Source organism: Topomyia yanbarensis, chromosome 1 (genome assembly GCF_030247195.1).
Source record: "Topomyia yanbarensis strain Yona2022 chromosome 1, ASM3024719v1, whole genome shotgun sequence".
Classification (NCBI taxonomy): domain Eukaryota; kingdom Metazoa; phylum Arthropoda; class Insecta; order Diptera; family Culicidae; genus Topomyia; species Topomyia yanbarensis.
The window spans coordinates 25467605-26522483 of record NC_080670.1 but is presented as its reverse complement, the minus strand read 5'-3'; the positions used below and the strand labels follow the sequence as shown (position 1 = coordinate 26522483).

The 1054879-nt window shown below is 38.0% G+C and overlaps 14 protein-coding genes across 36 annotated transcripts; 10 read left to right on the top strand and 4 right to left on the bottom strand.

Annotated features, from left to right (window-relative positions):
- Positions 1-10347: 10347 nt before the first annotated feature.
- LOC131677139 (soluble guanylate cyclase 89Db-like) lies at positions 10348-40309 on the top strand. 3 transcript variants are annotated; one of them, XM_058956785.1, is made up of 8 exons: positions 10348-10414; positions 23813-24224; positions 37137-37214; positions 37383-37865; positions 38606-38863; positions 38929-39161; positions 39220-39991; positions 40051-40309. In XM_058956785.1, the coding sequence occupies exons 2-8, from the start codon at positions 24183-24185 to the stop codon at positions 40129-40131; spliced, it is 1947 nt and encodes a 648-aa protein (XP_058812768.1). In that variant the 5' UTR covers positions 10348-10414; positions 23813-24182; the 3' UTR covers positions 40132-40309. The 3 variants fall into 3 exon arrangements, with proteins under 3 accessions (XP_058812768.1, XP_058812767.1, XP_058812769.1); XM_058956784.1 differs by lacking the exon at positions 10348-10414 and adding an exon at positions 23654-23743; XM_058956786.1 differs by lacking the exons at positions 10348-10414; positions 23813-24224 and adding an exon at positions 29539-29990.
- An 8-nt stretch (positions 40310-40317) lies between these two features.
- LOC131694573 (serine-rich adhesin for platelets-like) lies at positions 40318-46681 on the bottom strand. Its single transcript, XM_058983051.1, has 3 exons — positions 46598-46681; positions 40594-46536; positions 40318-40532 (listed from the first exon to the last, which is right to left on the bottom strand). Exons 1-3 carry the CDS (start codon positions 46679-46681, stop codon positions 40350-40352), a joined length of 6210 nt encoding a protein of 2069 aa, XP_058839034.1. The 3' UTR covers positions 40318-40349.
- An 11661-nt stretch (positions 46682-58342) lies between these two features.
- On the bottom strand, positions 58343-69515 carry LOC131694563 (transmembrane protease serine 9-like). Its single transcript, XM_058983041.1, has 7 exons — positions 68396-69515; positions 60946-61093; positions 60451-60845; positions 60005-60377; positions 59681-59953; positions 59220-59614; positions 58343-59130 (listed from the first exon to the last, which is right to left on the bottom strand). The coding sequence occupies exons 1-7, from the start codon at positions 68459-68461 to the stop codon at positions 58759-58761; spliced, it is 2022 nt and encodes a 673-aa protein (XP_058839024.1). The 5' UTR covers positions 68462-69515; the 3' UTR covers positions 58343-58758.
- A 14142-nt stretch (positions 69516-83657) lies between these two features.
- LOC131694553 (transmembrane protease serine 9-like) lies at positions 83658-92534 on the top strand. Its single transcript, XM_058983031.1, has 8 exons — positions 83658-84249; positions 84322-84505; positions 84903-85459; positions 85544-85724; positions 88182-88288; positions 90735-90912; positions 90980-91374; positions 91436-92534. The coding sequence occupies exons 1-8, from the start codon at positions 84190-84192 to the stop codon at positions 91793-91795; spliced, it is 2022 nt and encodes a 673-aa protein (XP_058839014.1). The 5' UTR covers positions 83658-84189; the 3' UTR covers positions 91796-92534.
- A 5746-nt stretch (positions 92535-98280) lies between these two features.
- On the top strand, positions 98281-117471 carry LOC131694537 (uncharacterized). Its single transcript, XM_058983027.1, has 11 exons — positions 98281-98409; positions 98475-98625; positions 98685-99112; positions 99167-99521; positions 103231-103289; positions 103424-104230; positions 112246-112723; positions 115697-115881; positions 115940-116117; positions 116182-116387; positions 117092-117471. The coding sequence occupies exons 1-11, from the start codon at positions 98281-98283 to the stop codon at positions 117296-117298; spliced, it is 3183 nt and encodes a 1060-aa protein (XP_058839010.1). The 3' UTR covers positions 117299-117471.
- Positions 117472-125115: 7644 nt separating this feature from the next.
- LOC131677141 (serine protease 1) lies at positions 125116-137936 on the top strand. The gene is made up of 5 exons (XM_058956788.1): positions 125116-125200; positions 133854-134538; positions 137017-137179; positions 137249-137618; positions 137681-137936. The coding sequence occupies exons 2-5, from the start codon at positions 134322-134324 to the stop codon at positions 137891-137893; spliced, it is 963 nt and encodes a 320-aa protein (XP_058812771.1). The 5' UTR covers positions 125116-125200; positions 133854-134321; the 3' UTR covers positions 137894-137936.
- Positions 137937-149193: 11257 nt separating this feature from the next.
- LOC131677140 (venom protease-like) lies at positions 149194-170514 on the top strand. Its single transcript, XM_058956787.1, has 4 exons — positions 149194-149919; positions 166399-166561; positions 166622-166827; positions 169676-170514. Exons 1-4 carry the CDS (start codon positions 149685-149687, stop codon positions 170062-170064), a joined length of 993 nt encoding a protein of 330 aa, XP_058812770.1. The 5' UTR covers positions 149194-149684; the 3' UTR covers positions 170065-170514.
- Positions 170515-223605: 53091 nt separating this feature from the next.
- Positions 223606-273522, top strand: LOC131677138 (acyl-CoA Delta-9 desaturase-like). 3 transcript variants are annotated; one of them, XM_058956781.1, is made up of 7 exons: positions 223606-223988; positions 253581-254000; positions 254059-254324; positions 254402-254472; positions 271975-272160; positions 272233-272428; positions 272561-273522. In XM_058956781.1, exons 2-7 carry the CDS (start codon positions 253586-253588, stop codon positions 273002-273004), a joined length of 1578 nt encoding a protein of 525 aa, XP_058812764.1. In that variant the 5' UTR covers positions 223606-223988; positions 253581-253585; the 3' UTR covers positions 273005-273522. The 3 variants fall into 3 exon arrangements, with proteins under 3 accessions (XP_058812764.1, XP_058812765.1, XP_058812766.1); XM_058956782.1 differs by having other exon boundaries at positions 223606-223992; XM_058956783.1 differs by lacking the exon at positions 223606-223988 and adding an exon at positions 224128-224523.
- A 495-nt stretch (positions 273523-274017) lies between these two features.
- On the bottom strand, positions 274018-277174 carry LOC131677137 (ATP-dependent RNA helicase SUV3 homolog, mitochondrial). The gene is made up of 3 exons (XM_058956779.1): positions 277088-277174; positions 276151-277031; positions 274018-276094 (listed from the first exon to the last, which is right to left on the bottom strand). Exons 2-3 carry the CDS (start codon positions 276938-276940, stop codon positions 274638-274640), a joined length of 2247 nt encoding a protein of 748 aa, XP_058812762.1. The 5' UTR covers positions 276941-277031; positions 277088-277174; the 3' UTR covers positions 274018-274637.
- Positions 277175-280439: 3265 nt separating this feature from the next.
- On the top strand, positions 280440-281605 carry LOC131677136 (charged multivesicular body protein 3). Its single transcript, XM_058956778.1, has 2 exons — positions 280440-280630; positions 280713-281605. The coding sequence occupies exons 1-2, from the start codon at positions 280586-280588 to the stop codon at positions 281331-281333; spliced, it is 666 nt and encodes a 221-aa protein (XP_058812761.1). The 5' UTR covers positions 280440-280585; the 3' UTR covers positions 281334-281605.
- Positions 281606-301593: 19988 nt separating this feature from the next.
- On the bottom strand, positions 301594-949528 carry LOC131677135 (complexin). Of its 17 annotated transcripts, none has more exons than XM_058956761.1 (7): positions 949152-949528; positions 666233-666605; positions 451341-451352; positions 409696-409862; positions 319150-319282; positions 312893-312919; positions 301594-304152 (listed from the first exon to the last, which is right to left on the bottom strand). In XM_058956761.1, the coding sequence occupies exons 2-7, from the start codon at positions 666285-666287 to the stop codon at positions 304079-304081; spliced, it is 468 nt and encodes a 155-aa protein (XP_058812744.1). In that variant the 5' UTR covers positions 666288-666605; positions 949152-949528; the 3' UTR covers positions 301594-304078. The 17 variants fall into 17 exon arrangements, with proteins under 17 accessions (XP_058812744.1, XP_058812752.1, XP_058812750.1 ...); XM_058956769.1 differs by having other exon boundaries at positions 666233-666563; XM_058956767.1 differs by having other exon boundaries at positions 949419-949442.
- Positions 837489-847541, top strand: LOC131677129 (nose resistant to fluoxetine protein 6-like). Its single transcript, XM_058956753.1, has 6 exons — positions 837489-837889; positions 837971-838116; positions 838181-838424; positions 838487-839160; positions 845923-846597; positions 847172-847541. Exons 1-6 carry the CDS (start codon positions 837799-837801, stop codon positions 847373-847375), a joined length of 2034 nt encoding a protein of 677 aa, XP_058812736.1. The 5' UTR covers positions 837489-837798; the 3' UTR covers positions 847376-847541.
- Positions 879485-890198, top strand: LOC131677128 (nose resistant to fluoxetine protein 6-like). 3 transcript variants are annotated; one of them, XM_058956749.1, is made up of 7 exons: positions 879485-879710; positions 886547-886891; positions 887022-887167; positions 887264-887504; positions 887566-888239; positions 888294-888971; positions 889037-890198. In XM_058956749.1, the coding sequence occupies exons 2-7, from the start codon at positions 886768-886770 to the stop codon at positions 889220-889222; spliced, it is 2049 nt and encodes a 682-aa protein (XP_058812732.1). In that variant the 5' UTR covers positions 879485-879710; positions 886547-886767; the 3' UTR covers positions 889223-890198. The 3 variants fall into 3 exon arrangements, with proteins under 3 accessions (XP_058812732.1, XP_058812734.1, XP_058812733.1); XM_058956751.1 differs by lacking the exon at positions 879485-879710 and adding an exon at positions 879757-879810; XM_058956750.1 differs by lacking the exon at positions 879485-879710 and having other exon boundaries at positions 886243-886891.
- A 57479-nt stretch (positions 949529-1007007) lies between the features above and the next one.
- On the top strand, positions 1007008-1012623 carry LOC131694505 (uncharacterized). Its single transcript, XM_058983025.1, has one exon. The coding sequence runs from the start codon at positions 1007008-1007010 to the stop codon at positions 1012621-1012623; it is 5616 nt and encodes a 1871-aa protein (XP_058839008.1).
- Positions 1012624-1054879: the final 42256 nt, after the last annotated feature.

The following is a 1054879-nucleotide window of genomic DNA, read 5'->3' as shown; positions in this document are numbered from 1 at the left end:
GTTAAAATTTGAGTGTATTTTTTGACAAAAGCAAAACATAATTTTATTCGTTGCTTCAACACAAATTCAATAATTAGTTATAGCTTTAAGAGAGTGCTGGTAAGTAATCGTAGCAGGCGATGAAACTGTAACATAAGATAGACGCATAACACATTGTAACTTAAGGGGGCGTCAGGTGTAGTGGGCAAAAGAATCAACTTCTTTTTCATCAGCTTAATTGTTAGTGTTGAACCTCTAGCATAGTCTTCCGAAATCTTGGTGGTTACGCTGAACTTCTTTTGCTGTAAAAAACCATGCATTCCTCGCGCGTATTTGCTATAGCACACGCAGATTCCAATCTATCGGCAACAGTTTTAGAAAACTGGCAGCGATAAAATACAACTACTTCTACCCAATTTTTCAAGAGAAAATACCCAATTGGTTATTTTATATATTTGTTGTGAGACACCCTTAAATCGCGTTTTTCAAATTCAAATTGACTTGATTTGTTTATGAGAATGCATAATATGTGTAGCCTGTTGATTAGAGTGACAGGAAAAAAAATACCCCTATCGGCCCACCCCTGAGTCGATTCCTAGTCCCACCAGGAGTACTTGTTCCAAATTTGAAGCGAATCGGACAAGTCTAGCTACCGGACCAACGTGCCTGAAGTTTGTATGAGATTTTTCGACAATTTACATGGAGAAAACCCACTAACTCGCATTTTTGCCACTAGATGGCACTGTATACATCGTATTATCATTATAAGTGAAAATAAGAAAGATAATTTAATTGTCTACAGCTTTGTCGAAGACTGCTAGTCAATCCGGTTTTGTTAAAAGAAGTTATTCAACTTTTAACGAAGTGATGTCTGAGTCAGTTTTCTATGGGGCCTAGCAGTGCATGGTTGTGTATCAGTACTCGATTCCCACGAACTAAACATTTTTGTGAAATAACCGGTGAATTTAGCTCAATAGAATGTTCAAAAGAGTTGTAGTAAATAATACGAGTCATGTTTAGGTTAGAAAATTTTAGTTCCACATTGTACCGCATAGAGGGCGCCAACACTAACTTTTCAACGGAAAGAGATAGATATTAGGTGTCTTCTACAAAGTTGTAGAGCAGGCATTTTTCAATAATTCTTCCGAACATTTAGATATTCTATCTCTCTTCTATGAAAAGTTAGTGTTGGCGCCCTCTATGCGGTCACAGTTTGAACTAAAATTTTTCAACCAAAACATGACTCGTATTATTTACTACAACTCTTCTGAACATACTAATGAGCTAAATCTAACGGTTATTTCACAAAAATGTATATTTCGTGGGAATCGAGTACTGATACACAACCAAGCACAACTAGGCCCCATAGAAAACTGACTCAGACATCACTTCGTTAAAAGTTCAATAACTTCTTTTAACAAAACCGGATTGACTAGTAGTCTTCGGCAAAGTTGTAGACAATTAAATTATCTTTCTTATTTTTACTTATAGTGATAATACGATGCATACAGTGCCATCTAGCGGAAAAAATGCGAGTTAGTGGGTTTTCTCCAAGTAAATTGTCGAAAAATCCCATACAAACTTCAGGAGCGTTGGTCCGGTAGCTAGACTTGTCTGATTTGCTTCAAATTTGGTGCAAGTACTCCTGGTGGCACTAGTAATCGAATCAGGGGTGGGCCGATTGAGTTTTCAAAAATTCATTATTTTTCTGGGTAGTCTACTGTTGATGAACCACAGAAAACGGAATAATTTTTTCCCCTATTATTTTGTAGCAAATTTTACAGTGAAATATGAGATTTTTCGGTTTTCATGAAGCCACTTTCCGAAACTCTAACCTTTTTCTATTTTTTTGGTTCATCGAGTAGCTAAAAGTTTAAGCTTCATAAATCTTATTGAATTTCATGTGTCAAACAATTTTATCAAGAGTTATCGTGTTCTCCGCGGTGCTCCTCGACGTGGAAATAGTTGGACGTCTACTCTTGGAACTCTCATGTGTGACTCTGCGTGACTGGAAATATTTTTTTTCGAACACAATGAATGTATAAATAAATCCTAACATTACACAAAGGATCCATTGTTGCGTTGCCTTCAAAAACACTAAAGAAAATATCTATCGATTTGAGTACTTTACGCCAGACGCCCCCTTAAGTAAAACCTAATAACGATTGTGCTTTTGTATGTTCAAATTGGATACATTTTGATTAAAATTTATGAAATGAATGTTTGATTTTCGTTAAGTGAGGTTAGGTGCTGTTTTCTGGATTATGGAAACTTAGGGCCTAAAATTCTCATATCCATTCAATGAACGATGCAACTCAATGGATTCACCCAAAGTCTTTATAGAGGAAGGTCCTGACATGTGTCAAAACGAAAACAGCCTCTGCGCTCGTATGTGTGACAGTTTTTCGACGCTCGGTAGCGTCTACGTCACTAGTTCCACGCTTTATAGGCTGTCTCTGTTCACTAACACTAACAATTTTAACGCATGCTAGGACCTTGTTTAGATTTTGGGATTCATATCTTTTCACTACCTTCTTCGTCACTAAATAATAAAAAATCAAACAATAAAGATTCTACGGTAGCAATCTCGTTTTAATTTAAAATCGGTAATTTTCGATTCTCATTTTAAATTTCATTGAATGAATTCACAAAGTGCAATTTGGATGCAGACAGAAACGTGATATGTATATGTGCACACCTATAGTGATTCAACCTTCAATATCATCGCTAGCTCGTAAATCCATGGAATCGAGCAACCACTAGTAAGTATGTGGTCATTGTCTCATTTTCGTTTTCGCAAAGTTCTGGTGGTTTAGAAAGTAGCGAGCAATTAATGAATTTGTTTGGTACCCTCATTAATAGGATGAAAATGGGCACTTTACCCTGATTGGTGTCATTGTTCAAAGTCAATCGTTTCCGATCCAACAAGAAGAATGGAATGAAATGTATCTGTTCCATAAAAAGATATTATAACTACTAGAGAGCGCATGTCGCTGTTAACACTGTAAGGTTTATTATTTCACTCTTACACATGATAGGCCAATTAGTTTGACATTTATTGTGCCCGGTACACACATGTCATAATAAAAGGAACAGGACCCTGTTTGGCGGCCACTTTTTTCCTAGCCAACATCTGCCTTTGTTAAAATGAAAACAACCCAATGCAAGAACATGGGCGACATGGGTCTAGAAGTGGCTAGGCCCATCATATATTCCGACGATAAGTTAGTGTCGGTTTCTGATGAGACGAAGTCGAAACGCACCCATGACTTTATTAAGTTAGGATGTGTACCCTTCACGTACAAAGAGTGGCTTCACCAAAAAATTTGGCTTTGGGAGAAAGATTGATGTTTACCCAATTTTCCTCCTTTGGAAGGAATATAGTGTAGTTCCTCCAGTAGTTATAATCAATTGTTTTGACATTTCATAGTTTACCCTATTTGTGGCGGCGTCTCATAGACAGCATATTCTGCTTCATATGCAACAGATGATTAAGGCACTATAATCGCATAAACAAATCTCTCCTACTCTACCTTATTTAAGGTTGAGATTGGTCAGTGAGCTTGAAACGAATATGCTAATCATCATCATCATCATCATCATCGTTCACTTAGCCCCTATTCGGAAACTCAGAGGTGTAGCTCGACAGTACATACATGCATACATACATACTAGTGATTATACGGATTGATCAGCAACGAAAGCAGAATCAAAACAAATCGCGTAGAGCACGTGGAAAAGTAACTGGCTGGCTCATTCAAGAAAATTAATGTTCGTTACGAGCTGAACACGAAGGATGGTGGTAACTCGTATACTCGTGAGAGTAAGCAAGCAGTGAGAGCTGAGAATGAGTTCTTGTTGTCGTGATGCGAACGGGGCTAATTGGATGCATTAGCAACCAATATAACATTGGGGTGGTGTTACGATGAATCGACCAAAACACTAAAATACTGGTTTATGGTGTCGATTTTGATCACAAAAACTTTATTTATATTTTTTACATTTTAACGACATTCAATTAGCTAGAGATTACTGGATAGGGAAAGTTATGGAAATTAGTACTCAAGTGAGAGCGAGGATGTGAAGTATACAGATCGGAAAACTTGAAGTGGCAGGGTCATTAGAACAGGCTTAATATCTTACGGGCTTGAGTTTTGTTTTCTGCTGATGAGGGTCGAGCTTAGGCAGCATAACTACGAATCACCCGAGTTCACCAGCATGTGTCTTGGCATAGACAGACTTGTCCATCTTTACCGTGACAACCGATTTATTTTTATGTAGAATTTACTCCCTAAGGGAAAAATATAATAATCAATTTGGGCACGTCATCAAACTTAGAAATGTTGGATTCCGGTATTTCGAAATATAACTATAGAATTTCGTAATGCCATATGGTCATTATGCCTATAGTTCTAAAGGCTTACAATTTGGTCATATCAACTTAAGAGGATAGAGCACGAAAAAAATAGACGAGCTGCATCTCAGGACAACAGGTTCTCGTTTAATGGGATGTATAATACTACTTGTGAAGTACAAAAACATTTTTTTAAAAGCAGTTGTATCACAAGATGGCGGCTGCGTAGTATTTTTTCACCGGTAAGCTAATTTTTTTCGATTTCTTGGAACAATTGCAAGCCACGTACCGTGCAGAGCCCATCGAAGGATCGACTCCCATTCATAATAATTTTGACGCCAAAATTTTTTAGTTCGAATATTGAATGGGAATTAGAAATAATAATAAACATAAAAGTAGTACGTACCACATTAATATAGTATAAATTTTCAGAGTGCATCTTGTATTCCACTGAATAATCATTTACTTTTGTCGTGTAAAAACTGTAACTTATAATTCAAGAAAATAAAACTGCTTACTGATAATATTTCTAAGTGTTTTATACTCAAATTGAATAAATAAAGGAATATAGATTTATAGATGGGGTGTTGGTCTCGGCTATTAATCACAAAACATTTATTTTGCGTTAAAGTCTTGACTTTAACGCAAAACAAATGTTTTGTGATTGAAACTCGAGACTAAAAAGCCATCTCTTAATTTATAAACACAGTGGGCGTTCCGGTACATAGCAAAATATTATTTTCTCAGAATTTTTGGTGGATGGATATCTATTATTTGTAATATCCGGTGAAGTGTGACAACTTTGAAGTTGGAGTTTCGGCTAAATTTATGTGTTCTTAGTATTTGAATATACATATATGCTAGTTGAAAATGGAACTGAAATATCTTTTACATTTATTTTTTAACGAGCTGACAAGGCACATGTTATCCTGCCTATAATTAATTTAATTAATTGGTATTTACCATGAAAGATAAACATATCAATGTTTTAGGAGCAAATTTCTATTTACATTGAGGCTTGGTTGTGCCTCTACCTGAGAACGAGTTACATTTTAAATCAAAATGTTCATAACGAAATTTTTCTGAAATGTAGTAGTTCTCGTGATATTTTAAATTTTGTTTTAAAACACATTTTTTTTATTTCGATTATAGAGGTTTCAACCTTAAGGTCATTCGCCTCTTTGGGTTAGAAAAATCTCTTATGAAAAATGTCTAACCCTATGTGCGATGTCGGGACTCGAACCCAGGTGCGCTGCGTACAAGGCAATCGATTTACCAACTACGCTGCGCCCACCCCCCATAAAAACATAATTATTTTATTTTATAACCTTTTCATAAGTTATTCGCGTTTCTCCATCAATAACAATAGGTTTTTCAAAATACATATTCACACGAATCAATTGTTTTTTGTAGCAAAATTCCAAATATCTAGATAACTATCACATTTTGGAAGATTTTTTTAAAATGCATTTTGATTTAAAATGATACTTAGAATTATATTCTGTAATAAAATTACAGTTTTGTATGCCAATTAGTATAAATTTTAAAAACATTTATAAAATTATTGTTAGAAAAACATTTTTGCTGAAAAAAATATAAAAAAATGGGTTTTTAGCATTTTTAAATGTTAGCATAAATTTTGGTTTTTGTGTGAAATGACACAACATTTTTTTCAGTGTATATTTTTTTCGTACAGAAGTATTCATTACCTGTAACACGTTCTCAGAAAGCTTTTACTGTATAAAATACAGTTCTCGAACAATTTTTTTCTGAAATTAATCCTCGTAGAAACGTGTATGCCCTTTTAAAAAATCTCTCTTGAGTCAAAATAATCTTACTGACTGTGGAAATTGTTTAGTCTTCCATGCCGGTGAAACGTGTAAAGTTTAATCGGAATCTAAGAAGGCTTACAATTTCACGATTTCAAAGATTTTCGGACGGATTTTCGTGGATTTCCTCTAATGCCTTCATACATGTTGTTCATCAACTTCTTCGCCGCTTTTCTTTTTAAATGCGTGAAAGCAACTTACATCATAACGTTGCACTTTTTAACGAAACCCTAAATAAATAAATAAATAAAACTGGAACATTATTGCACACATGGTGACATTTTATTACGTAATTCCATGGATTTATTGATAGTATATTTGTCCATAGATTATTGAAACCATAAAATTCCATGCATGAAAATGGACAAATTCAATTTTATTTAGTTATTATAAAAAGCATATGAAAATTTTCTTCCATAAATGCAAAACGTTTATTTTATTACTTTTATAAAGATCCTTTTGAGGGGATAATGAACTCAGCGTTGTCAATCGGGGAAGCTTCTCTCGTCAAACCGTAATATTTGTATTAATCCTTTCTTGAGCATATTTATCTTATCTTAAAGATGCAAAAATAAATGCATATTTTGCATCTCTAAAATAAAATATGCGTTTTTATTGAACCTCCTTAAATAAACCTTACTAAATAATCAGAAAGAGTTATGAGGCTATGTATAGGGACTGAAATCAGCCTAAAATAAACGGGTCTTTATTGTATTTGAACTTCCAGTTTTCAAGAAAAAACCTGTTTTAATCCACCTAGAGGTGCAATTGTGCCTTTCTCATTTCTCCAAACTATGATATAATAGCTGGTTCGTACAATATAACATTATGGAAATCTCTTTCATTCTTATTACACTTGGCAAGTACATATATAAGAGCACCTTTTTGCATTCATCGCGGTATCGGTTTGAATCGGAGTTTTCTATGTGATCGCACTCCACAACCCGTAACTCCGGAGCCGGAAGTCGGATGGAGATGGAATTTAATATCAGTTTCCGGGGACGCGACACCTTTCATTTGAGACTAAGTTGATCAAATCGGTCTAGCCATTTTAGAGAAACCAATATAACCGTTATTCTGAATTTGGATACTTCAGGATCCGTCGATGGTGGCCAGTGTGACCAAAGAGCCTTTGAATGACTGTTGGGGACCTAGATCTACAAATTCAACAGTTGTGCACATTTTGGAAAAAAATCACCTTTTTACATTCATCGCAAAATTCGTTACAATCGGAATTTGCTGCGTGATCGTACGTATCACCCTGTAATTCAGGAACCAGAACTCGGATCCACACAAAATTCAACAGCAGCTGATGGACCTTTCATTTAAAATCAAGTTTGTCAAAATCGGTTCAGAAAATTCCGAGAAACCGATGTGGACAAATCAACAAATTTTGTTGATTTGTACTCTTCAACTCGTAATCCGGATCAAGATGTCGGTTGAAAATGAAATTCAATAGCAACCTAGGGAATATTATACCTTTCATTTGAATCTTAGTTTGTAAAAATCGGTTCAGCCATCTCAGAGAAACCGATGAGGACATTTTGTTAACAAATCCGCACATACACACATACATACATACATACATACATACATACGTACATACATACATACATACATACATACATACATACATACATGCATACATACATACATACATACACACATACATACACACAGATATTTTGCGATCTCGGCGAATTGAGTCGAATGTTATATGAGACTCGGCCCTCCGGGCCTCGGTTAGAAAGTCAGTTTTTGGAGCAATTGCATAACCTTTCTATATAAGAAAGGCAAAAGAATAATATTTAATTAGCTTAATAAGCATGAGTTCAATCCATACTATGTAGCATAATGAGTTCAATGTTATCTTCATGTGATTATAATTTGGAAAGGTTGGTGGAATGGGTTTGAACATGTAGGGAATGGGGGGTTAGTAGAGTGGGAGTGGAGGATGCGTCAGAAATCCTTCATCTTATTTTGGTATACGGGGTGGATGAAGGAAATGCGGGCGTGAGGGTAGTCCAAGAGGAGGGGAGTGATGAAGGAGGGAGGTGCAAGGGCAAGGCGGAGGGGGGGGGAGGGCCGGCGACGCAATACTCAACTGCATATTTTGCCTTCCATTTGAGACTTGGTTTGAGAAAATCGGTTCAGTCATCACCGATGAACCGATGTGACTTTAATTGTGGAATATGCCCGAAATTCCGGACTTCCGGAATCGTCGATAGTGGACAATATATTCAAAGACATAACATATTCAAAGAATGTTTGATTGGCAATCAGTGATCTAGATCTGCGATTAGAAGTAATTTGGTGACCATTTCAATAGTTTTTAGCCTCTGAGGTATTACGATTGTACCGATTTATATGGAAAATTCCAGTGTATCCTTACTAACACCCCTGTAACTCCGGAAGCAAGAGTCAGAACCGAATGAAATTCAGCAGCAGTCAATGGCATTACTGTATCTTTCATTTGAAATCAAGTTTGTAAAAATCGGTAGTGAATTCGTTGTGGAATGGGTGTGATATTAGTTTAGGAACTTGGCGGGTTCCCCGGGGGTGTCATGAACCGTCATAGGTGGCCAATGTGGTCAAAGCTGCTTTGATTGATCATTAGTGATCCAGACCCGCAAACTAGAGTAATGTTACATCAATTTTGATATGTTTTACATCATTTGAACATCATGGTGGTACCAGTTTATATGGGAATTTGCTGTGTGACCGCACTTTTCAACCCGTAACTCCGGAACCGGAAGTCGGATCAACTAAAAATTCAATAGCAGCTTATGGGAAGGTTATACCTTTCAGATGAAACTAAGTTTGCGAAAATCGGTTCAGCCATCTCTGAGAAAATTGTGTGAGTTTAAATGACACACACACACACATACACACACACACACATACATACACACACAGACATTTGCCGATCTCGACGAACTGAATCGAATGGTGTATGACACTCGGCCCTCCGGGCCTTGGTTAAAAAGTCGATTTTTACAGTGATTGCATAGCCTTTCTTTATATGAGAAAGGCAAAAAGGATTTAAAAATGAGCCAAAAAGATAGTAAAACGAAAAACGCGGTAAAAACTCCAATACCCCCTCAAACAAACACGAAAATATCAAGAATTTTACCGAGACAAATGGTAGATAAGCCCTTAGTGGAAGCTGAGCGTTTTCTGGGAAAGCCAGGAATATTGGGGACCACTAGAGTAACCTGCGGATTATTAATGGATCCTGGACTTTTTGGGGAAACGTAACTTTATAGAGAAATTATGGGAATATTGGAGAATAGCACGGATATTTAGAGCTAGAAATTTCTTAGATTTTATTTTAGAAATCCCTGCTTCCTAAACATTCTACTACCAATAATCAATTTCAGTTTTTTAATTTTCTTCAGAGAATTTGCAGCATAAAGATTCTGTCATAAAGATTTCCAACTTTCAAAAGATTTATCAAAGAAAAAAAGTTTCTTTGAGTATTCCCAAGTTTATTAGAACATTTGCACAAGCCCCTTAATGTTCATGCTCACCTAAACAATCGGTTACAAAATCTGTGGAAAGAGAAGTGCAAGTATATTCAACATTGTCAGTTACAATAAATAGCTATGTGGTCCCAGCTACACGTCCTTAACTCGCGCGACCCATCCGAAAACACGATGAACTCAATTATCTGTTCAGAAGTGTCACATTACAGGACAACTAAAAGCACAGCAACACGTTTCCCCACGCGATGTCAAGCATCAGTGTCGAGCTCTAATAATTATCTCGTGCGATATTTCGCTCGTGCTAACCCTCCCAACATCCGTTATCATCATCATAATCAATCCCTTCGAAGCATGCTACCAACACCCAACACGAAACAGTCCTTCGTTAGCTTTATGTCCGCGGCGGTAGCGTTGGCGGGACACGACAGCGGGATACCACAACCGTCTATCGTTGTGCAGTACATGCCGCAACTGTTTGTAAAGTTTTTGTATCTCAACCGAATTACAAGAGGGAATCCTTTACGTTCAAGAGGACGCATGAGGACAATCGCAGGGTGCCACTTTGTATCCGGGGGCCGCCGCTCCGGAAATGTAACCACCCACCGTGCCGTGGAAACCGTCCGACCCAACCCCCGCCTACGGGGTGGAAAACAGCTGAGTGCTATAAAAAAGGAACCCTCCGTCGGAAACTTGCTTCAGTCGGCTGTGAGCGGCCGTCGCGTGTGGTAAAGTGGTGGAAGTGCTGTTAGCTGAATATTCCTAAGCTGGTTCGTACTTCCGTTGACATGGTTATCGGATCTTAGTTGGTTGTGGTGGTGGTTGTTTGCAGTATAGTGTAGAAGTTAACAGGTGTTATGGTTCTGTGTATTTGTTCTTCGGTTGCTACTGTGATATCCTTTCAAAGTGGCTCACTTTATAAATAAAATCTTCAATGCGTTACATAGGGTGTCAGACTGAGACAAGGATTTATGCAGAATAATACTAATAATATGAAAAAGCTGAATATTTTGGCTTAGGTTTCATGTGGATATTAATGATTCGTGTGTTCGAGGAAGTGATAATCTGCCTGACGATTTGAGAATCGAGCAAAGATAAAATAACTGATCTACTGATGCTATGCTACGTGAGAAGCTAGCCTACCTACAAAATTTGTTCATGGAAGATGGTAGCAATAGCATGCTGGCCGGATGTGTTTTGTTGTCAAGTTCGAATGAAAAGGGTTGAGGGTTTTTGATTCAGAATGTGATTTATCGTATTTAGGTACCTGAATTCATGTGTGACAGGACAGCGGTTCAACTTTTCAAGAAAAAGGATTTATCGAAAGGACTTCACAAAGCATCCATCATCCATTATCCAATTATTCAAAGCCAAATTAAATCAAATCCTTGATCTAATACCGTGAACGCGAGATGGCCGATAGTCTTTTTTTGAGTTCTTCGCAAATGCGGCTGTTGGAAGTTATCCTTCCTTCGTAATCGCAAGCCTGGATTCACGTTTGTTTGAAAGGGTTAAAATGGGACGAAGTTAATACTCAAGGGCGCACATTATCAAGCGAAGACACGTTTTCTGGTTGTAATTTTCAGTTTATTTGTCGAATATGAATGAAAGATGTTTACAGTAAGCAAATTCGAACCCTGATTCAGAAGTGTATTTGGTTTCTTATTGGTTGAACTCAACATTTGCAGATTGGGATTTTCTCTATCGTGAGTTTGATAATTTGTTTGAGTATTCGTTTTCGAATTCTTTTAAATTTTAAAAATTGTTAAAAATAAAAAAAAACAGTGTAATAAAGGGTCTGCTACATTAATAAATTCCTCCGAAAATACCAATGGTTAAGCGGTTTTGATGCTAAGTTTTTTACGATGAAAAGATGAATCGTTTTCAAAATTGTTTTTGGTGCTACAGTCAATTTCCGTACAATAATGCAATATTTGAGCAACATTTTCCTAAATTTTCATTGTGAAATGTTGCAAATTGAGCGAGTGGCAGTGTGTCTCCGAAAGCTCCCCGAAAAAAGGGGTATACAACATAGATTCAAATTTTATGGATCAATCGTTTTGAAAACATCATTCCCAGGTAACAAAATTATTATTATATTTACAATAACAAGTGGACTTTATTTTAGTGACCATCGGATTTTTTACTTCAAAGTGATACAATAATTTCAAAATTTGATGAAATAGAAAAGGCTCCCATCGTTACCTGGAGAACTATATGGACAAATACAGTGTAAAATTTCGAAATTTCAGTAGATTTTGAGTAATGATGTACACCGCAACACAAGTTTTTTTTTCATGGCATCTCTGTCACTGTCATTTTCGGTATTTTGCAATGAAAATTTCTATTGCACGCGGTGACCCTGTTTCGCGGCGGGGAATCGTTCGTCTGCTCGCCTACTACGTTATTGGGGTCACTCAATTTTCTGGTATCTTTCATGTCAAGATCGTCATCGTTAAAGCTGTCTTGGTTACCGCCATCAGAGGTTCTTGCCTGCTTCTTGTACTTATGGGAGACCAGTGTATATTAGACTGCCCAGAAAGATAATTAATTTTTAAAAACTCAATCGGCCCACCCCTGAATCGATTCAAAGTCCCACAAAGTACTTAATTTGAGGCAAATCGGACAAGTCTAGCTACCGGACTAACGTGCCTAAAGTTTGTATGGAATTTTTCGACAATTTACGTGAAGAAAACCCAATAGCTCGCATTTCCGCCAGACGGCACTGTATGCATTGTATTATCACTGTAACTAAAACTAAGAAAGATAATTTAATTGTCTACAACTTTGACGAAGAGTGCTAGTCAAACCGGCTTCGTTAAAAGAAGTTATTAAACTTTTAACGAAGTGATGTCTGAGTCAGTTTTGCATGGGGCCTAGCAGTGCGTGGTTGTGTTTCAGTACTCGATTCCCACAAACTATACATTTTTGTGAAATAATGGTTAAGTTTAGCTGAATAGTATGTTCAGAAGAATTTCAATACATGATACGAGTTAAGATTGCCACTTGTACATATTACCCATGCCAGGTATCCATCTTTCTCATCCTAGTCATGAAATGAAGATTTTGTGCCTCCTTGTCACCATTTCATACATCATTCGGTTTGAAATTTTTTAGCAAAAGTGAATATATTGATGGAATATGAACTCAAATCAAGGCGGACGAATTTGACGAATTTTGTTCAAAAGGAAAATTTCAAAATCGAATTTGCATTTTCGATGCCAAATGACTTCAAAATGCATGAAACGTCGAGATTTGATGCAATCTCGAAAAATAATTTTTTAACGAAGGTTCATTTTTGGACTTTTTTGGTTCAAAGGGGCGAAATTTTCAAAATCGGGCTGGTATTTTTGATGCCAAATGACTTCAAAATGTATAAAGCGTCAAAATTTTATGTAATCTCACAAAAAAATTTTTGACGAAAATGGACTTTTTTGACGAATTTTGTTCAAAGGGGAGAGTAAAGGAAAATTTCAAAATCGAATTTGCATTTTCGATGCCAAATGACTTTAAAATGCATGAAACGTCGAGATTTGATGCAATCTCGAAAAATAATTTTTTTAACGAAAGTTCAATTTTGAACTTTTTTGGTTCAAAGGGGCGAAATTTTCAAAATCGTGCTAGTATTTTTGATGCCAAATGACTTCAAAATGCATAAAGCGTCAAAATTTGATGTAATCTAACAAAAAAAACTTTGACGAAAATTGACTTTTTTGACGAATTTTGTTCAAAGGGGGGAGTAAAGGAAAATTTCAAAATCGAATTTGCATTTTCGATGCCAAATGACTTTAAAATGCATGAAACGTCGAGATTTGATGCAATCTCGAAAAATAATTTTTTTTAAACGAAAGTTCATTTTTGGACTTTTTTGGTTCAAAGGGGCGAAATTTTCAAAATCGGGCTGGTATATTTGATGCCAAATGACTTCAAAATGTATAAAGCGTCACAATTTTATGTAATCTCACAAAATTTTTTTTGACGAAAATTGACTTTTTTGACGAATTTTGTTCAAAGGGGAGAGTAAAGGAAAATTTCAAAATCGAATTTGCATTTTCGATGCCAAATGACTTTAAAATGCATGAAACGTCGAGATTTGATGCAATCTCGAAAAATAATTTTTTTAACGAAAGTTCAATTTTGAACTTTTTTGGTTCAAAGGGGCGAAATTTTCAAAATCGGGCTGGTATTTTTGATGCCAAATGACTTCAAAATGCATAAAGCGTCAAAATTTGATGTAATCTCACAAAAAAATTTTTGACGAAAATTGACTTTTTTTGACGAATTTTGTTCAAAGGGGGGGAGTAAAGGAAAATTTCAAAATCGAATCGAATCGAATACAATTTGCGCACATTATATCAATGGATGAATAAAATATTAAAAACTTAAGTTGTCCGTTTTAGGCATAGTTCCCTTGGTAGTTTGCGACGGATAAAGTTGCTATTGTGGTTGTGCCATACAATACGAACCTCGAGAAATCGACAGTGATGCGACGATGTTCCTTGGGGGCCTTCGCTTCAAAGAATCGCCAATGGAAATTGTCGCCACTTAATCGGATATGGTAATGCAGTTAGGACGGGTGGATACACGAATTGCTAGAAGAAATAGCATAGCAGGAATAGAGCCGAACAGTAAGTTATTCAGATTGTTTTCTCTGCGGTATGATTGACTGACGGCTGCCCGGGCGTGAAGGAAAATGTGTTGACGAATTCTTTTGTGTGGAAGAGCGATTGTTGCTCTAGGTCCAGCGAATGAAGCTTTCCCTCTGATCTCCTTCATTATCATAATAATAAATCCCATAAGTGCTTGAGCAAAGATGGTAAACTTGTTGTTTTTGTAGTTCATCCATCAGAAAGTTTTTTCCGAAACTTTGACGTCTGTGATTCGTGTCGACTGAGCAAATGGATTGAAATATGTGGGAGCAGCTTGATGCAGTTTGGGTAGAGTTTTGTTTACGTTTCTGGTGGATTGTGAGTACAAAGAAAGGTGCTATTTTTTCGCAGTATGTAAGCGTCAGTGTCTATGACTTTAAGGCGATATGGGAGCATCATAAGTTTTAGAAAAGTTTACACTAGATGTGCCCTTCACTCGATTTTTGTTGGATGGCGATGTGCATTAAATGAAAAAGCGAAAGGTTTGGGTCGGGATTCGACATTATTAAGAACGGAATTTGAAAGTTTATTCTATTGTGCATTCAGTTTTTAGCTTGCGTTGTCTCAAGCAAAATATCTGGTTATGAAGGGTACAATTCATTCAACCGACAGCTGGTTTTCGCTGTGGGCAGAGAAATCCTTCAAACAATAAGAGCATAAAGTTCAAGGTTTGTTCAAATGAAAAGGAAACAAACTTGTCTTTGAAAAACAAACGCAGACGTTGAAAATTGTTGGTTGTTGATGGTCGTCATCGTGGTCGGAAAATAATATTTTAGTTGGGAGGAAAAAACAACAAAAACATTTCGGCCACCAACTGGCGAACTACTACAGCAAAAACAAGCATCATCTGGTTTGAGCTTGAATAATTCACTTTATAAACCATTGTTATGGGCTGAAAAATTTCGCTTTGCCTCATCCCAATACCGTTCCTTTTTTGTTGGTCCTGATGGCGTCAGTGAGCAGAACTTTGAATCTTTACAAAAAAGCGGAAGTCTTAGATCGGTGTTCGGCTATCGTTTTTATATCATGCTGCGTGATTGATAATTTTCCGCATCATCGACGTGTATTGTGAATGGTGTGAACAAAAACTGTGAATGGTTTTTAATGGTGCAGCTAGTCCCACATCTGCACTAGACGTGGGGAATGGTGGGGACGCGTGGTTATCTGATTAGGTCAGCATGTGTGCAAATCTGGCTTTTTGATATACTAGAGCTCAATTGCCCTCAACACGTGTTGTGTTGTTCCTACCCATGCAGCAGTAAATAACTGATTCCCAAATCTTCCTATTTCTGCCACTCTAACAAAAGCACTGTTTTGAGCGACTTAGTGGAATGTTATATTAAACACTTTAATCGTTGTCTTCCGTTTTAATTCCACTATGATGAACAAAATGCAAAATTGCACTTTTCTGTTACAGATACGTATTTCGGCTACGACTTGCAGTCTTCTTCAGTGTATTGTATCAGTACAATACACTGAAGAAGACTGCAAGTCGTAGCCGAAATACGTATCTGTAACAGAAAAGTGCAATTTTGCATTTTGTTCATCATAGTGGAATTAAAACGGAAGACAACGATTAAAGTGTTTAATCTTATTTCTGTCTTTCAAGAATTATCAGAACGCAATATTTTCTATAAAAAATATTACTCACTCGCGACTCTTAATGGGATTAACAGTCCAAATTTTTTCTCAATCCATTTTTGCATTTACAAAACATGCCTTATTATTTTCGTTAGTTTACCTCTTATTCAGGGCTCGTCGATAACTCATCTGGTATCCCAATATAGGTTGTGGCATCCCTGAATGTGCATAGTATTCACGTGTTATTTTCCTATACCTTTTCGGCAGTATCCTGTAGCTACTAAGTTGCAAATGTTGTTGTTTCAGCTTGCCTACTATCAAGATGTGATGACACCCGTGGGACTGAAATTAACTCAAGTCGCACAGCGATTTTCTTAGTTCCACCAACTCGCAGGCAGGTGAATCGAATATCCGATATCTCCTGACAATATGCTTATCCATAAAGATAGAGAAGATGATAGAGATAGAGAGAAAGATAGTCGCGAGTTTTCGAAGTTTCGGTAGTCAATCTATACCCGATCAGAACATCATAACAGAAAGCTATCAAATTTATATCTCATGTTGATATATATATTACTCTCTGTGTTATCTTTATGATATACCGATCAGGAATGCAAGAAAGCTTATATCAAGATTATATCTTCTTGTGCTATCATCGGATTAATAATATGATATTAATGTACGCATCCAACGATGATGTTACAGTAAGTTATATATTCTTTCACAATTATCTTTGAACGCTAACAAATGACAGTATATTTGCTTATACACTGAAGTCTCTTTTTATGCGTCGTAATTCAACTTTTCAAAGCGAATTTTCGAAGTTTTTGATTTTTTGATTTGGATTTTCAAAATTCAGCGTTTTGAGTATAGACAAGTTTTAGATGCAATTGGTCGGAGAACTTGTCAGTGAGGTCTTTGATTGACTTACTTGGTTGCAGTTGGATCAAGAGATGACATTGCCTATGTTCTGAGAGATTCGTCTGACATTCGAGTAGGAGACGTATGATTTAAATGTTAAAGCCATTAACATAAAAAGCTTTGGAATCGTGAGGTTATCAAAGAACTTTTCTAAAGATTATCATTTTCCTATAAAACTTATTTCGAAGAATATGCAGGAAGTATCATGCAGTTCAGATGGAATAAAGAAACGTGAATTGAAAGCAAAAAGCATTTTAAAACTAGTTTTCGTGGCTTAGTCTAATAATTAATTTTCCTCTAATCTATGCTGCATATTGCGAATACGAATTTTCAGGTCACAAAAAACTATCTGATATATTATACTGATCTCCAAAATTTTCGTAGTGTATTTTTGAGGATCTTGATAAGACTTTCAGTGCGATTTCTCCAATTTATGCAGGTTTTTATGAACACTTAAACCTTATCCAGTTTGTGCGTTTTTGGAATTTCTAATCTATCGCGACTTTTTTATGTTATCCTCCGCATAAAAAGTATTTGAGTTTACTTGAGCATATTTAATGGTTAAACTGACAAGTGATTTGAATGCGTTTTAGATTATCCTTGAAATATATAAAAACTTTAATGCAAAAATATTGTTAATTTCCTCCTTAAAATTTAATCAAATTTGGAAAAAATGTGTAACAGAAAAAACATGAAATATTCAAGAATCCGTCCCATCGAAGAAACATCAACAATTTCTCGAATTTTCTCATAAATCTGTTATATTCGCAGTTGGTAGATATAACTTCTGTGAATGATTTGCATTTCTAGAAATTTATTAGGTGCGAGATAATTGTACTGGTTTGTTTAGTATTCCCCATATCAAAAATGCCAATAACAAATTTCCAAAAGAGACTTATTTTGAAACATCAAAGCACATTTGTTGCTTTAAATCTATGCGGAATCCTAAATAAGATTTGTCGTATTCTCCGTAAAATAATGTACGTTAAATATCCGCTCAATGTTACCATGTCGCATCGACATTATTTCTAAAAACCACGTAAAACACGGTAACGTACAAGAGAAGCGCCAAAGCGCACTATTTAGAATCTAAAAATAGCCCCTCTTTCCTAATCTGAAAAGATATTATAAAGCTATTCAGTCTATCGTCATATAGACAGCTGTATTGGTGAGTAAAACTAAATAAAAACAAAACGTATGACACCAGGAAAACAAAGAGCACTTAGGCTTGGGCAAAGTTCAATGTGTGCGTTCTGGAAACGTCTTCTGCATCTATAATCGTTTTGCCCTTGACGGAAGCGTGGAATATTATGCTAGCATTAAACATCAGTCGAAAACAACGTCGTTGGTTCATGCAGGAAACTTCCCCATCAAACTCAGAATACCCAGGTTCAAAGCGGCAATATCGATAAATAATAATCGGTGTGTCATATATTCACAATAACAATCAGCCAGCAGGTATGCAATCATTTGGCAATGCTATGAAAGCTTTTGATGCATAAATGTGATATTCGTAGAGAATTTTTTGTTAGAATTTTTGTTATTTTAACACTTAACGGTTTCTGCTTTATAACAAAATTTGATAGGAAATTTTTCGTAACAAAATATCAGCATGAGTTATAATTGTGTTATTTCCTCCTGGTCGGGTATCGTATGTCATCATCGCGAAGGATGTTTCAGAGATTACTCGTGCAATTGAAGCGTTAAGCGTTAAGCGAAATAGGTATAAGGGTATCTAATCCTCTCGCTTCCTCTGCGATTCAGAAAAAAATTCGGAGGGAATTTGGTTTTGAAATGTTCATTGTGCAATACGTAATATGTAGTAACCTCATTTAATTAAGTTTTGATGGTCGGATCTGGTGTGGCACGAATCTGAGTTTAGAGCGAATTTAAAATAGAAATTAATTTATAATTTCTCAACAAGCTAAAAATTTTCGGGGGGTGGTCCGGACCCCCAGGAGCCTCCCCTGGTTTCGCCACTGTCAAACCGTAACCACGTACCATTTTCGTTGAATTTACGATGTTCACTCCCAATATCAAAAACCAAAAAAGTAGTCCTACGTCAACATATTGCGGAAACCGATTATCGTGTGCTGTTAAAGCCAATGAAAAAGTAACTTAGATTGTTGTGGTTGGGGATATTGACAAAATCGGGACATCTGTTAAAACATTCTTCGTTTGTGACGTAGCCTAATAATCCCTTCTCATTATTTAGTGGATATTCCTTCTAAGGGGGTCTTCCAGCGAAAAATATAAAAAAAAATGAAAGGGTTAAAACTTACTGCTTCGATGTAGATTGTTGAGCTCCTAGAATATATCTTACCTTCGTGTTGTTAATTATTAAAATTCTTTTAAAAAGTATCTCACAACTAACATGCTCAACATGGTATTCAAAAATAACAGTAACATCCTTCAATTCTACTAGTTCATCTCTATTCTTGAAAATGTCAAAATTCAGTATTTCCAGCGCTACCGTCTTCTCCGTACCTGACGTAAACACGCCAGAGATAATGAGTAAAAGAACGGATATTGTGTCTAATTAAATAACTTTCAAGACATCTAATCTCCGCTCGCAAGGAAACGAGGTGCACGTGCTTCTTTGTGGTAACCGGAAACCTTTCGACGACAAGGCCACATTACTTATTTATTTTGTCATATCGAAAAAGGTTCAAATGTTGTCCTTCAGAAGAGTATTTCCTCTCAAGCTACACCCTGTTCGCTGTGATGATTTGAAAAAATAATCGATTGTATTTATGAGCCTTAATGTTTCGGATAATTCTATGAATAATGAATTTAAGGATTCTTGTATTAACGAATGCTTTATTTCCTTGAAGTATTTATTTGATAGTGAGACAGTCTTTTCGCAATACCGTACTAAATTGCATATTTGAAGAAAAGACGAATAGTTCAATATTTATCTCCCAGGGCACAAATGTGAGGGTGCTGAAGGTATGCAAAAAGTCATTAACATTGGATTGAACGGTGTTCCGTAGAAGGTCACACTATTTGTGACGGTATCCAATACATTTGTAGTAGCAGCTTAAAGGAAATGATCAGGGACATAACAAACAATTCGAAAATCCGATGGTGCCCCGTGAAAAGGTTGGGATCTGCCGACCTACAGTATTAGCACCAGAAAAAGGACACCATAAATAATGTCGGAACATGGAGGGATACCACCCAGTAAAAAATTGACAACTGCTGCTGTGGGTCATATCGAGATTCAATATGGTGACGAATGTCGATCAAATTAACTTCTATTTCTATTTTTTTAGGTCATTGTTAAATCGGTACCCGATTTCCATCCACTTAAAGAGCTTTTCTCGGCCTATTATCGAGCTACCCAGCTTCGGCACTCTTTGCTATTCTGAGTAGCAAGTGCAAAATTGGAACAAAATTTGTGAGCAGTTATTTTTTTCTCTCTTGCATTTTACCAAAGCTGAATTACGAATGAAATTGAATTTCGTTGAACTTGCGACAATCGCGAAAGCGTAGAAAGAAGAGAGCGTCGGAATTTTAATTAAAACCTTCGACAGAGATTGGCAAGGACACCGAGGTGGAAAAAAAGGTTCGAGGATATAGTAAATGCCCTTTTATGAGGGTTCCACTGCGGGGAAGGAGAAAGTATTTTCTTATGTAGCGCTGCCAAGAGTGTCAAATATTCACATTGTGGCTGTTGGTTAGTTTCTTTTATTATCCGATGCGGTCGAATGTGGATGATTGGATGTGAAACATTGAACGTTTGATGGGACGTGACAATGTTTTTGATGCAAAACAATAAGGCTGAGTAGATTTTCCCATTCGTTTTTGTTAGACTTAGTAAAATTTGGCGAATTGTTGACAGTCTAAATTGTACTTTTGTATTTATAAGGAGATTATTTTTTTCTTCTCTTAGAGTACTCTACTTTTTTTTCCAAGAGAAATCATCACAACACAACCCCTATCACGTTCCACAAACCCAGTACGTTTTCGCATTTTTACCGATTTCGTGTCGACTGGTTGAGTAATTTTACTTCAGATAGTATGACATCCGTGAGCATACCCTCCTTTGAATAATGTTCAACTTCGTCCGCCACGTTTCAAAATTTACAACTAAGGTGCTGTAGTGATTTATTATTGTCGTTGGTCGTAAATATCCTATACTGCGGGAGGAAGGCATGTCTCAGTTAGCTGTATAATATTGCATGGGAGATTGTAGATACTTTTCTGAATGAGGGGATTTTCTTTCAGGAATGAATGGTCTATAGCTATGTCGTTTTAGATACCTGCAATGAGCTTGAGGTATTAGACTGTCGCCCCAGAGAATAAACGTCCATCTAAAGCGTTCGAGTTGTGAAAAAGCTAAGGATGTATTTACATGTAATTTTGATACTGCGGCCAGGTGTACATAGTAGAGTTTGACTAAACTGACAGCTGTTTACACTGAGATTCCAAAATGACCGACATCATTTGGGATACAGGTCCGACTCGATTATCCGGGGATTCGATTATCCGGGGATTCGATTATCTGTGAATCGATTATCCGGGGAAAATGATTAGATTATCCGGGTGTTTCTAAAAAAATTCAAATTTCTACTAGAATGTCTGATTATAGCGCTAATTCGATCATTGCAGTCAATAAAAGTTTTTTTCGGGGGGTCTACGGTTAAACTCCTCACAAATTTTGCCCTGCCTCAAAAATAGCTTAAATATGGGTCATTCCGCGCAAAGTGGTCAAAAAACTAAAACATAGGATCGACCTTCACGGATTGGAACTAATTTTGAAGGAATTGTTCATCTACAGCCAATATATAATATCCTAAATTATTGTGTCATTTTTAACCACCCCTCGGTCCATGGGAACACTCCTAATTTGAACTAATTGTTTCAAAAAATAATTGTTTCTCGGATTATATCTCTGGTACTGTTTACACTAGAATCAATCAGAGAGATGATTTTTGAAGGATTTGTTCAATGAATCTGTAAAAATGCTAGTTTTTACAGCAGTGTTGCCAAATATGCAACTTTTTAGTTTTAAACTAAAAGTACCTACATTTTTCTTGTAATAGACATATCGATTACTGCAGACGTTTTTTACACATAAATACTTAATTACACTTACTTGGTCAGTTTCTGGCACTCTCTTGGGATAATGATGATATGCTTTTCAGGATTCAGTTTGGATACTTTCTAGGATTCTGATCGAAGTTTTCTAAGCATTCCGATGGAATCTATTTAAAATTTCGATTGAATCCTTATCCGTATTTCTATGGTTCTTTCTCTAAATATTGATGCAGAATTCTAGAGAAAAGCTTCTCAATGGTCTGGTAGAATCCTGCTCAAAAAAGCATTCTGCTAAAGATTATGATTTTTTCAAGATGTTGATAGAATCATGTTCCTAATTTCAAAGAAATTCGGTGTAAAATTCTGATGAATATCCTGCTCAGAGTTCCAGTGGACTTTGACACAATATTGCTCTTCTTCCATTACCCCTTCAACAATTGAGTTCCAATGGCATCTTTAACCCATTCATGCCAATGTTGTTGATAAATAACCACGTTTTTAAATGACTATAACTTTTGGTTTACACAACGTATGTTTACAACGACAAGTAAGCTAACAGTTGGGACTAATATCTTTCATTCGAGCACTAACAGTTATAAATATTATGAGTAGAACAGAACTTATTACAATTAATCTTATTGGGTTCCGCTGAAACAGTGCTGCCAGGGTAATGGTTAATGGTGAAAGTCCAATTTTAGAATATTTTGGTAGCCTGTAAATCTGTAAATATTATTGGAAACTAATAGAACTTTTTAATTTAGACTGCCTTAAACTACCTTTTTCATGAAATTGGACTTGATCGGAAGGTAAATATTAAGCAGCTTCTAGCACTGCGAAAGAAGCACCTATCTTTAGTAAACCAGATTTTTCGTGTTTCATGATGCCAACAGTTCTAAGAAAAATAGTTTTAGAACCCTATATGCGGTAGAAAAAAGTTGGTCAAGAAATGGTTAACAAGATTCTGATAAGAGATCCGGCAGTCTCTGGAGGCGATTTCAACTCTTGGGTAGCTCAAGCAAAAATGGATGTTAGGCTATGTAAAGAGGGCGACAGCAATACTTCTTGCTGAAGCCGCCGAGAACCCATCATCTACGTAATTTTCTGTATTTCTTCGCTGGTGACAAACATGAGTGGGAGAGTTTCCGAAGACTACATGCGTAGTGACCACCTGACAATCCGGTACGACATTGGTTAACTAAATGATGCTGCAAGATTGAGTGGGCGTTGCGTAGTTGGTAAATCGATTGCCACCTGGGTTCGAGTCAACGTGCACTCTTCTAACTAGAATGAGGGTTAAAAGAAACGTTAGCAGGAATATGTGACACCACCACGTACACTAAACTGGTACCGAGAATCAGACGACCCGCAGCTTACTTACTTACTTTATTTTTCTCTAGAATACGAGTAATCGAGTCATTTACCCCGGAAAATCGAAGCCCCGGTTAACCGAGTCTGACCTGTATTGTAGAAGACACACCTTGTTACAAAGTTTGTCATAGAATTCTTGCACAAATATCTATAAACAACTAACACATGCCGTTAACTCGTTACCAATATAAATAATAGATGAAAACCAACTAAAACGTTCAATGTTATAAGGATAGGCAATGTTCGATTGGATTCGTTTTTTGATAGCTAAACGCGAATCCAATCGATCCAAAATGGAGTATCCGCATTTCTCTTTCTAGAGTTTTTCTAGGATATACCGGCGCTAGTATTTTAAAGGGTTGTCATTCAAAGCTGTCATACACAAGAACATGGATACCTGTTCTCCGTGTTATCATAGATATATCCGTCAATTATTTCAAATACGTTTCCTTTCAGTGCCGCACCAATTTTCTGTTCAACATCACTACAACCACCACCAACAGAATAACTGTCCATTTTGTTGATTGAAAAAATAGCGTGATTTACAAGAACAGAGTGGCGATAAAAGAATAAAGACGATTTTGATTCCCATTTTTTTTTTTCCAGATGACCGTTTGACTATTCGCAGCAGAGCGTGCCGAGCAAATTATAAATTGAATTGCGACAAAAAGTTAAATACATCAAGCCGATCAATTAAAAGTTTTTTTTGATGCGATATGTTTGGACGGTTGGAGCACCGAAGCAGCAAAACGGGTCAGCGAAGTGCGGGGCAGTGAACTGAATGATGACAAAGTAGCAGCGACTCCTCGCGCTTTCGATACCGAGCATAGTGCATCCGCTTGGTACGCGGTCCCTACCGTGGTGAGATAGAACGAAGCAGCTACAATTGGCGCCCCGCCTCAATTGGGCTCAATAGGATAGCGCTGCACTAAAAATAGTTTGAAGATCGATTCGATTAGCTACATAAACTAGCAACATGTACGGCATGCTGCTAGAAAGTGTTCAGTACTTTGTACAGGTAAGTTTGGTGAATAGAATCTATTTCACATTCCCCTATATTATTTGTATCTTGAATCAAATTCAATTTATAATTTATATGTTGAATCAAATTCAACATCGAAAAACGTGCTTAATCCACCTAACAGTGTGATGAGACATTTCTTATAACTCTTATCACTCTCTTCGGATATTATATCGTTTGAGAACATTTAGAACTTGATGCTTCGCGATGTTTTTGATAACACATACTACATGGGATAGTGGCAGGACTCAGAGAATCGCTCAAATCAGCATAGGACAACATCAGTGCTAGAAATCTCAAACCAAATCAATGGGAAAGCGAAAAAATGGCCCATGAAATAGACATACCAACGAATTATTGTTAATGCTCTGTTAATAAAATATCTATATTGTGGTGGGAAAACTGAATTTTCCTTTGTACTGAAACAAAAAAAACGATTTTTTTTAATCGATTTGAAGTTTATATTTTACTCAAACTTCCAACGCGACTGAGAACTAAGAAATCAACGCTTTTTCTTGAAAAGGGCGATACTAGCAGTGTACCATTCAAAGAAAATCAACAGTGAATATTTCCAGACTTGGTTTTATTTCCTATTTATGAACTATTGTGTTTTTTGACATCCTAGCTTGCATGATTCAGTGATCGAAACCCAAAACTTCATAAAGTATTTGAAATTATTAAATTAAAATTTGTTTTTGCTATTGAAATTGACAAAATGATAGTATCGCCCCTTTGGCGATTGTTTACTTTTTCGGTCCCATCTATCAGCATTGAAGTATCGCCCTTACGTTTTTTTACAATAACTACCGTTTTACAACACCGATTTCGTCCGGGTTTTTTCAATAGAGATCATTGTTACTATTTACAGCTGGTATCAGTCTGATAATCCTAAAAAATACGAAAATAACAGTTTCGCCTCTAAACTGCTAGCAAAAAAAGTATCGCCCTGTTTGCTTGCATGGAGCGTGGAGGGCGAAACTTTAAATAAACAAACAAAAATACAGTTTCGCCCGTTGTATTTTTTGCTGTAGTTTAAGAAAGCAATATCGTAGAATCAAAATTTTTAGGTTAATTTGTTGCGTTTCAAAGCCCTCATTCGCATGTAAGAAAAAAGCCCTATGTTTACATTTGTAAGTATCGCCCTTTTCACAAAAAAAGCGTTGAAATGAAATCGCAGCTCCTGATATCACGCTATCTCTGAAGTACATGCGTGCATAGTTTCAAATTTTACTTCTACATCGACTTTTTCTAAAGGTGACTTCCCAGTAGTATTCTTGATTTGAATTATTATCGCTAATCCTAATGCCAAAGAATAAATAAAAACCTCACGAAAACGAACCGTTTGGGAAAATCATCATCATTACTGGAACTTTCATTTTCACGAAACTTTTCGATAACCTTCCGTCACTTGCGTTAATGCACTGGGTGTACATTTGGGTGACAGGACAAAAAAATGACCCCTATCGGCCCACCTCTGCGTCGATTCCTAGTCCCACCAGGAGTACTTGCACCAAATTTGAAGCAAATCGGACAAGTCTAACTACCGGACCAACGGGCCTGAAATTTGTATGGGAATTTTCAACAATTTACATGGAGAAAACCCACCAGCACGCATTTTCGCCGCTAAGTGGCACTGTATGCATCGTATTATCACTGTAAGTGAAAATAAGAAGGATAATTGAATTGTCTACAACTTCGTCGAAGACTGCAAGTAAATCCGACTTTGTTAAAAGAAGTTATTAAATTTTTAACGAAGTGATGTCTGCGTCAGTTTTGCATGGGGCCTAATAGTGCATGGTTGTGTATCAGTACTCGATTCACACGAACTAAACATTTTTGTGAAATAATCGTTAGGTTTAGCTCAATGGTATGTTCAGAAGAATTATAGTAAATAATACGAATCATGCTTTGATTAGAAAATTTTAGTTCCACCTGTTACCGCATAGAGGGCGCCAACACTAACTTTTCAACGGAAAGAGATAGAAATTTGGTGTCTTCTACAAAGTTATAGAACAGGCATTTTTCAGTATTTCTTCTGAACAACTTGATACTCTATCTCTCTTCTATGAAAAGTTAGTAGTGGCGCCCTCTATGCGGTCACAGGTGGAACTAAAATTTTCTAACCAAAACATAACTCGTATTATTTATTATAATTCTTGTAAACATACTATTCGGCTAAATCTAACCATTATTTCACAAAAATATATAGTTCGCGGGAGTCGAGTACTGATACACAACCTAGGCCTAGGCTAGGCCCCATGCAAAACTGACTCAGACATCACTTCGTTAAAAGTTTAATAACTTCTTTCAACATAGCCGGATTTACTAGCAGTCTTCGACAAAGTTGTAGATAATTAAAATATCTTTCTTATTTTCACTTACAGTGATAATACGATGTATACAGTGCCACCTAGCGGCGAAAATACGAGCTAGTGAGTTTTCTCCATGTAAATTGTTGAAAAATCCAATATAAACTTCAGGCACGTTGGTCCGGTAGTTAGACTTGTCCGATTTACATCAAATTTGGTACAAGTACTCCTGGTGGGACTAGGAATCGACTCAGGGGTGGGCCGATTGAGTTTTCAAAAATTCATCATTTTTCTGGGCAGTCTAGTGCACAGTGCTCTAAAAATCTATCGAAATCGTCTTAGGGCACCAGCGGGTCTGTAAAGAATACTAAAAAATAATTTCTATTCCATAATTTTCAGTTCAGCAATTCGAGAGTTCGTGCTCACCGCAAACCATGAAAAATAGACTACGTTGTGAAGCGATGATCACTATTTATTAAAAAATCACGGTTAAATAAAAAATAAAACTATTAAAAAATTTCAAATAGTTTATAATTTTCACAAACCTATTAGGAAAAATTGTGTAATAAGCTTTCGCAATATTGTGTAGGAAAAAAGCTGAAAATTTGAAAAGAAATCTGAGGATTATGATTGATTACAGAACTCTGGAATTTTCTATTGGAATGTTTTCAGGCATGAATTTGATATTGATGCTATTAGACAATTGTGAAATCAAGACCAATAGATCAGTTACATATCAGGACCCCATTCCGACAATTTATCCAAAGTCCTCATGATGTTTACAACAACAGGTTATCAATCTACGGATCAGATAATGTTATTGTAATATTGAATTAAATCAGTTTGCATCAATAAATTTTCAACTCCAATCCAATATTTTTTTTGTGTGGTGGGGGGGGCTGTATGGTGTTAAAACCTTCTCTTGGCTACGCCGTTGCTTGGAGTTATTTATTTCGCTTTTCATTTTCCGAAAGGTTTCAGATCGATCCGATGGTCATAAGTTAGAAAAATTGCAGTCAGAAGGTTCGCACAAATGAACATTTTGGCACTGATAAGTTATCAAGTTCCTTCCAGACAACTTGGAAGTGTTCGGTGATTATTTCTAGCGGTTGTAGATAGAAAAATGAAATACAAAATTCGAATTATCGAAATAATGTTTGGCTTATTTCAATGGATTATTACTATATTGAACAATAAATAGGCGACGAAGAGTAATCCACAAACAACAAGCCATAACTTTTAATGTATTCAAAATAGATATTTGAAGTCTTCAGTAAAGTTATTCGCAAAAGTAAGAGCTACAAATTTGCTGAAGACATCATTTCGATATAATCACTTCCAAGAAAATTTGTGAAAATATCTCACTCACAGGGGGATTAATCAGCAAAAGCACAATACCAAAAGAAAGAGCATATTACCTCCATTAAATTCTCCGAAGATACTATTGACCTAAAATAAGCCGTTTTGGCGTTAATAATAGATTACATGTTTTTGGTCATATTTCTGGCAATGGGAAATGATAGAAATCTTTCGTCCGCATTTAATGTTAAATATCTCTTTTGATAATAGTCCGATTTCAACAATCTATAGCTTGTTCGAAAGGTATTCGTTAAAGCTGTCTAAAAACATATAAATTGTTAATCTATATTGTCAATTCCGGCAGATAATTTAAAAAAAACTGCAAAAAACGCCATTTTTACGCATTCAAACATTCATATCTTAAAAACTAAACATCAGAATCAAAAACAAATTAATAGCGTTCATACTGTTTTTTAGTTCTTTCATTTAAAATTGGTTTGGATAAGATCGGTTCAGCCATTGCTGAGAAACACGAATGAGAATTTGTCCGTTACATACACACACACACAGACACACACACACACAGACATTGTCCCAAATCGTCGAGCTGAGTCGATTGGTATATAAGACTCGGCCCTCCGGGCCTCGGAAAAAATCTTGAAAGTTTGAGCGAATTCTATACATTTCTTTTATAAGAAATGTAAAACACAATCAAATTTATCCTCATTTCCGTTTTCTCACTGAGACTGTCACAGATTTCTCTATGAGATGTTTGATTTCGGCTGCAAGTGGCCACCCGCACCTCTAAATTGAAACAAGATTGTGTGCCACCGAAAACTTGAAAATCGAGTATTGTTCCTTCCATTTCTCCCCCAGTTGAGAGTTGATCTGTGAACACGTTAGCTACAATGTATAATATATGTATGTGTTTGTGTATATACGAAAATTGGCTTTCAGAGAAGATACGAAGAATGATGACATCGTGCGAGCCTACCGTAACCGGAAGCTTTTGCGACAGATGGCGAATGTGAGAATACAACAAGTTTGTAAACGTTCTACGTCTTGGAACCAATCTTCCAACGGAACCGAAAATACACAGTGAACAAGTGGTTTTCGGACAGTGATGAAAGTGTTTTTTTTTTGTAAAGGGATAGACACACAGGGCACACTCGGACTTGATACAGTCGGTGGTAGATTGTAGCAGTGTTGGGAGCATCGTCTTATGCCCTATTTACAGCTTTGCGATTCGGCTCAGTGACGGTTCAGTACCTTCAGTACCGTGCACGGATACTACCATTCTTCCACATATTTAACATGCGTGCATTCGCACTTTTTCGGTACAGGCACTTGTACATAAAATGTATGGAAGAATATTGGCACCCGTGCACGGTATTGAACCGTCACTGAAACGGATCGGGATTCCATCCGGCATTGTTGAACGCATCGTTGACGACCTTTTCTGCTCGATGATTACCCAGTTTTATATTCCTTCCCGGATTTCGAACTGCCTGTTTGACAGACCGCTTTTTCACCATTTCCAAGAGCTATCCGAGAGTATCGTGCAGATATATGGGGCCCTATTTTCTCACAGTCTAGACACTTGGTGACTAGAAGGAAACTTTCTTCTAGTCACTAGGTGACGTGACTGTGACAATAGTGCCCATGATTGCGGGTTTGTATGATGCTGGATCTTCTGGCGCTTTCTCTGGCTCCGTCAGTACTAGCTTCTGTATTGTATGTCTGTCTAGTATAAAGTAGCCTGCTTCCAGGCATTTCGTCATTACCGTCCTCAACATGTCTGGGACACTTAGATTTGCAGACCACCTCTGTCAGAAGTTCGAAATTGGAGGCCAGTATATCTCCGTTCGTTTCTGCTTATACCTCACCTTATTATCTTCTCTACACCGTCTTCCCACCTACTAAGCTCTACCACTAAACTGTATCACCGAATCGAAAACATTCGTGACAAATAAAAAATCAAGCAAGAAATAAAAAACAATCAAAGTTAGTACGAACACAATAACACAATAGTGTACAACAATACCACACAAGTGGCTGGATCGGCATCCAAACTCAGAAATCTGGTTCAAAAACGGGCACAATAGTAAGCTCAATGTACGGCATTATATTGCAAGGCATGAAGAATGCTGTCCTGGTAAGTACTGGCCTTCCAAAACTGGTGAGCTGTCTGGTGCCGTCTGTTCGTTCGATAATGTCCATTCTGTGTGCGTTTGTGTGACGTCCGGATTTGCTCAATAACATACTACACAATCCCTACCAGTTTTACCGTCAGTGTGTACATGATCGACTGGGTCAGCATTTGTATTACCTAAGACAAATGCTGTCGAATTTTTTGCGTTTTGCCAACTATCCGCTCATTTCGTTTCCACTAAAGACGCTGAATCCCTTTGGATAAAGCCTCGTCAACTCTATCTTATTCTTCTTAATTATCTGTAAGTGTTATTCCAATCGAGCACGAGACTTGTCAAAAACACTCAATCCGAAGAAAATCGTTTCGAATCCTTCTGGAACGAGGGCCGTTGACAGGTCTCGTGCTCGATTGGAATGACTCTGACAGATAAATGGTAAACAAACGATAGACGTGTCGAGTCGAGTATACAGAGTTAGGCGGACACAAAAGCCGGAAAACTGGCAGCTATTATTTTGACCATAATCACAATACCTTTTCCATATACATCCAAAAAGAACATATTTTGTGACGTCATGCTCGACTGGCTCTGGCGTTTGACATGTTCAATTGGCTCCGCTCAGTGGTTCCGTGACTATAGTAACCATAGTGTCGAGTCTTTATCCAGAGGGATTCAGCGGCGTTAGTTCCCACTTAATGCACTTTTTGCAGCCCTGTCATGAATTTTCGTTAGTTTTCAAATTTTTTGACAGGAATGTAGTACATAATGGTTTTTGTTTATTTTCACATTCGTCAATAGCTCGATATGTTTTTTTTTGGAAATGGCCTACAAACCGTATTGTCCAAATCTTTGAGAAGATATCCGAAGTTAAGGATTATGTTCAAACTAGCTCGCTTATCGGCACCGAAATGAGACGAAAATTTGGCAAACACCCCAAAATAATCTGTTTGTGATTCGTCCCCAGTTTTATGTTTATACGACCTTTTTTGAGTTGGTGGTGTGCCCTGTGTGCCTATAGTGTTTGTGTGTTCTGTACACGTTGCCGTTTCGTGACCATACTTCTTCCGAAATAGTACAGCTTTTAGATTTGAAATGCATTAGATTTTGAAGTAAAAACAACATTTCGGATAGTTCCTTCTGCCGTCGGTGCTTTATTGATATAGTGAAAAAATCATTATTTACGTGGCACACGTTGAGCGCATCTATTTGGTTCTACAAGGGAAATTGGCTTTCAGATTGTAATTTTCAATTTTATTAGTCAAGTCAGGTCAAGTGATATTTATAGTTGAATGCTTTTTCACCGCTTGTTTATTTGTTTGAAAAAATATAAAGGTACAAATTGACCAAAACCAAATTCAAATTCACCGGAAACAGCCTGTGAATAATCTGACAGAAAATGGTTTGTTTTTGTTTCATGTAAATACCACTGCTATCAAAACAGTCGCTGGTATATATTCTCCAATAGAGCACTAAGAACACCTTCTTCTTCTGCCTCTTGTTGCAGCATTCAATCGACCACCATAGTGTTTTGGCACAGTACTATGAACATCGAAACGAAACATTTCCAAGTGAAAATCATGTTTTGTGGTGTGTGTTATGTGCGGCCTTAGTGCATCCAGCGCAACATTTAAAAAAGGGCTTTTAAGAATCACAATTTCACTAAATGCGAAACGTCTACACAGTTACACATTCCATATAAATCAATATCAATCCACAAATCTTTGGAGCCATTTCCAAACTATTAAAATAATACCATATTGGGAATACTACTTATAAATTCCATCATTATAATTCAGCTTTTGAACTACCATAGTAACTTTAGTTACCATTTTCAGTATCTTCCGTGTATCCTATATTAAAGATTTGTATACTACTTTGTACTTTTGTGCCAGAGGTTAATATTGCTCTTTGTTATACATATATTTGTTTACGCTGCTCCAAAAACCTGTAGCTTAACAAGATCAAAAATCCTCGTCTTACAATATTGCGGCGATAGCTCATTGGATAAAGCGACAGTCCACTTAGTGTCAGCGAAGCTCTCTTCAGAAGATGGCGTGTAACAAAACAAAACGTCATCAATCGATAGAATAGGGATCTTTAATTTGGAAAAATTGTGCCAGTTTTTCATATGTATTGATAGCGGGTGTCCTTACGAGTACACTCATATTATTCTTAAACCTTAATTATTCTTCTATGATTTTTAAATTTAAAAAAAAACCAAATTAAATTCAACCAGCAAACTGACAGTTATCCTACTAAATGACGTATCTGCAAATATCTCGTTCGCCTCATTGTTAACCGGGACAACACCCCACACAGCATGATCTGGTACTTTTTCAATCCGCCAGCAGGCTGCCATCCCAAGTTTCATCTGCAAACTATGGTAGATCTGATAAGGCAACCTATAGAGTCGTGCAAGTCGCATGGGTTTGGATGTGTTATTGTCCTAAAAGGAAACAAACTAAAAAATGTTTTTTCAATAGTTTCGGGCCAAAAAATTGAAAAAGGACTGAGATATTAACTCACGGTACTAATCTGCATCTGAATATGCCTTAACCCGCACACTCCTAAAGATCCCTATTGAAATGTGAAAGGGAAGACATTTTTTTTCTGTGCCAAATATTTTATACATCGCTAGATCTAAAATATGCATGCCACCATAATCTGTATAGTTCTTGAATGGTATGTTGTTCAAATGTATATGGAAAACAGCACATTTTGGTATGGTGACTGTTCTTAACGACCCGTTGTTTGTATGGTCGAGCATGGAAAAACGACACTGGTTATGTTCGATATTATACTAGGCAATGGTTAATCTATTGTTGAACGAACCATATAGAAAATGGTTTTTCAACGTTTGATTCAATGGTTGGCATATGGTAGACATTTATGCGGGTATGTTTACTCTGCTCCAAAAACCTGTAGTTTAACATGATCAAATAATCTAGTCTTACAATATTATGGTGATAGCTCATTTGGATAAAGTGTCAACGAATCTTTCTTCAGAAGATGGCGTGTAACGAAAAAATCATCAAGCGATAGAATTGAAATATGAAAATACCTAATATTTTATGCATCACTAGAAATAAAATATGCATGTCACCATAACCTGTATGGTTCTTCAATGGTATGTTGTCAAAATTTTGTGTGAAAAAAGCACATTTTGGTATGGTGACCGTTCTTAACAACCCATTGTTTCCATGGTCAAGTATGGAAAAACGATATTGGTTATGTTCGGCAATGGTTAATCTATTGTTGAACGAACCTAGTTGGCATATGGTACACATTTATGCGGGTAGTAGCTTTCTTACCTAAGAGCAGTTTATCAAAAACTCCCATCCGAAAACAATGATGAATGTTGAATCCTTCCAAATAGCAGCTGGTAAACATCCTTCGACGTCATTATTCAGCCAGTTTAACACGAGACAGGGTAATAATTAGCAATTCCTATTATTTGATCACGAAACTATAGATAAGACGCACTACGATAATCACACAAACCCACTTACGACCTCGATAAATATTGTTTCCATTAATGGTTGTTTTTATTGACAGAGAGTTTCACCTTGTTCGAGTGACCTTATTTCCTGTCACCTTTAAATCGGTGATAGTTACAACTGTACACAATCCATTGTCGAGTGCTGATTATTTTCAAGATTATTGACATCTATACTAATTTAATGGGATTAATTTATAATTTAGAATTGAAAGAAAGCATTTTGACGTAGTAAATAGTTACTAACAGACTTTTTATCAGAGTGGACAGCAGACACAGAAGTCTTCATTTGATTTTTTTGAAATATGAAACATATTTTACAAACTTTGAACCCTTTAAGTTGCGTTATTTTCTATTCGATATTATTTTCTGGTGTAACGAACAACTTCAAAACCGCCCTAACATCTACTAACTGGCAGTTAAGGTGTCATGCGAGAAGGGGAAATTTGGATATGAAGCAAAGAACGAAAAAATAGGTATATCCTGAAACTCATGCCATCGTGTTCCATGTAGCAAACTGAGAAGTGCTAGCAAGTACCTCCTCCTGCCTTTTCGTTATTGCTTATTAATCTTTCATGTCGTTATCAGCAATTAACAAATACAAGGAGTCGACTGGCGGGTGGAGGGTAAACAGATATCTGAATAGGGTAACATGATTTGTAGTTCATTGCCCCGTTCTTTTCCAGAGTCTTGGAACGCTCGTCACTCACGCGATAAGTGATTGATTGAAGTTCAATCCCATTGCTTCCTACTTTCAACACTCTTTCGAATAGGGTATAGGTATAGGGATTGATGGGGATTATATTTATTTAAAATCATCATACTCAAGTAGCCTTATAGGATCGTTTGAACATGGTAGGGATTACAGGTTTAGTGTATGCAGCATAAGTTTCCCGACTGATGGCTGAAATACGTTCATAAGGAGTAATATCCAAAATTCAGGTTTTAAAGGACGTCCAAACAAACTTCTTCAGTTTGATTAATGAACTTGGTAGCGATTCGCATTTCAAGCTTAGTGTGATATTAATTTCCGGTGATTTGGTTAACAAAAAGGTCAAATCAATGCAACTGGGCGAAAGTTAAGCGGCAAACCGAGAATTAAATCCCAGTGGGTGCTCGTTTTGGCACCGATTTGAAGTTATATTTATAAGGATTATCGTTCGGTTCAAGAACTTTATCAGTGGTAAGAGCTTTATCGGCGGTTAGAGGCCGGAAATGGGGAAATTTCTCGCTCGAAGTTTACGTGAAACTTTTGGCCAAACCGTGGTTGGAAATATCCACGTAACTTTGGGTACATAATTGAGAATGCCACGCTGACACTGTCTCTCTGTCCTTGAAATTTTTTTTCTATAAATCATTATAGATACAAACACGTGGCACGTGCGGGACACATTTCAACGTTCAACTCTACCGCAATTTATAATCGCACGTTCAATATTGTGCGGCATCCAAATGGCGTCGAAGTGGATAAGTGCTTCCACGAAGAACAATCTAAATAGTGATTAAAAGCTCATCAAACAGCAATCGTCCAAAAGTTGATTCCGATATTGGCTCGATATCGCACTCCAGACCCATTCCATTCCAGATTCCATTCCCCAGCACTCGAATTTGGGTGCTTGAGCAAATAGGGTAAGTCGTAAAACTAAATTACTTTTCGAATGACATATCACGTAATGTACGGAAACGATTAAAATACTTACCTACTCCTTTCCGTCACACGATCTGGTGGTGCAAAGTATTGACAGCGAGGGTTTATCACGCACCGGGCCTCTTTCAACTGGGGGAGTTAAATAGCAGTAGTTGTTGCTAGGCGGCTTGTTTGATTAATTGCTTCTTAGTTCTAAGGATCTGACCTCATTAATTGAGTTGCTAGAATCGAATCGAATGGAAAACTTGAAATATTTAGGATATACTGTTAAGATGCTGTTCGAATTTATTGGTTGGTCCCAAGTTAGTGTCAGTTACTGATGAAATGAATTCGAAACATGGAAATTCAACTTTCTTATGTTAAGTATTGTGCCCTCATGCACGAATTGATTTTTTATTTTTTTTCCTTTTGTGTAATTAATGTTTTTTTCGTGAATACTTCTAGGTGATTTACTCTCAAGCCAAACGATATTTTCGTTTTCTCGTCAGTAAATCAGAACTTCTTTGGGCTACCCGAGGCATCATTCCTGGCTTGTATTAACTGTTTGGATTTAGTGTTAATTTGGATTTTTTATCTAACTGGTCCCAAGCTGGTGCCAGTTACTGACGAGATCAAATTGAAACACAGAAATTCAACTTTTCAACGTTTTCATCACTGGACGATAGGGAGAGGTCCTCCAAAAGAGAATTAATCAATCGCATGAACATTCATAAAAATTCAAAATTTTTAATTCGAAATTCAAAACTAAACATTAGAGGTGTGCGCCACGCCGCCGCCGCCGCGCCGCGCCGACGATTGCATGTAAAAATAATAAGCACATCGGCGTGACGCTGGCGCGACGCCGACCTTTACCTGAAATCGGCGGCGCGGCGCACACCTCTACTAAACATTCTAAATTTGACAATAGAAATTTGAAGATTGAAATTTGAAATTTGAAATTTGAAATTCGAAATTTGAAATTTGAAATTTGAAATTTGAAATTTGAAATTTGAAATTTGAAATTTGAAATTTGAAATTTGAAATTTGAAATTTGAAATTTGAAATTTGAAATTTGAAATTTGAAATTTGAAATTTGAAATTTGAAATTTGAAATTTGAAATTTGAAATTTGAAATTTGAAATTTAAAATTTGAAATTTGAAATTTGAAATTTGAAATTCGAAATTCGAAATTCGAAATTCGAAATTCGAAATTCGAAATTCGAAATTCGAAATTCGAAATTCGCAATTCGAAATTCGAAATTCGAAATTCGAAATTCGAAATTCGAAATTCGAAATTCGAAACTCGAAATTCGAAATTCGAAATTCGAAGTTCGAAATTCGAAATTCGAAATTTGAAATTTGAAATTTGAAATTCGAAATTCGAATTTATAATGTAAAATTTTGAATTTCGGATTTTGAATTTAAAATTTCGAAATTCAAAATTTTAAATTTGAAATTCGAATTTCGAAATTTTAAATTGGAAATTCGAAATGCGAAATTCGATATTTGAAAATCGAAATACGAAATGCGAAATACGTAATACGAGATACTATTTCTTAATTCCTAATTCTAAATTTGGAATTTAATTCTAAATTCTGAGGTCTTAGGAAATTCTTAATTTTAAATTCGAAATTCTCACTTGTAAATTTTCATTGGATTTACTACCATCTAAACGTTTAAGAAAAACTCAATATGTTTCAAAAATAATGCTTTTCCAAACCAATGTCCCGAAAGATATGGCTCGCCAGTCTCAAGTTCGGTGCTGAAAGCCAATTATCTCAAAACCATATATATTATTCATCGTCGCACACCTTTCATCCGCAAAACAACCGCTTATGTTTTGTGCCGTCTACGCGGCCACCGCCAACAACTCCACCTGCTGTATGCTGTGGAGCGTTTTTGTACACCACCGACCACCCCTTTTGGGACGGCATCGAAAATCACTTTAATTCAAATTTATGTATTCCTTTACCAACCTGTTTTCTTTTTCTATCTCTTTTCGCATCCGAACGTTACTCGCCCACCTAGCTCGAGTATGGCGAGCACATATGGAGACAGGCGTTACTGACGACCGGCTGCAAGCTAACCGTGTTCAACACGTACCAGGTGAGTGATATAATTGTATATATCAGAGGGCTCAATCAGAGCTTTACCGCGGCGCCGACCGGTACTGGCTTTTGCATACACACTGGGCGTATGTGCCTTAACGGTTTATCCTATTAGACTGAGTATAACGAACCGGTTTTATTCATCTTATTCTCCTACTCGCGATAGCAATACCCGGATAGTCTTATCCCGGACCTGGCGGCGGCCTTATCGGCAATTACCGGAAAAAGCATCGATGAATTTATGGTATTTTTTGGGCGCTGCTTCGTGCGGTTCTTCAGCAACTTCGGATATGACGAATTGATCAAGGCTACCGGCCGTTACTTTTGTGACTTTTTACACTCGGTGGACAACATTCACCTGCAGATGCGGTTCACCTACCGGAAGATGAAAAGTCCCTCGATGCAGCTAACTGAGATGGACGAGAATGGAGCGGTGCTGGTTTACCGCAGTACCCGGTCGGGTTTCTCCAAGTATCTACGCGGTCAGCTGATGGAAATTGCGAAAATGCTGTACAACATGGATCTAACGATCAAGGTGCTGGAGAGTCAAAATGATGTCCCGGGTGGTACGGCTGGTCCGATTTCCATCCAGGGAGGACTGAAGACGGTCATCGTGAAGTACCGGTTGGATTTCGATAACCGGGAGTATGTGAGTATAATGGTTTTGTAACGCATCAAAAAGTGGCCATTTTTGAAAAGAAAAAAGGCAGTTTTTTTCTCACATCGTTGGAAAATCTTCATGAAATTGAATCAATGTATACGGGGGGGCATTGGTAGAGTACTTCTGATTGATTTTGATCAAAACGTTTCCAACAGTGTGAGAAATAACTGCGTTTTTCGTTTACCAAAATGGTCGCATTTCTAGGCATTCTCGGTTGAACCTTAAGCTAACGAATGGAAAACGGGAAGCGTGAAACCGGATATCGGTTTTGAATGGAATACTTGTATTTAATATTTACAATTGTGGTTGTGGAGATATAATTGAGAGGGAGGTGATTTGGTATTATGCTATTGAAACTCATTTTGAATGATCCGTCGGTGACCATTAAAGTATATTCCATTTACCAGAGCTTCTGGCTTTGCTTCCAGGAAATCACTCGGGACTTGCTAGATGCTTTAGGCGTCATGTCTAGTTTAGATACATAATTTAACTTGGCCCCAAGTTGGTGCTGGTTACTGATGAACTGATCAATTCGAAACATGAAAATCCAACTTAATTTTAAGAATTCAGTACCGTTTTTACGTATTGCCTCATAATCCATACGATCCATGAGTTGCTCATCTAATGTGTTATTTTGAACTCTTTGGTGATACAAATTTCAGAAGGCTCGTCGAGTTTAATTCTCACACGATTTATCTGTTGTTTTCTTTTGATACCAACAACTACAGATGCGCAAACGCATCCACATTGAGGCACACCCATCGCAGCTGCAGCTGGCTCCGGTGAACAGTGGCCTGCTACTGGATCTTTTCCCCTTTGCACTGATCCTGAACGAGCAGATGGAGATTACAGCAGCCGGCGAGAAACTGATCGAATCGTGGATGCTGAATAACGTTAGCTGTTCACCGACGGAATTGATGGGTTCGAAGGTGACCGATTATTTCAAGCTACGGCGACCAACTGGGATTACCTTCACTTGGGAGAACGTAAATATTCAGTTTGTGTAACAAAGGACGCAACGTTTGCGAGGTATTTCTTTCTTGTTTTGTAGATGAAACGGCTGCAAACAGTAAATTTCGAGATTCAACTGCTGAAAGGATCCTCCATGAATGAGACGGAAGAAGCTACAGCTCCGCTAGATTCCGTCCCCCAGGAATTTGATGATCCCTCAAAGCTAATGTCCGTTGCGCGGCGTGGATCACAGGGTTTGAAAAGTATACTGCTGAAAGGTGAAATGCGGTATATCAAGGACATCAACTCTTTAGTTTTTCTCTGTAGTCCTTTGTATGTTGTTGTTTCCAGTGGTACAGGATTTTTGTTTTCTAATCGAATACATTTTCAGGATCAACAATCTAGAGGAACTGCGCGAAGTGGGGCTCTACCTGAACGATCTCAACACACATGGCCTTAGTAGAGAGATGGTGTTCACCGGATTTTCGCACAACTCCCGGCTAGATCTGATGTGTGAGCGTGAGGAAAAGCGAGCTGAAGAGCTGGAAACATCGTTGGCCTTGGCCGATTCGTGGAAACGGCAGGGCGACGAGCTGTTGTATTCGATGATCCCCCGCTCGATAGCCGAACGGCTGCGAGAGGGTCAGAATCCTCTGGAGACGTGCCAGAGCTTTGAGGAAGTGACTGTTTTGTTTGCAGAAGTTTCGGAATCGCTTATGTCCGACGACTCCATCAAGTATGCCATGACGACGGTGAACACGCTGAATGCGGCCTTCACTGCGTTCGATGAGTTGATACAATCGCCGATGGCGTACAAGGTGGAAACAGTTGGCAAGGTGTACATGGCGGTTAGTGGGGCGCCCGATGTAAATCCTTGCCACGTACAGCACACTGCCGATCTGGCGTTGGGAATGCTGCGAAGCATTCATAATCTGAACTTGCCGGGAGTTGGAGTGAAAATCGGGTTCCATTCCGGACCGATTGTAGCGGGGATAGTTGGACTGAAGGTGCCGCGATACTGTTTGTTTGGTGACACCGTGAACACTGCTTCTAGGATGGAGAGTAGCAGTGATATCAACACGATTCAGGTCTCCGGATATACGGCCAATAAGCTGCAAAAGTTAGGATACAATCTAACGTTCCGTGGAAAGGTGACCGTAAAGGTAAGGGGGAATGATCAACAATGTAGCTTTTAGGTTGAAATGAAGTGATCTTTTTTTAGGGCAAAGGAGAAATGGAAACTTTCTGGTTGAACTCTGGTCCCCGGAGTTCCACACTAGGTAGAAAAATCACGAAAAAGTGATGGAAGCTCAGCCAGGCGGGACCATTTTGATAACTGCCAACGTGCCTTCACATCTGCAATTACACCTGTAGGACTCAATTTATAAGCTCACAAAGCCTAACACTAATGTACTCGTAGTGGTGCGATGGATCTGTGTTCATTGAAAGAATATATGTTTATAGCTGTTGTATTAAATCAATCGCAGTTCAATTTTATTGTCGAACCAAAGGAAATTTCTTCTAGCATCCGCATCCTATGCCGTAGTAAATAATGAAATCTATGTAGTTCTGTACGTTGGTAAATACGGCGGGTTGGTTTGGTTCTCCGCAGCCCTCACAGGGAACCTGAACGGTAATACCAATCAGTGTCATCTGGGTGTGGTTGATTCTGGAAGGGGCCATCAGTCCAGCTCCGTCATCGCCCTTTCATATGGAAATAAATACATAAATTTATAAGCTTAGCGACCTGACAATAAATCCTTACCTCACAAGTGGATACAAGAGACCCCTCTGGGGCTGGTTTGACGATTCCTCCGCAAAGGTTATTGTTCGTGAGTTTGGCGTTTGTCATCTTGCATTCATAGTACGAATATAGCGGGATCGTTACTTCCTGTGGGATGGGTGATGGCTGACCGCCTAGCGAATTGGAACCCCAACCGGCGACAACAGCTTGCGTTCCTCCATAAGAATCGAACGAGGTAGGTAGACATATTGGAACAAATGTTTTGGACAAAGGAACCGGACCATCCACGATCACTATTCCAATATTGTTGTCGTATGGATTGTTCGGGTCGAACTGAGGATGAGGGACAACTCTAGCAATTTTTTGCACGTGTCGTTGTTCTGTAGTAGACTGAAGATCGTAAACATTGAATAGTACTGAAGCTTGCGAGAAGAGAGGCATGCTGTTGACGGTGGTAGCTGTCGTAAGGATTACCCGGTCATTGATCAGTGATCCTTGTCCGGCGTCGGAGTTGAAATATATGAAGCGAGCGGTCCATGGGTATTTATTGGGAGGCTCAACGGCAGATCCTCCGATAACTCGTAATCGACGTGTAGCAGCTGTGTTCATTGTTCCGCAAACTTGTTCGCAAGCAGGACAGCTCAGCGTGGGTCTTGCATTGACGTCTGAAGGGCGGTTGTTCGATCCGAACCAGTTACCTACCACGGGAATCTGGTTGAGGGTGTTCCAATTCAGAGCTCCGTTTGTAGATAACAGTTGAGAACCGAAGTTCTGTATCTGACTAGCAAAGTTACCTACATCATTGGATATGCTAGGAGCAATGTGTTGTACTTGAGCAACTACTTCGTCCTGCTGTTGTGATACGGAGTTTGTGTTCAGAGTGTCGATAAGTTGGTTCGTCGATTGCGATACTGTGTAAGTATTGAGTTGGTGGAATAACTCTTGAATACCTGCATCATCCTTTCTAGTACTTCCGGTATTTGGATTTGTGAAGTTGGACGGACGATTGGCTACGAGTGATTGTAGTTGGCTTGAGACTCCGGCCAAATTTGTTATATTTTGAGCGTTAGTTCCGTTTGAAGGTTTGCCCAAGAGTTGTGACCCCAGATTTTGTAGCTGCGATACTATTGCTGCATTGTTTGTACTGTTGCTGGTCAGACCATTAGAGAGTCCCGCGAAAAAAATTGAAATATTTGGTGATCCCCCCATAAATTGCGATGCTAGATTGTTGATCAGCGAGGTTGTACCGCTTCCGTTATTGCCGTTGCTTTCACTAGCGTCATTTAGTACGCCGACTAAACTTGGGGGATTCACGAATCCAATTAGGTTTTGAAGTTGGGAAGATATGGCAGAGCTGTCATTTGTGTTGTTGCCTCTATTGGTAATTAGTGATCCCAGTTGCTGGAAAGTTCCCAGCAAACTGGGATTCTGGGATGATGTAGCATTATTTGTAACCGGAGCGTCCCCAAGTGGGGGAATAGTTATACCAGATGTATTGGAGAATTGATTAGCTATACCTTGAAGCCCGCTTGAAGTATTCGAAACCCCACTTGATATTTCACCTCCTAGATTCTGTAACTGTGTATAAATGCCCCCTAATCCTGTGGAATTTGAGCTATTGTTTGTGTTACTAGGTCCAAAAGGGTTGGTAATGAGTGATCCCAATTGCTGTAAGTTTCCTGTAATACTCGTATCCTGCGAAATTTCCGACGGCAACTCATTGGCAGAGGGAGCATCACCAAATACAGGGATAGTAACGCCAGTGAATTGATTAGTTATGTTTTGAAAACCACCTGAAGCATTGGAGAAGCCACCTACAATTTGGGATCCAACAGTTTGTATCTGTGAATTGATTCCATATGGGCTTGTGGCGTTGTTATTAGAACTGTTACTTGATCCGATGAAAGTGTTTGAAAGATTTGTTATCCCTCCGGTAATCTGGGACCCTACAGTTTGAAACTGCGATACTATTCCTTCGGATGCCGTAGGTCCAGAGTTATTGCTACTATTGCTACTTGCGAATGGATTGCTTACCAGTGATCCTAGTTGCTGGAAGTTCCCTATAATACTCGTATCCTGTGAAATGTCTGACGGTATCTCATTGCTAGCAGGAACGTCGCCTAGTGTGGGAATGGTAACACCAGACACATTTGTGAATTGATTAGTTATGTTCTGAAGACCACCTGTAACGTTTGAAAAGCCGGCAGCTATTTGGGATCCTATAGTCTGTATCTGAGAGTTTACTCCGTCTACGTTCGTACTGTTGTTATTAGTATTGTTACTTGAACCGATGAATGCGCTTGAAACATTCGTTAAACTTGCGGATATCTGAGACCCAACAGTCTGAAACTGCGATAGAATTCCTCCCGATTCCGCGGATCCAGAACTACCGTTTGCGTTACTGCTCCCAAAAGGATTGGTAATAAGTGTTCCCAGTTGTTGGAAACTTCCTGGAATACTGGGATCCTGTAAAGTTCCCGTCGGTAACTCGTTGATGACGGGAACGTCTCCCAATACGGGAATGGTAACACCAGCAAATTGATTGGTTATGTTCTGAAAACCACCAGTAACGTTTGAAAAGCCGCCAGATATTTGGGATCCTATAGTCTGTATCTGAGAGCTTACTCCGTCTACGTTCGTACCGTTGTTATTAGTACCGTTACTTGAGCCGACGAATGTGTTTGAAATATTCGTTAAGCTTGCGGATATCTGAGACCCAACATTCTGAAACTGCGATAATATTCCTCCCGATCCTGCGGATCCGGAGCTATTGTTTGTGTTATTACTTCCAAAAGGATTGGTAATCAGTGATCCCAGTTGCTGGAAATTCCCTGCAATACTCGAGTCCTGCGAAACTCCCGTTAGTATCTCAGGATTAGCCGGAATGTCACCCAGTACGGGAATGGTAACACTAGCGAATTGATTGGTTATGTTCTGAAAATCACCTGTAACGTTTGAAAAGCCACCCGCTATTTCGGATCCAATAGTCTGTATCTGAGAGCTTACTCCATTTGTATTTGTACTGTTTTTATCAGTACTGTTATTTGATCCGATTAATGTACTTGAAGTATTCGATATTCCTCCGGAAATCTGCGATCCTACAGTCTGAAACTGTGACAGTATTCCTCCTGATCCCGTAGCTCCAGAGCTTTCATTAGTGGTACTACCTGTGAATGGATTGGTAATTGAGGATCCCAGTTGCTGGAGGTTACCTATAATACTCGTATCTTGAGGAATTCCTGGTGGTAACTCGGGACTGACGGGAACGTCACCCAGTATTGGAATAGTTACACCAGACACATTAGTAAATTGATTGGTTATGTTCTGAAAACCTCCGGTAACATTTGACAAGCTGCCAGCTATTTGAGATCCTATAGTCTGTATCTGAGAGCTAACTCCGTTTACGTTTGTGCTGTTCTTATCAGTACTGTTACTCGAACCAACGAATGTGTTTGAAATATTTGTTAAGCCTGTGAAAATCTGAGAACCAACAGCTTGAAACTGCGATAATATTCCTCCGGATTCCGTAGAGCCGGAGCTATTGTTTGTGTTATTAGTTCCAAAAGGATTGGTAATCAGTGATCCCAGTTGCTGGAAGTTCCCTAAAATACTCGAGTCCTGTGAAGTTCCCGGCGGTAACTCGGGATTAGCGGGTACGTCACCCAGTACGGGAATAGATATACCAGTGAATTGATTGGTTATGTTCTGAAAACCACCTGTAACGTTTGAAAAGCCTCCTGCTGTTTGGGATCCTATAGTCGATATCTGAGAGCTAACTCCATCTACGTTTGTACTATTGTTATCTACACTGCTACCTGATCCAATGAATGCGCTTGAGACATTAGTTACACCTCCGGAAATCTGCGACCCTACAGTTTGAAACTGCGATATTAGTCCTCCTGATCCCGTGGATACAGAGCTACTGTTAGTTTTGTTACCTCCGAATGGATTGGTAATCAGTGATCCCAATTGCTGGAAGTTCCCTATAATACTCGTATCCTGGGAAATTCCCGGCGGCAACTCTGGGCTAACAGGAACATCGCCCAGTATGGGAATGGTTATACCAGTCACATTAGTGAATTGATTGGTTAGATTTAGAAAGCCTCCGGTAACGTTTGAAAACCCTCCTGCTACTTGGGACCCTATAGTCTGTATCTGAGAGCTAACTCCATCTACGTTTGTACTATTGTTATCTGCACTGTTACTTGATCCAACGAATGCACTTGACGCATTCGTCACTCCCCCGGATATCTGAGACCCAACAGTCTGAAACTGCGACAATATTCCTCCCGATCCCGCTGATGCAGAGTGGTTGCTGGTGTTGCTACTTCCGAGAGGGTTTCCAATTAATGATCCAATTTGCTGAATTGTTCCTATAAAACCTGTATCCTGTGAGCTACCAACGGGGACATCGCCCAGCGTAGGCACAGTTACAGCGGAAATATTGGTGAACTGGTTGGCAATACCCTGAATACCACCTGCTGCTGCTCCGAAAAGATTCGTAGCGTTGTTTCCGTTCAACAGCTGAGTTCCAGTGGTTTGAATTTGGCCAACGGCTGAATTAAAGGGATTATCATTGGCTATACCGGGACTTATCAAAGCTCCAAGAGTGCTAAGCTGGTTGCCATCGGATGCGTTACTTGGAAGCAAATTGGATATAAGGATAATCGCATTTGTCTGATTTGATAGCGAGCTAGATCCACCGGAGATGGAGTTACTGACTGCAGCAGAAGTAGTTGTAGGCTCTTCTGTTGTAGTGATCGTGCTAGATGCGGTTACATCTGCTGTATACATAGTTGTTGCAGTAGTTTCTTCTGCCGAACTCGAGGTGGTGGAAGTAGTTGATTCTTCAGTATTTAAAGAGGATTGCGCGGCTGTAGAAGTGCTTTCCTCTGGTGCAGTAGTTGAAGTCACCTCCGTAGTAGGCGTGCTATCCAGGAGAGTAGAACTTGAATCCGTCGACGAAGATTCAGCTGTCGTGGATGTCGCTTCTTCAGTAGTCGTTGAAGTTACAGCTGTTGTGAATTCTTCGGTAGTCGTTGAAGTTCCAGCTGTTGTGGAAATCGTGTCTTCTGTAGTCGAGGAAATCGTAGTTGTTGTAGAGCTCACGTCTTCGGTAGGCGTTGAAGTTCCAGGTGTTGTTAAAATCGCGTCTTCTGTAGTCGAGGAAATCAGAGTTGTTATAGAGGTCACTTCTTCGGCAGTCGATGAAGTTTCAGCTGTTGTGGAGGTCGCTTGTTCAGTTGTCGTAGTGGTCGTTTGCTCGGTAGAAGAAGAAGCATCAGGTGTCGATGACATAGGAGTAGTTTCAGTAGTCGGTGATGTTGCTTGCTCGGTCGTTGTCGAGTCGGTTGAGCTTGATGAAGTAGTTTGTTCAGTTGCAGTCGTGCCAGGTGTGGTATGGATGATTGTTGTTGTGGATGGATCGGAATGAGTTGTCACTTCGGTTGTAGTTGATGTTGAACCAAGTGTACTTGTAGTAAATTTTATGAACGAGATAATTGCTTCTAAAGCTGGAGGGGGCGTTGGAATAACTAAATCACCTCCACTGCTGCTCAGGTTAATGTTGGAAAATGGTTTGTTAGCGACATTTGCTTGTTTAGTCTCACTTATTTGACTATTGATTGGCGAATAATCCGGTTTTATCGTTGACAGCAATCGAACGGTGGTTTCTGCAAATGTTTGTTGAATGGGTGCAGAGGGTTTCACGGTAAGTGACGTTATGTCTCTCAGGTTACTTTTAACGAGAGGGGTTCCACCAAAAACATTCAACTCGGCTGTCGGAACATCAGCTATTAAATTTTCTTCAACATTCCCGGGGTGTGCATTTTTAAAAATACTCGCTAAGCTTGGAACCGAATGTCCTAATCCTGGAATAGGCGATTCAACGGTAGAAGATGACTTTCTTAATTGTGATTTGGAATTCGTTAGCCTCGATTGTATACGTCCAAGTTCTAGCCGATTCTGTAGAAGGTAACAAACCACTTAATCACTTCACTAGTAACTATAAATCCATTTGACTTACAATAGAACTAACAACACTGCTATCCACAACCATCGCACATGATAGGACCACTGAGGCCGCTAAAAACTTCACTCCGAGCCCCATTTTTGCGGATGGCATCAGCGAATCACCTCCGACCTGTATCGCGATCACTTTGCGAATGTTCAGCTGTCTTAAGGAAGTTCTTAAAAAAGCTCCACTGCTTCTTCCTTTTTCCAGCTATAAAAATATCCCGGACGGATAATGACCCATATGGGAAGCACGATGATAAATGTGAAAGTACCGCTTGAACTGGCATCCAGCCGAGACTGCAAATGCATCCGAAAAAATTACAACCGAAAATTAACGATACCGGTTTTGCAACCTTCATTGAATCTGGTTGTTTCGTTTTGCTAACGGTTTTTTTTTCCTGGACCTCTGTGTCCTGCGGGTATGCTTTTGTTTGATTGATTTTATGATATGAAGCAAGGCTGAGTTCGTTGACTTTTTGTTGGATATTTTGGCACGTGTGGATAAAAATCATGGGAAAGGGTATACGGTTGGGAGCTGGTGTTGGGTTGGGGATCCCTTAATCCATGTTGCAATTCATCTCCCCTAGGGCGGATTCACAGATGATGGAGATGGGAAATGAATAAATCGGTATTATTATAATATTTTTTGTTACTTTAAGGGGCAGGTAATGACGAACTCCTACACATTTCAAAGTAGTTTTTGGAAAGGACTTCATCAGGAAGCCGAATGTTCAATGCAGTTCATGTGCTTTGTTTTAATTTGATATGACCCATTCAATCTGGACGTTATTACTAGGATGCATTTGTTAAGCAATTACTAGGATGCAATTAGTTAAGCAATAGAACTTGGGCTAGAGATCTGGTACCAAGATGCAAAAGTTGGTCATTTATGTCATATGTATATCATTACATCTACTTTGTTTTGTTTCCATGCCACGTTTAGCCAAATATTTATGGATTGGGCAGCCTTATTATTTTTGGGCTGGGATTCGACGTTTCAGTCCTTTGTAATAACTAATTTTCCCTGTTTTCTCTTTTTCAAACGTTTCGGTGCTTACTGGACCTTATCAAAGAATCGTAAAGTTGTCATTTTCTTGTCAGTGAACCTTGATAAAAGTATAGCTGTCAAGATCAATGATTTTGGTTCATAAAACTACTCGTCGCACAAAAACAGTTAAAATGAACCGATACGAATTTTGCTGTTTGCTCACTGCCCAACGTGCAAGACGCCAACCGGGATAAATTGCAGATATTCTAGAAAGTTTTTTTTTCCGACAAGCAATCAAAAATTCGCTTAAAATCTTCATCGTATTCAAGTTTGCACCCGTGAATTGCCGTTGTTTGCAAGTTTGCAAGCAAGATCTGAATAGTGATTGTTGGAGCTCTGCTAGCAGGTCATAGTGTCGGCCAGAGTGCATGTAAGGAAACTGAATACAGCTATCATCAGAATGAAAAAACGACCTCATGAAAAACATGGATTTCACTCGTTTGAAATGACACTGACAAATAATCATTGTTCTATTTTTGACAGTTGTCGTCATTCTCCTTCTATATACTCAGGTGTCGGCTAGTGGCGAGCTGCTAGTGGCTGATGTCTTTTCAAAATGACAGTTTAAGTTCTTACGCACACGGAAAACTCAACTTGGACGTCAGTTCTTAGTGGTATTGGATAATGCTTTACAAAGTAAGAAGGTCCAAAAACGCAATCGGAGATATTGAAGTTGACCAATTCTTTATCGTAACACCCATTTTCCCCATTAGATGGAATACATTCAACATCAGACTTCACCAAACCACGCTTTGATTAACATTGCAACATTGCGAAATGACGTTATCTGAGTAAAAACACTCTAAAAACTGACAGTTCAACAAGCAAAACTGACAGTTCAGCAAGCAGCAAATCATTACTTTTTACAAATACAATGATCTAATTAGTAAAAATGACCCAATTGAATAGGAATTGTAGAAGCGTCAGTGTTTGGTTCAGATGCAGTATATCGTATTAAACAGCAGCTGATTGGTTTCCCCGGGTTGGCGGATTACATTCAGGGACCCTAGGGATACCCCAATCTTTGTAGCAGACGAACAGTTGTACGTCGGTTCAATTGCATCCCAGTTTGCAGTGGTATTCGATTATATTTTACATTATCCGTTCAGTGGTTACAACACAAAGCTATTGAATTTCGCTCAAAAGTGGCTTATCGACCAGACATGACTTGTTGACGATTAGAGGTGTTTTTGGATAGGACCTAGGATAGGATCCGCCAGCTCTGTCCCCTGTTTTTGAACCAATTCTGAACCAGCTCGTGATTGGACGAAAGTGACATAGGCAAACCTTCGGCTTGGAAACTAAAAGTACTAAAGGGCTGCTTGGCAGGCCCGTAGCCAGGAGTTTATTTCGGGAGGGGCTTAAAAAATTATTGTATAAAGCTTTTTTATTTCGATTATACATGTTTTAACCTTATGGTTATTCGCCTCTTTTTGGGTTAGAAAATTTCTTTAGAAAAATTTCTAACCCTACATGTGCGGGATTGATGAACGAACCGTGATGAGCTGCGTAAAAGGTAATCAATTTACCAACTACGCTTTACCCGCCCCTGCATAAAGCTTTTAGTTCTAATTACTTCATATTGTCACTAGAAACTAAACGAAATTTTGAAAAGTTCTTAATGAAAACAAAGCCAAATCTAAGACAATCCATGTTCTTTGTCACAAGAAAGGCTATAGTACATCAACGAATTATTGATGTTTAATTTGATTTTTATTATTTATTTTTATTTACAAGTTACAATTTACTCTCGTTGCAACAATGGATATTCTAGAGTTCTCAGTATTTATGCGCTAACCGAATATGACAATCCTTGACGGTGCTGGAAAACGCAAGGTGTTCTAAGCTACACGTTTAAAAGGTGTAGATGACGCTAAATCGAAATGAGTAGATCCATAAAATCCATAAAATGTTCGATCGAAGAGAATGTCGAAATTTGCACAAAATCTTCTGATTTAGCAAACGAATTGTAGATGGTTCAACTTCTATTTTCTTGATCTGGCGTCCTGTAACTATTACCAGTTCTAATGCATCATGCTAACATAATTTTTTGGCATACCCCAGTTAGGAAGGAGGATCTTTGGTGATCAATAGGATCAAAATATATGGGTCATTCCACGTCTGATTTACAATCAAAATTTGAATTCCTTCCAATTATTTTTCTTGCATTCATTAGTTAAAGTAGTTGACACGTATTTTTTATTTTGGCTGAATATGATTTTTTTTCAAGTTATTAGTTTTTGAACTTTTGAAGTTTATAACATTGAACATTTTTCAATCACTTATAACTCGGAAACTAGGGGCAGATCACTTGTGATGCATTTTTAAAAATCAGCGAAATTAAATGCATTTATTTCCATCAAAATAGAAATTCATAATGTATTTTTCGTCGCGTGCAATGTTTTTGCGTTGCGTGCAATGTTGTTTGCGTTGCGTGTAAGACGTCAAAACCCTACAGAAAAACTAGCCCTACATTTAACAAAACGTCGGACAAAGTGGATCGCGTAGTACGTTTGTTAAACAAACTTTTCTGCGAGGGAGTGCAAAGCTGATGCAAAAATGGAAATTAAATGCATTTTTTCTAATTTGATGCAAATTTGTTATACATTCTTCGAGTGATCTGCCCCTAGCTCGGAAACGATTCGATATATGGAAAAAAATATTAAATAAAAAAGTTGTGTACTCAATGAGCTCACTGAAAAAATAGCAATTTCTTTTTGTTATATAACTTATGAAATTTGCAATTGTTTGAAACAAATTGAATTTTTTAAAGTTGGACCAATTTTTTACTTATTATTTTCTTTAAATATTAAAAATCATGTTAAAATAATTGTGCAAAAATTTGGGAGTGGATATCAAAATACTTCGCGAGATATTACAATTATAAACTTAAAACAAGGCAATTTTACACCAAACGCCTAGTGATAGGCCTATTGTAATTGAAATATCTCGTAAAATACTTCGAATTTCGTTCTGAAATTTGTACACAATCTTCTCGATATAATTATAAATTATTTGAAAAAGCTAAAAAGATTTTTTTGGCTCCACCCTGAAAAAAAATTTGTTACTAATATTTGCATAATACATAAATTATTTAACAAAAACAAATATTACAAAAAAAATCCGCCGAGATCTTCCGAAAACGCAGCTTTTATTATTTAATGCTTTTTTCCAGAAATCTAATAGTTTCTCAGTTATGAGGGAATGAAAAATGTCCAATTCTATTAAATTTATAAAACTTTAAAAAATCACTATATTATTAAAAGTCGATATTTGTATGTATGTGATTTATGGACTCCCAAACGGCTTAACCAATTGCCGTAAAAATTTATGTATAGTAGGAATTTGTTATGGAGCGTGTTTGTGTGCTATTGGTGGGGATTATCTGCCTACAAGAAGGCGCTTCGGAACAAATTATGGTTTCCTCCTATTTCGTTGAAAGTCGCATCAACGTGCGATGGGTATTAGCTAGTACTTTATAAAGTTCAAAAACTCATAACTTGAAAAAAAAAAAAAATCAAATTCAGCCAAAGTAAAAAAATCGTGTCTATAATTTTCAGCTAAAGAGTGCAAAAAAATTGAAGGGAACTAAAATTATAGTTGTAAATCGTGGAATGACTCGCATTCTGCAAATTTAAGACTTTTTTGGGGGTATTCTCATGTTAAAAGCAAATATTTTCTAAAGTCCCCCGAAATCAAATTTATTTTGATTACATAACTATATTAAGAAGATTATGTGAAAAATTCAGAATGGAACTCGAAGTGTTACGAGACATTTCAGTTATAACAGGCCTTTCGCTGGGCGTTTAGTGTAAAATTGCCATGTTTTATGTTTATAATTGTAATATCTCGCAAAGAATTCCACTGCCAAATTTTTACACAATCTTTTTAACACGATTTTAATACTTAAAGAAAATAATAAATAAAAAATTTGGTCCAGCCTTAAAAAAATTCAATTTGTTTCAAGTAATTGCAAATTTCATAAGTTATATAACAAAAAAATTGTGATTTTTTTTTGGTAAGCTTATTTGAAAACGCAACTTTTTTATTTAAAATTTTTTTCCATATATCGAGTCGTTTCCGAGTTATCAGTGATTGAAAAATGTTCTATTTTATAGACTTCAAAAGTTCAAAAGCGAATAACTTGAAAAAAATATAATATTTAGCCAAACCAAAAAATACGTGTCAATTATTTTTAGCTAAAGAATGTAAGAAAACAGTTTGGAAGATGCTTGACGTTTATATTAAGCGCACATTGCTCTAATCTATTATATCTAGCATAAAATGAGTATTGTTAGATACCATTACTAGCGATAAATGTTAATTTTGGGACAGTTTTTGTACTCAGTTTTCTATGAAACTTCTATTTTTTTATTATACAATTCGTTTACTTGAGTCGGTTCAATGCATTAGCTAAATGAAGCCTTGAGTCTTTAATATATTTCCACGATGTAAACAATGAAAATGATAAAACGCTAATGGTTGTCCAACAGATCTCGTGCGATTGACCTGTTTACTGATTGAGAAATATTTTTCATAACCAACCGCGTCTTGGTGGTCGTTCATATCTATCTTGTACACTTCCGTATTATTATCGTGGTAACTGCCATGGACATGGCAGTTCGCGAATATCTGATTTCATTTTTGTTTTGTCCCCTTACGGGCCACAAGTGTCGACTTCCTCAATGATGATGCTGACTGTTAATTTTGAGATACTAGAGGCAGTTTTTGCCGTCAATATAGCAGCCACAAATTTGGCAATTGTTTGTTTTTCAGGTAATCGTATTGGAGACTATGGATGTGCAAAGATGTTACGTGTATGATTATATTATCGCATTGTGTTTTGTGCGTGCAGGGTCAGCTAGGACGAAATCCTAGCTGACCCTACCCGTCTAATTCCTAGATGTGTCCTTTATAATAAATTACATTTTTTCCAAATGTGACAGGAATCTTTTAATGGCCACGGTTCAAAGAAGTTAAGCTTGTTTATTGGGGCTTTAACCTCCTGGTCGCTCGCCCGCGGTTCAAGTAAGAGGTATCAGATCTTGTAGCCGAACATTGATTTTCTCATCATCCATATATATGAGAATCAACCACGTGTTACAAGTTGCAAAATGACTGGTTTCGCCTAGGCTAATTTGTTGAGTAACATAAGTACTGAATGCCTGACAAGGTAGAACTCGTTAAAGGCGATGTTCGTAAGCATAACCTCTATTTTCACCTTCAGCAAATATTTCCCATCATGAAATTCGGTTATGCAAAAATTCCAGAAGTCAATAGCCTCCACGTTTGGCTGGAGCACCACTTCTTGCTTTTACGATTCAATCATCCGACGGATTACCCCAGCATGAATTAAAGTCATCAGTTTGTCTTCACATCTCGCCCTGAGCAGGAGCAAAAAATCGTCCCGCGCAAGTGAAACGGTCAATCAAATCAATCGGTGCCTATCACACAAGCAGTCCATATAACAATAGCCTATACCTACTGTGCGATTTAGTGATGAGTGACGGTGCCCAGCAAAAAGCAACCCAGATACGGCCGAACTGTGTTGCTGTTGATTTTTCGAAATGCCCCGTAAGACCAGCCATTCGGGAAGTGGAACAGTTATTAAAAGTGCAGATGAAACTCAATCTGGCTGAAGTGAAAACCCTACAAATGCATCATATTAAACATTGCGTGCTGATTTCGTTCAATAACATTAACCAAGCTGAGTCATTCGCCTCGCGAAACAACATGCAGCACACCGCCGAATGCGGCAATGTTAAATATAGCATTCCCGTATACATCGAGAACGGCGCTGTAGAAGTTCGTGTCCATGATTTGGCTACGCGTACCCCTGACGGCGTGATTAAAAAATGCTTGCAAAAATACGGAGAAGTAGACTCCGTTACACATGAGACTTGGAAGAATTTTTTCCCGGGCATCCCTAACGGTGTTCGTGTGGTGAGAATGCGTGTGACCAAGCCAATTCCCTCATACATAACCGTCACAGCGTTAGGAAGTGACGATGTTCTCATTCATCAAACATCGCTAGTCACGTACCCAGGGCAAATTCCTACGTGCCAGTTCTGCACGAAGAAGCTGCACCTCGGAAAACCTTGCGTAGAAACTGTTAAGGAAAACTTAACCAATCCAACTGAAATCAGCCCAGAACCATCTTACGCTAAACCACTAACAGCTGCAAAACCAACAACCAGCAACAACAACAACGAAACGAATGCCGATAACGAACATAATAAAACGACCCTTAAGAGTAAAACGCAAACTGGAACATCCGACTGCGAGCAGCAGGAAAGTAGTACGGATGAGGACATGGACGTGAACGATAACGCGAAAGAAGACAAACGAAATAAACCTCAACTTGCAGTGGACAACATTGGCAATATTTCGCCACCTAGAAAAAGGATCTCAACACGCAGCAGAAAGCTGCGCCTGAACGAGACCAAAAATTTAATGTAGCTGTTTTTTTTTTATTCATTGTAAAAAAACAAACAATCGGCCTCGTCGAGCTACCGCATTTGGGCCTAAATAAATTTATCAATTATAAAAAAAAAAGAATTAAAGTAACAGTTTCTTTTGTTCTTCCGACGAGTCACACAATATGAAAGGAAGTGTGTTATCAGACTCGGCATACTGAGTAGATATCGTGACCGATGTCTTCGGTGGCTCGAAATAGCAATCTTCCTCACCATTCTCCCATTAATTTGTTGAAACCAAACAAGATACAATTTTTTTACGAGTTACCGAAAAACATATTGCTTCTTAAATTTATTTTTGAAAAGTTTCGGGGGGGGGGGCTTTAGCCCCCTAGCCCCCCCCTCTGGCTACGTGCCTGCTGCTTGGAAGTGTTGTCATATTGTGATATCAAACATGAAACGACGATTGTTAACTGTGTTGATTTTTTTGTTTTCTCGAGATACCGCTTTCTTTCTATAACATCGAAATCAAACATATTATCCAGAACTGAAGTTCCCGAAAGATCAGGTAGCGCGGTTATCATGGATTCTGTTCTGTGTGCGGAATAATGCGGAAATGCCTCTTTTCGAAATCAACAGGCTGTGTAGCGTAAGTATGAAAATATTTTGAACTTCATGTAAAAATTGTCTTTGTTCCAGTACCGAGTAAATTGGAAGTACTGAGCAAACAGGGAGAACGCAAGTCGCTTCTTGTTCTTCCTTTGGTATTATCGATACAGTTGAACTTTACAGTTTTCAACTGAATCGATCATCGGTGTAAATAGGAGCGTGTATTTTCTACTGCTGTTTTCTCCGAAACGATCACATGTAGTCCTGGAACAAACCTATACATTGCTCCAAAACAAAAATTAAACCTTGCAGAAAAGTAGTTTTAGAATATTTAAAATAAATCCGAACAGAGAAGATTATTCTTGTGGCAGAGGTTGCTTGACTCAGAAAGCAACTTACAAAAATGAAGAGGCATGAAGATATTTTTCGTAATGTCCAACAACGAATATATATTATTTTGTTTTGCTGTATTCCGATGGAAAAAGACGTTATGATCGTTTGAATGCGGATATAAAGACTAAATCTTTGATTTTTCCAGAAGCATGAAATTGGTACATAATATAGAATATTTTAATCAGAACAAATATACGACCGAAACAAAACAAATATTTTGGCAACATTGGTCGAGTGGGGGTATGTCGTTTTCAACAGGGATTAGTAAAATATAAGAAGAAGCCAGCTGGCGGATCCTATCCTAGGATAGGACGAGTGTAACTATCATCATACAGTATTTGATCTCTTCAGTCTATGGACAGCAAAAATTTGCAACCTTGGTCATAAATTTTGTAATGTCGTTTTTTTTTTTTAAACTAACCAAAACATGTGCAAGTGTAAGAAAATATACAACCAGTTTTAGTACTATTTCATCAAAGTATACTGTCACTTTGACAGTGCAAAATTCTGAATGATTGATTTTTAACTGATTCCGGTTTACTTATTAGTTACACACGCTTTTCTGGTAACTTAAAAATTTTATCTCTTAGGTATGTTGGCAGAACTTTTGTGCATTTAAATTGTTGCAAATTAGGGAAATGTCAATAACGTTACCTTGATATTAAAATTTCTTCCTAATAAGTTTAAAATATAGTATGTTATTACAATATACACGGCATTATTTTGTTTGTAAAATTACGTACACTATTCGTTTTAGTATGTAAGATTACAGACATTTGATGTTATTTTCGTGTAAGTTTTCGCTGATGAAATTTCGTATGTAAAAATACGTTTACCTGACATAATTCTGTATGTATTAGTTTGTACATTTAATGTAACTTTGTGTGTAAAATTGTGTACCCATGATGCAATTTTGCATTTAAAATTACTTACACTGGACGTCTATTGGTATGTATAATAACGTTCACTTGATGCAATTTTGTGTACAAAACGTTTCAGTACACTGGATGTAATATTGTAGGTAAAATTGCTTACACTCCACGTAATTTTGTATTTAATTTAACACATATGACGTAATCTTATATGTAACTACATATAAAAATAGATCAAGTACACTTAAACTAACATACAAAATTACTTGAAGGGTACGTAAAACACATAAAAAAGTATGTCAAAATACGTCATTTTACCTCTAAGAGTAAGAAGGTAAATCACTTTATAGCACAAAAATGGGCATATTCCTGGATTTTTTCTAGATACAATGAAAACATGAATCGAGATTCTGTTAAATGGAATTTATATAACTAATGATGAAATATAAATAATAGTGCTTCCAATTATTTTTTTCACAAGAAAGTGGCTGTGCAGCGTTTTCTGCAAGTGCAATTTTTGTAAAGGTTTGATAGCCGGAAATCTATATCCCGTATTTTTCTACCAAGAGTCAACAATTAAAATCCTTAGAATGATAACAAGTGATGTATGTAGGATGTTTTTGATATTTTTAGTTTCGCGAAATGGTGCATACTGAAAATGTCATTAAAACCGAAACAATATTGTTTATCAAAAAAAATAAATTATGCAATAAAAAAGAAAACCCTGCCTAAGTCTCTGGAGAAAGCAATTTTTATTATACTGTGATAATTTCAAAACAATCAGAAAAGATTGGCTAGAGTCACTTTTCCGGTTAGCTCAGACAAAACAAAATAATTTCGACAAAATCTCGTTTAAAGTTTTAACAGCAAACTTATACTTATACACAAGCTTGTATATAAACTTGTGTGCAAACTTATGTGAAATTTGTGTCATTTCATATGAAATTATGTCAAGTGTTCGTAAATTTGTATATGAGTGTGTTTACAATTATTTATAAAATTTCGTCAAGTGTACCTGAAAAGGAACACAAAATTACAAAAAAAGTCGAGTGTTCTAAAAATTATGTATAAAATTCCTTCAAGTATACCTAAATGTGTGTGCATACACTGGGTATGTAAAAAATCTGTCAAGTGTACGTATAAAATTACGGCGAGTGTAGTGAAGTTTTTGTATGAAATTACTTCAAGTGTACGCAAAAGTACATATCAAGTTACGTGAAGTCTTGTGCAGTGTTTGCAGGTAGCTTGTATGCAAAATGGAACACAACCGAAGTAAACAAACCACCGAGAATTGTCAAACCTGATCATTCGTCACGAGTTCATTCGTGTCGTTATCTTGTAGAACTCGTAGTCTAATGACAAAACAACACATAGGGTGGCGCTGTAGTCAACATGATCATGTTTGCTAATGGTACCACAGAGAACAGACATATAAGCTAGAACAAACTTTCCCGAAAAACTCGTGTAAACATTTAAATAAAAATACGTTGAAAATCACCATCGCATACAGGTTTGCATGCGTGAGTCACCATTGTATCCAAGTTTGCATACAGGTCCCGTATAGCAATTCTTGGCTGATCGAAGTGCCGACCAGTGTCAAGTTGCTACTTGCTGTTGTCATTTCAAAGCGACAGTTTAATTTCTTACACAAGTTGAAAATTTTACTTGTATGTCATTTCTCAGTGATGGTACTGTCAAAATACAAGTAAAATTTAATTTTCGTTATGAAAAATCGCGATTTTTTAAAGTGTTATTTGCAAACTAAATTCAATCGGCGAAAAGATGAAAGTGGTTTTGTATAGAATGACTAATTGTAATTGTGATTTAGCGATATTCAATAATAAAAATAAGATCGAAATTTATAGAAAGCCAACCTTCTTCCCCGTCCTTTCGTTTGCCACTGAGAAATATCACGTTCTTACGTATATCATCGATTTCATTAACGAGTTGTCAAACTTCAAATCATTTCCTTGGGTGATGACCTAGAAAACAGGCAGCGCTTACCAAGTTGAAGATTTTTGTTAAAAAGCATCAAAACAGCATCCGATTTGAGGTTACGGAAAAAAGATTTTTGATAAAGTACACAGTGTATAGTTCTTGAACTACTATACAAAAAATAATATTTAGTGAAAAGTTTGAAATGTCACCCGAAACATTGTACAAAAATATTTTCTATATTTTGCCCCTCAAAGATTAATAAAAAAAACCTACAAAATGATATTCTTAGTGCTTTCTTACCCCATTTCCGATTGGAGAAATTGAAGATTGGAGGATTGGAGAAATAACCCATTTTAGTTGTAATTTAGATGATACGATGCAACGGAGTAATATTTTTTAGGTTTTGTTATATTTTCCATGTACATTGTTTTTGAATTGTAATTTTATTTTACATAGTTTAAATTTGAAATATACTGATAAGGATGTAGACATGAATAAGTGAATAACAGTAAAATATTGCACATTGCCTCTCAATGATTAGATTTTGAGGAATGGTTAAGTGTTCGCTTATACCTAATCTAAATATAACATTCTAACATTAAAATGTCAGTACTTTAGTTGATCGATTTTGTTAACAAGTTAGTGGTTTTTAAATGCGTGCATAAATGATATCGACCGACTCGCTAAACAAAATTCTATCCAGCCGCATTTTCTAAAATTTATTGAACACAAGTTTCGTCGAAGAGATGTCCCAGTAAACGTCGTATGATTCAAGAGCCTAACGACCTGTTCAGGGTATCATCCAAACAATATGTGGAACCGTTGCACTATATGTGTTAAAGTTCGTGTATAATTTATTTTTATTAGGGTGCTTACTTTTTCGACCATTCCAATCCTACTGGGTACAGTAACACCCATCAATAGTATTGTTCCGTATCCATCCCTCGTATCGATTAACCCGGGTATACACCCCCGGATGATCCGGTTTGGCACAGCCCTCACCCCAGGAAACTACACCCGCCAGCTGGTGGATACTCTCCGATTCCATCTCTTTGCTGATGATATGCAGCGGTCCACCACTGTCCCCTTGGCAGGAATCCATTCCTCCCTCAGGAACGGCAGCACACAGCATATTATCGGTGATACGTTTTTCGCCGTAAGCTGATTTTCTGCATTCTTCGTTGGACAGAATCGGCACGGACACTTCTTGCAGGGTAGGTGAAACATCACCGCCTTGCGTGGTCGTTCCCCAACCGGTCACGATACCCTACAAATGTGTCATATATGGACCAAAATAACACAACATAAAATTTTAACATTTGCAGTCAAAGATCAATGAATCACAAAAAAACTTACATCATATCCAGCGAAAGATTCGCCGGAGCTGGGTTGGCACACCGGACGCAGTTTGTCGTTCATCTGCATAATGGTTTCCAGCCGCAGTATAGCGATGTCATTGTCATAGTTGAAAGGGCTATAGCCACTGTGTTTGTAGATCTTATCCACCTTGGACGTGATGGTTTCCGTCTCCGTGCTTGAGGACCGATCATGATCCAGCAGGGTGACACTAATCCTTTGCTTGTTGAATCCGTGAACACAATGCGCTGCGGTCATGACGTGCCGATCCGAAATCAGTGTACCGCCGCAGTAGAAAGAATCACCATACTTGAGGATCGCCATCCAGGGATACTGATTTACTCGGGTTTCCATTCCACCGACGATGCGGTTAACCTGGTTGGTACGGCCGCATTCTGGAAAAGAAACATTTCTGAATATTCTTGGACAAAATGTTCGGTATCGAAGAGCTGAGCACTCACTGCACTCGGTGCAATTCTCAGCTGGTTTTAGAGGAGGCCCTGGTCGTTGAATTCCGGTTAGTACCTCCAGCCATTCCAGAAAGGGGTTTCCTTTATTTGCTGGGACTGCTTCCTCTGGTTCTTGGATTACCTGTAAGGAAAAGAAAAGATTCGTGCGGAAGCTAAGCATGTGGATGTGATGATTTATCTGTTCATATCTCGATGAAATGTAATGAGTTATAGCATGATTAATCAGCCACCAAGCTCCAACAGTTCCAGGTGTGTAGTTCGGATTTTACAGACGAAAGCTGATAAACTGTACATTGTTTTTATTGTAGCTCGATCAGTCCTCGGAACAGAAACACCCATCAACTGTATTGGCCATTATCCAGGTCCGGAATCGATTCACCCTTGTATACACTCCCGGATAGTTTGGTTTAGCGCATCCTTCACCCCAAGAGACAATGCCAGCATTTTGATATATGTTTTCCATTGTCTTTTCCTTGTTCATCACATGTAGTGGTCCCCCACTATCACCCTGGCACGAGTCCTTGTTCCCTTCAGGGAATCCCGCACAAAGCATATTATCTGTTATCCGCTTCTCACCGTAACCACTCTTCCGACAATCGGTATTGGACATGATCGGCACAATAACCTCCTGCAAGGTAACAGATATCGCGCCATTCTCCGCAGTAGCTCCCCAACCTGTCACGATTCCCTGAAAATATAAGAAAAACAATATTACTAGTGTTAGTTTTAACCACACCTTGCACAATCCCAACTTAACCTACATCATATCCAGTGAATGATTTCTTCGCCGTAGGTAAACAAACGGGTCGCAACCTTTCGTCGAACTTCAGCATCTGATCCAGCTTCAGAATCGCGATGTCACTGTTGTAGTTGCTCGGATTGTATCCGTTGTGTTTGATCACACGCTCCACCTTACTGGTAATGGTTCTAGCTTCCATCGTATTCGAACGATCGTGTTCCAGCAGTACGACACTGATCTTGGCCGGATTAAATCCGTGTACGCAATGAGCCGCAGTTAGCACGTGGCGGTCGGAAATCAACGAACCGCCACAGTAGAACGTACCACCGTACTGGAGTATGGCCATCCACGGGTACTGGTTGACGCGAGTTTCCGTTCCGCCCACTATTCGCGTTGCCTGGTTGATTCGTCCGCATTCTGCAAGATGTGACGTTTTGGTGTGTCTGTGTGTTAGGTTAGATAGCTCTGCTTAAGACGAAGTCGGTTGTTCCCCGATACCGACTTCGAACATACTTACTACATTCGGTACAGTTGTTTGGCGGATTCAGGGGTGGGGCTTGGGTTGTTGTAGTGGTTCCAATTAAACTCGCTAACCATTGAAGAAATGGATTGCGTTGGGTGGGTTGCTGTCGTGGCGCGGGTTGGGTATGGGTGTCATAGGTCGTCTGGAAAGGGCAGCACACCGTGAGAGATTATGAGGGTTAAAATGGGGTTGTCGTTTGGATATGGTAGTGAACAGTATGATGTATGGTTTATCGTATATCATACAATGATTCATTGCAAAGAATATATAAAAATGTCCACGAAGCCCATCGACACTTTTTCGATTAACAATATTCAAACAATACAAGAAATGTTAAAGAAATTATAGCGGTTATGGAGGTTTTAACCTTAGGGTCACTCGGCTCTGTTTTCCGAGCTAGAAACATTTTAATACAGGCGAGCTGCGTACAAGGTAATAGATTTACCAACTAATATGTACCTCTTGGTTGTTTGGTTTTTGAGAATCATTGACTACAAACGCATTAATAATCTGATTTATGTACCACATACCTCTTTTTTGGTTAGCGTGATTCTAAATATTCCAAGATAAAAATAGTCAGCTTTTTAATCATTCTAGATGGAGTCATACTACCTTGAAGTTGTAGAATTCTAAAAAGTTCGCTGAAGACACGTAAGCTCTATCTGTCATACTTTTCATTGTGAAAGAAATTTAAAATCAAAGTTCAGGGTGTTTTAAAAACTGTTTTATTCACTAGGTGACGTGACAGAGTATAGGGCCCATAAGGTCATAATTCGTGGCATAATTGAGCCAATTATAGCGATCACGATATTTTTTAAAATGTCGCAAAATTGATTTCATAAAGCCAATTTTTGAAATTAGAAGTACTTATATCTTTTTAATAGCAGAAGATAGAGGTTTGATGCGTGAGAAGAAAATGTTCGTATTCAACAATTCTAAAAATCTAGACAATATATTGAGACATTTACCGAAACGTACACGCCGCACCTTGCTATTTGCGGTAGTAATAAGCCTTCCATTTTGGTTTAAACGCATGGATAATTTGATTGATAAATATTACTCATTAAACCAATTTTATCAATTCTGTAATATTAAAAGAATTTTTGAATTTTATTAAACGTCGTGAATTTGGCACCACTTGCATCTGGTATACTCAACCTGCACAAACGTTCCATAACGCAAGGCTGACTTTTGAAACAACTTGTGTTCTCATTTAGCCCTTCGATATGCAAAATTGCGACATGACAACACAAAACAAAGAGATCTCAAAGGGCTAGAAAAAAACATTGATATCCGGCATCGTCCCGACAAAATCGTTTTGAAAATATGTTTAACAGACAGATTTTGGAGTGAATAAGTTTTTATGTGGTAAATATCCAACGCGTAAAATTACTTATTGTAGTTTTATATACAAATCAATATAAACTTTTCAAAAGGGATAAAAGATTTTGGCAACAAACCTAAAGGTTCGTTGATAACTCTTCACTCTGTAGCGGTATAATGAATTTGTTTATAAACATCTCTTTAGCCTTTTTGAAGAATTAATTTTGAATTTCACAATTTCTATCGCATTCCAAATGTGACACGACTATCTCTAGTCATTCCCAACAGTCAAAAGCGTCGTCCTACAGTCCTAGCCTGCGAAGTCATATGAGATAGAAGCAATATTCAAACTGTTGTGTTATATTTTCGCGTAATTCTCCGCCCTAATAAAAATAAAGTATACACGAACTTTAACCCATATAGTGCAACGATTCCACATATTGTTTTGATGATTCCTTGAACAGGTCGTTATGCTCTTGAATCATGCGATATTTATTAGGGCGGCTTATAATCACTAAAAGGTTTCCGAACCGAACGAAAAAACTGACGAAACTATCTAATGCCTACAGCTCTGCAGAAACGAGGCATACCACGACTCATTCTTATTATTGGAATTATATATATGGAATCCACTGAACAAGTCAATGAATGCATTCGATGAGTTATTGGATTTTGATTTATTCAGAATTCAATTAGGTTTTTTATTGATATAGTTAACCTCACTTTTATTGACGGTTCACTAGTACTGTTTATATAGTCTTAGACTAGATTCCCTCGAAGCAAATCGCAAATATTATTTCTAAATCCATGTAAACAGTACAAGCGAACTGTCAAAAATGAACACTCGAGCTCATTTGTGACGTCACCGTAAATTATTTGATTCCATCCTATTAGGTTCTTTACTGGCACAGTTAACCTCACTTTTCTTGACAGTTCACTAGTATTGTTTACATGGACTTAGAAATATTTTGTGGACAACTAGATTCGTTCGAGGCAAATCGCAAATAATTTTTCTAAGTCCATGTAAACCAGTACAAGCGAATTGTCAAAAATGAACACTCGAGTTCATTTGTGACGTCAGCGTAAAGTATTCAATTCTGCTGACATTCGAGTCATTTCTAGCATAGTTTTAATAACTCGCTACTAGTGCGTGTTCACTGACTTCTTGGATTGCACAAACATGGCGATTGAGAGAGGATTCATCGCATTTTTCATGGTTCGTCGCTCCAAGCTCACTATGCTGATTGTATGCGGCTGAACCAAGGATCAATGGCTATTAGATGGAATCAAATGAATAAGTCATTTTTTCCACACAATTAGGTTTTTTACTGACGCACTTTTTACATGGACATATAAAAATTTAGTGGACGACTAGATTCGCTCGAAGCAAATCGCAAATTGATTTTCTAAGTCCATCTAAACAGTACAAGCGAACTGTCAAAAATGAACATCGAGTTTATTTGTGACGTCAGTGTGAAGTATTCAATTAACTTTTTCTGCCGAATGTCATCTTTTCTTAACAGCTGAGATCCACACGAACACATTTTTGAGATCTCTGTAAAAGTGACGTTTGATAGGTAAAACTTGGTAATTATTTCGCTGAATATCAATAAACAAATGTCACTATACTAAGACATAAATTTACAACATCGCTGACTACACGGCTGCTTCGAAATTTTTGAGCTGAATTGACTGTGCCTAGAGATTTATGGTCTACGGATAAGTAGCAAGTTCTATATTTTCACAGATTAGCACAAAACATCCTTCTTCAATGATGTGAAATTTTCGACGAATTAATGTCTATAACGTAAAGTAGATGGCGTTGTGCAAAATTTTATTATGGATTCTGCCTCAAAATTGAAGTTTACAATCACAACCAACAAACGTTTACATGCAACTCTACTGAAAAGTTTTTATAAATTTATAAATTTTTTTATCTTTTTTTATAAATACAATAATTAAGTTAACCAAGAAAGTTTATCTTATTATTTGTTGATTTGACCGTACAATTCATTAAAATTGTTGAAGAAATTGGCTTTGTGACTGTTCAAGGCCTTGAACTTTGTCTAATATTTCACTGCATTTGCTTTAGATTGATTATTTTATAATCAATAAACAAACAAAATAATTTAGTAAATTAGTGTTATCACCGTGCAAATCTGAAATTTTGACAATTTTTGAAGTAAGCCGTGTCTAGTTTGAAGCTAATACAATGAACACAGTGCATGTCTGACGGCGTTTTATTTCATGTAGTTGTTTCAATGCGGAATTTGAACTGAAACAATTACAACCCCAGTGTAGCATTTTGTTTTAAAATTTCGAATAGTTTTGTTACTGGAAGAGATTTTGTCAACCCAGTTGAGTCAGCTCGTGTTTTCGAAATGCCTATACAAGCAAGTTGTCTGATGCATTAGTGATAAAAAAACTCATCACATATATCCGAAATATGTAACGTCTGCGCCAGTAGGCTCATTATTCTACGTGCCTACAAGCCGCCGAAAACATCATGGAATGAGACTTCCCTTCGAATCGTCAACCCAACGCACACACAAATATTAAAACTAGTTTATTTGTAACAACGCAAACCCACAAGCAGCGCGCACACGTAGCACCCTGCAGTGATGAAGTCAATTTAATCCCATTCTACCCCCATACTTTGCAAATCATCGTGTATACACGACTCGCACCTATCGCATTTCTATACTTTGCATGTATGTAAAGTTTCGAATCGACGAGCACACGGCAAATTTTGCATACAGCAAGGAAACGTGTGCAAGTAGTACTGGCACCCGAAATAACTGCTTAACTGTGTGCGGGTTAATGCTTCCACTAAAGAAAATCCATGGTATGTACCGCTCATTGTACTGTCCGGACGATATAGTCATGGTGCGGCTCGTTTGGCATGCGAGCAACAAATGACTCAGGCACGTGGCACATCTCTTTATATCCTGTTTTATTTGACTAAGTCACCTAGGCGCTTCTTATTAACGGGTTTTCCCGAAAAAGCTGCTTCATCAATGGTAATTTTGGCTATTTGTGAACTTTTCAATTTTACCGATTTTCAATAGATTGCTTTTATTGCCCAGTTATTCAATTATTACCTATGTTTAAGTTAGGCGTTTCTGAATCGGCTAGTGTATAAATTATTAAAGACCATTTAGTAATAACCGGGTTATAATCGGGCAAACTTTACATAGTTTCGTTACTTTAGGATTTATAATGATACCTAGTCCCAGATAGTGGAGTAGGACATGTTTAATGTTAGACATACTATTTAATAAAGTTCACTACTATTAAAAAATACCATGATTTTGCAGTTTTGGCTATTTGTTGGTAGGTGTAGAGAACAAATCCGACAACTGCTAAAATGCAGTAGTATTACTGCAGTGTTGACGGTCGTTCAATGGAGTTCCTAGAAAAATAAAAAATTTCAACTCAGCTATGGTTTTCAGAGTTTCTATTCTATTCTATTCTAACTTTTACACAGCCAGTATTGAAAAGCATCCTGGAAATCACTGCAGGTATTCTTTAGTGTTTATCTTGTCAACATTTATATTTGAAGCATATTACAATATGTCGCAAATATTAAAATGGCCAGGCCTACTGTGCAGTGTTGGGTTCGAAGATGTTTCAATATTATACGGCAATTGAATTATTCATTTAATGAACAATTCAACCAACGAATCGTTTTAAAACATGAATGAGGAAGAAACGAGGACAACCGTACCGACCGTTTCAGTTTACAGGGGGTTATGAGAAAACGTTGGGAGTGACTTTGCTAAGAAGGCTAAGGTCACTCCTTTGGTCCTTTGGGATGGGACAGAAGTATTTACACCTTGCCCTGGTTCATTATGCCTAGGTTAGCGCCTTTGCTCGCTTTCCTCCAAACTAATGCTAACTTCGTTTCTAGATCCGAGTCGCTCTAGGTTCGCTCTAATATTTACAGAAGCCATATTAAAATAACAGTCAGAGCGAACCAAGAGCGACCACGATCCAAAAATAAAATCAGCATTAGCATGCACCTGTGCTTTAAACTTTCATTGTTCTTAGGAGATAATTTCGAGAAAAAAAATATATGTGATAATTTCCTAGTGATAAGTATAAATAGATTGGAGCATGCCAGAATGGTTATTTTTGTTCAGTTGATGACTGACAGAAAGGAAACAAGTGAAACAAAAAGATGATTATGCGTTATAGAAGCTATGAGCTTAAAATGAACTTCTCAGATGTAACAGTTGGACTCATGCCAGCAGGTTTATTGCTGAGTCTAGTTCCATGGTCATGACTGATTCGCTCTAGAACATCAGCAACTGGTCGCACATAATCATTAATAAAACCTTCGTGAGTCAATAATAAGGATTACTTTGCATATCCAGTGATGTAACTCCTCGAAAGACAAACTCACAATATCTCATTACCTCACAAAAGTGACTTTACATACGAGATACTAGCATCTCACCCCTACTCGGCATGTCTCCCGAAATTACCCTACGACTAATAACAATGCTCTATAAGAAAAAAATCAAATACTCCCTTATCATTCAGGTCCGCCTTCGACTCCTTGGAGCTGTCTGCCATAGTTGCTCAATCACTCCCACGTAATACAGTTTGATGCTTCAGGGAGAAAAATCCCTTCCAGTAACTCCAGTTGAGGCAAGAAAACTTCACCGGAAACATTTGCTGTAAATTGTTCAAAGTAAACAGTATTTATCAGGACAGCACACAACATTGTAAGTTCGGACCCTTTCGAATAATATTGCGAGCAAATTCAATCGTTTCTAACACAAGGAAGAAGGAAGATTGACACAAAAATTCTCAGCTATGGTTTTCAGAGTTTTAGCGAAAATGTTTAAACTAAAATAGTTTAAAACTGAAATTGTAATATGCCTTTGTAGAGGTTGTATTTATAGCTTTAAGCAGCAGGTATATGTAATAAGAACTAATAGAACCTTGTACTTTTGGTTGGTAAGGTTCAGTGGGAAGTCTGTAAATAAAACGAAAATTGCGCTGAATATCAACAATTAAGTACAGATTTACAAAACATGTTTGCGAAATATTTCACAAAACCATAAAGTACCCGCAATCGAGTACACTTTCTTGATCCACTTCGTATTGCCACGTTACTCTGTGTTAAAATTACGAAAGCTAAGCTTCTGAAATCATTAAATAGAGTCATTACATTACGTGAAAAAACTAAATTAGTTATGGAATTTGTGTTTCGACTTCGTCTCATCAGAATTCGACACTAACTTAGTGACAGGACTAAGCTAGAATCTGATCTTAAACTCAAGAATAAAGTATGACGATAACGCAACGAATAATTACGAAAATGTTGAAATTGTGAACATGAGCCACATCATTCCACGTGAAAAATCCGATAGTAATCTTAAGAATAACGCACAGAAAAATCACAAAAATCGTGATAAGGTTCCTTAAATTACGAACATGACTTACGTTACTACGAATGAAAATCCGATAGTAATCACAAGAATACATGATCCCAAGAATACGATAGAAATTGTGAAAAAGGTGCTTTTGATTTTTTTATGCCGCGGCTCAACGCCTCTCACTGACAAACTACAAAAAAACGGATGATCCTGGTGCCAACATGTTATTTACGAAATATCTTTAGTCGTTCTCGAAACAGCGACAAAAGCTTTATTGCCTGAAATTATTTTAAATACGCTACCAAAATAAACAAACTTAAATTGTTGTCAATAATTATCAATGAACGTTGAAAAAACTCCCTTTGTAAATGATTGAAAATCAGTCTTCCCTTTTAAATATTCTTTGATATAGACTAGTTTCAATACATCTCAGTTGAAAATTTTCCCTACTGCAAAATGATCTGAATTTCCTCTCTGATCTTGATACAAATATTGCACAGAGTGTGAAGTTGCAAAAGCCTCTATAATCATTTGAATAGTAATGAATTTGATACAAAACCAGTTTCAAGAAGACTGAAAAAGTAAAGAAAGCAATATAAAAATAACTCGTCAATGGGAAATATTTGTATATTCCTGGTTTATTGAACCTGATTAATTACATCTTCGAGTGTCTCCTGGGACGACATCGTATAGCATTACAATCCTCGTAAGTTACCTGTTTTAATTAAACTTACTTTTGCATTGATCATCCCGGTCAGGATGCAAATAACCAACAGATGCATTAAACCTAGAGGCTTCATTTTCGATTTCTGTAATTCTTTTTAACTTTCGTTCGCTTTAACGGATCAATAATTCACAATAATAATTGTATTTTTGTCACACTTTCGCCTGCTTGAGCACGATTGGTTCCGCTACGAAAACCACGACTAGAACAACTGGAAACATTCAAAAATCGGGTCTTTACAATCAGCTTAGACCATTTTTCCCTTATCTTCACTTCACGGGATCGGTTTTATCACTGCCAACGCTGCTGGTAGGTCAACGGCAACCTTTTCTTCGGTCCGCGCTGTTTAACGGTGTATTTACTAAACACGCGGATCTTCTTCAAGTTCGATCTAATCTCGGCGCGTGGCCAACGGCTACTAAACCACATTCGCTGATTCTGAGTGCGGTGAACTGTGCGATTGCGGATCAAGCGGCAGCCCATCGGGCGCGAAAAGAAAGCGAGCTCATCTTCGCTTCCCTTCACCCGTGCGCCCGTCAGCTGGAAGTGCCTGGTGGACCTAGTAGGGTGGCTTAATATTTACTGCTGTATGATTTGGAGGTATCCGTTTGATACGAAAACGAATCAGTCACGTTGCAGGCGGATTGCTCTTGTATTCTCGAGTGTGAAAATTGTATAAATATTGCTTGATCGAAAAAAAATGTTCACATTACAATCTTTAGCCTCAAATAAGTTAACGATTGAGCACCCACATTAAAAATGAACCCGCTGCAGACAATTTCAAATTTCTCCATGATCGCCTGAGTCATGCTAAGGTGATCACTCGCTGCGCTCTATGGCTGTCCAATCGACCGATCCGGGGGAGACATAGCAGAGAGGCACCGATCGGGGTGACAATCCTCGTCCGATCCAGTTCAATTTTTATGCGTACGATAGGCGAGGAAAATAAATGAGCATCGCCGGAAATAATTCGAATTGTTGCATATCTTCATGTGCGGGTCGGGAGAATTGGCAAAAAATGCATAAGCGATTTTGCTCATCTGTTATAGTGGATGTCCTATTTTAAACCAATTTGCTCATTCTGGTTTAACATGAAATCTCCCTTCTCCCAGATTCGAATATTCTGAAAACCTTTCACCAAATACAAATAATACATCAGCTGAACGGAAGAATGGTTCGTGTAAACCAGAGTTACCAAATATACAGAATATAGTGCACTTATACAGATTTCATTTTCGGACCAATAATCTGTTCTACTGACATACAGATTTTTTGTCTTTCTCCTATAGAAAGGCTATGCGATCACACTGAAAATCGACTTTATAACCGAGGCCAACAGCTGCACATCTGTTGCTCGGATATAGCTGAACCGATTTTATCAAACTTAGTATCAAATAAAAGGCTGCTATTGAATTTCATTTGATTCCGATTTCTGGTTCCGGAGTTACGAGTTGAAGAGTGTGGTCGCGCATGAAATTCCCATATAAACCGGAATGTGTTCTAAATTGCTTGGTTTTATAGCTACAGCTCAATGACGACTTGAAATAAATAAATAAACAATGGTGCTACAGTATTCCTATTGACTGTTATTAAATTTAATTTGAATCGGAGTGCTGGTTCCTGTGTTACGGGTTGAAATATGCGGTCACATGCGAAATTCCCATATAAACCGATATAATTATTATATATAAATGATCCACATTGGTTGCAACTGAATTTCATATGAGCGAAGTATTGGTTCCGGAGTTATGAGTTATTATTTTCTTTCTATAAACCGTTTTGCCTTTCTATTACTGAAAGGTTATGCAATCACTCTGAAAATCATCTTTTGAATAGATACTCAGAGGGCCGAAACTCTTATACTATTCGACTCACTTCATCGAGTTCGGCAAACGTGTGTATGTAGGTGACTCGGAGATGACCGTATCGATTTTATCAAACTTAGTCTCAAATGAAAGGTATAGGTTGCTATCGAATTTAATTCTGAGCCAACATTCGGTTCTGAAGATACTGGTTGAGAAGTGTGGTCATACAGTAAATCCCCATATTAACTGGTACCACCATGATATCTAGATGATGCCAAACTTATTAACCCTCAAAATGGCTAGGGGTCTCAGAGGCCCGGCTAGTTACAGTTCTCTACTTTCAATGAACTTGTAATTTGAAATACAAATGATGAAGTGTTTTCAGGCTTTCGTTTCTCTCGCTGAAAAAGGTTTTTGATTTCATTGGGTCTTTGGAGCGATGGTTCTTAAAGTCACAATTTTAGCTTGCCTTTTTGAGGGTTAAAATGGGCGTTAAATTACTTTGATTTGCAGGCCCGTAGTCGCTTTGATCATATTGGCCACCTGATGCCTCGAAGAACTTGCAAATGAGCGATTTGAGAGTTGATTCACACGTATTCCTCATCAAATTCTTGATCGATTTCCACTATCTTCTAAATTTGAACTGATTGATGCAATGTTTGAATTGGCTGCTATTGAATTTCATCCCGATCTGGCTTTAGGTTCCGGAGTTACAGGTTAGCTTGTGCGGGCACGTAGGAATTTACCATACACCTGTACCTTCATAATACTTAACGGTAAAAAAACCACAAAATGTGATTATTGCAACCATGACAAATTAATTGATTTCTACCGAAGCTCTGGCGAAGCATTGCCTACACCAACTGTCAAATTAACTTTGTGATGTTTTGGTTTCGAGTATTGGTGGATACACGAAACTTTCTCGATTACAAAGTATGTCAGTTGTGCTGGGATAATACGGAGCTGAATCTTGATGTATCCTAAATATTTAGTTATTATTATTATTCATAAATAATTGCGTAGCTGTGGGTTGAGTCGGTTTCTTAAACATGTCAGATTGAAAATGATCTCAGATTATATTCAGATTCCGTAATTCCTGCACCCAGCATACTTTAAACATCTTCATCAGATAAAATGACCGACATACCATGCGACTCAGTTGGACAGTATCGGAAAATGTCTGTGTGTATGTATATGTGTGTATGTGGCAAATAATGTTTCTCAGAGATGGCTGGACCGATTTGCACAAACTTAGTCTCAAATGAAAGGTACAACTTTCTCATCTATTCCCATGCTATTGAATTTTTATTGATAGGACTTCCGGTTCAGGAGTTATGGGTTAAAGAATGCGATCACTTAGCATGTGGTGAAAACCTCTTCTTATTGTGAATGCATTATCTTCAATGTACAAAAGAATCTTGACACTAACATTGTCTCACTCAACAAAGTGTTTCATGTTGTTATGGAAAACGTAAGATTCTGTTCGTCCTTCAATACTATCAGTACAATATTGTTTGTATGGTTGAACTGAACTGAATCTGGTTAACTGTATGTTTTCCTGCTTGCTTTGTAAGCTTTACGTGATCTTCTTCACTGGTTGGATACACACTTAGAAAAAATGACAATTACATTTGACGCAAAAACATTTCCACGTATTTTTCTGTCTAGTAATAGAATTTCAAATCTTTTGGCGGGTAAAATAAAACATTTTGTCTCTTTTGATGTAAAATTCGACTAAACAAGCTAGCGTATTTTGAAAGTCACATTTCAAGAAGAAGAAGAGACGGATAAAACTACCCATACAACCAATTAGGTTCTTTACTGACACAGCTAACCTCAATTTTCTTGGCAGTTCACTAGTACTGTTAAAAATTTCCAAAGCCAAAAATTTTGTGGACGACTAGATTCGCTCGAAGCAAATCACAAAGAACTTTTCTAAGTCCATCTAAAAAGTACAAGCGAGCTGTCAAAAATGAGCCCTCGAGTTCATTTGTGACGTCAGCGTAAAGTATTCAATTTTTGCCTCAGCGATTACTTTTCTCCCATGCTTATACTCCAGCGGTCAACGAGTTTGCGACAGCCCGAGTAATGGCAAATGATGTTATGGATGACCCTTTTTCTTGTGCTCTCGATATCGTACAAATCGTCGCTCGCTTTCCGGAGACGCGCGAGACGTGTTTATGCGACAAACCGCACTTTCTCATGGTCATATGAATGGTTCAGTGTTTTAGGGGTAAAAGTGTTTAAACTTGAAATAAAAAAAACCGGAATGACTCCAAAACGGAACTACTTAACATATTCCAAGTTTCATTTAGGTAAGATACTTATCATCCATTTGTTCTAAATATTCGGATATTAGGTCGCACTTTGTCTCTGAACTCAGCGGCCTACACTCTACTCTGACTAAGCATTTAAACCCCCCAGATTGACCAATAATCAGGGCCGTCGAGAGCCGCGCCGGGCCCCGGGGTTCGAAGTACTGACGGGCCGTACCATATATGACTTCTTATTTCAACATCGATTGGAGGAACTATACAAATGCAACCGTTTCAATTAAACTATTTTTTATGAAAATTGTTTATTTGATACGATTCAATGCGTTAGCTTACCAGAGTCGTCAGTATTTTAAATAAGTAATAGATGAAAAAAATAAAAATAATAAAGGAATATTTGTTTGTGGCTGGCCATTAGAATGACTTGCGTCCGATTTGCCATTGCAATTGGAAACCTTTTTCGCGACATTGCCATACAGTCCATATCGCCATCGTTCATACTCCCTTGACGCACGTTAATGCTACCATCGTTAATGCTGCTCAGAATCCGAGCTTAGAAAAATTGACATCCCTTCGTGAGCTTGAAAGAGAAATAAAATTCTATTTATTCCCGCCGCGATGAATCGAAGGTTTGTTTGTTTTCCTCGTCCGTCCGCTCTGAGATCATCAAGCAAAAGTGCACCAGATATAGATTATGCAGTTCAGTTATGCTCGAAAATGTAAAAGAACTTCTGCTTTCAAACTGTCCACATAATAACAAATGAATGCTTTGGTTTGTGAGTGAATTTATATTTCCTCTGCACTCAACCATTCGATTCTGCATAAAATTTCAGTCAGTTTGGAAGTGAATGAACGAGGGAAGCATTGAAACTGAATATTAAATTCAGCAAATTAATCAGAAATAGGCAACTGAATGTAAAATTTCGCACCACTGATGCTGCCTTGTTTCTTATTGTTGGTACATGTTGATGATTTTGAGGCACTGGATGCAGCTATTGCAGTTGTCACTATGACCTGAACGAATTTTCTTTATTGGTTTCTGAATATGGTAAAATCGGTTTTGGAATCAGTTGTTACATTTGCGCCAACATTCAGAGAGAAAACATTCCGAATGCGATGAATGGGATCCAACAGCGAAGTCTGCTGTTAGAAAGACTGAGACAGAGAGTTGTGAGAGAAAGAGTTTCAACTTTTGGTGAATACTAATAGGTAGAATAAGTATCTAGTTCAATTCCCACATTTTTCTGCATCAAATGTGTACACTGGAACCTCTATTTACGGACCAAGCCAAGGGTTCGTAAATTGAATTAGTTCGTTTTTTGGGATTTAGATCATAAAAAATTCGCTTCACATTCTTATCAAAATTCGTTGGTTGAGCAACATTATCGATAACCCTAACAATATGGGTATTTCCGGAACGGGCTTGACAAGTACATGATGAAAATGGATATTTGGCACCTTTTTGAAATCCAGGATGGAGACTTCCGATTGAACAATAATCTCGATAACCCTAACAATTTGGGAATTTTTGAAACGGGCTTAATGAGTAGATGATAGAAATGGTACCTTGGAGCTATTTCAAACAATATCTGTATAAACTATGAGGGTATTTTTAAGCGGGTTTGCCGAGTAGATGAGCGATGCCCTTTTGAAGGCCAATATAGCGTCTTCTGGTTCAGAGAAGTTTTCTATAATCATATCATCCGCATCACAAATCAATATACCTATATCAATTCTATGATTATCTTTTTCGAAAATGTCAATATTTTAGGTTATAGAGATGTCTTAACTGGAATTCGCCATCTTGGTTTTCAAAGTGGCTTCATTCATTGATTTTCGTCATCTACTCGTCAACCCCATTCCGAAAATATCCAACTTTTATTAGTAACATTAGCTAAGAATATGATAAATTGTAAACAACTTCATACTGTACACTTTGACAAACACTTGCGATAAATGAAACCAGAATGGTTCTATTGCACTGTTGAATGAATCTAATTGGGTTACGTTCACGTACTTCAGAAAACCATTGGAACGATTGGAACGTAGTTTTTATTATTGAGAGGGAAAAAGCCGCGGGAGTGGATTTTCAAAAGCTCCTTCTCCCGTAGGCACAAAACCTCTATCTTTTAGGTATCAACATTTAACAAACAAACCAAATGATACAATGACTAACACTAAACACTGCTTAAAATAAACACTTCTTAAACTCTATCTTACATAGGTAAAGTATTAACATTAACATAAAAAATTGGCTAACACTATCAGGTTTGGGAAAGGGTGCGCGAAAACAATTTTTTTAAAGAAGTGCAAGACAAATTGAAGTCAAAGACATTGTAACATTGATTGAACACTCTACACATGCTGCTGGCGGGTTCATTTTTGCCATAATTAGTACGAGACACTGGAAGACGGACAAAAGAGTAGGAACGAAGGTTTCGGAGGCGAATATCAATGTTGAGAAGACGGAGTAAATCAGGGCAGTCAATGCGAGACAATAACAGATCAGACACAAAAGACGCTTTGGTCACATTGCGGCGCAAAGACAGTGTTTCAAGACCAATGAGGTTGCAACGATCTTCGTATCTGGGCAGATTGTAGGGATCGCTCCAAGGCAGGTGGCGCAGCGCAAAACGCACAAATTTACGCTCAATACTCTCGATGCGTTGAATGCTGTTCTTGTAGAAAGGAGCCCAAACAACGGCGGCGTATTCCAGTGTGGAACGAACGAGCGAGCAGTACAACGTTTTTAAGCACTGTACGTTAGTGAAATGCTTAGTAACCCTAAAAATAACTCCTAGATTACGCGAAGCCTTAGACGAGATAAAAGCAATGTGATCCTTAAATGTAAGCTTTGAATCCACAAGAACCACTAAATCTTTCACTGTAGTTTCTCTTTTTAATTTGTTTTGCAAGATAGTGTAGTCGAATGTTACGATGGAGCGTTTTCGTGCAAACGTAATCACAGAACACTTCGAGGCATTCAAAACCATCCTGTTAGTCATGCACCAATTAGCGAAAATGTCTAACTGAGATTGCAAAAACAAAGCGTCAGAGTAACTTTTAACTATATGGAATAACTTATAATCATCGGCATAAGACACCTTGAAGCACTTAATCAATGAATCCAGATCGTTTATGTATAGAAGGAAAATATAAGGACCGATATGGCTGCCTTGAGGTACGCCGGACGTTACGTCGAAGGATGAGGATAAATGATTCCCGATTTTAACAGACATTTTACGGCCTGACAAGTAAGATCGAAGCCATTGGTTGATTTTATTGAAGGCGGCCGACAGATCGGTGTATATTGCATCAGCCTGCAATCGATCCTGTAGCGAGCGAGCGATAAATGAGGTGTAGGCTACTAAATTAGTGCAAGTAGCCTGGGAATGAAACCGTGTTGAGTTTCTGAGATGTATCTAGAACAACAATGTGTTAAAAACTCGAGAACGATGAGCTCCAATAATTTCGATAGTGCACATAAAGATGCGATTCCTCGGTAATTGGGAACTTCGCTTTTGGATCCTTTTTTATAAACCGGAAAAACGTAAGATGATTTCTAGATGGTAGGAAACACTCCGGAACTTAACGATATATTGAAAACGACGGACAGAGGTAGGCAAAGCAACAACGAGCAATTTTTAATGATAGATGATGGGATTCCGTCAGGTCTAGGAGTGTTAGAACACTTGAGTTTTGTGCAAGCTTTTTGTACAATATCGGAAGATATCGTGAAATGAGGTCCAATACTAGTCCTACGGGGAATGTTGTCGGCTGCTGCGGAGACTTGTTGATTATTAAGAGTATCATTGGTAAAAACACTGCTGAATTGTTGGCGAAATAACTCACAGATGTCCGGCAATGAAGTCGCTTCTAAATCACCCAGCGACATAGAAGTGGGTAAACCTGACTCACGCCTCTGTTCATTAACGTAATTCCAAAACTTTTTTGGATTGTTACGAAGGTGACTCTGAATACGATGAAGGTAGGAATTGAAGAGAGACTTATTAAGTCTCTTGTAACAATGATTTAAAAAGATTCTGATTCTTTGCATATCGGTTCGGTATTTCGAAAACTTTTTTAGAGCTGACCTTTTGGCCAATTTAAACTTTTTTAGTGTACGATTCGACCATGGAGGATATTCACAGCCATGATTGAGTTTTTTAGGAGTAAACTGGTCGATAGCATAATTCAGTACGTTCGAAACAATTTCAGCCGCTGCGTTTGCATCAGATTGTGACAAGATTTCATTCCAATTGATACGAGACAAGAAAAGGTGCATTCCTCGAAAATCTGTCTTGCGATAGGCATATGTCAGTTTCTCAGTGGTATCTTCGTACAAGGTACACATTTTCGGAGAAAACAATGAAGAGCAGGGTGGTGTTGGCATAGTTTAACGAGAGGAGCTGGAGCACGACAAACGGCAAAGTGATCGGAGAGCTCCTGGCTTCCAAAGCAAAGATCCAAAATACAGTTGTTGTCATTAGTGACGTCACATAGTTGAACTAGCCCCGCGGTGCTGTAACCGTCGAGTAGCTGAGTGATACACGTGTTAGTTGATGAGTGTGATGAGTCTGGGTACAGAAATGATGTATTATTGCGAACCCAATTAATGCCGCTAAAGTTGAAGTAGTTGATTGTAATATATTTGCAGTGTCGACAGAAACAATAAACTTCATCAATTAAATTAAAATAAATTTAATTCAGTTAAAAATGCGGGCCCCCAAAACAGACCCGGGCCCCAGGGTAGTTGCCCCCCCTGACCCCCCCTCTCGTCGGGCCTGCCAATAATCTTGAACTTGCTACGGAACGCGTGTTACCGCTATACTGTGGGAGATAGTATTTTTAGCCCCTTTTTCACTGATGCTTTTTTGCGACAACTTCCTTCTCTTTTTCCGACATGGCCCAGTCCGGTTTGGCGCAACCGCGTACCCCTTTCGGTAGGTGGATTGTACCGCTATGGAAACGGAACGACATGTGAATAAATTAGCAAATGGTACACTGGACTATTCGGTGGAACACAATGACGATCATGAGGATGATCACCGCGGCTAGATTACATTACTACACCATCAATCGAATTGCAGACTATCGCGTATGCGGGGGTACGGGGCTAGGGCAATTGGAACTGCGATCGTGGCATTTGGACTATTATCGCATAATTTGGTGCAATCTTCAGTGCACTTGGCTGGAGGGTTGTCGCGATGGTTGGCTTCGTATTGTTCCCACTTTTGCAATTCCGGTCACGAAGCTGGCGGGGACTGGGTTTAGTGTGCTCGAAAATTGTCGGAAATGTATGTGAGCTAATTCCGTGATGTGGAGTGACCGCAGTCGATGAATCATTCCAATACTGAAAACTATCGCACTGCAAATTAGACTTATTTTATGTTTAAAAATAATTGCACATCTGGTAGAAGTTATTGGCATTATTTCGTGTGAAGCACTGTATAAAAGTATCCGCTAATCATTACTATAAATATCGATTGATTGTACGTTGCACATATCACATAATATAGATTCTGAGAGTAAAATGCAATTTACGTTCAGCTAAATATAATCTAAGGCTATCGATCCACATACCTCATAAAACAAAATGGAACGTTTAAAAATAACCGGTAGCTATCAGCTGTTTTGTGGTAGTAGTGGTTGTGCAACATTCGTTTTCTTTGTAGCATTGGTGCATGCTATCTCTATCCAAATATCTTTTTAGTGGGTACGATTTCGGATCCCACCGCGTTTCCCCTCGTTTGGAAAGTATGTACTCATCTGGTGCAGGGTTGCCAAAATTAAATCTGTATTTTTGTCCATTAAAATCTTTTCATCTGTATTTATTCTTCGAAAAATCTGTGTCGATATCTGTATCGAATCAGTTGAGTCGTTTAACTTGGATTTTGTTGGATTATCTATCGAAGATATTAATTCCTGTGGTTTAAATCAGCCAAGCAAGGACCTGTCTACGTCTTCATAAAAAACACTACAAATCGTTCTGATATTTTACATCCAGAAACTTTAACTTTACCGATGTGCACAATGGAAAAATAAATTTCTTCATTTAAATACTTTTGTTGATATATAATGTTATATACATTAGGTCGACCCATGTAGCTATCGAATTTTCGGACAAAAAATTGAGAATTAACAAAGTCACAGAGCATTACAATTAACGTTTCTGGAAATAGACTTCAGCCAGGCGTTTGCTGGGTGCTAACCTGAGTGTATTACAAACACCTTTCAGAATGTGCGACCACTCTCAAAAGTAAAAATATATTTTAATATAGAGGGCTAAGCTGAGAGAGACACAGATGATGTATTACTGAAACAGAAAAAAATATTTCAAAAAATAGTTTTTGTAACATCATTTCTCAAAAATCTGTATATCTGTACATACACACAAAAATCTGTATATCTGCACATACAGATTCTTGGTCTGAAAATGGCTGAAAAATCTGTATAAATGCAGATTATTCTGTATTTTTGGTAACCCTGATCTGGTGCATGTCGACACAGCAAAACCGGTAGTTGTGAGAAGTGCACCGTTAGAAAAAATATTTAGTTAATATTTTTTTGTGGCAAGTTGGCAAATATCAGAATAAGGTCATAAATTATAAGGAATGAAAATGCTTCAAAAATGCTGTTTAGGGAAAATAGAAGTAAACTTACTTTTTTATCAACCTACCTACTGGCTTGTTACGGCAAGTTTTCTACGTATTTCATCAATTGTAGGTATCAATTTAACGTCACTCTCCCTAATAGTCTCCGAAAAGATTAATTACCATGTAACATATTCAAATGCAGTAAACATTCTGAACTTGTCATTATCACCTGTGAAGCCATTATTTCAAAAATTGGGTGACTTAATAACTTTCTAAATTACAGAAAGGCGACTAAGTGCATTTAGAAATTGTTTATTTTTTTATTTTTTTTCTATCACATTAAAATAGCTTCCGACTTATATTTTTAATTGTACCAAATGCTCCGGGACAAGAAAGCTACTAGTCTAACATGTTCCTATGGCAAAAGCCGTGCAACGAGCAAATTGCTAGTTCGTTCAGCCTTTTTTTTTACAGTGGCACCAAATATAAACGACAAATCAAACCGAGGAGACACGGATAGCACCAATTGTGGAAGAAACAGACAATAAATCATGTAAGAAGTGTCGGCCAAACTCGCAAACATGTCAACATTGATACAAGCCTTCGTATTTTATCGGTCGTTAATGGGGAATTCGGGTTTCGGAAGAGGTGTGAAACGATCGATCCAGCTAGTAGGCAGTTAGTAGTTGTTGTATAACCTATAGGAACCGGTATTGCCAGGTGGAGTTTTGTTTCATATACATAGTATGCTACTGAGTTGCAGCTGTGATCCTATGCTGCAGACATATTTTAGGTCCTACTATTGCAATACTTCATAGTCATGCATAATGCAGACTGAATCACCACGGCCTGGTGAGGATGAAAAGATATACGAACGCTCGTGTCTGGTATCGTTATAGGGGAAACTGGTGTATCTATAGTGAAGATAAACAAAGTTGTGCCATGTAACAAAATATGGGAAGTTACCGAACTTAGGAAAAGTATTATATTGAATTAAAAAATTGAGCTCGATTCTTTGATCATTTTCAATAAGAAATTACTATTCAGTTAGTACTACAATCGATATAGAACACCTTTTGCTAAAATATTCCACTGATGTTTTATTTTTTCATTAGATTAATAAAAAACTTTAAAATAGCTTTAACTAGAAGATCAATATCACTTTTATTGTCTTTGATATTAATATGTAGTTGTTCCACTTCTAGTGTTACAATGACCACATCTTCTAAGAACTGTCGATCTCATAAATATACTCACATTATGTCGTAGTAATCGCTTATTTCGGAAATTTACGGTTTATTTCAATAAATTAACGAACACTAACTTTGATTATACAAAAAAAAAACAAGATTTGCAAGTTTCACTCTAAAACAATGAACTTGATATTGATCAAATCCTAATAGAAAGTATGCCTATTAACTTGTAATAAAAGTTTTCCTTGCTTAGAAGTCCTTAGTTTTAGCTAGAGTACCCAGAATCGTTTTAGTACAACTTTCGCACCTTGTTAAATACAAATCGATACTGCAACTGCTCCAACATACTTACACTCCTAACGCATAAAAATCGCAAACTAACACTCGGATGAGTCGCATTTCAATCGAAACAACCCAGCTAAAGACTGCCCGTGCTTTAGAAATATCTACGGATCACGTGACCCAAAATATCAAACGTGTGTGCAAATAAAACATAAGCTGCGCCCAAAGTATTTTAAGACATGAGAATTCCACCCGCTACTTCTTATCCGTACAACGCACATACAAATATACAAAATAAATGCATTAAGCGGCCAATCGAACCCAGTAAGTCCAGCCGGAATTCCGGATTTCTGATTGACTTTAGTTGGTGTTTCATCTTCTGTGACACAACCTATTCTAATTAGAATCAATTGTGTCACTGGAGCCGATTACTAACTAGAGTTAGTCAGACTTCTAGCTGAACAATATCCAAAATCCGACGGGCAAATTTCAATTACTTTTGGGTAAGATTATATTATCATTTTGGTAATAGGCCCTGGAATTGCGCATACCGAAAAGATATAAAACGGGAATGGTGAACTTCTGTAGCTGCACACTTAAAAATATTTACATCTCGCAAGATGCACATAAAAGGAGCGTAACAATTCATTTGAATTTACATTCAAGAACATGTAAAAATGTGCTTTGTTCACAATTCTCCATCTCCATTCAACCGAGTTCTACATCAAAAGAGACACAATATTTTATTTCACATGTCAAAATATGTAAAATTCCACAGCAAAATACGTCCAAATGTTGTTTACGTCAAATGTAATTTTCATTTTTTCTAAGTGTGTGTATGTTTGTGTGTGGAGTAATTCAGCCGATTTCTGTGATCGTGTTGGTACCGAGTTAAACCAGCCGAAATTCTGGCAAATTACTAGAAAGAGAAGTAGGCAGGTTTATCACGAATAGATTAATCAAGAATCGAAGAATGATAAGAAATCATTTACTACTTTGGTACAAAAATTTTATAGTTCAAAAGAATTAGGAAATGGAGAGGGTCCTGCTTTCGTCGCTTCTTATGACATCGTAATACACCCAAAACAAAAATCTCTTACAATAATTGCAAGCGACAATCACTTGCAAATAATGTTAGCATCGCTTGCAATTTTGCAGTTAAAGCCACTTGCATCTTGCAATTTTGCAGTTAAAGCCACTTCATCTCTTGCTATACCTACGCATGTTTTTTCAGCACGTCTATCCAAGGATTACCACCACATTCACATAGCAACGCGAGTTTTTATTTACTGTCTGCTTTTTATTCATTCCTCACCAACATCATTAAGCGTAATATTGTGGCTGATTCATTATACATGAGACATGAGATCGAATTGCGGATGTGCTGTTTTAACGCTTCGCTTTCATATACAGGAACGGTACAGTGCTAGTAATCAGTGCTACGATGCGCGAGAGTATGAGTTCAAATCGGGGTTGGTGCGTTTGTTACTTTTTTTTTATTAATCGTGGAAACGTCCAATTGTTTATATACGACTTTTATCCACTTATAACGGTCTGATAGTTTGGTTAGATTGATAAAGTATTGGTTAGTAATATGCCCGTGCTGAGTTTGGTTTTCAATGTCTGTAGGTCTTTTTTTTCTAACGCGTATTGGTCACCATCGGTAATAGATAGGCAAAATTCCTTTTTCTGTTTCTTGCATTACATGCAAGAAAGCTTCTTGCAATTTTTGCTCATTACCAGAACGTTTGAAATTTTTGCTCGTATTTATTGCATTAATGCAAGTGATTCTTACAGGGTTTGTTTTGGGTGGAACCCAGTGGATTAATAATTAGCTTCTACCGCCGGATGACCTCCTAGCAGACACCAGCCCCTTTTGGTTTCGATTCGATAACTACAAACTCAAATTATATTTCCCAGTTCGGTAAGTCTTTTGACTAAAGTTTCGGTAAAGATCAAAAGATAACCGGTTTTTCGGTAAACTTGATTTATTTGACAGAAAATACGTCAAATTTCACCGAACAGTTTGTTATATACGGTTTTACCATAATCTGTTATTGAAAATACAATTCATTCGGTAATATCGTATTATTCCCGTATCCGTATACCAAAATTACTGAATTTCGATACATTATGTTATTCATGAAAATTAACTGTCAAATCGCGGCCATTTGTAACTGTATGATGTGTTTGGCAGAAAGTTTGTGGTCGTGCCCGTAAATAAAAGATTATCTTTTAAGGAAATTTCCGGTAAGCATTTCTTTAGCTGAAACGCAATGCATTGGAACGCCAGCTATAGCGATCGTTGAAATCCATCCATTATACATCCGCCACCGCTGCCATTCCGATGCATTGCGGCGCATAGATCTTCATTAATCGCAGTTAAAAATCTTCCAGGCTCTTTCTACTATCGAATAGCTGGTTTCCATTTTTTCGATTGAAGTGTCATTCAAGCTACAATAAAAGTATAAAAGTTATACATTGTTTTTTTATAATTAAATCCGAACCATTTTTTTAATAATTGTGTTGAATTCAAAACAATGAATGTACCGAAAACGTCCGTTAATATTTGTAATAAAATTTCCGAACTATTCGGTAGTTTTTGACAGATCCGAAGAAATCTTAATTACCGAACGCTCTGTAACTAGTTCAATTACCGAACTGATTACCGAACGTACAGCTGTTGAAAGTTCGGTAAAAAATTACCGAATACTGCGAATATTTCTAAGTGTGTATAGTCGATCTACTAATCAATATAAAGTGTCGTAATAAAAAATCGACTCACCCTTTCAGTCAACTTTTTTTTTAACAATTTCACGTACCGAAATGAATCGAAGCACGCACGGACGCTAACGCTACAACACTTTCCCCTACACCTATCGGGGACAGAGATTATCGTGAACGGAACTGCAAACCCGTGGTCGGCGGCAGGGGGTACTCGCCTCGGCGCAGCGCAGTAGTTGCAGTGTGGGTGTTGAAAATTGAAAGTTGGAAGGACTGTCCCGCTACCGATGTACCTTCGGTAAACTGGAATCGAGATCGGGCGGGCTGGGCTCGACTGGTTGGCTGACTGATTGGACGGGAGAGTTGAACAATCGCATAATAACAGGGCGCTGTTGTGAGCATTCAATTTTACCGTCTAGCGATAGTTGGTGGTGTGATGGACCGACCCACCGATCGCGTAAACGTAATCACCGCCACAATACACACCTTGGGGGTACGTATTGGCGGCGGAAGGTGGCTGCGTGTAGGAGGATCGCCACTTCCATGTCCCAGGAGGCTGCATAGACCTACCTCGTGGAAGCTCAGTCGCCCAGTGACGTTGCAGCGGTAGCACGGAAGGGCTGGGTGGTTTACCGTGAATCAGTTACTATTTTTCAATTATATTTTCATTCATTTGTTGACTCTGTTATTTCGAAAGATAAAGAGAAATAATGTCCCGAAGTGGGTTCGTATAAGTGGACGTTAGCTTGGCTACTGCAGTGAGCACGAGTAAGTCAACGCGAGGAAGTCGATACTTTGTTCCGTGCCGGGTTCCAACACTTTAAAGTGCTGCTGCAGTGTAACCCGGAACGCGCGGTAGTGGAATCGAGTTTTGTTGATCGCGTCTGATCGGATTCACGTCCGATCGGTGTTTCCGACGAACCGTAGAAGAATGAGGATATTTGTGATAGTTTTGTGCGTACTGTTAGTTCTAATGTGCTGTGTCCAAGCTGTGAGTGATCCCACATACCGGAAATGGTTCGAAAGAGATTGGAAGATTTGAAACTGAATTTATTGGTTCCAGAGTAATCGAGACGACTACAACAAGATCAACTATGAGGTTTACGTAACACCAGTGATGTCACAGCACGCAAAGCTACGCGCCAGGAATCCGCTGCTATCCTGGTTGGCCAACGTGCTGACGTTCGGCGGTGGGCAGCCGGAGGACCCGCAGCTGAGCAAACCGGAGGCCAACTGTCCAAAGTGCAGTAAATAAGTTAATCTATTTGGATGTTTTATACAACACTTTTAGCTCGAAATTTAAGACGCAATGGCCATACCATAAATAATAACTTTGTTTTTATTATCAATGTCACGAGTATAATGCTTATCAAGGTGTCATTTTGATTGAATAACTGCATTTTAAGATATGATATTTGCAAAGAACCCAACGGGTTGAAGCTGACCTAAGCGCCACTATAGTATTGAAAATGTGAATAAAGTTTAACGGATAAGAATCAACATAAATATTTGACAATATTCAATCCAATTAAAAGTAGACTAAACCAAAATGTCAAATTCTACCGCCATTTTAGTGATACAAATTTGTCAACAAGTTTAGTTTCAAACAAGTAGTCTCACCCCGGTACCGTCTTATCGTTTCAGCATGCGGCGTCTCGCTGGTCACCTCCCGCATCGTCGGTGGCATCAAAGCGGACATCAACGAGTTCCCTTGGATGGCCATGCTCCTGTACCGGGGTACGTTTTATTGTGGCGGATCGCTCATCAGCGATCGGTACGTGCTGACGGCGGCGCACTGTGTGCTCAATTTCAAACCTAACCAAATCACGGTCAAAGTGTTTGATCCGAAGAAATCGGCAATGGTGCCCAGGGCGGTGGAGAAACTGTACGGAAATGAACGATTTAGTCTGGATACCTTCAACAACGATATCGCGCTGGTGAAACTTCAGAGCGCGCTGGATGTGAAGGACCAGTTTGTGACGGTTTGCTTACCGACACCGGGTAAGAACTTTGGTGGTTTGGAAGGCATGGTGACTGGTTGGGGGAAACTATCCAATGGAAGCTTGTCTCATACGCTACAGCAGGTCAAAGTGCCCATAATGACCAATCAGCAGTGTAAGAAAAGTGCATATCGAGCTTCCAGAATCACAGACAATATGATGTGTGCCGGTTACTCGGACGGCGGCCGCGATGCATGCCAGGTAGGTTCGACATTGCTTCAACTATAATGACGTTCATAATTAGCATTGCGCTTCGGTATTTTTTTTCAATACCCCAACCTACAGGGAGACAGTGGCGGACCGTTACAGGTGGGAGATGCGAGTGAGCGGGAGATTGTCGGTATCGTCTCGTGGGGTGAGGGCTGCGCCAAGCCAAACTATCCAGGGGTCTACACTCGGGTGAACCGATATCTGCAGTGGATCAAAAACAACGCGAAAGATGGCTGCCTTTGTGATCCGCCAGCGTAATAACCGGGAAGAGCGCACCCGCTGCACCTGTTTGGTGGAATATGGTCGTAATAAGTGCTATTGTTGTGCAGTGTAATTGTTCGGTGTAAAGAAGAAAAATAGAAATGAAACCTGTTGTTGAGAGGAATGTCTATAAATTAAGTTTTGATGAAGCTCAATGCATGGAAGTGCACCGGTAATTGCTATGGTCATAAAATGGAGCATTTACTGGCCAAGGTCGTGCGGGTAATTCTCTGAACTGGGCGCAAAGTACTGTAAATGAGTACAGAAAAACTAGTGCATTACCTAACAAAAAGTGATACAATAGTTTAGCTTCAATCCCTAGTAATGGTATAATAATCCAAAATTCTGAAGAATTTATTGTTATTGTTTCTTAACTTTCTTGTACAAGAAAAACTTGAAATGCAAACTTTGAAAAGTTTTTGGAAGCTCAGGGGACTGAGGCCAGTGGCAGATCACTTTACGAATGTGTAACGAAAGCAAAAAAAAGCATTTGATTTTTATTTTTTGCTCCAATTTTGCATTCTCTCGAAGAACAGTTCGTCCAATTAACGTCCTTCGTAGGTCTATTTCATTTTTGACGTTTACACAACCCTCCCGAAACTTGACTTTTAGCCTAAGTTGCTTGAAACCACCGTGTTTGAGATAATGTCGCCACCATAGTGTGCCGTCCACTAATTGTGGTACAGTAGGTTTCTATGCGAGAAAACAATTTCGTGGCGTCTTTTACGAACTTTTGTTTCTTTATTTACATTCTGAGCAGACAATCAGGATAATCATTTCAACAAAACAGCGTAATAATTTAATGTAAATACAAACAACTCATTTTGGTGTTTCATAAAATGGATACAAATAGTGCCGAATATAAAATGCATGATTTGAATTGAGTGCGTTTCTAGTATGAGCCTTTTTTCCCCGTCGCCCTTGAAACATCTTTCGCATATGACTATTCTCGAAAGTTTCTCTTTAATCCTTAAATACCTTTAGTTTTGTGATTGTCATTTTTAACTTCGCATTTAACAAAGGCGAGAGTGATGTCGCTTGTTTATCTCTGACCGCATGTTATCTAACTGACAGGCGCTGTGATATTTTCGGTGTAAAAATTACCACGAATTTCAGAAGTTATGACAGCTCTTTTTTTATCGGAGAGGAAGAAAAACAGTCCAGCATCATTGTGAGCTATATTTACATTGCAATACAAATACTGTCAACTGTTGTTACAGCATTTAATTAGCAAGGGACTGGAAGGTGAAGTATATTTTTCAATATTAAGAGCCATAGTACTCAAGGGAGAGCAAGGAGGTGAAGGGAGAAAGTTTAGAAAAGCTTAGAGTTTACCGGCGACTTAACCCTTTGTCTGCTACCGTAGGAGTCAAGATCTTTTGGCATTAGAAATGAGAATCACCTGAGTCTACGGCATGTCCGGACAAGCGTAAAGTAACTTGCTACTTCATGCGGTCGGTTCCGAAAATGATTTAAAATTCCACAGTTACTAAGAGGAATCGATAGTATTTTTTTTGGTCAATTCGTTTATATGATAAGGCACGTTTACGTTAGGTTAAAGGTGTCTTATCAAATTAGATGTTTTGTGTTGCCTTGGAGTCGCATCAAACCATCGTGGGTGTACAGTACAGACAGAAGAAGGCACTTCTGAGAATGATAAGAAAAATAGAAGGAGCAGCTAAATCTGTATATTGATGTTTTTTTGGAAGGTGCATACGAGGGATATATGGTCGGTGTTAAGTCAGACCGGATTAAGTCGCAAAATGTTAAAAATTGTGATAATGATAGCACTGAATAAGAAATTTCTTCAACTGCTGTCGACTTTTCCCAAATTGTAATATGTTGGAATTAGCATGAATTGTGGCAAAAGTAAATTCCGAATTATAATGTAAAGGATGCTGCGATTGAAGCTTTAAATTCGTTTTTTTTTCTAGAAATCAATACGATGTCACTTAGTCCGGGTTTTAAAGGGGAATAACTATCATCGTTTTATATTTTTTTTAAATTTTGCGGTGACAAGAAGGGGTAGAGTTACAGTTAAGCTACGTAATAACCAGGGAGGGGGGGGGGTTGGTATTTAGAAGTTTGTGACGAAATGCTACGATGGGGGAGGGGGGTGTTCAAAATCGCTCAAAAAATGCTACGTCATTTATGGATGGTCCCTACTTGCTTTTTATAGAGACCGTATATACTACTGCGCACTCCGCAAGTATCACGGGAGGAGGATATTTGTTAGTAAGTATAGAAGTTGTGTTGAAAACTGCCAATCTGCCAATACTGTGAACGGTAGTGCAGTTTCGATTGCACCCCGACTGCGGCAGCTGTCATCGTTAAAATCAAAACAAACGAAGAAGAAAGAAAGGAACGGTAGAACGTGGGGAAAAGAGCGAAGTGAACTTCTTTCGAGACATAGAATCTCTTCAAGTGCATCCCAGTTAATCCCTAAATACAGCCTCGATCGATGGAAAGACTGGTCACTGTGATTCATTGCCACAGAATTTGTTACCGCTGGTAGCTTTCGGATCGTGTTCCATTATGGTTTCTGTAGGAGATAAAACTGTACGTGAGTTAAATTAAATTGTGAATTCCATATATGTAAACTAATGAAGAAGTGACTCCACTATCTGGAATAGATTTCGATCCTTCAACTCATGGACCGGAGACCAGCGGCTTTTACTTCCCTTCTGAAGGAAGGCGTGACCATAGATTTTTTCAACTCAGAAAAATCTCAACGAACTCGGCTGGGATTGAACCCAGGCCAACTACAACGACGGTCACGCTTACCACTCAACCACCGGCGCCGTCCAAATATACGTATGCGTTCCAATAGTTTCCTTAAACTCGTATGCCTTCATTTAATAAATGATGATGCAATAAACTTAAAATCAAAATGCAAATTCTGCACGATTTTTCGAAAAAATGCAACTGCAAATATAATCCACAATAGACGTTTACGTAATTCGAACCAAACATTTAGGTAGTGTTTGGATTAAACCAAGTATACATTCAAATCTTCTCACAGATCAGTGATCAAACGCGTATACCAAATTGAGACGAGGGTTTTGACTGCGGATCGAATCCCATTTGTATAGGCACTAAATCGTCAATTTAAACAGTCGGCATGTCAAACGAAAGAAGAGAGGAAGGTTGGTACGTTATGGAAAGTTAATTTTATCTTTTGCTGTGTCGATAAAGAAGGGAAGTTTTTTTAAAAACACGGCTCTATGTTAACATTGCTGACAGCCATTAAGCTGCTTCTGAACTAGCTCTATTCTGGCATACTGATTCTCTTTTTTTTATCACTAAGTATGCCTTAATGATCTCTATAGAACTATGAAACCGTAAAGAATATGTTTAGTATGCGAATATAGAACATGTCTAAAGCCATTAAATAATGCTTCGTGGTCTTTTGGGTATATTTCTTACTCCTAATCTTACCACTTCCCCAATCCTTCCCAGGAAAATCATGTAAAGACGATTCATGGCAAGGCACAAATCTGCGATCAACATGGGGAACGTACCATTTGAGCTAGATGCTACTGATTCCTGAGTACCCACAAATTAAAAAACTCGTAGCTATGGCAATTTTACCCGATTTGGATACCACGGAAAAAGAAGCTATCGAAATTCATATGTCTGCCACGCTATGTGTGAACGTAGCAATATGAGTCAACCGGAGACTAATAGAAACCACGGACTCACACACTGAACTAGACGCGGTTCTCGACGGCCCTGGCGGCGACGTCGACTTGTATCAGATTTGGAATGACTCCTCAAGTATTAAAAAACAGGAAACTGCCCTTCAAATCGTCCGAACGATGCAACAGAAGACAAGTTTAACTAGCTTGTTCGAAATGTTGTTTTGAAAACCTAGATACGAGTAGTCTGATCCTGCCAAAGAGGATGAGAATAGCATCTCATCAAACCATACCGCAATGGCAGCACTTGTTAAACAAGACTTTCCTTTTCCAAACCGTCATCTGATGTTACGTTGAACTAGTTTACATATAGGATTTTTCTAGTCACAGGAGAGATCGTGTGCTATTGTCGGGCTAACCATGACTCGAATGAAATGCAGAGCTGTTGTTGCGTTGTTTTAAACCCACATCCTCGGATCCACGATGGTCCGATCAACAAACGCTAATTGAAGTGACAAACAAATTTCTTCGGTGAACACAACGTGACACCGATCGAACCGGCCGTGCTTTTACTCGATGAAACGTAGCTGGTTGATTCCGAGCACCGATGAGACAGTGAGCACGCGAAAGGGAAAGTGATTGAAACGAGATGGAAGAAAGATGCATACCGGGTACGTGTATGACCCACTAATTGTGACTATGGCCGCACACTGGGCTGGTCAACCAGTTGATATTTATAGATTAGTAAGATTCCGCTACTATCAGTCCAAAAGTTTATAATTTTTTGAAAATTTCGTTGTGCAAAAAAAAAATCCTATACACTTGTAAAACATTCATTTGTCTCAAAATACACAAAGAACACTATAAAATTACACTATGCAAACATTTGTTATCAACTATCCAACTGTGCACAGGAACCCCGAAGAGGGAATGAAACAGCATTTGTTGAGCTGGTTGCTTTTTGTTTCTTCTCCGTTACTTTCGGGTCAGATTGGGCTTGGGGAACAAACCGACCGCAGTACGCGGTGATTTCGGGGGAGATTCACCAGCGACCCGTGATCGTAAGTGAACATTGTTTCCAATATCGTTGGTAGGGCAGTTGGTCCAGTTAGTTCAAGTTCAAAAGTTGTGTGCATCATATGGCGTCGGTTGTCGCGGGTAGAGAGTTGGTTTCGCTGCTTTTGTTTCTACTGACCACTGCCATTTGCTGGCAGTCGCTACTTCCGGTTACAGCGGGTCAGTTTAGTCTCTTGGCGGCACCAGAAAATGTAATTATTTAATCTCATTTATCGAAAGCTGCTAACTGGTTGGCTAACTGAATCAGTTGACTAATAGACATAACTAATCTAGTATCTACTTCACTTAAGAATGCATCGCTTGAGGAGGCAAATGGCGCGTTTGAGATGCGACCGGGCAAAGATTGGAACGTTTGGAAGGCCCCATTGGTGAATCGTGGTGTGTGGACCTGGATTACAACCATGTTTGGTCTTCCGATTGCAAGCGTGTTTGCATACCGAGCAGAAGCTCGTAACTGTCAAGAGTGCAGTAGGTCTACCGACACCACTTGAGTTAAGTATAAGGATGAGTTATTCTAATTCTCGATCACTTGCAGCATGTGGTGTCAATGCCAATACTTCCCGCATCATCGGTGGCAAGGAAGCTCCGGAACATAAATACCCATGGATGGTGGCCCTATACTACAAGAATAAATTTATCTGTGGTGGATCGCTAATCAACGAATTGTACGTACTAACGGCGGCTCACTGTGTTTTCAATACTGATCGGAATTTGTTTTCGATAAAATTTCTCCTACACGATCGTCGCATTCCTGGGCCGGAATCATTCGAACGACGAGTCTCGTACATTATGACAAACTGGTTCCTGAATGCTTTGGTGTTTATTACAAATGATGTTGCACTATTGAAGCTTAACGAAACAGTTCAACTGGGCGACTTTTTATACCCGGTTTGTTTACCTCCGGAGGGACCTACGTATGCTGGTTACGATGTTAGTTTTTTATCAGGTTATGGTTTCAAACGTACACTATATTGTTTTCTTTTTGTTGTAGGCCATCGTAACTGGTTGGGGAAAACTGGCGGACGGCTCGTTTCCGCGGAAGCTACAGGAACTTACCGTTCCAATTTTATCCTACGAAGATTGCAGGAACCAGAGTGGTTATTACGGCTTCCAGATCAATGATCATATGCTGTGTGCGGGTGTTCCCGAAGGTGGCAAGGACTCATGCCAGGGTGACAGTGGAGGACCACTACATGTGGTGGATTCAGCTTCGGGCAAATACATCATCGCTGGTGTCGTTTCCTATGGGTTCGGTTGTGCGCGGCCCAGATATCCGGGAATTTATGCACGAGTCAATAGGTTTCTTTCTTGGATTAAATTCAACACACGAGACGCTTGCCAGTGCGGCTGATGATGTGAAACTGTACACAGCTTGATCGAGTGGAATTTGAATAAATAAACAATTGATATCGACGCCACTGTGGATGATCAAAGAGAAACAGGGGCGTGGCGACCTTCGAAATTTACTTTGCATTCCCTGCGTATTCTGAACACTTCAACGTGTGGATGTCAAATGCAAATGGCTGTATGGACAGAGTGCTTCGTTCAAGTTCAATGCTGTTACAGGCGAGTGCCTTGTAGAGGATATGAACCTAGTGTTACTAGGAACGATGTCTTCTCGGTGCGACCTGAGCTGTAATGTATTCATAATTAAGGTCATTGGTATTTACTTTTGAATGATTGGTACGCGATAAGATAAACGTAGGTAATGCAGGCTGAAATGTATTGTTTAATAGAATGAAAGCATCAAATGTGCATGTTTACTTTATTTTATTGTTGGAAGGCGGCGACTGGTGCTAATTAGTGACAACAATTACAGATCTTAGTCTTTGATTTTTGAAAATACCTTGCTTATGATGAGTTTTTGAATTCAATATATCTTCACCTAATTCGTCTTTGGTCACACCTCTCTTAGAATATACTTTCCGATCGTTTTCATGTGTTTCTTCGTAGGTAATTATAGTGTAAGGTTTGTACTTACCTTCGCGGACTTTAACTGCGGTCGAAATGTTCCCGAAAATCGAAGTATTACATTACGGACGAAAAATATTGTGTATTTATATTCGACGATTTCTTGTATTACTGTAAGTATTTCTTACCGGGCTGGCTCTGGGTGTACTTACACCACATCAGCCAGGTCAAGTTAAATATGTATTGTCGAGTGTAAGGTTTATTGCAACGCTTTGTACATGGGGATAAAATTAATCTATTTCGCAGCTGAAAATAAAGATGAATCTTCGAATGTGAGATGAACTATAGCATAATTGTTTGTTAGTTAGATTTGAATAGTTCAATATTTATGAGACTCGCTTGCACGGTACTGAACTGTCACTGAATCGCATCGGATAGGTGATTTTAGGATGCTTGGGATGTCTTCTCCGGCCATAAATTGGCCTACTTTGTATTGTACCATTCCAGAACATCCTTCAAGTAATATCCAGAAAAGCGTGGGTCCACCGTGAGGTCTCAGAAGTAGACGCTTTTGGGACATTCTTTCCAGCATACCTACCTATTCTCCGTTCCGGTTGTCACGTACGAAGTGGTCCGCTTTCCACACGAGCAAATTGCCTGCCAAATCATGTATTTTTGGTAATTTTAGACTTGCGCAGGGACGTCGAACTTATGACGAGAAGTGAAGAGACGGAGCCCAGGAAGCTGTCGAAAAGCTTATGTCACACAGACTTGTATGATACATTCAAGGTGGGACAATTTGTTTTTTTTTCAACAGCTACAGATTCCATGCACGTGATTTCCTCGCTGTATTCTGCCGTTCATCGCGATTCAGCCCCTTTTAGACTTTGTACGTGTGTAGTCCTTCAAGTCTTTTCGCATTTGGCGCAAAAGTTATGCTTGAATGCTTTTTTCGCCGCGTCTCTAACTGAACTATTGGGATTACTCTTGGATGTTACGCCTATCCGCTTGTGATCCTTTACACTATTTAGGAGATCCATTTTGGCCATTTTCTCCTCCCTATCGACGGTCAAATATTCGTTGTTCCGTTTCATAACACGACTTCCCGTAAATTGAACGAATGCCAGCATCTGACCAATAGCACGGTGAAAGAGAGTCGAAATTTCTAGGTACGTGCCCAAAATTTGTTTGCTTCGCTGATTTTCTTCTGACTAAATTTTCGCGACGGTTGCGCAATTTCTAGTGAAACTCACAATAACAACAATACATATTGAACAAATTTCATCTAAATTTGCAATGGTAAGTTACAGTAATTTTAAAGTGATGCAATACGAGATTCCGTACACCATCTTCATTGAGCTGTGGCAATTATAACGAAAATTTTGATTTTTAGCCTACATGTGCAAAATTTGGTAACTGGAACACCTGGATTTAATCAAGAATTTTCTCGGCAACTTAGATCACAGATGAAACTTATCTTGAGCAATTCGTTTTTTTGGCACTTGATACTGTGTGATATCCCAAATTTGGGGTCGTCATCGCTAATGGAAAGGTGTTCCAGTTATTGCAGAATTCTGATTTGGCATCATCAATAAATGACGTAGCATTGAAGGGGCAAAGGGGATTAGATATTTTGTGACGATATGTGAAGATGGGCAGGTAGGGTCTCCACCAAAGCTACATAGCTTTATTTGAATTAGAAAAAGGAAAATTAAGTTGTGCACTTTCCTAATAATAAGTACAAAATAATAGAAAACCACAGATTTATTTAAATTTGTTTATATATAGTTAGTTTTTATAATTATTCTGGCGCAAAAATATTGCAACGACTATTGATCAATACTCTTCAAGCCTTGCTATGCAGAGTTGAATCGATCGCTCTGTATTAGGCATCACACAAGACGTTTGTTTGACGATTCAGTGGTAGGTTTTGTCAACGCATTGCAACTGTGTCGGTGTCCTAGACGTCAAATAACTCAATGCTTAATTTTGACAGTATGATAGAAACAAATTTACATGCGAAACAACAAGAAAGGTGGAAGCATTTGTCAGTGCTTGTGTGCAGTTTCCATTTTTTTAACTCAAAATAGTTACGTTATGAGTATAAAAACTCGTTGCATCAAGCTTCGTTTGGGTTAAGTTGTGATACGAATATTTAAGCTTCAGGGATCAGACTGTAACCCTTTATTTTAAAAGCGAAAAATTAAGATTTAAATAACGACTATTGTTTACTGAAAATGCTGAATCTGTTACAAAGACTCACTATCTTGACCGTTTACTTGCCGTTTATCGGTCAGGCTCATTTCAATCCAGCACGAGACCTGTCAATGGGCCTCGTTCGAGAAGGATTTGAATAGCTCAAGTATAGACGATAATACCCATCGCGTTAAAGGGTGCACAAACGCAAGGATAATTTTGGAGTGGACAAAAAATGTTATAAACACAAAACTTAAAATAAATTTTGCAAAATTAGATGATATTCTTTCATGGAAAATAAACCCTAAAAACCAAAAGCAAAAAACAGCACTATGGCTAGTAAGTCGAATGGTAAGCTACAATCTAAAGTCAGGGAATGGTAGTCTGTTTATATTTCAGAAAGGATTGAGGGAAATGCGATGGAACAACAGAAAAAATTTTAGGAAGAATTTTGGTAAATTCGTGAACTTCTGTTATTAGATACTTAGATAAATAGGCGCTGATGAGATTGATGTAAATGTAAACAATGTAAGAAATGCATTTTCCTCGGATTGAGTGTTTTGACATGTCTCGTGCTCGAAAAACAATGATAGATAAATGTGAAACAGAGTGAGATTGCGAGTCTCCAGAGATTCAGCTGAATCCCAGCCTTGAAAACACGTCTCCACGAGCAATCGCTAGTCACTTGCACGAGATCTGTTGGACGACCATAAACGTTTTATGATTTTTAAAGTTTACACCATGGATATATATAAAAGATCCACGGTTCCATTTAGCTAACTCATCGAACCGAATCATATAACAAAAAAAGAGTTTTATAGAAAACTGAGACATCTCTCACTCGTATATTACTTAATTTGCTGATATGGAGACGGTAATGGTAGGACTAACTATCGTAATTTGGCTTTACTTTCCATTGGATATCAATTGATGCTAAATTACATATTAGTCAACCAATCATAATGCACTCAATATTGCTACCAGCAGCAGAATTTTAGTCGCTTTCTATGATTTCCAATTAATGTCTATGTTAGAAAACAACGTGACGAATCAGCGAGCAGGCATCAGTAGACAATCATGGAGAGCGACTAAAATGTTGCAACTAGTTGAGTCTATAAGTCAAAATGTTTGGATTATTGTTTCAATTTCATGTTTTCAGTATATGACAGTCTTTCGTTTTATTTTTGTTCGTTATAGAATCAAATGAGAGAAATGATCAAAATTCACAAAGAGCACTTCTTCTAGCTTTTCTATAAACTCAACTCGAGCGCTTTTGGAATTGTGCTCCGATCCTCTCATTTCCGAAAGACCCTTTCTTGCACAGCAAATTACTTTTATTCAAAAAACAAACCAATTACTGAACAGATTTGTGGCAATATATTTGTTTAACGAATTGACGATTTAACTTGGGCAACTTAACCGAAATCGTCATAGAAAGTCTTCCGCAAAGGAGAAGTAATTGTGTATTCCCTTTTATGTGTCGGAAGCAGGAGATGCTGAAATTATTGAGGTTATTTATATTTATTAGTAATAAGTGTTGAGTGATTTCAATTTGTGGTCAATTTCTGGGCAGATTCCTTTAAATGATTAAATCATTGAAATATTCATTTTGATCCCATTGACCACCGTGAATCCTTTCTGGGTGGTCTGCTAGGCTATGGTCTTGAAAATAATTGCATTTAATTAGAATATATCAAAAAAGTGGTGATGTCGTAGAACAGGTAATAGTTGGAGGTGCCAGATCAATAAAATAGAAGTTGCACATCCACATTACCTGAACCGTTTCTGAGGTTCTACGAATCGCTTGCTAAATCAGAAGTCTTGGTGTAAATTTCGACATTCTCTTCGTTCGAAAATTTAATGGACATTTTTCTATTCATTTCGATTTAGCGTTTAAAACCTTGCATTTTCTAGCACCGTCAAGGATTGTCATATTCGGTCAGCGCATAAACACTCTAACTCTAAAATATTCATTGTTGTAACGAAAGTAAATTGCAAATAAATAATAAAAATCAAATTCAACTATAGCCTTTCTTGTGACAAAGAACATGTTTTAGTTTCTATTGTTTTAGATTTGGAATTATTTTCATTAAGAACTTTTAAAAAGTTCATTCAGTTTTAGTGACTATCTCAGTTCATCAGGGGCGGCGAAACACTTTACGCCCGAGTGGGTAGAAAGCATAGGGTGAGGGGTCCATTAGTAAGGATTGTTTTCATTTTCGCAATGCACACGCTTACATTACATTCACATTAAATCACGTTCGTTCATGCAAATGGAATTGTGGTACACCGATGTTTTCAAATGTGTGTAGTGCGAGATACATGCGTTGCGCATCTAAATTTTTTGAAATAGTTCAAAATTTCCAGTGGATATTACCCACTCGGTTATTTTCGAGTGGATAGTACTACCCATACTACCCACGCTTTCCACCGGTCCTGCAATTCATCAGAATGAAAAGATTTATGCAATATTTTTTTAAACTTTTTGCAACTTTTTCTCTTCTATTGATTACCCACTTGTTTCAACATTCACGCAACTGTTTGCATAATATTCTAGCAAAAACCGTCGGCTTTCGATATGTACAGGAAAATGAGCGCAAAGTGTTACAGTGACGCCGTGTTAATCGGAAGAGAAAGTAAATAAAGAGAGGCTCCCAATGTTACTTACGACCTAATCTAAATTTTCTCCAGAGCTCTGGATTTAAGCTGCTATTTAGCTTTTGTGAGTTCTGGTCATTTTGGGATTACTCGCTATGGTCGGATCAAGTACCGCGGTTGACTTTGTTGCTCAAGAACCAGTTCTTCTTTTGTCTATTAGTTGGATAAAGTACCAGGTCCGCTTTAAAGCTTGACTTCCCAGCGGATGCTCACTAGGCCACTCGAAACGCTGTACCACACTGATGTAAATTTAATTTTTATGACATTTTTTCTTCTAAAAATGTGCACTATAAATGACTGAATCCTTAATGGACGCTCTATATGTGAGTTTTATACTACATAGAAAGATAACACTTTTATTTATTGGTTTAAAGTACAGGGCGTGGGTTAGGAATCAAATCCAGATGAGCGGCGTATAAAACAAACGATTTACTAACTACGGAAGCTAATAACCTTTAAGTGCCAAGTGTTTGCTGTTCTAGTTTTCTCTATCGGCTTACAAGGAATCTAAATATGAATATCTACTGACACAGCTATTCTGCGTGTGTGCATCATGACCTACATTCATCGTTTGGTAGAGGACCTACTTCTTCACTTAGCCAAGTTTTTATATGTTTTCAACTCATCTCATGATTGGAAGAAAGATGACAAAGCATCGCTACAAATCGTTGGTCCTATGACATTTGGCTACATTAGAGTTTTAAAACGTTGCATTGAAGTTTAGTAATAGTTTAAATAAAGTTATACAATCTGTACACATATTAATTTTCGCGCACCGAAAAGTGTGATTAAGATATATTTGTCAAAGTTTCGCAAAGTCCAACACAAGTCAAACCTATTCCCGATGAAAAGTTTTTTTTTCAGTTGTAAGATGATGCCGCAACTTCCATAAGTTTTTACACGAGCTTTGGTCATCTACTTTCACTTTCCGTTTAATTGGCGTACTCGATGACAAGACAGATTTTTCTCAATTCTAATCTCCAACGCATCTAACGACTATTTAATAGACTAGCTGGCAGGTTCAGTGGTACATTGAGAGGAAGTTCAGTGTTGAGCACCTATCCAAGTCCAATGGCGATGAATAAGGAACAGATGCTGCGTTCAGCTCTTCTGGTAGCTTGCATCTTTTGTGTGACGAATCTTCCAATAGTCGTAAGTCTTCGAAGTGCAGGAAGCTATCGGTATGGAGCGCTGAACGAAGTAAGTATTTGATTCGTTAATCTGTACTGTATCCGGTAGATAATCTCAACATCAATTTGATGTAGAACATACCGATTGTGCAAGCGAATGGTTTAGGTGGCAACATTCAGAGGGCTCCCGTCGGCGGTCCGTTCACTTGGATTTCAACCATCACGGGTCTGCCCATTGTTAGTTTTTTCGCTTTTCGCACGGTGCCCACGAAATGTCCATCCTGTTGTAAGTAAACAAATGGTATTGGAAAGGCGACTATATTTCAAATTGAATTTTTCATTTAGCATGCGGAACCAACAGCTCAAAAGTCGTTTCAAACGATCTGACTGATGTCAGCGATTTGCGGATCAATGGCGGACAGGATGCTCCCGACGGAAAGTACCCTTGGATGGTCGCTCTGTACTACGACAACAAGTTCATCTGCGGAGGATCACTGATCAATGATCGATATATCCTGACTGCGGCCAGCTGTGTGTTCAACACCGATTGGACATTGTTTTCCGTGAAATTCCTAATGTACGATCGTAGTAATCCAGATTCGGATTTCTTCGAACGGCGAGTTACGTATGTAATGACAAACTGGTACGTGGACACCGGGATTATAGCAATGAACGATTTGGCCCTACTGAAGCTGAACGAAACAGTTCCTCTGGGGAAAAATCTATCTCCAGTTTGTTTACCACCGGAGGGGCCAACGTATGGAGGCTATAATGTAAGTAATTCGCATAGCTAAGGCATGAAATGTGCAAACAATTCTGCTTTCTAGGCCACTGTGACGGGCTGGGGCGAAACCCAGAACGGAACGTATTCCAAGGTGCTGCAGGAGGTTACCGTTCCTATTCTAACCTACGACGAATGCTTCAAGCAGAGCAACTATCTGTTCTTCCAAATGGACGACAGCAAGTTGTGTGCCGGAGCGGTTGACGGTGGGCGAGATGCTTGCCAGGGAGACAGTGGCGGCCCGCTGCATATTGTGGACCAACAAACCGGTAGGTCGGTCGTAGCCGGAGTAGTCCCTGCCAGGACGGAATGTGCTCAGCCAAAGTATCCGGGAATTTATACCCGGGTGAACAAGTTTATTTCGTGGATCAAATTCAACACGCGGGATGCTTGCTATTGCAGTGCGTAGAATGAGCATTGGAGGAGAAGATTTTTTTAAAGTTGCAGGGCTACTAAAAAATTGTATAAGGAATGAAAATTAAAGAAGGCTGAAAATTTGATAGTTCAATCACTTGTTTTATCGAATTTGAAGAATTTCCATTCTCTCTTTTTTCTTTTGTTAGCGGCGTTGATAAAGTTTATCTAGTAGCGACCCTAATTAATTATAAGAAAACTTGAACGTCCTAATTAAAAACACTTTTTTGGTAAAAGATTTCTATCAAAAATATTCGGTTTTTTAAGGCGTTTTTTCAAGCGCTCCTGCACATAAATTTCTTGGTTGATGGTCCCGGTTGCTACGCAAACGTCGTTCCTCAAGCTACAGCAACAGATGGCCTGCCATACGAGATATTTCTTTGCGAACCTGCTGGATGTGTTTGAAAATCTCTTCCAGCTTTTCTCTTCCAGTAGATGTATAATATTCCTGTTCTGCCTTGACGTAAATTTCGTCATCTTGTACCACGCAATCAAACTTCGTCGGAATCTTCATGTACAACTTCCGCAGTCGTTCTCTGGTCGACTTGTTTTGCTTATCCTAACGATTTGAAGTCACCACCTTCTGTAAATCGACAGTCCGGCTTGGTTTTTACCTCAATGCACGGTGGAGTGTCATTCTCTCAGCTTGGTTGCTATATCTTTGACGGAGAGGTTGGGTTTCCGCTTGAAATATTGGACACTCTTTTCATAGTTTTTGTAACCTCTGGCTTTTGATTTCCCCTCGACTTGAGCTTGAGCTTGTGCGACCACCCCTGGCTGCTACTCCGTTATCGATCTGGACTAGCTGAAGTTGCACAGAGAATAAGAAGATAATAATGCTTGGGAGTAGCGAAATATCTTTCAATGTGCAACTCCTGGTAAACCTAAAGTATTGATCAATACCGGCACCGGCCCTGCGCGAACGTAGATCACGGAAGGAAAGGGAAGGAATGATTAGTCCGATACTTGCTTTTGCTAGAGGCCGTATATACTACTGCGCGCTCCACAAGTATCACAGGAGGAGGATATTTTTGTTATTAAGAGTATAGAAGTTGGATCACTTCTTCTTTACCGACGCCAGAGAGGTGACTTCACTATCTGTACTAGATATCGATCCACCAAACTCAAACGTCTTCCTTCGGAAGGAAAGTAAAGCCGTTTTACTTCACTTCCGAAGGAAGACGTTGGCACAGATTTTTTCACCTAAGAAAAATCTCAACGAGCTCGGCTGATTGAACCCAGGCAAATTGGAATGAGTGGCGGTCACGCTTACCACTCAACCACCGGCACCGTCACCGACTTTTGATTTCCCCTCGACTGTCGACAAACGTTTTTCGAACGATTTTATTGCATTGGTGACAGTTGATTTTGACGCATTTAAATTTCTTTAGGCTTCAAGCTTAACGGATTAAATGATTGTCAATACTCGGTGATAGATCGTGCAGACGAACATCGATCTTATCATCGTCCATATAAACTGGTATGATGATTATCGTTATCAGTTCTGCATTATAAAATTGTGTATCATCCGACGATCTCACAGTCGCTATTCAACAGTAAACCAGAACATCTGAATTTGCTTCACGAGACATCACCCGGGAACAGACTATTGCTTTAGGTCTCGTGTGACCGCTTGGTTTTTGTGTATAACTGGTGCAAATTTTGTATTATTTTGGAATAATCGTGTAACGAATCCCAATTGTGTGCTAGTTACTGATGAGGAAAAAAAATGGTTTAATCAATTTGTTTGGTTTAATTGCGTTTAATATGCAAAAAATAGCTATTGGGTAGTTCTTTAGCCCACAAATTATTCTATAAATACAGGGTCACTGTTTTATTGGTAAAAGTAAAACATTCAAATGCTCATACAATTCCACACTGACCTACTAGGAACACCATCTTTCAAAATTTTTCATCTACTTTCCGAAAAATAAAATGCAATTTCAATACATTCAAATTCCATTTTTGTCGTTGTGTGTTATATGTACCTCTGTTTGGACTATACTGGTGTGAAGGCAGTAATGTTTTAACGGGTATTCGTGCAAATGAATACAAAACTCTTTTAAAATTATTCGTCCGAAAATAGAAGTCTGTGACAATATAAACTTTATGGCCCATTGTAATTGAATGAACACAAATTTTACTTTTAAGTAAGGTATTACTGAGCGAGCGATAACACTGTCACTTTCCTGAGTGGTACTCCGCTATTCTCAAATCTCGTACCAAAAGACAGTATGCGTCAGCAAGCGAGTAACCCCCGAAATGGTTCCCAGTAAGGTCGTGCAATGATCTCCCAGCAAACTATGGATGGTAGAATGCAAATTTGTCACCATAGATCGAACAAATCACCTTCTTCCCTCCATCCAACGACAACAACCAGCTTCGATCGCATCTCCGCAAATGATTCACTCGAGCTGTGAACTCTGCATCCATATTGTCGATGGCGGCGGCGGCGCGGGTACAAAGCAATGTAAACAAACACGGCCGAGCACGACAAAGTTCTGTTCCAAGGTGACGCTGGAAATAATTGTATACCCGTCCGATAGAGGCATGAATGGTTTCGGTTTCAAGTACAACACATGCAACCGACATCATCTGCATTTCCTAACGCGGAGGAGCAAGAGTGAAAGAGAATTGTGTGTGATCGTTTGAACTAGGGGAAGTGGGGGCAAGTCCGACACTGTGGGTAAGCCCGACACCCCATGACTTTTCCTAGAAACTAGCTTTGAAATAATCTCAAAATGATAATGAACCTTTAAATTACTATTTTGGGCACTTCGAGACACATTTGGTACATAGTGATGTGTCAAATATCGAACAATAAACAAAACAAACACAACCGGTGATTCGCGTACAGGTAGATATTACTTTTCGCTCGTTGATGTTAAGGTTTTAAGAGCACTAAAAATACCGGAAACAGGATTATTTAAGTTTTTTAGCCTTATCTACACTTCAAATTATTAACTGTATTCAATAAGAGGTAAGTTAGACCAATACAGTATTAATTATTATGATTTTGAAAAATTGTGCGTTGTTGGGGTGAGACCGACACTTCTAATGTGAGGTAAGTCCGACACCCTCTTTGCATAAGTGATTAGGATTCTGTAATTGACTAAGTAGACTAACGCAGCTACGAATTATAATAATAATAATATAAAATTGATAAATATAAAATTATAAGTGTATATATTTATGTTTTATAGATGCCTCGAAACTACAAAAGGAAGACCTGTCGTAGGAGCTGGAGCAAAGAACAGTTGAATCTTGCGAAAGATGCTGTCAGTGAAGGTGTTTCCATAAAATGTGCGGCAAAATCGTTTGGTATTCCAAGAATCACACTATTGGATCACGTCCGTGGCAAGGTGACGAAATCAAAACTCGGACCAAAAGAAACCGTCTTTACGGCAGATCAGGAAAATGAATTGATACATCATTTGCATGACTTGGAGAGTCGATTCTATGGAATTACAAAAGACGACGTTCGTCAACTAGCCTTCGAACTTGCTGAAAGAAACGGGATACAACATCCATTCAACAAGCAAAAAAGAAGAGCTGGACGCGATTGGCTGTACCGATTTATGAAACGTAATCCGAAACTAACATTTCGGAAGGCAGAAGCAACGTCCGCCGCAAGAGCCAGGGCGTTTAACAAAGTGTCCTTAGATTCCTTCTTCGATATGTACACAAATCTTCTAGAGACAATGAAATTTCCTCCGACACGCATCTATAATGCTGATGAAACAGCTATTTCAACGGTTTGTAACATGTGGGTGTGTGCGTTACTTTGTGCGTATATATGTATGTAGGCAAGTTTGTGTGAATGCGTGGGTGTGTCGATGAGCAGAATTAGTAGATTAGCGTTCTAACGTTTTTCACTTTCTGATTTTAGGTTCCCCCCAGTAAGAAGAAAATTGCGGCCCTCAGAGGTAAAAAACAGGTTGGAATGATTTCGTCGGCAGAACGAGGAGAGACAACCACTATCGTTATGAGTATGTCAGCGAGCGGACATTACCTTCCGCCTTTCGTCATATTTCCCAGAACTCGAATGCATGATTCTCTCAAACATGGAGCGCCACCGGGAACAAAGTTCGCCTGTAATCCCTCAGGGTACATGACCATCGAAGTATTCAAAAATTGGTTTGATCATTTCCTCGAGCACGTCCATTCTTCAGAAACTGATCCTGTGCTGCTTTTGGTGGATGGTCATTCGTCTCACACCAAAAATTTAGCGGTTACTGAGAAAGCTCGTAAAAATCATGTGACGATTCTTGTGCTTCCGCCGCACTGTAGCAACAAGTTACAACCGCTAGATGTCTCGTTTATGTCTCCATTTAAGGCACATTATTCAAGCGCTACCGAAATTTTCCTGAGATCTAAACCAGGGCACGTCATAAGCCAATATGACATTATGCAACTTATGGGTACTGCTTTTGGAAAAGCGGCTACAATACCGATCGCAGCTAACGGTTTCAGGAAATGTGGACTGTGGCCATGTGACCGTACAGTTTTTGACGAAAATTCTTTTGCACCATCATTGGTCACTGATCAATTCTTGCCAATAATAGAGCCGGCAGCAACTCCAACCAAGAACGATAAAACTTTTGAAGCAGATATCATCAAGAAAGGGGAAGACGAGCAGTCCTCTGTGAATTCGTTCCTAATTTCACCGGAGAAAATTTTACCATTGCCAAAAATGGTTAGCCCACGCGTTACTAAGAAAAAACGTCAAGCAGGAAAGGCCGCTGAAATAACATCTGCTAAGTATTGCCAAAGTTTGATTGATGCTCAAGCCGCTAAAGACATTTTGTTAATCAAAAAAGGACGCAGAGTTATAACAAAGAGATCCAAACGACCAAAATTAAAAGAAAATTGCATGGAAGATTCTTTGTGTGATCGATGTGGATGCTGCTTTTCCGATTCTTCGAACGGAAGAGGATGGAGAATGTGTACTACATGCAAGAAGTGGATTCACACGCAATGTTATCAAACTTTTGATACGGTTTGTATTTCTTGCAAATAGATACACAAATGAACCGCTATCAATGTAATACAAGAACAAAAGTAATCTCAAATAAAAAATTTAAACAAAATGGCCAACAGAATCTATCCTTTCTACTTTATAGATTTCCTAAATATCAGGATATATATAACTATACACGCCATTTTAGTTTCGTTTCTTATCAACCATATTGATACCATGTAATTTATACTGATCTGTGACCCCTCAAAACCTCAGAAATGATCAAACTCTTATCATGTTCACCAATGACGGAGAATTGCATATTGCGTTTATACTTCGTATTCATCAATCCATACTCGACATCCGGAACCATCAAAAATATTTCGTATCCATCAATAACATCAGCGATTTCAAGAACTGCTGAAAAAAGCTGATACTGCCTAAAGCACGTTTCAAGTCCTTTTTGTTTATTCTGGTCCTGCAGTACGAATCTTGAAGTCTTGAATACTGATAATGTTTTGTCCAATCTGAATTCTGGTCACTTTCAGTGGTACTTCCGGAATCGTCAGAAGTGTCCAATGACATTGTCACGCCAATGATTGGGGCCTATCGAATCAAACAGTATGATAGTTATTTTAAATGGGTCATCTCAGAACCGATGCAGATGGAATTCCATGAGCGAACGCGCATTTAAACCCTTACTTTCAGAAACGGAACTCCAATAGACCCTAATCTCATGCAAAATCTATGGAGATAATTCACCATTCATTTGAGTCTAAGATTGCGCAAGTTTATTCATTCATCACCCTAAATAAACCAAATCAGAAGGAGTGTCGGTCTTACCCCTTCGGGGTGTCGGTCTTACCCGCACAGCTTTAAATGGGCTTGATTTTTCACATTTTTTACAACGAACATTTGGTTATAAAAATAGCACTTTTTTATACTATAAATGCACATGGCTCATAGAAAAACATCTAAACTGAGATTTGGAATGGGATATCCATTAATTTAAGCTCTATAATACTCAAAAACAGTCATAATGCTTAAGGTGTCGGACTTGCCCCCAGTTCCCCTATTTCAAGTTCAGCGGGCGGTGTCGTACTACGGGGAACCAACTTGAACTTGGCATTCGTTTAGATTGTAGATACAGATGCGAAGCACCCGAAACTCCACGAACGAAATTGTTACAGAGTGAATGACACGCTTTATCAAGCCGGTACATCGAGGGAAGGCCGTATGGTGCAACATCGTTCAAATATGCAATTGTTGTTTGGGTATGGTGAAGATACGCGGATTGTCATTGTCTTATCTCTGGGTTAAGTAGACACTGTACACTCATTATACACTTCAGAGCGACTCAGTGTCCGAATTACATAAGTTTGAATGAAAGTTTCAATTTCACAGTTATTTTTTAACTAATATACTGGAATTGAAACAGATAACATGTTTCAAGCTAATGTCAATTCTGTTTTTCATGTTTATACTAGGAGTATTTAGTTTTTGGTATTGAATGCTGATTGTAAAAGCTTTTACATCAAAAGTATATTCGAACATTTTCATTCGATGCTAGACCTCTTAAATAAATTGCAACGTTTATTAAAATTTCTGTAAGGTTGGTACAATAAAATGTATAACTAACTTAAAGAACCTGTATACAACCCTGCACTCTGACGGTGCGATGTGGCGCCTCGCTTTTGTATCTGGCTCTACATATGTATGTAAACAATATAATGTAAACAAACTAGCATCTTATCTGTTTGTGCGAGGGTTGCTGCAATCATGCGGATATACACAGCCAAGATTGGGTTACCAACCTAGCGCGATGTGTTTTTGTTTACTTTGCCAACAAATTCCAGACGAAGGTACCGACCTACCTGCATAAATTTCGATTCGACGAATGTCAAACTACTGCGCAGTAGGGCGAATTTTTCTGCTTATCCAGGGCCTAGGGCGCATGTAAATAACCGTGAGGTTGCAACAGTTAGCGCAGGCCAAGATAAGGTTCAATGCAGTTGGGATTCAAAGCCGCTTTCCAAATTATTTTTAATTCATGCTCTTGCGTACTGCGCTATTACGAAATTTCGGTCTCGGAAATGCGCCCTTCTAAATGTTCTGGAGAAGCTTTGTGCATTGGGGTGACTTTAGTACAAAAATATAGCGAATGTGAAACTCGTAATTTTGTATTATGTTTCTAAAATCTACTATGACATTTATTTTTCATTGATTCAACTCGAATGGTTGTTTAATGATAACCATTAGCCTATCTTCGCTTCCCAAGAGTTTTTAATAATCATTCAACTGAAATTTCCATAATAAATAAAATTATTATCATGTTTGTTTATCCTTTCAATATACAAGCACTGTTTCGAAATTTTTTGAGAAATAGTAGCAATCGGAACATTTTTTGCCCTATTCACTCGTTAAACTTAGAAAAATGTATATCTGACCTAAATAACGAAAAAAATGACTATTCGTATATAATATTATTCATGGCTAACTGTTTGAAGGTAACAAAGCCTTCGCTTCGGGACTGTGTTTCAAAACCGGAATACTAGTGTGGTTTTTGCTTGAGGCGAAACTGGGTCAGGTTGGGGTAACCCCAACTGCTGTCAAAACGATTGAATTAACACCGGTTGGGATTACAACCTAATTCAGTTTCGTCAACAAATTCAGCAGTTATATGATGCTATGGTCCGATGACACAAAAATCGTCCTGTTTGGGTCAGATGGCATAATTACGACCCAAGGAGGTAGCCAAGAGAGCGCATGAACGCAAAGTGCTTGCGGCCTACCGTGAAGCCAGGAGGAGGTATACTTCTTACATCAAGGTTTCTAGAAGGAATGGACCCTAATTTAAGTTTTTCTCTAGGACGAGTGATGGTATGTCTTGAAACGGCCTTGGAACGTTGGAATTTGTTATCTCTAGTTGGTGGGAGAAATTATGATTGTCTGTGGTGAATATGAATGTCACCCACCGTCAAATGCACTCATTTAGAGGATGACACATTTGCCTTCGGTAATATACAGACAATGCAACTAGACTAGGACCAGCAAACAGGTGTGCTTACGCAGGGGATGCTCAAAAGCTACGACCTGATTCGATTTCCTGGACGACAACCAACGACGAGGGCTGGCGACTCCTTTTTTGGTCCGAGCAATATTAACACGCGATGCAAATTCACTAATCCAAGGTTCACTTAAGTTATAATATCACTATTCTTCACTATTAAACATCTTAACTCTATTTATTGCTTATAAATAACCTAATTCTAAGTGACGTCACTTGTTACTTGTGGTTTGGTTTTTCTGGTGTAGACGGAAGATGGCTGGATCGCCGACTGGGTGGCATGTTGGGTGGATCTTGGCGGTTTATGTTGGTGACAATGGCTGTGTATGGCGGCAGTGACGGTACGGCGGTTTTAGCTAGAACTGTCCAACGGTCTGCGGTCGGCGCGTCATGGGGACTCTCACAGCAGCGTGTGGCGAGCGTATCTCGGCCGGCCGATGGTCTTTTCTGCTATCGCGTGTACATCCGATCTGTGGCTTGTGGTTGCCGGTTTTCAGGGTTGCCGGCAGTTAGAAGAATGACGTAGTGGTTGCCGGGACTGTTTTCAGGTGTTCTTGGCACGTGGCGACAGACAGAGAGCCGTACGTTGCTGATAGTTTCCGTTCCTGTTCTTGGTATCATCCTGCGAAGGAATAGGTTCCAGATGACAATCTGGAGCCGAGAATATAAGGCCCTATGAGGACCTACCCTGAGGTATTAGTAACATAGCTATACAACCATGTGGTAACCGCTACCAATTTACCCAATTTTTACCTCTTTCCGGTATTTTAATTTATCTGTGAACCGTCTTCTCATAGTTATTTTATTTTGCGTACAACAAAATTTTAGATTAATTGTTTTAAACGACAAATACCTTTTAAACACTATTGTTCTAGCACATTAATCAATCCGGAAAGAAGGATCAGTGCCTGGAGCTGAGCCTAAACCGGTGTCGCATTCGTAATTCGGCACCGGAGATAAACCGAACACCTCCGAAGTTTGACAGCTCGGCTATATCCGTTTGGTAACCTTTTTGCGGGCTACTCTACCCGTGGCGTGTAGCGGCGGCTAAATAAGACTGGTACCGTTGTAAACAAGTACTGTGAAATGATGTAGGTCAAGATGAGCGAAAGGTGGGAACAGTTGACACTTTTGAGTGTATTAGTATTGTACTTGCAAAATTAAGCATGGCGGCCGGGACCCTTGAAGTAAGCATCAACATCTGAACGAGCATACTGATTCTTTGGCGCTCGATGAAAAGTGAAAAAAGGCCGAGCTTCACTTTGGATCTATCGATTAGAACACTTATGGACACTTTTTACCACGAAAAAAAAAAACGATTAAATTAACTGTGACCGAAACGAAACAAAACTTATGGCAACAGAAGAGCCCACTACGTCAACTGTTTGTGTTTTTCTTCTTCATATCCTCTTGTATTTTCGGCTTCATTCAAGAAAAATGACAACCACACTCACACACAGAAAAAAATGTGCACACCTGTATCCGTCTTGGATGTAGGTAGGGTGTGGAGACTATTTTCGCCCTATTTCTATTATCGCCCTACCCATTTGAAGCCGTTAGTTAGAGCAGCGTCTGCCATCTTTGTTCAACGCATTGGCCCATTTGGTAGTGCGAAAATAAGAGCATTCGATTCGAGTTTTCGTGGCGTTCAAACAGAAGTATTTCCCCATTCTCAGGACATTTTTGGTATTAAATTGGTTTTTGGGAACGAAGCAAGGATACTGATGCCAATTTATGTGCATTTCATCGACTGTAGACTGCGTAATTAATAGAATAGTGTGGCACCCTCCCTAATGGGGCGAAAATTAAGTCTTTTACCCTACCATTTGGGTGGCAGTGGAGCTGGAAGCAGGAGAAGGCAGAGTTGGATTTGGATATCGGGAGGGCAAACTATTGAACCGCTCGATGATTGTTATTTATTGTGGTGGAGCCATCAATTGCTCATCGTAACCGACGGTTACAAATTCATCAAAAAACCATGACCAAAGAGGTTTACTTGGATATTCTGGAGAGAAACTTCCACGCCAGTGCCCGAAAGGCGAAACTTTCGGGAAACTTTATCTTTCACCAAGACGGAGACCCTAAGCATACAGCGAAAGTAGTGTCACAATAGCTAAGGTCTTGGATTGGGTTGCACAATCTCCAGATCTTAATCCTATCAAGCATCTGTGGGCCATCCTCAAGAATAAAGTAGGAGACCAAAACCCAACAAACTTGAGGGACTTAAAACGGGTCATCTTCCGATCAGAAACACATAACAAAAAGATTTCAAAACTATATCTCGCGTTGTTACTTGTTATAATTTTCTGTTATTTTAACTACTAACGAGACAAAATTTGTAACACAATCTGTTACGAAAATTTTATTGTGTTATAATCCTGTTATTTCATTTTGATCGGGCTTGGATGAATGAGGAAAAATCGAATCAACTGTCTTCAAAAAACTTGTAGAATCCATACCGGATCGATGCCAAGCCGTGATCCTGGCGAAAAGAGGCCACACGAAATATTGAACATGAGTATAGGGTGTCTTTAATTTTTTGTTATTATTTTTATAAATTTTTCTAAATCTTACCCCCACTGAAGGAGAAGATAAAAATACTTTGTTATTTGTTTTACTAATTTAAATCAGAATAGTTCGCAAAACATTCAAGAAACAATAGACTGTTTTTTTATATCACACAAAAGTTTATAATAAGTGAAAAAAGAAAAGAGTGGGGGTGTCTTCAATTATGGGCCATAATTTCGGCTAAGCAGTCTCATATGGATTAAAACGAATTATGTCATGATTACTCCGACGTTTCAATGCAGGATGCGTATCGTATCGTAGTTAACCCAAATGAGAAACTGATATAATTTATTAAAATAGATAATATTTCCTATGACTAACACCTAATTTCAATAAATTTTGAGGAAAAATAAACCAATTTTTTAGACGTTAAAGAAAAAAAAGTGAATTTTGTATCGTTTCGGTTTACTGTGAGCTCGTTTAAAAATGATAAATAATTAATTTTTCATCCCAATGTTGGGTATAAGTCAGACCAAAAAGTATATACTTCCACTATACTTGCTTCCGATTTTTCAAATTAGTGATTTCCTTGTTAAACCAAACCGGATTTTGTATGCATGATTTCGTCGTTTTTCGTGAGTGAAACTTCCTCCTATATTATTTGCCACAAATAATAGGGACTGTCATTTTGCGCAGTTTAATTTATATATTTGCTATTTTCATAATTAGCCTTTCTATATTCAAAGACATCCTAGAAATCATAGTCAATGGAATTATGAAACTGCGATGAGAACTCCTCCACCTGACTATTTTTGGGTTAGTCGTCAATCACGATAATCTCTAAAAATTTTGTAGTTACTTCCATAAACCTCTTCACTTTTTATGTTCTGATTTCAACCTATTTTCGGTGCCCATAAATATCGAAAATGAGGAACCTAGTATATTCTTTTGGATTTCGTACATCTGTACAGCGCTCTTCATTAAAATTTGGACAGTAAACGAGAATTTCAGTGGTTTTCAAAAAGCTAGTTGTGATTCGTCATGCGTAACAATATTATCTTAAATTATTGTACTATTACCAGCTGCGTCATATTTGTCCTGGTCTACCTGTGAAAAGTGCGTTAAAATTGGCGAAAACACGAACGTTCACAGGAGCAATGATGTTAATTATTATGATGATTGTTGTTGTGTCCATTGCAGTTGTAATAGGAATGTAGCTGCTGCCGTTGTTGTTTCTATTGTTGTTGTTGGCCACAACCTTAGGTATGGTTGATCAAATGATTAATGTTTTCAACTCTTTCGTGGCCTTGGCGATCAGCTGCTCATCCATTTTAACCCCAAAAGTAACCGCAGGAGTCAAGATATTTTGACATTTTTATTTGAATGTGAATCATCATTTACGTGGACATTTTGGAACAAATATATCTCATCTTAAAACACGTAACGTGTCTCACCCTAAAACACACAACACTTCAAATAGTTGTCCTAGAGAAAAGACACATCAAACACAAACTAATCCCACTTGCACATCAATTATCGCCGGCACTTTTGCACTTCCGACAACTCCTCCTCGTAACTAGAACTGGTGCTAACCGCTTAATAGCGTCTCGCCAAACAATGAAAACAAACGGAAAAAATACCTAATGCATCCACTGCGCACCTCTGTCTCCCCGGCAATGCACCGTGAATCATCACTATTATATAGTGCCACTAACCTAGAGGCCATCGTAAGTGCGAATGTTTGACTGTGTCGCTGCACACACTATATAGTTTATAATACATACAATTGATGGACGTCGGCGCCGCCGCTCGACGCCGTGAGGATGTGTGCTACCAGAGCCAAGGACAACACCCTTACTCCGCTGTCAGCCATTCGCCCGATCCTTACCGATCCCCTCGTGACTTTGTCAGAAAACTCCCCCGCTCTCTTTCTCTTTCCCGTTCGATCACAATTTAGGGGGGTCTTCTCTTGAATCTCTAAAGCTCTCCGATCCTCCCTTAAACTTATGGAGGATTGCTTTCGGTTACGAGAGTGAGAGCTATAGCTGAGCATAAGTCACATCGACCGATGGTGTTGCTCGCGACCTTCATGGTGCCAACCACCCAACTTCCGCCCTCCCCAAGTTATGGAAGTTCCTGTACGCACCAACGGAGAATATCTACCGTCTGTAGATAGGCAGTAGTTGTTGGTTCGCCATATGGTTATGGTGGCAGGATACGGGAGCACGTGAAGGATATGGGAGGCACGGGTGGGACATGTCCTCGAAGGTTCCGAAGCCCAAGAGCACGGGCTCATATTCGTTTTACGCTCCTCGTACTCACGCGTATGGTACAAATGAACTTATCCATATGTATAAAAGACGATCGATTTAAATTCCACAGCCACAGAACAATACTGACACACTCTTGTCTCGTCTGCAACGGACGGGACCACAATTTTGGTTTACAATCCACGAATATTGCACGATCGTTAGCCGCGGTTGCAGCAAGTGTTGGCACGCGCGTGGCTCGTTTTGGACTGGTTCTAACTTGTTCTCAAGTTTTCTCACGGGATTCTGACTACAGGATGCAGCTACCGTTGGCGATAAGTTTGATCTGGTTAGCCCGTATAGCACTGGCACTTCCGGCGAATGGCAGCAGATCCTGTAACTGCGGTAGGTTTACGTGTTTTTGATTTTCCGGAAATTTGAAACAATCTTACCGGAAATTGCATCTGTGTGATTGTCGAGTGTTTTGTGACCCGATTGTTGTATAAAGTGATTATGAAACTGTCCCAGTCGACCATAACCAGCAAAGCTAAAAGGAACTGCTGGACAACAGGATGTTGACTGTTCTTTCGGAAAGAGTTACACCCAGATAACACCGTGTGGAATGCAACAGCCGTACGCAGTTGCATCTGATTCAGAAAGAAAGAAAAGTGAAAGGTTAACAGTGTAAACAGTTGAACCAGAGTCGACAAACAACAACATCGATGATGGGACAAATTGTCGTATTGAGCAATTATGCAATGAACACAAACAGTGACGGAGAGTTACACATACCAAGCTCGGTTGACCAGACCAGGTTCCCAAACTTGGCAGTGCGTCGAAGTGTCACACAGTCAGCAAGAGCACGTGCTAGTTATTGTGATTGTAGCTTTGGGCAAGGCTAAAAATAAAACGTGCTCTTTGTTTTTGTTGTTTTTCTGCGGAAAGCTCCCGGGGTGATGTAGGAGCGCCTGGTGCCTAAGGGTGGAGTTTGGCAAGGTATTTTATTGCTGCCCCAAGCGATCAGTACCTCGCCGTAATCCGGACCATATCCCACTTCGACGGGGGGCATCCTCGAAGTTGTAGTTGCTATACAATGTAGTTTTGTTTTTTTGGCAACATTACTGCGTTGCAGTTTGATTATGCGTGGAGGATAGCCATCAACTCAATATTAATGCTCGTCGACGCCATGGTGGTTGTTTGGGTTTGGTTGACAACGATAGTGACGTCTCACTGGTAACCAAATATGTTTGCCATTTGGCATTTGTTGTTGGCATTTGAGATTATTCAGATGACGAGGGCGAAAGTATGGCTGTGTCAGAAAGCGATAAACAGAGTTAAGTTGTGTTTTGGACTAATTAAACTGGAACGTAGAAGATGTAGAGCACTCTAGTTAGAGTGTGGCCAAGAGGCCATGACGTATCCAAACGAACATGGAATTTGACGTATACACAATAGAACTCTTGGCCACACTCTAACTAGAGTGCTCTAAGAAGATGGACTCTTTTTGGTTTTTTTCAAAGATCTAGCACACATTTTCAGAATACTTTAGCAGTATTACGCTGGTATTGTGGAACTCCAGTCAGAGTAGCGAAACCAAATAACAAAAAAAAAGTTCAAGAGAATGCAGCTTTACAGTCCTACCTTTCCTGGGATGACGCTTGTATTCGGCCGGTTTCATAATTCGCTATCGCACCACAATGGCGTCTGACTCGATATAATTTCTGCGACCAGTGCTCACTGGTGGCTCAGTGGCAAAGGTGGTGTTGTTGTTTCGCCACGACAAATTAGTGGTTAGAAGGTTAAATTGTTTGACGAATCGAGTTTGCTATTGTGACAGTGAGTTCCTTGTGGTATACTACGAAGTGAAATAGCAACAATTTCATCGAATGATTTGGAGTGGAGATGTTTCGGCCTTTTTTCGGTTACTTTGAAATAGTTACACTAACTGTGTTGTGCTAGTTGTGAAGGTTTTATACAACAGTCATGATTTTGAGGTATTAGATCCAACAGTACAGTCATCGAATGTTAGAACTCCAACCAGAGAGTGTTCTTAACGCCAATAAACTCAATGTGGCAGCCATGTGCAATATCCCTAGGTTTATTTTTGAATTTGTTACCTTGTATTCATACACATCATATCATTTTTTTTTAAATTTCGATTGTAGAGGATTCAACCTTAGGGTAATCCGCCCCTTTTTAATATTAGAACAAACTCTAACCCTATGTGCGGGATTCGGAATCCCGCCCAAGTGAGCTTACGTACAAGGCAATCGATTTGCTATTTACTGACAAGAGGAATTTGAAACGCCAAAATCTTTCTTCAACCATTCTTATTGTAATCATGTCAATTTAAAATCGGTTTTGTTCAAAGCTTTTACTAAAATGATAGGGCGATAGTTAAAGCGCTTGAATTGAATGATCGTTTCACACCCACCTTCACTTCAGCAATTGATTTTACATTGATTCATATCATTCGACAAAGTTATAGGCAATTAAGTGGTTTCTCAGATTCTTCTTTTTGGTGATATTCTGTACAAAATGTACAGCACAACACTTTTTGCACATATTCATCGCAGAGGCTTGGTATCTTCGGAACAATTACTCAATATGATTTACCGAATCACATGAACAACAACTTTTTTTATCTGTTGTAAATTTATACCAAAATTTACCCTGGTACTGAATTTGGGTGTCATTATTTTAAAAAGAAAATCATCAACTTATTTGCATTAAAGCCTTCATTTGAGTGAAAGAATCACATCGGAAGCGATCTAACCTATTCGTATAACTCAGTTTGTTGAGATGATTCAACACCGTTTTGCATAACCATCGGGCGTAATTTTTTTTTTGGAAAGTCCGAGAGCGCTTGGCGCAGCACTATACATTCTATAAATTGATGCTGGTCTGCTTCTTAGTAATCGAAGGCTTCAAGGTGAAAAAATCACCGTTATGATGTGCACAGATAACTGTTCAGTGCAAATTTCGTTAAGACACAAATGTAATGCTTAACGCGCTTCACGTCCTGAGATTTAATATAAGCACGGGTCTTTAACTTTTCGAATTAATTTTCACGCTTCACGCTATTCCATCACGATGAAACCCTTCCCCTTCCTATTCTTTATAAAACAAACAAAAATAATTTGATGGCCATTTAAAAAAATGAAGTCAATTTGACCACATCGTTTTTCTTTAATAAAAAAAATCAATGTTGTCAATCGTCTGAACTGCGAAAGATCAGATAAATAAATTCGGGTTGGCGAGATAAAAAGATCAATTTTGAAAAAATCGCGTCGACTTCGCCGGTTCCTAAAAATGATACGCACGGACTATATCTATTTAAAATCAAACCTTTAACATATTTCATTCTCCCATTTCCAGTGTGCGGAATCAACGGTCGTGCAAATCGGATTGTGGGAGGCATCGAAACCGAAGCTCACGAGTACCCCTGGTTGGCCGGTTTGTTCCGGCAGGGAAAATTATACTGCGGTGCTTCCGTCCTAACCAAGAACTATTTAATAACGGCAGCCCACTGTGTGAACGCCTTCGAGCCCAGCGAAATCAGGGTATTTTTTGGGTTACGAGTTCGATCCGGCTGTCTAAGTGTGCGTCGATTCATTTCAGGTGTATCTGGGTGGCCATAATATTGCCAAAGACTATACGGAGCTTCGTCGAGTCAAGCGGATCATCGACCACGAGGATTTTGATATTTTCACATTCAACAATGATATCGCCCTGCTGGAGCTGGATAAACCGTTGCGCTATGGTCCCACGATACAACCAGCCTGCCTTCCGGACGGAAGTACTTATTAGATGCTAGTTAAGGCGATATATGAGTGTTAATCGTTGCTAATTTCTTATTGCAGGTGAACGAGATTTGAGCGGGTCGCTGGGCATCGTTGCCGGCTGGGGACGAATCGAAGAAAAGCTACCGCCCTCGAAGACGTTGCGCTCGGTCGTGGTTCCAATTTGGTCACAGCAGCAGTGCTTGGAGGCCGGTTATGGCAGTAAGAAGATCTCCGACAATATGATGTGCGCTGGGTATCATGACGGCAAAAAGGATGCCTGCCAGGTAGGTATACGTTAACGGTTTATGTAATTTTGTTACTGTTGCCCTGGTGTGGCAGCACTGGAGGTGTGCGCCGCGCTGCCGATTTCAGGTAAAAATCGGCTGCGCGCCGGCGTTACGACGATGTGCTTACTATTTTTACATGCAGTCGTCGGCGCGGCGGCGGCGGCGGCGTGGCGCACACCTTTACTGGAGGTAAGATACTCGATACTAAACAGTCGTCGTTTTTTCGAACCGCGACCAGGAAGGACTCCGTAGGATCACAGAACTAGCCCTGCAACTGTCTCGTATTCGAACAGATGGTCAGTCTTACGAAGAGATACTGTGATACTGAAGAATTTTATAAACTATTAAAATGGTAATATTCACCACTTCAGTGAAATGGAATTTTGCGCACCCATAATACCTACAATCAAGTCAGTCCCATGTAGATAGGAAATCCCATAGAACATGGGACAGACTTACGATTATGGGCAGCACAGTAATTGTTAAATCTGAACTTCGAAACTTGTTTGCTTTTGAACCACGTCGAGATAATTTTTACATAGTTTTCATTAGAATTTTTATTTCGACAGATTTTAGTAGCCAAATTGCAGAGAGCACCCATCTCCTTATTCATAGCAATGAAACTTACATATAATTTGTAGACCACACTCAAACTTTCGATTGCTTAGAATAACTCCATTCAGTATTGTTTCTTTTCCCAGGGCGACAGTGGCGGTCCGATGCACAAAATGGGCAACGCCGGCAGCATGGAGGTTATCGGAGTTGTCTCATGGGGTCGAGGCTGCGCAAGGCCGAATCTGCCTGGAATTTATACCCGAATCGTAAACTACTTGCCCTGGATCGAGCAAAGACTGGCCGGGGAATGTCTGTGTGTACCCAAAGATGTCGCCGCCCGGAAGAATGAGTGACGGATGAGAGACATCTTGCCAGGCTGTTATTTATTTATTTATTCTAGTCAGCAAATGTAATTGTAAGGATTGGATTAGTGGAGTACACCGAATGCAAGAGCTAGTTTTGTTGCCAAAAATTTTTATGCCATGAAGTTTGAAATACAGTATTGTAGGTAAATGATGATTCATTGTTATTACATTCAAACAAAAGAAACAGTTCCAAACGTACATGTGGTCTGTCCGCTAAAAACTCGATTGCGTTGCTTCTGTAAAACTAGTTTCGTCCTTGTTGTTGAACAGCTTTTTCAACGCTTCTTTCTTCTTCTTCGTCATTATCTTCGCTGGACGTCCGCTACCGGCCTACCGCTCCACGCTCAGGAATGCCAGGATCCGGTAAACTGTACTCACGGGCAAGTGTTCCTCTCGAAAGTGGTCTCCCGTAAACTTTTTTCCACGATGACCATGCGATTCGTAAAACCGTACAACACGCTCACAGAGTGCTTGCTGTTTTGACGCCATCTTCGATTGAACTGACAGCACCCGAACGAAAAGAAACATGCCACTTATTTCTAGGGAGTCCAGAGAGAAAAAAAAATTACGCTCTTTACTTTAATTACTGAGAGGTATTGAAATCATTCTCATTTTTATTGAACACCCGTTAGCTTGCACTGTACTTCTTACGATGTAGAGGACACTATTGTTATTGATGATTTGTTCTTTATCAAACTTTCTTCAAATTTTTATCCAGCGGGGTGTGTGTCCTGCAGTATTTTTCATTGGTATATTTCACTCATTGTGTACATCGTGTGAGTAAATAACAAAACCGGACATGACATGATCTCATGGAGTCTCCTAATATCATGAATCGCGTGATAATCCATCAACAATACAGTGAAAGAGTTTGTGGAACGTACTTGATGGAATGACAGGTTCAAAGATCGGTATAAAATGTTACTGGACGAGATGAACGTAGGTCGGTCAGTAATGCTGCAGCAAGCCACTCGACAAAACGTGGAAGGATATAGGCATAAACAAAATCAACAAACTCGTTTGCTCCGGCAGAAGAAACGTCATCTGGAGGAGCTAGAGTGTGAAGACATGGTCTTGCTGTATTGTTCACAAGAGACGCGTAAGTTCTACAAGATGCTGGGTGGCACATACCAAAGCTTTGTACTGTAAGTCGAAACGTGTAGATACAAGGAAGTGGACACCTTGACGGACGAGCATGAGGCAATTGAAAGGTGGAAAGACGACGAGCAGCTAAATGGCGGACCAAAATAATATCAGGTGATTGCAGAAATTAGTGCAGCATACGAAGGGGATGTTCCAGTTGCAACGATGAATGAAGTTAAAGAGTTCATTCAGCTGCTCAAGAACAGCAAAGCAGCTGGTAACGATGATCTGGTAGCGGAACTTCTTAATTTAGCTGCGGTGAAACTGGCCAAATGCACGCACTGATTGATAGAAAGAATCTGGGACCCAATCGCTACCGGAGGATTGAAAATAAGTGGTTATCACACTAAAATACGAAAAGTCTCATTCTATTTCCAACCACCAAAGACGTGGGTCACGATAATCTGCAATTATCTGAGTCAGCACAAAACGAACCAAAAATCAGTTACTTTTAATTGTGCTCATTGTATGAAGACCAAAGGAAACTTTTCAATCTACTGTCTACTTCCGCCATGTCAGAGTAACAAACGAGCTAACTGAACGAGAACTAATAGATGCTGGCATACACTGTGCCTAGAACCAACGTTGTATACATTCCTTCGACCCATCATCGCGGTCGTTGAGTTCAAATTTCGTTCCATACGGTTTAGTTTTGGTGAGGTAGAATATATTTTGAAAGCAAAAGTCGAGCTTTCCGAAGTCGCCTATCTTCAGTATCATCATCTGCGCAATACAGTACTGATATCATTCAACATGTTAAGCCTAACAGAAAGATTCATTTTACATAACAACCTAAAATGCGTGATCGAAAGTGACAACGTCGAAATTAAGATTCCCGTGTATTAAGAAAATAACTATATGATATTAAAGCTACTTGACTTGTCACCACGTACTCCGCCCGAATAAATTATAAAATACATGTCGCAATTCGGAGAAGTGGAATCTGTTACACCTGATACTTGGTGAAACTTCTTCACGGGTATTCCTAACGGTGTGAGGATGTGTGTCGAAAGACTTATTCCCTCCTACTATACAATTCTGATATAACGGAACAAACATTAAACAAACCACGCTAGGCATCCACGAAGGGCAGATTCCGTACGTACAAATACTGCAACCAGACAGCACACAGATATCTTGAGCGGAAGATGCTGGGGAGATTGTATCACAACCGATTGACCACACCTCTACGGCAAATCAATTCGGAACACAGTTTTCAATACCATCACCTGAACCACAAAGGGTTGCCAATTTTCTGGCCATAATAACAACTGTAAAAGCAGCATCCAATACCTTAACATCAACTGCTAACATCATCGGCGAGGAAGCTAATGACGGTTTTTCGTTGGTGACCTGTGAGTGCTATAAGCAAGAAAGAACATCTGATCGTGAGCATTAAGACAGCATTTACGATGATGACATTAACGTGAACACGAGAAATGTAAGACTCTCAAGATTCAGTAAGCGAGTAGATAAATGTTTCCCCGCCGCGAATGAGGGTCTCCGCTCGCAATAGAAAGTAGCGTGAACGAGGTCCGTAGGATAATTAATAATATTTGTTTTTCTTTATTTTTATTTTTACATACACTGATAATATAAATTCGTAAATATTATGAAATTGAACCTGAAATACACGAATTCATTCGTCGTTTTCTGCAACGAAGTATTTTCGTGCATTGTAAATAGTAGGTTTCGTTCATTTCATGAACAAGAATGGCCGCTTCGTGAACGAAAGCTTTCGTAAATTTTACATATTTGGTATACACTGCACGAATGTTATTGTTGATATCGACATTATTTTTCGTGAATGAAACGAATTGTTTTGTTTATTTTAATAAGCGTGTGTGTATATTACGAACGATTTCGTTGGTCGCACGAATTCATTTCGTTTATCTTAGAAAAGTTTTCGTATTTATTAGCATATTATTTTTGTCATTCGATCTTTTGGGATCGATATTTGACAACACCGATTTTTTTTAATTTAAAAAAATCAGTCTGGCCAAATCGATTTTATTGTGGTATGAAGAAATGGTCGTTTGATGAACGAAAGTTTTCGTAAATGCTACTTATTTAGTGTATATTGAACGAATGTTATTGTTGATAGCGACATTATTTTTCGTGAATGAAGCGAATAGTTTCGTTTATGTATATTACGAACGATTTCGTTGGTCACACGAATTCATTTCGTTCATCTTAGAAAAGTTTTCGTATTCGTTGGAATATTATTTTTTTAATCGATCTTTTAGGATCGATTTATGACAACAACGATTTTTTAAACTGAAAGGATCGATCTGGCAAAATCGATTTTATTTCAACCTGCTCGCCTCTATAGAGGACTAGAAAGTTTGTGGTGTGAAGTAATGGCCGCTTGATGAACGAAAGTTTTCGTAAATTTTACTTATTTAGTGTACACTGCACGAATGTTATCATTGATAACGATATTATTTTTCGTGAATGAAACGAAATGTTTTGTTTATTTTAATAAATGTTTGTGAAATGAACGATTTCATTTGTCTCACGAATTCATTTCGTTCGTCTCAGAAAAGTTTTCGTATTTATTAGCATATTTTTTTCATTCGATCTTTTGGGATCGATATTTGACAACACCGATATTTTTATTTAAAAAACCGATCTGGCAAAATCGATTTTATTGTGGTATGAAGAAATGGTCGCTTGATGAACGAAAGTTTTCGTAATATTTACTTATTTAGTGTACATTGTACGATTGTTGTCGTTGGTAACGACATCATTTTGGTAAATGAAACAAAATGATTCGTTTATGTTTATCTTAGAAAAGTTTTCGCATTTATTACCATATTTTTTCAATCGTCCTTTTAGGATCACAACAATGATTCATGAGAACAACGATTTTTTTTTATTTTTTTAACTGGCGAAATCGATTTTATTTCAACCTGCTCACCTCTATTGAGGACTAGAAAGATTGTGGTGTGAAGTAATGGCCACTTGATGTACGAAAGTTTTCGTAAATTTTACATATTTAGTGTATAATATAGTGTATAATACGAATGTTATTGTTGAAAACGGCAATATTTTTCCGGAATGAAACGAAATGTTTCGTTTATTTTAATAAACGGTTGTGTATATAACAAACGATTTTGTTGGTCGCACGAATTCATTTCGTTCATCTTAGAAAAGTTTTCGTATTTAAATGCATATTATTTTTACATTGCTCCAGCAGAGAAAAACTCAAACTTCTTCATACAAAACCAACGAGCAACGAGTTCGCGATGGCTCAATTGGATCCGTACTGCTCCGGATTATGGATCAACTGGAAGCGAAAGAGGTTCAGGAAATCTTTCTGAAACCGGAAGACACGGATACGGTTACTAAATAGTCAGGCCGAGATCGCCGTGATGATCAACAATTATTGACCCATATTCTACCTCTCTTTTGACGTTGACGGTTTGGCGAATGATGCTTGTAAATATTACGAAGACTTTCGTATATAGCAGTGAACAATTCGTTTGCCTAATGAAGCCGTTTCGTAATAAGCCAACGAAAGTCGTTTCGTGGTTTTCACGAAAAACTCGTAATAAAAAATAAAAGTGTTTCAATTGAACTACGAATGATTCATCATATGTACGAAAAAATTCGCATATTTTATGAAAATTGTCTGTACGAATCTAATTCGCAGCGATTTACGAATATATTCTATCAGTGTATTGTAACTATTTAAAAGACCCGCGGCTCCATTAAGTTAATGAAATGAGTCGAATAGATAAAAAGTTCTATCTCAGATTCTATTGTGTCGAAGTGAACAGATTTGTTCGTGTTTATAAATCCGGTTCACTGATGGTCGATCGATGACTGATCAAATATTTACCATCCGACAGATCCTCCAAAATATTGTGAGTATCAGGTCCCAGCCTACCACTTGCTCATTGACTAGAAGGTCGCATATGACACGGTCGACCGTATTGAGCTATGGAAAACCGTGGACGAAAACAACTTTTCCAGAAAGCTGACCAGGTAATTTACCGGTATACAGTGTCGTCTAAAGGTTTCGGTTGGTATGAAGTATGATACGAATCAACTGACGGCGCTGGTGGTTGAGTGATAATAGTGACCGCCACTCACCCCAGTTGGTCTGGGTTCAATCCCGGCCGAGGTTGATGAGATTTTTCTGAGCTCAAAAAAGTTTGTGGTCACGGAGGGAAGTACAGCCGTTGGTCCATGAGTCGATGGGTCAATATCTAGTTCAGATAGTGGGAGTCACCTCTCTGTCGCTGTGATTGGCCTCGTAGCGGAAATAGGCCGACGGAAAATAACTAGAACTAGAAGAAGAATCAACTGTGAAGATCGTCGAAAAAGATCCACTAGAAACAAATTATTTCCAATAACGCAGCTTGCTATTTCGAATTATATCTTTTCATTTTTTACAACATGAGCTGTTCTTCATAAATCATAGAGCACCTAGAATCTTCTTATTCAAACATGATTTCTATTGTGCGATACACTTTGTAGGCTACAAAGTGACAAGCAACTGTACTTTTAAAATAATTTTAACGATTGAGCTAACTTTATTCATATCAATCAAAACAAAACGCTTCCCGATCAGAAACACATAACAGAAATATTTCAAAACTTCAAAAACTCGCATTGTTACTTGTTATAAATTTCTGTTATTTTAACTACTAACGAGACCTAATTTATAACCCAATATGTTACCAAAATTGTGTTCTGTTATAATCTTGTTATTTCATTCTGATAGGGTTACCTATAACTAGAAAAAAATATATGAATGAAATGTCGCCATCCGATAAAATTGCATTTGAGATTAGGTCAAATTACTTTCGTCCAAGCTTTAAACCTGTTAAAATGGTTGGATGTAAATATTTATAAACAGGTTCAAATTGATTGAAATATGGCGAATTCGGCAAATAATAAGCTACTCACTCTCCCCTCCAGGAAACAGTTCGAATTGAAATATTTAGCATCACCTTGAACATGCGTACGTTTCCAGTCCCTATAGAAATGATAGCTTTGATCGATATGCTAATTGCCACCATGAACGAGTTATCGAACTTTCCCTACCAATGCCCCCATCGAGAGTGAAATAAAAGATAACGCGTATAAATGAATATGGAAATGGGCCAGCCCCAGCAGGGATTTTCGAATGGATGACGCGTTACACCGTTCCTTATGCCCGTCGTGTTATGCCAGGCGGCGACGTCTGGGAGACACGAAAACTGTTTATAGTGCTACTAACGACGTGAATCCCTCTGGATAAAGACTCGACACGTCTATCGTTTGTTTACCATTTATCTGTCAGTGTCATTCCAATCGAGCACGAGACCTGTCAATGACTCTCGTTCCAGAAGGATTCGAAGTGATTTTCTTCGGATTGAGTGCTTTTGACAAGTCTCGTGCTTGATGGGAATGACACAGATAAATAACAAGAATAAGATAGAGATGGCGAGTCTTTATCCAGAGAGATTCAGCGTCGTTAAGTGCCACCTACTCATAATTACCGCATCGATCGTAACTGTGGCTATCGTACATTCGTGTCTGCTGTACTGTCAAGCGATGAATTCCGTTTAACGGATTCTTCGTGCATATAGTAAATCGTTCGGGGTAGAAAGGATCACAGTGTGAACAACAACGGATTGTACGGGCAGATATTACACCGATATTTGGGTTTGTACATTATAATAGATAATGGTAGGTAGACGTTTCACATTCTATTCTATGTTTTAATTTAAAATAAATTTTCAGCACATGACTTTCAAGAGTATTATGAAAAGGTTAGGTTCACCTCAGTTGGTTGTGGACAATTTTTTATATATTTGGCAAAAGATCGGTAGCGACAAAGGAGAGATCGACATTTGGTTTACAGTTTTTTCGACTTTAGGAGATGAACTAAATTTTGAAGCGCGGAAGTTAAACAATCGCCGAATAGTTAAGTTCGCCGCTTGCAAATTCATGTCTCCGAACAAAAGCTATTTTTGCTGACGCTTTGGCAATGAATTTTCGTTGGCTTCCGAAATGACAACAATGATTGAATGAAATTGTTCTTTAGCTAAATCTGTCCTTTCCATACGATAATTTTCTATTGAATAATTTTCGTTCGTTGATTCGCCCGAATCACTCACCCGCTGTGCCATACTAGCCCAACGATGCCCAGTTTGGCCAGTACATGGCGTCCGAAGCAGCTGGATCAGCCGTTCGGTAGAAAGTGAGCGGTGCGGGTCCGCCGGACGTCTTCGCTTCGCATTACTCACCCGGTCCAGTTCAGTCGCATTGCAGCTTGGGTCATCTGATCAGGCCCTCGCTATAACGGTGCCGAAGATCGCCGAATGAAAATGAAAGTACCGACGCGACGCGACACGACGCTCCGCATCACGCATGTCTGCACGTTGGTGTTGGCTGGGAACGTAAGGCACGGCAGCGTTTACGCAGCTTACTGTGGCGGAAAATGAAAGTGTTGCTGACTGGTGTTGAGGAAGCTAACGGATGAATGATGATCACATATCAACGCCGAAGTCCATAGCCGCTTCGGATGAAAGTCTCGATCAGTGCAACTGAATTACTCGCATTGTCAAGGTCTTTTCCTGTGGGCCGGGCGGTCGTAAATTGACGTCGGTGAGCGAGTGATTCGCACAGGAAAGGTAGTTCGGACTTTGAAGGGGTAGCGCGTTCGATGACGGTGTAATTCTCGGTTATCTTCAATTGTGTTGTGGTCGAAAGTGATTGCAATTTGTTCGTGAATTAGTGACGGTTAATATGGTTAGTCATGCTATCATAATACAATTTGTCAACGGCTGTTGCTGGATTTGCTTATAAATGCTGTTCGCGTATCGAATTTGTGCTGTTTGAATGGCGGTTGCGGTCGCACCTGTCGATTTACATAAGATTTTGGCTCGTGGTTTTTTTTTGCAATCAATGGGGCGGGTGGAAATGAGTGAAATTTCACCCTTTGATCACGGACCAACTGAAGCGAGAAGAAACGAAACGATTTCATCGAGTGGTGCGAGTATCGAACCAGTGTTGAAAATGTTTTAAACTGCCCAGCCGATGCGGTCTCAATCGGATCATAAGCACCACCACCAAGCAACGGGGAGTTTGGAGGAAATATCAGCATTTCAGTTGACACACAGTGTCGCCCGCAAATGAATTTGTGAATCGCCGAAGTTGAAGGTGTAAAGTAATGGAGTGTGGCAACTGGATACGGTTTAGTGTCTCCCACTTTTTGCCGGGGAGGAAAGGTGACTTGGTCAGCGACCAAATATCGACAGTTCGAGTCGCGCCGCGGATTGTGTCGGAAGCTGTTGAGTGCGAAAAAAATCGTTTGTTTGTGATAACGGTTTTAAAGCACGATGTAATTATTCATGCAAAGTTGATTGTGGCGTTAATTTAGATTATTATCTATTGCGCCGTTGTATAAGATGTTTTGTTAAGGATCGGAGGCACTCTCCCATCGTAGTGTGAGTGAGTTTGAACTGATGTAGTGACGATTTCGGCGAGGTGAAATGGAAGAATGTGGACGCCTATGGGATGCGAAGATTGAAAATTGAAAGTGTCAGTTCGATTGAGTTGTTAAGACAGTGTGTTAAGGTCATTAGGTTCTCCTGTTTCATTTGTGATATGAATAATATAGTTCCCTCACTTACAGTATAGCACGTGTTTGGTTTATCCCTTTTATGCACAATTTTTTCTAGGGCATATAGCGTTTCGAAATTCTTTTTCGAAGTTATATCGAAACTAAGTTTCGTTTCTAGCTAAAATTTTGAGTTAGTTGGTAAGATGCACTGATTAGAGAAAACGAATTAATATTTTCTTTTTTCCAGGGGAAATAAACAATAAAAATTTCTAATACACACAAGCTGAAGTTCAGGCGTTTTTATGAGGTTAACTAGTTTTTTGATTCACGGAATTTGAAACTCGCCAAAATGAATGGATTTATTATGGCGTTTCAAATGTGTTCAACACGTAAGAAATAGACATTACATTAGATTTTTATGTGTTTTGACATGTAAAACAAACGGTTCACTTTTGCTGTCAAACTTGGCTGGAGAAGCTGAGAAATTGTGAACGGCGCATATTTTATATGTTTTTAACCCTCTCAAGCCCAACTTTTTTGTGGTGCATATATAGTTCTAAAACTATTTTTCCTTAAAACTGTTGAGCTTCGGAAACACGAAAAACCTGATTTGATCAAGATATGAATTTCCCTCGCAGTGCTAGAAGCTACTCGAGTTTTACCTTCCGATGCTCAATACAGTTCTCCTGGAATATTTATAATAGTCCAATTACATGAAATCGATAGCCGAGGACAATTGATAGGTTTTAACAGTTTGCGATAATATTGTAAGACAATAAAGATATATCAAAATTTTATTTTTCACCGTTAACCGAAAAAGTGTCTGGCAGCACTGCTGAAGTGGAATCTCATCGGTTCAATTACAATAACTTCAGTTCTACGAATAGTACTTGAAACTGTTAGTGTTCAATTGAAAGGTAATTGTCCTAGTTATCAACCTTACTTGTGTTTGTGAGAGAATTCTACCTAAACTAAAAGTTACAGCTATTTTAAAACGTTGTTGGTTATAAACAACATGGGCATGAAGGGGTTAATGTAAATTAAAGTGAATTGAGACGCTCCTTCTATGTGCATCTTACTAAACGTAAACATATATAAGAGTTGACACAGTTGGATAGCTGAATTCAAATTACGACGAACGCATGATTTTTAGAATAATTGCCAATGAAACTGCAGCAACTGCGTAATGGTGCGTACTACAAGATCACCAAGAAATATCAAATTCAAAACAAACCTTAAAAAGGATGTCTTTATACACAATTGGCAGTCCGTAGTAAAATGTTGATGTAAGCGGTCTCTAATTTGTATTTAAAAGTATCATGTAAAAAATAGGGGGAGGATAGAATTTTATGACAAAATGCTAGGAGGGAAGCTTCGGAGATCATCGAAAAGTCTGGCCTCTTACAAATTTATGAAACGACGTCAATAGCGATATCAAATCTTACATGTCTTTAGACTCTTGTCCGCGGGGCAAGCACTAGATCTTCGATACGACGCAGTCATAATTACCTTTAAATGCCATAAAGTACATTAGAAATTTAAAAAAAAATCGATTTTTTATTGGCCTAAAACTTGCTTTAGGGTTTTAAAATTGTTATACCAAAAAAGGATGGCTACACAAATGTGTATCTAAATGTTTAATTTTACAATGCAGCCGCAACCCCACTGCATATTTTAAAATCGTTTTTCTCAAAATCAGCTGACCGTAAATGTAACTTCTTTTTTTTATAATTTTGAATTGTTTTTGTTTTGATTATAAACTTTTTAATCTTATGTGTGGGGTTAGAAATTGAACTCAGATGAGCTGCTCCTAGGTGATGTACCACCTATAGTTTAGGATTCTTCCAAAAGACAACGCTATTTTGCATGCACATTCTTGATTTCTGAATCTCAAGGTTGCGACTATTTCGAAGTGCAGTCCGTTTGCTAGAGTTGTACGTTAGAAGTCGTTCGAAACTCTGCCAGCAGGCGAAATCTTGGACGGAGCGTGTGAGATGAAAAAAGTTTCCGCGATCCATGAATCCACTGTGATCTTGAACCGGACCTTTTTGGACAATGTTCATTAAATGAGTCGTATCTTAAAAAGCGAGTCAATAATTATTAGGACACTCAAATCTGCGTACCTTGGGAAACTCAAATCTGCGTAACTTTTTAATACTTGACCGAACTTACCCAAATTTTGCCTAATTTCTCCATAGAGTGTAGGGGACGGTGGGGAGTTGTGAACATAGTTTTGTTTTCGGGGCATAACTACCATAAATATTGATCGATTTTCAGTGTTAGACCTGGTATTTGTTAAGGACACCTTAATACATCAACAGGCTGAAGCAATTCAAATTTTTTTTTTTAGTTTGGTAAGGAGTTGTGAACCATCACAAAATGTAGAAGAGATGAAATATTTTTGTGATTTATTTTTATTAGGGCTATAGAAGAAAAATTTTAAGATATTTCTAAACAAAACACGAGATGGAAAAGAGACCTGATTCGCAATGAGTTGGTGAAAACTTTATTCGCGCCAAGCCACCTGAATTCGCGGTTGTGGCACAGGGAAATTAAAATTGTGGCAGAATCCTGTTCTTCGCATAAATTTGAACATTTTTATATCCTAATATGTATGATTTGTCCCTGATTATCGAATTATGATGCTGTTGTATTTAAAAAAACAAACTATAACCCACTGAAATGTACGGTTCACAACTCCCCACTAATGGTGGTTCATAACTCCCCACTTTACATATCTTCGAAAAATACGTATCTCCATCGACACAGTAAAGGTGTGTAATTGTAAGTAAGATTTCCGTCGAGATGGAAGAAAACCATTTGTGAAAATATACTGTTCACCTGCAAGCAAAATCCAGGGCAGTTGCATCGCGCCTTGCGAAAACTGATAAATTTGTATTATTCGGCCATCTCAAAGGTTCCAAGAACGGATGACTGTGGACTACAAGCCAGGAGCTGGACGAAAACCGGGAATAACGGGCCAAAAGAACCGAGATTGTTGTACAGTTACATTGTACAGTGTACTTGTGCAAACCTTTCCAGATTGGTATGAACGCCAGTGGAAGTTCGACAAAACACGCATCCGGAATCTCTATCCGACGCTGTTAACGAAATACCACTGCTGCGTCACTGAAGATGAGACCTACATCATTTACGGATTTTAAGCAGTTGTCGGGACGGGAACATTTCATGGGTGAGGTCAAGGACAAGTATCGTTAACCGTTTCAGACGGAAGATGCTGACGAAGTACCTGATTTGGCAGCACTTGTTGCAAACGTAGTAAGCCACCCGTGACCAAAGACACCATAAACGATGAGATTGACAAAACTGAGTGCCTCCGAAAACGGGTCATGATGAAGCGAGAGATTCGGAAGAGATGCGAGGGATGAAACGAAAATGATGAGAAAGTGGAAAATACTGAGGAAAACGTATCGGAAGTAACTACAGGTTCTAATGGAGGGCATTAATCGAAAATGTCAAGCTTTTTACTCTAACTTAATCGATGGATGTAAGCTGAAATAAATTCATGTAGGGTGTTTGGTTTGTGATTGAGAGCCACTCGAGGGATGATAGACATTTGAGGAACCAAATCGTTCTACACATACCATCTAGTCTCAACCATTATAGATGTGTTGAACTTTTTCTGTTAATAACTTGTTTGTCGCAAATACCTCAAAAAGTAGCTATACGTTTTATTATATCTCCTTAATTGCTGTGAAAAGGTAAGAAAATTTCCTATTGAGTCATGTCCTCATATCGATCAGTTAATTATTATAAGTTTTAGTTACCTTTAAGAAGTAAATTATTGGAATGTTTGCGTTTTTATTGACTTTTCGTTCATTTCTCCCAACTTATTCCGTAGAATGAACAATTACTAAAAATAATGGAAAATGGATTTTGTGAAGGCAGTAATTATCTGCGCCATTATTGGTCCGTACAATTCGACCAAGCAGCTAACCTTGCTACCCTGTTTCAACCACCACACGTATATAAATCTAACATAGGAAAAATCGTCAGTTTGCATTCTGGCGTCGTAGCAGCTGCTGCGTTTCATGTCAGCTCGCATTCTTCGGTGGCAATACATCCCGTTCCTGCCACCAGGCAGTGATAACATTTCATTCCAATGATGCACTGGCATGTCAGTTTCATGCATATTCAGAGGATACAATGAACACATATCTTAGAATGAGCAGAATGCTTTTTCTTTTGGAGCTGAATAAACGGATTTTAAATGTGCGCTTACGATGTAGTGGTTTGATGCGAGAGAACCGCCTTCTCTTGCTCCTTGAACTATGTGTGGCGTGTTTAGATTAATTCACGGCGCGCGCTCCAGAGTGCACTACAGTGTAAACATTGAAATGAGCACTGACGTGTGCTCTTTTGTTCGTTTTCCTCTCACAAGGTGTAGTGTGGATGCGATTGACGATTTGATGGACACTAGTTGTTGCGTTTGTGTAAAGGAGATGGTGTTGACTTATTGGATGCTGAATCTGTATTGCTGATATTACGATTGTCTGCTGATGGTTTGACACGAGTTACTTCGTACAGCTTACTTACAACATACGAGTTTACAGAGTATTGTAACAGTACCGTTTGGCGGGCGTTTTCCCTACAGTTTTTCGTCGCCGGCGAATTTCCCGCCGATCGGAGCGCCGGCGCAGGACCAATTCTCCCAGAGTTCAATTGTTTGCAAACGAATCTCTCACTCTCCTTCGAGCCATCCAATCAAACCATTTCGTTTCAGCGCTTCTATATTTTATTACAAAGAATCCCCCGCCGGTTAATTCTTGCCAGGCGATAAGTACCTGTGGGAAAGCAAATTAGGCGCCCCAAAGCCCCCGTTAAAGTCCACCCAATCCAGCAATAGAAATAATGATGATTGATTCTAGTAGTTCATCGGCAGGAGCGCGAACATGTGTGTATCGGTACACGATTTCAGAGGACAGAATGCATCACAATACTTTAAGTCCGTTTCATTTGTACTACGGTCGTGATTCGCTGGTTGGGCCACAGCCTCTATCCAACTAATGAATTTGGTTCGCTAGTTGGACCGACTAACAAATGTCAAAAACTCTCCAACGAAGACATTAGTAGTGTAAAAGAGTGATAAATTGTCAAATTGGATTTGGCATAAGATTTTGGCGTTCAGATGCTTTTTAGTTGGACAATGGTCCAACTAGCGGACGTCCAATTAAAAAGCGGTCCAGTTAAAGAGTGTCCAACCAGCGAATCACGACTGTAGTACTACATGGCCTGGTATACACAGTTGAATATGTATTTGTGAGCTTTTTCAAAATAGGACATAAGATGGTCAAGATTGAGATCATTTATTGAGAAGATCGAAACCCCGATTTTCAGTGCTATTGACCTCATTGACCTTGCTGGATTCTATTCGATTTTCTGCTTTTGGGGTGTGTACGACATTTTTACAAACCTTTTTTCTATAAAACAGTATGATTTCCAACACAATTTCCTACAGAACTATCTCCATTATGCTTACACCGACGAGCAATAAAAAAAATCGACATCTGCACGTTAAGTCAATACTGTTTGTTTACATCTGACATCTGACAGAATGAGCTATCCAGTGCTGCCAAATATGACTGGATCGTGTTCCGCAAGCATCGCTATTTGAAACTTGCTGCGAAAATTCGTTACGCACCCTGTATATTGGACAGTTGCCTTTCAAGATTTTAAGGGCGATGCACTCAATGCGCCCAGATCTCTGGTGCCCTACTTGCCCACGCAGAAATACGTCATTGGATTCATGTCAATTTCTTATAGCTCTTCTAGATTCCATTTTTCGCTTATTATTTTTTTTTTTTTTGAAGGAGCTAGGGAAAACCCGAATGGAGTGAATCTCCTATCGAGATCTATCTCCATCAGGCATAAAACCTACTCATCTTTTGAGAGACAATCTATCAATATGTTTGTATTCTGTTTATACCATAGGAAACGTATTTATGATCAATTTATTTCAATTCGTGTCTTTTTACTTTCTCCCTGATCCAATGTCTCTCGACAACGTCATAGGCACCTAGAAAATAAATTTTACTATGCAAATTTCAACCTTTAGTCAATGTTGCTGTTATTGGAGTTGAACTAAAAATCCAACACAGCGTCGATTGTTGACCACCTTGACTTGATTCAGCATCTCAGCTCATCGCCGAGTGCATCGAAAGCAAAATCCCCGAAAAAAAAACTTGTCCCATTCCACTGTTAGCCCACACAAAAAACGAGCAATTGGCCAATACGGAGTATCCAGTCATACATTTACTTTCCTTTGTTTTGCTTAGGAAACTGAACGTGAGACACGACACACTATATTTACAACTTTTTCCGTCAACTTAACATGTGTCAATCTTGTGCTTAGCTTTGAAATTGCATAACTCATTCCACGGGTAGATTTGTCCGATAACTCCAACCTAATTTAAATATTATCCGATTTAGTTTTCAAACCAACATCCGTTCCCAAGTCGTTTAGTTGGAAAGCAATGCCAGCTTGATTCACCGTCAATCATTTCCACTGACCTCCATTTTGGGAATACGGCGCCGCCCGTACATTTCCGCCTAAGGTATAACACCGTGACCTTTTCGAAGTGTGACTGGTTTATGATTTCAACACACCCGCCCTTTCAGTATGGTAATTAATCCTTTCCCTTTTTCCCGCAATTTTCGTTAAATTGTATTCGGTTCATCAAACAAAAATTGAATTCAAATTAACACGCATCACATATTTGCTCACTGTCCCGTACTGGAGGAAAACTCTTTTGAGAGGTAATTGATTTTCAGTTTACTCAAAGTTTGACCGCTTCCCTCCGGTCTGCTGGAAAACTCTTCCCTCCGGTCTGCTGGCATAGGCTCGCCACACACGCATCTACCTCGATTTTATCGCGTTTGCGGTCTTCCGAAGTCAACCTGCTTGTATAGGCTCAGCTCGTATTATATGCAAGTTCCTATTATTCATTATTGTCTCAAACATACCGAGTACTAGAACGTGCAACGTGCTTATTTCATGACCTATGCGGTAACAGGGAGTATCAGTGATTTGTACGGAGTAAATTTCCTGCGCGTTTGTAATTCACTCGTTTTGTCACTTCGGACAAAAGAGTATTTCAATACCAGGCGCGGTCAGAATGTGGGAACATAATTTTCAGGTAGTAGTGAAGAATATTTTACTATGATAATTGTTTAAATAAATTTTGTTTTCATTTGATTCAAACCCGCACGCAGTTTGTTTTTAATTTTTTTTTTTGAAACGGGTTCAAATGTTTACTTGAATGAGCCGTGACTTTTTATAGTAATTACAATCGCCAGACTAGATCCTAGACACACCGATTCCCACTGCGATTAAATATCTTCTTTTTCGGTGGGACGCCATTTATTCAAAGGCCAATATTCATTTCCTAACTCTGAAAGATCCTAAACAACATCACCTCAATTATAAATCCAATAAAACTATCAAGCCTATGAAAGCAAACTCCCACGACGAGATAAGAATAACTTGTTCCAACTTCACAGATCCTGGTTCCCACTGAAATATTTCTCTTGCTCATGCGTGAAGGTGACATACGAGTCGGAAGTTACCGCATTCGTGCAGCACATTTTTTACGTCCAAGTCCTTCTCCCATTATATCACCGATCAGCTGCTGATTTAAACTTGTTATGCTATGGCCACCGCCGGTCACGCCACTGGAATTTGCGAACTGCTGATGGGACCGCGGCTGTATGTCGGAGCATATCTCTTTCTCGAGACACACACGTACCTATACCTACCTACCTATGTTCATGTAGCGATACGGGCATGCTTCTCAATTTCTTCGTTTCACCTCGCTCCAGACCTTCTACATCATCACAGTGATTATACCGCTGAAAACGAAAGTGAAAGAGTTGTTTCCGAACAAGTAAACAAAACACGTTGAGCCGCGGCGGGCGGAGCGGTACGATCGTCGCGCGGTTGTGATGGAGGGTGCTGCTGCACCGCCGCAAAAGTGATGACGAAAACGATTAGTGTTAAATAATGTTGTCGGGAGGCCCCCCAAGGCCGATGCATGTAAGAAGAAAGTGAAATGAAGAGATTATGAGCAATAATAGAAACATTATATTTGAAAGAAAAAAAACACAAAACATAAAACGAGCAATAAAACAGGCGAGCAACTTTGCGCCACTAGAAAGGAAGTTTTTTTTTGCCGGTGCTGCTGGAGAAGTTCAAAACGGTTGCCGAGCAGTTTAAAAGTGAATTAATTGCAAATAAACAAGTCGCGACAAGGAAGAGCAAAATAAAAAAAAGAAACAAAAGAGGCAATAATGCAGCCTAATTCAACTGTGATAGTGACCGCTGTAGCTGTTCTGCTTACGGTAATGGTTAGGAAGTGCAATGGGGCAGCGTGGCACAATCAGAGTGACCCAGATTCCCGAAGTGGACGATTTTTGTTCGATGCACTTTTTGGCCTTGACGGAGCTGCGTTTTCACTGGATGACGACGGGCCCGATTTGACGAATCAGGTCAAGAGCTGCGATTGTGGTGAGTTGGTTTTGGACCGAGGGAAAACGGGTGTTACCTTGGTCGGATGTTTTTTTACAGGTTCTAACAGGAAGTTTGTCTTTTAACCATGTTTACTCAAATTTTGCAGGTACATCGGTTTTGGGTAGCTACACGGAAAAATCTGTTCATAAATTGAGTCTGACTGATAAGAACTGAAATGAACACTTAAGATGACTAAGTGATAGTTGAAATACTAGTATCTGACTGATGGTGAAAAGCAACTGTTTTTAATTATTATTATTATAGTGGAATTAAACGGAAGACATCTGTCTTAAGAGGATTAAAATTTCGAATGCCGAATACAGTGAAGATCCGTTTTTATCAGCCCATTGGTGAGTTTTTGGCTGATAAAATGGGGACATTGACAAAATTGGGACATATATTTTTCTTTTTTTAAATAAACCGAAGCTCTTAAAATATTCTTCTTTAGTTCTTTGCTTTGCTGATTTTTGGCAATTTTATTTAATGGCAAAATTATTTAATGGACTTTACTGAAAATCTGAAAAACACTAATTCAGAAACAAAAATTGCTGACCTCTTAGCAAATCCTGTTTTGCTGGAAAAGTTTCGCTAAAATACTTTTCTAAAACAAAATTCAAAATATTGGTGTGTACTAAAGAGACTAGAATAACAAAGAGACGACACGTTACGTTTGGAATTTCAATTCAGGTGTAGAAGCTTATAGCTGAACTCGAATTCCAAACGGAACATGTCGTCTCTTTGTTGTTCTAGTCTCTTTAGTGTGTACACTTCAATGTTTGGTTGGCATCATGACCGGTCAGTAGACCGGCCACATTTTTTATTTTTTTTTTTCTCAGAACGCTGCCAAATCAAATGGTAGCTCCACAAACCCTATTCCAAATATGAACCTCTTCCTATAGCTCCAGCTCACTAACAAGAGCTTAGAAGTTTATATGATAATATAAATAAAAAATCAGAAACAAAAACTCAAAATTCAATTGAAACTGCCAGTAACTCTGCATACCTTAAAATTAAAGGCCGTGTAGCTTTTTTAATTACAAACAACTTTGTTGAAAATTATATATTGATTAGAGGGTATCGGACAAAGTTATTTGACGTCGAAGGTCGCTCACTTAATTTTCAAAAATTTAGTTTTGAATGAAATGTGTAGTATCCTTTTAACTTGCTGTAAAATTTCATTTAAATCGAAGTTCTGGTTCCAGAGTTATGAGTCAAAGAACGCGGTTGCACATAAAATTCCCTGAAGCTTAAAAAAGGCTATGCAAACACTCCAAAAATCGACTTTTCAATGCTGGCCCAGAGGGTCGAGAATCATGTACCATTCGATTCAGTTCGATGAGATCTGAAAAAGTCTGTGTGTTGTTAATGCCGAATAGCTTAGGGCCTTAAATAACTGCACGAAAATAAACCCAAAGTGAACTCATACAACAAACCAAATACCATAAAGCACTGTGACATTAAACATATGGAAGTTATATAAGCATTTTTGTTTTATTCTTGTTTTAAACTATATGATAGGAAGAGGGACAGGGAAAAGGAATTGTTTGTGGCCGAACAGGAACAATGACTTCGAGAGATAGGAAGAACTACTACAACCACACATTACCTACACTGATAGTCACTGAAATTGACTAGTAGATTTTCCGGCTACTATACCTAGCAGGTCTGTCGGATGGGTGTTCGCTCTTCCAGCTATTCCGACCAGTTCTCTTATTTCCATTCGACGTCCCACGTGCTGACTAACTGGGCACACAAAACCAAGTTTATACCCTCAAAGTCTTGATGTATAACAAAGCAACAATTTTCTGGGATATTCGGCACCAAAGAATTATCTACCGTGTTATTTTTAAGTCAACAGTTCTGGAAAGAAGAAAAAGGTTGTTTTATAATGATATTGTGTGATTTTGGGACAACAAAATGAACATTGCCATATTTTGCGTTTTTTTCATGAAAATATGCAAATGATTTAACAGTTTTCCGAAGGCATATCCTTGATGTTATGATTATGATAATTCGAAAGAACATTTAAAAATCAAAATCGGTCGAAAAGTGGCGGTGTTGTTCTTTTTTTCCCAAGTTAGAAATGGTTTCCCATTATTCTCAAGGAGGTTTATGTGACATTTCTATTATTGTTGGCATTGCATCACAGCGGTTTTTTTTTCGAAAGGGCATTTTTCGCCTCAAGAATTCATGCGCGAAAATTCCAATTTTAATAGCAAATACGTATTTATTTACCAAATTTGAAATGCTGAAATGTGCAGGGTGTCCAAAATACATTCGTTACCCGATTATTTACTTGCCAATACTAACAGATAAAAAGGTCTAGTGACCATTTCAATTCTTTGGACAGCAAAGAGATAGCCTCCGCTAACGCTTACGATTTGCGTACCTCAATTGCATACTCGTAAGGCGTATACAGTTTTTTATGGCAACAACAGCACTATTTCATCTTTCTTTCCTTTTTTACTTTCACAGAATGCGGAACGGCTAATCAAGAGACACGCATCGTCGGTGGACGACCAACCGGTGTTAATCAGTACCCTTGGCTGGCCCGACTGGTATACGATGGCCAGTTCCATTGCGGAGCATCCCTGGTAACGAAGGATTATGTCCTTACGGCTGCCCACTGTGTTCGGAGGTAAATATTGATTATAAAAACACCATTAACATTAAGCTTTAAGCTGTCATAAACACGATCACGTTTCAGATTAAAACGACAGAAAATTCGAGTCATTCTCGGAGACCACGATCAGTTCATAACGTCGGAAACGCAAGCAATCCAGCGGGCTGTGACGGCCATCATCCGACATCGTAGTTTCGATCAGAACTCGTACAACCACGATATTGCACTGCTCAAGTTGCGCAAGCCGGTAGAGTTTAGCAAAACTATCAAACCGGTGTGTCTTCCAAAGGATCGAACTGATTTCGCCGGCAAAACGGGCACCGTGGTCGGCTGGGGAAGGACCTCCGAGGGAGGCACGCTGCCGGGCATTGTACAGCATGTGGATGTGCCAATTCTCACGCTGGAACAGTGTCGGAGTATGAAGTATCGGGCTTCCCGAATTACTTCGAATATGGTAAGATGCATGTTTTTTTGTGATTATTGAATTTCAGAGTGATACTGAATTTTTGTTTTCAGCTGTGTGCCGGAAAGGGTAAACAGGACTCATGTCAGGGTGACTCCGGAGGACCACTACTGGTGCGGCACGGCGACAAACATGAAATCGTCGGCATCGTTTCCTGGGGCGTAGGATGCGGACGGGCCGGATATCCGGGAGTATATACCAGGATTGTGCGATACTTGCCTTGGATACGGGCAAATATGGATGAGACATGTTTGTGTAACAAGTAGATTAGCGAATGCGAGTTTTCGTTTCGGAAACTGGACGAATGAAAAAGAGAAAAACAATTAAAAGAGAGATTTACGATTGAATACTGTAAATAAAAACAATAAATTGGAAGGTTCACGAATGGAAAACGGAAAGAAAATCGTCATCAAAGCACCATTTTTTTGTGCAGCGGCTTACAATAAAATAAAACAAGTTCAGTGGTTTGCACATCTAGGTTTCCGTCGTTGCTTCTGAGAAGTGATAAATGTTCGTTACTTTTTGCCGCCAAAGAATAGAGGTGAACGAAAAACTGAACTGCAACTTTCATGTTCCCGGTAAAATCGCAATGTTTTTACTCGCAAGCAAGAACTTGAACGACCAGTTGCTCTGATTACGACTGACAAGATAGAATACATATTTGCTATGGAACATTTTGGTGTCATCGTTCGGAATCCGTTAGGTCTACATGTTACAGATCGCTATCACGTTGGTGCCGGTAGCATTTAGAGCATGAGCATACTAAAAGTGTGCTGCAATTCTTTGTTGTAGCTGTACATTGGTTTTAATGAGCCCTAGTTTTGTCACTTGTTCGCACAATTTATCCTAATGAAGGCTGTTTTTCGCACATTTGTTTGTATCACAAACGGGGCACGGGAAGAAACAAACCAACTCTAAGCAGTTAATTTCTTTCAATTATTCTGAAATCAGAAATAGAAAACTGTGAAAGCAACTGTTATCTTGGTTGATATCCAATTTAAAATTTTATTTTTAAACGAATACTAGCTGCATAAAACTCAGAACACACTTCAGCAGAACAAAAATAAAATTTGTTCTATCAACAATAAATTTAGTTGAAACCAGGAATTTTCAACTGGGAGTTGAATAATTCCGGTATCATAGCAGAAATGTTTCATTTGGCAGTGATTGATCATCAACCTGAATTACGACGCATTAATTTTTCGATCGAATGCGCTTGATACGATTGCGATTGGTTGATAGACCGCCTCCACGTTCCATCGTCCATCAGCACTCCGTCGTAGATCGCTCGCAAGACATTTCTTACGAAAACATTAAGCAGGTCTTCCGCCAGAATACTTCAGGTTTCATGCCCATAGAGAACAACTGACCAAATGTGTTTTTTGTAGATGGATAACTCCGTGTGGTCGCACAATCTTTTTGTTCGAAGGGTTTTCCGGAGCACAAAGTTTGAAGGTACGATTCCCTGTCCCTTTTTCTTTAAAAAGCGGAATTCTCTCTGAATCATTATGGGTATTTTTGACACGGTTTTTAATGGTCGAAGCCAAAAATCGATGTCAGGCGCCATTTTGATATCCCAGATGGCGACGTCTTCTCTATTCTTAAAGTACCAGCATTGGAGGTTTTCAGAATTATAGATTCGTTGTTCGTTAGCCATGGCAATCAATAGCGAGAAAGCACTGCTTTTTGGAGTTTTAATAAAGGGCGAACACGAAATTATTGCGACACATTCAACAGGGCATAACTTTTTTACCATTGGGTAAAAATCAACCAAATTTTGCACACTTTCTCATTGATGTGTATTGTTTACATACTGCCAAACTCGAAGTCGTGTTTTTCGATTCAACGAAAATGGAGGTGAACCAACGCGAGTCGAGAGAACAATTTTTTTCCAAACACCAGGAATTTCCTGACCTGTCGCACCGACAGTTGGGAAAAATGTTGAACATTCACCATTCAACCATCTCCAGAGGGTTTGAAACGGTTCCAGGAGCGGTTGACGTTGGACCACGGCAAAGAAGCTGGAAGAAAACCGGGACCACGGAAGCTCTACGCGAAGATGCTGACAAAATATGGCTGCTGTGTGATGGACGACGAAACGTATATAAAAGCCGATTTTAGGCAAATTCCGGGGTTGGAGTTTTTCACCGGCAAGATCAAGTTCTATGTGGACGACAAATTTAAGAAGAAGAAAATGTCGAAGTTCGCCTCCAAATATCTCATTTGGCAGACCATCTGCTCTTGCGGACTGAGGAGTGAGCCTTTCGTGACAAAGGGCACAGTAAATGGCGAGACCTACAAATCTGAGTGCCTCGAGAAGCACTTTTTGCTGTTCTTGCAGCAGCACGACGAAGCTCCGCTATTTTGGCCAGATTTGGCATCATGCCACTATTCTAAAAGTGTCCTGGAGTGGTATGAGGCCCATTCTGTCCATTTTGTTCCAAAGGACATGAATCCGCCAAGCTGTCCGGAGCTGCGCCCGGTGGAGCAGTGCTGGGCAATGATGAAGCGGGAACTTCGGAAGAGCAAGAAGATAGTCAAAGACGAGAAGGACATGTTAAGAAAATGGAAAAAACTGAGAAACTGGTACCGGATGACACTGTAAAGACTTTGATGGAGGGCATCAAGCGCAAATGCGTTCAATTTTACACTTAAGGCTCCATCGATTAACTTTTCTTTTGATTTTTTAAGTTAATATATGTATAGAACTACCCTAAAATTTTGGTTTGATTTTAAACATTACAAGAAAATTGGCATGACATTTTCGGTGTCGCAATAATTTCGTGTTCGCCCTTTACTCTTTTATCAAATTCGTTCTGCACAATTTTGACATCAATTTGTTCCAACATTTCTAGGCCATCAACGATACAAAAAACTCTTTGAGATATATTTTTTGATTTGTGAATATTTTTTATCTATTTAGGAAATATTTGGACAAGGGGGCTACGTTCCTGCGTGGACTTCTGTCTGATTTGTCTGAATCATTTGTCAAAAAAAATGACCGGCTGGAACTCACTCAATTGCAATGAATGCGATCTGGCAGTTCGTTAACAGTGTCTAACATGCGTACCAGATTTTCACATACCCTGGAATCAGAAACCAGTGGTGTCTGGCTCAAATGGCTCGTTCCCCATGTTGATCGGAGATTTACGCCTTGCTGCGATTGGTCTTTATGTTACATTTCTTTATGTCTACATTTCTGATTTTCGTATTTTTGATTTCCGCGTTTTGAAACTGTATATCGCATTTCAAGAGTACGCATTTTTAATTCCACATTTATGACTACCGCATTTTGGAATTCCGCACTTGAATTCCCGCATTGCCTATTTCCGCAATTCTGATTCAACTTTTATGAATTCCGCATTTCTGAATATCGTATTTCTGAAATCGCATTGCGACTTTCCGCATTTAGCAACTTTGTTTCCAAATTTATAACTTCCGCAATTCTGAACACTATATTTCTGCATACCCCATTTTCGTATTACGGATCCAATTTCCGCTAACCCGATTTCTACTTCTTTGATTACAAACACAGCGGAAATCACTTTGGACTACAGACTATTTACACACAGACTTGCGGAGACAAAAACAGTAAATCTGGCAACCCTGATAAAGATTACATACAAATTGGTATCACGGAAAATCGCATAAGCTTTTCATTACATCACTCTAGTGCTCTACTTTTCGTGGACTTTCTCCTATACTACCCCTCACAGAAACTTAATGCTCTTTCGGCTGCACTTTTTGACAGTAGGGGAAACCGGGGTGATGTTGGCGGTGTTGCAAAATAGAACACGATGCATCAAAGGGCAGACTGTTGGCAACATCTCTGAATTTTATTAAATTTTCGATGCCAAATGACTTTAAAATGCATGAAACGTCGAGATTTGATGCAATCTCGAAAAATTTTTTTAACGAAAGTTAACTTTTTTGGACTTTTTTTGTTCGAAGGGGGGAAATTTCAAAATCGAGCTGGTATGTTTGATGGCAAATGACATTAAAATGCATGAAACGTCGAGATTCGATGGAATATCGAGAAATTTTTTTTAACGAAAGCTCGTGTTTGGACTTTTTTTTGTTCAAAAGGGGAAAAATTTCAAAATCGAGCTGGTATTATTGATGCCAAATGACTTCAAAATGTATAAAGCGTCAAAATTTGATGTCATCTCGAAAAAATTTTTTTGACGAAAATTGACTTTTTTTGACGATTTTTGTTCAAAGGGGGATTTCAAAATCGAATTTGCATTTTAGATGCCAAATGACTAAAATGCATGAAACGTCGAGATTTGATGGAACCACAAAAAAAAATTTTACGAGTTCTTTTTTGGACTTTTTTTGTTCAAAAGGGGAAAAATTTCAAAATCGAGCTGATGTTATTGATGCCAAATGACTTCAAAATGCATAAAGCGTCAAAATTTGATGTTATCTCGAAAAAAAATTTTTGACGAAGCTTGACTTTTTTTAACGATTTTTGTTCAAAGGGGGGAGTAAAGAAAAATTTCAAAATCGAATTTGCATTTTCGATACCAAATGACTTTAAAATGCATGAAACGTCGAGATTTGATGGAATCTCAAGAAAATTTTTTTTTAACGAAAGTTCTTTTTTTGGACTTTTTTTGTTCAAAAGGGGGAAAATTTCAAAATCGAGCTGGTATTTTTGATGCCAAATGACTTCAAAATGCATAAAACGTCAAAATTTGATGAAATCTCACAAAAAATTTTTTGACGAAGATTGACTTTTTTGGACGATTTTTGTAAAGGAAAATTTCAAAATCGAATTTGCATTTTCGATGCTATATGACTAAAATGCATGAAACGTCGAGATTTGATGGAATCACAAAAAAAAAATTTTAACGAGTTCTTTTCTGGACTTTTTTTTGTTCAAAAGGGGAAAAATTTCAAAATCGAGCTGATATTATTGATGCCAAATGACTTCAAAATGCATAAAGCGTCAAAATTTGATGTTATCTCGAAAATTTTTTTTGACGAAAATTGACTTTTTTTTGACGATTTTTGTTCAAAGGGGGGAGTAAAGGAAAATTTCAAAATCGAATTTGCATTTTCGATGCCAAATGACTTTAAAATGCATGAAACGTCGAGATTTGATGGAATCTCGAGAAAAAATTTTTTTATCGAAAGTTCTTTTTGGACTTTTTTTGTTCAAAAGGGGGAAAATTTCAAAATTGAGCTGGTATGTTTGATGCCAAATGACTTCAAAATGCATAAAGCGTCAAAATTTGACGCAATCTCGAAATTTTTTTTTTTGACGAAAATTGACTTTTGACGATTTTTGTTTAAAGGGGGGAGAGAGGAAAATTTCAAAATCGAATTTGCATTTTCGGTGCCAAATGACTTTAAAATGCATGAAACGTCGAGATTCGATGGAATATCGAGAAAAAAATTTAACGAAAGTTCTTGTTTGGACTTTTTTTTTGTTCAAAAGGGGGAAAATTTCAAAACCGAGCTGATATTATTGATGCGAAATGACTTCAAAACGCATAAAGCGTCAAAATTTGATGTTATCTCGAAAATTTTTTTGACGAAAATTAACTTTTTTGACGATTTTTGTTCAAAGGGGGGAGGAGTAAAGGAAAATTTCAAAATCGAATTTGCATTTTCGATGCCAAATGACTTTAAAATGCATGAAACGTCGAGATTTGATGGAATCTCGAGAAAAATTTTTTTTAACGAAAGTTCTTTTTTGGACTTTTTTTGTTCAAAAGAGGGAAAATTTCTAAATCGAGATGGTATGTTGATGCCAAATGACTTTAAAATGCATAAAGCGTCAAAATTTAATGATATCTCGAAAAAAAATTTTGACGAAAATTGACTTTTTTGACGATTTTTGTTCAAAGGGAGGAGTAAAGGAAAATTTCAAAATCGAATTTGCATTTTCGATGCCAAATGACTTTAAAATGCATGAAACGTCGAGATTTGATGGAATCTCGAGAAACAAATTTTTTAACGAAAGTTCTTTTTTTGGACTTTTTTTGTTCAAAAGGGGGAAAATTTCAAAATCGAGCTTGTATTTTTGATGCCAAATGACTTCAAAATGCATAAAGCGTCAAAATTTGATGTTATCTCGAAAAATTTTTTTTGACGAAGATTGACTTTTTTTGATGATTTTTGTTCAAAGGGGGGAGTAGAGGAAAATTTCAAAATCGAATTTGCATTTTTTTTGCAATGAAACGTCGAGATTTGAAGGAATCTCGTGAAAAAAATTTTTTAACGAAGATTCTTTTTTGGACTTTTTTTGTTCAAAAGGGGGAAAATTTCAAAATCGAGCTGGTATGTTTGATGCCAAATGACTTTAAAATGCATAAAGCGTCAAAATTTGATGCAATCTCGAAAAAATTTTTTTGACGAAAATTGATGCATTGTTTCCATTTTTAGAGACAAAAATATGTGACGCGGAAAAATTGCCAACTTACCCCAGCCCCTGGGGTATATGTTCTGATTGTCTTTTCAATAAAACTATATTATTCGACACTTGCCATTATAGTTTCAGTCTCAAAACCCCGGTATTTTAACTTCGACGCGTACTGCATATTCAAAAGCAAATTTTTGAAATTCTTCAGGTGATTGGCCGAAGTAAATGTCCCCTGCATTGACGAGATACAAAAGAAAAAGATTCTCTGACTTAGGAGTGAATTCCAGAAATGAAAATATTTGATGACTATTTTAGCACTATAAATACTACCGCCAACTTGCCCCGCGTGCGTCACCGCCAACTTACCCCAACCGCATTTTTTTATAAAAAAGGATTTAAAATAAAATACTGTGGATATGTGTAATAACTATATGGCGTCTGAAAGAGCTTTTCACGCGCAATCGAAAATTATAATTATTCGGGGAATAGATTTAAAATCAGCTTAAATAACATAAAATGTTTAAAATTAGGAAAATTTACAAACTATGCTTGAAGACACAATATCGCCCACAACATCTACAAAACAAAATGTTTTGCAACAAAAACACATTGGAACATATGTTTCACATTACTTGAGGTACACAACGAGAGGCAGTGCTGTATGTATAATAAAAACGGAGAAAAGAGGATTCCGTCAACTTATCCCAATCGCTAACTGGTCCAGGGCTCTCCTACGTTCAGATGCATTTTCGACACTGCCTTAGTCAGAGTGTACAGTATGTGTAGGGGAAACCGAGGAAAGTTGAAACAGAGGAAAGATTAAACAATGCCCATTTCTAGTGAGTTTTTTCTTACGTACAAATTAATGCAGAATACGTGTTTTGTGTTGGTTTGAATTATTTTGACAGTAAAATTGTGCGTAATTTCGTGCGAGAAACGTCAAAACGAGGTAAAGAGGACATAAATAACGCAATTGTATGTGTTTAAGATGGCCCCGGCATTCGATCAGCTTCCAAACAATTCAAGGTTCCGTTCGAAACATTGCGTGCTCGTGTGAAAGAAAAGCGCTTGTCATCAATGAAAGCATGTCAAATATTTCTTGAGTGTTAACAATATAATAATTTAAGGTGTTATTAAAGTAGATAATCGAAAAAAATATGATCAAAAAAAGAAGGAAAAGGAATCCGAAAAAATACTCCGAAACGCAGATGTGATTGTCGCACAGCTAAGCATCCGCGTGAGCCGGAATGCACAACTTCTATTTCACACCCTGGCGACGGCGAGAGCACCGAAGAAGTCATTCGCAAGTACAAAGCCAGTTTCTTAAACATGTTTTTTTCAATATTTCCTTCGGCGATTTCATGATTTTTGATTCATTTATGGTTGATTATTCATTCTCTTCAAATAAAAGTTGAACCGCTTCTTTTCTAGGTGTGTACATTGTTTTATTTAACCTCGAATATAGTGATCTATCGTACCCCCAAATTTCAAATACATCGAAAAAAGTACCTTCTCCGTAGTGGATTTATCATATTTAGCCCGGTATAAAATGCTTGTTTGTCAAAATCAGTGCAAAAATACCATCGCACGACCTCGCCAAACGAACTGACCAACTTAACCTGACTCTACTCAACATTTAGGCGATCATTAGCAAAAATTGGGGGATTCGGTTGAAGACCGTAGAAAGTGCATCTAACACTACTTTTCTCTTCCCACCCGGAGTTTAAGATATCCTCATAGCTTCCTTGTGATGTACCAGGTTTCTATCACGCATTAGTCTCTTTCACATGAAACTCCGCGAGAAATTCTAAGTGAAATATCACGAAGAACTGGTAAAATTGAAATTTCATACGGAATTTCATGTGAAATTTTACGATAGATTTCATGTGAAATTTTACGTGAAAATTCACATGAACGTCAACGTAAAGTTCCTCGTAAAATTTCAACTTTATTAGTTATAAGTGAAATCTCACAGGCGGATTTTCAAGGTGGAATTTAACGTGAAATTTCACGTAAAATATCGCGTTAAATTCCACGTGAAATTTCATGTTAATATCACGTGAAATTTCATGTGAAATTACACGTTGAAATTCCAAATGAAATTTCAATTTTACCAGTTCCACGATAGTGTCAGTTTAAGAATTGTGTATGTTATTTTCCGTGCCATTCCATAAATTTTAGGTAGAGGTGTGCGCCACGCTGCCGATTGCCGGCGAGACGCCAGCGCGCTGATTATTTTTACCTAAAATCAGCGGCGCGGCGCGCACCTCCAATTTTAGGTCCAATATACATAATATAACATTATTAAAAAAATCGTTGTAATACGTAAAAACATTTTTTTCGTTTTTTAAAATAAATCTTTCGTAAACTTGGCAACCATACATAGCAAAACTGCGGTTGTTTACATCTAGCCTATCAAGACAACACCCCAAAATGAAAAAAAACTATATGCATTGGATGGTGTTTATCTAAGACAAGACGTGACAATAGGGCGGGGGGCGTTTTTGTTCCAATTTTATATCAGAATGTTCCAGCTCCTGATTGGTCGATTCTGACGTTTTGCACCGTACGTAATGTTACTGCAGGGATATCGAAATGATGTTTTGCAGTGTTGCTATATTTATAGGAAAAGATTGTCATTACTTTTGACAAATAAAATTATTATCGTTAAAAAACTAAAAATGACTAAATTGAACTGAAATTGCGCGGCAAAGTGAAACAAGTATTTATCATGCATTTACCGTATACGTGGTTGATTAACTTTAACAAAAATAAGACAGAAACCACACTATAATCTAAAATTATTCAGAAAATGGCTTCATCAAACCTTACTAAACACCCATGACATGGAAAAAACGTGTCCTCCATCAATATAGTGAATTGAAGATACAAAATATTGTCGGCACAAAATAAATTAACAAGACTATATTTTCATTAATAAAAATAGCAACACTGTTCGGAAGATTTCGACAAGGTGAAAATGTGCGAAAAGAAGAATGCCGAAGGAAAAATAAGAAGCCGATTGTCACGTCTTGTCTTAGGTGTTTATGTCAAATAAAAATAACCCCACGGGAAAACCAGGAAAACATGTATAAATTTTTTCTGATAGGGCATCTTTTGTCGTGAAATTCGATATGTCAAATGCTTCTGATAGTGTCAAATCCGGACTGTCAACATATTTCTTTATTTCAAATTTTAATGTTATTTTCACGTTTTCTGAGTTGGAAAAAAACATTGTTGCAATCACGAAAATCAGCTTTATCGATGTATGTAATAAAAATAGATTTTTTTCTCATTTAATGACCCAATTGCAAAAGAATTTGCCAGCAACAACGCACATTTTACTCCTACGAGTGGAAGTGTAAATTGGCACGTCTGCTATTCTTCACCGATTGCTGCCACCCGACATTGTATCCATGAACAAAGTACGAGGCCAATAATGAGAATGCAAGTTACCTGTGTGCGAATTTAACCGTCCTGATGTTCCGTTAATCGTTCCCCAAGTGAGTTAATGGAGAATTCGCGAGATTTTCTGATCGTGGTGAAACCAGTATGTTGTAGTAAAACAGGTCTTAATTAATCTTGACGACCTAATGTAAAAATCTAAACCATACCAAAAATCACCTCCTAACAGGACTTAGTTCCCCTAAACGAGAAATTTTGGGCCATCGACAAGCAGACCGCGAAGAAGAACCAACAAACTGTTTGTAGCGCAAAGTATTTGAAGGCAGTCGGCTGTGGCGAACAAAGTGGACGATACAGCTGTACAGAATCCGATGTTAGGGGTAAAACGAAAGACCCGGCAGTTCGGATTCGGTCAACCGGAAGCTTAGCTGAATATTTTTCATTTTTTCATATTTCGTTCGAATTGAATTTCAGGAAAAACATTGATTTTTTAATAAAAAATAAATTTCTACGCAATCGTGTTTGACCAAAATTCAGTCATAATACCCTGCATTTGAATGTCGGCAGCTACTTTCTTCCCATAAAAGCAGTAATCCCACAGCACATCTATTTCCAATCAGCCATTGCTGAACCGTGAGCATGAACCGTCTAATACCCCTATTGAGAACAATCTCGTTTTGAAATCAGCATAAAAACTCATTAATTAGTCATGATAGCGAGTGGTGCCGCGAATGCATTCAACGAGCTCCAAATTTTCTCAACTAATGAATAAATTAATGGAAGATATAGCACAAAACAACGGCTGCCATTCCCACCTGGTCTGTAGATGATAACCTACCTATGCGAACCTGGGGCAAGATTGAGCGCACAATCATTAACGGAGCTATAGAGAAAGATGACCAACGGGCACAAATCAACACCTTCCAATGGAAAATGGCATAGGTACGATCGGAGTGCAGGTCCTCTATCTTTATTCCACTTTGCGTTGTGTGATTGCACAGCTCTCAGTCGCCACTGGTCCGTGATTTATTGTTGTTCACGAGAGAGCTATTAAGCGCCCACTTCAAAGATTGCGTTTCTTCGCTGACGTGTGGTGTCTGTGTGGTCAATTGGTCATGTGGTTAGAGTAGAGAGATGTGTTCAGGTAGCAGTGAGATTGGATACATCAATATTTGTTAGCAGATTTCGTATTCGTTTAGAGATATTTGTAGTCCGCGTATACAATTTTATGCTAATAATCTAAACCTAAGACGGATTTGCGATTCACATCCATCGAACCTTTCCCGGCCCTACCGACGCCACTGCATGGAAGCAGTAAACCTTTCTAACAGAAGACAACGAAATCAATACCTTTCACCGCCGACAGCTACGTGACTTGAATGTCGCCGCGGCGTGCGGTTTAACCAAGCCACCGTCGCCAAAGTAAACCATGACCAACAGACCAGTCTTCGATCAAGTTCAAGTCAAAGATACGCCGGGCGGATCCAGCTGCACTGAGTTGGCAGTTTGCTTGGGCATTGATGAGAACAAGTGAATGAACCAGTAAACACCAACGAAAGAACAATAAAAAGGCTCCATCCAAAGGCAAACCGCTTGGTGAGGTTCTCTGTTTACAAACTCCCGATGATGATTGACGTGAGCAATAAATAATGGGAAGATGTCGACGATGGTCGTGATTAGCAGCCGTGGGTTCATGCGGAACGGTCCTCAGAGCGCACCTGAGTCACCTGTGTCAAAGCCGGTGGGCACAGGTTTCGGAGAGACAATGAAGAAAGTGGTAACCACTGCTTGGAAGGTCGGAGAGACAAGAGATTCCGCGAGAGAGCTGAATGGTTCAGATTTTCAGGAAGTCCGCGCAGAAAGCTTTCAACGATCGGGAGCTGCGGGGCGTCAATCAGTTTGATCGTGGATCGTCGAGCGGTGCAGACGTGTTTTGAACTTTTCTCTTGCGCTATTCAGTTGTGCGAAAACTTGTGCTTTTTTGTGCCGAAGAAATCGTGTGAAGCTGCAATCGAAAGGGGTGCGAAAAACAGTGAGTTTGGAAGATCAAGTATGATATCGTGACGGTTGTCTATTGATCAGCTGGAAGTAAAAAGAAAGTGACACATCACAAATCTGGGCATCTACGTGAAATTTTGGTGATGAAGATTTTTATTAAGTGTTTCCGTAATAAATTCTATTCGGGCGTAGATCTCTGAGTTTGTGTTGCGCAGAAAACTGTTAGCGTTCTTGGGGAGACGAAAGGGGGTGGAAGTGAAAAAAGCTCATCTCCAGCTTAAAAAATGAAGCGAATGAGTCGGAATAGATTTACCCAGATGGTGTTCGGTGCAGTGCTACTGGTGCCGGTCATTCTGGCCTCGACCGTCGATGGGAAACTGGCTGCACGGGGCAAGTACGAAATGATGGCCACTCCAAACAAAAATACCGACGAGCGAAGTATCGTGGATAATCCCCTTCGGATGTTCGGCTCCAATAGGGCACCGGCACATGATACGCCCGCCAGTGCCTGCAGCTGTCGTAAGTATAGATGAATGCATTTAAACATTGGGTACCTCCGATCACGAAGCGGAACACCGCGAATGCTATGTTTAATATTGGGGAGAAAATACCCACGGCAAGCACTGTTTGATCGCGGCTTAGAGGTTTTAATTGCATAATTGGACCTAGGCCAAAAGAATAGATATATCGGTATCCGATTGGCTACCGTATATTTTCCGATGTGTGTTACTTGGTAATGCGGGTTTTCGATCTGGAGAAAAAAGTGAAAAAAGTTCGACATGAAAAGGTAACCGGAAGCAGGGCAAAGATTGTAAGATTAGATGCATCTTCGGCCTAGATATTTCCCTACTAATGTAGCTTTGATTGTTTTGGCCCGTTCTTCAAGTGGTTATAAATTAAAAAAAACGCTCCAGCTTATTGACTTTTTGTTGAAATTACCTATTCATATGAACTTAATCGTTAGGTTCAAACAATTGCTTTGAAAAAGAGTGGTATTTCAACATTTCTCTTAGAACTTCAGAAAGATGAAAATGACCCCTCGAATAGAAGTCGATAACAGTTTAACCTTTCCAAAACAACTTCAACGAAACGCCATGGAACTTTACTTTTTAAATATCAAGTATATTATACAGCGTAATCGTTTTTTTAAGCGCTCAGATACAACAAACCTAGGGGCAGATCACTCTAAGAATGTATAACAAATTTGCATCAAATTAGAACAAATGCATTTAATTTCTATTTTTGCATCAGCTTTGCACTCTCTCGCAGAAAAGTTTGTTTAACAAACGTCCTACGCTGATCCACTTTGTTCGACGTTTTGTTAAATGTAGGACTACTTTTTCTGTAGGGTTTTGACGTCTTACACGCAACGCAAACAACATTGCACGCCACGCAAAAACATTGCACGCAACGCAAAATACATTATGAATTTCTATTTTGATGGAAATAAATGCATTCAATTTCGCTGATTTTTAAAAATGCATCGCAAGTGATCTGCCCCTAGCAACAAACACAGTCTACCTATCGTTTAGAGCAGATGTTTAAAATCGTTTCACTAAATTGTAGAGCAGGTAAGCAATGCTCCCTACCGTTTTGTTGCTTCTCCACTGCACAAACAGTGTAGTATGATTTTTAACCCATAAACGCGCAATAGTTTTAAGTTTTGGAAAATTTGGTTTTCGGATTTTGGCATATTTTCACAGTGTTTTCAAAACATATTGAAAATGAAGACTTTTCAAACACGAAACAATCATATTCCATGAAAAAATAGGTTGGTAATGTCAGAGACATAACCGAAATTAAGTAGTATACACCTAATTGCTTCCCTTTTAACTCTTAATCGTTATTTATCAAATTCGGAAAAAATGCCATCGCATTCAGTGTTCTGGAAGATGTAAGCATTTTCTCCAGCACGATAGTTGTAAGAGCTGTACCTGCTTTAATAGTACTATTATTTACCACAAAAATTTAGAACTGAACCAATCTTGAACGTGTCACGGTCTATCGAACAGTGTTGCCACAATCAAATCTGTACTGGGTTTTGAATAATCTTTTCTATCTGTACTTTTCTATAGAAAATCTGTACCGAATTCTGCATTAAAGCAATAACAAGGTTGCTTAAAAGAATCATTTGAAGTACTCATATTCCATTCGGGATGGCGGAATGCTAAATTGGGGCTGATGCTGACATTGCGATGCGAGAAATCAAACCAGAAATTCCGACTCGGAATCGGTTGTTTCGCCAGACATCAGTTGGAAATTCGGATAGGTTTTACTGGGTAAGGCCAAAATTAGCTCCAGCTCAAATTCCTCGCTGCCACTTTGTTTGAAGTCTAAGCTGGACCCGAACTCACATTTGGGTGCGAGATACCAGAAACCTACATGAAGCAAATCAAATGGAACCTATCAGAGTAACCATTATTCCTCTGATTTGCTGCAAGCAAGTTTCACGCATCTCGACACCTTGATGTCAGTGCTAGCCCCAACTCAGCTTCTCACTCGGTCAGAGGCCTAACTCATCATTTGTCATCTGTTTACTGGGAGGCATCGCCGTGTTAAATTATCTTACGCTGCTGTCATGTAAATCATGTTAATGTAAGGTAAGAATATGTACCAAAAATATTTTAAAAAAATATTAGCCTTTTTAGATAAATCTGTACTTGTGATATCACTGCTATCGAATCTGAGTATTTCAAATGAAACAACAAACATAACTGCAGCATATACCAGTTTCAAAGCTCGAAACAAAACTTTTTCAAATAAAAATGGGTGTTCAAACCCCTCCCTTAAGGGTTTTGAATTACTTTGAAATGTTTCATAACTTCCTGCTCAGGAAAAAATATACTGCGAGCCGTTTTAACATATTACCTGTCATTTGAGTTCGGTCACTCTAAAAAAAAGTCGTTGGAGAAACCTTACGAGGGTGGCTGGAAAGGTATATAAGTCCGGATCCGAAATAGAAGAATATCGGGATATCGTTGCCTGGAAAAATTTCACCGCTCATATGACCGTCGGTATCGAGAGAAATACCACTGCCGAGGAACTCTCAGCATCAGCTTGCAGATAAATAGGAAGGAGTAGCGCCAAGACGTTTAAGAAACTCTACGAAAGTGGTTATAAAGAGATGTAAATCCTTACGATCAGCAATTCCGGATCGGTTCGTATCTCAACAGGAAACGATAACCGTCCACCCTACCTACAAACCGCCAAAAGCATTTTGAAATGAGAATTGTCAGCCCAACGCACAAACAAGCATAAAAATTAATTACTTTTTCTCAACGCTAACTCACAAGCAGCACACACATTTTGCACCCTGCAGTATGATGAACTTAATCCAAAACGCACTTTGAAAATTATCGTATGTACACGACTCGAACCATACCAAAGCGAAGAAACTGGTGCAAATTCGAACAACGGAGTTTAACCCCTTATTGTACCGTCCGGACGTTATAGTCATGATGTTGCTCGTTCAGCAGGTGATCGACAAAAAGTTCAAACGTACACGCAACAATCTATTTGTGATTGGGTCTCTGTGGTGCCCTCATATCGACAGTTCTGGCTAACCAACAAGAGATATGGGTTTGACGAGCAACTGCACTCCTGTTGCAGCTTCTAAGGCGTCAAAAAGCCATGCCTTATAAGTGTGTCGCAGTTCATTTGACGACAAAGGGGCCGTGCTAATAACGCTAGCTCGCTCGGTCAAATAGTACGGACCAATCAGAGTGCAGATACTGTTTCCACAAAATCCATTTTTTCCGTTATTTGCACCAATTGTACATTCTACGGAGTTAGATAAAAAAGATTGTACATTTTTTGAATCAGATAGCGTTAAAAAAATCGGGCGAAAATTTTAAAACGGAGCCCCTCTATTTAAACGTTGGAAATATTCTACTTCAAAATATCATGAACATCAAATAACATAACAACTGCTCAGAGTTCATGAACAACTTGATCGAAGGTCACTTGATACGAGTCTGAATGGTCATAGGGTTTTGTACCATTCCTTGCGATTGAGCTTGAACACAATTTTCGCCATTCAAATTCAATTTTCACTGACAGGAGTAGACACTCCTGGAAACAGCCAACTCCGTGCATCAGGGGCGTGTCAAGCTTGTATCGGTTGCCCAACTGTCGATCTCAACTTTGTGAGCTGGCACGTAGAAGTGGTACTCTTTATCCTGTAAGACTCGTTGCAAGCAATGTCATTTGCCTGCGTTAGGGTGCTTACAGAGTGGCAGCGAGAAGTTGAGCGGGGGCTGGAACTGACATTAGAATGCGAGAAACCTGCTTGCAGTATAGTAAATGGAGCCTGTCACAGTCAAAGCAGGAAGTCGGCGCAGATCCGCTCGGCTTGCACTCTGACGTCATCCCTTTAGTTTGCTGCCGGCAGGTTTCTAGCATCTGCCTTAGGGTGCTTACATAATGGTCACGCCTTCCTTCGGAAGGGGAAATAAAGCCGTTGGTTCCCGGTCCATGAGTTGATCGCTCGATATCTAGTCCAGATAGTGGAGTCACCTCTCTGGCGTCGATGTAGCGGAAATAGGCCGACGGAAAATAACTGGAATATGAAGAAGAAGAAGAAGAAGTCTAGAAATTGTTGGGTCAGACCCTTCGAAATCTTCAAAATATTTAATCTGATACTATCGAGATCGACAGGTATACTTTTAAACGGGTAGTCGAACTCTTTCAAGATGAATCTTGTTCGGTCCCAAGTCGAATGTAAAGTGGGATTTAAAAATTAAAACGGAGAGACAGGAATTGTGGGCAGGGACAGTGTATAATATTAAAGCAAAAATAATATCTGTTTACTCGATCACCAAAACACCAAACAGCTACACTACTCATGATTGCATATTAGTTCCATTTCAGACTGAGGAACCAAGACTATTCAAAGTTTTTCTTAGAGCAATACAAGGCCTTTCCGAAAGCCAAATTACGTATCTGACAATAAGCCATTTGTCCAATTGTCAAGAAGGAATAAGATGATTTTCTTGAACTCGAACAGCTTCTGCAGGACTGTATTGCTATCGGCCGATACGAGTTGTGATTGGAGGCTAGTTTCCCAGAGTTTAAGATAACGATGACCTTCCCTTGTCGTCAACCATTACACAGTGGTATTTTTTGCCGAAATTGTGTGATCTATGAAGTACGCCTAAATGTTTAAATTTGGTTTATTGATGTCTTCGGAGGAATTTGTAGACATTACCGGCCCTTTCATATGGTGTTGTTATTTTTGTGATTATTTCCCCCAAAATATAATTACCAACTTTCTTGCAAGCGCATTTACTAAAATTATGTCTTCGGCAAAGTTGTAGAGTAAGCTTTTGCGAACAACTTTGCAGAAGACACAGAATTTTTATCATTAATATCTTCAACATTATTGCTGGTTGTTTGAGGATGATTCTTTTTAAATCCAATTCCTTACTAAAACTTTTAAATATCATTCTGATAAGTTCGGGATGTTGAGTAAAATGATTTGAATTATCAAAATGGACAACTTTCTACATTACAACAATGGCTTATCTCGTGTATTTTCAAAGTAGTTTGGCATTTTTAAAAAATAAAGTCTTTCAAATGGTGATTGGCACTTAACGTGGAAACGGTAGAGTTTACGTTAATAGTGTTATCGAACTACTCATAACAATAGCAAGGTTTGTCATTTTCTGCTATAATTTACGTGATTAATCCTCCTATAAGTCAGATTTTTCAACTAATTTTTTTCTTCCAAAAGAATGAACTAACGTCTTTGGAAATTTTGTGGAGATTTGCTGAATACACAAAGTCTCTTCTATAAAAGCTTAAGAAGTTAGAGTTCATTGTATTTGCATGACCCCCAAGAACATTTATAGGGGAAGATGGGGTAAAACGCACCCCCGGGGCAAAATGCACCCCTTGCTTATATCGAAAACTGCTGAAAATTTCTAGAAAAGGGTAACACCAGTCAGAAGTCCGTCATTGTAAACATACTTTGTCAAAGTTTGATAACCGTACGTCAATCGCAGTTCGAGAAATAAACAAAAGACAAAAACGTGCTCTTCTCATGTTATTATCGTGGCTCGTGCAACAAGATTTAGACAATTTCCAGCTCTTATAAACGTAATTTGTACTATTATATCAGTGCATTCCAGTTCTATTTATACCGTTGTTCATTATTCTGTCGCACTATATATGAAAAATCTACTAAATAATTCACTTTTTGCTAAATTTATATCTCTGCTCCATCGGGGGCAAAATGCCCTCTTCTTTGATTTTGCTAACTCTTTAATCGAAAACAGATAAATTGTTCTGAAAACCTACTAATTGCATAACTTAAGGCTATTTAATGGCACACTTTTGTGAAATCTCGTTAGAAAACAAAACTACTTGCTTGTTCGCCGATCATTATGCCCCGTTGTTGCGGTGCATTCTACCCCGTTGTTGTGGTGCATTTTGCCCCCGCATAGGTGCGTTATGCCCCGCTTATTTTTCAAAAGGCATTTTTTAATGATTTTGAAAAATCGAATTTTTTTCATGTTTTTGATTATTTTGCAAAGCGTTATGATTGTGGTTACGGAGGAAAATGTTGGCTAAACGATTTTATTTATTAAATTCTCCCATTTGATGTTCTATAGTTGAGTTATGATCATATTTCCTTAGGGGGTGCGTTTTACCCCATCTTCCCCTACGGGTTTCATATATTTTTCGAAGCTATTTCAATCATCAAAATACATAATTTGTATTACGGCATAATTTTGCTTATCTCGAGTATTTTCGGTTATGCATTCGACGGGTCGTGCAACAAAGAGTACTTATCGATGTTTCTCTCGTTATCTCGTTAACAAATCGGTGCCAAAAATGGCGTTTTTTGGCTATCATCATTCTTTATTTTCGCTGAGTCAAGAATCAAAGCAGCCAAGAACCAGTACTCATGTGTCATCCCTGCGGTATGTTTATATAAATTCTATTTCATTGGAGTGTACAGTTTTGCCGCAATGTATAATTCAGCTATGCAGCAACTAATTGAACCTGTGTATTAGCAAGCGATCGCGCTATAATAATTTCTATTCCATAACCAAAAGTCTCTCGTTTTGATTTGGTTAACTAATGCTTGGACATGAAAGACCTGGTCTGCTTTATCAACGTTCTAACCGGAAGACGGCGCTCCCAATAAAAAGGCCTCCGAAAACGTCAAAGTTGCCATAACGTCCTTGAAATTTGAGCGCGCGAAAGGTTAGCTGTTCACATTTCGTCCAAACCCACCAGAATCAGGATCGTTAATTATATAACACAAAAATGTCAACCGAAACCCATTTTTCAGCGTAAAGCGATGAGAAAAAAAGTCACGCCGAGAGCTAAACCGATAGGGTGCCCATCTACTTCAATAGCTACGCGAACTACAACCGACGAGACGCATATAAATTAGAGCACTCTAGTTAGAGTGTGGCCAAGAGGCCATGACGTATCCAAACGAACATGAAATTTGACGTATTCACAATAGAAATACGTCAGATTTCTGCTCGTTTGGATATGTCAAACGCGTCTTGGCCGCACTCTAACTAGAGCGCTCTAATATAAATTGGTATGTTTATCCGTGCTAAGAAACAGTTGAATAACCAAACTGTCACTTAATATGTGTTTAGTGTGGCGAAACTTCAAATTTTGTGTGCCCAATTTTCACTCTACAATTTGAAAAAAATAACAAAAATAACAGCCCAAACCAAAAGTTACAAACAAATTGAGTTGCAATATAAAAATTGTGTAAACTGCTTTGACATCCTATATATCAAAAGAGGATAGAACTGAAAGCAAACCTGTGTCAAAAGCGTTGGGTTTGTGATAAATATTTTGGTTTCAAAGATTCGTTTTTTGAGGGGATCAGGTCTGGATCAATATTTGAACGACACAGTCACCCGAATACTAGTAAACAAACGGCAAGTTTCGAAGCGAACGAATATATTAAATGACGAGATGGAAACCGATCACTTATGGTCTTTACTGTTCACCGAGCTCTTCCTCCCAACGTAAATAAAGACATGACAAATTTGAACTCGTTCGTTCGACGTAGCTCTTTTATAAACCTGTTTTCCCCTAAACAAGAAATAGTCTAATGAGTTCAGTTTGGTAACTGTTTGATCGACAGTTAAAGCTACTTAACAGTAGATACAGAACACTAGATTAGGATTGTCGCTGGTGTTCCCATTGTTTTCGCCTCGGAACATGTTTGTTTTGCTTCCGGTATATATCTGTCAAAGTATCGAAAGTCTCCTCTAGTAAAAGTCTTTGGTCCGCGCTTTTGGTACACGCAGAAAAATATGGCCTGCTTTTAACCACAAACCGTTTAGTTGAACTTCAAATTGAGTTTACCTATTTTTCATTTCAGTCTCGTTTATTCTGCTGTGATTTTTGTGCATTCAAGACCGAAAACGTCCAATGCATAAAAATTGCAACAGAATAAACGAGAGGCAAACAGAAAAAATGATGTGATATCTGCTATGTAACAAATTTCTATGTGGCATACTATTATAATTTCATTAATTTTGCCATGATATCTATGCGTGACAGGTAATTTTTATCTGCTACTACAAATTGCAAAAAAATATGTGTGAAATCAATATATTCAATATAACGAATTTTCTCGGTGTAAATTTTCGACTGTTATTCTTATGAAATGAAAGAGTTTGTATATACCGCACAAGGAAATGAAAATTTATCAAAATTCAGTACAAGTTTAGACAATTTGTGCATTCTAATTAGTGAAAACACATTAGCCAATAATGGCCATTGTTTTGCTGGCTAAAAGAAACAAAAATGATTAGTCGCTATGAAACGACGATAGAGGATTATTTTTTTGCTTTTTTTTATTTGGCCCATTTGACAGGTATATCCCGGAATCAAAACAATGATGTTCCTACCACTGATGCAGCGACAATCCTAATCTAGTGATCTGTATCTACTTACTTAACTGATGTCATTTACTTTTAACACATTTATGACAGCTATTGCTGATATAGCTAAGACGGAAATTAAAGGCAGGGTGGCCAGATAGAATTCCTTAATATCAGTAGGTTCACTAAAAGTTTATCGGTAGGCCGGGTTGTTGTCCCAAAAACGTAGTATTGACATAGAATGGTAAAATACTGACAACACAGATCTCAGACCAAATGCAACAAAAAAATATCCAAAATCAATAAAAATCGGTAGTTTTCGGTAGGAATAACGAAATATCGGTAGTTTTGCCTTGGTCGTCTGTGAATCGGTAGGGAAGACCAAAATCGGTAGGACTACCGATAAATCGGTAGGTCTGGCCACCCTGATTAAAGGGTGTATTCACGGAAAACGGGACTAATCCAATTGTTCACTACACAGCTAAAAAAAAATCTTGTAACATTACGTCGCATAATGCACAATTTATGTGGTACATTCAACGTGGAACGTTCCAGTTAACTTGAATGTACCTCCAATTCCATGTAAAAATATGTTGTTCGCTATTTCCTAGTTTATTCAGTCATTAACATTAAAAAGGCAGAATATTTTATTTTACTATTATATTCATTATTCAAATTTTCGTTACCTTTGTTTTATTTTTTGCTCCTTTTTGATAAAATTTGGATTTTTACAAATTTATGATTTGATTATGGTCCGGCTAATTCTTTCCCTTTTGCATGACATACACATCATTTGTATAACAAAAGAAATGATGTAGGAAGTACTTATTCCACTAAATACACAAATCGCTTGCTAGATACGAACAGTTTTGGTATTTTTTTTCAGAAATTTTCAGGTATGGCAAAGATGATTTTTTTTATTTCGTTTATAGAGGTTTTAACTTTAAATTCATTCGCCTCTTTGGGTTAGAAAAATTTCTAAAACATATGTGCGGGGTCGGGATGAAATATTCCCTTTCGGGTAGTTGGCGAATGTCGGCCTTAATGTAGTTTTGGTCGTTGGAATATTATTATTTCTAATCATTTCTTGGGTTCTGTCGTATCACTATACCATCATATTACTGAGTTCCAAAGCGATCGAACTTTTGAAAGAAGCGGTACAGCTGTAGCAGTACAAACATGATGGGTTCCTAAGAAACTCGAGGCAATGCTTTAAATTAGTTTTATTTAAATTTTATATGCTAATTTCTTTGGATACACCCTTAAGCAAGCATTTATTTATCATCAGGATCGGTTGCAGGGATGCAATTTTTGGTCTTTGTGTGATGTAGAGCATTTCGATATTCTTTTTGGAAAAAAATCTTAGCCCAGCTTAGTACATAGCTCAAATATAATATGCAAATTAAACACATGCCTTTAAGAGGGATACTTTCATATTTCACCAATTATAATGCTCAAAGGGAAAAAAATGCCAACATTCCATTTCTCGATACAACCCTGGGCTCAAATAGCCCAGAGAGGAGCTCTTCCAAGCAATATAACCCCGCCGGAACCAGAGAAGTCTCATATTCGCATATAATTAAAACGTTCCAAAAATAGCAACGAAACCCAGCTAAATAACACGTTGACTGATCCTGCCCCGAAAGCTGACCATCACACAAGGCGGAAGGTAATGGGCAGCGAAGACGACGACGACGAACCCATGCTTCGTGGTACTGACCATTAGTTCGTTGACTTCTCTTTGTTTCCGGGCGGAATTTTAACGATCAGCCCGCGTCATGAACCTGTTCTTTTCGTTTGTTTATAAGCTTTTTAATAACACTTGCTCTAAATGGCAAAATATACCACCCCAATAAAAAATCGAACAGATGCCGAAACCACTCCTGGCCAAACACCAATCATTGGAGTAAGACGTGAAAGTAAACCATGATTTTTCATTTTATGGTTCGTTCCCAAAATTGAATGCTGCTTATTTTCACTTTCCGCTCAATTCCCTTTCGTTTTTCATGATTCATGAATAGGAAGCGGTTTATTAGCGGGTGGTCGAATTACCAACCTAATTCCGTTGGCCACGTATCGGTGAGATTGCTTGGAACATAATGGCTGATCGCTATGGGTTGGATTCGGATACACATCTCGGTTGAATGGTGATCACACGAGTTTGAAGTGGTTCAGCTTTATTACGACACTGTGAGTGGCGTTTGTTGTAATGATGAATCGAAAGTGGAAAGTGGACGATAGAAATAAAGCATTTGTCAATCCTTTACCGGATTATGTATGCCGAACAGCTAGTTTTACATTTGATAGCAAACGTTCCGGTATGTTCAGCCATTGTTATGGTTGAGCATGGAAACATTCGGGCTTCTAAATATATTACTGTCAACGATAATAAGCTTTCGGTGTCGTGATGTTGCCGATATCCATAATCGTATGCTATACTTATGTAATGGCTGTTGCCCTAAAATCGTATTTCGATATGGCGTCGAAAAATTGGCGATTCGACTTCGTCTCATCAGTATCTAAATCTAGAAATGAAACACTTTGTTATATTTCTCCCTAGGAAGAAAAAAAGTTTGGGTGAAACCTAATTTTTTCCCATTAAGGAGAAAATGCGGCCAAACAAAACCTATAACTAAATTAGTATACGAATTTGCGACTTCGTCTCTCCAGAATCCCACACTAACTTAGGGATAGGACTAAGCTATCACCGGATTGACGGCAGTTCCATAAAAGCCGACACAACTTTTGCTCCTGAACAATCTCCTAGTCTTGAGTGATGTCCCGCAAGTAAAGGAGTATATTTTAAGCTGGTGAGAACTCCAAATATTTCGATTCGACTAGGTCTAATCAGTTTAAAATAAACTCCTTTTCTTGCGGCTCTTCACGCCTAAGAGTTTGCTCAGGAACATATCCGTTTTTTTGAGCTAGTGTCAATCCGTGCTAGCTTAGTCGTGTTACTAAATTAGTGTTGAATTCTGATGAGGCGAAGTCGAAATGCAAATTTCAGAACTAATTTGAAAATGAAACGTTACACGTGGAAAGTTCTGTTTGCTGATAAAAAAACAGTTAAATTAATATGTGGTTTCGACTTCAGTTACTTCATGCACAAATCCAATTTTCTCCTTAGAGAGAAATATAACATACTTTTATGCATACAGTTTAAGAAGCCCTACACAATTGACTACGGTTGCTCAATTGATCTTAGCTCCAGAGGGTTAACGACAACTGTTTGTCGAAATGATTGATTTCCTATGCAAGCACCAAACACTATTACTCCGATGTTACAGTGTTTTGATTCGTGACTTTCAGTAAGTAGCTGTAAGTTTCTTACAGAACAAGTAAATTTTAAACTTCAAGGAATTTAGAATCATTTCACGTGAAACTCCTTGTCAAAGTTTACGTAAAATTTCGCGTGTAACGTAGAATCGGTGAAATCGAAATTTCACGTAAAACTAATAAAAATTGTATTTTACGGGGAATTTCACGTGAACTTTAACACCGAAATTCACGAGAAATTTAATGTCAAATGTCACGTGAAATCTCAATGACGCATTACCCGTGATATTCTACGTGATGTTCCACCTGAAATCTCAGGTAGCGCTGGTAAAATTAAAATGTTTCGCGTGAAATTTCACGCAAATTCTGCGTCCAATCCCACGTAAAATTGCACATAAAATTCTACTTGAAATTTTGCGTGTTAGGAAGAATTCGTATAGCTGAAATTCCACGTAAAATTGCACGTGAAATTTCACGTTTTTTTCGCAAAAAAAAATCAACTGAAATTTCGCGTGAACCGTAGAAATGGTTAAAATTGAAATTCTAGGTAGAATTTCACATAAAGTGTCACGCGGAATTTAACATGAAATTTTACTCGGCATTTCACGTGAATTTAACACACAAAATTTCACATTGGACTGGTAAAATTAAAATTTTCGAGGCGAAATTCAGCGCGTAATTCCGCGTGAAATTTTGTGTGCAATGCAACGTAAAATAAAGTTCTACAGTTCACGCGAACTTTCCCGTGGAATTTCAACTTCACGAGTTCTACGTTTCACGCGAAAATTCAGGTTAAATTTTACGTGGAATTTCACGCGGAATTTAGGGTAAGTGAATTTCATCTAAAATTTCACGTGGATTCCAAGTCGAATTTCACGTGAAATTTCACATGATATTTCGGTTGAACCGTAAAACTCGTAAACATGAAATTTCCCATGTAATTTCACGTGAAGTGAAATCACGCAAAATTTCCAATTTTATCAGTTTTAGGTGTCACGCGAAATTTAATGCGGAATTTTACGTTAAAATTGACCCGAAATTTCACGGGGGGTTCCATTTGGTCGAGTTCTACGTTTCATGCGAATTTTGACGTGGAATTTCAGGTCAAATTTCACTTCACATTTCATACGTAATTTCTTGTGAAATTCCATGTGGAATTTTACCTTTACCAGTTCTACGCTTCATGCAAAAGTAAAATTTCGCGCAGTTTTATAATTTTACGTTCCTCGTGAAATTTCACGTAAGATTATGCGTAAAATTTTGAGTGGAATTTCAACTATACCAGTTTTACGTTTATCTGGTAAAGTTGAAATTCCACGTAATTCAGACATGCACCTGAAATCTCACGTGAAGTTTTAAATCGAATATCACATAAAATTTCACGAAGAATTTAACGTTCCTCGTGACGTTTCAAGTAAAATTACGCGTAAGATTTTGAGTGCAATTTCAACTATACCAGTTCTACGTTTCTCGCGAAAATTTATGCGGAACTTTACGTGTAATTTCACGTGGAATTTTAATTTTACTGCTTTTCTGTGAAATGCCAGGTTGAACATTATGACGAGGGGCTAGCACTAGCATGTTCGAGTGCGTCATATTGAAAATACCGACACTTTTTGAATGTACTTGAAGTAATTAAAAAAGTATTTCAAAAAATGCTTCTGCTGTACTTAACAAATATCTAATGTAATTTATGTCGATGTGAAACTACTTAAAGAAATTAAAGTACATATTGGCGGCAATTAAAATACGATTCTGATATATATTGGTCTTTATTGCGATTTAAGTTGGTCATACTTATACGACCCCTGGTTATCTGGGCGGGTACACACATGGCAAAGTAATGGGATACAATATGCTAGGGCTAGACCCCATCTTTCAGCCCGTGAATGCATGAAAACAGTAGCGCTTTGCTTCCTCTAGTAGTTAGAATCTCTTTTGTGGTTTCACGTGAAATCCCGCATGGAATTTCACATTAAATGTTACGTGAAATCCAATGTTTAATTTTCTCAGTTTCCGCAATAATTTCACGTGGAATATCGCGTAAAATTTCACGTAGAATTTCACGCGAAATATTACGCAAAAATTCAGTGAAATTTGAGGAGAAATTTGGCGTGAAATTTTACATAGGTATGATAAAATTAAAATTTTTCGCGACACTCCGCGTAAAATTTCACGTGAAACGTAGAACTGGTTAAATTGGAATTTCAAGCAGAATTTCAACTCTACCAGTTCTATGTTTCACAAGAAATCTCACACCGAATCTTACGTGGAATTTCACGTGGATGCATTTGATTTTACCATTATCCTACGTGAAATTCAGATGGAATATCACGTAGAATTTCGCGTGACATTCCGCGTCAAATTTCACTTGAAATTTCGCGCAAAACGCAGGACTAGTAAAGTTTAAATTCCATGTGAAATTCCACGTGCAAATTCATCTAATATTTCGCGTAAACCGTAAGGCTGGTAAAATTTGGTGGGGCGTAAAACTGGTAAAATAAAAATTTCAGGAGAAATTTGCTTGTGATTTCACACACGTAAAATTTTACGCGGAATTTCACGTGGGATTTTTTGCGAAACATCGTGGAAAATTTTACGCACAATTCCGCATGAAATTTCACGTGGAATTTCGATTTTCCAGCGCACGTGAATTTTTTGCGCAATTCCACGTAGAATTGCATGTAGAACTGGTAAATTAAAATTTTACTTGAAATTTCATGTGAAATTTCAATTTTATCAGCTAAACGTGGAATTTCACGTAAAATTTCATGTATTATGGAATTTCACTTGCAAAATTTTGAATTTTTTCCCATTCTATTATTTAGCATGAAATTGCTCGTGAAATTAATTTCACTTGGAATTTCACATGAAATTTCACATGAAATTCCAAGCGATATATCGCGTGAAATTTCACGTTAAATTTTAATTTTGTAAGTTCGTCGTAAAAATTGCATGCGGAATTTCACTTGAAATTTCACATAAAATTTCACATTAAATTTCACATTAAATTCCAAGTGATGTATCGAGTGAAATTTCACGTTCAATTTTAATTTTGTAAGTTCTACGTAAAATTTCGCCGCACACTATCTTCGCCCTAAACGTCACTTTCTCATATGCAATACCAAAACATAAGGTTAGCTAGACAATTTTCAAAAAAATAACCCATGTTTAGAAAAAGCAGCGATGCGGAAAATTACCAGTGTCATGTGTATGATGACTCTTTATACACCAAAAAGTAATGAAATTTCAACGACATGTAAATCAATACGAATGTAAACATACAAAGCTTGAATCAAAAATTTGATTGAAAACTAAGTTGAATTCGATGCACTCAATGGGAGCATCAAAAAGCATATGATTTTACACTTTCGTTCGTGTAATATTACATGTAGCAATATTGGATTAAAAATACATTAAAATGCATTGGTGTCCCGTTTAATGAAACTGTAATCTTCAATCAACGTGTAAAATTATAATAAAATTCGTTGAAAAAAGCACGACAAGTTGTGTGTATATGTTGTGGAACTTAATTTCACATTTTTATTCATGTTACAAATATGTGCATGAAAATAAATTTAAAATTACAAAATTGTTTTTTCTGTGTACATCAAAGTTAAAAGATGAAAGGTCAACTATTAAAAAGATTCCTCTTTGAGGTAGCCATCTTCCATCTATTTGAATAAATAGTAGCACAAAAAACAGCTTGCGAGAATGTGAGGCTGGCTTGAGACGAAGCTTCCTAGAAGTAGGAAACTAGTTAGATTTCAGTTTTAATACATACGCATTGTTTTACTGTTTCAACAGCGAAAAATTAGTAGGTATACTTAAAACCTAATGAACCGCCATTCACCCTCGAGTGTGAAGGTGCACTTAAAACGTTTGTCCTTTCTCTTCAATTCATTAATATGCAGAAATGTACTACCGGTTTCGAAACAGTTTTTTTTGCTAATTTTAGTTTTCGCCCAAATTTCACCACCATCTGGTCGACAAAAACGACATGTTTTTTTCTCCAATCTATCTTTTTCGTAACAACATTGCATAAACTCGTATCTGATATTGAACCATGGCGCCAGCCGCTGTTGGATTTATCTATTACACGCCCCAACGCAATATAAAGCATTACACCTAAAAAAAATCTTCTAATGGCCACTCAGCCCAGTCACTCTCGCTTTTCCGATTATGTGTTTAGCGTTATTTTAACCTCAATGACGTATGGATAAGCCAATCTGTACTCCAACCTCTTCAGTGTACAAGTAGCCTCGGCTGACTCGGTACTTCCGTGCTTAGCAAATCACACTGAACAAGGTGTGAAAAAGCTTCCGGACGCACGGTCCAGAAAGACGCTGAAATCATTTCCCGCAACTTTCTGCACCGCGAATGCTGTCTGAATGTGGGAGGTGGGCACAGAATGATGGATTGAACGGTCCGGTCAGTCGCAGTTAGTTTGGCTAATGGATGTATTAGTAGCGGTTCGATTTATACCGATGTTTTTTTTCGCACGGTTTATTAGGCTTAGCCTGCTGATGTTCGGTAAAATGGGGGTAATTGATTGCTTCCAACCTTTTGTTCTACTCCACAAGTTCTTTCATGTGCTTTGAATCGACTTTCCCAGTGGGTTTTTTTCATAGTGTTTATTATATTGGGCTTGTTATTGTAACTTTGGCGGGAAAATTATATGCTTTTAGGAGTGCTTGCCGTTTGTTTGACCTTTCTCGTTATTAGTTGAAAAGAATTGCCAAATCAATAAAAAAAAATATGTAGACGCCATGTTCAACTCCGTGATAGATAATTCCGGACATTCCCTGATAGTATGCCAAATAATTTAATAATAAAACTTTACGCCTTTATGCCACAGGTTGCGGAGAGCGGAACGATGCCTCACGGATAGTCGGTGGTCAACCGACGGGGATCAACGAGTTCCCTTGGATGGCCCGGTTGAGTTACTTCAACCGGTTCTACTGTGGCGGTATGCTGATCAACGATCGCTACGTACTAACGGCTGCTCATTGCGTGAAAGGGTAAACTTTGTCCTGCAGTAAACAAAATCACACCTTCACCAACCGTTCCCACCTTTTCAGCTTTATGTGGTTCCTAATCAAGGTCACTTTCGGCGAGCACAACCGTTGTGACGACACGGTGCGCCCGGAAACCCGATTTGTGCTGCGGGCCATCGCACAAAAATTCAGCTTTCTTAACTTCGACAACGATATCGCCCTGCTGCGGCTGAACGATCGTGTCCCGATAACCGACTTCATCCGACCGATTTGCTTGCCCACGGATCCATGTGAGTATAGGCCTTTTTTTCGGTGTAAAATTGTTTCCGTGTTTCATAACAATTGCGTGCTCTCGAAAAGGCGATCGGACAGGGAATGGAAACAAATCAATTTCTCCGATTTCTTCACATTTAATTGAATCAGACGGTTTTATTGCGCTGTTGGTAGGTGTTGGTAGGTTAGGGAGGAAGCGAACGTCTCGCAGAAAAGTGCGAATAGTAAACAATGTGAGTGGTGGAGCGTGTAGATTGGTTGACAAGGTGGAATGGTTTTGGAACGTGGTCTACCCGCAGGGGCCTTTTGTATGACGGGCTGATGTGTCACCATCGGAGACGGCTGTCTGGCTCAATTGAGTAATGGGTCGCAAATTCGGATGGTAAATCATTCATGAGATGACTGTTGCGTGTAACTTATCCACGGTAAAAAATCATTACGTTGATATAAACTGATTTGCTGTCGAATTCGAACTACTTGCTAAACAGTTCAAAACGAAGTGCTAGTCTATTGCTGCTGCTTAAATGTCGGTTTTATAATATTTAAAATATTTTTAATTGAGTAAAAACGGAAGTCACACTTCAACTGGAATCGTCGGACCAACCATGGCACTCGACAAGTCAGTCTATTCAAGAGAGATAAAGCAAACCAACGGGCATGAACGGAGTAGTATAGATCCACCGCCGGGACTACTTCGAATAGATCGTGAAGTAACACCGGCTAATGGTTGTCGGGGCTCCTGGAAGTCACGATTTCGGAAGATCTTCCACTGCCGGGGAACTCTTCGTCGGATTAGGAAAGATCCACCGTCCGGGACTATTCCAAGTAGTACGAAGCGAATCGCCGGCTTAAATCGTCGGGGTACCAGTGAACCGGACGCAATGCTCCACCCGGAATCGCTGGACAGACCACGGCACTCAGTCTGACAGCATCGAAGTAGGAATAGCGTGTCCGTTAACTGTTTCGGGAGAAATTCTTTCGGAATTATTTCCGAAGGAAGATCTATTTAGGCAATAATATTTTCGGAATATTTTGTGAAAAAAGTGTTATGTATAAGAGACGACTATAGTAACATAAAAATTGCAGCACGACGTTACTATATTAAAATTTGCTGCAATTCCCCGAGTGAAATAATATTAACCACTCAAGTCCTCAAATGGGTCAATGGTTTTGATAGATATTCATTCGCGAATTATATTGCACGCTGGTCAAATAGCTGTATTTTTTATGTCCCCATGGTAGCGTCTATCACAACCCTTTATTTTTTCGGTGTAGCCCTCCTTTGCTTGCTTTGTTGTTGAATCATATTTATTGTTGACTGTATAAATCCAAAGGATTGGTTAAGATCCTCCTTTTTCTACCTCGTCATGGTACCATCTGGTTTACAAGCAACCTTAGTTAAGATCTAACCCCGGTCAGATCGTTGGTCGTATACTGACAGCGAAGGAAAAACTAAGAGCGTCTGTTCTCCATGTTGGGAGCGGCTCTAAACAACGGTTGTCCCATAATAGGCAGTTGAAAGAGAATAGAGGTGACATAGGCTCTTCAGCTATACCAACTCAAAATGACCACCTCGTCACAAGGCAGACCTTGTACGGCCGCATGCCGAATATAATCAACTAAACAATTCGGAAAAATGTAAAGTCTGATATAAGATGGAACAATCCACAAAGGATACGACAATGGTTAACTGACCTAAAAATATTCGAAAATTAACAATAACTTTTATGTTTCGAGAGCTACAGATTCATCGTCTTCACCAAAAATGTGTATTTTATCGCTCCGAACAACTTTGAAGAAGACCCTTTTTATTTAAAAAATAATCGTTAAAGGTTAATGCAATATTACTCCCCAAGGATAAAATTAGTTTAAAACCGTCTTTATGCATAAATGGCACAAAACCTAACTATAATTAGTCCAGATGTTTGCGTTTCGACTTCGTCTCTTCAGAACCACGGCACTTGTGCCCTTCTTGCATAAAGACGGTTTTAAACCAATTTTCTCCTTAGGGAGTGATATAGTATTCGCCTGCTTAGCTGAAAGCAAGGTTTGATTTCAGTAGGTCTCATCATCAAACAGAACCTTTTCACTTACGGGACATTGTAAGTTAGAAGTCGTTTAGTGTGTTCACAAGTAGTGTTTCAAATTTTGGACTTAGCGTCAGCCCGATGCATTAGTCAAGTGCCGTGGTTCTGAAGAGACGAAGTCGAAACGGTTGGAAAAATTGTTTTAAGGGGTCTACCGCAAGTAACTTTACATATCTCGCTACCGCCGCTCCGTAGTGCTTTAGTATCTTCAGCAAAGTTTTACTTAATAATATTTTCCAGAACTTTGCTGAAGACCGCTAGCTTCTGGTTTCTATTTGGGGAGATACATTTTCTATCTTATTTTAAGGGGTTTAAAAGACTTAATTCATTATATCAAATTACGCCTCCATTTATTTCTAGAAACTTCTTCGATGAATCCCAATTTCTAAAACCAATGGAGTTATTGAATTTTGATCGCGAAAACGGTGTTTTGAAACACTGTGCCGCGTAATGTATTCGCAACTATATTGTAGCGATCAGTGGTGATGTCATCTGAACTCAAAGCTTAGTTTAGGTGCCGCCCTAGTGAAATTTTCAACACTGATATTTTAGTACTAATGTAGTTTCTCTAAATGTGGTTTGACACCCATTCCACATTTTTATGTACTCAAATCCAATGACACATAATCATTCCGTCACTCCATTCGACAATTCAACGCACGCCTGAAACACCTGCTTTGTATTGCTCCATTGTTCACCTCAGGTGCCCTACACCTTACCCTGCATCTAACTGCTGACTAAAAAAAAATTACCGCTTGTTCTCTCGCTTTATTTGCAGCGCAATCCTACGTCGGAATGAACGGGACCGTCACGGGCTGGGGAACGCTCAAGGAGGATGGTAAACCGTCGTGCATTCTGCAGGAGGCCGATGTGCCGGTCATCTCCAACGAGGTGTGCAGCAGAGAAACGAACTACACCCAGTCGATGATCACCGACAACATGATGTGCGCCGGTTATCTCGGCGTCGGTGGTCGCGACTCCTGCCAGGGCGATTCCGGGGGTCCGTTGATAGTGGCACGTCCGGATAAAAGGTACGAACTGATCGGAGTGGTTTCGTGGGGCAACGGCTGTGCACGACCGTTCTATCCGGGAGTTTACACCAGGGTGACGATGTACCTGGACTGGATCAAGGAAAATTCTAAAGACGGATGTTTTTGTAACGAATGAGCGGATCAGTGGAAGTGAAAATAAAAAAAAAACGATTCTGAGGTGACAGGAAATCCGAAAAGGGGGGACTGGTAGTGTTCGTTTGCTTGCCGAAAAAGATATTCTAGATAGGTGTCATCGACTCGAACAAAATAACTGCACTAGGCAAACATAAAGTTAAACAAAATTAGTTGAGCTGTGGCTTTGTGAAATTTGCATTTTCAACGCAACCATGGAGACCTAGTCTCAACCGAAACGAACCACTTTTCCCGGAACCGCTCGAAGACTTACTTAGGTATAGCGTGTAACCGATATGCGTACTATAATTACGACTTAGAGAAACGAAACAAATGGAAAACGATGTAAGAAATACAAAAAGACTAGAGAGAGAGAGAGAGAGAAGCAGTACTAACTTTAAGCTATAAGTAACCGAATTAATTTATAGAACCAATGTGTACGAATAAAGTAAAATACTCGAAATAAGCGTGAAACGTATTTTGTTTTTTCCCTTTCTGATTTCATAGGGCCCGTGATCCCTCGAAATACAAACGAAACATTCCCGTTGATGACATCGTTTCGCGTCTTGAATAAATTGCTCCCAAAGACCGCGGAGAAAAACATTAAGTTATCTAGATTCCAATGTTTCATTGCCGCCTGTTTATGCTAGTCGCTACGACTGACGATGGCCAACCAAGTTTGATAGGCTTTTCGGGTACCGGGGGAAGGAACGACTTTCGGAATCGCTGGAAGTGTACGGGTATTAACTACCTATATGTGGCTATATTGCTCTCCGTGAATAACGACAGTCAGTGTGGGACGAACAAAAACCGAAAGCTTTCGAATCCGGCACGTACATGCAGCGGTGGGGCGATTTTGAATCGGGTATCGTGAGAGTTGTTGAAATAGGTATTCAAAGTAATTTGAAAATGTTTACCTAGCCAATTTTATATGTGTCATCACATATAATGAGTTATCTCATAATTAACTCAAAAATGGCAATCGAAAATGGCGCATGTTGTCAAAACCGAAGGAATGTTGCACTACCATTGAAAAATAGTGGTTGCATATGGGACATTATACGTCCTAACAACAGCCTGTGTTTTTGAATATATTAATTTAGAATACATTTAAGCTTTCAGTTTAGGGATCCCGTTTCCAAATATCGGCTGTGGCAATTGCGTCAGTGTTTGGACATTAATAACTTCCATTATACTCAACAGAATGATATGATGGGTCAGGCCATTTTGTCGAAAATATGTTTAGCAATGTATTAAAATTTTGAGTATGTATAACGTACATTAATAACGAAAATACTGTGTTTTGAAAAATGTTCAGCTCATCTCGGTCAAAGCAGTCAATATAGTGCACAAACCGAACACTTTAATGATTTTTTTTTTAAATGCAGATGCGCTTCAGACTTGTTTCTATTATCATTCGCATTTGGCTGCTTGGAGCGCACGGAGGGCTGTATAATACTGAGAAGGAAATATTTGAGAGCTGTACACGGCTGGTGGATGAATCAGTTTGTGTCGTTACGTGCTACCAGCAGAGGCCTTCATTTTCATTTCCGATGAGTGAACGAAAAAATGGTTTTAAGTCATTTGACCGAAGCTCGTTCGCGATTGGTTCCAGCTAATTACTTACACCGAGCCGCAAATCTTGAACATAAAGAATTGTGATTGCAGTCGATTTCAGCAAGTCCACCAACCTTGTTAGATGTCCGCAGACTGTATGTCAACACCGGAACAGAAGGTAATTATTAGGATTCATCTCCGTGGATTAATTGGCGCAGCTCCGTGCTAGTAACCAGGACCAATTGGAATAAAAATCTCCCATTCGGATAAAATTTTCTTTAGCAAATAAATTAATACTTATCAGCGCTATCAAACCACTCAAAAGAGTTAAATTTAAAAAATCTTCCCTTCGCCAAGTAATATTTTTATTTCCAATGGAAGTAAAGATACATACGTTTGGAGAAAATCGAATTTAAATCATCTGAGCGAAGCTCTTTCGCAACTGGTTTCCGCTAATTTCATGCAGCAGAACCGCAAATCATGAACAGAAAGAATTGTGATTTTGGTCGGTTTCTATTAGTTAACGAAGGCTACATTTAAACATCGAAAGAGATTATTAGGTTTCAGGCGGCTCCGTGGAATGATTGTGATAATTAGTTTGTATAGCTCCGTGCTAGTAACGTGGGGCCATTTGGAACAAAAATCTCCCACTCAGAAAACATTTTCATTGGAAAACTAATTAGCCCTTATTAGAGTTATTAAACCATCAACCAAGAACATTTTTCCTCCATCAACTATTATTTTTATTTCCGATGGGTCGAAATTAGTATACATACACGGAAAAAAACCGATTTAAAATCATCTGACTGAAGCTCATTCCTGATTGGTTCCCGCTAATTACATGCACCATGCCGCAAATCTTGAACAGCTTTTTTTTGACGCTGGAAGTAAACTGTTTTATTCGAAGGCCAGTTCATTTGGCTTCGAACGCAAACTGAACTAAGTACAAAACCGGGGATCGTATGCGAGTATGACATCATTCGTTACATTCGTTCTGGTTGCACTACACATTCACTCGCTATGAGGTAAAGAAGGGAAGGGAAAACCGAAATCCCACTTGTTTTATGTCGGTCTCCAGTTTTCTGTCGATCAAATCCACTTTCTGCTGACATACGGCTACTACACTGGAGCATGCGTCTAGCTTTCAGTCGTAACGAAATATCTCGCTGCCGAAATTTCGGAGCTGGCAGGAAATGCAGATCGTGGAAACTAAAAGACCAGGAATTATTTTCCTTTAGTTGAAGCTGGCCATTCGAAATGACGAAAAGCTGCACAAATTACTCTCCGGCGTAACTATTGCCGAGGATGGTGTGTTGTTCGATATCAAACCATTCTGCTGCCGAAGCAGACCGAAAAGAATTAAATTTTTTGTTGTTGGCAGACGTGAAGCAATGCCAAGAAAAGCTAGGGGTAGGTAATGTCCAGGACATTGCCGGGGTGTTATGGTAGGATAATTGTTTTGTGTACAAATTTTTTACATAACGTTAAAAAATCCTGACTAAAACAACTTTTATTGGTCATTCACCAAATTAAATTTTCGAATTACTGAACTACTCAATATTCCTTAACTTTTATCAGCAGAAATTGGCCGAAAATTATATACTCTTATTGACAGATGTGTATGCGGAGAACTCGGTAATCTTTTGTCAAACGTAATACTAATCAAATCCCCAGATAACTATTACTTGAATAAAACTTAATGTGTAAATTTAGCCGTTGGAAAGAGCTCCAAAAAAAATTTAATAATATGATACGCCAACGAATAGTCCTAAGTCAACACCGCGGTTATGTGCCGGACATTACCCACCCCTAGTTTTTCAATTGAAATTTCACGTGGAACTCCGCGTTAAATTTCACGTGAAACTTCCTGTGAAGTCCCATTTAAAATATCATATGAAATTTTACATAGAATTTGACGCGATACTCAACTCGACATTTGACGTGGAGTTTCACATAGAACTACGAGTGGAATATCGCGTGAAATTACGAGCAATTTTACATGAAGTTTTACGTAGATTTTCGCGTGAAATTCCACGTGAAATTTAACGTAAAAATTCCCGTGAGATTCCAAGTAGAATTTGTCATGAAATTTCGAGTGGAATTTCACGCGGAATTTCGACTGAAATTTTGTGTGGAATTTTGAGTGAGATTACATGAAATTTCCCATGAAATTTTATTTGTAACTTCGCGTGAAATTTCGATTGAAATTTTTAGTGCAATTTCGCATGAAATTTCACGCGTTGTTTCATGAGGAATTTCACATGAAATTTAGAGTAGAATCTCACGTAAAATTCCACGGTAAGATTTCACTTGAACTTCCACGCAGAATTTAGAGTGGAATTTCACGTGGAACTTACGTTAAACATCACGCGGAATTTTAAGTGAAACTTCATGGGAAATTCTACATTTACTTTCGCGTATAATTTCAATTTGAATTTCGCGTGGAATTTTGGTGGAGTTTGGACTGAAATTTCTTGTGGGATGTCTTGTTTAATTGCAAGTGGAATTCCAAGTTGGAATTTTACGTTGAATTTTTGGTGGCTTTTCGAGTGGAATTTCACGTGGAACTTACGTGAAATTTCACGCGGAATTTCGAGTGTAACTCCATGGAAAATTCTACACTTACTTTTGCGTGGAATTTCAATTTTCAGTTTCTTATGCCGGACAAAATTTTAGAATATTTCAAAATTCCAAAATATCATCACGAAAATTTATTTTGTATCATAGATAACTCCACAAATATCTGATAAAATCAACAGATAGACTCATAGTCTCTTCAGCAAAGTTATTTCTTATTACATCCCCTACAAGCAAGCATCAAGTACAGAATTATCTAGAAAAATACAGTCTTTCTATGTATTTTTGGTACAGATTCCGTACGGTATAGATTACAGATTTTAGTAAAAAAAAAGTACAGATTGGTACAGAATTTTTTTTAACGTGACAGCAGCGTAAAATAATTAAACACTGCAAAGCGGCAAATATTGAGTTAGGCCACTGACAAAATGGCAGCGAGAAGCTGAGCTGGAGTGGGCGACATTATGATGCAAGATATGAGGAATCTTTTTGCAGGCAAATCAATTGGTTAAAGCTGACAATCCGTGCAGATCTGCTCGAGCTTCATTCAGACATCATCCCTTTGATTTGCTACAAGCAGTTTTCTCGCATATCGCATCTTGGTGTCAGTTTCAGCCCGCCGGGTCGAATTGAAAATATGTACATCAAATGATTATTTTCAGTTAATCTTTTTATTATTTTGGTACAGAACCCAGAACAGATTTTTTCTATATAAAAGTACAGATAGAAAAGATTTTTCAACTCCCGGTACAGATTTAATTGTGACAACACTGCCCGCAATTCCAGTGCGGGTGACGATTTAAAATCGTGTTTTGGTAGTTTTATTTTGATCTTCATGAAACCTGCGTAAAGGTTCTCAAAACTGCCTTTAGGCGGGTTTATTTGCAAAATTGGCCGAATATTTTCAACGTGTTTTAAAAGGTGAAATCCTAAACATTCGGTTGTTGTTTTTTCACCATCACAACAAAGAATAGCATGTCATTTAACTGGAAACTACCGGATTGTTTCAATTTAAAGTAAATTTTAAAAAAATCATTAACATGCGAGTGCGTTTGAGGGTTGTTTGGTAAAACGGAAAAAAATGACAACTTATTTGATTTTGTAATCCTCCATATGGTTCTACAAATCTCCATGGCTGTTTTAATTTAGAAGTGTTTGGGTACCCCTGGAAAATTTAAATTTTACTGGCGATGTTTTAGCGTAAAATTCAACACAAAAAACTACATACCCCGTTTTAAAAAAATTAGCTATGGTTGAAAATATAATTTTGTGGCCGTAAACTACGGAAAGTTTGCTTGACCGAAATGGTCAATGTATTATTCCAAAATCTGAATGCGTTGTTCAAGCCTATATTTTTGCAGGAAAAAATTTAGTCAGAGCTGAAAAAATTGAAAAACAAGCACGATCATCTGCCAATTTTGTTGTCAGAAAATCCCAATTAAAAAAAAAAACTCTCCATTTGATTCTAGTGTTCATATTAAAAAGCTCAAAACAAAACTCACAAGCCACAGTTATAAAAAACTGCAAAGAATTCTAATTTTACCAACCAGTTGCTTACTTATGACCGACAGGGTATAAATTACCACTAATACCGGTCCTGCATGTAATTTTCGCAAAACACTACACCTCCGTCGGAAACGGGAAAATGAAGTCAAAAAATGCGAACGAAAAAGGCATTCGTGTCGCGTTTCGCGATACAATTGCTCCATTGTGTAAGCCAGAGAGCTCTCCTCATCCGCGCGCACCTTTCAGCGCCATCAATGCCACCCGTTCGATGATAGTCACATGCAAACGCTTTGGCCGCGATTTAGGTCACCCAGCGCGGGAACGGTTTGAAAGGAAGCAAGATGCTTCAACGAAAACATCCAACCGTCGATCCGTCGTCGGGGAGTACCCCTGTCGTTGGATCGGTCGCAACATGCCTTTATAGCTAAATAGCCAAGAAAGACAGGCAAAATATGCCGGATAATGCGTGAGAATCCCTCTCTCCACAATCTCCGTCCTCCACGGCACCTACACACTAAACCAGCAAAAAGTTGTTCAGTAATTTCTTTTGACGACATGAACAGTAAAGTGATGTTTTTACGGAGCTATCAGCAAGTTGTTTAAAAAATTGCGGTAAAGTTTTCACTTTTTAGCGATTTTCAGTAATTTTTCGAAGAATTTGCTGAAACCCGCAATATTTTTCACTGAATTTATCAGCACTTCTGTTTTTTTCGGTACATAAACATTATCCAGTAAAATATTGACTGATTGTTCGGCAAAATTGTACCAACATTACCGAACCTCGTCAAAAACTTACAAAACAGGTACAGCAAATCATCTGTCAAGTCGCCATTTTCAGAGGAAACTGCTGACTGACCAGTATTTTTTGACGTTTGGAGAGAACGGATTGCGGAGAGTTCGGTAACCGAATTGTTTTACTGTATTGATTACCGAACGGTTTGCTGTTCAAAACCCCAGCAAAATTTTACTGTACCCAGTAATTCAAATTAAGTGTGTACGGGAAGATCGCATTGGATTTGGCATTGCTGGTGGTAAAAATTGAAGCGGAAACCAGTCCCATTAAACGGTTTCCATTGGATGCCTCCGGCATCGGTGGTAGGTGACAAAAGCCATCTATCCTCTTACAGGCGAAGGGAAGGTGTAATATACCGTTTGTGATCTTTATTCGAGTTGGTTGGACGCCAAAGCTGGAAGTTGCATGGTTTTCTGGGTCATTCGGTTAGTCAGACACGAACAGATTTAATCTCAGCTGCGTGATGTGGTACACGAGAGGTATTGAAAAGAAAGGAAAAGGGTTATATTTATGGCTCCACGTTAGTGGAGATGACCGTTTTAAATTAGCCGAGATGGGACATAGACCTAAAAATAGTTAGAGTACGGATATGAAAGATAACATCAAACTTAAGTATATCGTGTTGATTCAACGAATGGTTCGTTGTCCCTTCTAAAGTCCTGAGCATTTTTCAACGAGTAGATTTGAGAACTTAGTCTGATAGTTACGTAGGTACATTTGCTACTGACATTGATTGGCTATAACCATCTCGATAGCCTAGCTGCAGCCCCGTGAAAACTGTTTGTTGCCTGAAGCTGCCACCAAGTGCCAGTAGCGCTGGCTACGCTTCAAATGTTCAAGGTCTGTTCACATGAACTGTACAATACTGTTTAAAAGTTGGATTCAAAACAAGTAATTAATAACAATATATGAGAAATCACGCTTTCTCTTTCATCGCTGCTCCTCCACAAAATCCAAATACTTTTATCACCTGAGTAACAGTTAAGCACATCAAAATGAAGTTTGTTTGTATTCGATAAGTTTCAGTTCGAGCTAAAAACATTGGCTCCTAGTGATGTGAACGTTGTTTAAAGCGCGTTCGCTGTCATTTTTGGCAACTAGCCGAGCTTCACTCATTTACCAAAGAAACGTCAAAACAATCACCCTCGTGCCTAGCTGTCAGTCGATATTCATTGAGGAGCTGTGAAAATTAAGTGTGCCATTCCGGAGGGAGTAATGTGTATTTAATTCAGGGATATTGTCACTTCCTAGATGCTTCCTAAGACAATACGTGTCGATTAGAGTTACTATATTAAGAGTTAGGCGTACACAAAAGCCGGAAAACTGGCAGCTCTTATTTCAGGAAAAAAAACTCTGGCATCCCATGTAAATTTTCAAGCTATAGCTTAATAATTTCATTGTCGTCGTAAGTAAGTTCACATGCACGAAAAGAAAAACCAATTCGAAGATCTGATGATATGATTTCATACTTTTGCTATATCTCTTCTTGTTACAGAAAAAAAATTTGGTTCTTTTCGTTTTTCTACACTCGATAACACAAGATAACAGTAAAATAGTTATTGTTATGACCATGATCACAATACCTTTTCCATATACATCCAAAGAGAACATATAATGTGATGTCATGCTCGATTGGCTCCGGTATTTGACATGTTCAATTGGCTCCGCTCAGTGTCTCTGCCTAACTATGAATATAGTAACTATACTGACGATAGGGGGGGGGGGGCGTTTTTGTTCTATGTTTACGTCAGAATGGTCCAGCTCCTGATTGGTTGATTCTGACGTTTTGAACCGTACGCAATGTTACTGCAGGGATAGCGAAATGATGTTTGGCAGTGTTGCTATATTTATGGGAAAAGATTGTCATTATTTTTGGCAAATAAAATTATTATGGTTAAAAAAGTAAAAATGACTAAATTGAACAGAAAGTATGCGGCAAAGAGAAAAAAAGAATTGATCGTGCATTTACCGTATACGTGGCTGATTAACTTTAATAAAAATAAGACAGAAACCACACAACCATCTAAAATTTTTCAGAAAATGGCTTCATCAAACATTTTCATTAATAAAAATAGCAAAACTGTTCGGAAGATTGCAGCAGGGTGAAAATGTGCGAAAAGAAGAATGTCGGAGGAAAAATAAGAAGCCGATTGTCACGTCTTGTCTTAGGGTGCTTCCGGTTCCATCGCATGTAGCCAAGGTCGTCAAAGAGCGTGTATTTGGGCGTCAGTTAGCTGTAATCACAAATCTCCGCAATTTACAAAATATTTCTGGAAAAAATTTAGAATAGGACGCAAGTAACATTGAGAGCCTCTCTTTGTTTTCTTTCTCTTTCGATTTCTACGACGCCACAATAACACTCAGAATCTCTCATTGTTACTCACGTCCTATTCTAAATTTTCTAAAGATTTTACTAATTTAATTTACATAACAAGGTGATACCGGTTTGTATGGGAATTTGATACATGACCGCACTCTTCAACTCCGAAACCAGAGCTCCGATCTAAATGAACATGTGACAATATTGCACCTTTCATTTAAATATAATATTGTTATATTTAAATTAAATCGACCAAGCCATCGCCGAGAAAAACGTCTGCGATTGTTTCACAAATACACACATACATACGTAATCTGATCTCAACGAACTAAGCTGAAAAGAATCTGCACTTCGGGCCTCGGTTAGACAGTCTAAATTCTGAATGATTGCTTAACCTTTCTATATGATAAAAGCAAAAGACTTCAGAGAATTTCATGTGTAACGACACTCTTTAATTCATACCTCCGGAACCAGACCATCGAATGCCAAATGAAATTTGACAGCAGTTAATAAGGGTACTATAGCTTCAATTTGAGACTAAGTTTGTAGAAATCATGTCAGTCATCCCTGAGAAATAGATATTTAATACAGGTACTTTGTCATTTCCTCGATGTTTCCGGTTCAATTGTAGGTACCCAAAGTCGTCGAAGTACAGTTATTTGGACGTCAGTGAGCATGCATCACAAATCTCAGCAATTTATAAAATATTTTATTGATTTTGCGTCATTTCCATACCAGGATGGTACCGGTTTAAATGGGAATTTAATGCGTAACCGCACTCTTCAACTTGCAGCTCCGGAACCAGAGCTCCGATCCAGATAAAATACAATAGCAGCCTATGACGATTTTACACCTTTGATTCGAATATTATATTGTTCATATCGGCCCCATCTCTCAGATTAATAAGTAAGATTTTTTGACAGATACAGACGTTTTCCGATCTCGACGAAGTGAGTCGAATAATATAAGAGACGCGGCCCTCCGGACCTCGATTTCCAACAAGGAATTTCGAATGATTGCATTGCTTTTCAATATGATAATGGCAAATATGTGCAAAATCAGCAAAGTCCCAATAAGTCGATTCTTGTAAAATAAAATATTTCAAGATAAAATGAAAACTTCTACGTTTCATAAATTTTAAAGACATTTGGCACCCAAAATACGAATTCGCCTTATGAAATTTCATGTAGCCTCCCGTTTGAAAAAAAGACGGAAATATGGGAATTTCATGTAACCGAAATATTTAGTCTAACTTTCCAGGACCATATAACCGATCCATATGAAATTTTAAGGCAGTCTGTGCGGATAATATCTCTTTCAATTGTGTGAAAATCGGCCCAACTCACTGATGACAGTTTGGAAATTTTGAAAGATGGCTTTTTCCCCGTTACTGCCTCAAGCTTTTATTGTAGTTAATATGGCCAACGGAACTTTGAAAGGGGTGGAGCGAGAGTTGAGGGGGAGGGAGGGGGTGGTTATGCAACCGACCGGATGTTATACCTACTTTGGTTTACGAAAACCGGTTCCGTCTTCACCGAACAACCGATGTGACCTTTGGAATAAGCCCGAAACCCGGATGTTCCGGAATTGTCGAGAGTGGACAATAACAACAGAGAATCTTTGATTGACCACTAGTGATCTAGATCTGCAAATCGAAGTAATCGGATGTCAATTTTAATAAATTTTTATCCTCTGAGCTATTACGATTGTAACGGTTTATGTGGGAAATGGCTGTGTGACCTTACTAACAAACCCATAACTTCGGCACCAAAAGTTCGATCTGAATAAAATTCAATAGCAGTTAATGGGAGTGGCATATCTTTCAAGTTTAACAGTTTTTAAAAATCGGTCAAGAATTCGCTGAGAAACAAATGTGACATTAACTTGGAGCTCAGCAAGTTCCGCGAGGGAATCAAGAACCATCGTAGGCGGCCAATGTGGTCAAAACTACTCCGATTGTTTATAAGTGATCTAGATTTACAAATCCAAGTAATGTTGTACATATTTCGATATGCATTGCATCATTTGGACATCATGGTGGTACCAATTTATATGGGAATTTGCTGTGTCACCGCGATTTTTTAAAACTCTGGAACCGGAAGTCCGATCAATAAAACATTCGATATCAGCCGATAGGAAGATTCTAACTTTCATTTGAAACTAAGTATGTGTAAATCTATCCAGCCATCTTTCAGGAACAAGGGTGACATTTTTGCCACATACACAAAAACACACACAAAAATACACCCATACATACACGCCCACACATTTTCCGATCTCATCGAACTGAGTCGAATGGTTCCGGACCTCGGTTTAGTAGTCGATTTTTGGAGCGATTGCATAACCTTTCTATATGAGTAAGGAAAAATCGGTTTGACAGCTGTCATATATTTTTAATTCGTTTATTTGACACGGCTTAAGGTGGTAACTTAACGGAGCCGCAGATTTTTCATGTATTTACAAATATTATTGATTATCCGTAGGATCTCGCGCGTAACTTTTTATTGCGCGTGGAGATCTTCTTGTGTAGCGGAAAAACATTTATCTGCTCGCCTGCTGCCTCAGGGGGTTCATTTAAGGTTCAAGTTACCTTTTTTAAGCATGTGTTAGAATTGAACGCTTGGTAGTGTGCGTAGGAAAATTTGTGTTCAGCTTTGCCACCGGATTATCCATTTAAACCTTTTTAAAACTCTAAAAGAAGAATATCAGTCGATTTATTAGATCATCACGATTCAATTCATGCAAAATACCTGCTGGAAAAACCATCGGCTTAGCTAAATGGTGCTTTTGAAAAAGTGGCTGTGGTTTTTTCATTGCGCAGTTGTGTTGCGTACTCCAGCTCGGTGTGGTAGTGTGATAAAAAATCACAGCCACTTTTTCAAAAGCACCATCCAGCTAAGCCGATAGTTTTTCCAGCAGGTATTTTGCATGAATTGAATCGTGATGATCTAATAAATCGACTGATATTCTTCTTTTGGAGTTTTGAAAAGGTTTAAATGGATAATCTGATGGCAAAGCTGAACACAATTTTTCTTACGCATACTACCAAGCCTTGAGGTAACTTGAGCCTTAATCCTCTCCTGTTTTTCACTTTCTTTCAAGGTCATCATCGATAATAGTGTCTTGGTGCTCGCGATCAGATGTTCTTTCCTGCTTCTTGCACTTACGGGTGACCAGTGATAATCCGTCGATATTATTATTAACGTCCTCGCCGATATTACTTACAGTTGTTTTTAGAGTGCTGGATACTGTTTTTTTGCGGTTGTCATCATCGTACACAATGTTCGCTCTGGTTCTGTGCTCATATCACACCCACACTTCGTGTACGAACTCGAACACGCTATTTCGTACCAAAACGCGTGTACATGTTCGCCTGCACAACCGAACCCATGTACGTACACGGTGTGCGTGCACATAGGTTCGTGGCACCGGTTTTCTCTTTCTCTCTCACTTTCATCATCACTATAGAGTTAACTCTTTTTGCCTATTGCGAATCGTTCTCGTGTACGTACTCGGTGTACGTACACGGATGTTTGAACTACAGTTTGCACATCGTTCACTTGAGTTCGACGTTTGCGGCGAACCTGTTGATTGAGACGAAGCATGTTTGAGGTTGAACGCGAGCACGAAATTGTGTACAGAGGTACAAACTTGTCGATGTTCGTAGGAAGTCTGGTTGTCATTATAGCCTGAACAGTTGCCCATAGGCGTTTGCTCTCATGGGTGCATGACGTAGTTTCATTAAGGTTCAACTGGTTTTGGAAAAAAAGCAGTTTTTTCTCACACCGTTGGAAAAATTTTCATGAAAATGAATCAGTAATGCTCTACAAATACCCCTAATACATTCATTTTCATAAGGAAATTTCCAATAGTGTGAGAAAAAACTGCTTTTTTCTTTTTCCAAGATGGCCACTTATTGAGGCGTTCTCAGTTGAATCTTAAGAGTAGCTCTGTGGGTTTTAAGCTTTATTATCAAGTGGTAGGGGATAGGTCTTTCGACTCGCATCCTAACCACAAGAATCCCGTTAGGTGTACACGGGAAGAATTTTCACCACGTATAAGATGTAACGGATTCTACTTCTACGTATTGTGTCATGCAATCTGCAATTAGCTTAGGAGGGGTAAGGGGTGATAAGTCCTGTAGCCATACTTCTATTTAGTCTTTTTCTTTATACACGGGAATCTTAATTTTAACTTTATCGTTTTCAGCCACGTGCTTCAAGTTTTTCTGCAAAACGAAACATGACCTCTTTAAGCAGGTATTCCATATCACGAAAACTCGATCGTATTGAACAGAATTTCAAGTCAACGTCCGCGGCGTTGGATATTTCCTTTGTTTTCGAGACAACACACTAGCTCGAGAGGTTGTTAGTTTTCGTCCACTTGGTTTGATTGTACGACTGGCTCAGACTGAAGCTGAAAGTAGACCAGTTCCAGTAGACAGCTGTAAAATGTTGTATTAAAGTAAGTACTATTTGTGCAGTTTTGGATAAGGCGTAACTACTTCGGACCTGCTGTCAAAAAGTATGATCTGGCAGGAGTAAGGGTTCGGGTTCATTATTATAAAATGAATTTGTTCGTCGCTTAAATAGTAGTCCATATTCCACCATGTTTGATTCTAACCCACATATTTTCTCCAAAAGCAATTCAAATTGCTTTGAAGTCCCACTAGAAATTAAATGCATTAGCCGAGTTTTGCTGCACTTTATATGCCAGCATAGTGGCATGTGTGAAAATGCTTGCGATGCATCACCGTACTGAACGGCGTTTCGGTGGATTTTCTGTTCCAACCGAGACCCAGAGCATGATTGGAATGACGCTTTGTCTACATTGTAGGTACACACACCGGCATCGTTGTCGTCCCATAAATTACCCCTGAATCTGCTGGAAACATCGCTGGGAAAACAGCCTGCCAGGCAATTATAGAATGGGGGACTTGAAGCAACACACTCGTTCCAGATTTTTCATTGGCGCGTTCCATGCGATAATTTTTTGATGGTGGGAAAAATATGGACCCGATCTCGCAAATTAGCACAATACATCGTACGGCTTTCTTTAAGCTGCCCGGATTTTCGCACAGAGGTTTCACCACCCGAGCCGTAAAGAAGGAGATTGTGATTGTTTTTCGTTGTTTCTTTTTTTTCTTTCTGGATTTGACTGGATGCGAACAGTGATTTATGGCAATCGTCAGGTGCTTCCGTGTGGGATTTTGCTGGGAAAAAACATTGTTACACGAAATTGGCCGCGGAATGCTTTTTGACACGTTCGGGTAACAATGTGGCCTTGTTGTGAAAATGCCGCAGTTGATTAATGTGTTACTGATGGTAGTCCGATGCGATGGAAACAGATATAAGTTAATTGGTGAAATTTGAACTACTTGAAAAGAATTAGCAATTATTCCACTCGGGCTCGTTTGAAAACTTTCAACTCTTTTTGATTGAATATTATCAGCTATAATGAGATGTACGAACATTTGTTTTTGAATAGGGCAACCGAATAATTTGTTTATTTCTTATCAACATTCTTACCGCGCTGTACATATTCAAGTGATATTTTATACGTGACATGCATTATTCATCTACCATTTTGCTAGCTCAAAACCGGCAAACACGCAACGATCATGAAAAATTCGCATTCGAGATCCTAATCTCACGCAATTTGTTTACGCATCCGATGATCAAGTATTCCATCACGTCATAACATTTTTCTTGTATTCTAGCGGGTCCCTTCATACCAAACCAACTACATTCCAACCACTTGTTACAACAGATGCTGCTGACAACCCATCGCTCAAGAATAACTGCTAGCTATCAAACCGCAGAAGTGACTCTGACTGACGGTGAGCCTTTCTCTTCCCGCGCGCATCACGTGGCCAGTTAACCTACCAGGAAGGCTCAACCGGACTGATCCACGCTCAGTAAATTATTATTTACATGGCATTGCCCTCCGGACAATCTTCGTTCTGATTTTCCGCCTGCTGGACACCCTCTCTAGGGAAGCTTGGTCGCATTCCCATTTCCACCGGAATGGTCAGGAATGAAAAAAAGGGGAGTAATTATTTTTGCTCAGTTTGGATTATAATTAGGTTCGCAAGGGGGTCCCCGTGTGGGACTAATGATGGATGGCTACCACGCGCTGTTACCTGAAGCAGGTTAAACTGCTTCCCGAGAGGCATTTGTATCACCACCAAGGGCAAAGAAAGACAAAAAACGTACGGGTGTAACAAGCTTGTTTGCGTCAGAACTACTAACTAGAAGGGGCAGTCGGGCTACATTCCCGCTATAACGGGTGACTGCCGATGGGGTCGTTTTTCTTTTCATCCAAAGAGGGGGGAAGATAAAATACTCTTCATTTGCGATAATTGATACTTTCATTTGTTTTTTTTTTTGCTGCAGAAAATGCGGGTAAATTGTTGAGATGGGAAATATTGCTAGAACAGTTAGAAGCTCTTCTGTCCTCAAGTGGCCAAATGCATTTTACATTGTATGGGTATTGAACTGGACCGATTTTTTAGCTACCATCCCATAATATATATTTTCTTCACGATGAACTATATTCAGAAAAACTGCGATGCGGTCATTTACTCATGGAAACCAGTTAGTATGTGTTGTGATAGACGCAAAGATGTCAAACAGTTTGTTATAAAGTGAAGGAGTAAATAAAGAAGAATTCATTAATTTTTGAGAAATTTATAACTTAAATTAATATAATAATCAAATACATTGAAATGTTCAGCATTAAAAAATTATTATTATTACCTCCTACGACAAACTGAGACGGAATATTAAACATAAAAGATAAACATTTTTCAAAAATAGACCAACGAAAAAACAAATATCAATAAAAATGGAAAATCAAAGCAAAGTGAAAAAAATATTACAAAGCTAAATGGTACGAAATTCCGATAAAAAGATTAAAAAATGAGAAAACATTCAAAGTGCACAAAATCGTAATAAAGAGCACAAATAGAAGACAGCATATTTGAAACAAAAAAGAACGAAAAAATAATAGAGAAATGGAGGCGGATAGGAAGGCAGAAGGAATTAGAGATAATAGGATTGGATAGGATTGGATAGGATTGGATAGGATTGGATAGGATTGGATATGATTGGATAGGATTGGATAGGATTGGATAGGATTGGATAGGATTGGATAGGATTGGATAGGATTGGATAGGATTGGATAGGATTGGATAGGATTGGATAGGATTGGATAGGATTGGATAGGATTGGATAGGATTGGATAGGATTGGATAGGATTGGATAGGATTGGATAGGATTGGATAGGATTGGATAGGATTGGATAGGATTGGATAGGATTGGATAGGATTGGATAGGATTGGATAGGATTGGATAGGATTGGATAGGATTGGATAGGATTGGATAGGATTGGATAGGATTGGATAGGATTGGATAGGATTGGATAGGATTGGATAGGATTGGATAGGATTGGATAGGATTGGATAGGATTGGATAGGATTGGATAGGATTGGATAGGATTGGATAGGATTGGATAGGATTGGATAGGATTGGATAGGATTGGATAGGATTGGATAGGATTGGATAGGATTGGATAGGATTGGATAGGATTGGATAGGATTGGATAGGATTGGATAGGATTGGATAGGATTGGATAGGATTGGATAGGATTGGATAGGATTGGATAGGATTGGATAGGATTGGATAGGATTGGATAGGATTGGATAGGATTGGATAGGATTGGATAGGATTGGATAGGATTGGATAGGATTGGATAGGATTGGATAGGATTGGATAGGATTGGATAGGATTGGATAGGATTGGATAGGATTGGATAGGATTGGATAGGATTGGATAGGATTGGATAGGATTGGATAGGATTGGATAGGATTGGATAGGATTGGATAGGATTGGATAGGATTGGATAGGATTGGATAGGATTGGATAGGATTGGATAGGATTGGATAGGATTGGATAGGATTGGATAGGATTGGATAGGATTGGATAGGATTGGATAGGATTGGATAGGATTGGATAGGATTGGATAGGATTGGATAGGATTGGATAGGATTGGATAGGATTGGATAGGATTGGATAGGATTGGATAGGATTGGATAGGATTGGATAGGATTGGATAGGATTGGATAGGATTGGATAGGATTGGATAGGATTGGATAGGATTGGATAGGATTGGATAGGATTGGATAGGATTGGATAGGATTGGATAGGATTGGATAGGATTCGTGTCGTCATCTTGTAGAACTCAATTGTTGTCACGAATCAAAACTCGTCGAATGTAAACAAAGTTCATTCTGTAGTGTCAAACTGGTACCTGGAAGGTAGCGAAATCGGAAGGTAGCGAAATCATCGCTAGCGATTAACCACAGATAAAGATTCAAATTGCTTAGCATTGGAAATCAGTGTTTCAGTATTGCCATCTACGAAACTGTTTGCTACATGTGTTTGACTGCTGCACTCCAACTGCATTGCATCGTGCCACCTACAAACGCTTGCCAAACTTGTTACAGGTGTCTGATTTATTCGGAATTTCAGTAGCGGATATTTACACACATTTCGAATCGAGCTCAAACGTCTGTTATCAGTGGTCCAAGGCAGAGTTGCCAGAGCATTTTTTCCTAGATTATGTTTTAGGAAATTTCCAGTAACCATCCGATAAACTCCAGGAACCTCTGTTTAAGGTGTACCAGTACGATGCGGCTTTGCTCGCAGAACCGAGGGCTAGGAACCGAAGTGGAGCGAAGCCGCAGAGGATCAACTGGGCGAGGTGGCCGCCTACCCACCGTCGGAAGCAAGCAATCCTGTGATCCACTCGTTTGCCCGGCTTACTCAAACATAGTGGCTCACCTTACTGAATCCTACTGAGCGGTGGTGAAGTCGGACAGTACGCGTAAGAAATTATGTGGCGTAGCCACATTTGGTGGTGGAATTAAAATAAAATTGGCAGCGCTAGCAAAATGTAAACACAAATGAATTGAATACTTTACGATGACGTCACAATTAAACTCGAGTGTCATAACGAAAAAATCTTTTCAGACTGTTATACTATGTTCACACTACAGAGTTAAAATAATTTTAATAATTGGCAAGAAGAGAAACGTCATCAAGATAACGTTAAAACACGTTTTAACTCGTAGTGTGAACGTAGAATAAATCGTGTCCTTACTATAATATTATAATTTGTTGCAAGAACGCCGAGAAATTTTTTCCTCATAGCACGTTTCGATACAGCGCTCTCCTTGGCACCCGTAGATAATGTTCCATTGAATACAAAGGATGTTAACGTTATCTATATATTCTGCTCCAACAGTCATCAAGCATGATCGGAAATGTCTGCAATTTCGTTTTACGATTATTTCGAGGTTACCATCTAATGAACCAAGCTAAATAATGCCAGCGTACCTAATCATTTTACATTGGCTAGTGCTTTCTTCTTAACCGCTTTATCTGTTTCTATGAGTTGTTTTGCAGTGTGCAAGATGCATTTCCATATATGTACCCATAATACATGTTCTTTCCTGGTAGGTTTTACTGTTTCCACTTCATAGTCGCTGTTATACCCAAACATAGTTACGGATAAGAAGATAGTGCATAGTCTTTGAAACGCCGCTTCGCTGAAACCGAATTATTGTAGAAACTATAAACAACTCTCAGCAATCACTTGAGCAATCCTTCATAAAATCATACATGCACATACTAATTGTATTGAGAAGAATTATTACCCGCCATTACCAGCTCATTACTATTTGAAATGTTCTTTGACGTCCAATCCATTGTGGTTCCAGGCAGGCGTGGTTGATGCGTATTTTACGACCTTGAGTAAACAAATAATGGCGTGTTAAAACACTGCATCCGCATTCAAGTGCCTCGTTTTGCTCTCTAGTGCATCACGTTAGCGAAATGCAGCTGGACGAGCATCATAACTGGAAACAGGAAAAATTGCATAAGTCGACCTTGCTTGACAACCTGCTCAGTGCGTGAAGATATTCAGGCGCCATCGCTGTCAGATGGCGCTTCAATTACCGGCAATCAGGAGTTGTTGGTTCCAATACTAGCGTCATTACGTATCATAAATTATGCATTGTAATAGACTGGCAGTAGCGCTTAGAAATAACGTTATAGTGTTTTGATGGGAAATCGTAAAATAAGGCGTTTCTTTAGGTTAGATTTAGGTAAGGGGTATAAACTCATTGTATGTGATCTATATACAGCGCTAAAAGTGACGCAATCTGATTCAGTCATCGTAGTTGAACTTTGTTATCGTAGTGAAATAATCTTTATAGTTGTCAATCCACGAATGCTAATATTAAAATAATTAAGATGAATGCACTCATTATTACATTCATTACTCGTCTTACAATCGAATAATTGCACATAACTATAATTATATAAATGTAACGTTTCGAATCGAGAAACTCATTTGTATTTTTTATAGATAATGTGTAGAAAAAATAGCATGCCACGCTGCTTCTGACAGCAAATTCGCACCAGATGATCCTGAATTGAAATTAACAATCGTATTTACCATACAAAAAATCATACAACGATACTAATAATGGTTTTTGCTGATGCTATATTGTTCGAAGCACAGATCTTCTAGAATATACATAAAATACAAGTTATACATAAATTTATTTTTCTGTTACAGTAAACTGATGTTCTGAGAAAAACTTAGCAGGGCGAAAATGAGTTCATCTCTCAACAAGTCAAGAATCATGAAAAATGAAACACATAAATTGCCTGCATTCATTTCGGTTTTGAAAGCGAACGATTTTATAGTAACTTTTTTATAGCGAAAGCTCTACAGCATCACTTCACAGTACAAATTGCGAAGCGTGCGTGCTTGTAAGCTTTGTATGTTTGACACGAGAGGGCTGCAAAACGTTTTGTTTTCGCCTTGTCTCGTGCTAGAGGAATGAAAGCTGTAGCAAAGTGGCGAATACAAGCTACTATTTTGTGACTGAAGCGTTGTCGAAGTAGTAAGCATGGAGAGGATTTATATAGACTTAGGGACGATGCAGACGATACATCAGCTTCCGTCAACATCAACGGAACGTCACCGTTCCGTCAGGATAAGTTTAATACTTTTCCCTTGTGCCCGTTCACACGTGCCGTACGTCAAAACGTTCCGTGCCGATGATGTTGTGTGTGAATGCTTCCATTTAACTGTGTGTAACTAATCTTGACGTTCCGTACCGGTAACGGAAGCTTGATGTATCACGTGAATCGTACTTTATCCAGCTGCGTTGGTATTGTGCCGTTTTGACGTTTGAATTAGGAAGAAAACCAAATCGTTTACACAGCGAATTGGGGGGCAAACAAACCGCTTCTAAGCTTAAGGGGAGGGCGGTAGTATAAAACTGCGAGATCTCAGTGTGTGTATTTTAAACGTCGGATATCTCAATAGAAACTGCAAAAAAATTGTTAACAATGCTGAGTGCTTTGACTGCATTACTAAAATTCATATTTAAAAACTGTAATTGAAGTTATATAGGTAGATAGAACATTGTTAAAATATACTAGAGCGTTTTCAATTGGCTAATAATATTGTTTCCCGAATGTCTTAAACAGGACATATTTTGCTCATTATTCCTCTTTAGAGAGAAATTTCATGAAAAATACAGATTCATACACATCGTTACCCTTCATAGTTGCAATTGTCAAGGTTGTAGAGAGAAATTACGGGCCTGTGGTGTCCAGCATAAGGGCTGCCTCCATCATTGTAAATTCTTCGAACACAAAAACGGCTAAGCTCAAAATATATTGGAAAAAATAGTTCTCCGCTATTATTAATAGTGCATAGAAACATTTGTAGTCAACTATAGTGAATTAGTGCTGTTAAATCAAATGCTTTTTTCATTGCAAAGGGTGTTACGGTCAAGATTTTTTTTCGATTATTTTCCGTCAGTTTCTATCCGCACTGAGTGCCGATCACCGACGCCAAAAAGATGACTCCACAACCAGATATCATCTACACATGGGCCGGGACCAACGGGTGTACTTCCCTTATAAAGAAAGACGTGACACAGCGCCACCCGAACGTTGTTAGCGTCATACTACTACATGTCACTTGTCCGTAATGGCAGGATTCAAAATCCGGCCAAAATAGCATGGAACAGCCGGTTTATACATGAAAGGTAGCAGACGCTTTTTCATTCACTCCTTCAAACAAGTTTCCTGATTGATGGTCTCGGTTGTAATAAAAATGTGTGAACTTCGACAGCTTCATATGTTTGAAAATATCGGCCACTTAACCTTCCGGTTGCCATTATGCTGGTGACAGTTGATTTTGCCACTTTTAACGATTTCGCTAAGTCGCCGTGCAAGTAGTTCGGATTCAGGCGATACGCGAGGAAAATTTCGCTGTGTTGCACTTCTTGCTTGGACGACACATTTGTAACTGAACCGGCGTCTTTCTGCACGCAGGCCAATGAGGGTTTTTTTTTAATATCTTTAGCCGATTTATCAATAGGTTTGTTCCAGTACCAGGAGAAACTGGAAGTACTCTGGATAAAATCGTTTTTGTACTCTCTTCTACTCTTTTTTCTTCTTTTGGTAGCAAACTGGAGTAAAAAGGAGCAAGTATTTTTGGCTCCTGTTTGATAAAATGGAACAAAACGAGAAAGCTAAAAGGTGACAATTAAAATACTGGAAAAAGATTAATAATATGCAAACAACCAAAAACCTACCAGTATCAAAAATTGAAGAAAAAAAATATAAAGCGGAGAAACAACAGAAAATGGTCAAAATTAAGACAACGAAAAAGTTAAAATTTTAGCGAATGTGAAAAATTGGAGAACTAGTAAAATAAAGCATATTTAATAATAAAAACAATCAAATTAAGAGGATGGAAAGGGAAAAGAAAATGAAACAAAAATTGAGGAAATCTAAAAATAATGCGAAACGGTTAAAATAATGAAAAACGGGTATGTGGAAAAATGATAAATGAAAACAAGAAAAAACGGCAATAGGAAGAAAAATGAATACAGCAAAAAATATATAAACAAAACTACAAAAAAGTAAACAATTATAGAAATGAACAAAATAGATCCACTGAGTTTGACGTAGAAATTTGTACCAAAAGAAACAATTAAAACTGGAAAATGGGAAAAATTTTAGGATTGTTTCAAAATAAATGAAAGAGTAAAGAATAAGTATGGAATAAATAGATAAAAATTAAATAACTTCGAAAAATAAAAAATGGGCATTTTTTTTAAATTAACTAATTTGTAATTGAATAAGTGCAATCGAATAATAGAAGTAGAAATAAATGTGAACAATTGAACGGAAAAATAGCAAATAGAAACAAGCGGAAATAGCCCAAAAACAGACAAAAGTGAAATCATGGAAAATATGTAAAACTAAATGGGGCTAAAATGGGTAAAAGGAGAAAAAATGCGAAAAAACAAGGGTATTACAATAAAGAAAAATAAGAGAAAATTTAAAACTAAATAAGTTAAATAACAAATAAATCTAAACAAAGTAAAAGTAAAAAAAAATAAATTTGATGAAGAGGAAAAAACAGAAAACATAAAATTCAAAATTGTTTAAATTGGTACAAAAGCAAATGGCTGAAGGCAATGGAACATAACAATAAAGAAAAGAATATTGAAAAAAAATCCGTGGCAAAAGAAAAGCATAAATTTCAAAACTGACAAAAGAAGAACGGAAAAATTCACGACTCAAAAAAAATCAAACAAAGAAAATAGGAAAGAATTATTTTTTTAAGAAAATGAGGGAAACCTTAAAATGAAAAATATTGAAAAATGAAAAAATATCCACATAAGTTTATTGGAAAATTTGAAAGAATACAAAAAATAATAGAAGATAAAATCAATTAAACAAGGAGATGAAAAAAGAAAAAAATAACACGATAGATAAATTGAGAAAATGAAACAAACATGAAATAATATGTTGTAGGGCACCGGTTGCCATTTCACCTGATTTTCCTTTGTCCAGACTCTACCTAAAGAGCTCTATGATGAACATGATCGCAGGAAATACCAATCACTCGACAACTTAGATCCTTTAGCATATGGATCGTTTAAAAAGTTTTCACTCGAAAGCGTTGGTAAAAATTAGAAAAACTCTAGAAAGAGAACTGCGGAGACTCCATCTTGGATCGATTGGAGTCGCGTTTAGCTGTCAAAAGACGAATCCAATCGAACATTGCCTATCCTTATAACATTGGACGTGTTGCCATACAATGCCGGGGCATACGTTGCCAAAAATGCTGTTTTTCTCTCCGCAGTTCTCTTTCTAGAGTTTTTCTAGTAAAAATGAATCTCCAGAATAGAAACTGGTTAAACTAAGTCATCAGTGCGGAGGGAAATCTGTATATCGTAACATTCAAGATCAAAAGTCGATTAAACAAAACTACTTTGTAGGAATCGGATAAATTTTCTAAAGGACTTTGACATCGATGAACCCCAGTCCGATTTTGATGTTTGAAGTTTATATCCGATTTTTACATTCTAATTTATTCGAAACATGTTGTTGCCGTTGAACGTGATAATATTAAAAATCGAAAAATGGCTTCGATTTCTCCAAAATAAATTTGCCGAACGGACTGAAAATGTGGTGTATTGTCTCTTATCGTTGTTTGTTGAACAAAGGATTTTTATACGGAGGAAAACATAACATAAATAAAACGTTTGTTTGGGAGTGTAATCGTCATTTATCCGAAAAATTAATCGCCAGTCACCCCAATTTTTAATTGACTTGATCTTACTTGACAATACAGTCACTTTATACACAGACTGACGAAGTGTCAAAACTTGCAGCCAAACGGACTGTCAGAAAGTGCAGCCAAACGAGGGTTTTGAGAGGGGAAGTACAGGAGAAAGCCCATGCAAAGCTTATGGGAGCTTCCGTGATGCTAGTTTACATTCATGGTTGCTAGTTTTACTGTTTTTCTCTTCGCAAGTCTGTGACATAAAGTGTCTGTATTAACAATCGACAGTAAACCCAGCAAAAGATATGGTTCGCGGTAGTCGAATCACTGCGATGACCGATGGCTTCGTCCATGTCAAGTTTTCAATGTGTGTAAGAAATGTAACTGTCGTTTTTAAACGGCATTAGCAAATAGTAACTTGCCTGCGTGTCGGCGCTACGATAGGTTAGGAGACATCCAGAAAACGATATACGGCAAAAGAGATTATAGCTACTAATCTCTTTTTATACGGCCCTTTTTGGCAAACTTGGATACAATGGCTGTTCAAGTATGCAAGGTGATTTGGAACGAATTTTTATTCGAATGTTTACACAGGTTTTCCGGAATAAGGTATTCTAGTTCATATGTACGTTCACTGTGGTTGAATGTAAAGTGAAGCCCTGTTAGTTCAATTACATAAAATAACTATTGTTTATCCCTTCCTTGTTTTTAAGTGAGTCTTTGGTTTTTCCTTTTTCAATGATTTTTATGAACGTGCCCACTGGAAAATATACAGAAAAAGAATGACCGGAACGGTGAGAATGAAGAAACGGTAAAAATTCACATTTTTATTGGAAACACTGAGAAAAACTTTGTCCTCAAGCAGGAATCGAACCTGCAATCTCCCAGTCTCTAGTTGGGTGCGTTAACCACTCCGCCATTGAGGAACTGCCCTAATAAAAAAAATATACGCGAACTTTCACCCATATAGAACAACGATTCCACATATTGTTTGGATGATACCCTGAACAGGTCGTTAGGCTCTTGAATGATAAGACGTTTATGAGGGTGCGATGATGTCATCACATGTTCCCAACAGTATCGGGTTCACCGCCGCAGCCTCCAATTCCTCCCAATTGACCTATGGACCCCCAATGTCTCCTATAAGCATATCGTCACCTCTCTCTCTCTCTCTCTCTCTCTCTCTTTCTCTTTCTCTCTCTCTCTCTCTCTCTCTCTCTCTCTTTCTCTCTCTCTCTCTTATCGATCGGGCCAAATCTCTCTCGTTATCTATTTTTAAGTCCAGTGGACTGCGCTCAAGGCTTGAGATATTTATTATTACGGTGAATTTTCACCGTTTCTTCATTCTCACCGTTTCGGTCATTCTGTCTATTTTCCAGTGGACACGTTCATATTATTTATCATTTTCTATATCAACAATTTAAAAAAAAAATAGACTACATATCTTTAAAGCCAACTGCATCGGGAAAGTATAAAAACGGCACATGGCTTAATGATCCATTTGAAGGTCTCAACATCTCACCGACGCCATGCGATACGATGAGAAAAGTGAAAGAACGGATACGAGAAAACACTCAGCATCACTTCCTCGCCTTGTCCGAAACAAGCGAATTTGAGGGTCTCGGGTCTAGCACAACTACGCAGGCTATTTATTTCAAGGTGAAAAAAGAAAGTGTAGCTAAGCCCAAAAAATAATAGCTATAAGTTCGTAAATTTTAAATGTTTCGGCTCTTTTTGAACAAGAACATGTGATGTCCTGCTTGGGTGAACGGCTATACATTGGATTGGTTAGTTTTGATGAAACTAAATTTACTTTGGTGATTGGTAAATAAACGTCGCATTCAAATGACCAACGGATGAAAACCCTGCCGGAGGGAGCCATTCTCACGACAAGTTGTTACCGAATCGCTTTATAGTCGTAGTTTCGGTTGTTGAGCAATATATATAACCGGTGCACCAACAGCAAATGCTATAAATTAGGATTTCAGTGCAGTCTCTCTCTAACAGGCGATTGTATCAATCGACTTGCACGGCATTCGTCAACCCAAAAACAAACGGCACTTTCAAAATCTGTATAATCAGTCACGGCACAGACCGCCCTAGCAATCAGTTAATAACATGGGCAAAAACTAGTTTATTTTGGGAGGATTGAAAAGAAAAAAAAACGCACGCATCGTATTGGCTTTGGATTTCTAAAATATGCCGTTGAAGGTTCCGTAAGAACTGTACGCACTGGTGACAACCATTATCGTACCCCCTAATCTTGGTGCAGATGACAATAAACTGTTATATAATTATTGTCCAACTATTACGCACATCGTGCTCGAGGTTCCAATTGAAACAATAAATTTGACGTTTTTTGCCAAAGGCTGTCCACAATGCAGTGATGTAAATTTGTTATAAAATGACAAGCAGTCGTATAATTTGGAACTGTCAATAATACATCTAGAACACGGAGTTCTCAATGCGTTGTTTTAACTATCTGTTCAAATAGTTCAAATATTGTTTCCTCGATTTTGTTATTGTTTATCACTTATGTGACTCTTATTGTTTATTTTTGCTGTCAGTCGTCACACATACTAATGAAATGTATTTGCAACAGTGTTCTATTCATGTTTCAAATTGTGTAAAATTTACAACAAAATAGTGGAGCTGTTCAAAATCTGTCCCATAGCAGTGCTTAAAAATAGAATGGCATCTCAGCATTGCGATAAACTAATGTTCAGATACAGTTTAGGTAATTGTTAGTGCTTAAATTAAAGATAATTCTAATTCTGTTGCTACTTATTAGTTGGACTAATTTTCAAAAGCGAATTAATTCATAGAATGTATTTGTATGCCTCTTGTACAAAGCTGAGCCAAGTCATCTACGTTTAAGTCCTATTAATCAATAATGCTTAATCATATTTTATTTCTAGCGCGTTTTTTGAATAGAGCTAATAAGCATAATATCACGATACACTTTGAAGAGAAATTTCGAAACAAACTATTACCTGTCAGTGGCAGACGAAAGAGAAAACTTCACTCTTTTGTCAAATGTTGACATCCGTGTTCGGTAAGTTACGGTTTGCCCGGAACTTTTCCTCAAAAACAACAATTTTAACAGTATGCCTATTGGACATTTTCAAAAAACATACGATATTTGTGCATGGTCGATATCTCGCGTGTTTTTTGTAAACGGCCAATAAGCATACTGTCAAATTTCACTTTGAGAGAATATTCTGGACAAACCGTAACTCGCCAAGAGTGGACGTTGGCATTTTATAAAGGAGAAAAGTTTTCTCTTTCGTTTAATGCTGTCACTAATAATCGGCGATTGATGGTTTGGCCAGAATTTCCTCTCAAAGTGAATTTTGACAGTATGCTTATTGGCCCTTTTCAAAAAACACGCGTGATATATCGTTGATACTAGAAAAAAGGCTGTGAAAGTCAATAGATGCATTATACTATTTTGTCTTGTTTTTGTTTATATTTGTCAATAGAGGATTTAATCAAACTACCTTTCCTAATAACATTAAGCGTGTTGCCAGAAAATGCGACGGTTTCTATTGCCAAAAATATTGTTTACTCCCCACTGTGCTCATACTGAGTTTTTCCAGTTTACACCGATGATTTGCCAACCAACGAATGAGTTTAACTTTCAGGGTGACCATACCGTTTAAAACGTTGCTGGTTGCAGGTGGACAAAGCGGTGTGACCGATAGAGCCCTGAACTGAACCAAGCCCTGTCGTAATCTGAGCATGGCTTTAGCTAGCACATCGGCGCGGCACCGCGATTCGGCAAAAGTCTTTCAAGCAGATCAATTTTAGGCGAATTTGTTTTATCCACTAACGAGCTCTGACTTTTCGACTTCTTGTTTTATCTCTCTCGGCGTCGACGGTTGACCAATCGTAAACGTTTTGGATGTCGTAGCTGAAGATCTGTTTTCCACGACACAATACTGCTGAGCTGATTGCCCAGCAGACCAAGACTTACCACCGCACCTGCAGCTCGTTTAGGTTTATTCCAAGCTACATTTTTTTGGTTCTACTAGGTTTCTATTCGAGCATTAAACAAATCGTAAAAATTTGATTGGCCGCATATAGCGCGGACCGGCATTTTTCCCTGCGCTATTAACGGTAGATAAGCCACAAGGAGGCCAACACCGACCCGTTTTCGAGTTTGGCTAAAGCAGGATGGAGTTTTCGAAGGCACAACTAAAAAGCAACTGGAAAGTGAACGAAGTTTTGGTAACACTTAGATTACCTTTAGTGGTTGGCCACAGGTGGTGATGGTGGTGCTGGTGTTGATGCGAGCTGAAATTAATCAAAAACCTGCCGCCGATCAGTTCGGCTGAACGAATTTTAAGTCCGCTTCGAAACCTTGAAATGACATTCAATCTGAACACTGCTGCTGTCATCTATTACGTTGGTGTGGCTAAACAGATACTATAACGTTTTGGTGAGGTAACAAATGGTTTTTGGAAGCGTTTCGGATTCTGCGGTAGCGACAGGAGGTCTTACAAAAATATATACCAATGCCACGGTTAGCAAAGAATGGTGAAAGCTATTGCAATTTTATAGAGATGATTTGTGTGTGATTTATATTAGTTCGAGGACTTATTAACCCTAGAATGTTACACTTACTTTTTCCACCTTAGAACGTTGCACTGGGGTACAAACGTACCCCACGCGTTCGATAGCAATTTTCGCAGGTAAAAATGCAAACAAAAGAAAGGTATAAAATATCATTTTCTTCGTTGTTAAATTGCGAAAACAGCTGTTTAAGTGACAGTACGGAATTTATTGAATCAATGATACATAAATTGGATTGAACAAAAAAGTGAAAAAATCATGGTTTTGACTTTTACACACAAAAAATACCACAACTTTGCGAATTTCCGACCGATTTGAAAAAAATCGAATGATTCTAAACGTTGAAAGAATGGTCTAGAAACGGTAAAAAATGAAATTTCGAGATTTTTATAAAAGTGTACTTGTTTCGAAGAGTGAAAGATGAAAAATCAGTTTTTGGAAACAGGGTGGAAATTGAAATGAAAAAAGTATTTCTGATCAGTAATACATTGGTAAAACGCAACGTTACTATTATAGCATTTACTGTGTGCATACTTGCAAGCCATTATTTTGAAAAACTATAAAAAATAAAAATTAAAAAAGTACAAATCAGCGTAAATGAGAATAAATTGTTTTCTGCTTTAAAATTAAATTAAATTAATTGAATAAATGATTAAAAATGATTACACAACACTAATTGTTACTTACCTAATAAAACAACCAGTATTTAAACTGGTATTGTCATATTTCCACTGACAGAACGAAACTCCTACGGCAACCGTACACTGGGGTACAAATGTACCCCACACCAACTTTGACTCCTGCTTCCACGAAGGCCAAAAGCAAATTCGCTTTACCACCTTTTCCTACTCTTAATTTGAACTCTAAATTGAATTATGGTTAGGGTCCCAGGTCGGTAAATTCCGGATTCTCGTCTTCACACAGCATCAAAGATGGCGTACCCCAGTGCAACGTTCTTGGGTTAAAGAAGCTTTTAAAAAAATTTAAAACTTTCTGTTCAAACCAATAGGGTAATGACATAGGTTAATGAGTGTAATTGAGATACCAGGTATATTTTACAAATGTCTTCAAATTTAGTACAAAGTTGTCTTCATTTGTCTTCAACGACCAGGATGCGGAATCGGCTGAAGACTTTGATCCAGGATGCTGCTAGAGATCTGCCAGATTTCCAAAAAAAAAATGTCTCCAAAATGTAAAAAATATCTTGACAACATCTAAAATGTCTTCAAAATGAAGACATATTTCCACACCTGGGATCGCTGCTAATTTGGCATTATTAGCATGCGGTAGGGTAACCTTTTTCATTAATTACGAGGTCTTCAATCAATGGAATTTCCAAAAACTGGTAACAATATCTGCTTCGATCCTAGAAAACCAATATAATAACAACGATACTTTTGAGCCAAATGAAAACTTGAATCGAGTTCCCCAATTTTCACTTTTAATTTCTTATGAATTGTGTAAAATATGTTCCAAGTGAATCCTTAGCTAAATAAATTCATTTCTTAAATTTCAGACGTGGCCAACACAATCAAAATAGATAGAGCTCTAAATTGGGTCTATTTCCGCATTTGTGAACAGTTTTGTTGGTTTAGTTAGATGTAGTATTTCGTTTCCCCGGCTAACCGTAAAGAATTCAAAAGCGCCGGCCACTCTCGCTGTGAGGAATAAGACAAACTGGTATTCTCTCCTCTACGACAGAAGGAGACTAACTTGACAGCTTACGAATCATTGAAAGAACTTTTTTTGGTTCAAGACCTGAAGTATCTGAAAAAACATCTGCAATGAAGCTTTTTCTATTATTTTTTTTTACTGTGGATAATTTATTACGTGAAGACTGTTTGGGGCTTATGGGTTGTTTTATTACATTTTATTATATAAATAATCTGTTCACTAAACAATTTTTCGGAATCACTCGGAATATTACGGCGTCTCACAGTGGTCGAAAATTGTAAAACCTGCTTTAATCGACCTCTCTTATCAAAACTATCACTCATCGGCTTGTTAGTTTTAATATAAGCTAGATCATGTCTGGAGTTATTATTACATTTACCATCAGCCGTATACGTTATGTAGTTTGCAGCATCTATGAAATTTGAAATTTCATACTGCTATTTTGTTGGTCATGTGGAAAGAATTATGTAAATTGTTCCATCACCCTTCTATATAAATAAGTACAAAATAGCAAGCTTTGCGAGTGATTGGTCTGTATGTATGTATGTATGTATTCTAGAGTGGCAAACTGGTAGAAACATAATTCATGCAAAAATATGACAACATGAACAAAAGCGACGTGAAGTGAAGTGATTTAAATCATATTAAGAAAATAATCCGATTAAGCAAAAACAATACTACGTATTGAAGATCTACACTAGATTACAAAAGTACAGCGTCGACAGTAGACTCAAAACACTAGTCTAAGCTTGTCACTGTATTCGCTATCCGGAGCATTCGGCGTATAAGTGTCAAACAAATAGACGCTGTACGAGACCGAAATCGATAGAGCAGATAGCGAGATTTTGAAGTCAAGCGAGATTCACTTAATCGACACCCGGTTTTTGCACAATCCCAATTTAACTAATTTACAGGAATGTATAAAGTATAACATAATTCATAACATCAAAGTTTTAAAGTGTTTTAGTTCGAGATTCATAATTTGGACAGTTAGATAATATAAAGAACAACATTTTAAAAGTTGCACTTGCTCTCCCCAGCAGCAATTTTAGCAGCTATTCTACTTAGTTTAAAATTCATGTCCGTTACGGGACTCAAATTTATTTGTTCCCAGTCTATCGGGTCTAAGTGTCTGTGCTGAATACTCGCTATGTATTTAAAACATAGTTCTAAGCGTGTTTTAAGATTAGCAACAAATAAAACAGCGTCGTATAACAGTTTTAAAATATAAACCAAAACTGTTCGAAATTATAAAACAAAACGCTATTCAGGGGATGTGATTGCCTCAGTTCCAGTTATACTTTGAATTTCCAATATAAAATAAAACGCTGCTGTGCATGCTCTAACAATAGAAAAGTGCTCAGTTAATGGGTTCGGAGGATTTACTTCGGCTTCAAAAAGCCAGAATACATGGGAATTCGATGTGTGGTCGCACTCTTCATCACGTAATTCCAGAACCTGACCCCAGATCCTAATAAAATTTAATAGCGATGTTAAATCACCTTTCATTTGATGTAATATTGTTCAAATTGGCCCAGAGATAGCTAAGAAAAATTAGTAAGATTTTTGACGCACACATACATCCAGTAACGCACGCACATACACACTAATACAAACATTTTCCGATCTCCACGGCCTAAGTCGAATGGTACAAGGGATTGGCCCTCCGTACTTCGGTTAAAAGTCGAAATTTCGAGCGATTGTGTCTCCTTTCTATATGAGAAAGGCAAAAAAGTTTGGGGAATTTCATAGGTAATCGCACTTTTTAGTCATAACTCCGGAACCAGAACTCCGATCGTAATCAAATTCGATAGTTGTTAATAAGGGTACGATCTATTACTTAAGACCAAGTTTGTGAAAGACGAGTCAGCCATTCCACACAATGTGTATTCAATTCAAGGATTTTGTCACTTACTCGAAACATCCAGTTCTTTCATAGGTGGCCAAAGTGGTCAAAAAGGATTCAATTGGGCGTCAGTGAACTAGTATCTCACATCCCAGCAATTTCATTTTCAAATCATTTAGATTGCAATATGATACCTATTTTATATGGGAGTTTCATGTATGACCACGCTTTTTTAATTTTAATTATAGAGGTTTGAACCTTAGGATCATTTGCCTCTTTTCGGGTTAGAGAAATCTCTTTTGGAAAAATATCTAACCCAATGTGCGGGGTTGGGAATCGCACCCAGATGAGCTGCGTGCAAGGCAATCGATTTACCAGCTATGCTATGCCCGTCCCCTACGACCACACTCTTCAGCCCGTAACTCCGGAACCAGACCGATCCAAATAAATTCATTTGAATATTATATTGTTGAAATCGGTCCAGCTATCTCTGATAAAAATGAGTGAGCTTATTTGACACATGCATACATACATATACACATACACACACAGACATTTTCCGATCTCGACTTTTTTGCTTAAAACTTAGGTTAGTTTATATCCAATAATATAGCTTCGGATTAAATGTCCCTCAATATATCTTTCAACACAATTTACTGTGACATCAACACCACCAAAACTCCAGCTTCATCCCGACTTTTTGTTCGGCATATCATTTATGAGCTTGCCAGAAGCCAACTAAGACATATTAGCATGCGCTTACTTGCGGCATCTCTTTATTTATTTAAGCGCAGCGATTACAATTAAGTTTTTTTAATATCTGTTGCATGTGGTGAGGCAGGTAAAATATTCCGAAAGAATTGAAAAAATGAACATTTCTGCAACTTTTGTAATCGCTTGAGGATAGCTCTGTATGAAATGACATGCAAAACTATGTTTTAATATATTTTATATTCTGAGTGTCGCACAAGAGATATCGCAAGTTACCGGAAGCAAATACGTCTTAGTTTGTTGCTAGCAAGCCCATTGACGCTATTCCAAACAAAAATGAAGCTGAATTCTTCTTTCTAACGAATTCTTTTATAAATTAGAACATGAATTCAGTTCTCTACTAAAGCCACCTGACAGACAAGGTGCCAATAGCAACTGCAGTTTGCACTGAGACCTCCAAATGCATCAGTGGTTAGTGAGGATGTGGTCATTATGGGGCTGCTTCGCGTGCAAGTATTACGATTAATTGAAGCTAGAAAGAGAGAAGACAACTTAATAATTGCGACGTTTTTCGGTAACATTTTAATCGAATTTGCTGAACGACGAACAGACGCATAGAGCAAACCCATTGTCAAGTGATGGAACATGACATTGAATCAACATCAATCGTTGGGGATATTAATGCTGAATTATTGGTGGTATCTTCCTATACAATGTACTACTCAAGTTGTGGCGACCCGATTAAATATACGTATCTGAATACGTATCTGAAAAAACTTTCAACTACTGTTGATTGCTGGAATTTTGTGTGTGTGGCTCTGAAATGAAAAGTCACAAAAGCTTCAATAAATCTCAAAAGATTGGAGTATGTAAATCTGATCTGTAAACACAAAGAAAAAAATATTTTAATAATAAGAATTAATTTTTTATTTTCCCATAGTCAGCACTTTTACGGTGTGTAACGCTACTAAATATCGTTTACTCGGGTTCCACAAAACCCTTTGAAACTTCGTTTCGTTTCGCATTTTAATTATGTGGCCAACTGCTGCAAGCGGATTTGGCGGTTCCCACAATTTCCATGCATGCGGTCATCAAAACATTAGGAAAGGTTTGATTAATATTTAAGATAGCCTTTGCTTTGGTAGCCCTACCGTGAAGGTTACTACAACAACGTAACGTTTTGAATAGGTTAAAATAGATTGAATTCGTATAGGAGAAGTCCGGGTGCGCGATTGTGAATATTCATTTTGACAACTAAATAAATAATTCAAATGGGCGCTTAATTTTGTTGCTCATGGATGTAACATCAAAATGCTGATATTAAGAAAGATTTTTGTAGAACTCGCAATAGAAAAGCATTGTTTGAAACAAGAAAAAGGCCTTTGCCCACGTTGCATTAGTTTCCCCTACCTATTTAAAAAAAATAAACCTGAGAGGCAACTAGTTCATCGTCTTCTGATGACTGATGGGGCCGTCTCAGGTTGGCTGCTGTTGATTGTTGGTAAACACAAAGCAAAGTGACCTATACGCACACTTTTTGGGGTAGTTTGCTGATGACGATACAAGCGTGTCGTTTGCGGACTGAAACGTATTGTGTGTTAATGTTTGGGAATCGCGGCTTCGAATTATTTAATTAGACGGCGGAAGAGCATTGAAATTGTGTGCGTCTGGCATTGAGCTTGCTTGAAATTGCCCGTTCTTCCAAGAGTAAAGTGCTTCTATTTGCAACATTCTTTCCGATTTGAATGGGTGTGAGTTGTGTGATCAGTACTAACAAAAATAGAATAATGTTGAGGAATAGAATGTTGATGAGTTTTGAGATCTATGTGTATCTTGGTTTCAGCGATACAAGCGTTTTGATTCTAAATTAATTGTGGTGATTGAAAATGAAATATTTCTGGAAAAATCTGGCATCCATGCAACGATACAAGGTTCTTGATTCCTATTTTATGATATTATTAGAAGGTTTATCGTGTTGAATCGAGGTACTGCGAGGTTGAATCCGAGAGGACACCCGTTACTGATGCATATGAAAGTTAAGAGAATTTACCCAAATTAAAGATTTCTAAACCTTTATTTAGATCAATTCCATGGCAAATCTGTTAATGAGTATGCACTACCCTATTCGATTTTAATGAAAATCAGCACATGCCTTCGATAGGAAAAATTAGGTATGTTGATGTCTATAGCATTTTTGGTCTTTTTTCACTCAAAAGTGCACCATTTCGCGAAAAATCTAAATATCGAAAAAAATTCGTACGTCGCTTGCTATTGTCATAAGAAATCAGAAAAACTTTTGTTTATGGCTCTAGCTTGAGCTTAAGCTTATGCGACCACCCCTGGCTGCTACTTCGTTATCAATCTGGACTAGCTGAAGTTGCACATGGAATAAGTAGATAATTATGCTTGGGAGTAGCGAAACATTTTTCAATGTGCAACTCCTGGTAACCCTAAAGTGAATGGTTAGTCCCATACTTGCTTTTGTTAGAGGCCGTATATGCTACTGTGCACTCCACAAGTATCACGGAAGGAGGATATTTGTCAGTAAGTATAGAAGTTGGACCCAACTTCTTCTTTACCGACGCTTGCAGAGAGGTGACTCCACTCTATCTGGACTAGATATCGATCCATCATCTCATGGACCGGGGACCAACGGCTTTACTTCCTTTCCGAAGGAAGACGTGACCACAGATTTTTTCACCTCAGAAAAATCTCAACTACCTTGGCTGGAATTGAACCCAGGCTAACTGGAATGAGTGGCGGTCATGCTTACCACTCAACCGCTGGCGCCGTCGTAAAACTTTTGTTTATGGCTCTAGGTTAAAAATTGCTGGAGATAGTTTACTGACCGTGAACCCCTTCCAAAATGATGCGCATGGGGGGAAATGCCGCGCAACCGTCATCTTGTTATGAAATCACCCGAAAAAAATATTTTTTGTGATTCATTACTCATGTTATAAAACCCATTTAAGAAGATTTCGATTCATAACACAGTAAAAAGGAAGTTAAATATTTTACAACCTGATATATGCGTGAAATAAAAAGATTTTTGGAACTCACTTTCGATAATCACCTTCAATTATGATTTGGGCGTGAAAACATCGAGTTCGATAGCTGAAAATACCCCATTTCTTCTCAGAACTCATCATTCAAAAAGACCTTAGGAACCTTCAAATATCAAAATGTTCTGCTAACTTTATATTTAAGCATTGTGGATCAGAAAAGTTTTGACGGTAAAGATTGAAATTGCTTGTTGAGATTTTGGTAGGTTTTGTAGAGCTACGAATCCTTTCTTTTTTAGAGTTTTTTTTTACTGGAGCTGTAGAGCTTGGTTCACGGAAGTGCTCCCTATTAGAATCACTCACTACAATTGCAGACAAGGCGGGAAATGTCACCCACTAAACACTCCTTAATTCCAATTGCAGCGGACCGAGACTCTGATTGTTATACTACGCACACGGTTCAGACGTGCGGGCGTAGGGACTTCACGATCACGTAGGAATCAACGTTCATTTGTTCGTGCTTGAGAGAACTATATCACTAAATTATCAAATGTTTTTATTTTTGCGAAATCATGGGCGTAGTTATGCGTGAGTGATCACGATTGCTTGTTCGCCTTTGTGTATAATGGGGAGGAGCTCGAGCGTTTGTATGTGTATATGTTCGATCGCGTGGGCGTTTTTATGTCGCGTGTGCTAGCGTTCGATTTTATTACCATGTGGCAACTCGCATGTTCGCGTGTGTGCTTGAATTATAGCGCGGAACGTGAATCTGATACTTAATTTACAGTATACGATTCAAAGTGACTAGAGTTCCAGGTCATGTTACCATGGAGCGTGTTGTCTAATGGGTATGGGCGTCATTTTTGTGGTGTCTTCATGTTGGACTATCAGTTAATCCAAATAAAACCTGAATGGTGCTTTTCACGCAACGAAGGATTACAACCGGAGCTCGTCCATTGCAGTTTTTTGACTCTGAAATTATTGTCGAAGATCAAGCTAAGTACGTTGGGGTAATTCTCGACTCAAAACTTAATTGGACAGCTCACATCGATTTCAGGATCAAGAAAGCTTGCATGGCCTTTGACCAATGTAGACGGGCTTTCGGCAAATTTTGGGGACTCAAACCCAAGTACATTCAGTGGATCTACACAACAATTGTTAGACCAATACTGGCATACGGGTGCCTTGTTTGGCGGCAGAAGGGAGAAGTCATGACAATACAATCAAAGTTAAACCATCTTCAGAGGATGGTCTTGATGGCGATGACTGGTGCGTTCTCGACAACACCTACTGCTGCTCTCGAGGCACTCTTGAACATAAAACCACTACATGTGTATCTGAAACAAGAAGCACTTTCTTGTGCATACCGTCTTAAGGTTACTGGGCTCTGGAACAGTAACCCAATAGATCGTGTAACTAGCCACACAAGACTGTGGCCCCAAATGGTTACTTGGGATAAAGATACACTTGCTCCCAGTGACCTTACACTCACATGTAGTTTTCCTTCTAAAACTTTCAATGTGAAAATTCCTCTTCGTGAGGAATAGCTGTCTGGCTGGATGGAGCGACAACTTGAAGAATACGTAGTTTGTTATACGAACGGTTCTTTGTTGGAGGGCCGATCCGGTGCTGGTGTCTATTGTCATGAGATAAGATTAAACCAATCTCATTCGCTTGGTAGATACTGTACCGTATTCCAAGCAGAAATCTTTGCGATTCTGTGTGGCGTACAATCCGCACTTCAACAGGGAATTTGCGGTAAAAGAATATATTTTTGCTCTGACAGTCAGGCTGCCCTGAAAGCACTTAGTTCGGCAGATTCGAGATCGAAATTAGTAATCGCATGTCGAACTCAAATCGAAGAACTTAGCATTTCAAATGCTATATACCTTCTATGGGTACCCGGTCATTCCGGTATTACTGGAAATGAATGGGCGGACGAATTGGCTAGAGTTGGCGCTTTTCTGCCGGATGTGAGTCCGAAAATGTCAAGAAATTTGTTGCATTTTTCCAAGCACAACTGCAGTATTCTGGTCAGGGCACTGACTGGACATTGCAAACTCAATTATCACATGGCTACTATTCAGCGCGCTGAGTATTATTCATGTGATCTTTGTGAATCCGATTACGGAACATCATATCATTTGATATGAAATTGCCCTGTATTAATGCAATTGCGCATCCGGATTTTTGGTTCTCCATACATAAATGAACCTATGTACAGAGAGCTGAAATTTAAGGATATGCTTTTGTTCCTAACCCAGTGTGGTAAAGAGCTATAGTTTTTTGCCGTATTTGAATGACAATATCTCTTCGGGGGTGTTGTCGTTCTGTTATCTCAATATCCCCTCGGGGGTGTTGATATATCCGCTCACTGTTTGAGTAGAGGTTCTAAATCCCTCCGGGGGTTGGAAGTTTTATTCCTGCTGTTGTAGCACCTGCAGATCGTTCAGCATCACTCCGGGGGTGCAGAATGCTCTGTTTTAATTGTTCTGTGTCGTTGTTTTCCTTACCCCTAACTTTACCACTTCCCCAATCCCCAAAATGATGAAAAAACGATTCTTGGCAAGGCACAAATCTCCGATCAACATGGGGAACGTGCCATTTGAGCCAGACGCTACTGATTCCTGAATGGGTATGGGCGTCATTTTTTCTGGTCGGTCCAACGGAAGGTATGAATCTAGGCTGCTAGAACCGAGGGTACTTTTGGAACTTTTGGACGTAGCCGATTCATGATCGCGTGAACACGTACATTTGTAGATTTGCGTTTGAAACCGCATTTCTACGTTTAGAAGAGCTAAAATGCTCACTTAATCACTGGGGCGTTTTCATGTTTGCGTAATCGTGAGCCTAGGTGTGCGCGAATGGTCGCGGAGGCGTTTTTTTTTGTTGTGTGTGTATGTAACTTCGCGTGCATAAATTCGATTGTATAACCTTGTGATCATTTGCATATTTGCGTGGCTTCTTGAATATTCGCCCGGACCGCTCGTCTGATGTATAATTTTGGGTCAAAGCCGGCAAAAATAAAAAAAAAATATTTTGCATTAAGCTTAAGGGAAAATTATACCAAATTATAAGAAATGTTTTTGAGGTTATGTCCAGAAACTAATTATTAATTTTGCACAGCTTTGGTTTTCAAAACGAAGAAAAACTATGGCGATATTGTCAGCCTAAAATAAATCTTGCTCAATTACATATTAAAAGAAATTAAACCAGTTATGTAGTTCGTTTGAAATATTTATAGTACATACAGTATTATATTTAATTTCCGCAAAATTCGTTCGCGTCCTTTATCATCTATTTTTATTAGGTGATTTATCAACAATCTTTGAAAATGAGCTGTTTTGGCTATGCAAAAATTTTGTTCCGTTCCTCTTTTATTGCAAGTAAGTAGTACCCTTCATTTTATTATTTTCACAGTTACACATTATTTGTCGCATGTTATTTTAAATGTTCTTTGATTTGATGGCGTTGTAAGGGAACCAGGGTAATGCCAATCGAGCTGACATTTCTTTGGACTGAGCAAACTAATTTCTATGTTTGTTTAATGTTTATTTGACCAACTAGGGGACTAATCAGGAACAGGACATTAAATGTTCATAGGGAAAACGCATGATCTTGCCTGAGTGGAATAATAATAATAATATCACTTGATTTTTGTGTTAAAAGGTGCTAAACCCAGGAGTCCCTTCTTTAGTTCTTGCTTCTTCTGCATTTGCTGGTTTTAGTACGTTGTTGTACGCGAACAATAAACAACTTGCGATCACCAGGAGTTGTACATTGTAGGTTGATTTGTAACTTCCATTCAATATCGTCTACTGATTCTCTTTGCAATTTCAGTTAGTCCCGATCGATAACTCAGCAGTAACCAGGGGTGGTCGCACAAACTCAAACTCAAACTCAACTACATATACAGTTACGGACAAACGAATAAAACAACCGCGGCACTGAAGTTTCCTTTTGCCCCACTAGCCTCCACGTTATGATTAGGATGCTGTCATCTAGCGGCGGACACTAGTAATGATGTCGCAACGATCGTTGCCAACTTTCCCACTGAGACGTCCAAAAAATTGTTTCAAAATCGTTCAACACGGGTCCAACGATGGACGTTCGTTGAACGGTTATTTGGACGTTGTCCAAATTGGTCCAACGAACGTCCTTCATTGGACGATTTTGAAACCAACCGTTCTTAGAGGGTTGTGGCATGAAAAGTTATTTGATGTGAATAGATTTTACACTCACTTAAACGAGGGATGCATTAAAAACACCGCGATATACAAATAGGACCACATTAGTTAAAAACTTCGTTATTTCCCAAATTGTTGCAGTTTAGGCATGTGCCACCTTAGGAGAAACATCGAAAATTGAATTAAAAGCCTATTTTTAGTGAATTCGTTGTAAGGTTATAAGGGACCGGCAAGCTCAATTTCCGGTTCTTAATCCCGATAAAAGCTTATGACGGATCGTTCAAATATCAATTGATCCTGAAAAACTACGAAATAAAGAAAAATAGTGGTGAGATATTAAAGAAGCATGGTCCGTCATCGTCACTACTACATGTCGCACGGTGGCTTAGCCAGTGTCGGACAGAATGCCACAAGTAATCAGAAATAAATACTAACAAATACAAAATGTAACAAATGTAAATGATAGAATCTTTAGACTGGATCATTAACTCATTCATATAATTTTTCACAGTAGTGCTGTAAAGTGGTCTTAATGGTTTGTCCGCTGGCTTTTCGAATTTCAAATATAATTTCTTTTAACTCCATTGTAAAGGTGATTGATTTGTGTGAAAATAACTGGATAATCAACGAAAGAAATTTTATAAAATGCCTAATTTTGCATTTTCTATTGAATGGTCTCATTGCTTTGCTATACATTGTATAGTCTTACAAACGTCTTATCACAATACTAGATGGATTAAATGCATTTTGATTGATTTTATAAAGACATTAAACGGATTACAATGACATCATTAAAGATGATTTGATGACAGTTTTTTCAATTTACTGAAATGGAATACCAAGTGGACAGTTGGGGTTTGAACAAGTTTAGAATAACTTTGTTAGACAGCGATGTGAAATATCTTGCACACGGACGTTGCAAATAAACGGCAAATATCCCTTCGATTCATATTTGCCAATGCTTGTGAGGTGCTAGTTCACGCTAAATATATCGATTGTTTACGGTAAGCTAGCATAATGGTGACAAACTAAACCCCTCTGACTAAACAAGAGCAATATTTGCCACACATTGTGCCTGATTATTCTGAGTAGGATCAATATTGATAGATGAACGCAAAGAATAATATTTGAGATACGACCTTCGGTTGGTTTAATTACGTTTGCTGATCGAAGTGAAACTAAGCCATAGCGCCTGACAGAGCGCAAAGATGGAAATTCCACGGAAATCCATTCTTCGTCGCAATTACCCTCCTGAAGCGGCAAGTATTGTACGTAGATTTGCTTCGCAGCGCATTTGATGAGCCAGCGCATTTTTTTATTACTGGAAGTGCGGTACTAATTAATTTTCCGCGGTGCCGGATCTTTGACAAATCGGTGTGTTTCGTCAGTTGGCACGAATGGTTGTGAAATCGAAGTAACACGTTCTAATCTCTGACTGCATTGGTTGGCATCAGTCGTTAGTGCAGTAGGTGCGCATTAACTTCGCCACAGTAATTGTGTCCTGTGGAGAAGTTCGACGGACTGCGTGAGATTTTAGATAAAATGTAAAATTTAATATTTGTGAAACTTATTATTAAAATTCAGAATGCTAGCTGGCTTGTATGATATCAGCATATTTATCGATTTATATTACTATAAGAATTTTCTTTCATTTGTTTATCAGACATTAATTCGACAATCAATCTAATTTCCGCATAGTTTCTTTTCATTCATAGCCTTATGTGTAACTTATTCCAAAGGTTCCAAAACTCTAGAGATGGTCAAACATTCAATATTGCCATGGGTTTATATTGTATGAATTATTTTAAGTACGGAAAAAACGGCAGAAATTAAAAGTACACGATGAAATACAGTGTGAAGTACCACAAACTCCAGATATTAACGAAGCGTTTTACATTTTTTCCGTAGATTTATGGAAATGATCGATTTTTACGAAACTCTAAAACTGATTATTTCGTCGTTTAAATTCAAAAAAGTCGCCGAAATATTTCCTAGACAAAACAGGTTCTTTAAATTATCAAGACAATAAAAATTCTCGATTCTAACCAGCCAAAAATTATATTGAACAATTCGTATGTGTTGGCCTGTTACCTCAACCAGACTATTATGCATACGTGTAAAATAAAGAAACTTGTGTCTATCCGACACTACTTGACTTGGTGAAGTACCCACTTCGAGACCACGGACAACGTATAAGAATCCAACCACCTAGACCTTCATTTCCGATCGCCGCGTTGGCAACGGGCAGCCTCAGCCTGCGCAGCACAAGATCTTTACTCTTATGACGGCGGTGTTGTTGATGGTGATGATGATGCTGACGGTCGCAGGTGCCTTGGAAGCAATTGAACGTACCAATGGTGGGCCATTTTCGATTTTTTTGCCCGATCGCCTTAATTCAAATAAAAAAAGGAACTATCAAACGCTGGTTTAGAACTGCTGGCATTGAAGTCTATTGTTTGAAAGTGTAGCTTGTACGTATACCAAACTGACCGTAGCCTACTAGGTGCCATCAAGTTTCGAACGAAATGCGAACCAAAAACAGTTAAACGAATTCGAGATGATGGCGCTCGAACTTTCCTTCTACAACACGGAGAGGATAATTCTAATTAAACTTAACCTTTGTGTGCTCACTCAAGGAGAATCACTCCTCTCAACTTACGGCTAGCATTGGCGTTTTCGCGTACATGAAGGAACAAAATACTTATTGACTAATTACAGGTTGATCGGATGCTTCGTCGCGGGAGATGCGCGTGTTGTGCATCACGTATACTGAACTCATGGTCAAATGAAGATGCATCGGAGGATGTTCGGAGAGAAATTATTCGGTGAGTTCTGATACTTCTCCTTATTATTCCTCTTCCGTGGGCATTTCGGAATGTGTACATATCGGTAAACATTCCGAACAGTCCCATAAGAAATTGTTGTTTCATGCTGTCGTCTGCCCTTCGGAGCGTTTATTCAAATCTAATAATATTCCATGTTTGGATGGGGAGTTTTCATACAATTCATGAATATGGTTAAAAATAGAAAATTTGAAAATCTTTTCCGTATTATTGGAATTTTAATGATGAATAGCTAAAATGCAAGTGCGGCAACACTGTCCACTAGATGAATGGTGGGGGAACGATGCATTTTCGTTTTGGTGATGTTAGTATTAGTAGCCGAATGGAAAGGCACATGGCACGAAAACGAGCGAGAGAGCAACAGAAGTGCATATTCGCGCGAGTCGCTTTTTCTCATCATTCGTTTGACTATCGTTGTACTACCAGCCAGCATCAGCAGCAGTAGTCGCACCATGGCCCGTACCAAACAAACCGCCCCTAAGTCCACCGGAGGGAAAGCTCACCGCACACAATTAGCACTTTCGTCTCTAATAGTCCCAAATTTGCCGAAAATAGCCAACAAAATCGATACAGTAGAACCGGGCAGCAATTAAAACATATGTCCTTTTTTCATTGAAAAACACCGGAGCGGTGGATTGCACTAGTTTTGCACTTTCTAGCAGAAATGGGAATAAAACACGTCTACCAGTGCAATCCACCGCCCCGGGGTTTTTCAATGAAAACCTCCAATAGTAACAAATTAGCAACGAAGGCTGTCCGCAATATTGCTTCAGCCACTGATAGAGTTAAGAAGTCCAATCACTACCGATCAGGAACTGTCGCCCCGTGAGAAATTCACCTCTATCAGAAGTCAACGGAGCTACTAATCCGCAAGCTGCCCTACCAGCGTCCGTGAGATAGCGCAGGACTTCAAAACCGATCTACGCATCCAAAGCTTCAATGGTTCTCCAAGAAGCCAGCGAGGCCTACATGGTTGGTTTGTTCGAGGATATCAATGTGTGCGCCATCCACGCCAACTGGAGCAAATTCTCATGGGTTCAGGCACTGTATGGTGTCTGTCCCCTTAAAAAGGCCATACATATGGTCCGGGTCAAGTTTCACAATCATCAAAACACCATAAAAAGTCTCACAATCATCAAAACACCATAAAGGATCGTGGGGGTATTATGAGCCTTTTGTTTGCTCGAGAAACATGCGGAAAGACATCCAACTGTCTCGCTGGCTCCGTGGTGAACGGGTCTAAATTGTGACTCCCACAATAACCCACTAATCAGATCCTGATAGTGCAAAATGATCTTGCTTATTTTTACTCTGGTTTGCTACGAGAGGAAGAAAAAAGAGAATACAGGAACGATTTTCCCCAGTTTGATCCAGAGTACTTCCAGTTTCTCCTGGCACTGGAACACACAAAACGAATCATCGGGAGCGAAAATGCTTCCGTTTTTTCCGCTCTCGAACTGTGAGCGAAAAGCTCCCAAACTATTCGTTGAAATTCAACCAACCTCATGCTTGTGCAATACAGTATCGAACCCCATAGCTAGACGATGTTGGCTATACCGTGCAGAGATAACTTGGACAACACATACTAACGTGTACATGCTGTCGGACTTGTGATCGTACTGCAATGCTGAGAAGTTGCTATAGCCCATTCGAAGAGCTAGTAATCATGTGTCGGTATGTTCTAGGATTTAACGAGCTGTTTTAACGAGTAAATGTTTGTCGATTTTAGTCCTGATGCTGTCCCGTAGTCTTTTTACCTTTCTCAATAGAAAGGTATTGCAATTGCTCTGAAAAGCGACTTTTTAACGGAGGCCCGGAGGGCCGAGTGACATATACCATTCGATTCAGTTCGTCGAGTTCGGCAAATGTCTGTGTGTGTATGTATGTGTGTATGTATGTATGTGTGTGTGTATGTGCGTATGTGTGTGTATATAACCAAAAATGTCACTCATTTTTCTCAGAGATGGCTGAACTGATTTTGACAAACTTAGTCTCAAATGAAAGGTGCAATGTTCCCATAGGCTGCTATTGAATTTCTAATGGATCCAACTTCCGGTTCCGGAATTACAGGGTGATAAGTACGAACACGCAGAAAACGTCGATTTTAATAAATTCTGCAATGAATGTATAAAGGTGAAAAATTTTCCAAAATATGACCACAACTGCTTCGATTTGTAGTATTAGGTCACTAACATCAATTCAAAGTCTATTTGGCCACATTGGCCACCATCATCGGTTCCGGAAGCCCCGGCGGAAGTATCTAAATTCAGAATAACAGTCACATCGGTTTCTCGGAGATGGCTAGACCGATTCGACTAAACTTGGCCTCAAATGAAAGGTATTGCGTCCCCGTAAATGGCTATTTAATTTCATCCCGATCCGACTTCCGGTTCCGGAGTTACAGGTTGTGGCGTGCGATCACATAGCAAATTGTGATTCAAACCGATACTCCGATGAAAGCAAAAAAGGTAAAAATTTCGCTAAAATGTCTCTCAAACAACTTAAATTTGCTGTTCTAGGTCACCGACGGCCAACCAAACTTTCGTTGACTACATTGACCACCATAGACGGTTCCGGAAGTGCCTGGGAAAAGCGGCCATCTTTCAAAATTTACGAACTCACAGCAGTTTCCCGAAAATGGTTGGGCCGATTTTCACAAACTTAGTCCCAAATGATAGCTATAATATCCCTATAGATGTCAAAAAAATTTCGTACGGATCGCTTATATGGGTCCGAAAATATAGACTAAATCCTTCGGTCACATATGAAATTCCCATATAAGCCGGAACTCAATTTTTTTTTTTCAATGGGGGGACCTCATGAAATTTCAGAAATCGGATTCGTATTTTTGATGCCAAACATCTTTAAAATGCATGAAACGTCGAGATTTTATGTTATCTCGAAAAAATTTTTTTTATAAAAATCGACTTTTTGGGACTTTGCCGATTTTGCACCTTTTTTCAATTTTATATTAATGTAGCTGTTTTTTCTTTTACAAAATTTTAGAAATCGAATAATGATTTCTTTTCTTGTATATAGTTGTCATGTCGTGTATAATAAAAATGTAATATATACATTTGGAAGCTTATAATGAATATAAACAACGCAAAAATTCTCGTGTTCATGATTGAGAAAGGCACAATTGCACCGCTAGGTGAATTAAAACAGGTTTTTTTAGTAAGGCTCACTTTCCAACACATACCGACGATCGTTTCCGACAGCATGAAGTAACAACTTACTTTACGCTTGTCCGGACATGCCGTAGACTCAGGTGATTCGCATTTCTAATGCCAAAAGATCCTGACTCCTGCGGTAGCAGACAAAGTGTTAAGTCGCCGGTAAACTCTAAGCTTGCTCATATGACCCTTTCCACGCTTTTCTAAACTTTCATTCTTCAAATTCTTTCCTCTCCCTTGAGTACTATGGCTCTTAATATTGAAAAATATACTTCACCTTCCAATCCCTTGCTAACTAAATACCGTAACAACAGTTTATAACGCTATGTCCTGTGACTAAAGAAGAATATTTTGAAGTTTTAGGTTTATAAAAAAGAAAGACAAAAGTTTGTCCCAATTTTGTCAATTTCCATTTTGCCAGCCTAAAATACACCAAAGGATTATTAAAAATAAGTCTTCACTGTAGTACTCATTGACTTTCATGAAGATATTCCACACAAAATGCTTTCCTCGTTCCGTTTTTTGAAGTTTTCTCAGTTGAACCTTGAATTGAATGAATTACATTAGAGTTGCCCAACTGAACGAATACCTACATATTCCGCCGATGGAGTGCAAACGAAGCGTCACACAACCAATCAACACAGGTCGTGCCCCCGCCATTGTTTCGAAGCATTCAAACCCGCAACATCCTATCGCAATCCAATTGCATTGTTGTCGGAATGAACTAACCCAAAGCTCAAAATGTCTCAAAGGATGGCACAATTCGGTGTCCCATCGGTGCACATTAACGATGGCTTAAGTTCAACCAAGTGGAAAATCCGAAATTTCTGTCATGTTCCGAAGCACATACCTCTATCAGATGCGGTCTGCGTTGGTTTTCCACACGTCAATCCACACCTGACTCTGGCTGCCGAATCGAAACTATTTCCCCAGCTTTTCGACAGAGTTATGCAAATTTTATCGTTTGTTTTTGGCAGGGGTTGTCTCTGAATTTGTTAGACGTGTAGCCAACTAGATTGTGACTGGTTTGAAGCGTTAGGAATCTTACGTTAACTTTTTAGGAACTTTAATATATGAGTTTTACTTTTTCGTTGGAACCTTATCTCAAGACATTAGTATTTCATGCACCGATCTAATTGGCAGAAGACTGTTCTAGCTTACTATCGATGATAGATGATTTCAAGATTATAAATAATGATTAACGTTACAATAACGCATTTACTTACAAATCTCAATCAGCTTAGGACCAGGGTGCTTAGGCCAACAGTAAAAATTTTCTTCAAATTTAACTTGTTGCCAAATCGTCATTGGCATACACAGTAGATAACAGAAGTAAACGAAAGAGAAAACCGCCGATTATAAATTACAGCAACAGACAAAAGTTTTCTCTTTCATAAAATGGTAACATCCATTCTCGCCGAGTTACGGTTTGTCCTGAATTTTCTCTCATAGCGAATTTTGACAGCATGCTTATTGGCCCTTCTCAACAAAAACACGCGAGAAATTTTCTTTTGTAACTATACTTTTGTGCATTCTATGTGAAAGAAATAGATCAGCAACACTAACACGCACTAGCGGCAATCGTGTTCTAGTTTAATATGTCTAATATTGCTGCATACACAAATAAAACACTAACTTTTTGTTGTTGAATAGGATGCATCCCAAAATTTAACCAACCGTGAAGGTGAAACTTAGTCACAGAGCTATTTTGAATCCTCTTATTTGATTTGATTACTATGGTGAACTTGAACCGGCAGATGCATGCGTAAATAGTGTGCGAGTGTATGTGAGGAAACTTACGAATGAATTTGCATTTGGCCGCTTATTTCGAAATGTCGAACGAATCTAGTGATTTTGAGCCTATGTCACTTAGAAGCCTTGAGAGAGTTAACTGCGAGAGAAAAAAAATCACTATATCGAAAAGGAGCGGCCATAGTTCTCATGCATAAACTTAGCATTCAGACTGACCGTCACGGTGGATATCCACTAGATCCGGCTATCGACATGAATTAATTTAGGGATTTCAACGAACACTGTGTTTAGTGTTGCGTTTAAATTACTGTGAAAAATTCGTTCCGTATGTGCGTGAAAACAAATTCATTTTTGTTTATCATGAATAAGAAAATCAGGAAACACATAAGTTTGCCGCCCCATAAAATCGCAACAAGGGATCGTCATATCATGACAAAAATGACAAATATCGTGAACAATATCAAGCCCGCTCATAACCATTGATTGGGTAAACATATGTAGAGATTTTGCTCGAACCTCGTTGGCGATGTTTATTTATTTGTTTTCCTTGCACAGACAACAGAATGTACTATTTTTTCTAGCTTCTTTGACCAATTTCCTTCGAAAAGTATTTCGAAGGTTAACACCGGAGGTATATGGGCATAACCAAATAATTGATGCTACATTTTTTCGTATTTAAAAATTTAGACTATTCACATTTCCTTATTTCGCATCTTAACATATTGTACTTTGAAATTTCCTACTACGACATTTCGATTTTCGATATTTAAAATTCCGACATATTGTGTTGCGACATTTGTAATGTGAAGTTTCATATTGAGACATTTCCAATCTTCGTATTTCGCCATTTTGTAATTCGATATTTTGTAAATCGTAAACATTTCTTATATCGACCTTTCATCATTCGACATTTCGTATTCCGACATTTTGTACTTCAAAATTTTGTTTTTTTGACAATTCACATTTTCTTATTCTGTATTTCGACATTTTGTTCTTCGAAATTTCAAATGTCGACATTTTGTATTTTGACAAGAAATTGAAAGAATAGCCTTTCCTCACTGAGTATTTCGCATCTTGCCATTTTCACATCACGAATACTGTAGTTCGAAATTTCATATTTTGACAATTCGCATTTCCTCGTGCTGTATTTCAACATTTCGTGTGTCGGCATTGTATACTTCTACATTTTTTCCTATTCCGACATGTTTCACAGCGACAAGCTGTATGCCGATGTTTTCCATTCAGACATTTCGTATTCCGATAATTCATGTTTCCTAATTCCGAATTTCAAAGTTTCGTACTTTGACATTTTATATTGCAACATTTTGCATTGAGACATTTCATATTTCGACATATCATATTGAGACATTTCGTATTTCGACAATTCACATATCCTCATTTCGTATTACGGCATTTTTTCATTGCAATATTTCGAATTTCGATACATTTTTTGTTTCGCAATTTAGTTTTTCGACATTTCATATTAAACTTTTTATTGTATTTCGACATTGCGTATTCCAACAGTTGAAATTTCGACGTGTTGCATAGTGAAGGCCCCTTTTTATCAGCTTATCGGTGAATTTTAGGCTGATAAAACAGGGATGTTGACAAAATCGGGACATATTTTTTTCTTTCTTTTTTTAAGAAAATATTCCTCTTTAGACACTAGAATTAACCTCGAAACCCTTTCTGAATATATTGCATAAATTTCCTATGAGGGGATCTGTGCACAACTCCAAAAATGATGTTTTTAATATTGCTTATTTTTTATCTCTACGATAAGAAAAAATTCTTACGAAAAGACTTTACTCGAATTTCTTATTTTACTGTTTTTTTTGTTTCTTTGTCTTTTTGTTTTCTTGTCTTTGTTTCTTTTTATTACTTTGTTTTTCGTTCCTTCGTTTTGCTTTTGTTTTTTTATTTTCTTATTTTTTGCATTTATTTGTTTTTTTATGTTTTTTTTTGTCTTTTTGTTTACTATGTTTTATTCTTTTGGTTTATTTTTGTTTTTCTCTATTTTTTTGTTTTTGCTTGTCCTTTTTGATTCTTTTTATTTGTGTTGTTTTCTGGTTATTTTTGTCATTTTATTTTTTCGGTTTATCGCTATTTTGTTTTTTTTTTCGTTTTATCATTATTTTGCTTTTTCGTTATCTTGTTTTTTTTTTGTTTTTATATTATTTATGGAGCTTACTGACATTAACGCCGGATTAGCCCTAGCTCCAAAAACGAAAATTCTATTTATGTTACTGAGCAAAAGGTCGCTTAGTCTAGAAAAACTCATAGTAAGAGAACTGCGGAGAAAAAAACAGCATTTTTGGCAACGTATGCCCCGGCATTGTATGGCAACACGTCCAATGTTATAAGGATAGGCAATGTTCGATTGGATTCGTTTTTTGACAGCTAAACGCGAATCCAATCGACCCAAAATGGTTTTTCTAGCTTAGTCCTATCACTAAGTTAGTGTTAGATTCTGGTGAGACGAAGGTGAAAAGCGATTTCCATAATTAATTTAGATATGAGTTTTGGACCCCTAACGCGTGATGCAAAACAATTTTCTCCCCTCTGTTTTTTATTTTTTTTTGTTGGTTGGTTTATTTTTTGTTCCTTGTTTTTTATTTTTTGTATTCTGCTTTTTTTGCATTTTGTTTCATATTCCTGTTTTTTTGTTCCGTTTTCTTTATTTTTTGTTATATGTTTTGCATTCCATTTTTTGTGCTTTCTTATTTTTTGTTTCTTCTGCTCTTTTTGTTTTTGGTTATCGATTTTTGTATTCTGTAGTGTTGTTTCTAGTTTTCAGTTGTTAGTTGTTAGTTGTTAGTTGTTAGTTGCTAGTTGCTAGTTGTTAGTTGTTAGTTGTTAGTTGTTAGTTGTTAGTTGTTAGTTGTTAGTTGTTAGTTGTTAGTTGTTAGTTGTTAGTTGTTAGTTGTTAGTTGTTAGTTGTTAGTTGTTAGTTGTTAGTTGTTAGTTGTTAGTTGTTAGTTGTTAGTTGTTAGTTGTTAGTTGTTAGTTGTTAGTTGTTAGTTGTTTGTTGTTTGTTGTTTGTTGTTTGTTGTTTGTTGTTAGTTGTTAGTTGTTAGTTGTTAGTTGTTAGTTGTTAGTTGTTAGTTGTTAGTTGTTAGTTGTTAGTTGTTAGTTGTTAGTTGTTAGTTGTTAGTTGTTAGTTGTTACTTGTTAGTTGTTAGTTGTTAGTTGTTAGTTGTTAGTTGTTGGTTGTTAGTTGTTAGTTGTTAGTTGTTAGTTGTTAGTTGTTAGTTGTTAGTTGTTAGTTGTTAGTTGTTAGTTGTTAGTTGTTAGTTGTTAGTTGTTAGTTGTTAGTTGTTAGTTGTTAGTTGTTAGTTGTTAGTTGTTAGTTGTTAGTTGTTAGTTGTTAGTTGTTAGTTGTTAGTTGTTAGTTGTTAGTTGTTAGTTGTTACTTGTTAGTTGTTAGTTGTTAGTTGTTAGTTGTTGGTTGTTAGTTGTTAGTTGTTAGTTGTTAGTTGTTAGTTGTTAGTTGTTAGTTGTTAGTTGTTAGTTGTTAGTTGTTAGTTGTTAGTTGTTAGTTGTTAGTTGTTAGTTGTTAGTTGTTAGTTGTTAGTTGTTAGTTGTTAGTTGTTAGTTGTTAGTTGTTAGTTGTTAGTTGTTAGTTGTTAGTTGTTAGTTGTTAGTTGTTAGTTGTTAGTTGTTAGTTGTTAGTTGTTAGTTGTTAGTTGTTAGTTGTTAGTTGTTAGTTGTTAGTTGTTAGTTGTTAGTTGTTAGTTGTTAGTTGTTAGTTGTTAGTTGTTAGTTGTTAGTTGTTAGTTGTTAGTTGTTAGTTGTTAGTTGTTAGTTGTTAGTTGTTAGTTGTTAGTTGTTAGTTGTTAGTTGTTAGTTGTTAGTTGTTAGTTGTTAGTTGTTAGTTGTTAGTTGTTAGTTGTTAGTTGTTAGTTGTTAGTTGTTAGTTGTTAGTTGTTAGTTGTTAGTTGTTAGTTGTTAGTTGTTAGTTGTTAGTTGTTAGTTGTTAGTTGTTAGTTGTTAGTTGTTAGTTGTTAGTTGTTAGTTGTTAGTTGTTAGTTGTTAGTTGTTAGTTGTTAGTTGTTAGTTGTTAGTTGTTAGTTGTTAGTTGTTAGTTGTTAGTTGTTAGTTGTTAGTTGTTAGTTGTTAGTTGTTAGTTGTTAGTTATTAGTTGTTAGTTGTTAGTTGCTAGTTGTTCGTTGTTCGTTGTTCGTTGTTAGTTGTTGGTTGTTGGTTGTTAGTTGTTAAATGTTAGTTGTTGGTTGGTAGTTGTTAAATATTAGTTGTTGGTTGTTAGTTGTTATTTATTAGTTGTTAGTTTTTAGTTCTTTTTTTGTTATCTGTTTTTCTATATTTTGATTTTGTTCTTTTTCTTGTTTTTTTTTTGTTTTTCGTTTCTTGTTTTTTTGTTGGTTTTTTTGTTTTCTAGTTTTTGTTTCTGTTCGTTTTAAATTTTTGCTTTTTGTTGTTAATAGTTGTTTGTTTTTTGTTCTTTTTTATATTTTTGTTTTTTTTTTACATTTTTGCTATTTGTTTTTTATTTTCAGTATTTTCTGAGTTGTTTTTTGTTTTTTGGTTCATTTTTTGTTCTTTGTTTTCGTTCTTCGTTTTGCTTTTTATTTTTCGTTTCTTGTTTTATTGCTGGTTTTTTTGTTTTCTAATTTTTGTTTCTGTTCGTTTTAAATTTTTGCTTTTTGTTGTTAATAGTTGTTTGTTTTTTTGTTCTTTTTTATATTTTTGTTTTTTTTTACATTTTTGCTATTTGTTTTTTATTTTCAGTATTTTCTGAGTTGTTTTTTGGTTCATTTTTTGTTCTTTGTTTTCGTTCTTCGTTTTGCTTTTTATTTTTCGTTTCTTGTCATTTCCCTTGTTTTTTGTATTTTGTTTCTTTTTTTTCTATTTTTTGTTTTTTTTTTGTAATTGCTTTATTTTTTTGCCTTTCTCCTATATTTTTTTGTTTTTATTTGCGTTTCATGTTTTTCGTCTTTTGTTGTTTTTTTTGGATTTGATTTTTTTGTTTCATTTTTATTTGGTTTTTTTTCTTTTTCTTTATTATCGTGTTCTGGTTTTTGTTTCATTTCTTATTTTTTTTGTTCTAGGTTTTTATTTTTTATTTTTAGTTTCTTGTCTTTTACTTAGCATAGTGTAGTTGGAAAGTCGATTTTCTTGCATGCAGCTAAACTAGGATCGTTTTCCAATCCAGCACATATGGTTAAAATTTCCGGTCTATATCGAAAAAGAGGCAAATAACTCAAAAGCTAAAATCTTTATTATTAAAATGAAAGATTAGAGACTAAAGTTCACACGTGACAAATTATTTACAATTACTTATAAAGCAGTTGGGAATTGGATAGTTGTTGACTTAATTTCTTGGATCTTGAATTATATTCTAAGCAATTGAGCATTGTTTCATGCGAATAGAGAGGATGATAATATTTTATTATATTTTGTATGATATCTGTACGAAGTATTTCACCGCGTGATCGCGATAATGTGAGAAAGGGAAAAATGCCTTTCTAGTAGGCCGCAGAACTTTTTGATTTCTTGTTCTTCATTAGCATCTCAAGGCTCTATTGGAAGACATGGTGCACAATGAAACAATTATGCTCTCCGATAAAAGTAATTAAAAAGAACAAGAATTAGAAACTGATATAAAGAATGAACTATGAGCTTTACATTCAAAATAACCCCCATTAACCCTGCTTGGCACTGAAGATACATCAATTATAATCGACATCAGCGCGTGCCCAAGACCCGAATGCCCTGCCAATTGACTAATCCGGCGGCAGAATTAAATCACGCTGATTTCCACTGCAGCGTAATTGAAACAATTTGTAGAACATGAATTGTCCCTCTATCGCACTTACTGATCACACGCGACCGAGGGTAACCAAGCGCGCGCATCCATCGCAACGCAACAGCAGTTCATGCATGATCAACCGAAGTTCATCCGTTCATTCACCACGCGGCCGCCGTAAGCTTTTTTCGATGAAATGTAAAAATACCACAATTTGCTGTTTGCGACTGGCTGTGTGGTTCACTCGCTGAACACAGCTTTCCCTATCCTAACAATGGGATGCTTTGCTACCGCAGCGAAACCCCGCACGCGGGTCCAACAATCTGCTTGACGTTATGCGATTTTGCTGCTTCGGTTCGATTTAGATTGCTTTGGTAGCAGCACGATTTGTTTTTCGGCGTTCCAGCAGAGTGTGACGCGCGTAAGATCTTCGAGTGGTCCAACAGAGACACAGCAATCACGGCAATCATCATAGCAACGCGGAGTGTTCATCAGATCTGCAGCTCTGTGGTAGCGGCAGGGTTCGTCGCTTATGCATTGTGTCGTTGCGTTCCGTTTCGAAGCTACCTCGGTCCTGCGGCTGATTTGGTTCTTCAGTAATACTTTAGCTGTGTAGCGGCGCGGAAGCATTTCCAGTGGGTGTCTGTTCGGAGAATCGGAAAGTTCACAGGTGAAATCTAATTTGCAAGGAGATCCTGATCGGTGGAGCATTGTTCGGGGGTCGTCGCTGGTTGAGAAGTTCTGTGCTTTTCTGGAAGACAGGAGAAATACGAAGTTTCGAGAGGGAAAAAACGAATCTATCAAAATAATTGGAGCTTGTAGGATAAGTGTTGGGAAAGGATATGCCTATGTCTGAAATCAAAAATGCAAAGAAGTGTTAGTTAGTGCGCGATTAAAAGAACAAAAAATCAACCCGGAAACACTGCTTGGAAAAAAAAACAAGTGTTATCTCCGCAATTGAATCTCTATCAAGTGAGTAAGTTTTTGTTTGGTTTTTGGATTGATTTGTAAAGTTCTGGAACCATATATGTCTTAGAATTAGTGACAAAAAAACTACAGAGCAATCAAGTGAAGTGTGTACTGAACGTTAAAGTGCCCGTTGGAGGAGCAACATGGTGATTCATGGTACCGACGTCAAATGTTGGTTGTTTTTTACGAGAAGTGAACATTAATGGACAACATAACAGTGGCAGTCAAACAGGGATTGCTGTTTGTTAAGCATCTAGCAACATTTTTTTCGTACGTGGATCTAATGAGTTACCAAGCTGCTCCATCACGCACAGGCTGTACTCAAACTTCTACGATCGTATTTTAACAACAACGAATCATCAACCGGACTTTCCAGACAGCGGAGTAAATCTGCTCTAACTAATCATCATTTATGGTGATAGTTAGAAAAACTGGAATAAATTGGAAGTGAATTATAATTTGTTTAGCAAGACGGGCAAGTCGCTTTTTTGAGGAAATCTGCATCTCCACAACTTTAAGAAAGATCAATTCCATAAAGGTACTGTGTTATAATTAGCTATTCATAAATTGTGGGGAGTTGATAATATGAATCTCATTAACGAAGGGTAAAGGTTTCAGCGTGAAAAAAATATATTTTTTTGCTATTTTTTCAGCTATTTGAGTGAAGCGAATTGATCAAAGCTTTTGTGCATTACGATGTACTATTTCAGTAACATTCTGTACTTTTTTCTATGCAAAAATATGGAAAAGTGACTCGATGACGAAGCTTTTTGTAGAACGTCTCTGGAAAAAACACGATTTGCGGTGTTAACTGTCATTTCAAAACTACTTAGCCGATTTATTTCAAATTCTGCATACACATTCTACGTAAAAAATACTTAACCCTTACGTTGACTTTTCGAGATAATTTTTCAATTAGGAGGGGTTTTTATTCATAAAACGGCAGAATTGCAATTTTTCATGAAAAATTCCGCCATTTTATGATTAAGTCAACCAACGTTATAAACGGTTCCAGGATAGCATTATAAAGCCTATGTTCCTTTGATATTTAATCCTGTAAGCTCAAGAAAACCTAGATAAAGTTAAATTTTGGTGTTTTGAAATCAGCTCATCAGTAACTAGCAGCAACTTGGTGCCAGAAAACGGATAAGTCTAAACTAGTATTAAATTGGCATTAGATCGATACCAAATCCAAATAGTCACACAATCTGTGTAAGTGCCTCAAGCAACTGGCTAGTCCTACATACATCAATAAAACCTTTTTTAAAACTACTGGTATATCTCGTTAGTACATATCCTAGAAAGCACATACACTTACTAACAATATTTTTAGAGAGATTAGTTATCGTAGGTATGAAACCAATGCATTAAATATACTGTGTTATACCTCTCACTGAGTAAAAATGTGCTCTCTATAACCCCATCTTTTCGTAATTTGGCTAAGATCGCACAGATTTCGTTCAATTCCTTGAAAGCCCCCCGCACATCCATCTTGCATTCGCGCTACATGTCCAGCGCACTGTATTCTGGCGTTTTCTCTCCATTCCGATGTCAATACGTTTGTATAGTTGATAAAACTTTGGTTTATTCGTCTACACCATTCTTCATTTTCTTCCGTGCCGATGAATTCACAGCCGCAGCACAACTTTTTTACCTCGCGCATCGTTATAATATGTAACTAGTATTCCAAGATACATGAATTCTACATCGACAACCTCATACCGCACCCTTTCGATTTCCACTTCGGAACCAATACCGTTTGGACTGCCTCGCTCTCTACCATGTATTTTGCTTATACTCAGTCCGATTTTTGCAGCTTCCCTCCTAAAAGGCACAAATACCTCTTCCACTGCTCTACAATCAACGCCAATGATGTAAATGTCATCTGCGAAGCCAAGAAGCATGTAATATAGCGTGATGATGGTCGTGATTCTTTGTACATCTGATCTGTGTATCACATCTCCAAGCCCTATGTTGAACAATTGATTAGAGAGTGACTCTTTTTGCCAGAAACCGGCTGAACAGTACTGTAACCCGGTATTCGAAATTTTATTAAAAAGTGAGGAACTCTCCAGCATGAAATTAAGTGATCAAAATGATGATTTTTTTGGACATCTTTTACATGCCATCAATTCTGATCGACAATACATGTTCAATGTATTGCTTTTTCTACCTAAATATAGAATCATGGGAATTAATCCGAATAGCTACATGGAAAATTACAACAAAAAAATCAAAGTGTCGGTAATTTGTTAATACACTAAATTAAAATCGTTTTATCAGTTTGTTTCCAATAGTAAAAGACAACGGTCACGATACTCAATCTACTTTCTGCTTCTGGCAGCGTGAAGCGGGCGGCAAAAAACAGTTATTTTGAATTAAAGCAATCCGTTCAGTTTATTCTTGTTTTATATATTATAATCAGAGTGAGTCCCAGAAGCAATAAATGGAACTCTGGACAAATGCGATGGCTAATCTTTTCCAGTCTTTCGCATTAGACTGATTATTCGCGATGTGGAACAGTTACTGAAAGTGATAATGTAGCGTAGACTTTCGGAAGCCGCCTATCTGCAGTTCCACCATATAAGGCATTCATTATTGATAACGTGTAACAAATTAGCCCTGATGAAAAAATTGGAGAGAGAAACGAGTGACCCCGAAAACGCAGTTGGCTAGATTAAAGTTTCGGTTCGACGCGAAAAAAGTTGTACTTCACGTACAATGGCAAGTCGCGCGCACAAGGTATGTCAAAGAGCCACTAATATCCGTTCTTTTTATTTTTATTTTTCACATCTTGTAAAATTTTATGAGGTTCGACTACTATTAAGTTGACACAATGAGCCGTTTCAGATAAACGAATTTAACAACAGGATCGTTGTAAATATTTTCGACCGAATAGTACAGTAAAGGTTAGATATTTTGTACTTAAAGTTTTGCATAGTACCGCAAATATCGGTACTTGCTTTTATTCAGTACCAGTATCACGACACCGGCAATGGATCGGTAATCCAAGGAATTTTGGTACTATGGCCCTAGTGCATCACACTGCTTCAACCCTTTTAATTTCAAATAAGTCGGATGTATTTTGCGTCAGACGAATTAGCTTAACCCTTTCATGCCCAACTTTTTTCTAGTGCATGTAGGGTTTCAAAACTATTTTTCCTTTAAAAAGGTGGAGTCAAGAAACTCGAAAAACCTTTCTTCGTAAAGGTAGGTACTTTCCTTGCAGTGCTAGAAGCTGCTTAATTTTTAACTTCCAATACTCACTACAATTCTCCTAGAATATTTACAATAGTACAACTGCGTGGAAAACCTAGCCAAAAATAGTCTAAATTGATAAGTTTTATCAGTTTTCACTAATATTGCAACATAACGAAGTTATATGAAAAATTCATTTTCCGTCGTCAACGTAAACGGTCCCTGGCAGCACTGCTCCATCGGAGTTCATTCAGACTAATTGCAATAACTTCAGTTCTAGAGCTGATCCTTGTAACTGTTAATACTCAAATGAAAGCCAATAGTCATATTTATTAGCCTTACTTGGTTTTGTGAGCAAATCTTGCCTCAATCAAAAGTTATAGCTGTTTAAAAACGTTGTTGTCCACAAACAACATGGGCATTAATGGGTTAATAAGTTTTGTCAGAAATCCATGATTAAGCATTATCTGCCACAGTACGGCTCTTTTCACTGAATCGTACGCAGCCTTGAAATCTAACAACTGTCCGATGAGTCCGCAAGTTTTCTTCCCAAATTTCATCCAGGCTTCATAAAATGGTAAACATCTGGTCCATCGTTGATCGTCCTTCTCGAAACCTGCTTTGGTAGTCAGGGATATTCAGTCAACGGATGCGCCTGTTTCATAAATGTCACGAACCCGTAGTTCTCTTCCTTCGAAATGTCAATGCCGAAATTCCCCGTATAAAAGGCACATCATTCGTTCTGTAGTAGAATAGTCTAGTAACGAAAGTAGAGTATAACTAACCTCAGAGTGACGTTCGGTGAGAGGCATATGAAGTTCAGCGCCATATTGCAGTTATGATAATATCGCCATTTTTCCGATTTCCAAAAGAGTAATCGTCCCTTCATAAGTCGTAATGAATTCTAAATGCGACACCGGTTTGCACTGGCAAAAGAAGTTAGCTCTCGAAAGTTGAACGACAGTGTTTGGTAGTAGTAAAGAAACTCATAGGAAAAACTGCGGAAACTTCATTTTGAATCGTTTGGATTCGTTTTCAGGTATCGAAAACGGATCCAATTGAGCTACTATCTATCCTGATAACACTTGACATGTTGCCATACAATGTCTGGGCATACTTCTCTTGCTCTGAGTTTCTTTAGTCTGGTAAGCTCTCTGTTGCTGGTCCCCATCTAGCAGCCGGCTTGATGCAGCACTATTCCAGGCTGCCGCTCGCCAACAAAATCCAAACTGTAGTTGCGGACCCGATACTCGGCCAGTATTATGCTATGATTTAACTCTTCCATTCCCCACCCTTTTTAGCGCATATTGGGTTTCAAAACTATTCTGTTGTGGTCAATAATCATTGTGTTTGGAAGACGATTTGCGCATGTGGAAAAGCGAAATTTTCATGGCAACTGGTATAGTCAATAAATTATATCTATTTCAGAAAATGATTGCAAACACGCTTGTTGTCTTTTTTGAAGAATCATAGTTGTTCCGTATTATTTTGGCCAGAACTAGCTTCCTATCAATATGTGAAAATGGCTCAGGATTTGTATGTCTCCAACAAAGTGCAAGCCGTACCCAAGGACTAAAACCCAACTGAAAAATATTGGGCAATCGTTAAATGAAACCTCAAGGAAACTCATGAAATAAATAGGAATATGAAACAATTCAAATCAAAATGGCGTTCAGTATGAAATAGTGGACGTATCAGTTATACAATTTTTGACCTTTCCCCTTTTATGCAATTCTAGAATACACTTAAGTATGTCTGAATAAAAAATACCGATATGCACTCCAACAGTATCTATCTGGGTTTCAGGACATTCTAGATTTGCGGTGAATGAAAAAGCTGTGCCGATCCACTGGTTTTATTGGCCCCGAACAATTCTTTGGAGTCTCATCAAACACTCTAAAATGGAATTGAAAAAATGAGAAAACAAAGCATTAAGAAATTAAGTGAAAAATGGACTTCGACAATCGATAAACTTTAACGATAACAGCATGGAGCTGCTCAGACCAAGGGCGTTGTTTAAGTTTAAGAGGACCTTCTCCTGGATTGGATGGAAAATCAAGGCAACATTTTTGTGGAAAAATGAAGACATACGTACTTCTGGTTTTGATCTTTTATTCATTATTTATCGATAATTAGAAAATGATTCTTTTCGAAAATTCAAAATAGAGTCTTAAAAATGGTGTTTATCTCGAAACCACGTTGTTGTGCTAACGTCAAGACTAGGTCTTGTTCTATTGATCTCATGTCCTTTATTCAAAAAATGTTTGGAAAAAATATACTTTTTTGTCTAACTTATACCTAACATGGGCCTGAACAATCAATTATTCATATTTTTTAAACGAGATAACAGTAAAAAAAAGACAAATTTTACTTGTTTTCTTTAACGACTATAAAATTGTTTTTATCATCAAAATTTATTGAATTTAGGTATAATTATAGATAAAAACGAATAATAGATCAAAAGCAGAAGTTCATATGTCGTTTCGTTTTTCCACAAAAAAATCTCAAATATTGCTTGATTTTCCGCCGAATCCAGGAGAAGGTCCCCTTAACTCTTTGCGACGCAATGGGACGGATACGTCCCATCTACTTCTCCTAAGTTTTTATTTGATTTCTCGATAGCGTTGACATACAAATACAAATTCTTTCTTATAATCAACTCTTGGAAATGTAAGGAGTACAACTAGCATAATAAAAATTATGTGAATTTGTTAATTAATTATTAGTTTTAATCAATCTTGTTTTTTAACAATAAATTCGGCAGTGTATGAACTAAAAGTCTTAGAGGCCCATTTTTTTGTTGCAAGTATCTCAAACATTGAGCTAAGTAATAGATTTTTTGTAGAATTTTTCGTAGGTCAATTTTTTTCGAAAAAAATTATCAAAATATGCAAAAATGGAGTTTATTATTATGTTGGTCTGTAAAAGATTCTGAGAGACAAGAATAACTTCTCAACTAACCCCCTTGTAAGACGTTTTAGGCTAATATAAAAAACCATGAAATTTAGCCAAACACAGTTACCATATTGGATCCGTCATTTTGAATTTTACATTTTCGACGTCAGAATCAGCGATCCCGAAAACCTATATAAATCTTTAAAATAATAGTATAAACAATGAAAAAAATCGCGTCGAAAAGGGTTAACTGGGAAGACAATAAATACAATCACTCACTAATATAACAGTGATATGTCGTAACAGATAGCACACTCAGATTAAGGAAGAAACACAATAGATCTAAATACTAATCACAGTGACTCATCTCCTATACGAAAACAATAAAAAACAAATTGAAAATAACGATTGTTTCATAGCCAAGGCCGTGACAGAACCAGTAGCATTCCCCCATTAAGTGCTCTTCCTGTTTATCTATTCCACAGCTCAAGTGTATATACACAGAAATATTGAGGCAAGACAGGTCGTCGACTTTGTCAAACCCTCAGCTTGAGTGAATTAATATTTATTATCTAAAAACGTCGAGCTCTCCCAGCATCGGCTACGCCATTTTATGGTGTAGCAATTACACTATTGTCCGTCAAATCTCCAATGTTAATGCGTACCGGAAAATCAATTCATAGTTTCGACCAGCAAAAGAGACCGCAACCAATTCATCAAAATTAGGTTGCTTCACAGCCGATCTCTTTGTGTTGTGATGTGACCTTCCCAGCGGAGTAGTATTTTGTGCATTTTAATATATTTTTTTCCAAAGAAACACAGATTGTTTCGGCGCTATCGTGCGTGAAGCTTGAGTCTGTACTAGTGACCTAAGACGGAGCTGTTACGTGACAATTTGAATTTTAAGCGGCCGCGACACATTCATTGTCAAAACATCGCAACGTTCATCGTGGATGCGTCGGCAGCGGGAGTTCATTCGATGGCGGGTTATTTATCGGAAACATCGTTGGCTTCGGTTAACGAAGCGAGCACGTGGTTGAACACATCGCCAGCGAGATGAGGTAATTCTTTATGCACTTTATACGTTATCGACCTTCGGGAGGAGAAATTATAGAAAAAACTTGTTTGTTGTATCGATAATCCTCTTAGGGCTAGTCTCTGTTTTACAATAGCGAACTGAAACAAAACACGCATACAAATTAAAATCTTGCATCAGGTTCAATCAAAAGGTGTTGAGATTGCTTAGAGGACAATTTTTGGCTTAACACGTCTGACATGGTTAACCAGTTTAGAACCGTTTGGGTGAGGGACAGATGCGGAACGTTGACCTGATTGGAAATATATGTTGTTATACAACTAATTCAGCAGATCAAACACAGGAAGTAGTCGAAACTGCGGCAATCTCGATAGTTGATTTGGGAACAGTTTTGAGGTACGTTTAAGAGAGCAACTAACCGTCATTACAGGTCCTTGAAACTCGTTTGTCCGGGGTTTTCTAGTGCGAGACGCTAACTGGATTGGTTCAGAGCACGTCTGCGTCAGGTGGCACTTAAAAAGTACTTAGGTATTAATGAAAAATGTTTGGAATCTGTTTGAGCCGGTAGATGAACAATTAAGAAGAAGTGAGCAAATAATTCTCACTTCTTCATTGCTTATTATTTAGTGATGTAGACAATTGGGAATGTGAAGAAGAAAAAAAAACCGCCAATGCAATATTCTAGCTCGAGCTGAGTGCGATGTTTTTTTTACTATACTAAGTTAATTTCAGTCGTACCATCATTCAACCGTAGAAAAAATTTAGCACTAGCAATCACAATTATTAACTTATGGGATTTTCGATTGATTGACACCGGTGTAGTGGAGTGCACTGGTTTTTGTTTCTAGCAGAAATGTCAATGGAACATACCCAGTTTTCTGAACTTCTGCTAGAAAGTGCAAAAACGGTGCAGTTTCAGTGGACTCCACTACACCGGTTTCAATCAATCGAAAATCCTATTAGTATCATCTCGTCTCAAGGTTTCGCGGGTCATGGCAGTTCGTTACAAATCTTTTATAAGTTCAACTATTAATTAAAGTTACCTTGTTTTAAAAAGATAAACAGCCAACAATGCACGCTAAATAATTTTAAAATTGCTTGTAATTTACAATGTATTCATACGCGCCAGTGGAGCCAAATCTAGTGAAGTTTAGTATTATTGGTGGAATATTTATAATAAACGAGAGAGTGTGTGTAAAGGGAGCGAAGACAACACTACAACAGTCATGATCATCTGTCAATGTTATTCCAAACCTACACGCCATCGAAAAACTACCTTAAATTCAATACTTTTGACTCAATCTCGGGGTATCGTGCAGGAAGGTAAAATTAGGTAAACCGTGTTGAAGGTAGTTTCCATTTAACTACGGCAAAAATAATAACTCAACCTTGAATTTAATTTACTTAAATTTAAGTTGAATTTACCTAATTTTGAGTATACCCCAAACAACTTAAAAGTACCTTACTGCACGGAAGACCTCGATTGAGTCGAATCTCTCGTTTTGTTTTTGACAACACTAATAAGTGCGAAAGCGACGCACAGCTCAAAAGTACTAAATTTAAGTTAAAAGAACTTATTCTGTAGGTTATTTTATGGTTGCGTGTAAGATAGGATCCGACAGCCAGTGCAGTAAAATTTCATTTCATTCAATCGAAACTGAATGAACGCAGTCAATCAGTCGTCTGCAGTAGCATTCACATTCATTTAACGCATCAGTTGTTGTTAATCTGAAGCTGGGTTCATGGCACTTCACTCACCGCTACTTTCAAATGAGTCGCAATTCATATTCAACCTCCTTCGTTTGATCCTCTCAAATGAATAGATCAGCTTTCAATTTCCCCAGTGAGCACCAGTCAAATGAGATCCGGGTAAACCTAAGACAAAAAGAGACAACTGGCTTCGTATTTTTGGTTATCATGCCTTTCTTGTGCCAGATGACAGATGAGTGTATGCAGCTAGCGAGGTTGGCAGTGCAGCCAATTTCTTTGTCATATTTAGATATGTTGCTATAATACACATAATAATGACCGTTTTATTGACACACATTTCGCATTTATCTGGTACTAATCAATCCAACATTTTTATCACATACTACATGTTTCTAGCAAATTTGGTCAGCATAACAGCCTATTCATCAGAATCAAATTTGCAACAAAAATATTATAGAGATGAACGTACTACCAAATAACATTTTTCATTGCAACCAGTTTCAATAAGCTGTTATTAGTAGATTCATTATTTTCGTCTGAACTCTGCGAATTTAAGAAAATTTGAAAAAGAAATATGATAGCCGCAGTATGCTATCATAATTGTACGTAGCTGTCAAATTCATTGCTAAAATCAAATATGTAATTCAGCTATTTTTTGCACCTCTACCAATAGTTTCCTGTGTACAATTCCGATGACATGGTGAAGAGGTAAAACACTTCCACACTGGTTCTATAGGAACACATTACGAGTACAGTCTACAGATACGAGAATCTTTTCTTTTTCAGACAGAATTCGAAAAGGTTTTACTCGATATGAATGCTATAAATAGGTCATATCGAAGGTGGGTTTATTGATTTGAGGTAACCAAAAGGCGCCATATTGGATTGATTGATTGCAAAATGTCCTCAATCATCAGTTTCCGTCATCTAGTGACCATCATTGCAAAAGCGATATAGATATATATTGATCATGGTTTTTACTGTGGTGGTTACCCGAAACCGCCATCTTTGTTTTCAAAATGGCCTAAATTCATAAATTACAGTATTTTATGATTATTTTAAATGATACCCATATTGATAGTTGTTTTCACAGTTTCTTGGTCACTATAGGCCGCAATCTTGGATTTCAAAATGGCCTAACCTCCTTTCAAATGGTATCCATGTTGCCCTCATCTCTGATTTAAAAATGACTTTAACCATCGAGCTTGAGCTTGAGCTTGACCTTGTACGACCACCCGTAGCTGCTACTCCGTTATCGATCTAGACTAGCTGAAGTTGCACAGGGAATCAGTAGTAGTGCTTGGGATTAGGGAAACATCTTTTAATGTGCAACTCCTGGTAATCCTAAAGTGTTTATTGAACAAAACCGGCGCAGGCCTGGCCCGAACGTAGATCGCAGAAGGAACGTTAGTCCGATACTTGCTTTTGCTAGGCAACGGCTTACGGGCCTTCCGAAGGAAGATTTTACACCTCAGAAAAATCTCAGCGACCTCGGCTGGGAGTGCACCCAGACTAACTGGGATGGGTGGCTGTCACGCTTACCACTCAACCAACTACGCCTTCATTTAAAATGACTAACCATCGATTTCCGTTATCTATCATCTTGGACCTTTAACGAGTTCGCCCGTTTACACCTAAGACAAGATAAAGCAACTAGTAATACGATTTCTGTATATTTCTGTATTTTGGTAGTACGTCCATCTCTATTTCAAAGTTTGTGGCAAATTTGATTCTGATGAATAGGCTGTTATGCTGACCAAATTTGCTAGAAACATGTAGTATATGATAAAAATCTTGGATTGATTAGTTCCAGATATATTTTGGCGAAATGTGAGTTAATAAAACAGTCATTATTATGTGTATTATAGCAACATATCTAAATATGACAAAGAAATTGGCTGCACTGCCAACCTCGCTAGTTGCATACAGTCATCTGTCAACAATTATTCACCAGGGCACAAGAAAGGAAAGAAAACTCTACAAGAAGAAGAGAAAGAAAGGTTCGGAACATTTGTCATTTTTGAGTGCATTTGTTTTATGTTTGTTAAGCAGAAAAGCCCACTACGTCATTTGTTTTATTCTTTTCTTTTTCATATCCTCCTGATTTATCAGCTTCATCGAAAAAAATACAACCTTACTCATGCAGAGAAAAAATGCTCGTACCTGTATCCGTCTTGAGTTGCCTCGTCTTATCATAGCCTTTACCCTATATTATTTATTATCTTGGTCGGAGTTATTTTTATGTCAGTGAGTGTTCCTTCATATTCATTTGTGAGTGGTTCATTGGAATGGTTCACTTCCATTAGCTGAGACAGTGCTAATTGAGTTCTACAAGATGACGACACGAATGAACTCATGATGAATGAAGTTCATGTTTGACAATTCTCGGTGGTTTGTTTACTTTGTCAGTTGCGTGAGTTCGAGTGCAACGGGTGCTCATCTGTTGCATTTGCACTCACGTAACTCCCATGTAAACAAACCACCGAGAATTGTCAAACGAAGTTCATCCGACTCATTTTGTTGGGTTATGTCGGTTGGTGTAAAACCTAATGTGAGGTTGGTGTTCAATAGAAACTAAACAGGCAAAAACGTCAAATGACTAGAACCTGTTATTCAATTGACAGTGAACTTTGAGTAACTCAAACGAAGACGGCAGCCGAACTCAACTGATATAGTGGTGGTATGTTTACAGTGAAAGGCTCGAAGTTTCACTTGAAACGATTATTTTCGTTCGAAATTGATATTTTACCGCACTGCCGACAGCTGGCTTCTTTTTTTACCTCTTCTTCTTTCTTATATTTTGCTAATCCCTGTTGACATTGACACACCCCTCCCGACCAATGGTGCCAAAATATTCTATAGGAACCAATTTCACGTTTCTGGAAAAAATCTAAGTTGACTGGTCGGGCCGCATACGCTTATGTAAATTAGACGCGCGAGGTTGATAAAACCTTCCCTACGCCTTGCTATGATGTATTTCTGCTGAGTGCCAATTGAACTTATTTTTCAGTTATCACTGTGATATCCGTTATAAATGCGAAATGACCGACACCTTGTGGTCAAGATGCCGCAATAGTTTTCAATGACATAGGTGGCTATCGAATATTGATCTATCTAGAGTTTTCCAAAGGAAACAGCAGCAGAAATTATTCGCTCCTATTTACACCAATTTGATATTATTGATGCAGTTGAAAACTGAAAAATTCAACTGTATCGATATCGTACATTCAATTCACTCGGTACTGGAACAAAACAAATTTTACATGAAAATCATAATCTTTTCATACTTCCGCTACACAACCTGTTACTCGGTTTGTTTTTGTAAAGAGAAATTTCCGTACACAGAACCGAACCCACGATAACCGCGCCATCGAATCTTTTGGGAACCTATAGAATTTGAGTTCTGGAAAATCTTTTATTTCGTCCGCAAAATAAAGCCTTGCGCTTCATAATTACAGATGGACGTTATTGGCGGCCCTTACACGTTCAATATTTTTGTCAATACACAGTATTAACGGTATTGCTTCAATACGTCAATCCCATTTGAAATGCACATCGTTAATACATTTTTTTCACATTACACGTTCAATACTTTTGTCAATTCTCTCTAGAATTGATAAAAAATATTGAACGTGTAAGGGCCGCCCTTGGTCACTGCACAATGACGTCATGCATTAAATGTGACAGGTGATGGTCCTGTTGATCACATTTTTAACTTAGAGATTATTCGTATTCTCAAAATGATATATTGGGAAGCATTTGAAATATGTTGGAAATCATGTTTTTGGAAGCATAAATCTTCTCTAGAATTGCAATTAAATTGTGCTATTCCCTACTGTAGGAAAATGTATATGAAAGACCTAATAAGTGAACTAATTATTTGTTTATCAATTACTTCTGGTGATCTCTGAATTGGTAAGTAGTTTTGCAGTAAAATTTCTTGGGAATCAGTTGTTTGCACCAAGCTTGTTTTAATGGAATCCAAATTTGTTAAGTCCAAACTGTAAACAAAAGGACCAGCACTTGTCAAATTTGTGAGGTTAAGGCAGAATGCGAAATCCGGAAAAAACAGCACAATATCTGACAACACTTCCAAGCAGCCTTTTAGTACATTTATGTGGTTTTTGTTTGAGGCGAAACTGAGTCAGTTCCTAACCCCAACTGCTGTCAAAATGTATGAACTGACAGCAGTTGGGGTTAGAACCTGACTCAGTTTCAAGTTCAAACGAAATCGCCCAGAACTTGTTTGTAGCGGCTGCGGTGTGGCAAGGTGTTGCGGGCGCTGTCGAATAGGAATCTGGTGAGTTGCTACAGACCCGTACTCAAAGAAATTCTTCACAAAATTACGTTTTTGACTTGTTTGTAGGCGCCGAATGCCTGCCATATTTTTACGATAAGCACGCACAGTTTTCACTATTGAACAATCGTTTTCAATGTAAAGCGCTACGATTTCAGCGCGTTGTTTTGTTGTAAATCGACGCTAAAATGGCACTAAATGACGTTTCAGAATTGTGTTTATCTGTTAAAATCGCCTGGAAAATGGCAGAGATATTCAATGTTGAAATAGGATACATCCAGATGGCGCACCCTGTACACAAAGAAACAAAGACAGAACAAGATCTTATACCTAAAACGAATCTTTAGGAGAGTAAATGCATCTGTTTTTTCGCTCTGGAACTGTGAACGAAAAGCTCCCAAATCATTCGTTAGTATTCAAACAACCTCATACTTGTGCAATACAATATCGTACCCCCAATAAACAACGAAAGCTGAACAAGCCTTTGATCCGAGAGATTAGGCCGAACAAGAACTGTTTTAGCCATTATCCAGGTAAATGGTTTGTTGAGCCCATAGCTACATGCTGTTGGTATCTCCATGCTGTCCCACTTGTGACCGTTCTGCAATGATGAGAAGTTTATTTAGCTCATTCGATCGACTACTCATCATTTGTCGTTATGGCCAAGTGTGTAAATAGGCATTTTAACGAGTAGATAATTGTCGGTTTAAGTCCTGATGTTACCCGCTAATTTTTTTAGTAAGGTTCAGTTCCGAACACATACATACCAAACGAATATTAATAACAGCGGGAAAATTGTACAAAGCAAAATGCGTCATGATGATACAATGCTGGCTGCGGGGAGCCAAACGATAATATCTCACTCAGCATTACCCGGTCAAAAAAATGCGGACGAACATGGTCAGGCGATTTAAACAGTTTGACGTTTGACTCAACTCGCCTATGCTAATTGCCCCTAGAAACAAATGCAATTCGCGAATGTGATTTAAAGGCAATTTCAATACTTAGACAAATTTTCTGGCGGCTGAAATGGACTTGGTTGTTTTTCGCGTTTTTTCAAACATGGCGTTTCATGTTTGGCTTAAGCTTAAAATTGTTTTTTTTTAACAATTGGTATGTTCTCGCTTGAATTTTATTTGTTTCGTGCACTTTATTAAGCCAACGAATGTGGGAAATTGTAGAATTGTGTGTAAGTGTAGTAGAACAAGATCTTTGACCTAAATTCTTAATGAACGTCAGATTGTGGTAAGTTTTGGTGTGCAATATCAATTCCACCATTGATTCTTCATATAGTTTGGTGGTGTTTATGTGAGTAGATAATGAATCCGAAACTAAACATTATTTGTAATTTTCATATTAGGCAACTAAGGGCAATTAATTGGCGCGTTTCGTGGGCGATTTAAAGGCGGGTAGGGCGGCAAAAAATGACGGCGGCGAATCGCCCAAATATTGCATTTGAAATAGCCCCCTAATTGACAGCAATTTGCGCATCCAAGTTGGCAAATAGCCCCCCGTTAGCCAACAACTTGCCCTTTTTGACTGGGTAGTGTGAAGCTTATATCGACACAGATCTTTCATTGGGGCCTAAGTCGCAATGTACTCAAATAGAGAAAAAATCAGTTTCAATATTCAACAATGCTTTTTTAAATGTAGCTGTTATTGTAGGTATAAATTACTTTATGACCATGGTTAAACCTTATAACAATATAACAAATAATTTGATTGCTATGTGTTTTAATGGGTAGAAACTAAAAGAATGCTTACGCCCAATTTACATTCCATTCGTGATTTCGCCCTTCAGCAATCGCCATTTGTAAGAGGGCTAAACCGTGAACATGATTTTCAGAAGGGCGCGGTAAATGGGCTAAACTGACTCTCTCTTGCTGGGTAGGGCTAGGTAAACAGGTGAGCTTGACAGGCTATTTTTTAATAGGGCTCAGCAAATGGGCGCATAGAAACCCAATACAAATGAAAGGACGCGTGCATATTTTCTTCAAATTTCATGAAAATATCAAAATATTCGAATGTTTATGTGCAGCAACCACCGAGTAGACATGATAACAGTAGATATTAATTATGATTTATATAATAGAACTGCCATTTACAGGATAATGTTGTGAATAATAACTAAGTCGAAATCTCGAAGTAAATGAATGTTTCGCCGTTTTGTTTTCTTTAATTATAAATCGATCTATAAACCATTTTAACTTATTTTCACCTCAATCTTGTAATATTTTAGTCGTATAATGCAAATAATAGCGAAAACGCAGTTTGTTTACATTTGCGATTTAAGCCCTAATGAAAAATCTATGTCGATATATGCTATTTTACTACACAACGAGTGTATGTCGTCATGGTACGGGTAGCAAAGAGTTGTTTTAGCGAATAGAAGTTTGTCGGCTTTAATCTAGGAATCTGTTGGCCGGATTTTTTCTTAGAAGATTCAGGTCATAAGTTATTTATAGTAGCGAAGAGAATGATGAAATAACAAAATGCCGTGCAGCAGCAGCAATGATGAGATTATTTATGAAGGGCGGGTAGGGGTAATGTAAGGTGTAGAAGAAAGGGTATCATTTGTGAGCTTCGTAAACAGCAATTTGATACGAAACCAAATACTAAGAAAATTTCGTTGTGTGTGAGTGTGTGTCATGGATTTTTTTCGAGAGCGTTGCGCTTATCTTGGACTGTGCGCGAACAGCTCAATGTTCAAACAGGATTGCTTTTGGGTATGAGATTGTAAGCGCAAAAACAGAAAATCTGGCCGTCAATGGAACCAACTTCCAGTGGTCAATAACGCTCTATTTTGTTGGTTTTTTCTCTATTTCTTACGTATGGAAACTGGAATCATTAAACATTTCGGAAATAATATTCAGTGTCATAAATTATTGCTATAGTTGGTTGTATAAATCCTAGTTACATTAGCAGATACGAAATGAAAACAGAATACAATTTTGAAAGAATTGTCAAATACATTCATTCTAGTGAGATTAACCATTCGTCGAAATTAGGGGATGAAGCGTTGGTATGCTTTTGGCACACAAAATTTAATCAGTGTGTTTCAATAAATTTGATAAACAGGTTATTACTTTTTATAAAGTCTGTAGATGCCTGGAACCGGCAGCATGCCTATAAAAAGTTTGTAATACAGTCGTGCTTCGTTGGTTGGGCCACAGCCTATGTCCAACTAACGGATTTAATTCGCTAGTTGGACTGACTGACAGATGTCAAAAACTCTCCAAAGTAGACATTACTAGATATATTGTAAAAGTCAATTTGACATGAGATGCCTTTTAGTTGGACAATGGTCCAACTAGCGGAGGTCTAACTAAAAAGTGATCCAGTTAAAATGCGTCCAACTAGCGAATCACGACTGTATATTGTTTATTGATTTGAAAGTTGGATTTTTGGTCACATCGCTATCACACTTTTTTCACGGTTACCAAATGAAAAGGTATGAAATCGACAAAAAATTAACTCTTTCGATTAAACATATTATAAAAACCGCAAGACTGGCAGCCATGCTAACCTACCAGCTAGTACAAGTAAGAAGAAGTCTGTTTTGAACCTTTAACATGTCAAAGATCTGTCAAGTCGAAGGATTTGCACTTTTGATTCATCACACCTTCAAACTGTGCAATACATACATAGCAGCAAATCTGGCATCACCGGCGGTGATTCGCATTAGATTCTTTACATGAACTTAGAAAAATTGAGCGACGACTCAATTCACTCGAATCAAATCACAAAGATTTTTTGTAAGTCCATGTAAACAGTACAAGTGAATAGACCTTTCTCGTCAAAAAATTTTATATGATAGGATGCTTCCTTTTTATTCCCCAATTCGTTACTGCCGATTGCCGCGATAATTTGGTACCTCTAACTATTGAAAAAATCAAAAATAGTGCAAGCTGCTCATTAAACCCTATATTCTGAATACCTATCTTGCCTTGTTTCCCCGTATTTTTACACCATTTGGATGAATTTCCTGTGGGGAATACTAAAAGGATGCCAGATCTGCATATATATTAGTAAATCTGCAGATTTTGCATTTTCACTGCAGATGTTTTGCAGATTACAAATATTTAGCAGAGCAAAGCCTATGCCAGCCAATTTATACACAAGCCTTCAACATTTTTGATCATTTAAATTATATACATACTACATTTCTACGTCGCATTTATTGAACATTTTTGTAGCAATCTGCAGATTTTTATATTTTCACTGCAGGCTATTGTTTAAATAGACCTGGCATCACTGATGCTGAAATGATTCATTCATATACCTGTCAAAAACATAGAGCATTGCATGAAAATGTATAACCTCAATTTTCTGACAGTTCAGTGTGCTTGTTTACCTAAGACTTGTTTACATGGACTTTTAAAATTTACATTACTTGAATACTTTCGATGCTCTTTGAAAGACTATCAACTCAAGAGGGATGAGGATTGGAACAATGGGAACCTGGTGCCACATTATGCAACCAATTCGAATCGACCCTTTCACACAAGCTTGAATACAATAAACCTTTCGTTTCGAGATGAGTAATGTCACCCCTGGTTCATACATTGACCAATCGGCGCTGGATGCAAAACCCGGTGGCATATGCTGAATCGTAAGATCAAGCATTGGGCTATAAAACGATTGCTTTCTGGATGATGGATAAGGATTTGTACACATTTGTTTGTTTGCTCGTGGGTTAAGTCCTAACAAGATGATCCGATTTATTACTCATTTTTAGGTGGTGAAGTTTACCTGAACTTTATAGGTAACGAATTCGGTCGATGATAAGTTGTTGAAATGATCGTTCAATACCCATACCGAAAAACGTTTCCATTGGTCAGAATGCCTACCAGCGTATGATAGCTGCAAACATGAGGACAACAAGGTTATCGCTTTCGAATGGAACAATTATTTATTATTCGTGTTCAAGTTCCATTACAGCAAAAGTTTCGTCGATTGACGATTATCGCATTGTCGTTGATTTAGCCGGCAAATGCAAAACAGTGCTCGGCACTGACAATAAGGAGTAAGAAGGATTTGATAGGAGTGATAAGAATGCAGAGCATTATACAATCTGGAGGGAGGAGAAATTATATTTAAATTTATATTATATCCCGAGTTGCCATCATTTTTGCACCGGAATAAAGCTTTCTGCAACTGCTGTCTTGTTCAAATTGGCAGGAAATAACTAGGCAGCGAATGATAAATTGCATAGTCAATTTATTTACTTTTTCGGAAGGATAAGTAATTAGTATGTTGTGAATATATATGTGTCGCCGGTGCCGTGTGTTATGGTGGTACCGGACGGAACCGTTGGTCAGCAGACCGTCCTTGTCGCACTGGTCATAGATGCGACGTTTTTTCTCATCTAATAGCACTTGACATGTTTCGGAGATCTGTCTTAACGCTCTCTACTTACCGTAGGATACGCGAAACCGCTGCCAGCTTTCGTAAGAAAATTCCTAGCTGCTGCTACTCTATCAGTCTCTCTCTCGACTGAGGACTACAATTTCGGTCGACTAAATTGTGCTATGAAAATTGTACTTCCTGGAATTTCACCTAACGAGATCAATTCATTGTGAGGAATTTCGCTGCGTTCCAATATTGCTTGCCTCTGTAGGTGATGATGTGTGTGGATTCACTTCGGCAGCCAGGTCTTATGTTTTGGGTAATTTTGCTATCTTATTCTGCTGAATAAATCATCTGGCCAAAGCCTCTACCTTATACTATGGTCACTTTAAAAACGCATTGCTATTTAATCTTGTAGCTCTTGGCAAGTCAGTCCTGGCACTGTTCTCGACTAATCCTGGCACTATACCGCTGACGTCGCACTTATTACGGTGATCTAACTTGGCGAGAGCGGCAGTGGTTTCGTCGGAATTGTTCACTCGACAAGCAGGAAGTGTAAGGACTCTGCTACTTATGCCTGAGCCCCTCGTTGAAACCTTCGTCCTGGCGGAGTGTTAGCTTCGCCCGATACCGGAGCGTATTGCTGAACCGAAGCAGTCTGCTACTTGCTCCTTCGAATCGGAATCGCTGAATATTCCCGTTAGCCGATTGTCCAACGTGGCCGAAGGCAAACCGATTGCACCAACCGTAGCTGAAATTTTGGCCTTTAATCCAAGTCCCTGCCATTGACATAGCGACAGACGAGTGCGGCGCAGGTTGGACCATCGGTTGACTCGGTGCCGGACAGGGCGAAACAGCTGCAACAGGAGCGGACTTAGTATGGGGTGTAAAGGTCATCAATTGCCATAGATCACCAAAATGCTCTGCGTGAACATTGTGAACAAAACAAACCAAACGAAATTGATCGCAACAACGATAAAATAATCTAAATTCTATCCAAACATTTGAAAATGAGAAAAAGGCAAAAGAAGTTTTGGTCGAATTCATTATAATTCTATTTAAAAATTGAATACTGTTTTATTTAGTTTGATTGCGCATCTTGTTTACATCAGACACACCCCTTAATTCATTGAGTACGTATTTCACTGCCTTTATAATCCTTTTGGAATCAGTTACAATAATCCTTTATAATCATTTTATAATAAGTGTATTGCTAGTTAGGACTTTTATATCATCCGGGCTCTTTTATAATTTGTTATAAAATCATTATCAAAATTCTTCATAATCCATTGTTGCGTTATGTTTATGTACATGGCCAGATAGATAGTTTTTAAATGGGACGGAACGTGTGGATACGAAAAAACCTAATGTCAATTGTAGCCAGGGGGAGCTGTCAAATGCAGCCAAAGGCAACCGTCAAATGCAGTCAGGGGGAGTGTCAAATGTAGCCAGTCCATTTAAAATATGTGAGGAAGAAAGAGTGGCTATGCAAGACAAGAGATAAAATGAACAGAAAAAAGAAAAAGAAAACATCTATCCACAGGTTCTGTCCCAGAATTTTAATAGAGAACATCAAAATTCGATTTGTTTGCATTTGGCAGTAGGCCTTTTTCAAATGTTAAGCTGGAAATTCCTTGCTTCTTCAATGAATCATGTACAAGAAAAGTAAAAATGTTAAATTTAACGGAACAATGTATGATGCCGACATCAATTAAAAAATACAGCTGAGCGACCTTGTTGGGAAAGTGTTAACATTTGGCAGCGAACCAAACCAAGTTTCTCATACTATGATCGAATCAACAAAAATTCCAAGATCATGTAAACAATCTCTTTGAACTGTCAAAAAAGTGAGGTTAAACATTACCATGCAACGTTCTCCACCGAGAGGTTCACTTTAGTTTGTTTACATATCCAATGAACATTGTACCGCGACTCACCACTTCATTTGCCGCGTTGCCAGGAAGCCAAGCAAAAATATACAAAACAGTGCTGCCCAAACACATATTTTGAGTCCCACCATTCTTGCAAAGGTGAAAAAAATACTCAACATTCTTGCATTTTTCAAATTTAAAAAAATCATTAAAAAATCACGATAGATCTAAAAAGTCTCATTTCAGCGGAAATATTCTTAAAAATGTGTAGTCTTTTGAATAAAAATAAGAAAAAAGGGGGTTAGGTCGGACGAGAAAGGTCTATTGTCAAAAATGAACAGTCGAGTTCATATGTAAAGTGCAACTCATAGCGGTGATTCACCGAGTTGTCCTAATGCAAACCACCGCCGCACAGTGGGACGGAACCAAAAAAAGCCGGACATTGATATTTGCGACGAAACTATTGGTTATGGCACTTTGATGTCTTCGGAAAGGTTTCTTTATTTTTTAAGTAGTTTAATATAATGTTGGAAAATTTTTATTTAAGGGGGTATATACGCAGATAAAAAAAAATAATTTTGCAAGTTGTTGCCAAAATTGATAGTCATGTATGGAAAGTTTGTAGATGAAATGATTTTATGAAACTTTGTAGATGTAGCGAAATAGCTATCTGTTAAGTGAAAAAAGTTATTGGGTGAAATTGAAGTACATGTCGGAATACCCCCTTAAAAAGTGTTTTTTCATTGTAACTTTTTTAATTGATTTTTAACAGTTTCTCGATGTTCTAGAAAGTTGTAGATGCTTTCAAAACACACATTTTTGTGGAATAGACCAACTCGCTATCTCTTCATTTTTAGGGTGTATGTCTGTTTTTTTGGTTTTTTTGGGCTAACTTTAAGGGGCTATGGTTTGGAGAGTAGCAGGTAGTAGCAGCTAAATTTATTTTTTTGATGTTCAGCAAGAAATACCCTATTGATTCATATATAAATCATAGCGGGATCTAATAGGATCCTTGGAATAATGTGGGATAAAATAGACTAGCATTTCAATAAATTATTTGTATTATGAAGCATGAAAAACAAACTATTATGCGAAATTAATAAACATTTGAAATATTATAGTTCATTCCATATATTCCGACATTCAAAGTTAATTTTTTTTTGTTATTAACATGCTCATGAGTCATCAGTGTCCTGCCAATTATCTTCTTCGTCATTGGATGAACAAGGTATTTCGTTGCTTAGAATACTCGGTTATATTAATACCTTGTTCATTCAATAACGAAGAAGATAATTGGCAGGACACTGATGACTCATGAGCATGTTAATAACAAAAAAATAACTTTGAATGTCGGAATATATGGAATGAACTATAATATTTCAAATGTTTATTAATTTCGCATAATAGTTTGTTTTTCATGCTTCATAATACAAATAATTTATTGAAATGCTAGTCTATTTTATCCCACATTATTCCAAGGATCCTATTAGATCCCGCTATGATTTATATATGAATCAATAGGGTATTTCTGGCTGAACATCAAAAAAATAAACTTAGCTGCTGCTACCTGCTACTCTACAAATCATAGTCCCTTAAAGTTAGCCCAAAAAAAAACAAAAAAACAGACATACACCCTAAAAATGAAGAGATAGCGAGTTGGTCTATTCCACAAAAAGGTGTGTTTTGAAAGCATCTACAACTTTCTAGAACATCGAGAAACTGTTAAAAATCAAATAAAAAAGTTACAATGAAAAAACACTTTTTAAGGGGGTATTCCGACATGTACTTCAATTTCACCCAATAACTTTTTTCACTTAACAGATAGCAATTTCGCTACTTCTACAAAGTATCATAAAATCATTTCATCTACAAACTTTCCATACATGACTATCAATTTTGGCAACAACTTGCAAAGTTATTTTTTTATCTGCGTATATACCCCCTTAAATAAAAATTTTCCAACATTATATTAAACTACTTAAAAAATAAAGAAACCTTTCCGAAGACATCAAAGTGCTATAACCAATAGTTTCGTCGCAAATATCAATGTCCGGCTTTTTTTGATTCCGTCCCACTGTGCGCCGGTGCTATGTTAAGATCGTGGGACTGCTTCAAAGTTCATAAAAGTTTGTCTAACATAAAACGATCGCTATGGCAGATTGAATAGCTTACTGAAGCTTCTATTACTAATTTAATAATGTGAAATTTATTTTAGTTTTCGCCCGAAACACGATTTTCATCATTATGCTGTCAATCATAATGCCAATATTCTCTCGTTATCTATGTGAATAACATAGCTAATACTCATATCGGATTTTCCATGCTTCAACCAAGGGAATAGTAATTTAATGGGCGTCCCTCGGTTCTGATTCATGACAACGACACTGTCGATTATAACTCAACAATAATGACAGGTGGTTCACACCAAATCAGTGTTTGTACAATCAGTGATAGAAAGGTTAATCGCGAAAAACTAACCTTTTTACAGAGGTGACCAAGGTGTAATTGGATGTCAGGTAAAACGACTTCGACACACTAATTAGGCGTAATGGTTTGATCAGGATAAAAGCTAGCAAATTTGTATACAAATTTAAATACAAACATTCTTAAATTGTGAAAAAAATATCATACTATAAGATTCTTCCGTTTTTCTTTTAAAACATAACGTAGGTTATGAAATGAAGACTACTGCTCAAGATCTAACAATGATTTGCTTCTTGAACCTTCGATTACCAGCTAACCAGACGGGTAAACAATATTGTTACCGCGCTATCCCCTTAGAGCAGACGATCGTCACCCGTGAAAGAGACGACTTTAGCGTTACAAGCAACGACTTCTAGCAGAGATAAAAGCAAACCGACAGAAACAACGAACCACATACAGAAACACTCATAAAACAGTTTATCCTATCGCGCCTCTGAGTATGAGTGACAAAACGCTTCAAACATTCAAATCGATCATCAGCTTTTGCGGTTCTACATGCAAATACAATAGCGTATCTTGCCCGCTCCCTCCATCGGCCCCATCCCACAGTTCAGCGATGTTCGTTGGGTCGTTCGAAAAAGATGTCATTTGCGAGCTCGCTCACTTGTATGAAAAATAGTACACCGCAAAGACTGCACAATACACGTTAAGTGCTCGACTGATGGTTGATTGAATGGTTGATGAATTCTGTAATTATCGGTTAAGCGAGCGTGGTGTCTTCTTTTCGCACATCGCCGCCGTCGTAGCAAAAAGATCGAATCTTTGTCCTGGTACCCTGCGATGTAGAGTTCATTCAAGGACCGCTGCTGGTTTGCTCTTTTGTTGTCCGACCAACACCGAACGAGCATAAATCACTTCGATTCTCGCGCGGTTCAGACGGCCGCCTTGAACGTCGCCTACCCGGGCACTTAGCTGCAGCAGTAGATGCAGTTTCAGAACCAGCCGACCTGTGTCATATTTGCACTTGCAGTCCGAGTGCAAATAAAGCGTCGAAAGCGCACGTTGTGAATTCTCTAGGTTAGGGCTGGAAAAGGTCCCGTTTCAAGGGTTCGGTTAATTTTTATTGACTTACACTCTATCCTTCGTCGTGTGGCCAATGAATGACGGACAGACATACCTACGTGCCATACGTGTCCAGATCTGTTAATCATCTTGATCATGAACAGTCATACTTAGGGGAGAGAGGGTAACAGTGGATCAGCAGGAACTATGAAACATTCGCAATAAAATCACAATGCATGATCGGAATCGTCTAATTCCCTCATATTTCACAATTTCTAATTCTTTACACGTGTTGCTATATTTTGGAAGAGATCTGATAACTCTATCTCTTTTAATAGATATTTGTTTGTTTTGTGATAGCCAGAGTAAATTTGCAATGATAAACATTATTCCATCTTTATGAATTACCATTCATTGAATAAATGTTTAGTCTATTGCTATTTATAGCAAATTTTATGCTCAACATTTGCCGCGAACAAAGTTTTTTGGTAACTACTCATGGTTCTGTGTGATTTCACAATTTTCATGAATAGACCCATTGGGTAACTGTGAAACGATGGCGTATGGGGAACAGTGATTTTTGTTTGTTTGTGTGGTCTGTCTCAAAATGTCAATGGGTTCCGATTTTCCACACTAAATACTACTTATATAGTGCAAAATTAGTAAATTTGGCCAAATTTTGTAGAAATTGTCTCTTATTTCAGGATTGCAGCTAATATGCATATATGGTGGTTCGATGTTACGCGATGATATAGTGGATTCTTTCGTAAACAAACGATTTTCGCCTTAATATAGCTTTAATTCAAAGCGTTAGGATCATTCTTCGTCAAAACAAAAGAATAAAATTTATAAGTAGAATATTTCACTATAGATGACATCGTGTTTCATAGTTCCTACCCATGGGGCACACTGATACATTTTACCACCAACTGTTTATTATCCAAAAAATGTTATTTCCCGTGAATTTTACCAGCTGGAAAAAATATATGTATTAGTTAACAACATAGTGACACTATGTATCACTTTTGATTACACAAATAACATGTATTATCATCAAAATTAAATTGTAGAAAAAATGTGTTTCATTGTTACCCTCTCTCCCCTACTTGTTCTCTTGTGCTGGTGAAGCAGAGTTGGTTTGGGGGTCGAAGATCATATAGTAAGTGCAGTTTTCGATCCCGGTCGTTATAAGGTAGTATCACACTGCATTTATTTTATGGACTGTAGATCACAAAAGGCGTGATAAAAATGATCATCAATTTTCACTTTTTACATTTACCAGACCAGTACTCGAATATTTTTTCTAAAGATTCGAGAAACGCTCCAAAGTGAAATTTAATGCTCAAACTGATGTCGCATTGCAGCAGAAGGTATGTTTCGAATGCGGCACCTTGTTTTATTTCGAGATCTAGGCCACTTTGAATTCAATAACTGCGACTTTCGTCGACTTTCAACAGATGGTAAATGTAAGACACCCTATTATCAACAGTATATCGAAGTGAGAATGTAAATCCGTGTACGTTGGTAGCATTTTCTCTCGGTATTATCGCTTTGCTGTAAATTGGTTTCGACTTTTATGCAAAATAACCTACTAAATCGCTGTTCATTCTTTTATAGATAAAGATTTTAACGCAAAACTAATGCAGACATGATTTAGGCCACAATCTTATTACGCACCACCCAGTTAATAATTGGATCTAATCAGAATGTCGCTAATAAAAAATCAAAACAAATTTTTACGTATCTTATGCTAGATGTGAATACTTTGAAATTTAGTAGAAGATAGTTGAAATTTTATTTCGACCAAATAGTGCAGGAATTTACACATATCATTCAGTACAACGGGAGTTAGTAATGTTTAACTTCTAGAATTATTATGATGATGGCCTCACCTCATTTCCCCACAGAGGCGTAAGCTGAAAGATTTATCTAGAAAATAATTAAATATAATTAAAAGTCACCTTGCAGACCGATATTTGGAAACGGGTCCCACTATAGAGTCTACATGTTTCATAAAAATTTTTGTATGGTACCGAAAATATCAGTACTGGCTTTTGTTCAGTTCCGGTATTATGGTACCAACGATGGGTCGGTATTCCCGGGATTTTCGGTACCGGTATTATCTGTACAACAACCCTACCTGAGATAGATCACTGCGGTGCCTACCTGGGTAATTCGCGGGGAGTGAGTAGACCCAGTGATTATTCGCCCAGTCGCAAAGAAGGTTCTTCCAATAAAACAGTAAAACTCACCTCCTTATATAATTGTCTAGGACCGCTGATACAGCGGCCAGTCAGACACAGCAGAGACCACCCGCCTTTCGACCAGCGACAAATGAGTATTCAGCAGCGGTGGAGAGTGGGGGATTATAAAAGGCGGAAAGTTTATATTTGTTTGTTTACCTTTTTTATTAATTGTGTGTGTTGACCATCCTATCTCTCACTAGCCGGTAGTGATTCACAGAAAAAACATATTTGCATGTATTTAAACATATTCCATCAAATAACTTGGTTCACGGATGTAAGTAGGTGTTAGCTCGATTGACTTTCCGATGACCCATTTCGAGTGCAGCGCCAGTCATGTTCCGAGGTCATTGTTCCATCCACCAGCCCCGCCTTAATGTAATGTTTGTATTATTTGCATTTTAACATAACAGTAAAACTTTCGATTCCTCCCAGGAAGGAAAAATCGACTCGTATTTAGTATTTTACTTAGATTTGTCTGTATAAAGTTAAACATATATACTAGAAAACTTACCAGTTTTTCAGTTTTCTACCTTCTTTCCTATCTCCTATTTGAGTCTCAATCAACTCATATCCATATTCCCTGTTTATTGGAGAAAGAGTAGAAAAAAGAGAAAAAAGAAAGAACTGGTTGACATTGTGTCTCCCTCACTGCTGGTGTTCCTCTGAGTTTGATATCAACACCTATTGGACATTTGTAGGTCTTGGTTGTCCTAAACTGCCCTCAGGAGAAGCGTCTGGTGATCGATGTCATCACATGTGTTGAGAAATATGGAGATGCCGTAGCCACGATGACGGACTTCTTCGCTCCAAAATCCTAATAACGCATCGCCAGCTGAAACACTGACTGCATATACATTTACTTTCATCACATTTCGCCTCTTCGAAATTAAATATATTCGGTATGTACGAGAAACTTAAATATATTTGCCACTAAACTTATCCTCTTTTTGGCGCAAAAGAACATTTTCGGAAATTTCTTCACCCTATTGTCAAAAATAAAAACATAACTTATCGAGCCCTAAACCAGATGAGCTGGCTGCACTTCCACGCAATGCAATCATCGCTGGCTTACTATCACCAACGCAATCATATCGCCACTGGCATGGTAAAACTAACCCATCTTACGTATCTTCGCAATTTTTACTACCGGTAGCCATTTTGCACATTTGTATCACACAAGCAGGGTTGCCACTATTTTTAAAAAGAAAATCTGGCAGTCCAACTAAAATGTCTGGCAAAATCCGAAACTTGACAGCAACCTCAATGTCATCCAAATTCGGTATACATTTTAGTTTTCATAGAACCTGTATCAATGGATTTTTGTAAAATTTGAGACATTATTACCCAATTTTTTCAAAATGTGTGTAGTAGCGTTTAAAACTTAAAAATCTGGCAGAATGGGAGATTTGTCTTTTTATCTGGAAGCTGCCAAAAACTCTGGCTGTGCCAGATAAATCTGGCATAATGGTATCCCTGCACACAAGTACGCCGTCGAAAAAGCATCAAAAATGCTTCATTCTTTCGATATTCTATACTTCGGATTTCTCGAACACATCACGAAATACGTTTCACGGCACTAAAATCCGCGGAAAATTGGGTTTTACACCAACCGACGTAACCCCACAAAATGATCCGGATGAACTTCTTTTGACAATTCACGGTGGTTTGTTTACATGAAAGTTACGTGAGTTCGAATGCAATAGATGAGCACCCGTTTCACTCGCACTCACGCAACTGACAAGGTAAACAAACCACCGAGAATTGTGAAACATGAACTTTATTCACCATGAGTTCATTCGTGTCGTCATCTTGTAGAACTCAATTGAATACTTTACGCTGACGTAATAAATGAACTGAGTGTTCATTTTTGACAGTTCGCTTGTACTGTTTACATGGACTTAGAAAAATTCTTTACGATTTTCTTCGAGCGAATCTGGTTGTCCACAAATTTTTCTAAGTCCATGTAAACAGTACAAGCGAACTGTCAAGAAAAGTGAGGTTAACTGTGCCAGTAAAGAACCTAATAGAGAAAATTGGTAGTTTTAATACCTTTACACCTGAATCGCGACGCGAGCAAAACCGGATCCGAACCGAAAGGTCAAACGCTAAAAAATGTTTCTTTGTTTATCTCTTTTGCTTATGTACGAAAATCCGAAATTCTGGTAAGTGTACCTAGGCCGCCCCAACCCGGGGACAACTTGACAGATATTGTTTATGTGATTTGATGGTGGCGCTTGCATACTTTCTCTATACGAGTACCACGAACAACGAAACGAACTAGTTTCAAGAGAAAAGTGTGTGTTCGTTACATGTGTTATGAATGTGGATAAAGAAAACTACTATTAGGAAATTAATTTATCCATAACTGGAAACCGTCACCAAAGTTACATAAATCTTATCATAAATTTAGCTGGAAGTTGTTTTTAGCAACCGGCTGTCTACCGGCAAACCGATAGTGCCCGGTTTTAGCAAGAATGCTGCCAGAGTTTTGTTCGACTTTCACAATAATTCTCTCCCAAAGATATTGCGATGGTTTTGGTACGGATCCCTTCAAATTCTTCTCGTATTTTACTCGACTTCAGTCTGACAGAAACGCAACAGAACGGCTTCTACCGGAGGATTTCATGTCTCGGGAGATGTTGTTCCGAAGATTTTCGGAAATTCCAATATAAGTGGAAGTGGCTCGATTTTAAAAGTCATTTTCTTGTATTTCCGAAAATCGATTGATTTTATTTTGGATTTTTTAGATTCAAAATAGAATCTATGTTTCTGTTTAGGTATGGTGAAACGGGAACAGTTTTTAATTTGAACAGCGGAATAAATTTAGTGATGGAAATGCTTAAATTGTTTGTTTCATACAGATATGAAAAATGATAAATGGGATGCGCGTTTTTCAAATTTTGCTCCATTCGAGCCGCCATGACATCACCAAATGATCACAAAATTTGCTGATGAGTTCAATATATGGGAGTTGTCAAGTTGTCACCGGGCTGGGCCTCCCTGACAAGAACGATCCGCCGGGCAAACAACAACCCAAATAGAGGGGAAACCCTTACTTACATGTGAACACATAACATATGTTTGAAGCGAGCACAGAACAAGAAAGCGCATGGTGTTTGATCAAACTTTGATGTTCGTTAGAGAAGACGGTTTGAACATAAACATAATCATCGGCTTAGTGCATAAATGTATCGTCCCAGAATGTATGGTAGTTTGACCTTGATATATGATATTCCAATTTTCATTGCAATAATGTCAACAATCTACAGTTTTATCTATTGGAATGTATTCTTAGAAGTATTTCAGATCGATACGCGATCGATCGATTTATCGTGAAATGTCTGAATTACAAGCGTTCATAACCTAACCACTTTTCGTTTCAACTGATTTTTGTTGAATTTGCAAACTGCACCCCATATAGAAAACAAAGACGTAGTCCTACGTCAAAATAAATAAATCACATAAACCAAAAATACCATCTATGAATTCTACCCTTTACCCTTCCAGCAACGATGGGAGCCGATTCCCAGACGAAACCAATACCGTGCTCCTCGAAAACCACCGAACTGATCGACGCAACGATGTCCGTGGCAAATCAAACGAAGCCAAATCACAGCAGTATTCCCTCCCTGCGAGAACTACGCGACGAACTAGTCAGCTCCGATTCCACCCTGAACGCCAAACAATTCCAGAAAGTCCTATCCACTTGTAGCAGTTTGGCGGACGCGGACGCGGAAGTGGACAAGAAGCTGAAGGAAATCGGTTCGCACACACCCATTCTGCCCTCGGAGATTGGAACGGATTTCAACTTCAAGCGGGAAATTGTGTGGAAAAATGTGATAGGTTTCGCGGCCCTGCATATATGCGCCTGGATAGGACTACACCTGTCATTCTGGCGGTACTGCGACTGGCGGACGACATTGTATAGTGAGTATTTTGATTTTCCGCAATCCTATATTTAGTAACTTGCAATTTCGGTACACAGCTGCTTGGTTGATGTACATGTCCGGCCAAGGAGTCACGATGGGAGCTCATCGGTTATGGGCACACAAAGCGTTCAAGGCAAAACTTTGGCTTAGACTGCTACTCCTGTGGTTACATACGCTAGCCGGCCAAAACTGCCTATACGTGTGGGTGCGTGACCATCGGCAGCATCACAAATTCTCCGACACCGATGCCGATCCGCACAATGCCAACCGTGGTTTCTTTTTCTCCCACGTAGGTTGGCTGCTGTCCCGTAAACATCCTAAGGTGAGCTTGATTTGGTTTCCTGTTCTGAGACCTCCACGTCAACTAACGGGGTATTCATTTGATATTATCATTGATAGGTCATCGAATACGGAAAGAAGATCGACATGTCCGACCTGGAAGCCGACCCGTGGATCATGTTCCAAAAAAAGTAAGTACCCTCTTTACAATGCTTCAATTGCACCAAAATACCCGGTCGTCCTCGAAGGCGATTCAATGTTCAAGTTCGAGTACAAAGCCATTAGATACATTCACTTTCCGCTCTGCGCTCCGGTGAAGTTCAAGTGCACAGAAAATTGTTCCTCACGTACCCGCAATCATGCAGTCGAATCTCGGTACCGGCATCTTCTACCAAAGAAGACCGTGAATAGACAACATTTGATCGGATCACAGCAGCGATTCTGTTGTTTTCTCTATAGGTAATTTCGGTAAATGCGCTTCGCACATGATCATTAACGTTTTTTGTGCCTGGGTTGAAGTATAACTCTGCGCCGTTTACGATGGCGAAGAGATTGCTGGCCAACTGCATCCCTGATCGAATGACCGCGTGCTGTGGTACTCATGAATGAAGCATGTACAGTAAAAGATCAAAACAAAATGAAAAAAACAGCCTAAGTACGCGCAATGGATAAACTTGGCAATGAAATCATAAATGACGCCGGCGCTGTCGGCCGGCTGGACGAGGATTTGACGCTAACTATTTATGTTTATGGTACTTCATCTCACCTGCTGTGTATATTTGATTTATTTTAAGCACTTTCGTTCTGAACTTGCCAAATTGAATCATTTGGCGGTCGGTAGCATGTTAAACATTGACATTAATCACTGTATACAGTTAGGCTTTGGCCCGCCATGGTCAACGACGTGCCAACGGAGTTGATTGTCGTCACACATGAGGCTTCGGGCGGTGGAGGGATTTTCGAGGGTTAGCGCAACTAACTATCCGGTCGCAACAGTTATACAGTTTTGCTTCAGTGGTGAAAAGTGAGAGATATTGTTTTGTTTTTCTCTTGCTGGTTTCTAATTAATAATGCATAGAGGCCAAGTTTATAATCCATAACAACTCGATTGTTGGTACAAATTTAGAGCAACCGAAAGGAAAGACTGACCAAGGACTATTATATCATCAATCACTGTTGAATCTTATACATGGTTATCTATATTGTTTATTGTAATTCATCAAGAGATGTGATTGTGGGGATAAAAAAAACATTGCGGTTTTTGTGAAATTACTGAACATCACGTTTAGGTGTTGTAACGACTGGTTACGGGAATTTAAATAGGTGTTTATGTCTTTCTCAGTCGGTAATATTTAGGCAAACGATTGGTTTTATAAATTTCCCGACGTTTCGGCCGCTTTTGGTGGCCTTTTTCAAGGAAAATCAACTTAATCGAACGATTAAGTTAAATTTATCTTGAAAATGGCCATCAAAAACGGCCGTAACGTCGGGCAATTTAGAAAACCAATTGTTTGCCTAAATATTACCGACATCTTATTTTCGGCTGCCAGATTGCTTGTACAGGGTGCGTCAGCTGGATGTATCCTTTTTCAACATTGAACAACTCCGTAATTTTTCAGCCGATTTTCACAAGTAAACAATTTTTTAGGATGTTTTATGCCATTTATTATGAACCATATTTAGCGTGATGCAGATGGGGGTCATCTCGGCGTAACACATACTGCCTCCGACAGGAGCGGATCCAAAAAAAAATCGGAGGGGGTCCGTAACTCGATTTTGAAATGTTCAATGTACAATACGTAATATGTAATACCCTTTTTTAATTAAAATCAGATTTGGTTGTCGAATCTGGTTTGAAATGATTTGGAATTTAGAACAAATTTAAAATAGAAAGTATTTTAAAATTTCTCAAGGAGATAAAAAATTTCGAGGGAGGGGGGGGGGGGGGGTCCGGACCCCCAGGACACTCCCCCTGGATCCGCCACTGGCCTCCGACGATATTGTTCTATACGCGCTCGCGACTTGTACAGCTACTAGGCGGACAGTTCTGTTCAGCTTTCCGCGGTTCCGCGTGGTGTTCAGCGCGGTACCCCAGGCAGTAATCCCATATCGCAGAATCGATGACAGAGAGCCCGTGAAGGTCACGCACAAACGCGTCACAGCTTGACAGCAACTCGATCCAGCAACTCTTTCCTTCTTTTGGGGAGATTTTCTTGTGGCTCCCTGCTCCATTGTCTTCAATCGGTCTCTTATCGAAGCCAGCTTTCCTTGTGCATGGAAAACAGCAGCTATAATCCTCATTCGCAAAAAGGGGAAGTGTACAGCGCGTGGAAAACTACAGTCCGAACTCTATTCTTTCCTGCGTGACGGAAGTTTTGGAGAAACTAGTATATGAAAAATGTATGCTGTCGCTAAACCTATCATCTCTGATTTTCAGCATGGTAAAGAATGGCTCGACTCTTTCAAGCAGTGTCTTTGTACCCCGCTGTGGAAGAACGACACCACCGTGTTAAAAAACAATCGATAAAAATGTGTGTAAACAACTGCAACTGTCATATCAAAATAGCGAGCGTTTAAAACACGTTTGGCAAACGTTTGTAGGTGGCGCAGTGAACGGTGCCTTGCAGTTAGAGCGCAACTGTCAAACACGTGTAGCAAACAGTTGAATAAATGGTCACTGTGTTAGACTGATTTCCAACGGTTATCGATTTGTAAATTTTCAGGTTTTGAAATACATTTTGTTTTAGCTAGAGTAACTAGAATAACAAGAAAACGCCATGTTTCGTTTGGTATTCCAATTTGACCGCCAATGTCTCTAAACAAACATGAGATTTTTTTAATCTAAACTTTTAAACATTATTGTTGGAGAGATATTGTAATCCACTACAATCTTTTTTTGTAATTAGCAGGGGATCGGGAAAACGCAATGTTTTTGAACCCAAACGTGCATTTATTGCTGTAGAGCTCGTCATCTATTTATTTCTCCTAAATGGTTGAAAATTTTAACAAACAAAACATGTTTTAATCCACCTAGTGGAGCAATTGTGCCTTTCTCATTTGTCCAAACTACGATTCCACGGCTCATTATGTTCAATACAATGGTGGAAATGTATGTTACATATTCAGTACGATTTGCACATAGTACCGTAAACCGGGATGACATTGATCACTTTTCGAAGTAATCATTACATATTTTTCGACGCTGCACATTTTTTTCAAGTTTTATATTTTTAAACCATGTACTGATATATGGAGAACAAGATTGGATGTTTTGACCTAAAATTGTCCGCTTACAGCTATTTTTTCAAAAATGATTTCAAGTTGAAGTACGTTTTCGTGTTCCGGGGTGACTTTGATAACTCGCATGTTCACCCACATTATGTTATTGATGTCAATGTTTTTCATTCAAATGTTTGTTTAAACTAATTCTGGAAAGATACTCATTGTTAAATAGATCTTAATTGGTATTATACAAAGTATTTCAATGTACTTAAAATTCGAGTAACCAAAATTCGTATAATTTGTGTCCAACTAGAATAAAATATTCTGAAACCCTTTAAAACTGCTAAAATTGTTTTATTTCCTTGCTTTATCAATGTACAAAAAGTTTCATCCATTTTAACACGTTGCAATATTGAACAATAAAAAAAAGTTGTGAATTTTAGCTTAAAATAATTTGAAATAATTGCCAACTAGTTCTACAAAAATGTATTTAAAATAAACAAACTCTTAAAACTAAATTTGGCATATCCCAATCTAAAGGAAAATAAAAACTCGCTTGTAATTTATTGCTTTTGCTCAAATCTGAGATTTATTTGTTTTATAAAAAAAATAGATACTTTACGAAGCTTCGTAAAAATAAGGTAAAGTCAAATTTCGGTTTTTTGTAGTTTTGGTACCCAAAAACCGAACAATATACTCAAAAAGTATAATAAATCAGTATTTTATAAGTTTAGAGTAAACATCATTCTAAATTAAAATGATTCGTTACTATGTTTTAATTGCCGCAAGGTTCTACTGCATCGATTTTGTTGGCTATTTTCGGCAAATTTCTATTCTGCAGAAGGCAAAGAATTCTTCACATTTCGTTTCGATCATGCCCATATGAGCCTGCCTAGTTCTAGTTTTCCGTTCTAAGTTTATAACTGAATCGCTCTAGAATACCTATCCGTCTTTCAATTTCATTGCTTTCGTTTCTCTTAATCTCAAATTTGCCAAAAATAGCCAACAAAATCGATACAGTTAAAATGATTCGGTCGATTATTCTGGTTTAACAAGCGATCTACGAAAAAAGTTTCGAGTGATCAAAGTCACCCCGATGATCAAAGTCACCCCGGTTTACGGTACATACAATGGATCGACAGCCACGATTTTGAGATACTATGTGTCGACACTGAAACACCGCTTGAAACCAGCGGCGAATCAAGGAGGAAGATTCGTTAAGAAATTTTAAACTAGTTATAATTTTAAAGTAGCAACCCCGTACTGCATACTCCTACCTAAGCCTATACAAGCCAAATCAAATTTTAGCCCTCCGAGCCAAAATTAGGCCGGGATTAGGTTGACGATTTTTAGAGCGATTGCATAATCTTTCTATATGAGAAAGGGAAAACGCGTAGGGGAATTGTGGGAAAAACCGACACTGTGGGTAAAACCTTCACCCCATAACTTTTCCTAGAAATCAAATTTTTATTTATTTCATAATGATACATTATTATTAGTACGTTTATGTAGAGCATTTGGATTTACGTTAGTGCGCCGACTGTCATAAAAATAAACAAAACATACGACAGCAGCGTTCATACTCGTCTGGATATAAAAGTTCGTTGGTAGATTTTAAGGTTTTAACCGAACAAAAGCTTTTCAAATCACCCCATCTTTCAGTACCTATTATTATCGGCCTTTCCTATGATCAACTAGGTGCATTGAGAAATTCAATATTTTTAATTGCTTTTATAAAAAAATGTGCGCTGTTGGGGTAAAACCGACACCCTTTGGTTAGGGTAAAACCGACATACTGTTAAGATGGTTGTGTTTACTTGCGATTCATTACAAAAGGCTGGGGATCTTTGTGACACTTCAATTACACTATTAGCACACTATAGTAATAGCTGAGATACACAGAAATACTTTTATTGTGTTTATTTCTTATAAGTCTCTTTAAAAATCAAAAATTGGAATTTTTGCTTATCTGATTCTATCGAAGCTTTTGCTATTTCTGCAAAAAGCTCATCAAACCGAATTTCTAGTGTTCTCTTGGTTTGTCATAGACGAACTTTATCACAATGAGACAATGATATTATGTATACCCCAATAAATCGTTGATGATCAGAGTCCGAAAAATCAAATTTGAAAAAGATAGTTTTACTAAGAAGTGTGTGTGTGTGTGTGTCACTTATAAGTGAATGAATCTAATTAGCAGAACGTAGAACGCTTGCAAATCTTCTCTTACGAAATAAAATGACACTGAAGGTTGCAATGGTGTGCGCAAGGATTATTTGGAAATACTCATATCAATAAATAAATAATACTCTTATTTATAGTACTACGCTTTCGAACTTTCTTCCCCTCACTACATGATGAAGCAATAAAAAGCACATATTTGCATCATACATACTCACACTTTATTAATCACGCATATATCTAATTTTTAATAAAGATAAAGATTTTAATACAGTGGAGAGAAAATAAATTAAAGGGGGTGTCGATCTTACCCCTATAGGGTGTCGGGTTTACCCGCAGTGCCTACAAAAAGTCACTTTGTTTTCCAAGTTTTACAACCAATCAATTTTAATGAAATTAATTTTTCGAAGCGCTGAAAAAATTAAGTCTTGTTAAGAATTTTCTGAAGAAGAATTGTGCATTAAAATTATAATTTTATTGGTTTTGTGGCTACTTAGAAAAAGTGTTAAGCTTAAGGTGTCGGTTTTAACCATAATTCCCTTAGTATTTTTTTTTGCTAGAAACGAACGGAAACCAACATAATGGATAAGTGTAAGATGTTTGTTGAACATCTTTTCTGCGAGGAAGTACAATGAAATCATGAAAATTAGATGCGTTTTTTTTAAATTAGTTGCAAATTCTTAGTTTATATCAACCCAAATAAGTTGAGTAAATATAAATTAACATAAAATTTAAATATAGATTGGAGTTGATAAAATTTGACAATTTTATCAGATTATAACAAAAACATTTCATACTTTAGTCACTCTATTCTATTCCTGTTTAGGTATCACGACTAGACTAAAACGATTGTCATTATGACTTGTAAGCTGGATAACCAAGATCCTATCTCAACTGCATTAAACTATATTTGTCCTATTGTATTTGCTATATATCCACAGGCTCATTATCTATTTTAAAATATAAAAAGGTATTAAAATTTCTTCAAAATCCATTGCCAAAACTAAAGCAAAAACAATCGATTTCGAACGTCAATTTTTCGATTCGACGTTCACTTTCAAACGATCATTTTGATTTGCTACAGCAAAATAAATCACCTTTGTCAGTCTCGAAAAATAGTCACTGTCACTAATCGAACAGCCCAAACTAGAGAAATGTTGCATAACCCATTTACGGTGGTGGCGATTGATGCTGCTGTTGTTGTTATTGTTGCTGCTATAGATCGGGTTCGTTGACTACGCAGACTCAACCGTGTCAAGGTGAGCCAACTCCAAGGTGGGCCTTCCAATGTTTTTCCCCAAAGCTAGCAACATGTTCACAAGGCGATTTTACTCTCCCAAGCGCTGCCATTAGAAACTGGAAATCGGTTCGACTAAATGAGACGAATGCCAGCTAGGTCAGCGGAACCATTGTGTATTGAAATTCGAAACAGTTTGAGTTTCAGTGAAAGTTAAACGTTAGATTATTTCAATGTCTTGTCCAAGACATTTTTTCGCATATTCATGAGCATGGGCAAATTCTGCATGCTTTCACAAGTTTTTTATGACAGCTCACTAGTCGGAAGAAGTATTGTTACTTTAACGGCTCGCCTAAATATGTATGGTAAAGATTAAAGGTTCCTGGTTCCTCAATGTAGCGAAGATAACATTTTACGACAGGGCGATGTTTCATTTTCTTTGACATTGTGGTGTCGTTACAGCGCCGACGCTACATGCAAAAAAAAGTTCCAGCTAGTGCTGTGTTGCATCGAAAATTACGTCAAAGTTGTGACAAGTTTTATGACCTAACCAACAGTGAGCCTTCTACATCGGCTTAGCAGTGACCTAACAATGCACTGAGTTGATGGATTGGAAAGTTTGTGGGTTCAGTGCGTTCAAAGCATGCCGTGTTAAGGTACCAAAGAGAAATAAGCCCTTCGTAACGATTAACCCCAGTCAAAACTAGGTTACAACCGGCGTAGTTTTATCGGAGTGATTGGCATCTTTGCAAATACATTTTTTTGTGGTCAAACCTTTTCGTAATTGATTAGTTGGAGCAGGCCCAAGCTCGAAAAATTTCAACTTTTTTACCCATGCTTGAATGTTTGAGGAATTTAGAATATCATTTCAGTTTTCTGGACTAAATTTCGGAATTCTGAACTAAATTTGAACTTTTTTTAAGATATATTGTGCTGTGCAAATATAATACACAGCGAAAAATATAAATTTTATCAGTAGAGTAAACTTTGCATGAAAAATATTTTCAATGCGCTTAGCATATTTTATTCAGTGTGCAGCGACATAAAATTAAACAACGTTGTTTTGAAGTAAAATTTTATCATTATAGTAATACAAACGCCATGTCATTTTTGACGTGGACATTAGAGTGGGACATGGTTATATGAAAAAAATAAAATTTGGCTCCGAGTTACTTTTTGGGTCCCATTTAGCTCCCAGAACAACTCTGCAAAGTTTTAGCTCGATAGGTGAAACTATATTTTTGCGCCCGCATTTTAAAGTTTACATGGGATTTCGTATGGGGAAATTGCCTATTGTAAATTAATTCTTCCAAGAGTCGCCCGTTACCTCCTAAAAATAAATAGATTTCTGATTTTTATAGCAAATTTGTCAGGGAAACAAAGTCTAGAAGACTGCAAAACGATCTGATGCTCGTGGAAAAAGTTATTAAGCAAAAACCGATTGATGCCCTGAAGATTGATGAAAATTCCACTTTTCATAGCATCACTGCTTCTGACGGTCTAATTATATACAAAAATTTTAACTTTCTCTTATTATGTACAAAAGAAGCCTCAATTTATCCCTCAAAATCTTGCGAAGTGGCTAAATAGTGTAGAAAAACGATTTAGACACATTAAGAGAGGATTGAAATAAAATTGCGTATAATTGGACAACCAACAGCAGTGGTGCTAGAAAAAATGAATATTTTGTCAATCGTCAGAGCATCAATCGGTTTCTGCTTTATAACTTTTTTCTCAAACATCAGATCGTTTTGAGGTTTTCGAGACTTTGTTTCTTTGTTAAATTTCCTATAAAAGTCATATAACGATTTATTTTTAGGAAGTAATGGGCGACTCCTGGAAGAATTATTTTGTAAAAGTTAATTTTCCCATGCAAAATCCCATGTAAACTTTAAACAGTTGGCGCAAAAAGATAGTTTCACCAATCGAGCTAAGAATTTGCACAGTTGTTCTAGGACCCAAATGGTACTTAAAAAGTAGCTCGAAGCTGGAATCTAATTTTTGTCCCACCCTAGTGGACATGTCAGGTTCAGAAGACAAATTTACAAGATTTTTCCAAGTTTCTAGGGATGAAAAATTTACCCTAGCTTCATTTCGACCATACATAATTGTCGAGACCAAAAAATTCTCTTCTCCTGTAACTAAAATAGAGGAAAAAACCTCTTAACAATGTAGTGCGCGTAAAAATATTGTTGCAAAATACATATGGTCAAATTGTAATGAAGTACTACGAGGTGCTATAATCTTTTCCAAACAACTATCCCAAACAATCCTGTTATTGGATAATCAAATAATAATTACTTAGATAAACCGCTATGAAGCCCAAGTCTCAATCAACACATTAATCCGTCAGGAAGTGAGAAAAAATCATTTTTTCCTAACGTCGGCTGCTGCGATCACATTACCGGCAGCAGTTAATTGACGAGCGCTGATCGCCTCCAAAAAACCCACGAAATCCATCGTAATACGCTGAGTAAAAAATCAAAATTAAAATCAAATTAAATTACCACCAGTCATGGTAGCGCGTTCTTATGACTAATTCGAGTTTCTTCGCACCACCGCCACCGGGAAATTGAACGAATGACGTAGCGCACAGTGGACTGGTACATTGCTTGGTAGGTACGAAAACGACGTAAGGCGCAGGTCTACCAATTCACGGCCACAAATACATTAGGATTATATTACAGCAATTATTCAGCGGTATGTACTACGCAGGGGTCAAATGTGGCTCTCGGCACGGATTAGAAGCTAATCCAGGGGGCTTTTCACTTTGTAGCTATTGTTAATGCCATTTAACGTGTCCGCATAAACGTATAGGGGAACCCGGGATTATTAAGACCGCGGGGACAATTCAGTCCTCCTTAATGTCTCAGAAAATCGTAAGACTTTCTGACTGTCGTACATATTCGTGGATACGCTATACTGAAATAATAATTTTGACAGCTAATTCTCATTGTGTAGTTTTTTTTAGGAAAGAGTGTTTCATTTTTTGCCATCCTCAAAACAAAAAACATTATACCGTGATGGTCGAAATGAAGCTAATCGTGATAAGAGTAACAAATAAAAATGAAAAATAACAAGTATTTTGAAAAGCTTAAGGCTCCTATTTTATGGAATGGTTTTTATTTGGGTGAAAATACAAATACTTTCAAGACGCACACCACTTTTTTTCGAAATGAGCGTGCGGACTTATTTAGACCCCCTATTCCATCAACCACCATTCAGTGGTTTGCGGTTGCGCACGCGCATGCACTCGCCACAGCAAAGAAAATACATGATGCGCCAGTCGGCAGCTGTGACTATCCAGATTAATTTCTTTTAACACATTTTTTTGCTTCTTAATGAGTTTCTTCAATAAATATTTCATAGGTTATGTTTATTCCATTGTAAAAAATATATAAAAAAAGAGACACATCAATCTATTTAAAAAGGCTATAAGTCCGAATAGCCCCGCCCAAGTAACAATTAAAGTTTTATAGCACGCTACAAGAGCAATCTAAGTTTTATCAGTGGCTATAAATCTATCATAAAACCATAATTATCACTAGGGCGGGTTTCTCTATAGATTCAGATAGAAAGATTTAGAGTACATATTTCTGGAAAAGTACACAGTTTTTAAGCAGTATAGGATACTTTGGATATTTTTTTGCTCAAAAAAAGATGAAACTGAAACAATCATAGTCAAGTTTGGAAAGTTTATTAAATGTTGTTTAGATATTACTACTCTTTTGAAGCGTTCGCAAACCAGTGGTTGAGTGGTAAACATGACTACTACTCACTTCCAGTGAGTCTTGGTTCAGTTCCAGCCGAGGTCGCTGACTTGGAGAGATACTCATTTAGGGTATCATTTAGGCGACCCTTCTGAATCGACTTTCTCGTGGTCTAACATTGCCTTACTGGACGGGATTGTGGTGTACAAGGCAAGGTTTGAAGCCTATTTTTGTATGTCGGTACACACTTTTGGAGGGCGATTTGCTGTCTGTTTTTGTCACGGATACGACAGGGATGTCTTTATTAAACATAGTGATGTCCCTTGTGATGTCTTGAATCTAGAAAGTATTCGTTTCTCAGAAGAAGGCGTTCTTGTTGCAATAATAAAGTTTAGTCGTCAGTGTCAGCTGGCCCAGATGGGATTCCATTATTATTAGAAAGATGCGCGAGTGAATTTTGAGTCCCTCTTCAGCTCATCTTTAACCAATCGCTATCGCTTCCTTGAAGAATTGGTCATGTTTCACGTTTTCAAAAAAGGAGACAAACAAAATGCTGCAAATTTTGAAGGCATACCTTTACTTTGTGTTGGATCGAAACTGTTCGAAATCTTAGTAGGAAATGTTCTTCTTTGCGAAATTAAGGCATACATCTCAATAAAGCAACATGTTTTTTCCTGGTAGGTCAACAACTACTATTTTAGCTCAGTTCGCTTCACATTTCATTAAAAACATAGAAAATGGTACGCATGTGGACTCCGTATATACTGATCTAAAAGCGGCTTTTGATTGTGTTGATCATTCTGTATTGTTGGAACATCGCCTAGTTTCATCGAATGGCTTGAATCGTATCTCAGAAACCTTTCCCGTTTTGTTGAATTAGGAAATAATGAGTCATATAACTTCAACAATGTTTCGAGAGTGCCGCAAGGAAGCAATCATGAGCCGTTGCTGTGTACCTTGTTCTTTAATGGTGTTTGCTTCATTATTCCGGTTGGATGCAAACTTGTCTGGGCTGACGACCTCAAACTATTTCTCATTATATGATCTACAACAGACTGTATTGAGCTGCAGAGACAACTAGATGCCTTATGCAACTGGTGTACTAGGAATTTATTGACTATCAGTGTCTCTAAATGCTCTATAATTTCCGTCACCCGCAAAAGAAACTCAATGCTTTCGAACTACATCATCAATGGGGAATCGCTCAAAAGAGTGTCAGTTGTCAGAGATCTTGGTGTTCAGCTGGATTCTCAACAATATTTTAGAGATTATTATTCCCACAGGCACAGGCAAACAGAAACCTTGGTTTTAATGTGCGAATTGCTAAAAAATACTGATTCATACTGCATTCGAGCGTTATACTTTTCGCTTGTCCGTTCTGTTCTAGAAACTAATTGTATCATCTTGTGTTCCTTACACTAAAATTTGGATTAACGGAATTGAAGCAGTCCAAGAGAGGTTAATTCGTTATACTCTTAGATCTTTGCTGTGACGTAACCCATCGGATCTGCCACCGTACGTCGATCGTTGTCGTTTATTGGGTATGAATACCCTAGCCAAAAGACGAAATATATCCAGAAATCTTTTAACTGGTCAAATCGACGTTCCTTGTATTCTCTCGCAGATCAATGTAAACGTGCCCCCTAGAAGTCTAAGATCGTGGGATTTTTTGAGACTTGATTTTCAGTGAACTGAATACATCCAGAGCGAACCCATAAGGGCAATCTGTGATATACTTAACAGATTCTATGATTATTTCAACTTTTGTGTATTTAGTAATGCTTGTAAAAATAGACTTTAGCAACTCACTTAGACCAGTGAGAACTGACATAGAAGTAAAGTTTTCAACTTGTGTAAGAAATTAAACTGTCGCTTTGAAATGACAACAGCAAGTAGCAACTTGACACTGGTCGGCGCTTCGATCGGCCAGCAATCGCTATACGGGACTTGTATCCAAACTTGGATACAATGGTGACTCACGCTTGCAAACCTGTATGCGATGATGATTTTCAACGTATTTTCATTTAAATGTTTACACAGGCTTTTCGGAAAGTTTGTTCTAGCTTATATGTCTGTTCTCTGTGCTTAAACTATAAGTTGTGATTTGTAATGATATTAAGTTGAAACTAAGATGTAATTTAAGGATAAAGTATTTTGTTACAATGTCAGCTCTTTAGCTGTCTTTTTACGCGCATTTGAAGATAATTCCTCAAATGTGCTTTTTCTGCCAAACAAAAAAATCATGGAGACCATCTTAGGTCAGATGAAAAATAAAGTAAATGAATAAATAAATAAATAAAGGTGCATGTGAAGTTTAAACTCAAGCAAGTGATCAACATACAGTTACATCACATCCGAAATTATGTACTAATAAAATTTAAATTTTTTTTCGAGGCGGAAAACTTTATTGCGAAGAACCACATAAAAAAAGGGCGAATAAAACAAAGCTAAAACCAAGATCTTTGTATAGTTGGTTGACGATAAATCAATGTACCAACTTAGAACCGCGCAATAATTCAAGTAACATTAGAAAACTCATATCAAAATACGAAGTATTAGAATCTAGAATTTGGCAAAGGATGTCTTAAACGACCGACCGATAAATTCTGACCGAAATCGAAATAAAATTCGACTAGCGCCATACACAATTAGCTAAAACTCCATTAAAGTTCGCCATAGTGTCTGTTAAGTCGAATCAGCCGAAATCGTCAGCGGAATTTGGGCTGGTTTCTGCCAGGATTTCGGTTCAAATGACGAAACCAATTCGTATTGTATTTGGAATCGACTGATACCAGCCAGAATGCCTGCTCATATTCCAGTTGGTGCTGAATGAACTAGCTCGGATCTATTTGACTGGTCCGGGTCTGTGGTCTGATTCAGACTGGGTCTGGGCCTACATCGGATCTAGAGCCGAAAGCGGTAGTCTGGTAAAAAACATCGTATTGATTTTTGAATGTTTTATTGTGCAATCGAACCTACCCAATCAGAGAGTTCAGAATCCGAACCTAGCCAGTCAGTAATCCCGGTTGCGCATTCCGATAGATACCAGCCGGGAGTCCGCTAGAAACCAGCCAGAATTCCGGCTGAATTAACAAATACAATCATATGAATCGATGGAATTATCCCACATACAAATAGAGTCGAGGTTGACTCATACTGAAAAACTGTTGGTTGTGTGATGCACATACCTGTAAAGCTACCTAAATTCGCCATTCCATCGTTTATTCTCTTTGCGGGAATAGGGGTATAATACCCCGTATAAATGTGTACTATATCGTCGCTGTTGTGCTATCTTATGACAAGCGCCATTTAGCGCATTTCGAGAAAAACGATTTTTAAAGTTTGAGATTGAATATCTTGAAACTTATAAATCGTATAAACAATCCAAAGAAGACAATTGATGCTTCTATCTATTCTGCATTAATCTCTCAAATATTACGAAGATCGGTTGACTATGTTGCGAGTTTTTACGATGAATGTAAACAAAAGCCGCACTCACACGTGTCATAGGCGTGTATTGATGACAAAATTTGTATGACGTGTCATAATCGTGCATGGAAAATTTTGCATAGAAAAAAATCACCAATTTTTAACTTTTATTGATATTTTTGCGTTTATATGGTCTATGAACAATCGGTGAAATGCATTTTGAAGAAAATGAATCAGGAAATCTAAAAACAAATTATTATTTTTGGTTGCAGTGCTGCCAAATATGCTTTATTTCCAGTTTAAAACTAAAACTGTGTTTTTCTCACAACTCGTGTAATTTTGTTTTCAAAATGTTTATGCCATTGCGTTACTCAGACATTTTCACACATAAAAACATCTAAAACTTCAATAAAACTTGAGCAAATCCCTAGATACAGTGATTTGAAGCAAAAAACTCACAATTTCTCATCATGTTTCTCGCTATATCTAAGTAACCAAGTAGAATTTCAAAATTCTGAAAACACCACTTTGTAGAGATTTTTCAAACAAGTAATGTAGCATATCTAACTCAGTTTACCCCAAAATGGTGTTTGTCATAAGATAGCACAACAGCGACGATATGCCATCCATTGCATTTCAAAACCAATTTCAATATGGTTCGTTCAACAATTGATTAACCATTACCTGGTATAAAATCGAACATAACCGACGTTTTTCCATACTCGCCCATACAAATACCGTCGTGCGGGGCTACTTTGGATATGTGGGGCTACTTTGCACACTTTAGTTTTTCAATATTTACTAACAGACGCGCTTTTATTAGTTTTATTATACCTTTGACATTTGTAGAGCCATGTCTTTTAAACATGTTGCATATGCCTTTTGTCATTTTTCTTAATACTGTTTACCAAAACAAACAAAACACTTCAAGGGTCGATAAAAGTGATTGGAGGCTCGTAAAATAGGACTGCTCAACAAAACAGAAAATCTTAAGTGTACCGAGACCACATACTGTTTTTCAGAAAGAAGAAGAAAAAAGATGAAAAATGGCGTTTTCCGTTTGTTTCTATTACGTCAGGATCGGTTTTTATAAGCATTTGAAGGTTTTTGTGTGATGGAAAATGGCGTTTTTCGTTTGTTTCTAGTATGTAAGGATCGGTTGTTATGAGCATTTGAAGATTTTTGTGTCTTTAAAAAAGTTGTTTTTAATATCATCAACAACAACTTTACCGAAGATACCAATCCTCTAAATAATGTTTTGAGTTTATTCTCCGTAATTATGTCCAAGAGAATTAATTACCAAATTGTTTTTTTCAAGAGATGCTCTGTATTATGTTGTATAATTTCTTTGAAGACATTGAACCTCCAAAGTTGGTGGTTGTGTAATAATGTGATCTTGGCCGTGAAAAAACTGGTTTCGAACCTTTATTTCAAAATTCTTGACATAAAAATTGCATGACGCCGTGTGTACTAATTACTCCATCAATTTAGCACTCAAATATACGTCATAAATAGCCCCTTATTTCACTTTTTTTTTATTTTGCGAAATTTTCAATCCCTCCGTGTGGCAATTTTCATAATTGATAATTCAAAAAATCTTTAAATGCTCTTAAAAACCTATTCTGAATACTAGAAATAAACTGATATTGCCATTTTTCATCATTTTCCTTTTTTCTATACGAAAAACAATATGCAGTCGCAACCCACTCAAGTGTTTCTGACAAGTAACTTTGTAAATGTTGAATTAAAATGAATCCCTTATTTTAGAAAATGCGATAAATGCGTGATGGTTTATTGTTGAAAAAGCCTCGGATATCAGTATAAATTAATGATATTTCAATGAAAGTAAATAAAACTGGCTAATTTTTATTTTATATCGAATTCAAGAAGTGTGCAAAGTAGCCCCCAGCTAGCCCAAAAAAATATTTTTGAACGCTATATGAACAACTTTTTTATGTGTAAACCAATTCTGCTCATGTTGGGTATAAATAATACATACACGATAACGATAAATCTGTGCTGATATGATACAAATCCATCGATTATTAAAGGAGTTATAATTCCAAAGACTTTGGAATGGTATTTACTTGTACAGGACCGCAATGCGCAGTTGTGCATGGTCTCGTACCAAAAATATAATAGAATCTCACCCAAAAATAGTAGAATTTTACCTGTAGAATTTTGGGTGTGCCACAACATTGAGAACACATAAGCCACGTACTTACTTTAGAGGTCAGCTATATTGAATATTTATTACTTCTTTCAATTTCATAAATAAACCCCATAATTGTAGAGCAATGAAAACAGCTCATCGCCAACTGCTAGAGCATCAGTAATTAACCCAGCATCTCCAGTCAATGAATTTATCGCTTTCATGTAGTCACCGCGCCTATTCGACCATGTCACGGTCAAAGAAGCGATTTGCCCACAAAGGTGCAATGATTACCTTCCTATTCGTCGTACCTACAATTATACGGCACCGATCAACTTAATCCCAGCTCGTTATTAATGGGTGGACAACGTATGTGGTATCTCCTCTGACGCAAGTCCAGCGATGAAATGGCCTGTTTGATGGTCAAATAGTTACACGAATTGAATGAATGCTAGAAATACTTCCGGTTAATTTAGGAGGAAATGAGATGACTACGAATCCATTTTGCACTCTGGTATGCCTAATGTGCGGATAGTTTTCAGGATGTGTGTATTGAGAGATTCACCGAAACGTACTAAGGTCTAAGGTTGCCAGTATGTTTTTGGTGTACCTAGTAGGGGAACATAGAGACTTGACCAAGCGCAAGATTCAGCAATTATCAATGACGTGTTCTATTTGGTTCTTGAATTTTTTTCAAAAGTATTTTTATACTTGTTTCGATCCCATCAGATAATATAAAAAGGTTAGAGTGAAAAATCCTTTCCGCATAGAAAATATTCCGTAATTCAAGGCTAATTTTTGGAACAATTCTAGAGAAAATTTTCAATAGGACGTAAGTAACATTGAGAGCCTCTCTTTGTTTACTTTCTCTTTCGTTTATTACGACGTCATTACAACACTTTGCACTAATTTTCCAGTACATATCGAAAGCCGACGGTTTTTACTAGAATATTACGCAAAGAGTAGAGTAGAGAATGTTGAAATGGCCGAGTAATGAACAGAAGAGAAAGACCCCAAAGAGAATCTCTCATTGTTACTTACGTCCTATTGAAAATTTTCTCTAGAATTTGTGTTCTCATTCAGCCCTTCGTTATGCAAATTTGCGATATTATGACAGATTGGCTAAGCGCGGTGTTTCATGAAGCGCAGTCGTTCCTTTCGATCGGGACAGGCCGCGTCGAATTTTGGGCAAATGCGCTAGTAGTAGCGCAGGAAAGGGCAAGCGGGCCAAAAATTTAAATGCTCGATAACACCTCAGTAGGCGGAAACACTGAGAACATCTCGAGTGCTTGAGTTGTGCAAAATTATTGATCAATTCAAATCATTTATATGGCACCCCTATTCCATTCGTATTGATAACTGATTCAAATGCTTTTCGGTACTTTCAATTATGTGCGATACAAGGGTTTGACCGAGTTGACAGTTCCAAGTTTTAGTATCTAATGCTTGGGCTGGTAAACTCTTGTAGGGGAAACCGAGGTAAGTTGATGTGAAATTCGTCTTTTAGGCCTTTCTTCGTAGGGCCTCTAACTTGTATGCCCTTTACGGCAGTTTGCGTGTTTGTCCACTTAACCAACGTTCTGCCGCGACATGTTTCGAAACGGCGCTTTCCAAATAGCTACTAATAACCTACATCCACGTTCTGTTATAAATATTTTTCGAATAAATATCGGTGAATACCAAAAAGCTACTGACTATTCAATGGTAAGACCGAAAATTTTATATTCTAACCAACCATTATGTATTTTTTTTTCTCCCTTAGTCACTACAAACTACTGTACACCATCTTCGCCTTGTTCGGTCCGACTGCCATTCCGGTACTGTGCTGGGGTGAAAGCCCGTGGTACGCTCTGTTCGTTGCCTTCTTCCTGCGCACCGTGCTAAGCCTGAACGGCACTTGGTCGGTGAACAGCGCCGCCCACATGTTCGGAACCCGTCCGTACGACAAGTGAGTTATCGGTGGTCACTGAACAGCATAATTAAATGTGTATTGCTGGAGTTATTTTTTCACTTCTTCCAGGACAATCTGGCCCGTAGAGAATATGTTCGTGTCGTTTGTGGCCGTCGGTGAAGGCTGGCATAATTACCATCACGCATTCCCGTGGGACTACCGTGCATCCGAGTACGGAACGCCATTGAATCTCACTGGAACGCTGATCGATATCCTTGCCAAGTATGGACAGATTTGGGATCGAAAAACCGCTACGTCCAACATGGTAGGACAATTTGATCAGTATCACTTTAAATCGTATTTGGCATGAAATCGCGTCGATGACATCTAATCCATTTTTTCGGATTAGATGTCTTCGACCAACTTCTAAGACCTAAGTTAAAAAATTTCATTTCAGGTCAAAAACCGAGTGCTTCGCACCGGTGACAAGTCCCACCATACCTACGGAACGGACGAGGGTCGCAGTGCCTTCACCACCATGTTCGGCATCTGGCGACATCCGTTGAACCCGTCGTACAATTCGATCTACACCCCGAAACCGAAGATCATTCAGAGCGACGGCTACGCGCTCGGGGAGGAGGAACTCAAAAAGTCGGAAATGGACGACGAGGTGCTGCAACGGGAAGCGGAAGAATTGCTCCGTCGACAACAGGAGGAGGAAAATCAGAAGACTGAAGCAAACAAAATCTACAGCAAGCTGTCCCAGTACATCAAGGACCAGCAACATCTACCCGGTGAAGTGTCGCTTGACGATCAGACGGCGGAGAAGAATGGCAAATGCCAGCTGAACGTGGATGGCAATGAGAATGTGATAAAGCGGAAGAATGTGACAGTGCAGTAGTTTGGCCGAAAAGTTATCGAAAAGATTTGTTAACTACTGAAATCACAAAGAAATCGTTTTACACTTACCCTTATTGGTATCGAAATAACTGTTTGTGGTAGATTCCTGTGTGTACTAATGTTAAATTATCGGGACGTGTGATTTATTGTGCTCTGATATTTTCTAGATTAGTTGAGAAGTAAAATTAGGTCTAATGATGATACAAAGAGTGAGCCGTAGAGAAATGTATAGCTCTGACTTTAGGCAAATCCAGTTGATTCCGTGATCTACCTAATGAATGTAGAATTTTACTACTAATTTGCTGGACACTTATGTACCTTTTGGTCATTGTTGCGGTGAAAAAATGCATTGCGTGCGTAAACCATTATAAGAATAGTATCAGTGTTAAGAGCTTTGTGAGGAAAGCTACCTTCACATGTTTCAATTACTTATGCTAGGAAGCATGGCATATCGGCAGTAGATATGACATACAAAGAAATACAAAAAGAAACCAAATAATTTGTTTTCTTAAAATCTGATTTCGGTCTTAATTTGTCAATTTGGCGTTAGCGCTGACCCAGTCAAATCTATCCGGAATTCATTTCGGAGTCGGATTTGAAATTCTGGTTGGTTTCCGCCGGTGCTCCGAAATTAGCTAGTAATCTACATCATATTCCGGATGGTGGGATGTCCGCGTGTATCTAGGAGGGAGATGCGTAATTCCAATTCTGAAACTTGTCTATTTCTTTGCAGTAATCGGGTGCTGGTTGGACCCTCTTTCATTCCGACATCTTCCAAGTCAATCCAATCCGAGCCAGTTCATGTTACAGGTGCCGCATCATTTTTACTAAAATCATGGCTATAAACTTGATCGAAATATTTCAAAACCGATCCCGAAACCGAACAATCAGAAAATACTAATAAAATTCTTTAATTTGGAAAAAAATCCTTCATTTTTTCATATGTATCAACAGCAGAAATCCTTACGAACACACAATTTCTTTTATAATTTTTAAACTAAAAAACTAAATTTTCCTGTTTGCAGTGTGGCCTGTATACAACTTTGCATAACGCAGGGCTGATTTTTTTGACAAAACGTTGTTTCACAATGCGCCTATCGTTACGCAAAAAGACGTACATGTGATAAATTGCCTCAGCACAGTATTTTATAGTAACATGATTGTACCTTTTAGTTGGCATCATCGCGTGGAATTTTAGGCAAATGCGCTAATGTAAAGCGAAGCAATAAACAATGACGTACCAAATTCCGTAGCGGAACTTAACCTTGTGGTGTTTGGACATATTTCGCAGCCGATTCTTCTTGTGCACGATCAATTGCAGGGCTAGGTGCTACCATATGCCACTACACTAAGATACCTTCCTGACTGGGCTCGAATGTACCACGGTTTATGGGACCAACGCCTTAGCCTCTGAACCACCAGACAAGGTCAATGCGCTAAAGACGACACCAAGAGCATACATGATACGGATTCTATCGAACTAAATTCGCTCAAAAAACCAATCCATAGTGCAAAATGTGACTGATTAACCTCTAATCTTCTTTACCTTCCTTTACTGTATTTTCGAATACCAACAAACATTCTTCGTTTTACGCTATTAACTAATTTGTATTTTCATTCTCCGCCCCATTCGGTCAAAATTTTGGCTTCCTAGTCTTCCGTCGATTTTTCTTTCCCGGCGAATCATCATCCTCATCATCGCTAGCACCACCCTTGCCCGCTTTTGGCTGCTGGTCCCATTCCGCTTTCAGCTCCTGCAGCATCGCCGGTGTGAGTAGACCTTGTGCGAGCAACCGTTCCGTCAGCTTCCCCCGGGGCGCATTCTCCCGATAGTACTTGGTTTTCTTTTGCCGCATCATGAACGAATCCTCGTCTGGTGTGTTGGTCGAAACGGCCGATTCGGAGTTTTTCAACAGCTTGGTAATTTGAAACACCCCCTGCTGGATGATGTCGTCTAGTTCTTTCTGAATGTCACGAACTAGTTTTTCGTCCGGAAACATATCTGGGAAGCGATAGCTTAACCACAGATAGAGATCGAGTACGTCGAAAACTGCCTCCAGATGGACTAGATCGATGATAGTTCGCGGAAGCTGGAATGGCCAACCGCACTGATTGCACAGCCAATCGAACGTCACCGGTTCATTTTTGCTGTACCGTCGGGCATACTTCAGGAACATAGAACAAACGAAGGGCATTTGGCGGTTGATTGGCGCACAACAAAAGATGTACCGTGCTCGCAATGGAAGTGGAACGTGCTGGATAGTTTCCGCTAGAAACCGGAAGTCCTCTGTGTTGCACATGAAATAGAGAGAGTCGTCGACCGTGCTAAGGGAAACAAAAATCTCCATCAGATTACTGAGGGTGGCATTCGGCAAATGGTACGCGTATAGTTCTATCATGTCTGCTGTTGGATGTAAACCTGCTTGAGTAAGCGGATCCGGTGTTTGCGACAAGATGTTTCTGAGCGTAGGCAGATCTTCCGGTTTGTAGGTAGTGACGAATCCTTCATCCCACTTCATCCCATAACGCCCGGCACGTCCAGCGATTTGCAGGGCTTGAGAAACAGATATCGTGTCCATTTCTTTTTCGCCTTTCTGATTCACGGTTGGTTTAATTATTGAGTTAAAAATCACGCGCCTTATGCTGAGATTTAGTCCCATTCCGATTGCATCTGTGGCGACTAGTACCTTGCAACTGTTTTCAGGATCATTAAATTTAGCAGCCTGCGCTAGCTTCGTTCCTGGTGGCAAACCGCCGTAAATAACCGCCACCTCTTTGCCCCTTGCTTCGATCTCTCGAGATACAGTGTAGATATCATTTTTGCTAAAGCACACGATGCAATCTCCGGCCATAACATTGTCTAGTGACATCAAGGCATTGTTTTCTATATGCAGAGCCGTAAGCCGTTTGTAGTTCCTTACTTCGAGACTTTCATGCGTGGTGTCACAAATTTTCTGCAGCAATTCTAGCGTTCCTGGCTCTCCACAAACATGAATTTCTTCCGCCATCAAGCCTAGGAAGGCTCTGGTCCAGGCCCAGCCCCGTCCGTTGTCTTTCAGCAGCTGAATTTCATCGATGACTGCTACTTCATCTGCAAAAAGACACTATTAATAATATTACAATTTTAATTTAGTATTTAGAACCTACAAGGTGTATTAATTGAGGTCATTTCCACTGTACATGCCACATGTTTTGATGGGTTACCGCTGGGGTCTGCCAATTTTCTCTCCTCTCCGGTAACCAAATCACAGGGTGTTCCCCGCTGATTGCTCTTATTGTAGACCTCGCTGGCCAGCAGCTTTAGTGGACCACAATAAACACCGGATTTTGCAGCTAAAAATCGCTCCATAGCGTGATAGGTTTTTCCCGAATTGGTCGGTCCCGAATGAAATATTATCTTCCTATTGATCCCTCTGGCACTCGGGTACCAATTTGCTGGCTGCCTCAAATCAGAAATCTTCTTCAGATCATCCATACATTCCAGATGTGGAAAAATGTTTTTAACATGTCGCAAAAAGTAAGGAAAAATATCGTCCACATGGCCGGCCCCTTGCAGAATATCACTCAACACAACGTGCAAATCCGCGGGCAAAGCATCCGTCTCCAGGCAGTACCTCCGGAAGCTAGTAAACGCCTGCGGCTGCAAGTTGGAATCAATTCCGTTTTCCAAACAGAGAAATTTTATTTCTTTTCGACTGCTAAACTTCAGAATCACTTTCAGCATTTCCGCCTTATCCAGTGCACCGCCAGTCAACTCAGCACCTACGTTTATATCGTCCGGATTGGGCCGAATCGGAACCGGTGTGAACAGTCGACCACCTTCATCTCTCTTACCACGGGACGTTACCAAAAACGGAGCAGCTATTCTGCCCTGGACTAGCCGCGAAGAAAACAGTACGGTACACCGGGCGGATAAGCGTTGCCCAAATTTGATCATTCTCAACTTTTACTCAAGCATCACCTGTCTCAAAATGGTCCCATTCACGTTCGGTATCGTTGAGCAACAGAATTCAACTGTTTATTAGATTCTAAAAAAGAACAGTTAAAATTAAACTTGGGACAATTAAAGCTATTATTTATTTACTCCGTCACACGTTATACGATTGAATTTTTTGCAACTTGCTTCGCACCTCTCTGCACGTGTAGTGACAGCGAGAAACGTCAGATCTCAACTACACGGAAACGAAAAACTACCTAAAATTGAGTTCCTTTGACTCAATCTCGTGGTATCGTGGGGGAACTTAAAATTAGGTAAACCGTGTTGAAGGTAGTTTCCATTTAACCACGGCAAAAATTACAACTCATTGATAGGTTTTTTATACTCAAATTTAAGTTGAATTTACCTAATTTTGAGTTCACCCCAAACAACTCAAAAGTACCTTCCTCCACGGAAGACCTCGACTGAGTCGAATCTCTCTTTTTGTTTTTGACAACACTAATAAGTGCGAAAGCGACGCACAACTCAAAAGTAAGTTAAAAGAACTTATTCTGCAGGTTGTTTTATTTAACCGTGTAACTTTCTTCGGCATCGATTGCGTTGCTCAAAGAGAATAGGGAAAGAGACGAATAGTGTGAAGCCAAAAATACCTTATTGAGCAGACCAATCGTGCAATGTAAATAAACATTACTCATGCCTGAGTTGGAGGAGATAAGTATTGTACTTCTATCAAAAAAGAAATTTGAATTTTCGTCAGAATTTAGCTCAATCGTGATTGTAAGGTGCATTCTAGAGTATATGTATGAGTAAAAATAAGCTTTAGAATTATTTCATCTCTTTGTTTCGAAATGCACATCGTTTGATAAACAAATCCATCGATCGACATACGGTTTGTTTTCAAAATATAATAGGAGTCATTTAAAGTGCTGCCTGTAGAAGCGGTTGCCAAAATTCTAGTGTTGAAATCATCATAAAGGGAGTGTTGCCGTTTTGACTGATTTTCACTCTTCGTCTCTTTCACTATTCTCTTTGGCGTTGCTATTTCGAGCAAATTGAGATAAACAAAAGATTCTAGCACGGCTGCCATCAATCCTGCGAAAACATTTTAATTGTTTCGCAAAAAAATTTATGAAATGACGTACCTGGTGATGGTATACTTTTGAAAATGTCTTTGATATTTGATTTTTACACTTTAACACTGGGGTTAGACGTCTCACGTCTGTTCTCTGTGCTACTACAATCTTATTTGACCAGCATTTGAAATCTGTCAGTCGAACCAATTAACAAACCAATTTTCAGAAAAAAGGGAAGATATCGCACACAAAACTCACCGTAGACTGTAGTCAAGACGGATACAGGTGGGCACATTTTACGATGAAGCCGATAAAACAGGAGGCTATGAAGAAGAAAAGCATAAACAAATGATGTAGTGGACTTTTCTGTTCTGATATAAGTTTTGTTTGGTATCGGTCATAATTATTTTTTATCGGAAGTTTCGAGATAAAAAGTGTCCGTCGTGTCGGAAGATCCGAGGTGGTGCTCGGCCTTTTCTCTTTCGATCTTGCGACAATGAATCAGGATACTCCTGTTTTCTTGTTGTTTACTTCCAGGGGCCAGGCGGCCATGTTTAAGTTTCCAAGTACAAATATAATACAATCAAAAATGCCAAATGTTCCCACATTATTTTTTCTCTTCATATTGGACTGTAGTACACCAAATGGCGTTGTAAGCCATAAGCAATTGAGTTGTACAAGATGACGACACGAATGAACTCATGATGAATGAAGTTCATGTTTGACAATACTCGGTGGTTTGTTTACTTTATCAGTTGCGTGAGTACAAATGCAACGGGTGCTACCCTGTTACATTCGAACTTACGTAATTCCCATGTAAACAAACCTAGAATTGTCAAACGAAGTTCATCTGGCTCATTTTGCGGGGTTATGTCGGTTGGTGTAATACTATGTTCACACTACAGAGTTAAAATACGTTATAATAATTAGCAACAAGAAAAATGTCATCAAGATAGCGGTAAACACGTTTAATATATAGACACTCATAGTAATAGACCAGCGAAGGTACTTTTATCGAGCCAAACTAACTGTCAAAATCCGGAGCCAAACGAGCATGACGTCATTCAATGCAAACAAGCAGAACAAGTATTGCGATTTTATTTAAAAAAATATATTTTGTTATTCACAGTAGGCTTCACTTTTCGTGTTCGTATTGGTATTTCACAATGTTATTTAGAAATATATTTATTGTGTTCAATATAACTACACAAAAAACATTTTACTTATGCTCTTTTTCATCAACTTTGTGTTTCTGAAGAAATTGGATTTTTTTCTCAATTTCTTGTTGCTCAGTATCAAACATATAACTTCTCTTTTGATTCATATATTGAACCACTTGAAAACTTATTTTGATAAAAACAGATGATCGAATACAGTCGAGCACGTTCGAGCTTGCACATTTTTGGGTGATGCCAGTTTAACATGCTTGTTTTTCTAGTTGCCAGTTTTGCGGTCTTTACATCCGCGAGTCTATTACTATGAGTGTTTATAGTTTAATAGGCATAACTCGACACAGATCTTTCAATAGGGCTAAAGTCGCAATGTACTCAAATGGAGAAAAATCAGTTTCAATATACGGCGATGCTTTTCTAAATGTAGTTTTTTTGTAGGTATAAATTACTTTATGACCATGTTTTTCCGGAAGCATCTATGGTTAAACCTTATGACAATATAACAAAGAATTTAATTCCTATGTGCTTTTAGTGGGTAGAAACTAAAAAAATGCTTACGCCCAATTTGCATCCCAGTCGTGATTTCGCCCTTCAGCAACCACCATTTGCGGAAGGGCTAAACGGTGTACATAATTTTCATAAGGGCGCGGTAAAAGGGCTAAACTGACTCTGTCTTGCTGGGTAGGGCTGGGTAAATGGGCGAGCTTGACAGTATACTTTTTAATAGGTCTCAGCAAATAGGCGCATAGAAACCCAATGTAAATGATAGGGCGCGTGCATCTTTCCTTCGAATTTCATGAAAATATCGAAATATTCGAATGTTTATGTGCAACAACTATCGAGTAGACATGATCCTAGTAGATATTGCTTATCATTTATATAATAGAACCGCCGTTTAAAGAATAATTTTGTGAATAATAACCGTACGCCCGGTTCTGTCAAAAAATGTAAGTTTAGCCTTTATATTCCATATGAGAAGAAGGGCCTAAGTCGAAATCTCGAAGAAAATGCATGTTTCGCCGTTTTGTTTTCTTTAATTATAAATCGAACTAAAAACCATTTTAACTAATTTTCACCTCAATCTTGTAGTATTTTTGTCGCATAATGTCATAATAGCGAAAACGCAGTTTGTTTACATTTGCGATTTAAGCCCTAATGAAAGATCTATGTCGAACTAATCACGCGAGCCCACAGTGAAAAAGTAATGCAAATTGTGATGAAATGGCAGCACTGCTAGTACTCGTCCGTCAAAGATATCTATTTGTAAATATCAAATTTGCGAATGATTCACTCGAGTAGCCAAAAACCAATTTCTCGTAGTAAATTGCTGTTTCTATCACTGTTCTAGCCCGTAGGCTTTTGTTATTTAATATTATTTGCAGTATCAATCTAAACTCACCATGGGCCTATTCGGAAAATCACAGGAAAGAAACCCAAAAGACATGGTAAGTCGGGTGAAATACCGATGCACTCTTTTGCCATTCGCCCATTCCAATCGATTTCTCATTAACCTTGTGTGATTTATAGGTACAAGAATGGTCATCCAAGCTGAGGAAAGAATCGTACGCTTTGGACAGACAAATCCGGTCTATCCAGCGGGAGGAAGAGAAAGTAAAGCGGTCGCTGAAGGAGGCTGCTAAAAAAAACGACAAAGAAATTTGCACCACACTGGCGAAAGAATTGATTCGCTCCCGCAAAGCCGTAAATAAAATTTATACTAGCAAAGCTCATATTAATTCGGTCCAGCTTCAGATGAAGAACCAGCTCGCAACTGTTCGGGTAGCCGGGTCGCTCTCCAAGTCGACCGAAGTGATGCAAGCGATGCAGGCTCTCGTCAAACTACCAGAAGTGGCTGCAGCTATGCGAGATATGTCTAAAGAAATGATGAAAGCCGGTATTATCGAGGAAATGATCGACGAAACAATGGAATCGCTAGAGGACGTCGAAGAAATGGAGGAGGAAGCGCAGAAGGAAATCGACAAGGTACTGTGGGAGATCACTGCCGGCAAGCTGGGTGAGGCTCCTTCGGCGCCGATGGCCGCACCGGCGAAGGAAAGCGAAGGCGAATCGTCGCGCGTGACTGCCGATGTCGAGGACGAGGAAGATATGCAGGACATGCAAAGTCGACTGCAGGCGTTGCGGTCGTAATTTTTTGACGGAGATCAGTATTCCGTTGCGATTTAGGCTTTAGACGTTTGAGTAAGAATCATCTACTTTTTGGACCCGTTGGCAGAGACCGTTTAGTTTTCACCTTCGTTACTAGATCCCCTTTGTATATATAGTCGCGTTTTACTAGGCTACAGCTCGTGGAAGGGTGCTCCAGTTATCCTCCAAACATTGCGTTGTACTAAGAATAGTGGAAAGATTTGTGGAGGAAAACGTATTACTCTTTAAGAATATTTAAAGAACTAATATAGAAATGTGTTTTCTTTTGCATGATTATTGAATCCTGTGAAGTTCGTAATGGATAGATTCAATCATTTCTCCGTAACGAGATATTCCCTCATTCATACAGTCACTAGATAACGTGACATTCATGATAGGGTTTATTATAACCTGGGACGGGTCTCGCGGATACGAAAAAACGGACGTCAAATACAGCCAGTCCGTTTAAAATGTCTGAGACAGAATGAGAGGCAGGGTCGAATCTAGGAAAAAACCTCGTCCAATGAAAATCATTAAAAAATTAAGTTTGCAATGATTTTAATTCAAAATTGAAATTAATTTTAAAAAAATTCCGGGACCCTCCCCCTGGATCCGCCCTGATGAGAGGTTATTGGTCACTGCACAGTGACGTCATATATTAAATGTGACAGGTGGTGGTCCTGTTGATCACATTTTTTTTGGGTTGTTGCCAGCTAAGACCATAGTTGATCCATCTCGCCAACATTCAATTTTTCATTTTGGTTTCGTTTTTCAGTGCTTTGTTGCATGTTTATATTTGTATGTTCGCTTGTTGAATGAATTTGACTATCTGTTTCATGCTCTCTTCACACTCTTCTTGGAATATTTCACGCGTGTTTTTTGAAAAGGGCCAATAAGCATACTGTCAAAATTCACTTTGAAGGGAAATTCCGGACAAACCATTAATCGCAGGTTATAAGCCATAGCAGTAGACGACAGAGAAAACTTTTCTCTTTCATAAAATGATAACATTCATTCTCGGCGAGTTACGGTTTGTCCGGAATTTTCTCTCAAAGTGAATTTTGACAGCATGCTTATTGGCCGTTTACAAAAAACACGCGAGATTTGTTCTAATGGTTTCATGTACTCTAGGGTTGTAAATTTGCTTCGAGTTAAATTGTATTTTGCGCAGTCATAAAGTACGTGTTTCAGGTCCTCGACCTCATCGCATCTGTCACACCTGTTGTCTGTTTCTAAATTCCACAGCGCTCTCCTTTCTTTGGTTAGTGTATGACCACTTCTTATCCTTGTTAGTATTTTAATCTGTCTGGCGTTTAGTGCTATGTTTTTAAACCAGCTTTTTCGTGATGGTTCTTCAGCTATTCTGTAATGCCATTTTCCTTTTTGGGCTGATGTCGTTTTATAGTCCTTGGTCCACTCTTGCCAAACCTCATCTCGATTTACAAGCAATGCGTCTTGCATCGTTATTCCATTATAGAACGATTGCTTTCCCGTTGTTCGTTCGACTGCTGCTTTATCCGCCACTTCATTTCCATGTATCCCCTGATGACTAGGAATCCATTGTATTCTGATGTATGATCTTCCCATGCTCTGTATATCTTTGTATATCTGCCACGCAATGTAATTTTCCTGCAAGCTTTTTCCGTTGGTTAAAATTTCACACGCGCTTCTCGAGTCCGTGAAAATAACTGCTTTCTTGTACTTTTTCCTGCTGCATAACTCTATCGCTTGTTGTATTGCCAGTATTTCTGCATTGGTGATTGTAAAATTTCCGTTTATTTTCTCTGTAATCGTTTTTTCCTCCGTTTCGTCATAAACTGCAGTAGCGACCCCTGACGCATTCTTCGATGCATCAGTGAAGAATTTATGGTATCCCGCATATCTCGTTTGTTCTGTTTCTTTAAAAAGTTGTTGCCACACAGCACTGCTAGTGTTTTCCTTTTTTAGGTTATCTGCTCCCAATTTTCCTCGAACCACCTGCTTCATGTCTATTGTTCCGAAATACCGCATCCTTTTTTGCAGATTCACGTCTCGTTCTGATGGATGGACTTGATACAACAGGTCCATATGCTTTTCCGCAACTTCCGTTAGGTAAGATCCGTTTGGTAGTTCCTTTTGCATGGTTTCGAAAACAAACTTCGCTATTGGTGTTTTGAAGAAGGTGCTCCGGATCAGCTCTCTCTTCGTGAGCGTTTCAATTCTTTGGCGAATTGGTAGCTGTCCCGCGTCCGCAAGCATCACATGCACAGGCGTGCTGCCTAAATATCCCATCGCACTTCTGATATAGGCGTTTTGTACCACTTGGAGTTTCTCTACATTACTTTTTGCCGCATTTCCGTAGATGGATGCTCCATACTCCAAACGACTCCTAATCAAGGCGTTACCTATTTTTATAAGGGTTTCCGGGTTTGCATTTCCTGATCTTTTTCCAAGCATTTTGATGAGGCCCAGCTTTTTGCTAGCTTTCTGGCGAACTGCCTCTATGTGCTTGCGGTGTCGCAACGATCTATCTAATGTATAGCCTAGATGCTGATGAGTATTTGTTACTTCAATACGCCTTCCTTGTATGTTTATTCGTAGGTGATCAATTTTCTTCCCTGTAAATGGCACGACTGCGGACTTTTCAACGCTGAGCTTTAGCTGTAGTTCTTCTAATTTGGTAACTAATCTTGGGAGGATTGTATTTAATTTTCCGGTAGCTTCTTCGACTGTTTTTCCTTTTGCAATAACCGCGAAATCATCCGCAAACTGTACCAGCTCACAATCGTCGTCCGATATCTCGTGTAGGTCCGCCGTATATAGATTAAACAATATCGGAGATAGTGGACATCCTTGGGGCAAGCCATCAGTAACCTCCATCTGTATACTTCCACTCTCCGTCGTTAATAGTAATACGCGACTCCTCAGGTACTGATACAACCAGGATACTATTTTTTCTGGTATTCCCATTCTTGCCAGTTTCGTCAGCAGAAGACCAGTGTCCACCGAGTCATATGCCATTTGCACATCCAAAAACGCCACCACAAATTCCCGATCATTACTTTTCGCTTCGTAGATTGAGTTAACTACATAATTTACGCAAGTACTTGCCGAAACATGTTTTCTAAAACCGAAGGACAAACTGGGAATCAAACTTTTGATATCGGCTATTTCCGTCAGACGATTTTTGATCACTGCGTTTATTAACTTAATTTCCACATTTAGTAGTGCAATAGGTCTCCTAGAATTCGGTCGAGCCATGTCAGCCCGTTGTTTTGGGATAGGACGTACCTCCGTTAAGCGCCAACGCTCAGAAATTTCTTCCGAAACGAAGACTGAACTTAGCATCTCGCATATTTTTACAAGCATGTCGTAGTTTAATTGTTTCAACATTGCGTAAGAGATCCTGTTTTCTCCTGGCGCCGAGTATTTTTTCCTTGTTCGTAGCACCTCAAGCAATTCTTCGTCCTTAATTGCCATTTCATACCCTTCCAATTCGGGATCGGTGATCTCATGCGGCTTTTCAATTTCCTTAAATTTGTCTTTAAAATAAAATTCCATAAACTCTATGCCTTTTTCGTGTGTTATCTCTGTTCGTTGGCGACTCTTATTCGTTAGTGGTGTATCAATACCTTTTATCATGTTCCAGAGGTGCCGTGCCGAAGTTGACTCGTCAATCTTTTCTGATAACTCATTTATATACTTTCTTTTTTCTTTTCTTACCGCTCGTTTAAACAAGGCCTTTTCCTTTTGCAGTTGTATGTAGTTTGTCCGCGTTTTAGTTATATTGTAGGTCCTCAGTGCGGCTCTCTTTTTCGCATACAGCTCCTCTATTTCCTTTGTCCACCACGTTTTTAAGTAATTTGCTTTTTTGTTTTTAATAACGAATGAAGCTTCCTCTACCGCTTCAGCGAAAACCGTCACCATTTCCTCAGGAGAGTAGATGAATTGTGGCCTAATGCTATTTAGTTTTTCCACTACCTTTTCTTTATTGACTCTCGTGCGGACCGTTGGTACTACCGGAATTTCTCCCTCCACGGCTATCCAAACGCAGAGATGTGTTCCTCCGATCTCTTCTTCAGCAGACCATGAGGTTTTCCGAGCAATTCCTGCAGTCGCCAGTGTCAAATCGATTGCCGACTCCCTGCCACCAGGGGCGCCTATCATCGTTTCCGAGCCGTCGTTTAACAATACCATTTTTGATTGTTCAATCAAGCTATTTAGGAACTTTCCTCTGCTGCATTCTGGGTATGCAGGACTCCAAGATGTATGGTGTGCATTCATGTCACCTCCAAACAAGATTTCTCCTTCAAGCCCGTCTAGGAAGTGGAAGCACTCCGTCAGTTCTTTTTTAATCTCGTTCGTAAGGTTTCTGCCAGGAGGTAGATATGCTGATATCAGGTTGAGTGTCTTGAAGTGGTAGCCTGTGCTCTGTTGAATTTTTATCCCTACCGCTTCTAGTTGTACCATATCTGGCAGCCTCAACTCTTCATGATGTATTCCGTGTCTCACTAAAAAGGCTACTCCACCATATCCACCTTTTCTTCTCTTGGAAACTAATTCATGTCCTTTGATAGCGAAGGGTTCGTTTTCCTTTAGCCATATCTCCTGTAGTATGGTCGTATACTTTGTATATTAAGTTGTAGCAATTTAAAATTCTTATACTCCATTACTTTTATCATCGTCTATTCTATCATTGCTCATACCTGTCTCAAAGTTTATTATTTTATTTAGTTCGGAAGAGATTTCAATCAGCAGGTGATCCGTTTCAATTTCAGTGCGCGGTTTTTGCAGTATGCACCTCATTTTATTACGAAGTTTGATAATTGGAGTGAGTCAAGACTGTGCATGCAGACTCTTCAGAAAATCTCTCCTTAGCTGCGTAACAAAAACCTCAAAATCGGTTGCTTTGTGCTTGTTCACTTGTAAGGGTGTTCTTTCTCTCGCTGCCTTGGCAGTTGACTCGACTACTGTTTCCAAGACATGATCTTCTCTAGCGCACCTTCTTTGCGTTGGTCTCCTCCAGCCTCTTACGCTTCCTGCATTCTCTTCGTGTGAATGTTGCGAATCGTAGCCAGGCAACGATGGGAACTCCTCGGCGTCTTCCAAAAGGCTAAAACGATTTTGGGTACTCACGCTTTTTTCCGCTTCCGGATACGTGACTCGATCCCTTGCCATGGTTTGCATTATTTTCGCTCTCTTTTTCCTCTCGGGACAATCCTTCGTCGCTGCACCATGATTTTCTTTGCAGTTTACACAGCGTGCTTCCTTCTGACAAATACCTTGAATTTCATGTAGCTCTCCGCAATTTTGGCATCGTTTCTTTCCTTTACAAACGCTTTGCTTGTGCCCATACTTCCAGCAAGCGTAGCACTGCTTCACTGGGAAAATATATAGCTGTGGTCGGAAACTGCAACCAAAAATTTTAATGGTTCTTGGAACTACTTTTCCTTACACCGTCAACTTCAAATTGAGCGTTTCAACCAATTCTTTGTTTTTCCCTTTCTTCTTTATACGTTCTACTTTTAGTATAGGAACCTCGGCCTCTGCGTATTTTTTCAATTCATCTTCTTCAAATCCTACGGGAACATTTGGTACAAAACATATCGTCTCTCTGTGCGACGCCGGGAGAAATATACGTAAGTTTTTCTTGTCCAGAGGTATTTTCTGTAGTTCAGTAAAATCTTCTCTTTTGTCCATTTCCAATTTATATCTGAATTTTCCCACTTTTGTTATTTCCTTGCATTTTTTAAATCCCACCTCATATAGAAGCTTGCCCATAGCTACTGGGTGCTTGGGAATCTCCTTTTCAAAGTCAATTGGTTCAATATATGCAACTTCGGATAAACAGACCGAATGCGTCGGCTGTGATTTATTTCCTTTGATCACATTTTTGTTCGTAGTGGTAATTTGACTTATTTCTTGTGAGTTGTTTATTGATTGTGAGCGTGTGCGCACTGAACTTATGGGGATTAGTGAACGCGATCCGTTTTTCGCTAAAGCTGCCATTTTGTCTACTTCTTTTCCTTACTTCCGTTCACTTTTCCAGAAGGATCAATTTTTCAGCATGGCAACTCGCGCCTAAGAAAAACTTCAAATCACCCCCTTGAACAGGCCAATATCGATATTATTCGCGTCTTTCCTGCCAGAATCCACCGTTTAAACCGAACAAAAAACCGAAAAGGCTCCGTCTTTCGGGCACCGCACGATGGCCGAACAATGGTCTTTCAAACTTCGCCAAACCGTTCAAAAGGATTTAGCTTCTGCAAATTCTCCTTTTCGCGACCAACTCGTTCAAAAACGATCTTCACTCCAACAATCTATCGACCCGAATCGTTAAAAAAAAACTCGCCAAAAACTATAACCGCTCTGCGGACAAAAATTTAAAACCGTACGCACGCTTTCGCTACACTTCCCGGAATGATGAAGTAAAAATTTAACCGGTTTCGCTTCCGAAATTTGTAAACAAACGGATTACATTTTGAACTTAGAGATTATTCAATCGTATTCTCAAAATGATATTGTCCGTGCTTTCCAAAGGAGACGCGACGATTATTTTTCGTCGCAGCAAGATTCGTAGCGCTATAGTGGGCAGGGTTACCATATTCACAGATTTTTTTTGTTATATCACAGATTTTTTTCACAAATTTCAATAACAGATTCTTTTTTACAGATGACAGATTTGTGGCATGTTGATGAAAATTTCACAGATTTTCACAGATTTTTGGAAATATTGTGATTTTTTACAGATTTTTTTTCCTGTTTTGGTCATCACAGATGGTAAAAAGATTTTTTGTCCGAAACACAGATTTCAATGTGGCATCCCTGGCAGTGGGTACAAAACTACAGTCGTGATTCGCTGGTTGGGCCATAGCCTCTGTCCAACTAGCAAATTTGATTCGCTAAATCCCAGTTAAACTCATTCCGGAACCGGTTCGGATTTCTGAATGAAGTCATTATGGATTCCAAATCAAATGCAACAACCGATTCCGACTCCCCAAGGGCCCTATTCTCACAGTCACGTCACCTAGTGACTAGAAGAAAATTTCCTTCTAGTCACTAAGTGACGTGACTGTGAGAATAGGGCCCTTGAAATCCATACTGACTCCATTCAGGATTCCGAATCAAATTCCGAATGGTTTGACCGGGATGGACCGACTGACAAATGTCAAAATCTATTCAAATAAGACAATAGTAGTATAAAAAATTATTAGATAGATTGTCAAACTAAATTTGGCATGATATTTTGGCGTTCAGATGCTTTTTAGTTGGACAATGGTTCAACTAGCGCAGGTCCAACTAAAAAAGCGGTTCAGTTAAAGAGTGTCCAACCAGCGAATCGCGACTGTATATCGGAAGGAAGGGAATGTAATAAATACGGTCGATAATGTTGTGTCGACAATAAGAGTACTGTTGAACAGTAATCTACACAGTGTATAGTATTATATTATATTTATTAAACAGCTCCATGGGCTATACTGAATAGTTCATGATAGAACGATTAGCTGTAGAGATCGAAAGCAGGATTATATAACCGCAGATAACAGATTTGGCTTGTATTAGAAATATTTGCAGAAAGATGTAATTCAGTTCCTTTTTTAATGGCTATACAAAGGATAGAATTTTTCGGATCAACTGATTAGTAAGACAGACCAGAAAACAATTTATTATTCGATCATTGTGGGCTGTTGAATGGATAGCCATCTTTTAAAAACATTTGGATTTTTATTGTGAATTCAGTTTTATTAGTCAATCACTAGAGAAAGTTGTGGATACATAATTTAATGCATTTCTGTCAACAGTACAGTTTGGGGTTTAACTTACCAAAAACACACGTATGCCAATGTTTTTGTTGGTTTGAAAAAGTACGGCAATTGATTGCAATAATACTAGCTTCCTACAGTCAGTTTCCTCATTGGTATATAACATATTCTTGTTTATTCGGTGGTTCAACCGGTCAATTTATCTAAATACTTATAAAACCATGATAGTTCGGTGCTGCCTATCGTGCCCTTCAAAATATGAACAGAGTTTCGCGATTACTAAACATACGCGCTACATTCGTTTTATTTTATGTAAAACTGAAACTCCTGCTGTAGACGTGCCGTGATCGATAAATTGGATACAAGTACAAGACAGTGCTTACTAGAAGAGCTTGAAGTGATTATTGTTGATAGCAGATGTTTTATAATATATGTACTGGCTCAACGCGTGTTGGTAGAGAAACGCCTATCTAAAATGTACCTGTAAACCTGGTAAAGCGCGGCATTTCACAGGCTGGAATGGCGTTTGCACCGAGATGGCGTCCCATTCGGCGGCAATTCCACCACCAGACTGCGCCAGGTGTCATTGAATCTTCGCTCTAGACTGTGTGTGTACTTGTCAGTTCTTCACAACGCACTAAACAATCACTTCGACGAGGTTTGCTTTTGTTTCTTTTTGTTTGCTTCACGTTCAATATGCATGTGTGTATAAGGATCAATAACTCTACATTTTAAACTCTTGTTTCTGAGGATATATATTTGACTAAAACCCTAGATTAATGTAAATGTGTGTTTTCAAATTCAGTTTATAACAATATTGATTTCAATTCGCAATACACACGAGTTCATCATTGAATTAAGCACTGGGTCTTTTGTCCTGTGTTGTTTTAGATACGATATTTCAGCCTATTGGTACCACCTTCTACTAACCTAGTCGTTGTATTATAACATGTGTCTTTAAATGATGCATTTTTAGTGGCTTCCAATCTCAGGTAATAATTAGTGCTTAGAAGGGTTTTGCACGTGCCGCCTCTGGCGGAGTGCATTGAAACCAGAAGCTAAGTTTTCTAAATGCTCTAAACTACGTCGTAGTGGAACCCAGTCAGGGCTGAGGCATGGTGGGTGTTTAAGGGATGTTTTATTTTCATGTGAGGAGTTGATACTAGCGCGGACTAAAGGTGCACCTTTCTGTGTCTAATCTTCTAGTGGTATTTGGTTACTGGGAAACAACGGGTGGATTATCGCGTTCCTTCCAGTCCCTTGTGAAAGACATAATATTTTTATTTTAGTTTTGGAATACAGATACTGTCTATTGGCTTGCTTCACGAGCATTCCATCTGACAGTCATATTTCCAAGGTTCAGGTTTTGCTACGAATTAGGTGCTTATGTAAAAAATTCTATACTCTACGTATCATGGTTTATTTGGTTTAAAAACTAAAATGTTCTTTTAAAGATTAGGTTACATTGCTTTTGATTTATGTTTCATTTCATTTCTCCTTACGCTAGACTTTGTTTAGCTAAGAAACTTTTTATTATGTTTAAACTATCAGACCATGATTGGATTTTTCTTCTGTATTTAGCATATGCTTCGGGGGTTTCATAATGGATTGAAATCTTTGGATATGTATATCTTGACCGGATATAATTTTTAAAAGAGTACTTTTATATGACTGATGTAGAAACTAAGCTGACTCTTCCGGCTGTTCAGTATGATGTACGGCATCCGGTGAATATGCTGTAACGAAATCACGTGTTGGAAGCTCCACCCAAATTCCTATATGTTTGGCCGGCACAGGTTTATCGGATACATTAGGTTTGTTCCAGTACCAGGAGAAACTGGAAGTACTCCGGAGCAAACAGGGAGAAAACCGTTCCTGTACAATCTTCTTCTCTTATTTCTTCTTCTGGTGGCAAACCGGAGTGAAAAGGAGCAAGAATTTTTTGCTCCGGAGCAACAGGGAGTAACTTCCATGTACTGGAACAAACCTATTGCGCACACAAATCGCCAGTAGATATCGAGCACAGTGGAAAGAAGCAACAGTGACATGATTATGTATTGTCGTCTTTTGCGCATTGCGTCTACAGACTACAACTTAATCTAGGTACATCTTTCAACAAACAGCATACATCAAATTTTATTGATTTTTTAAGAAAAAAAAATACTTAAAATTTACTTACCTTTTCATATCTGATTGTATTGTTTATATCTAGCTTAAAAAGTCAACCCAAAGAAAGGGATGACGGTGTGCTTTTTTGTTTTGTTCCGATTCGGTCATAATTATTTTTTATCGGTAGTTTAGAGATAAAAAGTGTCCCTAAGTGTTTGAATGAGAAGGTCCGAGTTGAAGCTCATATTTTTTTTCTTTTTATCGTGCGCCAATGAATCAGCAAGCTCGTCTGAATGTTTATGTTTACTCCCAGAGGCCCGGAAGCCATGTTTAATTTTACAATTATAAAACTAATACCACAGACTAATAGACATAACACTTAAAAACAAAGCTTCGCCCGCTTTAACGGTCATTTTTAAAATATTTGTAGTTGGGACTGTGGCCACATTTGTAATTATGGCGCCACTGACATATGAACAAGCATATGGGGGATAGACCACTAGTGAAAAATTGCTCCCAAACCTGAGGAGTAACACACCAGTAAATGAGTGTTTGGGACCGTGAATAAAAGGTGGAGCTAGTGTTCTGGGAAAATTGTCGGATAGATGTTTTTTGAGGGAATTCCCTCATAGTGTTTTGTCTGTTAGTCTGTGCTAATACACTCAAAAGTGACCAATACTCCCACCTTTCTTCCTCTTTATCTTGAACCCATGTGGTTGAAACCTGGGACGGGGCATGCGAAGACGGTCTTCTTTTTTCCTCCCGATGTTCATGTTATTTTGCAGGAAAAAATTCGCTTGCACAATAATTTCAAGCATATGTCGATGACAGTGCAAATTTCTGCCGATGAGGTGCAGATTTGTACCGAAAATAATAGAGCTCAAACATGACATGAATTATGTTATCGTTTGTATAAAACAACATTAACCATAACTGTTGAGCAGAATCATAAAATTCAACGTGCTTTTACATATTTGTTTCTGCGCATCTAAGCAAAATATAAAATATATTTTCTAAAAACACAGCACGCGTAAAAAGCAAGGTGGCGTAGCCACATTGGGTAGTAGAATCAAAATAAAATTGGTAACGCTAGCAAAATGTAAACACCACTGAATACCCCGGATGAACCTTTTGTCAATTGGGTCATTAAATCATATGCTGCTTTTCTCCGTGCAGCTGAAGTTGAAGATACGTAGCCGAACTTTTTTTTCGCTTTTTTGTAGGCAAAATATTTTTTTTTTATAAAATTGAATTATTGCGACCACACCATCCATTGAACTACCTTGATCCCTATCTTTTTGCTGGGATAACTGTTAAAAATGCTAAATTCACTGTCAACCCCTTGAGAAGCCCAAAAAAAATATTTTTTTTTCAAAAATGTTCAACACAGGTCCAACGATGAACGTCTGTTAAACGGTTATTTGGACGTCGTCCAACGTTGGTCCAACGAACGTCCTTCATTGAACGATATTGAAACCAACCATTCTTAGGAGAAAGGAAGAGCGATTGTGTCAAGCGGGCACGTGTTTACAATTTCGTAGAAAATCGATTAAAATTTTTTCTGAAGTTTAAAGGATTGCACATAATATATACCTATTGTTACATTCAGAAAGATGAGCTCTATCGGTTTATGTACTAAAAGAAGTATTTTATTCTTCATTGAATGACCCTATTGATATTCCGAAAAGTTTTGATTCGAGCCAATGATAGGGGCCCCTCCACATCGAGATTGATTATAGCATTGGTGTTCGCATTCGTCATGTTTGATTGTGTTGGTTTGTTGCTAGTGAAGTTAAGCATGGCGTTCGGGACGGCGGAACACATCATCAACAAATCGACCAATCGAAACGAAGCTGAAGTGAAAATAAATATGGCGGCCGGAACTGCAAAAGGGTAAATGTTTACATCACTAACCAATCAGAAGAAATTAAGGGACCACGTGCTTTTGTTTTCTCCTTCATTTCTTCTTGTTTGCCCTAAAAAGTGACAGCCAACGCACACATAGAACAAAGTGGACACCTGTACATCTCGTATCCGCACGTCCCGTCCCAGGCTAAAATCTCTGAAACCATTGTCAAGTCAGAGAGTGTAGCACAGACTAACAGACATAACACTCAAAAACAAAGCTTCGCCCGCTTTAATGGTCATTTTTAAAATATTTGTAGTTGGGACTGTGGTCACATTTTAAATTATGGCGCCACTGACATATGAACAAGCATATGGGGGATAGACCACTAGTGAAAAATTGTTCCCAAACCTGAGGGGTAACCCACCAGTAAATGAGTGTTTGGGACTGTGAATAAAAGGTGGAGCTAGTGTTCTGGGAAAATTGTCGGATCGATGTTTTTTGAGGGAATTTCCTCATAGTGTTATGTCTGTTAGTCTGTGAGTGTAGAGTGAGACACGAATAGTATGAAGCCAACAATACTTTGTTAGGCAGACCAATTGGGTCATTAAATGAAGAACAAAATTCTTCTTTTATTTCATAAACCAATAGAGCTCATCTTTCTAAAGATAACAATTTATATATACAACCTTTAAAACTTCAGTATGATTTTTAATTGATTTTTTAAAAATACAAACACGACACTATCCGTCATCCTTGAACGTAAGTTTAGCCACATGGGTTTGCATTTTTGACAGTTACCCCAGCAAAAGATTAGGGATCGTGATACTTCAATTTTTTTAAATATTTTTTATTTGTTTATTTGCGCCTCTTAAAAAGTGAAAAAATTCGATTACATATCTTTAACGTCTTTGAAGGGGAATCACGCACAAACCGACACTGGTCGGACTACAGTTCACAGCAGTTAATGAAAGAGGAAATTTTTCTCTTATGTTTACTACCAACATCTGTAATTGGCGAGTAACGGTTTGTAGTTTTTACTCCCTAATCATATGCTTGTCGAGAGTTGTTCGTATTTTTGTAAAACAAATAAACAAAAATTGTTCTGGAGTGAAGGGTCCAACTTCGCTATCGATCTGAGAAAGAAAAGAGCAACTTTGTTCATTTGATGACCCAACACCAGGGGCGTGTTATCCCTGTCATCCACTATGGATACAGCAAGCATTTTTCGCTCTGGAGAAACTTTCGCGTACTGGAACAAACGTACACGCTTAGTTTTTTCTGCCAAATCTTACACACCAATTTTTTGTATTTTGTTTCAGCAAAATATTTTGCTGAAACTTTTCAGCAAAACTGGATTTGCTAATAGTTCAGCTTTGAAATTTTTGTTTCGCTAATTTTTAGTAAAGCCCATTCTTTTGACGAAAATCAGCAAATGTATAGGTTTCGATTGCTGAAACAATCAGTGAAAGAATGGCAATTTTGCTGAGTTCCAGCAAATCAAACTGACAGTTCAGCAAATTTTGACAGTTTTAAATTGCTGTCATTTCAGCGAAATATTTTTTGCTGAGAGTATTGCTGATATTTCAGCAAGGCAAAATTCAGCAAAATTTTGCTGATACTCGGCAAACAAAATTTAGTGTGTAGTTTTTTACGCATCTCTTACTGAAATTTCAACAGCTGAGATCTCAGTAAATTATTTTTTTTTGCTTAAGATCCAAGCAAAAGTGATGTTTGATAGCTGAGACGAAAATCAGCTAATCTCACTTTACTGTGATATCAGTTTCTAATTTTGCTGACTTCACTGCTGTTGGTAAATTACCGATCCGAATAGAGTGTGCAATGCTCATCTACACGGTAAACTGGATATACCTAGAAAATTGGTAGTGGTGTAGTACCCAAAAAAGGGGTACAAATTACCTACTAATAGGTTCCAATCCCTATAATATTTACCTAGGTCTAGGTAATATCCGCTCAGATTTGATTAACAATTACCTAATTTTAGGTGGTTTCGAGTTACTTACTGGTGAGTATGTGCGGTTTTGTGGAATTTAGGTACTATTTACTTAGGCATCCAGAAAAGTGCACGAACTTAGAAGTGGGTATATTCACTCTACCTAAACTAGGTGATTACGAATCAATTATAAATACCTTGTACATGAAAAAGAATAAATATTATCAGGGGTGCCAAGCTTCCAGATTTATCTGGATTCATCAAGATTTTCAAGCCTCGTCCAGACATAAAGATTTATGTTTGTCTGATCCAGATTTTAGGGAATTTGTCCAGATTTATCCAGACAATTTGAAAAATAACAAAATAAGTTTCATAAACCACTTTTGAGAAACACAACATACCACCGTTTTTTCGTGAAAGTCAACAAATTTTTTGCCGAATTATATCATCTAGAAGTTCCAGCAGTCCAATATTCTGGAAACTCTGAGATTCAAATTTAATCAATGTGATCTATGCTGAAAATCAAGCATTGGACATTTCCAGATTAGCAGCGCGATCACCAAATTTTTAGTAAGCCGATATATTTACTAATATACAAACATATTTCATTAGTAAAACGTAACAAATATAGCCCATCGGTGAGGAATGCACCTTTTCCTAAAGAATTTGGGTCATCCAGACAATTCCAGACTTTTTAAAAAAATAATACAGATTTTTTGGAAAAGCACTTGGCATCCCTGAATATTATAGAGATTTCCACCTATTAGTGGAAATATCGTACCTTCTGTTTGGGTACAGCGCTAGTACCAATTCTCTAGGTACATCCAGTTTACTGTGTAATGAATCTGTTATAAGTAAGAGCAAGATAACAAACCAGCAGTGACCAATCAAACCATGCGGAATCCTAAATGGATCATTACGGATTCCAGCCCAAATGCACCAAGCGATTGATTCGGAAACGCCCAGTTAAACTCATTCCGGAACCGCTTCGAATTTCTGAATGGAATCAGTATGGTTTCCAACTCAATCGGTTATTGTGTTTGAGCTGGAATCCATACTGACTCCATTCAGGATTCCGAATCAAATTCCGAATGGTTTGACCAGGCGGTTGTTGCTTTAGGCGGTACACGCTGACGAAGTCGACTAGCAATTAGGCAATCCATGAGACGTTTCTGATCAGCTGATTATTTCTTATTTACTTATTCTGACGTTACTCCGAGGGGTGCGACGTCCAACAATATCGTTGATTCGATCCAACATCAAACGAATCGGACTAACGAAAGATGTTTGTCGGACGAGTTTGTCTGTTCGCAGGAGTAGACCTGTTGACAGAACCCACCGTTGAATTCTCAAACAAACGTCTATTGGATTGCCTAATTGACTTTTACCACAGACTAACAGACAAAACACTCAAATATAATGCATCGTCCACTTTGACGGTCATTTGGAATATATTCGTAGTTGGAACTGTGGCCGCTTTTTAAATTATGGCGCATCTGACATATGGACAAGCATATGCCCAGTGAGCAAATTTTCTGGCAGAGACCGCTCTGCCAGATTTCTGTAAGTCATGGTTTGGCAGCCCTGTCAGATTTATGTGCGTCCCTAATAAACATCTTATGATCCAAGAGCCTAACGACCTGTTCAGAGTATAATGCAAACAATATGTAGAATCGTTGGATTATATGGGTTAAAGTTTGTGTATAATTTTTTTATTAGGGGTATCCTGTCGGGTTAGTTGAGCTAGGGCGAACTCGGTTTCGCTCGCGTTTTCTGGCAAATTTTGACAGGAACCGAGCAAAACACTGGCATAACTCGGACATAAATTGTGCAAAGATCCTGGCAATTCCTACCTGGTAGAATTTAGCACGAATCGAGCAAAACATCTGACAAAGATGTGGCAGGAAGCGTGCAGAGATCTTGGCCGTACATTTCTGGCTGGATTCTGGATACAAGTGAGCAGCATCGGTTGGTTTAACCGCTTCTGTCAGAAACGGTTGTTGCATTTGAGCGAATTCGTTGCCAGAATTCTCGCACAAATCGCGCAAAAAGCTCGCAGAAACTCTGCCAGCATCAATTTCGCTTTGCTCAACTTTTGCTAACTTTCTGCTTGCCACGCTGACCGAGAAGGTGGAGCTAGTGTTCTGGGAAAATTGCCGGATCGATATTTTTTAAGGGAATTCTCTCATAGTGTTATGTCTATTAGTCTGTGCTTTTAATGTGAGCCGTGTTTACCAACATTGCTTCACAGCTAAATGGCAGTGTTGGTAAACACAGCTCCCAGTAAAAGTCAATTTATGTCGACTTTAACGAATATCGTTCGTCACATTACTGCATCGACGATTGTCGGATGTCGAAGCTATCCGAGAAGTGTCAGAGGAAATAAACAAACAAAAACTGGCAGTTCAGAAACATCTCATAGAATGCCTAATTGGCTAAACGCACCTTTTCCAGATGTGAATCCAAAGATGTAAAAGAATTTATTTCATATTTCTCCTAGCACCATTTGGCAAGAACATGTGAAAATGGAGACATGACGATCTTTTGAAATTGTTATTTCTTGAGCGTTTTTTTCAAAACGTCATATCTGCAATGAGTTACTCTCTTTGTTTACTTTCTCTTCTGTTAATAATTCGGTCATTTTAACGTTTATCCCTCAACTCTTTGCATAAGATGCTAGTTAAAACCACCGTCTTTCGATCTGTACTGTAAAATAAGTGAAAAGTGTTATAGTGACGCCGTAAAAATCGAGAGAAAGTAAACAAAGAGAGTAACTCATTGCAGATATGACGTTTTGAAAAACGCTCAAGATTTTTTCAACGCGCCTTCTCCGATTTTATGTAGGGGAATAATCACTATGGATGTATTTGTGTGGGTAAGTAGATTCGGACCTGTGCCACGCAGGGATGCCAGGTGCACATATTTATCTGTGTTTCACAGATTTTTCAATATGTTGCACAGATTGCAAAAACTGAACAGATTTCCACTGTTTTCTGTTTTTACGCATATATTTCCACAGCTTTCTTCTAGAATGCACATATTTTTAATTTTTTTACCTTGCGTTGCATTTTGGACTCGCGTAAAAACCAAAAAAGGTCGCCACATCTGGTTTTCAGGCAAATTAGTACGTTTTCCGTGACACAGATAGACACAGATTTTTAAATGGGCCGCGCACAGATTTTTCAAAATATCACCTGGCATCCCTGTCACGAAATTGAGTGTGTTAAAAATGGTCAGATGAAGAGAATCGCGTTGAAAAAAATAATTTCGAAAGAGCATGACGAAATTTTGAGCGTTTTTTTTTTTCAAAAAGACACATCTACAATGAGTGACTCTCATTGTTTACTTTCTCTTCTGTTAATAATTCGGTTGCTTTAACATTTATCCCTTAACTCTTTGTATAATATGCTAGTCAAAATCACCGTCTTTCGATCTGCACTCTAAAATAAGTGAAAAGTGTTATAGTGACGCCGTCAAAATCGAGAGAGAAAGTAAACAAAGAGAGTCACTTATTGTAGATAGGGTAAAATGCCCATTTTTACCATACTAAGCAGGGTGTCTCACTAATTCTCGAGTACTTTTTCAAATGGACATAAGTAACAATGAGAGATGAGGTCTTTCTCTTCTGTCCATTACTCGGCCATTTCAACATTTACTACTCTACTCTTTGCATAATATTGTTGTAAAAACCGTCGGCTTTCGATATGTACTGGAAAATTAGTACAAAGTGTTGTAATGACGTCGTAATAAACGAAAGAGAAAGTAAACAAAGAGAGGCTCTCAATGTTACTTACGTCCATTTGAAAAAGTACTCGAGAATTCATTAATTTCTTGGCCTACAATCAATGCAATGCGTAAAAATTGACATCACCAGCTTTGCTTCGTTGTTAAGAACCAAGATAATTACACAAATGCGCTGAAAACAGTGAAATACTCGTGTTTGAGCGCAACGAAAACGCGAATCGAGTGCCCCTATTGTTGCGCTACCATTTGACTCAATGCGTTGAACAAAGATGGCAGATTCTGCTCTAACCAACGGCTTCAAATGGGTAGCGTGATAATACAAACATGGCGAAAATGGGCTCGTCACCCTATGTCGTTTTGAACAAAACTCGACAAACATATGATTACGGCCTAAAAGCCAACTGTCAAAATCCACTTTGAATGGAAATTCCGGACAAACCGTTACACGCCAATCACAGATGTTGGTAGTGAACGAAAGAGAAAAGTTTTCTCTTTCATAAACTGTTGTGAACTGTGTTCGACTAATAACGGTTTGTCTGGAATTTCCATTCAAAGTGGATTTTGACAGTTGGTTTTTAGGCCGTAATCATATGTTTGTTGAGAAAAGCTCTCGAAATGTGTTACTTTTCGCATGTTCGTACTCATTTGTAGATTCTAGATAAGTAATGTCGTTTTTGCTTGAAGCTGAAACTAACTGTTAAACCGTTTGTTTGAAGCCAGTTTCGAACTTAGGTTATGCGCTACTGAGCTGAAAACCGGGTTTGGTTCCAACCTGAAATATATTTCGGGTTCGCTCACATCACCGCTGTTTTGCGAGGACCCAACTCAGTTCCATAGTGGTTCCACAGAGAACAGACACCCATGATCGAACAAAAATATTTAAAAAACTTATGTAAACATTTGAATAATATACGATAAGCACTAGCGCCGCCACACCAACCTATCCCAACTATCCATAAAATCCATTTCGGAACCGGTTCGAAATGCTGAATGGATTCAGTATGGAATCTTGCTCAAAGAAAACAACCGATTCCGACTCTATCGGTTGATGCATTTGAGGTGGAATTCATGCTGGAAGTCCAAACCGGTTCCGGACTAGTTTGACTGGGTAGAGGAATAACAGCTGTCAATTCTGTCGAACTCAGCCACAAAAAACATGACGACAGTAGCGCACCTGGTTTGGATATCCCCACTACCTTCGAAACCGTTAGAGATTTTACACAAGTTGAATGCTGAAGATGAACGTCTGTTCTCTGTGGTGGTTCCATTAAAAATGTTCGTTTCATACAACTAACCTGGGTTGGTTTCTAGGTTCTCAATCGAAAACGACATAAATAAAGCATTACACAATACACATACAGTTACATCGAAAGCAAATCCAGTTCATACAAACACATCTAAGGTAAAGCACACGCAAATACCACAGAAGAATGGCTGGCTGAAACAAGCTGTAGCTGTAATTTTTCGCATACGCACAAACCGACAGCTAGATGACAGCAGAATAGAGTACAAACACCATTTGTAGATGAGCCGCGCACATACACACACATTCACATAGAGACAATAAATAAGAAGAAAATAAAGCCAAATAGAGAAATAGAGGCAGAAAGAAAACACTGAGAACAACATCAATGTGGTTTTAGGTTTATTTGTTTTCTTTTGTTTCCAGTAGATAGATACGGTTTTGCTCCGGTTGTTGTGTTATCAATTTTCTTTTGTTGTTGATCTATACACCGGTTTTATATAACTCTGCTAGCATTGCGTAACTACTTTTCTTGCTTTATTTCGCACTATAGTTGAGTATGAAAACTGAAACATGACAGCAGCTTAGGCTTGTTTATATACTGTTTAATTGTTTTTATTTCGCCTCCTTCTAGGTGTGTTTTGTGTGAAGAATAGTTGAGGAAAAGTTAGAAAAAAAGTGTTTTATTTTGGAAATGGGAGTTTTTTTCCGTTAAGCTATTTGTTCCACTATAGTTAGGTCTACGATTAAATATGCAGTAGATTGATGGGAATATAGTTTAGTTTGATACATGTTAAGGTAGGAACTAGAAATGTAGAAACAATTAACAATAGAAATGTATTTCACCGTATCAGATTGAAAACCCAGCAGGATCCAAACAAAAACAATTGAATGTCCTTGCCCAATAGCAAAATTAAAAATTGTTTTTAAAACATTCGCTGTCTGTCGCTTTACAGTTCGATATACTGTCTGTCACTACTGTATATAATTTCTTGTTATTGCAACTACCTTACTTCAACAACATTATTTCACTCATCAGCTCGGGGAATTGACAAATGCCTGCACATTTTTTACATCTCTGGCTTGAATTGAACCGGACACGTAAAAAACTGAGATGTGCTCAAACGAGTTTTGGTAGACAGGTGCGCTATTCCACCTAGATCCAAGCTCGCTATCATTCTAACGCTGGCCAATGACAGATGTCAGACCGAGCGCAAAGCGCTCAAAATTCCATTCGGTTTACTCCTCGACTCATGTTATTGCCTTGTCTACTTTTCTTTTCGTATTTATTGTTTAAATATATCTGTATATAAGTTTCTGCTGTTCTTTTTGTATGTTTCTCATATGATAATAATTGACACTTATATTGTATTTGACTGTTCATTTTTATCCTTCAGTAATCGTAGGCTCACCCGCGAAATGCGCGAGCAGACCATGAGAATGGGTGTCGAGAATGCGGTATAATGAAACAGGATGGTCACCCTCCGGCTAGGGTTAGCAGTACTGACGATCGGCGGTTGTTCATGTTTGACAGCTATGATGGTGAAGATAATGTGGGTGGTGCTTGATGTATGTGTGCCTGTATGCTGAATGGTGAACAGAGTTTGGAAACAAATAAAACAGAGTTTTCAACAGTTTTTTGTGTTTTATTTTTAATGTGTAACTTTTCATTAATTCTCTTCAACAATTATAAACAAACGTCGTTTTGTTCCATTTTTTTCGGTTTTCACTTTTTGGTTGATATTATTTCGTGTTGGTTAGTTTGGGGACTGTAAATTTCCGATGGTAGACAATGAAGTCGTTTGTTTTTGGATTTATTTCATTAAACCGACTGCTAGTGTGTAAGTGTTCTCCGCGGTTCGGCCAGAGCTGGGCGATGTGCAGATGAGAGAAACTTGCCGGGAATTTATTGCCGAAATGCAATTATTTGAAGATCGAAATATATCCACTGGGGTAGGTTTTCAGTTTCCAATTGTACGCCAATTGTTCAGAATAGTGATGCTTGTTATTGTTCTTTTTGTTTGATAGTAAGAAGAGAATTTAAGTGTCTTAGGGGAAATGCTTAAATAGTATGAGTGTTCGCTAATTTCATTCAACATTTGCTTTCGCTTTCGTCATTAATCAATGATTTTCAACGATAGGATAGAGAGATAAACAGACTACTTTTCGTTTTTGGTTTGGTTTTGTTTGTTAGTGTTGTTGTGTTTACATCATCATCCCTCACTAAAACAGGTGAAACTATTTGGTTCGGTATGATTTGTTTTGCTGTTTGTCAGGGGATTGTTTAGTTTACAATACATTTACTAATAGCGACACGACATCAATTAGCGCGACATTGAACAGAATGTGTGTGAGAACAGATCGGAAATATGCGAATGTATCCGTTTTGACCGGCTGGTAAACATCAACACAGTTGATGTTTACCTGTAACAATCAGTATCCATGCAATTTTAAATAAGTAAATTTAGCTTTTAACGACGCTTTAACTGCAGCTGCTTGCAGACGATTGAGAATATTGATAGACATTCTTACGCTCGCTGGGAAAAGGATTCTTATTCAATAACCAAACAGTTCATCGATTAAACACGAACCCTTTCCCCAGTATGACGTTTGCAGCCCTGTAACTAAGGGATTGGAATAAACGTCGCTTTGAGCAGTAGCACTAAAATGGCATCAGAAAAGTCTAACAGATAGTTTTAAAATTTGGAAAACAATTAACAGAAAGTGCACTGTATTTATGGTAATCCGCATCTAATCTGCCTCGTAGTGCACTTACGACAAAAACGTTGTAGAATAACATCAAATACACACCGTTTAAGTGGCGCTGTCAAATGGGATCAAGGAATTTGGATGAATGATTGCTTCTCTTTTGTGTTGTATATCTGCTCGCTAAAACTACTCATCAGGCAAATATTTGCAAACAGTAATAGAATATTCTCAAAAACCGAGAAGTAACGGCAAATCATTGCTCCAAACAACAACCAATATAAATATGCAGTAATTACAGTTCTGTTTGGGGGTAATTCGTAATTTTCATGTATGTGTTCGTTTTGAATACCCTCGGCACTGCTGTTTAGATAGAATAAATTTGTCCTATGATTTGTTCGTTTCTTTTTTTTTTCTCTGGTGAACCCTGTCACCTGTCGATCGGGAATTTTTACAACATGTTCCAAATTGTCAACGAATTTCAAGCTAACCCTCTAATCTGTTCTAATTTTGCTAGGATGTTTTTTTTCTTGTATTCATTTTGTTGCTCTAAAATTATGCTTCTTCTAAACTTCTAATTTATTTAAAAATGACACAAACCCAATCGGAACGGTCGAAAGCAAAATCTATTGTTTAACTACAAAAACGAATTACGATTTTTCTCCAAAAACTGGCCTATCACAATGCTTGTCGCTTTTATTTCGGCTTGCTGTTTTTTTTCTGCTGCAGAGCTGCGAACACTTGCCACCGTCCTTATATCCACTGCCAGAAGCAACACAAACAAAGGAGCCGCGAATAATCGAAAGGGCTTTTTTTTGTCAATAATCACATTTTTCAATAAGTTGATTCACCTGGGTGTCCTATTTTTAACAATGTTTTTTTTTTCTTTTCTCTTATTTGGTTTACTAATACTCAACGTTCGTTAGTTTCTCAATGGTATGTGGTATGAGTCGAAATGTGCTCCCGTTGAATCCGTTGCATGAATGTTCGTGTCGTCGCCGCTATTGTTTTGGTTTCCGGGGATGTGTATCGTGTGTCTGGGTATGGGTCGTTGTTGTTGGTGCTCACACCGATATCTACTGCACTGCGTTCAAACGGTGCGCTTCTCTCCTGTGTTCGGTATGTGTGTAGGTTGGTTGCTCTCTGTGGTGGTACTGGTGATGGTGATAAATGCTGCTTAAACGTTATGCTTTTCTCTGTCTTCCTCATGCTTGTTTTTAAGTTTAATTTAAAACGTTACATTTAAATATGTTTTAATTACTTGTTTTTCATGCTTTTTTCTTTAAATAATTACTATTTTTTGTTTTCTATAACATTTGCATTCTGTTGGTTTCTTATTCCTTTTTCTTCTTTAAATTAGGTTTAATATTATTGAATATACTGCTGAATACGGATGATGGATAATCACTGTAAGGAGCATTTTCCCTCGATCTGCGTCTTGATCTCGTTCACCTGCGTCTCTATGGAGTTTTTCAACTCTGGCGATTGTCGCAGGTTTGGTTGTTTGCGTGTTAGTGATGAACCGGGTTAGCGGAGAAGGGAGCGTGAGAAAGAAAACAAGAGACATTTTTGTTAGTCACAGTTTTGTTAGTAGCTTGCTGGATAGGAACGTGATAAATTATCTAGAATATAATATAAATATTTTCGGAAAGTCGGAAGTTAGTCGAAAAAGAGCTAGAGAGAAGAGATAAGATTTATTAGTCTGTTTTTTTGAGTGTTTTTGGCTGTGTAATTAAGCACTCTCGTAAGTAGCAAAGGGGGAGTTACTATTTGTCCTAAATAGTATGGCAATGGATCGAATGTACGAGCAATTGCGGTAAATGCACGGAGAATGGGCATCCAATTTGAGCCGTTGAGGTTATGTGAAAATGACTGGCGGTGAATTTAATTTCAGTCTAAATCAGAATAGTGAAGGAATCTGGATAATCCACTATTTCGAAAATAAAGACTCACAAACTCTCCGGGTAAATGAAACCGACACATTATATGGAGTCTGCATGAGCAACTTCAAAGAAATTTATGACAATGTGTTACATGGCAACTTTTCCGTTACGTAATTTATGAAAAAGCAAAAAGATGGGGGTCAAGGTGCTTTATAGACAGGTGTAGCCGTATTCATTTAATTTATATGGCGTATGGCTTATGACCCAATCAACTTTGTCTGGGAAATAATAAGTTTCTGGCAACGCTTTTTCTTCCATTGAACTTGACAGATTTCGACACCTGGGTACTAGTTTGGCACTTCAGAAAAAACTTTGTTTACTTTACATGAGTTTTAAGCTTTAGGCTTATTTACTACTTCGAACAGTTAGGGACAAAAGATAAAAGGTAAAGATGGGTGGGTAATGTCAGAGACATAACCGCAATGAAGTAGAATACACTTAAGTTTTTCACTTCTTAATTGTGCCGTATATTGTCATAAGAACCTCCAAGTAAATCGTTGGGGATGACTTTTTTCTCAAATTTGATAAATAACAATCTCAATTGTATTTAACCTAATTCGAAAAAAATATCATCACATTGTGCTGGAATATGAAGGTACTTTAAAACAATGAACATTTTCTTTAACAGTTCTATTATTTACAACAAAAACCTAGAGCTGAACCACTCCTGAACGTGTCCTTAGGTCACTGCTTGACACGAAAATATTTTCCCCAGTCAATCGAAGCTGAGTGTATGTGTTGAATACTCATTATTCAAAACACAGTTCTAAACGTATTTTACATGAAGCAACAAGGTACCACAATAGATCAAAACACTGGTCGCAGTGGTAATGTACACAACAAAGGAAAAAAAACAAAGTGAAGCCAGAATATGCCAATTTAAAAGTTCGAAACAAAACTGTTTGAAATAAAAAAGTGAAATGCTCTACTTAGGATGTGACCGTTCTCTGTCCAATTCTACTTTGAAACTCCTATATACAATTTTACGTTGCTGAATATACTCTAAGGAATATGATCGATTTAAACTAATAATACTTGCAAACCTGTGATAAAATTAAATATTCAATACGTTCTCTTGGTCACTGCTCTAACATAACTAAATCTACTCACCCACCAAAATATCCAACCAACCCCGTTTTCAAGTAAGCACAAACCCAGTTGAGTCCGCCCGTGCTTTAGAAATACCTATAAAAGTATGTTATCAGATGCCTTAGTGATAAAACACATCACGTATATCCGAAACATGAAACACATGTTCCAGTAGGGTCACTACCCTAGGTACCTACAAATCACCGAAAACATTTTGACATAAAAAGTATCAGCTCAGCACACAAGCATAAAAATAAATTATATTTTTTCCCAGGGCAATCTTACAAGCAGCACCCTGCCAGTGTATTAGACTCAATTCTAAACCACCCTACCCACTTACATTGAAAATCATTGTGTGTAAACGACTAAAATCATACCATAGCATTACTATACTAGTTCGTTTCAAATCGCGCGAAAGGGGAAAAGCGCACAATATACTTTGTGCGCAGTAGAGAAACAGGTACAAATTCGTACACAGTCACCGGTGTTTATTATACCGTCAGGACATTACAGTCATGATGTTGCTCGTTTGGCATGCAAGCGACGAATGCAGCGATGCCAGGTAATATTTTTTGCTATTTGTGCACAGCATATGTAAACATCTGTGCAAAGAAAAACATTAAAATTTAACTACGAAGTCGCGACTTTTCTTTATTTTTCTATTTTTAGCTTCACAGATAGTAAAAAGATATTTTTGATTGAAACGCTGATTTTGATGGGGCACCCATATTGACGGCTCTAGCTGACCAACAAACGATCTGCGTTTGACGGCCCACTGCAATCACGCTGTAGCAGCTACGGCGTTAAAACGCAAACTGATTAATTTTTCTTCTAGACCAAGCCTCAGACATGTGTCGCAGTACATTTGACGATAAAGGGACCGTGCTCACAATGCTAGTTCGCTCGGTCGAATCGTACGGACCAATCGTGGTGTAGATTATTACTGCTTTGATAAAACTTATTATTTCTGTTATTTGCACTAATTGTACATTCTACGGAATTAGTTACAAAATTAGATATTCACGTTAAAAAAATCGGATCAAATTTCGGCCAAAAATTTCGAAACGGGGTTTTTGTATTGAAACGTTAGAAGTATTCTATTTCAAAACAATTCGAATCAACACTCGTGCAACTACCGCTACACCAAGAGATGGGCGAACCAATTCAGTTTAGTGACCGAATCGTTTTCGATTCACTCGAAATTCAGTCGAAAATCGACTTTTGATCGATTCAGATCCGGGAAGATTAAATAAATATCTGTTTGATATGGGGTAGATATTTTGATTCTATATACAAATAAGTGTGCGTGTGTTCATTGCGCTTATTTATTTTTATGTGATTGATGTACACAGCTTCGTTTGCTAGCATCTTTTTAGGCTCATCATTAGTTCGGTGCAGTGCATTCATTCAGTTATTTTCGGTTCAAATTCCATTTCAGTTTCAAACTGAATTTTGTTTCTGTGCTGGCTCTGAGTGGGATTATCGAGCAAAAAGACATCAGACAAAAGTTCACAGTTAACTTATGCCTCCAAATTTAAACGATGTCACATTCTGCCTTCACATATAACAAATCAATGCTTTTGATTGTGAACTAATTTATATTGACTCTGAACTGAAAGCATTCGATTCTGTGTGAAACTTCAGTAAGCTTGTACATGAATGAAGGAGACGTTGAAACTGAATGGCTTCGGTAAATGCACTCAGAAATAGGCAACTTTTACGAAAATGATACCGTTCTAAATGTTTTAATTATACATTCCCCTAAGTCGCTCAACAGCAGTTTTTTTTAAGAATCGCAACTTTTTAAAAAAGAATCGTAGCTCACTCACTCTTTTTCAAGAGATGATTCCTTTGATCGATTCGCGATTCGCTCGCCCATTTCTACGCCACAGAGTTGCGATCGTTCGGTTCTATCGGTGAGCTATTAGTAAAGGACGTCAGTGTTTTTCCACAACTGATCTGAATCCGTATGTTAATTTGCCCGAATTCTACAATCCTGCCGTTCTGTTACTGCCTCATCAGGGTCGGATCGAAGCTCACTGAAAAAAATTGACCCGTTCGGAAGCCATCCCTTTTGTGTTTCATGACGAATTTGATGAGATTTCAAAGTTGTAAAATAAATATAATAAAAAACGGATAGAGTTAGTTGTGCGGTTATGTGATGTGACAGTTGGCTTATACGCCCTGCTCAGAAGTTTGTCGAGAGTTATTTGATCGTTTTGATACGGCCTCTGAAGCATGGTTAAAGTTGACAGTTGGATAGTTAGCAACCCTTACACGTTTAATATTTTTGTCAATACACAGTATTGACTACAGACACTTTATACACAGACCAGCGAAGTGTCATAAAATGCAGTCAAACGGACTGTCAAAAACTGCATGATGGTATTACGAGCGGAAGTAAAGAGAGATGCCCATGCTACCCTGTCAAAAAAAATGCGGACGCACATGGTCAGGCGATTTAAAAAGTTTGACGTTTGACTCAACTCGCCTGTGCTAATTGCCCCTAGGAAAAATGCAATTTGCGAATGCGATTTAAAGGCAATTTCAATACTTAGACAAATTTTCTGGCGGCTGAAATGGACTTGGTTTGTGTTTTGCGTTTTTCAAACATGGTGGTTCATGTTTGGCTTAAGTTTACAATTATTTTTTTAAACAATTGGCGTGTTCCCGCTTGTATTTTGTTTGTTTAGTGAACTTAATTTGGCCAACGAATGTGGAAAATTGTGGAATAGTGTGTAAGTATAGTGGAACAAGATCTCTGAGTCTAAATGAAAGTCAGATTATGGTAAGTTTTGGTATGCAATACGAATTTCACCATCGATTCTTCCTATAGTCTGGTGGTGATTACCTAGTGTACCGATAAATTTATGTGCGTAGATAGTGAATCCGAAAATCATTATTATTTTTAATTTTCATATCAGGCAATTAAGGGCGATTAAATGGCGCGTTCCCTGAGCGATCTAGGGGCGATTTAAGGGCGGGTAGAGCGGCAAAAAAATGACGGCGGCAAATCGTCCAAATGTTGCATATGAAATAGCCCCCTAATTGCTGGCAAATTGTTGGGCAATTAGCGCATCCGAGTTGGCAAATAGCCCCCCGCTAGCCAGCAACTTGCCCTTTTTGACTGGGTAAGCTTATGGGATCTTCCGTGATGCCAGTAAATATTCATGGTTGCTAGTTCTACTGTTTTTGTCTCCGCAAATCTGTGTATAAAATGTCTGTAGATCCTACCCAAGACAAGACGTGACAATCGGCTTCTTATTTTTCCTTCGACATTCTTGTTTTCGCACATTTTCACCCTGCCGAAATCTTCCGAACAGTGTTGCTATTTTTATTAATGAAAATGGAATCTTGTTAATTTATTTTATGCCGGCAATATTTTGTGTCTTGAATCTATATTGATGAAGGTCACCGTTTTTCCATGTCATGGGTGTTTAGAAAGGTTTGATGAAGCCATTTTCTGAAAAAAATTTTAGATTACAGTATGGTTTCTGTCCTATTTTTGTTAAAGTCAATCAACCACATATACAATAAATGGATGATAAATACTCGTTTCACTTTGCCGCACAATTTCTTTAGTTCAATTTAGTCGTTTTTACTACGCTATTCTCGCCCCTAGATCTCGAATTATGATTTGAGGAAAAAATAATTGCCGCAAATCCATCATCTGGCTGTAATCTACCCAATCAAAGCCTCAAACAACAAATAATGGCCTGAACCCCGTAAGCGGTACGACCAAACGCTGACAAAACTCATGTGCAGTGTGTTTTGATCGACGATGAAACCTATGCGAAATTCTACTAGGCTTTTGCTAGCGGCAAGGCAAAACAAAGTTTGTTTTTGGGGATTATTTTGCAAAAAAAACATGATTTGATAAGCGAACTGTTCCTGTGGCAATAAAACCAGCATTTTTGTGACGAATAAGTCTAAGAATTAGGAACTAACATGGAATTTCGCTCCTCATCACATCACATTATGGTTACGTTTTAGTCAGATCTAATCAGCTGAATCCATCGAATTGTCCCCAACGGCGTCCACAGATTTCTCTAGCTGCGTTGGTATCGTGTGTAACCCGTCAGGGTATGAATTGGGTACTGGGTGAAAAATAACTATTATTTATTACTCTCTCCGTAGAGTGTATTTGTTTATGCAACATATATAACACACCGCTGTTTAGTATGCTCGTTCATGTTTTTGAGTTAAATTTGTTTAAATTGGTATACATGAACGTTGTTATTACACCTGATAGGTGTATTAGAAAATAAAGACAGATCGCAGATTGCAAACGTAACGAATTATATATGTGGGTAAAGGTATTGTATTTTACAGTTAAAAAGGGTGCACGCACATTTTAGAATCACATAATTTTTTGAACTGCTTGTCATCAGAATTGAGAGAAGTATAAAAACACTTTGCTCTCTTATAATCTTCACAGATAATAGACGTTTAGACTATTTTTTGGATTATCGAGGTTTTAACCTTATGGTTATTCGCCTCTTTTCGGGTTAGATTTAAGAAAAATCGACGGGGTTGGGACTCGATCCCAGGTGAGCTGCGTATTTCAAACTTTTGTTACATATTGTTTGCTAAATATTGTTTGACATTATAACGTTCAACTGCATAGCGTCGATCGCTGCGGTACCCACAAATGTTTGCTTAATGTGTTTCAAACACAACCCTTAACACGAACCTAAATGTTTGCTATCTGTTTAACCGCTTTCGTTCCGATCCAACTGAACTGTTCGCTTTGACAGCGGATGTCCTAAAAGACACACCCCGCGCGCAACTGTACCGTTCATGTTGCTGCCATAATTGAACTTCATTACATGACCCTTATCGGGAAAATCACTGGTCAAGCCGCCGTGATTTTGTTTACCCAGCACTGTCCGAAGTAGTGACAGCGAATAGACTGTTTGCGTGACATTCAATTAGAGGGCTTGCAGTTGCTGCGAGCGTGTCTGTGCGACTCTGCCCACACGTTCCACGCTTGCCGCGTTGCTTGATAGATGGAGCCATTCGCTAAAAATCGCAACAACCAAAGAGAATAGGAAAAGAGACGAATAGTGTGAAGCCAAAAATACCTTATTGAGCAGACCAATCGTGCAATGTAAATAAACATTACTCATGCCTGAGTTGGAGGAAATAAGTATTGTAAATCTATCAAAAAAAATTTGAATTTTCGTCAGAATTTAGTGCAATCGTGATTGTAAGGTGCATTCTAGAGTCTATGTATGAGTAAAAACAAGTTTTAGAATTATTTCATCTCTTTGTTTCGAAATGCACATCGTTTGATATACAAATTCAACGATCGACAAAAGGTTTGTTTTCAAAATATAATAGGAGTCATTTAAAGTGCTGCCTTTGGAAACGGTTGCCAAATTCTAGTGTTGAAATCATCGTAAAGGGAGTGTTGCCGTTTTGACTGATTTTCACTCTGCGTCTCTTTCACTATTCTCTTTGGCAACAACAATGGTAACGTGTTTTGACAAAAGCGAACATCGCCTATCCATTCTTGCTTGTGACAAATGTGGGATTGTTCTCAACCCAGTTCTGTGTCAAAAAAGACACGTCAGTCGGTAGGAGTGTCCCGGAAACGGAGTTTACTCCATCCATAAACGCCTTGCAAGAGGGCGTCGTAGAGGCTGAAAGTGTTCCCCTCCTTTGCTGCTTATTTCTTTCGAGAGTGACTTAATTGTTGGATGTTTGTTGATTGTCAAATTGTCTGTTCACTCGTGGCTGTCTCTGTTTGCGATAAATGTGTTTGTATGTTTATGAGGGTTGCTTTGTTTTTCGTTTTTCTCAGAAGTGTTCTTTTCGTGTTGGGTAAATATAGGGGGACAAATATAAATTAAGAGCTAAGTATTCTCAGTTCCAGTTAAACCCATTCCGGAACCGGTTCGGAATTCTGAAAGGATTCACAGTATGGATTCCAGCTGAATTGCAACAACCGATTCCGACTCCGTTCAGGATACCGAATCAAATTCCGAATGGTTTGACCGGGGGTAGGTCAAAGATGTGCCGGATCATTGTGAGTGATTAATTGGCACACCTCTGATCGGGAGGCGACAGGAAGGGTAGACAAAGGACCAAAGCTAACAGGTGGTGGTAAATAGCAAAAGCCGTATGTAGAAACGATATTGGGAAGAATGACCACTTTCAAAGAAAGTGCTGCCATCGTCGGTTAGTTTGGAATGCGCCGGCTGTCAAATTTCGCAAATGTGCGTGTGTTTGCGGGCGGGTTGGGGCTCTCTTTCTCTTTCGTTTTGATACGACTCTCGTGACGACGGACGTGATTGCGTGGTTTCAGTTAGAGAATGGAAAAGCACTAATCGCGATAATTAAAACAGAAGACGGAAGCACAGGAAGCTGAATAGAACGTGAGAAACTTCTTTTTTTTCTTCTCTCCATTGCGTGTTACAGCGAAATCAATTACGTTACACATATATACTTATTTGGTGCTATTTTTAGGGCTGGAAAAGTGGTGAACATCAAGGGCCGCACTTTCTTTGAGCTATATTTGTTGTAAGAAGGATTGTTTGCTGATTAGTGTTGATGGGAGCAGAATGTGAAGTGACAAATTGATCGGCAGCTGTTTGGATAGTTTGCTGTTTTTGAGGGTAGCACTGTCTGGAAGCATTTGTTTTCTGTTTGTGGTTTGAAGGTTTGGAGTTCATAATCTACTACAGAGAGTGGTTGTGAATTGTTATTGGAATGTTTCAACATCAAATACACCATGGAATGTATGCTTTTGTATTTGTTTCGTATTATTTTTTGTTGTAACAACGATACATAACATAGATAGAGATAGGAGAAGCGTTTGAAAGAGAAAGAGAGATGGAGAGAAAGATAACTTTACTGTATTATTTGCGTGTGGAGTCAAATAATACTGTTGCTTTAACAATAACAATTAACATTGTCTGTTAACGAACACCATAGGCAGCACGACTCTATTTATTCATATAAAGGATATACTTTAGGTAAGCTTGGTTTAAAGGGTGAAAGACCCTTCGTGTACCGCTTATTTGCTACAGGAACCATCTAACACTTACGACTTAGAGGAGGAAAAAACAACGGTCATGTTCTGAGTGTAGTACGATTATTAATTTTTTTTTGTGTGTGGCAAATGTAGCATTTTACTTGAACTTTTGAAAGTGGATACATTACACAATATCTTGCTACTTACTTCTATTACCGCTTGACGGGTCGCCATCTACAAGAGGTGAGGGGATTGGTTTGAATTTCGAGAATGACGATATTCGTTTGTTTGGGGATGTTCGAATGGTGAACATGATTGCGGTTTGTTTTTTTTTATTTTGGGCAACCGGATTGTGGTATGGCGAAATCATTGCGTCAGAAATAAAAAGAAGTGTCAGTTTAGATGGTAGATTACAAGAGAGAAATTAAGCGAGGGTAAGTTACTGTGTTGCTAGAGTATGTTCAAATGGCTGGTTGGAGGAAATAAAGTGCGAAAAACAAAATAATACAAATTCAGTTTCTTTCCAATAGATCCTCTCATCAATGAAGATTGTTTACTGCAAGACACTTACTTCCTTACTCACCGGCGAATAATAATATTAAATTAGAAATTTACTTTCATCCTGGTTTTCAACTGTTCTTTAACATTGAATATGATTCCATAATTCCATTATTTTCCAACTATATTTTACCATAGCGAATGTTGAGTTATAGTTCTACGTCCCATTCAAACCATTTCGGAACCGGTTGGGAATCCTGAATAGTTTTAGTATGTATTTCAGCTCAACTGCAACAACCGATTCCTTCCGGCAGTCGCGCTAGTGCACTGAGTGCACGCTGCTCTGAAAAGCTAGCAAAATCATCTTAGAGCTTCCACATCATGGTCCGTCCCAAAACGATCCGGAGCCAAACGTGCTCGCGAGACAGAGGACAATAAATTGATTACTAAACCCGATGTCTCCAATAAAACCTGTGGCAAGAAGAAGGTTGATGCAAAAATAGGCCCCGATAATCATTATTTAAACCGTCACTAGTAAATGCTAGGTCTATTTATCGTGAATTGCTACCACCGTTTTCCGTTTCCGAGGATGGGAGCGGGGCTATGGTTATGGAGCGCCTTTCGACGAACGATCCGGTGGAAGTGAAGAAGTTAGTGAAAATGGCAGCAATTTTGAGCGCTTAGCGAACTTCATTTGCTTCAAAATTGGTGTTTATCCGTGACCCTCATCTTCGTGAACTGGCACCCAATGCTGAAACCTGGCTGGATGGGACGTATTTTCAGGAGTTCATCGACTATCGGCAAGAACGTTCTACTGGTGGGAAGCAGAGGTTTCGGAAAACAATTCGGTTAGGATAAATTCATCGCAAACAGCAGTTTTTTGAGGCCACGAACCGACAATTCGCCTGATGATCAACGGCTACCAGGACGCTATATACAGCAATATAGAATCCCTTAATCCTCTCAACACAGTCATGTCTCTTGCAGTCAGCAGTGTTTCCAGTGTTCCAGCCTTGTGTCTAGAAGTGGTCTCTCTGGCAGGTATTTTATGTATAATGTTGATAAATCAACCATTTTCCCGGATAGAACTGTTTGTTCTAACTCGAATGCTTCCGACCGTCAATTAATAAGTCGTTGCCGCCAGTCCTCAACAGGAAACTTCCTGAATATGGCATGGAAGAATCAGAAAAACTTATTCGTGAGTTAGAAAAACTTCTACGATCGTTTGTATTTAGAGAGCGCTTGAACTTGCATCAAACCACCTTGCATGACACCACGAATTCATGGAATTTACTCGTACGTTTAGCCGATAACGGTGATCCCTGTCAGCACGGCGTGCCTTCCAGCAAAACTAATCATGAAGAATTGCCGGTCAACCTTCCGTACCCGAAATCATCGTCCATCCATTTATATTATCAAAATGTAGGTGGTATCAATTCCTATCACCTAGCTTCCTCGAACTGCTATTACGACATTACCGCATTGACAAAAACATGGCTCGATGATCAGACACTTTCCAGCCAGGTGATTTACTCTGACTGCGAGGTTCTCAGATGTGATCGTAACCCCCTCAACACCACAAATCCTGCGGTGGCGGTGTTTTGATCGCAGTGCGTCGTGGATTATAAGTTCAACATATAGCAAATGTTGCTTGGAGCAGCATCGGACAAGTGTGGGTGGCAATGACAGATTATATGTGTGGCTTATTTTCCCTTTCTCAAAATTCGTGACACTGCGCCAGTTGATGCTTATACAGAATCATTGGCTTCAGTTGCTGCGATGTCACCACTCGCTGAAAAAATTGTGATTTTAGGCGATTTTAATCTTTCTGCAATAAAGTACCGATCCACTCGTACCGGATTTCTTCATCCCGATCCCGAAGAATCTGTTTTGCATCCTGGCAGTATTACTCTTTTGGCGCTATAATACAGCCACACTTCTGTAGATCAACACCACCACGAACGAGAACGACCAGATTTTGGATCTACGCTTTGTTAATGCTAAAATTCAATCGCCGCATACTTCCACCTTCCTGATTCCGCTTGTAAAGTATGTTCGCCACCATCCGCCTTTAAATTTCACACTCCAAGAAGGACCGCCCATGAGCTTTTTGAACCACATGCCCACCGGGTGTTACAATTACAAGCGGCCGACTTTAGCAACAGTTTGAACATTTTACAGACCATCAACTGAGATACTGTGGATACTAAGCAAGGAAGTTGTGGATTTCGTCGCTGAAACATTCTACAACTTTATCGATCGTCGTGTCCCTTAGGTAAATAATCGACGAACTGACCAATATGTATCTCCGGTTTGGTGGAACCATTCTGTTAACTGTTCAGAATTTCACTCACAACCGCGATTGTTCTTCAATTGTGCAAAACAGCTTTCATCTTTCTAGTTCACAAAAAATCGAGGGATTTCTACTCTCTGTGTCGTTTCCAAACTCTTTGAGTTAGTCGTGTTTTTTCACTATAAGGAATATATTACGTAAGACCAACAGGGATTTGTACCCATCGACGATGACGAATTTTCTATTTCTAACCTCTTTTGTATCGGAAGGATTTGGCGCAAATCCACAAACTGATGTTATATATTGGCAAAATTTGGTTTCAGTGGATCACTCCTCCGAGGGTTCCAATCTTATCTCATTGGCCGTCAGCTCAGTGTGAACATATATGATACCGACTACATATTGTTGTACGTTACGTCTGGTATTCCGCAAGGAAGTCACCTCGGACCACTCATATTCACTCTCTATTTAAATGATGTGAACTATCAGCTGAAATATGCGGATGAGCTAAAAATCTTCAACAGAATTAATAACCGAACATATGCACTCTATTTGCAGCAGCAATTTAGCACTTTCAACAAAACAACCGAATGATTCTGAATCCTGCGAAATGTTTTGTTATATCGTTCCCTAGGAAAAAAAGATCCCATTGAGTTTGAATACAACCTGTGAGGAGCTGCGATGTGTGTACCAAACGGCTCATTACGCAGGGTAACTACAAATCGAGAATTACCAGCCCAACGCACACACAAGCATAAATAATGTGATAAACCAACGAAGGAAAGAGATAGAATATCAAATCAAAACTATTCATACGAATGCAATGCTCGCTCTGAAAAGATCTGGTTGTTTTTTTTCTGCATCGTTTCACATGCCAACAAAGAAAAACTTAATTCAACGCCTTCACACCTGGTGTAGCTAGCACAAGTGTAATACACGACTGACGCCAAACTCGCATACGACCCTCGGTTTTGCACTTGGTTCAGTTTACGTTCCAAGCTAAAGAGCCCGGCCATCGAACAAAAATAGTTTACTTCCATTGTCAAAGAGGATGAGCTAGTCTGGCCGAAAATGCATCTACTCTAATTTATGTCAACTTGATTGTCAAAGTGAATTTGACAGGGGATTTTGACATTCAGATGCTTTTTAGTTGGTCCAACTAAAAGCGGTCCAGTTAAAAAGTGGCCAACCAGCTTATCACGACTGTAATCGAATTGAACGGACCAATAATGGTACAAATGATAACTGCTTTCACGAAATCCATTATTTTTGTTATTTTCAGTACGTGTACATTCTACAGAATTAGTTACAAAATTGTTGTACATATTTCCAATCAGAAAGCGCAAAAATCTAATGTTTTCATTCAGTACAATAGCAGGCATTCACTTTCAAAAACTCGGGTGAAATTCCGTCCGAAAATTTGGAAACAGGGCCTCTATACGAAAACGTTAGAAATAAGTTAAACTTCAAAATGAAAGTTCACCAAGTTTGTTTACCTGCTGTTTAAAACCAATTTGAACCAAGTTTCTTGTACTGGGTGGAATCAAAAATTTTCGAAGTTCAAGTAAACAAGCTCTCTGAACTATTAGAGAAGTGAAGTTAATAGTTTCTATCAGTGTTAAAGTCAAGAAAACTCAACCAATCTTGAGCCAATTGAGTTCTTGTCGAGCGGTCTCACAAATACTAATGCAGTTTTTTTGGTTGAAAACAATCAGATTTACTTTTGTCGTCTTTGCTTACTGTTTTACACCAGGTTTTGATGTAGTGTTTGTGTTATGTAACGTGTCCAGTGATATACCAAATCGGGTTTTTATAATTTTGGGGGAAAAACCCAAGATTTTTCCCGGTTAAAACAGTTTTTTCGCGGGAAGATTGGGTTTTTTGCAATTTTTTGATATTTTAGTAATTGAACATTAATGTATTGTTATTCAAACATTTTTATTTTATTTATGAGCATTATTGTCATAAAGTTTTGCATGTATATGAATTCTGAATGATTTTCCTCGATTGAATCAATATTATAGCGGTGATCCAACATTTCTTTACAAATATTGTTGTTAAATAAGTGATTAAATTTTTCAAGACGTTTTGGGCTGCGTTTCTTACTGTGAATGCACCTAAACGTACTAAACATTTTTTCATGTTCATACGAATGTCAAGGCCACTCCCTTTTTTGCATATTACTCACTTTTACTTTTCACCGAACTAAATAGGTATTTTCTAAATTTTATGTGAATACCTACCTTATTTCGCTAAAAGTATAGCAAACCCTAAAATGAGTAACAAGCAGAATAAAAGTAGTTTTGGCATCACACGATTATTCTAATTTTCACTAGTCAGAGTAACAATGACTATTGTTCCCAGTATTATATGAAACAAGTTGGAATATGGAATGGACCGAAATTAAAGTCGTAAAACCCGTTATAAATATACTAGAATGTGAAAATTGGATTTGAACTTCAAGTTTCAAAATCGGACAGGAGCTTTTAGATTATGTCATATAGAATAAAAACCGTAAAAAAGTATATCCGGTTTTTACAAAGGACTTTTCTTTATCCAACTTTTAATCTTGAATGTAACGTTGTACGGAATTTCCTGTGAGCGAATTATACTGGAGGTTCATACTTGCCGGCTTTTTCGGGTGAGAATATTCTAAGCGATTCTCATGCTCAAGGATCTCTGTCCGATTTTTACGCTTGATGTTTATATTCGATCTTTACATGCTAAGATATCTGGAGTGAGTTCTACAAAGTATGTTTTATCCTTGCGACTTTTATTTTCGGTCTCTCAAATGTAAATGCAAGATTCTTTAACCCTCCGGAAGTCGCGCTTCAGTAGCGTCTGGCTCAAATGGCACGTTCCCCATGTTGATCGGAGATTTGTGGGTTAAAATGATTTGGGAAAAAACCCGGTTAAAACCCAAAAATAAAAACCCGGGAAGATGGATTTTTTCCCATCGGTACATCACTGCCCACCGCTGAACTGTCAAACAAACGTCTCGTAGTTTGCCGAATTGAGCGTACACGATAGATATAAAAAATCAATTATGTATATGTAATTTCTACGTTTCGTACATTCCACAAGTTAATTCGTAGGTCAGTAGAAAAAACAGAAAACCGTAAGTGTCTTGCAGTAGTATCCTTGTTAAAAATGTTTTTATTAATTTGAATGAAATTATCAGTTCGAAGTGTAAATATTATCAATCCTATCTAATGTACTGATAAATAATGTTCTATTTCTAGTTATTCATCTTACATCTGTTTTAAATGGGTAGATGCTCAATGTTATAGCTAATTAAAAACAACTATTTTCTACAAAAGGAGAAAACAGAAAAAAAACAAAAACTATACAAAACGCATACTTTTATTTGAACCTTATCGTTTATGTATACATGGAAGGATAGGATGTATTGTCAATGGATTCCATCGTAAGAGGTATTCATCGTCGCAGGTTATGTTCTTGTTTCGAGAATATATATATTCATTAAAATATCTAGTTAGTAAAAGTGTAAGTGTCACATTTGTCTCAATCGCATAATATCGCTGGTTTGATGGATATCGTGTTTTTGTGAGTTATTATATTCTCGAACACATGTAGCATGGGCACGCACTGTGCCTCCAACAGCCCAACTACTTCCAGCAGGCCATCCGACGCATCCAGCCGAAATACTTACTCGTGAAGTCGTCCAGATCCTCCTGTTCCGCCTCGGCCGCCAGCTCTTCCGGCGTTTTCTTTTTCCGCATCAGCGGGTTGGGTTCCTCCTGGGGTGCCATCTCGACCACTTCCTCCTTTTTCTTTATGTTATACTGCAAGGTAAGAGCGAGAAAGAAACACTCCGTCAGTAGGCAGGATTAATTAATTCGATAGGAAGGGAAAAGCACGCAATCGGATAAAGTTTTTAATGGTTAAACTTTTTCCCGCTTGTGAAAGGTAGATGTAACATTAAAAAAAAGATCCTCCGCAGATTTGGCATCGACCGGGGGTTTGCTGGCCGATATCATTAACCCGGAAGTAGACGTTTGGGGCTGCTGTCCGTTTGGTCGATAAACAGTTTTAAATACGCTCGTAGTTGGAAGGGATTTGCGTACAGCGTAATACGTGGGGGGGAACTTTCGTTAACACTGACGTACTTTGCCGCTATGGTCTCCCGGACCGTGATGGTTGAATGCGTTACTAGCTCAAAAAGCAATTATCATTACCCTGGCCGAGCTTAACGGTAATTATGGTGGATAAATGAAACAAAAAACACGTGAAAGAGATGGGTCAGAGGGAGAGCCTAACACCTGATTCCGCACTGACTAAAGTCACCCATTCACGGTAAGCTAGATTATTTATAATTTGTCCCAATTGGCATGAAGCAGCTAATTGGGCATCCGTGACCAATTTATATGCTGCTATCGATGCGGGAGATTTTTGTGTCACGTCCCAATGGAACTGATTGGATCGGTTCTGCTGAGCTCCCGCATTGTCAGATGGATCTAGCATTAGGGGCGGAATGACGAATGGATGTAATGCGTGATAATCATCGGCTCCGTTATCTTACGTTGTAGTAGCCGTTGCTCCATTTGTCCTGGTTGGGCAAATCAATGGTGCGCCGACAGGACGCCTGGGGGCGCTCGTGTCCGAAAAAGTTCTAGCTCAGATTGTGCGGTTGACCGGACGTATCAGAGCGTTCGTGTAGGCTTTGAGACTTTTTTTAGGCTGCGAAAATTTAACCATTCTTTCATTCATCTAGCCACAAGCAATTTTCAACATGCAAAAATTTTCATACGGCAAATTTTTTTAGCTAGACTATTTTTTTGTGCATGAGGACACAATACCTAATATAAAATTTGGTTGTCTAAAAAATGCAAACTTTACGTTAGGTGTTGTGTTCATGCACAAAAAAATGGGTCCAGTCCAAAAAGATTTCCCCGTTTCGGTATTTTTGCATAGCTCCAGGCGTTTGGTTCTCATACCAAAATACGGTTTCATCTCAAATTTTTAATCAGCAAACGAGAACTTCTGCGCTTACCAGCGAGACATTCCTCATATAAGCTAGTTGTTTAGGCGTTCATGCAAGACGTGTGACTTTTGGATTTTATCATCTAACGAGCGCTAATTTCATGCTGGTTGGTACTCATCTAACTAGCATTAAGTTGGTGGTAGTTACTGATGAGAAGAATCCGAAAAGCTAAAAAACAAACTTAATTATTCAATAATAATTCAGAACCTGACTTTATAACGAAAAACCGATATATCGCCACGTATTATATATACATCAAGACAAAAGCGTCAATATTAACCAACAAACTGATCAAAACGCTGAATATCAAATTTTACTCTATCCATGAGTTGCTTTCAAGAACATCAACGAACTTCCTTCATAAAACCATACAAAAGCACGAAATTTTATATACCATTTTGCTAAGAGGGTGCGTTTAATATCATCGCGCCACCTTCTTTTCACATGCAAACAACTCAGCCAAGTAACGTGTTAATACCTAGTTTAGCGCGGCGAGTGGTGAAAGTGTGTGGGAAAATAGCCGGCGCACAAACAACAACTTTTATCGCTTTTGAAGGAGCAGCGGTTCCGCTCTGGTGAAGATTGCCAATAAAAGCTATGAAGTTGGTACGGACGGTACTTTTACTCCTAAAGTGAATTTAATATTTGCTGTAACGGGAGAATTCAACGAAATTAGCAAATTTTCGCCCAGCCTGTCCTGAAAATACCCCTATTGTTTGAGTTAAAGCGAATTTTGTTGCATCGTGAGTCGCCATCTTGGATTTCAAAGTGGCGTCAGAAAATTGACCTCTGGCATCTAGCTGTCAAGCCCATTTCTCAAATATTCATATTGGTTTAACGAGAATTTTGCTGGTCTGGAAGTCTTCATCTTGGATTCAAAAAATGGTGTCAAACATCGACATCTTGCATCTACTCATCAAGCCCATTCCGAAAATACTAAAATTGAGGAAAGAATAAAAAAATGATTAGCTAAACTGGAAGTCGCCATCATTTATTTCAAAATGGCGTCAAACATCAACTTCTCGCATCTACTCTTCAAGACTAGGGATGCCACTATGCCAGATTTATCTGACACAGCCAAAGTTTTCTGCAGCTTTCAGACAGACTCACAAACCTCTCATTCTGCTAGATCTCTATATTATTGCAGTTGATACACACGAATTTTATAAATCTGGGTCACATTTTCCCTAATTTAATAAAACGCGATTGATGAGCTTCTGTGAAGACTAAAATGTACTATCAAGTGACAGATTTTACCAGACCTTTCTTAGTTGGATTAGGTTTTTTTTTGAAAAATAGTGCCAACCCTAGTCCATCCCATTTCGCAAATATTCATATTGATGGACTTATCGTAAATTTCGCTAGCCGGAAGTCGTCATTCTGAATTTTGAAATCGCGCCAAGGAACGTCCTCTGGCATCTACTCATCAAACCCATTACGAGAATATCCATATTGTTGAAGCACAGATCATTGGCAATTTTCCGCCAATCTCGGGCAGAGCCATCAATATGAGGCACCAACCCAAAAAACAAAGTTGTGTACCACCATGTTTGAATGCGACAAAGCGTCAGCTCTGGGAATATACATCAAAACTGATAAAACAGCATTTAGAAGCTGTGACTGATGAAACGTTCAAACCGGGCTTTCCCATGGTCGGCTGGAACTCGCCATACAGTTAGACAGTGTCGGATCTTGATGAGAAGATGTCGAAATTCGGCTAATTGAAAAGAAGGGCATTGACGAAGGCAATGTAAACATGCCTCGACATTAGAGGTCATTTATCAAACGATCCCCTACCTACCACCCCCCCCACCCCCTCAATCGATCTCTTCCCGGCTATATTAATTCTGGGGACAAAATAGACCAGCAGACGCTATTACTGCATGCCGTCAACTAGCCAGGAAACGAAGAACAACGTCGCTCAGCTGATCCCTTCCTCATTATGAAATTGGTACAGGCAGTGCTAGGAATCGACCCAAGAAACCTAGTGAGCGCAACAAGGGAATCCGTCGATATGTCCTTAGAACCCGATCTAAGAAAGCCTCCGTGTCCCTTCAGAAGCTGGACCAGCTTATAGGCGGCCAAAAAGTGCAGGTTATCTCGCATTCAACACTCAGCATAGTACAGAATACGACTCTGACACCAAAGACATTGAAGTGGCCAGACTCCTGGAAGAACTCAAGGCTCAGGGGGTTACGAGTGTTCGACGTATAACAAAAATGCTTGATGGTACACCGATCAATACACAACTGATTATCCTATCCTTCTCTAGCTCTAATCTCCCGGAAAACGTGTTCATCGGCCTGCTGCGTACTATCATCCGCCCGTACTATCCACTGGAATATGCTAACCGCACTCAACATCAACCTGGCCCTCATCCACAGTCGCCTGTTTTGCGGCCTCGCAATAACTAGTCGCAATTGGGAGGGCTTAGTAGATATTTTATCACCGCTGTATCACCGAGCAGTCACACTGGCTTTGAATCTACTGCCCAGCACTCCCACCGAAGCCGCCTGCGTTGAGATCGGCGTACTTCCCTGCCGCTGGGCACTGGTGGTAGCGGTCCTGAAACGAGCCGTGGGCTTCTTAGAAAAACATCTGGTAATGAATGTCACCTGCTACAGATAGCCATGGACATCCATAATGAATGTCACCTGCTACGGACAGCCATGGACATCCATACGATATTTGCCAATACAAACAAACAGCTGCATCGGGTCCGCAACCGCGCATGGCATGACCGTGGCCCAAACTTTGACAGCAACCCGGCTGTATCCGCCCTCCGAGTACTCTCAGAGCTAAATTCCTCCAAATGGTACCCGCAAATACCCTAATCTCCTGCCTAGTTACACTGCCAGCTCGAATCTTAGCGAGGGCGAGTGTGAGCGGAATTGTAGAGGGCCTCTCCTGTCGTATACCCTTTGTTTGCTCAGTTTTCTCCGCAGAAGCAGCCGTCGCCGTTATTGCCATCATCAAGAAACCTGAAGATACTCCGGCTGCGATTTTCTCCGATTCCCTCTTAAAGTTTTCAAAGCACTGGAATCAGGGGAGTCCAAGCCCTCCAGCGTTCAAGTCATAGAGCAATCGTGCGACCCGTTGACCACTATATGCTGGGTTCCCGGGCACAGTGGAATCCGCGGTAACAAGGAGGCTGACCGTTTGGTCGCACTCGGCCGTCATTCACGCATTCTGTTTTCCAAAGAGGTCTCATCATCCGACATTATTAGGGCATTCAAGGTTTGAGATTGTGCGACCACCCCTGACTACGTTATTGATCTGGACTAGCTGAAGTAGCACAGGGAATCAGTAGATAATTATGCCTGGTAGTAACCAAACCATCTTTCAATGTGCAACTCCTGGTAATGCTTAACTGATTTATTGATCAATACTGGCGCCGGCCAGGTCCCAACGTAGATCGCGGAAGGAAAAGGAAGGTATGTTAGTCCGATACTTGATTTTGTTAGAGGCCGTATATACTACTGCGCACACCACAAGTATCACGGGAGGACGATGTTTGTTAGTAAGTATAGAAGCTGGATTCTACTTCTCTTCATTATCGTCGCCAGAGAGGTGACTCCACTATCTGGACTAGATATCGATCCATCAACTCTTGGGCCGGGGACCAACGACTTTATTTCCCTTCCGAAGGAAGACGTGACCACAGATTTTTTCACCTTAGAAAATCTCAATGACCTGAACCCAGACCAACTGGAATGAGTGACGGTCACGCTTACCACTCAGCCACCGGCGCCGTCGAAACCTTCGAAGCTACCCTCTGAAGGTAAAAAGAGATCTCGAGAAGTGGACTGCCTGCGAAAACCAGAGGGAACAAAGAATACTCTCGCGCCTACGGGTGGGACACACAAAGATCACCCATACCCTCGTCAACCCTCCAATGTACCCGACTTGCGATACAAGACACACGGTAGAACACCAACTCCCAAACTGTCGGTCGGGAAGGCTTGCGACGACTCCATAACTTGTCCTCCTCGATTCGGGACACACTAGCGAACGACTCAGTACAGAAAGAGACATTGCTCGCGTTCCTGAAGGATGCTAATATTTTTGAAGCCATCTAGGACGAACCGCGAGCGCGCTGGCCTCAAACATCCTACCTACCGGCGGCGCGTAGGCCAAAGTTACTTCCCTGCGGGACGTAGATATGTCGGTAATTAGGGGAAAAGCGCTCGAACACGTAACACTTGGTTAGTCAGGTATGATGACATTTCTATCACCAGTCTACTCGAGGTTACAAGTCGCTACAATTTATTCAGTAGAACTTTTTAACCAATTTTATCACAAGCAGCTTTCAAGTCAGTGTAGATAAGATCGACCTGCGCCTCTTCTTCCGTAGTAAACAGACAGTCAGTACTCGTCAAAACAAGTCAAAAAATGTTCGCATTTTATTAGCACATCAAAGAACTCGGAGAACTTAGATCCAACAAATTAGTGGTAACAGACCTACCGGGAAGTTGTCGAAGCTCGTAAAGTATTATATTTAGATTCTAACCCTTGGAGTTCGTGGTGTGTTTCATATTACGGAATCCACACGGTAGCCTTCTAAAACAGGCTATATGAGATAAACAACATATTTTTACCTAACGTAAAAACGTAAGTTCCCGTCCCCTGATTCTACCTTCCAGCACTGTACTTTTTCTCAGAAAGCCCATCAAACCGTATCATATAAATAACATACGCAAACTCCGTCAGATTTTTTTTTGTACTCTCGACAAAGGCATTTAACGAACCCTACGCGGTCCCACGGGAAGGAAATTTGATTTCCTTTAGTCGTTAAGACCGATCGCTTTCTGCCGCTGTAATTTTGAAGATTTTTTTGTGTGATACATTTTCACCCTTAACTACCCCTACCCCACAGACTAAGGGTTTTTTTTTACGTTTCAGCATTCATGGCATGTCTTCGGCTTGGGAAGAAAATTAACGAGCAGGAATCACGGCGGCGCGTAAAAAGGATCTGCACTGTTTGCTGCACCATGTTCCGAACCATCCCAGCCGGGCCGCGGGTCAGCTATAGGCCGGTGCTATTTCGGTATAGGAAATGAAACAGCAAATCTACTTTGATCCTGTCCGGAAGCCTGGGCGATCCAATTTTCGGCTCGCCAACCCAAGCGCTCATAGCTCCATCCTCCGGGGACGACGTCTTATTGCCGCAGCTCGGTTTGCTCGAACGGGGACCATAAAAACAAAAAATAAAATAAAATGAGAGCTTTGCACTGCCCACACCTAAGGATTTCGGTGGGTTTGGCAGTCGAAAACAAGTAACAAGGGGTGGCGCGTGCCGCGGAGGACGGATAACCTCTTTTCGATTCCAATCAACCGCTTAGGATAGGGGGTGTCTTTACTCTTCCGGATTTTAGGGACAAAGAAAAGCCATTATTCTCCACAGATGCTATTTTCACATTCGCACGTTGCAGCAGCCCGTCGGGATACAGAGTGTTGGATGGTGGGAATTTTCGATTTTACAGTTACAGACAGTAGAGCACAATTGCAGGCAAGAATTGCAAAGGGAAACCATGGAAAACGTGTTCTTTTCGGATCGTTATCCTAAAACTAACTGATTGCTGCTCCCCCGGAAATGTTCTACACATATATGTGTGTGTTTCCTTCGTTGTTCATGAGAAACGGGTTAAGCAGCAAGGTACGGAATTAAATTTACGACCACAATGGTAGTAGGTGTGCTGCAGACCGAATGCTAATAGTTTTAAAACCGTTTCGGAGCTTTTTTGTGAGCAAGTTCTATTTGGTTCATTTTTTTTTCGAGAGTTGGATCATACACAGTATCACATCAGCAGCAGCAGCAACTAGAGCAGTCAAATATTTCCCGAATTTTTCACTCTGTGGAGTGTGAAATTCAAATATGCTATTAGCATGAGTAGAAAGTAATTCCGGGAATGTGTTTTCTGTGGGAATGCAATGGAAGCCGCTGCTTGCCAGCGGGACCACATGTTACGATGAAAAGAGAACGATGAAATGAGTTCTCTGATGTGCTAATAAAAAGCGAACATGTTGTTTACATGCTGGAATTTGACTTGTTTTGATGCGAGAAACATTTAATATAGCGCATTGCGTACATACTAAGTGCGAATAAGGGGGTATTTACCGATTCAGAAGGATGATAACATTAACCCATTTCTCTTCATACTTTTGCATCTAATAAAATCGCTTCTGACAGTTCTGACACAGCCTAACAACAGTATTTACCCTAACAAATATAGAACGATAGATAATAATGACATTTCTGACAGATCATTTACAACCACAGAGGCAATGCCAAAAGAGCTGCCCAACCTCAAATGGTTTTTGAGGTACAAAATGTTTTTTTATTCATAAAGAAATAACTCCGTTTCATTTCTTTTTCTATTGAGATATCTGACGTTTAAAATACGCACAATGAGATGTTTATACTAGAGCACTCTAGTTAGAGTGCGGCCAAGACGCGTTTGACGCATCCAAACGAGCAGAAATCTGACGTATTTCTATTGTGAATACGTCAAATTTCGTGTTCGTTTGGATACGTCATGGCCTCTTGGCCACACTCTAACTAGAGTGCTCTAGTTTATACTACCATTTAGGGCATGCTCAGCAGAAGTTTTATTTTATAATGGAGTTTCAAAGTAAAATTGGAATTAAAACAAGCAGAGCTTTTTGTTTTATAATTTCGAACAGTTTTGTTTTAAACTTCACTAAAAAGGGTTAGGTCATGTTCAGGAGCGTTTCAGTTACAGATTCATCATTTTGACAGTTCTATAATATAAAACTGGAAATTTCAAAATTAGAACTTGCTTGACAAACCTCTCATTTCGCCGGATTTTTATCGTATAGAAGTTGTTTCACACAAATTTTGGAAGTTTGAGTTATATTTTCTCAAATTTACCAAAAAACGATTGATATTTCGATGACATTGAAGTCGCTGTCAACTGACAGATTTTGCCAGACATTTTTAGTTGATCTGCCAGATATTCTTTGAAAAATAGTGGTAACCCTGTTTCCGACCCTTCTCTTAAATTACTCGAGAATAGTCATTGTTTTGTCTGACAATGAAAAGGTCCAATGTTCTTGTGAAGTTTTTAGGTCTTGCTTGTTTAGACAAAAGACAAGTGCTCAGCTCACCCAATTTGGAAAAACAAACACGCAACGTTTCCAACGTCAAAGAACCATCAACCCAACGTTCCATCGCCCATCTTGCGTATAGCGTTTGGTTTTTTTTTCAAAACAAGTACCCACCGGGAACGTACATCGTTTTTAAGCATCCACGCCTGCAAAGAGCCACCATTAACACTAATTACATTCAAATGGCTGTCAAGAACATCCAACGGTAGCGCAGGGACTCTCTCATACCGTACGAGCCCGGGTGCTGTGCTGTCACAAAGTAATTAAAACAATGTTCTTACTCTTCGCGATTCTTCCCCCCCCCCCACCACCCCCCCCCCCCCCTCTCACCTCACCTCGTCAACATCCACTTTTTTCCATGCCAAAGATGTTCACAACTGATGAAAACGGAAGTCCGTAATGAAAATGTTGCTGTTAACCCTATACCCAATCTCGACTTTCGTGCTTTCGAAGCGAGCTCAGCTTTCGTCGTTCAGCAGATAGCGTAGGAGAGGTGGGGTTGTGAGAAGCGTAAAAAATATGCTCCATAATCTCACCCGGTGTCAAACATAATTACCACCACCGTGCGGGCTGAGCTGATGCTGTTTAGGAATGGTTAAGTACCGTCATCGAGTTTCCTACAAGCTAACAACAACGAAATAATATGCTGCTGATGTTCGTGTGGGATTTTCTACCCCTTCCCCCTCGTTGGTAATTGACAGGTACGTGGGGGTGTGAATTACTTTAGAATAATCGGTCCTTAGCTGATTCTGGTTACTGCAGTTTTTGATACTTTAGGGAGAAATTATTTAATATTTTCGCGATATGGCTCATAAAGAGTTAATATATACGTTATGCAGAAAAACTATGGAGCTGATAATATAGAAGTACTTCATGGAAAAACTGGTCTACTTCAGCTAATGGATAATAACGTTTTTCCTGTGTATTGATAGGGTATGGTTAATACTAGATTGTGCCCTCAATTCTTCAGAGTTTCTAGAACTGCCGGAATACTCAAATATATTCTTTAAAGTTTAAGTTTAAGTGATGTTGATCAAAAGCTCGGTGAAATTTAATATTTATGTAATGCTAGCGATTTTTTTTAAGAAAATCACCGAAATAAAAACAAAACTAAAAATGTTGTGTTGGAAATACGCATGGTTATGTATGAGCATTTAAAATCCACTTAATTTAGTTCTAATAGCTCATTTCCACTTTAAAAAAAAAGTTTCAGATACAGTAGGATCTATCATCTATGATTGTTGACGAGTTTTAAAGTTTGCCCCTGTACGGATATATAGCCTCTAACATTCAAACTATCATTATCTAAAAAATCTGTATCTTGGACGACTTCTTTAGCGATTCAGCTTCACGTCTCTATGGGTTCAACTAAGGTTTTAAAAATTTGAACAAAACGACCGTAGCGATAAGTGGAATCGATCCAATACCCAGTGATGTCTCGTGTCCCCCCTGAAAGTGAGATATATTTATTGTTTTCAATTTCGACTGGATTGTTAGTCGGATCGCTGCTTCAAAACACTGTCTACTCAGTTTACCGGTCTAGGTGTACAGTCAGTGGGCAGAGATTCCGTCGTAATGAAAAAGTTTGGTGGTACAGATAAATATTAGGCGAACCTACACTTATACTACCACAGTATTTTGAATTTCTGGTGGCGTTCCTTATTGATGGCTCTGTCCGAGATGGACGGGTAGTTTTTACCTTTTCTGCACAGCTATGGAATGATTTTTCGAGTATCGGTTTATGAGTTCTTTATGCAAGTTATGAATACTTTCAATTCAACACAATTTTGAAGACTAATTTACAACTAAATAGTGCAAAAATTGAATAACTGGGTAATACAATGCGCTATATTTTTTAAAGTTTTAAGATGAAGTCGATATATTGATCCATTAGAAGCAGGTACTGGAAAGTGGGGGATTTGAACTGAATTTAAAAAGAATTCCATAGTATAAAAATTATTGTCTTAAGAGGATTAATAAAAAATCAATAAAAATGAGTTTTTCCCAATGCGTTCAGTTTTCAATATTTTAAACTGATTGTAATTATTTTAATTATAATAATATTGTTCAATGTTTTCAAGTAACAAATTTCAGTTTTTCTATTTACGTTAGATAACTTTTCTATTGTAGCATTCGGAAAAAAAAACTTTCGGCTCTATTGTGCATTATTACAAATTTAGCAGGGCGTATTCTGGCCTTGATACGTACAATGCGTTGTCTGAGTAGCGATAGTTTGATTTATTTTCGTTTGCAGGGGCAAGTAGGAAGGAGTCGGTCATACCAACCGCGTGCTCACCTCTCGACCACCGTTTTAGAGACTTAGAAGAAGTTTCTTCGCATTTCAAACGTTATCAATCCTCGTTCTTCATTTTGTGACATGAGGTTTTTAACAGCCGTTGAACTAATGTTCGGAGCCCTATCATGTAATCGTATAGAGATTTTGCCAATGGTCATATACATGGGAAACATAGCTGTAACATCGTTTAACTTATGGTAATGAAGTTTAGGCTTAATAACGTTGCGAAATTGCTGGCCTTTATCAGAACAACATTTAGGTTAAGCCTATTTTTTCCATTAACATAAGTGACACCATCCGAACGGAAGGACGGATGCTGCAACACTTATAGTCCACCGCCACGGTGTCGCTCTGAAACTCCGCATGGTTGTTTTGTTTACGTGTAACTAAATAGGTGGGGACACCCTATTAGCAGAGCCTTAGCGTGATCTTCTGGCGGAGACTCAGTATTGCGCCCCTTGCGCCATTTGTCAGCGAATATGCCGCGGTGAATATGAACTTAAGTATCTGTAAGACAATCTAATGAATGAATGATGAATGATTTTTGTTTCAGGCTATTCCGGGCAAAGCCATCAGTAGGGGAGAGGGGGTAACAATGAAACACATTTTTTATACGATTTCATTTTGATGATAATACATGTTATTTGTGTAGCTAAAAGTGATACATAGTTTCACTCTGTTGTTAACTAATGCATATATTTTTTCCAGCTGGTAAAATTCACGGGAAATAACTTTTTTGGGTAATCAACAGTCGGTGGTAAAATGTACCAGTGAGCCCCATGGGTAGGAACTATGGAACACGACGTCGTCTACAGTGAAATATTCTACTTGCGAATTTCATTCTTTTGTTTTGACGAATAAAGATCCTAAAGCTTCCTATTAAAGTTATTTTGAGACGCAAATTGTTTGTTTCCGCAAGATATCACTATATCATCGCGTAATATCGGACCACCATATATGCATATAAGATGCAATCCTGAAAGAGGCGATAATTTCTACAAAACTTGCCCAAATTGACAAACTTTCCATTTAATGAAATGTATTTATCGTGGAAAATCGGAACCCATTCACATTTTAATATAGATCACAAAGACAAGAAATTTTCACTGTTCCCCATATATCATCGTTTCACAGCTACCCAATGGGTCTATTTATGAAGATTGTCAAATTGCACAGAACCATGACAAGTTATCAAAAAACTTTGTTCGCGGCAAATGTTGAGCATAAAATTTGCTACAAATAACAGTAGAATAAACATTTTTCTGGTGAACGGTAACTCATAAAAATGAAATAATGATTTTTATGGTAAATTTACTCTGACTGTTATAAAACAAACAAATATCCATTAAAAGAGATAGAGTTATCAGAAATCTTCCAAAACATAGTAACACGTGTAAAGAATTAGAAACCATGAAATATGAGGGAATGAGACGATTATGTTCATGCATTATGATTTTATTGCGATTGTTTCATAGTTCCTGCTGATCAACCGTTACCCTCTCTCCCCTATAGAACACCAACAGAACTCAGTCTACTTTCTACTTCTGCCCAAGTCAGACGTACAATCGAACCAAGTGAACAACAACTAGCAACCTCTCGATCTAGTGTGCATTGTCTCGAGAACAGGAAACTTTTAATTTATTCTTGTCATCATGAGTAAAGTTGACGAAAAATCTCTGCTCCGACCCAACACAGCGGTCGTGGAATACCTGCTGAAGGTGAAGATGCAGCTAAAGCTCAAGGAGGTTATGTATCTACAGTATCATCATCTTCGCAATGTAGTGCTCATATCATTCAACACGTTAGCACAAGCCGAACGTTTCGTTTTGCAGAACAACTTGAAGCACGTGGCTGAAAGTGATAAAGTTGGAATTAAGATTCCCGTGTATATAGAAAAAGACTATGTAGATGTAAAATTACATGACCTATCACCACGTACCCCTCCTGATTTAATCGCGAAATACATGTCGCAATACGGAGAAGTAGAATCCGTTACACGTGATACGTGGAGAAATTTCTTCCCGGGTACACCTAACTGTGTTCTTGTGGTGAGGATGCGGATCGAAAGACCTATCCCCTCACAATTGACTATAAAACTTAAAACCTACATCAAACTACGTTATTCACCCATGAGGGGCAAACTCCTACGTGCAAGTATTGTAATCAGACAGCACACCACGGACAACCTTGCGCGGAAGATACAGAGGAGAATGTATCGCTACCGATTGCCAACGAATCCACGGCAAACCAACCCAAAAAAGAATTTTCAATACCAATATCTGAACCACAAACGGTTGCCAAATTTGTGGCAGCTGTTCAGTCCATATTGTCAACTGCCAAAGCAGCATCCAGCACCCCTGAAACAACTGTAAGTAACATCGGTGATGAAGATAATAAGAATGACGACGGATTTACATTGGCCACCCGTAAGTGCAACAAGCAGGAAAGAACATCTGGTCGCGAGCACCAAGGCACTTTTAACGATGATGACCTTGATACAGAGGACAGGAGAGAATTAAACGGTCCCCATGACGCAGTGGACGAGCCGCGAAAGAAGGTCTCCGCTCGCAATAAAAAGTTGCGCGCACGAGATCCAACGGACAAACAATAATATTTGTTTTTATTTTTATTTTTTACATATTGTAAACACATAAAAGATCCACGGCTCCGTTAAGCTACCGCTATGAGCCGTGTCAAATAAACGAAATAAAAAAAAACACCAACAGAACTTTATAGTCAAATGAAATTTTAAATATAAGTTCGTTGCCGATATGTCTCTAATATCATTCGAAGTTAGGTGTTTAAAGGCGACGGACGGAGCATTTCTTCTGGAGACTTTCGAAAATCAGTAGACTCTAGGTATTTAAAGGTGACGGGCGGAGGATTGTTCCGGAAGACTCTATGTGTAGATCAGTTTAGTGAGCTGAAGATTTTTATGGAATTCGACCAGCGTCTTTCGTTCAGCCCTTCACCAACCGTTATATTTATTTCTGATGATTGGAGAATAGTAAAAATACCAAAAGACCCGATTTTTTTTAAAGATTCGACCGAATTTCGTTCGTTTTTGACTGCCGAGCATTTCTTGTAAGCATCTATCATGGAGACTTCATATATGGGTGTGACAATGGCACGTATGAGAAAAAAGTAACCCGCGTAAAAACACCAAGAACTCTTCAAATATTCAAAAATCAAATTGGTAGTTTTGATGCAAAATGCCACCTCGATTTTTTTGGATAGCCCTTGTGAGGAATTTGGAATTTGGAAAGCCAGTTTTTAATTTCTTCTTGACGCAAAAAGACTTAGAAATTTATGTATGAAACGTTGGGTCTTGTATCATCTCGTGGTTTTGTAAAGTTTTTCTCCTCTGAATCTTTTGGATTTTCAAAAAGAAAATATTAGAATCGTCACCAGATTTTGACGTTTCATGAATTTTAAAGACATACAAAAATTAAAAGCTGCATTTCCAAACTAAGGTCGAATCTCAATTAAAAAAATTGCCATGTCTCAAAAAGACACCTTTTCGAGATTACTCAAGATCTGGATATTCCATGACATTATAAGACATTTTTCCGATGGATAGGGACTTTTTGCGATGTGCTATATCAGTATATCAAGACGAATTTGTTGAGGAGACTATTTTTAGGAGCTGTGGTTTGTGAATTATTGATTACGGTGCACATCATTACATTCGAATCATCAGTCCAAGTGCCATCACGACATTCCGGTTCCATCTTTTGCACATGCAAGTAAAACAAAGCTGCTTTTATGATCTATTGCTGACAAAGGTTTGGTAAAATGTATGTCGAACAAGATTCATTATCAAAATCTCATAACTTTCAGTTTAAAATTATACACATTGTACTCGGTCGGACCACATCTGATCTTCTTCGGATCAAAGATAATCCCCTAAGTATCCTAAAGCTCTCGAAAGAACTGACGTAAAAATATTTAGCGGTGGCAGACATTTTGCCCAGCTAAAATTGTGATATTGTCTTTTATGAAGTACTAACACGTCTACATGCCCGCGCACAAAGATGAAATCGATGGTGTAGTCACCGATTCGCGTATAAAAAGCGTCTGAGGAATGTGAAGCATTTCCTTAAAAACGCTCTCAGTATTCTTTTACAGACATTCTAAAAAAAAGCTTCCCAGCATCGAGAGAAGATTTAAGCGCCTTTGGTGGGGTCTCAGTTGTGCGTTACTTTGGCATTTATATTGGCTTTCATTTTCAGTTCGACTTTCGAACAAAAATTTAGTGTGTACTTGGAAATGTAATTAATAAATGGAAATTTAGTGTGTACTTGGAAATGGCCAACCCGGCCAACCGCACGCTACGGGATAAGTTAGAGTTGGAGTCTGATAAGGGGAACTCGAAGCCCATCTCCATAACTAGTTTAGTTACAGGTTTTGTGCCCTTTACGGGCAAACATGTTTCCAGCCATTTTTTTCAATAGGGGCAAAATTTGTTTACATCCAAAATTTTCTCCTCAGGCAGAAACATAGTGCATACTGCATTGGTTTGCTAAGCCGTACCATGTTTCGGTTTTTACCGATCTCATCAGTTTTAACTTGCGGGACATCAAGCATGAATAGTTGTTTGTCAAAGTACACAAATTGTGTCTCCGTTTTTTGGAAGTAGCATCAATCCGACGCTAGATTATTCACAATTTCAGGAACTTGGTCACGATTTTCGTAAATCGTTCAGCTCACGAAATCGTGATATTTTGTTCATGAATTTATGTACGGATTTTTTCTGTGTAGTTTAACAGTTATTTATTATTTAAAATACTAACAAAAAATCGTTTTTTATTGTAAGTAAAACTCCTATCAAATGCTATTGAATCACTTAATTCTCAAGCAGGGTTGTACCCTCATTCCTCTTTTTTCTGGCCGAGTCAGAATTGGTCAGCTATTTTTTTTCCTTTTCTGTTCTTTTTCTCACAAACTCTGACTGGAATTCTTATCGAACTGATTTCTATATTTTCTAATGTCTTTTTTCTTTAGGCTCACAATGCTTTAATTTCCCTAGTTTTCTTTGTTTTACAGGCATAACACACAACAATCGAATTATTTCAACTGCTCTGGTACCCGGTGGTCCGGCGGTGCGTCCAAACGGGTCCACTTGAATCGGGCCTAGATCGCAGCAGTTCTAGATCAGAGTTCCACAAAAGGATCAGAACATCGTTTCTAACTTTCTTGCAATTTATATGACAACTGCAGCAACTGTTCACTTAGTATTTATCTACCTCTCTTCAACCTGTGCTTTAAACTTCCTATGTACTGAGAACTGAAATGCAAGTAGAGTAAGGTGGGGCAAAAGTGCGCACCTAACAGTTTTCGTAAAATAACTATTGGTAGAAAAGCACTAGAAAATCGGCATGATTACAAATTATTACTCTCATCACACATCTTCAAAACGTAATACTAGATATCTCTTGGTTTTGCTTGTAATCGGAGAAATAGTTATTTTCTTATGAATACTCAAATGCTTACTTTTGCCCCATGGTCGGGGCAAAAGTGCGCACAGCTTAAATAGCCGATTTATTTCCGCCTAATCAATTTTAGGATATCCATCCCCTCTTACTCTTCCTTCATAACTAAAAAGTACCCCTCCCTCTGCCTCGGTTGATATTGTTCAGTTTTCGATTATGTTGAAAAAACTTGGATGTTTCATTTTTAAGACAATGAGGTTCATGATCAATCTGTTACCCCTGGTAACATCATTATTTGTCATAGTTGGGTAGATCACTACAAGAATTCTTGCGAATATGCTATTTATATTGGAAATACATCTTTATTTACATATTCATAGTTTTTTGGTTCTTTTTTAATTACTCTGAGCTTTCGGTACTCTATATGTTTCCTTGGAACCAGTTATGCTGATGCTTTTGTTCCTCATCCTCATATCAGTCGTAATTGGACCGGTGAGCTCGCAGTTATTGAAGATGCTGGTCCCTTCTTTAAATCATGGTCGAATTAGTTCAATTTTTATATAAAAAGCTTCACTCGCGTCTTTTGATTTGGGGCGGATATGCTATGCGCACTTTTACCCCACTGTCAGTTTTTTAACTTATTCAATTGTTACGAAAATTACTGATTTTTCATTAAATCAAATATATCTCGCAACAAACCATATGTTGAAGATTTTTAGGGTACTGTAGTTTTATAGATCCTGATTTATTCAAACGGCTAATTTATGATTCCCAAAATTCAAAAAATAATATCAAATCAGCGAAAAATGGTCCTTAATTTAAAGCCACTATATTCAAACCTTTCATGCTTATATGTGCGATTAGTTGACTTAATGATACACTAAATCCATACAGAGTTGCCAGGTTCTAGCGCTTGTGTGCTTCTAAAAGTCGTATGCGCACTTTTACCCCACCTTACTCTAACGATCGGCCAGCATACGCTATACGGGTGTTCCGTGCAAACTTGGATACAATGGCGATTCATGTATGCAAACATGCGATAGTGATTTTCAACGTATTTTCATTTAAATGTTAACACAGGTTTTTCAGGAAAGTTTGTTCTAGTTTATATGTCTGTTCTCTGTGGTATTAGTGCCGCATGCTTTCTATCTGTGCCATTCGCTTTTGTGTTCCTGTACCAACGTATTCCATTATCTTTAGATTGTTGAAATTTTCACTATTGAATTATGAGATTCATTCATTTACCTGCTCTGAACTGGACTATTTTCATTGTTCTTCATCATCTGACTAACTTCATTGATAATATTCCTCTTTGAAATCGTCGAATGAAAAAAAAAATGAAAGCCAACTGCAGGAACACTAATTTGATTTCATATCAACATTATTAGGGTCCTTTCATTTTCCTTCGTTTCGTTTCCAACAACAAAGAGCGGTCTAAAGACAGTCCTGACTCGTTGTTCTGGAGAAAATTAATTTTTATGAGCTAATGCAAGGATGCGCGTTTTATTACAGCTCTTTTATTTTCCCAATCCCAAATGCAATCCAATCCGTTTTCTCCGAACCAACCCTCCATTCCCAGCAGACGTAATTAGCACTATTTCATTTCGAACACCCACCCGCATTCAGTTAATCAGTTACACGAAAAAAAACCAGCTAACCACTCAGTCCTTTTGTGAATTCGTAATTAACCCTTTAGTTTGCGACCATTTGATGCTGGTTTTTTAATCAGAAAATAAATATGTAATCTGCCATTCTGCCGTTTAATGTTTTAAATGAACCCAGCACGGAAGCATGTTTCCCCCCTTTACCGTTCGGTTGCAGTTGGTTGGTTTTAATCGAAAATCAATTGATCGATAGTTCGTATGTAATTTTGGTTGAACTTTTCCAATCGCCTTTTGTCCCCCGAATGAATGAGCGCTACAGCACCCACATACGTCCGTCGAATCACGCCTTCCAATCCCTTCCAAGCCCATTTCGAAGTGTAAAAAGCACTTGACAAACTCGATTTCCTATCAAGTAACAATAATTGAGTTTTGTCAGCTTTTAATTAACAATTAAGGGGCGAGGTGCATATTGTGTTGGGAGATTGTTCGGCATCGGAGCGGACGACAAGGCAATTAACTTTTGCCTGCGTAAAAATTGTCTGGCTGATGAAAGAGAGCTTTGGAACTTTTTCACAAACAATCAATCGCTGGCCAGTTATGCGACGCTTCAGTAAGAGAAGACAGGCACTTTTCCGAGAAATGTCCGAGGCTCTTTTACGTGTCGTTTGGCTTGGTATACTTTACTGTTTTTGCCCTGGGTTGGGCTTCTAGGAAGGTGTGAACTAATAGGAAATCGCATCAGAACAGCTTCGTAGATTGATTAAATTGAATTGCTGGAAATTTATGACGTTTCTGTGGTGTGGGCTTGCAACATGCTAGGGACCGGCTTATTGTGTGAAAGTACTAAATAGTGATTGAAAATGGTATTCAAGATGAGATGAGTTTGAGTTGACAGTGAGATGTGATTGAGATTGAAATGCGATTAAGATGAGATTGAGATGAGATTAAGACAGTGCAGTAAAATTTCATTTCATTCAATCGAAACTGAATGAACGCAGTCAATCAGTCGTCTACGGCAGCATTCACATTCATTTAACGCATCCAGTTGCTGTTGATCTGAAGCTGGGTTCATGGCACTTCACTCACCGCTGCTTTCAAATGAGTCGCAATTCATATTCAACCTCCTTCGTTTGATCCTCTCAAATGAATAGATCCGCTTTCAATTTACCCAGTGAGCACCAGTCAAACGAGATCCGGGTAAACCTAAGACAAAAAGAGACAACTGGCTTCGTATTTTTGGTTATCATGCCTCTCTTGTGTCAGATGACAGATGAGTGTATGCAGCTAGCGAGGTTGGCAGTGCAGCCAATTTCTTTGTCATATTTAGATATGTTGCTATAATACACATAATAATGACTGTTTTATTGACACACACTTCGCCAACATTTATCTGGTACTAATCAATCCAACATTTTTGTCACATACTACATGTTTTTAGCAAATTTGGCCAGCATAACAGCCTATTCATCAGAATCAAATTTGCAACAAAAATATTATAGAGATGAACGTACTACCAAATAGCATTTTTTCATTGCAACCAGTTTCAATAAGCTGTTATTAGTAGATTCATTATTTTCGTCTGAACTCTGCGAATTTAAGAAATTTTGAAAAAAAAAATATGATAGCCGCAGTATGCTATCATAATTGTACGAAGCTGTCAAATTTATTGCTAAAATCAAATATGTAATTCAGCTATTTTTTGCACCTCTACCAATAGTTTCCTGTGTACAATTCCGATGACATGGTGAAGAGGTAAAACACTTCCACACTGGTTCTATAGGAACACATTACGAGCACAGTCTACAGATACGAGAATCTTTTCTTTTTCAGACAGAATTCGAAAAGGTTTTGCTCGATATGAATGCTATAAATAGGTCATATCGAAGGTGGGTTTATTGATTTGAGGTAACCAAAAGGCGCCATATTGGATTGATTGATTGCAAAATGTCCTCAATCATCAGTTTCCGTCATCTAGTGACCATCATTGCAAAAGCGATATAGATATATATTGATCATGGTTTTTACTGTGGTGGTTACCCGAAACCGCCATCTTTGTTTTCAAAATGGCCTAAATTTATAAATTACGGTATTTTATGATTATTTTAAATGATACCCATATTGATAGTTGTTTTCACAGTTTCTTGGTCACTATAGGCCGCAATCTTGGATTTCAAAATGGCCTAACCTCCTTTCAAATGGTATCCATGTTGCCCTCATCTCTGATTTAAAAATGACTTTAACCATCGAGCTTGAGCTTGAGCTTGACCTTGTACGACCACCCGTAGCTGCTACTCCGTTATCGATCTAGACTAGCTGAAGTTGCACAGGGAATCAGTAGATAGTTATGCTTGGGATTAGGGAAACATCTTTCAATGTGCAACTCCTGGTAATCTTAAAGTGTTTATTGATCAAAACCGGCGCCGGCCTGGCCCGACCGTAGATCGCGGAAGGAACGTTAGTCCGATACTTGTTTTGCTAGAGACCGTAAATACTACTGCGCACTCCACAAGTATCACGGGAGGACGATATTTGGTAGTAACTAGATATCGACTCATCAACTCATGGACCGGGAACCAACGGCTTTACTTCCCTTCCGAAGGAAGATTTTGCACCTCAGAAAAATCTCAGCGACCTCGGCTGGGATTGCACCCAGACTAACTGGGATGGGTGGCTGTCACGCTTACCACTCAACCAACTAAGCCTTCATTTAAAATGACTTAAACCATCGATTTCCGTTATCTATCATCTTGGACCTTTAACGAGTTCGCCCGTTTACACCTAAGACAAGATAAGGCAACTAGTAATACGATTTCTGTATATTTCTGTATTTTGGTAGTACGTCCATCTCTATTTCAATGTTTGTGGCAAATTTGATTCTGATGAATAGACTGTTATGCTGGCCAAATTTGCTAGAAACATGTAGTATATGATAAAAATGTTGGATTGATTAGTTCCAGATATATTTTGGCGAAATGTGAGATAATAAAACAGTCATTATTATGTGTATTATAGCAACATATCTAAATATGACAAAGAAATTGGCTGCACTGCCAACCTCGCTAGTTGCATACAGTCATCTGTCAACAATTATTCAGCAGGGCACAGGAAAGGAAAGAAAACTCTCCAAGAAGAAGAGAAAGAAAGGTTCGGAACATTTGTCATTTTTGAGTGAATTTGTTTTATACTTGTAAAATTAAGCAGAAAAGCCCACTACGTCATTTGTTTTATTCTTTTCTTTTTTTCATATCCTCCTGATTTATCAGCTTCATCGAAAAAAAATACAACCTCACTCATACAGAGAAAAAATGCTCGTACCTGTATCCGTCTTGAGTTGCCTCGTCTTATCATAGCTTTTACCCTATATTATTTATTATCTTGGTCGGTGTTATTTTTATGTCAGTGAGTGTTCCTTCATATTCATTTGTGAGTGGTTCATTGGAATGGTTCCCTTCCATTAGCTGAGACCGTGCTAATGTGAGGTTGGTGTTTAATAGAAACTAAACAGGCAAAAACGTCAAATGACCAGAACCTGTTATTCAATTGACAGTGAACTTTGAGTGACTCAAACGAAGACGGCAGTCGAACTCAACTGATATAGTGGTGATATGTTTACAGTGAAAGACTCGAAGTTTCACTTGAAACGATTATTTTCGTTTGAAATTGATATTTTACCGCACTGGATTAAGATGAGGTTAAGACGAGATTGAGATAAAATTGAGATGAGATGGAGATGAGGTGGAGATGAGATTAAGATGAGATGGAAATGAGATTGAGATGAGATTGAGATGAATTTATATGAGATTGAGATGAGATTAAGCTGAGATTGAAATGAGATTGAGATGAGATGGAGATGAGATTGAGATGAGATTGATACGAGATTGAGATGAGCTTGAGAGGAGATTGTGATGATATTGAGATTAGATTGAGATGAGATTGAGATGACATTGAAATGATTTTGAGTTAAGATTGAGATAGGATTTAGAAAAGATTCAAAAGCGAATAAATTAGAGATTGAATTGAGATTGAAGTGAAAATTATACGAGATTGAGTTAGGATATTTGCATAGAGTGACTATCTGCTCACAACAATCTCTTTTCTCAATTCAAAACTACTACTACAACTAATTTTCGATCCGTTCGCAAAGCTCTCTAAAGCATTCCATCGTACATCCTTGTTCAATCATTCGATCTAGTCCTTTCCCGAAGCTTTTAGTCTGAGAAGTACCTTCCAGGTGAAACTCTTATAATCTCACAATTTTAATCCCCTGCAAACGAACCCACCCTTGTGTCGATGGCAATCGGGGTGGAAGAATGGGCGTAAGTGTAAAGTTTACTGGAAAACAAATTGCTGTTTGCTAGGTTTATCCCACCAGGTGGATCCGATGGCATATCCCTTTCTACATCAGCCCTATTCATTCAAGCACGACCAGCTGATAGTGTGGTAGTGCAATTTACTATCGAACGTGTAGCAAGTTTAATGCCACTAGAACTAACTTTAGAAACCATTCAATAAGTGATATGGGGCTTAAAATCATTTATTCTAACTTCATCTTCCCAGACATTTCCATGGTGCTTTGACACAACAAAAATACGCAAACAATCCAACCAAATTCCACTCAACCGTGCGCTCCTCAAATCAAACCAAACCAAAACCAAGCCACCACGGAATCCAAGTCCAGTAGCCTCTCAGCAGGCTTTAAAGGGATTAAGTCGACTCAGTGAGAAGTGAGCAACTTCCAAGTATCGCTGGCTCTGGCCTGGTTAGGACTATACTTTATTCCTGCAATCCACAGCGGCCAGTCGTAGGAGCTGTTGTAATCGTATATTCCCAGTCCCACGGAATAGTAGCCCTGCGGATCCCTCGGCACATAAACAGCTAATTTAATTTTAAATTCAAACTTATGCTTTTCTGCCCGGCCGGCGGCATCTTCCCGGTACATGGATTTCGAACCCGGGCGCAATTTATGTTCCTTCCTTTCGCCTCATTCCGGTAATTGTTTTATGTTTGCCCGAGCGGACGATAGGAGCACGGATTATATAGGTTGAAATGTTGCCCTGCGGCAGTGGATTTTATATTGTTAACGTTTGAGTGAACTTTTTCGCACACTCTGGCTACTAAAATTGCTATGAAAATCAGAGCGCTGTGAGCTACACTATAAAGTTGTGACGAAATTCTTCGAATGCTTTTATCATACTCCCTGATGTCGCATTTCGGAACGTTTTAATCCTGATTACAAATCGTTTCCCTGCGCCGCTGCTGTTTACCGACGTTTGATCCGTGCTCCGGCATTAGCACTCCACTCGTTAAAACTTTAGCACCAGCACCCAAAAAAACATCAGACCTCAGCAAACTTGTTCCATTAGGTATTTGAAAAATTCTGCTGAAAATTCCAAAGTTTTCCCCGGCGGCATAATAGCATACGTACTCAAATACTTCGCTCCTTTGTGGAAGGAATGTTGGCATCTGGTAGCAGAAATACTCTGAATACCTCTTCTTCGGTGTGTATTTTCGTCTCCAATTTTTCGGTTCCCTACGGCGTGACGCGTTACGGAATCGAGGCTGAGGATGACGGCAGTGGAACAATTCCGCACAAATATGAAATATTTTCGTTAGAAGCGGCACATTGCGCACCTACCGCACCCACTTAGGAAAATTTTAGACTATCTTTGAGTACAGATATTTTTTTCTCGGTAACAGGTTACTCTAATAAGGTTTCACCAACCGACATAACCCCACAAAATGAGCCGGTTGAACTTCGTTTGACGATTCTCGGTGGTTTGTTTGCGTGAGTTCGAATGTAACAGATGAGCACCCATTGCATCAAAGAGAATAGGGAAAGAGACGAATAGTGTAGTGTGAAGCCAAAAATACCTTATTGAGCAGACCAATCGTGCAATGCAAATAAACATTATTCACACGCTTGAGTTGGAGGAGATAAGTATTGTACATCTATTTAAAAAGAATTTTCAATTTTCGTCAGAATTCGGTTCAATCGTGATTGTAAGGTGCATTCTAGAGTATATGTATGAGTAAAAACAAGCTTTAGAATTATTTCATCTTTGTTTCGAAATGCGCATCGTTTGATAAACAAATCCGACGATCGGCATACGGTTTGTTTTCAAAATATAATAGGAGTCGTTTAGGCTGTGAACCATTTGGTGAAATTTTTAACTTTTAGTTAAAATCTGACACTTCGAAAGTTATTTGCAAAATAACCCTACTCTGGAGCATGGTTAAATTTGACAGAGCGATAGTTAAATATGACAGCTCGATGGTTAAAATTTTACCCATGATTCAGAATGAAAAGGTGGAAACATTTTCTGTACCTAATTGAGATTGTCAATATTTTTTTAATACAAAATTAATGAATAAAGATGGAAACGATAACATGTTGTGTTAAGATTTGTTTGGGTTATTTCATGATGTGAATGTTTACTTTTCGTGGCTATGACTGTCATACTTAATGTAATAAGAAAAAAACTAATTTTAAAATATCGACAAATGTTCACACCTCTACCAACTTGTGGTCATCGCAGCTGTCAATTCTAAATAACTATCCATATGTCAACTTTTGAAATGGTTCGCTCTCTAGGTTAAATTTTTCCATTCAAGAGAAAATAACTTTCGAACTGTCTAATTTTAACTAAAAGTTAAAGAAAATCGCCAAATGGTTCACAGCCCTTAAGTGCTGCCTGTGGAAGCGGTTGCCAAAATTCTAGTGTTGAAATCATCATAAAGGGAGTGTTGCCGTTTTGACTGATTTTCACTCTTCGTCTCTTTCCCTATTCTCTTTGCATTGCATTAGCACTCACGCAACTGACAAAGTAAACAAACCACCGAGTATTACGATACGATAACGTCACAAATGAACTGAGTGTTCGTTTTTGACAGTTCGCTTGTACAGTTTACATGGATTTGTAAAAATTCTTTACGATTTGCTTCGAGCGAATCTAGTAGTCCACAAATTTTTCTAAGTCCATGCAAATACAATTTGTATTTGCAAATACAATTTGTATTTGGTCCATGTAAACAGTACAAGCGAACTGTCAAGAAAAGTGAGGTTAACTATGCCAGTAATGAACCTAATAGACCAGCTGGGTTGGTATTGTGCTGCTTTGATGTTTAAATTGGGACGCAAACAAACCGCTTCTTCCCGGGTTTGAGGGGAGGGTGGTAGTATAAAAATGCGAGATCTTAGCGTGCGTATTTTAAACGTCAACTATTTAAATTGTGATGGGGGAGGTTTTCAAACTACGCAGACAAAACTTTTCTCCGAGCACCTTTATGGAGTACATGAAGCTCAATAAAAATATTGACAATGCTGCTTCAATACGTCAATATCATTCGAATTATGTAAAATCAATATTTTAAAGATGCTTTTACATCTTCAATATATTAATCAACGTTTGGTTCACTGTCTGCTCGTGTAGGGTCTGTTTAAATTCGACTAGGCGTAGGTTTCGTCCAGAGGCGTTATTTATGTTTAAAGATGTGCCAACAGTGAAGCTAAATCTGCATATCGAACAGAACAGTGGCTACAATGAATTCATTTTTAGAGTTTTGGCGCAAGTGCCAATATGAGGAAAACAGATCGACATGGTGAGTTAAACGAACGCAATAATGTGAAAAATCACCTCAGAGGCAGGGCTCGAACCTGCAACCTTTGGGACTCTGGCCCAATGCACAAACTCTTATACTATCCCTGGGCTTTGATGACGTCCTGGGATGAACACATGATTATCGCATTGGCGACAGTAGTCACTGCCTCTAGAACGATATCACACACAACCCCCGCTGTTATCCAACACATTTTATATATTTTACGCTTAGAGGCGCATTTTTTTCTAAATTTTGTGAAAATTGTTTTATAGCTTCAATACGTTATTGTGATAATTTTGAGATGATTGTCCCAGTGGTTGCAGGTTCGAATCCTGCCTCTGGAGTGATTTTTTCACATAGTTGTTTTTGTTTGAATTATAATTTCGATCTGTTTTTCCTTTTCAATTCACTCCGTATGAATTTAGTGTATAACTCGGTTGTAGTCACACGAAGTTACAGCAAAAACTGTGGTTGCGAGAAACAAAGAAGTAATCATCCTTGTATGCAGTATTGCGCATTCCTCTGTGCGGGACTCTATTAATATGCATACTCTAGTTTCGTCGTTTGACAGAAGGCAGCACACAGTCGTACCTGAGTACATATAATGAGAGTGACGACACTGTCAAAATTGGAACAATGATTATTTGTCAGTGTCATTCCAAACGAGTCAAATCCATGTATTTTGAGAGGTCGTTTGTTCGTTTGGAATATTACTGACAGATAATCATGACAGTTGTTTTCACTCTCCTTACATACACTCTGAGTCGTACAGCTTCCAGACAGGGCTGCCACATTCAAAGGTTTTTTCTGTAATGTCATCGATTTGTTTAAACAAAATGGTCACAAATGTCCAACTTTCGGCAATTTTTTGAAAACATTGCAGATTTTTTGAAATTTCTTCATAGATTTTCGAAGTTTTTCTTGTTTTAATTTATTTATCACAGGTGGTACTGAAAACACATGTTATTCAAAAACAAACTACTGTCAAAACATTTCAAATCCAACAACTGCTACAGAATAACTAAAAAACCAGTTAATCAACCAAGCAGTAAAATGAGACATTTCTTGCACATATGACTGTTGGATCATTCATTAGTTTGCAGAACTCATGCGAAGTAGGCACCCAATTAGAGGTGGGATGAATAGTTTCAAGTCCAGCACGAATAGAACTACGAATAAACTGAATAAATTATAGAAAATCAAATTCAAAATTGAAATAATTAAAAAAATGAAATTAAAAAATAAAGCAAGAAAAATAAAATAAAGTTCTAAAATGCATGAAATGAGCAGAATGATTAATATAAATCAAATTAATAACATAAATAAATCAAATTAGGTAATCTAATCAAATAAAAAATTGGTAATATTTAAAAAGTAACAAATTGACTCAAACTCACAAATTGAATGAAATAAATAAAAGGAATGACTGAAAATGAAATGAATAAATTGAATCAAATTATAAAAATGAATGAAATAAATAACATGAACAAAATTAATTAAATATTTCAAATAAATAAAAAAAAACTCAAATGAATCAAAGGAATTAAGTGAATCAATTTAATCAAAATAATCGAAATAATAAAAATAATAAAAATAATTAAATTAATCAAGTTAATCAAATTAATCAGAGAAATCGAATTAATCGAATAAATCGACCGAATCGAACGAATCAAATGAATTAAATGAATCAAATGAATCGAATGAATCAAATGAATCAAATGAATCAAATGAATCAAATGAATCAAATGAATCAAATGAATCAAATGAATCAAATGAATCAAATGAATCAAATGAATCAAATGAATCAAATGAATCAAATGAATCATATGAATCAAATGAATCAAATGAATCAAATGAATCAAATGAATAAAATTAATCAAATTAATCAAATTAATCAAATTAATCAAATTAATGAAATTAATTAAATTAATCAAATTAATTAAATTGATCAAATTAATCAAATTAATCAAACTAATCAAATGAATTAAATGACTTAAATTAATCAATTAAATCAAATTACCCAAATGTATTAAAATTTCAATAAATCAAATAAATAAAATGAACAAAACTAATAAAAGGGAAACAAATTAAATGGATTAAATGGATAAACAAAACAAACGAATCATATAAAGAAGACAAAGAGAATTGATAAAATCACCAATAATAAGAAGAAAATAAGCAAAACAAAAGGAATTGAATGATCAAAATGAAAAATAAACAATATTGAAAAAAGGGGATAAAAAGAATAGAATAAATTAAATTGTGTCAAATTAATAAGTTGGATGAAATGAATAAAATTAATGACCGAAATTAAAGTCAGATTATTAAAATGAAGTTACAGAAATTGTATGTACATTTCGAAAAACGTATGGTTCTTGTTGAAAAAAAGGGAATAACTTTTGAAAAAGTCGTATTAAAAACAAAAGATTGTTCTTGGTGAAACAAAATTTAAAATACATATCTGGAAAATGGCTGAATTTTCGAAAAGTTTTATTATCAGCATTTCAATTTGAAACGGCATTTACAATCATAGTCTATAAGATAATTGTATTTTAGACTGCAAATAGTTTGCATTATAAAAGTATGTTAAAAGTTAAGAAAACATTTTTACTAATAGCTTCTCCATGATGCAGATACACAAAAAAATCTTGTTCCTCCTTAAAACGATGAACATTTGATTGTTTATAGTTCATGATGAAGAAACGTGAATAACTTATAAAAAGGGCATAATTTCACAAATTGATTGTGTTGAAATAAAACTTTAAATATCTCGAAAACTATCACATTTTGGAATATTTTAGTTAGTAGAATTTTGATTTGAAATGGCATTTAGAATCATATTTTATAATAAAATTACAGTTTTGTTTGTTATTTAGTAAGAAATTTAAAAACATACTTAAAGTTATCGCTGGAAAAACTTTTTTGCGGATAGTTTCTCCATGACGCAATTTTTTTTCGAGAGTTGTCCTACTGGAGCTGTAGAGCTAGAGTCCCGATAGAGCTGCCCGCCAGAATCACATACTACAATTGCGGACGAGACGGGAAATGCAGCGGCCGTGATTCTGAATGTGAAATTTATAGCACGGGTCCGATATGTGCGTGTGTTTTGGGGCTTCACTATCGCGTGTATCATCGCGAAGGGCTCGAGCGTTTGTACGTTGACTGGTGCGATCAAGTGTGGTAACGTGTATGTAACTTCGTGTGTATAAATTTGATTTTAGAACCGTGCATGCATTCGCATATTCGCGTGTGTTCTTGGATGATCGAGCACGGACTGCAAATTCGATTGTTAATTTTCAGTGTACGGTTCAGACGACAGAGAAGATTGAGTTCTGCCATCCCAATAAACAATGAATACTGAACAAGCCTTTGGTACGGGAGAATAAGCTGAACATGAGCTGTTTAAGCAATTAGCCAGCTAAATTGTTTGTTGGGATGTCACTAGAGTTCCCGGTCATGTCACCATGGAATGGGTTGTCTAGTGAATATGAGCGTCATTTTTCTACTTGTCTCTGACCCAGCTATCACAAATACTCAGATAAGGGATCATTCACAAATGACGTAGCATTTTTTGAGTGATTTTTAACACCCCCCTCCCCCATCGTAGCATTTCGTCACAAACCCCTAAATACCCCCTGGTAATTACGTAGCTTGATGGTAAACCTCCCCCTCCCCTTGACCTCGCAAAAATTTAAAAAAAAATAAAAAAAACGATGTTAGATGAAATGGGTAAAGCTACGTAGCATGAAATGATCCCCTACCCCCCTGTCATCACACATCATCACAAAATACAAAACTCCCCCCTCCCCCATATGATGCTACGTCATTTATGGATGATCCCTAAACATATATACAGATAGACTAGTACTGAAAACTACAATTATTGCTACTATAACACTAACAGGTTTCAATTTTTTACATTTCTATAATTAGCCTGTGCACGATGACCGTGCACAGGCCGTGACCACCAATACTGTCTTGAAAATGTGGGACAATGTTTGCACAGCCTGCTGGTTCGAGGTAGTGTCGGATTCTTACCGCAGTTGTTTGTAGTAAGCCTACCTACTAAACCTAAACCTCTTGCTCCTCTCAACTCATCCTTCCGAAGCCACCGTTAAGTATTACTTCAGGATGGATTGTGCTTTTCCTTTCTGTCCAACTTTCGTGGTATAACTGACCTGCTCATATTTGCTGCAAATATCGTTATTTGCCGAAATGCGACCCGACCCAGGAGTGCCGACTATAATGACTCACATCTCTTTGTAAGATCATTTGGCGGGTTTCTTATCCTTCTTCGCGCAACTCGTTTCAATTCATTTGCTAGCTGAGAGCTTCCCGGCGGTGGAATTTCTCTCGATACCGATATCCGCTTTTTTGAACCATTCCGACGGAGAGATCATCGGTGGTCAATTTTCCCTAGATATACCGATTTTCTCCGACTTGCTTTTCCTCCTTACAGCCACCTTCGCCGAATTTTTTCAACGACTTCTTCCTAGAGTGACCGAACTCAAATAACAATTTAACGACTCACAGTTTTTTTCCCTGATCAGAATGTTAAAAAGCTTTTTAAAGGTGTTTAAAAACCAATGGGAGTTTACTGGTTGTATGACATTTCACATTTCAACTACTTTCTGATGACCCCATGCATCCAATTTTCCGGGAAAAAATAAGATGTATACATCTACCTGATCACGATTTTCCCAGTATCTGTGAAGAACGATCCGTCGAATTGAAAGAAAAAATAAATTGCACACCAACGAACGACTCCTTTACCGATCACACAAAGCGCGCTATCAGTTAGTACGTGAATTTCCCTAAAACCCCCAAATCCTATTCAATTGCGAGTGCAATAATCACCGTTTTAGTTTCACTGAATGACATGTGGGTGGCAGAGTGTGTTTACCGCTTGCGGCTATAGCAAACACAATCAATCTTTGTTTATAAGATTACACCCATGAAGGATCCAATTTCAGGCACGGTTTCGGTTTTCCTTCATAAATGTGCAGATTTTGTCGGGGTGTTAAGCCGGAAGACCGAAAAGGAGAACAAACGAATGTAGCAGAGCCAACTTGTTAGTTCATTCGATTTCGTTTCCCTGCCTCCGCTACTGTTCCATTTATTTCGTGAGTATATTGGGGGAGCTGGGGTAAACGTTAGAGTGATGCAATTTTTTGCTGTTTTATCGAATAGTTGAATAGTGTAAGTTTACAAACAATAACTACCAAAATGTATTATTCCAACGGACTGACATTAAAAGGACTAAAAATCCTTCTTAGTTCGCACTCGAACATACTATGTAAAATTGCTTATGAAACCAATGCCTTGCCCTTGGCTCTACTAGATAAAAAAGCCATAAGCAGGGACTTCACGAGATTAGAATCCAACTCCGAGCGAGTCAAACCGCCCTACAGAGTATTTATTTGTATACGTATATACTACAGGTGTAACACAAAACCGACACAATTGTGTCAATAATCCTACTTTGTTTTCCGCAAGATTTCGACCGAAATATGCCTCTCAGCGAGGGATGAAGAAAACAATTTTCCGCCCGGAAAAAAAGTGATTGATAGTGATATTCTATCCCACAACTCCATCCTGCCTCTCAGGAAGGATGCGGACTAGAACGTAAAGTTCACGTTCACATCGGTTTGCGTACAGTAGTTTGATCCGAGTGAAGCAAGCGCTGAATTTGATGGAAATTAAATTAGAATTTCGCACCACAGACGAAAAGTTTTTCTGTCAATTGGCCAAAATTTAAGTGGAACGAGCAGATGCGACAGCTGGTTCTCAAGTCCTAGTTTGTGCTATTTCGGAATCGCCCTGGCTCATCCAACTAAACGGGAGGCTATCTCCCGCATCGTCTCAACCGAAAAGGAAACACATCTGGCACCCGGCGGAGATGGCCTAGACTCTCCGCCTGCTTTGTGTACACAGTTGTAATTACACATCCTTCATAATTAAATTAGTGAGGAAAACAAATATATCATCCGCACGTTCCTTCTCCGGTGGAGACAAGACCGGCACCAACTGCAAACATTAGATAATGATGCTGCTGCTGCGGATGATGGGTAGCTGTGGCATTTGTGGAGCTCGAGCCCATGAGCCGAGGAGGCATCTTTGGTACATTGCGGACGGTCCCTTCGCTCGGCTCAACAGAGGACCGATTACGGAAAGACAAACAATTGCGTTGAGTTCAGGAACATTCCTGGTTGTTTATGCACGTATATATGTACATAGGTATACAACGAACATTTCTGTCGCCCATTTACCACACCAGCGATGTTGGTGTGGCAAACGAACCTGTGATAATAACACCAAATTTCCGGAATGTTCCGTTTAACGCAGGGTCGCGGTCAACCAACTTACAACGATGTAAAGTGAGGGCGGCCGGGGGTTGGAGAGACGCTGAAGCTCATCTTTCATGTTACATGAATGGCAAATATGTGCGCCTGTCCAGATACTACACGCATTTCGCTTGATGCGGTTGTAATTAAAATAATCCACGAGCCGATACAATCCGGCACACAGCATAGCAGCACGCTCCTGCCCCCGCGGGACCGATCACTTGGGAGCAAATATAAACGGACCGCACTCCGCGCGTGGATAGATCCCAATCGGTTGCGGTGAAATCTGTTGTGGAATGAAATTATTGTTTGAGGAATTGTGGCGTAGGCTTTGCCAACTGTTGTTTGTTGTTGGTTGTTATCATACAACACGATTGCGGGCAGCACGTAATTCTAGGTTTACACTATCAACTGGTTAGAGGAATGCAACAAATGTGTTTTCTATTAGGTGATGGGCAATAAATCAGGTACGGTTTGCTTGAACTAGTTAATAACAATAAATAATACACTTTTTTAGTTAAGGGTGGGGGGCATCTGGTGTAGTGGGTAAAGAATCGATTTTGGTTTTATTCGCTTAACCGTTGTGTGTCCGACGCGGTACCCGGGTACCTTTTTAAGTTTCAATTAATTAAATTCCTATGTTTTATCCATAGCTGGAAATTGAAACTTTGTGACATCTTAGAACTTCACTAAGTCAAGCTTTTGGGTTAATAATATTGTTGATTTAGTAAGGGTGGGAGTGAGGAGGGGCTCCTGATTTTTTTTACTACGTAACAGGCCGACGTGGGTACCCGGGTACCCACAAAACTAAAATGCCCGTAACTAAGGTAATATCCAACTGATTTCGATACTTTTGACCGTTTTGGATTCAGGAACTCATCCACTTTTGGACTTGGTAAAAATGAATCGGATTACTTCATTCGGTTCCCGGGAATCCGGGTTTCCGGAAGCAGGTTCCAGTGCTGGGGTACCATTTGCGAACTTCAATGGAATACTAGCAATATGGGTATCAAAATTCTTGGAATTGCATCAGTAGGCTGTATCTCGTGGTTTTGGAACTATTTGGTGATTTGACCCCGGAACGGACATTCCGAAGCAGGTTCCCGTGGGGCCGTGAGTGGCCATTCCATTCCAATTCCATTTTTCAAATTGCCATAGGGTCCCGTAAGAATAAAAAACAGACTTCCGAGACAATTTGAAGAGTTTTGATACTCTTATTGCTAGTACATTATTAAAATTTACAAATTATATCCTAGTCTGGAACATTACTCCGGAAAATCCGGATTACCAAAAAACCAGATCCATTATTCCGGTTCTATTGTACAGAATCAAAAAGTGGACGAGTTCCTGAAACCAAAATATCTAAAAGTGTCCAAATCGGTTAAAGGAAGCCATAGTTATGAGCATTTCAATTTGTGGGTACCCGGGTACCCACGTCGGCCGGTTAAAGGTGTTTTTTTTGTTGGACACATAACTGTTAATTGTTAGTATTGACCATCAGTGTGTAACCTGTCCAAACACAGTAACTGATCGCTTCGGATTGGAGCAGTGATCAGCTTTTTCGTCTGCATCCCTTTTTCACCGTGATTCATGAACAGTACAGTCACTTTGTTCGTGCAACATTTTTTTTGTTCTTATTTTGTTGTAAATAAGTAGCAGTCTTCATTTTATTATTTTCAGAATTGCACATGTTTTGTCGTATGGAATTTTAAATGTTCGTGGATTTTATGGCATTGAAGACGTGTCCGCCGGGTTATGCCAATCGAGCTGACATTGCTTTGGACTGAGCGAACTAATTTCTATGGTTGTTTAGTACTTGTTTGACTAACTGGGGAACTAATCCACGAAGCATTAAAGGTGCCTGGGGAAAACGCATGGTCTTGTCTGAGTGTAATGATGACTTTAATCATGTGTGAGGGTTGAGAATTGACCAGTCGCGAGAAGGGTCGAGAACCAGTTGCCAATTTCTCTCAGTCATATCAGTACGAAGAGTTTTATTTCATATCGTTCATATCGTACTTATTTATGTACTTACTAGTATATAACAAGTAGTTATCACTACAATAAATAAATCGCGCGCAGAAGTGATTGCATAGAATCAGCATTCTATTATTTGTTAGGATCGGCATTCTGTGATACAATTGCTACAGAAATCAGTTTTCCATGTTTGTTTTCATATTATTTTTTGCAGTTTAATATAAATAAAAGCCCCTCTTACAATTCCAACTATTTATAAGAATACTGACACAAAAATATAAGACACACACAAATACCTCTTGTACAACATTCCGCATTTCATTCAAACCATCGCCAGGTAAAATTAGCACCGACACGACAGAAACCACGAAAAAATCGTCGCGTTATTATTAAAATATAAACAATGGTCCTTATAGTCGGCTATCCGGAGCTAAAGTTGCTAATTTTTCCAATCATATTACTACGACAAATGATAAATTTCCCTAACTCTCGGCAGCCGGCCACCCAGAGCAATTATTACCTGATAACGCTATTGGCACACTTACTAACAACTCTCCCCTTCCCGTGATACATGTAGAGATGCAGAGGATTCCTCGGTCTCTAGCAGTGACGTGTATCGGACTAACATTTCTTCCTTTCCCAGAAGATCTGCATTCGGACGTGGCCGTCGTCGGTATTGATCAGCAAGCATGTCATTCCAATGAACATTTTGCAATCTCAATTGTTTCTGATCAATAACGAAGTGTCAACCACGGGCGATCTCTCATGCTTATACTTATTCATTCAATTGTTGGTATTAAATATGTATAATAATCTCGCGCGTATTCGTTGTAACGCCCGTAAATATATCGTTCGCGGAAATCGCATTTTTCAAATTGGTGGACACTCAAAACCAGACTTTTCATAAATAACGACAAGTTCGCACCTGTGTACAAAATTTCATGCACGCGTTCAACCCCAAACATGCTTCGACCCGATGTACAGGTTCACCTCGAACATCGAGTCCATGCGAACGATGTGCAAACTCTACTTTTATTTGTTTATTTGTGGAGCATGGAAAAGCCCGCTGGAGTGAAGCTCATTTTCGCCTCTTCTCCAGTAGGCATAAAACCTTCTCATCTTTTCATTGTCAACAGGCAATATGCTAACCCTAATGACAAAAAAGCTAATTACTATATAATTCACAGAATATAAATAATATACAATGATAGAACATACAAGTAAGTTCAGTACTTATTAACTATGTCTAACACAAACTCGAAAAGTGAAACTTGCTTAAGTACTACTTACAACATAATACAAAAATTTTATAAACGAAAGCAACTAAACAGTGGATATGACTTCAAAAAACTTTTTTTTTATGGTGGCTCAAGACAAATTAAAGTCGAAGGCATCAGAGAGTTGATTAAACATACGACTCATACAGGCTATGGGTTCGTTATGACCATAATTAGTTCTAGCAACAGGAAGGCGGAACAAAGTATGGGATCGCAAAACACGACGGTGGATGTTGAAGTTCAGCTGTTGGAGTAATGCGGAGCAGTCGATATTACCTTGAATAATATCGGAGACAAACAAAGCCTTTGCGACATTGCGACGACAACTGAGCAGGTCTAGACCGATCAATTTACATCTGTCTTCGTATGCGGGCAAATTTATCGGGTCATTCCAGGGAAGATGGCGCAAGGCAAATCGTAAGAACTTGCGTTGAACGGACTCGATTCGGCTGATGCTGTTTTGATAGAATGGTGCCCAGACCACTGATGCATATTCTAATATCGAGCGTACTAGAGAGCAATAGAGTGACTTTAAACAGTGCACATTTCTGAAATTTTTGGCTGCACGAAAGATAAATCCAAGTGTTCTGGAAGCTTTTGATGTTACGTATGAAACATGGTCTCTAAATGTTAACTTTGAGTCAAGAATTACACCTAGATCTTTAACAGAAGTATCTCTCCGAAGATTATTGCCATAAAGTTCATAATTGAAAATAATTAATGAATGCTTACGAGTAAAGGATATTACGGAGCACTTAGATGCATTCAAGACCATCTGATTGTTGCTGCACCAATTAGCGAAGATTTCTAGATCGCATTGAAGAAGTCTTGCATCATCAAGACATTTTACGATGGTGAATAGCTTGAAGTCATCGGCATAGGAAAGCTTGACACATTTTAGTAAAAGGTGGACATCGTTCATGTATAACAGGAAGATTATGGGTCCCAGGTGGCTGCTCTGTGGAACTCCGGAGGTAGCAGCAAATGGTAGGGAAAGAGTATCTCCAATTTTAACGCTCATTTGACGGCCAAATAGGTATGAACGTAACCAATTAAGAAAAGGTCCATTAAAACCCAGCTGTTCGAGTTTGCCAACAGCTATACGGTGGTTGATCTTGTCGAAAGCTGCAGTAAGGTCTGTATAAATCGCGTCAACTTGATGTCTTTGTTGGAGCGCATGAGTTATGTATGATGTGTATGAAACTAAGTTGGTACTGGTAGATCGCTTAGGAATAAATCCATGTTGTTCTTCAGCTATTATGGTACGGCAGTTGTGAGTGACAAAATCCGGGACGATTGACTCGAATAGTTTAGATGTAGCGCACAAGGCTGCAATTCCGCGATAATTGCGCACGTCGCGTTTACATACTTTTTTAAATACCGGGAAAACGAAGGATCGCTTCAAACTAGTTTAAACATTCGTGTACAAGGCGCGTACACGAGAACGATTCGCACAAGGCACAAGAGAAAATTGGTGCCACGAACCTATATGTACGCAGTTCACACCGTGTACGTACATGGGGTTAGGATGTGCAGACAAACATGTGCACGTGTTTTGGTACGAAACAGCGTGTTTGAGTTTGTACTTGAAGGGTTGGTTTAATATGTGAACAGAACCAGAGCGAACATTGTGTACGATGTTTATTTGGGATGACTCAAAACTATTCATCGGGTTGACTGGAATAAAAATAAAAAAAATATTATTTTTACACTATTTAAAAATTACTCATTAATGTGGTGTTAAATTTCAAGCAATGATTTTTTTTGTTTTTTTTTTTTGACTCAGCTCAACGCATTACAGTAACTGAGCGTTGATCTTAGGTTTTTATTAAATGAAAAACTGAATTTCGTCATCGGTACTGCTAACTTGATCAGGTGTGAAATACGTCCCCATCACACAGCAATACTGTGCGACACAGATGGCTTCCAGCGCATAACCGGCGAATTTGAAACAGCACGCAACAATGATTCTCTTTTTAAAGAGTCTGACCTCTTATCGGACTCGACGAACGGGTCTCTTTTCTCTCAAATACTCACAGTCTCCTGAATGGGAAGTAATCATAAACCAGACCATACAAAAGTTTGTTACCGTTTCCAATGTGTGCCAGTCACTATTTTACCCATACAAACTGCATGTCGCTTCTGAGTGTCCTGTCTCCTTACACTTCTGAGTGTCTAGAGTGCATTGGAGAACGGGAGACAAATAACCGATTCTCTGCTATCCAGACTTGTATTTACTTATACCGTGTTCTCTTGATGGATCTCATTTGTTTCCAATGTGTGCCAGTCACTATTTTACCCATACAAACTGCATGTCGCTTCTGAGTGTCCTGTCTCCTTACACTTCTGAGTGTCTAGAGTGCATTGGAGAACGGGAGACAAATAACCGATTCTCTGCTATCCAGACTTGTATTTACTTATACCGTGTTCTCTTGATGGATCTCATTTGTTATTACCGGATTGATTCCTGACTACGATGACATTTTGATTTTCGTCAAGATTTATGACGTGACCGACGAATCTCAGCTCTGATCTTGATGTTCATGGTCGATTGTTCTTGTTTGTTTCTTGTTCCTATCGATCGTTATTGTGAATCTGTCCTCTTCGCAGTTCGCTTCTTTGTTGCTGGTGCTGGTTGTTGGCTTGGAGGTATTGGGCATAATTGTTGTTGAGCGAATATTTGCTCCTGTCAGATCCGTAGATATTGCAGCCATTTGTAGTTTAGCATAAGATGATTGCGTGCTGTTTTTGATTGTAGTAGGCGGACTTTTCTTATCTGTTTCTGCGCAAGATTTTCCGTGGCATAGTGTCTCACTACAGAATTGGTACGTAGAAATCTGCCCTGGGTGCCTGACCCGCGTTCTCTGACTAAAAGTTCTATTTTCGGTTGATCTGCATATAATGGTCACGTATGAAGGGATGGGTTTGGTCGGACGCATTCTCACCACACGGACCCCCTTTTTAAAAACACCGCGAAAGAAGTTGCTCCTAGTATCAGCTGTGACGGAATCCACTTCCCCGTATCTTGACATGTATTTTTTAATCACGACGTCAGGGATGCGCCGCGATAAGTCATGTAAGCGAAGTTCTATAGAGTCATTGTCAATATATACGGGAATAACAGGTTTTTTACAAAAAGCTATGCCACGAATCAAATTTTTGAAAAATTTCAAGTTAGGGTAATATATGCTCCGAAAAAAACACAGTGGCAGTTGATTTAAAGGACAGCAAGACTCGTCCCTCTGGTCCAGAGGTGGAAATTCAATTAACAGAATGTTGATAATGACCGAATGTAGTATGCGACTTGTAAATCCTGTCTCTGTATCCAGTTTCGTCATTTTAGAAAAAAAGTGATACTGATTTCCGTCGGAAAGCCATAGAAATATCTTAAATCGTCGAATAAAATTGAAACACTAGATCTAGAACGAAGGCCCAAGTTCTGTACGTCAACTCAAGGCGTATAAGTCTATTACCGCTTACTCTTGTTGATTCAATTACAATATCTAAATTACAACACGATGAAATGGACACTGGTACTAAGAGAATTTCCGGATATTGACAGGAGTTCGAGTGGTTAGAGAACGATTCATCCGGGCTCTTCTATCCTGTATAACCCTGGTTGACTTACATCACCCTAGGATTACCGAATTCATAAGATCGAAAACTATCCAGGTTTTCGGTTATAGGATTCGAGAGACATTTTGTGCGCTCGTTTAATGCTGTCAGCTCAGAAATATGTGCGCATAAAGCGAACTGAGCGATGTACAATTAGAAAACAGTGGAGACCTGTTTTTAGCGCCTTGGTGTATTTTAAGCTGACAAATTTTTAAAGGAACCTCATACACAATGTTCGCTCTGGTTATGTTCTCATATTAAACCCACATTTTATGCACGAACTCGAAGACGCTATTTCGCACCTAAACACGTGTACATGTTCACCTGCACAACCGAACCCCATGTACGTACACGGTGTGCGCACACCTGGCGTACACACAGGTTCGTGGCACCAGTTTTCTCTTTCTCACTCCCTTCATCACTAGCGTTGAATTTTTTCATAGTGCAAATCGTTCTCGTACGAACTCGGTGTACGTACACGGATGTTTGAACTAGAGTTTGTACATCGTTCGCTTGGACTCGATGTTCGAGACGAACCTGTACATCGCGACGAAGCATGTTTGAGGTTGAATGCGTGCACGAAATTTTGTACATAAGTACAAACTTGACGATGTGAATGGGAAGTCTGCTTTTCAATAAATCGAAGCCGTTAAAAATTTTTTTTCACTCCCTAAATCTAATCTCATAACCCTTTCTGATTACTTAGTATAAATTTCTCTTAAGGGGATCTTCCAGTGAAAAATAAAAAATGCACTTTTTTAATTTTGCGTAATTTGCATAATCTTTTGGGAGAAAGGATTCATTAATATTTGACCAGATTTATCTACTCGAGCCCATCAAACACATTCCCACGTAACGCTGACAAAATCGGATCAAAATGCTGACAAAATCGGGGGTAGACAAAATGAGGGTTCCAAAAAAATCGCGCCTTCACTGTAATAAGAATCTCCATTCTTAACTATTTGTCATTTTCATCAAGTGTTAGAATAAATATACAATACTTTCTTTGCTCGGTTAGAGTTTGTTTAAAATTGCTTTCAGATCTAATCATCAAAATGACTCGATTCTATAAATATAAGCGACATAACTTATTTCAAAACCAAGCCTGTATGATAGGCGAGATAGAAAACACGTCAAGTATACCATGGCGCTACCCATAACTTGCCTCTGTATTTATCGTTGGTCGGCAAATTAAAGATTTGAGTTTAGTATCTTTAGTGTTCTTATATTTTAATTATTTTCCGTCGGCAGCAGAAATTTTTTTTGCTTCAGCATATTTTAATTATATATTCTTTATAATTTAGGAATGCTGAAAAAATAGTAAAGTAGAAAACTTCAATGGCTGAAATGTGGACTCCATTTCAAAAATTTCGGGTGCGCGATTTAAAACTTATATAATTGTTTTAACTGAATGACATTATAAAATTTGTGAACCATATATTCAGAAAAATCGCATACCCTGAGCAGACGCTCATGTGCCATTTCTGCAACCAGAAATGGCAAGCAATGCACCAAAACTGCTGAGGAAAAAGGACCTTTTACATCACACACTGATAAACAGCCTACTCATGCTAAACCACAAACAGCCAGTCAAACGACAATCACCGATAACCCTAAGCCAACATCCAGTACACCCATCGAAGGAATAACCAAAAAAGAATACGGATACACCAAGGTCACTCAGAAATAAAAAAAGCATCAAATAACAACCAACAGTGTGAATCTGGGACGTGAGAACCAAAACTACTCTAGCGACAACAGCAAGGACGTACACGAGAGCGAGGGAAAGAGCAGTCAGAACAACCAACAAGCAGCAAACAATAAGGGGGATAGAGGGCAATAACGAATCGCCCCCGAGAAAGATCGCGCGCAATAGTAAGTAGTGCACCCAAGATAAACGATCGCACTTAATTTCATTTTTTCTAGTTTTATGAATTGTAATAATCTGAAATGTAAATTATTTCTTAAAAAAAGTGAATGGCCCTTGCGATTAAAACCTTTATAAATAAATGAATAAACAAATATTAAATAGACAACAAATGATTGTTGTTCAGATCAATACGTAAGCCACATCCATATTCTATTTGTTGCTAATAAGGCATCTTAAATTCCCCTAGCCTTATGTGATGTAATTCTCAGCTTAATCAGAACTCTATTTCTTGCGGGACATCACGACTAGGCAGAAACATTAATAGAGAATTCGTTTTTGAACCTATCCGACGCTTGCTTAGTCCTGTCACTAAGTTAGTGTTAGATTCTGATGAGGCGGAGTCGAAATACAAATTCCTCGAAACCATAATACTTCGGTAATCCACTGCTCCGGTTGTTTTTCAAAGAAAACAGCATCTGTATATTCGCGTAAAAAAGTTATTAATTTTTTCGGTGAAAAATGGAACCCTAAAGTAAACAACTTCGCAGTTTAGTGCCCAGAATATTTCATTATTATGCATCACCATGATTTTTTACGATTCCAATGAAAAATACGGATGCCAGTATCGCAAACACTAGCACCGAAGAGGACCCTATTCTCTCGTCACTCCAGCCAAGAAAGAAAAAGCACCCCACAGCTAACAAGAAATGAAGCGGAAAACCGCTCGCAAATCGTATAAGAAAGTGCAACCCGCATCCGGTTAGACCAGTGTTTGTGTGTGTGTATGTGCGCAGGAAAACAGAAAACAGCTCGCAAAAGTGAGCAATAACTTTTGATTCGCGGAAACGCCGCAAGTGCTGCAATTCAAAAGTGCCCGTAAAAACAATGTGTAAAATCCGGTGTGGGCCTTAAAAGCCGTTGATCCCGCGTAACGAGCAATAAATGCCGCCGACATGGATCCATTGAATTGAATTTTTTCCCCCGTCAGAAGAGTCGACGGTAGGCCGTTGCTAGCTGGCGCATAAAGTATAACCGATAAATATTTTAAAACAGATCGAAAATAATAGCGAAACGACCATTACATCAAATAAAACATCAGATTTATGATAATTCACTTAGTGCACTTGTTTCTGAAACACTGGGGTCGGTCCGATGTCCTGCTGATGGTGGTGATGATGGTGGAGATTAGAACCATGCCGGGTTCAATCTGACTCCGTTAGGGAGTCACTCGTACACAAGGACTCCCTACTAGAGTCAATTTGAACCAGTGGCAGGCTAACTAACTTCTTTCCCTTCAGCGCAGCGTCCGTTTCCATTTTTGCTGTAGCACCGTATCATAATAACACTTCACACTCCATAAATCCGAGTAAAGTAAGAAAGGGGTGAATGTTAATAAAAAATTATGATTTTAACAACAACAACAACAATATCAACAAAGGAACAACGGAAGATGAAAGTTCTCGGAACAGAAGGATAACTTTTCAACAGAGAAGTCAACACTTAAATAACGACCAACGAAGAGGGAACGAAAGTGGCTAACTTTTAAATAATAATTGTTGTAAGTGCAGGAGGGGCAACAAAATAATGCCAACCGGGAAGGACGGCGAAACTTTTCTCCGGAGGGCGATTCCACCCGGGGATTGTTCTCTGTTTTCCTGTGTTGCACTTAGAAGGCCGACCGGTTCCGCAGAGGATTCGTTTGGGGGTGGGGGGGTCTCAATGCGGTTTGGTTTTATGCAAGCTGAACTTTTAATGAATGGGCATGATGCGTAAGTGTGGAGAAGATTTGTAATTGCAGAAGAGATGTGATCCATTAGGTTTTGAACGTTTGAAGTTTAGTGATGTTCAGGGTCTTTCGATTATCTGAATCATCCGAAATATCAGTTATTTTTCCGCCTTTTTTCCAATTTATTCAGGGCCCGTGTATAGAAGGAGGAATAATGGTATGTCGAACAAGAATCGTTTCAGAAGTCGCCACCTAATCCTGTAGTTGAAAGTACCAAGAATACTTCGTACCCAGCTAACTCGGTCGGCTCGTGGGTGGTTTTTTACTGAACCAGATATGAACATATAACGAGTATTTTGAAGATTAGGAGCGAATTAATATTTCATTTACTTGCTTCAGACTGGGACTTTGTGCTTAATTGGAGAACCTTTCAAATTTCAGTCATGGTCGAATTTCATTAACGATGGAGTATCGCATCTACGTGCTCATAAGTTAAGTCTATTGTGGCTTGAGTAGTTTCCTAGATTTGAAATGTGACAAACCAGAGACGATATAAAGGAATCTAAAAAATCACGGGTTGCTCTTAACAAGGTTTTTAGTACTCGAGTGATCGCCAGAGTTCTGCTTTAAAACACCTTCGATTATTACTTCCGACTCACAATGTCTAAGGATACAGTCTGATAGCTACATTTTAATAAACTTGAATGTTACAATAGATCCAAACTGATTAATCTTACTGAAGTTAAAAATTTAATTTATCCTGATCCCATTTCATTTAATCACTCAAATAAACGCCACAATGAACATCCAATCTCCGATCTTCAACGTCCCGTACAGCTCGGGACGAGCTCGATTCCTACCTAATCATATCGAAAGTTTTGAACTTTCTTCCCCAGTAACTCAAGTAAAGAAAACTTTCAAGAGAATAAATTACAACTGTTAACATCGCACCCTGCCAGCCCGCCCGGATCGTTGGATGGGTGGACCTTTCGGAGCTGCGAATCTGCTACTGTTGGTTGGTACTGCAGCTAGTTGAAACCCTATTATGCCACGATAATAATGCAGTAATCATCATAAAAGGCACCATAAAGAAACATAAATTAGAAAACTTTCCACTTGAACGGCTGGCTACGGTCTTCACTCTTCACCGTCCGTCGGCGAACAGAGGAAAGGGGGTCTGACAGGAAAGTGCAAACACTGATAAGAAAATTCAGTTTTTTCTTCTACTAAGGAGTACCTCTTGAACACGGAGAAAAAAAAACCTTCTTATACAACAACCACTAACAGACCATCGACCGCTGCTACCGAGGTCCCGGTCCCTTCTGGAGCACCCGGAATGAAATGTATTGTATTCTACCATTTACTCTTTCTTGAAACTTTGACCGAATGACACAATGTGGAGATATCCTTGGAAGGGCCACTTTAAATCGGTCTGATGTATGTGATTAATATTTTATGAACGACGATGCAGTAATGTATTCGCATACTTTTGGATTAGTTATCAAAGCGCATTTTCTAAGGATTAGCTGGTGTCTTATTCGTTTGGCTTCTTAGATCTAGTTCAAGATTGCACAAAGCTGGCAGCATGGAAAGACTCACATATCATTGTTAAGATCAAACCGCCTGGATAACGTTATATACAAAAGTTGAGTATCGAATTAATAGTACATTTCCCATTCTTGTCTACAATACCAGCTTGCACTGGGCAATACGCCCGTGCTAAAATGACTTCTACTTGCAGTGGTTCATTTCAAGGTAAGATGGATGTCGTGACAAAATCGGTTCCTCGGCTCAAGCTTTATCCATGCTCATCCAACGGGCCTTGAGTGATCATCTTCCGGGCCAAAGACAAAAAGTGTTTAAATATATTGTAGGTTTTTTTTTCAATTTTGTTTATTTGATAAGGCACGTATGCGTTAGCTTAAAGGTGCCATTTTTTCATTGTTTTACATTTTGAATTTCTTAAAACTAGGGGGTTACACATTTCAATATTATTTTTTTTTATATAATGAAACTAAAAAAAAAACTTTACAGCTAACTTATACATATAAAAGAGTAAGTAAGATTTGGGGGACGGGTCATTTTGTGTGTTCTTTGTATAGTAATTCACTTTATGATTTTTAGAAGGGAGATTGTAGGAGAAATTAATTATTAACTAAGCGGAACATTTTACAAGCTTATTAACTAGAAATAACTAGAAAGAGTGGTTCAAGATTAAGGGGAATTAATTAGGGCTATTTCAAAGTAGTGGTACTGTTGGGCATTTCTTAACGAGATTAAATATTGATCAACTAAAACTAAGCACTTAAGTTTTGGGAATATATTCAAGGGGAGAAGGGGGTGAAGTCATACATCTGTGTATCAGAGACATGGGAGAGAGGGTGGACAAGGCTGAACGGGGGGGGATATAAACTTTCAGTTTCCGGCATCAGGAATCAACGACCAGGATTACAGATTCGAACGGATGTATCAAGTATTGGGACGCCGGGCGGTTTTCCTCGAGCCGTCAGGGGTTCCTCCAGACGATTTCGTAGTACGGCTCAGATACGGATCGGGAACACACCGCGCTGCGTGTGTGATGTTGTACTGTAGATCTCGTGTTGTTGGTTCATTCGACAGATGTTTTGTCTCGTCTTGGAGTCGTATCAAACCATCGTTGGGGTACGGTAGGCGGAAGAGGGCACTTCTGGGAATAATAAGAGAAAAGATAGGGGCATTTAAATTTGGATATTGATGGTTTTGAGGAACGTGTATATAAGGGACATGTAGAGAATATCGCGGCTTGCTAGTACATCTCGAACCGGGACATTGGGTGATCTTCCTTGGGCCCGAAGGGAATCGAATAGTTGAGATCTGGCAGAACAGTATTCGGCGCATGCCCAGACAACATGTTCGATTTCGTGATAACCGTTGCCACAAGCGCAGATACCGCTATCCACGAGCCCAATACGCCGGAGATGTGCGTCCAGCGTGTAGTGATTGGACATGAGCCGAGACATCACGCGAATGAAATCCCGACCCACATCCATCCCTCCGAACCAAGGTTTCGTCGATACCTTAGGGATTATCGAATGTAGCCACCTTCCCAGTTCACCATTGCTCCATGAAGTTTGCCAACTTTCGAGGGTTCTCTGATGAGTGATACTGAAAAATTCGCTGAAGCTAATTGGTCTTTCATATATGTCACCTTGTAAAGCGCCCGCCTTAGCTAAAGAGTCCGTTTCTTCATTACCTGGAATGGAGCAATGCGAGGGAACCCAAACTAAGGTAATCTTGTACGATCTTACAGACAAAGCACGCAGGCGCTCCCAGATTTTCCCCAGAAAATATGGAATGTGCTTTCTAGGTTTCATTGAACGGAGAGCCTCGATTGAGCTGAGGCTATCCGAGACAATAAAGTAATGATCGGTGGGCAAAGTATCAATGATCCCAAGGGTACGTTTACGTCGCAGAACTTGCTGCTATTCAGTAGCAAGTTCTGCGACGTAAACTGAAGCAGGATCATTGAGTTTGAATGAGGCGGTGAGGTTTTGATTGAATATACCGAAGCCAGTGGAGCCGTCGAGGCTTGACCCGTCGGTGTAAAACATCTTGTTGCAGTCGACTTCTCGAAATTTACTATGAAAGATGCTTGGGATCACTTGCGGACGTATGTGATCGGGGATTCCACGAATCTCGTCTTTCATGGATGTGTCGAAGAATACAGTTGAATCAGAAGCATGAGAGAGATTGACACGGTTGGGATAGTATGAAGAAGGATTGATATTTTGTGCCATGTAATCGAAGTACAAGGACATAAATCGGGTTTGAGAATTGAGCTCGACAAGCCTTTCGAAATTTGCAATTACTAACGGGTTCAAGATATCGCATCGGATGAGCAATCGATATGAGAGTTCCCAAAATCGATTTTTCAGCGGAAGGACGCCCGCCAGCACTTCTAAACTCATCGTATGTGTCGAGTGCATGCAACCCAAAGCAATACGCAAACAACAATATTGGATTCGCTCTAGTTTGATGAAATGTATATTCGCAGCGGAGCGGAAACAGAAACTCCCGTACTCCATCACCGACAATATTGTTGTTTGGTACAGCCTGATCAGGTCTCCTGGGTGGGCACCCCACCATGTTCCGGTTATTGTACGGAGAAAGTTGATCCTTTGCTGTCACTTCTGTTTCAGATACCTAATGTGACATCACCAGGTTCCTTTAGAATCGAACCAGACCCCGAGATATTTGAAAGTTGAAACCTGAGCAATAGTTTGACCCATTAATTGAAGCTGTAGTTGCGCTGGTTCACGCTTCCTTGAAAATACGACTAGCTCAGTTTTCTCCGTGGAGAACTCGATACCTAGCTGGAGGGCCCAAGCAGACAAATTGTCCAAGGTATCTTGCAATGGTCCTTGCAGATCGACGGCTTTGGGACCTGTAATAGAGACCACACCGTCATCTGCAAGCTGCCTTAGCGTGCAGGAATTGTCAAGACATTCGTCAATGTCATTCACGTAAAAGTTATAGAGTAGGGGGCTTAGACATGAGCCCTGGGGAAGACCCATGTAGCTAATTCGTCATGTCGATAAATCACCATGCGAAAAATGCATATGTTTTTCAGACAGCAAGTTTAGCAAAAAGTTGTTTAGAGTCGGTGAAAGACCATGCTGGTGCAGCTTCTCAGAAAGAATTTTGATAGAAACTGAATCAAAAGCCCCCTTTATATCTAGGAAAACTGATGCCATCTGCTCTTTGCTAGCATAAGCCATTTGAATTTCTGTTGAGAGCAACGCAAGACAATCGTTCGTCCCTTTGCCTTTGCGGAAACCAAATTGTGTATCTGACAGTAAGCCATTTGCTTCAACCCAATTATCGAGGCGAAACAAGATCATTTTCTCGAACAACTTTCGGATACAGGACAGCATTGCAATCGGTCGATACGAGTTGTGGTCGGAGGCTGGTTTTCCTGGTTTTTGAATGGTGATGACCTTCACTTGCCTCCAGTCATGAGGGACAATATTACCCTCAAGAAACTTATTAAATAAATTCAACAAGCGTCTCTTGGCAGAGTCTGGCAGATTCTTTAACAAGTTAAATTTGATTCTGTCTGGCCCTGGGGCTTTATTGTTACATGACAAGAGAGCAAGTGAGAACTCCACCATCGAAAACGGTGTTTCGTTCGCGTTATTGTGAGGGGACGCGGCGCGGTAGATCTTCTGTGCCGGGGCGGAATCCGGACAAACCTTCTTGGCAAAATCGAATATCCAACGGTTTGAATATTCCACGCTCTCATTAGTACTGTTTCGGTTTCGTAAGCGCCGGGCCGTACTCCAAAGAGTGCTCATCGATGTTTCTCTCGTTAGTCCGTCGACGAACCGGCGCCAGTAGCTACGTTTTTTGGCTTTTATCAAACTCTTCATGCGCGTTTCCGCCATCGCGTACTGTCGGTAGCTAGCTGGCAGCCCGTCATCCCGGAAGGTCTTATACGCAGCGGCCTTCTCCGCGTACACGTCTGAGCACTCTTTGTCCCACCATGGATTGGGAGGACGCCCGCGTGAATTCGAGTCTGGTACGCGTTTAGTCTGAGCTTGAATCGCGGTATCGAGAATCAAGCCAGCCAGGAACCCGTACTCTTCCTCCGGAGGAAGCTCTTGTGTCGATTCTACTTTTTCGGATATCGCGGACGCGTAGCTCTTCCAGTCAATATTTCGTGTGAGGTCATACGAAACATTGATTGTATTCGGTGGCCCTGAACCGTTAGCAATATTAATTACGATTGGCAGATGGTCGCTGCCGTGGGGATCAGAGACTACCTTCCACATGCAATCTAACCGCAGCGATGTCGAGCAGAGGGACAGGTCTAAGGCGCTCGGACGCGCTGGAGGGGCAGGAATCCGTGTCATTTCACCCGTATTCAAAATGGTCATATTGAAGTTGTCGCAAAGCTCATGGAGTAGGGTAGATCGATTATCGTCATGAAGGCAACCCCATGCCGTGCCGTGGGAGTTGAAGTCACCTAAAACTAGCCTCGGTGCGGGGAGGAGTTCCGCAATATCGCAAAGCCGTCGGTGGCTAACTGAGGCTCTAGGGGGGATGTAGGTGGAAGCAATGCAAAGGTCTTTGCCTTTAATTCTGGTTTGGCAAGCGACAACTTCAATGCCTGGTGTCGAGGGGAGGTCGATCCGATTGAAAGAATAGCACTTTTTGATCCACAAAAGTACTCCTCCGTAAGAGTCTTCTCGATCCAAGCGAATAATATTAAAATCGTGAAAGTGTAGGGTTATTTCTGAAGTGAGCCATGTCTCGCATAGGGCAAATGTCTCGCATTTCAAATTATTTAGTAAGATTTTAAACGAATCGATTTTCGGGATAATACTTCTGCAATTCCACTGTAGAACAGTGATTAAATCCTTGACCTCGTTCGATGAATTAGCCATCGAAGGATACAATCGCTGAAAGGAGGGGCCATTTCGCAGTGAACTGCATCAAGAATGTTTTTACTGCGGGGAGAAAGCTTATCAAGATACTTTTAAGGGGGTCAGAAATGTTCAACGCTGTAAGAATACGGTCCACAATGTCAGAGAAATTTATTAAGCCAGCACTGTTTTCTTTCTCTGGCTGAGATATGGGAACACTTGGGGTTTTTGATGTTCCTGGAAGTGCTGGGAACTCCTTTTCTGAGCTCAGGTTACTGAGACCGGGAGCGACTTGCTTCGGTTTTACAACAGTACTTCCTTGAGTAGTCATTTTAGGGGGACCATGAAGAGACACCTTCTGGCCTTTACGACGAAGCTTGGAAGAGGAAATGTTCTTCCTTTTTCTACTACTTCTAGGCACAGCAGAAGATGTTCCCTCCTGGGGTTCATCACAGTCGCCTTCGTCAGTAGACAAGCTGGTAAAGATGTTCGTAGAGACAGGTGGCGTAGCTATCTTAAGCATTTCTGCAAAAGATCGCTTAGAGCGTCCCTGAAGGGAACGCTTAAGATTTTCCTCGCGCTGTTTGTACGCGGGACATGAAGGGAGATCATGTGGGTTTCCCCCACAGTAGAGACACTTTTCGACATCTCTACCACAGGAATCATCCGCATGATTCCCACCGCATTTCCCACAGCGGGCTTTATTGCTACAATGGGAGGCTGTGTGTCCCAATTGTTTGCAATTAGTACAGTTCATGACCCGCGGCACAAAGAGGCGAACAGGTAGACGAACCTTGTCAAAGAGGAGGTAATTAGGCAGGGCAGAGCCGGCGAAGGTCACCCGATAAGAGTCTGAGTTGACGTATGTTTTCTTCCCGTCAGCTGCGACTGATGCTGAATGCAAACGTTTGCATTCCAGTATCTTCACTGGCTTAAGCATGGGGTCTTTGAAACAGCCAGTCCCATATTTTAGCAGGTCCTCGCAATTCAGACTCGAATCGGAAACGACCCCACTGACTTCAACCCTGCTAGCTGGAATATACACCCTGTACTCCCTCGTAAAAGGCTCGTAGCCAGCAATATCATTTGCCTGAGTTGAACTGTTAACAACCACCCGAAGCTTATCAGGGCGAATTTTCGATATTTCTGTCACGGCCGAATACCGGTCTGTCAGAACTCGAGAAATCTGCAACAGATTCAAACACTTTTTTTCTTTGGTCCGAAAGAAGATCACAAATGGCCCGGTGGCCGAGCTCGGATATACTTTGAGCCGGGGAGCCGATTTTGTTTCGACGTCCATCTCACCTTGAGACGAACCGCCATCAGGGGAAGTCATTTTTGCACGGGCCTATTGCCCAGTGCACGTTATTAAGACAACCAAGAAGGGGACACGAAAACTAATACTTAGCTTGTGTAGGTAACGGTATCCAGACGGCTTACTAGAAGAACACTGCTTCACTTCACTGACCGGCTAACGGTACAGAAACAGAAACACAAAAGAAGGGAAAAATACTGAAACCTCAACTAGGCGTAGAGTGTGCAAATAACCTTGAACGCGGATTAACACTATTTGTCGCTATAGAGTGTACGGACCGATGACAAAAGACTTCTATCTCGACTGAGTGCTCGATAACGAATGATATTGCAGGTTTCTCGAGTTCGGACGGAACGATATTCGACTGTGTCAGAAATATCGAAAATACGCCCTGATAAGCTTCGGACGGTGGTAAATAGTTTCAACCAGGCAGGTGATATTGCTAGCTACGGGCCTTTTACGAACTAGTATAGAATATATATACCAGCTAATCCGGTTGAAATCTGTGGGGTCGTCTCCGATTAGAGTTTGAATTATGCAGATCTGCTGACACATGGGGTTGGCTGTTCTAAAGACTCCATGCTTCAGCCAGTGAAGATACTGGAGTGCAAACGTTTGCATTCAGAATCAGTCGCTGCTGACGAAAAGAGGACACATGTCAACCCAGACTCCTATCGAGTGACCTTTGCCGGGCCTGCCCTACCTAACTACCTCCTCTTTAACGAGGTTCGTCTACCTGAACTGTACTAATTGCAACCAACTGGGACACAGCCTCCCATTGTTGCACTAAGGTTCGAAGTGGGAAATGCAATGGAAATCATGTGGATGATTCCCGTGGAAGAGACGTTGAAAAGTGTTTCTACTGTGGGGGAAACCCTCATGATCTCTCGACGTGTCCCATGTACAAACAGCACGAGGAAACATTTAGCGTTCGCTTCAGGGACGTTCCAAGCGATTTTTTACAGAAATGCTAAAGATAGCTAAGCCATCAGATACTACAAACGTCTATACAAATTTGTCTACTGACAAAGATGACTGTGATTAATCCCGCACAAGAGCTTCCTCCGGAGGAAGAGTATGGGTTCTTGGCTGGCTTTATTATCGACACTGCGATTCAAGTTCAGACTAAACGCGTACAAGACGCAAACTCTCTCGGGCGATCTTCCAACCCAGTACTAACGAGCGAGTTTGATGAAAGCCAGGAAACGTAGTTAGCGGCGGAGGAGGCAAGTAAGAGTGATCTCCATTCCAAAATCGGAAAAACCAGCTTCCGATCACAATTCATATCGGCCGGAAGTTGTTCGAGAAAATAATCCTGTTCCGCTTCCAAAATTGGGTCGAAACAAACGGCTTTCTGCTAGAGAGACAATTTGGCTTTCACAAGCGATTGGTGGACGAAACCCATAAACGCTCTCCGTATTTTTTGGGCAAAATACGGGAATTCTTTGGCACTTGATCTAAAAAATCATACCAGATTACCTTAGTATGGGTCCCTTCGCATAACTCCATTCCAGGCAATGAGAAGGCGGCTTATTTAACTAAGTAGGGCGCCCTAGAAGGTGATATCTACGAAAGACCAATATGATTCAATGAATATTTATGTACCTCTCGCCAGATGACACTCGAAAGTTGACAGACCTCGTGGAGTAACGGGGAAATTGGTCGCTGGCTACATTCTTTTATCCCGAAAGTGTCGACGAAATCTTTTTTTAAGGGTATGCATGTGGGTCGACGTATTCGATTTGTGGAAAGCGGTATCAGCGTTTGTGGGTATGATTATCACGCCATCAAGCATATTGTTTGGACGTGCGCCGAATATTGTGGTGGCATGTCGCAGTTATATTAAATTGGTTAAAATTGGTTTAATCCAATTTTACCCTTTGGAAATTAATATTGAATAAGGTCTCAGTTATTGAATTCCCTACGGAGCCGGGAAAGATCACGCAACATTCCGGTTCGAGATGTAATGGCAAGCCTCGATCTTACCTATATGTCCCTCCTCACTCCTGAAAACAATCTACAAACATAACCCTTCTTTTCCACTTTGTCTTGTTCTCAGAAGATCCCTGTACTGCCTTTGAGGTGCCGACTTGCACCAGAGCGAAAGCACGCGATCGGCTTCCTTCTCGCTACTATGCTGGCATTACTCGAAATTCAAACCGAAAACGACTTGAAAGACTGACCTATTTTGATGAATTTCCCGCGTGCCCGAGGAAGACCACCCGATGCCCCGCTGTGTGCCATCGTTGCAATCTAAGGCTGTAATTAACGTCGTCGATTCTCTGCTGGCCATGAACTGTGCAAGTTTAATGTTCTTCTTTTCTACAACATTGAAAAAGTTTTTTCGCAAAAGCAGCCAAGCTTAGGAGTTTTCTTGATATTGAAGGTACTTTTAACAGCGTGTCTTTCGAAGCCATTTGGGAAGCAGCACGACGTCATGGAGTACCTTCATATATCACGAATACACGCAATGCTTAGCAATCGACATATGTGCTCATCGTTAAGACAAGTAGAGATAAGGAAACTGAGTGTCTGTGGATGTTCTCAAGGTGGTGTGCTGTCACCACTTCTATGGAATGTTGTCGCCGATCGATTGTTGAGGAGACTTAATGAGCTTGGGTTTCCGACATATGGTTTCGCCGGTGATTATCATTTAATGATCACCGGAACATACACACTTATCTGTTGTTCAGCAACGGTATCTTCATGTTAGACTATCAGTTAATCCAAATAAAACAGAAATGATGCTTTCCAGGCAACGAATTACAACCGGAGCTCGTCCGTTGCAGTTATTTAGTTCTGAAATTTTTGTCGCAGATCAAATTAGATACGTTGGGGTAATTCTTGACTCTAAACTAAATTGGTCAGCTCACAGTGGTACAGTAGTTTGGTAATGGTATACATGTTTTTGCTCCAGCTACGCAATCAAATTTAGCCGCACTGAATTTCTACCAAAGTTTTAAAATAATTGATTTAGCCAAGCTGTTGTCTAAATATTCGGTGCTAAGATGCAAAGAAAAATCCCTTTGAAACGTTCAATGTTCGCGCCGCTTCTTCAATTATGCATACACCGATTGAAATTTGATCTGCCATAACTAAACGAACAATGAAAATTTTAAGAAGCTACCTTCATCAAATTATCAATTTAGCTAAGCTTCTTACAACCCAATACTCATCTGCCAGCTTCGCACCAGTCCCCACTCCCCATTCGGGCAAACTTTTCCCATCACATACTTTATCGCCACCCGTCGTAAATACTGATGAAATTTTAATCAACATGGAGATGAGGAGTCAAATTTTATCCTGGCACAATTTGCCAACAACCCAAATTTATGGATCCACTCCGCCGCTGCTCGTCCGGGTAAAACAGCTGTCAAGTCCGGAACTCGGAATTTAGACCACCGACATGTGCCAGCAGCTTCGGGATCTGATTAAATCCTGCGATGGTGTTGAACCGGATTGAAAGGAATAAGCAGAGAAAAAGGACGACACTATTTTCCTTCCTATTAGGTGTATGATCTAATTTGAAACAAACAACCAACACAAAATGAGATTACGGCCTGCGAGGAAGCCGGCACTCACACGGCTGCAGGAATATATTTCCCCCATGGTACAGCGAGCTCGGATGGTGATAATGTCCCTTCCCCTCGCGTCGCGTCGCGTTCGATTAAATCTGATTATTTGCTTCGCTCTACAAATTACCTCCGGGAGTGCATCTCCCGCGAGCCAACCCGGCTGAGGGAGGGTTGAACACTTTAAATCAGCACTGACATGTTCGCGTAAAAAAAAAGATTTTTTAACCCGTGTTCTTTTTTTTGTTCTTCGCCGTAAAGTATTTTATTTTTCCGTTGTTCAAGTCTTTTCTTTTGCCGCCGAGAGCCAAGCGGAGAAAATTACGAGGGGAGAAAACTCTTGCCTTTACGAAGCTATTAATGCCTTGTATCTTTCATCTAAAAGGTCAAAGGAAACTGAGGGAGGAATTAAACTGATTCGCATTTTTTTTTTTTCGTTTCCGCTGTCGTTAGCTTTTGGCATATTTATGGTGATCCTGGTCGACATGATACGCCGCCTCCTTGAGCCAGAAAAGTGGAAAAGGAAAAAAAAGTTTGCTTTCCTTTTTTTAATGTGCGCGTGTGTGTTGGTGTTTCTCGATGATAATGCCACAGGAAAAAGCATTGTTTTGTCAATTTTACCAGAACATTTAATCCAATTACTCAAGAAAGTAGACAGACGAAGGGATACTGCGGTGACAGCGTGAACCGAACACATCCATCATTAGGACTTCTGGGCTGATAAAGTGGAGGAATGTCGAGGGTGAATCTTGCTTTAATTTTTCAATTTAAAGAAGCTGAAAAAGTAACATATATAGTAAGTCTCATTTGATAATTATAAATGGCGTAAAACTGATTTTAATGAATGCTAGATTTTGCAATAGTTCCAATTTAAAAGAGAGTAAGTTATTGATAGAAGCACCGACTAGAAAACAATTCTGTTCGGAATTTCGGTAGGAGAATTTTCCAAGAAAAATTGAAAATATTTTGAGATTAAAATACGATGCCACTTCAATCGCCTTCACAGATTTACCATCTGCGAAGAAAGCACCAAGCGTTACCATCGAATCGAGTAGTTCAATGGAGACCTTTGGTTCTCTGTGCTTTATTTCTACTCAGAAAGGGAAACATTTCTCTAGTTCTTGTTTTCCCAGTTCGACACCAGCGACAACAATCTAGTACGATTAGAACATCGTTTTCACGATTGTTAGATTAGACCAGTGTTGAAAGCTCTGGACCCCAGATATCGGCCTATCAACACATGTTGCTTCCATGTCACGGCTTTACTTCCCTTCTGAAGGAATTTTCGTTTCGACTTCGTCCCATCAGAATCCGATATTAACTTAGTGGCAGCAGTAAGCAACTGCCAGATTGACGCTAGCTCCAAAAACGAAAACAAGGTTTGTTTTTTTGAGCAAACCCCTAGTCCTGCGAAATGCCCTGCAAGAAAAGGAGTTCAATGTTAAGCTGATGAGAACTAGTGTCGACTGGTTTGGGAAACCAGTAACTTACCACCTGGACCGCCAAACCCATTTATTTGTAATAGTTCTAAATTTGGTTATTTTCGTAAATCAGTTTATTATGCTGCTTTTATTAGTTTGTGTTTATTGTCATTAATGCAGTTTTCTGCCCTTTTTTGTTATGTTTGTTGTTTTTGTTGAATTTTGTTATTTTTTATCATGTTTGTTAGTAGTTAAATTTTCTATTTCTTTTTTAGCGTTTCTGCTATTTGCGGTATTTTTGTTTTTATTATAGAATATAATCTTTTCACTATTTTTAATACTTTTGTTACGAATATTATTACGAAAATAACGTTATTTTTGTTCTATTAGTTATAACTGATATTATTATCATTTTTGCTATTTTAGTTTTCTAGTTCTGTTTTGCAGTTTCCGCTCATCGACTATTTTTGCATTCTTTGTGTGAATCTGCTATTTATGATATTTCTATTTCTCTTTTTTATATTTATTTTTCTTTAGTTATTTTTTGATATTATTTTTGTTTCATCATTGTCGTCAATATCTTTACCGTGTATCTAATTCACGCAACATGAGCGACCTCTGCAACAGCATAGTAAAGATAATGTCCTATATCTATTGTGCCTCCATACCTATTTAAACCCATTCTACTCTACTGGTGGCTTTTTCTTGTATTTACATTATTTGTAGTTATGTGTTCAAACGTGTTGTGGATATTTTCCTTCTTTTTAACATGAGCTGCTTTTCTATTAAACTTTAAAATATATGCTTCCAAGACGTATTGCATAACATTTTTCTAATCTTTCATAGAGCTCTGATTACAGTTTTGAAGGGGAGAGAAAGGGAAGTGACGCATTGATAAGCGACACGTGTACATTTGGTAACGAGGGAGTGGACTTCGTTAAGTTTACCTTATTTTAAGCTCAACAATAGCTATGTCAATAGCTTCGAAATTTGCTTGGTCTGATGAATTTATCCATTTCAAAAAAATGATTCCAATTTAACTAAAGAAGTTCTAAAGAATTTTTAAGAAGCTCGAACTTTTCCATGTTTTGTTTTTATTTTCATAGCTCATTTTTAAGCAATACCTATATTTTTACTGTACATTCAAGCTCGGTTAAGAAGCATCAGTAAAATCATTGCACTGGCCCAGAAGCTTTCATATATGTGGGAAATTGGTTGCGAAACCTGTTAAAATAAAAGATTATGTTAAAACCGAAGCCCAAAAAAACTTTAACACAGACCGAAAATCGTCGTCATGTGCAAATGACTACAGGATAATCATTACATAATAGATCCAATCAAAAAGTATATTTTGTACTTTGTTTCTAATAATATCATTCCTTCTTTACATCATGAGCTGCTCTTCATGGGATAGAGGAATAATTATCTGAGGAATTCCACGAAGATCCGTCCGAAAATCTTTAAAATCGTGACCATCTTAGATTCCAATGAAACTTTACACGTAAACTTTATTTTTCACAGGTAATAAAATTATTTTGACTCAAGAGCAACTTTTCAAAAGGGCGTAAACGTTTCTACGTGTATGAATTTCAATTTTTTTTTGTTCGATTGCTGTATTTTATACAGCAAAACTATCTGAGAACGAGTTACAGGGAATGAATACTTCTTTCTGAAAAAAATATACACTGAAAAAAATGTTGTGTCATTTTTCAAAAAAAAAACAAAAATTTATGATAAAAATTTAAATTGCGAAAAAACCCATTTTTTAAATTTTTTATGTTTTGTTACCAAAAACCTAAAGAGAAAAGAAACATTTTGAATGTGGTTGCATGATGGAGAAAAAATCGGTAAAAAAGTTTTCCTAACAATAACTTCGTACATGTTTTTAAATTTCATACTAATAGACATACAAAATTGTAATTCTATTACAGAATATAATTCTAAGCACCATTTAAAATCAAAATGCATTTAACAAAAATCTTCCAAAATGCGATAGTTTTCGAGATATTTGAAATTTTTCTCCTTCAAAAACAATTAATTCGTGTAATTATGCTCTTTTTAAAAGTTATTCGCGTTACCCCATCAAAAAATGTCAAAAATTTAATGTTTATCGTTTTAAAGACGTAAAAGCAACTTTTTAGTGTATTTGGATCCTGGAGAAGCTTTCAATAAAAAAGTTTTCCTAACAACAACTTTTGACATTTTTTTATAATTCGTACTATTTGCAGTCAAAAATACAATTTTCTTTTTGAATATGATTCTAAACGCCATTTTAAATCGAAATGCTCTTAACAAAAAATTTCTAAAATGTAGTAGTTCTCGAGATATTTTAACTTTTGTTTTAACAACACAATTATTTTGTTTTATTACGACCTTTTCATAAGTTAGTCGCGTTTCTCCATCAACAATAATAGGTATTTCAAAAGGCCCGTAAACTTTCTTGCAACTTTCTCTTTGACATCAAGGCGATATTGTGAAACATTTTAAAGTTACACGAAAACAACCAACATATGATTCAGCTATATAGTTTAATCAACAGACCCTATGGCTGAAATATATAATTAATTGTTTTTGAAGTAGCAAAATTTCAAATATCTCGAAAACTATCGCATTTTGGAAGATTTTTGTTAAATGCATTTTGATTTTAATTGGTGCTTAGAATTATATTCTGTAATAAAATTACAATTTTGTATGTCAATTAGTATGAAATTTAAAAACATGTACGAAGTTATTGTTAGGAAAACTTTTATACCGATTTTTTCTCCATCATGCAATCACAATCAAAATGTTTCTTTTCTCTTTAGGTTTTTGGTAACAAAATATAAAAAATTTAAAAAATGGGCTTTTTCGCAATTTAAATTTTTATCATAAATTTTTGTTTTTTTGAAAAATGACATTTTTTCAGTGTATATTTTTTTCAGTGCATATTTTTTTCGGACAGAAGTATTCATTCCCTGTAACATGTTCTCAGATAGTTTTGCTGTATAAAATACAGTAATCGAACAAAAAAAAATGAAATTCATGCACGTAGAAACGTTTACGCCTTTTTGAAAAATTACTCTTGTATCAAAATACATATTCCAATTGCCAGAGAATATCATGGAGATTCATACAGCGAACACACCTGCAAAGTTTCGTTCGAATCGACGATGGTCATATTTTGCGGTCGGCCGGTTTCTCATGGAATCCCTCATCTAATATCATATTCTAGAAATTTATGTATTCAAAATAACAAAAAAAATGAACAGAGTTTTAATGTTCGATTAAATTGGCTTCAGCTTTCGGACAATTGAATAACATCCGCAATAGTTAAGCGAATCCGCCGGAGTTTTAAAGTATACGTACATCACAAAACAACAAACAGTTCTTTGATTCGCACTCGTTTTCCATTCATTTTCATTACCCGTCGGCCTCCGTTCGTGTTCGTGCTCGAACGAGCAACAAACCACCGATCAATGAATGCCAGTGCACAATTTTCACCGGAACGGCTTTGTAGGGTCATATCTGGTCCCAATTTTGATATGCTCCAGCGGCTGCAAAAAGCCAGCAACAATAAGGGTATAGAAAATATGTGCCACACTGGTTCAGCGAAACAACAAGCAGGAACTGACAGGATTCCCGTCTGCACTTAAAATGTATAGTTAAAACCCCATGTTACTGTTACAGTGGTCGTAATGTGCCTCAGGTCAAAACTACTACCATTTGGGAGTCATCCTGCAGTAGATTTTTTACTGGTAACGAAACAAAAGCTAACTGTTGGACGTGGGGTTGTTGGTGGAGACGCAATGTTTTTGGGGATTCAGTCACCCTAATTGCAGTACATCTAGCGCCAGCAGTGGAACAACTGCAATCGGTTTGCCGGGCTGGTTGCACAATAAATTGTTGATTTACATGGTTCAGTGACTCTCGTTTGTTCTGGCGTGTCCTGAAGGATTTCGGGCATCACAGAACCCTACCAGCTCGTATGTTTGTCTGCTAACAACTATGGCCGGAGGTTTAAAATTGTTCACTGCTCCCATGCACCTACATAAATGCTGAATTTCACGAAAGCATTCACCGGACGCGTGGACTCGGTACATCGATCTGTGGAGAAGAAAAAAAATCCTACCAATTCGAACTGGACCCCCTCCCCCCCAAATCGGACCGAGTGGCTGGTTTGTTGGTTCCCCTCGCTCTGCCTAATGGGTTGTGAATTAAGCCGATTTCCAATTTACAGTAAATTGGACGGCAATTGGCAATGTGCGGTCCATGTCCGGCTGGCTGCCGTTTAGTCATTCGGATCCAATTTTCGTTTACATCCTTCTGCCGGGAGCAGATGTTAGATTTTTATTTTCACCGCTCATCGATGGAGTGGGCCTGAAGTGAATATTAAATTCCTGATTGAGAGTGCAGTGTAGTTTCGCGTGTATGCATCGTGTAGTTTTTCGTGGAACGATTCTTGGAACGGCGAAGGCGGAGTGAGTGGCTGGTTTCAATCAATCATTTGTGAAGTTGTTCTGTCCGTTGCACGACTCGCAGCATTGGACTCGGTATAGACCTCATCGTTGTCGATCTCATCGTCCTTGTCACGAAATTCATGCACTAGAGGGATGGTTCGTGAACTGCCTCTGACAGGCGCGACTCAATCATAAATTTCAAATTTGAATATATTCAATTCACTTTCCGTGTGGCCTTGCCTTGGAAGAGCGGTTGACGTGTACCAAGCAGAGGAATAAACGACCATCATTACAATGTGAGTATTGAACCAAATGCTGCGTCGTTTCGGTGGCCAGTGGGGATGGGGAGAATCATGTGAAATTGTTGGATATCAATCGAATGATATAACTCTGGTCTCTCTTCAACAGTCCGTGTCAATCGAATGAAGCCATCGATCGGAGTTTTCATGGTGAAACAATTGAGTTACGGATAATGTGGGTCATATTGGAATACATAAATTGTAAAGCAGACGTTTTGATATATAACTGATTGTTATCCCGCAGCCATGGTATCCTTGGAAACGAGGCACGCGATAACAACGAAGAGAAATATTTCAGGAAACAGTATAAACGCTCCTCTGATAATATTATGTTACCAGAATATAAAATAACGAGGGACATCATAGTTCGATTAAATGGATAATTAATTAAGTTTCTGTTAGATATTTGCTACTCAATACGTGCTAAACCAAAAATTAAACTACGCTCATCAAAAGCTCTTCTATTACTAAAGTAAGGCTATTGTCCAAATTGTTCAAAATATCAGCTCCCATCGAAAGTCGCGTACAAAATCCGCACGTAAAACGTTTGTCCTTTCAGCCGTGCAAAACGGAACGACTCAACAGCAGAATTAGTTTCGAAGTTTTTCCCTGGAACGTAACTCATGAAACTCACATCACCCACGTGACTTTCCGCCTTAATCGCAATGCATTCGTAGTAAAGCATACACAACCTTGTTTCTCGAAGCACCACACGAATCAGAGCCCGTGGAACGTGGGGCTTGGTTAGAGAACCAGCAGAAAATCACAAATCTACGATTATTTCCATTACGTGAGTTGATTAGCTTTTGTTGGCAATTTCCCCATTGCTGTGGGCACGCTGGAACGCACTCTCAATCGATACATAAAAGAGAACGATTTTTTTTCACCTTCACTTCCAGAAAAATGGCAGCAATTGCGCCATCGCCATCGTCGTCGTCGTCGTTCGGTAAGAAATGTATTCTAGCCACATTCGAGCATTGACTGGGGCCGTTTATTTTTACTATCCCCTATTCCCGTCGATGCCGGTAACTGCCTGCTGGCTGACTGACTGGCCCTTAAAGCACTCAAGTGGAAAATGGAAGGAAACCAAAACGGAAAATGTGTTTATTACACAGTCGAATAGGTTCCCAATATTTGCCCGCCGACGACGACTATGTTGTCGCTGTCGTCAAAATCATCATCATCATCATCACCATCATCATCATCAGCGGCTACAGAGGTTCTTCAGAAATCTGTATGTACTAACAATATGTGCACTCATCGACGTCCGGAACTCCGGTACCATATGAAAACTTTGATTGCGGGCCTGTTCCGCGAGGAAATGGGTTTTCTTTCCCCGGTTAACAGTTGTTCGGGGATACAAAACAGCACCAGTTCCACGAGGCGATCGATAAATAATTCCTGCGGGTTTTTCATGACTGGGGTTGGTTCCAATCTACATAGACCGGGGTTTGTTCCTGGTGGTTAGAAGGCGAGACTGATGGGAGGCACTCGCGCTACCAACATTGTCGATGGTGTTTATCCAATTTAATTTTTGCCAGAGGCACTTGTTTGGTATGGGAGGGAAGTTTTCGCTCAACGCCTTTGACCCAGATTTGTTTGGAGTGGTGCCAATTAGGGCAATATGTACTGTACAAAATCAGAAAGCCAAACGTCATCGGAATGAAATTTTTTTCTACCACTCAATGAAAATAATAAAGAAGAAATGGCTTCTCAGAATTTGGGAGGGGTGGGGGTTGTATTCGGGTGTATCTCTATTTTGCATAGGGGCCGTTCATAAACCACGTAGACTCATAGGGGGGACGGGGGGGTCTGGCAAAAGTCTACGTTTGTCTACGAGGGGGGAGGGGGGGTCTTTGAAAAAGTCTACGTAGACTTTTATTTTTTGTTATTCTCGTATTACTAATTATGAATGGGATTTAAAGAGAGTTGTATTCAAAATATCGGTCTATTCAGTATTTATGCAGAAACTTCAAAGCTAGTACACTATTGAGGTAACTACTCGTTAAGCGACCACTCAACCCAGAACCCACGATTTTTTTTGGACAACCTCACACGTTGTTGTTTCTTGCGTATACTTTGATATAGTCTTGATCTAGGAATGATACAAAATGACAGTTCTAAAGACGATCGCCCAAAATTCCTCTCGACGGAAGATTTTGACTGTGAAATCATCTGAGACACCCCTAGTTAGCAGACATGCATGAACCATTAACCTTCCGGCAGTCGCGCTAGTGCACTGAGTGCACGCTGCTCTGAAAATCTAGCGAAATCGTCTTAGGGCACCGGCAGCTGCTCGTTCAGTGGGCCATAAGCGCGACTTCCGGAGGGTTAAATGCATGAAGCATAAAAAGTTAAAAAACTAGGAGTGGGTAATGTCCGGGACGTAACCGCGGTGTTGACGTAGGACTAAACTTGGGCATATCATATGACATTCATGGATAATTTGAGCCAATGCACTTTTTGAATGAATGTTTACTGGAAATTTCATGTCGAATGAGATTGCCATATTCACTGATTTTCTAGGACTTGCAAAAACCTTCGGGTTTGTAGATTAATTTGATAAACATTTGCTTATATGAATCACTGGTAAATGTACACAAGAATTGACAGGCGCAAACTTATTAAATGGAACTTTCTAATTCAATTCTTTCTCCATTATGTTTTCATCCTAAAAAGAACGGTTTGTAGATAACTATGTTTGGTGATACCAGACGAGAATCCTTGCTAACGATTCGAACCTTGCCCGAATTTGCTTCTGCTGCGTACATACACGAACATTCCCCTTTCGCAGCTCACATCGAATGAGCATTGTATATCGGAATGCGATCTCTTTTATAAACTTCTTAGTGCAGATGGTAGTCCATCCCTTTGTGCGACAAATGAAAATATTTTCATCATTCGTTTTGGCGTGGCATTCGCTTAGTAGCAGGGTTGCCACATTCACTAATGTTCTAGAAAGATTTGCATTGTAGATTAATTCGATAAACATTGGTTTATATGTGTCATTGATAAAGTACAGCAGACTTGACAGGCGCAAACTCAATCCAAGTTATTAAAAGGAGCTTTCTAAAAAAATTCTTTCTTCATTATATTTTCATCCTAATAAGAACGGTTTGCAGATAACTATTTTTGGTGATACCAGACGAGTACATACACCAGATGCGTACATACACGAACATTCCCCTTTCGCAGCTCACATCGAATGAGCATTGTATATCGGAATGCGATCTCTTTTATAAACTTCTTAGTGCAGATGGTAGTCCATCCCTTTGTGCGACAAATGAAAATAATTTCATCATTCCACATTGACTAATGTTCTAGAAAGATTTGCAAAAACCACCATTCAAAGCACGGCTAATTAATGCTTTTACAAAATCATTTCTATCAAAATTTACGGTAAAATCTACGGAATCTACTACACAATTGTTTTAATTATTTCCCAACAAATCGCGCAAAAATCTGTTCCGTACAGCACAGCGCAAATAATTGACGTTGGAAAACAAATCGGCAACTTCAGCTGCCAAACACTTAGAAACGATCGAAGCATTTTTCCGTTAATATCACTTTTCTGACTCAAATTGTTGTAGGTATTTTATTGCTTCTGTCCAATTGGTCAGTTTATTGGTTTTATCGCACATTTTTCGGATATTATTATAGAAAATAACTAACCCGATAAGAGGGAAGTTATTTTCCAAAGCACGAAATGGAAATTTCAATTGTAATTCTTCTGAGAACGATTTTGTGGTCCTAATAAGGACCGTTTGTTGTGAATATTATTTCGCCGTTTCCCGCTCGGCATGATGATTATTCGCTTGGCATGGATAGCGCACAGATTGGTACTTTCCAACAAACTAACCAGGCAGGCCTCGCTGGCTTCTTAAAGGGCCATTACGGCTGAGCTCCGGAAGAGTAGGTTTTGAAATTCTGTGCAATCTCACGGACCAGGCACTGGAAGAGCAGCTTGCGAATTAGTAACTCTGTCCACTTCTGAGAGCAATGAATTTCACGCAGGGCGACGACTGGTTGGCAGCGATAAGGCAGTAGCTATGATTTGGTTGGTGGTCAAAATGCAGCTTCTCGTTGAGCAGCACACGTACGTGTGTTCTGCTCTGTGGCTTACACACGTCTGGCTTTAAGAAAAACTGTGACACCCATATTTATAGGTTTTAGCATTAATGTTGATTCGCATTAAAAGTAGTTTTTGAACTTTTTAAACAAGTTTTACATAGCAAACAAGGTATCAATAGCAAGCGTTGAACGTTTTCCTTTCGATTTATGAAACAAAATTAGTAATTCCTTGAGTAGGAGAAAAGTTATTAGAGTTCAAAGTGTACGTAACGCATCCGTTTTGAAAATTTTGAAATGACACCCAGTATAGTAAAGAAAGACGTAAGTCCTACGTCAAAATGGTCAAAGTTAAGCATTGTAACCACAAAACACCCGATTTTTAACAATAAGTAGATTAATTTTTTTATTTTTTATTTATTGATTTCGGTGGTTAAAGCAGTAGTGTAGTTAAACTTCTACAACAAAATGTTTACTCGAGTTAATCAGTTTCTCTTGCAATCATTTACACTGATTTCAAAATCTTTAAACACCCGTTAAATTTTACGTCTTGACCCTATGCAACTTCGTGCAAACCGTCTCTACTATATTTATCTTCGAAAATATTCGGAGTTAAACTTTGATACTTTGCGATAATACTCTAAGGTGATACGGCTATTAATAACATAAGAAATATAAATATTTTTGGGAAGATTTCAATAGCTTCGTTCCCTTGATCAAATAAGACAATTTAGATTATCTTATTATCTTGGAAATATTGAAATTTGCTCACGAAAAGTGAAATTTGTGTGCATGTTTGGTTTATTATTTTAGTCTAGATGATAGTACACATTGGCAGCATTAATTTGTAATTGTTTCTTATAATTTAACAATTTTGAATGCACCAGTAAGGCTCAAAAAGTGTTTAGCAGTGCTGCATTGTTGGTGTAGGTCGCACTTCGGCCAAAATTTAAGCTAGTTATAGCAATATATCTTTTTACATATATTTGAGTGACTAACCTTGAAAAAAAGTATTCCGCTACACAAATGTTGGAAAGCACCTGGAATCGGTATTAAATGATTTGATCAATCATAGACAAAAAAACAATGTGAAAAACCTTTCTTTAATATTCAAAAAGCTTGATAAAAATCTAAATCGCTAATTTTCAATTGAACATTATAATGTGCTTCTTGCTAAATTCACATTTCCTTCGAATAAAAAAAATTAAAAGTCTACGTAGACTTTTGACGTGGGGGGGGGGGGGGGTTGGTAAAAGTCTACTAATGTCTACTAGGGGGGAGGGGGGGGTTAAAAATTCTCAAATTTCGGTCTACGTGGTTTATGAACGGTCCCATAGCTGAGATTTGAAACAAACTCATGCTTATATATTTGTCCATCGATAGTACCAGATACAAAGAAAAAATTGTTCCCAAAATCGTGAATAAAGTGCCATGAGTTCTGGAAGAATCCCGTCTTACGTTACGAAAACAGGACCATGAACAAACATCATGTGTTTATTAATTATGTTCAATTCCGCTTCAGTAATGCCTGCATTACGTCTTTAGTAGTGGAGATATTTGTTTGTGTTTTATGAACTTCAGTCGCAGTTTTCAACTTTATAAACATAATGTATGCATATCATTTAGGAAGTTCGACTATACGACGTGAACTGGTTCACGAATTTTTACATTTTAACCAGGATCTGGTTTTCGTGGTTATAAACTCGTACAGAAAATTAAAGCAGTTTGAATATTTTCTTATGAATTATTTTACAAATCTTGAATTATTATTCATGAATCCCTTCCATCCCTGTGATCTGATTCATGATTCCTAATACACTAGTCACGATTCAATATCCGCTTTTCGTGACAAAGTTCACAACATATTATTCATGTATTTGTTAACTTGTTCATGATTCCCAGTATATGAGTCACGATTCACCATTCGTGCTCATAAAATACTTCACAAAAGCATAAAGTATAATTCGTGAACTGGTTCATGATTCATGATATTATTAGTCACGACTCACCATTCCACAGTTGTATGCCTTAGAACAAAAACCGTAAAAACGCGTTATTTGGAAAATACTGTATCGGTGAACTGATGTCGCCAATTTCAATTTCAAAATGACGTCAAACATCGACATTCGTCTCTACTCCATTCCGAAAATACCCATATTGATTGGATTATGGAGAATTTTGCTAAACCAGAAGTCGCCATCTTGGATTTCAGAATAGCGTCAAAAATCAATTTCTGACATCTACTCGTCAAAATTATTTCGAAAATACCCATATTGATTGAGTTATAGAAAATTTCGCTAAACCAGAAGTCGCCATCTTGGATTTCGTAATGGCGTTAAATTTCTGGCACTCATCACGACCGTTCCGAAAATACCCATATTGATTGGATAGCGAAGTTCGCTAAACCGGAAGTCGCCATCTTAGCTTTCAAAATGGCGTTGAATATCAATTTCTGGCACCCACTCATCAAGACCATTCCGATAATACCAATATTGATTGGGTTATAGAGAAGTTCGCTAAACCGGATATCGCCATCTTGGATTTAAAAACGGCGTCATACATTCATTTCTGGCACCCACTCGTCAAGACTCGTCGTGAGTTGTGGGCCATAAGGAGTATTTCATCTTTACCCGTCTCTTCCATCTTTACGAAAATCTTCTATGTCTTTTGCATTCAAAAGGACTTAGAATATTTTTGCAAAAAACGCGTTAATTGGAAAATCTGCGTGAAAAAAACCTTGTTAAAAACTGCGCAAAAGACCGCGTAAAAAACCTGAGTGTATTGTAGGATTGAAATCTACAAGCAAGAATCATAGATCTAGATTGCCTTTGTTTGGAGCGCATAGGTTACTCTCGGTAGCCAGCTGCCCAGAGTTAAAACGAAACTCAACTTTTTCTTTTTTCCGAGTGACCGTGTACTCAAAGAGTAACTAAGCAAAAAGATAACAAACAATGTTTTACAGGTCGCATCGCTTGCTTGCAGCGAATTCTAGGCCTTTATATTTATTGGGAGCTGGTAAGCTACATATCTTTTAAGAAGGGGATAGATTATCAACTTACTTTTGTGAGTCGATTCAAGAGCGGATCACCCATATTTAGTTTTCGGCATCGGTTTAGAAGATATTGTATCAAAATTCTTTTTTTTGTTATAGAGGTTTTAACCTTAGGGTCGTTCGCCTCTTTGTTGGGTTAGAGAAATCTCTTTAGAAAAATTTCTAACCCTATGTGCGGGGCTGGGAATTGAACCCAGGTGAGCTGCGTCCAACGCAAGCGAAAAAATATGGCCGGTAAGATTCACATTAATACTGGACTAGCGCTAACTAGTCGAAAATTTACCCGAAAAGCTGACGAATATTTTTCTTACATGTTTCGCTTAGAACTTCAGAAAACCTACACAATGATCTATGCTATATTTTTCTCTAATGAAGAAAAATTTAGGTTAAAGCTATTTTTTCTCCACTCAGCAGAAAAATGTTTGAAACCATATTTGCGCATGGTTGTGGTCAACAAACTGCTGAACAGTTTGGTATAACAGGCTTCAGAGCCGGATCGTAAAGCAAAACAGTAAGAGCCAAAATGCGGGCCCGAAAACTGTATGATCAGATACAGACCAAATCAACCCGATGCATCCTTACGGACGACGAAACGTGTCAAATAGGATTTCAAACAGCTTCCGAAACAGAAGTTTCACGTTGCGAGGGGTTACTGAGATGTTACCAAGAAATATAAGTTTGGTTTTGTGGATAACTTTGCCGGTAAGTTGTTGATCTAGCAGGGAATCTGCAGCTGTGGCCGGAAGACTTCGATTTTCATGGCAACGCAAATTATCGCTCGTTTTCACGACAAGCAGCTTATCGCACATCTTTTTTTTCGATAGTAAGTATATCGTCCATATTTTCGTACACAAAATGGAAAATTTTAAAGCCTGCAACCAACAATAAAAGCAAGATTCTTAGAATGTGTCACTTTCAAATTTGTGTATTTGCTTAACCTTTCCTTCAATCAAATAATTTTCTACGGATAAATCAAATCCAAAATGAAAGGTCCATCATGTGATTTAATGAGGAGTAATAACCGTTTCTTGAAAAACTCCCTTTACTTCCGAATTCGTAGTGTTTTTGTCACGAAAACGTTGGTTTTTTGCCACACTTACAGATCCCTCGCCAAATCATAATTTTTTCGTGATCTGCCACGAAAAAATTGAGCCACGTAATTTGTTTGAAATTGTCATCGTCAATCAAAATACATTCATCGAATTTCATCAGCACTTGGTCGAACAGCATACTGAGCTGGATTCAGGCCACTGTTTGTTGCTCCAGGTTTCGGATGAGTTGTTACTCGATAATATTTGTAACCTTCTCGAATACAAATTCGCCGCAGAGTGCAGCGATTTTTTTTAGCCAAATTATATCTGAATGTCCTTCAACCCCAACTGACAATATGCGGTTCCATTCCGAGGCTTGGCTTGCACTTTACTACACCTAAAACGGCGTACTCGGATTTTCTGTTTTTGCGCTCTAATCTCATTCCCAAAACCAATCAATGGGGACTACCAGGTAACATTAGGGCTAGAATCGATAAACTCGTTAAGACGCCTATTTACACATCAGGCCATAACGGCACATAATGAAAAGCCGTTCGAAAGAGCTATATAAACTTCTTATCATAGCAGCAGCTATCACAAATGGGACAGTATGGTGATATTGGTATGTGTTATGCAAGTTTTCCCTTCATTGTGTAGCCAATAACGTGTAGCTATGGGGTACGATATTGTATTGCACAAGAATGAGGTTAGCTGAACACTTTCGAGAGCGAAAAAACAGATGTATTTACGCTCCCAATGATTCGTTTTGGGTGTACGCACATTCTTTTAAAAAAAAATCCCAAAATGTCATTAAGATCGGAGCACAGCTTGAGTCGCAGCTATTCACAATCCCTTAACCAATCAAAGGCGGAAGCCTGTTAAAGTTGAATATGTGTTCTGGGTGTAAGTTTCCCATATTCTTATGTCGTGACTATGACTTGTCTTTCAGTATAAATGAACCTTTTAAAAATTTCAGAAGTAACAGGAGGGAAAGTTATTGAACGTTAGTAACTTTGTACTGAATGGCATTATATCAGGTCAAAAAAGTCATAAATTTTGTATTAAATTTCGAAATATGAATGACTTCTATGAATAAGACAAAAACTTTCGAGAGTCACGCGGAAACCCTGAAATTTGATAGTCTATCTCAGACAGAACCGTCAATATGGTGCACCCAAAAGACCTAATCGAATATTGGGAAGTAACGATTGCATTTTTGTGCTGAGTGCTTCATTCGTCGCTCGCTATGAGATGCACGGTCAGATGGTACGATAAGAAGAATGCAATCAGAATTTTGGACGCACAACTTGAGTTACAGCTATTGACAATTCCCAAACCACTCATAGGCGGAATCCTGTTAAAGTTGAACATGTGATCTAAGCAGACTTCCCATGAACATCGACAAGTTTGTACCTGTGTACAAAAGCTCGTGCTCGCGTTCAACCTCAAACATGCTTCGACTCGATGTACAGGTTCGCCTCAAACATTGAACTCAAGTGAACGATGTGCAAACTCTAGTTCAAACATCCGTGTACGTACACGAGAACGATTTGAAAAAGGTAAAAAGAGTCAACACTAGTGATGAAAGTGAAAGAGAAAACTGGTGCCATGAACCTATGCGTACGTACATGGGGCTCGGTTGTGCAGGCGAACATGTGCATGTGTTTTGGTACGAAATAGCGTGTTCGAGTTCGTACACGAAGTGCGAGTTTAATATGAGCGCAGATCCAAAGCGAATATTGTGTACGATGTTTATTTGAAGACTGGTTCTAAGTGTATGGATTCCTGCGCAATCCATTTGGGGAATCTGATCCAAGTTTTCTATATTCCTATATTGTGACTATGACTTGCCTTTCAATATAAATGAACTTTTTAAAAATTTCAGGAGGGAAAGTTTTTCGAACATACTTTGTACTGAATACCATTACATCAGTTGGAAAAATAGTCACTAATTTTGCATTAAATTTCGAAACTTCTATGAATAGCGCAAAAACTTTCGAGAGTGACCCCAAAATTTGATAGTCTATCTTAGACAGAGGCGTCAGTATGGTGCACCTAAAAGATCTAATCGGATATTGAGAAGCCCCGATTTCATTTCTGTGCTAAGTGTTTCATTCGTCGCTCGCTAGTCGAATGAGAAGAATGTGTATGCACGGTCGGTATTTTGGCCGTCAATATATTGTTGCGCATATTATTTTTGTTATTCAGCCTTTTTTGCATTATAACGGATCGCTTTTCAGAACGACTGTGATTTGCATTCCCAATAGCGACAAATCAAAATCAAACGGGTGTCAGCTTTGATCCAAATTACATTCGTTAATACAACAATTATAACATTTGGTCGAAAATATTTTGGGCTGTAATATTTCAAAATAACTCGAAAGTTGGAAATATTTATAAGTAACAAGACACAATTTGTTTAGCCTGTTATTAAAAAATTAATGTGGACAGTACATGAGAACTTTCCTAGAATTTTCAACTAAAAACCATTGCAAGTTTGGGGGTGTCTCATAACGGTAGAACAATGAATACTGACGGTGGACTCACGAGAACAGCTCAACCGCTACATAGGAAGCCAACTGTGCATCATCAGCACAAAACTCCTGCGCAACATAATATAATGGCATGTATTTTAGTTGCCGTACTATTGTTTTCACGACAAAGCGTTTTCCACATCCCTGTGCACAAAATTAGCATTCCAAACACCCTACACACTCTGTAAACGAACGTTACTTACTGAATTGGATTCGTAATGTAGTTGCTTGACACTTCCCCCATGCCGCTGGCAGGCAGACAGGGGATCCATTACTAAGCTACAAAGCTACTTTTGTAATGGCGGCGGCAGACTCCTAGCTACCGGATGGATAATCATAAAAATTGCACGCGAATTACGACGTTCATATAATGCGCGTAAATCTTCCCAGGGCGTGAGTGAGTGGTGGCGGACGGGTCCTTAAAAATAGAACGAGTGGCCCATATTCTAGTCACACCATTCCAGGCACCCAACGAGCAGCTCTCAGGCTTGGTGGTGTGGTGCCTGAAACACCTGGCGGGCGGATTTCGTATGTGCAGTCGGTAATAGGCTTACCACGTGCATGTATGTGTGTGTGTGCGCGCGTGTTGCCTGACGACTCCGGCAGTAACTTTGTTTTAGTCCTGCAGCAAAGCAAAAAAAAGTTCATCGTCACGTTGTGGCTGTTGGCCGGGCTGTGGTCGTTAAATTTGCATAATTAATAGCAGCTTCAGAGGATGTGGATGTGTGGGTGGGCATGTGTGCGTTGTTTCGTGTCGCATATGCTATCGCTGTTATTTATTTATTTATTTATATACAGGTCTTCGACTATTAATCGCACAGACTGGCTTATCAACTAATCCTAATACTAAAAGTACATCTTGCAACATTAAAATCGAAAAAACATGAAACTTGATTAAACACACGACAACATACATTTAACGGGTTGTTTCGTCCGAATTGCGTACGGCACAACGGTAGATGGAAAAAGTCCACTTGGCGTGTTTGTCTTCTAGGTGCATTGAAATTAAGTTGACCCAAGAGTTGGCTGCTTTCAATGTTCCCGTCCAGGATGTCAAAAATAAGCATTCGTTGATGTTTGATTCTCCTGTCAGCAAGCGTAGGCAGGTGGATTAATGCGCAACGTTGCACATACGGCGGCAAACGAACTGGGTCGGTCCAAGGTAAAAGGCGAAGAGCATACCTGATGAAACATTTCTGCACCCTCTCAATGCTGTTAATGTGGACTCCGTGATAAGGAGCCCAAACAGGAACGGCATACTCCAAGATGCTGCGTACAAGCGAACAATAAAGCGTTTTCAAACTGTACACATTCTGGAACGACTGAGTGTTTCGCCTTAAAAATCCTAACATGCAGAACGCTTTGGCGATAGTAGACGCTACATGCTCGGAGAAAGTTAACTTGTTGTCCAAATAAACTCCCAAATCTTTGACGACGAAGTTGCGGTGCAAGTTGGCTGACGACATTTTATAGTTAAACATGTTCGGCGATAGGATCCGAGTGAATGTAATCACGCTGCATTTTTCTATATTCACCTCCATTCCATTGATGGTGCACCAATTTAACAAAGCGTCAATGTCTAGCTGAAGTAATTTACAATCCTCCAAAGATTTTATAAGTCGGTAGAATTTCAAATCATCGGCAAACATAGATTTCGGAGATTTCAAAACCGTGCCAAGATCATTTATAAACAAAATGAAGAGCAATGGTCCAAGATGACTGCCTTGTGGCACACCAGAACAGATATCAAAAGGTGTAGAAAGTGTATCACCTAATCGAACAAAAGCGCTTCGTCCTGCGAGATAAGAAGCAATCCAATCTGTTAACCAGTCCGGGAATCCAATGCGTTTAAGCTTATCGACAGCAAGGCGATGCGGAACACGGTCGAAGGCCTTTGACAAGTCAACATAAATGGAATCAACTTGTTGTCGCTTGTCAAGTTTGTCGATGATGCTGGATACATACGCCATAAGATTTGTGGTTGTAGATCGTTTACTGACGAAGCCATGTTGTTCCTCAACGATGATATGACGCACAGACTGATAAACAATGTCGTATATCAATCGTTCAAATACCTTCGGGAGGCAGCTGAGAATCGATATCGCCCGATAGTTCTCCACATCATGAACGCTACCACTCTTGTGCACAGGTGTGATAGCAGCAGATTTCCAGTAACTAGGAAAAACAGCGTCAGTCAACGATCGATTGAAAATAACGGACACTGGAAATGCGAGAGAGTCCGCACAGTTTTGGATGAACGATGGTGGTAAATGATCGGGTCCCGCTCCCTTGGACGCATCTAAAGACTGTTGCATGTTATTACATTCAGTCAGGAAAAGGGCTCATCATCATACTCAACAGCGCATGGTGTGATGGTTTTTTTCTCTCACATTGCCTGGCGTGAAGCTACTGATTATGACGGGGAACTGTTCCACCTTGATGAGCGGTAATTATGAAGGTAGACGGTAACGTGGGGGTGGTGAAATGATTTGTTCCAGGTTCCATGATTGACAGCGGCGACTGGACGCTAGCGTGATTAGTGCCTATTGATGAAAGCACTGTTGGTGTTTTTTTTTTCAAATCAATGTCCCACGAGGTAATTAATGGGATAATAATAAGCTCTTACCGTTGATGGTCGGTCATTTTTTTTCTCTTATCAGAACTACGATTTAATGAGTGGTCTGTAAAATAGAGCGTCGATACCGCTGAGCTGATTGGGTTATGAAGGACCTCTCTGTAGAGAACTCATCGACTTGAACGTATTCAACTGCCACAATTCCATGACCTGAAATCCTATCATATGCCTTAAAATACATAACCATTTTGAATGTACGTCGTTAGTAAAATTTCTCCTATTCATTTCAAAACCCAACTTCCGAAATTAGTCCCCCAACAAGCTATTTAACGGACATAATTAGTGGGAATACCTCAGTCCCATAAATCCCCCGTTACGCATTCCCGTAAAAGCCGATTAGTTCCCACTTTCCACAACGGTGATGACCCATTGAAACTATATGTACCCGAAAACGATCCCTCTCGTTTCCGGCGTACTTTCGTCAATCACCGCAGCTCAGCTATAGCTACACTACCGAGTGAAAACCGGAAACATCTGATCCCCCCTCCCCAACGGTCGGGGCGTTGCATTTAATGGGACCAGCCCCGTGAAAACTGTTTGTTGCCTGAAGCTGCCACCAAATGCCAGTAGCGCTAGCTACGTTTCAAATGTTCAAGGTCTGTTCACATGAACTGTTTAAAATTTGGGATCAAAACAAGTAATTAGTAACAATATATGAGAATTCACGCTTTCTCTTGCATCGCTTCTTCTCCACAAAATCCGAACGCTTTTATAACCTGAGTACCAATTAAGCACATCAAAATGAAATTTGTTTGCATTCGAAAAGTTTCAGGTCGAGTTAACAACATTGGCTCGTAGCAATGTGAACGTTGCTTAAAGCGCGTTCGCTGTCATTTTTGACAACTAGCCGAGCCAGAAAGCCAGCTTATGTTGGCTTCACTCATTTTTCAAAGAAACGTCAAAACATTCACCCTCTTGAATGGGACAGAAAACTGTAAATTTCGCCAGTTTTATGTCACTTTATACGCTAACAACGGGCCGTTCCTGTGGGAAGGTGCCAATGTCTGGGCTACTATCGATTTTCGGACGACCCAGAACTTGTTTCGCTTCTGGTTTGCTCCCATTTGGGGAGCGACGATAAAACATAATAGCTATTGCGAAATAAGTTTTAATTCTCGTATTTTTCGCTGTCATACTTCGGGAACCGAAGGGACAAAAAAGGGGGAATGTTATTTTTCTTTTTTTTTTTTTGTTTCGCTGAATGGCAGCAGCACTTCATGCAAAAGTAATGCTCGAGAAACTTTTTAATTGCATGTAAATAAAGTGTGCTCTGAGACGATAAAGTGAAAATATTTTCTTTGGAAATAACCGCAAGGCTCGGTCGTGTGCGCTTTAGCTGGGTGCTTGTCGGTCAAACAATGAGCAAAAAAAACGCTCTTCCCTGTACTTTCGTCTCGCTGCCCGGAATTGTGTTTTCGTGTGCTGTACTGACTGTTTTTCCGTGGGTGGGATATGAGAAAAACAATATGCATGAAGTGAAATTTATACTTTTTTGTGTTCGTCGGAATCGCTGCTCATCACTCGTCGTTGTTGGGAGGCCCGCTGCTTCGTCTCTCGAGGACGGCCAGACCGGAGAGTTTTTGCGTCCTCCGACAAACGACGAACGAAATTGGACGAGTTTGGACAGGCCCGCAGCTAGACAGAGCTGGACACTATGAATGCTAATGTTTGAATACAAGTGCATTGGATGTGCATACTAGGCCAGTGTTTCAATATAGTGGGTATGGGAACGTAATGCATTTGGTAAGTCTTATAGTTTTTTACAGTTCTTAAGTTATTTTGATTTTTTGTACTTCTACCCGTTTTTAATCACAATATTTTTTTTGTGATTTTTCCAGCACTTTACTTTAATTTTTCTATATTTTTGTTTTCTTTTCTTTTTCTCCTGGCGGTGGGTAGCTATTTTCGTCCACATCCTTTATCACTTATTTTTATAAAGTGATTCATCAACAGTGCTATGCTGGAAAATGAACCACCTCGGTTATGCAACTACTTTTTTCCAATCCTATTTTAATGCAAATAATTAAACAATCTTTATTTCGTTCTATTCTGAATTGCATATATTTTGTTGCAGGCAATTTTAAAAGTTCTTTGATTTAATGGCATTGTAAGGGAACACGCATCCGCCGGTTGATGCCAATGGTGCTGACATTTCTCTAGACTGAGCCAGCTTCTTTGCTTGTTTAGTGTTTATTTGACTAACTAGGAAACTAATCCGCTTGGTATTTAATGCGCGTGGGAAATACGCATGGTATTGTCTGAGTGAATTATATATGAGGGTTGAGAATTGACAATTCTGCAAGAAGAATTCAAAACCAGCTACCAATTTTCGGCAGTCATATCAACACGAAGAACAAATGTTTTATTGTCATACAATGAAAACCCGTTTTATCAGCCCCTTGGTGAATTTTAAGCTGATAAAAGAGATTTAAGAGATTTTCACGGAGGTAAAATCGTGACATATAACCTCACAACCCTTTAAATTTCCCTTAAGGGAAAAATTAAAAAAAAAAATATTTTTGTATATTTCGGATCTCTAAGATAAGTAAAATATGCTCAAGGAAGGATTTACTCGAATTCAACTTGGTTCGTCTGCTAGAGCCCATCAATACTTATTTTATACCGTTTAAAATGTGCCTAAGATATCATGACAACACGCGCGAATAACTATAACATAATAATCAATCATTCGCGGTGAAAGAAGCCAATTTATGGTTGTCAGTAATCGCTTTTCATTATATTGTATTGTTTTTGGTATGCCATGATACGTCCGAACTGAAGGAGCAGGGAATAATAAAACCGTTCACTTGTCGTTTGACTCAGTTGAAGATAAGCAACACTGTCGGCTGTTCCGAGCTGAAGCTGTTTTTTTCTTGCGAAATGAGCATTTCAAAATTAATTCAGCAAACGATAAATCTAATTAAATAAATTCTCGGCAGCCGACTGCCCAGAGCAATAAACACATGATAAGACTACTGAGAGTTGCATAGATCGTATCACTCATCAAGATGAATCCAGATTTGTGTAACTCTTTACCCCATCCTACTAACACAAAATTCCTTCCCGTGGCAAACTTGGAAATGCAGAGGTGTACACGGTATTCATAACGACATTTGTTACACTAACATGCCTTTCCTTCCCCGATGACTCTAAGGATGTGGCTGGCGCCGTTATTGGCATTTCAAGGTCTAGAACTCTCGAAACGTGCACATTGAGGACGGATAGCTACTGCCAGGCCCCATTATTCGTTGAATCTCTATGCATTTTTGCTTGTTCTGGTCAATCAAGCAGTAGCAACTACGAATTGTACGGTCATCATGCTCATGCTCAATTTGAATTTTTTTCTTTTTTCTATTTTGTTATTTATAAATTTTTAACGTCATTTTTAATTTTTTTCCTTAATTTTTATGTTATTTTTTTTTAATTTATTGTTGCATTCCATATTTCATATTCACATTTATTTTTAAATTTATTGTTTCTTTTTTAATCTTATTTAACACTTAATTTTTTTTTTATTTTGATTATAGAGGTTTGAACCTTAAGGTCATTCGCCTCTTCGGGTTAGAAAAATCTCCTATGAAAAATTTCTAACCCTATGTGCGGGGTTGGGACTCGAACCCAGGTGCGCTGCGTACAAGGCAATCGATTTACCAATACGCTACGCCCACCCCCAAACACTTAATTTAGTTGTTTTTCTCAATTTTCCCATTTCTCCCGGTTTTCTTAAATATTTTAATGTTATTAAGAAATTTGGCTAGTTTTCAAAAACTTTTTTAGTTCTTACATTCTTCTGATTTGCAATTGCAAATTTTTGATTCCATTTTTTACGAACTTTCCAATATTTTTTCTTCTTTATATTCTGTTATATCATTAATTTTTAGTATTCTATTTTCATTCCCATTTATTGTTAATTTTTTTTATATTTTTCTTCGTTTTTTACGTTTTGAATATATTTTCTGTTACTATTTATTTTTTGAACCCATTTTCCATATTTCTATTTTATTTTTTCATATTTTATTTTTTTTCATTTGACTTATTTCATTTAAATTAAGTTTTATTTTTTGTGTTTCGAATTCATCTCGTCAGTAACTAGCACCATCTGGGTGTCTAGTTAGACGATGTATCTAAACTAGTACCCAAATTAGCACTAGTTAGACACAAAAAATTCCAAACAGTTCACACGACACATGTGAACGTTCAAAGCAACTGACTTGTCCCGAGTGATGTCCCGGGAAGCAAGCACAGAGGCTCAGATTTGCTGACGAGAAAGCGAAAACGAACTCTTGTCTTTTGGCTCGGGAGCCAAACGCCTGGCATTATGCAATCTTAAATTCCCATAAGGGAAAATTGGACTGAACCACTTTGTGCATTAAGGGCACAAAACCTAACTTAAATTAAGTTTTATTTTTTGTGTTTCGAATTCACTCGGGACAAGTCAGTTGCTTTGAACGTTCACATGTGTCGTGTGAACTGTTTGGAATTTTTTGTGTCTAACTAGTGCTAATTTGGGTACTAGTTTAGATACATCGTCTAACTAGACACCCAGATGGTGCTAGTTACTGACGAGATGAATTCGAAACACAAAAAATAAAACTTAATTTAAGTTAGGTTTTGTGCCCTTAATGCACAAAGTGGTTCAGTCCAATTTTCCCTTATGGGAATTTAAGATTGCATAATTATTTCATTTGATTTTTATATTTTATTTTTTGATAAACTTCAATTTTTTTAAACAATTTTTCGATTTTTTCAAACAATTTTTTTTTGCAGTTTTACTATTTTTTTCAGAAATATTTTTTCTTTTTTTTTAAATTTTCCCAGCATCCTTTTATATCTTCGTATTTTTTTCTATATCGTTATTTTTGATTTTTTAGTACTTTTTATATTTTGAATTCATTTTCTATTAAATAAAATATTTGTCTTATTTGATATTATTTTTTAAGTCATTCGATTAGTAGAAAACTTGAAAGTGTGAAGTATTTTTTTTTATATTAAGAGCAAGGAGGTGAAGGAAGAAAGTTTGGTAAAGGTTAAAACAGAGAAATAAATGGTAGTGAAAATAGGAGACTGCATGGTATCACCTTTCGTGGTGAGCTCAAGAGTACGTCAGTGCAGTAATCTGGGACCGTTTATATTTCTACTCTATCTCAACGACTTCAATTTTTTAATTCTACATTGTTCGCTTGATTGAAGTTGTATCATAGCACTTGAGATTATGAAGCGTATACACGATTCTAAGCATTGCACGCTTGAACAGATAACCCAAAAGAAATAGATTTTTTGTTATACTACGGTATCATCCATTTCCAATGCTGCTTCGAAGAGATTTTGCTATTTCTGGAGAATTGGATTGTTTGAGGGTCTAGTGAATATTACTGAGTTAAAAAATGGTAAATTATAATTTACTGAAATCGTGACATATTTTCGTGCCATGAAAGATTATTAATTTAAAGTTTAAATTCAATCAGGAGCGGATCAAGAACAATTTAAGGGACGTCTGAAAATTCTATTTTGATACGTAAAAACCTCATTTAAAAAAAATCAGTGAAACATTTGGATTAAAATGATTTTGAGTTTAAAAATAATTTTAAAATGTAAATAATATAAAATTTCTAAACGAGTTGAAAATTTTGAATAGGGGGGGGATCTGGACCCACAGTATCCTCTGTTGAATCCATCTCTGTATTCAACGTTTAACGAGCTTGACTCTAGACACGTATTTTTTGTAAAACGCGAAAATTGGAATTGGAATCAACACTGAATCATCAAGATCACTCTACTTGCGAATGTGTCAACCTCAAGGTCCACATGTGTTTTTCGATCTGTGAAGAAACACAGTGGAAGTTGATTTTAGGTACAGTAAGATGCGCCTCCTGTTCGTGAAGTTGTGATCTACTAGGATTAAAAAATAATGTGGATTTTATTCATATCTGCAACTTATTTTATTGAGATTGAAACATGGAGCTTGAAAGCTTGCGGTGAAAATGCGGACGACTCGGTGTGTACTTTGTACTTTGAAATTCGAAATATGTACTCCTGGTTTACGCACGAAAGTCGTAAAAGCAGGATTGTATAGAACTCCACAAATTCTTAGCCAACATTTACTAGTACAAGATGCGCACTTTCGGAATGGAGTTGACGGGTAGACGGCGGAAATCGATACCTGAAGCCATTTCAAAATCCAATATGGCGACTTCCTGTTCAACAAAATTATCTACAACCCCAACAATAAGGGAATGTTCGGAATGGTGTTGACGAGCAGACGACAGGAATTGAACAATAAGGGAATGTTCGGAATGGTGTTGACGAGCAGACGACAGGAATGGTGCCATTTCAAAATCCAAGATGGCGATTTTTGGTTTTAAAATGATGTCGTATCCATATTCGCATTCTACAAATACAGATATTGCTATACTTATTGAGAATATTTCTAAACCAGAAGTCGCTATCATGGATTTTAAAATAACTTTAGACAATGATTTCCATTCACTACTTGAAAACCCCGTTCTAAAAATATTCATATTGTTAGGATTATCGAGAATACTTTTTTGTATCGATTCTAGAAGGTTTTACCACGTCATTCCCCTATATTTTTGGGTTAGAAAAATCGCTAACCCTACGTGCGCAGTTGCGAATCGATCCCAGGCAATATACGGCAATCGATTTACCAATTACGCCGTGTCTACCCTCCTATGCAAAATATTGTTCAACCGGAAGTTGTCACCTTAAAATGGCTTCAAACGTCGATTTCCATCATCTACTTGTCATGTCCGATGCAAATACATAAACACTCACATTAACAGGAGTCATTAAACTTGTAGTTCAACTGGAAGTCGTCATCTTAAATTTCAAAATGGCATCTTCCATCGATTTACGTTTTGCACGTCAAAAAAAATCCATTGTGTTGGAGTTGTGGAGAACTGCAAGTCGCCATCTTGAGTTTTAGAATGGCGCCAAACATCGATTTCCGTCACCTACTCGTCAGGCCCGTTGCGTGAATATCTAAATGTACTTTCCGAGCAAATTCTCATGGGTTCATACACCATACAGCTCCTTAAAAAGACCATGAATATGGTCCGTTTCAAGTTTCACAACCATCAAAACACCATAAAATGGTCTTAATAATCCACTGATAAATCAGAATATGACTTTTACATGGAATCAACCGGACCAGGGTTATGGTTCATGGGTTTGTCTGCCGTATCTGTGCAGTGGATACGTTTATAGATCTTAAGATCTGTAACATCCGTTGAACTTATTACGCTTACCGATCTTACGTTTTGCATTACAGAAAGTTCTTGGATGGCTCTTATGACCATTCCTGAATATGAACCACATCCATGAACGAACAGTTATCTTTTGGCTACGCTTGTAGATCTTCACTCTAGGGACCATCACTCCAGGGGTCAGATTCTGGTTTTGTTCCTAACATTTGTTTCGATTATTCGTAAACAAATTTCTACATATCATTCAAAAAGTATAAAAAATCTGATCTTTCCACCGAAGAAAGTATATTCATTTAGTATGTAACAAAAAGTTTGGAGCAATTTTCTGAGAAGTGGTTTATTGAACAATGAAAACTTTGCTGCTCTTCCGAATTTGAATCCCAATTGCCAGGAACGGGATAGATTTGAGAGTATCTGCCTTACTAAAGCTCTTCCTGAAAATAAAAACCAAATCAAATATTATCTGAACACATTTTCGCTCTGCTTTAGTTTAGACTTTTAGTTCCACTAAAATACCACTTCTAACCCCTTCAGTGAAAATCCTCGCTGACGAGCGCATCATTCGCACCATTTTCCCGCCGATAGTAGATTTATGGCTGAATTTTCTCACAGCCCCCTCCGACATATAACCAGCGATCGTCCGTTTTTTTATCGTTTCCGTTTATTCAAAGGGGGAAAATGATGTAAATCGCACCTCTCCAAGCAAAAACTTGACACTAAATCAAAATCTCAGCGCATATTTATAATATCTGGTACTGACTGACATTGTATCAAGGGAGATGCCCTTTACACCGCCGCCCCACTCTGCGCTGCGAAATACTTGATCCGTAGCTGTGGCCTTCCCTAATCATTATTTTTTTATCTTGTTCCGTCAAGTCGCACCATGCCGGACCATAGAAAAGGACCGACCATACAGTAGCGGGCCGTTTTTCACTGCTCTATTTTTGAGAGATCTCACCAAGAAGGCCAATCAACCAAAAAAGAGGCTACTCGAGCGTAGTCCCACCCGGCTACAAGAGGATTATACGGGATTGGGTTTCTCGTGTTATTTTCCTCTTTGTTTCCGTCGCTGCCCTCGGTTTCGGGGAGGGGGGGGAGGGTAATGTGAAGATCATCCATAAATTGCAGGAGGCGGTGAGGAGAGACCTGTGATCAGCTGTGGCGGCAGCGGCGGTTGGTGGAGCGAGCGCAGGAAGTGGCGATAAAATTTACGAGCATATTTTTCAGGAGCAGATTCGTTGCCTGCAAGCTCTCTTCTCTTTGCCTGCCCCCGGTGGGTGGGGGAGGAGGGTTGCTTCTATGCACCGACTGGTTTAGCTAACGCGGTGGGGTGGTGGTGGCACAGTGGACGCGGATCCGAGAAAAGCTACAATTTATGGTCTCCGAACGGTTTTATGTTCGGTGTAATATGTATTTGCAATTAGGAATGTATGTGGGTAATGGGGCTTGTGTAGTGCAGGCGATAATTTTATCCCCGAAGGGACGAAATTTATTTCGAGTCAGTGTCAAACGGGGATACTTGAATAGCAAATTCGTCTTTTTTCCTCCGTTGGGCTTCGGGTGAATGGTTCGCTCCGTTGCCATAGATTAGCGAGAAGGATTGCAGCTGTGTTGGGGGTTTCTGTTTTCTTGGCGAACGTAATTGGATACAGCTTTTATTGATTCAATTTTCCTAATTGTATTCGGGATCGGTTTTCTGGTTCGTCTCCAACCACGAATGGAACGGCAAACCCCAAAATCCCAGCACCGGTTGTAATCAATCCTTTCCGAAGACCGACAAAAGAAGGGTTGATTGTCGGGCATGGGATGAAATGAAAACACAGTTTCTAATCGCCTCAAGGAATTAGGGATGCTGACCGTTTCGTGTAAGATCCGATTAAGTTTAAAATTATTATTTACATTTATTACTTTGCTTTTCACCCAACACCCAATGAAACCTTTGTAGAATCCTACCACCACTGCAACGCCAGGTGCCATGGGTGTAATTCAGGGGATTCTTCTGCACTTTCGAGCAACATTTTAACCACAGCTTGTGTTTGGGTAGAATAATCCCAGCTTAATCCTCCTCTTCAGGCAGTTAGATTCAGGGAATAGTCAGGTGGGGGCAGGTGATCCGTTGCCACCGGAGAGAATGAATGGAGACTCTTAATTATGCAGTAATTAAAAGCTCGTTTTTGCAAACGCTCGGACTCTTTGTAGGGAGGGGAAGGCTGGGGTAAAGGTTTTTGTCTGAAGGAAAGATTAGTAATACTTCATTATTTTAAATTTGAATTAATGAATTATTACTAATCTTCCTTGGATTTGCGTAGAAAATCCCTCTAAATCGGTGCAAAAAATCCTGTCCCTACTCCAATTCTTTAGAGGGAAATTCAGCAATTCGATCATCAGCGCATTGTACAGTTTTAGTTAGAATCTATAACATATTCAGAAGTTGGATAATTTTCATTGGATTGAATTTTTCATTTAAAAAAAATGTTGTTAAGCTATAACTTCGATAACAATTACTATTTTGCTCACATTGCTGGTGCGAAATGGAGTAACTGCTACGTGTCCATATGGTCTTTCAGACTGCTAAATGCAAAACTTATTAGAAATGATTATAGACCAGCTAATAAAAAAAAAACTAGCCTTTATTCAGATGCATCATATAATAAATGCAGTACTAGTAGCATTGCAGACTGGATGCAAAGCGGAAGATTTCGTTACAGAACAACAATAATATAAACACCCGGTAAACAATGGGAATGCAACATTAACGTTAGGGTGGCAGTTCTTTTTGTGATGTTGGAATGTTGTCAATCGTCGTCAGAACATCACTTAAGATAGCAAAAAACCTTCGCGTAATATAAGTGAAATTGGACCGTATTAATAAGTCCCCAAAATTCTTTTTTCAATGTGCTCGAAATATATTTTAACTTGGTAAAGTTGAAGCACATAAAAGAAGGTTTAAAAAAATAAATGAAGGGGCAAAAAAAGACTTGGATTATGCGCTGAAACTTCAGCAAGTTTCAAAACTTTTCAAACCTTTTAAAAAGATTATGATTTTTTACATAAAACGTTTGAAAAATTCAATACTATTGCACTGACATACTACTTAATTATACATTTGATTAGTTTGATTGATGTTATTAGTTTCAATATTTAATTATTTCAATTATTTTCAATTATTTAATCAATTCTAATATTTTTAATGCGATTTATCGGATATATTTGATTAATTTAGTTTCATTGATTCTACTTATTATTTAACTAACTTTAACAACTTTACTTCATCATTTTCCTCAAATTCATTTAGTACTAATAATTATATTATTTTATTAATGGCATTATTTTAATAATTTCACTAATTTTATTCATTACATAAAATAATTGAAGTATTTAATTGATTTTATTAGATTTATTAATTTCATCAACATTATTATTTTTACTATTTTATTTATATTACAAATTCATTTTCATTATCGCATTTTTTAAAAATTTTGTTGATTTTATTAATTTGAATAATCTGATATTATTGAATACATTAATTTTATTATACTTTTTTTTCTTCACCAGAAAAAAAACTGGATGACACTAAATCACACGCAAAAGGGTACAATATTTAACTTAAAAGTGTGGTTTTTCATTGTTTCGGATTTTCCTCATCAGTAACTGGCACCAAATTGGGGGCCTGGTACACAATAAATCCAAAAAATGCCACGTCTTTCGTGAACTCCCAAAACAACTGGCTTATTCCAGGTGGTATCTTGATAGTAAGCACAGCACTTTTGGTACGCTGATGAGGAAGTTGAATCCAAACTAGTCTTGGTCGGTTTGAGAACCAACATCAACTCATCGGTGGACAAGAATTTCTTCGGTAATGACTGGGCCGTCACCGGGAAAGAGCCAGTTGTTTAAGCGTTCATACAAGACCTATGACTTTCTGGATTTAGGGTCTAACTGGTGCCAATTTGGTGCAGGTTTGTACTTATCTAACAGGCTGCCCGGTACTGATGAGAAGTATCCGAAGAACTAAAAACCAAACTTTTTAGTTTTTTAAATTTTATAAATTTTTAATAACATTATTAACATAGTAAATTTTAGGAGTTTTATAAGGTTACTATCTTGTTTCTGATTTTATTGATATTATTGATTTTTTTAAATTTTTATGATAATTATTTTACCTCATTTTCTCATAACTTTAAATGAAATAATATTAATTTTATAAGTTTTCAGAGTTTTTGTATTTTATTGGAACTACACTTGATTTGATGATTACAATATATTTTTTAAATTCCATTGTTTTTATTAGTTCAATTATTTTCATTATTTCAATAATAATTCCGTTGTTATTTTATTAATTTTTTGCTTTTAAACTACATTCGATTAGCTAGAGATTACTGAGCGGGGAAAAGTTATGAAAAATTGGTGCCATAGTACGCAAGTAGGAGCAAGGATGTGAAATATACGGATCGGAAAACTAGAAGTGACAGGGTCATTAGAAACAGCCTTAAAATTTTTCGGAACAATCTTTTGTCCTCTGCTGGCAGGAGAAGGAGCTTAGGCAGCATTACTACGAATCGCTCAAGTCCACCAACATGTCTCACGGCAAAGACAGACTTGTCCCTCTTTACCATGAGAACCGACCATTATTTTATTAATTTTATTATTTTATTACTTTCAGGAATAATATTCGTTTTATTATGGGAAGATTTTTTTTAAGATTTAAAACTTCAGTTAATTGCACTCATTTTAATAATTTTTATGATATTATTATTCCAATATATTTATTTATTATAATAATTTCACTTACTGAACATATTGTGTTCATTAAAACAATTTTTTATATCTTTGTGATTTATTAATTTGAGTAGTTTTAATAATTTTATTACTTTACATTCTCATCATTTTAATTTTAGCAATACTGATTCTATAATATTTGATAATTTTCTTTTTTTTATATTACATTTCATTAGATTCGTTGATAATGTTATATTTTTTAAATTTCAGTAGCTTTATTATTTTGATAACTTCAATAATTTCATTAGTTTTATTAATTTTATTACAATATATGCTTTTAATTTCATTTTTATTTATATTTAATAGCGCGCTAGTTTTATTATCAACGCTTATTATCTTATTATTAATCATTTTAATCATAAGTTTATTATTTTTTCAGTATTTTCATTTAATTAATTCTATTTATTTGATTTACGCTATTATATATTTTTTTAATTTCGTTAATTTCACTATTGTACAATTTTATTAAATTTTATTATTTATATTTTGAAAATGCTGGTACTTTTATTAGTTTTAGTCTTGTTATTTTAAATTTCCGATACTTAAATTCTTCTGATATTTTTTTATTATTTCACCAATTCATTTATTTTATTGGTTTTATTAATTTTTTTCAATTCTATTAATTTTTATAATTATCATTTGATTGTTAAAACATTTTTAATTTCTTTCATTATTTTCGGTTATATTTTTACATTCTTTTTTATTAGTATCACTTAAACATTATACATTTTTTAAGTTAATAAAATGCATCAATTTATTAATTCCAATTAATTATGTTAATCTTCTTAATTAGTATTCGAACGTGTCGGTGGAGCACTGAAAATAAATAATGAAAAACTTATGAGGGATTCCATGAGAAACCGGTCGATCGCAAAATATGACCATCGTCGATTCGAACGAAATTTTTCAGTTGTGTTCGGTTTATGAATCTCCATGATTTTCTCTGCCAACTGCGATATTTTGAAGCAAGAGTAATTTTTCAAAAGGGTGTAGACGTTTCTACGTGGATTAATTTAAAAAAAATTGTTCTACTACTGTATTAAATTTTATGTTGATTGAATATTGACATAAAACGTCTTTCAAGGGAGTTTTCGGGGTCGCTGATTCTGATTTTGATGTCGAAAATGTAAAGTTCAAAATGGCGGATCCAATATTTCCACCGTGCTTGGCTAAATTTCATGTTTTTTTATATTGGCCCAAAACGTCTTCGGGTCGCTGATTTTGATTCTGACGTTAGAATTGTCAAATTAAAAATGGCGAATACAATATAGCGACCGTGCTTGGCTAAATTTCATGTTTTTTTATATCGGCCTGAAACGCGTTACAAGGGAATTTTCAGGGTCGCTGATTCTGATTCTGACGTCGAAATTGTAAAATTCAAAATGGCGGATCAAATATGGCGACTGTGCTTGGCTAAATTTCATGTTTTCTTTATATTGGCCTAATACGTCTTACAAAGGGGTTTGCGGGGTCGCTGATTCTGATTATGATGCCGAAAATGTAAAATTCAAAATAACGGATCCAATATGCCGACTGTGCTTGGCTAAATTTCAAGTTTTTTTTTATATTGGCCAAAAACGTCTTACAAGGGGGTTTTCTTAGTCGCTGATTCTGATTCTGACGTCGAAAACGTAAAATTCAAAATGGTAGATCCAATATGGCGCCTGTGCTTGGCTAAATTTAATGTTTTTTTTAAATATTGGCCAAAAACATCTTACAAGGGGGTTTTCGGGGTCGCTGATTCTGATTCTGACGTCGAAAATGTAAAATTCAAAATGGCGGATCCAACATAGCGACTGTGCTTGCCTAAATTTCATGCTTTTTATATTGCTCAAGAACGTCTTCTAGGGGGTTTTTGGGGTCGCTGATTTTGATTCCAACGTTAGAATTGTCAAATTAAAAATGGCGGATCTAATATGGCGACTGGGTTTGGTTACATTTCATGTTTTTTTACATTGACCTATAACGTCTTCTAGTGGTTTTTTGGGGTTGCTGAACACGATGGCCGCCATTTTGAATTTTCAAATTCTGTTATCAGATTCGTAATCAGCGACCTCAAAAATCACATAATCTATTTTTATGCTGGTTGAGAAGTTATCCCTGTCTCTCAGAATCTTTTATAGACCATAAAAAACTCAATTTTTGCATATTTTGATAATTTTTTTTCGAAAAAACTGACCAACGAAAAATTCTGCAAAAAATCTATTATTTAGTTCAATGTTTTAGATACCTACAAAAAATTTTTTTAGATTTCTGCGGCTTTTAGCTCATATACAGCCGAATTTATTGTAAAAAAAAAGAAGAGATTTTCGAGTTTTAATTGTTTATAACTAATAAGTAATTAACAAATTCACATAATTTTTCGTGCTAGTTGTACTGCTTACATCCCCAAGAGTTGATTAGAAGAAAGATTCACATTTTTATATCAACGCCAACTAGAAATCCAATAAAAACTTAATAGAAGTAGGAAACACGTATATGTCCCACTGCGCCGCCAAGGGTTAAAGGGTGTTCCACATCAAATGGTATCAAGGAAAAAACGCTGTAAAAATAGCCCATTGGGAATTTACTCTTGACAACTTGACAACAATTTTAACAATTTTATTACCGTCAATAATTTATTTTTTCTCATAATTTTAATATCTTTATTGCTTAATTTTAATAACCGCATTGCTTCTGGCTTTTGTTACATTCATTTAATTTATTATTTATGGCAATTCTATTAATTTTATAAATTTTACAAAATCATGGATTGCTTTTCGATTGAGTCGCATCAGTATCTGGCAACAGTTTAGTACAACGCTAAATTCAACGCGGGAGGCACGGCTTGTGTTCGCAACGCAAACAACTGTCCAAGCGTGAGGCTCCGCATGAAGGAAAATTCTGATTTGCTTATGAGACTAGCGAATTCGTAACTTGGTTCGGCTTTTCCTTCCTAAAGAGAAAATTGTGTGTTAAATATCCAATACCTATAACATGTTAAGTCATGCATTGCGTTTCAACTTCGTCTTATCAACATTTGCCGCCGACGAAGTCGTAACGCAATTCATTCATTCGTATTGATAACTTTCAGGCGCAAAAAAAACTTTTATACAAATATCTCTTTAAGGAGTAAAATCTGTTTTATCTAATTTTTCTTTTAAGAGACATTTATATGTAATTTGTTGCACTACATATGGAACATCATTTTATGATAAAAATGCATAATTCTCTTAGATATGACCGGAAAACTTCACGTCTTTCCAACGAAGTTTAAAGAAATATGAAAAAAAAACATTTTTCCTTGCAGGTATCTAAACAACATCAAGCGTCACAATTTGTAGACATCCCGTGCGAGGTGCATTGAATTCCTCGTGCCTCCCAACCGGATCCAGTGTGTGCAACATTCCCGATAAGGGCTGACCAAAGATGCTCCGAACTGTATCCCTGAAAGAAACCGACCCGGCCCAAGGTAGAACCACTCGATCAGTTTCATATTGAACATTATTTGCCCCGGAGTGAAAGAAGGAATCCGTAGGTGAAACTAATACGTTCCATAAACAACACATGCCGCAAGTCCCTTAAAGAGAGAGTGTGTGTGTGCTTTTGCTGAGTAGAACCAGATCAAAGGATTTCCACCTGCACTTGGTTGAGGTTGAGCTGTACTGGAACGGAACGGTCGTCAGTCGATCCATCGAACGTTTGTGCAAGTGCAGGCTGACGGAATTATTTAGTACCCGTCCCCCAGGTGGTGTGCATTCCACACAGTCCCCCTGCTTGGCTTTTGGCTGCACTGGCCGGACGCCGGAGCTGAGTTTGACAAAGTTTGTCGTTCATCATTCTAAATCCAGTATGCTGGCTGCTGACCAATCGTTGGGTTCGATTTAGTGCAGCAGACAGGTAGGTACCGGTTGAAGTCACATATGCAACAAATATTGACAAAGTACTGAAGAGTAAAGCAAACGCAGCGTTGCTGGGGTCTTTTTTGTCCGGTTCTTGAGGGAGTCCGGTTTGGATCGGTCAGGAGGAAATGCAACATTAATTTTCCATTTGTCGGAGTTGAGATTTCACTGGGAATGGTTTCAGTCTCCTTTTCACTCCCTACGGATGCTGGAGATTGAATTAGGAGCGGTTTTGTTGCTGTTCCATTGAGAGATGAAATGATTTCATCCGGAGGCATCCTTATTAGAAAGCTGCCCGGAACGAGACGATGTGATTGTGATTATCCTTTGATGAAGCTGTTCAGTCGAGGTATTCGGCATTGATTCAGATTCGATTGGACGAAAACCATTTAGACGACTGAAATATTGGGTTTTCAACGAATTGAACTTTTCGTTGTCCGGTCGGTTGTAGGGTATGATTATGGAGTTCTGGGCGAAGGATAGATTATTTGAAAGTAAGTTCTTGATTGTGTGTCTGTGTGCAATTCCAACCGTCTAGTGGACCATAATGATGCTTTCATTTTTTGCCTGCTCTAAAGGTCATTAGTTTGATTTTAAATTTTTTTTCCTGTTGAATTTGATTTCAATCATAAATAAATTAGTTAAGGAATTTGCGGTTCGACTTTGTCTCATCAGAATCCGACACTAACTTAGCGACAGGACTAAACTAACGCCGGATTGATAAACACCAAAAAAAAACTAATCTATTCAATCCTGCACGGCAGACAAGTCAAGACTCATCTAACACAATGGTGGCAAAATACCAAAAAGCCACTCTCAGCACTCTCTAAAGGACACAGCACCGCGCGAACGGAACTAACGGGTAATCCAGTCTAGTGACCTGATCACCGCGAGAAGCGAGATAGCGCATCTGTCGGAATAGGTTAAACGAGGAGCTTTTTATCGACTACCACCACTTTTCACACGGCACAAGGGAGGACAGCCAAACTTTGCCGGTACCTCCCACCAAGCAGATTCACCACAGGTATCACACCACAGGAGAGGGAAAATGTTAATGCTAATGTTTGGCGAGAGTTGTCAAGCGCCAGCAGCAGCAGCGACTGGGATAGTAAGCGGAATAGTTTCTCTGACTCTGACACAGTGGGTTCGCTCGATTCGCGCGTAAACGATGACCCCGAGGGCATGAACCGACTGGCATTAAATTTATTGATGTTATTTCTAGACGGTTTCCCGTCGGAGCTGCGGGGTCTGTTTGTCACCTTCAGGGTGCTTTCTGTTAGCACTTTCTTAATTGTTTTTTTTTATCTCGTGACAGTTGCTGACTAAATGGGTTTTTATTGTATTTTAAATAGATTAACAGATAGTTAGAATGTTGCGTTTTCCTGGAGAAAATAGTTTAGCCGGCCATTTCACATTGTTTCGTTCATTTGAGTAGCTAATCTATTCGGAGGTTATGTTTACCCGTAAAACCTTTCCATCTAAGTCTATTTGCATGACGTAGCCTACCGGAGAAAGCTTTTGTTCTTGCAATCGTTAGCATAGGCTTACCGAATTGGCTACCCTTTTCAGTCACGACCCAATTAGATTCCTTCCAGTGGACACTTGATCCCTAGAACGATGAGGACATTTTCCTTTGTCAACGAGACCCCTAGACCCTCCGGAAACAAATAAACAAACAAAAAATGGTACTACTCACTTTGTCCCGGATCTCCTGTCGCATCTTTTCTCGCTCCTCCTCCATCTTACGGTGCTTCTCCTTTCGTCGGTCCTCAGCCTCTTTGATCGCCTCCTGGCGTTCGCGCTCGGCCTCCTCCTCCTTCTCTTTGTCATTCTCATCGTCACCGCCATCACCGCCTACAGCGCCTGGAAAGTTTGAGTACATATTACAAGGGGGAAAACAAATGGTTCGGGGGTGGTTGTGCGGGGAGGAATTAACGCTATCTCAGTCTCCCAGCGTCGCGCGGAGTGCAAATGCGGTGTACCTATCCCCCGATGGGGCAGCCAACGAACTACAGCTGGGCCTGTTGTTGTTTAGCTAATACATCCCAGGACCCAGGATTGGACTGTCAAGGGGTCCTTCAGCGTACTCCCGTACTCGACGCCGCGGGGTATAGGTACGTACATAAGTGGTAATTATCTATATATGGTGTAGTCGTGTCAAGACTGTTCTATCCCGGGGTGTCAACGAGCATTGAAAAGGAGAGTAAAAGGATAATTGGATTACCCCTCGGCGGGTGGGCGGCACAGACAGGCGGAAAGAAAGTTACTTTTCATGTTTTTGTCGCTTGGTAGCAGCGAGTTGCAAACCTCGAAGGACGTCGTCGCTCAGCTGTCTAGCAGTCTGTGTGTTTCTGTGTGTGTGTGTGTGTGTGTGTGTGTGTGTGTGTTTGTACTTGTCGGATGACGGTGACAGATGTAATGGATTCCGCAGAATGATTGAAACAGATTCTGTTTTAAGGATAATGCTACCTAATTCCGAATTCAGTTCATTGAAATTCCGGCATGTTTACGTTGTTCGTGTCCGTTGTTGGTGAAATTACCATAGTCACGTCCCAGCTGTCAGCACCGCACGGCGCTGTGAGTGAAAATTTGATTAGCATAGGCGTGATTATTCGGTTAGTCGGGTATTTTGAGATGTTCGTCTGTGTTTCGATGGCAGTGTAACGAAAAACGAAAAGAGTGTATTAAGCATTACATGTTTTCACTGAATAGATATTTGCTCGTCAGACCTATCACTTTTTTTAGTCGATATATATTTTTTATGAATATTTCCATTGAAAAGAATTCAATTTAATCTGAAATTTCGTAAAACGGAAAAAATGTTCATGGATCCATGAAAAAATCACGACTTTGTAAAGGGAGCCGTTTATGAAAATCACGACCAAGATCCTGAAATTATCGATAACAAAAATAGCTCACGTCAAAAACTAACAATGTTTTTCATGTACCCAATTACAAGACGCATAATTTTTCAATAAATTCTTTTTTGTGGGTTTTGGTGCAAGTGCCAATAGGTTATTTAAGATTTTTTTATGGTATCCAACGGGGAAAACAGATGGAAATGATGAGTTTAACGAAAGAAATTATGTGAAAAAATCCCCCAAAGGCAGGATTCGAACCTGCAACCCTTGGGACTCCGGTCCAATGCTACTCTTATGCTATCCTTAGGTTGTGATGACGTCCCAGGGGATTATTGCATTGGTGACAGTGATCGTAACACTGCCTCTACAGTGACATCAGGTACCAGACGATAATTAAAACCCGGTGTTGGTATCTAGCGAGCAAATTAAATAGGTCAAATGGTGGCAGCGGCGGTTGTGTGTGACCTGGCTATACAGGCAGTGGGACGATCACTGTCGTCAATGCGACAATCATGTGTTCTTCCTGGGAATAAGAATAAGGATAAGGGTCCCAAGGATTGCAGGTTCTAACCCTGCTTCTCGGGTGTTGATGTACCAGGATATGCAATGCCTGTCGTAAGATGCAAATAATAAAAAAAAAATTAAAAAAAATCAAATCAATATTCTTAGGCATAGTTTCAATGGAACCTATGAATTCCGAGTAATAATTTTTTTTTAAAAAATGGATCTCAAAAAAAAACTACTCTCAAAATCTCAGACGACAAACGTAAACATAAATTATAGGCCACAGCGAAACACACTCGACGTATGTCGCCCTCGACTGACTCTGAAATGAGTGATAATGCTCATATTTATAAATTCGTGTGTTTTTGTTTTTCCCTTTGATTGAGTCCCATTTCGTCACACCAAGAACGCAGGGGCGGCGAAACACTTTAAGCCTGAGTGGGTAGAAAGCATAGGGTGAGGAGTCTATTAGTATGGATTTTTTCCCTTTTCGCAATGCACACGCTTACATTAAATTCACCTTAAATCACGTTCGTTTATGCAAATGGAATTGTAGTACAACGATGTTTTCAACAGTGTGTAGTACGAGATACATGCGTTGCGCATCTAAATTTTTTGAAATGGTTCAAAATTTCGAGTGGGTAATTATTTTCGGTTATTTTCGAGTGGGTAGTACTACCCATACTACCCACGCTTTCCGCCGGCCCTGCAAGAACGTGTTATTGCTTCGCTCGAAATATTCCAAATTAAATATTAAATTTGGGCAAAATTAAATACATGACATGACTTCCATATCCTGTCGGCATTTTGTGGGTTGAAAAATGTAAAAGATCCATTTCTAAATTAACTATGTTCACTGGCGTAGGAAAAAAATGTTTTCAGAACGATAATCGTTATCATTATTATCGCATTATGCCAACCGGAACCACTGGCAAGTCACCTGAAAATATTGCGATTTTCACAGTTTTATCGAATTAACAATTATTTGTTTCAGTAATGACAATTACACCAACGGCCTCCAAACCAACACTTAACACCACCAATAATGAATCAAATGTTGATGAGGACGGATTTACAACAGAGACCGGTCCCTATACGATTAATGACCTGTTGACTACAGGTGGAATGCGACTGAAATGAATTTTGCTGCACCTATTTATATATTCGAGTAATTTCGATGCTTTGTCCAAATATTATTAAATGGTTTAGTAGAACGAAAATTATGAATCATCAACGTGGCTCCTGGCTGGCGAAAATTCAAATAGGTGATTTTAATACAAACTACGCTATATTCGATTCGATCAAGCGATTATTTATTGCTATAAAACGAATCTATTGGAAACGAATGAAGCAACACTAATCATCACTATGGAACCCGCCCGCAGCAGCAAAAAAAACATTGCAACTCGCCCTCACACAAACAGCTTACGAGGGGGCTTACCTCGTCAGCTTGTCAGATTTAAAGTGTAATTTTGGATGTACACATCTTTTCCACCGAAATGATGGGAAACAACCGCCGCCGTCGTCAGCACGGCACGAACAACGAAGGATTCAACTGCTGGCCCCCGTCGGATCAGTTTCCATGCTTGATTGATGGTAGTAGGATCAATTCGCTATTTTTTCTTCTGTTTCCTTCAACGGAAAGCGAACCACAAAGATTCGATTGCGAGCGGAGAGTGTTCTACCGAGCGTGAACCAACACAACACAGTCAGTGGATTAATTATTTTGTAGGTTAGATCGGGCGTAGTCCTTCAGGCCGTGCCGTGAACGAAGAGAACTGTTAATAACGCAGTCTGTAAGGGCAAAAAAGGGAACTGACCAAAACCGCAACTTACCCGGTCATGAGTATGAACGGTTTCGATGAAGCAAAATCTTTCGCCAACTTTAAAAATGGCGACCTACTCCATCAGCGTTATTTTCCAAAACAGCAGGACTGACATAAATAGGATAGCGCAATCAATTCCGAACGGAATATTTGAAGTAAATTTTTCATTCGGTAAAATCTTGCAATGAGAGCCTCTATTTACTCGCTTTCTCTTTCGATTGCAACTGCAAACCCATAAAATTTCATAAACATTTATCAGTGAGAAATTGGATTTGAATATTTCGTGTTCCATTCGTCAGTAACTGACACTAACTTACTGCCAGTTAGATGATAAATCCAAACCAAAGTGGCGTCAGTTGGAGATCAAATCCAAACCGTTCACACAACATGTGTAAACTCCTAAAGCAACTGACTGGTACCGAGTGATGCCTCCGTTAGCCAAACACAGTAGCTCTGGGTCGTTGACGAGTATAAGGAACCGAACTCTTGCTTTTTGGCCTTAGAACCAAACGCCTGTGAGTATGCTAACCTTTATTTTATCCAAAAGGGAAAAATGGATGTATTTACGCTTAAGGGCACAAAACCTAACTTAGAGAAGTTGGATTTGAATGTTTCGTATTCCACTGGTCAGTAACTGACACCAACTTACTGCCAGTTAGACGAAATATCCAAACTAACACGAAATTGGCGCCAAACGTAAACATTTATCCGTATATTTCGAAAGAACAAGATTATTACTAGACCATTATACAAACAGTTGAAGGAAAATCGGAAAGGCGACCGAATAATTTGCGCAAGAGAAAGTAAACAAAGAGAGGTTTTGTAGATTGGACCTATTGAAAAAAAAAGTTCATTTTATCTTGATGTTTAGAAGTTTCGTTAACATTTGTTTAGTAGTTTTTTTCCTTTTCTTCAGTATGGTTTTTTTACATACAAAAAATACAGTCGTACAAACTACTCCGAATGTATCTTTGGAATTTTTTTTGCTGAAAGTCAGTAAACTAATGTCACTTTGCCATGATATCAGTTTCAAAATTTACCGACCACACGTCCGTAAATTGCTCCCGTTATTGCCGAGCTGGTACGTACCATCACTGTCCTAAAGCCGTATTTAGAAAGACAAAACTATTTGCGCCCAAACTGATAGTTTTTGATACATAGTATCTTCGGCAAACTTTCTTAGTACTTGTTCCCGATTTCCGATTTCGTTTAATTAGGGTGGAAATAGTCACATTGTGTAATAATATTCAATGTCATCGTCAAGTCGATTGCATATGTGACACTTTTTCTAAATGCCAGTGTGAATTTACAGTAGTATTAATAGTAAATTAAGGTTCATTCTAAACCATTATCCTGTTTGCGATATCGCTGGCGTAGTTGATCGCGAACGAATCGAGCGTTTGCATGTTAACCGTTGTGTGTCCGACGCGGTACCCGGGTAGCTTTTTAAGTTTCAACTAATTAAATTCCTATGTTTTATCCATAGCTGGAAATTGAAACTTTGTGACATCTTAGAACTTCACTAAGTCAAGGTTTTGGATTAATAATATTGTTGATATAGTAAGGGTGGGAGTGAGGAGAGGCTCCTGAATTTTTTTACTACGTAACAGGCCGACGTGGGTACCCGGGTACCCACAAAACTAAAATGCCCGTAACTAAGGTAATATCCAACCGATTTCGATGCTTTTGGCCGTTTTGGATTCAGGAACTCATCCACTTTTGGATTTGGTAAAAATGAATCGGGTTACTTCATTCGGGCCCCGGGAATCCGGGTTTCCGGAAGCAAGTTCCAGTGCTGGGGTACTATTTGCGAACTTCAATGGAATACTAGCAAGATGGGTATCAAAATTCTTGGAATTGCATCAGTAGGCTGTATCTGTTGGTTTTGGAACCATTTGGTGATTTGACCCCGGAACGGACATTCCGGAGCAGGTTCCCGTGGGGCCGTGAGCGGCCATTCCATTCCAATTTCATTTTTAAAATTGCCATAGGGTCCAGTAACAATAAAAAACAGACTTCCGAGACAATTTAAAGAGTTTTGATACTCATATTGCTAGGACATGATTAAAATTTACAAATCATATCCTAGTACTGGAACATTACTCCGGAAAATCCGGATTACCAAAAACCAGATCCATTATTGTACAGAATCAAACAGTGGACGAGTTCCTGAATCCAAAACATCTAAAAGTGTCCAAATCGATTAAAGGAAGGCATAGTTATGAGCATTTCAATTTGTGGGTACCCGGGTACCCACGTTGGCCTGTTATAGATGTTTTTTTTGTTGGACACATAACTGTTAAGTTCTTTCGCAGTGGGTAATGAGAAGGCGGACACTTGGATTAGAATGATATTGAGAAGGTGGACATTTAGGCATTAGAAGGTGATATTTATGAAAGATCGCGTAGCTTCAACGAGTTTTTAAATATTTCTTTCCTAGAGGACGCTCGAAAATTGGCAAATTTCGTGGAACGATGGAACTTCAGGAATCCCAAAGGAATCAATAAACCTTGGTCCAAGAGAATAAATGAGGGTCATGACTTCTTTCGGGTGATATCTCGGGGTAATATACAATCATTATAAGTAGAATGCCCTTCTCCGGCGTATCGGGGTCGTGGAGAGCGGTCTCTGCGCTTGTGGTGGTGGTTATCGCGATATTAAACATGTTGTCTGGTCGTCCGCTGAGTGTTCCAGTACCAGATCTCCGTTAAACGAATTCCTTCGGCCTCGTTCCAGTCCAGTCCGAGATGATATACCAAATTCGTTACTGATACTTTTTGCATGTATCAGACAACTAGCAGATGGGAAATTTGATTCTGAGATGATTATGGCTTTCATTGGGTTAGTTTTCGATAAAAATACACTGAAAAAAATCAGTTTGGGCAAAGAAAAGTTTTTTTCAAATAATTTTTTTCCTTGAAACTGCCCAACTTAAATTTTTGACGGTACGTAGGGAACATGATTACCTATTTTGGAAAAAAAAATCATCCAAATCAAAGATGTTTTTTTTGTAAATCGACTTTAAATTTTTTAAATCGATTTTTTTCAGTGTAGGAGTCGATGAAGAAATTTTTCAATATTTTTCTTCAAAAATTAACTAATTTTGTTAAAATCACTCCTACAACATTTTTTTTAGGATTTGTCATTTATAGACTTTAGCCATTTGAAAAAAAAAATGTTAAAAAAAGTTGGACTTCTTTCAAAAGACAGTCTAGATCATTTTTGGAAAAACAAAGTATGCAAAGGGGCTTTTTGTGACGAAGTTCTCATGTACAGAAATCTGAGAGGGTGCTACCAACATTTGTTGGAGTTGGTGCGAAATTTGTTTATTGCGTGTTCGCATTTGTGATCAGGTTTGTGTTATCGCGAAGGCCACGAGCATTTGTACGTTTAGAATGACAGTGGATGTATATGAGAGGATATGCAATTGATTGTGTTAGAGAGTGTTAGTTTGAGTCTAACTTAAGATATACTATAAAAAGAAAAATGACATGCCGAATGAAGATAAAAAAGATGCATAGAGATTAAGTAGAAGCGTATAAATTGATCAATATTATTTTGATATACATGAGTAGTGGAACAACAAACTTATAGAAAATGTGCTTGATGATGTTTGCAATACGGTCAAACTAGTTTCCCTGCTGAGCTTCCTACATTCAATAATTTATATTCAGGATTTTTTTTTAAATTCGGCCGATAGATCCGACACCTTCCCCCCAACCCATATTTCTAACTACAGTACTGCTCTATTTCAATTTTCTTTGAAGTTTTCAGCTCCCCAAATAAACAGAATACATATTGACATTCGAATAAACAATCCGGAACGTTCCATAATTATATTATATCAGCGCAGCAACCCTTCGCCGTAACAGTTACCAACCAACCCATCCGTAGGAATATTTACCAGAAAGAATCAATAATTCAATATTTCAAAAGATGACAGGATTACGCTGTCTGCTCCTTCGACGCAGCGTACATAAACAATAAACGATGAAATAATGTCACTCTGCACGGATCTTTCCCGTCCCTGCGTGACAGGGGTTGTTCGCTGGGGCGAGGAAAATCTCGTTAACTTGTTTATTTGTTGGTGATTTTTTTTCTTCGCTTTTTTTTGTTTATCTCAAAGGTCTGCGGTTACGGTTGCGTAACACGCGGAGAGGCGGGTGGTTGCTTTGTTTAGCATGTGCATCCACTGTCACTGATGGTTCGCTCGTAGGTCGGAAAGTCATCGCCAGCGAAAAAGATGACGGGGTAAAAAGTGCTAATGTATACGGATACAAGATGTAGAAATGGAAAGGTGGTAACATTTGTCGTTTTTGAGTGAGTTGTTTGCAAAAAAAATCATGGCGGTCGGGTTCGCAGAACATGACATAAAAAAAACAACAACAAAATTGAAACGAAGCTTGTAAACACGCGGAGACTAAATATGGCGACCGGACCCGCAAAAGGGTAATATTTACATCACTAGTCAATCAGAGCGAAGTTAGGTACCACGTGTTTTTGTTTTCAATTGCACATCTGTTTGTTAAAAAATAATGACAACATAAAAATGTAACAGCCTTTCCATTTTCGAGTGGGTACGCTTTCCGTTTAATGACCGCTGCGATTGGTGTTCAGCGCTCTTGCCATGCAAACTGCCTATCTACTAGGCGTACTTGTTCAAGTATGATACTCTCTCATTTGAAAGATAAAACCCCGGCGGTAATAACGATGTTTATGATGATGGCACATTTTCCTTAACGATGCAGCAATCGACGACGGTGGTTTGGTGGCGGTTGATATTTTGAAATTCAATTTCATGTCACTGAGGTTTTGCTCCATTTGTGACTCTTTCAAGCATAGCCAGCTGGATGATAATTCGGTAAACCCCTGCCTATTGGGCTTTACGCCACATTAGCTGAAATCGTTATTTTTAATTGGGTTGCGTAAATTGAAGCCCAATTATAGCCACTTAATGCGAACGATTAATAGGGATAAAGCGAGCAGCCTGTCAGACGGTTTACTTGAGGAGCCATCTGGACACTTTCGAGTGACAAACGTGGTTTGCCAGTCAGTGGCGCCAGTCAGGGTGCCGGCTGCCCGACGCACGGGCAGCGTCCGACGGTCTCCCAAGAAAGGATTAAATTAACTTTTTGTGACGAAGCACTTTGCCGGGCTCGCGTTATCGATCGTTGGTCGTCGTGAGCTTTGCGGGGGTACCACTTGAACCGATATGATAGCGTGACTACCGGGTTTTAGTTTAGTTTATTTATTGTGGGGTAAATCGGCAACGTTAGACTGCTTGAATGATTCCCATCAGAGGCGTTTTGTATATCTTAACTTTGCCAGGAAGGAAGCAACAATGAAAAATTGTCTGTATTTATTGCCCTTCATTTGGTTGGGTAGAGTTTTTGGAGTGTCGTTTATCATACTTAGTTTGCTATCAAAGAATATACTTTTCTCATTCGCTTTTTAGAATCCGCTTCTACGCTCTGCCCAGGACGGAGGTGTGTGTTACTTGATTTTGGTTTGAGACAGAACTGAGTCAGTTCATAAACCCAATTGTTGGCCAATTGTATCGATCGACAGCTGTTTTGGATTGGAACTGATTCAGTACCATCCTCAAGCATAAATGGTACTACTCTCATCCTTTAGTTGCCCGGTACGATAGGTATTGGCCACGGTGAAGTCTTTCGAAGCCGAACAATGAAATATTGCAACGGGATTGCAGTTTAGTTTAGCTACTGTCAGAATAGCTATGGTTTTCTCAATTTCTCAGATAGGGGGAAGGTGTATCATGCAGTTAAGGATCAAACAAACTGTTCGCGTCGTCAGACCCAATTAGGATAGTTTCAAAATTGTCCAGACAACATCGATTTGCTTGATTCAGATAACAATCCACGGTTGGACAGATTTTGCAATCCGCGCTCTGACATCCTCGCCAACGGACGGATCATTCCGTTTCGGCCTTTATTCAACCAGTGCATGGCCTAGTCACATACCGACGTTCGATCGATTTCCTAATTATGCATTTCCACATAATTGCTTTCTTCCTTTTTTCGATTGGTTCTATTTCCTCTCGTCTAACCCGACAGCCTGCCAGCATGCCAACATTGTGTTCGTTGTCTGACTATCGAACGAGCGATGTTCGGTTCAGTTCGAATGATGAATAATTTCTGACGGTGATGGGCTGTCTGGCGGCTGACTTGTTTTTCTCCGTGATTTCCAGGCTGCACGAAATGGAAAAAAAACTTAATGCAAAGCTGGAAAATCGATTTTTCCTGAACATATTTGCGCTGCTTTTCCGTTTCTTTTGTTAGCTAGCTGCATTATTAATTTACGTGTTCGTGTAGTTCGGTACAATCGTTGATCAACATTTTATACTTTAAAATATTTTCACAATTTAAAAAGTGAGCTAGAATGTTTCAAATTTTAGTTCACATATCATATTCAATTGACTCTGACCGACCATAAATAACCCGGACAAGTGGATCCACATTCACGGTACAAGTTCAGTTCCGGTGAACCATGCTTCTCTCGTCAAGTCGGGCACAGACATGTCACTCTCCTGACGGTTGGACAGGGAACAAGTACATGAGTGATTTCTTTTCATCTGCAGATACTACAGGCGGCACTGGGCTTAGTGTAAGTATTTGCCTTTTATCTTTCCACAAGTGGCGTCACACTGGCTCGACTCGACTGAATGTATAGCGTAAGGGGCACTTCATGACGAAGGCAATGGTTTTCAATAGTTTTTTTTTTCTCTTCCTTTTGTGCGCTTTGGATGGAACCAACCCATGCACGAAGCGGTCCAGGAAAAGACATCTACTTTTCCACAAAAGTCCGTACGATTGAGGCACATTCTCGATAGTCAACACCTTGGACAAGATGTCTACTGGGTGGTTGAAAACCACGGCAACAAATCTGCAGATTTCTAGAGAAAACCCTATAAGTAATTTTCCAAAAACGAAAAGTAATCCTCTCCCGGAAATCATGTTCCTTGTTCCACAACCTTTCCCCACCCAGACCTAGTGATCGGAAGCGAGCTCAATCATTTCACGCTTCTGTCGTCAGCTGGGTAGAAGACGGAACCAATCCCGCCGGCAGCCATAACGAACTGAATCCGGAGCAAGCTGATGATGGCACAGCGCAGATTTTTTTTTTCCAGACGTAAAAGCCTAATCGGCTTGGCGGGAATGCTAATCCGCTTGTGCAGAAAGAAAGAAAGAGAAAAAATAAATCATCCAATTCATTCACCTGTGGGAGTACTGGGTACATACCGGGAAACTGGGAGGTTGGAAATAAAACAAAAAATATATGCGTGCCAGCTGCCACTGATTCAATTTCAGGCCGACACCTCGTTGTCGTTTCTCCGCGTCTGATCGAGAGGCTTTTCACGTACATGTCTTTCTAGTAAACCAGGTGACTTTAGGAAGCGCGTCCGTCATCTTACAGTGTTGCTGGAAATCAGTAACATTTGGAATTGAGTAGTTTTTTTACTTAAATTTGATATGCAAATAATGGATATGAAACTCAGCTGAGCTTTAAAAATATTGGAATGCAAAAGTCGAATGTCAACATCAAGTGTAAAAATTGGAAAGGGTTCCTCCGACGTAAGTGTCGTTTAAAACTGCCTACAGTAGTGACTATAAAACTACCATAAAACTTAAATTGTTACTAGGGATGAACTGAAGTTCCGTAATCGGATTCACAAAGATCACACGTATAACACTCAGCATGCCGAATAGTAGCCATGTGATAATAGTGCTTGCGATGTCCAGTCAGTGCCCTGACTAGAATATTGCAATTGTTCTTGAAAAAATGCAGTAAATTCTTTGACATTTTCGAACTCACATTCGGCAAAAGTTTTCGCTTGAACGCAAGTTTGCAAGCTACGTCAATGGTTGGCATGTTCGGATGCAGCCCAAGAGTGAATCTTGGCGCTTTATCCAACTTATCGACAGTGGCAAAACGAAGTCCAACGAAGTCAGTCGCAGCGCCCGCTCTAGCCAATTCGTCGGCCCATTCGCTTCCACTAATACCGGAATGACCGGGTACCCGAGCAAATTGTCACCCTTTAAAAGCCCACGAATATGGTCATTAACCCTTTCATGCCCAACTTTTTTCTAGTGCATGTAGGGTTTCAAAACTATTTTTTCTTGAGAACGGTGAGGTCAAGAAACTCGAAAAACTATTTTTCATAAAGGTAGGTCCTTCCATGACAGTGCTAGAAGCGGCTCAATTTTTACCTTCCAATGCTCACTACAATTCTCCTAGAATATTTGCAATAGTCCAACTGCGTGGAAAACGTAGCCAAAAATAATCTAAATTGATAAGTTTTATCAGTTTTCACTAATATTGCAACTTAACAAAGTTATATGAAAAAATCATTTTCCGTCGTCAACGTAAACTGTCCCTGGCAGCACTGCTCCATCGGAGTTCAATCAGACTAATTGCAATAACTTCAGTTCTAGAGCTGATCCTTGTAACTGTTCACACTCAAATGAAAGCCAATAGTCACATTTATTAGGCTTACTTGTTTTTGTGAGCAAATCTTGCCTCAATCAAAAGCTGTAGCTGCTTAAAAACGTTGTTGTCCACAAACAACATGGGCATGAATGGGTTAAAAATTTTACAACCTTCAAAACACCACAAAATGGTCTCAATAACCCATAGATGCACCAAAATATGGTTTTTGCATGGGATCTACTGGACCATAGCGATGCACTATCAAAATATCATATAATAGGGGTGAATCTGGACCATGAACATTTATTATGGCCCGAGTAGCAGTTTTTGTTGCTGCAACTACTTAATAACCAGTTTGCAACAAAAATTCCATACATTTCTTGTTGCAGACTAGTTATGAAGTGGTTGCCGAAACGAAAACGGGTTTGTCGTTTACTCGGGTACCAACAGTATGTAGATATAGCATTTGAAATGCTAAGTTCTTCGATTTAAGTGCAACAAGCTTGAGACTAATTTCGGTTTCCAATCTGCCGAATAAAGTACCTTTGTGGCAGCCCAGCTGTCAGAGCAAAAACAGATTCATTCACCGCAAAATCCTTGCTAAAGTGCCGATTGTATGTCGCACAGAATTGCTTAGATTTTTGCTTGGAATATGGCACAGTATCTACCAAGCAAATGAGGTTGGCCAAATTTCATTTCACGACAATAGACACCAGCACCGGCTCGGCCATTCAACAAAGAACCATCAGTTTAACAAACTACGTATTCTTTAAGTTGTCGCTCCATCCAGCCAGACCGCCTTCCCTCGCGAGAAGGAATTCTCACATTGAAAGATTCAAAAGGAAAACCGGAAGGTCGCTGGGAGCAAGTATATACTCATGCCAAGTAACCATTCATGTGGCTAGTTGCGCGATCTATAGGGGTACTGCTCCAGAGCCTCGTAACCTAAAGACGACATGCACAATAAAGTGCTTCTTGTTTCAGAAACACACATAGTAGTTTGAGGTTCAAAAGTGCCGTAGGTGTTGACGAGAACGCACCAGATCAAGACCCTCCTCTGAAGATGGTTTAACTTTGATTGGATTGTCGTGACTTCTCCCCTATCTGCCACCACACAAGGAACACCTACGCCAAAGTCTAACAATTGTATTGTATATCCACAGAATGTTCTTGAGTTTGAGTCCCCAAGATTTGCCGGAAGCCCGTCTACATTGACCGAACGCCATGCAAGCTTTCTTGATTCAGAAATCGATGTGAGCTGTCCAATTAAGCTGTGAGTTAAGAATTACCCCAACGTACTTCACTCGATCTGCGATAATAATTTCAGAGTCAAAGAACTGAAATGGACGGGCTCCGGTTGTAATTCTTCGTTGCGTAAAAACAACATTGAAGTTCTATTTAGTTTAATCCAACATGAAAATACCATTGCTCAACAACACAAAAGGTATGCAGCATCGAATCAAAAAGTGTGCAGATATCGGTGATTTTTATTTGACAATCATCGGCGAAACCATATGTCAGGAATCCAAGCTCATTAAGTTTACTCAACAAGCTATCGGTAACAAGGTTCCATAGAAGTGGTGACAGCACACCACCTTGAAGACATCCGTAGAAACTCAGCTTCCTTATCTCTACTTATCTTAACGATGAGCAAAGATATCGGTTCCTTAGCATTGCGTGTATCCAGTTCGTAATATATGAAGGTACTTCATGACCTCGTGCTGCTTCCAAGATGGATACGAAAAACACGTTGTCAAAAGTACCTTCAATTGTAATATTTGATCGATTCGGTGTGTGAAGATATCTAACGAAACACGATGAACTTTTGATCAGATAACGACGGTTTGAGCTCGTTTAGTATTTGTCTGTTTGCCAACTTATGCGCAATATCGTCGGAGCAGAGAGTTACATCTTACACCTTTTCTCTGTCAGCTCGTGCAAAGGTTGGGCGATATCCTACAATAAGTACATACGAATTTGTACTACTAGAGGATATCATCAATTCGTTCCCTCTCAAATTGATATCTGAGCTGCTCTAAATTATGTGGTGGGCATTTGCATCACCGTCGATTATGAGGGGAAACTCATTTCTGATACAGTATAATACAACCCTTTTGGAATCATCAGAAGGTGATGGTTCATTAAGCTGCAAATATACCGAACAATAGACGTATTTACTGTTTAAGATTCAAAATTTAAAATTTAATTGTTAACTTATAACACGATTTAGTAGTATGGAAGTCAACGATTACAGATGCTACAGCATCTGCCTACCGGATTATTTTGACCATATGCTCGAGGCGCAACAAATAAATTAATCCTTGGAAAAATGTCAGAGCAGTCAACATTGTTCGACGACATATCAACAATGATTATTCTTTGCAAAAAAGTCCGGCTTTTTATAAGTACGGATGGGATCATTTTAAGGCAATTTTCATAGATCAAATTTTATAAAACTTCCCTAAACGTGCTTCAAGCGATTATTTTGAACGGCGTTGTTTGGCGCCCATACTTGTACAGCATACTGTAAGATGCTACGGACTCTACCTCTATCTCGTACAGATCAGAAGTCAAGAGCGCATTGCTTGTAAGCAGCAAACAAACGAAAAAATACTACCTGGACCGCGCCGCTATAGTGTGCACACTATAGAAACAACATAGTCCCGTTGCCTCCAACTGCCCGTGAAATGAGTTAATCACAAAATGAATTGAGCCCATTACGGGAGAACACAATTGCGATTGACTTTACGCAGAACCCATCTTTCACCAACAGTGCGCGAGGTGCAACAGCTGGAACAGGTGAAAATGGAACTTGTGCTTACAGAAGTTTCTCACGTACAACTACACCATACAAAAAGTGTAGTACTAATAACCTTCAGCTCCTTAGTCGAGACAGAAAACTTCATAGTGAAGAACAACTTGAAATACGAAAACGTCAAAACAAATATTCCCTATATATGAAAAACGAATTGACGGAAATTCGCCTACACGATTCGGCACCACGCACTAGTACGAATTACATTAAAATAATTATGTCGAAGTTTGGAGAAAGGGAATCCGGCACAAAACGACACTTGGAGATATTTTTTCGCTGACAGTCTCAACGGTGCTCAGAAGGTGTTAACCAGGTGTCCAAAGAACGCTATGTCCATGTTCTGGGTAGACGCCCACGTGTCAGTTCATTAACCAGACGGCACACTACGGTAAGCCATGTGCCAAAACAACGCAAGAAAATTCGTCTACTACAACAGACACTAACAAACAGTCTTTGACATCTGCCGATACATCACAGACAGCCAGCCAAAAAATAAATGCCTGACAAACACAATTTCACGGTATCCCCAAACTAACAGCTAACATACCTAGGAAAGTTATAAACAAAAAAGAAGACGGCTGTACCAGAGTCAGCCGAATGCACAAACAGCACCAAACATCTAACAACGAAAACAAAAGCTGCTCTAGCGACGACGACATGGCAGAGATGCCACATTGAAATTTGTGTTTTGGTCAAAAGAAAAATATTTTCAGCATCTGTGATGACTAAAACCGAAAAAAATCTGTGAAAATATGTGTTAAATTTCCGAAAAATCTGTGGAAATATGTTGAAAAAAATCTGTGACATAACAGAAAAATATGTGAATATGGTAACCCTGACATGAACGAAAGAGGCAATTTTTTTATTTTTCTGTTTCTTTGAAATGTAAATCTCCAAAAAAGGTTAAAACCTTAAATGGTTGTGATTTGGTCGTCGAAATAAAGTTATCTGTCGAATAACACTCCCAAGTCGTGGATAAAATCGAAACCCTCTCGATGACACAGACTTGAAGAGTATATTTGCTACGCCTTGAAATCGTCGAAATCCTAAAACTTGTCACCTTAAATTCATCGACATTGATCTGCATGCCGTTCAGCAAGTATCACTTTTCAATATTTACCATGTCATCTTGAAGCACAGCATTGTCGAATTCTGAGGCAATCGAATGAAAGCTTTTCAAATATTCAGCGTGGATCAGTTTTTCGGGCTTGGTACTGGCTGCAAAGATCGTTGATGAATAAGAGAAAAACAAGTGGTCCTAGGTGGCTTCCTTGAGGGACACTGGTTGCCGTTTCAAATACGCTTGACTGTGTTGTGTCAAATATGAACGCGAAGTTATGCGAGGATTTCGGTGGCACATGAACCAGACGGTATCCGAAACATTCGATACAAGAAACTGACCGTTGTGCGTTCCGTAAAGGCTGTATAGGTCAACATGGCGTTACGTTAACCGCGTACAATACCGGATATCATTACCCGCTTCCATTTTCGGCTTCCCACGAACACAGAAACTGATTATTTTATGATTTTTGTTCCGTTCCCACGGTAAAAAGGAACAAATTTCCCTTTGCCGTGAGACATGTTGGCAGCCTTGAGCGATTCGTAGTAAACCTTACAAAGTTCAACTCTTACCAAGAGAAGACAAAAGATTCGGTCGTAAGATTTTAAACCTGTGCCTAATGACTTTGCCACTTCTAGTTTTCCGATCTGTATATTTCACTTCCTTGCTCTCACTTGATTACTATACTATGCCTTTCGCTACTTAGTAGTCTCTAGCTCATTGAATGTCGCTAATTTAAAAAAAATGTTACTAAATATAACTTTAGTTAAAAAATGAAAAATTATCTTTAACACACTACACAAGACCACCATGAGATTTTTTTTACACGAAAGAATACGCTCAATATTCTTGTATTTCAAAAAGCTCAGTACAGCCTTCTTTCAACCATATTGGACCTAGTACTGAGGCACCAATTCTCGCCAGATGATTTTTATTATTCGTTTATTTAACACGGCTCGATGCTTGAGCTTAACGGAGCCGTGTATCTTTTACAACAAACAAACTTTGGCGACAAGATATTCCATCACTGCTGCCAGATAGACGGATGCTCCGGCACCTACACGCTCGGCGTAGTGACCCTTTCTCAGCAAACGATGACCGATTCGACCGACAGGACGTGCTGGTATAGCGAGCAGGAGTGCAACATACGAATGATGCCGCGTAGTTGGTAAATCGATTGCCTTGTACGTAGCGCACCTGGGTTCGAGTCCCGTTCCCGCACATAGGGTTAGAAATTTTTCATAAGAGATTTTTCTAACCCAAAGAGGCGTACCTTAAGGTTAAAATCTCTATAATAGAAATAAAAAAATACCATTCATTGATGGTTCAACATGTGTTGGTACTTGCACCATAATTTGTGAATTAAGTGAATATGAGGAGGCCGCTGTATTTGTTTTGGTTGTGCTAGCTGACAAGTGGGAGACTGATTATCATAAATGTACAGTGTGGTTTGGGCACAGATAGAGCCAGGTCGCAAGGGTTACGAAGGAAGGAATAGGGTGCTTTAGCAGCATTCTGAGTACTCGAACAGTGGTGTTAATGTCTGGGATGAAGTTCATCCGTTTATCATCTCTAACAGAAAAAGCTTCTTTGTATCGCGAGATGAACTGGCGAATAGTGATATCGATTGAATGCGGAGATGGATCATGTAGTCATACCTCGATGGAGTTATCTTCATAATACACGGGGATCTTGACTCTAACATTGTCACACTCAACATATTGGCGCATGTTGTAAACGGAAATAAACTGTTCGGCTAAGATATGGGTTTTGCATCCTATCAGTACAATATCACGTACATGGTGAAACTGAATAGAAAGAACAACAGTTGAGGCACATTTTATCTTAGAGTAAGCATTCCGCTTCCCGTATGGGTAGCCTAACTTTTGAACTTCGAAAATGTGAAGTGAAAACACTCCGCAAAGGTATCTTTTCACTATAACTGAAGGTCATCTCGATCGGTACAATCCCCTCGGTCGGAATGAGAATAGCGCTACTTGACTTCTAAATCACAGAAATGGGAATATCGGAATTTGAATTTCATTGGCACAGTATATTTCTGCTGATTCACGGTTCCTTTTTGGATGTATCACTGTCCAGAACTCTGACATCAAAAGGTTCCTACTATATTCTGTCTCCGAAAAGTCGGTTCGTTTGAGCAAGTTTACCCCGTATCCCTGGTCAATCATATTTTTTCCAATACGTTTATTTGACATGGCATTTGCGAATACGTTTTACTCTGAAGTTTCTTACTTACGTAGCACGTTATAAAAATTCTTGAAAAACTGTTATCAAAATAATAATGTTTTTAAAATCAATACTACGTTTACACTACGAGTTAAAACGTGTTTTAACGCTAACTTGATGACATTTTTCTTGTTGCTAATTATTATAACATGTTTTAACTCTGTAGTGTGAACATAGTATAACACTATAATAATTATTAGTACTTTAATGTTTACTTTTTTCTTAGATTCTTGTATTTCATATTGATCTAATATTTTTAGTGCATTTGTTAACATATTTTGGTCATTGTCAGAATTCGTGAATGATTAGCCTAGAATGAGAGTATGAGGAGATGAATGTAATTAAATTTTGACAAACGCTGTTTTCAAAAAATGTTAGATAAGGCTTCCTCGAACTTGTAAAGAATATACCAATTGAGATGTGGCTTCACGATGTTCAGTGCATGACCAAACAACATGCTCAATGTCGTGGTAACCCTCTCAACAAGCACAATGGTTACCCTCTCCGTGCCCAATACAGTGCAGATGCGCATCCAAAGTATAATGATTGGACATGAGCCTAGACATCACACGGATGAAGTGCCGACCCTTTGAGCGGTCAATCGTACTACTCTTTCAGCTGATTTTGGATTTTTCTAAATTACTATAAAAACGAATATTTCGATGTTTTCAAACTCGCATAACTTTTTTCAAACTTGACTGAAGTTTGCCCAGTTTCTCTTTGAAGTATATTGTTATTGTTAACATATAAAATCCTGGCTTATTACATTGCGCATTGGTGGAAACTGATAAAATATATCATTCAACTGTTTCAAAGGCTCTCAAAAGATACCAGGAACGGATAAAAGTGGACCACAAACCAGGAACAGGACGAAAACGGGAAATATCGCGTATAAAAACAGACAGTGGCGCTGATTACTCAGTTCAAGCTGAATTCAAAAGTTTGACGCGGGCGTGACAAAAAACTTGATATTTCGCAAAGTTTCGTCCAAAAGGCCTAGAAACGATCCGGATAGAAAACGTACAAGATACAGAGCTTCCCAAATCGGAACGAAAACCTGCAAAATGTCACAAAAAACGCGTGCCCGAAAACTCTGCACGACGCTGTACTGTCATTAATCCCTTCATGCCCATGTTGTTTGTGGACAGCAACGATTTTAAACAGCTATAACATATGATTGAGGCAAGATTTTCTCACAAAAACAAGTAAGACTAATAAAGGTGACTATTACCTTTCATTTGAGTATTAACAGTTACAAGGATCAGCTCTAGAACTGAAGTTGTTGTAATTAATCTGATTGGATTCTGATGAAGCAGTGCTGCCAGAAACAGTTTACTTTGACGACGCAAAATGATTTTTTCGTGAATCTTCGTTATGTTTCAATATTATTGAAAATTGATTAAACTTATCAATTTTTGTGGCTACGTTTTCCAAGCAATTGGACTATCGTAAATATTCTAGGAGAATTGTATTTAGAATTGGAAGGTAAAAATTGAGCAGTTGCAAGGGAAGCACCTATCTTTATGAAAAAGGTTTTTCCTGTTTCTTGACCCAACCGTTTTGAAACCTTACATGCACTAGAAAAAAGTTGGGCATGAAAGGGCTAATGTTGATGTGGATTTCAAGTAGCTGCCGGGACGGAAATATTTCACGGGTAAGGGCAAGTTGGCTGTGCATGACCATTTAAAACGGAAGAAGCTTTCGAAATATACTTCTAAGTACCTGATTAGGCAAGCCACATGCACTTGTACCAAACGTAGTGAACCATTCGTAACTAAAGGCATCATGAACGGTGATATTTACAAAACTGGTAGTCTCCAAAATTCGATGAATTTTTTGCCTTTAACGTGTAAAAATGGTGTCACAGAATGTTCTCCTTAGTTAAGAAAAAAATTTCGAGGAGAAATATAGCATGTTTTGGCGATCCAATGTTTCGACTTCACCAGTTCTCTAATCAGCGTAGATTTAACTCCATTTCTTACGGGACATCACTCTTGATTAAGGGTTTGCTCAGGAACACAAATAATGTCTACGTTTACGGAGCTTAATCCGTCGCTAGCTTAACCCTGGCACTAAGTTAGTGTCGGAATCTGATGACACAAAATCTCTAACTACTTTAGTTGTTGGTTATTGCCCTTCACGCTCAAAAGTAGTTGTAGCCAATTTTCTTCCTTGTGGAGGAAAATCGGTTTTTCCCAAAAAGTTACTCCTTAGGGGGAAATATGACCTGGTTTCACTTTTGGCGTAGCTGTTCTCTATAAACCGTGCATAGTTGAATCTAGAAAAATAATTTTTTGAAGGTCTGAATATACAAATAGTTTGAGAATGGAACGCTATTCGATATTGCCCAAGCCTGTTAATTTATTGGATTTAGGGGAAATCAAAGATTTATGAAATTAGCTTTAGAACTATTAAAATGGAAATCAACTTTTAAGCAGCATTTGTGTAATTCGAACAAGTTTTATAGTTTACGTCACGGTGTCATCGGAATAAACGTTTATCATCGATTATCGTACAATTTATAGTTATCGCAACCTTCCGGCGAGTTTCGTCGAAAAGCTACACCCAATTGCCGCTTTCAAGCACCTACTGTTTCCAACTGGATTTATCGGCTTAGCAAAGCAAAGTTTATCGAACAACATTCAATCAAAGTAATGTTTCCTACGACAAGCTGCAGCTTATCACACTCCCATGATCAGCTCGGGGGATTTCACACAATACCACTGATTACCGTCCATTAAGGAGCTCAATCGTCACAAATCGATGGCAGTACTCGCCCTCTGAATACCGGGCCAATACAATCACCTCATTCCATTGCGTCCTTTTGGTAAACGGTCTATAGCTGTCGGATCCGACAGATTGGCTGAATGACTAACGAACGAACGGACAGCGATGGATAGAACACATCTCGGTATAGCCACAATCTCTACGACCACCACATCCCCCGCCCTCTGACCGAAGACAGAGCTGAAGAAGAATATCTTCCGGTTCGTTGCCCAAAACTGCCACTTACCACTTATACCGGTGGTTCGCCTAGAGACTGTGTCACTCACAATAACCAAGCGACATTAAAACCAATTCTCAATCCCTTTCAGATGATTGCTCTGTGCTTTCTCTTTTCATTCAACCATACACCACCCCCCCCCCCCCCTCAAGGATAGGAACAACAAAGCAATGCATCAGTATATATCGATGCGAAACGAACATGAAATATTCATTAGATGAGGCCTACACTGTCAGCCTCCTACTCCCTCGAACCGGGGCCAGGTTGGGGGAAAACGTTTTACTAGATTACACGAAAATTACTTTGTGCTCTAATTTCCATCGTTCTTGCCGGCCAAAGTCAAGAAAGACTTGGCCTGCTTTCCGTTTCCGACAGGCGCCCACCATTTTGCTGTGTCGAATGAACGAGTCCTGTGTCAGTCGTCAGCCAGTTGGCCGCAAACCTTGTTCCGTGTGAAAATCTATCGGTATACATATTCATATTGACATTATCAGGGGGTTTGGGTCGACACCCACTGCTGGAAGCAGCATAATTTTCTCTATATGTGGCTTCGTCCTGACAAAAGCCACCAACGAACACCGGACAGACTTCAGTTCATTGTGCTGATCATTCTGCTATCAGCTTCCTTGTGCGGTTCAAAGTTCCATCTCGACCCGCATTACTGGCGGATGAACCATTTATCACTCAATCTGAACCTTTTGAACTTGTACGTACGTACGTACGTTCGTACACGCACCGGGAATCAGTGGCATCCAGGAAGGGGAAAAGGTGTAATGAGAAGGGGAAACAAGATTAATGGGAAGAATGTTTTCCGATAAGATTACGTAAATATTGCCGGGCAGCATGTTCGCCCAAGTCATTGTTCTCCGCAGCTGGGAAATGAATCCGAACCGGGCAGGAATCTGCATCGGATTGTCGGAAAATGGGATCTCATTTGGTGATAGCAAATCATAAATTGTTCATCGACCGTAAATTTTGTCTGTAAGAAAATTGGCTTTCCCCGACGTGGTCTTCGACTTGGGCGATTGGAGTGTTCAGCGCAGTCCAAAGAGATTTACACTAATGAAAGCAATTAAAAATTAATTAGAAAAGCTAACTTGGCGGGAATTTATGGTTCCAAGGGTCGGAGTTAACTTTTTATACATTGCACAGTCAAACAGACTATGGGGAACGGAAATCTACAGGACGAAGGAAGCACCTGCCGGAATATAATTTTGGCACCCAGGAAAATTAACATTTTCTCGGTGTCTTGTTGGTCGGGAAACTCAATTGAAGAGGGATTTTTTTGTGTTAAAACTTTCTACCAGCATCACCAGTGCACTGCTTTTGTTTCTGTCCGGAATGGTTGCGAGGAAGAAGAACTGCTTTTGGCATAATGTTGGCTTGATACGGAATGAGCAAATCTGGGAGGGAAGGAAACTGCTCAGATGTCGTTGGTCACCCGAGTTTGACGTTTTCGCTGTTCATAACTATAATGAAGCTAATGTAACTACAACTGTTTGCACAGGTTTATCTGGAGTGGTACAGATTCTGCCGGGTTCAGATGACTGATGTTAGCGACAGAGCGATGAATGAAACTATTTTTTTCGCTGTTCAACTTACTTTTAGTTTTTTACCAAAAAAAAATTTCAACTAATGCTATCCAAGCTAATCAGTGAAAAATCAAGTAATCAATCGATGGTATGTCTGTTCATACATTTATGAATAAATAACGACATCGAAAAGTGAAATCGTTTACGAAAACCGTGATCAAACTTCTAAAATCATGAATAATGAAGCTCGCTTTCATGAATTTTTTTTGTGATTCCACAACACTAATTCACGTAAAAAATTCATGGAATTACACTCGAATGTTCTGCTAGGATCATTGCTACGAATATTTCTCCTGTATTACTGATTAACTTCACTAAATCACATCAGTTTTACAGAACTCTTTTTCTTGCAGGACATCATGCTTGACTAGGGACTAGGGCTGAGGAACCAAAATCTCCGTTTTGTGTTTTCAACTTTAATCACCGTTCGATTCTGTTCACAGGTTTCGGTTGATGTTGTTCGGTGAAAGAATATAATGAAACTACTTCCGTTGTTAACGTTTCAGCCTTCTTATTCTTCGGCCATTCTCAGAACTATTCATTAAATACAAAACTACAATTAGTTTGACAAGACAATTTTTTTTTGTTTCTACAAGACCACTTACATTTAAGCCCGTTCGCTTCACGCTCGCGGGACTGTTCAAATAAAACTAAATTTAAATTTCTCTCTCACGTTGGTGGCGTCGCTCACGTTGTTGACCACGCTTGCCATGGTGTGTAGACCGCAGTTTGTTGAGCAAAAATAGGAGAAACTGGCGGCATCACGTTGTAGGTTCACTGCTAGAGCTTCCATCCCGGGAATTTATTTCCCGGGAATCCCGGGATTTTTGGATTTCCCGGGATTCCCGATTCCCGGGAAATTGGGTTTTCTCATTCCCGGGATTCGGGAATCCCGGGAAAAACAATTTTTAATTTATTCCAAAAGGCTTCGGTTCTGCGAAAGAAATTCTGTAGGAAATATCTTTACCGGCAAATATTTGGAGTGAGCAATGAATGCAGATTGTGCTTTTCCAACTGATTTGCAAATCAATGGACTAAATATCCTTAGGCTCGCTGATATGTTTTCGTGATTTTTTTTATGTATATAGTCCAAGCCTTACTCAAAACACTGCTGAAAATGTTGATATTTTCATGCAAAAATGGATTAATTTGCCGGCCGTTGTACCAAAGCATTTCCTTACAGTAGCGTTAGTGATGCGATATCTCTGCAACCGTTGAGCTGATTAATCAGATTTTTTTTACAGTGCTTTTAATAGTTTATTTTAATAATTATATCTTGAATGAAAGGGCTTGCAATCAAATTAGTAATTGAAATAGCGGTAATTTCTTAAAAAAATCAATGAGGTTTTGTTTCAAAACTTGGGATGGTTTGTAGTAATATCATGCTTAACTCAAACGCTATTTAAAATAAGAAATGTTTCTAGAACGTCTGCAGAAATATTCTATCGGTTCATCGAATGCATATTTCGTCTAATTTGTTATACCATAACTGTAATATCTGTAAATTTTTGGATGCATGAAAAGAAATGTATAACGCTGTAGCTATCCAATATCATGCGCATCTAAACTCTTTGAATGTCGATTTCAAGGATGCTGGCAGGATTTTTAAAGGGATAAGATCAAGCAATCCAGATACTCGCCCGTAACAGGAAATCGATGGTAGATTTTGATTCACACTTAATTCGGAATGCTACTGCGACGGAAATGGATTCCATTTGATCAGAAATAACTGCACAATACACTAAAGCAGCTCAATCTTTTCATTCAAGATTACCAAAGAAGGTGCTTTGCATTAAATTGATCACATTCCATCGTATCAGAACAACGAATTCCAATTTTGGTCAGTAACTCCAACAGCTGCGTTTAGTATATCGTCCAATCGGCTTCTAGGACAGATATACATGCAATCAAACGGGTTTGAAAACTTTTCAATTTTTTTTTTTTTTTCAAGAAAATCATTCACCTTTTTATTTTTCTTCTGAATTCCCGCGATCCCGGGATTTCCCGGGAAATTTATTATTTATGTCCCGAATCCCGGGAAGCTGAAAACCGTCGGGAAATGGAAGCTCTATTCACTGCGCTCTCCTCTCTCAATTTTATGTGAAGAACTTCTGCTGTTAGTCTATTGGGCTCGTTGTTGACTCTTTCTAACACATGTGTTTTGGAGAAAACAAAATGAGGCCGTTTCCACCATCGGCTCAGTCACCTACAGCATGGCTCAATACTTAGCAGGAATACTGAACAATTTGGTAGGAAAAACTGAATACTACGTTCGCAATAGTTTTGACTTAACAACGGAAATAGTTTCATTGTGTTCGTTCATCATATTCATTATATTCGTGTATCATCGCGAAGGGCTCGAGCATATGTACTGGACTGCCCAGAAAAATAATGAATTTTTGAAAACTCAATCGGCCCACCCCTGAGTCGATTCCTAGTCCCACTAGGAGTATTTGCTCCAAATTGGAGGAAATTGTACAAGTCTAGCTACCGGACCAACGTGCATGAAGTTTGTATGGGATTTTTCGACAATTTACATGGAGAAAACCCACCAGCTCGCATTTTCGCCGCTAGGTAGCACTATATGCATCGTATTATCACTGTAAGTGAAAATAACAAAGATAATTTAATTTTCTACAACTTTGTCGAAGACTGCTAGTCAATCCGGCTTTGTTAAAAGAAGTTATTAAACTTTCAACGAAGTTATGTCTGAGTCAGTTTTGCATGGGGCCTAACAGTGCATGGTTGTGTATTAGTACTCGATTTTCACGAACTATACATTTTTGTGAAATAAGTGCCAGATTTAGCTGAATAGTATGTTCAGAAGAATTGTAGTACATTGCAGAACATTTTAATTCCACCTGTGACCGCATAGAGGGCGCCAACACTAACTTTTGATAGATGAGAGATAGAATATTGGGATGTTCGGAAGAATTACTGAAAAATACCTGTTCCACAACTTTGTACAATGCACCTGATTTCTATCTCTTTCCGTTGAAAAGTTAATGTTGGCGCCCTCTATGCGGTCACAGGTGGAACTAAAATGTTGTAACCAAATCATCACTCGTATTATTTACTATAATTCTTCTGAACATGCTATTGAGCTAAACCCAACCATTATTTCACGAAATTGTTTAGTTCGTGAGAATCGAGTACTGATACATAACCATGCACTGCTAGTCCCCATGCAAAGGGACCATCCATAAATGACGTAGCATTATATGGGGGAGGGGGGAGTTTTGTATTTTGTGATGATGTGTGACAACAGGGGGGTAGGGGGTCATGTCATGCTACGTAGCTTTTTTAAAGGGGAATAGGGGTTGACCTGATGTCACGACAATCTTACCCGTTTCATCTAACATCGTTTTTGATTTTTTTTAAATTTTTTACGGGAACAACGAGGGGAGTGAGGGTTACTTTCAAGCTACGTAATTATCAGGGGGGGTATATGGAATTTTGTGACGAAAAGCTACGGTGGGGGAGGGGGGTGTTAAAAATCACTCAAAAAATGCTACGTCATTTATGGATCATCCCAAAAGTCAGTTTTGCACCACAAACACCACTTCGTTAAAAGTTTAATAACTTCTTTCAACAGTATTCGACAAAGTTGAAGACAATTAAATTATCTTTCTTATATTCACTTACAGTGATAATACGATGCATATAGTGCCACCTAGCGACGAAAATGCGAGATATTTTGTTTTCGGTGTACGGATCACATTCTGACAGGGAGTGAGTTACCCCATATCACTGGAGTTCCCGGTCATGTCGCCATGGAACGCGTTGTCCAGTGGATATGAGAGCTTTCTTTTATCTTTAATTGGTCCAATTGAAGGCATGGACCTAGACTGCTGGTCTAGGAATAGAGTCTTCCGATTCATGATCGCGCGAGCCCAGGAGTTTGTAGGTTCACGCTTGAGACAGCGTTTGAAAATTTATAAGTGCTGAGACGTTCACCTTATCACCGGGATGTTATCATGTTTGCGAGATCGCGGCTATAGGTTGCGTGGGTGATCGCGAAGGGCTCGAGCATTTGTATGTTAACGTGTTTGTCGCGTGTACGTGACTTCGCGTGTATAAATTCGATTTTATAGCCGCATGCCCTTTCGCATATTTGCGTGCTTTTAGATGATTGTGCGGACCGTGATCTGATACGTAATTTTCATTATACGGGTTCAGATGCTAGAAGAGAGTGATTGCTCCCATTTAACTAGAGTTCTCGGTCATGTTGTCCAGTGAATATGAGCGACATTATTTGATTAATCTAACTGAAGGCATGAGGCTAGGCTGCTAGGATCGAGGGTAGAGATTTCAGGACGGGACTGTTTCATGATCCCGCGAGCTGTGGGTTAATGTTTGAGACCGCGTTTGTAAATTTATAAGTGCTAAAACATTCACTTAATTACCGGGGTGTTTTAATGTTGGCAAGATTGCGGGCGCAAGGATGTACGGATGATTGCAATTGCATGTTCGCGTTTATGACCAGATTTGTGTTATCGCGAAGGTCACGAGCGTTTGTACGTTTAGATGGGAGAGATTGTGGGCGTATATGAGAAATTATACAATTTATTGTGTTAGTGAGTGTTAGTATGAATCTGATTTAAGATATAGTAATAAAAGAAAAATAAGTCAAGCAATGGTAGATGGAGGTAGAACACAGATGTAGATTATTTTAAGTTTGTTTTTAAATTGTCGGGGTTTTGTTTTAACTCTGCTAGTCCTGATATTTTTTAATTTTTTTATGAATTCTTCATGAATTTGTAATTAAGTTGTCACAAGTTTATCATGAATTCGTCATGATTCTGTTATGAATTTTTCGTAAATTCTTCTTAGTTTGTCTAAATTTGCCATAAATTGGTTACGATTCTTTCAACAAAAATACATGTTTGTTATAAATTCATAAAAAATTGTTTTAATTTTGCTTTTAAATCACCATAAGTTTGTTAAAAATATGACTTATATTCCGAAAATTTCATTCCTTTTTTCTCATATGCTCCACTTCAACACACAAGAACGAACACAGTTACAAGGCATTCCATTCCTATTTGCCCGAAAATTCACCGTGCACCGTGCGCTTGGACAAAGAACTCAAACAACGACAAAGTGAGAAACAATTTTCGTTCCCGCAGGTACATCCGACAAACCACCTTGGTACCGGTTGAAATTTACCTTACGGGGCGGACCTGGTGGATTCCAACGATGCCACCACGTCTGAAGTAGGAGACTCCTTTTCTATACTGCTCGATGGTCTCTGTTTTTACGATGAGAGATGATTGAAAAAAAAACCAGTTCACTTAGATTTTCAGTCGGATAGATTTTAATCCTGGATTTTTTTCTAATTCCGATGGATATCAATTAAAACGTAATCGAAGTATGACTACAATACCTTTTATTCCAAGCTACAAACTACTTGTGCTAAGGTCCCCGTGCAATACTTGCAGGAATTGTTTTTCTTGTTCTCCCCAAATAAGTTGATGTAGATTCTATTCCATCGTCCATTACACTTGACCAAAGATCTCTCCTATACTCAAACAACGTGACGCGCTTACGAAAATCTAGGATCGATCGAATCTGTTACAGTTAATAATTTTTCATGTTGCAAGATGAAATTGCTTTCTCAATAAACATTACAATAAACACTAAAATAAACTGCTTTTTCAATCATCACGCGGTTTGTACGGGAACGTTCTCAGCTAGCTTCATGTTTGTTACCATATTTTCTAATCATATTATCGGTCATATTCACCAAATTACTGTAATAGCAAACGTGTTGGTATCTTAATATCAAACCAATGGAATCCATTATTTGGCAAGAAAAAAACCCCTTTTATTATCAAGTAATGACAGATTGGAAGCGAGCATGCCATCAAGTAGCAATTAATTTTTACGACCACATAGAACCTTTTTCCTCGATTGCCATTATTGCTGCTAATGGATTTCCTTGCCATTTTTTCCCGAGCACTTCACCGACTAATTCAAGACAACGAAAAGGAACGCAATTGAGCACAGCCAGGAATGCCAAATGAGCTCATATAAAAGTGGAACGTGCCGGGAATGCGTACTACGTATGATGGTTTGACCCTTCCGCGAAATCCTGACCCGAAACATATTACGTTCCCGGTTGTTCCACCGTCATTGAAATCGAATTCTTCCGACGCACATTCCATCACGGCATCAAACTTCCTCTTTCGAATATTTCCCCCGGATCTCTGTACCATTCGGTTTTGCTTGTTCCTGCATTTAACACTCACGTCGTAGATCATTTCGGCGGAAGGTTTGGCGCGAAGGACCGGCACACAATCAAACTGTCACACCAAATTTTCGCTCCATTTATTCCAACCCGCCCCCTCGCCTGTCCCGTGCCAATCCGGAGCAACCCGGTCTGGCTGTAATCGAATTGGCACTAGACGCCTACACGAAGAACGCGTGGAAGCAATGATCACCTGCTATGTCGAATGTAAATTGCATAAATTAAGAGACGTTTATTGCTAAATTACTGCTTCAAGCTTCGCATAAATTGTGTTCCCCCTCCGTGGCGGTGAGAAACCGTTAGAACTTCATCCCCATTGCTATCCGCAGCAGCACCAGCAACCCTGCCAAGGAAACGGAACGAAGTCAGACCCGAGACCCTGGTTTATGAATTTTCAATGGTGTTTCATCATCTGCGCTCGGGAGAGCATGAAAGTCGAGGATTGTGGCCGGGCGCGGGCATCAGATGGATAAGATGTTTCCCAGGGCTCGGTTCCCGGCAGCGAACCCCACCCATCAACGTTAACGCAATTTACAACGTGTGATGTTTCCGGCTCTGTACTGCCGACCGTAACGCAGGCAGGCAGGCGGGGGCTGTATTGAGGCTCGCCGGCGGGGTAGCGCTTGTGCCAACTCGTAGCCTTATGGTAATTGATAAGGAAATTTATGTAATTTTGATTAATTGAATTGTGGCTAATTCATACCATGAGCGAGCAGTCGGAAGGTAAATTATTCCTGGTACGGCAATGGAACAAGGAAGACTTCATGCACGAGTTCTCACCAATTGAAATGGTACCAGGAGGTTAGGTACTGATCTAATAAGTTAGTCGACGTATGTCAGAGCTCCACTTTGGAAGGATTCTTCGCTACAATAGAATAGAAATCTAGTTTATGCGCGTAGATTAGTTTTTAAAAGGTGTCGAAACAAATAGAAAAAAACGCAGGGCATAAAGTTCATAGATTTTTTTCCGTTCGACCTTTCAGTGTTCTACTATATCGACGAAGGAGTCGGTAGCCTTTACAGATTCGTAAGACAGTCAGGTTTAATCACCGAGATGACTCGCAATTTTTTGTCATGAAAGCTCCGTTTTACAACCTACGAAATGCGTTGAAATTAATGATTTCGACCGAAGTTGATAGAAGATATATTGCATTCTGCATTACAACAAATTTCCCTGTTTCATCACCCAACCAACCACGGCTCATGGAATTAAATCAAAATATGCTAGCATACAACTTATACTTTAAATACACGCGCCTTCATCGCGAGTACCCTCTCGAAGCAGAGTCGAGCGAAAAATTCCCCTTTGAACGTGCCTCGGCCTTAATCCAATTTACACAATGAAATGAAGGAGGCAATAACAACTCTCGAGAGAACACACATCGTTTCCTGCAGAAGAGGGGGTTGGAGTGAGCAGGTCATACATCGCCGGCTTCACCAGAACATAGTCATCGCACGTGGCCTGAACCAACTCTCGCTCTGGCGTGTCCTTGGAGGCGATGGGAAATAATATGACATCATCGTCCTGAACAAGACAGAGGAAGTGTCTCTGTTTCTCCATAAACTCGGGCCAGTCGAGACGCAGTGGAGCCACCGTTTCGTGACCACCCCGTTGGCTATTGTCGTTGTCTGATTGGATAGGTTTGTTTTATAACATCCTCGTTTTGGGGTAGAGATTATGTCCTCGGTTGTTACTGGTGAAGGTTATGCTGTTTTTAGCTCTGCTTCAGGCTATCGATGGCAAAGATGAAAAGAATATTGAGGCATATACTTTCCTAAACTGATCAGAGTGAGAACCTTCTGGAGCTTGAACGTTAGGACTTTGTGGCTACTCTGCAGGTGGAAAAGTTCACAACAGTTATTATACTTTCTAGCTCTCCGGTCATAAGTTTTGTGTCGAATTTGGACAAAAGATGGGTCAAAAAGGTGGGCCTGAAAATACTCAGTGTTTATGCACTACTTTGCATTAAATCTTGAGTCGGCAGGCCGTCGAAAGATACACGAATAGGGAAGCATACTCCCAAATCGACCATATTTTTTATTAGATGATGGGTGTATCTCCTATTGACGGTGGAACCTCCGGAGGATCGAACGCCGATTTGGTAGTTCGGTGAAATTTTGCTGGGTTTCGATTATCAAATTTCGATGTGTCAGGACGAACTTACCCAGAGGCCGTGTGGTAACCGGCCAAGAATTGAGCCACTGGGTTCCTGCATCCATGTCGTAGGAGGCGACTGTAACTAAGTCAAGGTGTAGTTCCGTGCCGAAAACTTAATCACTGGAGGGTCTAGTCGCGAACGGAGCATTTTGGGTTTTGCTCTTACTGTGTTATGCGAATCTTAGTGGACCATTATTTTCTTCGCAAATCGTGGGAATCAAAAGATCGTGTCCCGCGTTAACATCCCAACTTGCTTACTATCCTCTAGTTGTTGTGCAATTTATGTTGGAAATGAAATGTACAGTTCTCTAATCAACAATGGTTAGAATAGCATGAATCAATCTCCAGCATAAACGTACAGCAACTATGAATTTATCTCGACTCATGCAGTGAGGTAAAGCTTCCATAGCATTGGTCCAAAAACCATATTTCCATAAAGAAAACTTCCATTTTGGAAAGTTATTTAACACTGCCTTCTTTGCTTACAACAAGACAGGCATGACTAACCCACGTGAAATGCCTCGTGCTTGCATTCTTGCAAATAAGGCTATTGACGCGTGTCTCATATCGGAGCTCACAACCGGAGAAACACTTTACGCCCGAGTGGGTAGAAAGCATAGGGTGAGGGGTCCATTAGTAAGGATTATTTCCCTTTTCGCAATGCGCACGCTTACATTACATTAACACTAAATCACGTTCGTTTATTCAAATGGCATTGTGGTACATCGATGTTTTCAAATGTGTGTAGTGCCAGATACATGCGTTGCGCATCTCAATTTTTTGAAATGGTACTCTCCATACTACCCACGCTTTCCGCCGGCCCTGATCAGTAACGTAGACAAAAAAATATTTACATTGTTCAGCATATCTACCGCATAATGAGTCATCTCCTTCTGATGATTTCAAAAGCGTTGTATCATGTAGCAGAAATGGGCTTCCGCTCATCATCGACAGTGATGCAAATGCTCGTCACATCATTTGGGGCAGCTCAGACATCAATCTAAAAGGCTCTGAATTGATGAAGTACACAAGTAGTACAAATCTCCATATTCTGTATATGGGAAACCGACCAACTTTTGCGAGATCTGGGAAAGAGGAGGTGTTAGACATAACGCTTTGCTCTGATAGAATTTCGAACGAGCTGGGAAATTGGCAGGTTCCAAATGAAACTTAACCGTCTCTATCCATACAAAAATATATATTTTTCGATCATTTTGATGTCACCTTCAATGTGGTAACATATCGTAATCCTAAATCTACAAACTGGGACCTCTTTTTGGAAAACTTGGCGACTAAATTTCATGGAAATGTTCCAACAATTAGTCAACTAGGCGACTTAGATGACGTCGTGGATACGACCAGCTCATTCATAGTAGCATCCTACGAAGAAGCTTGTCCACTTCGTACTGTTAAAACGACTAGGGGAACCCCGTGGTGGAACACTGAGCTTGAAAGAATGAAAAAGGATATGAGAAGAGCCTGGAACCGGCGTCAGCGCGATAATTCCAGGGCTTTCAGGTCAGCTCGTAGTGCATATAAGAAATGTCTTAGATCTGCAGAGCGGGTTGGCTGGCAAAACCTATGTACTAATGTCTCTAGACCGAACGAGGCTAGCAGGTTAAATAAAATTTTCTCGAAATCGAAAGATTTTCAGATGAACTCCTTAAAAATCAGAGACGGAGTTTGTGTGACGGACGAAAAAGATGTTCTCTACACTCACACTCACATGTAATATTCCTTACAGGACATTCCATGGAAAGATTCCCTCTCGCGAGGAGTGGTTGTCTGGCTTTATGGAAAGACAACAACAAACGCAAGTGGTCTGTTACACTGACGTGTCTCTGATGAAGGGACGTGCTGGTACTGGTGTCTACTGTCGTGAAATGAGATTGGAACAATCTCACTCAGTAGGTAGATACTGTACTGTATTCCAAGCAGAAATCGTTGCGATTAAGTGGGGGGTACAATCGGACCTTCAACTGAGTTAGTCCGGCAAAGTTATAAAATTTTGCTCCGAGAGTCAGTCAGGCTGTAATAAAGGCCCTTGGCTCACATGCCAAACCCAAATCGAAGAACTAAACATTGTCAACACCTTGTCTGGGTGCCCGGACATTCCGGTATTACTGGAAATAAATTGGCCAGGGCAGGTTCAGCGATTGACTTCGTTGGTCCTGATCCCGCGCTGCCAATTTCAACAAGTTGAATAAGAAAAAAACGGTCCTAGGTTTCGTCCGAGCACCGCAATTATTGGAGATATCAACAAACGTGTCGCCAAACAAAGTCGTTTCTAGAACAACCGTGCCCAGTGATTTCGAAAAATCGCCTACTTTTTTTGAAGCTACACTGCAGCATGCTGACCAGGGCTTTAACCGGCCACTGCAAACTCAATAATCATATGGCAACTATTCAGCGCGCTGAGTCTTTTTCGTTCGATCTTTGTGAATTCGACTACGGAACCGATTTCGAGTTTTCGGCCGTTCTTTCATAGACGACACCATGTTTGGGCGACTGAAACTCTTATAATTCTAAAGTTTCTTGTCCAACGTGGTAATGAGCTTTAGACTTAGTCGCAGGCGAGTTGAACTACTTGTGAGTTTAACTTACCTGTTGTTTATTTTTGTTTTGGTGCTGTTATTTTTCCCACCCTTCCAATTCTACTTCCCCACACCCCCTTGTCCTTTCCTTCTCCTCAGGAAATTATGAAAAGACACGGCAAGGCACAAATCCCCGACTACATACGGGGAACGTGCCATTTAAGCCAATGTATTCTGATTCCTGATACACCGAAATATGGCATTTACATGGAATCTACCGATGTTTCTATCGGTTGATCCCCTTCAGAGGCGACGCGTCGTTCCACCGTCAACCTGTTCAATATACCATAAAGGCCCTCAAAACGCCACAGTCATCTCTAAAACTAATTCGACTCCATGGGACGTTTTTAGATCAGCTGATTGTTTTTCGATTATCTCTTCTGACGTTACCCGGGTGGTTTCGACGTCCGACAAAATCGTCGATTCCATCCAACATCATAGGGCCAATGAAAGATGTTAGTCGGCGGGTTTTTCTGTTCGCAAGAGCTGAGTAAAACAAATTTGTTGTCAAAATCCACCGGTAAATCGTTAAATAATCGTCTGGTAGAATGCTTAAAAAAGTAAAAAGTAACATATCCGAGATGCGAAAAATTTGAAAAGATTTTCGAACTGAAATTTAAGCAAAACAGTCATGTATAAAAATCATTGTACAGAGTTAAAATAATCGAAGCTCTTTTTGGACGGCTGAAAATGAACCTGATGTGACTCGTGATGAATAGAAAAAATATTCATTCAAAAATCCATGTTTTTCATTCAGTTGAATATCGTACAATAGTATGCAATTCACTTATTATATAGGTAAATGATTTCAAATGTTAGTAAAGCGTGTAAAATAATAATTATCATTGCTTACATTGTGCCACGAACTACTTTGACACGTTTGATTCGTTGCTGCACGTTCACTTCGTGCAATAATCGGAGACGAATGAAAACCTGCACTAAATGTTTGTTCGTTTGTGGTTTACGGTGCGTCCCTGAATATTGAAAATGAAAGCGACAGAATATGATCAATTTTTATTCAATGACTTCGAATATTTGTAACTCTCATTGAATACTTATAAATCATAATATGAATTAACTTGAAATGTAGACTCTTATATTCTACACACCAATAAATAATCGTCGTTCTGTATAACAATGATTGAAAGATTTGTCTACCGGTTTAAAGTAATCCCTCAATTCTTTCAAATGGGATAGAAATTTGAATGTGCCTAGTGCAATTCATTGAATCCAGAAAAAATATTTTTCTCGTTAAATATCGTAGACATGAGATATTCAACATCAACCCGTTCACCATTACAATAGAACGGGAAATCATTCGAACAACCCCTGATTTGAATTTATGTCCATTTTACACTCTCAGTAGACAAGTTATCAACATGTTAATGCAAAGAGCAAAAAATTTCTTTGAAGCAAAAGTATACGGTTCATTATTATCGTTGAACCAACGGAATACATACGCGCCTAAAACCAATCTGCCCCAAGTACAGCAACATTTGTTCAGGCTACCAAAAAACAAGCGTTCGACCGACTGAACGTACGGCGACACGCGCTCAAAAATTATAAATCGCTCTCGTTTGCACAAAACTCTGACGCCCATATGGATATCGCACCAATGTATTTGTTCAATATTTGACTTGAACCGGTGCAAAAGGAAATACAAAAAGCCGGCATTCATGGCTCATGCAGCTGCTCTATCCAGAGCATGCGGTGAGAGTACGAGATGCCTGCATGTTTGAGGTTGAACCGGTCATAGGAAGACAGAATTGTTTTGAAATTTACCCGCTCGGTATGCTAGGTTAGATTATCGTTCGGATCAAATTGTTGAGCTTCAAGGTTTGAAGATTGTTACTTTCATTCAAATTAATTTGCGTGCTGCTGCTGTTTATTTTAACTGAAAATTCTGGTCGTCAGATTTTGCTTACCTGTTCAATGAACAGGTTGCACGTACCGACGCGTCGCCTCTGATCCCCTTATAAACACTATCAAAATACCATATAATGGATCTGGATCATTAGCATGGGGGTATTATGGGTTTATCGTCGTTTGCTCAGGGACGCTGATTTCTTCGCCATTCGCAACTACAGTTTCCACGTTGGCGGCGGGGCCCGAAACAGTGTCTGTCCCGGAGCGGGCAGCTCAAGAAGATAACGTGTTACCTCGTCAAAGGAAAACCCGCACCTATTTTGAAATGAAATTTTAGTCGACGGGCCGTCGAAAGATACATGAATAGAGAAGCATACTCCCAAATGGACCATATTTTTTTAGAAGATGGGTGTGTCTCCTATTGACAGTGGAACCTTCCGAGGAGCGAACGCCGATTCTATCGTCAAAATGCCCAACCTACCCGAGCAAACAAAAAGCCCATAATACCCCATGCTCATGGGGTTTGTCATGGGTGTTTGAAATGGGTTCAACCCATAAAAACACCATCACCATGGTCCGGTAAATCCCATATAAAATAAATGGTGTATTTATGGGTTATTGAGACCATTTTATGGTGTCTTGATGGTTGTGAATTTTGGTACGGACCATGTTCAAGGTCTTTTCAAGGGGCTATGTGGTGTTTGAACCCATGAATATTTGCTCGGGTACCAGGTTCTGGGCTTGAGAGAAGCAAGCGACTGAACGTACAGTGACAGTCGTCCGAGGGTGTTAGCAAGAAACGCATAATGGCTATTCGAGAGCTGTATGACGGTAGTCCCGGTCGAACTTATTAAAATCAGGAGTGTTCGGTTGTACGAAGCAATCCACTTTGTGATCGATGAAGCGAATCAATCGGTCTGATTGGATGGCCAGATATATCACATCTACAAGGAAGTACAACGATCCGCAATACCACGAATAAGATACTCTTTCATATTCTGTTTAGCAGACAGTGCCCGTTGGGTGGATTCTTTGATGGCGAATACAAAAACTGCTTTCGAGAAGGACTATCAATAAGATATATTTATTCTCCAGGAGATTACAACTTACGGGTCTGATCTCATGGCAAACCAAACTGATAAGCTTTAAAATTATATATGTTGAGGTCGGCCAAAAAATCGAAATTTTTTTTATTCTTCTATCGTAAAGCTCAGGTTCTTAAGAATGTTACCTCAAATTTTTATAGAGATCGGAGCAGTGGACGCAAAGTTATAGCGTTTTTCATCTTGCTCCCTTATTTATGGAGGTGTTGCTTGAAACTTTAAACGCGATTATCTCGAAATCATGTTTCCCAAAAGCGTCTTTGCGGTTACTACGATTTCCGGAAAAGTTCTCAACCGATCTCAAAACTTTTTTTTTCGACTTGTTCGTAATTTAACTGCCGTATTCTTGAACGATTCCATTTTTTCGTCAAAATTTTCATATTTTTGTTATGAATTTTTTAATAATTTTTTTAAGGTGAAAATAGTGATTTTTTTGGAAAAAATCGTCCCCGTTTCCAAGAAGAATTTTTTTAATCGATCGTTCAAGGACACCACAGGTACATATACTAATGATTTTTTTAGCTTGATGGTTTCTGTTGAGCTGTTGGACTGGAATCGTAGTCACGGCAAACCTCTTTGAAAGAAACGCGTTTTGCGAAAATTGCTATAGTTTCGACAATTATTAATATTTTTTTTATTTTCTCAAGTGGATTTTGCATATTGGACATTGTACTACGCTAAACGTATAACAAGTATTTCATAAAACTATGGCTACATACCTTTATAAAAATTCAAACTTTTCCCTTTTTTCCCGCATCTCAACATTTTTTTTTGTTAGGGGAAACTTTGCCACTGCGACCACTATTCAGGTTATCTTTTGTGGCTGCCCCTGTTTGCTCTACATGTTGCAAATTGCCCGAATCCAATGTAGGTGGAAGCGAGGTGTTTGTTTGTCCACACACGTGTCGTCCCAAACGGGTAGTACATTATTAATGCGACTGAGGATCCGTTTGGGACAGGTATGCCATATCTCGTGAGGCGTCATAAGATGCCTTCCGAAGTATCGCTCCCTTTCATAGAAATAGTACTGCACACTGGCAGAGAATATGTTCCGAGCTCTCAGGCTCGTAGTTACAAAATCGACAAATGTCATCTTGACTTTTGCCAATTTTTTTCAGATGATACTTAGCAGGACAATGTCCCGTAAATATTATTATACGTAAGTCTTTACGTTTTAGATCCATTAGTTTTTTGGCTCTCGTGAAAGCTCAACATATATAACCCCTTAACGGAAGAAGTGCTTCTAAAAAGTGCAAATACTCCGGCAATGTCCAAAAATGCAACAACAAACCGCCAAATATGCAATGTAAAATGCATAAAATGCAAATAGCTTTTTCGCTGGGAACACAAGAAAATTAGAAGGTATGACTGCAAAATTAGAACAGAAGACAGCCAAAATAAAGCAGCATTGATGTATCGAATTGGACTGATATTTGGCCAATGTTGGGTCAACATCTGTTCAATGCACGGTGGTCCAGAATTCAAATTTAGCAGGAATTTTGAGATTTTACTAATACCATACAACTTAGTCCAATTAAGTCTTTGGAGAAGTTTTTGTAGTTTGTGAGCCCCTTCTTTTTTGTTAAAACAACAGTTAGGGCGGTTCTAATTTGACCAATTATTAACTTTTTAATTGTCCTAGCTAGAGCCAAACGACCTTCAGAGAAATTGGTAGAACGACAAAACTTGGGAAAGATTGCTGAAGACATATAAGCTCTATCTGTCATACTTTTCATTTAAAAACAAATTTAAAATCGAAGGTAAAGGTGTTTCTTAGAAAAACTGTTTTCAAATTCTTTTGCGGTATTGATTTAAAACTGAAGTAGTCTTCAGACAACTTTAAGTTTGCTTTAAGGCGAATAAATTGTTTCATGGCACCACACATCTAACTATTTTCGCTGAGAAGTTATGAGCACTTTTGCGCCAAAAGTGGGGTTCTTTGGAATAACTATACCACTCATTGGGGCTAACAAAAGACAATTCTTTTTCCACTTTAACCAACCAAAATGGCGTAAACGATATTGATAAAAATTTCAAAAAATTATCAATAGGTTGGAAAACAATTGGAAACTGAAAAATTTATTTCAAAGGGGGTGGGCGAACCGTGTTGGTAAATTGCCTTGCACGCAGCGCACCTGGGTTCGAGTCCCGCCCTTAGGATTAGAAATTTTTAATAAGAGATTTTGCTAACCCAAAGAGGCGAATGTCCAACCTTAAGGTTAAAGCTCTATAATCGAAAAAAAGTTATTTTAAAAATTAGGTTTTTCATAAATTTACTCTTTTTAATATGTTTAAATTACTTTCATTGGGAGCAATATAAAAATATAGTTTCGTTTTCATGATAAAATATTGCACTCTACAATACTTTTCGTTTATTTTAAACAGTGGGTAGGGTGGCTTTAAATTTTTTAACATCAGAAAAATAACTTTTTAATAGCTCGAGATAGAGTGCCGCTGTTTCCAGGAAAATTATAGAAAGTAAAATTTCAAAAAAACTTCGGAGAAGACACTGGAACTCTATGTCGTGTACTTTTCATTGTACAAGAAATTTACCGAAACATAGGGTGGATCTTAAAAAATGGTTTTCTTTTATAACTTTTGCAGTTTTGATACGTCATTAAGATCACTTTAGAAATACTATACAGATATACTATACAGATATTTTGAAGGAGAACAATTTGTCTCAAAATACCGAACCTATAGCTTTTCTCGTTAGAAAGTTATACAGTTAAGGCCTGTTTTTATCACCACTTGGTGAATTTTAGGCTGATAAAACAGGGACAAATCGGGACAAATATTTTTTTTTCTTTTCAAGAAACCGAAGCTCTTAAAATATTCTTTTTTATTCCATAGATATAGCCTCATAACCCTTTCTGATTGTTTAGTTTAAATTTCCCTTAAGGGGGTCTGAGAGGACAGAATTTAAAAAAAAATAGATTTTTATTTTTGTATATTTCTGATCTCTAAAATAAAAAAAAATATGCCCAAGAAAAGATTTACTCGAATTCAACTTGGTTCGTCTGCTAGAGCCCATCAAACTACCAACAATCAATTTTTATATGAAGCTGATCAAATCGGGTAAAAAAGCTGATAAAATCGGGGGTAGGCAAAATCGGTGGCTGATAAAATTGGGTCTTCACTGTATATACTTTTTAATAAAAATAAACAATTCTTTAAGTAAATATTGCAGGATACAAAAAATATCGTATTTGCCATTTTTGGTGATCTATGCTACAAACCATGCTATTTCATATGACAGCAACGGAATTTAATGTTAAGTGCCCTAATTGAAGATAATGCTACAGTGAAGACCTGATTTTATCAGCCCCCGATTTTATTTACCTCCGATTTTATTAGCTTTTTGACCCGATGTTACCAGCTTCATATGTAAATTGATAGTTGGTAGTTTGATAGGCTCTAGCAGACGAACCATGCTGAATTCGAGTAAATTATTACTTGAGCATATTTTGAACTTACATTTGGATTTGTCGTACAATGAAAAGTATAAAAGCTAGAGCTTGCATGTCTTCAGCAAATTTCTCTAAAATGTGCTGTTCTACAACTTCATCGAAGACAGTCAAGCTCTTTCTCAAACCGTTAAAAAGTTCAATTTTAAATATTGCTAAAATTAGAAGCTTTAAAATTCCTGCTAAATTTACATTCTGGACCACTGCGCAATGTGCGATCAACAACTGGCCAATACGGAACCAACATGGAACCAATGTTGGACCAACATCGAGCTAATGTCAAATCAACGTCGTATTAATGTACAATGTACTGGTAGGTACATTACTGTCGGGCGGTGTTTTCAGCACGATTAATTCATCTTGATATCGTGGAGAATATTCGACCACCGAAAGCAACGCATTCAGAAAAGAAAACGCAATGTAATAATAAGTATAAAATTATTAATTAATGATTCGGAAGTGAAAATGTAATAAGAAATGTACGGTTTGGCAAGCGATTTGTTCATATGGAGAAATGAGGTAATGCTGTGATCCCGATTCGAGTGTTGCTGGTTCCAGCTTATTGATAATAGTTTTCTCAGTACCAAATTTCCGTTATTGTGCTAAAAGAATTTCAACCATCAATAAGCAGATGAAAGTTATTATTTGGTGGAAAGAATGCCTAAACATTGCGGAAGAAGTTCATGATTTTGTCCCTCTGTTAAAATTTGAGAAGATAAAATTTCATGTAATAATCTCTTGAGTTATCGGAATGTTTTAAGATAATATACCCTAGTAACAATTGGTCGGTGTTAGGTCAGATCGGACTAAGTGACAAAATATTGATTTCGAGAAAAACGGGTTTAAAGTTTGAATCGCAGCATCCTCTACGTTATAATTGGAAATTATTTTTTGCCATAATTCTTGTTCATGGTTACATATTTCAAATCTGGCAAAAGTCGAATGTAGCTGAAGAAATTGTTTATCCAGTGTTATCATTATCTCATTTTTTGATGGTTTGCGACTTAGTCCGGTCTGACTTAACACCGACCAATTAATGTTTTATGACGCTCTGGAAGCCCTTCTTTAAACCTAGACTACACTTGTAGTGTGCTATAAAACTAGAAATGCTACTTGGGTAGATTCGGATTTAAGATACCCCGAATCTATTGTACTTCCGCAAAGTTTTTGCGACATTGATAATAATAACAGTATTAACTTCGAAGGCCTCACTTTCAGCAAAAATTGTCATCTTGTCATCAATTACAGTTCTAAAAATGTTATTACACTCTTCAAAACTTCTACCAAATTTCGTCGAATGGTCGTCACCGCCCAAGATGACCAATTGCTAACCTTGTCTGTATGAGTACGTTGAGTGGAAGTTATTGCCGCGTGTAAGTGGGTGTGTGTGTTTGTCAATGTGCACAGTAGAGGCAGATGTAGAAACCAGCATACAGTCATGTGTCAGAGAAGATCACACTTACAACCACATATGCATATATAGTAGTTAGTAGTAGTAGTAGTAGTAGTACAACAACAGCGTTCAGCGATTTTGTTTTTCACTTACCTCCGGCAGCTCCTAGGAAATTAAAAAGGTTTCAACGGGAACGGAAAAAAATAATATAATAGATACAAAACGAATAAGTTTAGAATGAAACGAAAACCCAAGAGAAACAATAGAAAGAAATGAAGAAACCAAACATAGTTTGGTAAGGTACACGTATGAAAAATAGTGTAGCCACATGACAACACAATAAACGAATAGACAATCAATCAAACAAACAGTGAAACCACCATTGGTGGACGGACAGAAACAATAGAAATCAGAAGGAAGGAGGAAGAGAAGAGAAGAAAAGATTAGTTAGTATTTGAAGGTATCGTTAGTAAGTATGGAAATGTATTAAAATTGCTAGATAAGTGATCAGTATTTTTTTTTTAAATTCAAATGTGTGCGTGCCGAAAATTGTGTTTATTTCAGTTGAATAAGAAATAGATACCAAGGTAGCGACATACTCAAGAAGTGGTTAGTTGAATTTTGGCGTGTATTGGTGACGGTAGGTATCGCATTCAATCACACGATGCCGCTATCTTGCTAAAGTATTTGTGGTGGAGATGAAAGGCAGTAACAATCAAAACAGGCATTCCGTAGCGGCTTTGTTTGTGAGTTTTTGTTTCGTGTTTGATGGCAGTGAGTTATTGTTTTTGTGCTTGATCCCCTCGGATGATGATAGATGTGTTCTAGCTATTGTTTTATAGAGCTGAATCGGACTAAATGTTTCAATTAGTAAACGCATAAAAATGATAATGAGCTTTATCAGCGTAATGGTATTGATTAATTGTGAAGTACTAGATCGAGAGTTTGGTTGCGAAATTTTGTATTTTTAGCGAAATGAATGTTTAATAAAACGTGATATGGAAATATTGAAACTGCTAGCAAAAAAACTGTGAACTAGAAAAGGGCACATCTTCTTACCTGAGCCGAGTTCGTCAACTTAAAAATAGTACATCATCCATTTAATTGTGTTTAAGTGCAATATAAATAGACATTAACAGTAAAATCGACGCTCGAATATGAATCAGTTAAAAAAATGTCAAAAATTCTCTACAGTTATAGTTTGTAAAAAAAAAAACAGAACAATTGGCAACTTTTGATTATTTTGACCATCATCCCATCACACATCCAAGAAAAATAGGCGTTAGTAAGAATATCGGAATTTTTTAGTAAAGTGTTCGCCATTTTCTACGAAAGAACACTCTTTTCCATGCCATCAATGTCAACAAACGATGCTTCACAATCATTCATTTCAGTTCTCATTCATCATAACATCATCCCGTCAGTCCACCCGAGAGACAAGCTCTCACAGTTTGACACCCGTTCCCGGATGAAACAAATGAAACACGTCACACGTCACAAATATGGGCGCACACATAACCGATGCAGTTGCCAGCCTTCCGACTGTGCATCCATCAAGCTCTACAATTAATTACATTTTCTAAATTTCCTAAACTGCAACAGAAGAACCACATCGAAGCAGGCGATGACGTTTCCTGGGGAGGGGGGACGGACGGTGGCGGCAATCATAAACTAGAGCATCCCTTCGGGCGCAAGTCGACTTTTTGCTTTGCTATGTGCAGGGCAGGAAAATTTCGAAAAATGAATTGATTGCTGTTCGAAGCTTCACGAAGCACCTTCTCAAGCATACCACATGCAATCGATGAGTTTGACACAATCGCTGCGAACATTTAGGGGTAAAACTTATCTCTGCTCGGACGAAGCGAGCTTCACATCTAGTTCGCTCTTTACAATGTTCGAAAAAGTTCACATTAACCTTAGAAGCACACATCGTCGAACACGAGGTAAGCTCTTGGCTCGTGGTTTTTGCGTTTTTGGAACATTTCCACAGAGTTTCGAAGCGATATTCGGTGAACACATATAAAGCGAATGCCTCGTTTATTTGAGAATCGCGAACATCGAAGTTTTATATCGCTTCAAGCATCAGCATCATGAGGCCACCGCGAACATGTTCGCTACGTGACTATCTGTCTTAAAATCATAAACTGTAAATCTTATTTTGAGTATAAATAAAATGGATTATTTTAAGATTATAATTTAGGATTTAGGGATTAGGTGCGTCGTATACCTTACCAATTTATGAGCCACGAGTTTGAATGAGCGTAGTGGTAGTGAAATTCAAATTCTTTTTTTCGGAATACAATTATGTTTACTAGCTACTTTGATTGCAAACTCGTCTTTTCTTCTTCAATCGGAGTATATTTCCCCTGCCAAGGAGTTTAGGTGAAGATGTATAAAGTATGTTTAAGGGGGTAAGGGTTTCAGCGTGAAAAAATGTTTTTTGGTGAAATGACTCGTTTGGATGAAATGATACATTATAATGTACAAAAGTTTTGATCAATTCGCTTCGCCCAAATTTCTAAAAAAATCGCAAATAGTGTTTTTAACGCTAAAACCATTACCCCTCTCTTAATAATCTCCCTATCTAAAACAAATTCTTCCTAAAAAGAACAATTTTCGGATGGAATCTCACTGCTGACGTCCGAGTTCAGTTAGACGGCGAACTTCAGTTATTTGCATCCACTGAGGGGTAGTTAGGCGTAGTCCGTTGGCCTTTGTTTTCCACTTGTTGCGGTTTCTAACGTTCTTGCGCAACATTCCTAAATCGGCTAGTCATATTCACTCAATAATATGCGATGATTTGTGTGTTAAACGTTATTTTTAATTTTACCAAATGAATTTATTAACAAATACCTACATACTTGAATCCATTATTATTGTCATTAATTGAATTATAATTTCTTGGCATCTGTACCAAACCAAGAGGAAAGCTTCCAAATGATTTTTATAATATTGTTTTATAAGTTTATTGGTTGATTACCTAATCACAAGAGACCAAATATTTATTTTCAAACATTTTCGACAGAATCTGTTCACTTAATAAATGAAGTGTCAAACTTATTACATGTTCCACTTTTATGAAATTTATTTCCTGACTCCTGTACATGTGTTTTGTGATAAATAATGAGAAGGATATTTCAACTTGTTTGTATTGTATTTGTTAACTAATTACTGATGGAGAAACGCAAAGAACTTACAAACAATGTTCTAGTGATTTTTTTTTGTTGGAAATCCAAAAACAATTCTGAAAAGGACAAAATTTGGTTTATCTTCTCCATGATGTAATCTTCCCTTATTTGACTTTTACTAATAAAAAATAAAAGAAAGAAATCTTTAGGGCCCCCTGTATTTTTTTTTGAATCGGTTATAGCCGAAATGCTTTATGTAAGGGAAATCTCGGAAAATGAGAAGCGAAATAAATAACTCCAAGTAGAATGAAAGTCGTTCTAAACTCGAACTTTTTCGAATACTGTCTTTCCATTATTATTCGCTTTTTGTCGCATTCCCATATTTAAGATCAATACAATAGTAATTCTTCAAAAGGGCTAATGAGACTTTTGTAAACAAACTTATTTCGCTCATTTTTCCGCTACAGAGTTGAATTTTATGAAAAATACACATGAATCAACATCTTTGCCCTTGGTAGAATCGATTTCAAATGTTTTCTGTGTTGAAATGATAACAAATTAAGAGAAATCAGCAAAACAAAAGTTTGTTCACAAATCTTATTAGCCCTATTCAAATGTTGATATGGAATAATAAAATCAATCAAGATCAATTTCGATTTTTTTTTAATTTTGCGGTGGTGTAATCCCTTAAGTGGTTGATTTAACGGCTTCTTTCAAAATTTATCGAACCTACTCCCATTCGTTCATTCGTTAGAGTAGCTTATGTTAAAGAGAGTGTACTAAATTAATAGGAACACTTAAATTTAGGAAGTTATGACCCTCGCTCCACAATGCAGTTTGCGACAGAATTGCTCAACTGAAATTTATTAACTGAAATAAAGGAAAACAAACATTAGACTATAGCATTTTGTACGCATGCACTTCAGAGGTCCAAGGGTTACAATTTCTGTTCTAGTTCTCGGATCGCCAACACATTTTTTTCGATTTTTTGGCCCAGTTCTCAAGGGAAATCCAGTTTTTAACTTTTTGCATACATATTGCATTGAATGAAGAAGTTAGATAATGTATTCATAAAATATTAGTAATAATTCGATTGTCCGTTCATTTTAAAAGGCTATTTTCTATAACTTTACAACTGATTTAATTTCACTTTCAAAATTTCTCGAAATATCATGTTCTAAAAGTTCTCAACCGATATAATATTCGAAAACAGTTATAAAAATGTCTCATCACACTGGTAGATGGATTCAAAGCGTTTTTTTTAAATAAGTGCACGAAAAAACATGCGCCCTTCTAAAACATACTTCTGAATCAAAATGGTTTTACTGTTAGTCGAAAACAAGATTTACAAAACGACCAGAACTGCCAAATATGAATCGGGAATGGTCGAGTTTATTGACATTCCCTATTTATTTCTAGGATTCATCATACACATCATGACGTTATTTATTTAACTGATAATCGATTTTTTCCTTTGAATGGATATCGATATCTTTATCCTCAAGAAACTGACATAGGGGAACGCGGGGCAAGTCCGACACCTTAAGCGCAATAATTTTTCTAAAATTCCACAAAGTTCCTAAAATTTTATATTCTGTGCATAATCCTTGTTTAGGTGATTCTTAACAAAATATAATTTTTTCAGCATTTCAAAAAATTGAATTCATTAAAAATTATTGGTTGCCAAAAAATGGAGAAAAAAGTCATTTTAAAAACGCTGCGGGTAAGACCGACACCCCAAAGGGGCAAGAGCGACCCCCTTTTGAACTTTCTTTTTGTCCAAATTTTTCCATTAAAAATGTATTGTGTATGTGTGATAAAGTGCAATTATGTGTATATGAGTATGTGTGATGCAAACGCATACTTTCTGTAGTTTCATCGCGTAGCAAGAGGAAGAGCATTCGAATGCGTGGTGTTATGAATAAATAATGTTTAACGCATGGTTTATATTATGGTACGGGTTTTCTCAAGTAATTCTTTCGAGCTTTATTGCCACTTCTATAGCCATTCTAACGAGGAAGAGCTGTTCTGCAAGCAGATTATATACGCTGTTACTAGGACTCATTCACTTAGAAGTGACGCACGCTTCGTAGTAAGCTATCCGTGTTGTGATTTTTCGGAACACTGTTGATCAACAATCCGACGGTCAATGAAATTTTTTCATCAATATCATTTCAAAATCTCATATTAGATTACACTTTTCGTATCTTTTTGTAATATTATTATGAATCACGTTCAATTAATTTTTAATTGTTTTGGTCGGCTTGAGACAATACTGATAAATGAATGCAAACAACATAGTTTCCGTGTATTTCAATTATTAACATGACGTAATTATAGTATAATTGAACACAACAAATATACCCAGTCGTTTGTATCGAATCAAAAATGAACCCAATTATCTAAACACCGTGTCGGTCTTACCCCACCCAAAAACTGTCGGTCTTACCCCAACAGCGCCCATTTTTGTTAAATGCTCAATTAACAGTATTGAAATACTTAAACTTATCTTCAATACATACAAATAACGATATGGAGAGTAGAATAGAATGTGTGACAAAAAAAATGTGTGGTCATTTTCAAAGCTTTTGTATTATTAAAACCTTAAAATGTATCAACTAAAAATAACATCCAAAAGCGCACCAACTTTGCTTTCGTTTGTTTTGTTTATTTTGTTGACGTTTATGAACCCATATGGCATCGATAAGTATCGAAATGCCAAAAATAATCGTACTAATAATATCCTGTCATTATTGTATGATTTAAAATTTGATATCAGGGAAAAGTCGTGGGGTGTCGGGCTTACCCAGGGTGTCGGGCTTCCCCCCAGTTCCCCTAACTGGATCCTCAAGAAACTGACATAGGAACATGACTAAGATAAGCGAGCCACTCAATACGTTGTGTACATTGTGTTTTACTTCATTTTCTAGCCCTAATTTATTTCATTTGAAAATTTATCCCCGCCCTGTCACGAAATCTTGATTTTATCCCTACTGGTAATATATCAGTAGGGTATTTTAAATAAACTTGTTACGTCACTTTTCAGTTAACCCCAGCATCCATAAGCTACACATTGTCACAATTATTTTTCACCTATTCCACCATTAATACAAGGCCTCTGTCTAGAATATACTTTTTATTGCATAACTAGTAGGTAGGTATTTGAATAAAGAAAACTAATATCGTCCGGCGAACATGTTAGCGATGGCCCTCGCGATGCTAAATTGATATAATCCTTCGATGTTCGCGATTATGAAATACTTCGAGGTAATCTTTTTTCTGTGTTCGCGAACATCGCTTCGAAGCTCCGTGTAACTGTTTCAAAAATATCGATCACACGAACCAAGAGCTTAGCTCGTGTTCGTCGAAAACTACGCAAAAGCTTTTACATATCTTTCCGAACATCAATGAAATGAACAAGAAGCTTCATTTGTCCTCGCCGAAGAGCATGCAAAAGTATCGCCCAAATGTTCGCAATTACGATGGTAAGCGATTGTGATGCGAAGCTTGTGAATACGAACCAGTAACGCAAAGCTTCGCGCTTTGAAAGTATTCGAACATAGGTTCGGTTCGAATATTTCCTGCCCTGGCTATGTGTGAAATAGATGGCAACAGCTGTCAGCACACCGTAATGATTGCGCTAAAAACTTTTCACGCGCTGCACCATTTTCGCCTCCGAACCGTGCGGAATGAGACAATGCGGTATTTGTTTACGTGGGTACCGCTATGGGTATCTACTATCTATGTCTATAGCTACAAGACTCTCAATCCACGGTGCTCGCGGAGAAAAGCAAACGGAAAAGTTTCCGACGATTTCCGGAAATTACCGACTGACACAATTGCTGCGTAAAGTACCGGATAATAAAAAAGGTAATGTGTGTGGTGTAATTTAACTTCAAAACAATCATTTAAAAACGCCTTAAAGTTATGCATCATACGGAGCAGCTCTTCTGTGTTTATCTGATAGAGGCAAAAAATGACACTTTTGCCACACTACCTCGAACCGATCCTAAAAATCAGGACTAGCTTTGAAAAAAAAAAATGTTAAATTTAACAAGCTCGACAGCTGTATTTAATTAACGGGACCATTTTGCGAAAGGGGCAAACGAGCAGATTCCTGTCACGTTTCGCCTCGATGATGGCAAACATTGACACTCATTTGTTCGCATTAGCTGGCGCACAATCATGCTCCATGAACCGTACTGAGATGCATTTTTTTACTTTTCTTTTTCACTCCATATTATCTATCTCCGAACAGTGGTAAGGGTCCTCTCGGAGTCATGCCGGACGAAGGACATGCACGTGTGGTTTTGCAACCCAGCTTGTTGTCGCCGTCCTCCGTCGGGTCGGTCGGTCGGTACGATGTGCATGGTGAAACATCTATAAATTTTCCCAGTCATTTATTTTTCACTCTTACACGAAGAGAGCGGAGAGCGCGCACGGGACGGAAACGGTAGCTTCCATCAACAGCGTCAACATCTACATCACAGCCAACAATAACAACAAGAAGAACAACACCATCAACGGGATGCTTTTACATTCCCATATCTTCCGGGGGGAAAGTGCCTGCCGCCTTGTTGTTATGCTTCAACTACGAACATATCATCGAAGCGGGCAGGATCTGGATACTGTGACCGTTAAGCTTCCCGTAGAAGGAATGCCGGTTTTTGCGAGGAATTTCTATCATAAGATACCGATATTGGATGGGAGCGATGGTAGTAATGCATTTACTCAGTTTTTATGTTATTATTGCACAATGGAATGTTCTATTTCATTGGTTTCGGAAAAATTTATAATCGAATTGGAATGATTAGTGTCTGTACTTTTTCGGGTAGTTCAGTTTAAGGTCCCTTGACCTAGTTCAGAAATTTAAGAGAAATATCCAAAATGCCCTCTAAACCCTAGCCAAGGTAGCATAGGTGTTTGGGACCCAATTGTAGCGTCGTGACTGTTCAAAAATAAGTGTCTTCTCTGTATTTATACCGATCTTGATGTACAGTAGACGGCGCCGGTGGTTGAGTGGTAAGCGTGAACGCCACCCATTCCAGTTGGCTTGGGTTCAATTCCAGCCGAGGGCGTTGAGATTTTTCTGAGGTGAAAAAAATCTGTGGTTACGTCTTCCTTCGGAAGGGAAGTAAAGCCGTTGGTCCCCGGTCCATGAGTTGTCATGAGTCAATATTTCTAGTCCAGATAGTAGATCTCTGACGTCGGTAAAGAAGAAGTAGAATCCAACTGGCTATACTTACTAACAAATTCCTCCTCCTCCGTGATACTCGTGGAGTGCGCAGTAGTATATGCGGCCTCTAGCAAAAGCTAGTATCGGACTAACATTCCTTCCCTTTCCTTCCGAGATCTACGTTCGGGCCTGACCGGCGCCGGTATTGATCAATAAACACTTTAGGAACTTTATTTTTTTACATTTCTTATAATTGCGAAATAGTAGTTGGGCCTAACTGAATAGTATGTTAGGAACCAAATTAATTATTTGAGAGACTTTTCGCGTTCCTCTCGTCAGAATTCGACACTAACTTAGTGACAGGAGAAAGCTAGCGTCAGATTGACACTAGCTCTAAAGACGAAAACACTATGTGTGTCTATTTGTCACTAGTCTTGCGGTATGTCCCACAAGAAAAGGTATTCTGATTAAGCACGTAATAGTACGTAATATGAGTAATTTTTTGACTGCAAATGTTTAGTTCAATATTTCATCGCATAGAGGGCGCCAACACAAACTTTTACAGGAAGAGAAATACCATATGAAAATGTTCGCAAGAATTACTGCAAAAGACTTGTTCTACAACATTGTAAAAGACACCTAATTTCTATCTCTTTTCGTTAAGAAGTTACTGTTGGCGCCCTCTATGTAGTGAAACGTAGAACTAAAATTTTCTAGTCAAAAGATTACTCATAGCATGTTCTCAACTACGAGCCCGAGAACTCGGAACATATTCTCTGCTATTGTGCAGTACAATTTCTTCGAAGGGAGCGATACTTCGGATGGTGTCTTCTGAAGCATCACGAGGTATGGCATACCTGTCCCAAACGGATCCTCAGCTACATTAATAATGTACTACCCGGTTGGGACAACACATGTGGACAAATCAACAACTCGCTTCCAACTACATTGGATTCGGGCTATTTGCAACATATAGAGCAAACAGGGGCCGCCACAAAAGATAACCTGAATAGTGGTCGCAGTGGCAGTTTCCCCTAACAAAAGAAAAAAAATGTTCTCAAATTCTGTCAAATATACTTTACAGCTAAACCCAATCATTATTTTACAAAAAAAAATAAGTTTCGTGGGAGTCGACTACTGATTCACCACCAATGGCTGTTAGGTCCCATACAAAACTGACTCAGTCATCACTGTACTAAAAGTTTAATAACTTCTTCCTAGGAAGTTGGATTGATTCGCAGTCTTCGACAAAGTTGTAGACCACAAAATTATATTCCATATTTTCGCTTGCAGTGAGAAACTGAGCCATATAGTACCGCCTAGCGGTGAAAATACAAATTAGTTGGGTTGCTCCACGTAAATTGTCGCAAAAATCACATACAAAGCATCGAACACGTTGGTCCGATAGCTAGATTTGTGCGATTTGGCTTAAATTTCGAGCGGACACTCCTGGTGGGACTAGGAATCGACTCAGCGGTGAACCGTGGCGTTTTTTGTTTTCTTGTCACTCTAACCTAGCTTGAACTGATTGCACAAATATACGCTTTAGAATTCGCGGCTGGAGTTTGCAAACCAGTCAAAGTAAACTCAGATGCCAAATTTCACATTTTTTTGGGCAAATTTAGATCCCGCCCACTTCGCTTGAAATTTTTAACATTGGTAATAAGGGAAAATGTGAGAAAATAATATAGTAAATGCCATAACTCGAACGGTACCTTTGAAACCTTTGTCAGAATACGAGAAGTTGGTGTTCTAGGGCATTTTGTCAAAATGAAGATTGATTCGTTGCCTATAAAATTCAAACATTTAGTCAAAAACCTTATTTTTTCATCAAATGCCCTAATACTCTTACTTCCCGCATTTTTCCGGGAATGAAACGCTTACCATGTGATTTTTGATCATTTTTTACACTGAAAATAGTAAATTAAATAACAATTTATTGTTAAATGTAGTTGACATGTGTTATTTAATTACAAAATGTGGAATCGAGACTAAATGTTAAAAAATCTAAAGCATCTGCAATTTACCGATGCTATATCGACTTTTAATACTCGTCTCCCGAAAAGAGAGTATCCAGCAAGGTTGAACAGCAGGATTCGACAAAGATCATATTTTTTCTGTTCAAGATTTTCGGCTCGGTGCATGCAACTAGTGGGAAACAGTAACGAACGAGCTTCGGTCGGTTGTTTTAAAATGCGATTTTTCGTTGCATATGATACTTTCCTACCATCGGAAGTAAAAATAATGGCCTCTTCTAATAGCACGTAACGACACGAACCAATTCAATCGTAATCCACCAGCCCGATATTGTACAGCCCTTTGAGGAGATGCTGCGTTCGCTCCAAACAGCCCAATACGAATGATAATGGAAACAAATGTGTAGCGGACCTGGCCCCTGCTACTAGGGTGGAGCTGTACAAACTAATCAATACAGGTAGTCAATTTCATACGATATATAATACCTGATTGGGAAAATGCTAAAAATCCAGTAACAGCGGATACTCAAACGAATAGTAACTAGCTGAACTGGCAAGCAAATATTAAACAGGGGATATACCACAATAGATAAAAAATTAGTCGCTGCGGTTAATGTACTCAAAAAATAATCCAGTCAGTCCACTTAGGCGGCCTAGCCGTATCCTAATACTCGTCTCCCGAAAAGAGAGTATCCGGCAAGGTTGAATAGCAGCATTCGACTAAGATCAAAATTTTCTCTGTTCAAGATTTGCGGCTGGTTGCGTGAAACCAGCGGGAACCAATAACGGACGAGCTTCAGTCAGGGGTTTTAAAATCCGATTTTTCATTGTGTACGCTACTTTCCAATCGTCGGAAATAAAACTAATGGCCTCTTCTAGCAGCACGCAACGACACAAATAAATTCAATCACAATACACCAGCCCTTTGAGGAGATGCTCCGTTCGCTTCAAACAGCCCAATACGAATGATCATGGAAACAAATCTGTAACGGACCTGTATCCAAAACTTTTCATTACTTTAGTGTGCGATATTGCACCAAATTGACGGCTCTAACCAAGGTAAGCCGGGAATTTTCACGAGAAGTTTTTGAAATATTTTTCAAAACACTGTTTTTTCGTTATTAATGCATGTCATAAATACTCAAAAATTTAATACAACCTTGCTGAACATATTTTCGACAAAATGGAGAAAAAAATTGAATAATTCCATGAAGTACAACAGAAGATATAAACATTCCAAAACTTATAGGATTTTTCTTCCGAAATTTTGAAAATGGGTCCCTATATTGAAAGGTGAGTCATTAGTCACGACAAAATAATTTAATGAATTAATTCAGTTTTAGCTCTACTTTGTAAGTTGGTACAAGTCAATTTTTAATCAGAAATTATATCGGAAATAGTTAATTTTTGGTAACCTTTTTAGGAATCTGAAAAATAAAAAATATACACGGAAAAATTGTAACTCTCCATACACTAGCGCACACTGCCCAAACACAGCCATCAATTTCGCAGCCTTAAGAAACTATTCATACAGTTAGCTGCAAATCTAAGTGTTTTATGCCAAAATCGTTAATTTTAGATCACGGACGTCTTCAGAGGAATTTGTGGAAATTGGAAGCCCTTTTTATGGTGTTTTAATGATTATACTCTTTAAAAGTGAGATATATTCAGCAATTCTATAAACAAAAGTTATACGATCTCTCAGCAGTTCGTACTATTTAATTATAATCTTTTCTTATCAAAAAAAAAAAACAGTACGTAATTTTTCTTCGTCATTAGGGTGCCTTCTTCTACGTTAGACTGGTTCAAAGATACTCCAAAAGTGGAATTAAAAAAAAATCATGTCTTCTGAATCGTTTAACCGATTTTTATTGTTGATATCTCAAATTAAAGGTTTTCAAATGTAGTGTCAAGAAAAATCAGGAACCTTAAAAAGAATTTGATTATGTATGAAAAATATGCATTATTTGTTTTTTTTGTTGAAATTCACTGCGCAGAGCTTTGACGACTCCATGCTTTTGAATTTTTATTTGAAAGATCCCTGATCATTCTACCTAACATGTAAAAAAATTAGGCTGGTTCGCCCCGGAAGTTTCGTGGATTATTTTTTTTTAGCGAAAATCATTGCAAATATATAATACGTCACACGTGCTTTGAAACGATGGAGATGCATGGTACTTCACCACACGTCTCCACTGAATCACAGCAGCTGTGACTAACGAAAACTATGAGTTAAAAACTGGGTGCCACATTCGATTCAGCTTGTAAGTAACCCATAGATTTCGTTAGTCACAGCTGCTATTACTCGATGGAGATGTATGGTGAACTATCATGCGTCTTCATCGTTTCCATAAACGATTTTTATTTTGAGAAAAAAAAGCGTCTGGACGAGGCAGCCTCATTTTTGGATACGTTATGTAGAATTGAATGAACTTCCAAATAAAATATAAAAGCATGAAGTCGTAAAAACCTCTCGCAATGAAAATCAAGAAAAACCAATTAATATGTAATTTTTTCATATAAAATAAATTTTTTTAGATTTAAATATTTTTTGAAATTATATTTAAAACCCCTTAATTTTGGTTTGTAACAAAAAAATGGTTGAGCGGTCCAGAAGTTATGAATTTAAAAAAAATCAACTTTTGAAAAATCACATTTTTCAACGTGGAATGCCTAATGACGAAAGCAAAGTACGTGTCCATTTTTTACAACAAGGAACGATTCTACCAAATATTACGAAATTGAGGGAGATCGTATAACTTTTTTCATGGAAAAGCTGATTTTACATTTTTTTCAGCACATACAATGAAACTACATCTACGGGTATAGCGTAGCTGGTAAACGATTACCTTGTACGCGGCTCACCTAGGGTTAATTCCCAACACCTATGTGCGGTTAGAATTTTTTTTACCCGAAAAAAGAGTCGACTGACTGGTTAAACCCTCTAAAAATAAAAAAAATCTAAGACTATGTTTTCAGCAATGTTGTAGAGCATAATTTCGCAAATAAACTCGCTGAAGACGCAAAGCAAATAATATTAATGATACCCTGAATGTTATTGTTTGTTGATTTTGGACGACCCTTTAAATGCTAGTTCTTTAATAAAACACCACAAATATCATCCTGAAAAGTTTGGAATATTCCGTAACAAAGTTTGCATTACGATGTAAATCGGAACCAACCGGAGGGGAAAAGGTCACAGACGTCTTCCAGCATATGTAACGGTTGAAGTTTACTAAGAAATATCTGGTTTGGCAGGATATCAGTACCAGTGGCTTGAAAAACTGCCTTTTTATTGCAACCGGAATACTCATCCAAAAGAAACGTCTGACATCTTGCCTGAAACAATAGTGTTGGCAAAATGACAATGACAACGAAGGACACATATAGGACTTTTCAACTTAACAATTAGTTCTAAGGACTATACGGAAAGTTTAAGCCCCAATTCTGGAGTTTTCAACGAATCTAGTTTTAAATTGTGTGGTCCGTAAAACTGCCGTAAAACTATAGCTTTCATGAATGTTACTCGATCGGTTGAATTACTGAATTTCAATGTCGTATCTCGTACACAATCCCCTTAATGTGTTCTTTTTCAGTAGAAAATGAACGAATTAAACACATTATCGTTATATAATCTATTTGATGTTTCCGAAGTTTAATTTTTTTTTATTAAATCCTGTCCTGTTGATGGCTGTTAACAAGCAAAATTCAGCATCAGAGAGTACAGGTTTGGCAATATTTTCCCCACGTTTATTTGAAAACTTTCAAAGCAACAAATTGGGGTTTAGCCAGATAACATCCATCCTACCTGGCAGTACTGAATTTTCATAAAATCAACCACAGAAAAGTATCATAGAAGTTTCCCCATCCAGCTAGCAATTAAAAACTCCTTACTTTAATTTGCTTTTTCCGTCCGAAATCCCAACCTCCCAACTGCAATCCCCGGATACTCATAATCCGTTGCCACCCAACACAGGTCCTTATCTGTGTCGAAAAACAGGAGGTGAATTGTATGCTGCCTGCAGCGAGAAAAATTCAATTATACTAATAAAAATTCAATTAAATGACTGCACCGAGAGGACACGGCTTCGCTTCGAAAGAGAGTCCCTCCTGCCGAGTTCTGATTTAAATAATCAAGATGAAATTTACTCGCATGCACCGAGCCGAAACCTGCCTGCCGGGTGTAACACCCACAATTCCTGCCGTAGCAGCAACAGCAATTGTCAGTTTGTCAGAAGGGACTACTAATTACCCCGATGTAATCACTTTCAGCCTGAGGATTCCATCAAAGCCACAGCACAAGCCCGCCTGCTACCGCTGCAGTTCACTCTTAAGAAATGGTAGCTAATTGGTGTAACAACCCCTCCCCCGGGTTTCCCAGCCAGCGGCGGGAATAGAAAAAAAATCATCGAAACAAACTGCAACCAGAAGCAGCAGCTTCAAACATCGGAAAGCTTTTAGCACACAGTCACATCGTTTTCACTATCAATTTTCCCCTTTCCTCCCCAACCATTTGTGATTTGACGATGAATCACTCGCCGCCTGCTGCTGCCATCCGTTTCCCATCGCATATATCTACCAACGGACGAAAAGTTTCTTCATTTGCTCGCGGACGACTCGAGTCGAGGACTTGAGTGATGCATTTCTTTGGATTTCTTCTCAAAACCATACAAAAAAGACGACGGGGTGGGGGCGGCGCGTGGTTGTTGGTTGTTTTGGGGTAGGTAATTTGCTTTGACGGCGTGCGGGAGCTCACGTGTGTCATTCTATCTTCTTATTGTACCCAGCAGCATAGAAAGAACGAATTGCTTCGCGACAGGGGGGTGCTGTGGAAGCTGCCACCATTCACTGTGCGGGAAACTTAAATTGCTTTTGCAAAAGTTACAAGTCAGAACGACGGCTGTGGTGGCAGTGTTGTTCACGTTCCGGAGGAAAACCGGTAGGCATCGGACGAAGCGGGTGTGGATTTATGGGTGAACAATCGATGGTGCTTCTTGCAAGTCTTTTGGATGGGGGGAAGAGGGTAGGAGGGAGGATGTGTAACGTGTGTAATTTTTGCTTTTAGCGTGAGCGGTTTGTTGCCATCAAGGGAGAGACCAACTTAAATAGCAGGAGCTTGATGGAAGACTGCGTGGCCAAACGGAGCGATTTGCATGAGAAACGGTGTTGCATATTTAATGACTTTGTAAACTATGGCTGTCGCCTGGATGTAATCTGGGGCTTAAAATAGGCACAGGCGGATAAATTTTCTTCTGGATTCATGTAACATTACCGCACAATTTTGTGTTACACTGAAAGTTGCTTCACTCTGATGCAGTGTGATTTAAATTTAGCAAAGTAATGCGGATACTTGGTACCCCGAATTATTCAAAAAATAGTTTTGCCACAAAATTATCTGGTTTGCAATTATCTAAATTATTCAAGTAAGTTGATAAATATTATTTTTATATAAAATCACTCTTGGATCAAAACCACCTAATAGATGTAGGGCACAATACCTACGATTTCAGTAAATCATTAATTTCCGATTCAAATTAATCTCATCAAAATTAAAATTTTAGATTTCAAATTTTAAACTTCATATTTCAAGATTTTAAAACTTCAAAATTTCTAATGTCTAATTTCTAATTTTGAATTTTGAATTTTGAATTTTGAATTTTGAATTTTGAATTTTGAATTTCGAATTTCGAATTTCGAATTTTGAATTTTGAATTTTGAACTTTGAACTTTGAACTTTGAACTTTGAACTTTGAACTTTGAATTTTGAATTTTGAATTTTGAATTTTGAATTTTGAATTTTGAATTTTGAATTTTGAATTTTGAATTTTGAATTTTGAATTTTGAATTTTGAATTTTGAATTTTGAATTTTGAATTTTGAATTTTGAATTTTGAATTTTGAATTTTGAATTTTGAATTTTGAATTTTGAATTTTGAATTTTGAATTTTGAATTTTGAATTTTGAATTTTGAATTTTGAATTTTGAATTTTGAATTTTGAATTTTGAATTTTGAATTTTGAATTTTGAATTTTGAATTTTGAATTTTGAATTTTGAATTTTGAATTTTGAATTTTGAATTTTGAATTTTGAATTTTGAATTTTGAATTTTGAATTTTGAATTTTGAATTTTGAATTTTGAATTTTGAATTTTGAATTTTGAATTTTGAATTTTGAATTTTGAATTTTGAATTTTGAATTTTGAATTTTGAATTTTGAATTTTGAATTTTGAATTTTGAATTTTGAATTTTGAATTTTGAATTTTGAATTTTGAATTTTGAATTTTGAATTTTGAATTTTGAATTTTGAATTTTGAATTTTGAATTTTGAATTTTGAATTTTGAATTTTGAATTTTGAATTTTGAATTTTGAATTTTGAATTTTGAATTTTGAATTTTGAATTTTGAATTTTGAATTTTGAATTTTGAATTTTGAATTTTGAATTTTGAATTTTGAATTTTGAATTTTGAATTTTGAATTTTGAATTTTGAATTTTGAATTTTGAATTTTGAATTTTGAATTTTGAATTTTGAATTTTGAATTTTGAATTTTGAATTTTGAATTTTGAATTTTGAATTTTGAATTTTGAATTTTGAATTTTGAATTTTGAATTTTGAATTTTGAATTTTGAATTTTGAATTTTGAATTTTGAATTTTGAATTTTGAATTTTGAATTTTGAATTTTGAATTTTGAATTTTGAATTTTGAATTTTGAATTTTGAATTTTGAATTTTGAATTTTGAATTTTGAATTTTGAATTTTGAATTTTGAATTTTGAATTTTGAATTTTGAATTTTGAATTTTGAATTTTGAATTTTGAATTTTGAATTTTGAATTTTGAATTTTGAATTTTGAATTTTGAATTTTGAATTTTGAATTTTGAATTTTGAATTTTGAATTTTGAATTTTGAATTTTGAATTTTGAATTTTGAATTTTGAATTTTGAATTTTGAATTTTGAATTTTGAATTTTGAATTTTGAATTTTGAATTTTGAATTTTGAATTTTGAATTTTGAATTTTGAATTTTGAATTTTGAATTTTGAATTTTGAATTTTGAATTTTGAATTTTGAATTTTGAATTTTGAATTTTGAATTTTGAATTTTGAATTTTGAATTTTGAATTTTGAATTTTGAATTTTGAATTTTGAATTTTGAATTTTGAATTTTGAATTTTGAATTTTGAATTTTGAATTTTGAATTTTGAATTTTGAATTTTGAATTTTGAATTTTGAATTTTGAATTTTGAATTTTGAATTTTGAATTTTGAATTTTGAATTTTGAATTTTGAATTTTGAATTTTGAATTTTGAATTTTGAATTTTGAATTTTGAATTTTGAATTTTGAATTTTGAATTTTGAATTTTGAATTTTGAATTTTGAATTTTGAATTTTGAATTTTGAATTTTGAATTTTGAATTTTGAATTTTGAATTTTGAATTTTGAATTTTGAATTTTGAATTTTGAATTTTGAATTTTGAATTTTGAATTTTGAATTTTGAATTTTGAATTTTGAATTTTGAATTTTGAATTTTGAATTTTGAATTTTGAATTTTGAATTTTGAATTTTGAATTTTGAATTTTGAATTTTGAATTTTGAATTTTGAATTTTGAATTTTGAATTTTGAATTTTGAATTTTGAATTTTGAATTTTGAATTTTGAATTTTGAATTTTGAATTTTGAATTTTGAATTTTGAATTTTGAATTTTGAATTTTGAATTTTGAATTTTGAATTTTGAATTTTGAATTTTGAATTTTGAATTTTGAATTTTGAATTTTGAATTTTGAATTTTGAATTTTGAATTTTGAATTTTGAATTTTGAATTTTGAATTTTGAATTTTGAATTTTGAATTTTGAATTTTGAATTTTGAATTTTGAATTTTGAATTTTGAATTTTGAATTTTGAATTTTGAATTTTGAATTTTGAATTTTGAATTTTGAATTTTGAATTTTGAATTTTGAATTTTGAATTTTGAATTTTGAATTTTGAATTTTGAATTTTGAATTTTGAATTTTGAATTTTGAATTTTGAATTTTGAATTTTGAATTTTGAATTTTGAATTTTGAATTTTGAATTTTGAATTTTGAATTTTGAATTTTGAATTTTGAATTTTGAATTTTGAATTTTGAATTTTGAATTTTGAATTTTGAATTTTGAATTTTGAATTTTGAATTTTGAATTTTGAATTTTGAATTTTGAATTTTGAATTTTGAATTTTGAATTTTGAATTTTGAATTTTGAATTTTGAATTTTGAATTTTGAATTTTGAATTTTGAATTTTGAATTTTGAATTTTGAATTTTGAATTTTGAATTTTGAATTTTGAATTTTGAATTTTGAATTTTGAATTTTGAATTTTGAATTTTGAATTTTGAATTTTGAATTTTGAATTTTGAATTTTGAATTTTGAATTTTGAATTTTGAATTTTGAATTTTGAATTTTGAATTTTGAATTTTGAATTTTGAATTTTGAATTTTGAATTTTGAATTTTGAATTTTGAATTTTGAATTTTGAATTTTGAATTTTGAATTTTGAATTTTGAATTTTGAATTTTGAATTTTGAATTTTGAATTTTGAATTTTGAATTTTGAATTTTGAATTTTGAATTTTGAATTTTGAATTTTGAATTTTGAATTTTGAATTTTGAATTTTGAATTTTGAATTTTGAATTTTGAATTTTGAATTTTGAATTTTGAATTTTGAATTTTGAATTTTGAATTTTGAATTTTGAATTTTGAATTTTGAATTTTGAATTTTGAATTTTGAATTTTGAATTTTGAATTTTGAATTTTGAATTTTGAATTTTGAATTTTGAATTTTGAATTTTGAATTTTGAATTTTGAATTTTGAATTTTGAATTTTGAATTTTGAATTTTGAATTTTGAATTTTGAATTTTGAATTTTGAATTTTGAATTTTGAATTTTGAATTTTGAATTTTGAATTTTGAATTTTGAATTTTGAATTTTGAATTTTGAATTTTGAATTTTGAATTTTGAATTTTGAATTTTGAATTTTGAATTTTGAATTTTGAATTTTGAATTTTGAATTTTGAATTTTGAATTTTGAATTTTGAATTTTGAATTTTGAATTTTGAATTTTGAATTTTGAATTTTGAATTTTGAATTTTGAATTTTGAATTTTGAATTTTGAATTTTGAATTTTGAATTTTGAATTTTGAATTTTGAATTTTGAATTTTGAATTTTGAATTTTGAATTTTGAATTTTGAATTTTGAATTTTGAATTTTGAATTTTGAATTTTGAATTTTGAATTTTGAATTTTGAATTTTGAATTTTGAATTTTGAATTTTGAATTTTGAATTTTGAATTTTGAATTTTGAATTTTGAATTTTGAATTTTGAATTTTGAATTTTGAATTTTGAATTTTGAATTTTGAATTTTGAATTTTGAATTTTGAATTTTGAATTTTGAATTTTGAATTTTGAATTTTGAATTTTGAATTTTGAATTTTGAATTTTGAATTTTGAATTTTGAATTTTGAATTTTGAATTTTGAATTTTGAATTTTGAATTTTGAATTTTGAATTTTGAATTTTGAATTTTGAATTTTGAATTTTGAATTTTGAATTTTGAATTTTGAATTTTGAATTTTGAATTTTGAATTTTGAATTTTGAATTTTGAATTTTGAATTTTGAATTTTGAATTTTGAATTTTGAATTTTGAATTTTGAATTTTGAATTTTGAATTTTGAATTTTGAATTTTGAATTTTGAATTTTGAATTTTGAATTTTGAATTTTGAATTTTGAATTTTGAATTTTGAATTTTGAATTTTGAATTTTGAATTTTGAATTTTGAATTTTGAATTTTGAATTTTGAATTTTGAATTTTGAATTTTGAATTTTGAATTTTGAATTTTGAATTTTGAATTTTGAATTTTGAATTTTGAATTTTGAATTTTGAATTTTGAATTTTGAATTTTGAATTTTGAATTTTGAATTTTGAATTTTGAATTTTGAATTTTGAATTTTGAATTTTGAATTTTGAATTTTGAATTTTGAATTTTGAATTTTGAATTTTGAATTTTGAATTTTGAATTTTGAATTTTGAATTTTGAATTTTGAATTTTGAATTTTGAATTTTGAATTTTGAATTTTGAATTTTGAATTTTGAATTTTGAATTTTGAATTTTGAATTTTGAATTTTGAATTTTGAATTTTGAATTTTGAATTTTGAATTTTGAATTTTGAATTTTGAATTTTGAATTTTGAATTTTGAATTTTGAATTTTGAATTTTGAATTTTGAATTTTGAATTTTGAATTTTGAATTTTGAATTTTGAATTTTGAATTTTGAATTTTGAATTTTGAATTTTGAATTTTGAATTTTGAGTTTTGAGTTTTGAGTTTTGAGTTTTGAGTTTTGAGTTTTGAGTTTTGAATTTTGAATTTTGAATTTTGAATTTTGAATTTTGAATTTTGAATTTTGAATTTTGAATTTTGAATTTTGAATTTTGAATTTTGAATTTTGAATTTTGAATTTTGAATTTTGAATTTTGAATTTTGAATTTTGAATTTTGAATTTTGAATTTTGAATTTTGAATTTTGAATTTTGAATTTTGAATTTTGAATTTTGAATTTTGAATTTTGAATTTTGAATTTTGAATTTTGAATTTTGAATTTTGAATTTTGAATTTTGAATTTTGAATTTTGAATTTTGAATTTTGAATTTTGAATTTTGAATTTTGAATTTTGAATTTTGAATTTTGAATTTTGAATTTTGAATTTTGAATTTTGAATTTTGAATTTTGAATTTTGAATTTTGAATTTTGAATTTTGAATTTTGAATTTTGAATTTTGAATTTTGAATTTTGAATTTTGAATTTTGAATTTTGAATTTTGAATTTTGAATTTTGAATTTTGAATTTTGAATTTTGAATTTTGAATTTTGAATTTTGAATTTTGAATTTTGAATTTTGAATTTTGAATTTTGAATTTTGAATTTTGAATTTTGAATTTTGAATTTTGAATTTTGAATTTTGAATTTTGAATTTTGAATTTTGAATTTTGAATTTTGAATTTTGAATTTTGAATTTTGAATTTTGAATTTTGAATTTTGAATTTTGAATTTTGAATTTTGAATTTTGAATTTTGAATTTTGAATTTTGAATTTTGAGTTTTGAGTTTTGAGTTTTGAGTTTTGAGTTTTGAATTTTGAATTTTGAATTTTGAATTTTGAATTTTGAATTTTGAATTTTGAATTTTGAATTTTGAATTTTGAATTTTGAATTTTGAATTTCAATTTTGAATTTTGAATTTTGAATTTTGAATTTCGAATTTCGAATTTCGAATTTTGAATTTCGAATTTCGAATATTTCTAATTTCTAATTTCAATTTCAAAGTTCAAATTTCAGATTTCAAAATTTCAAGATTTTAAAATTTTAATCTTTCAAAATCCCAAAATCCTAAAATTTCAAACTTTCAAAATATAAAGATTTTAAAATTTCAGGCTTCAAAAATTTCAAACTTGCAATATTCCAAATTTCAAAATTTTTGAATTTAAAAATTTCAATATATCAAAATTTCCGAATTTTTAAATTTCAAGATTACAATATTTCAAGATTTCAAAGCTTCAAAATCTCAAAATTTCTGAATTTCAAAATTTCGAAATTTCTAAATTTTAAAATTTCAAAAATTCAATATTTCGATATATTAATATTTCAAAAATTCAAAATTTTAAGGTTACAAAATTTCATGATTTCAAAATTTCAGAATTTCAATATTTCAAAATTCCAAGATTTTAAAATTTTAAACTTTCGAAAACCCAAAATCCTGAAATATAAGTTTTAAAATTTCAATCGTTAAGAATTTCAAAATTCCAATATTCCAAGTTTCAAAATTTGAAAATTTCAAAATTTTGAAATATCAAAATTTCAAATATTCAAAATTTCTAGATTTCGAAATTTTGAAATCTCTAACTCTAAACTTCAAAATTTAAATGTTTCAAAATATTAAAATTTTAAACTTTCGAGATCCCAAAATCCCAACATTTCAAGATTTCCAAATATACCTAAAGATTTCAAAATTTCAAACTTTAAAAATTTTAAAATTTCAAAAGCTTTGAGGTTTCAATTTTTTTTGAATTGTTTTCAAATTTTTGAAAATATGTCAAAATCTTAAAATTTAAAAAAATCGATATTCAAAATTTCAAGATTTTAAAATTTTAAAGCTTCAAAATTTTTAGATATCAAAATGGCAAAAATGTCAAATATGTCAAATATGTCAAAAATGTCAAACGTCATAAATGACAAAATGTCAAAAAGTGCAAATTTCAAAATGTCAAATTTTCAAAATGTCAAAATATCGAAATGTCAAAACGTCAAAATATCAAAATTTCAAGGTGTCAAAATGTCAAATTGTTAAAATGTCAAATTGTTGAAATGTCAAAAATATCAAAAATGTTAAAAATTTCAAATATGTCAAAATGTCAAAAATGTCAAACGTCAAAAATGTCAAAAAGTACAAATTTTAAAATTTTAAATTGTCAAATTAACAAAATGTCCAATTGTTAAAATATCAAAATGTCAAATTGTCAAATTGTTAAAATGTTGAAATGTTAAAATGTCAAAACGTCAAAATGTCGAATTGTCAAAATGTCAAACGTCAAAAATGACAAAATGTCAAAAAGTACAAATTTCAAAATGTCAAATTGTCAAAATGTTAAAGTGTCAAAATATCAACATGTCACAATGTCAAATTCTCAAATTGTTTAAAATGTCAACATGACAAAATGTCAAATTGTTAAAATGTCAAAAATGATTAAAAAATTTCAAAGCTTCAAAATTTAAAAAAGCACGGATTTCAAAATGTGAAATTGTCAAAATGTCAATGTCAAAACCTCAAAATGTCAAAATATCAACATGTCAAATTTTTAAAGTGTCAAAATATCAACATGTCAAATTGTTAAAATTTCAAAATTTCAAAATGTCAAAAATGTCAAAAATGTCAAAAATGTCAAAAATGTCATAAATGTCATAAATGTCATAAATGTCATAAATGTCAAAAATGTCAAAAATGTCAAAAATGTCAAAAATGTCAAAAATGTCAAAAATGTCAAAAATGTCAAAAATGTCAAAAATGTCAAAAATGTCAAAAATGTCAAAAATGTCAAAAATGTCAAAAATGTCAAAAATGTCAAAAATGTCAAAAATGTCAAAAATGTCAAAAATGTCAAAAATGTCAAAAATGTCAAAAATGTCAAAAATTTCAAAAATTTCAAAAATGTCAAAAATGTCAAGAATGTCAAAAATGTCAAAATTGTCAAAATTGTCAAAATTGTCAAAAATGTCAAAAATGTCAAAAATGTCAAAAATGTCAAAAATGTCAAAAATGTCAAAAATGTCAAAAATGTCAAAAATGTCAAAAATGTCAAAAATGTCAAAAATGTCAAAAATGTCAAAAATGTCAAAAATGTCAAAAATGTCAAAAATGTCAAAAATGTCAAAAATGTCAAAAATGTCAAAAATGTCAAAAATGTCAAAAATGTCAAAAATGTCAAAAATGTCAAAAATGTCAAAAATGTCAAAAATGTCAAAAATGTCAAAAATGTCAAAAATGTCAAAAATGTCAAAAATGTCAAAAATGTCAAAAATGTCAAAAATGTCAAAAATGTCAAAAATGTCAAAAATGTCAAAAATGTCAAAAATGTCAAAAGTGTCAAAAATGTCAAAAATGTCAAAAATGTCAAAAATGTCAAAAATGTCAAAAATGTCAAAAATGTCAAAAATGTCAAAAATGTCAAAAATGTCAAAAATGTCAAAAATGTCAAAAATGTCAAAAATGTCAAAAATGTCAAAAATGTCAAAAATGTCAAAAATGTCAAAAATGTCAAAAATGTCAAAAATGTCAAAAATGTCAAAAATGTCAAAAATGTCAAAAATGTCAAAAATGTCAAAAATGTCAAAAATGTCAAAAATGTCAAAAATGTCAAAAATGTCAAAAATGTCAAAAATATCAAAAATGTCAAAGATGTCAAAAATGTCAAAAATGTCAAAAATGTCAAAAATGTCAAAAATGTCAAAAATGTCAAAAATGCCAAAAATGTCAAAAATGTCAAAAATGTCAAAAATGTCAAAAATGCCAAAAATGCCAAAAATCAAACATTTTTATTTTTGCGCTCTCGTATATAAGACAACTCCGCAATTGGCGAAGACTCATCAACACAAAAATTCCTGTTTCAAATTCACAATCGATAGCCTGACTGAAACAAATAAAAATTCAATTTGATTGGTACAAAGCGCTATAGTTTCGCGGAATCAGACAGATCCAGAATATTTCCAGCGAACAATAATCAATCAAATTCCCGCTTCGCTCGAAAAGCCGCCGGGTAACAGTCAGTCGGAATCCACCCTAAATGAAATCGATCCAATTGTATCATAAATTGATTAGCATGGAACCATTTCCCAACTCATCTCTCATTTCCATTTACGTGCCAGAAGTGCAGTAAATTTCGTTAGATTTTTTTATCGCTACGCGCTTTTCCAAACCCATTTCCGCACCCGTTCAAAAATCAATAATCCGGGTAAAATTCATCACCATTCGGTTGGCTGCTGATTCAATTTCAACAGCTCTCTCTCTCTCTCTTTCACTGCGTTATGATTCAATGATTGTCATTCGATCCGCGAAACCGGAGCAGGAGATAAAAACTTTATAGATTTTTTTTCTGCCAGCACTCTAAAGTACATTTCCCTGCCAGTTACAATTTGATAAAGTTTTTTTCCCACTGGGATGTTTCCTTCCCGTTTCGACCCACACATTCACAGCGTGCAAAACAGAGCAAGTTTCTCCATTTTTTTTTACTTTTCAATCATCCCTCCCCCATTGATTGATTCACACTGAATGACATCAAACGATTCGCGATGTTGTAAAACCGCGCACATCGTGGGTGGATGTGGATCGGTGGGAGTCTGTCTTCAATGGCAAAATGGATCTTATGGATTGAAATATTCTCTGTTTCGTTCAAAGAACGGAAGGCGATTGCTGGTGGCGCGGGAAGTTGTTAACAAGTAAAAGAAAAATTCCCTTCCTTATAACTACTTACTGTGTCGGAGACTTGTACCTTTTAATTTAAACACCGCCGGCAGTCACCCGGTCTACCCATCCTGGTGCAGGAGCAACGGGTTCTTCTGTGGACAGTAAATTTAATTTTCGCCTTCTGGAAGAAATGTTCGCTGCAGAAAAGCAGGCCAGGGGCGTAATTTATGAGTTTCGGTTTTTCTTTCCTAAGTTTCCGGGTAGTTCCCATGTAAGCGTCTTTAACAACAAAATAGCACTTTCAAACTATCAGGAACTGGGTTCGAAGTGGAACCGGAAATTAAATATTCGTTGTTCTGTCTTTTTTTTCTTTGTCAGAGCAAATTAAGGCTGATCTTTAAACTTTGACCGTAAAAAAGTGTAAGCATTTGCCGTTACTGGCGACAAGTCTTTCATGAAGGACGACCGCGTTTGCATGCCCGCGCACAAAGTTGAGATTGACGGTGTCGTCACCGATTTCAAGAACATCAGCCCGACTTTTACGAACGGGGTTTTACAAAGTTCAAATTAAAATTTTAAGTGGGTCATATATCTGCAGGAAAGTTCATGAAAAATTTAAACAAATTAAAAACTTGGTACATGTTATAATCCCGTGAGGGATTTTAACTTTCCCTTGTGTTTTTTTCTGGCAGAAAATGTGCATTTCATAAGTCCTGGAAACAGCATAAGGCATTCGAACTAAGAAAAAACATCCAACGACTCAACTTAGTTTATTAAATTTAGTTTGTAAAAACTAATAATTCAACATGATTCTCAAAACTCTTAAACAAGTGCAAAAAGCAACAACCAAAAAATCACTAACTTCCACCGAAGCTTTCCTTGCCATTTTCACCTAATTTAAAAATAATCTCAACAAACTTCACTTTCTTGAGCATTTTCTTTCCATCTCGTTCTCTGCGTACTACCCAGTTTATAAACCAGTTCCCTACGAGCGCGGCTGTGCTGCCGGCTAGTTACAAGCAAATCTCGTCCGTCGAGTTTACCCAAAAGTTTGGTTCGTATTTTTTGTGTTGTGCATTCTCCTGAAAGCGAGAACCGCACTTTATGCTTCCCGACCTAAATTACAATCAAGAAGTTGTAAGTTATGATACCCTTTCTCGCTTTATTACTCCCACCCCACCCCCGTACCCCCTTCGACATTTACGCAAAAAAAAACAAAAAAAAAACTTTCGCCCATCCCGTGGGTTCTTTGCTCCCGGGTTCGGGGTAAGCAACCGTATAATAGCCCTGCCCGGTTCAAGCTGCCAACTTTCTCGATTTGTGGACTTTTGGGCAGTTCCTTAGCGTGTAGATTCTTGGAATTCTGCGGACCATTTTGAACCGGGATTGATTAGATTAATGCGACGGCGTTGAAGCCGTTTTCGCATCGTGGGGTTTAGTTTAGGGGATGCTTTCAGGACTAGCTCTAAAGGAACAGACAGCGGACAGTCAGTTCCGTCGTTCTGTGTAGAAGCCGAAATATAATTAAAAAGTTTTTTTTTTGCCGATGGCTAACTAGCGACGGGTATTCGGGTTGAAGGACTCAGCTTGTTGGGTTATTAGGGCGAGGGGACGTCCGGTCGCTGAACCGGTTTGATCGATGCTAACGAAGTCGGTTTCGAACAGATTTAGCTTGGTAGGATTTTTTTTTTCGACGGAAAACCAGTCAATCGTTGCTCATTTGTTTTTTGGGCGAGTTATCCTTACGTGTTTCAACTTTCGATTTTTTCATCATCAGTTTGAAATGATAGATTACGTATTTGTGGTTCGTCGAGGAAAATGAAACGTGCATGAAGAGTACATTATCTAACTTTGGTAAATCGAAGAATTTGTGTTCCGACTTCGTCTCATCAGTGACTTGGCCGACAAACTTGCTCGCTAGAAAGATGCTTAATCCAAAAATGTAAACCCCAGTTGTGCTCTCAACCACACACCTGATCACGAGTGATGTCCCGGAAGTACAGTAGCTCTGTTCGCTCGTGACCTGTGGTTTAGTTGTAAACATATCTGGTATTTCCATTTTTTTTCATTTAGCGTCCGTCTGGCGACCAAGTCGGTCTGCGGCGATACTGATGAGACGAAGTCGAAAGACGAATTCCACGACTTATTAAGGTTAGCGATTGCTGCTTTCTCGTAAAAAATGGTTTATTCCAATTTCCTTCCTAGAGAGATGTGCAGCTGGTGGACGTTAATTGATCTGGCGACCAAGTCGGTCTGCCGCGATACTGATGAGACAATATCAAAATAGAAATTCTTTCCCTTACTAACGTTAGGTATTGTACCCTTCATACAAAAATTAATTTACATCAATTTTCTTCTTAGAGCAAAATGCAGCTGCTGGACGTTAATTGATCTGGCGACCAAGATGGCCTACCAGGGTACTGATGAGACAAAATCGAAACGCAAATGCCTCAACTTACAATAGATTCCAAATGGTCGCTCTGTAATGTACTGAAAACAGCCGTAGAAAATTCCATAACGAACCCTAAGGATTGGTTGAATTAAGTCGAAATCCATTATTCGAATCATGGCAATAATTGTAACAACATTGTGCATCACGAGGAACAGCATCTCGTTTCAACTCAACCGAAACAAGCCGCACATGAGTACCACTTTAACCCTCGGTATCGGTACATCACTGCAAACGCAACCGCTTACGGCTTTCGAACAGAGAAAAAAAGGAAAGAAAAAAAAACAATCCATCTCGGCAGAAATTTCCCTACGGAGCGATGCACAATAGATAAGATCCATGTAGCATTCTTCCACCGAGCAAGCACTGCTGGGAGGCGCATGGCATGTACCCGGCCGAAGGAAGTGAAACGCACTGGCATCAGGAATCGAGAGTTGTTCGCAAAGTTGATTACCGTTTGCAATCCGGAACGAGTGCGGCAAGGGGTTTTATCAACCCCCGCACTCTTACGCTTGCTTTATTGTTGGTTGCAACTATTTTTCCCCCGAGTGAACTGGGAAAACCTGTCGTTTGCAGCAAAGTTGGTTGGCAGGTTACCGGTAAACGGTTTCGCATACTTTGTACCAACATTCGTAAACTACTACTGCACTACTGTTACTTTAGTAGAGTGACTAAGACCAGACAATCAAGCGTATGATTTTTAGTTGCTCGGTTGAATTCCCGTAGGCCCAATCCCATCGGAAATCGGACAAAGCTGTGTCGGTTGAATTGCTGATTGTGGGGGATCGTTGATTTCATTCGGTAATTTGATAGTTGGGAATAGGTATTTTATAGGGAGTTTATTTTTTATTTGCTGATCAGTTCGAATGTGGATGCTAGTTAAAAAAAATCAGTTTTCATTTTTCGCAATCAATAGATGAAACATTCGTTCCAGGAGAAATACCACAAAATAAAATTGTGATGTAATCTGTACTGATGAGATAAGTAAAATACCAGGCGTTCACAGCAAATAGAGATCCCAAATACCTGGTGGTATACTTTAGGTTTAAGAATGATTACTTAGGGAAACGATTTAGTCATTCCAATAAAGCTCTGGACTGCACGATCGCGTGGACATGAGCGTTTATATGTTCGCGACTGAGACCGTGTTGATTGGATCATAAGTGAAGTAGCGTTCACCAAATCTTCGGTGCGTTTTTGTGTTTACAAACCCTTACGCGTAGTTGTGTGTGGATGATCGTGATTGCATGTTTGCCTTTGTGTATCATGGCGAAAAGCTCGAGCGTTTGTATGGTGACGAGTTCTATCGCGTGCACGTTTGTATGTCTCCGATGGTAGCGGGTATGTAAATTCTCGTGAGTAAATTCGATTTTATAACCCTGTGACCATTCGGAATATTCGCGTTTGTTCTTGAATATTCGCGCGGATCGTGAATATGATACTTAATTTTCAGTGAGCGGTTCAGATGCTAGAAGAGAGTGAGTTACCTCATATCACTAGAGTTTCCGGTCATATCACTATTGAACGTGTTGTGTAGTGGACACGAGCGTCGTATTTTTTGTGGCATTTGTTCCAACTGAAGGCATGGACCTAAGCTGCTCGGACCGAGAGCAGGGAATTTCGTACGTGGCCAATTCATTATCGCGCGAACACGGGCGTTTGTAGGTTCAGGTTTGAGACCACGTTTATATGTTTATAAGTCCTACAATATTCACTTCACACACCGCACAGTGATCACCTTCCATACAAAAGTCGGACAAAACCTCAAAAGTGGCCCGAATTTGATGAAAACTTCACATTGAGGTAATTTTGTGACGCTGAATTCATATTTGATGTTTATTTTTTGTTATTTATATCCTCAAAATTTTGGCACCTAGGGTGGTTCGAAAATTCAACATTTACGAATTTAAAGTGCACTATTTCCGAAAATTCGTTTTCAAAAAATTAGGCTCGGTGATTTTTTTTAGCAGAATACACATTTTTTCAATTGTTGATAATGATAAGACACATCTATAAATTATATTGCGAACCCTGGGTAGTCAAAGGCTACCATGCGTCTCCTTCAGACGTATCATGAAAAATCACCTTTTTTCATACCTCGGGGCAGAAAGGGGCATAACAAGATATTCATTTTCGAAAAGTACAGTAATTTTCAAATATAATGAACAACAAGCGATCTTTCCGAACCGTTTCAAAAAAAAGTACAGCCACTTTGAACATTATAACTTTAAACTATTGCTTGATTTATTTTTTGTTTTTCATGTCTGAGCGAGACAAAAAAGGCTTGTTTCGACTAAATCGAATGGCAGCTATAAATCCAGCGAATAACCTTTCAAATGAAATCAGTTTGACCCCAATCGGAATCTTAACTAAAAAGATATATTCATTTGAATAACTTAGGTTTGAAAGGAGTTTTGCTCAGAATTCATCATCTATTTCACCTTCGAAGTTCTGTAAAAAATTGAACTCTCGTCTGCGGGACTTAATATTTTGAGAAGACTCTATTCAACCTGTTAAGAAGCAGAGAAAAATGTTAAATCACGAAAAATCTAAAATAAAATTTTGAGGTTTTGTCCGGCTAGGCGACACTGTGCACCGGGGTGTTATCATGTTTGAAAGATCGCGGGCTTGGGTATGCGTGAATGATCGTGAAGGGCTCAAGCGTTTGTATGTTAACGGGTTGGTCACGTCTGCCAGGGTTACAACTTTCTTTATGGACGGACTAGCAGAAGAATTTCCGCCCACTGAAGATTTGTTCAAACAATGAACAAGAGTGACAATCAAATAGTCCTTATGATTCTGGTAGTTTCTGTTAAAGATACTGCACGTTTTATGCTTCCTACTGTCGATCGGATCAGCAAAACTGATCACCCTTAATAGTTCATCGCTCACATTTATTACTTTTAGCTCCTATCCGCCACCGGGAGCATGTACCCTTGGGCTGTCAAAGATCATCTGGTACTTTTCATTTTCGGGAATCTTGACATGAAACACTCCAAGTCTAGAAGAGTCCCAAACCAGGGCCCATCGCCAAGTCCAGGAGTATTTCTAATACATTTAACGGAAATTTTTGAGGTTTGACCATATTTCGGCAGCTTCATGTCAGGGGAAAGAGCTCAAATTGACGGTGAACGATGAAAGCATAACTCCATTTTCTATTTTTCATCTATGGTTCCATACAGTGCTTTATCGAAAATACTTTGTTTAAGGCACTTTTAGAACTTTGAATGACGCAATTTTTTTTGCTGAAGTTACAAAGTTGTTAGCTGTTTAATTTGAAAAATGTTTTGATCGATTTTATTGGAAAACATAAAGTAGAGTAGAGGCATGTAGGTTAGTTTTTTTGCGCACTCGTGCGCTGGTATTTTTGCACTGATTTTGACAAACAAATACTCGTTGGAATATAACGTGGTATCATATTTTTCAAGCTAAATCCAACAAGGCGAAGGTACTTTATTTCGATGTTTTTAAAACCTGAGGGACCGATAGGTCACTATATTCGAGGTTAAACAAAACAATGTACACGCCTAGAAAATCAGCCAATAAACTTTTATTTGAAGCGTATGAACACTGCAGATTATTCAAAAATTAAAAATACAATCCAAAATATAGTCCATCGACGTCATTCAGATAAAAAATTTAAGGAAGTGAGAAATGATGTGCAAAATCATGAAACCGCGAAAGGGAATGTTGAAAAACTTATTTTCCAGCAGTTGCGTCAGGCTCTATACTAGCGAAAGACTCGTCGTCGCCAGAGTGTGTAATTGAAGTTGTACATTCCGGTTCAAGTAGTTGCTTAGCTGTGCGACGATCCCGTTTGCGCTTCGGAGAATTTTTGTGGATTTAGAAATTTCTTTTTGCGTATTTTATGTGGATTCCTATTACGAGGAATTCACACATATAAAAAAAATATTATAAGAAAACCGATTCTTCAACAGTCACCTACCTGGAATGTTTAAAAATTCATAACACAGGCGTCATTAGAGACAGTTATATACAGTTTCTTTAGCAAAGTTGCTTTTATTTGATTGTTTTATAACTTTGTAGAACATTGGGTAGGGCAATTTTATACATCAAAACAGTTGTTAGGAATACCCTAATATAATTAACTCTGAAAAGGCAAGGGGTCTCAGAGGCCCGGTTAGTTACAGATCTCTAGTTTCAAAAGACTTGTAATTTGAAAAACGAATGATCGAACGTTTTCAGGCCTTTGAATCTCTCACTGATAAAACGACAAAAAAGAAGCTTGTAATTTCATTGAGTTTTTATGAGCGATTCTTCTTGAAGTTACAATCTTAGCTTGCCTTTTTGAGGGTTAATATAAAAACTCCCAAAAATTATACTAAGGAAATTTGCCAAAGACATATATTTAAAACTAACAGTTTGGGTGTAAACAGTTTAGTCTTCTCAAAATATGGCTTTGGGACCATAGTGCGGTGTTAGGATATTTGTATATTTGGTACAGTTCGTGGTTCTTGCATCTGTTCCATTTTTCCATCTGGCGCTGAGAATTGAACACAGATTTCTTCTTATAAACCACACCGAGTACTTGAATTGCACGATAGTTTGTACACTGAAAAGCAGAGCACTAATCATCTTTGAGTACCCTATTTAATGATCAGTTCTATGGGTTCGACAGCTCATGTTACTAAAAAGGAAAGAAAATTTTTTTTCGTATCTCAAAGTGAAACTATGCCTGAGCGTGCAAATAGAATCAAACCCGATCTTTGAGTACCATATTTAATGATCAGATCTATGGGTGCGACAGCTCATGTTATTCAAAACGAAAGAAAAAAACTGTTTGTATCCCAAGGGGAAACTATGGTTGAGCGCGCAAATAGAATCAAACCCGATGTGAAGGGCTAGAATTTTTAAGTAATCAATTTTCAATATTCTAGAAAAAACTATTTCAAAAGTATTGTCTGATTTTTTCAGACAACTTAAACAACGCGTTTTTTCTCGAGATTTGATTTTTTAAAAAAGGATGGCTCCAGGACAAGATAATTTAATATGCTTTTAGACCCTTGTTGAATTTTCCATTTCCAATCAACCTTAACATAGTTTACCTTCTCGTTTTGAAGAGAAAACAGTTTTAAAAATGAATCTGAAAACACGGTAAAAATTTTCATATGCCCCCTTAACACTGACTGTGTAGCTGTCGGAAACGTCAAATCCAATGCAAGTTTGCATCAGAATTTTTTTTTATTCAGCGTTCGCCAATTAATTAACCTATGATAAAAAAGGAAAAAAGAATCATGTTGAAGGTTCTTTCATAATGCCTCATTCTGCTTTTTCAAAGTGGCATGTACAAAAAACTTACAATTTATTGTTTGAAAATAGTTAATAGTTGTACGAAATAAACACTAATTGAAAAAGGACTAAGCTAAAAGTCTTACAAGATCCGAATGATTTTTAAATTGCTAAGTATTTGTTAGGCATTTTTTCCACAACTTTGTAAACATTATCTGCAACAACCTGCAACTTTGGGTTTTATAGAATTAGCTGTGGCCTCTAAAAGTTGTGAAGTGAGAGTGAAAAAGTAAAAAAAACTGTCATAAATCCATAAAGAGAAGAGGTAGCGAGTTAGAATGCTCCGCAAAAATTTGGTTTTTTAAAACATCTACAACTTTCCAAAACATTACAAAAATGTCAAAAATCAAATAAAATAGATATAGCAAAAAAAAACTCTTTTTAAGGGGTATATCGACATGTACATCTGTTTCACCTTGGAACTTTTTTCTCTTAAGAGATAGACATTTTCTATCTTCGACAAAGTTTCTGAAAATAAGATTCTCTATAAACGTTCCATAGATACTTTACCATTTTAACAATAAATGAAAAAGTTATGTTTTTAATCTGCGTATATACCGCCTTAAATTAAAATTGGTCACCAATATATTAAATTGCTCAAAAAATAAAGTAACTTTCCTGAAGGCATCGAAGTGTTATAACTAACAGTTTCGTCACAAATATCAATGCCTGGCTTTTTTTTATTCGCCCCTATAAGTGACGTTTCGATGCGATCATCTTCAGGGGTAACGTACATTTTGTTTTTTGTGTAAATGCTTTGAGAAGCTAAAAATCTTAAATATTATTTGATTGTATACCTGTGGGAATTCGTACGTGTGAGATGCCTGGTTCAAGTAAGGTTTCAAATATTTAACCATTTAGTCAAGAGACATTTTCGATATTTAGCTTATTAAGGGGTTACATACATGTTTATGTTTAAAAAATCGAAACCAAAAATACTTTATCTGGAAATATAACACCATGCGACTATTTCCCCAAATCCTCAAAGAGATCCGGGCAAAAGATCGGAAGTTACAACGCTTCGATGCGTGCTTCGTTTACCTAGATCAGTGGTGACTTGAAATTTCAAACGCGATTATCTCGAAATGTCGTACTTCCAAAAATGACTTTTCCGTGATCACGATTATCGAAAAACTACTAAACCTATTTTACTCATTTTTTCAATCATTTGTAATTTAATTTTGTCGTACATAAAATTTCTTTTAACGGCTTTTTCAGTCTTTTGAGAAAATAATAGAACGAATTGTAATGTTTGTCCGACGTTTCGATGCATCTTCAGGGGCGATGCCTAAAAGCATCGAAACGTCTGTCAAACGTTAAAATTCATTCTATTATTTTCTTAAAAGACTAATAAAGTCGTTAAAAGATATTTCATATACATCATCTTCATTTACAATTTTCTCGTACTTTAACTGTTTCATAGATAAGATTTTTTAACACTATTTTTTAGAGCTTGAAGCATAGATTTTTCGAGAAATATACGCGAGAAAAATATTATTTATTCAACTAATCAGTAAGGTACAAAGAATATTCCTATACTAATGGATTTTTTTGAGATTTAGGATTTTAGGTTTAGGCTGATCATCGTAATCCTCTAAAATAAATAAAAGGTTTCGGGAAAAAGTAATAGCTCCGCCAGTTATCGATTTTTTTAAACTGATGCTTGTTTTTTACCGAAAAATGTACAAAATCCAAATACTATAACTTTGATGGAATAGAATTATTGCTTTATACCTTTACATAAATTCAAACTTTCATCAATTTTTTTTCCCGCGAAAAGGTATGCAACCGCTTAAAGTATTTAGACAAAGATCCAACTATATTGTCACCTGAAGAAGACGCCAACATCTAACGAAACGTCGGACAAACATCAAAACTTGATGTAATATTTTTTTAAACATGACAAATCCGCTAAAACAGCGTTCTTTCTACACATATTTTAATTTATATTAAGGTTCAACTGAGAAGGCTTGGAAAGGCGGCCATCTTGGAAAGCGAAAAAAGCAGTTTTTCTTACACAGTTGGAAAAATTTTCTTGAAAATCAATTAATAGTACTCTATAAATGCCCCGAATACATTGTTTCATTTTCCTAAAGATTTTTCCAACGATGTGAGAAAAAATGCTTTTTTCGTTTTCCAAGTAGGTCGCTTTTCCAACCTTTCTCAGTTGACCACAGACTAACAGACATAACACTCGAAAACAATTCTTCGCTCGCTTCAACGATCATTTTAAATTTATTTTTTTTGCTGGAACTGTGGCCGCATTTGAGATTATGGCGCCACTGATATATGCGCAAGTATACGGGGGATAGACCACTAGTGAAAAATTGTTCCCGAGCCTGAGGCATAACCCTTTTGCAAATGTGTGGTTGGGACCGTGTACTAGTGTTATAGTAAAATTGGCGGATCGATAGTTTTTGAAGAAATTTACTCATAGTGTTATGTCTGTTAGTCTGTGGTTGAACCTCAACAAAGTGGCCTAAAATAAATGAGAATTTAAATTTTGTCGAAAAGGAACAAGACGATTGCAAAGGTGACTACAAAAATTTGGTTGACGCACTGTTAACATCTCGTCACTATCCGAACTTTTGTACTAACGGGACATCATTCGTTTCCGTTCGTTTGCATGTCTTCTTGATTGGACTTAACGTCTACGTTAGCTAGCCAAGTTGACTGCACAACACTGATGAGACAAAGAGATGAAAAACATTAGCCCATGTTTGCTCAATTTATTGTGCCCTTCTTAAACAGTAGTGGTTTTAAACAAGTAATTCTACTTAGCGAGACATATTACAAAGGTTTTTAAAAAAAATTCACCCTGGAATACAGTTATGTAAATAATGTGTGAAGGATTACGGAATACGAAGGCTGCGGTGGACTTCCAATTTAGTAGAATTTAATGTGTTTAAGTATGTAATATAACTGGATTTCTTTTTCATGTATAGTTTCAGCTAGTCTCTGTCCGCACTGAGTGCCTATCATCGACGTCAGAAAGGCGACTCTACCATTTGAACCCTAAATATCCGAGGGTCTGCCCCAAAGGGAAAAAGAGCGTGTCCGGATAAGAATAAGAAGAGTGGCAGATTTGACAAACGCAAAACAGATTCAAGATAATCTGCATAAGGTGTATGCATGTGTTTACAATAATATTTTTGGTGGCAAACGCTTTGAGAGGCTGAAAGCACTAGTTTCTATATTCAAAACATTGTTTTAATTAATTTCGTTTTTATTAACCTCTTTTTTGGGAAGTGAATCAGTATTTACGCAATGTCGATTTTGCCAATCGTAAAACCAAAACTCTCGCTTTACGTATGCCTATACCTTATCTGGTACCATCTTGGGTTTTCACGTCATTTGCAGTTTGACAAGACCAAAATTTGACAAGGCCATAATTTGTTGTTGGAACGGTCTATCCCTGAGGATGATCATAGGAAGGGCAATCCCTCGTAAATATCGCCCCCTCTACACATGAACCGGAAACAATGGCTGTACTTTCCTTCCAAAGGACGATTTTTCACATGAAAAAAAATCTTAACGACCTCTGCTAGAATTGAACTCAGACCCGCTAGGGTGAGAAGCGGTCACGCTTACCACTCAACCACAGGTGGCACCACCATCAAGTAATATGCCTAACTGAAAATCGTCTTAAAATCGTCTTAAAAAATAGCAGTTAGGATTTTAGAGGAAATTCTTGACTGTTGTTAGGATTTGAGGTTATGTTTTGCTATATTCTCACCTGAACGTTTCGGCGACATATATTGTGTCTTTTTCAGGGATTCAGGTCATTTTCCGTGTAATAATTAAGCCATATATAAATTTTGAAAATTGAATAATAAAAGAAAATAAATATCACGATTCGTTTTTATTTTTTCGATATCCAGGCGGCAATAAATTAAATGGTTATTTATAACAGTAGGATTTCGCTGTATTTGAACATATCAAGAAAACAAATAATTATTTTTTTGGTTTTATACTGAAGTACCAATATCGAAGACTTGTTTGGTGGTTTCACTCGGGAAAAACAGATCGAAATGGTGAGTTAAATGAAATAAATTTTGTGAAAAAATCACGCGAGAGGCAGCATTCGAACCTGCAACCCTTGGGACTCCGGCTCAATGCACAACGGCTTAAGCTAACCATGGGGTATGATGACGTCCCCGGGAAGAACACATGATTATCGCATTGGTGACAGTAATCGTACCACTGCTTAGACATCAGACGATAATAAAAAAAACGGGCCTTGGTATTACTTGGGGCTGATTACAGAATTTTTACATCCCTGGATCCGAATTTTATCAATTTTTTTATTCTCCAAAACCATTTTTTTTTCATCGCGGTGTCAACAAATCAACAAACACAAAGATATTTTTTTAATTGATGTGACCAAGACTATTATTTACCTAAGTCAAATTGTCAGAAATAAAGCTAGTCAGTTTTGAATGAAATATTATATATTTTTGATCGTCAGTTAAAATTATTTCTGGTAGCACTGCTTCAGCGGAATCCAACGAGACGCAATAATTTCGGTTCTATCGATAATGCTTAATTTTTGATTTGAAGAATTCGACTCTTACGTTTAAATTTATATAAGTTTGCGTACCCGAAATTAGGACCTGCTTGGTTATTATAAAAATAAATACTCGGTTTTTATGTTCCGAATTCATTTCATCAGTAACTAGCACCCAATTGGAACCTACTAAATCCAAATAATGAACAATGGTCCCGAAGGATGTCTCGGGAAGTAATCACTATGAAAAAATTGTAACACGAAATCTGACTTTATCTAAGCTAGTCGTTTTACACTTTATACGATATTAATAAAGCCATTTTTCTCTCTGAGGAGTAAATTTTGCATAGTGCCAGGCGATTGATTACCAAGCCAAAAAAGCAAGAGTTTATTTTCGCCTTCTCATCAGCATATCATAACTTGCTTCCCGAGACATCACTTGGGGCCGAGCACACAAGTTGTGTAACTGAATGGATTCATCCTCTAACTGACCTCGAGTTTGTGCTAGTTACTGATGAGATGGATTGGTCCGACCTTATCTAAGTTAGATGTTGCACCCTTTAGGCAAAAAATAGATCTTTTTCCCTATATGGACTAAATTTCGCATATTTTTACTAGTAAAATGGAAATAATTCAAACTGTTAGCTTTACTATTTTTTGTGAGCCCTAGCTGTTTATAAAAAAATATGAGAATAGTGAGGATTAGTCCTTCCTTCTTCAGTCCTTCAAACGGCACGTGTCCCAATCAACAAGTTGTACCTATTGACAGCCGTCAGCTGATGCGAGTGTGATTCAACAGGTGTAACCCCTCCCACCTGAAACTAGTAAAGCGGTACTACTCATACAAATTCAGAAAAAAATATCAACATCAAAGATCTAACACGATATCCACTCCAACTTCACGCCGAATCACGTTCAATCACCGCCACGCTGAAGCTAAATTCAACGCACGGCACCTGCCGCACGATGGCATGGATTTGGCGAAAAATAAATAACGATACCCAAAAGCACACCGAACAATTGATTTATGCTACGCCCGAGAACTGCAAAAAGGGACAAGCATACCGCAAATCTGCAAAAGGCTTCAACGGTCGATTTTCCACCCGAGAGCTTTCTTCGTTCGTGCGGTGGACTCTGTTCGTTCGGATGCGGATGTACCGAAAATGTACCGCAATGAAGTACAATTTTTCCTTGACCGTCACCACCACCAGCACCTCTTTCATTTTCCAATTTTTTTTTGTTTCTTGTTCATGCGATGGCACGGCATGACACGCGACCCCAGACTGACTGACTGACTGAGCTCGATCGATGTGACATCGTCGTCGAAGCCCACGTCAATGATTGATGAATTTGGATCGGAATTGATACTAGTAGCTAGAGTAACTACACGCGGACTTTTTCCCACCGGGCTTAAAGGTGGCTCCTCGAAATGAAACGAACTGGATTAATTTACGGGGGGTTTGTCTCAAGTGACGTCAACCGGAGAGAGGAAGGGGGATGGTCTTGCTGTCCGTCACACTGCAGGAGACTGAGATAGCGAGTTCGTCGATTTCGGAGTAATCAGGTGGTTATCGGTTAGAATAAACACGCTTGACGGACTGAGGGTGAAGCGTTGGAGTTTTCCCTACCGTACCCAGAAAATTCATCGTTTCTTCAGGCGCTGTCTCGCACTAACCGCTAGCTGCCACTGAAGGACGCCGTTTTGACCAGTTAGCTACGACACTGGTAAATCACCACCGGATAGTCCCTTCTTCCAAAGGGACGCTTCAACACGAGGATACAAAAATACTCACTCGAAAAATAAAACTCGCAACTTTGTACTTGTTTTGAAAATAATCGTCCGTCTACTCGGAAAACGCACTAATATATCACAATTTTTGTCACGAAATTCACAGTCACTTTGCGGTGCGGAAGGTTGATGCTGGCCTTTGTCCACAGGCGGCAGGACCTCGCTGACACGGAACGGCTGGAGGTCTCTTGCCCCTGCTGGTCTGTTATTTACTGACGCACCGTATGCACTGAACTAAAACTTCAAACCGTGCTGTTGTCGCAGCGGAACCCAGCAACCGCCGAGTCCTGTCCGAATTGGCCAGCTGCCAAGTGGCGTTCGGGTTTGCTTCGGCTCGGACGATTCGGATCGCTCTATCCTCCTATCCGGAGAACATCTCGAGTGCTAGATTTGCTCTCTTCGGGACGCTGTTTACAGCAAACAGCGTGTACGTACACGCTGCTCTTCACACATACAGACTATGGTATGCAGTCCGTACTTTCCATAAAGGAGCTCGTGTCGTTTTCGCAGCTGACGGCAGCGACGGCGCATGACCGGGAATTTCCACACTTTCACTGGAAGGCGCCTTTCTTCCATGGCACACTTTCCAGCCCGAACGAACGAACGAAGTGGACGAAGGGATAGGGTGGTGTTTGCGATAATGGGAAGACGAGTCTTGCTAGAAAATGATAAACTACACTAAACACTTGCTTATCACCGTTCGAAGATACTGCCATCCTGTTTCTGGTGTAGGGCGTTTGCGGGAGAGAGAGAGACAGAAAAACTGAAAAAAGGGTGATGGGATGAAATGAGTTTCCCTCTCAGGGCTGTGGCACTCGCGGCGGAATGAATTTCGATATAAGTGGGGGGAAATTTACGCAAATTTGAATTGTGTAGTATTCCATTGGAGTCAAAAACTGTAAAAATAAAAGCGCGCCAAATCCACAAGAGTCAACACAAAATGGAAACACGTTGAAAGTGTATCGCTTGAAGAATAGTTCAATTATTTTTAGAAACCTATCGAATGAAGACTGAAAAAAGTTGGTTTTGTAGCTTGTGATTTACGCACAAAAGCAATAAAGAAAATCAGATAGGGATAATGTTAAAAACTAAACCATGTGGAAATCAAATCGAGGGAAATCCAACTGGAATTACGTACCAGAATCAGAGTTCAGAAAAAATCGAGTTGGCAGTTTAGAAGACCCACGCAAGAGAATTGATCAATTCACTTGTAAGTATGAACACGTGCCAGTCGAAGGCCATAGGCCCAGTACCATCCCAAGCCATGAACTACTTATAAAATAGTACTATCATATCCCTAACGCTTCGAATGTTTCATTCATTTAAAGGTCACTAAATCCAGAGAAGAGTCCTAAAATGTGTAGAACTTCTCTGATTTCCGACGAGTATTCCTGGAGCTTCTAGAACTTCCCAGCAATTCGTACGACTTCTCAAGATTTCCTAACGTTCTGGTTCTGTAATACCATCATGGTTCACGATCGATGACGGAGATGGAATACCGAGTGCTCAATACTAAGCGGCACCATGGAAAATGGAGACCTAGGCGGACACATGAACTACGAGCTGTCTGTACCAGATATTCGAACATGCTGACACCGAAAAGTGGTTAAGACACTGCAGACTACAGATAGCTGGGCATGTAGCGCGAATGCCAGTAGAAAAAACTAGGTAAACAGATATTCAACAGAAAAGCCTGAAAGAGTGGTTGTGGACTTCGAAGTTTGGTGCGCTGGCTGACTATGTCTAATCGACGATGATCAACGTGCTGCGGGCGTATTGCCACAGACAAACAGACATAAAACTAATTCCTCCGAAAATGAGAGTTCCGCTTATTTTAACAGAACACTGACACCACTTTTTATACATTGTCCAACAACAGTCATATGTAATTAGTCCAGGTGTTTGCGTTTCGACTTCGGCTCTTCAGAACCACGACACTTTACCAATGCACCGGGCTGACGCTAAGTCCAAAATTGGAAACACTACTTGTGGACACACTAAACGACTTCTACCTTACGATGTCGCGTAGGTGAAGAGGTTCTGTTTACTGATGAGACCCACTGAAATCGAACCTTGTTTTCAGTTATGTAGGTGGATTATCTTCCATGTCAGAGCAAAAAAGATTGGTCTGTCCCCCGTTTACTTGTGCATATATCAGTGATGGCGCCACCATCGCATGTGCTAAATTCGGTCCCAACTAAAAATACATTCAAATTGATCGTAAAAGGCGGCGAAGAATTGTGTTCGAGTGTTATGTCTATTAGTCTGTGGTATAGTGAGATCGGTGGTTCAGAACACCCGATTAGTTCGATGATTATGATGATGATGATAATGATGGTGATGTTTATGCTGATGATGATGATGATGAAGATGATTTTTTTTATTCATTTCGTTTATTTGATAGGCACAAATGCGTTAGCTTGGCGGTGCCAAATTCTTTTGTTTTTACATTTTGGATATTTTAAAACTAGGAGGTTACAATGCTGAAATATTTTTTTTTAAAAGAGAAAAATTTTACAGCTATCTTAAGACTAGAAATAAGATTCTATATACAAGAGAGGGGGCAAAAGATTTTTTTTATGAAAATTTTTAAAACAAGGAATTCAATAGTAATAGTTTTTTAGGAAATATTTACAGTTATCTTAAAACTAACAATATAGTTTGGTACACAAAAGGGGGAACAAATATTTATGAGAAAATTCACCGGTGTATGATGAAGATGATGAAAGACCTTGAGGAATTCAAACGACTGTCTCAATCAAATAATAGCAAAATAACCATCATTTACTGCCCAACGTTTCGGCCTTTGCGGTTAGCATTTTTCAGGGGAAATACGGCCAACACCTTAGGTCGAAACGTCAAGCAGTATACAACGGCCAGTTTGCTGTTGTTTGACAGAAACAACCGTACAAATCAAACCATCACAGTCGTCATAGACATAACATTAGACGACGAAAGGTTTCTTTTTTTAGGGCTTACTTGAAAAGCGAAAAACTTTGTTGAAGTTTGTAGAACTGTTCTAAGCTACAAGAAACTTCTATGACGGTTCTGATAATAGCCTTACAGTTCGTACAGCTTCCCCAAAATACGTAGAAAATAAAACAAAAATGTTGTCGCTTGGTTGTGTACGCACTATCAACACAGACTATAAGCACAGCCGAGGTATAACTTTAGTGCCTTCAGAAAAGTTGCTTCATATGGTTTGGCCTATCTTTCAACTTTGTTGACACTAGGGTAGTGCATAATATTTGATATTTTTTCTAATTGTTTGATGTCATGCTATTTTTGCATTTTTGCCAGCTTTTTTTAGTTCTGATTATTTTTTGGAAGGCAGTTTTTAATAATAAACATTTAGTTGCCTTCAGAAATGTCACTTCATAGTTTTTCTAATTGTTTGTAATTGCTTTTTTGATTAAATTGTTATTTTTCAAAGGCAATTTTGAATATTTAACATTTTCATATTTATGCTTATACTTTCATAACAGCTGTTAAAATAGCAAATAATAGAAGTATTATTTGCAATTTTAACAGCTGTTATTCTTTTATGCTTTTCGCTACTTTTGAAATTCTTTTTGCAATATTATGCCATGTTTTTCAATGTTGATATTTGTTGCAGTTTTTGCCTGTCTTTACTTGTTGATATTTTCAATATTTTTCAACTTTTGATGTTTACCAATTACGCTATTTCTGCTGTATTATTATTTTAACTTTTTTATTATTTTAATTATATTATATTTAATTGACTACAATTTTGCTATATCTAATGTCACCTTTTTCGTTATTCGTGCGGCTATTTTGCAAATCTTCACTTTTCTGTCTATTTCTACTAGTATTCTATTGGTATTTTGCCTTTTCAGCTAGTTTTACTTATTTTTCTACGTTTGTCATTTTTTGCTATTTCTACTAGTATTCTATTTCTATGTTGCTTTTTCAGCTAGTTTTGCTTATTTTGCTATGCTTGACATTTTTTTCTCTCTTCGTTATTTATTCTACTATTGCTATATTGACTGTTTTACTGTTTCAATTTTCGTTATTTTTGCTATTTTTACATTTATAACTTTTTTATATTTATAGTTATTCTTTCACTTTGTTGCTATTTTAAAAGCTGTCATTCTCTTACTTTTAGTGAAAGCCAAAGTTCGTTCTGCAATATCCTGCCATGCTTTTCAATTTTAATATATTCGAATCGTTGATATTTTTAATGTTTTTGTCCCTTTTAATATATTTATTAATAGCGCTATTTTTGCTGTTATACTATTTATTTTACAATAATTTCGCTATCGTTAATCTGACCGCTATTTTTATTATCTTTACTATTCATGCTATTTTTACTCGTTTAGCCATTTTAGCAAAGATTTTTATTTTGCCTTTTCTGCTACTTAGGCTAGTTTTGCTGATTTTGCTATTTTTGTAATTTCTTGTTATATTGCCTTTTTGCAATTTTTGCGATTTGTTATTTTTACAATTTTTTGCACTTTTTGCCATTTTAAATATTATAGTAATTTTAGTCTTTTGACATTGTTGCAATTGTACTATTCGTGTTATTGTTGCTATTTTTACTATTATTGCTATTTCTGCTACTCTTATTATTTAAGCTTTATTGCTTTTTGTTATTTTTGCAATTCTCGAAATTTTTGAGAATATGGTTTTTTGCTATTCTGACCATTTTACCATGCTAGCTATTTTTTCTGTTTTTACCATTTTATACTATTTTTGCCAGCATTTATTGCTTCAGACAAGATTCGTTCAACTGCTTCGACGAATGTTCTTTATAGTGGGTCGTTTGGTTACAGAGCTGACAGGTAGGGTTCTGTCCGAGGTATATGCTCAGTGTTGTTTGATTTAAAGTTACGGCTTCCTTAGGGGATTCGCATTCAACAGTCAGATAAGAAGGAATAATCACCCGCAATCGCAGAACACGAACACCGCTGGAAATACCGGAGAAAAAGTTTTTTCTAGTGTCACACTCGTAACGGATTTCGCTTCTCCGTATTTCTACATATTTGGTTTCAATCAGTCTGATGTGCATGCTGCTAGGTCGCGTTATCCACATAAAAGGGGAACTTGGCTATGATGTTGTTGTATTCGACGTTGTGTTCATGTTGGTCATTGCAAAACAGCTTTCTGTCTCGGCTAAACTTCTGAACGTTATAATTACACAATTACGTACGTGGTGGAGTTGCATATTAAAGTGCCAATGGAATGTGTGGGAAAGGAGTCGCAACCGCATTTTATAACCGGACATACTTTAAAAGCTTAGGTAACTCGAAAAATGTCTAAGCGAATTTCGAGATCGATCGGACACGATTAAAGAGACGCGCAAAACAGTTTAAAAATGTTCCCTCTTGAAAAAATACCAAAGGGAGACTCTTTGGAATTTCAAAAATCGAATTCGCATTTTTGATATCACATGTCTTAAAATATCATAAAATTTCTAATGTTGGCAGCACCCTCTCAAATTTTAATAAAACTTTCTGTACATGAAAACTTTGTCACACATTTTGCATACTTTGTCTTTCCAAAAATGATCTAGACTGTCTTTTGAAAAGACCTTTTTTCACCATTTTTTCACATGACTATAGTCTAAAAATGACAAATCCAACAAAAAATGTTGTAGAAGTGATTTATACAAAATTAGTCAAATTTTTGAATAAAAATGTTGAAAAAAATCTTTAACGATTCGTACACTGAAAAAAATCTGTTTTAAAAATTCAAAGTCCATTTACAAAAAGAAATCATCTTTGTTTTGGATGAAATTTTGTTTCAAGATAGGTCCCTACATATTGTCAAAAATTCAAGTTAGGTACTGTCAAGGAAAAAAATTGTTTTCAAAAAAAACTTTACCTTGTCCAAACTGATTTTTTCAGTGTAGTTTTATCGAAAACCAAACCAATGAAAGTCATGTTCATCTCAGAATCCAATTTCCCAACTGCTAGTTGCCTGATACATGCAAAAAGTATCAGTAACGAATTTGGTATAGCATCTCGGACTGGACTGGAACGAGACCGAAGGGATTCGTATAACGGAGATCTTGTATTACAGCACTTGGGTTTTTTTTTGTAAATCGACTTTAAAATTTTAAAATCGATTTTTTCAGTGTAGAAGTCGATGAAGAATTTTTTCAATAGTTTTATTTAAAAATTTAAATAATTTTGTGGAAATTACTTCTACAATTTTTTTTGTAGGATTTGTCGTTTTTAAACTGTAGCCATTTGAAAAAAATGGTTCCAAAAGTTTGACCCATTTCAAAAGACAGTCTAGATCATTTTTGGAAAAACAAAGTATGCAAAGTGTACAGAAAGTTTCGTTAAAATTTGAGAGAGTGCTGCCAACTCTGAATACGATTTAGCGCGAAATTCGTCAACACTCTCAGTAGGGGGCAACGGACTTTGCCATTTGGGCAGTGTATAAGCAACAAAGTGGCGTAGGTAGTAGGTAGTCGGTTCCGACAGCATGAAGTAACAAGTTACTTTACGCTTGTCCGGACATGCCGTAGACTCAGGTGATTCGCATTTCTAATGCCAAAAGACCCTGACTCCTACGGTAGCAGACAAAAAGTTATGTCGCCGGTGAGCTCTAAGCTTGCATATATGATCCTTCCACGCTTTTCTAAACTTTCTCCCTTCAACTCCTTGCTCTTCCTTGAGTACTATGGCTCTAAATATTGAAAAATATACTTCACCTTCCAGTCCCTTGCTAATTAAATGCCGTAAAAACTGTTGACAAATTGACTCAATAGGTCGTTAACAAAAATGGTTAACAAAAAAATGGTAAAAATATGGCGTAGGTAGAATTCACTCAGTTGCTACGCTACGGGGAGCGAACTTTAGCTTCTGGTTTCAACACGATGAGAAGGTAGACTGATTTTAACGTTTGTTATATGTTAATTTTTATCGTAAGCTATCTTTGCTATCTTTGTTGCGTGTGTTATTTTATTATATTTGCTATTTTAACCAATTGTGCCATTTTCACAGAGTTAATTACTGTTTTTGCTGTTTCCGCATTCTTTTAATTTTTTTGCTTTCGAATTTTTTTGCGAATGTAACTTTTTTTTCAATTTTTGATATTTTGGTCATATTGGTCATTGTAATTTTGAAAAAGTTAGCAAATTTAGCCCATTTGACTATTTTTGCTTTTTTCCAATTGTTTGATATTTTTTGCTAATTTTGCTATTTTTGTTAAATTTGTAATTTTTGCTTTTTATACCTACTATTTTCTTAGTTCATTTTTTTTATTGTGAATAATGTAGTCACACTTCCTTTTTAACGACGTTTGATTTGCTAGAGATTACTAATTATGTAATGTTATGAAGTTTTAAAGCCATAGTACTCAAATAAGAGCAAGGATGTGAAATATGCAGATTGGAAAACTAGAAGTGGCAGGGTTATTAGAAAGAGGCTCAAAATGTTACGGACCAATCTTTTGTCTTCTGTTGGCAGGAGTCGAGCTTAGCAAGTCTTAGTACGAATCGCTCAAGTCTACCAACGTGTCTCACAAAAAAAACAGACTGGTCTCTCTTTACCATGAGAACCGACTACGCTCACTTTTTGTTCTCTATGCTCATTTGAATATTTTATGCATTTTTACTATTTTTACTATTGTACTACTATTTACAATTCCTGTTGAGTCCCGCGCCAATTTTCCTATGGATTACAGTTAGTGAACAAAGCTGGCACACAGCAATCTGAATGTCATAGTTACACAACGCGTTCTGAGCATGAGAGATATTAAGTCGCATTGTCAGGAAGGAACAAATAAGGCAGACTATTCGTATTTTAATCACTCGAAAACAATGGCGAATACCGAAGAAAAGATTCCTCCAAGCATCATTGTGTTAGGCGATTACGCTTCTCCGCATTGTGGATCTGTGGAATGCACTGTGTGGTTTAGGTCGACCAAATAATGTGGTGGTATCATGGTCAGCTTACGCATGTGGATCTTGACCCTCAATTTGTTTAATTTCGACAAAGTATTTTGTTTGGTTCTATTGTTTCACGTCAGTTTTTTTAATCAGTTCTATAATCAGTACCGTATTCTGCATGTGTGGAAACTGAATACTTAGAAGCTTCTTTTCCTACAACAAGCTCGCCGTATACGCCCGAACTCGGTCGTCCTTTCATGTTTTTCAAATCATTCAAAATAGTATGCTAACATTTTAAAGTGGATTATACAATCCTATTAATTTACAAAATGCTTAAAATACAAACTGGTGCTCTGTTTTTCAAAATTTTAATAGCTTAGTACTCAGACACTTAACGCAACCGGATAATTGTCGTATCTTTACTCCGTGTGCTTGAAGCACTTATCGTAACCGTTGTCGTCGGTAGCTGGAGGCCGACCACGCTAGGAAAAAGCTGTTAAAGACTCAAACACTTAAAAGTCTAATGCTGTCAAAAGAGTTTCGATGTTTTCGACTGAGAATTTCCAAATATAATAGGAAAACTTGACGAAAAATTTAACACGAACTAACTTAAAGTTCGAGACAGACAACTATAGGAACAAAATTCATTGGCTTGATTGAAATTCTCCATTCAAATAACCCACCCCCAACCAGTAACATGACTGCCTACGTCGATAGATCTCACCGCAGAAGACAGCTGCCAAAGTCAGCCGAATCGCTGAGTGCAGAAACTTTTTTAATAGGATCGACCTATTCTTCCCGGCAGCTTGCGCTCCTCCGATGGTTCATTTTCAGCATCCGGAACGTTGCGCGAACGGTCCGTGCTCGCCGAACTCGGAAGACGGCAGAACAATTTCCGATTGCTTTCACTAAAACCAGCAGGCGTAGGCTGTGGGGCGCGTGGACGCGCAGGGCGGAAAAGCACTCGCATCAGCAACCAACCAAGAAGGCACACAGAAATCACCAAACCAATCCAACATCCAACATAAGAAGCTTACGTCTGAAGGCATTAGTCAACCCGGTCGGCGTGCCAGAGACAATAGGAATGCAAAAACCGCACCGTTTCGCAACTCACCCTCATACTCACTACTTTTACTTGGGGATGATTTCATTGGGATCATTATGTGAAAAGTGCGTGCCAGTTCCGTGCGACAAAGAATGCTCCATCCTTCCTGCCACGTCAGCTCCGTCCTCTTCAGTCTCTCTCTCGCTCTGTTCTTAAACTTTCAAACCTCCATTATCCCATAGTATGTACGTGGTACAGCACATTGGAAATGGGTGGTCCACAAGAAAATCCTCTTTCCCTGCGGCAGAGTAAGCCACTCTCCTCGTGAATAATAGCGCTGCACGGAATCCGATCCGACTAAAATTGCTGCTGCTGGTGCGAGTGAGGATGGGCCCGTGGGTGCATAGTGAAAATGATGACTATGATAACGATGATGGAGATGATCCTTTCAACATGTTTTCCGACGAAGAAAGCCACATTCCCCACTCACTTGCTTCGGAAATAAATCAGCCCCGGCGGACTTTGCGGGGAGATAATGCGCATCAAGCTGCTGCTGCTGCTCCTTGACGGAACATTTCCTTCCGTCATACTTTTCGAATACTTGTGATTAATTGAAATTGTTCTGCTTTGCTGCACCCGCGGTACGATAAGCCTGTGAGTGGAGTGTGGGGGTGGAGGTGGAAAGGAAAGGCGGAAGGTTTTGATGTGGCGTCCGGCTGGAACATATCCTGTTACATCATTCGCTCACGCTCTCGCTGCGATACTTGGTACCGCGGGCTATTTCATGAATATCTCAATACCGTGTCAATGTTTGATCTGTTGTGTCAGTGTTGGTCAGCTGTAGTGACAGGAAGACCGCAGGGCGCTGTGGATACAATTCAACGTGGACACCCAACACGGGTGATTAAACATGAATGGGGAGTCGTTTGAGAAAGGGACACACCTTCTTCGTGGAATATTAGTTTGCTGATTGAAATGTCGATTGGTCTGTGGAAATTCAGCGGACGATTAAGAACACAAAATTAGTCACCTATCAAATAAAGTAACATTTTCTAAATATTTGGAGTATGATGTTGATGGCTCTGTTTGGGAAGCGAATGTTCGCGTAAGTAAATTAAAAATTCTTTTTCAGCGAACTCTTCAATTAATTATTCAAAGATTTTTTTAAAAGTACGGACACCAAAACAGAAATCCACCAAAAATCTATCTGGTGACCAAGTCGGTCTGCCAAATACTGATGAGATGAAGTCGACACGCATATCCTTGACTTACAAGAGTTGTATGATTTGTACCCTCACAGACCAGTTCCGATTTTGGATTTAGTGTCTAACAGGTAGTCAGGTCGGTCTGCCACGTTATTGATGGAACGAGAATTCATCTTCGAAACAAACATGACTCTCTAATACTACGTGATTTATGGCCACCACTTGTCACTAATAATGATGTACGGAGAACGATTTAACTTCAATCGAGAATCATTGCTGGTCCCATAAGGTACGTTCTGCGTTCATCATCACGATGGCTGAATTTTCCTAGCAAATATGACCACCGACCGATGCGACGATTCCGACGAACATTTAGCTTAATTAAGCTGCACAGAGAATCCCCGGTAGAGCTGGTTGTACATATTCATTAGCGGGTAAGTCATGCCAGATTTTCAATCCTACAACGACAGAGACGCATGGTTCGACTCTTCCCAGTCTGGGAAAACTCCATCCCTGATGAACGACAACGATTACGGAGACCAACACAAATTAACGGAACCTAAATCAAGGGAGGGCATTTCTCGCTCAGCCACCGGCAGGCACACAACAAACATATTTTTTTTGAACGCTTCATCGCATGCGAATCACGGGAAAAATATCCCCCTGGAGAATTTCTTCCTCGTTGCCATTATTCGTCTTCCGGTAGATGAAAAGAACGGAACAAAAGAGGGGGAAGATAGTCAGCAAGAGGGACAAAAAATCAAACATTTCCTGACCATAACTCTTAAGCTGGCACGGCAGTCACCAGCCGATCAGGCAGTCAGAGCCGAACGTATCCTCCGGTCTGAGAAATATTTCGCCCCAAGTCATCACTACCTTGCTCTACTCAGTCCCCCGCACCGAAGGAGACACCAATCAATTTCCGCCCCGGGAATGTCTCCATCCCAGCTGTCGCATTTATTCCGATCTCTATCGGCCCTGGTGGGATCAGCAGCTCCACCAGAGTAACTGCGGAAATGGAGGGATATGAATTTTCGTCTGCAAGCCTCGCATCTGGCAGATAAGAACCGGTGCAGTGTACTTTCAGGACACAAATAACCTTTACTCGATTTTGCGTCTATCTGGCAGCCAAGTCAGTTAGATACTGATGAGACGAAATCGAACTTTTCAACGCATATCTAGTTCCATTCTAGTTTTTATTGCTGAATTTTATTAAAACTGAAGACTATGGAACAGCGCATGTTTTCATGAGCTTGTAAATATTCCAATTGATAATAGTTTGGAAATAGTAAAAAATATCAATAACGGCTCAAATAGAAATCCATCAAATGTCATTTTTTACCAAATGATTTTCAGTCCCCAAAAATAGAAACTCAACGCTTAAAAAAATTGAGGACTCTTTCAACCAACCAATCATGTCATTGTCTACATTTAGGCGACAGCTCGAAGCTCCAAGATGATTTCGCCTGAATTTCAGAACTTCCAGAAGGTTAAACTATGCTGGGGTGTGATGGATGATCCTGTTCTAATATATACATTTTCCGAGGAATACAATTACCTTTTCTGTAGTTTGTGTGCAGCTGCAGCAGTTGAGTTTAAAAAATGCTAAACACTATTTAAAGTACAACAAAAAAAGTAACGATAAACCACTACTAGAACTAGTTAAGCAAAAATATTCAGCGAGTTATACAAAAAAATGAGCCAGCTGGTGAGTAATTTAGTGAAATAAAAGATATACTCTAGTGTCACTAATGATAAGTGTGTTTTGTCGAATTTGCTTATGGTTTATGGTGTGTACTGCATATTGAAGGTAAAATTTGATTGCTTTGAATACATAGCTCGAGTGGTCCACATAAGAATTGTTTCTTACCTGAAATGAAAAGAAAAGATAGGATCATGTTAGATATTGAGTATATTATAAGTTTAAAGTTATAAATATTATACATGGTTTCCTTCCTGAAATATATTAACCAATATGCTAAAACCCAGTAGAAACGTTGGGCAAAAATGCTGTAAAACTGAATGAAATTCGAATGTTTTGATAAATTAAGGGATTATATACAAAATTGTGGCGAAAAAGTGAGCTAAATTCGAGATTCTTTTAAAGCGTTTTATGCAAATTTTATTTGAAAAAGCGGAAGACAGTTCGTTAGTAGTACTATCGAAGTTCGAAAAAACAGGTTGAATTAAAAAAATATTCAAGGTTGGTGGACTTATGGCCTATCCACCGGAGCGTGCTTTTGGCAGAGGTTTGCGGTGAACGCTCTCCAAGCCGAACCACTCAACAGAAATCAAAAAAGTGAAAAGATTATTGAAGAAAAATGTATTTTGGTGTACTTGAACGGATCGGTTTTTAAATAATTTTTTTTTCCCACAAAAAAAAACCATGTTGACCAAAAAATTGAGTTTTTGGTGTTCAAAATTTTAAACAAAAATTTTGGTGAAAAAGGAATCGATCAAGTACACGAGAATATAAATACAAACAATTAAAAAAAATACGAAGATCGGATGAATAGTTTTTAAGATATCACGTTCACCGCAACGGTACTTAACAAAAAACTTGGTTCCGAGATAATTATGTTTAAAGTTTTGTGTTAAATTCATTCGCGGAAGAACTTGCGTGCTGCGAACGGCTGTAGTTTGAAATCTGGTACTCCGATCTGGATGAAATTTCGCTCAGATATTTTCAAAAGTATGTATTTTCAGAAGGTTCAATAACTTTTTTTCGATTTTTTGAGTTCCAACTTTGTATATAATCCCTTAATAAAACTTATCACCAAACTAGTCAATTTGCGGACAAGATACCTAGACATGATCGAAATGGAACAGTACTCTCGAAAGTGGTAAAACAAAAACAGCGGTTGATGACCCCCATATACAATATCCTGTTCAACAGGCGAATTGTAGCCGCGAATAGAAAAGTGTAGTTTACGTCTGGAAAGTTGTTAGTTAATCGGTTTAAGCTCTATGCAGTCTTGTTTGTAATCGAGCCAATTTAATTTTGTCTCCGTTTCGGTCTTGCTGGGGCCCTTTTCAAGGACAACTATATTTCGAGAGTAAATTAAGGATGTCTACTCATCAGTCACCTTAAAGAAATAGATTTTTGTTTTGTTTCAATCGTTCGAAATATTATCAGAGGATATCTTGGAAAAATTTAAGAGAATGGCTGATTAACATCTCATGCCTGTAAGCTTGCTTCAATTTGATTTTTTGGTCCTAAAAACTTTAAAGCTCGTTTTATAAAAATCATGTTTTTTGCGAATTTTCGAGCACGATTACTAGAAAACTATACAAGTAAGGCTTCATATAATTTAATTATGCACAGACTTAACTAAAAATGCAATAAAAATCTCATTTAACAATGTTTTAACGCACTTACTGCTAAGAAAAGGCCGATAAATCGAGCACGTTATTAAAAAAAATGCCGAAATATTTCAAATTTCAGCTTTCAATAATAGGCTATTCTGTACAGAAAAGCCCTTTTTTCAGACAAAAAGGGAACGGAGTTTGAGTTGTTCGCAGCGAGCTGCTGCGTGTGATTATAAATCCGCCATTTTAATTAATTTTGAATATTCAATAAAAAAATTGTTGGGTAACAATATTTTCAAACATACATATGTTTCTATTATTGTTTTCATGTAAAAAAATCATAAAGAACCACCTTTTTATGAGTCTCCTATGCCACACTGTCTCGGCTTTGAGGACAAGGTGAACTGAAGTCAAAACTTTGTCGTATCAGTTCAAGTAGGACGATTTTATGTAATTTTGGTACGCACAATTCGTTTTTTTTTTTCGAGAGTTGTCCTACTGGAGCTGTAGAGCTAGGTTCTTGGAAGGGCTCCCCGTCAGAATCACATACTACAATTTGCAGACGAGACAGGCAATGTCGCCCAAAAAACACTGCATTAGGCCAATTATAGCGAGCCGTGATTCTGAATGTGATATTCATTGTACGGTTCAGGTATGTGCGGGCGTAGGGACTCGCGATCGCGTGTATCATCGCGAATGGCTCGAACATTTTTACGTTAACGTGCTCGATCGCGTGTGCGTTTGTATGTCGCGTGCGCGTTTGTATGTCGCGTGTGCTAACGTGAATGAACTTCGCGGGTATAAATTCTATTTTATAACCGTATGCCTTTCGCATATTCGCGTGTGTTCTAGAATGATCGCGCGCGGACCGTGAATCTGATACTTAATTTTTGATTTTTGGTGTACGGTTCAGATTCCAGAAGAAAGTGGGTTCTTACATATCATTAGAATTCCCATTCATGTCGCCGTAGAACGCGTGGTGTAGTGGATATGAGCTTTATTTATTTTTTTTTTGATTGGTCCAACTGAATGTATGGACCTAAATTGCTAGAATGAAGGCTAAAGATTTCCGGACGTGACCGATTCATGATCGCGCGCGTTTGCGGGTTCGCGTTTGAGACCGCGTTTGTAACGTCGTAAGTACTAAAACGTTCACACAATTGCCGGAGTGTTATCAAGTTTACGCGATCTCGGGCATAGGTGTGCGTAGATGATCGCGAAGGGCTTAAGCGTTCGTATGTTGACGTGTTTGTCGCGTGTGCTCGCGTGTATGTGACTTCGCGTGTATAAATTCGATTTTGAAACCCTGCGGCGCTTCATATATTCGCGGACCGTCATTCTGATCTTTAGTTTTCGGTGTACGGATCACATTCTGACAGAGAGACAGAGTTACCCCATATCACTAGAGCTTCCGGTCATGTCACCATGGAACGTTTTGTCTAGTGGATATGGGAGTTATTTTTCAATTTAATTTTTTTTTATTAATTAACAAGGACCTAGATTGTTTGTACCGAGGATAGAGACTTCCGGACGATCCCGATTCATGATGGCGCGAGCGCGGGAGTTTGTAGGTTGACGCTTGAGATCGTGTTGGTAAGTTTATGAGTGCTGAGATTTTCACCTTATCACTGGGGTGTAATCATGTTTGCGAGTTCGTAGGTTGCTTGGAAAATCGCGAGGGGCTCTAACGTTTGTGCGCTGACGTGATTTTGTAACGTGTGTTTTTGAATGGTCTCGCGAACCGTGAGTCTGATATTAAATTTTCAGTGCGCGGTTAGAATTCTGGCAGAGAGTGGGATCGTTTATATCGATAGGGTTCCCGGTCATGTCGCCATGAGACGTGTTGTCTAATAGGTATGGGCGTATTTTCTTAATTGGTCCAGCTGAAGGCATGGACCTAGGCTTCTAGGATCAAGGATAGACTTTCGGACGTGACCGAGTCGTAATCGCGTGCACGATGGCATTTTTGTAGGTTCCCGCTGAGACCGCGTTTGAGAATGTGTGAGTGTTAAGACGTTCACTATCACCATCTTTGTTGACCCAGCTGAAGACGGGTGTAGAATGGCAGTATAGGACTCGAAAAGAAGAAATAAAAGACAATATATGATAGACGTAATAGATTAGATAGGTACAAGATACAACTGAAGTTATGATCATCACATGAGACATACATTAGTACTTCAAACACTACTAATACTTGAATAGCCAATCACCACACATAGCACATCCTTTCTCAATTATCTATTTGTTACTGGTTGATTGTTGGTTATGAGCTGGTAAATAGAGGAAAGGTATAGAACAGATAAAAGGCTCATATCAGCCCTCCCGGCCTCCTCGACACACCACTATCGAGGCGTATTGTAATCAACATCTTGAAGCGGGCTTCTTATATAAATAAAATCCTCAGTAGTCATAATGTTTGGTGGAATATTAACATGAGAACTAATTAACCTCTAGTAGTAGAACTTGGTGCAAATAAAAACTAAAAAGAGCGAAGGTCCTTATATTTAGATAACTCTATTGAATATATTGTGGCTTGATGATGTTTACAATACCGTCAATCCCATCAACCTGCGAGAGGGGTAAAAAAAAAACTTTAAAGCTCGTTTTGTAAAAATAATGTTTTTTAGCAAATTTTTGTGCACGATTACTAGAAAACTATACAAGTAAGGCTTTATATAATTTAATTATGCACAGACTTAACTAAAAATGCAATCAAATATCTCATTTTACAATGTTTTAACGCACTTACTGCTAAGAAAAAGCCGATAAATCAAGTACTTTAGTAAAAAAAGTACTGAAATATTTTAAATTTCAGCTTTCAATAATAGGCTATTCTGTACAGAAAAGCCCTTTTTTCAGGCAAAAAGGGAACGGAGTTTGAGTTGTTCGCGGAGAGCTGCTGCGTGTGATTATAAATCCGCCATTTTAATTAATTTTGAATATTCAATAAAAAAAATTGTTGGGTAAAAATATTATCAAACATGCATATTTATTATTGTTTTCATGTAAAAAAATCATGTCTCGGCTTTGAGCACAAGGTGAACTGAAGTCAAAACTTTGTTCAGTTCAAGTAGGACGGTTTTATGTAATTTTGGTACGTACAATTCGTTTTTGATATCAAAATAAATTGAAAATAAACATTTACTGTTCATTAGGGTGGCCAAAAATAGTAGTGCCCTAGATTCGCTTTAGAGATAAAAATAAATTGAAAATAAACATTTACTTTTCATTAGGGTGGCCAAAATAGTAGTGCACTAGATTCGTTTTTGATATTAAAACATCCCAAAAAAGAAATTCTCACTCATTAGGGTGGCTTAAAAATAATTATTTTGAAGTAATCGTTCATAAAACTGTTGAATTGTAATGATAGCGAGCTGATTTTTTAAAATATTAAAACATATTAGAAAAAAATCCCTTCGCATTAGGGTGGCTCAAAAATAAATATTTTCTCGTATCATTATTTAGTAGTCATGTTTGTGCCTTACGTTTTTTTTAATATTAAACCATATTAGAAACAAAACCACTCGTTAGGGAGGCTAAAAATAATTATTTTGTCACTAAGGTTCTTATTTTTTTTTTTGTTATTTCGGTACGCCACATTTATGTTTGATATTCAAAAGAGTTAATTTCCGTTTCATTAGGGTACTTTAAAATGATTGTTATATCTTAACAATTATGTTTCCAACAAAATAAAAACACCTTTAACAGGCCAACGAGGGTACCCGGGTACCCACAAATCAAAATGCTCATAACTATGGCTTCCTTTAACCGATTTGGACACTTTTAGATGTTTTGGATTCAGGAACTTTTTGATTCTGAAAAATAGAACCAGAAGAATAGAACTGGTTTTTGGTAATACAGATTTTCCGGTGTAATGTTCCGGTACTAGGGTATGATGTGTAAATTTTAATAATGTCCTAGCAATATGTGTATCAAAACTCTTCAATTTTCTCGGAAGTCTGTTTTTTTATTGTTACGGGGCCCTATGAAAATTTGAAAAAATGGAATTGGAATGGAATGGCCACTCACGGCCCCACGGGAACCTGTTCCGAAATGTCTGTTCCGGGGTCAAATCACAAAATGGTTCCAAAACCATGAGATACAGCCTACCGATGCAATTCCAAGATTTTTGATACCCATATTGCTAGTATTCCATTGAAGTTCGCAAATAGTACCCCAGCACTGGAACCTGCTTCCGGAAACCCGGATTCCCGGGAACCGAATGAAGTCCAAAAGTGGATGAGTTCCTGAATCCAAAACACCCAAAAGTATCAAAATCGGTTGGATATTACCTTAGTTATGGGCATTTTAGTTTTGTGGGTACCCGGGTACCCACGTCGGCGTGTTACGTAGTAAAAAAAATCAGGAGCCCCTCCTCACTCCTCCCTTACTATATCAACAATATTATTAACCCAAAAAAGCTTGATTTAGTGAAGTTCTAAGATGTCACAAAGTTTCAATTTCTAGTTATGGATAAAACATGGGAATTTCATTCTTTGAAACTTAAAAAAGGCACCCGGGTACCGCGTTGGACACATAACGGTTAATGATTCAAATAAGATGATTTTGAATAACTTTGGAAAGTTTTTTTTTATATAATTCGTTTATTTGACACGGCTCATAGCGGTAGCTTAACGGAGCCGTGGATCTTTTATATGTTTACAAATGTAAAAATAAAAATATAAACAAATATTATTATAATACTGGATCTCGAGCGCGCAACTTTTTATTGCGAGCGGAGACCTTCTTTCGCGGGGTTTGCTGCCAATCTGCATCTGGGGGGTCATTTAATTCTTTTTTGTTTTTCACGTCCAGGTCGAAGCCGGCTTGGTGTCCGTGATCAGATGTTTTTCCTTGTTTCTTGCACTTATTGCTGACCAGCGTGAATCCGTCACTGTTTTTGTTATCCTTGCTAATGTTGCTTACAGTTGATTTTGCGGTACTGGATGCTTCTTTTGTGGTTGTCATTATGGTCTGTGCAACTGCTGCCACAAATTTGGCCACCGTTTGTGGTTTAGGCATTGGTATTGAAAACTCTGTTTTGGGTTGGTTTGCCGTAGATGAGTTGGCAATCGGCTGAGATGCGTCTTCCTCTGCATCTTCCGCGCAAGGTTGTCCATGATGAGCTGTCTGATTACAATACTTGCACGTAGGAGTTTGCCCCTCATGGGTGCATAGCGCAGTTTGCATAATTGTAGTTCCGTGAGTTTTGAGTTTTATTGTCAAGTAGGAGGGTATGGGCCTTTCAACCCGCATCCTTACTACAAAAACGCCGTTAGGAGTACCCGAGAAGAAGTTTCTCCAAGTATCAGGTGTAACGGATTCTACTTCTCCGTATTGTGACATGCATTTTGCAATTGGCTCAGGAGGGGTACGAGGCGATAGGTCATATAACCTTACATCTATATAATCATTTTCAATATACACGGGAATCTTAATTCCAACGTTGTCACTTTCAACCACGTGTTTTAAGTTGTTCTTCAAAACGAAACGCTCGGCTTGTGCTAACGTGTTGAATGATATTAACACTGCACTGCGAAGATGATGATACTGAAGGTACAACACTTCCGTAAGTCTAAGTTGCATTTTTATCTTCAGAAGGTATTCCACTTCACTAAAACTCGGTCGTTTTAAACAAAATTTAAAGTCAACGACCACAGCGTTGGGTCGGAGTAGAGCTTTTTCGTCAACTTTACTCATGATGACAAGAATAGTTCGATGTTTCCTTTGTTCTCCAGACAATACACACTAGATCGAGAGGCCTGTTGTTCACTTGGCTCGATTGTACGTCTGACTGCGGCAGAAGTAGAAAGTAGACTGAGCTTTGGAAAGTTGATTTTTGACGTAAAATGACAAGCAAAAATAACTTCACTAATCAGTAGTTTGTTTCACGCAGAATTTTATTGTCGTCATGGTTCGAATTTTTTTCCCACGTGACTGCTTCAAATGGCTTTTTTTGGCTACAGGAATTGAGTCAATTTTATGATAAAGTATTTTGGGGCTACCGCAAGTCTACCGTTTTCTGGAGCTAGTGTCAATCCGGCGCTAGCTTAGTCCGTTGACAAAGTTATTGTCAGATTTTGATGATCGCACACAAATTCCATTACTGATTCGTTTCATGATGTTTTTAAACATATTTGTCACAGCTATTCGCTCCGATAATTGGTTTATTCATTGAAACACTCTAATACCGACCGTCTGTGCTAAATAATTCCCTTGATTTTCCATTTTGGGTTGTCATTAGATAGATCTGCTTACCTACATACTATTATCCGGCATTAGCGAGTCCCGAACAAACAAACTTCACTCTCTCTCTCTCTCTCTCGATCGAAACCTAACACACAAAGCCCCACCATTCCACACAAGGGAAAATCGAATTCTACCAATATTATCACTACTAATTACCACCATCGTGTAGGCTCTCAACCGGCGAAACCAATATTTGACAAACACACAATAAAAAAAAAGAAGTGATAACAACATTGTTCACAAAGTAATAAAACAACGAACACAAACTGCTCACATCTGTTTCAACCACCTCGTAACATTGTCGCCCATACCTGTTTAGGTTCTTTTGTTTAACTTGAACACAGGCCGTGCTCGTGCCACGATACCCTCTTCCGGAGCACGTCGGTTGCGCGATAGCGTAGTAATTTAGATGCTTTAGATGACGATAATGAAAATTTTCGAAAAGTTTGCCCGCTTTTGATGTCAAATTGATTTTGTGCTCCACCGCAGCCGAGGCTGTTTACCGGGGCTGCTAGGCGGGGCGGGGCGGTGTTGACAGTAGGCGCTAGGCGCAAGGGTTGAAACGAACGATCAGTGCGTGACTGTACATACTGTAGCGTGTATTGTTTGTCGTGCTTATTAAGGTAGTACTTGTACGAGGATGGATGATGAGTTTGTGTGTGTGGATAGATGAAAAACATTCGTTTAATTGGTGATTCTTGTCTGATAAAACACGAATGATTTTTCACTGTTTTAAATTGTTGAAATTGAAAAGCACATAAAATAGTGTAGTTTCAAGAGTTTAGCAGGACTGTCTTTTAGGGATGGTGCTTTTGTTCGTTTACGTTTAATAGTCTAACCACAGGTGCAGTTTGCGTTTAAGTTGGATTTCTTTTATTCATACGACTTTTTCGTACAAATCTCTCCGTGAGCCGGCTGTTATCTCATTTTCATAGCGACCTAGCGTTGTCTCAGCATAACGACGCGTCGGCCGTAATGTGATATGGGATAGTAATACAGCAAGCTGTCTTGGGAATGAAGTGTGTAATAACAAAAGATTAAGTTTCATAACCGAAAACAGTACAAAAACCCTGTTTTTATTCAACGTTATACGAGTACGTATATTCGAACTGCAGTCGACTGTTTTCAAATTTTACGTTATGCGTCTGGTTATGCAGTCTAATATTCATCAAAAACGAACCATTTTGTCCACATCCGACGTTTCGGTCCGGTTGGGACCTTAATGTATATTTGATAGTCTCAGTACACTTAAACGTTTCTTATTCACTCCCTCCCTCAAAGTATCCCGAGTCTAGAAGTTATATTTTATTGATTCGCCTAGAATTTTCCAAGGTCAACAGAACTTGTTTGCCGCATTGCTTTCGAGAATCATAAATTTCTCACAGTTGAGTTGAATCGTAACGATGAAGTGAATATTTATTTATTGAAAGAGAGACAGAGAATGAGCGAGAATAGGGGAACAGTCACCAAATCGGCTCACCGCACACGCTAGACTCCAGATGACAGCCTAAACTTGGTCGGAATGATGGCGCGTGTTTGGCAAGTGATATGATTTTTCCTGACACCTCCCCCACCCCCGCACGGACAAAGATAACAGTTTGGTGATGCTGACAGAAAATAAACGAAAAAGAAAAATGTAAACAAAACGAACGAATGAATGACCGGAAACTCTGGATAGTATTATTTTGTTGTCTGAATTCTGATGCTGCTGTGCTGGACGGTGTGCGTTGACTGTGGCTGGGAGCAAATTTCTTTAGCAGCCACCGGAGGTTTAATTGTCTTTTCTTGATTCGTTATAACGGAGGAGATATTTTGGGAAGGAAGGTTCAGGTTACGCTGATGAGAATTAATGAAATCGAAACTTGGTTTGGGTAAGCAAGCCAATGCTATTATATGCACTATGTTATATTTCTCCTCAGTGGAAAATATTTAGGAAAAAAAACTGCTCGCGGAAAATAGAAAAGCGACAGCTTATTGAATATATGTATACGTATTGTGCAATCGGTTCCTACACTGCTCCAGTTCTTGCGGCAAAGCCAGTGTATTGCGGTTTTGACGCATAACCGAAACCAACGATCCGAAGCGGAACAAAACCGCTGAGGGCCCACCAGGCGAAGAGGCCGTAGGAAGCGGCGGCCCCTCGCAAGCAAACCTGTGATCTACCCGTTTGTCCGGAATACTCCAAAATAGAGGTTGAAAATTAATTTACGACTTGAAGCGACAACTTTATTTATTTGTGCTATTACGTTTGCCACAGAAATTCTTAAAGAATAATAAACCAATTAGTTTTGGTTTGCTAGTAACAGTGAACAAAGTTTAATGGTGAACAAAATTTGAAGCATCGTTTAAAATCTTGTTCTCAGTTCCAACTACTCTATTTGGTTTTCTCTTCGGTTTACTTGGCCGAATCACCATTAGGCTTAATGACCATTCGGCCTAAAGTACATTCGGTCTGATGGCTATTCCGTCGAATGTCCTTCGATCTAGTGATCTTCGGCCTAATGACCGAACACCGGAAACGTGATAATGCAGACGGATGAACCATGGTTAAAGCTCACAATAAAGAAGAATTTGAAATGCGGTATCTTATGGTTTGACTATTTAACGAACTAGAGTTTAAAAATCCAATATGACTTCAGGCTCAGCAATACTCAGGGTATGGGTATTTTTGGAACGGACATGATAATATGTTGGAAATCGATGTTGGGCGTCATTGCAGAAATAAAATAGCCCACTTTCGGTTAGGCAATATTCTCGATAAAACTAACAGTAAGGGTATTTTGGAACGGGCTTCACGAGTAGGTGACGAAGATCGATGTGTGAAACCATTTTAAAATTCAAAACGGCGTCTTCCGGCTAGGTAAATAATTCGACAAAGCGACCAAATATCGCTATTTTTGTAATGAAGTTGATTAGAAATTAGGAAAATCCATGTGCGATACTAATTCCTAATTGGCGACTTTTATGCAACCAAAAGTCGCCATTTTGAATTTTGAAATAGCGTCAAGCGTCGGTTTGCGTCATTCACTTGCCAATCGCATTCCCATACTGTTAGGTTTATAGAGAATTTTGCTTAACAAGAAGTCGCCATTGTGGATTTTGAAATGGCGTCAGGCATCGATTTCTGTCATCCATGCGTCAACATGGATGTTCTAGAAATACCTGTACTTTTAAGGTTATGGATCAGTGGTTTTCAACGGGGGGTAAATTCTCCCCCAGGGGTAAATTAGACTATTGTAGGGGGGTGAATTATTCGGGGTTAAATTTAAACTTGTTATCCTAACACTGCCGTCGAAACTTTGTCTTTATATATCGTCATTGGAATTGGAAAATTATGGTTTTCATCCAATTGAAAACCGTTTATTTCTGAGATGGAAATTATGGTAAACAATTTTCAGAAATGGGTACATCATAAGGATCAATATTCGGGAAGGGGTACATGGAACAAAAACGGTTGATAATCTAGTTGAGCCACCATTTTTGATGTCCAAATGGCATCAGACATCAATTTCCCTCAATTACTCGTCATTTTAAGAATATTGCTATGGTTATACAGAATGCAACTGATATATATGATTTTTTATCAGAGTGCTTCCGTAACGTGAAAACGGGACTGTCCCAAACTTATTCACGAATTTTGATCAATAAATTGCTGATTGATTTACAGAAACGACAAGTGGAAATCTGGTTATCGTAAGTGCACAAAATGATCTGAGTATGAGGGATGTTAAGCGTCAGTGTCACAAAGGGTGGAATATATCGAGCTTAGCACTTTTGCCATACAAATTCTCTTATCAGGAGCTAGAAAAACAAAATGACCAAATCTTATTTGCAATGGATTCCATTTCTACGTATTGCGATATGATTTTCACAATTGAATTCCCGGTAATCAGTGGTGACAGATCATTTAGTCCAGCTACCATTGTGTAATAGAGTAACTGCTTCCGTTTTCTTTTCAAATTGTGTCAGTGTGTGAAGGTAAAAGACATATTGAATTTTGAAATGGCGTCGAACATCGATTTGCGTCTTCCCTATTCCGAAAATACTCATATTGTGATGGTTAGCATTCTGAATGAAATCAAAGCTCCAAATTATCTGCAAATTTCATTCCTGGGAAGCTTGTGTTCTCGTTACATTTGAAAAGAGTAGTGACAATCAATCAACATGAAACAAATTTTTGAATTGCGCGATTGAATTGCTGGATCGCTGCAAGTAATGAGTTTTACATTATTACATGTCATACTTTGTGGGTTTGTGGCGTGATTGAGCTTAGTGCATTCATAGGAGACTGTGGTCATGTGATCATCTTATTGAAGTTTAGTTATGGATTGGTGCCCATTTTGGTTTGTCAGGTAGTATACATTAAAATTTAATGGTTACAGCAGCACAAGCTTATTGCAGGGAATTTCGAAAATGAATGCAGCATTCCGTACATGATGAAAATGGATACTAGAGAGGTAAAAAAGTAAAGAATTTCGTACTCTAATGCCCCAATCGAATTTTGAAAATATAAGCGAAACCAAGAAGTTTAAGCCGTTCCTTTCAATATAATTACAAGCGGAATCACTGGCACAAATCATTTAAAAATATTACCATTTTCACTGTTTATTGGATTTACAAAATTTTATAAAAAAAAATTAAAACAACATTAATCAATAAGTTCATTGCATTGAGTTTTATTAATGTAAACTAACTCTTTTCATGCCAGTAACAATCACCACAATAGCCAGAAATAGACGTTTTTATGCTATTTTTGCGTTTTATCGCAAAAAACATCTAAAATGAAAATACCAATTATTTTGTATAAACACATCACATCAACATGCTACATAAATATTCATATTGAAGATCAAACATTCGCCAATGAAGAATATTCAATACACCCAAGAATTAGTAATTTTCAACAAAAAAGATTTTAAATTTATATTATTTCTTTACCACAATAGATCTGAATACTGGTCGCAGTTCGTCTCCAACAAAAAACAATCTTTGTTGATAATTTATTATTAAACATTATTCAGTACAAAATTAAATAAAAATACTCAAATCAAAATATAATGAAAATAAGCTATTTTTCGGTAAGAAATTCATAGGTTCAATATAGCGTCCAAATAGTAGGGGAACCCAGGGCTATTAAGACCGTGAGGGAAATTCAGATCCCCTCGATTTCTCAGAAAATGGTAAGACTTTCTGACTGTCGTACATATTCGTGGAAGCGTCATTCTGAAACATTAATTTTGACACGTGAACAGCGTTTCCATTGTTCCAGATTTATCTGGAATCTTCCAGATTTTTTCCAACTGAACAGACATTCGTTCAAGCCAGACATTTTGCCAGATTTTTTAAATTTTGCCAGATTTTTCCAGATATTCTGAATTCTACGTTAGACCCTTACACCCTAGGCACACTTAGAGTTTTTCTAAGCTTCTAGCAAAAAGACAAACCTTCCATTCTACCATGTTTTCAAATTATAGAGGTGGTTACACACAAATTTTGGAAATCTGAGTCATATTTTCCTAAACAAAAATCGATTTATATTCTATGAAGACCAAAATCTATGCAAAATTTCAATGACTTTGAGGTCGCTGTAAAATGACAGATTTTGCCAGACATTTGTATTTGAACTGCCAGATTTTCTTTGAAAAATAGTGGCAACCCTGCACGTGAATCTCATTCTGCAGTTTTTTTGGAAAGGAGATACAACGTATGTCATGTTTTTGCATCCTCAAAACAATAATCATTAGTATGGTAAATCCGTGAATATAGCAACAAATAAAAGTGGAAAAATAACAAGTAAATGTTTTGGAAAGCCTGAGGCTTCTATTTTGCGCAATTTTTTTTCGTGTGTGACCCCCTAATCCATCAACCACCGTTCAGTGGCTTGCTGCTGCGCACGCGATTGCGCGACAGCTGTAACTACCCAGATTAATTTTTTTAACACAGTTTTTTTTATTTTTCGCTCCTTATGGAGTTTCTCCAATAAAGTTTTCAAAGGTGAAAATAATTCCATCGTTAAAAAAATTGACGGTCTAAATTGCACGCAGAGAGGTCCGAGTTACCTCTACATTGTAAAAGGATAAAAAACGTAAAGCTTTGCACTTTTTATTTGTGTGTTTAAATTAGTAATTTCATGGTTTTTTACTTAATAATGTTCATAAATTACCAACAGTGATACTATAAAGTTGAAAAAAAAATTCTGAGAATATTTTTTGAGTGTAAAGAGGGCTTATCATTGAGGAAGTTTAAACTCCAATATGAACATTTATGATGCATATCAATTGGTATTGATGAGTAACTCATGTTTTATGCAAAATAGTGGATGTTTTCATTTCAGAATTTTGGTGTGTAATAAAAACTCAATAATAGCATAAAAATGACCAGTTTGGCTCTTTTTGACCATTGTACTGATTATTACAATCTAAGTTAGCATAAAAAACTTTAAATAACTGAAACTGTGAAAATGTCAATATTTTTAAGTTACTTGTGCCAGCGACGGATGGAATATGAATTAAAAGAACTGTTTAAATTTCTCGTTTTTGCTGATGTTTTCAGAATCTGGTTGAGGCCTTATTGAGCGAAAAACTTTTTTTTTGCCCCTCTAATGGACACAGGATAATAACGCAGAATTTTTCTAGATAATTATTTACTTCACGAACTAAGGGACGGACCTTGCAGCATCAAAAATCAACTGCTTTAGTGTTTCATCGCCTAACAGGCGAAACAAATAGCGCCTTCTATTTAACACGTCTCAAACCATTAGATACTCACCGGTAAGGTATGAAATATATACAAAGGTTCAATGCTTTTGTTTTGGTTTGTTCACCTAGTCTGGAATAATCCAGTGTCCAGTGAATAATCTCAGCCTTAATCTCGGGATTGAAATAAAATTTGATGTCATATAAAATTTCGAAACCATGACATAGTGTGGGCCCAAAAAAGCGTTTGGGTCTAAAAAAGATAACTAATTAAAGTCTAGCGCAATACAAAAACAAAATTTCAGTATAGTTTTGCTCTCAAGCTATGCACTGAAAGTGTTTAGAATATTAAAATAAATATTCCAAAAGTTTTCTACGTGCAGGGTCATATGATTTCGAAACCAACAGTTAGCAATAGCAAACGTTAAAATCGGAGGCTGGTACCGTAGAAAAATAAACCCCATAGAAGTAATAAGGGAGAATCAACTCTTCAAAAATGTTATTTGGAGGCTTTAAGTCTTCAGTGAAGTTGTTGAGATTAACATTAGCCGATGTTGAAGACATAGAAATTCTGTGTATGCGGCATATCGCGATATAAAATATTATTTACGAAATTTTATGGCATTAATTTTCTTCAATATATTTTTCATTTGTTTTAGACACTCATACTATAAAGAGACTGTGTATTTTCTTACTTCAAACAACTTTGAAGAAGGTCAAACAAATGCAAGAGTTATTATAAACCAGAATATTAAAACAACTTGTTTTAAAAAGATTTTCTCGCAAATTACCTAATATATTTGGATATCCTGAGTTTCTAAAGCCTTCAACAAAGTTATTTCTGACATCATTCTCAACAACTGTACTGAAGACATCAAGTATAGTATCTAAATACCATTTTTGAAGAGATGATAGTCTGTAAACACTTTTAGGGGGAATAATTAATTAATCCGGTAATTACCAAAACTATATTCTTTGAAGGATTCCAAAATTGACGGATGACAATACACAAATCTTCAAGTGTTCATAACAACGGATTCTGACGACAATAGACAAACGGAAAACTCTGTTTTTTCGTAAAAACAGTATGCAGTCTCAGTCTTCTCAAGGTGTTGGTTTTTATTGTGGAACAGTGATTTTTCATATGCTCTTTCAATAACAGATGTTCAGAATGATTGTCACTTGCGACCCTCTCACATGCAACAGCTGGAAATTATTCCAATTTCATTAAAACAAATGCTGCCAAGTGTGAAATTAAAACTATTTATAAAATGAGGAACGTGATTAGCTTCAGATTCTGGTATTAGTTCCTTGGTGAATTTTTTAAGTCTATATTTTGGTCTAGTTTAAATAGTTATGATACACCAAACTCGACATCAGTTTTCAACATCAATATACTCGGGGAATTTCGCAACAGAATCATGCTAAAAATATGAGTATTACAATATTTATTCATAGACACTCTAGAAATATGATAATTGTAACAATAAATTTCTGACAAAACAAATTTATTGTTACAATTATCATATTTCTAGATTTCTATTTTTGTTCAAATATTTCTTCATATCGGATAATTTTGGTTAGGGGGAAGGTGTCGTATCTTCATGAACGTATCCCGATCAGAAACACATGCCAAAAATATTTCAGAACCTTATCTCGCTCTGTAACTTGTTAAATATTTTTTGCTATTTTAACTACTAACGAGACGAAATTTATAACACAAAATGGCGTCTGTTTTATGATACTTGCAGCTTCACCCAACCAAGTCAGATTCCGAGTTTAATAAACAACTTAAATCTCGACTTAATTTTTTTTACTGCAGCAAGGTAAGCCCAAAAGTTTAAAATCAAACCAGTAATGCTGTTGCTGTCACATGAAAGCACGCCTTCTAAGCACTGTAGAATTCTTACGAAAAATCTAAAACTTTTCACATGCTACAGCCACCGACCAAAAGAAAACTTTTCAGTAGCATCACCAGCGAGTTGTTTGGTAATAATCAACAACGAAAACAGTGTACGGTTTCGTTTTTCCAGCACTGCTGTCTGCTACCAAGAAGGAGCACCGGAGCGAATAAATTTCGTAGAACAATAATGAAGATACCGTTCAGTTTGCAGAAGCAGTTTTTTTGTCTTTAAAGTCACCCCCGAGCATAATCCGTAGTTCGAACCGCTGAAATTGACAGTACAATGGAACCGAAGATATTCGAACAATGTTCATTAAATACCACCAACTAACTTCTACACCATTGTGTCTCGCTTCTTCAGGTTAAGTCCCCGGAAGAATCCCATCCTTTTATTTCACACTCCTCTCCCATCGGTTGACTTTTCCATCATAATTTCCCTTCCATTGGCAGCTTTGCGTTCGGGTAGAACGATGCACGGAAACGCAAAACATCCAACCTAAATTCCATCCCACACACCGGCCGATGATATCGAATGCTCGTTTTGTTGCCGTGACTGGAAAGCACAAATTAAATTCCTTCCTTCGTTTCGCTTGCAATATGCAAGATTCCTGTCCGGTTCGGGTTTAGCCTCCCTGCACATACAAACACACAGACACACACACACACACGGCGCTACGAAGTGATGTCTGGTGTCCTAAACAGGCACTAATTTCGGAAGCCGTCACGTACAGGAAACATGCTTGATAGCAATCGATGCGCCGGGCCGAGACCGAGGCCGAGGTTGACCGGACTCCGGTGCGGTCAGCAGTCTGTGTGCAGCAGTCGGATTTCTGGACTGGAATTCAACTTTTCCGTGGGTGGAATTCGAAAGATGGAAAATTGTAGGTACCAGTCTTTACCTTTGCTCCGACAGGATAGTGGGGGGCGAGGTATAGCGCGGGATGGTTTTGGCAGTTTGCACCTTACCGCTACTCTGCGGTCGTGGTTGGGATGGAATTTAAGGAGATGGTATGACGTCCGGATCGTATTTTATTTTTTGCCAGCTACGAGGATAGGTCAATCAGTACTTACTCTCGTATAATACAGTTTGGTCACTCGCTTCGTTCTATTTACGTTAATTCTGGCCACGATTGCGGTGGGTAGGGAATTTAATGCAATTATTTGAATATTGTCGGAGCGAATTGTGGGGTGTATATAAAACATATAAATGCACCTTAATGATGAAATCAGATATATAATCGAGAGCCATCATTATGTTTCCGGGAATTGTCGGTTGTCACAAGAATTCCGGTCGATATCAATCTTAAAGAAGTGTTTAGTAAAACGACACTAGAGAACTAAACCATTAAAATGTATTATTTCGATTGAAAGATATAGCACGGACGTGTTATAATTTGTGTACTAATTATATTGAACATTTAATGGATATTTAATTATCATAGGCACACTAGATTGCTCAGAAAAATAATGGATCTTTGAAAACTCAATCTGCCCACCCCTGGGTGGATTCCTAGTCCCACCAGGAGTATTTGCACCAAATTTGAAGCAAATCGGCAAGTCTAGCTACCGGACCAACGTGCCTGAAGTTTGTATGGAATTTTTCGACAATTTACTTGGAGAAAACTGACTAGCTCGCATTTTCACCACTAGGTGACACTGTATGCATCGTTTTATCACTGTAAGTGAAAACAGGAAAGATAATTTTATTATCTACAACTTTGTCGAAGACTGCTAGTCATTCCGGTTTTGTTAAAAGAAGTTATTAAGCTTTTAGCGAAGTGATGTCCGAGTCAGTTTTGCATAGGGCTTGGCAGTGCATGGTTGTGTATCAGTACAAGATTCTGACGAACTAAACATTTTTGTGAAATAATGTTTTTTTTTTGTTGGAGACGAACCACTGCGACCAGTATTTAGATCTATTGCGGTAATGGTTTGATTAAGCAGGATTGTAGTACATAATACGAGTTATGCTTTGATTAGAAAATTTTAGTTCCACCTGTGACCGCATAGATGGCGCCAACACTAACTATTCATAGATGAGAAATAGAATATCAGGATGTTTGGAAGAATTACTGCAAAATGCCTCCTCTACAACTTTGTAGAAGACAGCTAAGTGTTATCTCTCTCTCTCTCTCTCTCTCTCTCTCTCTCTCTCTCTCTCTCTCCTGGTACACTCGCATACCTGTTCTGCGCTCCTATGCGTTTGATTATATTTATTTATTCTGGAAATTTTTGAAATTGGGTTGCTGAAATTCTTGTGGTATATTCATAGTTAGTTTCACTATCGATTTGAGCTACAAAAACTGATTTTTTCGATATTGTACAGTAGGCTAAATTTGATTATTTTTTTCTTTGAAATAAATAAAAATAAATAAATAAATAAATAGACAAACAAATACATAAATAGATAAATGTATGAATAAAGATTGAAAACTTAAGCAGTAGGCATCAAGAATAGACCCAATGCTGAAAATCGACCGATATTTCCACGATCTGGTAGGGAAAAGGTGTTAGATGTAACTCTCTAATCCGACAGTATTACGCATGAGTTGGCGCCTATCGTAATCCTGGATCTGTATGAAGAGAGATTGGCGACTAGGTTTCATGAGTATTTTCCAACGATGAAATCTCTAGGTGATTTGGATCAGGTCGTGAATAAAATAGATTTCTTCATAGTGTCTTCATTCACAGCCTCGCAAGGAATACGAAAACGCCCTTTGATCCACCGAGCGAAGTCTTTTCGCAAATCTCGCAATTCTCAACGAGGTTAGTGGTTTAAAAGAGTAAATTTTCAAATCGAAAGACTTTCAAATCAGTTTAATTTGAATCGCTGACGGTAAATAGGCGTCTGACGGAAAGTGGAGTATTCAATTGTCTTTTTAACACCCACTTTACAGGTTATACGGAGCCATCACCAACGACTGCCCTCCGGATTCTTTTCAGGTAGTTCTAATTCTTCGGCATTTGCCTGTAGTATAGTAAACACCGAATCGATCAAATGGTCGCTTGAAAGTTTTGCTCCGTATACGTTTTTTAGGTGGATTAAGCACAAGTTTCGCACTCGGACTGCATCCGAACATGCCAACCATTGACGAAGCTGTGCTCAAACAAAAACATCTCTGTCAGATGTAAATCCAAAAGTGTCGAAGAATTTGTTATATTTAATTTCAGGCGAGTAGCTTAGTCAGGGCAATGACTGGATAGTGCAATCTCATTCACAACGTGGCTACTATTCAGCGTGCTGAGTATTATTCGTGTGATCTTTGTGAATTTTACTACGGAACATCATATCATTTGATATGAAACTGTCCTGCGTACTGTACTGCAATTGCATATCCTGTTTTTCGGTTCACCACATGGACCTATCTACAGGAAGCTAAAACTCGTGGATATGTTATTGTTCCCAACTGATATGGGTAAAGAACTTTGTCAGAAAGGTTCATTATTCCTTCGGGAGTGAAGGAACCAGACTGTTCACTAATTTTGGTTGAGATTACATTGTTTTGTTCATTTCCATTCCAACAAAATTTTCATACAACTAGCTGTCTCTTCACATCAGGAAACTTATAAAACGTCATGTCACGGAGCGAATCTCCGAAAATACATGGGAAACGTTTGATATAATTCTAGAGAAAATTTAGAATATGACGTAAGTAATAATGAAAGATTCTCTTTGGGGTCTTTCTCTTCCGTTCATTACTCGGTCGTTTCAACACATACTACTCTACTCTTTGCATAATATTCCAATAAAAACTGCCGGCTTTCGATATGTACTGGAAAATAAGCGCAAAGTGTTAAAGTGACGTCTTAATCATCGAAAGAGAAAGTAAACGAAGAGCGACTCTCAATGTTACTTATGTCCAATTCTAAATTTTCTCCAGAATTGATGTAAATTGAGCCAATTGAAGCCAATTATTGATAGGACATCCAAGAATTTAAAGAAATCCAGTTCAGATATAACCTGTGCTGACTTGACATATTAAGTTGAGTTTTAGATCATCCAAAATCTTTCTGAAGTCTTGATATCAAAATTTATATAAGCAACAAGATGCGATAAGATGCTTTTGGGACTACCGTTAGCCATCGCAGCCTCCTATCTGTTTACGAGTAGATGAAGCCGAAAGCAATGACTGACACCATTAAAAAAATCAAATTGGTGACACCCGTTTGATTTGTAATGATTTTGTATCAATAAGTATTTTCGAAATGGGGTTGATGGGTAGATGACTGAAATCGATATCTGACGCCATTGCGAAATCCAAGATGACGACTTCCGGTTGTCGTTCTTGCTGATCCAGCAATATGCATGTTTTCGAAATGGGGTTGATAACTAGAGTAGGGAAATCGATGTCTAACGCTATTTTCAAATTAAAGATGGCGACTTTCGCTTCAACAGGTAATGTTGTCTTCATACGTGCCGTCACGAGGGAAGTTAACGGAAAAGTTCTGCTCGGTCCAAGATCGCGGATGTTCATTTTAAATTTTTTTCTATGCGTGTTCGTGAGGGGGCGGAAAATCTGTAGGTGAAAATGAAGTGTAGGCTTACAAAAATCTTCGTTATCCAGTTCCATCATCTGCGCCATTCAGTATTGAAATTATTCAAGACATCAACCCAAGTAGAAGGTTTCGTTTTCTAGAACAACAAATACAAGTCACAATACGGACAAGTAAAATCCGCTAGAGCTGATGCTTAGAGACATCCATGGCCGGTTTCTACATACCAAAGCTGAAATTAGACCAGGTGCTGAAGAGAATGCATCACAATCGATTGCCTACTTGTCTATAATAAATCAATCGAGAAAACAGTTTTTAATACGATTATTTGAACCAAAACGGTTGCCAAATTTGTTACTTCTGTGTCTTTTGTCCTAATAACAACAGCATTATTTTTCGAGAGCTGGAGCTGTAGAGCTAGGCTTTCAGAAATGCTCCTCGTCAGAACCACTCACTACAATTGCAGATGAGATGGGAAATGTCACCAGCTAAAACACTGCTTAAGGCCAATTGCAGCGAGCTGTGATTCCGAATGGGATACTCATCCCGATCAGAATGAAATAACAAGATTATAACAGAACAAAATTTGTGTAACATATTGTGTTATAAATTAGGTCTCGTTAGTAGTTAAAATATCAGAAATTTATAACAAGTAACAATGCGAGATATAGTTTTGAAATATTTCTGTTATGTGTTTCTGATCGGGATTGTACGGTTCAGATAGGTGCGGACGTGGGGACTTGGCGATCGCGTGTATCATCGCGAAGGGCTCGAGCGTTTAATGTCTTAGTACGCATGGGCGTTTGTATGTCGCGAGTGCTAGTGTGTATGTAACGTCGCGTGTATAAATTCGATTTTATAACCGTGTGACAATTCGCAAAGTTCTTGGACGATCCCGCGCGGACCATGAATCTGATGCTTAATTTCGTTGTACCGTTCTGATGCTAGACGAGAGTGAGTACTTCCATATCACTAGAGTTCCCGGTCATGTCGCCATGGAACATGTTGTCTAATGAATAATTTATTGATTAGGTCAACTGAAGGCATGGATCTAGACTGCCAGGGCCGAGAGTAGGGACTTCGGGACGTAACCGATTCATGATTGCGCGAACACGGGCATTTGTAAATTTATAAGTGCTAAAACGTTCACAAAGTCACCGGGGTGTTATCCTGGCGTAGGCGTACGTGGATGATCGCGAAGGGCGCAAGCGTTTGTATGTTAACGTGTTTGTCGCGTCTGCTAACTTCGCGTGGATAAGTTCGATGCTAGAACTGTGTAACCATAAGCATATTCATGTCTGCTTTTGAATGATCGCGCGGACCGTGAATCTGATGCTTAACTTTTAGTGCACGGTTCAGACAGTAGAAGAGAGTTCCCACATATCACTAGAGTTCCCGGTCATGTCGCCATGCAACGTGTTGCTTAGTGAATATGAGTGTCATTTTTTTGATTGGTTCAACTGAAGGCACGAGTCTAGGCTGCTAGGATAGAGAGTAGACTTCCAGACCTGACCGATTCATGGTCGTGCGAGTGGTGGCTAAAGGGTGGCTCTTATCCTAGTGACAATTGAAATTTTATAGTAGTTTTATAGCCCCTGATAAAACTTCGAAGCCAATTATTGATAGGACATCCAAGAATTTAAAGAAATCCAGTACAGATATAACCTGTGCTGACTTGACATATTATGTTGAGTTTTAGATCATCCAAAATCTTTCTGAAGTCTGAAGTGAATTGCTCTTGTATTGTGCTATAGAACTTCAATTGTTACTAGGGTTAAATAATTGTGGCAAAAGGTACCTAATGTTTGATAATTTTTTTTGAAGAAGTAAAATGACTTAGATATGTGTGCTATTCCGCAAACTGTGTATTAAGATTTCATCTAGAAAATAAAAATTTTTGAGTGTAAGGTGTCAATAATAGCGCCCAAAATGGCGGCTTTCTCGGAACAAGATTTTTCGAATTTGCGGTCATTCTCGTATTTGAACCATTCAACCAATCAACTTTGGGTTTTGCCCGCCTAAAAGAAGACAACATTCTCGGGCGCTGTAAGCTACAAAATCGTAATATTTTAATCATTAACGATTTTTTACAGCCGGCCAAAGTGGAAAAAATCATGCGAAAAAAACGATACTTTATTTTCAAGTGGCCGCCATTTTGTTTCTATCTCGAATTTTTTTATGTTTTTTAGATTGGGGCGCCTCTACGGAATGTAATCTTCAAGATCGTTTTTGGTTTGCTGTTTGTAGACGACGTATTGCGACCTGTATCGTGCTCGCAGATGAGGTCGGTTTTCAAAGCACCTTTTGCTGGAGCCGCCATCTTGGACGCCATTTTTGACACCTTACACTCGAAAATTTTTATTTTATAGATGAAACCTTAATGAAAATTTTGCAGAATAGCGCACATGACTAAGTCATTTTACTTCTTCAAAAAAAATATCAACATTAGGTACTTTTTGCACAATCATATAGGAGGACACCCTTAAATAGAGCTTTTTTGTCTTCGGTAAAAATGTTCGCAAAAACAAACACTTCAACATTGCTGAGCTACTGCTAGCAAATATCTCACTTCAAGGGGGATTAATCACTATAACTATATCACCAAACTGAAGGTCTTGGATCATTATAAAACAGCCCAGAAGATATCATCGCTTTACGCTTTACACTGTTTTTTGCGTGAATCATTTATCGCACGTTTTTGGCAAAAAAACACTACGCGATGTAACGAAACTGCTCCAGCAAAAACTTAAGTTTTATGATACGACTACTGAAGATTTTCATAAAACTTCGATTGCGGATTATAAAACTTCACATGCTGCATGGATGATTTTGATAAATTCCGAAAACCGGCATTAATTTACAAGAAATAGTTTCTCCACCGGCATTCGCGCTACATGTCCAGATCACGGTCGTCTGCAGAGCCTCATTAGCTTTCCGATGTCATCCTAGTTGTGAGCTTACATATTTTTAGTTAACTAACAAATTTGAGGCATTTAAACATCTGTCCTTGCCAATGTAATGCAAACCAAACGTTGTATATTGCCCGACGTTTCGACCTTCGGTGCTGGCTATCTCCAAGCAAAATAAGGTCTATCATTTTTTTGTTGACTTGTCGGTGTCCAATCAGGATCTTTGTATCCGTATTTTTCTGTACACCAGAAAGATGGTGTACACAAAATAAAATATTTGTTAGTCTCTCGTTCGGCATTTGTGCTACATGTCCAGCCCAGTGCGGTCGGCCGTTGTTGATTAGCTATCTGATGTCAGCAGGTTTGTTTAACTGTTACAGCTCGTTGGTTATGCGCCATTTTCCATTTTTTTACTGTGTCATCGAGTACTTAACGCAGAATTCTTCTCTCGGACGACCATGTCGCATGGCCGCACAGAGCAACAAACAATAGAGCAAGTTTTGTGCGCGTCTGTAGACTGCAAGACTATAGTTTCACTTGTTTATATTTACTTCATTTGAATTTGAGAGTAATTAACGAGCAAACTGAAATTAAGAACTATCCTCAAACTATTAAATAGCAAACTGCAATGTTCGGCTTCTATTCGTTCTATTAAGATTTATTACCAACGTGCATAATCCGTGCATACAAGCATCCAACTCGAAGCTCATTCCTCACCACGGACAAGCTGACATCCAGCTATTCGTGTATGGACCTTGTCTCAGACCCATATTGTTCACTACGATGGATCCGCTCGTCACTCATCACCACCACCACCACCACCACCCATCGGTAGTGTGTTCAGAGACAGAAACTGTCCTGCTCCGCTAGCGACGAAATGTTCCCACGCCATGCTAATATTGACTGAAGACGTCTAAGACTACAACAAACTTCGTCGATGCCACTGGTGAGTCCTGGGGGAGCTTAGACGCGCTACAAAGAGTACAACGTCAACGTTGCGCTGATATCAAAATCAACATGCAACCACGCAGAACAGCGCACGGCTGGGACACCGGGCTACCGTGCTGTGTCTGGCAGACTTAGTTTGTATCCTTTGTTTCCTTTCTAGCCCCGCAAGTTTGTACCATTCGGGGGAGTAAAGTTCGTGAAATGCCACATTGTTAACAATTACGTTTACGTTTCCCACGCTTTTGTTGTCTTCGAGATCCGGATTGAACAGGAATTAGGCTCTAATTTGAGATCGATCCGATGTACGTTCAGAGATATTCAATCAATTCTAGACAGTGATGGGTTCATCGTTGTGAAAGGGGCGTTCCAAATGGCATTCCATAGTTAATTGCCATTTATAACAACTAACAGATAGTAGTTCGATTATTGTCACAAGCAACATCCTGAAGATATGAAAAGTTGAGTAGGATTTATTCGAGTGTATTATTATTGTTAAACAGCAAAATCCACTTCCGTACCTTGATGGCATCCCTTTCATCGAACAAAAGAGGACGCCATTTTGTTAGTTTATTCTAATGACTTGATTCAGCGTCAGCCTTTGCTTGTCTTATTTCTCGAAGCACTACCGGCGACGATAGGACAAAAACCATTTCCCACACCACGGAGCAAAACAAGAAACCGATGCCAGGTAGGGTTCGCGTAAACTCTGGATCCACCTCGTTCCCCATTGTAATTAAGAATGAGCTTCAAAAGTTGAGCTTCACTTGGTTTACAAAGCAAACAATGCGACGAAGCGCAAATTTAGCCGGTCGTCTTGTTTCCTGAAGCTGGGCTATTTTTGCGGAAGATTCCGCCAGCTGGAAACTTGGATGGAAGTCTATTGTAAACTCACGCCTACCGGCTTGTTGACGGAAACTAATGAGACCTGCTGAAAAATCGATTTAATTTCGTTTCCGCCACTATCATCAAACAATCATCTTAAAAGGCTGCTTTAGTCGTCCCAAGTTCATCAGCCGTGAAATTTAGACCTTTGTGGTTTTCCCTCCAGAAGAGGGGTCGTTCATTTCCACGGTGAGTAACTTTGCAAGCTAACCGCCGCCGCCGCCGAGCGACGGTGCCCAGCCCAGCATCTCATCTAAAAGTTTTCCAACTCTCTTCAACTCATCCTGCCGAAACCAGCCAGCGTAGGACGGAAACTCATGTCGAAGATTTATCATTTAATTTGATGCAATCTCATCGCCCTCACTTGCCACTGACTGCTGCCAGCGACGACGAGATTGCTGGAGCCGAGGAGACGTGAAAGACGACCGACCAACCGACGACCGCGATGCCTGTTGGGGATAACCGAAAAAAAAACTGTCCAGTGATGACAAAATGCTCGCAAATTCATTATCATGATGCTGCGCATCACACCCCCACCCACTTCATCTAACTTTGAAGAGCATAACCGGTCTTAATCTGCTGGCTTTCCCTGAGACTGACTTTTTCCGAGAGCGAGAGAAATTGTAAAGCGGGGGTCCCGGGGAGACTCGGCCAACGGAGTAAAACTTTGCTGCTTGGGTCGGGCTGGGTTGGGTGTTGGTTTACATGATCATTAATCACACTCGGTTTTTCGGGAGTAGTTCGCCTGCCAGTGACACAGACCTTAGACTGCTTCCACCAAGTGCCCGGGGACCTGGGGGTAAAACATGGAAATGTTTTGCGGTTTTCGACCGGCCGGCCGGCCGGGTTTGCGAAAAATTGCTGGGATGAGACTGGAATACATTAGTGAGAGCAATAAACAGCGGTTAGCTTAGCGTGACTAATGACGGCGAATTAAGGAGCGGAAATGATTAAAAAATAATGATATTTCATTTGGCCGTAGCTTCTGCACACGGATGAATCCTTTGGGAGTTGTTTTTCGCTGAGAATATGTTCTCAGTGGTATTCGATCTTAATAAAACGGGTCAACAGCTCGAGCACGGTGATGTAACGAAACTGCCCCCGCAACAACTTAGGTTTTATGAAATTATTCAAGTCCTTCTTCGGAGAGTACTTTGTTTGAAATAATATAATGAAAAACTGGTATTCGCGCTACATGCACAGCTGGCATTCGTGATACATGCACAGCTCACGGTAGTCTACGGTGCTTTATCAGCCTTCCCATGCTAGTCTTCCTTGAACTTGCAAATTTTTAGCTACCTCAAAAATTTGAGGGAATCGGACCAGCTGTCTTAGTCAAATTAATACAAAACAAACATTGTCAACTGCCCGACGTTTCGGTTTTTGGAGACTTCCTTTAAGCGAAGTACGATCTATCGTTTTTTTGTTGAGTTGTCGGTGTCCAGTCAGGATTTCTTCATGCGTATCTTTCTGGTGTATGTAAAATAAAACATTTGTTGGTCTCTCTTTCGGCATTTACGCTACATGTCCAGCCCATTGTAGAAGGCAGTGTTTTGTCAGCTTTCCTACGTTAGCATGTTTGTATAGCTGGTACAGTTCGTTGGTTATGAGTCTGCGCTATTATCCATTTCCCACTGTGTCATCGAGTACTTCTTCTCTCATGTACATTGAATCCTCCAACACCCAGGGTTGCCACTATTTTTCAAAGAAAATCTGGCAGTTCAATTAAAAATATCTGGCAAAATCTGGCACTTGATAGTGACCTCATAGTCATCGAAATTTGGCATATATTTTAGTTTTCGTAGAATGTGTATCAATCGATTTTTGTAAAATTTGGGACATTTTTACCCAAATTTCCAAAATGTGTATGTAGCCGCTTCCAAAACTTAAAAATCTGGCAGAATGAGAGATTTGTCTTTTTGTATGGAAGCTGTCAAAACCTCCGGCTGTGCCAGATAAATCTGGCATAATGGCATCCCTGCCAACACCCATGTCGCAAGGCCATACAGAGCAACAAACTCCCAGCAAGTTTTGTACGCGTCTGCAGACTACGGAAATAAAGCTGACTACGAAACAATAGAAAGTCCTATTCGCACGCCCCAACACTCTGTTTCGCCCCGCGGATAACATGAGTATCGTATGCCATAAGTGTTCAAAAATAAATGAAATCGTTGACAACTTTAACCATTGACTTTCACTGTGGAACCAATACAGAACTGCCTCCCTTCCTTTCGACCAGCTCTTTTATCTTGTCGGAGATTATAGTCATTTTCGCAGCTTTCATTTTAAAAGGCACAAATACCTCCTCCGCTGCTCTGCGACCAACGCCAATAATGTCTGTCGTCCGCAAAACCAAGACGCGTGTGGAGTAGAGTGACAAGAATAAAATGACCTCCGTCGGCCCTCCCCTGGGTCATTTCAAAATTCCACAAGGAGTGCTTGCTCCAAATTTTAAGCAAATCGAACAAGTCTAGCTACCGGACCAATGTGCCTGAAGTTTGTTTGGGATTTTTGGACAATTTTCCATTTACTTGCATTTTCGCTGTTATGTAGTATTCTATGTATCCGAAAATCACTGTAAATGAAAATAATTGTAATTGTCTACAATTTTGTCGAAGACTGGAAGTCATTCCGACTTTTTAGAAGAAGCTATTGAGCTTTTAACGAAGTGATGTCTGAGTCAATTTTGCATGGGACCTAGCAGCGCATGGCTATGAACTATACATTTTTGTGAAATAATTATTAAATTTAGCTCAATATTATATTCAGAAGATTGGTGGTGTATAAATATTTTAGTTCTACAGGTTACCGCATAGAGGGCACCAACACTAACTTTTCAATGGAGAGAGATTGAATTGAGGTATCTTCTACAAAGTTGTAGAAAAGGTAGTTTGCAGTGATTCTTCTGTACCTGTCCATAATCTATCCATTTCTTCCTTGAAAAGTTTCCGGTCTTATCACGATCTACTCGGATAGATTCCGGCGATGAACTCACCCTACTCCGACTGAGAGTTCCCCGACGGATAAATTTCACCCGACACCGATATTCGCTTTCTTGAACCATTTAGGTCCAAGCTGTATCGAGATATTATCCGGTGGTGAACCTACCCTACTCCGACTGAGAGTTCGCTGGCGGCGGAATTTCTCTCGATACCGATATTACAGAGCACAAAAAAAATCTGATAATTTGCGCCAGCAGCTGTGCAGCTTTTTCTAGTTGGCGAGTTTTTTTAGGAAGAGTCAAAATCTCGCATAATTGTTGACCTAGCACTGAAAACTAAACTTTTTTCGATTACTAAATAAAAATTGTAAGCGACATACTTAGGATTTTTTTTCAATATTCTGATATAATGCAAAATGGCACCTTCTCTAGTAAAAAAATGCTGAAATTGTTATTAAAATCGACAGAAAATTAAATATCAACAAAAACAATCATTCAAAAAGCAAAATCCTACGTACGTCGTTGAATGAATCAATTTTGAATATACTGAAAAAAAAAATTAAAACAATCAAAAATCATTTGCTTGAGTTTCATTTTTTGGCTCAACATAGTGGTTTCGTGAAAAAGTTTTCAGTGCGCTTGGGGTCTAGAGAAGAGGCGTTTCAGCAGTATTGAAAATTTGTACATTTATCTATTATTGTCGGCTTTCATTTATTTGGATATCGTTTCGAATGTTCTAAAGCACATTTAAGATAATAAAAAAAAAATTTTTTACAGCAGTGGATGATTGATACCTGGTTCAGATCGTGGGTTGTACGCGTCTGTGCCATTCCCCATTTTCTACTGTACCATTGAGTATTTAACACAGGAATCTCAAATACACTGATTCCATTAAGGCCCATACCGCATGGCTATACAAAGCAACAGGGAGCATCAGCGATTTGTATAGAGCAAATTTTGGGCGCACGTCTGTAGGCTACGGGACTATAACTGGATACGAAACCATAGAAAACCCTATTTGCAGCCTGGTTATACGCCGTTTTGGCTCGCGGCTAACATCTTTATCGTATGCCACTAGTTTCACAGATATATGAATTCGTTGACAATCTCATACTGCCCCCGCAGTATGAGCTTGTCATTTCCACCTTGGAACCAACACCAAATTTTGTCGCTCTCGACTAGTTTTTTTTTATTTTGCAAGAGTTTAAAGTCCTTCTCGCCACCTTCCTTTTAAAAGCCACAAATAACTCTTCTGCTGCTCTACGTTTAATTTCACTGAATCGTACAGAGATGCCTTGAAATCCACAAAAAGATCGTGAATTCACAAATTATAGTCCCGGAATTGATCGTTTGGTAAACATCTTATCCGTCGTTTATCGTTCTTCTTGAAATCTGCTTTGATATTTGCCGACAAAGAATTCAGTCAACGGGTGCGTGTTTGCTAAACAGAACACGGAAGAGTATTGTATTGGCGTGTTTATGGCTTGATAGTTATTACACTCGAGTCTTTGATCCTTCTCATCGATTGGGAATATGAGGACCTTAGCAGTATGCACAGTAAAATTACCAATATGTTACTGATTACGCTTATAAACACTGTATTTCAGAGAGTTCCTGGATGACTATATAAATAAACTGAAATATATAACTGTTTCAGCGAGTTCCTACTAATCGTCATTGGTATGTGTCGCTTTCCAGATTTAGCAATAGGTTGCGCTTGTGGTCCATAAACCCATTTTCCAAGAAGTTCTTGGATGAGTAACCGTTTCACTCATTACTGTTCTTTACAGTAAGGTTTAAAAAGCCTCAAAAGCGTGGCCTGTAGTGTATTGGCACTGTGTGGGACTCACGATTTGCTTTTGTCCACGAATATCGATAATTTTGTACCTGTGCACCAAATTTCGTGCACGCGTTCAATCTCAAACATGCTTCGTTTCGATGTACAGGTTCGCCTCGAACGTCGAACCCAGGCGAACGGTTTTCAAACTCTAGTTCAAACAACCATGTACGTACACCGTGTGCGTACACGAGAATAATTTGCACAAGCCAAAAAGAGTCAAGACAACCCAAGCGAACGGTGTATAAACATTAGTTCAAACATCCGTGTACGTACATCGGGTACGTACAGGAGAACGATTTGCACTAGGCAAAAAGAGTCAACGCTAGTGATGATGAGGGTGAGAAAGAGAAAACTAGTGCCTCGAACCTACGTGTACGCACAACGTGTACGTGCATGGAGTTCGGTTGTGCAGGTGAACATGTGCACGTGTTTAGGTACGAAATAGCGTGTTTGAGATCGCACACGAAGCGTGGGTTTAATATGAGCACAGAACTAGAGCGAACAATGTGTGCATATGGGAAGACTTTTTTATTTTTATTTTAGAGGTTTGAACCTTAGGGTCATTCGCCTCTTTGTCGGGTTACAGAAATCTCTTTAGAAAAATCTCTAACCCTACGTTATTTCCACCCCCCGGTGGGAAGACTGCTTTCATCCCTAGCCACTAGAAACCGTCCATACTCTTTTTTCACCCTTTTCCCCTCGTACTAAATCAAGGTATTACTTCGTGGAGGGGGGGGGGGGCTCGTTGTGCTTTTTTCGAAACTCTTTTGCTCACGAGTTTTCCACAGTTATCTTGGCGCCTCACTTGATCCATGAAATGACTTGAGCTTTAATCCATTTAGTTCTCGACTCTTTTCTTGCTTTTCGTGTCCATCTATTATGTCGTCATTTAGTTCTCGTCTCAGTAAGCCGTTTACCTACTGATTTCCAGAGCCATCTGGCTCCTGTTTCCGTGAGTCATTTAGCTCCAGTCCTAATCACGTTCTACTCGGAGAGTCGCCGGTGGTGAACTCACCCTACTCCGACTGAGAGTTTACTAACGGAGGAATTTCTCCCGACACCGATGCCCGCTTTCTTGAGCTTTATCGAGATTTACTCGGATATTATCCGACGGTGATACTACCCTACTCCGACTGAGAGTCCTCTGGTGGCGGAATTTCTCTTGGTGTCGATGTTTGTTTTGTGAGCGAATTAGTTCCCAGTCAATTAGAATTTGGTCTATTGTGAATTACACGGCTGTAGATTTATCACTTATTAATGTGCTACGGGAAGCACTCCCTCCGAAAAAAACTATTTTTGACATTTTATTTTGAGAAAACGAAGATAGTACGCACCAATTTGGTATAATAAATATTTGGGGCAATTTTTGAGGATAAAAAAACATTTACTACAATATGTGAAATTAAAAATTATTTATGTTCTGGTCAATATTGTAAAGCACCACGCCGCTGACATCGAAATTGGCGCAAGTGATCCTGGCCTCAATTCGCATCTGAAATCATAATACCACACTTTTTTTTTTACTTGGGAGGGTTGTATATCGTCGATGAACCGAAAAAATATTAATTTTGAACATTTACCTAAAAAATCAAGGTTTTTTTTTTAGTGAAAAAATTTCGATAATTTTTGGTTCAAAAAAGGTAATTTTTTATATCTGCCGTTCACACAGAACACTTTTTCATGCCCTTCAAAATAAATGCTATCCAAATAAATATGGTTCACTATTTTTTCGTAACCCCCAACACCAATTTAAAAACAAAGTTTTAAGAAAACGCCGTTCAAAGTTTTCGGTCTAGAAAAAAGAAACTTACTGTAGTTACAATTCCGAGAGCAGGCAATGGAAAACTTTGAAAAAATATTGTCTAGGCTTATAACTATCGAATAAAACAAAAACAAAATAATCGATTTTTTTAAAATGTCTTAACAAAGTGCCCCCCCCCTTAAGATTGATAAACACAAAAGAGTGTTGCTCCTAGGGGTGGTGGTCGATTTCATCTATTTTCAAGCTACGCAGTTTTTAAATATCAACACAACTTTGTCTTCATCTGACGTTTCGGTCCGCGTGTAACCTTTTTCAAGGGCTCCTAATACTTATAACTATAAAAATAATAAATGGGAAAAAAATGAAAATAGAAAATAAGACAACTAAATAGCTAGTTAAATCATGTATTTGATTGTTTAATTGAATAGTGCAGTTAGGTCTCGTTTTCAAGTTTCGCACGTTTAAAGTGAATGCAAGTGAAATACATGTGTGAATAAAATTTGGTCTAAAATAAATCTACTTCTAGATCTTTAATTTCGAACGATTGCAACCTTCGAAGAAGTTTTACAATACGGAAAATGCTATATTTCTATGTAATTAGTTTGGCGATTAATCCTGCTAGAAGTTATGTTGGAAAATTTATTATTCCAACAAATTTCGGTGCCTTCGACAAAGTTTTTGGGAATGCTATTGAAATCAACTTTGTTGAAGACATTGATTTTAGACAGCTTTCGAATAGAAGCTATCATCTGAACACGGTTCCAGGAGATATTCCTAGTAAGTTCTGGTTATTTTTCGTTGATAAATTTCCTAGAAAACTCCTGAACTCGCAGGAAGTGTGGAGTGGCGGGCAAAATCTCCATGGTTTTTGTTATAAACAGGACTGTATAAGAAATAGTCTCGTTTTCATTTATTTGTTTTTGCTATAACGGAGGAGCCAAGGATACACCTAATTGTTCCCAATCTTACTTAGCGACATAACCTGAAAAGCAGCAAAAAGTTTGGCAAGTGTTTATTGCTCGGGTAATCGGTTTAAAAACTTGAATAGGTTTTGAATAGGTTTACCGTAGACATGTGAGCAACCGGTTGTGATGCACTCTCTTCAACATCTCCCACGCAAGGTGGGATTAGTGAGCGTTGTTTGAGTTCCGTGTGTTTTGAATTGTAGAGCCAAGGTCTTTCAACCCGCATCTTTACTACAAAAACTCCATGAGCAGTTCCAGTTTCTCTAAGCATCAGCTATATTTAAATTGTGACATGTATTTTTTCGATGAACTTAAGACAACTTCGCGGTGTCAGATCGTGTAGGCGTACCTCTATTTATCGCCTTTTCTATACACGGAAAACTTTATTAAAACGCAGTCACTTTCAACCACGTGTTTCGGGTTGTTTTGGAAAAATTAAACCTTCTGCTTGGGTTAACGTGTTGAATAATGTAGATACTGCAACGCGTAGATGATGGAACTGAATGAAGAAGACTTTCGTAAGCCTAAACTCCATTTTCAACTACACAAAATGCTACAGCTCACGGCGTCGAGATAAAAAATTGAAATGAGCGATGTTCGATCAGAGCAGAACTATTTCGTTATATTCCCTCGTGACAGTAAGAATAAAGACAATCGCCCTTATGCTGTTTTACACCGAATACGAGATTGGAACGAAAGTGGCTTGTATACTCGCTAACGACAGCAAAATAAAATTGGCTAACTATTCATTCGAACCGCTTTCGAACGAATCTCTCAGTCGTAATCAAGTATAAGTGTTGGAACTAAATTAAAAGTCCCGCAAGGAAGCATTGTGGTACCATTCCTATTTATGCTGTTCTTGAAAGTTACTATATACACCACAAAGTATGTGTCAGAATTTTTAAAAGTTCCTTTTTGACATTAACGCTTGGGAATGCTTATTTGCTTTGACACGATAGTATTGCTTGATTTCGAGGACGGTATGATTGATCCATTTATGTCAGGAAAAAAACTGATATTCGATTTTCCTACACCACGAATAAGATATCTATTTCTAGTTAAATGAAGTGACCGCCCCCTCTCCTTTTTTATCGTCGAGCTGGAATCACCTATGCTCATGTGACATTTTAACACTTTTTCGATGATTTTTTTGTAACGTGTATTTCATCTTCGATGTATTCATATCACATCTTTTGTTCGAAGGCATCAGTTCTGGACTCAAAAAAAGCAACACTAGTCGCCAACGGATCCGAACCATCGAGAACAATCAATATCTTGTATGACCGCACACAACACTGATTGCAAGAGCTGCACGCGACCGGTGTAACTCTGTAAAATCTCCACACAACAGCTTCCTCCGGACGAAAGGCTACCGGTTCCTGGCATTGACATTCAAGAATCAATTCCCCCCCCCCCCCCCCCCCCAGTCCGGTTTCCACACGGATGTGAGAGTTCGGTCACAACCAGAAGTGTCCATTCTAACCTAGATTTTGTCCGCTTCTAGCACCGCTCATCGCCGGGTGTTGGAAGAGGTATGAATAATTCATCATCGAGACATGCAGGATGCCTCGTTCCGAATAGAGCGCGCCCGGGCTCGTGCTGGTTGGGAAATTTATACAAATGCATAGCAGCAACACTAATTCGAAAGGCGATGTCACTCAAGTCGGAATCACAGCGGTGGAAAGCTGCACATGCTGTCGCACTATTCTGTACGCCAAGACGTGTTGTCCCATCTTCGTGTTCGTTCCGGATTGGCGATGGGGCGTACGAGAAATATAACAAGCTGCGGAGAACCACCTTGCTTGCGTAATGATGTTACTCACGATGAATCCGGGATGCTGGGGGGAAATTCTTTAGACTATATTCATTACTTACAGCGAAGGCGGTTATCTTGGTAACAAGAATTGCTACAGGCTATTCAAGTTGTGAATAGTTATTTACTTCCTGGTCCCTCCATCGGTTTGGATGTACACATACATATATGATATAAGTTACGTCGGATTCATTTTACCCCTTAGTCCCACCGAAAGCAGCCATTAAATTACTTTTTATTGTTGCGTATCCAGGTCACGTGCGCTGATTACAAACTTTTTCGCTTACGGTTCACTCTGTGCTGCAGAGTTTTGCTCCGGGTTAGAAGCAACCGTGCAGTTCTTTTGATTGTGCTTTGCTCTCGACTCTGCATGATCCATATTCACAATGCACCAGAGATGAAGAGAACGTAAAAATAAACAACAACGACGACGGTGATGTGAGGAAAGACCAGGAAAATGAAGATGCGAAATGAAAAGCATCCTTCCGGTTGTTATCTTATATTGTTGGTGGTGATGCACACATACGTAAGCACACACACACACAAGGCCATTTGTAAAGAGTAGAAACCCAGTACAGACAGCAACGGTATGATGTCATCAATACACGTCGGTATGTGACTTTCTGAGATCCATTGTTTTTTTCTCTATCTGAGCATTAGTCGGGAAAACAATGCTGACATCGTTCGTTTGTTTCAGGAAAACAAAACTATTGACTCGGATTGATTGTCGTCCTGACGAGGATAATAAAACTATGAATGTTGAAAGAAACTTTGCTCCATGTCGGAGGCATCGAGCGTAGATTTAACCCTTCCTATCGGACCATAATCGTTAGTAGATGATATACTCTTTGTCGACAATAGATGATTTGAACCCGAAGCAAATATGTGACATTTTGGAATGTTCGTCCAACACTATTCCACAAATCTCAATTAACACTTTTCCATCTTTCCCACCTTACCACCAGAAATCAGTGGCCAAAAGGATTTTAAATTAAATTTGATTCCTTACCGAAAATTCCCAGCAAACTAGCACCCACTCGGCACTCTCAAGTCGAGAGCTAATAAACTCCGAAATCCCTTTTTCCGGCACCATCCGGTCTTATGAAAGGCCCTCGGCTTGAGAACAATCTCGAACCCAATTGGACCCCCATCACAGGATGACTGCTCGTTCGAACATCATCATCATCATCACCATCGCCATCGCTCGCAAATCTTTCTCACTTCCTCTCCCAACCAAACCCGGTCCCGGTGATAATCCGCGTCGCACCATAACCTAATTGAGAATCCGTGTCCATCATACATTTTTTCCTCTTGCCACCTCATCGAGGAAAAACTGGACCTTTCTTCTACACAGTTACATATATTGATGGGCTCGGTCGGAGTGATGAGTGTGGTAGGGGAGGATCCAACCTCAGGCAGCACGATGCCCGACCGGAAGTAGCAGCGTCAACAAATTTGGCATTATTTACATCTCCCGGACACTCGAGCACGTTCGTTCGTCCCGCCCGGAAGGCTCTCGCTGCTACGACATGCCGCCGTGCCTTCTTTCGTTGATTTGATCAGAATTTCTTTGATTACATTTCGGAGGCGATATTTGCATTTAGGTACCTATTTGACCGTTCCTGATGAGAACGGGAGAATCCGAAGGATGTGTCGGTTCGCTTACCTGAAATTAGACAGGAAACGGAAAAAAAGAAAATGATTAGAATTTCTATTTGGACGCCTTGTGATGAGGGCGGAATATTTGCAGAGGTTTAAATTGGAACTGGTTGCCAGTGCGTGACGAGTTAGGTATTTTAACCCATTCATGCCCATGTTGTTTGTGGACAACAACGTGTTTAAACAGCTTTAACTTTTGATTGAGGCAAGATTTCCTCACAAAAACAAGTAAGGCTAATAAATGTGACTATTGGCTTTCATTTGAGTATTAACAGTTTCAAGGATCAGCTCTAGAACTGAAATTATTGCAATTAGTCTGATTGAATTCCGATGGAGCAGTGCTGCCAGGGACAGTTTAAGTTGACAACGGAAAATGAATTTTTCATATAACTTCGTTATGATGCAATATTAGTGAAAACTGATAAAACTTATCAATTTAGACTATTTTTGGCTACATTTTCCAAGCAATTGGACTATTGTGAATATTCTAGAAGAATAGTAGTGAGCATTGGAAGGTAAAAATTGAACTGCTTCTAGCACTGCAAGAGAAGCACCTACCTTCATGAAAAAAGTTTTTTCGAGTATCTTGCCCCCACCGTTTTCAAGAAAAAATAGTTTTGAAACCCTACATGCACTAGAAAAAAGTTGGGCATGAAAGGGTTAAAAAAGGTTCCTCTATACTAGAGAGACGCCATCGTGCTGTGATTGTAAAAAGGCTTTTTCAACAAGCGGTGGTTTTTTTAAGATGCTTGATTATAATTTAGTCGATTGATGCTTTAATGGAGCACTTCACTTCGTATTGTGTTAACGCGTGAAAAGATCGTTTCACGTGACTAGAAGCGATGAGCATGATGACCGTACAATTCGTAGTTGCTACTCGGGGATTGACCAGAACAAGCGATATTACGCAGAGAAATAACGAATTGGACCTGTGAATTGGCTATCCATTCTCAATGTGCACCTTTCGAGAGTTCTATACTTTGTAATGTCAATAACGGCGCCGGCCATGCCCTTACAGTCATCGGGGAAGGAAAGGAATGTTAGTGCAGCAAACGATGATTGATTGATTCATCGTTGGTTAAATTTATTTTGAAATGCTCGATTCAGCAACTTCAGGTCCGGACTGACCGCAGACGGGAACTGTATGTGAACGATTCTATTATTCCTTGTTTCTTTATTCCGGCGAATCACGACATTCCAAAAACAATACTAAATCGTGTTTAAAATTAGGTATTTATAAAGCAAACAAAATGACAATTATATATTGTTTTCATTATCGGCGAACAATTGAATAAGGTATGTTATCATTATTGGCGCGCGTTGTTAAGTTAACAGAAGCACATTTTAAATGTACATTTTTTACCTAAAACGACTAGCTTTGAATGTCGAATATGCAAGCGATGTCGCCAATTTTTACACTAATTACTAGAACAAGATTGGAAACAATAAGAATGAAAAGAAACCAACCTGTCACCTTTTACGTCAATAATCAAGCTAGAATATTTTATACCCATGAAGAAATATGGTTAACAGGACAAGTTGAAAGTCTTCAATACAACGAGAACAATTAATTAAATTTGGACTTTAAATTGGACTAAAAGTAAATCAATGAATATGACAATAAAACATATATTCTGCGTGCTGCTGTGACTGCTGTAAATTGGCTTCTGATTCTTCTTACGAACTGTTAATTATCAACCCCCAATACATGAATCATTCCACTCAGACAAGACCATGCGTATTCCCCACGCACATTAAACGCCCAATGGTGGATTAGGAATTTTGTCAAATAAACACCAAACAAGCAAAGAAATTAGTTTGATCAGTCCAAAGAAATGTCAGCTCGATTGGCATCAACCGGCGGATGCGTGTTCCCTTTCAGTGCCTTAAAATCAAAGAACATTTAAAATTACATACGACAGAATATGTGCAATTCTGAATATAATAAAAAAGACTACTTAATTATTTGTAATAAAGTAAAGATCGGAGAAATTAGTTGCTTAACTAAGGTGGTTCATTTTCAAAGATAGCACTGTTGATGAATCACCTTATAAAATAGGTGTTAAGGGACGCGGACGAAAATGGCTGACCACCACCTGGTTTCAAGAGACTAGAAGCGATGCAAGAGAAAAGCAAACCGATTGATTCATGAGTCAGTTAGAGCTAACGTTTCCCGGATGTTGTAAATACGGACAAACTTGTATATTTTACATTTTAACGACATTCAATTAGCTAGAGATTATTGGGTAGGGAAAGCTATGAAAATTTAGAGCCATCTTACTCAAGTGAGAGCAAGGATGTAAAGTATTACAGATCGGAAAACTAGAAGTGGCAGGGTCATTAGAGCAAGCTTAATACCTTATGGGCTTAACTTTTGTCTTCTGCTGATGGAGGTCGAGCTTAGGAAGCATAACTACGAATCACTCAAGTCCACCAGTATGTCTCCTGGCAAAAACAGACTAGTTCCTCTTTACCGTGAGAACCGACATTATTTAAAATATGCGCGAAACCATCTCCGATAATTTAGTGATACTGCCGATCTTAGAACAAAATGAGACTGTCTATGAGACAGAGTCCGATCATTTAGCCGAAAGCCATTTGGTCGAAAGCCATTTGGGCGAATATGTGTTGGCCGACCGCTGTTTAATCGACTATCATTTGGTCGAAGGAACAAATCGGTCGAATGGACCGATTGATTGAATGCTAATTAGCTGAATTGGTCGTTTAGTCGAATACCGTTGACCAATAGGGTCATTTGATCGAATGAGCTAGTTTACCGAATGCTTTACGGTCGAAACGTTAATTTAACCGAATAATCGTACTAAAGAAATTTAAAAATATGATCAGAATACAGCGCAGATCTTTAGTTGGGTCACGATCTTATCCCAACTAACGAACACGATTCGCTAGTTGGGTCGAGTGACAGGTGTCAAAAGTTGTCAAAAGAGAATAGTAGAATGCAAATGCCTATTTACCTATTAACTGTTTAATTGTCAAAGTAAATTTGGCATATGATTTTGACATCCAGTTGCCTTTTAGTTGGAGCACGACCCAATGCGAACATCCAATTAACGAACACCCCCCAACTAACGAATTTGCGCTGTAGTATCGAATGTGTATTTCAATATTGTCAATTTAATTCATTGTTATTTTATTTTGTTTTTAGTTTTATTCACATATTTTTATTTAAAAAATAAATTTATTAATTTTTTCTGGTATTTACCAAACTGGTAGCAATTATTTTAAATATGTTTCTAACATTTTCCTTCTTTTTAGCATGAGCTGTTCGTTTTTTTCCTTTTCCATAATTATGTCCCCAATAAAATTGTGCCATTTTTCTCCTACTGGCTATCGATCTGATTTTAATTTTCAAAGAGAGAAATATTGATGGAAGTAAAATAAAACGTTCCTGTGTATATTTCGGTTATATTATCGTAATGTTAATGTTAATGTTAACGAGTTTCTATTTCAACATGCCTTTTAGGTTTGGAATAAAACGACATATTTTTTATCTGCCAATTCATGCAATATGGAAAATTGATGTACCGTATGCGTGATAATGTTCGCTATTATGCAGTACAAAAACTCTAAAAAATTTCAGTTCATTCTTATTGTTCATAAATTTAATATTTTTGTTTAATTAAAAGCGGACTTCCCATGAACATCGACAAGTTTGTGCCTGTGTACAAAATTTCAGGCACGCGTTCAACCTCAAACATGCTTCGTCCCGATGTACATGTTCGCCTCGAACGTCGAACCCAAGCGAACGATGTTCAAACTCTAGTTCAAACATCCGTGGGCGTACACCGGGTGCGCACAAGAGAACGGATCACTCAAGGCAAAAAGAGTCAACGCTAGTGGTGATGAAAGTGAGAAGGAGAAAACTGGTGCCACGAAGCTGTGTGTACGAGAGGTATACGCACACCGTGTATGTACATGGAGTTCGGTTGTGCAGACGAACATGTGTTCGTGTTTTGGTACGAAATGGCGTGTTCGAGTTCGTACACAAAATGTGGGTTTAATATGAGCACAGAACCAGAGCGAACATTGTGTACGATGTTCATTTAGGAAGACCGACTGAAAATTTCGCAAAATCTAAAACTACGGTAATCATCAATAGATGTTTGCCGCATTGACTGCTTCAACCCACTTCTGGAAGGCGCGATGGGTATATAAAAGTGTAACCCGGGTCCATATCTCTCCAGGTATGGGTCAAGATTTCTCTGGGGCTACGTATTCTGCGCACAAAAGGGCAGTAATTCCTGCAAACAGATGTGGCAGAGAGCCTCATTTTGTTGAGATTCCACTTTAGACTTTGCGCCGTATTACTAATTATTCCACGGAAGGACATATTTACTTAATTTTGTTTACTTTGTCGAATAGACACGGGGCCTTTTTGTACCGTCCGAAACCTCCAAACCCAATATCATAAGACTAACGAGATGCTTTGTCAAGTACATATTTTTCTATTTGTCAGCGACCTCTTCCACCGGAAGAAAGTTTTAGTAAAGGTTGGTTCTGACTTTGAACACGAGCTCGGCGGTATACGTACCCTCGTTAAAGAACAAAATCGCCGGATTTTTTCGTTTGAGTAAGTTCAAAACCTTCTCAGAGCGCTTGACTCGTAGCTCACGGATACGGTTAGTTCTCCAGCGCGGCCGGCTTGCCATTTTCCTTTACGATAATCTGTTTCGTAAAGTCGCTTACCCAACGTTCCTTCCCCATTTCTATCAAGAAACGCACAAAATTAATCCGAATCTTCCTTTCGGTGGCAGTGATAACTCTTGGAATCCGAGCTAACCTCGGTCGAACTGTGGACACTTTTGCGGATAGTTGTCCTTTCTTTTATCCGTCTAAAAGTATTCTTACGATCCACCGTGACATTTTTACGGCGATTGAAATGTTTTTTCGCAACTTTTGAGCTCGAGTTGAATCTCAAATATGTTTTCTTTTAATTATGACACAATCATCAGACAGAGAAAAATGTTTCATTCGCAGCCTACAATGGCATGAGATGTAGCTTACAAACATGCTAAGAAAAACATGGTACTGTATACAAAGGTAAAAATAAAACATTTTTTTGCTTGATGGTACAATCCATACGACGCTTTGAAATTTATTTTATCTGCTGAATCTCTTGACTGAAAAATGTGTCTAAAGTTACCCGCATAATTGTAAAGAACAATTTAATACTAGGTCCTGTTGTCGAACAACCCGGATCTTTACGCGTATACATTCCATCGCGCGACGTTGAAATTGACGGTGTTACCTCTGAATCAAGTCTCACTATTGCGGATCTGCTGAAGTGGGCGTCCGCCGTGCCAAAGAATCTCTCCCTGTTCGCTTTTCTGTTCCTTGTGTGACTTAGCAGTAGTAATCAGCTCAACCACATTGTTCCAATCATCTAGGAGCAGCAAATGTGGAGTGTCTTATCTAGATGATGCAAGTAATAAAGATACTGACAAATGTTTAAGTTGTGAATTCTCACGAGTTTTTAGCAGTTTGGTGGTAAGCGTGACCGCCACTCATTCCAGTTGGTCTGGGTTCAATCCCAACCGAGATCGTTGAGATTTTTCTGAGGTGAAAAAATCTGTGCTCACGTCTTGCTTCGGAAGGGAAGTAAAACCGTTGGTTCCCGGTTTATGCCCAAGTAACAATTGAAGCTTTATAGCATGCTACAAGTGCAATCTAAGTTTTATGAGTGGCTATAAAACCACCATAAAACCTGAGTTGATGGATCGATATCTAGTCCAGATAGTGGAGTCACCTCTCTGGCGTCGGTAAGGAAGATGAAAAATCCAACTTCTATACTTACTGCCAAATATCTCCTTCTTCCGTAATACTTGTGGAGCGCGCAGTAGTATATACGGCCTCTAGCAAAAGCAAGTATCTGACTAACATTCCTTCCGCGATCTACGTTCGGGCCTTGCCGGCGCCGGTATTGATCAATAAAACACTTTAGGATTACCAGGAGTTGCACATTGAAAGATGTTTTGCTATTCCCAAAATCCCAAGCATAATTATCTACTGATTCCCTGTGCACCTTCAGCTAGTCCAGATCGATAACGGAGTAGCAGCCAGGGGAGGGCGCACAAGCTCAAGTTCGCACTTGAGGCCGCGCTTATAAATTCGTAAGTGCTAACACGGTCACTCAAACGCCGGGACGGTTTTTTTGGTTGCGCGGTAAACAGTTGTTACGGCATTTAATTAGCAAGGGACTGGTAGGTGAAGTATATTTTCCAATATTTAGAGCCATAGTACTCAAGGGAGAGCAAGGAGTTGAAGGGAGAAAGTTTAGAAAAGCGTGGAAGGATCATATATGCAAGCTTAGAGCTCACCGGCGACTTAACTTTTTGCCTGCTACCGTAGGAGTCAGGGTCTTTTGGCATTAGAAATGCGAATCACCTGAGTCTACGGCATGTCCGGACAAGCGTAAAGTAACTTGTTACTTCATGCTGTCGGAACCGACTAATGAGCATCAGTATGCGTGAATGATCGCATTTGAGACCGGATTTGTATTATCGCTTAAGATTGGAGCGTTTGTATGTTACTGTATGCATTCTTTTTTATTATGCTAGCGCGTTTATAATTTTGCGTGTATTAATACTGATTTATTCTGATTTGCGATCGTAGGCAGATTAGCCATCCCGAAAAAGAGGCGAATGATATCTGTAATTGAAGAAAAAAATTCTTACACCCTTTTAGGTTCTAGCTACTCATTTAACAAACAAACCGAATTCAGAAGGTACAAACTAATAATGTCGGCACACAGCGACAATGGTTTTTTTTTCGAAAAATCTTCTTTAACTACATCAAAAAAATATTTTCAAGTAAAATATTACGAGAAAGATTGGTCAAACGCTAGATAGAGTAACAAGCATTTAAACGAAAAAAAGTAAGGTGATTGCTTGAGCGGTTCTCAAGATATCTACGATTAAAGTGTGCATAAGAGCTTAAATAATATTCTTTCACCATCTTTTTTTATTGAACTCGTTTATTTGACCGAGTTCGAAATCTTAGCTTAACGGAGCCATGGATTTTTCATATATTTACATTACATTCATTGCGTGCTGAGACCTTCTTTCACGGTGGAGAAACATGTGCTGTCTCACCTACTGTTTTGTTGGGGATTATTAGATGATGGTGTTGGCTATCAATTTGGAGGTACCGAAGTTGTCAATAACGCCGGAACCGCAGTCATAATTTTGGCAAACGTTTGTGGCACAGGCGATGGCATAACAGACTGTGTCCACGTTTAAAGTGTTCATATGAGCTCAAAAAATACATTTTGTTGCTTCAGGAGGGATGTTAATATTTCAATATATGCAAAAAGAAACAAATCTATTTTTTACCTTAATACAATATCTTTGAAATTATTTTTGACCAAACAGTGCAGCAATGGAAATATTCCATTCAGTACAACAGAAGTGTATTTTTTAACAACAACTTGCTGGTCGATATTTTACCGGGTTACAATATTGAAGAGTTTGATATATTATTCATCAAAAGTGTTGCGTTGAATCGAAAATAGCAGCACTTATTTTTATTCAGCTCTAAATAATGGAGCGGTACCATAATTCAAATTATTATACGTTTGATGAGCATTTCCGTCGTATTTAGGTTGCCACGACATTGAGCATGTTGTTTGGTCGTGAACGGCCAGATTCCAATGCACGTTCAAATAAAATCATAACCGATACATTCTCATACTTTTATCCTTAGATACCCATCAACTTACAAGAATTTCTACAGTCAACTGAATGACCCCATCTCCAGCAGCCGAAAACGGTGATGGAGCCTACTTGATGAACGCAACAAGCGCAGTGCCGACATTGCGTCTGACCGTCAGCTTGTAATCGAAATAATCAGGACAAAATACCATTTTTGTTTCGATATTCACCCCGGAACTATAGACATGCCAATTATCGAAATGATAATAAATGATAGTCAGTTCTTCGTCGGATGTTAAGCGTAGCATAAACCCACAACAACGATGTTCTGCTGAGTGAAAAAGCACTCCACTCGTACTCCAGTGTGTTCAGCTTGAACCTGACCTCGATTCAGATCAGGGCCACTAATGGTTTGAACGAAAGGTCACGAAACAACACCGTATCAGGCAGCTCAGCCTGATGGCTGTGCCATGGCCTCTCGTAGCTGGCTGCGAGTGCGTTTCAATACTCCAACCGAATAGCTCCCATCAGCCTATTCAGCTGAACTTAATTAAATTCTTGTTCGTTCGCAAGAACACCAATAATGGGAGACGGAGCTGGCAGCCCGTAGTTATCTGCTGGACTTCATTCATTCATTCATTCCATTCCAGCCCATTCGGCCGTCCGACATGGAATGGTAACTATCATTTCACATAAAATGTAATTGAAATTGTTTCCCCACTGTACGAGAGAGAGAGCTTTGTTCAGTTCGAGTCTCGGCTGTCAGCTAGCCAACCAGCCAGTCAGCTGAAACAGTGTCAGCTTTCTTTGTCCAAACGAATCCAACGCTTCAGTTGGAACACGTCCCGAAGAACACTATCTGTACCGATTCCGGTACATGTTTTCCAGCGTTAATCTATGGTGTTGTAAATAATTTGCATGTGCAGTACGTGTGAATAAGCTAGCCTGGGTGGTGTTGTGTGATATATTCGCAGGGAAGATGGTGTCCTTTTTGGGGGCTGTTATGAGCAATCAAGTTTAACTGGTAAAAGTTTGTATATTAATGACATCAATGTTCCCTGCATAGCAGTTTCAATGTTACCTACAACTTCTGATCTTATATCTTATAATCCCAAATTAAAGATGGAGAATTATTTAATTGAGACGAATGTCATCTGACAACTCTGTGACAAGATACATTAATAGGTTCAAACACTCAATTCAATTCCAATCCATTAAACTCGGTAAGAAGATTACTGCTAGATGCATGGTGTCAGCAGGATCGCAGCAACAACTGATAATACAAATAGCGCAGCGAAGTGCACTATCAAGGATTGACTGGCTTAATTGAGTAATGTTTGCTTTGAGGAAATAAGTTCTAGGCTCATGCGAGAAAATGATCGTCGTGGTTAGAAAAAAAACTCATGCTCATTCGCCATCTTTTATTATTTAATATAGAAAAAACAATAAATTTAGCCAAGCACAGTCACCATATTGGATCCGCCATTTTGAATTTTACATTTTCGACGTCAGAATTAGAATCAACGACCCCGAAAATCCCCTTGTAAGACGTTTAGGCCAATATAAAAAAACACATGAAATTCAGCCAAGTACAGTCGCCATATTGGATCCGCCATTTTTAATTTTACATTTTCGACGTCAGAATCAAAATCAGCGACTCTGAAAACCCCCTTAAAATACGTTTTAGGTCAATATAAAAAAGAATCAAGAAATTTGGCCAAGCACAGTCGCCATATGGGATCCGCCATTTTGAATTTTACATTGTCGACGTCAGAATCAGAATCAGCGACCATAAAGCTAAAAATAACAATATTAACAATGAAAAAAAATCGCGTCGCGAAGGGTTAATTTAGTCATATATCTGACATAACGGATTTCACTTTTCCGTATTGTGGCATAATTTTGTGTGGTTACATGACAACTACGGGGAGTAAGATCGTCCAATCGCACCTAAATTTTATCATCGTTTATATACACGGGGTTCTTTATTGTAACGTTGTCACACTCAACAACATGTTCACTGTTGTTATGCAGAATTAATAGTTTAATTGAGTCAATTTGTGAAAAGTTATAAGTACTTTCTACTTGATATGATGGAACTGGATAAAGGTAACTTCTTCCGAAAACCTTCACTCCATTGTCATTGTTTAGCAACTATTCCACCTGTCGAATATTCGGTCTAATACGAAGAAACCTAAAATCTGCGACCTCCGCGTTTGACCGTAGCTCCCAATTTTGATTCACTTCACTCATTCGTAGATGCTGATTCCATGACCCATTTAGCACCAGTTTCGGTGATTCATTCAGTTCCTATCCTTATCACGATCTACTCGGTGGCGAACTCACCCTACTCCGACTGAGAGTTCCACGAAGAAAAAATTTCTTTCGAAACCAATACCCGCTTCCTTGAACTGATTAGCTTAGGTTGTTTGGCATGCAATCTTTAAAGTAATCTGGACAGATTTTCTGTCCAGATTACTTTAAGGACTAAATGTTGAACAACCTTGCCCATAAAACTCCGTCAGTCGTAAACACAGGAAATTAGATTATTAGAGCTGGTCTATCGAGACACAGTCGGATGTTATCCGGCGGTGAGCTACCCTACTGCAACTGAGAGTTCCTCGCTACCGGAATTTCTCTCCGTCCGATGTCTGTTTCATGAGCTAATTAGCTCTCATCTTTGTCACGATATAGCCGGATAGTCCACGGCGGTGAAAATATCCTACTACTGGATTTCTCGGCGGTAGATTTCTCTCGGATCGGTCCGATCTACTTGATCACTGCTAGCTATTCGACGCACCCCCGGTGGTGGAACAAGCCGACTCACGAGGTGTCGAGGTCGATCCGGCGATTCCGGTGAAGCCTCACGCCCGGATCGCTGGGACCCCAACGACCCTAACCAGGCGCTACGTGCCGTACTACTCAACCGGTCCCCGGCGGTGGACCTAGTCCACTCTAGCGGAGAATGCCCCGGTGGCGAAATTCCACCCGAAACCCGATGCCGGCTTTCTATCAGACGGCTCTACTGTGTTGGTCCCTTCGCCACATCTCTTCGACGATATTCTCAACTGTGAGCGTGTGTGTTGTTCATTCGCATTTCATCGGAATGGGTTCTTCACTACTCTGATAAGAGCCTACTTCCCCTGATCGTGTTGGATTAAATTTTTCTTTGAAGATGGCGTCTTGGTCTAGGATTTTAATCACAAAAACATTTATATTGCGTTGAATGTCGAGGTTTCGAAGGAAGTATCGCTTCATCTTCAAGACAAAAACTAATTCAAATGCTTTCCTTGTCAAGTGAAGTGTAAGGCAAATATTTGTAGTCCTTTTTTGTCATGCCGATGAATGGATACTTGCTTCGAAACGTTGACCTTTTACGCAGAATAAATGTTTTTGTACCTGAAACCCGAGCCCAACAAGCCATCTTTAAATTTACAAAAAAATGGTCGTTCCCGTTCTAGCTGAAATTTAAATATATGAGCAAACGACTCGATAGGGTACATCCAACGCTGTGGAAGCTGGTAGAATAGCTTCGTATTGTACTAAGCACAGTGACAAGTTCCACGCCAGAAAAAGGTTTGATGTACCTGGCTTAGTTTTGAGGATGGCGGATGGAAGGAAAGGAGTTCTCAGAAGAACGACAAAGTGTTTTCAGATTATCATTGATATCATTGATCGATTGTCTTCTTTTGTCGTTTAGTACATCAACCCTTTTCCACAGATCTTCAGTCGATGAGTCGGAGCTGATCCCATTCATAAAGAATGGACGAAATTCCACCGATCTCTCGTCCCAATCCAGGGGGAATCTGCTTTAAGGTTCGAAGACCTCCACGTTGATCTTTACTTGCCTTCGCTATTTCTGGGCTCCACCGTGGATTCGACCGGGACGTCCGGACGTCGATGAGGGCTTTCGATCATGGAAACCTACAATGGAAAAGTTATCACTGTTTCCAAGGTCGGCGAGCGTCGACCATGCGCAGGCTTCAGCGAATATATGGCTAAAGCCAAGACGGATGTGGATTGGCTCCGGATACAGGTTACACTTCCATCATTTAGCATCACCGCGTTATTGCCTTGATAAGAATACCTTATTAAACCCCACACTGAGTGGTGGTAGGTTAAGTCACCCGGTAGTAAGAGGTTCCTTGGTGAGATTACAAAATTTGCTTCCGACGTCACTAACTTCCCGTGGTATACATTGACATCAACTCTAGTTCCTATACCGGCCGTCTGGTATAGGTTCGACCCTATGGCTAACCCCCAAGTGTAGCCTTATAGCCCTCTATGTGTGTCCCCTGACTGGCGAGAAAGGTGAGCGTCGAACGATCTCTTAGGTTTACTCTCAGACCGTACGTATTCCATGGGATGGTCAAAGTACGGTTGGATCCGTCGCGGATGAATCTTATGGAAGTCTGTGGAACCGCCATCCGTGCCACCGACTTCCGCGAGACCTATTCCGATCGAATTCCATAACATTCAAGGTTTGTGTTCAGATGTGCTTTAACCTGTTACTGGAGGATCTTTGGACTGAAACGAGGTGGCGCCATTCTGATCCATGTGAACTTCAACATGGTTGGGATTTACTTGAAAGGATCTCGGAACCTGGATTGACCGCGGCAGCAACTCTAGGGGATTCATTGAATTTCTGCTATGAGGTATTATATGGGTAAGGTTGTTTGGCATGCAATTTTTAAAGTAATCTGGACATATGTTCTATCCAGATTACTTTAAAGACTAAATGCCGAACAACCTTACCCATAAAACTCCGTCAGCCATAAACACAGGAAAAAGCTGTTATACTTGTAAAACAGGCTACAGCGCAATCTTCATCGCTGTCACTCTATACGAGAAGTATTCAGCAACGTAGCTATGACTGCGGAGGCGACGCTCGTTGTTGATGTTGTGCTATAGACCGAGAGTAGATGCTTTAGTACTAGGTTTGTTGAGTACTGCTGGGCAAATACTGAGTCGGCGAGGGTTCACCACGGAGTGCCGTCTGGCGAGTAATGACTAGAGGTTTAGTCGGATGTTCAATTGGATGATGTAATTCCGAATCCATGCTAACAGCTAGCGTTGTTCATCGGGGGTACCCGTAACGTGCTCAGTTAGAAACGACACGATAGGATTACTTATTTTGCTTCGGATTTTCTTTCGGATCTTGAACGTATTGCTATTGTTGCCTGCTGACTACAGCGTTGAGCGTTTGCGGAATGTGCAAGTTGTCCAGGTCCGATAGCAGTTCATGAATTGATGCCTTGAGTGCGGTAGTTGATTTGGATAAGTGCAAGGTGGAGTCAAAATCGGGTATAAACCAGGTTATGTCGACAGTATTTTGAAATTTGGGACTGCTTGATTAGCCAAGTTAACTTTTCCAGGTAACTTCTTTTGACGGTCAACATGGTGCTAAATCAGTGCCAGATTCTGATGAGACAAATTCGAAACTCAACCCATGACTTGTTACAAGTGATTGATGCCATAAGTTTCATTCCAATTGGTGCGGTTTTGTTGGCGGGTATTTTTTCCAGGAAGTAGACAGACGACTTTTGGTAAAGCTTGGAGACAGCGGAGTTTCCATATGCCTGGCATGGCCGGTGGCAGCTTCCTTTAGTAACACGATTGCTCGATTTTAATCGTCCTCCATATTTAGAGTCTTGATTTTCTACATGATTACGTCTCGGTCGTTATCCTTGATTTTTTCTTTAGCGGTACTGGCATTTAGCTAAAGCTTTGTTGCCGTTTAGCTGTCAGAGCTCTAGCCACATAAATAGGCAGGTTTTCGTGGACGCTAAAGGGCAGGTTTTGTGGCAGGATTACGTCGTTTCCGAAGACGTGATCACAGATTTTTCACGTTAGGAAATCTCAAAGACCTCGGCTAGAACAGAACCTAGACTCACTGAGCAGAGAAGCGCTCAACCACCGGCGCCATCGTTGCCGCAGTTGATACAGACTATTTGTATTGTATTTTTGGATATCTAGTGATGTTGACCGTAGTTCAAACGCCATTTGTTTTCCTGCAAATTTCGAATAGATCAGATTTAATCAGAGAGAAAAACCATAAGAACACCGTTAGGATTATCCGGGAAGAAGTTTCTCCAAGTATCAGGTGTAACAGATTGTACTTCTCCGTATTGCGACACACATTTTGCAATTAGGTCAGAAATGGTACGCGGTGATTGGTCATGTAGCCATACCTCTAGATAGTCATCTTCTATAAACACGGGAATCTTAATTCTAATGTTGTCACTTTCAACCACGTGTTTTCAATTGTTCTGCAAAATGAAACGTTCGGCTTTGGCTAACGGGTTGAACGATATCAATACTGCATTGCGGAGATGATGATACTGAAGATAGGCGATTTCCTCAACCCTAACCTGCATTTGCTCATGCTTGCCTGTTTTGGAGATGTGTTAAATGGACCCTATTCCATCATTAACTACAGACTAGACCCGACTTATTTTTGCTCTTTCAACGTGTATTACGTATGAAATTCAGATTGCAACATGCCAAGGAGCATGTTTGGAAGCAGCAAAGAAAAATAAATTGGCAACATCGGGATCTAATTTGTTCATCTGTTACAAGTGGAATTAAGAAAATGAAAACCATTCCTAGAACAGCAACACAACCAACATGATACTTAGTAGTGAAATTTGCATTTCGATTTCGTCTCATCAGTATCCGACACTAACTTAGTAACAGGACTAAGCTAGCGCCGGACTGACTCTTGCTCCAAAAAACCAAAAATATTTGTGCAATCCTCTAGATCAGCGTGATGTCTCGCAGGTAAAGCAGTATTGATTAATCCGGCACTAGCTTAGTCTTATCACTAAGTTAGTGTCGGATTCTGATGAGACGAAGTCGAAGCGCAAATTCCATCACTTATTTAATTATAGGTTTTGTGCCTTTCATTTGAATTTATCTCCACTAAGGAGAAACACAGCATAGACCAAGATAGTATCACAATTCTAACTCTTAACATCTATAACATAATGACAAGAACAATCAAATTTAAAAAAAAATATTACCACAATTTTCAATTTCCATTTGAAGTTAATGAGTCTTAGTTTCGCTGAGATTTTGTCGGGAAACAATCGACTACAAATTTTGCGTGATGCGACCGAAACGCGCATTTCCGTGCTTCGGCTTAGATTGGACGTATGTTCCCACTTGTGTCAACCAGTTTTCTAGAAAACGGATTCCCTTATTGCGTCGACAATGCAATGAAATGAGTCCTTTCCACCGTATTTAGTCATGTAGCTGGTCCTGAATTCGTTTTGGTTTCAAGCAAGCATCCCGTGACTGCAACGAAACAGAGTAGCTCTACCTATTCCGGTGGTTAGCTAGACTGGCAGTCTGTCAGCTCATTTTTTTTTCTTCTCGTTTTTCTTTTCGCTGAATTAACTGGTACAATGTATACCTCTGGGGGCCACTCGCATTTATCCTGATTTCATCCTGACGCGCATCGTACGGGTCATACTGCACACTGCTGGTTCCCGTTGGCAAGGCGGCGTTGGCGTTGGTCAGCCGACCGATGCGATGCGGAGCCGAGCTTGTGTAGTATAATTAAATTCTAGCTCGTAAGCAGCTTAAATTGGCTTATAATTAAAAATTAATAACAGCAGCAGCTTCCAGCTTGGAGTAGGGCTTGCGGCGATGGGTCATTCTGCAAGACACTGTAGATTCCAGATCTGGGAAAAGTGTAGTGCACCCCCCATTACTGTGTACTGTCAGTAGAAAAGGAAACATGATACACTGCGCTCTATAAAGGATGACGATTCGTCTTCAGATGGTCGGACTGCAATGACACTCTCAATTAGCACCAATTTGGGCTCCTCGTCGACTTGGCAGCCGGAGCGTCTTTCGATGGGCTGTTTCCATGAATTAGTAAGTCAGGATCCAATCAGCTTAATACTGTATTCTAGCGACTACATTGAAAAGTCATTAGTGCTTTTATAGCCGGTATAGGGTCAGGACTCGAAAGAAGTTTCCGGTTATCGGTGAATCAAATTCTACTGGCAAGGGTTATTTGAACAGTGTAGCAACCTGTCCAATATGACGCTTGAAAAAATGTCGGGAAAATTCTTAGTTTTCACATCATTTCACAAAATCCAAACAACGTTACGCCAATCTGCTGGCATCTGTTTCGTAAGCTTTAAATTACCGGATTGTTAAATTAGATTTGGCAACTTGTCAAATTCTAACCTACGGAAAAGTTGATTTTATTACTTGAAATTCTAAACCCTTCTCACCACTGAACGAAAAAAAAAACAGCAAATAAAATCAAAATACCTTTTTATGGAATATTCATAATTATATGGCCCAACTGAGTTCCCTTTTCCTTTCGAACCAGCCGTCAATTAGGCCAGGTATAAATCAACGAACCCACCCGTACGCCAACCAAATCGGCTGCAATCTAGGCTCTGCTCCAGTACAGAAGCGTAGAGGAGAACCACTTCAAGCTTCAGGCAACTTTGTCAAATTACATTATTTAATTTAAATCCGACTTGTGTCGTTTCGATCTTTTTCGGTGGTGGTGCAGCTTGGGGGGCCCGGGAGCGGGCAGCAGGGTTTCATTTGGAAGTTCCAGCCCAGGCGCGCTGTTTCGAGTTGTTGTGACAATATTTCGCCGCCGAAGACTGGCGGCAATTTCGTTGATGTTATTTGTAACTTTTCCTGAAGAAGCTAATCAAGTCGATTGGGGGTGGAGTTTGTTGATGGTTTTTTTTTCCGGAAGCATTCTTCAAGGTTCGAGTAAAGTTTGTCACCATTTGTTTGACTTGTCACTGACTGATTGACGTTTTCGGACGTGTACTGATATTAGTGGGCCAATTCATTTCTGTCATTTTGTTTTGCACGATACATTTGGCCAGTCCGGTAAAAAGACTCATGAAAACAACAGTACTTTTCCATTCCTTTGAATTCAATCTTCACCGTCCCCCCCGACTGGAATACGGGCCAAGTTTCAGCGCGATGACAGCCCACAACCGTTCGTGGGTGAATGTTGATGGCACCGGATCAGTCTCAAATCGTCTAACCATTTCATTCTCGGGATTTAGGTATACGAGAAGAAGGAAAAAACAATCCCTGAAAGTACAACTCTCTAATCCATCGTTTTACGCGCCGCCATGAATCATGACAATGCACAGTGGTCCAGATTGGCAGGAATTTAAACTTTTTTGCTAAATAACTTAGCCATAAAATATTGTTGTTGTTTAAATAGAAGCTTGGGTGGTTTTAATTTTATCTAGATCAAGCTTGACCGTCTTCAATGAAGTTGTAGAACAATGCATTTTAGATAAACTTGATAAAGATATGTAAGGTTTATCTTTCATATTTTCCATTCCACGAGAGGTTCAAATGCAAGCTTTAGGGTCCTTTAAAAATCGATTTTATTTATATAACTTTAATAGTTTTTATTTTACACTAATGCCAGCTTTGGATAACTTGAAGATTATGTTGGGGCGCGCAATATGTTCATATACGCCATATATGGTGTCTACTCGTCAAGTCCGCTCCAAAAATACCCATATTGATAGGGTTTTAGAGAATTCCACTGAACCGGAAGTCGTTATTTTGGTTTTCAAAATGGCTTCAAACATCGATATTTGACGTTTACACATCAATCTCGTTCAAAAAATACCCATATTGAATGGGTTTTAGAATTCTAATGAACCGGAGGTCGCCATCTTGGTTTTCAAAAAAGCCACAAACATCGATATTTAGCGTCTGCTCTTCAATTCCGTTCCAAAAATACCCATATTGTTTGGGGTTTAGAAAACTAGCACTGAACCGGAAGTCGCCATCTTGATTTTCAAAATGGCCTCAAGCATAGACATTTGACTTCTACTCGTTAGTATTGTTCCAAAAAACAAGCATAATGTTGAAATGCGGGCCAGAAGGAATACGCAAGATCCCTTATTTTCACTTTTCCAAAAATCTTTTGCATTCAAAAGGACTTTTAATAAAAGCAGACACCGTGTTAACTGCAAAATCCGCGCAAAAAAAAAAGATGTTCAAAATCGTCAAAGCCTAAGTTTGCCTTCAAGAATTTAGAATATTTTTGCGAAAAACCGTGTTAATTGGGAAATCCGCGTAAAAAAGCCGTGTAAAAAACCTATTTTAATCCACCTAGCGGTGCAATTGTGCCTTTCTCAATCATGAATCACGAGAATGTGTGCGTTGTTTATATTCATTAAAAGCTTTTAAATGCATATATTACATTTTATTATTGTACATCACATGACAATTATTTACAGGAAAACAAATCATTATTCGAGTTCTAAAATTTCGAAGAAGAAAAAACAGCCACGGTAATATTGAACTGAAAAAAGGTGCGAAATCGGCAAAGTCCCAAAAAGTCGATTTTTAAAAAAAAAAATTTTTTCGGGATAACATAAAATCTCGAGGTTTCATACATTTTAAAGATGTTTGGCATCAAAAATACGAATTCGATTTCTGAAATTTCATGGGGTCCCCCCTTTGAAAAAAAAATTTGAGCTCCGGCTTATATGGGAATTTCATATGTGACCGGACGATTTAGTCTATATTTCCGGACCCATATAAGCGATCCGTACGAAATTTTATAAACATCTGTGGGGATATTATAGCTATCATTTGGGACTAAGTTTGTGAAAATCGGCCCAACCATTTCCGGGAAACTGATGTGAGTTCGTAAATTTCGAAAGATGGCCGCTTTTCCCGAGCACTTCCGGAACCGTCTATGGTGGTCAATGTAGTGAACGAAAGTTTGGTTGGCCGTCGGTGACCTAGAACAGCAAATTTAAGTTGTTTGAGAGACATTTTAGCGATATTTTTACCTTTTTTGCTTTCATCGGAGTATCGGTTTGAATCACAATTTGCTATGTGATCGCACGCCACAACCTATAACTCCGGGACCGGAAGTCGGATCGGGATGAAATTAAATAGCCATTCACGGGGACGCAATACCTTTCATTTGAGGCCAAGTTTAGTCGAATCGGTCTAGCCATCTCCGAGAAACCGATGTGACTGTTATTCTGAATTTAGATACTTCCGCCGGGGCTTCCGGAACCGATGATGGTGGCCAATGTGGCCAAATAGACTTTGAATGGATGTTAGTGACCTAATACTACAAATCGAAGCAGTTGTGGTCATATTTTCGAAAAAATTTCACCTCTATGCATTCATTGCAGAATTTATTAAAATCGACATTTTCTGCGTGTTCGTACTTATCACCCTGTAATTCCGGAACCGGAAGTCGGATCCATTAGAAATTCAATAGCAGCCTATGGAAACGTTGCACCTTTTATTTGAGACTAAGTTTGTCAAAATCGGTTCAGCCATCTCTGAGAAAAATGAGTGACATTTTTGGTAACATACACACGCGTACGCACATACACACACATACATACATACACACATACATACATACACACACAGACATTTGCCGAACTCGACGAACTGAATCGAATGGTATATGTCACTCGGCCCTCCGGGCCTCCGTTAAAAAGTCGGTTTTCGGAGCAATTGCAATACCTTTCTATTGAGAAAGGCAAAAATTTCACCTTTTTACATTCATCGCAGAATTCGTTAGAATCAAGATTTGCTGCGTGATCGTACGTATCACCCTGTAATTCAGGAACCAGAACTCGGATCCACACAAAATTCAACAGCAGCTGATGGACCTTCCATTTAAAATCAAGTTTGTCAAAATCGGTTCAGAAAATTCCGAGAAACCGATGTGGACAAATCAACAAATTTTGTTTTGTAACCATACTCTTCAACTCGTAATCCGGGACAAGATGTCGGTTGAAAATCAAATTCAATAGCAACCTATGGGAATATACCTTTCATTTGAATCTTAGTTTGTAAAAATCGGTTCAGCCATCTCCGAGTAACCGATGTGGACATTTTGTTAACAAATCCGCACATACACACATACATACATACATACATACATACATACATACATACATACATACATACATACATACATACATACATACACACATACATACACACAGATATTTTGCGATCTCGATCTCGATTCTGCGAACTGAGTCGAATGTTATATGAGACTCGGCCCTCCGGGCCTCGGTTAGAAAATCGGTTTTTGGAGCAATTGCGTAACCTTTCTATATGAGAAAGGCAAAAGAATAGTATTTAATTAGCTTAATCAGCATGAGTTCAATGTTATCTTCATGTGATTATATTTTGAAATGTTGGTGGAATGGGTTTAAAAGTGGAGGGAATGGGGGGTTAGTAGAGTGGGAGTGGAGGATGCGTCAGAAATCCTTCATCTTATTTTGGTATACGGGGTGGATGAAGGAAATGCGGGCGTGAGGGTGGTCCAAGGGGACGGTAGTGATGAAGGAGGGAGATGTAAGGGAAAGGCGGGGGGGGCGGAGGGGCTCTGATGCAATACTCAGCTGCATATTTTGCCTTCCATTTGAGACTTGGTTTGAGAAAATCGGTTCAGTCATCACCGAAGAACCGATGTGACTTTATTTGTGGAATATACCCGGAATTCCGGACTTCCGGAATCGTCGATAGTGGACAATATATTCAAAGAATGTTTGATTGGCAATCAGTGATCTAGATCTGCGATTAGAAGTAATTTGTATTTCAATAGTTTTTAGCCTCTGAGGTATTACGATTGTACCGATTTATATGGGAAATTCCAGTGTATCCTTACTAAGACCCCTGTAACTCCGGAAGCAAGAGTCAGAACAGAATGAAATTCAGCAGCAATCAATGGTATTACTGTATCTTTCATTTGAAATCAAGTTTGTAAAAATCGGTAGAGAATTCGTTGGGGAATGGGTGTGATATAAGCTTAGGAACTTGGCGGGTTCCCCGGGGGCGTCATGAACTGTCATAGGTGGCCAATGTGGTCAAAGCTGCTTTGATTGATCATTAGTGATCCAGACCCGCAAACTAGAGTAATGTTACATCAATTTTAATATGTTTTACATCATTTGAACATCATGGTGGTACCAGTTTATATGGGAATTTGCTGTGTGACCGCACTCTTCAACCCGTAACTCCGGAACCGGCAGTCGGATCAACTAAAAATTCAATAGCAGCTTATGGGAGCGTTATACCTTCCATACGAAACTAAGTTTGCGAAAATCGGTTCAGCCATCTCTGAGAAAATTGTGTGAGTTTAAATGACACACACACACATACACACACACACATACATACACACACACATACATACACACACACACACACAGACATTTGCCGATCTCGACGAACTGAATCGAATGGTGTATGACACTCGGCCCTCCGGGCCTCCGTTAAAAAATCGATTTTTACAGTGATTGCATAGCCTTTCTTTATATGAGAAAGGCAAAACCGTGCAAAAACCATGCACAAAACCTTAGTTTAGTTTATTTTTAGTAACAATCATAACTTTCTAACAAAACAAGTTAGAGAATCAAGTATGTTGAGACAAACTGTTCTCCTTCAAAATATCTGAAAGTATTTCTAGTCATCTTAGCGAAAAATCAGAACTTGAAACGTTATATAAATGGAGTCATTTAAAAAAAACCGTGGTTACTTTTTGGTAAATTTCTTCTAAAATAAAATTGCAAGTATTTTTAAAATTTGAGTTTCGTCAATTTTCTGAAAACCAGCGAAACTCTATCTCTATCTCGAACCATTAAAAAGTTAACTTTTAGATTTTAACCTTCCCTAGGTGTTGGGGTCAATATGACCCAAAATGAACTTTCAAAATGCGCTAACTTTTTTAGTTTTGCACCTAGCAGTTTGGAATTTCTTGACTTTTCCTCTTTCATGGAGCGCAACGATTTTCAATTGAGTTCAAAATTGTCGGGCATTTCTGAAGGGCTGTACAAAAAAAGTTACGAATAAGGTGTTAGCGGGTCATATTGACCCCGATTTCGAACTTAGTTTTAAGGCACATTTTCAGCCAAATCTACGTGAACTTGTACCCAAATTGTTTGTTGAAGTTTCAATTTTCAGTTTCTGGTGAATATTACTGTTTTTGACCAGGTTGGCCAGTAGGAATCGGTGCCGAACGGGGTCATGTTTGGCATAAAAAGATGTATGCAGAACCGTCATCATAAATCACCGGTTTATTGACAGAATACTAATAATAAATGCAAATAAAACAAAAATGAGAATGTATATATTAAATTTGTACATGATACGACCGATCTGGGATGTTCCGGATTACAATTCCGATGCCGATTCCGGCAGTATAATAGTATTTCACATACTATTGAACAAGCGACAAAGTGATCAATCATTGAAACTGATCCCAAAGTTTTGTAATATTCTTGAAAACTTATATAAAATCCCATCTAAAATGATAGTGATACTCTGATTCAAATACTTACTCTGCATTCGTGAAAATTATTCGGAAGATCCGGAACATCCGTAAAACTGGCTAATTTATGAATCTAGAATTCTAAAGTTTTTTCGAAAACATTTGTTCACATTGCATTGGCATAAATTCGTTGTTCCGAGTGAAAAAATGACTATTGTTCACATAGTGACCATCCAGAAGATCCGGAACATTTGCTGAACTGGTCCATTCATAAAATTGGTCTTAGAACCTTAGGTCTTAGGTGTTTTGTTTTTAGTGTTTCTCGAATTCTCATTTGAATGAGTTCGCATTTATGACCTACACATGTACTTCACGAACCATGTCCTAGAGCTCTGAGGTATTTTCAAAAACATATAAGGGTACACTGAAACCTCCATTTACGAATTCTTTTTTTTTACGTAACTGTTTTTACGAACTAAATTCGAAACGAACCAGATTCGTAAAAAAAAGTTTGTGTGCGTACAGTGCAGTATGAAGTATGAAATCGATGTCGTATGTCATTTTGAAATCCAAGATAGTGGCTTCCGGTATAGATGAATTCTCTATAACCTCAGAAATATGGGTATTTTCGGAACGGGGTTGACGAGTACATGATGAAAATGGATGTTTGGAACATTTTGTAAGGATTAACAAGAATATTGCTCAACCGGAAGTCGCCATATTGGATTTCAAAATGGTTCCAAACATCCATTTCCATCATCTACTCGTCAAGCCCGTTCCAAAAATACTCATACTTAATAATTATTGAAACGAAAAAATTAAACGAAACGAATTTTGCAAGGAAGGCGAATTTTTTTTACGAACCAAATCCCAAATTTTTTTTTACGAACCAAATCCCAATAGCGAACACTTTTTTTTACGAACTAATTCGATTTACGAACCCCCGGTTTCGTTCGTGAATGGAGATTTCAGTGTATATCATTCGCAGAAATTTGTACTTGTGACTAAGATAGGGACCCTATTGGTAACATAGTAACCTTTCGGAAGATCCGGAATCGACTCTCGAAGTCTATGGTTTTCCCAAAAGTTTTTCTTTCATAATTATTATTGCAAAGAAATCGTATTTGTGACCGGAACAAAGACCCTGTTGGTTTCGTGGAAACTTTCCGGAATATCCGTAAAACGGGTCAGAGCATATGCTTGGTGCTGGAGCTCGGACCAATGCATATATGTACTGGGACCTATAGCTCTGTGATTATTTAGAAAGTACTTTTATCAGCATTCTTGAAAAATATCTTTGCAGTTTTTTTGAAGTATCATTAGAGTTCTTACTTGTGACTTGACTTTGTACCTATTGGCTGTGTTGTATCTTCCTGGAACATCCAGCATATCCGTAAAACTAGACAATTGATAAGCTTTGTAGGGATTTGTAGGAGTCTCAATGTGCCTATTTGTGCTTGCGCTGATACAAGAACCCAATTGGTATCATAGTGTTCATCTAAAAAATCAGGAACAGCCTGCTCAACATTTGAAATTGGTTCTGAAACTTCGCAGTTTTTTAGTAAAATATTTCTAGAATTCTCTTTGCAATTGATGATAACTTGTTACAGATATATACTTCCTGTATTTCAAGCACAAATGCTGGTTTCAATGAATTGGTATTATGGTTATGGACAATTTGTATAGACAGGGAAGCATCTTGAATAAAATAACGAAGTTGCCTTTTTTATCGTGTTGAATGTTTATGGGCTGAAACTACTAATTTGTAAGCGAATAAGTTCAAATCAATTGCTAACATTATTTTTTGTGAACAGTAACAAATAGAAAGAGAGAAAAAAAACTAATTCATATTCATGAACATAAAAACTACTTGAACGTACAGTTTACACACCGGATTTCGAAATGTGTTTTGCAAATAATCGTTTTGCATTTTTGGCAGTGCGTCGAATACTTCAAATTGGACTTCGTACAAAAATAGCATCGAGCTCGCTTCGCTTTTGACTCCTTCTGTTCCTCGGGGTCTCGATTTGTGGAAATTGAAGTGGTTGGTACTCCTGGGCTTATATTGGATCGAAGAATGTGTATAGACTGTACGGCAGTTGGTGAACGTGGCATTCGTTCTCTTCGTTGAATTTCTGCTGAAACAAGTTTAGCCCCGAGTTTTTCCATGAAAATTATTTTTTGTGGTGTTAGTCTACCTGGAAGTGTTATTATTTTCCTTGAATTGATAGTTGAATCTTTGTTTACAATAATAGAACGAACCTTTCGAAAATTTACTCTTGATTGCACGCGGATGCAACGTGACCTGTGCAGCCAGACTGATACTCCCAAACTGTTATTGAAGGTCGAGTCAATACGAGTTCATGTCCCAAGCACAAAAATGAATGAATTCCACAAAACCTTGAAAAGTAGTTTGCGAAAGCTACCATGTCTGGGAACCAAATTTGTAAACTGGCCTATTCTACGCCGGATCATCCGATAGATCAAAGGATTCCTGTCGCAGTCACAAGAACGAATTTATGCCAATGATATACCCTTATATGTATTGTATTTGTATTTAAAATTTGTGTTCATCTGACACTAAGTCTTAATGAACTAAACTAAAAATAATTAACCTAATGTAACAGCAAACGGTGACGAAATTGTGATGAATTATAATTGAGGTCAAAGTGCTCGGCAAGCTCGTTGAAGCGACGAACCATCGCTAAAATCGGACTATTAGCAGCGTAGTTGGTGTTTCGCATTTCGATGTGTAGTAATGTCCGAGGGCGAAGAACACGGGTTGGGGCGTAGAGGTTGATTTGTCCAAGGAGATCGGGAACATCATACTCAGCCAACAGAAGCTTTGATATGAAAATGGCCTGCGAAGTATGTCTACGTTCTTGCAAAGTATGTAGTCCTAATAGTCTGCAACGGTTCTCATATGGTGGCAGGTTCAACGGATCATTCCAAGGCAATTGACGTAAAGCATATCGTATAAATTTGCGTTGGACAGCTTCAATCCTTTCACTCCACGTTGCATGATAAGGGCACCAGACGATGTTTGCAAATTCCAACAGCGAGCGTACCAGTGAGCAATATAAAGCCTTGAAACACAGAGGATCCCGGAATTCGCTAGAAATTTTGAACATAAAACCTAGAAGTCGATTTGCTTTGTCGATGGTCGCTGACAGGTGATTGGTATAAGTTAGCCTTTCATCGAGAATAACACCTAGATCTTTTACGTGGTTAACGCGTTGCAGCTGAGTTCCGGCAATGCTGTAGTTAAAATTAAGCATGTCTCTTGTACGATGAAAACTGATGACAAAACATTTTGTAACACAAAGGATCAACATGTTTCTTTGACACCAATTGTAAAATGTATCAATGAGACACTGTAACTCACGGCAATCGGTTTCATTCCTTATCACAAGAAATATCTTCAAGTCATCGGCAAAAAATAGTTTCCCTCCACGCATTAGAACAAAGACCGCATCATTCACGAATAATGAAAATAGTAATGGACCTAGTGTACTACCTTGGGGAACTCCGGAATTATTACAAAAAGATTCAGACACGTCGTCGCCAATTTTCACGACGCACTCGCGGTGAACAAGGTAGGATCGAAGCCAGTGGCAGAAACTCGAGGTACATCCTAGTTTATCAAGCTTTGCAAGCAGTATCTCATGGTTAACTGTGTCGAAAGCGGCCTTAAGATCTGTGTAGACCGTGTCCACCTGGAGTTTCCTGGATATGTTTTCAATGCAAAACGATGTGAAGCTAACTAAATTCGTCTCAACCGATCGACCAGGGAAGAATCCGTGCTGAAAAGGGCTTATGTAATGTTTACTAGCAAAAAACAGCACCTCGTTGATAAGCGCTTCGAAGATTTTCGACTCAACTCTCAGCGAAGTGATTCCCCGGTAGTTCACGATGTTGCTTTTGTCATTTTTCTTGTGAACCGGAAACATAACTGAAAACTTCCAATCATCGGGAAATTTTTGCTGCTGAAGCGACACATTGAAAAGGTGCGTCAGTGGGATCGCTAAGATATCGGAACATTTTTTCAGAACAGCAGACGGCATAGCACTTTGTCCTAGAGCATAAGACGATTTTGTTTTCCGTATTGCAGAGAGAACCGATTGTACTGAAATAGTGAATACATCCATATCCACTGCACCAATGGGAACATCACGGGTCGCGTTTTCGAGCTCGATGGCAGATGGCACATCAGTCGTGAAGACACTTGAAAAGTAGCTGGCAAATAGGGAGCATTTTTCCGCCGTTGTAGTTGCTACTTCGCCATTGTAGACCATCCTGGACGGAAGACCCGTTTCCTTTCTCTTCGTTTTCGAAAATATCTCAGATCTCTAGGGCAAAGTTCGACGGATGTTCCAGATCTCCGGAGAGTTATTATGTGGCCAATAGGGTCGATTTTCCAGTAATAACGAATTGATGCCAATATTTTCGAAAAAACTTTTGAGTTCTAGGACTAGATTTATGAGTTAGCCAGTTTTACGGATGTTCCGGATCTTCCGAATAATTTTCACGTAGAATCCAGAGTAAGTATTTGAATCAGAGTATCACTATCATTTTAGATGGGATTTTATGTAAGTTTTCAAGAATATTACAAAACTTTGGGATCAGTTTCAATGATTGATCACTTTGTCGCTTGTTCAATAGTATATGAAATACTATTATACTGCCGGAATCAGCATCGGAATTGTAATCCGGAACATCCCAGATCGGTCGTATCATGTACAAATTTAATATATACATTCTCATTTTTGTTTTATTTGCATTTATTATTAGTATTCTGTCAATAATCCGGTGATTTATGATGACGGTTCTGCATACATCTTTTTATGCCAAACATGACCCCATTCGGCACCTATTCCTACTGGCCAACCTGGTCAAAAACAGTAATATTCACCAGAAACTGAAAATTGAAACTTCAACAAACAATTTGGGTACAAGTTCATGTAGATTTGGCTGAAAATGTGCCTTAAAACTAAGTTCGAAATCGGGGTCAATATGACCCGCTAACACCTTATTCGTAACAAAAAGTTAACACCTAGGGAAGGTTAATAAATTAAGAACCACCCTCTTCACTATTGAAAAAAAGTGTGAAGTCTTGTAAAGTTAAAAAGTTTATCGTAAGAACGAAATTGTAGTGTTTATATGATTTACCGTGAAAGTAATTTAAACATTAGCAACAGTCATTGCACGAGAAAGTTTTAATTTGTTGTTAACATATCCGTTCGATGATTTCTAGAATTTTTGGACACGAATATTTTCTTCTAACACGTTAAAACTCTAGTTTCTATTATTGGAAAGATATATGTAGTTACATTTCCAAAACGGATTATTTAAATTAATTAGGTGAAATTTACTAAAATATCGTCATTGTCATATTTTGTTCAATTAAACCTCGAATCATTAACTTATATGTTGTTGAAAAAGAATTATCTTTCGTTCGCCATAATTAATGAGATTAGAATTTAAAAAAAAACTATTTTTGACGAAAAAGTGCTCACAACTTTTCAACGACAATAGTAAGATATGTGGTGCCATGAAACAAATTATTCGCCCTAGAATAATATTAAAGTGAACTGAAGATTTAAATTTAAAGATAAAAATTTCAAATTCTGAATTAACACCGCAAATGTTATACGAATAAATCCGTTTTTTAAAGAAAAACCCAAAAACTTGATGTTAAATTTATTGTAAAATAAAAAGTATGACAAACATGTATTTTCTAAAATTTGTCATTCTACAATTTCACTGAAAGTAGTATGGCTCTATCTGGAATGATTAAAATGATTTTGATCTTAGTAATATTAGAACCACCCTATCTGTTGCTTTAACAAAAAAGCTCAAAAACTACGAAAACTTGCCTAAAGACATGCTAAAGTTTTTTTAGTCTTAGTAAAAAAAAAGTAAAAAAGTCCCGCTAAAAATTTACACTCTGAACCACTGTGGCAACGATGAAAGCGGCTTTTTCGAGACGACAGCCAGATTTTCTCAGAAAGACAGCAAACACGGCTGGAATATTTGGATGGAAAACTGATCTACAAGCAAACGAGGAGGGGGGGTTATGTGCGTCTTTATTTAGCGGTTTTCATCGTGTGCCGTGTCAGTTTGCCGTCATCGTTGTTGGAAGGTCATGGAATAATGATGTTTGCATCTAAGAAAAAGATACTTACTCACCTTATGTCGTTATTGTACCTTTCTTATTCGTTAACGAAATGATTTTACTATCCTTGTAATTACTGAAGCATCCCGAAGCTTGTTTTAAAAGTGAAAACCTAAACCTGAACATATTATTAAGATTCTATCGACAGTATATGTTATTTTAGTTTTTTCTACGTATTTGATAATTGCATGTATCCCAATTTCAAAGAAAAAGGCATTGTTTGAACATTTCGTATTTACATATTCTGGAAATGCATTCGGCAAAGTTTTAAAAAATACGCACTTACTTGGAGTAATACTAAACACCTATTTCGCGCCTTCCGATACAATTTTGACACATTTTTTTATTCCCACGAACACTTCATTTCACACTACACTACACACTTGCTCTGCTCGAAAAGCTACAAATTAATTTAATTACTACCTGCTTTTTGTGGGTATTTTTACTAACTTTATTTCAAACCCTCAATTCACAATTGACACTACAGACAGCCTATTGATCTCATGCGCCAGGCTCATAGCAACCAACTGCGATGAACCTTCCACCTGCGGTGCGTCAGTAGAACACTGTATCAACTCGCCGTGCTCTATTTTGCCATAGCGACTCTCAGCGAACTCTCCCACCGATATAGCGAAAATCACAAGCCTACTGATCCAACACGATCAAACACGTCTCGCGTACAAAATGGATGACGAAAACATTTCCACCGTCCGTCGGTCCGAATTCAAACACAACACTATGCTCTGCTTTTTCACTGAACTTTGACAAGCATCAACGACAAGAGCTTTTCTTCCACAGCAAATTATGCACTCTTTAGCCGAGGCACCACATTTCCTTCACTGCACTCCGGGAGGACGCCTTCCAGTAAAACGAGCTACCGCGTAAAAAGCTTTCGCAAATGCCGTGTCAAATAAACGTATTGAAAAAAAAAGTAGAAAGCACTAATTGAACCGAACAAATGTACGCGATTGAGCCCGTTTTTCGAAAAAAAAAACGCTTATAAATTTGATTTGCGAAGATAAACTTCAAACTTCCAAAGTGTGATAGATTTTCTACGAAACGGTTTACAAATTGTGCTGCTATCGAAGCAATAAACCGAACCGTAACGCGACGCGCTTGCCGATAAACTACACGAATAAACTAACGCTGGTGAGCAGTGAGATGCAAAACTGAGTGCTGCGCCTGCGTGTGTGGGTACGCTCTCTGCGCAAGCGCAGATAATCGACGCGCTAGGCGGATGAGTGATGGTACAGGGTGCCCAGAATGTTTAGTTTTTCACTTGTGCTGTAGATGTTTACCGTATTTTAGGTGTGATGAAATTAGCACGACGAATGCTAGTTTAATGTTTTTTGGATGCATTACAAACTTAATTTTGTTTTACCGAATCGCAGCACTTTTTCGCAACTTTTACCGAGTTTTTTACACAGTCGAGCGCGCAGCTAACAAACCTTTTACCGAGGTCTCAATAGAAGTGACGTTTGTTTTGCTGAAACCCGGAAAATATATCGCTGAAAATCAGTAAATTAAAACCACTTTGTTGAACTATCAGTTGAAAAATTGTACTGACTGTGCAGTTGTGCTGAAATTACCGAACTGAATTGAGTGTGTAGCATCTGTAAGATTTCAGACAGTACAACATTTATATTTATAGTTAGTGACTAGTTTTTATTGTAACAGCCGAAAACAGAAAAAAATGTAAGAACAAATCGAACCGGTTCCAATTCAATCCGGGAATCGACGGATTACCGCTAATGCAGCTGAAAAGACACAACCGCGTGGATGTGTAGATCTAAAGAAGTTCTCGGTGGTCAAATTTTCAAGAATGGTATTCTGGTGGAGCTCCGCCTGCCAGACCCCTTAAAAATTTCGTCAGTCTCGCTCGAGCGGGAGGTAACCGGGGTGAAGCCGGGAAAGGGGAGATCTAATACTCTTTTGACTGTTCTGGCATTTTATTTTTTTGATATGATCACCCAATGTTTGTCGCAATTTAAACATCCAAGATGGTGGACTAAATTCATTTTACTATTCAAAACCGCACAAAAAGGTTATTTGTGATATCGGAAAAATGTCTAGACTCTAGGGTCTAAAAATCGTTGTTTGTCGAAATTTTTAATTCCAAGGTAGCGTTATTTTTGCGACGGTTTATCGTTTGAAAACTACTTACTTTTTACTAGCTAATAATCGTCGTGCGTTGCTGCGACTTTCAACGAAATAGGAGTAAAACACAATTTATTCCGAAGCGCCATCTGGCGGGCAGATAATCCACAACCAATAGCACACAAATCTGCTCAATAACAAATGTGTAGTACGTAAATTTTTTTACGGCAATCGGTTGAGCCGTTTGGGAGTCCATAAATCGCATACATACAAACATTGACTTTTATATAGATTTATAACTACATAGATATATAGACAGGAATGGTTAAAAATGAAGACTGTGATTCGCCGACAATTGAAAATTTAAGATGGCTGCAGTATATTAAAAACGATGGTCTATCCATGACTATTTATGTAACTGTAAGCATAATATACGGATATTTTTATTCAAAAACGCCGAGCAGTGAATAGCTCATGACCGCCGTAATTTTGAAACTCCAGATTGACGACCTAAAATCAAAGAGGCCATCTCATAACGATTTCTAATCGGAAACTATGCAACGTGGCCGTTTTTTATATGAGAAAAATGTTTGAAAGACAAAATATGATATCGACCATAGAATATTTTTATTTGAATGCTTCGTGTTCCACTCGTCATTAAGGCTCAAGTTACCTCAAGGCTTGGTGGTATGCGTAAGAAAAATTGTGTTCAGCTTTGCCACCAGATTATCCATTTAAACCTTTTCAAAACTCTAAAAGAAGAATATCAGTCGATTTATTAGATCATCACGATTCAATTTATGCAAAATACCTGCTGGAAAAACCATCGGCTTAGCTAAATGGTGCTTTTGAAAAAGTGGCTGTGATTTTTTATCACACTACCACACCGAGCTGGGGTACGCAACACAACTGCGCAATGAAAAAACCAGAGCCACTTTTTCAAAAGCACCATTTAGCTAAGCCGATGGTTTTTCCAGCAGGTATTTTGCATGAATTGAATCGTGATGATCTAATAAATCGACTGATATTCTTCTTTTAGAGTTTTAAAAAGGTTTAAATGGATAATCCGGTGGCAAAGCTGAACACAAATTTTCCTACGCACACTGCCAAGCGTTCAATTCTAACACATGCTTAAAAAAGGTAACTTGAACCTTAAGTGATATCGACTTACTACCAGTTTAACGATATATTCAAACTAATACCAAATTGGCGTCGGTTAGACACTAAATTCAAACAGTTCACACAAATATGTGAAAGCCTAAAGCAACTGGATGACCAAGTATAGAAATTCTGGGTCACGGAAACGAACTTTTGTCCTTTGGCATGAGAGCCAAACGCCTGTGGTTATGCAACAATTATTTTTTCCCAAAAGGAAAAAAAATGATGAACCAATTCGCTCCTAAGGACACAACACCTAACTTATATGATATCGACCGCCTTCCTAAGGCTCAAGTTGGTGATGTAAAATTCAAGACAGCCTTTTAATGGGGTTTTAACGTCGAAAATTAGGCAATATGAGGTACAGATATTTGAAAAAAAAAAAGATTGACTTTTAATCCCGCAAATTGATAGAAATTTTGTTCCCAACAGACATATAGCTTAACGTAAACATAGCGGGTTTTTATCTAATTGGAATGAAAGTGCAGTTGAATTCAATTTTTTGCATTACTGTTGTATAGTTCGGTCGACAGAGTTCTTCGTTGAGCCACCTCATTAGCGATTTTGTAATGTAGAGCTAATTTTTCAGAGCGCTCGGATGTAACACTCACTTAATAAATTTCGATTTTTTATTTTGATCGGTAATATAATTCGTTGGAAAAAGAAAATTAAAAAAGGCCAATAAACATGTATCAGATTTCAGATAAGATTAAAAATGATAAAGAGAAAATTTACCGAAGATTCACAAGAGATTCAAAACGAGATTCAGAGAAGATTCAAGGAAGATTCAATAAAGATCTAAATTTGATTCAAGGAAGCTTCAAAGAAGATTCAATCAAATATGTGTCAAAGATTTTTCGAAGAATATTCAAAGAAGATTCAAAGAAGACTTAAAGAAGATTCAATGAACTTTCAACGATGATCCAAAGAAGATTTAAAGAGTAAAGGAAAATTCAAAGATGATTCGGAGAAGATTGCAAGAATATTCAACGATGATTTTGATATGACCGAAAGAGGATTCAAAGTAGTTTAAAAGAAAATGCAACGAAAATTAAAGGAAGATTTAAAAAAGATTCAAAGAAGATTCTAAGAAAATTCAAAGTAGATGCAAAGATGATATGAAGAGGATCCCAAGAAGATGCAAAGATGATTTAAAGATGAACCAAAGAATATTCAAAGAAGTTTGAAAGGAAATTCAAGAATGATTCAAAACAGATTAAAAGAAAATTCAAAGAAACTGTATAGAAGATGCAAGGAAGATTTAAACAGATTAAAAGAAAATTCAAAGAAGCTGTAAAGAAGATTTAAGGATAATAAAAAAAATTCAAGATTCTACGAAAATTCAAAGATGATTCGTAAAAGATTCAAAGAAGATTCAAAGATGATTTAAAGATGACCCAAAAAAGATTGAAAGAAGTTTGAAAGAACATTAAATGAAAATTAAAGAAAGATTCAAGGATGATTAAATATGATTCAAAGAATATTCAAACATGATTCGAAGAAGATTTAAAGATGTTTCAAAGAAAATTGAAGGATAGATTCAAAGAAGATTCTAAGAAAATTTGAAAAAAAAGTGAAAGAAAATTCAAGGAAGATTCAAGAAATATTCAGAGAAAAGAGATTGAACAAAGATTCAAAGAAAATTTAACGAAGATTCTAAAAAAATCGATGAATATTCAAAGAAGATTTGAAGAAGATCCTAAGATGATTCAAAGATGATTTAAAGATAACCCAAAGAAGATTTGAGGAATTATGAATGAAAATTCAAGGAATATTCAAAAAAGATCCAAAGAAGATTCAAAGATGATTCGAAGAAGATTCTAAGAAGTTTGAAAGATGATGTAAAGATGACCCAACGAAGATTCAAAAAAGAAAATTCAAAGAAGATTCAAGAAAGATTCAAAGAGGATTCACGAAAAATTCAAGGAGGATTCAAGATTAAAGATTAAAAGAGATTCTAAGAAGATTCTAACAAAATTCAAAAAAGATTCAAAGATGATTCGAAAAAGACTCCAAAAAGATTGAAACATGATTTAAAGATGATCCAAAGAAGATTCAAAAAAAGTTTGACAGAAATCACAAGGAAGATTCAAGGAACATCAAAATAAGATTCAAAAGAGGTTTAGAAGATCCAAGGAAGATTCAAGGAAGATTCTAAGAAGACCCAAAGATGATTCGAAGAAGATTCAAACAAGAAGACTTTAGGAACAAATAATATTCAAATGTTTAAAGTGGCTCAAATAAGGTTCGATGAAAATTTGAAGCTACAAATAATAAAGAATCAAAGAGGTTTCAAAGGTGATTAAAAAAGAATTCAAAGAATATTCCAATAATTCAACAAAAATTCAAAAAAGATTCAAAGAAGGTTCCAAAAAGATTTAAAGAGTGAAATGCAAGTGATCCACGCAATATTAAAAACAATCATGTGAAATAAGTATTTTTTTGTTCAACGTTGTATAACAAGTTGAATATTATGCAAATTATTTCATGCGTTGAGTACATTACCCTGCAAAGAAAGCTGTGAATCGGGGTAAATCAAGTTGGTCGGATTATCCGAATCGCTTCCTTGACAGATTCCGATCGTCATGAGTAGACCAGTTAGTTAGCAATGGTCGGATAGCGGACTTTTTAACAAGTTGAGCATGATTCTGTCTACCCCCGAAGCGTTAGTGTTGTATGGAAAAAGAATCAGTGAGAACTCCAACGGCATTTCGCTTGAGGTATCTACATAAAGGGGGAGGCGATGCGATATATCTTCCGCCGTCCGGACTAAACTTGTTGGTGAAAATGAATAGCTCGTAGTTTGAATATCCCACGCATTTGTTATTACTGTTTTGATGCCCCAAAGAATGTTCATTGATATTCCTTTAGTAAACCGCTCAACGAACCGGTGCCAACAACCTCGTTTCATGACTTTCATCAAGCATTTTATTTTTGTCTGTAACGTTACGTAGTTTTTGGACAGGTCTACCTTTATACACAGATTCTGAATGTAGTACCAAGGCAATATTTTGGTACTTTTCTGCAAAAGCGTTTCAGTTTTTCCTCGCGTTATTTGTATGTGGGGAATGTCAAATATTTAATGCCAGAAACATGCAATGACTCTGACGTATTCCTACAATTGATGCATTTTGCTTGCATTTAGTGCGCCGCGGTGCAAAGAGGGCATTTTTCAAAGCGGGTGTATTCCGACAGCAGACCCGGCGACGAACGTCACCCGATACGGATCTGGCTAGACGTAGTATTTTGTCGCGTTTTGAACGATTGAGGTTCATTGTAATTTTTTGCCATCCAAAATCTTCACTGACTGAGGTAGGGAGTTGAAATAGCCACTCCCTCGGTCCAGCAGATCCTCGCATGTCAAACTCGTACCGATGACCACACCGTCGATCTCAACTTTGTTGGAGGGCACGTTGACGTGGTGCTCTTTCTGTTCAGGCTTGTTCTAGCTGGGTTGTAAAGATGTATTGATTGTATCTTCGTTTGTAGCACAAAACTACACCTAACAATTTTATTTACCAAGGTAATTCACATAAAATGTGTAAATTGTACAGTGATAGAAGTCAAAATCTAACTCCACAATCTTGGTGCAAAATCGACCTACTTCACACCTTTTCCTCAATATTTGCCGTTTTGTGTTGTCAACAGGTCCATGATCTTTTAGTGTCAGGTTTAGCAAATGAAACAAATCCATCATAGCACCAGCTACTAGTAAGCGGGAAGAAAATAATTCGCTGAAAGCGGTTGAGACTATTCTCTAGGTGGATGAACATTCCCCACCACGTTCGTAGTAGGCTCGCCGTAGATAATGTCATTTGCCTGCTTTAGACTGGAAACCAACATGAGCTTAGCTTATCTGGATGAATCTTTGAAATTTTGTTTACGTTCGAAAATGGTTGCATAGTTTCTTCAGAATGTTAAGCGCGTAATTTCGATTTGGATTGGAAGAAGACCACTTACAGTTAGAACCGAGTTTGAAGGGTACGGGTTTTCAAACAAAGTATGGGAATTATTGAACAGGACTCTTGTTCGACATCTATTTTACCACCAAAGGGGTCTTTCTGAGGTGAATCGATTTTGTACGAACCTAGAGCCCGACGCAAAGAAGGCAATAAAGAATACTAATAGATAGACGCTAATGCGGATAGTAATGTATCACGCTGCTTCAATACACCGAATGTAACAAACGAGTCGCATGTCGATCTGGTTATTCTGATGCTTGATTTTGACCCATCAAACGTCACCTGAATCAGCACAATCAGTTTTGTCGAAAAGCCATGTTCAAACATTATCTGTAGGGGGTGGGCGTAGCGTATTGGTAAATCGATTGCCTTGTACGCAGCGCATCTGGGTTCGAATCCCGACCCCGCACATAGGGTAAGAAATTTTTGAAAAGAGATTTTTCTAACCCGAAGAGGTGACCTTAAGGTTAAAACCTCTATAATCGAAAAAAAAAATAAAAAAACATCTGTAACAGTTCGTTTCGTTTCACTGAATCGTACGCTGCCTTGAAATTCACAAACCGAGTCCAGCGCGAGTCTTAATGATTCTATAGGATTTTTTCTCACTAATCTTTATTTGGTTGGATTCACCCGGCAGCTTTGATCTGTTTATTACTTTTCAATCAAGCAACAAATTTGGACTCACCCAGCTGAAAGTAAAACATCGAGTTGCACCCTTTGGCCGCGAATTGCACCGCATAATCGATTTCAGCTCTACTGTTTGATCGTGTATTGACCACCGTAGGTTGGCGGTATTCCTTTCTCTATTCCTCTCACTCTCTCTCTCTCCCTCGAAATCCCAAACAGAAGTTCAATTGAACTTGGTCAGCCGCCAAAACCACCACACTAATCCAGCTTTATTAAAACCTCGACAGGGATAGCGGGAGTCGTCCTTTGTGTGTACGTGCAACTTACCACCGACCGTGTGAACCGTGTGTTTTTCTATACATCGATGCTGGTTGGCATTCCAATGAATTGCCGTTGGTTGGCCTACGAAGTCAATTGAATCGAGAAAGGATAAAATTTGTTCCGAAATGCGGTTGGTTGGCACATGTTGCCGATCCGGATCGAATCCATATACCGAACAACTGAAGGTGAGTGATCCCAGTGTTGCATCATCGCGGAATTTTGAAGAGTGACAGAGGTTTTTGCACGTAGCCAAATTGCACACAATATCGCAAACATAGCGGTAGCAGGCGTGGTTTGAAACATTCGATGCGAAAGGATTGCTCGATTCAGCGAGTGCTCTGTGCATATATGTGGACAAAGTTTTCGATTCAGTCAGGTAGCATTTTATCCGCGATGATCCGACCGAAAGGACTAGTGGGATTTTCGATGGCACGGGGTGCAAATATTTACGTGGGCTCGAAATGAATAAAAACCGGAAATAAAATTATTCAAAGGTTGAATTAGTGGCGCGGAATGTTATAATGAAATACGTTGGTGGGTGGTTTGGAACAAAAATCAGGTTAAGTTCAACTTGGCAGTTGAAGTTTTTTGAAAAGCCGTGTTTATCATCATTTCGGTACGGAATAAATATGCCGTACTGGAATAGTCAAAAACCATTATTAATCACATGAATAAACGACGAATAAACTGATGAAGTGTAGTCATTTCGAGTTAGGACTAACATCATAATCGGAGATTTGCGATTGCCTTTAACCAACCGGAAGAACGGTGACTCGCCTTACCTCCCCCCAAAGAGACCGTGCTATTAAAGGCGACGTGTACAAATCACCTTCCGCATCGGTGCAGACGCAAGCCCCCCTCCTCCCCCTGTTGGAGACGTAGAAAAGTGTGGTAAAAGTTACGAGCTTGAGAGATGATGAATTGTCGAACTCTTTTCCTTCGGAGCACTTTTCTCCGTTGGAAAGAGTTGAATGCGAAAAAGTGTAAACGATGACGGAGGAAGTAATCTTACGTAAATCTCGCTGGATTACTTCATGTGAGGAAGAATAATGGCAGTTGAGGGGCAATAATAAGACTAATATTGAAGCAGATTGCAAGTACCGAACAAGCAGCCTCCCCCGTTTGTTTTCGGAAATATTTTTTGAATAAATAACGCTAGTGTCATGATTTATGTTTTACCATCTGTTTCGCATTTTGCCCTGGAATAAATATTCTATTTCTCAATAGTTGCCTTCTATTCTCTGGAACTATTTGTTGCAACTAACCAAAAAAAAAACATGAACCCAATCCGATCCCGTTCGCACAGAATGGAGCTAACTCGAACGAAATTCGTTAGGCCATTGACTTTCACCCGGACCAAACCCACCCGGTAAGGCAGCGTGTGGACCAAACAAGGACGAAGAAAAATGTTTACGACTGCAAAAGATTTATATTTCAATCAATTCCTTCCTCGGCCACCCATCTTTTCCGCCTCGCACCGAGGGGGTTCCTCGCCATTGAGATCATTACCCATCAGCGATGGATCCAGGATGATTTTCTTTTCCACGAGATTGGGAAGCGAATGGAAACAAACGAATAAATAAGGGTAAATAAAGGAACCGGGAAAATTATTCAGATCTAGCCTTTTATTCGCCAGCTCGGGGATGCTATTAGTTTTCCCGCCATTCGTGCTCGTGGATTTCCAACAGGATTCGCGTAGGACGGCGGGCGCGCCGAGGCAGAGTGTATTGCTTTCTAGTTGCAATATTCGTATTACTCCGCGAATGGAATTGCTTTCAGCAGAATTGCTTCCAACCATCGGCGGAAGTAGATTTCGACAAATCGAATCAGAAGCGAGGAATCAATCTTGTTTCAGGGCTACTGTGTGAACGGGGGTGACGTTGTTGTTTTCGTTAGAAAGATGCAAGTTCCGACATGCTTTGAAAAGGGTTCATGGATAGTACAGGATTATCATTGACAAATGATACAATGATTGTTAGCGGTAGGTGGCTTCCTCGAGTTTTTCGGTTATTAACAGTAGGATTAATTCTTTTTTCCTTTTTTATTTTGACTAAAATGTAGTCACATGTTCTTTTTCACATTTTAATGACATTCAATTAGTTTAAAGTACTGAGTAAGGCAAGTTATGAAAATGTAGAGCCATAGTAATCAAGTGAGAGCATGGATGTGAAATATACAGATCGGAAAACTTGAAGTGTAACAGGCTTGAAATCCTACAGGCTAATCTTTTGTCTTCTGTTGGCAGGAGTCGAGCTTGAAAAATATTTAGCCAGGCATAAAATCATTATTGCCAATAGTTGCCAGATGTATAACCTTTCCATCGAGTGCTTGTTTATCAAAACCACTGCAAAAATACCATCGCACGGGCTGGCAAAAAAAAACTCACCTACCCACTCTACTCTATATTAAATCAAGGAAAAAAACAGCCGTGAAATGCTTACAGACGCATGAAAACAGGATCATTTTGTACGGATCCGCAGCAATTTCAACTTTATCTAAACTTTACCATCGCCCAGCTTTTCCCCGTTTTCCTAACCCCAACCAGTGATATGCATTGGGTTTGACGGTGAATGTCACTTCGTACATTTTAAACAGCTCGTCTGGTGGTACCGCTTGAACGCTTCGCTTGTCCAAACATGATGTTTCAATCAAAAGTTCGCTAGTAGTATAAACATTCGCTCAAATGTTTTGACCATTTCGTTTGCATTCCTTCGCGGCAAACTGAACCCAACATGTTGATGTTTTATTTTTTTCGTAAGTACGAGGTACGAGCGATGAAACCAAAGCCGCAAAGTTCGTAGGTGGAAAATGCTGCGTCAAATTTTCGCTGCGAGGGTGATTTGCCTGTTCCAAGCGTACGGGGTTCCAGAAAATTTTTGTTGATTATTCGGAATTTCAGATCTACATGAATCAGCTATTTATGTAAAAAAAATCTATTTAAAATCTTTCCATCTTTACAGCATGAGCTGGTGGTTTGTTTTGTTGAACGTTCGGACCCGTAATTGAGAAATTTGCATATTATATATAAATGTTTTTGCGGCAGGCTCCAATTTATGGAAGAAAGATTTTTTAAATTCATTGAAAATATTTTAAAAAAATATAGAAATACGAAAAAGTCATTCGCCGAACGTCGCCGCGCACGTATTTCTAATAAAGAATTGAAGGCGTAAAGAGCATCCGTTGCCGTGAGCCCGCATGGATCAAGTTTGCGGTTTTTGTCGCATTTTCAATCGATAATGAATGGAAGCGGCGAAGGCGAATTGAAGGCGTAAACAGCATCCGCTGCCGCGAGCCCGCATGGTTCAATATTGCTGTTGCAGTTTTTTATCGCATATCCATACGATAATGAATGGAAGCACGGCAAGCAAGCGTGGTAAACATTTATTCGTTCTAAATCTTTGGATTCAACGCAATAACATACTTCCAATGAATTTCAAAAAAATTTCCTTCATAAATTGTAGCCTGAATTGATTGCAATCGATTGATGTATAAATATGTGATTGTCATCGCTTTGAATTGAAAGTTATAAAATGAAAAAAATGTTTACCACGCTTGCTTACCGTGCTTCCAGTCATTATCGTATGAAAATACGATTAAAACTGCAACAGCCACATTGAACCATGCGGGCTCGCGGCAACGGATGCTATTTACGCCTTCAATCCTTTATTCGAAATACGTGCGCGGCGACGTTTGACTAACACTTTTTTATGTCACTTTGTTGAACAATAAACAATAACAGTTGTTTAAAAAATATAAAAAAATGGTAACTTTTCGGATCGGAAAAAAATGTCGAAAAATCAGTCTCTCATGGCAATTTCATTGTCGCTTAGTTCGTTAAAACTAGTAAGTTGTGTCGTCGATAGTAATTTTTAAAAATTATCGCGCTAAATACTTCCAATGTAATTACTATGGTCAGAACATTTTGTTTTCGTAAACCTCACCTGGATTTGATTTTTCTATGCCATACACTACCAAAAAATTTAATCTTTCATCGAAATTGTAATTTCACCTAATTTAGGTGGCCCGTTTGAGACATTTCGACACATTTAATAAATAAATAAAAATCCGACATTCTACGTATTTCCATGATTATACCGAGAATTTTCAAAATACTGAACAAGAAATCAAAAATTGTAACCTACATCAATCGCAATTGATTGACGTGTAAAAATGTATAACTCCGGTTTTGAATTTTAGGTTACTCGATGAATAATTGTTTGTCCCGATTACTCTTATGGTTTGGAAAGCTGCGCCAGTAAATTTACTCCTTTTCACCTTAATAAACAGCTCATGTTGCAAAGAAGGACATCAACTGAACTCAATTTTGACCTCGTTTTTAATCGGTGAAACAGAATTCGTTTAAATAACTTTTCGGTAGAATGGCACTTGACGTTATTTGACTTTTCCGATCCGAAAGCATTCGATAAAAAATCGATCGTCAAAATGAGCAGATGTTTTCGAGTCTTAACGTTGAACAATTATAAAAGCAGTTACGTCAACCCACAGCATCATTGTGGGATTTTGATATTGGATGACATGTTGGGAGAGGTTTATGGCGGAAAAGGGCTACATACCCTATTTATGAAACCTGCCGATGACGCAGCAATTTTTACTCCCACCGACCGGTCGAATTCCATCGGGTACCGGGACCGTCATAAACTCGCTAACGAGAGTAAAATATTTGCTCGCTTGTTTATGGGGGTTTGGACGAAACGGCCTGTGACTGGTTCAGATTTTCACATGGTTTGTTTTGCGAAAAAAAAAATTGAAAAGACCATAGCGGAAGTTTTATATTCGATATGTTGCCTCTGACGGCCAATGAAGATGGATCGTAAAGTTTTGTTCCCACGATTGAGTAAACAGACAGAGTGAAACTGGCTGATTCGGCTATAGTTATCGAATTGGAACCAATGTTTTACAGTAGTTCAGTATATGGGTCTTTCCACGTCAGATTTACAACCAAAATTTGGAAGGAATTAAAATTTTGGTTGTAAATCTGACGTGGAATGACCGATATGTAATTATTTCAGCTGACTATCACTATAACTGACGTATATAGTTAATTGTCAGGATGAGCTTGAGTGAAATGCTCGACATTTGCGATTTCGTATTGTGCGGTTGGCCAGGTTGGCCCCCGCCAAGGGCGTCAACTGTAGGGGGCGCTGAAACCTTGAACTACTTTATAAATTAATTGGAATAAGTCATAAAATAAGTATAAATCAGTAAGCCATTTCCAGGTACTCACTAAATTATTGTTCAAAAAACGAACGAAAAAAATAGCTAATGTAAAAACAAAAGTGGCGCAAAACTGAGACCCTATCAAAGGTGCCAGAAGACCACGCTACGGCCCTGTCAGTTTCATTCAAATTTATTAGCAATATCTGGTGTTGTTCTCAAATGTAGATCGGATAAAAGTAAATATCGAACGTGTTTGAGTTTCACCGCACGAAAACTTCAAATTGAAAAAATGGCGACAGTTATTGCCAACTTTTTATCTCATGTAGACTCTCCCCACAATAGGCATGCGTTTTAGCATATCATCCTAAAAATTCTTTGCGCACTCGACATTTAATATCTTCGCTCACTGGAGCAAGGGGTCCGTGCAACAACAATTCCCGTGCTGTAGTAGATCTACGCCAGATGAACTCGAATCGATGACCACACCGTCGATTTCAACTTTGTGGGCGGGCATGTAGATGCGGTCATTTTTTCTAAAATATTTGACGCCAGTAATGTCATTTGTTTGCTTTTGATAGGATATTACATTCCAAAAATTCATTTCACCTGTACAGGCCCGTAGCATGCAGCTCGCTGGGCTGACAACAGCCAAGAACACCGGACTGAGGAGAGCACTAAAATCTTACTATGCTATATTTCACCCTAAGGAGGAAAATTTGGTAAACACCAAAATTTCTCACTAGGGTGAAAATTTGTTGGTAAAACCAGTCTTTGCACTTGAGGGCACAAATCCCTATTTCTTACACAGTTGCGTTTCGGCTTCGCCTCATCAGAAACCGACACTAACTTTTTGTCGGAATAGATCAGCGCCGGCTTGACGCCGGACGGGACATCACGTTTGATCAGTCGTTCGATTGAAACACAAAGTGTGTTTTAGTTTTAAGGGATTTGCGTCAAGTCGGCGCTAATCTATTCCGACAAAAAGTTAGTGTCGGTTTCTGATGAGACGAAGCGTAAAAGGCAACTGTGTAAGAAACTAAAATCTTGATTTTCTTAATAAATTTATGGAGTATAACTCATAAAATAATTCAGGGTAAGTGTGACATTTCCATTTACACAAATTATCATTGAAAATCGAACTGATAAGGTGCCAAAGTAAACAACAAAGAGGCGCAAAACTGAGACTCCGCCAAGGGCGCCAACATCGTTTTTCTCAGTTTTTTCACTTCTTCATTGTTTTCTTTTGATTCTTCGCTCCTCTATTGGTCTTCCGAAGATCGCGTTTCATCATGGCCCAATAGGTTTCAATGGAGTGGTGTAAATGCGAATTTGGCGAGTTCATGAATTTCTGTTTTTTATGTGTGGAGAGTTGTCGTACTGGAGCTGTAGAACTAGAATTTCCCTGTCGGAATCAAAATGGCAACGCACTAGAACATTTCTTAAGGCCAATTGCAGCAGCAATCATTCTGAGTGTGATATTGATTGTACGGTTCAAATGTGCGGTCGTAGGAATTTCACGATATCGTGTATCATCGCGAAGGGCACGAGCGTTTGTATATTAACGTGTTGGATTGCATGTCGCGTGTGTTAGCGCGTATGTAACTTTGCGAGTATGAATTCGATTTTATAACTGTGTTGCTATTCGCCTATTCGCGTGTGTTCTTGAGTGATCGCGCGCGGACCGTGAATCAGATACTAAATTTTCAGCTAGAAGAGAGTGAGTTCCGATCACGTCGCCATGGAATGTCATCTAGTGGATATGAGCATCGGTGTTATTATTGGTCCAACTGAAGATATGGACCTAGGCTGGTAGGATTGAGGGTAAGGACTTTTGGACGTGACCGTTTCATGATTGCGCGTTTAGAAGTTCGCGCTTAATATCGCGTTTGAATTTTAGAAGTACTAAAACGTTCACCTAATCACCATGGTTTTTTCTTGTTTGCGAGATTGCGGGCGTGAATGCTCGTGGAAGATCGCGAAAAGCTCGAGCGTTTGTATGTTAACCTATTTGATCGTGATCGTATGTTCGCGTGTGCTAGCACAGATCTGACACTCAATTTTCAATGTTGGATTCAGTAACTAGAAGATAGTGAGTTCCCCCATATGATTAGATTTACCGGTCATATCGTCATGTTGTTTAGTTAATATGGGCGACAGTTTTTGAGTGATCCAACTGAAGGCATGGATCTAGTAAGCTGCTAGAACCGAGGGTAGGAATTTTGTGTGCGTCACCGGTACTATGAACAGGAACGTCGTGTTTGTATGTTAATAACCCAGCAAACCATCAATCGTATAACAAAGTAGAAAAAGACTCGTAAAGATGTCTACGAAGAGTCAAAATCGTTGTGACAGTCGATTTTAGCCTGCAGAAATAGATTTGTAATCGCATATTACTAAACATGATTTGAATACGGCCTTTCGTTCAAAATGGAACTGCTGTTATAGTTAAATCGTGTGCGATCGGAGTTGGTCGTAGAGCACTTACAACTTATATTCATACAGATACAAATATTTAAATCATTAAAAATCGTATTTTTGCTCACATCAATGTCTGATTAACAACTTAATAAAGTCATTGTGGTCGTTCCTATGTGTGGGAATAGTCAGTAAGCAACATAAACATACCTACGACTTCGATATACATCACAATGACTTCAAAAAGATATATACGACTTAATATACACAACATATAAGGTAACCGATTTTGCAACATTACTTACGACTTATCTCGTGTCTTTGAAATGAGATTGCTGTATATATGGAGAATGTGTATCGGAATAGTGTTTCTCTACTTAAAGATAAGAGATGATTTCGAAATATTGTAACGCTTATAATAGTTAAAATAGTTCTACAATCCAAACGTGGCTATTTCGAATCCCGTCTTAATATGAAAATCTCAGTTCTACGTTTGGGTTTGACAACGGTTAATAAAATCAGCGTTCCCCACCTTATGGTTATACTGGAGATGATTGATGTGCCCAATTACTGTTTTTATAAATTGATCTTCTTTACCGACGAATCAGAGTTAATCGTATATAGTGTTGCGGAATCGTACACTAGTTATGGATATCGTATATAATCTGATATTGTATCGCATATCCAATCTCTTGAATCGCTTTCATACTATAAATCAGAGGTTCTCAACCTTTTTCGTGCCACAGACCCCTCAGAAATCACCCTGAGTTGCTGCGGATCCCCACGGATAAATTCGATTTTGTATGCTTTCAATATCTTATTTTCAGTTTGTAAGGAAATAAAATATGACATTTAAATCTGCACTCGGAAAATATTTTTCTTCGCGGACCCCCAGCAACGACTTCACGGCCCCCTAGGGGTCCGCGGACCCCAGGTTGAGAATCACTGCTATAAATTATCGCGCTTAACGTTAATATCGTTTCCAGAAATCGATAATTTCAATAGCTATGGACGTATATCGCCTCCAGCTTGGTACGCATATGCCGATTTTGTGCGACTTTTTTAATGGAATATAGACACGGATTATTCAGTTGCAACTTGGATATACTATCAAAAAGGCTGGCTGGAAAGTGCTAAAACGTTCACTTAATTACCGCGAGGTTTTTAATGTTGGCGAGATCGCTGGAGTATGTGTTGCTGATCGCAATTGCTTGTTCACGTTTGTGGCCAGGTTTGTAGAACCGCGAGGGCACGAGCGTTTGTACGTTTGGAAGAGAAGTGAAGAAGAGGATGTGAATGAGTATGAGAGACTATGCAATGGATTGTGTTATTGAGTGTTAGTATGCATCTGATTTAACATATATTTAAAAATAGAAAAATAACAGCCGAATATTGAGAAAAAAAAAGATTGGAAATAGCGGGCGTATAAATTCACCAAGATTTTTTTGGTATGAATGTAGTAGAAAAGCAAACTAATACAGGTACACAAAACCAAACTAATGAAATATAAAAAAATCAACACACGCAACATACAATGAAACTACTTGAGTTCGTGTAGGATATTAGAGGAACCTTTTGGAATGCCCGCTAATGAATTTTGTCGAACTATGCTGACCTGGAATGAATAATTTACGTCCGTCGGTAAATTAATCGAAGCTTCCCGAATGAATCGAACCAAATGATCGAATTGAACACCGAGCAAAAACGACCGACGAGTCCTAGGAAGAATAAAATTGCACACGAAACAAATAATTACCCTCTATTTCATCATATCTGCCAGTTCTATCCATCCATTCCCTGGCCCAGCTGTGACAAATACTCAGACGAACACATGCGCAGATAGACATACGGATAGCACATAACAATTGTACACTAGTACTAAAACAAAGATTATTACTACACTAACACTAATAGGCTTATATTTTTACATTGCTTTAATGGTTGATCAATAGTTTGGGCTGGTGCAAAACATGAAAGAACACAAAACATAAACCGGGGTAAACCTCTCGGTTTCCTCGATGCACTACTATCGAGCAAAGCAATTGTTCTTTAAATGTAATGAAAGCATGAAATATATTTGATGATGCTTGCAATACCGTCAAACCCATCAACCTAGAGGAGGGAGTTAAGTGGGCTCATGTCTTTCCACACAAAATCCACCCAATCAGCCACATACCGCCACTGTAGGTTTTTCTAACAGTGGCTATACGCCAGATCAGGCCAAAACAATGATTTTTGATCATGCTGTCTTAAAAACGGCAAAAGACGTTCACGGAGGTGCTCAGTTTTGTAGATTTCACCATTCGTGGTGTCCTTGGTTACGAAGGGTGCGCTATGCTTGCCACAAGTGCAAATGGCTTGCTAAATCAGATAATTCTAAAGTGAAATTCGACTGTTTCTTCCGTTAGAAATGGTCATTCACATCAAATGTCGGCTTATCCGTTAAATATTCTTCTCCCAGCAACTTCTTGAAGTCCGCTATGAAGTAGTTCTCATAATCAATCACGCCAAATCGGTATTTCGTTAGCAGTGCCGTATAGAGTTTTCGGGCGCAGCTTTTGGTAACATTTAGCTGTTGTTCGTCATAATTTGGCTAAATTCTGCACCGTGTAAGTTTTCAATCAGGATCGGACGAAACATCAAGGTTTTTAGCGTCGAAATGTTCGGCTTCTGTTTGAAATGAGCAATTAACGCTCTGTCGGTATTTTTTACGTGTTGTTCCAGATTTTCGATCCAGCTCCTGACAAGAGCCTCTGGAGATTTTGAGATGGTCGAATGATGTATATCGACTTGATTTTTCAAGGGGCAATGTGACGACAGAGGATTTTGTATGTATGTGAACAAAATTCTTTTGCGAACGGTTTGCTGATTTCCTTCCATCTAGATCTGAATCTCATTGATAACTGCACAACTGAGCTGCTGTAGACAATACACTCTAAAGAGAAAATGGACAAAATTTGGTGCGTTTCAGCTAAGTATGACAAAAGTTACGCAAGAATTATCCTCACCCTTTAAGCTTAACGGAGCCATGGGCTTTTTTCAATTAATAGTGAATAAATTAAAAAATAATATCAATGTTTGATTTTTGGACGCATTTTTTCCGTGCACGAGGACATCTAAGGATCATTCGCCTCTAACGCTATGTGTGGGATTTGTGAACCAAATCCAGGTGAGCTACGTGCAAGGCAATCGATTAGCTAACTACGCTATGCCCTAATCTAGTGCCGAATTGATGCTAGCTCCAAAAGCGAAAATCAAACCCCTAGTCCGGTCACTACGTTAGAGTCGGATTCTGATGAGACAAAGTCGAAACACAAATTTCATAAAACCAGGATCGGTCGAACAAGGTTCTTCAACTGTTTTTTTTTTCTTGTAAACGGTTTTGGTTGGTTTCAAAAAGTTACAAAAATCAGACTGTAGTTTGACCAGGTTTGCCAGGGCAACCAACCTCCTGCTGAAAGGCTTCCAAACTTAAAAAAAACCGATTCTGGCAAAAGAAAATTCCACCGCCCGAAAACAGAAACGCATCCACCGAAGTCCAGAGAATCCAATTACGTAATGGAATCGCCCGACAGCACCAGGGAACATCTCAGGGACACTTTATGCCAGGTAGTTTCATTTCCATCGCCATTGGCTAGAACCGTTCCCCGGGAACCAAATAGTAATGGCACAATAAACTACTTTAACACACCCACACCCATCTAGCACACGGCATCCTCTCCGAAGGTGCGCGGTCGCTCGGTGACATTCATAGCTGTAAACCCGCAACGTACCGACGGAAAAGACGAACCGTTAAAAGCTTGGCCTGCAAAGTGATGCAATTGGCTGTAAAATGGCTTGCCGCCGGTAAACTCGGAGGTACTTTCGACCAGGATGTTCAATTGCTTGGAATAGGACACTTTCAATTCACTGGCTGGCGGGCGGGCTGGCGCAAAAAGACTCTAAAAAGTCACGACTCGGATGGCAACTTTTGACGTCATTCCGTTTCCCCGAAGGTGGATAGCATCCTTCACGACCGAGTATTCGATTACATTGGCTGTCGAGTGTCGGTGCTTTGCGCCGGTGGAAAAACCGGCGAATGCAAAGTATCGTTCTGTTTTGCAAGTGCCACTTATCATCTTCTCCTGCACCTCTGTACCACCGCCCTTTGCCGTACGCAACCCATGCAGTGGCGAATTTCCTGATTTATTTACACAGCTCCGCACATACTTCAAACAGATTGCGAACACCCGACCATGCTGCTGCCGCCGCCATCGCCGAGATCGAGTGTTGATCCGGAACTTGTGGCGAAATTCTCGACCCAAAATCGGTTGCTTGTTTTTCTCTTCCACGTTCGATGGGTTCAGTTAATTTCGGATATAAACACACAATTCAAATGAAAAAGCCGACATTCTGTCGGCTGTCAAGTTTTCCATTCACTTCACCCCGACCGGCGACGACGACGACGACAATGGAAAGAAGGACGAGGATGGTTCAAAAGGGGCAATTCAATCACAGTCCCGAACTCACTTTGTCATGTTGAACTTGTGACACTTTTGTTCAATTATACAGAGCGATGGTAGTTGCCGTGGAGGGGATGTATGGGGATACCGGGGAGGGTTAGGAATTTTCTCCTGAAGTGGTGATACTTTGTTCCGATGGCATGAAAGTGGATCCGTTGGTTATTGAGTAAAGTGGGTTGACGTTGGGGAAAAAGGAAATTTAATTTGATAGGAGTAGCGAGTCATTGCTTTTAGCATAAATTGTAGGTAGCTTGGAGAAAAAAATAACCAGCTCCCAGGTACCGACAATTTTGTAACCCAAATTGGTTCGTTCAGAAACAATAGTTTTTATCGAACTGAGAAATAGTTTGAGCGTAAATCTATCTTCCATTCCATTATGCTATACTTCTTTGGAAGATAGATTTACGCTCAAACAATTTCTCAGTTCGATAAAAACTATTGTTTCTGAACGAACCAATTTGGGTTACAAAATTGTCGGTACCTGGGAGCTGGTTGTTTTTTTCCCAAGTATCAGTAAACAATTCAAAATAATCCCAAGAATAAACCATAACTTTCTGAATAAAATCACATTACTCTTCAGTTATCACTTTACACAATTCTGACATTTATGCCTTCGAAACCACATCCGGCAGCACTCATAACGCTTCCATCAATTCTAAGCTCCTTTCAGCAGATTAGCAGAGCTTCCTTTTTACATTTGAGACACGAAATCTGCGATACTCTTCATCCAACCTTCCCCCAACCTTGTCCGCATCCTATACACTCGGGAGGAACTCGCCATAATTTAGCCTTCTCCCGAAAGCTCTGTTTCAAGGCTCATATATTTCGGCTCAGCAGCAATTTTCCAACCGAGCGAGCCGTAATGCTTTTTCGAGACGTGTAAAAATCTTCATCAAGTATAATAAAAAAGACACCAGACCGCCCTCCCCCCCCCCCCTCCTTCCACCCACCCATGGGAATTCGCCTGGTACCGCGCAGGGGGACCAAGCTGATAAATAGGAACCCAAGCTGGAAAGATGACATCCTCAAACGGAAATCTTTCGGGTCGGACCCTTTTAACGTTCTATTTTTTTTTTGATCAGGATGTGGACGGCTTCCCCTTTCCCTGCGTGAGAACCGCGTGACTCGGACCGATCAAGTTGCTTCCCCAGCGCAAACGAATGGTGTGAACGGAGAAAAAGGGAAACAATTTCGCAGCCGACGAGGATTAGTGAGCAAAGATCACGCCACTATTTTTTACCACTCCAAACGGTCCAATATCCTGAAATATGAGGGCACGTAACTACGTGTGGACGACGCACACGGTTTCTTTCCGGTTGGTCTGCAAATCGTATCCGCTTTCCATCATGGATGGGGTGAGAAGAGCGCGGGAGGAATTGATAATAAAAAAACCCTTAAGTAAATAAAAAAAACCACTGCTCTTCAGTTGGAAAACTGAAAATAATTTGTCATATTTTTCCGTCTGACATTTTCATCCCGATGATAACGGGCGGATGGGACATACTGATGTGTACTCCGGAACCGCGAGCGACCATGATTCATTCGGTGAAGGGCTCTACCGCTGCAAGGCTAGGACTTTTTTTTTAAAAGCAGCAAGCATATGTAGACGGTAGACAATATGTAAATTTTCATTTATTTCTGTGCCTGCACTTTGGGGGGGAAAACGAGAACGGGTGTGGGTTCACTATTTTCCATTTATATTTATGAACGCTGGTCATGTGTACACGTTGATTTGGGTGAGGTGCTTAGTTTGAACTTTCAAGCACCTATAGCGATTGTTGTTCAAATAAAAAAAATGATTCATGAACTCTACAACAGAGACTAGGTAGATAGGAGAAATAATCATGTCAAACGAATGAAAAGGAATGGTTTTACCTGGTAAACTTAATTCACAGTGCAGAAAATAGACTTCAACTATCTAGGTCTTTCGTGCTGGCTGGGTTGTCCTCCTGACTGTGCCAGGACGCCCCGATTTCAGAGTGCTAAGTTGTTTATTCATGAAACTTCTCCTGCTGTATTTGAGGAAAATTTAGTGATAGCAGTATCGTTGTATTGCACGGGCACTACCGTGTCTATGAAAATGATCATCTAAAATTTTCCCCACAAACCAAATATAAAATGTTGGAAATGCTGATGCGAGGGTAATCCTATGCATAATCAGAGGTCAATCAGGCATGATTGAACGGTACTGCAAAGCGGTCAAAGACCCCAGATGGCCCGATTTTTGCCAAAGAGAAAAAACAATATTAAAAATTCTAAAAAATATGAAAATAGAAAAATGGCAAATATAACTTGAAGATATCACGAAAAATATTAAATATAATCAACATAGAAAAAATTCGCCAAGCAAAAAAACAAAGCATGCAAAATAATAAACATAGTAAACTGACAAAAATAGAAAAAATTACAAAAGTAGACCAAATTTGCAAAATTGGATAAACAAACCACAAATAACAAAAAGGAAATAGCACAAATAACAAATAATCAATATTACTGCAAAAATCAAATAGATAATTTTTTTGTTGCTAAAAATGACTATTTTTTGGGTGTATTAAAGACTCACCATTGAGAAAACCTGAATGAACATTTATGATGTATATCGATCATTTTTGACGGGAAACTCATGTTTCTTATGCAAAAAATGGGTGTTTTTATTTTTTTTTTTGAAATTGCCAAAAATCACTCAAAAATGGTCATTTTTGGATAATTGTTGACAATTGTGCAACAATAACAGAAAATTAACAAAAATGATTAAATTTGCAGAAAAACGAAAATAATCATATTAACTATAATACTACACAGTACATTAGGAAAATTAGCAAAAATTTTGAAATATCAGAAAAGCAATCACAGCACAAAATCTTCAAATATTCACAAAAATACTGTCAATAAAACAGATTAGTTTTCAACATACAGATTAACACAAAAAAAATAAAACTAAAAATCATACCAAAAATAAGTAAAAAGTACCTAACAAAAATAACAAAAAAAGATGAAACAGAAATATTAATGAAAACAAAAATATTTTAATAGTAGTTAAAATAGCAAAAAATATGTGTACCCAAAAAAAGCAAAACAAAAATCAGAGAGCAATAAATATCACAGCACAAAACAAAATCTGAAATAGATGAAGGCATAAAAAAATATTTGAATATTTTAATTAAAGATGGCAAAATTATTGAAATACTACAAATTGACAAAATGACGAAAACGATTAATGCCATGTTTTTTTTTATTTCGATTATAGAGGTTTTAACCTTAAGGTCATTCGCCTCTTCGGGTTAGAAAAATCTCTTATGAAAAATTTCTAACCCTATGTGCGGGGTCGGGACTCTAACCCAGGTGCGCTGCGTTCAAGGCAATCGATTTACCAACTGCGCTACACCCACTCCTAATATTATTGACAATAAATAAACAAAAATAAATGAAAATTACAAAATATCAGAAAAATGGAAAATAGAGAAATTTATATTACATTTGTTATTATTGAAATTTTCGTGTATTTTTTGTCAATAAAAAACAGGAGTGAGCAAATTGCCAAGATAACGAATTCGTAACTTGAACAATAGAAACAAAATGTTTATCACAGAAATAGAAATAAAACTAAAACAAGTAAAACAACATTAACTACAAACTAAAAGTATCGTAGAACGCAAAAAGGAACAATATAGCGGATTGAAAATATCAAGATTTACCGACCCAACAAGAAACATTTCATTACCAATCCCAAAAAAAATTAAATTAAAAATAACAAATAATCAAAATATCAAAAATATCCAATAGAACAATATTATGAAATACAGCAAATATACTAAAAATGTAAGAAGAAAAAATTGCTTGAAGAACAAAAATTATAAACCGAACAAAATAACAAAAAATAAACAAGAATAATAACAAAAATGATAAAAAACAATAAAAATATTGAAATTTCAATTTTGGTATCAAGAGGAAAAAATAAATTTAACAAAATGCGAAATAACAAAAACAAAACGCAGATTAAAAATAGTAAAACGAATCAAAAAAGGAAGCATAAAACAAATCAAAAACTTTCCAAAAAAAAATACATGAAAAACATATGAAACAAACAAAACCACAAAAAGCATAGAAATTTCTAATGGGCAAAATAAAATAAAAATAAACAACAGCAAAATTACATCATTAACAATAATGAAAATGAAAGCAACAGACATGATCAACAACAACAAAAAATAAAATTAACAAAATGAAAATAGCAAAATAGTACCAAATAACATAAGAGGAATAGCAAAAGTAACGAGACTACTGCTTCGATTTTCTTTTTTTCGCAAGATCAAGTGAGACGAAAGATATGAAAGTTTCCAAATGGATAGGTAAAACAAAAGTAAGGAGAACAGCAAATAATGCCAAATAATGCAAAATGCAACAAATAAAATAGATATCCAAAATATCCAACATACCAAAAAAAGCAAAAAAAAAAATAAAAATATGTCACAAATGACAAAAAAAAACAAATATAACAAAAGCAATAGAAATAGCGATACTAAAAATAATGACAATGATGAAACAAAAACGAACATCACAAACATAAAAAAATTACTCGCGGCTAAAAAATACGAGTACAAAAATTAAAAATATTTATTTTAGCGACAAATATAAAATAGCACAGCAATTAAAAGAATGCAAACATTTTCAGAATGAAACCACGAAATTTAAAAAAAAAATCATAATAGCCGAAAAAAGCAAAAACTACAAAAAGAGGCAGAATATCAAAGCAAAACAAAATAACTAAAAGATGAAAGCACCAAAAATTCTAAGCAACAACTACCTAAAATAACAAAAATACACAAAGCTATACCAAAAATAGTGCAAACTACAAAAATAAATAACAAAAAAACACAAAGCAATACCAAAAATAGTACAAATTACAAAAATACTAAATAAAAGAAAACAAAAATCATAGATGAATATCAGAAATTAAAGCTACGTAACAGAAAACGAACACAAAGGTAGCGACATGAGCAAAACTCGCAAAACAAATGAAAAAATAAGCATGCAAAATTTACGAGAACAATTAAAATAAAAAAACGGAGTAAAAGTATGACCAGTGACAACATATCAAAAATAATGAAAATAGCAAAAATCATACAAATTTTCGAAAAATAATACAGAATTAAAAAAATCGGAAGACAGAAAAAAATGTCAAAATGGACAAAAAAACTAAAATATAGCATGACGAAAGAAACGAAAATGATACAAATAATAAAAATAACGAAACTACAAAAATAAACAATTCCACAAAAAAATCCGAAAACTATTGAATCAAAAATATCAAAACTACCAACATAAACAATTCCACAAAAAATCCGAAAACTATTGAATCAAAAATATTATGAAATTCCAAAATCACAAATAATGCAAAAATAATTAACTACAGACACCAATAATTCAAAAATTACACAAATGACAGAAATTGCCAATAATACACACATTACAATATATTTTGCATAGTTGAAAGAAGAAAAAATAACGAGCAGAAATCGCAAAGTTAACTGTAGTATTTGACCAAGAAAGTGGAAATAATGAAAAGTCAAAAACAACAACAAACATAACAAATAATCAAATAACAAAAAACGAAAATGACGAGAACGACAAAAAACAAACATAAATGATAAAAAAAATCCATAGCGAACAAAACAAAAATTACGAAAATAACAAAGAACAATAACAAAAATAATAGGAATAACAAATACCAAAAATAAGAATAAAATTTTGCAAGCAATAAAGTAATAAAAATGACAAAAATTACAAATATGAAAAAAAAACTAATCAAAAATTAAGCCGTTATAATGAAGATTAGAAATAACAAAATATTGAAAATAATAGAAAAAAGAAATAACAAAAATCACAAAAAAATAAACGAGAATCACAAAAGTAGTAATATTAATAAAAACAAAACTTGCACTCCGACAATTGGCGGAGAAAAATCAGGTCAATTTGTACTGGGTTCCAGGACATTGTGGAGTTGCAGGGAATGAAAAAGCCGATGAGTTAGCAAGAAGAGTGTCTTCCACTAATTTCGTCGGACCAGAACCATTCTGTGGAGTCTCATCGTGTGCCCTCAACATGGAGCTGAAAAAGTGGGAGATTACAGCTATAAACAACAATTGGAGTACCATAACTGGACTGCGACAATAAAAGAAATTTATTTCACCTAACGATACAAAAGTCTGGAGTTGCTTAGATTAAATAAAAAACAACTATGCATCATGACAGGAGTAAATATCATCTTATGAAGATTGGTAAACTTACAAACGATACATGCCGCATCTGCGGATCGGAAAGTGAAACATCACAGTATTTGCTCTGCTCTGATGCAACGTAGACGTAGAGTCTGCGGTAAAGGAACACTGGAGCCTTTTGATATTTGGACTGCAAATCCCAAACAGGCGATAAACTTCATCCGAAGTGTAGTGCCTAGCTGGGAAGAGTGTGTATCTCAATAAAGACAATCACTCATCAATAGGGGTATGTCATAGTTGATAGTACACTTGAATTAAGGAAGGGGCATACCACAAAAACAAAACAAAATGAAAATATGAGCGAACACAAAAAAAGATGGATAATACAAAATAACAAAAACAAAAAATAAAAACAAAATAATAATCACAAGAAAATGATAATAAAGAACTTAAATTTAAAAAAAAAGTTATTAAAACGACAAATAACAAACAAAGATATAAAAAATTACAGAAATCATAAAAAATTGTTTGAAAATAAAAGAAAATTTACAAAAATGATGTAATTGGCAAAAATACCCAAAAATTTTAAAGCGAATATAAAAAATTTGAACGCGAAAATAACAATTTACGAAAGTCCCTAAAATTATAGAAACATCTAAAAATAAGAAACACCCAAAACTCACCATAATTATATACAAAACAAAAAGGCTGAATATGCACAAGAATAGAAATACAGTGATGACTCATTGTTTAGCCCCTGGCGCATTTTTCGGCTAACCTTGCCTGTTTGCTGTGGTAAATATTGTTTTCTTCTTTATAATAAAACAAACCCCCTCGATTTCTCAGAAAATCTGATTCTGATTGTCGTACATACTGAATCTAATTATGTTTTTTTTTAGAAAGGAGTTCCATTTTTGTGCCATCCTTAAAACAAAAATCGCTACAATTGTAAAACCGTGATTAAAGCAACAAATAAAAATGAAAAAAATGAAAGGTTAGTATTTTAGAAAGCTTGAAGCTTTTATTCTATGGAATGATTTTTGTTTGGGTGAAAACACAGATATTTTCAAGACGCGCACCACTTTTGTGTGCAACGAGCGTACGGGGCTATTCGGACCCCCTAGTCTATCAAACACCGTTCAGCGGCTTGCGGCTACGTACACGATTGCATACGCACAGCAAAGAATATACATGATGCGCCAATCGACAGCTGTGACCAACCAGATTAAGTTTTTGTAACGGAATTTTTTTGCTTCTTAAGGAGTTTCTCTGATGTATATTTCATAGATAAATATAATTCCATTGTAAAAAAAAAATTAAAAAAAAATTGACGGTCTGGATTGCCCCGTAAGGAGGTTCGATTTCCCCCTACATTGTAAAAGGATGGAAAAAACGTAGATTTTTGCAAATCACCACCTAGCGCTGCCATGGAGTGTTGCAAATGAACTTTTATGGCACCAAAATGTAGCTCAGGTTTCAAACTAACAATTAGTACCTTTGAACTGATAATGCAATTTTTGGTCTTTTGACTTAAGTGCCAATACCTTATTTAGGACTGGTGGTATCCAACGGGGAAAAACGATCGGAAATGGTGAGAGAAGCTAAGCAATTATGTGAAAAAAATTCCCCCTAGAGGCGAGATTCGAACTCGCAACCTTTGAGACTCCGACCCAATGCACTAACCCTTATGCTATCCCTAAACCCGGGCTGGTGAGAGTGAGTGACAACGCTCTGTAAGGAAACTGTATTTGGCATGCAGGAACCATCGGAGATGACATCGATATCAATGAACGGTGATTGGTAGACTTTTTTTACCTTTTACCGGTTGCAAGAATGTACTGAGTATAAACTTTACAAAGACAAAGGTTCGGTAGCTGGTAGAGAATAATGGCTTCAATGAAACTTCCCAAACTAAAAACTTCCAAGTGGCGAAAGGTATATTGTGCAAATCTTTTTCCACGAAAATGAGAAATTCTTTCTGGATTGTTTGGAAGCTCGCGTCTGAACTGACTAAACTTATAGTTACTCTTTTTCTTAAGGGGATCCTCTACTCTCGAGGCCTGAAATTAAGCTGTTTTTGGGGAATAGACCTACTGAATAAATCTTTAATTTCTAAACATTCAAAATCTATTAAGTAGATAGGCACTTTGAAATTTGCTCCCCAAAAACAGCTCAATGTCGCGAGTAGAGGACTGACTACAAAAGCCCTACGACTCACAACTATTTCCCGTGCTTGTCACCACTTTGCTTTTCAATTGATTACTGAAACTGTACCCGTAATTAGCTGGGTGCTGCGGAAAAATAAATTGCCTGCAGGACCAATTAGCTAAGAGTTTATCAGCACATGTGAAGGAAGCATCCAAGTGGCAGACTGTCAAGCAACGCAACCCGTCTAATAGGATTTCGCTGTAGTGATAAGAATTTTTCCTTGCTGTGGTCAGCTCTACCCGTTCTATTAGTGATTATTTTTCTTTGCTTTCGTGACAGGATAAATTACTATGTGTGGAACACAAGAGGGATTTACGCTGCGAGCTGTTCTTCCTAATTGTAATTGATCGTTTACACAACCTCTTGATTCGTCCGTTGCGTCCGGTTACAGGATTACCGTTCCCTTGATTTAGCGAATGGCATTGAGTAATGTGCATCCCTCGCGGAAATAAAGGAAAACTATTGCGTTTTACATATGGTGTTACATTCTACTGGAACCTGTGAAGGGGATTAAAAAATAGTTTTGCTCGGCTATAATGAGCTTACATAAATTTTCCTGACACCAACGATGGTGTCGTCGTCCATTGCACGTTCGTGCCGTTTCATCCACAACGGTATAGGTATCGATTGTCTGGTCGCCCCCGTCTGACATCCCCCCCACCATCTTTTCAATTCCAATAAAGGCTTTGCCAAGGTTCGTGGACTGACAATACTTTGGAAACAATTGTTCAGTGTCCTGAATGAATGGAGTTTTCTGATCAGGTAAAATAGAACTATTTTTATGTCGTGTTTTTTTTTTGCCCAACCCGTTTCATTGTGAGCACCTGAATCGATACAATTTTCATTCTGTTCTGCAAGCCGTTTCTGCTGCAGTATGCACTTTTGAGGAGAGAATGGAAGTGCTCTAGTAAATTCATTTCTCTGTGCACCAGCATATTTATACACGGGTGGACTGAGTCGTAAGTTAAAGGCAGAAGATACATTTTCAATACAGTTCTTTATAAATGTACAAGCGCATTTTTGTTTTATAATAGTTCAGTGAAATTCGAGGAATTGACTGGTGTGCTAAAATGACGCATGTATTAGTATTATAGGATCCCAGAGTATTTCCTCAGTTAGAAAAATGATACCGATGATGATCACAAATACTGGAAAGTGGAATTGAAAGATGATCAACAATCCTTGATTGGGATTGTGATATCTTTTCCGCACAACCAAAGGTCTTATCAGAGCTAGTAAATGAGAAGCTGAAGAATGTGTGGTTAGATAGTTTTTATTCAAATAATTAATTTTTTCTTGGCTTTTGACGCAAGTTATTTAAGACGTTTTTGGTGGTATCCAACGGAAAAAAAAAACAATCCGAAATAATGAGTTAAATGAAAGCAATTATGTGAAAAAATCCCCCACAGGCAAGATTCGAACCTGCAACCCTTGGGACTATGGCCCAATGTACAAACATTCTTGCTATCCCCGAGCTATGGTGAAGTCCCAGGAAGAACATATGATTATCGCATTGGCGACAGTGATCGCCAGATCACACACAACCATAGCAGCCACCCAACACATTTGAACTATTGAATTTCCCCGCTAGATGCCAAATGAAAAAGAGTAAAAAATGAAAACTATATTGGTTAAAGTGAAAATTGTACGTCAGTCAAAAGTAGACATTATAACAACGCACAGTGTTTTAACGCGTTGTTTTCGGCCTCTAAACTAATAGCGTCTACAAGGGCGAGCATAGCGTGGTTGGTAATTCGATAGCCTTGCACGCAACTCACCTGGGTTCGTGTCCTAATCCCGCACATAGGGTTAGAGATTTTTCCAAAAGAGGTTTCTTTAACCCGAAAAGAGGCGACTGATCCTAAAGGTAAAACCTATATATTCAAAAAAAATCAAAACAAGAGGAATTACCCTTCGATTAAAACCTCTTTAATCGAAACATAAATAACAAAATGAAGAAACTGGATTTTCGTTAAACGTGAAATTTAAACAAAAAATAGGAAGAAAAAAACCCAAAGTGAGATAGTAGAAATGTTTTGTTTGAATGAAATGAATATAAAATAATATAAATAATGCAAAATATAAAACTTAACCCTATGTCAGTCGAATAACAATTTGGCCAGGATTAGGTTGACGATTTTCAGAGTGATTGCATAACCTTTCTATATAAGAGGCAAAAATGTGCCAAAATCCCAAAACGTCAATTTTCGATTTTTTTTATATTTCATAAAATTTCGACGTTTCATGCATTTTAAAGACAATTAGAATCAAAAACAATTTTCAAATTCTCCTTTAATCAAACCTTTGAGCATTTTTCAGTTCCTGCTTCTGTGGATTCGCCAAAGTGGTCAAAGCGATTTTGGTGCGTCAGTAGAGATCTAGACTGGCAAATCCAGATAATTTTAAACCCATTTTAATAAGTTTTGTATCATTTTGATATCATAGTGGTACGAGTTTATATGGAAAATCACTCCGTTGTCGCACTCTTCAACCCGTAACTCCGGAACCGGAATTCCAATCGACACAAAATCCAATGGCACTCCGATGGGAAGGTTGTAGCTGAGACTAAATTTGTGCAAGTCACACACCTACAAATGTTTTGCCCGATCTGGACGAACTAAGTCGAGTGGTATATGACTCTCGCCCCTCTAGGCCAGGATCCCGTAGGAGAGTGATTTCATAACCTTTCTATACGAGAAAGGCAAAAGGGGCAAAATCAGCCGAGTTCCAAAAGTCGATCGGCATTAAACAAAAATTTCGAGATCGTATCAACTCTCGACGATTCATGCATTTCAAAGATATTTGGCAGTAAAAATACGAATTTGGTTTCTGAAATTTTTGTGGTCCCCTAATAGAAAAAAAAATATTCCGGAATATAAGGGAATTTCATATTTGACCGGGTGATTCATTCTATATTTCAGCCTATGGGAAAGTTGTACCTTTCATTTGAGACTAAGTTTGATAAAATCGGTTAGACTATCTCCAAGTAACTGATGTCCGTTTTTGGGTCACATACACGTACAGACATTTGCCGAACTCGACGAACTGAGTCGAATGGTACAAGAAAAGACGCAACCCTCAAGGCTTCGGTTAAAAAGTCGAATTTCAGAATGATTGCATAACCTTTCTATAGAAGAAAGGCAAGAACAATTATATGGGAAATTTACTTGTGATCGGATTATTTTACTCATAACTCCGGAACCAGTAGTTCGATTCAAATGAAATTTCGTTCCAATCAATACAATGTAGCTTTCGTTTGAGACCAAATTTGTAAAAATCGAATCAGACATCTCTGAGAAGCAAATGTGAATTCGATTCGGGAACTTAACCACTTTCCTTATAAATTTCCGGTTCCGCCGAAGATGTCCAAGGTGGTCAATATGAGTTTGATTGGATTTCAGCAAGCTAAAGATATAAATCCAAGCAATTCAGAACACTTTTTTTTGAAGTTTTGTATCTTTTAGATAACATGCTATTTCCTATTTATATAGGAATTTCATGCGCACTCTTTAACCCGGGACTCCGGAATCGGAAGACAGAAATAAATGAAATCCAATAGCAGCCTATGGAAAAATTGAACCATTTGAAATTAAGTAATAAAATCGGCTGGGCCTTCTCCAAGTAACCGATGTGCTTTGGTTGGTCACATACATAGACATTTGCCACATTCGATGAACTGAGTCGAATGGAATAAAAGATTCAGATCTCTGGACCTCGGTTAAAAAGTCGATTTTGAGAGTGATTGCATAGCCTCTCTATAGGAGAAAGGAAAAAAACCTCTCAAATAAAAATTAATATAAGTTCAAAAATTAGAAAAGCAAAAGAAAAAAATCAATATGGAACATAAAAAATAAAATGACTGAATATTTTTAAAGAATATGACAATAATAACGATATGAAAAAGATGAAAATTATGAAAGATAGAGAATAATGAAGAAATAGAAATAATGAACAACTAAGAATATTTAAAGGAATAATTGAAAAAAAATAAAATAAAATGTAATAAAAACAAACGAAACGCGCGAAAAATAGACTAGAAAAAACAGACTTAAATTATTAAAATGAAAAATTACGACATTATTCGAAATAAAATGCGTGCAAATTTAAAAATATGAAGAAAAATAGAAAAGATGAAAAGTTACAAATGGGAATAACCAAACAAAAAGGAAAATGCAAAAAGAGGTGTATTGAAGTATGATACAATGAAATAACTGAAACAAAAACGAAACCAAGGGTTTAAAATTTGACACTATGAAAAATACTAACTCCATTAGTTAGTATTCTTCATAGTGTCAAATTTTAAATCCTTGGTTTCGTTTTTAATGATAATGTATTAAGACCATACTTCCCATGCACATCGTCAAGTTTGTACCTGTGCACAAAATTTCGTGCACGCGTTCAACCTCAAACATGCTTCATCGCGATGTACAGGTTCGCCTCGAACCCAAGCGAACGATGTACAAACACTTGTTCAAACATCCGTGTACGTACACCGGGTGCGCACACGAGAACATTTCGCACAAGGCAAAAAGCGTCAACGCTAGTGATGGTGAGCGTGAGAAAGATCAAAACTGGTGCCACGAACCTAGGTGTACGCACACCGTGTACGTGCATGGGGTTCGTTTGTGCTGGCAAACATGTGCACGTGTTTAGGTACCAAATTGCGTGTTTGAGTTCGTACACAAAATGTGGTTTTAATGTGAGAACAGAACCAGAGCGAACATTGTGTACAATGTTCATTGGGAAAGATCGATTGAGACAGTCAAATGAAAATTGTGAAAAGGAAAAGTAAACGCAAGCATGAAATAAAAGTATGGTAACAATAAAAAATACGGGATTGAGACTTGAACCCAGATGAGCTGCGTAAAAGGCAATCGATTTACCAAACTACGCTATGGCCGCCCCTAAAATACAATATTGAAAAATAAAAAAATATCACATTGAGAAAAACAAAAATAGGTTTCAAATATTTTTCACTCATTAGCCATAAATTTTTTTCGAAGGCAAATTAAAATTGCGGCATTTTATTTCAGAGAATGTGACAATACTAGTTCCACTCTAAAACTTTTCCTTGTTATGTTACACGAAAAACCAACTGTCCCGTAACAGATCCCTAATAAGACGATGCATCTCACAGCCACTTCATCGCTGTATCCTCCTCTCCCCGGTCAGGCGGTCGTCGGTGGACCGAGGAAACATGAACCGCCATTAGAAACAATCAATGGAAGGCAATAACTCATCGTCCATCCTGGCAGCCGTCATAATTCCGGTCGCTCCCGGCGAGGGTTAACAGCAAGCTCCGGCATTCGGTGAGGTCCCCCCCCCCCCCCAAAACTCATCGGAAAATACTTCAGTGGTGGTTGCTGGAACCAGTTCCACTTGTACCCTGAGAGAAGGCTGGATGCTTTTCTGGACGGGCTCCTTTGATTTATTGGTTGATATGGTGGACCAGTTATATAAGTTTTTGGCCCTCTTTCAGCCTGCTGTGGTACTGTTGAGAGCTGCATTGGGTTAACACCCGCTATCACCACCACTGATTCGACCCGTACGCGCCGAACACAATCAACGGCAGCGAACATTTCAGGAGTCAATATGCGAGAATCGTTTCCCCCCTCTTTCCGTATGTACGTTGCAATTACCGGAAGGTTAGGACGCCGGAAGAAGAAAGGTCCCTGATGTGTGTATGTGTGTGTGTGATCCAAGATTTATTTCCTAGTTATTACGTACTGCCACTTTCACGTTCATGAGACAAACGAACGAACGAACGCAGCCGGGTAAGCGGAACGGACATATTGCAATTAATCATCGCTCCTAATTCTCCAAGCTGACTGACTGCCTGGCTGGTGGGAATTGCATTCAAGACGAACCCTTGAGTCAGCATGAAAACAGGCAGAGATTCCCTTTGCCGAAGCACTTCTTGTTTGCGTATGCGTGCGTGTGTGTGTGAGTATTTATTTGTTTGTTTCCCCCGTAAGAAGGGAGAGGGCGGTCTGTCACTTTTTATCCGACTGTTTGCCATAGAGCTTCCATCGAACGGAATCCAATTTGAAGCTGAACAAACAATCATGTTTAATGTTGGAACTTTCCCCCGGAATGAGTGTGGGAAATGAGTTTGTTTCGGGGTGAGCTGCAGCAGCGGGTGGAAAGCGTTTCAAAATTGAATGATGTTTCAAGTTTTCGTGATGTATTTCCAATCGATTGCAACGAATTGGGAAATAACCTGCGAAAATCGGCGATAAATTTGATCGGCAATCATTTTTGTCTGCATCGGAGTGCCCCTCGTACTTTTCCAGTTGGAAAAAAAGCGACGGAGAAAAAAGCTTGCTGGGTTCACAAGCTATTGGCAAACAATAACATCAGGTCCGGTGCGCTGTAACTTGCAAGGAAAAGTTGTTTTCTCGAGACAGCTGCAGTACCTTCTAGCTGCAGTAAGTAGCGATTGTTAGGTGCTGGTTCCGGTAATGGTTACCTGTAGACTGGGTTGAAGAGGGGCGGGGGGGGAGTGGCGGATGTGTGCAGTAATACGAAAGTTGTTATACCAACTGCACCGATGTCAGGAGCAAACAAGCTTCAATTTGTACTGAAATGAAATTTTAATGGAACGTAAAGATCCTAGATTCGAGTGGATGAGAATAAAGAAATCGAAAAATTTACCGCACTTTGATTGAGTGCTTCTTCGTTGCTACATTTAATTCTTAATTGAGACTGGAAGCAGGATCGGTAGTTAATTTTGTTTGATTGCGACTCGATAACTTTACCGTTTATAGAATATTGATAAGGGAATCGAAACTGTTGTAAATCTACACGATTTTTTGGTACCACAGGGTAGCACTCTAAGACTGATGCTGTTTTGATTGTTTCTCACTGATGTTACATCTTTGCTTTGGTTACCAATTTGACGAAGTTATGAAACCGGTTTCAGTAAACTTCGTTACTGCATTTATTAAGCAATTTCACAGGTACAGCAATAATTGAGTCTACGTACACTTGGCTATCTATTTTTCGTGCAGGTTATAAAATATGGCACATAACATCCAATCAAAAGTATAGAAACCGCTCAAGTGGTGAAGCAGCCGGAATTCTGAAATTTTTCAACTGAATTTCTCTGATTCAGCTAATTTCAGCCTCCTCCATGTTTTACCCGGAATCAGTTTTCTGATTTCGGTTATATGGGTTGTAGCCACCGTTCAGCATTTTCACTAACGATGGAGATTCTCTTAATTTTATGTTTTCCCGCTAATGCATGATAGGGTGGTTCATAGATCAAAATAAATTTTGATTCTTGTATTGTGCGGTGCGAGTGAAAGGGATTCAATATATCACCTGAGTGGATCAAAATGCTCTGTATATTTTACACTTTATTGTGTTGAGCAGAGTTGTCGTAATATCAAAGTACAGCCTATCCAATAAAAGGATTTTTGAACCAGGATTGCGCTAATAAATACAGCTGAACCACCCCCGGTTACCACCAATCCAGACCGCCAGTAGAAAAAAAATATACAAATCACGTACTCGCCTTAAATTCCAGTGCTTACCGGGGCTCTGCATTTCGCTTTCCGAATCCCGATCCGATATCCTATTTGTGCACACATTAAGCACCGCCAACTCTTGTACGGGGACCATCCTCCTCATTCCCGTACATCATCAGCTGTGAACAATGGAATCAATACGGGCTATTTTAGAATGCTCGCTCATTCGCTTTTTCCTAATGGATTATGGCCGCGACTAACGGGCATTATATTCCGGTCTCGTTCGTTCGCTGCTCGTTGGCGCTACTGATGAGAATGGCCTTGGACGCAGGGATGCCAAATCGGAATTATACCGGTTTTGGGCGTAGATCACTCTAGGAATGTGAAACAAATTGTGCAGCAAATTTGAAAATATATATTGTATTTTATTTCCTTTTTAGCATCAACTTCCTCGCAGAAAACTAGGGTCAGCAAACGCCTTACGCTAACTGTTTGTAGGATATATAGTTAGTTTCCTGCAGATCTTTACGTCTTACACGCAACTCAAAATACATTCTGAATTTCTATTATGATGGTTAGAATCTATTCCATATTTATCTGAAGAATGGATTCAGAAAATATTTATCATAAATCAGTGAAAACCATCACAAATATAAGTGTAATTTGAAAGGGAATGGTAGGTAGACATCGGAAATTAATGATTAACGCTCTTTTGATATCCACTTTCGGTTACCAGAAAAGATAGAGAACCATAATCAATATGGGCGTCATTAGAATGGGGGTGGTCAGAAAATGACGGAAATGGATGATTGAAACCTTTTTGAAATCAAAGATATTAGCGACTTCCGCTTATAACAAAACAGTGAAAGTCATCATCAATATGGCTGTCATTTGAAAGCGTTTGGTCAGTAGATATCGGAAATTGGTGATTAACGCTATTTCGAAAGCTAAGATGACGATTACCACAAAACTGCGAAAATAGCAATATGCACGTCATTTGAAAAGCGATGGTTAGTACACATCAGAAATTGATGATTAACGCCATTTTGAAATCCAAGAAAGCGACTTTCAGAAAAGTGTGACAACTATCATAAATATAGGTGTCATTTGAAAGGGGATGGTCATAAGACAACGGAAATGGATGATTGACGCCGTTTTTAAATCCAAGAACAAACAGTGAAAAGCATCATCAATATGGAAGTCATTTGAAAGGAGGTGGTCAATAGACATCGAAAATTTCAGATCAATGTAATTTGGAAATCCAAAATGGCGCCTCCCGCTTATCACAAAAGCGTGAAAACCAATATCAATGATCAATATGAGTGTCATTCGAAAGGGGATGGTTAGTACACATAGGATATTGACGATTAACGCTATTTTGAAATCCAGAGATAGCGACTTCCAGAAAGGCGAGACAGCTATCATCAATGAGGGTGTCCTTTGGAAGGGGATGGTCATAAGACAACGGAAATGGGTGATTGACGCCGTTTTGAAATTCAAGATGGCGACCCCCTGCGTTACCAGAAAACAGTGAAAATCATCAATATGGATACCATTTGAAAAGAGGTGGTCAGTGGACATCAGAAGTTTCAGATTAATGTAATTTGGAAATCCAAGATGGCGCCTTTAGCTTACCTCAAAAGAGTGAAAACCACCATAAATATGGGAATTATTTGAAAGGGTCAGCTGACATCAGTAATTGATGATTAACGCTATTTTGAATTCCAAGATGGCAACATCAGCCTTCTACTAAATAGTAAAAACCATTAACAATATGAGTGTCGTTTGAAAGGAGATGGTCAGTAGACATCGGAAATCAATGATTAACCCCCTTTTTTGAGTACAATACGGAGACTTACGGTTACCAGAAAATAGAGAGAACCATCATCAATATGGGCGTCCATTGAAATAAAGTGGTCAGTAGACACAGGATATTGCTTACTAACTTCCATTTGAAATTCAAGATGGCGACTTCCACTTACTAGAAAACAGTGGAAACCATCATAATGAATCATGGTCAGAATCATGTGAATAATCTAGAAATGTAGTAGATACACGCAAACAATTTATGATTTGACAATGGTGGTCATTAAAATCATGAATGGAAGCTTTTCCAAGCCTTGACGTTTGTGTGACTGAATTGAAAGAAGAAGTGATGTCATAATAAAACACTAGAAACGATGTAAGCACGCTAAACTTTTGGTTTAGTTTATCACAGTACTTCGTGTTGTAGAAAGGAATAGTATTTTTTCAATTCGATGCTTAGAAAGATTATACTTGCAGCCCGATTGGCGAAGTTCAAAACACTCTGTATTTCTTTATTTTCGTTAGCTGTCCTACTGGAGCTGTAGAGCTAAGGTCTCGCAAAAGCCCTCTGTCAGAATCACTCACTACAATTGCAGACGAGACGGGAAATGTCGCCCATTAAAGCGCTGCTTAAGGCCAATTGCAGCGGGCCGTGATTCTGGTTGTGATATTGAGTGTGCGGTTCAGATATGTGGGCGTAGTAGCTTTACGATCGCGTGTGAATGAGCGTTCATTTGTGCGCGCTTGAGACCGCACTAATCAGATTATAATTGCCGTGGCGTTCATTAAATCATCGAGGCGTTTTTGTGTTTTCGAAATCGTGGGCGTAGTTTTGCGTGGATCATCGCGATTGCTTGTTCGCCTTTATGTATCATGGCGAAGGGCTGGAATGTTTGTATGTTAACGTGTTCGATTGCGTGGGCCTTTGGTATAATGCGTGTGATAGCATGTATGCTACTTCGCGTGTATGAAGTCGATTTTGTAACCACTTGCATATTCAAGGGTGTTTTTAAACGCGCGGACCGAGAATATGACACTTCATTTTCAGTGCACAGTTCAGATGCTAGCAGAGAGTGAGTTCTTCCGTATCACTGGAGTTCTCAATCATGTCGCATTGGAACGTGCTATCTAGTGAATATTAGCGTTATTTTTTTTATTGGTCCAGCTGAATGCGTGGACCTATGTTGCTAAGGCTGAGGTCAGATACTACCGGACGCGAACGATTCTTGATCGACGGGCGTTTGTAGATTCACGTTTGGTACCACATTGTTAAATTAACAAGTGCTAAAAAGTTCACTTTATCGTCGTAGTGTTATCAAGTTTGCGAGGTCGTAAGCTTAAGCATGCATGAATGCTCGCGAAGGGCTCAAGCGTTTGTATGTTTACGTGTTTGTCATGTGTGCTAGCACGTATGTGACTTCGTGTGTATAAATTCAATTTTGTAAGTGATCATCTGCATTTTCGTCTGCGTTCTTGAATAATCGCGCGGACCATGAATATGATACTTAATTTTCAATGTGCGGTTCAGATTCCAGAAGAAAGTGAGTTCCCGCACATCACTAGAGTTCTCATTCTATTTTTGCCTTCTCTACTCATTTGTCCATTCAATAGCAACTCCTTCCACTTGGTAGCAATCTGGCAAAGCTTCTCTGTAATTCAGCGAGTATCTTTTCGTTGAGTTCACATTTATTACGTCGATGCAGTTTTTTTTTCGGCTACCCTCAGCTCACCGTATCGTTCCATGTTTTAGCCGCTGGTTTTTCTCGTACGTCACCATGCATCGAACTAGCCTTCCTCTACGCAAAAAAAAGTTATATTTTTATGCAGGGAGGCACAATACTTAACTTAAAATTGGTTTTTAGCGTATTGAAGTCTCATCAGCTCATCAGTAACTGGCATCACCTTGGTGCCAGCACGAGTTAGACGCTGAATCCAAACTCCAAAAAGCCATACGCCTTGGATGAACTAAGCAACTGGCAGGTTCCGACTGAAAAAAAGCTGACGTAATCGAAAGAAAAAGTAAACAAAGAGTCTCTCATTGCTAGATATTATATTTTGAAAAAAGCACAAGATTTATTCATCTACGAATAAATTCGTCAGATTGGCATCACTTTCGTGATTAGCATCCACAAGCGAAAAACGACCATATAAGTGTGGGATGCAAAATTCAGTGCTAGGAACAATTCACGAATTTCGTTAGCATAGGTCATTATTTTCAAATTTGAACAATCGCCGAATGATAAGGTCATCGAAATAAACACTTTCATTTCTACAAATTCATCCGGCAGCTGATCAGCAAATGCTAGGAGACAGTAGTGCGGCGTATGCTCCCTCCCTCCCTCTCTCTCTCTCTCTCTCTCTCTCTCTCTCTCTCTCTCTCTCTCTCTCTCTAGAGAATATAATCTCCTGGACCAATCCGCAAACTATGCATATCAAACAAACCACAATCAGAACCGGAACTATTCGGAAATTAAATGGACTACCATTTTCAGCAGCCTTCCGTATTCTGAATCCTCCGCCACCCGCCTCCCCTCATTATCACCGATTACAGCTTCCGAATTAGATCAAAGCAATTCTCACGCCCGCACCAAATGAAAGTGGTGTAATTTCGGTTGATTATCTGCACCCATTTATCTCCGGAGAACCAATGGAAGCTTCCTGATGATGCTGATGCTAGTTCTAATGGGAACGCACATTCAAACATGCGTTGAAACAGTGTCGGTACCAACACACAATACGTGGGCTTTTGTTAGAAGGACAAATCAACCAACACACACGCTTACCACCTGACCTACCAATGATAGCAGAAAGGTGGCACCGTTAAGAGAAGACACAAGCGACGGACGGATCTTGAAAACCGAAATCCAAAATCACTCCACAGCTCCAAGGAACAAAGCCGCTCTCAATAAAAGTCAGTCGGAAAGTGATGGAAAGGTTTACGTCGTCGTCGTTGTGGGTATGAATCTTGATTATTGTGTGAAATATGGTTGGTAAAGGAAGAGGAGCTTGTTGGTGAAGGGGGGGGGGGGGGAGCAGATTTGCGGTTTGAATAGGAATTTTGCACGAATTTACGCACACGCACATTCACGCACATGTGTTCTCTGTGGTAGGATTATTTAGGCGTTTCTGTGTCACGTATCCCGTAGTTAGTAGTAGGCTATAGTCTCAGTTGAAAATTTGCGGAAAATATTTGATTTAATTAAATTCCTTTGATGGATGAGCATTTTAATCAATGTCAGATGGGCTGGATTGGCGGTTGGAGAGGGGAGAGGGTTTTTCAATCAACAAGGTATGTAAAAGCCATCACTCAATTAGAAGAGCGCGGTCGTGTCTCTCCAGTTTTCTGGTCTGGATGGGGGAACGGGGGGTCCTGGGTGTTTGATTTTTGTTGGTTAATCATCTGAGGGAAATGTGATTAACATATATAATTTGATTAATATCGTTTGTATATATTGACATGGAAGCGAAAAAATATCGAGGAGCTAGCAAACGCTCGTTACGCCTGAATGTTTGGGTATTGGTAGCTCAGTCTGGTATATTTATCAAACGATTTATTCTTTGATTATCCGACATTTCGGCTGTTTTTGAGGGCCTTTTCCAAGGAAAATTAAAAACGGCCGAAGCGTCGGATAATCAAAAAATAAGTCGTTTTTAGAAATATACAAAACTGAGAAATCCAACTCCCAGCCATAAAGCACCCCCAGTCGATCAAAAAATTACCATTAAACATTATTGGAATCTGTGTTCTTGAGATAAGAGTTGATGAGCTCGATTAGGGATGAAATTCGCAAATAGCATAAAGTGCTGTCTAGTGTGAATTGTTATTTATTATTCATTATTTATTATTTATTATTTATTATTTATTATTTATTATTTATTATTTATTATTTATTATTTATTATTTATTATTTATTATTTATTATTTATTATTTATTATTTATTATTTATTATTTATTATTTATTATTTATTATTTATTATTTATTATTTATTATTTATTATTTATTATTTATTATTTATTATTTATTATTTATTATTTATTATTTATTATTTATTATTTATTATTTATTATTTATTATTTTTTATTTATCGCTTATCATTTATTATTTATTTTTTACTGCATATGAATTTCTATAATTGAAGAGTTAGCGCCAACGTTCATTTGTACCCATTCCGGAATACACTGCAACTTTATTTGTGCAAAAAAAGATCTGCGAATAAAGTCAATGTAATTGAAAAATTATAACTTTAATACACAATAAATAATAAATAATAAATAATAATAAATAATAAATAATAAATAATAAATAATAAATAATAAATAATAAATAATAAATATATAGGGTTTAAAGTAAGTTTTAATAGGAAAATTAAATAAAAAATCAAGGCTCGTACGTAACCAGTTTTATTTGAGAACTTACCATATTTTCCAAATATTTTGCGGGAAGGCATTTTTTTAAATTATTTATTGAATGTTTAGACAATTTCCTCAAACTCAACCGTTGTCACATTCATTGTCGTCTCCTTATTATGGATAGATAAATAAACCTTCTTTGTATTCATCCCATTGCAAATTAAAGTCCAGATGAAATCTACGAAAACTAAATGTTTAAAGTCTCTATCTAAAGACTATACGTCCACAAAGTTTCTAGTTTCTGATAAATTGCTGTTACTTGCATGACCCAAAACCCGCTGAAAACTCAAAACGGTTCAAATAAAATGATAGAACTTCCATTAACCAATTAAACCGAAGTTCTCCAAAACCTCAACAATGTAGGTGTTTTCGTAATGTGATATATTAGTAGATGACGGAAATCGATGTTTGAAGCCATTTCAAAAACACTGGTTTTTTTCTCTAACTTCTCAACAATATGGCAAAATATCCAAAATAATTGAACTTAAAAAGTAGATGACGAAAATCGATGGTCGATGGAGGCACGAGGCAAAATCCACGATGGCAACTCCCGGTTGAGAATTGTTTCACATCACATTATAATGAGTACATTCGTAATAGAGTCAATTAGGAAAACCCATGCCTGACGTGCCTCTGGCAACTACGCAAAATCAAAACGGTTCCAATAACATGATGGAACTTCTATTAACGAACTAAGCCGAGGGTCGGTGAATTGAAATCGTTCGTAAAAAAATGCTCGTTATTAAAGGTTTAGTATTCCAAAAAAATCTACGTGGCCCTAACAGTATAAGTATTTTTAAACGAGCTAAGTAGTTACCGGAGCCTGAAAATCAATGCATGACACTATTAGAAAATCCAAAATAACGAATTCTGGAGGTGTAAAAATCACAAATTTGGATAATAAAATCGAGTCACATGTTGATTTCCCAAATGAACTCCTCAACTCCGTTACGAGATTACCCATATTGTTAGGTTTATGGAGAAAAGTTCTCGATAGAAAGTCGTCAACTTGAATTTGGGAAGTGCCTCAAACCTCGTCATCTACTCGTTATGCCCATTTCAAAATTACCCATATTCTAGAGGTTATAGAGATTTTTTCAAATGGCGTCAATCATCGTTTTCCGTCATCTACTCGTCAAATTTGTTTACACGTTTAAGTTCTATAGGTCATTACTAGGTCCCAATTGGCGCAGTTTCCTCACTACTGTTATTGTTATGAAATTCTTTACGTAAAAAACTGCGAACGATGGGCATCACCGAGTCTAGCTTATGCTAAGCTAGGTGGACGAACCAAATTTGTTTTGGATCATATACATTTAGTGCCCTTCAGCTGATGTCAGTTTCTATTCAACGGGTTTCACGACGCCCCCCGCGTACGGTTTGGTAAGATCAAACTGATGTCGAAGGGGGTCAATTAAGGTTCTCTGACGTGTTCTTGTGTTTTGGCTATGAATCGGCAAACAGTGACGGTCTGTGATGTGATATGCAATTTCTTTGTCGTTTCAGATAGTATGGTTTACGCGCTCGTAGAGCTCTTTCGACGTTTCCAATGGCGTTCGGTAACCGGTTTTAAACCTTTTTCGTCGAATTACATGAATTTAGATATTTCCGGGCAATGATTATTGATGAGTAAATAAAAAAAATCAAAGTGACGAAGAAATAAAGAAAGTCAATGCTTTATTAAAGTCTATGAAGGTGACTTCTGATTAAGAAATATTAACCCTAATAATATGGCAATTTTTCGAACGTGCTTGATTAGTAGGTGACGGAACTGAATTGGTAACGCCATTTTAAAATTCAAGATGATAACTTCCGCTTCAGCAAAATTGATACTGGTATTTTTGGAATGAATGATGTCTGAAGTAATTTCAAAGTTCAAAAAAGTTCTCCAAAACCTCGACAATATATGTGTTTTCCGAATGTGATATATTAGAAGATGACGTAAATCGATGTTTGACGCCATTTCAAAACCGCTATTCTTTTTGAACATATATTCTCTCTACAAGAGTTTTTTGAATGTCAAAATAAATAAAAATGTTGTTCTACGTTTTCGCGCAGCAGCAACGCGGAGAACTCAAATTCTGTGCAAGATTCAGCCCGTAATTTTTATCTAAAACAAATAGTGGAACACTTCCTTATTAGGAAGGTATTTGGACATTTTTAGTGCAGTCTATGCACAATCAAATTATCTAAAAACTGTTTTTACTTGTGTACATAGCATATATATTTTCTTTTGTAATCGTTCTCGGATAGTGAATAACATGGTTTTCATTAAATGTGCTTTAAAGTCTTTGGATACAAAAAAACAATCATGAAAAGAAACTTACAGGCATAATATGCTAATCAGCTAAACTCTGAGACTTTGCAGGAATTTTTTCTGGTAATAATTCAAACGATTTGCTTCAATCGATTTTTTGAAACTAACTGATGAGAAGACCCCCTTAATCTGAAGTCGCCATCTTGGATTTTCAAATGGAATCAGACATCCGTTTTCGGCATCTGCACGTCAACCCTATTAAGAATATACCCTTATTTTCAGGTTATAAGCGATTGTGCTCAACCGCGGAAGCCATCATCTTGGATTGTGAAATGGCGTCAGACATCGATTTCCGTCATCTACTTTGCCCACTGGCGAATTTTCTACTGGTTAATGTGCAAATTTTTAAAAAGGAGTGATCAAACGAGCTATGATGTACGCTCCGCATTTTTTCGTGGTTCCTGTCACTTGCTTAATTTTCGATATTTTGTTCAAAAATTTGAGAAAATACTTATTATATGAAAATGAACTAAAACTAGTACTATCAATTTCGTAAAAAAATCGAAGAAGGTTTTTTCACCGCATATATACCATTTCTTTAATTTTGTGGTAACGAATCAAAGAAAAACGTTGTTAAGTAGTTTTGATAAATTAATTTCGCTTCTGACAGTAAACAATATTTTAAAAGTACTACACTATCATTATTACTATGGATACCCGATCAGAATGAAATAACAAGATTATAACAGAACACAATTTTTGTAACATATTGTGTTATAAATTAGGTCTCGTTAGTAGTTAAAATAACAGAAATTTATAACAAGTAATAATGCGAGATATAATTATGAAATATTTCTGTTATGTGTTTCTGATCGGGTACAGGGAGGTAGTGGTTCAAATAATCTGGGTTGAAGAAATTAAGGTGCGCATTAATAATTTTTTATTCTAATATGTAATAAATATTGTTTGTTTGGCCGATAAAAAAATATCATTTCGTTGTAATGTTGCAAACAAGATGTGTTCAGGCAATCTTGGCAAAAAAATAGATAAGAGACATTTTAAAAACAAATCAACAGAACTATTCATAGAAATGAATTGCTCAAAAATGTTAATTTAGTCGACTTAGATGAGTAATTCTGTGTAAACTATATTCTGTTTTTACATTGCAAACAATTCAAGTGGTTAAAATAATTAATGAGAGGAAACAGTTTCAAAAAAAATGTTTTTTTAAGTATTTAGGGGACGGTCAGTTCCCTTTTTAATACTGAAAAGTATTTAAAATGGCTTGGAGATAATTCTACGAGCATAAAGGTTTGATTGTGATGTTTCTAAGTAATTTGAGTATTTTTTATTGAAAAATGACATTACTTTTCATTAGGGTGGCTCAATATCATTATTTTCCTCATAATGGTTTTCCTTATAATGGTTGATAGGCTAAATGTGTTGTTTAAAATGTTTTTAATAATTAAATATTCACGTAACTATTTATTAGTTTCCAATAATATGGTTGTAAGCAATGCTGACACAAAGCAATTCATTAGAGTGGTTCAAAAAATTTATTTTGTCGAATCGGTTAATATAACATGTTTTAAGTCACTTTGAAAAGATAAATTCATTATGGGCCAGAAAACATAAAAAAATCATTATCATTAGGGCGGCTCAAAAGTTAAAGTTTTGTTGAAACACTTCAAACAAAAACTGTTGATAGCTTGGTTCATTTTATTCTTGAAATACGGCTTAAAACATCAAAAATTTAATGAAATATTTCAATAAGTTGGAATATTAGCTAAATCTTAAATTTAATCTTGACCCCATCAATCTGACCGCTCTCTTGACTCTCCTCGTTTGTTCACAAGTAATACCTTTGTAGATTACTATCATAATGTGGAAGTAAATGATATTGATGCAGGATATGGCGTTTTGTCACTATCCTATTCGCAAGCTGCATAACCAAGCATCAGTAACTACCATGCCCCTCCATTTTGAATTTTTTTAACACATACTGGTATACCCCGATGGAACGCAGGCGATGCTGTTCCCTGCAAAGGAAAATATCTCTGCAATCCGACGCAGCAACTTTTTGGCTTCAAATAAATGTGTTACAAAAGACAAATAAATTATTCTACTCTTGAGAAATCGGCAAACTTTACCCCCGATAGAACAACGCTCCGACAAGGACAACGATCACATCGCATCGAAGTACTATGTTCCTGCAGTTGCTTGCCATCGCTACGGAATTCGCCTACAAAGGAAAGACGTTTGGCTAACAAATTTTGAGTTTGCTTCACACTGTACTGTATGTGTGTGTGTGTGACGGTGCAAACTTTATCTCCGAGCTCCAAAAACTGACTTGTCAGAGACAAATATTCTAACAAAACGGTGAAAGCCATACAACTATGCTAAGTTCTAATTTGTTTCCCTAAAAGATTTTCGCAAAGGCGACTGTTGTTATCAGAAGCAAAGTTTGAGCTCACTGCAAACAGGATAAAGTGTTTCGGACCCGTTCAAAGGGGTGTCTTTTACTGGTTTTCCTCTAACTTGTTAAATATGTCAACATGCTCAAAAGGCACACCACTCTACGGAAAAGATAATGGCACACTTTTCCTTGATGGATACATGGACTTAAGTTATGCAAACACAAATCAAATTTACCGTCAATCCTTGTTAGTATTCCACACGGGAAGACACAATGGCCGTGAGGACCACCAATCTATACTGTACTACCTTAATCTAGGCGGTTGATTATCATTCACTGTACATAATACCTATCGACTCGATTCAGTTCCCCTGCCTTCCGTTCTCAGACCTCATCATCGGTACTAACCTGAAAGAAAGAGAGAAAAATAAATAACCTTGATTAATATGACGAATCGAGCTGCATATTGCCATTACTAAAAATACCCATTATACTGAAAGCCACAAATTCACATTGCCGCATCCGTGTGCGAAGATAGAAGAAACAATGGATGCCGCAGGGAGGGAAAACGGAACCATGGGTCGGTAACGCGCGTACCAACCGCGGACGTAAATTTCATCAAATAAAGCACTCAATTTACATTCCTGCAAAACAAACGCATCCCATATATGTAGGGGAGAAAAATAAAACTTTCGCATAATGAAAATTTTCTCATAAATTACGACTTTATTGGAATCTGTTTTTCAAAAATACGGTACCTTCCGCTAGCAAGTGGCGACCGATGGTTTGTTTGTTTGTTTTATTTTTTTTTTTTTTGGTTGGTTGGGTGAAGGATCATTATTAATACGCCTATTTTTCCTCTCCATTTTGTTACTCTGAATATAAATTGAAAACACATGACCCGAAAGGTAAACCGGCTGAATAATAACGGCAGCCATTGATTGCAACATAAAAGGATCAGGCACATGGTTGAAAAATTGAACACGCAATGTCAATAAATAAATGTAGGGAAATTTTATGGCAGTCTATTGATCCGCTTCGGCGGCACTACTGCTGGTTTACATATTCACAGCCTGTATGTAGGTCGGCCATTGTTTCGTGTCATATCAATGCAAATGTGGTCAATTAGTTTCAAATTATGAACCAGCACCGAGGCTGTCGGTTTTGTTTTATTTGAAACAATATTTCAAGTTCGCGTTAGCGAATTTGAATCCGACCATCCAGCATATACATTATTTTGCATGATAAAATATTGCAGAATGGACAAGTCAAAAAAAATTGCTGAGTGTCATTCTGAAAATTTGAAAATCATACAGCGTAAATTTCAATCAAGTGTAGCATTCTCGTTTGTTGATGCGTGTTCATTGAATTTCATTCATGAATTTAAAGAATTTTGATGAATTTAATGAATTTTGATGAATTTAATGAATATTGATGAATTTAATGAATTTTTATGAATTTAATGAATTTTCATGAATTTAATGAATTTTTATGAATTTAATCAATTTTGATGAATTTAATGAATTTTGATGAATTTAATGAATTTTTATGAATTTAATGAATTTTTATGAATTTAATGAATTTTGATGAATTTAATGAATTTTTATGAATTTTTATGAATTTAATGAATATTGATGAATTTAATGAATTTTTATGAATTTAATGAATTTTGAAGAATTTAATGAATATTGATGAATTTAATGAATTTTGAAGAATTTAATGAATATTGATGAATTTAATGAATTTTGATGAATTTAATGAATTTTGATGAATTTTGATGAATTTAATCAATTTTGATGAATTTAATGAATTTTGATGAATTAAATGAATTTTTAAAAGAATTTAATGAATTTTGATGAATTTAATCAATTTTGATGAATTTAATAAATTTTGATGAATTAAATGAATTTTTATGAATTTAATGAATTTTTATGAATTTAATGAATTTTGATGAAATTAATAAATTTTAATGAATTTAATAAATTTTGATGAATTTAATAAATTTTGATGAAATTAGTGAATTTTGATGAATTTGAATTTTGATGAATTTAAAGAATTTCGATGAATTTATTGAATTTAGATGAACTTAATGAATTTTGATGAATTTAATAAATTTTATGAATTTTGATGAATTTAATGAATTTTGATGAATTTAATGAATTTTGATCAATTTAATAAATTTTGATGAATTTAATGAACTTTGATGAATTTATTGAATTTTGATGAATTTAATAAATTTTGACGAATTTAATGAATTTTTACGAATTTAATGAATTTTTATGAATTTATCAATTTTGATGAATTTAATGAATTTTGATGAATTTAATGAATTTTGATGAATTTAATAAATTTTGATGAAATTAATGAATTTTGATTAATTTAATTAATTTCGATGAATTTAATGAATTTTGATGAATTTAATGAATTTTGATAAATTTAATGAATTTTGAGAATTTATTAAAAATAAAATTAAAGAATTAAATAATTTTGATGAATTTAATAAATTTTGATGAATTTAATAAATTTTGATGAAATTAATGAATTTTGATGAAATTAGTGAATTTTGATGAATTTGAATTTTAATGTATTTAAAGAATTTTGATGAATTTATTGAATTTTGATGAGCTTAATGAATTTTGATGAATTTAATTTCGATGAATTTAATGAATTTTGATGAATTCAATGAATATTTATGAATTTAATCAATTTTGATGAATTTAATGAATTTTGATGAATTTAATGAATTTTTATGGATTTAATGAATTTTTATGAATTTTGATGAATTTAATAAATTTTGATGAAATTAGTGAATTTTGATGAATTTGAATTTTGATGAATTTAAAGAATTTCGATGAATTTATTGAATTTTGATGAACTTAATGAATTTTGATGAACTTTGATCAATTTAATAAATTTGGATGAATTTAATGAATTTTGATGAATTTATTGAATTTTGATGAATATAATAAATTTTGACGAATTTAATGAATTTTGATGAATTTAATGAATTTTGATGAATTTAATGAATGTTTATGAATTTAATCAATTTTGATAAATTTAATAAATTTTGATGAAATTAATGAATTTTGATTAAATTAGTAAATTTTGGTGAATTTATTGAATTTTGATGAACTTAATGAATTTTGATGAATTTAATGAATTTCGATGGATTTAATGAATTTTGATGAATTTAATGAATTTAATGAATTTTGAGAATTTATTGAACTTTGATGAATTTATAAATTTTGATGAATTTAATAAATTTTGATGAATTTATTGAATTTTGATGAAATTAATGAATTATGATGAATTTAATGAATTATGAGAATTTATTGAATTTTGATGAATTTATAAATTTTGATGAACTTATAAATTTTGATGAATTCAATGAATTTTGATGAAATTAAATAATTTTGATGAATTTAATTAATTTTAATGAATTTTATGAATTTTGATGAATTTAATAAATTTTGATGAATTTATTGAATTTTGATGAAATTAATGAATTTTGATGAATTTAACGAATTTTGATGAATTTAATGAATTTTGATGAATTTTATGAATTTTGATGTATTTAATGAATTTTGAGAATTTATTGAATTTTGATGAATTTATAAATTTTGATGAATTCAATGAATATTGATGAAATTAAATAATTTTGATGAATTTAATTAATTTTAATGAATTTTATGAATTTTGATGAATTTAATAAATTTTGATGAATTTAATAAATTTTGATGAATTTATTGAATTTTGATGAATTTAACGACTTCAATGACTTTAACAAATTTAGCGAATTTAACGAATTTAATGAAATTAATGAATTCAATGACTTCAATGAATTCAATGAATTCAATGAATTCAATGAATTTTATGAATTTAAAAAAATAATTTCATAAGCTTTATAAATTTTACCAATCAAAGAAATATGAATTTAATTGGATTAATTATGTTTATTTTATTAATTTAATCAATTTTATGATTGTTTTAGTAATTTAACCGTCATGCGTTTGCGTCATATCTGCATTTAACCGACCGTCCGAAGCTCTCAGGCGATTTCGTCTGTATTTCAAAAGAATGCGCTCCTAATAATTTCCAGAAAGATAGTTAATGTAATAATTTCATTACCGAAAAATTTAATAATATTTATCAGCTTTCTCATATGCACATCGCACACAATGTTCGCTGCGGTTCTGTGCTCATATTAAACCCACATTTCGTGTACGAACTCAAACACGCTATTTCGTACCTAAACGCGTACACATGTTCGCCTGCACAACCGAACCCCATGTACGTACACGGTGTGCGTAAACGTGGGTTCGAGGCACTAGTTTTCTCCTTCTCGTTCTCATCATCACTAGCGTTGAGTATTTTGCCTTGTGTGAATCGTGCTCGTGTACGCACTCGGTGTACGTACATGGATGTTTGAACTAGAGTTTGTACACCGTTCGCTTCGGTTCGATGTTCGAGGCGAAGCCGCACATCGAGACGAAGCATGTTTGAGGTCGAACGCGTGTACGAAATTTTGTATACAGGTACAAAATTGTTGATGTTCATGGCAAGTCTGATATTTATTGATTAAATTTTAGTACACTCGTTAAATTTTTATATTTGATTATTCTTCTGTTTTCGAAAATTATCTTTTTTTATTTTAATAATTTCTTTAATTTCATTAATAATTTTTACATCGAATAAATTTCATTGTATCAATCAATATATTTGAATTTAATTATTTGATCGCATTCATTCACTCTTTTTTCATTTATTTTATTTTAAGTGATTCTTTCGTGATTGTCGATTTAATTTTTTGTTCGTGTCATGCATGTGATGCATTGGATTTGTTCATTTATTAAATTGATTTGAATAATTTCTTTCGTTTTATTCATTTTATCAACTTTAATAATCTTATAGCTTTATCAATTATTTATTATTTTCAACTTTAATAATTTTATCGTTTATGTTCCTCTTTTTCATCAATTTAATATAATTCAGTGTAATAATTGAATTCAAATAATTTATTAAATTCCTTCTACTCTTTTTATTCTCTTGATTCGTTTAATTAATTTTATTCATTTTTTTTTTCAATACAGTCACTTTTTTGCAAGTTATTTTTTTTTATTTTGCCCTGGTATGGTGGATCAGAGAGTAAGCCACTCACTGTATGTTCGTGTCCCTGTCAGGACCCGATCAGAAACATATGACAAAAACCTTTCAAAACTATATCTAGCGCTGTTACTTGTTATAATTTTCTGTTATGTTAACTACTAACGAGACCAGATTTATAACTCAGCATACTACGAAAATTGCATTTTGTTATAATCTTGTTATTGAATTCTGATCGGGGAAGGACTCAGTAGAACTAGCCCTACAATTATGAATTTTATTTTTTTTTAACGAAATGTAGAACAAACGTATTTTAACGAAATGTAGAACTGATGTTTTAGGTTTTTATGCATTTTATTGGTTTGTGTTTTTATTCATTTAAATTATTACATTTGTACTTCAGTTGGATTTATGTTTTTGCATTTTTAAGCAATTTGTGTCTTCAATCAAGTAGGGGGCTGTTCTCAGATAAAGCTGCATATTTCACATACTGATAATTTCCGAAATAATTCAACAAACGATAATCTATCGTAATTTCTCAGCAACCGGCTGCCGAGAGCAATACATACATGGAAACAATTCTTTTAGCCTCATCCCACTAACTAAAACTCCATTCTGGGACAAACGTGTACGGTTGTCACATTAACATTCTTTTCCTTCCCCAATGACTATCAGAATTAGGCTCTGGCGCTGTTATTGTTATTTCGAACTACAGAACTATCGAAACTTGCACATCGAGCATGGATAGTTACAGGTTTCAGTCGCTCAGTTTTCCGTAATGTTTCGCATATCCTGGCTAATCGCGGAGTAGGAATTTGGTGTGGTCATCAGGCTTTTGCTCAATTTGTTTCTCCAGGTTCCAAGTTCTTTTTTAGATCACCACACAATTCTCTCGATTTCTTCGAGTCGCAGTATAGTGACTTTTGAGTAATATCTCGTAAATCGTTTACTACTACGAAGCTGTCTTTTTTGTTCTCTTTCTTGTCTTTCGATGATTAGCAAAGTATTGCTGGAAGAAGCTTGTCAACAACTTTTTATCCATATGTTTGTATATATTCAATGATGTAGGCATATTGAGTCCTGGAGATGGAAGGTGTTAGCTCTATTGTTCATTCAAGTACATGTTTTACTAAGTACTAAATTTTCTTAGCATCAATTTAATTTATCCATTGAAATTCAAATGAAAAAATATTCCTGGTGATTTTGATTTAACCATACAGTTAAAGTAGTTTGTCAAAAAAATAAAAAAAATATGAGAAATCAATAATTGAAAGTTTTATAATTTTGCGGTCGGTCTTGTTCAATTAGTATTTCAAGCACATCTGCCTACTTTCGCGTTATAAACTTGGACTTTTTGACAATCCCGTACGTTGCTCGCCGCCAGCCAAGTATTCAGACACTAGTTGTAATTTTTTCGGACTAACCCGTCACGTAACAGTTTTCCTCCCGCAGTAGTTTTCCTCGCAAAAAAGTGCTAATACGCGGCACCGAGCGTCATTAGGGTTGTTTACGGCCTACGGCTCCTGCCACGTAACACAAAGCAGGCTGATTTATTTTCCCTAATGGGAAAATGGCCTGCGCTCTCCGACTACAGCATTGACTGACCGCACCGGCTTGTAGGGTACATGGCACACCTTTGGGTTAAGCAAGATTTATGCATACATTTGTTGGTAACAACTGCGCAACTTCTATTTTCGATCGCAGAAAAAGTAATCCTGGCTGCGTTTGTTTTTGTCCTAACTGTTCGACTGTGGGTATTGTCGATCCAGTGCCAGTTCGAAACAACAAAAAAACCCTCCAAATCCCTTACGTTCGCATCGCGGATTGTCATTTTATCAGCCGCTGGGCAACAAAAAAGTTCGAAAGTTTGTCACCACTCAGGGGGGCCCCCTCGGATAGCCAGGACACAGCGTGAATCGATTGTCGTGTGTGGTAGACTCGTTCGATAGCAGAAAACAAGCAGCGAAAAGTTTATCGGAGTTTTTTTTCTCCATTCAGAGGCTTCAGTTTGAAATATTCACCATAACTATTCACCCGCCGGGGGGGTTCCGAAGAGGAGGCAAACGAACTTTTCCTCTCAATGTGTGTGTGTGTGTGTGTGTGTGTGTGTGTATGACGCAGCGTGGATACAAGTGCGGTTTTTGATTTGCATTTTACCAGTTTGTTCAACTATCACATCTCGCTGGGGGGTACTCTACGGTTTGCTATATATTGAAGAGATGTTCTTTATACCCCAACGAGTAGCTCTGTTCGGTGCGACAGAGTTCACCGTGTAAGGATTGCAGCTGGGAATGGTGTGAATAATGCTTACATGACGCGTAAATTACTGTTTGGGAGAAAAGAGCTGCTAACCGAACCGAACGATGGTGGGGAAGGGATTTCAGCCGAAAAAGTAGCTTGATGTGGTATTAATACTTACGAAAGTGTAACCAATGTCAGATGGAAATTTAAAATGACAAATATTTCAATGTAAACCATCGGTGCATACGCATGATGCTTTATTACCAGTAAAGTACCATGCGCCTCCATTACGTTTACACATCCAGTTACTTTATGTCATTGAATCGGTTCCGAACTCTAGTCCCATCAAACCAAGCTAAACCGGTCCCTCCAACAATCTACTCCATCCCATCGAGCAAAGACTTGAACACCTCCCCCTCAATTGACCCAGATTTGCGTACAAAGCAGCAAAAGTGTCGCGATTACATTGAAACTTTCACACGCAGCATCGTCCCCAGCAGCAGCAACTGAAGCAGCCCATTTATGAGCTCATCTTTCTTCTTGAACAGCGCACAAGTGTATGGTGCTTGCACCATGCTACCATGCTGTACATATTGGGAAGGGGCAATGTTTTCAGCCTGACACAGGCAAGTTTCCCATTGAAGGTTGGTAGGTTGAATTTGAATGTAAAGCGCACGGTCGGGTGCGGTGTGAACCGGGGACAGGGAGAGAGAGAGGAAATTGTGTGACAATCTCGTAATTACAGAACCGTGCTTGGCTTCGGCTGCAGTTCACTCGGCAAGTTTTGAGAACAAGAGGGAATCTGCTTCTTTTTTTTCTCATTCAGATACGAGATGAATCCTGCTTCTTTGTGTGAATGTCGACGCCGCTTTATGCAGAGCACTGCTCTTCGCTGCTGCACTAGTAATCCAAAGTTTGGTACACGTGATAGAGTCCTCCCTTCATCCTGCCGTCGTGAAACGACGACGGCAGGCCGACATAAATTTCAATTCCAAATACGATAGTTTCTGACTGTTCGTTAGAGTTCTTATCTATCACCGCTGTGATATCCCTGGGAACTGCCTGGTTCTGGTGACGGTCGCGGAAGCTTCGGGGTCGGGACTCGGCGGGTCCTTTCTAGACACATATTGCATGCACTGTTCGCCGTTCACGCCTACCCCCCCACCGGTTTTTCGATGGCGGCGTTTACCGGATCAGAGGTACTGGGACTGTACGGAGGACGCTTTTAGTGCGAAAGGATTTATGTGTACGCTTTCTAATCCTGCGTTTTCGTGTAAATATTCACCGTGGTGCAGCCAGGCGGTGTGCCAATTGCTTCCTCTGAATTGTAGTTCTCGGATAGGGTACCTATTGTGGGAAGTATAGTTCGTCAGTCAAGGGCGGTTTACTGGGTATATATGTATTTGAGAGACTTGTGAAATATGAGTTAATATCATAAAGCTCCAATAATCTACCAACTTGAGAAAACGGCGCCGGTGGTTAAGTGGTAAGCGTGACCGCCACTCATTCCCGTTGGACTGGATTCAATCCCAGCCGTGGTCGTTGAGATTTTTCTGAGGTGAAAAAATCTGTGATCACGTCTTCCTTCGGAAAGGAAGTAAATCCGTCGGTCCCCGGTCCATGAGTCGATGGATCGATAACTAGTCCACATAGTGGATTCACCTCTCTGGCGTCGGTAAAGAAGAAGTAGAATCCAACTTCTATGCTTACTAACAAATATGTGGAGTGCGCAACAGTATGTACGGCCTCTAGCAAAAGCAAGTATCGGACTAACCCCATTCCTTCACTTTCCTTGCGCGATCTACGTTCGGGCCTGGCCGGCGCCGGTATTGATTAATAAACACTTTAGCATTACCAGGAGCTGCACATTGAAAGATGTTTCGCTACTCCCAAGCATAATTATCTACTGATTCTCTGTGCAACTTTCGCTAGTTCAGATCGACAACGGAGTGGCAGCCCGAGGTGGTCGCACAAGCTCAAGCTAATGCTCCAATAATCTACCAACTTCAGGGATATTTTTGTTTCAGATAATACAAACGTGGTTAAATACCAATGTTTCTTGTAAGTCCTTCAATAGTAGACACATGGTTCAAAGGACAAAAAAGGAAAATTCCTTACTTTGATTTAGGAGATAAGTTACAAAAAGAGTAGAGCGACGAGATAAACGGAACTTCATCGAACATTCTTGAGTCGATTCCTCGTCCTATCAGGCGAAAAATGCCAAATAATCCAATTCAAACTTTAAGCACGTACGGCAGCAAAATTTGTTCAATTTGATTCAACTTTAGCGTTGATACTCTTGGAGAGAATTGATTAAGGGTTGGACCGACTGAGATTTTAAAAATTTGTTTTTTTTACTGGGCACTCTGAATACCGCAACATTGATTCTAATAGACGGAAATTATTCAGGATGTCAATTAAGTCCTTAAAATAGAACTTCCAGATTTTTCCAGTTTTTCGCACTTCCTTCCATATTTCTAAAACAAACATATGGAAAACTTACTTTCATGGCTTGTTACATTAATGTGGCTATTGATTTTAGATACTGCTGTGTCCGTCCTTCTACTCGCAACGTAGAAAATAAACTGGGTCATTAAAAATATAATTATTCTCTTCTATAACATGCATCGATTAAGCTGAATTGGATTTCTACAAAAATTTAAACAAGTCCTTGGAACTATTGGTCTTATTGGACAATTACTTTAGCAACATCCTGTTAACATCTTTCAGAATCAACCAAATAAAATGAATTGCGGTCATTGAATATGTGGTCCTGGTAACTGAATTGCGTGGAACAATTTTTACTTTGGGAAGCAACAAAAAACAGCGTATTGATTTATTGAATTAACTAGGGGGAAAATGGTGCTTGAGCTTAGCTCAATGTGCAGTTCCACCACGCGCGAAATTGTGAACTGATAACCTTTAATTCGTTAATCGACCTTCAACACGTCACACTGTGGTCCAGAACTGTGAAAAAATGGCCACAAGTAATAAGCTCCGGCAGAAGGTGTTAAGATCAAAATTGGGTCATACACGAATGCGTGTAAATTAAGGGGTTACCACTGCAGAACACGAAAAAATAGGTATAATTCAGGCTTTTTCTAGACACAATGAAGAGGTGAATCAGATTCTTGTAAAATGGGATTTATAATACTAGTTGTGAAGCGCAAAAAATATTTTTTTCAAGTAATTTTATCACAAGACGACGGCTGTGCAGCATTTTCCCGTAGACACCTCTTTTTGGAAAGGGTCCACAGCCGGAAACTTATCTCCCATATTTTTCAACCTAGAGCTAAAAACTAAAGTTTTTGCGATTTCTTATAACAATAGCCAGCGACGCACGTAGGATTTTTTTTTTTCGATATTTTGATTTTTCGCGAAATGGCACTCTTTTTAGTAAAAAAAACGCTAAAGATGTCATAAAAATCGACACAAAATTAATGGTTTAAAAAATAACCATTAAACCACGTTTCCGGACAGTTCCAGAAATGTGGTTTCGAGAAAAAACGCAGTTATAGTTCTCAGTGCGCTCGGGGTTTACATAAGAGGCGTTGCCGCAGAATTGAAAATTAGAACATTTAGCAATTTTTTGTTTTTTGTTATATAATTTTCTAGACCCTAAAACACATTTTGGGCCAATAAAAGAAGTTTCTATTTTTTTCAAAATACCACAGTAAAAAAACTTTTTATCAATTTTTTTTTTCTTTTGAGAATTCATTTAGTATAAGAAAAAAAATTTCGATTTTATGGCGGTCTTGGTCTGAATAATGTAGACAAACGATTTATTTGTAGATTGCTCGACGTTTCGGCCGTGTTTGGTGGCCTTTTTCAAAGGAAAATGTAGTCTTGTCGTTTTTGTCGGAGTCGTTTATTGCCGTTTTTGTCAGAGTCGTTTATTGCCGTTTTGACAGGATGTTCGCTGATTTTGGGCAATTCCATGTATTGGAGTTTTCGCGATAAAAAACATTCGTTGGAATTTTTGGTCACTGCTTCTCGCTTCCAACGATGTTTGTGTCTTCTTCTATGTAAGTTTCCTTTGATCGGCACGTTGTTGGCGGAATACCACTTCATGATGACCTTTTTCCATGTTACCAGGCTGTTATTAAAAATGGCAGAAACTTCGCGAAACAAACGTGTTGCTTCAGTTAAAACAGCAGTTGCTTTTCTAGACATTTGTTCACATAAATTTGGCAGTCCGGATTGCAATGACACCGTGATATTATTTTTTTTTCAGCCACAGCTATCGATAGCCTGCCAAACCAGATATTTCTAAGCTGTCTTCCTAATGAACATCGTATGCAATGTTCGCTCTGGTTCTGTGCTCATATTAAACCCACATTTCGCACCAAAACACGTGCACATGTTCGCTCGCACAACCGAACTCCATGTACGTACACGGTGTGCGTACACCTCTCGTACACACAGGTTCGTGGCACCAGTTTTCTCCTTCTCACTTTCATCATCACTAGCGTTGACTTTTTTGCCTTGTGTGAACCGTTCTCGTGTACGCACCCGGTGTATGCACACTAGAGTGACAGAAAAAAATGACCCCCATCGGCCCACCACTGAGTCGATTCCTAGTCCCACCAGGAGTGTCTGCTCCAAATTTGAGCCAAATCGAACAAGTCTAGCTACCGGACCAACGAGCTTGAAGTTTGTATGGGATTTTTCGACAATTTACACGGAGAAAACTCTCTTGCTCACATTTTCGCCGCTAGGTGGCACTGTATACATCAGCTTATCACCAAATGTGAAACTTAAGAAGATAATTTTATTATCTACAACTTTGTTGAAGACTGCAAAACGATCCGACTCCAACAGGAAAAGTTATTAAACTTTTAATGACGTGATGTCTGAGTCAGTTTTGCATGGGGCCTAGCAGTGCATGATAGTGTATCAGTACTAGGTTCTAACAAACTAAACATTTTTATGGAATAATGGTTAGATTTAGCTGAATAGTATGTTCGGAAGAATTGTAGTACATAATACGAGTTATATTTTGGTTAGAAAATTGTAGTTCCACATCTGACCGCATAGATGGCGCCAACACTAACTTTTCAACGAAGAGAGATAGAAATTAGGTGTCTTCTACAAAGTTGTAGAACAAGAATATTGCAGTAATTCTTCCAAACATCTCGATATTCTATCTGTCTCCGTTGAAAAGTTAGTGTTGGCGCCATCTATGCGGTCACAGATTGAACTAAAATTTTCTAACTAAAACATAACTCGTATTATGTACTGCAATTCTTCCGAACATACTATTCAGCTAAATCTAACCATTATTCCACAAAAATGTTTAGTTTGTTAAAACCTAGTACTGATACACTATCATGCACTGCTAGGCCCCATGCAAAACAGACTCAGACATCACTTCGTTAAAAGTTTAATAACTTTTTCTATTCGAGTCGGATAGCTTTGCAGTCTTCAACAAAGTTGTAGACAATAGAATTATCTTCTTAAGTTTCACTTTTGGTGATAATCTGATGTATACAGTGCCACCTAGCGGCGAAAATGTGAGCAAGAGGGTTTTCTCCATGTGAATTGTCGAAAAATCCCATACAAACTTCAAGCACGTTGGTCCGGTAGCTAGACTTGTCCGATTTGCTTTAAATTTTGAAGCAAGTACTCCTGATGGGACTAGGAATCGACTCAGTGGTGGGCCGATTTAGTTTTCAAAAATTCATTATTTTTCTGGGCAGTCTAATGCACACGGATGTTTGAACTAGAGTTTGAACAACGTTCGTTTGGGTTCGATGTTTGAGGTGAACATGTACATCGAGACAAAGCACGTTTGAGGTTGAACGCGTGCACGAAATGTTGTACACAGGCACAAACTTGTCGATGTTCATGAGAATGCTTCAACCCATCTAACTTCACAAACGAGTCGGGTGTCTCTTAGACACAACCAGCACACGAAGTTTTTATGAATTCGTTTCGTCTTTGACCCATCCTTTTTGAAGAATTCCAATTGTAAGCTTTTTCTTATAAAATTAAAGATGTGTTTTCAATGAAAAAAAGTTTTTCTTGAAATGCTCACTATTTTGTTTACAATTTGATTTTTTTTGAAAAAGGATGGGTCAAATACAAGAGATAGTTTAATATGCTTTAAGACTGTTTTGGCATTTCCGATAAACGCTCGAGCGGCAATCCGTGGTACCGCATGTCATTTATTTTGCATTTTCAACTTTAAGGAGCCATAAGGAAATGCTAGATGGGTTTTCACATGCCACAAAAATTTATTTTCAACACTAATAGTAACTTTGAAATTTGCAAAGGTCCTTAATAAATTTTGTCTTCTATTTTTGAAGAAAAATTGGTAGGAAACATGGTAAACTTTCAAGTTTTTCCTGAAAACTTGCAAATATGTATCAAATTCTAACGAGGTACGTAACACCGTTGGGATGCTGTTGCCGGGAGAGACAACCAAATATGTCGTTTCGGAACATATCAAGTATACCAGCTCGAAATAAAATCGTCCCAGCTCGCAATAAATTTTTTCAGTGCATCGTTCAGGGACACCACAAGACCCTATACTATTGATTTTTATTTGGATTAATGCTTTCAGTGGAGTTGCTGAACTGGAATCGTAGTCACGGCACGGTACCTCTTTGTTGCGTTTTGCGACAATTGTTATAATGTCCGTTACGAAGCGCGTTCCGAGGTACGCCAGCTCGAAATAACTTCCGCTATCGACCCCTCAACACCGACCAATAGATTATTCAGGGCGATCCATACAATTGGTTATTTTCTAGGTTAGAAAAGTGGATGTTTGGAAAAAAAAAAATCTACAATCGCATATAGCTTCAGGAATCAATATAAATTGGCTCAAGCAGCACGTTTCCCAAGTTATTCGGAGATTTGTGCCTTGACATTTAGTTTCATTATGTTACAAATAGAAAGAGAAAGAGAGGTGATAGGAAAAGGTAGGGAGTTAGAAAATTATACAAATCATAAATCATAAATAAAAACAGTAAACAGTGTGGTCCCTTTATTCCTGAAAGAATAAAGAGCTCTACTGGTATAGCCTATAGCTCTTTACCCCACAGTGTTAGGAACAAAAACAATCATGGAGTTTTAACTTCCTCTGGATAGGTTCGTTAATCTACGGGAAAACCACAAAAGCGGATACGCAATTGCAGCAGTGCAGGACATGTCATGGACTTCATATCATCGAAAATCTGAAATCATTCACAAAGATCGCATGAAAAATACTCAGCATGCTGAGTAGTAGCCATGTTATTATTAAGTTTGCAGTGTTCAGTCACTGCCCTGCTGACGAGTATGCTGGAACTTTGTTTGGAAAAATACAACGAATTCTTCAACATTTTCGGAATCACATCCAGTAGTTTGAGCGCATGTTTGCAAGCTACGCCAATGGTTGACAAGTTCAGATGCAGCACAAGAGCCAACCTTATACGTTATCCATATTGCGCGGGGACTTATATGGAGCAACACTTTCAAGCGTCCATTTGATCGATTCGGTAGTTACAATTGCACGACGGTAGTCACAATTATGACTCCGTTCAGCATGCAAAATGTGTGGCCGAGAAACAGTTGAGTAGTTCATCTTTGTCAGACAAGTTTTTACCATTAGAATTCCAATCGATTTCGAAAATAACTCACTTAATCTACTACGTCTACGTTGAAGATTAAGACACTTGTGCAAAGGTTTTTTTCAACCACTTCGTGCTGAGGATCAAAGAGCCTTCGTGGTTGCGATCCTAACTTTTTGAGTCCATTAAGTTCGTCTTTCGACCGAGGTGTTTCTTCAGAAGCACACGTAATTCGAAATGTACAAGCCTCTTGATATATACTGTTACTATGAGTGAGTTTGTGCATTAAGCACGATCTGATCCAAATCACTTGCGAGATTCGATCGTGGAAAATACCCATGAGACCTACTACCCATAAAAGCATAAGAGTCCTTTATTGATAAACAGCAAGCGGAGAAAAACGCTGTTCAAGATTTACAGTTTGCTTAAGCCTTATTGATAGGACAACCATATTTTGGTAGTTTTTCGATATTTTCTAAACAATCTTGGTAATCTTATTTGTGCATTGTGATTCAGTGGTGATTCAGAATACAATCCAACAGATAACTTATTTTTTTACAAAAATCCATATGTGACTCTTATGCTTCTTTGGGCAGCCTAGTCGCCAAGACCTCTACGTAGCGATCCTAGTTCGTAGATTTGTAATAACGATATGTGACGGTATCTTGCGACACGCTTAAATGACCAAAGATGATGTACATATTGATGTTCAAATGAGGATGGCTCGAACTTGTTCGTAATGCTGTCGGAGCAAAGAATTGTATCTAACACCTTTTCCCTACCAGGTCGTACAAATGTCCGGCGATTTACTGCATTGAGTATATGCAGATTTGTGCTGCTTAACGCTCCGCGCAATTGGCTTACTGAACGAGCAGCTGCTGGTGCTCCAAAACGATTTCGCTAGATTTCCAGAGCAGTGTGCACTCAGTGCACTAGCGCGACTGCCGGAAGGTTGAGTATTCTATCAGCTATTCACAGCCTCTCAGAATTGATATCTGAGCTGTCTTAAAATAAGCGGTAAGCATTTACATCACAGCCAACATTGAGTGGAAGCCCATTTGCCAATCTCTTTGAAACCATTGGAAGGTGATGGTTCATTATTGGGCATATATGCCGAACAATAGACTGTCATTGTTATTAACAGCCATATTGAAGGCGATAAGTATTCAAGTGTTTTGTGGTAACCAAATGTCGCCATATTCGAGTACAAAATGGATACAAGCATCAATTTTCGTCATCTACTGACCTACTCCTTTCGAATTAAATCCAATTTGTTAATAGTTCAGTGGTAAATGAAAGACGGCCTTTTTGGTTTCACAGTGGCGTCAACTATCAATTTTCGTCATCTTCTAAGCAACCCCTTTCAACTACATCTATATCGAAGATGGTTTTCAGTATTTTGTATCAACTAAAACCCGCCATCTTGAACTTGGAAAATGGCTTCAATCGTATAATTCCGTCATCTATTACCCAACCTTTTAAAATGACCTTTTAAAATGACATCTGTATCCATTATTACCTCACGATTTGCGTGAGGTGGCCAAAATTTACGATTCGAAAAGTCATTTGGGTAGCGATGTTCACTTTAAAACCACTTCACATAAAGTGACTCGGGGAAAAGCTCCTTGTGAGAGACGTGATAGTGACTCCAGTGATGTGAGTGAGGTAGCTGCGTGGATAAAGGTACAAAGAATATCTATGCTTGCGGGACATCATCCATAACCAAATGTTTGCTTGTGCTGTATCCGTTTTGGACGTGGCGTCTGAATGGCCAAGTTAGTCTGTAATGCACAATACTGATGAGACAAAGTCAAATCGCAATATTTGAGTTAAATTCATTTTGTGGCTAATAATTTGAGGGTTTTGAATTATTTCAAAAACTGTCAACTATTTGAATTTTCGAAAAGTATTCAAAATTGACAAGTTTATCATTTAAAACAGAACTTTTATTTTGAGCATGAGAGGTCTACTTCAAACGTGAGTGATTCTTACCGGATTTGTTTCAGGTGTGCAAAAGAGTCAAATAAGTCAGCGAAGTATAGTCTGGTGCAGAGACAAATGGTCGGTGTTAAGTCAGACCGGACTAAGTGACATTGTATTGATTTCGAGAAAAACGAATTTAAAACTTGAATCGCAACGTGACATCAACGTGAAACATACGCTTGGGGGCACGATAGGCCAGCTATTTGGGGGCACGATAGGTCACTACTATAATTTAAATTTGAGTTTTTTGACGGTAAAATTGTGCGTAATTTAGTCCGAAAAACGCCAAAACGAATTCAAGAGGACAAAAAAACGCAATTGCATCTGTTCAAGATGGTGCCAGTATTCGATCAGCTTCTAAACAATTCAAGGTTCCGTTCGAAATACAGCCTGCTCGTGTGAAAGGAAAATTATCGTAATCAAGCGCGTCAGATATTTCACTTGAGGTTGAAGCTGATAATCGAAAAAAACATGTTCCAAAATGAGAAGAAAAAGGAGTAAAAAAATGCTTCGAAGCGCAAACGCGATCGTCGCACAGTTGAGCGACCACGTGAGCCGTAATGCACAACTTCAATTCCACACTCTGGCGACGACGAGGACACCGAAGAAGTCATTCGCGAGTAGAAAACCAGACGAAGCGGCTGAAAAACATGTTTTTTCAACATTTCCTTCCGTGGTTTCATGATTTTTCGCGTCATTCGCCTTATTGAATTTAGCTTCAAAAATATTTGGCCAGAAAAAAAATCATCATTGCCAAAACGTTACCAGATGTAAAACCTTTCCAACGACTGCTTGTTTGTCAAAATCAGTGTAAATATACCATCGTATAAACTCGCCTAAAAAAAACGTAAATAAAACTAAACAAAAAACCTAAAAAAACTGACCTACTTGACCCCACGCTACTCTATTATCTATCTGCGTCACATTAGTACTGTCAAAAACCTGTCACAATGATATCACTTCGGTTACATCTCAGTTTAGTCTTTTACTAAAAAAAAGCTTCCAATTCAAGGGAAACCTCTATATCCACCCAAACGAATCTATCCCCCTGAAATGTGCTAGCCCAAAACTGTCGGACTGATAACGATAACCGAGAACGAGTTTAGAAAATGGGGATATCTCGTTTACCAAAAAAAAATAGGAACCCCAGTCCAGTTGAAGCGAACACAAAACTTTCAAACAACGCCGCTGAATCCCGATTCCTAGCAAACGGGCAAAAGTTCAATGGTCCGCAGTCGAGTGGAAACCGATGCCGGCCAGCACGGGACCCATTTTCCTCCCGCACGACTTTGCTGCTGGCCACGGTTCGGTGATACTTTCGAAATGAGAAAACTGTTTTCCGAAAACTTCTTCTTGGTGCCTGTGCCTGCCTGCGGGGGGTTCCTGACAGTCAGAATGTACAGTGCTGTCATCTCCAACCTACGTTCGGACTGAAGACGGCGGGTCATGACATAACGCTTATCATATAATAATTTCGGAAAATATATTACGTGATGTGGGTTTGATGGGGTGGTGGTACCCTTCCATGGTTGAGTCGGGGTGCGAAAGTGTTGCAGGATAGCGCACGAATTACTGGACAGTGATGGGGTCAATTTTTAGTTCTTTGATTTGATACATACTTTTCCCTGGTTGTTTGAAGATTAGATTCTAAAAGTAACGAAAAGGAAAAGTGAATATCTTGTCAAGTCTAGTTAGGAGTTGAAAACATGCATTCTAAAAAACACATCAATCGAACAACTAAAAAAAATAATTCCATGAAGCTTAATATCAATATTGGTCAACGCGGACGTGTTCTGAGCTAATTTCGCTAAGCACCGAATATACTTCACCGAAGTTAAGGATAATAACAGTCCAAACTTAGCAATTTATAGAGCTAATATTGCAGACTTACACGTTTATCCCGTAAATTTCATTTTTTCCCTTTTAGAGAAAAGAATCAACCTGCAGAGAAGAATCACGTCCTCACGTTAAAAAATAGTAGATGCAGTAAATTCTAAACCAGAGAATCATCTTAACGGCACAACTGGGACAATAAAAGTTGCTCGAAAGCACGGATTTAATTCTCCACTGGCTCAGATGGTGCCGTACTATGCGACATCCACAAAATTCGAAAGTGCTGAAGTACTCCTCGAACTAGCTTTGTTCAAGCAACGAAGCTTTTTAGCTACTGTTTTCCCGCCAAACCAAAGTCAAACCGGTTTACCACACAACCAATCTGCCACTGCGAAACCGATTTGCCAGGCCGGTCAGGCCACGTGCTGTTCTAGTTTTCAAGGATGGCGAAAAAAAATTTCATTCCTCTGATAAGAAGTATCCCGACCAAAATGTGTACTGATCGTACGTGACCGGCTGTGTGTCGTGGGGAATTATTCTATACGAAAGCCATGTGCATAAAGTGCAATCAAACAATGTACGGAAATGACACAGTTCCGGCGAAAACTAAAAACTTCCCAGAAGCACCACTTCAAGGCTGCCCAGCTTTCGTTTCATTAACGTAATGGGCTTTCAAAATGCCATGGCCCCTTCCTTGTTTTCTGTAACACATTCAGTTTTCCCGACAGGATTTTACGAATCGAACCGAAAGGAAGTTTCGAAGTTGGTATTTGCACTCTCTTTCGCTGCCTGCTTTTCAAAAGGGGGAACAAATTGAATTCTGAAATAAATTTCTATCTAAACTGTTTTTCCAACCAATTCTCATTTCTTCGGAATCTGTTCAACTGCACCGATAGGCAAAGGGGATGGCATCTCTCTTTCTCTCTCTTTGTGTATGTGTGTTGTGTGCTGTGCACGAGATTTAAGGTCGAAGCAGAAAAAAAAGTTCTCCCTCCTTCAAGCCAGCCATCACTAAAAGCATCACGGAAGAACACGGAACCCAAGTGCCATTTTTCGAACTGAAACTGCTTCCATCAGTCGCCGCAACCCGGTTCCTATACCCGACGTCGTACTGCATCGAGTTGGAAGTGATGTTTGAATTGGATTTCAATACCAGAACCTCATCCGACCGCGCTGCTCACCCATTTGCTCCTTCCTTTTCAGATTCCTGTTTTGTAAATAGATAAATTCAAATAGAATGTATAGGAAGGCAATAGCGAAGTAAAAATACTGAAATGCTTCGAGAGTATTATTGAACTCAGTAAAGTGCACTGGATGCTTACTTGTGTACGTTTCGAAGCGCACTGAAAAATAAATAAATTCTGATATGTGATGATTGCATCAGGTTCGACTGAATGCAAAAAGCTCTGATTGAACGTTTAGTTGCAGCCATTTGAGTCACGCTAATTGTATCGTGCGTACGGTGACAAAATGTGCTTCCAAATTGCAAAACTTGTTAGCGGTGAGTTATGGATTGCGTTTCGACATCATCTCATCAGTATCTGCCATTGACATGCAACCAACTAGACGCTCAATTCAAAAGCATAAATATAGTTGTACTAGCTAATACCCATCGCGCGTTGCTGCGACTTTCAACGAAATAGGAGGAAAACACAATTTGTTCCGAAGCACCATCTGGCGGGCAGATGATCCCCAAGCAATAGCACACAAACACGCTCCTTAACAAATGGCTACTATGTACAATTTTTTACGGCAATCGGTTAAGCCGTTTGGTAGTCCATAAATCATATACATACAAACATTGATTTTTATGTATATATACAAATATACATAGATAGGCGAAGCAAATTGTTCGCCTCAAATGAGGTCCCGGAAGCACATTATTAATTTAATATATCATTAATTGCTTCTCGACTTTATTTCATCAGTATGTGGCAGACTGACTTGACTACTCAGAGGCCAAAATGGAAGCACTGCTCACCGCAGATAATGGCTCGCAACTACAGAAGTTAAGGTATATGTAGAGAGTTAAATCCAGGGCTGGTGGATACCGTGGGTAGTAGGGGAAGTCCATGTGGGTAGTAAGGGTAGTACTGCCCACTCGAGAATAAACGGAGAGGGCAAATACTTACTCGAAAGTTTGGAACAAACTAAAACCTGCAATTAATCGCATATTTATCTTGCGCGCAAAATGCATGCGTTGCGTTGCGTTGCGTTGCGTTGTGACGATGATTTTGGCGGATTGCACACTGACTTCATCATGTTTGACTGCTGATTATCTAATAAGAGTTGCTTAGGAAGTGGTAAGTAAGAATTCATACCAATCCGACCCATATTAAAACCTCAACAGCATGATAGCCATCATTGCCGGCCGCCCCCATCTCCATCGTTCACGGGGAAGGATAAAGGATAAGGTAGACGGGAAGTGTTGATGCTCCACCTACTTAACGGAAGGACGACGATTCATCAGACTCTTCCATAGGTGTCGCGGAGTTGGTGGTTTGGAAGGGTATCAGGTCTAGGATTCGCTCCAAGCAAACGATGCGACCTGTAAAGCATGTTTTATTAGGTAGTTGTTTAGTTAGTCTTCGAGTGCACGATCACTCGAAAAAGAGATGATCTTGTTTAGTTTTTGGTTATTTTTAAACTCTGGGCAGCCGGCTACCGAGAGTATACTATGTTCCCTAAACAAAAGCAATTTGAACTCCACACGGCCGACCGTTGGAGTATTGCCTAGAAAAGCTAATCTTATCCGCGTAATGGGCCGGATCACTATTTATTGCAACAGTATTTGGACAGAATTCGCTACTTCTTCTCTACGATATATTTATTGGCTTGAAAACTACCGAGTGATAACACATTATACAGGCAAAAATAGCGAGAGATGTTATAAATCAAGGAAAGTATTTCTTATTTTCCATATCGGATTGTTTGTGGAATACAAGTATACGAGCGATAATACCGAACACTGAAGGGAAATATAAAGGATTGTTAACCTGATGCACGGGCTTGTTAGCAATAACGGAGCTTTAAATTAGGTTCATAAAAACAGACGCGGCGAATTTTCAATACGTATTGACCCGTGTTCATAGATACTAGTCAGATTAGTCGTATTGGGGCTAATTTCCGATCAACTATTCATTTTACGGCAATGTTTTCTCGACTAGATCTGTTCGCACCCTCTCATTCTGTTCGCACCCTCTCATTCTGCGGTCTAAGGACCAAATGTCATCAATAGACTTAGACTCGCGTGGAGGCATGAGATAGGAAACTTGTAAGAATTTTGCTATCCCACCGTTTGACTACCAGAATGGATGGGAGAACAGTAATACTAGCAAATACCGACTACCATAAGAGCGGTGCAAATTTGAACGAGTGACGTAGAGTACTGCACTGAAAAAAGGACCAGGAGTGCGATTTTACGAAGTTTTAGCTTCCGATGGCCCTACATTTTCTGACAAAGTGAAGTTCTTGAATGTTGAGATTTTTATTACTGTTTAGAAAAGCAAAAGTATCATAAAGCTAGTGTCAGGCCTTCATGAGACCTCAAGAAGTCACTTTTGGAGGTATTCGTAAATGTAGATTTGTCGGTAGACGGTTCCAAATATAATAGAAAAATACCTAATTTAACACAACTACAGATCACTTGCAACATAAAAAGCTTTTTGTGAAATTCGACAGCTCCATCTTAGGCCAATTCAATAAATTTCCTACATGAAAGTTTCCATTTTTTAAAAACGGTTTTTAAACCAAAGCTTTGGAAGTTAAACCTTGGCGTGGAAGTGCCGGTATATTAATATATTCTGTTACTTAGTGTAGAATTAGATTTCGTCATTTACGGCTAATATACAACCGCCAGAAGAAACTTAAAACGTTGGTACACAATCAAGAAAGGCGAATCAGAAAAGGTATATGTCAGTGATTCACTAAATACAGACTGGAAAGAGGGTAATATGGAAAACCTTAAGGTCCGTCCAGATTAAGTCTTCGGTACGGAGCAAAACGTCGGCCTAGGAACTCCTAGCATGTTGTTAGTCGCCTCTTACGACATGGGAGCAGTTCCCAGAGGTTCTATTCTTGGTTGAAATAGTGCAAAAAGATTTCAGCCCGCCGGACACCACACGGCTTTATCTTGCGCGCAAAATGCATGCGTCTGAAATTCTCGATGCACAATAATTTCATTTTTTTCTATTGAGATGCAAATTTCTTTTTTCTATTGAGATGTAAATTTCTTGAAAATATGCTATAATAATTAGGATTTGTTTAAAATTTAAACTTATTTTTTTAGTAATATTTTTTGACATATCTAAATTTTAAAGCAAGGAATTCAGATCGATATTTTTTTCGAGAGTTGTCCTACTGGAGCTGTCGAGCTAGGTTCTCGGAAGGGCTCCCGTCAGAATCACATACTACAATTTGCAGACGAGACAGGCAATGTCGCCCACTAAAACACTGCTTTAGGCCAATTGTAGCGGGCAGTGATTCTGAATGTGATATTCATTGTACGGTTCAGGTATGTGCGGGCGTAGGGACTCGCGATCGGGTGTGTCATCGCGAAGAGCTCGAGCATTTGTACGTTAACGTGTTCGATCGCGTGTGCGTTTGTATGTCGCGTGTGCTAACGTGTATGTAACTTCGCGTGTATAAATTCTATATAAATGCCATTTGCTTTCGCATGTTCGTGTGTTCTAGAATGATCGCGCGCGGACCGTGAATCTGATACTTAATTTTTCGTGTGCAGTTCAGATTCTACAAAAAAGTGGGTTCTTACACATCACTAGAGTTCCCAGTCATGTCGCCAAGGCACGTGTTGCCTTGTGGATATGAGCTTTATTTTTCGATTGATATAACTGAATGTATGGACCCAGGTTACTAGAATGGAGGGACGTGACCGATTCATGATGGCGCGCGTTTGCGGGTTCGCGTTTGAGACCGCATTGGTAACTTCGTAGGTACTAAAACGTTCACATTTTTACCCGAGTGTTGCGATCGCGAACGTAGGTGTGCGTAGATGATCGCGAAGAGCTGAAGCATCGTTTGTTGACGTGTTTGTCGCGTGTGCTCGTGTGTATGTGACTTCGTGTTTATGTGCCACGCGGACCGTCATTCTGATATTTAGTTTTCGGTGTACGGATCACATTCTGACAGGGAGTAGGTTACTGCACATTACTAGATGTCCCGGTCATGTCGCCATGGACCGTATTGTCCATTGTATATGAAAGCTTTCTTTTTAATTGATTCAATTGAAGGCATGGACCTAGACTTCTGGAATCGAGGATAGAGACTTCCGGACGTGAACGATTCATGATCGCACGAGTGCGGGGGACTGTAGGTTCACACTTGAGACCGCGTTTGAATGTTTACAAGTGCTGAGTTGTTCATATTAGCACCGGGATGTTATAATGTCTGGAAGAGCGCGGGTGTAGGCTGCGTGGATGGTCGCGAAGGGCTCAAGCATTTTTATGTTTGTTTTTTTTGCGTGTATGTGACTTTGTGTGTATAAATTCGATTTTTATGTAGTTTAGTGGATATGAGCATCATATTTTTAATTGGTCCACCTGAAGGCATTGGGCTTATACTACTAGGGCCGAGAATAGGGGATTTCGGACGAAACCGATTCATGATCGCGCAAACACGGACATTTGGAGGTTCACTCTCGAGACCGGGATTGTTAATTTATAAGTGCTAAACCGTTCACTTAGTCACCGGGGTATTATACTATTTGCGAGATCGTGGGTGTAGTCGTGCGTGGATGATCGCGAAGGACTCGAGCGTTTGTATGTGGACGTTTTTGTCGCGTGTGCTAGTATATATGTAACTTCGCGTGGACACATTATTTTTATAAGCATGTGGCCATTTGCATGTTCGCGTATTCTTCAATGATCGCGCGTGGACGTCTTGTCCAGTCTTTATTTCTATTGGTCCAAATAAAGGCATAAATTTGGGCTGCTAGGATCAAGGGTGGAGACTTCCGGACGTGACCGATTCATGATTGCACGAGCGGTGGGTTGATGCTTGGGACCGCGTTAGTAAATTCTTAGGTTCCAACGTTCACCTAATCACCTGGGTGTTTGAATATTGGCGAAATCGCGAGCGTTCGTATTTGTGATCAGGTTTGTGTTATCGCGTAGTCCACGTTTGTACGTTTGGAATGAGAGATTGTTAGTGTATATGAGAGAATAAGAAATTTGTGTTAGTGAGTGTTAGCATGGATCTAAATGAAAATATAGCAATAAAAGAAGGCTGCCTGCAGAGAGAATTGGCCCCTAAACCCACATTGTATATTATGTGACCATGGCAGTGGATAATAAAGGTCGCCAATATTAGTTATAAAATTGATCACAGTGTAGTTTAATTAAAACGAAAATAATCGTATCCCAAGTTTCTGTGATATAATCACTGTAATACTGCTTTGGTGGAAAAGCCCCCGGACCACATCAAGGTACATTATCATGCCGAGGGTTAAACTTTTTTTATTAGTAATATATTTTGACACATCTACATTTTAAAGCGAGGAATTCAGATCGATATGCAGAAAAATGTTAGTTCATTTTTATTCAAACTACAGGATGCAGTTAGAAATATTTTCAAAAACTAGATATCCAATGTTATTTTTTTAGCACGAACTATTATTTCAATTGTTAATTGAAACAAAGAGAAACACTATTAGGCTTATTATAAGGAAGGCAAAAGTTATACACGAGAGGAATTGACTTCAACATCAGAGTAGCAGAGACCGTTTCAGAGAAAGTGAGGGAGGGCGAACAACTAAGTTAGGGAAAAGAAGAAATTAAACTTGTAGCTTTTTGGCAAACCGGAATACTAAAGGACATCATGAACCCGATCGCCGACTGCCCTCCTTGAATCGAATGGCAACACTTTTGTAACCAGATTTATAGATTATCAACCTAATGACAAGAGAACTAAATCGGCATAATAGAGACAGAGATCTGGTGCTGGGGAACTAGGCCCACGACCAGACAACATGTTTAATGTTGCGATAATCGTCACCATAAGCGCAGAGACTCGCTCTCCACGATCCCACTACTCCGGAGATGCTCATTTAACATATAATGGCTGGACATGACCCGAGATATCATCCGAATGAAGTCCCCTTGAACCAAGGCTTGTTTGCCTTTGGGATTCCTAAACTTCCATTGTTCCACGAAATTTGCCAATTTTCGAGCGTCCTCTGGCAAGAAATACTGAAAAACTCGTTGAAGCTACGCGATCTTTGCGGAACATCGCCTTCTAATGTCTAACTGTTTGCCTTTTCTCATTACCATTCTAATCTAAGTGTCCGCCTTCTCATTACCCGGAATGCAGTAATGCAAAAGAATTCAATCTAAGGTAATTTGATATGATTTTTCAGATAAATAACTAAGGAACGCCCATGTTTTCCCCAGAAAATGCAAGGAGTGCTTTCAGTGCTCCATAGCATCCTTGGAACTGTAACGATGTGGACATGGTCGTTGATGGGTAAATATAAAACCATCAGGAAAAAGGATTCTTGGTTCCGTGTATTCCGATCAACGGTTTAGTAGAATACACAACGTAGAACCTAGCCACCAGATGAAACATCATTTTTCTCGTTAATCCATCGACAAACCGGTGCCAATAACCGCGTTTTCAGCATTCAGAAAGATTTTCAAGACATTCATTCTAAGTGCGCTCTCTACCCACCACGAAGTGGAAGACCGTCCACTGCTGTTTGCGTCGGATCTCGTTTCATTTGACCTTTAATCGCTGTGTCGATAATCAAGCCAGTAAAAACCTTGTATGCTTCCACCGGGGGAATTTCTTGTTTTGATTCGATTGTTTCGGATATGGTAGACGCGTAGCTGTTCCAATCAATAGGCACACTAACGTGAAGACAACCCTATGGCATACCGTGGGAGTTGAAGTCTTCTTGACCCAGCTGAGGTGCGATGTACGGAGGAACAATGTCTGCCTTTGATTCGGACTTGACAACCGACAACTCTCAGGCCTTTACGAGGCAGCTTAGGAGAGGAAATGATTTTCTTTTTTTTCTGAAATTTGTAGGCACATTAGAACATGTTTTTGGGGTTGATGATTCCGATTCTGACGTCGATAATGTAAAATTCAAAATGGCAAATCTAATATGGCGACTGTGCTTTACTAAATTTCATGCTTTTTTTTACAATTGGCCTAGAACGTCTTACAAGGGGGTTTTCGGGATCGCTGATTCCGATTCTGACGTCGAAAATGTAAAATTAAAAAACGGCGGATCCAATATGGCGACCGTGCTTGGCTAAATTTCATTTTTTTATATTGGCCTAGAACGTCTTACAAGGGGGTTTTCGAGGTCGCTGACTCTGATTCTGACATAAAATTTTTTTTTCATAAAATGTGTTTATTTGTTGGTTTTGTTATAGTTAAAATGTTATCACAAAATAATTTGTTTTGGTGTTAATTAAGAATTTGAAAGTCGAAGTCCAAACTACTTGCATTTACCCTAACGTCTTGGTTATTCTGAATGAAGGAGATGTAGCAAAACAAAAGTTTGAGAGCTTTTGTTCTTGTTGACGCCGCAAATCGGAATCGTAATCAGTGACCCTCGAAAATCGAGTTTTATGCTCATTGTAACAAAGTTCTCAAATTTCGTAAAAAATGGCAGTCATTGTGTAGCCGCCATTTTGAATTTTCAAATTCTGTTATCAGAATAGTAATCAGCAACCTCAAAAACCACATAATTTATTTTTATGCTAATTGAGAAGTTGTCCCTGTCTTTCAGAATCTTCAGACCAACATAATAATAAATTCCATTTTTGCATATCTTGATATTTTTTTTTTCTAAAAAACTAACCTACGAAAAATCCCAGTAACCTACGAAAAATCCTGCGAAAAATCTATTATTTAGTTCAATGTTTGAAATACTTAAAAAAGATGGGTAGGTAATGTCAGAGACGTAATCGAAGTGAAGTAGAATACACTTAGGCTGGTAATTCGAATGCTGAAATTTTTACTATCTTCGGCGTGATGACATTAAAATCAGCTATCAGGTATTTCTGGTATTTATATAAACATATATATAATTGGCCACTTTAAAGCATGGCTTGCAGTACCAGGACATTACTTTTAACGGGGTATTTCACTTGTTCAGCAGTGAAATTCGCAAATAAAATAAGTAAAATGAAAGTCCCGTTATGCACATGTTATACAATTAATCTGGTTCTAGGGATTGTTATAAAACTGTATTTATAGCAGCATATATGATGATATGTGAAACGTTGCCCCGGTTTGCCCCTAGTATCAAACCATCAGCAGAAACTTAAACTTCATTAAACCAACATAATCTACCTCACACAACGCTACATCCAGTACTAATCAAATCGTCAATCGCACCCGCACTACCGCTTGCCAGAAGAAAACTAACCAAAGAGCACACTCCAAAGTACACTCCAGTTACTGGTCTTGTATTGTATATACTGGAGTCCAGTATATTTCCCCACCGCAGTGCACTCTGGAGCGCGCAGTGGTAAATTTATTTGAGAACGCTACACACAATTGAAAGAGTAAGAGAGCGGGGTCTTTCTCACCCAACCACCCCACCGGCCACCGCCAGCAAACACTTGAAATTCGTTTATTTAGCTCCGAAAGAATGAGCGTTCTGTTTTTTCTGTGGTCTGTAATCATTGTATGTATGCAACTGGGGCGCCTGTACATCATTGAAATGATGCCTGGCGGCAGTCATGGAATATATTGCTTCGAGCTGGTGAAACGTAGCTACTACTACGAGGTCAAAAAGCAAACTAACGATTTTTACATTTCTTACAAAAGAAATGTATAGGATTCGCTCAAACTTTGAAAACTTTTTCCGAGGCCCGGAGGGCCGAGTCTCATATACCAATCGACTCAGCTCGACAAATTGAGGTAATGTCTGTATGTGTGTGTGTGTGTGTGTGTATGTGTGTATGTATGTATGTACAAAATGTCATGTAATTATCTCAGCAATGGCTGAACCGATCTTAATGAAATTAGTTTCAAATGAAAGGCCTAACGTTGCCATTTGACACTATTATTTTTGATTTTCGATATGTTGTTTACTTTCTGAGATATGGGCGATTTTGTCAAAACACGGCAGGTTTTTTGCAAATAACTTTCAAACAATACAATTTTGTCCCACAAACTGCACATAAATAGAAAGCTTGTTAAAATACCTTTCTAACAAGCTATAGATTGTCTAAATCCGTGCACGAGCAGCGGAGATATTGAACATTTTGTATTTTTAGTCCGCGCTTACCAATTTCCCCTAACTAAAAATGAGATTGTTTCATACAGAGTATTGCTTTACTGGTGTTTTAGGGGCAAAACTAAACCGATTTTGAATATCGGGGTATGAAAACACATCTACGTGATTCAAGGAATTCGATGTTGAGAACATTTTGTGAATTACCTTTATAATAAATTAACTATTTCTCAAAAATCAATATATAAGTTCACTTCAAAGACAAAATAATGTGTTGATAAAGAAACAGTGAGTTCTAGTATTTATTCCTTGGATTAGGCATTGCGTTCAATCATGAAGTAAATGTTGGATGCTATATCAATACACAGATCAACAAGTAATTCACCTAGTAGTGAGATAAAAGATTTCTTATACAATTATACTCGAGGCGTCACCGAAAGCAACTGTATGTTTGAAGCCCAAAAATCTAGCGAAAATTTAACTCTTTTGCAAGATTTAGGTTATACTGGTTATGGCGCAAAAGTTACTACTTACATTATATATCATAATAATATACCTATAAAAATAAGGTCACTGCATTAACCATCATTTGCCAATTCTCACACGCCCCCCCCCCCCTATCTCTCTCTCTCTCTCTCTATTTCTCTCTCTGTCTCTCTTCTATCGCATCTATCTAGCTATTTATGTATCCATTTCTAAGTTGTGTGATAAGATCTTCTGCCAATCTGAAATATTTATTAATTGTAATTGCGAAGGTTTGAGAAAACAAAACTATTTCTTGTCTGCTGCTACATCAACTCAACTTTAATTCAATTCTATTCAAAGCCTGTATCTACACTATAATTAAGGAAATTCATGGCTATATCAGAAAAATATTTGGCTTAACTGGGTAATATGAAAGTTTGACGATGAAAATTTTCAAAAGAGACATTCCACGTGCAATATTTAAACTATTCGTACCTCTATTGAATTTTGAATGAAATATATGCTCAAAGACTGAAAGCTGAAGCCAGAAGGATTGGACTTGCCATCAACGTTTCGAAGACAAAATACATGAGAGGAAGAGGTTCTAAAGACTTAACTGCATTGCAATCAACTGAATGCACGGCTTTTATGCTATCGACATAGCCTAGACATTTCACACTATTTACTTCAATGCAAATAAAAACTTTGAAATATCTACAATGCAAATAAAAACTTTGAAATATCTACCTTGCGTTGAAATACTGGACCTGGAAATTCTATTCTGTACATAAATCTTTTTTCGGGAATATGTGACCAAAAAGTAAACTTCGAATTCCAAAGCAAATTGAACATTCCAGGTTCCTGATAACTAATTAAGGTACAACAATAAAGTAGAAACACCAGATAATCTTAAAACGACGCCGTCAAGTAAAGAAGCATGAAAACAAAAAGAATAAAACTAAAAAAAGATGGAAGCCCTAGAAAGTCCATTGCATATTTATTACCCGTTTCTCAGAAGATGGGATTTTCAAAAACATTTCAAAACTTTCTGATGCAATGGTTCTCAAATTCGTACAATCCAGTTTATTCATTTTTTTTATTCAAAAATGTTTTTAGCTTCAAATATATGACCATTTCTTTTTAATTAATTATTTCATTCCGCATCTTTTTATTCGTTTTGTTCATCTGCGTTCATTTTACTTATTTTATTCGTTTCATTCTTTGGATTCACTCTGATCAGTTTACTCTTTTTGTGCATGTTACTCATATCATTCATTTAACTTATTTTATTCATTGTTTTCATTGTATGCATTTCATTCATTTTTTCCAGTTAATTCATTTTGTTCAGTTTCTTCATTTTAATAATCGACTACTTTTTTAGTTTTAATCATTCCATCCAAATAATTTATTTGATTCAATTTATTTCTTTATATTAATTTATAACCTTTTACCATTGTTCAATTTTTCATTTTAATCAATGCATTAAATTCTGCTCATTTTCTTCTTTTTATTCATTTTATCACTTCAGCTCATTTTGTTTATTTGATTCGTTTGTTTTATTTATGCATTTCATTTATTTTTTACTTTATTCATTTTGTTCATCCATTCTTTTTATTCATTTGATCCATTTCATTAATTTGATTCATTGTATTCACTGGATGAATTAAATCAATTTGATTCATTTAATTCATTTGATTTATTTGATTCATTTGATTCATTTGATTCATTTGATTCATTTGATTCAATTTGATTCATTTGATTCATTTGATTCATTTGATTCATTTGATTCATTTGATTCATTTGATTCATTCGATTCATTCGATTCATTTGATTCATTTGATTCATTTGATTCATTTGATTCATTTGATTCATTTGATTCATTTGATTCATTTGATTCATTTGATTCATTTGATTCATTTGATTCATTTGATTCATTTGACTCATTTGATTCATTTGATTCATTTGATTCATTTGATTCATTTGATTCATTTGATTCATTTGATTCATTTGATTCATTTGATTCATTTGATTCATTTGATTCATTTGATTCATTTGATTCATTTGATTCATTTGATTCATTTGATTCATTTGATTCATTTGATTCATTTGATTCATTTGATTCATTTGATTCATTTGATTCATTTGATTCATTTGATTCATTTGATTCATTTGATTCATTTGATTCATTTGATTCATTTGATTCATTTGATTCATTTGATTCATTTGATTCATTTGATTCATTTGATTCATTTGATTCATTTGATTCATTTGATTCATTTGATTCATTTGATTCATTTGATTCATTTGATTCATTTGATTCATTTGATTCATTTGATTCATTTGATTCATTTGATTCATTTGATTCATTTGATTCATTTGATTCATTTGATTCATTTGATTCATTTGATTCATTTGATTCATTTGATTCATTTGATTCATTTGATTCATTTGATTCATTTGATTCATTTGATTCATTTGATTCATTTGATTCATTTGATTCATTTGTTTCATTTGATTCATTTGAATCATTTGAATCATTTGAATCATTTGAATCATTTGATTCATTTAAATCATTTGAATCATTTGATTCATTTGATTCATTTGATTCATTTGATTCATTTGATTCATTTGATTCATTTGATTCATTTGATTCATTTGATTCATTTGATTCATTTGATTCATTTGATTAATTTGATTAATTTGATTCATTTGATTCATTTGATTCATTTGATTCATTTGATTCATTTGATTCATTTGTTTCATTTGATTCATTTGATTCATTTGATTCATTTGATTCATTTGATTCATTTGATTCATTTGATTCATTTGATTCATTTGATTCATTTAATTCATTTGATTCAATTGATTCATTTGATACATTTTATTCATATCTTTAATTTTATGCATTTAATGTTCAGTCATTCGTTTTATTTCATTCAATTTGTTAGTATGAGTCAATTTATTCTATTAATCTTATAACTATTTCTTAATTTTTATTTAATAACCTAATCTAATTTGATTCGTGTATATTATAATTTTGATTTACATTAATTTTTCTACTCATTTTATGAATTTAAAAACCTATTATTTCATTTTTTGCTTTACTTTTTTTTATTTCGGTCGTTTTGTTGATTTCTATAATTTATTCAGTTTATTCGAGATTGTATTCGTGCAAGACTAGAAACTGTTTTCATCCCACCTCTAGTTGGGTGCTTACTTCTCGTGAGTTCTGCAAACTAATCCAATAGAGTGTGTGAATGTGTAAGAAATGTCTCATCTCACTGCTAGGTGGATTAAATCGTTTTTTCTTACGTGCCGCTTTTATAGGGCGTCTCGGTTCGTTGGATGGTAAAGGGGCAGTGCTAGCAATGCTCAATGCTTGGTTGAATTGTACGGACCAATCAGCGCTGAAAATTACCACTTTCACAAAATACATTATTCTCGTTATTTATAGTAATCGTACATTTTACAAAATCAAATACAATATACGTGCACATATTTCCGATCAGGTAGAGCAAAAATATAGTGATTTCGATCAGTACAACGCAAGTTATTCGCATTTGAAAACTGGGAAAATATCTCAGCAGAAACTTTGAAACGGGACCCCTATATTGAAACGTTAGAAGTATTCTACTTCAAAAAAAAATCGATCTCTAGGACTTTTAGTTCAGACATAGCCAGTTTGTCAGTATGTAACTAATAAGTAATTAACAAATTCACACGATTTTTTGTGTAAGTTGTTTACCTCACATCTCTAAGAGTCGATTAAAAGAAATAATTCGTATTCATACGTCAACGCTAAGTAAAAATCCAATAAAAATTTAGGAGAAGTAGGTGGGACGTATTCTTTTCACTGTGTTGCAAATGGTTAAAAATTTGCTTATATTAACACATTGTCAAACAAGTGATTACATACTTTGAACACACTATGACTCGTTAATTTTTCACCTCTAGATATGATACAGATACCAATCGCCTTGACCGAAAATGGCATTTCATCAACAAAAACTTTGCATAATTGATAAAAGTTACAACATTTTCTCCAACTGCTGCCGGTCAGTAGTTAGTTCCCTTGAAAATCACCGGTGAAAAGTTTGACACTGCATCCTCTGCAAGGCTGTGCTACATACTCACTAGTTATAGTTGGTTCTACTTTTCCCACCCACCCCCGTTGTTTAATTTTGCACTAGCAAGCCTCAGCCTGAGTGCTGGCCCTCAACTTTTCCTCGTCACATTGAACAGAGAGAAGAAAGCAAGCAAAAAAAACTAAAACTCATCACCAACTTCCTCCGTTAGCATCTATCTCTAAGTGACTTCATTTTCACATCACATTCCACACATTCGCTCGAAACCGGGCATAGGTTTCAGAATGAAAAAAAGAAATAGAATCTCTTCACTTTCCCATTAAGCGCACTGCCGGACTGGAACGAAGGATGAGAAGAAGAAGAAGCTCCAGTTCGCTTTTATTCTCTATTAATATTGAATTATTGCAAGGGAAAAGCTTGCAGCTGGGGCAGTCGTCAAAAAAAAAAACCAGTAAAAAAAACTTTCCCGCTCATATTTCCTCTATCGATGTATCGCACGGTAAACGACAGTTCTGCCCACAATCGCTTCAAGGTTCGTTCGGCTGTTGTGACGAACTGCGAAAAGCTGCACGCTACACAAAAGTGAATCGATCTTTTATGGTAGAGAGCCCCACTCGTACACGTACCTGCCGTCATCATGGTGTGTGTGTTTGTGTGTGTGTGTGTGTATGTCGGGGAGTGACAATGAATGTGGAGTGCTTTTTCCGACTTCAGATTGGGACGTGTGTGTTCCTCTTGCTTGAATCTGTGGCACAAAAATATCCGAACAAGTCGAGAGTAATCAACTTTTGCTCTGCGATGAATTACATCATCGTCAGCATCGTCATCAGAGAGGTTTCCTAATTTTTGCATGAAATATGTAACGATTTTGGGGGTCGCTTCGAGCGGAATTTTCTGACATGTTTGAAGATTTCGCTTGCCAAAATATTGAATTTTATCGGTTTGGGTAGCAACATACAGCATCATACAGCTTGTTTTAATTAATCCTACCTACGGCAACATTAAAACAGTCATCAAATAGCAGTTTAGTACTTAGTCTTTCCGTAGATTAACAACCACTACCTAGAAATGTCAATTCCGAATGCAAAGAACCCACTTAATAATTCACAGCCATTATTGTTAATCTCTGGCCCCATCCTTCGTCATTCCAAGGGTGTAAACATTTCGTAAGGTGAAACCCCCGTGATAAAATCTGCCCGAACATACCTTCATTTCGGAAGATATTTTATCGCTGCCGACGACAATAACAGCCCCAGCAACCGCTTATCCCATCACCCAATTATGGATTCTTCCAAGCGAGCGAACCAGATGAATGATGATAAATACAATTTAGAAGAGATTTTTTTTCTCCTGCTACCGTGCTGTCGGCACGCTTCAAACAATTTGACATTCCTGATGTTTCTGGGTGTACGCCTTATATTCCCCCCTCTTCTTCAAAAGCACCCTTCTAGCCAACACACGATCATGGCGCATGGTTCGGCAAACCGGCATCACAAGGAGCCAAAAATTCCGATTTTCATCGCAATTTAAATCCCCCTTCAAATATGAATGGCTTACAATGTGGTAAGGTGGAAACAGGGTTCAGTCAATCCTTGGTACACACTAAACGAAAATAATCTTCTTTCAAAAGTTTTTTTTTTATTTTGTGGTTACTTTTCGATTTTTTTTAATGATAGTCATAATAATGCTTTATAAACATATCTGATTTTTAGCCTAATCATAACTATTTCGAGCGAAGCGTGTAGGCGATAGAATTTTTAGACACCGAAGCTTTCGTGCTGTCGGTGAATAACGGAAGGTCAATCTAATAATAAAGAGACGACATTTGTTCACGTGGAAGCGTTCTTCTGCTGAACAAAAGATGAGACATTTTGTAAGACTTTCCCTCACCCCTCTCTGATTCGACAGGCAGCACCTGATCTGAGAGGTGCTGGAATTTCTATTGGTTTTAAAAATATTATCACCAATAGAGGTAGAGAATGTGGAATACATCCAGGGGGTAAAGTGAAATGCAGTTTAGAGATGTTCGGCAGGAAATATTTTCTATTAATCGGGGGATCGGTGCGAATTGGTGATGAATAATTTATGAGCCACCAGATCATTAGCGATGATTTATTCGTTTAGCTTGTGATGTTTGTTTTTCCGGTCGAAAAGCATCGAAAATTATGCAGATAAATCATTAGATATTTAATGTACAACATTGGTAGTGCTTCCAACTTGATAGAGTTAACTAATTGCGGATTTGTTTTTTCAACTTCGATAAACAATTTCTGGATAGTCGAGGTCGCTTAAAACTATTTGCTGGTCGTTTAGCGAAAACGGGCTGTGATTTAGTCGATCGTTTTTCACGGAATGACGAGTGAATGCCGTTAAATTATGTAATTTTCGACGCACATTTTTTTTCTCTTCACCCGACGTTTCGGTATTTTTAAAGTTTTGCTTATATCGAATTCTTAAGAAAGGTTCCAAACGAAGCGAAACGTCGGATACAGACAAAATAGTTTTTTAAGCTTAATACTGTCCAACTAAACACATGACCACAGTCAGTCTCGTGAAAGTCAAATTGAAATGCTTTCTTTCCAAACAGTGTAGTTTCAAATGAAAACCATCTTCTGATCATGTTCATATCCAACCATTCAGTATGATTGAAATACATAAAATCTCTTCACATTGTTTTTGCAGCAAATCCAAGTACTAGTGACTGCCGATTATGTCAAAATATTTCAATTTCCAAAGCCTATCTGTGCTGCAACAAGTTGTTCAGAATCTTAAAAATTAGTTGACTGGTATAATGCGTAAGACGAAGAGCGTTAGTTGCGGTGCAAAACAGCGTCTGTTCCGGAGCGGACGGTTGAAAGAGAAAAGTGTTACTTCGATATAACTTATTTTATTTTACGCTTCTCATTTTATCCATTTTATTGACTTTTTTCAGTACATACCTTTTATTCAGTTTAAATAATCTTACTATTTTTTTATTTAATTCAATTTGTTAATTTTTTTATTTAATTCAATATGTTAATTTCACTCAACCTAATTTATTCTATTATTTTATAACTTTTTTATTATTGTCTAATTTTTCATTTAACCCTTTGCGACGTCCCACCTACTTTTCCTAAGTTTTTATTGGATTTCTAGTTAACGTTGACATATAAATACGAATTATTTCTTTTAACCAACTCTTTGGGATGTAAAGAGCGCAACTAGCACAAAAAATTATCTGAATTTATTAATAACTTATAAATTAAAAACAACTAAAACTGGAAAATCTCGTTTTTACAATAGATTCGGCTGTGCCTGAACTAAAAGTCCTAGAGATCTAAAAATGTTTTAGCAGGTATCTCAAACATTGAACTTAATAATATATTTTTGCAGATTTTTTCGTAGGCCAGTTTTTTCGAAAAAAATCATCAAAATATTCAAAAATGGAGTTTATTACCACGCTGGTCTAGAAAAGATTCTGAGAGACAGGGATAACTTGTCAACTAGCATAGAAATAGATTATGTGGTTTTTGAGGTCGCTGATTACGATTCTGATAACCGAATTTGAAAATTCGCGGCTACACAATTGCAACATTTTTTAACGAAATTTGAAAATTTTGTTACAATGAGCATAAAACTCGATTTGCGAGTGATTTTGGGGTCGCTTAATTAGATTCTGATGTCAGAATTTGAAAATTCAAAATGGCGCCTGCAAAATGGCAACCTTTTGTTACGAAATTGGCAAATTTTGTTACAGTCAGTATAAAACTCGATTCACTAGAGTTTTTAAGGTCGTTGATCTCGATTCTGATGTTTTAATTAAAAAATTGCGTCAAAATCAGAATCAGCGGCCCCGAAAACCCCCCCTTGTAAGACGTTTTAGGCCAATATAGAACAAACATAAAATTTTATTCAAGCGCGATCGCCATATTGGAGCCGCCATTTTGAATTTTACATTTTCGACGTCAGAATCAAAATCAGCGACCCTTGTAAGACTTTTTAGGCCAATATAGAGAAAAAATTAAATTTTGCCAAGCACAGTCGCCATATTGGATCCACCATTTTGAATTTTACATTTTCGACGTCAGAATCAGAATCAGCGATCCCGAAAACCCCCTTGTAAGACGTTCTAGGCCAATCTAAAAAGGATGAAATTTAGCCAAGCACAGTCGCCATATTGGATCACACGTTTTAAATTTTACAATATCGACGTCCGAATCAGAATCAGCGACCCCGAAAACCTCCTTGTAAGACGTTTTAGGCCAATATAGAGAAAACATGAAATTTAGCCAAGCACAGTCGCCATATTGGATCCGCCATTTTGAATTTAACATTTTGGACGTCAGAATCAGAATCAGCGACTTCTAAAACCCCCTTGTAAGGCGTTTTTGGCCAATATAGAGAAAACATTAAATTTTGCCAAGCACAGTCGTCATATTGGTTCCGCCATTTTGAATTTTACATTTTCGACGTTAGAATCAGAATCAGCTACCCCGAAAACACTTGTAAGACGTTTTAGGCCAATATAGAAAAAAAAAACATGATATTTAGCCAAGCACAGTCGCCATATTGGATCCGCCATTTTGAATTTTACATCATCGACGTTAGAATCGTAATCAGCGACCCCAAAAACCCCCTTGTAAGACGTTTTAGGCCAATATAGAGAAAACATGAAATTTAGCCAAGCACAGTCGCCATATTGGATCCGCCATTTTGAATTTCACATTTTCGACCTCAGAATCAGAATCAGCGACCCCGAAAACCGAAATAAAGCTAAAAATGACAGTATTAACAATAAAAAAAATCGCGTCACGCAGGATGAAATGTGCAGTCGATTTGTTCTAAATTTGTTCTAAACTTGTACCAAACGTGTTCGTAATGTGGGTAGTCCACATTTTTGCAAACTTTATACTACACTTGTGATCAATTTGTACTAAATTTTGTCCGAAATAGTTCTAGCTTTGCCCTAAATTAATTCTAAATTAACCAATAATCTGTCTAAGACCCATAGCAAATTCGCTAGTAATATTTAGATTACGCCCAAATTACCTCTTACTTACAGAAGTTAAATTTGAACATCACTAACTGACACCAACTTGCTGCCAGTTATACATATATCCGAACCTTACACCAAATTAGCGCCAGATAGACCATTAAATCCAAATAGTTCCCACAAGTGATGTCTCGGTTAGCCAAGCATAGCAGCTCTGAGTCGCTGACGGGTATAGGGAACCGAACTGTTGTTCATCGGAGCTAAACGCCTGTGAGTATGCAACCTTTATTTTTTTCTAAAGGAAAAAAATAGTTTGGATAACTGGCAGCAAGTTGGTGTCAGTTACTGATGAGTGGAACACGAAACATTCAAATCCAACTTCTCTAAGTTAGGTTTGGTACCCTTCGAGCGCAAATTCGTATTACAGTTATAATTATGTTGTTATAAATTTTATCTAACTTTGTAATCACTTTATTTTCATATCGTATTTATTTGTTCTTACTATAATCCAAGATTTTATTTGTTGTACCAAAGTTTGCACAAATTTTTTACAAAATGTTTCCAAATATTGCGTCATTTCCTTTCTGAATTTGAACAACATCTTTCTTAAATTTATTCTAAATTTATCTTCAATTCGTTCTAAATTTGTGTTAGTGTTGTAGTAATTTTTCACTTCATTCGTTCTGAAATTAGTAATGGAGTGTCCCCGGTTGTTGAACCATTTTGGACAAGTTAAGCCACCAGATCAAAGTTTGCTGAACTCGCCAATTTACATCGAAGAAACCCTCTAGTTCGCGATTCCACCGTTAGGTGGCACTGTATGTGTTAGATTATCACTGCAAGTGTGAGAGAGAGATGGAAGGATAAGTTTATTGGCTACATCCTTGTCGAATATTGTAAATCAATCCAGTTTTGTTAGGAGGAGTTTTTGTCGCTCTGGAGCTTGTTGTTAATAGGTTTCTTCTTTTGTTAAAAGTACGATATAAGGGATGGCGTGAGAATGAGCGTTTGTATGTTCGGGCGTTCATAAAGTGGCAAGCAGACTTACTCGTCAGGGCGTATTTTAAATTGCGGCGTAGGTATGCGTGACCAAATGCAGTTTTAACCGACGTTTGCATTATCGCGAAGAGCTCAAGTGTTTATATGTTATTTTTTACGGCGTTGGCATTTGTATGTCGCGTGTGCCAGGGCATTTGAACTTCCGCATGTACTGATGCGTTTTTATAACCGTGTGTTGTCGCTTACATATTTTATTCCAGCAGGACTGTGAGTGTTCGCCCGAGGGTGGATGTGTACAAAGGAAGTGTGTTTTTATATGAAAAAGAAAGTATGTTTATAGAGTGGAATAATACAACATCCCCATAATATAAAATTTTAGAAAAATGTTGTTTTTAATTGACTATTTCAATATTCTTTCTAAAATGGTTCTTAAGAGTAATTGAGGTATCTATCTCGAAACGAGTGCAATGCAATTTGATTTGTGTACTATATAAAGACGATGACAAAATCGAGGTGTGACTATGCGATCTGGCCCCACGTGCCTGCGATATGGTCATTAAGGGATTCATGGCGCATTACAGAGAAATGAAATCTGGGGACGGGCATAGTGTAGTTGGTAAATCGATTGCCTTGTATGCAGCTCACCTGAGACTTTCCCAAAAGAGATTTCTCTAACCCGTAAAGAGGCCCTAAGGTTAAAAGCTCTATAATTAAAATAAAAAAAAGGAAATGAAATCCGTTACGGAGGGTACGTAGAGAAATTACTTCCCAAGTAGTAGTAATTCATAATATTTTTTTCTGATGAGAACGCGTTTGCAATCAGCTTTCTACTTGTGCATGTAATAGACAGCAGAAGGGACATATTATAAAGACCACGCTTTGCACCGCTTACCGGTTCTGTGATCAGTTAGTACACAAAAACCGCCAAGATAAACTCATCTACGGAAATAAAAATCCAACACACACCTGAAAGGTTGACAAATATTTGACTCTGTTCTGGTAATGTTGACAACGTTAGAAGTTGCGGCCAGTACTTCCAAATCAACCACCAGCACCATCAGCGAGGAAGCGAATACCAATGACGACGGGTTGTCGCCGGTTTCTCGTAAGAACCAAAAAACAAAGCAAAACATTGCAAGCCACATACATTCGGATCAAAACGTAGAAATTAGTTACTCGCTACGACAACTAGAGGCGCTACAACAATTGAGAAGTAGCGACTAACTTCCAAATAGAGCAGACTTTATACTGATTGGTCAGTGAAATAATGCGACTGCGGCGTATTTTTTCGTCAAATGCAAAACATCTGTCTGCTTCCAACTATCGAAAGTAACGGCAACGATGGACCTGTAAATCAATTGTATTTAAAGTTGGATGAAGTGACGGCGCCGGCGGTTGAGTGGTAAGCGTGACCGCCACTCATTCCAGTTGGTCTGGGTTCAATTCCAACCGAGGTCGTTGAGATTTTTCTGAGGTGAAAAAATATGTGGTCACGTCTTCCTTCGGAAAGGAAGTAAAGCCGTTGGTCCCCGGTCCATGAAATTGGTGGATCGATATCTAGTCCAGAAAGTGGAGTCACCTCTCTGGCGTCGGTAAAGAAGATGTAAAATCCAATTTGTATACTTACTAACAAATATCTTCTCCTCCCGTGATACTTGTGGAGTGCGCAGTAGTATATACGGCCTCTAGCAAAAGCAAGTATCGGACTAACATTTCTTCCCTTTCCTTCCGCGATCTGCGTTCGGGCCTGGCCGGTGCTTGTATTGATCAATAAAAACACTTTAGGATTACCAGGAGTTGCACATTGAAAGATGTTTCGGTATTCTCAAGCATATTTATCTACTGATTCCCTGTGCAACTTCAGCTAGTCCAAATCGATAACGGAGTAGCAGCCAGGGCGTGGTCACACAAGCTCAAGCTGTATTTAAAGTTGGATGAAGTGCTTCCATGAAACAGTCAAATACAGCCCAGGTTGATGACTGGATTGGTTTTGACTGCTCTGTAGAAACACTTCATTAAACTTTAAATAAAATCGATTTCCATGTCGATTGATGCCGTTTTCTACGGTAGTTTGAATCAGACAGACGTTTTGCATTTGATGAAAAAAACCCATAACTAATGACAACAATTTTGAGATTCATGAGTAGCAACCACAACTGATCCGAGAACCGTTTCTTGTATCGAGTCGACTAGCAAACATTTAACTCAATTAGCTATTTTTCAAAAAAAAATTGACATACTACGAGAACGGAACGCTCCTTGAAAATATTTCTGCCATCAAAAAAAACCACATCAACCCAGTTCGACTTGTGCCAAGATTGTGTACCCAAATTCAGCCAACACACTCGAAAATCCACCCCCCCCCCCCCCCCAAACCGAGTCTATGAAAGGAAACAAATTTTTGAAAAGAGTGAATAGCAATTAGGAACTATTTCATGCACATTTTCGAATAACTAACCTAATTAGGGCATTTCCAACTCCAGTCGGTTTTTCGACTGGGGAGCCTTCGCTGTGTGCCATACTTGTCACTGTGCAGTAACTAACTCGTGAGTCCCGCCACTCGATTGTAGGCAGCAGCCTAGCTAAATAGGAGAGGTTGCTTTGAGAGGCACTTCTTGATGATGTCATCCCTCGTCGTCGTCGTCCCGTCGTCGGTTTTTCTCTCACTCACAATTACCAGACAAAAATGTGTCTTTTCACGATGTGTCCCCGCTCTGGCCCCGTGCTCTGCTACCCCTGCAAGCACCCAATCCAGCAAGCTGATGAAAACGGAGGGATGGGAGGAAAAAGAAACCAAATATTTCTTGTTGGGTCACGCTGCTGGCTGGCTGGGTGGGACACGATTCATTTTTTCGATGTCGTTGGCTGCGTGCTGCAACTAGGTTGCTTTCTTTTGGGGAGGGGGGGGGGGGCGTGTGGCGCGGAAGGAGTCCTGAAAGCAGATGGGTAAATATTTGCCGGAAGGATTTTTGTTGTCGTTTCGGGTAGCATTTTTGCCCAGGTTCTGAATTTTTCGCCTCTCAGTTTGCCTCTGTGTGAGTGTGTATTAAACTGTACGACACAGGGTTGCGCTGCCATTTTTTGGTGCGACGTGCAACCAAGGAAGTGAATGGGGCGAAAGTTGAACGGGTTCCAATGGGGGAAAAACTGAATAAATGCTTTTCTCTATTTTCTCCCGGTCGCACACAATCCTAACCGAGGCCATGTCCCGTATAGTTAAATGCGGACTGAAGTGTAAATATTTTCGTAAAGCATAGAAGAGTTGAGCTCGATGTGCTTTGCATTTGGCGGCCATGGTCCCGAGGGTTTTTTATGGGAGAATTTAGCGCTTAAGTGCGTTGGATTGCTGCGCGGCTTGGGAGTTGTTATGGTTCGCTCTGATTCCAGCTGAAGAGGAGCCCCTCGGAACTGTGGATCGTAGTGCTGTGCTAATAGGAGCATGATGTTGGATGAACTTTAGTGCACTTAGTTCGCCCTAGTAAAGGTATCCTTTTTTAATTTGGAAGGAATGTTTTTGAGTAGTTTGGCAAATAAAATGGTTGTGACTTGAAATATGTACTGGGTGATATAATGAATTCAACTTTCAAAGTTAGTGACTCGATTAAATGCAACGAAATTAAAACACCAAGGCTAAATTGTCAGCGTTTACCGTTTGGTTTGGCAAGCAATTTGCACTTGTGGTTCGATAATTACGTTACACTTGTTCTCTGCCTTTTTAGCAGCAGCTCACTTTCTGCCGTCTAAGCAAAACCTTGGTACTGAAATGCTTTGGTGGATTTTCGACCTGCTGTATTTCGACTAATTTCGCAACCTTGTGCGACGACGTTCCAGCTGACTCTTACTATAACGAGTGGGCCGACGAGGGTAATTTTTTTTCCTATCACTCTAGTCTGTATCGTTGGTTGTCGCATTTTGTTTGATTTGTTTCTTTGGTTTGCGGATCACTGTCGCTAAATGATCTTCCTCGTGTCTCTTGTCTAATTGATGGTGCTTATAGTCCCATACATGCTGAATGTAGTCGTCGATAATTTAGGTTTCGCTAATGGTTCAACACATGTTGTTTGTGATATAGTTGTTTTCGTTGTTGGTGTTTTTTTCTCGTGTAATTCAGCGCAGGATACTGTAAAGATTGTTTGCAATTTTGACACCTGGTAGACTGATTGTCATAAGTACACAGCGTATTCTGAGCACATGGGTACAGTCAGACCACAGAGTCGAAAAAAGAAGGAGTAGGGTGCTTCAGTTAGAATCTCACTCTTCGAACACCGTTTTTGATGCTTGGCAAGGTGTTTCTCTATTTATCATCTCTAGAGGAGAGTACTTCTAAATACTGCGATATGGATCAGCAGATAATGTTATCATGCTGCCCATATGAAAAATGAAATTTCATATTCTTATTTGACCACCCCTATGTACATTTCTAGTTCCGTCAGGAGTGTCTACTCCAAATTTGAGCTAAATCTGACAAGTCCAACTACCAGACCAACGTGCTGGAAGGTTATGTGGGTTTTTTGACAATTTACACTCGCATGTTCGTCGCTAGGTAGCACTGTATGCATCAGCTTCACTGCAAGTGAAAATAAGAAAGGTAATTTAATTACCTACAACTTTATGTCGTTATGTGAACCGTTCGGATTTGGTGTCTAACTGGAACCAATTTGGTGTTAATTTGAATATATGGTTTAACTGGCAGCAAGTTGGAGTCAGTTACTGACGAGTGGAACACCATTTTTCATTACTGACTGGTTGTCGTACTGGATGGCAATAAATGAGTTGACTTTTTCTGTGATGTCTGATCACAGAATGGGCACGTATTCATGTGTCCTGGGTATATGCTTCCCCGGTTTTGGTTTTTGGAAACAAGCTGATTAGCTTTTGTGTCTCTTCGATATTTCATTGCACGTCTGCATGTACATGACTAGTAATGTAAAGCGACTAAAATGTTGCTACTGGTTGCAACATTAAGTACCTCGCGACATTATATTGATAAATGTTTATGTGATTGAATGAGCTATATGTGTTCGGTATCCGACCGAATGAAGGGAAAAAATAACTTAGTTGAGTCTGAACATTTCGTCCTCTACTACTGCTTACGTAATCTTGCTAAGGTGAAAATATCACATGCCCTCATCAATAGGATCGAATACCATTTAATGTTTATTGAAGACCAGAACAAGTTTTTTCATTCACTATTTATGATTGTTGCAAGCAGTGAGAATTAGCAATGTTTACAGAGCGTGTTATTGCAAAATCTTCTACACCATATCTGCTGTAACACTGTCATATCATTTTTAATTTCGTGTAATAGTTCACGTGAAATTAGCACATTACCGTTCTTTATATCAGCGATATTTAAGGACTTCGGTTATTACACTGTCTATCTCGACGATGTTAGCCGGAATGTACATTCGATGTTCTATCTTAAAGCATGGATTATTCACGATTACGTTGTGACGTAATGATCCATGTCGCCCTCGACAGGCAGGAATCACCGTCACCAACAAAAATTAATAGCAGAAATCAAATAAACACCAAAAAGAAAAAGTTACATAAGAAAAAAACCGACTGAATGCACCTAGCAGGGAGATCATTGCAAACCCATTCAAAGTAGGCACCGAAACAAATGAACTTAAAAACTTTATTAAGGAAAAAAAGCTATCAAATTCATGTAATGAAATAATAAATAAATAATTCTTTATACTGAAATTAATAAAATAAATTAATCAAATTGCTTAACCTCATTAACACTTTGCGACGCGATTTTTGTTTTTTCAATAATAATACTGTTTTTTTTAAAACTTTATATAGGTTTTCGGGTTCGCTGATTCTGATTCTGTTGAAGTCGAAAATGTAAAATTCAAAATGGCGGAACCAATATGACAACTGTGCTTGGCCATTATTCATACTTTTTTTAATTTTTTTTTTCGAGAGTTGTCCTACTGGAGCTGTAGAGCTAGGTTCTCGGAAGCGCTCCCCGTCAGAATCACATACTACAATTTGCAGACGAGACAGGCAATGTCGCCCACTAAAACACTGCATTAGGTCAATTGTAGCGGGCCGTGAATCTGAATGTGATATTCATTGTACGGTTCAGGTATCTGCGGACGTAGGGACTCGCGATCGCATGTATCATCGCGAAGGGTTCGAGCATTTGTACGTTAACGTGTTCGATCGAGTGTGCGTTTGTATGTCGCGTGTGCTAACGTGTATGTAACTTCGCGTGTATAAAATCTATTTTATAACCGTGTGCATTTCGCATATTCGCGTGTGTTCTTTGGATGATCGTGCGCGGACCGTGAATCTAATACTTTATATTTGGTGTACGGCTCAGATGCTAAATGAAAGTGAGATCTAGTGGTCTAGTGGATATGAGCATTATTTTTTTGATTGGTCCAACTGAATGTATGGACCTAAATTACTAGAATGAAGGCTAAAGATTTCCGGACGTGACCGATTCATGATCGCGCGCGTTTGCGGGTTCACGTTCGTAGCTCGTAAGTACTAAAACGTTCACATAATTACCGGAGTGTTATCAAGTTTGCGCGATCGCGGGCATAGGTGTGCGTAGATGATCGCGAAGGGCTTAAGCGTTCGTATGTTGACGTGTTTGTCGCGTGTGCTCGCGTGTATGTGACTTCGCGTGTATAAATTCGATTTTGAAACCCTGCGGCCATTGATATATTCGCGGACCGTCATTCTGATATTTAGTTCGGTGTACGGATCACATTCTGACAGGGAGTGAGTTATCCCATATCACTAGGTCATGTCGCCATGTCTAGTGGATATGAGAGCGATTTTTTTTTAATTTTTCAATTTTATTTTATTTAAATTAAATTTATTTTTTTATTCAATTATTCATACTTTTTTATAATGGCCTAAAACGTCTTACAAGGGGGATTTCGGGGTCCCTGATTCTGATTTTAACATCCGAATCGTAATCAGCGAGAAGACGTATACGTCCCACCTCATCGCAAAGGGTTAATACAAATTTGGTACTTGTTTAGCATAAATGTAGTACAAATTTAGTACCAGATTAGCGAAAATTCAGCACAAATGGTGTCCACATATACCCTGGTATGAACTTGGCACAAATTAACTTCATATTTAGTACAACTTTAGCACAAACGTTAAACAAACTGGATACCGGATTAGCACAAATTTAGTACAATTTCTCCCCTAACTTTGTACTTACAAATTTATTAAAAATTTAGTACATTACTTGCAGGAGACTGTGACCAACATTTAGATCTATTGTGGTATGCTCCTTCCTTGATCTAAGTATATATTAATTATAGTAAATATTAAGGGTATACTGAAAAAAAATTATTAGGACAAATTCAGTTCAATTTCAGGTCAAATTGAGGTCGAAGATTTTTAATTTGTAATATAGGACGATTTGGGGGTAAAATACGTGAATATTATTTAACAAATTTTGTAAAAACTAAATCGAATAAAGCGAAAAAAAAATTTAGACGAATTAGGGTAAAAAATATAAGCAAATTTCTGCATATATTGTGGATATCTTCAAGATTCATCGTTCATAAAATGTAGCTCGAACTGTAGGTTTAAGGCTGATTTATGACACTTCGACAAAAATAAAACCAGCGTGAGTGTACTGTGATCGCACATTGCTTTTTTTTTTGAAAAATTATGAAGTATTACGTTTTCCGTCTGTCTCTAGTACGTCAGGATCGGTTTTTATGAGAATTTAAATTTTTTTGTGTTGTCGATTATAAAGAAAAGGGATTGGAAACTAAGCAAAATAAAAACTGACGCAAGTGGTTATTTTAGTATACATTTGCGTGTTAAATTGAATAGCGTAAGAAAATTATGTAAACAAGTCACGATTTCAAGTTATGCACTTTTAGAGCCAAGAATAGTGAAATAAACAGTTTTTTCATCAACATCGCATAATTTTCAAGCTGTCAACTTTGGAGGTATCTTTTGAAAAGTTCCATAATTTAATGTAGCGCATCTTTCGAAAAAAAAATGTGAATAATTCCCACAACGTTATGGAGCAGAAACTCATTATTCAGTGACCTTGTGTCTTTAATAAAGTTGTTGAGAATGGTATTAGAAACAACTTTGTTGGAGACAAAAGAGCTCTTTGTATGCAGTAGATTGAGATGCGGAACAGTATTTACGAAATATCAATAAATCCAATTTCCTTAAATATAACTTCTTTATAGTATGTTTTAGAGACTTACATATTGAACAAAAATGTTTATTTCATTGTTCTTAATAACTTTGCAGAAGGTTAAACAAATGAAAAAATACCACCAACATTAATATTAGAACTTATAATTAGTTATGGGCTGGTAAAAATTCTACTTGATTAGAAAGACTAAAAATCTACGGATAAAATTAATACTATTTTCAAAAGTAATTTAACTTGAATATTACTATCATTTCAGATTTTCCTTCTTTTGAACATGAGCAGTCCTTCAGAATTCTGATTCAGGTTCATTCCTATTCACATACACAAAAAAGTTAGTCACGCATGGTAATATCGTTTTGTATGGTACAGTATGAAGCACTGGTTAGGACATCACATCTCTGCTCAACTAGCGAATTCGTTTCATTAGTTGGGTCGATTGACAAATGCCCAATAACAGTTTTTCTCACACCAACCCATAGAATTAATTTTTCGATTTTTGCTGCTGAATCGAACAAAAAATAAATTCTGTCCGCGCGAGGATTTATAATTTACAATCATCACCCCGCAAATAGATTAATTCACATAATATTTACTCATCAACATTGAACTTGATGGTAACGGGAAACGCTGCCCGGCTGCCAACCAACGCACGCATGAAATTGGAGCAGGACGGACACCGGTAATTTTCCGTCAATAAAGTAGCCAAGTCTTTGTGTTGCTGTTGTTAATTATTTTTTCTCCTAGTCCCGGTCCCGGTTCGGGTTACCATGGAACAGACAACACACACCCAGCGCCATCATCACGGTTTTTTCTTTCTCTTTTTTTTCGGAAAATGGTACGGAAAAATTGATGTGGGAGAGGTGTTTCGATCCAATTTTCGAAAGGGAATGATTAATTGGATTTTCGGATGAAAATGATTACGCTGGAGGTCGTTAATGCTGACAGGATTTTTTTTTACTCTGATGTTTTTGTTTTTGTGTGGGGCATCTGTGTTCATGTTTACTTTTCGACAGTTTAAATTAATGAAGGCAATTAAACGCAAACAAATTGGCAGCGGGAAGATCGACTGCATTTTAATGCCCACACGCATGTATGGCCATAAATGGAAAATGAAAATTTTAAATGTCAAACTGTAACAGGCGTGGTAATTTGAGATAGTTTAAAAAATATGAATTTTTTTTGCATACCTTAATACTATTTTTAATTACAACTGTATAAAAAGGTACCTATTTTCACCATACGACATTCTCAATTTTTTCAAACTCTTCAAAGAAAACGATAAAACTTTTCGAAATCACTATACTATATTTCTAATTAGTGGAGAAAGATTATGGTAAAAACTTTTTTTTTCTCGATTAAGAAGAAAATTGTTTAAAACTACGCACGCATGACTAGGGGTTTGCTTAAAAACAACAAATAGTGTTCACGTTTTTTGGAGCTATCGTCAATCCGCCGCTAAGTTTGTGTTGGATTCTGATGAGACAAAGTCGAAACGCAAACTCCATAACTAATTTCCGAAATCGTAATACGAACGTAAGGGCAATGTTCTAAGGCAATCAGGAACAACAAAAAACACTTCCACGAATGGGATTCAGTAACTAACGAGACCAACTCCTCCTACGAGCCACTTATCGAATTCATCATCGAAGAATCTTTTGTGCGTGGAAGAAAAAGAGAGATATAATGAAGAGAAAACGAAAGAGGGTGAAATCAGCTGGGAAATCTCAACGATAACATGGCCAACAAATTGGATACATCGGCCAAACAAAAACGTTTCTTCTCAAATGATTGTGTATCGTTTCTCGGCCACCTGCACGTACAGGGTAATCAGTGAGAGACAGTGAATTGAGTCTTTCGCCTTTACTTGATGATGGGTTTTTGTTTCAAGAAGTGGAAACTACTTGCAGAGCAAATGAACGGTTTTTTGATTGAAGTATTTTAATGGGGACGCATAGTACTTTCTGAATGTTGAATAGTCTTCCTAATTTTGTGTGCTGAACTACATCGTGCTCAAAATATTCGGATTGTGTTAAAATAATGCAGGATCTTTTTTATCGAAATAAAATTCTAAATGAACTGATATCATAAAATATTGTGAAAAGATCCGTTGTGAACACCCAAAACAAATGACCAGATATCGCACTGAATGCTACCTTTGGCGCCAAATTCGCTCGCTTACGACTTTTACGTTGTGCTGTGTCCACTTACCGAACGAAGTCAACCGGATCTTTTACGATCCTTCAAAGAAGGCATCCAGCATTGTAAATTTGTTATGAAATTTACGTTTCGACTTCGTCTCATCAGAATCCGACACGAACTTAGTGCCAGGGCTGCGCTAGTGGTGGATTGACGCTGGCTACAAAAATGGAGACACGAGCTGTGTTCCCTTGCAAACCCTCGGTCAAGCGTGATGTCCCGTATGAAAAGGAGTTTTGTTAAGCTGGTGAGAACTGGTGAGACGAAGTCGAAACACAAATTCCAATTTAGTTAATGGTTGTGTGACCTTAACGCCCAAAAATTATCACCCGATTTTTTCTTTTATGGAGAATATTTGATTTTCACCCAATTTTTTCTCCTTAGAGAGAAATTTTGCCTAGTGTATCCCATTATGCCTTTATAAGGTCTTGAAAAAGAATGTTGCTAAAGACAAACATTAGAATACAACGCCAGAACTGCCGCTAAATACAAATGCCCTACTGTTAATTACGAAAATTGCTTCATCGCGCCTTAAAAGCAAAAAAATAACTGACAATAGATCAATTGCACGCGCACTCGTTATTTCGTACAATAGAGAAAATTTTCGCTAGAATAGGAACTGTACACTAATTATGGAGTTTTTTTTTGTTTTTTTGTTTTAGTGGATTTCACTTCTCTGAATTGCGAAATAGCGACGATTTTTTATTACATGCCTCCTAAGTACATGTTGTGAGATCATATGATTTTACCCCTACTTTCTCATCGTCCATATGCACGATCATCTTGATGTCACAGAATGTCCGATATGATGGAACTGGATAAAGGCGATATCCGTAAGTGTAAGCTCTTCAGTCAATGTTCCACTTCGCGACTGTTTGGTCTAGCATGAGCAAACTCCATTTCCTGCTTTCGTGATTCACGCATCTATCTATAGAGAAAAAAGCTGTGACAAAATCATAAAAGTTAGATGATGGAGAAACTTTTCAGGGACCTTTCATAAACAACGCCCCTCAAAAACCATAACAGCCACAGTATTGATGTTATCGAAGAAAAACTCCAAGGTAAATTTCTTTGCAACTTTGCTGAAGTGAGTATTTTTCTAACTGAATTATCAAAGAAAACTGATAGGGGAATTACGCATCGATCCAATGAGATAGAAATAAGGAAAGTTTCATTCCAAGAAATTTCCTAAATTTGCTAAAATAAATAATTTCGACATCATCAAAAAACCATCTTTTGCACATTGGGATTACTGTGCATTGAAATAAGAACTATAGTGAGAATACCTGAGATGTATGAATACCGCCTTGGGGCACTAAAGTTCTAATAAATACGAGATTTTTGAAGCAAGGAACATCCCGTATTGTTCAAAAATGAAAATATTTCCATTGAAATATTTAAAAACAATCTGTAATAAACAGTGTAGACTATAATTTTCCGACTGATAGTTCCTAAAATTATAACAGTGATCCTCGAGGAAGTAACTTGTGCCCACTCCTGTTCACACTCTACAGTGCTAACACCCTGGTCGTCGTATTTTCTACGCTGACGACGCTAATTTAAACAGTGATTGTCAAGCATAAGGAATTGCTTAACTTTACAGCAGCTCTAGGACAGTTTCGATGTCCGGTGCTCCTTAATTAAGTGTGTGTGACCGTAGAGTAACGTAGTTTTCAAATATTCAATTGTAAAAACGATCATAACCTCAAAACTGCGAAGCCGAAATTCAGTGCTGACCCCTGAAAGGAAAACAATTCAATGTAGCTTAGTGGAAAATATGAAAATCTTAAATGAAGGAGCTTTGGTAAAAAAAGTAACGTAACACTTGGTATTTCTTGATTTTTACTGAGATTACCCCCTTCCATGCCCCATTTTACACCGCCCTTCCCAGACCAACTCTGAAATGCTAACTTCGTCATTCTAAATGAACATCAAACGAAACACCCCAGGGTACACAAATTTAATTTCCAACCCCGAGCCGATTCGGACCGAGACCGAGAGCTAGAGTCGACAAATGTAATTCCGCGAAAGCAGAGAGGTCCTTCGTCACTCAAATCAAGCCATCTAATTGATTGGGATGGACTATCGACGGAGTGTGAATAAGTTTACACTAGCTCCCGTTTTCCGGGTCGCTGATTGTGGGGATTTTCCCTTTTCCATTAATTTATTAAAATCTTCGAGTTCTCTCCGTTATCCAAGCTTTTCCGCTAATCGAATCCATACATTTCACTTATCCTAGCAGAAGAAAAGTTTTTTTTGTTTCCACGTAAACACACTCACCTTTAACAGCATTCAGCTGGCTGCCAACCATTTGCTTAGCGATGAAAGCCGCCATCGTTTCGGCTTTCTAGCTGCGGTGCGGGCTGCTGCTGCTAAACTTTTAATTTAATTAACAATTCACAACACTGGTTGGCGGCGTTTTATTTTTGTTTTGTTTTGTTTTGTCAGGAAATAAAAACACGCACACGCACACACACTCACTCGTTTGCGGTTTTTTTTTGCTGCTGCTGCTGCTCAAGGTACTATTATACAACACCACAACAAATCACATTAACGTGACACGACGAAATGGTTCAGAAACACGAGACAGAGAAGAGAAAAGAATCGAATCCTAAAATGTATGAACACAGCAGTGTCTGTAATTTTTAGCTCACTGAAAAAAGAGGGAAAAATAGAGAAAAAGAAATAAATAACAGATGTTGAAACTACAGAAGGTAAAAGGAGCGCAAATAATTGACAAAAAGTCGGGAAATTTTATCACGAGATAGAAAAAAAAACTAGTTTGTAAGTTTTTCTTTGGGGTTCTGGACACGAAGTTCACTCCCGGACGCGAGTACACTTGAACAGTTAGGGAATAAAAGTTCTTTCTCGTGAGATGGTTGTCGGCTGCTGTTGCTGCTGCTGCTGCTACCGGTACTGCGCCGCTGCCACCGGACTTGAACCGGTTGTTGGGTCACGAGGAAAAGTTTTGCACAGATTTTATTTTTATTATTTATGTTGCAGCAGTGAAACGAGGAGCAATTATCTGGAAATATAGATAAAGAGAATAAAGGTTAGCGGGGAATTTGTATGCCGGTGCAGTTTCGAGGGAAAGTTGTTTCAGAAAATGGCCGTAGTTTTGCCGTTTACTGCTGAATAAATAATAAGTGCAGTGAGATGATGTCAATCTGGATGACCAGCGTGGAACGCTTTATGGTCAATTTCTAGCACACCCACGGACCGGCGTTTTTCGCAGATTTTGTGATTGATGGTTGAAAGTGCGGCACAGAACAAGCTGAACGATCACAGTTTGCTGTAAATCATTCGGTGTCACGGAATCACGTACTCGTTTGGGAAAGTTTTTGTTCGAGTTACCCTCTAAGAACGGTTGGTTTCAAAATCGTCCAATGAAGGACGTTCGTTGGACCAATTTGGACAACGTCCAAATAACCGTTCAACAAACGTCCATCGTTGGACCCGTGTTGAACGATTTTGAAACATTTTTTTGTACGTCTCAGTGGGTAGTGATCTGCGCAGTGATGCCAGGTTTCCCTAGTTTCATGGAACCGATTTAGGAGTTTTTCTGTTCGGACTTTTTTTATGGAAAAATTAATGATTATCAGATTGGTGATATAGGATGGGCAAAATTAAGAAATAAAAATTTTAAGGTGCATTTTCTGCAAATTTTAAATATTAAATATTTAAAAATAATTAGACCGAACCGGTCATCAGGTGGAATTCTTTTTAATTACGGTTGTAGAGGTTTTAACCCTAGGATCGGTCCTTTTCGAATCAGAAAAATCTCTAACGCCATGTGCGAGGTTGAGAATCGAACTCAAGTGAGCTGCGTTCAGCCCAACGATTCATCAACTACGCTATGCCCCGCCCCCTCAGGTGGTATCAATCACTAGGTCTAAGCACTTATTAGGCTGAATCAGGTCGAACCGGTCAGTGGACCGAACCGGTCAGTGGACCGAACCGGTCAGTGGACCGAACCGGTCAGTGGACCGAACCGGTCAGTGGACCGAACCGGTCAGTGGACCGAACCGGTCAGTGGACCGAACCGGTCAGTGGACCGAACCGGTCAGTGGACCGAACCGGTCAGTGGACCGAACCGGTCAGTGGACCGAACCGGTCAGTGGACCGAACCGGTCAGTGGACCGAACCGGTCAGTGGACCGAACCGGTCAGTGGACCGAACCGGTCAGTGGACCGAACCGGTCAGTGGACCGAACCGGTCAGTGGACCGAACCGGTCAGTGGACCGAACCGGTCAGTGGACCGAACCGGTCAGTGGACCGAACCGGTCAGTGGACCGAACCGGTCAGTGGACCGAACCGGTCAGTGGACCGAACCGGTCAGTGGACCGAACCGGTCAGTGGACCGAACCGGTCAGTGGACCGAACCGGTCAGTGGACCGAACCGGTCAGTGGACCGAACCGGTCAGTGGACCGAACCGGTCAGTGGACCGAACCGGTCAGTGGACCGAACCGGTCAGTGGACCGAACCGGTCAGTGGACCGAACCGGTCAGTGGACCGAACCGGTCAGTGGACCGAACCGGTCAGTGGACCGAACCGGTCAGTGGACCGAACCGGTCAGTGGACCGAACCGGTCAGTGGACCGAACCGGTCAGTGGACCGAACCGGTCAGTGGACCGAACCGGTCAGTGGACCGAACCGGTCAGTGGACCGAACCGGTCAGTGGACCGAACCGGTCAGTGGACCGAACCGGTCAGTGGACCGAACCGGTCAGTGGACCGAACCGGTCAGTGGACCGAACCGGTCAGTGGACCGAACCGGTCAGTGGACCGAACCGGTCAGTGGACCGAACCGGTCAGTGGACCGAACCGGTCAGTGGACCGAACCGGTCAGTGGACCGAACCGGTCAGTGGACCGAACCGGTCAGTGGACCGAACCGGTCAGTGGACCGAACCGGTCAGTGGACCGAACCGGTCAGTGGACCGAACCGGTCAGTGGACCGAACCGGTCAGTGGACCGAACCGGTCAGTGGACCGAACCGGTCAGTGGACCGAACCGGTCAGTGGACCGAACCGGTCAGTGGACCGAACCGGTCAGTGGACCGAACCGGTCAGTGGACCGAACCGGTCAGTGGACCGAACCGGTCAGTGGACCGAACTGGTCAGTGGACCGAACCGGTCAGTGGACCGAACCGGTCAGTGGACCGAACCGGTCAGTGGACCGAACCGGTCAGTGGACTGCGAAGATGGAGCTGTCCCGTTGGACTAAAGGTTGCTTGAGAGCACAGCACGCTTGTCACAGTGAGAAACTGATATTTAGCGTCCTTGTCAGCTAAATAGTGAAGAGATTTCGTAACTTTACTGCTTCGATAATACTGACGTCACCTGACGGATACCGAGGAGGTCAGTACCAAATCACGTTTCTGATATATTCACACCACATTAAATGCCGATGATCCTTCTCATTTATCTGACGTTACAGGGCATATTTGTATGAATAAGCATCAAAAGCGGGTAATGTGAATCTTTAGTAAGTAGCCGAGGAATTTTCGTTCCGACTTCGTCTCATCAGAATCAGGTACACACTTAACACAATGATGATTTATTTCTAAATGGAAAGTACAAGGATTTGTGGCATGCAAAACCCACAGTAGTGATAGCGTGAAGGTCAGGATTCCCGTATATATAAAAGATGGAGTATTCGATGTACGACTACTCAATCTGTCACAGTGTACACCCGATAGCGCTATCATTTCAATAAACAGCAAAGATTCATGTCGAAATGTGGGAAAGTGGTTTTCGTTAGTGATGACAGTTAGTCGCTTCGTAACGGTCTCTGGGTGATAAGAATGAGACTGTCGTGTCGTACTTCTCTATACGTGATTGTTGTACCCCCTATGCTCAAACTACGCTGTGTACATATGACAATCAGACTGCCACGTGTCAGTTTTTTAAACGAAGTGCGCGTCATAAAAAAAATTTTGCGCGGAAGTGTCCTAAAATTAAAAAAACTGCCAACGTTTGATTTAAAGCTGGCAAGATTCAGCGAAGTTGAATGTTCACTTGAAGAGAATATGGGACGTTCTTCGAAGTTAGAAGTTGACTCTGACCAGTTTCATCACATCAGGAATGTTGTACTGCTCACAATCAAGAAGTTCTGAGCAAATCTAAACAGGACAGTGTCACTGCGCACTATTGTAGCTCCCGTAGTTTAAAAACTAGTTAATTATATTCGACATTGAAATTTACTGTTTGCGTTTTCAGACGTAAGGGGGTCCTTTTATATAATTGTGGCAAAAAGTACTTGAAATTTAATTTTTTTTTTAAACAGTAAAATGACTTGAACATGTGCGCCATTCTGCAAAGTGTTTATTAAGATTTCATCTATAAAATAAAACTGTTCGAGCGTAAGGTTGCAAAAATTGCGTCCAAAATGGCGGCTTTCTCGGAACAAGATTTTTCGAGTCTGCAGGCATTTTCGTTTTTGAACCATTCAACCAATCAAACTTCGGGTTATGTAATCGCAATATTTTGATCATCACCGTTTTTTTTGCAGTCGGCCAAAGTGGAAAAATCACGCGAAAAAACGATACTTTATTTTCAAGTGATCGTCATTTTGTTTCCATATCGAATTTTTTCATGTTTTTTAGGTTGGAGCGCCTCTACGGAATGTAATCTTCCAAATCGTTTTGGTTTGCTTCTTGTGGACAACGAATTGCGACCTGTATCGTGCTCGCAGATGAGGTCGGATTGAAAATACTTTTTGTTGGAGCCGCCATTTTGTATTTTATAGATGAAACATTAATAAACATTATGCAGAATAGCGCCCATCTCTAAGTCATTTTACTTCTCCAAAAAAAATTATCAAACATTAGGTACTTTTTGCACAATTATATAAGAGTACCCCTTTAACGTCTATATTGCAATCAAGGTGGCTGTCATACGCTGATCAGAATAATTCGAAATATTAAACCCAACTCAAATCGACAGCAATTGTTTTCTATATTTTATCAGCATAGTGAGAATTAGAATGTGTAATACTTTACTTAATACTCTAAAATAGGAACTTTCACCCTTACATAAACGACGCTTGGTATTTATTGACATAAAATAGTCTCGTTAAGGGGACCTTCTGCTGGGTTCGACGGAAAATCAAAGTAATATTTGAATTTTTTTGTGAAAAATGAAAAGACATACGAACTTCTGCTTTTGATCTTTTATTCGTTATTTATCGCTAATTAGAAAATGTTTTTTTTCGAAAATTCAAAATGGCGGCTTCAAAATGGCGTTTTTCTGGCAACCATGTTTTTTTTTCTAGTAACGTCAAGAATAGGTTTTGTTCTATTGATCTGATTTCCTTTATTCAAAAAATGTTTGGAAGTATATACCTTTCGTCTGACTTATACCTAACATTGGCATGAAAAATTAATTATTCATGATTTTTAAATGAGATTATTGTAAAAAAAGAGCGAATTTCCCTTTTTTTCTTTAATGTCTATAAAATTGGGTTTTTTTTCATCAAAATTTATTGAAATTATGTATAAGTCATAGGAAATTTTTATCTATTTTAATAAATACCCTTGATTAAGTAGGACGCTGTTTCGCGCTCAGATGTCACCGAGATTCGTCATTTTGAAGCCGCCATTTTGAATTTTCGAAAAAAATAATAATTTTCTAATTATCGATAAATAACGAATGTTGGTAAATCGATTGCCTTGTACGCAGCAGGTTCGAGTCCCGACCCCGGACAGAGGGTTAGAAATTTTTTCTAAGAGATGTTTCTAACCCGAAGAGGCGACCTTAAGGTTAAAATCTCTATGATTGAAATAAAAAAAACGAATAAAAGATCATAAGCAGAAGTTTGTATGTCTTTTCGTTTCTCCACAAAAAATCTCAAATATTGCTTAATTTTCCACCGAATTCAGTAGAAGGTCCCGTAAACAAGTTCAGAATACTTAAGTGAAAACCGTAATATTAAAAACGAATAAGAAACAAGCAATTTCGCGCATTTTTTTCGAAAACCACCTTAACCTCACGGAGTAGAAAGATTTTTTAACCGGTCAAAGCAACGCTCTAATGGTGGACGGTAAATCCGCCCTACTTCAGCATTCCTCCTTGACCAAGTCACTCTTCATCCTCAAGCAACGTCATGCAACTGTGAAAGTCAGATTACCACAAGTTAATTCTGTCAGTTTTCTACAACATTATGCAACTTATATTAAAAGAAACGCCATTCAATATCTTTTATTTTTAGCCTCCTCTAATATCCTGTTACTTTTCGAATTACCATTAATTATATTTTTTTTTTGAAATTCATGACAGAGTCACTTGCAACTCCACAGATCAACTCCGATCATTTTGCGTGTATAATGCCACCTAGTGGTAGATTCCATCATGAATTTTATCCCCATATTTAAATGGTTTTTCTCATACCAAACTTAATTGTTGGCCCATTTGGTTCAAATTTAGAAGTTTGTGGTATGGAGAACCCTGCTAAAATAAATCTATTTACACTTGTTCAATGATAGGAGCTCCTAAGCACAATAGTGATCAGGGGCTCCGAGCGGTCTTGAGCCGGCCCTGTGTTCATCGCAAGCGAAGTGCTACACACTTAATTTTTTCTGCCGAATCTCAGCTTTTTCGCATCTTCTGCCCACGGCTTACATATACTAGGCTATCTCGTTAGAGTGTAAACATTTGACGAGAGCGCGTCATAGAAATCGTCGGCGAAAACAATTCTAGAGAAAATTTTCAATAGGACGCAAGTAACAATGAGAGATTCTCTTTGGGGTCTTTCTCTTGTGTTCATTCCTCGGCCATTTCAACATTTACTACTCTACTCTTTGCATAATATTCTAGTAAAAACCGTCGGCTTTCGATATGTACTGGAAAATTAGTGCAAAGTGTTGTAATGACGTCGTAATAAACGAAAGAGAAAGTAAACAAAGAGAGGCTCTCAATGTTACTTACGTCCTATTGCAAATTTTCTCTAGAATTGCATGAAATTCATATATTGTTTGCTGTTAACGAATGATCGGCATCTGGTAAATCACAAGGAAGCTATGCGGATGTCCAAAACCTTTGCTATGATCAGAAAATTACGGTGGGATATGTTTTCTATGGCATGCATCCAAATTCCCGATTTACGATAATAATCACATAGATGCACTGATTATCCACTGTGTCTAGTGTAATTATGGCGTAATTTACGTCAAAAATCCATTGCACACTATTTTTTCACCGTAAGAGCTCAAATATTGTCAATTAACAACTTTCGAGAAATCCGTTTGTTTATCTGAACGATTTCTCTGACGTCACCGAAAACTGTCAATTCGCGGAATAGCAAGCCTCCTTTCTGTGAGCCGTGCTTCTGCCGAAATCTCAACTGCTGAGATCTCAGTAAGCAATTTTTTAGCCAAGATCTCAGTAAAAGTGACGTTTCATAGCAGATACTCGGAAAAAGCTTTCACCGAAAATCAGTAAACAAATCTCACTTTACTGCAATACTAGTTTTTAAACTTGCTGATTACACGGCTGTTGGGAAATTACCGAGCCGAATTGAGTGTGTACAAATCGGCTGAAATCCAATTAGTGCATCGAATTTCGGGTGAAAAATTTAAAAACAACAAGAAAACTACCATAAACCATCTTCATTGCTGTGTCCGTTGTGTCAGATGGCGATGAGTGCAAGCAAACTCGTAATTCGTAATTACGGACAGGAGCTGCTTTTTTCCCTCGTTTTATTTCTTTTCCAACCAACAACGGCCATGAATGAGCACCGGTCAGGGTTGCCAAATTTCATGAATTTGTTTTCTTCGTTCAAATCATACTTTTTAACTTTTGTCGGGCAATGAGTTTTAATTACAGATTTCAGAGTTTCGGCAATGTTTTTAAATCTGGAAAAGATTCTTGTATTTACAAAAACAAAAATTTGTAAATACACTTTTTATGAGGTAGCTTTGGATTTTTTTTAAACTGTTCGAATTTTTATTTATAATAAAAATTCGAATAGTTTTCCAGGCGGTTTGGCATTTACGCTGTACATATCCCCCTAATAAAAGCGCTTTAAAATCAATGTAGTATATACAGGTATGGCGAAGGGGGGCACTTTGGTATTCGTAAGATGAATCTTACATGAGTGGTGTGAGTGATCACAGAATAAATCGGCTTGCTTTTGTCATACCGTTCGTTCCGCTCCCATTGAATCGTGTGAACGCTATGACGTTGACCCGATGTGCTTCTGGATTGTTTACATATTTTGGTTGCCAATACTAGCAAACCGTGTGTTCTGCCACACCTATATATACCTCATTGCTTTAAAATATCGTCAAACTTCTTGAAAATTTGACACAAATTTTATTTGATTATTTTGTTTCGCATCATGTGCGGTCCGTAAACAAAGATACCGTTTTGTGGCATCACTGACACCGGAGCACCTCACCGGACTTTGGTAAGAAAAGCACCACGAATGAGTTATAAACGGGATTCTTCACCACTCCAATGCAATAGCGACACTTGGAATGAAAAGGACCATAACTAGAATGCTCCCTGTTTATCTCTAATTCTTTCGTTCGCTCGGCACAGAATCCGTCTCCAGTTCTTCGGTCGTTCGTTCATTCCATTCCTTGGTTCGGTGCTCAGGCGCTGAAAGGAGTATAATTCCTGCGGTAATGAGTGTGGATCGTAATTATAAGTGCTTTCTGCTGCACTGGTTCCATGGACTATGGTGATGGGCGGTGGCAGGAGAGTAGAAAGAAAAAAGCTGCACCGGATGAAATGGTGACCCATTAAAAATGTGTGATTTTGCTTGCGAGTACGACGTTTAATGTGTTTAATTTGTTTTAGCGGAGAAACAGTTTGCTCGGCGACCGCCGACACACGTCGGACGGTTACGTGCTTTTGCGGTTACTTGCACTTAAAGGGGGAAAAGGCTGGAGACTCTTGAAGTGGCGTATGTAGCATTGATGTAAAATTGTTAACATACCAATGCTTTTTGTAGTTTCATTTCGCGGTTGTTGGTACGATGATTGTGTGCGAATCATGGAAATTGAGAAATTTGCACAATATCAAAATAAATCAGATAAAAATTGTTTTAAACCTTGCGAACTCGGTCTCGACTAAAAAAAATCTAAAAAAATCGGTGATAGCCCGTAATTCTGAATTCCCGGAAATCAATCGGAGATATTTTGAAATCATTTGGCGGACTTGTTACAGCCGCTAGTAATAGGCAAGTATCTCGAATTCAGCGAGCACCACCAAAATTTTCAACAATTTCTTCAGCAACATTAACTACATTTTAACCAAGAAAGAGTTCTTATTGTATGTGTATCGTATGCCAGATTTTGTTGTTGTTCCAAAGTGCAAGATCAAGATTATAAAAATTCCTGGCGTTACTGTTTACAGCATTCGTGTGCGCCTAAAAAGAGATGATACGCATACAAGTGCAGCTTACTGTGTACGGGTAACTTTCTTCATTCACCACGTGTTTTATTTATTGTGATAAAATAAAAATGTACAAATTTTCAAAACGAATCCATATTCCAAGGGGGAAAAAGTGTTTTTATCTGGTGGTAATATGCATATGGTGGTGATTCAACCTGAGGTAATACAATTATGGATTATAACAAGTGACCTTACGTGATAATTCAATGTTTGGCACCTATTTTAGCTGCTAACTTGAGACGCTGTCCTCGATGTCCTCAGGAATAATTCATCTCAAATTATGCTATCACCTGACATCAATCTTCACTTCCCAACGACGCTAGAATCCATCACCACCACATTGTTACTTCGTATAACAACAAAGTTAAAACAATCAGCAAACTTATCCTAAGCTCCTAAGCTCAATAGCTTTCAGTGTTCTAAGCAGAGGTGTGCAACCGCTTATCATGTGCTGACAAACATAAACTTGCTTCTTCGTGTCAACAGAAAGTTGCCACCGCAAAAGTACACACACACACGCGCACACTAACTCACATCTATTTTAGAGCGGAGTGTCAAAACGCATCAACCAGATTTGCTAACTTCACCGTGCAAAGTGCACCCTAATCCGGTCACGAATACAGGCGCGTATACACAGCAGTAGTGTGTTCATTGAAAATTCAATTGAACTTTGCGCTGCAAACTCTCGAATCTGGCTGGTTGGGTACCGGTTGGTCGGTGAGCTGGGTAAAGGAAGTCGTAACGTAATGAGGTCAGCTAGTAGCAACGGGCAGACAGGCAGGCAGGCGGCAGGTTAGCAACATATCACAACATAACCTCAAAGTTTGCGCCGAGTGCACGTGCGATGCAGGGCTGGGTAGCAAGCGAACAGCGAGCGGGCTTCAGTTTTCCCAGTTTTCCTGTCGGGACGGGACGGGATTTACTTTCACCGTTCCGAGGCAGATATGCATAGAGTATGTGTGTACAGTCGGGTTTCAAGGACCAGCAGGCAGGAGTCCTCCGAAATAGAGCCGGATCGCTTCGGAACGGATCGGAGTTGAGGCAGGGAAACCTTTTGAATTGTGACTAGTGGCTCTTGCCGCACTCAGCAATTCCGTATATTTCATGCACAATTTTCTATACAATTGTTGTGCATATTTGCCTCTCCGTTCCTGTGCTGGTTGAAGTTGGTATAGATAAATACAATTTATGTTTGCCTGCATAGATGTGTGTGTGTCTGATGAGAGGTTCTTAGCAGCAAAAGTTATATAAAGCTCATTACAAGCAAACCAAACTGTTGGTTGTTCTTGGACATTGAAGAGTTTTCCGGTTGCCAGCTTCAGCGCTGTCGGTTGAAAGTCAAGAGTATTCCGGTTTTTTTTGTTCTCGGGACGACCGTTGGAAGCTTCGGAATAAAGTTTGTGCTACAGTGAAACCTATGTACAGTGCATCGAGTAGAAAAACGAACGGTGCAGCTTTGGTGGAGTTGGTGCGGTACTCGCTGCTGGTTAGACTATTTGGTCAGTGGTGCTGAATGTGAGTTGCAACAAGAATAGGCCGTGTTGCCAATTCAGTTGGTCGGAAGATACATTTATTTGAACCACATTACAACAGACTATCTTAGGATAAGTGTGTTAGTCCAGCCACGGTCTTGGCTAATAGATTCCACCAATTATTCACCAGTCGGATGTCACTGGCAATTTCTTCTTTCATCTTCAGTTTCCGCTACAATATTGCCTAATATTTCTCAATTGGACGAAATTGGTGTAAATTAAGTGCATTAAGCTCTTTTTTGGATGGACGGTACTACATTGTCGCCGTACTATTGTAGCACGCCGTTGCTGTACGGTCGGCCGGCTAGATCTGACCAAAACGAAGCTGGGTCACCATGGAATTTGGTGAAATCTGTGTATTGAGACATTCCTACTTTCGATTTGAAAGTTTTATCCGTCACAAAACCGCTCTTTTTCTTGCCACAGGAACAAATCCCTTGCCAAATCATACATTTTTGTGAATTTATCATATTTAAATTGGCCAGAACGCTGAATTTTGCAGAAGAATGAGAAGGTGCGAGCAGGTCTAATCAAGGAAACCATTGCTTTTGTGAAAGTGAGGTAACTTGTGTGAAAGAGTGCGTAAACATTAATCGGTTAAATCGTGTGAAATACTTTACTTTTCGTTGAAAACTTTGTGGGCGCCTATTGCTAATCGAAATATCATTCAGATAAGTATAGTGTGTAGTCATACAGACTATTATTGTTTTGTGATTTTCAGATTTCATTTCGCTGCGGCTGGCTTTATAAGCTTGCCCGCAGTGGAAGACGCAGTGTTATATTTTTCTTTTGTATTGACCCGCTTCTCCAGCTGTAGTTTAATTTGCCTATAATGAGCGGCCTGTGTGCAAAGTGTACGAGCACGGTGAGTCTCGCCGAAGGCCTTGTTGTATGTCTTTTTTGCGGTGATAAATATCATCAAAAATGTTCCGGGTTAACAAAGGCCATGGTAAATTGGGTGGCTGATAATGCAAGTCTTTGCTACAAGTGTGCGAAGTGTTTATCAAATCAGTCTTCTGGTGTGCAGGATGTCAGTTCGATATCCATTGAGTTGAATAAGAAGATGGAACAATTCACTTCCATTTCTGAGTCTCTCACTGATACCCGAAAAAACATCGATGCACAGATAAACATCGCAGTAGAAAACGGAATAGAAAAATTGATCAGGTCTTTCAACCTCTCTCTCGAGAGTAAATTGGCTAGCTTGGGTACCAGTGTTGCCAAAAAGTTGGAAGATTTGAAAAGTTGTTTAAATGAAAATGTTAAGCGTGAAATTGAATTAGTTGGAATGAAAAGAAAGAGGAATTTTAGTAATAGGAAGGTTCATTCTGAATCTGACGGGAATCCCAGTAGAAAACGAAAAATTTTGACGAATAAAGAAGATGAACCGATGTTAATTGAAATAGACGATGATGGAAATAATGACGAGGTTTTTGATAAAAATAGTAGAATTACTTACGCGAATGTTTTGTCGGGAGCTACTGGGACGAATAAAATTAGAACTAGAAGTCAAACGAAATGTAAGGCTCGCCCGGTCATTGTAATTAAACCAGTCGAGTCGTTGCAATCGAGTGACGACACGAGGAATGAATTAAAAAATAAATTAGATCCAAAGGTGCACAAAATTAGCAACTTTAAAAACGGTAAAGATGGCTCGATTATTGTGGAGTGTGCAACTCGGGATAATATTGAATCGGTGAAAGAAAACATTGTAAGCAATCTGGGTGAAAAGTATAATGCTGTTATACCGATACCCGGTAAACCGAAGTTGAAAATAATGGGGATGAGTGATCGATACTCTGAGGAAGTTTTCGTTGACTTATTAAAGAATCAGAATGAGGGCATTCCGGTCGATTTTGTTAAAGTTGTTGCCAATTTTGAAAATCCACGCTTCAAATATAACAAATACAATGTTATAATTGAAGTTGATAAGAACACTTATAGCGGCCTGATGTCAGCCCGTACGGTGAACATTGGTTGGGATAGGTGTTCTGTTTTAGAGGCCTTTAACGTGCTGCGCTGCTTCAACTGTGGAGAATTTGGTCATAAGAGTACGGGATGCGTTAATAAAGAAACATGCTCCAGATGTAATGGAGCACATAGAACATCTGAATGCTCGTCAACTGATTTTAAATGTGTAAATTGTATAAAAAAGAATAGTGAACGCAAAATGAATTTGGACGTAAACCATGCGGCATTTAGTAAGCAGTGTTCAGTATATCGGAGACTGCTAGAATCTAAAAAAAGCAACGTTTTGTTGAGTGAATAGCAACTAACAAACGGGAGGCTGTCTGAAATATTATGTTTAAATATAGCTGGGTTGTCTACAAACTTTGTTGCAATGCGACATCTTGTAGAAAGCAAACGTCCATTGTTGGTTTTTCTATCAGAAACACATATTGTTGATGCTGATGCATTTGATCAGTATAGCATTCCGGGTTATAAAGTTGTTTTTTGCCTATCTCATTCCAGACATACCGGTGGAGTTGCTATTTACGCCAAAGAATCGATTAAATTCAACGTTCGGTTAAACGAAGCAGTTGATAATAATTGGTTCTTGGGTATATCAGTTGAAAGAGGCATGCAGATGGGAAACTTTGCAATAGTGTACCATTCTCCTAGTTCTAGCGATCGACGATTTTTAGAAATTTTAGAAAACTGGTGGGAGAATTTCGTTGATTTAAGCAAACTTAATGTAATTTCGGGCGATTTCAATATTGATTGGCTCAACGATCAAAATTCGAATCAGTTGAAGCAGTTGGCTGAGTTTTTCAATTTCAAGCAAACGGTTAGTGAGTTTACAAGAATTTCCAGACACAGTAGAACATTGATAGATCACGTGTATTCCAATTTTGATGGGGTTTATTCGTATGTAGAGGCCGATAGTAAAATTTCAGATCATGAGACAATTTCAATTTTACTGGAGAATGAACCAAACCGTGAGGAGGATAAAGTTAAAATTAAGTGCTGGAAAAGATATTCGAAACAAGCCATGTCTCAACTGGTTTCGAGAAGCCTGGATTTTACGGAATTGAATGGAAATTTGGATAACAAGGCAGCTGTTCTAACTAATGTGTTAAAAGAGTGTACAAATAGTTTAGTTTCTCAAAAGTATGCTAATTTAAATAACTCGAACAGCTGGTACTCTTTAGATCTTTTGCGCCTGAAACGTAAAAGGGATAAAAAGTACAAGAAATTTTGCAGAACTAATAGTGAACGTCTTTGGAATAGGTACACACACGCGCGAAATATTTATTCACGAGCTTTGAAAAAGACCAAATGTGAGTACATTCAAAGGAAGATCGATCAACATCAAAACAACAGCAAAGAGTTATGGAAAATCCTAAAGAATTTAATTAAACCTAAACCTAGTTCCTCGCAGTCCATAACTTTTAACGGGGTAGAAGAACAATCTGAGCAAATAATAGCTGAAAAATTGAACAGTTATTTCGTTAACAGTGTGCAACTGATCAATCAAAGTATTGAGCTGGTCAGTGAACCTGCGGAAATAACACAGCCGATTAATATTAACTGTAGATTTGATGGATTTCACCCAATCACTTTCGAACAATTGAAAGATATTTGTTTTTCTTTGGGAAAATCGGCTGGTATCGATAATGTAAACGCAAAAGTGATACAGGATTGCTTTCATGTCATCGGACACGATCTGCTGGATCTTGTAAATGAATCGCTACAAACTGGGCACGTGCCGACAGTTTGGAAGGAATCACTTGTGATTCCTATTCCCAAAGTTACTGGGACGGATAAAGCCGAAGAGTACCGCCCCATTAACATGTTGCACACATTAGAGAAAATTTTAGAACTTGTTGTTAAGGGCCAGCTGATGAGTTATTTGAATAATAATAATTTGCTAATTCCGGAGCAATCGGGATACCGAGAGGGACACTCTTGCGTAACCGCTTTGAATCTAGTGTTAGCAAAATGGAAAGAGAAAATCGAGGTTAAAGAGACTATTTTTGCTGTATTTTTGGATCTGAAACGCGCTTTTGAGACAATTTCGAGTGGTTTGAAAACTATTTATGTGATAGAACTCAGAAAACTAGTTTCAACGATTTTATATCTAGTCCTCTCGGCAATCCTCTTGGAGTGCCGCAAGGTAGTGTCTTAGGTCCTATTTTATTTATTATGTATATAAATGACATGAGGCGAGTTTTACGATTTTGTGACTTAAATTTGTTTGCTGACGACACTGTTCTGTTCATTGCAGCTAAGGATATAGATGAAGCCGTGGCGCATTTGAACGAAGATTTGCATTCCCTTGCTCGTTGGTTAAAATTTAAACAATTAAAGTTAAATGTTTCTAAAACTAAATATATGATCATCTCTTCGGCTAATACTAGGCCTGACGTTAACGTTGAAATAAATGGTGTGACTATTGATCGCGTTAGTGAATTAAAATATCTTGGAATAATCATTGATGACAAGTTAACCTTTAAGTCTCACATCGACAATGTCATCAAAAAGATTGCTAAAAAGTATGGTATATTGTGTCGTCTGAAAAATGATTTAACAATTAGTAGTAAAATTTTATTATATAAATCTATTGTTTCACCACATATTGACTTCTGCCCATCCATTTTGTTTCTTGCCAATGAAACACAAATATTGAGGTTACAGCGATTGCAAAATAGAATCATGCGATTAATTTTAAAATGTAACAGATACACTTCCTCTAGTTTCATGCTAAGCGCATTACAATGGCTCTCTGTGAAGCAAAGAATTTATTACTTAACAATGGTGTTCATTTTTAAAATTATTAATGGAATGCTGCCTCGATATTTGTGTGATCGAATTGAAAGAGGAAGTGATGTGCATAGGTACAACACTAGAAACGCGTCGGATCCAAGAACACCAAACTTTTTATTTAGTAGATCACAGAACTCCTTGTTGTACAAAGGAATAAGTTTTTTCAATTCGATGCCTAGGCATATTAAACGTGCAGCAACATTAGCGGAGTTCAAAACACTATGTATTTCACACGTAAAATCTGCTTTGTAGACAGATTTTTTGAATTTTTATATTTTGGAGTTATTTGAATAACTATGTAATACCACGAAGATTGTATTTTTTTCTCTTCTATTATTTGCATTTAGTCACACTAAGTTATTATATTCGCTATGATGATGATGGATTTTTGTTACTTGTTTATTAAAGTTATTAAAAAATAATGAGATGTCTACAGAAGTCTGAGCCACGCGCGCGCTAAGCAGATAGAGACTAACTTGAAATCGAACATGGTGACCAGCACTAAAAGCTCATCGGGTTGAATCGAAGCTTTTAGACTCTTGTTGTGATCAGGGTCTGATTTGATGATGGAGTTGTTTGCTCGACAATAGAGTTAATTTCGGTTATTGCTGCGATAGTGGTAATAACGGAGTTAGCTCGTTGAGTATGGGGCTTGATGACTCCTTCTGATAACTACTAGATATCGGGTTCAATTCCTGATCAATCAAGGATGTTCTCGGATAGGAGTATCCCTTAATTGCCTTGGGTTAATGGTAGGAAACTTTCAATAAAGGGGTCTGATGTGGATGATATAACTCGACCGGACTCTGCACTGCCACTAGGCTCGTCACTGCTCACCTTAGCAGGTGGTAGTACGGATGTCTTGGTCAGGCGGGAGGAGTCTTACAGAGAATTATCGGAAATGGAAGCTATTGGGTTCAATTCTCGATTCTATCAAGTATCTTCCCGGAATGGAAATTTTCTTGATGGACCCTGGTTGTTGGCGGAATATTCGTAATGTATCTGGTTACGTTCTTTTGAAGGAAAGGCTATGTCTGCAAATTGAACCAGTCCGTTTCTTTTTGTTAACTGGTTTTGTTATGGATCAAAATAATAATTATCTTTTAGATAAATCGTTCAGCTCACACCTTTGTGGGGGTATGAGGTGGGACCATCATCATCATCATCATCAGGAAACACTACCGTAAAAATGAATATCTGATCGGAAATCAGCCGCAACAGCAACTTTAATCTGACTAGTATCGATGATCGCGGGTCAACACGTACTGAAAATTCGCCGCGGCTGTTTTTATGAATCTAATTTCAAGTTCCGTTACTGCTAACCAGACCGTGTGTGTATCAGGTTAACAATTCTTTGTACTACTCTGGTCGTCAATAATTACCGTGGAATTACTTCATTGAGTGCTGTCTCGAAGTAGTTCGAGCTGGTGATTATGGATCCTCTTCAGGCTCACTGCAAGCAGTACCTAAGTCACGATCAGCCTGGCGTCACGTCTGGGCGTTCGACAGCGACTAACCTGCTTTGCCTAACATCCTACGTAACTACGAGAGTATGAAACATCGCACAGACACAGACACAGACCTATCTGCCGCTTTTGACAAAGGGAACCATGACATAACAATCGGTAAAATGGAGAGATTTGGAATTAACGGTAGTTTGTTGCAGTTGTTTCGATCCTAACTTTCAGGTCGAGAAATAGTGGTTGCCATTGGAGATTGTCCGGCACTCATATTAACTTCTACGTCAGGAGTACCCCAGGAAAGTCACTTGGGACCGCTGATATTTCTGCTTTACTTCAACGACGTTCATCTAGTTTTGAAGACTCCACGCCTGTCCTTCGCAGACGATCTCAAGATGTTTCTTCTCATCCGCTCTACTGAAGATTGTAGATTACTCCAACGACAATTTGAAACCTTTGCTGACTGGTGTAACACGAACCGCAAGTTTGTAAATCCAAAGAAGTACTCGGTGATATCGTTCTCACGAAAAAAAGACCCGGTTTGTTTTAACTACCGTTTACTGTATACTGAAATTGAACACGTTAATCAAGTGAAGGATCTAGGAGTGGTACTAGATTCGCTACTTACGTTTAAACAGCACGTCTCCTATACAGTTAGCAAAGCATCTCGAATGCTGGGATGCCAACAATTTTACAGTTATAAATTGTCTCAAATCGCTTGTACTGCTCTTTGTCGCAGTCAATTCTGGAGTACTGCTACTGTAATAACGGTGTTGAGAGAGTTGAGGCCGTGCAACGACGCTTTTTACGTTTTGCGCTGCGCAGGTTGCCGTGGACAGATCCTGTCCGTCTGCTAAGTTACGAAAGCCGGTGCCAGCTGATTAGTTTGGAACCCCTGGAATACAGCAAGAGCTGTGTTCGAATTTGTACGACTTTCAGGGAATATCTACAAACTTTTGGGACTTTGAACTCGAACCGGCGACTACACCATCGATCTCAACGTTGTGGTTGGGCATGTAGACGCGGTAGTCCTTCATAGAGGGTAAAATCATTTGCTTACTTTAGACAAAAGATCGCAATTCTATGCTCATCTGGGCGGACTTTTGAGGTAGCTGTCATGACTGAATATTTCCGCGTCAGTTCTTTTGGCAATTTTAGAATACTTAGCGGATCCGAAAGATGAGCAGATATGGTCCGACCAAGTTCAATGTATTTAATTTTAAACGGAAAGGCGAATCTTGATTGGCAGCCATTTTATTTAAATCCGCAGCAATTTCAAGACAAGACGAGCACATACGTTCCGTGTGAGAACTCTTTGCTACTTGACATTTCACAAAACAATATCACAATAAGCCCTTAACCCTCAGGAAGTCGCGCAAATGGCTCACGGAGCGAGCACCCTCTGGTGCCCTAAGATAATTTTGCTAGATTTTTAAAGCAGCGTGCACTAGCGCAACTGCCGGAAGGTTAATGTTACTGACTGGAGCCAACCCCGTGCTTCAGTAGATCCACGTATCAAGCACTCGAGCCGGCGACTACACCATCGATCTCAACGTTGTGATCGGGCATGTAGACGCGGTAGTCCTTCATAGAGGGCTTGTCGTTAGTAAAGTCATTTGCTTGCTTTAGACAAAAGATCGCAATTCTATGCTTATCTGGGCGGACTTTTGAGGTAGCTGTCATGACTGAATATTTCCGCGTCGGTTCTTTTGGAAATTTTAGAATACTTAGCGGATCCGAAAGATAAGCAGATATGGTCCGACCAAGTTCATGTATTTGATTTTAAACGGAAAGGCGAATCTTGATTGGCAGCCATTTTATTTAAATCCTACGTGGAATCCGCAGCAATTTCAAGACAAGATGAGCACATACGTTCCGTGTGAGAACTCTTTGCCACTTGACATTTCACAAAACAATATCACAATAAGTGTTTAACCCTCAGGAAGTCGCGCAAATGGCTCACGGAGCGAGCACCCCCTGATGCCCTAAGATGATTTTGCTAGATTTTTAAAGCAGCGTGCACTAGCGCAACTGCCGGAAGGTTAATGTTACTGACTGGAGCCAACCCCGTGCTTCAGTAGATCCACGTATCAAGCACTCGAACCGGCGACTACACCATCGATCTCAACGTTGTGATCGGGCATGTAGACGCGGTAGTCCTTCATAGAAGGCTTGTCGTTAGAAACGTCATTTGCTTGCTTTAAACAAAAGATCGCAATTTTAGAGATATGGTCCGACCGATTTCAATGTATTTGATTTTAAAAGGAAAGACGAATTTTGATTGGCAGCCATTTTTATCATTCACTGAATCTTTCCAGGAGAGTTTATTTATGCACTTTTGAACTTTGACCTCATCAGTGGGTATGATACAGGTCACAATTCATCGTCTACAGGCAGGAAACCAAAACGATCTTAAAGATTACATTCCGTAGAGGCGCCCCAACCTAAAAAACTAGAAAAAATTCGATATAGAAACAAAATGGCGGCCAAAATGCATCGTTTTTTTTTTTGCATGTTTTTTTCACTTTGACCGGCTGTAAAAAAATCGTTAGAGATATTGCAATATTGCAATTTTGTAGGTTGTCTTCTTTTAGGCGGCCAAAACCCGAAGATGATTGGTTGAATGGTTCAAAAACGAGAATGCCCGCAGATTCGAACAATATTGTTCCAAGAAAGCCGCCTTTTTTGACACATTACACTCGAAAATTTTTATTTTAGCGATGAAACCTTAATAAACATTTTGCAGAATAGCGCACATGTCTAAGTGATTTTACCGCTTCAAAAAAATTTAAACATTAGGTACTTTTTGCCACAAATCTATACTTTTGGATGGGGGTCGACTGTAATAACTATGAGGTTATGTGTTTCGGCTATGCAGTCTGCGGTTTACAAAAACACTATTTTGTCTTTATCCGACGTTTCGGTCCGTTTGGGACCTTTTTCAAGGATTCGATAGTGTGTGTTCTGTGGTCCACATTATCACACATTATCGAATCCTTGAAAAAGGTCCCAAACGGACCGAAACATCGGATAAAGACAAAATAGTGTTTTTGTAAACCGTAGACTGCATAGCCGAAACACATAACCTCACAAATCTATATTTATAAAAGTCAATGTTTGTATGTATGATTTATGGACTCCCAAACGGCTTAACCGATTGCGGTAAAAATTTACACGTAGTAGACATTCGTTATGGAGCATGTTTGTGTGCTATTGATTGGGGATTATCTGCCCACCAGAAGGCGTTTCGGAACAAATTGTGTTTTACTCCTATTTCGTTGAAAGTCGCAGTAACGCGCGACGGGTTTACACTAGTATATATTAAATTGGTTAAAGCAATAAAATTGATAAAATGAACAAAAAATAACAAAGTAAATCGATTAAATATTAAAACTATAGATTTCAGTTGGAGCTCCATATTGATGGCTTTGCCCGAAATAAGCTGGATAATTTCTGATTTTCAAACGATACCAACAATTTACCCCAAGCCGAACGTTTCGTTCGGTAGAAAAAATTAAAACATGTGGTTGAATGTGACAACGTTGCAATTAAGATTCCCGTTGTATATAGAAAATGACTATATAGAGATAAGGCTGCATGACTTATCATCACGTACTCCTGCTGAACTGATTGCAGAATGCCGCAATACGAAAAAGACGCAATACGAAAAAGTAGAATCAGTTACACCTGATACATGGAGAAACTTCTTCCCAGGTGTTTCTAGCGGTGTTCTTGTGGTGTACTAAGGAACCATGAGCGGAAAATTCCTACAATACAAGTACTGTAACCTGACAGCTCACCATGGACTACCTAGCGCAGAAGTTGCACAGAAGAATACATCTCAACCAATTGCCATCTCATCTACGACAAACCAATCCAATACACAGTTTTCAATGCTAATTACTGAACCAAAAATGGTGGTCAAATTCGGGGCAGCTGTTCAGGTCATAATAACAACCGCAAAAGCAGCATCTAGCACCCCCAAATCAATTGAAAGCATAATCGAAAGGAAATTAATAACAATGACGACGGGTTTACGCTGGTAACCCGCAGGTGAAAGAAGCAAATAAGAACAACTGATGGCTCCGTTAAGCTACCGCTGTGAGCTGTGTCAAATAAATGAATTTGAAAATGTCGGTTCTCGCGATTAAGAGGGACCAGTCTGTCTTTAGCAGGAGACATGTTGGTAGCCGTGATTGATTCGTAATTATGCTACCCTAAGCTCGACTCCTGCCAACAGAAGACAAAAGATTAGCCCGTAAGATCTTCAGCCTGTTTCTAATGACCGATCTGTATATTTGGCTCTAAATTTTCATAACTTGGCCTACCCAGTAATCTCTAGCTAAATGAATGTTGTTAAAAAATAAAAAAAATTAAAAAAAAGTTTTCCTGTTCCCACCAGGAAAAAGAGCTATACATTCATTAGGTAATTTTATGACAAAGTAACTTTCAAACCTAGAATTGGTGGCGTTGACTAACTTTTTTTCCAAACACCAACGTACAAAGCTCATCTGCTCTCATCATGTTCGACAGCACGTACTGCGATCCGCTCCTGCCCGAGTTCTCACTCTATATTTATGAATACCGGCACCTGCCCTGCATCATACTACATGTTTTATTAAACAATCAGCACTTTCCCAGTAAATTTCGGCTACTCGTTCCTGCGCCCGGCTGCTGATGTTTTATGACCGCACTACCCGCGCTGATGTGCAAAAAATCCTTCAGCAAGCAGAAAATTTGCTCGACGTTCGTTGATTTCAAAAACAAAACGTGCACTCGAATCCGGTCACGCCAATAAAAAAAAATCTTGGCTAAGTGCCAAAATGTCCCTCCGGAAGAAGTTTTGCGCTCTACGCGAAGGTTGCGAATATCTGTGCCACAGACACGGCACAAGGCCGAGCAAATCGATAATCCTAAAAAAAGAAGGTTCCCAAATTAAATAGTCACACCTCCTGTACAGCCCCCCCCCCCCCAGCACTCTGTCACACTTCAACTGAATAGCACTGCATCAGCGGAATTCCGGAAACCGGCGCATACAAAGTAGATCGCAAATCCCCCATCGAAATGCATTACTTTGTCTCTTTTTCTGTTCTTTTGAGCTTTTGCTCCCGATTCGCCCTCCACTTGGAAGCTCGTTTGCCTGCTTCCGGTTCCGGGTACGGGGTGGAACAAATTGAGACTTTCTAATGCAACACAAGCAACTCGAGCCATGGCACGGGTCCACCTCCCCCCCCCCCCCCCCCCCCCGGGCGACTCGCTTACCAACGAACGGATCACCGATATTTGCTTCTGGCAAACGAAGGAGCGCAAAGTAGCTTCGACGAACAAATCGACCATCGTGGGCGCATTCTGTCCAGGGCTGGTGGGAAAGAATCCTGATGATATAATCAAATTTGTAGAACTCTGAGGAGGCGCGGACGGAGAAGGTGCGGCAAGCAAACCAAAACTGAATCGAACAGCGAACGGGAGCTGATTCCGAAAACGCACCGTTCCCCGGATCTGTTTATGTTTTGTGCGTTCGTACAATCGGAGAGGGTCGGTGTTGGAGCGGAACTGTGGGAGAACTGTTTCGGTACCAGTTCTTTGGTGGTAAAAATGCCGAGTTCGCTGCAATCGCCAGGAGCAGTTTTTCTGTTTGGTAGTGTTGTTTCGGGGTGGGTTTGCGGTTTTTGATCGCTGAAAATTATGCAGATGAGGTTGTTGAGCAAACCAACCCCATAAACCAATGAAAATCCGGCTCAGTTCAGTAGAAACATTGTCTCGGAATTCATCGAACAGATTAAAGCATATATCCGTGGTTTACTCGTCGACTAACATTCCAGCATTCCGTGAATTCCCACGCAGTTAACTCATAACTGTTTTCAATTGTGAAGCATAATTTAACGGTTACTAACAGCATCATTAAATGCCATTGATCGTTCCATTTTCCCCCTTTGACTGACCACTTAAGACGCCAGTCTGGAATCTGTCCGTGAGAAAATTAACACCTTCACTTCCGGTCAGCTAGCCAACCACCATCCAACACAGACTGAACGCAGCCTGCAACTTTACACCGAAATGAGCATCATTTATCAACCAACAACAAACTGCAGGTTGGGACGATCACGGTCCGTCCGGATTGAAATATCGCCTGAAACAACAACTTCCATCCCCCCGACCACAACAAGCAAGTCAAGCCAAAATCTCTGTCCATCTATCCAATATGTCTCGCAGGGAGCGGAAACAGCCGGACCGGACCGGGGGGGGGGCGACAGGGCTCCATCGTTGTTTGATAGTGTTCTTTTCCACCTCCTGGATTCAAGTGGCGGCAGGGAGACCGACACAAGGCACCGGTGCAAGCGGTCGTGTGTCCTGTTCCAAAGCTCTTACACTTTGTCGTTCTTGTCGGGACAGTTTTTACCCTCCGGGGACGAGATGATGGTTTACATTTTACAGGCATTATTTATCGTCTTGTCCGGCTCTGATAGTGTCCCGTTACAGGAGTGCGAACCAACAAAGCAATAGTTGGTGGGGTTAGGGGGAGAGGGGTCTGGTTGGATTTGAAACTGAACCGAAAGCTAGGCTATAAGTGGTCACCCGAGGGTTCGTTCGGTGTCGGTTTCGTTCCGGCTTTTCTCTACCTCCACGCGGCACAGTACTGAGTATGTTGTAGAAATACACACAAACACACATGTACACAGCCATGGGAGAAATGACTCCATTACGAAGAATTTCCCATAGTAAATTGTCTCCTTAGTTTTCAGCTTGGAAACGGGAGAAAATGTAAAATGGGATAAAAACAGACCGCAGTAAGCTGGGAAATAATAAATCGGAACAAGTCAGTTGTGGCAAATGTTTTGCCTGGTATCAAGTTCTGATTGTTTTTAATCGTTGGAGTTTTCAACAGAATAAGGTACCATAATGCTTCGTATTCAAGGAGAATTATTATGGTCACACAAAAAAGAATAATAACAATAGTGACAAGTGAAATTGAGTCGATTCCTTGACCCATCAGGAATATCTGCTCCAAATTTGAACCAAATCGGACAAGTCTAGCTACCAGACCAACATGTTCCATGTTTGTATGCGATTTTTTTACAATGCACATGAAGAATACCCCTAACTTGCATATTCACCGCTAGGTGCCACTGAATGCATCAGTTTTTCACTGCAAGTAAATATGAAAAAGATAATTTTACTGTCAACAATTTTGTTAAAGACTGCAATTCAATCCAACTTCCTTGGAAGAAGTTATTTTTTTGAGAGTTGTCCTACTGGAGGTATAGAGCTGGGTTGTCGGAAGGGCTCCCTGTCAGAATCATCACACACTACAATTGTAAACGAGACGGAAAATGTCAACCACTAAAACGCTGCTCAAGGCCCAACTACAGCGGGCCTTGATTCTGAATGTGATATTTTGGTTCAGATGTGCGGGTGTAGGGACTTCGCGATCTCATGTGTCATCGCGAAGGCCTCGAGCGTTTATATGTTAACGTGTTCGGTCGCGATGGCGTTCGTATGTCGCGTGTGCTTCGCGAGCATGAACTCGTTTTGATTACCAAGTCCATTTGCGTGTGATCTTAAACGTTCGCGCGGACCTTCAATCTGATACTTCATTTTTAGTGTGCGGTTCCGATACTGGAAGAGAGTGAGCTCCCCCGTATCAGTGCAGTTCCCGGTCTTGCCGCATTGGAATATTGTCTAGCGGGCATAAGCATGGCTTTTTCAGCGGTCTATCTGAAGGCATGTACCTAGGCTGCTAGGACTGAGGGTAAGGATTTCTGGACGTGACCAATTCATGAATGCTCGCACGGGCGTTTGGAGATTCGTGCGTCTCAGACTGCGTTTGTTAATTTATACGCGTACGTGTGCCGGCACGACTGATACGCACGGCAAAAACCAGCAACTTACTATCTATCTAAGAACAACGTAATACTTCCAGTACGCATCGACGAACTTTTTACCCTTTCGCAACTCATGTCAAATGAGCACGTTTGAAACACGGCAACCTCTTTTATCAACTTTGCGATGCAGATGAAAGAACCGCCTTTTAAACAACAAACGAAAATATTTTCCCATTTTTTTTTTTTTGGAGTGGCTTTCGCGTAGGGGCAGGGTTGCCACATTAACTAATTCTCTTTAAAGTCTTCGAAAATGTCCTCTTTGTAGAATTTCACTTTCGACAATTTGTAATGGTTTTAGTCACTGGTAAAAGTAAACAAATGTATAGGAGGATTTTTCTCTTTCAGTTTATGTATTCATCACAATAAGGGCGATTTGCTGGTAGATATGTTTTGCGATTCGGGCCGAGTATCCTATGAAACGAATGGAACCTTCCCGATACGGCTGATACGCACGGTAGCGATTCGGCGTTTCAGCAGCTCTTGTCCAATCACCGCTTGGGCCAGCGGACGACGATATTTGACGATTCCAGTAGGCATCGACAAACGTTGCCCTTCCACAGCTCACTGTCAAATGAGAGATATAACAACAATTCGGCATCTCGCTATGGTTTGTGCAATCATCCACTGCGAAACCCTACCATCAGCAGCATCTCACTAATTCCGCCAACAGATTAGGCGCGGCAATGAAGGATATATTCCTTTTATATCAAGCGATGTAATTTTTTTGAGTGTGGAGCTGATGTCTGTGTTAGGGAAAATTTTGAGTAAGTTTGAGAAAATTGAATTTCTTTTGTTTAATTTTTTACAGATATGTGGTTTTTTCAAATAGTGTACTATTAAAACACACAAATAAATTTGATAAAGATTTTTTTATATTGGTAATTGTCTGAATCGGTTAGTGTTCGAATCATAAATATCCATCAATAATTACCAAAACGTAAGCGAAAACTCGCCATGAGGTTGCGTTTGTGAAAAAACGAACGACTGTTGGTGGAGTTCTTTTTAGAGGTTATGTTCGGCTTCCAGTCTTTGAAAAAAAATTACAAGCGGAATATATACTTTTCATCCGACGTTTCGGCGGCATGTATTGCGCCTTTCTCAAGGAATTAAGCTAGTTACCGTGTTATCGAAGGTTTGCTTGACAATATCACGGTAACTAGCTAAATTCCTTGAAAAAGCCGCAATACATGCCGCCGAAACGTCGGATGAAAAGTAAATATTCCGTTCGTTAAATATTTCAAAGACCGAAAGCCGAGCATAAGCCCTAAAAAGTAAGCGATAACTTTGTCTGTCTTCTCACATTTTCCCAATTTTTTCACAATTTCGGATTTTTCAATAGCGTATAGTTGAAATTGCTTTCAACTTACTGCCTTCGAATCGATTCGACGTGCCGATGAATCAAAGGAGATAGAGCGTACCACTGTCGAATGGATTACTGAAATGTTGTGTTGCCAGACTGTGTCTGTGTGTCGCTAGCAGGCGGGACCATTACCATGAGAACCACTAGAGGCTACCCTCAGGTAGGAGTGCTGTCACCCTTTCCGTGGTTACTAGTAGTAGACGAACTCCTGCTTGAATTGTAAAGTCTGAGATCCAAAGTAACGGACTGCGCAGATGACATTGAAATCACAGTTAGTGGCAAGTATGAATCCACGCTTGAGTAAGCTGCGAAAGTTAAATATCTTGAAGTAATAAAAGTTGACGGCTGTGGAACCAAGATGGCAAAAAATTATGGAAGAAATCCGCTTAAAAGCCATCATTGCCGAACTCTTTTTGGAAAAGAGGCTTGAAATCACAAATAACGCACTATTTTATACTTCAGTTTACAAACCAATAGTTGCTAGAATATTAAACTTGAAAATAGTAATTTTGTTTGCAAAAAAGTACGGAAAATTATCCAGTCGAAAATGGTAAAGCCTAGGGATGTTTTATGATGATCCAAGACCTTCATTTTGATGATATAGCTATAGTGATAAATCCCCCTTGAAGTCAAATATTTATCGGCATTTATTGTGCTGGTTGTTGGTTTGGAGATGCTACATCAATCGCTGTTATTTGGTTTTTGGTACAGAAAGCTAGTTTCGATACACTAGGCACATCAGCTATTAGTTGGCCAATTGATTGTGTTTTATCAACATCTGTTGAAAACAGTTTTTTTGGTGTTTGTTGTAGTAGGTTGATTTTTCTTAGCGACTTCGGAGCATTGTTTTCCGTTATGTGCTGTCTAGTTATAAAGATTGGCTCGTAGGAATCTGACCAGGGTAGGTGCACATGGCTATTTTGAAAAGAATGTTGTTTTTTGGGCTTCTTAGTGGGTAGTAGGTATAAAAAGGTGAAAATAGGTTATAAATGTATACCAGGAATATATAAATATTCCATATTTATTCTACGAATTGTTTTAGAAATTGTGGGGGTCATTTGAAAGGGGGTGGTCAGTAAACATCGGAAATCGATGATTAACGCCGTTTTGAATTCTAAGACCATTAAGTTGTGTCATTAAAAAGTGATCGGAATTCTTCATCATTGTAGTGGCTGAGAAAAAGATCGAACAATTTGACTTTTCATGTCGAATCTGTTTTACTTTCATCAAGTTGAAGTTCTATTTGGAAAAATCAGTTTTTCTGTTGACAACCGTGTTTTTCAACTCTCTAGAAGTAAAAAGTGTTCTTTTTCCATTTTCGACCACCCTCTTTCAAATGATACACACATTGATGATGGTTTTCACTGTTTTGTTTGGTGCCTGGAAGTTGCCATCTTGGATTTCAAAATGGCATTAATCATCAATTTCTTATGGCTGCTGACCACCCCTTTGTGAATGACACCCATATTGATGATGGTTTTCGCTGTTTTGGGTCGTATTCGGATTTCAAAATGGCGTTATTCATCAATTTCTGATGCCTACCTACCATCCTCTTTTGAATGAAACCCTTATTGATGCTCTTTCTTTTTATTTTCTGGTCTGATGATGGTTTTCACTGTTTGGTGATATCCGGATGTCACCATTTTGAATTTCAAATTGGAATTAATCATCAACTGACCACTTGACCAAATGACACCCATATTGATGGTGATTCTCTCTATTTTCCGGTAACCAGGAATCGTCATCTAGGATTTCAAAATGGCCTTTGATTATCAATTACCGATGCCTACTGACCACCCCCTTTCAAATGCAATCTATATTGATGACGATTTTCACTGTTTTGTGGTAACCAGAAGTCGCCATATTGGCTTTCACTGTCACGTCAATAAACAATTTCCATTAGCTACTAAATTATCCAACATCTCACGATTTCTAGGACGTCGAAAAATCTACCGAAATTTCATCACCCTACCTTACCCTGATACCTTATTGGCTACAGCGTCATCTTGCCAATACCGGGCGCATCGTAGAGCTCCATCTTTTGGGCGATGTTTGGGCGGCGTTCTTCCAGTTTCCCCGCACGTTCAGGTATCAGCGGTCCTCTTCCACTGCATATAGCCAACGGCGTCCTGTTCCTGGCTCTCTGCTGAATATTGTATTTGCAATTCTTTATTCCGACATTCGTACCAAAAGACTATTGCAGTCTGCCGTATTTTATCTGTTTAACAATATCCGCAGTTTTGTATACTTGGTACAACTCATTGTTCATGCGTCTGCGCCACACTCCATTTTCGCATATCCCGCCGAATATTGTCCCCAGCACTTTACGCTCGAAGACTCCGAATGCGTTCCTATCTGAGTCCCTCAACGTCCACGCTTCGTGGCCATAAAGAGCGACAGGGAGAATGAGTGTCTGGTATAAGGCGAATTTTGTTGACGTTGGCAGGTTGCGGGACCTAAGCTGGTTACGTAGACCGTAAAAGGCCCTGTTGGCAGCTGCGATACTTCTGTTTACCTCACGGGAAACATCGTTGTCGCAAGTCATAAGTGTACCAAGCTTAACGAAGTCTTCGACAACTTCAAATACGCCACCTTCAAGCACTACCTCGAAACCAACACCACTAGACCAGCGACCATGTACTTTGTCTTGGCTAAGTTGCTGACATAGTCAATCTTCGCTGTCTCTCTCTTAAAAGGCACGAAGGCCTCTTCCACTGCTCTACGATCGATTCCAATTACATCTCAAGATCGTGCGCAAAACCAAGCAGCAGATGCGACCTAGTGCATGCCAGCTCTGTTGAACAGCAAATTTGAAAGTACATGGCTTCGCTTCAGTCCATCTAAGGTCGCAAATGAGGTTGAGATCTGCCATCCTTGATTTTGAACCATCCAAAGTCGTACGTATGAGTCTAATCAGTTTCGCCGGAAAACCATGTTTTGACATAATCTGCCACAGATCACTTATTTTCACTGAGTCGAACGCCGCCTTAAAATCAATGAAGAGATCTACAAGTTGTACCTCCGAAATTTGTTCAGGATCATCCGCAGGCTGAACATCTGATTCGTCGTTGATCGCGTGGTATTCGCTGGCGAAGCGGTCTCAGTCTGCTAAACAGGATACAGGAGAGTATTTTGTGCGCCGACTTCAGGAGAGATATCCCCCTGTAATTAGCGCACTCCAGTCTGTATATATGGGCCAAATGAGTCCTTCCAGCCAAATAGCAGGCAAATCTTCGTCCGCCCATATTCTTAGAATAATGCGGTGAAATTTAATTACCCACAGGTGCGAATAAGAAATATTCCTGGCGTCTATTATGAACCTATGCATTATTTTTTTAGCGCAAAATTGAATTAATATTCTATACCTTTCTTACCCTGAAAATTTTGTCGAAACATTTTTGCACTAATTAATATTTGACCCACTTTTACCAGTAATTCTGATAAATACATCATTACTGATGGACTAGAACCTAGGCTCCATGTTGGATTCTAAGTAACTATTCGACGCTCCACGTTCAGTTATTTAAAAATTCATTTAGCATTGAAAAACTTTTTCAAGGGTAAACTGCTTAGTGGCTTAATCGACACGCTGCATCCACTGTCGCTGATGAACACCATCAAGATCATCCCAAGCAATCTATTTTTAACCACCAAAGAAATTCTCACAGAGCCAAATTCCTATTCCACTACTCTACGATCAACGCCAATGAAGTCGATGTCGTTTGTAAAGCCTTCACTTACGTTCTTCCCCGAGACATAAAAAAAACAAAAACTATTAAAAATCAAATTTTGTTCATTTATTTTCAAAGCGAATTGAAATAAATATTTAACGCCTCATTCACTCGCAAGTGATAGAAAATATTCTAAAAATCTTCGGATTTTCAGAAAGTTTAAATTAATTTGTTCAAAAAATATCAATTAGCAAATCAATTTTGCCTCGTCCTACCTTATCCGAACCGTGTAAATCTGTTACATGATTTTAGCAGCTTTGAAATTTTTTAGATCAACCAGGAAAATTCTATCCATCATAACAGATCGATCAACTAACATTTTATGCTGACAACAGCAGCAACGAAAAGTGACGATAAATCCATTGAAAACTTTTCGATCAATACCTAATGGATCGAGATAATTGCTCGCAACACCGAAAACGACCGATGCGCCGATCCCGATCCCGCTAAGGCTGATACCGACAGACGGAGCTAGTTCTACAGGGAGAACAATCAGCACAAACTATCTGCCAGCATCATCGTTGCAGCAAGGTGTGAAAAGTGGAACAAAGTTTTCGTGTTGGCAAAACTTCTGAACGCGACTGTGTTTACCTATGTATGTATGCTACCGAGAAAGAGCAAGTTTCTAGTCTAGTTTGCAGTTTTCGCACACCGGTTTTGCAGATTTGCACACACGCTCCTCAGTTTCCATCGTCAAATATCATATTTAGGTTAAAAATCCGTGCGAGCTTTTCACCAAACAGTCGGGGGAGAAAAAAAAACTTTGATGCTGAATAGCACTGACAGCTGCATATGTGATGAGATAGTGCCTCTTGCTAGATCCGATGAAAATCGTTTCATCCTTCTTGACGAGAAGCACCGGAAGGAACCCCTTACACACTCTAAGCACCTCTCTGGGATGTGAAGGTTAAAGCTTGTCCCGTCCCGAGTGCAGATGTTCGGACAGATGCACTTGGTTTGAGTCCGAGACCGTTTTCCGGGGGCTGCCGGCCCGCTTCAGCATGTAGGTGGTACCGGCAGGAGGTCGAATTTGAATTTTAAATTTACAGATTTCATCTGTTTTTTTGCCGTCTGTTGAATTCATTGTAGAACATGCTGCTGGTGAGCAGAAGGCGTCAGGTGGATTGGAAATGGAGCGGCACCTACCTAGCATTTCCGAAATGGTTGGTTAGAAAGAAATGAGAGGTGGAAAATGTGCTTCCGGTTGTTCAATGACGTAGAACAACATGTTTGTAGTGTTTTGGGTGGAGGGCAACTTCCAACTCTGTTATAACCATAAATAATAATTTGATCAACCTTTAGAATACTAAGGAACACAATCTCGTCGGTCCGATTACTCCGATATCGGTAACATAATTTTTTCTAGGGATCCTCTAATTGCCTTGTTGTCCGACGCGAACTGTGACGGCCACATCCCACATGTAGCTACTAAGAGTGACAATTTCAACCAAGAATGCAGCACAAACGGCGAGAATGGTAGTCAATTAGGCCCACTGACTGGTTCGAAAGAGCCAATTCCCTTTCGCTAATTGGGTATCCGATGTCCATCGCACCGTACACAGATCCGGTTCATCACATTTCACAATTGACGTTTGCTTTCAATTAACAGACTCGCGCCACATCATTCACGGTGGAATGCGTTGGCACAACCGATCGAGAAGAGCCGCCGATCAAAGCCTTTAAATTGGGGAATAATTGAACGGATGAGCTGGCCCAATTAGCGGCCGGCGCACAGTGGCGGGTCTTCAAACAAAAGTCGGACTAAACCTCAAATGTTACCTAATTTGGCTGAAAATCACAATTTAAGCTAATTTTGAGGTGCTGAGCTCATTTTTAAAGTCAAAAGTCGTGAAATATTAAATGCATTTTTTCCATACAGTGTCATTGGACCTTTCTTATAACTATGATCCCGTTTTCATGATAGATTTTCCGTTACTGTTCACCAATGTCAGCAATATCATAAAAAATGAAGAACACTACTTTAAATCCATTGTATAACGTGTTGGTTTACTGTAGATTGTCTAACTATTTTACACAAAACACCATGCGCCTCCATATCAGCAACAAAGCTTCAAAATCTCCTTAAAAATTTTGCGCACCTAGGCGCAGAACGAGACCATGATATTCGAAAAGTAGAGGTTATTTCGCATAGAATGTATACTATGTGACCGTTCCGAAATGATTCCGAAATTTGTACAGATTACATTAGTGAAAAAAGTATTTTTGATCTGACCACCTCAAACATATTTAAACTAAAAAGTTATAGTTCCCAGCAAATTTACCAAATGTATTTTATTCACTAACCAAGTTCTTTCGTTCCACTACACAATGAAACTAGTTGTGCTAAAATCTGACCAAAATCAAAAGAACAACATGCATTTGAAGTGAACAGAGCAACAGTGGTTTCGGATATGAAAATCATTAAAAAATCCGGACTTTGCTACGTTTAAACTGATGTTAAAAATCGTGTTCTTGTCCAATGATCATAAAATTTTGAATATACATCATTCAATACATGAGAAATTTGGTAAAAATATAAAATATTAATATTTCAAAAATAAATTTATGAGGTTTTGGCCAGCCTTCAGCCACTGTGCGGCGTGAGTGGATTTTCTCACCCGGTTTGGAATTAACGGCTTGACGAGCTGTTTTCTTCCGTTTGAAGTTTTTTTTTTTAAAAAAGGGTGAATTTCACTTATTTCAGTTCACAATGTAACGAAAATATAAAATTCTTTAAAGTAAAGGCAAAAAAGTAGGCGCTTAAGCGCCACTCTCACCGCCTTTCATTAGATCCCGCAATCACTAAACTGGAGGAGAAAACCTGTCCTTGTCAAACTGAATTGGTCAGAAATTATTCAGGCACTATTTAATCTTTAGTTCTCAACTATGTTGCAACAACGACTGGAGGTCATGGCTACGATAAATACCCCTTTCCCGCACTCCCCCCGTTCCATTCAGTAGCCGTTCGACGATGATTTAACTGCTCCTCATTTGTGTGAAGCAAAATTATTAACTAACCAACCCTTCGTCTAAACCTGTAATTTTCCGACACACACAAATGAGAAACAAAAATTATTAGGTACCCCACGGGACTCTCTTTCTCTCCAGCAACCAATCCCATCCCACACATAGCATAGCTCTGGTTAAAATGTGAACTCATATTCCAAAGGAATGGCAATAAAAGACCGCCGCGCACTCCCTTTAACTTCCCGTCCTGCGGATCTTACTGCATCGCTTCGCCTCGCTTCCGTTCAACACTTTCACCAACACCAGTAGCAGTATCACGAGAGGAAGAGTTCAGGCAAATAAGAAAATTCTTTTTTCGGTATGCAGCAAAGTTTTGCTTTCAATGAGATCCATAGAAAGGTAGGTAGGGAAGGGAACGGAACGAAACGAAAGAATTCTCCGTCCAGCATCATAAAACATTCTTTTAATATTCTGACTTTTGCACATTTCCATAACTTTCGACGCTGAAATGCCCTTCTTCTATGTAAATAGTTTGTTTTTTCTCCCTCTGTGCTTGGTGTGCTATTGCTGGTCATCGATTTCAGTTTAGGAGCATTTCTGGCGAATGACTCCTTCGAGGTCGAAAGGATGCCGAACCGAGCTGGAATTTACATCAAACATTGCTACGTTTCGTGGCGTGTTTATTGCACGTGTAACATTGTTTCTTTTGGTAGAAGTAACAGAATGATTTTCTTTGTAGTAAAATTTTACATGGAGTGAGGTCGTATTTCGAGGCTAACGATTCGATACTGTTGAACTCTATTAGATTTTTTTTCTAGTGATTTGTTATAAGAATTTAATTCTGTGCTCGTTTAAAAATAATAACGAAAAATTTGTTGCCAACCGTTCTCGTTACCGTGATAAATGCTTGCCTTTCTAATCTACTTCGGTAATCTGCAGGGAAGCCACCTCGGCCCTCTGATGTTTCACATTTTTCACGACGATATCGGCACCTGAAATGCGTTGTCAAAGTGCATGCTCAAAAATAATACATGCGGATTAATTTACAATAATGTAGTCATTTCTCGACAAACATATGATTACGGCCTAAAAGCCAACTGTCACAATCCACTTTGAATGGAAATTCCGCAACTCGCATAGCACTAATAGATATGAGTACTATTTTAATGAAGGTGGTAATTATATGACTGAAATTATTGCCTGAAGCCCCTATTAAAATCTAAGACGGCGCTCGGTAACCACAAAAGAGTAGAAACCTTCAATATGGGTCGCATTTGGAATGGGGTGGTCAGTAGATGACGGGAATTGATGATTGGGGCCATTTTGAAATTAATGATTTGGCCTCTTTTTAGCACAAACCGATTAAAACCATTATCAATATGGGGGTTGAGACAGGATCGTGGTTGATTTTGATTTCTAGAACCACACAGCGACAACTCGTGGAAGCATTATCAAAGAACGGGGCCGAAAAACACTCCACTGGGAAAAGGATTAACCGAAGAAGTACGTACTGTATTTAAAAACTTTATTCTACGACCTGTACTATTCGACGGTTTAAACGGCAAAGAGAAATTGTACTACATGGTTGTATCCTATTTAACCTACACTGTATTGTGAATTCGAACATCTTTTACAAACTATTATATTTATCACAAACTGACAACATTGACTGCTTTCGGGATAACCGCATCTACCGACAGCATTGTTAATTGTCAATGGGTGATGATAGGTAGATGACGGAAATTGATGATCGAAGCAATTTTAAAAACCCAAGATGGCGCAGTGGTCGGAAATTCAAAACAAAACTTGGAATAAATTACTAACGTTTCGCGGTTACATTACTAAAGTATAGTATCTTGCGCAAAGTTGACGTTCAGTATCTAGGCTTCCATGTGGTTGCATGAACGTAGTTCGGTAGTCGGTCTATAGGGCGGCGCTGCATCTACTTTTTTAAACAGGTATAGTAGAAGGATGATGTCCTCGGAAAAATTCTAGTCTAAGTAACTCTTCTGAAGAAACTAGCTATCTAGGTCCTAAAGGTTCTCTAAAATCGCGCAAAAATTTCAATAATTAAATTTTATAAAAAACTTTCTTAGTTTCAGTCCAATTGTATATCTTTTTTCCTCTGCTTATACTAGTGAACAATTTACTGCGAAATTAACAACACTTTAACCCACAACAAGCGGCAAAAACTTATTCTCTAAAAGAAATATGTTTTAGTTAGTGACTAATAAGACGCTTCTCCAAATAAAAATTGGGCGGGCTGGGCTGAAAAATTATTCGTTTTTTTCCCAAGTTTAGAAATAGATTGCGGAAGGAAATTATTCGGGAGTTTGACCTGCTCAATTCAGTGAGTAAGTTTTGTGTAAAATTCAACTATTGAAATTATGTTTCAAAGAAAGCACACTAGTTCAAAATTCTTAATACTTACGTAATTAGTACCTTAAGAAAAAATGCCTAGAATATTACTGTCTAGAACTTCTCTTAAGACACCATCCTTCTATAATGCTGTTTTCTATAGGTTTGGCGAAGCGCCGTTCTAGCGACCGAGTTCCGAACTACGTTTATGTAACCACATGCAGACCTAAATACCAAGTATCAACATTGTGGAAGACACTATACTTCTTTAGTGTAACTACGAGGGGCTATTGATGTTTTCTCAATTTCCGACCACTGGCACTGTGTGGGGCCCTCCGTGTACCATGCAATAGTGGAAACCACTATCAACATGGCAGTCATATGACAGGAGGTAGCCAGTAGATGGTAGAAATTGGCCATCTGACCCGTTTTGAAGCTCAAGATAGTGACTTTAGAGTACCACAAAAAAGTGAAAATAATTGTAAGTTTTGGTGTCATTGAAAAGGGAGCAGTCAGTAGATAACGGAAAATGATGAATGACGCCATTTCTAATCTAAGATAAAAGGTTTTCGATCGCCACAACATTGGCGACATTTCCGATAGTCTTAAAATATCGCCAAAAACACGTTTTCCTGTTACCAAAATTTTGACCAACAAAAGCAACTCTCTCGAAATCAATATTTCGCGACACAATTGTCATTTTGGGTGACTCATTCAGAGCTTTTGCCGCAATAAAGCCACATAACACAATTGGACCGATCCAAAAAAGGTAGGACAAAACCTATTTGATGCCTTAGATGTCATTTTAGAACCAACATTTTTTCGTAGTATATGATCACAATATTATCATGAAACTTGGTAAATAAAAACTTTTTTGATTAGACTAAAGAAGAGTACTCGAGCAAAAAATAGGTTTTGTTCTACCTTTTCTGGATTGGTCCCACTCTGCGTCATCGGTAGCCGATTTGACTCCCACAACCAATTTTATCTTTATAGAGAGTTACAGTAAATCAATTCTTGCCAATGATTAGGTGTGATCATGGTCACGGAGCATATCGCTAAAGCCACACAGTTAGAAGAAAAAAAAATGCGATTTCTGAACCTGACATACACATGTGTCAAAACTGTCATAGCTTTAGATTTGTTTTTAATTGTATATTAAATAAAATGACAAGAACTTGTAATTTTACACTAGAATGGTTGTCTTTTGCCATGCGTAAGTTTGTAAATTTTACCACCCAAACAGAAACGATAGCAGCGATAGCTTAATTGAAAAATGGTAACAATTCGTTATATCGAGAAATATGTTTCGCGTTTTGCAGATAAATTATGGTTTGCAGTTACGTCGCCGACAAACCTACATTTATTTTCATTGTGTTTGTTTACAATTAAGATTTTTTGGTGGTATCCAGCGCGGAGAAAATAGTGAGTTAAACGAAAGCAATTATATGACAAAAAAATCACCTCAGAGGCAAAATTCGAACCTGCAACCCTTGGGACTCCGGCCTAATGCACAAATCTTTAAGCTATTCCTGGGCTATGATGACGTCCCAGGAAGAACGCATGATAATCGCATTGGCGACACTTAGTACATTATATTACGTCGCCGAAAAAAACAGTTATTAAACTTTTTAGATTCGATTGGTAAAACGAAAATTTATTAGATGAGCTCAGCAAGCCAACTGTAGCATAGAACCCGCGGCAAGAACTGTTCGCGAAAAAGAGAGCACTTAACAAGGAACCGTTATTTACATTCCTACAACGAGAATCGTGCGAAATTGAAATGATTAAATTTCAGCGGAATTCACCGGCTTAGGATTAACTCACTAGCGCTTGATTTCTAGCGATATGGTATTCGGCCAAAACCGGTTGGTTTGGTTGGTCGTTGATAAAGGAAAACGTGGGTTTGCGGAAGTGGAACGTTGACTGTATTCAGTTTCATCATGTCCGGAACGAGATATTTAGAACAGCAGGAAGCTTCGCGTGTGTACGAACATCGTTGCTGCGTCGTACACGTAGTCTAAGTGCTAGTGAACAAAAATAGAGAAATATGTAGGTTTCAAGGTTTGTTCATGTTAAAATCCTTACTAAGACAAACAATTAAAAGCTGGTTTTCATTTATTTGTATCGCTATTTAGGTTTGGCATTCACGCTGTACTAGATAAGCGAACAATTCAAAAACAAAAACACTAATTGCGTTCAAAACCTACCAACTGAACACGAGTAGCGTCCCGCATGTACAGAAGCTCCTTATGGTGAAAAATGGTGAATTCAAAACGTGGTTTCGGTTGTCAAGGCAATACGATTCAATAGTACTTATAAGCCGAAATTTCCTCAACTTATTGGAGTTAGGTGGTCTCACACTTTTGAAGGGTAGCTAAATTATTTCGGTCGTCACTGTATAAACCTCATAAAAAATGAACACAGTCTAAACGAACCACTAAATAAAAAAATATAGCCATGTCAGCAGTCAGGCTCCCCTTAATGATTCACTAGACGAAGCGAGGAACGACTGGAAAACCGACGTAAGTGATGGCCGAATGATGACAAGAGTGGCGCCTAAGCTGCTCAGGTTATAGAACAAAATGGCATTTCTGTAATTTCTAAAAAAAAGCTCAATTTCATCGATTCAAATTAGTCAATAGTAGGAAAAAAGAGAACATCCTAGCTTCGTTTATGTATTATGAGTGTAGTTGAGCCTGGCGTAAAAAATGAAGATCGTTTCAAACCAGCTGAAATTTGACTTATCCGCAATATGAATTAGTTTAATTTTTGCATGATTGGATGGGTAAAATGCTTCTTACCCAGTCTCTTACTAGAGGATTTCTATCAGAAACGAGGCACGACTTGATAGTCGACACAAGCAGCGAACGGTAAGGAGAGTGGCGCTTAAGATGACGTGCGTATTGAACAAAATGACATATTCCTGTAATTTCGAAAATAAAACTGTTCGAATTCGTAGGCTCGTATTAAATAAATGTATTTGGAAATAGACAATATCCTAGTTTTCAGCATGATGGGCATAGTTGTGTCTAGTCAAAAGAGAGAAGATATTTTCTAACGAGCAGAAATTTGACTTAACCACAATAGGAACACGTCATTTGGATACGTAGAATTCATCTAGGCGAAGCAGGGTACGACTTTACAGTCGACGTACAGCGATGTAATGCAAAGAGTGGCACTTTTTTCTGTTGGAGACGAACCACTGCGGCCAGTGTTTAGATCAATTGTGGCACTTAAGCAGCTGCGTTTATTGAACAAAGTTTCATGTTGTTGTAGTTTGTTTAGAAATTTTCCGTATTCATCGTGTCAAACTAGTTTGAAACAGACGAAATCCTAGCTCAGTACCTGTATGATGAGTATAGTTCAGTCTGGCCAAGAAGAAGAAGATATTCAAATGACCAGTAATTTGTTGTGTCCACAATAAGAGTAAGTTGAATTTCTGCTATTTTGAATAAGGCAAATTCATTTTAGAGTCAAATCTTATACTAGGTTAACACTACGAGTTAAAACGTGTTTTAAAGCTATTTTGATCCCATTTTTCTTGTTGCTAATTATTATAACGTGTGTTAAGTCTGTACTGTGAACATAGTATTAGTTGAAGTCCTAGTTGAAGCGAGGTACGATTGGATGGTTGAGCATCGGGTGTCAAGAGTGGCGCTTAAGCTGTCGAGTTCACTAAATGAATTACCATATTACTGAAATTTCTATGGACATTGTCCGTACTCATCGGGTAAAATTTATCGAATGTCGTAGCCTTTATGTTATAGATATAATTAAGGGCTAATGTAGAAGACAAAGATGTTTTCAACCAACCAAATTTTAACTTATCCCTAATAAGAATACATCAAATATCTGGTCGTTTGCATACGAAATACACATCTTGGCCCGTCTCTTACTAGAGGCACTCGACGCGAAGCGAAGCACGATATGGCAGTCGATGCAAGCATTCGATCGGTTGACAAGAGTGGCGCTTAAGCTGCTGAGTTTATTGAATCAAATGACGCAATTGTGTAGTTTCTGAATAAATTGCTGCTTTTTTAATCGGTTCATATTAATCAAATGTAACTGGAAAACGACATCATCCTAGGTCAATTCCTGTAGGATGAGCATAGTTAAGACTGACCAAGAAGACGGAGACATTTTCAAACGAGTACGCATCAATACTACGAATACATTAACTTTCTGATCGTTTGGATACGTCTAACTGATCTTGTTCAGTCTTTTATTAGTGAGTCGCCGGGGAAATTTGAAAATTAGGGAATTGATAGTCGACGCAAGTGATGATTGGTTTGTCAGTAGTGGTGCTTATGCTGCCGAGTTTATTGATCAAAATGGTATGTTCCTGTATTTACAATCTACTGCTCATTTTTATAGCTTCAAATCGATCAAACCTAGTTGAAATCAACTAACCAACTCAGTTTAATCCTGTATGATGAATATTGAGCCGTAATGGATTCTTGTTAAACGGGTCATTAGGACAAGTGAAGTTTTTGATTCGAGGTCATCAATGTGATAGATACGTGCTCAAACTTTCTATTTCCTTGGTGCAAGAATTTGTAAACAAATGTTGACTATTTGAAACCGGCTTGTTGAGTAAAGCGATGGTTGTTTGCTGTTCGATGTTTTGGCCTATGTTGTTTCATTTTTTTAAAGGAAAATTTAAATCTATCTTTTTTTATTAAATGTCAGCAGGCTATTCTTCATCAAAAAATTTACATTTTTTCTATCGGCTACAGAGGCCTTCAAACCATTCGCTTTTTTTCTGGTTAAAAAAATCTAATTTTATGTGCAGGGTTTGCATTAGAAAAGGTGAGTGTGACGGGTACACTACTTTACATCCCTTGAAAAAGGACAACAGCAAAAGCCGAAACGTCAGGCGGTGAAAAAACGTTGTTTTGCACAAAAAGGCTATGCCGTTTTGAAAAAATTGGTATCTCATAATTCCAGTCGTTCAAATATAACCTTGAAAACGAAATTAACTTTTGATTAAAGACGTATCTAATAAGTGGAGACTCTCAACAGTAAACAACTGTCTCTTCTATTAATACAACAGCCGCTTTTACATTTACCTTAGCTCTTTGCATAATATGTTAGGTAAAACCGCCGTCTTTCGGTCTGTACAAGTGGAAAGTTTTATAGCGACGTCGTAATAATCGAAAGAGAAAGTGAACCAAGAAAGTATCTCAATGTTGGATACGACTTTTTGAAAAAATACTCCAGAAATGATTTTGGGAAATTCGGTTAGCATGACAACACCTTACATTCAACCATCTTTACTTCTGTTCAATTATTGAGTACTGGGGCTAAAATCACGGCCAAGTTACGTCAGTGATGCCAAACAGGCGACCTTTTTTGGCAAACAATTTTTACAACATTTCATAGAGGTCAGTAGAATCGTGGCACTAGCCCTGAAATTGTCCTGTACACTAACAATCACCTGCGAAGTTCTATCGAAACAGAAGTTCAACTTCCCCAATGGAATATTGAATCCAATGTAGTATGTACAGGTATGGCGAAGAGGGCACTTTGGTATTCGTATGATTAATCTTACATGAGTGGTGTGAGTGATCACAGAATAAATCGGCTTGCTTTCATCATACCGTTCGTTCCGTTCGCATAGAATCGTGCGAACGCTATGACGTCGACCCGATGTGCTTCTGGATTGTTTACATATTTTTGGTTGCCAATACTAGCAAACCGTGTGTTCTGTCACACCTATATATACCTCATTGTATTGAACCAAGGCTTGGATTTTTTGCTATGTATTTTAATAATCCAACGTTTCGATACTATACGATGCCATCTTCAGGGTACAGATATTAGTTCGGACACGGAATAATACACTTTAAAATTTTAACTAATTTTAAATTGAACACAAATAAGTAGTTACTTATCAAAATAGTTCTTATCTCTGTTGGAAGTTGATCTCATATCGAAACATAAATAAATTATTAATCGTTCTGATGGTAAAATCATAATTCATTCAATGATAGTACCGGCCAAACGAACCGAAGAATTATCCAATTCGATAATAATTAACCAAATAGGTTGCTTCTCGAAACGGCTACATAGTGCCCACGTTAGCTCGCCCACACACATGAATCATGCGTTGAGTGACATGACAGCGAGGTAAAAAAGAACCCAAAAAAAATATTCAAACGTGCATTTAAACCATCCACATTCTACGAAACACGGAACAATTGGGACAAAACGAGAAAAATTTAATTTCGCATCCAGTTTTACATTTTTAATTTCTTTTGCCGTTGTCAGAATTACCCCATCCATCAACACCATCCTGTGGTCGGCTGGTTCCCGGGAATCAGAAAACAAAAAATGAAAGCTGGCAAAGTATCGCTGCACACAAAAAAAAGTAAAACATTAAACCGTCAAAATATCCTCCCACGTTTATTTGTGTTGTATTTCAACGCTAACCAAGTAACCGTAGAATGCAATTTTCCCGTGACACACTTTGCATCCTGCCGCCGCCGCCGCCGCTGACTCGGGTTTCAGTCCTCTTCTTGACACTCCGCCGCGCCATTCTCCGTCAGCTCAAACCAATGTGCGACGAAAAAGTGTCTCACTGTTTGCCGTGCTGCCTGCCCGTGTTGGTTCCCGAAAAAAAAATCCAACCCCCCCTCCCCGCCATACCATGTGATATTAAATTTCCACATCCCATCGCGTCAAAAGCTAAACTTTGGTCGCTTGTGCATAGGAACTAGGTACAGGCGAACGCGGGCGAAACCACCCTCTTACCTGGCCATCCCGCCGCGGCGTGTGCTCGCGTGTTGTTGACAAGGTACTTCAGTAAGTCAGCTTTACCGTGTTCGCAGTATGGCGTGCTTGGTTATTTTTTTCTTTCTTCTTGTTGTTACATACAATGGAAGAGTATCTGTTCTAACCTATTCCGAACCCGTATCCGTTGTGTGACTGGGAGTGTGTGTTTGTGTGTTGTGACTTTGGCACGGTTTTCGATCTAGTTTGCATTTTTTTCTACTGATGTGAAGATGGTTGCGTCTGGGTACACAAAGTACAATCAGTTCTCAAGGTTCCAGGCAGGGTCTAGTAGCATGTCAGTGTCGGTGATCTTCAGACACTAGTTGTGCAACTGTTTGTCCTTCAATGAATCGGTTGAATGGGATAAGCTAATACAGCTATTTTAAACAAGTTGGCACTTTTATTTCAACGTAAAGATGGGAAGATTGCACCAATTGCCAGCTTTGCTATTTCGAAACAAAAGCTGGTCTTTCACGATGAAGTTTTAATAACACTACTAGGTGAACTAGTCGTCTTATTTAGTATAATATTTGCATCGACCTTACGAAATATTTAAGTTTTCTTTTACAATGCGTCGGTCGTGACGTCAACACAGAAGAACCCTTCCAACGCCGGAACTATTCATGCTACCTCTGCATGAACATGCATTGATGAAATTTATCTCGTCGTCGCCCTGGAACGATTTGGCATCCGGCCAAAGTTTACCGGGACAACAAAGTGATACTTTTTTTAGTATGCAAATCGGTTTTCATTTTATTTTTCACTCGGGAAGGGCAAAAAAGGCAACCGACCGACCTAACCACAGTTGGCGACGTTGCTGCTGTGGAGCTTTTGTTCGGGTTGCGATGCTTTTGTGTGTGTGAATGTGTTTGGTGGTGGCGGTGTCGGCAGCCGATGCTGGCTTCTTTTTGTGGTGAACATACGGTTTAGTTTGAGTATTTTGGCACTATTAGCATACGAAATGGAATAACTTCTACTGTATTGTACTGTCAGTGAGGTTAGGTTTTATTTCAAAATTTCGGAAGCAATTATCGTTGCGAAATTGCATCACAAATTTAAATTTGGACATCTGTTGATGAATGTATTTTATTTCGTTTATAGAGGTTAAGTCATTCGCATCTGTTTTCGGGTGACGAAATACTCTAACCCTATGTGCAGGGTTGGGAATCGAACCCAGGTGAGCTGCGTACAAGACAATCAATTTACCAACTACGCTATGTCCGCACCCTGTTGATGAATTTCATTTTTCAACAATCGATTGAGAAACAATCGACTCCATTTGCATTCCATTAGAATAAAAATTCATGAAATTGGGAGTGGGCATAGTTTGTATGCTGCTCGCCTGCTCTCGGTTTCTATTCCCACCAGTTTACCCATTTATGTTCGATTCTGCATTTTGGTGATACTGAATCAGTATAGCATAAAGAGTACTACTTTACTAAACACGATTTTTTTAAAATTACTGGCGACTCCATAATTTCACAATCTGTGCACAAATTGTTCCCAAAATGGAAAAATTGGATTGAACCAATTTGTGCTTTAAGGGCACAAGAACTAACTTAAAATTAAGTTGGATTTTTGTGTTTCGAATTCATCGCAACAGTAACCAGCACCAACTTGGGATCAAATTAAACGATGTATCTAAATTATTTTTTTATTTCGATTATAGAGGTTTTAACCTTAAGGTCATTCGCCTCTTCGGGTTAGAAAAATCTCTTATGAAAAATTTCCAACCCTATGTGCGGGGTCGGAACTCGAACCCAGGTGCGCTGTTTACAAGACAATCGATTTACCAACTACAGAATCTAAACTAGTATCCAAATTAGCACTAGTTAGACACTACATCCAAGCAGTCACACGATACACTTGACGCCTAAAGCAAGTAGCAAGTTCCGAGTTATATCCCGGAAAGCAAAGCCAGTAGCCCTGGTTTACTGGCTTCCCGGGACATCACTCGGGACTTGCCAGTTGCTTTTGGGCGTCACGTATGTCGTGTGAGTGTTAGTTGTTGTTGTTGTTATTGTTGTTATTTATTAGCAACACTTGACACCGAAGTTGGTGCATTCGTGTCGAAAGGAAGATTAGTCAGATACAAATTCAAGGTACATTCTAACATCCTTTAAACAAATTCGTTTCTTTGAGGAAGTTTAACATATTCGTTTCGTTGTCCTTTTTGTTGCATAGCGTTGCTCGTAAACTCTTACTTTCCTTACCGTTCAGGCTAGAGCCTTGTTGTCGCAGAAGCCGTTTCCACTCCACTCGGTCCATTGCTGCTTGTCCCCAGCCTCGCAGTCTTCGAAGGGTCCGCAGGTCGTCCTCTATCTGGTCGATCCACCGTACTTGCTGTGCGCCCCGTTTCTTGTTCATGTAGGGTCGCCCTCAAGAACCATCTTCACCGGGTCGCCGTCCGACATTCTTACGACGTGTCCAGCCCACCGCAAACGTCCTATTTTCGCGGTATGCGCAATGCATGGTTCTTCCAGCAGCTGATGCAACTCATGGTTCATTCGCCTGCGCCACGTTCCGTCTTCCATCTGCACGCCACCATAGATGGTACGCAACACCTATCGTTCGAAAACTCCAAGGGCGCGTTGGCCCCCCACGAGCATAGTCCAGGTCTCGTGACCGTAGAGGACAACCGGTCTAATCAGCGTCCTGTAGATAATCAACTTCGCGCGGCGGCGAATTCGGTTCGACCGGAGCGTCCTCCGGGGTCCAAAGTAGGCACAATTTCCCGCCAAGATCCGTCTCTGAATTTCTCTGCTAGTATCATTGTCGGCGGTTACCAGTGAGCCCAAATACACGAATTCGTCGACCATCTCGATTTCGTCATCGTCAAATCGAACTCCAGATGGGAGGTTCACATTGTCGTCTCTAGAACCTGCTCGTAAACTCTTCGGGTCGATATCGTGCGTTATCCTGGCTTCGTCGAACTTCCTGCAGTGGAGAATTAGATGCCGGACGTCTACCGTGACTCCGCAGCAATCGCATACTGGTGGCGATTTTCTTCGTCAGCAGGAACTCGTGTGTTAATCGGATATGCCATATTCGCAGCCGGGTAAGCGCTCGTTGATCAGCCGAGCTCTCGCGGTCTTTTCAGCTTGCCGTGTCAAATTTAATTTCTCGGAGCTTAACTTCAGTGGAAGCTGACCACCGACGGTACCATTGGTTTCGGATAGCTCTTTTGATGTGCTTGACGGTGTCTGCCCCCGGAACAGATATAGCTATCTTCGTTACCACGGATGCCGGCGTGACCTGGAATCCAGCAAAGCTTGATTAAACGATTTCGTAGCAGAATTTCGATTTCCTGAATCCACGGGTGCTGGGATGTGCCGGCTTCGATTGCTGATAAACAGCTGGCCGAATCGGACATTATCACTAAGTCGCTGACCGTGTTGAATGTTGTTAGCGCTGTTTTTATTACGAATGCCTGTGGAAGCCCTGTGACTATGACTGTGGAAGTGTTCTTCAAATACTCCGTATTGTCTTTCGAGCCATCAGTGTAGACGATTGTTGAACGTCTGAGACGATTTGTTAGGAGCTCTTGAACAACTGGACGAACAATTCCCGAGGGGTCTCCAGCATTGACGCGTTTCTTGGTGTCCCAAAGGATCTGGGGCGTGCGATCGTACCACTTTCGATCAGATAGTCGCGTTCGGGTGTAGATGTTTTGGGAGAGGCGTTCCGACTATTTCTGTTCGGTAAACCAGGGGAAGGTCAGCATTCTCCCTGCTGTTTCCCAACATTCTGATGGCTAATACAGTTTGGAGAATGAGGGGATCTAACGGTAGAGTGCCTGGGTAGCTTGTCACCGATCATCTTCAGGATGCGCAGCCTGGATTCGCATGCCTTCTTTTGTCCCCCAAACTAGGATATCGATAAGTAACCCTCTACATTAACCTAGAACGATCTTTCTGCCAGGAAACTGTTCAGCACGTTGATCATTCTACCGCGTATCTACCATTTCTGCAGTGTTCGCAATATACCATACCTCCAGGTGGTATCGTAAGCCTTGGACAAGTCAAGCGACACTATCAGACAGTGCTCGTCGCGGTCGGGTAATGACCTCTCCAACTCCGCAAAGTATGGCAGTCGCTGAAGGATTGGATAACCGATGCAGTCCGGGCCTGAAGAGCCCCTTCGTCCTCTATCGAGTGCCCACCCACAGCAACTCGTTCAGAGTGAAATCGGTGTTGTAAGTATCGTCGGTATCTGGCGAGAAATTCACGCGTTTCGTTTTGCCTTTTCCTTCTCTCTTGGGAACGATGGCTAATAGCTGGAGGTGGCTGATCGTTCGCTGTAATGTTGTGCCAGTTCTTCAGCTACTTCTTCAGCCTTATCCGTTTCTCCACTGGATCGCTTGATGAGAGTTCTTCGATGCTGACGTTTTCCTCTTAACCTGTTCACTGTCTGCCACATCTCCGCCGCAGTGGAACTTGGAGATATCTTCGCGACGAATTCCTCCCACGATCGCTGTTTGGCATCATGGATCGACTTTCTTGCAGCTGCCCGCGCCTCTTAGAAGCGTTTTAGTGCATTAGCTTTCCGGGGGTCTTCTACTTGAATACGCCTTAGTGCTCTCAGTGTTTTTCGTCTCGTTTTGATGGCCGCTTTAACCTCCGGACACCACGGCGGAACCGCTTTGGGACCGACTCTGTGCGGAGTTTGCTGTTTTAATCAAACGGTCAACGAAACAGTCGATTGATATTTCGGCCACCCGTCCAATCCGCTTGGTCGTAGATCCATTCCTGTCTGTTCGTTGGAGTATGTGCCAGTCCGAGAGTGGAAACGAGAATTGGAAAATGGTCACTGATATGGGTGTCCGGGAGAGTTCGCCAAATAAATTTCGAGGCTACATTTTCAGAGCAGATCGAGAGGTCAATGGCTGAAGTGACACCGGTAGCTGGATCAATCCGGGTATGCGAACCGTCGTTGAGAATGACTAGTCTTTACGACAATGTTTTCTCGGTTATAATACTACTGCCTAGTGTGGTAGATTTATTGGAACCCCTACAGATATGGTGCGCGTTGAAGTCGCCCAGTACAAGCACCGGACGCGGGAGCTGCTCTTGATATTGTTGAGTAGGGACGTAGATCGACACCACCGTCGTTTGATGTGGCAGTTGTATCCGATTGCTTGAATATTGCTACCGACCTCAAGTCTCTCGAAGGATACACTAGCTCGAATGGCGAGCATGACCCCTTGTTGCCAGTATCGGCGACTCCCAGTCTCAAGTAGTAAAGTGTAGTTGTTACCGACAGAATCTGCTGAAATCACTCGGTTTGTTTCTTGTGTTCAAGTTCGCACACAAGTTTGCGCTAAATCCTAACAGCCACCTTTCTAATATAAGTTTTTAATGTTTCAATCACGATTTTGAAACTAAGCGGGACTGCTTGGAATTTTCTGAGAAGTTAAGAGTCTCTGTTCTGATCAAGTCTTCCTTTCGGAAGTGAAGTAAAGCGATGATAGGCATACAGTGCTGTTGGGTCCGGCGGAAAATGAAAAGACCTGAATCCAATTGACACAGTTCAAAGTTTAACGACGCTTGTAAAACGCATATGCCGAAAATGGCGGATGGCTTACAACCGGGACCAGCGCACAGCCGGGGGCACTCGCCCAGAGTTCTGTAAAATTACGTGCACTTGTTTTTCACGTACAATTGTTGTGAAATTTATTCATACCAGTTTAGGTATAAGCTTGCAGCAAGTTCACAAATAAGTATAAGCAGCAACACACAAGTTCACAAATTTGCATACACCTTCTGTGCCTGCGACATAATTGTGCTCAAGTTTGTATGCATGTTTGCATACAACTTCGCGCACAGCTAGTGTGATCGACCAAAGCCACTGATTGGTCCCGAGCGATGTCTCGGGTCGCAATCACAAAAGCTTTCGTTTGTTGACGATAAAGCGTCAGCGAGCTGTTTGTTTTTTGGATTGGGAACCAACCGCTGAAAAATTGGATTGCATCAATTGTTCACATATGGGCGTAATACCTAACTTAGATAAACTTGGATTTTTGTGTTACGAATTCATCTGATCAGTAATTACTTTAATGTATAACCACAGTCATAGTGGTGTAGCGTATGACTGGTGCTAATTTGGTGCTAGTTCGCCTTTATCGTGTAACGTCAAGTTAGAGCTAGTTACTGATGAGATGAGCTCGAACTCAAAAATTCAGCTTTTTCTAGGTTAGGCGTGGTGCCAGTATGCACACATTAATTTAGTCTAATTATTACCCTTTTCAGGAAAGATTTTTTTATCTCAAATTGTGCCACTAAAGGCTAAAGGAATATAAATGCAAATTTTTCGCATTTAACATTCAAGAACGGTTAACCATTTGTAGATTTTAATAGGAGTGTGTAATGTTTCAATCATTAAAATGGTTTAACTCGAAAAAGGTGTTTTTGTGGTCAGTGCGACTGCTTCTCACCCCTGTGAGTAATCGCAGCCTAAGGAATTTGAAGTTTCTGACAGGTGAGAAACCCCTAGTCACGTCTTCCTTCGGAAGGAAAGTAAAGCCGGTAGTCTTGGTTCATGGGTCGACATCTAGTATCCAGATGGTTAAGTCGTCTGTCTAGCGTCGATGATTGGCTTTCTGTGCAGTTAGGGTCTGACGAAAAATAAAAATTATATCTGAACCCACTATACAAATCCACCTTTACCAGAATACCATAATGGCCATCCAACTGAGCCAGGTTATGATGCAGCAAAATCCGATAACCAGCCCTTAGCTTTATAGCTGAAATAAGTCATTTTTACCCTGAAAGAAACAAAGCTGTTCCTCGCTTGTAAACCCGAACATTCGGAGGCATTCTTTTGTCTTGTTCCGCAATACCCTCTTCTTTACGAGATAATAGCATTGTTATAACATAATAACTGCTGAACCCCATCAAAAAATGCTATTCCACAAATCTTTGCCCCAAGTTTTCTCGCTTCGCACGCACGCCCTTGTTGGGTGAAAATTTATCTACCCTTACACTCACCCACACCCCCTGATGGGATCCCCTCACCCGTTGTCAGCACTTTCCACTCGGTTACTGGTCGGATTAATTATACTGGATTTTGCCATGGTTGTTATCGGAAAGGCCCGCACAACAATGCGAAAAAAGGGTTTGTTATTTTGGGTGCACCCGTCACACCAACTGTGTGTATAGGTGCAAGGAAAACCCGGACCCAATTAGGACGTACATCAATGATTCATCTGCGTTCATAGTTCCGTGGCAATCTGTTAATCTGGGTGTTGACCAGTGGGAAAAATTATCAGAAGTGCAAATTTGGGTCAATAATTCGCCAGAGGGATTAGTGAGGCTTTGCACAAATTATGCGACTTATGCAAACATGTTTGGAATTTTTTGTTTACACATAAGTGAAATTAACCGGAAGACATTCGTCTTAAGATGGTTAAATCGGGAGAATTGGTTTCAACCATTGCAAATGAATGTACAAAACATTTACTCACTCGTTTTGTCTTAGGTCCCCGTTTTATTTGAATTAATTTCTTTGTGTGATTAGAGTTCTCGAATAAATCTGATTTCACATTTCGGAAGAATGAATTCGGTTGACGAAAATTAGTTTGCCTTATTCAAAAAGCTCGTAAAATCGATTGGTTGTTTTCTTATCATTTATTTTTGTATGTTCGTCTCTTATCATTTATTTTTATTATGTGATTTACCAACAGTGCAGTCTTTGAAAATGAGCCACCTTGGTTATGCAACCATTTTTTTAGATCTTTTTAATGAAAATAAGTAATAGTCTTCATTTTATTATTTTCACAAAAAAAGCACAAATTTTGTTGTATGTAGTTTTAGATGTTCGTTTACTTGACTGAGCAAACTAATTTCTTTGTTTGTTTAGTGTTTATCTTAACAACAAGGGAACTAATCCGCAGGTCATCCAATGTGCGTGGGGAATACGCATGGTGCTGTCTGAGTGGAATGATGACTGTTGGATCATGGTTGATGGTTGAAAATTAGCAATTCTCTAGAAGGAACGAAAAACAGTTACCTGTTTTCGACATGTTGAATCATGTCCATTATAGTAGTATTCCTCGTTGTATTGAGTACTTTTGAGATACACAGGCACTAAATTGATTATTGCCACAAAACCAATAGTACATGTACTACCTAGCAAACAATTTAGGATAATGACTCCAATAGCTCTTATTCAGCTTATTGTCTTGAATCAAAAGCTTGTTCAGTTTCCGATGTTTGTTGGACCTATTATCAATTGCGACAAAACAAGGAGTCCCCTCTTTATTTCTTGCATTTTTTGGATATAGCAGATTGTTGTTTAAAATTAATAAATTAGTTTCTTCTCGTCCATATTGTCTCCAATCTGCTTCTAGTAACTGTAAAAGGACACGTATTAATTTCTTGGTTTGTTTATTGTTTATATAACCAACTAAGGAACTAATCCTTGTGCGTGGGGAATACGCATGGTGCTGTCTGAGTGGAATAGTGACTGTTGAATCATGTATGACACTTGAGAATAGACAAACCACGAGAGAATCGAAAAGCAATTTGCGGTATGTTTAATCATGTATATTATAATAATTTTCCTCATTGTATTGAGTATACTTTTGAGTATACTTTTGAGCTGCACACGCACAAAATTATTGATTGCCACGAAACCAGTAGCACATGCACTATATTATTCTTTGCAACAAAATCCGGAGTCCTTTCCCCAGTTCTTGAATTTTCTGCATTCGTGGATTTAGCACATTATAGTTTTAAATTTGTTAGTTAGTTTTTTTTTGTTTCTTATAGTCTCCAATATTGTTCTAGTAATTCGCTTAAAAACACTCGCCCATGAGGGATTCCATGAGAAACCGGCCGACCGCAAAATATGACCATCGTCGATTCGAACGAAACTTTGCAGGTGTGTTCGCTGTATGAATCTCCATGATATTCTCTGACAATTGGAATATTTTGATACAAGAGTAATTTTTCAAAAGGGCGTAAACGTTTCTACGTGTATGAATTTCAAAAATTTTTTTTTTTTTTTTTATTCATTTCGTTTATTTGATAGGCACAAATGCGTTAGCTTGGCGGTGCCAAATGCTTTTGTTTTTACATTTTGGATATCTTAAAACTAGGAGGTTACAATGTTGAAATATTTTTTTTACAAAGGAAAAGAAAGTTTACAGCTATCTTAAGACTAGAAATAAGATTCAATATACAAAAGAGGGCCAAAAGATTTTTTTATGAAAAAAATTTAAAACAAGGGATTCACTTTGATATACAAGAGGGGGAGTAATAGTATTTTACGAAATATTTTACGGTTATCTTAAAACTAACAATATAGTTTAGTACACAAAAGGGGGAACAAATATTTATGAGAAATTTCACAGAAATCTTAAAACTAGGGATTCAATTCTATTTACAAGATGGAGGACAAGAGTTTCAATAAAGAGTAAAAATTATAGCTATCTTAAAACTAGGAATACAGAATACTAATTTGAATTTTTTAACTAAAACTTATGCTTGGTCAAGATATTCAAAGGGTGGCTTATTTCCGCATCAGTGTAGCAGCAGTTGTATCAAAGACAGGGGAGAGACAGGGAAAGAAGAGCAAAACTTGCAACTTTCGCTCGAACGGCGGGGGGGAGGGAGATCAGCGTATCAAATTTGCGCCTCAGTCTAGTAAGTCGTCGAGTACCGGATTGGCGGATGGTATTCTTCGGACCCGCGGGGAATCCTTCAAAAGTCATCGGACCTCGAGTCGCTCTCGCTTCAGTTTCCTTCTATGCAGGCGTAGTGGTAAGGGCGATGGCGGTTACATAGTGGCACTCTGGAGCTGATCGGTTCCACAAGGCAGGAGGAAACTCTAAAAACGAGAAATAAAAGAGAGGGGCTAAATTGGGATATTTATCGTTTTTATGAAGGTATAAATAAGGGACATATAGGGGAAATCACGAGTTGCCAGCATATCTCGGACTGGTACATTGGGTGGTCTACCTCGGGCCCGAAGGGATTCCTTTAACTGAGACCTAGCGTCACAATACCCGGCGCATACCCAGACAACGTGTTCGATGTCGTGATAGCCCTCGTCACAAGCGCACAGACTACTCTCCGCAAGCCCAATACGCCGCAAATGCGCATCCATGGTGTAGTGATTGGACATAAGTCGGGACATTACACGAATAAAATCCCGACCCACATCCATCCCCCCGAACCAAGGCTTCGTTGATACCTTTGGGATAATCGAATGTAGCCATCGTCCAAGTTCCCCATTGCTCCACGAGGTTTGCCAACTGTTGAGCGTCCTCTGACGACAAATACTAAAAAATTCGTTGAAGCAGATTGGTCTTTCGTATATGTCACCATTTAATGCGCCCACCTTTGCTAATGAGTCGGCCTTTTCATTGCCCGGGATAGAACAATGAGAGGGGACCCAAACAAAGGTAATCTTATAAGATTTTTCAGATAACGTACACAAGGACTCCTGTATCTTCCCCAGAAAATACGGTAATTGCTTTTTAGGCTTCACCGCACGAAGAGCCTCGATAGAGCTGAGGCTGTCCGAAACGATGAAGTAGTGATCTGTGGGCAGAGTGTCGATGATCCCAAGGGTGTACTGAATTGCAGCTAACTCTGCGACGTAAACTGAAGCGGGATCATTGAGCTTGAATGAAGCGGTGATAGTATTGTTGAAGATACCGAAGCCAGTGGACCCATCGAGATTTGATCCGTCAGTGTAAAACATTTTGTCGCAGTCGACTTCTCGGAATTTATTATAAAATATATTGGGGATCACCTGCGGGCGTATATGGTCCGGGATTCCACGAATCTCTTCCTTCATGGATGTGTCGAAGAATACAGTAGAATCAGAAGTATCTAGCAAACGAACACGGTTGGGAGTATATGCAGAAGGATTAATGCTCTGTGCCATGTAGTCGAAGTACAAGGCCATAAATCGGGTTTGAGAATTAAGCTCGACGAGCCTCTCGAAGTTTTCAATTACCAACGGGTTCAGAATGTCGCATCGGATGAGCAATCGATATGAGAGTTCCCAAAATCGATTTTTTAGCGGAAGAACGCCCGCCAGCACTTCGAGACTCATCGTATGGGTCGAGTGCATGCAACCCAAGGCAATGCGCAAGCAACGATACTGGATTCTCTCTAGTTTGATGAAGTGTATGTTCGCAGCGGAGCGGAAACAGAAACACCCGTACTCCATCACCGACAATATCGTTGTTTGGTACAACCTGATCAGGTCTCCTGGGTGAGCACCCCACCATGTTCCAGTTATTGTTCGGAGAAAATTGATCCTTTGTTGGCATTTCTGTTTCAGATACCTAATGTGACATCCCCAGGTACCTTTAGAGTCGAACCAGACCCCGAGATATTTAAATGTGAAAACCTGGTTGATCGTTGCACCCATTATTAAAAGCTGGAGTTGCGCCGGCTCACGTTTCCTAGAAAAAACAACCAACTCAGTTTTCTCCGTGGAGAACTCAATACCCAGCTGAAGAGCCCAAGCAGACAAATTGTCCAAGGTATTTTGTAATGGTCCTTGCAAGTCGGCAGCTTTGGGCCCTGTAACAGAGACCACCCCGTCGTCTGCAAGTTGCCTTAGCGTGCATGAATTGGCAAGACAATCGTCAATGTCATTCACGTAGAAATTGTAGAGCAGGGGACTTAGACATGAGCCCTGGGGAAGACCCATGTAGCTAAATCGCGATGTTGTTAAATCGCCATGCGAAAAGTGCATGTGCTTTTCAGACAACAGGTTTAGCAAAAAGTTATTTAAAATTGGCGAAAGACCATGCTGGTGCAGCTTCTCTGACAGAGTGTTGATAGAAACTGAGTCAAAAGCCCCCTTAATATCCAAGAAGACTGATGCCATCTGCTCTTTGTTAGCATAGGCCATTTGGATTTCTGTAGAAAGCAACGCAAGGCAATCGTTCGTCCCTTTGCCTTTGCGGAAGCCAAATTGTGTATCTGACAGTAAGCCATTTGCTTCAACCCAATTGTCGAGGCGAAACATGATCATTTTCTCGAACAACTTCCGAATACAGGACAGCATTGCAATCGGCCGATACGAGTTGTGGTCGGAGGCTGGTTTTCCTGGTTTTTGGATGGCGATGACCTTCACTTGCCTCCATTCATAAGGGACAATGTTACCCTCAAGAAACTTGTTAAATAAATTCAACAGGCGCCTTTTTGCAGTGTCAGGCAGATTCTTCAGCAAGTTGAATTTGATTCTGACTAACCCTGGGGCGTTATTGTTGCACGATAAGAGAGCAAGTGAGAACTCCACCATCGAAAACGGTGTTTCGTTCGCGGTATCGTGAGAAGACGCGGCGCGGTACGTTTTCTGTACCGGGACAGAGTCCGGACAGATCTTCTTGGCGAAAGCGAATATCCAACGGTTTGAATATTCTACGTTCTCGTTGGTACTATTACGGTTACGCATACGTCGAGCCGTACCCCAAAGAGTGCTCATCGCTGTTTCTCTCGTTAACCCGTCGACGAACCGGCGCCAATAACTGCGTTTTTTGGCTTTCATTAGACTCTTCATTCGCCTTTCTAACGACGCGTACTGTTGATAGCTAGCGGGTAACCCGTCTTCCCGGAAGGCCTTATATGCAGTGGACTTTTCCGCGTACAGCTCTGAGCACTCTTTATCCCACCACAGGGTGGGAGACCGTCCATGGGTATTCGCGCTGGGTACTGGTTTAGTCTGAGCTTGATTCGCACTGTCGAGAATCAAGCCAGCCAAAAACCTGTACTCTTCCTCCGGAGGAAGTTCTTGAGTGGATTCGATTTTAACGGATATCGCGGTCGCGTAACTCTTCCAATCAATGTTCCGTGTGAGGTCATATGAGACATTGATTGTTTCCGATGGTCTTGAACCGTTAGCAATTGAAATCACGATAGGCAAATGATCGCTACCGTGGGGATCAGGGATCACCTTCCACATGCAATCTAACTGTAGCGATGTCGAGCAAAGCGATAAATCCAACGCGCTTGCGCGTGCTGGTGGTGTAGGAATCCGCGTCATTTCTCCCGTGTTTAAGATGGTCATGTTGAAATTATCGCAAAGATCTTGGATTAATGTTGATCTGTTATCATCGTGAAGACCACCCCATACCGTACCGTGCGAGTTAAAGTCTCCTAGAACTAGCCGCGGTGCCGGTAAGGATTCCGTGATATTACAAAGCGTTCGGTGCCCTACCGAGGCTCTAGGAGGAATGTAGATGGAAGCAATGCAAAGGTCTTTACCTTTGATTAAAACTTGACAAGCGACAATTTCAATGCCTGGTGTCGAAGGGAGGTTAATTCGGTTGAAAGAATAGCACTTTTTGATCCCCAAAAGTACTCCTCCATAGGGGTTTTCTCGATCCAGACGAATTATATTAAAGTCGTGGAAGTTGAGATTTATATCGGAAGTTAACCAAGTTTCACATAATGCGAAAGCATCACATTTTAAACTATTTAGTAAAAATTTAAAGGAATCGATTTTCGGGAGGATACTTCTGCTGTTCCACTGTAGAACAGTGATCGAATCGGTGACCTCGTTCGATGACTTAGCCATCGAAGGATACGATCGCTGCAAGGAGGGGCCATTTAGTAGTCAACTGCTTCAAAAATGTTTGCACTATAGGGAGAAAACGTATCAGAAGGCTTTTAAGAGGATCAGTAACATTGAAAGCTGTGAAAATTAAGTCCACTATGTCAGAAAATTTCATTAGTCCGCTACTGGACTGAGTATCTGTTTGAAAAAAGGGGACACTTGGGGTTTTGGATGTCCCTGGAAGTGGTGGGTACTCCTTGTTAGAATTAATATTTCCAAGTCCTGGAGCAAATTGCTTCGGCTTTTGTGCATCACTTCCGTTGGATTTATTGGTTGTAGATGGCGCACTCTGAGTGGACGACACCTTGGCACCCTTACGAGGCAATGTAGGGGAGGCTGGATTTCTCCTCTTCCTGGATTCCCCTGGGTTAACCAAAGATGTTCCCTCTCGTGGGTCGTCAGATTCTTGCTCAACGTTAGCCAAACCAGCATAGGGATTTTCGGACAGGACAGATGGCGAAGCATTCTTTAGCATTTCTGCATAAGAACGCCTTGAGCGTTCCTTAAGGGAGCGCTTAATTTTATCCCCGCGCTGCTTGTACGCAGGGCATGATTTAAGAGCATGTGAAGGGCCCCCGCAGCAAATACACTTTTCAGTTTCTTTGTCGCAAGAGTCATCCTCATGCTCTCCTTCGCATTTGCCGCATCGTTTCTTATTTCCACAATATGTGGCTGTGTGGCCCAACTGCTTGCAATTGCTGCAGCTCATGACCCGCGGTACAAACAGGCGAACTGGTAGGCGAACCCTGTCAAGGAGGATGTAGTTGGGAAGAGAGGACCCGGCGAATGTCACCCGAAGCGAGCCTGATAGAGAGTAGGTAGTCTTACCTCCCTCGGTGTTTGCGGTATACAATTGTTTGCATTCTAAGATCTTAATCTGTTCAAGAGAGGGGTCCTTAAAGCAGCCAACCCCGTGCTCCAACAGTTCTTCGCATTTCAGGCCCGGTTCGGACACTACCCCATCGATTTCACAGGCCACACAAGGCACGTACGCTTTAAATTCCCGCGTAAAGCGCTCACAGCAAGCAATCGCGTTTGCCTGGCCGAGATCACTCACTAGAACACGTATCTTGTTTGCCCGAACACGTGTTATCTGAGTTACGGCCGGGTAATTAGCAGTCAGATCTCGAGAAAGTTTTAATATATTAACCGGTTTCTCTCCGGTCCGAAAATATACCACCCATGGCCCAGAGGAACCTTCTGGGTACTGCTTTATACGGGGAGCAATGCGAGTATTAGGGGGATCAGGGACTTCCATGATTGCATCAGATGGTATTTCGCCCTCGGCCATTTAAGCACGAGGGCAGAGCGTTATATAAACGGGAATGTGTCTTATTATTTGATTACAAGGTAGAGTAAAAGTAGGGAAAAGGAAAGAAAGCAAACGAGGAAAAAAAATAAAGCAAAACTTATCTGCAAACAACGTCGATTGTTCCGCACCAGCGAAAACAATGTACTGGATTTACTGTCGGCACCAGCAGAACGGCTGCTAACGAACGAACAAAGGATGACCTTGACTCACTAAAATTTACACACCGAGCACCACTGTGAAATATAACGATCCGTTCCGTTCAAAGGTTGGGAGACGTATGATCAAAAATTTTTTGTTCGATTACTGTATTTATGATAAAAATTTAAATTTTTATATTTTATATTTTGTTACCAAAAACCTAAAGAGAAAAGAAACATTTTGATTGTGATTGCATGATGGAGAAAAAATCGGTAAAAAAGTTTTTCTAACAATAACTTCGTACATGTTTTTAAATTTCATACTAATTGACATACAAAATTGTAATTTTATTACAGAATATAATTCTAAGCACCATTTAAAATCAAAATGCATTTAACAAAAATCTTCCAAAATGCGATAGTTTTCGAGATATTTTAAATTTTGCTACTTCAAAAACAATTAATTCGTGTAATTATGCTCTTTTGAAAAGTTATTCGCGTTACCCCATCAAAAATGTCAAAAATTTAATGTTTTAAGACGTAAAAGCAACCTTTTTAGTGTATTTGGATCATGGAGAAGCTTTCAATAAAAAAGTTTTCCTAACAACAACTTTTGACATTTTTTTATAATTATTACTATTTGCAGTCAAAAATACAATTTTCTTTTTGAATATGATTCTAAACGCCATTTTAAATCGAAATGCTCTTAACAAAAATTTTCTAAAATGTAGTAGTTCTCGAGATATTTTAATTTTTGTTTTAACAACACAATTATTTTGTTTTATTACGACCTTTTCATAAGTTAGTCGTGTTTATCCATCAACAATAATAGGTTTTTCAAAAGGCCCGTAAACTTTCCTGCAACTTTCTCTTTGACATCAAGGCGATATTGTGAAACATTTTAAAGTTACATGAAAACAACCAACATATGATTCAGCTATATAGTTTAATCAACAGACCCTATGGTTGAAATATATTTTGGTTGCTTGCATGTAACTTTCAAATGGTTTACAATATCGCCTTGATGTCAAAGAGAAAGTTGCACGAAAGTTTACGGGCCTTTTGAAAAATCTATTATTGTTGATGGATAAACGCGACTAACTTATGAAAAGGTCGTAATAAAACAAAATAATTGTGTTGTTAAAACAAAAGTTAAAATATCTCGAGAACTACTACATTTTAGAAAATTTTTGTTAAGAGCATTTCGATTTAAAATGGCGTTTAGAATCATATTCAAAAAGAAAATTGTATTTTTGACTGCAAATAGTAAGAATTATAAAAAAATGTCAAAAGTTGTTGTTAGGAAAACTTTTTTATTGAAAGCTTCTCCAGGATCCAAATACACTAAAAAAGTTGCTTTTACGTCTTTAAAACGATAAACATTAAATTTTTGACATTTTTTGATGGGGTAACGCGAATAACTTTTAAAAGGAGCATAATTACACGAATTAATTGTTTTTGAAGGAGCAAAATTTCAAATATCTCGAAAAGTATCGCATTTTGGAAGATTTTTGTTAAATGCATTTTGATTTTAAATGGTGCTTAGAATTATATTCTGTAATAGAATTATAATTTTGTATGTCTATTAGTATGAAATTTAAAAACATGTACGAAGTTATTGTTAGGAAAGTTTTTTACCGATTTTTTCTCCATCATGCAATCACATTCAAAATGTTTCTTTTCTCTTTAGGTTTTTGGTAACAATATATAAAAAATTTAAAGAAATAAGTTTTTTCGCAATTTAAATTTTTATCATAAATTTTTGTTTTTTTGAAAAATGACACAACATTTTTTTCAGTGTATATTTTTTTCAGACAGAAGTATTCATTCGCTGTAACTCGTTCTCAGATAGTTTTGCTGTATAAAATACAGTAATCGAACAAAAAAATGCAAACCATACATATTTTGCAGTTTTTCTAATGTGCAAAAATCTCAGAAATCGAACGGAACCTTTTAGACCTTTTTCCGAATACGAGAAGTTGGGGTTATAGGGCCTTTTTGTCATTTATATTGACTTTTATCATTTTCTCGTGCATATATCTCTATTATTCTTCATTCAATTTTCATAAATTGTACCTTGTTCAACGTGGAAAATCCTTAGGAGCAAAATAAAAATAGATTCGTTACCGGTAAAACTCAGAAACATCAAATTATCTGACATATAGTCTCGATTTCACATTTTTATCATAAAATCGCAAATATTAACTCCATTTAACAACAAAATTCTTATTTAATTTACTATTTATAGTGGAAAATGCGCTTAAGAATCACATGAGAAAAGTTTCATACCTGGAAAAATAGGTAAAGTTGAGGTATTAGGATGTTTTGAAATTCATACACGTAGAAACGTTTACGCCCTTTTGAAAAGTTGCTCTTGAGTCAAAATAATCTTTTTACCTGTGGAAAATATTTAGTCTTGCATGACGGTGAAACGTGTAAAGTTTCATTGGAATCTAAGATGGTCGCACGATTTTAAAGATTTTCGGACGGATCTTCGTGGAATTCCTCCCATGTCATCGGGGATTGGTGTCCACTAGAAGGTTGATATCACTATTATCTTGCTCCGGAGCAATCCAGCCCAAAGGCCGTGACGTATCCGGCTGCAGAACCCAGTAATTGATCCAATGAGTTCTTGCTCCTCTTTCGTAATAAGTAAGGCTGTGGTACTGGTACCGAAAATCCCGGGAATACCGACCCATTTTTGGTAGCGGAATACCGGTACTGAATAGAACTAAGTGTTTTCGGTACTATGGAAAATTTTCGATAAAGAATATATTTAGCATAGAGCTGAAACCTAACGAGAACCGAAAGGTCATTGTCTCCAGAAATGTATTCCATAATATCGGGATTCGGTATAAGTGAACGAAAAATCACTATTTTAAAGTTGTTGTTACAGGTCTTCGGTTCTCCAATCCACACTGGAGAACTATTGGTAGGAAAGGCCCTCATGGGCGACATGCAGTTTGTATAGGCAGTTTGGAAAGAGAGCTCCAATTTGAAACGATAACAAGCCCACATAAAGCAAATGAAAATTTTGAGATTGATTTCGTTTGTTGAGTTATCTGTGCGGTCAAACTCTCTAATTCCCTGGAAGCGTGTAGTTGCAAACTAGCAAGTTACGAATCGGAAACTATTATTACCGCACAGTATACTTTATTGGGGACATATTTTACGCCTGATGAAACCTTTTAATATAATGTTTCGATATCGATCAGCAAGGTAGATGGCATTATAAGTTTGATGTTAGCAACTCTCGTCGTACTGAAACTATAATATTCCAAAACTATGAGGTCAAACATAATTAGAATGACCTTGAATTTAAATTTAGAGTAGCGGAAAATAACGGATTTGATTTTTTGGGAATATTTCATAAGCAAAACTCGGATTAGTTCCCCTTATTCGAAATGTACCGATAAAACCAGTTTGCGGCCTATATCACATCCGTATTCGATTTACTGTTTAATATTTATCTATAGAAGAACGAACACCGATTTAGTATCTAGTAAATTTGGATTTGACGGACACCGTCTCGAATGGCGCGATTTGTGATTTGTTGGCGACGACATGGGCTGTCTGATTTACGAATGGCAGGCAGGCAAACCGCACTGTTGCACTGGGCAACTGTGCAGTGACTTGCGCTGAAATGTGCTCAAAAGATGCTAGATGAGAGAATCCCTTTGTAGCATCAGTATCAAACCATTCAGTTTAGCATCTACCAGCTATCGAATCTAGTGAAAGTCGCCCAGTGCGCCAGGCCTCGGAATAAAAGAATTTACCGTATTACAAGAAAAAATCTTCTGTTAAAAGGCGAGATACTATTCGACAGTAAGTGAGAGTGCTTTCTTGATTAGAATACTTGTTAATACCTGTTGTTGATCAGAATAATTGTTGGGCACATAGAAGTAGATCACTAAAATCAAGATTTTGAATGTTTAATTTCAAACTGGAGTATTTTTCGCTTTTTTAAGAAAATACTCCCATACCGGTATTTTACCAGTACTGAGGGCGTCAGTATCGTGGTACCGGTTCTCACCAAAAAGGGTCGGTACTAGAGATGGTCGGGTTTCAATTTTTTCGAGCCCGAACCCGACCTGAACCCGAGCGCATGAAAATTTAAAAACCCGAACCCGACCAGAGCTCGAAATTATAAAATTTGAAAAACCCGAACCCGACCCGAGCCCGAACATTTTAAAACTTAAAAACCCGAACCCGACCCGACCCCGATAATTTCCAATTTGAAAAACCCGACCCGAGCCCGAAAGTCCAAAATTTCATAAACCCGGACCCGACCCGAACCCGAGAATTTCAAATTTGAAAACCCGACCCGAACCCGAGAAGCTTAAATTTACAGAACCCGAACCCGACCCGAAACCCGTCGGGTTCGGGTCGGGTCCGGGTTTCGGGTCCAAAAACCCAAACTCGACCATCTCTAGTCGGTACTACTAGAATCTACAGAATCTACAGACTATACCTCGTTTACTGCAACTTTAAGGTTTTTTTTAAATCAGTGAATTAATTCTGACCATTCTTTTTAACTATTCATGATAATCCTGCTTTGTAGTAGTTAGCTTAATCATCAAGCACGCGTGCGTGAAATAGTTAGTTGATCCGTCATGCAACGTAGTTTTTTCAGGACAGTTACTGTTTATTTTGAGCCGCTCAAAATTGTTTCACATTTATGTTGCGCAAACAATTGATGATCTTATTTAAACTTTCAAAACAGGAGCCCATTTCGAAATATCATCAGTGCCATGCGCGTCAATTTTTGTACGCTTATAAGTTCTGTTGTACTGAATGAATGACTAGATTCTTGCAATATATTATTGCAAATAGTGGGAAATTAATTCCGTAGAATGCACAATTGATATAGATAACAAACCAATGGGATTTTATTAAAATCATTCCGCAGAGGTCTCTGATTGAATAAAACTAATTCACAAGATAACGGAGAAGTTATAAATATAAGTCACGACTGTCCTTCCTGTGCAGAACAGCAGAAGAATTTTCTTATGACACTCCTGCCGGTACACTTATTGATTGATGACCGCTCGGCTTAAATTCCTCTGTCCGATATGACGATGTACAGCATAACGTTTTTGCCTTTCTCATATAAAGAAAGGCTATGCAATCACTGTAAAAATCGACTTTTTAACCGAGGCCCGGAGGGCCGAGTGTCATACACCATTCGATTCAGTTCGTCGAGATCGGCAAATGTCTGTGTGTGTATGTATGTGTGTGTGTATGTATGTGTGTGTGTATGTGTGTGTGTCATTTAAACTCACACAATTTTCTCAGAGATGGCTGAACCGATTTTCGCAAACTTAGTTTCATCTGAAAGGTATATAGCTCCCATAAGCTGCTATTGAATTTTTAGTTGATCCGACTTCCGGTTCCGGAGTTACGGGTTGAAGAGTGCGGTCACCCAGCAAATTCCCATACAAACTGGTACCACCATGATGTTCAAATGATGTAAAACACATTAAAATTGATGTAACATTACTCTAGTTTGCGGGTCTGGATCACTAATGATCAATCAAAGCAGCTTTGACCACATTGGCCACCTATGACAGGTCATGACGCCCCCGGGGAACTCGCCAAGTTCCTAAGCTAATGTCACACCCATTCCCCAACGAATTCTCTACCGATTTTTACAAACTTGATTTCAAATGAAAGATACAGTAATGCCATTGACTGCTGCTGAATTTCATTCGGTTCTGACTCTTGCTTCCGGAGTTACAGGGGTGTTAGTAAGGATACACTGGAATTTCCCATATAAATCGGTACAATCGTAATACCTCAGAGGCTAAAAACTATTGAAATTGTCACCAAATAACTTCTAATCGCAGATCTAGATCACTGATTGCCAATCAAACATTCTTTGAATATATTGCCTACTATCGACGATTCCGGAAGTCCGGAATTCCGGGCATATTCCACAATTAAAGTCACATCGGTTCTTCGGTGATGACTGAACCGATTTTCTCAAAGTCAAGTCTCAAATGGAAGACAAAATATGCAGTTGAGTATTGCGTCGCCGCCCCCCTCCCTCCCTCCGTCTTGCCCTTACACCTCCATCCTTCATCACTCCCCTCCCCTTGGACCACCCTCACGCCCGCATTTCCTGCATCCATCCCGTATACCGAAATAAGATGAAGGATTTCTGACGCATCCTCCACTCCCACTCTACTAACCCCCCATTCCCTCCACTTTCAAACCCATTCCACCACCATTTCAAAATATAATCACATGAAAATACTATTGAACTCATGCTGATTAAGCTAAATATTATTCTTTTGCCTTTCTCATATAGAAAGGTTATGCAATTGCTCCAAAAACCGACTTTCTAACCGACTCATAACATTCGGCTCAGTTCGCCGAGATCGCAAAATATCTGTGTGTATGTATGTGTGTATGTATGTGTGTATGTATGTATGTATGTATGTATGTATGTGTGTATGTGCGGATTTGTTAACAAAATGTCCACATCGGTTTCTCGGAGATGACTGAACCGATTTTTACAAACTAAGATTCAAATGAAAGGTATAATATTCCCATAGGTTGCTATTGAATTTCATTTTCAACCGACATCTTGTTCCGGATTACGAGTTGAAGAGTATGGTTACAAAACAAAATTTGTTGATTTGTCCACATCGGTTTCTCGGAATTTTCTGAACCGATTTTGACAAACTTGATTTTAAATGAAAGGTCCATCAGCTGCTGTTGAATTTTGTGTGGATACGAGTTCTGGTTCCTGAATTACAGGGTGATACGTACGATCACGCAGCAAATCCCGATTCTAACGAATTCTGCGATGAATGTAAAAAGGTGAATTTTTTTCCAAAATGTAAACACATTTGTTGAATTTGTAGATCTAGGTCACCAACAGTCATTCAAAGTCTCTTTGGCCACACTGGCCACCATCGACGGATCCGGAAGCATCCAAATTCAGAATAACGGTTATATTGGTTTCTCGAAAATGGCTAGACCGATTTGATCAACTTAGTCTCAAATGAAAGGTGTTGCGTCCCCGGAAACCGATATTAAATTCCATCTCCATCCGACTTCCGGTTCCGGAGTTACGGGTTGTGGAGTGCGATCACATAGAAAACTCCGATTCAAACCGATACCGCGATGAATGCAAAAAGGTGCTCTTATATATATACTTACCAAGTGTAATAAGAATGAAAAACATTACCATAATGTTATATTGTACGAACCAGCTACTAAATCATAGTTTGGAGAAATGAGAAAGGCACAATTGCACCTCTAGGTGGATTAAAACAGGTTTTTTGTTTCAAAGTTATACTTAAACTTCTATATTACTTTGGGGGGTGGTGCCGACTTGTCGCCGGAATAGTAACTGTCATTTCCTGGAATGTGGGTCTTCGAGAGCGGAAAGTAACTTTCGTCGTCCAGCACGAACGACGTCCCGCGGTAGTTCTTTGTCATCCACCGGCACTGCGATTTCACGATTGCTATCTGCTCGTCCGTGTACTCGGGGGACCAAGTCTGCTTCCGACAGATGATGTCGTCCATCTTGAGAGTTCGGTGAGTTAAGGTATGGGAGCAGTGATATTTTCGGCTGGCGTCACGCAAACTCGTGTTCCGTCCTTGTTGTCGAACAGCTTTTTCAACGCTTCCTTCTTCTGCTTCGTCATTATTTTCGTCGGACGGCCGCTACCGACCTTTTTCCACAATGACCATGCGTTTCGTAAAACCGTACAACACGGACCACCATCATTTTCATAAAGAGTAATTTGAAAAATTCCTCGCCCAAATCACTTTTAATGTGAAAATTCCGCTGAGTATCAACGCAATTGAAGTATGGGCTCTTGATGTATTCTACCTACCTCTCCGACATTAGCCATCCATCTTTTTTGCCTTTCTCATATAAAGAAAGGCTATGCAATCACTGTAAAAATCGACTTTTTAACCGAGGCCCGGAGGGCCGAGTATCATACACCATTCGATTCAGTTCGTCGAGATCGGCAAATGTCTGTGTGTGTGTATGTATGTGTGTGTGTATGTGTGTGTGTATGTGTGTGTGTGTCATTTAAACTCACACAATTTTCTCAGAGATGGCTGAACCGATTTTCGCAAACTTAGTTTCATCTGAAAGGTATAACGCTCCCATAAGCTGCTATTGAATTTTTAGTTGATCCGACTTCCGGTTCCGGAGTTACGGGTTGAAGAGTGCGGTCACACAGCAAATTCCCATATAAACTGGTACCACCATAATGTTCAAATGATGTAAAACATATTAAAATTGATGTAACATTACTCTAGTTCGCGGGTCTGGATCACTAATGATCAATCAAAGCAGCTTTGACCACATTGGGCACCTATGACGGTTCATGACGCCCTCGGGGAACCCGCCAAGTTCCTAAGCTAATATCACACCCATTCCACAACGAATTCTCTACCGATTTTTACGAACTTAATTTCAAATGAAAGATACAGTAATGCCATTGACTGCTGCTGAATTTCATTCGGTTCTGACTCTTGCTTCCGGAGTTACAGGGGTGTTAGTAAGGATACACTGGAATTTTCCATATAAATCGGTACAATCGTAATACCTCAGAGGCTAAAAACTATTGAAATGGTCACCAAATTACTTCTAATCGTAGATCTAGATCACTGATTGCCAATCAAACATTCTTTGAATATATTGTCCACTATCGACGATTCCGGAAGTCCGGAATTCCGGGCATATTCCACAATTAAAAGTCACATCGGTTCATCGGTGATGACTGAACCGATTTTCTCAAACCAAGTTTCAAATAGAAGGCAAAATATGCAGTTGAGTATTGCGTCGCCCCCCCCCCCCCTGGCCCTTGCACCTCCCTCCTTCATCACTCCCCACCTCTTGGACCACCCTCACGCCCGCATGTCCTTCATCCACCCCGTATACCGAAATAAGATGAAGGATTTCTGACGCATCCTCCACACCCACTCTACTAAACCCCATTCCCTACACGTTCAAACGCATTCCACCAACCTTTGCAAATTATAATCACATGAAGATAACATTGAACTCATGCTTATTAAGCTAATTAAATATTATTCTTTTGCCTTTCTTATATAGAAAGGTTATGCAATTGCTCCAAAAACCGACTTTCTAACCGAGGCCCGGAGGGCCGAGTCTCATATAACATTCGACTCAGTTCGCCGAGATCGCAAAATATCTGTGTGTATGTATGTATGTGTGTATGTATGTGTGTGTATGTGCGGATTTGTTAACAAAATGTCCACATCGGTTACTCGGAGATGGCTGAACCGATTTTTACAAACTAAGATTCAAATGAAAGGTATACTAATCCCATAGGTTGCTATTGAATTTCATTTTCAACCGACATCTTGTTCCGAATTACGAGTTGAAGAGTATGGTTACAAAACAAAATTTGTTGATTTTTCCAAATCGGTTTCTCGGAATTTTCTGAACCGATTTTGACAAACTTAATTTTAAATGGAAGGTCCATCAGCTGCTGTTGAATTTTGTGTGGATCCGAGTTCTGGTTCCTGAATTACAGGGTGATACGTACGATCACGCAGCAAATCCCGATTCTAACGAATTCTGCGATGAATGTAAAAAGGTGATTTTTTTTTCCAAAATGTAAACACAACTGTTGAATTTGTAGATCTAGGTCCCCAACAGTCATTCAAAGTCTCTTTGGCCACACTGGCCACCATCGACGGATCCGGAAGCATCCAAAGTCAGAATAACGGTTATATTGGTTTCTCGAAAATGGCTAGATTTGCTCAACTTAGTCTCAAATGAAAGGTGTTGCGTCCCCAGAAACTGATATTAAATTCCATCTCCATCCGACTTCCAGCACCGGAGTTACGGGTTGTGGAGGTCGATCACATAGAAAACTCCGATTCAAACCGATACCGCGATGAATGCAAAAAGGTGCTCTTATATATACTTACCAAGTGTAATAAGAATGAAAGACATTTCCATAAAGTTATATTGTACGAACCAGCTATTAAATCATAGTTTGGAGAAATGAGAAAGGCACAATTGCACCTCTAGGTGGATTAAAACAGGTTTTTAGTTTATTTTCCACTCTTAATTATTTAACAAGTCTCATGGTGGCCGGATACCCTAGACTCTTATGGAGTACGCAGTAGTAAATACGGTCTATAGCCACAGCAAATGTCGGACTAACATTCCACCCCTTTCCTGGTGCGATTTTCGTTCGGGCTTGGCCTAAGCCGGTGGATTGGGATTGACTTGGGATTAACACCAGTTGTACATTGAAGGATGATTTGTTACTCCCAGAAATTATCATCTATCGATTTTTTGTGTAATTTCTGCTAGGTTCGATCAATAATGGAGTATCGCCCAGGGTTGGTCGCACAAGGTCATGCTGTAAAAAAATGTCCACACGTTTAACCGTTTCACCCCAATTCTTCTTGAGTCTGGTTGGATTGGTATTCCTTCCGTTATCTCGTAATCGTCCCTGAGAGTTGGAAAGAAAGAAGTCTTTCGAATTAAACGCTTCAGTTTCCTTGCCTGGTTTGTAGTACAGTATTTTCCACTATAAAAACAGTTGAAATGCCAAAAATCATCCCGAAAAAAACAGTTATGCAAGGATAATTTAGTTACTATTAATCCATTACCTGGTGACGAGTGAAGTCACCATCAATGGATCGAATTACCAACTCAATATAGATACCAGTATCCCGGAAAATACTAACTCCAGCTGATAGTTCTCTGCATCCGCACCTGACGGCAAACAACCGTAGAAAACTTTCCAACTATCAACCGGTTCGAAATTACATCCGAATCCATCTCTACTAGGTGAATTGTGGCTGCCTGTACATACACACACCAAAATGATATCTTAATTTCAACCGGGAAAACTTTCCTACTCGTGGAACTTGCCGGTACCCAGGTGGCTCCACAGCAATCTACTCGATTGTAATTCAGTGTTCTGTTCATCCTGCGCCAGCAACGGAAAAGTTATTTGGATGCAGCTGCACGGAAAATCCCATAACATCTGCTGTTCGACTATTAGAACGAAATTTGTCCGGTTGCAGCAGAATTGATTTCACTTTGGACTCCGGCTTACACACAACTGAATTTAACGCCGTATGCAAACTACTACCACTACTAGAGGGGGAATAATTCGGCGACCCTTGTGTTAGTTTTGCACTCCTCGGTGCGGCTTTGTCTGTGTAGTTAGAGACAGACGTTGTTGTTGGGTGCAGAATTTATCGCAACGGTAAACTGTCAAACAAAAGACTGCCGGGAAAATTAAAATCCCAGCTACCTGGGCCATAGAGTCTCTAGCTTTGTCCCCCTCCAACCCGCAGAAAAGGACTGCTCCATGATGCGTTCTTCTTATTTCCAAGCGAAAAAGGCAATCCCACAAATGAAACAAATAAAATAGAGCACATAATCCTTACTTAGAAACGCTGGCATGGAAAACGATGCAAAAAAGGAAATAATCTGCTTGTTTCCCACACGAAGCAACCCTGCTGAATGGACTGCTCCAGCGTAGTACATATAGTCGGTTTAGCTGCTGCTGCCGCCTGAGCGAAGGATAGCAAAAAATGGAACGTGATTCAACGACAATTGTGCCCATCTTTTCTATTCTTTTTTTTTTGGTTTCTGCTGACGCGACCGTATGGATATATGTCCGTATCCACGTGGTTTCTAAGGGGTAGATTTTTTTTTCTCTCTTTTCTCTGAGATGCTCACACAGACGATTATCCGCCAGCCTCTCGTTTCAGTGCCGGGTCAGCAAACAGTTTGCGAGGGATGCGAGTTCATTACAATAAGTCGGATCAGGCAGCCTTAGTAACAGGGCGGACTGAAACGGGGATACCGGGAACAAAATGTTGTACAATAGAATGTGAAGGAATGTCGCCAGGTTTGGCCAGAGTTTTGACTTTTTCCAATTATTTTTTGTTAAAGGTCCTTATTTGGAAAGTTTGCGGAAAACAACTGAAAAGCACAACTGAATTAAATTCGTTATGTAATTTGCGTTTCGACTGCGTCTCATCAGAGTTCGACACTAACTTAATGACAGAACTACGTTAGCACAGGTTTTACGCTAGCTCCAAAAAATGCCGGAATACTTGTGTTCTTGAGGAAACCTTTGCTCAAGCGTGATGTCTCGCAAGAAAAGGAGTTCTTTTAAAGCTAATGAGAACTAGAGAAATCGAAACATTTGGTTTGGTTTAGCAAGTTGATGCAAGATATGCACTATGCTATAATGCCCCCCAATACTTTGGGTGAAAACCAACTTTTCTCCAATTGGGTAACACCACATTTGCGCGTAAAGGGCAGAATATATATAACTAAATTAGTTATGGAATTTGTGTTACAAATTGGTCTCGCTAACTGTATTAGTTCTGGATAAACAAAAATGAAACAGTACCGCCTTTACGCATGGACACACTTGAGGCTGGAAGAAAATCGACGCATACCGTGTGACGATTGCGAAGATCAGAGGGCCCATGACACCTCCGGACATGTGCCCTAATAAACTGAAGGTTATCGTAGAAAGGTTCCTTTCGGAGCACTATCCAATGATATGGCCGATTATACCGTGTGTACCGAGGTAGAGCGGAACAATCCCGAAACGATACAAGTCTCCAATGAGGAACTCATCGCATTGGCAAAGGGTTTAAAAGTGAAGAAAGCGCCCGGACCAGATGGAATCCCCAACATCCCATTAAGAGCGGCAATCCAGACACTCGCGGATATGTTCAGCAATGTGTTTCAAAAGCTTCTAGACGACGACCACTTCCCTGACAAATGGAAGATACAGAAGTTAGTGCTACTGCCTAAACCAGGTAAGTCCCCCGAGGATCCATCGTCGTATAGACCAATATGCCTGCTGGATACACTCGGGAAACTCTTGGAGAGGATTATCCTGAACAGGCTGGCAATATTTACGGAAAGCGATACCAGGTTGTCGAAAAACCAGTTCGGATTTCGTCGAGGGCAAGTCTACCGTGGACGCCATTCGGACAGTGATCGAGAGAGTCGATATGGCGAAGAGGAAATCGACACTGTGCCGTGATAACGATAGACATCAAAAACGCGTTCAATAGCGCAAGTTGGGAAGCCATGGCGGAATCACCGCAGACAATGAGGGTCCCTAGCTACCTGTGTAAAATTCTAAGGAGTTATTTCCAGAACTGGGTCCTGATCTATGAGACAAACGGGGGACAAAAAACGATTAGAATTACGGCGGGAGTCCCGCAGGCCCTATGCTGGGTCCAACGCTTTGTAACGGGATGAATAACGGTGTGCTGACACTTAAGCTGTCCAGGGGCGTAGAGATCGTCGGGTTGGCGGATGACATTGTAATAACGGTACTGGGAGAGACGTCGGAAGAGGTGGAAATATTGGCGATCGACAGGATTGGAAATTGGTTGCAAGGAGTGAAGTTGCAGATAGCCCGTCACAAAACGGAGGTGCTGTTGGTCAGCAACTGCAAAGTACTGTAGCGAGCAGAGATCATAGTCTCGAAGCGGGCGCTGAAACAGCTGGGCGTAATGATAGATGACCTACTGAACTTCAACACCCACGTCGACTACATGCTTGCGAGAAGGCGGCCAATACTAGAAACGCTTTATCCAGAATTATGCCGAACAACGGCGGGTCATGCAGCAGCAAGAGGCATCTTCTGGCTAGCGTATCATCCTCGATACTGAGATACGGAGGCCCGGTCTGGGTTGCAGCGCTGGAGACAGCGGAATTGGGCAAAGCCGAGTAGTACGTTCAGGCTCACGGCCATGCGGGTCGTGAGCGCGTAGAGGACTATTTCATCAGAGGCAGTCTGCGTTATCGCTGGAATGATCCCTATCGGCATCATCCTAGCGAAAGTCAACGAATGCTATATACAGAAGGAGACCAGGAAAATACGGAAAACAATGAGAGATGACTCGATGGCCAAATGGCAGCATGATTGAGATTCGTCGGAAAAAGGAAGGTGGACCCACAGACTCAAACCCTATGATTGTGGTCGTGAAGGGGCGCGAGCCAAGTCTTATGACTCCTCCAGATCGGTTTACGCCCCGACGGATTCCAGCGCGGCGACGACCGTATGCGAGAAACGAGCACTAAATTAGCGACACCAACAAGCAGCTTCACGTTGAGTAAAAATCCTGCGAGGGTGGCTGTGACTGTGAAGGGATGCGAGTCATGTTTCGGCATCTCCGTATCGGTTCTCGTCTCCAAGGGGTCCAAAGGTAGCGACCGATTACGCAGCGAGGGTTGGATAGCGTGCTGACTTAACGTACGCAGGGGAGTAATACTCAACGGGAGGAAGAGGATACGGAGATACAGGAGGTTGAGGTTTAGTCAGTAGGCTTGCTGGAGAAAGAGCTGCAGTAAGAATCCGACAGTACCACAGCCAAGTCGGTAGTGGTCTCTTTTGAAGATTCCCCTCGATAAAAAACACACTGGGCTAGAGCCAACGGCCTCGAGATTCCTGGAGGCTTGTATAGAGTATGGATTCAAAGTCATATCAAAATTTGCATTCGAAAAACTCATGTGAGTTTTGCAGAAATTTGCATTGCAAATAATAATACGAAATTTTACTTTCATATTTCATCGAATAGATGGCGCCATCACTCACTTCTCAAACAAGAAAGATAGAATACGAACCCGTTCCGAATAATTACAGCAAATCGTCTGTTCTACAACTTCGTAGAAGACACCAACTTTCTATCTCTTTCCGCTAAAAAGTTCGTGATGGCGCCATCTATATAGCAAAAAGTGGAACTAAAATTTTCAAACCAAAATTTGAGTCATATTAAAATTTTCTAAACTTTCAATTCAACCATTATTTTGCGAAATATAAAGTTCATGGGTATCTTGCAAAACTAACTCTCAGACATCACATTGTTAAACGTTTCATAGCATAACCTAACCTGAAGTTATAAGCAATAAAATTGGTTTTCTTATATTTGTTTGCAGTTATTTTTCTGATGCATACAGTGACACCTAGCGGTAAAAATGCGAGACAGTGGATTTGACCCATGTAAATTGTGGCCAGAAATCTCCAACACATTGATCGCATTTGTCAATTTTGGTTCAAATCTGGAGCAGACACTTCTGGTAGGACAAGTAATACACTCAGCGGTGGGCTTCCCATGAACCATGCACATCGACAAGTTTGAACCTGTGTACAAAGTTTCGTGCATGCGTTCACCCTCAAACATGCTTCTCGTCTGAATGTACTGGCTCGCGTCGAACATCGAACCCAAGCGAACGATGTATAAACTTCAGTTCAAACGTCTGTGTACGTACACCGGGTGCGTACATGAGCACAATTCGCACAAGGCAAAAAGAGTCAACGCTAGTGATGATGAGAGTGAGAAAGAGAAAACTAGTACCACGAACCTGTGTGTACGTACACTGTGTACGTACATGGAGTTCGGTTATGCAGGCGAACATCTGCACGTTTTTTGGTACGAAATAGCGTGTTCGAACTCGAACATAAAATGTGGGTTTAATATGACTGCGCGCTACCCGCGTAATAGGAATCCCTTAGATTATGGGATTTGTGACTAATTAGGGCTGTGGCCGAATATTTCGTCTGCGTTAACATTTAGCGCCAAACTTTCTTTGGCAAAGTTGTTGTGCTTGCTTAGACCTGCAATTTATAGTAATTGGATATTCAATTAGTTGAGAACTGTGCTGCCAGGGGTACTTCAAAAGAAAGCAAATAAATCGAACCTCTCGTCGTGAAGGTGACTATCATTGAATGGGTTTAACATGAAACATATCGAAACACTTATTATTTTGAAAGGGCGTGTCTCAGGAAGATTTATCCAGAAAGTCAAGAGCTTCTAGATGGTAGAAATAAATAACTAAGAATTGTCTCACCAGGCGGCGCTAGTGCGAATGCAAATGATCAACAAATGTCAAAATCATTCTTTATCTCAATAACGAAAATATTTAGAGAGGTGATGTCTTCAGTAAAGTTGCTCGAGAAATCAAAGACTACCAGATGGTGACAGGTTAGTTTGGGATACTCTCACTATGTGGCGCTAGAGAGCGTACCACCTTTCAGCACATTATAGAATATGATGCGTCTCAAAAATCTAATAACTGAGAAAGATGGTGTTTTCGGCATAGTTGTAAATTATTAATTTTTTGGGATATATTACAATCTACCAAGTATTGAAAGCTTGTACGCTCACTAGCGCCGCATAGTGAGAGTATCCCAAACTAATCGGGCAGTCCTGGACATCTCAAGCAACTTTGCTGAAGACATCGTTTTTTGAATATATGTTATTGCATGCAAGAAACAGCATGCGACAAATGGTTACCCCTGGATTTGATAGCGTTTGCTTTATAGATTCGAATGAATATGGCTTTATCTGCGGATATTTTCGGATTGAAGTGTTATTTCTTTTTTGGCACTAAAACTTTCGATAACTCCACAGATTGTGTATTTTCTTATGCCGAACAAAATCTTAGAACATTTTGAAATTCTAAAAAATCACCCCGAAGTTATTTTGAAAAAAGTGATTTTCAGGGGTGTATCATAGAAAACTCTACAAATGTGTATTAAAATCAAAAGATACACACATAGTCTCTTCAGCAAAGTTGTTTCTTATTATATTCCCTATAACTTTGCTGAAAACAGTTTTTTATTTTCATGAATGACCAAACAAAAATTTGCTTTTCAGCTTTAGCGGAATTAATCACCAAACTAATACTTTAATAAGCTGGGGAATATTTTATAGACAAACTTTGCTGAAGACACCGTAGCTCGTTTTTTTCGTGGTCAAAAAAATTTCGATCACGTTTTTGCCCATTTTGGAAACACCACGCGGCGCTAGCTTAGTCCTGTCACTAAGTCAGTGACGGAGTCTGATGAGACGAAGTCGAAACGCAAATTCCATAACTAATGAATGGGTTGAAAATGGCTTTCATTTTATAGAATCGCTAGAACCCTCTAATTATTCCATAACCTTGCAATAATTCTTCGAAACCGATTTAGCCTGAGGTTCCGGAATTTCCCCCGTCCCCTTCTGCAGCCGGCTGCCACTACGCGGTTGTGCTCGGGAATATTTGATCAGGTTGAAATATTTTACATAATTGAAAATTCCACCACCACCCATCCAAGAACAGTTTTAATTACAGCAGCGATAACTGACTTCATCACAATAACAGACGCGAGATGCGTAGCCCGAACAAAGGGACGCCTTCAGACCCTGCAATCACTCCGCTCCGCAATGCTTTTCTTAACCCTGCTCCCCCACGGTGTAGTGGAAGAATGCACACTCCAAAAATTTCCACGATTAAGCTTCTACCGGTCTGAGAAACTTCGTTGAAAGAAGTGGGGGGGGGGTGTCGTTTGAGACATTTTCTTTCCCAAATCAAAGGCATATCAGTGGGAAATTGGCTTTTTCGCTGCCGAACCGCCGGGGCACATGATCCAAACACGTAAAGTTCGTAACAAACGGTTTTGGGCTAAAAATTTCCACATCCATGAATAGCGAATTACGGTTAAATTATTGAGCGGGGTCGGTTCAGTTCTGCCGCGTGCCGAGGTTGAAGTTACAAGCTCCAGCCTGCCGCGCTTGGGTGGGAGTCTCGCGGAAATTCATTCTGCTGTCGTGTGGCTAGAAATGGCTGGGATGGTTTTTTTTCCTGCTGGCTGTCGGTGGCAGCGTGGGTTGGAAAAGTGTCTTAAATGGGAGATGAGGATAAAGGGAAATGGGTGTAACTTTAATAATGCTTAATTATTGCCGAACTCGTGTATCTTTCAGTGGAATATAAAATTTGGGAGTCACGTGACTACCGCCTGTCGACATGATTTTTACTCGTTGACACTCTTAGATCTGTGCCGTGTGTAATACAATACATTATTGTGGATCGTGTTTTCTTGTAAGCTGAGCATTAATTGTGCAGTAGCGCAGGTTGTTTGCAGGCAGGGGTGTGTACAGAGTCCGGATCATTGAGCGTTACAGTAGATATCTTCATTTCCTTCAATGACATAGAGAATTGGAGAATTTTCTGAAATAGTGTTTTTTTGAACATCCCCGAGATACTCTATCCTTCGTAACACTGTAACTCATTAAGCTCAGATTACTTCGTGTACTTATGAAAATCAGATTGTGACATGCCAGTTATGCCTTTTTTTCCGGTTCGGCAGCGTATCTTTTTCTGCGTCTTCTTGGCGTAATGAGAAGACGCCTTGTCCGGCCAGAAGACATATTTCCCATCCGCATGATGCTCCTTTCGGCCGGCGTAACGCAAACACATTCCGTCCTTGTCGAACAGCTTTTGCCATTATATGCGCCGGACGGCCGCTACCGACCATCCGCTCCACACTAAGGGATGCCAGGATTCGGTAAACTGTACACACGGGCACGTTTTCGTCTCGAAAGTGGTCTACCGTAAACTTTTTTCCATGATGACCATGCGTTTCGTAAAACCGTACAACACGCTCGCGAAGTGTTTGCTGTTTCGACGCCATCTCCGATTGAACTGACAGTGCCCGAGCGAAAAGAAACGTGCCACCCATTTCTAGGGATTCATGAGAGCAATCCTCTTGGAGAGAAAAAATTTACGCTCTTTACTTTAATTACAGAAAGGTATTGAAATCATTCTCATTTTTATTGAACACCCGATATTGATTTGGAGAGTGTATTGCCCTGTTTCAATGCATTTAATTGGTTACAAATGAATTGGACATTTCTTCATGCAATCTAAGGTTTAATGTTCAACTATTCAACAGAATAATCAATCTAATCGGTTTTGTAGGAAAGTCATGTTAAAGTCTTATCTGCCAGAGTTCGATTTGTACCACGGAATCGAACGCTGCCTTAAAATCCACCAACTGTATTTATCGCAAGAGAAGCATCGGGTTTGTCGTTTGTCATCCTGCTCTTAAATCGGCTGTGGTATTTGCCGACTAAGAAATTAGCCAAAAAAATGTAGTCGAAGTCCGTTTGACAAGTCCAAAAAATGGTAAACTTTATTTGGGTGGGAAAACTGTTTATTGCTGTTGATTCTGTGCCATTGCTGCACAAAAAACCTTCGCGTTTATTTAATTTGTCAAAACCACTAATAAATAAATAGAAAAACTTCGAAGATAAATTTTTAACCACGCAATAACCCCATAAATCTCAAACTAGTCTTCGTGCTTCTTGCTTGACTGGTAAAATCAAAACGGTAGGGTATTTAGTCCCTTAAGGAATAACTGAGAATGGTATGAAAATCAAAAGCGAAAAAAGCTGTTTTTCCACAACTCTATGAAAATCAATAAGCTTATGTAGAATGTTATTACAGTACCGCTGATTAATTCCTATGAATTTCTAATACACTCTGTAAAGGGCGAACACGAAATTATTGCGACACATTCAACAGGGCATAACTTTTTTACCATTGGGTAAAAATCAACCAAATTTTGCACATTTTCTCATTGATGTGTATTGTTTACATGCTGTCAAACTCGAAGTCGTGTTTTTCGATTCAACGAAAATGGAGGTGAACCAACGCGAGTCGAGAGAACAAATTCTTTCCAAACACCTGGAATTTCCTGACCTGTCGCACCGGCAGTTGGGAAAAATGTTGAACATTCACCATTCAACCGTCTCCAGAGTGTTGAAGCGGTTCCAGGAGCGGTTGACGTTGGACCACGGCAAAGGAGCTGGAAGAAAACCGGGACCGGAGAACAAAAAGACGGAGGGAAAGGTGAAGGGGATGATTAAAGCAAATCCCAACGTCTCAAGCCGTGATTTAGCTAAAAAGATCGGCATGTCGCAGAGCTACGTCCAGAATGCAAAGAAGAGAACTGGACTACATACATACAAGGTACAGAACTTCCCAAACCGCGATGAGCGGCAACAATCGACGGCTAAAACTCGGGCACGGAAGCTCTACGAGAAGATGCTGGCAAAATATGGCAGCTGTGTGATGGACGACGAAACGTATATAAAAGCCGATTTTAAGCAAATTCCGGGGTTGGAGTTTTTCACCGGCAAGAGCAAGTTCTATGTGGACGACAAATTTAGGAAGAAGAAAATGTCGAAGTTCGCCTTCAAATATCTCATTTGGCAGGCCATCTGCTCTTGCGGACTGAGGAGTGAGCCTTTTGTGACAAAGGGCACAGTAAATGGCGAGATCTACAAATCTGAGTGCCTCGAGAAGCGCCTTTTTGCGGTTCTTGCAGCAGCACGACGAAGCTCCGCTATTTTGGCCAGATTTGGCATCATGCCACTACTCTGGAGTGGTATGAGGCCAATTATGTCCATTTTGTTCCAAAGGACATGAATCCGCCAAACTGTCCGGAGCTGCGCCCGGTGGAGCAGTACTGGGTAATGATGAAGCGGGAACTTCGGAAAAGCAAGAAGACAGTCAAAGACGAGAAGGACATGTTAAGAAAATGGAAAAAAACTGAAAAAATGGTACCGGATGACACTGTAAAGACTTTGATGGAGGGCATCAAGCGAAAATGCGTTCAATTTTACACTCAAGGCTCCATCGATTAACTTTTCTTTTGATTTTTGAAGTAAATATATGTATAAAACTACCCTAAAATTTTGGTTTGATTTTAAACATTATTAGAAAATTGGCATAACATTTTCGGTGTCGCAATAATTTCGTGTTCGCCCTTTAGGAAAAACTGTTTTTTTCATTTTCGATTTTACACCATTCTCCATTTAACCTTAACAGGGTCTGTGTCGTCCAGGAGTGAGTGTTTTTCTGCCAAAAAAAAAAAATTCAAGATCCAATTGCCTTGGTCGGGATAGTCCCATCGAATACGGATCACCATTACGTTGAAATGAGCTTGTTTCGGTGGGACAACATCCTGGTTGAACTGTTTCAGTACACATACCTGAAAGAGAGAAAAGAGAAAAAAACTATTACAATCAGCTGCTGGCAAATGTAACATTAAATGAGGCGTAATTAGGGACCAAGCAGTTATAAACATTCGGTGAAATTCGAGTTTTTATCGATCGTTGGATAAATTCGGGCTCAAATTGTGCACTAGAGGGACGCTCGTAGTTAACTCATCCCCCTCACAAAAAAACTTTTCCCCTTCTTCGGAACCTGTAGAAAATAACGACCCAACGAGGGAGCAAAAACACATTACATAAGAAAAGTAAGCAGCACAACAAGAAGTTTTTAGGCACACGCATGCTAACGCGCCCCACTGCCTGACTGGCTGGGGGCTGGGCGGTGGGAGCGGTTTGAAGGTTGGAAAACTAAAGCAAAAACCAACGAAAGAGATCTCATATCAAAACGACTGCTCTCTTATCGCCAGCTAGTCTAGACTTCTGACGCCAGCCATTTTCTGGCTGGGGGGGAGCCTGAGATGGTAACGTTGCTCCCTGCTAGCCTGGAATGCTCAGTTCACGCAGTTATAATGTAATGGCACTGTTTTGTGTCGATGCTTACATATTTCAAGCCGGGCCAAGACGGTCGGTCTGTCGGTCGGTCGTTCGGTCGGCTGTTTTGATGATGGAGAAATGCTGAAATCGTTATTGTGGATAGGAGGCTCTTTATAGTTTTACGGTGTAGATTTGGGTTTTATCGGAACATTTCCCAAGGAGTTTACCAGCGTAGCTTAAATGGGTGGAATAATTATCGGTTAATGTGTGTTGTTTCAGAGGTGAATGAATTATCTACCACAGGATCCGGTCGTGGAGAAGAGCTCTAGATTGGCTCATTAGCAATTACGATTTTTGTGGCAGCTTCTCCGAAGCGAGTGGGTAGCCTCAGTTAAGGTTGAAGAATATGGATGTGCTCGGGAAAGGACCCTCGATTCCTCTCAACTTGACATTAAATAATTTCCAAGATGTGCGGTTGAACCCAAGGATCATTACTATTTCAACGAAGCACTATTCAGAAAGCAAATGAAACCAACCACTAATATTACTAATCGAAACGGAAATCTATCGAAGCAGAAAGAAAAACAGCCTTATTGAGTTAGCCAGTTACGAGAATCTCCAATTGAAATAAAAACTTTTCCCAAGAAAAAAAAACTTCCTAACCGAACGGAGAAAATTACACCGATTCCATTTCACACAGGATCAATACTTCAAATGGACTCACAAGTACCCATATCAGGTAGCTTTAAACCCCGGCCCTCTCACCCTCCCGACACACACACACTCTATCGACTGCAATATGCCTTGCGTGTCGTGGGGAGGCGGCACTTTGTTCTATTTTCTGGATTCCCGAACCCACCCGAACTGACCGGGTTTATCGGCCAGAAGCAAACTGCTAACTAAGCTACAAAACCGAGTGGCGATTTAAACAAGGGCGAAACTTTACCTACTAGCTATGAAACTGAAAATAAAAACTAACTAACTGAAAAATAGCTAAATGGATACATTATGGCATCAGGCCAAGTTCAATGTTGGATTGCTCCTTGGGGTAGGTTTGTGGGTGGAACTAAAGCTCGAAGCGGATCGAAGATTGTTTTATTGTTAAATTCCTAATTTTGGACAAAATAATCAACAAGAAAATGCATTTTCGTATTTTTTCGGAAAATTTGACTCTCAATTGATTAGATGTTTGGTTTAGAATTTTTTTCTGGTTTTGCTAAAGGTGACTACTCAAAAATGCATTCCCAGGTCCTCAGGGAAGCAATCAAACACTCATGTTATATTGTAATGACGAGTACCACTCAAAAACAAACCGTCTTCGATTGACGATTTTTCCATTTTTGTCCACTCCTATTTTTTTTTATATTTCAACATTCTCTAGATCTAGAATTTAATCGATTTTTTGAAAACTGAGTATTTTTAGCGTGCTATAAAGTTTTATAAGTCTACAGATTTTTTGCAGACTTTATTTCAAAACAATTAACAGATTTCAAGCTATAATTTTAATTTAACATATACCAAAAAATACGTCCCCATTTCAAAGGTAACTTTTCTTCTCCCTCAAATGTTTAAAAATTGCCAGAAACTTCTTCATACCACCGGATACTTCCGATTTTCTTGATAGTTTCAATATTATTGTTTTATATTTTCAGTATTTTCAAAAAATTTGGCTTTTTTGATAATTTTTATGCATTTGAAATTTTAGATACTTTTCATATATTTGTTATTTAAATATTTTTAAATTTTTGAATCTTTTTGATGTTTGTGGTGTTTTGGGTATCTTTGGTATCTTTAGTATTTTTTATATTTTTTTAGTACAGATACTTTCGGAATTATTGCTTTCTTAGATATTTTGGACATTTTCACATATCTAATATTTTTAATATGCTTAATATTTTACAAAATTTTGATATTTTTAAAATCGTTGAAATTATTTAAAAAAATGAAACCATTGATCTTTGAAGTTTTTGATATTTTTGAGAGGTTTTAAATTGTGATGATTTAGATATTTATGGTATTTTAGTGGATTCGGTATTTTTAAAATCTTCGGTATATTTGATATTTTGAATAATTCGCATATGTGGGATATTTTTTATGTCGTTGATATTTTTTATTTTTATATTTTGGATATTCCTGGAATTTTGATATTTTTGGCTTTTTGGATATATTGGTTTTTTTTTAAATTTTTGGTGCCTTTTATATTTTAGATATTCTTAATATTCGGTTTAGGTACTCTGTTTCGACAATTCACTCAACATTCCGGCCACCTTGGCATAGCATGGATATTTCAAATTCACTTCTTCCACTTCTCCTTCTTTTATTAGTCCTGTGAACTGGGATCAGGCGGAATAGACTGCGTTTCTGGTGTCAGATGCAAACAGATAGCTTGACTAGTGCACGGGCAACCTCAACTGATGGGTTCGGCCGAAAGCCGTTAGGCCGAATGCCATTAGACCGAAGCTACCATCCGGCCGAAACGGTCATTCTGCTGAAACGATTATTAATCCGAAACTGTCATTCTTTGGTGGAAACGGTCATTCTGCCGAATGGGGCATTCTGACGAAACGATCATCCCCTCTAAGAACGGTTGGTTTCAAAATCGTCCAATGAAGGACGTTTGTAGGACCAATTTGGACAACGTCCAAATAACCGTTCAACGAACGTCCATCGTTGGACCCGTGTTGAACGATTTTGAAACAATTTTTTGGACGTCTCAGTGGGTCTGATGGGAACGGTCATTCTGGTGAAACGGTTATTCGGCCGAAACAGCTATTCAACCGAAACGGTCATTAGGCCGACACAGTCATTCAGCTGAAACGGTCATTAGGCCGAAACGGTCGTTCATCCGAAACTCATTCGGACGAAACGGTTATTCTGCCGACACGGTCATTCTGCTGGAACGGCCATTCTGCAGAAAAAGATTTTGCCGAAATGGTCATACTGCCGCAAGAAACATCTGCGGAAATGGGCATTCGGCAGACATGGTTATTCGACTGAAACGGTTATTCTGCCGAAACAGTCATTCTGCTAAAACGGTTATACTGTCAAAAAGGTAATTCTGCCGAAACAATCATTTGATGGAAACGGTCATTCTGCTAAAACTGTCTTTCGGCTGAAACGGTTATTCGGCCGAAACGGTCATTCGACCGAAACCGTCATTCGGCCGAAACGGTCATCAGGCCGAAACGGTCATCAGGCCGAAACGGTCATTAGACCGAAATGGTTATTCATCTGAAACTGATTCGGCCGAAACGGTTATTCTGCCGGTATGGTTAATTCTGCCCAAACTGTCATTCTGTTGAAACGGTCATTTTGGAGTCATTTTGCCGACAGGGTCGTTCTGCCGAAACGGTATTTCGGCAGACACGGTTATTCGAATGAAACGGTCATTTGACCGAAACAGTCATTCGGCCAAAAAGGTCATTCAGCCGAAACGGTAATTCGGTCGAAACGGTCACTCAGTCAAAAATGTCATTCTGCCGAAACGGTAATTCGGCCGAAACGGTTATTCTGCCGAAACGGTCATTCTGCCGAAGCGATCATTCGGTCGAAACGGCCATTCTGCCGAATCGATCATTCAGTTGAAACGGTCATTCGGCCGAAACGGTAATTAAGCCGAATGGACCATTTGGCCGAATGGTGCATTAGGCCGAATGGGTAATTAGGCCGAATGGGTCATTAGGCCGCATCGGTCGTTAGGCCGAATGGGTCATTAGGCCGAATGTGTTATTTGGCCGCATAGGTCGTTTGGCCGAATGGGTCATTAGGCCGAATGTGTTATTTGGCCGAATGGGTCATTAGGCCGAATGGGTCATTAGTCCGAATGGGTGATTAGTTCGAATGGGTCATTGGTCCGAATGGGTCATTAGTCCGAATGGGTCATTAGTCCGAATGGATCATTAGTCCGAATGGGTCATTAGTCCAAATGGGTGATTAGTCCGACTGGGTCATTATTCCGAATGGGTCATTAGTCCGAATGGGTCATTAGTCCGAATGGGTCATTAGTCCGAATGGGTCATTAGTCCGAATGGGTCATTAGTCCGAATGGGTCATTAGTCCGAATGGGTCATTAGTCCGAATGGGTCATTAGTCCGAATGGGTCATTAGTCCGAATGGGTCATTAGTCCGAATGGGTCATTAGTCCGAATGGGTCATTAGTCCGAATGGGTCATTAGTCCGAATGGGTCATTAGTCCGAATGGGTCATTAGTCCGAATGGGTCATTAGTCCGAATGGGTCATTAGTCCGAATGGGTCATTAGTCCGAATGGGTCATTAGTCCGAATGGGTCATTAGTCCGAATGGGTCATTAGTCCGAATGGGTCATTAGTCCGAATGGGTCATTAGTCCGAATGGGTCATTAGTCCGAATGGGTCATTAGTCCGAATGGGTCATTAGTCCGAATGGGTCATTAGTCCGAATGGGTCATTAGTCCGAATGGGTCATTAGTTCGAATGGGTCATTAGTCCGAATGGGTCATTAGTCCGAATGGGTCATTAGTCCGAATGGGTCATTAGTCCGAATGGGTCATTAGTCCGAATGGGTCATTAGTCCGAATGGGTCATTAGTCCGAATGGGTCATTAGTCCGAATGGGTCATTAGTCCGAATGGGTCATTAGTCCGAATGGGTCATTAGTCCGAATGGGTCATTAGTCCGAATGGGTCTTTAGTCCGAATGGGTCATTAGTCCGAATGGGTCATTAGTCCGAATGGGTCATTAGTCCGAATAGGTCATTAGTCCGAATGGGTCATTATTCCGAATGGGTCATTAGTCCGAATGGGTCATTAGTCCGAATGGGTCATTAGTCCGAATGGGTCATTAGTCTGAATGGGTCATTAGTCCGAATGGGTCATTAGTCCGAATGGGTCATTAGTCCGAATGGGTCATTAGTCCGAATGGGTCATTAGTCCGAATGGGTCATTAGTCCGAATGGGTCATTAGTCCGAATGGGTCATTAGTCCGAATGGGTCATTAGTCCGAATGGGTCATTAGTCCGAATGGGTCATTAGTCCGAATGGGTCATTAGTCCGAATGGGTCATTAGTCCGAATGGGTCATTAGTCCGAATGGGTCATTAGTCCGAATGGGTCATTAGTCCGAATGGGTCATTAGTCCGAATGGGTCAATAGTCCGAATGGGTCATTAGTCTGAATGGGTCATTAGTCCGAATGGGTCATTAGTCCGAATGGGTCATTAGTCCGAATGGGTCATTAGTCCGAATGGGTCATTAGTCCGAATGGGTCATTAGTCCGAATGGGTCATTAGTCCGAATGGGTCATTAGTCCGAATGGGTCATTAGTCCGAATGGGTCATTAGTCCGAATGGGTCATTAGTCCGAATGGGTCATTAGTCCGAATGGGTCATTAGTCCGAATGGGTCATTAGTCCGAATGGGTCATTAGTCCGAATGGGTCATTAGTCCGAATGGGTCATTAGTCCGAATGGGTCATTAGTCCGAATGGGTCATTAGTCCGAATGGGTCATTAGTCCGAATGGGTCATTAGTCCGAATGGGTCATTAGTTCGAATGGGTCATTAGTCCGAATGGGTCATTAGTCCGAATGGGTCATTAGTCCGAATGGGTCATTAGTCCGAATAGGTCATTAGTCCGAATAGGTCATTAGTCCGAATAGGTCATTAGTCCGAATGGGTCATTAGTCCGAATGGGTCATTAGTCCGAATGGGTCATTAGTCCGAATGGGTCATTAGTCCGAATGGGTTATTAGTCCGAATGGGTCATTAGTCCGAATGGGTCATTAGTCCGAATGGGTCATTAGTCCGAATGGGTCATTAGTCTGAATGGGTCATTAGTCCGAATGGGTCATTAGTTCGAATGGGTCATTAGTCCGAATGGGTCATTAGTCCGAATGGGTCATTAGGCCGAATGGGTCATTAGGCCGAATGGAGCAATAGGCCCAATGGGTCATTGAACAGAATGAGTCATTAGGCCGAATGGGTCATTAGTCCGAATGGGTCATTAGTCCGAATGGGTCATTAGTTCGAATGGCTCATTAGTTCGAATGGGTCATTAGTCCGAATGGGTCATTAGTCCAATTGGTTCATTAGTCCGAATGGGTCATTAGTCCAAATGGGTCATTAGTCCAAATGGGTCATTAGTCCGAATGGGTCATTACTCCGAATTTTTCAACCGATTTTAAACTTTTTAAGTCTTCTGGAAAGAAGAAGAAATTTCCTTTCCTACGGTACGCTCTTTAATGTACTATTGTAAAAGATACTTTGCGGCTTTCGGTCAACAATATGAGAACCACTCTAATTTTGCGATTTTCCCATGAAAATTATAAAAATTACTCGTTATTCTTCTTAAGAAGCACCTCCGTTTTAATAATATTTTAGAGAGAACATTCAATTTCGCATCCAATCCTATTTATCATCAAAATCGGTTGAAAAATGGCAGAGTTGTAATTTTTTTCCAAATTAGAAACTTGCTCGCATGAACTCTTAAGGGGTTAGTGCGGTTTTGTCTAGCACTATAAGATGCTATAATTATATCTTCCGTTATTTTTTTTCCAATTTTCAGCTCAAATTTTATACACATACTTTTGAGTGTATACGTAATTGAGCAAAAAAATATTTTTTGAATCATTTGGATGAGACTGTTCCCTTAAAAGTTCATGCGAGCAAGTTTATAATTTGAAAAAAAAATTATAACTCTGCCATTTTTCAACCAATTTCGATCATAAATAGGTCGTTGGATGCCGAATTGAATGTTCCCTCTAAATTTCTATTCAAACAAAGACGCTTCGTAGTAAAAATTTAGAGCCATTTTCATGTTTTTAATTAAAAAATTGCAAAATAATGTACAAAATATAGCATACCGTTGGAAATGTCATTTCTTCTTCTTTCTAAAACACTTAGAGAATTTAAAATCTGTTGATAAATGACGGCGTAGAAAAATTTTTCGTGCTGAATGTCCTGAAAAAATGTGTTTTTATAGCAAGAAAAATCAAACTCAAGATTTTGAGGGTATATTAAATTGATCAAACGTGGTCTTGTGTTGTATTTGACGAGATCCATAACCTTTAACAGGCCACTTTAAAAGTACATTCATTTTTTTTATTTTGTAGCACCGTGTTATTGCATTCATTATTCCTCATATGATGCAACTGGATACAAGTGGAACATTTTTAGCTAATTCACATTTTTTGTTCGCGATAGCAGCCTAAAGTATGGAAACTATAACTTCAAGAATCAAACGGGGAATGACTACATAATCCATCACTGCATGCTACACGTTTTAGTCAATGTTCTTTTTATAGCTGTGGAAATTGAACGCGTGTCTAAGCGAACAAGTCCTTGCCTAACTTTCGGAGACAAATTGTGGAACACAAAATGTCCCTGATCACCGAATCGATATATGGTAAACGTGTCTCTCTGTTGGCTTGAAACAACCCACAGTACGCCTCGAAGCAGATAGAACCACCCGAAAGGGAGGGAATGAAGAAATTTCCATCTTGCAGTAACATATTTGCATGATAAATGCTCATAAACTAGTACCGAGAATGGTGGATAATCTAAATAAACGATCGGCTCTTAGCCCGGTATATTTTCTGCCAGGCCACCCCTCCCCCTCCCGGTTCATTTTACGGTAAGGCAGAAAATTCAGAAAGAAATAGGCATATTCGAATGAAGATAAGACAACATCCGGAACTGTTCTTCCGTCTTTACCTACGGTTGAACCTACGAGAATCGGGTGGGAGGCACCCTACAATTTTCCCGCTCCGCGTCGGCGGTGCTGGAAAACCGCAAGTGTGGTATTAAGCCAAAAGAAAAATTGTATAAAATCTGCATATTTTGATTACAAAACATCACATTTCCTCTGGCAGGAATGCAACTTGGCGTTTTCCATAACGAGTCTGCTGCGGTAGGTGGGGGAACTTTCGAAATGAATTGAAATGAAGTAAGTCGCAGTCCGCGAAAGTTTCATTCGTTCCATCGTGAGGGTTTTCCAGAGGTTGGATGATGAAACTGGCACATGGAGGATGGGGGTCTGGGTGGTTTCAATGGCGGAGCTAGCTCTAAAGGAAGGTTCGACTGTGGTGTACCATGCAGTTCTAGAATTATTCTTTTGAATCAATAGGATTTGTTCAAGTATAAATAATATTTATCACCAAAAAATCGGAAAAAACAACTTTTCAAGAATTTTATTCAAGCATAAGATTAAAAATTGATAAACATTGATGCAACTTTGAGTTTTCAGATTGTTATTCCGCCATCGAGGAATAATCGCACCCCAGCGTAGTATCAGGAGCGAAAACTTCGTCCTCGATTCCGCGTTAAAAAGCCTAACGACATGAAACTAATCGGAAAATTAATGGCATTCGTTTCCCTCGCCGGCTCCCGGTAGCAGTGCTGAGTCCGGCTGAGCTGCTGTCAGTGATTGGCTAGCATTGGTCGGAAACTTTGTATGTTTTTTTCCACTCTTCCTCTCTCATTCCCTGTAGAAACGAGCCTTTTTGTCACCGCTTCTTCCATCAACGTGGGAAAATTCGATAAAAATGATTTACGGAGTAAATTGAAAGTCTGCCACTGTTAGGGCAAACGAGTGGACGCAGCCATACCGAGCCGAAACCACTCTGTCCCGGGCGGACACAAACACACACACGCACACATACACTCACATAATCACTCCTCGGACCAGGGGATCTATCAAACAAAGCAATTATCTTTTCGTTTTCTAGTTTTTAATCAAATTAGGAAGCACTTTCCGATGGGACATCGTTCAGATTTTCCGAACTCGTTTGCAACACATTTTTTTTGTGCTGAGGGCTCCATTATTCAACGCTATCGCACACGCACCAACCAACCAACCAACGAAACCACCTAATGGACCAACCGATCGACAGTGTTCGGATCCAATGGCTGGTTGGCTGGCTGGCAACGGTCCGTAGTGTGCAGCCTATTGTTGGTGAGCCATCTGTTTCTGGCTTTTGTCATCATCAGCAGTTCCGAGCGATTTTACATCACCCGATACCTATGTGCTCCCTATGCTATCCCGTGGCGACTCGGAGCATCCAGTGTATGGTATCACTGGTTTACCGAAGTCCTTTGATCACAGTTAGACTACCGAATTGGATCGATTTTACACTCGAATGGACTCGAGTGCAGTGATGCCAGAGGAGTGGTTTGGAAGTGTATGCGTTTTCCTGTGAGGGGACAGTTAATTCATTGGGAGTACCGGAAAAGTTATCGTACTGCACAAATTGGCCTACTTTGGTGGCGTTTTTTTAATAACCAGTGTTGCCATACTGTCTGCTTGTTTGAATGGTTGATTTATTGATACGCTCAAGTTTATAAACATGAACCGAATTTGGCATCATTGACCTGAAAAGTGGACTAACTTTGCAGATTTACGTTTTAAAGAGCAGGAGACGGTTCAAAAATAAAATCTGTCACGTCATATCCATAGTATTTGGGACAATCCCGGCCACTTTTGCAATTGGATGCGATTAAAACATTAGCTAGTAGTTTATGTGCTGCAATGTCTAATATTGAAAATGCTAGTAAAAAAAAATTTCGGGGCTTGCGCAATTTTTTTTTCATGGAAGATAAATCTAGTTATACGGCAACCATGACAGAGATCCTCTCTCGGTTCTGGTAATTTGTACAAGATTGATGCTGAGTTCGATTGATTTTTATCAGCAATCTAATTGGTTGAACTCGAACAAAAAGTATTAGCAAATGTTTTCAGTTTAATTTTGAATTCATGGAAAAATTGCACAATTTGCGTTACTTCGAAAAATCACAGAATTAAAAAAAAATAAAAAAAAATCAAATAAAAGAGTTTACAAAAACTAAAAAAATTATGAAACAATTCGAGATTTGCAATGTAATTTGCTTAATTAAAACAATTCACTGCAAAATTTACTAAATTTGCAAAAAAATACCAAATTTACACAATTTACATACACAACGAAATTAACAAAATTTGAAAATATAATTAGGTTAAACAAAAAAAAAATCAAAATTAAAAAAAAACTTCCGCATTTAAAAGAATTTACAAAAATTTAAACAAAAATGCCTGATTAAAAAAAATTACACTGTTAAAAAATAAAAAACAAATTTAAAAAATTAAAAAAAAAATTGTTACAAATTTTTAAAAATAGAAAAATTTAAAAAAATAATTAACCCTCCGGAAGTCACGCTTATGGCCCACTGAACGAGCATCCGCTGGTGTTCTAAGACGATTTCGCTAGATTTTCAGAGCAGCGTGCACTCAGTGCACTAGTGCGACTGCCGGAAGGTTAAAAAAAATGAAATTTTTATAAAAATTCGCAGCATTTAAAAAATTACAAAATTTAAAAAAAATTGCAAAATATATAAAAGTTTACAGAAATTAAAAAAAACAACAAAAGTTGATAAGAAATTTACAAAATTTGAAAAGATTTACACAATTTTAAAATTTTTATAAAATTCACGAAATTTAAAAAAAAACTCAAAAATTTTAAAAAATTGCAAAATATTAAAATATTTACAAAATATTTAAATATTTAAATAATTTAACCAAATTTTCAATAAATTATGAAAGTTAAAAAATTACAAAATTTGAAAAAGAAAGTACAAACTTTAAACATTAACTTTAAACATATTAACGAAATTTAAACAAATTAACATAATTTAAACCAATTGACAAAATTTTAAATTTTTAAAAATAGAAAAATTTAAAAAAATAATTAACCCTCCGGAAGTCACGCTTATGGCCCACTGAACGAGCATCCGCTGGTGTTCTAAGACGATTTCGCTAGATTTTCAGAGCAGCGTGCACTCAGTGCACTAGTGCGACTGCCGGAAGGTTAAAAAAATGAAATTTTTATAAAAATTCGCAGCATTTAAAAAATTACAAAATTTAAAAAAAATTGCAAAATATATAAAAGTTTACAGAAATTAAAAAAAAACAACAAAAGTTGATAAGAAATTTACAAAATTTGAAAAGATTTACACAATTTTAAAATTTTTATAAAATTCACGAAATTTAAAAAAAAACTCAAAAATTTTAAAAAATTGCAAAATATTAAAATATTTACAAAATATTTAAATATTTAAATAATTTAACCAAATTTTCAATAAATTATGAAAGTTAAAAAATTACAAAATTTGAAAAAGAAAGTACAAACTTTAAACATTAACTTTAAACATATTAACGAAATTTAAACAAATTAACATAATTTAAACCAATTGACAAAATTTAAACAAATTTACATAGTTTAAACTAATTTACGAACTTGGAAAAATTTAGTAGGCAAGATTTAAAAAAATTGCCAAATAAAAATTGAAAAAAATTTCAAAAATTTGCATTTGAAATTATTTTTGAAATTTAATGAAAAATTTACAAAATTATCAATATTTAAAGAAATTTACAAAATTTAAATATTTTACTAAATTTAAAATAAATTACAAATCAAAAAATTACAAAATCTAAAAAAACTAGAAAATAAGAAAAGTAAACAAATTAATAAATTTACAAAGTTTAAACTAATTTATGAGGTTGGAAAAATGGGCAAGATTTAAAAAAATTGCCAAATAAATTTAAAAAAAAAATTACAAAATTTTTGAAAATTCACACTTGAATTTTTTTTTTGAATTTTAATGAAAACTGACAAAATTTACAAAATTATCAATAGTTAAAGAAATTTACAAAATTTAAATATTTTACCAATTTAAAATAAATTACAAATCAAAAATCACAAAATCTAAAAAAAATTTAGCAAATTTACGAAATTTAAACAAATTAACAAAATGTAAACAAATTTACAAAATTAAAACCAATTGACAATATTTAAACAAATTGACAAAATTCAAACAAATTTACAAAAATTAAGCTAATTTGCAAAGTTTAAAAATTAGCAACATTTAAAATTACCAAATTTTTCAAATATTCGTGAAATTTTGAGATATTCGCAAAATTTCAAAAAGTTGCAAAATTTAATAAAAACTGACAAAATTCATAAAACTAATAATATTTAAATAAATTTGCCAAATTTAGATATTTTTACCAAATTAAAAATAAATTACGAAAGCTACAAAAATTCCGAATTTAAAATAAATTACAAAATTAAAATAAATCTACGAAATTTAACCAAATTTACAAAATTAAAACTAATTTAAAAAAGATATACAGTTGATAACATTTAAAAAAAATTACCGAATAAAAAAAATTTAAAATATGCCGCTGACTCAGGTGATTCGCATTTAATGCCAAAAGACTCCTGCGTTGCAGAAGACAAAGAGTTAAGTAGCCGGGAAACTCTAAGCTTGTTCATTGACCCTACTCCACGCTTTTCTAAACTTTCTTACTTCAAATCCTTGCTCTCCCTTGAGTACTATGGCTCATAATATTTGAAAAAATACTTCACCTTCCAGTCCCTTGCTAATTATATGTAGTTACAATATAACAAAATTTAAAGAAAATCACAAATCTTTAACAACAATAAATTAACAATCTGTAAAAATTAAAAAATATGAAAGATTAAAATTTTTTGCAATATCTGCAAATTACAAAGTACACAAAATGTGCAGAATTTTACGGAATGTGAAATTTCCAAAATTATGTAAAATTTATAAAATTTAAAAATTTCCTGAATTTTCAAAATTTTGCCAAATTTTGTTCAATTTTGCAAAACTTTCCAAAACAGAATAAAAAATCCCAAAATTTTGCAAATTTCACAAAATTGTGCAGTATTTACAAAATTTACAAATTACAACTTGCAATTTACTAAATTGTGTTATATTTTGTAAAATTTCGTAAGTTTTCCAAAATATGTGTAGCTTATATTTTTTTTGCAAATTTCGCACAAATTTGTAATTTGTAAAAAATTCTGCACATGTAAAATTTTATGTTTTCCAAATTTTGTAATTTTTGCCAAATTTTGTCATTTTTGCAAAATTTTCTTAGTTTTGCAAAATTTTACGAAATTTCGCAAAATTTAGTAAATTTCGTGAATTTTACAAAATTTTGAAAATTGCGGAATTCTGAAATACAAATTTTTAAGCCAAATTTTATAAGTTTTGCAAAATTTTGTAATTTGGGAAAATGTAAATTTTGCAAAATTTTGTAAATCTTACAAAATTTTATAAAATTTACAAAATTTTGCCAAATTTACAGAAATTTTTTTAAAATTGATAAAATTTTACAAAAAATTCAAAATTTGGAAAGCTTGTAAAGTTTTGCAACATTTTCAGACTTTTGCAAAATTTACAGAATTTTTTACAATTTACAAAATTGTGCGAAACTTGCAAAAAAATTTAAAAGCTGCACAATTTCGGAAAATTTACAAAATTTTATAAAAATTTCACAAAATTTAGCAAAATTTTGTAAATTGCAATTTTGAAATTTTTTGTAAATATTGCACAATTTTGTGATATGTGCAAAATTTTGTGAATTTTTGCAAAATTTTGTAAAATTTTGCTAAAGTTACAAAATTTTGCAAAATTTCTAAAATTTTACAAAATTTACAAAATTTGCAAAATTTTTAAAATTTTACAAAATTTGCAAAATTTTTAAAATTTTATAAATATTACTAAATTGTGTAATATTTACAAAATTTTGCAAAATTTGCAAGTTACTATATACAGTTTACTAAATTTCGCTAAAGATAGATAATTTACAAAATCTTACAAAATTTAGCAAAATTTTGTAAATTGCGATTTTGAAATTTTTTGTAAATATTGCACAATTTTGTGAATTTTACAAAATTTTGTGAATTTTACAAAATTTTGTAAAATTTTGCTAAAGTTACAAAATTTCCAAAATTTTACAAAATTTTACAAAATTTGCTAATTTTTTAAAATTATTTAAATATTACTAAATTGTGTAAAATTTAAAAGCTGCACAATTTCGGAAAATTTACAAAATTTTATAAAAATTTCACAAAATTTAGCAAAATTTTGTAAATTGCAATTTTGAAATTTTTTGTAAATATTGCACAATTTTGTGATATGTGCAAAATTTTGTGAATTTTTGCAAAATTTTGTAAAATTTTGCTAAAGTTACAAAATTTTGCAAAATTTCTAAAATTTTACAAAATTTTACAAAATTTGCAAAATTTTTAAAATTTTATAAATATTACTAAATTGTGTAATATTTACAAAATTTTGCAAAATTTACAAGTTACTATATACAGTTTACTAAATTTCGCTAAAGATAGATGATTTACAAAATTTAGCAAAATTTTGTAAATTGCGATTTTGAAATTTTTTGTAAATATTGCACAATTTTGTGAATTTTACAAAATTTTGTAAAATTTTGTGAATTTTACAAAATTTTGTAAAATTTTGCTAAAGTTACAAAATTTCCAAAATTTTACAAAATTTGCTAATTTTTTAAAATTATTTAAATATTACTAAATTGTGTAATATTTACAAAATTTTGCAAAATTTACAAGTTACTAGTTACAGTTTACTAAATTTTGCTAAAGATAGATAATTAACAAAATTTTACTAAATTCACGAAATGTTGCCAAATTTAGCTTAATTAATTTTTTTTTTGAAATATTCCCAAAATTTAGCAAAATTTTTTTGCATCGGGTGGCGTATTACTAAGCTTTACAACCCGGGCGGCATTTAAGCGCGACCCGTTTGCGATTCCAAGCACTTCTGCCTGGCTTTGTGAGTTCGTCAAACCACCTCTTCCCTATCGGATTGTGCGATTTCCTAAATCTAGTATTCAGATTCATGCTACTCAATTTAGCGCTTCTCAGAGTCATATCTCATCTACACCTAATAGTATGATGGAAGTTTGCATCACTGTCGATTAGAGTGAAATACCTATTTATGGCACCCATTTCTGTCACAGTTTGATACAACCCTTTTGAAATCATCCGAAGGAGACTATTCATTATTTGGCAAATATGCCGAATAATAGATGTATTTACTGTATATGTTATCAGCAACAACAACAGCTATGACAGCTCAAATAGCACGGGTTGTGCGGTCGGATATAACACATGCGACAAAGGCACTGTACGCCTTCCAGCTCAACCAAAACCACAATACTCATCTCAATTGGAACAAACGCAATAATCTACCTGCACAATAATGGTTATTTAAACTTTTTAACTGCTGATTGAACTGCAATACGACTGCTCCCATTCGAATAGCCTGGCGAATAGAGTACTCCCAACTAAGATAATCGTAAATTGCGTTTAACCATGATTGCACCAGCTTTTAGCTCGCTGTACAGCTCCCAGGCAAACTTCCCTGCCCGAAGGATGATAGCACGTAATGGAAAATTGAATAGATACTATCAAGTGCAATAATTTATCATTGAGTAAACTACGTTTCTTTTTACACCCGGCTGCTGTTTGCTCGACACCGGCACGGAGAGTGGTCAGGACGCGTTGTCCTATCGTACGACGAACAAGCAATTTGCTCCTGTTACAAACTGGATTTTCCGTTGCCGAAGCTGATTTGAATAATATCAATAAATGGGAACGATGCTTGCTGGGGAACAGTAATGCTGCAATTTGCGGTGCGGATTATGTGCCAGCTTCATTTTCGCTCCACTGAATTGAGCTGCCCTTTCGGAGTAGGAGATAATCATTTAATAAATTGAGTGATTTCGTTCCCGAGATTTGAAGGAGATAATCTGCTTGTTCACGCTGACCTGTTTGAATCGTTTGAGGTAATTGGATGCAAATTATTACTTCAATTATGCACTTGATGCCGATTTTATACTACAAAGTTAATACAGCACTTGATTTTGTTCATTAAATGAATCGATGGAGTGTTATTTTTTTTACATTCAACAAAATTGACTAAATTTTTGATAAACTAAAGCCACACTTTGCGCAAAAACATCTCAGATCAGATCGCAAAAAAACTTGGCATATTTCTCAAATTACGATTCCTCTTTGCACTACTAACCATAATTCAACCTTTTTCTGTGCTTATGTTGAAGCCATGATTCAGTTAAATCCGATCCGAAGCTCCTTTTTATCGTCGCTCTCATTTTACAGCGTAGTTGGATTGGATTTATTATCAGCACGCTTCAAATAGGACCTTGAAGATATAAGCAAACAATACACTGGTTTCGACACGGGAGATGACCCAGATAAAGAACCGGAACGAGATCCGTCGTACCTACATTTACATCCACGGGCGGCGGTAAACATCTACCGACATAAATTTTAAATTCACTTGATAGTCCCAAATAAAAGCATCACTTCCACTGTGGATTCATCCAGTCAGCAATATTCTTGCGGGAGGAAAACCTCCGCCTGTCGGCCAGAAGCACGCGATCGCCATTAGTTTTTCCATTCTGATACCGCCCCACTTAGCCTCTTTCTCTCTCTCTCGAACACCAACCAAGCAGTAGTAAAATTTTATGGACTATACAATCAGATCCCAAACGCAGTCACAATTCAGCTTTTTCAGAAAAAAAGTCAGAAGAAAATGCTGAGAAGATTTATTTCACTTTTTATTCTGCTGCTTTTTTATATTTAGTTAGATGTTTGAAAAAAAAACACTCGACTAAGCTCTTACATTTCTCTCGACTGCCCGTTTTTCTTCTTCTTCTTCTTCTAAGTGGCAGCTCTAACGAGTGGGTCAGCAATATAGTGGAACAGGGCACGGCCGGTTGTGTCCTTCCCTTGCTGCTCCTACTCGACTGCGGTGATAAATAAACGAATGTAATTCAATCGAAAGTTGAAGATTTTTATCTTTACTAACTTCGCGGTTGAAATGAAAACAAACAACGGTTGAATGGAAACTGATAGTTAGGCTAGTTATCTCCAGGGTGGCCGGAAGTAGTTTTCCAAAACGTACAGCGAACTAGTTGGGATGGTCGCAAGTGAAATTCGAGTCAGGCTACGTAGACCTGGTTTAAGAGAAAAATAAGTTGCTGTCATTATGTTATGTTGAGTCAGGTTTATGAGAAAGAATTAGTTTCGAACGATACCAAAATTATTCGAAAAATTCAAATAACTCAAAAATCATTATAAAACATTCCCAAAATATTCCCGTACACCATTCAGAAGTGGCTCCAAAATAGCTCTAAAATTGTTCTAACATGATTCCCAAATGTTGGTCGTAACCTTTATGATTTTCGTATTCTTTATTTTGACTCCTCTCTCCTCGATACAGTCACCATTAGGGAAAACAATAGATCGAAAACCTGTTTTTTTTTAAATTTTTGATTATAGAAGTTTTAAGCTTAGGGTCATTCGCCTCTTTTCGGGTTAGAGAAATCTCTTTTGGAAAAATCTTTAACCCTATGTGCGGGGTTTGGAAACGATGCCAGGTGAGCTGCATAAAAGGCAATCAAAGGATTTACCAACTACGCTATGCCCGTTCCCATTTGCCAAAGGTTGCGAAATAAGATTGGGACAGGCGGGCTCTCACACACAGTGAGTAGATCGTTAGTCACAACTTCCTAACCTAAAGATGCAACCAGCTGCAACATTTTAGCCGCTCACTGGAATTGCCTACTTATTTCTCACTCCGCTGTTTCGCTGCTTCGTGTGTACACTTGAATGTATATTAATTGGTAGTTATAAAGAGAAGTATCGTAGTTTGAAGTTGATTTTTTGCCTTTGAAATTTTAAATATCTCAATAATAGAGAGTTACAATTTGAAAATTGGCTGAAAGCAACATTTAAAGATTAGGGAATAATTTTTAGACTATCTATAGAAGAGAAATCATTTGAATTTTTATTAAACCCAAATGAGGGGAAGGCGCGTCATAAGAGAAGTTTTATTTTAGATTTATTTGTTTTTTTTTTTTCATTTTATTTATTATTAGTTTTGGATAAATTGGATAAAAAAGGAGGAAACGGATCCATATTTGCTTTTCATAAAAGAAGCATATTTTCTTGGGAAAAATATTTACAAGCGAGCTTGATTCCAACATCGGAGTAACAGCAGTATCAAGGACAGGGAGAGCGCGGACTACGAAGGCAGACAAAAAAGACCGTCAAGCTTGTATCTGTATGGCAAACGAAAGATTAACGACATTAATCGTAGTCTCGGACTGCTAAGACACCACGCCCCAGGGTCGTTCGTCGTGTGATCCACCTCGAACCAGCAGAGATTCCTTTTTAAAGGGGTTAGGGGTTACCGTCAGGTCGCTCTAACTTCAAATCCGTTCAATGTGGGTATCGTGGTGAGGATAAAGACGATCGCGCAATAGCGTTCTGATGAGGTTCGGCATTACAAAGACAGTACAGGGACAGTACTAAGAACGAGAAATAAATTTAAGGGGGACTAAATTAAGCTAATTATCGTTTTCAGCCCTCCAGCTGTCTTACTCTTGGCTACATTTAGGAGACCCCCTGAAGCTGTTCGATGATTTTACCTGAATTTCAGAATGTTGGGCTTTCAGTTCACAGCGCAACTTCCGGAGAGTTGAAAGATGTAGAGGCGTGTCATATAAGAAGCTCACGCCTTGTCATTACATCACGAACCAAAGCGTTGGGTGATATTCCTCAGATCCGAAGAGAAGAGAATAACTGAGACCAGACGTCACAAAATTCGGCACATGTCCAAATAATATGCTCGATGTCGCGATAACTAGTGGCACATTATTTATATTTATACAACCGCCTCTAAGCCCTAAGATGCTTTTACATGAATTTCAGAAGATTTTTTGTACTTTCAGTACACTGCGCTAGATATGGGTCATATTGAGGAGATTACGCTTTGCGACTACAGCTCGAAGCAGAGCTTTAGATGATCTTCCCCGGGTTCGAAGAGACCGCAATACTTGATACCAGGCATCACAATATTTGACACACGTCCAGGCAACATGCTCGATGTCGTGATAACTAGCACCACATTTTTTAAATTCAAGCAACCGCCAGAAGCTCTAAGATGATTTCTCCTGAATTTCAGAAAGTTGTGCTCTCATTGCATGTCACGACTTAAAAGCGGAGCGTTAAAATTTGAATACGAGGATCGTACAGAGTAGATCGTGCCTTGCCAGTACATCCCGAACCAGAGCGTTGGGTGATTTTCCTCGGGTTCAAAGAGATCGCAATAATTGAGACCTGGTGTCACAATATTCAGCACACGTCCACAAAGTATGATCAGTGTCGTGAGATTTAACGTCACATTATTTAAATTTAGGCACCGCTTGAATCTCTAACATGATTTTATCTGAATTTCAGAAAAATGTGCTTTCAGTGCACTGCGTGGCTTCCGGGAGTTAAAAGTGGTAGATGTGGGTCATACAGAGGAGATCGCTCCTTGTGATTACATCCTGAATTAGGACGCTTGGTGATCTTGGTCGGGTCCGAAGAGACCACAACAACTGAGACCTGGCGTCACAACATTCGGCACAGGTTCAGACAACATGCTCGATGTCGTGGTAACTAGCACGACAACCACAGTGACCGCGCTGTCCACAAATCCATCACGCCAGACATACGCATCCAACGTTTAATGATTTGACGTGATTCGGTAAATCACACGAATGAAATCACAACCCACATCCATCCCACTGAACCGAGATTCCGTCTGAACCTTCGGGATAATAGACGGATTGGGGCCGTTTGAGACCTGTTAATGATTTTCTTTTTAATAAATAAATTTAAAAATAAACAAATAAATAAATAAATAAATAAATGAATAAATAATAAATAAATGAATATTTAACTAAACAAATAAAAAAATAAATTAATATTTCTACGCCGCATCGCCCTCAACAAAGCTGAGGCCTTCCAAATTTATAAAGTAATGATCTACGGGCAAAAAGTGATGATCACGGAGGTATACTGAATATCAGCTAATTCTGACACGTAAATAGAAACAAGATCGTTGAGCTTAAATGAAGCGGTATTATTTTCGTCGAAGACACCGAAGCAGGCGGTCTCGGTGGACGAGATTGATTCGTCAGTGTAGAATATTTTATTTGCGTCGAACTTGCGGAAATTATCATAATAACATTTGGGATCACCTGCAAGCGTAAGTAATCTTTCTTGGGTGGATATGTAGCTCAAACGGTATCTTTTTTTTCGAACGATTTTTGAGTACTGGACAGCTTTTCAATCGGCCAATACGAGTTGTGATCGGAGACGGGTTTCCCTGGTTTTGGAATGGCGATCGCTCTCATTAATGTCCAGTCACATTTTTTGTTGGAAGCGAACCACTGTGACCAGTATTTCGAACTACTGTGTGGTATGCCCCTTTCTTAATCTAAGTACACTATCTACTATGATATATCATTATTGATGAGTGAGTGTCATTATTGAGCTTAAGCTTGAGCTTGCGTGACCACCCCTGGCTGCTATTCCGTTATCGATCTGGACTAGCTGAAGTTGCACAGGGAATATAAGTAGATATGCTTGGGAGTAGCGAAACATCTTTCAATGTGCAACTCCTGGTAATTCTAACGTGTTTATCAATAACGGCGCCGGCCAGGCCCGAACGTAGATCGCGGAAGAAAAAGGAAGGAATGGTTAGTCTGGTACTTGCTTTTGCTAGAGGCTGTATATACTGCTGCGCACTCCACAAGTATCATGGGAGGAGGATATTTGTAAGTATACAAATTGGATTTTACTTCTTCTTTACCGACGCCAGAGAGGTCACTCCACTATCTGGACTAGATATCGATCCATCAACTCATGGACCGGGGGGACCAACGGCTGTACTTCCGACGTGGGGCCACTGATTTTTTCACCTCAGAAAAATCTCAACGACCTCGGCTGGAATTGAACCCAGACCAACTGGAATGAGTGGCGCTCACGCTTACCACTCAACCACCAGCGCCGTCGATGAGTGAGTGTCGTTATTGAGATACACATTCTTCCCAGTTAGGCACTCCAGTTCGAATGAAGCTTATTACCTGTTTGGGGTTTACAGTCCAATTATTAAAAGGCTCCAGTGTTCCTGTTTACCGAGGACTCTTAGTCTGTGTTGTATCAAAGCACTGCATATGCAGAGCAGATGCTCTGATTATGCACTTTCAGATCCGCAGGCGCAGCCAATTTACCCGGACAGCGCCCGGTAGGTATTACTGTGATGATGCCTCTGATGACTCATATTTGCTTAGCCTAAGCAACGCCAGGCTTTTTTTATCGCTTGGTGAGACAAATTTCTGTGTATACGGTCTTAAGGAGCAATGTTACCGGCAAGAAACTTGTTAAATAAATTCAGCAGACGGCATTTCACAGAATCTGGCTGATTTTTCAACAAGTTGTTTGATTCTGTCTAACTTCGAAGCGTGAATTTGGTTTGACAAAAAAGCAAGTGAGAGATCCCCTATTAAAAAAAATCGAAATTGGTTCGTGACGCGGTAGATCTTCTGTACCGACACAGAGTACGGGTAGACCTTTTTTTTGACAAAAACGAATATCCAGCGGATGAATTATTACCCACTCTCGTAGATATTTTTTTCGATTGCGAAAATATCGCCCAGCGGCCCAAATAGTAGGGTTCGTCGATGTTTCTCTCGTAAACCCGTCAACGATCCGGCGCCAATAACCGCATTTTTGTATTTTATCAAGCTCATCGTTTTCGTTTCCAATGTAGCATACTTCCTGAAGTTGTCATTTAATTCGGATTGATTAAACCGTTAGCGATTGTCATTATGGTCGGTTGGTCGCTACTGTTAGGATCAGAGATTATCTGAAATCTGTGTTCACGAAAAAAAAAGTTGAAAACTGTCATATTAAATGCGTCGGAAAAATTGTGGAGTAAGGTATCATTCAAACGCACACCAACCTGATCAGAATTAAATAACAAAATTATAACAGAAAGCAACTGTCGTAGTCATCTGTGATATAAATATGGACTGGTTAATAGTTAAAATAACAAAAAATCATGACAAGTATCGAGGAATAATTTTGATAGTTTTGTTATGATATTCTGATATCCTTCTAAGAATAGTCACAAAGTTGTCGAAGGAAAATCAATGCTCTTGTTAATGTAAGAATTTGATCCCGAGAGTACATTTTCGGGATGACACTTCTGCAATTCCCCTGTAGAAAAGTGATCTCGTTCGACGAATTAACCAACGAAGGGTACGATCGCTGCAAGGAGGGTCCATTTCGCTGCCAACTTTTTTTTAAAAAAATGTGGAAGGAGAAAAGTTATCGAAAGAATTTTAAGGTGATCAGAAACGTTAAACGCTGCGAAAATCATGTTCACGATGTCAGAGAATTTCATCAGCCCATCACTAGGTTGAAACGCGGGCTGAATTATTGAAAAAAATGGGGTTTTGGTGTCCCTGAAAGCGCTGAAAACTACTTGTCTGATCTCAAAACTTCCAAGACCAGATGCTAGTAGCGGTACTTCGATATGTCATATTTGATGGCTCCCTAAGGGCAACCTTCGAGCGTTTACAGAATATCTCAGGAAAGGAAAATTCAAGGTACAATAAAAGATATCCCTTCTTGGGGATCGTCAGAGTTGCACACTTTTCGAAACTGACCCAAAAGAGCACAAGAGGGTCAATAAGGTAGCTCTCTTTAGTATTGTTGCAAAATAGTTCTTACAGTGTTCCTTAAAAAACGCTTCAGTTTGTACTCGCCTTGTTTATATGTGGGACATATCTAGAACTCATTCAACTACTGCCCACTATAGTGACACTTTTTAGAATTTTTATTACAAGAATTATCCCCATAATTCCATCCACAATTATCATACCAGGCCTTATTGTTACAATTGGTGGTATTATTTATTACAAATCATGTTCCACGGTACAGAAATGCGAACGGACAGATGTCTAAGAGGAAGTAATTTGGCAAAGCAGTCTCGGCGAGAGTCACCCGATATGAGTTTGAATTGACATAGGATTTGTTCTCGCGTGGCTTATCCTGGACGCAATCGTTTGCAATCCAAAATATTCCAAAATTTTCACTCACTGGAACAGTGGGTCTTTGGAACAGCCAATACCGTGCCCCAGTTGATCTATACATGTCAAACTTGAATCGGTCACCACGCCGTTGATCTCAACTTTGTGGGTGGGTACATAGATACGGTGCGAGAATTGCCAGATTATTTTCTCCATCATTATCATTTACTTGTTTTAGACTGGACACCAAAATTTTGAGTTTAACTGGGCAGACTATTCCAATTTCGTTCACCGTCTTTAGAAATCTTCAGACCACTTAGGGCTTTAGCTCCAGCCCTGAGTCCCAACATTGCTCTACGAAAATCTGATAGAAAGGCGAAAATTTCATTGCAGAACTAAACTGCACCGTCAGTGCTTAATAATAGTGGATTTCCCCACCACAAAGAATCTCACCTCCCGTCCCGTCAACCATGCGGAAATATTAATTGAACTTATTTGCAGTAAATAGTTGACCAGTCAATTAAAACTCAAAAGTAATTTAGTCAGCCCCCTCTCGTTCACATTCAGATGTCCAACGCAATAAAAATAATCGGGAAGCCATGCATCGATGAAGTCACCGAACTTGTAATGCGCAGTGGCAAACTCAAACCCGAGCGGTGCACCATTGCAAGCAGCAGTGCACCTTCTCCGACACCGATCTGCTCCAAAAAGCACCTCGTCTTACGTGGTGGTACGTCAAGGTTGGAATTCCCTTTCAAAATCTGCAATTTATCTCATTCCACAAGTACCCGTAAAGATCCAAATTGAAGTCGAGTGACTGCGGCCTGCTTGCTTTGTTACTTCCTTCAATCAGCTGTTTGTCCTTGGAAAAGGTTGCTTCTTGCATAGGTTTGCGGCAGCTCGCTAGATGCCACAAGAAACTGGGCGCAATTTGTCACATTTTTCCACCCATTTGCACTCTAGTTTCCACCACCTCTGGTAATATTTAGTTAGATGAGAAAAAAATGTACTGGCCACATCACCAGTTGGACACCCAGACTGACAGTGTCGAGATAAGGCTACGGTCGATCTGCACCGCAGTGAATGAAATATCATCATCATCAGCAGCATCAGTGTCCCGGGTTTGTTCTACTCTCTGACGCGAGATTCGTTCTGTCAACACAGCAGCTGAATGATACAATGTTGCAAATGTCTACAATCACACTGTTCGTTCCCGATAAGTCGCAGAACTTCAACAGGGGACACGGAAGCATGGTGGGATATTAGTGACGGTAGTACGTTGGGGATATTACGGTGGCACCATTCGTGGGGCTTGAAAATGAAAACTAAACAGGATCTGACTGACTGACTGATTGTCTGTAGCTGGCAGCGGTCGGGTCGGTAGCTGAACTCAACTGACTGCGATGCCTTCATCAATCAATTGATGTTCGATAGACTGGGTTCGTGGGTTAGTGTAACTATAAATATACTCCATTTCTCTTTCAGTAGCTGTCAGCTAACCCGATGGGCGAATTAATAATCTATACACTGGACATTCCAATCAATCATTTTAGGAAGGAAAAGTTCTTGAAACAACTATCAAATTGAGTCTTTTCCCATTCCGATCGTTGGCCCTACTTAAAAAGCCATTAGGTACAATTTGCCGGAACGATTAACCATTTCACTGACGATTGAGCCGGTCTATATTTAGGAGGTGAGGTCAGGACGTGAGCAATCAATTTATTCCCCCAATTAGTTTGAAGTTTGAGGAACAGCAGCAGCTTGCCGCGTCATAAGTCAAGGTGCCAACGAGGAAGATGAAATTGGAAAACTTTTCGTCGGATTCCAGCGATCGGCTTCCCCCAACACACATACAATCCCCACATCTGTCTGGATGATAACAACCGACGACGAGGACGAAAACGACGACGGATGGCGGGAAAAATTTATGCGTTCCTACCTAGAAGTTGGGTGCCCTTTGGACAGTAACAGCTTCAATCAACATCCACCCGATTGGTTCCGATTTATTATGGCCGCCGTGTTCGAATTGTCCAATGAAAAAGCTGACAGCCGCAGGCGTCAGTGGCAGTGATTCGACTAAATGGTGAAAATGAGTTCAGAAACAAAATAATCTCGAAGGCAATCAGTTCTCGGGAAACACGGCCTAGGGGGGTGCTACAATGCGCAATGTGGAAAAAGATACTAAAAACTATTTCATTAAGTAATTGAACGGCTCAACAATTGATTTCTTTAATTTTGGATTTTCTGAAATAATTTGTAGACTTTAATAAAAAAAGGTGTAAACAAATGCTTTCATTCGAACTAAGTCCCACCAGACGGGGTAGCACCAACTACCGACAAAAAAAAGAAAAAGCTGTAAAGCGTTGCGAAAAGTAAAGTTGGAATTGAATCTTTGCGAGCAGCTGGCGCGGTATTGAGTTCTTATTTGCATTTATAACAAAACTTCTGATTATTATTTGGAAATTGTTCAGAGAGTGGATGAAACGAAGCGGAACAGCGTTGATCGGCGGAAATTTTTTGCTAAGTTATTCTTTTAGGCTTGCAGGAACAGTATGCGCAGAGGACGTTGGGGGGGGGGGGTGTATATAGTAATAAATATTGTTTTCAATCTTTATTGCCAAATAATCCTGAAAAACAATTAACAAGGCGTTTCGGGGCGAATCGGTCTTATTCCACGGACCAAGATGCTTGGATTGTTTGGTTCATTGGTTCTATGATCATTTGGCTCTTCGTTTTTTCATTATGTGATTCTGTTTTTCGTTAGTTGTTTAGCTCTTTAGTTATTTAGTTCTTTGGGTTTTTAGTTGTTTAGTTCTTTAGATGTTTAGTTCTTTAGTTCTTCAGTTCTTCAGTTCTTCAGTTCTTTAGTTCTTTAGTTCTTTAGTTCTTTAGTTCTTTAGTTCTTTAGTTCTTTAGTTCTTTAGTTCTTTAGTTCTTTAGTTCTTTAGTTCTTTAGTTCTTTAGTTCTTTAGTTCTTTAGTTCTTTAGTTCTTTAGTTCTTTAGTTCTTTAGTTCTTTAGTTCTTTAGTTCTTTAGTTCTTTAGTTCTTTAGTTCTTTAGTTCTTTAGTTCTTTAGTTCTTTAGTTCTTTAGTTCTTTAGTTCTTTAGTTCTTTAGTTCTTTAGTTCTTTAGTTCTTTAGTTCTTTAGTTCTTTAGTTCTTTAGTTCTTTAGTTCTTTAGTTCTTTAGTTCTTTAGTTCTTTAGTTCTTTAGTTCTTTAGTTCTTTAGTTCTTTAGTTCTTTAGTTCTTTAGTTCTTTAGTTCTTTAGTTCTTTAGTTCTTTAGTTCTTTAGTTCTTTAGTTCTTTAGTTCTTTAGTTCTTTAGTTCTTTAGTTCTTTAGTTCTTTAGTTCTTTAGTTCTTTAGTTCTTTAGTTCTTTAGTTCTTTAGTTCTTTAGTTCTTTAGTTCTTTAGTTCTTTAGTTCTTTAATTCTTTAGTTCTTTAGTTCTTTAGTTCTTTAGTTCTTTAGTTCTTTAGTTCTTTAGTTCTTTAGTTCTTTAGTTCTTTAGTTCTTTAGTTCTTTAGTTCTTTAGTTCTTTAGTTCTTTAGTTCTTTAGTTCTTTAGTTCTTTAGTTCTTTAGTTCTTTAGTTCTTTAGTTCTTTAGTTCTTTAGTTCTTTAGTTCTTTAGTTCTTTAGTTCTTTAGTTCTTTAGTTCTTTAGTTCTTTAGTTCTTTAGTTCTTTAGTTCTTTAGTTCTTTAGTTCTTTAGTTCTTTAGTTCTTTAGTTCTTTAGTTCTTTAGTTCTTTAGTTCTTTAGTTCTTTAGTTCTTTAGTTCTTTAGTTCTTTAGTTCTTTAGTTCTTTAGTTCTTTAGTTCTTTAGTTCTTTAGTTCTTTAGTTCTTTAGTTCTTTAGTTCTTTAGTTCTTTAGTTCTTTAGTTCTTTAGTTCTTTAGTTCTTTAGTTCTTTAGTTCTTTAGTTCTTTAGTTCTTTAGTTCTTTAGTTCTTTAGTTCTTTAGTTCTTTAGTTCTTTAGTTCTTTAGTTCTTTAGTTCTTTAGTTCTTTAGTTCTTTAGTTCTTTAGTTCTTTAGTTCTTTAGTTCTTTAGTTCTTTAGTTCTTTAGTTCTTTAGTTCTTTAGTTCTTTAGTTCTTTAGTTCTTTAGTTCTTTAGTTCTTTAGTTCTTAAGTTCTCAAGTTCTTTATGTTCTTTAGTTCTTTAGTTCTTTAGTTCTTAAGTTCTCAAGTTCTTTATGTTCGCTTGCTTGTCTCGGAACGTTTACTTGATCATTCTTCGGTTTTTTACTCTTCTTCATCTTCAGGTGTCCTGCTTTGTTTCATTTATCTGAATATTAATTACGGGAACCCTTCTACGTCTCCTTTTTTACCGCGGTTACTGTTTTCATCTTGGCACTCGTGAAGCATTTTTTGCGGCGTTCTTAGCTCGCGCGTTTGAATGTATGCGTGTGTACTAATCTGTCAAATCCTACTGGTCAGCAGATTTCCGCATACGGTCTAGTAATCCCATATGAACAACTTAGTCGCGGGATGTAGTAGGTGCATACATTTTATTCATTTCATTCATTTTATTCATTTCATTCATTGTATTAATTGCATTCATTGTATTCATTGTATTCATAGTATTCATTGTATTCATTGTATTCATTGTATTCATTGTATTCATTGTATTCATTGTATTCATTGTGTTCATTGTGTTCATTGTATTCATTGTATTCATTGTATTCATTGTATTCATTGTATTCATTGTATTCATTGTATTCATTGTATTCATTGTATTCATTGTATTCAGTGTATTCAGTGTATTCATTGTATTTATCGTATTCATTGTATTCATTGTATTCATTGTATTCATTGTATTCATTGTATTCATTGTATTCATTGTATTCATTGTATTCATTGTATTCATTGTATTCATTGTATTCATTGTATTCATTGTATTCATTGTATTCATTGTATTCATTGTATTCATTGTATTCATTGTATTCATTGTATTCATTGTATTCATTGTATTCATTGTATTCATTGTATTCATTGTATTCATTGTATTCATTGTATTCATTGTATTCATTGTATTCATTGTATTCATTGTATTCATTGTATTCATTGTATTCATTGTATTCATTGTATTCATTGTATTCATTGTATTCATTGTATTCATTGTATTCATTGTATTCAGTGTATTCAGTGTATTCATTGTATTTATCGTATTCATTGTATTCATTTTTATTAATTTTAGCACTTTTGGTAATTTTATTCATAGTATTCATTTTATTCGTATTATTCATATTATTCATTTTATTAATTTTTTTCATTTCATGCGTTTTATTCTCATTCCATCCATTTGATGAATTTTACTATTTGTATTAATTTTAATAATGTAATTAATTTGATTATTTTATTCATTTTTATTTTTATTTTATTCGTTTTATACATCAAAATCAAAAAAAAAATATTCATCTTTTGTCCCTATATATAGCGTTATAGACAAAATCGAGGGCTGATAAAATCGGGTGTTGATACAATCGGGTCTTCACTGTATTGAGTAATTTAAGTATTTTAAGTTTTCTGAGTGTGTTTATTATTTTAGTGTATTTTGAGTACTATTAAGTTTTTTGAGTATATCGAGTATTTTGAGTATTCGGTGTATTTCGAGTGCTTTTAGTATTTCGAGTATTCTGAATGGTTTGAGTATTGTGCTCCGAGTATTTTAAGTTTTTTGTGTATTTGGAGCATTTTAAATGCTTTGAGTATTTTGAGTGCTTTGAAAATTTTGAGTGGTTTGAGTATTTTGAGCATTCTGAGTATTTTGAGGGATTTGAGTATTTTATTTTTTGAGTGTTTTAAGTACTTTTAGGAATTTGAGTATTTTAAGTGCTTTAATTATTTTGAATGCGTTGAGTATTTAGGTATTTGGGTATTTTAAGTTTTTTAAGTATTTTGAATACTTTGAGTATTTGGAGTATATTGTGTACTTTGAGTATTTTGAGTACATTGAGTATTTTAAGTTTGTTTTGAGTTTTTTAAGCACTTAGGAGGAATATTTTTATTATTTTGAGTACGTTCAGTATTTTGAGAATTTCGAGTATTTTGATTACATTGAGGTATTTGATCGTTTGAGTATTTTGAGTATGTGTAGTGTTTAGAGTACTTAGAATATTTTGAGTATTTTGAGTGCTTTAAGTATTTTGAGAATTTAATTATTTTGCGTTGAGTATTTCGATAATTTTGAGTGTTTTAAGTACGTTGAGTAATTTAAGTATTTGAAGTTATTAAGGGTTTTTATTATTTGAGTATTTTGAGTGTATAAAATATTTTGAGCATTAGGATTGAATTTAGTACTTTGTGTACTTTAGGTATTTTAAGTATTTGGGGTATTTTGGGTATTTTGAATACTTTGAGTACTATTAAGTACTTTGAATATTTGGAGTATATTGAGTACTTTGAGTATTTTGAGTACATTCAGTATTATACGTTTTAAGTTATTTGAGTATTTTTAGTATTTAGTGTACTTTGAATATTTTGAGTGTTTTTAGTATTTTGAGTACTTTGAGTATTTTAAGTATTTTAAGTTTTTTGAGTATTTTGTGTAATGATGAGTATTTTGAGTACTTTGAGTGTTTAAATTATCTTGAATCTTTAGTTTTTTTTGTATTTTGGGTGTTCTGGGTATTTTGAACATCGTGAGTATTTTCAGTGTTTTGTGAATTTTAATACCGATGGTAAATTTTTATTCAAAGATGTTTTAAGTGTATTGAGTAATTTGGATTGTTATAAGAATGGGTAATATTTTGAGTATTTCAAGTTTTTGTGTGCCTTAAGTGCTTAAAGTTTATTGAGTCCGTTGTGTATTTGGAGTATATGTGAAACTTTGAAATTTTCAAGCATTTCGGCTAGACGGTCTACCGCGACACTTTGAATATTAGAGATATGTTTTAATTTATTTTTTTTTTGACGAGCATTTACCGAACGTAGAAAAAAGTATTTTTTGCTAACTGTATCTTGAGGGTGATTCATTTCCCTCTTGTTATCCGTTCTCATCATTAATGCTGGTATGGTTTTCGCAATCAGCTGTTTCTCCCTGTTTCTTCAATCTACGGTCCTCCTTCTTTAATATTAGTTTCCTAGTTGAACCAAACCAGGTGATGCTGCTGGCTGTTGATTTGGAGATACCGGGCGTAGCTTTTGTTCTGGCTGTGTGTCGTATTTGGAGACCATAGATAAGTCGACCCTGTACTGCCCAGCCCCGCCTTTTGGTGGGTTACGGAAAAATCGTTATAGAATATTAGAAACACGATTGTATGTTGTCACTACTATGAAAACGTCGTCATATCATACAAATACATTGTAAACATTTTGAAATCACTACGTTGAATGCATTCAACGTTGAAAATAGAAAATTTGAGCAAAATGAAAAAAAAAAAACTTTTTTGTGTATGGCAATATAATTTAGTTAAAAATATTTATGCTTTGTCAAATTTTTGTAGAAAATAAAAATATTTTTATCTTATTAACTTCTAGTTTTGAACGATGTAGAAACTGGGAAAATGGCAGTTTTACACAATTTTTGAGGGTTAAATCAAGTTAAATGCAAATCCTGTAACTATCGTGAGCTGGCAATATATTTTTCGGTTTCTCATTACAAAAACAACCTACAATAGCTATTCTAAGCAAAACAAAAATTTGGGCAGCAGAGAGTTGACCTTCTTGTCTGGACAAATTTGCTGAAACTTATCATCCTTAGTCTGCTTGAAATGGTGGAACTGGATGTGAAGACAACTTCCGTGAACCTAAGCTCCTTTTCAGCTCAGCTTAAAATATACTTTTTCCCTTTTTTGTATTTGAGCAATAGTTGTTCCAGTTATTTTTGTTGATTTTCTCAATTACTTCAGTATTATCCAATTATTTCAAGCTAATAGCAATTTTCAAATTACTAATAAAAGAATACACAAAAATTGTATTTCTCCACGATACACTAATGCTATATTTCACGCTAGCTTTTAATCTCATTAACATAACAACCACGTTTGGTAAACAAAAAAGTTTCACAGTGCTAAAACTCCACAGGGAAGTATTTTGAGTTATCTGCTATTTTCAGCTTCCGTCAATGAAACATATTTATTTCATCTTAATTGCCCATCTGTCAATATCGACGTAGCTGTACTATTATTATGTGTATCCTACAATAAATATACATTTCAATTCAAACCGCTGATCGATTTCTAATGCACAACCAGCGGGAGCCCATCCCCCGGCATACGTTTTCCCGTAGAACCCGTACCATCGGGCTTTTTATTTAAATCCAGCTCAGAAATGCCCAGCAGGCCGCCTCTCCCGGCAAATTCAATTTCTTTTTCAATTTTCATTTCGATTACTTTATTTTCCGCATATTTGTACTTTCCATTTGGGGAAGAGTAACATAGACATACACACACTCACACAAAAAAAATCGTTGGTCTGGAAAGTAGCATGGAGTGGCTGCTGCACTGGTAGGTTGCATACTTTCTACTTGCGTTACCTACAAGCGGGGAACCACTCGGAACACAGCTGGTGTCCCATTCAAAAATGAATCACAAGAAAAGCAAAATTCTCCCTCGAACCCCTCCCCGCCGAGGAGGCTGCTAGTTTTGGACCGAGGTCAGCTCCAGCCGAGTTGTGCACGTGCTATACACCGTAGTATCCTTCCCGACCAATCTGGTATCCCTTTTACGGTTTGACGCCGGTGCCGTTGCCGCGGAGGCACAATGGGCTAAGTAGCTGCTGGCATTAATTCAATTACTTAGTCGCTTGGGTCATGAAAATGCAACGAATTTGGAGTGCTTTTTGTTTAATTTGAACTCTGTCTGAATAGAAAAAAAAAGAACGGAAAAAGTTGCAGTTCTCGGTTTTCGCTGAGCGAAATTTGTCCAGTCTGATCTGATTAAGGATTTATCTGACACTTTTGTATTTTTGTAAGTTACTTTTTAAGCATGTTGAGGAATATGACCTAGAACTGGATTACACAGCGATAACTCTTTTAAATATGTTCCAAGCAAATAAAGAGGAGCTTTTCTCAATTTGAAGCGAACGCATTGTACTTTGTATCATATTAGACTGTGTAAACATTTTCCAGCCCTGATATAATTATATTTAAATGTAAGCACTTTTAACAAAGAAAATACCCTGTTCTGCTGACTTTATTAGTGATTGAACAGATAAACAAAACAAGCCCCTCTTCTGGAATTGGATGGTGTTTTCATTAAATTAAATTTATATGCTCGAGCGCCCAGCCACAGGGGTGTCACGTAGTCTGCCGATGAGATTGTCACTGCTCCCAATTGGGGCTGAGATGGAGGCTTTGCTGCTGGTTGGCTAGTAGCATACAGTAAAACAAGGAAACCCGTCACACAGTATAATCCTTCGGTACAGCTTTCCGCAGAGTTTGACATTCGTAGTCTCGTGTAAGTAGCAAAAAATCAAACCGACGAAACTTCGAATGTAGTACGAACGGGATGCTAGATGGAGACGAAACAGGCATTGCTTCAGCAAAAAGTAAAACCATTTTAAAGAGCTTCACCCCCCCCCCCCCCCCCCCCCCCGAGGAACAAACCATCAAGTAAAAGCTATTACTACATTCGGGACATCGTTCAACAAGGGAATCCGTTTGTGCGGAAAGTTCTTTCTGTTCCGATCGTTCCATTCGTCGGGAAAACTCCATCCACACCGATGTTTTCGCAGGAAAAATGTTTTTCTTTTTCACTAGGCGCCGTAGGAAGTGATGCTTTTTGCGGAGTTCGGCAAACGAAACAAAATCAGAAACACCCTCAAATAACACCCACCCCTGCTTGTAGTTAGTTACTGTACCGTTTCTCGAACCGTGCATCCGGTCAAACGAGAAGAGAAAATGAAATGCGACTACAGATGGACCCGTTGAAAATACGAAATCAAGCAGCAGTAAATTTTGGCCGGAAAATCCATCCCCGACCCGACGGCTACGAAGGGTTTTACTGTCGATCGCAGTTATCCTGCCTATATTCGAGACAATTTTTTTATCACTTTTCATTCCCCTCTGCTTGTTATGGTAGTTGAGCTCTGGGTGTCATTCCAAGAACAGCCGGAACGAAACCAAACCAGAAAACAAAATAATACAAAAACCGCCCTGACTTGTGTTGGTGGTGGGGTGTTGGGCTGTTGTGTTTCCACGGTGAATAAGTTTAATAGAATTAAATTTGCTGTGATTTTCGGATAAAGGTTTGTTGCGGCACAGTTGAAATTGATGAGAGTTTATTTTAGCAATTTTTTTCCAGGCAATGCAGTATTTGGGATTGTACTTGGAATAAGTTGATTTACAATTAATGATTCCACATCGGTGAATAAATCAACTCGGTTCCCGGTCGACTTATTGCGCAGCTATACCTTTTGTTCAATGGGCCAACTAATTATAATCTCCCATACACTTACATCCAAATCGTGTTCTATGAGAACGAATATAAAAAATCGAATTCACAAAAAAAATGTTGGTAATTAATTTAATGTTATACGGCCATAATTATATCAACGTGTTAATCAGTTATATATTTTGGGTGTACCCCATTGCGCATTAATACGTTAGGCATACACATGTTCGGCATAATGGACGTTAGTCATAAAGACATTAGCCATAGTGGACATTTGGCGTAATGGACGTTAGAAACTCACTTCCCGGCGGTGAAGGCGTCGGTTGGTAAGAGCGTGAATATTTACACTTCTTTTAATCTTCTAGAATTACGCTGGAAGCTTGTCAAATTCTTTCAACACTTTACAGTGTAAACCTGAAGAAATCTTTGTTCAAATAAAAGAAGCAAACCGACCGCTTGGTATGGGCAAACTTATTTGTATTTAGGTATGGAAAAACACATTTCGATTAGGGCTTACGTGCGCTTGTTGCAATTGTCCAAGAGTCAAATATTTGCCTTGAAGAACAGCTCATGAAATGAAGAATGATAATTTATATTATTATTTGGTCGGTGTTAAATCAGGCCAGACTAAGCCGCAAAACTTCAGCAAGTAAAATAATAATAGCTTAAAGTTGTAGCCAACAAAAGTATAGCCGATTTTTGTTTGTTAATTTTCGTGTATTATTTATTATTTATGCTGCGGTGATTTTATAGTTTCAAAGTGACCCAGTATAGGTTGTAGATCTGATCAAATGCAACACAAAAAAATACATGAAAAATGTTGTATACTCTCAAAGTCTTGATGTATATAAAAAAAGTTTTTTCGGGACTTTCGCCACTACAAAATTAGCTACGCTGTCATTTTACGACCGATTTTAAATTTTTTGAGTGTTCAGCAAAGAAGAAGAAATGACGTTTCCAACGGTATATTAAATTATGTTCTTGTTATGCGGTTTTGAGACAGCAATGTGAAAATTACCTTTATTTTGCGATTTTTTTCACAGAAACCCATTTAATCCATCTAGCAGTGAGATGAGACATATCTTACACATAACAATGTTGGATCATCCATTAGTTTGCAGAGCTCATGCAAAGTAGACACACAACTAGAGGGGAGATGAATACAGTTTCGATTCCTATAAAGCCTTGAAATAACTAAATAAAAAATAATCAACAAAACAAATGAAATAGAAAAAATTAATTAAGCAAGCAAATGGAAAAAAAAAATAGTCATAAAATAAGTAGAACGATTGATATCAATCGAATTATCACGATAAATAAATCAAATTAGTTCAGCTCAATAAATGAAAAAATAAATAAATACGAGAAATGACTGAACAGAATTAATAAGATTAATAAAATGAAGGAGTTGAACAAAATGAATAAAACAAATGAAATGAATATACTAAATAAAATGAATAAGATAAAGAAAGTGTATAAAAAGAATAAAATAAATGAAATGAATATAATGAGTAAATACTAAAATGAACAAAATGAGTAAAATGAATAAAAAGTATAAAATGAATAAAAAGGAATAAAAATTAATATCATAAGCGAAATGCACAAAATAAATCAAATAAAAAATAAATAAAAAATCGAATTTATTAAATTTATCAAATTAATTAAATTAACTAAATTATTTAAATTAATACTACTGATAAAATTAAAAAAATCATCAAATTTAATAAATTGATTAAAATGAATTGAATGAAAAGTGAATTAAATTGATAAAAGAAATAAAATGAATAAATTGAATAAAATAAAAAAATGAATAAAATAATCGAATTAATTAAATTAAATAAGAAAGGTAAATTAATACAACTGATAAAATTGATGAAATTATCAAAATAATAAAATGATTAAAATTAATTGAATAAAAAATAAATGAAATTAATAAACGGAATAAAAGAAATAAAATGAACGAAAAAAATTAATAAAATGAATAAATTTAATAAAATAAAAAAATGAATAAAATATATAATATAGTCAAATTAATTGAATTAATAATATTAATGTAATTAATAAAATTTATTAATAAAAAGAATAAAAATGAATATCATGAGCGAAATGCATAAACTGAACCAAATAAAAAAATGAATAAAATAATCGAATTAATTAAATTAATAAAATTAAATAAGAAAGGTAAATTAATACAACTCATAAAATTAATAAAATTATCAAAATTAATAAAACGATTAAAATGAATTGAATAAAAAATAAATGAAATTAATAAACGGAATAAACGAAATGGAATGAACGAAAAAATGAATAAAAAAATTAAAAAATGAATAAAATGAACAACATAAATTAAATAAATAAAATGAATAAAATGAATAAAATGAAAAAATGAATAAATTAAATAACACGAATAAAATGAAAAAATTAAAAAATTAATAAAATGAAAAAATGACTAAAATGAATGAAATGAAAAAATGATTAAATCTAATAAAATGAATAACATGAATAAAATAATAAAAAAATGAATAAAATGAATTACATTAATAAAACGAATAAAATGAAAAAAATGACTAAAATGAGTAATATGAATAAAATGAATAAATTTAATAAAACGAATAAAATTAATAAAATGCATAAAATGAATAATGATTAAAATGAAAAAAATAAAAAAATAAGAATAAATTGAATAAAACGAAAAAAGAAATGAATAAAATTAATAAAATGAATAAAACGAAAACAATGAACCAAATGAATAAAATAAATGGAATGAATAAAATAAATAAAACTAATGAAAATACTAAAATTAATAAAATAATGAAATTAATAAAATTAATACAGTGAAGACCCGATTTTGTCTACCCCCGATTTTATCAGCTTTTTCACCCAATTTCGTCAGCCTTAAGGCAAATTTAAGCTAAATAATCAGAAAGAGTTATGGGGCTATATCTACGGACTGAAGAAGAATATTTTAAGTGCATCGGTTTATTAAAAAGAAAGAAAAATATATGTCCCGATTTTGTCAGCCTAAAATTCACCAAGGGGCTGATAAAAACGGGCCTTCGCTGTGTACTCAAAATACTCACAATTATCAAAATATTCAACGTACTCAAAATATTTAAAATTCTCGAAATACTCAAAGTACTTAAATTACTTGAAATATTCAAAATATTCTATATGTATTCAAAATACTCAACATACTCCAAACACTCAAAGTACTCAAAATACAAAAAGTAATCGTAATGCTCAAAATACTCCAAAAACTCAAAATACTATAAATCTTCAAAATTCTAACACATTCCAGATGCTTAAAATACTCAATACTAAAAATTCTCAATGTGCTAAAAACACTCAAAATACTAATAAAAAAAATACTGAATGAACTTGAAATACTCGAAATGCTCAAAAAAACTTTACGTACCAAAGTATTCAAAATTTTCAAAAAACTCACGTACGCAAAATACTCAAAATTCTCAAAATACTCAAAGTACTGAAAATACTCAAAATTTTCCAAGTGCTCCTAATATTCAAAATGTTAAACATACACAAAATAACTTAAATTACTTGAAATACTGAAAATATTTAAAAAAGCCAAAAATAGTCAAAATACTTAAAATACCCGAGATATAACCGATCGACAGAAAAAAATCAATTTAAATGTGCCAAATAAGGAAAGGAATAGGATATATTATTATTAACAAATTATTTTCTAAGCCGTCTACTTTGGAGACGTATCCTCAAAGAAGTTATAAAACGGTATAACGAATCTCAAGAAAGAAAAAAATATTTTGGTGATTTATACCCCTAGACAAAAAAAAAACAAATCATTTAGAGATTTAGTGCCTTCAGTAAAGTTGTTGATTAGAAAGAACATTGTAGAAGATATGGACGCTTTGTGTATCCAGCGTATCGAAATATATTAGGTTATTTGCAGCAAAAACCCTTCAAATTAGGCTGTTCTAATAATAATGTATATCATGTTTGTTCAGGGCAATGTTGTATGTGGTTTTTGCCCAAGTAATGTTTTTCTAATACTTATAATACGAAAGCTAGATTGAAAAGATTTAAAATTAATAAAATTTCGAAAATATTATTTTATGTATCGATATGCGGCACACCGACACTAAGGAAATTCGTCAACAGTTTTCCAAAAAAACTTCAAATATTTAATTAATTTGAAAATTACTCGGAGAACAGCTAGCAAAGTTCCTTAGTATTAATATAATGACGTACAGGGGATACATTCTAACACTACTACCTGAACAACAAACGGCTAAAAAATTTGTAACAAGTACAAAAAACTGCTGCGTCAAGTTCCTTAAAAAAGACGGCCAGCACCTTCAGCGTGGAAGTTATAACTAAGTATGAAGGGTTAGCAGCCGTGAACAAACAAGAAGCGAGAAAATAAACTAATCAGCAACCACGATGATGACGCGGGCGTGTGAAAAAGCGAGAGAGAGAGAGAGAGAGAGAGAGAGAGAGAGAGAGAGAAACCCACACGGACGCAGTTGACGAGAAAAGAAATGATTTTCCGCCACGTAAAAAACCTCGATGCGCAATGGCATGTTGCACTTACGAGATCTGACGGACGCTCGTTAATAGTCGTTTTATTATTTCTCTTTAGTGGAGAAAAAATTGGGTAAAAACCAATTTTTTCCACTAACGAGTAAATTGTCAAAAACCACATTTGCTCGTTAAGGCTACAAAACTTACAACTAAATTAGTTAAAGAAATTTGCGCTTCAAATTCGTCTCATCAGAATCCGACACTAACCTAGCGACAGGACTAAACTAGCACCGGATTGACGCTAGCTCGAAAAACCGAGACGCTAATTGTGTTCCTGAGCACACCTCTGGTCAAGTGTGATGTCCCGCAAGAAGTTGAAGCGTAAAGTCCATAACTAATTAAGTTTTAACGCGCAAATGTGGTTTTAAATTAGATTTTACCCGGGGGTGGGCGTAGCGTAGTTGATAAATCGATTGCCTTGTACGCAGCGCACCTGGGTTCAAGTCCTTAGCCCGCACATAGGGTTAGAAATTTTTAATAAGAGATTTTTCCAACCCGAAGAGGCGAATGACCTTAAGGTTAAAATCTCTATAATCGAAATAAAAATAAATAGATTTTACCCAAAATTGTTTTCCACTAAAGAGGAATCTTACATTGTCTTACAAAGCCAAACCAACTGTTTCGATTTCACTAGTTCCCATAAGCTTAAAATGAGCTCCTTTTCTTTTCGGGACATTATGCTTGACTAGAGGTTTGCCCTGGAACACAATGAGTATCTCTGTTTTTGGAGCTAGGCTCAATGCGGCGCTAGCTTAGTCCTATCACTAAGTTAGTGTCGGATTCTGCTGAGAGGAAACCGAAACGAAAATTCCACAACTAATCCATTACATTATTTAAATGTATAAAAGACCCACGGCTACTGTTAACTACTGCATTAAATTAGTAATTAGTATTAGACGTAGTAAATTAGCGAAATATTAGAAAAAATGTATTGAACATATTTACCGCTTTTTTACGGAATCTGATGATTATTGCCTTAGCTTCGCCAACGTTTCGTACTGAAATGTGGGCCTTCTTCAGGGCGCTACATTACTGATTTTATTAAACCTTGAAACAGAGCCAAACCACGGATCGAAATGTTGACAATGATAAAGCCACTATACTATAGCAAACCCAACAGACTACGTAACCATCAGTTCAAAGCATTCCGTTTACCTGAATACGGCTTTAGTTGATTGAAATCACATTCTTCACAGAAACTCCCCCGACTCGTCATTTCTTCATTAAAACTGCCTGATTCCGATCAGCCCCCAAGAATGCCAACGTTCATTTTCTGCTAGAAAATGTTTGCTCCAATTATTCCGATTCAACTGACGAGCAGCATCTTCTGCACATTTATCTGCTAAAGATCAACAACATTTCCGATCCGGAGGCTGATTGGGCTCTTCGATGACGCACATGTGAGAATCCGAAGCAGACAAATAAATTTAAATAAATATTTTCCGGAAAACAAACATTTCGATCGAAACAAAGTTAAATGAAGCTTCCAACTAGAGCGTATGTGACCACCGCCCACTCCCCCCTCGTCGAACGACCTACTTCCATCCCGCACAACTTTGCATAAAGCCCCGTCAACGCATGATGGATTGTAGAAACATCATCACCGGATCATCCGTAGTGGCATCATATTATCATATATCCTCCGGTTTCGTGAGGGCTGCTGCTTGCAGGTATCGGTAAGTCAATAATGTCGCCGCTTCCTAGCATCGACTGAAGAAGCTCTCGAAGAACAAAAACGGCCTCCGGCCAAGAGGATGACGTCGTCGTCATGGTCGTCGTCTTCGTCATCGTCACTGTCGCCGCAGGTCTTATTTTGTGTCTTTTCTCAACCATAAAACATTGAAGCCGAAATCGATTGCGGGCTCCAGCGTTCTTTCCGGGGAGCAAAGTGTGGCGCATATAACGGCAGTGAGAAAGACGGGGAGTCGCGGGGATATGGTAACAGTCAAATCCACATGACAGTAGCAGCTCCTTCCGGGCCTGTGCGTCGGTCGGCCGTTCGGTCGGTCGGTCGACTTGGACGAATTTCCCACCGAAAGAGCACAGAACAAACAAAATAGGTCTGGCAGAAATGCTATCTTCGCAAGCCGGACTGAAAATGTAAAGATAGATATCTTCTTTTTTCTGCTTTTCAGACTTTCTGGTATAGTTGTAATAATTTCGTCTCTCTCCTTCATCGTTTGCACTTGCTGCTGCTGTCTAGTGCGATTGGAAGTTTGGACGATGCAAAACACATATGGCGAACATGGTTTATGGTATGGGCGGTTCGGATGTGGCTGCTGCTGCTGCTGTGTTGCTGAATAAGTGATGTCCTATCCGTAGTAGATTTTAGTACCATGCGTCCGCCTCTGCGGTACCCGGGACAACACAGATCTATACTAGTTTGCATTGTCAGACAAATTTGAATGGGACAGATATTTGCAGCTCCGGTGGACTTATATTGCAAAAGTTTATGTGACATAAAGTTCGGCTGACGGGTAAAATGCTTCAAGACGATTTACGACCCAACTGTCTGAAATTGTTTATTGGGAGTCTCCGTTGAAGCTTGGCTGTTGAAGAGATTGCTGCAACGTGATTTCGTACGTCGTTCGAACCTCATTGTTTTGCTGTGCGAGTAAATGAACAAAATAATCCAACTCAAAATTAATATCAGAACTAGCAATTTTCAGTACGAACATGATTTTATGAACAACACTGAACGATGCATACTAATTGGAATGTCCTGTTCGACACAAATAAAAAAAAGAATAAACCAAAATTCGGCTGACACCAACTCAAACCGAACTCGAACGACAGTCAGCTAAAACCTATTTATCTCGACCGTGCTTCCCGGTTCGAATTGATAAACCGAGTGCCCGGGGTCAACGGCGCTTGACACTTTACACGGCGAGCAGCAGCAGCTGTTAAAACGCCAGCTGGACCCGGTGAACGAACGAGTCGATGCTGGAGCACATTTGAACTCCCCCAAGCTGCTGCTGCTGCTTCGGGAGCTTGGTGATGGTGCTTGCTTCTGTGACATTATCTCCGCTGCCGGAATTGGGTGAGCTGGGATCATTCTAACGACGAATAATGAATTTAGGAGAGGCATCCTGAAGCATCCCCACAACAGGACAGCCCGGCAGCGGTGGTCGTCGTAATGAACCAGTGTGCGCTACCGTACGGGTGTAGTTAGATTTTATGGATGAGTGGGGGGGGATGCATTTCAACGACCGTCCAGCCGGGTGTTGGATGATTAGACTAATTTCTTGCTCAGCTGTAACAACGCTCGGTATTTGATATACACATTGGGGTATCCTCGGTGGACTGTAGCAATCTGGCGAGGGTTAGGGTTGGTTGGTAGTTGCAATAATGTCATGTTATTCTGGAATGCGTTATACAGTTGAGGAATTTTGTGCCGAATCTGTAGAACGATACGAATATGATACTAGCTCTTCGAAAGAATGATAAAAAATACATGGAATAAACTATAAAACATCTGATTTTTTTCTGAATATATTTCACATAAGACTTGGCATTGGGTATAGACTATCTAAAATATTTAGAAGATGTTCAGGAATCCGCTTTGCTTTTTGTGAGAGTTATCCTATTGGAGCTGTGGAACTTGATTCTCGGAAAAGGTTCCTGTCAGAATCACTCACTACAGTTGCAGGCGAGAAGGGAAATGTCACCCACTAACTTTAATTAGATTATAAGTGCTATAGCGTTCACCAAATTATCAAGGCGTTTGTGTGTTTGCCATAACTTAGGCGTAGATGTGAGTGGATCATCGCGATTGAATGCTCGTCTTTGTATATAATCGCAAAGGGTTCTGGCGTTTGTATGTTAACATGTTCGATCTCGTGAGCTTTTGTATATCGCGTACGTGTGTATGAATTCAATTTTCAACCGTGTGGCCATTCGCATATTCTCGTGTGAAGTTGGATGATCGCGAGGACCGTGAAACTGACGCTTAATTTGGGTGCACGGTTTAGATACTAGAAGACAGTGAGCTGCCGGTCAAGTAGCCCTGAAACTTGTTGTCTAATGTATAAGAGCAATTTTTAGGATGGCTTGGTTGCTAGCACTGACACTAGGGGCTCCCGAAAGGACAGTGTTTCTTTTGCCAAAATCGTGCGATCTATTGATTGCGCCTAAATCGATAAATTTGTATCAATGATGTCTTCGGAGAAATTTTTCGACACTATAAGCCATATCATATGGTGTTCTTATGTTAATGATTAACTTCCTTAAACGTTGCTTGCAAGTGCATATTTTAAAATTATATCTTCGGCAAAGTTGTAGAACAAGCCTTTCCCAACAACTTTGCTGAAGACACAAAGTCTTTATCTTCAATATCTTCAATATTATTGCTGGTTGTGCGTGGATGATCCCTTCAAAGACAATTCATAATATAACTTTTGAAATAACATTCTCACAAGGTCGAGATCTTCAGTAAAAAGCTTTGAATTATCAACATGGAAAACTATTCTATATTATTATTTTCGAAGTACTTCGGCATATTTTGAAAAATAAGTACACTCAGGTTTTTTTTTACGCGGGGGATACGAGCCGCGTAAATGAAAACCGCGTAAATTTCAAAATCCGCGTAAATGAAAACCGCGTAAAATTCAAAATCCGCGTAAATGAAAACCGCGTAAATTTCAAAATCCGCGTAAATGAAAACCGCGTAAATTTCAAAATCCGCATAAATGAAGACCACTTAAATTTAAGAATCCGCGATAAAGGGAACCTCATTGATGGATACCGCGTAAATTCCAAAATCCGCGTAAATGAAAACCGCTTAAATTTCAAAAACCGCGTAAATGAAATCCGCGTAAATTTCAAAATCCGCGTAAAAAAATACCGCGCAAAAAAAAACCGCGTAAAAAAAACTTGAGTGTAGTTTCAAATGGTGATTGGTTATTAACGGGAAAACGTCTGAGATTACGTCAATAGTGTTTTTGAATTACTCATCAAAATAGCAAGGTTTATCATTTGCTGCTATGATTTTCGTCATTAATCCACCTATAAGTGAGATTTTTCAACAAATTTTTTTTTGGTGGAAGATATGATCTAACGTCTTGGGAGTGGGCGTAGCGTATTGGTAAATCGATTGCCTTGTACGCAGCGCACCTGGGTTCGAGTCCCGACCCCGCACATAGGGTTAGAAATTTTTCCCAAGAGATTTTTCTAACCCGAAGAGGCGAATGACCTTAAGGTAAAAACCTCTATAATTGAAATAAAAAAAAAATCTAACGTCTTTGTAAAAGTTGTGTAGATTGCTTTTACGAATATCTTTTCTGAATAAAAAGTAAAAATAAAAAGCTCGTTGTATTTGGACGACCCCCAAAATTATGATTTTTAAATATCTTTTCTATTATCACTCCTACAGGTTTCATATATTCTACAAAGTTGTTTCAATCGCCAAAATACACAATTTTTATTAATGCATAATTTTTCCTATTTCGAGTATTTTCGAAGATATTTGACATTTTTTGAAAAACAAGATTTTTTTCAAATCATCTATAACTCTACTAGAACTCTATTCAATTTTATAGTATGATGTAGCCTTTCTAATTTCAATAAGAGCTGGCTTCCTGTTTTTTCCCGTTCGAAATTTATTGCTTTTAAGACTTTTACTAATTTTACCTGGGGGTGGGCGTAGCGTGTCCCGACCCCGCACATAGGGTTAGGGATCATCCATAAATGACGTAGCATTATATGGGGGAGGGGGAGTTTTGTATTTTGTGATGATGTGTGACGACAGGGGGGTAGGGGGTCATGTCATGCTACGTAGCTTTACTCGTTTCATCTAACATCGTTTTTCATTTTTTTAAAATTTTTACGGGGTCAAGGGGGGGGGGGGGGAGGTTTACTTTCAAGCTACGTAATTGCCAGGGGGTATTTAGGAGTTTGTGACGAAATGCTACGATGGGGGAGGGGGGTGTTAAAAATCACTAAAAAAATGCTACGTCATTTATGGATGATCCCTTAGAAATTTTTCATAAGAGATTTTTCTAACCCGAAGAGACGAATGACCTTAAGGCTAAAATCTCAATAATCGAAACAAAAAAAACTAATTTTACCGAATATACCCAATAATTTCTAAGCCGCAAGAGATTGGCCAATGATCTCTTCTGGAAAGATATGTATCTTGATAAGATGAACAACTTTTTTGAACATGCTGAAGCTTTATCTACGATATTACGTAAGTTATGCCTAATAAGAGCTTTTAAGGGGTCATTCACAAACAACGGTCAATAACTTCGAGTGTACTATAAATAGAGACTTTTTGTCTTCGATAATGATATTCGCAAAAACAAGTTCTTTGACATTTCTGAATACTTTATCTTGTTTTTCATGCTTTGAAAAAAATTGTAGCAAATATCTCACTTCAAGGGGAATTAATCACTATAACTATATCGTCAAAATAAAGGTCTTGGATTATCATAAAACATCCGAGAAGGCATTAGTGCTGTACGCTTTACTGTTTTCGCGTGAATAATTTTTTGCTCGTTCTCGACGAAAAAGCCACCGGGGAAAACGTGACGAACTCATGGTTGCGACACTTGAGACCGCGATATTAAACAATTCGTCGGTGTTAAAAAGTTCACCTAATCCCCTGAAATGTTTTTATGTTTGCAGGATGGTGGGTGTTGATTTGCGTGGATGATTGCAATTGCATGTTCGCATTTGTGACCAAAGTTGTATTATCACACGGAGTTCGAGCGTTTGTATGTCATCGAGTTTCATCGCGTGGGCGCGTATAAATTTGTTTGTAAAATGTACATGTGCTTGCAAATTCGCGTAAGCTTTTAAATTGCGATCCACGAGTTGGAGTGTATGGTTCAGACCTAGAAGGATGTGAGCTTTCCTATATCACGAGAATATCCAGTCATGAGACGCCCTGAGACTCTAATGTGCATGAATTTGTTTTTTTAGACGAGACTGAAGGCTCCCGTACGTGAACGATGTGTGCGGATGATTGCCACTACATGTTCACATGCGTGAACGGGTTTGTATTATCGTAAAGGGCACAAACGTTTGATCGCGTGAATGTTGTTATGGCGCGGATGCTAGCGTGTGAAAACATCGCGTGTTTGATTTCGTTTATATAACCGGGTAGTAGTTTATCTATTCGAGTGGGATTTTGTATGTTCACACGGTCTGCGTTCTGAGAAGGTGAGCTCCCCGTTCTCACTAGAGCACCCAGTTATGGTGCCCTGAAACTTGTTATCAAGTGTTTCGTATTTTTATAAGTTCCGTATTTTTGTTTGGGGGCTCCCGAACGAGTACGATTCATGATTTCGTGACACTAATTGGAATGTTTGTAAGCAGGCGTTTGAGACTGCGTTTACACATTCGTAAGTCAACGAGAATCGGAAAAAATCATGATTGTGCAATCATGAGCGTGATTGATCACGTTCACGACCTGATTGGTATTATCGCGAAGGGCTCGAGCTATTGTATGTTATTGTGTACGTTATTTTTATCTCGTGTGCGTTTGTATGTCACAAATACTAGCTTGCTTGTAATTTCGGGTGTATTGAGGCGTATCTACAACTGTATGGTCGTTTGTATATTCTTGTGTACTTTGGAGTGTCGCCGAGAAAGAAACAGCAAAGGCAGAAACAACACATTAATGAGGCATACATTCAGTAAAGGTTAGACAGATATACGGCTCGAATATTCAGAGCCGTAGTGTGCGGTTGGCCCCCGCTAAGGGCGTCAGCCTCAGAAGGGCTCTGAAATCATGACCGGCTTTTTAATTTTTGTGAGGATAAATCATGAAATTAGTGAAGATAATGTGTCATTTCCAAGTGAACTGAACGCTGAAAAAGAAGAAAATGTAAGCAATAAAGGGTTGCAAAACTAATTCAATTTTTGCACAAAGAGAAACTGAGTCTGTTTTTAACTCCAACTGCTATTTTAACTGACTCCCCTATGTCAGAGTGATACTTGTCTAAAAGAGCACAATGATTAGTCGTAGTGAGTGGCGTAGCTCTTTTTAGTTTTTCTGCAAGAGTGCTTAGATCGTCTTTAACCCTTGATCATATGGACTCTCTCATAATAGGCATAACATTTTTTCAGCATTCTTAATGCAAGAGTCATCCTCACGATTATCAAACAGCCGAACAGGCAGACAATTCCTGTCAAAGAAAACGTAGTTAAACACCAAAGTTCATCCGATACGAGTTTGAAGGGAAACACAATTTTGTCCCATCCAGTGCGATATTTCCATTCAAAAATCCTTGCTCAATGAAGCAAAGGGACATTGAAACAGCCAAACCCGTGCTTCAGTAGATCCACGCACGATTTCGAATCAGTGACCCCACCGTTGATCTCAACTTTGTACGCGGACATTTAGACGCGATAGTCCTTCATACGATCAATCTTACAGAAACTTTCGATTAGAGGTCAGTAAAAAAGCTGAAACTATGTACAACGGAAAGTGAATGGCTATTTTCCTAGTTGATACCTTAAATGGACATTTCCGAATAAACTTTATACTAGTTCATAAAATTTTTTTACAAGCATCTTTAAGCAATATCACATGTTTCACAAAAATAGGCTTAGTGCATTAATTCATAAACTAGTAAAAAGTTTACAATCCAATCAGCCTAGGGGAGGGTATTTAAATTTGACGAAAAATTGTGAATCAAAATCAAGTAAAATTTTGATCTAATTCGTCAAAACATTGCTTAAAAATAATAACAAAAAATTACTAGAGCTTAATTATATGCTTTATCTAAAATCCATAAAAATCGAACTAATTTTTTACTAATTCCTACTTAATGGACTGCAATTCATCTGAAGTATGAATTAAATTTGTGTAGTTATAACTACGTGGTAAAAAACCGTGCGTAAATTTACGATTTACGAAAACCGCGACCGAGTTCCTAAAATTATGAAAAATAATCCACATATTCACGAAACTATTTGTGTTTCCAAAACAATAATTCGCCAATAATATATAGGGGAGAGTGGGTACACTTGATCCCAATTTTCTTTTTTTCTCATAACTTATCAAAGAAATAAAAATTTTAATTGCAAACTATGTCCTGTCAGAAATATTGAAGTCAGTTTTGAAAATCATGCTAAAACGAGGTTTTTGTAAAAACGTGTGGTAACTTGATCCCCTACGTACTAGGGTTAAAGAAATTAAGCACACTATGACTAATAAACACGAAAGTTCAGCTAATCACCAATCCTGATAAATTAATTAATAAAACTACCTTTTTAGATGCACGAATGTGTGTTTCGATATCGCAAACAACTTTGTGGAAGATTCCAAGAAGGTAGGAGAATCAATAAAAAGTGATCGCGAAAAAAACAATTTTAAGGGGTCTTCCATGTAATATATTAAAACTAGATATATGGTGTCTTCAGCAATTTCTTTTGTAGTAACATTTGCTACAACTTTGCCGAAGACACAATGTTCGAAAAAAAAATTTCGTATATCACTTATAGGTGAATTAATCACTGAACGGTATACTCCTGTGGATGTGCAATCATAAGGGCATCAACTTCTCCGAACAAACTATACTTCTAAAGTTTAGACGCTAGTAATTTTGAGCACGAAAACAACGTTTTAAAACACTGTGCCCAGAAGTGATTTTTTGAATTTTAGGAAAATTTTCTTATGCTTCAATTTGAACATTTTAGTTACTTAGACAAGATTTACAAAAATTCTACTAAACATTTAACATGTTCAGACAAGATTTGGTAAAGATTTTAATTGAATGAAAACAAGTAAGCCTCTGATTACAAGTTGACGAAAATTTGGAAAAGATTGGCAGAATTTATGGAAAGTTCACTAACAAGAATAATTTGTCTTTGTTTGAAATGATGTGCATCAACATTTTAATTTTTTTTTTATTTTAGAGGTTTTAACCTTAGAGTCATTCACCTCGGGTTAGAAAATCTCTTATGAAAAATCTCTAACCTTTAAATCAATTTACCAACTACGCTATGCCCGTCCCTCTAACACTTCAAATTGAGCTTAACTCAATTAATTACTAATTACACCCAGGTTTTTTTTACGCGGGGGATACGTACCGCGTAAAAAAAACCGCGTAAAAAAACCGCGTTAATTGGAAAATCCGCGTAAAAAAACCGCGTTAATTCGAAAATCCGCGTAAAAAACCGCGTTAATTGGAAAATCCGCGTAAAAAACCGCGTTAATCCGAAAATCCGCGTAAAAAACCGCGTTAATTGGAAAATCCGCGTAAAAAAAACCGCGTTAATCCGAAAATCCGCGCAAAAAAAACTCAGCAAAAGACTTAGAATATTTTTGGAAGTTTTTTTTGCGCGGATTTCGCAATTAACACGGTTTTTGCAAAAAATATTCTAAGTCCTTTTGAATGCAAAAGACTTAGAAGATTTTCGGAAAGATGGAAGAGACGGGTCTCGAAGATTCCTTATGGCCCGCACCCCAACAATATGGGTATTTTCGGAATGGTCTTGAAGAGTATGTGCCAGAAATTGATTTTTGACGTAATTTTGAAATAAAAGATGGCGACTTCCGGTTTAGCGAAATTCGCTATAACTCAATCAATATGGATATTTTCGGAATGGTCCTGAAGAGTAGGTGCTAGAAATTGATTTTTGACGCCATTTTGAAATCAAAGATGGCGACTTCCGGTTTAGCGAAATTCGCTATAACTCAATCAATATGGGTATTTTTGGAATGATCTTGAAGAGTAGGTGCTAGAAATTGATTTTTGACGCCATTTTGCAATCCAAGATGGCGACTTCCGGTATAGCGAAATTCGCTGTAACCCAATCAATATGGGTATTTTCGGAATGGTTTTGACGAGTAGCAGACAAACGTCGATGTTTGCCGTCATTTTAAAATTCTAGATGGCGACTTTCGGTTTACCGAAATTCTCGCATGAAAAATTTGGGCAATCGTCTTAATCACTCTAAAATATAAGATCTAATCATAAACCAGCAAAATGCAAAATATTTTTATGCGTTCATCCAGGAAAGTGCGGTGAGAATGGAAGAGAGAGAGAAGAAAGAGACGTATGTGGTGTGAGTTGGGGGTTTGAATTTATTCAAATTAAACATATTGCTTAAATTTAAGTAAATTCAACTGTTTAATTAAAACTATTTGTACTACAACTTCAGCTTCCAAAAATACCAATATTGATTGGGTTATAGCGAATTTCGCGAAATCGGAAATCGCCATCTTGGATTTAAAAATGGCGTCAAAAATCAATTTTTGGAACCTACTCGTTAAGATCATTCCAAAAACACTCATATTGATTGGGTTATAGCGAATTTCACTGAACCGGAAGTCGCCATCTTGGATTTCAAAATGACGCCAAAAATCAATTTCTGGAACCTACTCTTCAAGACCATTCCGAAAATACCCATATTGTTGGGGTGCGGGCCTTAAGGAATCTTCCAGACCCGTCTCTTCCATCTTTCCGAAAATCTTCTAAGTTTTTTGCATTCAAAAGGACTTAGAATATTTTCTGCCAAAACCGTGTTAATGGCGAAATCCGCGCAAAATAAAAACTGCCAAAATTCTTCTAAGTTCTTTGCATTTAAAAGGACTTAGAAATTTTTTTCAGAAAAAAGTCTAAGTCTTTTGCATTCAAAAGGAATATTTTTACAAAAACCGCGTTAATTGGAAAATCCGCGTAAAAAAACCGCGTTAATTGGAAAATCCGCGTAAAAAAAACCTCGTAAAAAAACCGCGCAAAAAAAACCGTGTAAAAAAACCTGGGTGTACATAAATGTCAAACTGACGAATTTATCGTCAAAAAATAGTTCAAATTTGACAAAAATTCGATTAAAATTCCACTGAAATCCGACTAATATTTTTACTTCCTGCAACTCAATAGAGTTAAAATAAGTTTAAGTTTTACTTATTTCGACGGATTCTTGGTGGGTCAATTTGGGATAATGGTTATCCTTCGCCTTAATAAGTTAAATCTAGCTTTAACCTTTTCAGTGAATTTATTATTTTGTTATTAATATATAAAAAAAATAATAAATTTTAAAGGCGAAGGATAATTTGATGGGACTTCGGTCATAACCAGATACTTTCGGAAACTAAACCTAATTCAATAAATAATTCAAATATAGTAAAAAAAATAATAAATTTCACCTAATTAAATAAAAATTGTTACTATTATTGATTTTAAAATCAAAATTGGAAATTGTTTTATTGGCGAGCATTTGAAAAAATGAATTGATTGAATATATGAGAAGCTTTCAAGCACCCCGCGTATAAATCTATAAATCTCAATTTAATCAAAAATTTATTTAGATTTTTGCGAAAATTTGAATTTAATTGAATGGTACCTAAAAAATCTATTTTACCTCATAATGCCGGCAACTCTCTCAAATTCCTATAAAAATACTAACTCAATTTCGACAAACATTTTACTAAAATTTGACAAAATTTAGATTAAAATTATTAGTAAATAAACTATTTTTTTTTTGTTTAACTAGTCGATTTCAACCAAAATCCTTCTAATAGTGAACATGGTAGATATACAGACAAAATAACCTAATAAGATAAAAGATAATTTATAGGACTTTAAAAAAAACTCTCATAAATAATACTTAAAGAAATTTGGAAAAAAAATTTAAGAAATTGGTCATTATTGAATACAACCGGACACTGAACTTAATTTCAACATATCTATAAAAATAGCTAAGAGTTGATCAAAATTTTACCTTAAATTTGATAAAAATTCGACAAAGATTTATTCAATTAAAAAATCTGGCAAAGATTTGACTAACATTTTACCATAATGTTTATAAAGGAGTATCAAATTCGATAAAAAAAATTGCAATTTGATCATATTTATATTGTCGATAGATTTAATTTGGACAGAAATTTCAGAAAATTGAAATAAACCCATTGAAAGTGTGAAAATGATCGCCCGGAGCACTACCATTATGACTAGAATTTAATTTATTATTAATTTTTTGCGGAAAGCTGATTATTACATTTATTGAAATTAAAAACAATTCCAACGATAATTATATAAACTGAAGATGACGGATCTTGCTATTAAATCTAATGCGATTAAATCCTTATTAAATTTGCAAAAGGGCGAATAAGATTTGTAAACAAACTTTTATTTTGATGGTTTCTTTTAATTTACTATAATTTCGAAGCAGAAAACAATTGAAATTACTTCTACGAAGGGTAAAAATTTACATTAACGCATATTTTTCATGAAATTCAACTCTGCAGCAGACTAATGAGCGAAACAAGTTTGTTTACAAAAAACACTTTCGCCCTTTTGACGAATTAATATTGAAATCTAATGTGTATGTGAAATGGTACAAGATTAAAGGAACATCGCAATATGATGTTAATAACATTGAGAAATTGCTAGGTTGAACCGTCTCCAAGACAAAAAATTTTGAATGAAAGTTATACACCTCTTATGCTCGAAATAGTACGACGTTGTAAAAGCGCAAAAAAACTTATTACTCGGCCAGCAATTTGTAGCAATGGAACGAAAATGAAGCTCTTTTATCAAAAATCTTGGGGTGCCTGAATGATATTGTGGAAAGCCAACAGGTCGTAGAAACGTGAACCATTGTAACAATTTCGTGGAAAGACTGTTTCGACGCATATTTGATAAACAGTGGCACCAGAAGATTGCCTTCTCTGTGGTCATTATGAAGATCTTGTACCACAATCACTGAATTAGCGGCTCCCTGCATTACTTTTAACGAAATCTTTCCCAGAATTAATGTTATCACTATAAAATCATTAAAGTTATCGAACGTTCCCGAAATTCATAAGTTACGTTATAAAAGAACTATTTACTACAGTGAAGATTAGTTTTTTACACTCCAGAAGCTGTTAAAAAATTCTTTTGGATCATAGACATAGCTTATTATTAATTTTTATTATTTATTTTAAATTTATTTTAAGTGCGAAATTGGTTCGGTTCGTCTGCTAGAGACCAATTGTCACTGTATTAGTACTCAATACGCTTTTTTCTAATTCAAAATGATATGTCTATATTTTATACCATAACATCGCATTACCCTCGATTAAATTTACAAGATAATAATCCAAGCGATCTTCGCTCCCCAAAATTAGTTTCGGTATCAATTTTCGGCGAATTTTTTTCTTGTCCGAATCATCTTCGGGCTCATTGCAACGAACTCAACATACACATCATCATTCAAATTCCAATTTTCCGCTCTACATGCTAAACAGTATGAAAGGAACCGAAACCTCGCTAAGTTAGACAAACTTGCAACATGGTAGAAGGTAGACAACAATTAATTTCGCATCAGTTCCGCACGCTTGAGCAAACTCAGTCGACAATAGACTAGCAGCACACGCGTTACCTAGCATCATCATCGCTGCTGTTGAGTTGAGATGATAAAGACACTACACATCGCCGCATCACTCGCGCGCGCTTGTGTGTGTGTGTGTGCTAGTCCGACTGCAGCTGATCAAAATCGAACAAATTTTTTCGATGTTTTTGCATAGCTTACATATGCATGACCTTGTAGCGCTGCTGAACCCCGTTCGATGTTGGAAGGCGGAAGGGAGCTACTACACGACATGGTTGGTGCCCACTGCTGAATGGCCGTATCGTTTGAAGAGGCTCGTCCACTTACCTGAAAGGGAAATGAGAAGAAGAAGAAGAAAATGAATTAATATGCGTGTTATTTGGCTTTGAAAATCAACTTAGATTGTTGCGATGATTAGGTTACGAATGAATCTACGAAAATCGTCTGGTTGGGTGTCGTCGGAAGCCCTAATGCGTGTAATTGAGATGATCTTAATTATGGACACAAATACAACCGAATTGATGTTTAATTCTACTTCAAACGATGGCAGCTATAAAATAGTACGGACACTTCCTGTGAACAATACCATACATCTCAGCCTGACAGCCTAATCACTACGTGATCCCACTGACACACACGGCAACATTCCGATGCTAAAATCAGCTAATTCCAATATCCATAGAAACTACCAAACTTGCTGCGGTTGGTTGCGACCATTCAATAAATCAATGTACAAAAGTGTTTCCACCTCGACTAATCGCGGCACCGTTTTTTTGGCTGCCACAGCTGTACCATCCTCGGCACTATGTTTGGGTTCGATCTTTGCCGGATTTTGGAATGCTTATTAGCGACATTAGCGGAAAACCTGTTTCAGTCAGTGTCTCTTCTAACTAGAAGTAAATGGTAGGTAAATACACATTGAGAAAGATCGAGCTCCTCTGCCGGGCCAATCGACGAAGCGTTCATCCCAAATAGGGATCCCTGATCGGAAGATTTGCATTGAGAGATATAGTATTGTGGAGCGACGACCTGTTCCGAGGTCAAGTGGTTCCGAGTGAAGTCGAAAATTATGGTATGTTTATTAAATGATTCTTAAAGGAATCTAGAATTATTATAAAAGGATTTCAAAATAATTTTGTAATTATTATAAAGACTCTAAAATGATTCTAACATAAATCTAAAATAATTCTTGAACAATTCTAAAATGATTCTTATAATTAAAAATATTCTGAAATGATTCTACATTGATTCAAAACTGAATCTAAACAATTCTTAAATGACACTAAAATTACTTGATTTTGAAATAAATCTAAAATGATCTGAAATCTGAAATCAAATATATTAATATTTTAAAATTATTCTGCAACGATTATAAAATTATTCCTAAATGAATGTTAAAAAAAATCTAAATGACTCTTAAATAATTCTAAAATATATCTAAAGTGATCTAAATGATCTTAAAATTATTTTCAAATAGATCAAAATTCTGAAATGTTCCTAATTTTTTTCCGAAATTAATTAGCATTTATAAATGATTTTATAATGATCCTCGAAGGAATCTAAAATAATTTTAAAATGCTTTTAAAAAAATCAAAACGTGTAAAATCGAAAAGAGCGATGGCAATTGCTGCTTCACAAAAATGCCCTGGACAAAAACACAAATTATTAATTCATATTGTGGTAAAGGCCCCAAACGGACCGAAACATTGGGTAGACAAAAAAAGATCTGCAAAATTTCCGTGAAGCTGTTTTTCTGCATTTCTTTTTTTTCTGTTCATGCTTTCATGTATTCCTATTTCTGTTGTACTGTCATCATGTCTGACTGTGTATTAATGTACCTATTTTTAGGCCCTTCTGTTTTCCTGGATTTTTAGCTTGCTGCGTTTCTGCCACTCCATAATCCTGACTTTCTTTATTTCTGTCTTTTTCAATCTATTCGTTATTTGACTTTTAGTCTTTCCTTTATAGTTTCGATTTCCTTACTTTGTCTAATAGAATTTTAGTTAACGAGTTTTAGCCTTTAAACCTATGCATGTTTAAATCTTTACTGTTTTAGTTATTCAACCTTAAATGTTTTCTTCTTTTAGTCGCTTTTGTCGTTTTCGTCATTTTTTTGCGGCAAAAGCCATGCCGTTTTAACGTTTTTGTCATTTCTAGATTTGTCCTTTTTTGATTTTTTGTGATCTTTTGTCATTTTCGCCACTTCCGCCATTTTTGCCATTCTGTAATTTTTGTCAATTATGCCAATTATTTTATTTATACCATTTTTGTAATATAGTATATTTTGTATTTTTCGTAACTTGCCATTTTTGTCATTTCTGTAATTTTTGTTATTTTTTGTCACATTTCGACATATTGGTTATATTTGTCATTTTTGTTCTTTTTTGTATTTTTTCTATAATTTTGATCATTTTTGTAATTTTAATTTTGTACTTTTGGTAATTTTTGCAATGTTTGTAATACATGTAACATTTTCAATTTCTGCATTTTTTGTAATTTTTGCAACTTTTGTAATTTTTGAGATATTTTTTGTAATTTATGTATTTTGTGCAATTTTTGTACATTTTTTTTGTACATTTTGGGTGCATTATCCCATGTTTGCAATTTTTATAATTTTGGAGCTTTTTGCAAATTTTCTGATTTTTACGCTTGTAATTTTCATAATCTTTGCGATTTTAATGATTTTAAAATTTTTACAATGTTCATTAATTTTAAACATTTTCATTATTTTCAAAAAATGTTGCAATTTCAATTTTTTCCAAATTTTTAATTTTTGCTATTTTTGTTTTTCACGTCAGTTTCATGATTTTGGCAATTTTTTAGTTTCTGTAATTTTTGTAATGTTTGCATTTTTTGTAATTTTGTAGTTCTTTGCATTTTTTCATGTTTGTCACTTTGTAATTTTTGTTAATTTTCTGTTTTATCTTATTTTTGTTGTGTTATCTCGTTGTCTTGTTGTCTTTTCATTTCTTTGCCTTTTGTTCTTTTTTGTCTTGCTTTTTTATGTTTTTTTCTGTTTTCCTTTTTGCCATTTTTGTCAATTTTGTAATTTTTGTAATTTTTGTAATTTTTGTAATCTTTGTAATTTTTGTAATTTTTGTAATTTTTGTAATTTTTGTAATTTTTGTAATTTTTGTAATTTTTGTAATTTTTGTAATTTTTGTAATTTTTGTAATTTTTGTAATTTTTGTAATTTTTGTATTTTTTGTAATTTTTGTAATTTTTGTAATTTTTGTAATTTTTGTAATTTTTGTAATGTTTGTAATTTTTGTAATTTTTGTAATTTTTGTAATTTTTATTTTTTGTAATTTTAGTAATTTTAGTAATTTTTGTAATTTTTGTAATTTTTGTAATTTTTGTAATGTTTGTAATTTTTGTAATTTTTGTAATTTTTGTAATTTTTGTAATTTTTGTAATTTTTGTAATTTTTGTAATTTTTGTAATTTTTGTAATTTTTGTAATTTTTGTAATTTTTGTAATTTTTGTAATTTTTGTAATTTTTGTAATTTTTGCAATTTTTGTAATTTTTGTAATTTTTGTAATTTTTGTAATTTTTGTAATTTTTATAATTTTTATAATTTTTGTAATTTTTGTAATTTTTGTCATGTTTGTCATTTTTGTAATTTTTGTAATTTTTGTAATTTTTGTAATTTTTGTAATTTTTGTAATTTTTGTAATTTTTGTAATTTTTGTGATTTTTGTAATTTTTGTAATTTTTGTAATTTTTGTAATTTTTGTAATTTTTGTAATTTTTGTAATTTTTGTAATTTTTGTAATTTTTGTAATTTTTGCAATTTTTGTAATTTTTGTAATTTTTGTAATTTTTGTAATTTTTGTAATTTTTGTAATTTTTGTAATTTTTGTAATTTTTGTAATTTTTGTAATTTTTGTAATTTTTGCAATTTTTGTAATTTTTGTAATTTTTGTAATTTTTGTAATTTTTGTAATTTTTGTAATTTTTGTAATTTTTGTAATTTTTGTAATTTTTGTAATTTTTGTAATTTTTGTAATTTTTGTAATTTTTGTAATTTTTGTAATTTTTGTAATTTTTGTAATTTTTGTAATTTTTGTAATTTTTGTAATTTTTGTAATTTTTGTAATTTTTGTAATTTTTGTAATTTTTGTAATTTTTGTAATTTTTGTAATTTTTGTAATTTTTGTAATTTTTGTAATTTTTGTAATTTTTGTAATTTTTGTAATTTTTGTAATTTTTGTAATTTTTGTAATTTTTGTAATTTTTGTAATTTTTGTAATTTTTGTAATTTTTGTAATTTTTGTAATTTTTGTAATTTTTGTAATTTTTGTAATTTTTGTAATTTTTGTAATTTTTGTAATTTTTGTAATTTTTGTAATTTTTGTAACTTTTGTAATTTTTGTAATTTTTGTAATTTTTGTAATTTTTGTAATTTTTGTAATTTTTGTAATTTTTGTAATTTTTGTAATTTTTGTAATTTTTGTAATTTTTGTAATTTTTGTAATTTTTGCAATTTTTGTAATTTTTGTAATTTTTGTAATTTTTGTAATTTTTGTAATTTTTGTAATTTTTGTAATTTTTGTAATTTTTGTAATTTTTGTAATTTTTGTAATTTTTGTAATTTTTGTAATTTTTGTAATTTTTGTAATTTTTGTAATTTTTGTAATTTTTGCAATTTTTGTAATTTTTGTAATTTTTGTAATTTTTGTAATTTTTGTAATTTTTGTAATTTTTGTAATTTACAAAAATTACAATGTAATTTTGGTAATTTTTGTAATTTTTGTAATTTTTGTAATTTTTGTAATTTTTGTAATTTTTGTAATTTTTGTAATTTTTGTAATTTTTGTAATTTTTGTAATTTTTGTAATTTTTGTAATTTTTGTAATTTTTGTAATTTTTGTAATTTTTGTAATTTTTGTAATTTTTGTAATTTTTGTAATTTTTGTAATTTTTGTAATTTTTGTAATTTTTGTAATTTTTGTAATTTTTGTAATTTTTGCAATTTTTGTAATTTTTGTAATTGTTGTAATTTTTGTAATTTTTGTAATTTTTGTAATTTTTGTAATTTTTGTAATTTTTGTAATTTTTGTAATTTTTGTAATTTTTGTAATTTTTGTAATTTTTGTAATTTTTGTAATTTTTGTAATTTTTGTAATTTTTGTAATTTTTGTAATTTTTGTCATGTTTGTCATTTTTGTAATTTTTGTAATTTTTGTAATTTTTGTAATTTTTGCAATTTTTGTAATTTTTGTAATTTTTGTAATTTTTGTAATTTTTGTAATTTTTGTAATTTTTGTAATTTTTGTAATTTTTGTAATTTTTGTAATTTTTGTAATTTTTGTAATTTTTGTAATTTTTGTAATTTTTGTAATTTTTGTAATTTTTGTAATTTTTGTAATTTTTGTGATTTTTGTAATTTTTGTAATTTTTGTAATTTTTGTAATTTTTGTAATTTTTGTAATTTTTGTAATTTTTGTAATTTTTGTAATTTTTGTAATTTTTGTAATTTTTGTAATTTTTGTAATTTTTGTAATTTTTGTAATTTTTGTAATTTTTGTAATTTTTGTAATTTTTGTAATTTTTGTAATTTTTGTAATTTTTGTAATTTTTGTAATTTTTGTAATTTTTGTAATTTTTGTAATTTTTGTAATTTTTGCAATTTTTGCAATTTTTGTAATTTTTGTAATTTTTGCAATTTTTGTAATTTTTGTAATTTTTGTAATTTTTGTAATTTTTTGTAATTTTTGTAATTTTTGTAATTTTTGTAATTTTTGTAATTTTTGTAATTTTTGTAATTTTTGTAATTTTTGTAATTTTTGTAATTTTTGTAATTTTTGTAATTTTTGTAATTTTTGTAATTTTTGTAATTTTTGCAATTTTTGTAATTTTTGTAATTTTTGTAATTTTTGTAATTTTTGTAATTTTTGTAATTTTTGTAATTTTTGTAATTTTTGTAATTTTTGTAATTTTTGTAATTTTTGTAATTTTTGTAATTTTTGTAATTTTTGTAATTTTTGTAATTTTTGTAATTTTTGTAATTTTTGCAATTTTTGTAATTTTTGTAATTTTTGTAATTTTTGTAATTTTTGTAATTTTTGTAATTTTTGTAATTTTTGTAATTTTTGTAATTTTTGTAATTTTTGTAATTTTTGTAATTTTTGTAATTTTTGTAATTTTTGTAATTTTTGTAATTTTTGTAATTTTTGTAATTTTTGTAATTTTTGTAATTTTTGTAATTTTTGTAATTTTTGTAATTTTTATAATTTTTGTAATTTTTGTAATTTTTGTAATTTTTGTAATTTTTGTAATTTTTGTAATTTTTGTAATTTTTGTAATTTTTGCAATTTTTGTAATTTTTGTAATTTTTGTAATTTTTGTAATTTTTGTAATTTTTGTAATTTTTGTAATTTTTGTAATTTTTGTAATTTTTGTAATTTTTGTAATTTTTGTAATTTTTGTAATTTTTGTAATTTTTGTAATTTTTGTAATTTTTGTAATTTTTGTAATTTTTGTAATTTTTGTAATTTTTGTAATTTTTGTAATTTTTGTAATTTTTGTAATTTTTGTAATTTTTGTAATTTTTGTAATTTTTGCAATTTTTGTAATTTTTGTAATTTTTGTAATTTTTGTAATTTTTGTAATTTTTGTAATTTTTGTAATTTTTGTAATTTTTGTAATTTTTGTAATTTTTGTAATTTTTGTAATTTTTGTAATTTTTGTAATTTTTGTAATTTTTGTAATTTTTGTAATTTTTGTAATTTTTGTAATTTTTGTAATTTTTGTAATTTTTGTAATTTTTGTAATTTTTGTAATTTTTGTAATTTTTGTAATTTTTGTAATTTTTGTAATTTTTGTAATTTTTGTAATTTTTGTAATTTTTGTAATTTTTGTAATTTTTGTAATTTTTGTAATTTTTGTAATTTTTGTAATTTTTGTAATTTTTGTAATTTTTGCAATTTTTGTAATTTTTGTAATTGTAATTTTTGTAATTTTTGTAATTTTTGTAATTTTTGTAATTTTTGTAATTTTTGTAATTTTTGTAATTTTTGTAATTTTTGTAATTTTTGTAATTTTTGTAATTTTTGTAATTTTTGTAATTTTTGTCATGTTTGTCATTTTTGTCATTTTTGTAATTTTTGTAATTTTTGTAATTTTTGTAATTTTTGTAATTTTTGTAATTTTTGTAATTTTTGTAATTTTTGTAATTTTTGTAATTTTTGTGATTTTTGTGATTTTTGTGATTTTTGTGATTTTTGTGATTTTTGTAATTTTTGTGATTTTTGTGATTTTTGTGATTTTTGTGATTTTTGTGATTTTTGTGATTTTTGTGATTTTTGTAATTTTTGTAATTTTTGTAATTTTTGTGATTTTTGTGATTTTTGTGATTTTTGTGATTTTTGTGATTTTTGTGATTTTTGTGATTTTTGTGATTTTTGTGATTTTTGTGATTTTTGTGATTTTTGTGATTTTTGTGATTTTTGTGATTTTTGTGATTTTTGTGATATTTGTGATTTTTGTTATTTTTGTTATTTTTGTCATTTTTGTTATTTGTCATTTTTGTTATTTGTCATTTTTGTCATATTTGTCATATTTGTCATATTTGTCATTTTTGTCATTTTTGTCATTTTTGTCATTTTTGTCATTTTTGTCATTTTCGTCATTTTTGTCATTTTTGTCATTTTTGTCATTTTTGTCATTTTTGTCATTTTTGTCATTTTTGTCATTTTTGTCATTTTTGTCATTTTTGTCATTTTTGTCATTTTTGTCATTTTTGTCATTTTTGTCATTTTTGTCATTTTTGTCATTTTTGTCATTTTTGTCATTTTTGTCATTTTTGTCATTTTTGTCATTTTTGTCATTTTTGTCATTTTTGTCATTTTTGTCATTTTTGTCATTTTTGTCATTTTTGTCATTTTTGTCATTTTTGTCATTTTTGTCATTTTTGTCATTTTTGTCATTTTTGTCATTTTTGTCATTTTTGTCATTTTTGTCATTTTTGTCATTTTTGTCATTTTTGTCATTTTTGTCATTTTTGTCATTTTTGTCATTTTTGTCATTTTTGTCATTTTTGTCATTTTTGTCATTTTTGTCATTTTTGTCATTTTTGTCATTTTTGTCATTTTTGCCATTTATGTCGCTTTTGTCATTTTTGTCATTTTAGTCATTTTAGTCATTTTAGTCATTTTTGTCATTTTTGTCATTTTTGTCATTTTTGTCATTTTTGTCATTTTTGTCATGTTTGTCATTTTTGTCATTTTTGTCATTTTTGTACTTTTTGTACTTTTTGTAATTTTTGTAATTTTTGTAATTTTTGTAATTTTTGTAATTTTTGTAATTTTTGTAATTTTTGTAATTTTTGTAATTTTTGTAATTTTTGTAATTTTTGTAATTTTTGTAATTTTTGTAATTTTTATAATTTTTGTAATTTTTGTCATGTTTGTCATTTTTGTAATTTTTGTAATTTTTGTAATTTTTGTAATTTTTGTAATTTTTGTGATTTTTGTGATTTTTGTGATTTTTGTGATTTTTGTGATTTTTGTGATTTTTGTGATTTTTGTGATTTTTGTGATTTTTGTGATTTTTGTGATTTTTGTGATTTTTGTGATTTTTGTGATTTTTGTGATTTTTGTGATTTTTGTGATTTTTGTGATTTTTGTGATTTTTGTGATTGTTGTGATTTTTGTGATTTTTGTGATATTTGTGATATTTGTGATTTTTGTTATTTTTGTTATTTTTGTTATTTTTGTTATTTTTGTTATTTTTGTCATTTTTGTTATTTTTGTTATTTTTGTCATTTTTGTCATTTTTGTCATTTTTGTCATTTTTGTCATTTTTGTCATTTTTGTCATTTTCGTCATTTTTGTCATTTTTGTCATTTTTGTCATTTTTGTCATTTTTGTCATTTTTGTCATTTTTGTCATTTTTGTCATTTTTGTCATTTTTGTCATTTTTGTCATTTTTGTCATTTTTGTCATTTTTGTCATTTTTGTCATTTTTGTCATTTTTGTCATTTTTGTCATTTTTGTCATTTTTGTCATTTTTGTCATTTTTGTCATTTTTGTCATTTTTGTCATTTTTGTCATTTTTGTCATTTTTGTCATTTTGGTCATTCTTGTAATTTTTGTCATTTTTGTCTTTTTGTATTTCGTTTTGGTGTTTTTGTCTTGTCGTTTTCTTTGTTTCTGTATTTCCATTTTTCTGGCTTTCTTTTTTCAGTATTTCCCACTTCCTTTAGTTTTATTTTTTCCTACCTGTCTATATCTAATCTTTCTGTCTTTTCGTCTTCTGTCTATGCAAATCTTTCTAGCTGTCTTTATGGCTCTCTGTTTTTCTTTCTTTGAATCTGTCTGTCTTGTTGTATTTCTGTCTGTCGGTCTGTTTGTCTTATTGTCTTCTGTCTTTCTTTTTTCCGTTATCGTGTCTTTGTTTATTGATGTCTTTGTCTTTCTTGCGTTCGCAATTTTGTCATTGTCTGTCTATCTTTATTGTAGTTTAGCTTTCTGTATATCTTTTTATATGTAATTCTTTCAATCTATCTTTTTGTCTTTTTGTTATTTTGTCTATTTATAATTTTGTATTTTTGTGAGAAGATGGCTAGAGAAATATAATGTTTGTTCTCTTGCTTGTTATCCCTTTAATATATTTTCTTGCTTGTTATCCCTTTAATATATTTTTAATTTTTGTCTTTCTTTGTCTTTTTGACGTTCTTTTTAGTCTCTCTGTCTTTCTATTTTCCGTCTTTCTGTCTTTTTTTCTTATCTATTCATCCGTCTTTTTTGTTTTTTCGTCTTTCTGAGTTTCTATATTTTCGTTATTCTAGCTTTCTTTATTTCCATCTTTCTGTATTTCTGCTTTTTGTTTTATATTTTTGCCTTACTGTCTGTTTGTAATTCTGTCAATCGATCTTTCTGTCTTTCTGACTTCTGTGTATTTGCAATTCTTTACAGCTCCCTTTGTGTCTTTCTATTTAAATGGCGATGGGTCTTTTGTCAGGTTTTATTTCTGTCTGTCCGTCTTATTGTTTTCCTCTCAGTCTTTTTTTTTTCTTTTTCTATTTATGTCTGTCTTTTTTATCTTATTGTATTTCTAGCCTTCTGTATTTTTTGTCTTATGTTTTCTGCCTTTTTGACATTCTATCTTTCTGTAGTTCTATTTTTATGTCTTTCTGTCAATATGCAATTCTGTCATTCTATTTTTCCACCGTTCCTTCTCGCTGTCATTTTGTATTTCTGTTTTTCTATCTTTGAGTTTGTCCGTCTTGTATTTCTACCCGGCTGTTTTATAGTCTTCCTTTCCACCTCTATGTTGTTTTATTCAGTATTATTGTCTTCCTCTATCGATGTATTTCACTCATTGTTTGTGCTGTTGTATTGCGATTTTTCGTTTCTTTGTATATTTCTGTCTTTTGGTTTGCTTGTTTTAATTTTTTCAAATACTGTCTTTCTAATTTTTTGTATATCTGTTTTCAGTCTGTCTCTTTGTTTTTGCCTATGCCTTTTTCCTCTATTTCTTTGTTTCTATCTCTCAGTCTACCTTTCTTTTTTCAGTCTTTCTGTTTTTCTGGCTGTCTGTCGTTTGGCTCTCCTCGTTTTCTATCTTTTCCTCTTTATCATTCTGCCTATCTTTATTTCTACCTTTTCGCCTTTTCTTCTTTCTATCTCTTTATATTCCTTTCTTTCTTTTTTTAATTTTCTATCTTTTTGTAAGTCGCAGTGGTGGTATTCTAGGGTTTTATTGATCTGTCCTCTAATTCTACATGTGAACTCATTTCTAAGAATATGGATCCAATGTGCTTTCGGTAGACTTTACGATTCTTCTCTCTACCAGTTAATTTGTAAAAATCGCTCTTTTGCATATTTTCCTACCCATTCTGAATCTCGTCCCCGAGGATATATATTCAGCTATTAAAATTAGAATATCAAATCATTCCGATATTAATTCTGCCGAATCTCAGATCCCCTAGCAACTGACAACAGCGTAAAAAAATCGAGTGAACCCTTCTGATGAGTGGGCAGCACTTTACCGAATCCAAATGCCAACCAGCTCATGCCCTCATGCTGATCGGCTGGCTGACCTAATTCAATAGACGGGCGGGCTCTTTTGTTCGTTCACTGTCATAAACACTCTCTCTCACACACACACTCGGATTTCCGGCGGTTAGATAAAATGGAAGAAAAAAGTAGACCCAAAACTCATTTATTACAACAAAGTACCCTCGAACACCACTGTATGTAGGCGAGTGGACTGCTGCCCGCGATAGGATCAGGCCATGGAGGCGTCATTGTTTCTGGCGGCACCCTTCCAACGCTGCGGTGTAATCAGGACGACGATGAGGGTCGGTCCGTGTTGGTCAGCTGCTGAAGCACCCGGTGCCAGTACAAGTACTACTAGGCACTCATCTGCTGCCGTGAGGGTATGCTTCGGACACGTAAAATTTGGCGTTAAGTGATAAACAATGGAACAGTGCTGGTGTTCCAATTTGGGTGATTATGCGTCATACATGAAATCAGTGTGATGTCGGTTCGGACTGTCGAAATAAATTATTCAAAATTCCGCATCGACGGGTTTTTGTTCTGTTCTTCCGTCACCTACCTACAGGATGTAAAACGGTGGACCTGGTTTTGAATAAATATTCTATCGGTTTCCATCGACGGACACTGGCAATTCGACTAATTTTAATGTCACACCCGGCTTGGGTTCACGTGACGTTTTGGGTGTTTGTATGGAAAACGTTCGTTTGCATATATTTGCAGCCGATGCTAACAAGTTTGTCAATCGATATGCAATTCAAATGGGACCAGGTGCACTGTGGTCCGGAACTGGTTCTAATATTTTTAGCTTGAACGAGCTTGAAGCTTCAGATCGAATGAAATTTAGTTGCCGCTGCTAGGGAAAATCGTCTCAGTTCTCTTTAACTTATGGAATTTCATAATATTCGGAAGATTCCATTCTGCTTAAATTAGTAGCGGAATAATTTGGCTCTCTATAAAAACTCTAATTGAGACAAATCTCTTTCTACCCACGTCAACAATTTAGGCGACTAAATCCTGTCGTTTACTTCGAGCTCCAACCCCGAGACGGATGATGAATAAACATCAATAAAATATCAACAACAAGAACAACCGAAAGCTCAAAACACTCGATTCGGAAGGGAAGCAATCTCTAAGGGGTTCATCATAAGTTTCAATATCCGTTTACTTAATTTTAATTACTGTAAACTATACCATTGCTGTGGGTACGAACGGAAGTACGACAGTCACCGACGGCCGTTCAGAGTGACAAACGATAAAGGAGAAGGTGGATGGGTGGTTGGATGTTAGACCTTTTACTTGATGATTGAAGACGCCAAAAGTAGTGAACTGTGACAGAGAAACTTTGAGGCTATTCAGTCGACCGGTGCTCGCTCGAGACCGTCTTGTGGGTTTCGTTGGATCGTAGCTTTAGTTTTACAGGAATTGAAAAGGGTGAAGTTCAGGTTGCAGGCGTTTTCTACGGTCGGTCCCATAACTAAGACGAAAGGTATTGGTAATGATGAGTGACAGAAATAGTCAATTCTATTTTCTGAAATAATACTTGAATAAATAACAGTGGGCTTGCTGTCAACTACAAATCGCCCATATGAATGCCAAAATTCTCTACAACAAAATGAATCTGTTCAAATATTTATGAAAAAAAATATCACGATTCAATAATGTGAGCCGCTCACGAAAATTGTAGCCATGATTGGCTTCATGTTGCACCATTAACGGATTTTCATTAATGGAATAGCTAAACAGTTACTAAAGGTGAAAATGGTACTTAACCTTACGGAAGTGACAGTTTTACACAATTTCATCATGTACGCAATTGTGTATTGATCCGATTTTTGACTAAGGTAGAAAACCCCATTCTGAAGAACAACATGAAACACGGTATCTAGCATGACAGTGTTAAAACCAACATCCCCTTATATATAAGGATGACGATAAAACCGAAGTACGTTTGCACGACTTAGTACCTCGCGCTAGTTCATACCACATAAAAGATTGTTGTCGAAATACAGAGAAGGTGGAATTCGTTACAATGGATGCAATCTGTTTCCCTGGAATTCCCAACGGTGTTCTTGAGGTTAACATGCGCCTTACCTAACCTATCCCTTCCTATCTGACTATTACAGCTAAAAAAGGGTAAGGAATTTACTATCAGAAAATAACACTGGGCAATTCATAGCAAGTTTCTGTCTAACAATGGAAATTAATGTCGAAATATTAAGTTTTCAGCATCGGTCTGTTTTTTGTTTTTGACAGGCAGTGTTTGTACTGGTTCTGCTTATATTAAACCATTCTTAACGTAATCTACGCAGCGTTTTCCATTGATATGCCTTATATTTACAGTACTGATCTGACTGGGATCTGACGTGCATGCGGACGTAATTTGGTGGCTTGCATTTGAGTTCGTGAGGTCAAATAGGATGAAACCGGTCGTACTTGCCGCTTTCTCATCACAAGGTGTTTTAGAACATCTGGGGAGAAAGCCTAATCGGAAGCGAAACCTACATCTCTGTATTGCATCATCTTGGTCATCATCCTAGAACCTACGGCTTTTGCTCGCTGTCGACCACAAGGCCAGATTGGATTTTTTTGTCACTTTGTTATTTTGTAACTTTTGCAGTTTTGTAATTTTTGCTATATGCCATGTCTTTTTAGAGTTTTTGGCATCGTTAAAGTTTTTTGTTATTTTTCGTTTTTAGTCATTTTTGTAATATGTATCATTTTTGTAAATTTTATCGTTTCTTCTCTCTGTCATTTTGTATTTCTGTTTTTCTATCTTTGAGTTTGTCCGTCTTGTATTTCTACCCGGCTGTTTTATAGTCTTCCTTTCCACCTTTGTGTTTCTTTTATTCAGTATTGTTGTCTTCCTCTATCTATGTATTTCACTCATTGATTGTGCTATTGTATTGCGCTTTTTCGTTTCTTTATATATTTCTGTCTTTTGGTTTGCTTGTTTTATTTTTTTCAAATGCTGTCTTTCTAATTTTTTGTATATCTGTTTTCAGTCTGTCTTTCTTTGTTTCTGCCTATGCCTTTTTCCTCTATTTCTTTGTTTCTGTCTCTCAGTCTACCTTTCTTTCTTCAGCCTTTCTGTTTTTCTGGCTGTCTATCGTTTAGCTCTCTTCGTTTTCTATCTTTTCCTCTTATATCATTCTGCCTATCTTTATTTCTACCTTTTTGCCTTTTCTTCTTTCTATATCTTTATATTCCTTTCTTTCTTTTTTTTATTTTCTATCTTTTTGTAAGTCGCAGTGGTGGTATTCTAGGGTCTTTTTGATCTTTCCTCTAATTCTTCGTGTGAACTCATTTCTAAGAATACGGTTCCAATGTGCTTTCGGAAGACTCTACGATTCTTCTATCTACCAGTTAAATTCTTCTATTTTTGTAAATTTTTGTCATTGATGTCATTTTTGCCAATTCAGTAATTTTTGTATTTTTTTTGTTATTTTTATTAGTCTAGTTAATTTTGTCAATTTTGCCATTTCGTCATTTGTGTAATTTTTTATTACTTTTGTTTGCCATATTCGACATTTGTCATGTTTTGTCATTTTTGTCACTGTTGTCATTTTTTCCATTTTTGTCATTTTGGCCATTTTTGTAATTTTTTGTTATTTTTGTGTTTTTTTTTTCAATTTTTGCCATTTTTGTCATTTGGGTTATTTTTGCCGCTTTCGTCATTTTTTCATTTTTGTCATTTTAGTCATTTTTATAATTTTGTCATCCTCAAAACTCTTATTTTTTATATTTTCGTGTTTTTAATCATTTTAGTCATGTTTGTTATTTTTTGCCATTTTTATTTTAATTTTATTATTTTTGTAATTTTGTAATTTTTGCGATTTTTGTAACTTTTGTAATTGTTAGATATTTTAAATCTTTAAATTTTCAATTTTTTTTGTTGTTTTCGCAATTTTTGTAATTTTGGTAATTTTTTATTATTTTTGTAATTTTTGTGATTTTTGCGATTTTTGTAAATTTTGTAAATTTTGTAAATCTTGTAAATTTTGTAAATTTTGTAATTTTTGTAGTTGTCTAATTTTTATTATTTTTTTGTCGTTTTTGTGCGTTGTGATTTTAGTATTTTTTGAAATTTTTGAAATTTTTTGTAATTTTCTGTAATAATTGTAATTTTGAAATTATCTTTTTTGTAATTTTATCAATTTTGTAATTTTTGTATCTTTGCAATTTTTGTAGGCTTTTGTGACTTTTGTAATTTTTACGATTTTTGTAATTATTGTAGCATCGCAATTTTTTAAATTTTTGTCGTTTTTGTACGTTTTGTGATTTTAGTATTACTACTAATTTTTGTAATAATTGTCATTTTTAAATTTTAGTATTTTTTTTAGATTTTTACAATTTTAATAAATTTTGTATTATTGCAATTTTTATAATTTTTGTAGTTTCGGCAATTTTTGTATTTTTTTTTGCAATTTTGATCATTTTTTGTAATTTCTGCAAATTTTGCAATTTTTTTAATTTTTGTATTTTTTGTAATTTTTGTATTTTTTTAATTTTTTTATCAACTATTGTAATTTTTGTAATTGTTGTAATTTTTATAATTTTTGTAACTTTTGTAATTTTTGTAATTTTTGTAATTTTGTAATTTTTGTAATTTTTGTAATTTTTGTAATTTTTGTAATTTTTGTATTTTTTGTAATTTTTGTAATTTTTGTAATTTTTGTAATTTTTGTAATTTTTGTAATTTTTTGTAATTTTTTGTAATTTTTTGTAATTTTTGTAATTTTTTGTAATTTTTTGTAATTTTTGTAATTTTTGTAATTTTTGTAATTTTTGTAATTTTTGTAATTTTTGTAATTTTTGTAATTTTTGTAATTTTTGTAATTTTTGTAATTTTTGTAATTTTTGTAATTTTTGTAATTTTTGTAATTTTTGTAATTTTTGTAATTTTTGTAATTTTTGTAATTTTTGTAATTTTTGTAATTTTTGTAATTTTTGTAATTTTTGTAATTTTTGTAATTTTTGTAATTTTTGTAATTTTTGTAATTTTTGTAATTTTTGTAATTTTTGTAATTTTTGTAATTTTTGTAATTTTTGTAATTTTTGTAATTTTTGTAATTTTTGTAATTTTTGTAATTTTTGTAATTTTTGTAATTTTTGTAATTTTTGTAATTTTTGTAATTTTTGTAATTTTTGTAATTTTTGTAATTTTTGTAATTTTTGTAATTTTTGTAATTTTTGTAATTTTTGTAATTTTTGTAATTTTTGTAATTTTTGTAATTTTTGTAATTTTTGTAATTTTTGTAATTTTTGTAATTTTTGTAATTTTTGTAATTTTTGTAATTTTTGTAATTTTTGTAATTTTTGTAATTTTTGTAATTTTTGTAATTTTTGTAATTTTTGTAATTTTTGTAATTTTTGTAATTTTTGTAATTTTTGTAATTTTTGTAATTTTTGTAATTTTTGTAATTTTTGTAATTTTTGTAATTTTTGTAATTTTTGTAATTTTTGTAATTTTTGTAATTTTTGTAATTTTTGTAATTTTTGTAATTTTTGTAATTTTTGTAATTTTTGTAATTTTTGTAATTTTTGTAATTTTTGTAATTTTTGTAATTTTTGTAATTTTTGTAATTTTTGTAATTTTTGTAATTTTTGTAATTTTTGTAATTTTTGTAATTTTTGTAATTTTTGTAATTTTTGTAATTTTTGTAATTTTTGTAATTTTTGTAATTTTTGTAATTTTTGTAATTTTTGTAATTTTTGTAATTTTTGTAATTTTTGTAATTTTTGTAATTTTTGTAATTTTTGTAATTTTTGTAATTTTTGTAATTTTTGTAATTTTTGTAATTTTTGTAATTTTTGTAATTTTTGTAATTTTTGTATTTTTTGTAATTTTTGTAATTTTTGTAATTTTTGTAATTTTTGTAATTTTTGTAATTTTTTGTATTTTTTGTAATTTTTGTAATTTTTGTATTTTTGTAATTTTTGTAATTTTTGTAATTTTTGTAATTTTTGTAATTTTTGTAATTTTTGTAATTTTTGTAATTTTTGTAATTTTTGTAATTTTTGTAATTTTTGTAATTTTTGTAATTTTTGTAATTTTTGTAATTTTTGTAATTTTTGTAATTTTTGTAATTTTTGCAATTTTTGTAATTTTTGTAATTTTTGTAATTTTTGTAATTTTTGTAATTTTTGTAATTTTTGTAATTTTTGTAATTTTTGTAATTTTTGTAATTTTTGTAATTTTTGTAATTTTTGTAATTTTTGTAATTTTTGTAATTTTTGTAATTTTTGTAATTTTTGTAATTTTTGTAATTTTTGTAATTTTTGTAATTTTTGTAATTTTTGTAATTTTTGTAATTTTTGTAATTTTTGTAATTTTTGTAATTTTTGTAATTTTTGTAATTTTTGTAATTTTTGTAATTTTTGTAATTTTTGTAATTTTTGTAATTTTTGTAATTTTTGTAATTTTTGTAATTTTTGTAATTTTTGTAATTTTTGTAATTTTTGTAATTTTTGTAATTTTTGTAATTTTTGTAATTTTTGTAATTTTTGTAATTTTTGTAATTTTTGTAATTTTTGTAATTTTTGTAATTTTTGTAATTTTTGTAATTTTTGTAATTTTTGTAATTTTTGTAATTTTTGTGATTTTTGTAATTTTTGTAATTTTTGTAATTTTTGTAATTTTTGTAATTTTTGTAATTTTTGTAATTTTTGTAATTTTTGTAATTTTTGTAATTTTTGTAATTTTTGTAATTTTTGTAATTTTTGTATTTTTTGTAATTTTTTGTAATTTTTGTAATTTTTGTAATTTTTGTAATTTTTGTAATTTTTGTAATTTTTGTAATTTTTGTAATTTTTGTAATTTTTGTAATTTTTGTAATTTTTGTAATATTTGTAATTTTTGTAATTTTTGTAATTTTTGTAATTTTAGTAATTTTAGTAATTTTAGTAATTTTAGTAATTTTAGTAATTTTAGTAATTTTAGTAATTTTAGTATTTTAGTATTTTTAGTATTTTTTGTAATATTTGTGATTTTTGTAATTGTTGTAACTTTTGCAATTTTTGTAATTTTTGTGATTTTTGTGATTTTTGCAATTTTTGTAATTTTAGTAATTTTAGTAATTTTTGTAATTTTTGTAATTTTAGTATTTTTTGTAATTTTTGTAATTTTTGTAATTGTTGTAATTTTTGCAATTTTTGTAATTTTTGTAATTTTTGCAATTTTTGCAATTTTTGTAATTTTTGTAATTTTTGTAATTTTTGTAATTTTTGTAATTTTTGTGATTTTTGTAGTTTTTCTAATTTTTGTTTGCTTTTGTAAATTTTGTAATTTTAGTAATTTTTGTAATTTTTGTAGTGTTTGTAATTTTTGTAATTTTTGTAATTTTTCCAACACTTCAAATTTTTGAATTTTTGGAATTTTTGTAGTTTTTGTAATTTTTGTAATTTGTAAACCTGGTGATGTGAGTTATACATATAGGCGTTCGAATAAGCTCTACGAAGACTGTTCACAACACGGCATGGATCTTGAATTCACGAAGGAAAAGAAAGCGTAGGGAAATCATATTACAACTATCGAATCTGGTTGACATCGAAGAATAGTCTCAGAAGCTCGACCAACGAGTCATAGAACGGCTAACAGCAGCAAATTTCATCGCACCGTCAAAGCAAATACACCACGCGATTATACAAACAGTAACAGAAGTATTTTTGGAAAATTTTTGGAGTACCTGTTTCGAAGTGAGGTTTCCAAAGAGCATCAAACGAGCGGAATTAAGCTAAGAGCCGAATGTTTGTAATGGCTAACCATTACACAAAAGAATTATGAATAGCGAAGACAGAAACTTATTCTCGAAATACTGTAGGGTGATTGCCCATCATCAGGGTAATGATGGGCAAGCTGTAAATCCACTCATGATGTGTAAATTACTGTTAGAAGAATTTCGGTCGAACCGTAAAAAAATCGGAGTGACAGACTGTATATAGTAAACCAAATCGTGATCGAAATTAAAAGCAATGCACCCAGACTAATTGCGCGGTCTTAAATTGATGCCCAGGCTTGATTGTAATATCTATTGTGTTTGGGATTTTTCGAACGAAACTTGGTCCAGAGAAAATTGTCATTTTGCTTAAAATTCAATACCCAAAAACCAGAAATGATAAAAGCGGGTCATGCTTTGAAGGTATCCATTCAGCGACAGACAGTCCACCTGGTTTGGCATGCCTCGTCAACGACAAAACCGAGCCATGCATATACCGAATGTTACACTATGAATATTAAAAAGTTCACCCCTTGTTCATGCCAAAACCGAGTGCTAGGTATAGCAAAACGCATATGATCGTCGTTCGACGAAACTGTGCCTATATTTCGGGAGAACAAATCGATTGTGTTTATATTAGCTTTAGTGTTCCTCGAACCTTCACACTACGGTCTCTCAAATCGATGAAATGGAGATAGCCACAGGATCCGGATCACCTGTATCCGGAATATTGGAACGCGCCGTACCATGTTGTAGCTTATCATCATCGCCGAGTTGCAAGTAGCAGTTACGAAAAAAAAAATCGTAATCAAATCGAAACATAAAAGAAGAGAATTTCCATTTATGAGGAACGATATAAAAAAATCCAATCGCAGCGTCGGCTGAGGTGAAAGATGCGTAGGCTGTGGATGATGATATGTGCTCAAGAACGGGTAAGGGGAATGAACGTAGATGGTTTTTTCAAAATGATTTTTTGATATCGATCGGTTAGTACCCTGGCAAAGAGTATCCAATCGACACGGAATAGGAATTGGAAGCGATTCCGCGCCAACTCCAGCTGTTTAGGTAGGTTAATATCGCTGAAGAAAATATTAAATTAGAATCAACATATCCAATCGCTTTTAAAAGTTAGTATTGCATGTAGTCCAAAATTTAAGAAAAAAATTCTGGTAGATAATTTTGTTGAAATGAAGTCTTGAAAAATTTAAAAACCCATCAGTAACTTCAATGAAATAGATGTTGTATTGTCGCACTTGGTCAAACCACGTATTTTTAAATCATTTCAACGTTAATGGCATCAGACAATAAATTAATAACCGTTCGTGATCAGATAAAACACCAATACCTTCATTCGAACCGAAATTTAATCGTTGCTTGACAAGCTCAAAATTTCGAAGCAAAAACCTACAAAAAATGACAACATTAACATGCCTTCGAAAGCGCATTATGTACGTACAGGCAAACAGAGCAAATCAATCCACCACCGAACCCATTTTCACTAGCCGAGGTAGACATCATAATAAAAGATGGAAAAGCAAAATGCATGCATAAAGCCGTCAGGCAGGTGGAAAGGAAAGCGTTTGTAGTGAAACAGAAAAAAATATCCTACTTCGCTTCGAACAGGGGAAGGTAGGATCTGTCATCCGAAAACTAACATTAATGCTGTATGAGTGTGTACGTGTGTACGACGAAGGCATGCATATGAATTTCAAGCCAAAGAAACCTACAAAGGCGTATCAGCGCATCCAGCTTCTGGTCCCAGACAGAAACGCGCAAAAAGGCAAACGCTTTTCTAGGATGTGTAATACTCACTTCTGGAACGCTTCATATCCCTACGATGAACGAACGCGGATTTTCATGTTTGAAACTAGGAAAGTGGCATATGGCGTTCGGAAACATGAAGGGGACCGCTCGTATGTGACATTTTCTGGTTCTACGTTCGAAGATTCAGGCCTTCAAAAAGTCTGTTTTTGAAAGCAGGTTTTCTTTCAGAATCGTGTGTCGTTCAAAGCTGAGTTCGATGTACATGTGGGTATATGTGTGCATTTTACTGTCATCTAAACTGCAATGACTCCGATGTGATCGCACATATTCCGTTATGTACAGACTATATGTGAATAAAATTTAAAGCAGAAATTGAATTTGCCAGTAGTGGTAAAAGTAGAAACGACAGCAAGCACAGATGTTTCGATTGTCGATTAGAAACGAACAGTAACTGATTTTTATTTGGATTTCTCTGGGTTTCTCATAAGCAATCATAACTTTCGTACTTGTAGGACTTCACCTATTAACGGCCGAAATTTACTATGCGCAAAATCAACTGCTACAGTATTTCACCACAGCAGAAGTAATACACGTTGGCGTAAGCATAGTGCTATTAGTTACGAGTACTACGGTTCTGAAATGCCCAACAATCTTTGCCTTGTTGGATATCATAAGAATGAAAAACAGTGCACAAAAAACAGATGAACTGAATGATTTTTTAACTAATTTGGTTATTGTCTTAAAGGTTTTATCTTTTTGAATGCTTGAATCCCGTTATGAGACTCAAACGTGTACGCGAATAAATGCTCCTATCTTCCCGACCGACGGCAAATTTAGCAACCTCCAAAAATAGGCCACAGAGAAAATTGCAATTCGTTCACGGAAATTTGTTTACGTAACTGATATACTTTCATAGGTACACTATGCGGTTTGAACGTAGGGCCCAAAAATAATTCATCTCCTTTTTTGTCGGATGAATTAGGTTATAGATAATTTTGTTAATCGCCAACTTGGCTTTCAAAATGGAGACAAGCTTCTGCAATGGCATTTTCTCATTAAGCCCATTCCAAAAATACCCATAAGATTATTGAACTAGAAGTTACCATATTAGAATAAGTGATGGCGTCAACCATCGATTTCAGTCATCTAGCGGTCAAGCCCAATCCTTAAATATACGTATTGATCGCATTATAAAGAATTTTGCTAAATCGTAAGATGCCATCATGGATTTATTAGCGATTAGAATTTTGTCCTTTGTTGGTCAAACAATGAATCAAGGAATAAAACAAATTTGAGCAAAATTGGACTATTTCAACATGTGCCCCAAAGCGATCGATTACTTCGTGAAAAGTTATTAATTTTCATATAAAATGTGCAAAAATTACATGTATTTCCCATATAAATCTTCAATCGCTTTTGGGGCACGTATGGAAATGGTCAAATTTCGAAAAAAAAATTGCATTGATTCATTTTTTTACTGCCATCCCAACATCTGGTGTCTAATTGTCAAGACAACTCAGAAAATGGTTATAGTGTATTATAGAGGAATTTGCGTAACTAAAAGTCGCTATCTTGTATTTTAAAATAACGACAAACATCGGCTCTGGCTTTTACCTGTCAAACCCTTTTCGAACATGCTCATATTGTTATGACAATCGAGTATTTTGTTGAAATTGCCTTCTTGGATTTTGAAATTTAATCTACACCATGGCGTCAAACATCGATTTCCGTCATCTACTAGTCAACCCCTTACCGAAAATACACATTTAGTTATTTATTGATCACCGAACGTTGTGGTTTAAAAAGAGAAAAAAGTACGTTTGAGATAGCCCAGGCGCCACTCTCGAATGGACTTACAAACCTTTTCGCAGACTTCCCACGAACAGCGACAAGTTTGTGCCTGTGTACAAAGTTTCGTGCACGCGTTCAACCTCAAACATGCTTCGTCTCGATGTACATGTTCGTCTCGAACGTCGAACCCAAACGAACGATGTTCAAACTCTAGTTCAAACATCCGTGTGCGGACACCGCGTGTGTACACGAGAACGATTCACACAAGGCAAAAAGAGTCAATGCTAGTGATGATGAAAATGAGAAGGAGAAAACTGGTGCCACGAATCATTGTGTTCGAGAGGTGTATGTACACCATGTATGTACATGGAGTTTGATTGTGCACGTATTTCGGTACAAAATAGCATGTTCGAGTTCGTACACAAAAGATGGGTTTAATATGAGCCCAGAACCAGAGCGAACATTGTGTACGATATTCATTTGGAAAGACTGCCTTTTCGTAAGGTCGAGTGTGAGGTGTACAGCGTCAAGTATCATTACATGTCCCGTTGTCCACCATGCTTGCCAATGTTTTCGACGAATCACCGCACTCAAAGGCACTTTCTGCACGAGAATAGATTTGAATGATTAAAGATCTCGTAAAATCCAGATGGTCTTCGATTGAATCTTGACAATAACAACAATGTATCGCGTGTTCTTTTCTCTGCTCGGAAATTTAAGCGGGACAACAATTTTGGCGCATCACATTCTCCGTTTGAAATTTTCACCAAGCTAGTATTTCTACGCCGATATTCTAAGGTCTTCAGATTGAGCAGCTGCAGGCAACGGTCACGATACGGTGGTAAATTTTTCGGATCTCAATAATTACACCCAGGTCACAGATTTTATCAACTCTCTGTGGTGATTCCCGTTACTGAAGATGAACTGATCGTTCTTCTTATGGAACGTCATTATGTAGACTTCTTTCTTTTTCGGAACAAGTTTGACGAGTAGACGCCAAAATGTCACTGCCTAACGCCATTATGAAAATCAAGAAGGCGACTTCCGGTTTAGCGGAATTCTCTAAAACCCTACCAATATGGGTATTTGTGAAATGGGGTTGACGAGTAGATACCAAATGTTGATGTCTGACACCATTTTGAAAACCAAGATGACGCGTTCCGGTTTAGTGTGCTTCTCTAAATATAATAATTCTCTACAAATCTAATCAATATAGGTATTTTTTTTAAAAAAGGCTTAACGATTGTACGCTAAATATCGATGTCTGAAGCTTGGACATGGCAAATTTCCATTTAGCGGAATTCCCCAAAATCTTTTCTATATGGGTATTTTTGGATTGAATTTGGTGAGTAAACGCCAGACATTGATACCTGAGGCCACTTTGAAAACCAAGATGGCGATTTTCGATTAATAAAATTCTCTATAATCACAGCAAAGTAAAAATTATTGGAATAGCGGTGATGAGTAGAAGCCGGATTTCAACCCCGGAAACCATATTATAATACAATGATGGGGACTTCAGGTTTAGAGAAAATCCCTTTAACCTTAATAATACAATGAAGATCCGGTTTTATCAATTTCGATTTTGTCTGCCCCAATACTGACTAGATGTTAACTGATTGGAAGTATGTACAACAATTGCATTAGTAACGAAACAATCTTTCGAGAACGGATTGGTAGAACTTCCTAGCGTATCTCGGGCAGAGCCATCAATTTAAAACACCAGTTTACATTTTCGTATCACTAAGAGCAGAAACTTAACTCCGCTAGCGAATGACGGATCCCAATAGTAGCATGTCTGTAATAACATACGTACATGGAACTATTGAGAACCAGAGCTACAGGTCCAAAGCCCTGGTAAAGGAGGATGGTTGTGATGATCCGGGCCGAGATCACCACGTAAAGCAAGGTAGGGCATAACCCCAATTCCAAGGCGTGAAGCGACCCGTGCCGAGGGATGAGTGATCGAGGGGGTGAAAAAGATGCTCGATCGTTAACGGAGCCTGTGGGGTACCTGGGCAACCCCCACAGTAAGCGTCCCTTACCACGCTAATGCGGAGCTCTGGCGTGGCGGACATATATTTCTCGCGCTACTCGTGGGACTATACATGGAGATGAATAAAAATAAAAACAAACAGACGGAGGTGCCAAACCCCTTCGCTAGAGGTGGTTTGGCGAGGTCTCCCCCCCGTGGGGAGAGTAGTGGAGCGATGAGTGCTGCATCCGAAAGCACCAGTGACCCCCCAGCGGCGGTAGGCAATAACCCTACCAATGCATCGGAGGGGCCAATATCTGCGATGCGCAAAGTAGCGAAGCAACTCGATTCTATAATCGACTTCGCTAGCGCAAAGCAGAACATAGCCAAGGAGTTGAAGTTGAGCCTTCTGGAGCTCCGGAAAGCTGTTCGTGTCGCAAGACAGGAACAGCAGGCCTATGTTGAGAGGGTGGAATGTCGGGAGAGGCCCGACAGAGAAACCCAGACAGTGGCCTCCAATAGGGAGGAAAGAGAGAAGGTCGATAGAGGTTCACAGACAGTGGCCTTTACCTTCTACGGAGCAGCCACGTCGATCGGAGCGGCGACCGAGTTCCCCTCGAAGGGAAAAGGAAAGGGCAATCGCAAGACGGCATCGAATGCGAAGCGCCCTAGGAAGTCGCCAGGCGAGGGTGCCAAAACCGACACCACTCGGCGTGCAACCGTCAAGGTCAAACGCTGCCTGGGTGAGGTAAGCGAGGGCGAGAGTGACCTCGCTGTGGAGAGCGATGGTACCAGCAACCCGGCACGACCGGGGCAGGGGGGCTCAAACCCCTGGACGCTGGTCACCAAGAAAAAGCCGGCACCGAAACCGGAGGTACCGCGGCCTGCGAGCAAGGCCAAGGACAGAGGCGAAGCCTTGTGGTTAAAAACCGACAAGGACAAATACGCCGATGTCCTTAAATCGATGAAGGCGGCCGAAAGCCTTTCGGCCCTTGGGCAGGATGTGCGTAGCGTAAGACGCACCAACACGGGAGAGATGCTCCTGGTGCTGAAGCGAGGCGCACAATCAAGTGCAGTATATAAGGCCTTGGCCCAAGAGGTCCTTGGTGAGGGCGCCCAAATCAGGTCGCTAGGTGCGGACACAACTCTCCAGTGCAAGCACTTGGACGAGTTCACGACCGCAGAAGACGTCGTCGCAGCCGTCAAGGAGCACTGCGGCGTCACAATCGAGCGGGCCTCTGTGCGATTGAGGGACGGACCCTCTGGCACCCAAGTAGCCTACCTCAGGCTACTGAATGCGGATGCCAAAAAGGTAGCCGAGAAATGGAAGCTGAAGATCGGCTGGTCGGTATGCCCTATTAGTATACCCCAGCCGCCTTCAGTGGACAGGTGCTATCGGTGCCTAGAATCCGGCCATAAAGCATACGAATGCAAAGGCATAGATAGGAGCAAGCTATGTCGTCGCTGCGGCGAGGAGGGGCATAAAGAGCGGGGGTGCACTAAGGCATATAAGTGCCTTATCTGCACCGCTAAGAAGCAAGCCCATAAACATGCTATGGGCGGACCTTCGTGTCCCTTCGGCGAGTTAAATAAGAAGAAGCCGTGAGAGTCACACAGCTAAATCTTAACCATTGTGCAGCAGCCCAACAGCTGCTGTGGCAGTCGGTCTCGGAGTCGAGGACAGATGTCGCCCTCTTATCAGACCCGTACAGCATCCCTGCCGGCAACGGCAACTGGGTGTCGGACGGGTCTGGAATGGTGGCAATCTGTACAACGGGAAGGTTCCCGGTTCAAGAGGTAATACACCCCTCCGCCGAGGGTGTGGCGATTGCCAAGATCAATGGTGTGTTCTATTGCAGCTGCTACGCCCCACCAAGGTGGCCAATAGAACAGTTCTACCAGATGATTGACAGGCTCTCGTCGGACCTCGTGGGCCGGAAACCGGTAGTAATAGCGGGAGACTTCAACGCTTGGGCAGTGGAGTGAGGCAGCCGCTGTACAAATAGCAGGGGTCAAGCGCTAATGGAAGCGTTTGCGAAACTCGATACTGTGCTAGCTAATGATGGCTCCGCTAGTACATTCCGTAGAAACGGAGTGGAGGCGTGGATTGATTTGACCTTTGCCAGCCCGAGTCTGGCTCCAGGCATGGAATGGAGGGTAGACGAAGGCTACACCCATAGCGATCATTTAGTAATCCGCTTTAAGATCAACTATGGTGTGCAGCATCCGAGGGCGGGAGATCCCTGTCAGGTACGCGGGTGGAAGTTGAATCACTTCGACAGCGAAGCTTTCACCGCGGCCCTGGGACTGGAGGCCAACACCGACAGTCTAAGCGGGGATGCGCTGGTAGCTGTTCTATCACGCGCGTGCGACGCCACTATGCCGAGATATACCAATCGCAGAATCACATTTAGGGCCGGCAACACCCACTATAACAAAAACCATACGAGTAGTCACTACAACAATAGTTTCCTGCCACCGGATAGAGTGCTTCTTGCGGCTGCAAAAGATCATTTCTCAGGACCCCCCACGAACTATAGGCCAACAATTCAGTTTCAAAGAGGACCGACATTGAATCCCTATCCAGTGGATGATTTACCACGGTCGACGATGCAAATGCACCCAACATCGGAGCGCTTGTCAACAGTTTTGTGTAAGGCGTGCCATTCTCAACATTCGTGTTTTCGACGACATTGACGCATTCCCTAGAAGAAGGAAATGACGAGGACACCGCAGTTTGCCAAGATTCGACGCCATTTGAACGACAACAAAAAGAGGTAATCTCGATTCCTCAAGTAGAGTCGTCAGTAGAAATTTTAATTTACTGTCAAAATTTTAATAGAATGAAAAGTGCATCGAAAATGAATGAAATTCACAAGAATATTTTAAGTAGCTCCTATACAATTATTTTAGCTACAGAAACTAGTTGGGACGAAAGTGTTAGAAGTGAAGAAGTTTTCGGGAACAGCTACAATGTGTTTAGAGCTGACCGAGACATTCATATGTCTGAAAAGAAGTCAGGAGGGGGAGTTTTAATAGCAATTACATCAAAATTTAATGCAGAAATCATTACTACAAGGAAATTTAAAGAATTTGAGCATGTGTGGGTTAAAACCCATCTGGCAGGTGAAACACATATATTTGCCTCTGTGTACTTCCCCCCAAATAATGCCCGCAAAGATACATTTGAAAAGTTTTTTCTTATTGCCGAAGACATTATAACCAAGCTCCCCCCAGAGGTAAAAGTTCATATTTATGGTGACTTCAATCAACGAAGCATTGACTTCTTTCCAGACACTGAAAATGAAAGCATTCTACTTCCAGTCGTTGGGGATAACGAAACTCTGCAGGCCATATTTGACAAAACTGCAAGTTTAGGACTTAACCAAATTAATCATGTTAGAAATCAGCAAAACTGTTATTTAGATTTATTATTCACAAACATTCTTGAAGACTTCTGTGTCACCGAATCATTAACTCCACTATGGAAAAATGAAGCGTTTCATACAGCAATAGAGTTTTCTGTATTTGTACATGATAACAAAAGACCCGATGACTGCGAGTACGAAGAGGCCTTTCAATTTCAATTGGCAAATTTTGACAACATAAAACAAAGACTAAGCAGTATAGATTGGCAAACGTTGTTTAGAAATGAAACAAGTATCGAAAATTCAGTAGACGTCTTTTACACAAAATTGTTTGATATAATAGTTGAACAAGTACCACTGAAAAAAATTAGGCGACAAGGCAACACAAAATATCCAGTTTGGTATAACGAGCAAATTAAAAATTTAAAAAATCGTAAACAAAAGGCCCACAAAAAGTATAAAAAAATCAGAAATGAAAGGAACTTATTTAACTATTTGGACATTTGCGATCAACTAAACCTATCCATTAAAATAGCATTTGAAGAGTATAACTCAAAAACCGAACTTCAAATAAAATCTTGCCCAAAAAATTTCTTTAATCATGTTAAAAATAATTTAAAATCGGAAAACTTCCCTTCAAAAATGAATCTTAAAGAAAATGTCGGTGTTAACGCGGAACAAATCTGCAATCTTTTCGCAACCTTCTTTCAAGACATCTATACCACATTTTCTGAAGAAGATCGTGATCGCGAATATTTCGGTTTCTTCCCAGAATTCACCACAGACATTGGCGTCAATCATGTCAGTGTGCAAGATATTATGGAGGCTCTAAACAAACTAGATGCCTCCAAAGGTTCTGGACCTGACGGGATCCCACCCGTATTTATGAAGAACTTAGCGTTGGAACTCACAGCTCCTCTGTTTTGGCTTTTTAACATGTCGCTTGAATCTGGCATTTTCCCCAATTTATGGAAAAGCTCGTACCTGGTACCCATTTTTAAAAGTGGCAAAAAATCTGACATATGTAACTACCGTGGAATTGCCATTATGTCATGTATGCCTAAACTCTTTGAAGCAATCGTTAACGAAAAACTATTCAATCAAATCAAAAACAGAATTACTAACATGCAGCATGGGTTCTTCAAAGGACGTTCAACTAATACAAATTTACTAGAATTCGTTAACTACTCATTGATTGCAATGGAGAATGGAAACTACACTGAAGCTCTTTACACGGACTTTAGCAAGGCATTTGATCGTATCGACATACCCTTGCTATTATTCAAACTGAAAAAATTAGGAATTGAATCAGGTCTTCTCAAATGGCTCGAATCATATTTAACTAACCGTCAACAAATAGTTAGATTTAAAGGGAAGAAATCGAATCCCATTCAAGTCACATCAGGAGTTCCTCAAGGCTCCCATCTAGGCCCTCTTTTGTTCATTTTATTCGTAAACGACATATCATACATTCTCAAAAACATAAAAGTTCTTATCTATGCCGACGACATGAAGCTCTTTTTAGAAATTAGGAACGAACAAGACATAAAGATATTACAGGAAGAAATACATATGTTTTACCTCTGGTGTAACAAAAGCCTTCTGCAACTAAACGTAAAAAAATGTAATGCAATAACTTTTAGTAGGAAACGAAATACACCTGACATTTCAATCACTCTAGGAAATCAAGTGGTACAAAAGTGCGAAAGAGTTAAAGATTTGGGAGTCATTCTAGATTCAAAATTAACATTCATTGACCATTACAACACAATCATCAATAGAGCAAATAACATGCTTGGATTTATAAAGCGTTTTAGTTACAATTTTAATGATCCATATACAATTAAAACATTATACATCTCGTATGTAAGGTCAATACTGGAATATTGTAGCATAGTTTGGTCACTTTTCTCAATCACACACGAAGAAAGAATAGAATCAGTACAAAGGCAATTTTTATTGTTTGCACTTCGCAAAATAGGTTGGACACGATTTCCTCTCCCATCTTATAAAGCTCGCTGTATGCTCATTAACATCCAAACACTAAAAGAGCGCCGAGAATATGCAATGGTTTCATTTCTAAACGATATAATTTCGTGTCGTATTGATTCAGTCGAACTTCTATCTAAACTTAATTTTTATATACCTTCCCGGCAGTTACGAATCCGAAATACATTTATAACAAACAATTATCGTACAAATTATGCCAAGTTTGGACCATTGAATCAGATGATGGCAACTTACAACAAGCACTGCGAAGCTATTGACTTAACAATGACAAAAAGCAAATTAAAAAAATATTTCAATTCTATTCGCTTATAAAGAACATCCTAAAGTAGTGCTATGTAAACCAGATAGTGTTTAGTTTAGTTATTAGTATTTTATGTTTTAAGTGTATACTATATTTTATCGTTGTAACAAAACGGTCTACTCTTGTTTGACGACAATAAATAAATAAAAACACTGCCAAGAAACGGTAGATGCCCGGTATACTGGTGGAGTGCCGAGATTGCAGCTCTACGGTCAGCCTACCTCAGAGCTAGACGTAGGATGCAAAGAGCTCGCACCGAGGATGCAAGAGAGAACCGCCGTGAAGTGTTTCGAGCTGCGAAATTAGCCCTTAACAAGGCTATTAAAAGCAGCAAGAGAGCGTGTTTCGACAACCTGTGTGAGAGTGCCAACGCGAATCCGTGGGGTGACGCCTACCGGATTGTGATGGCCAAGACCAAAGGGGGCTCCTCACCCCCAGAACGGTCTCCGGACCGGTTGGCAACGATTATCGAAGTACTCTTCCGGTCTCGAGCCACAAGCCCCTGGCCACCTGCACTACGAGACAGTGCGGGCACGGTCGAAATGGTGGCTCCAGTGACGAATGAAGAACTACTCGCAGTGGCTAAATCCCTAGCAATGAACAAAGCTCCAGGGCCGGATGGAGTTCCAAACAACGCTCTCAAGGCAGCGATCATAGCGAACCCGAACATGTTCAGGCTAGCTATGCAGAGATGCCTTGACGAGTGCCGTTTCCCCGATAGATGGAAAAGGCAGAAACTGGTGCTGTTGCCGAAGCCTGGGAAGCCGCCAGGCGACCCATCGGCGTACAGACCAATCTGTCTGATAGACACGACTGGCAAACTGCTTGAGAGGATCATCCTCAACAGGCTCACCCCGTACGCGGAAGGTACGGACGGTCTGTCAAGCAACCAGTTTGGCTTTCGGAAGGGTAAGTCCACAGTGGACGCTCTCAACTCAGTGATAAATACTGCCGAGATAGCGATCCAACGAAAAAGGCGAGGTATTCGATACTGTGCGTTAGTGACACTTGACGTGAAGAACGCATTTAACAGCGCAAGCTGGGATGCCATCGCGCTCTCGTTACACCGGCTTAGCCTACCGGTGGGTCTGTACCGGATCCTGGAAAGTTACTTCCAAAACCGCGTACTGATATACGAGACCGATGCCGGTCAGAAAAGGGTTCCGATTACCGCCGGAGTCCCGCAGGGCTCGATCCTAGGCCCGGTGCAATGGAACCTCATGTATGACGGGGTTCTGAGACTGAAGTTCCCTCCTGGGGTCAAGATCGTCGGCTTTGCTGACGACGTAACCTTGGAGGTCTACGGGGAGTCAATTCCTGAGGTAGAACTAACCGCAGAACACGCGATTAGCACGGTGGAGGAATGGATGAGCGCGAGAGGCCTGGAGCTCGCTCATCATAAGACGGAGGTAGTTATCGTCAACAACCGCAAGTCGGCACAACATGCAGTTATCCATGTGGGAGAAGTCGCGATCACTTCACAGCGAAGTCTGAAGTCTCTCGGAGTCATTATAGACGACAAGCTGACCTTCGGCAGCCATGTCGACTATACGTGCAAGAGAGCGTCGACTGCTGTTGCGGCACTATCGAGAATGATGTCCAACAGCTCAAAGGTGTGCGCCAGTAGACGTAGGTTACTGGCAGGCGTTGCCGTATCTATCCCCAGGTACGGCGGCCCGTCATGGTCAAGAGCACTGAGGGTAACCAGTTACCTACAGAAACTGGAGAGCACCTACCGCGTGATGTGCCTCAGAGTGATATCTGCCTACCGCACGGTATCACACGATGCATCCTGCGTGATATTTATTTATTTATTTATTTATTTATTTCAAGTCGTCAATCAGATGTAGACCGGTTTCTTACAATAATTATTAAACTAACTTAACACTAGTTAAAATTTTGGTTTACTTTAAACTGCTGCTTAAGTTTTGTTTTCGACATAGTGAAGTCAATGCTTTCGCAATGTTTGTTGTAAATATTCATCATTTGGTTTAACGGGCCAAACTTGGCATAATTAGTGCGATGGCGAATTGTACAAAAGATGCTGCGGTTACGTAGTTGTCGAGAAGGAGCATAAAAATTTAGTTTCGATAAAAGTTCGATTGAATCAATACGATGTGATACAATGTCGTTTACAAATGATACCATAGAAAATTCACGACGATCTTTCAAGGTTTGTATGTCAATTAGCATGCACCGTGCTTCATAAGATGGCAAATGTAGTCCAGTCCAACCTAGTTTACGAAGAGCGAACATCAAAAACTGCTTTTGTACTGATTCTATCCGGTTTGCATGCGTTGCTGAAAAAGGCGACCAAACTATACTACAATATTCTAGTGTTGAACGCACATAGGCTACATATAATGTTTTTATTGTGTAGGGATCTTGGAAATTATAGCTGAAGCGTTTAATAAAACCTAGTGTGCTGTTTGCTTTGTTAATTATTGTGTTATAATGATCTATGAATGTTATTTTGGAATCTATAATAACTCCTAGGTCTCTTATTCTGTCACACTTTTCTACTTGTTGATTTCCCAATAAGATTCTATTGTTCTGTATATTATTCTTTCTACTCAATGTTATGGAATTACATTTTTTTACATTCAGTTTCAGCAGGCTTTTATTACACCATGTATAAAATATATTTACTTCGTTTTGAAATGTCTGAAAGTCTTCACCATTTCTTATTTCTAGAAATAGTTTCATATCATCAGCATATATAAGAACTTTTACATTTTTTAGAATGAAGGAAATGTCGTTAACAAATAAAATAAAGAATAGCGGGCCCAAATGAGACCCTTGAGGGACTCCTGATGTAACTTGAATTGGGATTGATTTTATCCCTTTAAATCTAACAGCTTGTTCACGATTTGTAAGATATGATTGTACCCATGTAAGAAGTCCTGGCTCAAACCCCATTTTTTCTAATTTAAAAAGTAGCATGGGTATGTCGATGCGATCAAATGCTTTGCTAAAATCTGTATAAAGAGCTTCAACGTAGTTTCCGTTATCCATTGCTGTTAATGTGTAGTTAATGAATTCGAGTAGATTTGTACTTGTAGAACGCCCTTTGAAAAAACCATGTTGCACATGGGTAATTCTGTTCTTGATTTGGTGGAATAAATTTTCATTAACAATCGCCTCGAAAATCTTGGGAATGCACGAGATGATAGCTATTCCACGATAGTTACGCACATCGGATTTTTTACCATTTTTAAAAATTGGAACTAGGAAAGAGCTTTTCCATGTTTTAGGAAAACAACCTGATTCTAGAGACATGTTAAAAAGCCAAAATAAAGGAGCGGTTAGTTCTATTGACAAAGTTTTTAAAAACACCGGTGGAACGCCATCAGGTCCAGGGCTTTTAGAGCTATCCAAGTTTTTTAAGGCATCCATGATTGTATGTACTTTTATCTGTTTAATGTTAATATCTCTTGAAAGTTCTGGGAGGAATGAAAAGTATTCACGCTCTCGCTCCTTCTCTGAAAATGTAGTGTAAACTTCCTGGAAGAATGTTGCAAAAAGATTGCAGATTTCCTCTGAGTTATCGCCTACCTTTCCATCAAGATGCATTTCTGTTGGGAAATAATCCGATTTTATTTTAGTTTTTACGTAATTAAAGAAGTTTTTTGGGCAAGTTTTTATATTGCGTTCTGTTCTTGCATTGTACTCTTCAAACGCGATATCAATGGCAAGGTTCAATTGATCGCATAGATTTAAATAGTTTGTTAAGTTATCTTCGCTGTTGTATTTTTTGTAGATTTTGTGTGCTTTCTGCTTACGATTTTTTAAATTTTTGATTTCTCTATTAAACCAGATGGGATGTTTTGAGTTATAGTGACGCCTTCTTCTTTTCAATGGTATATCTTCGTGAATGACTTCAAATAATATTTTGTAGAAGATGTCTACGGCAGCTTCAACATTTTCTTCATTTCTTAAAATCATTTGCCAGTTTATTGCATTAATTTTTTGCCTCAAGCTTTCATAGTTAGCGGACTCGTAATCAAATACCTCCTCAAATTCACTATCACCAGGTCTGTCGTTAACATGCAAGAATATAGAAAACTCAATGGCTGTATGATAAGCTTCATTCTTCCATAAGGGAGTAAGTGATTCCGTTACACAGAAGTCTTCGTCTATATTCGTCATTAATAAATCTAAATAGCAATGTCGCTGATTTCTTATGTGATTTATTTGATTAAGTCCTAAACTGGCAGATTTATCGCAAATGAACTGCAAAGTTTCATTTTCCCCTACAACAGGAAGTAGGATGCTCTCATTATCAGCATCTGGTATGAAATCAATACCGCGTTGATTGAAATCGCCATATATGTGAACTTTTACGTGCGGGGAAAGACTATTAATAATGCATTCAGCAGCATGATAAAACTTTTCGTAAGTCGTTTTTCGAGCAAAATTTGGAGGAAAATACACCGAAGCGAAAACGTGAGTTTCGTCTTTAACATGTACTTTCACCCACACATGCTCGAATTCTTTTGATTTTATAGTTTTGATAACTTCTGCATTTAGTTTTGCTGAAATCGCAATCAAAGCGCCCCCTCCTGACTTCTTACCAGATACATGACAATCACGGTCATCCCTAAATACATTGTAATTGCTCCCGAAAACTTCTTCACTTCTCACTGTTTCGTCCCAACTAGTCTCAGTTGCTAAAATTACGGAATAATGACAACCTAATATTTTGTTTTGAATCACATTCATCTTAGCTGCACTTTTCATGCGGTTAAAGTTTTGGCAATAGACCAAGATTTCTGTTCTTGACTGAGATTCTCTTGGAGAAGTATTAGTTTTATGGGAATTAATTAGACCTAACTCTACCTCTTCTAAATCTTGAATCGCAATATGATTTGTCAATTCATTATTATCTTGCTCTAATGAGCGCGTCGATAGCGGCAAAAACACTGACAGGCGCCAATTCCGGAGGGGTACATAGGTGTGGCAGCAGCTGTTCGATGTGAGGTGCTAGGTTGATCGGTAGGGCACGGGTTTAAAACATCGCCTCTCTGGAATGCAATGGTAGGTCTGAACGAAGTTGAAGGTGGCCTCGAAAAACGTTTCTTTGCCTCAGCCAGTAGCTCTCTATCCAACGGAAGATTGTCGATGTCGCGGCGTTTGTTATCGTGGTACGCAAATCTGCTGTGGTTGTAATTACATCCGTTATTTTTGTCGAGAATTGTGTGGTGTTTGTAACCGTGATTCTTGCGACGCTTAGTATTATTATTACTGTTACGGGTGGTGTCAAGTGCATTAGCGGGCCTCTGTTTATTCCGTTTCTTCTTTATTCTTGCTTTCTCCGCCGCTTTTTGTTGATTGAGACGACGCAATTTACGTGCGTCGTATTCGGACCAATCAGCCTTCCATACCTTAGAGTTGCCAAGGAAACGCCAGCCTGAGTTACTGGCTGCCTCGACAGACATCTCAGCCTCTAAACTAGGGGAGGAATCTGTTGCGGGTGAAGCAGCAGTCTTTTGTTCCAGTGAGTTTACTGCACTAGAAATTTGCTTTAACTCATCGATAATATCATCCGTGAATATTGGGTTTACATAACTCATATTCTGAGCCGAACAGTTGTTAGCCATGTCAGTTATCACGCTGCTGACCTTTTCAATTTCTGAACAAATTTGTTTCAACTCGCGTGTCATATCGGTGGTCAGTTCATTGACATAGGCTGCGATGTTGTTTTTCGTAGCTTTCATCGATATGTCGAATAATGATGTTAAGTGATTTTTTGTGGTAACGACATCAGTTTTGCCAGTTTTGTTGGAAGCAGCCAGCTCATTCCACAACTCCGAGGTTTTGGCTATGTGTGCAACCGCGTTATTATGATTAGCTGCAGTTGTTTTAATTTCGCCTTTCAACTCGTTTAAGAGCATTTCGATACATTCAAATCCATCACGGACATTGAAGTTGCTAAACGTGGATGTGAGTTTGTGATTCGACTCCATAACTAGCTTGTTGAGGTTGATGGCTTCTTGTTGTTGTCTGTACAGTTTATCGAAATTTAGCGAGCATGATGCCAGTCGGGCTGGTCATTCGGGAAGATGAGGAGTGCTTTGAGCTACGTGGAAATAGGGGAGCCCGCGAGCGCACCAGGGTGACCTCGGTCGCCAGATGGCAGCGTGAGTGGGACAACTCCTCGAAAGGTAGGTGGACCCACCGGCTGATACCTAGCATATCGAGCTGGGTGGGAAGACCCCATGGGGAAGTTCACTTCCACCTGACACAATTCCTGTCAGGCCATGGCTGTTTCCGTCAGTACCTCCACAGGTTCGGGCACGCGGAGGTCCCAGTCTGCCCGGACTGCCCAGGTGTAGATGAAACTGCTGAACACATACTGTTCGTATGTCATCGGTTCGACGTCGAAAGAAGAGCAATGCTTGACGTCTGTGGCTGGGACACAACCCCGGATACCCTTATTCAGCGGATGTGTCAAACGGTGGAGAAGTGGAACGCAGTCTCGGCTGCTACCATCCAGATTGCCAGTAGGCTACAGGTAATCTGGCGAACCGAGCAACAGACGGCGGGCACGGCTAACTAGTGATTGGTTAGTTGGAGCAAAAAAGGCCAAGCGCAAAAAAAAGGGAGTGAATGGTCTGTTCATGCCGAGGCAGGTTTGGCGCAGCGAATGGCAACCGCGTAAGGGGTAAACCCAGCCACCCCGAAGCAAGACAGAAGAGTGAGTGTATAGGCGTATAAGTGGACTGCCTCATGCCAAGACGGGAGGGTCGTAGCGTAGTATGTTGGAACTAAGCTATCGATGCCTCATGGCGTGGCAGAGGAGTGAAAGGGTGAGCATCCAAGTCAGTCTCACATTGCATGTTAAGGGTGAGCATAAAAGTCAGCCTCACAGGTTGGTAGAGGCTAGCACAAAAGTCAGCCTAGCAAGGAATGAAAAAGGTGAGCACAAAAGTCAGCCTCGCATGGTATGTCAGAAGTGGGGCCTAAGAAAAATGTCCCACATGGGATGCCAGAGGGAGTGACAAAGGTACAATAGAGTGGCACGATTGAGAGTGAATCAGGTGATAGGGTGAGCACCCAAGTCAGCCTCACATGGATGGGTAGGGCGAGCACAAAAGTAAGCCTAGCAAGGAATGAGTAAGGTGAGCACACAAGTCAGCCTCGCATGGAACGTAAAAGGTGAGCACAAAAGTCAGCCTCATGTGGGAGTGTTTGAGAGTGAATCAAAGTGTGATTGAGAGAGCACCCAAGTAAGCCTCATACAGGATGTATGATCGCGTGAGTGAGAGTGAATGAGTACATTGAGTACAGCCATCCCCCCAGAAGTAATACCGAGAGGTAGTTCCTGGGAGGAATGATGGCGGAGCCCAATGGAGTTTAGTCGGTATTAATGGCTGGTCACCATTCGAGTCCGACACGCCCCCAGTGCACCCCGTGTGGTAGATTGGACCCTACCGTTAGCACGTGTACTGGGCTAGGACATAAAGGTCTTCTCCATTGTAAAAAAAAAAAAAAAGAGCGGAAACTTAAAATCGCTGAGGTAGGTGAAATTGCTTGCCTGCTTTAACGATAGCCATAAATCGGCGAAGCAAGCAAATTATCCCATCTGCCACTTTGTTGCTTATCCAGTACACAAACAGTAGAGTATCGATGTCACCGGCTGCGTAGTGAAAAGAGTGGATCGATGCTCGGGGAAATATCATTGCGATTAACTCGTATTACACCTACAGTATACCAGATGGAATAGTTGCTAGGAGTGAAAATGAAACTTAAGGGGTTTTATATATTGATGTCGGTCACAAAATCGGAAAAAAATGGTTTTCGATTATTAAGAATGTTATCCCAAATTTTGATAGAGCAGTAGAAGCAAAGTTATAGTGTTTTTCATCTTGCTCTCTTGCGGGGGTGGCTCATGCTTAAAACTTTAAACGCGTTTCGTTTAAAGTTTTAAGTATACTTTTAAACGTTTTTCCAAAAACGTCTTCGCGGTGACCACGATTGCCAAAAAAGCTCTCGAAAGATTTCATTTTTTTTTTCAAATTGTTCGTAATTTATTTGCCGTTTCCGTTCCATTTTTTCATCTAAATTTTCATATTCATGTCATGAAATTTTTCAATATTTTTTGGGGGAAGAAGCGAAAAATCGTTTTATTATAATTAATCGTTCAAGGACACCAAAAGTCTCTATAGTAATGAAATTTGTTTGGTTTTATGCTTTCTGTTCAGCTGTTACACTGGAGTTATGGCAAGCCTCTGAAAAAAAACGCATTTTGCGGAAAATATAACTTTGATATTTATTAGTATTTTTTCATGTTCTCAAGTTGATTTTTCAGAAGTCAGACCTTGTACTACGCAAGGTGTATAACAAGCATTTAATAAAAATATGGCTACAAACCTTTACAAAAATTACAGCTTTTCCCTATTTTCCTGCACCTCAACGTATATCTTAAAAAAAGTGATCAACCTACAGCTACACCATGTGCGTAATGTTCAGCAATTTAGCCGAGGGAAAAGGCGTGCTTATAAAGAACAACACGGCGTAAATTATAAAATATTAAAACCACTATTCCCGTGTCCAACCAGGTTTTTGATGAAAGGTATATGCACTGCTATTTTTTTGTTGGAGACGGACCACTGCGTCTAACATTTAGATATATTGCGCGCCGTTTAAAAATTAGGGGTAATTCAAAAATCCGCTCTCTTATGTTTAGTTTGTAGAAGTCGTAAATTGATGATTGGAGACATTTTGAAATCGAAGTTGGCAGCGCTTCCTGTTACCATAAAACACTACATCAATGTGGGACTTAGTAGACAAGTAGACAACGGAAATTGATGATGAATCCCAAGTAACAATTGAAGTTTTATAGCATGCTATAAGTGCAATTTAAGTTTTATGAGAGACTATAAAACTACCATAAAACCTGAATTGTTACTAGGGATGGCGAACCTGGAAGACTATGGCTTGTGTTTCAGCAGTTGACCTATTCTTGTACAGGCAATCAAAACTTTCCGTGACGTTGATGTTGTTACGTGTGAACGTCTCCGTTCCGTTGACGGGCTAATGGAAGGCTGGTGGATCGTTTAAATGGTTCCATAAACTCTATGGGAGTTTGAACGACTGTCTCAGTCAAGTGTAAGCCAAACGACTGTTGGTTATTACCCGACGTTTCGGCCTTTGATGTTGGCCTTTTTCAAGGGAGATATTGTGAAAAAAAAAGTTCGTTGGCTATAACATAGATGCACATTTCCTGACAGTTTACATTGTGAAATAATAATTAAATTGTAACTTACTCGGGTCTATTCTTTTTTGTTAAATAATCGTATTCCAACTTTACGGTGTCTGAAAATAATTTCATCATCCGTATTTCTTTGGTGCAAGGCCTTAATATTCCCTTGAAAAAGGCTAACATCAAAGGCCGAAACGTCGGACAATAACCAACAGTCGTTTTGCTTGTACGTGACTAAGACAGCCGTTTAAATTTCCATCGGTACTTTAACTGGTAGCTTGCTCTGCAAATAATATAATAATATGTTTAGCGCTTGTTTTTAGTTTGTCTGTGCCAAAAAAAAACCGTCGCGGCGAATTTAAAATTCATTAACCTGTTGCAACTAGCAAGTCACTTGCGCTTTGGCGAGGATGAATGCGTGTCGGTGAAAGGAAAAAAATCCCACAGCTAGTAATCGGTCTTTTTTTGCCAATGGAATCCTTAAGTCATGCTATAATTATATCAAAACGTCGCCCACCGCAGTAATCATCGGAGTGTGATGTGCGATGGTGAACTCGGTAGGCTACATTCGAACACGAAAAGTGGCGTGACGAAAAATTAAAAAAAAAGTTTTTGTTCTATCAATCCGAATTGTTGTCCCTGTCGGACGGCGCCGGTGGTTGAGTGGTAAGCGTGACCGCCACTCATTCCAGTTGGCCTGGGTTCAATTCCAGCCGAGGTCGTTGAGATTTTTCTGAGGTGAACAAATCTGTGGTCACGTCTTCCTTCGGAAGGGAAGTAAAGCCGTTGGTCTATGAGTTTGGTGGATCGATATCTAGCCCAGATACTGAAGTCACCTGTCTGGCGTCGGTAAAGAAGAAGTGATCTAACTTCTATACTCTTATTAACAAAAATATCCCCCTCCTGTAATACTTGTGGAGTGCGCAGTAGTATATACGGCCTTTAGCAAAAGCAGGTATCGGACTAACCATTCCTTCCCTTTCCTTCCGCGATCTACGTTCGGGCCTGGCCGGCGCCGGTATTGATCATAAACACTTTAGGATTACCAGGAGTTGCACATTGAAAGATGTTTCGCTACTCCCAAGCATAATCATCTACTTATTATCTGTGCAACTTCAGCTAGTCCAGATCAATAACGGAGTAGCAGCTAGGGGGGTGGTCGCACAAGCTCAAGCTCAATCCGCATTGTCCCTGTCACCCCTTAGCGTTTCTGTATACTAATTCAGAAAGTCACAAAGTGCAAGTATGGCTAGCCTATCGAAGATTAGCTAAGAACCAACCCCCAATTATTTCTACGTACCATATAATAGTGTATGTGGGTCCTAAACATTGGAAGATCGAGTCGCAGCCCGGCTGTAAACAAATGCAACCTGATATTGTGTTCGTTCCAGTTTGGCAAATTTGAAGCGCAATTTTTTTCTCCGAGGCATTAGTATTGATATCCAAAGAAGGATATGGTGTCTATCTGGTGGGATGGTAGTTTGTGTTCGTTTCAATACATAGTTAGTTTGAGTTGAATTCACACCAAAACGGCAAATTTCGAACAGCGTCCCACCGAATTGGCAAATCTTGTGTGCGTAAGTTTATCTTCTGAACCTTCTTCTAATCTCGACTTGAACGCAAACCAGCCATGGAAGCAATTCGGTAGCGACACTAGTTAAATCACCCGTCACACTTGGCTGCTCTCGAGTAGGTCCTTGGATGAGTAGCTACACTCGTTTGTCACCAGATCACTCGAATTGCTATCGACACCGAAACTCGGCTAATCGCAAAAATTTTGAGAACATTTAAGCGCCATTCGGAATCTTTGCACCGATTAACCGGTTTTGCCCCCTGCTTCAGAGGTGCGGTATCTCACTGATTCCGCTTTCCGGGTTTCTATTTTTGCCAACCCGCCCCGAAGCTCCTCGTAGCATTGGTTTTAATTTAATAAATGCGTTTTGTTTTCGAGGGTTAAGATTTTCCACGATAGCACACGACACGACAGGCGTCGCATCAGTGTTTGCTGAACTTTCAGCTAGGGCACATCTTTTTCCTCTGCCGTTCAGTGTTGATTGTTATTTTTTTTTGTTGTTTGAAACCATGCAATGAATCCGCGGTTTTCGTTTTCATTAGTTGCTTGCTAAAGCGTGACCCACGCTGAAGTGTGGCAATCAATTTATTCATAAGCAGCTTAATAAGTCGTAGTTGACCCCCGCAAGCAGGCTCAAGTGTGCAAAGAAGAAGCCCCAACGATGTCGATTTGTCGTTCAGTTTTCTGGGCGTTTGTCCTAGTTCAGCTAAACCGGGCGGCACTAATTGTCCGAGGTTATCGGTTTTACGACCGTGAGTTATCAAATCACATTATCAATTGGGAAGGATTAAATAGTTTTGGAAATTGTAATTGACCGGTTTTGTGTCTTGTAGAGAATACATACGACAGTTTTCCTAAACTTTACGATTACGACGATTTTGAGGAGTGCCGGCGAATCTATCGCGAGCAGTACATCTATTGCGTCGTTCGAGCCCGAATCAGCCCAGATGAAGAGTCACTCTTGTGGAAGAATTTAAGCGTATGTGTTGGTCGGTCGGTTTCCGGTTAGTGTTTCAATTTTAAATGTTCGTTAATTTTTGCAGCGGTTTTCCGAGGACCAGTTCCGCTATGACCGCCGAGTCCACGAGCGTGGCCTTTGTGTGCAGGACTGTGAACGCACGTCGCGCACTGCAGAGCTTTCCAAAGCCAACCAAGAAGGTTACACGTATGCTGACCTGTTCAAATCATGCATCAACTTGAAGCTGCAAAAGAACCACAACCTCCAAATCGATTCGGATGTCGAAATTTTCCACTGTTACAGCAAAGTGAATGAAAACCCTCCGCTTGGTAGGATTGCCCCCGTTTACGTTACAAACCCTCCGCCCCCAACACGATCCTATCATTTCTAGACTACACGGAGATTCTATTCATCACCACCGTCGGTCTTATCCTCGTACTAGTATTCTTCTCGACTTGGATAGACCTGAAGCTGCAGACGCGCCAACGATTCCCGGAGCAATACTTCTCGAAGCGTCACGGTACAAGCCGCGAGCGTTTGCTGACTTCGTTCTCGTTGCCACGCAGCATTCGCCGCCTGAAAGATCCGGTCAGTAGTCCGATCCGCCGAGAGCTGAACTTTCTCGAAGGATTCCGATTCATTCAGATGCATCGCGTTATCGTACTGCACATCATTCTCGGCCTGGTTAAGGTACCGAAGGTTAACCCGGAAGCACTGGAGCAGAAGCTGTACGCACCGATTATGGTTCACTACGTGGCCGAGTTTCAAAATTATATACAGACCTTTCTGTCCATATCCGGGATGTTGGTGGTGGTGAACTTTCTGGAGCACACCCGGAAGAATCCCGAGTTTAGGGCCGGTTATTTCTGGGATCGCTTGGTGGCGCGACTGGTCCGGATTGTTCCAGCGTATCTGTTTACGATACTGCTGGAAGCATCGATAAGTCGCCGGTTTATGGATGGTCCCGTTGGGGAGCATTTTGTGGGAGATTCACGAGCCAAGTGTCGTCGGATATGGTGGGCGAATGTGCTATTTATTAATAACTATTTGAGCACGGATCAACCGGTGAGTTGCATTATGTTTGGCGGGTGAAGGTAAGAGCAATGTTGGTAGAATCTTCTTCAATTCTCTTAGAATACAAAGGCCGGCTGAAAACCTTAAGGGTAAAGTTCGAACTGAGATTTCTTTACACAGGACATGTTGTGGTAGAACCTCGAATATAGAAACCAGCTAAAGAAAAAGCCGTATTTGATCAAACAGTATTTTTATGTGTGAGTTTTTCTTAATTCTTAATATTTTAATGTTGTTTCATTGTTTACTAATATTTATCAAAAATAGAAGTTTACTAAAGTCTTACGGAACTTGTTTCTAATTTGTTTTCTTCAACGGATCTAAAAATTAATAGTAATTTCACTACAATTCCAGTTGATTTAAGTTAAAAATTTTCGAAGCCCTAGTAAAGATTTGCAAAATATTTGTGAAATTTCACCAAAACATAACTTATGTAAACATACATTTTTCCTTCCTTTCCTTTTTATTAAAGCTGTTTTACTGGAAAAATTATATTTATTAAAATTCTGCAGAAATTCTACTGAAATTTTACTAAAAATTGGCTAAAACTTTTCTAATTTTTTCTTCAATTGTTTCTAAAATACTCTTGAATATGCTAACATTTTAGACAAACTGAAGCAAAATTGTAATAAAATGTTTGTAATAACATTACAAAGCATATGTCAAATTGCTGAAAAATGGGCGATTTAGTATTAAAAGTTTACCAAGCTTCAGAAAAATGTGTAGTAAATTGATGTAGGATTTTGATAATGTTAAAAGTTTACTGAAAAAAGCAAAAGCATTCAAAAACTTTTGAAATCTACAAAAAAAATTCGTCTTCTGAAACAATTTTCAAAAATATTTCTATTTTTGTACAACAATTTTACAATAATTTTGCTTAAATTTTTCAAAATTCTACCAAAACTATTTTTAGAAATTTAATGATTTTAAGAAAACTTTTTTTTTCTTGCTAAAATTGAATTTTAAATTATTCTCACTTGAGTTATACGGAAATGTTGCCATGAATTTTGTTGATTTGTTCTAAAATTTTGCTACAATTTCAGTGAAATTAAAATAAAAAAATAAACGTTTTCTAAAATTGCGGTAGAATTTCACTTAAAGTCAACTGGTAGACTGCTGAATTTTTGATAGAATTCAGCAGTCTACCAGTTGACTTTAAGTGAAATTCTACCACAATTTTAGAAAACGTTTATTTTTTTAAATTTTAGTGAAATTGTAGCAAAATTTTAGAACAAATCAACAAAATTTATGGCAACATTTCCGTATAACTCAAGTGAGAATAATTTAAAATTCAATTTTAGCAAGAAAAAAAAAGTTTTCTTAAAATCATTAAATTTCTAAGAATAGTTTTGGTAGAATTTTGAAAAATTTAAGCAAAATTATTGTAAAATTGTTGTACAAAAATAGAAATATTTTAGAAAATTGTTTCAGAAGACAAAATTTTGTAGATTTCTAGTAACACTTTTGTAGAATATTAGCAAAATTTTAGCAAGAATTTTAATGAAAATTTGGTCAAATTTTAGTAAGAATTTAACAAAAAATCTGAAAAATTTTAGTAAAATTTTGGCAGAATATTTAAATAATTCTAGTAAATTATCAGTATAAAAAATGTTCGTTAATGGGAGTATATTTTAGTTAAATTATTCTAAAATTCTATAAAATCTCAGTAAAATTAGCATGAAAATTAAAATCGAAATTCGGAAAAAAATTGTATAATGTTGTATTATTTTCAATGAAATTTTAGAAAAAGTTTATTAATATTTTCAGGGAATTTTACTACATTTTTCGAAAAATCTCAATTAAATGTCATGTCAAATTGCATTCTAAAATTTCTATGAAAATTTATAAAAAAAATTAGAAAAAATTATCAAAAATGTCACCATAGTTTTAGAACAGCAATCATTTTTTAAATTTAGCTATAATTAAACTAAAATTTTACTAAATTATCACTTAACTCATACAAATTTTTTACCAAACTTTTACTTAAATTTCAGCAAATTATAGTAAAATTTTTGAGAAATTTAAAAAGTTTTTTAAAATCTATTATAATTCAATTAAAATTTATGTCTAATTAAAAAAAATGGCATGAACAAATTTTTGCAAGATTTTTATACAGTTTTTATAAACAGTAAATAAGTGAAATTTTAGATAACATTTAAAAAAAAATTTCTTCATTCACAAAAATTTTGGCAAACATTTGAACAATTTGAGCAAAATTTTAGTATAAATCTACTAAAATTTTGTCACAAATTTAAATAACGATTTAGTTAGCGTTGAATAAAAGAAAGTAGTGTTGTATCAAAATTTGAAAGAATTCAGTAATATTTCAATTCAATTTAAGTAAAATTATTCTAAAATTTAAGCAAAATTATTCTAAAATTTTGGTAAATTTTTAATAAAATTTTAGAAAAATTCAGTGAAATTGTTTTGACAAGATTTTCGTAGAATTCAAGTAAGAATAATTTTAGCAAAATTTAAAATACAATTCTCGAAAAAGTTTGTTTTCTTAAAATAGTGAAATTTTCTTAAAATGGGTTGGCAAATGATTCGTGAAATTGCAGTCAAATTTTAGCGAAATGTGGTATAATTTTTGATGATTAAAACAGAAGCTTTTTCTAGGATGGAAAAAAATCAGAAATTGTTGCAAAATTTTGTAGAATTCGTCGAATTTTAGAAAAATTTTACTAAGAATTTCAATTTTTTTGTCAAATTAAAAAATATCAAATTTTACCAAGAATTTCAAATTTGAGAAGATTAATAAAACTGTTGTAAAAAAATAGAAAAATTCTTGTAAAATTTGCTTATATTGCATTTCAAAAAAAAATGAGTCAATGCCAGTGAAATTTTGGAGAAAATAGTGATTTTAATTGAATATCGTAGTAAAATTTTCATTATAATAAAATCTGGAAATTAAAACAAAAATTCTTTATTTTTTAAAACTTTCGGCAAATTTTAATATCATTTTCGTAAAATTTTACTATATTTTTATAATTTTTTCCAAAATGAAAATTCCAATAAAGTTATGGAAAATTTTAAAATTTCAGTTCCAATTTAATTAAATTTTTAAAATAAAAATATCGTTCAAAGAAATTTTAGCGAGAATTGGGCCGCATTTTAATAACCATTTTAGTAAAAACGCACCTACGAGTTTTACCAAATTATTATTAAAATTTCACAAAAAATTCACTAAATTATGCGACTTAAATTCAAATAAAAAAAATTATAACAGGATTGAAGAAATTCTAATTTATTAAAAATTGCAATTGTTGCTTGGATATATTACTAAAAGTTTACTACAACTAAAAAATCTAAAATTTAACTAAAATTACAATTTACTTAAATCTTCATCAAAGTTCTTCAAAAAAAAAAAATCACTAATATTCAAAAAAAAATTGAAATAAAATTGCACAAAATTTTACAAATTAAGTTGCTGATACGTGAAATCTTTTTCATAATTATTTTCTAAAATTTCATTAAAAACTTGCAAGAATTTTGACATTGCTTCACCAAAATGTTACTAAAATTTTGAAATAACAATTCTTTTGTTTCTGATTTAGCTAACAAAATTTCTTGTAACTAATGTGTCACATTTTTTAGGAAATTTTTACTTAAATTTAAAATAAATTATAGCAAAGTTTTAAAGAGCTTATCATTAACTAAAAAAAACAAAATGGTTTTTTTGTAACATTTTTATAAAGTTTTTGTACATTATCAATGTAATTTTAGAAAATATTTTTTAAACAAATTTCAGTATCTGTCAAATTTTTAGTAAAAGTTTGCCCCATTTTTGCAAAAACAATTTTAATTAAATTAAAAAAAATTTAAAAAAATAGTTAGCTTTTAGTAAAATGGTACAAAAAAGCTAAGAAAATTCAAATTATTTTTAGCATAATTTTTTTTATTTAAAATAGGTATCTTTACACCAAAATTTTTCCAAAAGTTAACTAAGCTTTTGATATAACTTGACATATTTTAGTCAAATAGTAGTACATGTGTTGTATAATTTTAGTGAAGGAAATTTTAGATAAAAATTAGTATGGAAATTGTTATAAAAACTATGTGACTAAAATTTTTTATTTTAATTTTTAGCAAAAATTGTCTGAAATTTAGCAACATTTTCGAAAATTTTTGCACAACGTGCACTGAATTTTTAGATGAATTTTAAAAATTTGACTAAAATTTTATCACGATTTTTCAAAATTATTATTATCTTCTTTTTAGCAAATTCAATGAATTCTTCGTAAAATTTTAGAATTTGTAGTAAAATTTTCTTATTTTTTGCGAATAATGCTGATAAAGTTTTAGCCAAATTTTATTGAAATGCAGTCATAATAAACTTTTAGTAAAATAGTGTAAAATTTTATCATTCATTTTTTACAAAATTTTCGTGAAATTTTGGTTGAGTTATGGTGACATTTTTGTAAGTACGTATTGAGCAAAACTTGAAACTAACTAATAATTTTTATAAAATTATTAGTTAAATTGTAACAAAACTTAAAAATAGTATTACATGGATTTAGTAACTTTTTAGAAAAAAAGTTAATTTTCGTAGACTTTCATTCAAATTAGGAAAATTCTGAAAAAATGCGCGCATTTTTGGTCATTGAAAATTTCAATAAAATTGTTGTAAATATAAACGATTTTTTGTCATATTTTTTAATTTCGTGAAATTTTAATTGTTCCACTATTATTATTTTAAAAATTTAATAAATTTTTTGTAAAAAGATTGTATAAGATTTCGTAATCTTTTATGCGAACGGAGGTCTTAGTGGAATGTACGTAATGTTTCAAAGATTTTCTTCCATTTAATTCCACTATGTTTCAAACATAGTGGAATTAAATGGAAGAAAATCTTTGAAAGAAAAACATTTTTTGGAATTTTTCATAAAACTGTAGAAAATATTTAGTAATGGAATTAGATATTTAGGACCAAATTTGAGCAAAATTTTAGTCAAAATTTAATAAAAAAAAAATTAAATTTGCGTTGTACCAAAATTTAGGTAAAATTTTAGATAATTAAAATTTGACTTCCAGACTTTCAATAATATAATCGAACAATATTTTTTCTAATTTCTAATAGAAGTTTACTAAAATTTAACGATTCTTTAATAACAAATATTACTAAATTCTACTAAGATTTGCCAAAAATTGCACAAACTTTTACGAAAAATTAGCTGATCTGTGAATTTTATTAACTATTTTTTTAAAATTTCAATCAAAGTTTGCAAATTTTTTTACAAAAAAATTACGAAATGTTCACTATAATTTTAAAATAACAATTGTTTTTAAATCTAGCGAAAATTGAACTAAGCTTTTGCTAAATTATTACTAAAATAACACAAATTTTATTACAAAACTTTAACTTAAATTTTAGACAAATTATAGAAGTTTTTTGTGAAAGTTTTAGTAATAATTTTGTACAATTTCAGTTATACTAAAAAATTAGTATAATTAACTGTGTGTTACATTTTTAAATGTTAGTATAAATTTATCAAATTTTAGTTAAAATAATGTAGCACTTTTGTAATTATTTAGTAGAATTTTAGTAAAATATTAGTTAGATTTCAGGAAAACAAAATGCTGGGGTTCTCCCGAGCAAAATTTAAAAAAAAAAGTATTACCTTTATTTTGATATATTTCCATGCTTGAGCTAAGAAAAACATGCTCAGGAAAGGACTTACTCGCGATTTACTTGGTTCATCTGGTAGAGCCCATCAAACGGCTTTTCATATGAGATAGACAAAATCGGGTCAAAACGCGGACAAAGTCGGAAGCTGATAAGCTCAGGTCTTCACCGCATTATATGTAATAATTATATTTTAGAAAAAAACATTTAAAAAAACGTGAGATTTAAGAAAAGAAACAATTACAATTTTGTCATTATTTTAATTAAAATTTGAATGAAATTTTGTTAAAAATTTAGTAAAATATTAGATTTTTTTGTGTGAAGTTTTGTATAATTTCCGAATAATTTTGGCTAAACTTTAGTCAGCCTATTTTTTTCTGGTCACCCTAATGATTACTTGTGAATGACGAGCCACACGTTAAAATGAATTTAGGGATGATTTCAGGGTAAATCTTTTCTCAGAATACCCAGCAAATGTCAAGCTCGTGTTCGCTGGTAAATTTTTCAGAAAACTTCTGATTTGTCAAGGAATTTTCAGTTGCCAATATAAATCGAGGTTTTTATTACAAACTAGATTATAGATACGACGATTTACAGTAAAAACCCGAATCTTTGAAAACTGCATCTATTATATTATATGGTTGTCAAGTCGACTCTACCAGACGAAGTCGAATCGCAAATCCATGACATACGAAAGTTATAGGTATTGGGGCCTCAATACATAAAATCATTTCACCCCAATTTTCTCAAAAACTGTCTCAAAGATTATTTTAAAGTGCATCTTTCATTTTGACTCGTATTTGAGATTGGGTTTGTGACGACTGGGCCGGTTCAATCTTAAGAAATTTTAAGGGCTATCTCCGTCAAATGAAAGAAAAGCGCAAGCTGTTTGTTGTTCGACGTTTCAGCCTTTTGTGTTGATTTACCAGGGGACATAATGTCTGTCGTTTTGTGCTAAGTTGGTTTTACTACTTAACATTTTTTATGCGACAAACCCATACCAAAATAAATGTTATAACTGAAGCAAGCTCCAGAATTGAAGAGGTTTCACCAATCAAGATCTTCTATACCGACCGTTACTTTCAGCCACTCAATTTAAATCTACACTAACCCTCTACCCTAACTTTCAGTGTTTGATCCAGTCCTGGTATCTCGCAACGGATCTCCAACTGTTCATCTTCGCCATGGCTGCTCTCATGCTAATCTGGCGGTGGCCGATCCTCAAAAAATACATATTCGGAGCTGCCTTCGCGTGGGGACTTGTTTTCACCACCATCTACGTCTACCTTCGTTCCGTCCCACCGGTCATGACTGAAGATCTGAAGCTAAACACCCAGTACAACTTTGGCAATCGCTACTTCCAGTTGTATCAACCATTCCACATGAACATTGCCATCTACTTTGTCGGCATGTTGGCCGGTTTCATCTACCACCGTTATCGGGAGGCACGAAAAGAAGTACTGCACTCTCCCCTGCTAATGATCGTATTCCGAATATCGCTGGTGCTGTACTTCTTCACCATCTTCAGTGATAACTGGGTCGTTCGGCATCAGGACACGCTTCATCCCGTTCTGTCGGCCATCTACGCCACACTGTTCAAGCATTCCTGGGGAGTGCTGTGTACGGTGATTCAGCTGCGAACGGCACTGCAACCACAGCGATCGCGATTTCGGAGTTTCTTCAGTCATCCGATTTTTGCGGTGTTGGGTAAACTGTGCTACAGTTTCTATCTGATCCATTTCATCGTGGTACTGCAGGTGGTCGGTTCGGTCAAGCAGCCGATCTACTTCAGTGTTCGGACGGTGGTAAGTAGGGTAGTGAGTGGCCGATTGGAAGGGAATAACAGAATGTATTTAGAATCGTTGTAGTAGTTAAAATAACAAATAATTCTCGGCAGCCGGCTGCCCAGAGGAGCAATAAACACATGGTAACGCTTCGGAGACTTGCATAGACCGCATCATTGATCACGGTGTATCCAGATTTTTGAAACTATTTACCACATCCGCCTAATGAAAACTGCTTCTTTTGACAAACGTAGAGGATGCACGTTTGTTCCACTAACATTCATGTCCTTCCCCGGTGTTTGTAAGGAAGTAGCCAGCGCCGCTATTAGCATTTCAAAGTATAGAACTCTCGCAACGTGCATATTGATGATGGAAAGCTACTTCCAGACTCGATTCGTTAATTCTCTGTGCAACTTCGCTCGTTTTGGTCATGCACGGATTAGTAACTACGATCATCATGGTCATGCTCAAATAACAAAATAGAATACGTACGGGGTATGGATCTGTTATCCCTTTCTGGTCGGGTACGGAGCTGGGAAAGTGTTTTGATGATTTGCATGTTGTTTTTTTTTTCTCTCTCTCTCTCTCTCTCCAGTTTGAGTACATCATGACCATCCAGATATGGACGTTACTGTTTGGTGTTTTGCTCTGCGTACTAGTCGAGCTACCCTCGCACGTGGCTTTGACGGAATTGTTAGAAAGTAAAAAGGATAGTGAGCCAACTAAGCATAGCGATGAATCGATTGCGGTTGAGGAGTTACCTAATGGAAAGCAGAAACCCAAACGTGATGAGAAGTAGGACGCGTGATAAATGTCACACGGCAACGGGCATTGTGAGATTTATTTTCAAATAAATTTGTTGTAATCTCTCTCATTATAGTTTTAAGCCCGTGTCAATAGAATGTATTCGTCTTGATTCCTGTTTACAGCTAGAAGCGAATAGTTGCGACAATGATCAACAGAAAAGAAACCATTCAATATTGAAAAGCATCCCGGCTAAATTGATTCAGTGACACAAAGACTGTAATGTGATATGTTCCGAATGTTAAAAAACGCTGAATCATCCACAGCCAAACCACAGGAAAGCGTGCGAATGAGTCACATTTCAAACATTTTGCTGAACCTTTCTGAACCGAACCGACAGCCAAGCATTGTGGATAACTAACTACCCAAGTAAAGTGCGTCACATCTGATGCTGATGCAATTGGCGACCGAACTGATTGATACGTCCTAATCACGATGACAGTTCTTTAAATCCCCTCTTTAATTGGTCGAGGAAAAACATACTGACGTAAGTACGTACGTATTTGATGTTCTGGATCCGAACGGGTTCCGTTGAATTTAGAGGGAATAGGTCAAGGTTAGGTGAATTTAATTTCGTTGAAAATGAACTTAGATTCAAACTTTTTTATTCATTTCGTTTATTTGATAGGCACAAATGCGTTAGCTTGGCGGTGCCAAATTCTTTTGTTTTTACATTTTGGATATTTTAAAACTAGGAGGTTACAATGGTGAAATATATTTTTTTTTTTAAAGAAAAATTTCACAGCTATCTTAAGACTAGAAATAAGATTCTATATACAAGAGAGGGAGCAAAAGATTTTTTTTTATGAAAAATTTTAAAACAAGGAATTCAATAGTAATAGTTTTTTAGGAAATATTTACAGTTATCTTAAAACTAACAATATAGTTTGGTACACAAAAGGGGGAACAAATGTTTATGAGAAAATTCACCGGTGTTTTAAAACTAGGGATACAATTCTATTTACAAGATGGGGGACAATAGTTTTAACAAAGAGGTAAAATTACAACTATCTTAAAACTAGGAATACAGAAAACAAATTTGAACTTTTTTAGCGGAGACTTATGCTTGGTCAAGATATTCAGAGGGGGCTGTAGAAGCAGTTGTATCAAGGACAGGGGAGAGAAAGCGTAGATGGTGACCGGGAGAGAAGAGCAAAACTTGCAACTTTCGGGCAAACGGGAGATCAGCGAGACAAATTAGCGCCTCAGTTTAGTAGGTCGGATTGGCGGATGGTATTCTTCGGACCCGCGGGGAATCCTTCAAAAGTCATCGGACCTCGAGTCGCTCTCGCTTCAGTTTCCGTAGTGGTAAGTGCGACGGCGGTTACATAGTTGCAGTCTGGAGCTGATCGGTCCCAAAAGGCAGGAGAAAACTTCTAAAACGAGAAATAAAAAGAGAGGGGCTAAATTGGGATATTTATCGTTTTTATGAAAGTATAAATAAGGGACATATAGGGGAAATCACGATTTGCCAGCATATCTCGGACTGGGACATTGGGTGGTCTACCTCGGGCCCGAAGGGAATCCTTTAACTGAGACCTGGCGTCCAAATACCCGGCGCATACCCAGACAACGTGCTCGATGTCGTGATAGCCCTCGTCACAAGCGCACACACTACTCTCCGCAAGCCCAATACGCCGCAAATGCGCATCCAAGGTGTAGTGGTTGGACATAAGTCGGGACATTACACGAATAAAATCCCGACCCACATCCATCCCCCTGAACCAAGGCTTCGTTGATACCTTTGGGATAATGGAATGTAGCCATCGTCCAAGTTCCCCATTGCTCCACGAGGTTTGCCAACTGTTGAGTGTCCTCTGACGACAAATACTAAAAAATTCGTTGAAGCAGATTGGTCTTTCGTATATGTCACCATTTAATGCGCCCACCTTTGCTAATGAGTCGGCCTTTTCATTGCCCGGAATAGAGCAATGAGAGGGGACCCAAACAAAGGTAATTTGATAAGATTTTTCAGATAACGTACACAAGGACTCCCGTATCTTCCCCAGGAAATATGGGAATTGCTTTTTGGGCTTCATCGCACGAAGAGCCTCGATGGAGCTGAGGCTGTCCGAAATGATGAAGTAGTGATCTGTGGGCAGAGTGTCGATGATCCCAAGGGTGTACTGAATTGCAGCTAACTCTGCGACGTAAACTGAAGCGGGATCATTGAGCTTGAATGAAGCGGTGATAGTATTGTTGAAGATACCGAAGCCAGTGGACCCATCGAGATTTGATCCGTCAGTGTAGAACATTTTGTCACAGTCGACTTCTCGGAATTTATTATAAAATATATTGGGGATCACTTGCGGGCGTATATGGTCCGGGATTCCACGAATCTCTTCCTTCATGGATGTGTCGAAGAACACAGTAGAATCAGAAGTATCTAGGAAACGAACACGGTTGGGAGTATATGAAGAAGGGTTAATGCTCTGTGCCATGTAGTCGAAGTACAAGGCCATAAATCGGGTTTGAGAATTAAGCTCGACGAGCCTCTCGAAGTTTTCAATCACCAACGGGTTCAGAATGTCGCATCGGATGAGCAATCGATATGAGAGTTCCCAAAATCGATTTTTTAGCGGAAGAACGCCCGCCAGCACTTCGAGACTCATCGTATGGGTCGAGTGCATGCAACCCAAGGCAATGCGCAAGCAACGATACTGGATTCTCTCCAGTTTGATGAAGTGTATGTTCGCAGCGGAGCGGAAACTGAAACACCCGTACTCCATCACCGACAATATCGTTGTTTGGTATAACCTGATCAGGTCTCCTGGGTGGGCACCCCACCATGTTCCAGTTATTGTTCGGAGAAAATTGATCCTTTGTTGGCATTTCTGTTTCAGATACCAAATGTGACATCCCCAGGTACCTTTAGAGTCGAACCATACCCCGAGATATTTAAATGTGAAAACCTGATTGATCGTTACACCCATTAATAGAAGCTGGAGTTGCGCCGGCTCACGCTTCCTAGAAAAAACAACCAACTCAGTTTTCTCCGTGGAGAACTCAATACCCAGCTGAAGAGCCCAAGCAGACACATTGTCCAAGGTATTTTGTAATGGTCCTTGCAAGTCGGCAGCTTTGGGCCCTGTGACAGAGACCACGCCGTCGTCTGCAAGTTGCCTTAGCGTGCATGAATTGGCAAGACAATCGTCAATGTCATTCACGTAGAAATTGTAGAGCAGGGGACTTAGACATGAGCCCTGGGGAAGACCCATGTAGCTAAACCGCAATGTTGTTAAATCGCCATGCGAAAAGTGCATGTGCTTTTCAGACAACAGATTTAGCAAAAAGTTATTTAAAATTGGCGAAAGACCATGCTGGTGCAGCTTCTCTGACAGAATGTTGATAGAAACTGAGTCAAAAGCCCCCTTAATATCCAAGAAGACTGATGCCATCTGCTCTTTGTTAGCATAGGCCATTTGGATTTCTGTAGAAAGCAACGCAAGGCAATCGTTCGTCCCTTTGCCTTTGCGGAAGCCAAATTGTGTATCTGACAGTAAGCCATTTGCTTCAACCCAATTGTCGAGGCGATACAAGATCATTTTCTCGAACAACTTCCGAATACAGGACAGCATTGCAATCGGCCGATACGAGTTGTGGTCGGAGGCTGGTTTTCCTGGTTTTTGGATGGCGATGACCTTCACTTGCCTCCAGTCATGAGGGACAATGTTACCCTCAAGAAACTTGTTAAATAAATTCAACAAGCGCCTTTTTGCAGTGTCAGGCAGATTCTTCAGCAAGTTGAATTTGATTCTGTCTAACCCTTGGGCGTTATTGTTGCATGATAAGAGAGCAAGTGAGAACTCCACCATCGAAAACGGTGTTTCGTTCGCGGTATCGTGAGGAGACGCGGCGCGGCACGTTTTCTGTACCGGGACAGAGTCCGGACAGATCTTCTTGGCGAAAGCGAATATCCAACGGTTTGAATATTCCACATTCTCGTTGGTACTATTACGGTTACGCATACGACGAGCCGTACCCCAAAGAGTGCTCATCGCTGTTTCTCTCGTTAACCCGTCGACGAACCGGCGCCAATAACTGCGTTTTTTGGCTTTCATTAGACTCTTCATTCGCCTTTCTAACGACGCGTACTGTAGATAGCTAGCGGGTAACCCGTCTTCCCGGAAGGCCTTATATGCAGTGGACTTTTCCGCGTACAGCTCTGAGCACTCTTTATCCCACCACAGGGTGGGAGACCGTCCATGGGTATTCGCGCTGGGTACTGGTTTAGTCTGAGCTTGATTCGCACTGTCGAGAATCAAGCCAGCCAAAAACCTGAACTCTTCCTCCGGAGGAAGTTCTTGAGTGGATTCGATTTTAACGGATATCGCGGTCGCGTAACTCTTCCAATCAATGTTCCGTGTGAGGTCATACGAGACATTGATTGTTTCCGATGGTCTTGAACCGTTAGCAATTGAAATCACGATAGGCAAATGATCGCTACCGTGGGGATCAGGGATCACCTTCCACCTGCAATCTAACTGTAGCGATGTCGAGCATAGCGATAAATCCAACGCGCTTGCGCGTGCTGGTGGTGTAGGAATCCGCGTCATTTCTCCCGTGTTTAAGATGGTCATGTTGAAATTGTCGCAAAGATCTTGGATTAATGTTGATCTATTATCATCATGAAGACAGCCCCATACCGTACCGTGCGAGTTAAAGTCTCCCAGAACTAGCCGCGGTGCCGGTAAGGATTCCGTGATATTACAAAGCGTTCGGTGCCCTACCGAGGCTCTAGGAGGAATGTAGATGGAAGCAATGCAAAGGTCTTTACCTTTGATTAGAACTTGACAAGCGACAATTTCAATGCCTGGTGTCGAAGGGAGGTTAATTCGGTTGAAAGAATAGCACTTTTTGATCCCCAAAAGTACTCCTCCATAAGGGTTTTCTCGATCCAGACGGATTATATTAAAGTCGTGGAAGTTGAGATTTATATCGGAAGTTAACCAAGTTTCACATAATGCGAAAACATCACATTTTAAACTGTTTAGTAAGAATTTGAAGGAATCGATTTTCGGGAGGATACTTCTGCAATTCCACTGTAGGACAGTGATCGAATCAGTGACCTCGTTTGATGACTTAGCCATCGAAGGATACGATCGCTGCAAGGAGGGGCCATTTAGCAGTCAACTGTTTCAAAAATGTTTGCACCATAGGGAGAAAATGTATCAGAATGCTTTTAAGAGGATCAGTAACATTGAAAGCTGTGAAAATTAAGTCCACTATGTCAGAAAATTTCATTAGTCCGCTACTGGACTGAGTATCTGTTTGAAAAAAGGGGACACTTGGGGTTTTGGATGTCCCTGGAAGTGGTGGGTACTCCTTGTTAGAATTAAAATTTCCAAGTCCTGGAGCAAATTGCTTCGGCTTTTGTGCATCACTTCCGTTGGATTTATTGATTGTAGTTGGCGCACTCTGAGTGGACGACACCTTGGCACCCTTACGAGGCAATCTAGGGGAAGCTTGATTTTTCCTCTTCCTGGACTCCCCTGGGTTAACCAAAGATGTTCCCTCTTGTGGGTCGTCAGATTCTTGCTCAACGCCAGCCAAAAGAGCAAAGGAATTTTCGGAAGGGACAGATGGCGAAGCATTCTTAAGAATTTCTGCATAAGAGCGCTTCGAGCGTTCCTTAAGGGAGCGCTTAATTTTATCCCCGCGCTGTTTGTACGCGGGGCATGATTTAAGATCATGCGGAAGGCCCCCGCAGTAAATACACTTCTCAGTTTCTCCACTGCAAGCGTCATCCTCATGTTCTCCCTCGCATTTGCCGCACCTTTTCTTATTGCCACAATAGGTGGCTGTGTGGCTCAGCTGCTTGCAATTGCTGCAGTTCATTACCCGCGGTACAAACAGGCGAACCGGTAGACGAACCTTATCCAGGAGGACGTAGTTGGGGAGGGAAGACCCGGAGAAAGTCACCCGAATCGAGTCTGACAATGAATAAGTTGTCTTATTATTCTCAGTTTTTGCTGAATACAATTGCTTGCATTCCAGAATCTTCACATGTTCAAGTGAGGGGTCCTTAAAGCAACCAACTCCATACTTCAACACGTCTTCGCACTTCAAACCCGGTTCGGCAACGACCCCGTCGATCTCCACTGCCAAACAAGGTATATACACCTTAAATTGCTTTGTAAAGCGCTCGCTGCGAGCAATCTGGTTTGCCTGGTCGAGGTCATTCACTAATATGCGTATCTTATTAGCTCTAACACGTGTTATCTGAGCTACGGCCGGGTAGTTAGCAGTCAGCTCCCGTGAGATCTCTAAAATATTAAGCGATTTCGTAATGGGCCGGAAATAGACCACCCAGGGCCCAGTTGAACTGGGTGGGTATGTTTTAATACGAGGAGGACTGGGGGAATCAGGGGAGGGAGTAATTTCGGGTTTATCCGGTATATCCATGGGAATATCATTCCCATCCAATGGTACTTCGCCCTCGGCCATTTAGGCACGAGGATAGCACGTGGTGTAAACGAGAGATGAAACTTATATTCAGGGGAAAGGGATCTAAGAAGTAGCGACAGATCGGGGGAAAGGGAAATGAGAAAAAAAGATACTTAGCTTATATAGCGGCTTGTCCGGTTATTGAACTATTCACTTCACCAACCTAGGCACCGGCGAACAAAGCCTGCCGCAAACAATGACTGGCCTTCACAATGTATATATTTATATTGATCCACTCTATGCACAGCACGAGAAAACGATCTGCTTCGATCGAGAGTTCAGACGATTGTGAGATTCAAACTTATCATCACATGCAGCATGTTTTTAGCCCGTACATTGATGCTTTTAAATGGCAGCACCTTTCGTTCATTGCATGTGCTTGGCAGGCTTTGGAACTGCGTTCTGTTTCTCCCTAAGGAATTGCATTAAATTATATTGTCCAAGAAAGGTACAATACTTAACATTAGTTAGGCGAGAAATTTACGATTGGACTTTGTCTCATCAGTATCAGAGCGGACAGACTTGACCGACAGGTAGCCGTTAAAGGTAGAATGTTTCGTACTTGTGGGACTTCACTCGTGATAAGTAGTGTTTCCATTACCAGATTTAGCATCTATCTGGCGGTCAAGTCATGATACTGAAGAGATGAAGTCGAAGCACAAATTCTTAGAGGATTTGGAACATGGCTGGACATTTTAGTTGTCATGTTGTAGCCACCAGACTCATTTAGAATGTGTTAGAAAAAATGTCTAAATAACCTAGGAACGCTCAGGAGATACAATGGAAAAATCTAATTTTTTTCCTTTGCTCTCTTTTATTACACATGGGTCCGATTTGATTCCACATTCTTCATTTTTACATGAAACGGGTAGAAACTTCCAAATTAACAACATTTTTATTTCAGGAATACATAGTTTTTTCGTAGATCCTTCACGTTGTCTAGAAAAAACAAGATCAATACATATACTATCATTTAATCCCCGAAACATTTCGTGATTCGGGGGTATCTGGTGTCGTACGCCCTTTTCCTATCTTCCGTTTTAGAGTTGTGTGGTGTCTTCGGCAAAGTTGTTGCATAGCATCAAGGGCTTTATTTGATCATACTATATTAGTTCAAAATACAGTCGCTAGGGCGGCACTGTTACCAACTTTTTAATGGAACTAGATAGAAAAAAAAAGGTTTTTGACGAAGTTCGGATAATTATAAGTATATCTTCTGAAGATACGAGGCTTGTTGGTTCTATAAATTTTAAAAGATGACGCATTTTTTAACAAATAAACTGTAAGTTGGAAATTTACCCAGAACATGCTTACTTTAAACTAATTGTGTTTCATTGCTCAGCGTATTTCTCCATAATGTAATTATAATCTACTGTGAGGAAAAAATCAAAATAAGTACTCGATCATCGTCAACTAGATATTTTGGCTTCTACTAAATTGAGAGTATGAACATGCTTCGCATTTGAGTACCATAAAAGAGTTGCTGCGGCAAGCTTCTGCAATTAAATATTTATTAGATAGTGTCTAAGAAACCTTAAAATATTTATCGGGATGAAATCTGGGCTGCAAGAAGACGGTGACAAATTAGTCTTTTCATGATTTTGGATTTAAAAAAAATGTATTTTCTTTTACAATTTCATGCCTAGGTTGTTATCAAATCACTGTAATTTGTACTTTAGATGTAGTGGAGTGCTCAATCGTATTTTCCGATTGAAGAATCGCGAGTTCGGCATAGTAGGGTTGCAGGAGGTTTGATGGAAAGGATCAATGGTGTGAACGTTCAGAGGTAATCACACCATCTACCAGAGTTGCAGCAATACACACGAGCTAGGAACGGCTTTCATTGTGATGGGCGAAACGCAAAAGCGCGTGATCGAGTGGTGGCCGATCAATGAAAGAATGTGCACGTTGAGAATCAAGGGTCGGTTCTTCAACTTTAGCATAATTAACGTGCACAGTAGACTGCCTAGAAAAATAATGATTTTTTGAAAACTCAATCGGCCCACCCCTGCGTCGGTTCCTAGTCCCACCAGGAATATTTGCTGCAAATTTGAAGCAAATCGGACAAATCTAGCTACCGGACCAAATGTGCCTGGAGTTTGTATGGGATTTTTCGACAATTTACATGGAGAAAACCCACTAGCTCACATGTTCGCCGCTAGGTGGCACTATAGGCATCGTATTATCACTGTAAGTGAATATAAAAAAGATAATTTAATTGTCTACAATTTTGTCAAAGACTGCTAATCAATCCGGCTTTGTTGAAAGAAGTTATTAAACTTTTAACTAAGAGCGCGCCGGTGGTTGAGTGGTAAGCGTGACCGCTACTCATTCCAGTTGGTCTGGGTTCAATCCCAGCCGAGGTCGTTGAGATTTTTCTAAGGTGAACAAATCTGTGGTCACGTCTTCCTTCGGAAGGGAAGTAAAGCCGTTGGTCCCCGGTCCATGAGTTGATGGATCGATATCTCGTCCAGATAGTGGAGTCACCTCTCTGGCGTCGGTAAAAAAGAAGTAGATCAAACTTCTATACTTACTAACAAATATCCTCCTCCCGTGATACTTGTGGAGTGCGCAGTAGTATATACGGCCTCTAGCAAAAGCAAGTATCGGACTAACAATTCCTTCCCTTTCCTTCCGCGATCTACGTTCGGGTCTGGCCGGCGCCGGTATTGATCAATAAACACTTTAGGATTACCAGGAGTTGCACATTGAAAGATGTTTCGCTACTCCCAAGCATAATTATCTACTGATTCCCTGTGCAACTTCAGTTAGTCCAGATCGATAATGGAGTAGCAGCCAGGGGTGGTCGCACAAGCTCAAGAAGTTATTAAACTTTTAACGAAGTGATGTCTGAGTCAGTTTTACATGGGGCCTAGCGGTGCATGGTTGTGTTAGTACTCGATTTCCACGAACTATACAGTAAAATACTCCTAGTGGGACTAGGAATCGACTCAGCCCAAGTAACAATTGAAGTTTTATAGCATGCTACAAGTGCAATCTAAGTTTTATCAGTGGCTATAAAACTACCATAAAACCTTAATTGTTAGTAGGGAGGGGTGTGCCAATAGGGGTCATTTTTTTCTTGTCACTCTAGTGCACAGCCCATACTCTGGAAGCACTGATGATGATAAGGACGCATTCTACACAAATACGACAGCTGCTCAAACCGCGACGTCAAAATCATCATAGAAGATTTAAACGCTCGGGTTGACCAGCAGGAGGAATTTAGACCGACTATTGGGAAGTTTAGCGCACACCAGCTGATGAACAACAACGGCCTTCGACTAATGGATTTCGCCTCCAAGAATATGGCCATACGTTGTACCTATTTCCATCACAGCCTCCAATAAAGTACACCTGTAGGTTACCACAACAGACTGAATCACAAATTGACCACGTATTGAACGATGGACGGCACTTCTCTGACATTATCGACGTCAGAACCTATCGTGGCGCTAACATTGACTTTGACCTCTACCTGGTAATGGTAAAACTACGCCCAAAACTCTCCGTAATTATCAATGTACGATACCGACGCCCGCTCTGGGTATGATCTTTGGCGACTGAGCCAACCAGAAGTCGCTGCAACATACGCGCAGAATCTGGAGGCAGCGTTGCCGTAGGAGGGTGCGTACGATGGCGTACCTTTTGAGAACTGCTGGAACATTATCAAAGCTGCCATAAACAACACAGCTGAAAGTGTCGTCGGGTATGCGGAACGAAGTCAACGGAACGATTGGTTTGACGAGGAGTGTAGAGAGATTCTGGAAGAGAAGAACGCAGCATTGATGCTGCAGCATGGAATACGGCTGAACGTAGAACGGCAGTGACTGAAGCGGAAGCAACAGACCCGCCTATTTCAGAAGAAAAAACGCCGTCTGGAAGAAGCAGAGTGTGAGGAAATGGAACGGTTGTACTGCTCTCAAGAAAACCCGAAAATTCTATCAGAAGCTCAACGCATCCCGCAAAGGCTTCGTGCCGCGAGCTGAAATGTGTAGGGATAAGTATGGAAACTTTCTGACGGATGGACGAAAGGAGACTGAAAGGTGGAAGCAACACTACTTTGACCACTTTAACGGTAACGAAGAAACGAATGCAGAAGGCCAAGGCAGCGGAGTAGACTACGACGTCAGTGTCATCCTAAGTTATCTTCCGACGCCTCTCACCTGTTACAAATGAATTCGTGGGAAGTTATCAGGCCGGTTTTGTCAACGGACGCTCAACAACAGACCAGATCTTCAGTGTGCGGCAAATCCCTTCAGAAATGCCGTGAATACCAGGTCCCAACGCAATTATGAACGAACATGGCTTCCCGGGAAGCTCACAAGACTAATTAAAGCGACGATGGAGGGGGTACAAAACTGTGTGAGGATATCGGGTGAACTCTCAAGCTCATTCGGATCCTGCCGGGGACTAAGACAAGGGTAGGGTCTCTCGTGCCTGTTGTTTAACGCTGCACTAGAAGGTGTTATGCGGAGAGCCGGGTTTAATAACCGAGGCACCGTTTTTAGACGATCCAACCAATTTGTATGCTTTGCTAATGACATAGACCTTATTGGGAGAACATTCGAAACGGTGGTTGAGCTTTATACCCGACTGAAACGAGAAGCAGCAAAAGTTGCATTGGTGGGAATGCGTCCAAAACAAAGTACATGCTTATAGGAGGGACCGAACGGGAAAGATCCCGCCTAGGAAGCAGTGTTACCGTCGACGGGGATGTATTCGAGTTAGTGAAGTAATTCATATACCTCGGATCTCTGCTAAAGCCTGATAATAATAACAGTCGAGAAATCCGAAGACGCATCATCAATGGGAGTCGTGCCTACTATGGGCTCGAAAAGAAATTGCGATAAAAAAAAAAAAAATCACCCACGCATTAAATGTACCATGTGCAGAACGCTGATAAGACTGGTGGTCCTCTATGGGCACAAAACCTGGACCATACTCGAGGAGCAGTCGGAGTCTTCGAGCGCCGCGGGCTTACGACTATCGTTGGCGGCATGCGGAAGAACGGTGTGGCCAAAGCCGGAAGGATACGACGTTGCGAGAATGCCGGACAACAACCCTGCGAAAATTGTGCTCTGCTTAAAGCCGGCAGGTACAAGACGACGATGAGCACATGAGGGCTAGGTGGGCTGAACAAATGGTAATAACTTTATAAGCTAAACAATTTATGCTGAAAAAAATAAAGAAAATGGTAGCTATCTATATTTAATGTCTATGACTAACAGCTAAACATTACACTAACTGATGTCACAGTGCGTTGAAGCCTAAATTTAAAAAGAAATGACGACCGTGATGGTGATTGGAAACTAGTTCCATTTTGAACTACGAAAAAGAATTTCACGTGTTCACATATTGATAAAAACATTCAACATTACGGACCCCTAAAGGGCATCGCCAACGGAACAAACTAGCTTCGGCCGTAAGCTACAAGTAAAATTCGTATCTGAATCTGAAAGCTAGCTACGCCCATGGCTAAATTGCGAACCGAGAAAAAACAACCTTTAAAGTTTGGTTTTCAACCGAGACGAGACGCCGGCAGAAATGGGGAAACACCATTACTCATTAGTCCAACAACAAAGCTCGCCAGCCAGAAGTGTACGACCAAATGAACACGCACCGTTTGTCCATCGCACGGATTAGTGAATCACTTCCAGACAACTGCAACATGCGTGGAGATGAACGAACGACAAGCCAAAATAGAAGAAAAAACTCGTAGGAATAATAAATTAGCTGAAACTGATTACAAGCCGATGCGGTAAGCGAAGCGATAGCAATAAGTGTGCGTGCAGAACGCATAAACCTACCATTGTACAAGTAATGTGACGCGAGAGTGACAAGGAAACTTCGCGCCAACATTCTACTATCCGTACTCGCTATTGTCCCAACTTTAATTACTGATTAGGTTTTATTACAAAACAAATCACCGGACAGAAAAAAATCTGTCTATCAACGCACCATCATTTCGGTCGACCAACGGAGGAAAATAGCTGGTGCTAACGGTTACCGGGTAGGGAGCAGAAAGCAAGAGAGTAATCGAGTTCATCGTTCGCTCTCCCATTGCAGTCTTTCGTTCGTTCGTACGTATGGGTATGGCTCAGAGCGCGGTTCGTTCAGTCGCCAAAGATCGTTTGCGATCGGTTGACGCATCGAGAGGGGAGCTCCCGCTATCGGTGCTTCGCATATCTGATTCGATTGTTTGATTGCTCACCCACTTAATTTCACGCTCGTGTGATCTTCACATGAGAAAAAAAATTGTTTTGTGTATGTATGAAATGATAGGCAAACATTCGGCAGTGATGTACGATGATGAGAATAATTGTCGATCTGTGGGACAGAATAAAAAAAAAACTTGTCAGTGACGGGACGCAGCAGGAAGCGACCACGTGGACGTTTCTTTTTCCAATGCGGTAGCAATTACCTATAATGGGGTACCTAGTTACTGCTATTCTATTCTGTTGGTCAGGTCACAAAAAATGTACAACCGGTTTATACTGCGTGTTATAAACGAGCGGATCTATGCTCATCTATGTTAACTAACCAGAGTAATGAATAGCTTAAAAATTAACGATTAATGATAGTAATAACAAAAAATTATAACAATCAATGCATAACAATTACTCACGGTACTGTTACCATAACCCATAACCATAACCCTCAAAAGATTATTTATGGGGTTTTTTAAATTTTATTTCCATTTTAATAATTTTTATTTGGAAACTTTATTACTTATAAAAAGATAGACACATATAATATGTTCTTTTCCGCGTGTTTTAATTGGTTGAACCAAAACTGAATGCGGTGCTTATATTTATAGATTCGAGGATTTCAGTTAGTTCATGTTTCAGTCAAAATATTCACATGAGGAAAAAATAGTTCTAAGCAAATGCAATTTTGAGATGAATGCTCATCGATTTTTTTCGATGAAAATTTCTTTAAATAATACATTTAACCGGACAGTTGGAAATGTTGGAATTGTAATTAAGTGTAATGCAGACATGGCTCGCATTATACCGCTGAGGATGACCAAAGCAGTTAGTAGGTCGAAACGTCCGAATAAATGCACCGCTTTTCATCGAAAAGAATCGATGATCCTCCATCTCAACATTGTTAGCGGCGATGAACGCAATACAAAAATTTCAATTATTAATTCGATTAACATTTTCAAGAAGACAAGAAGACATTAAAAGTGTTAGCAAAGCTCTCGATTTGTGGAAATTTGAGAGGACACCACAGTATAGAAAGAAAAGACCTCATGGTGTTAAAACGCACAACTATTGAAAGGAAAATGCAATAGCTCTGCAAAAGGATGTGCCCCAGTCACCTTCATACACGCGTATGGCAGCTAGACCTTGCGATGAATAGTGGGATCCGCCATGCGATCCACCGTAAGTGGTATATTTAGCAACAGTCATTCAAAGATTATGTAATTACTTTTCAACCTTCGGAAACGCATTATACTCTACACGCAAACAAATTTACTGGAGTTTTCGGGATTTTTAAATTATGAGTTCTTGAAAAAAGTAGTTTAAAACTCATGTTTCTAACGTTCTACAAAATTCATGTCTTCATCAAAGTTGTTCAAAAGGTCGTGAACGTGCGGAATATAAATATTTTGATTTGGAATTATCTTCAAGTATTGCGTAATTAGTGAAGATGTCATTGTCGTTTTTTTCTATATACTGATCATTAGCATCTAGAAAGTCCGTGTCTTCGGCAAAGTTGTCTAAAAGGGTACGATTGGGCAGATAGTGGTCCGGTTTTTATTGGGAACGGTATCGCTTTACGAGGCTTGTGTGATTGAAAACTATGATTTCTGCAATGTAGCGGATCTGATAAGTTTAAATCAACAGAAAGAACTTGCGATCACTTCGAGATTAAATGGATTAGATTCGAAATGTTCAAAATTTCTTATCGTTACAGCATTTGATCACGAATTAAGGAACGCTCATTTTTTCCGTGTATCTTCCTCTGTAATCAACGCATGGATCACCAGCAGGACTTTTTGTACAAAAGCATTCCAAACTAATCGATGAGAACCTCATTATTCAGAATGAGTCTGACTAAAGTCCGTTTGGACCGGGATGAGTAGCGAAACTGTGCAAAAGACAGTACTTGCTGCAATTTAACCATGGCTTGCCGAATTAATTGAGATCCGCTCCCAATTAGTTCAGCAAAGTTAACACTTTTTTTCGCTGCATCAGCTTCATACGGCTAGTTACCGCCACGCTTCGAAGCGTTGCAGTGAGTCTGGTCATTTTTTTTTAACTTTTAGTCGGTGTGATCCCAATTGAACTTGGATAAATTTATAAAAAATAAAATTCAAAGCATAGAATAAGCAAATTTAGACCCTTCCAAGATTTTTGCAGAATTCGCAATTTATCGTCCATTTCTAGATTCGCAATTAGATTTTCCAGCAGAGATTCACACTCCTCCTGGTTAGCAAATAACGATAAAAGAAACATGTTATTATCCTCCAACAACCCAACACTAACGGCGTGAGTCATGAAAATCCAACCAACCGAAGGCGCAGAGTTCGACAATTAAAGCGATCGCTGCTCAAATCGCCGTCGTCCGCCGGCTCCTCGTGAAGAGAGCTACGTGACCAAAAATGATGACGGTCATCGGCGACTCTACCCAGCGCATGCCGATGATTAGTGCTATGGAGGGTGGTGACTGGACCTTACACGGAAGACCGCTTTTTTGTGACCGCAAGAAAGCTACGCGAAGCGGATGATCGTCACACTTTACGCGATATTCTATCGGTTCCGATCCTACCCCTTCTCTCGTACAGGCAGTGAATGCGAGGTAAGTAATTGGAAGGTAGAATTCGGCGGTCTGGATTGAGGTAGGGAAGGAAGGTAAGATGTAAATATACAACAAAAAACAATTTTCGTAGAAACCAGAATGTTCCGCACCGTCACGGTACGATGGTGAAGAAGAACTGAAACAACTGTTTGCAATTGTTGCAACATTCAGAAGTCAAAGTACCAAGCGGGTTTAAAAGATTGAAAGTCCGTGTCTTCGGTAAAGTGGACTAGAAGGTTACGATTGGGCAGATAGCTGTCTGGTTTTTTTTGGGAACGAAACAATCAATTGCAAAAATCAATTCAACAATACACGTTTCGTGGATTTTTTTACCCAAAGAATTTTTTTTAACAATTTTAACGATATTCATTCCCATGTGAAAGACGACTAAAGTGTATAGTAAAAACTTTCACGGCTCCGCTATGCTAACGCATCGAGTTGCATCGAATAAATTAACTAAAGAAATTAGATAACAGTCAATAGAGAAAATATTGGACGATCAATTGTCAATTTGAAATAGAAAAATATCTAACATTTCGAACAACTTTCCTCTTCAAATGATCGGCAGAATTGTAGTGTGAGAAATTGAATGTTACTAACTTCAACTGAACAAAATAGCAGAATTTTATCATAATTTGGTCCAAAATTGTTTAACCAATCTCACAAAAAATTTCCCAATGTTTTCAAATAACATAAATAACAAAAAGTTCGTGTCTCTCTAAATTCCACATCAGCAACGGGAAGATGATAGCAAAACAAAATGGAAGCATTGCCGATCAGAACCCTTTATTTGTGACCTGGAAGCATCTGCTTCTTCTAATTCTCTCTAGGTAGCTGAAAAAGGGGTTTACCCCTGAATTTATGCAAGAGGATGCACATGCCTGACTTAAGCAAAGGTGGATTTTTTTCGGTTTCGGAATCTTCTCGTCAGTAGATAACAGTTAAGAAACGCGTGTCATTTTTGAGCGATATCGTCGCTGTTGTGCTATCTTATGACAAACGCCATTTTGGGGTAAACTGAGTTAGATATGCAACATTACTAATATGACAATTCTCTACAAAATGGCGTTTTCAGAATTTTGAAATTTTGCTTGGTTACTGAGGTATAGCAAAAAAAGTGATGAGAAATTGCCAGTTTTTTGCTTTAATTCACTGTATCTTGGGAATCGCTTAAGTAATGTAGAAGTTTTAGATGTTTTTATATATAAAAATATCTGAGGAATACAATGGCATAATTTTTAAAATAAAAATACATGTATTGCGAGAAATATGCAGTTCTACTTTTAAATTGGCAATATTTCATGTTTGGCAACACTGTAGTTAAAAATTACTATTTTTTCTAGATTGCTTGCTCGATTTCCTTCAAAATACATCTCATCGATTGTTTCTAGGCCGAATAAAGCCGAAGATATTAATAAAAGTTAATAATTGATGCTTTTTTTCTATGGAAAATTTTCCATGCACAATTATGACACGCCATACAAATTTTGTCATCAATACACGTCTACGACACGTGTGAGTGCGACTTTTGTTTACATTTATAGTGAAAACTCGCAACATAGTCAACCGAACTTCGTGGTATTTGAGAGTTTAATACAGAATAGATAGAAGCATTAATTGTCTTCTTTGAATTGTTTTTACCATTTATAAGTTTCAAGATATTCAATCTCAAACTTTAAAAATCGTTTTTCTCGAAATGTGCTAAATGGCGCTTGTCATAAGATAGCACAACAGCGACGATATATGGCTGATGGTGCTAGCTGTTGATTTGGAGGTACTGGATGTAGCTACTGCGGTTGTCATTATTGCCTGTGCAGGAACCGTAGATTTTTTTTTTATTTTGATTATAGAGATACTTAGTCTCATCCGCTACTTTTCTCGGGTTAGAAAAAACAATGTAGAAAATTCTCTGACTCTATGTACGGAGTTGGGAACCGAACCCAGGTGAGCAGCGTGCAAGGTATTCGATTTACAAACCACTGATCAAAGAACTGCCTCGTAGAAATGTGTCGTTCATATGTGCAATATGTGTTCTGTGTAATCGTAGTGTATTGCAGCTTGTCTTCTTGTCGAACATTTTAAACCTAAAAATCATGAGTCAGTAAACTCTAAAAATATCAATTTCCATCTATTCGTTCATTCGAATAAATATATCGTAGAGTTGAAATAACTAAATCAAGATTTGCTTTTCTAGGCTATACTCCCACGGCCAGCTGTTTGGAGTTCAAGTTGCCTTTGTTTAGAAAAAAAAACATAGGTTACTCTCGGTAGCCGGCTACCCAGAGTATAAAATAAAACTAAACAAGATTTTTGTTTTCTCTTTGCGTGACCGTGTACTAGAAAACTAGCTAAACAACTAGATAACAAACTATGCCTTAGAGACCTTATACCCTCCTAAACCTCTAATTCCGTGACCTATGAAAGAGTCTGATGAGCCGTCGTCCTTCCGGTAAGCAGGTGAAGCGTCAACACTTCCCGTCTGCCCTTTCCTTTTTCCTTCCCCATGAACGATGGGGATGAAGGTGGTTACCAATGGAGGCTCTATCATGCTTTGGCGATAATATGGTTTGGATCCCGAGCAGCACCGCTGTTGATTAGCAGTTTCTACAACAAAACTTGTTGAAAAAAAGCGTACATAAATCATTATTCAACTGATTTTGCAACTGAAAAAGCGCACCAGCAAAAGCTTATGGTTATGCAACAAACCGCGGCCATTACATGTTGCCAGTGTTGCTTGGGATTGGTATGAACTCCTACTTACGAATTCCTAATCAGCAGAGCAACATGATGAAGTTAGTGTGCAATACGCCAAAACAAAACGCAAATTTGTTTTTTTGGGATCTCCTCATTAGTAGCCAACAGCTGAGTGAACGCGTGTTGTCTTTGGAATTAGTAACATGGTTGATGGTGCTGGCTATTGATCCGGAGGTACTGGACGTAGCTTCTGCAGTTGTTATTATTGTTAGTATAGCAGCAAAAAATTTTGGCAGTTTGCGTTTTGGTTCAGGTTATGGTAATTAAGACTGTAGTCGGATTTTATTGTTGTTAATGAGTTCCTCTTAGCGGATTGTGATGTATGGTTATCCGGAAATTGTTTGATCACAGAACTGGCTAGTGGTAATCTGTTCTTAATATGTACGATGCGTTTTTTGTGCAATCGTAGTGTTGTATGTGTTGTATTATAAGGTCAGGTAATAAGAAAAAAATCTATTCAACTGCATTCTCATAGACAAAGGAAGCCGGAAATTTCTTAAACTAAAAATCAAGAATCAGTTCATTCCAAAGAATTATAATTTCATTATCAAACACGGAAATTTAACACAACACAACAAAATGGTAAAATATCCCACTTCTGATAGTCAAGCCGTTTCATTCTAAAGCACTTTTAAATTTAAGCGTTAATACTCATACGCTTTTCAACAGAGCACCGCCGTAAACTGATTCGTCACGGATAAATCATATATTTGAATAAGTGACGTAAAACGCAACAATCGACGTATAAGTCCCACCGATAGGGTGACCAGATGGTGATTTCTTATAAGCCTGAACAATAGAGTGACAAGAAAAAAGCGATACTCCCAGACCCACCCCTGAGCCAATTCCCTTTGTTACCAGACGTGTCTGGTTACCACGATACCTTTCACCCGGAGGATTTTAGACTAAACCCAAACGAAAAAATAACGCATAATTGTCCAAAATCAATAAAAAATCTATAGTTTTCTGTAAAAATGTCAAAATATCGGTGGTTATTAAATAGTCGCCTTTGGATTGGTAAGTAATTAAAAAATTGGTACGCCAACCGAATAATCGGAATATCTGGCAGCCCTACCAAATGGATGAAAAAAGCGGATTTGGGCTAAAAGTAACCGACAGCTTGCGAAAGTGTAGGTTCCTCAAATAAGCGCCGACTTTGTTGTGAACTGATTGAGTGGGTCCATATCCTTTTCTCAAGCGTATGAAGAAAAAAATTAGAATTCTCAATCTCCGATTGTGACGCAAGTGTAAAACCTGAACCACACAAAGCGGAAGAGTGGCGCATCGGCATGACAGAGCAGATTTCACAATGGGAAAAACTTGCTTCAAATTTCACCTATTTGCGAATAAAACCTCGAGTCGTGTCAAGTTATCTTATTATGAGAAGTACCAACAAGAATAGTGTCTCATTTGTTGATAGAGGGTAATGAGCCTATTTTGTTTATATTTCTATTATCACCGTACCCATTTGAAGTCGTTAGTTGGATCATTGTCCACCATCTTTGTTCACCTCAATGACATGGCAGGATTCTTTTTTATTCTAAAGGCGTTTAACCTTAAGGTCATTCGGTTCTTTTTTCGGGTTAGAAAAATCTTTTCGAAAAAATCTCATCTCTAACCCTATGAACTGAGTTGGGAATCGAACCCAGATGAGCGCCATACAAGGCAATCGATTTACCAAGTACGCTATGCTTGCCCCAAATTACATGATAAGATAAAACTTAAGGATTCGAGTTTTTTTTTTGCGCTTATCCACGAGTATTTCACCATTATGAGGCCATTTTTCGTTATTATGGTGGATCTTAACAAACAGGGCGAAGAGATTTAAATTAATCTGCATAGATAGTAATTAACAAAACAGTTCGATTTGCAAATCAGGACTCCTAAATGGTCTACAAACCTTACAGAGTCAAATCTTTTATCGGTTTCACACCATTTGTGATTTTTTAATTCCTTATAAAGTGATTTGTATACGAAAACTAACCGTGGTACACTGATGTCCGATATCTCGAAACAACTTCAACGTAACTTACCTGCAAAAATAGAAGAAAAATACTAGATCAGTCAAAGTTAAGTAATATATTTTTTTACATTTTAGCGACATTCAATTATCTAGCGATTACTGAGTAAGTGGGTTAAGTTATAAAAAATTAGAGCCATACTACTCTAGTGAGAGCAAGAATGTGAAATTACAGATCGGAAAACTAGAAGTGGCAGGCTTAAAATCTTACGGGTTAATCCTTTGTCTTCTGCTGGCAGTAGTCAACGGTTCTCATGGTAATGAGGTACAAATATGTCTTTGCCGTGAGACATATTGGTAAACGTGAGCGATTTATAGTAGCTCTGTCTAAGCTCGACTTCTGCTAACAGAAGACAAAAGATTAACGGAACGTCACCGCCTACTACTGTTGGTTTCGTAGTCTATTAGTATTTCCTATCAAACTCCTCCTCTCGTCGAGAAATACTAGAATCATTCGAATAAACAAAACAAGCTTCATTTCGATTCCATTCATCACTATGTTCCGGATGTTTAATTTTGTAATGCCGACTTCGGTGTTAATGATCCACAAATAAAAATCCTAGGGGATTCTTTTTCTCCCGGTGTCTTTTCTCGCACTCTGTTTATAACGCTCGTTAATGAAAACGATAAATACGTACGAAAGTTCGGGTAACGACAATACTCTTCAATGCAAACCAACATCAGCTTTGTGCGTAGCACAGCTCAGTGGGCAAACAACAGACGGTTTCTGTGTCAAAAGTTTACAGAATATTTCGGTGGTACCCAAAGTGACGAAGTGTGTCTTAGGATCGAACATAAACCATTGCAAAAAGTATTTTTTAACCATTGCAAAAACTATTTTTAAAGTCACAAGCGAATTGCATTGAAGTGAGAGAAACAGTGTTATGCTACGTCATTTGTAGAGTACTGCGAGGAATTATACATTCTTGTCGGTGCTTTAAAAATTGAAAAAAAAAATGTTGATGGAAATGAAGAAATAATAAATAAATAAATTCAGGTGTTTATTCTACTACTTTAACAAGGACCACAATTTCAACCAATGTACTTGCCATACTTAACGGTACTCCTACTGCAATGTTACCCTCCAATTGCACAGTTGTTTACAAACAAAATGTCGTACAAGCTGAATTTACGTAAATATTTGAAAGATTGTCAATGTTTTGAAGGCAAAAGCCGGAACAAGAAAATATGAGCGCCCACTAAAAACTAAGGTACCAGAACGAAGAAAAATGTGCTGTCAATTGTCACAAACAAGGTTGAACAATCAACGCACGAATTGGCACGAAACACTTGTATTTCGAGCTCAACTGTTCTAGAGGAAAAGCTAGTACCAAACTATACAGCCAAACAACCCGAAAAAAATCCACTTTGCTGCCGTACACTTCACCGTAAACACTTTGCCGACGGAAAATTCTTCATTTTGGATGATGAATCGAATTTCACATTTTTTGAGTCCGTTCCAACTATAGCTACAGAGTTTGGTTTTCGGAAGCGATCCCTGTCAGAACCACGCACCACAATTGCAGACGAGAGGGGGGATGTCACCCACCAAAAAAACACTTCTTAAGCCCTATTGCAGCGGGCCGTGATTTTGAGTGTGATATAAAGTGTACAGTCCAGACGGACGACGAAGATTTTATGATCGCGTGGGAACGAGCATTTATATGTTTATAGGTGCTAAAACGTTCACTTAAATGGTTACATTTCTACACAATTTGAAAAAAAACCTGTTTTAATCCACCTAGCGGTGCAATTGTGCCTTTCTCATTTCTCTAAACTATGGCACGGAGGCTTTTTATGTTCAACATAATTGTGGAAATGTCCATTACATTCTTAGTACACTTTGCACTTATACACAATGGCATGCCAGCCACGAACTTGATGAGCTACGTGTCGACGGTGAAACACTTGAAACAAAAAAATATCATACTCCATTAGCCTAATCAGCATTAGATCAATGTTATCTGCTTGCTAACTCATTTTGTCATGCGGGGATGGGTATGTGAGGAGGGCGAAAGTCCCATGAACGAACGACTCCCCAGCTTAAATTGGTATGCTTTGTAATATAGTGGTGGTTTAAAGATGATGGGGTTGAAAGGGAGGGGTATGAGGTGGTGGTCTGAGGGGTGATTTAAGGAGATTTTTAAAGGAGGGGAGTGAACAGTAGAGGGGGGGGGGTGTAACCCATCTCCGTAAACCATCAACTACGCCCCTGTTAAAATCCAGAAACCTTATGCGAGTCGAAAAAAAAATTTGACCGGGATTAGGTTGACGTTTTTCAGAGTGATTGCATAACCTTTCTATATGAGAAAGGCAAAAATGTGCAAAATCCAAAAAAGTGAATCTTCGTTAAATTTTTTTCGTGTTTGCATCAAATCTCGACGTTTTATGCACCTTGAATACATTTAGCATCAAAAATAAAAATTCTATTTTTAATTTTTCCTATAGTTTTTATGAGAAATTTCTGTGTGGCCGCACTCTGAAACCCGTAATTCCGGAACCAGAATTCCGATCGATCCAAAATTCAATAGCAGCCGATGGGAAGGTTGCATCTTTCATTTGAGACTAAGTTTGGGCCAATCGGTCCAGCCATCTCTGAGAAAAATGAGTGACATTATTTGACACATACGCACATACATACATACACACACACATACACACACACATACACACACATACACACACATACATACACACATACACACACATACAGACTTTTTCCGATCTCGACGAACTGAGTCGAATGGGATATGACACTCGGCCCTCCGGGCCGGGATTAGGTTGACGTTTTTCAGAGTGATTGCATAACCTTTCTATATGAGAAAGGCAAAACGAAACTGTTTTAGTGACCAAAGAGGGAACAAATTTTCAATTCTGCCGCAGAGCCAGAGCTTATATATACCCTGAGTGCACTCAAAATGCGTTTTTCTCGAAACACTTTTTTGAACTGACCGGAAATGTAATTCCAACAAATGATTTTTTACAATATATTTCGGCGTCGACGGTAAAACATGATAATGAGTTATGTTCTACCATAGACCATGCGGTAGACTTGGGTGCAACGCCCAACTCCTACTTAGCAGAAGGCAAAGAATTCTTCACATTTCCTTTCGATCATGTCCATATGAGCCTGCCTAGTCCTAGTTTTCCATTCTAAGTTTATAACTGATTCGCTCTAGAATACCTATCCGTCTTTCAATTTCATTGTTTTCGTTTCTCTTAGTCTCAAATTTGCCGAAAATAGCCAACAAAATCGATACTTATATATATTGCATAATTTTTTTAATTAGCAATTTTGTGTTTAATTATAACAGCGTTCTTCTATCAAAAAGTGTGCCATTTTGTAAAATATCAAACTACCCAAGAAATCCTACGAGGGTCGCTTGCTCTCGTTCTAAGACATCGAATGGTTTTTGGTTCTAAGTCAAAAATTGTGGGGGAATTCAAACCGTGGATCCTTTAAAAAAACTCTTAGCTGCAGGGAAAATGCCGAACAGCAACCCTCTTGTGATGAAATTACTTGAAAACATTATTTTCTGCACATCACAATTAGTACTTCAAAAGCCATTTTACAGGATCGTGATTTATCTCTTGATTGTATCATGTTTGAAATATGCCTATTTTTTCGTGTTCTACGGTGGCCTTTAACACACGTAATGCTATTTTGAGTTACCATATCTCCACTGTGGAGATATAGCGGCTGAAAACAGTCTAGGAACGGTTATTACTGGAGAGTTTTCATGTTTGCGAGATCCATGGGCGTTGGTGTGTGCGTGTGGATGATCGCGAAAGATTCGAGCGTTTGTATATTAACGTGTGTGATAGCGCAAACGTTTGTATGCCACTGTGTACTAGTGCGTATCTAACTTCGCTATAATATATTCGACTGCATAACCATGTTTGACATTTGCATATTCGCGTGGACTACGAATCTGATGCTTTGTCACAGAATAACAGACATAGCACAATTCTTCGATCGTTATAACGGTCATTTTAAGTAAATATTCTCAGGTTACGCGAGGTTTATTGCGTTGTTTTTTTTACGAGGATTCCGCGTAAAAAAACCTGCATTAATTAGAAAATCCGCACAAAAAACTGCGGTGATTCGAAAATCCGCGTAAAAAACACTCAGCAAAAGACTCTGGAAGTTTATTTTTTGCGCGGATTTCGCACAAATATATTTTGAATGCAAAAGACTTCGAAGATTTTCGGAAAGATGGTAGAGACGGGCCTGGAAGACTCTCTATGGCCCGCAACTCAACAATATGGATACTTTCGGAAACGTCTTAACGAGTAGGTGCCAAAAATTGATTTTTGACACCATTTTGAAATCCAGGATGGATCCGGTTTAGTAAAATTCGCTAAAACCTAATCAACATGGGTATTTTCGCAATGGTCTTTACGAGTAGGTGCCAGAAATTGATTTTTTACGCCATTTTGAAATCCAAGATGGCGACTTCCAGTTTAGCAAAATTCGTTATAACCCAATAAATATGGGTATTTTCGGAATGGTGTTGACGAGTATTGTGTCAGAAATTGATTTTTGAAACCATTTTGAAATCTAAGATGGCGACTTCCGGTTCAGCGAAATTTGGATTTTCGGATTGGTCTTGACAAGTAACTGCCAGATATTCATTTTTGACGCCATTTTTAAATCCAAGATGGAAACTTCCGGCTTAAAGGAATTCTCTACAACTCAATCAATATGGGTTCGGAATATTTTTTTATATTCAAATGTTCGTAAAAAAATAGAGAAATATAAAAATTACGAAATAATAGAGTTTGACGGGAACGCTTCAGAAAATACGTAGGAGTACAATATTTTTAAATAGTCTTCAAATAACTTTAAATAAAAAGCGATGACCTACATACTTTTATACATCAACCGATCACAGTTGGTGCCGGTGGTGTGAAGAACGATATTTCGTAGTACCAAACAACCCATACAAAATTTAACAAAACTACGGAGAAGCACAGAAATTTTATTCATTTAGCAGATAATTTAGAATTTATAGCTATGACCTACAACTTTTTGTGCATCAATCCATTGCAATTGGTTCGGGCTACATTTTCTGGAAGAACGTCAATAAATATTTCCTCAACAAAAATTAATAAACTACGTAGATATACAGAAATTTCATTTATTTATCAGATAACTTTGGTTTCAAAGCGAAGGCCTAGACATTTTCTAACAACAATTGCAATTTATGCTGACTACAATTTCCGGAGGAACGAAATTTTATACTACCTCAAAAAGTTTAACAAAATTACGTAGAAGTGCAGAAATATTATTTATTTAGCAGATAACTTCGAATTCGCAGCGATGATCTACATAATTTTACACTCCTTGATTGCACAATTGTCGCGATCACAATTTCTGGAAGAAAGGTAATTTATATTTCTTCAAAAAATCTAAATTTTTTTGTAGAAGTACTGACATTTAATTTATTTAGTAGATAACTTTGAGTTTAAAGCGATGAACTACAAATTTCTATAGACGAATTTCGCGACAACTAGAACAAATGTTGGCAGCACCCTCTCAGTTTTTAATAAAAACTTTCTGTACATGAGAACTTTGTCTCAAAAAGCCATTTTGCATAAATTGTTTTTCCAAAAATTATCTAGACTGCCTTTTGAAAAGGGTCAAACTTTTTTTTACCAATTTTTTTCAAATGACTATAGTCTAAAAATGACAAATCCTACAAAAAATGTGTTAGGAGTGATTTTCACAAAATTAGTCAATTTTTTTAATAAAAATATTGAAAAAAATCTTCATTGACTCCTACGCTGAAAAAAAATCGATTTTAAAAATTCAATTTACAAAAAAATCTAACCTTTGATTTGAATGAAATTTTGATCCAAGATAGGTAATTATATTCCCTACCTACCGTCAGGCATGGGAAAATTCACTCATTCGTTTGATTGCATCTGATAGCCATTCATCTTTGGTTCAGCCGCACACAATCATCATAGTGAGCATGGAGCAACGAACCATGAGAGAATGCGATGAATCCTCTCTCCACCACCATGTTTGTGCACTCCGAACGGTCAGCGAACGCACTATGTAAGTGAGTGGTTAAAAAAAATACTTGAAACGAACCGAACGTCAGCAAACAGGCAGGACTTCAATTCTGGATGAATCAAAATTCGCTCACTCATCGAATGCATTTGTTGACTCATTCAGAGGGTTCCTCGTATGTGATTCCAATAATAAGTATAAGGCGCTGTATATATCGTTTACGCAGAGCTGTAGGAATTAGATTTTTCTTTAAACTTCTTGTTCGGCTCGGAAGCCTTTTGGTGATTATAAGCCGGGAAATTACATGAAAATATAGCACAGTTTGAATACTGTGTCTGTGACAGATGACTTCTATAATAATCATAGGCAAGGACTCGACATCGCTTTTGGGAATGATTTGAGATAGTATCGTCGCATTCGGAAAGCGACAGAAATTGTTAAATTTAAAATTAATTCTTTTAAAAGGCTAACGCGATGTTTATATAAACAAATTCATTATATCGCTACGGAGCGTAATTTCCTCACCCTTCGTAGTAGCATTCGCACAGCTGTTTATTATAGTAAATTAAGAGTAAAAACGAAATTAAAGTTTTTTTTGCTATTGTTAAGATTATATTGATTTGTAGACAGAGCTGCGCTAAATAAATTTAAGTGTTGGATACGTTGTACATAAAAACGTATTGACTCCAAAAATACGTCTGTTGAACTTTTTTATTCATAACTAGTTCGTCGGGATAATAACGGATATCAATATTTTTGTAAATATCTTTGTTTTTGGAACGTGTTTGACGAGTGGGTTTTGAAATACCGTCATCGGTGATTACTTTACGCCAAAAATAGAACGTTTTGTACATTACACTCAAGAACTACGATCACGCAACTTCAAATTTGAAACTGTTCGATGTTTTACATATGGTACAAGTACCTCCAAAGTCATTGAAATGAACTTTTGGAAAATCAAGATTGAACGTGAAATCTAAAGAGCTAAAATTGACGTAAAGTCACCCCCACAAGGGGGCTACTTCACGCCAAAATTTTTTTTCGCAAAATCATGTTAACTCCTTGATTTATTGTTATGGATTATGCTCGTTATTTATGTGTAAAAGCAAATGAATGTAGTGCTCGTAAAAATAAAAGGGTGTGTTCAAAAACTGCGTACCACGCATCCAATAACCTTGTTTTGGAGAGTCGATAAGTCCTACAATGAAAAAAAGCAAGCCGAGAAAAAAAGCTCTACATGATATACTTGATATTGATGATATTGAGCCTTGATAATTAGACCACCTTGTTTTAGTATTTTTCTAAAAGTAGTTTTAATTGTGTTACGGAGTGCAAAGGCTTTTGCAACAGAAACGTTTTAATGGTCAGGTCAGTTCATCCATCTTTTATGATATATCCATTTATAATATGACGAATTTCGCGCAAACTCGAACAAATGTTGGCAGCACCCTTTCAGATTTTAATGAAACTTTCTGTACATGAGAAATTTGTCACAAAAAGCCATTTTGCATACTTTGTTTTTCCAAAAATGATCTAGACAAGCTTTTGAGAGGGTCGAACTTTTTAACCAATTTTTTTTCAAATGTCTAAAAATGATAAATCCTACAAAAAAATGTTGTAGGAGTGATTTTTGCAAAATTAGTCATTAGTTGGGCACTTTCAAGAAAAAAGTTATTTGAAACAAACATTTCCTTGTCCAAACTGATTTTTTAGTGTATTTTTATCGAAAACTAAACCAATGAAAGTCATAATCATCTCAGAATCCAATAAAACTCAGTTTGTCAAAAGATATTGTCCAATTTAGCAATTAAGGGTGTTTATACGCGATTAAAGAGTTTTTAAACTATATGGGGTTGGCTCGATCGGTAGTTACCGAAGAAGCTGGTTTCATTCCAGTAAAGCACATTCAGAATTTAAGCTGGCTTGAGGTTTCTGTCAGAATTTCGAATCAAATAAAACAACCGATCGCGGCTCATTGCTTCATTTAAAACTGATAGTGGCTGGTTTGACTAGTATTTAATAGTATTTACAGGTATGGTCCGTTGGGACCATTTTAGATGTTTCGATGCATTTTTTTTTCAAATTTACCCTTTGGTCGTTATAACATCTCGTACACTATTTTTGAACTTTATAACCTTGAATGTCATGTGTGTCATGATATCCAAAGCCATTGTTTAATATTGTGGTTGTAGTTGAAAACTGGAAAATCCAACCAGACACAATCGTATTTTCTTTTGTTTTTAGCAATGGAACACACTACTCCCGACGTCGCACAGTGGCTGGAGGCTGGCCAAAACCTCAAAAAAATTTTTTTGAAATATTAATATTTTATATTTTTACTAAATTTCTCATGTATTGAATGATGTATATTCAAAATTTTATGATCATTGGATAAGAACACGATTTTTAACATCAGTTTAAACGTAGCAAAGTCCGGATTTTTTAATGATTTTCATATCCGAAACCACTGTTGCTCTGTTCACTTCAAATGCATGTTGTTCTTTTGATTTTGGTCCGATTTTAGCACAACTAGTTTCATTGTGTAGGGGAACGAAAGAACTTGGTTAGTAAATAAAATACATTTGGTAAATTTGCTGGGAACTATAACTTTTTAGTTTAAATATGTTTGAGGTGGTCAGATCAAAAATACTTTTTTCACTAATGTAATCTGTACAAATTTCGGAATCATTTCGGAACGGTCACATAGTATACATTCTATGCGAAATAACCTCTACTTTACGAATATCATGGTCTCGTTCTGCGCCTAGATGCGCAAAATTTTTTAAGGAGATTTTGAAGCTTTGTTGCTGATATGGAGGCGCATGGTGTTTTGTGTAAAATAGTTAGACAATCTACAGTAAACCAACACGTTATACAATGGATTTAAAGTAGTGTTCTTCATTTTTTATGATATTGCTGACATTGGTGAACAGTAACGGAAAATCTATCCTGAAAACGGGATCATAGTTATAAGAAAGGTTCAATGACACTGTATGGAAAAATGCATTTAATATTTTACGACTTTTGACTTTAAAAATGAGCTCAGCACCTCAAAATTAGCTTAAATTGTGATTTTCAGCCAAATTAGGTAACATTTGAGGTTTTGTCCGACTTTTGTTTGAAGACCCGCCACTGTGCGTCGTGAATTAGCATTGAACAAAAGAGAAAAAAATGTCCCTGATAGGATTTTCCAGTTTTCAACTGTAACGATAATATTTTAACTGCACAAAAGATAGACAGATTCATGAATAGGGGAATCGGGGGCAAGTCCGACACCGCGGGTAAGCCCTACACCCCATAACTTTTCCCAGATATCAAATTTTAAATCATACAATAATAACAGGATATCATTAGTACGATTATTTTGAGTATTTCGAGACACATATATGCCATATAGATTCATCCAACGTCACAAAATAAACAAAATATGCGAACGCAAAGTTTATGCGCACTTGGATGTTATTTTTTGTTGAAACATTTTAAGGTTTTAACAGCACAAAAGCTTTGAAAATTACCAGTATTTTGCCGCACATTCTAATTTATTCTGCCGGATTGTTGATCAACAGAGTTCCGAAAAATCATAACACGAACCGGATAGCTCACCACAAAAGGGTATGTTACTTCTAAGTGAATGAATCTTAGTAACAGGGGATATATTCTTCTTGCAAAACGGATCTTACTTCTTAGAATGGCTTCACAAGCGGTAATAAAGCTAGAAAAGATTAATGGGGAAAACCAAGTGTTGAACATTATTTATTAACACCACACATTCGTATGCTTTTCCTCTTGCTACGCGATGATATTCCAGAAAGCATGCATGTGCATCACACATACTCATATACACATAATTACACTTTATCACACATACACAACACATTTTTAATGAAAAAATGGACAAAAAGAAAGCTAACAAGGGTGTCGCTCTTGCCACTTCGGGGTGTCGGTCTTACCCGCAGCGTTTTTAAAATGTTATTTTTCTCCTTTTGGCAACCAATAATTTTTAATGAATCCAACACTGAAAAAATTATATCCTGTTAAGAACCATCTAAACAAGGATTATGCACAGAATATACAATTTTTGGAGCTTCGTGGTATTTTAGAAAAATGATTGCGCTTAGGGTGTCGGACTTGTCCCCGGTTCCCCTACTGAAATAGTAAAAAGTACTTCAACATGATACAGAAGAAATAAAGTCAGTAACTTGTAGGTCACGCTAGCCGTTAAACGATAAGCTTGCGTATGTAAAAATTAAAAATCCTGCATCTTGAGCTATTTTACCTTTGCACTTCTTCCCATATATTACCTCTACAAAGGATAGAGAACCGATTGAACGATTCAATGATTGGATATGATGATTGAATCAAGATTAGACTCATCGAGTGGCTAGCAAACCAAAAAAATAATATTCCAATCTGATTCACTCACATCCAAACATCATTCTAAGAAAATATTGAGAGAATGAGAGGCTCTCCGACTTAGAACGAACGGGAGTCAATTGAGTGCCGCACAGCTGCTATCGCTAATGAGCTTTGCGACAAGCTCAGTGTATACCTCCTGGCGTTTACTTCGTGAGACAAACACAACGGTTGGTAGCATGAGATGTATCAGAATATGAATACAGATGAATGAATTTCGAATGTATTTTTCCCATACCTGCCTACCGTCAAAAATTCAAGTTGGGCACTTTTAAGGAAAAAAAGTTATTTGAGAAAAACAATTTTTGTACAACAATCGGCAACATAATGTTTTGTTCATCCAGAAATTGTAGTCAATGCAATTTACCAAACCCTCAAGTTGTGTTCTATTTCAAATCGAATTTGATTGGCCATAAATGAAACAACATTTATTTAATTTTCAATCTTACCCATCCCCAAGGACCAAAGGAGTGACATTAACCTTCTTAGCCAAGTCACTCCCAACGATATATCCCAATCCCCTATAAACTGAAACGGACGGTACGGTTGTCCTCGTTTCTTCCTCATTCAAGATTCAAAACGATTTGTTAGTTAAATTATTCATTAAATGAATAAATTAATTGCCGTATAGTTTTGAAACACCTTTTAACCCAACTCTGCACAGTAGGCCTGGCCGTTTTAATATTTGCGACATATTACAAATAATATGCTTCAAATATTAATGTTGACAAGAAAAACACTAAAGAATAACTGCGGTGTTTTCCAGGATGCTTTTCAATACTGGCTGTGTAAGGGTTAGAATAGAATAGAATTACCCATAGTACATAAAATATGACGAAGTTGATAGAGGATCAAGATCCGCAACGGAGTATCTTGCCAAATCGCTTGCTACCGCTTCAAAATCAAATTAGTTAAAGTACAGGTTATCTTTTTGCAATAACGCGTTTTCCGAACCTCCCAAAATGCTAGTTGTGCTTCTTTCAAGTCAATAATCAAAAAACCCTACGTCTACACCCAGTAATCAATGGCGACCAACTATAAACAGCGATTTTTTTTTCGTCCACTTGGACCCCTCACAAAACCAATCACGCTAGATGAGATCCACAAAACATGCGTACGGCACTAATCACAGGTGTACTTATCGGCCGTACACTTCCCACGGTCCCAACGCACCACCACCTGCGTCCAACCCGCAAAGGATGCCGCCACTCATTAGCTACGCGGTCGACGGTGTTTGCCGAAAACAGCACTACTTTAGCAACTCATCGCGCGTCCGTCCGCCCCTGATCGATCGGCACCATTTCTTTCCAGCTTGACCCGGACCAGCCTGCCCCGTCTGTCGGGTAATTTAGCTATCTCACCCCTCGAAGCCCTAAACACAGCTGGACTGTCCGATATTGATGACCGCCAGGGTTGCCATCACCGCCACCAATCAATCTTTGCGTACACAAGTCGAATTTGTTTCCCGCTATCAGGACGGTATATAATTTATGCAAATAGTATGTGTGTACTGGCAACAATCAGCAAACAGACAGATATGACCACCAATGATCGCGCGAGCATATATGCAATCGAGCAGATCCGCGATATTCGCTTGAATTTTACGCGATGCCTTGCGGATCAGTCTAGTTCGGGACGCCGGTTCGAGTAGACGCGGTGGAAAATTCGGGCACGGAACGTTGAAAAGGCTAGGCTAGTGGAGTGCGCGCGGTTCGGAAGGGTGCAGATAAAATAATTTGGCGAACGAATTTGTGAAAGTCTTTCGGTTCATTTGCCGCTGGTTTGAGGGGGAGCGGAACGTGCAACCAAGCGCAAATCGGGTTTTTCGGTGTTTTTTTTTTCCTGGAGAATATGTGAACAACTGAGGTGTGAATTTTTGTCAGATGTGAATAGTGGCAATATTGGGTTTGGGAAAAAAATAAACTAACTAGTCAACAGACTTGGAGAAGCTCCTTGGAACGACCTGGTGATTTTATGGGACTGAGTTGTGTTTTGGACGGGATGGTTACAGTTTGGTGCATTTCGGTTTCTAGAATTTGGTATGAGCCGTCCAGGAAGTGAATTGTGCAATAAAAATATTGTTTTAATTCTGTGTGATTTTGGAATATTTTTTACGGAAAACTTGTGACGGAGTGACTCCTGTGATCATATCATTCTGGAAGAGATTTGTTAACAAGGAGGTCATAGTCTGGTGCATATGAAGTTACCTGTAGTGTTCCTTTAGTAAGGGTCTGGACAAGGGAGAATCGGCTGTATCAAAAACCATCAAGATATTTATTTCACGAGCGTGCGGCAATATTGAACGCTCATTTGTCCCAATCATTCTATTCTCCGACGCCAGAAATAAGCTGTTTCATCAAACATCGTAGTGAATGAAAAGGATAGTTTTTCCGATTTCCTTTTCAGGGGGCAAAAAAAAATTAATCAGCTAGCTGCATAATCCATCTCATTGGAAATCCCTGCTCGTGTTCATACGGCCAATCCGATTTTTACTTGAGACACAATAACTAACAATCGTGAATACTAACGCTATATCTCAGTTTAGAAATAGTGCGAACCATATTCCTAACAACGATGGCATTTGGTCATGTTCTGTACATTGTCTCTATTCTCTTCAAACTATAGAGGCATTTGGGACCCTTGTGTGCCTAAATGAATGGTAGTATACATTTCTCCAGCAACTCTTGCTTATACAGCTTTGAGTCAATTGTTCTGTTGGTTATGAAAAATTTGGTTGAGTCCTGGGTCACAAATGTTTTGCCAGATTGTTGGATTCCGTGAGAATGCACCAGTCCCGCATTAGTGAGCACGCTGTCGGTTTCAACTGCATGTGTGGGTACATAAACACGAAACACGATACTTCCGTGCATAATGATCGCAAAAAGTCATCTAATTTGCCTGTACAAGATTATTCAGTTTTAGCAGTACTCAGTCTATCGGGCCGAACCTTAGGTTTATCGAATATGGTCGAGTGTTGAGTTATCAAATCACATGATATAAAATGATTTTTTTGGTCCGAAAATAGATCATGTTAGAATTGGTCGAATTATGTGGCAAGTGTTTCAAGTACCGCATGGTATTGCGTTTATGGGCACTTCGATGTTGCCATTAGGTCGATCCTTTGTAGTAGGGTTTAATTCAAATTCCATGGAACCTGAGCAACTGTTTCTCATGGGAGATATCATTATCTGAAATCACATGAGTCAAGCAACCCGCGATTAGAAAGGCTAATCGGAGGCAATGGATGAAACCAAGTAAAATAAGAAGATATTTTTAGTCGTTGTGTCCTTTAGGTAAAGGGATGCTCCCGTTGAAAGTTGACTAATAATGAAAAATAATTTTTTTTATGAAACCCAAGACCAACAAGCCATCTTAAAATCAACAATAATATTAGAATGAGAAGTAACACTCAGTTCTGGAGTGATAATAGCAACAACAGTTAGCAAACAAGCTATCGCTGAGTCGTGTCAGTCTTTGCACCTTTGCGAAACGATTACAAAACCCGTAAAAAAGGGGTCTTTAAAACAACCATCAGCTAGTTTGCCAAACAGGCGTAGTCTGAAGTTTAGACATTGCGGGTAGAAACCATTCCGAAAACAATGCGCAAGTAAAACTTACATAATACAACAACACACCGGAGCTAAACGAAACCTGGAGATCTATTCCGATGTAAAAGAATTTCATCAGTTCCGCACTAAGTTTAAATTTGATATATCAGAAAGTGGCGGAAATGCCGGTTCGTTTCTAGATTGTACCATTTGATGTTTTATATCCTGCTAAAAGTGAAATCGAAATCTTATGAGTGGCTATAAAACTACCATAAATCCTCAATTGTCACTAGGGCGGAGACCAGGAGCTACTTCCCAAGTAACAAGTGTAGTTTTATAGCACGCTACAAGTGCAACATAAGTTTTATCAGTGGCTATAAAACAACCATAAAACCTCATTTGTTACTAGGGTAGCTTCGGTTTTGTGACAGCACTTGCTTGAGTTACTATATTTGGATAATACACAATAATAAAGATGGTAACAGAAAGTAACATATATTATAGACAAGTTATATGCATTTCAAACGAAACATTTTTCGTCAGAAAACATAATTTTCGTGTATTTGACGTTAATAGAAAAAAAAAGACCTGGGTAGCCTCATTTTTCTCAATTTCGGCTACCATCATCTGTCACCACGCAAGTTATTCATATTTTTGCAGAACATACTTTTCCGACGTTCTCGATGTAATGCAAAGTAAAATGCCCTGATAATATGGGTATTTTTTGTTAGGGGAAACTTTGCCACTGCGACCACTATTCAGGTTATCTTTTGTGGCTGAATAATATGGGTAATTCTGGCTTTATTATGGTTTATTCCTAAAGATTTAATGATAAAATAATATTCCCTTAAACGTTTGCTTGAAAATATTGTCAACTTTAGAAGTGTAACATGTTCTAGAAAGTTCGAAGATTTTTTTGATTTGTGGGGGTTTGTATTGCGTTGTTGGTAGACCGGTTGCCTGGTACGCAGCTCACATTGGTTCGATTCCCAATGACTCACGTAGGGCTAGAAATTTTTATAACCCGAAATATGAAGCGAAAGACCCTTTGGTTAAAACCTCCATAATAAAACAAAAAAGGATTTTTAAGTACTATGTCAACAGTGTTAGAACACAAATGTCGAAAAAGGTTTTTTTAGAACATTTCAAAAATCGATGTCAAAAAAAAGCTCAATTCTACCTATTACATTATCGTAAAGACATCAAATTTCCAGGATAAACCACCGAGTGCTAGAGATTTTGTTCGTCGAAAGTAGCATCCTGCCTCAATTTGTACGGCAAAATGGACCAGACGACAGTCACCCGAAATGATTTTGTGTTTATTCCTACCAGCTAGGATTGAAACCGAATGCAACTGCTTTTAAGCAGATTGTCACATATCTCGTCGTAGACCGCACCGTTGATCTTAACTTTGTGCGCGGACACATAGACGTGGTAATTTGATTTTTAGTCGATATTCATCTTATAATCAGATGAGTCTTTTCCAGGACAGGACCTACAGGCGGGAACAAAAAGTTAAGAAGACGAATAGGGAGACAGAGCCTTGGTACTATATTCTATTGTACTATTATAAAATCAGTGCTTTACTCTCTGAACCACCGGACTAGGGCTAAGGATATAGAAAATAGAAAAAAAGTCTGCAACAATGCAGAACATTACAGTGAAATATGTAGGTTCTGGTTACTCGATGGACGACTGAATAACAATATCGATTCGCATGCACAAATAATGTGCAAATAACCTTAACGAAGAATGCTCACAGCAGTGTATTTTTTATTTCGTACGCATTATATGAATGGTCAATGATATTTATCCGTCATGCGCCAAAAACATCTTTAACGCTTTCATGCCCAACTTTTTGCTAGCGTATATAGGCTTCCAAAACAATTTTTTCACTCAACATTGTTGGGGTCCAGAAACACAAAAATATTATTTGGGTCAAAATATTCTTGCAGTGCTAGAAATTTGCTCAATTTCTAATTCAGTCCAATTGCCTGGAAAATGTAGTCAAAATAGTCGGAACTGATAGGTTTGATCAGTTTTCAATACTATTTGAAGATAGCGAAGATATATCAAATTTATCACCGTCAGCTTAAGCTGTCTCTGGCAGCACTGCTCAACAGGAATCCGCTTCGAGTTGCGCGTGTGATGTTCGTGCTGTAGGTCCCGTGTTTGTTGGCTCATTCGACAGAGATGTTTTGTGTCGCTTTGGAGTCGCATCATATCAGCGTGGGTGTATGGTACAGGCGTAAGAGGGCACTTCTGAGAATGATAAAAAACATAAAAGGGGCAGTTAAACTTGCGTATTGATGGTTTTTAAGAAGACATATAGAGGTGATCGCAGCTTGCCAGTACATCTTGAATCGGGACGGTGGATGGTCTTCCTCGGGCTCGGAGGGTATCTATTAACTGAGACCTGGCGGAACTGTACGCGGTGCACGCCCAGACAATGTGCTCGATGTCGTGATAGCCGTCGCCACAAGCACAGATACCACCATCCACGAGCCCAATACGCCGGAGATGTGCATCCAGCGTGTAATGGTTTGCCATGAGTCGGGACATCACACGAATGAAGTCACGACCCACATCCATCCCCTTGAACCCAGGTTTCGTCGGTACCTTGGGGACTATCGAATGTAGCCACCTTCCTAGCTCCCCACTGCTCCAGAAGTTTACTAACTTTCGAGGGTCCTCTGATGAGTAATACTGAAAAATTAGTTGAAGCAAATTGGTCATTCATAAACGTCACCTTCTAGGACACCTACCTTAGCTAAGGAGTCCACCTTGTAATTGCCCGGAATGGAGCAATGAGAAGGGACCCACACCAAGGTAAACTGGAAAGATTTGTCAGATAAGAGTATACCGAATAGCAGGTACGGCGTAAACTAAAGCAGGGTTACTGGGTTAGTAGGAGGCGGTGAACTTCTGATTGAAAATACCGAAGCCAGTGGATCCTTCGAGGTTTAATCCGTCAGTATAAAACAATTTAGATCAGTCGACTTCTCGGAATTTATTATAAAAAATGTTTGTTGGAAGCACGCCCGACAGGACTTCGAGACTTATCGTATGGGTCGACTGCATGCAGCCTAAGGCGATACGCTAACAGCGATACTGAATTCTTTCGAGTTTGATGGTATGTATGTTCACAGCGAAGCGAAAGCAGAAGAATCCGTGTTCCATTACCGACAGTATCGTTGTTGATACAACCTAAATTAGGTCTCCTGGGTGGGCACCCCACCATGTTCCGGTTATTGTACGAAGAAAGTTGATCCTTTGTTGGCATTTCTGTTTCAGATACCTAATTTGGCATCCCCAAGTACCTTTCGAGTCGAACCAGACCCTAGATATCTTACTGTGAAGACCTAAGCGATAGTTTGTCCAATTAATAGAAGCTGGAGTTGTGTTGGTTCACGTCTCCTAGAAAATATAACTAGTTCAGTTTTCTCCGTTGAGAATTCGATGCCCTGCTTAATAGCCCCAGCAGACAAATTGTCCAAGGTATTCTGTAATGGTCCTTGTAGATCGACAGCTTTGGGTCCAGTAATAGAAACCATGTTATCGTCTGCAACTTGCCTTAACGTGCAGGAATTGTCAAGACATACATCAATGTCTTCGACATAGAAATTGTATAACAGGGGACTTAGACAGGAGCCCTGGGGAAGGCCATGTAACTAAATCGTGATGTCGATAAGTCACCATGCGAAAAAATCGACACCCATTGTATTGAGAATTGGAAATCACATTTGGTTTGACACGATTTAGCATACTTACACGCTTCCGGAGTCGAAGTAGAAAAGGTTTACATTAAAGAGCAGCTCATGAAATGAAGAATGAAAATTGTGATTTTTCATTCCACAAGTAGAAACATGAGCTGCTTCTAAAGTTTCTGTTAATATTTTGCAATGTGCAACGATATTTTTTGTTTCCATCCAGTGAAAAGAGTGGAATTACCCCAAAAATCAAAACTTTTCAATGCCTAACGTACATTATACCAATCATAGCGCACTTTAGGTATTGGGACACGGTTTGTGAAATTCAGCAGAATCCAATATGTGTGTAAAAAGTCTGTAAATTGCCTTGAAAGCCTGTTGCTTGTTATCATTGCGGGACCATTGGGTGATCTTAATTCGGAATGGTGCCCTCTTCCAGGATCAAATCATTAAATGGTTTCATAAAAACAAGAAGCAATTCCAAGAATTTTGGTAACCACATTACTAAGATTTTATTGAAATTCACTAATAGTATTCCAGCACTGAAACAGATCTCTGGAAATCCGGAATCCTGAAAAGCAGTCGAATGACATAAAGAGAAATAAATAAAATTAGATTTTGTTATCATGGCAGTACAAAAAGTTGGATTTAGTGTATCGAATTCATCTCATCAATAACTGGCATCGTTTTGGCAACCGGTTGTGACTTTTTCGATTTATTGTGTAACTTGTTGCCCGGACTGATGAGATGAATTCAAAACGGAAAACCCAAAATTCATTTTTAACATGTCCTTCATGCACAAATTCGATTTAAATCAAATTTTACCTTTAAGAAGAATCCTTGCATGGTGTCAACCGATTCGTTCGCAAGCAAAAAAGAAACAAGCTTTCGATTTCACTTTCTTCGTAACAAACCAGAGCTTCTGTGCTTATAATCCGAGACATTACTGGTGACCAGCCAGCCGAATAAGTTTTTAACTGGTTGCCAAGATGGTGCCTGTTACTGATGAGATGAAATTGAAGCACAGAAATTTTTATCCAAAGTATCTAAATTTAATGTAACAAAATTAACAGGGGCAAACACCAAAAACAGCGCGGTCACATAAAACTAAAGCGATTAATAAAGATCGAGATAGACAGTTTGGATAGTTTTGGAACTATCGCTTTTATTTAGAACTGATCTACAAATATTTTGACAGCTTATCTCACCATGCGACCAAAATTCACCAAGCGAGCCGAAAATGTTTAAATTTTACGATCTTTTAATGATATATAATCTTCTAAAACATCCAATCATCTTAGCGCCAGACGGTCTACCAAAACCCGTTCGATTCGACTCCTCCCCCCAACCGTCCACCGCTCCATCCACCACACAATGCGTCACGCCAGATGATCAATCAGTTCCAACCCCTAAAACACTCTTACCCGTTATTTACTGCTTCCAGTTCGAACCGATTAAAACGCAGAAGCTACTTCGGATAAGTGCCAGTTTGTTTGGTGTGTGTGTCGTTTTTTTCGTGTCTTATTTGCATTCACACAGCAGCTGATCCTCCCAGCAGCAGCAGCAGATTGGACCACACAGAGGAGGACCGAGCTGTGACGCCGCAGCTCCAGCTGTTTTGGTTTTTGCTTTTTTTTTATTGTTGCCATTTCGGTGTCGACCAACATGACGACCGCCGTAGGTCGAAGGCGTCGCCTAGCAGCGGAGTTCCGGTGGCTGAGGTTGCTCGCGTTGCTTCTAACCATCGGCTGCCGGTTGACACGCGCCCACGTTGATGATTTTATGGAATGTGAGTTTGCAAACGGGTGTCGTTAAAATCACGGTATCATATAAGTGATGAGTTGTTTTTTTTTGTTCTTTTCATTTTTGGATTTTGGTTGAACGGTTACCGGCTATTATTCGTTCGATCATTCACCCAGTGCCCGACTACATGAAGCTACCAAAACTGTTTGTGTATGACGATTTTGGTGATTGCGTTGATGAGAACCCGGAGAGCTTCGTGTTTTGCGTTGTGCACGCCCGGGTGTTGCCGGATGAGTCGTCGGAACTATGGCGGAATATCAGTGTAAGTGTTGAGGGTTTTACTCAACTTTGTGGCTTCCATTTCCACAATAATTAATTTCTGTCCCTCGACAATCTTTATTGATCGTAATTCTTACAGTACATATCCAACAGTTATCGCAACTATGATCACTCCAAACTGGAACGTGGAGTTTGCATCCAGAGCTGCGAGAATCAGATTCGTACCGCGGGTACCACAGGCCTATCCTCCAATCGGTCCTATGCCCAATTGGCACGGCATTGTGTCAGTAGTGAAATCAAGCGCCAGTACGGTCTGGATATTTCCCAGGACTTGACCGTTTACCACTGTTACACCGCCGATGACCTTCATCCAGCACTTGGTAAGACTTTATTGAATTGTCGCTTACCCTAACACCATAACACCTCCCATCCCCCGCACAGGAACACTGGAAGCATTGTTCTACCTTGTGTTGATAGTGCTAGCCGTCCTGGTGGCATCCGCTACTCTCTTCGACATGCAACTATCCAACCGAAAGGGTCATCCGAAGCTTCATTTCCAGCAACTACCGGAGAGTAAACGAGAAAGACTGCTGGTAGCGTTCTCTTTTCCTCGGAACTTCTACCGGTTGAAAGATTCCGTCGGTGGCAGCATACGACAAGATCTGCAGTTCCTGGAAGCATTCCGAGCTATTCACATGTTCCGGGTGATCATGCTGCACGTGTTCCTAGCTCACGACAAACTACCCCAGCGAAACACTTTCTTCATAGAGGCCATTCAGCATCGGGCAGCAACCGTCGTCTACATAGCCGAGTTCCAAAACTACATTCAAACGTTCCTGTCGATTTCGGGAATGCTGTTGGTGGTTAACTTCCTTGAACACATCCGGAAAAATCCAGATTTCGACCTGTCGGTCGCATGGGAAAAGCTGAAGGCTAGACTGTGCCGGATCGTACCGGCTTACGCGTTCGTCATTTTTCTCGAGTGTGCCTTCATGCGACGGATGATTGATGGTCCAATAGGACAGCACTTCATCGGCGAGGCTCAGGCCAATTGTCGACGCTGGTGGTGGGCGAATCTGCTCTTCATCAACAACTACATTCAAACGGATGAGCCGGTAAGTTGGCGAAGTTTGTTTAAAAACCGATTTCTTCTGATTTCGTTTCCTTAGTGCTTGATCCAATCGTGGTACCTCGCAGCGGACATGCAGCTGTTCCTCTACGGCCTAACGGTGATGATTTTGATCTGGCGATGGCCGCATCTGAAAGAATATATCTTCGGTACCGCTTTCCTCTGTGCCATAGTAATCCCGACCGTCGTTTCCTACGTGAATAACGTTTCGCCGGCCATGACTTCGCATCTCGAAAACGCACATCACTACAGCCGACAGCACACCTACCAGTACGATATCTACTTTCCCTTCCACCAGAACATCGGAGCTTACTCCTTCGGAATGCTAGCCGGTTTCATCTATCACCGCTGTCGTGACTCCAGAGCAACCCTCCTAAGGTCCAAACTATTTTTGGCACTTTTTAACATTTCCGTCATTCTTTACTTCCTTAGTTTGGGAACCGTTTACTGGGTGATCGCCTTCCGGGACAATATTCCACAGATTTTACAAGCTATTTACTCAACATTCTTCAAACAATCGTGGGCGATTCTGACAACGGTGCTGCAGCTGGGACTAGCCTTGTTCACCTTGAACTCCTGGTTCAAACGATTCTTCAGCCATCCGTTCTTCGGCGTCGTAGGGAAGCTGTGCTATAGCTTCTATCTGATCCATTTCACCATAATCGAACTGGTGTACGGTGGAACAATGAGCCCCATCTACTCGAACGAGCGGGTTATCGTAAGTTCTCTACTGTCCTAGTGCACAAATCCAAGACAACTTACGAATCAATTCTTCCGAAACAGGTGACATATGTAGCGCAAGTGTTCTGGTGGACGACGGTTGTCGGAATGGCGCTGGCAGTGGTGATCGAGTTGCCGAGTGCTGCCGCCCTTAAGGAACTGTTGGATCGGCGGAAGCTAAAAACCGACAAAATCCAACAGACGCAGATTTCGACGATTGATGGCCGCATCAAAGCGGACAGGTGCTGACATTGTGTGACTGTAGGATTTTTTACCCCACGTAGATTTAGCTCGTCATTATGCTAAGATAGGTTACGTAACACTTTTTTTCGTAATCATTGACACAGTATTTTAGATGATCTGACAAATTACACGTATTTATTAATAGATCAATCATCTGCTAGCAATTTATAAACAAACATGGCGACGAGTTTTGAATTATTTTTTATCACATTCCACTGAGTGTTGCTGACATCCAGGATTCAAACAGTAAGGATAGGTAAGTACCAAAGTGGATGAATTCCGGAGGCGTTCTTTTATGATGGTGGTTGACATTCAAATTGTGGAAGCACATATTGACTTAGCCGACTTCTTATTTTGCGTTCTCAGATCAAAGATTTCCAACTGAACGAAGATTCAAAAGTCATCGAACCAAGCATTGGTTTCGCTCGACTGAGCTTTAGTTTCCCTTCCTATAAACGTACCGGTATCCAGTGTAAGTACAGGTCATAAAACTACAGGTGAAACAAGATCCAGACAGTGATTCAGTGGTAGTTTAATCGTCTGCAATGCATATATAGCAACTGCACAACAGCTGAAAACAAAATGCACAAAAAAGACTCCCGTCCAAACAATCACGGCCAATTCGAAAATTTTCATGTTCATGGCTCGGAAGGTGAATGATCAAACAGAGGAAGGCCTTCGCAGAGTTATCCGAATCGGGGTAATTCACGTTCACTTTTTTCCAGTACTTGAAATGCGTTTATTGTCCTAGGTCCGGGGAACGTTGGTAGCACCTAGCTGAGCTTGATCTGCACTGGCGGCGGTTGATTAATCTGGAAGATACTTGAGTGGGTGCGGGAACAAGTTCAATGGAAGGTGGTGAGGTGATCTTTCTATTAAATCAAGGTTACAGTTTCTAGCCTTTGTTTGGACGGCAACAACCTTACAGTGGAACCGTTCAACCAGCGACAACAATGGAACCGGCTGAATTGAAATTAAAAGGTATAACTAAAAAGAAAAAATAATTAAATAAGTTAGATAAATTAGAAAAATTAAGAATAAATAAAATAAATAGAATAAATATAAGATAGGTAAAAATAAAATAGAAAAGAAGTTGGGTAAAATAACCTAAAAGAAATAAAACAAATGAAATGAATAAACTGTATAAACAACAAAATAAAGAAGAACATAATCAAAATAAAATAGTTGAAACTGTTAAAATAAATTCAATAAACGACTTAAAATAAAAATATAGCAAAATAAAATAACTAAACATACTGAATGATATTATATAAATAACAATTATTATTATTATTTGTTTGTAAAGAAGTTAACCTCAAGTTTCATTCAAATTAATACAACATAAGGAGAAACAAAAAGCGAGAAATATTGGTTGCTTTTGCGCGTGATACTATTTCTCGGAGAGGAATCGTTATTTCCATTATTTCAATCGCCGTCTTACTTGTTGGTGGTTCAGTTTGCTCTCTTCCTCTTTTTGTGTACGCTTATGTCGTCGTCGCTAGAGCAGTTCTGGTTTTCACCGTTGAATGTTTTTAACGGCTTCTTGTGTTTGTTTGAATGACTCTAGTTTGTCTGTGTCTTCTTTTTTGGTTATTCACTCGCTAGATGTACCAGATGTTGGTTTTAGAATATCGAGAATTATTGTTGGACCGGTTGTCTGTAGTTTAGCAATCGAAGGCTATTTGTTGAAGTATGTTACATTAAAACCATTTTCTTTCGCAGTGTTGGCGCATAATTTACCGTAGTGCACAATCTGATTGCAGAGCTGGCATGCATGTTGTTCGTCACTTTAAACTGATTTAACGTTGTCAGTTCCACATTCCTTGTATGATGCAGTTGGATGTGGGACGCCGCCGAAAGATCAAGCTACACTTTCCACATTTGTCAACTGCTCCATCTTGCGCGCTCTAGGTCTTGGTTGGGGAAAGTCGATCGCAACTGTACTTTCCTTTGGTGAGCCAACTTTTTATTAATTCACTCATGTCGCTCATAATAGGGAACCAATGAGACTTTTCTGTTTCTGGCGCGTGGAAGTAACCGACCGACGCAGGGCTACATTTATTCGATTTCTTTTCTGTGAACAAGCGGTGCGTTTTTAGCTTCTCTGATGGATGATCAAGGGGTAGAATAATTATAAATTAAACGACAAATTAAAGGAAAAAAAAAGAAATAAATAGCGTGACTGAAATTAATAAAAACCTAAAATAACTAAAATAATAAAAGTGACAAGCCAAAATATTTTATATTTATAATCGCTTGAATTAAATAAAAATACATGAGATGCGACGAAAAAATAAATCAAAGAAAAATAGAAAATAATGTAGAAAATCTATAGAAAATAAATAAAATAAAAAAATAAAATAATTAAACATGAATTAGAAAATAAATTATACAAATAAAACAAAACAATTTGAATTCATAAAATGCATGAAGTAAACAGAAAAGATAAAATCAACAGCATAATAAATTAAAGAAAGTGAAATGAGCAACAGAATCATATGAAGAACATAAATAAATAAAATAATATAAAGAAGGAGATAAGAAGAATAAAATACATGGGATCCTTGAAAAAATAACATAAACGAAGCAAAATTAAATGAGTAAAAAAAATGAAATAAATCAAACAATAACAAGTATGATACACAAAAAATGAAGAAAGTAAGTAAAATACACAAAAAACAGGTCAAAATGAATAGAATAAACAAGATTGATAAAATAAATACAATGAATAAAATAAATAAAATTAACTAAATCGAAGTAATGAAGAAAAAATATTTAAAAAATAAATATTCAAAACAAAAAAAAACATATAATAAATAAAATTAAAAATAAATATTATAAATCAAATGAGACAAAAAATTAAGGAAAAAATTTATGAATTGTAAATAAATTAAAAAAATAGATTCAAAGAAATAAATAAAATACACAAAATAAACGATGTATAAAATAAACAAAGTAAATGAAATAAAAAATAAAATGAATAACACAAACAAAACAAATAAAATGAATCAAATACATCACACAAATGAAATAAAAAAGGTTACTTAAATAGATGAAATAAAATAATTTAAATAAAATCTTTCACCTGGGTTCGATTTTCCATCACAGGATTAGAGAACTTTCTAAAGAGATTTTTCTATCCCGAAAACAAAGTCAAATGACCTTAAGGCTAAAACCTCAATAAACGAAACAAAAAATAAGTGAAATGAAATAAATGAAGTAAATAAAATAAATGAAATAAATAACAGGAATAAAATAAATACAGAAAAAAATGAATAAAAAATAGAACAAAATAAAAAGTATAAAAAAAATAAATAAAATAGTATAAATAAAATGAATAAAATAAATAAAATGAATAATATAAATAAAATAAATGAAATGAATATATATTCAGCCTTACCCGGATTACTTTGGATTGATTTTTCGATCGAATGTGGTTCGAGCTAACATCCGTTTTCTTTTGCTGTCGCTGCAAATTACATTCGTCCGAAAAAACCGTAATCTTCCGTAAAGGGACTATCCATAAATGACGTAGCATTATATGGGGGAGGGGGGAGTTTTGTATTTTGTGATGATGTGTGACGACAGGGGGATAGGGGGTCATGCCACGCTACGTTGCTTTTTTAAAGGGGAATAGGGGTTGACCAGATGTCACGACAATCTTGCCCGTTTCATTTAACTAACATCGTTTTTGATTTTTTTTAAATTTTACGGAGACAAGGAGGGGGTGAGGGTTACCATCAAGCTACGTAATTACCAGGGGGGTATATAGAAGTTTGTGACGAAATGCTACGATGGGGGAGGGAGGTGTTAAAATCATTCAAAAAATGCTACGTCATTTATGGATCGTCCCAAAGCAGAATAAGGCTGATTAACAAAAATAACAAACGACCAGTACACATACTAAAATGGTAACGAAAAATCTCCTTCTTACAGCATCGTCTAACCGAGCATCACCATGCTTCTTATTCGACTAGCGAACGATGAGTACCTTCGCAAAGTTCGATTAGGGATCATCCATAAATGACGTAGCATTATATGGGGGATGCATTTTGTGATGATGTGTGACGACGGGGGTCATGTCAGGCTACGTAGTTTTTTAAAGGGGAATAACTAACATCGTTTTTCTTTTTTTTTAATTTGCGGGGAAGAGGGGGGGAGAGTTACCGTCAAGCTACGTAATTACCAGGGGGGGGGTACTTAGAGGTTTGTGACGAAATGCTACGATGGGGGAGGGGTGTGTTAAAAATTACTCAACAAATGCTACGTCATTTTTGGATGGTCCCTTAGGTCTCTTAGGTGATCCATATTGATGGTTCTGCCTGTGATGGATTGCGGAAATTTCGGTTTTTCGAAGGGTTCTCTGGAAATCTGTTATTAGATTTATTCATAGATGCTACACAAACTTTGAAAAACTATACTAAATTTGTGAATACTTTAATAACTGATCAGTGTTATGATTGAGTAAGTCCGTTCAGTATAATAAATGTTACTAATGTTTAATATCTTCAAAGGTAAATCGTAGTCACGACAAAAGGAAAGTAAATTTTGATTTCGTAGAATGTGGAAAGCTGAAAAAACAGCAAACCCACTAATAGGAAGTACTGAATCCGCAATAAATGGTACTGAAATACTCATAAATCTTCAGAAAATATTGTGGATTTCTCTAAAATTTGAAATTTTTGACATTTTCTTAAGACTTTATTTTTAGATCATTCTAAAGACTGTGGATTTTTTGGAACATTATAATTTTTCAGATACTCTCTCAAAGCCAACAACATCTACTGGATTTTTACAGTAAAATCATTCTGATATATTTTAGAATCTTTACAAATCCATTTTTTTTTATTTTCAGAAATCATTTGAATTTTTTAAAGCTTCCGAATTTTTTTGAATTTTTTTAAAACAGTCTAATCACTTCCAAAATCTTCTGAAATCTCCTGAAATCACCCGTCATGAAATTTCCTGAAATATTTTGAAATCTAATAAAAAAATATGCACGGACTTTAACCCATATAGTGAAACGATTCCACATATTGTTTGACTGATACCCTGTACAGGTCGTTAGGCTCTTAAATCCTACGATGTTTATTAGTGTTCTAAGATCCTCTGTTATCTCTTTAAACCCTAACAAACTTCTGAATTCTTCGGAATCTTAAAAAACGTATCAAATCTTCTGAAATCGCTTAAAATCTTCTAAAATTTCCTAAAATATTCTGAAATACCCGTAAAGCTTCTAAAATTTTCCAAAATCTTCAGAAATCGTTTAAACTTCGACAAATCTTCAGAAATATTTCTAAATTTTTCAGAATTTCGCTAAAATCCCCTAAAAAATTTCGGGAACTTCCTGAAACCTTTTAAAGTCTTCTAGCTTTCCAAAGCTTCGGAAATCTTTGAAATTTCATGAAATCTTTTGAAGTCTTCTAAGATCTTCTGGAATCTCTTTAAATTTTAACAAAACTTCTCAACTCTTCGAAATCTTAAAAAAGGGATTTTATAAATCTTCTAAAATATCCTAAAATCATCTTAAAAAAAGGGATTTGATAAATCTTCTAAAATATCCTAAAATCATTTGAACTTCAGATTTGTGATTTGAAATTTTCGGAAATCTGAAATTTTTAGAAATTAACTAAAATCTTCTTAAATCTTCCGACACTTTCTCAAACCTTATAAAATCTTAGAACTTCCAAAGACATCGGAAATCTTCGAAATTTCATGAGTTTTTTAAATCCTTTGAAATTTTTTGAGATGATCTGGAATCTCCTTAAATCTTACCAAAATTTTCTAAATGCTTCCGAATCTTGAAAAATCTTACCAAATGTTCTGAAATCGCATGAAATCTTCTAAAGATTCTCGAACCTTCTGAGATACCCGTAATCTGTTAAAAGCTTCTTTTGAAATCTTCAGAAATTTACTATTCTTAAATCTTCCGTAATTTTCTCAAATCTTTTAAAATCTGCTAACAACTGCAACAATCGTTTGAAATCTCTAATAACTTTTTGAGTCTCCTTAATTCTTTTGAATTATTCGGAATCTTAGAAAGTCCTCCTATATCTTCTAATTTTTTTTGGAAAATTCCTAACATTTTCTGAACTTTTTTGAGCACATCTGAATTTTTTTGAAATATTTCAATTCCTACTGAAATTTTCCGAGCGCTTTTGAAATCTTTTAAAATATTCTGAATCCCTGGAATCTTCCTATATTTTCGAATATTATTTGAAACCTTTTGAAATGTCCAGAAATAGATGATTTGTTTTGAAACCCACTAAAATCCTCTTAAATCTTCTAAAACTTTTGCAAACCTCCTGAAATCTTCGGACATCTTCGAAATCATGTAAAATCTCTTAAGTTTTGGATTTTTTTTAATCTTCCGAGATTTTCTGGAATCTTCTTAAATTATATTAATTATGAATTCTCCGGAATATTAAAAAATCCTCCCGAATATTTTGAAATTCCTGAAAATCTAAAATTTCCAGAAATCAACTGAATTCTTTTGAAATTTTCTAAAATATTTTTAAATTTTTCAATACTTTCTCAAATTTTCTAAAATCTGCCTATATCTTTTATAATGTTTTAAAAACCTGACATCTTTTGGAATCTCCTAAAAAAATTTGAAAGCTTCCGATATTTTCTTATTTCTTTTGACATTTTCTTCAATCATCTTAAATTCTTCATGCCCATGATGCTGATGAATATTTCACATAAAACATGGATATAATGTGTTTTGAAAAAGTTAAAAATCTACGGAAATCATTCAGAATCTTTTCAAACCTTCTGAAATCTTCTAAAAAGATGGATGGTTCTGTAATCACTTCGAAACTGTCTTATAGCTTCTGAAAGTTCCCAAAATCCTCAAATATCTTTTGAAATCTCTTTATCCTCCTCTTTTAACTAGGTAAAAAATTGAAAACTTGTAAGGCTTTGGTGGATATTGTTTCTCGTTCGTTTCATAGAACCAAATATGAGTCCAAAGTTTTTTTTTATCTAAGATAGACACGATCTTTGCAAAATTCGAATATAAATAATAAATATAAGGCTTAAAAAAATAGTATACCGATTATTTTTGTGTCCAAAAAGGCCTGTAAAGATTAACTTTTCTACGTCCGTAGTCTATCTGCAGTAGACTTTATGAGCTTTAAAATGAATGTGAATGTCAGTTTACGGAAAAATGCCAAAGAGCTAAGACGATACACACTCCATATGTTTGCATTTCACGACTGTTGCCGAAATAAGTTGCATCGCTCTTATGTATAGATTCTAGTAATTTTCAAGTTAAGCTTTGAGAACCATTTCAAACAAACTGTATATAGTAATGAATGCTGCTTCCACCAATGGCTGAAAGACCCAATTAGTGGAGCAGGTCGATCGATATTATTGCCGAACGTGTACATAGCTCAGTTGAGTATCCGAGCTGAGGACACAACAAACTTTTGCAGATAATATAAACAATTTTCTGTTTTTTTTCTAGTGAAAGCCCCGAGTTTCGAAAACGAAAGGATCTTAAAGGGATTTGCCTGGAGTAAACACGCTATCGATTGATTTCAAGGGTTGACATATTAAACAATCTGTTAGCGAAATGAAAAATTTTGTGAAAAAAAATGTGACCTATTCGGAATTTAGAAGCTGATTGTGTTCTCAATTGTTAATCGTATAGTTTGAAACTGCACAAATGCTGCTAAATAAAAAAAAATTAGGAACTTTTCTAGGTTGAAGTTATTTAAACATAGCTGTACAGGTCTTTTTTGGAAAATTGATATTTTTCTGACAATTTTTTATTATTTTGATTATAGAGGTTTTAACCTTAAGGTCATTCGCTTCTTCGGGTTAGAAAAATCTCAAATAAATCTCTAACCCTATGTGCAGTGTTGGGATTTGAACCCAGGTGAGCTGCGTACAAGGCAATGGTACAACCACTATATGCGCGACCCATACTACTACGTATCTTTTGAAGATTATTTTGGTGTCATGTTTGACTTTTTGCGTTAAATGGAGAAATTATGCGAGTTCTCGACGCGTGGACTTTCTATTTCAATTAGAATTGTAGGAACTAAACAAATAGAATTAAGCGGTATTGTGATTTATATTGCACATGAAAACAGTCTTATTTTTAAAAATAAGAAAAGAGAACATCCACTGACATACGACAAACATGATTTTTAGGAATGCAGGTTTTATATGTGAAAACCAAACAACTCGAAGTATTATAATCAACCTTAAAAACATTAGGAAGTACGATTTTTTGCTGTTCTGGACAACGTAGTCCTAATGGAGAATATGGGTTCAATCTGCCCTTGTTATTTTGCTAATTGGATTAAAAAACGATACGAGAAAAGTTTTTTTTTTCAATCTGACTAGTGTTCAGGGGATCTAAAAAGTCTTGAGATGGCCTTAGTCAATGTGATACCAGTTTAGAAATGCCCAAATACAGTGACCCGAAAACAGAAATTAATGCGAAGAAACTTTAAAAAATCAATTGGTTAGTAATCAGGCCCTCAACCCCTTTTAGGGTTCCATTTTTTTACTTGTATGATAATTGTCACATCGTTTCGTTTATATAGCTGTCGCTTACTCATAAACCGAGGACCGGCACAGTAAAAATCAACTTTTAGTTGAAAACAATCGAACAATCTAAATTAAGCAAACAAAACTGGATGCGAAAGTCAATATTTGCATATAAAACAAGAGCTGAATTAATTTGGCCACTCTAAATGGCGATATATCCAAAAATATTGCAAACATTGAACCAAGCCCCTTGCGATTATGATTAAAAACCTGTCTGTGGTCGTTCGGCGCAGACTGTTTCTCGTTGCGTTTATCCGCCTTACGTAACTCGTACCGATGACCCGTACGGTGCGTTACGGGGTTTTCAGCCACCGGTGAAATACTCTAGCGATAGTCAAAAGTTTGGATGCGATATTTGGAAAGAATAGTCCGAGAAAGACATATGCAACCAGTGAACCGTTGTGGGAATTTAACGCATCTTGAGAAGTTGACTAGGAATTGAAAATTGTTCTCAAGTTTAGTGGGAAGTATAGTTCGCACTGATTACTCTAAACGGTACACAATAGAGCAATTCCCGAATCGGTATCAAGTTTCCTACTTTTAAATCGATTTGATTCTGAAGTAGGTCTCATATCCCATTTTTCCGATTTCCGAAAAGGTTTTTAAGTAAATGCGTTCCCTTCAAAATGTTCCTTCTGAATCCGTATCTCACAGTTTTGAGGCCAACTTTTGGCGTGCCTAAAATACTTACCAACGATTTTGATACACCAAATTTTTGGAAAGCACGTTTTTCAGTTCAAATGGAGCTTACCTGCAAGAGAAGAACAATTTTTCCAGTATTAATAATTAGTAAAAACTCAAGTAATGTGTTGTCTTATGATACGCTTAGAATTAATGACAAATAATCAGTTTCGACCAGTTTGAATCTAGACTGAAATATGAACTAATGTATGTATGTGTGTGTATGTGTGTATGTGGGAAAAAATGTCACCTCTGTTTCTCAGAGATGGCTGGACCGATTTGCACAAACTAAGTCTCAAATGAAAGGTACAACCTTCCCATCGGCTGCTATTGAATTTTTTTTTATTGATTGGACTTCCGGTTCCAGAGTTACGGGTTGAAGAGTGCGTCCACACAGCAAATTCCCATATAAACTGAAATGAAAAATTCTCAAAGGGGGGAGTAAGGGAAAATTTCAAAATCGAATTTGCATTTTTGATGCCAAATGACTTTAAAATGTATGAAACGTTGAGATTTGATGAAATCTCGAAAAAAAAATGTTGACTAAAATTGACTTTTTTGGACGTTGGCATATTTTTGCCTTTCTCATATAGAAATTTGTTTGACCTATAAAGGCTTAGGTAGGAGTATGCGATGAGGGGTTGCTACTTTAAATTTAAAACTACTTTAAAATTTCTTAACAAGTTGAAAATTTTCAGCACGGTCCGGACCACCGGATCTTCCTCATTGATCCGCCGCTGGTTTTAAGCGATGTTTCAGTGTCGACACATAGTATCTCAAGATCCTGCCTGTCGATCCATTGTATGTATGTGCAAATCGTACGGAATATGTAATATACATTTCCGTCATTGTATTAAACATAACCAGCCATGGAATCGCAGTTTGGACAAATGAGAAAGGCACAATTGCACCACTAGGTGGATTGAAACAGTTTTTTTTTCATTTGAATGTTTCTACAAGTAATTTCGGAAACTTTTTTCTTCAATTCAACTGCTTACATTTTGGTTTGCACATCAGTTTGTCGAGATACCAATCTTACCAAGAATCAATAAGCAGAACCTTAACACCACATTTCTTCCCGGAATTTTACCTTCTACACCGGCTTCGACTTGTAGCGTATAGTACAAACACGTGTACGACCGATCTCCCCGAGCCATCGACCACCACCGTGACCATAATTAAAATAAAAAATGCAAATTTCAACATTCGACCTGTTTGCCAATTCACCAATGCCCAGCTGTGGACAATCACCCCGTTGACCCTGTTCAGGGTCACGCAAAAAAAAATAAATGTGATTCAACCGCACCCACGAGACGAAACAGCAAATTAACGCTTCGCCAAACAATGGTGCTGGAAAAATGAAAAGTACTCCGTCTGCCGATTTACTACACACTGTCATCAATTAGCACCTCCCGGTTTGGTAAAACCGCTGGCCAATTCACGGCGGCCGATAGCAATGACAACGGCAGAGATAAAACTGCAATTGACACTGGTAATTCCTACAATTTTTTAAGTATATTCCCATCCAGCTATATTGGAATTGCTGGTTACAAACCCTGAGGATCATGGATGATAATTTTGAGCTCTGATAATTTGTATTTGTAATTGTAGCGGCTTACGAACTGTAATGCTCTGGAGTGGGGTAATAGCAGCAGTTTTCCAAAAAAAGTCCAACATAAACCACAAAGTTCTTTGAAATTGAAGAATATTAAGAGAAACACGCAAAAGTTCAAACGGAATCCTTTTCCACTGACGCAGCATCAGTTATAAATGGAAAAACCTTAAAGCTCTAAAGAAAACATTCCAAGAAACTGAATTTATTCGAAAGGCGATCTAACAGTAATACATGGAACCAATTTACCTATACAACATCAAAAATATTATATAATTTAAGTAAATGCACTGGCTGAACCTCCCGAACTGTTTGGAAGATGTAAAACTGCACATAATATTTATTGCGCTATTAAAGAATTAACTTTGCATCTTATACAAATGCAAACGAATAAAACATTTCTCTTGCCTATTTTATGATTTTTAATTATTGTATTGTTTATTTTATTTATTATATTAATTTTATTCATTATATTCATATTCTTCATTTTAATCATTTTATTAAAATTAGTGAAAAATATCATTAAGTATATTTTTCACTAATTTGCTAATTTCACTACAATTACTTTTTTTGAATAATTTTTATTTGAATAATTTTATTAGTTTAATGTTTTATTCATTTTAGTACCTTCTTAATTTTTTTTTGATCATTTTAATGGACTGTTTTATTTCATTCGTTTTATGAATTTTAAACAATTTTAAATTTTGAAAATTTATCTTTTTTTCAAATTCAATTTTTTTTATTTCAATGATTTTACTATTTTTATAAATTGTAATGAAAATTTAAATTTATTTTGTTTTATTTCGATTATAGAGATTTTAACCCAAGGTCATTCGTCTCTTCGGGTTAGAGAAATCTCATAAGAAAAATCTCTAACCCTATGTGCGGGGTTGGGATTCGAACCCAGGTGAGCTGCGTACAAGGCAATAGATTCACCAACTACTGCCCATTTAAATTTATGAATTATAAAAACTGTACTTTTATTATTTTATTATTTTAATGACTTGAACATTTTCATTAAATTTAATAATTTTATCATTTATAATATTTTAGTAATTTTAAAAATATCACTAAAGATATTAGTTCAGATTTATTAATCTTTATCAATTTTACCGATTTCACTTATGTTATTAATGGTGCTTGCTTTCTTCATACTATTATTTAAATTTTTTTTATTAAATTGAACATTTTATTTTTTTTACAGTAAATAACCATTTTCATCAGCCCCTTGGACGGACTAAATGAGGGTATTGACAAAATCGGGACATATTTTTTTTCTCTTTCTTTTAATAAACAAAAACATTCACAAATATTTCTATTTTCTCCCCAGACATATCGTCATAACCCTTTCTATCTAATTAGTATACATTTCCCTTAATGACTGTCTTCAATGTATTACTAAATTTATTAATTTCATATTTTTTTCAAATTTATTTTTTTCTTTATTTTTAAGATTTTAGTAATAAATAAAAGAGATACGAATTTGACTCTTTTATTGCTTTTAATAAGCTTATTAATTAATCTTATTTTAATAATTTTATTCAATTCATTAGTTTCAATAATTTTAATTGATTCTAGTTTTTTAATTATTAGAAATTTATTAAGTTTTATTACTATAATTCATTTGAATCATTTTATTTGTTTTATTATCGACATTATTAGTTTTATAAACTTTAACAATGTTATTATATAATATCAATAATGTTATTATCTTCATTATGTTATTATTTTATTTTATTTTTCTATTAATGCACAATTTGCATCTTAAAGGTAAGAAAACTGTGCTCAGAAAATGCTTTAAGTGACTACCGAATGGATTTTCAAGTGGAGCTAATAAAATCGGCTTGAAAAGCTGAAAAAATGAAACAGACAAAACTGGGTCTTCACAGCTTCACATTTTTTTTTAATTTTAATACTTTTATGATCATTTTAAAATTTATTGAAAAAAATTTTAGCATTCGTATTAAATCCATAATTTTAGTTATATTTAATGTATTTTAGTAATTCTAATTACCCTAATAGATTATTTTTATTATTTTGCTATCTTACTGCTTTAACTAATTTTACTATTGTTTTAGTTTCATTGATTTTATTATCTTACTAATTTTACGTCGGTTCTCGTGGTAAAAAAGACAAGCCTGTCTTTGCCGTGAGACATGTTGGTAGACTTGGGCGATTCGTAGTAACTCTGCCTAAGCTCGACTTCTGACAGCAGGAGACAATAGGATAGTTCGTAAGTAATTTTTTTTTAATTTCAATGATTTCAAAAAATTTTAAAATTATTGTAATTTTTTTAAATTTAAAAAAAAATATGTGCACTATTTTTCTAATTTTACTAATTTTATTAATTTTGTCATTGAAGTTAATTTCAAAAATGTAACATATTTTATTAATTATACCAATTTTATTAATTTTATTTATTCTTGAAATTTTATCAATCGCATGGATTTTATGTATTTTTTCAGTTAACTTTATTAATATTAACTAAACTAAACTATGTTGATTTTATTGTTGTTGTTAGAAATTTCAGTAGTTTTGTAAATTTAATCTTATTATTTTGGATTTCTAATTATTTTTATTTTGTTTCATAATTATGTAAAAGTAATAAAACTAATATTATTAAGTTAATTAATTATGAATAATAATTAACTTAATAATATTAGTGATATAAATTTTGTATAATTATCATCATTATTAGACAAAAAATGAATTAAATTTATTGTTGTTTTCGAATTTATCAGTTTTATCCATTTGTTTCATTTTAATAATTGAATTTATAGGGTAAGGTGGGGCAAATCCGACCGTTGGGTAAATTCGACCCCCCTCTGTTACCGAAAATCAGAAGCACTACGCGAACTAATATCAATATTGTCGTGTAGAGCATCGAAAATAATCATAATGGTGGTATGACAGCATTTTATTAGTCTACATTGAGATGCTCATACGACATAAAGTGTGTTTTTACAACTTTTGATTTGACTTTTGTGCACCATTGACTACAGGATATTTCTGATCGTTAAAGTGATTTCATAATAAATGTGAGTGGATTTAAATTCTTTGATTAAAGTCCTACAAAGTGCATAGATGAATTTAGTTCAACCTTTTTCATATTTTTTTTAATTGCATCTTAATGAAAAATGACGCGGTGGGGCAAAACCGACCTCTAAATATTGGGGTAAATCCGACCGCTTTTTTGCTAAGAAAAATTTTATTTATCAAATTTAAATATATTTTTATTATTATTTAGTATTTTTATGTAAATTGGTTCATAATTATAAACGAAAGACACATAAACGTGATTATTATAGTATTCGCCGAGTAATTGCTCCGATGCACATGGGAATATCATTACGTGCTACTGCTCGTGATTTTAGCATTCCAAGATTGACATTGAACTCCATTTTCTTCATGTTACAATTCAATAACACAACATTCATTGATTTATCATTGAAAAACAATAAAATTTGAGCAATATCTGCACTAAATCAACCTAAAATATAGGGGGTCGGGTTTACCCCACCATTTTTGAAAACAGCAAAAATAAACATTTTTGTAAAACGCTTGTGTCTCAAGAAATCCCCGAGATCCAAATAAAATGCTATATACAAAAAGTTGCCCAGGAGTCTAACCTTTAATTTGGTATATAAGACGACTTGATCCGATGTAAAATGAGCATTTTACAGCCAAAACCATTTACTAGGTCGGATTTGCCCCACCTTACCCTATCATTAATCGAACCCATGCAGTATTTTAATAACTTCATTATTCGTATTAGTTTAATTAATGTAATATTATTATTTATCTTATTAATTTATAATATTTTAATAATATTATAAACTTTATAATTTATCAATTTTACCAGTTTTATGAATTCGATTGTTGCCTTTCTCAATAGAAAGGTATTGCAATTGCTCTGAAAACCGACTTTTTAACGGAGGCCCGGAGGGCCGAGTGACATATACCATTCGATTCAGTTCGTCGAGTTCGGCAAATGTCTGTGTGTGTATGTATGTGTGTATGTATGTGTGTGTGTGTATGTGTGTGTGTATGTGACCAAAAATGTCACTCATTTTTCTCAGAGATGGCTGAACCGATTTCGACAAACTTAGTCTCAAATGAAAGGTGCAACATTCCCATAGGCTGCTATTGAATTTCTAATGGATCCGACTTCCGGTTCCGGAATTACAGGGTGATAAGTACGAACACGCAGAAAATGTCGATTTTAATAAATTCTGCAATGAATGTATAAAGGTGAAAAATTTTCCAAAATATGACCACAACTGCTTCGATTTGTAGTATTAGGTCACTAACATCCATTCAAAGTCTATTTGGCCACATTGGCCACCATCCTCGGTTCCGGAAGCCCCGGCGGAAGTATCTAAATTCAGAATAACAGTCACATCGGTTTCTCGGAGATGGCTAGACCGATTCGACTAAACTTGGCCTCAAATGAAAGGTATTGCGTCCCCGTAAATGGCTATTTAATTTCATCCTGATCCGACTTCCGGTTCCGGAGTTACAGGTTGTGGCGTGCGATCACTTAGCAAATTGTGATTCAAACCGATACTCCGATGAAAGCAAAAAAGGTAAAAATTTCGCTAAAATGTCTCTCAAACAACTTAAATTTGCTGTTCTAGGTCACCGACGGCCAACCAAACTTTCGTTGACTACATTAACCACCATAGACGGTTCCGGAAGTGCCCGGGAAAAGCGGCCATCTTTCAAAATTTACGAACTCACATCAGTTTCCCGGAAATGGTTGGGCCAATTTTCACAAACTTAGTCCCAAATGATAGCTATAATATCCTCATAGATGTCTATAAAATTTCGTACGGATCGCTTATATGGTTCCGGAAATATAGACTAAACCGTCCGGTCACATATGAAATTCCCATATAAGCCGGAACTCAAATTTTTTTTCAAAGGGGGGACCTCATGAAATTTCAGAAATCGAATTCGTATTTTTGATGCCAAACATCTTTAAAATGCATGAAACGTCGAGATTTTATGTTATCTCGAAAAATTTTTTTTTATAAAAATCGACTTTTTGGGACTTTGCCGATTTCGCACCTTTTTGCCTTTCTCATATAAAGAAAGGCTATGCAATCACTGTAAAAATCGACTTTTTAACCGAGGCCCGGAGGGCCGAGTATCATACACCATTCGATTCAGTTCGTCGAGATCGGCAAATGTCTGTGTGTGTGTATGTATGTGTGTGTGTATGTGTGTGTGTATGTGTGTGTGTGTCATTTAAACTCACACAATTTTCTCAGAGATGGCTGAACCGATTTTCGCAAACTTAGTTTCATCTGAAAGGTATAACGCTCCCATAAGCTGCTATTGAATTTTTAGTTGATCCGACTTCCAGTTCCGGAGTTACGGGTTGAAGAGTGCGGTCACACAGCAAATTCCCCCTGGTACCACCATAATGTTCAAATGATGTAAAACATATTAAAATTGATGTAACATTACTCTAGTTTGCGGGTCTCGATCACTAATGATCAATCAAAGCAGCTTTGACCACATTGGCCACCTATGACGGTTCATGACGCCCTCGGGGAACCCGCCAAGTTCCTAAGCTAATATCACACCCATTCCACAACGAATTCTCTACCGATTTTTACGAACTTTATTTCAAATGAAAGATACAGTAATGCCATTGACTGCTGCTGAATTTCATTCGGTTCTGACTCTTGCTTCCGGAGTTACAGGGGTGTTAGTAAGGATACACTGGAATTTCCCATATAAATCGCAGTAGAATCGTAATACCTAAGAGGCTAAAAACTATTGAAATGGTCACCAAATTACTTCTAATCGTAGATCTAGATCACTGATTGCCAATCAAACATTCTTTGACATATATTGTCCACTATCGACGATTCCGGAAGTCCGGAATTTGGGCATATTCCACAATTAAAGTCACATCGGTTCATCGGTGATGACTGAACCGATTTTCTCAAACCAAGTCTCAAATGGAAGGCAAAATATGCAGTTGAGTATTGCGTAGCCGCCCCTTCCCCCCCCCCCTCCCCACCTTGCCCTTACACCTCCCTCCTTCATTACTCCCCTCTTCTTGGATCACCCTCACGCCCGGATTTCCTTCATCCACCCCGTATACCGAAATAAGATGAAGGATTTCTGACGCATCCTCCATACCCACTCTACTAAACCCCCATTCCCTACACGTTCAAACGCATTCCACCAACCTTTGCAAATTATAATCACATGAAGATAACATTGAACTCATGCTTATTAAGCTAATTAAATATTATTCTTTTACCTTTCTTATATAGAAAGGTTATGCAATTGCTCCAAAAACCGACTTTCTAACCGAGGCCCGGAGGGCCGAGTCTCATATAACATTCGACTCAGTTCGCCGAGATCGCAAAATATCTGTGTGTATGTATGTGTGTATGTATGTATGTGTGTATGTGTGTATGTATGTGTGTGTATGTGCGGATTTGTTAACAAAATGTCCACATCGGTTTTTCGGAGATGGCTGAACCGATTTTTACAAACTAAGATTCAAATGAAAGGTATAATATTCCCATAGGTTGCTATTGAATTTCATTTTCAACCGACATCTTGTTCCGAATTACGATTGAAGAGTATGGTTACAAAACAAAATTTGTTGATTTTTCCAAATCGGTTTCTCGGAATTTTCTGAGCCGATTTTGACAAACTTAATTTTAAATGAAAGGTCCATCAGCTGCTGTTGAATTTTGTGTGGATCCGAGTTCTGGTTCCTGAATTACAGGGTGATACGTACGATCACGCAGCAAATCCCAATTCTAACGAATTCTGCGATGAATGTAAAAAGGTGATTTTTTTTCCAAAATGTAAACACAACTGTTGAATTTGTAGATCTAGGTCCCCAACAGTCATTCAAAGTCTCTTTGGCCACACTGGCCACCATCGACGGATCCGGAAGCATCCAAAGTCAGAATAACGGTTATATTGGTTTCTCGAAAATGGCTAGATTTGCTCAACTTAGTCTCAAATGAAAGGTGTTGCGTCCCCAGAAACTGATATTAAATTCCAGCTCCATCCGACTTCCAGCACCGGAGTTACGGGTTGTGGAGGTCGATCACATAGAAAACTCCGATTCAAACCGATACCGCGATGAATGCAAAAAGGTGCTCTTATATATACTTACCAAGTGTAATAAGAATGAAAGACATTTCCATAAAGTTATATTGTACGAACCAGCTATTAAATCATAGTTTGTAGAAATGAGAAAGGCACAATTGCACCTCTAGGTGGATTAAAACAGGTTTTTCAGTTCAATATTACCGTGGCTGTTTTTTCTTCTTCAAAATTTTTGATTTATTTTCCTGTATATAGTTGTCATGTGATGTACAATAATAAAATGTAATGTATGCATTTAAAAGCTTTTAATGAATATAAACAACGCACACATTCTCGCGATTCATGATTGAGAAAGGCACAATTGCACCGCTAGGTGGATTAATATAGGTTTTTATATTATTTTATTAGCTTATATTATTTTGCTAATAATATTTTTGTTATTTTATCAATGTCATAAATTGGATTCAATTTTAATAATTACATTAAATTTATTTATTTTAATAATTTAAATAATTTATTAACTAAAGCTGTTGAGCTTGGTTCTCTGGAGGGATGGTCAGAAGCACTCAATACAATTGCAGTCAAAACGGGAAATGTCACCCATTAAAACACCGCTAAATGTCTATTGTAGCGGGCCGTGATACTCATTGTGATATTGAGTGTACGGTTCAGATATGGAGATGTGGAGATTTAATGATCGCGTGGGAACGAGCGTTTATAGCGTTCGAACTTGAGACCGCGTTTATGAATTTATAAGTGCCAAAAAGGTTACTTAATCATAGGGGCGTTTTCATGCTTGCGAGATCGCGGGCCTAGGTATGCGAGAATGATCGCGAAGCGTTCGAGCGTTGGTATGTTATCGTGTTTGATCGCGTGGCCGGTTGTATATCGTGTGTGCTAGAGTGTATGTAACTTTGCGTGTATAAATTCGATTGAATAACCGTGTTGTCATGCGATTATTAGTGTGGATTTTTGAATGTTCGCGCGAATCGCGAGTCTGATGTTTAATTTTAAGTGTACGGCTCAGATGTTAGAACTGAAAGCATTGACCTGGGGTGCTAGGATCAAGGGGTAGAAGCTTTCGGACTTTACCGATGCATGATCGCGTGGGAACGCGCGTTTATATAAGTACATGAATATGTTGGCCAAATTGAGGGCTTAGTTTTGCGTAGACGATCGCAATTGCATGTTCGAATTTGTAACCAGGGCTGCATAATCGTGCAGAACTCGAGAGTTTGTATGTATGTATGTTAATATTCGCGCGAACCGCGAATTTTCAGTGTACGATCTAGAAGGAAGTGAGTTCTTCCATATCAATAGATTATCTAGTATATTCGCGTTTGTTTGTTTTTTTAAGACCAATACAGAAGGCATGACCCTTGGATGTTAGTACCAAATGTAGAGGCTTCCGGACGTGACCGATTTATGTTCGCGTGGGAACGGGCGCTGGTATAATTGCACTTCAACCGGTTTTTTTTTTATAAATTCGCAAGTGCTAAGACATTGACTCAATCACAGACAGCGGTTTCTATGTAGGGACGACCGGAGTGGTATATGTGTGTAGATAATGGCATACGTGACAAGATTTATATTATCGCTAACGACACGAGCGTTTCTATGTTACCATGCTTGATCATGTTTGCAACACTGTCAATCCAACCAGCCTAGGGAAGAGATTTTAATAATTTAATTAATCTTTTTTTTACATTTCAACGACATTAGCTAAAAATTATTGGGTAGGGAAAATTATGAAAATTTAGTACTCAAGTGAGAGCAAGGATGTGAAGCATACAGATCGGAAAACTAGAAGTGGTAGGGTCATTAGAACAGGCTTTTTACCTTACGGGCTTAACTTTTGTCTTCTGTTGATGGGGGGGGGGGTCAAGCTTAGGCAGCATAACTACGAATCACTCAAGTCCACCAACATGTCTTTTGGTAAAGACGGACTTGTTCCTCTTTATTATGTGAACCGAAAAAATAGCCACGTGAGATCACCACTGAAAACCTGTCGACGATTAGCATCAATCAATGAGATTGCTGCTGCCTTTAGAATGCCGAGATAGATTTTTGTTCGACTATTGTCATTGCGCTTACAGTCGTAGCGGGTTTGCTACATTGTGTATCTACAGCGGCTACCCTCCGCTGCCGATGGATTCCTATCAGTTTTATCAATTATATTAATTTGTTCAATTTTTCTAATTTGATTATTTCATAATTTTATTAATTGTTTTAGAAAATTATATAAATTTTTTGAATTCAATTAATTTTATTATTTTTTTGATTTTATTAGCTTTATTATTTTATTCATTTCATTAGTTTCATTTATTTTATTAACTTTATTACTTTTATTAGGTTTATTATTTTATTAATTGTTTTAGTTCTATTAACTTTATTGATTTTCTCAATTTCAATAATTTTTATAATGTAATTTATTTAATAAAATTTGATACACTCATTATTTTAGTATATTATTTTTTCATAATTTCAACAATTTTGGTAATTTAATTTTTTATTAATTTTATTTTCAAAGATTTTAGCAAATAATGAATATTTACAATTCTAGTTATTTTATTTATTTATTCGTTGTTATACATTTATTTTATTGATTTATTAATTTTATATATTGTATTTTTACAATCTTCTCCTTCGGGTCGCTCCGTCTCTAGTTAGATCCGTTCTTCAGACAGATTCTGCACAATAATGATTGAGCAAAGAGTAACATAAGAAATTCGCTAGTTCTCATCAGCTTAAAATGAACTTCTTCTCTTGTGGGGGGAATCACGCTTGACTAGGGGTTTGCTCACAAGTAGTGTCCTTTTTTGAAGCTAGCGTCAATCCGACGCTAGCTTAGCCCTATCACTAAGTTAGTGTCGGATTCTGATGAGACGAAATCGATACGCAAATTCCATAGTTAATTTATTATAAGAAAAGTTTTTTTTCTCTGCTATGCGAATTAAATCGAGTTTTTTGGAAACACTTGTGGCTTATATAAAAATCTGCACATTCGCCTAAATTTGTGTACTATTCAGTTGAGTGCCACTCGGATGATTCAGTCATACGAATATTGAGTTTGAGCCGTATACGATGAGAGTGATATTCAATTCCAAATTAATGTTTACATAATTGAACATCCCTTGAGTACCACAAAAACTTAACAGAACATACCAGTTTCCTAAATTCACAGATTTTTTTTAGTTGGTTTATAATCGACCAGGTACTGAATAATTGTATACTTGCCAGCGCCGCACAGTGGGAGTATATGGAACTAGTCTGTTACCTTCGATGTTCGAACAGACTGTAACCTCGGGAAGAACTTTGCCGAAGACAGCATTATTCTAAATTCTCATAACGCTGAGATATTTTTAAAGCGCAGCGCGGAAAACCCAACTTAATCTTTACATCACCAAACAGGCATGAACTATCTCCAGAACATTGCCTCAATCATCAACTTCCAAAGCCATTGAACGCTCGTATAACTTTGCTGAAGACAGTACTCCCTTCTGTCCTAGTGTGAAAAATCCGATTTTTTTAAACCACCCGGAAACCCTTCACTTCCTGTATGTACATGATGTTGTCGAACACATCGAACTATTTACGACGATCGGCTCAATTTACATACGCCTTCTCCGCAGCACGCTTTGCGGCGTGGTTATCAACTAATTGGATAGAATATATCCCTAAAATTAAACGATACAACGGAGAAAATATTATTACCCGCCGACATGTCTGATATCCGGCTACAGTGGAATGATTACTTTTAATGTCCCCAGTATGACAGATGAGTGAAAAATCCGTGAAAAGTTACGAAACGAACAATATTTTGATTGATGAAGCAAAATATGGCAAGCTTTCGTTGCAAAATATCAATCGTTGAATATTTTAAGGCAACGGATCGAAAAATGCAAAACATTCAAAATGAAGGCAGCGCCGGCGAATTCAGGAATATGATTAACCCATTCAGATATGCACTCGCATAGCGTGGGCCTTTCATAACGAGAATCACTAATTTACATACTGGTTTCGAACATGGAAAGATGTTGGTTATTTTCCGCCACTGAAAAGATAAAAATAGCGAAAAAATTTGGCCTTAAAAGGGTAAGCAAATCATAATAAACAAAAATTTTATCCCTCCACAAAATCAAACCGCACGAAGGATGCCCGCCAGAAATAGAGTACCCTGCTACAACAAATAGTGCCATCCTTGAATCTCGCATTGAAGGGGCACCCATTGTTGACGTTTTCTAACCCTGACCGAATGAATAGGCAATTATCGGGTGAGAGAAAACAAAAATAGTGTACAGAAAAAAGAGCGCTTCACCTTCACCAACCCCCCGCATTGTTCAAGTACGCATTTATTGCACCTTCTGTTTGCTTATATACAACACCTGACACCTGACGGCGTCCGTAGGCAGTTTGCTGTACTCCGACCGGGGCGGGCGGGCTGGCAGGCTGGCGGTCGGTCGGTACAGGTCTTTCCCATTTGCAAAAAGGTCATGCCTGCAGGGGTACGTAGGTAGCCGGAAAAGGAACCCCCATTTCCTCTACAGTTTAGTTCAAGGTGCTTCTCATAAACACATACACACCCACACACACAAACATGTTGTGAATACTTCTCTCCACCATATCGGTCGTGCGAAATTCTTAAAATAGGACGACTAGTTGCGAATGGAAATTATTGTTATTCACGACAAAGCTTCAACTAAGGATGGGTGGTGTTTCTCCGCTCGGAGGTCCGTATGAAGCCGCCCTATAGTACGCCAGTAGTCGACGCGATGGCTCCGAGCCCTTTACCGGGTGCAGGGGGGGGGGGGGGAGGATGAAGGCTGATTCCCTTAGCCCCAGAATCGCGGCACCAAGCCGGGGTTCCTATCGTTTGCAGAGTGCACATTTCATTATTAGTAGGACTCGGGAAGCCGTCGTGATCGGGCCTCAACTCGACTAGCTGGTGCTGGCGCTGGCACACTGAAATAATGACTTCGCTGGAATGAGGTGTTCCATGATGGAAGGAGGTGGTGGGAGGGCGCGTTTCTGTTCGCTATGGTTTTTCCCATTGACATGTTGGTTGCATAATTGAGAGCACGAACAACGACTGTTGGTCAGGTCAGGAAGGGGGAAGGGGTCGAGTGGCGCGAAAAAGGTGGAACAATATCACAAACTACGGCAGGAAACGGAACCCGCTGCGGTGTAATGGTGGCAGGCCAATGGAAGTATGGAGTTGCCTCTTCGCTTTTCTCGTTTGTGAAGCAGCAGCAGCAGCAGCGGTGCTGATTGAAGATGTATGTCGATGCTGATGGGGGGGCTTTTGTTGAGCTGCAGGGAACCTGGTCTGCTGTTGGTCATTTGCAACCTTTGACGGGCCTGGAATTGTACGGGACTATGCAGAGTGAGTTATTGGGAATTTTTCATTAAACATTGTCCTCCATTATTGGTCCTAATGAGCTTATAAATCGGTTAGAAGTTTTTTTGACGTCTTTGGGACCCAAGATTAGCTGAAAAACTGTTCTTCCGTTTTGATCAAAGTTCAAGACAGCACAAAAAACGAAAACTTAAGATCGGTACAGACGTAAAAGAGGCGAGATAAAATTTACGCTGAATCGGCTCGCAACCACGCATCTAAAAATGACATTGGGTAGTTCAAGGTGCCACGTTCGTAAACACTCGACTTTTCGCGGTCGGATTGCGTTCGCCGATCGAACGCCTTTTGTTGGTTGTCGATTGAAGTTTGTCCCCCGTCGAGAGGATTTGACTCGGCGTTAAGTTTGGTTGGAAAATTACCACCAATTACTAGTCTACTACTAGATAGACGCTGGTGCTATGGTGGGTACACGAATGGGTAAGTTTATTTTACCGTATAATTTACGGTCCAGTGGTGCCAACGGGCACCTTTCGCGGCACGTGCAGTTTTTTTTCACGGTCTGCTGGATTCCACGTACGTGACCTAGCTAGAACCGGTAATTCTAGAGAAAATTTTCAATAGGACGTAAGTAACAATGAGAGATTCTCTTTGGGGTCTTTCTCTTCTGTTCATTACTCGGCCATTTCAACATTTACTACTCTACTCTTTGCATAATATTCTAGTAAAAACCGTCGGCTTTCGATATGTACTGGAAAATTAGTGCAAAGTGTTGTAATGATGTCGTAATAAACGAAAGAGAAAGTAAACAAAGAGAGGCTCTCAATGTTACTTACGTCCTATTGAAAATTTTCTCTAGAATTGTATGATAATTGTCGTACGGAAATCCTGCTGCGAGATGTTTCTAGATAAATCTAAGAAATATTTGGGTAAAATCGTCCTGGTTTACGTATAGTTGATTAAATCTATTACATTTTCAACATAAAATACCAAACATTGCCACATTTTTCATCTTATTCTAAGCGTCAGAAGAAGTTCGTATCTGACATTGGCGGTTTTCAAGTTGTTAAATTGTTGAGGTAGACGTGAGGGGATTTTGAAAAGTCATTACGGAACGAAAGATAAAGAGTTGGTAGATTTGATGGATCGATCAAAGGAAATTTTCTCACAAGCACTCTGAGCTGAATTATTAATAATCGTGAATTTGCAGGCTTCGCCACGGAAATCTTCCTGACATACATATTTGGCATTCATTTTGCTGAAAGTATTTACATGAAACTCAGATTTTTTTTTCTTGGATCACGTGTCTCACTTCACAGCTTAATTCAGATTAATTACGCTATCAGTGAGAAATCATTAGTACTTTCATCGAATTTTACACGTTTTTAATTAAATTAGGGATACCTCTAAAGAAAAATTTGTGAGTGACTGATGATAAACACGAGAAAACCGATACAAATCAGCAAACAAGTGATAGGGTCTTTATTCGCAGTGTTCCCAAAAAACGGGGATTTCTTAGAATCAACAACAAAATTTTATCGACCTCCCATTTATCTGAAAATAGTTTTTGCCGAGTTACCATTTTACAAGAAATTTAATTGACTGCCAGAAAGCGCTTATACGTACAAGCTGTCAGTATTCGCACCCAATTACTTTGTACCTCTGTCCAAGCCGTTTCATATATGATGGAACTGCATAAGGGTGAATACTGTAAGGTTGAGCTCCGTTATCATTCATCTTCCGTTAGCCTCTGTCCGCACTGAGTTGCTATTGCCGACCTTAGAAAGGCGATCTCACCATCTGTACCCCAGATATCGAACCATTAACACATGGTCTGGAACCAATGGCCCTACTTCCCTTCCGAAGGAAGACGTTACCTTGGAGATTTTTCGCCTCAATAAAGTTCAACGACCTCGGCTGGTATCGAACCACCCAGACCCGCTGGGGTGAGAAGCAGCTACGCTTGTTGCCACTCTACCACCGCACCATCAACCTTCAAGTAATGTTCTACCTTGTGAAGCGAACGACGGGTACGGCAATATTTCAAATCAACAGCTACAGTAGCAGTTGAACCAAAATGTATTCCCACTTTGCTGGAGACCCTAACTCATCTCGTCTAATCAGCAATCAAACAGACCGGAAAGGCAACTGACAAAACAAATTGTCGCCTCGGTCAAATTCGATGTGACACTGTTACTGGGCGTTGATCTGTTTGTTGCCTGGTGGAAAAAATGAGCTAGGTTCTCCAACAAAGTGGGAATACGCTTCGGTTCAACACAGTGACTGTTGATTGTGATTGCCGTACTCGAGATAGAACATTTACTGTAAATAAAAATGAAGCTTAAGTCACCTTTACACAGTTCCATCATACACGAAACTCCGCACTGATAACGTCGAATAGTTTAACCGTGGAAAGAAGCCTTATTGTGCGTAACCAGCTCCAATACAATGTACGACTGTCACCGCGTACTACCGTTAAGTTAATTACAAATATCATGTCTAAAAACGGACCCCGTTTTCACTGCCAGGTCCTCGCTTATCTGTTAACCATCCATAAGGCCATTACAAATATTTTTTAAAAATTATGTCACCCCCCCCTTCAAAATCGCTGAAAAAAATCAGGGGGCAAATAAATTTTTTAAATTAACCAGAATTCAAAAAATTGTCACGTTTTATAGAACAACAATAGCTTCCATAGAGTTTTGCTTTTCGTAACTGAAAACTATTATGGTAGTTTTAGAAATTACCATCCCATGATAATTTTTATTTTGACCATTCTTGGGTAAATGTGAAGTTTAAATGAGTTCCTTCTGCCTAGAGTGTGATACGTGAACAAACAATGAGTGATAATGCCAAGCAAAAGTATATCACGATGCAGGCAAACTGTGTTGCTGTTGACTACACGAAATATCCGGTAATACCATCAATTCATGAAGGGGAGCAAATGTTGAAGGTGAACTTGAAGTTCAACGTAGCTTGCGGTACTTTATGCGGTGCAATTCCACCATTTACGTCATGCGGTACTGAATATGTTTAAAAATAGTAGTCAATCAGAATCATTCGCCTCCCAGAACAACATGAAACACATCATCGAATGTAATAACATTTTATACAGTATCCCAACGTATATAGATGCTGACAGCATTGAAATAAACATACATGACCTGGCACCACGTACTAGTTCCTTCGCTATCAAACAAATCCTGTCAAAATACGAAGAGGTGAATAGTGTTAAGGAAGATAGTTGGAGGAACTACTTCCCAAGACTCCGCAACGGAGTTCGTGTGGTGAGAATGCGTCCGACAAAACCTATTCCCTCTTACTTGACTTTCACATGCAAATCACCTCATGGTGTTGAATATTCTCAACGAACACTAGTCACGCACCCAGGACAGATTCCTACCTGTCAATATTGTGATCATCCGCTACACCACGGGAAACCTTGCGCAGAGACTGCTAAAGAAATTCCACCTGATACGACCAAAGCCGGTATACAATCATCGTATGTTAAACCACAACCAGTTGGTAAACCAAAGGCTGCAGACCGGAAATTCACAAACACCCAACAACGATCGGCCCCAGTACCACTAAACCAACTGCCGTTACCAACATCGAAGTAACAACGATTACAGCAAATGTTTCCAAACCAACAACCAACACCACCAATAAGGAATCTAATACCGATGAAGAAGGATTTACAATAGCGACCCGTAAGCACAAACAACAAATAAGAACATCCGACGATGAGCAAGATGAATGCAGTACCGATGATGACATGGACGTAAACGAAAACGCGAGAGAAGACGGACCAAATGACCCCCAAGGTGCGCTCCACGGCTCAGTTGTGCTCACGCATTGTGCCGTGTCAAATATATTTAAAATTAAAAAAGAAGTCAGAAAGCTCGAGGGAAGCGAGCTGCAAGAACCGCTCTCAACAAAGCAGTCAAGCTGTACAAGAAAGCCTTGCCACAAAGCCAACGCGAATTTCCTTAGGAGAGATCTACAAAGTTGGCATAACAAAGATAAAAGGCTCAGTTGCACCACCTGAAAGGTGCCCGGAAAAGATGGAGGTCACCATCGAAAGGTTTTCCCCCACAACATGAATCTATTTACGCTGTACAGTGAGGAGGATGATCACAAAGATGAAGATCGATTTACCAACAAACAGCTTATCGAGATGGCGAAAGCCATAAAAGTGAAGCGATACATAAGAGCCCGGATATGTTCAAAACGATCCGATAATTGGAAGCGACAAAAGCTGATGTTGCTCCCGATGCCGGGACAACATGGAAATCTTTCAGCGTAGTCAATATATCCCTTGGAAATGTTAGAGAGAAGGAGTAATCCTGAACAAGCTAACGAAGTATGCGGATCGTGAGAACGGCATCTCATGTAATTCGGCTTCCTTATAGGCAGGTCTACAATGAAATCCATCCAAACGGTTGTGGGAGCTGTGGAGACAGCAGAGATAAGGATTTCGTGGTGCTCCCTTAGGCGTGAAGAATGCTTCAATAGTACTAGCTGGGAAGCAATCGCCCATTCGCTGTACAGCATGAGTAACTCTGCAGGATATTATAGAGCTACTTTCAGTACCGAACACTGATCTACGAGACAGACAAGGGGGAATCACAACTACAACTGACGTTCCTCGACTCGACGCTGTGGAACGCAGTGTACGATGGAGTATTGAAGCTGAACCTTCCCAGAGATATAACGATTTTCGGCTTCACGGATGATGTGGTGTTCCAAGTAATCGGACAATCGCTAGAAGAGGAGACACTCGACACGGAGACGATTGCCCATCATAAAACAGAGTTGGGTAAGACTAGCAGCCGAAAGACAGCGCGGTCGGAAAATATATCATCGACTTGAACTTTTAAAGTCACGACAATTATGTTAAGGGGAAGGCTGTGAGAGCAACCACAGCTTTGCTTGAGGCGCCAGTGTACTGGGCACCACGAACCAGCGGAAATCGCTGGGCCGAAGCATGTGATCAGACTAGTTTCACCGTCAGGGACAAGATCGAGTAGGTCGAGTGAAGCACCGGCGGTGGGTCGTCGAGTTTTCAACGAACCGGAAGCAGCGAACCAGAAGTAACGCTCCATCCGATATCGCCGAACCGTCCTCGCCAAGTACTGGTTGGCCCTTTGAGTAGGATTTATAGACTATGCGAGTAGATTGCGACAAAACTGGGAGCTAAATGACTCGCGCAACAGGCATCGGTATCGGAAGAAATTCCGACGAGGAATAGAGATGGCTCGCGAAAACAGGAACTAAATGGTTCACAGAAACGGGAGCCAAATGGCTTACGGAAGTTCACCACTGCGATTAGCCGGATATGTGTTCGGAGCTAAACCGCTCTAATGTATCATTTTGTTTTAAGACTGAATCAGCCTCCCCACGATATAACGCTTCGATGCAGTCTCGTGGAACAAAAGGAAGGAAGAAAAGTGAGGACTGTTAGTAGTGGCTAGGTACAAAAGTTAGTCCCACCTAGGGCCAATGCAGTTTTGAAGCTATTTAACCATACTATAAAACATACAGACATTTTCAGATATCGACGAACTGCATCTAGTAGTATATGACACTCGACACTCCGGGTGTAGCTTAAAAAGTCGAGTTTCAGAGTGATTGCACAGTCTTCCTGATATGAAAAACCTTTGACCGATTTTCATGCCTTGTGTGTACAGTCGGTCCTTATGCCGCCACAACGGAACGAAAACTATTCAAGCAACCAAAAGTTAATACCTTAATGTACTCTTAAATGTTTACATTAAGTTCATAGAGAACTTTCAAGCTTTTATTGGGAATTTAGAAATTGCACTGTTCGGAAAATTATTTAAAACCAAAACTTTAGCATCCCTTTCCTATGTGAACTTTTGATTGATTCAGTAATGTTTGCTTGAATTTTTCTAGTAAAACAAATAGCTCAACCCCGCTATACGAAATCACCCTGCGGAAACGTCCACGAGAACAATCGAAAGAAAATGTAAAAAGAAAAAAAAAATTGTGTTTATTAAAATATTTATTTTTTGTTTGCCCCCCCCTTCAGAAAAAAATTTGTACTTGGACATAATTTTTAAAAAAGATTTGTAATGGCCTAAATTGGAACGAACAAATTACATAAATCGTTAGTATCAGCCCACAGTTTTAAGAATGCACTAATCAAAAAGAGATAAACACTAGCGAATATTTGTTTCTGCAGCGATTAAAAGGCAAACAGAGAAACAACGGCGGTTTTTAAGATTGTATATAGTTCGGACAAGCCAATGAGTATTTAAACGTGAAATAATGTTAAGGGTGTAGTATTGGACACGATCGCATGACCACAAGAGAAACTTGTAGCCAGGCGTAGTTCTGTAGGTAAACGTTTAGGGCAATAGAATAGGATGATTTGTCGGTACTTGTATGCAGAATGGAATCCAACACTAACTTAGACCCAGGACTAAGCTAGTTCCTGATTGATACTAGCTCCAAAATGAGAGCATGTATTTGTGTTCATGAGCGGCGCTAGCTTAGCGGTGGCTCTAAATTAGAATCGGATTTACATGAGACGAAGTCGAAAGGCAAATTCTATAACTAATTTAGTTTTATGTTTTGTGCCCTTCATGTACGAATGATGACCGTAGTTGCTACTCCGATATTGACCATAACAAGCAAAATTGCACAGAGAATCAGCGAGTGGGGAGTATCTATCAATCCTCAATGTGTACGTTTCGAGAGTTCTATACTTTGACAATAACGGGACCGGTCACATCCTTACAGTCATCGAGGAAGGGAAGGAATGTTAGTGTAACAAATGTTGTTATGGAGACCGTGCGTACCTCTGCATCTCCACGTTTGCAACGGGAAGGAGTTTTTGTTAGTATAACGGAGCAGAGTTACACAAATCTGAATTCACCTTGATAAGTGATACGATCTTTGCAACTCTCAGTAGTGTTACCATGTGTTTATTGCTCTGGGTAGCAGGCTGCCGATATGTTCATGATAGATTTATCGTTTATTGAATAAATTTTAAAATAAAAATAAACTAACTTGTCACCATTAGCGTTAGCTACAATATTTTTATACTCATGAAGAAACATGGTTAACGTGACAGTAATAATAATTCATAATAATAATCAGTAAAGTATTATAATCCAGTAATAATACTCCAAAGCATATGCAAGCACTCAATAAAATAAGAAAAATTAATGAATATGGCAATGAAACATTTGTTCTTCGTGCTGATATGATGACCGAAATTTTTTAACTGATTTCGAATTCTTCCTGCGAATTGTTGATTCTCAACTCATTCACTCCGACAAGACCATGCGTATTCCCCACGCTCCTTAAATACCCAGTGGATTAGTTTCCTAGTTGGTTGAATAAACGCTAAACAAACAAAAAAATTAGCTTGTTCAGTTCAAAGAAATATCGGCTCGATTGGCATCATCCGGCGGATACGTGTTCCCTTACAATACCATCCAATCAAAGAACATTTAAAATTACATACGACAACATATGTGCAATTCAGAATATATCGAAATGAAGACTGCTTAATTTGCATTACAATAAGTTAGGAAAAAATAGTTGCATACCCGAGGTGGTTCATTTGCAAAGATAGCACTGCTGATGAATCAATTTATAAAAATAAGTGATACGGGACGCGGACAAAAATAGCTGACCACTGTCCCTTCATGCACGAAAATGATTTTACCCAAAAAGAAGTAAAATTTAGCATTTTACCCAAATTTTACTTCTTAGAGAGAAATGCAGCATAGTGCAGATTCTAGTGATAGCCGAAAAGTGGGCTCGAAAATATTGTCGCACACAGGTGCAATTATGATCGGTTGGTTACCGTTTTTGGTTTTTGAAAGTGATCCAACTGAAGCTGTAGAGCTTGCTTTTCGGAAGAGCTCCCTGTCAGAATCACGCACTACAATTGCAGACAAGATGGGGAATGTTACCAATTGCAGCAAAGTTTAAGGCCAGTTACAGCGGGACGTCATTTTGATTGTGATGTTAACTGTACGATTCAGATGTGAGATCGTGGAGGTTACATGATCGCGTGGGAACGAGCATTTGTATGTTCGGTCTTGAGACCGCGTTTATAAATGAATGAGTGCAAAAACGCTCATTTTATCAGTGGAACATTTTCATGTTTGCGTGATCACGTGGATGTGCGTTGACGATCGCGAAGGGTTCAAACGTTTGTATGTGACCGTATTTAATCGCAAGGGCGTTTTTATGTCGCGTGTGCTGGGGTATATATAACTTCACCGACATTAATTCGATCGTATAACCGTGCGTAATCTACATGCTCGCGTGGGTTTGATTCAGATGCTAGAAGAGAATGAATTCACTAGTGTGTCCGGAAATAGTGCCATTTGAATAATCGCACTTTTTTGTAAATTCGACGGTGTTAAAACATTTACCTAAGACGGTCGTTTGGATGTGCGGTTGCAAAATTCGTTTTTATTTTTTAGCATATTTAGAATTTATACGTTACTACAAATGTGGTTTATGTAGGATTTGATCTAAACCTGTTGGTTTGATATGGGGCGTCATTTATGGTCACTTTCGGCCCAAATACTCGTCGTGTTTTTCGTTAGTATTGGCAAGGTCCTGTCTATAATATTTAGAATTTAGGGTGTTTATGAGCTTTCATTTATTCAGTAGAAGTGGTGCTATGGTCTGGCACGAGACTTTTGAGAAAACATTTTTTTGTTTTTGCATTCTTATTTAGGTAGAAAAATCGGTGAAATTTTTTTCGCTACATATTTTTTTTCTGAAAAGCTCGTGTCGGGCTGACTATAACTAATGGAAATAACAATTATAGAAACTTGGCATTTTTCTAGCTTTAACCACTGGAACCGTAGAAAGCTTGCCATAAAGTCGGGTGTAATTTTTACGGAGTCGCGGTTACATGCCAAGCTTCTACATAAAATAATACTTTAAATTTCAAAACTGTAAGAAGTAGAGTCGACTAACAAAATAAAAAAGAACGCATTGAAACATCTTAAGTAGTTTCTTTGCAATGCATTCTGGGAAAAAAACGCTCGAAACTCGTGTTTATAACCACAAGACCTTCTTAATCATAAGGGTGCGTAGGCGCTGCCAATTGATTGATCGCTTTTGTAACCAGGGATGTATTATCGGGAAAAGATCGAGCGTTTCTATGTCAACGGGTTCGATCGCTTGGGAAGGGAGGTGTCGCGTGTATGTAACTTCGCGTATTTAAATTCGTTTGTATCTTTTCGTGAGCTTTCGAATGTTCGCACGAATCGCGTTTTTGAATGTACGGCTCAAATCTAGAAGGAAGTGAGTTCCCCCATCATACTATAGTTCCTGGTTATGGCGCCCCGATGCCTTTAGTTTGACGGAGATTTTTTTTTTTTGTTTGAGAATAAGGTTAACGGCATGGACCTAAGGTGCTAGGATCAAAGGTAATCGCTTTCGAATGTGGCCGATTCATGATAGCCTTGGAACGGTCTTTAGTATAATTGCGAGACGGCGTCAATATATTAGCAAGTACCTACTAACATGTTGAATTGATAGCCAGTGCTGTACGCGGATGATCGCGATTGTATGTTCGCATGCGTGACCCGATTTGTATTATCGCGAAGGACACAAGCGTTTCTATGTTAATGTGTTTAATCGCACGGGCTGTATGTCACGTAGGCTAGCGTTTCTATTACTTCGTGTGTTTGAATTTGTTTATATAACCGTGTAGCCGCTTGTCTATTCGCAAGGTATTTAAGGTTTAATATTCAATGTATGGTTCAGATGAAGCGAGTATCCCCCATCCCACTAGAGTCTCCAACTATGGCGCCTGTGACTTGTTCTCTAGTGTATATACCTTCCATATTTTAGAGTGGGAGCTCCCGGGCGAGTGCAGTTCATTATTGCGCGAGAGTTGGCCTTCGTATGTTTGCACTTAGAAGCGCATTTAAAATCGAGAGTTCGTAAGTGCTAGCACGTTGATTTAAGACCACTGTAAAATTTAATACCAATATCGATTTTTTTAACCTTAATACTATGTTCACACTACAAAGTTAAAACACGTTATAATGAAGGAAATGTCATCAAGATAGCATTAAAACACGTTTTCACTCGTGGTGTGAACGTAGTATAAATGTGGATCATGAAAATGATACACCAATAAATAAAAGCGACAATAATTAGAAAATGTTCAAATTTTCAATTCAATCGCAACGCCTCTTAGGCAAACCTCGAGCACCACTTTAAACGTCTTTTTTTCGAAGCAACTTTTTCAGCAATTCTGAAACATTCCTCGAACAATTGACTTTGACCGTTTCGAAATAATTACAGTGTATTCAAAATTGTTTTCTTCAGCTCGACTTTGTTGTTTTATCGCATGGTTTTTTAACAATTTTATGTCAATCTTAATATCAATTTTAATTTTCACCATTTTTTATCAAAAAGCGCACCATCTCGCAAAAATCACAAAATTGAAAAAAATTCTAAGAACTCGAAAAAAACGTTTATGGATTTATGGATCCAGATTGGAAATTGCGGGAGGCAGATTTTCGGCCGCGGACCCTTTATAAAAACAAAATGCCGCACTTGAAAATGTTTTTTACTTCGCAGATAGTATCATAAATAACATTTTGCAGGATCTCGAATGATCTCTTTACTGCGTCAAAGAAACATTGAATATGCCTAATTTCTATTATACAATTGTGCAAGCTCTTCATCGCCGGATCATTTTGATGATTGCGAGATGATGAACGTAGACATGCGAATTTGTAATCAGGTTTGTATTATCGTGAAGGACTCGAGCGCTTGTATGTTACTGTGTGCGTTCTTTTTGTGGCGTCGCAGGTTGTATGTCGCGTATGGTAGCGCGTTTTTAATTTAATTGCAATAACGCGTTTTTATAACGGTATATCCGTTTGCAAATTTCTTTGTGCTTTGGAGTTTTGCCCAGAAAAGAAGAAAGATTTCATGGACGTACGACTCCACAGCTGCCGACTTAGAACAAAAGGTGACCTAAAGTCAAAACTTACCCGTATTGGTTCAAATAGGAAGGTTTTCGGTAATTTTAGTGCGTTGAATTCGTTTTTGATATTCAAGCATATTAAAAATAAACTTTTACCTTTCATTAGGATGTCTCAAAAATATCTATTTTATCGAAATTGTTCTTAAAAATTTTGCATATTAATTTTCGTGCACTAAATCGTTTTTGACATTAAACCTTCATCACACATTAGGGTGGTTCAAAAATAATTATTTTGCAGTGAAAGTTCAAAAATTTGCTTTTTGGTTAAAAAATATTAGAAATTAACGTTACTACTTATTAGGGTGGCTTAAAAGCAACTATTTCGTCTTTTCTAATGATTTTTTCAATAGCAAGCCTAATTTATTTTTCATGTTAAATCGAATTGATTTACATCTCATTATGGCGCATTAGAAATGATTATTTAGATTTTACGGATCAAATAAGATGTGTTCGACTAATTTTGGAACATTAAATTTATTAGTGGGTTACTTGATATAAAAACAGCGTTTTCTTTACTTTTTAAAACAAAAATTTTGAGCGTCTTAGTGGAATGTGAAATTCATTCACTAATCAACTATTTTGTTGCAGGTGTGTTTTAAGTTATTTAATTACTTTTTTCATATCATACATAAAAAATAAATCAAAAACCATTTTTTCGTGTGTATAGTTCATTTAAAAATGGTCCCATTTTATTTGTGTAGTGTCGCTTACCCTTAAGATAAACCAGTTCTATATGAATTATCAGACATCGACAAGTTTCTACCTGTGTACAAAATATCATGAACGCGTTCAACCTCAAACATGCTTCGTCTCGATTAACAAGTTCGCCTCGAACATCGAACCGAAGCAAACGATGTACGAACTCTAGTTCAAACATCCGTGCATGTACACCGGGTGCGTACACGAGAACGAGAGTACAAAGAGTCATTGCTAGTGGTGATGAGTGAGAAAGAGAAAACTGGTGCCACGAACCTATGTGTACGCACACCGTGTACGTACATGGGATTCGGTTGTTCAGACGAACATGTACAGGGGTTTTGATTCGAAATAGCGTCTTTGAGGTCGTACACGAGTTGTGGGTTTAATATGAGCACAGAACAAGAGCGAACATTGTGCACGATGTTCATTTGGGAAGACTGCAAATTATGATCAAAATAGTTTCATCAAGCGACTAGAACTCAAATGTGTTCACTCAATTTGACAGTTACTGCGTAAGTTACCAAGAAATAGCTCCAGAAACATTCAATGGCATACTTCAATTGGTTGAAAATATTTATTGAATTTTAAACATTCAGAATACCTTCACCATTGAAAAAAACATACTTTCCACTCGGATCCTTTCTCTTGATCTGCAGTAAAACCCTCGAAGATTTGGACCCGCTAGTACAAGAAAGATTGAACAAAACATGGTTTTCACAAAAATCAGACCTAATATTTATTGATTCCAGTTCCAGCTTTGAAAATCCGTCACTCCCTTCTAACAGATATTTTTCTCCGTGCAGTTCTGCTGAATTCTTTCAAAAGCTCAAATACGAACCCACAATCCAATGCAAGAAAAGTCTGACTAAAAGCGTACCCGAAACTAGCAGTGCAACTATCAGCAAGGAAACCATCCCGAACCGGGAATGGAAATCTTTTGTGCTGATCCTTGCCACTATCCCTGCACAGCAGCAAGACGAGTGCGGTCGGTATTCTTAGCAGCGAGGACGAATGGGGAAACACAGTAACAAGACGAATCGTCGAACATTTCAGTGGGTGCAGTTTCGCATGATGCCATCATCCACCATTGCAACTGAATGATATGCTTTCGACAACTGCACGGCTGACAATCCCGTATGGTTTACCAAATTGGGGGGTTTTCGCCGGATTATGGTGGTGGATGATGATGGTCCGCTCACCGAGGTCGATCAGGCAGGAAAATTGAATCGAAAATAGATTTTTTGATGCAGTTTTGTCTGTGCCTGAACGGTCTGGGAATCGGTTACAATTCGACCAAACTGGTTGGTGATGGTGATGGGTGAAAGCTGGTCTTTCGGTAGAGAATTACGGCTCTTTTGAATGGATAACCTTACAGATAGGAGAAACAGATTGGATATGGAGACTTGTATGGCAAAATGACTTAGCTACGGGGTGAATTCTAGTTCAACTTGTTCATATGGAAATAATCACATCAAATTCTGAAAATTCACGATCCAGGAAATAAATCGGAGTCCTCCGTTTTAGGAGTTCAGATGCAAACTTTACGGTATTGGAATGAACATAAAAACTAAAAAATATATTAAAACGCTCGACGTCCAAAATAAAATTCTTCATTCGAGTGATGTCATCATGATACAAATCGCATTTGTCTGAACAAACTTGAAAAAAGTCAACTCATGGAATTTTTAGGTAAATATTTTGACCCACCTGGCCACAAAGTTGAGATGGACCGAAACCGTCACAAGTTCCAATTGGTTTTTTTCTTTAATGGGAACATATTTGCTATTACTCTCAGCCTCGTATGTCGGTCAACAAAGCAAATTCCGCCTGGAATATCCACACTGCATCCCCCCTCTCACCCATCGATCGATACCAGTGCATCGAATGTCCACGTCCGCGATTATGTTGCAAAGTCCAATTACCAACAGATCGGTACACGATGATAGCCGATCTCGAAGCAAACGTGCCGATAAAAATAGAACAATGTGACAAACAATAGACCATGAATAAATAACCACCCTGTTCGATATCTCTGGATATCCGCTGCGGAGACAGTCATTGGTCGTGGTTCAATTATTGGTTGTTTATCCAATAAACCTCCGCCACACAACGCGCGGCCGCGCCCCTGCCGCACCGGTGCTAATCCGCATATCGGACCGGACTGGACTGGATTGGACAAACAACACAGCCGTAGTAAAATTATCGTTCTACGATGCCAACACACAGGACATGCCATTGTCACTGATGATGGCTTCGTCGTACCTATCGATGGAGTAGTTTGCCTTGTACGCCATTGTTTCCCCTCTGATGGAGCTGGCCTGGAGCTGTTCCGGGTGTAGCGCGGGTGTAGGACATGTAGAACAGCTGGCCCGGACTCGTAGGTGGTACCGTACGGCTGGCAGTTCACTACTTATTCTTTTATGGGCACTCGTGTTTCCTTTTTTTAGTATTGTTCTATTCAACGCATCATCGCATTCGTGGAGGTACATCGACAATGGTCAACCGGAGTCGTCGGCAGTCGAGTGACTTTCATAAGCTCGTTAGCTATTATCCTTAGACCGTAGCATATCAAGGAGTAGAGAGGTTATTGTTTTCTTGTTTGGTTGGTTGTAGTTCGTTGGAAAGTGGAGCAACTGCTGAATATAGTATGTGGTTATTGTAGAATAATAAAAATGTCGATTTTTTTTAAACAATTAAATACAAAAATTTTCCACCGAACAGAAAACATTTGCTTCATAAATTTAACTTTTTTCAGTAAAATCAACTTTAACATTCCGTTTACACTTCTTTAGCTACTTATCTACAAGGCATATAAAGGCCAGAGGCGACGCGTGGTTCCACCTTCAACCTGTTCAATATACCATAAAGGCCCTCAAAACGTCACAGTCATTTCTAAAACTAATTCGACTCCATGGGACGTTTTTAGATCAGCTGATTATTTTTCGATATTCTCTTCTGACGTTACTCGGGTGGATTCGACGTCCGACAAAATCGTCGATTCCATCCGACATCATAGGGCCAATGAAAGATGTTAGTCGACGGGTTTTTCTGTTCGCAAGAGCTGAGCAAAACAAATTTGTTGTCAAAATCCACCGGTAAATCGTTAAATAATCGTCTGGTAGAATGCTTAAAAGAGTAAAAAGTAACATATCCGAGATGCGAAGAATTTGAAAAGATTTTCGAAATTAAATTTAAGCAAAATAATCATGTATAAAAAATCATTGCGCAGAGTTAAAATAATCGAAGCTCTTTTTGGACGGCTGAAAATGAACCTGATGTGACTCGTGATGAATAGAAAAAATATTCATTCAAAAATCCATGTTTTTCATTCAGTTGAATATCGTACAATAGTATTCAATTCACTTATTATTTAGGTAAATGATTTAAATGTTAGTAAAGCATGTAAAATAATAATTATCATTGCTTACATTGTGCCACGAACTACTTTGACACGTTTGATTCGTTGCTGCACGTTTCCTTCGTGCAATAATCGGAGACGAATGAAAACCTGCACTAAATGTTTGTTTGCGGTTAACGGTGCGCCCCTGAATATTGAAAATGAAAGCGATTGAATGTGATCAATTTTTATTCAATGACTTCGAATATTTGTAACTCTGTCATTGAATACTTATAAATCATAGCATGATATGAATTAAATTGAAATGTTGACTTTTATATTCTACACACCAATAAAAAATCGTCGTTCTGTATAACAATGATGTAAAGATTTGTCTACCGGTTTAAAGTCTTCCCTCAATTCTTTCAAGTGAGATAGAAATTTGAATGTGCCCCATGCAATTCATTGAATCCAGAAAAAATATTTTTCTCGTAAAATATCGGAGGCATGAGGCAATATCGTTCATTATTACGATAGAACGGGAAATCATTCAAACAACCCCTGATTTGAATTTATGTCCATTTTACACTCTCAGTAGACAAGTTATCAACATGTTAATGCAAAGAGCAAAAAATTTCTTTGAAGCAAAAGTAGACGGTTCATTATTATCGTTGAACCAACGGAATACATACGCGCCTAAAACCAATATGCCCCAAATACAGCAACATTTGTTCAGGCTACCAAAAAACAAGCGTTCGACCGACTGTTATGAACGTACGGCGACACGCGCTCAAAAATTATAAATCGCACTCGTTTGCACTCTGATGCTCATATGGATATCGCGCCAATGTATTTGTACAATATTTGACTTGAACCGGTGCAAAAGGAAATACAAAACGCTGCTGTTCCAGCCGTCGCTCATGCAGCTTCTCTATCCAGAGCATGCGGTGAGAGTACGAGGTGCGTGCATGTTTGAGGTTGAACCGGTTATGGGAAGACAGATTTTTTTTGAAATTTACCCGCTTGGTATGCTAGGTTGGATTATCGTTCGAATCAAATTGTTGAGCTGTTGTTACTTTCATTTAAAATAATTTGCGTGCTGCTGCTGTTTATTTATTTTTACTGAAAATTCGGGTCGTCAGATTTTGCTTACCTGTTCAATGAACAGGTTGAACGTACCGACGCGTCGCCTCTGATAAAGGCTCTCAAAGATAGGTTATATATGTAAATTGGTTTACTGCTGTACAGTCCCTCAAAAAAAACCAAATTGGATAAACAGCGGTTTATATACAGTAAAAACAAAAAAAAACTTCCGATGTCCATATAAAAGTCCATTCACAAAATTACCCTAGTAATCATAAGTATCCAGCCTTTGAACTATATTTGTTAAAAAATAGCACTAATATTGTATAAAACTCTATTTCAGCACTTACATTTGCAAACAAGCTTTACATTAGCATTGCAAATGCACGAAACGTAGCCGAAATGTAGCCTCATTGGAAGCTATACATACGTATATAAAACGTATATAAAATTTGATATTATGCATATAAGTCTTGCGGCATATGGACATTACATTTGTATCCAATGCTATTATAGAGCAAAAATAATACTAATATAGTGCTAATGTGATGCTGTGGTTTTAATCGTAATGCATCCCATTGTAGAAAATTATATTCGACATATATCATTCCATTCAAACGCGTCCAATGTAGTCCAGACTGCAAAACGACCACACATACCGTGAATGACGATACAAGGTACTTTGGTTCGATACTCTATAAAAGGTATTTTTTGTAAAACATTGTTGGTATGGTAACGTTTTGATCGACTGGAGGTGTTTTATGTTTGTCTATTGGCTTTCTCAGTCTTGTATATATGTATCAAACGACTTAATTTTTGATTATCCGACGTTTCGGCCCTTTTTGGCGGCCGCTTTTTTCAAGAAAAATAGCGACAGACAGTTAAGACCACCAGCGACGGCCGAAACGTCGGATAATCAAAAATTAAGTCGTTCGATACATATATACAGGGCTGAGAAAGCCAATTTAGCCAATCATTATTGGCATCGTGCGAACACCAAATTCACTTAAGATAAAAATATTCTTCTCATACAATTAGAATAGGGACAGTTACAGTGCTTACTTTCATTTCCTTCTGAATTTCACACTTAAAAGGAAATATAAAAAGAGTCCCAAAAATATTGGGGGAATTGGGGTAGTACCGATAACAGGTTTTCAACGTTTACAGTTCTACATAGAGGCTCTATAATAGCGTTGCTAATGCAAAAAAAACGAACTGTTAATCTTTGCACAGTAATTGCACAATATTTCACATTTTCTGGCAGTATATTAGCATTAAAACAGCATAGTGCGCTTAATGGTACCCAAAGAATGCTCTGTATATAGAATGTAGATACATTAGAACTTCGATTTACGATCCAAACCGCGGGTTCGTAAATTGAATTTGTTAGTAAAAAGAAAGAGTTTGTTATTTGAGATTTAATTCGTTAAAAAAGTTCGTTTCTCATTCTTATTAAAATTAGTTTTCTGAGCAAAATTTTCGATAAGCCCCAACAATAAGGGTATATTATACGGTGAAGAACCAATTTCATCAGTCCCAGGTTTTTTTTGTTCTTTTTTTATTTGAGTATAGAGGTTTTGAATTTAGGGTTATTCGCTTCTTTTCGGGTTGGAGAAATCTCTTTTGGAAAAATCTAAACCTATGTGCGGGGTTGAGAATCGAACCCAGGTGAGCTGCGTACAAGGCAATCGATTTATCAACAACGTTCTTCCCATCCCCGGTTGTATGTCCTTGAATTTGTCCACCATTATATTTTATTGGTTTTTGACCCGATTTTAACAGCCTACCGTGAACATCCATTTGACAAACCAAGTCGAATACAAGTAAATCTTTCCTTGAACATATTTTTCTTATCTTAAACACGCAAAATACGAAAACATAAAAATTTCAATTTTGCGAAACATAATTTATACTAAATCACGAGAAAGGGTCATGAGGCTATGCATAGGGACTAGAGAAGAATATTTTAACAGCTCCGGATTATTTAAAAGAAAAAATACACCCAGGGGCTGATACAAACTGGTCTTCACTGTCTCGTTAACCCCAACAATATGGGTGTTTTTGAAACGCGCTTGGTAAGTAGATGATGAAAATGGACATTTTGAACCATTTTGAAGCCCAAGATGGCGAATCCGGATTAAGCAATATTTTCGAGAACATTAACAACATGTGAATGTTGGGAACGAACTTGGCCAGTGATAATATTCTCGATAACCCTAATAATGGGTGTTTTTGGAACGGGCTTGTTAAGTAGATGATGGAAATGATAGTTTGGTGCAGTTTAGAAATCCAGTTGAGCGAAATTTTTTATAACCGCAACTAAAAGGATATTTTTAAAATGGGCTTGACGGGTAGATGACGGAAATCGACGAGTGACGCCATTTCGAAGGCCATGATAGCAACTTAGAGCTGAGCAAAATTTTCTGTAACCATGTCATCACTAATCACTATATCTACTCTATACTTGTGGCATTCCGAAAACGACGGCGCCGGTGGTTGATCTGCGTTCGATACCAGCCGAGGTCGTTGAGATTTTTCTGAGGTGAAAAAAATCTATGGTAACGTCTTCCTTCAGAAGGAAAGTAAAGCCGTTAGTCCCCGGTCCATGAGTTTGATACAGGTCAATATCTAGTTACTAACAAATGTCCTTCTTCCGTTATACTTGTGGAGTGCGCAGTAGTATATGCGGCCTCTAGCAAAAGCAAACATCGGACAAACATTCCTTCCCTTTCCTTCCGCGATCTACGTTAGGGCCTGGAGGGCGTCGGTATTGATCAATAAACAGTTAAGGATTACTAGGAATTTGTTTCGCTACTCCCAAGCTAAATTATCTACTGATTCCCTCTGCAGCTTCAGCTAGTCCAGATCGATTACGGAGTAGCAGCCTGCAGGGGTGGTCGCACAAGCTCAAGCTTTATAATTGTAGCATTCCAAAAGTGCCCACATTGTGGAAGTTATAGATTTTACCTACGCCGGAAGTCGCCATCTTGGATTTCTAAATGGCTTCGGACATCGGTTTACGTCATATACTCGTCGTATATAATGCACACACTGCTCAGGTTACAGAGCTTTTATCTAAACCGGAGCCGCCATTTTAGAATGGTTTTATACATCAATTTCCACGATTTACTCGTCAACCCCATTCCGAAAATACCTATATTGTTGAGGTTATAGACATTATCCAAACTGGAGGTGGCTATCTTGGATTTTTAAATGGCATCAGACATCAATTTCCGTCATCTACCGGTCAACGCCATGCCGAAATTATTCATATTGTTGAGGTAATAAACAATTTATCTAAACCGGAAGTCGCCATCTTGGATTCTACAAAAACTTCAGACATCGATTCCCATGATGTACTCGTCAACCCCATTCCGAAAATACCCATATTGTTGAGGTTATAAAGAAATTATCTAAACTGGAAGTAGCAATCTTGGATTTTAAAATGGTTTCAGAAAGTTTCTAATGTTTTACGTATAGCAATTTTTTTTTGAAATTTTGATTATTAAGGTTTGAACTTTAGCGTCAACCGCTCTTTTCTCGGATTAGAAAAATCTCTTATCCTATGCGTGGGGTTGGGAATCGAACCCAGGTGAGCTGCTTACATGGCACTCGATTTTCCAACTACGCAACGAGCGGGGAGACAAACCCTTCCCATTTTGAACATGCAGTAGAATATTTATATAAGACACTCAGGAGTGACATGCAGTTTGTGTGGCGAACATAGAAAAGAATAACAATCTCATTTACGGCATATGTTATTATCGCATCGCTTTAGAACATCTGTGGGATTTGAGAGGAAAGAGATCTGGTCGCAGACTGGTCAGACTCTTTATACATGATTCCTCGTAGCGTATTATTACAAGCACACCAGCTACATATAAACTGGTCTATTGAAGCCATCTCTATCGCATAGTATTACTGTGTGTTAGGGACATATTTCACCATAAGAAAAAAAATACAATTGTCATTCAAATCGAAATCCTAAAAAAATATTGATTAGCGGATTGGTTGTAAAGCTGCTGAACGCCAACGCTTTAAAAAACAAGGACATTCTATCTCCTACCAATCGTCAGTATTTCTATTGAAGGAATTTGCATCTATTTAAACAGATTTATTACATTCATACATGCAGACCTAATTAACCCTGGAGATGGAAGGTGTTAGCTCTAACGAACATCGAACGAGCTAATATAAGAATGCAACGATTTTTTTTCTAATATCGCCTTAACAAATAAGCATTATTCGTGTACAACGACTATACTTAAAAAGTGTGCAAACATATTTGGTAGGTTTAGTGAAAGCATATTTCGAATCAAGTGAAGAAGATCAGTAATGAAATATCAACTTTATGATGCAGGTAGTGATTATTAAGCGAAATTTAGCGAAATAGTATTTTTATTGAGCTAAAAAACAGGTATTCCGGATACTCGCCCGAATTTGAACAGAAAATCAATGGTAGACTCTCAGTGCACAATATTTTGCTTGATTTTGAAACAAGATTCGATCGGATGCTACGGTGCTGACGGAAATGGATTCTATATAGTCGTTTTCACTTGGTAGCAAATAACTGTATACAACCCTGGAACACCTGAATTAAATGATTAAATATGTGAGATAACCAATGAAGGTTGACCAAATACAATCGAAATACTCCGGCCAAAAATCAATTTTTAGACAGTTATTCCAGCAGCTGCGTGCAATATATCGTCATAATTGCAATAGTGATTACCACAACATAGGTTATATACCTAAGAACAACAACAGTTTGTGTAGTAGAAGCTGAGTAACCAGTCACCAAACGATCCAATGATCTGCAGTCTACCAAATCGACGTCCTTTTTCGCGCAGATATATGCAATCAATCGAATTTTAAAACATTTACTAATTCTTCTAATTTTAAGAAAATACTTTCTTTTCCATTTTTCTTCTAGGGATCCCGGGATATCCCGGAAAATCACAAATTTCTTACCCGAATCCCGGGAAACTGAAAACAATCGGGAAATGAACCCACATTTTGGTATACCAAACACACTAAGAATATCGAACTGTGGACGCCTTGTTAGTAACAAATCGAATATGGATGTGACTCACGTGACAAAAGAACATGGGAAAAAAGAAGACGGTTCAACAAAAAATTTAGTGTACCGAGACCGCATCTTGTTTTTCACAAAAAAGGAATATAATAAAAAATTGCGTTTTTTATTTGTATTTAGTTTTTTTTTTTTATTAACGACTTATAGTGAGTCAATCTTTTTCCTTTTTTATATTGTAACGACATATAATTAGCAAGGGACTGGAAGGTGAAGTATTTTTCAAATATTAAGAGCCATAGTACTCAAGGGAGAGCAAGGATTAGAAGTAAGAAAGTTTTAGAAAAGCGTGGAGTAGGGTCAATGAACAAGCTTAGAGTTTCCCGGTTACTTAGTTTTTTGTCTTCTGCAGCGCAGGAGTCAGTATCTTTTGGCATTAAATGCGAATCACCTGAGTCTGCGGCATGTCCGGACAAGCGTAAAGTCAATTTAATGACTTATGCTGTCGGAGCCAAAAAAAATTGTCTGTAGTACAGCAGGATCGATTTTTATGAGCATTTGAAGACTTTTTTGTATTAAAAATGTGGAATTTAAAATTAAGCAAAATAAAATATGAAATGAGTGGCGTTCTCAAGTGATGTGCTTTTGAAGTCCAGAATACTGAAATCAATGTACAATATCAGTTTGCTACGGTCAAGATCACATAATTTCGATACTGTCAGCTTTGGATATTTGGTATCTTCTAAGAAGTTTTATAACATAAAACAGCGAATCGCTGAAAAAAAATATTTTTGGTTATTAATCCTCCTATACGTAATTATAGATATTCAATGCGTTAAAACACATTATTTAAAAAGATATATTGTCTTCAATAAAATTTTTGGGAACGATATTAGAAACAACTTTGTTGGAGACACAAATTATCTATGTATTCAGATTATGATAACTCTTACATATGTATAACTTGCAACAAAGTTGATAAGAACAACGAAAGGATATAACTTTCTAGAGCTTAAAATATAAGTTTCTAGAACTTAAAATATAAAGATATATCGAAGAACATTGGATATGATGCGTAGATAGAGCTTTCAGAAAAGTTATTTCTAATATTATTTTCAACAACTTTGCCGAAGAAATTAAGTATTTACATCATAGTTTTTGAAAAGCTGATTCTCCAAAGATGTCTCTAGGGAGATTAATCACTAAAAAATTTTTTTTGTAAAGATTTGTTGTATTTTGTTTTAAATCGACCTTAAAACGACGACAGTTTCTAAATTATGTGATCTTGACCGTACAAAACTGATTTTGAAGATTTATTTCAGTATGACTTGACTTAAGGAATGCATAACTCGAGAATGCCACTTTCTATACAAAAAAACTGATTATGCCATTCGATTCCGCATACAAATGTACACCCTAAATAGCCACTTACTATATTTTCCTAATCCTCAAACTTCAATCACTCTGCAGTACTATTTTTATAAGTGATAACACAAAAAAATTTCAAATGCTCATACAAACCATTCCTGACGTACTACAGGCAATCGGAAAGCGCCATTTATTTATTTGACTTTCATTCTACTTTCCGAAACACAATATACAATACGATTTCAGCAAACTCAAGGCGTCCACAAGGCGAATGTCGTATTGTTTTTGGTATACCTACCTAAATATCGACTCGATCAGAGGTCTTAAAAAAATAATGAATTTTTGACGCCTCATTAGCAACGATCCCAACATGGATGCAGCTTACATGACAAATTATTTTCATCGGGCTGCCGTGAGGTGCTCTTACCCGTACCCGTTTTGCTTTTGGATTAATTGATATGATTATTTGTCTGTGTCACCTTTACCACGCCCAGCCGTTGACGGGGCTTTTATTGTAGAACTGTACATCGATACCGGGGCTAGGCTGGATTGTGTGCTGTTATAGCGATTTCAATTAATATGGTCCCTTTTAATACAATTCGACGAATATTGACTTGTATAAATAACAAACAAAACTGTTTTGGTTATAATCATTCGCAAGCGCGTGAAATTAAATAATAATAAGTGAACAAATTTGCCGTCTTCGAATTATCAGCATGAAGTACACATTCAGAAAAAATCATGTAAATTTGGGTCACAGAACTCGAAAATGACAAAGTTTAATTTTATATTACTGAATGCTGATAGGAACATGATTGCGACAGTGTTGCCATTTGTCAAAAAAAAAATGAAGCACAGTTATATTTTGTTGATTTACGTTGTAATACATTGCGCCAACTTGGAGCTTGCGTCACTGGTAAATATGGTATATTTGTAGCGTGTATGTATTCTACTTTCCTACGGTTATGTCTCGGACATTACCCACATCCGTTTTTCATTATTTTCGTTTTAGTTTTTATTTCCGTTTCAGCATTCTTATAAATAGGAAGGCTGTTTGAAAATTTCTTACTCAAAATTCTAAGTATATTTTTGTTTTAATCCGGTTATTTTATCAGAATTCTTTGCAGGGTTTTATCAATATACTGACTAGGATACCAGAATCTGTTTACAACTATCACTGAAATCGGCGGTCAAGATACTCAATCTACGTTGCACTCCTGATGGATGGAACCAGAGCGAAGCGAACGACAAAAATGATTACTTTAGTTTCGAATGCATTGTTTGTAGAACAAAAGAAATTCCAAAATTTATTCTTTCCGTGAGTCGAAATGAGTGAATCCCGTAAACAAAATGTGGAGCTGTGGCCAAACATTACATCCATGTTAATTTAGGTCCCTTCGTATTATTCCAAGTATCCGAGACGTGGAACATTTATTAGAGGTTAAAATGGAGCGTAGTGAGTCTCACAGTTTCAGGTTTTCGTATATTTTATTTATCCAACAATTTTGTACACCAAATAGTACTACGTTTCCTTTTAATGTGTCATTCATCCCATTTAAAGAACATTGTGACGAACGGCGCTCCGAATTTGGTGCGACGTAAAATAATTGTCGCATCTTTTTTGGAAAAGCACGGACTATAAAATCGATACAGTTAAGTTCTACGAAAATTAATGAAATAACATAGGTTTTTGGAACTCAGATTCATATGCTGGAATTTGTCTACATTGTAGGTGTTCTTCAACCCACTACCATCTACACCGAAGTCTAATTCCCCCGTTCATCATCTACCATTAGTAGCTCCAGGTGCTGTTCCATTGAAAATTTGACAATTACTAAGATTTTCACTCCCTCCCCTAGATGAATAATTTGTTGAAGTATTCTTTCAGCACCCATCATAGACCGTATCCTCTGGGGACCGCAGAAGTTTCGTTGAAAAGGAAAAGCTCTTAAATAAATAACGAATACCTTCCGCGAATTGCGTTTCCCCGTACCCTTCTCGGTAGCACATGCAATCCTTTAATCATGATTTGTGTTCAATCTCATCACCAACCGACTCTGAATGACGGTTGCCAAGTGCCAACCAGACAGACAGAAAAAGTGGTGGCAGCCAGCGGGAGCTGTTGATTAAAGTAACGAAATCGGGCCAAATCTGAGAAGCAAGTCCAAGCGAAAGAAATCCGATATTTTTAGCTGAAAATCGAACACCGGTAGAAAATATATTTATAGCTTGCTTCAACGCCGACTAAATGCTACTACTCCAGATTGGGAAAATCGATCCCGAACCACCTATTCTTGCATCTTCTCCATCCAAAAGTCGGACGAGGAGCACCGGATTTAAAAAAAAGCTCTAGGTCTGTGCATCGGTCGAGGGAGTGTTGGACGGCAATAAATAATTAATACCCAACTCCCCCAAAACGGGGAACACAAGAACCGACCAGACGTTTCATATTGCCCGATGTTTACGATCGGACAAGCTGCCCCAATTTGCGATAGAAAAACCTTCGCAGGTTGGATAGACTATCAATTTCTGGCACGGAATTGAAAACCCAACTTTAAGACGCTGGAAGTGCCCCGGAATAATGAGGCAACCATTCTTCACCAGTGTGAGTGTGTATTACGAGGCGATATGAATAAACATTAAACGTTATTCGCTGTGGCATTGAAACCACGCATTTAGGGTGCTATTATTGTGCTGATAGAGTGGCGCACAGATTGGGATTATGTCCCATTTTATGCTACCGGCGAAGATGCTGGTGACGTGCGATGGAAAGAAGCATAAAAACTTGCATTCTATCGTGTACATAGATTCGAAACATCCAGTCTGTACGACGACGTAATGTTACGAACACAGACGGCACCACGTGACTGGTGCCGGTTCTCAACGATCGCTTTCAATTTTTGAACTGACTGAATCAGGCAAATGGTGTGAAACCCACTTGTCTTTGCTTCTCCATTTATGACGCCAACCCCTCAAGTGGTCCTTGACCGTCACCGGAGCCTCGCGTCCCAGCATAGTGCTATGTGAATCAGAAAACCCACCGAAGGCAAGCTTCCCTGAGGCTCTTCGAGGACCCCGACCCAGCACTTGTCCTTTCCGCGCGCGTCTCATCGGAAGCGTTTGCTATTTAAGACTTTTGACATTGGTGATACAGATGAGCAGCAGAGAAATTCACGACATTGTGTGAATCCGAATTTGTCCGTTTTTTTTCTTCGTTTGTTTGTTGTTGTTGATCCAGTGTCTAATGTACAAAAAGTGGTATACGATGGTACATACCACAGGAAACTTGTGAGCTGCCCGAAACCAACTTATTTCATCTCGTTGATTGATGAATGTGTTCTGATGTGACCTAGAAAGAGATTCGGTGATTTTTCTTGTTTCAAGAAGATTAAACGAAAGCACTAACTTGATAGGCCTCCAGTTTAGGTCAACGAAAACGGCGTTGCCGTTTTGGCAATCTAGGCGAAAAGTTTTGCGGCCCTTGCATAGCTTTTTCGATTGGCAGTCTCGTCTTATTTTTTTTGTAGTTTTTGCGACAGATGAAACCGACGCTAATAGTGTTGAACAGTTCTGGGTCAAAAGCGAGTGAAAATTGGTGCTTTGTGCCAACCGTTTTCTATTTGTTTGAACCTTGAAAATATATTGCTTGCTACCCTATGACGACGTTTATACAAAATACGTTCATTTTAATAAATATTCAGCATATTTAAAAATAACAAACATACAATTTTAAACTCTCCAAACTTAAATCTAACTAGTAACAAAAATACGTAGAACCGATTGTATTTGATAACATCTATTAACACATCGGAATGAGCCAAATGTTTTAACCTCTAAAAATACAAAAAGCACTAATCAAATAAACGCTACTATAGCTTGTTTTAATTTACGGAACAATAAATCGAATAGCTCCGCAGGATTTTCTCTGGTTCTATCTATTGGAAGCCGTTGGTAAGAGCAGCGTCTACCATCCTTTTTCTACACGTTGGTTCAAATGGTAGCGCGATCATTAGGGCACTCGATTCACGCATTCGTTGTGCTCAAACAGAAGTATCTCATCATTCTCAGACCATTCCCGCTATTGCCTATACTCGTAGTGATGTCTTTTTTTACTCGATTAACGCAAATAATCGATTAATTTCTAAAATAATCGAAAAATCAATAATCGATTACAAGCTTTCGGAATAATCGAGCAAATCGAGTAGCTGCTATCAATTAATCGAGAGCATAATTAATGAAGGGTGGCATTGAAAATGAAAGTCGCAGGGCAAAAAAATATGACCAAACTTCTCCCAATTTTTCAAAATGTGTCGAGCGACCTTTTTTTTTTTGGTTGACAAACTAGGATTTACTAAGTAATCGATTATTGATTTTAATCGATTATATTGGTCGATTAATCGAATGAATTAATCAAGCTCTCAAAAATTATTCGATTAACGGATAATCGATTATTTGCAAAAATCAGACATCACTATATACTCGTTCTTAGGAACGAAGCAAAGGTACCGCAAAGCCAATTTACAAGCAACCCTCTAAGAACGGTTGGTTTCAAAATCGTCCAATCAAGGACGTTCGTTGGACCAATTTGGACAACGTCCAAATAACCGTTCAACGAACGTCCATTGTTGGACCCGTGTTGAACGTTTTTGAAACATTTTTTTGGACGTCTCAGTGGGAATCCATCTAAAATCAAGCGTTACAACGGTACCGTTACCAGGGCAGCTTGATTTAAAATAATTGAGAGATTTGAGAGTGCGTTACACAGTGGTGGGTAAGGGAGACAACACGAAACAATCAGAGCTTTCAATGGAAGCTTTCAAACGAAAGAGAATGAGAGGCCGGTTCGATCAGTTGACCCAGGTCGAAAGAGCACGTGAGTGGCGTTCATGCTGAGTTCCATCAGCTACTAAAGCATGCGCCTGTGTTGGCAAAAGAGAGCATGCGTGATTCAATCGATTTTGTCACTCAACGTTTTGATAAAAAAATAATACGAACACTATCAACTGCACGAAGTGTTGCTAGAAGACCAATAATAATTTACTATAAATTGATAAAAGAAGACCAATAATAAGTTACTATAATATGATAAAATGGCAATTTAATATTAACGCAATGTGTTGTGCTAAACAAATAGACTAAGTAAAAATTTGTGTAGTGATGAGCTTATTATTACCATATTACTACAATCAACCTACCCATTTGAAATCGTTGGATGGAGCAGCGCTTGCTACGCATTGACTCAAATAGTACGATTAAAATTGGGGTACTCAAATACTAGTAATTCACTATTTTTGGGTCATTTTTGATATTAGGGTAAGGTGGGGTAAATCCGACCTAGTAAATGGTTTTGGCTGTGAAATACTCATTTTACATCGGATCAAGTCGTTTTATATACCAAATTAAAGGATAGACTCCTGGGCAACTTTCTTTATACAGCATTTTATTCGGACCTCGGGAATATTTTGAGATACAAGCGTTTTAGGAAACTGTTCATTTTATTGCTGTTTTCAAAAATGGTGGGGTAAACCCGACCCCCTATGTTTTTGGTTGATTTAGTGCAGATATTACCCAAATTTAATGGTTTTCAATGATAAATCAATGAATGTTGTGTTATTGAATTGTAACATGAAGAAAATGGAGTTCAATGTCAATCTTGGAATGCTAAAATCACGAGCAGTAGCACGTAATGATATTCCCATTTGCATCGGAGCCATTGCTTGACGAATACTATAATCATCACGTTTTTGTGTCTTTCGTGTGTAATTTTGAACCATTTTTCAAAAAAAATAATATAAAATAACAATAAAAATATATTTCAATTTGATAAATAAACATTTTCGGTCGGATTTGCCCCAGCGCGTCATTTTTCACTAAGATGCAATTAAAAAAAGTTATGACAAAGGCTGAACCAAATTCATCTACGTACTTTGTAGGACTTTAATCGAAGAATTTAAATCCACTTACATTTTTTATGCAATCACTTTAACAATCAGAAATATCCTGTACGCAATAATGCACAAAAGTCGAATCAAAAGTTGTAAAAACACACTTTTTGTCGTTTTAGCATCTCAATGTAGGTTAATAAAATGCTGTCATGCCACCATTATGATTATTTTCGATGCTCTACACGACACCATTGATATTAGTTCGCGTAGTGCTTCTGATTTTCGGTAACAGGACCCCCCTCTGTTACCGAAAATCAGAAGGGTTTACACAACGGTAGGATTTGCCCCACCTTACCCTATACTTTGATCGTATCAAAGTATCGATACCATTTTATATGCATTCTATCGATTGTAGGTTGAGTATTTAACGAAATGTTATGGTTCATCTTAAGTGTTGTTGATTATTTCAAGTCCTTTCTAAAACAATTGCAGGTTCATTAAATATTGTTGAATATTTGACGTAAAATGTGGATGCCAATTTCTTTTGATGATTTTGCCACCCTTTCTCGCAAGGAAAAGCTACAAATTCTATGTACAACTCAAAATTATGTACATCAGCCACTTCTCACAATTTAGTCCTTTACAATTTGACGAATGATTTGCCACTTTTTCACGAAAGAGAAAACTTTTCTCCTTGCTCTAATGATTATACCTATAATCGGCGACGAGTAACGATTCTTCCGGCAGGTCCCTTCAAAAAGTAAAAGCATAAAGTGCTTAACGATCCTTTTCAAAATAACCACGTAACCGTGGCGCTATTTTTAAGATAATGCACCGGTCCATGCTCTACCATTATTGATCGATTCCGATAAACAGTTAATATCCTACCATCGGGCACTATATCGGCTAATCAATCACTCAACATCGATCAATCATCTTACGTAACCGTATCGCTGTACAGACCTAGTAGTACATAGAATAGCTGCATTCGGTCGAAATTCCACTCCACACACACACGCACACACACAAAGAGCTCAATAAGGGCGGGCGTGATGGATCTTCCGTTCGGACAAACACGAAGGATGTGTGAATCAATCATATGCCAACTGACTGCATGGACGACGTGCGTGTCGAGACTGTTAGTCCACTTGCTAGTGCTAAGCAAGTAGTAAATGAATGTAAATCGATGGCAACACTGACGTCTTGCTGCATGTTTTTCAGTATGTCGGACTCGGTTCGAGTCACTCGAACGAGTTTCTGGGAGCGATGGCATAAAACGCGCTGATAGAAACTGTGGGGCTTTATCTAATAACATACATGAAATAAATCCACCTAGCAGTGTAATAGGATTGTTCTTATTACAAAAGGTTAGATTTGTAATTATATATTGGCCTTTCTTATTCTGAGAGCATTTCTGTGGAATACTGAAAATTGCAAGAAAATTAAAAGAATGGGGGAGGGCGTAGCGTAGTTGGTAAATCGATTGCCTTGTACGCAGCGCACCTGGGTTCCGGTCCTGACCCCGCACATAGGGTTAGAAATTTTTCATAAGAGATTTTTCTAACCCGAAGAGGCGAATGACCCTAAGGTTAAAACCTCTATAATCGAAATAAAAAAAAATTAAAAGAGAAGATTTCCTATCAAAATTAAAGATTAAATCAAATTGAAGACACCAAAAAGTCTACGTAAAACTATGGGAAACGAAAGGGAGGGATTTAAAAAAATGCTTCCAAAGTCAAAGAGAGGAAGGTGTGCATTATAAAGTGTCGAGTTGCGGTTATCGGTACTTATAAGGAGGAAACACTATTCGTAAGGATCAAAGCCCACATTCAACTTATTCTGTGTTGGAACGAATTAGTACCACCCTCGCATTCTGCATACATATTAACCCTCAAAAAGGCCAGGGGAGGCTCGGCGGATTGCAATTCGCGTGTTTTACTTAAAACAAAAAAAAACTAGGGGCAGGTAATTTTCGGAACACAATCGGGGTGTTGACGTACAACAATTACACTGATGCCTACAGTGGCACCTAGTGGTGAAAATGCGAACTAGTAGATTGGCTCCATGTAAATTGTAGAAAAATCCCATATAAACTTCAAGAACGTTGGTCCGATAGCTAGACTTGTCCGATTTGTCTCAAATTTTGAACAGACACTTCATATGGGACTACGAGTCGACCCAGGGGTGGGTCGTTGGGATTCATATTTTTTCTAGTCACTCTAAGATGCAACTTTGAAGACACAATAATTCGACAAACATGGTTTTCTGTAAAGTAAGCAAAGCCTGGATGCAACACTCTCCTAGCGAAATCTTGACTTTCGGAGTAGACCTAGCACTTCGATCCAATTACATCACTAGTGTAATAACAATATATGTAATCTTTATATGGGATGTAGCAAACCATGGAAAGCAAGTGGTGGATTAAAACAGGTTTTTCATACATTAATATTAGCCAACATTTAGCAACAATTTACTTTGCAAAGATACACACTAGAAGAACTTTTATTGCACGAAAAGATTATTGTATTAGCCATCCATGAGAGGTGCGGTCTTTGTTGTTATGCTAAGCAACTATAAATGTAATCTTAGTTTTGGGCACGACTCCTAGAGTACCATAAAACCTAAATTATTACTTGGGATGTGAATTAGTTAAACTCAAGCTACCTTACACAAAATGATAAATGAGTGCAAAAAAAAACAATCCGTCAAATCGCATACATATGTTTGCCGATGATGTACAGTTATATTTCGAGTGCCAAAATTTGAATGAGGATGAAATTAATACCTTACTCAATGAAGACCTAAATAGGTTTGAGAAACGGTCTGAAAAAAACCATTTGCAGCTTAATTCATCTAAAACTAACGCCATATCAATCTCTTACTCGCACAACCGTATCAAGCCATTGAAACCTGTGCTTTTCCTTGGCTCACAAACAATAGAGTTCGTGGATCATGTTGTTAGTTTAGGTATTATTATTATAGAATCAAGATTCGTTTGGGGTAAATTTTAGTGGAAGCAATGTGGTAAAAAATATGCCGCACTACGATCAATGCAACGATGGCGACATTGCCTTAGATCAAGCACTAAACTTGCTCTCTTTTTATCATAAATTCTTCCACATTTTATTTCCATGGATTTTGTGCTTAACAGAGCTTCAGTTTCTGCATTAAGCTTTAAATGCATGTGTCCGTCTCCGTGTAATACCCAATTTAAATAGATATTCCAGAGTAACACACCTTCAAAAGAATCTGCTAGGTACCTTTTAATAATTTCCATAAAGCAAGAGCTTGCATCGTAATCCATAATATAGTACAATCTTTGAAACCGGCATATCTTTATAATAAATTCCAGGCTTTTCAAAGCACAAGAGTACGTAATTTCATAATACCGAGGTTCCATTCTGCTACATATGGTAGGTCGTTCTTCGTTAGGGGTGTAGTTTATTGAAATGAGCTTCCCCTAAATATATCCCCGTTAAACAGTACAGTAACGCTTAAGAAAAGGTGTCTTGAGCATTTCAATTTTAATTGTTTTTTTTTAAATTTAGTTTTAGATTTTGGCATTCTAGACGTCACACTCCATCAATACATTAAAACATGTCGTTGTTACTAAAGAATGTCTGTGTATGTCTTATGTTACATGGGTAATAAATAAATACAAATGCAAATACAATATACGGAAGGTATGAACTAATGAACATGTAGTGTAGCACCAGGTAAAACAAAAATGATATAAGAAAACTAGAACATCTCCTCGCATCCATCCATCACTCTCACCGTCACTATTACTGAGAAAGTAAATTCGACAAGGGGGGCGTTTTTATCATAAAAATTAATACAGGAATATCTAGAAGATAAAAAACTCATCTGATTTCAATTTCAGTTTCTTGTTCGCTGATATGAGATTCATTCCCAGTCCAGTATATTATTTTATTTTCACTGCACGATAAAAATACTAAATAACCAAAAACACGGATGCACTGCATAAATTCACTCATTTTGTTGGAATCCAAACACTGAGATTTATTGCAACTTTCGCTTTTTTCATGTAATTTTTTAAAAAATTTATCCTGATATCAGATTTTGATCAAATCCTTCATATGTAAAAAAAACAGGATTGCTTTAAAGATGATAAAATACGCGAAAATAAAACTTTTTCACTAGAAGATCCTCTTAAGACAACTTTATACCAAATAATTAGAAAGGGTTATAAGGCTATGTCTAGGTACTAAAGAATCTTTTTATCTTCGCTTTATCGAAAAGAAAAAAATCTGTGCCGATTTTTTCAATGTCCCCATTTCGTCAGCTTAAAATACACCAAGGTGCTGAAAAAAAAACAGATCTTCAAGGCATATTCCTAGATATTTCATCTACCAGTTGAAGCAGTCAAATTAATTTCCCTCGACCTCGTGAAGCAGGCAAATTTCAATTAACAAGGGATAATTTTAGCTTTCATTTCTAACTTATATATGAGCGATCGAAAATAAAAATCGCAAGGACAGAACATGCTTCGTAAAACCCGTTTCAAATATCCAAAAAAGTCACGAAATCTCTTTCATTGCATATTTGGTGGATTATACTAAGAAGTGGAAGTTAAGATGCCTTCAAATACAATATAGTTCAACAGAAAATTCCATCAAAATATACTTCTTTTGTAAATTCTTTTCCATCAGACTTACAATCAGTGTTACCACAAGTACAGATTTTTTGAATTTTATTGGTACAGATTCTGTACGGTACAGGTTACAGAATTTTGTGAAAAAGTACAGAATAGTAGATTTTTGGAGCTAAAATTTTAAAACGAAATTTTTGTTTGTCATTTCTAATAATAAGTAAAATTGAGAAAATGTGCACAGAAGCTAGAAAAGAGCTTAGTGTCTCAGCTTAGATGACACGAACGAAAAAAAAATGCAAGACAAAAATTTACTTTAGCCAGAGGGAATTGATGCAGAAGAATTTACAAATTCAGATGCATCGATATGAAATATTCCTATGTTGAATTAAAGGTAATAGAATATACTTTCGGTCTTTAGAACATTTTGTTTTAGTGCGACTACTGGTTCTGACGTTATTTACGAATTTATTGATCTTTTTGTTAAATGTTTCTTATTTTTTAAAGAAAAATGAGCGTTTGGTAAAGATTTTCGGCTAGATAAAGCAATCCTTAAAATTAATTACATAAATTACATAAAATAACACTTTTATGGTACAAAATTCGTTGTAAACTAAACCCTCACACGTCATAAAATTCGTATTTTGAAACGCTAGCTGCTCAACTGGGTTTTGTACAAGTATTATAAAATTAATAATTTGTAAAACTTTTAATTTGGTTTCCTTCCTACAACTCCTAGTTCGCGTTTTGAAATTATGTAGGACATCGAACAACTTATTTTAGGTTTAAAATCTCAAAATCCAAACTTCGGAAAGATTTGAAGAACGTAGAATGCTTTGTAATTGCACTAAGATTTTTTACGCATATATTGTAGTATATTAAAGTTTTGTGAACCAGTGCATTAAAATCGGTACTTCGTAGAAGCCAGTGTGAATCCAACATAATTTAAAATTATAAACTTCTAGACTTTTTAATAACGTGAAATAAAATATTAGTAGAACAAAACATGGCTAAATAGGTGAATAAGTCATTAGTGAAGCAAGTACCCGAATTTCAACATTTTACACCGTCATAGAAAAAAAAATGGAATAGAGAAAGTTCAATAAGTTGACCCAGAGAAACTTAAAAATCCCCATTCTACAAAAAAAAAATTAATAACTTTCACAATTTCTATCCGATTTAAACTAATAAGTGTTTATTTTAATTGGTTATTAGCAAGCTTTAATTTTCCAAAAATATATAATTTTTAGGATTGCTTTATCTTGCCCAAAACATTGACCAAACGCTCATTTTTCTTCAAAAAAATGATGAAAAATTAGGAAAAAGTTCAATAGATTCGAAGATAACGTCAGAACCAGTCGCACTAAAAAAATGTTTTAACAATAGAAAGTGCATTCAATTACCTTTAAATCAACATAATAATATTTCATACCGATGCACTACAACCGAAGATACTTGGATTTTACTGAATGTACTTTAAATTGTAAAAGTGAGATTCATTTTTTTTACTGTAACTCAAAAACTGTTCTACTGTAATTTTTTTGGACTTCATTTTCGGATTCTGCACACGATTTTTCATTGACAATGACCAACAGCTTATTTACTTCAGAAATGCTGTAAAATAGTGTTAATGGTATAGAATTCTTTAATTATTAATGGCGGAAGAATATAACTAGTTTGGAAAGGATGATGTATAAAACGGTCAAGTTAACTAAACATTATTATACAACAAAGTTTTTTTTATTGGTGCAGATTTTGGTACAGAACAGATGAAAAAGATTTTTTCACTCAAGGTGCAAAATAAAATGTGGCAACACTGCCTACAATGATCAATTTTTAAACATTTTTGAATTTTCTATATTCTCCTTAAGTTTTCTAATATTGGAATATCAAACGACAACGCATTTTAACCCTATTCCCCGCAAGAAGCTTAAAGCAAGTGACAACCAAAACACACTCAGCTGCACCCCGAGTGTTTACATTCGCTCACCACACGCTCAGCACTCGCCCGAACAAAAAAAACAAAACAAAACTGATTCGATTTGCAGCTCTGTTAGTCCCACCCGTCGAAACAATAATTAAATTAGACCGCGTGCCCGGATAGGTCACACTGGGTCAGGTGAAAAATTTCACACATTCCGTACGACGATTGTCCGGATCGATATACTATTCGGTGACCGTTGTTTTTTTTTTCGGCGGCTGCGATGGAAGTGCTCTTCTCAGAGTGATGTGTCATGTGTGTCAAGTTTAGTGGTTGCGGGGTGTGTGTTTCTACCTTGAAAACTTGTTAATGATATGGGAGACATACCGTTCACATCTGCGACGGGGGATTCGGCATCAGTGTCAGCATCATCAGCAGTAGCACAGCACCACCATCACACCACCGGCAGGAGGAAGATCCGGAACCGATTACAGTTCAGAACGGATTGCAGCGGCAGTTCAGCCCCAAATCGGTATCGAAAGTAAACACACCAATCTGGTTTCAGGGCTCGTCTCTTTTCCACAGTAAAAACACCGCAACGCACTCGTCACTCTTAACACACACAGCACAGAAACTGGGACCGAACTGTCCAACGGTTGGCTGTGCCGACAGTTCACAGGGGGTTCCCCTAGTTCACACCCTCCCGATCGGGACCAACTAAACACAACCACGGGAAAGCTAGTTGAAAACCGAAGTGTTCCTCCACTACTATACACACACACACACAGTTAGTGGTGAGAGCGAGCGGGAGAGCACACAACGGCAGGGAGTTTTGTTTTTACTTTGTCACCCCGTGGGTGGGAGTTGGGCTTCGATGGGCTAAAGTACAACACGGTCCAACACGAAGTGACTTTACGCTATCGGTAGACGCACGCACGCACGGTTTTGGGGCCAGCACGCCAGTAATGCTCCTCCTCAGTAGGTCGTACAGTTCAGAACTGGTTCCTGTCACTCAACGGGAGCGAACACTACTGTCGGAACGGGTCCGGTTCTGTTGACGGTTTCGGGAATATCGAATGTCTCACGATCGACTCGGCACTCATTCGCGTGCTGTCAGTGTGGTTGTGGGAACCACGAGAGAGCGAAGCTTGGGGAAAGAGATTTTGTCTGTAGTTGTTGAAAGCGCACACCACTGTGCGGTTCGGTCAGTCTCAATTGTGTTAGTGATGGCATAGAAAGCTCTCTTAAAAACAGCACTCCGAGAATAATTTTCAACGCATTTCACGCACGGTATTATGCTTGTACAATAGTTTCCTTAAATAGGAGTTACATCGTAACAATTACTACAAAATAACTTTACACAGTTTGAAAACCAGCCCTGTACTATGTTCACTTGCTCACGTGAGGCAAGCTCTGGCTTTCCGAAAGATATCTTCTGTCAAAAAACGATGACGTAATTCTGGCGCGTGCGCACACCGACCCCGAAAACTCGATTGCTGTTGTCGATTCTCACGTGCGTGTGTGTGTGTGTGTCTGTTGGTAGTATTGCACACGGAGAAAAATCGCAACCATCGCTACCGTCTGCTATTATCTAATAGCCGTTCCGGTGGATTTTCCTGCACCCTACACACCACGGGACCCGTACGTCACGCGGCACACAAAAATCAATATCAATTAAATCAAAATTAACACCCACCGTAAACACGCAAAACAACATACACGCCGTAGCGGCCGTAGAAGTGCAGCTGTGAAAGCTCGGTCGATCGAGGAGACGACGAAGAAAAAGCACACCAGCACCGCACTTCTAAATTTTTCCTTTCGCTGTTAGTTTGGCTGCCTTCTGAACTTCCGCAGAACACGGACCCCACAGTGTCCACAGGGCCGTGCGCCAGAACTTCCGCAGAACACCAAAAAGACGACACTCAGCGCCCGACTTCGCACGGCACCCGGAGGAAAGATGTACCAACAAAAAACCGAGAAAAATATAGAAACACACAGCACTTTTGCACCATCGAAACAACGGAACGGAAAACGACCGTGCAGTGCACACAAAAACTTTTGTCTCGTCCTTGTTTTCGCTGGTTTGACGTCTTTCGCGAAACGGATCCGCGGAACCCTTGGGGTGGGTGGCGGTCGGAGCTTTCGGGAAAAATGTAAACCAATACTGTGGGGGAAGCTTTCCCCGCTGATCGAAACGAGACAGCCTATCGGTGCCGATTCTTTCGTGTCCTGGAAAATTGTCGCCTTAGACCCGTGAGCTAGAATGAGAAGACAAACATCCACTGGAAAGTGGTTAAAGCTCGCTCCCCTCACAACGACAACATCGCGACGAAAGCTTCTCTGCGGAATCGCACCTTGAACTTACTACCACAACGACAAAAGGATCGGAATCGATCCGCTCCTCTGTTCGAATTACTGTGTTTTCTTCTAAAAGTAGTTTTCCTATAAATTCAAAGTGCCAACGGGAATGGTATTGTTTTGTCCGGTTGGGTCTGAAACGGGAAGGTTCGTTTCCCTGTCGGCATATGGTAAGGTGGAAAGCTGTACTGCGTCAAAACTAGGTATGGACATGCTGATGCTCGAAACGGGTACGGACCGTCACCGACTACCACGACGATGACGACGACGACGAAAGGAGCGGAATTGATTGTCAAACCGCTGCTAGCATTGAAAAGATATCTAGATAAGAGCGCTCGTGCGCGGAAATGCCAAAAGCGGGAAGAAAGTTTTGACGACGGGGTAGTCGGAAATTTGTTTGAAATCGACGTTGGCGTGTGCGATGTTTATCCGGATACGACCCCGGTTGGAAAGCGTGCAGAACTTACGTTGCTGGTTTGGCTGAAGGGGATGGTCTATTTTAGGAGGGAAATATGTAGCTATTTTTGACGATGGTTTTGATCAAGTTTTTAGACAAAAAGTTGTTTTTTTCGAAATTCCATATTTAATATACCCACTAAGGGTAAAACATACGAAAAAATAAGTTTTAAGCATCGATTTTAGTATATTTACAGGATTAGACGATTCTGAAGAGAATACACTCAGGTTTTTTTTACGCGGGGGATACGAGCCGCGTAAATGAAAACCGCGTAAATTTCAAAAACCGCGTAAATGAAAACCGCGTAAATTTCAAAATCCGCGTAAATGAAAACCGCGTAAATTTCAAAAACCGTGTAAATGAAGACCACTTAAATTTAAGAATCCGCGATAAAGGGAACCTCATTGATGGATACCGCGTAAATTCCAAAATCCGCGTAAATGAAAACCGCGTACATTTCAAAAACCGCGTAAATGAAAACCGCGTAAATTCCAAAATCCGCGTAAATGAAAACCGCGTACATTTCAAAAACCGCGTAAATGAAAACCGCGTAAATTTCAAAATCCGCGTAAATGAAAACCGCGTAAATTTCAAAATCCGCGTAAATGAAAACCGCGTAAATTTCAAAAACCGCGTAAATGAAAAACGCGTAAGTTTCAAAATCCGCGTAAATGAAAACCGCGTAAATTTCAAAATCCGTGTAAATGAAGACCACTTAAATTTAAGAATCCGCGATAAAGGGAACCTCATTGATGGATACCGCGTAAATTCCAAAATCCGCGTAAATGAAAACCGCGTACATTTCAAAAACCGCGTAAATGAAAACCGCGTAAATTTCAAAATCCGCGTAAATGAAAACCGCGTAAATTTCAAAATCTGCGTAAATTAAAACCGCGTAAATTTCAAAATCCGCGTAAATGAAAACCGCGTAAATTTCAAAATCCGCGTAAATGAAAACCGCGTAAATTTCAAAATCCGTGTAAATGAAGACCACTTAAATTTAAGAATCCGCGATAAAGGGAACCTCATTGATGGATACCGCGTAAATTCCAAAATCCGCGTAAATGAAAACCGCGTACATTTCAAAAACCGCGTAAATGAAAACCGCGTAAATTTCAAAATCCGCGTAAATGAAAACCGCGTAAATTTCAAAATCTGCGTAAATTAAAACCGCGTAAATTTCAAAATCCGCGTAAATGAAAACCGCGTAAATTTCAAAATCCGCGTAAATGAAAACCGCGTAAATTTCAAAATCCGCGTAAATGAAAACCGCGTAAATTTCAAAATCCGCGTAAATGAAAACCGCGTGAATTTCAAAATCCGCGTAAATGAAAACCGCGTAAATTTCAAAATCCGCGTAAATGAAAACCGCGTAAATTTCAAAATCTGCGTAAATTAAAACCGCGTAAATTTCAAAATCCGCGTAAATGAAAACCGCGTAAATTTCAAAATCCGCGTAAATGAAAACCGCGTAAATTTCAAAATCCGCGTAAATGAAAACCGCGTAAATTTCAAAATCTGCGTAAATTAAAACCGCGTAAATTTCAAAATCCGCGTAAATGAAAACCGCGTAAATTTCAAAATCCGCGTAAATGAAAACCGCGTAAATTTCAAAATCCGCGTAAATGAAAACCGCGTGAATTTCTAAATCCGCGTAAATGAAAACCGCGTAAATTTCAAAATCCGCGTAAATGAAAACCGCGTAAATTTCAAAATCTGCGTAAATTAAAACCGCGTAAATTTCAAAATCCGCGTAAATGAAAACCGCGTAAATTTCAAAATCCGCGTAAATGAAAACCGCGTGAATTTCAAAATCCGCGTAAATGAAAACCGCGTAAATTTCAAAATCCGCGTAAATGAAAACCGCGTAAATTTCAAAATCTGCGTAAATTAAAACCGCGTAAATTTCAAAATCCGCGTAAATGAAAACCGCGTAAAATTCAAAATCCGTGTAAATGAAGACCACTTAAATTTAAGAATCCGCGATAAAGGGAACCTCATTGATGGATACCGCGTAAATTCCAAAATCCGCGTAAATGAAAACCGCGTACATTTCAAAAACCGCGTAAATGAAAACCGCGTAAATTTCAAAATCCGCGTAAATGAAAACCGCGTAAATTTCAAAATCTGCGTAAATTAAAACCGCGTAAATTTCAAAATCCGCGTAAATGAAAACCGCGTAAATTTCAAAATCCGCGTAAATGAAAACCGCGTAAATTTCAAAATCCGCGTAAATGAAAACCGCGTAAATTTCAAAATCCGCGTAAATGAAAACCGCGTAAATTTCAAAATCTGCGTAAATGAAAACCGCGTGAATTTCAAAATCCGCGTAAATGAAAACCGCGTAAATTTCAAAATCCGCGTAAATGAAAACCGCGTAAATTTCAAAATCCGCGTAAATGAAAACCGCGTAAATTTCAAAATCCGCGTAAATGAAAACCGCGTGAATTTCAAAATCCGCGTAAATGAAAACCGCGTAAATTTCAAAATCCGCGTAAAAAACCGCGTAAAACATACCGCGTAAAAAAACTTGAGTGTAATCACAATAACGTTTCAGTAGGTCTGTATATATTTTTTATCTTTCCGTCAATTGGAAACAACTCAAATTCTTCAACTGGATCATGGCTAGTACTCATTAAAGACTCATTGAAGACAGTAAAATATTAGTCAAATTTACAAATATTCGATTTCACAATTATTGGTTCCAAAACAGATCGCGAAAGGTTATAAAAATAAATTTAGTTAGTAGCTTTCAACAAACTAACGAGATGGTTTACTGTGAGGTGCGCGTCAATATCCCTTCACACGACGTTGAGATCGATGGTGTTTTCAGTGAATTAAGTTCGACCGTCAAGGCTTCAATTAAGTATGGGATAGGTCGGTTCAACGATTCTAGTACACAGTGGTTGAGAATGCAAATTTAGCAGGAGTTTTGACGTATTACTAAAACTAAAAACATAGCCTTATTATGACTACGGAAGAGTTTTTGTAGTTTGTGAGCCCTCTCTGTTTTGTTTAACCATTATAGTGTGTTGCTTAGAAAAAATTTCCGCAATTTTGAAGAAGAACCGTTTTTCTCGCAATACCGAACCTCTAACATCTTTCATTAGAAAGTTATAAAAACTTACAAAAGATAGACAATTTTTTGAAAAAAATATTACAAGATATGAAAATACCGTCATTGCCTTTTTTGGTGATGTATAGGGGAACATGGGGAGACTTGAACAAGCGCAAAATTCTATTTTTGGCTATGGTGTCTTCTATTCGATTCTTAAATTTTTTTCAAAAATATTTTTATTTAATTTAAATTTAAAAAGTTTGGAATGAAAAATCCTTTCCTTGCAGAAAATATTACGTGATTAATAAATTTGCATTAAATGGTGTAATTTTTTATCAAACTTTGTATGGACATATCTACTCGCCTACTAATTACTATTAATGTACTAATATACCATCTTAATCTTTGTGAAGCAGTGAAATGATTTTACATAAATTGGAACATTGGAATAGTTATTACTAGAATTTGAATGACATTGAACGCAATAACTAATGGAGGGGAGACTTGACCAAGATTTTACGGGGAGACTTGACCAAGTGGCAATTAGCTGAAGAAAGATAAAAAATCCCTGATATTTATTATGTTAATGTTAATCACGCCATAAAAAAATCCCACCTCAAACATAAGTCTTTATATTGTACTATTAGTAAACAAAGTTGCAGCGGGCCGTAAATATGAATGTGATATTGAGTGTATGGTTCAGATGTACAGACGATTGCGTGTATCATCGCGAATGGCTCGACCGTTTATAAATTAAAGTGTTCGATGGCGTGGGAATTTGCGTGTGCCAGCGTGTAACTTCGCGAGTATCAATTTGATTTTATAACCGTGTGGCCATTCGCATAGTTGCGTGTTTGAATAATATAATAATTTTCAGTGTGCGGTTCAGATACTAGAAGAGATCACTAGATTTTCCGATTGTCTAGTATTGGTATCCAACTGGATGCAAAGACCGAGGCCGCTGGAATCGAAGCTAGGGACTTCCGGATGTGACCGAACATTGACCGCGCGAACACGGGCGTATGTAGGTTCACGCTTGATAATGCGTTTAAATTTAAGAATTGCTAAAGCATTCTCTTAATCACCAGGTTTTTTCATGTTTGCGAGATCGCGGGCTCAGGTGTGCGTGCATGATCGCGAAGGTCTCGAGCGTTTGTATGTTAATGCGTTTGATCGTGAAAGGTGCTTATATGACGCGTGTTGTAGCGCCTCATATAATTCCATTTTATAACAGTGTGGCCATTCGCATAGTTGCGTGTTTGAATGAATAATATAATAATTTTCAGTGTGCGGTTCAGATACTAGAAGAGATTGCTAGATTTTCCGGTTGTCTAGGTTTTTTTATTGGTATCCAACTGGATGCAAAGACCGAGGCCGCTGGAATCGAGGCTAGGGACTTCCGGATGTAGCCGAACATTGACCGCGCGAACACGGGCGTATGTAGGTTCACGCTTGATAATGCGTTTAAATTTAAGAATTGCTAAGCTATTGCTCTTAATCATCAGGTTTTTTCATGTTTGCGAAACCGCGGGCTCAGGTGTGCGTGCATGATCGCGAAGGTCTCGAGCGTTTGTATGTTAATGCGTTTGATCGTGAAAGGTGCTTATATGACGCGTGCTCTAACGCGTATGTAACCTCGCGAGCATGGATTCCATTTTATAACAGTGTGGCCATTCGCATGTATTCTTGAATAATAGTGCGAACCGTCAATCTGATACTTAATTTTCAGTGTACGGATTCGATTTTTAGAAGATCACTAGATTTCCCAGGCATGTTAAAAGTGCTGAAGCGTTCACTAAATTACCGAGATAGTTTGATGTTGGCGAGATCGCGGGAGTAAGTATGTGTTGATGATAGCAAATACATGTTCACGTTAGTGACCAGGTTTGTATTATCGCGAAGAACACAAGCATTTCTTCGTTTGGACTGAAAGAGATTGTGAGTGTATATGGGAAAAATAAAATAACATGTCGAATAATGATCAAGAGGTGCAAAGTGATGAACGAGGAGCGTACAAACTGACCGAGATTATTTTTGGTATGCATGAGTACTGGAGCAGAAAACTAATATAGGTACACAAAAACAAACTAATAAAGTCCGAATACTAACCGAAGTTAAGCTTTTGAATAATATCAATCAAAAACTTATTTTATAGTTCTGGGTATGTAGAGTGGTCTCCTTCAGATTCAGAATTGATTGAACCGTTCCCTATGTTATTCGGAGATTTTATCCGGCCTATCCTCAGTTTTTGTTTGTGTTTGTGCTTAATCGCAACCTTCCAATCATCGAGTTTCTCCTCACGATTGCTAGGTACTCAGATATTCTCTTATACATTATTGTCATGGCAGAATTACAGCAGTTAGAAGGTGATTGGAAATCGTAGATTCATCGGCATGAGTGTTGTGTGCAGAACTTAATGGTAACATATACTTTTTTTGTACTGTAAATAATGACACACGGCTCTGCTAAGCTCAAGCATGGAGCCGTGTCAAATTAACAAATATGAATACCCATATGAAAAAATCGTCGTCAACGCAGTACGTTACCTCGAATCTTTGACCTTGTAGCTCGTCGAGCAATCCGTCAACTATGAGGGACCACAGGTGGGGTGACAGCTTTCGTCTTTGGGGGTATCCTCCAAAGAGTTCACACCTAGAAAAAATCGTGTAAATTTACGTCTCCTATCCCTGCCATATAAGAACACCGAAAATGACATAGTTTTAATTTTGATTTCAATTTTACAAGACGTTTAATTTCGTAAATCACGTAATTTCGGTGGTGACTTCAAATACTGACGAAAAACAAAACTAAAACCTCCGACCCTTTGTGCTGTGGTTTGATGTATACACAAAAGTCGCTGATGTTTTCTACCAATCGGTTGACAACCTTGATTTTGACTATTACTATTGCAACGTTGACGAAATCGTCGCATTGATTACTGCTGCCGACTGGAGGTTGTAGCGATATATTACAACACTGTGTATGGAATATTCCGACAAAATGTTCCAGTGAATCTTATCAACAGGAAGATTAATTACAAGCAACGCTGTAATTCGCCGCTTACCTAATATGCTACGGAAACCAACAAGCGTTCCATTTTGTTTGCCGATTAGCGCATTCAACAGATCCTCCACCGTCCCACAAGGTAGTCATCTAGGCCCTCGTATATTTATACTATTTAATAACGATTTCGGTTTGTTCCTTTATTCCACAATTTCACGTGTTCAATCGGGTTTTTGATGTTTCGGAATTCTCCTCGACGGTAGCTAACAACTGACTTGTTCGCTGAAGTCTCATCAGTAACTAGCACCAATTTGGGGCCAATTTGACGATAAATCTAAACTAGCACCAAAACACTGGCACTAATTAGAGACTAAATCCAAAAAACCATAAATCTCACATGAACGCCCAAAGAAACTGGCTGGTTAATAGCTATGATTCGGGCAATAAGCACAGAAGTTCTGGTTAACTGATGAAAAAGCGGACTCTGAAACTGTCTTTTGGTTTGAGAGCCAAACGCCTCGCACTATGCAAAACGCAATAAATTTAAGCTTAAATTTTCGTCTACAACAATTTAAATCCTGCGACCAAGCATAAGACCAATTTCGGCCGATATCTCACTCTGCGGGATATCATTAGGATTCAATTCCGACAGTCATTGAGTATTCATAACTGCACCGTCCCGGCAAGTGCTACAACATAACTTTCTTTCTCCACTGTTCCATTCTATTCAAAACTCGACCAGAACACAGTTCGAACTGGTAAGCTTTCATCGCCTCGAGCGTGGCACACTCCGATTCCGGAATATTGAACAGTTTTTGGATTTGAAATTCGGACCCGTGGAATTTTCCCACACTGGCATGCTGGTTTAGCGGGGAACCATTGTGCAATCGCTCAGGTCTAACAAGAATAAAAAAGAAGAACAAAAACACTGAACGAAACCGACCAGCTATAGCTCAGTTGGACTGCACCACTATTCGCCCATACACGTGAACTCGACGGTTCGGGATTCCCCTCGAAAGCACCCAGAAAGATAAAAATTCCATAATAAGTAAAACATCTCCTCGTTCCGAAATTATGATGGAAGCGGGAGAAGCTTCAACAACAGCTGGTGGCGCGTTATACTTTCGACCATAGAGAATCCTTCCGAGCCGGCCGATATGGTATTCAACCCGTTTCACCGTCGTTGGTATGCCACCGAACGAGGAACAGAAAGGAAAGTATGCTTGAACGAAGACTGGCATTTTTTCGTGTACTTTCATCCATCTCGAATGGGTTGGTCGGTTTAGGGTTACTTGGTCGAATGATGCTTAACTGAATTGGTGGATTGGATTCCTTAACATAATTTTGTGGTATAGAATATACCCCAAAAAGTAATAAGTAATAAAACTCTGCATTATATCTGCTCTAAATCTGCATAATGTGTCTGTCATTAAAAGGCGGTAAGTCATATCTACATATGTATTGGTAATTATTGCTAAAAAAGACTAAATATTACGCTATAACAAAGCAGAGATTGAGAGATCGTTTTCTGCATTACAAATGGTATTATGAAATTAGAAAGCTCCTTATTAGCACTGCTAACGCTATTAGATAGTTTCAATTAGCAGTCATTTTCCGATGTGTTTTGTAGTCATTAAGTTATTGAGTCCCATTCCTAATTTAATGACCCTTTTCGACCCATTGAAATTCTCGCCTCGTAACCGGATACCGATAACACAGATACTTGCACTTCAACTGCACTATAGATGCATGCTTTCGGGCAGAAATCCAATATTTCGGTCATTCTTTTGTAGCCCAACAGAACAGCATACGCCATAACGAAAGTTAGCCATACCCAAAACTGATATGGCTCAATCTCAGCAATTCGAGCGATCTAAACCCCCCCGAGTTGATGGGAAAATGTAAAATTGTATGCTATCTTTCTTGCAGACTGATATCTAAGTGAAACAATCCAGCCCACATTTCCGTTGTCGGTTTGCAGCAAATCTATCTATTCGCTGATCTGATCTGATCGGGATGGGGGGACATCGCCGTTGCCTTGAATTTCAACCACGCGCCGAGTAAAATTTCGACTTGACGTCTTAATCTCGGGCGAACAAAAGGATGGGTTGACGTCAACGGCGTTATCAGCCGTTGCCAGCCAGCATTGCTGTGGTGGAAAAAAAAAAGTTCGCCATCACTGCGTTCGCTGCTTGGTTATCCGTTGGAATGCAACCTACGGGTAGGGTACTACAGAATTCACACGGGTAGTACCACGTTGCAACGGTGCGGCGGTTGCCGCATCACGCGCAGACCCCCAATCAGATATCAAAGCCAACTAAGTGGTAAATGAGATCAGTTTACCGCTGATAACCGAACCCCGCCCGCAATGTCACAGCCGACAGGCAGAAGAGTCAGAATCGCGATTTAATTTTCCTGGTCGCGACAAAATAAATGATTTTTTTTTCGTGTTTAACCAAACTGTCATGGAGTGGCTTTCACTTTATTTTCCGCCAATGCAATGGCACGAGATTCTCTGGAAAGTATGGCGTCGCCAGTGGTAAAACTTTTTTTTTCACAATTATCTAAATAAATAACCCGGAAAATTGCAAATCCCAGGAAACTGCTACTGTCACGTGTGGGTAGCTCTGCACCCTTCGAGGATGCTGGTGGGAAACAGAATACCGATACAGTGATGGTGTGCAATGGTAATAATACGCAGATATCGGAACTTTGGGGCACAATCGCACATTCGCTTTTCGTTCTCCGTTTGAGAATTCGCTACCAACTTAATCGGGATCAGGTGCAGTGAACTGAATGTTATTGGTTATCTGCTGCAATATTTAGGCACGACTGAATGAACGTAACTTGCTAGATTATCGGTTTTGGTTATCAGAATACGAATTGGTTCTCAAGAAAGTGTACTGTTTTAAATAAGAAATCTCACGTAAAAGTTGTAATGGAATGACGTAGGTCCAAGTGAACAAACTAAAACTCAAACATGTTACATAATTTGTTTTTTCAAGCATAAACCCGCAATCAGGTTTATCCAATTTTAGTAATATCATTAAATTTTGCTGACTGATTTTAAAGGTAAAAAGTAAAAAAATAATAGTAAATTGTTAAATGTAAAAAGCATAAAATAAAAAATAACAAATAAAAAGAAAAGAAAGAGTTTATACAGTAACAAATAAGAAGCAAAAAATAAATAGCAAAAAGTGAAAAGGGTAAATACGAAGTAAAGAGCAAAAAGTTAAAAATGAAGAGTAAAAAATAAAAAGTAGAATGTAAAAATTCAAAAATTAAAAGTTAAAATAAAGGATAATAAGTGAAAAGTACAAAGTACGCAGTAAAAAATAAAAAGGCAAAAAATTCAAAAGTAAACAGTCAAAAATAAAGGGAAAAATAAAAAGTTACACAGTAACAAATAAAAAATAAATAGTAAAAAGTGAAGAGTACAAATAGTAAGTACAGAGCAAAACATAAAAAATGAAAAGTGACGAGTAAAAAATTAAAAGCAAAAATCAAATTTAAAAATTCAAAAGCAAAAATTAGAAATAAAATGTAAAAAGTCAAAATAAAAAGGTAAAAATTGAAAAGTAAAAAGCACAAAATACACATTTCAAAGTAAAACGCCAAAAGTAACAAGAGAAAAGTAAAAAGTAAAACTTGAAAACTAAAAATCAAAATGTTAAATGTAAAAATTAAAAAGTAAAAACTTAAAGATAAAAATAAAAAGGAAAATTGAAAAGTAAAAAGTAGAAAATGAAACGTAAATAGTAAAAATGAAAAATGAAAAGTAAAATGCAATAAGTAAAACGGAGAAGTAACAGGTAACATGTAAAAAGTACAAAGTTAAATGTAAAAACAAAAAAAGAAAAAATAGAAAGTAATAAGAGAAAAGGCAGAAAGTAGAAAGTAACAGGAGAACAGTCAAAAAGGAAAAAGTGAAATGAAGAAGTTTCGAAGTACAAAATGGAACAATTATCAGTAAAAAGTGAGAGGTAAAAAGTAAAAACAGAGCAAAATGAGATACAAAAAAGAAAAATTAATGAAATTGTACAAAGTAAAACTCAAAGTAAAAAACAAAAACTTAAAAGCAAAACGAGAAAGATAAGTAAATACTAAAAGATAAACAGTAGAAAGTAAAAATAGAAAGTAAAAAGAAAAAGTGAAAAAAGGTAAAAGCAAACGTGACAAAGTAAAAAGTGAAAAGAAAAAAGTTAAGAAAACTAAAAGAGTAAAAAGTAAAGTAAAAGTAAACAGTAAAAAAGAAAAGGAAAAGTAAAAGGTCACAGTAACAACTAAAAAAATAAAACGAAAAAAATGAAAAGTGCCAATAGTAAGCAAAGAGCAAAAAATAATAAATGAAAAGTAAAGAGTAAAAAATTAAAAGCAAAAAATTAAATTTATAAATCCAATAATGTATAAATAATGTATAAATGTGAAAAGTAAAAATTAAAAGATAAGCATTGAAAAGTAAAAAGCACAAAATACACAGTACAAAGTAAAAAGCCAAAAGTAACAAGAGAAAAGTAAAACTCGAAAACTAAAAAGCAAAATGTGAAATGTAAAAATTAAAAAGTAAAAACTTTAAAAAAAACAAGAAAAGTGAAATTTAAAAGCAAAAAATGGAAAATGAAAAGTAAATAGTAAAAAATGAAAAGTGAAATACAAAAAGTAAAATGGAAAAGTAACAGGTAACATGTAAAAAGTAAAAAGTTAAATGTAAAAACAAAAAAAAAAGAAAAAGTAGAAAGTAATAAGAGTAAAAGTAAAAGGAGAAAAGGAAAAAGTGAAATGAATGAATTTCTAAGTACAAAATGGAACAGTAAAAAGTAAAAACAGCAAAATGAGATACGAAAAAGAAAAGGTAATGAAATTCTACAAAGTAAAACTCAAAGTAAAAAACAAAAACTTAAAAGTAAAACGAGAAAGTAAAGTAAATACTAAAAGGTAAACAGTCAAAAGTTAAAAATAAAAAGTGAAAAGAAAAAGTAAAAAAAATCAAAGAAAACGTGAGAAAGTGAAAAGAAAAAAAGTTAAGTAAAATGTAGAAGCTAATAAGTAAAAAGACAAAAGAACAATAGAGAAAGTGAAAAGTAAAACGTAAAAGGCAAAAGTGAAATGTCAAAAGTAAAAAAAAGTAAACAGTAAAAAGTAGAAGGTAAAAAGTAAAATAAAGAAAATAAAAAATCAATAACTAAAAAACAAAAAAATCGAAAGTAAAAAGAAAACAGTAAAAAGTAAAAAATTAAAGGTAAAAGAAAAAAATAACTTAACAGAAAAAAATTAAAAACGAACAGTAAATGAAGCGTGAAAAAAAATAAAAAGTTATTAGTGAAAAGTAAAACAAATTAAAGAATAAAAAGTAATAAGTAAAAAATACAAAGTCAAAACTAAAAAACGCAACAGTACAAGGTAAAAACTACGAAGAAAAATTAAAAAGTAAAAAGCAAACAGCAAAGAGTAAAATATAAAAAGTAAAATGTATAAAGTAAAATGTATAAAGTAAAATGTGAAAAGTTGAAAGCAGAAAAAGGGAAAAGTGAAAATTAAAAATTAAAAAGGTAAAAATGAAAAGCAAAAAACGAGAGGTAAACAGTAAAAAGTAAAACCACGACAAATGAAAAACGAAAAATCGAACGTAAGTAAATTGTCGGAAATTAAAAGTGAAACGTAAAAAGTGAAAAGAAAAAGCAAAAAGTCAAAATTTAAAAGAACAAAAACATGAGGGAAAAAGCTAGAAAGAAATAGGAAAAGGTAAACTGTAAACAGTGAACACTAAAAAGTAAAATGTAATATGTATAAATTGAAGTCAAAAATAAAAAATGAAATGTAAATATTAAAAAGAAAAAAGAAAACAATACAAACATGAAGAAAAAATAGTCCTTCGGAAAAAATGAAGAACGAACAGTAAAAAGTAAGAGGTGTAAAAAGTAAATAGTGAAAAATAGATTGCAGAAAGTAAAATGTAAAAGGTTAAAGTTAAAAAGAAAATAGTAAAAGGTGAAAAGTAAAAAGTAGAAAGTAAAAGTAAAACATAAAAAAGTAGAAAGAAAATGTAAAGAATAAAAAGTGAAATGTAAAATGTAGAAATAAGTAAAAAGCAAAAAAAGAAGAAAATAAAGAAAAAGTAAAATAAAATAAAAGTAAGAAATAGAAAGTAAAAAGCAACAGGTAGAAAGTAAAATATAAAAAAGTAAAAGATTTAAAAAATGGGAAATGAAAGTTAAAATATAAAAAATAAAGAAAAAAAATAAAAACAAAAAGTGAATAGTAAATAGTAAAAAATTATATGTTAAAAGTAGAACAAAAGTGAAAAGGAAAAAAAATATGTAGATCGTGAAAAGTTACAAGTAAAAAGCAACAATTAGAAAGTGGGAAGTAAAAAGTATTAAGTAAAAAGCAAAACGTAAAAAGGAAAAGTTTTTGTACTTCTTACTAAAGTAAGAAGTAGAATGTAAAATGGAGAAAGCATGCATAAAACGTAAAAACCACAAAAAATACAAAATTGAAAAGAAAACAGTTGAAAGTACTAGGAACAAAAAAAGAAAAAACGAAAAACGTGAATAAGTAAAAAGCCAAAAGTAACAAGAGAAAAAAAAAGCCAAAAGTAACAAGAGAAAAGTAAAAAGTGAAACTTGAAAACTAAAAAGCAAAATGTTAAATGTAAAAATTAAAAAGTAAAAACTTAAAGGTAAAATTAAAAAGGAAAATTGAAAAGTAAAAAGTAGACAATGAAAAGTAAATAGTAAAAATGAAAAATGAAAAGTAAAATGCAAAAAGTGAAACGGAAAAGTAACAGGTAACATGTAAGAAATAAAAAGTTAATAGTAGTATAGTAATAAGAGAAAAGGCAAAAAGTAGAAAGTAACAGGAGAAAAGGCAAAAAGGAATAGATACAACTAAACGTATTTTTTAAGAAAAGTGAAAAAGTACAATGTAAATAGTAAAAATATAAAGTGGAGAGAAAATAGTTAAAAAGTAATAGGTAAAAATAATAAAATAAAATACATAAATAGAAATTCATCATCATCGTAGCTGAACAATCCGCATACTCCGAACATAACCGAATGTGTTTTAGATTTTCATACACTGCATGTGTGCTCCGAAGTCGATCATCTCTTAATGGTTTTCTGCTGAGCATGACATCAGCTGGCCTCTTTTCTGGCATTCGCGCTATCTGCCCAGCCCACTGTGAAGTCTGTGGGGTTTTATCAGCTTTTCGATGTGAGCATGTTTGTATAGTTGGTGCAACTGCAATGCAAAATTTGTCTCTCCAATACACCGAGCGTTCCATAATCTGTTTCCTTCAACGCCCATGGCCCTTGATGCTACCGAGCAACAGGGAGTGTCAGCGATTTGCACAGTGAAAGTTTTTTACTCGTCTGTAGACTACGGGACTTTAACTGACCACGCCATCCCAAGTAACAATTGAAGTTTTATAGCACGCTACAAGTGCAATATAAGTTTTATGAGTGGCTATAAAACCATTATAAAACCTCAATTGTTACTAGGGCATCCATAGAAAGTCATATTGGCAGCTGAAACGGTGTTAAGTGAGATCGGACTAAGTCTCAGATATTAAAATATGAGAATAATAGACCTGAATAAAGAATTTCTTCAGTTACTTTTACCAGATTTTAAACATGTTACGATAAGCAAAAGTTAGGGCACACAGTAATTTCAAATTATAATGTAAAGGATGCTACATTTCCAACTTTAAACTCGTTTTTTCTCGAAATCAATACAATGTCACTTAGTCCTGTCTGACTTAACACCGACCATATGGCAATAGTTTTCCAAGATATATGAATACGTCGACAACCTCGTAGCGTATCCCATCGATCTTCACCTCGGGATCAACACCATTCTGACCGCTTCGCCCTATTCCAGTTACTGTATACCATTTCTTTTCAAAGTTTACAGTCAGGCCAATTCCTCTAGCATCTGTTTTAAAAGCCACAAAAGACTTGCACTGCTCGGCGATCAACGCCAGCGGTGTCGATGTTGTTTGCGAAGTCAAGAAACATATTGGATCTCGTGATGATAGTATCGTTTCCATTCAGATCTCCGCAACGCACCTTCGAGCGCTATGTTGAACAGTAGATTGGACAGTGCATCGTTCTGCTTCAATCCACCTAAGGTCACAAACGACTCGGATGTTTCGTCGACTGTTTTGATTGTAACTAATCCAGCAACATAGGAATCCGCTTAGTAAGGTTTTTCGGAAGGCCATAGTCAAGTATTATCTGTCACAGTACAAAATGTTTTATTGAAAGTCATATTGAAATTTTCGAAAATTTACTGGACGTTTCCGAAGATTATTACTGAACCTTCTAAAACTTCCCAAAAATTCATAACATTTCTCTTGATCGTAAATGGGGTCCCTTGAGTTAAACGAGTAGCACCGAGGTTTTCAGAACAGCACTGAGTTAGGTATAATGTTCCCGCAGTTCGTAGAAACGATCTATAGCTATTAGTAACTGCGCTAGATTGGTGCGACTTTCCAGAGTCTCCCAAATTATTCGAGTAAGGTTTATAGGAACTCTTTTCACATCGAATGATTTTATTAAATTTCTGTGACTTCTCTGAACTTGACTTCAAAGGCCTTCACAGATGGTCATATAATTCATAAAATCATGAATTCAGCCAAAATCCTTAAAATTTGTGGGATATTCTTATATATTGTGGGATTGAAGTTCTTGGACGTTCTCGAATCGTTTTTTTAAAGTTTGTAGACCCTTCATAAAGGTTTTGGAAATCTAAGTTATGTCTTGCAAATTGGCTAATCCATTTTTTTTTCTTTTGGGAAAAAGAAGGTTGCATACTAGCAGGTGTTTGGCTCTCATGCCAAAGGATAGTTTAATTTTCCTATACTGGTCAGTGACCCAGAGCTTCTGTGCTTGGCTAACCGAGACATCACTCGGTACCAGCAGGTTGGTTTAGGCGTCCATACATGTCGTGTGAACTGTTTGAATTTAGTGTCTAACTGACGCCAATTTGGTGTTAGTATTGATACATCGTCTAATTAAGATTCATAAAAGTGTTGAAGGTTACAAAAAAATCGTTGAAGTTTGTTGCAATCCTCCTAAAAGTCTTAGGACTTCCTTTACGTGCGAACAATTTCGACCAAACTCACCAAATAAATTATCGTTTTTACTTCCTGTTGTACTTAAAATCGAGGTAGAGTCTTCGAGAAAGTTTCTTGAGGTCAATTCTTGATACCAGGGTGGTCCGCGTTTTCAAATTTGTTGTCAATTTTTTTAACTATTTTATCCTTTTTTCTATTTTCGCTATAAAAGATTCAGCAACAGAAAAGTAAAAAACCAAGAGCCAAAATTCCAGCGTCATAGATCAAGAATCAAGGTGAAGTATGGAAAGGAAAGATTGATTATTTGGTTAATTATCGAAAAATCGGACACTTGAAAAATGTTTCGGGACAAGTGAGTAAAATAGAGCTTGGAACCTGATTCATAAAGCCACTTTCGATTCTGTTCGGATCAATTTACTTTCTCTACCATCAAACTGCATCGAGAACTATCGGATAATTAATGAAGTTGTTCAACCGACGGCTTTCATTTCTCTGATAGATTGCCCACATCAAACACAGGTTCCCCCAAAGTGCTCTGCTCTGTTGCTGCATAGCCTCTGTTCGACTAGGCACAGATCAGGCATTGCTCCAGCATTAGCTAGCCGGCGCGCGCGGTAGCAACTTTAACATTCCAGCTGCCAGAGTTAACAAATCGATAAAACCGAAACTAATTGCTTTTTCATCGTTCTCCGGTTTCAGTTTAGCGGCGGCCCCTAGCCAACGAGCAACGTCACGGGGGATAATTTGGAAGTAGAGCGAAATTTTCGGTGGCAATCCTTCGCTTCCATGGCTATCGTGGTTCCGATAGGAACCAATCAACCTGACGCGACGTGGTCCCCCGAAAGCGTTAGTGCATCAGATGACGGGACGCCGCCGGATTCCAGGAATCAAACCGAAGCACAACTAATAAAGAGCTACCTACATTCACGGAGCACGCGGGTTGGTAGTGTTTCTGCAATACTGCAATCTCAGTTGCGGTTGCGATATCTGATGATGATGCAATGAAATGTGGATGGATGTGCCTGCTTGCTTTCGAGAGTTGAAGCTATACAGAGAGAGGACGTGATTCGTGAAGCACTGGAATATTTTCTGCCCGGTGAAACCATTTCGAACTCGGATGGGTAAGGTTCTAACAAATATACCTATGCCAATTTGTTTTCGTTTCTGGCCGGTGGCTGCACCATCAAAAGTGAAGCACCTCGTTTGCGCTATTTTGTCCGGTCACATCGAGTTGAACGGTGTTAGTTGTTCTATATCATATTTTGTAAATATTATTTATCAGGCTTCACTATTAGTAACCGATCAAATCTAGACAAACGTGTTCAGTAACGTACGTGCAAATGAGAGTACCTTTGTTTACTTGTCTTTAATTCTTGTGCTGCAAGCTATAACTTCAATGGCTGGATACTCTTTCCATCAAGTGCATCTGATGTTGAATGTTATCATGTACATTTCAGTATCTTTACTGCCTGAAGCTTGGGATCATTGTAACAGCCAACACCATGTGTCAGCAGAACCGCGTAATTCAAACTCGAATCAATGAGGACCCCGTCACATTCAACCCGATTTGTTGGTACGTATACTCTGTACTCGTTCGAAAAATACTAGCAATACCATTTGCCTGCTACACACGGTTTGCCACCACTCGAAGATTATCACGGCTAATTTTCGATGTTTCTGCTATGGCCGAAAATTGTTCCGTTAGAACTAGAGGAATCTGCAACAGATTTAATTATATTTGCATAGTTGGAACCTGTGTACATTTTTCGCGACATGTCAAGCCACCCGTACATTCACGCTCTGCTGAAAATGTCTCATGTCTCAAACAGGTTAGCTTCCAAGCCTGGATGGTTGATCTCGTGACATGTCATGGAATTTAAATGCGTCATCGGTCTTGAGACTGGTCATGAGGATAATTTACCTGTCGCGCGTAAGGCGATACCAGTCACAAAGTTTACGAACCTGTACAAAGATGAACATTTTGTTATGGTTTGCTAGTTTGACCTGTATCTTATTCTTGATCGTTTAAGTACCGAGCAGTGGCAGATAAACGGAATGGTAGACGCTATATAAATTCAATTATTTTGAACTTTTTCAACTTTTTGATAATAAATGTAGCGAGTTACGAGGAGTTAAAAATCAATAGTTTTAGACATTTTAAACGCACACTGGGAAGTAAATACGTCAAAATCGAAAATTTTTCAACTTTTCACAGATCAATATTTTTTGTTACTGCGAGTTACGAGGTTTTGAAAATCAATAGTTTAGACATTTTAAACGCACACTGGGAAGTAAATGCGTCAAAATTGAAAAATTTTCATCTCTTCATAGAAAAATATGGTTTGTTACTGCGAGTTAAGAGGTGTTGAAAATCAATAGTTTTAGACATTTTAAACGTACATTGGAAGTAAATGCGTCAAAATCGAAACATTTTCATCTTTTCACAGATAAATATTGTTATTGCGAGTTACGAGGATTTGAAAATCAATAGTTTTAGACATTTTAAACGCACACTTGAAAGTAAATGCGTCATAATGGAAAAAAATCTACCTTCACACAAAATTTTTATTTGTTATTGCTAGTTACGTGAAGTTGAAAAACGATAGTTTTGGAATTTTTAGACACACATTAGTAAGTAAATGTGTCAAAATGGAAATTTTTTCAACCTTTCGCTAATTTTTTTTTGTTTTTCGAGTTACAGTAAGATTCCGTTTTGGCACGTTCCGTTTTTGGCATGCTCCCATTTTGGCACACTCCGATTTTGGCAACAAATGGGTTCCGTTTTTGTCAACATTCTTGTTGTACATAATAAATCTTTTAAAAATGTGCAATAGATATTTTTTGTATAAATTGACATTACATTTGACTTTATCATCCAAACATGGGAGTCATATTAATCATCAAAAGCCCAAATCATTTTTTTTAATTTTTTTTTAAATTGTCTTACAGTTTCAATACTTTACTGTGATAATTTTGTGATGTTTTTTGCAATGTTGTTTTAAAAAAGCGTTATGCATTGAAAGGTTAACTATGTTTTACACTATATGTGTCGTATTTAATAATAACAATAAGTATAGAAATGTATTGTTTATGTATAATACAAGTGGTAGCAGTGTAACTAGTGTTAGACGGCAATTTTTAGAGTCGAATGCAGATGAATGCGCTACACCGCATAATACAACGTCACTACAAAACTTGGCACTAAATTTGCAATACATATCGAAAGCCCGTATCAAGGAATACAAAACTGATAGCCCAAATAGTTTACGATGTCTTTTTGAAAATACATTTTCAGATATAGTGCACTTTATATTCGTAAATGTTGAATTTGCAAACCTCCCTAGGTGCCAAAATTTTCAGATAAAAAAGAAATAATAAATTAACACCAAACATGAATTCAGCGACGTAAAATTACCCCAATGTGAAGTTTTTATCAAATTCGGATCCCTTTTGAGGTTTTGACCGACTTTTTATGGAAGTGCTGTGCGAAGACTGAATTTGATAAACATATGAATAAAATTGAATTTTCTTATTTTTTCCTTTCATCTAATTCCATTTCATACATTGTTAAAAATCCTTGAAACATTTTTGAAGTCGTAAATTGAAAATCCAAACTTTAAAAATAAGGTTCAATTTTTGGCACGGTTCCGGTTTTGGCAAAAAATAAAATTGTTGCCAAAAACGGAATCCTACTGTACTAGGATATGAAAATCACTAGTTTTGAACATTTTAAACGCACATGGGGAAGTAAATGCGTCAAAATCGCAAAATTCAATTTTTACAGATGTATGTTGCTTGTTTTTCCGAGTTATTAGGACTTGAAAATCAAAAGTTTTGAACATTTGAAATGCACAACGGGAAGTAATTTCGACAAAATGAAAATTTAAAAATGCGTTTAAAATTAGAGGTGTGCCCAGCGCCGCCGCGCCGACGGTTGCAGGTAAAAATAGTAAACAACTCGTAATAACAAACAATGTTTATCTGCGAAAAGTTGATCGATTTCGATGCATTTACTTCCAATGTGCGTTTAAAATGTATAAAACTATTGATTTTCAACACCTCTTAACTCGCAATAACAATGTTTATCTGTGAAAAGTTGAAAATTTTTCGATTTTGACGCATTTACTTCCCAATGTGCGTTTAAAATGTCTAAAACTATTGATTTTCAACACGTCTAAACCGCAATTACAAACAATATTTATTTGTAAAATGTTGAAAGAAATACAATTATCTCATTTTCTATATTTCCAATTATCCGCCAAAGTACGGTATCCAATATTTTACCCATTTTCAATACCGGTTCATTGTCGACATGTCACATAACAAGCAAACCTGTTTTTCTATTGCCGCGACCGTTCGCAAACGAACATACATGTCACAGTTCAGTAATTGTACAGCCGCTTGACAAACCTGTTGTGTTTTGAAACATGTACAAATTTTATGACATGTCACGGGGAAAATGTATCGTGTCATAGTACACGCGATTGTGTCACATGTCGCAAGAATCCGCAACTTGTACATGTCACGAGCAAACATGCGACCAGTCACCAGATGACTGGTCATAACCATGACATTTTCCAGCTATGATATTTGTCTTTGATCCGGAAGAAGATTACGAACGGCCTGGTTGAGGTTGGTGAACCAATTTCAGTAAGGAAGTCGATGTTATTTCGGTATCTAGTTCACCTTTAGGCGAATCATTGCCAGGGGAGTCATCGGTCAGCTCCGGATAGTATTGGAGACAGGAAAAAAATGTACTATTATAGCGGTACTTAACGGCATCCAGACGTCCCACACGAAAAAAAAATTACTACTGATTCACTGCTCTGATGACCCAATAGCGGTTAACGCGCACACACAAACGAAGAAAATTAAATCCGAAATGTTGAAGAGTCGAAGACGCGCAAGCTAACCTTGAAAGGCGGATTAGCACTATTCTTTATTGCGTTACGCTGCACGGACTGGGATGATCAACGTATCGGTCTGAGAGTAACCGAACGAATGATATTTTTTCTCGCAATTATTCCAAATGCAAGCGATTTGCGTTTTATAGAGGTTATAATCTCTTTAATATAGACATTTTGAATGTTCCTAGTTCTGTTTCTATTTAGAGTAGATAACAAGTTTCTGTTAAAAAGTTCTGATTAATAGAGAATTTTCATATTTCAAATATGTGGAAGTCTTCTCTAAATGGAAGCGCTGCCCGAATAGAATGATGTCATTTAATGACGTTACTAGAAATCAGTTTTGTTATTTTTGAAAACTTTTTATTAATTATTACTGTTATCGTACAAAACTATCATAAGCCAATGATACGATGATGCGCATTGATGATAGTATTTATCATATTCATAGTTCTGACGATGCACTGCATAGGTCATCAAGTACCGTTACCATTCAGAAATGTATTTTATCTCGAGCATATTTTTCGAGGAATGATTGAAGGAATCGCTAGTTTGTCATTTTTTTTGCACATAATCAAATACAAGTAAATCTGTTTACAGATAAATTTGTCTGATTTAATTAATTCAGGAACCTAACGAAAATCGGAAACATTCGTTTTTTTTCAAGAATACATTGTAAAAAAATGTTTATCCAATAACCATTTCTAATACAGCTCAGTTATCGCTTTCTGAATTACTATGGCGCTTAATCAATATAATGTGAGTGTGTACATAAATCTGTTTTATCGACGTAGTCCACTTATCAGTGTCGGTAAAACAGGTTTTTATACACGATCAAATTGTATTGATCAAGTTTCGTATCTATCCCATAAACGAACGATACCAGAAAGTGTGTTGTATCCTTGAAAGTGAGAGATATATAAAAATTTAAAAATGTCTTCCGCATTTGTGTAATACACACTCAACGAAGAATGGTTTCAATTATATCGCTATTTAAAGACTCCGTTAATTTGGTTGCAAGTGGTCTGCTAGATAAGAAGTGATGTTGACATTGTGGTACTGCCGCGTTATCCAATTGAGCTATTGCCGTGGTCTAGCCAAACTCAGATTTTTCTACATATTAACCTAAGACCATGCGGATTTTCGAAACAGAATAAACCGATATGATGTGTGCGATTTACAGATAATTTGTTCGTATTGGCATGACAATCTTTATGACGACGAAAGTAGAATAATAGTAAAACTTTCTGTATAGGTTGTTTGAACGTTGATTGAAGCGAAATAATAATTGTGGTAGCTATACTGAGCAATGTCTTTTTTTAAATGGTCTAATGGTTCTCGGAAGGGATCCCTGTTAGAATCACTCACTATTATTGCAGACAAGGCGGAAAGTGTAACCCACTAAAACACTGCCTAATCCCAGTTGCAGCGGGCCGTGATACTGATAGTGATATTGAGTGTACGGTTCAGAAGTGCGGACGCAGGGACTTTACGATCGCGTGGAAATGAGCGTTTATATGTGCTAGCTTGAGACCGTGTTAATTAGATTATAAGTGTTATTATAAGCGTTCACTAAATTATTGGGGCCTTTAGTGTTTGCGAAATGTTGGGGGGTTTAAGGGTGTTCCACATCAAATTACTTCAAGAAAAAAAAACGCTGTAGAAAATAACCGTTTTGGGTAGAAGGAATTTAGAGTGTTTACACTCTATTTTTATCGCTGTTAGTTTTTCGAAAATTGGAAAAAATGGTGTCACGCGGAAAGTAACGTCGTGAATTGATTTTGCTCAATTCTCAATTGTCTCATCGGGACATCGGAAAACAACTCGGAATCGTGCAGTCACAACGGTAAGTCGCGTGATTAAACGTTACTACCAAACTCTGAGCATCGAACGGAGGGAGATATGCAGTCAGAATGGATGTTCTACTAGTGATCAGGGTCACAAGCGTGCATTGAAAGCGTTTAAGCTGTGTCCCTATGCTTTAGTCAGAGATGTGGCCGAAAAGAGCCAAGGACCGGAAGGGACTGCATACGTACATACTGCAGAGGACTCCAAATCATGACGGAAGGCAAAATACGGTGGGAAAGTTGCGATACCGGAAACCGTACACCCAGACCTCATTGCCTCATTATGGATGATGAGACTTACGTCCCAGCACAAGTTCGATGTTCCGGAGGAGGTAAGGAAGCAGACCCTTTCAATGTTTGCCAATAAATACATGATTTGGTAAGCGATCTGCTCTCGTGGCAAATGGAGTGCACCGTTCTTGACTACTGGGACTGTAAACGTTGAGATCTACCTCAAGGAGTATCGACAGAAGCGTCTGCTTCCTCTGTTGAAGCAACACGAGGGCCCAACGATTTTCTGGCCAGATCTAGCTTCGTGTCACTATTCTCAAATGTTGTCCTGGAGTGGTACGAAGCCAACGGGACCACTTTCGTACCCTAGGGCATGCACTTCCTTCTCAACGCACTGCGCCCACTGAAAAATAGTCTGCAATTATCAAGCAGGCACTACCGAAGCATCCTAAGGAATGAAGTTAAGCGTAAGGTGCGAGCGTATACCAAAAGCTTACTAATGGATTATATTTTATTGCCTGAAAATTTTGAAAAGGACCGACCCGCTAGGTAATTCTTACAGTGTTTTTTTAGTTGATTTAGTTGCGCGTGGATGATCGCGATTGCGTTATCGTCTTTGTGTATCATCGCGAAGGGCTCGGGCGTTTGTTAGTTAAGGTGCTCGTTCGCGTGGGCGTCTGTATGTCGCATAAGCATGTATAAATTCGATTTTAGAACCGTGTGTTCATTCTCATACTCGTGTGCGTTCTTGGATGATCGCGCGCGGACCGCGAATCTACAACCTAATTATCAGTGTACGGTTGAGATGCTAGAATAGAGAGAGTCACTAGAGTTTCGGGTCATATCACCATATCAACGTGTTGCCTAGTGAATGTGAGCGTCATTTTTTGATTGGTCTAACTGGAGGCTAGGCTACTAGAATCGAGGGTAAAGACGTCCAGACGTGACCGATGCATGATCGCGCGAACGGTGGGTTAATGATTGAGACCGCGTCTGTAACTTTATAGGTGCTAAAACGTTCACTTAACTACCGGGGTGTTTAAATGTTTGGCAAAATCGCGGGCATAAGTTTGCGTGGATTATTGCAATTGCATTTTTATGTTTGTGGCCAGGTTTATGTTATCGCGAAGGCCACGAGCGTTGGTACGTATGAAATGAAAGACATTATGAGTGTATGAGAGAGAATATGATTGTATTAGTGAATGTTTTATGAACACAATTTATGATTTAACATGCCGAATAAAGAAAAAATGCAGAGACTAAGTAAATAGAAGCAAACAAAATCCCAAAAATGACTAATGAAGTAGAAGAAAAGACAACAACATTCAATCAAACTACTTGATCTGGTCTAAATGCCAGCAAATGATTTTACATACCATTAGCAATTGCTTTCTGTTAGAATTTTATCCTGCTATGCTAGCCAGAAATGGATTATTCACGTCGTCGGTTAACAAACTAAGCAACTCTCAGAAGTGTTATCATGTGTTTATTGCTCTGGGCAGCCGACTGCCGAGAAATTATGCCGACAGATTTATCGATTGTTGAATTAGTTTGAAAATGTTTGGAAAAGCCCTGTGGTGTTCGGCGTGCTAAAACTTTTTTGCACTATTTCAGCCAAGAATAGAACCACTGGGAACCTGCTCCCATGTCGTAAGAGGCTAACTTCGATTAACAACATGCTAGGAGTTCTTAGGACAAGGTATTGATCCGTACCGAAGACTTAACCTGGACGAACCTTAAGTTTTTGCATCATAGCCTTTATTGAGTGAATCACTGACACCTTTTCTGATTCGCTATTTCCGATTGTGTTTCAACGTCTTAGGTTTCTTCTGGCGGTTGTACAATAGCTGTAAAGGAAGAAGTCTAATTCTACACTAAGTAACAGCATGTATTAATATACCGGTTCTTCCACGCCAAGGTATAACTTCCAAAGCTTTGGTTTAAAAAGCGTGTTTAAAAAAATCAAACTTTCAAGTAGGAAATTTTTTGAATTGGCCTAGGATAAAGTTGTCGAAATACACAAAAAGTTTTTTGTGTGGCAAGCGATCTGTAGATATGTCAAAATAAGCCAGTTTTTTAATTAAATCTCGTGCCGTCTACCGACAAAATTACATTGACGAATACCTCCAAAAGACTTCTTGAGGTCTCATTAAAGTCTGACACTAGCTTTGTACTTCTTTTGCTTTCCTAAACAGTGGTAAACATTTGAACACTGCAGAACTTCGCTCTGTCAGAAAATGTGGGGCCATCGGAAGCTAAAACATCGTAAAATCGCACTCCTGGTAGACGGCGCTTCAAAATGGTTGTCGGTCTTTGCCAGTATAGCTCTTCTCCCATCCATTCTCCTTCTGGACCACCGACCGATGGATCAAAAGCCCTTGGCGTTGTGTTTAGTATACTTATTACGCATGTCGTTTGCAATTTGGTATTTAACCCAATTATGAAAACGTGTCTGATAGGGAGAGTGGAGATGCCAACTTGTCATTAACATTTCGCAATATTTAATATAATTGATTTAATGGAGTAAAGTACAAAAATTAATATGATAATAAAATCATCGCGATGATATGACCACCGAATTATCAATTCTCAACCCTCATACATAATTCAACAGTCATCATTCCACTCAGACAAGACCATGCGTATTCCTCACACACTTTGTATGCCCAACTAGTTTCCTAGTTGGTCAAATAAATACGAAACAAACAAAGGAATTGGTTGATCAGTGCAAAGATATATCCGCTCGATTGGAATCAACCGGCGGATGCGTGTTCGCTTACAATGCCATTAAATCAAAGAACATTGAAAATCACATAATACAACATACGTAGAATTTTGAGCATAATGAAAAAAAACTACTTAATTATTTGCATTGCAATAAGGTCGGGACCAATTATTGCATGTCCAAGGTGGTTCCTTTTTAAAGATAGCACTTTATAAAAATAGGTGATAAGGAATACGGATAATTTATTAAAATTCTAATTTCAACGCAGAAAACGTTGGAAATTGCTTCCATGAAAAGTAAAGCTGTGGATCAAAGTATATTTTTATTGAAATTGTTCTCTGCAGCGGAGTAACGAACGAAACAAATTTGTTTATAAAAATCTATAGCCCTTTTGAAGTATTATTGAATTTTAAAATCCTCTCACTCGTAATCACAATAGACAAGGGTAATAAAAAAGTTTAGCATCGTATATTATTTGGTTTCTAGCACTCTCGTAAAACAAAATCCACAAATGATGACACCAGTGAAAAGCTGATCAAAATTGCAGTATTTATTTCAACAATTGAAAGCAAACTAACCACCTTTTGGATTGCATGATACGTCATAATTGGATTCACTATGCTTCCATTGAAATTGAAATATGGAAAATACTCGAGCTGAATTTATTAAATTCACGAGAGCACGAGTACGAGCATACTAACCAAACAACAATAAACATTCCACAAACCATAAATCTCCCTAATCTCTACCCTCAATGCAGGCTAAACTAGACCGAAAAGCAAATGCATAACAAGTTTCGGAATTGATTGCGATTTTTCAGCTGCAGCTCCACCGAAAGGCAATAATCAACACCTTCGTCCTACGATTTAGATTCGGAACAGAAGGAGAGGTAGTTTTAATTAAACTAAATTAATATCCCCACAACTGGCGCAAACAGTTTCTCGGCAGGCAGTCCTGCTTGGAACAATAGTCATTATTTTTGTCAAAAGCAAGTTTGCCTACGGCAAATTACGTGTGGAGAATGTGGGAATTTGGACGGAGAAAAAACAACGACTTAGCACACATTTCGTGTACGGCTTTGAAACTACTTGCTGTTAGCCCCCAATCCCTGCCGATTAAAGCAAGCAGCCATTCATCTCGACAAAGGTAAGTATGTGTTATCCCATGGCCATGTTGTCGATGGAATTCGAAAACAAAGGAAAATGTTTGAAGGGGTATGCCCCTTCGGGGTGGGGAAGTTCCAACTAAATGTAACGTACTAACTAATACACCGCTGTCGAAAAATATTGGGCAGGTTTTCCGGGATAGTTTAACTCTAAGACATTTTTTTTCGATTCTAGAGGTTTTAAGCTTATGGTCATTCGCCTCTTTTCGGGTTAGAAAAATTTCTTTTGGAAAAAATTCCAACCCTATGTGCGCGGTTGGGAATCGAACCCAGGTGAGCTGCGTATAAGGCAATCGATTTACCAACTACGCTAAGCCCGCCCTCTAAAGCAATAATAAACCTACCCGACTGATGGTAAGGATACCCGAACAGAAACTTGCCATCGATATTGAAACGACGTTACAACACTTCACGGATATAAACTAGTTGCGTCCAGTTCGAAACTTGAACTAGCTTCTTCTCCCGGATAGAAATCTACAATAGCATTTACCCTACAAACAATCAACAATAGATATTATGGTTATTACTGTTTCAACATATTGTTCGAAGCAGAGTTCTCGCAAAGATTTACAATAAAACTTCCTGTAACAATTAATTTTACTGTCCAGCGAAAAAATAATACAGTTAATTTATATTAAACTAGCTAATACCCATCGCGCGTTGCTGCGACACTCTGCGAAATAGGAGGAAAACACAATTTGTTCCAAAGCGCCATCTGGCGGGCAGATAATCTCCAACCAATAGCCTACAAACACGCTCCATCACAAATGACTACTGTGTGTACATTTTCACGGAAATCGGTTAAGCCGTTTGGGAGTCTATAAATCATATACATACAATATATGATTTATATATATATATATATATATATATATATATATATATATATATATATATATATATATATATATATATATATATATATATATATATATATATATATATATATATATATATATATATATATATATATATATATATATATATATATATATATATATATATATATATATATATATATATATATATATATATATATATATATATATATATATATATATATATATATATATATATATATATATATATATATATATATATATATATATATATATATATATATATATATATATATATATATATATATAGATAGATTAGAGTGACAGAAAAAAATGACCCCCATCGGCCCACCCCTGAGTCGATTCCTAGTCCCACCAGGAGTGTCTGCTCCAAATTTGAGCCAAATCGAACAAGTCTAGCTACCGGACCAACGTGCTTGAAGTTTGTATGGGATTTTTCGAAAATTTACTGCAAAGCGATCCGACTCGAAGAAGAAAAGTTATTAAACTTATAAGGAAGTGATGTCTGAGTCAGTTTTGCATGGGGCCTAGCAGTGCATGGTAGTGTATCAGTACTAGGTGCTAACAAACTAAACATTTTTATGGAATAATGGTTAGATTAAGCTGACTAGTGTGTTCGGAAGAATTGTAGTACATAATACGAGTTATGTTTTGGTTAGAAAACTTTAGTTCCAGCTGTGACCGCATAGATGGCGCCAACACTAACTTTTCAACGGAGAGAGATAGAAATTAGGTGTCTTCTACAAAGTTGTAGAACAAGATTTTTTCACTAATTTTGCCAAACATCTCGATATTCTATCTCTCTCCGTTGAAAAGTTAGTGTTGGCGCCATCTATGCGGTCACGGGTGGAACTAAAATTTTCTAACCAAAACATAACTCGTGTTATGTACTGCAATTCTTCCGAACATACTATTCAGCTAAATCTAACCATTATTCCACAAAAATGTTTAGTTTGTTAGAACCTAGTACTGATATACTACCACGTACTGCTAGGCCCCATGCAAAACTGACTCAGACATCACTTCACTAAAAGTTTAATAACTTCTTTCAACAAAGCCGGATTGACTAGCAGTCTTCGACAAAGTTATAGACAATTAAATTATCTTTCTTATTTTCCCTTACAGTGATAATACGATGCATACAGTGCCACCTAGCGGTGAAAATGCGAGCTAGTGGGTTTTCTCCATGTAAATCGTCGAAAAATCCCATACAAACTTCAGGCACGTTGGTCCGGTAGCTAGACTTGTCCGATTTGCTTCAAATTTGGAGCAAGTACTCCTGGTGGGACTAGGAATCGACTCAGGGGTGGGCCGAGTGAGTTTTCAAAAATTCATTATTTTTCTGGGCACTCTAAGATAGATAGATAGATAGATATAAAGATGTTACTGTTTCTGAACAAAAAATCCATGGAAAAAATACATTTTCATTTTTTTACTGTAAAAGTCGATTTTACATTAAAATTTACTGTAGAAACGTTGAAGTTTATTGTTTTTGTATTGTAGTGAAACATTGTAAATTACTGTACTGTCACAGTAAAAATTATGGTTTTGTTACTGTACATTTCTATTCGGGCTGTGACATTTTGTTAGAACGAAAAAACTGTTACAGTTCTCGGAATATTGCAGAACGTGCGCTCAGGGCGCCGTGTAGGACCGAATCTTTCGATCCGCGGTGTGAACCATTAAGCAATTTTAGTGTGTTCGGATGGGGATTATTTTCAAAGCATTGCTTGCAGCGTTTATTCATACATGTAAAATGATTAAATGTTCTCGTTTGATAATCAACTTTTTACGAAACGTTGTTGGTTTGGAATATTCGAATTGGATTTTGAGATTCAATGGAATTGGAATAAGTAATTAAAGTGGATTAGCTCAGGATGAAAACACACAATGTAATCTTTGTTTACCAGTTTTCGCTGGTTTCCCCGTAACAGTTAGTGACGTCCAAATTAAGCTGTAAATGTGTGTAAGAAATCTGGACCAACATTTTAAATATTCGAAAGAGCCAACATTCAAACAAAACTTTTTCAATTCTTTTATTCAATACGTCGATAGTGCAATTTAAAAACGCTCCCCCCATCACAGAGCAGTCATCCTTTCGCCACACCTTTTTTCCGTCCATATATCAAAACTGGAAATCCGATTATGTTGTTGACGGGTACGGATTGTTATTATGCCATCGATAATTGAATCACACAATGTTGCAGGGGCAATAAATGTCCAACTAAAGGCACTACCATATGTATCAATTGGATATTTCACACAGTTTCGCATTTTTCAACAAGAATTATATTTCAATTGAACAATTTAAACTAGTCTGGTCGGCTACTCAAAGATAGTGCATGGATCTTCTTGGAACGAGAAATAAATTAAACGGAGCTAAATTTGAATATTCATCACTTTGGGGGGAAAAAGTAGATGAGGACCTACGGGGAAGATAGCGATTTACCAGGATATCCCGAACTAGAACATTCCGTGTGCTACCTCGGGCCAGCAGGGAATCCTTTAACTGAGACCTGGAGTCACGATATCCGGTGAATGCCCAGACAATGTGCTCGTTGTCATGATAGCCATCATCACAAGCGCAAAGACTACTCTCTGCAAGTCCAAAACACCGCAAATGTCAATACGACGTGTTAGTGATTGGACATGAGCCAGGATATTTCAGGAATGAAACTCCAACTCACATCAGTTCCCCTGAACCAAGACTTCGTCGATATTTTTTTTTTTTTATTCATTTCGTTTATTTGATAGGCACAAATGCGTTAGCTTGGCGGTGCCAAATACTTATGTTTTTACATTTTGGATATCTTAAAACTAGGAGGTTACAATGTTGAAATATTTTTTTTACAAAGGAAAAAAAAAAATTTACAGCTATCTTAAGACTAGAAATAAGATTCAATATACAAGAGAGGGCCAAAAGATTTTTTTATGAAAAAATTTAAAACAAGGGATTCACTTTGATATACAAGAGGGGGAGTAATAGTATTTTACGAAATATTTTACGGTTATCTTAAAACTAACAATATAGTTTAGTACACAAAAGGGGGAACAAATATTTATGAGAAACTTCACAGAAATCTTAAAACTAGGGATTCAATTCTATTTACAAGATGGAGGACAAGAGTTTCAATAAAGAGTAAAAATTATAGCTATCTTAAAACTAGGAATACAGAATACTAATTTGAATTTTTTAACTAAAACTTATGCTTGGTCAAGATATTCAGAGGGTGGCTTATTTCCGCATCAGTGTAGCAGCAGTTGTATCAAGGACAGGGGAGAGACAGGGAAAGAAGAGCAAAACTTGCAACTTTCGCTCGAACGGGGGGGGGGGGGGGGGGTGGAAGGGGGATCAGCGAAACAAATTTGCGCCTCAGTCTAGTAAGTCGTCGAGTACCGGATTGGCGGATGGTATTCTTCGGACACGCGGGGAATCCTTCAAAACTCATCGGAACTCGAGTCGCTCTCGCTTCAGTTTCCTTCTATGCAGGAGTAGTGGTAAGGGCGACGGCGGTTACATAGTGGCACTCTGGAGCTGATCGGTTCCACAAGGCAGGAGGAAACTCTAAAAACGAGAAATAAAAGAGAGGGGCTAAATTGGGATATTTATCGTTTTTATGAAGGTATAAATAAGGGACATATAGGGGAAATCACGAGTTGCCAGCATATCTCGGACTGGTACATTGGGTGGTCTACCTCGGGCCCGAAGGGATTCCTTTAACTGAGACCTGGCGTCACAATACCCGGCGCATACCCAGACAACGTGTTCGATGTCGTGATAGCCCTCGTCACAAGCGCACAGACTACTCTCCGCAAGCCCAATACGCCGCAAATGCGCATCCATGGTGTAGTGATTGGACATAAGTCGGGACATTACGCGAATAAAATCCCGACCCACATCCATCCCCCCGAACCAAGGCTTCGTTGATACCTTTGGGATAATCGAATGTAGCCATCGTCCAAGTTCCCCATTGCTCCACGAGGTTTGCCAACTGTTGAGCGTCCTCTGACGACAAATACTAAAAAATTCGTTGAAGCAGATTGGTCTTTCGTATATGTCACCATTTAATGCGCCCACCTTTGCTAATGAGTCGGCCTTTTCATTGCCCGGGATAGAACAATGAGAGGGGACCCAAACAAAGGTAATCTGATAAGATTTTTCAGATAACGTACACAAGGACTCCTGTATCTTCCCCAGAAAATACGGTAATTGCTTTTTAGGCTTCACCGCACGAAGAGCCTCGATAGAGCTGAGGCTGTCCGAAACGATGAAGTAGTGATCTGTGGGCAGAGTGTCGATGATCCCAAGGGTGTACTGAATTGCAGCTAACTCTGCGACGTAAACTGAAGCGGGATCATTGAGCTTGAATGAAGCGGTGATAGTATTGTTGAAGATACCGAAGCCAGTGGACCCATCGAGATTTGATCCGTCAGTGTAAAACATTTTGTCGCAGTCGACTTCTCGGAATTTATTATAAAATATATTGGGGATCACCTGCGGGCGTATATGGTCCGGGATTCCACGAATCTCTTCCTTCATGGATGTGTCGAAGAATACAGTAGAATCAGAAGTATCTAGGAAACGGACACGGTTGGGAGTATATGAAGAAGGATTAATGCTCTGTGCCATGTAGTCGAAGTACAAGGCCATAAATCGGGTTTGAGAATTAAGCTCGACGAGCCTCTCGAAGTTTTCAATCACCAACGGGTTCATAATGTCGCATCGGATGAGCAATCGATATGAGAGTTCCCAAAATCGATTTTTTAGCGGAAGAACGCCCGCCAGCACTTCGAGACTCATCGTATGGGTCGAGTGCATGCAACCCAAGGCAATGCGCAAGCAACGGTACTGGATTCTCTCCAGTTTGATGAAGTGTATGTTCGCAGCGGAGCGGAAACAGAAACACCCGTACTCCATCACCGACAATATCGTTGTTTGGTACAACCTGATCAGGTCTCCTGGGTGAGCACCCCACCATGTTCCAGTTATTGTTCGGAGAAAATTGATCCTTTGTTGGCATTTCTGTTTCAGATACCTAATGTGACATCCCCAGGTACCTTTAGAGTCGAACCAGACCCCGAGATATTTAAATGTGAAAACCTGGTTGATCGTTGCACCCATTAATAAAAGCTGGAGTTGCGCCGGCTCACGCTTCCTAGAAAAAACAACCAACTCAGTTTTCTCCGTGGAGAACTCAATACCCAGCTGAAGAGCCCAAGCAGACAAATTGTCCAAGGTATTTTGTAATGGTCCTTGCAAGTCGGCAGCTTTGGGCCCTGTAACAGAGACCACGCCGTCGTCTGCAAGTTGCCTTAGCGTGCATGAATTGGCAAGACAATCGTCAATGTCATTCACGTAGAAATTGTAGAGCAGGGGACTTAGACATGAGCCCTGGGGAAGACCCATGTAGCTAAATCGCGATGTTGTTAAATCGCCATGCGAAAAGTGCATGTGCTTTTCAGACAACAGGTTTAGCAAAAAGTTATTTAAAATTGGCGAAAGACCATGCTGGTGCAGCTTCTCTGACAGAATGTTGATAGAAACTGAGTCAAAAGCCCCCTTAATATCCAAGAAGACTGATGCCATCTGCTCTTTGTTAGCATAGGCCATTTGGATTTCTGTAGAAAGCAACGCAAGGCAATCGTTCGTCCCTTTGCCTTTGCGGAAGCCAAATTGTGTATCTGACAGTAAGCCATTTGCTTCAACCCAATTGTCGAGGCGAAACAAGATCATTTTCTCGAATAACTTCCGAATACAGGACAGCATTGCAATCGGCCGATACGAGTTGTGGTCGGAGGCTGGTTTTCCTGGTTTTTGGATGGCGATGACCTTCACTTGCCTCCATTCATAAGGGACAATGTTACCCTCAAGAAACTTGTTAAATAAATTCAACAAGCGCCTTTTTGCAGTGTCAGGCAGATTCTTCAGCAAGTTGAATTTGATTCTGTCTAACCCTGGGGCGTTATTGTTGCACGATAAGAGAGCAAGTGAGAACTCCACCATCGAAAACGATGTTTCGTTCGCGGTATCGTGAGGAGACGCGGCGCGGCTCGTTTTCTGTACCGGGACAGAGTCCGGACAGATCTTCTTGGCGAAAGCGAATATCCAACGGTTTGAATATTCTACGTTCTCGTTGGTACTATTACGGTTACGCATACGTCGAGCCGTACCCCAAAGAGTGCTCATCGCTGTTTCTCTCGTTAACCCGTCGACGAACCGGCGCCAATAACTGCGTTTTTTGGCTTTCATTAGACTCTTCATTCGCCTTTCTAACGACGCGTACTGTTGATAGCTAGCGGGTAACCCGTCTTCCCGGAAGGCCTTATATGCAGTGGACTTTTCCGCGTACAGCTCTGAGCACTCTTTATCCCACCACAGGGTGGGAGACCGTCCATGGGTATTCGCGCTGGGTACTGGTTTAGTCTGAGCTTGATTCGCACTGTCGAGAATCAAGCCAGCCAAAAACCTGTACTCTTCCTCCGGAGGAAGTTCTTGAGTGGATTCGATTTTAACGGATATCGCGGTCGCGTAACTCTTCCAATCAATGTTCCGTGTGAGGTCATATGAGACATTGATTGTTTCCGATGGTCTTGAACCGTTAGCAATTGAAATCACGATAGGCAAATGATCGCTACCGTGGGGATCAGGGATCACCTTCCACATGCAATCTAACTGTAGCGATGTCGAGCAAAGCGACAAATCCAACGCGCTTGCGCGTGCTGGTGGTGTAGGAATCCGCGTCATTTCTCCCGTGTTTAAGATGGTCATGTTGAAATTATCGCAAAGATCTTGGATTAATGTTGATCTATTATCATCATGAAGACAGCCCCATACCGTACCGTGCGAGTTAAAGTCTCCCAGAACTAGCCGCGGTGCCGGTAAGGATTCCGTGATATTACAAAGCGTTCGGTGCCCTACCGAGGCTCTAGGAGGAATGTAGATGGAAGCAATGCAAAGGTCTTTACCTTTGATTAAAACTTGACAAGCGACAATTTCAATGCCTGGTGTCGAAGGGAGGTTAATTCGGTTGAAAGAATAGCACTTTTTGATCCCCAAAAGTACTCCTCCATAAGGGTTTTCTCGATCCAGGCGGATTATATTAAAGTCGTGGAAGTTGAGATTTATATCGGAAGTTAACCAAGTTTCACATAATGCGAAAGCATCACATTTTAAACTATTTAGTAAAAATTTAAAGGAATCGATTTTCGGGAGGATACTTCTGCTGTTCCACTGTAGAACAGTGATCGAATCGGTGACCTCGTTCGATGACTTAGCCATCGAAGGATACGATCGCTGCGAGGAGGGGCCATTTAGTAGTCAACTGCTTCAAAAATGTTTGCACTATAGGGAGAAAACGTATCAGAAGGCTTTTAAGAGGATCAGTAACATTGAAAGCTGTGAAAATTAAGTCCACTATGTCAGAAAATTTCATTAGTCCGCTACTGGACTGAGTATCTGTTTGAAAAAAGGGGACACTTGGGGTTTTGGATGTCCCTGGAAGTGGTGGGTACTCCTTGTTAGAATTAATATTTCCAAGTCCTGGAGCAAATTGCTTCGGCTTTTGAGCATCACTTCCGTTGGATTTATTGGTTGTAGATGGCGCACTCTGAGTGGACGACACCTTGGCACCCTTACGAGGCAATGATGTTCCCTCTCGTGGGTCGTCAGATTCTTGCTCAACGTTAGCCAAACCAGCATAGGGATTTTCGGACAGGACAGATGGCGAAGCATTCTTTAGCATTTCTGCATAAGAACGCCTTGAGCGTTCCTTAAGGGAGCGCCTAATTTTATCCCCGCGCTGCTTGTACGCAGGACATGATTTAAGAGCATGTGAAGGGCCCCCGCAGCAAATACACTTTTCAGTTTCTTTGTCGCAAGAGTCATCCTCATGCTCTCCTTCGCATTTGCCGCATCGTTTCTTATTTCCACAATATGTGGCTGTGTGACCCAACTGCTTGCAATTGCTGCAGTTCATGACCCGCGGTACGAACAGGCGAACTGGTAGGCGAACCCTGTCAAGGAGGATGTAGTTGGGAAGAGAGGACCCGGCGAATGTCACCCGAATCGAGCCTGATAGAGAGTAGGTAGTCTTACCTCCCTCGGTGTTTGCGGTATACAATTGTTTGCATTCCAAGATCTTAATCTGTTCAAGTGAGGGGTCCTTAAAGCAGCCAACCCCGTGCTCCAACAGTTCTACGCATTTCAGGCCCGGTTCGGACACTACCCCATCGATTTCACAGGCCACACAAGGCACGTACGCTTTAAATTCCCGCGTAAAGCGCTCACAGCAAGCAATCGCGTTTGCCTGGCCGAGATCACTCACTAGAACACGTATCTTGTTTGCCCGAACACGTGTTATCTGAGTTACGGCCGGGTAATTAGCAGTCAGATCTCGAGAAAGTTTTAATATATTAACCGGTTTCTCTCCGGTCCGAAAATATACCACCCATGGCCCAGAGGAACCTTCTGGGTACTGCTTTATACGGGGAGCAATGCGAGTATTAGGGGGATCAGGGACTTCCATGATTACATCAGATGGTATTTCGCCCTCGGCCATTTAAGCACGAGGGCAGAGCGTTATATAAACGGGAATGTGTCTTATTATTTGATTACAAGGTAGAGTAAAAGTAGGGAAAAGGAAAGAAAGGAAACGAGGAAAAAAAATAAAGCAAAACTTATCTGTAAACAACGTCGATTGTTCCGCACCAGCGAAAACAATGTACTGGATTTACTGCCGGCACCAGCAGAATGGTAGCTAACGAACGAACAAAGGATGACCTTGAATCACTGAATTTACACACCGAACACCACTGTGAAATATAACGATCCGTTCCGTTCAAAGGTTGGGAGACGTATGCCTTCGTCGATATCTTCGGGATAATAGAATGTAGCCATCATCCAAGCTCTTCAATTATGTATTGGTTGAAAAGTGCAAAAGAATGGGCTTTTTTGATTGCAAGTATACTATTGATTTTAGTAATGCGATGTTTTTGAGGAAGTTGAAACACCCCTTCTTTCTATCTCATTGGATCGATCATCGATCTACCTAATAGTGAGTCACGAAATTTATATTCTTAAATTATTTAGATAGAAAACTAGCCTCTTCAGCATAGCTATAGAGACACTTACCATGAATATTTTTTCACAACGAGTTCTTTTATGAGCTTTTAAAGGCTGTGGTCAGCTATTTTCGTCCTCGTCCCTTATCACTTATTTTTAAAAAGTGATTTGTCAGCAGTGCTATCTTTGAAAATGATCCACCTTGCTTATACAACTTCTTTTTACGATCATTTCTAATGCAAATAATTAAGCAGTCTTCATTTCGTTATATTCTGAATTGCACATATTTTGTCGTATGTAATTTCAATTTGATTTGATGGCACGCATCCGCCGGTCGAAGCCAATCGAGTTGACATTTCTTTAGACTGAGCAAACTAATTTCTTTGTTTGTTTAGTGTATTTTTGACCAACTAGGAAACTAATCCACTGGGTATTTAATGCGCGTGGGGAATACGCATGGTGTTGTCTGAGTTGAATGATGACTTTTGAATTATGTACTCAAAACCAGTTACCAATTTTCGGTAGCCATATCAGCACAAAGAACAAATGTTTTATTGTTATATTCATTGGTTTATTTTTAGTCCATTAGATCATCAATAAATTAAATTAATTGTTCTTATTGTTTTGAGTATTTCATATGCTTTGGACAAGCATGTGCCTTATATTACCGTCGTGTTAATTATATTTTGTATGAGTATAAAAATATTGTAGTTTGATTATTGGAGGAGAAGGTGACTAGTTTGTTTGTTTTTGTTTTTATTTTTTAAACTTGTTCTAGTAATTAGCGTAAAAAACCACGCGCATATCCGACATACAAAATTAGTCGTTTCAGGTATTTCGGTAGGGCTTATTTTATACCATTTAAAATACGCGTTGGATAGCATAATAACGCGCGCAAATAGTTATACAATAAGAATCAATCGTCCGCGCTGAAATAATTCAATACATAATTGTCAATTAAAATAATACCAAAATTTCTACACGATAAATAATGCGTGCATTACGAAACCTTTAATTACATAGATAAATGTCTCGAGACACTAAAAGTAATCGATTCAATTAAACATATGCAAGACTCCCATCTGTCAGCTGTCCGGAGCTGAAGTTACTTTTTTACAGTCTTCCCAAATGAACATCGCACACAATGGGCGCTCAGGTTCTGCGCTCATTCCAACCTGCACTTCGTGGACGAACTCGAACACGCTATTTCGTACCTAAACACGTGCACATGTTCGCCTGAACAACCGAACCCCATGTACGTACACGATGTGCGTACACATAGGTTCGTGGCACCAGTTTTCTCTTTCTCTCTCTCACCATCACTAGTGTTGACTCTTTTTGCCTTTTGCGAATCGTTCCTGTGTACGCACCCGGTGTACGTACACGGATGTTCGAACTAGAGTTTGCACTTGAGTTCGTACAAACTTGTCGATGTTCATGGGAAGTCTGCTTTTTTGCAAACCGAGTATTTCAAAATTAATTCAATAAACTATAAATCTGTCATAAATTCTCGGCAGCCGGCTGCCCAGAGCAATAAACACATGATAACATTACTGAGAGTTGCATAGATCATATCACTCATCAAGATGAATCCTACTACCAAAAACTCCTTCCCGTAGCAAACGTGGAGATGCAGAGGTATAACGTTTGTTACACTAACATTTATTCCCTTCCCCGATGACTGTAAGGACGTGACCGGCGTCGTTATTGGCATTTTGAAGTATAGAACTCTCGAAACGCGCACATTGAGGATAGATAGCTACTCCCAGGCCCCATTCGTTGATTCTCTGTGCAATTTCGCTTGTCTGGTCAATCACGAAGTAGCAATTACGAATTTTACGAATTGTACGGTCATCATGCTCATGCTCATAAGTTTTTTATGAGGTATTAAACGCTTTTAGATGTCCTAAAATGATTCGTAGACTACGAAAATAGACAACGTTGTGAAAGACGTTAACTTGCTAGAGCTTGTATTTATAGAACTACACCTTTTTACGACAGAAAGTAGCACATTTTCCAAGGTTAAAACGGTCAAAAGTGGACCATTCGATAACTAAATTAAATTACCAGTAAAAACAGGGCGCCGCTAGGCTTCCTTCAACCGTAATAGTTTCTCTACAACTTTGCTGTAGTGAATATTTTTTCTTTCTAAGTTATTGAAGAAAATAAATTTCGTAACTCACTATTAGAGGGATTAATCATCAATCCAATGAGATAGAAAGAAGGTGAATTTCATTCCAAGAAACTCCCTCAAAGACATTACATTATTAAAATCAATAGTTTTGCTCGTTGGGACCACTGTATGTTGCTCCAAAATGTATGCCAGCTGTTGAGCGTCCTTTGGCGACAGATACTGAAGCGGATTGGTCCTTGGCCTTTTAATGCGCCCAGCTAGACTTAAGAACTCTTATCTTAATTACTTGGGATGGAGCAGTGATTGCTGTTCTGTGCCATCTAGTCAAAGTACAATGACATAAAATGGGCCTGAGGATTGAGTTCGACGAGCCTTTAGACATTTTTAACCACTAACTGGTTCAAGATATCATATCGAATGGGCAATCAATGTCGACACTAAGTTGGTGTCGGATTCTGATGAGATGAAGTTGAAACGGGGACCTCCTCAGGGGGACCTTTTAATATCCTAAAACTGAAGACATCTGCTCTTCACTAGTATAAGTCATTTGAATTCCTGTTGAGAGCAACGCAAGGCAATCGTTCGTCCTTTTACCTTTCCGGAACTCATTTATCGAAGTGGAATAGGTTCATTTTCTAGAATAACTTCGGATATAGGATATAGGATAGCACTGCAATCGGCCGATAAGAGTTGTGGTCGACGGCTATTTTATGATGGCAATAAACTTCACTTGCATGAGGGACAATGTTATACGTGTTACACAATGTCATGAGGGTTTTCCCTCATGACATTGGTTGTTACACGTTGAATAAAGTTACCAAGCTTCTCCTCGTAGAATCAGGTAGATTCTTCAATCACGTCAAAACTCCACTATTGAAAACGGTGATTCCTTCGCGGTGTCGTGAAAAGATGTGATAGGTTTCTTGTACCGGAATCGAGTCCGAACAGGTCTTCTTGACGAATGCGAATATACCGCGGTTTGAATATTTCATATTCTCGTACATGCTGTTTCAGTTACGCTTTCGACGAGCTCTGCCTTAAAGAACGCTAACCGATGTTTCCTACGTTAAACCGTCAACAAAACAGTGCCAATAGTTGCGTTTTTTTAGTTTTCATCAAGCTCGTCGTTGTCTTTTCTAACGTCGTCTATCAGGTGTTCGATCGCTCAGGAAGATTTTATACGCGGAGCACTTCTCCACATACACGTTTGAGCGCTCTTTGTCCCATCACGGAGTGGAGGACGGTCCGCGGTTGTTTGTGCCGGGTACAAGTTTAGTCTGAGCTTGATTTGTGGCGTTTACAACCAAGCTAGAAAAAACGTTTATACTTCCTCCGGAGGAAGCTCTTCAGTGGATTCGATTTGTTTTTGGAATATTGCGGTGATGAAACTCTTCCAATCGATGTTTCATGTGAGGTGATATCTTGAACCGTGAGCGATTGAAAAAGTTTGAACTTGGCAATTTCAATGCCTGGTACCCTCTAAAGGACTCCTCTAAGTTTCTCAAAACCCTAAAATTATGAAGGAATCGACATACCCGAGCAAATTCTCATGGGTTCAAACACTTGCAACCCCGTAAAAATACCAATCAAGTGACCCACGCTAAATTTTAAAAGAATCAAAACACCACGAGGAAGGTCTCAAAACTCTTAAATACACCAGAATATAGTTTTTATTGAGATGTTAAATGAGATTTTCAGGACCATGGTGATGGTGATGGGTTGAACCCATTTCAAACACTATCAAAGCACCATGCAGTGAATTTGAACTTTGATCATAGGGGCATTATGGGCTTTTCGTTCACTGTGGTAACCACGTTCGATGGCTTAGTTTTCTAAGAATACGATCGCTGCAAGGAGAGGCCATTTATCAGTCAAGTGCTTAAAAATGTTATTACGACAAGGAGAAAAGTTGTCAGAAGGCTTAGTCAGTCTTTAAAGTATGCGTAGAATGTGTTTTAACTTTTGTCTGACGTTTCGATACTGTTTGGCAGCATCTTTAGGGCAAAAAATAGTTCGTTCCTTATCTGTAAGCTTTTTGAAGCTGACTTACTGGTTAATTTAGCTTAAAAAAGCATTCAGGCAAAGAACGAACGATTTTTTCCTCTGCAGATGGAGCCAAACAGCACCGAAACGTTGGACAAAAATAAAATACGTTCTACTCATTCTTTAAAGACTGACTAAGCCGCCAAAAAAAAAATAAAAAATACAGTAAACCGTCACAGTCGAACTCCACATGTACAAAGTTGTCAGAAGTCTTTTAAGATAATCAGTAACGTTGAAAATTGTGGGAATCAAGTCCACGACATCACAAAATTTTCGTTAGTCTTGTACTGAACTGCGTATCGATTTGCAAAAAGAGGGTACTTGGGATCTTTATGTTCCTGAAAGAGGTGGATATGCCTTGTTAAAACTTAAATTTTCATATCCCTGAGCAATTTGCTTTGGCAGCATTTTCAATAAACTTACTAGATGTAGTTAGTGCACTCACAAACGGGGACACCTTCTGGAGACAAATGATCTTACGGTATAAGCCTCAAACTAAACAAAAAACAACAAACTTTTGGACGCTTACGAGGCAGCCTAGAGGAAAAAAGATTCCTTCTTTTTTTAGACGTCAATAAAAGATTCTTGAGAACATGTAGACGATACAGGTTGGAAGAAAAGGTCCAACGAGGGTTACCCGAAGCGGGTCCGATGGAGAGTAAATATTCTTACTCTTCTCGATTATTGCTGAATACCATTGTTTGCAATCCAAAATCTTCATATGTTGTAGTGCAGGGTCCTCCAGTCGACCAACCCTGTACTTAAATAGGTCTTCGCACTTCAGACCGAGGTCAAACACAATTACCTATGCAGAAACGTAAACACAATAGTCCTAGTAGAATGCTTGCAGAAAGCAATCTGGTTTGCCAGATCAAGATCATTGATTATCACACGTATCTTACGTTCTCGAATACGGCGTTTCTGGGTTATGATCGGGTAATTGGAGGTTAAATTGTGATTGAATCTAGGGTATTGGCTTTCCAACACCCTAGATGTTTGCTACCTAGGACGATAGACCAAAACCGGGACTATTCTCTCTTTAAGTAAAAAAATGAACTTAGAATTTTCAAGTATTTTCGGTTTCGCAACTAACTAGTACCACGAATGACAAATAATATTATTCTTCCACTGAATTCATTCGACGTAGTCTAATAAAAGGCTTTTTTCGCTCTGGTAAATATTTTGAATGGATCCCCCTAGTTCCAACCTTAAGAGGGACACGGCTGTATCCAAGCGGGACATTCCAAGAAGCTATATTTAGAGAGTATTATACTGGTCGTTAGGTGTAAAGAATATTGTATTATCCCCAGTTGCAGAGTCCCTCGTCATTTCATCCCCCTGGTTAAAGGCCGCGGACATGGAGATATCGCAAACTTTTTCCAATCATCCACGACTGTCACGTCGACGACAACGACGACGACGCTCAAGTGGGGCCAATCCTTGGATGAACCAATGCGATCAAGATGGCTGCGAACCGCAAGTAATGAGATTTTTCTTCGGTGCACTTGAAATGTAGAATAATGATGAAAATTGAATAGTGGAACGAGGGTGGCAGTACACACAAAACGGTCCCTTCGACCAAAAATTAGCACGGTACACAATGATAAGTCATTGGTCCTGCGAACGATTTCAAAAATATTAATTTAATTAAAAAGTACGTAAATATCATCAACATACCAGTTAACCGTGTAAAATATCCCAACCAAGCAAGGCAATTCCATTCATACCGCGACTAACAATACCGCAAACCATGAACAGAGCAATCAGTGAGCAGACAAGAAAAAAAATAAATGAAAAGCTATCGATGGGTATTAAACTGTCGAAAGCAAGACACGGATCCACTAGAAAGACACGTCCAGCTCAAGTCTGCTGTGGACGGGCGCTTCCATGCACTACCACCACCAACAGCAGCGCAATCCTAAAGGAATGCGAAAGAAAAGAAATATTCATCTTTTTCACACCGAGCGACTGACAGCCGGCCACCGTACCGTCATTAGCGGTTTGGCACCACCCACGCATGATGGCAAAAGTGAACCCCAACCCACACCGAACCCTGGCGCAGGCCAGGGATTGTAAATGAGAATAGGGGGGTGGGTGGAAAATTAGAAGTGCACATTCCCTGAGAACACAACCGATAAGGGTAAGTGGTAGATAATGAACTCGGTTCTTTCTCGCTTTCTCTTGCTCCGTCCGACACTTTCGCAGGGGGAAATGTTTTTTTCTTTTCTGTTAACCTTTAACTGCCCAATTTATTTGATTTTTTTTCATAAATTCAAATAAAATTTACGAAATTTGAAAGCAAAAGATTGCTTCATGAAATTATGATAACTACAGAATATTTGATATTTTTTTCGAGAAGTTTCGAGCTCTACTGGAGCTGTAGAGCTAGGACCTCGGAAGGGCTCCCCGTCAGAATCAATTACTTCAATTGCAGACGAGACGGGAAATGTTACCCACCAAAAACACTACTTAAGGTCAATTGTAGCGGGCCGTGATTCTGAATGTGATATTCATGGTAAGGTTCAGATATTTGTGGGCGTAGGGACTTCGTGATCGCCTGTATCATCGCGAAGGGCTCAAGCGTTTGAACGTTAACGTGTTCGATCGCGTGTGCGTTTGTGTGTTAACGTGTATGTAACTTCGCGTCTATAAATTTGGTTTTATAACTTTTGACATATTTTTATGCAATTTTGAGAAGCATTTAAACTTAACAGCTATTAATGTGCACAGACAACAATGCGCATTAGTCTGCTTTCTACCGTTTCCCAAACCAGTCCTATTAGCAAGTACAGTAATTGACAAGTAATGGTTGCCATGATCGGATATAAGAGATAAGGCACAGTTACTTTCATTGTGAAACATTTTTTTAAGGCGAAAATAAAGCTTAAGCTTAGGGAAGCTACCTTCATTCAGTTTCATCATATAAGAAATTGTCAACTAATAAGTAGGACTACAATACCAAACAGCACATATTATCACTTCTCAGAACACGTTATGTACACATCATCCCCAGAGAATAATCCGTCTAATATAATCCAACACATAGTCTTCACCACCATCAGCTAAATTACTAATTGTTCTATTTTTAGTAATAAATTAATAAATTGATGATAATTCTTATCCTCTGGTGACAAATCTGCTTGCTTCTTTGCTGGTCCATAATACGAAGTAGATTTTTCAGTGCAGTTAATGCTTATTTTGGGCCGCTCAAAATTATTTCATATTCTTGTCGCGAAAACAATTGATCTTTTTTAGTTGTTTTCCATTCTTAATTATTTTGCCATTTTACCTTTATACTTTTTTACCTTTTTACGTTTTTACTTTACCATTTTACCTTTTTTATTTTTTACCTATATACCTTTTTACCTTTTTTACCATTCTACCTTTTAATTTTTTACCTTTTTACTTTTTTACCTTTTTACCTTTGTACCTTTTTACCTTTTTACCTTTGTACCTTTTTACCTTTGTACCTTATTACCATTCTATCTTTTTATCTTTTTACCTTATCTTTTTACCTTTTTACCTTTTTAGCTTTTTAGCTTTTTACCTTTTTACCTTTTTACCTTTTCACCTTTTTACCTTTTTACATTTTTACCTTTTTAACTTTTTATCTTTTTATCTTTTTGCTATTTTACTTTTTCACGTGTTTTCTTAATACTTTTTTCTCATTTTTCCCTAAACCTTTCAAGTGTTCATCATTCTCTTTCTTGCTCTTTTAGCATTTTAATCTCAGAGTTTTCTAGATTTTTCATATTGACTTATTCACTTGTTCACTTGTTCACTAGTTTTATTGTTTTTTTTGTTTTCTTTGTTTCTTGTTTTTTAGTTTTTTAGTTTTCTTGTTTTATTTTTAATTTTTTCCTTGTTCTCTTATATTCTTGTTTTGTTTTTTATCTCCTTGTTTTTTCATTGTTTTCTTGCTTTGCGTATTTTTTGTTTTTGCATTGTTTGTTTTCTTGTTCTCTTATTTTTTGTTTTCTTGTTTTCTTTTTTATTGTTTCCTTGTTTGCTTATATTCCAGTTTTAAGGTTTCTCTTATCTAATAGTTTTTTCATTGATTTCTTGATTTGCTTATTTCTTGTTTTCTTATTTTCATATTCATTTGTTATCTTGTTTTTTTTTATTTTCTTGTTTTCTCTTTTTCTTGTTCTCTTGCTTTCTTGTTTTCTACTTTTCTTCTTTTGTTATTTACTTTTTTTGTTTTCTTGTGTTCTGGTTTTCTTGTTTTCATGTCTTCTTGTTTCTTTATATTTTTGTTATATTTTTCTGATTTTCTTTTCTTGTTTTCATGTTTTTTTTTGTTTTCTTGTTGTCTTCTCTTGTTTTCCTTTTTTCGTGTTTTCTTATTTTCTTGTTCTTTTGTTTTCGATTTTTCTTGTCTATTTTTCTTGTTTTCTTATTTTCATGCCTCCTCTTTTTCTTGTTCTCTTGGTTTCTCGTTCTCTTGTTTTCTTGCTTCTTGCTTCATTGTTTTCTTGTTTTTTTGTTGCTTTCTCAATTTTCTTGATTTCTTGTTTTATTGTTTTTGTTTTCTTGTTTTTTTTTTATTTTCTTGTTTTCTTGCTTTCCTGTTCTCTTGTTTTCTTTTTTTCGTGATTTCTTATTTTCTTCTTTTATTTTCGAGTTTTCTTGTCTATTTTTCTTGTTCTCTTGCTTCCTCTTTTTCTTGTTCTCTTGGTTTCTCGTTATCTTGTTTTCTTGCTTCCTTGTTTTCTTGTTTTTTTTGTTTTCTTTTTTTTTCTTGTTTTCTCATTTTCCTATTTTCTCATTTGTCTTGTTTTCTCGTTCTCTTTCTTTCTTTCTTATTTTTCTTTTGTTTTCTTGATTTCTTGTTTTCTTGTTTTCTTGTTTTCTTGTTTTCTTGTTTTCTTGCTTTCTTGTTTTCTTGTTTTCTTGTTTTCTTGTTTTCTTGTTTTCTTGTTTTCTTGTTTTCTTGTTTTCTTGTTTTCTTGTTTTCTTGTTTTCTTGTTTTCTTGTTTTCTTGTTTTCTTGTTTTCATGTTTTCTTGTTTTCTTGTTTTCTTGTTTTCTTGTTTTCTTGTTTTCTTGTTTTCTTGTTTTCTTGTTTTCTTGTTTTCTTGTTTTCTTGTTTTCTTGTTTTCTTGTTTTCTTGTTTTCTTGTTTTCTTGTTTTCTTGTTTTCTTGTTTTCTTGTTTTCTTGTTTTCTTGTTTTCTTGTTTTCTTGTTTTCTTGTTTTCTTGTTTTCTTGTTTTCTTGTTTTATTGTTTTCTTGTTTTCTTGTTTTGTTGTTTTCTTGTTTTCCTGCATTCTTGTTTTCTTGTTTTCTTGCTTTCTTGATTCCTGGTTTTCCTAGTTTTCTTTTCTTGTTTTCGTGTTTTCTTATTTTTTTGCTTACCTTTTTTTTTGGTTTCTTGCCTCATTTTCATCATTTTGCTAATTTTTTTTGAATCTTTCTTATTGATTTGCTACTTAAGTTTTATTCTTTTCTTTTCTTCGTCTGTATCTGTTTTCTTTTTTACATTCTTCTTTTCGAACTTTTTCTCTGTCTTCTTTTTAAATTTTCCTTGGTCGGGCTTAGACACCACTTATTACTTTTTTTTGTATTTGTTTCTAATTTTTAGTCGTAACATTTGCTATGCAATCAACTGCGTTCTAGGAAATTGTTTGGAATTGCATTGATGTTGGATGTAACTAAATTCATTTATGTAATTTGATCTATCTTTGGAGATGTGCTTTGAAAATGTTTTTGAATTTTTATTGATTTTAAAATATAGTTTAATTTGTATTGAAATTTGTCCTTCTTTAAAAAATGAACTATTCGTGGAAAACTTGTTGAAATTTCATCAATTTTATCTGTAACTAATAATTTAAATACGATTTCTTATCATTTCTGTTGGCCTCTGGATTTGTTGCGGAATGTTATTGGATTCTAATGTAACTCAAAATTATATGAAATATTTCCCTTCTTCCAACAGAAGCAGTATATTTTTGGAATCCGATTCATTTTATATAAAATTACAAGCTTCAATAAAATGTTACCTTGTTTTCAGCATGAGCTGTTTTCTGAAAAGTTTTTGGTCGGTTTTCCACAATGTTTTTTTTCTGAATGTATACATTCTCAATGCTTCATTTTAATATAAATATAAATTTGAGTATTGTAATTTGAGGAATTTAAACGACTGTCTTAGTCAAATTAAACGACTTTCAGTCGGTTGTTTTCCCACTGTCTGCTGATTCTTAGCTGATATGTTGATCGTATTACTATCAGGATTAAGTCAGAGAATTCTTCTGCACCAGTTTGGCCAGAACGCGGATAATGTCTTGAAAACTGTCTCTGGCTCTGTTCGCAGTCATAAGTTACGCTCCTGATAATCGTCGAAAAAACTCCCTAACTGGAGGAACAGCTATATCAGCCATTTCGAAATCTCCATGCGTGCAGCTGTCAGTTTTACCCAACTCAAATGTTTACAATCGGGGTTTGTATTTGGTCGCACATAATTCCGGTTTCTACCCAACTAAGTCCATTCTCAAAAAATTAATGCGATGCTCCAAGTTGTAAAACGATTCGAAAAGCTGAGATTGTGAGGGTTAAGCCACCAAGGGGAAGCGAACCGTTCTATTATGCTGGTAGATGGTGAGCTTTTAGCTATCCGTCAGTAGTAGTACTCTTTTTTATCAGTCCCTTTTGTTTTCGATTCTTCCTGCTTATTTAAACAGCAGAAGAGAAGGCACAGAGACCGACTGCTTTAAAATCATTTTTCTCTAATAGTCCATCCACGTGACAATGAGGATGAAATTAAAAAAAATAATATGTCTGTAAATAGTAAACAAGAAATCACGCTGTTAGTGCACTGACTGCATCACGCTCAGAAGCTACCAAAATTGTCTTAAAATCCCAGGAGCAGCTTGTTTAAGGAGCCATTAACTCAACTTTCTCAATTTAAAACTAGTGAAAACAAGTAGATCATCGCTCAAATTCTGAGTTTAATTTAATTGAAAGTGCAGTCCAGAAGACTAAACATAACAAGTTTCAAGCAAAAAGTTCCACACTGACTAAAATCACCACCCAAACAGATAATTCCGCCAGCAACTGAACCGCACCGTATCATGCATTCGTTTTCCACACGAGCACACCAGAAATCAAACATCAAATGAAAATTTCAACCCTCATTGTGGCGCACACAGAAATCCGTACCCGCAACTCAGAAGCAATGCAAGAAAACCCCGCTACAAGAACATTTTGCCGGGCCAAGTCCGTTGGAACCAACAAAACGGTAGGCAATGGTACTGCGCATCCAATCCACCACGGAACGTTCAGAACAGTCGAAAACAATAGTTTGAATTAGCACCAGTCCATACTGGTGGGCGGTGGGTAGTGGTCGGTGGCTCCCTCCTGGCGAAAGCCTGCCAATCCCGCACGGATGCACGTTCCGGCGGAAATGTAAATGCCAAAATCCGGATCCACGGCACGTTCTCTCAAAAGCCAACATGACTCCGTCCCCCCAGCAAGCCGCAGCGGGTCTGCTGCGACAAAAACAAGTGAAGTGAAGCAAAGGAAAGGAAAGTTGGTACATACCCCCCCCCCCCCCCCCCCCCCCCTTATCTGGATTACGATTTCCCCCCGCAGTCGGAGGATGTAGGTTCCGACCGAAAAAGTTGATCCACTTCGGTTGGCTTGGCTTTTCGACAAGAGCTGTTGATAATGATGGTGACGGTGGTGGTGGTGATTTCAGTTTGCTTTCAATCTGATCCGATCGGACTTGATGGGAAGTTTTCAACCTGCACACACTCGAAATCTCGGCCGCCTGTTCGTTTGTCATCGTTCAGTTTAGAGTACGTGTCTTTCTTTTATCTGGCTTGCTGCGAGAAAACGTTCCTGATTTTAGGCGAATCGCTTTTCTGTTTGTTGAGCCATGGTGGGGTGGGGGAGGAGGTTTTTTGGTTAGTTCGTTTATTTGACATTGTGGTGGTGGTGGTTTGACATCCAGAGGTTGAGTTTTGAGCAAACGAAAAGTTATCTTGTCCCGAAAAAGGACTTAAACAATTTTAATTTTAAGGAAGTACGAATTAACTAAGTCGCATCAGTATATGGCGACCGACTTGACCACAATAAATTTAATTATTTTAAGCGCAGAATAATTTGGCGCGGATTTTTTTCTGGAAGAGAAACTTCAATAAGAGAAAAAGCCAATAAAGAAATATTTTGCTTCCGAACTATTAATATTTTATCAACATGCATAATATTCGAGAATTGCTGAAACCCTCCTTCGCCACAAAGTTGGTTACACCACTGCATAACTTTGCTACTGCTACTCATTTTGGGACACATTTAAGGAACTTTTTGATACAGATACAAATGTAGCAATACTGCACAGGGAAGCTAAAATTGTTCCGAATCTATTTATTATCAGACAACAGTTCTAGCGGCATAAGATATTGAGATCGACCGATGTCTACTGCTACTGCTGCTGCCAATCATTTGTCAGGCTTTCGAAAGCTAAACAGCTACTAGTGCAGAGAGCGGAGCAGGATGAACGTTAGCTGCTGAATTAAGAAAGCCAATTACTGTTTATTTAATGGAACCGATCCGCATTGTGATTGGCATTGCAGCTATATGTGCTTCTCACTTTCATTCCATTAAGCTAATCAACACGCCCTCTGGCCGATGGAGAAGGTTAATGGGGCTAACTAACCGGTTTGCTACAGTAGTTTACCGGAGGTGAAACTAGGTTTGTTAGTAGATTCCGGGGAATCATTGCATTGTGACAAGCGCGTAATCAGAGAAATTTCGAAACATAACTTTATGAAAGAAAATGTGTTTTTCGGTAACTCTTAACAAATTTGTATCTCGTTTGGTTTGAACAAATTTATGAGAAATTGTCGAGGAAGATGGCTGTGAACCATCAAACATTGCACTTTTCTTAGTGTGTTTATTTTCTGTCCGAGCCAGTGAGAAGCGAACGACAAAAACTGTTTCTTTCATATTGTGTGCCTCTTCGGAAGAAAAAAAGAAGAAACTGTTACTTTAATTCTTGCTGTGGTGATCTGTCGAGATGAGTGAGTCGCAGAAGCAGGAAGTGGTGCTCCAGCCAGTACGGTAGCTATTGTCTTCCGACCATTTCGCATAAGACCGAAAATTTGTGATGTGAAAAAATTGCTGAAGGTGAAAGTGGAGGTTAGGCTTACGGAAGTCGTCTTTATCCGGTTCTACCGTGTCAGGCATTCTGTACTGATAGCATTCTAAAACTTGGCCCAGGGTAGTCATTTTGCACAAGAACTTGTAACACAGGGTTTTGTGTGACAACGCTATAATTAAAACCCTCATTTATATATGAACAATGAGAAAATCAATGTTCGACTACAATGTCTGATAGCACTCACTTCCACCGTGGCTTCATCTGACATTTGGAAGAAATGGACTGAATTACAAAGAACAAATCTAGTAACCACTTCTCGGTGTTTCAAATGTAGTCGTTGTGATGAGAATCCGAGTGGACCAACCCATTTCTTCCTACCTGACCCTGCACGTACGCAATATAATGCGATAGTATCATTGCACAGATTACATCTTTACACATCCACAGTCTCCAATATACTACCCAAAAAAAATATTCAGATTTTTAAAAACTCAATCGGCCCGCCCCTGATTTGATTTCTAGTACCACTAGGAGCCTCTACTCAAAATAGTAGCCAAATCGGACAAGTATCGCCATCGGACCAACGTGTTCAAATTTTGTATGGGATTTTTCAACAATTTACATGGAGAAAGCGCACCAAGTGGCATTTCCACCGCTAGGTGGCGCTGTATGCAACAGTTTATCATTATAAATGAAAATGAGAAACAGAATTTTATTACTTACATAATTTTGTCGAAGACTGCAAATCAATCCAACCGCCTTAGGATAAGTTATAAAACTTTTAATAGAATCTTTTCTGAGTCAGTTTTGCACGGGGCCTACACTTCATCGAGTTCCACATTTCACTCCATAGGGGGCACCAACACTAACCAATGGATGGAATAGAGACAGAATATGAACATGTTCAGAAATATTCCTGGGAAAGGTTTATTCTACAACTTTGTGGAAGACACCTAATTTCGGTCACCTTCCGTTGAGAAGTTAGCGCAGGCGCCTTCTATGTGGTAAAATGCAGAGCGAAAATTTTCTAGTTAAAAGATGACTCATAGTATTTTAACCGTTCGGGTAATATTGACGATAAAAGCTGCGTCAAGTACCTCAAAATCAACAGCCAGCACCACCATTGATCAAGTTCATATTGGTGACCCGTAGGGGCAAGAAACAAGGAAGAAATCAGATGTTCGCGAACATGAAAGCTAGTAGTAAGAAGTAGCTACAGAATTGTACGAGATAGACATGAAAAACCGGAAGGACGCTGTTGGCGTTGAAATAAACAGGTCTCTCCGCGCAAGGGCTAGTCGCTCGCACGAAATTAGCTGAACAGTCATTAAAGCTCGTTTTATCAGTTTTAAGAAAAAAAGAACCGCGGCTCCGTTTAGATAACGCACCGCATCATATAAACGGATTATATCATAGAAAAGCAGGAGGTTTATAAAAAATTAAGCACAAAAACTCTTCAAAAAAGAGCACTTTATTGCTAGTGATTTCCAAGCCTAACTAAACTCGAACAAAGTGCTAGATATTGGTCAGAACAAAGTTAGTTACTTAAATGGCAAGTTTTAAGATCATACACAATTTAAATTTCTGTATTAGGTTAGGGCACTGTGCGTTTAGTATAAACCAGTCTTCCCAAATGAACATCGAACACCATGCTCGCTCTAATTCCGTGCTCATTTTAAACCCACAATGCGTGTGCAAACTCCAACATGCTAATGCGTACCAAAACACGTGCACATGTTCGTCTGCACAACCAAACCTCATGTACGTACGTGGTGTTCGTACACACAGGCTCTTGACATTAGTTCTTCTCTCGGTCATCATCACTAGGGTTTACTCATTGTTTTCTGTGAGCCTCTTGTTGTGTACGCACACGGTGTACGTACACGGTATTTAAACCTAAGTTTGCAAATCGTTCGCTTGGGTTCGGTGTTCGAGGAAAACCTGTACCCAAAGGCAAAGTAAGTTTGAGGTTGAACGCGTGCACGAAGTTTTGTACACAGGTGCTAACTTGTCGATGTTCATGGGAAGACTGGTATAAAAACCACGGATCTCATTAAAACGTGCTTGGCAAATATAACTGTCACGGTTTTGTCCTATCTTTCCATCGGCCGCCCATTCCTGCTAAATAACATTTTAGTTATTCAACCATAATGAACTTAATATGGCTAGTTGCAACCAGCTGCAGCATTTTAGTCGCTTTCTATGTCCAATTAGTCAATCACGGAAAGCGACTAAAATGTTGTAACTGGTTGAATCTATAACTCAATAAGATGCAATTATTGTTTCGATTTCATGGTTTCAGTAAGTGATAGTCTTTCGTTCAATAATTGTTCGTTTTGAAATACGACGATACTGAAGACCGTGTGCTACCACTCGTTTTCTACATTTTCAAATCGTTCGAATGGGTGTAATTTTTCAATTTGCTGGCGGCTTACTATCGCTGACATGATTTAAAAACGTTTCAAGATTCTTTTCTATTTCGAATGTAGCCATAAAATTATTCATTTATTTTTCGGGTTAGAAAAATCGCTTCAAGTAGAATGTCTAGCTCTCTGTGCAGAGTAGGCAATCGAACCTAAGCGAGTTGCGTATAAGGCAATCGATTTACCAACTACACTATGCCCAGACCCTTCAAAAAAATTTAATTTTAGTCTCATTTCAGAATCGTTACACGATAATTTGGAAATAATTTGGCAACATTTGACAATCATTCGAGAATCACATGAAACAGATCTAAGAATCATCTAAGACCCATTTAAGAATCATTTGATACACTTTTAAAAATGTGTGTGTGTTGACCTTCTAGTTCCCACTGGTCGGCAGTGGTATTATGAAAAAAAAGTTTTCTGCATATGGTTCAATCAATTCATCATACGCAAAAAACTTAATTTCGGGATTTAGTAGGTGTTAGCTCTACTCTAGAGGGCTCCAGCACTAACTTTTAATGAAATAGAATACGGACATATTCAGAAAAATTACTGGGAAATGTTTGTTCTACAACTTTGTCGAAGACACCTAATTTCTGTCAATTTCCGTTGAGATGTTAGTGTTAGCGCCTTCTATATGATAAAATGTAGAGCGGAAATTTTCTAGTTAAAAGATGACTCATAGCATGTTCCCATTTTTTTAAACAAACTATGGAGCTAAACCCAAACCTTTCTTCTAAAAAAACGTTTGTGGGAATCATTCTATGCAAATAACTTAATTTCAGGATTTAGTAGGTGATAACTCTACCGATTTTCCAATGACCCGTTTCAGAATGACAGAGCCCTAGCGGTACATTCCGTGGCCATTTTTCCAAAGCCTCGCTTAATTATAATACGTTTATCATTATTATACTTGTATTATAATCAAACTTTCGATTTCTTGCCACAAATGCGTGTTCAAGCAATCGACGCGTATTTAGTATTTTATGAAATATAATTGGAAAACAAATTAAAATTACTTACCAAAACCACGACTTATTGAGTAGCAACTACGGACGATCTCTTATGCTTATGCTTACCAAAACCACGACTTATTGGTTTATATTACCTAGTTTTAAGTTGCTAAGCTTTTGAAAATCATTTGAAAATCGTTTGAGACTCATCTACAAAATGTTTCGCGCCCTAACTACAATCTATAATAAATCATTAGTAAATCAGTTGGGAATGACAGGAAAATTGGTTTAGACTTATTTCGGAATCATCTGGATATGCCTTGAGAGTCATTTGCCTAATGTTGCAACGAGCAGCAGCATTTTAGTCGCCTTCTGTGGCATCCAATTGATGTCTTTGTAAGTTTGAAAACGATGTGCCGATACAGCGAACAGATATCATGAGTCAATCACGGAGAGCGACTAAAATGTTGTAACTAGTTGACTCTATAAGTCGGCAAGTTGAGATGATCGTTTCGATTTCATGTTTTTTTAGTATGTGACAGTTTTTTGTTCATTAATGTTCGTTATGGAATAAAATAAGAGAGATGATAAGAAAGCACGGAGGAAAAATAAACAATTAATTGAAATCGACTCAAGAGCATCTTTTCTATCTTTTTTATACATTCAACTGGAGTGCTTTCTGAATTGCTCTCTGATCCTCTCATTTTCGAAAGATTCTTACGTCTTCTTATTCATAGGACTATTATGCGTTAGGTGCAACAGCTTTAATTCAATTTTTTTCCTAAATTGTGTTAAAACAAACCGATAATCAAACAGACATTACAGCTTTGTTCAAGTAGCCGAACATCTCTTCCAATCTTTACAGGTATTTGTAGAAGATAAAAAAATAGAACAAATTATTTACTTTTTCGAGAATTTTCCTACTGGAGCTGTAGAGCTTGGGTTTCGGAAGGGTTCCCCATCAGAATCACTCACTACAATTGCAGACGAGACGGTCAATGTCACCCTCTAAAACACTGCTCAAGGCCAATAACAGCGGGCCGCGATACCGCTGATTATTTAAAAATTAAATTGACGTTATTCAGATAATAAAATGAGAGGTTGAAAATGATGTAAAAATCATGAAACAGCGAAAGCAAATGTTGAAAAAACTTGTTGTTTCGACAGCTGCGTCCGGCTTTGTACTTGCGAATAACTTCTTCGGTGTTCTCGTCGTCGCCAGAGTGTGGAATTGAAGTTGTTCATTCCGGCTCACGTGGTTGATTAGCTGGGAGACGCTCAGTAGTGACCTATAGTGCCCCAAGCAGCTGACCTATCGTTCCCCAAACATATGTTCATATTTTTTCAAATACAAGAATATCAAAAAACCAACCCCAAAGTCGTGTTTAGCCTTTATTTTAACGTAAGAAAAAACTAATATAACATTTGATGGAATGTACTGTAGAGAGGACGAAAGACAACGGGTTTTCGCAGAACACGCGAAAACATAAATGGGTTTCGAAAGTGTTCCCCGTCAGATTCACTTACTACAATTGCAGACGAGACGGAAAATGTCACCCACTAAAACACTGCTTAAGGCCAATTGCAGCGGGCCGTGATTCTGATTGTGATATTGAGTGTACGGTGCAGATGTTCGGGCGTGAGCGTTTCAAACAGCGTTAATCGAATTATAATTGCAATAGCGTTCACTTAATCATTAAGGGCGTAGTTGTGCGTAGATGATCGCGATTGCATGTTCGTCTTTGTGTATCATCGCGAGAGGATCGGGCGTTTGTAAGTTACCGTGTTTGTCGTGTGTGCTAACGTGTATGCATAAATTCGATTTTATAACCGTGTGATCGTTGTTTGCTTAACGAAGTGACAATATCATCATAGATAGATGACCTTACACCTACCTTACTCTACGGTAAAGAGAAAGTAAGTACGGTGTGTTCCCGTCCATTATCGGAAGCAAGTGATGCTGAAATTATTGAGATTATCCATATTTATAATTCTAGTTACTTTAAAGGCGTCATCAATAATACATTTAACAAATTTTACGTAATTTAGAAGATATCAGTAATGAGTGTTAAGTGGTTTTATTTCAATTAGTGCACAATTTCCGCGCATTTTTTAAAAAAATTCAATTTTTGGCAGTTTCCTTTAGTAGATTAAATCTTTGAAATTTATATTTGACCCAGTCCAAATTTCCTTAAATTCAAAAATCAATATTTTAGTTGTCAGATATGCTATGAATTCCAGAAGCTTCATTCGCTCAAATCGAAGTTTTGCTTAACCCTTTCATGCCCAACTTTTTTCTAGTGCGTGTACGGTTTTAAAACTATTTTTACTTGGAAACGGTGGGATCAAGAAACACGAAAAGTCTTTTTTCATTAAGATAGGTGCTTCCCTTGCAGTGCTAGAAGCTACTCAATTTTTACCTTTTAATGCTCAATACAATTCTCCTAGAATATTTACAATAGTCCAATTACGTGAAAAACATAGCCAAAGACAGCCCAAATTGACAAGCTTTATCAGTTTTCAATAATATTGCACCATACCGAAGATATATAAAAAAATCATTTTCCATCCTCAACGTAAACTGTCCCTGGCAGCACTGCTCCATCGGAATCCAATCAGACTAATTGCAATAACTTCGGTTCTAGAGCTGATCCTGGTAACTGTTAATGCTTAAATGAAAGGCAACAGCCACATTTATTAGTCTTACTTGTTTTTGTGAGTAAATCTAGCCCCAATGAAAAGTTATAGCTGTTGAAAAACGTTGTTGTCCACAAACAACATGGGCATGAATGGGTTAATCTAGGCAATCTTAGTCAGTCCCACAGGTGCTGCAAGATTATAAAAAGTCAATAGAGCTAAAGTTCTTATTCTTGCTTCGTAGAGAAATCATTAGAGTTTGTGCACGCACTTTCGAATACACCGGGAATCATTCCCAAATATAACAATGAAAATTTTACATTTTGCCATTTTTCATGAATTCTTCTGAACTAGGAGAATCGGTCTGCTATATTTTTACCTCGTAAAAGTATCATTATCATAAAAAGGCATAGGACTAAATAAAATATATAAAAAAATGTGTTAGAGAGATGTAACAGAACTGTTGAAAGTGGGAAGATGTCAGAACAAGAAAATAGAAGTTGAACCGTTTTTCCGCAATTACAAATCGCTTGCCAGATCAGTAGATTTAGAGCAAGTTTCAACTTTCTCTTTGTTCGAACATTCTTTGGATATTTTTCTACTCATTTCGATTTGTAGTCTTCTACACTGTTCAATACTCACCTTTAATCCACCACAACATGAACCTGAATTGAAATGAAATTTTATGCATTGTACATACCTGTAAATACTCACCTAGCCCTAAGAAAAAGCATACAATAAACAGATAGTAAAACGCAATCGTTGGTGTCGGTCGCAGAAAAATAGTTTTTTTCGAGTTTTCATTTTCGCGATATCCAAAGTTCCCTACAAACCCGTTCATTTCGCGCGCGACAGCTGAAAGTGCAGTGGATGCAGAAAAAGTCCTGATTCAGCAGGTAAAAACGGCAAAAACTTTCTAAAAGATCCAGAAAGTAAGAAGAGTGGTGAAGTGCGTGAACATAAATTTGGTCCTTCGAGCCGGATCTTGAAGAAAAAGTGCCCGCGAGTGAACAGAAAACTGCCCAGAATAGGCAAAAAGTGAACGAAAGGTGCCCAGAAGAGGCAAAAAGTGATTGTAAATTGCCCAGAATAGGCGAAAAAATCGCAAAGAACGGCCCCGCTGAAGACGGGTAGAGCCAGAAAAAGTGCGCGAAAGGTGATTTTCGGTAGCGTCCCCAAGCGGCAAACTAGCCATTTTACGCGGTAGTGCAAACAAAACCGCATAGTGTTCCCTCCAAGAATCCACCATCGCAGAATATTTACATCGTCACAACGAGTAGTGCGTGCGAGACACAGCCAGCTGACGATAGCGTAGGTAGTGTGCATTGTTTACCTACTGCCTGAACGGTGCGCGCCGTGCTGGAACGTAAATATTTCTGAAGAGAGATTTTCGAAAAAGTGTTAAAGTTTCGCGGTGAAATTTTTATTTGGCAAATTGACTGCTCGGGTGCATTTTGGATTCTTGGAGGTTGAAAAGTGCGTGAGTGAACGGGAATACGGCGCTACCGAAGAAGAAAATGGCCGACGAGAGGAAATTCAGTGAGTTGGAGCTGACGAAGCAGAATATTGTCGATTCAATGGCTTTGTTGGAATATTATGCGAAGGAGTTCGACAAGGACAGTAAGTTTGCGGGCCAAGTAGAAGCGTGGGCGGAAAAGTTGGAGAAATTTTACGACGAGTTTCACCGGACGGTGGTGAAATTGGAGATGTTTTCCACCGATAAGGAGCCAATCGACCTGAAAAAGGAACGGCAGTTGTTCGACGGTCGCTATTATGCTCTTCGGTCCTTCTACTTGGCCAAACTGGCGAAGAAAACACGTTCTCCCCCTTCTGCCAACCCCGCACCATCGAGACCAATGAACATCAGGCTTCCGGAGCTAAACCTACCCAAGTTTAGCGGTAAGTTGGAAGACTGGTGTGTTTTTCGCGATTCATTTGAATCCGCAGTAGGTTCCCGGAGCGACATCAGTGCGGTCGAGAGGATGCACTATCTGAAGGGCCTCGTTCAAGGAGAGGCAGCGCGCATTCTCGACCCTATCAAAATAAGCGAGCAGGGCTACAAGGACGCTTGGCGAACGTTGCGGCTGCGTTTTGAGAACAACCGGCAGTTAATCAAGTGTCACATTCGGACGCTTTTCGACACTCCAGCGATGCGCAAGGAATCAGCTGAAGATCTGCTTGCGCTGATCGATCGCTTCGAGCAGCAGATCTCCGTTCTGAAGAGCTTGGGTGAACCAGCAGACCGATGGAGCTCTATCCTGGTTTACCAGCTATCTATACGCCTCGATCCTTGTACGCTCCGGGAATGGGAGAACCACTGTAGCAAACTCGATGCTGACAACATCGCTTCGGTTCTGGGAGGAACCGCCGGCACATCAGAGGACACAAGCACTGGTGCGTCAACTTCAATGCCATCATACGTGACGATGGTAAACTTCCTCCAGAACTACGCTCGAGTTTTGCAAGCAGTTTCTTCAGCCACTTCGAACACCGCTCCTCCGCGCAGCAAGCCAAATCCGACATCCAAGCTAGCAGCCTTTCCAGTCGCAGCTACACAGCAAACTGCAGTATCCAGTACACCCTCTTCCAGCGCCAGCAAGCCGAAGCCGTGCGACAAGTGCGGTGAGAGTCACTACCTGTACAGCTGTCCGGAATTTCGGAAACTCAACCTTCGCCAACGGATCGATCTGGTAAGACAGAAAAACCTTTGCATTAACTGTTTGAGATCGAGTTCCCATTATGCCCGGAACTGTTCTGGGTCAAGATGCCGTACATGTACCAAGAAGCACCACACGCTTCTTCATACTGAGCCCTCTGACGACAATCCCGCTTCTGGTCAAGCCACCGGATCAACTTGCTGTGTTGCCCTCCAGCCGACTCTCACCGCAGCATCTGCGCTGCATGCTCCAAACTCACTGTCACCCCAGTCTGTTTCGCAAGCTCCCATCCAGCAACCGTCTACCTCTACCTCAATCGCAAACTTATCCCACATTCATGCGCCTTCCATGAGTTCTCAGACTGCCCTCGTATCACATACTGGTGAAGTGATTCCTGGAACCGTTTTCCTTCCGACTGCGCTAGTGAATATCCGTAACGGTAGAGGTCGCATCGTCACTGCTCGTTGCTTGCTGGACTGTGCTTCCCAACGCAACTTTGTTTCTGGGGCTCTTTGCGAACGACTGCAGCTTCCTCGCATCCGATTGCCGCATGCTATCCCGATAAGCGGAATCGGAAACACTACAACGCTGGTTGAATACCAGGCCACGATAACCATCTCCTCTCGAGTCACTCCCTTCTCCGTACAATGCTCCATGCTCGTTCTGCCTTCCATTACCGTCAAGCTGCCCCAGTCGACGGTAGAAGCCCGCCACTGGCCGATTCCAAAGCACGTGGAGCTTGCAGATCCAACATTCGCTGTTACTGGCGACATCGACATGATTCTGGGTGCCGCCCATTTCTTCCAAATTCTTCGATACGGCAGGATATCACTCGGGGAAGAGTTACCGCTTCTGCAGAACACAGAGTTCGGTTGGGTCGTCTCCGGAGAGTGTTTATTGGAAAACCACGATCACAGCGATCCACGCAAGTGCCAGTTCAGTAATCCCTGCACAATCGATGAATTGGTCAACCGATTCTGGCAGCTCGAAGAAGTCCACGATGCAAAGGGATGGTCTCCGTCGGAACGATACTGTGAGGAACATTTCTTGAAGAACACCACCCGCAACTCCGAAGGCCGCTACGTCGTCAAGCTGCCCAAGCGTGACGAGCTGCTTTGGCAGTTAAAGGACAACAAATACAACGCCACCCGCCGCTTCTTCTCTCTGGAACGATCACTCGGTGCGAGTCCCGATAAGAAGGCGATGTATCAGCAGTTCATCCACGAGTACGTGAGATTGGGACATATGCGGGAGATTGGCCCCGATGAAATCGACGCGCAACCGCAATACTACCTTCCACACCACGCTGTGATGAAACTCGACAGCACCACTACAAAGCTTCGTACCGTATTCGACGCATCATGCCGCTCGAAGTCCGGTATCTCGCTGAACGATGTCCTGCTTCCTGGTCCCACAATCCAGGACACTCTCGTGACGATTGTCCTCCGTTTTCGAATCCACCAGTTCGTGTTATCTGCGGACATTGAAAAAATGTACCGGCAGATTTTGGTCCATCCCACCGACCAACCGCTGCAGCGAATTCTCTGGCGCGACGATCCCGAGGCTCCACTGAAGAGCTACCAGCTCCGCACCGTCACATACGGCACAAGCAGTGCTCCATTTTTGGCAACTAGGGTGCTGCAGAAGCTCGCCGATGATGAAGGGCAACATTTTCCGCTGGCGGAACCCGCTGTCCGCCACGACTTCTACGTCGACAATTTGCTGTCCGGTTCTGACGATGCTGAATCTCTCGCCGTTACCTGCAACCAGCTCATTGCAATGCTCGCATGCGCAGGACTTCCTCTCCGACAATGGTCTTCGAATTGTCAAGCTATTCTTGATACCATTCCGTTGGAGCTCCGAGAGACGAAAACACTACTCGATTTGGACCACGAGTCCTCCGTGACTGCACTTGGCCTCCGCTGGGAACCGTCGACCGATTTTCTTTCGTTCAAGACGCCGAATTGGAAGGAATGCACGGTTCTGAACAAACGAACGATCCTCTCTCAGATCAGCAGTCTTTTCGACCCCTTAGGTTTGATTGGACCGACCATTGCAAAGGCGAAAATCATGCTGCAGAGTCTTTGGAAGCTCCATCTCGACTGGGACACACCCGTGGCTAACGGATTCGCTCACGAATGGCACGAATTTCACCAGAAGTTTTCAGCACTTGCCCACCTTCGAGTTTCTCGCCATGTGTTACGTCCGGGTTACGACCGCTTGGAGATTCACGGGTTCAGCGACGCTTCAGAGTCTGCATATGGTGCATGCATCTATCTCCGGTCAATACCTGCCGAGGGCCCTTGTACAGTTCGCTTGGTGATTTCTAAGTCCAAGGTCGCTCCGATGGGGACTCAAACCATTCCACGCCTCGAGCTATGCGCAGCTCAACTCCTGTCCAGACTTCTGAAACAAGTTCAGGACAGCATCGACATCACCGCAACCACATATCTGTGGACCGATTCTTCCATCGTCTTGAACTGGATATCCGCAACTCCATCGACATGGAAAACGTTCGTAGCCAACCGAGTGGCTGAAATCCAAGAGCTGACGTCTCACGCCGTTTGGAATCACGTCCCATCCGAAGACAATCCCGCTGATCTCGTTTCTCGAGGAATGGACCTCGATGAACTCCTTGCCAGTGCACTGTGGTGGAACGGACCGCAGTGGCTGAAACTAATATTCGCTCCTTGGCCAGCGAAGTACGTCGTAGCGACCTCAAACTCAGACCAACCGGAGGTCCGACAGACTATTGCCCTTCCGGTCGTGAGCGTAGAACCGTCAGATATCGTCGATCGCTATTCCAGTCTTCGTCAGCTACTTCGGATCGGCACACTTCTTCGACGTTTCGCCGCTAATTGTCTCCACCGTAAGAATCACCAGCCTATTCTTGTCGGCCCGTTGACGGCTCTTGACATTGATCGCACTCTGCTCAATCTGGTCCGTCGCATACAACAGCAGTACTTTGCCAACGAGATACGCCAACTTGAAACCGTCGGAAAAGTAAACCGTAAATCCAAGCTACGGTATCTGCACCCGACACTCGTAGACGGCATTATTCGTGTCGGCGGCCGGCTTCACAATGCAGCGATACCTGTCGACGGAAGACACCCGATCGTCCTCCCCAAACATCGTTTCACCGACATGATCGCCACGAGAGAACACCATAAGACGCTCCATGCCGGTCCCAGCTTACTACTATCCTCGTTGCGCCAAAGATTTTGGCCCCTCGGCGGACGGAACTTGGTTCGCAACATTGTTCACGGCTGCATGGTATGCGCACGTGCCAAACCCAAGCCGTTGCAGCAGCTGATGGGGGATCTGCCATCTGTTCGGGTCAACCAGGCGTACCCGTTTCAGAATGTTGGCGTTGACTTGGCTGGGCCAATGTACGTGAGAACGTCACTCCGAAATAAGAGATCGCCATTCTTCAAAGCCTACATCACCGTATACGTATGTATGGCTACCAAAGCCGTGCACTTGGACCTTGTGTCGGATCTGACCACTAGCACATTCATTGCGAGCCTGCGAAGATTTGTCGGCCGTAGAGGAAAGCCTGCGCATATCTACTGCGATAACGCCACGAACTTTGTTGGAGCACAGCGAGAACTGGAAGAACTGCGGAAGCTTTTCCGAACTCAAGTTCACCAAGATGCCGTAGCAAACGAATGCGCAGACAACGGAATACAGTTCCACTTCATCCCACCTCGCTCTCCCACATTCGGTGGAATCTGGGAAGCCTGCGTGAAATCCGTGAAGACCCTGCTTCGCAAAATCCTCGGAAATGCCCACCTAACCGAATCCGAGCTGCAAACCGCATTGATTCAGGTCGAGTCAATGCTAAACTCTCGCCCAATCACGCCGTTGCCGGACAATCCATCCGATGAGCTTGCTCTGACTCCAGGACATTTCCTGATTGGTCGTCCGTTGAATGCGGTACCTGATCCAGATTGCCGTGAAGTTCCTGAATCCAGGTTGTCTCGATGGGAACGAGTACAACAGCTAACTCAGCACTTCTGGAGTCGTTGGCACAAGGAGTATCTCGCCACCCTGCAAAGTCGCTACCGCTGGACAGAAGCCATGGACAATCTAGCCGTTGGTTCCATCGTCGCTCTCAAAGATGAGAGAGCACCGCCGTTGAAATGGCCCCTGGGACGCGTGCTCAGCGTTCATCCCGGCCCTGACGGGCTTGTTCGTGTCGCCACCGTGAAGTCGACCTTCGGCATCGTTCAACGCGCCATCCCGAAGCTCTGCTTACTTCCAGTTGAAGTAGCGCCACCCATCGTAGCACAGAGTCCCGCACCAACTAGCAGCCCTACGTCAACAACGCCAAATGAAGGCCCTTGCTCAGGGAACCGAGCTGCCGGACGAGATCCCGGCCCTTGCTCAGGGAACAGAGCCGCCGGACGAGATCCCGGCCCTTGCTCAGGGTACAGAGCCGCCGGACGAGCTCCCGGCCCCTACTCGGGGAAATGAGTCGCCAGACGAGATCCTGGCCCAAGCTCGGGGGTATCGAGCGGTTCGTGGTTCACCTGTAAAGAACCAAGCCTCGCCGTGTGGGTTCCTAGAACCCCCGGCTGGGACGACTCGAGTTAAGTACCCCATCCTAATTTGTTAAACCAACAGTTCGCGTACAGATGTTCCTCCTTTACAGCACACCACTCCTGGACAGTATCCTGCAGTCGGACCCGACGCACCTCGAAAAATCATCCTGGAAGCCGTAAGGAGGCCTGTACCGGCAAGACGAATCCAAATCTCCATATCCCGTTGAACGTCAGTCATCGCAAGAAGCTCGAACTTCCGCCGCTAATGCCCGTTGAATTCCTTAAAATTTCATTGGCGGCCGGAATGTTCAATACTCACCTTTAATCCACCACAACATGAACCTGAATTGAAATGAAATTTTATGCATTGTACATACCTGTAAATACTCACCTAGCCCTAAGAAAAAGCATACAATAAACAGATAGTAAAACGCAATCGTTGGTGTCGGTCGCAGAAAAATAGTTTTTTCGAGTTTTCATTTTCGCGATATCCAAAGTTCCCTACAAACCCGTTCATTTCGCGCGCGACAGCTGAAAGTGCAGTGGATGCAGAAAAAGTCCTGATTCAGCAGGTGAAAACGGCAAAAACTTTCTAAAAGATCCAGAAAGTAAGAAGAGTGGTGAAGTGCGTGAACATACACCTTGTAATTGTGTAGTCTAAAATACCACCGTCAGGGATTGTCATAGTCAATAGGCGCATAAATATTTCGAACTCTTGAATATCCATTGTTGTAGGTAGAGTAAATTGCATAAATAATAAAAATCAAATTCAAAATCAATAATTCGTCACCTTTCCTTTAACAGTGAACATATTTTTGGATTTTTAGTTTCTATTGCCTTAGATTTTGAATTGTTTTCATTTAGAACTTTCAAATTTCATCCAGTTTCTAGTGACTATCTCAAGTCATTAGAACTAATACATTTATGCAATAATTTTTCAAGCCCACGCCAAAACAAAATCCTGACTGGCGGACCTTCATTGTGACATTTTAATCGAGCAGCCCTCTTCTTCTGAGTAGTAATGGTTTTTCAAGTTATTCGAAAGGATTGTGAAATATAACAGCGGAACTACAATTCAAACAAACTTAAAACTGTCACTTTGAAAACTTCCTAAATCATCCTCACCTGGATTCTGTACCACTGTGGACAAGCAGCGACTGCCAGACTCGCCATGCTCGAACAAATCCATCCATCGGTCGACAGGCAGGAGACGAAAATATTTATCGAAACGGCAGCAAATCGAAAGACAGTTTGGCAAATAGATTAAACTTGGGCAAATAAAATATGTCTCACCATAGTCGAAATCAGTTCCGGCGTCAAACAGTAGGAAATACGGTGAAGCAAACTCAGCAAGGATGAGTTGCGGGGGATGAATTGCTGCGGATGAATTGCTGCGGATGAATTCCTTACCTATATATGTACTACACTTTTCGGTGTCTTCGCTTCTTGCCGGAACTCGGGGCCACATTTGAGCCACCAATTTTTCACCTACCCATGGATACACGAGGTAGTGGAAAGTGAAGCTCGCCGTGGTAATGTTTGTTTTAGTGAAATATAATATTCAGAGAGCTCTCTGGTTGTTATTTACCCTTGCGGAATATTCGTTCCCTCGACTCATCAATCATGCATTCGTGATATGCCTCAATTTCAATATATGGATCAAAGGATTGTGAGATTGGATTTTCCACTATAAAAAATTAAACTCGACGACCTACTCCACTAAACGTACTTTTCATCATTAATACCTCGAAGACATAAAAAAAATACTCGACACTTAGTTTCAACCAGAAACAATGAGCCCCCATGGTCGGTCATGTCTCGGTGGCATAAATTCCAAATCAACTAAATGGCCACAGTTCCCTAACCATTCGAGATGCTTAACGTTCCGGATAAATAATAGCTTTAATTTATTAGCTACTTCCATCATGTTAACCACACGCCATCACACACACACACACACACGATCCAACGAGCCAACCGATGCACATAAAAACAGTGCAAACTATCTGATCTAAAATTCAAATAATCCATCTTTACCATCGCAATCGATGGGAGTCAATGGGAGTCCCCCTTCACACCACTTGCTTCTCTCCGGTGATAGTAGTGATAGGATCATGTAGAAGCCAAGCGGCGCTAGAATTAATCTTCACCGATGCAGCAGCGTCGTGGTGGTGGTGGCGATGACGTTGGCGGACGGGATGGCACCAAGTCCGCTGCCGGGCTGGAAATAAAACCCGAAGCGGAACAGCAATGGGCGATAAAATCCGTCCCGCTGTTATCTGTCCTGACGGGACGGGACGGGGGAACGGGGTGAGATGGACGGAGGGTCGGTCGGTCGGTCCGTCGAAGGAATTACTTAGAAGGAATCGTTAGAATAATGTGAACATCATCAACCCCATTCCGGAGTCCGAGTGGCCGCAGGGTTAGGGGGCTTAGAAGTTCTCGTATTTCTTCCGAGGCGTAGTAGTAGCAGTGTAAGGATGGATAGCTGTGGAATCTACATTCCGTTGTACATAAATTACGATAATACTGAAGACCGTTTGCTATTACTCGTTTTCTCCATTTTTAAATCGTTAGAAGGGGTGCGATTTTTCCGTTTGCGGACGGCCCACTGTTTAACATTTCTCTTGAAATCATTTGAGAATCATTCCAGAATCGTTTCATCATAATTTGGAAATCATTTGGCGAGTATTTGTTAGAAAACCATAACGAAATCATTCTAGAATCTTCGAAGAATTATTAGAGAAGCATTTGATAACCATTCTAGATTGATTATGAACATTTTGAAAATTTCATCGAGAGGTTCAAATCGTTGAAGTAGAGTTAGAATATCAAAGGACCAAGTTGACTGCCCTGAGGAATCCCAGAGCTAACAGCAAAGGGAAAGGTCATGCAATCTCCATTTTTTTTACAACCGATGCACTTCCAGATATAGATGAGCCAATACAAAAAAAGCGTTGCCGAACCCAAGTCTGTTTAGTTTGGAAACTGTTATTTGGTGATTGATCTTGTCGGAGTCTGCCGAAAAGTCGGTCCGTGATTAACCAGAATTAGCGAAATTGCACAGAGCATCAACGAAAGGGGCCTGGGAGTAGCTATCCATCCTCAATGTGCATGCTTCGAGAGTTCTACACTTTGAAATGCCAATAATAGCGCCGGCCACGTCCTTACAGTCAACGGGGATGGGAAGGAAAGCTAATGTAACAAACGTTGTTATGGAGACCGTGTATACATCTGCATCATCACGTTTGCTTCGAGAAGGAGTTTTTGTTAGTAGGGTGTGGTAAAGAGTTACACAAATCTGGATTCATCTCGAAAAATGATACGTCTATGCAACTCTCAGAGGTATTATCATGTGTTATTGCTCCGGGCAGCCGGCTGCCGAGAATTGATGAAACATTTATCGTTTGTTGAATTAATTCAGCAATGCTCGATATGAAAATCTTTTAAGTGTATTCATTGAAGAATCACTAGAAAATCAGAGGTATTATCTGAGATACATTTGAAAATCATTTTGGAATTATTTGAAACTCATTTGAGAAACATTTAAGTATCATTTGAAAGTTGTATGAGAATCATTTGAGCAATATTTGAAAATCACACGAAAATAAGTTGAATTTTTTTTTTCGAGAGCTGTCCTGTAGAGCTGAGTTCGCGGAAGGGCTCCCTGTGGGAATCACTCGATACAGTTGCAGACGAGACGGGAAATGTCACCCTCTAAAACACTGTATAACGACCAGAGGCAGCGGAACGTGATTCTAATTGCGTTATTGAGTGTACGGTTGAGATGTGCTAGCGTACGTACCTCACGATTGCGTGGGAATGAGCGTTTATTTTTCTGCGTCTGTGACCTTATTAACAAGATTACTAGTGCCATAGCGTTTAATAAATCATCCGGGCGATTTTAAGTTTGCGAAATCTTGAGTGTAGTTGTGGGTGGATTATCTCTATCGCGTCTTCGTCTTTGTGTATCATTGCGAAGGGGTCCAGCGTTTGTATGTTAACGAATATTAACACGTGGACACGAGTGTGTACTATGTATGTAACTTTGCTTCTGTAAATTCTTTTGTTTATAAGTGTACTTGCACATTTACGACTTTTGAAAGTTCGCACGGGTCGTCGTTCTGCGATAGTCGGCTTTCCGTTCTCACTGGAGTCCCCAGTTACGACGACCTGAAACTTGTTATCTAATGTCTACAAGGTCCGTATTTCAGAGTGGGAGCTCCTGGACACGAACGATTTCGTGAGAGCGTTTACTCGTTACTCACTACTCGTTACTTATTATTCGTAACTCTTTTCTCTTTACTCTGTACTCTCTACTCTTTACTCTTTACTCTTTACTCTTTACTCTTTACTCTTTACTCTTTACTCTTTACTCTTTACTCTTTACTCTTTACTCTTTACTCTTTACTCTTTACTCTTTACTCTTTACTCTTTACTCTTTACTCTTTACTTTTTACTCTTTACTCTTTACTCTTTACTCTTTACTCTTTACTCTTTACTCTTTACTCTTTACTCTTTACTCTTTACTCTTTACTCTTTACTCTTTACTCTTTACTCTTTACTCTTTACTCTTTACTCTTTACTCTTTACTCTTTACTCTTTACTCTTTACTCTTTACTCTTTACTCTTTACTCTTTACTCTTTACTCTTTACTCTTTACTCTTTACTCTTTACTCTTTACTCTTTACTCTTTACTCTTTACTCTTTACTCTTTACTCTTTACTCTTTACTCTTTACTCTTTACTCTTTACTCTTTACTCTTTACTCTTTACTCTTTACTCTTTACTCTTTACTCTTTACTCTTTACTCTTTACTCTTTACTCTTTACTCTTTACTCTTTACTCTTTACTCTTTACTCTTTACTCTTTACTCTTTACTCTTTACTCTTTACTCTTTACTCTTTACTCTTTACTCTTTACTCTTTACTCTTTACTCTTTACTCTTTACTCTTTACTCTTTACTCTTTACTCTTTACTCTTTACTCTTTACTCTTTACTCTTTACTCTTTACTCTTTACTCTTTACTCTTTACTCTTTACTCTTTACTCTTTACTCTTTACTCTTTACTCTTTACTCTTTACTCTTTACTCTTTACTCTTTACTCTTTACTCTTTACTCTTTACTCTTTACTCTTTACTCTTTACTCTTTACTCTTTACTCTTTACTCTTTACTCTTTACTCTTTACTCTTTACTCTTTACTCTTTACTCTTTACTCTTTACTCTTTACTCTTTACTCTTTACTCTTTACTCTTTACTCTTTACTCTTTACTCTTTACTCTTTACTCTTTACTCTTTACTCTTTACTCTTTACTCTTTACTCTTTACTCTTTACTCTTTACTCTTTACTCTTTACTCTTTACTCTTTACTCTTTACTCTTTACTCTTTACTCTTTACTCTTTACTCTTTACTCTTTACTCTTTACTCTTTACTCTTTACTCTTTACTCTTTACTCTTTACTCTTTACTCTTTACTCTTTACTCTTTACTCTTTACTCTTTACTCTTTACTCTTTACTCTTTACTCTTTACTCTTTACTCTTTACTCTTTACTCTTTACTCTTTACTCTTTACTCTTTACTCTTTACTCTTTACTCTTTACTCTTTACTCTTTACTCTTTACTCTTTACTCTTTACTCTTTACTCTTTACTCTTTACTCTTTACTCTTTACTCTTTATTCTTTACTCGTAAGATTGCTGAATATCAATGATTGATTACGAGATAAAAGCCCACTTTCGTTGAAAATATTATAAAAAACCTGTTTTAATCCACCTAGCGGTGCAATTGTGCCTTTCTCATTTCTCTAAACTATGGCACGGAGGCTTTTTATGTTCAACATAATCGTGGAAATGTCCATTACATTCTTAGTACACTTTGCACTTATACACCATGGCATGCCAGCCACGAACTTGATGAGCTACGTGTCGACGGTGAAACACTTGAAAGAAAAAAATATCATACTCCATTAGCCTAATCAGCATTAGATCAATGTTATCTGCTTGCTAACTCATTTTGTCATGCGGGGGTGGGTATGTGAAGAGGGCGAAAGTCCCATGAACGAACGACTCCCCAGCTTAAATTGGTATGCTTTGTGATATAGTGGTGGTTTAAAAATGATGGGGTTGAAAGGGAGGGGTATGAGGGCTGGATGGGGTGGTGGTCTGAGGGGTGATTTAAGGAGATTTTTAAAGGAGGGGCGCGAACAGTAGAGGAGGGGGGTGTAACCCCTCTCCGTAAACCATCAACTACGCCCCTGTTAAAATCCAGAAACCCTATGCGAGTAGAAAAAAAATTAGGTTGACGTTTTTCAGAGTGATTGCATAACCTTTCTATATGAGAAAGGCAAAAATGTGCCAAAATCCAAAAAAGTGAATCGTAGTCAAATTTTTTTTTCGAGTTTGCATCAAATCTCGACGTTTCATGCACCTTGAACACATTTAGCATCAAAAATAAAAATTCTATTTTCAATTTTTCCTATAGTTTATATGAGAAATTTCTGTGTGGCCGCACTCTGAAACCCGTAATTCCGGAACCAGAATTCCGATCGATCCAAAATTCAATAGCAGCCGATGGGAAGGTTGCATTTCATTTGAGACTAAGTTTGGGCAAATCGGTCCAGCCATCTCTGAGAAAAATGAGTGACATTATTTGACACATACGCACATACATACACACCCATACATACACATACACACACATACATACATACACACACATACAGACTTTTTCCGATCTCGACGAACTGAGTCGAATGGGATATGACACTCGGCCCTCCGGGCCGGGATTAAGTTGCCGTTTTTCAGAGTGATTGCATAACCTTTCTATATGAGAAAGGCAAAACATCATCTTCATCATCGTGGCCGAACAAACCAACTATTCCGAATCATGACCGAATGTATTTTAGATTCCCAGACTATTCGACCTTGGGCTGCCATTCTCCTTGGACTACCCTTGAAGTTGAACACTTCTTCTAGGTTCTCTGTTGAGTATTATTTTTGCTGGTCGCTCTTCCATCGTTCGCGCCATGTTCAGCTCACTGTAGCTTGCCGTCCTTAATCAACCTCATCAACGATGTCAGCATGGTTGCATACTTCGCACAGCTCGTGGTTCATGCGTTTACCCTATTTTTCATTTTCTACTGTGCCGTCGAGTATTGACGCAAAATTGTTTTCTCAAACACACTGAGCACTCGATAGTCTACGATTTTCAACGCCCATGCATCATGGCCATACGGAACAACAGGGAGTATCAGCGATTTGTACCGGGCCAATTTTGAGCGCAACTGTAGGTACGGAATGTTTGCAGATTACGCAGACCATAGAAAGCCCTATTCGCAGCCGCAACAGGTATTCTTAGCTAGCGAACTACATCGAAATTACTTGTTATCAGTTTTCCAAGACACATGAATTCGCTGACAAGCTTGTACTGTACCCCATAGATTTGCATTTCGAGACCAATCCCTTGCTCTTTACCAGCTACCATGTACATTGCCTTGTCAGAGTTTATAATTCTTCCCATTTCAGCCTTCCTTTTAAATGGCAGCCTTCCTTTTAAATGGCACAAATGGCTCTTCCACTACTCTGCGACCAACTCCAATGATGTCGATGTAGTTTGCGATGTAGTTCCGTTGTTTTGAACATCAGATCGTCGTATCGCACCTTCGATCACAATGGCAAATAACAGATTATAGAGTGCAAAACCCTGCTCCAACCCATCTATCGTCACAAAAGAATTTGATGTCTCTTCGATTATTTTGACGCTTGATTTTGACCCACCCAACGTCATACGAACACGCTTTCCCACTTTTATCAGAAAGCCATGTTCAAGCATTATCTGCCACCGTTCATTTCGCTTCACTGAATCGTACGCTGCCATGAAATCCATAAACAGATGGACACACATTACAGAATCATTGACCAATTAATCATGTTCCGGTAAACACCAATAAAATTAATTGTCACGCGTTTTCCGCATAGTGTCAGATTGATAATTGGGTCGCAGACGGTTGATGTAATTTTGAATAAATTAATAAAATTTCGCCACATCAGTGATTTATCGTCACCGATTCTATTCGATTCAAACTGTAGTACCTTTATTTTTCATTTGGCACTCATTTAATTACCTACCACAAAGCACACATTTTAATAACGAGAACTTGAACAAAAACAATGTCGGTGGGTCCATTCAAGCTAAGTGGCTGCACTTCTGGCAGTTAATCCTCTGTACTCCCGAGCGTGAAATGTAATCCAAAAACTCAGTCATTTTATTTCATTAGCATTTTTACCGGACAATTTCACACGAAAAAGGACCCATACGTTGAAACAAGGGGGCAGATAAAAAATAATGCTCATCAAATAAGCTCCAGTGGCAGCATGGATGCTCACCGGGTCGTAAGTGCTCCGGGGGCACTCTGGGGTAAAACGATATTATTCCGAAGGCCATACTGTCCCTTATTACATTTCGCATCATTTTGATCGGACAAATATGGTAACTCTTCCCCATCACACATTATTGACCGATTGTGATGGACAGGGGATTATCCGAATGTTACTGCTCAATTTCGAACCAAAAAAAAAATATTGTGAAGTAGGGCGTGAATTGTTCGAGTACAACCCAATGGAAAGGCTTGTGCTACATTTGAGTCTTTCGCTAGTTGATTTTGTATAATGAAGCAACACGAAACCGATGTACAAGGATCGTAAAACCCAATTAAAACTCTAGCCAATGCAATGCCATTGCTGCAGTCGATATTCAATGGACTGATATTAATATTTCGTAACACGCCATTCCTTCACGGGAGCTGTGTGCCATTGAGCGAAACTGTGGAACGACATACTCGATAGAAAAAAGGATTCGAAATTCATTGTTGCAAATTGGAACGAACCTACCCCGGGGGGAAAACTCCTACATCAGATGAAATGATACCCCGGAATGCACACTCGTACATACACATCCACACATCGGAAATCCCTTACTACGGTGGCACTGTTCATAGCCGAACAGAACAATCTAAACTGGGGAAAGCAATCAGCGAGCTGGAAAACCATTTATAAGCACCAGTCGGCTAGAGCCGATAAGAGCGGAAGAAAATCCACTTTAATAAAATTGCTTATATCGCTACGCCGCCGCCGCCACCGCCGTTGTAGCAGAAAATTCCTGTCCTCCCCGCCGCGCTTGCCGATATTCCGTTGCTGGCATTATCGCGAACAGAGACGGGGGCACAATCTGACAAAGGATTTCGGCTTTGGCAGTTAACTAATTTTAGGGTCACATGCTGCTGGCTGAGCTGAATCCGCGGTGATTTCGAGGCATTGGCTGGCGAAGGTGGGTCGGGCGGGAGAGATCTCTCAGGTCAGCTCTGGCGATATGCTGGGTGGAAAGTGATAATAGAATTTCCCCGCTGCTTTTAGCGCCTCGCTGGAGGGTGGGAGCACCGTTTTGCTTTTTGCCTTTCTCATATAGAAAGGTTATGCAATCACTCTGAAAAACGTCAACCTAATCCCGGCCCGGAGGGCCGGGTGTCATATCCCATTCGACTCAGTTCGTCGAGATCGGAAAAAGTCTGTATGTGTGTGTGTGTGTGTATGTATGTGTGTGTGTATGTGTGTGTATGTGTGTGTGTATGTGTGTGTGTGTATGTGTGTGTGTGTATGTGTGTGTGTATGTATGTGCGTATGTGTCAAATAATGTCACTCATTTTTCTCAGAGATGGCTGGACCGATTTGCCCAAATTTAATCTCAAATGAAAGGTGCAACCTTCCCATCGGCTGCTATTGAATTTTGGATCGATCGGAATTCTGGTTCCGGAATTACGGGTTTCAGAGTACGGCCACACAGAAATTTCTCATATAAACTATAGGAAAAATTAAAAATAGAATTTTTATTTTTGATGCTAAATGTGTTCAAGGTGCATGAAACGTCGAGATTTGATGCAAACTCGAAAAAAAAATTTGACTACGATTCACTTTTTTGGATTTTGGCACATTTTTGCCTTTCTCATATAGAAAGGTTATGCAATCACTCTGAAAAACGTCAACCTAATCCCTAAATTTTTTTTTCGACTCGTTTAGGGTTTCTGGATTTTAACAGGGGCGTAGTTGATGGTTTACGGAGAGGGGTTACACCCCCCCCCCCCTCTACTGTTCGCGCCCCTCCTTTAAAAATCTCCTTAAATCACCCCTCAGACCACCACCCCATCCAGCCCTCATACCCCTCCCTTTCAACCCCGTCATCTTTAAACCACCACTGTATCACAAAGCATACCAATTTAAGCTGGGGAGTCGTTCGTTCATGGGACTTTCGCCCTCTTCACATACCCAGCCCCGCATGACAAAATGAGTTAGCAAGCAGATAACATTGATCTAATGATGATTAGGCTAATGGAGTATGATATTTTTTTGTTTCAAGTGTTTCACCGTCGACACGTAGCTCATCAAGTTCGTGGCTGGCATGCCATTGTGTATAAGTGCAAAGTGTACTAAGAATGTAATGGACATTTCCACAATTATGTTGAACATAAAAAGCCTCCGTGCCATAGTTTAGAGAAATGAGAAAGGCACAATTGCACCGCTAGGTGGATTAAAACAGGTTTTTTTATGATGGTTGACACATTTGTTCCAGCTAGGGGGTGAATGCGAGGATAGAAGTTAAATTTATGGCTGTCATTAGTGGACCGTAAATCAGAGCCGATTTTCGTCGGATCAGTGAACATTGCCTGTGCAGCTTGGTGCGATTCATCGAACTTTGATTGGATTTGTGAATGTGTTCTCTTGTAGTGAGCATTTGTCGCGAGATGTGTGAATCCCGGCCTTTGGACTTACATGCATTGGGTTTCTTGAGTCAATGCATCAAACATCGTTACATATCACTTATCATTTAATAGAAATAAACCGGTGGCGAAATACCATTCGGTCGAATGCCATTAAACCGAATGAGTCATTACGCTGAATGGGACATTAAGTCGAATGAATCTTTAGGCCGAATGGGTATTAGGGCCGAGCACCTTGAGATTAAAAACATCGTTAGCATGACCGTCATGGAAACCATTTCCAACCTTGACCAATTGTATTGCTTACCACACGATTCATGTAATCAATAAGAATCTGGGAAAATCAATATATATCGTCTTTAAAACATGACCTGTTCTTTTCAATTTATACAAAACTGTAATTGCTGCATTTGACTGGTTTAGTCGCAGCTGTAGACCAAAGAAGCGATAGCGACATCAGAAACGTGTCCAGTCATTGAATCGAAAATCATACGGTCGAAAAGACTTTAGGCCGAATTTTCTATGGAGATGAGCAAAGGATGAGCTCAAACTTATTCGGTTGAACTTCTAAAACTTTTCGGCATAAATTTGTATAGCTCGATTAGACCAATTTCTTACTGCTTTATTGCCTGGAGAAACAATGTGGAATATTTTCAGCAAAGTACATGATATTTAAATTGCCTTTGATTACAGCTGCGCCAATTACAAAACGTGCCAAACTTTTGTGAAAATGATGCGAACATTCGGTTCCTTATTGCTTTCCCGTGCGATCGTGACCGCTGGCGTTGTACCATACGAAGACTACGGTCGCGCCTCAATTGCTCTATTATGTGATTAAGCATGCGCTAAAACCCCGGGGAAATTTAACATTCTTTAGAACCAAGCCATAGTACTCAGGCGTATCACGAAAACAAATGACTATTGCTTTTTTCATATGAAATTATTTCACACGTTACCTTTACACTCGTAAATTGTCGCTTTTCAAGGCAGCGTTTTTTTAGTAGACCATCTTACGTAGAGTTAGTCGTTTACATTATTTAACGCAAAGAACTACAATTCAATGTTTTTTTTTGAGAGTTGTCCTACTGGAGCTGTAGAGCTAGGTTCTTGGAAGGGCTCCCCGTCAGAATCACATACTACAATTTGCAGACGAGACAGGCAATGCTGCCCAATAAAACACTGCTTTTGGCCAATTGTAGCGGGCCGTGATTCTAAATGTGATATTCATTGTACGGTTCAGGTATGTGCGGGCGTAGGGACTCGCGATCGCGTGTATCATCGCGAATAGCTGGAGCATTTGTACGTTAACGTGTTCGATCGCGTGTGCGTTTGTATGTCGCGCGTGCTAACGTGTATGTAACGTATAAATTCGCGTGTATGTAACGCGTGCGTTTTAGAATGGTCGCGCGCGGACCGAGAATCTGATACTTAATTTTTCGTGTACGGCTCAGATTCTAGAAGAAAGTGGGTTCTTCCATATCACTAGAGTTCTCAGTCATGTCTCTGTAGAACGTGGGTCTAGTTGATGAGCTTTATTTTTGATTGGTGTAACTGAATGTATGTACCTAAGTTGCTAGAATGGAGAGTAATGCTTTCCGAAAGTGACCGATTCTTGTTTGCGGGCTCGCGTTTACAACCGCGTTTGTAACATTGTAAGTACTAAAATGTTCATATTATTACCGGAGTGTTATAAAGTTTGCGCGATCGCGGGCATAGATGTGCGTAGATGATCGCGAAGGTCTTCACCCTTCGTATGTTTACGTGTTTGTCGCGTGTGCTCGCGTGCATGTGACTTCGCGTGTTTACTAGATTTCGTTACCGTGTGAATTACATATTCGTGTGCGTTCTTGGATGGTCACGCGAATCGTCATACTGATATTTAATTTTCGATGTACGGATCACATTCTGACAGGGAGGGAGTCACTATATATCACTAGAGTTCCCGGTCATGTCGCCATGGAACGTGTTGTCCAGTGGATATGAGAGCTTTCTTTTTAATTGATTCAATTGAAGTCATGGACCTAGACTTCTGGAATCGAGGATAGAGACTTCGGGACGTGACCGATTCATGATCGCGCGAGTGCGGGGGACTGTGGGTTCACGCTTGAGACCGCGTTTGAATGTTTATAATCACCGGGATGTTATCATGTCTGCGAGAGTGCGTGTGTAGGTTGCGTAGATAATCGCGAAGGGCTCAAGCATTTGTATGTTTGTCGCGTGTATGTGACTTCGTGTGTGTAAATGCGATTTTATGTCGCCATGGAACGTGTAATTTAGTAGATATAAGCATAATCTTTTTGATTGGTCCACCTGAAGGCATTGGACTTATGCTACTAGGGCCGACAATAGGGGTTTCCGGAGGAAACCGATTAATGATCCCGCGAATACGGGCATTTGGAGGTTCATTATTGAGACCGCGTTTGTGAATTTATTGGTGCTAACCCGTTCACCCGTAGTCTTCGGGGTGTTATCGGGTGATCGTGGGTGTGGTTGTGCGGGGATGATCGCGAAGGACTCGAGCGTTTGTATTATGACGTTTTTGTCGCGTGTGCTAGTGTGTACGTAACTTCGCGTGGACACATTATTTTTATAAGCGTGTGGCCATTCGCATGCTCGCGTGTTCTTCAATGATCGCGCGTGCACGTCCTGTCTAGTTTTTATTTCTAATGATCCAACTGAAGGATCAAGTGCAGAGACTTTCGGACGTGACCGATTCATGATTGCGCGAGCGGTGGGTTGATGCTTGAGACCGCTTTAGTAAATTTTTAGGTGAAAACGTTGACCAGCTTTGCGTTATCGCGAAGGCAACGTTTGTACGTTTGAAATGAGAGATTGTGAGTGTATATGAGAGAATAAGCAATTTGTGTTAATGAGTGCTAGCATGGATCTAATTTTAAATATAGCAATAAAAGAAGGGTGTCTCCAGTGAGAATTGGACCCTAAACCCACATTGTATAATATTTGAACATAGCAATAATAAAGTTCGCCAAGTTAAGTAGTAAAATTGATTACAATGTAGCCCAGCTAAAACGAAAATAATCTGCTTTGGTGGAAAAGCCCTCAGACCACATCAAGGTACAGTATCATGAAGAGGGATAAAGAACTACAATACAATGTTGAAATAAAATAATTTCAATATTTAAAATAATTTGCTGATCATCGTACATATTATGAGCTGCTCTTTCGAATTTTTTTTATATTGTTTTAGACGAATTGAACTTTATCCAGCTAGCCCAATTACAGTGCCCTTTGACCCAAACGATATTTAAAAGCTAAATCACTTCCGGATACCGTAAAGTATTAAAAATAACTATGTATTTAGACGTACTGAACAATCGACGTCCACATGGCTCTAGTGCATACGGCGAAGTCAGTATGTTTCGACTTTGCTGCTTAACCAGGACCAAGGAGTCGATAAGTTTTTTTACGAACCAGAAGATCGTTGGTATATTGTTATTTTTTCAATTCAACACATCATAAAAAGTTAGTTTATCAGAACCCAGAAGCTGTCTAGTTAGTAACCGGTAAATAGAATCTTTGTTGCATTAACTTGTTTCGTGTTCGCATGAGTCATTTCCTAGTCCTACCTCCATGCTTAAAATTTGAAGCAAATCGGACAAGCCTAGCTACCGGATCAACGTGCTTGAATTTTGAATTGGATTTTCCGACAAGTTACATAGAGAAAACCCGCTAGTTCGCATTTTTACCGCTAAGAAGAACTATATGCATCAGATTATCACTGCAGGTGAATATAAGGAAGACAATTAATTTGTTTAAAACTTTGTTGAAGACTGCAAGTCAAATCAGCTTTGTTAGAGGAAGTTATTAAACTTTTAATTTAAGTAATGTATCAGTCAGTTTTGCACGCGGCCTAACAGCGCATGCTTGTGTATCAGTACTCGATTGCCACGAATCATTCATTTTCTTGTGAAACAATAGAAATTTAGCTGAAAAGTATGTTTAGAAGAATTTTAGCATATAATGTGAGTTATGTTTTGGTTAGAGCATTTTTGTTCCATTTGTGATCACATAGAGTGCGCCATCACTAAGTTTTCAAGGACGAAAAATAGTATATCGACATGTTTAGAAAAATTACTGCAAAATGCCTGTTCTACAACTTTGTAGGGGACATCTAATGTCTATTTCTCTTCGTTGAAAAGTTAGTGTTGGCGCCCTCTATGCGGTAGCATGTGGATCTAAAATGTGTCAACTCCAACATGGCTTATGTGACGTACTAAAATTCTTCTAAGCATACTTACTCTAAAAAGCTGTCACAGAAATATTTAGTCACGACTGATATGACGAAAATTCGCCCAGATCAGCTCAGCATTGTGATATATAAGAAAGTAAGCAAATGCTATTACAGGCAACAAATACACTCAGGTTTTTTACGCGGGGGGTACATGCCGCGTAAATGAAAACCGCGTAAATTTCAAAATCCGCGTAAATGAAAACCGCGTGAATTTCAAAATCCGCGTCAATGAAAACCGCGCAAAATAACAAAATCCGCGTAAATGAAGACCACTTAAATTTAAGAATACGCGTTAAAGGGAACCTCATTGATGGATACCGCGTAAATTCCAAAATCCGCGTAAATGAAAACCGCGGAAGTTTCAAAAACCGCGTAAATGAAAACCGCGTAAATTTCAAAATCCGCGTAAATGAAAACCGCGTGAATTTCAAAATCCGCGTCAATGAAAACCGCGCAAAATAACAAAATCCGCGTAAATGAAGACCACTTAAATTTAAGAATACGCGTTAAAGGGAACCTCATTGATAGATACCGCGTAAATTCCAAAATCCGCTTAAATGAAAACCGCGGAAGTTTCAAAAACCGCGTAAATTTCAAAATCCGCGTAAATGAAAAAAGCGTAAATTTCAAAATCCGCGTAAATGAAAACCGCATAAATTTCAAAATCCGCGTAAAAAACCGCGTAAAAAACACCGCGCAAAAAAACCGCGTATAAAAACTTGAGAGTATTTTATAAAGGACTACCGTGTCTACACTCCCGCCCACAAAGTAGAGATCGACGGCGTGATCAGCGTCTAGTTTTTAATTCTATTTAAAAGCCACTTCTGGCCAAATAAACGGCAATATCACTGCATAAAAAAAATTGAATGCTGTTTGAAAATAGTCTATCCTTCTTTTGTAGAAAAACTGAAGAAAGCTTCATTCATTATGCACGATAAAATATTATTATATCTTGGCTCAGGAAGAGTGTGATTCTGTCGTCCCCTTGTTACTGCACATAAGAACTATAGGTGGGAAGGGAGCACCAAATATAACAGCTCGAGGAAGCACTGATAAAAGGCCTAATAAAGCCGCTTCCGATCTCAGTAATTCATGATCAAACAAGGAGTTTATAGCGCTTCTCTGAACGCCCAAAATCTCAAGTGGCTCAACGTGTCAACCACAGCGTAGGACTGGGTGGGCTTAGGTTGGTACACTTTGTTTTACTGCGGAACTCCTCTCAACATCGAGAAGACTTCAATTCTCACGGTATGACATGAAGTTGTCTACTTGCAGTTTTTATTTCGCTTATAAAAATTTAACTTTAGGGTCATTCGACTTTTTTCGGGTTCAAAGAATCTGTAGCAAAATTTCTAACCCTACGTGTGGGGTTGGGAATCGAGCCTAGGTGAGCTGCGTACAGGGCAATCAATTTACCAACTACGCTATGCCCGCCTCCTGTCATCTGGTTGATAATCAATATCCAAGTGCATATTATGCGCTCTCTTTGAGTATGGTTCGTAAAAATCGGCCGAACAACAGATTTGACTTTAATTCTGAAATATGCCCGAAACACGTGACTTTCGGAATTATCTAAATAACTATCTCTTTTTTTACGAACCAAGTTCACCGAAATGTCTGAGTACGTACAGTACAGTATGAAGTTGTTTATAATTTAACAAATTCTTAGCTAACTACTACTAATAAGAGTTGATCATTTTCGAAATGGGGTTTACAAGTACATGACGGAAATCGATGTTGGATGCCACTTACACGTCCAAGATGGTGACTTCCAGTTTAGATAAATTCTCTATAATCTCAACAATATGGGTATTTTCGGAAAATATATAGGAGTGGATATAGTGATGATATGGTTATAGAAAATTTTGCTGTCGCTGTCGTCATCTACTCGTCAAGCCCGTTCCAAAATTACCCATACTGTTAGGATTACAAAAAATATTGCTCAACCAGAAGTCTCCAGGCTATGACTTTTTGGATTTTGCATTGAGCGTCAAACTAGTGCTAATTTTGGTGCTAGTTTAGATTTATCTTCTAATTGGCAGCAAGATGGTGCTAGTTACTGATGAGGAGAATCCGGAACCGTAAAAACTAATTTTAAATTATTGTAAATATTGTAGCCGCCTAAACAAAAAAAAAAAACAATTTTTTTGGCATAGTTAAACTAGTGCCTAAATCTGATGCCTATCAAAATATTTTCAATGCTTTCATTGCCGCTAGTGAAAATTTACAACACTTTACTTTGGGAACCTTATCTTCAGCACTAGTGGAAAATCTCAATCCTTTCTTTTGAATATTCAGGGCACTGTCGCCATCGACAGTATTGAATTATGTCTTGCGTCAATAATCAATTATACTTGTACTGTCCATATCATTCGATATCCAGGCTACGAAGGAGTATTAAGGTTTCCGAAAGATTGATCGAAATTCAGTCCAAAGTTTGTGGCGTGAGATTGTGAACCCGAAGCAAAAATCGTCCACGAAAGTCGTGCCGACTTTGATTGATTCTCGATTTGATTTCTCCTTCCACGCAAAGATTCCCCCTTGATGCCATGACGAACAGTACAGGAACAAGGAGCAGCCTAATGAGAAATCAATAAATCCAGCAGCAATTTATCGAACCTTACTCGAGGGAAATTGGTTCGTTCACTTTCCATTTCACTACACTTTTTAGTGTTCTCTTCCCGTTTGATTTCTCCAACACCATATCAGATAAACCTCGCGTAATGGGCGGCTTCTCAAGGAATGGAAGCTCAGTCCTGATTATGCTATGCTTTCTGACTTTTAAGTGCTTTCCATTTCAGACTAGCCAAATCTTGGACTATCGGCGATGACGGCGACGACGTTGACGATGAGGATGGTTTTGATGATGACGACGACAATGACGGGGACGTGATACGACAATTTTATCGGGGCTTTATGTTTCTAATACTCGATATCGGATAGCTGGAGGATTGAGTGCGGTAGTAGAGCGGTTTTTGGTGTGTTATTTGTAAGGTGCGTGCTTCGACGACAGATTGGTGTATCCTACGATTGACAAATTGTCGGACTTAACATGCACATAAGAGATATTTATTCCTCGTTAAATTGGACGGATCGTCTTTTTTTTATATCAAAATCGCTTGGAGCGAAGCTTCGAGTGTACCTCAAACGAGCATTATTTCAATTTATTCATCGTGATTCGTGGTATTGATGATTTAGTAGACTGCAATTGGAAGTGATGGTATTTGTTTAGCACGAAACTTCGCGTGTAAAGCAATATTTGTAACGCTTTTGAAGTTTTCAATATTTTTCCTTCCTTCGTGTCCAGGGTAGGAGTTAGCTGTTTGAAAAAAAATCTACTATATGAGTTGACCATAATCATATCCAACATAATCCCAAACGTCAGCGATGAACGGTCCGTTTAATTTCGATTCGGATTCGCTGACCAACCGAGAACTATAATCTTTCGAAAATTAATGTTAGTAAAATTGATGGCAGGACAAATTCGAAGAACTGAAAAACCGAAACCCCCTGCAATCGAGCGGAAAATCGATGCTCCGTTCAATCTGCCGTCTCAAGTGGCCCATGTCACACCACTTGAGGTGAACGGAATGGAACCCACACCAACTCTCTCACACACACACATACTCTGCACACGGCAACGAACCAGTCGCAGGTAAATGGAGTGTAAATTATTTACCGAACCCTGAATCAATATCCACTTTGTGCCAAGCTGTAGTTGGACGAGGGTTTTTTTGTTGTTATGTGGCTTTATTCGGGCATAGCGACGTTCTGAGTGCCTCTATCGGCTCAGTGCACCAACTGGAGCGTGAAGGGATAAAGTAGGGATAAAGTGTGTGAAGTGGAAACATTTTTAAAAATGAGGGAAGCAAGGGGAAAATTCCTATCAAGTTCAATTGAGCGGATTGATTATCCTCGTCGGAACCTAGTCGGTTAATCAATGCACTGTTTGAGTGGGCGTTAAACACAAGCATGATGAAATGTAACGGTCTGACGACTAATCGATAAATTTGGCAAAAAAAATTACAGAGGCATTTCATCATTTATTAAAATATGAAGTCTACTGTCTCAGTCCTAATAATCAAACCGAGGGTTGCTTACCGCTCGACGTTTCGGCCTTTGGCGTTAGCCTTTATCAAGGGAAATAAAGTATTATTTTTTCGTCAAATACTCTTTATATCCTTTGAGAAAGGCACTCACCAAATGTCGAAACGTCGGGTAGTGAGAAACCCTTGTTTCGATTATTAGGACGGATAACCAACTGCCCGTTTCGTACGTTTCATTCCTGTCGTAATCTAGATTCTCATTGATAAAATTACCTGAATTAGCGCGTGACTGACTTACTGCATTCAACATAATAACGTATGACTTGGTAAACTAACTCGTGCCTAACAAACTAACATCTATCTCTTTGATCAATTTTATGAGTATCTACCGACATATTGGACACTGTTGTGAATACGACAACTCACTCATGGCTGTACCATGCCAAATCGTTCATTTGCTTAGGTTTGTGCGTGCTTCTAGCAAGTGGAATGCCAAACTTGTTCGAGTCGCAAATAGTGTGTGTCGAATTTAGTTCAAATAACTCAGCATTTGATTCTAGATATTCTAGCATTACTGGCAATGCATGGTTGAAAGAAATCGACTATGAACTTTGTTCTTATTTCTAGCTTTAAATTCTAAAGTCAGAGGTAAGGATAAAATTTACAGCAGGATTCTTTATATATTAACTGTTCTAAGGCTGAGAAAACTTGATTTTACGAGAAACAACTATTAAGGCATGTTCGTGCCTCCGTGCTGTACACTTCCCTGTTGACTGCAAATTAGAATTATTTTGACAGGACAATTGTGTGTAATTTCGTGCGAAACACGCCAAAACGAAGTGAAGACGACATAAAGAACGCAATTGCATATGTTCAAGATGGCGCCAGTATTGGATCAGCCTCTAAACAATTCATGGTTTCGTTTCTAATCATTACGTGCCCACGTGAAAGGAAAATTCTTGCCAAGAATGAAAGCGCGTCAGATATTTCGCGTAAGTTAACAATATAATAATTTAAGGTGTTGTTAGAGTAGATTATCGAAAAAACATTATCGAAAAAGAGAAGAAAAAGGAATAAAAGAAATGCTCCGAAGCGCAAACGTGATTGTCGCACAGCTAAGCAACTACGTGAGCCGGAATGCACAACTTCAATTCTACACTCTGGCGACGACAATGACACCGAATAAGTCATTCGCAGCTCCGAAAAACGTGATTTTTTTAAACATTTCCTTCCACGGTTTCATAATTTTTCACACGATTTGCTATTTCTTCATTTTCGTACCTGAACGACGTCAATGGATTGCTTGTGGGTATGTTATTAATTTTTAAATAATCTGCAGTATTCATACTCTTCAAATAAAATTTGAACCGCTGATTTTCTAAGCGTGTACATTGTTTTGTTTATCCTCAAATATAGCGACCTATCGTAAGGCCATATTTTAAAAACATTGAAAAAATATTTTCGCCTTATTGGATTTAGCCAGGCATTAAATCATTATTGCCAAAACGTTGCCAGATGTGTAACCTTTCCAACAACAGTTTGTTTGTCAAAATCAGTGCAAAAATACCATCGTACGAGCTCGCCAAAAACACTGACCTACTTGACCCCACTCGATTCTACCACTGGACTTCTTCGGAATATGAAAGGAAAACGGCTGTAAATTCTAGTCTTATTTTTATTCTTAGATTCTAAAATCATAAATAGGAATAAAATTCAAAGTCGATTTTTTTACATGTTTACTATTCTAAGATTTAAAATAGTTGATTTTACAAAAAAGCAACCATTAAGCTGTGTCCTGAACTCCGTTCACTGCATACCATTACAAAGCATCCTTAACGCTCCACATCAGGCCAGAACCGTGACGGTGTATCATGGCAGTGCAACAATTATAATAATCGTATCGCGGTAGATTGCCTTATTTATTGTACCGATGATAATGCCTTGCCCCATGTACAGCTTCATACAGCCTGCCAAACTAGATATTTTTGTTTGGGAAATTTCGCCTTTTTCTGAAATGCTCTGCAACGTTGTTCCGATGCATGGCAGTATACAGACATGCTAGGAAGCTGTGTAATGTCTTCTATAACATCCGTTTCATCGCCCATTGCAGGAAAATGTCGTCAAATATTAAACTTCACCATTTACGTAAAGTAACCTAGGCATTGTTAAAATTGAGGATTGAGAATGGAGGGAACCCCAAAAAGTGGCCATGTTCGAAAACCGTTGTCCAAATTGTCCTACTGAAACTGTAGAGCTGCGTTCTCTGAAGAACTCTCCGTCAGAATCACTCACTACAATTGCAGACGAGACGGGAAATGTCACCCACTAAAACACTGCTTAGAGCCAGTTGCAGCGGGTCGTGATTCTGATTGTTATATTGAGTGTATGGTTTAGATGTGCAGGCATATGGACGTCAGCGTTTATATGTTCGGGTTTGAGACGCAATAATCAGTTCATAGGTGCTATAGCGTTCTCGGAGTCATCTGGGCGTTTTGTGTTTGGAAAAACTGAGGCATAAATGTGCGTGGATGATCGCGAATGCACTCGTCTTGGTGTACCAACGCGAAGGGCTCGGGCGTTTATGTACACGTGTTCGATCGCACGTGTGTGTAACTATAAATTCGATTTTATAGCCGTGTGGCCATTCCCATAATCGCCTGAATTCTTGGATGATCGCGCAGACCGCGAATCTGATACTTAATTTTCCGTGTGCGGTTCAGATGCTAGAAGAGAGGGAGTTTCTATATATCACTAGAGTTCCCCGGTCATGTCGCCATGAAACGTGTTATCTAGTGGATATGGACGTCTATTTTATGATTTGGTTCAACTGAAGGCATCGACCTTAGTTTGGCTAGAGGAACTTCCAGACGTGACCTATTCATGATCGCTCGAACAAGCAACCTACAGCCTCGATTGAGAACACGTTTTTATGTATATATGTGCCTAAGCGTTAACTTAATCACCGGAGTGTTTTTATGCTTTTGAGATTGCGGGAGTGGGTGTGAGTGGATGATCGCGAAGGACTCAAGCGTTTGTATGTCAACGTTCGTGTCGCATATGATAGTGTGTATGCTACTTAGACGCGTGTTCTTGAACGGTCGTGAGCACCGCGAATCTGATTCTTAAGTTTTAGTGAACGGTTATGATTTTAAGAGAGTGCACTGGAGTTATTTAGCGTATATCAGCGTCATTTTTCTTTCTTTTTTATTAGATTGGACCAACCGAAGATCTGTACCTAGGCTGCTAGGACCGAGGGTAAGAACTTCTGGGTGTGACCGATTCTTAATCGCGCGAGCGCGCTTGAGACTGTGTTTTAAGTTGTGCTAAAACGTGCATTTAATCACTCGGATATGTTCATGATTGTCTAGGTGTGATAATTATCGCGCAAAATTCGTGTGAATGCATTTCAACGTATTTTATCGCGTGGGCGTTAGTATGTCCTGTTGTGGATGTAACTTCGCGTGTAAAACTTCTATTATATAACCGTGTTATCATTTACTTATTCGCGTGGATTCTTGAACATACATGATGTGGGCCGCGAGTCTGATGTTAGATTTTGAATCTACTGCTCAGATGTTTGAACTGAACGCATGTTCCTAGGGTGCTAGGACCAAGGGTAGCGACTTCCGAACGTAAGCGACTCAGGCTTGCATTTGAAAGGGAACTGGTGTACCTAATCGTAGATAAGACGGCGTTTATAAATTCGTAAATGCCAACATATTCTCATCATCGGATACATGATCTGATGTCTTATCGCGAAAGACACGAGCATTTATATGTTAGTGCTTGTGGGCGTTTTGATGTTGCGTATGCTAGCGTGTGTAGAACTGCGCGTGTTTCAACTCGTTTATATTACAGAGAGGCCGTTTGCATATTCGCATGGGTTTTTTTGCATTTTCGCATGTGTCGTCATTCTGATGTTTTATTTTCAATGTACACTTCAGATGAAGGAAGAAAGTGAGCTCCCCCATCTCGCTGGAGTTTCCAACTATAGCGCCCTAGTACTTGTTCGTATTAAGAGTGAGAGCTCCCGAGTCTGATTATAGTCGCGCGAGAGTAGACGTTTGTATGTTGGCACAAGGGACCGTGTTAATAAATTCATAAATGCTAGGACGTTGACATAATCGCCGTGACGTTTATACGTGAGTAATCGCGTTTGCAACTAGGTTCGTATTATTGCGAAAGATTCGAGCGTTTGTATATCATTGTGGGCGTTCTTTTTATCGTGTGGGCGATTATGAGTCTTCAATATAAAAAACTACAATTATGTTCAATAGAACATAGCCACTTTTTTACCGTTTGGTCCGCGTAGATGATTATTCAAAATAACTGGCCAGATTTTGAATATTTGAATTGATACGGTCCCAATAATTTGGCTAATCCGCTTAAATTTAATACACTATGTAAATTGAATATGAATAGATAACATGTAATGAATAAAAAACAATAGGATACAGCATCTGGATGAAAATGAATATTAACAGCAAAAATAATTCTATCTGCCAGTCTTCAGGATATCCCTTCGCTTCTATTCGCCACCTGAAACACGCGCCGTGTTCCTATCAAATTCTTGAGAGCAGCTGAATCTGAGAGCTCCACACTACAAAGCTTTAAGCATCAACATTGTAGACTGAAGCCCACCGTCAAACCCACGACGTTTTTTAAATTTAAAATGCTAAACAAGCAAGTTTGGTACAGTTAAGATAATGCAAATATGAGTTATAAAATAAAGGATTTGAATAAAAAAGAACATTTTTATATGAACCACGACAAAACCGATGCTCTATCTCTATGTGATTCCGACATATTTATTTCATTCGTCATTTCGATATGCATAAAGGTGAAATCCATTTAGTTTAGAATGTGAATAAACTTGTACCAAGCATGTCCAACGGCATCCGGTTTGTGAGAATGCGGGTGACCAAACCTATTTCTGTATACCTAACCCTACAATATCAAAAGGGAATTATTGCTATTTTCAAACCACGCTGTGTACATATGAAGAACAGTTCTGGGTGTAGGAGCAAACAGTCCACATTCTTGAAATAACGGTAAATAAAATGGAGGAATATTGTAAAAAACATCAAATGTCGATTACTTCCATCACCTTGTTAAGTAGCTGTACACCACCATCAAACTGACAGTCATCAGGGGATAGAAATGGTACAAGAACGTCCCTGAGCGTAATGAGCGGTAAACTAAACAAAACTCTAAGATGTACAGTTAAAATCAGTCAAAATAGTATAAGCATTGTCTTGAAGTCTTCGGTAATTCCCCAGTAACAAATTACTGAAAAGAGCTCGAAGTCCAACATTCATGCTAATTAACCCCTCAAGTAATGAGCAACACTAACAAAGATCCTTCTTTGTTATTCCATTCATAAGACCATGCTTCCAACAAAATTAAACCTCTCTCCGAGGATACGTACACCGAGCAACCGGAATCTTGTCGGAAGCGGTAGCAAAACAATCATTTGTCATATTCCCAGTTCAACGAGTTCATTAAAATGCGCCCCTTATCTATCCACTTCGCCGGCCCAGTCACATAATCGAACCACTTGATAACTTTTCGACTTTTCCCACCAGACCAGAATATTTCCCTTTGCTGGTTGCAAACTAAATAGAAACCAGCGGGGCTCGGCAGCGAATTTTCGCTGGAGTAATTCCAAGGATAACCATCAATTACCCTGCGAAACGGTAACTTATCTTGTATCGGAATCGATTCCGAGGGGCTTCGGGAAGATGCGGGCTCGACACGGAAATGTGACGAAAGTTAATGTTTATTTAATTTGGTGGGTACTTAATCAAACTCGGGTTTGTTGGGTGATTCGAGCACTATAACTGGCTTGTCGCGTATAATGCGAAGGAAACTGTATAGGCTTAGAAAGTTTCATTTTCATTTAATTGAATTCTTGATACAACCTTTATGGTCGTTCGAAAGCAAGTTAAATATAATTCCAGCTTTTTAGCTTGTGCAGGCTATTTTCAACAAATCCTAAAGATATAGGATCTTCATATTCAGTAAAAACTTTTAATTATAAACAAACGTCGCACATTAGATATTATTCAAGGGATTGTTCTTAAGAGGGCTTGTTTAATTTACGGCATTTGTTTGCTGTATCCAACTGTTAACTTAAAAGCCAAACAAGAATTTAATCGATAGGACGAACACGTAAAACGTAATTTTTATTTCTAGTAGTCGTTTGCAACTCGAAATACAACGAAACATGAAAATAGCTACCATTCCATGTCTGACATTAACTCTTTTTTCAATAAATTTCTATACTCCATCCAATCCCATCTAAATTTGTCGTTTATTCCGCCATTTCTAAATTGATTTGCAATGCAGCAGCAGAACCAGACGACCCTACGCATGGATCTAGAAGTTTCTTTGTGCAAACACCACTCTACCCCCTCCCCAGACACACACACACATAGAGCGATCCCAGTGACATGTCCCGGAATATAGGATTGTCACTTTTACAAGCTAGCAATAAAACACACATTTCCTCATCCCAGCCGTCGACGTTTCGCGCAGCAGCAGCACCACCAACAAAATCAATGGATTGGACTCATTTCACTTTCAATCAGCACCGATTTGTCCCTAGGAAACCGAAATGGTGGTGGGTGTAGTATCAACGCAATAAATGCAACAGTCGTAATGCGATAACAATGCTTCCGCTTACCGATAAAATTGGAATTTGTTGGGGGTACAGTCGTCGGTACGCTGTGTGTCGAAAGGCGAAGCTTCGGCGTGTATCACAGCACTGTGGATGGTGATAGGATCGGCTGGAATTATTTCAGCTAGATATTGAGTTCGTCGGTCAATGGGAGCAAAAAAAAATACCAAGGCGGAAATCGGATCCGATTGGTATAGTCTCTTTAAATTAGCTGGATTGTGTGCGGCATGAAGAAAGCTGATCCATTGATTGGATTTGGACTCGACGGGTTTGATTTCCTTAATTTGTTATATTGGGATCATCACAGTTCTATCTCACGTTCACGTTTCCTTGCATTTGTGCTATATCTTGCTCTAATATTGATTCGGGAAGGGTACGCGAGAGTCCCAGTGCTCAAGTGGCAAGTGATAAATTGAGATTCGAGTCCCAATTGGATCAGTATATTATCGGTTGATATATTTTACCTATTATAGATACACTTATTGTCAGCCCGAGACAACAGTAGGAAGTTTTAGATAGTAGTTTTGCAAAAAAATGTTTTTGATAGTAGTTTTGCAAAAAGAAATTACTTGTTTTAAACTATGCACGTTGCTAATTTTAACGGAAATTTAGTTTTTGTATCACAAATGAGATATCTACCAATTGAACTTCTTCGTGGACATGCTTAAAATAAGCTATAACTCTTGGTGTGCCTTGCCGAACGATTCAGAAGGTAAGGCGTCGGTCACATAATACACTAGTTGTAATCTCGAATCTCAGCTAGTAGGGATTATTAGCGATCAGATGAGTTATAACATTTGCGTTGAAATTGTCCTATACACCAAGAATCGATTGAGAAGTCTATCGAAACAGGTAAAGTTTCGTAACGGATTGTAGTACAAAGTGCAAGGTTACTTAGAGCCACTATACTTTTTAAATTGTCTTAAATTCAAACATAAACACATAAAACTCCTAACGTCCAAAACCACGAGCTCCAAATACTAATTGACCGCTGTATAACTTAAACAGCAACGAAATACAAGCAATTTAATTTTTAAGTTGAAAAAATTGTGTAGTTGGAGCAACTTTGTTTTGACCAATTACGACTGTTTTTGCTTTTTGGCTTAATGAAATTACGCTAATCGTGAAAAACTGTTGCACTCGATTCTAATGCTAGCAATACGGAACTACGCAATGACCTCTAAATGATAGCATATCATCTCGGATTGAATGAAAAACTATTTTTAATTATTAAAGCATCGTATTTTGTCGCGCTAATATCTTTACTTAGAATTTCAAAATCATTTGCGGTCGTACGAACTACTGGAGTATAGTAACATTTTTTTTATTCTTGTTACCATATACTCACCATTATTCTAACAACGAAAACGTCGAAAAAGATCGACATTTTCTTCCATCACATTGCACTTCTTCAAAACTATGTGCGGTAAATAAGGCCGAGCTAAAAGCTCCACGCACACACTACACACCATTGCAAACCTATTTGAACTTTACCCTAATAGCAACACAAGCTGACGGCGAGCGAAATTATCTTCCACGCACACAGCAAAAGAAGCACACTACCATTAAACACCGAAAGCCTCTCCCTATCTCTTTCGGCGCACGCAACAAGTGATCGGCAAAACGCATCATTAAGCCATTCATTGATGCTGGCCCAACCGAATTTTTCATTTTTCTCCTAACACACACCACACTATTCTATAGATCACTAGTTCTTCACGCTTCATTTCTTTCTTCAGGCAACATTTGTTGCCACTTTCCTACGATCATCACTTTTCACATGAAGATCATTCGCCTCCCGCAATTACGATGATCACAAAAACCGAACGAGACGACGCGTCGATAAAAAAGATGGGTGGGTAATGTCTGCGACATAACCGGAGAGATGTAGAATACATAAGGAACACGTTCTTCAAATATGTTGATACTCATTGGAATTTTCGGACAAAAGGTGATTTGGGCGAGGAATATTTCAAATTATTCTTTACAAAAATGATGGTGGTCCTGAAAAGGACCGGTTTTGTTGGCGTTGTTGGCCTTGGTGAGGGAGATGGCTAACGATGAAATTAATTGTTAGCATGAGGAAGTCGCGTAGTACTGGCCAATGGAAGAACAGATAATAATTGATTCCTGAAAATCAATTTTTCTTTATTCATGTAAATTATACATACTTACAAATCTAACAGAAGATTCCTGATCATATTTCTGAATCATTAGTGCGAACATTGTGTAATTTGGTTAAGTACAATGAAAGTTACAAACTTTCCAAACTCGACCTTCTGTTCATTCAGAAATATTGAAATGGGGTGTCGTGGTCACAATAAAAAAAAGATGGGTGGGTAATGTCTGTCACATAACCGGAGCGTCGTGATTTCAATTCGAGACGTTAATTTAAATCTAATAATATTCAACAGAATCACGTTTGAATGGGAAATTTTCAAATAATTCTCTATGGTAATAATGGTGGTTCTGAAAAGAACCTTTGGTATCGGCGTTGGTGTTGATGGTGATGCGCTGGATCGTTGGATATTTTTGGCATGATAGTTACGTGCCTGGCGAACTGTTTTGTAGCCTCGAACAAAACGACAAGACTGGCTTCTTCGGGTACCATTACGGCTGAACTTTATAAGCTTAGCTCGACTTTGAAATCCTGCACAATCTCACGAATCAGACACTGGTAGGGCCATTTTGTTTGCTACTAGCACGGAGCTGCACAAAAAATCATTTAATGCAGTTAGTTCACGGGGGCTGCCAAAAAGCTTGAATAGAAGCATGCGACTTCAACGTTTCTCTTAAACACATGCAACAACACATTCGTTTTGGTAATACTGATAATAACAGTAGAAAGGAATGGAAAAGCAGTGCATGAAACGAGCGAGAGGATAATTTAAATTTTTGTTCCGTGTGCAAGCTACTTCTTTCCACCCAACGTATTATGTTGCTTGTTGAAAATTTGCTACACACCTTAAAATAAAAGTTTCAGTTTAACTCTCACTAGAACACAATTGATTGGTCCTGAAAAGAACCGTTGCTTTTATTGTAATTTACGCCCACTCCCACAAACCGACCAAGTAGGCATCAGTGGCTTCATTACGGCTGAGTTTTGTAAGCGTAGCTCGACTTTGAAGTAATACACAACCTTACGAACCAGACGCTGGAATGTTAGCCAGCGGATTAGTTGCTCCGTTGCCCTTTAGTTGGGGCGAAATACTAGCATGGCGACAGTTCCTGATCGGTAGTTGGTTGCGATGGGCCACCAGTAGCTGGGGCACTTTTGCGGACCGTCATCATCGCCAACTGCTTTCCTCCGGTGGACTGGCTGCTTGCTAGTGCTTGAACGAATACGAATGATGAGAAAAACCGACCGACCAATATTCATATATGAAAACACAAGAAAGCACTACTATCGCTCTCCCGCTCGTTTTCGTGCCATTCCTGTGCCTTTCCTTTCCGTTCGGCTACCAATACTAGCATAACCAAAACGAATATTCTGTCTTTCCATCGCCTTCAATCTAGTGGCCAGTGCTAGCAAACTTGCATGTTCAGTTTTTCAATAACAACATTCCAACAATATTTTCAAAGAATGTTGCAGATTTGAAAAGAAGGAAGGAGAAGATTTTCACAAATTTAAATTCTTTTGTTTTATTTGTTAGCGCTGATAAAGGCTATTTAGTTTGCTACTAGCAAGGAGCTGCACAAACAAATCGATTTATGCAGTTAATCAACGGAGGCTGCCAAAAAGTTCGAATAAAAGCATGCGACTAGTGTACTTTGCATGTTCTATATTTTATCAATACTAGAGAGGATCAATAAAATAATTCAAATTGTTATAGCGACATGCAATTGTGGCAACACTGGCCATGAGATGGTGGGGGAACACGCACATTCGTTTTAGTTATGATGGTAGTAGCAGCAGAAAGGAATGGAAAAGCAGTGCACGAAAACGAGCGAGAGGATAATTTAAATTCTCTTTCTTTCTTTCCACACATCGTATTTCTTATATTGCTTTCTGAAAATTATTTGTTATACACCATAAAATGTAAATTTCAGTTTAACTCTTATTAGAACACAATTAATTGGTCCTGTAAAGAACCGTTTATTGTTTTATTGCGGGAGCATAATTCAGACGCACTCCCCGCGGACACGGTGAGCTAGAAAGCACTATTTTGCATTCTCGAACAAACCGACCAAGTAGGCATCGTTGGCTTCTCGGGGCATCATTACGACTGAGCTTTGTAAGCGTAGCTCGACTTTGCAGTCCTGCACAATCTCACGACCCAGACGCTGGAACGATAGCCTACTCTGTTGCCCTTTAGTTGGGGCGAAATTCTTGCAGGGCGACAGTTCCTGATCGGGTTGCGATGAGTCACCAGTAGCTGGGGCACTTTTTCCGCCGTCGTCATCGCCGACTGCTTTTCTTCGGTGGACTGGCTGCTTGCTAGTGCTTGAACGAATACGAATGATGAGAAAAACCGACCGACAGATATTTATATAATCGCGCTAATATGCACTACTATCGCTTTCTCGCTCGTTCTCGTGCCGTGCATGAGCCTTTCCTTTCCGTCCGGCTTCTAATGGCCTAACCAAAGGAATATGCCGTCTTTCCCCCACCAAGTGCTCTCGTCAAGCAACCCAATGCGAATAACCATACGAACAAACATGTAATGGACCTATATATAAACTTTTCATTATTTTATTGTTCGGTTGGTCTACCATAACGACGGCTCTGTGCGGGATGGGCTGAAAATTTTCACTTTTCCGAGTCGTTTTCGAAAGATTTTTCAAAACACATTTTTTTGTTATTAGTACATGTTATACATACTTCAAATTTTAATACAGCATAGAGGAACATATTTGCAACAAATTGGTCTAAAAATCAAATCATTCTGTTAAGTATGATAAAAGTTATTAACGTTCAAAATCTGACGCGGCGCCGCAGCCGATATTTTGAAACGGGACCCCTATATTGAAACCTTAAATGTATTCTACATTAAAAGAAACACCGCGATTCGTGCCAGGAAAATGCCGCTTGCATTTAATCACAAAAGAACACTTCCGTAAAACGAAGCCAGAAAATTGCATACCGCAATCGTCAACCATTTTGTTGAACCGCGATTCGAACGCAGCGAACGAGTTAACTTTCACCAGCAAACGACCGATCTCAACTGAACGACATGTAGCTCGCTCCCTGTTCTTCATGCAGCGCAGGCGAAGCCGGATATTTTTTCATATCGAATAGAATAACAATGCGCTAGTATTGGTGAAGCGAGGAGGAACGTTTTTCTATAGCACAGTTCGCGGACGATTTGAGAGGTACGTGAGTGACCTTGAATTTGAGTGCTAGAACCGTGGTAGTGTGCTTTGAAATAAAGAGCTTTTCAACATAAGCGGGCCTTACACGTTCAATATTTTTGTCAATATTAGACAGAATTGAATAAAGTATTGTATGTGTAATGGAAAAAAGTTGTATTGACGATGTACATTTCAAATGAGATTGAAGTATTGAAGCAATATTGTCAATACTCGTATTGACGAAAATATTGAACGTGTAAGGGCCGCTATAGACTTTTCTACGGCTCATGTACGTACACGTCACATGACACAAATACTACTTCTCAGGCTGGTAGAAAATAGTAAACAAAGACGGCAAAAGTAAGTGGGATTGTTTTCAACCAGTAAGCTGCCCTGGTGTGCGTGAGACTGGCCGACAAGAACTCACTTGAAAGTGTATGGTTTTGAAGTAATTCTGGTGTAAATCTAGGTCAGGTCGTAGGTAACAATTTGAGATTCCTTTCGGTTACTTTCTCTTTTTTTCTTTACTCGATTGTTTCAAGCTGGGTAGAAATTCGTCGCAAATTTATCAGAATTTTTTTGATGACTATCAAAATCGTGAATAGGAATCCATAAGCATCACTTATGTCCGATGGTTGTTTCAAAGTTACGTGAGCGGCGCAGCATGGCTACCGGAGACAGCGGAGCAGAGGCAGATGATCTGAAATAAATTCATGCCAAAACTCGAATAGACAGTAGGCGTGGTAGGTGTATATTTCACGATAATGCGTGAGTTCGTAATATCTTAGAGCATACAGACAACGTTGGATTTCTGGCATCTATTTCTGGGTGTGTACATTCCTCGACTGTGTGTGTATTTCTAGTGTACCATGTCGCATGCAAGTTCGGATAGGCTTCTTAAAATATTATTTATGGAAAAGAGCGCTCAGCGTATGGATGTAACCTGGGACGCAATTTATTGATTTTTGCAAGTTTGCGGTTGATTTTTTTTTTACTTTCTCGATTTTACCCATGTGTTTAAAGATATTAAAAACTGAAGAAATTTACGTACTCGTCTTGCACGATCATTAAGGACCGATTTTTTCACCCTCGCTTAACGATTAAGCCGGTTTTAAACGTACTGGTGGACCTGGTTTAAAAATTAAGCGAAGGTAAAGAAATCGGCCCTAAGTGATATTATTGCTCAATAATGATATGATCAACACCTCGTGGAAGAGCCCCTTAAGATTTATTTCAGATGTACAGCTTGGGTTGGATGTTTGAGGGCGAACATGTGCATACCAAAGAACATTACATGAAAATGTTTAACCTTTCTTTTTTGACAGTTCAGACTTTCTGGACAAACCGTTGACCGAACACAGTACACAGCGATTAATGAAAAAGAAAACTTTTCTTTTACTTACTACCAACATCTGTGATAGGCGAGTAACGGTTTGTCCGGGATTTCCACTCGAAGTGAATGTTGACAGTTGGCTTTTAGGCCGTAATCATGTGTTTGTCGAGACTTCGATTTAGGAAATTTTTGATTTCATCCACTACCCGAAACTTGGTTCGAATTGCTTTTAAATTCTAACACCATGTAAATAAACTCGCTGAACCATCATTTTTACTTTCGATGTTGTCTTCGTGCAATGTTCTATAGAGACACGGCATGTTTGTAATTGCAGACGTGTTCGTAAGAACTGGGTGCATGCAGAGCGTTCGCTCACACATTCTCTGCCGCTCAAAGGTTGGTGAGAGGCCTTGCTCAGAGAGGTGTGAGGCGTGGTCGTGATTTTCGTGTTATGCAGGGTGGTGAGATTAATTTATTAGTTTTTCTCGATTGAATTATTAAGGTGCAATGAAGTATGGTGTAGTGGTCGAGAAAGAGAAACGCGGTTTTTTTTCTACTCTGTGTACGGGATCTTAGTGAAATTAAATGAAGTGCCCTATAGTGTTTATGAATTTGCTAGATAATATCTTTCATCTAATATCTTGTTTTAAATAAGACTATCAACTATTTTCGCTTAATCGCTGTTTGAATTGTAGAATATGCCTTGGTTCAATTCGGACCTTTTGCCATAGGTACAATCTGATACAAGAGCGCGGAAAACCATTAGAGAAAAATGTACACAGCCGGTCAAGCTTGCAGTAAAACATAAGTTTTTGCAAATTGTTTGAGATATTTTGGTGTTTTAGCTGCCTATTTTAGGTGATTTGAATAATTACTATCCTCTCTATTATTAAGTCAAAGAGTCAAAGTTGTACAGAAATGTTAGGTTTAGAGAAAAAAAAGTTTAAAAATCGATGTTCGCCACTATTCCAAAAATCAAAACCAGGCTGGACACAAATTCAAAAAAGGTGGCTCACGATTTATCATACGAAACCCTGCAATATGAATATTTTTGCTACGAGAAAGATATCTAAAGGTCGAAATCTGATGTTTGCTACTACAGCGCAGATTCCTTAGTTGGGTCGTGACCTTGTCCTGACGAACACGATTTGCTAATTGGGTCGATTTTCAGATGACAAAAACGGTCAAAACAGAATTCTATCGATCGATGAAGTTTTAGTTTCTGAAGAAAGCTTCGTTGACACTAGACGGACTGTCGCTCTATAAAATTCAGCTATCGCCGTAATATTCTAAGACAAGGTTTTTTGATCATGTTAATCTTCAGGTTTTCGGAGCAGGGTAAACAGATATACGAATGACAAAGACCACCAGAGAAATCTTAACCTCTGGTATAGAAAAACAATGTACAATCCTTCAATATAGGATATACGGAAGATATTGGAAATAATTACTAAAATTCTAAAATTGGTGTGGTAGTTTTATAGTTGACTAGCTATTACCCATCGCGCGTTGCTGCGACACTCTGCGAAATAGGAGGAAAACACAATTTGTTCCAAAGCGCCATCTGGCGGGCAGATAATCTCCAACTAATAGCACACAAACACGCCCCATACCAAATACCTACTGTGTGCAAATTTTTACGGAAATCGGTTAAGCCGTTTGGGAGTCTATAAATCATATACATACAAACTTTGACTTTTTTATATATAGATAGATAGATATATGATGGAATATATCAGTAGTATTCGCAATACGCCCTATGAATAATTTGAAAACAGTTCAAAACGTTTCTGGGATAGCCCAGTCGGGTTAAACCTTGACCCGAGATACCATTAATCACTCGTTGCATTTGCGACCACTCTCTTTCTCTCCCTCGCTGTTACGAAACCGGAACCGTTTGTAAACCTCGCCCCATCATACACAATACTACAGCACAGGTAGATGGAGATACTGGTTTTAATTCTTTTTAACCCATTATAACCCAGCTGTTAAAACTTTTGATTATTTATACAGTACTTCCTAAGCCCTCATATTATACCGAAATAAGTCTGGGAGAAACCAAATAACTACTTTGGAACGTTTTGTTGCAAATAAGACCAACGTATGAAATTTCATACGCTGGACTGATAGGGTATCAAAAAATCATTACAAAGAAAACTCGGCTAATATCCTTATATTTAGCATAAAATTTAACTAAAGTTTTTTGATCATGTTAATAACAATATCTTCAACCGTTTTTGAATGATTTTAACACTTTCCTCCTCTCTCGTGCCGTTTCGTCTCATGATAGGTTCGTTGCATCAAACCATCTTTCCCTCAACCTTTGTAGTTATTTTAAGGCAAACAACATTTGCTCGCGAATATTGATGTCAAAACATATTCTGGTTAGAGCCAGGTACAATTTGTAACGTATTAAGCGTTTGTTGCCTTTGAATGCACTGCCAGTTCAGCCCGGCATATGAAATTTCATACCTTGAACTAGCAGAATTTTTGCAATTGTTTTACGAATTTCATTTTTTCCCACTGAGTCACATCTTTTACACCTCTCGTGGCCATTTGTTCTCAATCCGAAACAAGAATTAGTGTCCTATAAGAGAAAACTAATGTGTATTACTCATATTTCTAGAGCTTTTTTTCATTACATCTAAGATATCTAACAGAAACGTCATACGGAGAAAATCGCGTGTAAAAATTTCCTTGCAATTTTCAAATTTATTTCACAATTAAAGCACATAGAAAGCTATTAATTCTACTATCAGGTCTGCATTTACTCATTGCAGGATCGTATAAGCATATTACATGACTTTCGCGAAGATTATAGCGAGATAATTGATAACTATTATTTTGTTACATTTTGCCGATCACTTTTGCTATTTTGCTCTTTTACATATGTGGTCTTGGCAACACCGTTTGTAGATGGCACATTTTACTGTGGCGTTTTGACAGACGGGCTTGTAGTTGTGATATATTGCATGTGCTTTATTGCAACCGAGAGTGTAGATATGAGGTTTAGCATTGGAAAAAGATGCGACTTGGATAAACATCACAACGCAAAACATCACATCTACAAAATATTAGCAAAACTTTGCTATATGGTATGTGACATTTTGAGTTAAGATTAAAAAAATATGTAGTTATTTTTTTTTCTTTATTATTTGTGGACGATAAAGAGTCAATGCTTAGCTTTTATTTGGCATAATAAACTCAGTTTGTGTACATTTGTTAGATATGACGTTCTGAATAAACGGTAAAGATTTTGGCTTGCGTTTTGTCCAACTCTGGCATTCGAGAATGCAATCGAATTTTATCAAAAAAAGATGATTGAGCATATACATTATAAATTATTGGGTATTAAAGAATGTTCAACAAAGACCAGAAGTTTGTAAAACAAGTGTGATCCGGAAATGTTTTGCGTTATTGTATGATTCAGAAATGTGTTGTATTTCATACTCTGGGTCATAATGGGTTGGTATAATATTTTGTCGCGTAATGAAGTGTACTTTGAAATCATTTGAAGCCGTACTAATAATGTATTTATTATTCATTATTCGGTAATTGTTCCGAATCGCGGCTTTTTCGAAAAGAGGGTTAATTTATTTTGGAAATTGTTCTAAATGGCCTATTTTATAACAAGCAATGAAAAAAATTCGGGGGGAAAGTTTTAAAGTAGTTTAAACTGGAAAAATAAGTTGTTCCCACTTACCTTTCTAACAATGGCATTGCTCATGAGAAAGTAACGTTAAGGGTGAAGGTAGTGTGATGCGGCTTTGCCGCATAGTCGAGTCCAAGGATTCGAAGCGGCGCAAAGCCGCTGAGAAACCGACGGACGAGGTGGTTTTGATCTTGCTATCGAAGGGTGCAATCAAACCTGTAATCCACTCGTTTGCCCGGTATACTCAAACATAGGGGCTATCCGTAGTTTAAGGCCGACTGAGCGGTAGCGAAGTCGAACAGCATGACAAAAAGCGATGTGGCGTAGCCACATTAGGCATTAACAATGTTTTATTTAGTAACAATAGGATACCATTTATTTACAAAAATAAAATGTTGTTAGAGCCGAATGTGGCTGCGCCACATCGCTTTATTCAAGTGCTGTCCGACTTCGCTGCCGCTCAGTCGGACTTAAACTACGGATAGCCCCTATGTTTGAGTATACCGGGCAAACGAGTGGATTACAGGTTTGATTGCACCCTTCGATAGCAAGATCAAAACCACCTCGTCCGTCGGTTTCTCAGTGGCTTTGCGCCGCTTCGAATCCTTGGACTCGACTATGCGGCAAAGCCGCATCACACTACCTTCACCCTTAATGTCACTTTCTCATGAGCAATGCCATTGTTAGTAAGGTAAGTGGAACAAATTATTTTTCCAGTTTAAACTACTTTAAAGCTTTCCCCCCGAATTTTTTTATTGTTTGTTATAAAATAGGCCATTTAGAACCATTTTCAAAAGAAATTAACCCTCTTTTCGAAAAAGCCGCGATTCGGAACAATTACCCACATTACACTTCTTCAAAACTAAACGCGTTGAATAAGGCCGAGCTAAAAAGTTCTTCTACACACACTATAACGCTATTGAAAACCTACTCTAATAGCAACACGAATTGATGGCGAGTAAAATTACACTCCACGCACACAGAAAAAAGCACACTACCACCATATCTATTCGCCGGCAATTATTGAACATCAAAAACCCCTCCCTACCTCTTCCGGCGCATCCTTCAAGTGATCGGCAAAATGACGAACGTCTTTTTCATTTTTCTTCTTAATACACAACACCACACGTAATTTTTCTATACATCACTGGCTCTTCACGTTTCATTTCTTTCTTCAGGCAACCCAACACTTGTTGCCACTTTACCTCGTTCATCACTTTTCACGTGGAGCATTCGCCTCATGCGATCAACGATGATCGCAAAAACCGAACAGAACGACGCATCGATATAAAAAAAATGCCGCGATTCGTGCCAGGAAAATGACACTTGCAATTAAAGGGCAAAAACATGGTAAAACGAAGCCTATAATTGCATACCGCACTCGCTAATCATTTTGTTGAATCCCGATTCACACGCGAAGAACCGGTAAACTTTCACCAGCAAACGACCGATCTCAACTGAACTGTATACGCACTACGCTACGCAGATCGTTGCCCTTTCTTCACGCAAGCGAAACCGGATCACTTTCTCGAATAGAATGACAATGCGCTGGTATTGGTGAAAGCGAGGAAAGTTTTTCTATAGCACAGTTCGCGGCCGATTCGAGAGAGATACGTGAGTGACCTTGAATTTGAGTGCTGAAAACCGTGGTAGTGTGCTTTGAAGTAGTAGATAGCGACCGGATTCAAAATTGGCTTCTGGAAACATGCACAAAATTGATATTCTAGAAAGTTGAAGGCATTGAAGTACTGTTATGAAAATGCTAACAGCTAGTTGATTTTTAGTTCAATGATTGCTTTAATAGGTGATTTGAAGGGATTGAACATCTAAATGTGTCTGCATCTACTGCTTCTGCTGGTCGAACCGTTATGTCTCGCCCCAGCACATCGTAACTCAATACCTCGGCATGTTTGCATGAATAATATAGCGCATTGCGCACATAATAAGTGCGACTAAAAGTGCGGAAACGTAAATAAAACTGCGCTTTTACATTGAATTGTCCTGGTGTCTATTACGCACTTATGTATTATCCAACGAGGAATAAGTGCACCTCATACATGAAAACGATTCAATGTAAAAGCGCACTTTTATAAGAAAAATCGCACTTTTATGGAGTCCAGTTTTAAATGCCATCAATAATAAATGTTGAACTAATGGAATTAGCGTTCTAGTATGTAGTTGTACGAAAAAATGAGCTTTTAAATTCAGAGGTGAGCAAAAAAACGCACATGTATGCGTATGGTTTCTAAAATTCCACCCCATGCATAACCGAATCCGGCGCCTTTCGGCGTTCACATGTGCTATATAGACGTGAGTACGAGTTTCAACTAGGGTTACCAGTCACAGTCGCTAATTTTTCTATAATCAGATAGATTGGATTAACAATTTTTCAGTTGACAGATTTTTGCCATTTTTACAAACATATTGCATTTTTTGATAGATTGTTGTATACAGAAATGTCTGGATTAGTATTAAATCGTTTAGACGTTTATTTTGGAGGAAAACAAATCGTTTACATGGCGAATTTGGTGACAATAAAAACAACTTCAGTCCAAAAGGAGAGGGTGGGGACTTGTAAAAAAGTGAAATCTCAGCCAACCAATATTACCAATATTTGCAAATTTCACACAGATTTTCATCGATTTCTTTCTGTTCTGGTTTTGAAGGTGATGAATAAATTATTTTGACTGACACCCCGAATAGAAATGTACAGTAACAAAACCATGATTTTCACTGTGACAGTACAGTAATTTTACAATAATTTACAGTAAGTTTTAGTGTTATGCTACAATACATAAACAATAAACTTTAACGTTTTTACAGTAAATTTAAATGTAAAATAGAGTTTTACAGTGAAAAAGGGGGGTGGTTATGTATCTTAACATTAAAAAAATTAATTTTTCTCCATACATTTTTTTCTCGAAAGCAGTCAAATTTGATGTGAATGCACTGTATCAGTTTTTTGCTGAACAGTGAAATTTATTGTTACATGAAATTTTATTGTAAATCTACTGTGAGAACTTGGCATCGAACAATGTTGAAACAGTAATAACTATAATATTTATTGTTTTATGATTGTTTGTAGGGTAAATGCTATGGTAAAATTCTATCCGGGACAGATTTCAATGTGACCATTTTTGAATGCCTGAGTCGGTTGAAAGAAGTAGTAGTAAATCCGTTCACACTGCTGCCAAGTAAGTGTATTGAATAAGATTAGTTGTTCAGGGTCAATAAGGCTAAATAGAAATGTTAGGTTCCGAGAAAATAAGTTTAATAATTGATGTTTGTCGCCACTCCAAAAACCAAGAGGCTGAAGACAAATTCAAAATGTCGGCTTTTGTTTTATTATATGAAACCTTGTAATGTGCTTATTTTTGCTGCGAGCAAAATGTGTAAATGTCGAAAACTGATATTTGCTTCTATTATGAAATACATACAGGCAGATCATGACCTTTTTCATTACGATTCATCGAGGCATTTAGTATTTTTGAATGGAAAATTGCTTGGAAAGTAAACAATGATATCCACCGTAATCGAAAACCTGAAGATGGTGAGTTGGCCATGAAGATTTATACTTTAAAACCATATGCGATTTATAATTTATAACCATAACCATTTCAGAGGTAAGATATAAGGATTCGCTGTTATTTTGAATCAATTTAGACGGATCGAAATTCAAGGTGCCATAATTTTCAGGGCAATTTATCGTATAAAGCCTCGTTATATGTATATTTTTTATGATAAAGGTGTCTAAAAGTTAAAGATCTAGGAACTTCACTAAGACGGCGGGAAATAATTAATTAGGCACCCTTACTTAAAAATAACTTTTTATGAAAAGAAAGTATCTAGAAGTCGAAGATTGACTTTCGTCATCATGTAAAAAACCAAGATGATAAGTTCAAATTCCAGATAACATTTTATTTTCTGCAACCATGTATTTCTGAAAAGGTTAGAAGTTCAAAATTGATATGTTGTGTAGTGTTTCAAAGCTTAGATAAGCATCTTTTGATATTCAAGATTGCGTCCCTAAGTACAAGATAACAGCACACCGATTTATTTTCTAATATCCTGACAATTTGGTATTGTCGGTATCAAGAAGTTTAAAATTTAATCTCATAAATTGGTGTGTATTTGAAATTCTTGTTTAGAAATCTTCCTCGTTCTTCAAATAAACTAAATCATTACGATCTAAGATGTTGTTTGAAGAAAAAGTGGAGATATTTAAGCAACAACAAAAAATATCTCAGGTGTGAATCGAAATTTTCTATCTCGTCAAATATTTCCAAGCAATTATCAAAAGCCTAAGGTTACCCACTCAACAAATTATCAAGACGAATTTTAAATTTAGGGATAACATTTCACGCTAATACACTCGACCTGACCAATCCACTTGCTCGGTTCGGTTAAACCTTGACCCGAGATATCATTAATCACCCGTTGCATGTGCGACCACTCTCTCTCTCTCGCTGCTACGAAACCGGACACAACCATTTGTAAACATAGACTTCCCGCCCCCATTATACACAACACTACAGCACAGAGAACCAACCAGGAAATTAATTTTGCAAATCCTAGCTTTAGACTTGTAGATTACCAACCGTTGATAAGGGTTATCAGCGTACGTTTCAGCGGCGGAAAATAATTGCTAGTTTTCGAAACATGGAACAAGGTGACCATGGCCTACACGCCATCGCAGAATCATCAGGTACATTCGTACGATAGAAGCTGGTCCGTTTTACGAACAGCAGCTGGCATAAATGTACATAAACCAGATAGGTCGAAGTATCCAAATTTCAACTAATGATAATTGATAGCAATTGTATGCTATTTAGCAAATTGAAATATGGCGCGAAGTACTTCATTGTTAATTAATGTCCAATAGGTTCAGAGTCTTGTATGGTTAGATTGAATGTTTCAGTGATATCATGTTAAACTAGTGTGTCGTGTGTAGTGAATTAGAACGATTCTTATTTTTTGTTGCTTTGAAATACTCGATTCTCTAAGCAAAGCAAAGCAAAACCTCGGTACTACATTCCGTAGCGGAACTTGAACTTCTTTTTCGACAACTTTCCGAGGCAACCAATTTTTAATATACCAACGATTACTCGATCCTTCTGACACTAGGAATCCTTTCTGTTTGAGACTCGAACATACGAGGACTGGCTTATGAAACCAGTTCCGTACTCTTTGAACCATCAGACCAAGGCTCTACTTGTACTATTCGTGCGAATTTTCGGTATGAGTGTGCCATCGTCAAAACATTTTTATTAGAATTATTTGCTCTCAATGTCACGCAATGATTTAAAGCAAAAACATCATTTTGACTGCGGAATTGCTAGTTTTAGTATACACTATTTCGCAAGAAATTTGTGGTAAAAATTGATGAGCGACGTTAGGCATAACTACGTTAGGCGTAATGGTCTATTGGCATAATGTACGTTAGGCATATTGTACGATAGGAATAAAATTATAAATTTTTAGAAATTACTTAAATTCATTATTCTTCAAGGCAAATCTTTTCTTCCTCGAGAATTGTATTCTTTAATATTTTCTGGATTGTCAGCTTCTGCGATCTATTTTAATTTGATTTATAATGCTCGACGTTTCGGCCACAAATTATGACATTTTTCATCTCCGATTTATTCACTATTAAACCAACAAGCTTGAAAAGGGAAATAAAATTCGCGAACTAACCACGCAATAATTTTTTCTTTATGCATCTTTTACCGACGGTCGGAGGTTTTTTCATATGAACTTCACATACATCATGTGGGGAATAAACCCTATACATATTAGTCAAGCCTGAAAACAGTATAATGTTGGTATACTTTATTTTAATTCAAGCTTGGTGAACATCGGCTTTACATGGCTGCTTGGTATTTGTATGTCTATACAAACTTGTCAAATGGTCCTAAGTTCAAGTGTTTATCTTCTCTTTCGATTAGTACGGTGATATCATAAAACTTTCCAGTATTGTTTTAGTGTATATCAAAAGACTCTGATTCTATTGATTCACATTACTGAGCCTGTGTAAATGTTGTTAGTTGCACTAGAGAGGATATATCGAAAATACAGTTGATGAGTAATAGCGATATTGTCGCATAGTTGGCACTTTGCTGATGCCATTCAAAATTAATATTTATGACGAATATCACGATAGTTGGAG

Coding starts and splice junctions, on each gene's coding strand:
- LOC131677139 (XM_058956785.1), top strand. CDS start 24,183: ATGTACGGCATGCTGCTAGAAAGTGTTCAGTACTTTGTACAG. Junction 37,215..37,382: donor CCGTGTTCAACACGTACCAG/GTGAGTGATATA, acceptor TACTCGCGATAG/CAATACCCGGATAGTCTTAT. Junction 39,992..40,050: donor GTGGAAAGGTGACCGTAAAG/GTAAGGGGGAAT, acceptor ATCTTTTTTTAG/GGCAAAGGAGAAATGGAAAC.
- LOC131677138 (XM_058956781.1), top strand. CDS start 253,586: ATGGGAGCCGATTCCCAGACGAAACCAATACCGTGCTCCTCGAAAACC. Junction 254,473..271,974: donor TGGATCATGTTCCAAAAAAA/GTAAGTACCCTC, acceptor TTTCTCCCTTAG/TCACTACAAACTACTGTACA. Junction 272,161..272,232: donor GGAACCCGTCCGTACGACAA/GTGAGTTATCGG, acceptor CACTTCTTCCAG/GACAATCTGGCCCGTAGAGA.
- LOC131694563 (XM_058983041.1), bottom strand. CDS start 68,461: ATGAAGCCTCTAGGTTTAATGCATCTGTTGGTTATTTGCATCCTGACC. Junction 60,846..60,945: donor AAACAACTGTACCGAATGTA/GTAAGTATGTTC, acceptor CACATCTTGCAG/AATGCGGACGAATCAACCAG. Junction 59,615..59,680: donor TGAGAATTGCACCGAGTGCA/GTGAGTGCTCAG, acceptor TTTCTTTTCCAG/AATGCGGCCGTACCAACCAG.
- LOC131677136 (XM_058956778.1), top strand. CDS start 280,586: ATGGGCCTATTCGGAAAATCACAGGAAAGAAACCCAAAAGACATG. Junction 280,631..280,712: donor AAAGAAACCCAAAAGACATG/GTAAGTCGGGTG, acceptor TGTGATTTATAG/GTACAAGAATGGTCATCCAA.
- LOC131677135 (XM_058956761.1), bottom strand. CDS start 666,287: ATGGCGGCTTTCATCGCTAAGCAAATGGTTGGCAGCCAGCTGAATGCT. Junction 319,283..409,695: donor GACAGGAGATCCGGGACAAA/GTGAGTAGTACC, acceptor CTTACCTTGCAG/TATAACATAAAGAAAAAGGA. Junction 312,920..319,149: donor GGATCTGGACGACTTCACGA/GTAAGTATTTCG, acceptor CACCTCTTGTAG/ATGGCGACCCGTCAAGCGGT.
- LOC131694573 (XM_058983051.1), bottom strand. CDS start 46,681: ATGGGGCTCGGAGTGAAGTTTTTAGCGGCCTCAGTGGTCCTATCATGT. Junction 46,537..46,597: donor GCAGTGTTGTTAGTTCTATT/GTAAGTCAAATG, acceptor TACCTTCTACAG/AATCGGCTAGAACTTGGACG. Junction 40,533..40,593: donor CTCTTGTATCCACTTGTGAG/GTAAGGATTTAT, acceptor TCCATATGAAAG/GGCGATGACGGAGCTGGACT.
- LOC131677137 (XM_058956779.1), bottom strand. CDS start 276,940: ATGATCAAATTTGGGCAACGCTTATCCGCCCGGTGTACCGTACTGTTT. Junction 276,095..276,150: donor GACCTCAATTAATACACCTT/GTAGGTTCTAAA, acceptor GTCTTTTTGCAG/ATGAAGTAGCAGTCATCGAT.
- LOC131694505 (XM_058983025.1), top strand. CDS start 1,007,008: ATGGCCGACGAGAGGAAATTCAGTGAGTTGGAGCTGACGAAGCAGAAT.
- LOC131694553 (XM_058983031.1), top strand. CDS start 84,190: ATGAGGATATTTGTGATAGTTTTGTGCGTACTGTTAGTTCTAATGTGC. Junction 88,289..90,734: donor TTTCTGTAGGAGATAAAACT/GTACGTGAGTTA, acceptor ACTTCACTTAAG/AATGCATCGCTTGAGGAGGC. Junction 90,913..90,979: donor TCGTAACTGTCAAGAGTGCA/GTAGGTCTACCG, acceptor GATCACTTGCAG/CATGTGGTGTCAATGCCAAT.
- LOC131677141 (XM_058956788.1), top strand. CDS start 134,322: ATGCAGCCTAATTCAACTGTGATAGTGACCGCTGTAGCTGTTCTGCTT. Junction 137,180..137,248: donor GCTGCCCACTGTGTTCGGAG/GTAAATATTGAT, acceptor ATCACGTTTCAG/ATTAAAACGACAGAAAATTC. Junction 137,619..137,680: donor CCCGAATTACTTCGAATATG/GTAAGATGCATG, acceptor TTTTGTTTTCAG/CTGTGTGCCGGAAAGGGTAA.
- LOC131677140 (XM_058956787.1), top strand. CDS start 149,685: ATGAAGCGAATGAGTCGGAATAGATTTACCCAGATGGTGTTCGGTGCA. Junction 166,562..166,621: donor GCTGCTCATTGCGTGAAAGG/GTAAACTTTGTC, acceptor CCACCTTTTCAG/CTTTATGTGGTTCCTAATCA. Junction 166,828..169,675: donor TTGCTTGCCCACGGATCCAT/GTGAGTATAGGC, acceptor CTTTATTTGCAG/CGCAATCCTACGTCGGAATG.
- LOC131677129 (XM_058956753.1), top strand. CDS start 837,799: ATGTCGATTTGTCGTTCAGTTTTCTGGGCGTTTGTCCTAGTTCAGCTA. Junction 837,890..837,970: donor AGGTTATCGGTTTTACGACC/GTGAGTTATCAA, acceptor TGTGTCTTGTAG/AGAATACATACGACAGTTTT. Junction 839,161..845,922: donor ATTTGAGCACGGATCAACCG/GTGAGTTGCATT, acceptor CCTAACTTTCAG/TGTTTGATCCAGTCCTGGTA.
- LOC131694537 (XM_058983027.1), top strand. CDS start 98,281: ATGGCGATGAATAAGGAACAGATGCTGCGTTCAGCTCTTCTGGTAGCT. Junction 98,410..98,474: donor GGTATGGAGCGCTGAACGAA/GTAAGTATTTGA, acceptor AATTTGATGTAG/AACATACCGATTGTGCAAGC. Junction 98,626..98,684: donor CACGAAATGTCCATCCTGTT/GTAAGTAAACAA, acceptor TTTTTCATTTAG/CATGCGGAACCAACAGCTCA.
- LOC131677128 (XM_058956749.1), top strand. CDS start 886,768: ATGACGACCGCCGTAGGTCGAAGGCGTCGCCTAGCAGCGGAGTTCCGG. Junction 886,892..887,021: donor CGTTGATGATTTTATGGAAT/GTGAGTTTGCAA, acceptor TCATTCACCCAG/TGCCCGACTACATGAAGCTA. Junction 887,168..887,263: donor AACTATGGCGGAATATCAGT/GTAAGTGTTGAG, acceptor TAATTCTTACAG/TACATATCCAACAGTTATCG.